The sequence below is a fragment of the Stenella coeruleoalba genome (genome assembly GCF_951394435.1).
Source record: "Stenella coeruleoalba genome assembly, chromosome: 5".
In the NCBI taxonomy this organism is placed as follows: domain Eukaryota; kingdom Metazoa; phylum Chordata; class Mammalia; order Artiodactyla; family Delphinidae; genus Stenella; species Stenella coeruleoalba.
The window spans coordinates 46,899,244-48,052,676 of NC_137150.1; the positions used below are offsets into that span (position 1 = coordinate 46,899,244).

The 1,153,433-nt window shown below is 38.0% G+C and overlaps 4 protein-coding genes, 1 long non-coding RNA gene and 2 pseudogenes across 56 annotated transcripts in view; 4 read left to right on the forward strand and 3 right to left on the reverse strand.

Annotated features, from left to right (window-relative positions):
- Nucleotides 1-470: 470 nt before the first annotated feature.
- Nucleotides 471-80,900, reverse strand: GOLIM4 (golgi integral membrane protein 4). 5 transcript variants are annotated; one of them, XM_079921688.1, is made up of 16 exons: nt 80,694-80,900; nt 38,015-38,089; nt 35,212-35,261; nt 33,508-33,561; nt 32,030-32,180; nt 28,010-28,092; nt 27,099-27,182; nt 23,535-23,693; nt 21,026-21,358; nt 18,928-19,169; nt 18,157-18,236; nt 16,165-16,274; nt 12,823-12,990; nt 12,428-12,496; nt 2,503-2,583; nt 471-2,163 (listed from the first exon to the last, which is right to left on the reverse strand). In XM_079921688.1, the coding sequence occupies exons 1-16, from the start codon at nt 80,878-80,880 to the stop codon at nt 2,014-2,016; spliced, it is 2,076 nt and encodes a 691-aa protein (XP_079777814.1). In that variant the 5' UTR covers nt 80,881-80,900; the 3' UTR covers nt 471-2,013. The 5 variants fall into 5 exon arrangements, with proteins under 5 accessions (XP_079777814.1, XP_079777813.1, XP_079777815.1 ...); XM_079921687.1 differs by having other exon boundaries at nt 18,154-18,236; XM_079921689.1 differs by lacking the exon at nt 38,015-38,089 and having other exon boundaries at nt 18,154-18,236.
- LOC307186516 (uncharacterized protein) lies at nt 80,900-95,501 on the forward strand. Its single transcript, XM_079921692.1, has 4 exons — nt 80,900-81,398; nt 84,643-84,753; nt 86,090-86,241; nt 95,412-95,501. Exons 1-2 carry the CDS (start codon nt 80,993-80,995, stop codon nt 84,681-84,683), a joined length of 447 nt encoding a protein of 148 aa, XP_079777818.1. The 5' UTR covers nt 80,900-80,992; the 3' UTR covers nt 84,684-84,753; nt 86,090-86,241; nt 95,412-95,501.
- Nucleotides 95,499-104,411, forward strand: LOC307186517. The gene is made up of 3 exons (XR_013828347.1): nt 95,499-95,544; nt 102,860-102,935; nt 104,315-104,411. It is a non-coding gene; the product is annotated as an uncharacterized lncRNA (long non-coding RNA).
- Nucleotides 104,412-169,597: 65,186 nt separating this feature from the next.
- LOC307187015 (ER membrane protein complex subunit 3-like) lies at nt 169,598-170,518 on the reverse strand (annotated as a pseudogene). Its single transcript has one exon. The product of its transcript is annotated as an ER membrane protein complex subunit 3-like (transcript).
- Nucleotides 170,519-209,109: 38,591 nt separating this feature from the next.
- On the forward strand, nt 209,110-875,528 carry LOC307187328 (uncharacterized protein). Of its 39 annotated transcripts, XM_079923223.1 has the most exons (18): nt 222,186-223,475; nt 268,447-268,579; nt 271,170-271,279; nt 272,817-272,921; nt 299,853-299,982; nt 357,784-357,920; nt 452,487-452,598; nt 559,160-559,255; nt 590,991-591,106; nt 650,137-650,259; nt 692,525-692,647; nt 696,943-697,080; nt 700,905-701,027; nt 705,458-705,581; nt 717,614-717,748; nt 721,427-721,489; nt 770,376-770,495; nt 776,351-776,366. In XM_079923223.1, the coding sequence occupies exons 9-14, from the start codon at nt 591,001-591,003 to the stop codon at nt 705,493-705,495; spliced, it is 651 nt and encodes a 216-aa protein (XP_079779349.1). In that variant the 5' UTR covers nt 222,186-223,475; nt 268,447-268,579; nt 271,170-271,279; nt 272,817-272,921; nt 299,853-299,982; nt 357,784-357,920; nt 452,487-452,598; nt 559,160-559,255; nt 590,991-591,000; the 3' UTR covers nt 705,496-705,581; nt 717,614-717,748; nt 721,427-721,489; nt 770,376-770,495; nt 776,351-776,366. The 39 variants fall into 39 exon arrangements, with proteins under 39 accessions (XP_079779353.1, XP_079779346.1, XP_079779356.1 ...); XM_079923222.1 differs by lacking the exon at nt 357,784-357,920; XM_079923232.1 differs by lacking the exons at nt 299,853-299,982; nt 357,784-357,920 and adding an exon at nt 479,149-479,274.
- LOC307187333 (nucleotide triphosphate diphosphatase NUDT15-like) lies at nt 640,719-642,008 on the forward strand (annotated as a pseudogene). The gene has a single exon. The product of its transcript is annotated as a nucleotide triphosphate diphosphatase NUDT15-like (transcript).
- A 71,687-nt stretch (nt 875,529-947,215) lies between the features above and the next one.
- Nucleotides 947,216-1,153,433, reverse strand: part of MECOM (MDS1 and EVI1 complex locus) — a 568,251-nt gene continuing 362,033 nt past the window's right edge. For 2 of the 8 annotated variants that reach the window (XM_079921925.1, XM_079921930.1), the window contains exons 3-17: nt 1,007,523-1,007,657; nt 995,329-995,431; nt 991,491-991,707; nt 986,206-986,353; nt 984,742-984,898; nt 979,069-980,425; nt 976,585-976,672; nt 970,678-970,704; nt 964,431-964,597; nt 963,273-963,350; nt 959,622-959,791; nt 957,322-957,466; nt 953,704-953,940; nt 952,686-952,869; nt 947,216-948,753 (exon numbers count right to left, since the gene is read on the reverse strand). In XM_079921925.1, the coding sequence (XP_079778051.1) occupies nt 948,619-948,753; nt 952,686-952,869; nt 953,704-953,940; nt 957,322-957,466; nt 959,622-959,791; nt 963,273-963,350; nt 964,431-964,597; nt 970,678-970,704; nt 976,585-976,672; nt 979,069-980,425; nt 984,742-984,898; nt 986,206-986,353; nt 991,491-991,707; nt 995,329-995,431; nt 1,007,523-1,007,657 (3,348 nt within the window). In that variant the 3' untranslated portion in view covers nt 947,216-948,618. Of the gene's footprint in view, nt 948,754-952,685; nt 952,870-953,703; nt 953,941-957,321; nt 957,467-959,621; nt 959,792-963,272; nt 963,351-964,430; nt 964,598-970,677; nt 970,705-976,584; nt 976,673-979,068; nt 980,426-984,741; nt 984,899-986,205; nt 986,354-991,490; nt 991,708-995,328; nt 995,432-1,007,522; nt 1,007,658-1,010,568; nt 1,011,317-1,153,433 lie in introns of those variants that run through there. The other 6 variants (XM_079921926.1, XM_079921932.1, XM_079921927.1 and 3 more) reach the window with 6 other exon arrangements.

The following is a 1,153,433-nucleotide window of genomic DNA, read 5'->3' on the forward strand; positions in this document are numbered from 1 at the left end:
GGTAAATACAAGTGACATTTTATTGCTGCTCATCTCATTAAAGTGGATCAGTTCTGGGTGATTCTCTTCCACACATTAGGTTAAACAGCCCTATAACTTGGCGCCATACAGAGTAGAATGGTTTGCGATTGTTCCGTTTGCTTTCCCAGGGAGGATTCAGTAGTTTTTTTGTTTTTTGTGTGTTTGCACATGACACTCTCTTACATTTCTCATTTTTCTTCCTCCAGAACTAGCTCAAATAAAATAAAAATTCTTAGCTCTTCCTTTAGAAAAGTGGTGGTGGGGGGGCGGAACTCGTGCCAATCCAAGTCGAGAAAGATTGGGAAAGGCATTTTATAATTCATTAATATACATTGGTTCCCCTTAAAATTTTTTCCTTTTATGAAAAAGAACTGAATAATGTTACAGGATCAGAAACTAATAAAAAATCACATACTTTCAAAGATTTATCACTTGCTTTTTATAGCTTTATTGACTATTACCAAGTTTCAAATAATTAAATACTGCAATTGGGACATTAAAAATACAAACTAATTTACCAAAATAATTGTATTCTGAATATTATGTACAATATTATACATTTTACATTACATAAAGGGTTTTTATACATAAAGGTAAGATTTGATTCATGATTACCGAAAACCCAAAATACATTTGAACAAAACATTCCTATGCATACATACATAATCACTCAACTGGGCTAATCAAAACCATACATGAGTGTGGTTATTAAAAAATAAAATTACATTCATACGATAATGGTAGAAATTGAAATCTGTTTTTATTGATTTGAAAGTACTATTATAAAACCACACACAGAAGAATGATATAACCTAATTCTGTTTAGTTAAAAATCTTTATACTGGAGACTGCAATATGTCTCTATCCCATGGGAAATTTTTGATTTTTAATATTTTTATTTTAAGGGACTTGTATAATTCATAATCATTAAAAGTCTATCATCCATGGGCATAAAGTAGACCCATTCCCAGCACAGAGAAAAGTCATGAGGGTCAACCATACCACCATGTGTATTTTACCATATCGTTTTTGAAAAATACCCTATTCCGTTGTACAATTTGATATGTCTTCATATTCATGCTTGTCATCAGTGATTACATACAGAGGCACAGAGCTCACAGGGGAAATATATATTACTGTGGAGAATTAGATACTAAAACAAAGGTATCACTGGGTGACTACAGAAAAAAAAGGGGTGCTCACGTGGAAAATGCCACCCATACACACTAAATTAGTTATTAAACAAGGCGTCAGTCCTTCAAAAAGGTTAATACGCTGATGTGTCATACCTTGTTTGAATCCTGAAATATCTAAGTCTAGAATACTGTCAAGTGAGTTTTAGTTCTATCTCACATTTAAATTTAATTCCTCTCAAGAGGAAGAGCTGTGATTTTAAGCCAAACATTTTTTCTAACTGATCTGAAAAGCCTGAAAAAAATGTCTTTATAGCAAAAACGTCTTTCTAACTGTATGTCACTCTGTCCATGAATCTTATGCTAGAGATACACAGACTGGTGAAAATTCTATCAGAACTATGCATAAGAACCTCGGAAAGGCAGCAATTAGTAAACTGGCCATTCTCCTTAATGTCTGTACAGCATTTTTCAGTATTCTCTATCCTGCATTTCATCAAAGGCAAACAACAGAATGCTTGGAACATAGAAGACAGAGAAGGAACAAGTTGAAACATATACAAAAGCAATGTCTTCTTCAACATCACATAATCTATGAAAAATGAGATTCAGAGCCTAAGGTCTGCTTTATTGTTTTTCTTCTCGTTCATGTTTTGCTTGAATATAAAAAGAAGCTCTAACCTAGGTTAACAAAATATATTCATATAAATGTATGAGCATTTCTAATACAAAAGTTAAAAAAGAAGTCTAAATTCTTAATTTTTATAGTTAAATATCCTAGAGTTCAGTAGGCAGATTTATTTTTGAGCAGCTTGAAAAGAATCCGTCGGCTGACCTCTGTCTGTGAAATCGGACACGGCTACATTTCAGCTCTTTGCCGAGATTTCTCAGCAGCAGCGGCTCCATCCTCCTCCTCCTCCTCTTCTTCCTCGTAGTGCTCCTCTCGGCCTTTGGGGTGGTTGTCATCTCGAACTTCTTGCTCTTCTCCATCATTGTTTTTCTCATCGGCCTTGAAGTTAAAAAGAAAAAAAAGGAAAACTAAGAGAGAGGGCACAGAGTTAGTGGTATAAATAATTCCCTCTAAAAAAACACCCCAAAAAACCAGTATGAAGTTACTCATTTTTGGAGAAAGAAAACAAGTGAAGAAAAATATTCCAACAGGCGAGAGTGCTACAGTCATTTCTAATCTTCAGGTTGTCACAGATTTTCCTAGTTCTAGGTTGGCCTGTTAAACTCTATGGCACCTTAGATGTACCCACTGGTATCCTTCCAACTATACATACGTATCTCCCATACTTGCGCGCACAGGCACACAAGTGCAATAGAAATAGGTAGATCCTACGCGTACATTTTCATCATTTTCACCATAGGTCTCTTCAGCATTATGCTCCAATTCCCTTTTTTTCTCCTCAGTCAAATCTTCCTGAACCTAAAACAAACCAGAGACATCAGGTGACACCTTGATCATTTCAACACTTGCAACAACATGTTTTGATTTCCCAAAAGTTCATTCAAAGCAGCAGAGACAAAATCAAACTAAAAATAAATCTGAAAAGAAAGTCAGAGATTTGACTGGTCTATTAGCCATGAAGAAATGTATAATACACCTACTACAAAAAAAATCAATGTGATTCAGAATCTAGGACCTTTGTGTTTCTGATTTGTTTAACACTCCAAGTATAACACCTGAAGAAATTCACCTTATAAAATTAAATGGGAGAACTGTTGGAAGTCTGAAGGCTCTGACAGAATGTAAGTTCTTGTGAAGACAGGAACCATCTGTCTTACTCAACTAACTGCCTTCCATGCCTACATGCGTACTTGGCACACTGCAATTGCTTAATAAATACTGTTGAATGAAATGAGTCAATGAATGAATCAATGCAAAATATAGCTGCTCTGTAAAGGCACAGAAACCAGGCACCACTACCTATATATAATGTAGTAGAAAACCGAGGAAAACCTGTGTAAATACGTTTCTGTAATTAAGAATAAACTTCTCTGGCTAAAATATCTAGAACACAGAATACAATCATTTCAATTTCTTCATAAAATAGTTATTAAGCTACCTCAAATCCCTACATCTCTTTAGTGTTCTAACACATTTCTGTTTTAAGTAGTTTTCTTCGTGTATGCTACTACTATTATGTGTCATTGATTCCGATTGTTTTTTTTCAAAATGCAAATCAAAGAAAGCATCCAAATATTTTTGCGAAATAATCTCTATTTAATGATCACATTCCACACAAATAGAGGGTAAAATATTTTCTAACTTAACGATTCTGAAAACTATACACATGCCAAAAGGTTTAAGTCATTTGAATACATTTCAAAAAATCGCTGACTGCCAATTAAGCATAATGCAGTGTCCAGTTACCAGAAAGAACCCTGATCTCTCTGAGGAGAGCGGCATAAAAGTAAGTCTTCTTGAATAACACACAAAATTACCTAATTTTGGGGGGCGGGGTGTATGTGTGATAAATATCCCAGAAATGGGCAGGGGGAGGAAAGTATGCAGGTGTTATAATTAAGGAATGACTAATTAAGGGCTGCCTCAAGGTGTCCAGCCCAGGTTCAGCAGGATGAACTGCAACCCACCAGACTCACTTTGGAGGGACCCTGGCCTGTTAGGAGCTTACAAAGATGACCCTTCAAAGATGCCCTAACAGAGCCCAGCCTTCACGAACCTCTTCTAACCAGTCAATTGTTGGCTGGACTTTCAGCCCCTACACCACACTGGCACCAAATAAATACATTGTGGGGACAGGTATAGAGTATACTTTGTATTCATGTGTCCTGGTAGAGCGAGCTATAAAGAAGACACCTCTGTTTTACCTGCAGTTTCTATCAGTGGCCAATGACATCCCTTCTGCCCTTAGTCATGGAATCTCATCACAGCATTTCCCAGGACATTGTAACAAAAACAGTGAAGCACTTATTTCAGACTATATTAAGGTCTCACTAATTGAAAACTGCTGAAGTGTCCCCAGTCAATTTCCGTGAACAGACGTGTCTTCTACAGCCTTAATAATGAAAATATACTAGTGAACACTAAACATGCTTTAGTTGGGGTTGGGAGGGAACTGCCTTGAAACTGTGGTATGGTGAAAAGGACCAGTGTTGGCAAACTTTTGCTGCAAAGGGCCAGAGAGTAAATATCCAGACTTTCTTGGCCATAAGGTCTCTAGCAAATACCCAACTCTAGTGCAGCAGCAGCCTTAGACAACATGTACACCAAAAGGCATGGCTTGTGTCCCAATAAGACTTCACTTGTAAAATAGGCCCAGACCTGTAGTCTGCCAGCCCCCTAACGCAGACCGTGGGGTCAGACAGACCTGTGTTAAAACCTTCGCTCCTCACCTCTCCAGGTTGTATGAACTATAAGGTCACTTGTTTTTACTGTGAAGATTTTCAGGCACACACAAATAAAGACAATAATTCAATAAACTCCGTACAGCCATCACCAAGGCTCAAAGGTTACCTCAGTGTTGCCACACTTGCATCACCTATCACTTTTCTTTATTTTCTGATGAATTTATTCTTAAAATTCTAGATAGCATGTAATTTCACCCCTACTCATCTCGGAATGTATTTCTAAACACACTGGACTTTTCTTATATAACCATAATGCCATTATCACGTCTGATAAATAATTCCATGGTATCATCTAGTGTCTAGTCCTTACTTACATTTTCCTGATCGTCTTAAATATGTCTATTTATAGTTGGTTTGTTCTAATCATGATCCAACAAAGGCCACATCTAACACCATTTCCGCTCCCCTCTTTTTCCCTTAATGCTATCTTGAATTGTTGTCCAGTAAAATGACCCACATTCTGGATTTATTTGCTTCTTTAAGGTATCACTTAACTCATATTTTTAGCCTCCACATTTCTTATAAAAGGAAGTTAGCTTAAAGGCTTGAATGAATTCAGATTCAATTTGCAAAATAAGGACTTTTCAGAGGTGATGCTGTAGATTTCATATTTTCATCACATCAGGAGGCATATAATGCTTGTCCCACTTTTAGTGAAGCTAAGGTTGGCCAGTGAGCTCAGATAGCTACAGCCTGATCCCTCCATGGTAAAATCCCCTGACCTCCATCTATCTGGTGATATCCATTGATGACTGCTCTTAAATCAACTGTTTTAATTAGGAGTCACAAAACGGGTGTCTTTCTAATTCCAACATTCCTTCTGTATTGACTAACTTCTATAAAGAAAAACTTGCCCATATCAGCTCTTTAGTTACTGTGCTTAGTATATTTAATCATGGTAGCTTTTAAAAGCAGACCTGGGTGGGGTCTAATCATGGTTCTAACAATAACAAGTTGTGTGAACTCTGAAAACTTATGTAACCTCTCTGAAGCTCAAATGTCTTATCTATCAAAGAAAGGGTTAGATAAAAAGCAGTGATTTTTAATTTTCTCTCTGTGTGTGGGGGGGTGGGGGATGGGTAGGGGGAGTCATGGACCCTTTTAACACTTTGGTTAGGAAATCTTTAGTAAATGGGCATAGGTATACATAATTTTGCATGGAAGTTTCAGGAGGTTCAGACTTCCCAAAGTCTAGCTACAGACCTGACCTGTCGTAGGCGTGCTTCTCTAAACAGTGTGCTTCTGAAACATCAGTATCAGCTGGGGGGCTTGTGAAAAACTCCAACTCCTACACCCCACACAGACAGGATCAAAATCTCCAAGGGTAAGGTCTAATCCAGGAATCTGTACTTTTTACACACTTTCCAAGGTGATTCTTAGCCACAGCAAAGCCTGAGAGCCATTCGCTTGAGTGACAATGAATGTCTCTGGCTAGAGAGATAAACACCTGTTTATGAGTTCTGTCTTCTCTTCTCTTGGGATCTATTGTAGGAAATTTAGGTTGTTGACCAGTTATCAATATAATCTGAGGTGGGAACCACTGATTTAAATTACTTTTCAATTTAGGGATTGCACAAAAGAAAATTTTGTAGTTTTTCAAATTTATAAATGTACCTTTTCTATTCTAGTAATATATGCTTCATGTTTGGGGCAAAAGTACTTCAAATCCATCTTAAAGGCACTGCTAAAATGGGACCAAGTGATATGGAGTTTCTCATTTTAAAATATGCTTACACTAATAACCAGAAGCCAAATGCGACTCTTTTACAATGTAGACACGCCAATTATGTCTTCCACACTTGACCCTCTTTACTATCGAGCTAAAGCCGACGCAAACATTTTGTTAAATATATTCCTACACCGCTCCTCATTACTCATTACTGAAATCTAATGTTTTAGGCATTTTAGCAATGGTCCCTATGTGATGTGGCAAAGTTTAATAAATAGCGAAAACTAAACAAGATAAAACAGATCTTCTGAACCTGAAATGGGCTTTGGCTAGCTACCCAGTCCCCGTATGTATTCGCACCTTTCTCTGATGCATCAAAGGTGTTACGGGATGAGCCAGGAACCAGAAGGCTGCACCTTAAGTAGTCAAGAATCCTGGAATCCAAAGAAGTGTATGGGATGTGACAATGGAAGGGCCTTCCAACAATGTCCACTATGGTGGTGAACACCCCTGCTTACCAGCGAATATTTAATAGGAGAGTTTCTGCTATCTGGACAGCTTCTTGATGTGGTGATTCACAGGCTGACATACCACTAAAGGGAGCTAGGAAACCCTGTACCTGCTCTTGCGTGAGCGTTCAGATCAATCTGTTTTCAGTTAGATGGGAGAAACTGAGCACTCGGGTTTTGCAAAGTGGTCATTTAGTCTCTATATATTTTTAAACATTTAAATAATTTTGGGAGAGGGGGAAGATGGCGGGGAAAGGGGGAAGATGGTGGGAGAGTAAGACGTGGAAATCACCTTCCTCCCCACAGATACATCAGAAATACATCTACACGTGGAACAACTCCTACAGAACACCTACTGAACGCTGGCAGAAGACCTCAGACCTCCCAAAAGGCAAGAAACTCCCCACGTACCTGGCCGTGTGGATGAAAGGCTCTTGGTGCTGCAGCCAGGAGTCAGTGCTCCGCCTCTGAGGTGGGAGAGCCAACTTCAGGACACTGGTCCACAAGAGACCTCCCAGCTCCATGGAATATCAAACGGCGAAATCTCCCAGAGATCTCCATCTCAACACCAACACCCAGCTTCACTCAACGACCAGCAAGATACAGTGCTGGACACCCTATGCCAAACAACTAGCAAGACAGGAACACAACACCACCCATTAGCAGAGAGGCTGCCCAAAATCATAATAAGTCCACAGACACCCCAAAACACACCGCCAGACGTGGACCTGCCCACCAGAAAGACAAGATCCAGCCTCATCCACCAGAACACAGGCACCAGTACCCTCCACCAGGAAGCCTACACAACCCACTGAACCAACTTTAGCCACTGTGGACAGACACCAAAAACAACGGGAACTACGAACCTGCAGCCTGCAAAAAGGAGACCCCAAACACAGTAAGATAAGCAAAATGAGAAGACAGAAAAACACACAGCAGATGAAGGAGCAAGATAAAAACCCACAAGACCTAACAAATGAAGAGGAAATAGGCAGTCTACCTGAAAAAGAATTCAGAATAACGATAGTAAAGATGATCCAAAATCTTGGAAATAGAATAGAGAAAATGCAAGAAACATTTAACAAGGACCTAGAAGAACTAAAGAGGAAACAAACAATGATGAACAACACAATAAACGCAATTTAAAATATGCTAGAAGGGATCAATAGCAGAATAACTGAGGCAGAAGAACGGATAAGTGACCTGGAAGATAAAATAGTGGAAATAACTACCGCAGAGCAGAAAAAAGAATGAAAAGAACTGAGGACAGTCTCAGAGACCTCTGGGACAACATTAAACGCACCAACATTCGAATTATAGGGGTTCCAGAAGAAGAAGAGAAAAAGAAGGGGACTGAGAAAATATTTGAAGAGATTATAGTTGAAAACTTCCCTAATATGGGAAAGGAAATAGTTAATCAAGTCCAGGAAGCACAGAGAGTCCCATACAGGATAAATCCAAAGAGAAACACGCCATGACACATATTAATCAAACTGTCAAAAATTAAATACAAAGAAAACATATTAAAAGCAGCAAGGGAAAAACAACAAATAACACACAAGGGAATCCCCATAAGGTTAACAGCTGGTTTTTCAGCAGAAACTCTGCAATCCAGAAGGGACTGACAGGACATATTTAAAGTGATGAAGGAGAAAAACCTGCAACCAAGATTACTCTACCCAGCAAGGATCTCATTCAGATTTGATGGAGAAATTAAAACCTTTACAGACAAGCAAAAGCTGAGAGAGTTCAGCACCACCAAACCAGCTTTACAACAAATGCTAAAGGATCTTCTCTAGGCAAGAAACACAAGAGAAGGAAAAGACCTACAATAACAAACTGAAAACAATTAAGAAAATGGGAATAGGAACATACATATCGATAATTACCTTAAATGTAAATGGATTAAATGCTCCCACCAAAAGACACAGATTGGCTGAATGGATACAAAAACAAGACCCATATATATGCTGTCTACAAGAGACCCACTTCAGACCTAGAGACACATACAGACTGAAAGTGAGGGGATGGAAAAAGATATTCCATGCAAATGGAAACCAAAAGAAAGCTGGAGTAGCAATTCTCGTATCAGACAAAATAGACTTTAAAATAAAGACTATTACAAGAGACAAAGAAGGACACTACATAATGATCAAGGGATCGATCCAAGAAGAAGATATCATAATTGTAAATATTTATGCACCCAACACCCAACATAGGAGCACCTCAATACATAAGGCAAATCCTAACAGCCATAAAAGGGGAAATCGACAGTAACACATTCTGATATTTATAGGACATTCCATCCAAAAACAACAGAATATACATTTTCCTCAAGTGCTCATGGAACATTCTCCAGAATAGATCATATCTTGGGTCACAAATCAAGCCTTGGTAAATTTAAGAAAATTGAAATTGTATCAAGTATCTTTTCTGACCACAACATTATGAGACTAGATATCAATTACAGGAAAAGATGTGTAAAAAATACAAACACATGGAGGCTAAACAATACACTACTTAATAACGAAGTGATCACTGAAGAAATCAAAGAGGAAATCAAAAAATACCTAGAAACAAATGACAATGGAGACACGACGACCCAAAACCTATGGGATGCAGCAAAAGCAGTTCTAAGATGAAAGTTTATAGCAATACAATCCTACCTTAAGAAACAGGAAACATCTCGAATAAACAACCTAACCTTGCACCTAAAGCAATTAGAGAAAGAAGAACAAAAAAACCCCCAAAGTTAGCAGAAGGAAAGAAATCATAAAGATCAGATCAGAAAGAAATGAAAAAGAAATGAAGGAAATGATAGCAAAGATCAATAAAACTAAAAGCTGGTTCTTTGAGAAGATAAACAAAATTGATAAACCATTAGCCAGACTCATCAAGAAAAAAAGGGAGAAGACTCAAATCAATAGAATTAGAAATGAAAAAGGAGAAGTAACAACTGACACTGCAGAAATACAAAAGATCATGAGAGATTATTACAAGCAACTCTATGCCAATAAAATGGACAACCTGGAAGAAATGGACAAATTCTTAGAAATGCACAACCTACCAAGACTGAATCAGGAAGAAATAGAAAATATGAACAGACCAATCACAAGCACTGAAATTGAAACTGTGATTAAAAATCTTCGAAGAAATAAATAATTTTAAAGTACACATAGTACTTTTTGGCAATGTCACAGTTTGTCTCGTTTGCTCATAAGCATATAAAAAATCTGTAAAGTAAGCAACATGAGGATGGGCTCACCATATGAATGTCTTTGACTCTAAGGATCCCAAACAGTAAACAATGAATGTGTGTTAATAGCCATCCATCTTTATGTCTCAGAAGGATAACACTGTTGCACTCAGATAAGAGAAGGCAGGGAGAATGCACACTTGTTTTGGGTCCTCTACTCTCATAGTTCAATCAGTCTGATGGGCTGTACCTCTGAACAGGTATAACCCTGGCAAGATGCAGCTCCTCCCTAGGAGCAAATGTGACAGAAGTCAGGCTGACTGTGGGCTGGAAGGGAGGGGACCCGACGGCAGCAATGGGCCTTACATCCCAGGGGTCAGCTGGGGCAGTGGAAGACTCTGAGGCTTAAGGAAGACAAGAATGATGCAAATCACACAGCGTTTTATGGTTTTCAGTGCTCACACACACAGCACTTGTAAACAACACGCTATGTGTTCTCACGTATTGCATCCCTTTGTTTTTCTTCTTTTGCTGCAGTCTGCTGAGAACTTTGTCTCTGTTACTAGTCCTTGCCTGATATATGGAAGTGCTTCTCCCTCCTCAAGGGAAGAGCTGAGAACAATGGAAAGAGGTGGGAAAATCCAGTAACTAATCACCACAGGAACTACCAGAAAAATATAACACAGCCTGAGCAAGGGGCGCTTAGCAGGCAGAGGGGAAAGGTACCCAGGGAAGAAGAGAGGCACGCTGGTCTTCTGCTGAGAGCTCACGTGGCAACCACCCTAAATGAGAGGGCGTGGTGACCTGGAGCCTCTGTGTGAGGGTTAGGAAGTGGGGACGGGGTGCCACAGCTAGGAGCTCTGGGCAGGAAACTAGGGGTCAGGCGCAGGGAGGGGGGAGGGCTCCAGTCAGTCAGGCCCCCTGAGGGAGGAGGGACAGAGGCCTGGGGAGCAGCTGCCCGGCGTCGGGCACCAGGCTCTGCCTGGTCATCATCCTCCTTCCCTCCCGCCTCTCTGCCTTTGTTTTCTTTCTATCTTTGATCCCTCTTGGATCCCAGGATTTCTCTCTCCACCTTACCTGATAGAATATAGAAGTTAAAAAAAAAAATCAGTAAATACTGATTAAAATTTTATGTTTACCCTTCTGAATTTTTAAAAAGGAGCCAAGGTGAATCTCTTGTCTTTTAATCTCCCAAAGATTCCTGGCATCTGACATAATGAAACAAAGTAATATTAGTCTAGACATCCTGTTACAAGAGAGGTCCAGATGAATATCTTTCTCTTGCCAAACGTCTTAATATTCAAGGCTGCTGGGTTCTCTAACGCTCTCTTCTGATAACACAGCTCAGGGGCTTCATTAGGATGAACAGCAGGATGAGAAAAAGGAGAGAGAATACGAAGATCAAGCCAGGTAGACTGCACGTGACTAGAGGTGTATGTTGCCAATGACTGCAAAGAATGAGGTTCTTTTCTGTTTTCCCGGTATAAACACAAATTTCAGCATCAGCTCTGAAAAGCTGATAAATGCAATCTAAACGAGGCGGCAGACCTAGTCAAGGGAACCATGCCCGTGAGTGTGGCAGCTCGTGCCTTCCGAGCAGGCTCTCAGGGGTTGGGGGGGTTTGTTCAGGCTGCCATTTGTCCGACCTCTCCTGCCGTTCCCCTTAGGGTCAGAGCCACACATCTGCAAGAGGCCTGGCTGAGAGGTGCCTCTGAACCAGGGCTTTAATCTGCTGGTCCGTTTGCTGGTCCAGAGAGAGACTGAACATGGGGCCTTGGCCTCATCCGTATCATATTCCCGAGAACTGAGCTTCAGCGGTCCATACAGTACCCCGCCGTGACTAACCAGCTACAACCAACAGCGTTCATCAGTCAATTACATGATTGTGGCACCAAGGCAGATGCTCTATAAACCTAATTAACAACGATATGCCAGAGGTTTACAGTAAGAAGCAAACTAAAATGAAATGCTAAGAAATTCCACCCAAGTGCATTTTACTCAACAGAGCTCCTTACATATTTTTCCTTTGCTTCTTTGTTAAACTTGATTAAGATGCTAAATTCTTAGAAGGGCAGAGGCTAAAAGGAGAGGCTATACAATTTTTTAAGTGTCTGGGGGTGCCCCTGTGACACAGGCACTGTGACATGTCTATAGGGAAAGTCTCTGGGGATAGTCCAGACTCTCAGTGTGCAGAGCTTTGCTTTTCTTTCTTGTGAGGGAAAGAGACAGGAGAAAATATTCTTACAAAGATCACATAAACCTAAGTTCGCCATTTCTGGAAGGCCAAGTGTCTTCTCAATTCAAAATTTCTAGGGTAAACCAGAGAGGAGGATTTTATCACCACATTTTTGCTATCTTCTAACCAAATGTCTCCACAGCCTTGGTCCGTTTCCCCTTGAAACCACCCTTCCTTACCCAGCCTACGGCTCTCTGAACCTTTCTACAGAAGCCCGCGCGGCCGAGGTTTGTTGCAGGCGAGCGTGAGGCCCCAAACAGTCTGGCCTCCTGCCCTCCCCCTTCCTACCTCCTCTTCTCCCTCTTCCTGGTACTGGTCATCCACATTGTCCTCCTGCTGGTCTGGATTTCCTGCCATCTGTTGAAACAAAAGGGGAGGCTCAGGTTACCGAACACTGGAGATGGGTTGTCCAGTCCTCTGGGACAAAGAACAGGCAGGCCACCATGAACATTACACTTTCAATGCCTCAGGGGCCAGGGAATGATGACTAACCATTCTCAACACAAAGCCCAGGATGCCCATCACCCGCTCTCTCTGAGGGTGGGCATTTCACATGATGACCCCCCCAAAAACCCAAAGAGGTGAACCTCCTGTCCATGAGGTTATGGCTACCCTTTTGCGTAAAACCAGGCATTGTTAAAATACCCGAGTTAAAACCACCCTCCTTCGTGGCATCTGCTTACCACCAAATGTTCCTCCATTTCTGCATTCCCTTGCTTTTGGTGACTTTGTTTCTGCTCTTCATTTTCATCTGGCAAGTTTTCTTCCCTCACTTGCCCGGCTTCCTCAAATTCATCCTCCCCTTGATTATTAGGGTCGTCTGCTGGGTTTATGTCCTCTACAGCTGCCCTCTGTAAAATTTTAATGAAAAGCAACCACCACTTCAAATTCCAGGATCAAGTTTAATTTCATTTGAAAGGCCAGACACTGGCAGAAAATGAAATTGTCCTTCACCAGATTGTTCAGATCTATCCTTGCCAAGACTCACAAGTATTCGTCCCACTGTCAAAAGATAAAGCCTCTGCTTTATGTGGCAGAGACTGATGTGTCAGAATTAAGTTCAAATAGCATTTCTTTCCTGCAAGCGATTCCAAAATAGTTCTCAAAACTCTAATTATCACAAGGAATATGAACATAACTAGATGACAAGAAAAACAGTTAATGAAAGCCAAAGGACCAAGTAGGAGAAATAATTAAAACGAGAGATTTAGATAGGCAAATAGTAACTTCTTTCACTGGTATGTTGATTTTTTTGACAGACGAGTTATCCTTTGCAAAACCAGCTGTTACATGTAAGTGAGTGAAAAGCAGCTGAGGAGAGAGGAAGCCCACACCAGAAAGGACCCAAGAAGAGGGCCCACGAGGAGACAAGAGGAGGCTAATTCACAAGTAGACGATCACGTTCTAGTGTGGATCACATTTATTTATTTTTTTATTTTTACTTTTTTCGGCACGCGGGCCTCTCACTGTTGTGGCCTCTCCCGTTGCGGAGCACAGGCTCCGGACGCGCAGGCTCAGCGGCCATGGCTCACGGGCCCAGCCACTCCGCGGCACGTGGGATCCTCCCGGACCGGGGCACGAACCCGTGTCCCCTGCATCAGCAGGCGGACTCTCAACCACTGCGCCACCAGGGAAGCCCAAATAGGTGCGTTTTTGTTTTTGTTTTTGCGGTACAGGGGCCTCTCACTGTTGTGGCCTCTCCCATTGCAGAGCACAGGCTCCGGACGCGCAGGCTCAGCGGCCATGGCTCACGGGCCCAGCCACTCCATGGCACGTGGGATCTTCCCGGACCGGGGCACGAACCTGTGTCCCCTGCATCGGCAGGCCGCCTCTCAACCACTGCGCCACCAGGGAAGCCCCCACATGTCTTTATAATGAACACTACCATGAAGCTGAGAGAGGCTGCACTGGCAAGAGACAGGAGAAAAGGGACTGGGCTAACCCAGCCTTCGGCAATATATTTTGAAAAATACCTCCCCCTCCCCACCCCACCTCTCAAGTAGTGATTCTGTTATTGTGTTCAGTGAATGCCCTTCACATTATCAACTTTAGAACTATCTGGATGTCCCACTTATGTTCCCAAAGCACCTTTCAAAATAACATATGCCCTCATAAAGATTCAGATCTTAGAGCCTGAGCTGGGCAGAAATGGCGATGCTTGCAAGAGCTTCCCTGATCACACCAGGGTCATCAATAGGGCACTTCACTGAAGCAGCAAATGCTTCCCAGAGACGGTAAAGCCTCAGAGTGAGATTCAGTCTCCAGACCACAAAATTCTACTTCAATTCACCTCAGAGCCTTGACCATGTACAAGAGCTCGCTGCAGTCTCAGCTGATGTATTATCTGCACATCCCTGGCTATGTACTTTGTTCAAGAGCAAAATCACACTTTTCTTGGGAATGTGACAAATCATAACCTTCACACTAAACTCCAATTACTCCACAATCTTGTTATATGGATCACTTGTTGTACGTTATCAATAAACTGTGTGGAAATATAGGAAAAATGTAACACATTTTCTTCAGAAAAAAAGTACAAGATGTCTTTTGCAAAAGTACGTGAAAATGTACACATTAGTTCCAACTCTAACCAAGTAGTAAAAAACGTTTAATAGGCACAGTTGTTACGTTCAAAAAATAGTTAGATGATCAATTAAATCTCAGTAAAGCTGGACAAAAATGTTTTTACTTTAAAAATAAATGGATAAAGTATGAGACAAAGAGAGGGACAAGCAGACTAATAATTTCTAATTAAGAGAAGGCATGGTAGAAAGGCCAGCGTTTCCCAGCGTGTTATCTAGAGCAAGTCAACTGATGAAAGGAGAGTAAAGAATTATGCAGTCAGGTAAGCAATCGAAACACACAGCGTTTCCCAAAGTCAGTGACTGGAACACCCACCCTTCCTCTGTCCCCTCCATTGCTCTCAGGATGCTCTCAGGCATTTGCACACTTGCTTTCTTGCTCTCTCATGGACACTCTCTTGCTCTTTCACATCCTCTGACGCTCTCACACTCTCCTGCTATCTATAGCTCTTGCTCTTTCCTGAAAATATTTCAGGGCTAGGGTTCCCTGGAGCATACTCTGAGAAATGCCAATTCAGGGGCTGGTGGGTAAATGTGTTCTGCCACCGCTCAGTGCAAGTTATGTGCAAAAGCTGTTTCCATCAGGGTGGCTTCAAGCATCTGTCAGGAAGACCTTCTCAATGTTTATCAAGGAAGAATATGGACAGGCAGGGCCCACAGGATAGCACAGACTGAATTTTATTAACATGGTGGTGGAATTCCTAGCAAAAGATGACAGGAGAGCTAGGATTTTACACTGTGAAAATCACCTACACATAAGCATAAGGACACACTCATTTGCAGGCAAGGCCAAGGCCACAGACCACCCAACTGAATTGGGAGTCTTGGTCCTTTTTGAGTAAACAAAAAGAACATTTCTGGTTACTATATCTCTAACTGCTAATATTCTAACTTTTCTATAGCAACATGGTGTCTGGGAAATTTTTTTCTTTCATTTCTCAAACCTCACAATCCTATCTGTGTATTTATTAAAATAGTCACTGGACTGTTGGGAGATTACAGAGAGTCACATGACACACATTCACACCCTAGCAGACTGCTCAACATGCTTCATAGTGGTTAATCTCCTTTCTCTGGTTCTCTCTCCAACTCCCACACTTGCTTTTTTTTTTTTTTTTCTTTTTCATCTTTCAGAGCTACTACATATTTCAATGCCTCTTTTTTGCTTTTCTATTTTAATTTGACTAATCTGAAAGTCCCCAGAGGGAAACTCCTTGGATGTTTTCCCAGAGCAACCTTTAACCCATTCTCATCACACACACCCCCCATGGTTTACAGTTAACAACATTGCTCATATCATATAATTGTGTAAGCCACCTTCCTTCTGTGCTGATGAAATAACAGACATATCTGGAGCCAGAGTCACGGTGTCAGGTAAACCTTCACGTTTCCTTTCTGCCTTGTGAGTTCCCAAGTGTCACGACCGGAAGAGAGGACACTTACACCTGCCTCGGATTCTGGGTCAGCTTCGTGGGGCCCTTGTTCTTGAAGCTCATGTCCATTCTCTGGGTCTTCTTCTGCCTCGTCTTGGTGCTGGTTGTCTCTCTCATAGGCTAGCAAATCAAAGGAACTAATATCAGTCCAAACAAACCAGACAGGATTCTCCCTTTGAAAGCAAAGCAAAGTCACCAGCGGGCTTTCCTGCAGACCACTTCACCCGCTCTCTCCTCCAGCTAGGTTAGCTCGAGATAAGGTGTATGTTTCAGCTTTTCTGGAAAAGTTATGCCCTTTCCCCAGGCCTTGTGTCTACAGAGATAGTGTGGAAAGGCCTTGTGTCTACAGAGACAGTGTGGGTAAGTGACACCATTCTAACTCTCCCAAAACAAATGTTTACAACAAAAGCGGCATTTTCCCCCCCATTATGCCAAAAACAACGATCAAAACTTTCTTGATAAGATAAAGCCCAGTCAATTGGACATCGCTAAAATTATCAACTAATTTTTGGTAATGTCAGAGAAAATGGCAAGCCACTGAAAGAAGAAACTGATGCTATTTCAGGAAATGAAAGAAATAACAACCCCATTTGTGGAGCTAAAAAAACAAATTCAGCCCGTCGTCCTGTGTTCTCTGAATTGGCGGTAATGATGATGCCACAAGCACTGCATGCTTATACTCACACACACATTTACTTGCTACGTTTTGAACAAAATTATTTCAACTAAGAGAATGTATTGATAGATAAGAGCACACAAAGAGAGGAACAAATAACTTCTTTCGGTAAGATGCAAGAGGAAAGGTTAAGTATAGGGAGAGTATTCAGCCTGTAGAAAATAAAGATGCAGGTGACTTTCCATCAGGTTTCAAGCGCACCAAGGGATCCATTAAATAAAAGAGAGAACAAATGGTTCTCTAGTCTTACTGATAATGGAACCAAAAAGCTTAAAGTGCTGCATGGGGGGACATAAGGAAAACAACGTCTTGACGATAAGGGCTATAAAATATCAGAACAGGCTGTAGAGGGAGTTTGGGTAATCACCTTCCTTTAGATTCTTTAGGAAAGGATACAGAGCTAAGTGTTAGTGTTGCCAGGGAAACGGTTACTGTCTAGTCCTATCATCACAGTAAGCGGTATTTGATAAATGACACATAGATGCGCCCTGCAAATGAAAGCTACTACTGACTTAATTTGAAAAACTTTCAAGGCAATAATCTAAACACCTCCAAGGTAAGAAGAAAATGTAGAAGTTTCCCAAAGTATAACAGTCCTATGACAATGTGTTAGAAATAAGTACTTAGCATACAAAATGCTTAAGCTACCATTTCCTCTCTAAAATGTCAGAGAACAAACGGATTATCTTGCGTGATTTAGGCTACCAATGTGAACTGTTTGGGAGGATTAAGAAAAGCATACCAACAACAACAAAAGACAGATGGTAATACGTACAGGTATCCTCCGCTTTTTGAAAGTTCGTTTTATGTCACCTCACTTTTCCGAAAGACCTACATTAGTACCTGTTTTGGGTAACCGAAAGAATTCGGAAGAGGATTTCCAATTTTATGGAAAAAGGTGAAAAGCAAAAATAGCGACTAGTGTTGGTTCTGCAGCGAGAGAGAGAGAGAGAGAGAGAGAGAGAGAGAGAGAGAGAGAGTGTCTCGTGGAGACCGTACACACCCAGAGCAGAGCAGTGAGAGTGGCATCGTCCATCCAGCTCCTTCCCCAGGACCTACACTCAGCGGCTCAGCATCAGCCCCCAGAGCTCTGAACTGTGCCTGTGAGCACCTGCGCTCGATTTACCTCGATTTACTCTGTGTATCCCTTAGTAAGATGTGTCCTATGGTAATTGCTTCTTTGCTTTACACCATTTCAATTTACAAAAGGTTTCACAGGAACGCTCTACTTTCAGAGAGTATGCAGATACACATATAACTCTGAGTTGATATTATATATTACCAAGCAGTTTTATTAAAACATTCATCATCTAAGAAGCTCACCACCTCCTTCCTCTTCCTGGACGCCCTGGTCCTCTGCTCCCTGAACAACATCATTATCTACAGCATCATAACGAGCTTGCTGCCTGCAAGGGAAACAAACAATCATCACCTCAGGGACACAAATTAAGTAGCACAGTTTGACGTAAGTCATTTATCTTTAAAGAGAGTTATCAATGAATTTTTCGACACTTTTTGAAAAGCCATAAAAATATTTCTTAAACTTATCCAATTAGGTTTAATAAAGATTCCAGACACTTTCAAAACATGCCTTATAAAAGATAAAATACCTTTCAAATGATAAAATAAAATGAAGTTAGCACAAAACCTGATAGGTTATTTTGAGACATACACTGTCTTTTTTTTTTTTTTTTTTTTTTGGCGGTACGCGGGCCTCTCACTGTTGTGGCCTCTCCCATTGCAGAGCACAGGCTCCGGACGCGCAGGCTCAGCGGCCATGGCTCACGGGCCCAGCCGCTACGCAGCATGTGGGATCTTCCCGGACCGGGGCACAAACCCGTGTCCCCTGCATCGGCAGGCGGACTCTCAACCACTGCGCCACCAGGGAAGCCCTACACTGTCATTTTTAAGCAGGGGAAAAAAATGTTGATTATTCTGAAAATTCAATGTTTGGAATGTAGTTTTCAGGTAGTGGTTCTGCCTCAGCTACACGAGCAACAGGAGCCCCTCAAGTTCACGGGTAACAAATACAGGAAGCCGTCTCTATCCTGCTTGTGAACGCCAGAGGCGGGCTGCCTAGGCCCATCAGGAGGCTACCGTGTCTGCTCCGGGCGCTGCGGCCGGCCCTCGGCGAGCCCAGCCTGCCTCTGCTGGGCCGTCTCCCTGGCGAGGAGCTGCGGCTGGTGCTGGTGCGGCAAGGGCCCCTGCAGCCTCTGCTGGGGCGGGGCCTCGTGGCGCTCCTTCGGCCGCTGGGCCTCCTCCACCCGCCGCACTGCCAGCCTCTGCTGCTCCTCATACGGCGACTGGAATTTGGCGACCGGCTTGCCCGAGGGATACACCTGGGGAACAGAGAGTCGCTGCAGAGCAAGAACTGTCGGGTCCCCTGGGTCCTCCCTTCGTCCCTTTCGCGCGACACGCGCAGAAGACAGAGCTGGTTTGTGAACACCTGTCAGGTCAACTGTCATAATGGTCCAAAGCCACCCCGCGGCTGGACTCCACTCCTGTCTCCCACCGCTCTGAATCACCCTTGCTTCTTTCAGCAACTGGTCTTCTCCATTTGTTGGCATTAAGGCAGATTTTTAATGTGCTCCCGAGGAGGACGCAACAGAAGAAATGTTTCAACCCTAATTAAATTTATGCTCAGAAGGCTCTGGTATATGTGGGCACGTAATAACCTCAGACTAAATGGGGCGATTTGTGAGCTGAGGCTGAGGCTAAGGCTTTCCCATGAAGCCTAAAGACCTAGGGAAGCTAATTAACTCTCGCAGTGCATATACTAATCTCAGGCTAAGCGGAGCCAAACCAAGTCAAATTTCAGATTAGGGTGGAAAAGCAGAGAACCGTTTTTCTTCAAAGAAACCAAAAATGGATGAGAAGAGAGAACTTTCTGATTAAAGGAAAACCTGATACAGGAATTCTTAAACTCTGCTTCCATTAAGCCGTCTACCACTCCCTCCTCCGCCCCCCTCTCCCAACTAATACAAGTCCACACAGTTCTCACCAAAGGAAACAGGGTGCATGGTTGAGGGAAATTAAACCTAGTGGGGAATTACCTTTGAGGAAAGCTACGAAGGACTCAAGACTGGGAGAGAGGCTTCTTCATGCCACCTTTGCAACAATTTAAGAGTGCACCCGCAGGGGGGCCTTCACACGTGCCCAGCCAAAGCCTCTAGCGGCTTGAAGTCTTGGAACGTTCGAGGCCAAACAAAGCTTCAGAGCTATAAATAAAAGGTGACCAGCGTCCACGTAAGGGCCAGGTAGCCTACCGTCAGGTATCGCCTTCGAGGTTGTGTAAGGAAGGTACACCTGGCTGCACTCAGGGTTGCTTTCAGTTCTTTAAAGTCTCATTTATAATAATAATGGATGTTTTTATGGGTCTTACTTATGTGAGAGGGGAGTGCTCAGTGGTGGAGCCTGAGCAGAGACTGGTTAAACACACTCACTCACCTAGTGGCATGTCCTTAAGTCAGCTTTCTGATGACTTGCTAACCACCCTGAAGGTGAGCGTGCAAAAGCCAACACAGGATTTGACAGTAAGTAAGTGAACAGGGAGAAAAGTACCCTTGATCACAGAAAATGCGTCACTTCTCGGCCTCAAGATGCCCACGGGGCTCGAGCACAGACTGGAAGGTGCGGGATGAGGTGCCCATCTACTCTCCTACTCTGTTAAAGGGGTGTGACTGAGTCTCTCTCACTGCGCACTCTTGACAAAGACAATACGTACACACACGCATAGCACCTTCTCTTTTCCCCAACCGTCTTTCTGGGATAAGGTAGCTATGCTACTAACATCACAAAAGAACATTTAAATAGGTACATGTAACATTTAGCAAGATCACCCCAATTTTATTTTATAGACTGTTATACACGAGGGCTTTTTCCTTAACACAGCTGACCCTTGAACAGCGTGGGAGGCTGGGGCGCTGACCCTCCGTGCAGTGGAGAATCTTCTTACAGCTTTCAGTCGGCCCCCTGTATATAGGGTTCCTCCATAGCCTTCCTCCCTATAGGGGCTCCTCTGGGCAGTTCCCCACGTGCAGGTTCTACTAACCGCGGATCTTGCAGTGTTTACTACTGAAAAAATCCTGGTAGGAGTGAACCCATGAGGTTCAAACCTGCCCTGCTCAAGGGTCAACTGCACGTAGACACAAAGGCGCACCCCTTATCCCAGGCAACTGGCTGGATGACCTCGTACCCCAGCGCGAGCCTGCCCTTCCAGGAGCCTGGCTTCCTTCCGCTCACGCCGTTCCGCCCACTCCCGATGCCGCTGCTCCTCCAGCGATGGGTCGTGCTCCTCCGCGAGGTGCTCGGCCTGCCCGACCTGCTCCATCGCCTCTTCCTCCAGGGCCCTCCTGTGCTCCTCCTCCACCGGCCGCCCCTCGGGCTCCTCGCGGCCCGCTTCTCGCCGGGTCAGTTCTGCGGGCGCCTGGAATCCTGCCTCCTTCTGGGTGGGAGGGTAAGGTTCTGTTTCCTCCGTTCTTCCAGGGACTGCTTCATGGTTCTGCCACACTTCGCTATTTCGGGACACCTAGGCCAAGCACATCACTGGAAATGACACTCTTCTATTTCGAAAGCAGTGATAGAATCTCTTTATTACCATGTCTACGGGGTTACAACATAAGCAAAATCCTGGAGTCTAGAAATATAGAGTCCTGACTGAAAAGTATGGCTGCAGTGGAGTCACTTAACTCTTCTCACTGTGTGATCTCACCTACAAAATAGAGACAACGTAAGCAAAATTTCATCGTGGAAAGAATACCGTAAATAACCTAAAAGTAAAGCCTATAAGTGACCACATCTCAGTAGACCCTACCCTCAAAAGCAATCTAACTCCTGTTCTCCCTTAGAATAAAAAGGGAAAAACCCTCATACTTCAAGTGATCAAATACGTAATTTTCTTCAAGGTAAATTTTGTCTTCAATAATTATATGAAAAGAAAAGGATAAGATCAAGTAGAGGATGAGCTAGCTTTGTTTTCTGTTAGCAAATATAAAAAAAAGAATGCCATTACTAATGGACACCCATATGTTGGCTATAATAGTGCCCATTAAATCAGGTACAATTAAACATTTCTGACGTATTAAAGTGGTATTTCTTTGTAAACCAGAGGAAGTATTTTGTGAGTACTTTATATTATTAACAGAAAACTCTGAAGAAAAAAAAAAGATGTGTCTTTTCACAGAGAACTCCTCTTCTAAAACTGGTTGATTTAAATCAGTTTTCTCTGCAAGTTTCAGAGATTTCTATACGGTCTTCATTACTTAGAAAAGAGAGGCAAAAGAGAGATGGTATAATATCAATAGGAAAATGTGTCACTGTCCTCCCTCCCATCAACCTTCTTTAGCAGAAAGAATACTTTCTTTGGTCAGGTTGCTGTCCCATAATTGAAATAAATGTGAAGCCCTGTTCTTAAATTAGCAGAAACATAACTTAGAAACTGGATTGTATACGTAAACAAATAAGCCAAGGGAAAAAGTCCTTTCTCAGACATCTGAGGACGGCTTTTGGAGGTGTACATTTTACCAAGTCCTTGCATACCTGACAAGTTTGAATTGATACTGCCCTGGCTTTACAGGAAATATTTCTCTGAAGGGCCCTAAGTGCTTTCCAACACCTGTCACTTATCGCCACAACATCCCTGTGAGAAAGGTTAGAGCAGATGACTATTATCTCCACCTCCCAGATGGAAGAACTAAAAAGTCTGAGTCTTTAAAAGCTTAATCCAGTAAACTGGTAGTTAAACTTAGATAGAGAATAGAACCAATTTCCACACCAGGGCTCTGGTTGTGTTTTCTTAAGTTAGGAGCAACGTAAGACCCAGACAAAGAACAAGCATCCAGGGGGATACAGAACCTGTGAAGGAATGCTTTGCTCAGACTGAAGATTCAAACGAAGTCCACTCACTTCAACTTAATTATTCCCATAAGGTGATGAGAAGGTGAGTTGGGGAAAGTCTTCTCAAACATTCACTGTTTAAAACGACTTTGTCGGGGGAAAGATAATCATACTTGCCATTTTTATTACAGGTGTGATTGCATAAACAACTCTGTAAGAATTAATCATATGGGCGACACCACTTTTGATGTTTCACTTGGGAGATATTCTTAAGCAACAAGGCTTAATTTTATGAAGAACAGGAATACAAAAAATAGATTCTGTGACTAGCACTTATACTCTTGTAGTTGTATGAAGGCTATATAATACAAACTTTGACATATTTTGTATGGACCAAGTACAGCATCGAGTTCAAATATATTATCAGCTTTAATACTTAAGTGGGCTGACTGTCATATAATATCCTCATGATCATTTAACCTTCTCACTCTACCCCCCCCAAAAAAACCCCTAAAATATTCAGACATGACAGCTCCTTTCAAACAAATATACCCACATGAAGAAAGACAAAACTAGTTCAGTCTTTTCCAGGAAACAGAACAGCAGTTCTCAAAGTGTGCGTCCCCAGCCCAGCAAAATCAGCTAGAAATGCAAATCCTCAGGCCTCACCCCAAATTCACTGAACTGTAAACTGTGGGCTGGGGCCCAGTTATTCCTGTTTTAACAGCCCTGCTAGGGACTCTGATATATGCTAAAATGTGAGAACCGGTGTTCTGCAGTTAGAGCTGGCAATATTTAGAGCAGTTCACCTGAGGACAGCTTGACAGGGAAAGCGACCTGACCACAGATGACCAGTTCATGCCTCTTACCTCCCGAGGCTCTCCAGGTAACTTGTCCCTTGTTGCGCTGTCACCTTGTGGAGAATGTGCCACCTGGGTAATATTCTGCTGCTCTGTTTGTTCTGGTTTTCGAAAGCTTGGAATCCTATTCAGAGTGTCTTTCAGTTGTTTATATTCTGCAACTTGAGTCTGCATACAAATTGCACAATTGGATGCAAATTGCACAATTTGAGGAGGGAAAAGGATATCATTCATAGATGGTTCACTGGAAGACTGGACAAAAATATTATACCTAAATGCAAGAAAGGAAGAATACGCAGACTGTTTCCATGCATTAGCTATACTTACTTGGACATGCTCAACCATTTATAAGCACATGCAAATTAGAGTTCAAGGGAACAGAGAAAAAGTATCTAAGACAGATGTTAGTTTCCCATGCTACATTAAACTAAGTCAGGATTTTTATATATAAATTTCTAGTCTAAATATCATTATTAAAAGTAAGACAGCTATGCAATCAGTTTTATGACATTAAACTCTATTTTAAAATTGCACAATTATGTAAATATAAGTGCAGATTATCTTTTACCAATATGGTCTGAGTAACACTTTTCAGCAGAAAAGAACCATAGGCTTCAAATAAGTAACTGAATATATATGTAAAATCACTCAGGCCACCCTCTTCTTCCAGTCAATACGTGCTCACAAAGGGTCCCTTCCTCTCCAGAACGCTTCCTGTATTGTGCTCTGCAGTTTTGGAAAGCAATAGCATAGGCATGAAATGAGGCTGGATTTTTATTCTTCAATTCTGAATGTCCTTTTCTTCTAGAGCAACAAAGGCACTAATGAAGGCATAGGTCTAGAATATACTCATATACTCATATGTGTGTACCCGTGTGTATATGTGATAGGGTGTGTGTGTGTGTGTGTGATATTTTTAATACAAGAAGCTAGAAAGACGGAAAAAATCAAACACTTTAAGTAGGAAAACCAAGAGACTATACTTAGCTCATCATACGCACCAACACCGTAACCCTAAAACAGAAATACTGTGTGTGTAAACACACACTTCCATGAACACAAAGAACCCAGAAATCTCTTCTGAAAGAAAGAGCCTGCTGGCCAGGGCCGCCGCCCTCAGTGTGCACAGCAGACGGGGAGTCGAGGCTGGTGAGTCGTGCTCCTGCGGCCACAGCTGTGCACCTGTACAGTGCTCTCCCACCCCCTTTCTGCCTTTTTCTAATTCACACAGAGGTGAAGAAGTCTGCTTGCTAAATCTGTCTCAGGGGAGTGCTTCTTTATCATTTGAACAAAGGCGTGCCAAACGGCTAACAATGGCCCTTAGCCTAGAAATCTACCAAAACATTTGCAAACCAACTTTGGAGGTCAAAGAAAAAAAGATGACATCCACACAATGATACTTTTAATAAGATAAATATTCTAGTCTTTTTTTCTTTCTCCTCCTCCTAGATACATAACCTTTGAAGGCAGCAATGCTGTGGTTCTCAAATACTAGCGTGCATTAAGATTCATGTTAAATTATGGAAGGATCATGTTAAAAATGCAGGCTCCTGGACCCCCCACCCTAGAAATGATGATTCAGTAGGTCTGGAGCAAGGCCCAGGTAACTGTGATACAGGGAGTCTCCACAAATTCCAGCTGAAGAGTTAAGTGTGACTTTGATGTCCCTAAGCTTCCAGCTTGGTTCTGAGCAATGGTTTGGGGCCAGTTACAGTACTCCTTTTTGACCTTACTTTATTTAGATATAAAAAGGATACAGTATTATATAACTCAGTAGGTTGTGAATAGTAAATAAAATTCTGTACATAAAGTTATTATGATAATCCCTGATAAATTGTAAACTCTCAAATTCTACTCTGTTCCTGCTTTCTCCCGCCCTTAATTATTCCATTTAAAAATCAGGTTGTCGGGCTTCCCTGGTGGCGCAGTGGTTGAGAGTCCGCCTGCCGATGCAGGGGACACGGGTTCGTGCCCCAGCCCGGGAAGGTCTCGCATGCCGCGGAGCAGCTGGGCCCGTGAGCCATGGCCACTGAGCCTGCGCGTCCGGAGCCAGTGCTCCGCAAAGGCAGAGGCCACAACAGTGAGAGGCCCGCGTACCGCAAAAAAAAAAAAAAAAAAAATCAGGTTGTCAAGACAGAATCTCATAAGATGATTTACATGAGAGACGTAGATGCCTGAAATAGCAGTTGTTTTCTGAGCAGATCTGGGGAAAGTTTTAATACGGGGGTAAAAGAGCAGGAGAAACTTGGAGGCCCCACCCAAAAGAACCAAAAAGCTATTGAAAGAAATAGAAAATTATAGGTAAGTTAAATAAAAATATTTTTTCTGTTGCAAAACCTTGTCGGCAATACTCCCAGGATGCTTACGACAGAATCTGGCTTTGGTCATTAAATGAACTATTTTACTTATATTTTTCTGAATTTTCAAATTGTTGCTTTAGTCTAATATTTATGGCTATTATAGTACATAGAATATTCCAATTGGTTTGTCACATTTTTCAGTATGAAAAGCAGCCTCACAGAAAATAATAATACTTGGTAAAAATTTTATAAAGAAGGTTTTGAATGTAATAATATCCTCTAAAGTCAATTTAATTTATACCCATGGAAAAAAATTACCACACAGCTACAGTTTTGTAGGGAGATAATCAATGACTGCCTTGAAAAAGGGTCCCAGAGACACAGATGCCACAGCCTCTGAGACGAATCAGGGCCCAGCATATGATTCTATTAATAATTTTATAAAGACAAAAGATAATACATGGTCTCCTGGTAAGCACAGATAGTTGGTTTTCCTTTGCCCTTTTCTTTTAATTCTTCCAAGAGAAGAAAAGTGAAGACCGGTGATTAAGAAGACACAGCAACTAAACTAGCCATTCTTATTTCTTTGCTTCGACTAGAAAGCTGTATAACACTCAATGTGATATTACTTTAATAAGCTCTCCAACACTTGTATTTGTTCACTTGTTCATTCAGTAAGTGTCTACTGAGGGCCTGCCTTGTGCCGAGGACTGTTCTAGGCTTTGAACAAATGAAGCTTACGACTCTCGTTTTCCTTCTCTATTGACTTGAGAGCTCTTCTTATTTCCTGTAATTTGACCAAACAGCACATAAGCCTAGTCCCCAAAGCAGTGTGTGCGGGCTGTAAAGCTGGGAGCAAGGGAGGGAGGAATAAAATATAGAGCTTGACAATAATTTATTTAGGTAGCTAGCATCATAAAATCCTACAGATTATATAGCAAGCGTCAATACAGGTCACACGGTGGCAAAAGACCACATATGTGGGATAATTTCTGTGACTGAAACAAGTATTAGACTACTGCATGCAGGGGCTGGAGGAGGGTAGAAAAAGTAATATGCACCACACTGCCAGTGCAAAAAAAAAAAAAAAATCAAAGGTTTATTTAATATTCTCTTGATCGAGTTTTGAAAGCATGCATGATCTTCAGGATCAGGAAAGCTCTGTCCTAAGGAACTCAGTGAAGCCTGGCCTTTAAGAGACTACACGCACAGAGGAATTCAGAAATGTTAAGCAGACTTAAAAAGAACCCAGAGAGGCCGCTACCCTTCTAACCTGTGCAGCAGCTAGTGCACTCTTGTGGTCTTCCAAAGTCACTACAAGTTGTTCATGCTCGGAGAGTAAATTCTTATGCTGTTGCTACACAGAAAAGAATTTTACAGGTTGAGTTTTAACATTCTAGGACAAACTCCTCTTGGGCAGACAGTGGCATGAGCACCCAGATGCTGCTTGCTTGCTGGTTTGTTTGTTTGTGCAGTATTTGTTAAGTTCCAAAATCTTTGTAGAGGGAAGACTATGATTAATGTATTCCACAATCTAAAATGTGCTACCGAAATATCACAATCACTTACAGTGAAATCAACACACAAAGAAAAATACCTGTTATTAATAAACCTTTGTAAATAAAAAGCTTATTAATCTAAAAACCTGTAACGTTACAGCCATACTGGAAATAAGTGAAAAATATTATTAATAATATTTGAATTAACATTTTTATTATAAAAACATTATAACAATAGTGCAGAATATTTGAAAAATAGATGGGGAAATATATAATCCCACTATCCTTAAATAAGTTACAAACGATTTTATATGTTTCCTTTCGGTCTTCTCTACGTAATTGTGTATAGCTATCATAATAGCCTGAATTCTACTTCACGTACTTATTTTTCACTTAAGATATTAAAGGTATTTCTGTATTGCCAAAAAAAAAAAAAAAGCTTATTAAGATTGAACCATCTAGCAAAAGAATCATTTCAGTACTAATGGAAATGTTGGGATTTCCAGACCATCATTTAGCTTATGACACAGAAGTGGTAAAAGTATTGGGCCTGGTCCGGTTTATGCAAAGCCCAAAATAACAGTGTGCATTGTAAAGCATGTCAAGTAGGGAACGACTTTTAAGGTCACTCTACAAAGTAAAGCAGGCAAACACTAAACAGTCAAATGCTGGGTGTTTTTTTTACCTTGACATCTTGCAGCTGTGTGTGCATGTCCTGATGCGCTCTCCTCAGCTGTCTGTTCTCTTCTCTCAAATTGTACACGGATTCTATTTTAGAAAAAGGGAAATCATGCGTAAAGCCCTGGGCCTTTTGGGCTCTTGATTCTATTATTTTCACATCTAAAGCCTCACATAACTTTTTCTAGGATTGTTTTGACCTTTGACAGTACCATATTCCAAATCAACAAAACCTATACCATTTTGGGATGTGGCATGGATTCAGCTGGACAACCCAATACAATCTGGTTCAGTGGTTTCAATACATTTAAACAAGCTACACGTCGTAGAAGCTAAGGATTGTTAATTAGTCCTGTGCTAAAAATGAAATGTTTCTGTTAATAAGCAAACCCTTAGGAATGAAATGTAATGGGTAGGGGTCATCTAAGATTTTGATCTCTTCACAAATTAAAAACAGGGCTATCAAAAAGCAAAACCACATTTCTCATAGCATGAATAATTTCCACAGTCCCCAAAAGGTATTTCAGTTACAAAAGCAACTCAAGAAATAAACAAGAGACAGAGAGACACCCCATCTGCTCAAAACTTCTAAATATATTTTCTTTCTCCCACCATTGAGTTCTTGACGGATCCAAATTCTCCCTCCAATAGCTATAGGACAGTTCTTTCCAGGGCTACCATGTGAGACTGTAGCAATCAGAGTGAAGTCTTAAAACCTCCTGAACCACAAGCTCCACTGTTCGGGGAACAACCTCTTGCTAATTTTCCCACATTTTCAGTATCTGGATGGTATGAACTGGCAGCGCTTGGGCTAAATACAACACGCAAACATTTTTTTTGGCCCCTGCAGTGTTGGCCTACGCAGAGTGTCTTCCACATTTGAAGAGCTGTCACCATTTAAAAATCCAGAATCTGGGTCTAATAAGATTCTGGCAACATTAGGCCAGTTCTCATGTGACAGCACTCAGCAGAAGTTAAATGGTGGCTGCGTGACCATAATCACTCATCTCCAACGGGAGATACTGTTGAGAGTGAAAGGGGTGCTGTTAAGAATTATGCTGGGACAGCAGCAGGTGTGGACCTGCACTGTGTTGGGCAAACCGTCCCCAAAGTGGCAGCCACTTGCTGCAGGCAGACCTTTATGTCTCCAGGGTGGCCCTCAGCACAGAAGGAAAGTTCCAGTCACCATCCCGCCTCATACTTTCTATCCACTTTCACTCCACTAGCGTCCCTGCTTGATCCCCGGGCACTGGCTTCGTGATTGGGTTTGGGGAGAGATCAAGAACAAGGTGGGAAATGTGGCCAGTGGTTGGGTTGTCCACCTACATGTCATACTGGATTTTCTCAAAGGTCAAAACAGGACACTGCGGGGGCTTCCCTGGTGGCGCAGTGGTTGAGAGTCCACCTGCCGATGCAGGGGACGCGGGTTCATGCCCCGGTCTGGGAAGATCCCACATGCCACGGAGCGGCTGGGCCTGTGAGCCATGGCCGCTGAGCCTGCGCTCCGCAACGGGAGAGGCCACAACAGTGAGAGGCCTGCGTACAGCAAAAAAAACAAAACAAAACAAAACAAAAACGGGACACTGTGGCAATTGAAGAGGACCACAAGTGTGTCATCGGCTGGATGGGCCCTCAGTCTACACACAGGCACACATGCACTTGAAATACCCGAACTTGGCTGACTTTTAAAGGAATTCAGTTTATAACCTTAATGACGGTGTCTCCTGTGCCTTTGCTGTGCGACCCTGAGCAAGTTACCTAACTTTAGCAGGCCTCAATTTCTTCACTTGTTAAATTAGACTAAATATAATGCCTACCTTGCAGGTTGTTATGAGACTTAAATAAGATACCTGTACAAAGAATTTCCCCCAGTACTGGCACATGGAAAACATTTGTTCAGTGTCAGCTATTATTATAACGATAATGGGAAGAATAATCATCTAAGTTTATATATGCTATCAGCTCATAGCTATCCATATTCTAAATTCTAAACTCCCTCCTCGTGTCATAGTAACCTGCCAAAGACTACTCGGACTACACACGTCATAGGTTTGCCGCTACAGACCCGCGTCTACCATGATGCATCTATCTTTAATTTACTATCAGGGACCATAATCAAACAAAAGTGCTGATGTGAAAATCACTTATCAAAGTGTCGTCAAAGGCACTGTCACATTAAGTTGTTTGAAGTCTCTCTGAGAAACTTCTTCCAAAAGTTAATTGATATCAAAAATACCGTTCTCTCTCTCTCTTGCCCTCTGTCTCCATCTGTCTCTCTCTATCGCTCCCTCACCCACCAAGGTATTGGTAGATTCTCTCTTCTGTTGACAAGAGCCCTATCACTTGCTGTATTTCTACTTTTGTTCTGGGTTCCAGGCCATCAGGCTTGAACTATCTGAGTATGCAGAACTCACAGACAAGTATTTTCCATGGTTCTGATTTCTTGTTAACATTTTACTATACATGGACTTGGTTTCAAAGAAAGGAGTAACTATAGAGTAGACACAAGATAATATGCCTTTTAGGGCTATTACTAAAATTGAATGAACTAAATTATGTAAAGCATGCCAAGGTCAGACACCTAGAAAACTTTACTTCTCACTCCTTAATGGATCTCCTTCATAACAATATAATTAAATATATTTCCTCAGCTTGGCTCAGGTTTGAAAATGCTGAACAGTGGATCCTACAAGTCAAATGTCCTCCTTCACCACACAAAGGTGTAGCATCCCCAGGGTGGCAAGTGCTGTCTGCGCACTGGAGTCTTCTGGTTCTCTCTTCCTTTTACCACCTTTGTAAGGGCTTTCAGTGTTTAGTCTCTTCCTTTCTCTATTTTGCTATCTTACTGACTCCTCACCACCCAGCTCACCACCAACAAGCCAAGGCCCCTACATGTCTACATCTCTTGGGTATCATTCTGCTGACATCTGGCTCCATCAAGACCATCTCAACCCTTTGTAAACTGCCTCAGTGGCTATTTAACTCCCAGGTGCCTTTTTGGAATACTTAACAAAGTATTCCTATTATTTTGGAATACTGTTTTTAGCCTATTATTTTGGAACACTTCGAGACAAAACATTGCAAAAAATAAGTATAGAAAATCCAAAGGACCCTTCACATGGTTTCTTTCTATGATGACATTTTATATAAAACCAGGAAATTGTTCTTCACCCATGTTTTTGCAAAGCACCAGGATTTCACCCGTGTTTTTGCAAGCACCAGGATTTCACCCGTGTTTCTGCAAGCACCATGTATGTTTTTAAACCAAATCTCACACTTCAGACTTATTTAGTACCTGGATAGATGATTGTAGAATATGCTATTGCCCTTTTCCAGAACTCACATGTACTCAGAAGTGATATATTTTGTTCCACATTACTATGAAAATACCTGATGCTGATGCTGGTGGTGGTTAATATAGATTGAAGGTCTACCACGTACCAGTAACTGTTCTAGGTGCTCTGCATAATGTAATCCTCATACCAACTCTACAAGGTTGATACTTTTTATGAATATCCCGCTTTTACAGATGAGGACGGTTTACGCTACACAACTTGCCTGTGGTCATATATAAACTAGTCATTGAAGAGGCCAAGATTCACCAGGGCAGTCTGACTCCAGAGCCTGAGCTTTTTGAAGCTACTATTACCGATCAACAGGGAGTCTTTATGCCCCTGTGGAGATCTGGAAATGCATCACTGTAACTGGGGAGCACTGATGGCATTTTGTGGGTGGGGTCAGAGATGCTAAATGTCTCACAACACACTTAAAAAGAGAACTGTCTTGCCCAACATGGCCAATGTGCCCCGTTGAGAAACACTAAGTATTCTATTCTGTTTCCCTAAACAAACCCAAAGAGATAAGTGTGAAACTTCATAAAGAAGTAAGAAGTAACTGGTAAAGGACCACATGTAAGGTAATCAATCAGCAAGCAACAAACAAAATAAAACAAAAGTCTATTGTTCTATTCAAACGTTAATATGAGTATTCATTTCCATGCACACTGACTAATTAGGTTTCCAAATACCTTTTAGCTTAGAAAGCTCTTGTTCTTTCTCTTGCTGAAGCTGCAGGTATCGCTGCTTGTGGTCATTAAATGTCCTACTGAAGTCTTCTCCTTGCCTGCGGTGTTCCTCTTCCAAGTCGCTGTGCTGTTTCTTTAGCTCCTCATGTTGACTCTGCAAAGATGAAAACTTTAGCAGGGATGTACATTCTCTAAATTATATCAGAATCTGTCTCTCAATAGCGTAGTCTTTCTCTTGCCAGAAAGTCAGCACAAATGAAGAAGCAGGCTTCGTTTTCCTCAGACTGCTTTGAATTTGTGCAGCTCCCTTCCATTTCCCTTCCATTCCAAATGAATAGTTTGGGATCATGGCCAAAAATAATTTTCTCCTGAATTTTTAACATTAACGGGAAAAACAAGAAGTTGGAAGTTTGCATGAGAGATGGAAAAGGAAGGGATTTGGGGAAATTCCCAGGGACTCAAGTTACTGTGGAAACAGGGTAAAGCTAACGAAAAAATTACCCCTCCATGGATACTCTAGACTGCCTCTTTCAATCCGATGTTTTCCCAGCAACATTTTTTATTTCCTTTCTTTGATTTTCAGCCTTCCTGGTAACCCAGTTTAAAGAAGCGGGGGGGGGGGGGGGGGAGACTTTTTTCCGTTTGGGGGAAGTAATAAATCGACTGTTTATAGAATGATTCTTACTTACACTACTCCTGATTATAACACTGTAATCACAATCTAGATAAATTCTACAGTCTCCAAATGCTTAATATGAAAGGGTGGTCTGCTTTAATTCATGTATTGCTTTCTTGATAATAGGAAAGATGCCGGTTTCAATAAAAAGCATATGCCCTACTGATATAGGAGAAAACACAACATCAAACAAAAAGCTGGGGGGTAGGGGCTGAAGACAGTGGCGTGGTTTTTTTCCCTGCTGTGCAGGGTGGCATAATGTCTGCTGCTCATCTCTTCTGGCCTGAACAGAAATAATGCATCTCTCTCTCTCTCTCTCTTTTTTTCAGTTTTCCTGACACAATAATGAGTTTTATCCAAGAACCAAGGAAGGAGAATCTTTAAACATAAAGTGTGCTCCTGTGGTAGGCAGAACATTTATTGCACATTAGTAACAGGAAGGCAGCATTTTAATACTTCTACTGCCTCCAGCGCGACTAAGATAGAAGAAAATCTCTAAGAAAAACGACTCTGAGAAATTAGATTTAAAAAACAAACAAAAATCCTTAAAAGATAGAGAACAAAATTAAAAATTAGGTGACCAGAGAGCCTGATTTATAAAAAATGTGTAATGAGCTAAATATGTTCTTTGAAATCAGGTGATAAACATGATGGAGCATTATAATTATATATCACTTTTAGCCAGAAATGACTTTAATATACCATATCACAACACAAATCAACTTTCTGTAAACTTTCCTTGATCACTTAAGTTACTTAGTTAATCCTTTGATTCACTTACGAAGAACAGCTTTAAATTACTCACCTTTAACATCTGATGTTGGACATTCAACGCGCTGTACCTGCTATTAGAATCTTGCTGTAAATTGAAAAGCAAACAGTTAACACAAAAATAACAAATTTGGCTCTTTTGCTAACCAGAGCTTAAAGGTCTTAATGGAAGGATTTCACTCATTTCACTTGTGTTAAGTGAAAATGAACTCTAAGCTCAAAACAGGACAATTCTGAGGCCATCTCTTTACTTAATAGCAGAAATGAAGTTTTCACATTCCTCTAAGTTTGCTAGACTTTAATAATGAAAAATCAGGACATGGAATTATGAAACAGCAGCTTGACAGGGCCCTTGGAAGTGATTTACTTCCACTCTCATATGGAGAAGAAAAACTGAGGCCAGAGGCACAGGGGAACTTGTCCTGAGATGCAGCACCGCACATGGCTGATATATCGTGCCCGGTGCTCCAAGGGGAACAGGAGATAAACCAGGCCTCACAAGCTTCGCATGGCTTCCGGGAAGGGAGAGAAAAGGCACTTTCCTGCCTCGAGCTTCAGCGGGTAAGAAATTCTACATACGTGACTTTACCCCAACTAGAATCCAACTCACAGAGTGAGAAACAGAAAGGCTAAGGAACAGGCCAGGGCAAACATTTCCTTTAGTAGCAGAGCCAGGACCAAAACTTGAGCCTACACCTATGGCTGAAGCACGCGCTCCAGGAGTGTGTCTCTGTGTGCCAGTGGAGCATCTTCACATTTGGACCTCACACAAGTCCAGCCCTGGGCAACCATAACCAGTGAGTGTGCAAACCACAAACCACCTGAAACTTTTCTCTCCCCAGACTGCTGTGTTGTTCTATCTTATGTGCCACACTCCTTGCTTTACCCGTCACCGGTATAAGCACAGCCTCAATTCTTTCTTTCTTTCATATTCTTGCAGCTTCTAAAATGAACTGCATTTTTGCTTTATCATTTTATTTTATCACTTTACCATTTTAATTTGTAATAAATTGCATTACAAAATGCACAACAGAATACACACAGTTCTGGCTAGGGCTTTTAAAAGCAGGTAAGAGTTGAAAGCTGACAGCCTCCTAGTTATTCAAGGAACAGACTCTTCTCAGTTTTAATACCCCAAAACGCCAATGCTTTATGCAACCAATGCTTACATATTTTTCTTAGAGTAAGAGAAAAACTTGTTTTTCTCCAGTTAATTTGGACTTAAAAACTTTTTAAACTGCCAATATCATTTATGTATTCATTCGTTCCACAAATGTTTTTGAACATGGGAACTCTAGGCCAGGTACCGTGTCAGACATTACACAGCAATGTCTATGCAAGTAACAGTAACGTCCTGCAAAGGCAAATTAAAATAAATATCACATTCTATAGAAAAGAGAGACTACAAATGAATAAATAAGTGAATAAAAATAATCTCCTTATGAAGAGATTATGTTTATGGTTGAACATTAAGGCTATTTCCAATTTATCACTATCACAGTAATGTGATAAACAAAGGAAGGTAGGTTTTAAAAGAGCAGTTTTTAGATCTTCCTCTGAGAATCTCTTGGCAAGGAAGGAAGGAAAGGAGAGAGGAAGGGAGGGAGGGAAGGACGGAAATGTATTTCAGCCCTTCAGTCCTAATGATCAACAGAGTAAAAGGTTTTGCGACCATATTTGCCCCTCTTGCAAGTTTCGTGAAATAAAAAATTAAGGGAGAAAAAAAAAAAAAACTCACCCTTCCCTTATTTAGTGTTTCTTGTGCTTCTAATTTATAAACCAGAAAATCTAGAAAATACAAAATGGAGAAAATAGAGTATAAGTTAATTCACTGTGGCATTTTTAGACATCTAAAAGAACATAGGCGTACTTTACTCAGACCTAAAAAATGTTTCAGGTTTAAGACAATCTACTTGGTGACTTATATACTTTGTCTTTTAATGCTTTAGCACGAGTTGAAAAAGACTGTTATATAATTTTCCTCTTTACCTTTAAGTTGTGAATCTTGTATCAACAAAATACACACTATAACCAACTGATTAAAAGTGCATTTAGAATGTGTACTTGGTGATGAACTGTCCTTGAAATTAAGGAGAAAAAAAACATGAAGTGCACCTAAGGACAGAGATGGTTTATTGCCAGCCACTAGATGGCACACGAAAATCATTCAGGACCTGAAAAGGAAATCAAGCCGTGGAAACCATCTTTAATGCTCTTAAGGCTTTATTATCCACTAGATGGCTCTATAAAATCACTCTGCTTTTGAAGACAAGGGAAATCCAAATCCTATCAAAGCATTTTAATGATCTGAAACATCTCAGTAAAACATCCTAGCCCACACTGCCCTCCTCTGTTCCCCCTCCTTCTACCTCACACCAAGGTAATCAGACGGAACATCTCACTTCAATCTCAAGATTTACCAAAAAGATGAATAAATAAAAATAGAATGCAGGAGAAATGTCTATTTAGGTCTTCTGCCCATTTTTGGATTGGGTTGTTTGTTTTTTTGTTATTGAGCTGCATGAACTGCTTATAAATTTTGGAGATTAATCCTTTGTCAGTTGCTTCATTTGCAAATATTTTCTCCCATTCTGAGGGTTGTCTTTTCGTCTTGTTTATGGTTTCCTTTGCTGTGCAAAAGCTTTGAAGTTTCATTAGGTCCCATTTGTTTATTTTTGTTTTTATTTCCATTTCTCTAGGAGGCGGGTCAAAAAGGATCTTGCTGTGATTTATGTCATAGAGTCTTCTGCCTATGTTTTCCTCTAAGAGTTTGATAGTTTCTGGCCTTACATTTAGGTCTTTAATCCATTTTGAGCTTATTTTTGTATATGGTGTTAGGGAGTGATCTAATCTCATACTTTTACATGTACCTGTCCAGTTTTCCCAGCACCACTTATTGAAGAGGCTGTCCTTTCTCCACTGTACATTCCTGCCTCCTTTATCAAAGATAAGGTGACCATATTTCTCCAAAGAAGATATACAGACTGCCAACAAACACATGAAAGAACGCTCAACATCATTAATCATTAGAGAAATGCAAATCAAAACTACAATGAGATATCATCTCACACCAGTCAGAATGGCCATCATCAAAAAATCTAGAAACAATAAATGCTGGAGAGGGTGTGGAGGAAAGGGAACACTCTTGCACTGCTGGTGGGAATGTGGATTGGTACAGCCACTATGGAGAGCAGTATGGAGGTTCCTTAAAAAACTACAAATAGAAATACCATATGACCCAGCAATCCCACTACTGGGCATATACCCTGAGAAAACCATAATTCAAAAAGAGTCATGTACCAGAATGTTCACTGCAGCTCTATTTACAATAGCCCAGAGATGGAAACAACCTAAGTGTCCATCGTCGGATGAATGGATAAAGAAGATGTGGCACATATATACAATGGAATATTACTCAGCCATAGAAAGAAACGAAATTGAGCTATTTGTAATGAAGTGGATAGACCTAGAGTCTGTCATACAGAGTGAAGTAAGTCAGAAAGAGAAAGACAAATACCGTATGCTAACACATATATATGGAATTAAAAAAAAAATGTCATGAAGAACGTAGGGGTAAGACAGGAATAAAGACACAAACCTACTAGAGAATGGACTTGAGGATATGGGGAGGAGGAAGGGTAAGCTGTGACAAAGCGAGAGAGAGGCATGGACATCTATACACTACCAAACGTAAGGTAGATAGCTAGTGGGAAGCAGCCGCATAGCACAGGGAGATCAGCTCGGTGCTTTGTGACCGCCTGGAGGGGTGGGATAGGGAGGGTGGGAGGGAGGGAGACGCAAGCGGGAAGAGATATGGGAACATATGTATATGCATAACTGATTCACTTTGTTATAAAGCAGAAACCAACACACCATTGTAAAGCAATTATACTCTAATAAAGATGTAAAAAAAAAAAAAAGAATGCAGCTAATTTCAAACCACAACCTGTATAAGCTCCATGCTTTATAGAAAAACTCTGATAAAAATCAACAGCATTGCCTAATACCTGTGCTAAATGTTGATTTTTCAAACCAAACCAATCAGTTGTGCCAATAAAGCCTTTACCACAAGATGAAAACAGGTGTATAACCTAAAAGACATTGTACAATAAGATCAATTCATTACGTTCTAAATGTACATGTATACGTATACGTTTATATAACGTTTGTCATATTCTGGACAACACATGCTGTTACTTTTCCTGGATGCCTGTGGACGGAAGTCAGGTGTTAGTAACGTATGCATTGATAATATTCAAAGAAAAACTGTGTGTTATTTCCGAAGCAATACATATAACCAATATATGAATGACCTCAAAGTGGCACCAACTGAATGAAAGATTCTAAATCTAGTCTTGAGCAGGAATTATTTTGTCGCAATGTATAGCATATTGCTTGGTATCTCCTTCTCCATCCACCAAATGAAACTGACTTTGGGTGATCTGAAAAATTTCTTAGCAAAAAAATAGTAAAGCAAGTACGTGATGCTTCAAAGAAGAGTATGATAGAAACACAGAACACGAATTACATTGTTTATTTACCTTCCTTTGCTTTCTTATGTTCAAGTCTTTCCTTTTGCAAGGATTTCTCTAATCTTGATCTGTGTTCATACACAACTGGAAAAAAAAAAGTTAAAACTTATCTTCAAAGAATTAGAAATTCTAAGGTAAAATTAACATCAATTTTCAAAACAGGAAGAAGACAGTTTAGAGTCCTTTCACAATTAAAATTAAAACGTATGCATTTTAAGTTCCACATTCTTGGTAAAAGATGGACACGATAAGAGGCATTAATTCTGGGCTGACTCCTATGCAGTCTGCCCCTCTGTAAAACCAACACTCTGGAAGAGGCTTCCACCTTCTTGTCCTCATGCTTCTGGAACATGAGTCTGTGTGAGGCTCCAGGTCTCTTCCCGGACAAGCGTGTCCACGCTCACGACTTCAGCCAACATCTGCACGGCACTTACCCTCACATCTGTGTGTCCAGCTCCCACCTCTCTCTCAGGTGCTAGGAGAGGATTTCCACCCAGATATCCCATAAGTACTGCCAAGTCAACATGAGCTGCGTGAGTCTCAGTGAAAGATGCCTGGGTGGGTGAGGAAACCTCAGCAGCATACTAAGGCTTGCTGAAAGAAGGGGTGGATTCCGCCATGTCAGGAAAAACTTAGGTAAGATAGCCACAGAGATGAAGGAGGGAGAGACTCTCCCCACTAAAGAACCTATACAAGTGCCCACAAAGGAACAAGTCAGGTTTACATCTGCCATGGCAGGAAACCCAAGGCAAACTGATGTCCTGCTGTAGGACCTTCCTGCACTTTACCAACCCCGCCTCCCCCATCTACTCTGAAGTAGCTGCAGTTGCCCGTGGAGTGCAGGAGAGAGAGCAGATGTGTTAGGGGGAAAATAGGCAGAAGCCCATCGGGACTCTCTCCCACACTACAGGCTTCACATCTACAGCAAACGGGAGCTGCAAGAGTGGGAAAAGCTTTACCTTTAAATGAAAAAAATTTGTATTACTGCACTGGACTAGACCAGACACGATCCTTACTAAACCAAGACTGTGTTTATGGTTAAAAGTTACCGAAAGATTTTTTTCTTTCTTTGATCTGAGAGAAGCTGTAAAGTAGTGAAGTCTGTCTTAGATTTCATGCAGGGACAGAAAACCCAGCTCCGCGGAGTGGTTGGAATAGGGGAGAGAAGGAGAGAACAAAGTTACGTTTCTGACGCGCCCTTTAATCCTGTTTGTTCAGCATTACGGTCCCAAATGATCTCATTCCCTGCAAGCTCAGCCAAGCCTGTCACTTGGTTCTGTTACCAGCCCTAGCTCCCCATGACTACCTAAGATACAAGTCAATCACCAGCCGCTGACTGTCCGTCCAGTGCAACAGCTGCCCGACACTGCCGGCCGCCTAGAGTTGCCATGGTCGCAGCAACTCCCTTCCCTGACATCTGCTTGTTGCTGCTGGACCCCCTGCCCCGTCCCTCCCCCCGCCCCTTCCCCACTGCCACCCCTGCCAGTTACCAGCTATCTCTGTCCTCCTTCCAACACACCCATCACCTCCAGGGTCCTTCCCCTTCTCCCAACACCGCATCTCTCATCTTGGTGTCCCATAGAAACCTGCCATTCCCAGGGCTCCATCTACGACTCCCACAGCCCTTAGCTCTCCTCACACCTCTGCTAACATCTCAGTCCAGAACTCCTAGAAGGCCTGCCACCAGCCAAACTGGTATGGTGTCATCCCCTGATGGCATGCCTGCCCCAAACTCATCTTTCCCCTCAATTCAGCCTCCCATTAGTCATCGAAATAATGAGCTGCTCCATTCCCTTTCTCCACTTGGGTTCCTATTCCGTTCACCAGATGATCCCTCCCACTCCCCCAGTGCTATTGTTACAAAGGGATCTAATCCAACTCCCCAGTTATTGAGCTGCTGCGATGTACCCGGCACCATATTAGGAGCAGAAATGCAAAATGAATAGACATGGGCCTTGGCCTCAAGAAGCTCTAGTCCAACACAGGAGATAGATTAGGTAATTTTAAATAATTAGAGCCAAATGCATTTGGCATACTAAAAGCCCAGTGAAAGAGAGGGGTGAGCTCTGGATGGGAGAGGAGTGAGGGGAGATTCTCAGAGGTGACAATCTCTTGGCTGGCTTTGGGAGTGAAGAACGATTTGGTAGATGGGAGCCCCACAGGAGAAGGGCACTGCTGGAAGACATCACAGGGACAAAGACACAGAGGTGTTGGAACTGGACTAAAGGCAGCTGTGCTCCAAAAAGCTTGGCTCCAAGTCCACTGTTGAGAAATTAGACTTTTTTCAACCATATAGGTGTACAGTAGATAAGTCTCTCGGCCAATTCCTGAAAGCCTATTAACACCAAGAGGTTCCTTGGATTGGTACTAACACTACCATCTTGAATGACATTTGGAACGAGGGAGGGAAAACAAAGACTAGAGCTGGGGAGCCTCACCAAGCCAGACCCAGAACTGCCTGCCCATAGTCTGAGAATTTCCGCCAGGTAGTGGAGGCTCGCAGGGGAATAGATAAATTACGGTGTGATCATGATATACACAGGCAAGAACAGGATGCCATGGGAACACCTAAGCTCCCCAGCTGGAAGGAACAACACTCCCTCATCTCCAATCCACTGGCCAAAGTTCCCACGGTCTGGGAAGAAGGTCACAGGAACATAAACATGCCGGGTAACAGGGAATCTGGGTGCACTAACGGGACAATTTCAGCAAGCATGTACATCACTTTCAAAGAAGGGTCAACAGGCAAAGTAGTCAAGATCTTGCTCTAATGGAGTCAAAAGTGGCTGCAGGGGTCCTGAGTCTAGGGGGCTCCTGAAGGGAGGTCAGGACCTTTATGGGGAGACAATCCAGCCTAGCAACACCCGAGATAACAACAACAACAAAACCCAGCAGAAGCACAGCCAAGAAAACACATGTGGGGGGCTGCTTCCCACCATCCGCCGCCACCTCAGACTCTAGATGTTAACTATTGTCACGGAAGGGTAAGGATGGCGGCAAACGTTGTAGGTACAACTTGTAATCCTGTGAAATCCTTCCTGACTTAATAAAATGTGGCAGCGGTCACTCAACGTCATGTGGCACGTCATGAGAGAATGGAGCAGCAGTGGCTGACCGCGGAACGCTTACCTTTGGTTTAGGCAGCAGAAAACTCACCTGCAGGATTTCATCCTCAATAAGGGCGGAGGGTCCACTAGATTCCACCTAGCGGAGAGCGGGTGTGGGGACTGGAGTGAGGAGCGCTCTATGTGGGGGGCAGGGGAGACGGTGCTCCGTGCTTTACTCTCTTCCCTGCGATTCAGCCAGGAGGATAACGTGCCACCGGCTGGTCCAAAGTCCCCATCGACCAAACTGTCTTTGACAGTTGTATGTATCATGGGGATTTAGACATTCGACATCTTAAGAGCAACGTGTCTCAAGAGCTAGAAGATCCTAGGACACACAGTTAGAAACTTTCCTAGATTACCTAAAGAGATGCTATACGATGTCCACAAAGAGGAGAGCATGTTTATGGATTACAGTCCACATCCGAAGGTCTTGGGAAATCTGAGACTATTCATGAATCCATAAAATGGCATCACTCATAGCATGACCTAAGGCATGAATAACGTGCTTTTGCAAATGCAGCAGAAAAAAGATGTGGTAAACAGGAATAGAGGCTATATGTGAGGAACCGTGAGGTAACTGTACTATTAATATTATCTTACTCAGAACTGGTCATTATGACAGCCACCAGCTTCTAGTCCTGACATATAACCTAAGAATTCAGAAATGGTTTGAGGGTTGAGAACATCACCGAGGAGGAAGGTGAGAGAATGGAGCAGCAGTGACTGACGGAAAGCTGGAGAAGTGCTCAGAAAAAGGAAAAAAAAAACAAAACACCCAAACCGAAAAGGAACCTTAAACTATAGGCTGAGGAAACCACGTTAGGTAAAGGAAAGTGAGAGTAAAAATTAACCCTTAGAATTAGCAACTCTAGAAGGAATGGGAGAAGGAAAGAGGCAGGCGGTACGTAAAGGTCGAGAGCACAGACTCTGGTGTCTGGGTTCAAGTCCCAGATTCATTCCTTATGGGGAGAGTTGCCGAACTTCTTTGTGCTTCAGTTTCTTTATTTGGTACATGGGAATAAAAACAGTGCCCATCCCTCTGGGTGGATGTCAGGGCTAAATGAGTTAATTGATGTGAAGTGCTTCAAACACGGCAAGGTACAGAATAAGTGCCAGAAAAATACTAAAATATTTTTTCAGCTATCTGTGATGGCTTCAAAGTGCCAGAGAATCAATCAGGTGATTCCCTGAGCTCTTTCAACCCTACAATTAAAGTCTAATAATAACAAAGTAATACACATATACATTGAGAGAGAGACTTGAAACAGCAATGAAATACTGATCTCAGTTTCCTGTTACTTAAAAAAAAAAAAAATTCCCTTAAAAAGGGGGGAGGTTGCGAATAATCATTCTAATAGCTTAGTAAAACCTATAAGCCTATTTTCTAATAACAATTGAAGAACAGCAAAATGGACCAGATAGAATCTTTGTGTTCTTGTGGCTCTTCTAGAAAATTTCCCTATCAATTAAACACACACACACACACACACACACACACACACACACGCTACCCTTAATTCTTTAGCATGCATTCTCCAGGCTTTGGGGCTGGTTATTTATCTAGATAGGTTTACTGCTTTGCTCAGAAGGAGGATTGCTAATCAATCCCTGTCACCTATCTCTTTTTCTATTTATACTCGGAAGTCAAGGGCATCAGTCAAGATGAAGCCAAACTGCTAGATCCTTTGCAGCAAAAAAGGTGTATAATTAATATTCTCAAAGCACCCATCAGGTTAAAGAAAAAATAAGTATAAAAATAATGGTTCAGTCTCAGCATTCAAGATCGTTAATGCAGACCAACACTACAACAGGGATAGGATGTGAATCATAAGAACTCGTGAGAGAAGGATGAAAATCCACAATACTCATCATCTCCCCTGCTTACTGACAAGGAGTTTAATATTTTCCATGCAGTCAAGGGTGGAAAGAGTTTTTATTCCCCCCTTAACTCACTCAAGAGTTTAAAAATATGCCAGCTTCCGACAGCAATTTTCCACTTTAACTCTGACTTCCATCCAAAAGGCACAGAGAAATTAGGTGCAGGCATCCACTTAGGGGTAAAATATATATCTATGACATTTCATCTATGACAAACTGCTCCAATTCAGAATTAGAAAACAACAGTTTAAAATTAGACAGAAGGGCTTCCCTGGTGGTGCAGTGGTTGAGAGTCCGCCTGCCGATGCAGGGGACACGGGTTCGTGCCCCAGTCCGGGAAGATCCCACATGCCGCGGAGCAGCTGGGTCTGTGAGCCATGGCCGCTGGGCCTGTGCATCCGGAGCCTGTGCTCCGCAACGGGAGAGGCCACAACAGTGAGAGGCCCGCGTACCGCAAAAAATAAAAAATAAAAATAAATAAAATTAGACAGAAAACACTGCTAAGTGTTTTAACACCTTAAGCCAAGAGAGGGCAAGGTTTCTTTGGCAGAAGCAACAGCCTGTGAAATTTTGCTTTCAGTCCCGACGACAACACAGGGTTTTATCTTTAAAAACAAAACACACAACTGAGTCTTGGTATGAAAGGCACACAATTCAACTTGTGAAAACATTGATTTGCGAGTACCTTTATCATTTTACAGGTGATAAAACTTGAAATGAACAAATTAGTGTTTTGATAATTGTGGCTGAAGATACTTAAGTAGGATAGCAAGAGCGATGACAAAAACGGAAAATAAATTGAAATCACTATAGTTCTCAGAAGATAATACTCTTGAGGTTTTGCTTTATTTTGGTTTTTTAGGCCTAAAATCGTAGATATTTATTATGTCTTTACGAACAGTTCTCAACTGTGGTTCTAACTGGCCAGAAGTGGGCTGGAGGCCAGACACTTGCCCACCCACCTCCTCCGCTGCACAATGAGCTGGTAATTAACATGAAGACAACATCATAGATACAGTTTTCCAATTATCTTTCCTTCCTTCTTTCATCATTTCACCTCATAAGAAGTCTGAGAAAGAATACCAAAGATCTTCTTAGAAAACAACCCATATAAAACAAGTAAAAAGACAAAAGAAGGGGGACACCTATTACCATTTTGAGGATCACAATGGATCCCCCTGCAGCCCCCGTGAGTGGGCAAAGGCACCCCTAAGGCTCTACTTTGGTGTCTCCACCCCACTCTTTCCACAAAGTCTGCCCCATCCTCCTGACTCATGGAGCGTTTTTCTCACAGGTAACTCCTAAACCATTAAGTCCAGCTTTGGCTTCTCACCCCCTTCCGGTTTTACAACTTCCAGTACAATTCAACCTTTCCGGTCTGCTTGACCATTGATGGCTGAATTTGAATTATGGTTAGTTCCCTTGGTCACATCGCAGGCCTGGGGCAAAACCTCCCAATGGCCTCCCTTCACGACTTGAGCGAAACCCACAGCCCTCACGAGGCTTCACCCCATCGTCCATCCTGCTCCAGCCACAGCGGCCTCCTCAGCATCCCCCGAACATGCGAGGCGAGCTCTCACTTCAGCACCTCACACTGCCTCTTCCTGGCAGCCCCGCTGCTCCTCCTCCAGGCATCTGTGTGACTAGCTCCCTCACTTCCCTCAGGTCTTTACTAGAAAGATACCTTCTCATCAGATCCTTTCCTGGACAACCTAAGACTGCCACCTGCTTCCCACCCTCAACACTTCCAGGCTCCCTCCCCACTTCATTTTTCTCCTTAGTCCTTAACTCTTTCTATTAATTTTTTTTTACTTTTGGGGGCCTTATTTATTGCCTTTCTATCTCACTAGAATATAAGCTCAGTCAGGGCAAGAATTTCTCGTTTGATTTCTTTCAGTGTTGTATCCCTGTTACAGTGAGTTACAGGCATTCAACAGATAATGAATGAATGAATGAATGAATGAACTATGTGTGCCATGAAGGCTGGGATTGGCTAGCTCCTCTTTCCTTCTCTTCTATATTCCCAGCCCTTACTACCACTTCAGTTCCAATCCCCCAGCTCCTAATATCTAGTGGTATTCAATAATACTTGAGAAATAAATGAATGCATTTAGAAGATATTTCATTCTCTTCCTCATTTGCCTGCCATCCTTTAAGTCCCAGCATTTTTAACTGAATTTCCATATTTGTTGGCTCATTAGTACTCACATATCCCAGAGAATAGACAGATGACAGAATAGAGATTAAATATAAATTTATCTGTTGATGTATAGGCTCATAAGATTAGCATTAGTTAAATCAGAGCCCTGAAATATAGAAGTTTTCAGAATGCTGAGAGGAAAAAAAGGACAGTCTGATTAGGTATTTTTCTACTTCGTGGCAATTGCTGTTTTTTTTTTTTTTTTTTTTTTTGTGGTACGCGGGCCTCTCACTGTTGTGGCCTCTCCCGTTGCGGAGCACAGGCTCCGGACGCGCAGGCTCAGCGGCCATGACTCATGGGCCCAGCCGCTCCGCGGCATGTGGGATCTTCCCGGACCGGGGCATGAACCCGCGTCCCCTGCATCGGCAGGCAGACTCTCAACCACTGCGCCACCAGGGAAGCCCCTGCTGTATTTATTTTTTTACTGCACACTGAAGTTCCTATAATAGTTCATAAAGTGTCTATTTTTAAGTTTGCTAATGAATACAGTTTATGAAGTCATTTAAATGGAATTTTAAACATGATTTGAATTGGTGCCTAACTGCCTTTCTTATTTTGGATAAAACTATACAAAGGCTTTCCCTCATGACACTATCTAATTGAGATTTGGCTTTTTCAAACAAGTATTATATTAGCTGACTTAAGATATATGTCTTCACACAAGTCTTCTTCTTGGCATTCTTTCAAGTGGTGAGCTACTAATAATCATTCTTACTATTAGAGGAAATCTATTCACTCCTCATGAAATAATTCTACTCTTAGCTGCTCAGAGCTATCATAGCACCAGCAGTATTCCAGGCCCCCTGGGAGACACTAAAGTACAGGCATTACTCTTATAAAAAGCTTCTAGTCAACAAATTTGGGTTGCGAGAGGAGGCTAAGACAGTAAAAACAGTAAGAAGACAATTAGAGATCACCAAAGGTTAGGTAAGCCAGGATGACAGAATGGCCTGCTGAGCCAGCAGATTTTTACATATAATCTCTTGGTAAGCTAAGAGAAAAATTATCCTCCTGTCCCATGAAAATACGGGACTCAACAAAGTAAAAGTTACATTCTCAAAGGCATGAATAAGTACATATGTGTATATATTAGAAACTTAGGAATTCACAGTAAGAGAAGTAAAAGTTATTCTAACATCAGATGTATATACATAGACCCTCTAGAGTAATATGCTTATCTAGCAATCAGATTTCAGGTGGACTGCATCACAGCATTTCAAGAAATAATGCATGAGAGAGAGGATTAGGTTTCTGGTCACCCAAAACTGATGCAAGGGTATATAAGAATGCTCTTCAGATGGGCTAAAATAGGCAAAAGCACACTGGTTCTATAATGGAACTAAGAATTTATGCATAAACTTTTCAAAATCAATGTGCTTGATCCAAACGTAAAAGACATTTCTTAAGTTACCTGATTTCTTCATGGAAACCTGCTTCTATGGACACTTCAAGTAATGCCAGCATCTTTGCTGGCATGTTTTAGAGAAAAACCTAAAATCCAGGACTCAAGTATCAACCCTGTTGTATAAACCTGTATCTCAGAGAATACACACAACTCAGGGAGCATGAGCTGGGCTGCAATTGGCTTCTCCTTCAAACCAATGAAGCAATACACAAGCAACCCCATCTTCATCCAAACTGCCAGTGTCAAGTTTTCACTTCAAAATGTGAAGGTATGCAACATATCTTGGAAATGGCTTCATAAAAAACCTGGCTTATAAAGAGATACTATGTAAGGCCTCTTCTCTATTGCATCCTGAATATTACAATCTACAAATCAAACAAATATTCACTGAGCATTTATTATACGCCAGGCATTGTTCTGATATTTGAGAATATATTGTGAGCACAACAGTAGAAAATATTGCCTCCGGGGAACTCATATTCTGCAGAAAGATGTAAATGATAAACATAATTAAGAGTACACTAGAAGTTAGTGAATGCCACGGGGAGAAAAGAACAGAGTATAAGAGATTGGAGTTGTGGGAAGGATGGATCACGTTTCACTTTTAAATAGGGTGGTCAAGACAGGATTCACTGAGGAGACGTTTGAGCCAACACTTGAAAAACGTGGTGAAGGAGTTAGTACTACAGTCGCCTCAGGTCAAGTGTTCCAGATAGATAGAACAGGAAGTGCAAAAGCCCTACAGTGCAACCATACCTGGGATGTTCTAAGAAAAGCAGGGAGGCCAGAATAACTGAGGCAGAGTGAGCCTAGAAGGTCAAAGGGTGAAGGTGGGGAAGGGGGCAGATGGCGATGGGTCTTGTAGGACCTCATGAAGACTTGGCTTTTACTCTGAGAGAAATGGGGAGCCACTGGAGCGTTCTGAGCAGGAACATGTGATGTTAACTTAGATTTTAAAATAATGATCACTCTGACCACATGGGTGCAAGATGCAAGCGGGAAAGCTAGCTAGTAGCAGGCATGTGCAGTCACGCAGACCCGAGTGTAACGGGAGAATAGGACCGTGTGCAAGCTGCAGCCGATTCTGAATTTAAACTGAAGGTAAAACCAGTGCATGCAATCAGCTGAGATGGGGAAGGCCACCGTGGACTAGGTTTATGAGGAAGACCGGGGGTAAGACTTCATTGACTACAGAGTGATTTACTCAGCCTGTAGGAGTCAATCTGGATTCCCAGAGGCAACGTTTGTGAGGATGTTTCCTTCCAATGGAGGAGAATAACCCAGACAGTGGACAGAGAACATGTAAGAGCACTGAGGCAAAACCAAAATCAACCTGTTTGTAGTATTCCTCAAACTTCCCTGAAAATAAGAGAAACCTGGAGTGCTTGTTCATCACACAGATTCCTGACCCCACTGGAAGCTACTGAATCAGAATTTCCAGGGAAGAGCCTTGATAATCTGAATATTTAGCAAGTGTGCCTCGAACCCGCCCAACTCCTCCTCCCCATGACCTTTCAAAGGCGGGTTCTGGAAACACTCTGTTTAGCACAGCGTCGACAGGAAGGTAGGTAATCAGGGAGGGGAGAGAATGAGTGGGATAGGGCTACAATTGACTTGATCAGATCTGCATATAGAAAATAACTTTATGGGTAGTAGTACGGAAGACGGAGTAGAGCATCTGAGAGAGAGCAGAAGGTGATGGATCAGTTAAGAGGTCACCTCAATGACTTCCATATTGCCCCAATATAAGATGATCTCCAGTTTTGCCAATAAGATAATCCAATTAAAAAAAAAGTTGATTTCTTTTCCAACTGGAATATACAAAATTTTAGAGAAGTGAAAATGAGTGGGGAGTGAAAAAGAATATGAACAGACACTTAAGGATATCCTAATGGTGGTTAGATATTTGAAAAAGTGGTCAGCTGGGTTAAGTCATCAGGAAAATCAAGTTAAAATCATAACGTAATACCACTATTCTCCCATCAAAATGACTACAATAAAAAAGACAAAGTACCAAGCTGGCAAGAATATGCAGAAAGGCGCCCTCCTACCTTGTTGATGTGCGTGGAGCTTGGTACAACCACTTCAGAAACCTGTTTGCCAGCACCCGTCGGAGCTGATGAGGGGTATCCTGTGTGGTCTATAATCCCACTCCTACATAGGTACCCAAGCAAATGCTGGCATGCGGTCACCAGAAGTCACAGAGGAGACTCGGAAGAACGAGACTCTTCACGACACTCCCCAACTGGAAACAACACAAACATCTATCCCCGGAGAATGGATAAGGTGTGGTTGTTCATAAAATGAAATACCACTCAGCAACGTGGAGAAACCGAATGAAGCCACATGTGAGTTTCACAAACATAATGTTGAGACAAGAAGCCAGACAGCAAAGTGGCGCTTACTGAATGAGTCTACTTACAGAAAATTCAAAAATAAGCGAAACTATTCCGTGGCGAGAGGAGGACACACCTGTTCACACCGTGCCTATTGGCAGTGGTAGGTGGACAGGCAGTTCCTGGAAGAGCGCAGGAGGGCGCATTTTTGGGTGCTGGTAACTGTCTGATTCCTGGTCTGATTCCACAGTCTGCTTTGTGAGAATTCACTGAGCTCCATACTTAAGATTCATGTACTTTTCTGAATGTACAAGTGTTTACATAAGATCACGGTCCTTGTTATTTTCAGTTACATAAGTGAAATTAATAGTGAAATATAAAACATTTAGATAGGTCACTTTTGTCCCTCCATCCGCGTCTCCCCAATTTGATTCAAACTCTTCACAGGCATGTCTGACATCTGCGTCTGCATCACCTCAGGTCAGCATCTTAGTCCTCTGACAGTTTTCTGAAGCATACCCATCTTCACTGGAATACAGCATTAGTGGAATCTCTGTCTGATGCAGTCACTGGAAATGTCCTAAGTCACCTATATTTGGTAAAAATTAGGATAGCTGACATCTCCATTTGTCTTGGAGGTGCAGATTCATGCTTTCGGTAGCCCTAACTCCTGAACGTATTGGGGGTGTTTTTGTTTTCTTTTGTTTTTGCAGTGGTGGGGGGAGGGTAGTGAAAAGGCTTATTTATAAAGATATTTTGCATTTACCATTGTGAGATCACATTCCTGGGAATAAATACCCACACTATCTTAAATGCTGCCACATCCTTTAAAACCAAAAAAGAAGATTTTTGTCAGGTGCCCTTCATAAATATCTAGTCGCATTAAACGAGGCCATTTTGGGCCAATGTGTCTCCTTCAAACAGCGCTCTGCGGTTTAAAATGAAGCAACTGGGAGGGCTCCCAGAAATAGCAGAGGCTTTATGCTCACTCAGGTACAAGACCCCCTCTTTTCTGAGGAGTACTTTTGCAGGGGGAAGGGAATCTAGCTTTATAATATTCAAGTATATGCCGTAATCATTGATGGAGGGAGGGGAAGGAACAGAAGCAAAATGTATTTAAGCAATAAATGCAAAATGCCTCAGTGACTGACTCAAAGTACGTTACGAAAGTGGATCCAAGGATGGTGCAAAGATTTCCGGTTTATGCTACTGCGTGAAAGGAGGGTCCAGGACCAAGAAGGACAGTGGGAGCTCTGTGGGTGGGGGCAGGGCATCATGCACCCTGCATCCCACGTTGGACACGTTTAATGCTTGAGAGGGATACCAAGATAGTGCAGGGAAGTAGGAAGAGTAATCTAAGAAACACTCAAGTTGCTAGTAGCTAGAAGGTCACTGCTGGGAAGGTCTATTTCATTATCACTTACAAGTCTAAGAAGACCCAACACAAGGACCCCTTTGAGGTAAACGCCAGCCTACCCTCCACAGCCACGTCGTACGCTTCCTGACATATTTTTTTTGTCCCACAACTAAACTGCTTAACTACCTATACCAGTTACCACTGAGGGAACTTAAGAAGGTAAGATACTGTGGGGACAAAGTCAACACCAGATGTCTAAAACCTGCTTCACCAGTTTGATTAAAATTCTTAGTGATATACTGCATTCTCTTTCCATTTTTGGACATTTTAAGCTCTCTTTTGAGAGAGGAGTATAATTAGGTATGATTTCTTTTCTTTCCTTATATTTGCTACAGAACAATGAATATTTTCAGTTTGCTAAGATCATATGTGACTCTAAATAAGAATGTCTCCTGCATTGAAATCCTGGGCACTGCCTGATTCGGGGCAACAGTCATATTTTAATCTCCACTCACTGCACGGCCCGTCAAAGACCTTAAGAGTAAAAGGCTGAGCTCACTGATTGAGACCCTCCAAGGTCAAATAAAAATATTATCTTTTCTTCATCCTTTAAGAAAGGGTAGGACTTCCCTGGTGGCGCAGTGGTTGAGAGTCCGCCTGCCAATGCAGGGGACACGGGTTCGTGCCCCGGTCCGGGAGGATCCCACATGCCGCGGGGCAGCTGGGCCCGTAAGCCATGGCCGCTGAGCCTGCGCGTCTGGAGCCTGTGCTCCGCAACGGGAGAGGCCACAACAGTGAGAGGCCCGCGTACCGCAAAAAAACAAAAACAAAAACAAGAAAGGGTATATTACGTATCAGGACGTATGGATTTTAGGGTGCCAGCAGGAGGCTTCTGATGATGATGTGACATGAGGAGGACACAGAGGGTTTTGTGAAATTCTGGTGAGTAGCCCTTGAGGTACTGCGATTGTATCGGCCTCCATCACGTAAACAGTCATCCACGATGCGAAACCCGACATGTGAGATCAGCGTCCACCTTCACTGTGGTCTCCAGAGGCTTCTCCAGGCAGTATGGATGCCCCACGTCTATTCTTCCATGGGGGCCTAAGCAAATCCCTATCCGTGGTCTTATTATAATACTTAACATACAGATTTGTCACTCCTACGACTTTGTGGAATTACTTATGAGAGAGTCAAATCTGTGCAGATTGTCACCTAGCCTTGGGTCTGGTACAAAGTGGATACCTCTGCTGATGGTTTATTAAATGACTGATCCAAGATAATCAGCACGTGACGTTAACAGTGTACTCTTCATACCAATTATTTCACAAAATTTACATATAAAACTTGTAATTGGTTACATATCAAGATGGATTCCTAAGAGTCCAGCTTTAAGAAACTTTAAATGTGATACAGCTGACTTATACCAATATAAGCATAGGAATTCATTGGCAACCTCTAAAGGTTTTCTATGAAAGGTAGAGACAATATATCTAATATCTATACTGTTTAAATTGACAAAGCACATGGGGATCTTTGAAAGCAGAGTAAAATCAACAGACAGTCCAGATCTGTAGAAAGGTGCATATATAACTGGATGCTAAAAGAAAGAAAAAAATCTTTGATGATACCAGCATTCTAATTAGAGTTAAACTTCCAGTTTTTCTTTTCAACCCGTTCCATAGTTAGTATTCACATTAAAGCCACTGAAAATGACTTACGAAGAACTGAGATGGATTAGCCTGGAAGAAGAAAAAAAGAGAGAGAAGGAAAAAAGAGACAGACTGACAGAGAAACAGCCAGAAACAGATGGAGCCAAGAGACAATTTAATGAGAATTTTTCAAGTAATTTAGGGGAAATAACAGTGGCCTGAGCCAAGATTCCTGAGCTCCATGCTACCAGACACTAACCAGTTCTGTGCTCACATCTAAGAAACTTCACCTTTCAAATTCTGTTTCCTCAGCAATAAAATGAGGTAGTTGGACATCTGAGTCGTCAAGGTCCTTCCAATGCTAAAATCCTAAATATGCATATTTAAAGCAAAGGAGAAGAGTAGGTGGCATCAGCGATACACTAATCATTTCAAAGTGGATTTGTATATTCTCAGTAAAATAAACCTAGGGACTTCGCTGGCCATCCAGTGATTATGACTTCACCTTCCAATGCAGGGGGCGTGGGTTTGATCCCTGGTCGGGGAGCTAAGATCCCACATGTCTCATGGCCAAAAAACCAAAACATAAAACAGAATCAATATTGTAACAAAATTCAATAAAGACTTTAAAAATGGTCCATATCAAAAAAAAAATCTTTAAAAAATATAAATACATTTGATTAAGAAAGATTCAATTTAGCAGAATGCTGGGAAAGGCTGATTTTTTAGGAAAAAGTTTTTGACAAAAGAGTACTATTTCAGATTTATCTGTCACCTATGATTTTCAATAAGTTGAAAACCATTATATATAAACTAAGACCCTGTGTCATACTTAAGGTGTTCTATGGTAGGGCTCTCCTTTTCTACAGGTACAACTCTAAAAGATACAGACACATTATCCTTCTTTGATACTGAATGAACTTTGATACTGAATGACTAATAAAAGCAGTAAAGTGCATACAATTACAATTGCTACTCCCATTGCAAACAGGTCTAAGGAGCATGCTTGCCCCTTTTTTTCCCTGCCTGATTCATGTTTCAATTTGCGCTTTCCCATACTAGGGCATAACCAAGCATATGTGGTGAACAGCCTGGACACAGAGGTGGGAGAATGCAAATATCAGGTATTCTTTGGAATAGGCAGATTTTTGCATGTGTCTACTTGCACATATCTGCAGGCAACATTTCCTGGTGGAACAGGCCAAAGGCTAGAAGTCCAGAGATTTGGGTTTAATTTTTAATCTGAAAGGTATTTATTTAATGTCATACATATCATCACTGGTAAAATAAAGGGGCTTAGCAACTGATTTCTGAGGCTTCCTCCAGCTCTAAGATTCTCTGATTCTCTGATGTGGTTTAACAAGCAAGGACACAGGATCAGAACTGTGGAATGACCTGGATAAATGTTTAAGATCTTACAGCATAATAGTGATGCTCAGAAAGAATGCTGGCCTGACTAGACTAGGGGGACCCAGCGGGGTTATAAAAGAAGACCAGAAGAGGAGGGGCAACATCTTTTTTGGCTGAAGGGCTTAAGTCCCTTTTCTTCTGCAAAGTATCTGAAAATGATTAAAATTATTTTGACAGCTGCAAGTAATTGGGAGGTGGGTGAAAACAGGAAGTGCAGGCAGAGAATAACCTCACTGGTTCCAGATTCCAACAATTCGATATTTATAGTAATTTGGACAAGGGTAGCTGACATTTATTATTACACTACATTTTGATTTTCAAGCAATATAGAATAAAACTAATTATAACCATAACTTAAAACAAGATTCATTAGCATAATAAACACTTCACCTCTGATGCTATGCTATTTCCCCATTGACAAAGTGTAAATCAGAATTTCTCTGGAAGAGCAAACAGTTATTCCACTAAAGATCTCGGTTCTATTCTTTATCACCTTGTAGATAAACCTGTCACTAAGAGGTTAAATACATTTGCAGATGAGTGTTAATATATTCAGGGGAAAACAGTGTCCTTTAAAAAAACCCACTTTTGGTAGCAAAACTATGCTTTTATAGTCCTTTACAATTTATATACAAAGAGCTTTTTTACACCCAATTCACATGTAATTTGTGGCGGAACAGGTGCTAATTAGAAATTACTCCTATCTATTCATTAGACGATCCAGTGACCTTTCTTTAGCCATTAGCTCAGTACTGAAAAGACATTTACTTAAGAAGCATTAAACTTTTTAGTGATTTAGTGTACTCTTGTTCCATTATTCTGAATTTCTGGGGAGATACTTCATAAGAAAAGGAATCCATTTATTACGGTAATTTTTTGATTGCCATTCAAGAGATTGTGAGAAAGAAATTATTATCTGTAAATTCACCTTTAAATCATTGATACAACATGCCCATCACCCCACCATAAAGCTGTATGAATTTAAGTATACAGATAAAAGAAATGTTGTGGGTTTTTTTGTAATTACTGCTGAATATGAATTATCATAGGAGAATTGGGACAATTTTTAGTTAATATTCATGCTTGGTTCTTTCATCTTTGCTTTAGCATCTTGGGGACTCACTAGGTAAATTTTTTAACATTTTAAAGGACCCACTTTTGAGTTCTACTTTTAATGAAGATAATTTTGTGCTATTTTGTTACTTACTCAATGCCGAAATAAAAACTACAGTACCCAAGTAGTCTATCCCTTCAACACCACAAATTTATCAATTAGGAATTGTAGCTCTTGATCCAAAACAATAAACCTAGAAATACACATTAAGCATAAATACATTTAGCAGTATATGTAGGCAAACAAAAAAATAGCACTAAACAGTTATTAAAGTTTTTCTTCTGAGGCTATCAAACACACACACACACACACACACACACACACACACACACACACAAGCACACGATATAAAAAACCAAAAAAAAATCCCCAAAACAAAAAAACCCTCTGATCTAAACATTGTTGCCAATGTACTGTCAGAACTCAGTAAATCATCCCCATACTAAAAGCATGAGAGAAAACAACACAGGCATTTGAGGGGAAAATTAGGCCCTTACCGATTCCTGTAAGGCAGAAAGGACAATTCTACATTATCAACATGCCAAATATACATGATATTTATCTGAGGTGCAAAAAGGGAGTATTTCCATCATTTTGTCTTTCAGAGTTCATGAATTTGAAAAGAACATAGATAATCTAACAAGAGCACATTAATATTTTCTGGCCTGGTGTTTCACTAGGAATATACAAAAATAACTTTTTAATTCCTTAACTTCATAACTAAGAAATAAAAGATGTTATTATGAGCTTAATTTCTCACTCTGAATTTAAATGAGTTTATAAAGTATCACTATGTATGATATATATCTGATGAAAATATGTATCTGATAATACTGTATTATAGAATTGAAAGAATTTTCACAAGATTTTCCTTACAAAGTCAATTATCAGAAATTACCCCATGTAAGATAAAGAAAATATTGATAATTCATGGCTGCGTTTTTCTGTTAGGCTTACATTCCTTATTGTGATGGAAAGACCTGAAAGCAAGCCAACAAAAAATTACTGTGATTAAAACTTTTCTTTCAATACTCCAAGTCAGAAAATAAGTGGAAAAAAACCTCTTAAAATTTGGCTTCTGAATGGTTCTATTTTTCAGAGAAACTTTTTTCCCGAATTCTGAAAGCAGGTACCTGATTTACTATTTTACATGTCAACTTCTTGCAGACTAAAAACCGTTTAAAAATAATCTGTTATTTTTTTTTCTGTTTCCCCAATGCAATATTGATTAAGGACAGATTTTTTAAGCCACGAAGAGAAGTTTCATTTCTGTTCTTTTCATCCGTTTGTAAATTGTTCTAAAACTTAAAGTGGAAATATGACTAGATAAAGCAAAACATCAAGTTAAACAGATTTTAAAAAGCTTAAACTAGTCAAAGAAAACTGCACATCCATTTGTCTTTGATTCTATAAATAAAGACTAAACACTAAAACTTTAGAGACTGTGCTGGTTGTTAAGAATTATGAGTGACTTTGTCTCAAAATTTTTTCTGCACTTTTCAAATTTCTACACAACCATAAACTACTCTTAAGTTTATATCATAATAATTAATTATATTAATGCTCATTTTACCATAACTTAAGTGGAATTTTTTTATTGTATTCATGTTCTAAAAGAAAGGGAAAGATCAAAATCTATTGATAAATTCATTGCCATGGCCAAGGGACAATATACATCTAGTTGAATCTTCATATCTGATCTACATTTTCATCCCTAGAGGAGAACTGTTGTTTTTAATGATGGCCATTCTTAACAATGAAGTAAAGCAACTAATACAGTTTGAAATGCTTTTCAATAATATAACATGAAACAAAAAGTATTTTCTTTAATTGATTTCTCTTTTACCAGAAAAATAACTTGGTACAGAGTTTTCAATACAACCTCAAATTCAATAGAATGATTTAAATACAGACACCAGAAAACACATGGGTGGAGAAGGTAATATGTTTTTTATTTAGCACTGACAACTGAATTCACCAGAATATTCTATTTCCTGACTCTTCCACTTAACTGAATTTTATTGCTTTGATGTTCACAGTCTCTGAGTAAAATGAATTAACGATTGAAGCAGCAGCCTTTCGAAGATCGTTCCAAAATATGCTTCATGAGAGAAATAAGAATGCCTGTTAAAAGCATCATGTCTTTTAATATGCTAAACTTACTTTCCCTAATGGAGATCTTAAAAGGGTGTCATTAGAAAATAAAAATAGGACATAAAGCTCTAAGTTGGTGTTATATGAAAACTTTGATGTAATATAGCTAGTTTTCAACTATGAAGCCTTTGTATAGAAAGATGAAGTTACTAACTCACCACCAGTAAGGCGAGTATTTTAATTTGTTTTTCTAGAAGTCGTAATTTATCAACTAATTAAAGTGGGGTGGAGCTGACTACCTTTTTCAAAACATCTACTGCGTACCAGGCACAGAATAGATGTTTTCATTAGACTCATAACTTCAGAGAGCAAGTATAACCTTTGTTCAAACAGGCAATGAAACAGGCTGAGTGGCTAGGTAACCTGTCAAAGATCATCCAAGTATTTAATTATGGAGTCCAGATTTGAACCCTGGTCTACACTCATTCCAAATTTTGGGAAAGTGCATAGTTTCCTCATCTTCTTGAGTTGGGTGTTCACACTGTAGCTTCATTAAAGTCTCTGACGTAATCGTCTGCCTCATCAAATACAGATTCAAAGGACCTCTAAAAACACATTATAAAACTCAAAATGAATTATTTTTAATATTCTCTTCCAATGATAAAATTAATCAATAATGGCCTAATTTTCAACTCACGGAAACAACCTTCATTTTCATTAGGGTTATTAAAGAAGTAATTTAAAAAAAGAAAACAGTTTCTGCGGCCTGCCTAGACAGAGGCACATGGCTTTATAACCTGAAAGGGAAAGCTTATCTATTCAATATAACACCTTTCTGATTAAAGATTAAAACCATACTCTGAAAAAATTGAGGTCAGGGAGTTCCCCGACTTCTTTACATTTAATAAGTTCGCTCCTCTTAGTGAGTGGAGGTTTTTTTACCCTAAATTGTTAAATCTACTTTTAAGCCCAGTTCTTAAAAAAAAAAAAAAAAAAAATCAACACTGAAAACAGCAGCTTTCTCTTCATCCTACAGGCCAGGAGCTGGCATTACAGACTCAAGGTGGACCCAGATAATGGTGCCCAGGGCACATCTGCCACATGTGCTTACAGCAGCCTCCTGCGTCAGCAGAGGGATGATGGCCAGCGGCACAGACTTAAGCATGACCTAATGAAGCCTTCCAGCTCACATCATCAGAGTTTCTCAGTGCTCTGGCACACCTAGAGAAAATGGGAGTTGTGCTAAATTGGAAAGAAAACTGAATTTAGAGTGGGCAGATTTTCATTCAAATTCCTTCTCTCATATACCACCTTTGTCATTCTGAACACAAAACCTTTCTGAACCTCACTCTTCTATTCCATAATGTAAATATTAGGGCCTATTTCTATGTATGGTACAAAATAGGTACTCAGTGAATTTCAGCTGAATTTAAAGCAAGAAAAGGGCAGAATCTTGGCAGGACTCTCAAGGCATGAACGATGAATAAATGCAAGAAATGCAACATTCAGAAGGGAGCAACCTGGAGTGAAGAAACCGGTCATGGTGAGAAGCTCCTGACGGTCAGTGGAAACCACCCAAGAGGAAACAAGGAAATAGAGCAGCAGGAAGAGGCCTAAACTGAAATGAGATTCTCTGGGGCACACCAGACAATCCAGCAGGCCAGGGAGATGACCCATTTTGCTTGATGACTAGAAGAGAATGCTGATTTCACTGCTTTTGCTACTGAATGAGTCACAAGGGTGGATAAACTGAGAAAATATGTGAGGGAGTGGAAAAATGTAAGTAATTACATGGATGTCGTAGAACTTAATTAAAAAATTCCTTGCTCTGACTGTTTTGTTAACTCTGAGTATGTACAGGGACTGATACATCCCCCCATGAAAGCCCCACGGCCTTACACTTCTCAAGGGCTGAGCTGCCTCTGAATTCCACTGCTGTAAACCCCAGGCAGGGAGTGAAATACCATGTAGCAGCTAATACCTGCTTCAGGGTATCAAATCTCTAAAGGATACTTAGAGAGTCAGTTTAATTTTACAGTCAATCTTGGACTGTGAATTTTCCATAGGGCCAAGGTACTGGTACCAGTCTGCCATGAAACTCAATCTTGGATTGCTCCCCAAGAGCAATTGTCAGCTAAGATTGCTGACAATCTTAGGAAAGAAAGCTGTCTGCAGGACTGGTCCTCCGAGTCTAGCTCTACACCACTGGGTATAAGCTAGGACACCCTTGTCAAAGTGGCATGCATATAGATGCTGCTTACCAAGGCATTTGTTGCCAGGCACCAGGTGGTAGAGTGTGAAGCCCATTCAACCTGGTGGGGATGACTGGGGAAGGAAGAGAGGACGGAAGAAAATCCATGCCAGTAACGTTCTAGGCCTTTAACATATTTACTCTTTACATCGACACTGTAAGATACAACTTTTTAAAAATCAGACTCAGAAATATACAACAATTTAAGGACGTAAAACTAAAATTTGGCAGACTTATGAGTCAGTCTGACTTCAAAGCCAACTGTGATATATTGAACAGAGACAAAAAGTTCAACAGCAAACGTAAGTAAAATAGCATCTTGTCTATTAAGAGAAGTTGTTAAAACACAGATGAGTACCAGAAAGATGAAAAAATGAGCCACAAAGAGCTAAACTAAAAAGAAAACCTCCCTTAAAACTTAATTACTTGAAAACTCTTTCATAGTCTCGTTTATTCTTATTATACATAATTCTATCAAGCGTGGTTACTGGGCTTTCAAGTCCACAGCAAAATTAGATGAAGCAACTTTTTTTTTTTTTTTTTTGCGGTACGCGGGCCTCTCACTGCTGTGGCGTCTCCCGTTGCGGAGCACGGGCTCCGGACGCGCAGGCTCAGCGGCCATGGCTCACGGGCCCAGCTGCTCCGCAGCATGTGGGATCTTCCCAGACCGGGGCACGAACCCGTGTCCCCTGCATCGGCAGGCGGACTCTCAATCACCGCGCCACCAGGGAAGCCCTAGATGAAGCAACTTTTAAGACGAGGGAGACAGAATGACTACCATAAGAAGCTGGTAACAGTGAAGAATACTATACAATACAAGAATACAATTGTTACTTGGAGAACTAATTGCAAAGATACACTGATTGAAGGCTATTTAAAGTATGGGCAACTGCTCTATATATGATGACAACCACACATTATGAAACATGATTTCCTTTATTTTTAGTCATTTCAGCAAGGTGATCTTTAAAAATACATAACTAAACAATTTACCATATCTATAATACTCTTGTAGACCAGGCTTCCTGACTTTTTAGTTGTTCAGGAAATATGGTTTCTTTCCTTCTTACATTCTGAGAATGCTAAAAGAAACACAATATTACAGGACAAAATAACATACTGACCTTAAGACATCAAGAGGGCCTTCTATCGTGAAGCCTCCTCCAATTCTCACCCTGCCTCTCGCACTGCAATTTTTTCCCTCTTCTTTATTTTACTCATTCTTTACTTTGTTATTTCACTTGTTCTCATATGACACATACCCTTCCTTACTTAAAGGACTCCTTGGAGGTAAAGACCATTTGCGGGTAAGATTATTTCATTTGTAACTGCAGAGTATCTAGCACAGTGCCTTCTACATAAGGTAAACTCAGCAAATATTACTTAAACTAATGAAATTTATGTTCAGTACACTCAGTTTTAGAATACAGGGATGCCTGTAGAAACAACTTCCATACGAAATGGTTGAAAAGGTAACCTATGTGTTCATTTATCACAAAATGATCTACTACATTTCAGGCATTGTTCTAAGCCCAAGGATTAAAATAGTGGACATGAAATACCCGTTTTTCTGAATTCAAGGTCTCATACTCTCATAGAGAAGACAGACAAACAAGATACAATTAACAAGGAGATACAATATGGGATTTCAGATAGTCATTGGTGCAAATAAGATAATAATGTAGGATAATGGGATAGAGAGTACTTAGGTGAATGAACTATCATCATTTTTCAGCTTATTCCCTTATATCAAGGAAGATACGCAGCTATGACTTCTAAAGATTGTTCAGAGGTAAAATATATGAAAGATGCGGGCTTCTCAAAAGTAACCAGTGAAATTCCCATGGGCTGCTGTAGTAGCCAGCCTTCCAGATGGTTCCCTATGATCCCCATACCACCTGGTACTCATACTCTTGTGCACTCCCCTCCTACACTGTACCAGGGTTGGTCTCGTGATTGACAGCATCCAGTGCAAGTGGATTCAATTATAAAAGCCTGGCTTCTGTGTTGGGCTCTTCCTCTGTTAGATCCCTTACTCTGTGGGGGATGCCACATCATGAGGACACTCAGGCAATCTATGGAGGGGCGTTCTGTAGTGAAACAGAGGTATCTGACCAACAGTGAGAAACTGAAGCCTGCCAGCAACCATGTGAACGAGTTTGGAAGTGGATCCTCCCCCAGCCCATCCTGAGTCGACTGTAGCCCAGCCAACAGCTTGAGTACAGCCTCATGAGAGACCCTGAGCCAGAACTGTCCAGCCAAGCTGCTCCTAGATTCATGACCCTCAGGAAACTATGTGAAACAGTTAATGGTTACATATGTTTGTTACTTGAAAGTGCTAAGTTCGGGGTAATTTGTTACGCAGCAATAGACAGCTAACACTGCTGCCTTTGTAGGAGTTGGCATCTGAGCTGAGGCCTGAATAAAAGGGAGTCAGTCAATGATGAAGAGATCTTAGGGAAGAAGATTCCAGGTAGAGAGAATAGCAGGTTTAAAGACTCTGAGAAGGCTGTGAGCTTGGGGTGTCACTGCAACAGCTAAAAGGCCCATGTGGTTGGAAACTTGTTGGTGAAGCACAACCAAGTGGTAAGAGAAAAGTGAAATTTTCCTTAAAGAGAGACAGGAAATAACATTACCTACCCTATGTTTTACAATGAATAATCTTTATAGACTACTGAGCTACTATGTGGGAGGTAAGGGTGGAAGCAAGAAAACCAAGCAGGAGCTTACTGCAACTAGCCCAGTCAAGAGATGACAGGTAATCAGACTAGGATGTTAGAAATACAAATATCACAGATTGGTAAGATTCAGGAAATGTATTTTCAAAGTGGAGTCAACACAACTATATAAAAAGCATCCACGTAGTCTACACCATGCCAATAGGTTTTTGAGTCACCTGGATAACACCAGAACAGACCTAGAAAGAGGGGAAATTAGATATGATTGAATGAGACACAACTCAAAATTCAAGACATAATTCTTGGTGTGATGGTTAAAAATCGTAATTTCGTGCAGTTAAAATGCTGTGGGGGCCTGGTAAGACTCTTCCCTTTACAAAATAATTAAGCAGTCAGTAGAAATGTTCTCTTTGGCATCTGGTCCAACTGGTGCCAACCAGAGTGTTTAAAAAAAAAAGTATTTAAGCAATCAACTAGCAGAGTTTAAAAAAAATTAAGTAATAAAACAGAGATAAGAAAAACCAAAAATAAAGTCAGATTTTCTTTCCACATCAACATATTTCCAAAGGGACAAAGTTAAAGACAGGAAGTATTTCTTTAAGTTAAAGAACAAATACATGGTAACTGGCCAATTATTCACTGGTTTCATAGAGTATTAGAGTTTTACTTACTGGGGCTTAACAAGAATCTACATGTTCCTACTCTGAAAATTTTCTGAGCAGGCACTGTTCACAAAAAGTACAGAAGTAATTTGTCGAACAAACATGCCTTTCTTACTGCTGCTTCCATTGTCTGCACAAAAAGCATGTCAGGACGACTCACAGGAAATATTTATTTCCAAATCAAGGCCGTATTTTTGTACCTGGGGACCAGCCTTCGGCTTCCCTTTTTTGGTAAAAAAAAAAAAAGTTCTGATATTCTCAAGCCGAGACATGAAGAATCAAGCTTTAAAAAGTAAAAATATAAACAAATTATTATTAGGATTATCTTACTACAGAAGACCAATTCTTAACTTACTAGTCATACACACACATACATACTACATATATATACATATATATACATCTCACATTAAATGGAGGAATTAATAAATATGCAACTTGAAAAATAAGGGTGTTTTAAAGAAATGCTTAAAATTAGATAAATCTTTAAAAAGACAGAAATACTGACAAAAAGACAGGGCACCCATCTCTTTAAATTTTCCATATTTTTTCCCCAAGACCTTGGGTATAAAAATATATAGCTGCTGTAGTAGGCACTAGAACCTTCAAGTAAATACTAATGGCATAATTTTTTAAGTTTATTTATTTTTGGTGCCTTGGGTCTTCGTTGCTGCACGCGGGCTTTCTCTAGTTGTGGCGAGCAGGGGGTTACTCTTCATTGCGCTGGCTTCTCTTGTTGCGGAGCCCGGGCTCTGGGCACACGGGCTTCAGTAGTTGCAGTGCGTGGGCTCAGTATTTGTGGCTCGTGGGCTCTAGAGTGCAGGCTCAGCAGTTGTGGCACATGGGCTTAGTTGCTCCACGGCATGTGGGATCTTCCTGGACCAGGGCTCGAACCTGTGTCCCCTGCACTGGCAGGTGGATTCTTAACCACTGTGCCACCAGGGAAGCCCTGGAATAATTTTTTCATTTAATTTTTTTAAAGAAAAGAATCCCAGTGAATATATAATGGATATTTTTAAAAAACCAAGCATTACTTGCATATTCATGAGAAGTCTACAAAAAAATTTAAATGTCCAAGCCTATCCATGGGTCCATGTTCTATATTGTTCTAGTTTTTCCTTAACCCACATAAATCAATGTATTAAATTAAATCCTGTATTTGATCACATCTTCTTTTGCTGCTAAAATCAGCATATTAAATGTTGAAATACTTCAGTGGAGAAGTTCTACTTATTCTATGTCACTGAAAGAGCAGTCATAAAAATCCGACAGAAAAGCCTTCAGCTTTAAAGGATACTTCAATTACATTCTATCTCTTAATGGCAGCCCCTGTAAAATTATTATATCCCCGAAGAAAGCCTGTGGACAGCAGGTGCTTCAGAAAAAGTTTGTTGATTAAAGAAAATATATATTCGTTGCCTTTTGTTTATAACTTAGGCTACATGCCTTTTCATCATGAACTCATTCCTTTTGCCAAGAAAACTCAAATATGACTAAAATTATGTTAACCTTTTTAAAAGTCTACGTCAAATCACTGTAAAATAATTCTTCAAATGAAGGAAGCTTTCTTCTTTTATCTCACACTGTACCAATTTTGAAATTGACTATGGTACATAGGGTCATCACTCCTAATTTTTCACCCCTCACTACTGTAATTATATACTCACACCCTGCCACATAGGCAGTAGTGCCTAGCTGTGCGCAGAGTGTTCTTCCACGCCCCAATCCATCAATGTTGGCATTGACCACGTGTCTTATCTGGTCAATGGGATAATAGAAATGACAGTGAGCCAGTTCCAAGCTTGTCTACGCCTAGATCCAGACAAATCACTCCCAGGCAAGCCCAGTCCACAATGGTCAAATCACAAACAAACTACAGACCTGTGACCATGAATATGCTTGTTCTTTTAAGGAACTGAGATTTTGAAATTGTTACAAAACAAAAATATATCAATGCTCAGTATCTTTATATGGCTACTCATGTAACATTAGTTGCATCAAACCACACCTCCTTGGATTACCTATCCTAATAATAGTAATTTTCTTTGACTATCTTCTATTCCAGAAAACAGAATCAGAAATCTTTTTAATAAAGGAATTTTTAAAGAAAAAGTTGTCATGGAAAGACATTCTATGAAGTTTAATTTTCAGAAATAAACTACGATATACCAAATAAACTATATTTTAACAAACTCAAGTTATAATTATGTAACCTCAGATGTGTCTACAATTTACCAAGCAGTTCTCTAAGTGAAATGAAAGTAACCCATCTCCCTAACAATCTGAAATACTCCAGAACCGCTCATCTGGTTTTTTGAGCAGTTCCTGAATAGCTTCCCTTCAAAACCTCACAGGTGTGAACTAAGTAGTGTTAGGAGGAGGAACCAGTATAAATTAGTAAAAATCTTCAATTAAAGAAGAGTTTAGTAAGTACAGTTTTATTAATTTTGAATACTAATACTTTTAGGGTCTGCCTGAATCACAAGATAGGAATCATCTGTTAATTCTGTGGCTAGGAGGATGTTTTTCCTTTTTATGCTAAGTGATTTAGAAATCTATTCTTTTAAAAAGTAGGGTAGATTTTTGTTTACACAAATCTTTTATTATTTTTTTCTGTCATAATTTGTATGAAGACAAACTGTAGCCTAACACGATTCAATTAAGTTATAAAAGCAATGAGCTTTTCATGAATCACTTCCAAGAACGTCATTGCCTTTTTAGCCATTTATATATAATAAGGCAAAACTAATATACAGTGTGAAAACTGTATATTAATAATTTGCTGAGCATGAGTCACTACAAATAATTCTTATTTTCATTATTGTGCACTAAAGCTAGCATCACAGAATATAAAAACAAGATTCTTAAGGCTAGTTCAACCACCCACCAGATACTTGAGTTAACTCTGTAACATTGCTCCCAGATGCTCAGTTATCCTCTGGACCCTTCCAGTGAGAGGCAGTGTTCCCAAATCAGGGGGATTGTGAACCTGTTTCAGTAAGTTAGCAAAAGGCGGTAATCAGGCCTATTGTAATTTCTACTTTTTAAATAAAATAATTACTTTAAAAATGACCCTTTTACACAACACAAATGGGAAAAGAATGTATCAAAAGAGCACGAATGATGGTGAATAGAGAACAGACAAGTCAGCTCACATCTGGACGGACCCTTGGGCAGCTTATCCTTATCCTTGGCGGAGCAATGACACCAATACTTGCATTTTGAATGTTAGGTTTTAGTTGTTTTTATTTTTGCTCATATTTTTACATTTGCACTGATAATAGTCCAGTGCATACAGACAGGATGCATAAGGATATTAAATTAGCACTCACTAGTAGAAGGGAAATAATAAAATAACAATTTTGCAAATGCACTCAAAATAGTCCTTAAGTTGCATTATCTTACTCAAAATAGTCATCAAGCACATCAAGAAGTCGCTAGCCCTTAAAAAAAAAAGAAGTCAAAAGGAACTAGAGCATTCATAGCAGCAGATCTATTACTCAAATGCTTATCAATAGTAGAATGGATAAATTGTGATAGACATATAAGACGGCACACTAAAAGAAGTGAACAATCTATAACTACATGTAATAGCTTGGATGAATCTCACAAACAACGTTAAGAAAAAGAAGTCAGGTGACCTCCCTAGTGGTGCAGTGGTTAAGACTGCACGCTCCCAATGCAGGGGGCCCAGGTTCGATCCCTGGTCAGGGAACTAGATCCCACATGCATGCCACAACTAAGAGTTTGCATGCCACAACTAAGGAGCCCACATGCTGCAACTAAGGAGCCCGCGAGCCACAACTAAGGAGCCCGCCTGCCGCAACTAAGACCCGGCACAACCAAATAAATAAATAAAATAAATAAATATTAAAAAAGAAAGAAAAAGAAGTCAGAAACAAGATTATATATTGTTTGATTTCATTTATGTAAAGTAAAAAAACAGGCAAAATCAATTCACAGCAATTATCCTTAGGGGGTGGGGGACAGTTAGTGACTGAAAGGGGCTCAAGGAAATTTCCGGGGTGCTGGTATTGTTATGTGTTTTGATCAGGTTGCTGATTATACAAAGGTGTTTGTGAAAATTCATCAAACTGCCTTGCTTACAACTTGTACACTTTTATGTATGTCACAATTCACAATAACTAAAATGTAAAAAAAGAAAGTAAACGTTAGACTTGATTGGGCTATTCACATGCCCATTGTTTTATTTGTGAAGTGTTTGATTTCTTTCTTCTCATGTCAAATATAGGAATGCAATATATTAAGTCTAAAAGTAATTTTGTCTAGTTTTAGGGCTACAATATGTAACTAATTTTAGACTACATTTTAATATACATCTATGTCGAAAATCAAATACAATGTTATTTTGAATGTGTTGAAAATTGTTTTCTTAGGCAAATAATTCAGAGACAACTAAACGGTCAGTGTCACTTAAAATAAGAAAAGTAATTTTAGTCTTTATATATCATGAATATTAATTATATTATCTTTAAAATTACCTTTATTATATGATCATTGATAATACACAAAGCTAAATTGTCATTTACATAAAATCATTTCTGTATTATGCAAAAATGAGGCAAAATAAACTCCTACAGGGGTTTATGAGATTGTCTGGTATAATGAAAAGGTTTTGAGAATTAGAAGGAAAGTTGGGCAAGAGTGTAGTAATAGAGAAAAAGAATGGTTAGAACCGTGGATATCTGCTGACAAATTCCAGACTTTCCACCAACAAGCTGTGTGAGCTCTGTCAGGTCAACACTGTCCAACAGAAATACACCGTGAACCACGCTTGTAATTGTTAGATTTCTAGCAGCCACATTTTAAAAGGTAGGGAGTATATATGCACTGCAATACACCAATAAGATCTAATGAGACCCAAGACTTCATCGAAATGTAGTGCCACCAAGGCAATAAAGCTGTGTTTAACAGAAAAATATTTCACAATGCTTTGGCTAAAAATTTTAACTTTAAATTAGTTAAAATATGAAATTCCAGGGCTTCCCTGGTGGCACAGTGGTTGAGAGTCCGCCTGCCGATGCAGGGGACGCGGGTTCGTGCCCCGGTCCGGGAGGATCCCACATGCCGCGGAGCGGCTGGGCCCGTGAGCCATGGCCGCTGAGCCTGCGCATCCGGAGCCTGTGCTCCGCAACGGGAGAGGCCACAGCAGTGAGAGGCCCGCGTACCGCAAAAAAAAAAAAAAAAAAAAAAAATGAAATTCCATTCCTCAGTCACACACTAACTGCACTTTAAGTGCTTCTGCCACACAGGACCAGTGGCTACCACACTGGACAGCACAGTTGTCAAGTCATTCGATCTCTCTGAGGTTCGCTTTCTTCATTGATAAACTAAAGGAGGTATTCAAGAGGAAGAATTCCCAGCGGAAGTGTCTGCCAACGGAAGCCCACATGCCCCACTCAAAACACAAGCCACGCAGGAATGCAGCGCAGTGCCGAGGGATCCTATGACTTTTCAGACAAAGTTGGAAATCCGGATGCTCACATAAAATATCTTTCTTTTTCCATGTAGACAACTACCGTGAAATTTTTCCGAGCACTGTGTGGGCCAAACCAAAACATATCCATATGCTGCTCTTTGCAACCTGGGTTCTACAAAGCTTCTTTCCTGTTTTTCCAATCTGTGATTTATTTAGGAGTGATTTGGCTTCTACATCTGGAAACTAAAAAACACAGCTGGAGAATCAGTTGAGTGGTGAGCTTCAAAGCCCCCCTGTGAAGTCAAGGTGAAGCTACAGAGCCTGTGGTGAAAGTTAGCAGGATGCCGGTGTGGGCCCGTGCCATGTCTACACCCCAGGTTGCGGAGGCGTCTGAGAAAGAATCATGTGAAGGTTAGGGACAGCCCAAGCCCCTAATTTTGGATCAAGGACAATGTGCCGGAGAGAGATGGGAAGGGCGGTGAAGCCAAGTTCACCACACTGACTATCACTCTTATTACCCTGGGATCCAATCCTGTGGAGCCTGCCTCCATCCTTCAGGGCATGAGACGCAGAGAGGGACACGGTGAACATGCTGGTGACAGTAGAAAGCTGCAGAGGTGAAGCAGCAAGTGGTGGCGTGAGCAGCCAGCAGCACCTTCCGAGGACACGGAGATGGGAAGTGGTGGGGGATGGCAGTGGACCCCAAGGAGGCCAGTTCTCAAGTCCAGCTGCGTCACCATCTGGGAATACTCTTAACTCTGAGGAGGCAAAGTAAAAAACTCTGTTTTGGAACAGGTGCTGTCAAAACCTCCTTTTAGTTCCAGGGTGAGGGAGCCTCGGAAACTGAGAATTAGTAAGAGTCCTGAGTTAGGATTCAAGCAATTTGAGCATTAATCCCAAGTGTGTCACTGTCTTGCTGTGTGACTTCTGTTTCCCCAGATTCAAAATGGTAATAATATTGCATATTGCTTTACTCAACATCACAGGTTTTCAGGACCAAATGATATCATGAATACAAAGCAATTTGAAAAGCATAAATGTCTCATGTGATAGCAAGACATTTTTATTTATTATTTACTAAGCAATTACTAGTGGATTCTAGGAATGCAATTTATTAGATGTCATTTAAATCTCTAATCAGGATTCTTACATGTGAGGGAGGTGGAGTGGGTTTGGGCTTTAGAGGAATAGCACTCAGCACTGATGACTCCATTACAAACCTGGCCACTTTCTAGAGGGTTCATGGCGTGGAACCAGGGGAGGTCAAATTCCAAGATGGACTTTAAAAAACCCCAGAAAGGGGAATTTGCCCGAAAGCAGGGGTTCTTAACCTTTTTCAGGTCACTGATGCTTTGAGGATCTGATAAAAGCTATAGAGTCTGTCTTGGAAAAAGGCACTTATACAAAATTGACATAAATTTTCAGAAAATTCATAGACCCCACAGATCCCAAATTGAAAATGCCACCCTCAGGGAAGAGAGGGTCACAAACAAGACACACGACGTGGTCTTAGACTGAGCTGTTGCCAGGTAGGAGGCAGTTTTGAGAACAGCTGGAGGCCTGAAATAAAAACAAAGCAGTCTTTCTTTAAAGGCTCGGTCTCTGCTCAAAGTATTGCTACCGTGGGACCCTCAGATGAACACTTCTCGGGGGCTAAAAAAGGGGTCTCACATGTGTTCACAAATACCATCATTCTAGCTAACTGGGTTAGAAGCTACTGCTTCCTTGGGCAGTTTCAACAGAAAAGAGCATCTGCTAGCTTAATCCATATGGACCCTGACCAACCCAGGGAGCAAAAGGTAAACGAGACAAAGACAATATGCAGCCTGTTAAGTGTCCCTAAGAACCACACTGCACATGTTAGAACTATACTGTAGAACACGTAGGGAATTTTCCCATTTTGGTTTTGGGGACAGATAACAGAGACCACATGTCCCAAGGGACTTACAATCACTGAGAGTATCACCAAGAGAAGTCCCCAGCAACCTAGCCTAACAGAGAGGATCACGGCAGCAATCTGGCACCCACATAGATAGCAGGAGAGCAGGAAGAGAATCACTGATTTCCTAGAAATTCAACAGCAACTTCTCACTGACAAGAACAGAACTCTCCCTGATCTGTGAATCAAGTATGGCCTCAAACATTTTGACAAAATATTCTCTACCCACTTCCCGATCTAATTTCTTACAGAAATATGTTTAGGAAAGTACAATGGAAGCCAAATGGAAAACAGAAATATTCATCTCATGTATCTCTAATTATTAAAGTATGTTTGGAAGAGTGAGGCCATACTGTGAATTTGAAATTACAATTGTTCATAAAACATTTAATGACTTTTTCATAATATGCTCATATGCTCTATTTTTTATTTTATTGACATCACAAAAGAATACCTCATGTATTGCAATATTTAAAACCTGACTTTCAAAATAGGGATGAATGAACAAGTTGAAATTACTAGTCATGCAATGAATGCTCTTTCTTTAAATCAATGATATTTATCTTTCTAAGACCAGTTGAACTCCATTAAAAAATATATCTTCTGATCATCAAATAATGAGGTCTTCACCAAGGACTGCAGGCTATATGAAACCAGAAGGAACGTTCAGAAGCAAATGAAAATACTGTTTGAACAAACACACTGCACTGCATTCCCATCTACTTGCCAAAGAAATACAGTCACTTGTAGGAGTAGGAAATTTTCACAAATTGTCAATGGATTTTGAAACTTCCCAAGGACAGGATGGCTTCCACTTTGGGATTTCCCCTAACAGTCTCCTAGTTAGGTTTATACTTCAGAGAGATACCTGGAAATCTCTTTTAATTTTAATTCTTCCAGGTCAGATGGTTTAAACAGCAGATAACTTCCCTCTGTAGTTCCATGACTTCAAATGCCACTTCTCACTAATATATGTCAAATTAAATGGTAAATCACATTTTAATATATAGTAGAACATTTTTACCAAAGTATTATGTTGGATATTCCAAAAATATAATTTAGAACAGTGCCTGGCACATAGCAAGTGCTCGAAGAATGCCAACAATGACAATGTCGTTCTCACCTTGTGGGAGGCAGCTACTAAGATGGCCCCAGGTGATCCTTACTTTCTGTTATTCTTGCCCTTGAGCACAGGCTGGACTTGGTGATTAGATTCTAATGAACAGAATATGGCAGAAAGTGATGAGTTATCACCTTCAAGATTAGGTTATTAAAATACTTTCACTTTCATCTTGGGTTCATACACACTCTCTCTCTAGCTTTCTCTTGGATCTCTTGCCCTGAGGGAAGCCAGCTATTATGTTTTAAGTTCCAGGTTGGAATCATGGGCCTTCAGAAAGGCCTGGATGAGTGAGATTGGAATTGGATCTTCTGAGGCCTGCCAACAACCACGTGAGTGAATTCTGAAGCAGATCCTTCAGTCCCGGTCAAATTTTGAGATGACTACAACCCTGATCACCAGTTTGACTGCAACGTCGTGAGACAGAGATCTTCAGAGAATCACCCAGCTAAGTCGATTCCTTTCCAGCAAAAACTGTGAGATAATATTTTTCATTCTGAGCTGATTCAGTTTGGGGGTAATTTGCTATGCAACAGGATAACTAATCCAGATTTTAGAAGTGGGGTGCTGCCATGACAAAAACCTAAAAGGTGGTAGAGGCTTTGGAACCATGTAGTGGGCCTAAGAAGAGTGCCAGTGACAGCGTAAAGTGCCTTGGACACATTGTTCACAGAATTTTGGACTTTGAAGAGATTTCTATTAAGGGTATGAATGAAGGTGAGGAAAATCTTATTGGAAACTAGAAATTACACAGTGGCAAAAGGTTTAACAATACGACACTCATGTGTAGCTACATGACCTGCAGACCCATGCATTTATATGAGACGTTTACAAAGTGCCAAATGAACTGGGTGATTTAGTTAAGGAGCTTTCCCAGCAAAGTACTGAAGATGCTACCTGGTTCCTTCTTCTTGCTGTTTATAGCAAACTATGAGAATATAAATCGGGGGAGGGACTACCAAACAAAAAAGGAAGCAGGACCTGAAGGTTTTGAAAATCCTCAGTCTCTCTAGACAGCAAACAATGCTAAAGTTAAGAAGCAGTTTCCAAGCAAAGATCATTTCTAGGGAACTGTCTGAGAAAACATGGTCTAAAATGAGATCAACGGTGCAGCTTCTGAAATCCTTTTGGTAAGACCTGGGAAACGTGGCATCTCAGAGTACTATTCAATCAGACCACAGGATCTCCTACAACTTTAAGGGTGTGACTCACAGATACTCTCAACAGGCCTTTGGTAAGTTAAAGGGCATTGTCTCTCCCTTGCCTCTGCAGAAACTCAAGGTAGAGAAGGAATCATCTCCAAGATGGGTGTGGTTTTTTGTCTAACAGAGTAAACCTCAACAAGTTTCACAGGAGACCCACAAAAATTTTGAGAGGATTTTACCAGCAGATACACTGCCAGTTTGGACTGGAAGGAATGGAGATGGTCCTAAATGAAGAAAGGCCATAGATCCCCCAAATTCTACAGGCAGGAAGCAGACAGAAAACTCAGCTGCCAACACATGGTACCTTTCATGAAAAAAGGAAGGATGACTCAGTAGTCCATAGGGTAGAATCAAGAACCATGGAGAATTATTCCCAGGCCTGGACCTAGTTGAGGAACATTTGCCTAACTGGATTTCAGAATTTTCATGGACCAGCAACTCCTACACACCTTGCACTTTCCGCTATTTTGAATAAGAATATGTAGGTATCGTATGCCTGCCCCACTGTTGTATGTTGCTTATATGTTGAGGTTTAGTTTCACAGATCTACCAATGAAGAGGAACTATACTTGAGAAGTTGTACCTGAGGAACTATATCCAAGGAGCCACACCCACACCCGGATAAAACTTAGATGACTTCTGGATTTTGAGCTGATACTCACCTATCTAGTAAAGAGGATATAGTTTTCATCTTCTAATAAAAGTGATGTTTGACATCAGTACTATTTAATGTGTTTTACAGAATCAAACCTTTAAAAAGGATATAAAGTCCTTTTAAAAATTACCTCTAAATGTTTGTTAATAGGTTGAGAGATTATTGCAGTAGGAAGCATAGAGTTACAATATTAAATCCCACTAACGTAAAACTTGATAAACTGTTCTACACTAACCAAACTAATCAAGCAATTTATCAGCTGTCCAATATTAATCTACATTTAGAATACTTATTTTATAGTATCATAGCTATTGTCTAGAGCATACAAACACGTCAAAGTTCTCTTACATACCTTGATTTGTAGAATTTTTTTTTTTTTTACAAAAATTCCACTTAAAGAAGGGCTTTAAATGAGAGGTGAAATGGGAAATAGAATGTTTGACTCTCCTAAAATGATTATATATTTTTCTTAAGTTCACTTACTCTCAAAGGAAAGGACATGGTGTCATTCAAATGTTCTAAAATGCCTCATCCTTCAGAATGACAGCACATCTTTCACTTTTCTATTCACTACGTATCATATTGTGACATTTTATATGTGAAAAATAGCTAAAGCAATATTTTTTAAATGTCATACTATTATAACGAGCAATTTATTTCATGCCCATGTCCCTCCAGGCTATGAGCCTATTTAGTGAGCCTTATTAGTGTGGGGCAATGTCTGGCATGTCCTCTGGAAAAGCACCCACAGGCCAATAAAAACAAAGAACACAAGTGTGCCATTCAGAAATACATAGCATTGTTTAAAAATAGCAACACCCATGCTGCTCAGACCAAGAGGAGGGTGCTGCCAGTCTGCAGACGCAGCTGAGCGCAGTGAGGAGTGCTCCGCTGTTCTGGAAATCAGCGTATGTAGGCTCTGGGCTTAGCTTGAGACATATGCTAAGTGATTCATCCTCTTCAGGATTGTTTTCTTAACTGTAAAATTCAGTGTCTGTATCACCAAGTGATGCGTTCTTGAACGTCAGACATGCAGGTACTCATAACATGAGTTCTTATTTTATACATGCAAAACCTGCATAGGTACAATGGGTGGCCAGATGTTCACTTTTTACCCTAACATAAACTTCTAAAAAGGAAACTTTACACTACTACTTTGTAAATGAAACATCTGACTTAATGTGCCATTAATGGGTAGTAACCGTAAAATTTAAATACAATAAAACAACAAAACAATTATTAAAGTCTAGCTGTCAGGCTGTTGGCTGCCTGAAGTCGGCTCTCTGAAAACAAATGAGCAACTATATCTAGGAGAGAGGCTCTAGTATCAAACTGAGAGTTTCTCCTTGACTGTCAAGAAAACACTGAAAGGGAATTCAAAAGGGCAGAAGTTTCTCATGTGATTTGATGTTATTTTATGCAGCATCTGCAGATCACCTAAAATCAACTCCAGTATCAACTAAAATCACCTTTTTCAACAGCACCAAATGTCCTACACTCTGGAAATGCTGCATCAAATAATCACACCTGTTACTTCTGATTCTAAATTTTATCTTGAATCCTCACATGACCCACCTAACCCACTTTCTCAAAACCTTTAATACTGTCACAGAGACACTAAAATAATTTTGAGGGCAATGGAGTACTGTGGAAAGAACACAGGCTAGGAAATCACATTGGGGTTCCAAGTGCAGATTCATTAGATTCGACCGTGACACTGGCAACTTAATTTACCCCTCTGAGCCGCAGACTACTCCTTCACACCAAAGTGCTCAGTCAGGGTTAAGTGAGAAAATGCATGTAAGTGCTTAAGCCCAGCACCTGAATGTGGCAGACACTCAATAAATGGTATGTATTTAACATAATTTAATTCTTTCAAGGAAATTTTCAAATTTCTATCAAAATAAATTTGTTTCAAATAAGAGTGGCTCGAAAGAAAAAATACAGTTGGCCATTTTTATTTTACAGTAAAGTTATACATATTTCACTTCCAAACAAAGCTACAAAACCCATAAACCACTGACTGGCAAAAGTAGCAAAAACATTTTGCCCTCAGTGATAAAATAAGAACACTTATTTGTCAAAATGAAAAACAGGAACTCTTAGCTGCTACCATGCAAAGCGTTCTCAAGTCCTTTCTTACCAAAAGAGGGTCAATATAGTAGAAAAGACAGAGTGAGAGTGTCTTTAATCAAGTAAAAGTTTCAGCCAAGGTGGGCATATGGCTCTGAAAAGAGCCACAATTAGACCACAGATAATGACTCTATTACCTACTAGATGTAATACACGGTGGGCAAAATAAAAAGTAGCCCAATATTAATCTTGCAACAGCAGTCCTGGTTACCTAGTAAATGTCATAGTGATGCGCTCTGGGATTTGTGCTAGTCACATTAGATGTATTATTTCTAGTGCATGCAAGTGTGCAAAATATCCCCAGCGAACTAGGAAGAAAGCGAAGTTCAGAGGGGTTACCTGCCTGCTCAAGGTCACTCCATTGGTAAACACCAGAGTTGCATTCTAACAGTATCTGATGCCAAACCCACTCCCCCTTCGCTAGTCCCTGTTTCTTTCTTTTTAGGACATGCAGATGTGGGCAAGAATCATCCCCAATGCTTTGAAATGTCATAAACTGATGTTAGTCCCCTTCTCTCTCTCTCACGTCTTCTAGTTTCTCTCAAGTCATTTGCATTTTGGTCCTCCCGGCTTCAGTCGTCATTCTCAAACTCCAATTCACTCATTCCTTAAGTCTCTAAAACCTGGTCTCCTGTCCCAGCTCTTGGTAAGGCAGGAGGGAATTTTAAAAGGTCAAGGTAAGTTTTCCAATCTACTTGGATGTAGTGAACTGTATAACATGCCTGGGTCTTCTACCTCAGACTTAAACAAAAGGCTCACAGATACTGAGCAATTCTCCTCCCTGGTGAACCAATATTGGCGAGTTCCAATTTACAGGGACGACTAAGGCAGGTACAGTGTGTGGAGTCACACATATTCGTGCATGTCACATATATTTAACAGAATGTTTAACTGAGTCATATTTTCAAAAGTTATCTAGAAGCTTTTATCTTTTATTCAGGAAATAAATCTTAAGGCAGGGTTTTACATAAAGAGTTTTTATGTCTGTTCCATTTTTAAAATAGAACAGAATTAAACAAAAACAGCTTGATAAATTTCACCTTTTAACTGCACGATGTGTGTACTTCAGTGAAAATGTCCATTTAATAGACAACATCTAATTAATGTTTGTGTGTCCTAACTTTGCACTTGAAAACGAGTATCCCTACTACGCATTGCCTATACCCGTGGGGCTAAATTACTGAGGTCTGTGAACCACTCTGTTGTACATGAAGTTCCCCAGTATTCCAAAATGCAAGTATCACCCTTCTAAGCACTGTACACCCGCTAACACTACTGATCCTATGACAAACTATTATAAACACCATTATCCTGATTATTACATATGATGAAAGCAAATCACAGAGATGTTAAGTAACCCAAGATCACCCAGCTGGTAAAAAAAATATACATATATATATATAGCAAGACATCAAATCCAAGAGCTCTGACTCCTCAGCCCACATCTACTACATTTCACTGCTCACCATATAGAAGCACATTCATTGGCAGAGAGCCAATGAATATATAGGTATAGACCTATATATTTATTGATCACCTACTACAGTATATGCCAAGCACTTAGCACTGGAGATGAGAGAATTTTTTAAAAGCCTGGTCCTGAGCTGAAGGAGAACATTTTTTTTTTTTTTAAAAAGCAAATTCAGGGTAGGTTGAAAACAAAGAAGAAACCAGATACAATATGTTTTCATGCTCAGGCAAATGGGCCATTCTATGTCTCAAGGGAACATAATGCAAAGGACAACTAACTTGAATAACCATGTCACCCTTAGAAGCACCAAACGTGTTTGTTTTAAATAACTGTAATACACTTATCTGGAATAGGAGCATAGAAGACATCATATGAACCTTTTCTTTTTTCTTTTTTTTTTTTTTTTGCAGTACGCGGGCCTCTCACTGTTGTGGCCTCTCCCATTGCAGAGCACAGGCTCCGGACGCGCAAGCTCTGCGGCCATGGCTCACGGGCCCAGCCGCTCCGTGGCACGTGGGATCTTCCCGGACCGGGGCACGAACCCGTGTCCCCTGCATCGGCAGGCGGACTCTCAACCACTGTACCACCAGGGAAGCCCTATGAACCTTTTCTTGATGGTTTCTGCTCATCACTGGGAAGACCAAGAGCACTGCAATAATATAATACAATGTTTTAAGAATGAGGGACTGTGGGAGGGAGGGAGACGCAAGAGGGAAGAGATATGGGAACATATGTATATGTATAACTGATTCACTTTATTATAAAGTAGAAACTAACACACCATTGTAAAGCAATTATACCCCAATAAAGATGTTAAAAAAAAAGAATGAGGGACTGTTTGCCCCCCCCAAAATTTAAATAGTTACATCCCTCTCCCAGATCTTATTGCACAAGGTTACTGCCTACCTCTGGCAATCACACCCTCTCCTAATCTGACATGATATAAAAAGAGAGTTAATTAGTAACCAGACTTGAATTCTAAATTTAAATTGTCAGGGAGGGTCCCTTATCCAGAGTAAAGTACTTGGATTTATTCCAGTCTGCCTATTTTCTTTGATGTTCATTTAGGTACAACAAAAAAGGAGCTAATTATAAAAACAAATTCTGCCAATTTCAAAATTTTACCCATGGCAACCCTGGGAAGAGAAAATGATCAAATATCTCAAACAGGGACTGCTATGATAACAGCTAATGTTGAATGAGCGGTACCTACTATGTGCTAGGTATGTGCTAGGAGCTTCACAGGTATTAATTATTTTATCCTCACAATATTTTATAAAATAGGTCACTCTAATCTCCATTACATAAATAAGAAAAATGAGGCCCAAGATCACGCAAAAAGTTGCAGGGCTAGAATTTGAATCACATGCTTGGGGTAAAAGAAAAAAGCCTCAAATGTCTTTGCAGCCAAGCCAGCGAAGTAAATGTGCGAATCAGCTGAGTCTTAAGATTACAGAGCTGTGGTTCTCGACCTCAGCTGCACATTGCATTCACCTGGGGAGATTGCCAGGTGGGTTCCACCCCATAGATTGCGACTTAATTGAACTGGGAGTTGCCCCCAGGTAATTCTAATGGGCAGTCAAAGCTGAGAACCACTGTTTATAGACACAGAAAATGGAGCATGGCCCCAAAAGCATTTTTGCTTTTTTTGTTTTGTTTTGTTTTGTTTTTGGCTGCTTGGCGAGGAACGTGGGATCTTAGTTTCCTGACCAGGGATCTAACCCGTGCCCCCTGCAGTGGAAGCTCCAAGACTTAACCACTGGATTGCCAGGGAAGTCCCCAAAGCAGTTTTTTTTAAAAAATTTTAAGTTAACTAAACACTGCGCTGGTCAAAGGTTGTTACTACTGCCTCTGCCAACAGAGGTAACCTCTGCCCCACTCCTCAATATAATTAAGAAACACTATGGATGGAAGATAGAGAGGCTGGCAGACACACACATTTGTTTTTAGTGGACGGAGCATTGCCAAAGTCTGGAACTTTCCCCATGTAACCCCTGCCATTTCCTATTTATGGAACTGTTCTACTCCAAAATACACTTGGAGTTAGACATAACCTACTTTCAGAATAATGTCTGGTGACAATCCATTATTAAACTGAAGATGACCTAAATATGTTCATTTAACAAATGTATACCTTCAGATTACATGGCCAAATTACTTAACATTTTTCAAGAGGCATTTTTTAAAAAAAAGGACACTCATAATTAACTCTGATTTTAATCCAAGCCAGGTCAAGAGACCTCACATAACGAAACAAGTCTTAAGAATGGAGAGTTTAATGTCCTAAAAACAAATCTATATGTGTACATAGCACCGCTGAGTAAAATGTCATTTGTCATTGGAAAAGGGAAGCAAAAGCTGCGTACCATCAGAAAATCTTCATTAAATGGCCTGCAGATGTGAAATCCAAAATAAATGCTACAGAACAGAATTGTGAAAAAATAAGAATTGTAAAAAAAAAAAAAAAAAAAAAGAAGAAGAAGAAACTGTAGCCTGCTTGGGAAATCATTCTTCACACATAATCATATTGCAACTGTGCAGCACCACAATTCAAGAGGAAATGGCAAAACACTAAATTAAAAAATGGACTGTAAGGCCACTTGTTCAAACTAGCTACAACATTTTTTTTCATCTCCTGCAGCAAAGCAAATGTTGTGTATTTTAATGGTCTTGTATTACCACTTACCACCCCTCTCCCCCACTACCACCACCAAAAGAAGGCAAATAAAAGGGGAAAAAAAAACTGAGATGGATTTTCTAAATGGAATACTGCAAATAAAGGCCATGACTCAGAAATCAGGGCCTCCTCAGTCAATGAGTTCCAGCACTGGGAGTTTAAGCAAATGTGCTACTTGGGCAAAATATTTCATTGTTGTTACTTGGTTTTTTTCAAAAAGCAGACAAGGAAGTGAAGTCTGAGAAAGCAGACAAAAGTGATTGGAACTAGTTTTCTCATCACAGTTAAACTTTGTTTGTTGACTGAATAAATATATACATTAACCCCCTCCTGAGTGTCAGGCACTGTGCAGTGCTGAGGATGTATTGGTGAATGTGACAGCACCTGCTCTCATGAGTCTCCTGAACTAAGAGAACAAGGCACCAACCTTGCATAATCCACCATATACACCCTTCCAGTCACGTGTGTGAAAATCCAGTCCTGCCATTGTACTACTGGATGGCAAGTTTTTCCCTTGGTCTAACTGCCGCTGGTGTCTTCTACGTAAACAAGTAAATAAATAAATATCCATATTTTGCATACCAACAATAACTCATGGGTAAATTTCAACAAGTTTTAAAGAAAAACATTTTTAAAGTAAGACTGAATCAAAACAGATTTTCCTTTTGAACAAAGCCCAGCTCATGTATTTTCATTGCCTGTGGCTATACAGCTTCAGTAAGCTAAAAATACTTCCTTTGTTTCTAAGTTGGGAAAAGCAAATAAGACCAAGAATCAGAAAACATTCAAAACAGCTAAAGCAACGAAAAGGTATCTGTTTTATATTTGTATAAATATACAATGACAGAAACTATCCATGCAGCTTGTATCTTCCTAGAAATATGAAATAAGCTATATTTGCATGATCAGCAAGGACTGTCAACATTTCACTACTCAGAGCCCTTTACTATTATTACTTTTTTTGGTGGGGAGAGGACTGCATAAGTGTTGAAAACTAACCACAAGTATAAGAAAAAGTTTTCAAAAAATATGTAAAGGATGACTCTGCTCTTAACAAGGCCACATGGTGCTTACTTTGCAGTCATGCATCATTTATGTTCCTGAAATTTACGTTAAATGGGATTCTAAAATAGAAGGATAGGAGCTTTCCGTCTTTCTGCAGGTATTGCTCACGTTGTGTTTGCTGTGTGTCTGGCAAAGTGAAAAACCAGGTTTCTCCTCTTGCACCTCTCCGGGACAAACTGAAAGTTACTCAGTTTAATAAAGTTTTTTTTTTTCTTTTTCCAAAAACATACCTGCAGTATGGTGAACAGTAGCGTGGACTTTTCCAACACATCCAACATCTCTAAAGTCACACTACTGAGTTAACAGAGATAAGCAACTAGCAGGTCTAGGCTCCATTCGACTGGGCCATTAGTTTGGACCACCAGGTCATGGCTTAATTTCCCTTGAAGAAACAGCAGTTTGAGAAATCTCGGCCAAACTCCCCATTTCTTAGGCTACTGACAACGTCAAGTGGAAAGCAAATGCCTAGAAACCAGGAAACCATGCCCCTCCGGATGGGCTGGCAGGAGCGGAGGCAGGGATCCTGGTCTGTCTGCCCGGGTTGCAGCCGGGCCTTTGACAAGGGCTGGGGTAAAAGACTCAGTGTGTACCCGCCCATCCATCGCCCAGTGGAACCTGGGCTGGCGCTGCCAATTTCAAATGTAACCACCGGAGGAAGCGGGAGGATGCGGATGTGTCATCTCTGACACTCCGGGGTCCGGCGGGGCTTGCCTCTGATGTCCCTGAAGGTCAGAGGTGGTGCCCGCGGTGCCAACAGCTCATCAAAACCACTTTTCCAGTCAGGGCGGGAGGCGCGGGGCAAAGTTGGCCACCGGCCGCGCGCGTCCCGTTAACCGTACCTTGTAACTGGGCGGAAAGGGACTCCTGGTGCTGCTGGTACTTGAGTGCCACCGCTTCGGCTTTCCGCAGCTGTGTCTGCAGCTCGTAGTAGAGCATCGCGCCATAGAGAAAGCCGAACACCACGGTCAGCAGTAGCAGCGTCTGGAAGATCCGCTTCTGCTTTCGGGAGCACATCCCGTTTCCCATAGTCCCGTCGGGACCCCGCGCCGCGGCCGTCCCCGCCGCCGCCGTCCCTTCCTCCCCTCGGCCCGAGCGGGCGCCTCAGCAGCGGCCACGGCAGGAGGTGGCCGGACGCAGCATGAGGAGGAGACGCGAGACACAAAAGCTGGGCCGGAGGGTAAGTGGCGCCCGCTCAGCCTCCGCGCGCCGCGGGGCGTGCAGCCATCGACGCCGCCGGGGCAGCCACCGCCGCCAAACTTTGGCGAGGCTGACTCTCCTTGAGTGCCTGGGCCCGGGAGGGGGCCCTCCGCATACTTCTGAGCGGGCTGTCCTCGCGCCGGTCCGCAGATGCCGCCTGCCTTGTTCCCTCCTCCCCACTTTTTGGCCCGGCTGCCCCCGGCGGCGCTCGGAGTCCCGCCCCTGCCGCTCCCCGCCCCCTCGCGGCAGCTCCCACTGCGCGACTTTGTTGCCACCAAAAGGAGGGGGTGCGCGCCCAACAAAGGGAGCCGGGCTCCAGGCGGCGCCTCAGCGCGCGGCCCGCGGGGGTGAGTAGTTGGGTGGGGGCCGGCTGCCCCGGCCGGGTTTGGGCGGACGGCGGGCCGGTGTCACTGACGGGGCTGCGGAGCCTCGGCCGCCGCCGCCTCCCACTTAACTTACGTGTCACCCACGGCCCAGCTATTCTGGCCAACGGGATTCCGGGAGGAAGTCCCACTCGGGCTCCCCGCTCATTGGGCCCGTCAGGGCCGCCCCTCCCTCCCTTCGGGGAGGCAGTGCCGGGCTCGATTGGACGCCCGCTTTGTCCGTCCGACCCCGGGGCCGCGCCTTCCCTCGAACGCGGGGGCCGGCTAGGGCCTCCGTGGGCCGCGCGGCCGCCTGGCGCGGGGTTACGCCCATGTGGAGTGCTGGTGGCTGGGAGAGGCCGCGGAGCCAGCGGCGGGGAGATCGGAGTGCGCGGGAGACGCGTCCCGGGTGACGGCTGGGAGAGATACGGGTGTGTGTGTGTTTGTGATCCTGCCCTTGGAACGCACGTGGGGAGAGGAGTACAGTGTATAAAGTGGGAGAGAGTGGATAGGAACAGCTGTGTACACTACACCAAGCACCCTTTCTTTCCCTGTCCAGTGGGCAGATGCGGCAGGCACACGGGATAGCTACACGGTCAGCACAATTTTCTTGTGAACCGGAGATGCCTTGCCTACTGAGTCTTGCCTCATCCAGTGCACTATCACGGATGCGTGTGTCCCCATAGATGGCAAGACACAAGTCCGGAGACTCGAGCGCGCTAGCATGCTAGACTTACTGCTCAACTGTACACGTGGGTTGGGGAAATCAGCTTGTCTTTGGCAGAGGGGAAAGAAATGATCTCATATGTTTCCCCTGTCTGCAAATAAAATAATTTTAAAACAAATCTTACGGGCTGAAATAAGTATGCATTTATTTTGTCATATGTATTTGTTTTATTGTTGGCAAAAATACATCAGTTACACTGCTAAGTTACATTTTAAAGGCCAACAAAGTTTCCCTATGTAAAAACAAGTAAAACAAACATAGTAACTACAAACCTCTTCAAAGAAAATCCGTAGTACATTTGTTCTTTCTATGTACTTGAGGGAAAAAAATTGAGGTTATGCATAAATTATAATTTTGTTTCTGCTCTTGACCTAAATTCTAAAAAAGTAAATATTTGTCAAATGCCTCAGTCATGTCATGGAATTTATCACATACTGCATACTTTTTAAGATACTTCAACCAGATTTTAGTTATCACTATTAATAATGGCCAGTGAGTACTCAAAATGAGGGTAGATCTGTTTAGCCACAAATACAACTTAAAGACAGCCCCTGGTGCAGAAATTTTTTAGTGTTAAAAGCCATAAAAGTAACCAAATTTACAACCTAGCCAGCCTGTGACGTTTATATTACCATGAAAACTAAATGTGCCTGGCATGTGCTTTTCCCTAATAAATAACTTACATTATATTTTTTAAATGCTTTCATTCACTATCTCATCACAGCCAGGTTAAATATTTGGCTCACATATTGGTAAATAAAGAAAGCAAAGCTTATCAAAGTACTGTGATAGCTCTAAGACCTTCTTGAAAGCTAGGAGCGCAACAGGATTATAACCCATGTCAGAATCTTCCTCTTTTGATCTCTTTCTCCTATAGAAGCCAGGTTCTCATTCTTTTTAAGCAAGTTATATAAACAAATTATATCTGGTCCATTAGCGTGAGAACCTAATTTAAAGAGAAAAAGGTCTGAAGTTTTAGTTTTTGTCCTGTCATGTAAATATTATGTAACGTTACTTGTTATTGAATTTACCACTGTTTAAATTTCACTCTTTCAATGTGACTCAAGACTGGAAACTGAGACTGGATAATTCCTGTGACCTTGTCAGAATTCCTCGTAACTAAAAATTCCTCACCGTTGTCAGTGTACAATTTGCTAAGCAAACTCTTCCTCCAAAAAAAAACTACCAAAACTGCTCTGGAAGAAGTTAAGTTTTATAGCAACAATCCTTGCCCGTACATGAATAGATAATTATCCTAGCCACAAAAGAAAAAGAAGCTGTCTAGAGGATTGGGAAATTATTGCTCATATATTACACAGTATGCAGTATTTGGTTGTTTTTCAAAATCTTTGGAAAATTCCTATGCTTCCAAAATACATGATTACTCATTTTAAACCTCTGATTTCTTCCCAAAGTCTGATTTCAGACTCTGAAGGTATTCTTTGCCTAAAGCTGCTGGCTGACTCTACAGAATATAATAAGTGTAGGTCATAAAACACAACTCAATATTGAAGTCATAAAATTTGAAAGAGAACAAAAATTATTACTGAACTTATCCATTATTTCAAATTCAAGAAGGGTATGTAGAAGTACATAAAATCACTAATGGCAGCGTCTTCATAGTATTACTTTTTCAGGTTGGAGTGTGCTGCTAGTTTCTTGAAAGTATCAGTGTAATGCTTTTCAAAGGCCAACATTGGGGAAGCTATTCAACGTCTATAAATTGAATTTACATGACATTGCCTTTGGGCAGAGCTTGTAATAGATGAGCTATTCATTCTGGTCTTGCTAGCTCTGTTGTAAGTTCTATCTTACTTTTGTTTCTAGCATTTAAAAAATAGTATTATATAATTATATTTCTATATGCCATATATTTAACAATATAGTATGTAAAATTTAAAAATTGTAAATCTTGAGGAATTTCACCAGTTTAATGTTTTATTCCTAAGACAGGAAGAAATTAAACAGATTCAAGATCTTACATTTGAGAAGGGCTAAGGCAACATTTGGGAACCTTAGTATTCTCTCCAGTTTTAGTAAATTTGTCATTCTAACAAAATTTGTTCATTTTCCAAATAGGGGAAGGCAAGAAAATTATAGTCAAGAGATACAGCCAATTTATAAAAATAGATGACTTTAAATTAATAATGTTCAGGATCCTAGAGCAAATTTTTCATTTAAATCTCTTTACAAATTGAATTCAATATTTTTTAATTTGCAAGAGAAATCAACACTTAAGATGATGAATTTTAAATAATATTTTAAAAATATATAACTAGGTGTGGTGATGGATGTTAACTAGACATTGTAGTGCTCATTTCAAATAAATGCATATATAAAATCATTATATTGTACCTCTGAAACTAATATGATGCTGTATGTCAATTATACTCAATTAAAAATAAGTAAATAAAATTTTAAATGGCGTTTCGGTATTAATAAATGAGTTTTAACCTTTTCATGTGAAAATTGCTGAAATCAACTATCTTTTTTTCTCTATAGGAAACTTCACTCTTTATCTCTGCCTTTTGGCTATCACCTAATTAGCACACAGGCTTCCTGCATGCCACCTATACCTGCCTGTTTCAAGGGGTAAAGGAAGCTACATTCAAGGTATTCTGTCTTTTTGAGGATTCTGTGAGAGATGTTTTTATAACTCCTTTTTACAAGATTTTGCTAATGACCTGGTGGCAATTGTTAGCAGATTAACAAGGTAAGCCTGTGGCTAAACGCTTAACAAAGCAATTGAAACCCCACTCAATGTGTCTTGGTGCCTTGCTTTGGTCTGTCTCTAAGCTGCCACGTGGGTAACTTTGAACTATTTAAGGAGTTAGAGGAGAGTAAAGGGGAAAGTAGATGATTAGATGAAAAGTAAAATGCTTTTCAATAACAGAAACCACACCATCAGCACCACTGGTAAATACTTTGTGAACGCACTCTGATAATGGAGGAAAATGATTTAGAAGGTTCTACTTGCCACCGATGTGTAGCTAAAGAAACAGAAATTATCATTTCAAACTTCTGTAACCTTCTAAAGCAGGACCCTCCAACATACCCTAAAGTCTTCCAAATTCTAAAATGGCACAAGAAATTATTTTGAATTTGTTGCTTAATGTTTATTATAGCTAACATATTAATTTTAGAAAGTAGTTTAGTTCCATAGAATGTTAGAATGAATGGAAAGGGACTGTGAGACTCAGAAGTGAAGCGAACTTCCCAAATCTGCTGCTGCCTGGTTCAGGCAGCTTTTCACTAGCTCACTGCCTTCAGTAACTCAGACACTTCAGATAAGCAGATGGACCACAGAAAAGATCAGTGGCCAATGAAACATACATCTTTAAATGTTCCCCTCTAAACGTATAGTTTGTTGGAGTCCTTTGTATTAAAGAGGTGTTTGGTTTATCCATGACCATTTTCTAGAATTGGTATTTTAATTTTATATGTTATATGTAGGTATTTATAGTAATTTCTTAATCGTCATGAGACATGGCCGGTCATATTTATGATGTATCTAATGCTGAGTCCTGGGTCAGATATTCTATATTCAGTTTCAGAACTGTTCCTAAAGGAAATCATAACTTGCTTCATAAACATTCTTTATGCTCTAGTTTCCAGGAACATTTTGAGTCAAAATAAAGAGACTATCAATGTTTTTACTTAGAAATAAAGTAAAGCAAATTTTCAAATAAGAAGAATCGAGTTACCTCAGGATTAAGTTCAGCTTAAATTAAAATTGTGAAATAGAAACATTTGTCTTGTGTTATTCTGCTCCTTCTCTAGTTCAACTCCAAATCCTGGCATCCAACATCCTAATGATTGCCTTTAGTTTCCCAGAATCCTTGACTTTGACTGTGCCCTTCACTCCTCACCACCCACCCATGTACATATAATACATTGGACTTTCCTTCTTGAAGACAAAGTATACTAATCTAAAATAATCCTTCCACAGTCTTGAGAGAAAGTTCAAGATGGCTGTGTAGAAGATCTTGAATTCGCCTCCTCCCATGGACACACATATGGAACAAGTCCCTCTGAAAAAGACTTGAAAACTAGCTGAACAGCTCCTCCACAACAAAGGATAAAAGAGCCACAGCGAGACAGGTAGGAGAGGGAGAGATACATTCTCACCAGAAACCCCACCCCCTGCACAGAGAGCCCCAATCTGTAGGGATCTCACAAATATGGAGCTTTTCCCTGAGAAATGAAGTGCTCATGCACCACATCAGGCACCCTAACCCCTGGGACCTGCACCAGAGAGAAGAGCCCCCCAAACGTCTGGCTGTGAAAACAAATGGGGCTTACATCCAGGAGACCCAAAGGGCTGTAGGGAACTGAGATTCCACTCTTAAAGGGCTTGTGTGCAAACTAACGTTCCCAGGGACCCAGCGCAAAAGCAGCAACTTGAAAAGCTTGTAGGCTGAATGTGAAGGAGGTTCATTTGCTAATCTTAAAGCATTAGGGTCAGGGGCCTGACCCCCCACTCTCTGTTTTTGCACCCTCCCTCTACCTTGCTAGCACCACAGGCATGTGCAGTCACAGCCCTCTGCAGCTTCCCCACTAAAGCCTGAGGGTGTGTCCCTTGCCAATGCTCTCCCACTCCCTTGCAAAAAACAGTGGGTGCTCCCCAACCCTGTGCTCTCTCACTGCCTCGATAAAGCTGGTGGGCATGCCTTGACCCTGCACTCCCCTGCTGCCTCGCTAAAGCTGTAGGCAGACGTGATTCACACAGGAAACGATCCTTGATTGCCTGGCTCTGGTAGCTGGAGCTTGCATTTCTGGGCCCCACAGGACTGAAACAATTGGAGAGACAGTTCTTGGCAGGCTACCAGTCCCAGGGCACTGCACAGACATCAGACTGAAACACACCCCAAGTCTGCCTGTGAAAAAGGCCTGTTTACTTGTCCCAGAGCGTCAGCTTGTGGGTCAGGCTTCATGTTTGCCACACATCTAGAGGCTACAGAGGAGCTCTCAGGAATGAGGCAGGAGGAGCCATCTTTCCGTTCTCCCTTGGCCTCACTACAGCTCACTAGTACGTCCCAGAAAGGAGCTTATACACTCATCTAAAGCCCCAATTTTTGCAACTGTAACCCATGGGACACTTCCAGATCACCTGGTCTGGAGGCCAGCAGGGCTTACGAATGAGGTGCCATTCATAAGACTGTGTATGTTGGCATACATTAAAAAATGCTGCCTGAGTGTCTGGCTTCCAACAGGCTGACTGAGATTTCTCCTTTCCACACATGCTCAACAAATGGGACCTATCAAGAATAAATAAGGCTACTCAGACAATCAAAATGTTTGAGAGAAAACCAAGAGCTAGGACAAGGTTGAGCTAGAAAGGTTCGTCTCCTATACAAGGCCAATCCTTAAGACTGGGAAAGGTAGTTGTTGTACCTAATACATAAAAACCAAGCAAAATGAGGAAACAGAGGAATATGTTCCAAAAGAAATAATAAGATAAAACCTCAGAAAAAGGACTAAAATGGAGATAAGTAATCTACCTGATAAAGAGTTCAAAGTACTGGTCATAAAAATGCTCACCAAACTGGAGGGAAGAATGGATGAGAACAACAACAGTGAGAACTTCAACAAAGAGACAGAAAATGTAAGGAAGTACCAAACAGAAGTCACAAAACTGAAGAAAACAACAACCGAACTGAAAAAGTACACTAGAGGGCTTCAACAACTGACTAGATGAAGCAAAGAACAGAAACAGCAACCTGGAAGACAGGGTAGTGGAACTAACTTAAATGGAGCAGCACCCTCCCCAAAAAAGAAAGAAATTTAAAAATTGAAGATAGCCTAATGGACCTATGGGACAACATCAAGTGGAATAACATTTGCATTATAGGGGTTGGAGAAGGAGAAGAGAGAGAGAGAAAGGGGGCAGAAAACTTATTTGAAAAAAATAATTGTTGAAAACTTCCTTAACCTGGGGAAGGAAACAGATATGCTGGTCTAGGAATCACAGAGAGTTCCAAATAAGATGAAACCAAAGAAATCCACACCAAGACACATTATAATTAAGATATCGTAAGTTAATGATAAAGATAAAAATACTTATTACATCCAAGGAAACCCCCATAAGACTATCAGCAGATTTTTCAGCAGAAACTTTGCAGGCCAGAAGAGAGTAGCATGATATATTCAAAGTGCTGAAATAAAAAAACTTCCAAGCAGAATACCTTACCCAGCAAATTTATCATCCAGAATTGAAGGAGAGACAGAGTTTTTCAGACAAGCAAAGCTAAAGGAGTTAATAATCACTAAACTGACCTTACAAGAACTTTTAAAGGGGATTCTTTAAGCTGAAAAGAAAGGGCACTAATTCATAACAAGAAAACATGTGAAAGTAAAACTCTCACTGGTAAAGGTAAATATATAGTAAAGATAGTAGATTAATCATATAAAGCTAGTATGACGTTTAAAAGAGAAAAGTTATAACAATAACAATAACTACAATAATTAGTTAAGGGATATACAGTGAAATGTGACATCAAAAATAAAATGTGTTGGAAGAGAGTAAAAATGTGGAGTTTTAGAATATGTTCAAACTTGCTATCAACTTATGAAAGACTGATATATATATATATCAGTATATACACACACATACACAAGCACAGGCTGTCATATGTGAGCCTCAAAGTAAAAAACCTATACACACAAAAAAATTAGAAAGGAATCTTAGCATAACACTAAAGAAAGTCATCCAACCACAAAGGAATAGAGCAAAAGAAGAAGAACAAAACAGAGAGGAACTTCAAAATAGAAAACAATTAACAAAATGGCAATAAGTACATAACTATCAATAATTACTTTAAATATAAATGGACCAAATGCTCCAATCAAAGCACAAAGTGGCTGAATGATTAAAAAACAAAAAAAGATCCATCTAACTGCTGCCTACAAGTGACTCATTTCAGATGTAAGGACACACAGACTCAAAGTTAACAGATGGAAAAAGATGTTTTATGCAAATGGAAACTAAAAGAAAGCTGGGGTAGCTATAATTACATCAGACAAAATAGAGTTTAAAAGAAAGGCTGTACTGAAAGACAAAGATGGGCATTGCATAATGATAAAGTGGTCAATTGAATAAGAAGATATAACATATGTAAATATTTATGCACCTAAATCAGAGCACCTAAATATATAAAGTAAATATTAACAAACCTAAAGGGCAAAATTGACAGCAATACAATAAGAATAGAGGACTTTAATACCCCCTTATATCGATGGATAGATCATCCAGGCTGATAATCTATAAGGAAACATTTGCCTTAAATGACACATTAGACCAGATGAATTTAATAGATGTATAGAGAACATTTCATCCAAAAGCAGCAAAGTGCATATTCTTCTCAAATGTACATGGAACACTCTTTAGGATAGATTATATTTTAGGCCACAAAACAAGTCTCAATAGATTTAAGAAGATCATTTCAAGCATTTTTTCCAACCATAATAATTTGAAAGCAGAAACCAATTACAAGGAGAAAAGTGCAAAAACTCACAAATATGTGGAGATTAAACAACATGCTACTGAACAACCAATACGTCAATGAAGAGATCAAAGGAGAAACTTAAAAAAATACCTTAAGACAAATGAATATGGAAATACAACATACTAAAATCTATGTAATGCAGCAAAAGCAGTTCTAAGAGGGAAGTTCATAGTGATACAGACCTACCTCAGCTAACAAAAATCTCAAATAAATGAACAACTTTATACCTAAAGGAACTAGAAAAAGAAAAACAAATGAAGCCCAAAGTTAGTAGAAGGAAGGAAATAATAAAGATTAGAGCAGAAATAAATTAAACAGAAACTAAAAAGACAATTTAAAAAAATCAGTAAAACTAAAAGCTGGTTCTTTGAAAAGATAAACAAAATTGACAAACCTTTAGCAAGACTCACTAAGAAAAAAAATAGGGCCAAAATAAATAAAATCAAAAATGAAAGACGAGAAATTACAAATGATACCACAATAAACAAAGGATCATAAGAAACTTCTACAAGCAACTATATGCCATTAAAATGGACAACCTAGAAGAAATGGATAAATTCCTAGAAACATACAATCTTCCAAGACTGAATCATGAAGAAATAGAAGATCTGAACAGATTGATTACTAGTAAGGAGAATGAAACAGTAATCAAAAACCTTTCAAAAAACAAAGTCCAGGACTAGGCAGTTTCACTGATGAATTCTACCAAACATTCAAAAAAGATTTAATACCTATCCTTCTCAAATTCTTTGAAAAAATTGAATAGGAGGGAATGTTCCCAAAATCATTTTACAAGGCCAGCATTACTCTGATACCTAAAATGGACAAGGACACCACAAAGGAAGAAAATTATAGGCCAATATGCCTGATGAACATAGATGTAAACATCTTCAACAAAATACTAGCAAACTGAATTCAACAATACATAAAAAGGATCATACATCATGATCAAGTGGGATTTATTCCAGGGATGCAAGGATGATTCAACATCTGCAAATCAATCAACATGATACAAAATGGAGGATAAAAATCATATGATCATCTCAATAGATGCAGAAAAAGCATTTGACAAAATTCAAAACCCATTTATGGTTAAAAAAATCAGTCTCAATAAAGTAGGTATAGAGGGAACATTCCTAAACATACACATGGCAAGCCCACAGCTAACATCATACTGAAAGGTGAAAAGCTTTCAGCTCTAAAATCCAGAACAAGAGAAGTGTGCCCACTCTTGCCACTTTTATTCAACATAATATTGGAAGTCTTAGTCACAGCAATTAGGTTAGAAAAGGAAATAAAAGGCATCCATACTGGAAAGGAAGAGGTAAAACTGTCACTATTTGTGGATGACATGATTTTATATGTAGAAAACCCTGAAGACTCTACCAAAAAAACTGTTAGAACTAATAAGCAAATCCAGCTAAGTTATAGAGAACAAAATCAGTATACAAATATTGGTTGCATTTCTATACTCTAAAATGAGTTATCAGAAAGAGAAATTAAGAAAATAGTACCATTTACGATTGCACTGAATACCTACAAATAAAGTTAACCAAAAAGATAAGAATAGATAAAAATAAAGATAAAAATGTTAACGATGTTAACATTTAACATTGTTAAAATGTCTGTATTACCCAAAGCTATCTACAGATTCATTGCAATCTCTATCAAAATTCCATGGCATTTTTTTTTTTTTTTTTTTTTTTTTTTGCGGTACATGGGCCTCTCACTGTTGTGGCCTCTCCTGTTGTGGAGCACAGGCTCTGGACTCGCAGGCTCAGTGGCCATGGCTCACAGGCCCAGCTGCTCCGCGGTATGTGGGATCTTCCCGGACAGGGGCACGAACCCATGTCCCCTGCATTGGCAGGCAGACTCTCAACCACTGCGCCACCAGGGAAGCCCCCATGGCACTTTTTACAGAAATAGAGCAATTGTAAAATTTGTATGGACTACAAAAGATCCGAGATAGCCAAAGCAATCTTGAGAAACAAGAACAAAGCTGGAGGCACCATGCTCCCTGATTTCAAACTGTATTGCAAAGCTATAGTAATCAAAGCAGTATGGTATTGGCATATAAACAGATACATAGATCAATAGAACAGAATAGAGACCTCAGACATAAACCCATGCATATATGATAAATTAATTTGTGACAAAGGACTAAGGATACACAATGGGGAAAAACAGTTTCTTAAGTAATGGTGTTGGGAAAATTGAACAGCAACACACAAAAGTATGAAACTAGATCACTATCTTACACCATATACAGGAATTAGGTCAAAATGGATTAAAGATTCGAATGTAAGACCTGAAACCATAAACCTTCTAGAAGAAAACATAAGTGACATTGGTCTTGGCGGTGATTTTTTGGGTATGACTCCAAAAGCAAAGGCAACATAAGCAAAAATAAACAAGTAGAACTACATCAAACTAAAAAGTTTCTGCCCAGTAAAGGACACCATCAACAAAAGAAAAAGGCAACCTATGGAATGGGAGAAAGTATTTGCCAATCATATATATGATAAGAGGTTAATATTGAAAATATATAAGGAACTCATACAAGTCAAGAGCAGAAGAAAATCCAATTAAAAAATGGGCAGAGGACCAGAACAGACACTTTTCCAAAGAAGACATACAGATGGGCAACAGGCACATGAAAAGATGCTGAACATCACTAATCATCAGGGAAATGCACATCAAAATCACAATAAGATACCATCCTACACCTGTTACAATGGCTTTATCAAAAAGACAAGAAATAGCAAGTATTGGTGAGGATGTGGAGAAAAGGGACGCTTGTGTACTGTTGGTGGAATGTAAATTGGTGCAGCCACTATGGAAAACAGTTTGGAGGTTCCTCAAAAAGTTAAAAATCGAACTACCATATGATCCAGCAATTCCACTCATGGGTATTTGTCCAAAGGAAATAAAAACATTAACTCAAAATATCTCTGCAACCCCACTATAATTGCAGTATTATTTATAATAGCCAAGATATGGAAATAATCTAAGTGTGCATTGATAGATGAATGGATAAAGAAGATGTGGTATCATATGCAATGGAATACTACTAAGCCCTAACAAAGAATGAAAACTTGCCATTTGTGACAACATTGATGGACCTTGAGGGTATTAGGCTAAGTGAAATAAACCAGACAGAGAAAGACAAATACCACGTGATTTCACTTACACATGGACTCTAAGAAATAAAACAAATGAACAAACAAAACAGAAAAAAAAACCAAACTCATAATACAGAGAACAGATAGGTAGCTGCCAGAGCAGAAGTGGGTGGCAGGTGAGGCAAATGAGTAAAGAGGATAAAGAGGTACAAACTTGCAGTTATAAAATAAATAAGTCATGGGGATATAATGTACAGTATGATGACTGTAGTCAATATTGTATTATTTATTTGAAAATCACAAAGGGAATAAATCTTAAACGTTCTCATCAAACGAAGAAAAAAAAGTTTGTAACTTTGTATGGTGATGGATGATAATTAGACTTATTGCAGTGACCATTTCACAGTATATATAAATATAACATCATTATGTTGTACACGTGAACCTAATATAATATTATATGTCAATTAAACCTCAAAATTTTACATGAAATTAACACTGTTTATTAATTGAAAATATTAATAAAGCTAAAAGTCAAGCAAACAGAAAACAAAGTAGCGACAATAATAATTTCTGAAAAAAATTTTCACTAACAACTCCTTCATTTAGCACAGCAACTATTTCCACTTTTGCGTGTTACCATCTATTTCTGATCTGCATAGTTATATTTTATTTAATTAAAATTATAAAACAGCATATTGTTTTATGTAATGCTTTTTAATTACCACCACATTTATAATATTTTGGTTTCCTATATAGTCTTAATCATTATACTTTTAAATGTCTACCTATCTATCCTATTCAATGATGTAACATGTACTTAGCTGGTCTCCTATATTTGGACATTTGGATAGCTTTTTTGAAAAATAATTAACAGTGAGTATTTTATAAATGCTGTATTTGGTTTTTTGTTTGTTTTCACATCTGCTAATTATATTTTTTAAGGATAAATTCGCAGGAATGCTATTTCTGAGACAGCGTATAAACAACTTCGTAGTCTGAATAGTTATACTAATTTTTATGTGCGTTAGCAGAATTTTTCATTCAACATCACATAATTTCAGAAAATATGCTAATTAAGTTTGGCTTGTGTGATGTATTTGTTATTCTAGCACAAGTGATAAGTAAATTTAGGTTTATGAGATGGGGAAGAGTTGGATTAAAGGAATGCCAGAAAAAAGGCGATATGTGACTAGGAATTGTATTATGATGATGAGAGTTTCCTGTTGAAAGCATGAGAAAAACATTCATGGACTAGGGACAGAATGATAGTCACAAACAGGTATAGGCAAAATGTAAATAGCAAGAAAAAAATGAAACAAAAAACAGTTTCAATTAACATTAGTTTTCTTTGTAGTAAGCACATTGTTGATCTTAGATGGAGAATGATGCCTGGAAGCCAAAGATGGCTCCATCTTCAACAGGAGATCAGGATAAGGGTTTGAAAAGAAATGGGACAAGAAACCTCAATTTTTAAAAATGCAAAAAAAAAAGAAACAAATTCTTTCTCAAAATACCCATTACTTTCCTTTCCTTTTCCTCAGGTAATTACTTAATCGAAGGAAAGCAAATTGGATATATTAATTAATAGAAAGATGTTAAAGAATGAATTATTAACTTATTATTCCTCCCAAGAATTTTGTGGGAAAATGTGTTAAAGGACTGAACTCTAAAGGCATAATCCTAGACAGCCTGGTAAAAAGAGGAGTGATAATTGTGGATAGAAAAGTTTGGCTTTTCACTATTTACTTCCTGATTCTCCTGCCCAATTATGAAGGAGCTTAGGAAAAATTAAAAGGTGACTCAAGATGCCTAATGCCTGGGTACAAATCCCATTTAAGTCACAAACTATCTATAAGGTCAAGGGTAAGTCAGGAACCATTAATTCTCTCATTTGTCAAATGGAAGAGATAATCATATCTGTCCTATCTAGCTTAGAGGAAATTGCTTCAGAGAGAATAAACCCACAGGATTCAAGAGATTAGCAAAACTTTAGCCTTCATTTAGATAAAATTGAAAGCTGTAGTGGTACTTGTCATTGTCCACCAAATTTGTTTGTACATTTCTGGAAAACTGTAGTTGATTTTTAAAATTAGCTTCAGCTACCCAATTAAAACTGATAGTTTTCCGATTATAATTATCGATTGAGTTTCTTTCCTTTAATTGTTGAGAGGGGGTAAATTATGACTTCAAAACAGAGGAGTTTTCTTGTAATACACCAATTTCAACCAGATTTCTAATTCTTGGGTTGTAACTTATGGACTAACGTTTTCATTATGCTTTAAATCTCAATAATTTTTGAAGTAGTTACTATGTGCAAGACACAATGCAGTGAGGGCAGCAGAAGGTGAAGATGTGATGATGAATGAATCTTGGACCCTTCTGTGAAGAGCTTGCAGCTGTGGTGTTATTTGTCTAAAGGCTCAACTGAAGCTCTGGTTGGAAATTAAATTTCTCAAGGAGACGCAAAGCAAGGAAAGCAGAGGCCTCGTGATGTAATCAAGATATTTCTAACGAATGCCTCTTAGACAAGGCAACTGGGACAGGTTAATCAATAGAGTCAGTTACAGCTGGGAAAAATAAGTGATGCATAAACATCTTAAAACACATAAATCTACTTTCCTTTAATTCTCTCTTGATGCAGGGTCAAGGTTTTTGCTTTGCGTGTGGATCTATTGTTGGTTGGAGCTCACCTTCGTCTGTTAAGCCATAGAGCATCATTCAGATTCCAGTTTTAGCTTTGTTGAATGGTGCAAGAGCTTAAAGACACATGCATGGTAAGGTCACTCAATGTAAAATATGTCTAGATTTGAAAAATATTTTTCTTGGCCTTGTTTTTCACCTAATTTGACTGCAAATTTTCTTGAAGCTACCAACCATTATGAAGCTTTTCCAGACCACTCATATTAATTTTCATAGAAACAACTCTTTTTTTACTCTCATATCTCATTAGTTTATATAACATTTGATTAAATTACATAATAAAAACAGCAAGTGTAATTGCATAAACAGTTTTTAGAATAAACTATTTGTCTCTACTGACTGAGCATATAGGTCAGTAAGTATACACAGATGGATTGGAGGTTCACTTTTTTGTGCCAGGAGCCTTCAGCCCTGAAGTGTGGTGGGGAAGGAACCCATTTACAGAGAGAGGAAGAGTCTCCTCTAATCCTGTGAATTAGTTACCTGGAGTTAAGGGCTTCCACTGTACATTCAAAGGCTAGTGAGATAAAAGGAGGAATTGGTGATTAAGAACAAGGTATGTGAGAGAAGTAACAGTGAAAGCAAAGGTGTTGGGAAGAGAGTACTTTGAAGAGAGAGGGGAGTCTTTCTGATTGAGTTACAGAGAGGTCAAGTAAAGTTAACTGATTAGGGTTGGGGTGGAAGATTGCAGTACTTGGGGAATAAATGGGTGATAGATAATTAAGGGGAGAGAAATAGTAAGAGTGGACTCTGCTTTTGTTATGTTTGGCTGAGAAGGAAGATAGATTGGGTGGAGTTTGAGGAAGAAATTAGGTTGAGAAGAAGTTTGGTTTTGGAGTTTGGGGTTTTGTTTTTGGATTACCGTACACTTAAAAATTTTAGAAAGGAGCTAATAGAGAGGAGTAGGTTAAGAATGTAAAGGGCTACATTTAAATATATTAGAATATATGGAACATGATTTCTTAAGGCAGTGCCCTATTATAGATCATTTGGCATTTTAGAGGCTCAATAAATTATGGAATGAACGGTCTTCAGAGTTACCAAAAAGAAGAAAATTGAAAACACTGCCTGGCTAAAGGAAAAAGAAATTTGCTTGAGGACGTAAAGTAGTGTGTGCTTATATTAATTCACTTGGATTAAATGTGTACACCTGAAAAAATGGGCATGGTTGTCTGATAATATCTCAAGTAGAGAACCTGTAAAAATGTCTTCTTATTTAAGAAAAGAAACTAACTCTGCTTTGAAAAGAGTAATTTATCCATTGAAACCTGTTAGGTATCACTATCAGATATTGTGTTTACTAAGAAGCTTATGGCATATGCAAATATTTTATAATGTTAAATGGAAAAGGTAGAACATAAAATTGTACAAACAATTGATTATAACCATGTTAAAATACTTATAGAAAAGGTAATTTGTTATATCTTACTACTTTTGAGTGATTAAATGAAGCAGTGGGGTGGGGGGGGAGCAGATATTTTTACTTACTCCTGAAAACCTATTTATTCTTTTCAGGATATTATGCTTTTGACTCATTTGCAGTTTTTAACATTATTGAGCATATCCCCTGATCATAAGATCTGTTTCTCTACAAGGAGTGAGTTGATAGCACAACATGCAAAAAGAGGGCAAAATCCCTAGCACTAGGCTACGGGGCCACACATTTCCCCTCCCTCTTCTCTCTCCCATTGGCAATCAGTTAAGTGCACTCTCCCACTGAGTGACTTCAAATGTGACTTCAGTATCCCTCTCAACATTTGCCTCTAACAATGGTGCCTAACACTGTGCCTGGTACATAGTAAACATTGAATATATTTTTATTGAGTGAGTGAATAAACTTGGCACACAAGATGGAATCTATTTTCGATCTCTGCCATGTGTCAAAGTAAATAACAGAGGGATTCACAAGATAAATGTTAAAGAGAGACATAGGAAAGAGAGAAAAAATTCGAGAAAAAAATGTAAGGTAAAATTTATCTGATTTTAATTGCAGGACAACTTTCTGAGTAGGGAAGCATTAGAAGAAATCACAAAGGAAAACAAATAGATTGGATTACTCAAAAATCAAAACTATTGTATTTTAAGCAATTTTTAAAAACTTAAAAGCAAACAGAATATTTGCATAGATTAAATAATTGCATGAATGACATAGATTTAACAACTTTAAGTTATATAATTATATGTATATTGTTAAAAAACACTAGGATAATTTAAAATTGCAAAGTTTATAAACAGAAGGTAAACAACCAGTAAATATGTAAGAAAATATTTAATCTCAGCGATCAAAGAAATGAAAACAATGCTAATAATCTCATAACTAATAAAATAAGTTTTTTAAAATGTTTACATTAAGATTGGCATATTGTGGTAAAAATATTTTTGAAAGCAATACAGATAGATCAAGCACTGTAAAATATGCCTTCATGCCTTTTGATTTAGTAATTTCCCTTCTAGGAATATATCCATGGAAAGCAATCTAGAACACATGAGAACATTTTTGCATACAAACATAATCATTACAAAGCTAGTTATTGTAGAAAAAAATAGAAACAATCTAAACACTGAACTATTGGGAAATAGTTAAATTCTGGTATAAATGGTATATAAAAATATTAACCAGCCATTAAAACTTGTTGTTCTAACTTGGAATCCTCCGAAAGGGACCTTGAAAAACGGATTTGTGTTCAAGAGTGTCATTAGGAAGAATTCCTATGAAAAATCAATATAATTTCAGGAAGGATGGCAAACATGCAGCCCCATAGAAAGTAGTTTTGCTCAATCTACTTTATTCAGACTACCAATTTAAATTTTAACGTCATCCAGAAACACCCTCACAGACACACCCAGAAATAATATTTAATCAAAATCTGTGCACCCTGTGGTCCAATTTTGTTACACATATAATTAACCATCACATGGAGGATGAAGAAGAAAGGAATCAAAGACAGTTCTCTGTGTTCTACCTTAGATCCCTGTGTGAACAGTGGGTCCATAATTTCTGAAAAGAGTATGGAAAGAAGGACAGACTTGAGGTACCAGTGAGAAGTTTAGTGCTGGACATGTTTTGTGGAGCATATATGGGTCATCCAATTGTAAATATACTGCTTTGGATTTGGATTGGAGATACAGAATTGACAGTGGTCAGTATATAAGCTTTAGAAGGAGAGGATGAAATTCCCCAGAGAAAGTGTGTATAAAAAGAAAGGGTAGAGGGTGAAGGATGGAACCCTGGAGGATTATAAATATGAAAGGACAGGAGAAAGTCAAAGTCACAGAGGCAAGATAACAGAATGAGACCAGGAACCCAAGGCAGGAGTTTCAAGAATGAAGAAGAGGAAAACTATCATCCACTGCCAAGAGGTCAAATATGGTAAATACTGAAAAACGTCCAACAAAAATAGCAAATAGGAGGTTTGTGTTATCTCCAGGGAGAAAACCTTACAGAGGTGGGATGGATTGAGAAGTGCCAATGCAGAGGAGGTAGAGACATGAAACATACACTTACGCTGTCAGCAGCTTAGATTGATGGAAAGTGAAGAGATGACTCAGAATGGAAATATGTTAAAGAATATTTTTCTAAAATGCTGAAGGGAAGATCAGGGATGGGAAGAGGAGAGACAGGGAACAAGGTCCCTGAAGGAGAATGAGATCAGAAAGAAATAAGATCCAGAGTACATGGAAAGTTTGGTTTCAGACATGCTGGTATTACTGTCCATTCTTTTCTGGTCCAAATAAACACATGGAAGTTTGTCATTGCAATATTAAATTGCATTCTATCATAGGTGATGGATAAAAATTTCTGTAGTTTAGATGTTACCTTTATATATAAGCTTAGGACAGTGCTTAGTTTCATGATTTCAAAAAATATCTTTATCCAAATGGAATAATATATTTGAAATTACTGTGTAAACTCTAAAGAACTATATAACTGCCAACAGTAAAGTCACTGGGAGCGATTTGAAAGAAACGTAATTTCTGTTCTTTATTCTCTACCTAAATAATAATAATATGTCCCAGGGCATATGTTTCTTTTGTAAGAGGTTCACAAAATTCCACTTTCTTGCCTTTCTTTCTTTTTATCTTTTTTTTCTTTTTAAAATACCTCCCAAAGATCTCCTTTGCTTTCTATCTTATGGTCCAGTTTTTTCCTGCACTGCTCTAATGATCTTTTCATAGTTCTCTATTTTGCTAATTTCTGCCCCCTTGAATCAATCCTGGACCTGTAGCCTAATTTAATTTTCCTCAAACACTGATTGCTACTTCACTATTCTAGTCAAAATCCTGCAATAGCTCCCCAATTTCCCTGCATTAAACGCAGAATAAAGTTTGTATTTCTTAGCCTGGAATTCAAGGCACTCCATAATCTGGTCTCCACTTTTCTCTTCAACCTTCTCTGTAACTTCTACCTATCATCTAACCCTTCAAATTGATATGTTTTGTTTCTTGAAGTCATCTAGATGGACCGTATATTTTTATAAGGGTAGTGTATTTCCCAACTTCCAGAAGCACCGTTCACACTGCAACGTGGTTGGTGCCCACTAGCGTTGTACAGCTTACAACCTGCATAAATGGAAGCGACGGCCCCTGTCTCAGAGCAGAAATATTATTCCAACCTCTGAACTCCAATTATATCATGACCTGCAGCTGGATTTCCCTCTCTATTCTTCTGTAAACCTACATATCGAGAAATTATAACTAGTTCAAATTCAAACCCAGTATTTAAAATCTTCCGTCAGCTAACTTCTCTGTAACCATCTTACCTTATCCTCAACATGAATTCTCCATTATGAGTGGGCTGTTGTCTACCATCAGGTCTCTACATATATGAATGCCCACCTCGGAGCCATTTCATTCTTTTTCCTTCAACCCTCACTCTTTCCCACCCTCTTCCAACAATGACAATCCATCTTTTATGAAATAAAATAGTTTTCACCATCTCTATAAACTTTCAATGATTGTTCTACTCCACAATCATCCTTTCTTTCCTGAATTAATATTAAGGTTATAATATGTGCTGTAATATTTAGCACTTGGTTAAAATCCCATCTTCCATTCATTCGTTTGTCATGCATCAAATTTTGTCAACCACCAACTAGACTATGATTCTTCAGTGGTTGAAACTTTGACTTTTATAACATTTATATCCCTTAAGCATAATACACAGTCATATAATATTTGCTTGTTGATTTGATATTTTCACTAAAATTTAAAAATGATAAAGCTAACCCTTATGTTTGTCTGTAGAGTCTTAAAAAGTTAATTTGTAATTTGCAGTGTAATTTCGTAGGGTTTTTTATTTTACTGTCCAGCATGCTTCTTTTGTCTTTGAGTTCCATTAGGAAACTATGCTTTTGTTTCTGTATCTGGTATGACTTTATGAAACCCAAGAAGAGCCAATGGTTTTCTTTCCTGGAGTTTGTGACCTGAGGCTGCTGGTGCCTTTCTTGACTGCCAAGGGGAAAATATCTCCTTAAATAATGAAGACAAAGAAATATAGAAAGAGTACAGAGATGGAGAGAGAGAACTGTAATGAAATTCTTTGAGCCCATAAATCCTTTTATATTTGAGGTTTGCTGCATCCCTGGACTGGCCGTTTATATGAGTCAATAAATTCCCCATTTAGGAACTAAGCCACTTTGAATTGGGAGGGTTTCTGTTATTTTGCAACTGAGAGACCTGACTCTTACATTTGTAATATATAAACTTAAGAATGCTAAAATATGGGCTTCATTAGGAAGAAGGGAGTCATGCCAGAATATTGAAGAGGATCAAAGTATTGTAAAATACACCTACTATTAAAAAAAAATTGAAGCTAGCGTATAATGAAGAAACTTGGGAAAGGAAGTGTATGAATTATACTTTAACTATAACATTTATACATCTTTTTGTTCATAATGTTTTCTTAAGTATCTCTGTCAACATCTGTCAACAAAACTATATCCAAGTAGGCGAAGGGGTTTGAATTAGTATCTTTCTTATAGATATTTTAACCATTTATACTATTGGTATTCTTCAGAGATTAACCCTTTGCCCAAAACATAGAAAAATCATTGCTATGACTGAGTTTGAATTATTTTACAACATGTTTATAACCTTTTATTATCCATTTAATTCAAGGGTAGTGATGACTACATTTATTTGAACTAGCCATAGGCTTGAAGGTAGAGCGCATTCTTTGGGTTGTATTACGCAAGGTACTTTTAGAGAATAGACGATCTTATTCCTTCGTCCTTTATTCAGTTATACTTGGCACTCAGAACCTTAGCTTTTGCATTGCATGTACATGCTTAAAGAGGAGCTTCGAGGAGTTCTCTTTTCACCAAACTGTGGGCAGAAAATGACATACTGTGTAGCACGTGCCAAGTAAAGAAGCAAATTTCCCACAGAATCACGAGACAGCCCCATCTGTAACTCTGGGGTAGCTGTGGTCTCATGCCAAGTCTTTGCTCTGGAGGAGTTAAATAGGAATCTTTCCCAGAACTTCTGAGAATAGTCATGTCAGTTGAAGGTCCTGGTGCCAAGTATCTGATAACCACTGGCCTAGACTCATAGGAGTCCTTTCTACCTAGCAGCTGCCTGGCTTGCTGCAGTTCACTTAAGAGAGGCCATGTTGCTCTTTGACAAAGCAGTGTCTTAATCTGGAAGACTAGGACCCACTTGGATAATCCTGAGATTAGTAACAACTTAAATTATGTTGTATTTACCCTATTGGTAGAGTTGTGAAAACTTCTTACACATTTTAGAAAGATTTCCACTTAAAATGTGTTGAAATAGAAAATTTTGTGTGGAAATTATAGTTGTCCGACATCTGAGAAAAAAATAGCTGGGCTAATTTTCTCTCCTTGGTGATTGATGAGATATGAATCACCAGATAGGCATTTCTATATTGAATTTGTATTGCAAGCTGAAAAACTAAACCAGTGTTAAATTTGATAATCTTCAGGGAGCAATTATGTCATTTTGAGGTGAGGCAGTAAATAACCTATTTTACATACTTCTAATTCTAATCTTCTGTTGTGACTGACCAGAGACTGCCTAGTTCACCTAGGAATAAACTGGGGCACTGAGAAAAAGCAGTAGAAGGTGTGAAATTTTAGAGACAAGGGCCTGATAGAAAATACTGTTTCTTAGGGTGGCCCTCGAGGGAATAGTGCTTTACTGTTGCAAGCATGCCTAAAGGGCTTCTTCCTTTTGTTTATTTCTTTTAGCGCCTATGTACTCATCTGTGTTAGTATTAATAAATTACTCTTTGCTTAAGCACTTAATGTAAGAGCCTATTTTCCCCGTAGCCTGGAACAACGCCACCACTATCACAAGATGAAATAAGCATGAAAGATTGAGGAGTGCCTTGGTGAAGCAACATTCTGCTTTATTTTCTTTGCTCTTCAGATAATGACTCTGGGGAAGGAAGAGAAACTCCAGAACTACTTTTGTTCTCTTCAAAGACTGAGCCTCAGGAGAAAAAGTAAGAAGACAAGACACCTTTCAGGCTGAAGGGCCACAAAACACGCCAGCCCTGTGCCTTTATTTTATTATATTGATGATACTGAGTTCAAAAATTACTTACTTTAAAAAAAAAAACAGCTATGAGTAGTCGATAGAAGAAAACTAATGGTAGTGTTTAAATCAAACTTTAGTTTGTTCATATACATTCTCAGTTATGTTTCCCCTTGAAGAGTGCACAATTTTAATGCACAGGAGGAAAAAAAAGCAAATGAAAAACCTCTAGATTCTCATCACGCAATCAAATAAATAAAAGAGCGTGTCTTCATAATTGTTGGACATACACAGATGAGTAAAAAATTGCTGAGATTTACTGTTAGTTGATGTGCTAGTTTCCAGTAAAAAAAAACAAACAAATATGAACCCTTGCACTATCAGTAAGTACAATGTGGAGTGAAATTAAGTGGCTGGTGATGTAGTTTGAGAGGAGCACGTAGACCATGGAAGGGAGAAAAGGAAAGAGAAGGGGAGGATTTTCTCCAGGAGCATAATCTTTCCAGGTCAGTCCCTCTTCTCCAAGCTCAGTGATGTCTAGGCTCCTGTCCTAACCATGGGCTATTCAGGTTTTCGCTTGCCCACCTCCAACCAACTGCGTACTCTGTGACCTTGAACAAGCAATTTCACCTTTTCTGGTCTTGGTTACACACCTGTTGCTATGGACTGAATGTGTGTATCCCCTCAAATTCATAAGTTGTGCCCATAACCCCCCTCGTGACTGTATTTGGAGATAGGGACTGTGAGGAGGCTCATTAAGGTCATCAGGGTGAGGTCCTAATCTGATAGTGTTGGTGCCCTTATAAGAAGAGGAAGAGACAACAGAGCCTTCTCTCTCTGCCCTGCAAGGACAGTGAGAAGGCAGCCTTTTGCAAATGCGATGTGGGCTCTCACCAGAACTGGATCTGTAGGTGCCTTGATCTTGGACTTCCCAGTCTCCGGGACTATGAGAAATGTTTGTTGTTTAAGCGACCAGTTTATGGTAGTTTGTTATAGCAGCCTGAAATGACTAAGACGACTGTAAACTGAGAAAAATGAGGTATATAGATTACCTCTTATACCTTTTCAACACTAACATTTTATAACTGAAGTTAGAGGTTTGAAACAGTAATTAGATATCATATTTTGCCTCTTAGCTGAATGTATATATGTGTGTGTATATGTATATACACATGTCTCTAGATCCTTCTAGATCCTGTTGTGATTCCTTGCGATTTCTCTAAATGTCCATATTCTCTTACACACACTTGCCATCTCTGAGTAGAATGTTCAGGCTCTCAAATTGTCTCTTGTTGTTCAATCATATCTTTCCCATATTCAAACCCCATTTGCCCACTTCAATTTCAGCTGGACCAGTCAACCCTATGAGAAGCGCCATGGAAGTGTTAAAGAAGAGGATCTAGAGGCCAGAATATACGATAGCAGAAAAGCTTCAGAAGGATGGATGATCTTAGGGTAATTAATAAATATAATTGAGATATTTTAAGGTAGATATAATTATAACTAAAATGCTATTCATGCTGCTATATTTTCCTCACAATTTTTTGATGCCCATTAGGCGTATGAGCCTTGTTAACTAGAATTCCCTCAGAGTCCATGAGACAAATCTCTTCTTGCTGATTAGGTAGTTTATTTTGAATTATTGCTGGCAAGGCTTGGAGCTATGGTTACTCTTCTTTGAATCTTGAATAGATGAAAGAAATCCAATATGAGTTTTTTAAGAAATTTATACCATGAATTAACATGAAAAAATGTTAGTTATAATATTAAAACTTTTATATGTGATATTAAAAACTTAATATTCTTAATAAAACCTATAATATATTATAGGACTTAATATAAGTCCTGTGATAGCAGAATTAAGTATTTTATTATCAAAAGTATTAAAAAAAAACCAGCTCCAAAGCCTTTTTTGAAATAGGTAGGAATATAAACTTTTGTGTATTTATTTACACCAACACATATTGTCATTGTTTTAGTATTTGTTCGTGTGTTCTTTTTTTAACTTTGGGGGGACAAAGTGAAAGATAAATTATTGACCCTTGAGCTGGAAAGTCCGAGGGTTGGGCCAGTAGATTGAGGTGGTCAGTGTATGTATCCAGAGCCCCGGCTCTGTGACTCTTCCTGTACTCCAGTATCATCTTTATTTAGAGGATGAACCTTTGTGTTGGGAATTTTCATATAGAGTAACTGCATGACTGGTTTCTGAAAGACGACTGTATGTCAGTTCATAAAGTTTTAATAGGACAGTACTTGTGCTTGCATGGAAAACTCTTGGCTACTTACTTTATGAGAGTGGGAGAGTCACGTGTTCTGGATGCCAAGGGGGGAGTCTTTCCAGTGGCTGGCTGATTCCAAAAGAAATCAGACGACGACCCCTGACATGCTTACTGAGGAGATTTTTGCACCATCATCATGCAGGTACCAGTGACTTGAACTTTCAGATATTTAGCTGCCTGACTTCAGAGATGTTTGATATAAGACAATTTATTCTGTTCTGTTCTATTACACATTTTCCCAATGTAACACCAATAGCTACTTTACCTTCCTGTTATTGATATACTGATATTATTTCCTATATGTATACCACTTAATGAGTCAACATGAACATCCATTTTATCTCCTTTTGGAAGAAAAAAGGATCAATTATCAACCATCTCACTTAATTGCAATACATGATTGGTGGGCTTTGGCTAAACTCCATGAGGAGCATGACCAGGTCTGTTTTGCTGAATGAGTGATGAATAAATTCACAAATCTCTCAAATCCTTTGATTCCCTCTTATGATCTCCAACAGTTTCTCCTGCCAGTCCTCTGAAATCCCACCAACACTTTTTTTTTTTACTTAATATTTACCAGTTTGACCAGAGGGAACAGAGATACCCATTGTCTTTAATCCATCTGATCCTACTTATATTATTATATACTTATAATAATACCTTTGTTTATATTTAAAGTACAGATTATAAAGCACATTCACATACTTCTCATCGAATCCTCATAACCACCTCAAGGTTAGCTTATGTGGTCAAATTATGCCCTCCCTTAACACCTGATTTACCTTTGCAGAATTTAGTAATTGCTTATTTAATATCTATCTGTGTGCCTTACACAGTGCTTAGCAGACAGTATCTGTTGAATCAGTACTTGCCAAAGGAATGGATGACTTGATGAATGAATGAAAGTTTCTATCCCTATTTCATAGTTGAGAAAACCGAGAATCGGAACATCTGAGTGACTTGCCTAAATTCAGAGTTCAAAATAAGTTGAGTCAGGGCTCAAACTCTTTTGGACTTCAAGCCCTTCCTTTTTCCCAATCCAGCCGCTAGACTGTGGAGAAAATACAAAGACAAATTTATCAAACAAATAGAATTGATAGAAGCCAAATAGGAAGTATGATTGTATGTTAGTTTCCTAGCGCTGAGGAAACAAAGTACCACAAACTAGGTGGCTTATAACAATAGAAATTTAGTTTCTCACAGTTCTGGGGGCCATAAGTACGAATCAAGGTGTCAGACGGCTTGGGTCTTTCTTGGGAGCTCAGAGGGAGGATCTGTTCTAGGGCTGTCTCCTCGCTTCTGGTGGTTGACAGCATTCCTTGGCGTTCCTTGGTTTGCAGCTGTATCTCTCCAATTTCTACCTTTGTCTTTACACGGCTTTCTATTCTATGCGTCTGGTATCCTTTGTTCTTCTTATAAGGACACCAGTGGTTGGATTTAGAGCCCACTCTAATCCAGTATGACCTCATCTTAACTTGTATCTTAATTACATCTCCACAGACCCTATTTCCAAGTTAGATCACATACACAGGTACCAGGGGTTAGGATGTCAGCATGTCTTTCAGGAGAACACAATTCAAACCACAACAGATGATTTTTTAAAAAAGGGACTAATATGTGACTAATTTAAATATGGTTGAATTATTTCCACAAGTAACACTTGCCATAGGACTAAGGTTATAACTTTATTAAATCACTTAGTGCAACATTTCCTCAAGTGTGTTTTTTAAACTAGTCTGTGGGATAATAGGAGGTACTGCTTAGGGTGGGGGGAAAGGGTCTTATTATTAAATAGTTTTAGGAAACAGTAGGTCAAAGAAAGTTAAATGGCTTTACAGGCTATTTACAGTACTCCTCGGAGGCTTTAATATGCCAGAGTACATTGGGAAGATGTAGTACATTTCCCAAACTGATATAACGACAGACCATTTTTTAACTTGAGTGCTGTCCCAGGGAACACCCTTTATGAGACCCTGACTTCACAGGTAACATTATTTTGTAACTATCTGTTTACAAATTTGTCTCAGTAGGTTGTAAGCTTCTGAAAGGCAGAATCCATATTTCACTAATTTTTGAATCCTCAGAACATGCTTAGCATCTGACAGCTACAGGGCCATGCGGTTGTATAGGACAGCGGTCCCCAACCATTTTGGCACCAGGCACCGGTTTCGTGGAAGACAGTTTTTCCAAGGACCTGGGGGTGAGGGGGATGGTTTCTGGATGATTCAAGCACATTACATTTATTGTGCACTTTATTTCTATTATTATTACATTGTAATATATAATGAAATAATTATACAACTCACCATAATGCAGAATCAATGGGAGCCCTGAGCTTGTTTTCACTTGCCACTCACTGATAGGCTTTTGATATGAATCTGCAAGCAATTGATTTATTATGGTCTCTGTGCAGTCAAACCCCTTTGCTAATGATGATCTGTATTTGCAGCTGCTCCCCAGCGCTAGCATCACCGCCTCATCTCTACCTCAAATCATCAGGCATTAGATTCCCATGAGAAGAACACAACCTAGATTCCTCACATGCTTAGGGTTCGTGCTCCTGTGAGAATGTGATGCCGCCACTGATCTGACAGGAGGCTGAGCTCAGGCAGTAATGCGAGCGAAGGGGAGTGGCTGTAAAAACAGATGAAGCTTTGCTCACTCACCTGCCACTCACCTCCTGAAGCTTCACTCACCTGCCACTCACCTCCTGCTGTGCGGCCTGGTTTCTAACAGGCCACGGACCGGCACCGGTCTGTGCCCTGGGGGTTGGAGACCCCTGGTGTAGGATACAAATAAATGATGCTTACTGGACTCGTGTAACCCAACAACACTGGACACGTAGAGTGGTATTTTACCAGTGAGGATTTCTTTTAGCTATGTCACAAATCCTGGCCACTCTTCCCTGAGCATAAAGGGGTTACTTTTTTCTCAGATAATAAGAAATTTGGGAGGAGGCAGTCCAGAACTGATGCACAGCTGCTCAAAAGGAATCATCAAAGACACGGATCATCTTGTTTCAGTCTTCTGTAATAGGAGGTTTCCTCTCAATGTTGCAGGATGGCTGCTTCATAGCCAGCCTCCACTTCTGGGCACCAGGCAGGAAGGAAAAGTCTGTTTTCCTTCTCTCTCTCCTTCCTTCCTTCCTTCCTTCTCTCCCTCCCTCCCTCCCTCCCTCCCTCCCTTCCTCCCTCCCTCCCTCCCTCCCTTCTTTCCTTCCTTCCTTCTTTCTTGCTCTTCCTCCATCTCCCTCCTTCCTCCCCCACCCCTCTCTTTCCCTTTTTGTTCTTTTAACAAATTTTTGGGCAAGCCCGCCAAAATGGGATCCCATTGGCAAAGAAGAATGAGAGAAGGGCTTTGCAGTAGCAAGGTCTTGAATCCCGTGCAATATAGGTTTGTTTGTCACTGTTGTTATTGTTAACAGTACTGGAGTTGCGACTGGTGCTGACCTATTTATAGAAAAGAAAAGGTTTTTGTAATTTAAATATTTTTATATTTTAAATTCCATAAAGAAGAAATTTGTTTCAATAATCACTTAAGCTGTTAGGTTATGTAACCTCCTAGTAATAAACTATTTTGATGGGAGAGAAAAATGTGTTGGAGAGTGTCCCAGGAATTCTGGACGCAGAATAGTAGGCTAATTGAGTGCTTATGCAGTCATTGGATAAACTCACAATTCAACTGAACAAGAAATTAAATATATAACCTCAAAATATTTCATGATTCATTGCATTGGGAAACCAGTATTAACTTATTGCATCCTATTGATTCAGCATGATAAATAGAGCATTTTAATGGGGACTTTGATTCCATAGTGATTCAGTTTCCAACATTTGTAGAAATTTTGTATCAGCCAGCAGAACAGCTAGCAATCTTGAGCCATGCTGGTATGTTTGCTTTTCAAAGTTGGTGCCCTTTCCCTCTTAGATACAGCCATACTCAATTAAAATCATGCAATGTTGGCTAAGTAACAGGGCAGCAACCAAGATTGAAGTTGTGGAGAAAAATTCCAAAGCATGTCTGAATAATAGGAAGCAGGAACTCAAAATTAGAAACTGCTTTCTGCTGTAATCACACCAGTGCAGCCGTTAGAGATTTTTCCATTGATTTTGGGAGTGTAGGAGACACAAATTAAAAATAAATAACTGTAGCAGCATTGCCATGACTTTTTCTGTCACATTTAATTAATTGGAAGTTTGGACAACTTAGGACTTTGAATAGCTGCTTTATTTGTCTTTCATTCTATTCTTAGGCTTTCTGTTCCTATTTAGAAGGTAGCTCTCCTTCAGTTTGTTTTAATCTTAATATCAAGACAGTTAATCAAGGAATTGATCATCAATGATTGCATCATTAAACATGATGTTCTAGCACCTCTGACTTCTCAAACATGAAGCAAGTGGGACTGACCTCACTCTCCCCCAGATGTCCGCTCATAAAACCCTATTATTAGGGAAAGAATGCAGGAGATTTTAGCTCTGTCACCTCTCCCAAAGATTATGGGATTGAAGAGAGTATAACCCCCCACCGCCACCGAAACTCATTAAGACCAGACCCAGAGGTTTAGTCAAACCTCAGCCCCGGACTCTGTGGTCAAATTCCCTGATAGGCACACGGTACGTTTTCATTGCATTTCACTTCTTTAGGTTCTAAATGAAGCCCTGTGTATTGTGCTGAGGACATGCTAGGCCGTAGGCTCCTAGGTAGCTTCTCAGGGCCCTTTCTTCCTGCCTGAGGGCCTTTGCACAGGCTGGTTTTTTTTTTTGCCTAGAACATTCCTCTCTCCCCTATTTTCTTTTGTCCTACATTCCCTTCAGGTCTTGTTTTAAATTTCACTGGCATACCAGATGAGTTTTTCTCAGTTATGAACTCCCAAATACACTTCTACTTTACTTAGCATATTTATAATTATTAATAATTTCTCAATTATTTGGGTAGTATCTTACCTTCTTCCTTGGGTGCAATGTAATAGAAGCAGGTCTGAGATATATGAGAGGAATAGAGCACTGTGGAGCTGACCCAGCATTGGGCTCGCATTTCTATTTTAACCCTAATAACAATGTATTATAATAACCTCTGTACGTGATGCTTTTTTCTATCAAATTTTTTGTGCCCCAGTACTGAATACTTGTTCTCCTATGCAAGTATTCCCATAACATAGGAGCTGACAATCTAGAGTTTAGTCATCTACTCATGAAAAGTAATTAACTTTTCAAGCTATCATACGCCAAATACCAAACAAATCAGCAAATGTGGTAGAGCTGTATTATCTATTCTGTTGGCTTCTAGCCACAAATGAGATGGAGAAGCAATTTATTTTGATAGCCATTTTAGTTCCTAGAGATGGCATAAAGTCTGTAAATATAAATTTAAATGCTACACAGTTTATAAAGCATGTCATAATGAAATTCTGCATATTGGCTAAAGCAGTGCCTCAAAATACTGAAGATACAGATGCAGAATTAAAACTAGAGGGCTAAAATATTATAACAGGATGTGGAAGAAAAGCAAGACAGGATATTAGTGGAAGTTTACTATTTTTAGGACTTGCTTGGGGCATAGTCATGTCTCTCAACAATATATAGAAGTTTGTAAAATATTATTAACTTCTAAATCTTATAGTATGTGAATGACTTGCTTATTCAAAAATAAAACTAAGAATAGGGAAAACATTGTAATATTAATATGCTTTATTTTTAACTTTTGGTTAACTAATACATCTTTTTAAGTTGGTTATATAAACATTATTATATTCTTAGAAGATGATGTTTGAAATTATAAACATACTTTTAAATATATATATTTTGAAGATTGGCTTCAGGAAGCTAAGATAGAAATAAGTAGTGTAGATGACAATGGGGATGTGGAACTATAACCAGTACATTTGTATAAATTGTGAAGACCTTGCTGAGAGCACAGTTATAGAACTACTTCCCAGATAACTGGTTTCATGAAGTTCTTCCATGATTATGTAGCAATTCTGGTTTTTTTTTATCATTGTTCCATAATTAAGAGGCTGTGGTTTTCAAGAGTTTTTCCCTTTGATCCATTTGATGTGCAGAATGTTTTTATTATTCTCCACTCTCAAAACAGCTTCCCACCCGATTATTATTTATTTATTTTTGTTGCGGTACGTGGGCCTCTCACTGTCGTGGCCTCTCCCGTTGCGGAGCACAGGCTCCGGATGCGCAGGCTCAGCGGCCATGGCTCATGGTCCCAGCCGCTCCGCGGCATGTGGGATCCTCCCAGACCGGGGCACGAACCCGTGTCCCCTGCATCGGCAGGCGGACTCTCAACCACTGTGCCACCAGGGAAGCCCCCACCCAATTATTTTTTATTACAAAAGCATTTAACATTTTAGAAATCTATGACTGAAATGTTAAGACTATGTCTGTTTTTATTGTGAAAATAATGGATGAGCACGTTCCAGTCACTATTTCTGTTTTAAAGTTTGGTGGATGTTTATTGCATTCAGTGAATGCTACCGGTTGCATTAATGCAGTCCATTTACAAAATAGCTGCATTTTATAGTCAATATATCAATATTAGTTACCAGATAAATCCTCCAAATCCTCCAAATGAGAAAGTTGAGGTTCCTTTTGTAATATTGCAAAAGCACATTTCTCTCAGGAGTCATAATGACTTAAAATAATTTTAAAAGTATACCTGTTTGTTTCCAGTTTCTATAGAAAAATTGGTTGATTCCTTACAAGTTGTAAGTTGAATGGGAAGTTTCCTCTCCTTAGGTTGAGAATTGATTTATGAGAAATCGTTGAATCTCTAAGATTTGCATTTGTGTATTTGAAACGTGGCTCTTAACTGGTTTGGCTCTTCATGTCACATGGGTTTTAGTAAGGAATAAGGAATATATTTGTCATGCCAAATCCTCCCCCTACCCCGCCATTTTTGTTTTGGCTGCACTACACAGCATGTGGGATCTTAGTTCCCTGACCAGGGATCGTACCATGCCCCCTGAAGTGGAAGCATGGAATCTTAACCACAGGACCGCCAGGAAAGTCCCCAAATCCCCCTTTTGTAATGACAACATGCAGGAGGCAAGAAATCATATGCAATTGCATTTGATTAGTTCTAAAGTGTGGAGGTTCATGACCACTAAAATAGTTATTTCTTAATAATACAGTTTAAATGAAAATACAAAGAGTGGACACATCTTCCAAAATATTGTGTGTTAAAAAAAAATATTGTGTGTTACAGTAAAATATGGTTTATTGGCCACTCTATTAACCTGGCATTTCTCTTAATAATGACATTTGTGTTTTGGCAGTAATAGTTTAGAATGTGGTAATTGGTATTTATTATTGTGACCCCAAAAATGTGTAAGATTTTTAAATACCCTCTGACTTATCAAAGAAAGATTAAATTATTTATATTTTCCAAGGCACTTCAGTATCTAGAAAATTGTAATTCTTTGACAATATTTACTCTCTATATAATATAGACAATAATCCTCTATATATTAGAATACCTTATTCCTAGGATATGTTAAAAAAAGAAACCCTGGAATTTGCAGTCATTTTCCATTTCAAGTACTTCTTTACAGCCTGTTGAAATTCCTGACATACTAATTATTATAGAATATGACTAACTTATTTTCCTTTTATTCATATATTCTGTGGGAAAAAAAAGTTAAAGTGAAAAGATTTGAATAGTTTACTATTTAGGAGACCCCTAAATGATGAAATATTGTTCAAGTTATTAGATCCCCTTAACAGTATCACTATTAGTGACTTTCTTCTAATCCAGGAGCTTATAATTGAATAAGAAATAATTGTACTTTTCTAAGCATGAAAAATAGACTCTCTGAAAGTCTTAACTAGGGCTAAGTTTTTTTTTTTCAATGTAGTGAAAACCAAAAGCAACATGTTAGGTTCAGCATTAAAAGCAGGTAATATAATCAGTGAATGTATATAAATCAGGATATAAAAAGGATCTTGACTCACAGTGAGATAGAGATCAAACCAATAGGGCAGGCTCTCTATTCTGTTTTGCTTAGAAATAAGTAAATAGGCTGAACTTTAGGTTAACTAAACTCTGGGTGTAAATCAGCCATCTTTCAAGACCCTGAATTAACCTGGCATTTCTCTTAATGCCACTGAGTTAACCTCCTTCACTTAACAAGGGCTCAGAGGCCCCATGGAATTTACACCAATCAAAGCAGTGCCGGCAACCAAACAGCCTCTGTTTCAATACAAGAAGAAGCCAGGGGCAGAATACAAGTTACTGGTGAGTCTTGTACTTTGGACCACTCAGCAGGGCAGACATTCTTCTCCAAATATACCTTAAAGCAAAAGAAGGGACAGTGCATACCATTCTGCACCTGGCTGGAATCCAGGGGAAACGTAAACTAAGCTGACCCGACTGGTAGGTAACAAGTTTGACTAACTTGTTTGGGTCCCAGGACTTACTCTTGGTGAAAGCTATTAAAAGGTGGAATGTATCTTTGGCATAATTTCAGCTGTTTTATGTATTCATTCCTACTTCATTTTGTCCTAGCTTGTGATTTATTATGTGACCTTAAACTTGATTTAAACTTGAGAAAGCCCAGATCTGGAGATTCTTTCAAAGTTTGTTTCAGGAGATGGGACTAACTAGAGTCGTAGAGTATCCACCAGCAGCAGTTTCAAATCTCAGCTCTGCCAAATCTAGGTCTGGCAGGTGTAACCCTCCTACACCAAGTCCCTCATCTCTAAAATGAGGTTCCTAACATCTTCCACGGAGAGTGTTACTGTTTTTTTAAAACTCATATACTGAAGCACTTGGCACATAGTAAGGACTCAATAATGATTGCTGTGAACCTCTTTCTTCCTTTTCTCTTTCTCCCTTTTATGCTGACAGAGGGCTACTAATGTCAGATTTTCTGTTTTTGTTGTCCTTTACTTTTCTCTCTCTGATTCTTTCCTCCATCTGTGAAACTGAGCCCTATGCTTGCTATTAAATTATACCTTAGTGTCAGGAAATGAGCTTTGCCTCTTGCTATTAAAAGTGTCTTTGTGGGCTTCCCTGGTGGTGCGGTGGTTGAGAGTCCGCCTGCCGATGCAGGCGACACGGGTTCGTGCCCCGGTCCGGGGAGATCCCACATGCCGCGGAGTGGCTAGGCCTGTGAGCCATGGCCGCTGAGCCTGTGTGTCCGGAGCCTGTGCTCCGCAACGGGAGAGGCCAACAACAGTGAGAGGCCCGCGTACCGCAAAAAAAAAAAAGTGTGTGTGTGTGTGTGCTGATATTTATGCTGTACTGACTGTCAGTTCATATATTCTGGCCAAAATTTCTTTTTATCATGGATCTTAATCCCTGCATTTTACCTTTTCTGAAATGGTAAAATGTCACAATGTTTTCAATGCTGCAACTGGGGCAGCGATGGAGTAAAAAGACAGAGAATGATGTTACTGGAGAATGACAAGTTAAATTTTCTTCTCTCTTCTGATCCTTTCTGGGTGTGTGGATGTATTTACCTTCTCAATGTAAGGAAGGGAAAATATTTTCTCTCTACTGTTTTCAAGATTAAAAAATATCAGGGCTCCTGAGCCTATAGAACTGATCACTGCTGAAACAAGCAGACTGAAAAGGAGTGAAAGTGTAGAGTTCACATGTGTTGTGTTTACTATGCGTGAAGCACCATTATAAGGATTGCATGAATCATGTCATTATTTTCACAAAAACTCTATCATTGTCCCTGTGTTACAGATGAGGAAGTTGAGGTGCAAATATGCTAAGATGATTCCTTGTCTCACAGAAGTGTCAGGGCCAGGATCTGAACCCAGGGAGTCTGGTGCTGAGGAGAACCTTATCTGCCTTCTAATGTATGATGTGAACACACCAGTAAGGGCTATGACCAGATCCATCTCCTAAAATTGTGCTACTCACCAGATGCACCGACATCACCTGGGAGCTTATGAAAAATGCAGCATCTCAACCTCACCCCAGACCTACCAAATTTTAATTTGCATTTTAAGAAGATCCCCAGGTAAGTAGCATGTAAAGTTTGGGAAACACAAGCCTCAAGCATTATTTCTGGGATCATATATATACTTTTTGTGTGATATAGGGAGGAAAACAATCAGGATTTTTAGATCTCAAAGGGATAAAGATTTAGAGACAATGCAGTTCAATCTCTTCCTTTTGTAATTGTTGAAAATAAGTTACATGGCGGTTAAATATGTATTTAAGAATAAATAAATTCTTAAGAATTCAATAAACATTTTTTGAGGGTCTGTCACGTGCCAGACTATATGCCACGTGGGCTGGGGATACAAAGACACATAAATCATATCCCCTGGGAGCCAAATGGAAGAGACAAATAAAGTGCATGAGATTTATAGGTGCTATGATAGAACCATATATATATATATATATATACTGTGTATAATAGAGCACAGAGCAACAAAGAGGTTGGGTTGGGAATCAGGAAAGACATTATTACAGACATAGTATTGGAGCTGAGTCTTGAAAAATTAATAGGTATAACCAAAGGCACTAGAATTTGAGCCTTTTCATTTGCAACTAGGCCAATGAACATCATCATTCAGGGCCACAAGTTATTCAGAGAAAGGAGATATTTAGAGGAGTGACTCTCAAACTTGGCTTCACATAGAATTACCTGGAGAACTTTCAGAATGCATATTCATGGCTCCACCTCCAGAGTTACTGATTCTGTTAGTCTGGGAGGAGATCTGGACATTCGTTTCTTTGTTTGTTTATGTTCTGCAGATGACTCTAGGGTCCACACAAGGCTATTATAGTTCTTTTGTGCTTGGTTTCCCTCTTTACTCTCTGGATCTTCTGACCATTTCATCTGGTTCCTGACCCAGCTTTCGGCCCTGGACTTCTGACCCACCCTTGTCATGAATCGCAACTTGTTACCCCTTGGATCCTGGACTAAGTCTGACGGTAGATGCCGTATTCGTGTGACCCCCCGTGAGCATGGAGTGCTTTTTCTGTAACTCACCACATGTTGGGGCCAGAGCCAGCCCACTCTCAGAAAAGTTAGCATTAGAGCTGCCTGAGAACAGATGCACCCAATCTCTATAACTAGCGTGCAGCCCTACCCACAGTATAAGACGTCATAATTTTCTCCCCCAAATAAATAGAATATCAAAAGATTTTCTTTTACAGTTTTTTAAATTGAGGTAACATTGTTTTAAATGTTATGTTTCATATGTACAATATGATATTTAGATATTTAGATATTTTAGATATTTATTTAAATATTTAAATATTTAAATATTTAGATATTTAGATATTCTGTATACACTATAGTGTGCTCACCACCAAAAGCTTAGTTTCCATCTATCTCTATATAGTTGACCCCCTTTACCCATTTCACCCTCCCCCACCATTCCCCTTACCCTCTAGCAACCACTATATTCTCTCTGTATCTATGTATTTGGTTTTATTTTGTTTGTTCATTTATTTATTTTATTTTTATATTCCTCATATGAATGAAATCATACAGCATTTGTCTTTTTCCATCTGACTTTAGCATAATACCCTCAAGGTCCATCCCTGTTGCTGCAAAAGGCAAGATTTTATCTTTATTATGGCTAAGTAGCATTGTGTGTGTGTGTGTATATGTATATACAACACCTATCTATCTATATCCATTCAACTGTTGATGGGCACTTAGGTTGTTTCCATATCTTGGCTATTGTAAACAATGCTTCAGTAAACATAGGTGTGCATATATCTTTTCAAGTTAGTGTTTTCTTATTCTTTGAATAAATACCCAAAAGTGAACTAGCTGCGTCATACGGTAGTTGTATTATTAATTTTTGAGGAATCTCCGTACTGTTTTTCATAGTGGCTGAACCAATTTACATTCCCATCAACAGTGTATGAGGGCATCCTTCTCTCCACATCCTTGCCAACACTTGTTATTTCTTGACTTTTTTTTTTTTTTTTTGCTGTACATGGGCCTCTTACTGTTGTGGCCTCTCCCATTGCAGAGCACAGGCTCCGGACGCGCAAGCTCAGCGGCCATGGCTCACGGGCCCAGCCGCTCCGCGGCATGTGGGATCTTCCCGGACCGGGGCATGAACCCGTGTCCCCTGCATCGGCAGGCGGACTCTCAACCACTGCACCACCAGGGAAGCCCCTGTTTCTTGACTTTTTGATAATAGCCATTCTAACGTGTGTTAAGAAATATCTCTGATTATCATTTGATTATCATTTGTTTATCATTTATCATTTGATATCATTTATCATTTGATATCTTTGATATCTTTTGATATCATTTGATTATCATTTATCATTTGATATCTTTGATTATCATTTCCCTAATAATTAGTGATGATTAACATCTTTCCATGTGCCTGTTGGCCATCTGTATGTCTTCTTTGGAAAAATGTCTAATCAGATCCTCTGTGCATTTTTAGTTGGATTGTTTGAGTTCTTTATATATTTTGGATATCAACACCTTATCAGATATATGATTTGCAAAAATCTTCATTCAGTAAGTTGTCTTTTTGTTTTGTTGATGGCTTCCTTTTCTCTGCAGAAGCTTTTTATTTTAATGTAGTCGCATTTGTTTATTTTTGCTTTTGTTTCCCTTGCCTGAGGAGACATATCTAGAAAGACATTGCTAAGACCAATGTCAGAGTATACTGCCTATGCTTTCCTCTAGGAGTTTTGTGGTTTCAGGTCTGACACTGAAGTCTTTAATCCATGTTGAGTTAATTTTTGTGTATTGTATAAGATTGTGGTCTAGTTTTGTTCTTGTGCATGTGGCTGTCTAGTTTTCCCAACACCATTTATGGAAGAGACTGTCCTTTCTCCATTGTATGTTCTTTGCTCCTTTGTCATAAATTGATTATCCATATATGTGTGGTTCATTTCTGGGCTTTCAGTTCTGTTCCACTGATCTGTGTGTCTGTTTTTCTTCCAATACCATGCTGTTTTTATTACTATAGCTTCATAGTATAATTTGAAAGCAGGAAGTGTACTTTCAGCTTTGTTCTTTATTTTAAAGATTGCTTTGGCTATTCAGGGTCTTTTATCATTCCATACAAATTTTAGGATTTTTTGTTCTACTTCTGTGAAAAATGTTGTTGGGATTTTAATAGGGATTGCATTGAATCTGTAGATTGCTTCAGGTAATATGGACATTTTAACAATGTTAATTATTCCAATCCATGAGCACAGAAAATCTTTCCATTTATTTGTGTCTTATTCAGTTCCTTTCAACAGTGTCTTATAATTTTTGGTGTACAGGTCTTTCACCTCCTTGGCTAAATTTATTCTTGGTATTTTATTATTTTTGCTGTGACTGTAAATGGGATTGTTTTCTTTATTTATCTTTCAGCTAGTTCATTGTTATTGTATAGAAATGCAACAGATTTTTGCAGATTGACTTTGTACCCTGCAACTTTACTGTATTAGTTTATTATTTTTAATAGTTTATTGGTGGGGGTCTTTAGGTTTTTTCTTTATGTAAAATCATGTCATCTGCTGATAGTGAGTTTTGCTTCTTCCTTTACAATTTAGATGCATTTTATTTCTTTTTCTTGATTAATTTCTGTGGCTAGGACTTCCAATACTATGTTGAGTAAAAGTGGTGAGAGTGGGCATCCTTATCTTGTTTCTGATCTTGGAGAAATAGCTTTCAATTTTTCATTTGAGTGTGATGTTAGCTTTGGGTTTGTCATATATGGCCTTTATTAGGTTGAGATATATTTCTTCTGTACCCACTTTATTGAGAATTTTTATCATAAATGCATCAGTGCCTCTATTGTGATGATCATAAGATTTTCATTCTTTGTTTTGTTAATGTGGTATATCACATTAACTGATTTGTAGATATTGAAACCTGGAATAAATCCCACTTGATCATGGTGTATGATCCTTTTAATATATTGTTGTATTTAGTTTGCTAATATTTTGTTGAGGTTTTTGCATCTATATTCATCAGAGATATTGGTCTGAATTTTCTTTTTTCATGCTCTCTTTGTTTGATTTTGTTATAAATCATAAAGTGAGTTAAGAAGTGTTCTCTCATCTTCAATTTTTTTGGAAGAGTTTGAAAAGAATAATGTATTAAATCTTCTTTGAATGTTTGGTAGAATTCACCTGTGAAGGCATCTGGTTCTGAACTTCTGTTTTTTGGTAAGGTTTGGATTACTATTTCAATCTCCTAATGATTGATCTATTCAGATTTTCTATTTCTTCATGAATTAGTCATCAGAGGTTGGTTGATTATAAGAATTCATCCATTCTTCTAGGTTGTCCAATTTGTGGGCATATAGCTGTTCATAGTATTCTCTTATAATCTTTTGTATTTCTGTGGTATCCTTTGTAATTTCTCCTCTTTTTTTTTTGATTTTATTATCTGGGTCCCTTCTTTTCTTAGTAAGTCTAGCTTACGCTATGACAATTTTGTTTATTTTTTTTAAAGAACCAGCTGTGAGTTTCATTGATGTTTTCTGTTGTCTTTTTAGTCGCTATTTCATCTATTTCCATTGTGATTTTTATTTTTTCCTTCCTTCTACTGACACTGGGCTTCATTTGTTCTTCTTTTTGTAGTTCCTCTAGTTTAAGGTTAGATTGTTTATTTGAGATTTTTCTTATTTCTTGAGGTTAACCTGTTGTTATAAACTTCCTTCTAAGTACTACTGCTTGCTGTATCCCATAGATTTTTGGTATATCATGTTTTCATTTTTATTTGTCTTCAGGTATTTTTTTTAATATCTCTTTTGGTTTCTTCATTGACCCAATAGTTCAATAGCATGTTGTCTAGTCTCCATGTACTTGTGTAATGTCCAGCTTTCTTCTTGTAATTGATTTGTAGTTTCATATTATTGTGATCAGAAATGGTGCCTGATATGATATCAATCTTATTAAATTTGAGACTTGTTTTGTGTCCCAACATATGGTCTATTCTTGAGAAAGTTCCATGTGTGCTTGAGAAGGATGTGTGCTTTGCTCCATTTGGATGGAATGTTCTATATAAATCTATTAAGTTCATCTGGTATAATGTTTCACGTAAGGCTGCTGTTTCCTTGTTGACTTTCTGTCTGGATGATCTATTCATTGATGTAAGTGGGGTGTTAAAGTCCTCTATTATTATTGTGTTGCTGTCAATTTCTCCCTTTAGGTCTATTAACAATTGCTTTATGTATTTTGGTGCTCTCATGTTAGGTGCATATGTATTCATAAATGTTATGGCTTCTTGATGGGTTGTCCCCTTTATCATTGTGTAATGTCCACTTTTGTCTCGTGTTACCTGTTTTGGCTTGACATGTATTTTGTCTGAGTATGGATATACCTGTTTTCTTTTGGCTGCCATTTGCTTGGAGTATCATCTTCTATCTCTTTACTTTGACCCTATGTTTGTCTTTGGAGCTGAGATGAGTCTCCTAGAGGCAGCATATAGGTGGGCCTTGTTTTTAATCCAAACAGCCATTCTATGTCTTTTGATTGGTGAATTCAAGCCATTTACATTTAGGGTGATTACTGATAAGTGAGGACTTAGTACTGTCATTTTATCTTTTGTTTTCTGGTTGCTCCATATCTCCATTGTTTCTTTTTCCTTGTGTTTCTGTCCGCCTTTCTAGTTTGGTGGTTCTCATGATGTTTTTCTCAGTTTCCTCTTTTTATGTTTTGTGTCTGTGCTCTAAATTCATGTTTTGTGGTTACCATGAGGTTTGTATAAAATATCTCATAGATAAAATAGTCCCTTTTCTGCAGATAGTATCATATCTTCATTTGGCAAATGGGCTCTGTCTTTTAACTCTTCCCCCTTTAAGTTTTTGTTGTCTCAAATTATCCCTTTTTATATTGTGCATTTGTTACCAAATTAAAGAATTTTTACTGCCTCTTTCCCTTTATCTTTTATGCTATAATTATGTGTTTAACAATCTATTCTGATATAGAATTGCAGTTTCCTGATTCTGTCTATTTATCAACTTACTAATAGTTTTGTGTACTTTTACCTTTTCATTTCCCATAGAAAATCTCCTTTCAACATTTCTTATAAGACAGGTCTAGTGGGGATGAACTCAGCCTTTGTCTGTCTGAGAAAGCCTTTATTTCTCCTTCATATCTGAAGGATAACTGCTGGAGAGAGTATTCTTGTCTGATAGTTTACATCTTTCAATATTTGGATGTGTCATTCCACTCTCTCCTGGCATGTAGAGTCTCTGCTGAGAAATCTGCTAATGGCCTAATAGGGTTCCTTTGTAGGTTACTGCCTCCCCCCCCACCCAAACTGAAAAGTCTTTATCAATAACTTTTAACAGCTTTAATATAATATGTCTTAGAGAAGGTTATTTTTTGCATTTAGAAAATTAGATGATCTCTTAGCTTCATGGACTTGTAAATCTAGTTAATTCATGAGGTTTGGGAAGTTTTTAACTGTTATTTCTTTACATAAACTCTCTCCCTTCTCCCTCTCCTCTCCTTCAGGGATTCCCATTATCCTTCTGTTGCCTTTCGTAATGGAGTTGGATAGTTCTTGTAGAATTTCTTCACTTTTCAAAATCATAGTTCTCTCTCCTCTTTTACCTGAATCATTTCTATATTTCTATCTTTGAGCTCACTAATTCTCTTCCATATGGTCTGCTCTATTTCCAATGTTTTTTTTTTGTTTGTTTTTTTTTAACATCTTTATTGGAGTATAATTGCTTTACAGTGGTGTGTTAGTTTCTGCTGCATCACAAAGTGAATCAGCTATATGTATACATATATCCCCATATGCCCTCCCTCTGGAGCCTCTCTCCCACCCTCCCTATCCCACCCCTCTAGGTGGTCACAAAGCACTGAGCTGATTTCCCTGTGCTATGCAGCTGCTTCCCACTAGCTATTTATTTCACATTTGGTAGTGTATATATGTCCATGCCACTCTCTCACTTCATCCCAGCTTACACTTCCCGCTACCCGTGTCCTCAAGTCCATTCTCTATGTCTGCATCTTTATTCCTGTCCTGCCCCCAGGTTCTTCAAAACCTTTTTCTTTTTTTACATTCCATATATATGTGTTAGCATGTGGTATTTGTTTTTCTCTTTCTGACTTACTTCACTCTGTACGAAAGACTCTAGGTCCATCCAACTCACTACAAATAACTCAATTTCGTTTCTTTTTATGGTTGAGTAATGTTCCATTGTATATATGTGCCACATCTTCTTTATCCATTCATCTGTTGATGGACACTTAGGTTGTTTCCATGTCCTGGCTATTGTAAATAGAGCTGCAATGAACATTTTGGTACATGACTCTTTTTGAAGTATGGTTTTCTCAGGGTATATGCCCAGTGGTGAGATTGCTGGGTCATATGGTAGTTCTATTTTTACTTTTTAAGGAACCTCCATACTGTTCTCCATAGCGGCTGTATCAATTTACATTCCCACCAACAGTGCAAGAGGGTTCCTTTTTCTCTACACCCTATCCAGCATTTATGGTTTGTAGATTTTTTGATGATGGCCATTCTGACTGGTGTGAAGTGATACCTCATTGTAGTTTTGATTTGCATTTCTCTAATGATTAGTGATGTTGAGCATCCTTTCATGTATTTGTCGGCAATCTGTATATCTACTGTGGAGAAATGTCTATTTAGGTCTTCTGCCCATTTTTGGATTGGGTTGTTCTTTTTTTGATATTGAGCTGTATGAGTTCCTTGTATATTTTGAAGATTAATCCTTTGTCAGTTGCTTCGTTTGCAAATATTTTCTCCCATTCTGAGGGCTGTCTTTTCGTCTTGTTTATGGTTTCCTTTGCTGTGCAAAAGTTTTTAAGTTTCATTAGGTCTCATTTGTTTATTTTTATTTTTATTTCCCTTTCTCTAGCAGGTGGGTCAAAAAGGATTTTGCTGTGATTTATGTCATAGAGTGTTCTGCCTATGTTTTCCTCTAAGAGTTTTATAGTGTCTGGACTCACATTTAGGTCTTGAGTCCATTTTGAGTTTATTTTTGTGTATGGTGTTAGGAAGTGTTCTAATTTTATTCTTTTACATGTAGCTGTCCAGTTTTCCCAGCACCACTTATTGAAGAGGCTGTCTTTTCTCCATTGTACATTCTTGCTTCCTTTATCAAAGATAAAGTGACCATATGTGTGTGGGTTTATCTCTGGGCTTTCTATCCTGTTCCATTGATCTATATTTCTGTTTTTGTGCCAGTACCATACTGTCTTTATTACTGTAGCTTTGTAGTTTAGTCTGGAGTCAGGGAGCCTGATTCCTCCAGTTCTGTTTTTCTTTCTCAAGATTGCTTTGGCTATTCAGGGTCTTTTGTGTTTCCATACAAATTGTACAATTTTTTGTTCTGGTTCTGTGAAAAATTCCATTGGTAGTTTGATATGGATTCCACTGAATCTGTAGATTGCTTTGGGCAGTATAGTCATTTTCACAATGTGGATTCTTCCAATCCAAGACCATGGTATATCTCTCCATCTGTTTGTATCATCTTTAATTTCTTTCATCAGTGTCTTATAGTTTTCTGCATACAGGTCTTTTGTCTCCTTAGGTATGTTTATTCCTAGGTATTTTATTCTTTTTGTTGCCATGGTAAATGGGAGTGTTTCCTTAATTTCTCTTTCAGATTCTTCATTATTAGTGTATAGGAATACAAGAGATTTCTGTGTATTAATTTTGTATCCTGCTACTTTACCAAATTCATTGATTAGCTCTAGTAGTATTCTGGTAGCATCTTTAGGGTTCTCTATATATAGTATCATGTCATCTGCAAACAGTGACAGTTTTACTTCTTCTTTTCCGATTTGGGTTCCTTTTGTTTCTTTTTCTTCTCTGATTTCTGTGGCTAAAACTTCCAAAACTATGTTCAATAATAGGAGTGAGAGTGGGCAACCTTGTCTTGTTCCTGATCTTGGTGGAAATAGTTTCAGTTTTTCAGCATTGAGAACAATGTTAGCTGTGGGTTTGTCATATATGGCCTTTATTATGTTGAGGTAATTTCCCTCTATGCGTACTTTCTGCAGGGTTTTTATCATAAATGGGTGTTGAATTTTGTTGAAAGCTTTTTCTGCATCTGTTGAGATGATCATATGGTTTTCATTCTTTAGTTTGTTAATATGGTGTAGCACATTGATTGATTTGAGGATATTGAAGAATCCTCGCATTCCCGGGATAAACCCCACTTGATCATGGTGTATGGTCCTTTTAATGTGCTGTTGGATTCTGTTTGCTAGTATTTTGTTGAAGATTTTTGCTTCTATGTTCATCAGTGATATTGGCCCATAGTTTTCTTCTTTTGTGACATCTTTGTCTGGTTTTGGTATCAGGGTGATGGTGGCCTCTTAGAATGAGTTTGGGAGTGTTCCTCCCTCTACTATATTTTGGAAGAGTTTGAGAAGGATAGGTGTTAGCTCTTCTCTAAACGTTTGATAGAATTTGCCTGTGAAGCCATCTGGTCCTGGGCTTTTGTCTGTTGGAAGACTTTTAATCACAGTTTCAGTTTCAGGGCTTGTGATTGGTCTGTTATATTTTCTATTTCTTCCTGGTTCAGTCTCAGAAGGTTGTGCTTTTCTAAGAATTTGTCCATTTCTTCCAGGTTGTCCATTTTATTGGCATAGAGTTGCTTGTAGTAGTCTTTTATGATGCTTTGTATTTCTGCAGTGTCAGTTGCTACTTCTCCCTTTTCATTTCTAATTCTATTGATTTGAGTCTTTTCCCTTTTTTTCTTGATGAGTCTGGCTAATGGTTCATCAATTTTGTTTATCTTCTCAAAGAACCAGCTTTCAGTTTTATAGATCTTTGCTTTTTTTGTTCTTCTTTCTCTAAGTGCTTTAGATGTAATATTAGGTTGTTTTTTTGAGATGTTTCTCATTTCTTGAGGGAGGATTGTATTGCTATAATCTTCCCTCTTAGAACTACTTTTGCTGCATCCCATAGCTTTTGGTTCATTGTGTTTTCATTGTCACTTGTTTCTAGGTATTCTTTGATATCCTCTTTGTTTTCTTCAGTGATCTCTTGGTTATTTAGTAGTGTATTGTTTAGCCTCCATGTGTTTGTATTTTTTACATTTTTTTCCCTGTAATTGATATCTAGTTTTATAACATTATGGTCAGAAAAGTTACTTGATAAGGTTTCAATTTTCTTAAATTTACCAAGGCTTGATTTGTGACCCAAGATATGATCTATCCTGAAGAATGTTCCATGAGCACTTGAGAAGAAAGTGTATTCTGTTGTGTTTGGATGGAATGTCCTATAAATATCAATTAAGTCCATCTTGTTTAATGTGTCATTTAAAGCTGTGTTTCCTTATTTATTTTCATTTTAGATGATCTGTCCATTGGTGAAAGTGGGGTGTTAAAGCTGCCTACTATTATTATGTTACTGTCAATTTCCCCTTTAATGGCTGTTAGCATTTGCCTTATGTTTTGAGGTGCTCCTATATTGCATGCATAAATATTTACAATTGTTATATCTTCTTGGCTTGATTCCTTGATCATTATGTAGTGTCCTTCTTTGTTTCTTGTAATAGTCTTTATTTTAAAGTCTATTTTGTATGATATGAGAATTGCTACTCCAGCTTTCTTTTGGTTTCCATATGCATGGAATCTCTGTTTCCACCCCTCACTTTCAGTCTGTATATGTCCCTAGGTCTGAAGTGGGTCTCTTGTAGACAACATGTATATGGGTCTTGTTTTTGTATCCATTCAGCTAGTCTATGTCTTTTGGTTGGACAATTTAATCCATTTACATTTAAGGTAATTATCAATATGTATGTTCCTATTATGTGCTTCCTGGGCTTGATTGACTATTTCCTTTCCCATATTAGGGAAATTTTCAACTATAATTTCCTCGAATATTTTCTCAGTCCCTTTCTTTTTCTCTTCTTTTTCTGGGATCCCTATAATTCAAATATTGGTGCATTTAATGTTGTCCCAGAAGTCTCTGAGACTGTCCTCAGTTCTTTTCATTCTTTTCTCTTTTTTCTGCTCTGCAGTAATTTCCACTATTTTATCTTCCAGGTCACTTATCCGTTCTTCTGCCTCAGCTATTCTGCTATTGATTCCTTGTAGAGAATTCTTAATTTCCTTTATTGTGTTGTTCATCATTGTTTGTTTGCTCTTTAGTTCTTCTAGGTCCTTGTTAAATGTTTCTTGTATTTTCTCCATTCTATTTCCCAGATTTTGGATCATCTTTACTGTCATTACTCTGAATTCTTTTTCAGGTAGTCTGCCTATTTCCTCTTCATTTGTTTGGTCTGGTGGATTTTTACCTTGCTCCTTCATCTACTGTGTATTTCTCTGTCTTCTCATTTTGCTTAACTTTTTGTGTTTGGGGTCTCCTTTTCAGAGCCTGCAAGTTCATAGTTCCTGTTGTTTTTGCTGTCTGCCCCCATTGGGTAAGGTTGGTTCAGTGCCTTGTGTAGGCTTCCTGCTGGAGGGGACTCTTGCCTCTGTTCTTTTTTTTTTTTTTTTAACATCTTTATTAAAGTATAGTTGCTTTACAGTGGTGTGTTATAACAAAGTGAATCAGCTATATGTATACATATATCTCCATATTTCCTCCATCTTGCTTCCCCCTCCCACCCTCCCTTGCCTGTGTTCTGATGGATCAGGCTGGATCTTGTCTTACTGGTGGGCAGGACCGCATCCGATGGTGGGTTTTGGGGTGTCTATGATCTTATTATGACTTTAGGCAGCCTCTCTGCTAATGGGTGGGGTTGTGTTCCTGTCTTGCTGGTTGTTTGGCATGGGGTGTCCAGCACTGGAGCTTGCTGGATGTTGAGTGGAGCTGGGTCTTAGCGTTGAGACGGAGATCACTGGTAGGGCTCTCGCCAACTGATATTACAAGGGGCCGGGAGGTCTCTGGTAGACCAATGTCCTGAACTTGGCTCTCCCTCCTCAGTGGCTCAGGCCTGACACCCGGCCAGAGCACCAAGACCCTGTCAGCCACACAGACCGGTACCTGGGGAGTTTCTTGCCTTTTGGGAAATCTGAGGTCTTCTGCCAGTGTACAGTAGGTGTTCTGTAGGAGCTGTTCCACATGTAGATGTATTTTTGATGTATTTGTGGGGAGGAAGGTGATCTCCATGTGTTACTCCTCCACCATCTTGAAGGTCCTCTCTCCAATGCTTTCTAATGCATTCTTCAACTCATTTATTGGGTTATTCTGCTCCAGAAATTCTGGTGTTTTTTTTTTTTTTTTAAGAGCTCATTCCAGTAAAGTGTTCCTTCTGTGCATTAATTTTACTCCTGAGCTCACTGAACTGCCTTTCTTAGTTTTCTTGTAGCTCACTGAGTTTCTTTATGACACTTATTTTGAATTTTCTTTCAGTCAGATTGCAGTATTCTGTGACTTTAAGCTTGATTTCTGGAGAACTGTCGTTTTCTTTTTGTGATAACTATGTTACCATGGTTTTTCATGGTGCTTGATGAGTTGTTCCTCAATTGGTACATTTGAAACAGCAAACACCGTTCTTATTTAGATAAAGCTTTTAAAATTTTGATTCTAACAACTCAACTGGTTGGTAATTAAAACCTTTCTTTTGATTTTCAGCAGGTGGCATTATAGCACAAAGTTTTGATTTCTCTTACCTGAACTGCCTCTGGCTATATTAGAGAACTGGCACTTTCCACCTTCCACTGCCTCTGCCAGAGGTGTCACTGGTGTCATCATTATCATTGCCTGTACCTCTGGGTCACTGGTGCCTTGCAGCTGCTAGTGTCACTACTGTTGCTGGCTTTGCAGCTGGGGACACTGGGATGGCGGGAGCTTCCACTGCACCCAGGGTCACCTAGATTGAGGGCATTGATGCCATGGCAAGGGGAGGGGAAGGGTGGGGGAAGAGTCAGGGTCACCAGTACCTCTACCACATCTGGGGTTGTTGGGTTTGTGGGTGCTGCCAGCAGTGGCAGTGGTGGAGGACTGGAGTTGAAAGTGGTACCCCAGCTGGAGGAACCAGGGTCATGGGCCCTGCTGCTTGCACTGCCCAGCTCACTGTGCTCACAGGTTCCGATGTAGCCAGGAGGCTGGAGTAACATGTGCCTCTTCCTCTCCTGCTACTGGGTTCTCTGGGGCTGCAGCTCAGCCACTGCGGTCAGGAGGCTGGGCTTCTGGGCACTGCCTGCACTGCTTCCCCAGTCTGCCTCGTCCATGCATTTCAGTCCACCCACCTTCAGGTGTACGGATGTGTGGACCTCTCTGGTGTCCTGGTGGGCTGGGCAGAGGAATCTCTGTTGGATTCTGGATCCTTCACATGTCGTAGATTGAAGAGGAGAGGGATAAAAAGAGCTTTTCATGCCACCATGGTGCTCACTGATATCAGTCTCTTTATGGTTTTGAGGAGGCTGATTTCCAAACTAATGATACCTGGATTCAGTGAGGGAGGAGTCAGAAATCTTTGTAGATGAAGCAAAAGTTGGACACCTTTTACTGATACACTATGAACCAAGTACAAGACAGAGAATGCATGTTTCCCAAAGCATGGCCTGTGAGCCACCCACATCAGAAGTACCTGGGGAAGCTAAATACAATTCAGTTTCTGGCTCCTTCTCTAATCCTTTTGGATAAGAATCTCTAGAGACAGGCCCCAGAGTTTAGCACTCACCAGATGTAATTCTGACAGGCATCAGGTGGGAGAGTAACTGAATAAGTGTGTTATTTTATATGAAATCATTTTAGTAATCTGGCAAGTTTCTGTTTTTCATTATTCTTCACTGATTCTTATTTCAATTATATCCAAAAGAAAATGTGTCATAAGCAGTCAACAGAACACCATAAATAACCACAGAACAGGAAGTGCATTTCACATATTTGAACAGGCAAATATGTTGCTTATTTTTGTATTGGGACAATTTAAAAAGGCATGGTGTGGCAAGGCTCCTGAAGAGTTAAGGAGTGTTCATCTTTTTAATGGCTGGAGCACATATTTGTTGATGTGATTTCATTTTAAAGCAGTGATTTTGCTGACCAAGAGTACCCAACCGAACTGACAACAAGGAGAGAAAGTGGCACAGTGCCCAGGAATCATTAATGTTAAAAGGTTCGAAAGATGCTGCTAATGGGCAATGCTGGTGAGAAGTTCTGCTTTAAATGCAGAGATTTGTAGAGAGTAGAAAAGATGTGCTCCCCTACATGCTTGTAAGGTTGGGGAGCAGCTAATGAAATTAGACAACTTGGTTGGAGTCAGGTGAAGTACGGGAAAAGGTCTCCTACTACCATGACTATTTCTCTTACTTAATTTCCCCCTTTTTCTCATTCAGCTTTTCACCACCACTCTTCATTTTTGCTGCTTAAATTTGGACTCTATTATACCTACTTTGGATTATTGCCAAAACCTCCTAACTGATCTCCTGGTCTTCATTCTCTTTCTTCTACTTGCTGCCAGAATCCCCTTCCTAAAATTAGATCTCTTTCACTTTTGAGCTTAATATCTCAGCCATGAGTAGTTTCTCACTGCCTACAGAGTCAAGTCCAAAGCCCTCTCCATCCCAGTGAAGACACCCTGGCTCCTGCCAACCATTCCCCTCCTTGACTTGAGTCACTCACTTCATGCTGTTTGCAGCCATGTTTCATCCCATTTGACTGTAGTTCACTGAGCCATTTGTGAGCATTCAGCTCTATTTCTTCCTCATAAGCAAGAGATAAGCAATGAACAAATCAAACCTCTTGAAAGTATACATTTCTGGCCAAGGCCTTTAGAGGTCAAACATGTAATATTTTTCCTCCCAACATCAGCTTATGAGCTCCCAAATTACATGAGTGCTGTTGGGAGAGAGAACGCATTATCTTGATCCCAAGAATTTTCACCGTAGTCCATGGAATTTCTCCTGGGAAGTTCCTCTGATCTTTATATGAGCTGGTGACATCTAATGACAGGCCTTTTAGCAATGGGGGATTTTCCCGGACACTTTGGCACTCAAATCCCTTCCCCATTATCCAGGATGCCCTATGCCCCACATATCAGCTGGAGGAAAGGTGAAGCTCCTGAGACAAAAGGAAAGGGCTCTTACATGGTGTGAGTTATAGATGAGGAACCTGGAGGAAGGGAATCTAACCTTATTTAATCTTGCAGGAGTTCTTACTCCAGGCTCCTCATTCTGCCTAGATTGGGAGTCTAGGGTACTTAGAATAGTCAATTAGAAGGCAGAGGAAATTTAATATTCTCTCTCCTGTTTGCTAAAGATATACCTGGTTTAGATATTAATGAGACACAAAGCTAATGATGCTGCTCAATTCCTTTTCTCCTTTTCTTCAAAAAAATCCCCTGATGTCTGCAAATGCTTAGATGCTTACTTTCCAAAAAGATTCTTAGATGCTTAAGGCAAAGTATTCTTTCTGTGTTTCAAACAGAAATTCTCTTATAAGGTTGCGTGACTTAAAAAATTATATGGTAAGTTTTAGGGGCTTCGTGTGTTTGTAAAACAGAGTCAGGCCAAGACCAGAATATGATTTGAAAGCAACTGTAAAATAGTGCCCTTATTTAAGGACAGCCTGTCTTTCCTTCCTCCCTCCCTCCCTCCCTTCCTTCCTTCCTTCCTTCCCATCCTTCCCATCCTTCCTTCCTTCTTTCTTTCCTCCCTTTTCCCCTTCCTCCCTTCCTTTCTTTCTTCTCTTTTTCACTTCCATTTTCTCTTCTTTCTTTCTCTTGCACTTCCGCCTTTTCTATTTCTCTCTCTCATTTTTCTCCCTTTTTCTCTCTCTTTTGTTTTTGCTTCTATCCATTTATTGAACAGTACAACAGGCCAGGCTATGCGTGAGAGAGAGAAATATGAAAAAAAAAAAAAAACCCCACTACTGCCTTTAGTGACCACACAATCTAGTGTTGGGAGAAACATACAGGTATGCAATTAACAAGGATGTTTGGGGTTAAGCTGATGTTTTTTAAGGCAAGGAAGAAGGCTTTTTCTCCAATTCAATGACTTATTTATTCATTCATGGTACTAGATAATTCTCATGGTACTGAGAACTGTAACTTCTTTTTGCTATAGCATGAGGACCGAGCTGGGGAGTGCTGATAAATAAATAGGCTGGAAAGGGAAGCAATAGCAGATGATAATAGCCTTACAGTTCCTGATAAAGGATTTGGCATTTGTCTTGGAGTCTGTGAGAAGCCACTACTAAAGGACTTGAAGCAAGAGAATGAGATGATCATATCATTAGAAAAAATGTTATCTGGTAATAGTGAGAATAGCCAGGTAGTGGGGAGAGGGTAGGGCATTAGATAGAGGTAAGGAGACATTTTAGGAGTATATCACCATCATCTAGACAGTGATAAAGGCATTAAACTCAGTCAGTGGAACTTGAACCTTTAGAGAAGACATGAGGTTTTAACCCACAGAAGAAATGTGGGTGAGTGGCAGAAACAGAGGAGTTGCAGAAGGCACCCAGGTCTTGAACACAGTATCATTAACACCGGTTCAGATCACAGGAGGAGAAGGCCTAGGGCTGGGGTGGAGGAAGCATGATTTGGGGTTCAATTTGAAGCCTCTAACATATATTTAGGGGGGAAATGGCTTCGTAACTCAGATGAGAGATTGATAAAAGATGTAGCTTTGGAAGTTGGTGGTCTGTAGGTGGTTGTTGAGACCACGGGGTTGGGTACAATCACTCAAGGATCGGGGGGGAAGAGAGTAGGATACAGGGAAAAGACCAGAGTCTTTGGAAACACTAATACTTACGGAAATAAGAGATGACAACTCAGGAGTCTGAGATTAAATGACCTGGGAGGGAGAAAGAGGGACTAAAGCAAGTGATTTCATGGGAGCCAAGTAAGAAAAGTTTCGAGAAAAGATGAATAAAGCCAGCATTGAATATTGTAGAGAATTCAAGAATAAAGGCCCCAGACAACATTCACTGAATTAGGCAACAAGGTGGTCATCAGGGACTTCAGTGAGAAAGGTTTCCATAGATTGGGGTGGCGGTGGAACACAAAATTGGTTGAGGAGAGAAGGGTTGGGGGACATTGGAAAGTTGGGCAAAAGCTAATGGGGGCTACAACATAGTGACACTGGAAAAACTAAGCTGATGGCAGAGAGGCTACGAATCAGGGTCCTTGCTGGGGTGAGGGTGGCCTTCTGTGGAGGCCCAGGAGCAGGAACTAAAGGGAACAAAGATGTGTCAGTGCTGAGCCACCACAGGAACACACAGAAGGGGCTGGCCAAGCTGGGATCGCTCAGCGCCCACCTGCCTGGGGGCACTCAGGCTCCGGAGACTGAGCTTACGTTCTCTTCTTCTGCGACCCAACTCCAGCACTGAAGAAGGAGGAGAAGCAGGAAAATGTACCCTGGGCCTCTCTGTCTGTTCACTTCACTGTACTCCTCACATCGAGCCCTCTGTCCTTCCCCCAACACCCCCTCCATCGAAAGACTGTCCCTGCTTAGCCAATCCCACTAGCAATACTCAAAGAAGAAAGAAAGATGTGAGCTCATTTATGGAGGAGGATTCATATGAGATTCTACTCTGGGACACATTTTTATTAGTTTGTGCTACTGAGTCAAGAGGTTTTTTTTTTTAATTTCTTGTTTTATTATTTCTGGAGGGGTTGGAAAGACTTGAGGATGTCTAGATCCCAAAAAAGAAAAAGTCCAGAGAGAGAAGGTGAAGATTCTGGAGAGAAACAAGCTCTGAAGAGGTGAGAGGTGTCACACACAGAGCGGTGGCGAAGCCAGGGAGAGCCCTATCCGCTGAGGTGGGAGGCTCCAAGGTGCAGTCAGGAACTTGACTTTCTGTTCACTGGCCTCTAGTTATCCAGGGCAGGAGACTAATCTTGGGCCTGGGTTGTGTTCGTGGCTGGGCTGAGGCACGCCTAGGAACGATGGGTAAATTCGGGAACAGACTCTGGAGCAGTCAGTTATATGAGTCAGTTTCCAGAAGAGTTTTTTATTTGGTGAAATGATGAAGAAGTGTTTTTTGCCCCTGGTGGGTGTGGGGGAGGGGAGAGTGAAGGTGGGAATGGGAAAAGAGAAAAGGCATTCACTTCCAGCTCCTCTGTTTTTTAGCAGCAAGCTGAAGGAGCTCTTCTTCTTGAGATACGGGGGCACCAGCTGGCAGTGTTAGTTGGACACAGCCTTACTTGGCACCTAGAGGACCCCTGCCGGCACTTTGGTTCGTGGCCCTGCAATGACAGAAGCCCTGGGACAAACGGGTTCGTGGAACACGTGGAGATGCTCAGAAGATGCCGGTTTGAGATGCTTATTGGCCTCTACAGGTCTCTGTATCTCTCAGTTTGGGGTGGACACCCCATGCGGTTGTCCAGGAAATCATGGGGCTGAAGTCCTGAGGGAGCCGATGAAAGCAAGGGCTATCTTAATGCAGGTTACGTTTTCATGAAGAGAGAGGCTAGGCCATCCCCGGGAGAGGTGAGGTGTGTGTCTTGAGGAGAGGAGGGAAAATTAATGGGGAATAGGACACAGCTCTGTCTGGGGCTCATGAAAGATTGCTGAACAGTGCAGAGGGCCTGGCTGGGGATACCGAGAAGAGTTCGTAGTGCTGTCATATATCTGATTCTCTTCAGCGATTAGTAGCTTAAACACGAGAACGTAAAAAGCAGACAGCCAGATTAATCCAGGCTGTCCAAAAAGAAATAATGTCCAAAAAGAAAGCAGGGGGACAAGTTTACAATAAGATTCTAAAAACGTCCCAGAAAGACTTGGTCGGGGGAGGGCATCTAGAATTCTCATGGGCCGAACAGGAGAACACAGGTGGTTGGAGAAGCAGAAAAGCCCTGTTCTATAAAAAGTTACTGAGGCTGGTGTGGCCTGGGGGAAATCTTTGTTACACTTCCAGTAAGGCAGCCTGCAATCGAATTAGCATCTTTGGCAAACACATCACACCTTGGGCTTATATTGAGCTTACAGTCGACCAAAATCCCTAAATCTTTCACACGCGCTGCTCCTAAGTCATGTTTCTGCCATGTTGTACTTGTGAAATTAATTACCGTTTTGGGCCTAAAAGTAGGGCTTTACAATTATGGCTATTAAATTTAATCTTGTTAGATTTAGGCCATGGTATCAACTTTCAGAGAATATTTTACATACTGATTCAGGTTTTCACACATTTCCCCTATAACTTTCAATAAGACAGAACCCAGAGGAATTCCTTATGCACATTCAAAAGTGACAGATTTACCCTATGTGTTGTTTTTTAGTTCAGATCTTCATTTTGTCTGAAAGGGACTTGGTCATATTTCTTCCTAACATCATAATTTGCCAAACTGCATCGGTTAGGAGGTTTTTGCCTGCAAGGGTGAAACTCTGAGTCAGCCTGGAATAAACAATAAGAACATTTATTAGTGCACAGAGGTAGGGAAGACTCCAGGCACAGCACAACCAGGGCTGAGACTCTGTTCTGCTGTTTGTAGTTTACCTTCTCCCATGTCTTGTCCTCAGGCCAGTTTCCTCTGTGGATATACGCTGACTGCCAACAGCAGTGGGGAGAGTGTGCTTCCTTGTTTGTGTCCAGAGGGAGGGTGGAAAGGGGAGAAAGTGTGAATAGAAGACTGTTCTTTCAGTTTGACTAGGACAACCTCCTACGTGACCTTTAGAGTGACCAGCAATCCTGATGTGCTTGGGAGTGCGGCTTTGGGCTTTTATTCTAGGGATAGAATAAAAAAAAGTCCCAGGATATGGGACTTTTGGTGCTAAAACCAGGAAGATCCTGGGCTAGCAGGGACAGCTGGTCACCCTAGCCCCTACACGGAGACCGGTGACCATTACCAGGATAAAACCTGATTCTGATTGTCTTAACCCATTGGCAAAAGGATGGGCACTCATGGTTGGTTTGCGCACACATTTCTGAAGTGTGGCTGTGGTCTATCAGATTCCACTGGGGGCAGATTCCTTGGCACCAAACCTACTGATTCAGAATCTCTAGGCATGGAAATGGGAAATTAATTTTTATCAAGCACTGCAGATGGTGGTCCTACACACCAGGGCTTAGAGAAACACTGGTTTAGACCTAATGGTGCTTATCCCTGAAGCTTCGGTCAACACCCAGAACGGCATGACTGCTATGCAGTGGGGCAGGGCTGGGGAGGATGCTGGGGAGTCATACCCCCCCACACACCGACTCTAGTTCCCTGGTTTTCCTGTCAAGTAATCCTGTCTTCCAGAAGGGAAGGAAGTTGCTTTGGGATTACTTGTTCTTAGAGAAACCATCCTTCTTCCTGGTAATGCCCAAGGGCATTAGTAAGACTTCCCTCACGAAGTGTTCACAAACCATGCTTGAGAGTCACTCTTACTTTTTTCTTGGAATCAGTATAAAACTCTCAAGTGACTAGCTTGCATAATCCATGACTTTAAAAAGTTTTTTGACAGTCAGAATAGTATTTCCTGTGTTCAGTCCTTGGGGAAGAGGCCTACATTTGAGGTTAAGAGTTTGAGCTCTGGTCAGGAAACAAAACAAAGAATCTGAGCCCTTCCTTTGCATATATTGATTTTGCATATATCTTTTAACTTCCTAAAACTTATCATCAGCAAAATAGAATAATTATCGAACTTACCTCATTGGGCTGTAGAATTAAATGAGATAATGTTTGTAAAGTTTGAGCACAGTGCTTGTCTCATTAAGCAATCAGTAAATTATGATCATTAATATCCTGCCTCCTCATTCTTTCATTGTTTGAGATATTCTGAGTAGGACCAGGCACAGTGCTTGTCACTAGACAACACAAAAATAAGGAGCAGTCCCTCCTATCAGCGAACTCACAGTATTGACATTATAATATAATGGCACTGTAGTAGATTTATATGCCAGATACCAGGATGGAACAGAGAAAGAAATGATCAATTGAGGGGATGTTGAAGAATGATCAGGAGTTTTCTAAATAAATATGGGAGAAGAAGGAAAGAGGACATTCCGGAGAAAGGATGTAACATGAGCATTAATAAAAGCACAGGGCATGAAAGAGTAGGGCCTCTTTGTGAATGTAAGTTGTTTTGAAGGCTGGAATGCAGGGTTCAGGTCAGGAGCAGTGGTAGATGATATTATAGGAGGCAAGGGCTGACTCGGGGCTTTGGGCTTTTATTCTAGGGATAGAACAGGGTTTTAAGCAGAGGAGTTAGCTGCATGATCACATTTATGTTTTGGAAAGAACAATCTGGGGACAGTGGATGAGCAGTTGGAGGGTGGTGAGGCAGAGAAATGTAAGAGCTTGCAGCATTACTCCCAGTGAGAGTTGATGAATATTAAACCAAAAGAAAGATATTAGGAACAGAGTGGAAAGGATGCAAAGAAGAGATGTAGGGTAGATACAAATGACGGAACTGGCTGATTGATTGACTAGATATGAGGTGGGGAAAAGGAAGATTTGAGGGGAATTCCTAAGTTTCTGTCTTGAGTGGATGGTGATGTCATTACCCAGACAGGACTACAGAGGGCGATGGTGATGGAGTCAAGCTTTGAGCCTATTGAATTTCAGTTCCATGGGAGATATCCAGGTGGAGATGTACTAGGTTGTCTGTTTCTGGGGAGTAAGTTCTGGGATCGAGAGATGGCTCGAGTCAGCAGGGAATGGCCTTCAGGCATTGGAATCTGTGGGTGACAAAAATTGCCTGGGATGATGCCTCAGCGGAGTGTGTAGATTAGAATGAGGACAAGAATCCTCAGAAACTACAAGATTCCACAAAGCTCATTGACAATTAAGTGATATAACCTGTATGTTCTACCAGGGTCCAGGCCAGAAGAATTCAACATATTTAAGCTTTATTTTGTTCTCTCTACTTTTTCCAAGATTTTTCACTGATCTTTCTAGTCCTTCATTTATTCCCCTTCAAGTAACTGAGATTTTTCTCTCAGTTTTGTTTTTCGGAGGGTAAAAATATAATGTTCAAAAAATTTTAATTACATTTCAAGAATCTTGTTTTCTAATTAGGATTGTCTAGTTTCTTTGGAATTTCTCATAACTGTTTTCTTATGTTCTTGTCCAAAATTCAAACAGTTCTAAATAGAAAACTTAAAAAAAAATTAAGTTAAAATAGAATATTACTTCTGATGAAGAAATAGGGATGAAGAGCTTAAAAGTGAGACAAACCTGATAAATACATGCAGAAGGGAGAAAAATACTACAAAATCTATGTCCAAAGGACATTTTTAAGAAAGTGAAATGGACGTGTTTACTGCATCTGCTCTGGTATTTAAACGAGCTGAAGCTAAATTCTTCAGTCTTTCCCCTCAGCAGTTAGAGAGGCAGCCTGGGAAAGATTAAAGGGAAAAAACCCACTAGTTCTGCAAAAGAAGAAAATGTACAAGTCTAGTGAAGTAAAAGACGTTGGCCAACTGCAAACAAGAAACCGTGGGTCACTGGGGAGAAAGAACCCCGTAGCAACCAGGAAAGAAAGAACTCCAGATAATGGACGCCACCTAGTGGGAAACTGGAGGATTCGGAGAAAATGAACCACAACAGGATTTCAGAACTTGGAGGTGGCTTAACATAATTATTATGAGATTTATTCACTCTTTCAATAACAATCATTGAGGACCTGCTATGTACCAGGCACATTAATAAGTTCTAGGAATCACGTAGTAATGATTTTCAATTAAGCCCACAAACCCAGATGTCCAAGAATTCCCACTTTATTTTTCTATAACATAATCAATATCTATATTCAACCTCCATTTCATTTGGTGATGAGAACTTAACCTTCATCACTTTAGTGCCCCTACACCCCTTGCCCTGGTTGGGTCTGAGCTCTAGGGTTTAATTGCAGTGAGACCTCTGCATTTAGCGCTTTGCATTGCTGTCTTCTGCTGAGATGGTTTTGTGTGTCTGCTGTTTGGACATTGGCCCTCATAAGTCACTGCTGGAAAAAAAAAATCTGCTTGTTTCTGTACATAGGTTTCTTCGAGTCTGCCTCTTTCTCATCTACTTCCGCTACCTTCTCAGACATTCTGCTGCTCCTGTAGGGCTGTCTACTGCCCTATCTGCTTAGATACACGAACATACATTTTTACGCTGGCATCTTGAAGCCTCTTCCCTTGGTTTTATCTAGGAACTGGGTCACAGGTCCCTTTGACCTCAGATTCTCCAGATCTCCCTTGGGCTTCCTCTGCCCCATTTTCTTGAAGCACAGAAGAGCACATTATGGTTAAATAGCCCTGTGTGACTAGGTCGTAGGCTGCATGTTGGACAGCAAAGGGAGATGAGGCCACTTTGCAAAATGTTTTGTATGTTGCGCTAAATAATTTTGTATGTATGCATTGCAAATAGAAGGCTGTCTCAGTGGTCTGGGTAAGTGAAGACATGATGCTGACTTGGAGCGCTAGAGAAGACTTGGTCAATTTAAGGGACACTGGGTGGTGGAACTAACTTTATTTGGCAGCCCCAATCTCCTCCAGCCCAAACAACACCCATGTGAAAATGAGACAAAGGCAGCTCCTACAGGAAGAGGCAACACCTGGGTACACAGCTTGAGGAATAGAGCGTAGTCTAGATTTCATCCCACCTCTTGTCTGAGTGCATTGGTGTAGGGAGTAGTCTTGCCTAACCAAACATGTTGACCCTGAATGTGGAGGTGAAGAGTGGGAGGAATAACTAGGTTGGTGCCTTTAAGAAATATGTCTGGAAATTAAGTCTCTATTCACTTGTTTCTTGCCCTTAAGTATTTCAGAGAATGACTCTGTAGGGTGATAAGCTGCAGTCTGGTGTGCAATGTGAGTTTCTTACCCCAGTTTTTACCCCATGAGAATATATTAATTGATCCAGCAATTCCACTCCTGGGTATGTATCCAAAGTAAATCAGAAACACTAATTTGAAAAGATACACACACCCTAATATTCACAGCAGCATTATTTACAATTGCCAAGGTATGGAAGCAACCTAAGTGTCCATCAACTGATGATTGGATAAATAAGATGTGGTTTATATATGCAATGGAATACTACTCTGTCATAAAAAAGAATGAAATTTTGCCATTTGCAGCAACATGGATGGACTTGGAGGGCATTATGCTAAGTGAAATAAATCAGACAGAGAAAGACAAATACCTTATCATATCACTTATATGTGGAATCTAAAAAATACAACAAACTAGTGAGTATAACCAAAAAGAAGCAGACTCTCAGATACAGAAAACAAACTAGTCAAAAATCAGTTAAAAATATTTGTATGGGTCTATTTCTGGGCTCTCTGTTGTGCTCCACTGATCTATATGGCTACCTCTCCACCAATACCACATTGTCTTGATTATTGTAGCTATATGGTATACCTTAATATTGAATAGAGTGATTCCTTGCACTTTATTCTTCTTTGTCAAGATTGCTTTAGCAATTCTAGGCATGTGCTTTTCCATATAAATTTTAGAATAATCTTGTCTAAGTCTATGGGAATATGTGCTAGGATCTTAGTAGGAATTGCATCAAACCTATAGGTCAATTTGAGTATAACTGACATCTATACTATACTGAATCTTCTAATTCATGAACACGGTATGTCATTTGTTTAGGTCCTTGATTTCTTTCATCAGCATTTTGTAATTTTCAGCACATAGATTCTCTATATGTTTTAAGTATATACTTAAGTATTTCATTTTCTTTGGGGCAATTACAAATGGTATTGTGTTTTTAATTTTGTTTCTTGCATGTTCTTTGTTAGATGTGTAATTGATTTTTTTGTGTGTTTATCTTCTATCCTATGACCTTGCTAAACTCATTTATTAGCTCTAGACAATCATGTTATCTGCAAAAAGAGAGTTGGCTGCCAGAGGGGAGGGAGAGGGATGAGTGAAATAGGTGAGGGAAATTAAGAGGAGCAAACTTCCAGTTAAAAATAAATGAATCATGGGGCCACAATGTACAGTATAGGGAATATAGTCAATAAGGTACAAACTTCCAATTATAAGATAAATAAGTACTAGGAATGTAATGTACTATGTGATTAATATAATTAACACTGTTGTATGTCTATATAAAATTTGTTAAGAGAGTAAATCCTAAGAGTTCTCATCACAAGGGAAATATTTTTTCTTTTCTTTTTTTTTATGAACCCAGTGAAATATCTTTATTTTCCAGATGAATTACCTCAACATTTCACTATTTATCAAGTATCCTTCCTCTTTTTCTCACCCTCTTCTCTCTGACCGACAGCATCAAAGCCATGAAAATTGACAACAACAAAAATGAAAATATCTATTGATCCAACATCCTGTCGAGTCCATGTCACAGGCCCCCAATAATCCGTTTTTCCTTCATTTTTAAATTCTAACTCCCAGTTAGTCTCGGGACTATTTTGTTTACTCTTCTAAGGAAGGTCTTGTTTTAATCTCACTTCGGAAGCCATAATGATTCTTATGGAGACATACTGACTCTGAATCTAACTCACGTATTGCCAACAAAACTTAGGCGAACCTATCAATCCCAGCAAAATAAAGACATTTGGCATTTCTCAGCATCACACTGGATCTGAATAGATTGAATCTTTCAGATCTGGCAGGAAGTATGGTCAATATAAGCCAAGTATCAATCAATATACAACAAATATTTTCATCATATTTAGAATGCAGCTATTCTATTTTTTAGGGAAAGTGAGAGTCACAGAAATTTTGTGGACAACTCTTTTTAATCCTGAAATGTTCACTGTCTTGATTAAATTAATAAATAGAATGTCTTTGGACTTATGTATAAGTTCAACTGGTTACTTAGTTTTAGATTTTTTAATAGAATAAATTTTGCTAGTAGAAGAAACTTTGGTACCAGCAGAAGATTTTATTTCCAGCTCATTCTTGGTCCTACTGATTTCCTCAGCCATTTAGCTTCCTGATATACAGCTTCTTCTTTTATGATCCAATCTTGAATGGATTTTGCAACAAGTTCCAAATAATTCCTGAATCCAACATTACAGGGAAGAGCAATGTTCCAATGTTCACAGTGCAGACGTTGCAAATTCATTGGATTAGGAAAGACCAACAGTAAAGAGTTATCCTGGGTGTGGTAATAAGAATCAATACACCTGTATTGCTGATTGGCTTCTTGAAGAACCTGAAGCAGAACTTCTGGCTTAAAATGTTCAGTAAAACTCCAGTCCATTAGATTGTGTTGCTGCATTTTCTTTATGTCCTGTAACTCTGCTTCCACAGTCATCTTCTTGGGTTTCTTTTCAAGAGGATCAGCATTTGTGACCGCTTTATCTTTGATCTCATTGTTCACGGTCTGCTTCAAAGGCTCAGGTTGGAGCTGCGACTTCAAGCTGTTCTGCGCTGATGGTTCTCTGTAATCAGAGTCTAAGGATTTCCTATTATCCAGGTCAGGATACTTCATATTGTTAGTATCAGGATGACTAGGATTGGAAGGTTCTTTGTTGATCTCATCATCTGGCATAGATGTTGACCAATTCTGATCCAGAAATAAAATTCTGTCTTTGATTCCACTATCTGTTTGATGTCTGGTCTCTTGGGTATTCATTTTCATGATGTACTTTTGCCTTATCTGTTTAGCAAAGCTGGCAGGGTTGTCCCATGGTATGTTGAACATCTCAGAATCTGTCCCATACATCATTCTAGAATGCTTCAGTTTCCCTTCTTCATCAACCTCAGAGAGTTTCAGGCTCTCAAAAGTAAACACTTTGAAGGCTCGTTCTACTTCATTCCAGCTCAGAACTTCACTTGTACAAAAGTGCATGAGCTCATGAATTGTAGCTAGACGTTTTGTGCTGTTCCATGGCGGAGGGCAGAAGGAATTCAAGGAATTCCCACAGTGGCAACTTAGACTGCATCTTCTGCTCAACTTGAACCAGGTCAAAATTCTTTAGGTCCTTTAGCACATATTTCTTGTGGGCGAGGGCATCGTGATAGTTCAGTAGGAGAGGGCCTCTGGGCACTGGTTTGCTTTCATTTTCCTCTTCAGATAAGAATATTTCATGGAGATTCTTTTTCTCCCTCTATGTCAGACAGAGAGAGGGCAGGATGGACATGATGTGAGCTGCAATTCTGTGGTCCAGCCCATCTGTTCTGGGAGGCGGCTCTGCCAGACTCCGTGGGACAAGGTCTTCTTCACTTGCCACAACCTGTTCCAGCATACAATGCAGTATCAAGGGCACAGAAATGAATTCTTCTGGAATTAGATTCAGCAAATCATTGTAATATCGCATGTCTACTTCATTTGTGATGAAGGAAGCCACTGGTGGTGGTGGTGGAGCTGGAGCATGCAGCTCTTCATCTTGTTGTGTTTTCTTCTTTCCAGGGGTTACAGCAACAGTTTGTGGGGGCCTGCCTGGTGACATCTTCCCAACTCCCGTCTCTCCATCCTACTCTCACTTTTTTTTCCTTTTATTTTGTATCTATATGAGAAAATGGACATTCACTAAATTTATTGTGGTGATCATTTTATAATGTGTGTAAGTAAAATCCTGCTGTTCACCTTAAACTTATACAGCACTGTATGTCAACTGCATCTCAATAAAACTGGAAGAAAAAAACAATATAAAAAGTAAGAGTTTTAAAAATTTTGATGAAGTTCAAATTATTGATTTTTTTTGGCTTTTGTGATTTATGCTTGTTGAGTCTCAAGTAGGAAATCTTTGCCTAAACCAGTGCCTCAAAGATTTTCTTTTATGTTTTCTTTTAGAAGTTTGATAGTTGTAGCTCTTATGTTTAGGTTATGATAAATTTTACTATAATTTTTGTATATGTTGTGAAGTAACAATCAAGGTTGATTTTTGGCTTATGGCTATCTAGTTGTTCCAGCACCACTTGTTGAAAGTTTTATCCTTTACCTTTTGTGTTGCCTTCAAATATTTTTCAAAAATCAATTGTCCATATGTCTGTGGATCCATTTATGGACATTTTTTTCCTGTTCCATTGATCTATATTTCTATCTTTACATCAGTGAAAGTCCTTCAACTTTGTTCTTCATTTTATTTTCACATTACTTATAAAATGAACTAGTCAAGTTCAACAACAAAGAGCCTGCTACAATTTTGTTTAAGATTGTGCTAAATCTACAGATCAATTTAGGGGGAATTGACACCTTAACAAAATTGGTATCTCCCCACTTACTTAGGGATTCTTTTATTTCTACTAGCAATGTTTTGTAATTTTCAATGTATGTGTTCTGCACATTATTGTTAATATACCTCTAAGTATTTTATATTTTTGATGCTACTGCAAAATTTTAAAATTTCAGTTTCCAATTGTTCTTTGTTAGTATATAGATTATAATTGATTTATTTACTGAGCTTTTGTCCTGCAACCTTGTCAAATTCATTTATTAGTTCTAGCAGTTTTTTTGTAGATGACTTAAGATTTCCTACATAGACAATCATGGTGCCTGTGAATAATGACAGTTTTACTTCTTCCTTTCCAGTTTATAGGCCATTTAGCTCTTTTTCTTGCCTTATAATACTGCCGAGGACCCTGGGTATAATGCTGAATGTAAGGGTAGAGTGAATATCCTTGCCGTGTTCCCAATCTTAGAGAAAAAAATCTTTACTCTTTCACTATTAAATATTATGTTAGATTAAGAAAGTTCCCTTTCGTTCTTAGTTTGGTGGGAATTTTAAATCAGAAATAGGCTTATATTTTATAAATGCTTTTTCTGTATCTATTAATATGATCATAAGATTTTCCATTTTTAGTTTGTTAATATTGTGCATTCCTGGGAAAGATGCCAGTTGTCAAGCTATATTATCTTTTTATATATTGCTGAATTCCATTTGTTAATATTTTGTTGAAGATTTTTACATCTATTTTCATGAGGATATGGGTGCATAAATTTTTTTATCATGCGTTTATTAAGTTTTAAGATTAGGATAATGCAGACCTTATAAAATGAGTTGAGAAGTGTTTCCTCCTCTTTTATTTTCTGAGAGTTTGTGTAGAACTGGTATTATCTATTTCTTAAATATTAAGTAGAATTCATCTGTGAGGGATCTGAGACTGGAGGGTTTGTTTGTGGGGGGAGAGAAGATGGCGTGGGGAGAAGGATAGGGGAAGTAAGACAGACTCTTCTAAATTGTTACTTTAATATTTCTTATTATATATTCTATAGCAACTGTTGATGTTAATATCTTCAGGCCCATTAAATGCTTTCAAGTTGAGATCCTTAACAGTAGTACAGTAATTGCAGATTTTAGATAATTTACTTTGGTCAACTCTTTTTTTTTTTGTAATGTCTCATATTTATAGTCTTCCAAATACTACCACACTCAGTTTTGTCTTCAAAGAGTCCAGTTTTCCGGTAGCTTACAAACCATTAAGATCCAAGAAGTTACCCTCGCCAGTTGACTTTTCTCTCCATGACAATAGAGGTAGCTAGGTTTCATCACTTTTCATTTTACCCAATGGTCAGTTGAAGTATAATATCTTATTGCAGCAGCATGGTAAGAGCTTATGAGACTCTTATTATCTTATTAATAGACATCTATTCTGGAAAATTAATTTCTTGGTCAATTGAATGCTGCCCCTTTTCTTCTCACTCTTCCTTCACTTGCAATTTTGACCCTATCTTGCACCATTTTGCTTTTTCTACCCTTTTCTTTCTAAGTAAAAATTGGAATCTGGGCTGTTTCAAGATTTGGTCACCTTGGATAGGAAGCTCCTTAAAAAAATAAATGCCTTTGAGTCACAGAGACTTCTGTTCTCCACACTAATCTTGAGACTGGCTTTAGACAGTCTATCTTGAGACAAATAGAGCTGGAAACTATGGAACTAATGCCAGTGACAGAGAATCAAAGTAAAGCATGATCATTTGTTTAGAACTGAAATTAAACACAGTGAAAAAAACTTTAAGACCTTAAGATCTTCTGGAAGTCCATATCAGAATCCTTACATAAAAATATCTGCGAAGTCATAATTCTTTAATTAAATATATCTTCCCCACCTACCAGCATGCAAGACACATAGAAAACAGTTTATTGTTAAGATTTATTATTCTGGTTTTGTTTTATTACAAGTGTTGCAACAGCATTTCTCTCCTCCAGCTTGAATCATAAATCTGCAGTTTCTGCATTTTATTATGAACTAGATAAGTGCTGTAGGCTGACCTAGAAAATTAACCTCTAATGTAGCATTTTTTCCATGAGAAATTGCATTTGAAATAATAATCTCTCTTCATTCAAAACCAGATTTCTTAAGAATCTAGGCTACATTTATTACCACTAGTTACTCACTTTTTATTCCTCCCTCACTCACTGCAATCTAATTTCCACACCAATCCCTCCATAGAATCTACTCTTGCTGAAGCTACCAAAGACCTTGTATTTATGGAAGCTAATGACCTCTTTCCAATCCTTATTTTCCTTGACTCATCTTTACTCTTGATAGTATTGATTGCCTATTTCTCTTAAGAGTTTCCCTTTGTTTCTATGATACTTTTTCTTCTAGTCCTCTTAATATCCTGACCATTCTCTATTTGTGTTTCTCACTACATTTTTCCCTTTCTGTCTCTTTGGGGCAAGTTGTTGATTTTCTTATTCCTGAGTATATTCTTGCCCATTGTCTGTTTGGGTAGTCTCATTCACTCTCACAAATTCAACTCCCTAGACTTGCACACTTTACTTTTCTACTGAGTTCCAGTCTCATATTTCCAATGCTGAAGTGTAGTTTATCCTTTTCTTCCTTTCCCTCTCTGTTTCAGTTAGTGGAGTCATTCAACATAAACCCAGTCTCTCTTCGTTACTCAAGTGTTAGCTAGGGCCATTCCAAGTTGGACTTAAAAGTGACTACAATCAGTCCTAGGGCTGTTGAAGGTCTGTGCAATGCCTTTTTGCAAATTAGACAAAGTCACTTCCTTCTATGAGATATTGTACTTCTTAAAACAATATATAATAACTTCCATTGTGTAGTTATTTATAATGAAACATTTTATGTAAATCTATAGTGACTAGGATGTAAATGATACTCCCTTAGATACTGTGCTGCTTCTGTCGAGCAGTGTACAACCTATACAACTGTACAGAGCAGAATAATATTTCATATCTTTATGGCTAAGAAAGAGAAGGTCAAGATGGTACTCATTGTTCCTATGGGGCTCTACCAAAATTTAAAAGATGTGATTCCAGCTACTACTTTCCAATGGTTCATGGAAAAAATGATTAGTGATGTGAATTATTGGGAAGAACAAGCTTGAATAGATGATATAATTATCTTAGAAATATCTTGCAGGCAAATGAACAAATGTCTTGGTGATATAATCTCAACACTGTTCCTTGACTGATGCCATGAAATACATGAGATGCTCAGTGTCCAAACAAGTGCTGAGCATAAATCCTGAGAAAATATAGGTCACAATCTTTGTCAAATATCTGAGAGTTCAAACGTTTTTGGGATTCAGTGATTTGCTAAGTCTTCCAATAGTCTGAACTGTAGGTTCCAGACAATCAGCAAACCATCATGAAAATAATACATGAAAACAGGCATCTAGAACATTTTGGGGAAGGTGAAACTTATTATCCTTTGCGGCTGTTGGGTACAGCTTTTCTTTTTTTGAGCATTATTTAGTCATTTGGGAATAGTGTCTGATAAAAGGTAATGGTGGCAATTCCTGGCAGAAACTTCAGTTCTCAGTAGGGCAGTCCCAAAGAAAACATTGTGAAGGAGTGCATAGTGGTAGTTAAAGTGAACATATTCATGTACACTTCCAGGTTACTCTCAGAAATACTCAGGGACAATTTTGTAGGAGACTAGGTAATACAAATTTGTGTATATATATATTATATATATATATATAATATATATATATTAGATCTACAAACTAATGAAGCATAGGAAAGTCTATTTAGTTATTACACATACATATAATACCATTATTTATACATGTTAAATATACTTATAAAATTAGATTATACTATTTGCATTCTTATTTTTCATTTGTCTTATCATGAACATTTTGCCCATGTCCATATATATTTTTCAAAATCATTGTTTAAAAGTCTGTATAGTAGCTCATTTTGTGCTATAATGTAATTTATAATTCTATTTTTATGTTTGCTTTTTTAACCTTTATAAATAACACAGAAATAGAAGAAATATAAAAGAATGTAAAATCCAGAAAAAGATTTATGCACATAATGTTGGATTATTTTCTTGGTATATATTCCTGAAGGGAGATTTTATAAGATGGTTTTTGTGAGCCTTGGTATATACTTTTAAATTGGTTTCCAGAAAGGTTATACAACTTCTTTTTGGCAGATAATTTGATTGTTCTATCAAGGAAAAATAGCAGGTGTAATGTAACTCGATGTAAAGAAGGGTTTGGAAAAGAATTATTTCAAAAAAAAAAAAAAGAATTATTTCATCCTTATGGAAAAGTTTGTGAAATGCAGAGTAGATAATAGTTCAATAAATGAATTTAATGTACCCAGGGGTACTGATTAAAATAAAGACGTCAGCTTTAGACAGGGTTTCTAGAAGCTTGCCACTGGGCTCTATTCTATATAGTATTTTTTAAAATCAATGATATAAATGAATATATAGAAAATCTTCTTAGAAAACTTAACGATTAAGAAAACTGACATCTAGGAAGCAATTGTTTGGCTAAACTTTGGAGGCACCAGAACATAGTAGTAGTTAGATGCATGGGATTTGGAGTCAGACTCAGTTTTAAAGATCAGCTTCACCACTTGCTGGCTCTGTAACTTTGGCCAAGTCACCTAACCTCTCTTAATCTCGTTACCTTTCTTTTTTTAATAAAAAGTACCTCATTTTTGGAGCATTTTTAGGGTCACAGCAAAACTGAGAGGAAGGTATAGTGATTTTTCATATACTCCCTGTCCCCATACACACATAGCTACCCCCTTGATCAACATTACCCACCTGAGTCAAACATTTGTTACAACTGGTGAGCCTACACTGACATATCAAAATCACCCGAAGTCTATAGTTTATCTTAGGGTTCACTCTTGGTCTATTAGTTTGGACAAATGTATAATGACATGTATCTATCATTATAGTATCATACAGAATATTTTCACTGCCCTGAAAGTCCTCTGTGGTCTGCCTATTCACCCTTCCCTCTCCCCAATCCCTAGCAACTACTGATCTTTTTACTGTCTCCATAGTTTTACCTTTTTCAGAATGTCATGTAGTTGGAATCATACAGTATATATCCTTTTCATATTGGCTTCTTTCACTTAGTAATATGATTTAAGTTCCCTCCATGTCTTTTCATGGTTTGATAGCTCTTTTCTTTTTAGCGCTGAATAATATTCCATTGTCTATATATATATATATATATATATATATATATACACAGTTTATCCATTCACCGACTGAAGGGCATCTTGCTTGCTTCCATGTTCAGGTAATTATCAATAAAGCTGCTATCAACATCTATGTGCAGGTTTTTGTGTGGACATAAGTTTTCAGCTCCTTTGAGTAGATACCAAGGATCACAATTGCTGGATGACATGATAAAATTATATGTTTAGATTTGTAAGAAAACACCAAACTATCTTCAAAGTGACCATACTATTTTGCATTCCAACCAGCAATGTGTGAGAGTTCCTGTTGCTCCGTATCCTTGTCAGCATTTGGTATTGTCAGTGCTCAGGATTTTGGCCATTCTAATAGGCATGTAATGGTATCTCATAGTTTTAATTTTCATTTCCTTGATGAGACATGGTATGGATTTTTTCAAATGCTTATGTGTCCTATGTAGATATTTGGTGAGGTGTCTGTTAAGGTCTTTGGTTAATTTTTTAATCAGGTTGTTTTCTTTATTGTTGAGTTCTTAAGAGTTCTTTGCATATTTTGGATAACAGCCCTTTATCAGATGTGTCTTTTGCAAATATTTTCTCCCAGTTTGTAGCTTGTCTAAGTTATCTTGACACTGTCTTTAGCAGCATAAAATTTTTAATTTTAATGAAGTCCAGCTTATCAGTTAGTTCTTCTTCCTTTGGCATATCATTATCTTTTTAATTATGACTTTCCTACCTGTTCTTATCTATTTACATAGTATGGACACATTTTTCATGAAGCTTATTTATTTATTTAATATACAGTTATTTATATAATTCCATTATGGTAAGATTGCTATTCACCTCCACTAAGAAAATTAACTTCAATCAAAAGAGTTATGTTTTTCTTTCCAAGGGTGAGGGGGTAGAGAGTGGTGGAAGCTGGGAACAAATAAACACATTTCCAGTAAGATTGTTGTGAAAAAATGCAATAATATAAAAGATATAAAATGCTTAACATGTTTTCTATCACACAGAAACTATATAATTAGTTATTACTAATCCAAAGTTGTCTTGGCAAACTGGAAAAATGAGTATATTAATAGGATCAAATATGCTAGGGATAAATACACACTTATATATTTGGATTAAAAAATAACAAAATTGAGTATCAGCTTTAATGATAAAAACAAGTTTGATTTAGTTAAATGTAAGGTCAGTAGTATGATGTAGCTATCAAAAAAAGTAAATATGACCTATGGCTGCATTAAGAGAAGTAAAGTGTTTAGAATAAAGGAGGTGATAGTCTTGTCCTACTCTTTGCTAATCACACAATGCCTGAAGCATTGTGTTCAGTTCTCCACACAAGATTTTAAAGAGGCTGGGGTCTGGATTTGGGATTAAGGTCTATTTTAAAAAATTCATTTCTTTAGACGGTTGGGATTTTTCTCCCCCAGGAGAATAATTTTGAAGAAAAGATTAATTATGTTTTATGTGGAGAAGGGAAGTTTAGAGGGATATGATAAATACCCTTAAGTATTTGAAAATGTACCATCTGGGCAAGTTAAATAAAGTTCCTTTGGATACAAGTAACAGACATTAGGAAAGGATCAGGATCTAAGGAAGATCTGAACAACCAGGCTTCAGTGAGGCAGGCATCAGGGAAGTTTCAGTGTTTAAGCTTGAGGCTCCTTTTTCTGGATGCCACTGCCGATGTGTCTCAGCGCCAGCATCCCAGTCTCTTCTCAATTCTCTGGAGAGAGAATCTGACCATCCAGCCTATGTCAGGTCCACTCTTGGATCAGAAAAGTATGCTCAGGTAGTAAAGTGGGCTTCAAATTTAGTTTTCTAGAAGTCAGAACTAAGAAGGGACACTTCACATATTCACAGCTAGAACTGTGAACTTTACTCTCTTTCTGCCTTCTCTGAAGTCCAAGTAGATAGAAAGATTTTAAAAGAAGCTTTATTGACATTCTCATCCTTTTCTTCCAGTGTATTGCCCTAAATTCATCATATGACTGTTGCTGTTGATCTGTCCTTAAGACTGAGCAGAAGGAAATGTCCTTCAATAAGAGATTTCCTTTCCTCTGAAATTAATGATTAATGTGATGCAGCTTAAAAGGTGGAAGACTGTAGTTGAAAATTCTGTGTAAAGGATAACTGTTAGGTAACGGATTTGTTTTAGATCTGGGCCTGTGGAGGCAGTCCCTTTTAAGACTAAGCCATTGGTATGGAAAAATAAACGTAAATTTCATGGCAAAAATATCATATCAATTTTATTAAAATTTTAATCAATATCAATGGCTTTTAATAATGAAAAACAGGTTTTTAAAAAATTCACTGAGCCAGGGAATTTTTAAAAAATGTCTTAGATACTGTAATATTGTAACTCAGGGGTTGGCAAACTTCTTCTTAAAGACCAGAGTTCAACTATTTTCATCTTTGCAGGCGGTACTGTCTCTGTTGTAGCTACTCAGTTCTGCCATTGTAACCCACAAAGAGCTATAGACAATACAGAAACAAATGAGCACAGCTGTGTTCCAGTGAAAGTTTATTTACAAAATCAGCTGGCAGATAGAATTTGGCCAAAGGGCCATAGTTTGCCACCCTTGCTGTAACTAATTATACAGTTGTACTTGTTTTGGCTGTTAGGAAGCTCAGACCCAACTTTGCAGTCCGCTTCCAGCATGGACCACACCGCATGCAAGCTGTACATCACCCCACTCATGTCATCTTTCCTTTATGCCAGTGTCCTCAGCCACCTTTTAAATATTCTGTTCTATTGTTTGTATCTCAAGCCATCACATGAATTCATTTTTGAAATAAGATTAACATAATTGAATTAGATTAAACATAGTATTTAATTGGGAATTGATTTTATATTACTGTAGATATAATTCTCAGTTCATAATGTGTAAATTTGTTAAGCAAATACCAAAATATCAGTTTGGTAGATACAGATATCTATTTACCATGGTAGCTGTATCTACCATGTGCTATGGTAGCTGACTTCTATTATATCTCATTCTAGCTAATATTCAAAGGCATCAAGTTGTACTGGTGTTTTCTGATTCATCTTCATCCTGGATATTGGGAAAATGATATCTTTTTCTGTTTATTATCTTTTGGGCTATATTCATAGGATATAAAAATTAAAATACACAAAGATAAAAATCCCAATCAACCTCCCCCCAAATCCAGTGGTTCTGACAGGTTTTTACCCCAGAATCTCGGAATGTCAGTTCACATGCCCAGTGCCTCTTAAGGTTAGACATGCTTCAGTTAAATAAGATATCTGGGGCTTCCCTGGTGGCGCAGTGGTTGAGAGTCCACCTGCCGATGCAGAGGACACGGGTTCGTGCCCCGGTCTGGGAAGATCCCACATGCCGCGGAGCGGCTGGGCCTGTGAGCCATGGCCGCTGAGCCTGCGCGTCCGGAGCCTGTGCTCCGCAATGGGAGAGGCCACAGCAGTGAGAGGCCCGCGTACCGAAAAAAAAAAAAAAAAAGATATCTGCTATTTAAGTTGAAATAAATGTCTCACAAACCAGTCATTCATATACAACCTTCATAATTTTTGTCATGTTTTATAAAACTTTTTTCACTTAGCCTAGTAAATGTAAAACAAAATTATGTATCACCAATATAAACAGAAAATCAGTGTCGTTTGTCATAGAGAGGTTAATTAAAATTATTAATGTACATGTATTATGTGATCTAATTTTACCTGTTTAATACCTGTAGTAAGTGCTATATTTTTGGAAATACTTGTTTAAATAATTTCTGCTTCCTGCTCCCCTGCTAGTCCTAGCCTAATCAAGCAATCAATCAGTTAATCAATCAGAAACTAGGAATTTACTCCCCGCAGTTTTGCTCCTACCCCTGCCCAGTCAATAGCCATATAAATTTCTTGAGGCCGAGGATCTAACAGAAACTGGCTCACCTTAAGATCCCTGCTTCTTAAAATTACTGGGTCCCAATCTGTCCTGTAGGTGTTACATCCATCTTGTCAACATCCACCCAAGGACCACAGAAATCCCTAAAGAAAGGACTGCACATGACAAATCCATGGGTTTCCTTTTTTGAGAGAGAAATGACAGTTTCAGACCTGATTTTCTTTTCTTTGATATATTGATTTCTAGAAATCAGACGTTTTTCTCCTTAACTCACTAGACGCAATTTCTGAAAAGGATGTTAGACTTTTATCATTAATGTACACAAAGCTAATCATAAAATAGAATTTTAAGGAGTGAAAGATGGTCCTACCCTTCATTTCCACATTATACAGAGCACACTGCATTTTTCAAAAAAAATACATGATGTAAGATTATATAATAGTTGAGACTTGGTATCATGTCTTAAATCTCTTTCTTTATGATGCAAAATTGCTTTAAAATAGACCAAGATATTGTTTGTACTCTGGACATGTTGATTTAATTCTCTATTACCATTAAAATTTGACATAATTACTAAAGGAATTTGAAAAAGTTAAATCTAAATTTTGTCAAACCAACAAGCGCCCCTGAATCTTCACCTTCTGTTTGGCAGAGAGGACTTTATAGAAAAGCCACAAAAATTTGACCTACTTAGTCTGTCACAAGAGTTGTCCTTCTAAATTTGAGATCTGTCCAGTTGGCAGTGTGACACTGACAGGCCTAATCCCTCCAACCAACTGCCATTTCCACAGCTAAAAAGGATTACAGGGGGTCACACTGTCCATCTGTCATCCTTTCCAATGAGTAAAATTACTTTAGATTTAATTAAAAAACCCATGACCATTCCCCTGAACTAGTGGTACAGTTGCTTCATATCCTTTTGTAAGATGCATTTCTATCCTTATAATGACGACCTACTCAGCCCTTTGAGGAACTGCCTTACCTGTGTATGATGTTTCACCTGCACGCAGCAGGGAACAGAGAGGAAGTCCGAGAGCAAATGTCTATCCTAAAATTAGTGGTTTAAATTGTTCATCAATATCAGTCTCATTATTATAATAATTCATACCTACTGCCTTTCATTTTGCACCATATATTGCATAGACAATATGCATCATTCTAACAACAATCCAGCACAATGGGTAATTACACTCATTTTTCTGTTGGAGAAACTGAGACTAAAATGTTAAGTATCAAAGCAAGGCTGTGCTTCACATTGAGTTCCAACTGGCATCATCCCTAACATTTCTATTTTACCCCATAATCTTCCCTTTTTATCCTGCATGCTTTTTAAGTCTGGAGTCTACATGATTGACAATCAGAGCTACTGATTGGCATGAGATGACCAGGTCAACAACCTTGAGGTCGTATAACGTGCTTTAAAACACCTTTTAAAAGCTTTGTTTAACCTATGCATTCTGATTGAGGGGATTCACTGGCCTCAAACTGTGTCTCCAGCACCCCCCGACACAGACACAAAGTTGTTGCAAATAAAGTTCCTGAATTCTCTACTTTCCAGGACTTTCTAGAACACTGGACTTGGCTTGGCTGTCTAAACCATGATTCTAACAGGCTCTCTCTACTGAACTCTGTGTCCTTGATTGTTCTTGACCGGATTTGTGAATCGTTGGTGACCTAGCTTAATAACTTGTCCTCCTAGAGAACATCTTTTTCCAGACTCCTTCTTCTTAATCAATGTCTAGCTATGGTCCCTTCTATCACTTTTTTTTTTTTTTTTTGCGGTACGCGGGCCTCTCACTGTTGTGGCCTCTCCCATTGTGGAGCACAGGCTCCGGACGCGCAGTCTCAGCGGCCATGGCTCACGGGCCCAGCCACTCCGCGGCATGTGGGATCTGCCCGGACCTGGGCACGAACCCGCGTCCCCTGCATCGGCAGGCGGACTCTCAACCATTACGCCACCAGGGAAGCCCTCTTCTATCACTCTTTGTATCAGGGCAGAGGCTATTAACTAGCAGCAAGTGGGCCATACTCTCCCTCACACGTGTTTGGTTTATCTAACCCAGTGTTGTTGTTCATTGTTTTCTGGTATTGTGACCACATTTAACATTGAGTAATTTTAGGAGCCAGACACAAAAGATCACATACTATATGATTCCATGTATATGAGATATCTGGCGTACATAAGTCTGTAGACATAGAAAGCAGATTGGTGGTTTTTAGTGGCTGTAAGGAGGAGGAACAGGGAGTGATTGCTTAATGGGTATGGTGCTTTATTTTGGAGTGATGGAAATGTTTCAGAACTAGATAGAGGTAGTGGCTGCACAGCATTGTGAAAGTACTCAAAGCCACTGTTCACTTCAAAATGGTTAATTTTATGCTATGTGAATTTCACATAGATGAATGAATGGAGTGATTTCAGATTTTCTACCTTTCTTGGGAAACTGCTCTCTGATTCTCACTGTTGTAACTGTCAGCTAGAGCTAAGCTTTAGATGAGAATATGTGCTTTAGGGACCGCATGGCCAAACCCTGAATTTTATTTTATTTTATTTTTTTTTGCGGTATGCGGGCCTCTCACTGCTGTGGCCTCTCCCGTCACGGAGCACAGGCTCCGGACGCTCAGGCTCAGCGGCCATGGCTCACGGGCCTAGCCACTCCGCGGTACGTGGGATCTTCCGGACCGGGGCACGAACCCGCGTCCCCTGCGTCGGCAGGCAGACTCCCAACCACTGCACCACCAGGGAAGCCCAAACCCTGAATTGTTGACTTGAGTCTGAGAGTAAAAGTCAGGGCCAAGATTCTACATGCCCTAGCTTTTGACTGTATTGTAGCAGAGAGCTATTTCTCTGCGAGCTCCATCAAAAGCAAGAAAATAAAATATTTGCTGAGAGAGCTAAACCATTCAAGAAGAAAGGAGGGGTTAGTGGAAAAGTGAGGAAACCCATTTCCTTTATGGAAAAGAAGGATATTCTTTTGTGTTTAATATGTAAATGAAGTATATCAACACTGAACCACTATCAAATGGGAGCTTCACTCCTTTACTCACCTCTGTGGGTATTTCTACAGGTGATCCCTACCTCAGAGTGACTAATCGTAGTAATCGGAACTGACAGTAGTGGAAGTGGAGCAGGAGAGAAAGGGAATCAAATGAAATAGAGACCTATTATGACAAAGAGGAAAAGAATAAAACAAATAAATATGTTCTCCCCTACTATCCCTTACACTCTGTATGGTGGCAAGAAGACAGTTACTGGTTCTCTCCTTTAAGGGACATCATTAAATAATGTCTGAAATTAATTGAAAATAATCAGTTTGGATGCTTTGCTCCTCTAATTTTTTTTTTTTTTTTTCCCACTAGGAAGCCTGTGTAGTAAAGAATTTAACCTTGCTCAAAAAGCATTCTGGCCTTTGACCTTGGCTTCTGGGAGGTAATCACTAAGCCCTTGGAATTACAGGCCTGAAAAAGTGTCTTTACTTTCCTGGGCCTTGGTTCACCAGATAGTCTAGCACTATGCTACATAGTGGGCACTGGTTATACCCAGATAGTCTTAGGGTGGAGCCAGCCACACTAGAAAACCCAGCAATGTCATTTAGAATTATGCTGGGTCAGACAACCACATGGGCAGTGAGCCCATCAATCATATCTATGTAATGGAGCCCCAGTAAAAACTCTGGACACTGAGACCTGGCTGACTTTCCCTTTTTGGCAGCACTCCATGTGTTTTGTCGCATATTGGTGCCACGACAGTAATGTGTCCTGACTCCATGGGGAGAGGACAGTGGGAGCCCCATATTTGGTACTTCCCTGGACTCCACCCTGTGTGCTTCCTCTGTTGACTGACTTTCATCTGTATTCTTTCCCTGTAATAAACTGTAACTGTGAGTATAACATTTTCCAGTGAGTTCTGTGAGTCCATCTAGAAATTGTCAAAACTGAGGGTGGTTCTGGGATCCCCACAAACTTGCAGTTGGTGTCAGAAATGAGGGTGGTTTGTGTATTCTGTGTGCCCTCTAATTTTACAGTTGGCTAAACTCTTCCCAGTCTCACTCTTGATTTTAATTTAATACACACACATATCATATCTTGATTACTTAATGGCAGTAGAATTCATGGGGACAGGGACAAATGTTACCTCCTACTTACCCACTTCCATACTGTTTTAAATTTTTATAAGTACCCATTACTTAATAATAAAAAACATTTAAAAAATTTAAGAGTCTCATCTTTTCAGCATTACCCCTTTATCAAGCAAGAATTATGGTGGAGAAGGAAGATGGTTTACAAAGATAACAGAAATGTGAATCTGGAAACTAATCACAGAAATACGTAATTAAGGTGAAATTATGCACTGTACATTATAATTTATTTTAATCCTTGGCAATATTTTAAAGAAGTATGTTGAATTGGGCATATAATGTGTCTAATTTTGAATAGCAATTAGATCATTTAAACTATAATTAGAATTTTAAAAGAAATCATCATCATTTCTCTAAATATGAACACTGAGTCATAGTATTGCTTTATGGAAACCACATCAGAAAACTATTTAAGTAAAGCTTGGAAACTTTCATGAGTTTATGTCTATGTATGCATTGGACAAAATAGAGTTTTTCAGTCTGAAAAAAAAATGAACTCTCTAAATGCCAAATTTGGGACTAAAATAAAATAAATATTTGGAAATAGTATTGGGAGATAGTAGAGTTTAAGAAACACAGAATACTAAAATAAAATAAAATAAAATAAAAAAGCATCTTCTGATTTCTCTCTCCCCTCTTCCCTCTTCATCTTGGGAGGTGGGGTAAGATAGGACCCTGAACTTAGGCTCAAGGTGGAACTGTTTCATGATGTCAAAGACAAAACTGCATCAGAGACAAAATGAGCAAAGGCTGTTGATTCATAAACTGGGCAAGGGAACCCATCTGTCATTGCTTTCATTTCGTCAGGAGTTCTAAGGTGGTAGAAAGGAGAATACGTTTACAGAGTAAAGAGAGGAAACACAGTCTCTGACTGGAAACACTCTCTGGAGGTGGGATTTTTGCAAGTGAGGAGGACTTGCTGCTTGGACTCCAGGCACACTCATAATTCCTTGGTTGGCTTCAGGGGGCAAGTGAGCCACCCAGGGACATTTCTAAAGAGGAAGATGTGTTTAGTGTTGGGAGCAGGGGTGTTCTGGAGGTGGCTATTTCCTGGAACAAGTTGGGGTCCATGGGATCCTCTTTTTGAGGTCCAACTATCATAATGGCACATAATGGGCAGGGATGGCTACCATGGTAGATAGTTTCTCATTGAAGACAGGGTTGGACAGCTATGCACTATTATTCTAGGGGGAATGATGTATTCTTCTTCCTTTTCTTCCTTTTCTTCTGCCACACCCTCCCTCATCCACTCTGCATCCATCACTTTGACCTTCCTTCTGATCCTTAGATACAAGACACCAATTTCTGTCCTGGAGCCTCTGGTCTCTCTCTCTCTTTTCTCTCCCTGGAATGTTCTCCTCTTCATCTGGTTCAATCTTCCTGCTACTTAGGCCATACCTAATTACCCCTTTTAAACCAAGCATTTAAAGGAAGGGAAGAAAAAGAAATAATCTATATTCAGATGCGTTTATGCATGCATAGTGATACTCTGGAAGTTACATGAGAATCCAACAACAGTGGTTCCATCTGGGAAGGAGCAGTGAGAACACCTGAGAAAATGGAGGTGAGCATTGGAAGGGGAGATTTACCATATATCTTTTTATAAATTCTGATTTTTTTAAAGCATGTGAATAAATCACCTATTCTAAATGTTTTTTTAAGCTGAAAGTACATTAACATGAGCAGCAGCCACTTGGCCAGCCACCATCACTCTCCCTGTGCATGTGTTTGCCTGAAAATGACTTTCTTCCACCTTCACAGTTAGTTAATAATTTGAGTATAGAAGTTTAAGTTGAAAATAATTTTAACACAGAATTTTGAATAGATTTTTTCTTCATTATTTTCTAGTATCTGGTGTTCTGATGAGAAACTGAATGTGCTTTTTTTTTTTTTTTTTTCTGTAGGAGACCTGTCTTTTTTCCCCCTCCCCTTTTAGGACCATCTCTTTATCTCTAGTGTTTTTTTTTCCCAATTTAAAAAATTGTGGTACAATACAAATAGCATAAAATTTACCATTTTAACTATTTTTAAATGTACAGTTCAGTGGTTTTAAGTACATTCATATTGTTGTACAGCCATCACCACCATCCATCTCCAGAACTCTTTTCATTTTGCAAAACTGAAACTCTCTATCCACTAAATATAAACTCCCCATTCCCACCTCCCCCCAGCCCCTGGCAACCACTATTCTCTTTCAGTCTCTCTGAATTTGACTATTCTAGATACCTCATGTAAGCAGAATCATACAGTATTTTATACCCTGCGTTTTTATAGCACTTTTCAGCCTTTTCTTATTTATTCATTTGTTTATTGTTTGTTGCCTCTATTGCATTTTAAGTTCCATGAAAACAGGGTCATTGCTTTTCTGATCATCCCTGTAGCCTCAGAATTCAGAGTAATGCCTGGAACAGAGTAGAAGGTGACTTGATGAATGTTAAACGGTTCCCATCGTGGCAATTCTTCCTAGGGGAGGGATTCTCTACACCACTTTCCCAGAAGAGGTTGGAACCTGGCAGACATTTAACATGTCATCAATTGCCTGGGATATGGGGCGGGCTTGGATTTGCTCTTTATTGCCTGAATTTCTGACTTGCTGTCTTTGTGATATTATGATGGAATAACCAACGCAAGTCCCCATTTTGTATAATTAGGATCAAATTACCACTGTAAGGAAGACAGTTTGGGGAAAATTCTTATGATGCAAAATCAAGTGGAAGTTCTCAGTTGGCGAAGAACTCGTCCTCTTTACCTTCTCTCTTGAAGCAGATTATTCTACAGTCATCAGATAAATACCAGCTTATCTTCTACTTAGGAAAACCTTGGCTATGATCTTGTTAGAGTGCCAACCTTCCTTTCTTTCTAGGATAGATTTAGGCTAAATGGTGTTGGGGGGGGGGTGTCAGCAACATTTTCTTAAAGGGCCAGACACTAAATATTTTAGGCTTTGTGGCCCTATGACTTCTGTCCTAACTACTCAACTCTGCTGTTGTAGCACAAAAGCACCCAGGACAATAGACAATATGTAAAGGAATAATAACACTTTTTTATGAATACCAAAATGGTAATTTTCATGTGTCATGAAACATTATTGTTTAGATTTTTTTCCCCTACCCATTTAATAAAAATCATACTTAGTTCGTAGGCTATATAAAAATAGGCAGTGAGCTCGATTTGGTCCATGGGCAGGAGTTTACCCCCCTTGAAGGAAGGATTACCTGTGAAATGTAAAACGTAATTCTCAGAGAGTACAGGGCCCACAGAAGACAACATATAAATGCTCACAGTTCTTTCAGTGTAGACGTTCTTGAAACCAACAGGAAGAAAACAGCTTTGTTAACCTGCTTGCAGGAGCAAACACTGTGTATATAAACACCACTAAAACATGCTACCACATGGTAATGACTTTCACTTCTATCCTAAAAGAAATTACTCTAGCTCTAATATTAGGCACTAACTAAAAAGCCTACACTGAGCAAAGCTGAATAAGCTATTGCCTTCTTAGTGGAAAGGAAAAGTATCATGTTGAATTGGTTGCACAAAGAGTTCATGCTTGTGTATAAATTCTCACTGTTGCCCTTGGTGTTCTTTATCTTTAACCACTCAGCTTAAGGATTAAGTCTATGATATGCTACAAGGGTTTGTGTATACATGCTACAAGAGTTTAAAGATGGGAGAGCCAAGGCACAGAGTGGTTCAGAAAGTCGCCTAAAGTCACACAGCTATTGCATGCAGAGCCTGATTCAGACCCTGGCAGTGGGACCCTAGAATTTGCTCTTTTCACCACTGTGCTATTTTTAAATCATCACACCTTTTAATTTTCATGCTAATAATAGTCTTTCTCTCCAAGGAAAATTGTGCCCTCTATAAAACGAGAGTGAGAGTTTAAAAATATTTCACCTCCTTCAATAAATAAACTGTGATACATAAACATTCAAGTTTTAAGTACAGTCTATAATATTCTCATCAGCCTGGCAAAGTGAGTCCTAGTGAAGACCTAGTCAGGGACCTAGCCCACCTGGGCTCTACACAGACACAAGATAGCCTTTTTAGAAGGAGGTTTATTTAGTATTAGGTTTGTGGGTTTTGGGGTTTTTTTTAGGTAAAAACATAAGATGAAAATGCATTCTTCTGTAGAACTGCTCACTTTGCCAGATTTCATTATATTGTAAAACATAATTAAATAAATAAGATTTCAAATTGGTGCTAGTAAAATACCCCTTTGACAGAAATTTATTCATCTAAATATTAAAAGCTAAGCAAATGTCCATGTTATCTTTAAGTACTAATTGTGGAATGTAATTCAGGAGCTGTTGTCTCTTGGGGGAAGGATGTTGGTCAAAGGTCTATTCCAGAATGCTGATATAGGTGCTGGCAGGTGAGTGATTTTCTCTTCATCAAACATACCTGGGAAACTATATTATAAAGAAATGAGACCCTGTGGTGATAATTCTTCTTTCCCAGTGGTTAACATATTTTTAATCTCATAATTTATCATTGCCATTGATAAGTTTTTTTAAAAAAGGTGATGTAGGTTAGCCTTGAGTTATTAATAAGGATAAAATTATACAGAAAATGCCACTTTGTGATGAGGCAGTTATTCAGTGTGCTTTGTTCTCATATTTGAAACCACGTCCTATGGGCTTCCCTGGTGGCGCAGTGGTTGAGAGTCCGCCTGCCGATGCAGGGGACACGGGTTCGTGCCCCGGTCCGGGAAGATCCCACATGCCGCGGAGTGGCTGGGCCCATAAGCCATGGCCGCTGAACCTGCGCGTCCAGAGCCTGTGCTCCGCAACGGGAGAAGCCACAGCAGTGAGAGGCCCGCGTACCGCAAAAAACAAACAAACAAACAAAAAACCATGTCCGATATCTTCAGCCACTTCTATCCCAAATAATAAATAACTTATACTGTATCGTGTAATTTATGAAGCATTTTTGCATATGTGAACTAAGTTTATCTATAAAACACTGATAGGTGTTCCTGCTCCTTTTTATGGAAAAGGAAATTGAGAAAGATTAGATGAGCTTGCTAGGATAATTTTATTCCTATTGTCTCATTTTTTTTTGAAATGGATCATTTGATTACCCACGGTCTCATAAGAAGACATGTGGAGAAAGGAGACTATTATGAGTATTCTATAATTCTTCCTGGTAAGTGGGTAAAGATATGTAACTCTGGGAGGGATAAGAGAAAGAAATATTGCTGTTTGTCCTTTGCTTATATCTCTTAATAATATTAGCCACCACCTATTGAGTTCTTACTTTAATTCTTACTCTATTGAGTTCTTACTAGTGTAAAGCTTACTTGTAAGCTTTATAAAAAAACGTTTAATTAGCACATTTAATCATCATAGTACCCTAAGTGGGTATATAATACAGACATGGAAACTGAAGTGTGGAGGTAGTAATTTACCCGAGTGTACATCTAGTAAATGGTTAAACAGGGTTCAACCCAGGCCATCTGACCCTAAAACTTGAGATCTTCTATATTCTCCGCTAATTCTTTAGACTACTAGTACTATATTCTGTATTTTCCTTAGCTATATCCTTTTATGGCCCTTGTAGGGAACCACGTTTCCTGTATCTTATATAAAAACTAAATAATTTGAAAAAAACTGAGGTTGGTTTTAGGCTATGTATTTTTTAAAATTTTGTTTTGTTTTTGTTTTGGTTTTTTTTTGTTTTTTTTTTTGCGGTACGCGGGCCTCTCACTGTTGTGGCCTCTCCCGTTGCGGAGCACAGGCTCCGGACGCGCAGGCTCAGCGGCCATGGCTCACGGGCCCAGCTGCTCCGCGGCATGTGGGATCTTCCCGGACCGGGGCACGAACCCGTGTCCCCTGCATCGGCAGGCGGACTCTCAACCACTGCGCCACCAGGGAAGCCCCCTGTTTTGTTTTTGATAACATTATACGCTGTGGAGGTTAGAAAGATGAGGGTTTGAAAAGGCAAATGTCAGAAGCTTCTACTTACTACTGTTCATTTTGGAATATAGGATGTGGCAACTGGCAGAGACACAGGAGAGATAAGATTAGGTAGCTATGAGGGACAATCTTGAAAAAGTAGGTTGGGTTCTCATCAATAAAATCTTAGTGAAAGTTTCCATAAAAATGAGTCAGGCTTAAGATAAGGCTAGCCTACTCCCATGGTATCTTACATAGTATGGGGCCATTTGCTCCCCTAAGACTGTTAAAAACAGGCCCAAATCTTAAAAAACATGACTCCCAAGTGAGGGTTCCAACAATAGGGACAGATTTGCCCAACTTTACCAACTTGCAATAAGGCAGAGCTAGGTCTCAAGCCCAAGTCCTTTAAACATTGTTTGAAAGTAGAACATTACTTTCACGCAAATAGGACTTAGGCAAATCACAGGAGGCACACTTACAGATTCTCACCTCGTTTCCCTGGACCCCAAGCACTCAGGACCTGCAAACTTTCCTCAGGAGTAAGAGGGTTTTATTCTGCCACCCCTCCCTGAGCAAGGCAGTGCCCCCGTGACCACGCCTCCATCCTCTGCCCCTCAGTGCACTTCCCTTTCATCTAGTTCAGCAAGTGGTGCAGGACCCGCTGATGACTCACGCACAGTAAGGTATGAAGGACCGACAGCTAGCATCCCTGGCCAATCAGTGTTTTAATGAGAAGGAAGAATTCTGGTGTTTGATTAGCAATACCATTCCCCCCAGAAAAGAATTCTGGTTGGTGGAATTTCCACAGTGATACAGGGCTCAGAGTGAGAAATGGGGTAGAGAGGAGGGAGAAATTATTTTTAGGAGGAAGTTCATCTTAAGGCTAGAGTCGGCAGAACTGGATTTGAGTGCAAGCTCTACAGTTCCTTAGGCTGTGTGAGCATGTCCAAATTATTTAACTTGTCTAATTCCTAGCTTCTTCATCTGTAAAATGGGGCTAATGATGAAATCCACCTCCGCGGGTTGTGGAAATTACGTAATCTCATGGGTGTGAAGCATGAGATTTACATGAGAATGAGAATTGCTCTACAGATACTGACCATTATTTTTGGCCTTAGCGCTAGGATTGGGGCTGGTTCATTCAAATGCATAACCAAACATAATCAAATATACACAGATGGATAGAATGCAATGGGTAGTTAGCAAATTGTGTCTAATCAAAACTCGGCACATCCAACTCTTTGTATCTACGCGCACATGATTTTGTTCATGAGCTTTCCTTGTGTTCTCTTATGTTGTACACTGTTCCTTATGGGGGAGATTGTCATGTAATGACAATCATGTAATGATGACAAATAACTGTTCAGTGTTTTTCTGATATGTATATTTCAAAAATTGATTTTAACATGAGTTATCACCAACACTAATTTTTGCCATTTATCAAAATATGGTTTGAGACAAGCCATTCTAGTCAATAAATGTTCTAAATATTCTCTATACCAGAGATTCTCAGAATTTACTGTGCATTAGAATCACTAGGGAGGTTCTGGTTAAGAATTTTGTTTCATAGGCCCCTCCCCCAGAGATCCGGATATAGAACATTGAAGATGGAGCTTAGGCAGCTGTATTTTTTTTTTTTAACATTTTTATTGGGGTATAATTGCTTTATAATGGTGTGTTAGTTTCTGCTTTATAACAAAGTGAATCAGCTATACATATACATATGTTCCTGTATCTCTTCCCTCTTGCGCCTCCCTCCCTCCCACCCTCCCTATCCCACCCCTCTAGGTGGTCACAAAGCACCGAGCTGATCTCCCTGTGCTATGCGGCTGCTTCCCACTAGCTATCTACCTTACGTTTGTTAGTGTATATATGTCCATGCCTCTCTCTCGCTTTGTCACAACTCACCCTTCCCCCTCCCTATATCCTCAAGTCCGTTCTCCAGTAGGTCTGTGTCTTTATTCCTGTCTTACCCTTAGGTTCTTCATGACATTTTTTTTCTTAAATTCCATATATATATGTTAGCATACGATATTTGTCTTTCTCTTTCTGACTGACTTCACTCTGTATGACAGACTCTAGGTCTATCCACCTCATTACAAATAGCTCAATTTCGTTTCTTTTTATGGCTGAGTAATATTCCATTGTATATATGAGCCACATCTTCTTTATCCACTCATCCGATGATGGGCACTTAGGTTGTTTCCATCTCCGGGCTATTGTAAATAGAGCTGCAATGAACATTTTGGTACATGACTCTTTTTGAATTACGGTTTTCTCAGGGTATATGCCCAGTAGTGGGATTGCTGGGTCATATGGTAGTTCTATTTGTAGTTTTTTAAGGAACCTCCATACTGTTCTCCATAGTGGCTGAACCAATTCACATTCCCACCAGCAGTGCAAGAGTGTTCCCTTTTCTCCACACCCTCTCCAGCATTTATTGTTTCTAGATTTTTTGATGATGGCCATTCTGACTGGTGTGAGATGATATCTCATTGTAGTTTTGATTTGCATTTCTCTAATGATTAATGATGTTGAGCATTCTTTCATGTGTTTGTTGGCAGTCTGTATATCTTCTTTGGAGAAATGTCTGTTTAGGTCTTCTGCCCATTTTTGGATTGGGTTGTTTGTTTTTTTGTTATTGAGCTGCATGAGCTGCTTGTAAATTTTGGAGATTAATCCTTTGTCAGTTGCTTCATTTGAAAATATTTTCTCCCATTCTGAGGGTTGTCTTTTATGGTTTCCTTTGCTGTGCAAAAGCTTTGAAGTTTCATTAGGTCCCATTTGTTTATTTTTGTTTTTATTTCCATTACTCTAGGAGGTGGGTCAAAAAGGATCTTGCTGTGATTTATGTCATAGGGTGTTCTGCCTATGTTTTCCTCTAAGAGTTTGATAGTTTCTGGCCTTACATTTAGGTTTTTAATCCATTTTGAGCTTATTTTTGTGTATGGTATTAGCGAGTGATCTAATCTCATACTTTTACATGTACCTGTCAAGTTTTCCCAGCACCACTTATTGAAGAGGTTGTCTTTTCCCAATGTATATTCTTGCCTCCTTTATCAAAGATAAGGTGACCATATGTGCGTGGGTTTATCTCTGGGCTTTCTACCCTGTTCCATTCATCTATATTTCTGTTTTTGTGCCACTACCATACTGTCTTGATTACTGTAGCTTTGTAGGATAGTCTGAAGTCAGGGAGCCTGATTCCTCCAGCTCCATTTTTCTTTCTCAAAATTGCTTTGGCTATTCGGGGTCTTTTGTGTTTCCATATAAATTGTGAAATTTTTTGTTCTAGTTCTGTGAAAAATGCCAGTGGTAGTTTGATAGGGATTGCATTGAATCTATAGATTGCTTTGGGTAGTAGAGTCATTTTCACAATGTTGATCCTTCCCATTCAAGAACATGGTATATCGCTCCATCTATCTGTATCATCTTTAATTTCTTTCATCAGTGTCTTATAATTTTCTGCATACAGGTCTTTTGTCTCCTTAGGTAGGTTTATTCCTAGGTATTTTATTCTTTTTGTTGCCATGGTAAACGGGAGTGTTTCCTTAATTTCTCTTTCAGATTCTTCATTATTAGTGTATAGGAATGCAAGAGAATTCTGTGCATTAATTTTGTATCCTGCAACTTTACCAAATTCATTGATTATCTCTAGTAGTTTTCTGGTACCATCTTTAGGATTCTCTATGTATAGTATCATGTTATCTGCAGACAGTGACAGCTTTACTTCTTCTTTTCCGATTTGGATTCCTTTTATTTCCTTTTCTTCTCTGATTGCTGTGGCTAAAACTTCCAAAACTATGTTGAATAAGAGTGGTGAGAGTGAGCAACCTTGTCTCGTTGCTGATCTTAGTGGATATGGTTTCAGTTTTTCACCATTGAGGATGATGTTGGCTGTGGGCATGTCATATATGGCCTTTATTATGTTGAGGAAAGTTCCCTCTATGCCTACTTTCTGCAGGGTTTTTATCATAAATGGGTGTTGAATTTTGTCAAAAGCTTTCTCTGCATCTATTGAGATGATCATATGGTTTTTCTCCTTCAGTTTGTTAATATGGTTTATCACATTGATAGATTTGCGTATATGATGAATCCTTGCATTCCCGGAATGAACCCCACTTGATCATGATGTATGATCCTTTTAATGTGCTGTTGGATTCTGTTTGCTAGTATTTTGTTGAGGATTTTTGCATCTATGTTCATCAGTGATATTGACCTGTAGTTTACTTTCTTTGTGACATCTTTGTCTGGTGTTGGTATCAGGGTGATGGTGGCCTTGTAGACTGAGTTTGGGAGTGTTCCTCCCTCTGCTATATTTTGGAAGAGTTTGAGAAGGATAGGTGTTAGCTCTTCTGTAAATGTTTGATAGAATTTGCCTGTGAAGCCATCTGGTCCTGGGCTTTTGTTTGTTGGAAGATTTTTAATCACAGTTTCAATTTCAGTGCTTGTGATTGGTCTGTTCATATTTTCTATTTCTTCCTGATTCAATCTTGGAAGTTTGTGCTTTTCTAAGAATTTGTCCATTTCTTCCAGGTTGTCCATTTTATTGGCATAGAGTTGCTTGTAGTAATCTCTCATGATCTGTTTTAGTTTTGCAGTGTCAGTTGTTACTTTTCCTTTTTCATTTCTAATTCTATTGATTTGAATCTTCTCCCTTTTTTTCTTGATGAGTCTGGCTAATGGTTTATCTATTTTTTTTATCTTCTCAAAGAACCAGCTTTTAGTTTTATTGATCTTTGCTATTGTTTCCTTCATTTCTTTTTCATTTATTTCTGATCTGATGTTTATGATTTCTTTCCTTCTGCTAACTTTGGGGTTTTTTTGTTCTTCTTTCTCTAATTGCTTTAGGTGCAAGGTTAGGTTGTTTATTCGAGATGCTTCCTGCTTCTTAAGGTGGGCTTGTATTGCTATAAACTTCCCTCTTAGAACTGCTTTTGCTGCATCCCATAGGTTTTGGGTCGTCGTGTCTCCATTGTCATTTGTTTCTAGGTATTTTTTGATTTCCTCTTTGATTTCTTCAGTGATCACTTCGTTATTAAGTAGTGTATTGTTTAGCCTCCATGTGTTTGTATTTTTTACAGATCTTTTCCTGTAATTGATATCTAGTCTCATAACGTTGTGGTCAGAAAAGATACTTGATACAATTTCAATTTTCTTAAATTTACCAAGGCTTGATTTGTGACCCAAGATATGATCTATCCTGGAGAATGTTCCATGAGCACTTGAGAAAAATGTGTATTCTGTTGTTTTTGGATGGAGTGTCCTATAAATATCAATTAAGTCCATCTTGTTTAATGTATCATTTAAAGCTTGTGTTTCCTTATTTATTTTCATTTTGGATGATCTGTCCATGGGTGAAAGTGGGGTGTTAAAGTCCCCTACTATGAATGTGTTACTGTCGATTTCCCCTTTTGTGCCTGTTAGTATTTAGGCAGCTGTATTTTTAATAAGCACTCCCAGGTGACCTGATACAAGTGGTAAGAGATGCCCATTTCGAGAAATTCTTTTCTATTACTTTTTTTCTAGTCTGAGGAGAAACAACTGTTTATCTGGCCCAAAGTTTCCCATTTTTCCCCAGCTTCATTCTCCTTTCAATCTCAATTCAGGAAATCTGATGGCCCAACCTAGATTTGCATGTGAAAGAACAACCTACCTGCCAGGTATCTCCAGAGACCACAGTCCAAACTTTGAAATACTTAGAGAACCTGCATTTGAATCTCAACCTAGACACTTTTCTGCCTATTCTGAGGCTTAAAGTATCCCTACACATACATAATGATAAATCTCTCTTTTCTGAGTAAGACATTTTGTAACTGTTATTTTAAAAAATTTGGATCTCATTTTCTTTTCTTTTTCTTTTCTGTCCTCAGAAGACCTCAGTAATTTTTTTTTTTTTTTTTTTTTTTTGCGGTACGCGGGCCTCTCACTGCTGTGGCCTCTCCCGTTGCAGAGCACAGAACGCGCAGGCTCAGCGGCCATGGCTCATGGGCCCAGCCGCTCCACGGCATGTGGGATCCTCCCGGACCAGGGCACGAACCCATGTCCCCTGCATCGGCAGGCGGACTCTCAACCACTGCGCCACCAGGGAAGCCCTGACCTCAGTAATTCTTGTTTCTGAGTTAAGATAAAATGAAAGACGGGTCATGTATGCTAAAATGTGTAATTAGGCGATCCTAATTAAGTACTTTAAAATGATTAGACGAAAGCACCTTATGTGTACTTCCAGCCTCAGTCAAGGGCGTGGCTTCAGGCTAACATCAGAGGTAATTGGGTTGCCTTCCCTGACTCAAACTGCTTTTTTGCCATGAATCCTACGGATCTTGCATTTCAGATTTCATTTCTTCCTTCAAGCAAGTATAGGAACAAAGTATCTTCTTCCTATCCCTTAATCAAAAGCCATAATGCCGGAACTCTTCTCTGTGCCTCCGTAGAGTGTTTTAAAGACTCCCGTGGAGGCCTTGGGTTCAGGGATACTATGTGGATTGGACCATGAGGTAAAAGCAGAGGAGTTGCTTTTAACTCATAGTTCAATTACTGTGAGACTTGGAACAAGTCACTTTGCCTTTTTGAGATTTGATCCCAGGAGTTGTTGTGAGACTTGGTGATATAATATTTAAAACACGTGCAAAATATTTAGCACTTGATAGATAATCAATGAATGCCAGTTATTATTATTACCTACTACTGTATTTACCAAACCCGGATGATAAGCCAGTACAACTACTATGGTAAAAATCTGGGCTTCCAAACAGCAAGTGAGATCTGAAAACATAATGGGTCTAGTATTTGTTCTTAAAGGCCACATATGATTTAATCCTTGAAGTATTTTTGTCCTGTGGAAAAAAGTAAAAAAGGAAGAAGGAAGGTGGTTTGGAGAGCTGGCAGTGTATTGCTCAGCTGAGCTAGACTGGTAGCAAAAGCCAGCATTAGAGAGGATTCTTGGAGAGGCAGCCTATAATTAACTGTGAGGGCAATGGATCCTCTGAAACTTCTTCATATTATAGAGCGCTCGTTGTTTTCGGCATTTCCTTTCTATCATTTTCTCTTTCTTGGGTCATATATGCATACATTGAATTACGTGGAAAATGTAACCGAAGACCAGAGCCTTTCTTTTTCTTTTTGGATCCCAAAAAAACAGGAGTTTACTATGGTTTAGAAGTCAGAATGACGGTACATAATAATTAGGTTTAATTGACAACACTTTTTATGAAATTTCTGAATTTTTGCTGAGTTTTATACATTATCACTAGCTTGAGTTTCCCCCCTCTGTCTTACTTTTATTACTCGAGTCACCAGAAGGGAAATTTAAAGTATTTCAAAAATAGCTGTTTCTGGGCAAGTCACCCAGCACACACTCCTCATGTTTCCTCTGGTTTCAAACATAAAGGGGAAGCTGGCTCAGACAAGAACAATCCTTGCTGCACACCCGCCAGCTCGCGCATCCCCCTTTTTATTCCGAGAGGCTCCAGCTCAAAACAAAAGTTACAAGGTTAAGCGCTACTCTGAGTTCCTGACACAGCTAAACCCTGCTTGGTCTTCAAAAAATAGAGGTCTGTAATTCCTTTTTGAACATGCCTTCAAAGTGGAGGTCTTCAGCCACGAGCTCCTCTTTGACGCCATCTAGTGCCCACTGGTGGTCGGTAGGCTCCAAAGCTTCCCACCGTCTTAAAAGCTTTGTTGGTGTCTGCGGGCATGGCCATGGCTGCTCCAGTCATCTGTTCCTGCATCATCCGCGATTGGTCAGCAACATTATCTTGGCCCCAAATCAGAGAGTAAATGCCTCGAAGCCCAAAGACATTGAGGAAATACCAGGATTCAGAACTCACCCAGGAGGCATCTAATGTGAGTAGTTTAATTCCTTGCTGTAGCATGGGCTTAAAAGGCAGGGTCAGTGGAAACGGGACCTTGGTTGTGACAAAGCCTGAAAACGTCATGTTGAGCCATCCACCAATAAGAATCATAGGGAGGACACATGTGGCGTTGCCTTTCATCATGTCTATGAGCATAGCGGGGAGGGGGGTCAATCACAGGAGAAGGAGGCACATCCTTCCTTTTAGTTTTTTTGGAAAAATCCATCCTCTGGGTTGTTGAAGTAATGTGTTTGTGCCAGGAGAGACTGTTTGGGAATGTATTTTCCATTTTCCCTGAGGCCTCTGCTTCGAATGAGGGCTTGACTGTCGGAGACTTGTTCCTGGGTGAGCTTCTTGTCGCTCTGCAGCAGGATGGACACGTAGTGGTGAATCATGCCCATGAAGAAGGTGATGATAACGATGGGCAGGACCACCCAGAGGCGGATGTTGGAGTCGAGTAGCAGCTCGGGCCCTTCCATCCTCACAGAGAGCCAGCTCCCGGCTTGCTGTAGCCGAGTTGATTTTCACTGGGGCGCGGGGCTTCTCGTCGAGTTCGCCTCCCAGCCTTCTCACGCCCCTCAGCCAGGCGAGCCCGGGACCACTGGGCAGCCCGCAAGCCCTTATTTTATTGACAAGTCAGGAGCATCTTTACCCAGAGGAAATGCCAGGTTACTGAATTTACCCACAAAACTCCTCCGAATCCTTTGTTACTTTGTGTGGATTTGATCTGTATAGATGACACATTAATAATGTTCTAGGGCCCAGAGAACTAATTATTTACCCACAGATCAAATCTGTCTTTCTCATTTGTATACCTGGCAACTGCAAAGGATGGGAGTTGGCAAACTTGTTAGCACTGTGGGAGTCTGGATACAGAGAACATTTATAGAACAAATTCTTGTCTGTGTTTAGGCATGGATGCCGATCTTAAATACTTTTGTACTAATCTACTGGGGCACTTGATTCAGGAAACATTTACTGAAGACCTGCTTTTTATGCTGCCCAACGCTGAATATAGCCATTGCGTTTCACTGGGTGCAGGTGTGCATTTCATAAAGGAAACACAGCTGTACAAGAAGGAAAGTACATTTCCTTTACTAGGGAGAAGTAGCAGGTAGAAGAAATGTTGAGACTTTTTTCCCCCCTCTCTTGCCCTGAATCTTTTCTCCCTGTCATCCAGAAAGTCAGGTCGTTTATTCTGCTTCATCCCTTCCAAGGAGGATTGTGACACTCCCCAAAGAAGTCACAGCAAACCTTCCTGGATTTTGTTTCCAAAAGTCTAAGCCAAGATGAACAAATCCAAACACTTAGAAGGGTCTGGCAGATAAAGTGATGGGAGGAGTGAGCTGGATGGCTCTGTGGTGAGTGGAGGGCATGTGGTTTGCATAAAGAAGGCATCTGCTGCGCTGCCCCAGATTTGTTTCGTTTTGTGAGCCCAGAGAAGCCAGACGTCCAAATTTCTAAAGGAAATCCAACTTTTGGTACAAAGAACTACCGGCCCCAGCCTACTTGGGAGAAGAGAACTAGATGAAGAGATAGGTTCCCCGAGACAAAAAAGGATTTTCCTGGGTTCAGAAAGGAAGATAATTTTGTGCGCTCTATAGAAATAGAGATCTTTACCCACAGCCTCATAGCAGCCTCTGGTTGATGGAGAGGAGAGAGATGACTTCATGGTGCCCTAGGGAGGTGGGATCCCAGGCACTGAGATTTCCAGGGAAGCCTCCAAAAATTTCAGTCAGCCAATAAGATGAACTTTGGTGTAGAATCCCGTTTTAAGGGAAGACAAGGAACTATGGATATAAAAAATAAACTTAAAATGCTTAATTCCTTGCATAAGATAGTATTTTATCGAGGTGCCTATAGCAGAGTGGTTTAACATAACCTGGTTTCAATTACTGAGTTCAGACCGTGAATCACACATTTATTTGCTGTGAGTCTTGAGGAAACATGTAAACTCTCAATGCATCAGTTTCTTCATGTTTAAAATGGGAATGGGGGTTCCCTGGTGGCGCAGTGGTTGAGAGTCCACCTGCCGATGCAGGGAACACGGGTTCGTGCCCCGGTCCGGGAAGATCCCACATGCCGCGGAGCGGCTGGGCCCGTGAGCCATGGCCGCTGAGCCTGCGCGTCCGGAGCCTGTGCTCCGCAATGGGAGAGGCCACAGCAGTGAGAGGCCCGCGTACCGCAAAAAAAAAAAAACACAAAAAAACAGGGAATGGTACTTAATAATACTAAGCCTACTTCAGTATTATGAGAATTAAAGTAAATAATATGTGTATATCTGGTATGATGAACAAGCAAGATGCATGAGATACAATTAGAAATCATCCTTATTTTAACTTCCTACTATCCTTTTAAAATTTATTTAGAAGAGAAGTCCTTCTTCTGCTGCTGGTTGAAAACACAGGCTGATGGATGAATTTTCGACTTCATTTTAGATATTAAGACCTTTTTCAGATTTCAAGGTTGCAAACATAATCTTAATTCTGAATATGGTCTGATCCCACATACCAGTAAAAACTCCAAATTTGATTTATAGTTCAATCTTCTCCTCGCTTTCATCTGAAAGATGGGAAAGGAGGGAAGGAAAGCTCTCCCTTGTTTGCTACTGCTGTAAGATGGCATTGTGCACACTGGGCCTGGCAGTTAAGTATGGATGACTCCTTGGCCATTTTATATATCCTTCGGTGCCCCCATGAGAACTTACCAGTACAAGCCGTACCTTGTCTTCCAGTTGCCACTTTCTCCCTCACTCCCTCAGTCCCCGTTTTCTTTTCTTTTTCTTTTTTCTTCTGGAGGTCCACAGAGCAGACTCTATTGCCTTCTGTCCTGTTACTTCCCCAGACAGTCCTCTGGGATAGGTTTTAAAACAGCTCCATGCTGGCACATGGTAAGTGTTTTTAAAAATGTCATTATTATTACCACAGTTGGAAATAACAGGTTTGAGAGGATTGTATGAAAAGACATATTTATCTAGTTCCAAATTAGGCACCTTATACTATAGATACATTTTTTTTTATAGATACATTTTAAGAATGTTTCTTTAAATGAAAATTTGACAATTTGATGCTTTTCCCATGTACCTATTGTAAGTACCATACATGAGTTTACAAAGCATGAATGGGCCAACATAGGATTCATTAACTAAATATATGTGGATTTTTATGAAAGGGGCATTGAAGGCTTCCTGAAAGGAGGCAGCATTTGAATTAAGCCTTGGAATTTGAAGAGGGTTTTACCATGATAGGCCCAGATGGTGGGAAGGGGAAGGAGTGGGAAACCAGAGGCAAAAGAAATGTGTCTGGAGCTAATACTCATGAGTGACAGTGTGTTACAGCAGAGGTTGATTACAGGTAAAAGTTAAAGCTAGTATTGACTGAGGATTTCCTGCGTGCTTCATTTGGACTCCTTCATTTATTCTTCTCAAGTTTGTGAGGCAAGTACTGTGAGTATCCCTCTGTTATGCATAAGGACATTGAGCCTTAGAGAGGTGAGGGTAGTGGCCTGAGTTCTTCCAGCTGGAGAGGGCAGGACATGGGATTAGACCTGGCTGTCTGACCTGGGCAGGACCATGCCTAACTACTGCATTATGCAGGGCCCTTAGTTGTTAGGGGTTATAGGTGGCATTCATAATACACGTTGGATCATAAAGAAGGTTCAGGATGGACTGCATAAGAAAAATTTTAATTTTGTACATCAATCTTTGAAAAACTTACTGTTTTTCACTATATAATACTTCTAATAATTTCCTGCCATTCCTTTCTTCTTCTTCCCTTCCTCCCTCCCTTCTTTCTCTCTCTTTTTTTTTTATCAAGTTGTTATTAATCCAGGGACTGTGTTAGTCCCAGGATATATAATGGTGAACCAAAATATATGCAGTCTCTGCCCTCATGGGAATTATATTCTCCAGGTGGGAGGGAGATAGATATTTAAATAGTTTCTAAGATTAAAATTGCAAGTGTGACTTTTACCTAAATGAATGGAAATTTGAGCTATTACAGCTTAAAGTGGGAGCTTTGATTTGAAAGGCCAGGGGAGAATTAGTGACTTTGAACCAAGTTCTGAAAGATAAATGAGAGTTAACTAGATGAAGTGGGAAGAGAGGAGTGCCCAGGCAATAGGAGCAGCATATGCAAAAGTCCTGTGGTAGGAAGAAGAATGGGCTATAAAGGCCTGAGTGGCTAAATCTGAGCATACCGGAGTGGGGCAATGTACAGAGCAAGACTGGAAAGGTGGGGGCCTGGTCATGCAGAGTCTTGCTGTACATGTTCGAGCTAGATATTTATCCTAAAGGCAAGGGGTTCTGACTTTTAAAATGAAGCATTTTAAGCAGGGGTGGCCCCATGCTCAGATTTCATTTTGAACATACAACCCTAGCTGCCCTGCGGGGAGCAGATTGGAAGCGAGAGAAGTGGAAGTAGTTGGAAGAAGTAGATTATTCAGTCAGCCAGGTAAGAGAGGCATTGCTTAAACCAGGGGGTGGCAGTGATGAAGGGAGATGGGGGGATTCAAGAGACGTTTAAGGGGTGAAATCAACAGGACTTTGGGATTGACTCCATATGAGGGGTGAGAAACAGGGGTGGCATTAAGCAGACTCTATGTTTCTGACTTGGAAACTGGATGGTTTGCAATCATTGAAAAAAGGAAGGCTAGCAATAGTTTTGTTTTGTTTTGTTTTGTTAAGGATTGGGTTGAGAGTAGCAGGGAAGACCATGAATTTTGAGTTAAATCACCTTTCAGATCTCAAAGATTTTTGGTAATGGAGTTTTAGCTTTGACTTACACTTTATCCCACCAGTACCCTACCGCTAATTTCCCCATTCCTGGCTCAGTTCCTATCCTGTGTGAAAACTGGGTCATCACAGACTGACAGTCAAGGGCTGCTGTCCAGTCGTTCACTGGACATGCCCTATAGCCCCTCAGATTCAACCTCTCCCTCCTGCAGATCCCAGAGCCAGCCTGGCTGCCCAGAGTAGACCTCAGATAGCTCAGGTGCTCTAGGCTTGTTACCTCAACTCAGAATACGACGTGCGACCCCTCCTGGTGCTGATAAGGGCTGTCCAGCTGCTCCTATCTCGCTTCACTCTTGCTGGTTTGGTTTTATCATCACTGGCTCCCCTCTGCCCATGTCTTGCTTGCCACCTCCTCTCCACCTCCTTCCCAGTAGTTCCCAGCATGTCTTATGGAGGGATCCACATTATATGACTAGTGGAGATGAATAATTCCTTCCTTCCTTCCTCTGGTCCTTCCCTCTGTCCTTCCTCAGAAACAATTCATGATTCTCAAGTGAAGCTGCTAACCTGAAAACTATCCACCAGATGGCACCAAAACATTATATTCCAAGTGTTCGGCCCTCAGTACACCTTCAAGAAAGCCCGAAGGTTTCACTACTACGAGATGATAAAGCAGAGTCCCAGGTGCCAGTTCAACAGAAATTAAAATTCCCACTCGAACCTCCCAGAATATTTGGTTTTGGATTTTGTCGAGAGAGAGAGAGAGAGAGAGAGAGAGAGAGAGAGAGAGAGAGGGAAAGAGAGAAAGAGAGAGGGAGAGAGAGAGAAAGGGAGAGAGAGGAGAGAGAGAGAGAGGGAGGGGGAGAGAGAGAGAGGGGGGGGGAGAGAGAAAGGGAGAGGGAGAGGGGGAGGGGGAGAGGGAGAGGGAGAGAGAGAGAGAGAGAGAGAGAGAGAGGAGACAGAGAGGGAGAGGGGGAGAGAGAGAGAGGGAGAGAGAGAGGGAGAGGAGTGGGGGAGAGAGAGAGAGAGAGAGAGAGAGAGAACACCTTTCTCAGTAAACAATCTTTATTTTTTATTTTCTGCTCTTTAGATTCTGGATAAAAGACTATGATGGACATTACAAAATGAGGAACATGAATATTTTCAGGGACACTGTCATTTTCACTTGTGTTTCCTTCACTGTCCTTTTCTTAGTGCTAAAGCTTTCCTTGTTACAGAACATCATGTCAAGAATAGAAATACAATAGCTCCCTCTTCCCAAAGTAATAATTAAGATTAAGTGAAAACAAATGTATGCATCCAGCATCCTAGTTAAACAGAAGAGTAAAATTAACCATTTTCTCTAGTTTTAAAATGTAACTGTAATTTTTTTCCGTTTCAACATTTAGCTATCATTAATATAGCAAAAATAGTATGAGTGACCATTTAAATGATTAAAACAGTTAATGAAATGAACATATCTTCTTGGTATTATCTTCTAACTGTGGGATAGTGTTTTCTTCAATCAACATAATTAACAATTATGTTGTTGATGACAGTTTAAGAGACTTTGAGGGTTGTTTGTTGTTGTTAGTAATATTTCAGTGGCTTAAAAAATACCACACCCCTTATAAATTAACATTTTTTACTGGGTGATCAAATGTCTATCTGGCCAAATTTAGTCAAAACTTCATATGAGGAAATATCTATAAGGATTTGTGCTTTCAAATTTGGAGATCTGGGTACTGAGTGATTAAAGACTTTGCCAGGGGATGGAAAATGGGTAAAGAAACAATAGATGTTAAAATTTACTATTTTGATTCTTCTTTGGAGGCAAAAGAAATGATCTATGAATAAATGCACAGCAGGAAGTGAATTTTTAAAAGGAAGACATGTTAAGAAATAATTTGATGTTAACTCAGTTTTGTGTATATATTTTTTATAATATTTCGTATGTATACTCTTTTGTCAAATTTGGCTGGCCAGCAATTGTAACATGCACATATATATACATAGAGTACATAAATATTCCTTGTTTTGCAAAGGTGTGTGTGCATGGGGGGTGGTGCTGTGTTTTTCCACTGCACAGAATAGAATGTGTCTTGCTCTAAAGCTTGGATGAATGTCTAGATGCTTCCCTACCCTAGGGAGTCATCTGAATGTCCACAGTTCCCAGAGTGCTTTGGGATCACTTAGGCTAAAAGAGGCTACTTATTGTGAAGCTATCTTGTTTTATTCCTAAAGGAATTTCATCATTTTATATTTGTGAAAACTGTCAATGCATCTTTCTCAAAATGCAATTACCTGAAAGAAGCAAACCAACACAGAGTGGACCCCTTGTCTTCAAAGTCATTTTATTAAGAGTAAATTAGACTGAATAAGTGATAGTCTGAAATGCATTTTCAATAGATTGCTGTCAGCCTTGCTACCTGTCAAACAGAGAGGCCTGAAGTTTCATAGTGACATATGGATTAGCCCAGTCTTCCCTGCAGCGTGAAAACAAAAGACAATTGGTGATGCATGGGGCAAACTCATCTTAAAACAGAGATATCAACAAAGGAATATGACAGCACGAAAAGACAGAGTGCAGCCTGCTGTCCACATTTACAAAGAGATTCTGTCTGAATCCATAACTTCAATACACTATGAGACAGAAAAAGAGAAAATACACGTTAAGTGTAATTGTTCATCGGGTAGTTTGCTTTAGCAAATGCTGAATTTCATTCTCGGAAGGGAGAAAGAAGTGGGAACAATGGATAAAATAGCTGCAGTTATAAAGAGTCATTAAGAAGAACCATATGGAATTAGAATTATTTGATTTTTTAAAATCATCCATCATAGGGACTTTAAATGAATGTTCAAAATTCTCATCCATTAATCAATTGAAAAAATAAAGGCTAAAGTCACAAAAGAACCTCAAGAGCAAAAAACTCTTTTCCCAGTTAGAGCTTTAAACTAGAGTGGCAAGGTCATTTAGTTCAGGGTCTGTGTGAAAAAGAAGTGCATATCAAAGTAAGAGAAAATCATACAGATCTGCTTAGGTCTGGGAAAATACAGTATGGATTTTTTTTTAATACCTCATGTGAACAATTACCTAGGCCACTTGTATGACCAGTAACTTACAATTAAATAGAAATGAAAGTTCCTCTCATAGTCATTTTAATCCATACATCCTAAGGGACTCAAAAAACAAGTGTAATAACTAACACGATGCAAAAGTCAGTGAAGGAAAATGGTGCGTTGAATTATAGAAAATTCTGATTTTCTAAGCTTAGGATTAGATGCTAAAAGACCAAAGTAAGAGCGTTTTGCAGTTACGCAGTGGCCACCAGAGACCCATGCAGAGCTCAGAAGGAAAAGTTCAGGAAAGGGCAACTTTGGGGTATCCTGAAGGAGTTTGCCCATGGGACAGGGGTCAGTGATGGGTGCTATTTTGTCAAATCATCACCTGCATGATGGCTTCCTTTGGCGACAGGGCTGGCTCTGAAAATGGGAATAGGCAGCTGTCTACAGAGGGTCACTTAAAATGGGAACTGGAAGCCTCATTGGGGTGCCTTGACACTCCTGTGATTAGTCACGTGTTAAGTGTTCATGGATATTTTACACAAGTGGAGGATGGGGGCATATTTTCTAATTAATATATTAGGGAGCTTTAGGATATCCATGTCCTTCCTAGGAAAGTGCAGAGTCCTGAAGGTTTGAAAAATGGAACAAATGAGTTTTGGGTGTTTTCCTCGGCCGAGCCAGAGGACACACATTTAAGATACTATTGATACATCAGAAGTCATGAGGTTTTGGAGGGGGCTGAGGTTATCAGAAATCAGTAGGGAAGTAGGAAAGAAATTAAGGGCATCAGTGGAAGCATTTCCAAAATTCATAATTTTGCCTTTAAGCAGAGTTCTTCCCAGAGAATTTAGCTTATTGATATTTGCTTTAGTCCTCTATGGCCTTAAACATGCATAGGAAAATTACGTAGGAATAAAATAGACATGTTTGTTGTATACTTTACATCATTTTTTAACACTTGTGTTTTCTTGTAATGTCCCTTTGTTTTCTCTATTCATTATATCTCTGTCAATAAATGTTTCTTTTTGAGTAGCATCGACATATATACACTACCAAATGTAAAATAGATAGCTAGTGGGAAGCAGCCGCATAGCACAGGGAGATCAGCTCGGTGCTCTGTGACCACCTAGAGGGGTGGGATAGGGAGGGTGGGAGGGAGGCTCAAGAGGGAGGGGATATGCGGACATATGTATGCATATGGCTGATTCACTTTGGTGTACAACAGAAACTAACACAGTGTTGTGAAGCAATTATACTCCAAGAAAGACCTAGTAAATATAAATAAATAAATAAATGTCTCTTTTTCCCACATACCCTTAGGAATCTGCTTTGATTTCTCATTTTTGGAGTCTAAACTCACACCCCTGAGACCACAGTGTGTACTCTTCTGACATAATTGCTGTTGATTTCGTTGCTATTAGATTTGTTCTTGTTGTTGTTGTACCGGTGTGGCTACACTATTATCTGAGCATTAACACACTGTGTCAGATAATTTTCAACTGCATAAAAGGGATCATAGTCGATTATCCAAATGAAGGTTTCTTTTTCTCTCATAGAAAATAGACCAGGATCAGCCAGCCAGGACTTTTACAGTGGCTCTCATTAACATCAGAATCTAGATGCTTTCTCTCTTTCTGCTCCTCCATTTTTGGCTTATGACTTTTATCCGCCTGGTCACCTCATGAATCCCAGATGTTTGATCTCTAGCCTTTCCTGAGCATTACAAGTGGAGGAGGAACAAAGCCACATGGAGAAAGGGTGGTGTCTTTATCAGCAAAGCAAAGCTCTTCTAGATATCTCCAGGCATCTGCTTACATTTTCTTCACCCAAACTGTGTCTGATGACCATCCCTATCTTGAGAATGCTTGGAAATACAGCCTTTAGCTGGTCACGAAACCAGTTCTCTATTTGTATGGAAGAAGGAAAGACTTAGAGATATTGGTAGGTGACCGGCAGTCTCTACCTTACACTGACTTTTCTGCAGAGTATATGTAGAGCGGAATAGGAAAATGCATTTCTAAAAAGATTCCATATTTAACTGCTTAGGGTATAAAGAAAAGATCTTGGAGGGAAATGTAGAGCAATGGATGGATGGTTGAAAATTCTAGCCGGGAATGTTGAAGAGGTTGATGTTTGGCCCAAGTGCACCAAGAAAGCTATTTTTTATTTTAAAAGGGTTAGAGGTTGACTTGTGTGGAATAAAGGTAGAGGCACAGGAAAGAATACTAACATGAAGGAAAAGAAAAAGATGACCGTGAATTGTTCCTTCATAATGTTTGAAAACCAAAGATAGGTAGGTGAATTTCACCTATCTGCACCGCACATGGGGCGGTAATGATGAATAAAGGCAGGCAGAACAGGCCAGTTCTGGCTTCTTGACTCTTTGCTGCTTGGGTGACTCAGTTACTTAGCCTCTATCCCCATGTCTGTGGAATTGAGACATTGACTATTCCTATCCCATTGCTTTGCAAGATTAAATGTTATAATGCCCAACCCATAACAATCCATCAAACCATGCTAAGTATCATCACCATTAATCTCATGACTGCAGGCCTGGAAAGTATTTCACTGATTCTGCCTCTATCTTCACACAGCTGTTCTGTGTGATCTTGGACAAGTCATTTAACTCTGGGTGCAGATTTTTTTATTTCAGTAAAATGAATGTAGTAATATCAACCTCATGCACTAGTTGTAACAAACAAATAACAGACTTATGTAAAGATCCTTTAAATGGAGAATCTTTATATCCAAGTGTGAGATATTATTAGTGTTACTATATTGCCTATACTTTTTTTCCCCTTTCCTATTTGTTACTTTTTTTTTCTCTACTCTCTGCTTACTGTCTCAAATGAAATTGGCACAGGGTAGAGTAGCTAATATTTGGGATCTTTCTAAAAATTAGAGTTGACAAATAGGGATGGTATTCCATCAATCTGTAGCCGCTAGTGCCCAAATATTTATCTGTGAGAAACTGAGCTGTGGTCTAAAATACTCCTTGTGAGTTTTCGCTCAGATGGAAAAATTGTGTTTTCAAGCTGTGTGTGCCAGAGACCAATGTACTCTTCTGACATGTTACAAGTTCTAACTGCTTCCTTTCGGCTTTGAAAAGTATTAAAATTTTCTACCGTTATGATAAACAATTCCCATTTAAAACAATCTCAGCTTGGAGAGTCTGCAGAGGAGAACAGTGCAGATGATCTGCCTCTGCTGGCAGGAGTTGTCACTGATCTCCACTGCCCCCTGCCTCAGCCCTGGGGCAATTCCACATGCACTCGGCCTTAACAGCACTACAGTTCCCACAGATGTTGTCAGCTTTAGTCACTTTAAGTGGTCTCTGGTAGGCAGTAAAGAAATGGTTTCAGTAGGATAGTCTTAATTTTTAGAGTTCAGGTAGATACTAACACATTCCTTTTATGCCTCCTAAATATATATGAATACTATATATATATATGAGTGCAATATATTGAATTTCTATTCCAATTTTCCATAATTTTATTTAAGGGACACTTAGTACTTGATAACAGCTTTTTCCAGATTGATGCAGCAGAACTTTTGTTTTTCACCATTAATTCTAAAACCTTAAAAATGAGGCTGAGTAATGGCTGGCATTTTTCTTTTTTATGTGTTAGGAAGAAGAGTTCTTTGTATCTGGCTTCAGCTCTCCTTTAGTTTATCTCTCTTTTCTGCCCTTCTTTCTTACCCTACTTATAGACAAGATCAATGTCGTTCAAGATGTCAGCCAGCACTTAGGCAAAGCACATGGGTGCCATTGTCTTATATGATGCCCGTGGTTTGGATCTCATTCTCAAGGACACAGGACTAGGGGACTCAATTGACTAGATGCTGAGGAAGTGGGTCACAATCAAGAGACCCATTAGGGATTTCTTTACAAGTAAGAAGGCCAATATACTAATTTATAGTAGAAAATATTTCTTATCACAAGAATATCTATGACTAACCATCCCTGGTATTAGCAGGCCCACCCCTAACCGTGTGGGGCTGAGACGGGGGTACTAATCGGGGCCCACGTACCATGTAAATGTTTAGGAGTAATAAATTAATATATGATTGATCAAAATATGTTCTGTCTTCCTACCTTGACAAATGTTCCTACCTTGACAAATGTACCTTTGTTATAATCTAGAAGGCCAGGTTAGGATTAGAATTCTTCACTTTCCTTGTGGGGAGAGGCCAGTTTCATGGCTCCCAGCCTCCATGCCTATGCTCGCCAGCCTCTGACCCATCTCTTTTCATCCCTGGATCTTTCCATGGCCTGCCAAGCATCTCACATGTATGTTGTGAACACCTCAACTGACACAAGCACAAGTTCATCCGTTCCACCAGCAAACAGCCACCCACCGGCCATTCCTCTGCCTGGCTTTGGGAGGTGAGACCCAGGGAAGAGACAGTACAGACTAGTGTGGCAAACTTGGAGCCATTTAGGTAGGAACTATAGGGTCCTGGGCAATCAGAACATGATGCTAGAGCCAGCCCAGATGCCCAGAGTAGACTTAAGTTGTCTCAGGTGCTCTAGGCTGGTGACCTTGACTCAGACCACAATGTAGGGGCCCTCCTAACACTGATTAGTGCCGTTCAGCTGTTCTGTCCTTGCTTCAGCTCTTGCTAGTTTGGCTTCATCACCACTCACTTCTCCTCCACCCCCACCATCTGGACTACTGCTCTCCTCCATCTCCTTACCAGTAATCCCCACCATCCCACACTCTCCCTGCCCCTCCACTCTGCCTAGAAAGCTTTATATGGACCCTCAGATCCTTGTTTCCAGAAAGGACAAACATCAATTACCTTTAATCAAATAAATTTTAGGTCTGCCATCTGGAAATTCCCCTGAGTCACCTTGCCTGGATTTGGGGTGGGTCCCTTAACTCCTCAGTTATCTGTTCTTAGGAATTTCCTGCGTTTATGTACCTATTACTGATCTCATCTTTTGGATGAGCTTCCTTAACCGTTATGAAAAATCATTAAGAAGTATTTCACTGGTTATCAGGATGATCTTAATATAAGTTTCACCCCCCATATTCTTTTTAAAAAAATTTTAATTGAAGTATAGTTGATTTACAATGTTGTGTTAGTTTCTGGTGTACAGCAAGGTGATTCAGTTATACATGTATATATATATATATATATATATTCTTTTTCATATTCTTTTCCATTATGATTTATTACAGGATATTGAATATAGTTCCCTGTGCTATACAGTAGGACCTTGCTGTTTACCTATTCTATATATAGTAGCTCGTACCTGCTAACCCCAAACTCTTAATTTATTCCCACCCCATATTCTTAAGTAAAGACTTAGTATAAATTCCTCCTCACTATTATTAAATAACCACTTCAAGTTCCTCACAGGAATCAGTGGTTCTCAAACCCTAGGAAGTATCAGAGTCATCTGGAGGGCTTGTGAACCCCAGATTACTGGCTGGGGAATATGTGTGTATGTGTGAGAATTTCCATTTGTAACAAGTTGCCAGGTGATACTGATGCTGCTGGTACAGGGGATGCACTTGGAGAACCACTGCTCTTCATGTGCACTGTTCAGTCTCCTCTCATTCACTCTTCAGTACAGCACAGTCTATCTTCCAACCTCGCCATCTACTGACATTGCTCTGACAAGAGTCACCAGTGCTCTCCTATGGCTAAATCCAGTGCTTAATGGCTAAGTCTAAAGGACACTTTTCATGTCCAATAGATTCTTAGGAATTTTCGGATGTGTTTGATGTGATTTACCCCTACTTCCATGTTCCTTCTTTTGAGTTTTATTTCATACAACTTTCTGGCTCTTCTACTGGTCCGGATTCTATGCTCTTCTTGCTTCACTCTCCACCTGGAGGGCCTCTACCCACTCATCTTTCTAGACTGGGGCCCAGTGTCACTTCCTCAAAGAAGTGGTTCCTTTTCTTGTCCCAGAAACATGGATGACCCTTTCTTTTTCTTTCCCATTCTACTCTACTCATGCTTATATCATTCTCTCTGTAATGCCTATAATGGCATATATTTACTAGTCTCCTTACTCAGGGGAGTAAGGATTTTGACCAGATTTTTCCAAGTATTGCTAAACAGTCGGTGTAAAAACTTCCTATGGTTCCTTAAATCCCTGCTGGGTACCAGTGCCCACTCTCATTCTCTGGGATGTAGCAAAGGTATGTTTATGTGACGCACATAAGAAGGGTAAAAGCTAAGTCTCTGGATTGGGACAGATGTCAACTGCTGTGTTTCCCCTTGACAAAGTGCTGGTTGCCCATGAAGCGAAATTCTCTACAGATGCAGTTACCAGTGGCAGGAACTGTTAGCATTATCTTGAGAGTGTGGAATGTTTTGCAGGCCTGGTAGTCTGAGGATGAAAATTCAGCTCCCATTCATCTCCCAGATGCCTGAACAATGCCATAGTTGCCCTTTGCTGGAAATATATTTCAGTTCGCATGGCTTTAGTGGATTTGGCCCTCTCTTCCCTTTCTCATTAAACTCTCTGCCCTCATCCTTTCCCCTTTCATCTCTCCTCCCTGAAAGAAAAGGAGAATCTTTATCTTTGAAGCAAATATTTTATCCATTATAGGAGCTCACTATGTCCTTTAGGCTTAAATCTTTGGAAGCAAAGTCAGAAAGAAGGAAGACTTTTTTTCTTCTTTGCTTTTTTCACCCAATTATGTCACTCTTCTCAGTAATATGCACAGCACAGACTTGGTGCTTCTCTGTAGGATAATGTGAGGGTGAGAAGTACTCCGTCTGCAAAAAGAAAATATGCTGGTTATTATGCCAAAACATAGCCTATAATTCAATTCATTGTGCTGCCAGAAAACCTGACTATAACCTCTCTGCGGCCAGGAACTCTATGCTATTCATCTTTGTAGCTACCTTGCCTATTACACCTGTCATGCCTGTCATGTTTATTAGGGAATCAGGAGGTATCATCATTTCACACAAAATGATAGCCTATTGCCACCATCTTTAGAAGAGTTTCAAAGAATACACAGTTAACCCCTAATATTAATGCACCTTGGAGCTTTAGGTCAGTAGGTCTGAAAAGAGCCTCTTGAATAATCATCTTTTCCCTCCTCCAAAGCCCTGTTTCTCCATATAATCTGGGGTCAGTAACAGCAGTAAGAAAGCCAGCAGCAGTCACATATGTGCAAGTCAAGCTTCTCTCCATCTGCTTCCTCCTTAGGGAAAATCTAATGCTAAAATGACTTTCTAAGGGGAGGAAGCACAGCTGTTTTCACCACCATCTATGGCGTCACGGGATAAAAAAAACCTGCTTCCTTTCCCCTTAAGCTCTGGTTTCTTTTGGACACGTTTTCGATGGCAGCGATAATTCATTTTGCTGCTGGGATGCTGGTTCCAACAGCACCTCCTTTGATGCTTTGGCCTCCACTCCATTTATCTCTGGCCCTGGGAGCCAGGGAGACAGGGCTATTTCTATCTCAGGCATCTGTGTTTTTGATCAGCTCATGTGTTAGGCCAATCTAAGTGTGAGGAGGAACTGAAACTACTTCACACTTGTCTGAAGTAGTGCCTTCATTTGGGTGAGGGGCAGAGAAGTGTGTGTTGATGCCGAGATGCCTGAGTCAGAGGGCAGAGATTCCGGCAGGGACACCGTCACTGCCTTTGACAGTCCTGGTGGAATCCAAGAAATGTAGAATGTGAGTTATAGAGGAAAACTTTGGACAAATCTGGCAAAGTCTTCATATTTCTTTCTCTAAGAATGAAACTATGTCTAGATAGAATCACTTTTTATTTTTCCAGCCCCCAAAATAAGATTATAGCCTGGCCAAGTGCCCTCAGGTTTTTTACTGTAGTTTACTCACCTATGTGGAGGTCCTGATTTTCCAGAGGAGCTCTAACTTTAAAAGTTAAAATTGTATACTGATAACTCTTAGATTCTTTTATTTCTTTCATGTGATATCATTCTTCTCAAGAAGGAACGCTTAATTCTCGTTAGTTTGAAGGGCCTGACGTTAGTGTGATTTCCATGCTCCCCATATGATTGTTGTACAGCCAGGGCCGAGAGCCACTGACTGAGAACCCATAAGAGCATCTCACTCTAAAGTGTAATTCGATGAGTCAAAGATTTACTAATAACTTACTGATATAATCTATCGAGTGGTTTCTTACTTCAGACTATAGCAGTATATAGTTGGCATCTTTAAATTTCATAATTTGTTTTCAGTACAGAAATATATTGGAGTTGGAATACAGGGCTAAGTGACTGTTTCCTTTGTGACTTAACAATGATACTGTGAGAGCTTACATTTTATGGTGTTTTTTTTTGAGGTATGCAGGCCTCTCACTGTTGTGGCCTCTCCCGTTGCGGAGCACAGCCTCCGGACGTGCAGGCTCAGCGGCCATGGCTCACGGGCCCCGCCGCTCCGCGGCATGTGGGATCTTCGCGGGCCAGGTCAGGAACCCGTGTCCCTTGCATCGGCAGGCGGACTCTCAACCACTGCGCCACCAGGGAAGCCCGGTCCCTTACATTTTATCAACAGCATTTATACAACCTCATTTTATTTTGGAAACAATTCCACTTGGTCAGTATTTTGGCATTTGTAATGATATGAGGGAAATATTTTTAGAATGCTTCATGAGGAATATTATCAGAAAAGTTGCTTTTCTCTCTGCACACGGTCCGCCCTGTGGTCCCAGCAAAGGTCAAAGTCGGGGATGTGAAATAGAAAAACACTTGACAAACCCAAAGATGTGTAAAGCCGGCCCCTTTCATCTCATGTAGGAAAGGGAAGGAGAAAAGGCTACAAAATGAGGGGAGGTGGGGGCTTCCCTGGGAGGTGGGGGCTTCCCTGGTGGCGTAGTGGTTGAGAGTCTGCCTGGCGATGCAAGGGACACGGGTTCGTGCCCCGGTCCAGGAAGATCCCACATGCGGCGGAGCGGCGGGGCCCGTGAGCTATGGCCGCTGAGCCTGCGCGTCCGCAGCCTGTGCTCCGCAATGGGAGAGGCCACAACGGTGAGAGGCCTGCGTGCCACACACACACACACACACACAAATGAGGGGAGGTAATTGGTGAGACATGGCTGCAATGCCGTTCTTTCTCTGGATTGAATACCCCGGAGGACATCTGGGACAGTGGCAGCCATTTTGAGAGGAAATCTGAAAGCAGAGCTGTACTCTGGTCTCCCGTTGAAACGTAGGAATAGAGTAAAAGTGGAAGCAGGACGTTTGTGTCCTGCTTGTAATAATTGTGTAAAGTTCCATGTGACTTGGAAAGGCTGCAGATGTTCTCTTGGCCCCTACAAGAAAGCAGAAGGTTGAGAGCCATTGGCTTACTCTGATGCTATGAAGTGGAGAATATAGACAGGACTCAGAGAGCTCTGAATCAGTGAGAACCAAGGTTGGGTCAAGTCCTTAGGGGAGGGCAACTCCACAGCTATTTTAGTTCTCCCCTGAACTCATGGAAACTGCTCCAGACTCCTGGGTTATCTAACTATGTCTGTTCTGAATGCACACTGGTCTAGAGTAAGTGGCAGCTGAATGGTTTAACGTGGATGATTCACACTGAGAGGCGTGGACTAGAAAGACCATGTGGTCAGACAGACCTCATCTGGTTCCAACACTCTCTAGTTTGTTCTCCTTAAACAAGTCATTTAACACCTCTCAGCTGAGAATTCTTCTCTCAGCCTCAGACACTTACATCTAGCTCTTAGAGCAATATAAAAATTAACTACATAACTCTACTCATTAATTTTGGTCTCTTTGGGTCATTGCAGAACTGGACCTGGTCTATAGTGAGTGCTTATACTGGTCTATAAGCAACTGTTGAATGAATTGAATGAATGTCTCAGTTGAATGAATTGAATGAATGTCTCGGCCAAGAGGCTTTTAGCTACAAGTGGCAGACGACCCAACTCAGATGCTCTTCAAGATGAATAAAATTTTAATATATAGGAAACATAATTGAGAAAGTCCAGAAACTTGGCAATGATCAATTATGGTTGAATTGATAGCCCTGTTTTTGTTTTTTTTTAATCTTTTGTAATTCTCTGACTTTGACCTCCTGCCCATGCTGACTTCTTCATAGCTGTACTGATGGCTGCAAGAGTCCTAGACAAAGAAAATTCAGAGAAAAAGAGGACATTTTTGGTGATTCTATCTTCGGAGTGAGGAAATATCTTTCCCAGAACTCCCATCAAAGTTCTCTTCTTGTCTCATTTGACCAAATTGTAACACATGCTCATTTTTGAGTCAAACTCTCAATTAATGCAGTGCACTGACTGCTCAAGGCCTGGGTTCCTGTGCCCGTCACTTCAGGGACAAAGGGATTATCCTTAGAATAATCAGTCTCTGAAGCTAGCAGAAGGGCCAGCTCTGCCTGAAGCACCTGGGTCATATGTGGGAGGGGTGGGTACTTGAACCCAAATTAAGGTACTTTTTGGAAGGAGAAAATGGATGCTGGTGACACAGTCAACCACTAATGTTTACCACAATATGTAAGCACCAGCACCGTATTTGACAGGTAGTGGGCTCTCAATTAATGCTGCCTTCGTTTCTCTTATAAGCAGGACTTGTATAAGAACTCAAAGAAAGTGAACACGTTTTCTGGGGTGGACAGTAAGTAGATTAGTGGGATTGGAGGAGGATGGAGAGTATATCAGTCAGAATCCCAGTAGCAAACACATAATACACTCAGATGAGGCAACTGAGGAGAATTTTTACAAAAGGGCTATTTACAAAGCAAAGGGAACCAACCAGGGATAGAGAGGCACTGCAGTGTTGGCAATGAGGGGTGTGTTACTACCCCTAGGACTGAAGGGGCAATGGGAGGAAACTGTTAATAAACCTGGACAGAGTAGCTCTCAGTTGGTCTCAGTAGTAGGGGTGGAAGTGGGGGAAGGGAGGGGATTTTTCCTCTTAGGGTACATTTGGCAATGTCTGGAAACATTTTAGATAGTCACGACTTATGAGATGCTATTGACTTCTAGTGGGTAAAGCCCAGGGATGCTGTTACACAGATCCATACAATAAAGTATTATCCTGCCCAGAATGTCAATAGTGTCAAGGTTGAGGAACCCTATACCAGAGAAAGCACTGTGAAAACAGAGGGATGCTCAAAGTCTGGCCTTTGCATATAACTCCAAGCAGCCAGAGACAGGGAGAGAGCTCGAGCAAGAGATACACTCCCTGCCTCCTGCTGGCCCATATCCCCGTGGCTCCCCCTGAGTAGCAGGCTCATTTTTGTAGTTCAGCAATTGTTTAACTGGTTTTGGTGGCCTTCGAAAGCCTATCCATTGGATGGAGACCAAACCTATTATAGAAAGGGTCATCATATGACTATTACCTTCTTCAGTTTTGCATAGGGGTTAATAAGAAAATAGTCAGTTGAGACTGTCCTATGTAAAGAAATGAAAGACTTAATTTTCACTGATTTTTGCCACTCTGGCCTCTGACCAGCATGTTTGAGAATTAGACATATATACACTATTGATACACTATATGTACCCATATGTACACTATTTATACTGCATGTATAAAGTAGATAACTAATGAGAACCTACTGTATAGCACAGGGAACTCTACTTAGTGCTCTGTGGTGACCTAAATGGGAAGGAAATCCAAAAGAGAGGGGATATGTGTATACGTATAGCTGATTCACTTTGCTGTGCAGTAGAAACTAACACAACATTGTAAAGCAACTATACTCCAATAAAAATTTTAAAAAAGAAAGAGAAGTAGACGTAGGTTTTTTTTTTTTTTTGCCTTATTATAGATTTTTTTCCCCTTAAGTAAGTATGGAGCAAACTTTTGTGTAGTTTATTATCTGAGCTTGTTATTTATCAATAATTAATTAGAAAAAGTATAAGTGGAAAATACGGACGTTTACTCCTTTCTTACTTCATGCACTTTTGAAGGTGTTCACCCTGTTGTCTGAGACATTCCACCTCAGGGTGTTTCAGTTGGAGGATAACTGGAAAGAAGACGCTCTGAAACTTAAACAAATTAAAGTAATTTAAGACCTTTGCACCCCTTGGCTAAGTAGAAGTAAAGCCATGCCGGACAGAATGGTCACCAGGTCTACAGCCATGTGAAGACATTCAAGGCTCTTTTCAGTGAGATTCAAGATAAAAGCAAACTTATGAGTGAAGTAAGAAGCCTAATTTTGTGCTACGGATAATAATTAGCTTCTTGTTTGCTTCTTTCTGGAATTTTTACTATTAGATTTATTTATTTACAGCTAAATGAACGAAGTCATCTAACATATTGTAAACAAACATGGGCATATTTATCAAATTGTATCTGTGGAATGTCTTGGAGATTTGTAATTATTTTATCTTAAAATTCAAACCCAAACAACTGCTTGGTTCATGCAGTTCTAGTAAGTTAGTAGCGAGGAACAGAGGCACAGTCTGGGAGACCCTTATAACTCACTTAGGATGTGCCCCCCCCCATACCTACAGTGATGGAAATGACACGTGCAGCCCACGGAAGTAAAAAAGTAAATGCGCTGACAGATGCATCCTGGACCTAGAAAAACCTGTGTAGAAATACAAATCTGGAAGATTTGTAGTAAAAGTTTTTCGGTTACTCCACCTGAATTTCTGTGTGAAGCTATAGGAGTTTTGAGGGGGTTTTGTTTGTTTGTTTGTTTGTTTGAAGCAAGCTGAATAGCAAGGTATTAACTATAGACCACAAAAACTTCAAGGGAAGTATGCAGAGAAATTCATTTAGCCTGCTGCTTATCCCTCAGCTGAAAGAGCATGGTCTCTGTTTTGTTTTTGATAAGCCAATGAATTGAAATTAAGATTTGGATATCAAAAAGAAGTTAGAATTTCAGGAGATGAACCCAAACCACTAAAACCCTGAGAGATAAAAAGGTGTTCTTTTTAAATTTCATTATTGTGTCTCCTTTTCCAGCCTCCCCGCTGTCCAACAAAATCCTTCAGAAAGTAGTTACATGTCAAAATCAAACATAGTGAGGCACATTTTTTTTCCTAAAGAGAATATACTCAGAATATTTTCAAAGCTTCTTTAAGAACGGAGGCAGATACTGACAACCTTGAAAACCTTGAAGTGAGAGTCCAGGGAGGGGTTTAGTGCAAAACCTCCTGCAGAAAGCTCACATGAGGCACCAGAGAGGTCTGGTGAGAGAACATTACTTTGTGGACATAGATGCCCAAACTTTACCTTCACTCCCCCAACCTTTGCAATGGAACCATTCCTTTGAACAACCAGGAAATAAACTCAACTTTAGCTTCAGTGTTTTCCAATGAAGCAACTTACCAATTATACCCGAAGACACTCCCTCACTCCCCTGTCACTCCAGGCCAGCACCTCTTGTCACACTCTACGTAACACTCCAATGCGTTCCATATGTGCCTATGTCTGTGTACAAATCATCCATAATACACACTTTGTTTTTTTTTGAGTGGAGACATTACTCTGTATTCCAAGTTGTCTAAGGCTATTCCGTATGATGAATGTGCTGATAACTTTCTGCTATTATTCATCTATTTGGCCAATCACCTCTCAGCATGTCTTCTAGCTCCGATGGCACACACAATCACAGCTTATCTCTTGATCATACATTGTAGCTCAACACAATTTTATCTCTGAAACTACGTACTGTAGCAGGTGTATCTTCCATTATGCCTCTGCCCTTTTTATTCATCTTCCTGGACTGGGAATCCTAAAAGTGGCAATCTTGGAAAGCAAGGTAATGAATCACAGGTCCTACGACACATCTGCTCTCCTTCTAGACCATATAAAAGTGCTTGCTATAAAAGTGATGGATTCCCTAAGCTTGTTGTTCATCTCCTGTGACACACTCCACTCCGTGTTCAAGTTCTATCTGACTCTCTGTATAGCCCTGTGGAATTTGGAGCTTAGGGAACCAGCACATACATACTGATATGTTTGCTATTGCTTTTGCTGTGAGTAATAAAGGCCCTTGTTTCTGACAGAGAGTCTTGTGTCTAGCAACCACAGAACTGCAGAAGGCTACTTGCTCACTTTGCATAGCTATTTCATTCAGTGTTCTACTGCTTCCATCCTCCCTCCACTCTGTCAAACTCATTTAAGTAGGATAGAATCTCCACAGCTGTGAGCCCGTACATCTACCTAAATGCACGGGCATTCCCTTCTACCCTTCCTTCCCTCCTGGCTTCCTACCGGTTTTATCTATCTATCTATCTATCTATCTATACATCCATCCATCTCTACTTATCTGTCATCTACCATTTTTTTCATTTATTCAACAAATGTTTACTGAGCATCTCCTTTCCTTCAGGCACTGTTCCAGAATATGCAAACTCAGGAGCAAGCACAACCAGCTAATATCTCTCATTGTTGTATCTTTATCTTCATCTTTATTTCAAAAAAAATATTAAAAAACAGATTTCAAGGAATACATACAAATAGCACAGTCCATACTAGATATAGGTAAAGAAGAGATGAAAAACAAAGAGAAAAAGGGGAACAGTGCTTAGGGGTGAGATTAATACAAAAGATGAAACATACTTGTTTTTGCTGCAAATTTGGCTCTAAGGTTTATGCTGAAAATTTCTAAGTTCTCTGGGTACGGAAAAGCTTCCTAGAATGGGCACATCTTTCAAGAAGGCCTAATGGCCAGGCACATAATTATCTTCCTTGTGAGATTCTTTCGAGTTGAAAGTGCTCTGCTATTCTGTGGGGGCATCTAATCATGGGGACCAGGATTAAACCGCAGAGTAAGAGCTCATCTAAGCCACGCCCATTTCCTGGGCTTAGGCTCTTCATTCATAAATTGGTCTATTGTACTCTATAGCTTGCGTGTCTTCACTACTGTGGTATTATCTGTGTCACAGTATACAAATGCAGAGACATATGAAGGTCAAGAGTGATTATGACTCTAATCTGAGAGAGAAAAAAATGGCCCTTCGGATAGATTCCTGTATGTGTAGAAAATTCATATTAATTCCTTCACTTGTCCTTCATGGTACCCAAGTGCTAGCGTTTCAGCTCCTTAAGATGCTAACTTGTTCTTTAAGACATCCTTCATATATTAAACTCTTGCAGTAAGGGTTGCTCAGTATGTTACTTGTTCATAAAGGACATCTGCATTTGTCTAAATGCTTATTTAAAAAAGAAATTGGGATTTAGTGCTTGTCGGCACTAATGGAATCAATGGTACTTTAATATGTGTTAATGGTACTTCAGTTCACTTAACAGCAGAAAACAGTGTGGTTATTAACCAAACACACTGTTGTTCCAAATGAAAGAAAAAGTGTATGGAATCTAGAAAAGGCAAAGATGGCACATGATTGTGCTAGTGTGAGGTCATTTGAACCTAAACGAAATGTATGCATTTTTCTTCTTTGCTGTATTTTAGTCCAAAGGGTAAACAAAATTGTAATGGCAGGGGTTGGTGAAGCTATCATGCATCTTATCAAAATTGAAGGTAAGGGCTTCCCTGGTGGCGCAGTGGTTGAGAGTCCGCCTGCCGATGCAGGGGACACAGGTTCGTGCCCCGGTCCGGGAAGATCCCACATGCCGCGGAGCGGCTGGGCCCGTGAGCCATGGCCACTGAGCCTGCGCGTCCGGAGCCTGTGCTCCGCAACGGGAGAGGCCACAACAGTGAGAGGCCCGCGTAACGCAAAAAAAAAAAAAAAAATTGAAGGTAAAAGAACTTGCTTAATGCTCCTCTGTGTGAAATTTCAGTGAGATGCTAACCGTCAGCTGCCAGCTCTAGGAAAGGGTTTTTCCTCCCCATTGATGTAAATATCTTTAAAAGACCAAGTGAATAAGAGGGCAATAAGGGAACGTGTATTCTAGAAGAGCAGAGGAGGGCAGTGCATTTGGTTAGACCTCAGCTTATCGTATTAAACTCAACAAAATAAGAAGGCAAATTAATGGTTGAGGTCTTGACTCAAATACCTTGCTTTTGAACCTCCAAGTCTCCCTTTACCTTGCACCTGTATATAGAGTTTGTTCTTTTAGTGTTCATTTCTGGATGCATTCATTACATCTGGTGGCAGATTTTATAATTTAGACACTGCATGTTGTTAAGTCAAAGGCTAGAAATAATGTTATAAGAAAGTATGACATGATTACCTTCCAAAAGAAAGAACTACTTTTCCAATTGCTATCTATATCAAAATGATCCTAAATACTTCCTAATATGGCTGATTCTTAGCTTTTTTAAAGTCTGGTGAAATGTTTCTGCAGCTAAAAGATTAGTCAAGCATTTTGAATTAGTGGAGAATGTGCTACACTTTTGGAATATTTTGTGTAGTTATTGGAAAATATTTATTTTATTCATCTCTCCTTAACATTTGTGTTATTCTTCTTTAGGATGGAATATAATAGACTTACATCCTTGGCTGAAAGAAGAAGTCACTTGAATTCTTACAATTGATTTTTAAACTTTTACTTACTGGTTTATGGACTCTAAAAGGATCTTCTCTGAAGTAAAACCTTTCTCAAGTCTTGTATAGAATGCATAATTTTTGGCATTGTTGGAAACTGAAAGGATGTCTAATGATTAAATGTTTGAAATACTAAATTAGAAATCAGGAAACTTAAGGTATTATCTCAGCTCAACACACTGTGGTCTCAGATACTGTGCATTGCTGAGTTGTTACAAAACCCAATAAGGCAATTTTAAGAAAGTGCTTTGTACTTTTTGGAAGAAAGTTTTTATGTCAATATAAAGCATCAATATGAGTCGCTTGAAGTTCCATTGCCTGAAATCTGGGAGTCAATACAGTATTCGCTATTGCTAGTGTCTAGTTACATAAAACACTCTAAGATTATACTGTCAATTTAATATCCATGCAGGGTTTTTGTTAATGCACACTCTAAAAGGGGATGCTAAACAATGAGATCAATGAACTATTAGATATCACTCTGTATGTGGGCAACATTTCTTCCTGTATCATCCCTCCTAGTTTCCTAAAGAAACATTTTCCTATCTTGAATTTCAACAGGTTATATTTACTTTCACATCACAGAGACAAACATAGTGTCTATTTTTTTTCTCTTTTTAAGAACAATGGAAAACAAAAATCAGTGGTTTTGAATATTTCTCAAAGGGAACCAATAATTCCACTGTGAAACTACACCAGGCTGCTGGACATGAGTCCAACAGCAATGAATTAAATCAATAATGCCACAGCTTCCGCCCAGAAAGATTAGACTGCCTAGAAGGCAAGTATATATGTAACACCATTTCTGCCACAAGACTGTAGCTATTTTCAAATTTTAAGAAAATGCATTTCAGGTAGCATTCTTAGCATTTTAACATGGTTCTTCAGTGTTCTCTTCAGGGTGAATATCTATCATCCTACAAAATGAGAATTCAGGGCACATGTCAAACTTTCAAGGAGGGACACTGGGAGGTGATAATGCCCAAAAGATAAATTGGAACGTTACCGTAGGTATTAGCCCGTGTAAATGCTGTTTTCAATTTGTGTAGCAGCCACTGTAGCACTTTCAGAACAAGATAATGAATTAAATGTAATTCTTGGCTGTCCCCTGAAGTCCTAATAAGGACCAAGCCGCTGAATCCAAACTGATTTGAAACCTGTCCTGGAACCATGACATAGATGCCTCACTTTCATTCTATAATTGAGCCAAGACAAGCTTTAATATAGCTTAATTTCTATCCTTGAAGGCACTGACAAGAATGGCTCTTGAATTATAGCAAAATCTCATGTGTTTTCTTGTTTTAGGAAGGACTCAATAAATGCCAAGACTTGTCCTTGGTTCTCATTTCTTAAGTGGGATGGTGTTTATATTTTAGCCCAGAGAGGCATTGCTATTATCTTATGTGTCCTTTTTTTTATCTGTTAACTAACATAATAATGGCAGTATAAATCAGCTCATTTGTTAAATGGTTCTCTAGGCTGGCCTTAAGAAAACGTTAGTTTTAGGTAAAACATTTCAATCACTCAACATGACCTCACCTGATACAGTCTGGTACTCTGAAGGATATAAATAAGATATTTCTCATCTTAAGGAGCGCACAATAAATTTAGATGGAGGAAGTGGAGAGTAAAATTGAAACACTTGGATATTAATATGAAAAAATTTTTAGCATATGAAATTCATTTTAAGTGGACAGAAAATGTTGCAGATTTTGTTTGTTTGGCCTTCCAATATTAGCTATTGCTATGAGTGTATTGAGAAGGAGTTTGCAATGAGGAAAAATTGTGAGGTTGAGTTAAGAAGGGCTTATCTTCTTTGGAATATGCAAGTTGATATTTTCTAAATTCAACTTGTATTTTAATTCATGTTTTGCAGGGCTTTTCCAAAATTGGTTCAACCAACCAGTAAATCAAAAAGGATTGATTAAAGCATTTCATTGCAAGGCACTGTTTATAAAAAAGTAAGAAGATAGCATCATTTAGGTTTGAATGATGTACAGAGAGAACCAGCTTATGGAGTCAAGATTTTCTAAAAGAAGAGGCAGAGTGACTCAGAGCTCCCTCATCCGCAACCAAGTCATCAGAGCAACTCCACTTCCATGAGGGCACCCAGGTTACTGCTTTACCTTTTTTGAAGCTCTTGCTGGCCCTGAGACCACAGTCTTACACTTCTCTATCTGATCTCTTGCCTCTAACTACTTTGCAATTTGCCCTCTTGAATGTCTCTGTAACCAGAGTCCAAGTTCTACCCGACTCTGAGTGTCTCATCATCCAGTCTCCAGGGTCATTCCAGCCAGTGGCCCAGGCTCTTGTGGGATTTCCACTATTTAAGTCTGTGTGGAAGTTTCCCTCCCATTATCCTCCAGATGTGTTAGGTTCAAACCCTCAGTGTATGATACTCTTCCTAGTACCAGGTGGGCCTTTGAGACTTGCAGAATTCAGGCCCAGGACGTGGTCTCTAATTAGCAGGTGGATCTCTCTTTTGAGCACTGACACTGAGGGAGTGGCCCCAGTAAGTTATGCTGAGCCTCCAGCGACCACAGCATAGAGGTCAGGGTCTCGTATCCTTCCGGAAGGAGAAGGAAAGCTGTGGCCTCTGCCTCATTTGCCAGGGGGCCTGGCTACTCTTGTTTGTGTGACTTCTGTGGAATTAATATAAGTCAGATAGCATTCTTTCTATTGAGGCTCTTACAACCAAATACTTAAGACAGTATAAAGCCAGAGCTTTTCTGGATTTAAAGAAATGGAGTCATTTTAAGAAGAAAGAAAATTGTAGCTTCTGGAAAAACAAGGTAAAAAAGCAATGAGATCTGAACAGTAGTAAATGTATTGTTTTATTCAATGAGAGAGAAGACAAAAAATTATTATATACTTAACGATTTCCTAAAAGCACAGCTTTATTTATTTAATTTTGTACTTAGTCTCTGCTTGTGGTTTGGGACATTTCATTAAAAAAATGTTAAATAAAATGTTCCCTATCTATAAAAAACAAAAACAAAACAAAACAGAAGAATATCTTTGCATTAACAAAAGGCATGATGTAGAAAATAACTTGGCATTGATGGAGTCCAGACAACAGCAGAGTTGCTTGGGAGAACCTGGGGTCAAGCATCAGATTGGCATATAGTCTTGAGAGCAGGGCCACATCACACAGTAAACAGGAATTCACACAAGGAAGCGCCGAGAGTCCCAGAGGGAGATTCAGGATACTAAAATCAGGATCCCGCATTGATAATCAAATGGGAATTCATGTGTCATGAAAAAGAACAGGGCTATCAGGCAAGGTGGCTCTTAACAGATTTCTTCAGTATCAGCCAGCTTTCACTGGTCCAATCTAATTTGTAAACAGATAAACCAATGGTGTCTTCAGTGTAGCTGAGGCTTCTGACACAATCTCTGTGACAAAATTTCATTATGTGAGGATACGAAGAGAAATAGGCACATAAAAACTAGTCAAATAAATCCATATATCTAAAATACATTCTATGTTTCTTGTAATCTATTCATCACAGGTGTGAGAAAGAATCCCTTCAACAAGAAAAAATTGTTTAAAATTGGATATTCATTCCAAAGTATGAAGATCCTATATCTTTTATGGTTCCCTCTTACATTATCCATCAAACAGCAAATAAAGTCATGTGCAGAGGTTTGGGGAGAGTCCCCAGTGAGGGCTACTGTGAAGACAAATGGTTAATGTCTGCTCTCCCAGCTGCTCAGTTAATTACTGTAATAGAAAACATCTTGAGGGAAAACACTGCATACAGTTATTAGCAATTAACCCACAACTCTAAAAATCACAATTCTTACTAATAATAGAACATTGCCCAGCCAGCCTCATTATAATCTCTACACAAGAGTCTTGTATTTTCAGAAAATGTGAAATCTTGTAGGTTACTACTATTTCAAATGCAAATAGGAACTTGGGATGATGAATATGACATTGAGAAATGCAAAATGGAGTAGAGAAACAGAGAGGCCATGATTTATGTGGTAATAAACTAATTCCCAGACATGCAAACGATTCAGATATATTAGTCAAAAGAACTTCCCTCTGAGTGTTTACTACAATTACAGGGCCCGGTGGTGTTAATGGTTGATGGTACTAAAGTGGTAAAGAAGGTAGGATAAAGAATGCAGGGCAGGAGAAATCCGTGAACTAAAATAAACAGGTATGGTATTGCTTTGTTTTTCTTTGAATCATGGAATCTTCTTAGACACAGCAGGTCATGAAGCTCCAATGCTTTTCCTCCCATTTGGATATGTTTCATCTACTGTTCCCCATACTGTTGACCTCATTCAATGCTTACCAGTCTTCTTGCCTTTCTAGAACACACTAAGTTTATTCTTGTCTCAAATTCTTAACACTTGCTCTTACTTCTATCTGTAATATTGGTCCCTCAGGTTGGGTGTGACTGCCTCCTTCTAAGAATGCAGATATCGACATAGAAAAGGCCTGATCACACTACACAATAGCCTGCCTCTCCTTTCTCTTTCTGTTCTATAACATTCTCCTATTTTTCCATACATATACATCTATCTGATAGAGTAGCCTATTCTATTATTTCTTAATGTATCATATTAGGCAGTATTTATGGACTTCCTCCCTATTTTGGATCCATTATACCCCACTCCAAACCTTGCTTTCCACTATGCCTTCGGTAGTTGTTTCACAAATCTGTGTCAATATTTGCATTATTTTATAGATGGCATATTGTTTGCAACTACACCAAATAATGTCAGGATATTTACTTTCTCAGTAAACTTTGTTTTTCCTTCAGTTAATAATTTTCTTGTGTTTTTTGCTCATTGATCAGTAGTTAGTTTTCTCCCCAAGTGTTCTAATGCCTAGAAATCATTTCTGTAACTCCCAAACACATTAAATGACCCTCCTCCCCTTTTATCTTCCAGAGATTTTTCCTATATTCTCTACTTACTCGCTGGCTGTAGGAGGCTTTTTAATTTTGGCTCACAGTTTGGGTTGTAAAACTTCCCTTTGTCACCTTCCTGAGAATACTCTTTTCCATATTTTCTGGTTTCCGTATTTTCCTTTCTTAGCTCACGTCCTCATTTTGCTGGGATATATCCTCCACTAGCTTCCTATGAAAGTATATGTGAGTGGTCAGTTTTTTTGAGCTTTTGTATATCTGAAATGTCTTTCTCTTAAACTTGATTGATAGTTCAGACTAGTATGGAATTGTAGGTTGAAAACCATTTCCCTCAAAACTTTGAGGTTATTATTCCCCTATTTTATATCACTTGGTATTTGTTTTCAGAAGCCCAATGCTATTCTGAATGATGTCCTTCGTATTGTACTATCTCTGCCCCTTTTAGAATTTTTTCTCTGTCTCTGCTGTTGTGGAATTTCAAGATGATGCATCACTGTGAGTTGTTGTCCCACAAACTCTGTGTACTTGGTCCATCTGGAGATTCACGTCTTCTGGTTCTTAAGCTTTTTTGTTTGATGATTCCTCACCTTTGTTTTCTCTTCTCCTCTCTTTCTGCTTCTCCTGGATTAATCCACTCATTTTATTTCCTTTTATTTCCTAGTTTCTCTCTCTTCCTCCCTGCCTCTGTCCGTCTGTCCCTCCTTTTACCTTCTGAGAGATTTCCTTGATTTTCTCTAACCTTTCTATGGAATGTTTTTTCACTGCAGTTATCCTATTTTTAATTTCAAAAAGATATTTCTCACAGTGTTCCTTTTCCATAGCAAAACACTTTTTTGTGTATGTGAATGTAATATATCCACTTTCTTAAGATAATATTTATAATTTGGGAGGCAGGGGATTTTTTTCCTTTTCTTTCAGGTTTCTTTTATCTGTTATTTTCATGTGGTCTCTACATACTGGAAGCTTTCTTTATATCTGGTGACCCTTAGCTGATTATGTTTAAGAGTAAGCACTACAAAGATTATTAGAAAGAAGTTCTGCTTTTGTGGGTGGGTGTAGTCAAGTGGTAGACTTAACTGGAAGATTATCAATCACTGACCTTTTTACTGGGGTCTCGAGAAAACAGTCCTCCAACCTCCTTCATGGTACATGATATACAGTTGGATATAGGTTTTCTGGGACCACAGGTGAGAAGGGCCATGAGAGGGCTTCAGTTTATTCTGTGGACGTTCCACCTAGTGCTCTTGCGTTAGCCCTCTGCCAACCTCTGTTTTCCACTGTGTCAAGGATAAACCCCTGTAATTCAATTTTTTCAGAGAATACATCACCTGGGTCTTGAGGGGTCTAAGGAGAGGGAACATCAACTACCCAATATATTTTACAAGCATACCCCTCATTTTAGGCATCACTCACTCCTTCCAGGTTTCTTCAAGCACCAGATTTCTCAGATGTTCTCTCTGGGGAACTAGCTCACTTCTCTCCTCCTAGGCATTGCCTTTTACAGGCACCTACCTTGTAACTTTCGTGACTTCTATCTACCAATGCAGTTAGTCATCCTGCATCAGGCTTCTATCTTCCAAACTCTTCTTGAAATAGTTGACTAGTTGTCTCCTCTCTCGTTCGTGTTGGAGGATAGTAACTAAAAACATTTCTTTACTCTTCATTTAGTAAAATTTGGGGAGGGAACAGATGTAAAATATTATGATCAATTCACTGTATTAAACTGAAACACTATATTTTTTTCAGGACAGAGCATCTATTTTTTAAACTAGTTGCTACGTTTATCTAAAACAGTGGTTGTCAAGCTTTAGTGTGCATCAGAATCATTTGAAGGGCTCGTTAAAACGAATTGCTATTGCTCACCTCCAGACTGGCTGATTCAGTAGTTCGGGGATGGACCTGAGAACTATTTCCAACAAGATCCCAAGCAATGCTGATGCTGCTGGCTCGGAAGCCACACTTTGACAAACACCAATTTATATGTAAGGACTTCTGGTTTAATTTACTCTGGTTCTAGTCTTTTGTATTCAGAAGTATGTGCCTGCTGATCTCCTAATCATCTTTTATCACCTACCCCGTATACATCCTCTGGAAGGCTTTGCAGATCATATACAAAGCATATCCTCCCTCAAACTAACCCCTTTCTCCTCTATATTTTGTTTTTGTTTTTTTTTTTTGCGGCACGCAGGCCTCTCACTGTTGTGGCCTCTCCCGTTGCGGAGCACAGGCTGCGGACGCGCAGGCTCAGCGGCCATGGCTCACGGGCCCAGGCGCTCCGCGGCATGTGGGATCTTCCCGGACCGGGGCACGAACCCACATCCCCTGCATCGGTAGGCGGACTCTCAACCACGGTGCCACCAGGGAAGCCCTCTCCTCTATATTTTATTGCTACTTGTTATACTAATCACATAGGACAAGTCACATGTCTGACTTCCATAGAAGAAAGTAAACTCTTTGTGCGTGTAGCACCTGCCTTATTATTTATTTACCTTCTTCTCCTCCGCCTCCACCCTCCCTTCTCCCTCCAGTTTCCAACCTCCACTCTTTCCCCTTCTTCAATTCTCTTATGGGACTCATTGCCTCACATATAGAGGCATGATGAACGGAAGTTTTGTTACCACATGCAGTTGATACATAGGACATGGGTTTGGAACGGTTTCTCTCAGAAGTTGTGAATGTCTTCATTCATTCCTCAGTGTGTCATGTAACCGTTGGCAGGCACATTCTTGAAGTCAGGCGTGCAGCTTACAGCAGCTTTACTCAAAGTAGCTGATCTGTGAACTCTTCATTACCTGGTCCCAAGCCTACCTCAGAAGGAAATCAATGGACTGCATACTTCACTGGGAAAGTCTTGCCATTAAAATATATCAGCTGAACTAAATAGTGCACTTAGTGATGCAGTCTACTTTCATTCTGGCAAAAGCTTCTCATCTCGTCAGGGACGAGTATGAAACACGTTGCAGTTTGGCACCGGTCAGCAAACAGCACTTAAAAAATATATATAATTCACCTGTCATAAAATTTACCCTTTGAATAAGTGTACAACTCAGTGCTTTTTCATGTTTTCACAAAGTTATACAACCGTCACCACTACCTAATTTCAGAGTGTTTTCATTACTCCAGAAAGAAACCCTGTACCCATGAACACTCTCTATTTCCCACTGTCTCCCAGCTCCTGGTAACCACTAATTTACATTCTGTTTCTATGGATTTTTCTATTCTGTACTTTTCATATAGATGGAATCATAAATAAGTACGTGGCCTTTTGTATCTGGCTTCTTTCACTTAGCATAAGGTTTTCAAGGTTCATCCACATTGTAGAATATATCAATACTCCATTCCTTTTTATGACTGAATAATATTATGATGTATGGATATGCCACATTTTGTTTATCTGTTCATCAACTAATGGACATTTATGTTCTTTCCATTTTTTGGCTTTTATAAGTAACACCGTTACAAATATTCTTGTACAAGTTTTTGTGTGGACATATGTTTCTCATCCTCCTACAGTGGAATTGCTGGGTCATCTCGTAACTCTGTGTTTAATGTTTGGAGGAACTACCAAACTATTTCCAAAGTGGCTTCACGGTTTTACATTCCCACCAGCAACGTGTGAGGGTTTAAATTTCTCCACGTCATTGTCAATACTTGTTACTGTCTCTTTGATTATGACCATCCTAGTAGGAGTGAAGCTGTACCTCATTGTGGTTTTGAACTGCATTTCCTTAGTGGCTAATGATATTGAGCATCTTTTCAATGTGCTTATTGGGTATTTATGCATCTTCTTCAAGAAATGTCTATTCAAATCATTTCCCCATTTTTATTGTTGCGTGGTGAGCATTATTTATATATACTGGCTACCAGTTCCTTATCAGATATGTGATTTGCAAATATTTTGTCCCATTCTGTGGGTTGTCTTTTCACTTTCTTGATAGTGTGCTGACTGCACTTTGTATACCATAGCACCGTAGCTGAAGCTGTCTGTCTCATATGCTTCAGAAAACACACAGTCAAAACTACAGAAAATGTTCCAGGAGCAAGCGTGTACTGTGTTTGTATGAAAGTGGAGGATAATGAACTTTCAAATACACTAGCTTTGGGTTGGTGATTTAGAGCCTCAGCTATAACTTGGGCTTATCCTTCCAGAGAATAGCCGACAACGTTTCCTATCTTCTTATGTGGGGTTTAAATGGATAGGCTCAAGACCATATTAGCTTTGATAATTTTTCCTTAGGGGGATATTTTTTCCTTATTTACACTGAGGTTCATGTGTCACTACTATGCTCAGTGATTCATTCTTGTGAAACCCTCCTCTGGTTTATCCATATTGAGTTGGAGAGGAATGGAAAATTCTATACTATCAATGATTGATTTTGATCTTTCCTGGTTGTGAATGCTTAGTTTATAAAAGGTGAGCTAATGGCACAGTATGAGTAGCTTATTGCAGCCAGGGCCTAAATAACTGGACCCACTATGAAGCACGCAGCAGGCTGTGTTGCTCCATCTGTGTGTTCTTTAGGATTAGATCTAGTCAACATTAGCATGGTTAGTTGTTGAGGCATTGACAGTGGCTGTTAGGATTTGATCAGTTACCCAAGGCATTCAGACATTAAAAATTGGAATTCAGAATAAAAGCTTCCAGGGAAGGGATTTTTGTATTCACTTTTTCTTCTTTGACAGAAAAAAAAAAATGTTAGGAAAAGTGGGATTTATGCAAATAATAGTAAAGAAGCTCTTTACATACAAAAATTAGCTTTAAGTCACCCCAGATAGTCAAAGCAATCTTGAAAAAGAACAAAGTTGGAGTCCTCACATTTCCTGACTTCAAAATATACTACAAACCAACAGTAATGAAGATGGTATGGTTCTGGCAAGAAGACAGATATATAGACCAATGGAATAGAATAGAAAACCCAGATGTAAACCCTTGCACATATGGCCAAACAATTTTGACGAGGATGCCGTAACTACACAATGGGGAAAGGGCAGCCTCTTCACCAAACGGTGCTAGGAAAACTGAATATCCACATGCAAGAGACTGAAGTTAAACCCTTATCTCACATCATACACAAAAATTCACTCAGAATCGATTAAAGACCTAAACATAAGACCTAAAACTATAAAAGTCCTAGAAGAAAACAAAGGGGGAAAACTTTAAGGCATTACATTTGGCAGTGATTTCTTGGGCATGATGCCAAACGCACAGGCAACAAAAATAAAAATAGACAAAGGGGACTACATCAGGCTTAAGAATTTCTGTGCATCATAGGAAACAATCAACAGAATGAAAGGCAACCTAAGGAATGGGAGGAAATCTTTGCAAGTCCTATATCTGATAAGGGGTTAATATCTAAAACATATAAGGAACTTCTACAATTCAACAACAAAAACAAATTACTTGATAAAAAATGGGCAAAGGATTTAACAGACAGTTCTTTAAGGAAGATATACAAATGGCCAACAAACACATGAAAAAATGCTCAGCATCCCAAATTGTAAGAGAAATGCAATAAAAGTTACAATGAGATATCATCTCACACCCGTTAGGATGGTGACTGTCAAAAGAATAGAAGATAAGTGTTGGCGAAGATGTAGAGAAATTGGAACTCTTGTGCGCTGTTGGTGGAAGTATAAAAAGGTGCAACTGTTATGGATAACAGTATAGAGGTTTCCCCAAAAACCAAAAATAGAATTACCATATGATCCAGCAATCCCACTTCTGAGTATATATCCGAAAGAATTTAAAGCAGGATCTTGCAGAGATACGTGCACACCCACATTCATTGCAACATTATGCACAATAGCCAAGAGGTGGAAGTAACCCAAATGTCCATCAACAGATGAATGGATAAACAAAATGTGGCATATACCTATAATGGAATATTATGCAACCTTAAAAAAGAAGGAAATCTGTCACATGCTACAACATGGATGAATCCTGAGGACATTATGCTAAGTGAAATAAGCCAGTCATAAAAGGACAAAACCTGTATGATTCTACTCATGAAGTGGCTAAAGTAGTCAAAAGCATAGAAACAAAGTAGAAAGTTGTTTGCCAAGGGCTGAGCAGAGAGGTGAAGGGGGAATTCCTGTTTAATGGGAATAGAGTTTAAGTTTTGCAAGGTGAAAAAGTTCTAGAAATCTATTGCACAACCACGCGAATATACTTAACAATGTTGAACTGTATATTTAAAAATGGTTAAGAGATAAATTTAATGTTACATGTTTTTTTTTTTTTAACATACACACACACACGAAATTAGCTGTGTAAAGTACAGTTTCCAAAAAAGTACAAGTCAAATGTTTATCTGGGCTGATCTTCTAATTATGTTCTAATAAATATACATAATTCTGGAGTTGGTAATTCTATTATAACGCCCATCTGATTGGTCAAGTCTTTACGGCCAATGAGTAGCACAGTACTGAGAAATTATGTATTAATCACTAGACAGATATCTTAGGAGTTTTATGCTAAATTTATCACTTTCCTTAAAAAGAGAGCTGTTGGTTTGTAGGGACAAAATTTAGTGGCAGATGAAACCAAAGCAAGAATGATTATTCACATCTTGGTGTGACAATCCCAGTTGGTTCCTGGGTGAATTTCATTCTATTTTGCCTGACATCAAGATTTCAATGTACATGGCTCATTAGTGCTTGTAGGCATTTCTATAATGGCAATTTATTACACTTTCAGGTGACAGAATCTGTCCTTTGAAGAACTGCTTTCTGACCTCCTCCTCTTTCCACCCACAACACCTGCCAGATGAAGTGGCCTGTTCTCTTTTCCTGTCCCCATACAGACACTGGAAGTTTTTGTGTGCAGGAGAGCAGGGCTGAAAAGCTTTGGCAGGAAGGTTTTTGCAGCAGCCTGCCTGTCGAACTGCATGGATCAACAATTTCTCAATTAGAAGAAGATAGACGAGAAGATAAAGTATGCGGGGACTGTAAAGCTTCAAGCAGCAGCTGAGGAAGATTTTGGAACATCTGGTCAGAATATATTTCTTTTTAGGTAAGCATTCCTTTTTACAACGAGCATATATAAAGCGTGAAATTGGCTTACCCCAGCTCCTCCTTACAAGGGAGAAGCTAGTTAGATTTATCACTCCTTTGATGCAGGTCTGGAGAGAGTGGGGTAGCATGTGGCATTCCCACCGGAGGTTCCCCCAAATCCTTTGGGCTCTTCTCAGAGAGAACATTTGTCTGCTATATCAAACCCATTTTTAAAAACCTGTTCAGGTTGGCAGTGTAAAATACCATTCACAAAAATAAAACCCAATTCATGATGTGTCTGTTTTTTTCCTCCATGAAATTTATGTCTGAGCAACGGATGCCATCATCACAAAACTTCTCTCTCTCTTGATTTAAAAAGTTGATTCTTTGTGTATGTGGCTCATTCCCTTGCTTTGTTAAATTTTAAAATTTCTTTCATGTTGGGCAATAAACGCTGAATGAATGGTTTTGTCTGTATCTGGCTTCATGTTGTGTGTTCATAGCATCCCCAAACCAAACTGCATTGCTTTTTTACTGTGTAAGACTGTAACTAACAGGTTTCATAATGCACCCTTTTTTAAGAGAATAGCATAACCAGCCAATAAAACCAAATTACCAGTTATTTTAAAATTGTATGAACAGACTGCAGAAGGAGAGCTGAGTTCAAATTAGGGCTTCCCAGTTCATGGAAAATTTTAAATCCCTATGCTGGAAGAGTATATTTCATTTAATGGTAATTGCTTACATGGCATTGTGTTATATTATTATCCATGCTACAATAATTCGAAATCAACCTCACTTTATGAAATATACACTAATCACATTTAGCGTCACATCCGAAGTGCTTTTAAATATTCATCTGTAATAAACATGGTTTTAAACTAATGTACATAAAAGGAAATTTTTCTAATTTGGGATTTTCAACTTACTGATTCACTTCCCCTGTACCCAAACTAAGCATGCCCTTTATTAAACAACCATGCAATCAGATAATTTACATACATTCCTGTATTTCCCCATTATTCTTTAGCTCTTAAAATAGTTCTGAGTTTCAGCTGTGGCTTACATAAAATTTAGCCTTGTAATAACGAAGGTCTATTATTTATGCAAGGCTTTCTGTAATATAAAGAAAAAAAATGATTAGAAACTTTTTACACTCCAGGAGAGAATGAGATTAGTTGAAGATAGAGCCCTACGGAGTTAAAACTATTCCAGAAGCAAAGAAAGGCTTAGCAAATCATATGAATTTCAGGGTACAGTTAAGCTACTGTCATCTTTGGGTGTGCTATACATTTTCATTAAAACAATTAAGATCAAACTATATTGAAATAACCCGGAGTCTTTAGGTTTCATCCAAAGACGAACTAAAAGTTGAATCAATGGAAAGAGTTAATCTTTTCACCTCTACTTACATCCAGAAGGGAAGAAAAACAGCCTCACCTTATGTAGTTAGTACACACAGTTCAGGAATCACCATTACTGTGAATTACCAGTTTCCTTTTCTTTATTTCCGCCCTCACTGTGCCCTGCCTGCCCTTGGTCATTTCACTGTTCATTAGCACCTCACTAGAAGAGGGAGAGGAGAAAGAAGAGGATGTGAAATTAAGCATTCAACTTTGTCATTTGGTAACAAAGGTGACAAAGAGGTTCAGGAGGAGTTAAAACTAAGAGTTAAAAATAGATGTTAAAATTATCGATGTGTTTCAGCGACCCATGCTGGGCATGTCATTATCAGAACTAATTAAGAGTTAGCCAAGTGACAATGCATTTCTACAACAGATGTCAGCACTTTCCCGAAATCCGCTCTGTGATTGGAGAAGGTTTGGTTCATGTATAACAAGCATTTAGAAAAAAAAGAAAGAATGAATCCCTGTTTTATAAAATAAGGGGTTCAAATAATGATTTCTATTGTGCAAATTGCTTCAAAATTCTGTTTGTTAAAGACATCTGTCAAAAGATAGAGATATCATCTAGTTGTATATTTATGATTTTTCACTTTAACTTCAATTTAAAAAAAAGTAAAAAGAATAAATATGTCTAGGAGAAATAGAGAAGACTGCAGGGTGGTGTGAGCTCCAGCTCCCCAAATCAAGGAGGGCAAAGTCACAGAATGCGAAATAATTCAGGAGTGGAATGGTTCTAACGCACCCTCATCTTTTTCTTTCTTTTCATAGAAACCCCAAAAGTTTGTTCCCCAGTCTCCCCTGTAAATGCCCAGTTGCTTCTTTAGTTGCAGAAAAAGAAGAAAGAAAAGAAGGGAGAACAATGGCTCAGAAGACTGAAACTAAGAGCCAGATGGTTAATTCAGCTATGAAGGGCAAAGGGAAGCCCCAAACACCATTTGGGGTAGATCCTTTTAAGGCTCCTAGGATTGAGGAAATCAGGTGGTACCACTTTAAATGTTTGACCATGAGTGAGTCATTGGAGAGCCACTTTTGGTAAGTTTAGGAATCAGAGAACAAAGTTGTCCCGCTGCAGATTGATCTGTTTCCTGCAGGGCTGAACAGATTATGGCTTCGGAGCCGGGCTGTCCTTGTTGGAGGGCACAATGCACCATAGATTTTTATTTTCACGAATCAGACTCCAGAGGTTTGTGGTCTTCCAGACAGCAGCTGGCGCCGGGCAGAGGCATCTCTTCGGGCCGGAGCTGCTGGCGACCGCGCGGCGCTTGGCTATGCGTCCCAGGCAGGCGGGCCAGCACCGCAGCCTATGCCTCCCGTTCCGAGCAGACGCCGTTCCCTTCTGGAAGGGCTCTGGGGGCTCGCAACTGACTGCTCCTCAGCAAATTTGGGGGAAGAGGAGCTGGTTTGAAGGAAAGGAGGGAGTAGGTTTGGAAAAGGGTTGGCTCCTTCTCATAACTCTGGTGCCTGAAGGGGGTGAGATAGACGGTGGCCAAATAAACTGAAGGGAGATGATCCCATTTGGAGTAACGAGGATTTCTGGATGAGCCGACGATGTGCCCTGCAACTGTCGATTTGGCAGGAGATTTGACTCAATCAACTGCTGTTTGGTTCCTACTTCAAACCGACCTCGCCCCCCCCCGCCCCCCTCCCGGGCCTGTGTTCTGACCGACTCCCAAGACTCGGGTTGGGAGCGAGCGGAGCAAGCAAGAATCAAAAGTCAGCCTTCCTTTGGTCTCTGTTTGTGGCAGATGTACAGCTGGCTTGGTTCTGAGCAGGTTGGTGTGTGAGGGGAAGCCAGAGCCGCTTCGTCTCTTTGGCGAGGTTTGGGTGTGTGTCTTGGGTGGGTGGGTAGGAAGAGGTAGGTAGCAGGGTTAGGCGGGAGGATTGAGCAGAGCCCCCTAAATATCTTCTTAGCTGCCCCTCCAGCCCCCAGCGTCCAGCCCCCGCCGCGCCTCCTCCTGGCGGCGCGGGAGAGAGGAGCGGGTGAGGAGGGCGCGGGGGTGGGGGGCGCCCAACAGCTAGTCGAGCCGCGGTGGCGGCGGGGCTGTCTCTTTAAGCGCTCCGGAGGGGCCGGGCCCGGAGGGCGGCGAGCGCGTTTCCATGGCACCGAGGCTGAGGAAGCTGCGGGGCTGCTGGGCTCGCAGGTTGCCAGTCGCTCCCGGCGGAGCAGGGGCGCGCATCTCGGCGGCCCCGGGCGCCTCGGGGAGTCGCCAAGGCGCTCCGCCTGCGCTCTCCGCGTCGCGGGTGATGCCTAGTGGGGCCGAGCTGCTTTCGCGCCCTCCGCAGGGAGACGCATCTCGTTGGACCCGCGAGCCCGCACACCAACTTCTGCCCGCCCAGCGAGCTCAACTTCTGCGCGGGGCTCGGACTTGCGGAGCCGGAGTGGCGCGCGGCGCGCAGTCGGCGTGGCGGCTGGAGCAGCTCCGCCCGGCGGAGGTGACCTGGCGACTGTGGCTCTGGTGTGGCTCTGGTGAGCTTGGGTGGCCGCCGGCTGGCCGCCAGGCAGAGCCCTTCATCTCCGTCCGGGCATGTAAGTGGCGCCCGCGCGCTCCGGGACGTGGGGGGAGAGCCGGCCCCGTATGCCTCCGCCGACCCCAGACCTGCCGCAGCCCTGGCGGCCGCAGCCGTTCCCTCCCGGAAGGGATGGAGGGCAGGAGGGGCAGGCGGGCACCGGGCGGGGTCGGCGAGCAGTCCCAGGCAGAGCGCGGCGGGAACGCTGTCCTCAACGGGTCCTCGGGTCAGAGACGAAGACCCGGGGGGGCTGGGTGCTTTCCACCTGACATACTTTCTCAGCGCCTGACAGAATTTTCCCGCAAATTGTGTGTGTGTGTGTGTTAATTTCCTGTTTGGAAGAGTAACTGGCTAATAATAAGTTCCACTTTCTGAAAGGGTTTTGAATGAAATCGTTACTTGACATGCCCTTTCTAGAGACCAAAGTTTATATATATATATATAGAGAGAGAGAGAGAGAGAGAGAGAGTCTTTTTTTTTTTTTTTTTTTGAGAAGTATCTCCGAGTCCGAAGGAGTGGATTATTCCACAGGTTTGACGAGAGGCGAACCCCGGCTCATTCGCCGAAGTGAGGAGCTGGGGAAGAGAGAATGTCAAGGGCTGAATGCGCAGCCACTTAGATGCCAGCCCGGTTAGGAGAGAACTAAAGAGTAGGAAGATGACTGAAACGCATCCTCTGAGGGTGGGTCATGGTTTCATTTGCAGATTAGAAGTGAAGAAGGGAGGAGATACTCGTTCTTGGTCCCTGTGTGAGCTGTAGTGAGAAGCTCAGGGGAAGTGTGAATCTTTCCCAATTGCCCGGTCGCCTTGACCGGCGGAAGAAGTTTGCATTAAATTCTGTAGCATCAGGGGATCATCATCGAACTGTCTGAGAGAGAAGCCAAATTTAACTGATTTTCCTTTCTGCCCCTGAGCGGTTATGAATAGACGCCAGGGTATTTTGAACCTTTAAACGTCTTTGCTACTTCTTTGCTTCATCTTTGATTTTCTGAAATGTGAATGCTTTATAGTAGAAAAATGGTTTAGAGGAGTACACAAGGCCATCCATACCTTTCTGGGTCTTGACTTTTTCTTGTCAAAAAAATACTATTCTTGGATTCACTTTACATTTCCATATATCATTCTTCTCATGTGAGATTCGATTTACTACCTGGTTACTGCAAATGTCACTAACCATAAATCTTGAGACATGGCCACAGTGAGGTGGTATCGCAGAACAACTTGCCTACATAGTTTGTAAATACGTTTTTCGGCAGAAATGCAAGAAATTTCTGGGTAGGTGATTTATTTTACATTGATAAGATGTGTCTTGTTTATCTGAATAGGCGTTTCCTCTCCAGTTCATCTCAGGAAACACATCTTACTTTGGGTATCTTGTACATGCATAAACCTCCGCTTTTTAGCACCTGCTTTTTTAGCATGCTTGCTGGCTAGCCATGCTCTTACTTTTACAAGCGCTGTTATTGAAGTGGACCCTGGCTGGCCTATTAGGACCCTGGCTGGCCCATGCACATGAAACAGAAAAATTCCTTTGGGGGAGGGACACTGAAAAACAACTGAAATACCACCTCACTTTTCATATTGCTTAGATATTTTAACTCATGTTTCAGTATTGATACTTTTGTTGAAAAGGCTGGAAGGATGACATTGCATTTTTTTTTAAAGGACACTGCTGCTGCAGCTCATTCATTTATCAGGTGAGATGAGATTGGATATTAAAACCAATATAAATTCTTGGGTGTTTAATAGAGATGCTCTTTTTTGGAGTTATTGAGATCACTCTGATGACTCTTAGTACTTTCTGAAATCTGGATGGGAAACCCTGGTATTAGAGTTAATGGTTTCTTCAGCAGGAACCATGTTGGGATTTAGTGCTAGGTTTCTGCAGATGCCTTTGCAATCGTTGTAGGCATGTGCAATAAAACCATGTATAGCACTTGGCTTCCACACACCTGTCCATCTATTAAATTAAAGAGAATTCTTCCTGAGATTTTTATTGACCTCTGAGGTCCATTATCAGTGAGAGCAGGCTTCTAATGAGATGAGGACCACTAATGAGAACACATCATCCTACTGACTGGCACTTATAGGTCATTAACACAGGTAAAAATTTTGTGTAGCTGATCTTGTACTTGAGCAGATTTTGGAGCCGGGGTGACAACTGAAAAGAGGAAATGACTGTGCAGCTAAATAACAGTCCGCCTAAATGTAATGCATTGTATTACGGTACATTACTCCACAGGTAAGCTCCTTTTCAAAGGAGATTTTACTAATGAAGCAAAAGATGTAATGTATGACTTACAGGTCCTCCAACTCTAATGATAATTGATCTGATAACCTTGTCTTATCACTTTTAGGAAACCCCGTATAACTAAGGTTAGGCAGATTCATAAAGTCAGTATTTCACAAAGAGCGCCTACGTACCTCCTATGTAATTCCACGTTGGAAATCACAGGTAATGAATACTTAATCTTTTTGAATTCTTAGTTAGATGCTAGGCAAATTTCTAACTACTTTACATGTATTATTTCATATTATCCTGGAAATAGCCCTACAAGGTAGGCATCATTATCATCTCCGTTTATGATGAAGAAAGAGACACAGTCAGGTTACGTTCACACTCCAAGAGTTCGTGAGATTTGGATCCAGGTAGTTTGAATTCCAGTGCTGGAGTTCTTAACAAATATCATCCCTTTCAGAACACCTAGGCCCAGCCAGTGTTTCTAAGAAGTTCTTTGTAATCAGTGCCGGGGGTTCTCAGTGGGAGGCTGGCTAGTACCTTCTACCTAGTGCGTATTGAGGAACCTGTGGGGCTTTTTTGACTGTTGTGAAAGCTATAGGGTTCTGTTGGCGTTTGGTGCTGGATATGGAGGCGGGTTGGGGTGCTGATTGTCCTGCGGTGGGTAAGATCGTTCCACGCAAGGAAGATCTGCTTTTTCTCCTCACTGAGACTCTTCATAAGAAATTTCCTGCTCTCTCATGGTTGTAGACACTTAAAACACTTAAAGCAATGGGCTCGGCTTAAACTGGGAATCGTGGAATAGGGAAAGCTATCCATGGCAAGTATATTACGAATTGGAGAGTTGTAACCGGTGATGGCATTTAAAAAAAAATTAAGTTTTGGCTGCGTTGGGTCTTTGTTGCTGCACGCGGGCTTTCTCTAGTTGCAGCCAGCGGGGGCTACTCTTCGTTGCGGTGCGCGGGCTTCTCATTGCGGTGGCTTCTCTTGTTGCGGAGCACCGGCTCTAGGCACGTGGGCTTCAGTAGTTGTGGCATGCGGGCTCAGTAGTTGTGGCGCATGGGCTTAGTTGCTCCGAGGCATGTGGACTTTTCCAGGACCAGGGATTGAACCTGTGTCCCCTGCATTGGTAGGCGGATTCTTAGCCACTGCGCCACCAGGGAAGTCCCGGTGATAGCATTTTGATAAAGGGGTATTGAAGAGTTTACTTATGTTAATGGTACTCTGCAAATGTTTTCTCAAGGATTAAATAGATGGAAATAAACTCTACTCCACATCTTTGAGACATCAAAGGAAAATGACTGGCTGTAATACACTCTATTAAAATTTATCCTTTGTGATGCTCTCTTGTAAACACTTGCATAATTATTGTATACAACATGATGGATGTAGTAAACATGAGAGTGTTGCAGACAGATATCACACAGGCAGAAGTCTATAAAGGCAGATCCAGTAGCTGAAGCTCCCGGGACTTGAGATACTTGGCATTCTCTGACACTTGGGGGGAATTTTAAAAAGGTATGGTCACTTTGTGACTCAACAGTCTCCTAAACTGTTTAAGACAGCGCACATCCATTCCCTAATGTAGGTATCCAATACAGGTTGACATACAAATCCAAAATGTGCCTGATCTGATACAGTTTATCCACTCGACCCTCACATCCAACACATGCCTGTAGAACTGTTTAACCTCAGCCTTCTGTAGCTGATGTAGAAACTTGTGGTCAGAGTGGCAGAGATTTAGATTTTCAAATAATGAATAAATTTAGAAGTAGAGAAAGGTAAAAAGGTTTAATAATTCAGAATCACACCATGCTGGAATTTGTTTTATTTTGGTTTTGTTTTTTACTTCTGAGAAAGCCTGAAATTGAGCCAATTAGAGACGTCTGGGGCTAATAACAGTCCACTTTTAAATTTACAAATAATTTAAGACTGGTCTGTGGTCTGTCATTTACTCAGTGTAATTTAGTTCAAAAATATTTTCCTTTTTCATGAAGTCAGCCACACTGAGTATAAAGTGAAGGAGAGAAGGCTGGGTGTTCTCTCCATGGGCAAGGCATTATTTCTAGTAATTTGTATTTATTGATATCTTTCATCCTAACAACAATCCTCTGAGGTAGATAATACTATCATCTCTATTTTTCAAATAAGGACACTGAGGCAGAGAGAGAGGTTAAGTAACTTGTCTGAAGTTTCACAGCTGAGAAGTGGCGGGATGGGCTTTGGACCCATTCCAACCCCAGAGACTTGTTCATAATCACTGTTACTTGTGATGGTCCCTCTGCCCTTGACCTCTCCTTTCTAGGCTTCCTAGGGTCTCAAATTACCAGCCTCCCAGACCCTCCTGCTTATATTTAGCAGTAGTTTACTCTTTCTCCTATTGCTTCTAGTGGACCTGAGCCTCACCTTGGCCATGTAGTTTTAGCAGTCGACTTCAACCCATACTTTATCGATGAGATTGACATCATATTATTTAATATATAATATTTTGTCAGGCTCCCTGTTCTCAGCTTCAATGTTGTTTTCTGTATCTTTACTTCTTTCTTAGGTGTCTCATGGGAATAACTTTCTACTTTCTTCAAGGTAATCCCTTCCCTATATGTCCCACATCCCACCTTTAAAATTTTTCTATATTAGTCATCTCTTTTCTTTCTTTTATTGCCAACTCTTTGCTTTCTACTATTTTTTTCTCTTCTCCCCAATGTGTCCAAGTCACCTTATCTACATCTCTTTCTGTTCCATGTTTATATGTTTGTGTCTATATGTGGATCTGTTTTGACCTTGCTTCTCTCCTTCATCTTCAATTTCTCAAGAACAGCTCTTTGATGCTTATCAGTGATCTTATCATTGATCATTTAAACCACTGCAGTCTGGCTGAAGTTCCTTCTCAGAGGCTGCCTTTTTTTCCAGGACTCACCCTACCCTCATTTTCCCGTAGTATGTGGTATTACTGCCTATTCCTGTTTCCCACTTCTCCACTGCTGCACTTGTTCCTTTCCTTTGTACACTCCGTATCATCTGTAGTTCTCCTGCACCGGCCCCTGCTTTCTCTCACCTTCTATCCTCATTCCTCTTCCCGTTCTATATACTTTACCTGGTTTATCGCTTCCTTTCCACTGGCTTCTATCATATGTTCTATTCTGGTGAGACCCAGATCTGTACATCTAGCCCCGTTCTCTTCGGAGCTACATACTTGCATTTTCAACGATAGATTTATCATCACCGTGGGGTTCAGACTCAAAATGTCCTTAGATAATCTCTAGTTATCAACGTTCTGTCCCTCTGAGGTACTTCCCTCATCTTCCCCTCCCTTCGTATTTGAAATCCTTTATCTCACTTTTCTCCCACTTTACCTTGTAGTTATATTATGAGCTTTAGGTGGGATGATTATGGAAAGGTCTTTTTATATGACAATTGGATAACTAGAAATTAATTTTTATATTCCTATCGGGTACCAAAATTCTAGAAACACCAGCAATGAAATATCTCTTGAATTAGTTCTCTTCCCCATTGCCAGCACTAAAGCCCAGCCAAGCTATTTTTACTCATAGGCTGCTATAGTCATCTCTTGGTTAGTCTTCTGTTTCATATTCTCTGGATCCTCTTTATTTTTATTATATATATGGTTTAACTTTCATCAAAGTTGGTTTCTAAAGCAAAGACTTACTAGCATCATTTCCTTTCTTAAAAACTTTGATTGTCCATGGAGTAAAGTTCGAGCATCAGAATATTATTCTTAAATAGCATTTATTAAATGCCAGGAACAATTTAAGTACTTTCCATATTTTAACTCATTTAATCCTCACAACAACCCTATCAGAGGGTAATACTGGTATCCACATTTTATAATGAGGAAATTGAGATCTAGAGAAGTTAAGGTTTTCTGGAGAAATTGCATATAAAGGTATAAAGCTCAGGAGAGTTTATATTGTTAATAATTTTAAAAGCTAGGCTATGAACCCAGACTGTTTGACTGTAGATTCTTGCTCTTAACTTGCTCTTAATTATACTCTATTTAAGATTTTATCTTTCTGGTAGTATTCAATTTCATAAACATTTATCAAATAGTTAAAAAAATTTCCTTTAGTTCCCTTCTCCTTGTCAGGAACTCTGAAGTGTGTAAGATTTTACTCTACCTTCAAGGTAACAAGTTAGTTTGCCACAGTACATGGCTGCTGACAGAAGATATGAGGCTCCTGGTCAGAGACAAAAGACTTTATTAATCAAGCCAGAGCAGGTAGTGTGAGCTTCATGTTTGCATAGGCTTCCATCCCCCCCACCCCCAATTCCATGGGGCAATGAGGAGTGGCCCAAATGGATACTGTGTACATAGTGGATTTATGTCGCAGCTGAGGAACCTGGGCCTTAAAAAATCTCCAACCTTATAAGGGGGCTGTTAGCAACCTTGCCCAACTTTTGCCCTTAGAGGGAGACATCGTCTTTATTATCCTGCTCAGGAAACAACTCTGTCCTCAGCCCTGGCAGGACACACTCTCTAAATCTTCCAAAGCTGTTTGCTATATACAGACATCCTTCTAGAACAAAAGCCATCAAAGCATCTTCACAAGGTATGAAGAAATGTAAGAGACCTTGAAGAATTGTCTCCCAACACCCCTAACGTTTTCCTTCCCAATTTCAACATCGTGAGCTTTGCTAAAGCTTAAATCTAGTTTTGTTCCCTTTTGCTAAATCCAGCACTTGTTTTTCCAATTCTTTTTCAATAGGTGGGAAACTCTGGAACTAGATGAACACAGAGGTTTAATGAGCTGACTCAAGGGGCTATGTTCAAATCCCAAGTATCTGTCTTTCCTCCACTGAAGCTGAAATCAAATCACTAACCTAGTTGCTTAATGTGTAGCTGATTTTTTTTCTTGTTACTTCCATTTAACAAATAGTTGGTCAATGTCAACTACTTTGCTGGGCTTTGGAGATACAGAGAGGATAAGGTGACGCTCTGTCCTTGAGCCACTCATAGACCTGGGGGGAGATCAATGAACAGACTAGAACCTGTCAAAAGAAAAAAACGTTGCAGAGATGGAACATATAACCTAGTTGGAGGGAAGAAAGAATCCAGGGCCTCAGTGTAGGTTTTCAAGAGTGTATTTTTCTTAAGCTGATTCATTGAGTAAAGGTTAGATAGGTGATAAAGGTGGTGCTGGTGGGTTCTAGTTGGTGAGAAGAGCATGTGCAGGAAGAAGGAGGTCTCCTCTCCTTTAGGAAAAACCATAAATCATTTTCTTAATGGTATGTCTGGAGGGAAGAATATAAAAGGAGCCACAGTAGAAAATGGGTTTAGGGCAGCTGAGAGGGGTTAGAGCTCAGGAAGGACCTTACATATCAAACTGAGAGCTTTGGATTTAGCAGTAGACCAGGGAGGAGCCAGGAAGTGACTGACTGAAAGCAGGGGAGGGACCTAGTCAGATTTGTGTTTATTGAATGAAGAATGGCCTGGAGAGGGGAGAGGCCAGAGGTAGGGAGCCTAATTAGGAGGTTCCTTCAGTAGTAGGGGGAGAAGTGGTATGAGTCTTATTAACAAAGGGAATAGTGGTGGTGATGAAAAGAAGGGACAGATTCCAAAGAAGAGTTGGTGAATGTGTGGAAGAAAGGGAGTGAGAGAGAAAGAAGACTTGAGGTGACCTCTGGGTAACAGAGAAAATCAGAAACACAGGAAAGGCAAGAAGAAGGTGAGTTCGGCAGTGACGCTGTGGGCACTTATGTGTCTGTAGGATCTCAGATGGAGACATTCTGGGGAAGCTCCACAGAAGGGCCTGAGGCTAGGAAAATGGCCTGGGCTAGAGCTATATTTGGGTGTTGAAGTAGCAGGAGACAAATATGTATAAAACGTGAGGAGAAAAGATTACCAAAGAAGGAACCTGGGGAATTGTAATATATGACAGGAGGACAGATGAAAAAGGACCCAAGGAGGAGATTAAGAAACTGCCTGAGATGAAGGAAAAAGGGAGTGTAAATGCCATGGAAGGCCTCAAGAACGTTAAACAAAAGAGGAACATGGAAAGTGAGGCTGTCGCTACTGAAAAGTAATTGACTTAGAGTTACCCAGACACACTTGATGGAAGACCTTGTTTTAGTTGAGAGCTTACCTGTGGCAGCCGTCACTTGCGGTTATGGTGACCAGAAGTGGAGACTCCTGGAGAGTGGTTGCATGTGTCTGAGTTCGTGCTGGACTAGTGTCTGCCGTCATTCTCAGCCTCACTATTCCCATTGCCAGCCATGACAGGACAAAGGACTTCCTGCTGTCCTATTCCAGCAGCATTAATTACAGATGGGGCATACTTTAAGATCAACTCACAATCGCCAAGGCATTTTCCTTGGTTCTGTGGAGATTGTCAAGATGGGCAAGATAAAGTCCCCATCCCCAAGCAACTTCTAAAACTGTGTTCTTTGTTGTGGGATAGTTAAGTACCATAAAGGACTTAGACCAAAGTATGAATGTAATTAAAAAGGAAGGAGAAACCAAACTCATGAGAGGAAATCATGGAAAGCTTCATGGAAGCGGCGGCATTTGAAGGCGAGGTAGGAATCAAAGCAGAAGAGCATCCATTACAGGAAGAGAGCAGAGCACGGCAAGGCCTCAGAGGCTGTTGGAAGGGCGGAGTATCTTCCATGGGGTGACAGATACTGTGGTTAAATGGTGTTGCCATCATTGCTCCCATGCCCTTGGAACTCTCCCCTCACCAGGGTACCCCACAGAGGCCCCCAGTGTTCTCCACACTTTCCTTTACTCTCAATGAACTTCCCAGCACAAAAGTCATCTATTTCACAGATAACTTCCAGGTCCCTCAGATATGATTAGCTGACTCTCTGTCTGTCCCAGCAATCTGAGCTGTCATTCGTATTTGGCGTGAAGCCCTCTAGTTTTCTTGAAGAATCTATTTGATAACCCTGTGATAATGAGGAGGACATGTTCGGAATAAGTAAAGACTTTTCCAGCCAACTGTTTGTAAAGTCAGCTCCTGGTACATAAATTATGTGGCTTGTCAACTCATGATCTGGGAAATGTTTTCTGTCACTCTTCAGCGGACAGTTTTCAGTGGTGTGAAGTGTTCTTCCTCACTGATATGGTTAATTAAGAATCGACAGTAACTCTGAGCTTTAGTGGCTTTTACTCTTGAGGGAAGAGGCCATCCGAGGAGACTTGAGGTGTGGTTTCTCTGAATTATTAAGAGCACTATTTTCATGGTTTACCGTAGTGGATTCTGAGCAGGATCAGGAGAAAGGCAACCTAATTTTGAATTTTTTTTTCCTCTGGAGCTTAAAGCACTAATCTTATTTGAAGTACTTCCAGATTTTCATTATACTGTAAAGGGTTTGATTTATAGACAAAGGTATCTGACAATAGCATAACAGTCAAATTGTATTGCTTTTTTTATTTATTGTGGAGTTTAAACAAATTTTGGCTGTCCTAGCTTACAAAGTCCCAAAGATAAGAAAACTGTTCTCAGCGTGAATAAACTGGGAATGTATCTTGACATCAAAAATTTATTTTCTAATGCCTTTCACGGTTTGTTCATGCTGAGAACCACTTCTTATCTTTTGAACTTTTGAACTCTCTCTGTATCAGGATGAGCAAAAATGAACACGGGTTTCCTTTCAATGGACTGAAATACCACATGTAAAATAAAACAAGTAGAAACTCAAGACACAGCAATACACACTGGCCTATTATGTGATAACAGAATAGTATTTGTACTGGGCTTTAGGCATGTTATATGCAATATGAAATGAATTTTGAAATAGGAAACACAATAGGCAGCAGCCATTAAAAGGTATGCCTTAAATCTCTTGTAAAGCACATCTTGCTTGAATTCAACTGACAGTAGCAAGTTGGGACCAGGAAATGACTCAGTCAGCATTCTCCTTTCATAAATCTATTTATAGTAGAAACACCATTAACCTTTTAATTGTTTCACAGCTAAAGTTGCTGTGAGTGCCACCTTTAAAAGGGCTCAGGTTCATTAAAATTTAAGGGACCAGTAAGTTCATAGTCTACTGTAATGACCTAGGATGGTTGTGAAGGCTCTAAATATAGTTTTGGCTCACTGAACAACTGAGGGATTCTTTGTCGTGGCCAGGTGTGCTCCCAGTAAGTTGTTGCATTGTCCCATTTCAACCCCACCAGAAAAGTCTCCCCCCTTCTCCCTCATCTGAATCCTAGGGTCTCCTAAAGTCCTGTTGAGTGTCTTCTGTCAGTTTTTATTTAGTTGGCCATGTTAATTCTGCAGCTAGATTTTAATTTCATCGAGGGCAAAGTGTGAGCCCAGTAATTGTTTGTTGGATTTAAACTGGTCACAGATAATCTGTTTCTGCAGCCCCTCTATTGCACCCTTGTAGATAAAAAGGTACCCCAAACTTATTGGTAAGCATTGGGAGTTCTTGTTCTGGCTGTGCTACTTATTAGCTGGGTGAGACTATAACATCTCTGGTCTCTAGTTTCTCCTTTATCTGTTAAAACAGATGTTCCAAGAGATATTGGGCTGGCCAAGAAGTTCATTCGTGCTTTTCCATACCATTTTACGGAAAAACATGAACGAACTTTTTGGTCAAACCACTACCTGTTCTTCAAGGATTAACCAGCCTTAAAATATGTCCCTAATGTGATTTGTTATATATGATTATTTAACATTGGTCCCTTAAATGTAGGGAAATGTCTGCCCAAGACATTATTTTTTCTGTTTGGCTTTATTGTATGTTAAGCCTTCCCTGATAAGATGTAGTTAAAGGATCCTTTTTCTCTAAAGAATGTTTCTGGTTGATAATAGTGAAACACTCTCATTTGCTTATAGAGATAAAATATTTGATTTTCTAAGAGAAAACTGAGATGGAGAGATATAAAGTCTAACATCAAGGGGATCCAGAAGCCTTACACCATCAAAGTGCATTAAACACCAGGAAGATCCAAGATCATTTGGGATGCTAAGGATCTATTCTTTTTTTTTTTTTTTGCGGTACACGGGCCTCTTACCGTTGTGGCCCCTCCCGCTGCGGCGCACAGTCTCCGGACGCGCAGGCCCACCGGCCATGGCCCACGGGCCCAGCCGCTCTGCGGCACGTGGGATCCTCCCGGACCAGGGCACGAACCCGCGTCCCCTGCATCGGCAGACGGACTCTCAACCACTGCGCCACCAGGGAAGCCCTAAGGATCTATTCTTAATCCTGGGGTTTGGCAGTAATATTAGGATGCAGATTATACAAAAACAGTAATAAGAGGGAGCATGTGTTCATTTATCCTTTTTACCATGTGATTTTTGTGTGTTTATAAACCTGAAGAGTAAGGTGAACTAGGTTTGTGTGATTGTCAGTTTCTGGAAGTGAATCCTATGGGCTTTGCCCACACTGTGTGTTCAGTTTCCAAGTACTCTTTTTCGCCTTCAAAAAATGGCTTCACGAGAAGTCTGCAGCCTGGAAAAGGGCCCTCACCAGACCCTGCTGCCACCCTGACCTTGGACTTCCAGCCTCCAGAACTGTAGGAAATAAATTTCGGTTGTTTATTAAAAAAAAAAAAAAAAAATGGCTTCAGACTCACTGCCAGAAGATTTTGGTTAGTGGTGGTAGAGTAGAGTAGATTTTAAGAAATCTTACGCCAAGGTGATACTTTTACAGGCCAAATCTGCACTAGAGGCTCTTGAAATTCTTTTGATTTAGGAGGTACGTGCTTCGGTTTCACCATTTCTTCTTTTGTCTTGTAGTTTTCCTAAAAGTTATTTCTATTTCCAGTAGATTTTGTCTGCATGATATCAGCACACAAGCTGCCCTTTTTATGTCTTAAATTACTTACCCATCTTACATTTACACACTAGTCTGGTTTACCTGACAGTGTATGTTGAAATAAAAAATATTTTCATTATCACTTATCCATAATTTTGAAATCCAAAAAGCTCTAAATATTGGCAGGTACTTTTTTGGTTGTTGCTGTTATTTGTCATAAACTAATTTGGTGGCAAAACCTACACCGAGCTGATGTGAGTCTAATTATAGACTTTATTTTATTCAATATGAGAATCCTCAAGTTTCTTTAAATAAATATTAATGGGTTTGGTTAGGGTGTGACTCTAGACACTTCTGGGCACATATGTACCATACTGCCTTTCTAGAATCTGAAAAATTCTGAACTCCAAAGCAATTTGGCCTCAAGAAATTCAGATACTTCTAACCTATATTTGTAAATATGATATTTGAAGAACATACTGATTTTCACAGGATAATTTAAATTTTTAGAAGTTTTTTTATTCATACCATTCTTTTATAAAATGAGGAATTGCTTTTAAGCAAAGAAGTACCCACCTATTTTTGTTTGTTTAAATTCTGGATGTTGGGTGGTGTAAAGAAGGAAGGTTCAGCTTCTTCTGTTCCCCAGAGTAAAAAAGAACATTATTATAATGTTAATGGATGTTTTTTATCTGAAATCCCAACATTTTATAATATACTTTGTCAAAAGTAAAAAAAAAAAAAAAAAGCAGATTTTATCATTGAAAAATGTTCCCAGGGACTTCCCTGGTGGTCCAGTGGTTAAGACTCCATGCTCCCATGCTCCCAATGTGGGGGGCACGGGTTCAATCCCTGGTCAGGGAAATAGGATCCTGCATGCTGCATGGTGTAGCCAAAAATTAAAAAAAAGAAAGAAAGAAAGAAAGAAAAAATTTCCCATTTTAATAATCAGAAAATAGAGATTAGATAGTCCTTTAAGGGTAATGCATGAAAATGAGTTTTATTGTTATTCTCTTAAGCCCATTGCTTCTGTATGAAAGAAGCAGAAACAATGGAATCCATTGAGCAGGATCTCCATGCCAGGCAACATGACAAGGGTTTTCTACATTGTTTCATTTTATTTCATCTGAACAACAAACTCTGTGCAGTTGTACCATGCCTCTAATGTTGAAAAATCATTATTTAGGGATAGTGATAAGGCAAAGCAAAACCCATTTCTACAATTTAGATATTTTATTCATTCCAATTTTATTCTCTGTGAAGTAAGGATAAAACTTCTTTGGTCCTACTCTTGGTTACTTTTTTTTTTTTGCGGTGCGCGGGCCTCTCACTGTTGTGGCCTCTCTCTCCGGACGTGCAGGCTCAGCGGCCATGGCTCACAGGCCCAGCCGCTCCGCGGCATGTGGGATCTTCCCGGACCGGGGCACGAACCTATGTCCCCTGCATCGGCAGGCGGACTCTCAACCACTACGCCACCAGGGAAGCCCTTGGTTACTTTTTATGATGTCTACTTCCAGAGGGTGAACTGGTCTTTTGAAAGGTAAGGTGGTCTGGCTAGGATCAGTCTGCTGGATCCCCTAGTACTAGATTGATATTAATAGAAGTGGACTTTGGAGTCTTTTGCTCTCCTCTGCCTCACAAACTTTCCTATTTCACTTTCTTCATAAATTTTATTTGGTTCTGTGAAGTCCTTATTTTGACTCCAACAAGCCGCTACATTTTTGAGATTGCATTTGTGATAGATCCATAGCTGTTTAGACTCTGGTAAGCTCTTAGTTTCCAAGGAGAGTCAACCAAAATTCCTAACTCACTTTGCTGTAGTCCTTGCATTTCAAATTAAATATGCTTGTGCTATTCTCTTTTGTATGTAGAATCTGCATGACCACATGTTGCATTATTAATGGCCTCCCCAAGGCTTCGCTTCTTGCTGACTACTTCAATTATCTCAGAGTTTAAGCTCTTCATCTGGTAGCGTAGGTGGGGCACTTATGTTTCTAGCATGACTTTCTAGCCTAGCAGGAAAGAAGCCTGTTCTGAAGAAAATAGGGGTCCTCTTAAGGTGGGGTAGAGTCCCTTGGTAGCGGGTTCTGGTGCCCGTGGAGACAGATACTTCAGGAGAACCTAAGGGCCTGGAAGAAAAGTTAATTCTAAAGGACCCCAGAAGCCCAATGAAGACACTTTTACATCTGACAGACTGGCCAAGAATTGAACATGAAGAGGAGATAAATAGTCTCACAAGGGAGGGGGGGCTACACATGGGCAGGATTGCAGGTGAGGCTTCCTGCCTCTGTTCTGTGTGGCAACAAGAGATAGTAGGGCTTTTGACCTACAGACAAATTAAATGCCAGCTGTCAAAAATGTGAGCTTTATGGCTGAGCCTTTGCAGTTGTGTGAGATGGAAAACATATTTGTGAGAAAGCAGCTAGGAATGGAAACTCTGAATTAAAATTAATTATTGCTTGAAGGAAAGATAAATGCCTATTCTGATTGAACCGGAGGCTAGCAGTGAAATCTATTACACGAACATATCATCACTGTCTGTTTCATTGTGTACTTCATTTGCCTACGAAAGGAAACTTGTTTTCTTTTGAAAACCATCTTTAAAATTTCTGTGTGTTAGCAAAAAAAGTGGAAATGGCCTAAATGTCCAACAGCGAGGAAACAGTAAGGTAAATTATGGTGTATCCATTACGGTGGAACATTTATGCAGCTATTAAAAATGATGTTTACAAAGAATTTTAACGTTCTATAAAATGCTTATATTATAAGTCAAAAAAGAAGCAGGATACAAATGTAACAACATGATTTTATACAGAAATGTATAAATATAAAGACAATAAGCACAAAAGGAGGGAAATGCATCAAAATGTTTTAATAGTGTTTTATCTCTTGGTGGTGAATTATGGATAATTTTTATCCCTTATCTACAGTTCTCAGTTTTTGCCAGTTTTTCTATAATGAACATCTATTACTTTTTTCTCAGGATAAATACTTAAAAAAATTCAACTTGCTTCTGAAATAGTTTTCTGACCTGACGTATATTACTGACCAGAGCCACTTGAAGACAACTTCGTAAGACTACTGTTGAGGCCACCAGTGCCACAAAATTATTTCTGATAAGAACCTTTATGGTTCATTTGTATTTCATTAAAAACATGTCATTGTGTGCTCTATCTGGGTTGCTATGATTTATTCCACTGATGGTCCAAAAAAAAAAGATGCAGGCAGTGTCCTTTGTTTAAGGTTCTGGAAGCATCCCAGAGCAAGGGGGAAGAGGTAGCTTCGCCTCATGGGCTTCAGTCTTGTAATCTGGCTCACGATTAACTGACATAACCATATTCAGGAACAAGGAGGCCATAAACATGGCTTCTTCAGACCTATAGTTACTAACTCAGAATTAGAGTCTTAACATTTAATCTACTAGCTTTAAATTGCTAAATAACAAATTTATCGCATTTTTTCCTACTCCAAAGGATGAGATTAACCTGACTTGGCTTTTAGGTGACTCTTACTTCTGTAACCAGTTGGTTACAGGTAGAACTATTTTGCTTACCTAGAACTCAATTTTCTGGCAGCCTATCTGCCTGGAAAATAATTGAGAATCAGGAAGTGAATAATAATAGTAACACGAATAACAACAGCTAACCCATATTGGGTACTTGTTTTTGTTTTTGTTTTTTTTTTCACTGTACGCGGACCTCTCACTGTTGTGGCCTCTCCCGTTGCGGAGCACAGACTCCGGACGCACAGGCTCAGCGGCCATGGCTCAGTGGGATCCTCCCGGACCGGGCCACGAACCCGTGTCCCCTGCATTGGCAGGCGGACTCTCAACCGCTGTGCCACCAGGGAAGCCCCACTTGTTATTTGTTTTAACTCTGTGGGGTACTTTACCTCATCATCTCATTTAGCCTTTACAAAAAACATATGCAATTGTATTGCTTTCCCTAGTTACAAATGAGAAAACTGAGGCTCAGAAAAGTTGAGTAGCTTGTCCAAGGTCACATAGCTAGTTGCTCCGGAGCTAGAAACTGAACTACATTCCAAAGCCCAAACGTATACTTAACTAGTACAGTAAATACAAAGTGCAAACTGATGTCACAAAGTCTCTATTCAGAAAATGCTGGATTTTAAACTTCAAGTTCTCAAGTAAGAATCACTCTATTTTTCAAATGACTTTTGCAGATTTACAAATAACATATTTGAAAAGAGGAAGAGAGGACTTCTAGAAGCAGGAATTGATAGTAAAAAAGAAGATATGCCTGTAGACTGATAGTAAGAGGAGCCGAAAAAAACTAGAATATATTCTCGAGATCTCTGAAAGCATTATATTCTGGATTAGGTTAGGTAAGGCATCCTGTTCACTTTATTAAGTGTACCAATGAGTAAATATGGAACTTGATCATGGTAGATTTATCTTGTCAATAAAATGTTAAGTTCAATGTAGTCCTAATTGTTTTGACGTCTCTAATTTTATTATATAACGTATACATTTCATGGAGAAAAGATTAGAATCTACAGATGAGGTAACAAAATAAAAATCTTTCATAGTCTCACAACCAGAGATATCCACTGTTAACATTTTGAAAAAGCTACACAATATAAATACAAATGTAAATATAAATATGTATGTTTATGTTTTAACAAAATGGGACCATGCTTTACTTTTTAATATTGTCCTCACTATCGTATGAGCATTTTTTAAAATGTTCTTTGATTATGAAAGTAGAGAGGTATATAATATATTTGAGAATGATTTTCTTCCAGAAAGGATTAAAAAAGAACCTGAAACATTTATTTGATGCTTTAAGGAAAAATGCATCTTAATCCAGAAAATTATTTCATGTGAATCAGTTCATTTCTTAATTATGCTATATCAGTGAAGTACTGATGTACTTGAGTTATCTTCATGCCACAGAGCTCTCATTGTTCTCCTCTATTTAGATTAAACCTTTTAAAGTAACCTTTTTTTTCAGTAAAGAAAAAAGGATCAATAATGAGAGTGATAATTTAAGAGTGTTTTGAAAGGAAGAGTATACATTCCCTGACTGGAGCTGATGTAATTTAAAGCCATCTGCTTCTTTCACTTGAGATGCAGTTAGCTTTGTACCCATCAGCCTACTTAATTCAGGGGGAGGGGCAGGACCAGCTTCCAAAAACTGTGTTTTCATTTGCTATTTCATTTGACAAAGATTTATCGAGCACCTACTTTGTGTGCGTCCTTGCCTTAGATGCTTATTTAATGCAAAGAGGTATAGGATGTTTCCTCTGTACTCCTCTAGAGAAGTCCAGTCTAATGTAAAAAAGCAAATAAGAAGGTAATTGCCATTCAGTATGATAGGTGCAAGGAGAGAAGTGAGCTTGGGGGCTATAGAAGCACATGGTCCAGCTTCTTTGGCCATAGAGATGCCTGCGTGAAGTGTCTTGAGAGTGAGAAGGTAGGTGAGTGATGACGGGAAGGAGGGTGATGAAGTATGTTTCAGGTAGAGTATGTTTCATGTATAAAAGGTTTTGGGGACTACAGAACAAACATGCTGTGTTTAGGGTCATAGGGATTAGGATCTAAGGCGGAACAAAGCTTGAGAATTGGCCATGGCCTATCAAAGAGGCATTGTATGCCATGCTGAGGAGGTGGAATTTTATCCTAAAGGAATGAGGAGTCACTGAGTATATTGTCAGTGGAGCCTTGAGAAGAACAGCTGTGGTTTTGAGAAATCACTCTGGCAGCTGTATGAAGAGGCTCTCAGTTGTGATAAGAAATGATCAAGATCTGAACTAAGGTGCTGGAGAGAAAGTAGTTGAACTGATTAACTTGCTGATTGTTGGATGTGGGAGGCAAGGGAGTGGGTGGGAGAGAGGGTGACATCATCATCTCCAGGGTAGGTGACCGGGTGCACAGTGGTGTCTTCTCCAAGTGAAGAATGCAGAGAATGAAGCAGGTTGAGAGGGCAGGTCAAAGATGATGAGTTTGTTTTGAATGTGCTCAGCAGGCAGCTGGCTGTGTGGAGCTTGAGATGAGAGACAGCTGTGGACTAGAACAATCGATTTGGGGTTATCTGGGAATACAAGTGTGAAACCAGGGAGCGGGGTAGGCTCACTCAGGAAGTGTCTGTGGATTCAGAGGGGTCCTAGAGGACCACCATCATTGAAAGGATCAGCATAGAATAAGGGTGTGGGCTCTGCCTCTGGGTTCAAATCCTAGTTCCACCAGTTACTAGGGCAAGTTACCTATTCTCTCTGTCCTTCAGTTTCCTCATCCATAATATGGAGATGACACATATTTCAGTCATAGGGTGGTTGTGAGTCATAAAGAGTTAATATATTAAAGTATATGTAGTAGACTGGCTTGTAGTAAAAAAAAAAATTCGATAGCTGTGGCTTTACTCTAACATTATAATGATTAAGGGAAATTTGGCCAAAAAAACCAAAAAGTTAGTGAAGAATACAGAATAGGTATTGTCAGAAGGGTAGGGGAGGACATCTGTGAGGGGGGAGGGGGTCATAAAAATTAAGGTGGACCAGAGGAAGATGAGTCGTATTAATGTTACGGGAAAGACAAGCCACGTAAGAGCTAGAAAGTATCCTTTGTTTTTTTGTTACAAGAGTTTGCTGGTGGCCTTGGTGTGTTGGGGTCCAGATCTTGATCCTGGCCTGAGGAATGAATGGAAGCTGAGAGTGGAGTGAGCAAGTCGAGACCACTTTTCTAAGGGGCTTGACTGAAGCCAAAGAATAAGGATGGTGGTCAGGGGGAGATAGAGAGTCGAGTGAATATTTATGGTTGTTTTAAAGTATGGGTGAGGGGACTTCCCTGGTGGCGCAGTGGTTAAGAATCCACCTGCCAATGCAGGGGACACTGGTTTGAGCCCTGATCCGGAAGATCCCACATGCCTCAGAGCAACTAAGCCCGTGCGCCACAACTACTGAGCCTGCGCTCTAGAGCCTGTGCTCCGCAACGAGAGAAGCCACCGCAATGAGAAGCCCGCGCACCGCAAAGAAGAGTAGCCCCCACTCGCCGCAACTAGAGAAAGCCCGCGCACAGCAACGAAGACCCAGCACGGCCAAAAATCAATCAATCAATCAATTAATTAATTAATTAAAATGTTTAAAAACAGAAGTAAAGTATGGGTGAATCTAAAGCATATTAGTTAAGAAAGAACTAGGATGGGGAGAGGACTGAGCATTGAATTAAAGGAACCCCTTATTTATGCATCAGATTCCCTCAGTATTTTTTGTGTCTGGCACTGTGTCGTAAGCTGAGTATACTCTCAAGGAACTCTGGTCTTACGCTGTGTATGAAGGTAGATGGCCAGAACTCTAACATCCTTGTGTTCCGGCTGACGATGAAGTAAGGCATTGGAGGGACTCTGCCTTCTCATGGCTAAGAACCTCTGCTGGGAGTAGTGGTCTGGGTTAGGGGTAGTAGGACCCCTGGGTGTTGACCTGAAGTATATGAGATCATCTCAGGAGTTTCTTCAGCAGGTCAGACCACCGTGCAGGAGCCTCCTGAGTGAGGAAAACCCCCTGCAGTCATGCTGACCAAGCTGTTCCCTACATGACCACTGGTAACACCTTCCATTTGGACACTTTCTCTTTCAAAGGCACAGCAGTGTATTGAAAAGAACATGAAGCTAGATAACAGAAAGCTTACTTGTTTCATTCATTCATTCAAAACTATGCATTGAGCACCTACTGTGTGTCAGACAATATGCTATGGGCTGGGATTGCAATGGGGTCAGGAGAGGTGGAGTGCGTGCCCCAAAAAGATTGCATTCCTGTAAGGGAGACCAGCACTGAAACAAACAGTCACGCTCCTGTAGGGAGAGTAGAGGCCCACAGTTCTGTGCAGAGAGGTCAGGGCATCTCCCTGAGGAAGTGATGGCAAGACTGAGCTGGAAGATAGGTTGGGATTAGCCGGGTGCAGGGAGCAGGGGGGAAGAGCTTTCAAAGTAAAGGAACCAGCATGTGTGGAGTTATGAAAGAGTCTGGTACTTTCCAGAACCTGAGAGAAGTTTGGTTAGGCTAGAATATGGGGGGTGCTCTTCATCCAGCTAATTAAGTGGTATCGGGCAACAGTGATGCTGATCTTCTGTCTCCTGCTCTCTAAGGGCAGAAGTGGGAGAAGGATGCCCCCGGAGGCTGCTGTTCTCAGAATGCAGAGATAAAACGGAATTTGTGGGAAAGGACTCTGAGGACCATATGTAAGATGGATTCGGGCACAGAGAAGACAAGGGAGAAACTAGAATCAGGGTGGTCTGTTGGGAAGTTACCTGTTGAGACTACTGCACTGGAAATGTGAATGGAGGAAGGAGTGGACTGGAAGAAGAAATCAGTTTGTTAAAGAACAGGAGATGCTGGGATGAGCAATTCCTTGAAAATTCCTGCAAGGAGGCTCACGTGAGAAGGATCATCATGATGTAATGAAATGAACTGAATTTTCAAAGGGATACATCTCAGAGGACAGCAGCTGGAAAGCTAACGAAGAGATGCAGAAGGTATATCCCTGGAGAGAACTCAATGAATTTGTGTCAAGGAATTTTAGAAGGGAGTGTTTGAAAAAATTAGATTGAACTCTAACTTTCCTTTGATGAATGCTCTTTTAAACCCAGTGAATTGGGTAAATTCTACGCTTAACAATAAAGAGCTACAAAGTGCTGTTTGTGACTGGCCAAAGCAAACGGGGTTAAGTCCTAGAAGCTGTTCTAGCAATGTTAGCCCTGATTTTGTCTATTTCATTTTTATTGCCAGTTGGTGAATACTAACAAATGTTTGAAGTTTCCAGTATTTTGTTTGGGGTAACATAGCAGGAGACATTCACATTGCCTTAGTAGAGTTAATTGTTCCTGAGCAAATCCGGAGAGACTCGAATCTTGTGCGAAGGCTTTCTAGCAATTATTTGCAGTGGAGTGTGTGGAAATACAGCTCTGTTGATGTGCGTTTGAATTCTGAAAGAGATGAAGGGTGCTGTGAAAATGCATCGTGCTGCATTTGTCAGGAAATGGGATTGCCCCGAGGAGCACGGCCAGTGCCTGGTACAAACTCACCACTGACCCACCCTGTGAGGACGGGAGGCGGGCACAGGGTCGATAGGCAATCACAGCGCCTCCGGAGTCTCCCTGGCAGCTGGCCAGGCGGCACTGCTCAGCGCCTCCTTGGAATTCAAGATTTCCTGAGCATGCGGATGGACGCCTGCCTGTTTTAGCATTAAAGTCAAAGAGAAGAAACTTGGGACCTTTAAAATAATGCCGTCTTGGTTTGTTATGATTGGACTTTGTTTTCATTTTTCTCAGTGGTCAAAGAATGTTGTTTCCAGCCAGAATATCCTTCCTCTGTGTCCCTCAAAAGACTGATTTATGGTTGCTATGGGAACCGGATTATCAGATTTTGAAAATTAGTGTATTTTAGGTCCCTAGACACTGCAACACTCTGTGTGTGTGTGTGTGTGTGTGTGTGTGTGTGTGTGTGTGTGTGTGTCTGTGGTTGCTTCTTCCATTTGGAGAAGGAAAGAATAGAATCTTTTCATCTATTTTTATTAAATAAAGTGAAATATACACCTTTGTTAGGTGAATTGTGGAGTGTGTGGTGTAACATTTCATTCACATTTACTGTGTGTCTCCACTGTCTCATTCCCATAGGGACAAATAAACTAAAATGCTGAGGAAGGGGGAGGTTACTTTATGTGATTATAGCTCTATTCAAAGTTTCCTTTTTCACCTCTTTTAATGAAAAATTAAGTGTCACTTTCTCAGTAAAGCTTCCAACTCCCCAAGATCTTGACCATTCCTCTCCCCCTTTCCTTATTCCACATTTTTCATAGCACTTACAACTATCTCAGAAACTATATATTTTGCTTATCTTATTCATTCAATATTTATTGTCCATTTCCTGCATTAGGATGTAAGCTTCATGAAGGCAAGGTATTTTGCCTGTTTTGTTTGCTGCTATATCCCCAGCATTTGAAAAAGTATCTAGCATGCAGTAGTTGCTAACAAGTACTTGTTGAACAAATAAAAAATTAATAATGTCGGGCTTCCCTGGTGGCGCAGCGGTTGAGAGCCTGCCTGCCGATGCAGGGGACATGGGTTCGTGACCTGGTCTGGGAAGGTCCCACATGCCGCGGAGCGGCTGGGCCCGTGAGCCATGGCTGCTGAGCCTGCGCGTCCGGAGCCTGTGCTCTGCAACGGGAGAGGCCACAACAGTGAGAGGCCCGCGTACCGCAAAAAAAAAAAAAAAAAGTCATATTAATATTCATGTTATTGCTATATTGCTTTGCACATGCTCCACAGTAGTATCCATTGCTTTTGGAAATAGCTGTACTGTCCCTATTCAAGTGATGACAACATGCGAATCCCCAAAGAGTGGGGCATCACCCCTAACACCAGCCACTAGAATACAAAGACGAGTAGGAAGCGGATGCTGTTCCACAGGGAGCTTACATTAGAGGAAGGAGGAAGGTGGTCAGTGTAATGCTAGAGTCGACCTCTGGTGGCTTTGGCTGAAAGGTACACATGTTTAGGGAGAACCTATGATATGCCAGGCACCTTGCTAGTCCCTCACCATTATTCTCCTGTTTTTCTGATGGCAAAACTCAACTTCAGTGAGGTTACATCAGTTTCCCAAAGTTGTACAACCTGAAGGTTAGATGTTAAGACTGGCTCTGTTTAGTCATTTTTTTCCCTCTTTTACTGTTTTAAAACTCTGCAAGCTATTCATGTGCTATACCCCAGACAATAAGTTCTGACATCAGTCTGCTTGGAGAACATGACGGGGTGAGATGGAAGGAAACTGGTACTTCATAGCATCACGAAAGCATCTCAGTATGGAGCTTATCTGTCTGGTCTGTTCATTTTTCTCCTGATTTACAATTATAGAAAATTCAAAAGCAAAACTGAACTACAGTGTTTAGGGATGCATAGCAAGCTGATGAAACTGTAAAGATATACAAGGAAGTAATTACCATAAAGTCAGGATAACTATTGCTCTAGAGAGGGGGGAAGGTCTTATGAAAGGGTATTAGGGGTAGTTCTGGGGTGATGACCGTGACCTGGGTGGTTGGTACACAGGTTTGTTAGGATGTGCATGCACTTTGCCCTCACTTTTCTCTCTGTGTGTAATTGTTTATCACAGAGTAACACGTCACTTCATATTTCACCGTTTTGCCTTTGAGGAGAAATGAAATGAGGGAGGAATGTAGGTGTGAGCTTTGACTGTATCAGAAAAGGCGGCACTTGAAAATCCGAGGTCAAAATGTAAAACCTGTGAAGAGAGAGCAAAAAAGTGGCTCTGTCTAGTCTTAAAGCCCAAGCTACAGATATCACTTTGCCTCCTTGGGTGGAGGAATGTTTAATTCTGTACAAATGCCTGTTGCCTCTCTCCTGGTAGTCCTTGGTGTAGGTGGCAACATGTGCTTTTTAGGAGACTTAAGCTTAAAGACCTTTAGCCTTTATGAGGGTAGAGATTGTTTAAATTCACATAATTATTTCTAATCATGAAATATTCTGAAGTAGTGTGACAAGGCCATTTTGAATGGGAACATTTGGGACTCATCCTTTAAGGCAGGGGTCCCCAACCTCCGGGCCAGGGACCAGTATGGGTCCGCGGCCTGTTAGGAGCCAGGCTGCACAGCAGGAGGTGAGCGGTGGGCGAGCGAGCAGAGCTTCATCCCAACAGCCTCATTCATTCCCCCCGCCCCCCGCCAAGGTCCGTGGAAAAATTGTCTTCCAGGAAACCGGTCCCTGGTGCCCAAAATGCTGGGGACCGCTGCTTTAAGGGTCTTCTTTGCGAAGCCTCTGAGACCTCTAGGTAAAGTTCAAATGCTTTGTTTTCTAGGTGCCCATAGTACTAGCTTGCATACTTATTCACGATCAAATTTTTGGGTAAATGTATTTTTATTTAGATATCTCCTTCATCAGATGGGGGAATGCCTTAAAGGTTGGAATTTTTATCTTAACTCTCTGTGCCTAGTGTTTTGAAATGTTTGAGGAAAACAAATCCATAGAAAGAATTCACAATTCAACCTATAAATCCATAGAAAGCATCCACTGCGTGGATAAAACTGGTGTTTGTTAATCTCCATCGAATAAAGCAGGAGTTGGGGACAAAGGAAAATTGTTATGTTTGTGAACCATCCGCGCAGAGCTGGACAGTGAGAAGATGTAGGAAACGCTGATTTCTGAAGTGGAAATGCTACTGACATTTGGAGAAGGTGAAAGAAACAACATTCATAATTAGAATTCATGAATTTCTTTATAATTGAACAAATGCTTTCACAAATGTTATTAATTATCACAAAACACAGTGAGATAAAGAGATATAATCCTGTTTTATAGACAAGGAATCTTCAAAGAGGTTAGGATAACTGTGAACTTGACAAAGTCACACAGATGAATTATGGAGTCCACACAGAAACTTTGAATTCCAAATCCTGGACGTCTTCCACTATACAGTGTTCTTTCCAGAATAGGAGACTTTTATCTCAGTAAGAGTATGTAGGACTCTGACTTATGTTCTCCATTCATGGTATCTGCAAAAATGATTTATCTATTGTTTGGTTCATTTTTTTTTTCCTATTCCAAAATGCTCTCATGTATGGCTTAATAAGACTCAAATGCATGTTAAATCACATTTTATGTTTTATTTCTTTCATCTGTAAAATGGGATTATACCTCTCTATCTCACTGAGTAACTTGAAGTGCTCTAAAATAGATAATCAGGGCTTGCCTGGTGGCGCAGTGGTTGGGAGTCCGCCTGCCGATGCAGGGGACACAGGTTCGCGCCCTGGTCCGGGAAGATCCCACATGCCGTGGAGCGGCTGGGCCCGTGAGCCATGGCCGCTGAGCCTGCGCGTCCGGAGCCTGTGCTCCACAGCGGGAGAGGCCACAACAGTGAGGGGTCCGCATAGAGCGCCAAAAAAAAAAAAAAAAAAAAAAAGATCCTGTGCAAAATCCAGATGGACACAAGTATTTCATAAACTTAGAAACTGGTTTTATGTTCTTGTTTTGGTTTCTATCTTGCCTATCATGACCTTTCAAAGGTTTGTGGTTAAACCCAGAGTAAAACCCTCCCAATGTTATTCACCCAAGAAGCTATTAGTATGAGATTTATATGTATGACAGGAGGTGGAAGTAATCTTTGCAGATAACTATTAGTAATATGAAGGAGCAGATATTAATATGGGAAGTAACGGCTTCCTTAAAAATACCAGGTGAACTTTCGACTTAAAATTAATCCAGCAGGCCTGCAGGGACAGTAGAGAATAGATGGGAAGTCATGTGTCACACCTGCATACTTAAAACATCCAAGTCTGATTTCCCTCCAGCATTACCAATTACACTGATTATAGTTCTTAGTTTTCTTTGCACTTCAACCAAGTTTCCAGACAATTCAAAGTAGTTAGATGATCGATCTGTGTACATATTCTTATTGATTGTACTTATCAAAAACCATAATGGAAAAGTTGCCATAAAGATCTCGATTAAATAATACACAAGCTGCCACGGCAAACATCTCATAGTTGCATTTTGGCTGAATACCCTGAGCTGCAGTGTTTCACTTCATATTGACTGGATAGCCTCGTGCTGTGTATGTGCAAGTATGTTAATCTGTGAAGCTAGGGTGAGAATGCTGGGAACGTGCGTGAATTAACTATTGATCTAGAATCTGGAATTCACTCAAGATAGTTTTTGAAGAACATAGGAGCCTCTGTAAGGATGACAAAATGTCATCAGTTGAAACTGGTTACAGATCTTGATAATTAGGAATACTAGTGTAATCAGACTCTCTAGATTAGTAAGGGCAGAACTGGATTTCTACTTCCTTTTCTTGTTGTTAAAGAATAGCGTTCATACCCTTTGTTGAATCAGTGCTCTTTTATAGAGAAGCTCTTCTCATCTAAAGGAATAACGTAAAATATGGGGAAACGACATCAGCATGAAGATGTTCATAACTGCCTAGTTTAGAGAAAGGAGCTGAAAGAAGCCTATAGGACGGGATGCATCTACTTGACAGAATTTGGGAGGCATTGAAAGTTACGTGTATGAGGTCTTAGCAATGTGGAAACTGCTTTGATATGATGCTAGGTGAAACGTTATTTTACACAGGTAAAATTGTAGATAACTTACTGTTATATTTTTCACAAATATGTATATGAAAATAGATTTATGGAAAATAGTAGTCATCTAATTACTCTTATTATCAGCATTTTGCAGATCAGTGCTGTTAAGTAACTTGTCAAGGTCACACAGCTACTCAGTGAGAGAGTTTGGACCTGATCCCAGCATTGTCTGCATCCCAAGACCATGCCTTAAGATTATAGTAAACTTGTAATATTGCTTCTTTGACACTTAAAAAATATATATCTATTATAAGGAAAATTAATGAGAAAGCCAAAATGGTACCATAAAAAGTTTTTCTTTGACTTAATTTGTTCAACTTTAATTTTCTTTCCACTTTCATTTTTTCCTATCCTCATTCATTCTTCTCTTTCCTATTCTTTTCTCCTTCCCCATACTTTTGTAGAAGAGGAAAAAGTTTTCCTTGACTCTTAGGGTCCTTGGCTGTGTCTGAAGATGAGACTAACAACGATTAACAGGACTAAAACATACACACTTACTTAATATCAGTTTTATGTGATTCAGCAGCCTTCATAGGGAAATGAAGACCCAAAGAAATGGTAAACCTGAGTGTTTTTATGCTAAGTTTGATGAAGAGCGGACATTTGTGGAAAGATATGGTAAGACAGAGTAGCAGATAAGTATAACAAAATGTGGTAACTTAGTGAGGCTGTTTCCTTTAGATTCTTCTCAAAGTCTCCAACTTGGCATGTTGGCATCTTGGATGTTCATTTTTCCTCCAGGTATAGGGAGGGTGCCTGTCACAGGAGGGTCTTAAGACCTGCTTCGGGGGTGAAGGGAAGGTGGAGGGTTAAGGTCAGAGAACCTTCTTGCTTCTGCTCTTTTCTCAAACTTCTTCAGCTTAAAATATTCAATACGCCAAGATACTATACTTTGGGGCAATGTGTCCTGAACCTCATCACTTTCAGTTCTCAACCAGCAAGAGCCATATCTCTACCAAGACCGTGTTCCGGTGGATAACTGAATCACTGCCTCACCCAGCCTCCTCTGTTCCTGACTGGGCTTCTCCCATCCTCGGTCATTTCCTCTTGGATGCCTCGCACCTATCTTAGTTTATTCCTTCTTTTCCACTGGAAGTAACCAAGGGAATTTCCAGACCCTCTTTGTGGAGGCGGGGGGGTGACACTCATTTAGTCTCGTATATTTTAAATCTGAGCAATTGGAAATTTCTACTCCTGCTCTTTAGTTCTCATTTTAGGAGCTGCCTTTCTTGGTGGTAATGACCGTGGAGCAAATGTTAACTGTTTCTAGAGAATTCATACTAATTTGGCCCTTTAAAAGTTTTAAGCAGGAAGACTATTTTCCCTGGCCTCCCAGGGGTAGTGGGTAGAGGTGGAATATGCTGGTGTTTATCTCATGTTTTTAATTAACATGTTTGTTTTTAGGGTGTCTTTTCTTCTCTGACATTTCTCCCTCTGGACTCAGCAAGTTTTTGAATCGTTGGTTCTCCTGCCGTGAGAACATCCTTTGAGAGAGGCCCTAGAGAAGTTAAGAGACCCTGGAGATCTCAAGAGATGTTAATTAGTAGGAGTAAATAAATGGCTTATTTATATGTATGCGCATTTTAATGCTGTCCTTTCCTTTTTTAAATTAAGAAGTAGAAAATGTGCTTGTGCTTAAATGTAGTGTAAAGTTTCCCATATTCCTTTGGGTGTTGGTCTATTTTCCCTGGTTGCAGTAAATATGTTCAAAAGAGTTTTATCTCTTGAGAATGGCCTTCCCCCATTTTATTGCCTTTTATTGCCACCCCTACCCTTGCACAGAAATATCATCTGAATGGTAATATTTTATCATCTGCTATAGTAACCATACTTGCTTATTTTCAAAAATTATACAGGACTAGAGTTGAAGAAACAGAGGCTTGGGGCTTCCCTGGTGGCGCAGTGGTTGAGAGTCCGCCTGCCGATGCAGGGGACACGGGTTCGTGCCCCGGTCCGGGAGGATCCTACATGCCGCGGAGCGGCTGGGCCCGTGAGCCACGGCCGCTGAGCCTGCGTGTCCGGAGCCTGTGCTCCGCAACGGGAGAGGCCTGCGTACCGCAAAAGAAAAAAACAAAAAAACAGAGGCTTGGCAATTGCCCATGATTTGCATAAAACTCTTTTCATCCAAAAGTATAAAAATTATAGTGACTGAGTAAGAAGGAACCTTTAGAATGTCTTCCCCATTCTTATCTTCAGGCAGCCTCACACTTAAGACTGCTTAAGGAAATGAAATGCTGGAAGCCATTAAAGTTATTTTCAGAACTCTTCCTGGTATCCTCCTTCCAAAATATAATAAGTCAAGCTATTGGAACTTTCTTATTAATATTTCACTTAATCTCTTACAGCAGAATTCAAGCTTGTTTTTTTACATCCTATTCAAGAGAAGCAGTATGGAATAGTGGTTAAGAGCATGAATTCTGGGGTTAGTCCACCTGGGTTCAGATCGTGGCTTGGCCACTTACTACTGTGTGACGCTGGGTAAGATAGTTTATTTCACTTGGCTGTAGGGTTCTCCTCTCTAAAACCAGGTAAAACTAGGTAAGAGAATTTAGTTAGGTACTAAGATACTTAGAACAGTGCCTGGTACAGAGTAAGCACTAAATGATCTTTATGAGATTAGTCTTACCATTAAAAGAGGAGAATGGTCTTCACATTAGAAAGGGTAGAACGATAGTTGAAGGGGAATTGAATCTCAAGATGTCAGGAGATAGTAAGAAAGCCCCAGTTTGAGGTTTTTAATCCTAGACTAATTACATTCCAGATTCTTGAGAGAATGTGTGTAGGTTATGATAGAACCATTTTTGGTAATCATCTTGGAAGCTTGGAGATATTTCTGAAGACAATTAAGAAATAAATGGTATTTTCAAAAGCCATCCAACAAAACCTAATGATAAGGTTGTGCACATGATGGACTTGATTATAATACCGTTAGCTGGATTTGCAGATTTGTACTCATACAATTACAGTGTTAATTAATGGCTCATGAACATTTTTTGTTGCATCAGGAATTTGAAGGAGTTTACAATTAGAATACCAATAATGAAAGAAATAAAATGTAAATAAAAGTAGAAAGTTGGCACTATGACACAGCAGAGCCCAAGCATGGGACCTAGGATCTAACGTTATATGTTACCACTGAGCTTTAGATTGAGCTCTGAGGTTCTTGGCAGCCAAGACGACAAAGGAGATGTGATCCATTGTGTCACTGTCGTTATCCCAGACTAGAAAGTAAATAGGTTCCTCAGGGGAATTTTTCCTTAGTGCTGATTTTTAAAACACATTTTTCACATGGGACCATAAATAATGAGTATTGATTTAATAGGCAATTCCTTCAACAATACGTTTTGATGCAAATGCTCTTTCTTAAAACAACCTTAGGAAAAAAGTCTAAAAGTTATTATTAAATGTCTGTTCAGCAAAGGCACTATTATGAAAGGCTAAGCTAATTTGCTCTATGTATGTGAACTTCATGTAGTCTGACTTGATCCAAGATGTAGTTTAGAGATTGACTGTATATCCTTCAGTAGTGTTTTTCAAGTCATTTCTCCGGTTGGGAATTTTAGCAAGACCAGTATGCTTTAAAAATCAGCTTGGAAGTTAGTTAAGTCAGCCCACTATGAGGAAAACCATAATTTATTTCTCCACCAAATCTTGAAGCTCGGAGTTCATGGGAGGTGCCAGGGCACTTGGTTGGGTGGCAGGGGGTGGTGAAGGAAGAGAAAGACTTGAAGGGTAAAATTAAGCAGTTTCAGCTTTAGTTATTTTTACACGTGGGGTCTTTGGAAAAGACTATGCGACAAACAATAAAATAAATTATTTTGTTTAAAAATTTGGAAAACTACCCTCATGTTGCATGGTCATAGTGATATTGGTTTAGTTAGTCATCCTGGCAATAAAAAAATACAAAAGAAACTCTCATGGATTGGTTTATTTTAATAAGAACTTTTTCTGAAGATCTAGCCAAATGATTAGTTGCACAGATTACCTCCTGAAAGGGGTGCGGAAAAGGGGAAACAGACAAATTCCAATTGCCTTTTGAAGAAAAATTTCTGCAGATACTGATTTTAGTTTTAGAGTAATTAATACTAATCTATAACCTATTAACCTTAACTTTGGCTAGAAAACAGAATAAATTATGTATTTCTAGACCAACCTAGGATTCTAGGTTCCTCGACCAAACTAGAAGAATGAAAATAAAACCATGTATCAACATACAGGATAATAATTACTTTTCTAATTTCTGTGGAAATTGAGACTGCATGCAATTTATCTGATTATTTACAACAAACTTGAGACACTAAAACACAGCAGCCATGCTCCACATACCAGTAGAGAGTATTTGTTCTGCTTTGAAAGCCCTCATTCTTCCAATGTTAAAAAAAATGCAAGTTTTGCAGAAGCATCAATAACTGGGTGTCTATACTGCTATCATGTATCGATAGCTTAGGTCACACCTAGTCCCTGCCCTTAGTGTTAAGGACAATTCAAGGGAGATAAAAAGCTATCTTTAATCTCTTAGGAAATGGAGAAATACAGATAAATAGAGATGAAGCCTTTCTCTCTCAATCCCTCCCTCTATACTTGGAATAGAGCATTAGCATATCTTTAGACATAAGACTGTTGTATATTAGAGTCTTTTACCCCTCCTGGAACCTTTTATATCCCTAATCCTAAAAACTCAGTTAGGATAGGGTCACCGTTAATTTATTATGTAAACCAGGACCCCTTTGAATATGGAAGTAGTTAATGACAAGACAATAAGCAAAAATGGAAGGGACTGTCCTGGACAAACTCCATGTATAGTGTCCTAGAATCTAGGTATAAACAGTTGCAGGGATCCTAGAGTGTGAAGGGTTAAGGAAGTAGAGAAATGTGTGATTAAAATTAATAAAACACATTCACTATTTACCAGTTGAAGTATATAAAAATATAAATAAGAAATTATAAATCCCCTGTAAACCTGCTTCCTAGAGATAGCAATTGTTAATATTGGGGTGAGTGACTTTCCACCTAGAATCTTCATGCAGAGTAAAGAACATGTATCTTTTTCTTTTTTTTAAATCAGTATCCCTTTTAACCATTGCTTTGTATCTGTTGCTTTTACTTAACTTTAATCATAAGCATTTCCCTGAGTCAAATATTATTTAAAAAAATTTTTTTAGGGCTGCAAACTATTTTATCTTGTAGTTATACTATAATGTATTAATCTCTCCGTATCATTGGTATTTTGAGTTATTACAGTTACAAAATATGATGAACATCTTTGTAACTCACCTTTTGAGTGGAAGTCTCACCTTTTGAGTGGAAGTCTCATAATTTCTTGAGAGTAAATTCTGGGAAGTGGAGTTCCTGAGTCAAATTTTCAGGGCTCTTGATACATATGTGTGTGTGTTTATGTGTGTGTGTACATGTATATATACATATAAATATATATGTATATATAATTTAAATTGTTGTCCTTCAACAATTATGTTGAAAATTGTTGTCCTTCAACAATTATGAAGGAAAAGTTATGTGGCAAGTAAGTAGGAAATAATTACTTCATTGGAACATCCTTTGCTTTATTAACTTTGGAGAAATCATGAAATCTTTTATTTTTCTCTCAATGTTTTTATGAAATGACAAGCAGTATGTCTGGGGTTGGTTATGAAAATACAAACATGTACAGAAGTTTTTTACATGTGTCATTGGATTGAAAAATGAAGGGAAATTAGACTGCTAAGTAAGTGTTCAGTTGGTAATTTATTTTTTATTGTTTTATTAAAAAAAATTTTTTTTTGGCTGCGTTGGGTCTTTGTTGCAGTGCGTGGGCTTCTCATCATGGTGGCTTCTCTTGTTGTGGAGCACGGGCTCTAGGCACGTGGGCTTCAGTAGATGCAGCACGCGGTCTCAGTGTTTATGGACATGGGCCCTAGAGCAGTGCATGGGCTTCAGTAGTTACGGCACATGGGCTCAGTAGTTGTGGCTTGTGGGCTCTAGAGCACAGGCTCAGTAGTTGTGGCGCACGGGCTTAGTTGCTCCACGGCCTGTGGGATATTCCCGGACCAGGGCTCGAACCTGTGTCCCCTGCGTTGGCAGGAGGATTCTTAACCACTGTGTCACCAGGGAAGTCCCAGTTGGTACTTTGGACTTAAGTGCCAATCAGGTGGAGTAAGTGACGTGGTGGTTGGAACATCAGGGCTCCTAACTTGAATGGACATTCCCAACGAGGTGAGAGGGCAGTTTGGTGCATGAGAGCAACATTAAGCTGGGGAGTGACCTCTTTGCTTAGTTGCAGAAGATAAGTCAGGTTATTTTTCAGAAGCTTAAGTCTATCAGACTGGCCTTGTTATTTATTGGGATGATGGATCGATAACAACAGGGGCTCATCCTCGAGGGCTATTGTGATCAAGACACAGCAAGTGAATAGAACATGTAGTCCATTCTAGTGGATCTCAGGAGCTATAAGCAGATCTTTGACTGCCCATGAAGGGCTTTTATTGGTTTGTTTGCTTTTTAAATTTGTGGGTGTCATCAGCAAAGTCCCTTCTTACTCTATTCCAAATAATCTGTTGGGGAAAATTCCAGCTCTGGTTAACTTTTCCTTGTTCCTCAAATTTGAGGGAAGAGAGTTGAATGATCCACTGTTCCAAAAGGATTCTTGTGTAGCCATGTCTTGTTGGAGGAAATAAGGCAAGAAAGCTTCTAGACCTGATTATAGATCCTCCATGGTGCTCTTCAAGGAGTGCATCCTCTAATCTTCTCCCATCTACTGAGGACATTTCATGAGGCCAGTACAGTGTCCAGGGTTGTCTGGGACTGAATCTCTAGACTCAGGTGACTGAACTCTCTAGTAGGGCTTGGTTGGTATATTATATGAGAACACAGTGTTAATTGGACACCTCAGATGTGCTGGTAATACATGTAAATCCTCTAAGCTAATAAGCTGTTTTGGATTTCTCCGTTTCTTCATTAAGATCACACATATCTTAAGGAGAGTTGGCCATACTACCATGCTGTGTGGAGGGTGGATTAGCAACCACAGTTCACCAAGCTTTAAGGTGAATCTTTCGATCCTTCATAGACTTTTAGTACAGGAACCATCAGCTTAGACAAGATAACTGTGCAGACAGGGTAAAAGAAATAGGACGTCATTCGCAGAGACAGAAGTTAACATATTCTTTCTAGCAGATAAACAATAGAAAAGGCAATATTGTCCAAGAGAAAACAAAAATAATATCAAAAGAGTTTCTTGGGACATACTTTGAACTCCCCCCTGCTAATTATGCAGAGGAAAATTACCGTGCGCCACATCCACCAAGGTTAGAAAAGGAGGAGAAAATGTCTTTAAACTGCAGACTACAGTGTGAGAGATTTAGATTGGTTATAAGGAATAATATTCTGGTAGGATAGTTAAACACTGGAAAGTGTTACCCAAGAGATGTTGCAGGCCTAGAAGTGGGGCGGAGGAGTTGCAGGTAGGTACCTCTGACCCCTGAATGCATTACAGTAAGAGTCTTTAGAGAGCAGTGGGAATAAAGTCATGTGAAAGAAGTACACAAGCTATGGTTACAAAGAATTTTCGGGACTTGACGGAAAGAAAGAGGAAGAGCAAAGAATCACTCCTAGGCTGAAAAAACATCATCTCAGGGATGGCGGAAGAGTCGGGGTGCTAATGCACATCAGAATATAAAAGAGGCACAGAAGGAACTGTCTAGACAAGAAAAACACACTGTGAAAAAAGGATCGAGAAAAAGGGAGAGGAATTAAAATGTTAGCTTGCTATGTTTATAGCAAACAGTTATGTGCTTGTAGAAATGTTTTGGTTTGGTGTCTGGAAAATATGTATAAAATGTAAATAGCTCTTTATTTAAAACATTTGAATTACTTTCTCTGAAGAATATTAAATAGTGATAGATTGTGAATTGGCTGAGATATTTATGGGCTTTCAAGGAGAAGAATAATATCAATGGTCTCCTACAATCAATTCTTAAATTATGATTCCTTCATCAGTATTGTGATTTTTGGTGCTGAGTGTGTGCTCTGAGGTTCCGAGTGCATGTGGGTGTCATTAGACAAATGTTTACTAAGCAGACTACTAAGGTCTGCATGGGTTCCAAAGATGTGATGCATTTTTCAAAAGGAGCTTGCAGGATCCTCAGGGAGATTTGACGGTAGCAGACACCATAAGGGCCCCTGGGAGGTACAAGGCATTTCTACCAGAGCTGAGAGCTGGCAGCAATGAGTGTGGGCTCTGTGAGAACACACAAGGCTTTCCTGGAGGGATGGCATTTGGGCTGGGCCTTGGAGGGGAGATGGAGGCTTTGACGGATGGAGATATGCAAGCAGAGGGAGACAGGCGTCCTAGGAGCAGAGAACAGTGGTTGGTAGTACAGAGAAGCTCTACATCTAATGTGTGGTGTTTTCTGAAAGCCAACAAAGGCTTTTGAGGAGGAAAGAGCACCATAACCTTGAAGGAGAGAGAAGACAGGAAGACCAGTTAGGCAGCAACTGAGTTAGTTTAGGCAAAGGAATGATGGCTTATCCTAGGTAAGGAAATGAAAATGACAAGAGTCATGAGGGAGAAACTGTGAGAAAGACCTGGGTAGGTGAAAAGGGGGAATGCAGAGAGAACCAAAGATGGGAGGATGCTTAGTAGAATGTTGAGGCCATTGATAAAAACTAGAGAGACAGAAAGGATATTGATAAGCAAGTCCTTGGAATCAAAACCTGCTTCTCTTCTGCCTGCTTTTCTTTCTTCCCTCCCATCCTCCCTTCTGTCCCTTGCATGAAGCCTCTGCTTTGTGCCTGCTCTGCTCAACGTAAAGTAATGAAGGGAAATAAAAACATGCAAACGACATCCCCTTGCCTTTTAATTGCTCACCATCTAGTTTGGGGAATAGGATCTATGCATACTTCGGAAATAATTAGCACACAGTTAAAGATAATAGAACTACCCGTGTGAGTGCAAAAGAGAAAAATGGTGGGTTAAGGTCTCTGTCCAGCAGAAGCTAAACTTAGAAGTGGATATGCAAAGTGTGGTCTGTTTTAGTTATGCATCAGGTAATAAACGGGGTCAAGGTCATTGGTTCTGGTTCTAGTTTGAACCAGATTTCTCTCTCAGGTTCCCTTGAAGATGTTAGCATGTCTCCCTTATATTCAGAGATCAGAGGAATATTAAAAAAGTTTATGACAAGCTATTCCTGCCCTCTTGTTATTTATGGAGATTTCTTTTCCCTAGGAATTACATTGCAGATAATTCATTTTTGAAAGCTTTCCTGCATTTCAAAAATATTTGTTGAATGAACAAATAGAGTGACTTTTTAAATTAATTTAACCCCAACTTTCAAATAACATCATTCCTAGATGAAGTGAAGCCTTCAAATGATTTCCGGGTCAGATTTATCGTGGTCATACCTTAGTGGAGGATTCCAGCTTTGGATTTCTCATCCGGCAGTTGTGAACTAGAAATTTTAAACACCACGCACCCATCCCCTATCTTTAAAGGACCTGTGACTTCAGTAGAAGCTCTAAGAATTTATTTTATTCCAAAATGTTAAAAGAATCCAAAATGGGCTGGTTATTTTGCACTTCCCTGTTAATAGCACCCAGGGATAAATACTGGTATCTTTTGTTACCATCTGTTTTCTAGTTTCTCTATTTTTACGTCCTGTTTCTATTCTGTTAAAAATTCTCTTCTATTTATAAAAAGTACATATAGTTGGCAATATGAGATTTTTTTTGCGTCTTCGTGTATTTGATGAGACAAACTACTAGATCATTTTGGAAGACAGTGATTTGTGAAATTTGAATATGAAAAACCAGTAGCAAAGAGAAGAAAAGCAGTGTGGGTATTTGCCAGACGGGAGATGCCTTACTGCTCTTTGGCAGGCCCTGAGAGCCACTTGATAGGAAAAGGCTCACTGAATCTAATCTTTTGATATTCACCCAGGGCAACTGCTGACTTCAGAACAGGTACTGTCTCTAGGAGTAGAGAGTGATCCCTGTGGGGCACTAGAAGGCCTTTTTTTCCTATTTCTCCTCTTTCGGGTCTCTGTTCTCTAATTAAAATAGGTGTTTTGGAAAAAGAGAACATGAATTCTGAATACAGTAATAAATTGTATCCTTGCCTCAGATGGAATTAAAATGACTGCAGACTTGAAATTTCCCTGCCTCTGAAAACTTAATTTGATATTTTCTGTTACACACCAAGTAGTGATTTGCAGAGGCACAGACTGCATCTAATCTTACATCTAATTATCTGATCATCTGAATCGCAAATACAGTAGTTAAAGGGTGTCTGTTTAAAGGGCAGCCGCAAAATGTAAATATTAAAAAGGAGAGCTCTCTAGTTTTCAGGAAGCAGACATGGGGATTTATAATAGCCATTATGTTATTCACGGTATTAGGTCAGCAGGTCACATAAAAATGTGGTTACGTTGTTCTGTCGCTAAAATGTGAAGATAATTCTGAAGTCTGCTGAGCTTGTTTTGACAATTAACCTCCATTAGTATTCTAGGCCACATAAGAGCAAAACTCTTAAAAGGCTCTCTTTTTCATGAATGTACTGTCAAATTGACTTCATTTAAATAGGACTGTAGCCACAGTAAATGATGAGTTGATATTTATACAAAGCATAACCTTAATTAAAATATTAAACGCAGTGTTCACGGAATTATTGTACATTTATATGTAATAGAGTAAAAACATTGCATGGGACTGTTAAGCTTTTTGTATGAATCTAATTAACTTTGACAGGCTCTGGGCTTTTCTCCCCCTTATTTTTAGAAGTGCTGTAGAATAAATGTTCTTGCATCTGGAAAACTTCAAACAGTTTTGATCAGCAGTTCAGATCTGATTTAAAATGTACGTATTGAGATGCTCTCTTAGACGTGCAGGGCTCAACTTCTTGTGGCAGGAAGGCAGATGCGGAAGGGAGAACAGCTGTAGACTGGTGCTGCCAGTGGGTATTGTTTTTTGTCACAATTTACTGTCAAGCCGCTACTGCTGTGAGCAGGTCTTTGTATATTAGGCTCTGGTTAATGAAAAGGTGAACTCGTGTGGCTGATTCCCTGGAGGGCGATTAGGAGGGAGATATTTCTCTTCACCCTTACACTTCTGTAGCCCTGAGGGAACAGAGGCACCAGGAGCAAATCTAAATTCCCACGGAGCCCAGTGACTTCCTGTTTGGTAAGTGAGGGAAGGAAGTCCTCCTGCAAACAGTGAATTAGGACATTGAGGATAGTGCAGTTTTTGTTCTCCTGTTCATTCCCTAAAATCCCACTACGGATCAGCACTGAAAGAAGCTAGGAATTTCTCAGTCTAATTGCTATGATTCAAAGGTAATAATAATAGCAACAACAATAGTTATATTTTATTCAGCACCAATTGTGTAGCAATTGATTTGCAAACATTACTTTTTTTAAGTTTTTAAAAATGTTATCGAAGTATAGTTGATTCACACTGTTGTGTTAATTTCTGCTGTACAGCAGAGTGATTCGGTTATACGTATATATACATTCTTTTTCATATTTATTTCCATTATGGTTTATCATGGGATATTGAATATAGTTCCCTGTGCTATACAGTGGGACCTTGTTTATCTATCCTATGTATAATAGTTTGCACCAGCTAATCCCAAACTCCCAATCCTTCCCTCCCCTACCCCCCTTCCCCTTGGCAACCACAAGTCTTGCAAACATTATTTTATTTAATCTTTATCCCATCTCTGAAGAAGATACTATCTCCAGTTTACTGATGCGGAAACTGAGGCCCAGAGCCTCTATCATCCTTCCAAAGGCACATAACTACAAAGCATCAGTGCTATTAAAATGCGAGAAAAACTGTAAATTGGCGTTGAACATAGAAATAGATAAAAATTAAGTGTAAAAATGTAACACAACAATATGTATTTAATATGGACCTATTTCTGTAAAAATGCAAAAAAAGAATGTGTGGCTATATATGCACACAGACACACAGACACATGTATATTGATACAGATAAAAAGTAAGAGAACTGAACATACTAGATGGCTGACAGTGGTTATTTGAGGTGGCTGAGCAGGGGAAGAACAAGTAGAACAATTTTTTCAAGTTTTTTTTCATTAATTTCTTAAATTGTTACAATCCTTAATTCATGTAATTAAAGATTAATTACAAAGGGTAATTAATTAAAGGGTAATTACAAACTTAAAGATCCAGAAAGGACTTTTGCTGCCAAAGTGAACGTTTGAAAATGAGAATACTAAAAAAGAAAGTGTTGGCAGCTCTAATTTCACCTAGGGCTGTCTGACCCCAACATTTGTGCTTCTTCTAGTAAACTATGTGGCTTTTTAAAATGTGTGATTAATATTAAAAAAAAAAATCCCACAAAAGGGGATGGTGAATCTCTGACCTCCCTTTGGTCCTTGGGAAATCCGGCTTATCCATTGCTGATTTGAGGATACATCAGAATTCCATCCTTAATCTATTTAAGCCAATCAATATATATCGAGTCCCTATGATGCACCAGTTGCACTGTGAAGCCCAGAGGAGGCTGCAGAAATGAATAAGGCACTGATTCTGCCCTTTTAAGGTGTTTAAAGCATCATGAACAGACAGACTTATGCTCAAACAGCTGACAGACAAGGCTTAGTGTCATACATGTGTTGACAGTGGGAGAAACAGTGTGCCATGGGACATTTAGGAGGGGACAATTATAGGGCTAGGGCTCACGTGACAATTTGTTGGGTACCTAGGTAGATGTCTAGGAGCTGGACGTGATGGAAGATGCCAAGATGTGGCCTCTGTCCTCAATGACTGTGTAATGTTGTAGGAAAGAGAACATTAAAACACGAGAAAAGAAAGAACAAGAGAAGCCAGGAATAGTATGTAATGGACTGCTTCGTAATATAAGTTAGGCCCTAAGTGAAGTAAGAATTCAGGAAAGGCAGTGATCACTGTGGGTAAGAATTGTAGAAGAGGGTTTCATAAGGAAATAAATGATAGTACCAGTATGTTTTCTGCTTAGCAATTGCTCTGTGAAAGAGTAGTGGCCGGGAATCCTAGTTTGTCTGCACTTTAAAATTGGCCTTTGAGTGGAGTCTCTCTTCATTCTCTGACCGTTGTTTAAAAAAGGACTGAATAACATTAAATCCATTCACGGCTGATGCATTTAGTTTATATATATATACACACATACACATACATGCATTTATTTGCTATATTCATATAAATCAGGCATCACAGATGTCTCCCTTTCTCTCTCTCTTCCCTCCTTCCCTCACTCCTTTGCTCTCTCCATCCCTCCCCTCCCTCTCTTTCTCCCTCCCTTCTTTCCTTTTTTTCCTACTAGTATTTCTCACACATTGGGCACAGAATCAGGCACACTTGGTTTAAAAAAGAGAGAGATTTCTACCCTAAAGCATAGGAGACTAGAAGTGTAGAGGAGCTAGCTGTTTAGGGAGTTTCATTTGAACAGATATTAAATCTGTGTTCTAGATCCTTCTAGTAGTACCGTGATCATGTGTCTAAAGTATCTAGCACAGTGCTAGTATATTCTAGATGCTTAGTGGTAGTTCTCTTCTCCATCCTCTTCTCCCACCTTTCCACAAGGCTTTAGTGATCCAGTCTGGGGAGAAGAGAGAAAAGCCCACATGGGAGGGACTGTAAAAAATAATCTAAGACTGAGGGTTGCATATTTGGAAAAAATTTGATGTTCAGTAATCAATTCCTGCCAATGTCTCAATATTAGAGTGATTAGGTCTATTATTGAGCAACCCTGGACTTCCTTAGAGTGAAGATAAACAATGTAAGTATATTAAAAATGCATATGCATCTAGAGCAAATCACATACACTGTTAAGTATTTGGGATGGTTATTTTTGAAAAAGATATTTATATCATATTGACTTTTTCCCTATTTTTTTGTTGTTAATCATTCTAAAACAGATAAAAATCTTTCACAGCCTGTCTGACTCATACTTCCTTAAAGACTGAACTTAAGACTCAGCCCTTGCATTTTTTTTTTTTTTTTTTGCGGTACGCGGGCCTCTCACTGCTGTGGCCTCTCCCGCCGTGGAGCACGGGCTCTGGAGGCGCAGGCTCAGCGGCCATGGCTCACAGACCCAGCCGCTCCGCGGCACGCGGGATCCTCCCGGACCGGGGCACGAACCCGCGTCCCCTGCATCGGCGGCGGACTCCCAACCACTGCGCCACCAGGGAAACCCCTTTGCATTTTTTAAAATGATAATTTTTTAAGTTATATATGTACTCTCACCATAGAGAATCTGTAAAATAAATAAAGGAAGTATAAAAAACAAACAAAAAGACATAATCCTACAAGCTGGAGAAAACTATTGTTAGCATTTGGTTTCAAGTTCTTCTAGTCTTTTTAATGCTTATTTATATTATGGGTATTGTATATATTTGGTTGCGATTACACTTTTTAGATTTGGCTGCACAGTTTTTTAGTGTGATTCAGTTTAAGATCATTACTCACTTTCACAATAGTTCTGAGGGGGACATAGAGAAGAGGCCTGTCATTGAACCTGATCGGGCTCCATGCCAAGGCTTCCCTCTCCTCTGATGTCATCCCCCAGAGTGTGGATGGCCAGGGAGTGACCTGGGAGGAACTTCTGCTCTGTGCCTGATGGGGCAGACTGGGAGGGCAGTTGCTCATGGCAGCTGGCTGGCACACAGGTTCTTGGAGGGCTGACTGGACATGGTCAGAAACGGGAAACACGAGTTAATTGGCACGTGTCTTGGGATCCAAGTTCAAGCAGAATAACAAGTTAGGACCTGATATGACCTGAATGTGGTGGACTTGTGGGATCGAAACAGAGTTGGGAGAAGAGAAAACATTCCAAGAGCATCTTTAGTCGGACAGCAGGCTTGTATATTCAACAGTCTTTTCTGTCCTCTCTGAATGCATTTATGCCAGACTGTGGGGCCCCAGGACTCAGGTGTATGAATGGTTAGCGTGGCAGCACGTTTGGAAAGGGAGACAAGGTGTTTATCCCAGAACTATGGCTTATATGTTTTTATTTGGGATAGTTCTGGGGAGTCTTGTGGACGTTGTGGGGGAAGGGAATGTTAAAGTGTCCCTCCCCCAACAATGACTTGGTTCTCTTACTGATTATTTCTTTGGAGCCCCAAAACTACCCTTAGTTCAGGAGAACTCTTGGAGCCTTGTTTGAGGGAAGGTCCTTCACATCTGAACTGACTACGGAGTCTATGCAAGGTCCCTAGGCCCATGGTGGTCCAGAAAATCCGTGTCCTTCTGTGTTGGATGACCGATCGCAGATACTTCTTGATTTAATATATATTTATTAAGCACCAACCGTGTATCAGATACTGTGCAGAATACTATGGATATAAAGACTAATAGAAATGGTCCTTATCCTGAGGAAACAATATACAGAGAGGTAGATTTGTAAGGAGATTAATATAAGCCTTGGAGTTAGAGGTGGGGTTATGCTTTTTGTCCAGCCATGGGAGTTCAGTAGTGAGTCCTAATGAATGATTGTTGAATGATTACATATTGCATTTACCTACTTACTATCACCTTTTATCAAAAGCAGAATTTTGCACATAACTTGTGTTTATGCAAAGCTTCTCATGCTATTACTTGTGTTTTGAAACCTGAACAAATACATGACTGTCATTTTTTCCCTGCTGTTTCTACAGTGTGCTGTTTTTTTAATAGTCCTCTTTACATACTACTTTCTCCTCAATTCAACATTTTATCTCGTTTATAATCCAGTAAACCAGGAACTTGACTTGGGGTGTTACCCGTTTTATTATTCCTCCAATGATCTTTAGAGGCAGTTTCGGGATTATAGCAGCAGTTCCTGAGACTCTGAAATGGGATAGATTCACTGAGCAGTGATTCTCCACCTTTGGTATTTGTCAGATTCCAGAGATGATCAGCTCCTTGTCACAGCTGGAGAATCATTGGGGACGTGGAGCTACAACTGAGATTGTTGCTGGACATGTGTGAATGAAATGTATATTTCATGACTGCAAATTGTACAACATTGTGAATCTGCCACTGTGGACAAAACTGGATCTGGCTTTTGACCTTTTTAGACCTTTTAGAGTAAAATAAAATTCTTTAATTGCTGGAAGTTAGCTAGTTCTCTTACGACCGTAGGGAAAGGGTATGTGTACTACTGATCTGGTCGATCTTCAGTAGGTCTCTAGGGTGTGATTCTCAAACTGTAGCATGCATGCGAATTGCCTGGAGGGCTGGTTAAAACACAGATTGCTGGGCTCCACCTCGGGAATTTCTGATTCAGTACATCAAGGTGGGACCCAAGAATGTACATTTCTAGCAAGTCCCAGGTATTGCTGGTGCAGCTGGTGCAGAGACCACATTTTGAGAACCACTAATCTAGGAGCTTCCTTTACTGCGTAAAACTATGATTACTTTTTAAAAATGTAAATTGGTGCTAGAGAATGGACTTGAGGATATGGGGAAGGGGAAGGGGAAGCTGTTACAAAGCGAGAGAGTGGCATGGACATATATACACTACCAAACGTAAAATAGATAGCTAGTGGGAAGCAGCCGCATAGCACAGGGAGATCAGCTCGGTGCTTTGTGACCACCTAGAGGGGTGGGATAGGGAGGGTGGGAGGGAGGGAGACGCAAGAGGGAAGAGATATGGGAACATATGTATATGTATAAGTGATTCACTTTGTTATAAAGAAGAAACTAACACACCATTGTAAAGCAATTATACTCCAATAAAGATGTAAAAAAATAAAATTAAAAAATTTAAAAATATGTAAATTGGAAGGAAAAAACACCTATTGGAGGATGGATTCTCCTTTGGAATATTCATGATTCTGTGGAAGATCAGAAAATCTATGTTTAAGTATTTTCAGGAAGGGAGACAATAGCTTTCCTCATAACTTATTCAAATAGTTTTTCAATTAAAAAAATCTATTATAAAACCTTTATCTGAAACTTACCTCATCTTTGTCTTAGACTTTTTGACCTTAGAAAGGTGGCATCATTGATAATTGAAGATCATTATCAATCGTCTCTATTTCCTCCCATCCCATATCCCCAGTCTAAGTAATATATTGCTTTAGTACCGTAATACTGACCTTAATTTAATTTTGATAAACAAAAGGATGGTGACTAGTAAGGCCAATTATCTTTGAAGAGAGAAGGCTGAACTCTTTTAACCTGTACAAGAAAGATTTCACAGAAGACATCCAAGTTCCTGAAAGGAAGTTTATCTGACCCAGACATGACAGGGAGAAATGACTTTAATTTAGCTTTGCCTCTTTCAAGTAAGGCTTTATATCAGACATTTATTTGGATACACTTTGGTGCCCTTTGTGTTTTCCAGTTAGTAAATGAATGACCCATGTAACACCTAGCCTATGGAAAAGCTGTGTAACTTTTCCTTGGATATCAGGGGTAAATCCCAGTTTTTATGTAGCCTGAGACATAAAATCTGGGAGGCCCTCCTAACGAGTACAAATATCTCTTATATTTGCAACTTTTACAAAAATTTATGCCAATGTGAAAATATTAAACTTCTTCCAGGGCTGGAAGCAGCCCAGGCTAGTGAGAGGCCCTGAAGGTTAAGTTTCATTGGCTTCAAGGACAGTTCACTTCTGACTGTATCACAGAGCCCTGACACAACTGCTCACACATTGTGGATGCTCGAGGAAATTTTGTGGAGTGAGTTCATGAATTCTTCATCACAGTATCTTCAAAGCAGTGTGATTTCCATTATTTTTGAGCTGTTGATGTCACTATCAGTAACTTGATGTTGAACATGTGTTTAGCACTAGTTTTTTTGTTTTTTAGAGAAAGAAGACACAGGATCTAAATCAACCAGTGTTTTTCTGTGTAGAATCAATAGCATATTCATAAGGGACCTCCCATCTTAAGCTAAAGAGATTAGCAGTGAAGACAAAATGGTGATGATGAATGCTGCTTAGGCCAGGGAGGATGTCAGCCTGATAGACCTGACAGATAGAACTCAAGGCTGGTTAGCTTGGAATTCTGAAGATTCTATTGCTCTGTCTTCTAATTTTTAGAGGATATAGGGCTGGGAGGTTTTGAATGGTGGAGAATTTGCTCTAGTGAAGTCCTCAATTTCTGGATGATTTTTTTTTTTTTTTCCGGTACGCGGGCCTCTCACTGCTGTGGCCTCTTCCGTTGCGGAGCACAGGCTCCGGACGCGCAGGCTCAGCGGCCATGGCTCACGGGCCCAGCCGCTGCGCGGCATGTGGGATCTTCCCGGACCAGGACACAAACCCGTGTCCCCTGCATCGGCGGGCGGACTCTCAACCACTGCGCCACCAGGGAAGCCCCGATTTCTGGATGATTTTAGTGGAGCTTTGGCTACTGCACTGGGCTTGGGAGGCCAGGTTCAGGTGAGGATGGACTAACAGCAGGAAAACACATGATCCTGGAGTATGGTCAGAGCTGTTTGCCTCCTCTGCTCTCGAGTATGTATCATCAGGTAAAGATTCACAAGTGTTTCTGCTTTGAGACGGCAGTAAAAAATAAGCGAAGAATAAATGGCTGCAGCTTTCTCTTCATTAAGGTCAATGTGGTGGCTTAGGTCTTCGCAGAGATTCTAAAAGAAAATATAATAAAAGTAGAGGATTAAGGAGGTAGGCAAAACAATTTAAAGATAGTCACAAGCACTGAAAAGGTTTTCCTTAATGATTGGATTTAGAGTTGTGAGGGGGTCATTTAAAAGGAAGGAGGAGTACCTTATTAGTCCATTATATCCCTGATCAATAGAGACCACCCATTCCTTTTAAATAGTTTATGCGTAATAGCTAATAGATTGACCAGGGAAAACAAAGTATCATTTATAATTGCTATTTGAATATTTTGTGTAAAAGTTAATCTTCTGAAGAGTCAGAGAAATCATCGTAGATTAAAATAAGAAATAAAGATTTGCATTTATAAGAAATTAATGATAGTTCTGAAACTGAAGAATCATTTAGTGCTGGGAGAAATAAATACAAATTGTAACATCTATCTGATGGAGTTTTGCTTAGATTGCTTCTGGTAATAAACCATCTATAATAATATAAATCAAGGGCTGGTGTTTGCCATAAATTTGCAATGTTTAGCATAATATTTGTTTGCATTTCATACTAAAGTGACACCAAGAAATATGAGATTAATAGTTATTAAGTGAAAATGACTTTCATGTCTGTAGTCATTTTTAGAAACAGTTATGTGTGATTCATTTAGGGAGCAGAGAAAATTAATTTGCAGCTGTGGTGGGATCTAGCGCGTTAGAACAAAGAGGGAAGTTCCATATAGTAATAAACTTGTGGAACAGAAGGGTGGGATTCATTTTTAACCCCTCCTTTTGATTTCTCTCTAACTTCTCAGTACCTTATGGTACCCTTCAGGTCACTACACTTTTGTTTGTTGACTCCAGAACATTATACTAATAGCTTAAGGAACAGGAAAATGGATACAAGTTCTCAAATTATGTCATAACATTGGAGATCACAAGCTTAACCATACCTAGGGGGATAGAGGGTCAGATGGCAGCAGCAGCAGTATGGTGCCTTATATTAATTTTAATTAGTGTTTTCATTAAGAAGTGTCACATTAGATTCTGATTTTTTAAAAAATGACACACTATCTACTTTCATTTGTTTTACTGCACTACAAATCCACAGTGATGTTGAAGTGCAAGTCTATAAATGTTTTTTTGAGAAATCTAGCCTCAGATTTTATGAGCTTAAAAAAATACATAGATTATATAAACAGATTATAGAAATATAAATAGATTGTGGAGAACAGAGAATATGGAAAACATTTTTCCATCCAACTGACATAAAAGTGAGAGAGGAAGAGAGTAAATACGAAAACTAATAATACGAAAGAGTAAAGACACTATTTTAAATGCTTTATATGTGTTAACTCATTTGTGTTATCTTGGGTACTGGAGCCCTTTTTAGGCAGTGGTGCGTTTACTTGTTCAGGTACTACTTACTGAACACCGTGTCTGTGCTGGTCACAGAACTAGGTTGGAAGCATTAATGTTTTAGAGGAAGGTGGAGAACAGTGATCATATTTAAGAGTTTTTAAAAAATAAGTCCAACTTCTGGTCAATATGGTGTTATAAGTTCATATTTTGAGGACGCTCTGCCCAAAGTATCTACCAAAGCCAGATAAAATATTTTAGACACATAATAATAAAACACAATGTAATGTGAAAATTTTAAATTGGATCTCTAGGTGGACCAGAGACTGGACAGAAATGCCAAGCCGTGGTGAGTTGAAGTCCAGTGTGGGCTTGCTAGGCTCCGGGTCTGGAAGCAGACAGAGGTAAATTAGGCAGTGGAGGGGCTGGAGGATAATTAAAGTACCCTGAAGCCAGAAACAACATGAAATTAGGAGCCGTCCCTACCTGGCTGACCCCCTCCTCTCAACTGCTGCCTGGGACACTGATTTCCAGGAAGCTGTGTGTTTAGCACTTGGAGGACAGAATCAGCCCATGACCAGGACCTGAACCAAATCATCTGCTCCCTTGATTTACATGTCTGTAGAAGGCCCAACCATATCATGGAGGCAGTAACTCTGAGCTAACAAGATAAGACACCTGGCTCTGGACTGAGTGCCCAGGAGGATAGTTGGAAGGAACTACAGATCAGCCAGGGATACTGATATGGAAGACATCTCAGTATGCTGGGGTATAACATGGGACTGTTTTTATTTTTTTCTAATCACGACTTTCAGTTATATTAAGTTTCTTCCTCTTTTCCCATCCTCACAAATCATTAGCTGATTCCAAAGTTTTCCAGTCACTTTCATTTATTAACTTATTCCCGCTTAGTGTAAAACTTAAATCTTCAAAATCTGGCTCCTCCTTTATGCCACGGCAAGCTAGAACTGTAGCCCTGGTAGCTTGAAGTGATCAGCAAGGGCAAAGGCTGGTTGTGGTATGGCTCTGAGGCATCTTCTTTTTCTCCCATTTCCTCTAACAGCCCTATAGCTCCTCCTGGTTTGGGAAGGGTAGGGAGAAGGGGTCAAGGAGGCTGACTTCCTCCTAGTCATGGAGGTGGTGCCTGATGTTACTTGGATTTGGCAGGGTTCTGTCTGAAGTTGGTGCCCTCTATTTTAGGTTCCCTACGTTCTTGGGAGAAGTAGTCATCTTCAACACAGTCCGTCTTTGAGGATCATCGCAGAGAGGGGCTGCACAGTTTCCCTTTGGGTCCTAACAATGGTCCACATGCCCAACAGCTTCTTTGGTTAGGTGTGTGATCACTTGATCGAGTAGCCACATGGAGCCTGATGACTTCCTCCCCTCCACTCATCTTGGTCTCCTTTGCACGAAACCAAAGTGACCTTCCAACTTTGTGGAGGACTGAGATGGAGTGGGATTACTGCAGCTCAGCACTGACAAGCCCTACTTTATAAACTTTTTTTGCAGGGTCTCCCTACTTTGGTTCTCACATCCATGGACCAGAATCAGGCACTCATTTACATAAGACTCCATGACACCAGGGGACTCATGCTAAGTACTTCCAAGAATGCACCTGCCAATGTAAAGGTAACCATTAAAATATTAGAAATATAACTTAAAACTAGGTCAAATAGATTGTGGAGAATAGAGAATATGGAAAACATTTTCTTTCCAACAGGCATAAGAGTGAGAGAGGAAAAGAGTAAATACAAATTGCTGGTATACAGAAGCCACAAAATGAGATGGTAAGAATAAGTACCCTTGTAATGAAAATGTATTAACTATATTTACCTTACCTATTAAAAGACAGAAACTAGCAAATTTTTTTTAAAGACAGCTAAAGTTGTAAAAGAATGCATAGCAAGATTTAAAGTATCAGAATAAGATATCCCTAAGAGAATGCAAACCAAATGAAATTTGGTATAAAAATGTTAACATCAAGCAAACAGATTTTAAGGTAAAACAAAACAATACAAACACATTTATCGTGAGTTAGAAGACACAATGCGTAATGAAAAGGAACAATATACCAGGTATATACAATACAGTTGACCCCTGAACATCATGGGTTTGAACTGCACAGGTCCACTTCTATGCAGCTTTTTTTCAAGAGTAAATACTATAGTGCTGCACGATGTGTGGTTAGTTGAATTCAGGGATGCAGAGGAACTGGCTATACCAAGGGCTCTTTGGATTTTTGATTGCATGTAGCGTTGGTGCCCCTAACATCCGCATTGTTCAGGGTCAACTGTCATCATCAACTTGTAAACACTTAACAACATAGCCTCAAATACATAAAGAACTAAACTGTCAAAATTGCAAGAGTAATGTCCGAGGTAACTAACGGAAGATTTCAATATGCATCTCTCATGATCCAAAACCAAGCAGAGAAAACATTTACCAAGTGTAGAGCCTTGATCAGTATAATGCACAAGATTGAATGTGTGTTGTGTGTGTGGATATGCACATGGACATGCACATATCCATGTTCTTATTAACAAAGAATACATATTATTGAGTATACATGTACCCAAAACTTTTTAAACACAACTGCACAAGAATGATAGATCTTTTTATATTCATAGATTTTGAAGAATCACTGTCATCTGGATGATAGTCTTTGACATCTGTATAATGTAATTAGAAATCAACAACAGTCAGTTCTTCCATCTGTCGGGCAAAAAAATTTGTCCTCTACCAACTTACGTTTGGTGGTCTGGGGACCCGCAAATTAATTGACAATAGACAGATGAACAGGAGAAGAGTTCATTATTCAGGCATGCAGGAGTCCTCTGTAGGGAGGAGCACACAGAACAGCTAGGGGTAAAGGTTTATATACCAGCTTAATAAGTGGGGAGGAGGGTGCTTAAGGCTTCAAAAGATGTAAGGTTCTGATGATGTTTGCTTACACAGATTTTTTTGGAATGTCCTGACTCCCAAGGTCAGTTGCATTCCTGACTGAGAACTCTGGAGCAGAGGGGGTGGGGTTTGTGGCAGATGACTCTAGTAAATCTTTGCCTTAGGCAGATAGGGAAAGTTTATGTAAGATTGCTTTTTGCATCTGTAGCTCAGATGTTTTCACTTTGAAGTAATCTTTATATCATTTTAGTGGGTTGTTGGTTGCTTCATTTCCCCCATGTAAAACGTCTTAGAAAGAAGCTGGGTTGATTGCTCTGGAGAGAAGGCTCAGATTAGAAGTTATGAGGTAAAGATCTGCAGAAGGAGAGAAGCGCATAGATTAGAATGAGAAAAAGAAAGAAAATAAAAGATTAACGTTTAGAGCAAACTATAAATTCAGTTTCTAAGTCTATAGTGCAGCTAGTCGATAAGATTTTAAGCATTAGGTTTGAAGTATTTTTAGGTGGTGGAGTGAGGACGTCAGTGGCAATTCGATAGATTTCCTGGTTTGAAGTTTGAATGTCTTTGGTGATGGCATAGATGTCAATGTCACAGTCATGGTTATTTCCTGGAGCAGAGCGTGGAAGAATGAAGGTGTTCTGGTGAACTTCCTGAGCAGTCCATACAGTAGAGCATCAGCCACAAAAGCTGCCCATATATGATCTATTGTAGTGATGGGTCCTTTGAAGTTTATGTCAAGTCATTCAGCTTCAGCTTGCAGGGCTTCTTTAGATCCTGGGGGAAGAGGACAGCTCCAAGACAACCTAGAACTGCCTGGGTTAGTCAGGCTTTAGTTCTCAGTGATTTCCAATCAGGAGGGTGGGAGAAAAGTAGGAAATGTTAACTTAGAGGGTTGTAGCTAGATATTGAAGGGAACTAGAAGAATCTAGAATTTGGTAAGGATTGACAAAATATGTAAGATAGCAGGATCTAGTCCAGTTTACGGGTAGAGAGTAAAACCTCAAAGACAACGAACAGGACTAGAATCTGATAACACGCAACGGTGGGTTATAGCTTTCCATTGGAACAAAATTTCTCTCCATGATCATCTCAATTTTAACCAGAAATAATCAAAATAAGATTAGTATTATTTACAAAATACGTCTGATCTTATTACATCTGGCCAGATTATTTACATAAGTGCTGCCAGAATGGCAATTGACCACATAGGCCTTTTTAACATTTGCTTTGCTGGAACTTTTATAAAGGAATCTCAGATTGGACTTTAAAAGCCCCTCAAGGCTAGGAAGCCAAGGCAAAAACTTGTCAGTAGACTTTACCTGCAGTATATATGTGAGCAAATTCCTCTGTTCTCAAGGTTCCCCAAATATCCTGATTCCAAGGCCTCTAAAGAAGTGACCTTCCTTATTTACCCGTATGGCTGGGAACCCTCTAAGCCAGATGCCAGTGCAGTTTTTCCAACGGGGCTTTGTAAGCTTTGGCTCCATAAAGTCAAACTTAGTTCCTGCAAACTGTCTGATCATATGTGATTCTATGCATCATTTTCAAATATGACATTCTAGTCAAAGCCTTGATTATATAACCATGTTTCCAATTATGTTTTGTTACAAGGAGGACAGATTCTTATCAAATTTATGCAAGTAACTATATTGCCGTGAAACTAAGAATACCTAATGAGAGTTTCCAAAGTCTGGAGGGATCAGGCCGAGAGAAAAAGATAAATGTTTAAATGTTTCATTTTTGTTTACAAAAGTATAATTTACAAAATTGTAAGCTATAGATAGCTTAAGAGAAAAGAGAAGAGTGTTCTTTAAATCCAGCATCAATATTCCAAATAAAAGCCGTAATCGTCCTTTATGAGTTCATTCAGTCCCATGTAATTCTTGTTCTGCTTGATCTTGGATTAGCAGTTTCATGAACCTATCAGCTTTTCCACTAGAGTTCTAGAAATTGTGACTTAGTTCAGTGGTATAATCTTAAAGTTATTTAAGCGATGCCATTAGAAGCTTGTATCCCAGAATACCTGGCATAGTCCTTTTTCATGGGTCTTTAAGAAAGATCCTTTTTGTTAAGATAAACACTCTAGCCTGTAGCTGATTGCAAGAGCTTTCAGGAAAGCATCAGAGTAAAACAACTATCTGTGGCTGAAAAAAGATTTAAAATAGCTTTGGTTAAAGATCTGATGAGAGTTCATTATAAAAGTAATGCAGTTGGCAGAGAAATTTGGTTGTTTCCATGACATAAGATATTTTAAAATAAAAACTGGAGATATGACTGATAACATTTACTGCTGTTTTCTAATATCAGGTAAAATGGTACCAGGACATATTATGGACAGTGAGGGCATTGATAAATCTCAAGGAACTTCATAGAATTTCTGAATACTTATATTAATACTATTTACCCATTCAAATATAACCTAGGGAAGGTTAAGCATCTCTCCTTATTTGACAGTGCTTTTCATGCAGTTAACATATCTAATTAATTTTTAACATCTCTCTTTTTACAAGGTGAAAAAACAAATCCTTTGAGATTTTTTAGGTCCCTCTGGGATATTTCAAAGTCAGTTCAATGTCAAGATTTTATTTAGGATTTGACTTTGAGAAGGCAAAGTATCCAAGTTGAGAAATGTCAAAAGGTTTGAACACTTGATTAATAATAGGATCATAGGTCACTGTTTAAAAATACTTAATCTATTCAACAAAGTGACAATGAAAGATTGTAAAAGTAATGATAGGAAGTTACATGGTTATAAGATAAAGCTTAGCTCTTTTGATAGTTAAAAGACTTGGTTCTCTTAAGGCGTCAGGAATATAATGAAGACAATACAGGAAATTGTTCTGAAAAGACACAGTTTACTTAAAGGGTCTAGAAAAACCTTCTACAGTCCTTTCTTAAGAACAGACCAATAGCCCAATGTAAAACTAGAGTTTGGTTTTAATAGAGAGAGGAAACCAAACTCTAGTTTTGTATTCAGGTATTGTTAATAATAAAGCTCATTAAAAAAAAAAAAGTATAAATAAACCCATTCAACATAAATACTTAATGCTGATAACTTAATGCTGATAACTCAGAAGACAAACCTATTTTTATTAAACCAATAATAATATTACACCAGTCTTATTTGCAAAGATTTATCCAAATCACATAAATTTGAAAAATATTTGGGATAGTTCCTATACTTCTGGGAGTTTTAGAAATATTTAATTTATAAAAGAGCTTATTTTTCTCTAAGCCAAATATAATAGAACTCTTTTAAGGGATTTTATAAATTGATAATACCATCCAGAGGTAGGATAATATCTCATGTATACATAACATACGACAAACATAAATATACAAACAGATGCAAATAGAGATCTTACGTGGCTTTCATTCTGAAATTTTAGCTGTGAGTCAGGCATATTATAGTAATGCTAATTACACTAGTTTATACGAGAGTTGGTTCTAGTCTTTGCCCCACTTTATGTTTTATCCTAATTACATTGCTGGCAGATGGAACAAGTTGTTACCTGCTCAATATGAGAGCAAATCTTTCCACCAATATTTACAGAGAAGGTTTTTAAGATTTTCTTTTGCCTTGATATATAGTCTTACAGATATAAATATACAGAGTCTTACAGATATATAGTCTTACAGAGGCTGTAGACTAGAATTTGGGCAAGGGATTTAGGAGACATCAAGTAGTTATCTGGGTGTCTCCAAATTCTTCTAAGTGGATAAAATATCCAGTGTGTTTCCAATTGGCCTCCTTTTTTCCCTTTTCAGCTTCAGATAGTTGCTTTTGGGGGTCCTTGAGTCCTTTAAGCATCCCTGACAGGGTCAAGGGGCCTAAACTAGTTTGAGTGACTTCTGCGCTTTAATTTTTTAAGGGAGTATTTTAGGCTAGCTTTGATACTATTTATGTTCTTTCCATTTGATCTCCTATAGGTACTAAGAGGACATTTTCTTAGGATGAAAGCTCTCGAAAAATCCTTTAAATATAAAAGTTTTTCTGAAATAATCCATCATCTGGCCATTGACAATTAGGATCCGCATAGATATACCCATTCCAAATGTGACTCAAACCAATAAGACTTTTTGTGGCTTAGTCATGAACACAATAGGTGTCTCTGAAGAGGGCGCAGAAGATGCAGCTTCCATACTTCAAAATAACTCCCAACTAGAGGTGAAGTGAAGAAAACCAAGTTGCCGTAGGTGCTAAGAATGCTTAGTTCCAGTCTTCCCACAAAAGTGAGGCACCTCCAATCACAGGCCTGCAAATCTATGATAACAGATGGGTGATACAGAGATCGGAAGTCTTAGCACTACGAAGGCATTGGGAAGGAGATGACGAGGTACCTTATGGGTTGAGACCCTTTAGGATTCAGTCTTAGACAACCTCCCTGAGAGCTGGCAGTGGTTGGCAGGAAGTTTTGCTTGTGCATCTCATGTCTCAGTACTCTCTCTGGTTCCAAGCTAAGCCCTCAGGACGCAAAATTGAGAGAGAAGGAAAAAACTCATCTGGTATTATTGGTGGCCCACAGCAAATTTGTCCAAGCAGATACTGGTCCAGTGAGAACCACAAACTCACCAGTCTGTGAGGGTGGCTTGAACAGGCTTATGGAACCTATACCTGTGTTCTTTGCTTTGACTGTCCTTCTTAGGACAAGCAACACTTTTAGACATCACAGCACAAAACAACAGCAAAAAAGAAAGTGACAAGAAGATAGCACAATGACTATTTATTGGAAGATCCAAACCAAGAGTCATAATACCCAAAGAACAAGACGAGTTCTAACCCAAACATTTTCTCCTGTAAATCTAAATTTTGGAAACTTTCTTTCTGAGAAGATGAGAGGCTCTTACCACTTTTGCTCAACTGGACCCCAAGCAGAGATCTGGGAGTCTGATGGTAAGGAAGTTTAATTTTGCCAGCTTGGCCAGAGATCCTAAGAGCTCAGCTGCGGTCGGTCTCCAGAGTGAGCGAAGATTTCTGACCATTCAATCCTCGTTGCCAAAACTGTTGGGAGGAAAATCTTTTCCTCTATCAACTGAGGTTCGATTGTTAATCTCCTGAAAGATTAACAGGAGAAAAGTTCATTACTCGTGCATGCAGGAGTACTCTATAGGGAGTAGCTCTCTGAACAGCTAGGGATTAGGATTTACATACTAGCTTAATAAGGGGGGTGGTTTAGGGCTTCAAAGGATGGGAGGTTCTGATGAGGTTTGTTTACACAAATTAGGTTTGAAATGTGCCACTGCCCAAGGTCAGCTGCCCCTCCCTCCGCTCCCTTCCCCCCACTACTGGAGACTTCCCTGGAGTGGTGAGGAGGGAGGTGAGAGGGGGGCACTTGTGGTAGACGGCTCTTGTAAATCTCTGGTTTAGTCAATAGGAGAAGTTCAGAAAATATTTCTTTCTGGACGTGTAGCTCAGATATTTTCACTTTGATGTAATCTTTATGCCATTCTGGTGGGTCGTTGGTCCTTTCACATGGAACCCTGGAGAGGTTCCACGTTAAGCATTTAGAGTGGAGGCAAGCAATGCACAGGGGAGGTGTGTGGGGCTGGAGGAAGAGAGTTGTCTGAAACAGTGAATGTAAAGTTAGTGGATTCCCAGGTCCCTTTCTCCAAACTGTAGAGCTGGACAAATAGCTGTGCTCTATTCCCATGAGAGAGAGAGAGAGAGAGAGAGAGAGAGAGAGAAAGAGAGAGAGAGAGAGGGAGGGAGGGAGGGAGGGAGGGAGGGAGGGAGAGAGGGAGGGAGAGAAGTTGGATTGGTTCTTCCCTCTGGAGAACGAGAACCAGAGAAGCTTCAGAAGGGCTGCAGACTGACACTGTCTAGGAGTGGATATGGACTAAAAACATAGCTCCCTTGCGCTGTCTGGTCCCCAAGCACCAGCTACAAGCTGTCTGCTTCCACAGGCAAGAAATTGGAGCTACTTTTCTGAAAAAATGAATGGCCCTAAAAATCAGATTTCCATACACTGAGATCCAGGAGCTTCTCAAAAATAAAGTTTACCCCTAGTCACCTAACAGTGAGTCCACCAATTGTAAGCCCTTTCTATCACACATAGCTCCCAGTCAGCTTCTAGTGCTTCATGCTTAAATATAGACAGGCATTGATAACCTGATACTTGAGAAAGCCTAGAACAGAAGAGAGAGGCTAAAAAAATCCTGAGCTGAAAGGACTCAGAAGAAACAAATATTTCATAGGAAAATATAAAAAAAATTAATCTGTAATTCAGCTGTTTATATAAGGAGACTGACATCAGAGCTGTTTACAGTCACAAACCATTAGAAACAACTATATGTCTATCAATAGGATGTTGGCTAAATTCTGCTGTATTATTCTGATAAGTCCATACTCTGGAAAAAAAAGGGTTAAAGTAATTCTATAAATTTCAAAATGGAAAAATATTTATACCATGTTATTTGATAAGTTAAAAATACTTTTTATACAATTAAAAAAATCATAGATTATGATCCCATTTATGCAAAAATATGTTTGTGTGCTCCCACAAAGAATTGGATATGAATATATCAGATTACTAGCAGTGGTTATATCTGGGAGCATCTTAGGGGCAAACTTGACTTTCTGTATTTATTCATTGTTCATAGCATTTATGGCTTTCAACGTTAAGAAAGGAGCTTAATTTTTTTAATCAAAATATACCAGGACATCTGCAGAATAACTAAGTGACTGATTTTATTTAACCACATCTGCTTAGGAGTCAAGGATGATACTCCTTTACCAAAACATTCCCTAGCATGAATTAACCTAAAATAAAAACTCATCTCATCCAAAACTATGTTGCTTGTTAGCTATGGTTCAGTAATATAATACGTGAAGTTCTGAAGTCACATTAACATTTCTTATGATGTTATAGCAAAATTATTTGATGACAATCTGGATTACATATACTTTTCTAGAAAGTTTAGTGTAATACATTTTCCTCTTGGTGCCTAAAATTTGTGCCGTGCCTTTTCTTGTTCATTGGTGCTGCTGGTTTTTGGTCTTCTGAAGGTACAGAGTTCCCTTAGGGACTTCTTTCTTTGTAGTAATCAGGAAAACCCCAAGGAAGGCTTGGTGGATTCCTGAGACTTGGGGGCCCATTGCTGGATTGGGCTGGGTTGTTACTAGTGCGCAGGAGCAGATATGACCTAAGTCATTATCGAGGAGGAGAGTTGGTATGAGAGAGGATCACAGGTTCATCTCCAGGTTCTGTCTGTAGGAAATGAGACCAGAATAAAAACTCTCTGTGGCTTCGAGTGCCCTGAGAATAAAATCAAAACCCCTCAGCCTGAAAGGCCCTGTTTACCCTACCAAGCATCTCATCATTTGAGCCAATTTGGCCTTCTTTCAGATCTCTGGAGGCCAAGCGTTTTCCCCTTTTAGAGCCTCTGCTCATTCTGTTTCTTTCCACCTCAATGGCATCCCCTGGCTCTCCCATGGCTGGCTTCTGTTCACCCTTTCAGGTCACAGTGTCACCTCTTCAGAGGTCTTTCCTAATTAATGAATCTTAGCAAGCTTCTTCTATCTCTGTTTCAGTCCCCTGATTGTTTCCATCTTAGCACTTCACATTTTGTATTTATTGAAGTGCTTTTACTTACTCTCCCTTCTACTTAGATTGTTGGTGCAAACTGAACATGGCCTTTCTTTCGTTTGTACCACCTGCAGCTGAAACTGTCAGCGCAGCACCCAAGTCCCTCTCCTTTATCACTGCTCGCCTGCAGGCTTCCAACTGCTAGCATTTGCAGTTCTGTGCCTGAAGACTTAACTCTGGTTTCTGGAAGCTGACTTTGCCTACCTGTGCTTCTGCCTGAAATGCTGGAGAGGAAGTAGCCCTCAACCAGTCGCTGATAGGAATTAGTGTATAAATGCCCAGGCTCCCTCCCCCATTTGGGGAGCTCGTCAGCTAAAGTTGGCTGGCTCAGTAATGCATCTTTTTTTCTTGGCTAACTCCCCTTCACTGTCTCATTTCACCACTTCCTTACTGATGTTTTCTGCACTTTCCAAATAAACTACTTATATTTAAATCCTTGGTGGCGGGGGTGAGGGGTGGGAGTGGGCAATGCTTTTGGCGCGTGTAGGTGACAGTATTTGCTGAATGAATGAATGAATGGCTGGCTGGCTGGCTGGCTGGCTGGCTGGGTGGGTGGGTGGATAAATGGAATAATAGATAAAAAGTAGGTTACAAAATAGAGTTCAAGGCTGCATGAGGTGTAACATTTCAGACTATTGACTGAAAAAGCAAATGTTTGGTGAGCTCATTCTAACTGGGGCTAGTTGGCTCCCGCAAAACACATAAGCCCATATAAGGGTAGAGATATAGGCAGGTTAGAGACAATCTAATACGGCATTTTTAAAAGCTAAGTTTTCTTTAGGTCCACTGCCCAATCTTGATGATCACATGGATGCCCGACTTAGGTGCAGTTTTTACATTTATTGTTTTATTACAGTATTTACCTAAAGCGTTAAAATGTGCTATGCAAACTCATAAATAACGTTCAACGTGAATTTTATTCAGTTTAGGTGAAGTTAACAGTCCAAAAAAATTACCTTTCAGAAATATATCTGGAAGTGAGGATTGGACTGTAAGTGAAATCGGAGGGTGAGGTTTAGTCAGACCCTCAGAAAGAAGTGATCACAAAAACGGACTGCAGCTGTGGAGGGTGAGGTGAGTGATTTCAGTGCAGGAATCGCTATTAGCTGTTTTTATCAGTGTTAACACTGGACAGGTTCACACGGTTGTTTAGAGACAGACTAGAATCCTGAATCAGAAAGCATTTCTATTTTCAGCAGATTATGAATATGGAGAGTTCAACTAGACTATGAGTTTCCTGATAGCGAAAAAAGAACGTCAAAGTCTGACCCTAGGGAGGTCAGTGTACGGCATGCAGGTGACTTTGAATGCATGAAAAGTGTTAGTGTTTGGGCCAGATGGCTTTATAATTAGTGCTGTTTTCAAAAGCAAAGCAATTGGTATGGACTAGTAAATCATTCATCACTAAGTAAAGCATTCCTCAGATGACAAAAGAATTTAATTCTGACACTCCAGGTGATGAGTGTTATCTAGCTCTACACGTTTTAAAATTAAAGATAATATATCTAAAATTCTGTAAATTTGTATAAACTTCCTATAAGGAAATATTGATATCATGGTGCTGGTTGAAAAGTATTTGTGTTTAAATGAGCATTATGGGTGAACCTGAATGGACTAAACGTGTCGATGGAGATATTGTTCAGGAATCATTTCCAGGAAAAATTTAACTCCTTCTGATGAATCAGCCTGCCTTTTTTCTTCATGGATGTTGGGAATCCTGCAATTGTGTTTCTTCAGATATTTTGGTTTCCAAAGAGATCAGGACTTAATTTGCAGCTCAATTTTCTCAAGCACATGAGAACTTATGACTTTTATATGTGTCTTCTAAATTTTTCCTTGTTTTTAAAATCTACTCTGATTTTTCTTTTTCCTGGGCCTGCATTTTTTTTTTTTTTACCTTGCCCGTATTTTTCTCTCCTACTTTATGTAAGTCACCACAAGCTTTTTGTGGAAAATGAAGGAGCAAATGATTCATAAATAAAACATAAAGAAGTAATCTATTTTTATTACATTTCTCTTCTTTTTTTTCCAAGGCCAAATGTTTGCGAAGAACAGCAGCTAACTGTGGTGGGGCTACCACACCCCTGTGTCCAAGCATTCACACTCACCATCAAGATCTGGAAACGGCTGCAGTGGCCCGTGGTGGTGTGTGAGTTATGAAAGAAGGTAAGGGTGCTCCTGCTATGTCCTTTTGATTCCTGAAAATCAAAGCCAAAGCCTCAATGGCATCTAAAGATTTCATCCAATAAATTTTAGAAAATAACTACATAATTAAGTAAACGAGTGTAACCTATGCCCACCAGGAACTTTCAAAGTGATATATTTTCCTTCAGAAACAGGCTATATTATTACTTTAGTTCATGCCTCGTTTTATGTGTGAGCTATTTGGGGTTAGATGCCACTAATTTTACCTCTTGACATGATAAACTTTTGAAAGCTGGAGATCAGAAGCTTGAGAGAAACAAGGAATATTGTGTTGGTTTGCTAAATTTAGCATGACTTGGATCTGGGCATCTATCACTGTGAACAATCCCATCTGCCCTTGGTTCTCTTGTAACACTTTGAAACCTAGAGCTTCTTTAACTTTATTATGGCATTTGAATTAGGATTAACTGGGCTGGCTGGGAGAGGAGAGAAAAAGCAAGTATGCACTTTCTATGCGTGAAGCCTTCATAGGGACTTTTTAAAAAAAGTTTTAAAATAATTTTATAAAATATCTAAGTACCTCTTAACACAAATAGCTGCTAATGTGTTCAGGTTTTACACATTAAAACTTGTAAAATGAAATCAGGAAACAAAGTTAAAAAAAGTGTGGCTTTAGATTAATGAATTTATTATTCTTATTATTACTACTACTACGATTACTAAAAGAAAGTTGAGGGCATTTGTAAATAACTGGGTTTGCCATTGTGTAGAAATAGCAGAACACTGATAATATAGGACTAAGTAAAATAAGATTAAATCATTTATAATTATGGATACTTACATATACATTGTATGTGTGTATTTTTAATCTTCAGATTAATAGTCTTTTTTTGGTCTATACTCAGGACCTTTAAATTAAATTTAAATCAGAAAAAGCTTCAGGCTTTTACTGGCTGTGTGGCACTGGTAGAAGTTCCTACATTTCTCTGTGCCTTAGTCTGTAAAGTTGGAAAAATAATACCACACATGGTTATTATGAGGATTAACTGAAAACATATTTAACACCTGTGGCACAATGCTTGGTACGTAGGTATTAGAGTACCTGTTTTTGAAAATAGCTTTTCATTTAGATTTTTTGGTACTCATCCCATGAGGTTTAATCATTGTTGATATTACACTGAACCAAAGAAAGTCCACTACCGTATAGACGTTCAGACTCGGGAAAGCAAACATGAATAAGTAAAACATGTTTTGTTTATTTTCAAGAGCTTAATAGTTTTACACATCCGTTTATTCAGCAAGTATTTATGAAACTGAGTTTGGAGTTGAGGCAGTGTTAAAAGATGTTTGACATTTTTGCCAAACTAATATCCCTTTTGTTTGTATGTAAGTTTGCAAACCTACACTTATATCCCTGTTGAAGAGATGCACCTCCAAAATATTAGGTGACACTTCAAGATGGTGAATAATTGTGTCATAAAAATTGACATTAAATCCTATTTTTGAGAGAAGAGAAAGAACAATATACATTGACATGATGGGGAAAGAGAAGTTAGAGGAAGTGAAACTTGAAAATGGTTTTGAGTATGAAGGGGATTTGGGCTGGGGATATGAGGATAGGTATGTGAAAGGAAGAGAATATAATACTTTGGGGATAAAGAGTAAATATGACATCAATTTGATAGAAAGGACGTAAGCCAGTTTAGAGATGTCTGGTATTATGGTCTATTAAGAGGTCAGCACAAATAGTTAATAGGATAGTATTTTCAATTTTTGTTCATTATTGCCCCCCTAAGGAACCTTTGTAAACTTTTTTTAAAATTTTAGTGATCGTCCCCCTCCCCCATGAAGTTTTAATACCACAGATATACTTTGTTTCTGTTTGTGAACTCTGCTGGTTTGTAGGACCACAGACCATTGTATTAAAGATTATTTTTCACCGCTCCTACCCAAGAACCAATTGTCCCCTCACTTGTGGGTGATGTCACCACTGTTGAGAATGCACACTATCACGAGACCAGTACATGAGGGGCCTTCACGGTCAAATTGAAAAGCATGTGCCTTATTATCCTCCAGGATTTCATTATTCTCTTCATAATTTTGGGTTCCATTTTTTTTTTTTTTTTTTGCGGTACGCAGGCCTCTCACTGTTGTGGCCTCTCCCGCTGCGGAGCACAGGCTCCGGACGCGCAGGCTCAGCGGCCATGGCTCACGGGCCCAGCCGCTCCGCGGCATGTGGGATCTTCCCAAACCGGGACACGAACCCGTGTCCCCTGCATTGGCAGGCGGACTCTCAACCACTGCGCCACCAGGGAAGCCCTGGGTTCCATTTTTGATAGCTTCAGTGACCCTTAGGTAAGTTTATGCTGCAGGACTGGAGGCCCCTCTTAATTTTCAATAACCTATACCTATATTGAATCTTGGTTATATATTTAGTGTGTGTGTGTGTGTGCGTGCACGTGAGTGCATGTATAATGTATACAGATAATATATTTTTGTGTGTGTGTATAAATGGCAGGATTTGGATTGCAGGGAGAATTTTTTAGTGAGTTTAAAGTGACAGCTTTGGCCTGAAGAGGAAGCATTACTGACCTAGATTCCTATTTCTTAGGACCCGGTACCACACCATCTACAGACAGTCATACAGCATGGAGCGGCAGACCATCTACAGGCGCTGCCCTGGTTGGAGCTGGCAGGACAATGAACCTGGCTGTCTATGCTGTAAGTTATAATTCTTCCTGTCTAACTCTCTGTCACTAGAAGTAGTGGTTTCACTCTGTTTTGGGCTTCAATCATATCATGCCTGTCAAGTTTTAGGCATCTTTAGAATCACCACAGATTCAGAGCATCTCTTTGGACTGAAAATGCACACATGACATGTGCAGAAATGCACAAAGAGTCTTTCTGTTAAGCGCTGCTAATGATAGGTCAGAATTCAGGACCCATAGAACTTCTGCTTTATATTCTGTCTCTTTATGTAAAAGACAGTTTATTTAAAGCCAGACAGGTTACACCTTGTAAGCTTCCATCTCCCTTTTCTGTTCGCCCCTTTCCCATATCATCAAATTTGTAATCCACAGCTGATTCAAAAGTCCAGAGGGAAATCACTGTACGAAATCTAAATGGGATTTCTTGACGTGTGCTTGTCATGATTAATTGCAGAACTCGGGAGGCAGTTTACTTTTTAAGATGAGGCATGCAGTCCTTTTACAAACCTCTGGTTGGGGGTACTGCAGAACCTTTGGAGTATATTTGACAGCCCTCAAGCAGCAGAACTAGTGGCATTACATAGTTCATTCACGCCAGGAGAAATGGCTCTGTTTAGCGACTCCTTTACCTATGTGTTTATGGTTATTGTGAAGTCACTTAAAGTGCTTCAGTGTGTTGCAGTCAGTGCAGACCACAGCACAGCAATTCATCTCTCCTGTTATCCTGCACCTGCGGGAGTTTGTTGGCAGCCTGCTTCCCTCCCCACCGTGCTTTCTTCTCTCCAACTGTCTCAGTGAAGTTGCCTCCGGCTTCCCATAGTAAGCAGGCCTAGTGTTGAGGGGGTCACTGTGTTTGCACGCAGTGCTAGGCCACTGCAGCTGGTTGGCTTAAACTCAGTGAGTGCATCTGCCCACGATGTCCTCTCAACTGTATTATAGACTCCTGGAAATTAATGACTGTGAGATGAATTCTTTATATTGTTGTATGACACCTAGCACAGTCCTTTGCCTCTGGTAAGTATTCGTATTTCTTGCTTGTTTTTTAGATTGTTTGGGCTACACAGTCATCTTCTCCATGGAGTTCCTTTATTATTAATTCCACTCCTTTTTTTTTCTTTAATTTTTATTGGAGTGTAGTTGATTTACAATGTTGTGTTGGTTTCAGGTGTACAGCAAAGTGAATCAGTTATACATATACATATAGCCACTCTTTTTTAGATTTTTTTCCCTTATAGGCCATTACTAGCCAAACTCGAATGTGAATAAGGATCAGCTTGTTAAGATGTGGATTCTTTTTCACTAGGTCCAGGGTGGGGCATTTCTACAAGCTTCAAGGTGATGCAGATGTTACCACGTACAGAGTTCTGCAAGGCTTTAGACAGCAAGGCCTTAATGTGTAATGAAAACACTGTTTTCTGTAGGGGGCTATGGAAGAGCTGGTGGAAATTTCTAGATTGTATCTATATTAGCAACTTGGTGCTTACCTTGAGGATTTTCTTTCTTTCCCTCAACTCTGTCCTCCCTGGCCTTCTTGTGTACCTTCCTTTTAGCTGTCTCTGCAGTGGGGACTTGTTTCCATGGGGAGAGATGCTCAGAGGGTGAAGTCCGGCAGTGCCAGTGTTCCGAGGGTTTTCAGGGACCCCGCTGTCAATACGGTGAGTCGCCAACGAGACCATTTTATTATGATTTGGAGCTGTCTGCCTTGCTTTTAGGGGCCAGCCAACTTTGTCAATTCAGACTAATGGCAGGGTTATCCCTCTGGGGATTGGTGAGCATTTTAAATGAGCCACTAAGCAAAACCCCACAATCTACAGTGTACTCGGCATCGCCAATTATGCTTTGCAGTTTAGTTTTAATTATTCACTGTAAGAGTTCAAAGGGTAGCAGTAAGTACAAAACAGTCTATTTTGTAAAGGAAATGGCAGCTTAATAAGAAAACCTCTTTCTGACCTCAGATGTTAAATCTTTAATGGAGCCATGGTTTGGAAGTGCTGGTACAGTATTCTTCTGTGAGATTTATGTGGTTTGTGAATGAACAAGGTGGAGATTAAGACGAATTCAGTGTGATGTGATATTTACTACTTTTGTGTTCAGTGTTTTAAAAAAAGCATGAAAAACCTGACACTTGCATTATTCTCAAAGTTTCAAAACTCGGTAACCTAGTTTTTAAGGTTGGAGCTTAATCAACTGTCAATTCAGGACATGTGCATTTAACACGTTTCTTGTGCAGGAAATTTTCAAAATGGCCAATGATTTATCTTTTACTGTATCTGCTATGAGATTGGGTGCTTTCAAAAAGGATTTGTTTTGACTTGATCATCTGATTCTAGTCTCCAGAGAATGTGAATGCATCTGCATTTATCTTTTCAGGGCAGAGAAAACTAAACAAAGCAAAACCGATTGTATAGAAGTTAAAGAAATAGGTGTACAAAGCGAACAAAAATATTGTCTTCATTATCTTCTGCTGATGTGTTTGCCTTCTCTTATCCATTACTTGAATCTTTGTCAGTGAAATTGGAACGTTGCTGAGGGCTCATCACTCATGTTCATTTGTCTCCTCTGCCCTTGGCGTAAGGTTCAGGCTCACGTTTTTCATGGGGCACCTCAAAGCTATCCTTCTTGTAAATTAATCTTGATATTCTCTTCTAGGTTGTTTGCTTTTTATTTTTATTTGTGAATTAAAATAAAGCTGTTTTTTTAATCCCAATTTATTCTTTGACTATGGAAGACTAATTGTGAAACAGAGGTCTGAGCTCTAGAGTACATCTTCAGTTGTTTCCATTGTTTCTAAGATGCTAACAGCAACTGTACCTTGTTCCATGAGACCAAATTATTTGCCGCTAAAGAAATTGTTTCAACTACATGTGCAACACTGGTTTCCTCATCTTGATCAGTATCTGAGATGGGCAATTACATGTCAGTGATTCATTAAAAATAAAAAACATCAATTATTACTTTCATTTGTTTTGGTAGAGTAAATCTTGCAAAACATCAAGTCCCTGAGGGGAAAGGTAATTAAGGAGACATATGGTAATGATCATAGCCTTGAAATTACACCTGGATTAATTTATTCTTTATTTTTCTACATCAGTACTTGAATATTTTGATTATTCCAATTTCATAACTTTAATTTGTAAAAGTAATTAAAATGATTTTTGAAATTCAAATAGTTAGATTTTGTATTTTTCAGTTTGGGGTTGGTGAAAATACTGGATTATTTTAAACATAGGCAGAATCAGTGTGTGTTTTCCACAACTTTGTTTTTTTTAAATTAAATTTAATTAATTAATTAATTTTTGGCTGCGCTGAGTCTTCGTTGCTGCGTGCAGGGTTTCTCTAGTTGTGGCGAGCGGGGGCTACTCTTTGTTGTGGTGCACGGGCTTCTCATTGCGGTGGCTTCTTTTGTTGCAGAGCACGGGCTCTAGGCGTGCCGGCTTCAGTAGTTGTGACATGCGGGCTCAGTAGTTGTGGCTCGCGGGCTCTAGAGCTCAGGCTAAGTAGTTGTGGTGCATGGGCTTAGTTGCTCTGCGGCATGTGAGATCTTCCTGGACCAGGGCTCGAACCCATGTCCCCTGCAATGGCAGGTGAGTTCTTAACCACTGCACCGCCAGGGAAGTCCCCACAAGTTTGTTTTTATACCAGGAAGTTCCAGAAGTCATGAGGGAAGGTGAACCACACAAAATACCGTTCAGGAGTCTGCATTGCACTTTTAAGTACTGTTGTCCAAGTGTTTACCTTTAGATTTTGACGTTTCTTCTCTCACTGTAGAACTCCTGTTGAATGTAAAAAGACAAATTGATGAACCCTGAGGGATATACAAAACCTGAAATAGAAGTTCAGGCATCTCCTATGTGATATCACATTTCATCCAGCAAAATGAGCTATCATGAAGTGTAGAAATTTAGGAGGGCTTGAGGGGGGAATTTTGAAGACTTTCTAGGAAATCAAATATTTGGTGAGACAAATGGAGAACACAGTTAAGAAGGAATGGCATTAGCTGAGTCTTGAAAGTAGATCAAAAATGAAAATTAGAAAAGATTGTTTTTAAAAAGAATATAATTGATAGGACATATACATACATAGTCTGTCAAGCAGGTGGATCATAGTCTGGCGGTACTTCCTATAGCCGATCTCTTATCCAGTGGCTGGATTTGAGTTCTGAATTATGAGTATATAAACCCTGGTCTGATTGACATTACTCTCTCTCCCTCTAGATATAGTATATATATCAAAATGAAAATTAATTTAATGTTTTTCAAATTATATAAACAATGATTCAAATGATCAAAATAATTCAAATTAAAGATTTTTTGATTATTAAAAACTAACTGGGCTTCCCTGGTGGCGCAGTGGCTGAGAGTCCGCCTGCCGATGCAGGGAATGCGGGTTCGTGCCCCGGTCCGGGAGGATCCTGTATGCCGCGGAGCGGCTGGCCCTGTGAGCCGTGGCCGCTGAGCCTGCGCGTCCGGAGCCTGTGCTCCGCAGCGGGAGAGGCCATGGCAGTGAGAGGCCCGTGTACTGCAAAAAAAAAAAAAAAAAAAAAAGTAGTAAAAACTAACAGTATATACAGTATAAGAAAGTGAAAATGTATAATCCTTTTGCCCTCAGAAAACCATGTGGTCATCCTTTTATGTATATTTAATCATATTCATACAACATATGGAATTTTCCATAACTGAGATCACATCTTATATAATGGTTTTGTCATGAATGCCCCCTCTTTTTTTTTTCTTACATTACTCTTTCTTCTCTCCTCTTCCCATCCAGTATTCTCTCTCCTCCCTAGTAACAATCTTCTGAATACTCTTTTGTATGTCTCTCTGGGCTCATGTACAAACAGCTGTATAATATTCCATGGAATTGATATACCATAAATTTTTAACCACCCATTTATTGATGGACATTCATTTTGTTTGTAGCTTTTTGGCATAACATTAGTGCTACAATAGTATGGTGGTTTTAATTCCGTGATACAGATTCCCAGCAGTGGGATTGTTGGGTTCAATGAATATGTGTATTTTTAAGGATCAAAATATCCATTTAAATTATCTTTGAAATGTTTTGTTGGCCATGGTAATGGCTTTACAAGCTTATCTGGTTGGGATGGGTTAAAACCTAGATGAGTGACAATTATTTACTTATTTTTTGACATATTAACATAATGGAGAATCACTTGCATCTTCATCTAAAACCAGATATCTGATAGATTAAAACATCTAGGATCAGAGTTATTGTAAACATGGATTGCTCTCAGTATAAGGTAAAGTTGATTTTATTTGAGACGTATGGGAAAAATAAGTCAATAAAATAAGCCAGATGGCCTTTTAAAAATGGAGAAAAGAATCCAGTCCTAGAGAGAGAAGGGACATGCTAATAACTGAGAGAAATGCTTGAAGTTGATAATGATTCTAAAATTGCTGATCTATTTAACTCATTTGAAAAAATCTGCTTCTAATAAGGAAAAATGAAGAAAATGAATTTGGACAATTACGAAGTAATGAAGAGCTTTCTAAAATAGCTATTGATTAAAGGAATCAAAGGGAATACTTTGAAGATTGAACACATGCAAATCAAGCTAGATGGCTAGTGGTGAAATTTTCTCTTTTTTAATTCTGTGGATCCAGGCAAAACAACTTGGAGCTTCATTAACTGATTAATTTCACACGCAAAGTCACTCCTTTTCTCCTCATTACTTATCCCATCTTCCCTTTTCCTGGTCAGAAGTCAGGTTAAATTGCAATGTGCCTAAGGGTTGGATGCTAAGACTCAGAGGTCTTCTTATTTCTTTCACTTATATATTCATTCATTCATTCTTCTAGTCAGTCTTCTATTTAGTCCGTAGATACTAATATCTCAGTCTGTGTGCTAGGTGCTGCAGATTCCAAAACAAATGTGATATCCTTAGTGTGGTGGGAAATAGAGACCAAGAAATCAGTGATTCTAATATAGCTCATAGGTGCTACAATGGAGGATAGTTCTGTTCTAAAGAAAACAAGAGAGGGTTGCTGTGTGTGATGCTAGGACATAAAGGAAGTTTTATGGAAAGATTTGAAAATACAAAATACAACTTATTCTTAAAGATGAATAGAGCAGTAATATGAAATTTGGCATAGAAAATAGAATATTTACCAGAGACATTAAAAGCACAGCAAGTTCAAGGAATAATAATATAATAATAATAATAATACAAGTAGTTCTCTTGGCTTCAATAAGAGATTCACATGGGACATGGCAGAAAACGTGGCTTTGCTTTCCTTAACTTTTCTTCATCGAGCCAAACCAGCTCTTCCAGAACCTTATGCAGAGATGGTTACTGATTCTTCAAGGACTTTGCCTTCCCTAAGTCCAGGCCCTAAGTCCAGCAGGCAGTCCAGCAGTCGGGGTTTCATACAACCCTACTGGTTGGTGCTTTATTCCTATGCCAGAGTCCCCAAACATCTCCATTAATTCGAGGTGTGATGTTTACACACATTAAAAATGGAGTGTTGCTGGAATGTTGTCTGGTGACATGGAAAACCTCAGAAGTTCTGGGATTGAGGTTGGGTCTCACCAATGACGACTTGGAGAAGTCATTTTATAGCTCTAAGCCTCAATGTCATCATTTGTAAAATAATAACAGCTCTAAAATTTGCCTGAGCACTTTCCTCGTACCAGGCACTATTCTAAACAATTTATATGGATTAAATTATTAATCCTTACAGCAAGTCTATGAGGCGAACATTTGTATTTGTCCGTATTTGTAGCCAACTGAAGCATAAAAACCTATCCAAAGTCAAACAGCTGGGAAGAAGGGCATCTGGGATCCATGTACAAGTGTTGTGGCTCAGAGTCTGCAAGCTTAACCTTCAAGCCATGGTCCCTTTATAATAATATTTGCCATAATTATGTCTGCCAGGTTGTTATTTGTGAGTCACTTGAGATAATGCATGCGATCCATAAGTTGGAAGCATTATTCAAGCATTAGTTCTTTTTGTTGACTGTAGATTCCCTGAGAATCTTTAGGGGAAGTGAACAAAGTGAAGGGAAAAAGGCTCCTGTGGTTGCTTTGCTTCCCATCCTGTGGGAAATCTGAGCAAACCTTGGGCGTTGGGTCACAGGTGTGATTTTAAGCCAACCAGTAGGTTCCAATCAAGGAGTCCAATGAATTGTCTGCATGATATATCTATTCTATGCAGATACAAGATTGGACCAAAGCATTTTCTTAAAATGGCAAGTCCACAAGAGCATTTCAAATTTGAGAAGTGGTACAGGTTGAATTGTGTTACCCCAAATTTGTATGTTGAAATCCTAATCCCCAGTAGCTCAGAGGTGACCTTATTTAAAAATATGATTGTTGCAGGTGTAATTAGTTGAGATGCAATCGTACTGAAGTACGGTGAGCCCCTAATCCAGTATGACCAGTGTCCTTATTAAAAGGGGAAATTTGGACATAGAGGCATGCACACAGGGTGAATACCATGGGAAGATGAGGGCAGAGATCAGGGTGAGACATCTATAATCCAAAGGATGCCAAGGATTGCCAGCCAACGACCAGAAGCTAGAAGAGAAGCATGGAAAGTATTTTCCCTCACAACACTCAAAGGGAAGCAGCCAGCTGACACTTTGATCTCAGACTTCCAGCCCCTAGAACTCAGATAATACATTTCTGTTGTTTAAGCCACTCAGTTTGTGGTACTTTGTTACAGCAGCCCTGGCAAACTAATCTAGGAAGTTTAGAAAACATTTTCTCTTTATTCACAGCTTCATTTCAGCAGTAGGCCTACTGAAACGATGAAAATGGGGAAAAAGTGGCAGGGGGTTTATAAAGAGCAAATCATGCTAAGAAAACTTGATGGCTTATTTTAATTGAATTATAAAACTAGTGTGGGAAGAAGACTTAATTTGGAAAAATGCAAAATCATTAACTGAACATGCCTATTAATCTGCAATCCTAAATGAGCATTACTAGGAGACAGTATGAGATGAAACACAGGTTATATTATGGAGATAAATTGATATGCCTTCTTAGCATGAGCTGACAGTATTATTTTGTTCATCACATAAAGATGCATTGCATTAGAGCCTTAAGCCCTCAGCAGGGTTCTAGCAAGTCTATATTAGGGCTACGGCATTCTGCTTTACATAACTTGACAGAAGGATACGGCAGTATTGACAGGGATTGAGATAAGTACAGTAAAGGGACAGCTGGACCGTTTATGAGGAAAGTAAAGCAATAACCATTTGACATCTTCCTGTGAGCCTAGTAAAGGGACATCTTATTTGGAATCCATGAAGAAGATTTACTACCCTGACACTGATTTAAAACTAGAAGCCTTGACAGTGCTTTAACTAACATGCCCTTCTAGGTATGCTTTGCATGGCCAGTGTTAGCAGCTATAAGGTAGATGCAGTTTAAAAAAGACTGCTTGAGAATTGCCCGATATTGCAAGAAGGACAACCTTAGAAGAGAATGACCTAGCACCATCCAGGGTTATTTGATGCTACAGGGTATAGTTAGTGATGGGCTAGAAGAGATTGAAGATGGATAATAATGACAATAATAGCTAACTCAGAAATCATGAGTTTCTACATGGTAGGTGCTGTCCTAAATGCTTTTTGCATGTCAGCTCACTTACTAACTCACAACAATCCTGTAAGGTAAGTGCCATTAATAGTCCCCTTTTACAATAACACACCGGGAGTAAGGAGAAATTAAGTAACCTACATGAGATCATACGTGTAGTAAATGATAGAGCCAGGGTGTGGGCTCAGGCAGTCTGGCTCCTGAGTTTGTTCTTTGAACTACTGTGTGATGCTGTTTCTTTAAAATGGAGCAACTCACCTGTTTATGAGAAATATAGTTGATATCATTTCCCTGAAAGCGACATAAGGGATTTATACTTTACTTTTAGTGTTTAAAACTTGTCAGTATGCTGAGAAAACAATCTTCTTACAAAAAGTATGAGCTAAATGATTTTCTTCACTTAAAGTTTTGCTCATTAGACATACACGTATTGAGGGATTTTTAGAACCTGTGTAAGAAATACATAGCTCTGCTATTGAAAAGGCTACATTCTCGTTACAGAGATAGGAAAACAAATCATTATGATGTGATGAATGATGAATGGTGTTCTCAGAAATACACTAAAAGAGACGCAGGGACTAAGTCATAGTGGGGAGCAGGACTTGGGGAATTATGGCCAATAAGATGCATGTTAACGCCATGCCACTCATTATTGCCAAATTGGATCTCAACTCCTCAGACACATAATGCCACTGAAGATTTTAACATGGACATTTTACGTGTAAAACTGTGTTTCAAAGATATAGCTATAATACAATAGAAAGAGGCTGAAAATTCAAAGGAAAAGAAAACTTTATGTCATTCAAATGGCCAAATCTTGCATGTAGTCATGTGTCCTTTCTTCTTTTTCACTGCTTGCTGCCAAAAGGTTTTTGTTGCTGTTACCGGTTTTTTAAATATCACACTTCTCTTATTTTATCAGGTACATAGTAAAACTTAAAAATGCCCTTTTTAAATTTTTTTGACTATTTTTAAGTCCCATTTTCTCTTAAGAAACTTGATGAGCATAATTTGAAAGAAGAAATCCTGGATAAAAAATTTAACATGTTTTATGGCAAAAATCAATACCGTTCACTATTTTTTGGAATAGTGTAACTGAGTTTTTGCTTCCCATTTGAATTTGAAGTATATGGTGTATATGTGTGTGTGAAGGGTACGATTTTACTCAAGGTTATTTATATCTGGGCAGAGTGAAGTAGGCATACACCAACAGCATCACCATCAGTAATGGCCACTGGGATGCATCGCTTGCTTTGGGTGGTGCAACTTCATTTCTTAGTCATTTTTGAAACCATGCGTTCCTTAATCTACTGTAAAAGCCTACTAGTAATGGCTGTAGATGGAATGGAACATTCCACACTTCTCTATTAGAGTTTAGGCCGGTCAGTGTTAGAAACTACTAGTATGACAATCAATCATTAAAATTCCCTAGAGTGATTAGGGTGTTTTATGTTGGGTAAAGAAAAATGAAACTTCTCCACGAGATTCTCTGCTCTCAGGGCAGTCCAGTGAGACTGTGTTAGAGGGTAGGAGTAGGAGATAGGAGGAAGCACCTGATGGGTCTTCTACCTCAGTGATGTTCTCCAGACAGGAGGGTGCTGGGGACCTAGTTAACCTGGTCATGGGCTTTTCTGACGGTTATTTAAAGGTATATTTCCTGAAACAGGCAAAGAAGAAGACTGGAGAAAATAAAGCCAAAAGTCAATTTCTAGGGTAGATAAAGGGTGGAGAGTAGTGATAATCAAGAGAATTGAGAGACTAGATGATATTGGAAGCTACAAATTTAGCTGCACAGATTCGAATCTTTTCTCAACAGGAGCATCTGCGCAGGACTCCCTCTTCCTTACTGGTCAAGCTAGTATAAAGCTGGATGTGCAGGACATAACGCCTTATTATTACATTTTTTAAGCATGAGTAATATGTATTATATTTCTTAAAGTTTATTCTCTGGATCAGTGTTTCCACTGCATTTTAAGAAGTGTTGTAGGAAATGAAGTTTCTGTGTTTAAATAAGTTTGGGAAATTCTGTGTCAAATAGACTTACGTTGTGTTCATTCCTGTAGGATTTCCCAGAGCCTGGAATGTACTAATGTGTATCGTGACTCCCTCAGAGGACTATCTAGATTCCTGTGTTTCCCAAACACATGTGATCATATAGCTCTTTTATGGGGGTATTTTGAAGTATTATTATTATTTTTAATACCTTTATTGGAGTATAAATGCTTTACAATGTGTTAGTTTCTGCTGTACAACAAAGTGAATCAGCTATATGTATACATATATCCCCATATCCCCTCCCTCTTGAACCTCCCTCCCACCCTCCCTATCCCACCCCTCTAGGTTGTCACAAAGCATGGAGCTGATCACCCTGTGCTATGCAGCAGCTTCCCACTAGCCATCCACTTTACATTTGGTAGTGTATATATATATCAACACTACTCTCTCACTTCATCCCAGCTTCCCCTTCCCCACTGTGTCCTCAAGTCCGTTCTCTATGTCTGTGCCTTTATCCCGCCCTGCCACTAGGTTCATCAGTACCGTGGTTTTTTTTAGATTCCATATATGTGCGTTAGCATATGGTATTTGTTTTTCTCTTTCTGACTTACTTCACCCCGTATGACAGACTCTAGGTGCATTCATTACAAATAACTCAATTTTGTTCCTTTTTATGGCTGAGTAATACTCCATTGTATATATGTACCACATCTTCTTTATCCATTCATCTGTTGATGGACATTTAGGTTGCTTCCATGTCCTGACTACTGTAAATAGTGCTGCAATGAACATTGTGGGACATGTGTCTTTTTGAATTATGGTTTTCTCAGGGTATATGCCCAGTAGTGGGATTGCTGGGTCATATGGTAGTTTGGGAACTATTTTTAGCTTTTTAAGGAAGCTCCATACTGTTCTCCATAGTGGCTGTATCAATTTACATTCCCACCAACAGTGCAGGAGGGTTCCCTTTTCTCCACACCCTCTCCAGCATTTATTGTTTGTAGATTTTTTGATGATGGCCATTCTGACAGGTGTGAGGTGACACCACATTGAGGTTTTGATTTGCATTTCTCTAATGATTAGTGATGTTGAGCATCTTTTCATGTGTTTGTTGGCAATCTGTATGTTTTTTTTGGAGAAATGTCTATTTAGGTCTTCTGCCCATTTTTGGATTGGGTTGTTTGTTTTTTTGATATTGAGCTGCATGACCTGCTTGTATATTTTGGAGATTAATCCTCTGTCAGTTGCTTCGTTTGCAAGTATTTTCTCTCATTCTGAGGGTTGTCTTTTCATCTTGTTTATGGTTTCCTTCTCTGTGCAAAAGCTTTTAAGTTTCATTAGGTCCCATTTGTTTATTTTTGTTTTTATTTCCATTACTCTAGGAGATGGGTCCAAAAAGTTCTTGCTGTGATTTATGTTATAGAGTGTTCTGCCTATGTTTTCCTCTAAGAGTTTTATAGTGTCTGGTCTTACATTTAGGTCTTTAATGCATTTTGAGTTTATTTTTGTGTATGGTGTTAGGGAGTGTTCTAATTTCATTCTTTTACATGTAGCTGTCCAGTTTTCCCAGCACCACTTATTGAAGAAGCTGTCTTTTCTCCATTGTACATTCTTGACTCCTTTGTCAAAGGTAAGGTGACCACATGTGCATGGGTTTATCTCTGGGCTTTCTATCCTGTTCCATTGATCTATATTTCTGTGTTTGTGCCAGTACCATGCTTTCTTGATTATTGTAGCTTTGTAGTATAGTCTGAAGTCAGGCAGCCTGATTTCTCCAGCTCATTTTTCTTTCTCAAGATTGCTTTGGCTATTTGGAGTCTTTTGTGTTTCCATACAAGTTGTGAAATTTTTTGTTCTAGGTCTGTGAAAAATGCCATTGGTAGTTTGATAGGGATTGCATTGACTCTGTAGATTGCTTTAGGTAGTATAGTCGTTTTCACAATGTTGTTTCTTCCAATTCAAGAACATGGTATATCTCTCCATTTGTTTGTATCATCTTTGATTTGTTTCATCAGTGTCATATAGTTTTCTACATACAGGTCTTTTGCTTCCTTAGGTAGGTTCATTCCTAGGTATTTTATTCTTATTATTGTTTTTTGATAATATTCTTCAAGTATTATTATTTTGTGGGACCCAAATGCTCTGGAGGATTTGTATGTGTATATGTATATATTTTATGTGTTAAAAACCATTCAGTTTTATTAATTAACATATAGTAATTTCACAAAGAGTCTAAATAAAGCCTTTCAGAATGTACTGTATGATCCTAGATCAAAATACAGATTACAAGAATTTAGAAGCATTCTTGATCTTCTGATATAATCATCTGACAATTGTGAATTCTATGGTTTACCCAATAGAGGCTAATTATTTAGTAAATATGGACTTATATTACTTTTATAACCTTTTAGAAAAGGGTTACCTATATTTACCTTGAATATCTTTGCGGTATCTGTATTTCAACCATGTCACCTAATATTAATTTGTATTGCTTTTATGAATATACATCAAGATTTTAATGAACTGTCATTTTTTATCCTGAAAAAAACAACTGAAACAACTATTTAAAATTTAGAGCAGTCCTTTTACTTTAATACAAAAATTTATATATATAAATTCTCAAAATTGGAAATAAAAAACTGAAAGCTATTTTTTCCAATCTATTCAACTAATAATAACATATTTATATAATAGTTAAAAAACATACATTAACAGGGTGCTTTCCCATATGTTATCTTATTTAAGCCTCACAGCCACTTTTTGAGGGAGTTCATATTATTCCCAAATTAGAACTGAAGTGACAGAAACTCAGAAAGCTTAACTGATGTGCCCAAATCACAGCTTGTTAGTAGCTGAGCCAAGGCTTTAACCTATATCTTTAACTCCAGTGTTTTATGGTATTGTCTGTCCCACAGTTGCCTGGGGATAAGCAAGGCTTGCCATGGGCCCCAGGAGCATTTTTTAATTTTTTTTTTTTCGGACGGCACTATGAACTGTGCTGGGCTAAGAAATGAAGGGGGCAAAGTAGGGTTGGGAAATTGTTTCTCATCTTTCTCTATTCTACCCCTCATGCAGTTTGCATAATTTATGTATTTCTTTTTTCTCCCCTTCATCCGTTAGAATTTAGTTCCATTGCTTCTCCTAGAAACAACTTCAAACTCAAGTATTCCTGGATACTACTGGTCTAACTACAGTCAGCTCTCAGTATCTGTGGGTTTTGCATCTGCAATACAGAGGGCCAACTGGACCAAGCCATTTTATTTCAAAAACTTGAGTTCCTGTGGATTTTGGTAACCTTGGCAAGGTCCTGGAACCAGTACCCCGTAGAGAGATGACTGGAGTAGCTTAACCTAAATGGTGACAGAGTTCTGGAAGTCAGCAGGTAGGCTGATCTTGTTGGTTAGGGTAGCTTTGAGGAATCCCTCTACATGTATTGTGTAGGCTGCTCTTCATCCAGAGGTGCAGAACTAGCTGTGTTGGCCCCCTCCCAGGCAAATACTAGATCTTGGCGGCAATCCACTCCTTCGGTATTTCCATCAAGTGAAAGAGCTCCTGCTATGTTTGTTCCAAGCCCATAATGCCAAGGTCTGGGTTTTTGACCAGGCATCATACTGCCTTTTACACCTACTGCCTTTTGCCTCCATATGTATTCTACTATAAACTAACTTTCTTAAGCTCTGTTTTATTAAATACATCTCCCTTGACATTCACAATGCCCAAGGGCATAGTTACAATCATAATGAGCATGTTTATCATTGAGATAAATGCCCCAAATCAAAGGCTTATGAGAAAAGTAAAGTGTGTAGTAAAGAATTTAACCTTATGCAGAAAAGACTTCTGCCTTTTGACCTCAGCTTCTGGGAGGTCATCTCTAAACCCTTGGAATATCATTATCTGATAAGAGCATTTTAAATTCCTGGGGGCCTTGGGTCACTGGATAGTCTGACAATATAACAATAGCCCCCAATGTCACTGGATGAGGGCTGGACACATCTAGATAGTCTTAGGTTACCACACGAGAAAGACCAACAACCTGATTTAGGGTAGGGGCTTCTGGTTACTTCCAGAGGGGCTGGAGACTGTAGACTGAAATCTGCCAGGTGGGTAGTCAGTCAATCAATCATGCCTATGTGAGGAGTCTCAATAAAAACTCTGAACACAGGGCTCAGCTGAGCTTCCTTGATTGGCAACATTTTATGTGTATTGTCACACACTGATGTCAGGAAAGTAACACGTTCTGTATCCACAAGAAGAGGACAGTGGAAGGTCCACTTTTGGTACTTCCTGACTCCACCCTACCCTTCTTCCCTTAGCTGATTTTAGTGCAGTAGCCTTTAGTGATTTCTGTGAGTCCTTCTAACAAATTATTGAATATGAGTGTGGTTTTGTGAACCCTTTGAACTTGGTGTCAGAAATGGTGTGGTTCTTGTGGGGACTGTTCCTTGTAAATTCTCAGCTGGACTAAACTCTCTCAGAAGGGAGATCACTTCTTTCTTTTCTTCTCTTTCAGGAGCAAGGTGCTTTTGGTCTTTCTTCTTCCTAGTGCGTGTGGGGCACAGGGAAGGTTACGTAGTACTCTGTGGCTGCTCAGTTGTGCAGGATGGTATTGGATGAGGGCTTTCCTCATCACTGGGGAAGAACAATAGTGTCTGGACTGCCTAAGTGGGTTGGAAATAATGGTCTAACCCATCCATTTATTAAATCAGAGGGCAAACCACAGAAGGCAAGTGCAAAAATAACATTTTTATAATCTGTTAGTTCTGAACAATGTAGGAGACTGGGGGATGCGGGGAAGTAGAAGAATAAAGTACATGAGACCTGAAGTTTTTAAGAACCTGCCTGCATTTTTAATGAATATTTGTTGAAGTCATTGTAATGGTTTAAAATGGTTTGAAAGACTATCTGCTGGAGAATATTTAACAACTGGAGATTTAGATATATAACTTAAATAAAGGCTGTTTTTTTTCATTCTGACAGAGGAGATGATATGTTTTGTTCTGTTGTGAGTTCTAGTGACCCCTGCTTAGCTTTCATTGATCACAAATAATCTTCTCCAGGATACTGCGATTGCTGCATTGTTGAGTTGCTTATATTACATTTAACCTTGACGAAGGGTCAAAATAAATCTGTGAATTAAGCAAGAATGCAGTACAGCTGGCTGAAGAGCATGTCAGGATTACCTGAAGAGAAAACAAAACTATTTTTCCCTACAGCTTGTGTACAAGTTGATGTGACTCCTTTTCCATCTACTTGGAGTTTAATAGAGAAATACTATTCTTCATTTGGCCCTAATTTGGGTAAATGTCCATCATGGACAGAGTACTCTCATGGAACAGAGAAAGGACATGGTTGCTGGCCTTAGCTTACTCACATATGCAAGGGGGGAAATACTCAGATAAGTCATCAGCTGTGATCAACCCCACTTACCCAGAAACAAAAACACACAATGAGAAGCTCAAATGCCTTGACTGTACAGATGTATAGTTGGCAGTGGGTTAGAGAAGGTATGAGCATCAGGTGACCTCAATGGTAACTTCATTATTAACTTAGAGAATTATGGGTACATGCTGATGGCACCTGTAGAGGAAGCCGTGTTGCAAAAGAATACTGGAAGAAGAGTGAGCAAGATAGAAATTAAAATTGAAAGGAAGCAAACCAAACAAAAGACTTATACTGGAGGAAATAGGAATTGACTAATATACTAATGTAAGGAATATAAGAGTTAACATATTAGACATATCTTAAAAAATGTGATTCAAAGTCTTTGTCCTCTTCAAGTTTTTTCCTCATTTAGATAGTCCTACTTTATGATGATGGTACAATTAAAGAGGGAAAAATGTGTTTTCTCTGAGTGTCACTTGAAAAATGTTTTTTCATGACAAGCAGTGATTAAAATTTTATAAATACAGCAGGGCAAATACCATCCTTCAGAGGCTTTTTCATACCAACTAACAGATAAGAAAAGTTAGGTAATAAGAAAATTAAAGCTGAACAACTCTAACAGTTTAATAAACAGGAAATGATAGATGATGTTTTGCATGATTCAAAGTCATTTTTGTACTGAAAAAGAGTGAAGTCTTCAGTGAAGTCACTGATATGATAAAGGGTATTCTGCTGCTGTGTTGGGAGATGTTACGTATTCATTCATTCATTCAAAAAATCATCATGCCAGATGCTTAGCTAAATCTTTTGACCACAAGGGTTAAATACTCTCAGGGTTAAGAAATTTTCTTGGTGGTTAAGCAAAATGGTTCAGTGCCTTCTGAAACTTTAAACATAAGCTAGTAGTAAATATTTTATTGTCTTCTTAAACATTTTGAAATCCTTCTAAAATGTATGTGACCTTAAGGTAATCGTATTTTTCAGAGAATAGGAACAGTCTTCCACTATTCTATATCAACTGAATTTTACTATAATGAAATGGTAAAGATTACGTTCAAGAAAAATAATAGCACAACGACAACAAAACAACCTTTCAAAAATCAGTAAAGGTGTTCCCCATCATACCCAAACGTCCACTGTTACTATACTCAGAAATTTCCCCCTTTGTTTGAAAAGGTATTGTCTGACTTCCTTACTCTGTTGTGTAGAAATACAGTATATACTATCCTGGCCCTCAGTCCTGGAAGAAGTAATCAAGGTGGATAGAAAACAGACTTTCAGGAGATTTCTTTGTGACTTTAAACTATATTATGATCCTTCTGGCTTCAATTTATCTCTGTTGTGAAATGTTGCCTGTGGGAAACAGCTGGGGATCAGATCAATAGGTGAGACTCAATATTGTGATTCTAAACAGCTTTTAATGTTAAAGACAGTTTTTTGGATATCTGATTATTAAAAGAGAATGTATGTGTACTATTTATTGAATTACACAAATATTTTTGCTAAGCAAAAAGAAAATGCATGAAATCCAATTTCAGAGGCTTAATTAAAGTGGCTACTTCAGTTTATTTAGTTATTTTTGGGCATGACATTGAGTCCTACTTAATTTTTTTTAACACTTTTTTTTTTTTTTTTTTTTTAGCAAAAATGGAAGATTTTTCTTCCCAGGGAGATAGTACGTTTCCTCTCATTGAAGGTGTACACTTAGATTATGAATGACCATGTGGTAGGATTGGCATAAAGAAGATTGCAAAGTTAGAGAAAAAATGACCTTTAAGTCCATTTCAAAGTCCAAGATTCTGTGATCTCTACATGGTGATTTTGAGGCCAGAACTGAATCTTAGCCATTTTATATCTGGACCCCAGAAAGGGGCCTGAAACAAATTGAGCTTGAAATGTGCCTGTTGAATGAGTGAATTAATAAGATTAGTAAGAATTTTATTTAGCTTGTTGTGTAGATATAAGTTTGAGGCTGCAAAGTGAGGCTTAGAAGGTGGTTTCTTTTTCTTTGAGTGACTATGTCAACCTTTGGGTCCTTGTCTCAGGAGGAACAGTCTTGTGAGGCTGTGGCAGTCTGATCAGCCCTGCTGGGCTTCTCCTGGGGTGGTCTTAGCTTAGTCTCACATTATACCACATGACCCAATCAATAAAGTTATCTTTTGAGAAATAAACTTTTTATTCAAATAAAACATTCCCATCAACCAGTCACTGACGCTGGCATATATTTTTAAAGATGTAAAAACTCTGGAGCAAAATTGAAAGAAATATAAATATCTAGCTTTGAATTAAGTGCTATTATTAAATTTCAGAAGCAACTAATCACTACCTAATCCCACTCCCGTATCCTCCCAGGGATTAAGTAACCAATTCATTCCACAATTTTTTTGGGGTTAGCAATCTTCCCAGCTGTATTCATGGCTTCACAGTGCTTTGGGGCTACAGAGCAACTTGGGCATCAAAGCTTTTATTTCAGTCTTTGATCCTTTTCTTCAGGTTAGACCTTTTTCTGCCTGCTTGCAATTTCTCAAAGAGAAGGCATTAATAATTTGCCATTGGAAGACTTCCAATTTCATTCTCTTGTTTCTTCGTCTAACAACTTTTTTTTTTTTTTTCACAAGGAGAAAGCCTTTTGTGACACTATGTGCTTGGCTTCAGTAACTTGGAGGAGGATTACAGAAGCATTCCTATGGATGTCTGTAGTATGACTCCCTGTGTTAATAGCATTCTCACTCCACTTGCCCTGTTTCTCTTGCCTAATTCCTAACCTTGTAGCCAGCCTTGTAGCTTGTAGCCTTGTAGCCAGTTGTGAAGTTACTATGCATTAAATTAAGATTCCATTTTAACAACTCTTGCAGAATTACTGCTGTTGTAATGGACAGTTTTAAGCTCAAATCTTCAAAAAAAACCAAATCTGATCTCCCTTTTACCTGTAAACATTTAAGTAGAATAGCACTAAGTTTTAAAATGTAGATCTAGTGGATTGCTAAATGATAATTCTGGATGATTCCTTTCCCATTGTAGGAACTCAATATATATTTATTATTGAATGAATGAGAGTGAGAATCTCAGATGCTTGCCATATTTCTCTTTACTGATTTTAGAGTGAGACTGTTGGGTTAAAAGAAGAGAATATGCATTTAAGGTTTATGCTTCTTTTGTATTTCTCTAGAGGTGATCTTGGTACTTAGATGAAATTGTAATGGACATTTGAAAAAGAAATCTTTTTCCACATTGGCTTATTTCAAACTGAAACTAGTTGGATGCAAATCTGCCTCTCTAATCGTCTTAGTATAAATTTGCCTTTGATGTTGTGGTTTCATAGTCTAGATGTGCCTCTTTCTCATTATGTCTTCTGGCACACTGGTATTTGGGGAGACATTTTCATTTCCTGTGCTGGCTTGATTAGGGGTGGGTGGGGGAGGGGGGGTGAAGGGATTGGTCTACCAGATGCCCCTGCTTGATGGTTGCTCACAAATGCCTACATTGAATGTGCATTGAATGTGCATGTCTATATCCGCAGGCATAAACCTTTGGAAAGCATCTCTGCCCAGGCCACCCTAGTGGCATTCTTTATCTTCAGTTTTCTGCCTCTTTAGGGGGCCTCTCTTTAAAGAGGCATAAGTACAAAACATTCGCTACTGTCAGCAATTTAAATTCATACCACATTTCTGTAATTAAAGTATTTTTAAAATTTCTATTTAGTGTTTTATTTGCTGACAATTTTCAGGTTAAAATGTGGATGCTGAAGACAGATTATAATTATTTAGATTCTACTAAGATACCAGTTTAAAATAGCAGAATTCTTCTAGCCTTGCTATATGCTTTATCATAGAATGTGACTTTTCCAATACTGCAAATATACCTTTATATTTGAGAACAAGAAGGAAACATATTTTGAAGTTAAAACATTTGAAATGAAAAGGATGAAACTAAGAGAGATTTATTTGAAAAAGTCAAAGATATAAGGCGGGAAATTTGGCCAATTTTGTTTGTAGTTCTTCAAAGGTATTTTTCAGGCTGGTTGCAGTTGCGAGAGGATTGATTAATCACGCTGAGTGTCTTTATATTCCTGTATTGAAATGGATGGGTGCTAGGCATAAACACAAGATAGGATATAAAGGGCCAGTCCACTACTATAATTAATTTTTTTGTTTTTTTTTTTGCGGTGCGCGGGCCTCTCACTGTTGTGGCCTCTCCTGTTGCGGAGCACAGGCTCCGGACGCGCAGGCTCAGTGGCCATGGCTCACGGGCCCAGCCGCTCCGCGGCATGTGGGATCTTCCCGGACCGGGGCACGAACCCATGTCCCCTGCATCGGCAGGCGGACTCTCAACCACTGCGCCACCAGGGAAGCCCTACTATCATTAATTTTAATTGAAACCTCTGGGTGACCTCCAATTTCACATTTAAAACTAAAATATGTTTGGTGTTTACCATGTGCCACACAATAGTATAAGGATTTTAGAAGAGAGTAGTTTGCGTTTTTCTCCTAATCAAAATGGAAGAGACAGACTGAGATATTAGTGCATTTATTCCCCATGGTAGCTCTATGCAAGAAGCATTTTATTATCATTTCTGTTTCAGAGATGAGAAGATGGAGGCAAAAGAGCAATTAAATAAATGGCTTGAGATCAGTGTATGTGTAGGTGATGGGACTCAAATGAAGAGCCCATGATATGAATGTTATTCTGCCTCTTAGTCTTAGACTTAATGATCCTATGAATTCGTCTTTGTGGTTGACAGCACTGTTTCTGGTCCCACAAAGCTCTTGTCATCTGTCTTGTTAGAGAACCCATAGTTTAACTGGACAATGCAAATTCTCTTGCCTCTGGGTTTTAAAATGACTCCTGGCCAACAGGAATATCTTCTTAGATTTGAAAAGATGTTTTAGGTTTTTAACACGTTATAAATCATAGTTAGTGCCATTTGTCAGAAATATTTTATCGCCCAAAAGCGCACTTGCCACTGATTCACATGCTTTATAGAGCCTATTTAAAATTGAGGATCTTCTGTCGCTTTTAACTCTTTCTAAAAAGAAAACGGCAAAATGGTGATTGAAAAATCATCAGCTGGCTAAGTTCCGATGGTGATATAGTCCATCTTGAGGAAGCACTCACAAGTTTCTGAAATGTCTGCAGCTGTTCATTCAAAGATTCAGGGAGATAGTGCACAAAATAGCAAACAAAGGCACTGCAGCCTGCAGGAGAATTGGGATTTCATTGTGTGTGTCAAAAGTAAATGAATTCAAGAATAACCACTTGAAAAGGAATTCTCCCTTAATGTCTTTGGTGCAAAAATGTGCTCAGATTGTACTGGCTCTGAAGAGTGACTCAAAGAGGCAAATTACTTTCTAGCTACTAGCTTTCAATTGCTACGGGCTCAAAGTGCTAGCTAACCTTGTAAAAGTGGAGCAGAGAAAAGAGTAGTTTGCATCCTAATCAAAATGGAAGAGACAGACCGAGTGAGATCCCATAGTGGCACCAAGATTTCTGATGGCAGAAGTTTATAAATAGGCATAAACAGACCATTGCAAGCCTCAACAAGAACCACTTAAATGCCCTGTATACATTTTTCAAGCAATTTTTCTTTGGAATAAGAGGTCTAGGAAATGGTTTTGATGTGTGAAAACTGATGTTTATAGAGAGTAAACTGTTTTCTTTGAAGGCTTTTCAAGTATGTATTCAGCAGCTGTGTAATTATGTAAATTTGCCTGGGATAGTTAGAGCAGTTAGAAACCAGTACTAATGAAATAATGGGGCACGGGTTCAACCATGGTCTGGGCCAGTGCGTTTTAGCCAGAGAAGCCTTTAGCATAGCCCAGGAAGCATCTCTGAGACTACCCTGCGACCTGGTGGACTCCTTTGGCCACAAGAGGATTGAGGACATAAAAATCAAACCCCTTTCCCAGGAAACCTACCCCCCAGACTGCATGGTGGTTGCATCCTTTGTATCTCAGTGGGTAGAACTGAATAAAATATATGGTCTGGAAGAGAGCTGTGCTGTGAATCTGAACACAGTAGAATGTGCATGGCGTAAACAATGCAGGACATCTTTATAATGTGATTTCATTGAATGAGTTTAGGAAATCTGTGACTTCACTCACAAAATCACTCCAAAGGTTTGCACACTTCTTGAATTGCCTCTACCTTGTCCCCATCTGTAAAATGGAGCTACTACTGCCAGTTTCAGGGTTGTTGAAGAATTAAATAAGGTAATGTGTGGGTAGCACCCACTTCAATGCCTGGCAGATACTAAGTATCCAATAAATGTTGCCATTATTATTATTTTCAGGAATCTCCAACAAATACCAGTATTAACTAGATACCACAAACACTACTTTGAAGCATTGATATGAATCAGTTAAAACAAGAATCACCATTTATATACAGAACATTAATACCTGGATTTTATGGATCTCAGGAATTTTATATGCCTTACTGTATTGTAGCAGATAGCACAGGCTTTAGTGAAGAATTCTCTCACCATTACTGTAATCTGATTCATACCAGATGTTGAGGAGTCAAGAAGTAGGTGCATATAACATGCAATGCTTGTATGAAAATGTGTTAGAAAGTTAGGAAGCATTCAGAGATGAACTCCAGTAAATACAAAAATGCATTTCAGGAACCTAGTAGAAGCTGTTGGGCAGATTGACTGAAAGAGAGGGCAACAGCAATGGAGAGTAGATAGACCAGCAACGGGATACATCTTCTTGTGCACAATGTTATTTTGTTTGTTTGTTTGTTTGTTTTGTGGGGGAGGTGATGGGTGATAACAGCAGTCCATTCAAAAGAGCATGTACATAATAGTAGGGGACTTTAACACGCCACTTTCACCAATGGACAGATCATCCAAAATGAAAATAAATAAGGAAACGCTAGCTTTAGCAGACACATTAGACCAGATAGACTTAATTCATATTTATAGGACATTGAATCTAAAAACAACAGAATACATTTTTTTCTCACATGCCCATGGAATATTCCCCAGGATAGATCATATCTTGGGTCACAAATCAAGCCTTGGTAAATTTAAGAAAACTGAAATCATATCAAGTATCTTTCCTGACCACAATGCTATGAGAGTAGATTTCAATTACAGGAAAAAAAACAGTAAAAAATACAAACACATAGAGGCTAAACAATACACTACTGAGTAACCAAGAGATCACTGAAGAAATCAAAGAGGAAATCAAGAAATACCTAGAAACAAATGACAATAAAAACACGACAACCCAAAACCTATGGGATGCAGCAAAAGCAGTTCTTAAGAGGGAAGTTTATAGCAATACAATCCTACTTCAAGAAACAAGAAAAATCTCAGATAAACAACCTAACCTGACACCTACAACAATTAGAGAAAGAAAAACAAAAAAAACCCAAAGTTAGCAGAAGGAGAGAAACCATAAATATCAGATCAGAAATAAATGAAAAAGAAATGAAGGAAACAGTAGCAAAGATCAATAAAACTAAAAGCTAGTTCTTTGAGAAGATAAACAAAATTGATAAAGCATTAGCCAGACTCATCAAGAAAAAAGAGGAGTGGACTCAAATCAACAGAATTAGAAATGGAAAAGGAGAAGTAACAATTGACACTACAGAAATACAAAGAGAGACTATTACAAGCAACTATATGCCAGTAAAATGGACAACCTGGAAGAAATAGACAAATTCTTAGAAATGCACAAACTTCCAAGACTGATCCAGGAAGAAATAGAAAATATGAACAGACCAATCACGAGCACTGAAGTTGAAACTGTGATTAAAAATCTTCCAACAGACAAAAGCCCAGGACCAGATGGCTTCACAGGTGAATTCTATCAAACATTTAGAGAAGAGCTAACACCTATTCTTCTCAAACCTTTCCAAAATATAGCAGAGGGATGAATACTCTCAAATGCATTCTATGAGGCCACCATCACCCTGATAACAATATCAGACAAAGGTGTCACAAAAAAATAAAGCTACAGACCAATATCTCTGATGAAAATAGATGCAAAAATCCTCAACAAAATATTAGTAAACAGAATCCAACAGCACATTAAAAAGATCATACAGCATGATCAAGTGGGGTTTATCCCAGGAATGCAAGGATTCTTCAATATACGAAAATCAATCAATGTGATAACTCCATCTTAACAAACTGAAGGATAAAAACCATATGATAATCTCAAGAGATGCAGAAAAAGCTTTTGACAAAATTCAACACCCGTTTATGATAAAAACTCTCCAGAAAGTGGGCATAGAGGAAACCTACCTCAACATAATAAAGGCCATATATGACAAACCCACAGCCAACATCATTCTCAGTGGTGAAAACCTGAAACCATTTCCTCTAAGAGCAGGGACAAGACAAGGTTGTCCACTCTCACCACTATTATTCAAAATAGTTTTGGAAGTTTTAGCCACAGAAGTCAGAGAAGAAAAAGAAATAAAAGGAATCCAAATCAGAAAAGAAGAAGTAAAACTGTCACTGTTTGCAGATGACATGATACTATACATAGAGAATCCTGAAGATGCTACCAGAAAACTACTAGAGCTAATCAATGAATTTGATGAAGTTGTAGGATACAAAATTAATGCACAGAAATCTCTTGCATTCCTATACTCTAACGACGAAAAATCTGAAAGAGAAATTAAGGAAACAATCCCATTTACCATTGCAACAAAAAGAATAAAATACCTAGGAATAAACTTTCCTAAGGAGACAAAAGGCCTGTATGCAGAAAAGTATAAGACACTGATGTAGGAAATTAAAGATGATACAAACAGATGGAGAGATATACCATGTTCTTGGATTGGAAGAATCAACATTGTGAAAATGACTATATTGCCCAAAGCAATCTACAGATTCAATGCAATCCCATCAAACTACCAATGCATTTTTCACAGAACTAGAACATAAAATTTCACAATTTTTATGGAAACACAAAAGACCCTGAATAGCCAATGCAATCTTGAGAAAGAAAAACGGAGCTGGAGGAATCAGGCTCCTGGACTTCAGGCAATACTACGAAGCTCCAGTAATCAAGACAGTATGGTTACTGGCACGAAAACAGAAATATAGATCAAGCAGAAATATAGATCTATGGAACAGGATAGAAAGCCCAAAGATAAACCCATGCACATATGTCCACCTTATCTTTGACAAAGGAGGCAAGAATGTACAATGGAGAAAAGACAGCGTCTACAATAAGTGGTGCTGGGAAAACTGGCAGCTACATGTAGAAGAATGAAATTAGGACACTTCCTAACACCATTCACAAAAATAAACTCAAAATGGATTAAAGACCTAAATGTAAAGCCAGATACTATAAAACTCTTAGAGGAAAACAGGCAAAACACTCCATGACATAAATCGCAGCAAGATCCTTTTTGACCCACCTCCTAGAGAAAAGGAAATAAAAACAAAAATAAACAAACGGGACCTTGTGAAACTTAAAAGCTTTTACACAGCGAAGGAAACCATAAACAAGGTGAAAAGACAACCCTAAAAATGGGAGAAAATATTTGCAAATGAAACAACTGAGAAAGGGTTAATCTCCAAAATATACAAGCAGCTCATGCAGCTCAATATCAAAAAAACCCCCAGCCCAATCCAAAATTGGGCAGAAGACCTAAATAGACATTTCTCCAAAGAAGATATACAGATTGCTAACAAACACACGAAAGGATGCTCAACATCACTAATCATTAGAGAAATGCAAATGAAAACCACAATGAGGTATCACCTCACACCGATCAGAATGGCCGTCATCAAAAAATCTACATACAATAAATGCTGGAGAGTGTGTGGAGAAAAGGGCACCCTCTTGCACTGTTGGTGGGAATGTAAATTGATAACAGGCGCTATGGAGAACAATATGGAGGTTCCTTAAAAAACTAAAATAGAACTAGTGTATGACCCTGCAATCCCACCACTGGGCATATACCCTGAGAAAACCATAATTGAAAAAGAGACATGTAGTACAATGTTCACGGCAGCACTATTTATAATAGCCAGGATATGGAAGCAACCTATGTGTCCATCAATAGATGAATAGATAAAGAAGATGTGGTACATATATATAATGGAATATTACTCAGCCATAAAAAGAAACGAAATCGAGTTATTTGTAGTGAGGTGGATGGACCTAGAGTCTGTCATAGAGAATGAAGTAAGTCAGAAAGAGAAAAAGAAATACTGTATGCTAACACATATATATGAAATGTAAAAAAGATAAAAATGGTTCCAGTGAACCTAGGGGCAGGACAGGAATAAAGACAAAAAGGTAGAGGTTGGACTTGAGGACACGGGGAGGGGGAAGGGTAAGCTGGGTCGAAGTGAAAGAGTAACATTGACATATATACACTACCAAATGTAAAATAGATAGCTAGTGGGAAGCAACCGCAATGCACAGGGAGATCAGCTCGGTGCTTTGTGTCCACCTAGAGGGGTGGGATAGGGAGGAACGGAGGGAGGTTCAAGAGGGAGGGGATATGGGGATATATGTATACATATAGCTGATTCATTTTGTTATACAGCACAAACTAACACAACATTGTAAAGCAATTATACTCCAATAAAGATGTTAAAAAAAAAAAAAAGAAAGAAAAAGCATGTGTTTAGAAGTTCTAAGCCCGAGCTCTGTTTCTGCTATAAAGTCTTTGTATTTTCCTTGGGAAAGTGACTTGATTTCCCAGGCATGATCATCCTCCTTCATACAAGGAAGAAATTAAGCTTGATTTCTAAGTTTTCTTTCTGTTCTCACATTCTGTGGAGTCTATGGATCTGAGAGAGGCAGGCAATTTGCTGTGTCCAAATCAGCAACCTTCATGAGACCCCACCCTAAGTAAACCTAAGTCATTGACGCACTGGTGATCACAATGATAAACATTTGTGTTTTCAAATTGCAAAACCAGGGGTGAGGAAGTAGCTGCTTGACACTGCTGAGAACATCTGAAGCTTTGGGGTTGAATAGGATTTAGTATTTATTTGGTTCACTAAGGGGAAAAAAAAGGTAGCTTTGTTGATTTGCTGGAAAGAACTGAGAATGACAGAAACCAAGGAAGATGGAGGAAGAGGGGGAAGAAGGAAATCAGTAGATAGTGGCCCCAAAGGAGGAATAAAGGTAGGGAGCAGAAGTGTGGGAAGGAAGCAGAGCTGGTCAGGAAAGGGTAGAATTGGGTACTCTTTCCTTCCTGCTTCCTCTCCCAATAGCAGATTTAATACCACTTATAGTATTGTTTCCCACTGAGTCCACATTTGGCTTCAGATCCTTCTGAACACAGAATTCCACAAAGTTACTATCAACAGGATGAGCACATTAAAAAGAAATTGCATTTTGGGATTAGGGAATGAGTGCAAGTTTGTAAGTTGTAAGAGTTTCAGGCCTTAGTCCCAATTTTTCTATGGAATTCACTTCAGTTTCATCAACTCACTATTATTTTTCTGCCCTCTCAAATCCTATAGCATTTCCTGTCTGTCAGTTATTTGGCACTTCCCCCCCTTCTGTAGTCTGTAGATTATTTGTGGTCTGAGTCTTGTCCTTCCAACTGGATATAAACTCTTTAAGCCTGAGATCATGTCTTCCATGTCTTTGCTCTCCTCACAGTATATACTTGACACTTTAAAGTTCATGGTTTATTTGTGAGTGTATCTTCGCTGAAGAAAATGATGTACCCAATTTTAGTAAAGTTTTTATAAACAGTTGAAGTAAAAGTTTTAGCACCAAATTGAAATGATCTAGAATGTGTATTTCATTAACTATTCTGAACAATGGGCATGACATTACAAAATGCTGAGAACAGACTAACCAACGGAGACACATGCTCATTTGTTGAATGTTAAGACATCTACAGGTTTCCGGAAGAGGCACATTTGAGTGCTGGCTATGATTCCAGTTAGTGACAGAGAAGACTTGATCTCAGCTTGCTGGAATCCCAGTAAAGGTGTACTCTGATTTCCTTCTGTGCTGCTGGAATTTTCCAGTTGCTGAATTTGATGGAGAAAACTATCCCCACAATATTATGGCATGAGCTTTTTTTTAAATGTTGAGCCTTCTTTTTAAATTTATTTATTTATTTATTTTTTGGCTGTGTTGGGTCTTCGTTTCTATGCGAGGGCTTTCTTTAGTTGTGGCAAGCGGGGGCCACTCTTCATCGCGGTGCGCGGGCCTCTCACTGTCGTGGCCTCTCGTTGCGGAGCACAGGCTCCAGATGCGCAGGCTCAGTAGTTGTGGCTCACGGGCTTAGTTGCTCCGCGGCATGTGGGATCCTCCCAGACCAGGGCTTGAACCCGTGTCCCCTGCATTGGCAGGCAGATTCTCAACCACTGCGCCACCAGGGAAGCCCCTGGCATGAGCTTTTTAAATGACAGAGGGTCTTCTTCCTCATTAGTGCAGATGAGACACTAATAACTGATATATTGAACTCTTAATATTTGCCAGGCGTTGTTTAAAACACTTTCCATGTAAACTGCATATTCGATCTTTGCCACGTCTCAGTGAAGTATCAATAAATACTCATTATTGCTTCTTCAACCTGAAGTGCAGAGTGGTTATGTAGCTTGCCCAAGGTCACATAGTAACCTTGTAAGTAGGAAAGCCTGGGTTAGAGGCAGCCTGGCCCCAGAGTCCAAGCTCTTCACTCATACGCTCTGTCTCTTCAGGTGAGTTCAAGCCCCAGAGGACTTGTCTTTGATTGACTTCATTAGCTAATCGACATTAGCTAATATTCTCTGCTCCTCTCAATGTGGTGAAGAGAAGGCAACAGTGAATAAGCAAGTTACTTTCTGTAAGGTGAGCATCCGTATAAAGACTGCTTCATCTTTTAATTTGGGGCAATAGAGTCACGTGGTTAAAACAGTGTCCTGAAATTAGACTGTATGAGTTTTTAGTGAGTTCTGCAGGTTTCCAGTCGGTGACTTGGGAAGAGTTATTTATCCTCTTGACCTTAGTGTCTTCATCCATAACATGGAAAAAGAGAAACAGTTCTTACCTGACAGAATTACTGAATGAGTAGATGCAAGAACCTATATAAATTACTTGATACTGTTCCTGACATGTAGCAAACGCCCAATAAATGCCGCCATCATCATCATCATTGTCATCTCATTGCCATCATCACTGATTTGGCAGAAGGGTAGCTGTGCTACAATGTCTGGCAGCCAGCCACATTCTTTGTTTGCCCTTTTGTGAAAGGGACAAGTCTGTCATAGAGTCACCTGATTGAGTGGCCTTTTTCTAGACCCGATTGTCTTCATAGGACAACCAACTGCATGTATATCTATATCTACAAGTACATATTGCATAGAGTGAATTATTAATGACCCAGTGATGATCCTGAGTAGTGAAGAAGGTATTACCTAATGTTCACTCTGTGTCTTATATGTAAGAAGCACAATTCATGGTATATTTTAGAAGTATTTCTATTAAAATTATATTTAAGGTATGAAAGCTTAGACTTACCTATTTAGAAATCTTTTTTTTAACCTAGAATGGTTCATTCTCAAAGAATTCCAAGTAACACCCATTTTACTTTCCATCTTAATGTACTACCATTTTACATTCAAATCTAGTATAGATTATCAGTTAGATCACAAAAAAATACCCAGGAAGGCAGGGGGGCGTGATTTAATCCCACAGCTACTTGTGACTGAGTAAGAAGTACTGTGACAATCCTTTGGTAGGGGTGGGGCGGCGGAGGATGGGTTGGGGGGTGGGATGGAGCTGTCAGCCCCAGATGCGCCCTGCTGGGGAGGGAGATTCAGTTTCCCTGAGTGCCTGTCTTCGTGCTTATCACCTGTGTAACCTTAGGGAGGTGACTTAACCTTTCTCAGCCTGTTTTGTCTCGTATAAAATGGGGACTGTAAATTCCACCTTGTACGATTAAAATGAGAATTATGTTGTGTGCAAAACACCTGATACACGAGAGGTTGCATACTCAACAAATATTTCCAGAGCACCAGCTCTATAGCATGTGCTGCCATCCAAAAACGGGGCTATTCCTATGATTTAGAGTGAACGTGCTGTGCACCATGTTGTTAAAACACAACCCTCCCATTGCCAAGAAAGGAAATTTAAAAGACTGTCCATATTTTGGAGCCTGTGCAGTGGAAGAGAGGTGTGTCTCCTTAAAATGCCTATACTCGTATGTATCTAAGTTTTGGTAAATAGGTATAGAAATAGCCAAAATTACTGAGATGCATGGACTTTAAAGCCTCAGCTTTGAAAAACTGTTAGTATGGAGGGAGAAGTTTCAGGACTGGTGATACAAATCACCCTGACATGAAGGAACCAATATGAACACAGGACTTGTTCCAATATGGGGATTCAGACGAGCACCAGCAGGTAATAACTGACCCAATGTCAATAGGTGAATAGGGATCAGAGCAGATTCCGGGCTCAAGTGTTTTCCCTGCACTTGTCCTCCTTAATGAAGTGAGGCTGTCATTCCACAGTGAACTCTGGTAGTTTCTCTGGGAGGCCTTCCCTGGCCTTCCTATCTAAAATTTCACCTCCCACTCGTGTTCACTTCCTGTCTCCTGCTCAACTTCATTTTTCTCGTTAGCATTTAACACTGTCTAATATACTGTATACCTTGTTTATTTATTTATTTATTTATTTATTTATTTATTTATTTATTTATTTATTTATTTATTTATTTGCGGTACGCGGGCCTCTCACTGTTGTGGCCTCTCCCGTTGCGGAGCACAGGCTCCGGACGCACAGGCTCAGTGGCCATGGCTCACGGGCCCAGCCGCTCCACGGCATGTGGGATCTTCCCGGACCGGGGCACGAACCCGCGTGCCCTGCATCAGCAGGCCGACTCTCAACCACTGCGCCACCAGGGAAGCCCCCTGTACCTTGTTTATTGACCGTTTAACCCACCAGATGGAAACTTCTTTAAGGATAGAATTTTTGTCTGTTGTGTTCACTGTTCACACCCTAGTGCCTAGAATACTGCCTTGCACCTAGGAAGCACTCAGTGAATGTTTGTTGATTGAGCCTCATTATGGTTTATATTTGAATAATTTTTAATGATTGTGGGTGTATGTTCCACTTAAGTAGTGTTGATTGTCCATCACCTAGTATTGATTTGGTTATTTTCAGTCAGTCTGTTCTTACAAAGCTCTTTTGGGAATTACTAAGGAGAAATATGTTCACTGATGGATCAAAACCTGATATTCATAGTTAAGGGCCCTGAGTCCAGAGTAGGCAGAACAGACAAAGGCCCCTCCCATGGAATGGCATCTAAAGAAAGCAGCACTATCTACATACCTTGATGACATATACACAGTAACAAATCATATACATTTCAGAGGGTGAAGAAGTATGAAAAGCAACTTGTAAAGTCATAGGATATCCCCAAATAGGTAAGAGAATGATCATTAGATATAAAGTTTGTCATCGAGTATTTTAAGGCTGGTGACATTCTGTTTATGCCACTAAATCCTTAGGACTCACAATACCCATGATGGCAGAAGAATGTGAAGCAGACAGTGGTGTGGGACTGATGTAGGTCAACCTGATGACCATGAACTGTTTCTCTCTGTCACTTTCTTATATGACATTAAATTATTTTCAATTGTGCTGAAAGTATTTTAAATAACATTGCCGATATTTCCCAGGAAAGATACTTCTTTCTTTCCTAATATGTGGTTAACAGCAAAAAGGTAAATATTTTTATATCAAGGGACATATGCCTTTGATTTTGAGAATTTTTTTAATGTAAAAATTCAGTAAACAGCCACTGTGGTAGGCAGAGTAATGGCTCCCCCAAAATGATTACTTCCTAATCTCTAGAACCTGTGAATATGTTACCTTAAGTGGTAAACGGGACTGTGCAAATGTAATTAAGGTTAAGGACTTTGAGATGGGGAGGTTATCCTGGACTGTCTAGGTGGGTGTGATCTAATCACAAGAATCTTTACAAGTGGAGAACTTTTCCCAGCTGTGGTCAGAGGGAACAATATGAAGCCGCTGTGCTGCTGGCTTTGAAAATGGAGGGAAGGGGCCACAAGCCAAGGAATCCAGGTGGTCTCTAGAAGCTGGAGAAAGCAAAGGAACAAATTTTCCTTTAGAGCCCCCAGAAGGAGCCCCACCCTGCAGACAACATCACTCTAGCCCAGTGAGACCCATGTAGGATTTCTGACCTACAGATCTATAAGATCATAAATTTGAGCTGTTTTAAGCCACTGTTTGTGGTGATTTATTATAGCAGCAATAGCAAATTAATGCATTCACTAATTGTTGAATAAACCATACTTATAACAAGGTTGTAGTCATATTTATTTGTCTCTATTTTTATTTTAAAACTTTTAGTCATAGAAATAAAGCAACTGTTGTTGCACTTGTGCAAGTAAACATATTACTTAGTACAGAAAAATTTCACTTCCTAGCTAATAATACTAATAATTAGTATGTCAAATACTAATTAAAAGGATTATATTAAAGTACTTTTGGGGTACTCTTGTACCATCACAATTTAAAAATCAGATGGTTTTGAAATACTTGAACTGTGACAGATTATTTTAAAGTCACTTAGAACATATTTCTTTTGAATTGTTAGTTCAGATGATGTGAGAGCACTTTGATATTGTTTTAGTATATACATTTCAGTGTTTGACAAGATGACTTTTTTGCATTGTGAACTATGTCCTGTTTACATATTCTGGAGTTAATTTTTCATGAGTGGTAAATGGTCAGATAACATGAGATTTTGCAAGTGAAATCTGAAACTACATCTACAGATTGAACATAATGTGTATTAGATCAAATGGCTCGACACAAGTAAGCAATGCATTAGCACCAATTCGGTATCCTCACGATCCAACTGCATTCCTTTGCGTGGGTAGTATTTATAGTAGTTTAATTCATAGTATTCTTTAGCTCTGAGTTTTGTTTAATCTAAGAAGGCTAGTGAAGTTAATTATGTTGTCTAGAACTGGGAAAAGAAACCCACCAACAACCACTAAGATTGCTGCTAATGTTGATATGATTGAATTCATAGTAGAGGCAGCTGGATTTAATTATCAGCTTGCAGTGTTGTGGTTTTGGCAGCAATTGCTGAGGAACGGATAATGCAAGTAGCCTTCAAAGCCACTCACATTAGAGATAAAAACCTTGTCATTCAGGCAGACAGCTGACTGAACAAGTATTAAAATGAACAAAGATTTCCCAAGGGAGGTTGCAGACTAAGGTTTGGTTTTGTCTCCTTGGCTTCAATTCAAATATGTCAGAGACACAGGATCTTATTCTTTCTAACTTAATAAAACGTTAGCCATTCTTAACATGAGGGGTGAGTTGGGGGAGAGTTTGAGGGTAGAGGCATTGTGACAATTACAGAAATCCTTAGTTAGCTAATAACTCCATGAGCCTTATTCGGCTCATGTATGGGAGAAATGTAGAAAAGAATCCTTAGGTTCTAATTATCTTAGTAGCAATGTCTAAGTCCCAACTTAAATTCTGTCACAGCTATGACAGAGCTGGCTAAGAGCAACAGTGGCTACTGGCAGCAGAAATCCAATATTTTCCCTCTAAATCAGGGTTTCTCAAGAGAAGCACTATTGACATTTTGGGGCCAGATGATTTTTTGTTGTGGGGGACTGTCCTGCTCTCCTGTGTCTTGTAGGATGTTTAGCAACATCCCTGGTTCCTATGCACCGAATGCCAGTAGCACCCTCCCCTGGCTGTGAAGACCAAAACTGTCTCCAAATATTGCCAAAAGTGCCCTGGAGAGCAAAATCGTCCCCTGTTAAGAACCACTGCCATACATCTATGAGAGGAATATAGGTCAGTTACTTTTGGAAGATATTACAGGTTTTACACACACACACACACACACACACACATACACACACACACACCAGACCGCTATATATTAGCTCTGTTTGCTTTTATAAGTAATATCCTTATGATACTCTAGACAGAGCTTTCAGAAGCATAACGTCTCTCAACATAAATTCTATATGGTGCTGCTTCTCCACACAGCAGTACTTCATACTGTAGGAAGCAGCCCTTTAGCTACATAAGATATGAAACAGCGGGAGGCAATAAGGAACGAATGAATCTTTAATGAATAGTTTTTAATAGAAGTCGCATTGTTTTAATAATAGGGAAGATAACATGTTATTAGTCCTGGCAATTAATTAAGGAATTCTTGCCAAGATAATTGATAATCATTTTCTTAATTTCTTTGTGTGATTCAATAAATACATTTTGCTTTTTTTTTTTCAGTGTGATAACATTAGCTGACTGAATCACAGCTCCCTTTGCGTGTAGCTTAGTTACTAGATTGAGGTTCAAAAATGTTGAGGTAATTTGTCCTGCACTGTGTTGATGAATAAATCAAAAGAATAATTAAAATAAAAGGATTGCTCGTTTTTTAAAAGCATGATTCAAAAGAAAGGCCCTCTTAAACCCTATGTGGATGATTTTACTTGTTTTTGGTTATATTTGTAATCCCGGTTCATCTCAAAGCCCATACCTAAAGAACATAGAACTCAGATCTGGGATAGTTTACATGCAGGAGAGAGAACCCAGAAATCTGAGTTCTGTCCTTGGCTTTCTTACCTGTCTGACCTTGAGCAGCCTGGAATTTATTCTTCCTGTTTTCTTAGGTCTAAAGGAAGATAACCCCTCTCTCCCCAACCAACCATCCATAAAGTGTTCTAGGGATTAATTAGAGAAGTCATTTGAAGTGTTTTGCAAGCCTAGAAGAAAAGCACTCTCTGTAACAGCAGATATTACTCAGGGTTTCTCTTTCTCTTCCTCTCTGCCAGGCAGCTCTGCTTCCCCTGTCTACTCTCAGCTATACATTTAGCAGTTGGGGGTTGATGAAACTGTTACTCACACTCTCTTTCCCAGCTTGCATCAAAGGAACAGTATTAGATTTCATTTTGCTGAGAGATTTAAACCCTACCTTGTCTGACAGACTTTCAATTCACCTCTTAAATGCATTCCAAAGGCCCCAGTCACAGTATCAACAAAGTTGAAAACAGCAACTTTATTTCTTAGTCACCTCGAATAAAAATGATGCCATTTATTTTTAGCAAGTTTGGAATATTCTGATACAAACACTATCAGTTCTGATGTACTTCAGTAATGGGAATAGTATCTGTGCTATTTTTTTTGTGTGGAAAACTTATTTCTAACAGTTTCCTTTTTTTGGTAAATCTAATTGCTTTTGGTTCACCAGGAATTCATGGGCAATTGCTTTTCTCACTATTACAAATCTATTGCAAGTGGAGCTTTTATATTCAGGGTTGCTGACCTGAATCTGTTTCCTTCACAGTAATCTTGTGCTATTTCCAAGTTTAGGAAAACTGACGGAGTTTGAAGAGACAATATTCATCCATCAGACTGTGGGTGCTACTTTTGCATCCTTTACACATAATTGTCAAAAAATCCTATTAATACCCAACCACAGGCCAATGCATGAAAATATAATCGGAATGTTGCAGAGATGATTCAGAGTCAAACAGGAACCCTCATTTTCGACCCCAATTTACTGCTATCCCACACAAATTAAGTATTCTCAATTTCTGAAGAAATTATCTATATCAGACATGTAGACTCATGATCCAGAGGTTATAGGAAATGTCACTTTATATTAAAAAGGGGCCTACCTCATACCTGGCTTTGTGCTTTACTCCTTGCATTAATAATGTTGTCTTTTCAGCCTTTAATTCTGCTTTTCAATCCTGGGGGACACGTATTTTAATTTTTTATTGGTTGTGGTACAGTTTCAGCAGATTCATAGGAAGGCCTTCCCATATGCTTACTGATCTATTCAACCGGCAGCAAGATGTAAATGCTTCCGTGTGTGTGTGTGTGTGTGTGTGTGTGTGTGTGTGTGTGTGTTTGATGAGAAAGAAGGAAGTGGTAACAGTTGATTTCAACTGAAGGAGTACATTTGTGTCCTTATTTAAAGTGGATATAAATCAGAATATTTTTATACACTTAGCCATATTTTTTCCTCTTATTAGGCCTTGGCCTTTGAAATTTGATGGCAAAATGGATTAGGCAGTTGAAAATAATAAAGGAGAAGTCAGTCTATCCATGAATTAATCTATATGATAAAATCCACTAAAACTCAAAACTTTATAAGGTAAAGCTTTAATAAAAAATAATGGTTCCCTATATAGTCAACTGGTTTCCACCATTTACATGACTGCCTGGACTGACAGCATTTAGTAGATAGGGCACTGTGTATGCATAGGCATGTGGTCTTAATTTTTACTCCCTAAAATCTTTATGTGTAACTATTTTTATTTTTTTTATGCACACTTAGGTTTTTTCTATATTTTAGTTATTGTAAATAATGCTGCAATGAACATGAGGCTGCTTATATCTTTTTGAATGTTTTTGTTTTCTTTGATTAAGTGCCCAGAAATGGAATAGGTGTATCATACAATAGTTCTATTTTTAATCTTTTTTTGGAACCTCTATACTGTTTTCCATAGTGGCTGCACCAATTTACATTTCCACCAACAGTGCACAAAGATTCCCTTTTCTCCACATCCTTGTCAACACTTGTTATTTCTTATCTTTTTGACAACAGCCATCCTAACAGGTGTGAGTTGATATCTCATTGTGGTTTTTATTTGCATTTCCCTGTTGATTAATGGTGTGGAGCTCTTTTATGTTCCTGCTGGCCATATTTATGTTTTCTTTAGAAAAATGTCTATTCAGATCTTCTACCCATTTTTTAATTGGGTTGTTTGATGTTGAATTGCATGAGTTCTTTGTTTATTTTATGTGTAACTATTTTTAAATTTAAATGTTTAAGAATAAAATATACCTAGAGTTTTGAAAAAACCTCTAAAAGCTTAGAAGTTTGAGAAAAGCAGAAAATATATGTATGACAGCTTGCCCTTTGAGAAATGACCGTGGGCCTTTCAAATAAGTATTTGTAAGGCCTGGCTCTTTAGGTGAGGACTGCTTTGTTGATCAACAGCCCAGTAGACTGAGCTTGTCCAAGGAGTTCCATCTTGAATCCAGGTATAAATCACCTGGTGGGGCAGTAAACAAGCATAGATACTGTGGTACAAGTATTTATATCTGAATTCTAGCATTTATTCCTCACCTAGGCTACAGTGTATTCTGGCAAAAGGTGTCTCTGCTCCCTTTGTTGCCCCAGGGCATCACACTACTCGATGATAATTATGTTAGAATTGTCCAAAAAGGTTTTTTTGAGCAGATTTGAATCACATTTTCTATTGGAATCTTAATGATTTTTTAAAAATCTGAAATGTTACTTTTCATGTCTATAAGTGGAGGAACTAACTAAAAAGGTTTGTGTCATTAAATAAAAGTTAGTGGTATTTTCCCTTCCCAGACATCCCTAAAACTTATTTGTGCAATATGTTTTGATATCCAACGTAGTGCTTTATTTATTGAGCACTAGCTCTTAATTTATTCTTACATCATTTTAACTAAAGTTTGTTGCCTCTTAGTAGTGTGGGAATGATGGTACACCCGTAATAAGTTCTTTGAAGGTAGGGAATGTATGGTATTCAGAATTTTCTTAGGCGCCAAAATTTTACAAACTGAAACAATCTTTAAGGCCTATTTCCCCTACGCCTGGTTTTTTAAAGAGGACTGGACATGACCCAAACTCAGCTCCCTATCTGCCTCCTGAACTTACTACTCCCAGGGGGCTTCCCCTTCTCCTTGATGGTGACAACTTTCAGTTGCTCAGGCCGAACATCTGGATGGCAGCCTTGACTTCACTGTTTCTTTTACATCTCGTGCCCAATCTTTGAAAAATATCCTTTTGATTCTATGTTCAAATTATGTCCAGACCCATCACTCTTCTCCACCTCCACTGCTACTACCCTCATCCAAACTACCGTCATCTTTTGCTTTGATTATTGTAGTGGCCTCCTAACTGGCTCCCTGCTTCCACCTTTGCTCTCCTTTCTCTTCTTACAAAGGAGCTGGAGGGAGCCTGGTGAAAGCATAGCCAGAGCCTGCTACTCCTTTGATCAAACGCTGTAGTGGCTCCCCACTGCCCCACCGCATATGAGACTCTATGTGATCTGCCCCCACCACCCTTTTTCTCTCTCTGAACTCTCCTCTCCGCTGACTTTCTTTCCTCTCCCCTTTTGGACCACACTGGCCTCATTGCTGTTCTTCACATAAGCCAGGCATGTCCCTGCCTCAGGCTGAGCAGTGGCACTTGCATCTACCTCTGTTGCTCCTACACTCTTCTCTTAGATATTCGGATGATGGACTCCCCCATCTAATGCCTCCTTCCCATCAGGGTGCCTTGACTATCTTAAAAATCACAGCTGTTTCCCCAGCACTCTCCATCCTCCTTACTCTGCTTAATTTCTTTTTCTCTCTGGCGCTTGCCACTGACTAGCAGACTCTACAATTTACTTATTTTATATTTTCGGTTGTCACTTACCAGAATGCTGTATGAAAGCAGGGAGGATTTTTGTTGGTTTTGTTCAGTGTCATATTCCCAGTCTGAACAGTGCTTGGCACACAGCATATAATAATAATATGCATTGCATATAAAAATAATAATATAATAATATGCATAGCATATAAAAATAATAATCACTCATTTACTTACCGCTTACTGTGGATAAATTTTCACTTTCATTATTTAACTTGATTCTCCTCTGCACTGAGGACCGTTTGACGTAAGAAGAGTTCGGTCTTGACTCTGAGTGGACTTTGAACAGTTAGTGAGAAACGAGAGGCATTCAGGCAGCAGAAAGAGAGTTTGAAAGACACTGAGAAGTGAGAGAGCAGAGTGTAAAGATTTGGGGATGAAGGGCTGTAAGAATGTAGGACAGGAAATGGGAGAACAACGTTCGAAGGTTAACAGCAAACAGCTTCTCAAGGCACTTGTATATCAGGCCAAGGTGCCCGGATTTATCACGTAGGCAGCGGTGATCATTAAAAGATTACACAGGAGTTGACTTGCTCAGATTAGCATTTTGGGAAAGAAAAATCACTGCAATGTACATGCTTTAGAAAAAGTGTGAACTCCTCAGACGTATAGATGAAAATAGAGAACAGTTTTTCTCACAACATAATTATCATGAAACAGTACCCTGGAAAGGTTTATAACTTAAATAAATTTGGATCAAAGTTACAGATACGGCTACATTTGCACATCTGAGCATGAACAAGGGCTTGTGTAACCTATGTAAAATAAATGCCTTTGGACCCTACCACAGTTTTAGGAATTTTAAGAACTGATGTGATGTTCCTGGGTTACCATCACAACAGGCTAGTTACTACTGCACTTCATTATCATTGAACGAGCTTTGATATTATTTGCAGCTAAAGGGCAAATGATAACTTTCCTTTTAATTAGCAGCATTTTCAATTACTTTTCATTCTACATTTGTAAAGAAAAACAGACTAAAAGTTTTCGGCATGAAATCCACTCTCTTTGTGAAAGCAAAGACTTTTCTTAGTGGCAGAAAAATAGCCCCTAGAGGAAGAAATTTTATTTTGGAGGAAGTGTTAGAGGATGGTATTTTAGAGATAGTATGTGGGTGGCCAGCAGGGATTGCATTTTTCCAGGTAAAGAGAGCTTCTAGCAGGTGGACAGTCTCTGGAAACGGCCACATGTCCAATTAAAATGTTTTAGCGAATTTAGTGAGAGTTGGGTAGTTTTGCATCTTTATCTCAACTTCCAGCACATCAAAAGAATTTAGCTTTAATTGCCTCTTATAGGAGTTAATCTGTATGGAAGCCTATCTCTAAATAGCCAGAAAGGCCATGCCCAAATGTGAAGCCAATCTTCTCTCCACACTTGCAAGTGCCCCAAAGAGATTTGCTCACATGTAAACAGACCCCTATTGGGTTCCTATTAGTAGGGCTAACAGTAACTTATTTTGAGATTTTTAAAAATTCTAATAAATTTTTGTCAGTTAGGATTCTTGGTTCCAAGCAACAGAAACTGGCTGGTTATTTTAAGCCCAGAAGGATTTCACTGGAACGCTACTGGGGGTGGAGAAGGGCACACAAATTGATGGGAGAGGTGCAGAGTCTGGGAGGGAAAATTTGCAGAAGCCAGGGAGCTCTGGGGGAAGCAGGAAGTGCAGTCAATAAGTAGAAGTCTGGTCTGTGCATGATTCAAGCTGCCAGAAGCAAGTACCTGATAAGCTTCCAGGGAATGTGCAATAGAAGAGTCTGTCTTCTTTTTAGAGACAGGCCACAGTACAAAAGAGGTCCTACTGCCAAGACTATGCCAAATGGACAGTTTCCCTTAAAGAAAGACCACAGTGTTCATAGGGGCTGGGGTGAGGAGGCCAGTTGCTATCAAAATGACCTGTATGTGCTAGTTTGGGTTTTTTATTGTTTGTTGCCTTGCTTTTTTTTTTTTTTTTTGAAGTGACTGATATGGTGAGGGGTAAGGGTTCTTCCCTTTGTAAGTTGGTTTAAAATATCCATATATCTATATCTATCCATATAGTATATAGATTTTTTTCTTGTGGAAAAGGTGTTGTGGGTTAGAATGGAAAATGAAGAAGATTTGATACAGACCAAATTAACTGTCTGCCTAGAGTAACTCAGGATTATCTGTAGTACTGGACCCAAACTTGTTTCGAATTACTCTTGAACTGCTCTACTTTTTCTTTGCCCACTGCTCCAAATTACTAACAGAAAGGAAAGTAGGTACACAAAAAAGTCTGTTTGTTTTTCTTAGTCAAATCAGATTAGGATATTAGGGAACTATTGATTAAAATATAGGCAGATGTATGCATGTATATACACACATATGTATGTATTTATATATTTTATTTAATATCCTTAACTATTTAGATTCAGCTGCATGCCTGATGTCTTTAAACACTTCAGCGGGTATTTCTTAAGAACAAATAAATTCTTTTACATAACCAAGGATAATTATTAAAATCAGGAAATTAACATGGATATATTATAATCTATAGATCTCATTCATTTTTCACCAATTGGTCAGATGTCCATTATAGCAAAAGGAAATCTCTGATCCTGTGTTCTATTCTGTTGTCATGTCTCTTTCGTCTTTGTAATATGGAATACTCCTTCATTAATCTGGAAAGCGTTTCTTTGTATTGTAAGATACTGATATTTTTGAAAAATATAGGCTATTATATTGTAGAATATCCCTCATTTTGGGTTTGTCTGATAGATTTCCTTATGAATAGATTTAGGTTACTTGCTTTTGGCAGGAGGATTACTAAATGACATATTCTCAGTGCATCATCTCAGAAAGTTCATGAGGTCAGTGCCCATTCCTGGTAATGTTAACTTTGACTACTTGCTAAGGTGGTGTCTGCCAAGTTTCACCACTATAAATTTTCTCTGTTTTTCTTTTGTAATTAATAAGTATTTGGTTTGGAAGTATTTTGAGGCAATGGAAATAATCTGTTGCTTCTCAAACTTTCACCTACTGATTTTAGCTTCTATCGACAATTCTTGCCAAATACTGATTTTCCTAATTTAATTATTCCTTCTACATTTGTTGGACTTCTATTGTAAGGAGGAACTTCCTTTCTTTTTTTTTGGTTTGTTTATTTGTATAAGTAGGGTGGACTAACTGATGCTTATTTAGTGTGTTATAATCCTTTACTCTTGCTTATTTGTTTCGATGCTCGGAGTCTCCCAGTCTCCCAAATCTCTCGGATTTGCCCAATGTTAGCTCTTTTAAAATGGCTCGGTGGGTTTCTATACTTCTCTGCCTCCCTCAGGTAGGAAGACACTGTGTTTGTATTCCCCGTAGCATGACACTTTGTATAACATAGATGCTTAATAATAACTATATTAAATTTGCCAATAATTCATGCATTGTTTCCTCTAAAATTCTCAGCCTTATCATTTTGTAAAATTGCCCTCTTGTAAAATAGACTTCCTAAGAAACCAATTCAGGAAAATATACAAAACTGTGTTGTTTTTATTCTCACACTGAGAATACCATGGTTTGAATAACGTTTGTATTTTTCTACTTTTATCTACATTTTATTTGATTTTCTTATTTTTAATAATTTATTTACATATATTCTTATTTTACATAATGTAAGATAATTTGCAAAATTTAGAGTAAGTATGCAAGTGGGTCCCTTGTCTGATATAACATTCAGACAAAGCAATCTGTGTGTTACCTGTCCATTTGCCATCCTAAGAGATATTGGGAAATTTGGGGCTGAATAATGACAACAGAAATTTTCTTCCATGATTAACTTCTGTCCTGCCAGACACCCCTTTGGAAATGGTTTAAAACATAGTTCCCCCTATTCCTTCCATAGACTGATATTTTCAAAATTAATCATCATTCACCTCTTATTTCCTTCCTTTATAAAAAATAAGAAGCCATAAAAGAGATAAAATACCAAAATTCTACTCTTTTTTTTTTTGCGGTACGCGGGCCTCTCACTGTTGTGGCCTCTCCTGTTGCGGAGCACAGGCTCGGGATGCGCAGGCTCAGCGGCCATGGCTCACGGTCCCAGCCGCTCCGCAGCATGTGGGATCTTCCCGGACCACGGTACGAACCCGTGTCCCCTGCATCTCAACCACTCTGTGGACTCTCAACCACTGTGCCACAAGGGAAGCCCTACTCTTGTCTTGATGTAATATTTTCAAGGGAGGACCTAGTGAAATCTCTTGAGAGGCCAGTGTTAACTCATCCAGCATTAATAGAGTGCTTATTATGTGTCAGGCATTGTGCCCAGACCTTAATAAGTTACTGTCCCTCTTCAAAAGGCTCATAGGATAGAGGTACATAAGAAAAATTCAAAAACGAGGAAATAAGGGCAGTGTCCAAGATGTTCTGAGATCCAGAGGAAGATGCTCACCCTGCCCAGAGGGAGCTGGTTAGAGAGATGCTTTTGAAAATAAGTGCAAATCAATGTGTCCGAGAAAGGAAAGATTTTTCACTATATCTTTTAGAATGGTTGAAGTCAAATGATAATTTATCCTAAAAGAGACTATATTTATTTGAACAAAAGTTCTGACCATTTAAAATCATAACAAAGAATGTTATATAACCAATGTTATGAGTTTGTGAACTTGTTCTATTTGAAATATTTGTTCTTGTATAATGAGGTGACATAACGGTCATGTCAGTGAGCAGAAGTAGTAAATGAAATCTATCTAGAAAGTTATAAAGACTTTTGATTATTTTTTTATGTGGCATAATTGGAAGATTATGAATTCTTCATATTGAAGATTTGAAAAATACGAGCCTGGTGACTATGGCTCCCTGAGGATGGACAAGGATAAGCTTCATGAGTGTATGAAATCCTTTAAATTATAAGCCAGTTTTTTTGTGAATTTACAGTTATGTATATTTTTCTCTCATAGGGTCTATAGCTTTTATCAGATTCTTAGTGGGTTCCTTGAATTCCTCTAAATTAAGAGGTATTTGTGGACTGGTATGTTGAAAGTAGCACTCGACCACAGTTATAGCCCTAGATTAGTTATACTCAATGCAGTTGTAGACCAATAATTTAACTTTTCTAATCTTCAGTTCCTTCTTTTCTAAAATAAGAGTTTTAATTAAGGTCAAGGCTCCTCAATAGATGTATCTCAATCAACCAGGGTGTCTTAAAGAATTTTGCAATCTAAGTGGACACAGGTGAGGATTTTTAGCCATTACAGTGTTGGCCCTCACGGTGTATTAAGAAATTTGAATCTTGATTTTCAGGTTCCCTTGAAAAATTCAAAGACCTGCCTGCTCTGGGCCCATGTTACAGCCCAGCAGTAGTTTGGAGAAGGTCAGTGCTAACATGTCTGGACAGATGCATGTACTCCGGTCCTCTACAGTATCCTCCATGCTCTACAGTCTAACACCAGCCTGCTGCACTCAATTATATGGGCATCCTGCCCCTGGAAGCATTTGCTATGGTGTCCTCACAATACACTCTTGAGCTGGAGAAGGAGAACAGGTCATAGAGAGGTGGCTAATGTCAGGCAGACATGTCTCAGTGTGCCTTTACTGAGAGAATTCTGAAGTCCTCTGTGTTCCAATGTGTGCCCCGATTATGGGGGAAGATTTAACACTTTTTACTGAAAAGTGTTCCCCTGCTTGGGGTAGATGCTGGAAACTGCTCACTAACTTGTATTGCTCATCTTATCTGACACTCTTAAGCATTTGCCATCCACCAATATTTTAAGATGTTATGCTAGGTCAGGCTTAATAGATCACAAATTCGAATAGAGAGAGAGGGTCTGAAAAAGTTGGACAGGGTGTGATAAAACTTTTCAGGCCCTGTTTGTTCATATATAAGATGAAACCTGAAGTAATTGTGCATTTTAAATAACTTCACTGACTACGTCAGGGGTCCACAAATATTTCCGTAAAGGGACAGAGAGTAAACATTTTTGGCTTTGTAGGCTATACAGTCTCTGTTGTAAGCACATAAGCCACCTTAGATAACACATAAATATATAAGTGAATGATCATGTCTGTTTTCCAATAAAACTTTATTTACAAAAACAGGCAAATTTGGCCTAAGGGTTGTAGTTTGCCAACCCCTGGGCTAGGCGCACATTAGAATACGGAGTATGGTCTTAAGAGGGGCTTAAAAATCTTGAAGAGTAATCACAAAGATTAAAATAGGATGCTAATCCAGGAGGTATTAGAAAAGAAGACCCATAGGAAAAGCGATCTGGAATTGTTTAACTCTACCAAGAGGAGGCAGTTGGATGACATAATTTATGTTTGACATAAAAGATAATTTCCTGACAATGAGAGTGGTTACATTTTAGAATGAATTATTAAGGCAGTTTGCGGACTCTCCCTGAAAGGTTGTAAAAATAGTATAAATTTTCATCTTTCTGAGATGGCTTTCTATAGAAATATGAACAAGGATCATCTGTAGTCACTGGGAGATGAGCAGCTTGGAATGTAGAACTCTCTTTGAAAATAAAATTGGAACAGGATTGGACAGAAGAAGACCAACAATTCAGAATTCTGATCTTTATATCAGTACTTGATGCATTTGCATTCTTAGGCAAGGAGTTTAAAACAAAAAAAACCTACTGTTCCAGGCAACATTGTTGATTAACATCTAATAAAGCTATTAGTAGTGTGTTTAATGATTGTGAAATGCTACATAAGTTTTAAATATCAGATATAGTATCTATGTAACAGATTTATCCTTAAGTTCTTTTGAAATCCCTAGAGTACATTTACCTACTCTATTAAGTTACCTGTGCAGAAACTTGTGATTTTTGTGAAGGGGGAAATCAAGATTATGCACCTTTATTTCATTTACTTAGTTAGTCACATTGTGTGTCACTAACTTAAGACAGTAATTGCAACAATTTTAATTGGTTTCGGGTTACTATCTCACATCAAATAGATTCATAGGAAAATATTCTGACAGTGTAGGCAGGGACTTTGAAGGATGTCTAGTTCAAACCTTTCATATTTAAAATAGAGAAACGATAAGCCTGTCTTGGGTTTCTCTGCATCTGATAAAGAACTAGAATTTCAAATATATTGCTTATTCCACAAAACTAACTTTTTCAATTTGGCATTCTTTTGGGCCAAAAAAATTTTTTTTATATCATAAGAGAATAAATTCAAGTTTCACAGATCTACTTAGCAAAAAAATTATTGTATATAACCTGTTCAAATTTAAATGCCCAGTTCTCTTCCAGGACTGTGCTATGGTCATTTGGGCAGTTGCTTTTTTATTTTCTTAATGGGTGTTTTGTATTATGAGAATCTGTGCTCTCCATCCCAATAATAGAATAAAATAAGGTATGATAGTAGAGGGTTAGATTCATTCTATCCTGTTACAGTCTTATTGGGGAGGAGTAACCTGGGGCAGATATGATCAATGTGTTATATACTGTGTTATATTAGACAGTAAATAAAATTTAATAGGGAGAGAAGACCTCTTCCCTGTTAGTAGGGATTAAATTAAGCATAATTTTTTAACAGCTTTTTTGGAGTATAATTGCTTTACAATGGTGTGTTAGTTTCTGCTGTATAACAAAGTGAATCAGCTATACATATACATATATCCCCATATGTCCTCCCTCTTGAATCTCACTCCCACTCTCCCTATCCCACCCCTCTAGGTGGTCATAAAGCACCAAGATGATCTCCCTGTGCTATGTGGCTGCTTCCCACTAGCTATCTATTTTACATTTGTTAGTGTATATATGTCAGTGCCACTCTCTCACTTCATCCCAGCTTACCCTTATTTGAGAATATCTGTGTCTTTCAGATATTATATAATGAAAAAAAGATGTGAGGTATTTCTTTCTTGGTATCACAAAATATGTGTGATTAACTTATCAGGGCAATTATACTCTATCATCCCTTCTGCATGAGATTCAAGTTGCTCTCTTAAAAGTAGTGAATTAGGGAGGCTTTGACACTTATTTCAAGGATTCCACATTTCACCCAAAAGTTTTTGGAATGCTTAAATTGAATTTACTGTGCCAGTTGGTTAAGAGTAACTGTTTATGTCTATATTTGTGTTTCTGTGAGAGAAATCAGCCTCATTAAATTAATCAGTATTCCAGTGTGACAAACAAAAATGTTCTTTTCCAGCTTAATCACTTGTAGTGAACAGACTTGACCCTGAATGATGCTGGCTGTTTCTGAAAGTTCATTCCATTTTTATGAGATTCGCTGCCATTGATGTCAAAGAAATGTATTGTAGCCTCTGAATGCAATTCCAAAGGAGGAGTTCCAAAAACTCTGAGCTACAGGAACATCAGAGTAGGAGGACTAATCTTCTTAAGATGAATTATGTCTGGTACATATTTACTTTTTAAAACTTGAAGTATAATTTTCAAACAGTAAAATGCACAGATAGTAAGTATGCAGTTGAATGTTTTAAAAATTGCACATACCTGTGTAACCCACACCCCCATCAAAATACAGAACAATCCCATCACCATAGGGTTTTTCCTGCTACTTTCCTTCATTCTCTGAATCGAACCTCCACCACAACCCAGGCAACTGTTGTTCTGATATCTTTGACCACAACCTCGTTTTGCCTGTCCCAGAACTTCATATAAATGGCATCATAAAGTATGCCCTCTGTTGTACCTGGCTCTTTTCCTCATTTTTGAGGTTCGTCCATGATGTTGCATATATTGACAGTTGGTTCCTCTTTATTGCTGAGTAAGAATGCTTTTGTTGTTTTATGATGTAGGTTAAAACTATATGGGAAGACTGGACTATCTTCTTAGGAGTTAGAGAACAAGGTCACATTTAAGTATTTTCTTCTCCAGTAGACCAGTTCTTACTATAGCATATCTATTACACAAAGTATTTCTATATAAACAATTGAATAATGAATGAATAATTTAATAATGAATAAATAAAATTCAATCATGGTGACAACTAATAGTTCACATATTTTGCCATAAATATTTTAGAAAAAATTGTAGCAGAGCCTTAGTATTTTTAATCGATACCTATCGAATACTTATTAATTTCATTAAATGAACTCCTGTCAGGAGCACACTATGTGGCAAACATAATACTGTATGAATTTTCTCATGTGTTTTGAAATTATATGTAAAACCTCTAGAAGAAATGAAGCATCAGTAACTGATCTAAACGTATATACCTGTTTAGAATTGATGATCACCGGTTTTAGTACAAATCTGTCACTTTACAGGTTGATGGAAATGAAAAAAAAATTGAGAAGATGCAAGATCTGTTAGAAAGGTATAGGTACTGAGAAAAGTGAGTACCTATACACCATTTTTCAAAAATCATTTGTCCTGAAGGCTTTCTTTGTTGCTTGCTGTTGAAAAATGGACTCCATGGGGTTGAAGCATCATGGAGATTTTAATTAAGTTTTAATTAAATGTTTTCCATGGTTTTACATAATAAGGCGATCATATCAAATCTAATTCCTGCAAAATCTAACATATATCAACACATGAGGAAACTAAGCATCCACATTGTTTAGTACTATTTCTATTAAGTGTATTCTAAAAGGATGATCTTTACGATGCCTTTAAATGTGTTTATTAGAATCAGTGAACTCAGAACTCTTCAGGGGAGAAAATTTTTAAGTTTTTCTTCAAATTTCATCAGTTTACTACGATGGCGATGTAATGATTTAATGCCTCTGAAAATAGTGTGTTTTGGTGTTTGCTAATTAAAAAATCTTACATGAGCACTTTTTTTTTTTTGACTTTTGAAGGTTGAAGGGGGATAGAATCTAAAGTGTTGCATCACTTTCAAATGTGTGAAGATGATAGAAGTTGCCTAAACTCTTTGTTGGTCTGTAGTTGGAGGTAATGATGTATCAAGAAAACAGGGTGGTTGTAAGGCTTGCATGAGATATTATCTCAGAGTGTTTCATTGTCATACACTGGTTAGAACCCATACTTTAGGCTTTATATCCAAATGAAGTTACTTAAGGATAATTACTAAGATGAACTAACAGGACTGAACATGTAAAATACGTCACAGTTTTGTTACTTGTTCATTTTTAATATACTGTAAGCTTTAAACAAATGAAAATACCCCATGCGTCTTCTCTTGACCTTTGGGAAACTCTAGTTTAGAAAAATCCATAACATGTAATGTATTCCAATTGACCAAATATATATTGAGTTTTCACTGGTTGCCAAGGTCTGTATGAAGTACTAGGAATACAAAGGTGGGTGATTCAAGATTCCTCACTTCCTTTTCTCTATTCATCTTTTTTTCCTTGTTTTTCTAGCTTTTCATTCAATCTGTACTTTTATCCCTAATTTCAAGACCTACATTTTAACTGTAAATGAATAGGTCAGACTAGATGGTTTCTAAAATCTCTCCCATTTCTTTAATTCCATGCCTTCTAAATCTACGCTCTGAATACGAACATGGATCTACACAAATACTGAATCAGACTTTGTTGAGAAATGCAGACAGTTTGAAATTATTTTATATCCAAACTAAAGAAACTAGGCTTTGGAGTCAGACAGGCCTAGGTACAAATCTTTACCACTTGGGTAAGCTACTAGATCCCCTTGAATTTATCTCTGTGGGGTAATCCATAAAATAGGGTTATAAATACTACTTACTTTATGAAGTGTTATGAAGATAAAATGAGATAATGCATGTAAGGCACTGAAACAGGTGTGTTCAGAATGTAATAGGCTCAGAATAAATATTAGTCATTATTATTCAGGTAGTATAAATATAGGTAATTTACCTATCCAGAAAAGTATTTGTAAATATTCCCAAGTTAGGTAGAATGTGTTTGTCTTCATTTTACAAGAACTTGGTGATGATGACAAACTAAATGTATTTTCAGTCTGTTGTAGTCAGGCTTCGAGATGCTTTGGTGGCAGAGGAATATGGCACCGTAGAAACATCTTATATTTCTACCTCAATGAGCACCTCCTCATTGCTAAGCACAGTACTGAACACAACAGCTCTACTGCATGTTTGCTGAATGAAGGAGTAAATGATTGGCTGGTGGAATGAATGAAAAGGATTCCACAAGATCATCCGTCCTTTATACACTAGGGGAAAAAACGTCTTACTCGAGACATCATCAGTAAACAGTTGAGTAGGGACCATAATCCACATTTGCCCACCTGTTGGTATTTTTCCATAATTCTGTAACCTTCTGTTTCTCACAATGACACAAATTAATGGACATGTTTCATTATGGTGACTTCATAAAACATGTGATAAAAATCACATTTTTGACTTATCTATAGCAAGAATCCTGGGTACTAAGTGGGGCAGTTAGCATCAGTTTTTCTATTTTATTTTCAGAAAATGTGGGACTAGGAGAAAAGAGATGACCTGGGATTTCAGACCAATTTTTAGTATCCAGAAAATGTGACTGTTCCAGAGGAGGTGCTTCTCACCCAAAGTTTTAATGTTATCTCATCTATTCAGAGTCATTGATGGCCTGATGACTTTGAGCTGTACTTTGCAACAGTGCCCTGTGGCTCTTTGGTATTCCCCTGGACCTCTTGTGATTCTGGAACCCCATTAAGAAGATTCCCTTTGAGATCTTGAGATGAAAGACCCTGAATGTGTATCGTTAAGAGTGTAACACTGGGCCAAAGTCATGCTTCCTTTTATCTGTCTTTGATCTTAATGATCTGAGTTTGGGCCAGAATGGAGTTATGCTCTTAGAACAGCTGTTGGGGTATGAAAGAGCATTTTTGAGAGGGATAGAGATTGAGAAATATGAATTGAAATCAAGACTAGTGAAGTCAATTCAGCAGCTGGGTGTAAAGGAGCATTTTGAAATCTAGTATGGCAATGCACCAATACTCATGGGCCAGGTGTTTTTAGTCAAACATATCTTAAAGTATTAAAAATTTGAAATGCATGCATCCTTCAGACTTTTCCCTGAATATTTTGTGTGTGAAGTTAGACAGAAAGTAAGAATATAAAAAGGAACTAAAGAAACTGCCAGTAGGAAAATCAGTTGAAATAATCCAGATGCTTCTACCATTTTTAAAGATCAAACCTGGTTTGCTCATAAAACCCTGAGTAGTATGAGAGATGTTTAATAAATCTTGGAATTTGGTAGTAGAAGAAAAGAGGTGAATTTACCGACCTTAAGCTTGGTTGCTTGGATTGTCACATTATGCTCAGAGTGGAAAAGATTTCTTCCAGCTGCAAAATTGTGGGTTAAAAGAAATGTCACACCAAGTTTTTTTTTTCTTATTTAAATGAATATCCATATGCTCTGAATGTTATCAGATTTTCAGGCTTTAGAAACTGAAGGCTTTTTATTCATAGAAGAGGCTTTGCAGGAGCTACTATAGTGCAAATTCATCCCCCAAACTCTCCTAACATACATATATTTCTCTTTGGAAATATCAGCCCTTGGGTAGCAAGAATAATTTCATTGTGGCCTTCCTAGCTTTTGCCTTTTGTCTGAAAGATCCAGAAAGTGCAGAGGTTATAGTGTATCGCTTCAGTGACAGGAACACTTGTCCCTTAGGATTGACATTTCAGGAGCTTCTTCATGTGTTACAAAGCCACCTGCGGAGAATGTTTGAAAGTCACTGGATAGCTGACTTCACCCACAGGGAAAGTGACAGGGACCTGGAGTAGATAGAGGCTTTTCAGTGGAACCCTTTAGGCATAATTAGATTATTCTAGCAGGTAGTGGATTTATGTCAATCTAGCCGTCTCCAGGGGGTGCTGGGGGCTGCCAGCATCACGTGACAGCTTTGACTGGTTGCCACTGAACTGAGGTAACTTCAAGGACCTTTGAACTTCCTCCAGGGGGTTAGGGTTAGGAATGCAGCAAGCTCAAGAGACATTTTAAAGATTCATTCTTCATCTGAGTTGGCCTTAAAGATTCAGAGAGAACCTGGGATAGCGGAAGTAATTCTAGAGTCCTCAGAAATGTGAACTATCTATAAAGTACTGGTATAACGTATAGTAAGCTATTCATATAATACTGGTATATATTATTCATAAAAATCTTCATAAAATACTGGGCTGCCATATAGTAAACTATACATAAAATATTGGTGTTGAAACATGGCTGATACTGTGTATGATGGTTAATTTCATGTGTCAATTTGGGCTAATGGATGTCCAGATAGTTGGTAAAACATTATTTCTAGGTGCGTCCTTGAGATTGGTTTTGGAAGAGATTAACATTTGAATCAATCAACTGAGTAAAGAATATCTCCCTCACCTGTGCATGTAAGCATCATCCAATGCACTGAGGGCCTAAATAGACAAAGAAGGCTGAGGAAGGGTGAACTTTTTCTCTTTTCGCTTGAGCTGGGACATCCATCTTCTCCTGCCCTCAGAGGACATCAACACTCCTGTTCTTGGGCCTTTAGACTCAGAATGGGCCTTATACCATCAGATCATCTGGTTCTCGGGCCTTTGGACTTGGACTGAATTATACCACCATCTTGTAGATGGCAGAGGGTAGGACTTCTGGGCCTCCATAATCACATGCACCAATTTCTATAGTAAATCTTTCTATCTATCTATCTATCTATCTATCTATTAAATCTATCTATCTCCCATTGGTTCTTTTTCTCTGGAGAACCTTGATTAATGCAGATTTAAGTACCAAGACTGGTTCTAGAGGAGCAGAATTTTAAGGATGAGTCTTATGAATTTATTCTGTTGTTTTTGGAATTGGCTCTCTAATCTGATTAGACTTAAAAGAGACTAATGACTCTATTTCCAGTAGTGAAGAGAGCACGGATAATTGGCAGTGTGAACTGTTTATAGGGATAGATAAAATATCTATATTGGATACTCCTAATCAACCATTTATAAAAAGCAAGGAGCCATGTGATTTTATATATGATACTTTTGAACATTATTGGAAAACTTAGAAATATCATGACACTTGTTGGTTGCTTCTAATGTCTCTGTACAAAGTGGTGAAAGAAAAGGATGAGCTCAGGAATTTAAATTCCCAGCTCAAGCACTAGTTGCATAAATGACCTAAGAGCTTCTGTGTGTGCCTTGAAGGAGAACCTTATCTCTTGTTACTGTAGGGATGAACCTCATCCTGTGGTTGGCTGAATTATAACACAAGTTGAACTTGAAGCCTCAAGCGGTGTCACCATTAAAGTGAGGGCATTGATTGGAAAGATTGGGATTCTATAAGTTGAGATGAGGATGTGTGGGAAGACCCTGATTAAGCTGGGGTCATTGGGACCCTAAATTCTTTTTTTTTTTTTTTTTAACATCTTCATTGGGGTATAATTGCTTCACAATGGTGTGTTAGCTTCCGCTCTATAACAAAGTGAATCAGTTATACATATACATATGTTCCCATATCTCTTCCCTCTTGCGTCTCCCTCCCTCCCACCCTGAGACCCTAAATTCTGATCAGTCTTTTTTTGCTAGTGGAAGTTGCCTCCTCATCCACTATGGTAACTGCTTCCCCACTCCCAGGAGTAGAGATCTCTCTGCTGAGATCTGATAGAAGGGATTAGTCCTGCCTGGTCTAAGGAAACAGTAATGGCCTCCCCTGAAGCAATTGCCATGCAAGACAGTGCTGATTCTCCTCAGGGTCCACCCACACCATCCCTCTTTGCTTCTAGACCTACAATTAGACTCAATGTGAGGTGCAGAGTGTGACCTATGAGGAGGTGTGCTACACTCCAAAAGAACTTCTTGAGTTTTCTAATTTATTTCAATCAGAAATGCAGGGAATGAGTGTGAGAGTGGTTGCTAAGGGTGTGGGATAATGGAGGAAAGGCACATCAGGTTGGATCCGTCCAAATTTATTGATATGGGTTCTCTAAGCAAAGATTCTGCATTTAATGTTGCAGCTCCAGGAAAGGTTTAACTGTTTGGTTGGACCAAAAGATGGCCCACTGTGAACAAGTAAAAAATGTTCAAATTTGTGAGGGGTGCCCTAGCATCCTTGAAGAGCTCTGTGTCTGCTCTTCTCTGTAGACCAGAACTTACAGTGAGAACTACAGCCACTCAATTGGAAAACAAAACGCAGTGAGAGTAATTGGAGTCCAAGGTGGTGGAGGCCAAGTGGCAGTAAGGTAGACAGTGGTTACCATAATGGACAGCAGATACATTGATAAATGCATAACGACTAGAGAACATATTTTAGTTATTGCACTTCAAGTGTCTATGCTGTCCTTTAAAGCTGATCCTATATTTGGGGGAATACTTGGCATAAAGACTAATGCATTTGAAATATCTCAGTAGACGGTAGAAGAATTGGTTTACGAATGGCAAATTTTATATCTAATAAGCCACCACTCTAAAGTCTAAAAAAATTGTCTGGTGTGCCAAAATAGTTTTTCACATTCAGATACATACTGGTGACTATTTCATTATTTCAGCAGAACCTGGTGTGGGTGCGATGTTACAAATACCAACAGTGAGGGAATCTGGTTCTTTCAAGTCTGTGTTTTTGGCTGAAGCTCCAGCGTTTCCCAGTGGTGACTGTTATAAAGCAATGTGCAGGGCTTGGCAGCAGGTTAGAGATAACAAAACTTCCATCCCAAAGATTGTCCAAGCTGCATGCTAAATTTTCCCCATCTGTCACCAGTCTCCTCTGTCCCATGTCAGAGTCTGCTTAGGAACTGGTGACATTGGAGATACTTGTTATGCCTGTCAGAACAAAACCCAGAGGTCTTATTGTTCATGACAGTTCAGATGTACTTGAACAGTAATTACCAATTGTGTGGACCTCCTTGTGGTGTTCTCCTGTTTTATGAGCTTCCATCTCCCCTTACATGGGTCCCAGGGTACATGGTACTGAATAGTAGAACCAGCAAGAGATGGTACCACAGATGCTTTTTAGGATATTACTTTATGTGAAAGCCAAAGAATGCTAGTACTTCACATTTGATTGGACTCTATTTGTTGCTTATTAACCAAGTAGGTAAGGGTAAGTAACATAGGGCTATAAATATATTTCCAGAGAAACTATGGTTTGTTTGTCAACTTTTATGAGTATATAATTGCAAATGTCACATTAAGACTTATCCATTTACACACGACAATATGGATGAATCTCAGAAACAATGTTGGATGAAAGAACCACACACAGGAGAGTAGGTACAGTATGATTCCATTTATATAAAGTTCAAATACAGGCAAAATTACTATATGATCTAAGAAATTAGGTTAGTGGTTACCTTTGGGGTAGTACTTGGGAGTGGGACAAAGTGGGGACTAAGGAGATGTCAGCGATGTTCTCTTTTCTTGATCCCGGTAATAGTTACATGATGTGTTAAAATTTATCAGGCTGTATATTGATAGTATTTTGTGTACTTTTCTGTTTGAATATCATTCTTCAATTTGAAAAGTGAAGAAACAATTCCCTTTTAAAGTAAAATAAGTTGTTATTTAAAAAAATTCACAAAACCATAAAGCAAGAGAATTATTTTTCAATATCATTCCAAATTACTGTCGATGATGATGATAATCATTTATTGAGCACATCTCCTATATTGGGCACAGCTCTAAGGGTTTGAATTACATTACTTATTTAAAGATTCCACCAATTTTGAGGTGCTTATTATCCCAATTGTTTGGAGTGCTAAGGAGGAATTGGGACTTGGAGAAATTAAGCAGCTTGCTCAAGCTCATATAGCAGGTTGGTCATGTGTGAATTTGAATGCTTCTCTGTTTAACTTCAGAGGAGGAGGAGGTCTTGTACTAGGCCACACACTTCCACTCACCATCCCACTTGCACATTGAGACAAATTGTTGATTTCAAGACTCTAGAGTTAATTTTCATTTTGGGGGCAGGCAGTTTTCTTTCTGGATTTAACTTTCCTTTCCCGTGATAATGAATGGTCATTATTACTAACATATTTTGCTCTCAATCTGTATTCAGAATGTATAGAACTCAGGATCAAATATAAAGCAGCAATATTGCTTTAACCCTAAAGTTCAGAAAAGCCAAAGAGTTAGTACCGTTTCACAGACAAGTCAAACAGGTAAATTCAGGAATGTTTTGATTGGCATCCTCATATTTATTTTTAATTTTAGGAAGCTGCTTCCTAGTTTTGGCTTTTGTGCTTCTAAAGCTTGTGGTTGAGAGAGAGGAAAAGAGATGTTAAGATAAAAACTTTGAATTTAAGAATTGTAGTTTTTAATTTATTAGGGCAATATTGGATGATTAGATTTTGAGAAACCGGGTAGTCTAAGGAATCACATTTATTTCTCATTAGAAAGTTGATTTTTTCCCCTGGGCTACACATAGTACATGCTGGTGTAGGGGAAAGGGATGGGGGAAAAGGGATATAAGGGAAGTTGATGCATGGCTTGAGGGAGACAGGCATTAACTTTCCTGCAAGTTAGAATTAAGAGGATGTCTTAATCCTTTTATGCTGCTGTAACAAAAATATCGACTAAACTAACAAACATTTACTTATCAGTTCTATAGGCTGAGAAGTCTAAGATCTAGGTTCTGGCAGACAGGTAGAAGAAGTGAAACATTAATGTTGTATAGTTATAAAAGCACTGTCACATCTCATTTTACCCTCATGATTCTGTGAGATTGGTATCTCAATTTTATAGATTACCGAGTCTCAAAGAATTTAAGCACATTTAAGTAGTAAGCAACGGACTGTGAAAATGAAGGGGGAGGAGCAGGTAATCACGACTAGATAAATTGGGAAGGCTTTTACGTAGAAAATGTATGAATTAGGTCTTGAGGAGCAAGTGAGATTTAAGCACAAGAAAGTAAGGGGAGGGGCACTGTTGGGGAACTGTGGAAGCCAAAATTCAAATGTAGGAGAAGGCATGGCTCTTTCGGTCTTGTGGTCAGCTGTTCATTGTGGGTGGAGAATAGGTCCTAGAGCCACTGTAGTTCAGCTGCCTATAAAATTCTTTTGTGATCACGTCATGAGGTCCTGGCTGTGTAGGCCGTAGGAAGGAGTGACCCTCCTATGTTAGAACACCGTTATTGTGGGTGGGTAAGGGAAGTGAAGAGACGGAAGAAAAGAGGCCAGGTAGCGAATTATTACAACAGTGCAAAGGGGGCTTGAACGAGGATGAGGTAGAATCAGGAGTGGGGGAGATTGGAGAGGATTCTAACTGTGACTGTTTCCCATTCAGGCCCAGGTGCTCCTTACTTTGCCTAACTTTTTCTTTGACTACCATTACAAATGCATCTTCGGGGATCTTGTTAGAGAATTTTCATTGTAACTCTCATGAGAAACTATGGTTCTTTATAAATTTATGAAGATTACAGAAAAAGTAAATGTGGCACTTTTCATTTTATTAAGATTATCTTCTTTTAATTTTACATAGATAAATTATGAAACAGAATTTTGAATTGCAAAGTCTTGACTTTAAAACTATTTGAGGTAAATACATACTACTATGACTTCCTGTCTTCAAAACTTGCATACCTAATACATTTGACACCAGAGCACATTGGTATTTTTTAACACCCTCTTTTGTATATAACAAGATTATTTTCAGTAAGAATTATGGGTTAATCAGCAATATAGTTATTTTTTTGTTCGTACTTAGTTTTAAAACAAATTATAATATGTTTTAATTTTAATGGAACTAAAAAATAGTTCACAATATTAAATATTAAACCTTAGAGTTTATACTGTTTCCCTACTTTAAACACAAATAAAAATTCCAAGTCATTGCATAGAAGGACAGAATTAAAGTAATTCAAGTTCTGTTTTTCTTTCTTTGCAAAGACTGTGCTACTATTGGTTGTTTTGAATCTAAGGGTTAAATGTAGAAATGTATAGTACCACATATCTTGGAGGAATGAACTGCACCTGAAGGAGGCTCAAATGATTTTGAACTATTATAAAATTACGCTTGGATGTGTGTAGTTTGGTCCTCATCTGTTAGGGATTAGCTGTATTAGTGGAATTTAGATGTATGCTTGAAAGTTCTCCAAACTTCTATGTGGAATCCACAGTTTATGAAAGAATACATAACAAAAGTATGTGATTTTGAAACTTGCATATATTATTCAAAATCAACCATAATTGTGCATTGTTTAGGAATCAGACCAACAAAATATTTTTTCAGGGTATTTTGTCACTAACAGTTTTTAAATTGTAGATGCAGGGGATAATAAAAAAACTAACCTTGTTAAAATTTTTACAGTATCTACAGGGAGTGGACCCCCTGATTACCTGTGCCCAGGGTAGACTGCTTCCCCTCCCTCACGCTTGATGTTGCTGCCTTGACTGGTATTTTTTTCTCCTTCTGAAATGACTCCTTTTCCCCTCATCCTGCCTTCTACCATATATCTTCATTGCCCTTCCAGTCTCAATCAGACACCACCTACGTTAACTGACTCCCATGACTGAATGCTATGTTTCCTTTCTTTGATCTAACAGTGTACTATTATCATTATTCTGTGGGCCACCTTGTAATATAAACTTTGTGAATATTGTCCCTGAGAGTAGTGTCTTACTTCACTTTTATTTTTTGGCACCTAGCATTAAACACGTTTTTCATTTAGTCAAAACAGCCCTTAGACACATCAGATCAATTAAATACAAAGGAAACTGTTAGAGTGACCAGACCACATTTTGTTTTATTGTTGTTATAGAACCTTAAAAATAAGATTTGGGGGAATATTAATACATAATAGTCTTCAATGCAATATATATATTTAACTTTATATTTTTTCTACCAAAATCTAAATTTATTTAGTATTTCTATCTTCCTCCAGAATAAGACAAGGAACTCTGCCCCCTGATCTAGCCCCATAGTCTTTTCCTACTATCTTTCTAATGTCTGAACTTTTATTCCCACTTATATTTTTAACCCCCTCCAAATTAACTTTTTTACACTGTATTTAATCAGAATTTCCAATATATCTAATAATTACATTCAGCACTTTTTTATACATTCCATTCCTTCCTTCTAGGCCTTTCTTCTTCCTGGAGTATGTGCATTACTAATTCTTGCAGGGAGTACCTTTTGGTGGAAAACTCTCCTTGTCCTTACATGCTTGAAACAGTCTTTGTTTCACTATCACTGTTATTAAAGTTTAGTTTAGCTGGGTTTGTAATTTTAGGTGGATAGTTACGTACTCTTCGTATTTTGAAATACTCTGGCTGCTATTGTAGCTGTTGAGATATATGCAGTCAGTCTAATTGTCATTTATTAGATAGTTTATCTTTTGCCTTAGGAGGCTTTTAAAGTTTTTATCTTTAATGTGTTTTAGTTTCATTACTATGGATTTAAATGTGAGTTTATTTTTAATGTATCCTGTTTTCTCCTTGTTTTTTCTTTCCGAGGATATATGTTTCTTCAATTCTTGAAAATTCTCAGTCATCTCATTACAACTGTTAAAAAAAATATTGCTTCTTTATCATTCTCCCGACTTAGTACTTCTGGAATATCTATTAGCAATGTGTGGAGCAGAGTGATTCCTAGTACTCAAGAGTATCAGAATATTTATTCCCTCAAGGGCATATGAGTGACTATGCCTTTTTGCTCCTTGCAGTTGAAAACTATAAAGTGGAAGTGGAAGTGATGTGTGTTGTTTCGGGGCTGAGGTAGGGAAAAGGCCTTTGAAACTTTACTCTCTTTTCCTTCCACTTCAGCAGTTATGGAAGAGGGCCTTGAATGATTGATAAATGAACTTTTATTAAGCCACTGATATTTGGGGATGTTTGTTACTGCAGTGTTAGCCTATCCTATCCTGACTAAAATAGGGAGCTTCTCAATCTATGCTGCATGTCTCATAAAATTATCTTTCATAGTTTTCAGTCATTTATTTCTCTGGTACAACCTTTCACTTGAATAATTATTTCTTTAACTATGATCAGCTTAGGATTAGTCCCTTGTTAGCTCTTATTCTAGAAACTGTAATTTACTTTGCAGATTTATAACTCTTTCTTCGTCATAGGCATCTATTCTTGGTTTATAATGATTATTTATAATTTTTGTACTTGAATTACATATATTATTTCTTTTTATTTCCATGAGTATTTTGAACATACTTGTTTATAAATAATATTCAGATAATAGTTTTATGTTTTGCATTCCTCCAAAATGAATTCTTTCAAGTTGTCTAGAATGTCAGCTGCCTTTTGTGGCAGTTGCCTCACATGGTATGAAATTTTTGTTTGCTGACTCATTTTGAGTAGGGGTTTTATTGTTGTTGTTGCTGTTATTTTATTTTTAATGCCCTTTTCTCTGGGCTTATATACCTTGCCTACCAGTTTTTGCCATTACCTTTATCTAGCTCCCTGGAGCTCTCTATCCAGAACCAGGTCACATATTGGCATGTGGGACCCCCAGTCCTGCAGAGGTATTGGTATGTTACAAGTCTTGTTTCTGAGTCCAAGAATGCCTGGACCCAGGGTCAGAGTGGGAAGGAGTCTTGGCTCCCACTCACTTTCCTGATTGCAGCTTGACGGAGTCTCAGCCCTGGGCAGTGGTCGCCATTTTGTTGAGACTCCTTTTGTAACTCGGGGAAACTAAACCCAACCTCTGGTTTCATAGCCTGAGTCTGGCCCTGGTCCCCTGAAACAAAGGGTGTGTTTTGAGCTCCCGTCATTCCCCCTCCTCACTTTGAAATGTCTTGTTTCTACCCAGGAACCTAGTAGTTTACTATTACTGTTTGTATTTCTGTTCCAAGATGTCTATCTTGTCCCTGAGTCCAGTTTTGTGTTTTTAAATATTAAATATATAACATAAAATTGTAAATATATGTGTGTGCATTTCTTTAATTACTATGGGCCTGAAGCAGAGGAATTGAGTATTTATACCTGAACTCACAATTTTGTCTTAATAAAAAGTCAAAGTCTTTAATTTAAATAAGATTAAACCTCTGACTCATCATATGGTGATCCTTCTCTTATTACAAATTACAGAGATTTCATTTTGATTCAGTTCTCTCCCAGTGGTTTTCATTTGATTTTTAAAAAGATTTTCTGAGAAAGAAGAGGGTTTTTTGGTGTGGGGTGGGGCAATTTATTGAGTCCAAAAGGCCATCAGAGCAGCCTAGTCAGAATCATTAAATGCACTTACCACTCAACTTTCTCCTTTGTTAAAGGTGGCGAGTGTGGGTTAATTAAGCTTTTTAGTCTTCCCATATTTGTTTTTCTTTTTATCCTTCATTCAATTATATATATATATATATATATATATATATATATATATATATATATATATATATTTTAACATCTTTATTGGAGTATAATTGCTTTACAATGGTGTGTTAGTTTCTGCTTCATAACACAGTGAATCAGCTATACATATAAATGTATCCCCATATCTCTTCCCTCTTGTGTCTCCCTCCCATCCTCCCTGTCCCTAGATTGCTTTGGGTCATTTTCACATGCTGATTCTTCCAATCCAAGAACATGGTATATCTCTCAATCTGGTGGTATCATCTTTAATTTCTTTCATCAGTGTCTTATAGTTTTCTGCATACAGGTCTTTTGCCTCCTTAGGTAGGTTTATTCCTAGGTATTTTATTCTTTTTGTTGCAATGGTAAATGGAGGTGTTTCCTTAATTTCTCTTTCAGATTTTTCATCATTAGTGTATAGGAATGCAAGAGATTTCTGTGCATTAATTTTGTATCCTGCTACTTTACCAAAACCATTGATTAGCTCTAGTAGTTTTCTGGTAGCATCTTCAGGATTCTCTATGTATAATATCATGTCATCTGCAAACAGTGACAGTTTTACTTCTTCTTTTTTGATTTGGATTCCTTTTATTTCTTTTTCTTCTCTGACTTCTGTGGCTAAAACTTCCAAAACTATGTTGAATAATAGTGGTGAGAGTGGACAACCTTGTCTTGTTCCTGCTCTTAGAGGAAATGGTTTCAGGTTTTCACCACTGAGAGTGATGTTGGCTGTGGGTTTGTCATATATGGCCTTTATTATGTTAGTAGGTAAGTTCCGTCTTTGCCCATTTTCTGGAGGGTTTTTATCATAAATGGTGTTGAATTTTGTCAAAAGCTTTTTCTGCATCTATTGAGATTATCATATGGTTTTTCTCCTTCAATTTTTTAATATGGTATATCACATTGATTGATTTGCATATATTGAAGAATCCTTGCATTCCTGGGATAAATCCCACTTGATCATGGTGTACGATCCTTTTAATGTGCTGTTGGATTGTGTTTGCTAGTATTTTGTTGAGGATTTTTGCATCTATTTTCATCAGAGATATTGGCCTGTAGTTTTCTTTTTTAGTGACATCTTTGTTTGGTTTTTGTATCAGGGTGGTCGTGGCCTCGTAGAATGAGTTTGGGAGTGTTCCTCCCTCTGCTATATTTTGGAAGAGTTGAGAAGGATAGGTGTTAGCTCTTCTCTAAATATTTGATGGAATTCGCCTGTGAAACCATCTGGTCCTTTGCTTTTGTTTGTTGGAAGATTTTTAATCACAGTTTCAGTTTCAGTGCTTGTGATTGGTCTGTTCATATTTTCTATTTCTTCCTGGATCAGTCTTGGAAGTTTGTGCATTTCTAAGAATTTGTCCATTTCTTCCAGGTTGTCCATTTTATTGGCATCTAGTTGCTTGTGGTAATCTCTCATGATCCTTTGTATTTCTGCAGTGTCAATTGTTACTTCTCCGTTTTCATTTCTAATTCTATTGATTTGAGTCTTCTCCCTTTTTTTCTTGACGAGTCTGGCTAATGGTTTATCAATTTTCTTCATCTTCTCAAAGAACTGGCTTTTACTTTTATTGATCTTTGCTATTGTTTCCTTCATTTCTTTTTCATTTACTTCTGATCTGGTCTTTATGATTTCTTTCCTTCTGTTAACTTTGGGGTATTTTTGTTCTTCTTTCTCTAATTGTTTTAGGTGTCAGGTTAGGTTGTTTATCTGAGATTTTTCTTGTTTCTTGAGGTAGGGTTGTATTGCTATAAACTTCCCTCTTAGAACTGCTTTTGCTGCATCCCGTAGGTTTTGGGTTGTTGTGCATTCATTGTCATTTGTTTCTAAGTATTTTTTGATTTCCTCTTTGATTTCTTCAATGATCTCTTGGTTATTTAGTAGTGTATTGTTTAGCCTCCATGTGTTTGTATTTTTTACAGATTTTTTCCTGTAATTGATATCTAGTCTCATAACGCTGTGGTTGGAAAGATACTTGATATGATTTCAATTTTCTTAAATTTACCAAGGCTTGTTTTGTGACCCAAGATATGGTCTATCTTGGGGAATGTTCCATGAGCACTTGGGAAGAAAGTGTATTCTGTTCTTTTTGGATGGAATGTCCTATAAATATCAATTAAGTCCATCTTGTTTAATGTGTCATTTAAAGCTTGTGTTTCCTTATTTATTTTCATTTTGGATGATCTCTCTATTGGTGAAAGTGGGGTGTTAAAGTCCCGTACTATTATTGTGTTACTGTCAGTTTCCCCTTTCATGGCTGTTAGCATTTGCATTATGTATTGAGGTGCGCCTATGTTGGGTACATAAGTATTTACAATTGTTATATCTTTGTCTTGATTGATCCATTGATCATTAGGTAGTGTCCTTCTTGGTCTCTTGTAATAGTTTTTATTTTAAAGTCTATTTTGTCTGATATGAGAATTGCTATTCCAGCTTTCTTTTGATTTCCACTTGCATGGAATATCTTTTTCCATCCCCTCACTTTCAGTCTGTAAGTGTCGGTAGGTCTGAAGTGGGTCTCTTGTAGACAGCATATATATGGGTCTTGGTTTTGTATCCATTCAGCCAGTCTATGTCTTTTGGTTGGAGCATTTAATCCATTTACATTTAAGGTAGTTATTGATATGTATGTTCTTATTACCATTTTCTTAGTTGTCTTGGGTTTGTTATTGTAGGACTTTTCTTTCTCTTGTGTTTCTTGCCTAGAGAAGGTCCTTTAGCATGTGTCGTAAAGGTGGTTTGGTGGTGCTGAGTTCTCTTAGCTTTTGCTTGTGTGTAAGGGTTTTAATTTCTCTGTCGAATCTGAATGAGATCCTTGCTGGGTAGAGTAATCTTGGTTGTAGGTTTTTCCCTTTATCACTTTAAACATGTCCTGCCACTCCCTTCTAGTTTGCAGAGTTTCTGCTGAAAGATCAGCTGTTAACCTTATGAGGATTCCCTTGTGTGTTATTTGTTGCTTTTCCCTTGCTGCTTTTAATATTTTTTCTTGGTATGTAATTTTTGATCGTTTGATCAATATGTGTCTAGGCATGTTTCTCCTTGGGTTTATCCTGTATGGGACTCTCTGTGCTTCCTGGACTTGATTGACTGTTTCCTTTCCCATATTAGGGAAATTTTCAACTATGATCATCTCAAATATTTTCTCAGTCCCTTTCTTTTTCTCTTCTTCTGGGACCCTTTTAATCCGAATGTTGGTACGTTTAATGTTGTCCCAGAGGCCTCTGAGACTCTCCTCAATTCTTTTCACTCTATTTTCTTTATTCTGCTCTTCGGTAGTTACTTCCACTATTTTATCTTCCAGGTCACTTATCCGTTCTTTTGCCTCAGTTATTCTGCTATTGATTCCTTCTAGAGAATTTCTAATTTCATTTATTGTGTTGTTCATCATTGTTTGTTTGCCCTTTCATTCTTCTAGGTCCTTGTTAAATGTTTCTTGTATCTTCTCCATTCTATTTCCTAATTTTGGATCATCTTTACTGTCATTACTCTGAATTCTTTTTCAGGTAGTTTGCCTATTTCCTCTTCATTTGTTCAGTTTGGTGGGTTTTTTCCTTGCTCCTTCATCTTCTTTGTGTTCCTCTGTTTTCTCATTTTGCTTAACTTAGTGTGTTTGGGGTCTCCTTTTCGCAGGCTGCAGGTTCGTAGTTCCTTTTGTTTTTGGTGTCTGCCCCTAGTGGCTATGGTTGGTCAGTATGTTGTGAAGGCTTTCTGGTGGAAGGGAGTAGTGGCTGTGTTCTCTTGGATGAGGCTGGATCTTGTCTTTCTGGTGGACAGGACCACGTTCAATGGTGTGTTTTGTGGTGTCTATGACTTTATTATGATTTTAGGCAGCCTCTCTGCTAATGGATGGGGTTGTGTTCCTGTCTTGCTAGTTGTTTGGCATAGAGTGTCCTGCACTGTAGCTTGCTGGTCGTTGAGTGGAGCTGGGTCTTAGCTTTGCAATGGAGATCTCTGGGAGAGCTTTTGCCGTTTGATATTACGTGGAGCTGGGATGTCTCTGGTGGCCCAGTGTCCTGAACTCGGCTCTCCCAACTCAGAGGCACAGGCCTGACACCTGGCCAGAGCACAGCCACATGCCTATTCAGCATATTTCTGAAGCTGGGAAAATTCTGAGGGGCTGAGGTGGGCCCATTTTTCCTGGTTTTTTATGGTGGTGGTGAGGAGATCTCTTACATACCAGGTGGGAAATTCTTTATTCAGATGTTTGGCAGAATTTATGCTTCAAAGTTTCCACATGGCATGTTTCATTATAAAATACCTCAAGCTTTCAAAATATGCATTCTGTCAACATGAGACCACTGTGGATATGGGTTTGTATTTTCAGTAAGGTATTAAAGCAGGCAGTGTGATGCAGGCGAAGCCTGGGCACATCTCTGAAGCCAGAACAACTGCTTTTCCAGAGAGGAACTGGGACTAGCCAGCTATCAGGATCCTTTCCAATTCATACACTCCACACAGTCAGAAGTGCCCCTCACGGCTCCGCTTCCCCAGAGGAGTCTCATTTAATAATAGAATTAATAATAACTTAAGGAATGAATTAAGTGAAAAGATATGTGAACATCTGGAATCAACTCACTTAATAAAATGTCAGTGGCAGCTAAATGAAGAGGTTATGCTACCTTCATTTTCTGTGTTACTCTGAGTGAGATAAAATCACACCCTGTTTCATTCTGCTTTGGTGAGCCTTTAGGTGCTAGATCTCTGAGGTCGCATAGAATATAAAATGCAATATTTTTCCAAAGAGGCACCCATGTAGATGGAACAATGTTTTACTTTTAAGATTAGGTTTGCTTTCATCCTTTTTTGCTAAGTGTTTGCTATCACAAATGTGTTTCTTTTGAGAATATTTTTATAGGAAATCAAAACATTGAAAACAATTTCAGGGATAATTTTCCACATTATTATAGAAGCCTTTCCATTATTAAAATACTTAAAAACAAGCTTCCCCAGTGCATTTGCTTGTTTTCAAATAATTTCTTCTTTAAACAAAAAATACGTTACTTTACAAAAAATAATCATTTTGGTGAAACTAGTTCTAAAATGCATGACATAAATGTTACCTTTTGTACTGGGTTGAATACTGTTCCTCCAAAATTCATGTTCAGCCAGAACCTGTGAATGTAACTTTATTTGGAAATAGGATCTTTGTAGATGTAATTAAGTTAAGGTGATTTCATACTGGATTATGGTGTGCCACAATAATGGGCCAATGTGTTGTCCTTTATATGAAGAGAGAAATCTGGACACAGACTCACAGAAAGGGGAAAGACATGAGAAGACAGAGACAGAGTTAGAGTGATGTATCTACAAGCCTAGGAGTGCCAAGAATTGCCAGCAGTCACCAGAAGCTAGGAGAGAGGTATGGAATAGATTTTCCCTCGCAGCATCCAGAAGGAATCAACCCTGCTGATATCTTGATTTTGGACTTCTGTCTTCAGAAACGTGGGAGAAGAAATTTCTGTTGTTTTAAGCCACCCATTTGTGGCACTTGTGTCATAGAAACCCTAGGACACGAATACATATTTTCACATAGCATGTTTTACTGAACATCATGCAACTTTTATCTATGGTATAAACAATTTGAGTTTGTTCTAATGCTGTGATATTCCGAGGGGCCTTTGAAGTGTTCTGGACTTACCTTGGCCCTCAAAGAAAGTAAATAAGGCAACTTTGATATTCTTGCTGGCCTTTGTGTCTTATGGTCATCAGCTATTATATTTCTGTATATGTCTTTCCTTTTTTCTTCCTCTCTGTGTCTAAATAGCTATCATACTCTAAGAAGGATTGAAGGTTTTCAGGAGAAAAAAGGCCAACCAACTTAAGTTTGTTAAATCAGTTCTTGATTTTTACACACAATTCTAAGTTTATGGGCTCAGCTCTAAGAGTTCCTAATTTCCCAAAGTGTATTTGGCCATAGATGATCTGGGAAAATATGGTGGGGGATGACGGTGGTGGTAATTGTGATGTTTATGGTCAAAAGCGGTTTGGGGAATGCTGCCTACTGTATACCCCCTTTGGCAAAGTCAGTCTCTTTATACATAACATAATATGTGTGTGTGTGTATGTGTGTGTGTGTGTCTATACTTATTTTTTTTAAAGATTCCTAGAAGCTCAAAAGTAAAGAATCTTGTTTAAACTAGTACTTGATGCTAGACCCCTTCTTTCATATTATCTATCAATATCTCAGGATTCTACAGAAATCACTTTGAGGAAGACTGTTTTAAAGAGGAAAATGTCTGTTCCCTAATAAACAGTTTCCTTTAAGCTTAGAGCTGAGGCTTTCTTTGTGGGCCTTCAGCTCTGTGACTTCGTTTTGAATATTTGAGGTTCCTGAAAACCAGAGGGTCAGAGACAAGAGGAGTTGTTCTAATTTGTTCTCAGCAATAATTAATCTTCCTAAAGTACCATTTATTTACATAGGAGTTTGTTTTTCGTTTGTTTGGGGGTTTTTTGGCATTTATTTACCTGTCATAATCTCGGTGCTAAGAAAGATTAAGTAAATCTCTATTTGGAAAATGCTGTATAAAGTTGAAATTGAAGACAGGCAAACAAACAACGTTGTAGTTGGATCGTTTTTTTTTTTTTTTTTCTGCCTATATATCCAGTCCCTCACATCTTCTATGTTATTTTAACTTTGAGGCTGCTTTTGAGTTAGTGCCAGTGCTTAATTATGTGTCATCCTGTCTTATATCTAATTATTTAAATTCAGAAACTGAACAGTGTTGTTGCCAGCCTTATGAGGAATTAGAACAAGCCATTTACGTATTAAATCAGTCAGATGGAATATCTTCTATGTGCCAGTTGCTGTTCTAGGAGCCAGTGATACAGGATCCTAAAAGAGCACACACCTCAGTGTGGAGAGACCAACAATAAATGATAAACTGGTAATATTTCTAGTATGTTAGTTGGCAAGAAGTGTGATGGAGAAAAATTAAATAGGCCGGGGGTGGGTAGGAATATGGGTGAGGGTAGGTGAAAGTTTGTGATTTAGATGATGGTGGTCAGCAAAGTTAACACAGAGAAGGTGGAATTTGATAAAAATATCGCAAGAAGGTTAGGAGAGCATTCTCATTCCAGGAAAAAGGAACAACCAAAGCAAGTCCCAGAGCCAGGGGATGTCTGATGTCAGCAACAGCACAGGCTAGTATATACAGGACAGAGGGACAGGACATGAATAGAGGGGTATAAGATCAGAGAGAAGTGATGGTAGGCATGGCGTGGAGGTCTTTTAGGCCATTATAAAAATTTTAGCTTCTGTGCTGAGTGGGGTGGGAGATCACTGGAGAGATTTGAGAAATGATGTGATCTAGCTTAGACTTTTTTTGGATTACATAAGAGTTTATTTTACTTTAAAAATATTTTTTATACAATTTTAAAGGTTATACTCCATTTACAGTTATTGCAAAATATGGACTATATTCCCCATGTTGTACAATACATTATTAAGCCTATCTTAAACCCAGTAGTTTGTACTTCCTGCTCACCCACCCCTATATTGCTTCTCCACCCCCCCCCCAACTGGTAGCAACTTGTTTGTTCTCTATATCTGTGAGTTTGCTTTTTTTTGTTATACTCACTAGTTTGTTTTGTTTTTGAATTCCACATATAAATGATATCATACAGTATTTGTCTTTCTCTGTCTGATTTATTTCACTTAGCATATTACCCTCCCAAATCCATCCATGTTGCTGCAAATAGCAAAATTGTGTTCTTTTTTATGGCTGAGTAATATTCCATTTGTGTGTGTGTGTGTGTGTGTGTGTGTGTGTGTGTGTGTGTGTATGTGTATACACCACATCTTCTTTATCCATTAATATGTTGATGGACACTTAGATTGCTTCCATACCTTGGCAATTGTAAATAATACTTTTATAAACATTGAGGTGCACACCTGTCAGAATAGCTATCATCTAAAAAACACATATAAGGAACGTTGGCAAGGATGTACAGAAAAGGGAACCCTCCTACACTGTTGGTGGGAATGTAAACCGGGCAGCCACTGTGGAAAACAGTATGGGGGTTTCTCAAAAAACTAAAACTCAAATTTACATATAACCTAGCAGTTCTACTCGTGGATATATGTCCCAAAGAAACAAAAACACTAATTTGAAGAGATACATGCACCCCAGTCTAGCTTATATTTGACATCATGCTTTTAGGAGCATGGTGACTGTTGAACTGTTGGCACCCAGGCTTATATATCAGCTCTCATAAAAAAGTATTTTCAAATAGACTGAGGTAGTTTCTCATGGAGGGGAACTCATACTATGGAGGCAGATGTCCTAGGAACTATGGGAATAAATTAAAATCTTTCATTTTCTTTTTAGAGAAAAATGATCTCGGGATATCAAAGGAGTCACAGTAGTGGGAAAATGTTTTTAGAAAGTCTGAGCTGAAGGTTTGTCTGTGTTCTCTCCTTTAGCTCTCTGGCAAGAAGGGCTGCTCAGGCTGATATGTGTTATTATCGGTTCTGAATTCACTCTGGCATTTAATGCCACCAGAATCAAGTAACCTGTCATAAAAAGTATTCTGTTATAGAGATCCTAGGGGAAGTTAGAAGCCTAAGATATAAGCTTCTCTACTTTCAGTGTGTTTGAACATGCCATCGTTAGAATTTTGAAAGCTGGTTAGCATATATTTGTCTTTCTCTGTCTGACTTACTGCACTACGTATGATAATCTCTAGGTCCATCCATGTTGTTGCAAGTGGCATTATTTCATTCTTTTTTATGGCTGAGTAATATTCCATTGTATATATGTATCACACCTTCTTTATCCATTCCTCTGTCGATGGACATTTAGGTTGCTTCCATGTCTTGGTTATTGTAAATGGTGCTGCAACGAACATTGGGGTGCATGTGTCTTTTTGAATTATGGTTTCCTCCAGATATATGACCAGGAGTGGGATTGCTGGATCATATGAGAGTTCTATATTTAGCTTTTTAAAGAACCTCCATCCTGTTCTCCACAGTGGTTGTATCAGTTTACATTCATATGCTATCACTTATATGTGGAATCTAAAAAAAAAGGTACAAATGAACTTATTTACAAAACAACAACAGACTCACAGACATAGAAAACAAACTTATGGTTATCAAAGGGTAAAGGTGTGGGAGAGGGATAAATTAGGAGTTTGGGATTAACATATACACACTGCTATATATAAAATAGATAATCAACAAGGACCTACTGTATAGCACCAGGAACTCTACTCAGTATTCTGTAATAACTTATATGGGAAAAGAGTCTGAAAAAGAATGGATATGTGTATATGTATAACTGAATCATTTTGCTGTACACCTAAAACTAACACAACTTTGTAAATCAGTGATACTCCAAAATAAAATGAAAATTAAATTAAATTAAAAAATAAAGGAATAGAACATAAAAAAGATAACTGGTTAGTAAAGGAATAAAATCAAGAATCAGTCCTGTTTTTCTTAAACAGATTATACCTTACGATAACCAAATGGTTAATGAGAAGAATGTTCTTGATGTAGAACTATGTTGCTTAATAAAGAACAAGAGTCATAATATGAACCATCCATTGATGAACCAACCACTCATAAAATGTACCCCCATTCAGATATCCCTTCCTGCAGATGTCTGTTCTCCTTCCTTCCCGCCCTGTTACCATCTTTTCTGGTCAGTATATCTCATATTGTTAGATGTGGCTGTACTGAGCAGTAAAATGTGAATCATTTCTAAGTGAAAATAGTCATCATTCAAAAAGACATGGGATTTCATGAAGTCCACAAAAGCAGTGCTAGAGAACTCCTTCAACCACCCTCAACATTATTAAGAAACAAGGGTCTGGCAGAGTTATGCTAGTTATCATTTGAAGGAGAAAAAATGTCACGATGGGTGAACATAGTGCTCTTAAATTCAAAGCTTTGAAATGTCAAAGATCAATAATAACAATAGTTATCAATTATTAATGTATACCGTGCAGCAAGTGCTATTCCAAGTGCTTTACATATAGTCTTAGTTGGTCTGTTAGTTTGGCTAAGTGTGTCACAGGGTCACAATAACCCTTTTGTAGATAAGCTAGAAGTTTATTTTTCTTAGACTGAACTGATATAGTGGCTCTGCTCAGCAAAATTCTGGAGGCCCAGTTCCTTTTATGCTGTTGCTCTGTTTCCCTAGAGTGTTTGCCTTATGGGCATAATCCAAGAAATCTCACTCTCTGAGTATATTTCTCCTAGTCACAGTTTTCTTCCTTTTTAGAGTCCACACTGGAAGTTCATGTATCACCTTTGCTTTTTTTTTTTTTTTGCTGTACGCGGGCCTCTCACTGTTGTGGCCTCTCCCGTTGTGGAGCACAGGCTCTGGACACGCAGGCTCAGCGGCCATGGCTCACGGGCCCAGCCGCTCCGCGGCATGTGGGATCCTCCCGGACCGGGGCACAAACCCGCGTCCCCTGATTGGCAGGCGGGCTCTCAACCACTGTGCCACCAGGGAAGCCCCACTTTTGCTTTTATGCATTGTTGAGTACTTAGTCCCTTGGCCACATCTGGATGCAAGGATGGAGGCAAAATGTAGTATTTTTTTTTGCTGGCCAAATGCTCAGATGACCACTGGAAGGCTCTGCCCCTCTGAGGTTATTTTATTCCATCCCCATAATAATCCTATGAAGTAGGTGCCATTACCATCACAGTATTATAGATGAGATACCTTAGGCATGGAAAGGCTTGACAGTTTCTCAAAGTCAGGGAATTCCTTAAGTGTTTTTGAAAATGTTACAGTCTTGCTTTAAACATCAAAAGAAATGTCAGTGTTTCTCAACAGACCACCTTTTCTTTTTCTTTTTTCTCAAATAATGTAGACTGATGCTTTTGTAAAATGCAATAAAAATATCATGCGATTGCTATAAAAGTTTCTAAATGTCTATTCTCAATTCTGAATATATTCTGTTGTAGACAAGGAAAAGTAGTCTGTGAGGAACTGGCACCAGTCCTCAATTTGTGTAGCCCTGAATTAGGTTGTGTAGTTTTAACCATCAATTTTATTGGAAAAAGTAACAGTACTCTCTCACCCCTGACACGTTTAATTTAGTCAATGTTTGCTTTAAGAACTGGTACACAGTTGCAATTACATATATATATGTATTTGTATATATATTTGTGTATGTGTATATATATATATATATATATATATGTAAACTCACTTTTATGGTTTTTACTGTAAAGAAGTATAAAGTTTTAGAACCTCATTTTATTTGTAATTATCCTCAGGGACCTCTTCATGTACATTTACAAATGTATTCAGAACCTTTGTCAGTCAGGAGAGTTAAGGGAGCCCTTAACTTCCAAAAAGAATTTGAATATACTTATGATGAAAGACATATGTCAGTAAATCTATCAAATAAACACAGGAAAAATTTAAGAAATCATATGCAGGAGGGGTAGCAAATATAGTTATCATCTAGGCTGGTTGTAGCCATTTCACATCATGTGTAAAGTCTGCTCAGTTGGTCTACTATAGCTAGAATATAATACTGAGAAAGATTTTGAGTCCAAGTGGGTTCAGCTGGGCAAGACTGTCATGCTTGATTAATGATGTCTGGAAGAGGAGCAGGTGGGGTGGCATGCATGCCATGTATTTTCCTCCATTAACTATTATACTGGTTCTGAGCTTCCAGCAGCAAAGGGAAAGCATTCTACATAGTGGGTTATATTCATTATCTACTGAAAAAGGTATGTTCGGATTTGTAAGAAAGAGCACTTTTTCCTTGTTCTGAATTCTAAAATGATTTTGTTTTTCTGGATGGAAGGGATATTGAAAAATACAATGAAATGTATCCTAAACAATGGTTTTTCAGTAGATGTACAGGTATATGCCTTTAAAAATATATCAACTCTTGATAATCCAAGAGCATATCAGAAAAAAGAAACAAATCTTATTTTTTGCAAGAATATCCATAAATATTTCATATACTTATACAAAGTTACAAGGAAGGCTAGAATAAGTGTATGGAAGATCAAATGATCAATCTGTTAGACCCTGTCTTCTCCCTATATAAAGTTATAGGTTTATAGCTTTCTTTTTTTTTTTTAAATCTTTTCACTTTTCCTCTGTGTCTAAACAAATGACATGACACTGTACTGAAGAGGAAGGGATTCAGTAATGAGGAATGGATTGGACATGTCAGGGAGATTAGACAGCCCTGTTGCAAACTTCCAACTATAACTGATGTCCTAATATTGGTTTTGACAACCTGTGACAATGGCAGAAGCAGCATGGAGATTATTTTTAATAATGCACAGAGGCGGTAGATATAACTGTGCATCCTGAGTGCCTTCTACTTTCTTCTCTAGGCACTTTTCCCACTTCCCACCTCTTCTTTCCTTCTTCCACTTACCCATTTCTCTTATTTTCTTCCAAGTCTGATGCTTTCTACCCCAATTCTCCCATTCCCAGCCTTCCCAGAAGTATTAAATTATTGAATTTAATAGGAGACAAATTAAAGATCATCTCTAACCTAGTTATATTTTAAGTTGATAGGACTGACTTTAAGTTGTTATTTGCTTAAGATATTACCACTTAGTAATAAAGCCTACTGTTGATTATATCTCAGTTTAGAGTTTTCTCTAATACTGTAATACCTCAGGCTCAAAATAACACCTTCTTAATTGATTCTCTTTATTCAAAATTAAAAACCCATCATTGCTGTCCACACAGTAAAACTACATTATAAATAACTCTCCTAATGGGTAAATGAATTTTAAAATACTTAAAAATGTTAATTGGAGAGACTTCCACTTCTGGTCAAGATAGAGTAGCAGAAACAAAATATTCAAATGAGTTCTTTGACAACAGTGAAATTTAATGTAAAATCAGTAACAGAAAGATATTGGAAAAATCTCCCAAAACATTTGAAAAACAATTATAACACATTTTAAAATAATCCAGAGGTCAAAGGAGAAATCAAAAAAGGAAATAAGAAGTAATTTGAATTGAATGCAAATGAGTACACATAATTAGAATTTGTGGATGTTGTTAAAGCAGTGCTTAGGGGGAAAGTTTTAGCACTCAGTGCCTGTATTAGAAATGAAAAAAAGGTCTCCAATCAATGACCTTAGGTTCCAACTGAAGAAACTAGAAAAAAAATCACAAATTAAACCCCAAGTAAGTAGGAAAAATAAATACTGAAGATCAGAGAGGAAATCAGTGAAATAGAAAACAGAAAAACAATGGAGAAAAATCAGTGAAACCAAAAATTGGTTCTTTGAGAAAATCAATAAAATTGATAAACTTCTAGCCAGATTGATAAGGAATAAGAGTGAAGATGAAATGACTAGTATCAGAAATGAGGGAGGTAACAGCACTGCAAATGCTACATGTATTAAAAGGACAGTCAGGAAATATTCTGAATAAGTTTATGCTAATATATTCAACAACTTAAATATAATGGGCATATTACATTTGGTCCTCATTGAAAAACCAAAGCTCAATCAAGAAGAAATCAATAATCTGAAGAGCTCTTTATATATAAAGAAATTGTATTTGTAGTTCAAAACTTCCAACAAAGAAAACTCCAGGCCCATAAAGCTTCATTGGTAAATTCTGCCAAAGATTTAAGGAGGAAATGACGCCAATTCTGCACAAACTCTTTCATAAATTTTGAAAGAATACTTCCCAGCTCATTCTTTGTGACCAGCATTGCCCCGATATCAAAACCAGACAAAGACATTCCAAGAAAAAACAAACGTGAAAGAGTAATATCCTTAATGAACATTGATACAAAAATTCTAAATAAAAATTTTAGAAAATCTAGTCCAACAGTAAATTAAAAAGATAATCCAAAATGGCAAATAGAATTGTAATATAATGTAGCTCACCATATTGACAAATTTTTAAAAAAATCATCATTTAAGTAGATACACAAAAAGCATTTGACAAATCCAATATTCTTTTCAATAAAACTCTGAGCAAAGTAGGGATAGAGGAGAAACCTTTTAGCTTGATAAATGGCATCTACAAAAAAGCGTCCTACAGCTAATGTCATAATTAATGGTAAAAAAATCACAAAACTGAATGTTTTCCTGGAAAGATGAGGAACAAGAGAAGAATGTTCACCCTCATTCTGTTCAGCACTGTGTAATGATTCTAGCCAGTAAAATCAGGCAAGAAAAAGAAATAAAAGATGTCTTGATTGGAAAAGAAATAAAACTGTCTTTATTTGCAGATGGCTTTATTGTCTTAGTAGAACGTTTGATAAAATCAATGAAAACAATAGTAGAACTAAAAAATGAGATTCATAAGGTTGCAGAATATAAAATATTAAAAAATTAAATATACTTTTATATGCTAGCAATAAACCATAGGGTATTCAAACTAACAAAGCAAAACCATTTATAATAGACTGAAAAATATGATACAGTTTGGGATAAATATAACAAAAGATGTGAAAGAAGTATACACTGAAACTTGCAAAACACTACTGACAGAAAGAAGATCTCAACAATTGGGGGAGATATGTCATGTCTGTGGGTCAGAAGATGCAAAGCTGTTAAGAAGTCAGTTCTCCCCAAAGTGATCTATAGATTCAATGAAATCCCAGCAGGATTTTTTTTGGTTGAAATTGACTCACTTATTCTGAAGTCATATGGAAATGTGAAGGACTTATAATAGCCCAAGTAGCTTTGTGATGGAAGACAAGTTGAAGAACTAACATTACCTGATATCAAGACTTACTATAAATCTATAATAACCAAGACAGTATGGTACTGGCAAAAAGATAGACTAATATATCAATAGCACAGAAGAGAGAGCTCAGAAATAGGCCTACGCAGAGACAGACAGCTGATTTTCTACAAAGCTGCAAAGCCAATTCAGTGGATAAGGGATAAGTATTTTTTCCCCCCAAAATGGTGCTGGAACTATTGGATATCCATATGCAACCAAAAAAGAACAGAAAAGAAAAAGAATTAATTCAAAATGGATTATAGACCACTATGTAAAATGAGAACAATAACTTTTCTTGAAGGAGGCATAGGAGAAAATCTTTGTGATCTTGGGTTAGGCAAGATTTCCAGACATGACACCAAAAGCACAGTTCTTAAAAATTATTGATAAGTTAGACTTCACCAAAACTAAAAACTTTAGTTGTTGGAAAGACACTGTTCAGAGAATGAAAAGATAAGTTACAAAATGGGAGATTATTTTTATGAAGCATACATCTAATAAAGGATATGTATCTTGAATACATAAAGGACTCTCAAACATCAACAATAAGAAAACCTAATTTTAAAATTTGGCAAAGATTTAAATAGATACATCATGAAAGAAGACATACAGATGGCAAATAAGCACATGAAAAAGGGTTCAACATTATAAGTCATTCAAGAAATTCAGATTAAAACTATAAGGAAATATCACTACACACCTACTAGAACGTCTACAATGAAAAAGACTGACAATGTTGGCAAGGATGTGGAGGAACTGGAACTTTCATATGTTGTTAATGGAAATGTAAAATCGTGCAACCAATATGTAGAGTTTGGCAGTTTCTTAAAAATTTAAGCACCCACCTGTCATATCACCCAGCCATTCTCCTGGACATTTACCCAAAGAAATGAAAGCATACGTTCATACAAAGATTTATACATTAATGTTCATAGCAGCTTTATTTATATTAGGCATAACTGGAAAAAAACCTTAAAGTTTAGCAATGGAAGAGTGGAGGAAGTGCAATAAATTCATACAATGCAATAGGATTCAGCAATACGAAGGAATGAACTATTGATACACATAGCATGGATGAATCGCAAATAATTATGCTGAATGAAAGAAGCCAGACAAAAAAGAGACATACTGCAAGATTTCAATATGTAGAATGCAAATTGATATTTAGTTGCAGAAAATAGATCAGTTTTTGCCCGGTGGGCCTAGTGGGGTAGGGGAGAAAGCCTAAAAGGAGCAATTACAAAGAAGCCACTAGGAAACTTTTGGGGGTGATGAATGTGTTCATTATGTAGATTTTGATAGCGGTTTCAGGAGTATGTACATTGTCAAAACTTATCAAATTGCATACTTTACATGCAGTTTGTTGCATATCAATTATACCTCAATAACACTGTTAAAAATGCTAATTGTGAGGGCTTTCTGCTGCCTTTTGCTAGCTGTAAGGAATATCTTCCCAAATAGACAATTTTAGCTTTGAGTAAAATGAATAAAGATGCATAATCAGTGTCGCTTAGTACCAAGCAGCTATCTTCTCTGTTGAATCCTTTTTCATCTTTGGAAGTGACTCTGTAATACCAAAAAATTCTGCAAATTCAGTTTTTAGTCCCTAGCATACATGAGACCTTAATGCCCTCATCAACCACTTTGCCAGGTGCTCTGTCATTCCAGCTATGCTTGAACAGGAAACTCACTCCTTAACAGGAGTATGTACTGTTCTTATTCTTAGAAAGTTCTTGGATATATTGATAAGTTTCTACTTATATTGTTATTGATTGGGAAAAAAATACAGATTGTTACAGAAAATCTTTAATACTTGAAAGCACAAATCTGAGAATGAGATAAACCTTAAAATCGGCAACATGATATGCTGCAGTGTTTGCCCAATGGCGTCCCTCCTTAAGTCACACCAGGAGAGAGGTTCGGTATGGGGAGTGTCAAGGGAATGACCTAGTCAGTGGGGTGATGCTTCATTCGAAATAGAATTATTTTTATCTGTTTTAATATCTTGCTTTTGTGCAAGTTTTCTTTTGACAACTGTTTTTTTTTAAAATCACTGGAGGGGTGGAAAGAGCATGTTCTTTGAGCAGAAAAGAATGAATTTACATCTTTCTTACCCATTTCCCAGATGTTTTACACATTAGTAATGTTGGTAAGTGAGTTTAAGTGAAATAATTCGCTATTAGAATTGAGAGTTACTACATCAACATTGTTTCTGTATTAGTTAACTAGGGCTGCCATGACAAAACACCGCAGACTGGGTGGCTTAAACAGCAGAAAATTATTGTCTCACAGTTCTAGAGGTGGGAAGTCCAAGATCAGGTGTCCATAGGTTTGGTTTCTTCTGAGGTTTCTCTCATTGACTTGCAGATGGCCAGCCTTTCACTGTGTCCTCATGTGGTTACCCCACGGTTTGCATATTGTCTGTGCCCTAATTTCCTCTTCTTGAAATTGACACTGGTCATATTGGCTTAGGGCCCACCATATAGCCTCATTTTACCTTAATCACCCCTTTAAAGGTCCTATCTTCAAACACAGTCACATTTTAAGGCACTGGGGATTAGGACTTCAACATATGAATTTGGGTGTGTGTGGGGGACACAATTTAGCCCATAACAGTTTCTCTTTTTATAAAATGAGGACCTACTTTTTTTTTTAAACAAGTTTCTTTTTTTTTTTTTAAATTTAATTTATTTATTTTTGGCTGTGCTGGGTCTTTGTTTCTGTGCAAGGGCTTTCTCTAGCTACGGTGAGCGGGGGCCACTTTTCATTGCGGTGCGCGGACCTCTCACTGTCACGGCCTCTCTTGTTGCGGAGCACAAGCTCCAGACGCACAGGCTCAGTAGTGTGGGGCCTAGTTGCTCCGTGGCATGTGGGACCTTCCCAGACCAGGGCTCGAACCCGTGTCCCCTGCATTGGCAGGCAGATTCTCAACCACTGTGCCACCAGGGAAGCCCAAGGACCTACTTTTCAAGATTCTTTTCAGCAATGATAAGATAATCTATATAAAGCAAGAGTAAAGCATGTGACACATTTTAGGTACTCAGTAGATGATGATTATTGTAACTGTGAAATAAATGCATAAATCTGTGCTTATACAGATAAAATAATTTTTAGACCATTGATGTCCTGACTATAAAGTGTACTAAGATATAATAGGAATCTATAAAGACATCATAGAAAATGCTATTCTGGTTACAATGCATGTCTATTGTTATTTTTAACAAGTTGAATTCAATGGCAATGGCAAGACTCAACTTTTATTTACACCGCTCTTTGCTCAGCTGAAGAGAAACAATAGCTCTCGGTGCTCTAGAGCAGGGGTCCCCAGCCCCTAGAGCAGGTACCGGTCTATGGCTTGTTAGGAAGCTGGAGGCACAGCAGGAGGTGTGCCGCTTCCCATCGCTCCCCATCGCTCACATTACTGCCTGAACCATCTCCCCCCACCCCCATCCGTGGAAAAATTGTCTTCCACGAAACCAGTCCTTGGTGCCAAAAATGTTGGGGACCGCTGCTCTAGAGTGCTTCGATTACGAAGCCAATGAGGAGCACAGGTATGCAGAATGTATAGGATGGCAGTGGTGGCACTTTGCACAGCCTCCAATTTCCCTCATGTTTACCTCCATTCCAGAGGAGAAATGAGAATTTGCTCCACTGCTTTTTAAGCTGGGGTCATAGGAACAGTTATTTTTGTTTCTTTCCCTAGTGAGAAATTTAAGAAGTCTGAAATTCAAATACATTTGTGAAATGCAAATAGTTTTATTTATTAATGGTCACTAATGGTCTGTAATCATCACAGATGATTATGTAAATAAATCATTTATGAGAAGAGTTTGCAGAGTTGAATTCACAAATTTTCCAATTGTTTTCCCTTCATATGAGTTTAGCCATATCTGATCTTGAATTGAGTTAAGGGACCAAGCTTCAAAAGAATACAATTTGAAGGAGCAGAGGAGTATCTTGTAATTATAAAACATGATGATACTTCTTAAAATTCTATATATTACTCATAATTTCTAAGCTCAATGATCTGTGCTGTTATATTAATTAACTCTCAAAATTCTAATAGCTGAGCAGATCACTTGATTTCACTTGCCTACACTACTTTATGTTAATTAATGAAAACCATAAATTCAGAGCCCTTGCAAATTGTGCTGCTTCATTGCATTTAGTGCTCTTGTAATTCCTACTCTTAATTAAATAATGAGCCTCTACAGCACATTCCTAGTTGTGAGTTCTACTATGTTGTGGATATAGCTGGGATTCCCACTAGCCAGTCAGGTCACTCAATGTATGTCTTTTCTAACAAGTAGAAGAATTTATTATTCAGCCTTGGTGCCTGATATAGTGAGAGACACGTTATGGGGAAACCCACCTTTGTTTTGATCAGGTTGCCAGAATTGGATTTCCATTTGCTCTTTCCTGTTGAGGTCACCTGAATTAGAAAGGGTGAATACATTTCTTTCCTTGCTATTGGCGCAAGCCACACTTTTCTAGAGACAGAGCAATCAGGGTGTGGTGCACTCTTTTCCTTCTTTGAAGACACCTCTTTTTGTAATTCATTTGGAAGTCAACAAATATGGATTGAGCATCTAAATTGTACCCCAGGGGATACAGCAGTGAATAAGACTGTTCCCTTTGAGAAAGCAGTTAAATCTCCATTTACATCAGTTCCAAATCCTGAACCATTTCAATGGAGAAAACCTGTCCAGTATTTTGAGGGTCTCTGCCTACAAAGGAATTTTACAAAACACAATATTTATAAGAAGTTGTCATAGTAAAAATGCATAGTAGAGGAATAATAATTTAAACTGAAAGATCTTACAACTAATGACAGGCTTGGGTTTTGCCTATGTTTATGGGATTAATCCACTTTCCCCCTCATTTCCTAAATACATTTCCTGACTGATTTATCATACTTTACTTTTTATTTTCAGGATCTTTCATTATATATGGGGTAGTTTAGCACAGAGTGAGATAAGGCATATTTTGTTTTTTATGGCATAAGTTACTCAGTTTTACCATTAGGAAGTAAACATCAGTTACAGTTTATTTTTAATGAGTGACTAAATCATTTTTCACACACAAGTTTTACTGCAGAACAAGAGCAAGTGATCCACCAGTGGCAAGATAACTCAAGGACCAAAGTAACCCCGAATAGCAGGAGGTACTAATGCCTACACTTGAGAGCAAGAAATATTTAATTTGACTGACATGGCTAATTCTTGATAGTTCATGAACCATGTTTCAAACTGGTGGATTATCCAATATTCTTTCTTCTTCTTCTTGATCCCTGCCCTCAGGCATTTAATTTATTTGTGGCAAAGGAAGTGAAATAAGCCAATTTTACTACTTGTCCCAGTATAAGAAAATATATTGATAATCGTGATTCAAAATGATACATAATAAAATATTGATTAAAAGGGATTCAAAATTATATGCAATAAACTTTAGTTATTACAATATTTCATTGACTCTAACACAGTGATACTTAAAATGTGGTTCACAAACTGTTAAAACAAGCATTAAAAGAATTTGAGAGAAGCATTTAGAAGTGTTAATAGTAATTTGCCTTTCAAACACATGCATTTTTTTTTAACATCTTTATTGGAGTATAATTGCTTTACAATGGTGTGTTAGTTTCTGCTTTATAACAAAGTGAATCAGCTGTACATATACATCTATCCCTATATCTCCTCCCTCTTGTATCTCCCTCCCACCCTCTCTATCCCACCCCTCTAGGTGGTCACAAAGCTCCGCCCTAGCTGATCTCCCAGTGCTATGCGGCTGCTTCCCACTAGCTATCTGTTTTACATTTGGTAGTGTATATATGTCCATGCCACTCTCTCACTTTGTCCCAGCTTACCCTTCCCCCTCCCTGTGCCCTCAAGTCCATCTTCTACCTCTGTGTCTTTATTCCTGTCCTGCCCCTAGATTCATCAGAACCATTTTTTGTTGTTGTTGTTGTTAGATTCCATATATATGTGTTAGCATACGGTATTTGTTTTTCTCTTTCTGACTTACTTCACTCTCTATGACAGACTCTAGATCCATCCACCTCACTACAAATAACTCAGTTTTGTTTCTTTTTATGGCTGAGTAATATTCCATTGTATATATGTGCCACATCTTCTTTATCCATTCATCTGTCGATGGATACTTAGGTTGCTTCCACGTCCTGGCTATTGTAAATAGTGAGGCCGTGAACATTGTGGTACATGTCTCTTTTTGAATTATGGTATTCTCAGGGTATATGCCTAGTAGTGGGATTGCTGGGTCGTATGGTAGTTCTAATTTTAGTTTTTTAAGGAACATATTGTACTCCATAGAGTCTGTATCAATTTACATTCCCACCAACAGTGCAAGAGGGTCCCCTTTTCTCCACACCCTCTCCAGCATGTATTGTTTGTAGATTTTTTGATGATGGCCATTCTGACTGGTGTGAGGTGATACCTCATTGTAATTTTGATTTGCATTTCTCTAATGATTAGTGATGTTGAGCATCCTTTCATGTGTTTGTTGGCAATCTGTATATCTTCTCTGGAGAAGTGTCTATTTAGGTCTTCTGCCCATTTTTGGATTGGGTTGTTTGCTTTTTTGATATTGAGATGCGTGAGCTGCTTGTAAATTTTGGAGATTAATCCCTTGTCAGTTGCTTCGTTTGCAAATTTTTTTTTTCCATTCTGAGGGTTGTCTTTTCGTCTTGTTTATGGTTTGTTTGCTGTGCAAAAGCTTTTAAGTTTCATGAGGTCCCATTTGTTTATTTTTGGTTTTTTTTCCATTTCTCTAGGAGGTGAGTCAAAAAAGATCTTGCTGTGATTTATGTCATAGAGTGTTCTGCCTGTTTTCCTCTAAGAGTTTGATGGTGTCTGGCCTTACATTTAGGTTTTTAATCCATTTTGAGTTTATTTTTGTGTATGGTGTTAGGGAGTGTTCTAATTTCATTCTTTAAAATGTAGCTGTCCAGTTTTCCCAGCACCACTTGCTGAAGAGGATGTCTTTTCTGCATTGTACATTCTTGCCTCCTTTGTCAAAGATAAGATGACCATATGTGTGTGGGTTTATCTCTGGGCTTTCTATCCTGTTCCATTGATCTATATTTCTGTTTTTTGCCAGTAGCATACTGTCTTGATTACTGCAGCTTTGTAGTATAGTCTGAAGTCCAGGAGCCTGATTCCTCCAGCTCCATTTCTCTTTCTCAAGATTGCTTTGGCTATTCAGGATATCTTGTGTTTCCATACAAATTGTGCAATTTTTTGTTCTACTTCTGTGAAAAATGCCGTTGGTAGTTTCATAGGGATTGCACTGAATCTGTAGATTGCTTTGGGTCATTTTCACATGCTGATTCTTCCAATCCAAGAACATGGTATATCTCTCCATCTGTTTGTATAATCTTTAATTTCTTTCATCAGTGTCTTATAGTTTTCTGCATACAGGTCTTTTCTCTCTTTAGGTAGGTTTATTCTTAGGTATTTTATTCTTTTTGTTGCAGTGATAAATGGGAGTGTTTCCTTAATTTCTGCCTCAGATTTTTCATCATTAGTATATAGGAATGCAAGAGATTTCTCTGCATTAATTTTGTATCCTGCTACTTTACCAAATTCATTGTTTAGCTGTAGTAGTTTTTGGTAGCATCCTTAGGATTCTCTATGTATAATATCACGTCATCTGCAAACAGTGACAGTTTTACTTATGCTTTACTGATTTGGATTCCTTTTATTTCTTGTTCTTCTCTGATTGCTGTGGCTAAAACTTCCAAAACTATGTTGAATAAGAGCGGTGAGAGTGGGCAACTTTGTCTTGTTCCTGAGCTTAGTGGAAATGGTTTCAATTTTCACCGCTGAGAATGATGTTGGCTGTGGGTTTGTCATATGTGGCCTTTATTATGTTGAGGTAAGTTCCGTCTATGCCCACTTTCTGGAGGGTTTTTATCATAAATGGGTGTTGAATTTTGTTGAAAGCTTTTTCTGCATCTGTTGAGATGATCATATGGTTTTTCTCCTTCAATTTGTTAACATGATGTATTACTTTGATTGATTTGCGTATATTGAAGAATCCTTGCATTCCTGGAATAAACCCCACTTGATCATGGTGTATGATCCTTATAATGTGCTGTTGGATTTTGTTTGCTAGTATTTTGTTGAGGATTTTTGCATGTATGTTGATCAGTGAGATTGGCCTGTAGTTTTCTTTTTTTGTGACATTTTTATCTGGTTTTTGTATCAGGGTGATGGTAGACTTGTAGGATGAGTTTGGGAGTGTTCCTCCCTCTGCTACATTTTGCAAGAGTTGGAGAAAGATATGTGTTAGCTCTTCTCTAAATGTTTGATAGAATTCACCTGTGAAGCCATCTGGTCCTGGGCTTTTGTCTGTTGGAAGATTTTTAATCACAGTTTCAATTTCAGTGCTTGTGACTGGTCTGTTTATATTTTCTGTTTCTTCCTGGTTCAGTCTTGAAAAGTTGTGCTTTTCTAAGAATTTGTCTATTTTTTCCATTTTATTGACATATAGTTGCTTGTAGTAATCTCTCATTTTCCTTTGTATTTCTGCAGTTTCAGTTGTCACTTCTCCTTTTTCATTTCTAATTCTATTGATTTGAATCTTCTCCCTTTTTTTCTTGATATGTCTGGCTAATGGTTTATCAACTTTGTTTATCTTCTCAAAGAACCAGCTTTTAGTTTTATTGACCTTTGCTATAGTTTCCTTCATTCTTTTTCTTTTCATTTATTTCTGATCTGATCTTTATGACTTCTTTCCTTCTGCTAACTTTGGGGATTTTTTGTTTTTATTTCTCTAACTGCTTTAGGTGTAAGGTTAGGTTGTTTATTTGAGATGTTTCTTGTTTCTTGAGGTAGGATTTTATTGCTATAAAGTTCCCTCTTAGAACTGCTTTTGCTGCATCCCATAGGTTTCAGATCGTTGTGCTTTCATTGTCATTTGTTTCTAGGTATTTTTTGATTTCCTCTTTAATTTCTTCAATGATCTCTTGGTTATTTAGTAGTGTATTGTTTAGCCTCCATGTGTTTGTATTTTTTACAGATTTTTTTCCTGTAATTGATATCTAGTCTCATAACGCTGTGGTTGGAAAGATACTTGATACGATTTCAATTTTCTTAAATTTACCAAGTCTTATTTTGTGACCCAAGATATGGTCTATCCTGGGGAATGTTCCATGAGCACTTGGGAAGAAAGTGTATTCTGTTCTTTTTGGATGGAATGTCCTATAAATATTAATTAAGTCCATCTTGTTTAATGTGTCATTTAAAGCTTGTGTTTCTTTATTTATTTTCATTTTGAATGATCTGTCTATTGGTGAAAGTGGGGTGTTAAAGTCCCCTATACTATTATTGTGTTACTGTCAGTTTCCCCTTTCATACCTGTTAGCATTTGCATTATGTATTGAGGTGCCCCTATGTTGGGTGAATAAGTATTTACAATTGTTATATCTTTGTCTTGATTGATCCATTGATCATTAGGTAGTGTTCTTCTTGGTCTCTTGTAATAGTCTTTAATTTAAAGTCTATTTTGTGTGATATGAGAATTGCTATTCCAGCTTTCTTTCTTTTCTTTTTTTTTTTTGCGGTACACGGGCCTCTCACTGTTGTGGCCTCTCCTGTTGCGGAGCACAGGCTCCGGACGCGCAGGCTCAGCAGCCATGGCTCACGGGCCCAGCCACTCCGTGGCATGTGGGATCTTCCCGGACCGGGGCACGAACCCGTGTCCCCTGCATTGGCAGGCGGACTCTCAACCACTGCGCCACCTGGGAAGCCCTCCAGCTTTCTTTTGATTTCCATTTGCATGGAATATCATTTTCCATCCCCTCACTTTCAGTCTGTAAGTGTCGGTAGGTCTGAAGTGAGTATCTTGTAGACAGCATATATATGGGTCTTGGTTTTGTATCCATTCAGCCAGTCTATGTCTTTTGGTTAGAGCATTTAAACCATTTACATTTAAGGTAGTTATTGATGTGTATGTTCTTATTACCTTTTTCTTAGTTGTCTTGGGTTTGTTATTGTAGGACTTTTCCTTCTCTTGTGTTTCCTGCCTAAAAAAGTTCCTTTAGCATTTGTTGTAAAGGTGGTTTGGTGGTGCTGAGTTCTCTTAGCTTTTGCTTGTCTGTAAAGGTTTTAATTTCTCCGTCGAATCTAAATTAGATCTTTGCTGGGTAGAGTAATCTTGGTTGTAGGTTTTTCCCTTTCATCACTTTAAATATGTCCTGCCACTCCCTTCTGGCTTGCAGAGTTTCTGCTGAAAGATCAGCTGTTAACCTTATGGAGATTCCCTTCTGTGTTATTTGTGTCTTTTCCCTTGCTGCTTTTAATATTTTTTCCTTGTATTTAATTTTTGATAGTTTTATTATTATGTATCTTTGCTTGTTTCTCTTTGGATTTATCCTGTATGGGACTCTCTGTGCTTCCTGGACTTGATTAACTATTTCCTTTCCTATATTAGGGAAGTTTTCAACTATAATCTCCTCAAATATTTTCTCAGTCCCTTTCCTTTTCTCTTCTTCCTATAATTCCTGTAATGAGACCCCTATAATTCTAATGTTGGTGCATTTAATATTATTCTAGAGGTCTGAGACTGTCCTCAATTCTTTTCATTGTTTTTTCTTTATTCTGCTCTGCAGTAGTTATTTGCACTATTTTATTTTCCAGGTCACTTTTCTGTTCTTCTGCCCAGTTATTCTGGTATTGATTCCTTCTAGAGAATTTTTAATTTCATTTATTGTGCTGTTCATCATTGTTTGTTTGCTCTTTAGTTTTTCTAGGTCCTAATTAAAATTTCTTGTATTTTCTCCATTCTTTTTCCAAGATTTTGGATCATCTTTACTATCCTTACTCTGAATTCTTTTTCAGGTATACTGCCTATTTCCTCTTCATTTGTTTAGTCTGGTGGGTGTTTACCTTGCTCCTTCATTTGCTGTGTTTTTCTCTGTCTTCTCATTTTGTTTAACTTACTGTGTTTGGGGTCTCCTTTTTGCAGGCTGCAGGTTTATAATTCCCATTGTTTTCAGTGTCTGCCCCCAGTGGGTAAGGTTGTTTCAGTGGATTGTGTAGGCTTCCTGTTGTAGGGGACTGGTTCCAGTGTTCTGGTGGATGAGTCTGGATCTTGTCTTTCTTGTGCAAACACATGCATGTTAGTGGACTCACATTGAACAAGATTGCACTGTATAAGAATCAAGGGTAAACAAACAAACATTTATCTTGCACTCCAGAAAATTTTGGTTGTATAGTTACAAGATGTCCTTGATTGATAAATGCTTTATCAACTTTAAGGTGCATCTTCAGTTTAGAGATGCTTAAATGTGAGGAAACTGGTATCTCAGGATTGTTGATATGATAGTTTCCATTATTAATTTATTGCTTTATTTCTCCATAGGGAATATCCTTTTGGGGGTATATCCTAATGGTGATTATTCCATATTTTTTGCAGTAATTTCAGTAATTATGTGATGTAGTAGAAAGTGAGTTGGCTTTTGACTGCACACAGACTGACATTTACTGGGTTTATGACCTTGGACAAGGCTCACATTCCTTTCTGATGAAGAGGAATAAGAAACACATCTCAAGGTTATTCAAATTACTTTCTTATCTCAGCTTGACTAATGGAAGAGGGTACTTGAAACATGTTTCCTTTTATTTATAATTTTAAAAAATCAAATATGTGCATGCACACAAATAATTTGGGTGCCTTATTAGTCTATAAATTAATAATTTCATTATGTAGCTATGATATTTTAAATATTTATTTTAGAAAACTTAAACTCTAATTATATAAATACATGGTAAAATTTTTAAAAATGAGGTCAAGAATTACCTCTCAGAGTTTTGACTCCTCTGACTCCCATTACAAGTAATGGCTCATTGAATAAATATTGTAAATAAAGTTTGAATATTCTCTTAATTTTAGCTAGTCTTAAATTTATTCATCTGATGAACCAAAATTTTTGCTATACATCTTCTAGATAAATAATATTTTGTAACTCTCTATTTTGTTATTTAAAATAATCATATGGTCCCAGTTTCTTACTAATATTTTAGTTAGTTTGAGTCCTATTTCAAAAATTTCAACACTAATGTTTTCTAATGAAGATTTCTTTGAAGTGTATAGTGTTTTCTTTAAGAAAATACAGCTCTAACAGATTTTCTTTAAGAAAATAAAGCTAACTAAATAATATTGCATACCACACTTATATAAACAAATTCATGTTTAGGTAGCCTTTATTTTGAACTCTCTGATTTTATCACCAGAATTGTATGCTAGTATCTGAGTTCATTAAATGAACTAGACTCGTATTATGTTTACCTTATGCTTGATAGTTATCTAGCATATCTCACATTGTAATATTAGAATAATTATTCTTTTATTCATCCTAGATTGTTAAGAAACTTGAATTTATATTTGTAAATGAAACAAACTGTAGAAAATAAACTTTTTTATTTATCTTAATATTTATTCAAGTAATTAGCATACATTTTGGTAGCATATTATGGTGTACAAAGTATTTTTCACATATTTTAAAAACTTTTACAATTATAGAAATATGTATTTATTTTGGAAATGTAAAAGAAAGAAAATAATTATTTTCTGTTGTATGTGACTTTTACTTATTTATTATTTATTTTCCCAACTTTATTTAAAGATTATTATGTTTTAACTCAGCTATTATCAATACTACCCACTGATAACTATTGTTAACATTATGGTGTGTGCTTTCATTCAGGATTTTTAAAAAATATATATTTTTCCCTAATTAGATAATATTTTATCCTTTAAAATAATATTATATAACATTTATTTGGTGTAATTACAGTCTCTTAATAAACATCATCCATCACATGAATGTATTAACATTTAGAAAACCATTTATTGAATATTTAGGTTGGTTTCAAGTTTTAAGCACCATAAATAAGGTTGTGTTCACATCTTTAGGTGTGCTTCACATGGTCTCTTTTGATTACCACAACAGCTCTGTGGGGTAGGCACGAATTGGTTTATAATTTTTTTTTCCATTGTTCCCAGGAAATTGAGAGGTCAAATCCTGACCCAATGAATGCCTCAAAAGTAGGAAGTGTAGGGCTTCCCTGGTGGGGCAGTGGTTGAGAGTCTGCCTGCCGATGCAGGGGACACGGGTTTGTGCCCCGGTCTGGGAGGATCCCACATGCCGTGGAGCGGCTTGGCCCGTAAGCCATGGCCGCTGAGCCTGCGTGTCCGGAGCCTGTGCTCCGCAACGGGAGAGGCCACAACAGTGAGAGCCCCGTGTACTGCAAAAAATAAAAAATAAAAAAAAATAAAAATAAAAAGTAGGAAGTCTAGGTGCCAGTTGGTAAACTCAGATGTTTAATATTTAATTAATTGCTTATTCTCTTAAAACGTCTTCATCATTAAAAGGGTTTAAAGTAGAGGTAGTGCTCATAAAACATGTATGTATATGTATATGTACTCAGAACATATATCTTTTAGAAAAACCAAACATATTTCACCCCTTAGTTAGGCTAGCATTGTTATTTTCCCTAATACCCAGTAAAAGGTGTAGTGGTACCATTTCCCCCTAATGGTATGCATTTAATCCTATATTCTCTTTTACTGGCTGCTCTTTAATTGAATCGTGGAAGTTATTTGTTAAAAGTTATTTGTGTTTCACACAAGGAAAGTTGGTACATGGCAGTAGACAAGCATATAGGGTGTAAGGAGTGTACACTTAACCCTGAGCAAAAAGGTAACTGGCTCATTGGGACCTTTCATTTCCCAAAATGCTGAGGGCAGCTGAGAAGATAACCACGTAGAGAAGAGTGATTTACAGTATTTATAAGTGGGAAGTGCTGCCGTGCTTTTGGGTCCTACCCTGACTGCCACATGAGAGAACAACACCAGAATACTTCGCATAAGAATCTACTTGTGCCCATCCTGGCTTGATCCCTGTGACCAGGTGAGCTCTCTTTGCTCTATTTTGCCTTCTGAAATAAGAATTCTGACTTGATTTTTCGTGTACCAAATTCTCGAAACAATAATTCTCCAATCAAATACCTTCAAAGTTATTTGAAGGCAGATTTCACACAATGTCTGGCCAAGTCACGGATATAGTGATTTGAAGTAATATTTATTTTTTGTTTGTTTGTGAGTTGCTAATACATTTAAAATTTTCTGAGCCTCGGTTTCCTTTCTGCAAAATGGGAAAACTAAATCTATCTAGAAGGGTTGTGGTGAAAAGTAATTATGATCATATGGATAAAGTACAGTGAAAACTCAGTGCTTGGTAGATATTATTTATATAACAGGTAGTCAAAATAATAACAGAAAGAAAATAGGTTTTGGTATCAGTTAGATTCATTTGGAAGTTTTATTTTTGCCACTTATTAGCTGTATGACCTTGGGCAAATACTTAGTCACTAAGCTCAAACGTTACATTACTTGAGGTTTCTCTTGAGTTTTTTAGATAAAAGAGAAATTGGGCACATATATTTTGGAGAATGCTTACAGTGTCAGAACTCTAATGAAATTATTTAGGAACAAACTGAGAAGAATTTTATAGTAGTTGATTTTTGGAAAGTACATGGTTGAATTTGGTTGTCAATATTTTGATGATGAAGGTATATATCATGAATGGTTGACATTCACCCTTGCAATAATAATTTAAGCTCATATAATGAATCAGTTCAAATCACTGAGCATATTTACCAAGCTGTACACATAATTAACATTTTAATTTCCCTGAATATCTTATCTTATTATCCACACTGCTTAGGAAAATATATTAAATAGACTCTGGCAACCAGCAAGCTTAAGCTCTATTAGACCATAAGAGAGGGACATCACATTTCTACTAGTGACCAAGTGGATTTTTGTTAACTTCTGAAATGAGGTTAGAGAAAGTTGTACATGTTCTTATGATTACACTCACTAATCAGAGCTTTGAAATAGTGGGGGTCGGAATTCGGACTGAGTGGGTGAGATTTGGAAGTGGGCAGTTTTGTTTAGAAATGTTAATTTGTTCTAGTGCAAATTAAACATTTTACAAGCCAACAAACTGGTAATTTTACCAGTGTCCTTCCCTCCTGTGCTCATCACATTCACACCCTCTACTCCTTCCTCTTTTTATTTTTCAATATTTGAACTGCCATCTAGATTCTGAGTTTTGATTTCCTTTGCTTGGTATTTCTTATTTGCTTTTTATATTACTTCTTTTTCTGAGGCTTATTTTCAAAAGAAAAAAGTGAATGTTCAGTAACAGGATCAATTGTCAAGTAAGAAGCGAATATTCAAGTTTTGAGGTGAAGTGACATGCTGTGAGCAGTCCCTGAATTACCATTAAAATTCCCATTAGGAAATAGTGGGGAAAAAAGCCAGTTCATAACAGTGAAAGCCAAGATTTATAGTCAATCTATTGCCAGAATATGGGGACAACTTGTGATAATTACTGAAATGAAAAAACAAACAGATTAGCTTGGATAGGGCTCATTGTAATTCACAAAATTGTTGAGGAGATATGTTAATCTAGCTATTCACTAGTAAAAATTTTGGAAAGATAAATAGAAATAACTGTTTTGAAAAATGTAATCACTTTAAGGAACACTTCTGCCAATTGAGATGACCTAAAATTGAGATGTTAAAAACGAGGAAATCTTTTTGTTTAAAAAAAAGGACATAAATTTGAGTTAAGGTTCAATTAAACACTTAAATCTAAAAAATAATGATTTTTTAAAATTTGATAATAAAGTTCAATGGAAAAGTTAAACCATTTTTAAAGTGCTGTGGAAAATGTAATAATTTAATTGAAAATAGATTAAATCAAGATATTAAATTAACTCAGACCTCAATGGAGAGAGTAGAGGATAAAGAGAGGTCTTTAATTCCTTGTCTTGCGTGGTGGAGTGTCAAAAGCTACACAGTGTCTTTTTTAAAATTTTTTCTATTTTGTGGTACGTGGGCCTCTCACTGTTGAGGCCTCACCTGTTGCGGAACACAGGCTCCAGACACGCAGTCTCAGCGGCCATGGCTTACGGGCCCAGCCACTCCGCGGCATGTGGGATCTTCCCGGACCGGGGCACGAACCCGTGTCCCCTGCATCGCCAGGCGGACTCTCAACCACTGCGTCACAAGGGAGGCCCTACACAGTGTCTTTTGATTATTGCAAATTTTGGATCTATAGTTTGAATATTTAAGATAACCATTAGTGGAGTTAAAATATTTAGTCCACTTCACAGATTACTGGAGAATATAAAAAAAATATTAAAAGTTATAAATCAAAGTAAGCATTTAAAAACAGCATAGAACTATATAATGGAAGACTAAATAGAATAGTTCTGGCAATAAAAATAAATAAGTTAAACTCCTCAATTAGAATGAGACACATACATTTGGTTAAAAACTAAAGTGTGACTCTTTCCTACTTGTCCAAGGACAGAGAATTTTAAAAAGAATCAATGGTTAGGGTAATATCTTAACACATACAAACAGAAAGAGAACAGAGGTGGCTAAATTAATTTCAGACAAATTATTTTCCAAGAAGAATTTATTTTTCTTTGATTTAAAGAAAAACTACAATTTCAGTGAAGCTATATTCACTAGTTTGTATTTTTTAGAGTCCACATATAAGTGATATGATACAGTATTTGTCTTCCTCTGTCTGACTTATTTCACTTAGCATAATACCCTCCAAGTCCATCCATGTTGCTGTAAATGGCAGAATTTCGTTCTTTTTTATGGCTGAGTAGTATTCCATCCATATATATATATATATATATATATATATATATATATATATACACACACACACATATATATATGTACTCCATATATATATAGTGTGTGTGTATGTATGTATGTGTAATATATATATATATATATATATATATATATATGATGGAGTACTCCACCTTCTTTATCCATTTGTCTGTTGATGGGCACTTGGGTTGCTTCCATGTCATGGCTATTATACATAGTACTACTATGAACATTGGGGTGTAAGTATCTTCTTAAATTAGTGTTTTCATTTTTTCCAGATAAATACCCAGGATTGGAATTGTTGGATCATATGGTAGTTCTATTTTTAGCTTTCTGAGGGACCTCCATACAGTTTTCCATAGTGGCTGCACTAATTTACATTACCACCATCAGTGTACAAGGATTCCCTTTTCTCTACATCCTTGCCAACATTTGTTATTTGTGTTCTTTTTGATGATGGCCATTCTGATAGGTGTGAGGTAATATCTCATTGTGGTTTTGATTTGCATTTCTCTGATGATTAGCAATGTTAGCATCCTTTCATGTGCCTGTTGGCCATCTTCATGTCATCTTTGGAAAATATGTCTCTTCAGAGCTTCTTCCCATTTTTTAATTGGGTTGTTTGTTTGTTTGTTGATGTTGAGTTGTATGAGCTGTTTATATATTTTGGATATTAACCCTTATTGGTCGTATCATTTGCAAATATTTTCTTCCATTCAGTGGGTTGTCTTTTTGTTTTGTCAATGGTTTCCTTTGCTGTGCAAAAGTTTTTAAGTTTAATTGGGTCCTGTTTGTTTATTTTTGCTTTTTTTTTTTTTGCTTTAGGGGACAGATGCAAAAAAAATATTGCTACGATCACCTATGTTTTCTTCTAGGTATTTTATGGTTTCAAGTTGGTGAAACTATAATAACAGAAAAATAAATGAGGTAATTACTATTAGATATACAAAAAAATTTGATAAAAATAAATGTTCTAGAAGAATTTAATATTCAATTTAACCAATAAAAGATTGAGTAAAATAAAATAAACACAACTAGGATAAATTAACCAGGTTAAGATAATATACATAAGGGAATTCCCTGGCGGTCCAGTGGTTAGGACTCCAAGCTTCCGCTGCAGGGGGCACAGGTTCCATCCCCAGTCCAGGAACTAAGATCCCGCAAGCTGTGTGGTGTGGCCAAAAAATAAAAAAATAAACTAATATCTCTTAAAAAAAAACATAATGAACATAAAATTGAACTTTGTACCTTTCAAAGCCTGTACTCTTTTTTAAAGAATAAAGAAATAGTGATTTACTAATTTCTTAAACTTCATTGAAATTTGTACAGGGTACATTATTTGGTAACAAATATTTATCAAATGAATGTTAAGTATGAGAAACAGATTAGAAATAATGACTTTTTTTAGAGAAAAAAACAATTCTTCAAAATTAAAAAGCTATGCCCTAAGTAAGGAAAATGGGAACTAGAAGTATTTTAATTTAAGCTGTGTAGCCAAAATAAAATGTAAGGGAAAAATCTTAGTTTTATGTCCTTTCAATGTTAAATAGGAATTAGTAATATAAATTAATTAAGGATTTAAATCACAAATTTAGAAAGAGTAAAACAAAATAAGCCTAAAGAAATTAGTAAAAATAATGAAACTCAAGGCAGAAATCAATAAATTATTAAAAAGAAATACAAAACGTTCAAGAACTTGTTCTTTAGAAAATAACAGTACATTCAGGAACTTGTTCTATTAAAAATCAATAAGAATAAAAGATAAAACCAGTGTTGAAAATTAGAGGGAGCATACAGATATTATAAATGTGATATTAAATTTTTTTCAGTAATATCATTTTAAACTCCAAGCTATAATATTTGAAAACATAAATGAGACAGTTCTGAAAACATACCAATTATCAAAGTTTACTCTAGCAGAAATCAAAGATTAGATAGACCAATAATCTTAACAGAATAGTATAAAATAAAAGTCAGATTATTCCCTCCACAATAGTTTCTGAATCAGGTGATTTAACCCAAGTTCTGAAGACATCCTTGTACATACCATTGCAGAACATGGAACATTTAGAATACTGAACATCCTATTTTAGGAAACCAGCATTAATTTTGATTACTGAAAATGATAAATTCAGTACAAAAAGACTATGGACCTGACTTACAAATAAAAATTGAATAGATAGGGTGGCAGACATGTTATTAATTTTATCCTTGAACCATCTTCATTCCATCTCTTTCCTTGCTAATAGAATCCTTATTTTCTGTGTGCTGAGATCTTCCCAGCCCAAGGTGATCAATCATGATGGGTTTAACTCTAAACTAAGGATGACAATTATGTTCCTCTTTGCCAGCAATTCATTTTCCCAGCCCTCCTTAGAGCATGAGTATGGCTGACTGACTCAGTTCTAGCGAATGGAACTTAAGAGGAGCTTTGCTAGAGAGCATCTGGGAAAAGCTAAATTGATGTCCTAATATTAGGATCAGATGGAAGAGGAAGACTTGTTAGTATGGTCTGGATTGCAGCAGACATTTTGCACACATGAGGTGTCAAGTGTGAAAAACAAAAACCTTTGACTGTTAGAGTTGGTGGAGGAGAGACAGATAAAAAGAGCTTAGGTCATTGACGACATAATTGACCTACTGAAGCAGGTTGAAGTCTCCTCTATGTTTTTCCTGTTAACTGAGATAATATACACACACACAGGCACACACACATACTACATGCCACTGTCACTGTTACAGGTTTTTTTCTTTTTGTTTTGTTTTTACGGCTGGAAGTGCTCATCTGAAATAAAGGCCAAAATCCCAAATAAAATACTGGCAAAGAGAAATAAAACAACAATTCCTGCAAAGAATTATTCACCACACTTTAATAAAATGATTCAAAACTAAAAAGTTAATTTAAGAAGCAAAAATGGTCTAATATTAGGAACCCTATTAAGGTTATAGCATATCACTAAGTCTGATGATACTACAAAAATTAACACCCATTATTAATTTTTTTAAATGCAAGTAAATTTGGAATAAATGTATTAATTATCAAGAATAAAATTTTAGTGACTTTTCCATTAGATGTAGTTGGGGCAAGTTGAGGGTGCTCGTTATTATAATTTAAATACTGCTCTGGAATTTCTAGTCAATGAAATATGTGTTGAAATAGAAATACAATTATAAATTTTGAAAAGGAAGTTAATATTGTTAATTGCAAAGAATATGATTATATGCTTAGAATTGATAAGAATGCTCATTGAAGTGGCCCTAGGAGAAATAGATATTGTCTGATCTAAGGGAATTAACAGAGTACACACAGACCCCGTAGAACATAGTGACAATAGCACTGACACATCTAAAATTGAGGAAGTTTATTAAGAGACAAAAACTGTGATGGGCATCCATTTCTATCCAGGGGAGACAGACACTGGCTCTGAAACAAAATAATTTCAGTCACTATGAAGGTCTGTTGAGCTATGTTGTAAGGTTATTTTATCATCTTTCATCAAGACTTAGATGAAATATCCTTAAGAACATTTATCATCTTTCATTCTGACTTCATTTCCACCTAGCAACATTCTGGTGAATTATTTCGCTTCTCATATATCTTGGTCCTGGGAAGGTATGAACATGTGTGTCCTATGAATAAAGTCTTTGAGTATTTTCATTACTAATAAAAGTCTAATTCCATAAATACATTAAAAAATTGGAACTCTAGTTTACCACAATAGAACAAGAAAGATAAATTGTTCAATAAATGACATCATGAAAATTTGGTTATATGGAGAAAAGTCAAGTGACATATGTATATATATTTACATATATATATTTATATATTGTCAAAATGAATTTACATGGATTAAACAGAAATATTTAAAAGAAATAAAAATTTTTTAAAAAATATAGAAAGAACATAGTATACGTGAATATTTAACTTATATCCTAAGTTTAGGAAGAATTTCCCAATTGGGAAATCATGTCAAGTGTAATGAGATCTTGCCTAGATTAGTAGATAATATTCACCAAAAATGTATTTGAAATTTAAATGCCCCAAAGTAGACCAGTAGGCCCACTTATTTGGGGAGGAATGTCTCCTCTTATAAAACTAAAAAAAAATGATAAAATCCCAATAAGGTTTCTGTACTCCCTGCCCCTCTTGGATCAGGGAAACCTAGAGGACTCTTAAGATCTTTTACAAGCCATGGGATTCTTTGGCTGCTGCCCTTAAGTCCCCTAGTCAATCTTGTTTTCCTTTAGGATTGATGAAGTCAAGACAAACATCTCCTCTTCCTGTCCATGATTGTCCTCTCATTTCTTCACAGTCAGAGACCAGATAAACCTGTTTTTAAACCTTTGTTCCAGGACCTGCTAGGTGCCCGGAGCAGGGAGGGAGGGAAAGGTGGATTTTCTGTGTCTTAGGCTGAGGTGTATTCTGTGAGTTTCTCCCTGACTCTTCCCCCAGCACTTTTCTGTACCCTGCAGTTGAAGCCTCCTGTCCTATTGTGCCCTTGCTGTCACCATCGCATGTGTCCTCCTGGTGTCGCCCCACAATGAAAATGAAGAAAAGAAAGACATGAGGAGAAGGGTAAGGTAGTTGAGTCTCCTGGATATAATCAGTGGTCCTGCTTGAGTAAGCTAGCTGCTGGAAGACCCCAAATATCCAGAGGCTTTGTGGGAGACCATTACCCCCTCATCTAAGCTTTGCCTGAGAGACAGGTCTGGATGAAATCCTATCCTTATATAATGTCACAAAACCAAGTCTTCCCTGTCCTACTTTGGCACTCTAGGTACCTTGTCAGGTACCTAGAATTTTATCCCGATCTGTGGAATGGTTCAGAATCAGCCCTCATCACCTAATGTATAAAATGCAGGTTCAGGTATAGGAAAGGTATTTTAAGGTTATCAGCATATAATGCATAAACGTGCAGGGTGTCTGAAAATTGTCCATATCTTTGTTTATCAACTTCAGACTGAAAACTATCAAACATGATTGAAAGTATTATGTTATTTCAATCATGTTTGCTGCTTTTTAGTTTTTAGAATCAATCTACAGGCAAAACACAAAATAAATATACTTATAGAGGATAATTTAAATATTATAAAACTTGATATAATAACAGTAATAATGTAGCAAATTTTATAAAATGGAGGATGAGAGGAGAAATAATGAAGACAAATCAGTTTTTTAGATTGTGATAAATTATACATATATATATATATATAATAAAATAAGAAACCTAGAAGAATTGAAAATAATGAGTTTACAAAATTGTCAGGAAGTTTAGGTGTTTTAAACCTCTCATTTAATAAATACTGTCTAAAATTAATAAACAAAGATATGAGGTCATTAAGATTTTAATAGTAGTCTCCAAAAAGCTGTAAAAACTGTAACAGTGATTATCTGTAGTGAATGGGACTGGAAGGATGAAGGATAGAGAAAAAAAAATTATCTTTCATTTTTTTCCTTCTATACTGTTTGGATTTTTTTAACCATATGTAAGTGTGTGTGTATATATATATTTTTTTCTTTTTTTTTTTTAAGAAAAAGATGGATGTTGTGCCTCTTCGATTTTTCATCTGTGGCTCTTACTTATTGCTCTTTTTATCCATTTCTTTGCTTTTCATTCTTTGACATGTTCTTACTTTTATCCTACAGATTACTCCCTTCAGTTTATTTGTTTTATTCTATCATTAAATCAACTGTTTTCTAACCCTGGATCACAACACATCAATAAATCATGAGTCCTTTTTACAAAATAAATAGAATTATCATAGAATAATGACTGAGGAATTATTATTTAGTGAAGCTTTATGCATATAACATATACATACATATACACTATGTGTCATAATGTTAAATGTATTTATTGGTCAAGAAAGCTTTAACACTACTGATTTAGTCTGTAATTAATTAGTTGTGTTAAAGAATTTCTAAATCTTACCTTTTTTGCCCTTGAATTGCTTCCTAGTCAGAAGAAGACTCTTCTTGATTTATAGATATAATATCCTCTTGGATCTCTCTGAGGACACTATATTTATGAAGAACTATTTTCCCCCCTGATTTGACTCAGTTTTATCCCAGGTTGTTAATTTATTTCTTTATTTTGATTCCTTATTTTCATGCTTTTAATATTCCTCCAATATCTGATGAACCTTGTTTGACTGTTTAGATTTATGAATAAAGGACTTGTGCAATTAGTAGAGCTAGCTTGCTTGGCATTATGCAGTTTTATAGGTCTGTGTTCCCAACAGCCCTTGAATGTGAGATTCTAAGTTCAAACTCTAAAAGCACAGTGTGGGGAATTCCCTGGAAGTCCAGGATTAGGACTCTGTGCTTTCACTGCCAGGGCCCCGGGTTTGATCCCTGGCTGGGGAACTAAGATCCTGCATGTGGCATGGCCAAAAATAAATAAATAAATAATAAATAAATAAATGCACAGTTTGCTGACAGTAGGCACTGCACAGCAGAGTGGTTGGACAGCATATACTGTCCCGTGACGTTCTCCATTGCCAAGAGAAGGCTTTACTTTGGGAGTAGGAATCTTAGTGAATCTTATTTCTGAGAACAGTGTATTCTTTCTTGCCATATCTTATAGAGATTTGACATGACCTTAAGCCATGTTCTTCTCTCTCTCAGACTTCAACACCCACATGTGAAACTGTCCTCTGGGAGATGACCCATTTTCTTCGGAGAAAAGTTCTCTGGGCATGATCCTGAGGGAAAAGTCACTAGCCTCTATATGCAAAGGAGGAGAAGGGGCTATCTGGTCCAGCTACTCTAAATACACGTGGTGCTTTAATTAATCTACTCATATGATGTATCGTAGCTCCTTTCTGTCATTGTACTCACTGGCTTTGAACTTGACAGAGCTCCCTTGGGGAGAATCCAGCTAAGCAGTAGTGTTTGATGCTGTGGTTTTCTCTATTCTGTATTATTCTATAATCAGATTACATCTGATTTTTATGTTTCAGGAATTTCTCAAATCTGTGGAGTAGGTTGACACCCTTTCTTCCATTTTCAGAGGCGACCTATTGAATGCAAAAGCAGATATAAGAATCCAGCTGTCTTCTATTAAGTCAGAACACTCAAGATATTTACAAAATATAAAACATGATATTATTCTCACTATTTTTTGGCCAATATATTTATTTTTTATTAAAATGTGTTCTAACATATAATGGGTTTATTATTATTTTATTCAAATAGTGACTAAATAGTTTTTTTAATTCTCAGTTTAAATTTCTAATACAGTGAATACTGATAGATACACACATTAGCTGAAACTCTTTGGGTTCTTTAATAATCTTTAAAATGTAAAGAAGTATTCAATATTTCCACAGTTTCTTTTAACTTGTAATATTGTACAACATTAAGTGACTTGCCCAAAGCAACATGCTACTAAAGGGCTGAGGCAGGACTTGAACTAATATCTGATTGCTCCAAAGTCCTTCTTCCTAAATATTTCTACATTCAGTCTTTGAAAGCTAATGGGTTTTTTCAGATCTCTGTCAATGTCTCATCCTGAATAATTTCTTGCTTGATTGTCACTTTCATCCGTCTAGCATCCAGCAGGTTCTGAGTAGTGATGGGGTGTGTTTATGAGTAAAACTTTTGAGGAATCTTGTATACATTTCTGAAATATCCTTGACATTTCAGCAGCTATCAACCATTCTTTCTTCAGACAGAGCTGACTTTCAGTCATCACACCTGTGCCTATTCAGGCTTTCAGACACTCTATAAACTATTCTTTTCATTTCTTTGTCTCTTCCGGATTTGAATGCTCTTAATTCTTAGTGAGTATATTGTTATCACAATTGTTGTTAATGATTGCTAGTGTAGGTTACAAGTAAAACAGGTATTGTTAAGTGGCTTCTCTAATTTGCTACTAATCACTATTAAAATATATCTCATGCAATATTAACAATCAGTATTGAAATTTCAGTGTTCCTATATAGCACTCATTTGACAGTTTGGTCTCCAGTGGTTTGTAATAGCTCTCTCTTGCTCATAGTTTCAGTTTTCATATGAGAATACGCCAAATTATGGTACCCACCAATATGGCTTCCTTCCCAAGTCATGAATTATGCAGCTCTGCAGCTACCGCTGGCTCTTCTGGGAAATTGTAGCCTGTGGCCTATCCCTCCCAGTTGGACCACTTGCTCTCTTCCTGCCAAACCCCTCTCTCTGCCTGGACTCTGGCTCAGTTTTCCCTTTATGGCCCCCAGAGCTCTGCCAGCTTTCTTAGAGCATTTGTTAAAATTAGAAAATTGTGCCCCTTCCTCAGGGCACATGTGATCCTGAAACAGAGACCCATGAACCCCTTGTGCCCTCTTCCAGGCCATGATAGAGACCACACTCCTTGACTCTGAACAACCTCTGAGAGGTCATATTGGGAAATTGGTGGAAAAGTTTAGTGACACTGATTTTTGAATACCACTGTTTCAAATGCCTTCTGGGTAGTCTCCCACTTGCTAGGTAAGAATGCAAACCATACTCTTTAATTTTCAAAAGAAAATGTCAGCTTCGCCACTTGCATATCTGGTCTCTATAGAAAAATGTGTGTTACTTCAGTACAGAATAACTGTGTATTTCAAGCGTTCACTGCCTGTGACTTCAGTCTCAAATTGTCCGCTCTCTAGATTTTTACAAAAAAAAGCCTAGATATCATTTTGCTCTATATAATTGTCAGTCCAGAGAGATGCTACAGAGCTCAAATAAAATGAGTATCCTCAGGGATTGATCATCATTTGTGTCCTCTCTCTGGAATCTGTCCTATTTTCACATTGATGCATTTGCTTGCTTCTCAGTGTCAACCCTTGCTTGCCCAGACCCTTCCCAGTTGGTTATTTCTTGACCCTGACAGTTTCTTCTATCCTTCTGGCCCTCTGATAATTGATTTCTCCATCTGGCAAATTTCTGTGGAGATTTCTACTGGCAGCCTTATCCTCACTTGGGAGGTCTGGTTTCTTTCCCTCATAGATACCTCCTTGTAGGCAGCCTGCTACCAGGACGTGAATGTAGAGGTGCCAAATCTCCATTCGTCTGAATTCTCACGCCTGGGTAAAGTCAGACTCACAAGTCATCATGTAGTTGGACATGATGCAAATGATTTTACTCTGTGCTTTAACATAATGCCTTTGACTTCACTGAGAGTTAGAGTAAGATATGTTCATATGAAGAAGGTTCATATAGCTTTTATTAATAGCATACGAGAAGACCTTGCACACTGTAATTATTATTAATTTTAGGTTATGTTTCTATAAACATCCACATGATATCTTAAAATATTGTGCTGGGTAAGCTGTGTCTTCCCTAATGAAATGGTACTTGTAGATTATTACATAATTACATAGTCTGTCATACACCATGTTTTGCACCATCCACTAGGAAGCCTAGACCTATATGTTGGGATCACTTTTCTGTAAGTATATTTAGCCTAGGTTTATTGATACCTTTTTACTTTATGTTTATGAGATTCCTTAACTCAAGCTGATGACTTACTCTTAGCTTTTATGCTTTGCTTCATTCCAAAAGTCACGTAAGCCCAGAAATATAAAAATAATGATAACAGAACAAGAGCTATGCAATAAAAAGAGGATATAGTTACAGAGACCCTGCAGGGTTCCGAGAAATTAAATTAGAGATAATAAAATAAGCTAATTTTATCTGGGCCAGTAAAACTCCAAATCATCTTTTCTGCAACACATGAAGTATTTCCACTAGCTTGACTTCTCCCTCAGTGGCACTACAGTCCTCTCATCTGGACTCCTGATAAGTGCACTCAGATGACGGCTTTTCCTTGAAGTCTTTTCTTTCTGGCCTATCCTGCTTGGTCATTAGAGGGAGTGCCACAGAAGGAAGAAAGTGGCGCTAAGCAGTCCTATGCAAGTCACAGACCTGATGCAGATTGCCACGGCACTAAAGTGTATAGAGACGTATATACAGTCACCTACATCAGTATGAGAATATTTGCATACCTTAATTAAATCTCTTTCTAAAAAAAACTCAAGAAAGGATGTATATGACTGATGATTAATAGAGGGGTTTGGATCTTGTCAGTACTGTCTTATTGCGTAAGGAGTTTATACACTGCGATTGTTTTTTTCACTGCCATATTTTATTCATCTTTATGGATCCCTTATGATTGCTTTTCAGTTGTATAAGAAACTACTTCTTTTTCTCTTTTCCTCTTTGGCCATCTTCTTATAGGGCCCAGGAACTTTCTCTGAGTCCACGGCTCTTAGGTCATTAGTTCCCGTTATCTTTATGTCACAGCTTAGATGATTTTTTAAAAAGTTGATTGTTATTTTCTATAAAGTGAAATGGGGGAAATTTATTTTTAAAATATAAAACTAGGGCACATAAGAGTTAAGTGTTTATCAAAGCTTCCTAGCAAGGAGATCAGAGTGAGAAGTCACAGCTGTGAGTGATGAGTCTACTGCTTACCTCTGGGGACTTGTGGTACAGGTTTCTAGCCTGTTTCTTGACATTTCTGTGGACTTGTTTGTAACCTTGATAGTCACAGTGTGGGAGGGAGAAGGAGGAAGAGGCGAGCTAAGTAAATGACAGTCTAATGTATACTCTCTCTCTCTTTCTAGAGGACATCTTATGATCTTTAATATATTCCTACAAAAGGAAATAAAATTTTTAGAAATTCAGAGAATCACCATGTGCAACATTATCTTTTTTTTTTTTTTTTTTTTTACGGTACACGGGCCTCTCACTGTTGTGGCCTCTCCCAGTGCGGAGCACAGGTTGCAGACACGCAGGCTCATCGGCCATGGCTCACGGGCCCAGCCACTCCATGGCATGTGGGATCTTCCCGGACGGGGGCACGAACCCGTGTCCCCTGCATCGGCAGGCGGACTCTCAACCACTACGCCACCAGGGAAAACTGCAACATTATCTTTTAAATCTCATATATATGTATGTATATGGAGAGATGTATGTTTTTCTTTTTCTCTATCTCCACATCCTTCCTGACAAAACTCAAATTGTATTTTAAGTGTCCTGTGCTTGGTTGTGGCTGCTACCATTTTCAGAAAATTTTTCATTAAATTTTTTTTTCAAAATTGGTTGCTTTGAAAGGCTCCCTAGGGTTATGTAGGGTGTAGGTCTGCACAATTATTATCTGCTGTCAGCAAAACTGAATAGCTGGGAGGGAATAATTATACACTCCCTGGCGCCATACGCCACTTCTGAACATATTGCAACATACACTGGATTTCTTTTAAAGTGGTTGTAACTAAACAAATCACAACCTTTTGGGGATAGGGTAATAGATAGTATGTTAAGACTATGTATAGTCTGTAAGAAGTCAGTATATTAAATTCTGTCAGAAAAGGTCATCGACTATGGGTTAATATCTGTAGTCAGTACCTTGAATAGTGCCAATATGTGTTGGCCCTTATCTTTCTCAGGGTTCAAGGCAGGAAATGAGATCTGAAACTTGAGCTGAAGGGGTATGATCCAGATTGCTAACTTCTTAGTGGAGAGAAGTTTCTGGGTTTTTTTGTTTGTTTGTTTTTTAATGAATCTGGGTATTTTAGTGTTGAGGTATATATAGGATTTTATAGTCTCTGGACTTTTGAATTCAGGGAGAGAAAGGATATGCCCTTTTCCTCTCAACCTACCCCCAACCAATTACCTTTGGAGAGGTATCAGCTGTGTTTTGCTAATGAGCATTGCCAGAGGACGTTCTGGAAGCTCACTGAACACAGAGACATAAGCGGCATAGTGGAATCAGACAACCTGTCAGTCTGTTTATATGTGTGCTGGTGTTTTCTTTGCAAGGCATGCAAACCAATTAGAGTGAGGTTCTCTTAGAACATTTCTGAGGAGGTGGTTACTTCTTTTAATGTTTGGCGTGGGCATCTGTTGTATTGGGGAGAGTGAGATCAAGAATTTTCTGATCAAGTTTGGGAGGAAAATTAGGATGAAGGTAAAAACCAAGTTTTGTTTAACAAGGATTTAGTAGAGAAAATGATCTGAGTCCCATATATCTGTACAGTTGGAAAGTTCATAAGAATGAGGACAAACGTGTTTCCTTGACCATGCTTTTCATTAAGTGCCTATTGTTTTGATAATTAGTTCATTACAGAGGAGAGATGGGAATAGTGACCTCTGTCCAGTCTGGCTCATGAAAAACAAATGGACTGATTTCCTTTGGGCAATATGATCAATTACCAGTAATGAAGCTGAAATAAATGATCCTGATATGCCTTTGCGCATTTTATTTTGCAAGGAAATCAGCGTCTTATGCAGCTTGAGAGACAGCTAGGACTTAATATTAACAACATAATGTTCAGCCTTCCTACTCTCGCCTCACCAAATCAAGACTTACTGTCAGATAAATTCAACTGGTGCCTTAAGGAGGAATCCGGTGAATATAGGGCAGAGACAGCAGAGTTACATTTCGAAGGTTTCCTACTATGTGAATAAGAAGTCAGTTATAGAATAGGTAACCGTCAGCAGTTTTATTTTAATTCTTTGCTGTATGGAACCTCAGGGAGGAAATGTGCTTGTATGTAGTGAAGAGTCCTTTTTTTCTAAATTGTACAATGACTGAAAATTGTGGCTATCATTACCTGTATTTGCATTTATAATAAAGTGATGGCAACGCTACTTAGAAGTTGATACTGAGGATCTAAAACATTTATTGCAAAAGCTGGTACTTAGCATCCTCATTCCAGAATTACTGCCACCACATCCCATTGACAAACTGTCAAGGGTCTCTAACAATGGATGGTACCTGGGTATTGTCATCTCATTCTTTGTTTCCTTCTGGCTGGACATGTTGGAGCTAATAACTGTAACCCTCTAATTAAGAAATGTGGGACAAATGAGATAAATTGCAATCTCACTCTAGTTTTGTGTGTCCTGTCCGTTTCCTGCTTGGACCAAAATCTACTTATAAAAAATTACGTGCTTGCTTTGTTATAGCAGTGTTGTAAATATGAAAGGTCTGTAAAGACTTAAACTCATTATTTGCTTCTAATGGTTGGAGAAAGAAAATTTAGGGGTCTTTGAACTCCTAGTCCACGTTACTGTAGGATGAGGGAGTAATACATGTATTGATTTAATACCCTTATTTATAAGAATAGCTTATTAAAATTGTGAATTTCAATATAGCAGTTCATAGTGTTTTAAAAGGGAAAGAACTGAATAACTGTCATCAGTAGACCCAGTCTGAGTCTTCATGGTTCTGTCATTTACTGGCTATGTGATCATGAGAGAGTTGTCTAACTTTTGAATATAGTCTCCAGATGTGTTCCATAAGATTTTTGTGTTAAACAAACTTTAATATCACTTCTAGCTCTAATATTCTATGCTTTAGTGATCATTAACTGTAGTCATTCATTATTATGCTCAGTAGACAATATTTATAGTCACCTGGGTACCAGGACTTTCCTAGTACCATCTACTAGTACTGAAGAAGAAGGTTATAAATGAGTAGAAACAGACTCTGCCTTTCAGAAGCTTATAGCCTAGAGGAGAAGACAGAGAGGCAGTGTGTGGCAGATACTGGCTAAGACCCATCTGCTTGTCTACTTCTGAGATAGGTAGTTAAGGAGGCATCTCGGCCTGTGGACCTCACGCATCTTTTGGGAAGACAGATGAAAAGACTTAGGGTCTGACCCTCTGGCTCTAGGATTCGTCTTGATAGAAGTTTTCAGAAAAGGCAAAGAGCTCATCCTGGGCTAAAATAGATGCCTGCCCTTTATCTTAAAAAGCAGATCGATTTTTAGAATTGACAGATATTTCGGTGTGACTCTAGATGATGCCCTTCTAAATGTCCTCCAACCTAGCTCTGAAGAGATAAGTTCAGTTTTATCAAGAGAGTGAGAGAGAGAACTGAAAAAAAGACAGCATCAGCAATGGAAGAGCTGCTACACTAGTAGAAACAGGTTTCCTTTTCTGTGAGGGCTGCATTAATGAATACGGAAATGGCATGATTGGATTAATAGCTTTGGAGACAATACCCCACAAATGAGATCAAGGCCAGTGAAGTGGCAAGTGGTGATAGCTTCTGTGGGAGCCCTCGGGTACTATACCAGCAGAGATACAAGGAAAATTTTTAATTTCATGATCTTAAAAATGTTTTATGCGTGCCATAGCCCATTTAAGGGGGCCAAGACATCCTTTGCTCCTCTCTTTCCAAGGATTCAACTTGCCAGGCATAAAGTTTGCCACTATCCCCTATATTTTATCAGAAATAACATGCCATTAAATGTAGGACATACCATTATTTTAGGTATCATCAAAAAAGAAAAATATACCAAGTAAACTAAGGTTTTGTTATCACTTTATTTTCTGTGTACTGAAAGAGCTCTTTAGAAGGCCTCTGAGTGCCAGGTAAGTTTTCTGATTCTGCTTTACTCAACTTAAAACAAAGAAGAGTCTCTAATGGTTACACAACCTCAGCTGGCAGACATCAGAGCCCAGCAATAGTGCAAAGAAATCTACCTGGCCCTGCAGTGTGTTTGTTTGGCATACAACTCCCAAGTTTATAGTCCAGGGGTTCAGGAAGGGAAGGAGAGAAAAAAAGGAACAGCTCTAATCTCATAGGGGAAGGATTAGGGAAGTAGTAAATTTTCAATTGCCCGAAAAGGCTACCGTGATTTCAGAGATATTAAAATGTTGGGAAAACTGCATTTTGGAATAGAGAAAATAGGATGTGTGTGTGTGGTGCAATAATTTGGAGCTTTGTAATGTCACCAGGTATTGAGTGTTGAAAGGCAACTAGGCCACAGAAAAAAATGAAAATTGATAGAACTGCTCATTCTTCTCTGTGAATGAGAGAGGGGAGAGAAAAAGAGACCAGTGATAAAGACTGACTATCTTCTCCTTTGAGGACAAGCTTCCTGGGCTGATTTTCAAACATTTGTAGAGCCTAACAGTGGTCAAGGATCTGACTTTGAGAATCATTTGGTGGTTTAAAAGACCACTGTGGTGCCTAAGAGCCATCTGGGGCTATTGAGAAAAGAGACACAGGATCTGAGTGGTGTGGTAGATGAAGGACGTAAGTTAAAAGAATTATTATTTGTGCTTTTGTTGGAATTCATGTACTTCATAGATTTATCTCAGGTTTTCTTGGGCTGTAGAATCATGGATGATATGAGAGAAAAAGATGATAATGTATATTCCTTTCATTCCCCCCATCCGCCTTTGAGTAAAGCTTTTGTGTGCATTTAAACTAGGTTGGAATTTTAAAAAAATAGGTATTAACACACATTTTCTTTGCATAGAAATATACTTCTTCCTAGAAATTTTTAGATTTCACATTGTGGAGGCAAGCTAAGTGCCTAGAAATACTTTTCATTACTCACTGCAGCCAGGCACTACTGGGCTGACCAATTGCAAACATCATTCCAACATGCAGGGCTTCTTAGCTTTGAAGGCTACCAAGACACATTCAGTCTTTTCTGAAAAAATAACAGAAGATGCATTCATGTGTTAAATTATTTGCTTGGTAATACATCCAGAGAGAAGAAGAAAACATACAATGACATTGTTAATTGGGTGACACAAACATTTGTGATAATGAGCACACTGTGCAGAGTATCTAAGGTGGATGGTTGTGTGGTGTGGATGGAAGAATGTCAGCTGGCTTTTAGCCCATTGGCGAAAGGTTTGGACCATTTGTGTTTTTTATTTTTATAAAAATTTTATGGTGGATTTAAGAGAATTTGTTTTCCTTCAGGAAGGAAATGGTGCATGCAATATTCCATATGTAATTCTTTGAGTAAGAGATAATTGCACTGCAAATTAACCAACTATTTGCATTTAATTAGCAACGGTTTCTACTACTGTAATGTTTCTTTTAAGTGAATGTTTGGGAATGTGTTTGCCTTATTTAGTAACTTTTTGAAGATGTTGCCACACCTCAGTGCTTCTCAAAGGTTATCTAAATGTCCTACTCAGTGAAAACATTTTTCAGTTACTCAGCGTCTTAGGCTTCAGTTTCCTCATCTACCTGAGGGCTTGCGCTAGGTGTTGTGTAATATTCTTACCAGCGCAGACATGCAATTGCAGTTATGTATATGGTATTATAGAACGTATTTTAGAATTGCAATCAGTTACGATTAAGTTTGTGTTCCTTTTAGGAAGGATGTGTGGGAATAGATTCTAAATCAAGACCTCTCAAAGCCAGGTTCTTGGACTACCTGCCTCAGACTCACCTAGGATGCTGGCTGAAAATGCAGATTTCCATGGTGCTGTGGACCAAATTGTGTTCCTGCCCCCCCTCCCCCATTCATATATTGAAGCCCTAATCCTCAACGTGACTGTATTTGGCAATAGGGCTTTTAGAAGATAATTAATGTTAAGTGAGGCCATAGGGTGGGCTCCTAATCTGATAGAATGGGTGGCCATATATGAAGAGAAAGAGAGAGATCTCTTGTTCCACGTGCACCAAGGAAAGGCCATGTGAGGACACAGCTAGGAGGGGGCCATCTGGAAGCCAGAAAGTGAGCTCTCACCAGGAAACAAATCAGTGGGCAACTTGATTTTGCACTTTCCACCTCCAGAACTGTAAGGAAGTAAATTTCTGTTGTTTAAGCCATCCAGTCTATGGTATTTCATTATAGCAGCCCGAGCTGACTACGACACTTGGTTCTACCCCAGTTTTACTGGATTCAAAACACCAGAAATGAGGTGGCTCGGGAATCTGTATTATAAAGAAGCCCCTACCCTGCACACCTGTAGGCAGCAAGTACATGGTGAGGATATAGGAGAGGATAAATGGTGTCACAGCAGCAGGATGGCAGGGGTTGGGGAGTGAGATATGGTGGGAGTATTTGGTCTCAAGCTTTAAGTGTCTGAGTGTCTAAGACCCCAGGCATGGCCAGGGATCTGAAGGTTGCCTATGGTCTCTCAATAGACAGCCAATCAAATATTTAGATGGTGTATGGAAAACCCTGATGGCTTCTGGGGGAAGCCAGCCACACCCTGAGCTAACCTTGCTTGCTAGGGAATAAGACCCCAGGTGCTGCAGCCACAGACTCTGACAGATCTTTGGACATCGACTTAGCCTTCTCTTGTGCAGGGTTGTATATTCTGTGAGAGCCGTCTGGGGTAAACTTGTTAAGGAGTAAGAGATTGGATTTGATAATGCAGCTGCCTCTGAAGGTGCTTTTATGTTCCCTCCATCCAGGTTCTTGGCATTTTTATACTGTCCCTGACTCAGTCTTCTCAGACAGTGTTTTGTTCCAGACCTTGTTTCCTTCTCTATCTGTAACATCCTCCTCTTCCACAGAACTCTGGGCTTGTGTCTGTGTGCACACACTCACGCTCTCAGCACCATCACAATAGACTTGTCCGGCCACAGCCCTGAACCAGGAATTTGATAAGCTAATCCTTGCAAATACATGAATGGATTTGCAGGTGGTGACTTTTCAGGTAACTTATTTACATTTTAATAGAGAGCCTCCAGAAGGCAAGGCCTCAAAACACCAAGGAGTTATTCTACTGACAAAAATTTCAGGCCCTTTCTCTCTGATTATTTTGTAGGCAGCTGTTTCATTGACTTAAGTCCAGAAACAACCTAACTCAAGTTATAAATGAAACAGAACCAAACAAGTTCTATTCAAGGTCATAAAAAGTACTGAAAGAGACCCACTATCCCCTGACCCAATCCACACGCACCTAGATACTGTCCCTTCCTTTACATGTTTATTCAAGGATCATGCTTTACCAAAATTCAGTGTCTCTCTCTCTCTCTTTCCCTCTCTCTGTCCCCCTGGCCCCCTTTCTTTGCCTATTTCTACTTAAACTTGTTCAGATCTCTTCCTGCTTAAGACCCAACACCTTTCTCTCCTCTCTGTGCTTTTGAGCCAAATGTTTAGAAAAATGAGTCTATAGGATCCTATCCCTGTTTTCTCTATTACTTATTCTTTACTCTGGCTTCTGTTACAACTCTCACCCTTTACACAGCTCCAGCTAAGGTCATCGAGCACATCCGTTTCTTTAAACTTAATCAACACGTCCCAATCTTTAGACCTTGAGAGCCATAGCCCACTGCTAAATCTTCCCATGTTGTCTAGAACACCACCACCCACACAAACACCCACAGCAATTGTGTGTCCACCACATGCAAAAGATAAAAATTCCAAATTATCACTGTAACAACTCTAAGAATATGTTCTTGATTCCCCAATCCCTTATTCCCCTGCCCCCAAATATGAGGATCAGAAACTACGGGTAGGAGTGGTAGGGAAGTGAAGCTAAGACAGAAGGAAGACTCTTAGCACACACACACACAGCCCGCCCATTGCCTTTGCAGATTTCCAGGTCTAAAGTAAGCTCCAACTAGGAGGCAGCAGTTTTCTTAAGGCAGGGTTTCTCAACTTCAGCACTATTGAGATTTTAAGACAGAGAATTCTTTGTTATGGGGCCTGTCCTGTGCATTGATCCCACAGCATCAGCCCTGGCATCTACTCAGTAGCTGCCAGCAGCATCCACTCTCCCCAATTGTGACAGCGAAAAATGTCTTCTGACACTGCCAAATATTCCCTGAGGGCAGAGTCCCCCTCCTCTTCCATACCTCTTTTCTAGTTGAGAACCACTATTGATGGAAATGAAGTTTGGAGTTTTAATTACTGCAGTGGACAAGATATTCAAATTACTGAAATGAACTTTTCTGGTGGTGAAAGAAGATAGGAAAAGTTATGGGATCTGCCCAAACTTCACACAGTGATAGGGAAACAAAGTTTAAAAAGATCCATACAAAAAAATAGGTTTTTTTAAGGATTGCCCCCTCCTCTTGTCATCTTTTGTATACAATTATGACACTTATTTCCTTATCTAAAGGGTAAATATATATTCTAGTTTGCCCTAGATAATTTTGTCCCAGCTTAATTATTAATAGAACTGCCTTTCATTCTCAAAAGTGTCCGACTTTGGATGAAAATAACATGGTCACCTACTGTTTTCTCAACTACACTAAAAGGGTCAGGAGGGAAATGAATTCTTTCTTGTGTGCTAATGTATCCCTCTGGTACTGTCGTTGTGGCTAATTTTATGTGTCAACTTGACTGGGTCAAGGGATGCCCAGATTAAACATTATTTGGGGGTGTGTCTGTGAGGATGTTTCTGGATGAGATTAGCATGTGAATCTGTGGACTCAAAGTACCTTGATCTCCCCAGAGTGGATGGGCATCATCCAATCCACTGAGGACCTGAGTAGAACAAAAAAGCAGGAGGAATTTGCTTCTTTTGCTTCCTGCTTGCCTGCTGAGCTGGGACACTGATCTTCTCCCACCTGCCTTCGGACTGGGATTACACCATTGGCTCCTCTGGTTCTCAGGCTTTCAGACTCAGGCTGGAATTAGATCACCAGCTTCCCTTGGTCTCTGGCTTGCAAATGGCAGATCAGGGCACTTCTCAGCCTCCATAATTGTGTGAACCAGTTCTGCACAAAGCATCTCTTTTTGTACATATGTCCTATTGTTTCTTGTTCTCTGGAGACCCTGCCTAATACAGTCATGTAGTGGTCGATCAATAAATATTTGTCAAACCTACAGTAAAAACAAAACTCAGTTATGTTATGTAATCCATCAGTGGGATTGGCCTGGCCCCTAAGAAAATGAGGCAAGCATGTATACAGGGAGTTTCCCTCTGTCATGGTGCAGTTTAGAAGTCCTTTCTAGGAGATACTTGGGTTTTCTGGTTACATTTCAGCTAGATCACCTTGCCCAGATTCAGTGAGGAGAGTAGGCTGGTTATACACACAGTTGAATGCATTTCTCTGTCACTGCTGTACAAGCTTAATTATATTTTGAAAAGATACTCACTATTCATACTTTATTCCTTTTAGGCAGGTCAGTCCATGTGATTTTTCCCTAAGGGAAATAAATGTGTCTAGAACTTAGATTGTGAAGGGTATTTCTTATACAAGAATACAGTGCCAAAGAGATGTGCCTAAAAGAATTTTTCTAGATTAACAAATTTGTTCCCTCATCTTTACTCTGTCCTTCATCACTACTGAGCATGTACTGGCCCACCCATACCTACACACTTTCAGACACTTTTACATACTTTACTTGTCATTTTCAAGTTCCTATTTTAGAGTTACTTGCTGAAGAAATTGAGAAGAGCTCTTCATTTAAGAACAAATCAGGAATGATATGTAATATGACTGGTAAAATCTTCAACTTGGCCTCTAATAAGGACTAGAAGGCATAATTGGGATGCCCTTATCATCTCTTTGAAGAAAAACTTAACATGCTAAGATTATAGCAAACACATATCTGTACTAATACCCAGAAAAATGCCTTAACACCTCTGGAATTACGGATATGTTTCCTTCCAAAAACAATGGTAAACTTCTGGAAACATTTATGATTCAAGGAGATGGAGAGTGAAATAATATTATTTTCCTGCTCTGTCTGAGAGCTTTTGATTGTGTTCATTTTGCTTGTATTAATTATAATACCTGTGAATCAGGTATTAGTAGCCTCATTGTATGTTTGAGTGAACCGTGACTCTTGAAAGTTTAGGATTTGACTCTGAGCCATTGCATCTTTCAGTATTTCATTAGGAATCTTTTGGTCAATATTACGAGGTAAAAGAACAAATACTGTAGCATATTTATTGCATTTAATGTGGGGAAATACTTCTGAAAATTCTTGGACAAATTAATTAGCCACACCAAGCCTCTATATTTTTAATGTTTTTAATCTACAAAGGGAAGACAGTAAGAGTAACTACCCTTATAGGACTGTTAAGAGACTAAAATTAAATAGTGTATTTACAGAACTTAACAAAGTCTGCATGCAGCGAGGGTTCAGCAACTTTTTATTAAGAACAGAGAAGGAATGCACTTGATACACCAGTAAATTATTTTTAATATATATAAGAAATAAATTAGGGAAATTAATAGTTCTTTAAAAATTATTTGCTTTTGTGTCATAGTTAGGTATTTAACAAAAATCTGTTACTTTTGCAGCAATACGTTAGACATCACGGAGACTGTAGAGAGGCATCTTGTCTGCTGTTGAACCCCTTGTGTCCTGGTTATGAAGATAAAACATATACATAAGTTAGAGAACACTGAGTTGTGAGACTGCACCTGGAAGAGCAACAGGAGTTAGGTAGAGGGAGCAATTATGGACCCCAAACAGATGGGGTTGATGTTGTGAGCTGGCTCCTTAAGAAGTGTAGTCTAGGGCTTCCCTGCTGGCGCAGTGGTTGAGAGTCCGCCTGCCGATGCAGGGGACACGGGTTTGTGCCCCGGTCCGGGAAGATCCCACATGCCGCGGAGCGGCTGGGCCGGTGAGCCATGGCCACTGAGCCTGCGCGTCCAGAGCTTGTGCTCCGCAACGGGAGAGGCCACAACAGTGAGAGGCCCACGTACCACAAGAAGAAAAAAAAAAAGAAGTGTAGTCTATGGAGGGACAGGGGGAGAGGGAGGGGGTGAAGGATGAGGAGGGGGAGGGGAGGAGGGGGAGGGGAGGGGAGGGAGGGGAGGGAGGGGAAGGGAGGGAGGGGAGGGGAAGGGAGGGAGGGGAGGGAGGGGGAAGGAGGGGGAGGGGGAGGGGAGGGGGAGGGGAGGGAGAGGGAGGGGAGGGAGGGGGGAGGGGGAGGGGAGGGGAGGGGGAGGAGAGAGGGAGGGGAAGAGGGAGGGGGAGGGGAGGGGGAGGGGAGGGGGAGGGGAGGGGAGGGGAGGGGAGGGGGAGGAGAGAGGGAGGGGAAGAGGGAGGGGGAGGGGAGGGGGAGGGGAGGGGAGGGGAGGGGGGAGGGGAGGGGAGGGGAGGGGGAGGAGAGAGGGAGGGGAAGAGGGAGGGGGAGGGGAGGGGGAGGGGAGGGGGAGGGGAGGGGAGGGGGAGGAGAGAGGGAGGGGAAGAGGGAGGGAGGGAGGGGGGGGACAAAGTTCGGGGGATGTGAAGAGCAAGGCCCTTTGGGGAGAAGTAACAACACAGAGCCAATGACACTGCCTTATAGGAATAAGAAAGGAAAGAAGGCTTTTTTTTTTTTGAGTGTCCACTCTGTTAAGTGTTCTATCATTTTCCTTACAGAAATCTTGAGAACTAAATTTGTAAACTGGCCTATTTGGCAATGCCTGTTTTTCTCCATTCCATGCAGCAACCCTTAGAGCAGTGAAAGAAATGGGGAGTCTTGGGGGTGGCGGGGCTAAACAATTAATAGACTCCTAGTGTGGATTTTCTTCACATAAATTAGCATATACAAAAATTCAAAGGCTGTGCTGTCCTCTGAAATATTTTATATTTACACGTGAAATAACTTAAATTGTTTGAAAATGTTACTCAATTATTTATATGCATTTCCAAGTACCCTGTGCGCCTACCCTTTGAACTTTGCTTTCACCAAACAGGTGTGGAATCTTTATTAGACTGACTAGACTCCTTTGTTCCTTGACTCCAATACTATCCTATCACTCGTGTCTTCTAATGCCTATTGCAATGGATGGAAGATTACTTCTCTTTAGATAAACTTCTGGAGAAATTTTAATAACTTTTAAGCCTCTGTACTTGCATTGGTCTTATCTATGCTTTCAGCTGTCCTTTCATATTATCTTATAACATTCAATTCATTCATTTAAAGTATATGATTTAGTGACCTTTAGTATCATCATAGAATTGTGCAACCATTACCACAATCAATTTAAAACATTTTCATCATCTCAGAAAGAAACCCTGCACTTTTTAGCCATCATCCCCCCTCAGCCCTAGGCAACAAAGAAACTACTTTCTATAGATTTGCGTATTCTGGACATTTCATGTAAGTGGAATTGTGTTAATAAGTGGCTGGCTTCTTTCAGTTGGCATAATGGTTTTAAGTTCATCCATGTTATAGCCTGTATCATTACTTCATTTCTTTAATATTTCATTGTTTGGAAACACCACAATTTCCTTATCCTTTCATCAGTTCATAGACATTTGGGTTGGTTCAACTTCTTGGCTGTTATGAATAATGCTGCTACGAACATTCATGTGCAGTTTTTTTGTGTGTGAGCCTATGCTTTTATTTCTCGAGTATATTTCTAGGAATGGAATGGCTGGATCATATGGTAACTAGGTGATTAACCCCTTCATGCCCTTTTGAGCCGAGATAGCCTCACGACACAACCTATATCCAGGCATGCCAGACATCAGCATCGGCCCTCACATGCTCTTGTTTTGCTTGGCTCCATGGTAGCCTCTCTGTTCTTCTTGCATTTATATTCTTCTTTATGTCTTCTCATAAATCCAGTGCTTAGTACCACCCAAATGTTTGTCTCTAACCCAGACTGCTTCTCTGGACTCTGAATCTCTCTATCCAAATGTTTGATACCAGATCTTTTTGAATGCTCTATAGGGACAGACTTCTAAATCAATCTTATATTCTCCTTCCTTCCAACATGCTCCTTCTTCTGTGTATTCTAAGTGGGGGAATGGCACATCCTAATAAGAAATCCAATAGCCATACTAGCCTCATTCTTTCCCTTAAACAGTCCATCACCAAACCCTATTGATTCAGTCTCCTACGCATCACGACTCTATCCCTCATTCTTACCCTCACTGTCATTGCTTTGGTTTAAGCTCTCAAGAGTTTTCCATGCAGTAGCCTCTTAACATATCACTCTGTAGTTCATCCCGTTCCTCCTCTATCTGTTCTTCCTGGGGCTGCCAGAAGAGTTGCTCTAAACACAAATCGCATCACTCCTCTGCTAAAATCTCTCAGTGTTTCCCCATAGGCTACAGCAATGCAAACTACTGGGCTTGGTGCACCAAACCGTTCATAACCTGACCCTAACAATCTCTCGAGCTTCTTTGATTAGTGCCATCCTGTGTCCAGACACACCAAAATCTGTCAAGGACCCCACATGAGCTGCAGGTATTTTCACCTTCATGTCCTCACATCAGTTTCCTCTACCTAGACTGTCCTGGCCCTAAGCCTCTTTGTGGTCTGACAAAATTCCACTACAATTCTTTGTGGGGCCAACAAACATGTATCATAAAAAAAAATCTTTTTGCTCTTTAGGACATCTTGAGCCTTTAGCAAGAACTTTCCATAATCGCAGTTTGCATTAGTTTGGTTCCCAAAGCATCTTGTACCTTCTTTCATCATAGGTATTACTGGGCTATATTTTAAATAAATCTCTTTACTAGCCTGACTTCCTTATTTCACAGTTCTTTGAGGTATAAAGCCACATCTGTTTTGTCTTTGTCATCTCAACAGTCAGTATAATAGTAGGTACTGAATAATATGTTGAATGAATGCATGAATTCTACCTGCTCCAAATATTCTAAGCACCCTCAGATGACCTTTGCTTACACCTGCTTTCCTGCCATCTGCTCAGCTTGCTTTTCTTTCTGGTTCTCATGGTTATTCTTCATGTTTTGCCTCAGTTTGGCAAGAATGGCTGCTTAGACTGATCTCCAAAGGCCATGAGACTGGAACTCACTCTGTGACTTGTGAGGGCTCTGTGTGTGCCTGGCCTTCATGCTGCGATCTTATTATTCTATGTAGCCCTGCAGGTGATTCTCTTTGCAAATGGACATGATGGGAAACCAAACATTTGCCTCTGTAATGGCTATTACTTAATGGCCAAAGAAAAGGGCAAGTAGTTTTATAAGCTTTCTATGAGTTTCTTCTGATTCTCTCTTTAAACAGTTGAATTTATTAGTTAGACTTTTAAAAAGGAAGGGGAGTGGAATGATACAGGAATTCAAGCCCTGCGTACCTCTTTCCCCACACATAGTTGTAGAATCGCTTCTTAAACGTTTGCTTCATTGTAAGAAAAATAGCTTTTTATATAGTATCTCGCATTGGACTTCCAATTCCTCTCATTAAAATGAATATATTTGCAGTTTGGAGGAAGAATTAATAGGACCATCCTTTTGAATGTTAAGGCAGAAGAGGCTCTTGCTGTATATATGTAAAATGTGAACTATTGTATAAAAATAGAGCTGACATCTAGTTTCAGAAAGGTATTACTAGGATTTAATCAATCTAACAAAATATTTCAGTGTTTGGTTTTTTTGTCAGTTGAGTTTTGATTGGTAGCTTTACAATTCCTTGTATTTGAATATTGATTAGCATGAAGTACAGAATAAAACAAGAAAAATTTTAGCTTTTTTTATATTTCATACAGTGTTCGGAATGGACAAAATAAACAATTACATTGGTGATTGTGTAATTCAGTGTTTATCATCAAAAAGCTGTATTTCCATGCTTTTTACCTCTGGGAAGTTTGTGGCTTAAAGACATTTGTAAAGATTTCAGACAACAAATGGAAAATCTATTTCATAAAGCAAAGAGAGATAACTATGGTATTGTGAGGGTTGGAAAGTAGTTACTCCACAGAATTGTTTTCAGTTTTAAATACAGTATTTTGAAGAAAGATGAATAGGTTTTCAAGCCTACCATTTCTCCCAGACATTGCCAATAAGGTCAAGTCTGGAAGAAATGCAAGCGAAAGTTATAAAGCAGTAACTTTCATAATGAGACTTTGTTTATTCCAGGAGATAAATGAGATTCACAAATGGATACAAAAGACATCTGCATTAAGTGTAATATGCTGAACGACTAGTTTGTAATTTGCTTCAGAGGTTTCTTTTCTGAACATCTGGAGTAATTCTCAACTCTGAAAATTCCTACAGGCTGTTGCAGAATTGTTTCCTTCATTTCTTGTAAATATGTTTCTTGAGATTACCACCCAGATCATCTTAAACTTAGAAAAATCAAACAGAATCAGTTTTCTAACTCTTTTGGAAAAAATCCAACATTCCTCTAAGTTCTTTTTTTTGGGGGGGGTGTGATATTATTATTATTATTAATTTATTGATTGATTGATTGATTTATGGCCGTGTTGGGTCTTTGTTTCTGTGCGAGGGCTTTCTCCAGTTGTGGCAAGCGGGGGCCACTCTTCATTAAGTTCTTTTTGTATACCTCTCCATCCTGGAAAAAGGGATAACTAGGAGAAGTTAGGGTTCAGAAGCACAGATTTATTGCATAGACCTGTGATCCACCCTTTACTGGTTATCACAGTGTGCAAACAGCAGCAGCAGGCATTCCAAAAACCAACGGAGTTGAATAAGGGTGAGGGGCAAAGAAGCAGCTTCTTCTGTTACTTTCGTTAATGATTGTCAAATGAAAGTCTGTAAATACAACTCGGGGTGTAGAAAGGTCAACACAGAGGTGACTTTTATAGCATAACATATGAATACAGAACACACTGGGAAGGATGTTTTATGAGGAAGGAGTCTTTTGACAGAAGGCATCCCTTAAATTTTATGTCCACTGTATAAAAAGAGATAAACTGAAAGTTCAAGTCATTTTCTAAGTTAAGAGCAAAGCCTTATTGAAATGACACATTTTTTCTTTGCACTGGAGTTCACACAATGAGGCAGGGCTTTTGGAGAGTTGGGTTAGTGCTTTTCAAGTATATTGACAATAGCGAGAAATGTTTTGTTTAGCTTTTGAGTAGATTTTCTTTCTCTTTTTACGTGTTAATGTTAAGTAGTATTTCCTATCTGTTGTATCAAAATGGAAATGGCTGACAGTAACTCAGTTCTTAGCACCAATGGTGTAAGTTTGATGTAGGAATATTGACTTAGATGAAACAACAACAGCAACTCTGACTCATTGTTGAAAATGATGATTGATTGCATATCAGACATGTAAGTAGTATACCATGAAATTTGAAGGCTGTTAAAAGCTACCTAACTAACTCCCTTCTTTCCCAGCCAATATTTCACAGCAATCTAAAGTCTAATATCCCCAACATGTGTATACTTACTTGTTTGTTTGCTCTTTTATTTAACAAACATTCATATGGCACTTATTGTATATCAGGCACTGTCCTAAGTTCTTAAGAGAACCCGACGGGATAGATATTCTTATTATCCTTAATTTGCAGATGAGTAAATGGAGACAAAGTACGGAACCATTATTCTTCCAAGACCATACACTGTAAGTGTCCAAACTCATGTAGCCCGACTCCATAATCTGTTTCTTCAGCTACTAAGCTATATACTTCAACTTTTCCAAGCTAAGAGTTTATACCTACAGGTTAGTTTTTAATGATGAAACTGCCATAGTGAAGAGGGACAAAGGTCTTGTAAACAGCTGACTGGTTTTCCCAGAGGGGAACTGAGACCTAGATATTTACCAGAGGGAAGGAGGGGCAGAAAGGTTTAAAACCCAGGATGTAAGTGGAGCGAGAAGGCTTCAGAAAGGTTCTAGGTATATTTGGGAAAGGGAATTGTGAGAAGTAAGGTGGGCGCCCACATGGGCTTCTGAACAGACTTGACCATTTTGTAACATCAACCAGGTCTGGCCATCCTCATCAACCTGTTGTTCTGTCCGCTTTGTTTCCTTCATGACTGTTTTGTTGTTCTCCTCTCCCTCCTCCCCTCTCTCCCTCAACCCCTCCTTCCTCTCCTCATCTGGTCTTTGCCATCCTTCTACACTAATGCCAGGATAATACATTCTGTGTAGCTATCTAAGATTTTTTGTTCATTGACCTCAAAGCTCTCATATGAAGCAGCTCAGTGTGATCTGTGGTCCATGGGTAAATTCTGGCCCACTTTGGTAGGTGCATTTGTGTTCATTCACATTGTGCTGTATTTGTGTTTTTGATTGAGTTAGTGGCTATATCAGCCAGGATAAGCAATTTACAGCAAACACACGCGCGCACACGCATGCATACACACACCACCTCAGCAGTTTAAAATAACACAATTTTCTCTCTCACTCATGTGGCACATATATCATGACAACTGCACTGAATTGTCTTCACTCTGGACCTACTTTGGTGAAGCAGCCACTATCTGGAATATTAATAGTTGCCAGAGCAGAGTGAAAAGAGCCTTGGAAGGTCATACATCCGCAATTAAAATCTGGTTTACAGGTCACTGAGCAGAGCTACTCACATGGTCCCATCTAGTCAGGAGGAGGCTAGGCAGTCCAGTTCTACTCTGTGCCCAGAAGGCTGAAAACCCCATGACTCCTATAGTTGTAGACATTTAAATTCAGAAAGTTCACATAATGATTGGGAATTTTAAGAAAAATCAGAATTTGACAACATTGCTCCCTAATCCCTGCTAGGAAGTAGTTGGTTAGAGCTAAAATAGCAGATGTCCCCTTGATGTAAGTTTTGTGGCAAGTCTCCCATTTACCAAATCCCCTAATTTCCCTTGATTAGGTGCCTGTAACAACATTTACTGTTCTTGCACTGCTCATTTTCTTATAGAGGGTTTATAAGAGAAGTATTTGTAGCCACATCTATCAAAAGTAAAAATAATAAAAGAGAAAAAAAGAATCCAGGTTTCAAGATGAATGGAATTGTTTCATCATTCTTGTTGTTTTTGTTTTGTTTTTTTCCCCTTTGGAAGCTAAAAAAAAATGTTTCTGGTTGCTTAATATTATTTATTTTGAAAAAAAAGTTGGTCAAAATTTATTTGATTTTTCCCTTGAGGACTCCATTGGTCTAAATAAATCTAGGATGGGGTACATGTGGATTAATTTATTTTTTTCTTAAAATATCTTTTAAAGTTTCACTTTGGACTTAGGTTTAAAAATATTATTCAATAATATTTATAATATTCGTATGTTTTTTGCAAACATGAGGTGACAGTAGTTCAGATTTGAAAAGAACAATAGCCCAGGTGGAATCTAAAATAAACTGTGTATGATGTCATGCTTTTTTCCTCCTGCTATTTTAGATGTTTAAGAATATCTTATTTTCTTTAAAAAAATTCTCCAGGAAAATTAATTTACCTTCATATACATTTTCATCTTGACAGCAATAGGGAAAGAGTTGAAGTTAGTTGATATTTACTTGCCAGGTAAAACAGTTATTAATGTAAATAGACTGAATGTGAATTTTGTTAAAAAAAATTGGTCAACCTAATGTTTTTGAAGTTTAGATGAATCATTTTTGGGATTTTTGAATGCATAGTTGAAAGAAAGATTAAGTCAAACCATAATCTTTGTTTACCATTTCATATCAGAAGATGATCAATTCTAAATGACCTGCATTTCAGGAATTGGTTCAAAGAGTCTAAAAACTGGTATTTCATTTACCACTATAGTGAGAAGACCTCTACATATTGCAGAGAACAAAATTTTTTTTTTAACTTTCTACTATTAAATTGGGATGAAATATGCTATTTTACTCTGAATATGAAGTGTCACACTTTAAAGTATATTAAAATTTCGATGGTTCAATATGTATCGCCAAATCATATGAATGGTCACGGATAGCTGAGTGAATAATTTTGAGGAATGACAACTCAATGTGTTATTCCTTTCAAATGAAAGCTGTAAAAACTCACTCTGCCTAGTCTACTTTTAGAAGTTAATATAAATTCAATCTCATTTCGTGTTTCAATTGTACCTAAATTTAAAATGCCAGGTTTCATCCATCTCTTATGGTAACTCTCGAGTCTAACCATTTCCCAAAATATTTTCTAAAGTGCATATAAAAGCCTATAGGAAAAAAGAAACCTTATGGTATATTGGCTCTTGTGCAGGTTAATCAAAGTATGGATAGTTAAAAAGACTCTCCTTTAAAACAAGGTTATTAACATTTTGAATGAAAGTACATCTCACAGTGAAGTGTGATAGGCTCCATTTCTCTTTTTCTAAAAGAGTAGAGTTGAAGTCACAGCATATTCAGGGAAATATAAGTTATCCATTGTTTCTGGAGGGGAGGGAATTTTTGGATTTGTGTCCTAAGGCAAAAGAAATAAAAGCAAAACTAAATAAATGTGGCCTAATTAAACTTAAAACCTTTTGCACAGCAAAGGAAACCATCAACAAAATGAAAAGACAACCTTCAGAATGGGAGCAAATATTTGCAAATGATAAGATTGACAAGGGGTTAGTATCCACAATATATAAACAGCTCATACAACTCAATATCAAAAAACCCCCACAACCCAATCAAAAAATGGGCAGAAGACCTGAATAGACCTTTTTCTAACAAAGACATACGATGGCTAACAGGCACATGAAAGGATGCCCAGCATCACTAATTATTAGAGAAATGCAAATCAAAACAACCATGAGATATCACATCATACCCGTCAGAATGGCTATTATCAGAAATTATACAAATAACAAATGTTGACGAGGATGTAGAGAAAAGGGAAACCTTGTACACTGTTGGTCATAATGTAAATTAGTGCAGCCACTATGGAAAACAGTATGGAGGTTCCTCAAAAAGCTAAAAATAGAACTACCATATGATCCATCAATTCCAATCCTGGGTATATATCTGGAAAAAATGAAAACACTACTTTGAGAAGATATATGCACCTCAGTGTTCATAGCAGCACAATTTACAATAGCCAAGACATGGAAGCAACCCAAGTGCCCATCAACAGACAAATGGATAAAGAAGATGTGGTTATGTACATACTACTCAGTGCATTAAAAGAATGAAATTCTGCCATTTGCAGCAAGGTGGATGGATCTAGAGAATATTATGCTTAGTGAAATAAATCAGACAGATGAAGACAAATACTGTATGTTATCGCTTACATGTGGAATCTAAGAAGTAAAACAAACTAATTTATATAACAAAACTGAAACAGACTCAGAGATAGAGAAAACAGACTAGTGGTTACCAGAGGGGAAAGGGAAGGGAGGAGGGCAAGATAGGGGTGTGGGATTAATAGATACAAACTACTATGTATAAAATAGAAAAGCAACAAGGTATTATATAGCACAGGGAATTACAGCCATTATCTTGTAATAACTTTTAATGGAGTACAATCTGTAAAAATACTGAGTCACCATGCTGTACACCTGAAACTAATATACTATTGCAAATCAACTATACTTCAATTAAAAAAATAATGAAGTATAGCAGAAAGGCAAAAAGAAAGGTGGTTATTATGAATAAAAAAAGAGACATCTCTCACCCCTATCGTTCAGGAAATTACAAAGGATTTATGAACTCTGCCAGGAACTGGGAACGAAGACCGAATACATATTTTTTATTACATCACGATATCACAGTTACTTACCATCTTTGCATATTAAGGATAGTTTTATCACAATGTGGAGAAATCCCTAGGCAACTGTTTGTTTCCTGTTGTTTTTCCCACATATTTATTATCATCCATAATACCCTATGTACTTGTCTTTTTCTTCACTGAATTTTAATTTCAGCATTTAAATCTCTTTGTTGAATTTCTTGTCATGTATAGTCTTACTAGTTTTGTGAAGTGCCTATAATCTCTTGATAGGAACACACTCATCATTACCTGAAACATGGTCTGAAAAATGTTGAATCTTTCTTTTTACAGTTTTTTCTTACTTTTCCCCTGAGATCTTTGAACTTTATTTTCCTGAATTTTGAAACTTTTATAAATTTCATGTTATACACAGCTATTTAATATCCTGTACAATGGTGTTAGCATTTTTTCCCAAATTCTCAATCTTTCCAGTTATTTGTAACTGAGAATGGGTGAGATCCTCCTCCAAGTTGTTCTTTTTAAGGATATGTGTGCTGCCCTTCATAACATCCAACTGTATAGTTTATTTGAGTGTTTTATCACTCCTCTTCCACAATTCAGTTTAAGAGATTTTACTGAATGTCCACTTTATGATCTCATGTCTCTGAATGTTATGTAGCTTTTGCAATCAGAACACAGTAGAATTACATATTTAGGAATTCACATATTTAAAAGATGCTTTCCAGCATGTATATTCACATATTTAAAAGATGCTTTCCAGCATGTAAAAGTGTCAGTGTACTTTCATTGCACAAGTAGTTAAAACATGTGTGTTGTGGATTTGAGCAAAGACCTTTCACCTCAGACTCAGATTATCTGATTATTAAAACACCCTCACATCTCAAATCCCCAGTTCTCTTATAATGTCATGACCTTTAACTGGAAGAAGACATGCAAATACCACTTGTTCTCACAAATACTTAAGCCATTAGAGGAGCATTTTAGATTTCTCTAGGCTTTTCCACTTATTCTCAGAGGATTACCTGAATTGATGAGCATCTGATGGGTTTCATACACTTGGGCAGGCAGAGAACAAACCTCTCTATTAGCTGTCAAATCTATAATAATGTGTAGTACCTTCCCTGTATTTAGCAGCCATTCACTAAATCATCACCCACAATTCTCTTCATCTGCTGGCACCTTAAAGTTGTGTGGCATATAGAATGCTGCGGCTTAATCAAAAAGGTCAGTGGCAACCTTCTTTGAAAAAGGCCGAAGTCTTAGACCTGTAATGTAACTTCAGAACTCCAGGAATATAAAGTAGTGGACTTCAACCTTGGCCATACATGGAGAGCTTTAAAAAAGTGCTGGTGCCTGGGATCTATTCCCAGATATTCTGGAGTGAAAATTTGGGAGCATCCAAAGTTTAAAAAGCTTCCCAGGTGATTTTAATGTACAGCCAACATTGAGAAACACCGAGGTAACTTAGTGCTTCTCAAACTTTAGCGTGATTACAAATCATCTGGAGATCTTGTTAAGATGCAGATTCCTACTCAGGAGGTCTTTAAGTGAGAGCATTACTTAACGAGTCTGCATTCCTAACAAGCTGCCAGAGGAAGTTGACGCTGCTGATTCAGGACCACACTGAGTAACAGGCATGTAGAATTTCTCTCTCTTTTCCTTCTTTGTCATATTTTTTCCACTCTCCAGAATTTTGGTGCCAGTTTTAACCCTATACTGCTCTCCTAGAATCTTTTTCTTTCCTACTTTGTGGGTTGCTGCTCACAGGTTTTTCTAAGAACTTGTTCCTTTCTAATAAACCAGGGCATAGAGAGGCATTCCTCGACCCTTGTGCCTTCTTTTCTAGCAGGGAGGCCAACTTGCATTTATAGTGCAATAATTGGTGAGTGCCTTAGGCCAGGAGATAAATATAACTCTGGTCACTGGAAGGTTTCCTTCAGTGGCCCTGTCTGCCAGGTCTAGTGTTGAAAAACTACCTTTTATAACTCCCCTGGGATTCCTTTTTGTTAACTTCTAGGAAAAACTGCATCCAAGTGATCTAGGCTACTTTCTTCCCCTGTAGCTAACCTCTGCTTAATTGCTCGTTGTTGATAATTAGCGCTAATTTACCCCAGCTGTCTTGAACTTAGAAAGCGGTATTCCAGTATTCAGTATTCTGTTTTAAAACTCATGGTCTTTTCTACCTCTTTTGCTCCATCTGACCCTCCAAGATCCAACGCTCAGATCTCTGAATTATGTTGAATGGTGGTTCTCAAATTTTACTGTAAATGGTATAACCTGGGCTGGCTGATTAATAACGATGATTCCTGGCTCCATTTTCAAAGATTCTAATTTGGTAAATCTGAAGTAGGCCCAGGTATTTACATCTTTAGTAATTGGCTGCTAGGGTGACTTTTAGTTGGTGATCCAACCTTCGAGAAACACTGTTTTTGACCCGGCTTCTTAAGATTTAATGTATATTCAAATTACTTAGGGGTTTTGTTACCACACAAAACAGATTCTGGTTTAGCAGCTTTGGGGTGGGATATTTCTAACAAGACTTTAGGTCCTAGAAGCCACAATTTCTTGAAGAGTAATGTTTCAGATCATATATTTCATATCATACTATTCATACTTATAAGTATACACTACCTTTAATATAATGTACTGTATGTTTAAAATCTTAACTGTATGGTTAAAACATAAGCTTTTTAAGGGCAAAAATCTCAAATCATAGAATACCAAACTTAGAAGAGACCTTCTAGATAACTAATCCAGAGATATTTTGCCCAGTTTCAACCCAAGGATCCAAACCTTCAGCTCTGTTTAAAGGAAACCTTACATTTGAATGTCTGTCTTTATTTACTTTTTTATTCAAACAGAAAGTCACAAAAATTATAATCATCCTCATGAGGTCACTCAGTCCCATGTAATTAATTTTTTTCATCTTGATCTTTTGTTAACACTTTTATGAATTCATCAGTTTTCCATTAGAGTTCTGAAAATGCTTATTCATTCAGTTCAGCAGTATAATCAGTTACCAGAAATCTGTACTTGTCAGAGTCTTTTCCATGAATTCCTTGAAGATGAAACCCTTTTATAGGAACATTTTTGCAAAAGCATCAGAATACACCCAGGACTGTCTGTAAATGACAAAAGACTTAAAAATGACCACGGTTAAAGATTTGATGAAAGTTCATAATAATGCAATTGACAAGGAAATTTAGTTCTGAGATATACACTTTAAAGTAATAACTAGAATTATGACTTATAACATTACACCAGAACATATAAGATTTTTAGAAATTTCATGTAATGTCTGAAACATTTATATTAACATATTTCCATACAAATAACCCAAAGAAAGGTTAGTATTAGTTGTGTTTTGTTTGTTTGTTTGTTTTTATACTGCAGGTTCTTATTAGTCATCAACTTTATACACATCAGTGTATACATGTCAATCCCAATCACCCAATTCAGCACACCACCATCCGACCCCACTGCGGTTTTCCCCCCCTTGGTGTCCATACATTTGTTCTCTACATCTGTGTCTCAACTTCTGCCCTGCAAACCGGTTCATCTGTACCATTTTTCTAGGTTCCAAATACATGTGTTAATATATGATATTTGTTTTTCTCTTTCTAACTTACTTCACTCTGTATGACAGTCTTTAGATCCATCCATGTCTCAACAAATGACTCAATTTCATTCCTTTTTATGGCTGAGTAATACTCCATTGTATATATGTACCACAACTGCTTTATCCATTCATCTGTTGATGGGCATTTAGGTTGCTTCCATGACCTGGCTATTGTAAATAGTGCTGCAGTGAACATTGGGATGCATGTGTCTTTTTGAATTATGGTTTTCTCTGGGTATATGCCCAGCAGTGGGATTGCTGGATCATATGGTAATTCTATTTTTAGTTTTTTAAGGAGCCTCCAACTGTTCTCCATAGTGGCTCTATCAATTTACATTCCCACCAACAGTGCAAGAGGGTTCCCTTTTCTCCACACCCTCTCCAGCATTTGTTGTTTGTAGATTTTCTGATGATGCCCATTCTAACTGGTGTGAGATGATACCTCATTGTAGTTTTGATTTGCATTTCTCTAATAACTAGTGATGTTAAGCAGCTTTTCATGTGCTTCTTGGCCCTCTGTGTGTCTTCTTTGGAGAAATGTCTATTTAGGTCTTCTGCCCATTTTTGGATTGGGTTGTTTGTTTCTTTAATATTGAGCTGCATGAATTGTTTATATATTTTGCAGATTAATCCTTTGTCTGTTGATTCATTTGCAAACATTTTTTCCCATTCTGAGGGTTGTCTTTTTGTCTTGTTTATGGTTTCCTTTGCTGTGCAAAAGCTTTGAAGTTTCATTAGGTCCCATTTGTTTGTTTTTATTTCCATTACTCTAGGAGGTGGATCAAAAAAGATCTTGCTGTTATTTATGTCAAAGAGTGTTCTGCCTATGTTTTCCTCTAAGAGTTTTATAGTGTCTGGTCTTACATTTAGGTCTCAAATCCATTTTGAATTTATTTTTGTGTATGGTGTTAGGGAGTCTTCTAATTTCATTCTTTTACATGTAGCTGTCCAGTTTTCCCAGCACCACTTATTGAAGAGACTGTCTTTTCTCCATTGTATATTTTTGCCTCCTTTGTCATAGATTAGTTGACCATAGGTGTGTGGGTTTATCTCTGGGCTTTCTATCTTGTTCCATTGATCTATGTTTCTGTTTTTGTGCCAGTACCATATTGTCTTGATTACTGTAGCTTTGTAGTATAGTCCGAAGTCAGGGCGTCTGATTCCTCCAGCTCCGTTATTTTCCTTCAAGACTGCTTTGGCTATTCACGTTATTTTGTGTCTGCATACAAATTTTAAGATGATTTGTTCTAGTTCTGTAAAAAATGCCATTGGTAATTTGATAGAGATTGCATTGAAACTGTAGATTGCTTTGGGTAGTATAGTCATTTTCACAATATTGATTCTTCCAGTCCAAGAACATGGTATATCTGTCCATCTGTTGGTATCATATTTAATTTCTTTCATCAGTGTCTTATAATTTTCTGCATACAGGTCTTTTGTCTCCCTAGGTAGGTTTATTCCTAGGTATTTTATTCTTTTTGTTGCAGTGGTAAGTGGGAGTGTTTCCTTAATTTCTCTTTCAGATTTTTCATCATTAGTGTATAGGAATGCAAGAGATTTCTGTGCATTAATTTTGTATCCTGCAACTGTACAATATTCATTGATTAGCTCTAGTAGTTTTCTGGTGGCATTTTTAGGATTCTCTATGTATAGTGTCATGTCATCTGCAAACAGCGACAGTTTTACTTCTTCTTTTCCAATTTGTATTCCTTTCATTTCTTTTTCTTCTCTGATTGCCATGGCTAGGACTTCCAAAACTATGTTGAATAATAGTGGTGAGAGTGGACATCCTTGTCTCATTCCTGAACTTAGAGGAAATGCTTTCAGTTTTTCACCATTGAGAATGATGTTTGCTGTGGGTTTGTCGTATATGGCCTTTATGATGTTGAGGTAGGTTCCCTCTATGCCCACTTTCTGGAGAGTTTTTATCATAAATGGGTGTTGAATTTTGTCAAACGCTTTTTCTGCATCTAGTAAGATGATCATATGGTTTTTATTCTTCAATTTGTTAATATGGTGTATCACATTGATTGATTTGCATACACTGAAGAATCCTTGCATCCCTGGGATAAATCCCAGTTGATCTAGTTGTATGATCCTTTTAATGTGTTGTTAGATTCTGTTTGCTAGTATTTTGTTGAGGATTGTTGCATCTATATTCATCAGTGATATTGGTCTGTAATTTTCTTTTTTTTGTAGTATCTTTCTCTGGTTTTGGTATCAGTGTGATGGTGGCCTCATAGAATGAGTTCGGGAGTGTACCTTCCTCTGCAATTTTTTGGAAGAGTTTGAGAAGGATGAGTGTTAGCTCTTCTCTAAATGTTTGATAGAATTCACCTGTGAAGCCATCTGGTCCTGGACTTTTGTTTGTTGGAAGATTTTTAATCACAGTTTCAATTTCATTACTTGTGATTGGTCTGTTCATATTTTCTGTTTCTCCCTGGTTCAGTCTTGGAAGTTTGTGCTTTTCTAAGAAATTGTCCATTTCTTCCAGGTTGTCCATCTTACTGGCATAGAGTTGCTTACAGTAGACTCTTAGGATGCTTTGTATTTCTGCAGTGTCTGTTGTAACTTCTCCTTTTTCATTTCTAATTTTATTGATTTGAGTCCTCTCCCTCTTTTTCTTGACGAGTCTGGCTAATGGTTTATCAATTTTGTTTATCTTCTCAAAGAACCAGCTTTTAGTTTTATTGATGTTTGCTATTGTTTTCTTTGTTTCTATTTCATTGATTTCTGCTCTGATCTTTATGATTTCTTTCCTTCTGCTACCTTTGGGTTTTGTTTGGTCTTCTTTCTCTAGTTCCTTTACGTGTAAGGTTAGATTGTTTACTTGAGATTTTTCTTGTTTCTTGAGGTAGGCTTGTATAGCTATAAACTTCTCTCTTAGAACTGCTTTTGCTGTATCCCATAGGTTTTGGATTGTCATGTTTTCATTGTCATTTCTCTCTAGGTATTTTTCGATTTCCTCTTTGATTTCTTCAGTGATCTCTTGGTTATTTAGTAACGTATTGTTTAGCCTCCATGTGTTTGTGTTTTTTACATTTTTTTCCCTGTAATTCATTTCTCATCTCATGGCAATGTGGTCAGAAAAGATGCTTGATATGATTTAAATTTTCTTAAATTTACTGAGGCTTGATTTGTGACCCAAGATGTGATCTATCCTGGAGAATGTGCCATGCGCACTTCAGAAGAAAGTGTAATCTGCTGTTTTTGGATGGGATGTCCTATAAATACCAATTAAATCTATCTGGTCTGTGTGTCATTTAAAGCTTCTGTTTCCTTATTTATTTTCATTTTGGATGATCTGTCCATTGGTGTAAGTGAGGTGTTAATGTCCCCACTATTATTGTGTTTCTGTCAATTTCCCATTTTATAGCTGTTAGCAGTTACCTTATGTATTGAGGTGCTCCTGTGTTGGGTGCATACACATTTATAATTGTTATATCTTCTTCTTGGATTGATCCCTTGATCATTATGTAGTGTCGTTCCTTGTCTCTTGTAACATTCTTTATTTTAAAGTCTATTTTATCTTATATGAGTATAGCTACTCCAGCTTTCTTTTGATTTCCATTTGCATGGGGTATCTTTTTCCATCCCCTCACTTTCAGTCTGTATGTGTCCCTAGGTCTGAAGTGGGTATCTTGTAGAAAGCATATATATGGGCCTTGTTTTTGTATCCATTCAGGAAGCCTTTGTCTTTTGGTTGGAGCATTTAATCCATTCACGTTTAAGGTAGTTATCAATATGTCTGTTCCTGTGACCATTTTCTTAATTGTTTTGGGTTTGTTTTTGTAGGTCCTTTTCTTCTGTTGTGTTTCCCACTTAGAGAAGTTCCTTTAGCATTTGTTGTAGAGCTGGTTTGGTGTTGCTGAATTCTCTTAGCTTTTGCTTGTCTGTAAAGCTTTTGATTTCTTCATCGAACCTGGATGAGATCCTTGCCAGGTAGAGTAATCTTGTTTGTAGGTTCTTCCCTTTCATTACTTTAAATTTCTCATGCCACTCCCTTCTGGCTTGTAGAGTTTCTGCTGAGAAATCAGCTGCTAACCTTATGGGAGTTCCCTTGTATGTTATTTGTCATTTTTCCCTTGCTGCTTTCAATAATTTTTCTTTGTCTTTAATTTTTGCCAATTTAATTACTATTTGTCTCAGCACATTTCTCCTTGGGTTTATCCTGTATGGGACTCGCTGTGCTTCCTGGATTTGGGTGGCTATTTCCTTTCCCATGTTAAGGAAGTTTTTGACTATAATCTCTTCAAATATTTTCTCAGGCCCTTTCTCTCTCTCTTCTCCTTCTGGGACCCCTACAATGCAAATGTTGTTGCGTTTAATGTTGTCCTAGAGGTCTCTTAGGCTGTCTTCATTTCGTTTCATTCCTTTTTCTTTATTTTGTTCCACAGCAGTGAATTCCACCATTCTGTCTTCCAGGTAACTTATCCGTTCTTCTGCCTCAGTTATTCTGATATTGATTCCTTCTAGTGTAGTTTTCATTTCAGTTATTGTATTGTTCATCTCTGTTTAGTTCTTTTTTTTTTTTTTTTTTGTGGTATGCGGACCTCTCACTGTTGTGACCTCTTCTGTTGCGGAGCACAGGCTCCGGACGCGCAGGCTCAGCAGCCATGGCTCACGGGCCCAGCCGCTCCGCGGCATGTGGGATCTTCCCGGACCAGGGCACGAACCCGTGTCCCCTGCATCGGCAGGCAGACTCTCAACCACTGTGCCACCAGGGAAGCCCCTGTTTGGTTGTTCTTTAATTCTTCTAGATCTTTGTTAAACATTTCTTGCATCTTCTCGATCTTTGCCTCCATTGTTTTTCTGAGGTCCTGGATCATCTTCACTATCATTATTCTGAATTCTTTTTCTGGTAGGTTGCCTAGCTCCACTTCAGTTAGTTGTTTTTCTGGGGTTTTATCTTGTTCCTTCATCTGGTACATAGCCCTCTGCCTTTCATCTTGTCTATCTTTCTTTGAATGTGGTTTTTGTTCCACAGTCTGAAGGATTGTAGTTCTTGCTTCTGTTGTCTGCCCTCTGGTGGATGAGGCTAAGAGGCTTGGTGGGAGGGGCTGGTGGTGGGTAGAGCTGACTGTTGCTCTGGTGGGCAGAGCTCAGTAAAAGTTTAATCCACTTGACTGCTGATGGGTGGGGCTGGGTTCCCTCCCTGTTGGTTGTTTGGCCTGAGGCAACCCAACACTGGAGCCTACCTGGGCTCTTTGCTGGGGCTAAAGGCAGAATCTGGGAGGGCTCACACCAAGGAGTACTTCCCAGAACTTCTGTTGCCAGTGTCCTTGTCCCCTCGGTGAACCACAGCCACCCCCTGCCTCTGCAGGAGACCCTTCAACACTAGCAGGTAGTTGTGGTTCAGTCTCCCCTGGGGTCACTGCTCCTTCCCCTGGGTCCCGATGCACACACTACTTTGTGTGTGCCCTCCAAGAGTGGAGTCTCTGTTTCCCCCAGTCCTGTTGAAGTCCTGCAGTCAGTTCCCACTAGGCTTCGAAGTCTGATTCTCTAGGAATTCCTCCTCCCATTGCCGGACCCCCAGGTTGGGAAGCCTGATGTGGGGCTCAGAACCTTCACTCCAGTGCGTGGACTTCTGTGGTATAAGTGTTATCCAGTCTGTGAGTCACCCACCCACCAGTTATGGGATTTGATTTTACTGTGATTGCGCCCCTCCTACCATCTCATTTTGGCTTCTCCTTTGCCTTTGGATGTGGGGTATCTTTTTTGGTGAGTTCCAGTGTCTTCCTGTCGACAATTGTCCAGCAGCCGGTTGTGATTCTGGTGTTCTCACAAGAGGGAGTGAGAGTACATCCTTCTACTCTGCCATCTTGGTTCCTCTCTGAATGTCTTTTTAAAATATCTGATTTTCTAGTTTTTTCTCAGATTCCACATAGCCTCTGAAGACCTTTGTGTCTGGCAGTCTGTGAAAATCTGTTTACTTCACCTGAGATTCAAGAAGAGAAGGTTCTTGAGCAATATCACACTGTTAAGTGTTGAAGAACGGAAAATGGGCTTAAACGTGTCACAAGCCAGAGCACATAGTGGCCACACAATGCTTGTTTGTTTATTGTTTACATAAAATCTGCATCAGAGTGATGATTTTTAAGTTTTTGGCGGCTTATAGCTCTTATATAAAGAACACGGTCCTGGTTTTGCTTTAGTATTAAAACCTCAAAAGTTATATTAAAAAAACTGTCCTGGATTCATTGTTGATGGATATAAGGTTAGTCTTTGCCTTTTTCTTGCTTTAGTTGTTTTAGCATAAGACTGATCCATCTAAAGCATCAATAAAATGGCATTTCTCATGTTGAAAAGAAGCCTCGGCTTTTCAAAACATCCTTTGCAAGTAAGATAAAATTCTTTTCCATCATCTCCTGAGGAATTTATTAGAGTGAAAAAAAATAAAAGATTTTTATTTGAGAGGAAAACTGAATCTAAAAGCCTGGTATGGACTGAGTGACACTTTGGAGCTGGATAAGGCTGAATTTAATCAAGATCCTGCCACTTGGCCGTGTGACAGGCCCTAAACAACTTATTTTAGCACTTCTGAACTGATTTTCCCATCTGTGAAATGGGCATGATAATAACTACCTGCAGAACTGTATATAATTAGAAAACATGATAAAAATATCTATAACATAATTCATAATAAATAGTAATCATTATTTTTCTTCCTAGATTTGTTTTCTTACATATTATTGCTACCATAAATTCTCATTATTTTCACGTATTTGCTCTGAGTCAAACATATACTATATTTAGTCTATTAAGTCCTGAAAATTTTACACAGATGACTTTAAAGACATAAATATAGTTGGAGGACTGTGGTAAAAACATTCAAAATTACATATTGTTACATAAAGTTTTTAATAACAGTCAGATATTCAGAATACAGTTTATGAGAGAGGCAAGGTGATAACATTGAACTGAATTATAAAATGGAAGATTGTTAGCTTTGAATACAATGATAATTTACTAGGATAAATCATTTCTCTATAGCATTTGCTATAAACTGAATACTGTTCTTTTTGAGGACCTTTTTGAGAAGTGGAAAACCACTAGTTTATAGTGGAGAGTTTTCTTCTTGTGCCCTTGGAAAAATAATGTAATTCCCTTATGCCCATTTTTTTTAAACCCAGAAATTCTCAACTAGGGAAAAATTTGCTCCCCTTACTCCCAAAGGGGCCATTTGGCAATGTCTGGAGACATTCTTGGTTGCCATGACTGGAGGGGAATGCTACTGGCCTCTAGCGGGTAGAGGCCAGGGGTGCTGTTCAACATCCTACCAGGCACAGGACAAACTCCCCACAGTAAATATTGGCTCAAAAGGTCAATAGTGCTGAGATTGAAAACCCCTGTTTTAATCTATAGATTGATTAAAGTAAATGGTACAGTATTAAAAATCTGTGGGTCTAAACCATACTTTCTCAATGGGGGCAATATGTTTTTTAAGGGAACAAACGTTGGTTCTTGGTGGGCAAAAAACATTTTAGATATTACCGTGGATTTTGGCCCTCTGAAGCTCAATCCTACTCAACAACATAAAAAGATTATATATATATAATATATCTGTGATGTTAAAGTTTCATGGGGGTGGGGATGGCATAGTCAGAAAAAAATATCTAAATAGGCTCCTTAGAGGGTGATATTGAAAAAAAAGGTTGAGCAACATTTCTCAAACAGATGACCCTGGACAGGTCATTTCAGCTCTTTGTGCCTTAGTTCCCCATGTGTACTTTAGCTCATAGGGTTATTTTGATGGTTAACGTAATATTAAGCGCCATTTATTTATTGAGTAACTGCCATGTTTTAGTCTAGACACCCTCCTTATATTGGCAGTAACTGACACAACAACCCTGTAAGGTATCACTATCTCCCTTTTCAAGATGAAGAAACTGAGGCTTGTGTAGAATACGTAAGGGTCCAAAACAAGCAAATAGAGAGGACAACATGTGATTTTGTATCTGACTTCAAAACCTTGTCTCTTTCTCACTCTATAACAGGTGTTACGGCAACATTGCAAGTAATAAAATAAGCACATGTGTAGGATTTTTCTCTGGGGAAGTAAACATTATGGTTAACACTTGTGGCTTTTTAAAATTACACCCAGCCTCAGGAAGCATGTCCTTTCTTCCTTTCAAGGTTTACCTTCCATCTCTCTTCTTGATGCCAGCATTTCTGTCTCCTCTGGGACCTAGAACAACTGCCAGCATTTCTTTCTCTCTCCTTTGCCTGCATTTTTCACTCTGTCACTTTGCTGGCTCAATATCTACTGGCTGTAACTTGCTCAAGTCTTTTGAATCTTACGAAATCCTTCCTCAAACCCATGACGCACTGAAGATCCCTCCTTATTCCACTCTTTCCCTTTCCAGGCATCCTCTTTATAAGACTCATGTACAATGTCTGCCTGTACTTCCTTAGCCTCTGTTTGCTCTTCAACATCCCCGAATACTGCTTCCACTCCGAAGCACCAGATCTCATTGGACTTGACTTGTTTCTGGTGTTTATACTGTGGACCCTCTCTTTTACTTGAAACTCCGTACTCTCTTAGCTCCTGAGACATGCTTCTTTCCTGGTATTTCTCCTACTTTTCTGACCATTACTTGTCAGCCTCTTATGCCCATACAGAAGGGAAGGTAGTCCACAGGGCTTTGCCTTGGCTGTCTTCTCTCCCCACTGCTTATTCTCTCACTGCTCTCCTTGTGGTCCAGTCTCAGAAATCTGAATCTCCAGCCAGATAACACTGGTGAGTTTGCAACCCATGTAGTATTATCCTGTTACGCGCTGAATATATGTCTCCACGGGGGGTCCCCAGGCTCCCCAGATTCATCTTCTCTGAAACTAGACTTTTCCTTCCCCTCCCCCTGCACGTTTACTTCTCTACTGATAATTTTTATCTTGGTATTGACACCACACCACCACTGAGGCAGTCACCCGAGATAACACGTGTACCAGGTGTAGTCCAACACATGGCAGCCACTAAGTAAATTGTAGTTATTATGAATTTAATCCTCACACAATGCTGTAAGTACTATTATTATTGCCATTTTATATATGAGAAATTGAGGCACAAAGTGGGCAGGTCGCTCTTGCTTTCTGCATTTCTCTAACAACAGCCAATTAGTAAGCAAGTTCTTTTCATTCTGCAGCATTTTCCCATCTCCTGCTGCCCGCGTTCAGGTTCATTTCTCAGTGACCTATGGTAATAACCTTCAAGGGATGTTTCTCTCTGTGGTGCTGTCCCACTCTCATCAATCCATCTACACTCTGGTGAGGTCAGAGGGAGTGATCTTTCTAAAAAAATTAACCTGTTCATGGTACTACTTTTCTTAAAACCCTTTGATAGCTTTTATTTCTTGCATTTCAATCCAAACATCATGTCATATTATGTTGGGCCCTCCTGAGCTAGCCTGTCCTGGCTTCATCTCTCCCCATTCCCCTGCTTTAGAACTCATGCCCAGACCGCACGGAATAATGAAGTAATTCTCAAATGCATTATGCTGTTTCACATCTCCAAGACGTTATTCACACTGCTTCCTCTATTCAAAATGCCCTTTTCTTCTTTGTCTTCCTGAAGAACTCCTACTCATGCCCTATGGCTGACATAAAATGTCAAGGACTTTAGGAAGCATTTCTATCTGAAATCTCAAGGGCACCTGAGCATATTTACTCCCAATGAACTGTGCGTGTACATTTAGCCTCGTGTTTTTAACAGTGAAGTTGTCCTAATGTGGGTAGTGGTGTGGTTCAGAAGTTGGACTCTGGGTTTGAACCCTTAGTCCAACTCTTGATAGTTGCTAGGCAAATTTCCCTTCCCTTTCTCTACGTCTACAAAATGGAAATCAAATAGGGCCACTTAGACTTGTTTAGAGCATTAACTGAGATAATCACAGAAAGTTTTTGGCACCTTAGGTCTTGTGCCTTTCCTACTCTCAACATTCGTATAGGTTCCTGTAATATTTAGCATAGAATGTAAACTATTGTTATATTTTGCTATCTAAGTAGATTCAGTTCTGATTTGAGAGAGAGAGTTTGGAAAGCGAGGGATACCTGTACTTACGGTTGCCTTTACAGTCTTGCAGGACCCAGCCATTGGCTCCCTTTCCGACTAGATTTCTTACAGCTCTTCCTTTGCTCTCTCACTCTACCTGTTGCCAAATCTTGACCTCCTGTCCACTGAATGCTGAATAGAAATACAGAGACAGAGTTTGGGGGAAATAGAAAAGAGTCGCTTTATTACTTTTGCCAGGCAAGAGGGGAACACAGTAGGCTAGGGCCTCAAGAACTGTGCCCCCCTTCCCTGGGTAATAGGGAAAGGTTATACAGCCCGGGGCTCCTGGTCTGGGGTAGGTGATAAGGCTGAAAGTAATTAAGGTCTTGCATTTCTTTTATTCTGCAAATTCATGGCCAAAGCTGGCGTCAGGTGGCTCAGCAACTGGGTCTGGTGTCCCTGAAGTTATCGGGCTGGCCATGACCTTCTTTCTGAAATGAAGAGTGCTACAAGGGAGTGCAGGGGGAGAAGAAATGCCAGGTACAAAGGGTAATTCATATGAAGTCAGAGAGTAATCAGCTTTGTGAAGGACAAGTCTAGCTACAAGTGTTTGTTAGTAGTAACAGCTAAAGAATAACCAAGATTGCTTAACTCTTTCAGGCCTGTTTATGTTGTTTCCCCAGCCTGTTCATTGTTTCCTTATTTTCCTTGTTTATCAGAAAAGTCTCGTTTCTATTTTTGCTGCAACACACCCTCATTGGCATCCTTGCTCTTCGTTGACTGTGGCATCTCAACTCCTGCCTCAGAGCCTTGTTCCTTGCTATTTCCTCTACCTGGGTTTTTAGTTGCTAATGTCCAAATGATTCCATACAACGGTTGCTCAGAGGTTACTTAAACAATTTAAAGTAGAACCCACTTCATTTCCCTTTGACCTTTTTAAATTTTCTTCATCACACTTATCATTGCTTGACATATTAATCATTCTTTTGCTTGTTTTTGGCCTCTCTCATTCACTGCAATGTAAGCGTCAGGACTTTTTGTTTATTGTTGTATCTTCAGATTTAGAATAATGCTTGACTTATAGTAGGTACTTAAATACATCGGTTGAATGGACAAATCAGTAAATTAGTGGATGGTATTAATATTATTACTATTTATTGAAGGTTCCTGAATGGCAGAGATAAAATCCTTTTTGACTTTATACACCAAGTTCATTGGTTTGTAAACTGTGTTCCTTGACCACACTTAAGGGTTTCTACCAACATTCTTCTGGGATTTAGGTGTCCTGGTTTTAAAGTTAGAGTAGTTCCAATTTTATTTGTTGTATAATTTGATCTGTGGTAGTGGTTTCACTGCTAAAAGGCTTTAAAATCCACTGGTCTAGTGTAATTCTTAACACATTTCAAAAGTCAGTCAGTAAAAATTGGCTGGATGAATAAATAAGGTAGAATGAAACTGCCAGAAATACTGTCTTCAACATGTAGAATAATACAGAGCTGACATATTCTGCAATATCCTATTCATAATAAAATATCCTCAGTAGCATTAACCTATATTTATTCATCCTTGCAAAGCTAATTTAGATTTAAAAATTAAAATATATATTTAAAAATGTTTTCCTAATACAGCCCAATGGCTTTTCTGCTTTTGTGGCATGACTTTTATTGTTTTCTTGATATTATTAAGTAGTCAGTGAATACCAGTGCCTGATATGTTCATAACACTAGTTTAATTACCTGCTGTAAGATAATTGCTTTATTATTAGCAAACTAAAAGGAGATGATGATTCAGTATTCTCCACATCTTACTAAAATATTTCTTACTAAAAATATTCTGCATCTTCAAAGTATCTGGTAATATTTGGATGGAGTTAATTTTGTATTTGATGACGCCTTTGGAAAAATTACACAGTTACACTTGACTGATGTACATATCTAATGCAATTAAACTCATTTGGTTTGACAGAATTAGTAATCGTCATAATGAAGTAAAATTTTAAGTTTATTGTACCTATTTTATTTAGTTTAATATTATATTTAAACGGTAACAATGCAAATTTATGGCCATAAAAGGATCAAAAGAAATTTCATATTTTAACACAGAGTGTATTTCTGGTATTTGTGACTGGAATAATTCCTACCCTTCAGGATCTTTCCACCACAGTAATTTCCAAGAAAGTGTTTGGATTCTCCCCAGGTCCTATCTTTTCCTTTTTCTGAGGAAGAAAGAAAAGGAAGTGGTGGTGATGCCAGTGGGGATTTGAGATAGAACTTGAGAATACACAGAAGTCAGGAGAATGTAATATGAATGTATGTTATGTAAAATATTGGAGTGCACAGAGTTATTAGTTCCTGAGCCTATCATAACAAATTACCGTAAACTTGGTGGCTTAAAACAAACAGAAGTTTATTTTCTCATAGTTCTGGAGGTCTGAAGTCTTTTATTAAGGTGTTAGTAGGGCCACACTCCCTCTAGAGTCTCTGGGGAGAATGTCTCCTTGCCTCTTCCAGTTCTGGTGGCTCTCCTTTTCTTTGTGGCTGCCTCGCTCCAATCTTCTGCCTGTGTTGTCTTCACATGGCTTTTCCCTCTTCTCTGTTCACGTCTTCTTCTCCTCTGTGTCTTGTAAGGACACTTGTCATTGGATTTAGGGCCCACTTTGGCACTCTAGGATGACTGCATCTCATCCTTTTTCCAAATTAGGTCACATTCCCAGATTCTGGGTGGACATGTCTTAGGGGAAGGATTAATTCACTACAACAAATTCATGTTCAAGTATAAGTACCAATACAAACCGTGATATATAAATGAGAGTAGGTCTGAGGGCTTACTTACATTGCCATAATGTGAATAACAGAGAGTTGTCATGGAAATGAATAAACATAAAATGCTCAGTATTTTGCAATGCATATTATGTCTCCAGGACAGTGATTCTCAAAATCTCAGTTAATGTTCATATAAAGTCGCCTGGGGTCTCCTAGATATTTTAGGCTTCATTCCCAGAGATTTGGATTTAATAAATCTGGCATGAGACCCAGGAATCTGCATTTGGATAGACAGAGAGGAGGAAGAAATATCTTAAGTTTTGTAGGGCCAGGAAAAAAAAAAAATCTAGGACTTAATACAGATTTGTAAGGGCTCTTCTGAAAGAAAATAACATAAACTTATAAGTATAAAATTAGGTACAATGTCACAGTAAATATCCCAGAAGCTTAAGCTGGACAAGTAGCTTTTTGGTAAATCTGCCCCAGCAGGTACCCCCGAAATCTAGCACGTCATCTATGGACCACACTTTGTAGAATGCTGTTTAAGATTACTCCTTCCACCTCTCTTTTGTTGTTCTTGTTAAACATCATCTCTTGCTGGAATGCAGGGCTTTTACAAATGGAACTTGCCTTTACAGTCTTAAAGATAATTATTTAAAGGAGGTCCTTAATGTTATTAGAATTATGACTATATTAGGGGATGAATTGATCCCTGGTATTAAATGTAAGACTTGTGAACTTCAAAAATTCCTCTGATATAGTCTTATTTCTACTATTAGTATTCTATATTTATAATTTATTTCCTGGAAGCATCATTGGATACAAAAAGGGGCATGGGTTAAAATCCTGGGTATCCTTCAAGACTCCTCATGCATGAAATGAGTATCTCACCAGATTGATCCAAGGATTAAATGAAATAATATATGAGTGTCTGACACAGGGGCTGTACAGATTCTTGGTAAATACTTCTTTCCTCACTTTAGGTTTTTTCTATTCTCCCTCCTCTCCTCTCCCCAGATTCTGGAAAGTAGTTTGCCCCTCGGTTACTAAGAACTCTTAAGAAAGAAACTATTAAGTTCACTAGGGAACTTTGCATTTTGGTTATTACCCATTTCACACATAAACAGACCAATGAAATTCTGTTACTTTTCCTATATGATAGAAAAATTGGGTTCATGATAATAATAGTAATGGTAAAGATTTTTACTTAGGGCTATCTGTAAGCTAGACTCTGCAGTCAGTACTCCATACTTGTTACTGTATTCAATTCCCACAGGAAACCTATAATGTAGACACAGTTATCTCCCATTTTTACAGTGAGAAAACTGAGGCTTACAAAACTTTACGTAGCCTTTCCAAGAAGTCATACAATGAGGAAGTGGCAGAACAAAGACAACTACACTGGCCTGACCTGGAACCTACCTCTTGGCTGTAATTCTGAGACAATATTCCATAGACCTGAATCAACTTATTCATAATAACTGATTTCTCTTACTTAACCATAAACTTCTCTGTGTATTAGCAGCTAGTGGTAATAGAATGCTGTTTGCTTCATTTAAAATACTAGTACAGAGATATTGTAGTTGTGGGCACTTTAACCCAGGGAATTACTGAGAATACAATTCTCAGTGATTGGGTAAAAATGCTTTTAATTTCCATCTTCTTTTGGCAGTTATACTTTTTAAATAAAATTCTTTGCTGTACATTTCAGTTTTACTAATGTGATTATGTGGTCTAACATCAAAAGGGTTCATTGCTTAATGACTAAGAAGCAAGCATGTCAGGATGCAGGAGTTGGAAATGGTTTTAAATAAATCAATTTCAAGTGAATTAATCTTTGAAAACAGTGCTTGAGCATTTTCCATATGAAAGTTATTTCCATTATGACTTCATAGAGCCATTGAAAGTGTCTTTTTGATGTTTATTGTCTTTATGGTACTGAGAGTAGCTACATTGTGTTAAAATAACATGGTTTATTTCTGCCTCTGAATTATCTGCGGACAAGAGTGGATTTATATAGCTGTGTATATTTGCTCAGCGTCTCTTCAATATCCTTCCAGAATCACTCATACATCGCCTTTGGTTGTATACGTATCTTGGTGAAAACGACAGCAAGCACTGAATCAGAGTGATGCGCCATTTACTCTGTGGTGCTTTATGTACTGTCACTACATTGGCACATTCACAGGCAGCTTGGTGTACTTAAGATTTACTAGTCATTTGTCTGCTTCCAAGAAGTCATCAGTGATGACACTGTGTATTAAAGTTGCTAAACAGATTACATTTTATATTTTTTGTGCCTAAAATTTCAGTGATACAAGCTATATCAGCATCTTCCCTTTTTTTCCTTCCTCTCTTCTTTTCTTCCTCCCTTCCTTCTTTCCTTCATTTCTTTCTTGCTTTTATTTTTCTTTCCAAAAAGCAATACATCTTTTGTAATTTGTTGGGCAACTTCACTGAGAACCTGAAATCATTTTTCTTAGAAATCTCCTTCCTTCCAGTTTTTGCCTTTGCATTTCTATTGTCTCTGTGGCCCAACTTAATATTTGTCTCAAAGCAATTCACATTTTTCAAGCATTTTCTTTATTGGTATTATTAAACTTAGATTTTATCTTTCCCCATCCAGTCACTAAATTGATAAGATCAAAAGCTCAGTTATAGATGTGAGATTTCTTTAAGAATAAATTTTCTATATACGTAGTATATACAAAAAAAAAAAATGAAGCCAGGGTCTGAAAAAAAAATATTGCTAGAAAAACCTAATACTCTCAACAAACTAATAAAAAAAATTAATTTCCATTTTAAAAGAACACATGGAATTCTTACAAATGTTTTAGGTAAACATTACAGCAGCCACTAAAGTGATACTTTTTTTTTTTTTTTTTTGCGGTACGCGGGCCTCTCACTGTGGCCCCCCCCGCTGCGGAGCACAGGCTCCGGACGCGCAGGCTCAGCGGCCATGGCTCACGGGCCCAGCCGCTCCGCGGCATGTGGGATATTCCCGGACCGGGGCACGAACCCGTGTCCCGTGCATCGGCAGACGGACTCTCAACCACTGCGCCACCAGGGAAGCTCGATACTGTTTTTTTTTTTGAGTAGTCTTAGGTGATGTTACTCAAGCCAGGTTCCTGGCATTAACCTGGGAAGTATCCATGTTGTAATGTTAAGTTGTGATATTTGTTTATTTGCTTTTTTTTTTTTTTTTTTGCTTTTTTCTGCATTTACTTAGAGAGTTTCTTCTCTCTCTCCCCAAATGAGAAATCTGTTGCTTATTGTTTAATTCAAAGTAAAATTGTGCCATGATGATATGGTTTATGTAGAGCAAAACAGTGCATGATAACTTGTGCCACAGGCAGAATTGTAGAAGCCTATATAATATTTGTAATTTGTGCTCATGACAAACGACTTCTAATTCTGATAGTCCCAGGTAGGTAAATAAAGAGAATGTAATAAATATCCTTTTGCATCTTCTTCTTTGTTTATTCCTGCTTCCTTCTTTATTCCCATTACAAATATAGTCTTGAGTTAGAAAAAATACATACAGATATAGAAAACAAACTTATGGTTACCAAAGGGGAGACGTTGGGGGAGGGATAAATCAGGGGTTTGGGATTAACATACGCACACTACTATATACCAGGTAGATAACCAACAAGGACCTACTGTATAGCACAGGGAACTCTACTCAATATTCTGTGATAACCTACATGAGAAAAGAATCTGAAAAGGAATGAGTATATGTATATGTATAACTGTATCACTTTACTGTGCACCTGAAACTAATACAACATTGTAAATCAACTATACTCCACTAAAATTAAAAAAAATAATTAAAATTTTAAAAATAAAAAAATAAATGAAAATACAGAAGTGATTGAACACTCTAGAGTGGCTTTCAGATGTAGACTTCTGGTGCCTGTGAAGAACTTTGTCACATAATTCAGTCTTTTTTGAATTGTATAGGCTTTGAATCATCAAATTTGAAGGAATTTGGCCGTTATTCAGTCCTACATCTGCCTCCAATAAAAGCTGCTATTATTAAGTCATCCAAGTGAGATGGGAATCTGTGCTTTCTTTTAGGCTTTGAGAGAAAATGATTCAATGATCTCTTTTATAACTTATTTCAGTGTTTAATAACTTGAACTGTCACAAAAGATTTTTTCATCATTAGCCTAAATTCTTTTTGTTGTCATGTAAGCTCAAGAATCAGATGAACAGCCTCATAGAATTAGTCTACGAATGCAACATCAAAGGACACAATAATTACAATCCAAGCTGTTTTTTCAGTCAAGCCATTCTAATTCTAAAAGTCTAGAACTGGGACTCTTATTAATACTGATTAAATTTTAGTATTTAATACTCCTAATATTTATAAAGGCAAAATATGCTGGATGTGCCTCTGAATATCTGTTAACTTGCTTAAAGCCCTATTAAGAATGCTATTTCTTAATGATGTACATATTGTTACCCTTTCTGTTTACTGTGGTTGAAATTATGAGTCCCCAGTCCAGATCTGTTTCCTCTGATCAGCTTCCTGAGCCCTTTGACTCAGATTCTAATCCTTCTTGTCTGCCTCAATTCCATCCTAGTTCTGCAACTTCAAGCCTATTAGTTTTCCTTTCTCTCTATACTCAGTTATGGGCCTTGGTCCCCCAAGTTCTGCCATTATTGTTGTCATACTGTTGTCTGTCCCTGCTGCCAGTCCTGGAGAACCTGTAGCTAATGATCTCATTCCTTGGCTACTTTCATTGCTGCTGCTACACTTATGCCACCTGGTCAGTAGGTTCCAGAAGCATGAATAGTGCTGGGCCTGATCCTGAGACGGGAAGCGGAACCAGAAATGAATACACTATCTAGATGTTTTGCTTGTACGTATTATCCAAAATAGATTCTATTATGTTTTAAAGAAAAAATAATACTTATTAGAATTTACCCAAGAAAAGAAGGCAGAAGCTTTATTTTCTGGTTTTAAAGTCCATCCAAGAGTATTACACATTGATTGGAGTGCTTGAGATTCCATCAAGTGAGAGAAACCCAGTTCAGAATAGCTCAGGCAGAAATGTAGATTGTATTAGCCTAAGTAATCAAGTGATGGGAAGGAAAACACACATACAGCATCAGGAACATCAAGACTGGTGATACCGAATGACACCAGAATTGTCTGTGTCTGCCCTCTTTCTTTTTTTACTGAGGGATCTCTTTTCTCAAGACAAGTTTCCTACACAGGGCAGCTCTGGTGCTTCACAATTCATAGCTTTGCCACTCGTTGGGTCTTAGAATTCTTTCCTTAGCTACAGTGTAGAAAATTCTGATTTTAATGAGTGATTTTTGGTGATGTTGAGCAGGAGTGTGTCTTGATCTGTGTACATCGGAGAAGAATCACCTTGGCTGCTCTGTTTGATCGTGGAGGAAAGAGGCTGGGAAAAGAAGGAAGCCAGTTAGGAAGTTATTACTGTAGTTCTGGTGAGAAATAATGGTGGCTTGGGATAGGATGGTCAAAGTATAGATGATGAAAATGGTTCAATTGGGGTGTATTTTGGAAGATAACTAACAGGTCAGAGTGATGGCTTGGTAGTAAGATAAGAGGAATCAAAGAGAAACCAAGGGTAACTCCTGTGTTTTGGGCCTAAACAATTAGATGGATGGTGATATCACTGATGAGAAAGAAAACAGTGTGAGGAGCAAGGATGGGGAACAGCATTTGACGATTAGTACGCTTAATAAATATTCAAGTGGACATTCAAGTGGCCAGTTGGTTATCCAGTTCTGCTCAGATAAGAGGCAAGAATAGAGATACAATTATTGGAAAGGAGTTATATGATTATCATCATATGAAGATAATGTAATTCTTTACCCAGAAAATCTAACAGAATCATCATGAAACGTCTTAGAAGTGGCATAAAGGAATTTAAGAAAATGGCAAAACAAAAATAATAATATTTTTCTGGATGCTAGTAATAATCAATAACCATAAAAAATGTTAATCTATTCTAAATTGCAGAAAAACATCCAAGAATTGCCCTAATATGCAATATGTAGTACATATCTTCCAGTAAAATATTTGCAGATTTCTTTTTCATAGGTTCAGACAAATGGAGAAATATCATGTCTTTATATCCAAAGGCAGAATATTATAAACATTCTAGTTTCAATTGATACTCAATTTTGCCTTTTAACAGAACCGGAATGAAGCAGAACAACTGGTAGGTACAGCTTTATAAAATATAAGACCTTACCCCTCTCTGCCCATAAATGATTAGACTGGTCATAAACCCATATAAAACCAATACTCTGCTTAGTATACCAACTGAATATTTTAGCATTCGATTTTTACTAAGTAATATAGAAACTATTCCAGTTAGAGGGACGGAGAAGAAAGTTGGTCTTAATATGGGCTTCGGTTCATGCAAGAAGGCTGCAATCACTGGAAAACTGAATTTGAGGGGAGGAGAATCACAAGAAACCAAATAAATGACTCAGGAGAAACTCAGGACAATGCAGCAGCCTGGAAGTGAGGAACAAAAATAAGATATGCTCCATGCTATGAGAGAATAAGAAGTTGCCTCCATGCCCGAGTTTCCCTTTCAGATCCTGTTATGGACAGCCACATTTTTGTTTCCTTTCCTTGGGTATCAGTATCTCCTGTCCTAGATGTAGACTTGGAATACCCCCCGCCCCCATCACCTTAGGCAGAGTCAGGAATTCTGATGCAAGTAAGAAAATTATCACAGTTGCAGAAAAATATCCATGTACAGAGATATATATAACCAAAGTATTTAATAGGAAAAAAGTAACTTAAATCCTCAATAAATGGAAATGATTAATTTGTAGTATTCACAAAGGAATATTATGCAACCAATAGAATTATATATTTAATGACAATTTGGGGATATATACAGATGCTTATATTATAGTACTATGTCAAAAGCAAAAGCAGAATACCAAGCTGGAAGTAGATATAATGACACATTTACACGTGCATTCCCATATGCCATCAGCCTCACCGCCTAAAATGTGACTATATGTTACTTCTACACACCAGCCAACTGGCCAGGAAGCAGGCCCTTAGGTTATCACTGAGAGTTTCTCATGGGCAGGTCTATTCATGCTTTGTAACAGGCCCTTCTCTCTGGCCTTTGTTCGGGTTGTTGTGTCTTGACCTCGCTGCTTGATGGACCTTGGGAGATCTGCACTTCACAGGGACTGGCTGCCCTCTAATGACCATTGTGGCCAACACTGCTGCTGCAATCTTGGGAGTGGGGACGCTTCTCTTCCTAATACCCCACAGCACAGTCCCTCCAGACTTTGCCAAAGCCATAGGAGTAATAGAAGTAGAGCACAGATTTGCTCCTGTCAGTGGCAACTCACAGCACGTATAATCTGAATGTAGTCTCATATATAGCCTTCTCAGAAGGTCTCCATGCACTAGCTTAACTTCCAGAAATGGGAATTTCCAGGCAGGGTCATAGCTTGAATCTGCGTCTTAATGCACTGCAGCCGTGGAGAGCCATAGTAAGAGGAAGAAAGACTTTTCTGCCTAAAGTCAAATTCCTCCCTGAATGTTCTGATCCAGAATGGTTGATGATGGAAACGTTTACTTCCTGCAGAGGAAATTTTTCTTACAAGGAGGATGCTGGATCCTCATGACCTCTATGATAATCACAGTAACCATAGCACATTTCCTGAAGTCTTAAATAGCATTGATGTGGGACGACAGTCCCATCCAGGTCATAAACCACTAGAATATGAAGTGATGGGGGCTGATCATGAAGACACATCCTTCCTGCCATGATTGAATCTCCCAGTTTCTTTGTGACCAGATGTTTGTATGAGAGTACACCATGCACTAAAGATAAACTTTATCATAGGGTAGACCAAATGTGTATTTAGGGGACAAGATACTTTCTAACTCTGCAAAGGTACAATCCTGCCAAAAGAACTAACTTTTAACACTGAAAAGAACCCCCAGTGCCGCAATCTGAAGCAAGTTTCCCAGTGACAATGGAAAGGTATCAACCAAATGCCTGATTAACTAAAAGGCTTGCAAAAGTGATCCCTTTCAAAAAGAAAATTCCCTTACAGGAAAATTCTCTTTTCTACCCTAGAATTCATAAATTGCTTACAATCTCTAAAATTATATTATCCAAATAAAATAATTTAAGTTACAGTCTTCTGTGGTCATTTGTGTACAGTGATTATCTCTGGGTAATGAGATTGTTCTTTTTAACAATTCTGTTTTTAAAATTTCCTCTGTTGAACATGTATTATTAAAAAATAATTTTAAGAAGTCTAGGTTGGAGTGTACTTCCATTTGCTGTAAATAATTAATAGTTGCTTGCCTAGCTAGCTTATTAATGACTTGAACTTGATTTGATAGAGTTTTAATTTAAATGAAAATTTCTAATTCTGAAGAAAACCAGATGCTTCTATTAATAGAGTGATGATTACATCTGTAAGAATTTTAGTCAGAATTTATAGCAGTTAAGAAAAGAGCTGAAAACTCCTAGAAAGTAGCAAACAAGATCTCATCTTCCCCTGCCCCAATTAAATTAGAACATTATTAACTCTCTGTTGTTTGAAACTTGAAAGGAAGTTCATTTTATTTTGTGTGTATTTCTATTTTGGTGATGGAGAAGAGCTTTATCCAAATGAAGTTAATTATTGAACTGTCAAATGTGCTATTTATTTATTTATTTTTTTCTGCGGTATGCGGGCCTCTCACTGTTGTGGCTTCTCCCGTTGCGGAGCACAGGCTCCGGATGCGCAGGCTCAGCGGCCATGGCTCACGGGCCTGGCCACTCCGCAGCATGTGGGATCTTCCCGGACCGGGGCACGAACCCGTGTCCCCGGCATCAGCAGGCGGACTCTCAGCCACTGCGCCACCAGGGAAGCCCAAATGTGCTATTTTAAAGTACAAACCCATGGATAATTCTATGGCTTGGGCTCTGAGGTCATCAAAAGTGTCTACCATTAATGAGATTATTATATCATGTTATTATTTGTGGTAGCATTTCATGTACTGAGTTTAAGTAACCATCTTAGCTCTAATTTTTGAGCCAATTAATCTACATGCCAGCAGAATTCAAGTTGAGTTTGTTTCAAACTCAATTCTTTTTGACTGTGGTGGAAGTAGGCAAGAAACTTTAATTCAATTTTAAGTGCTAAATACTTAAATGAATTGAGCTTATGAATGGAATTTTGTGATTGGAAATGCCAGGAGGTCAGTTAGGTAGTTTTATAGGATTTCTGTGAATTAAAACATATCTCCAAGTATTGTAATAAATATTCACTTTATAGGATGAAAAACATTGTTGAATTATCTTTCTTTTAAATTAGTCTGCAGTAGATAATTTCATTAGATTTTACAAAAACTACTACGTTTTTGAAAGCACAATTTCTTGATATAGATCTGATGGGGAAGCCTTTATCATCCCTTTTTCTTGACCCAAATAAAACTCTTTGGAGATACTTTATTTTAATTTTCATTTCTTTTACTAATGTGATGTTTCTTTGCTTTATGTTGTGGAATGTATACAAATCATGTAGTTTTGGATACTGAGATTCAATTCCAATGGGTACCCTTTACCTACAGTGAAACAGCTTTTTAATAAATTCTATAAAACAATGGTTAGAATCACACCAGAAACGGTGTGATCTTCTGATTCATTTGAGGTATTTTAAAACAACTTACATGCCCTGGGACTCTTACTTCCTTCCATCAGTTGAAATGTCAACTTTTAAATCATTTCTTAATTTCACTTTCTCACTTTCCTTTTTCAGTATCTAACTTATTCATCCTTTTTTACTGACCTTGATAAATGGTTCTCTTTGTTATAAGAGCAAAGTAACTGTGCCCTCTAACTTGATAATTATCAGGAAACTATGAGATCAAAGAAGGAATAGCTAATTTTATGTCGTCTTCTTTCTCTAAGTCTTCTGTGCTCTTTGATGTCACTCCTTATCAACCAGAAGAGAAAGCCTACCTTAAATGCGGGGTTACAGGTAAACACAGTGTCTGAACAGGCAAAGACCATGTTTTAAAATAAAAATAGAGTTTTCCTTTAATTATACTTAAAGAGGTTAATTACATTTTTTTTTCTATCAAACAAATAGCAAACAGGTCAAATTGAAATTGTTTCCATTAAAATTCACATAATTTTTGCAGTTCAATATTGAATCTGCCTGTATTAATTAGCCAAGGAGGGACTTCTCTGGTGGTTCAGTGCTTAAGACTCTGCGCTTCCACTGCAGGGGGGCATGGGTTCGATCCCTGGTCTGGGAACTAAGATCCCACATGCCATGCAGCCAAAAAAAAATAATAATAATAAATTAGCCAAGGACAACTCAGTTTTTTACAGATTAAATGTATTAGGCCAAAAGGTATAATCTCTGTCTTCATTTTACAATTATCTCCGTATAGATAGTTAGCAAAAGGAATGAGTTTGTCGTTTTGGATTTGTTTTTTTTCCTAGGTACATTCTTACGCATTAGGTAGCTATATGTTCTGCTGGATAATTTCTGTTAATTAAAGTTGATAATCCCAGAAAATGAAGGCTGGCACGTTCATCTCTTGAGTCATTACTGCCTCCTCTAAGTTTTGGCTAATGAGGTCAACTGCCTCTTTGAAAGGCTTCATAACTTAAGTGTTCCGAGAGACTGTCCATCTAAAATAGATAGCATGAGGTAATGGGACTCCTTTCCCTCCTCCTGGTAAAAGAGAACATTCTCTTTTTCTGCTTAGAATTGCTGTGTGGAAATGAAATTATATATCTAATATTTTCTGACTAGGCATTTCTCCTTCAGGGTTACTGTTTTTCATGTTTTTAGTCTAATGTATCTTGTTAAACAAGGAAGCAGGTAAACACTAGCATTTGGCTTTAATGACTGCCTTCCGAGAAGCGTAATCATTCATCAAATTTATTTTAAAATTATGGTTCCCAAGGCCATTCACAAATATTCATTAAAACCATTTCTTATTGTAAAGATTAATCATGGTAATTTCATTGTCTAGGGATTAGATAAAGAGATCTTCAAAAACTCCTTTTGATGAAATAAGTAATAAAATATAGGAACAGTTCTGTGGTTCAGTATTTGTGTGTCTGTACTAAAGTCTTTACATAAGTTTGAAAACTTTTAATAGATATTTTCAGAGTGAAAATATGCCAGCACTTTAGGCACACTTATAAACCCCTCTTGTCTTCAGTCTCACTGGCTATGTCCAATAAAGTTTGATATCTCCTGAAGGACCATTATGGTTTACTGGCTTAATGAAGCAAGTTGGAAAAAGTTTTGGGCAGTACCTCTTCTGTGCTCTGGGTGTTTTATAAAGTCACAGAGTATGTTCCAATTTTAAACAGATTCCCAATGATGGGTTTATTTCTAGCTTGGGTAAAACCAGACCCGAGGGAATAGTTTACATGAGTGTCTTAAACACACACACCAGCTCCATCACCTGTCTTAGACCATGTTAACTGCTCCAAAGAGACAATCCTTCAAGTAGCGATGAGCAGAGTATTAATTTCCTCTTTTGGAAATTTGCCAGGATATCACGGTCAGCGTAATTGTTTGGGGAATGGGTTGGGAGTCTGATGATTAACACTTTGTCATACAGGAGAAGATTTCTAAAAAATAGATTCATCCCCTATTTTGCAGATTTTCTCAAAATACAGATTTTTACAGCCAGAGCATTGGTGTTGGATACTGAAAAATTCTGATTTTCCTCACTAAGATCAATTTCTAAAAGAAAAACTTAGAAATACACTTCTTAATTTAGAGAAAGGGAATATAAGAAAATAATATACAAAGTCTGTTTAGTATTTAAATAGGGGAGATGAAGCTGGAAAATGTTCTTCCAACAAGCATGATGAGGAATATAATCTTTTCCGCTCTTATTTGTGATTATGATTTTAAGACACTGATTTCTAGGCTCTCATTTGTAGCTTAAAGGATGCATTTTAATGGATACTTTATTTCATTATTTAGAAATTTGTTTTCTTAGTATATATTAAGTTATTACATTCTGGTACCATTAAGAGCTTTGTGTCAGAAAGTATGTTCACTGTTCTCTGAAAAAATGAATAAGTCTCTAAGATAACCTATTAAGTTTATGGAAACACTTGAATGATCTGGCTAGAAAAAACTGGAAGTGTATTGTTGAAGTATAATTTTTTAAAAAAGATAAAATCACAGTTCTTATACAAATATAAAATGAACATATGTCAGAGATTTTATTTGACTCATTAATTAAAGAGAAAACCAGTAAGATGCTACAACTAGTTCAAAGGAGAATTCACAGAAACATATATGTGAACAATAAGGAAAGTTGAAATGAATGTACAAGTAGATGCAAAACTGCTCTGTTTACGAGGAAATAATGAATTGCATTTCACAGGACTCAATTCATTTGCATTTCTATGGAGAGGAATGATTTGCAATATTTTCAGTTTTCTATAATTTACAGGGTTATCAATTAGCTCAAAGACAATGAAAGGCATAGGTAACCAAGAAGGGTGCGTCAAACAGGGCATTCAGCAGTCTTTTTGCCCTTTTAAAGCCTTTCCCAACTTTTCCTGAAAGTAATAAAGCTGTTTACATGTCATCTTCCCACAAGCTTGCTCATTAGGCAAAAGTCACGAGTTTTTTCTGTTAATTTTTATGAGAAAATATCTGGCAAAAAATAGTTCAATTAGATTCGAACCAATAATTTTAGGGCAGCTATTAAGAACTGTTATTCTTAAAATGAATAGAGTGTGCTTCCTGCCACCAGAGACCATTTAACTTACTGAGAGCAGCAAGGTCTGACATGTTATGTGCTCTGCGTAAATTATAAAGTGCAAGGTGAATGTTGCGGAAGTTTTGACTTGGGCGGATCAGAGAGGGTGGCCTTTAATGATATTACACATTTGACTTAACTTCACCCAGAAGGGATCTTTTATCATCCATATCTGATTTTCCTCATGTGTAACTATTGCAGTTGAGGAGAGACTGTCTTCTTTGTGAAGGCAAGCTAGTAGAGTGTGCTGTGCTGTGTATCAAACATATACACAAATTTTAACACAAAATTGAAGTACTCTGAGTGGACAATTTCTAGATCCAAGACACTATGCTCTGAAGATGTAGAAAAAAAAATCATGAATGAAAAAAAAATTGAAGGGTCAGAGATGGAAAGTGGGAAACTCAGTTTGAAGAATGCTGTGCCCAAACTGGGATCAGACAAGTGTGGGCATGTCTGAAAACCAGTGGACACAGCTGCCAGTAAACATGATGAATGTGAAAGAGCAAAAATTCTTTGAAATTAAAGACTGTAAGCTTTGTATCTACTCACGAAAGAGGGAACTTTGAATGCATCCTGAGAGAGTTGAGTAAATTTCAAGATGCTACTGTAGTCATTGAATTCATTAAGATATATGCATATTTGTCTTGTTTTACAGAGTTTTTGGCTGGCATATTGATATCAGAATTTATTACAGCAAACTTTACCCATGACCTTTTTTTGTAACAAGATTCGAAAGCTTCCTATAGGCACTTTACTGAGCTCAAGGACTTAACAAGGTAACAGATAAAATCGATGAGTCCTGCCTTACTCATTAGTAGGGACAGACGTTTCCCCAGGACTACTGAGAGATGTTCTTAGTAATAATAATTACAATAAAAAAATCTCTGCTTTATTAAGATGTGCTTCTGAGGGGAAGTCTTTCATTTTAAAAAATAAAGAGCTTCTAACATGTCCTATTGACCAGAATCTATGTCAGGTAATACATGCTGGTAAAGTGTCCTAAATACAAATGCTTGGGATCTCTTTTCCTTAACTGGCATGCAATGAGTTACTAAAATGAATAAAATAAAGGTGGTTAAGAAATCACTTTTGGCTTCTGTTAAACTAGTGACAAACTTTAAAATAAAGAATTGTACATGCTGATTAATTTACACTCTTGCTTTTTATAAAATTCTGCTGTTATAGTCCATCAGCTGTTGGCTAAGTATTATGGAGGTATTTGGGTCCAGTATAGAGATTGGATTTTTATTTCTCATACTGTCATTTCCTAACTTTGCAACTTTCTTCTTGACTGGAAAGGAGACAAGTTCTAAATAAAGGTGACTTTTTTTAAAAAAAAAAACATTGTATTTTCCAGTATAGAAGAGTAGAGCACAAGATTAAAGGGAAACATTTTTGCAAACAGATTTCTTGGACATTTCAGTATGTTTGAGCACTGCAGATATGGCTATAGAATTAATAGGCTCAGTTAAAAATGATCACCTGATAAAAAGAAAGTTAATAAGAATCAATTAAAAATGTATGAGATTTACATCTGCAGAGGTATTGCAACCTAAAAAGAAAGGTTTACACATGTGTTGCTAATGGACTTTTAGGACTTATAGGAAATACAGGCATTTTCTAAATCTCAAGAAAAAAAGATAGTGGTATCTTCAGATATTAACTAAAATAGCACCAGTGTAAGATTCTTCTTCCTTCTTGAGGTGATGTTAAAATAAATGTTCTGGTTGGCTGGTAATAAGGGATATAGAAAACTGAATAATTTACCTTTAAGTGGAGTAGAGACCCCTCTCTAGTGGATATAAGTATTTGGATATAAGTATCTGTAGTATAAAACTGCTTTGATTCTTGAGCTGGAGTAGGGAGATGTGTTGGGTGCTATCTTGCTACTTGTTAACCATCTATCCTCAGGAATATTGTTAAATTCTATCCTCTTTCTTCATCTTTGAAGTGAAGTTAGTGATACCACCATAGGCTTGTTAGGAATAAATTAAATAAAATTACCTGACTTCATTTCTGGCATGTAAGAAGCGTTCAGTAAGTATTTATTGGCATTCCCTCTTTCTAGAATCTGGTTGGAATGACCCATGAAACAATTCAGTTCCTTTGCTCTGATACTGTGATAGGCATCTTGTCTGTGTCACCACAGCATAGAGGTATCACTTCGTGTCATATTATTAACAGAGGCATGTGCCTGTTCCTAGATGACACTAGTATGTCTGGGTGAAATAGTGAAAACTACAAAGATGTATAATTTGAAAAAAGCCTCTCAACTGATTCTCATATGATTCTCTCTAATTGGAGCATTGGCATATTATAATTACACTTTTTTTTTTTTTTTTTTTTTTGCGTTACGCGGGCCTCTCATTGCTGTGGCCTCTCCCATTGTGGAGCACAGGCTCCGGACGCGCAGGCTCAGCGGCCATGGCTCACGGGCCCAGCCGCTCCGCAGCATGTGAGATTTTCCCAGACCGGGGCACGAACCCATGTCCCCTGCATCGGCAGGTGGACTCTCAACCACTGCGCCACCAGGGAAGCCCTATAATTACACATTTTTAACTGAAGTACCTTGATGACAAGAAGAGGGCCTGTGAATGAAATGCAAAATTTGTCTGGCTCTAGAAATGTACACAGTGTAATTGTCACATTATTATTGTGGATTATAAATTAATCACTCATCATCTTCAGGTGAGCGCTTGAGATTCAAACAGTAGACCTGAGGACTCAGAGCATCAAGGTGGTGTGGCCAGGGGACGGATTTTTCTCTCACACGTTTTAACCTACTTTTCTGCCCGGAAATGGACTATACTTTTCCCTCAGAAATCCACGCTGTCCAATCAACCAGCCATCTCAAAGAAGAGATAGTCTTAGGCATAGTTTTAAAATAAGTGACATCCCATCAGTGGAACGAGAAATCGTTTCTTGAAGGCTACTTACTGGTTTCAACAAAAGGGGAAAGAGTTTAATAATAGAGAATGGACTTGTAAGCATGCTGTTTTTCTTGGGCACATTGTATATGCTGAAAAGTTAATGCTGTTTTTAAAGTTAATTCATGATAATTGAATTGAAGTGCTGGGAAAGTGCTGTTAGAGAGTCTCTTTATGAACCCTGTGCCCTCTTTGTCAATTCTGTAAAAGCACTGCTCAGTAAAAGAAAGAAGAGTGAGCAGACGGCATGGTGTGCACTTAGCCATACGTGCCTCCTTTTCCCCCAAAGTATCTGTTTTTCTAAGTGGTGTTTTTCTTTTAATCCATCCACCTCATTGAGTCAGCAGGCCTGCTAGACCCATTCTCACTCCACTTTGAAGACCAGGAAGGGTTGATAAAATGTGTTTTGGTGGTGATTCACTGCAAATCACTTTTGTCACTCTGAGGTGTGTGTTGGAGTTGGCAGGGTGGGTCAGGAGGAGGAGAATATGTGAGGACAAGTGAATTAAATAAATAAGCTACTGTTTTGAGGATCACATTGAAAAATACTTTAAATAAATACAATTCCCAGTCTTTGTTGGCATGTGGGATATTTTCTCACGACTGCTGCTGGGAGTGAATCCTTTATAGGAAGCATTACACTTTTACCCAGCAATTCCATTTTATAATACCAAAAAGTTGGTAACTACTTTTATCTACAACAATCGCAGGTTGATTTACTTATGCTCTATTCAAACAGTGGGTTAACAAAGTGAGCATTAAAATGATCATCTAAAATAATATTTAATCACATGGAAAACTATCCTTGATTAATTAAGTGAAAAAGGAGAGTAAAAACCATATAAACAGGGACTTCCCTGGTGGCGCAGTGGTTAAGAATCTGCCGGCCAACGCAGGGGACACGGTTTGAGCCCTGGTCCAGGAAGATCCCACATGCCGTGGAGCAACTAAGCCCACGAGCTGCAACTGCTGAGCCCGCGTGCCACAACTTCTGAAGCCTGCGCACCTAGAGCCCGTGCTCTGCAAAAGAGAAGCCACCGCAACGAAGAGTAGCCCCCGCTCGCTGCAACTAGAGAAAGCCTGCACGCAGCAACGAAGACCCACTGCAGCCAAAAATAAAATAATTTAAAAAATAAATAAATTTATTAAAAAAGACTATATAATATTTTTTGTTTCTTTTAAGAAAAGTATGTGAAAGAAAAGAGACAACGAGAATATGCATATATACTCTAATAAAGATGTTAAAAAAATCTACACTCTTAGCAACTTTCAAATTAAAAAACAGTATTGTTTGGTGCTTTGTGTCTACCTAGAGGGGTGGGATAGGGAGGGTGGGAGGGAGATGCAAGAGGGAGGAGGTATGGGTATATATGCATATGTATAGCTGATTCACTTTGTTATATAGCAGGAACTAACATACCATTGTAAAGCAATTATACTCCAATAAAGATGTTTAAAAAAAATAAAAAGAATATGCATATAATATTAACAGTAAATTTTTGGTGATGGGATTTTAAATTTCCTTACTTTCCTTTAAATCTCCTTCCTTAATTTCCTGTTAATATTAACAGTAAATTTTTTGGTGATGGGGTTTTAAATTTCCTTACTTTAAATTTTTGTTTTCCTTATTACCCTTGATAAATATGAATTATAAGAAATTATAATAAATTTATGAGAAAATTATAAATAACTTAAAAAGAGTATGTACCTGTCAAAGGAATCATGCTTGTAAACCAAAAAATTAGAAAGCAGGAAAGGCTGATTCCAGTGTATTTCTAATTAATTACCCGACTGTATTACACTGTTCCCAAGAATTGAGACTTCCAGAAGCCTCTTTGCCAATAAAACCGTTTTAATGGAGAAACGTATAATGACCAAGAACATGTAACTGAGAAAGAATGTAGAAACCTCATCAATGTGTAAAGGCTTAAAAAATAATTGAATCCACAACTGCTTATCCTGAAAATGAAATCAGATGGGAATTCTATAGAGGTAATAAATGAGAATGGATTATTGTGTGTGAAACTATGTTTTAAAATATTTGTAATACAAAATGTTTATAATAGAAACTATTTCATGAACCAACAGAAAATCATGCAAACAAAGACAACTTCAGCTTGTCGGGGGGAACTGGCTGAAGTCTTCACAGCACCGTCTCTATGGTATAAAAGTGGGTAGTCTGGGAGGTTGGGCTGGTGGTGAGGAAAGAACAGGGAGTCAGAGTGGCTTTCTGTTCACCTCATTGGATTGTGTGACCTCTTTGGACTTTGAGTTTCTAATTTGAAAATTGCAGAAAATAATAATAAACTATTAAAATTGTTAAATAAAAAGCATATTTAAGTCTCCTAGGGAAATGCTTGCCAAAAAGCAGTGATTCAATGAATATTAGCTCTGTACTTGAATTTGGAGTCTCCCTTGGTGATTCAAATTTAATTATTGAAAAGGCTAATGGCTTCAAAAGTAGCCATTTTAGAGAGTGAATTCACAGCAGGGAGGAGAATCTCAAGCAGTTATTCTTTCACAGAACTCCAAGAACAGGTCTTGGGCTAATTTATTCAATTTAGAACCAAACGGCCATGGAACAGTGAGTTTTCAAATTTCTATCATTTGTTTGGGTTCAAGTCTGACTTTGATAAGTTCACAAGTGTAGAGATTCTTTCAGCTAGAGAACAAGTTGAGTTTTTATCCTAGAAACTTCATATCCAGTAGGTTGACTTGATTGGCAGCCAATCTAAGGGAGAGATCAGAAGCAGAATAACAAGTCGGTGGCAATTAAAGATTAAACTACTGAATAAGGAAATTAGGTTGGAATTTCATCATCATGATATTTATTTGACTTCCATAATCTTTATGTTGAGAAAAAAAAGTCATGGCTCACTTCTCAAAAGAATAATTTTTGTAGGGAAAAGGAAATACTAAAAAGCTTTATGAAATTACATCCTCTGAAGTGTTGTATAAAACAGTACTCTCTCTGACATGTAATTTGCCTTTAAGCAATTCAGAAGAGTCTGAAGGGTGATTGTTACTTGAGTCTTTAGAACGTTCAGTGATAGGGCAGCATATGGACTTGGCGATGTCTCTGGTGGAACATCTATTCAACTAAGATGCAGAGGTGAGGGCTTTTTCTGGGATCACAATGATCTGAAGGTTAAATTCAGCTTGTAAAAGCAGAGTCTTATTGGCTTTCTATCTTACTTCGATTCCATTTTGTTTTAAGATCGTTGCAGCCTAGATTTCTTTTACCTGTTTTCAAGTCACAATAATTCCGAAGTAATCATTTCACCAGTCACAACAAAAAATGTTCTCTAAGGCTTTTGTGATACTCTATAAAACAAAGCAATTCTATGATCATAAAAAGCTTTAAACATCTGAATTTGGTTTGGGAAAAGAGCACTGTGTAATAATATCTTTTCAGACTCAGAAAGCACATAGAAATGGATAGTATTCAACATATGGAGTTGTTCATTTTGCAGAACACTCACTATCAGATGTTCTTAAATAACGATGAAGAACACATGCTTAATTAGCTCAATTGTCTGTGGATAACCATGGTGATGCTCAACTTTTCTTTCAGTTTCAAGTTTATGATGCCTTGGAAATTCTCTCTGAAATTTGCCATGGCATATAATGTTTGCACATTGTGCTTTAATAAAAGTATCAACCATATTAAAATCCTGCTGTAGTGCATCAAAATATTTCTACTCAGCAATAATATTATCACATAAAACTACAGCCATACCTTAAACTTACAATTTTATGGGCTATATTTTGAAGACATAATATTCTACAGATTTTATTCAATTGTGAACATGTTTTCCTGTTACCTTTTATTTTAAAAAAATTACAACCTTTTGCCTTTAATATTAGACCTAATAATATTAATATCTCTTTTTGTCATCGTCATTGAATGGCTGTTTTAGGTGTCATGAAGTCAAATGCTTATGATATCAACAGTAGGAAGAAGAGATAATTGTGGGGAACTGGCATTGTTGCAGTGCAGCAACAGGGATCTAATGTGTGCATATGTATTAGTTTCCTATTGCTGCTGTAACAAATTGCTACAAACTTGGTGACTTAAAAGAATGCAAATTTATTATCTTATAGTTCTAGAGATGAGAAGTCTGAAATGGGTCTCACTGAGCTAAAATCAAGGTGTCGGCAGGGGTATGTTCCTTCTGGAGCCTCTAGGGGAGAGTCTTTTTTCTGGCCTTTTCCATCTTATGGAGGCTGCCTGCATTACTTGGCTCCTGGCCACCTCCCATCCTCAAAGTCAGCAACGGCCAATCAAGCCTTTCTCACCCTGCACCACTCTGACATTTTCTCACCCTGACCCACTCGGATTCTTTTGCTTCCTTTTTCCACATTTAAAGGACGCTTATGATTATGTTGGGTACACCTGGATAATCCAAGAGACTCTATTTTCACATCAGTTTATTAGCAACCTGAATTCCATCTGGAACCTTGATTCCTGCTTTTCATATAATATAATATATTCACAGGTACTGGGGATTAGCGCATGGATATTTGTGGGGTGGCAGTTATTCTGCCCAGAGTGGAATATATTTCCATTTTTAAAAGCAGCTGTGAAGTCATGTTTCAGGTGAAATATCTGGATATTTAAATGTTTAAAACTAATTGTAATTTTTTTTTAACTCTATAAGATACATAGCATCTTAGTAGGTCCATTTTGGCCTCCAGCCTTTCTGTTTACAACCACTTGTCTATTGCATGTCTGACTCTATGCAAAGCATCATGCCTTTTTTACTCATGTTTCTTCAATCTAGTTGAGGAAGTAAACATTTACGAATGTCTGTAAAGTAACACGTGAACAACGCAGTATAAGGAACACTATGTAGGGAGGTGCTTAGGGGATGATCAGTATAGGGTAAAGCAAGATATTCTTGAAAAAAATTCAGGATCTGGATGGACAAAAGGAAATTTGCAAGATGTTATGATTAGGTAGGATTAGGCTATGAGCAGCAGTGTTAGGAAAGAACAGGGTGTGTATTGATTGACACACCTAGAAGCTGGTCTTGCTGGAGTAGGAGGGACCAGATCAGGATAGCTGAAATGATGCAGTGACCCAGTTAATACACAGCTTCAAGGCTTTCTTTAGAGTTTGACTTTATTTTGAGATGCATTAAATTGTTCTTTTAGGTTCTTGGGCCAAAGAAACAGGTAGATATAATACTGGCTAAGAAAGTTACTTTGAGAGTTATCATAACAGAAATGAAAGCATGAAGACCAAAAAGGTGACTATTTGAGTTATCCAGGTATGCAAAAGTGAGAAATCTATACTAGGGTGCTCAATGTGGATTAAAAAAAATGTGAAAGTCATTGCAAAGAAAGGATCAGTGGGGCTAGTGAATGACTGGCTGTGAAGAGCTAATGAGATGAAGATAACGATAAGATTTCAAGCCTGGGTACCAGGAGGACAATGGAATCATGGAATCATAGAATCATGGGCTGAGGTATATTGATTTGGGTAATTAAAACCATTGGATTGGATGGCTTTTTTCCCCCCCAAGGGAGAAGAGCATGGGACCAAGGACCAGGCTTTAAGACATGCCTATATTAGAGTAGTGGGGAAAAGGTGAGGGCGTAGAAGGAGGGAAAGCAGAACCATCATAACACAGTGCCTGGACACCCCAAGGAGGGGGTAATTTTAGGATAAGGAAAAAAAGAATTCCATGATAACAAATACAGGGGTTTTTTTGCAGTATGAGAATTGTTTGATTGATATAGAAGTTCAGAGAGCAAGATAAAGAAAACTTGTTCAAAAGAGTTTGCAATGGAATTTGAGGCAGAAATGGAATGCTCGTTAAGGGTGAGAAGATGAATTCCTAGGTTTCTTCGTTCGTCTTGAAGTGGTTACGATAGAAAAAGGCCAAGGAAGAGCAGGGAACAATGTTCCTGAAGAGGGAGATGTAGCAGACGCCTTTGAAGTGTCTGCCAGATGACAGCTTCTTCCATGGGATATGCTCATCCTGCCTTTAGGGTGAGTCCAGGAAATCCCTTTCTATTTTGTGACCTCACCCTATTGGCTACAGTATATTTTCAGAGAGAGGGAATGGGCACCTGACTCAACCTAGGCCAATCAGGATCTCTTTATCTAGAAATTTCTCAGCAAGCCTGAGAAATGTGTCATTTATTTCTGTGGGTGACAGGAAGTGCAGACATGTAAACTCAGGTTCTGAATGTGCTATTTAACTATGTCCATGTACATCACAACAGTGAGAATCAGTCAAGAGATGGGAGGGAGAGGAAGCAGTAGAGGCAGAAAGTGGCGGGGTGAGGGGGCGGGCAGAGAGTCAGGGAGGGGCAGAAAGGTGCGAGCACTAGGTTCCTGCTGGCTTTCTTTTCTCCTCTTTGAACATCTTATGAAGTTTTCCCTCTTCCTCTGGATTTCTGTGATTAATCCATTATTTTTCTAGGTTGAAGGGATTCTGATACTTTCAACCAAAAGAGCCATGAATAAGATACCAGGAAGGGTGAAATCTAGAACACTGGCTGAATTGTCTTTGAGAACAATTCTTCCTCAGGTAGTAGGGAAGTGGAGGTAATTGTACCAATAGGTAATTGGAACAGTGAATGATCTGAGGAACCAGAAAACCGCAAGAGGTACTTTGGAAGCTCACATTCTTCACCCTACAATTAGTTCAAGCCTCACTTTAGAAATACTTCTGAGACGCCTTCCTTAAGCCACTATTCTCAGTAAGGTGCCCCTTCCATGTATTCTCCCCCACAAGAATGTGCCCATCACAGAATTTGTTATACTGTATTTAAGTTGTGGGTGCACTTGTCTGTAACAGCCTCTAGACTTTAATCTCCCTGGAGTCAGGGACCATGTACTTTTGTTGAAAGAATATTTCATATCATCCCAGTAGAGACCAATACTTTTCCATTTTGCACAATAGAAACAGCTCTTCCCTGAAATGTTTAGAATAGAAATTTAGTCGATCCATACATCATCATGAGAACATGCCCAAAGATGGTAAATATGTTAATTTGTTGTTACAATTATGAAGCATTATATTTAAAATAATTTACTTAGAGATTTGCTTTGGAAAGTTGTTGATTGCTTTTGAAAGTAATTAGTAGTAATAAAGAAATCTCAAGGTGTTATTGCATGATGATTTTTAGGAGTCTAGATCTTCTAAATACAAATATGGAGGGAAAGGAAAAAGACAGAAAGTTCCTGATGATTTGTGATTTGTTTTAGCAGAAAATTTGTTAAGAAATATAATATGCAGTTAGGGGGAGTGTGATTAAAAAATCAAGGAAGGAAATACAGCTAGCTCATAAAATGATTTGGCCATTTGAATAGTCTATATTAGTAATATCTAGCTCTTGCAAGCTTTGGCACAAGAATCCCTTCCTTCTGAGCCAGGTCTTCAAGTCCATTGCTCATCCCTCGAATGATCTCAAAGTAAAGAAATTGGCATGTAGCTGTTCTTCACAGTAAGGCCAGAGACCTTTGATAGTAAGAAGAAGGTATAACAGTGGTATGACTATGGACATAGTTTGGGTCTAGCATAGATTATCTTGGACTTTTAAGCTGTGAAAGAGATGGTAAGCTTAACCTTTATTTCCAAGGCTTGATTACTGTAGACTCATGCCATAGGTCTTAGGCAAATTTACCATCCCCTTAGAACTAATTTTAGCAGAGTTGACTCATGTGTTTGAAATCAGTTTTGAAAATGCAGAGTCCTTGGTTCTAAAAATAAGAACACATTTCTTCATTCGTCCCCACACCCTACTTTACCCTGAACTGGAAAGCAGCCAATGTATAAGGCAGAGACCTTCCTAGTCTCTCCCGCATGTCAGGGTTGGCAGGTATCAGATTGTCAGTCCTCCTGGGTCTTCCTGCACATACTCGAGCCATCTGAATCAATTTCTTTCTCTCATTGAAACCCATTCCATCGTCTTCTGAACATACTGATCTTCAGTCATGCACAGACTCATCCTACCCTTCATGGTGTTTCTGCCTGCAGGCCTCTCCTCATTATTTCTATATTGGTCACTCTGTCCTTACAGCTGATGCCAATCACGCTTCTTACAAGTGTATTTCAAAGGCATTGAGCCTCTGGTGTTTCACTCACGGGAAAAGGACACTGAATCTCTCTGCTTTGTACCTGTAGTATAGATTCACTTAGCCGATTTCATTTGAGTACTCATCAAAAATTGTAAGAACTTTTGTAAAAGTGCACGTGCTTTCAACCCCTCCCCACGTTCCCTTTTCACCCGATACGCAAGTGGAAAGAGAAGGGTTTCACGTAAGGAGCACAGAGAACAATTGTACCACATGAAAAAGAAAGGATCAATACTAATCATGACCTGCAGTCATACTACCTTTGGCTATGATCATCTCAGATCTCTTATCTGAGAGGGGCCCAGCTGGCTGCATCTTTTAAATAGAGGGCCCTGTGGAAGAGCCCAGAGGTGGTCAGAAGCACTTCTGGTGATTCTGTTTGTGACAGTGCATCCTGGCAACTCTGCAACTCTGCCTTTCTCAAGAAGATTATGTATGCTTGCTGGATTTCTAGTTGAAATTTTCACAGGATTTTTACTGGTCTCTTGTGGTCAGTGTGTATTGATTCTATCTTGCCTATTGGATAGTGTGTATTGATCCTACATTACCTTTAAATATTTTGGTCCAATCAGATTCAGTAAAAATAATAACAACAGCAATAATAGTTGTCGTCTTCATCTCATTAAATTCTCAATAATGTAAATTACCTTTACCTGTAGCCACATATACTACAGGTGAGGAAGCTGTGAATTAGAAACATGAGCATCATATTTCATCAATTTTGATATATACATTGTCTTAGTCCATTCAGGTCACTATAACAAAATACCACAGACCAGATGGTTTGTAAGCAACAGAGATTTATTTCTCACAGTTCTAGAGGCTGGACGTTCAAGGTCAGGGTCCAGCGTGGGCAGGTTGTGGTGAAGGCCCTCTTCCCCCTTGCTGACTGCCGACTTCTCGCTGTGTCCTCACATGTTGGAAGGGGCTATGGGGATCCGTCAGGCCCCTTTTATAAGGGCACTAATCCCATTTATGAGGGCACAGCCTCCCAAAGGCCCCACCTCCTAATGCCATCACTGTGGGCATTAGGTTTTCAAGTATAACTTTTGATGGGGACACAAACATTCAGACCATAGCATACATTTTTCACATCTCTCAAGTTGGACTGTCTTACTATTAGTGTATTTTTTGAAGATAAGTGCATTTCTGTTTTTTTTTTTTTCTGAGTGGCACATAAACTACCTGTGTATCTTACATTCACTGGTGGTTTCAATTTCATGAAATATGGTACCTTGTCCAAAACCATCCAGTTAATATGTGGTAGAGCAGACTGGAAACCCCATGCTATGTTCTCAAACATAATACTTCCAAGAAAGGAAGGCTGGGAACGAGGGGGAGGCAGAAGTAGATTAGAAGTAGTATGTTCTTCATGAAATTGTGACATTCTTCCCACTGCAAGAGTTGGCATCGATAAAGGATTTGTGAAGACTTTTATTATTCTGGCCCCAGTTTTTAGGGAAAGCAATTAGGTTAAAGGAAGCTATCTTAGTGGCACTTGATAGAGAAGATAACCTTGGAAACTTCTTTCAGTTTTCTGAATTCCGATTCTGATATGTGCTATGAGGATTAAGGAGAAGACCTTTGAGTCCCTTTGTTTTTTGCATCTTATATTCTCTGAATTTTTCCATCCTCTCTTCTGCAGTCCTGAGCAGTCCTTGAATATACAGGTTATCCTCCCAGGATTAATAACCCAATTAATCAAAGACAAGGGCAACCATCTCTTTGCTTAGGGACTGATAGTTTCCTGTTACACATTAGGAAATGTGTCTCAGAAGGCATTTATCTTTCTTTACTTGCTGTTCACATTGAAGAGTGAGAGAGTGAGAAGAGCAATAAATGGTCTCTCCTCCTCTAAGTGTTTCAGCATTCTTTGTATTGCTTCTCATGTTCTGCTTCCTGTTTTAATAGCACTTCAGAATGTCTGCCAGTCTGTTTTAGAGACAGCTTATTGGCTGTGATACTGAGAAACATGCAACTTATGTTTCTTAACTTTTTTTCCTACCGTATTTTCCTTTCCAAATTAATACCACAAATGGCAACCATTTTAAAAGTGGGAACTTGTCAAGAGAATTGGGAAAAAAATCATCCAATCCCAGACGTCTGTGATGTGATGTTGATGAAATATTTTGGTACGCTGAAACCTTAATTTAACACTGGCCTGGTAAGTGAAACTGTCTTGTAATGAGTATCTTCAAGTCACAAAATGTCTTGAAACATTTCCAAAGATAATCAGAGCTCTATAATAGAAAATTTTATCTTTTGCAATGTCATGTGAAGACTTTCAAATATTTAACACCCTCTCTCATCAAAGATCAACCTCACTTTAGTTGTCATACCAAATTTCTTACTGATCTTTGATAATGGTAAATGCCTATCTTGGGAATCTTTATGTAACCAGGTCATTTGTCACAAGATGGATATTCTTAAAACCAGAAATTAGATGCCAAATTCCAATAGTCTAATAACAGCTTTTTAAATCACAAGATTCTTTTTTTTTATGACTTGTGAGTTATTTTAGACCTTTTAAAACCATTGGCCCAGCCTTTTCACTTATTCTTAGGCTGGGGGTTATTTCTTCTTTTGCAAAATATTAAAGGTCAAATTTCCCCCTGAAAATAGTTGGGGAGTTTCCAAACAGAAGTTGTTTCTCAATTTATCTTCCTCCCGCCTGCCTTTTACTTTCTCATCCCTTGTCTGCCGTCCAATTAATGCACATCAGTTCTGTTTTGTCACCTCTGTTGAGAAATGTGATTGAGTGATTAGTCCAATTTTATGCTATTAGCTAACACATCACACATATGTAATTGAAACAAAATGCTGCAGATAGACTTGCTTGGGTCTGTGCTTCAGTAATTTCTCACAAAGAGGTGATGTAAGCACCCCTTCTTCAGAAACAAAGATAACTAGGACCAGCTACATAATGTGGAGCTAAGTGCCCAGAAAAGCACATGGCTTCACCTGGAGGTGAGGAGGTCAGTCTCCTTTTCCCACAGTCAAGTGGATAGGTGACTTCCAAAAATTGCATCCTCCAGCACTAGATGCCTGGACTGGCAGTGGACAAGAGGTGGACCGGGGGTGGGAAAGAGGCTCCTTCCAGGTGGACTGCTGAGTACGTCATGGAGCTGGCAGCCTACCTGAGGGCTGGGGTCCCCCTGACCTGCCTCCCTGCACCCACACTCAGGCTCCCTACCAGGGGCCAACCCAGCCCCCCACCCCAGACAGAGAGCAACAGCTGCCCACAGTGGGGCAGGGGCTGGTCTGGGAGAAGCAGAGTGAGAACACTTCCAGGGGATGTAGACACTGTGTGAATTAAAGTTCCAAACTTGTGGTACCTGCTCCATTGGTCCATTGAACTTCACTTACAAAGCACAAACTCAAAGGTAGAGGGATTAAGTAATTTCAAGATGGTGACGCAGAGCATTAAAGCCATTTGCAAAACTACTGGATGCATACCCTTGAAACCTTCCCTGAAAGATAACCGCTTCTTCTGCTGTGAACTACTTACTTCAATTACTGTGTTTTTTCTGCTTAACGTTACAGATATTTATTCACAAGCATTTCTCCTCGCCAGATCATCCCTGATGAGCAGTCTGGTAGAAGAAGTGGTATCATTATTGGAGTTCTTACTATTATATCTATAGCTGCAGTATTGCACATAATAGCTTCATTAATTGGACAAGCAAAACAAACAAACAGATACAAAGACTCAAGGAATGCTACTTAAACCCTACCTTCTAGATTATTTAATTCAGGAATGGGGTACTTATGTATACAGTTTCCTAATATCTGCTTGAGTATTACATCACTTTTCAGGTTTGAAGTCCCAGAGAGAATATAAGGCGGTTGCCTATTTTCCTCTGACGGTTGCACCATGCTGTTAGTCAGTGGCTTTCAACCCTGGCTGCAGATTGCAGTCACCTGGAAATCATTTTATAAACACTGACCACTTGGGCCCTTCACCCTAAGATTGTTATTTAATTGACTGGGAGGTGAGAGCTGTTCATTATAGCTTTTCAAAAGCTCCTAGAGTGAAAGGAGAGTGTGGAGAGGGGTAATGCTGGTTGTGGCCTGGGGCTATCAACCAGAGCCTCTACACAAGCCCCTCAATAGGGCTTCGGCTTCTCAGAGCCTGGCATCTGGGTTCCAAGTGGGAATCTTCCCGGAGCAAATGTTAGCAGGCCCAGGTAGAAGCTTCAAGGTTTTCTCTGACCTAGTCTCAGAAATCCCAAAGCATCACTTCTGTCACATTCTCCTTGTTAAGCAAGTCACTAAGGCCAACCCAGATAGAAGAGGAGAGAAATTAGTCTCCGCCTCTTGTTGGTGGAGTGTCAGGATCACATTTGAGGAGAGCACACGGGATGCAAATTATCATTGCAGTTATCTTTGGGCATATGATCTGCTGCAGAGGTCATGGACGCTTTAAAGTTATTTTAGGTAGGACTGAAATAGTAACAAAATCAAGGAGATAGCCCAATGTGTGCTTTGTTCTCCATTTCTTTTTCAATTCACAAGCTAGGCCTTTATCAGCCAGTGATTCCTGACTTTGTAAAAATTCTATTCATTTGTTAAAATGTTTGTGATGATAAAAGTATATTGTTGAATTTTAAAAAATGAAAAAAATGATATTAAATGGCAAAATCCCTTTATACTACTACATTTTTCTTCCCAGCCCTACTTCAAAAAAGGCAGTGGATAAAATCTAGTATTTGGACAACCAATCTAAATCTCTAATTTTATATCAGTATATTCAAAACTCCAGAACACTGAAAAGGCAAAGTTTTATCAAATCTTACCTTGGCACTACCTCTTGGTACCTACCACTTTGATTAAGAGGCTCATTAATCCTTTGTCCAATTTTTTTCTTTTTTTTTGCGGTACGCAGGCCTCTCACTGCTGTGGCCTCTCCCGTTGCAGAGCACAGGCTCCGGACACGCAGGCTCAGCGGCCATGGCTCACGGGCCCAGCCGCTCCGCGGCATGTGGGATCTTCCCAGACTGGGGCACGAACCCGTGTCCCCTGCAGCGGCAGGCGGACTCTCAGCCACTGCGCCACCAGGGAAGCCCATGTCCAACTTGATTCATCCCAGCCACCAGGCTTATATGGTAACAGCTGTTCATCCGTACCTGCCTTTGCTCCAGGTCTTCCCTGGGCATGGTAATATTCTGAAACTTCACAGAGGACGACACTAAGTTCAGTTTGCAGAAACACAATGGTATTGTTTTGATGTTATGAATGTTCAACCAAAGTTAGAAAACAGTAACATAAAGTTTCCTCATTTGGCATATTTATAATATCTGTTGAGCAACCTAAACCCATTTAGGCAACCTAAACTGAGTGTACAGTACACACAATGTAGAGATATTTTATGTGGCTCTAAGGAGCATTCATCTCTGCTGAGACCACACTCAGCAGCACGAAATGCAGGCTACAGAAACATCTGTGCGTTTGTTTTTATCCTGGGTAAATTTATGCCTATGTCATATTTTCTTTCCAAGGACGATGAACTATAATTAGTAGCAGGATCCTTGGATACATCACTAGGCCAGTCTTAAAGTACAAATTGGTACATTCATTTCACGGGGCCAAGATTCAGCCATAGGAGAGAATCATGAAATTGCACTGCAGGCAGTCAGAGTTACTGATACTCTTCAAAGGTGTTAGGCTGTTGTCCTTTGGGGCATTATTTTTTTCTGATTGAGGGTCTCCCAGTACACTTCCACATAGCTTTCTCTTGCCTTATTTTTTTGAATAAATAATTTGTCCTCTGCACCCTTCCTTCATCTTGATATCTCTTTGGCTATTTACAGTGCAAGAATGAACACATCTTCCTACTTTCTACTTTTCAGTGTCCCTAAGTGAAAGATCACCTCCTTTAATACCACTCAGAGTACTCAACAAAAAAGTGTAGGTTCTTGGACCTACTCCAGATCCATGGAATCAGTAAAATGCCCCCAAATCTGCATTTTAACAGGTTTCCCAGTTGGCTCTTATTCACAACAAATTTTGAAACTTACTGCCCTAGAGCCTTGCTATTTAAAGTACAATCCTAGTACCAGCAGCCTGGGCATCCCTGGGGAGCTTGTTAGGAATGCAGAATCCCAAGCCCTACCCCACACCTCCTGAATCAGAATCTGCATTTTAGCAATAAGCCCCAATAATTGATATGCACTTAAAGTCTGAAAAGCATGGATGTTGACAGTTCAGTCCAAATTCCTAAGCATGTCAAACAAGGCTCAACATAATAGTTGCTACCTATGTCTCCAGCTCCTTCTTCTACCCTGTCCCCCACGTACACACTCCATTTGAGTCATTCTCAACTAGGAAGATAAGCCTTTTAAAATTGTGGATATTCTATCATTTTTGAGCTACAAAATAACAAATTCTGTTCATAGCATATTTAGGTTCAACCTAAGTACTTGCAGTTCCTTGTGTAAGGGTTTATGCTTCAGAATTCCTTGCCTTTGGACATTGTGAGCTTCTGCTGCAGTATCCCTTTTCCCACTTGGTGAACCGTCATTCATTCTTGAAGACAATCCTTCTATAAAGCTGACTTACATCTGCACATCTGAGGTCCTTGCAGGCTTTTTCCTGCTTACTGTCCATTGCAATGCCTAGAATATATAGGATGTTCAATTAATATTTGTTAAATGAATGAGTGAATAAATGAATGAATATTTCACATGTTTTCAAACTATCTTCTCCAACACCACAGATTTACTACGGGTGATGGATTATAACTTCCTTTGTAGCAGCTAATATCAAAAGAAAACAGAGTAGGGCTTCCCTGGTGGCGCAGTGGTTGAGAGTCCACCTGCCGATGCAGGGGACATGGGTTCATAACCCGGTCTGGGAAGATCCCACATGCCGCAGAGCGGCTGGGCCTGTGAGCCATGGCCGCTGAGCCTGCACGTCCAGAGCCTGTGCTCCGCAGCGGGAGAGGCCACAACAGTGAGAGGCCCGCGTACCGCAAAAAAAAAAAAAAAAAAGAAAAAAGAAAAAAGAGTAGAAATATATTTTCCAATTTTAAATATAAGTGATAGATAAGTGTGCTTGCATCATGCAAAATATCTGTCCCTAAAAAGTTGTAAACTAATTACAGTCTTAGTCAAACAAATTGTACCTGGAAGGGAAATGCTCATCTTTCTAAGATTTGAACCCGACAGTATATTCTTCTTTCTTTCTTTCTTTCTTTATTTTTGTGGAACCTTTTGAGAAACCACCAAGCTGTTTTCCACAGCATTTGGACCATTTTACATTCCTACCAGCAATAAACAAAGGTTTCCGTCTCTCTACCTCCTCACTTTTCCTTTTCTTCTTTTTTATTATAACTACCCTAATGGGTATAACGTAGTATCTCATTGTGTTTTTTTTTTTAACATCATTATTGGAGTATAATTGCTTTACAATGGTGTGTTAGTTTCTTCTTTATAACAAAGTGAATCAGTTATACATATACATATGTTCCCATATCTCTTCCCTCTTGCATCTCCCTCTCTCCCACCCTCCCTATCCCACCCCTCTAGGTGGTCACAAACCACCGAGCTGATCTCCCTGTGCTATGCGGCCACTTCCCACTAGCTATATATTTTACGTTCGGTAGTGTATATATGTTCATGCCACACTCTCACTTTGTCACAGCTTACCCTTCCCCCTCCCATATCCTCAAGTCCATACTCTAGTAGGTCTGTATCTTTATTCCCATCTTACCCCTAGGTTCTTCATGACCTTTTTTTTTTCTCTTAGATTCCATATATATGTGTTAGCATACGGTATTTGTTTTTCTCTTTCTGACTTACTTTACTCTGTATGACAGACTCTAGGTCCATCCACCTTATTACAAATAACTCAATTTCGTTTCTTTTCATGGCTGAGTAATATTCCATTGTATATATGTGCCACATCTTCTTTATCCATTCATCTGTTGATGGACACTTAGGTTGCTTCCACGTCCTGGCTATTGTAAATAGAGCTGCAATGAACATTTTGGTACATGACTCTTTTTGAATTATGGTTTTCTCAGGGTATATGCCCAGTAGTGGAATTGCTGGGTCGTATGGTAGCTCTATTTGTAGTTTTTTAAGGAACCTCCATACTGTTCTCCATAGTGGCTGCATCAATATACATTCCCACCAGCAGTGCAAGAGTGTTGCGTTTTCTCCACACACTCTCCAGCATTTATTGTTTCTAGATTTTTTGACGGTGGCCATTCTGACTGGTGTGAGATGATATCTCATTGTAGTTTTGATTTGCATTTCTCTAATGATTAATGATGCTGAGCATTCTTTCATGTGTTTGTTGGCAATCTGTATATCTTCTTTGGAGAAATGTCTATTTAGGTCTTCCGCCCATTTTTGGATTGTGTTGTTTGTTGTTTTGTTCTTGAGCTGCATGAGCTAGCTGCTTGTAAATTTTGGAGATTAATCCTTTGTCATTTGCAAATATTTTCTCCCATTCTGAGGGTTGTCTTTTCATCTTGTTTATGGTTTCCTTCGCTGTGCAAAAGGTTTGAAGTTTCATTAGGTCCCATTTGTTTATTTTTGTTTTTATTTCCATTTCTCTAGGAGGGGGTCAGAAAGGGTCTTGCTGTGATTTATGTCATAGAGTGTTCTGCCTATGTTTTCCTCTAAGAGTTTTATAGTTTCTGGCCTTACATTTAGGTCTTTAATCCATTTTGAGTTTATTTTTGTGTATGGTGTTAGGGAGTATTCTAATTTCATACTTTTACATGTACCTGTCCAGTTTTCCCAGCACCACTTATTGAAGAGGCTGTCTTTTCTCCACTGTATATTCTTGCCTCCTTTATCAAAGATAAGGTGACCATATGTGCATGGGTTTATCTCCGGGCTTTCTATCCTGTTCCATTGATCTATATTTCTGTTTTTGTGCCAGTACCATACTGTCTTGATTACTGTAGCTTTGTAGTATAGTCTGAAGTCAGGGAGCCTGATTCCTCCAGCTCCGTTTTTCGTTCTCAAGATTGCTTTGGCTATTCGGGGTCTTTTGTGTTTTCATAAAAATTATGAACTTTTTTGTTCCAGTTCTGTGAAAATTGCCAGTGGTAGTTCGACAGGGATTGCATTGAATCTGTAGATTGCTTTGGGTAAGAATTTTCACAATGTTGATTCTTCCAATCCAAGAACATGTATATCTCTCCATCTATTTGTATCATCTTTAATTTCTTTCATCAGTGTCTTATAATTTTCTGCATACAGGTCTTTTGTCTCCTTAGGTAGGTTTAGTCCTAGATATTTTATTCTTTTTGTTGCAATTGTAAATGGGAGTGTTTTCTTAATTTCACTTTCAGATTTTTCATCACTAGTGTATAAGAATGCCAGAGATTTCTGTGCATTAATTTTGTATCCTGCTATTTTACCGAATTCATTGATTAGCTCTTATAGTTTTCTGGTAGCATCTGTAGGATTCTCTATGTATAGTATCATGTCATCTGGAAACAGTGACAGCTTTACTTCTTCTTTTCTGATTTGGATTCCTTTTATTTCTTTTTCTTCTCTGATTACTGTGGCTAAAACTTCTAAAACTATGTTGAATAAGAGTGGTGAGAGTGGGCAACTTTGTCTTGTTCCTGATCTTAGTGGAAATGGTTTCAGTTTTTCACCATTGAGGATGATGTTGGCTGTGGGTTTGTCATATATGGCCTTTATTATGTTGAGGAAAGTTCCCTCTATGCCTACTTTCTGCAGGGTTTTTATCATAAATGGGTGTTGAATTTTGTCAAAAGCTTTCTCTGCATCTATTGAGATGATCATATGGTTTTTCTCCTTCAATTTGTTAACATGGTGTATCACGTTGATTGATTTGCGTATATTGAAGAATCCTTGCATTCCTGGGATAAACCCCACTTGATCATGCTGTATGATCCTTTTAATGTGCTGTTGGATTCTGTTTGCTAGTATTTTCTTGAGGATTTTTGCATCTATGTTCATCAGTGATACTGGCCTTTAGTTTTCTTTCTTTGTGACATCTTTGTCTGGTTTTGGTATCAGGGTGATGGTGCCCTTGTAGACTGAGTTTGGGAGTGTTCCTCCCTCTGCTATATTTTGGAAGAGTTTGAGAAGGATAGATGTTAGCTCTTCTCTAAATGTTTGATAGAATTCGCCTGTGAAGCCATCTGGTTCTGGGCTTTTGTTTGTTGGACAATTTTTAATCACAGTTTCAATTTCAGTGCTTGTGATTGGTCTGTTCATATTTTCTATTTCTTCCTGGTTCAGTCTTGGAAGTTTGTGCATTTCTAAGAATTTGTCCATTTCTTCCAGGTTGTCCATTTTATTGGCATCTAGTTGCTTGTAGTAATCTCTCATTATCTTTTGTATTTCTGCATTGTCAGTTGTTACTTCTCCTTTTTTATTTCTAATTCTATTGATTTGAGTCTTCTCCCTTTTCTTCTTGATGAGTCTGGCTAATGGCTTATCAATTTTGTTTATCTTCTCAAAGAACTAGCTTTTAGTTTTATTGATCTTTGCTATCATTTCCTTCACTTCTTTTTCATTTATTTATGATTTCTTTCCTTCTGCTAACTTTGGGGTTTTTTTGTTCTTCTTTCTCTAATTGCTTTAGGTGCAAGGTTAGGTTGTTTATTTGAGATGTTTCCTGTTTCTTAAGGTAAGATTGTATTGCTATAAACTTCCCTCTTAGAACTGCTTTTGCTGCATCCCATAGGTTTTGGGTCATCGTGTCTCCATTGTCATTTGTTTCTAGGTAGTTTTTGATTTTCTCTTTGATTTCTTCAGTGATCACTTCATTATTAAGTAGTGTATTGTTTAGCCTCCATGTGTTTGTATTTTTTACAGATATTTCCTGTAATGGATATCTAGTCTCATAGTGTTGTGGTCAGAAAAGGTACTTGATATGGTTTCAATTTTCTTAAATTTACCAAGGCTGTATTTGTGACCCAAGGTGTGATCTATCCTGGAGAATGTTCCATGAGCACTTGAGAAAAATGTGTATTCTGTTGTTTTTGGATGGAATGTCCTATAAATATCAATTAAGTCCATCTTGTTTAATGTAGCATTTAAAGCTTGTGTTTCCTTATTTATTTTCATTTTGGATGATCTGTCCATTGGTGAAAGTGGGGTGTTAAAGTCCCATAATATGATTGTGTTACTGTCGATTTCCCCTTTTATGGCGGTTAGTATTTGCCTTATGTATTGAGGTGCTCCTATGTTGGGTGTATAAATATTTACAATTTTATATCTTCTTCTTGGATCGATCCCTTGATCATTATGTAGTGTCCTTCTTTGTCTCTTGTAATAATCTTTAGAGTCTGTGTTGTCTGATATGAGAATTGCTACTCCAGCTTTCTTCTGATTTCCATTTGCATGGAATATCTTTTTCCATCCCCTCGCTTTCAGTCTGTATGTGTCCCTAGGTCTGAAGTGGGTCTCTTGTAGACAGCATATATACAGGTCTTGTTTTTGTATCCATTAAGCCAGTCTGTGTCTTTTGGTGGGAGCATATAATCCATTTACATTTAAGGTAATTATCGATATGTATGTTCCTATTCCCATTTTCTTAATTGTTTTGGGTTCGTTATAGTAGGTCTTTTCCTTCTCTTGTGTTTCTTGCTTAGAGATGTTCCTTTAGCATTTGTTGTAAAGCTGGTTTGGTGGTGCTGAACTCTCTCAGCTTTTGCTTGTCTGTAAAGGTTTTAATTTCTCCATCAAATCTGAATGAGATCCTTGCTGGGTAGAGTAATCTTGGTTGTAGGTTTTTCTCCTTCATCACTTTAAATATGTCCTGCCACTCCCTTCTGGCTTGCAGAGTTTCTGCTGAAAGATCAGCTGTTAACCTTATGGGGATTCCCTTGTGTGTTATTTGTTGTTTTCCCTTGCTGCTTTTAATATGTTTTCTTTGTAGTTAATTTTTGATAGTTTGATTAATATGTGTCTTGGCATGTTTCTCCTTGGATTTATCCTGTATGGGACTCTCTGTGCTTCCTGGACTTGATTAACTATTTCCTTTCCCATATTAGGGAAGTTTTCAACTATAATCTCTTCAAATATTTTCTCAGTCCCTTTCTTTTTCTCTTCCTCTTCTGGGACCCCTATAATTTGAATGTTGGTGCGTTTAACGTTGTCCCAGAGGTCTTTGAGACTGTCCTCAGTTCTTTTCATTCTTTTTTCTTTATTCTGCTCTGCAGTCGTTATTTCCACTATTTTATCTTCCAGGTCACTTATCCGTTCTTCTGCCCCAGTTATTCTGCTATTGATTCCTTCTAGAGTATTTTTAATTTCATTTATTGTGTTGTTCATCGTTGTTTGTTTCCTCTTTAGTTCTTCTAGGTCCTTGTTAAATGTTTCTTGCATTTTCTCTATTCTATTTCCAAGATTTTGGATCACCTTTACTGTCATTATTCTGAATTCTTTTTCAGGTAGACTGCCTATTTTCTCTCCATTTGTTAGGTCTGGTGGGTTTTTACCTTGCTCCTTCATCTGCTGTGTGTTTTTCTGTCTGTTCATTTTGCTTATCTTACTGTGTTTGGGGTCTCCTTTTCGCATGCTGCAGGTTCGTAGTTCCTGTTGTTTTTGGTGTCTGTCCCCAGTGGCTAAGGTTGGTTCAGTGGGTTGTGTAGGCTTCCTGGTGGAGGGGACTAGTGCCTGTGTTCTGGTGGATGAGGCTGGATCTTGTCCTTTCTGGTGGGCAGGTCCACATCTGGTGGTGTGTTTTGGGGTGTCTGTGGCCTTATTATGATTTTAGGCAGCCTCTCTGCTAATGGGTGGGGTTGTGTTCCTGTCTTGCTAGTTGTTTGGCATAGGATGTCCAGCACTGTAGCTTGCTGGTCGTTGAGTGAAGCTGGGTGCTGGTGTTGAGATGGAGATATCTGGGAGATTTTCACCGTTTGAAATTACGTGGATCTGGGAGGTCTCTTGTGGACCAGTGTCCTGAAGTTGGCTCTCCAACCTCAGCGGCACAGCCCTGTCGCCTGACTGGAGCAGTAAGAGCCTGTCCTCCACACGGCTTAGAATAAAAGGGAGAAAAAATAGAAAGAAAGAAAGAGAGAGAGAGAGAGAGAGAGAGAGGGAGGGAGGGAGGGAGGGAGGGAAGGAGGGAGGGAGGAAGGAAGGAAGAGGATAAAATAAAATAAACGTAAAATAAAATAAAGTTATTAAAATAAAAAATAATTATTAAGAAAAAAATTTTAAAAAGTGGAAAAAAAAAAAACCGGACAGACAGAACCCTAGGATAGATGGTGAAAGCAAAGCTCTGCAGACAAAATCTCACACAGAAGCATACACATACACACTCACAAAAAGAGGAAAAGAGGAAAAAATAATATATCTTGCTCTCAAAGTCCACCTCCTTAATTTGGGATGACTCGTTGTCTATTCATGTATTCCACAGATGCAGGGTACATCAAGTTGATTGTGGAGCTTTAATCCGCTGCTCCTGAGGCTGTTGGGAGAGATTTCCCTTTCTCTTCTTTGTTCTCACAGCTCCTGGGGTTCAGTTTTGGATTGGGCCCCGCCTCTGCGTATAGGTCGCCTGAGGGCGTCTGTTCTCAGACAGGACGAGGTTAAAGGAGCCGCTGATTTGGGGGCTCTGGCTCACTCAGGCCGGGAGGAGGGAAGGGTTCGGAGGCGGGCGAGCCTGCTGCAGCAGAGGCCGGCGTGACGTTGCCCCAGCCTGAGGCGCGCCGTGCGTTCTCCCGGGGAAGTTGCCCCTGGATCACGGGACCCTGGCAGTGGCGGGCTGCACAGGCTCCCCGGAAGGGCGGTGTGGACAGTGACCTGTGCTCGCATACAGGCTTCTTGGTGGCGGCAGAAGCAGCCTTAGCGTCTCATGCCCCTCTCTGGGGTCCGCACTGTCAGCCGCGGCTCGCGCCCGTCTCTGGAGCTCCTTTAAGCAGGGCTCTTAATCCCCTCTCCTCACGGACCATGAATCAAAGAGGGAAGAAAAAGTCTCTTGCCTCTTCGGCAGGTCCAGACTTTTCCCTGGACTCCCTCCTGGCTAGCCGTGGTGCACTAACCCCCTGCAGACTGTGTTCACGCAGCCAACCCCAGTCCTCTCCCGGTGCTCCGCTCCGACCGAAGCCCGAGCCTCAACTCCCAGCCCCGCCCGCCCTGGCGGGTGAGCAGACAAGCCTCTCGAGCTGGTGAGTGCCGGTCGGCACCGATTCTCTGCGCGGGAATCTCCCCGCTTTGCCCTCCGCACCCCTGTTGCTGCGCTCTCCTCCACGGCTCTGAAGCTTCCCCGCTCCGCCACCCACAGTCTCCACCCGCGAAGGGGCTTCTAGTGTATGGAAAGCTTTCCTCCTTCACAGCTCCCTCCCACTGGTGCGGGTCCCGTCCCTATTCTTTTGTCTCTGTTTATTCTTTTTGCTTTTGCCCTACCCAGGTACGTGGGGAGTTTCTTGCCTTTTGAGAGGTCTGAGGTCTTCTGCCAGCGTTCAGTAGGTGTTCTGTAGGAGTTGTTGCACGTGTAGATGTATTTCTGGTGTATCTGTGGGGAGGAAGGTGATCTCCGCGTCCTACTCTTCCGCCATCTTCTCCTGTCTCCCAGTATATTCTTTTTATGTGTTGACTCTTAAGATGGTAATAGTCACCCCTAACTTTACCAATTTTGTAACTAGGTTTGTTGCTACTCTAGCTGATATGGGAGAGGGTTGGCAGGGCACCTCTGATTTTATTCCAGACGAAATAGGAAAACTAGAGAACATTTTTACATTTCAAGTTTTTTTGCTATTTTTTTTCTTTCCATGTATGACTATGACAAAGAACACAGCTTGGATCAGTTTCAGCTTGGCTAGAGAATACACACTACACATATGCTCTTTGACTTTGGCAATGATATCTGTGATTTAAGGATTTTCGTTTTGGTTTGCAGATTTTTCTTCAAATGAATGTATCCTTGATGAAAATGAGATCTTAATGAAACCTTAATTCAGACACTGCAAAATCACACACATATTCTATGTATATAAAAATAAAAAAACTGAATAGAAATTTTCACTTTATACCAAATACTAACAGATACATTTCCCCAGATTGCTTGCTCAGTTCCAATTATCCATTTCAATAAAAAACACTTTTCTTTTTATATTTTCCTGCTTGCAAAAATGTTTGTTAATTATAAAAAATATAAATTCTTTGGAAATGTAGCAGAAAGTTCTAGTCTGTGGTAATAATCTCTTCAAAATTTTAGTATATAATCTTCCAGATTTAGTTCTCTGTAGATATTACAATATTTATGTTATAATCCAAAGAAGCATGAACCACTGGATCTAAAATGTGCACTGCAAGGAACCTATGTGTTTCTGGCCCACAATCGCGAAGCATTTTTGATCCAGTGGTTCATGCAAAAATGAGCCATACTCATTGAGGGCAAGGGATGTACTTTTCCCTTTTTGTGTTTTGCATGTATATAAACATTTATAGTTTATTAACATATACTTTCAGCAGTAAAAAATTACAAATTAATATAGTGTTAAATGAAATGATTACTTCAGAGTTTCATTTAACTTTGTGTTTCTATCTTTTTCTGGAATGTTGTGAAGTTTTAACACTTATTCTTTTTCATGAGCAAATGATTAGCAGGATTTTGTGAAAACTAATTGTTAAATAATTCTTTTTCTTGCCAGCTGGGGAACATTTCTAAATTGAGAGCACTAATTTGTCTAGGATTCTTTGAACTATATTGTTTCTAAAGGAAAAATGGAAAAACTAGTGGTCATTTACTAGTGAGTTTTCTTAAGCAAGAAATTGTTAGCCCTTTTTCATTCTCATAGTTTGCACTTCACTCTTTTTATTTGACAATAGTTTATGTCAATTCAAATGCTTTCTAATTTCTTGAGTTTGAGTTTACTTGTTTAAGTTATCATCATTATTTAGAAGTTACCACAAGTGAAAATTCCCACTTTCCATTTTCTTTTCCAAGGTATGTGTGACTTACAGAAAATCTACTAAACCCATTTACACATACAGACATACATTTATTCACTTACAGATACTGGAAGCATATTTCAAGTTCAGGGTCAAGGCCTAAGGGTTTCAATTGATTAAACTTAATGAGGATAAGGCATTTGAGACACTTGAATAGAGAATGATATTCATAGTTCCAATGATTATGATAATTATAAAAAGTGGACCCAATGACCTTTACTCTGTAAAATTCTCTAAAGAAGGAAAAAAAATCAAGTTATTATCCTTATATGATATTGTTCTTTAAGATGACTCCTAAAATGGACTTTTTATAATAATTACCTTGGAAAACTTTTGAAATGTGATTCATCAATAGCTGTGGGCTAGATTTGAGGCTTGGATCAAGGTCAGGAATAAAATCATTTTTCTCAGCAAGAATATTACCTTTGTAACTGAAATCGGAAAAAACATACACTAAGTATTTTTACTTCATTTCTCTGGTGAGTGGGAGATTCTCTGTTTTTATTTCCTCCTATCTTTTTAAGAAAATGAAACGAAAATATAGTCCCTTCTCCCTAGGACTGTATGGTCTAAATTCAGAAATGTAAGAGGCAAAATTGACCTGTGTCTTTGAGTATTGAAGAAACTGGAGTTTGAAAAATGCAGTATGTTCCTTCTTTAGGGGGCACTGTCATATGTAACTGTAGGTCTTTAATTATCTTAAATATTTGCTCAATTTATGAAAATATCTTTATTAAGCTGATTACCTTGCAACAGTGAAGTCCAACTTTGTTGTGTTCTACTTGGCTTTGAAATGTCACAGCTGTGATGACCCTCTGCTCAGTAGTGGCAATGGTCCCTGGCATCCTTGAGGAATCTGGAGATCAGGGATGAGTACAATACAGAGTGTTTTATTGATGTCTACCATGAACAAAAAGTGTGGTTTTTAAACTCAATACCAAGCCCTGTAATAGAGATGTTTCTTGCCTCTATGGGACTTTCAGTCTGCAGAATTTCAAATTTGGGAATTAGGGTTTATGAGGGAAAAGAATCGGATACTGTGAGGGAAAATAATGATATGTGTGGAGCTAGTGGGAGTTGGGGGTATTTTACGTTGGTTACAGGTGTTAGAGAAGAACTTTTGGAGCAGGTGTTACCATAGATTGGGGTCCTAGGAAACAAACTCTGAGATTTGAGGTCAAGAGGTTGACTGTGGAGTATTTTTGAGGATGACATGATGAGGGATGAGAGAAGCAGAATTGGGCAGAGGTTGAACTGTGGTGCAGTTTCGACAGAGGCTTAGCCATTCCTATGGAGAGCTCGAGAGCTGAGGTGGTCCCTCCGAGCTGTCCCTGCCTTGAAGCAAGGGGGGCTGGCTTGGGCTTTCTACAATATCCACTGCCCCCATACACCTTCCCAGGCATTGGGATGGGCTGACCCTCAAGAGAGATCATCTTGGGCAAGATTGCTCTTCTCAAATGAGGATAACGCCTGGTTAGAAACTCAGTCCCCAGCACTCCCAGCAACACGGGGCAAGCACTTCAGTTCTAAAGAGGAATCAAGGCAGCACAGCAGAGCATCCACTCTAACTATAACTAATACCCGAAGAACAAGAAAGCCATGGCCCAATGAAAATGGAGGAGAAGTGCTTTCTAGACAGATAAAGCATCATGGGTAAAGGGCCCGAATTGGCAAAAACCTCCAGCTATTGAAGTAACTAAGAGTGTCAGTGGGGCTACTGCTATTACTGTATGGAGAATGGGTTTGGTAGGAATACGAATGAAAGTCAGGACATTGCTGTGGTTCAAGGAAAATAAAATGGTGGCTTAGATATGATGGTAACAATAAATAGGAAGGAAAGCATGTATTTTCAAATTATATTTGAAAGTAGAATCAATAGAACTTGATGATAGATTGGGTGGTGGTGGAGTGAGTGAGGAGGGGTCAAGAATATTTTCCACACTTCCAGCTTGAGCAGCTAAGTGAAAAAGGTGGTGCAGTTTACTAAGATGGAGGATATTGGGGAAGGAACAGGTTTCAGAAGCCTATTATAAAAGAGTGATTTGACTGAGTTAATATAAATCAAAATACAAGTAAATCACACTTCCTTTGGAACACTGTACCACCCTGTGGCTCTCCTTCCCATCACTGAAACGTTTCCTAAAAAACAGTAGAGTCATTACTGGGAACTACAAGAGAAGCAACATTGCAGTGTAGAGTTTGTATCAATTCAGAAATGCCTGTCCTTTGAAGTTTCATTGTATTCTGTAGCACCTGTATTCTGTTGTTACATGATAACAACAAGAAAGTTCCAGATGGTTGTGGATACTGTGTATGGATGACTTGGCACAGAGCCTCTCACTTTAGATATCCATCGTGCAAAACATCCCTATTCATTCGATCACTTATTCAACTGTTATATATATATATATATATTTTGTCCTTACAGTGTTCCAGAGACTATCCTAATGTGCTGGAAGACGGTTCTGAACATGGCAGAAAAGGTGCCTGAGCTTCTCAGTAAGCTTACAGTCTCAACAAGGGAAAAAGACAATAAACTTGTGAGTAACAAACTAAATAAAATCATTTCAGATAGTGATTAATAGATAAAAGTAAAAGAGGCAGTGTGGTGGTGAGTTCTCAGTACGATGGGGGAGTGCAATATTCGAGAGGGCAGATACGGAAAGCTTCTTCCAGGAGGTGACAGGCAAGTTGAAAACTGAACAGTAAGAAGGAGCCATTATGTGAAGGTGTGGGCTATCTTTCATGGCAAAGGGAAGAGAAAATTCAGTTACCCGATGTGGAAACAAGCTGGGCGCATTCGAGAAGCAGAAGGAAGACCAGTTGTGCTGAAGCGTAAGTGACATGGTGACTAGTAAGACATGAAGTGAGAGAAGTAATTTGGGAAGTGTTTGGGAAGCCATGGAAAGGATGTTGTCATTCAAAGAGCACTGGAAAGGCACTGAAAAGTTTAAGTAGCTCAGTGACCTGATCTGATTGCTATTTTCAAAAGATCGCTTTGGCTGGTAAGGAGAATGGATTTTAAAGGGGACATGGGTGGAGAGGGAAGAAGCTCTTTAGGAGGACCTGGCAGTTGGCAGAAACAACATGAGTGTGACTTGGACTAAGGTGATAGTATTGGAGCTGGAGAGAAGAAAGGTTCTAAACACCTTTTGGAAGCAAATCGAATGGGTATTACTCCTAGGCGGGATCTGGAGGGGAGGGAAATGTCGATTTTTCATTTGAGCAGCAGGGGGAAGCTGGTAGAGTACAGCAAGAAATGGAAGTCTGTGGAAAGAACAGTTTTGCACAAAGAGACCAAATATTTTCATATAGAGAGGTCAAGGATGCTATTGGGCTTTGTCTGGAGATGAAGGAAAGAAGTTTGAGTCAAAACTGTAAGTCCAGGGGTCTTCGATGGATAGCTATTAATTAATACTATGGCTGGCATCACCTCCAGAGAGAGAATAAAAAAAGAAAGAATAGGTCTCAGGGGGAGCCTGTCTTGTAGAGCTCTGGAAGAAAAGAGTCCAGAAAAGACCTATGCACACCCTTTGGTGTAGGTGTGTCACAGAATGACTTTTCATTATGTACTGAACTCAATGGAAAACCAGAAGAGGGCACTGTCACAGAAACCTATAAGAAAAAAAAAGTTTCAATCAAGAGAAGACAGTCAAAGGTATTGGTATAAGCTCCTACTGAACGATGAGGGCTGCCAATAAGAATGTCACTGGTAGGACTTCCCTGGTGGCTCAGTGGTTGAGAGTCCGCCTGCCGATGCAGGGGACACAGGTTCGTACCCCGGTCCGGGAAGATCCCACAGCCGCGGAGCGGCTGGGCCCGTGAGCCATGGCCACTGAGCCTGCGCGTCCGGAGCCTGTGCTCCGCAATGGGAGAGGCCACAACAGTGAGAGGCCCTCATACTGCAAAAAAAAAAAAAAAAAAAAGAACGTCACTGGTAGGCTTGGTAAAAGCAGTTCAGTGGAGGAGAGGGTACTGAAACCTGATTATGGAAGAGTGAATGGGAGACAATAAAATGCAAACTCCAGTGAACCACTCTTTTGATAAGTTTTACTGAGAAAGTGAGCAGAGAAGGGCAGTGGTCGAGAAGGAAGGAATGAGGAGACCAGAAATGGATTTTCTAAGAAAAAGACCTTAGCGAAGTTTGTATGCTCACGGAAATACTCCAGCTGAAAGAGAACAAATGAAGATGCAGGAGTGAAGGGGGTAATTGACGAAGTGATGTCCCCAAGAGGTGTATTGGGTGGAGAACCGGGGCTCAAGTGAAGAGAGCAGACTTCCATCTGAGCAGGGCCAGGATGTGTCTTCCAGACCAGGAGTGCAAAGAATGTGCATACAGATGCAGAGAGACTGGCAGGTTTAGCGATGAGAAGGTGAAAGTGTTTCTGCTCTGTTGCATCCATGTTTTTCTCCCATGAACTGTGAGGCACTGAGAACGGCAGGGGTAATTGCAGAGGCAGGTGGGTTGGAAGTGTAGATCAGAGGAATACCCAAACGATAAATCTTGTGTACCTTTCGGAAGAAAGGTTATCACCAATTAACTGAATTTAATAGAAATGGAAGTATGGAATGAGAGAAACCTGCAAGAGTGCCTAATGCTGATCATAATGAGTAAGCAATACTAACCACAGTAGTGAAGTTCCCTCAAGTATGATTGATACATTTCCATTGCTCTTAGTAAGAAGTAACTATTTCTAATTGCTGAAAATTATGGACACATTCACTTAAGTTTTGTATGAGTTTCCTTTAAGTTTGTAAATTTAGTGGGAATATTTTCACTATTAGTTTTGTTGTGACCTTATTGAAACCAAGAAACTATTTCTTTAGGGAAGAGGGTTTTCAATTTAATGTGCCTTTTCTTCTCCATAAATAAGGAATGAGCACCCCTTTCAGAGCCCATGAAAGGTCACTTATAAAATATATATTTTAGGGCAATAAAACTCATATATGGATCTTGTACCTCTGCATCCTCAACTCATTTTCCTCTTTCAGCTTCATATGAAGATCACAAGGGGGGGCACAACCTGCCTTTAGAAGTGCTTTTGAGAGCAGATTTTATCATGCTTGATATAATTCCTGTTCTAGGACCTAGTCTATCATCATGAGAACAGATCATTCTGATGTGGTATCTCGAGCATGGTTGTCACACCTTTCTAGATAACTCTGAGAAGTAGGAAGGAAAGTTAATTCTAGCTGAAAATAATCATTTGTTCTGTTTTTATTCATGTTGCTTGTTTATTTAATAGCTGATAAGCAGGAAACCAAGCCTGGGTTTTGTGATAGAGGGAAAGAAATTACCTGCCCAAATTTCTACCACCCCTAAATATGTGTATTATGTATGCATGTAAGTATGTAGGTATGTTTGCATGCATGTATTTCCCTTCCTCCTTGACATTGGTCTTCTAAGGATGACATTTTATTATGTAATATGATTGCTTTTCTCAAGATTAAGAGCATGTAGTAGTTCTGATTTTTTGCATTTTTAACATTCTTAAATTACAGAAAATATCTTGAGGAGTGTATCACTTTATCCAATGCAAAGAATAAAATGGGGAATGGGGTATCATTGAAATTAGATATTGTGGGAGTATGGATTTGGAACAAGTTAGTACGTTTTACTTAGGTTCTAAATTATTTTTTGGGAGCTGAGTTATGATTTACAAGGTGATAGTAATGCAAGTTTATCTTTAAATCTTTCTAATTTTCAAAACTCCGAAATCTGTAACCTTTGGAGAAAAACAGAGGCAAACACCTAAAAAGTTGAAACGGTACCCGGGTACATAGAGTAAAGCAAATATGACCAAAAATTTTAACGATCTGTAGACTGGAGCCAATTTGCAAAACATTTCTGAGTCTTCAGTGATCTTATTAAAATGCAGACTCACACACAGTGTGCTGTAATGATATGCATTTAAGCACGAACTTTGCTTTGCCTCCAAGTTTGTTATTCTCATCTGCAAAAGGATTTAAAATATAAAATTCTATTTTTTATTTAATAATTGTTTTGTGCCTGGGGATTAGGATGTTTGTTATTGCTTAACACTTAGGTATATACACATATGTATATACACGTTAAACGCATCGTATGTATATACACGTCATATGTATATACAAATGTTAAATGCATGTTATTTGGAGATATGCTAAACTATAAGTCTAGGAAATAAATATGTACCTATCATTAATGTATAGCTTCCACTGTATATTTATGATACATGATATTTTTCTTTATTCTTTAAGGTTGATTGATTTTTGTCTCTCTGTAGCTTTTATGGTTAGATTGAGTGATGATTTTCTCTCTCAGAGGTATCCGTGGAGACACTTCTAACTGCCCAAGGCAGTCATATGCCACAGCTGGCACCGTATTTAAGCTACTTCCCCATGTAAGCGCATAATTTTGTTACCTGGTGGTAAACAGCAAAGAGCTACAAAAGGAAAATTTGCAAAAATAGTCCTATTTTCACTGAGCTAATGCTGAAGCTGTATCAATTAGGCCTTTCAAGGTAGATGAAAACATTTATTTGCAAATTAAACAACTTAGAAAATTTCATCAAGACTCAGCAAAACTCAGAATGCCATTTCCTGTAAGATGCAGCCACATTTCTATTGGGTATAGATGAACAGATACTCTCTGTGACATTTAGTGGCTCCCCAGGTATTGAAAACCTTTTAAGTCAAGGAAAAACAACACTCTTAACTAAGGGATGGTCAAAGAAGATAACAAATGAACCAAAAATACTAAAAATATGAAATAATTTTAAAATATATATACTGAGAAAAAAAGAAGGTGGGAGAGATGATTCGTTGGAATTGGTAAATGTTTTCATTTTATTTTTCAAGGTTTAGCTCTGATTTCCTTATTGCTAAATGATAAAGATTCCTAATGAAGTAACAGGAATATTTGCTGTCTGGATTAGTATGATGTCAATAGTTTAAACCCAGGATGATGATTTAGTAAAAAACAAACAAACAAAAAAACAAAAACAGCCATCTGCTTAAAGTGACATTTTGGAAATTACCTAAAAACATCTATTTTTAAAGTTTTGTACTTTTGAAATTACTGCCTATTTCTTAACAATTCCCTCAAAATTCGTTTCTGTTCCAAAGAGAAGAAATACGAAAATATTTGCAGTCACACTGTGCCAAACCACTATCTAATGTGATATGCTCCCTGGCTTTCCCAATGCTGTCTTCTCCAGGGCACCTGAGGCCAGCTTCTAAACCTTTCCTGACCTTTCCAAACCTTCTACCTTCCCAACGTGGGGTCCCATTCCTTAAATTCCCTACTTTCTACTTATTAATTTTTGTTTCTAATGTAAAATGATACCCTCATCCAATGGATATTTATCTCCTTGAAGAAAAACACAGTTCAAGGCATCAGTAGACATGTGTGTCCCTACGGGAGGGAATGATTTGCTGCTCCTTTTCCCCTCCATCCTTACCAAATTACACTGGGCTGAAATCTGCTACTTTAACTCGTGCAGCTTGACCCTACATCTCTCGACAGAGAATTGAACTGTCAGCCTTTGAAATAACAGAATATTTTAGGTCGTGAGGTTTTATTTTTTTCTTCTAGGAGGATCATACTGAAAAACATACCACTTTATGTAGAGAGACAAACCCGAAATTCTAATAGCATAGTAAGAACAGTGCCTCTTTCAAAATCGCATTTATGAATCAAGTGAATAGTTGATGTAATTCATTTGAGGTAAAAGTTTCTTTCAAGAACACTAATGGACAATAAGATAATTAAGCTTTTAGGGAATGGAAGATTGAGAGAAATAGGGCTGTTTTGATTCTGGGTAGATAGTGAAAGAAAATTTCTCATAAAAATTTAAAAACATGGTTATTTTTATTAGATAAGAAAATAAGAGACTGGACTGGAGGTCAATGAGTAGCGTTACTTTTAGGAAATGTTAATTTTTACTCTGAGTTCTGGAAAGAGACCAGAAATAATAGTCAGCTTGCTACAAGTATCTTCCAGATTTTCTCATATTCGTATGTATATAATGTACAAATATGGACTAGTCAGGTCATCTCTCAGCTGGTGCTTGAGGTAGTTTGTCCAGCTGGGCCAGCTCTTTGACAGGCTAAAAATAGAAAGACTAGAAGAGTCAATTTTAAGGGACAAAGGACTTAATGATAGTTAATAGGAATTCAAGGTAACGCCAAGTCTTCAGATATTCAGAGAGGGCCAACAAATAGTACAATCAATGCCAAGTTTGAACAGCAGATTCAATCCAGGCACAAGCTAAGCATTTGTGGTCCTCTGCTGGTTGTTCATGTCAAGAAAAGTTGAACAACGTTTTAGGGATTTGGCTTTCATGGAGCTCAAAACTAATCCAATGAAGGAAACCATATTTAATAAAAATAATACAAAATTATGAATACAGGGCCTTAGAAGGGGCTCATGGAAGTGAGGAAGCTTGAAGCTCAAATTTCAGAAACTCATCTTAAATCCATCTGAGTACAGAATGATGCCCTTGTCAGCTTTAAAGGTGGGTCGTTCCAGAGGGAGTAAGAGCCGCTGTAGAAACGAGTCAAGGAATTGACTCATGATGGATCAGTAGTTCTCAGCCAAAGCTGAATGTTAGAGTCACCTGGGGGACTTTAAAATAAAACATGCCTGGGCTCCAGATTCCCACTCAAGTAATCTGGGTTGGTGCCAAGTCATTGGTATTATTTAGACCCTCTCCTCCATGTAGTTGTAAAATGCAGCCAAGGCTGAAATCTACTGATAGTTCATAATAATGGTGGTGAAGACGATTTTGTTGTTGTCACGTATGGAACATCTAACTTGCGTGAGAAGATATAGTGTCAAACACTTGACAGGCATTATCTTCTTAGTATTCATGACCCCCAGAGGTACATGTGTCATCAGCATTCTAACACGGAGGATTCAGAGGCTCAAGGAAGAGGCTTGGGTCATACAGCAAAAGTGAGATCTAAATGCAGGAGCCAGGATCTAAACTCTAGTCTGGCCAGTTTTCAGGCTCTTTTTATTGCTCTATATTTCTACCTCCTTAGACAATAGCATCTCTGAGGGGGCCAGAGAGAGCTCAAGACCTCGTAGATTGAGCCAAGGAGTAACTGACTGCCAGTAGGGGATTTTGTACAGACTGCCTGCCTGCCTGCCAAAGAGGTTCTTGGAAACCCAGGAATATTCCCACAGGCCCATGGAGCAGAGGTGACTATTAACTACTTCTGGATCTCAAAGGTGTTATATGGAGGCTGAAGTTATCCTTTTTTTGGGTCCTTCTTCTTACCCTCCCAGCCCCAGCAATGAGGGTTAAATTCACCATCAGAAACAAAGGCACAACAAGCCTTTCTCACCCCTTTTCTCCTCATTCACTGGGTCCCTTTTGTTGCGCAGAGAGGATTCCTTGCTTCCTGGCTATATATCGCTGCTCCTGTCTACAGATAACTTTTTTTTTTTTTTTTTTTTTGTGGTACACGGGCCTCTCACTGCTGTGGCCTCTCCCGTTGCGGAGCACAGGCTCCAGACGCGCAGGCTCAGTGGCCATGGCTCACGGGCCCAGCCGCTCCACGGCATGTGGGATCTTCCTGGACCAGGGCACGAACCCGTGTCCCCTGCATCGGCAGGCGGACTCTCAACCACTGTGCCACCAGGGAAGCCCTACAGATAACTTTTTAAAAATTTTCTACATTACTACCTCCTGTGACCCTCCATTTCTCTCTCTGCTTCAACTGTAGGCTAATGAAGTGTGTTTGTATATATCTTGTACATACATGGATACACACCTAACTTCCCTCCCAAAATTCCTGGCTTAAAGTCTTGAGCTTTGTTAATCAGCTACTCAGATGAAGGGCCTGAAGCTGCTCTCAATTCCTTAGAGCACTTAATTTTAAAATTACTTGCTCCTGTTTTGCTAATTCTTTTTTCCCTGATAACTGGACAGTTCCATATCCTAGGAGCTGGATGAGTCCGTACCGGGCCAGGGACAATTTGAGAAGCATCGTAACTGCATTTAAGATCACCTGCAGCTACTGTCCATTAATCTGTGTCCCTAGAGCAAGTTTATGCACTGTATTTTCCCCATCTAGCTGTTTATGGCTCCAAAATCAGCCAGGATCCCCACTGGCCAATAAAATTCATGATATCCATCTAAGCTTCCTAACTTGCCTGGCCATGGGATATTTTCCATGCTGGAAGTTACTTGGTGACTTGCGCTGGTTCTCCAAGAATAAATAGGCAGGAGAGATGCAAAGGAAGGGGTATGGGAGGTAGAGTCAGAGTCCTGGATTCAAATGTGCCTCTACTGCTTTCTAGTTATGGGGTCTTGGGCAAGTTAGTTGCTCTGTCAACTCCTATATAAAATGGAAATAGAATGCCTATCTGACGAAATTTTTAAATGTGGTAATGTAAAAAACTCCTTTGAATCATGATTGATACATGGGGATGTCTAATATATTTTCAAATCTTATTTTAAAATAAAGTTGCTTCCCTTTATCAAGAAAGATGTCTGATGTTATAAATTTTTCACAGAAGTCCGCTTTCCTAGGATATCATTTTTAAAAAGTTTACTGACCCTGGTTATACTTCTCTTGTGATTCCGATAAGCTGTCAAAAAAAAAAAAAAAAGCAGTGCCCATTTTTTGAGGGATGAAGTATAGATTTAGAGATTCCAGATATTACTAAATTTTGTCACTTCTTGCCTCTGCTTTGAGGTCCAAATAATATGTAAATCAAGAAAAATCTTTAGAAATATTTCAAATTCTCCTTTCTTGTTAGTGTAGCTGTGTACCATGCGTTCAGTCAGTACTGATTTATGCATGGTACTGAATTTCTCTTTTTTGTACTGAAAATGTGCTTTTATCGCTTTCAGGTAATTGATTAGATTAAATGACACAATCTTTTATGATGTATATGGAGCAGAAATTAAAAATATATGATACTTTTATCAGATATATATATTTTAGGAAAAGACAAAAGGGAAAGTAATATACATATTCATTCATTCATTAGATCAGCAAACTGTTACTGATTTCCTACTCTGTGCCAGGAAATGTTCTAGGTGCTACAGATATAGCTATGAACAAATCAGGCAGAAATCCCTGCTCTCATCTAACATACCACAAACAATTAAAAGGATAAAACATGAAGATGGATTTTTTTCCCTTATTTATATTGTATACTTACTATGACCAGTTAGCAGGTATTTGTTCCTTTTGTTTTATAACATGCTTTCACCGAATAATCTATCTATTTAAATAGTCTTAGTAAGTTTGTGAGGGCATGCTTGTACTTGATCTATTCTATATATGAGAAAAGGCCAGATTGGAGGTAGCCTAAGTTCGCATAACAAAACCAGTGTTAAGAGTTGACCATTGGATTTCAGATCCTGTGACTTACAGTGACACACATTCTGCTGCTTCTACAATCTTTATTTTAATATTCTTTCTTCTCCTATGATTTAACAGTAAATACCATTGCCAGAAAGAAAGAATGATAGAGATCTATTTTATTCTTGCTTTGCCACACTACAAGTGCAAAAAGTGCAATTATATCCATCCCAATTGATGGATATAGGGAAATCTAAGAATCTTAGAAGAGGAATAAAACAAAATTAGTTGTATTAATCAAACAGCCTTACACATCTGGCAGTAGCTTACATCTGATATGGATTAATTTTTAAATTTTGTTCTGGCTTTTTAGTGGTACAGAGACCACAAGAATGTCGTGTTAACTACACAGGCAGTTTAAGCTAAGTTTCAACCTTGGCTTTTATTTTTATGTGCTTGTTAGCTTTACTCTTAGCATGATGTAGCCATTTGACTATTCCTCATATGTAGCCTCAAGGGTCTCCTTCATTGTTACTTAACATTGAATGAGTATCTACAGGTAGATAGACGATCCCTCAAGAAGGTGACAATGATGGTAATAATTTAGAGTATCTTTGGAAATGGCTTTGGAAACCAGAACCATCTGGTAAAAAATCTACATTAAAGCCTTTCTCTTCTGCCTGATAATCCTTTATGAACTATTTTATAGACGCATTATGGTGGAGAATTTGTGGATTGAGGGGAAAGCACATTTTTATCTGTAGGACACTAGCGTTCAGCTTCATCTTCAGGAGCAATTGCTGAGCAGCTAAAACAGATTCTTTGCATTACTGTGCACAACTAAATGCTGATAGTATAATAGGGTGTTCTCGTCATCGTGCAACAGTAAAGAAAATGGTCCATTTCTTCACTCTCTAAGAAATATCCTTTAAGAAGGAAAGGAGGGCTTCCCTGGTGGCACAGTGGTTGAGAGTCCGCCTGCCGATGCAGGGGACACGGGTTCGTGCCCCGGTCCAGGGGGATCCCACGTGCCGCGGAGCGGCTGGGTCCGTGAGCCATGCCCGCTGAGCCTGCGCGTCCGGAGCCTGTGCTCCGCAACGGGAGAGGCCACAGCAGTGAGAGACCCGCGTACCGCAAAAATAAATAAATGAAGGAAGGAAGGAAGGAAGGAAGGAAGGAAGGAAGGAAGGAAGGAAGGAAGGAAGGAAGGAAGGAAGGAAAGGAAAAACGTCAATGTGAGGAAGCCAGGAACAAATATTCATAATCGACAACTGAGAAAAAAGACTCGAGTGTTAGCATATGCACACACGTACTGTATTACACCCTGGACTTCTTCAGGTTACCTCTTTAGTGCCCAAAGAGCAGTAGCCATTCTACAAAATGTATGGAATGGAGCAGAAAGGTCAAAGAGCCTCAGACCTTGATTCTTTCCCTTTCTGAGCATTGGCTTTCAACATGGACGAAGGAACAAGTCAAGTCACAGTGAGGTGAATGCACTGCCAGGAAGGGACATTGTGCAGGTTTGTTTTATTTCTTTGTTAATTGTGCAGATGATATAAGAATATGATAATGAATTTTTAAAAAGAAATATGCAAGACATAATTCCACTGTACAAATTTTTTACATGATTTTTACCTATTGACCTCACTAGCAAAATTAGTGTAGAGATACTGTTCATCTTTGGAACCTTCTTACCATGTTCCTTAAATTATCTGTGTTGTCCAGTGAACGTGACTTTTTAAAATTTCAGACTGTTTACAGCAACGCTAAAGTTGCATGATAATTGCCAGTTTGGCTCCTCTCAGTGTCTTCAGTGACTATCAAAATGCCTGGCACATAACAGGTGCTCATAAATGTTTGTTGAGTGACTGAGTGAAACCATAGCCTAGTGTTCAAACTACTTTCTTTTCCAAGATTCTCTTCCTGTCCCCACCCCAACCTTCCAAAGTATGCTCTGTTTTTCTTTACTTAGATATAATTGACATACCATAAAATTCACCATTTTAAAGTATGCAATTCAGTGTCTTTTCGTAAATTCACACAGTTGTGTAACCATCATCACCATCTAATTCCAGAATATTTTTATTCCCCCCCAAAAGAAACTCCTACCCATTCATATCCACTCCCCATTCTCCCCTCCCTCCAGCTCCTGGCAACTATTAATCTACTTTCTGTCTCTATGGATTTGCCTCGTATGGACATTCCTATAAATGGAATCATACAATATGTGACCTTTTCTCCCCCCTGGCTTCTTTCAGTTAGGGTAAAGTTTTCAAGTTTTATCGCTATTTTAGCTTTTATCAGTACTTCATGCCTTTTTAATGGCTGAATAATTCCATTGTAAGACTATACCACATTTTGTTTATTCATTTATTAGTTAATGGACATTTTATCCATTCATCAGTGATGGTCACTTGGGTTTTTCCACTTTTTGGCTATTGTGAATAATGCTGCTATGAAAATATGTGTACAAGGTTTCTTGAGAACATGTGTTTTTATTTCTCTTGGGAAGATGCCTAGTTGTAGAATTGCTGGGTCATATGATAACTATGTTTAACTTTTTAAGGAACTGATTTTCCATAGTAGTTGCATCATTTTTCATTCCCATCAGCAATGTATGAAATGCTTGAATCTCCACATTCATATCAAAAGTTATCTCCACTTTTAAAAAAATATTATAGCCATCATAATATGAGGTGATATGAGGTGATATCTCATTGTAGTTTTGATTTACCTTTCTTAATGACTGACTAATGATATTGACCATCTTTTCATGTGTTTATTGGCCATTTGCATTTCTTTTTTAAACAATATTTATCTATTTATTTATTTATTTTTGTCGGGTCTTAGTTGTGGCACACAGGATCTTTGTTGGGATCTTCATTGTGGCATGCAGGATCCTCTGCTGCAGTGCGTGGGCTTCTCTCTAGTTGTGGTGCATGGGCTCAGTAGTTGTGCCGTGTGGTCTCTCTAGCTGTGGTGTGTGGGCTCCAGAGCGCATGGGCTCTGTAGTTGTGGCATGCGGTCTCTCTAGTTGTGGCTCGCGTGCTCAGTAGTTGCAGCACTCAGGCTTAGTTGCCCCATGGCATGTGAGATCTTAGTTCCCTGACCAGGGATGGAACCTCCATCCCCTGCATTGGAAGGCGGATTCTTAACCACTGGACCACCAGGCAAGTCCCCATTTGTGTTTCTTATTTGGAGAAATGTCTATTCAAATTCTTTGCCCGTTTTAAAATTGGGTTATTTGTCTTTTTACTGTTGAGTTGTAAATGCTCTTTATATATTCCAAATATTAGACCCTCATTAGATACATGATTTGCAAATAGTTTCTCCCGTTCTGTGGGTTTTTTCACTTTTTTTCTAAGTGTCCTTTGATGCACAAAAGTTTTTACCCATGATGAGTTCCTATTTGTTTATGTTTTCTTTGGTAGCTTATGCTTTTGGTGTCAGGTCTGAAGAACCATTGCCTAGTCCAAGGTCATGAAGATTTACACCTATGTTTTCCACCAAGAATTTTATAGTTTTAGCTCTTACATTTAGGTCTTTAATCCATTTTGAATTAATTTTTGCATATGGTATGAGGTAGGGGTCCAACTTCATTCTTTTGCCTGTCTACATCCAGTTGTTCCACTACTATTTGCTGAAACTGTGCTTTTCTAATGCCTTCAAGGCTTTTCTCTCTGTGTCTGTTAAAATATAATTTCTCCAAGTGTGGCTCTTCATTATTTAAGGCAGTAATGTGGATGAATAAGTTTTAATTTCAATGGTTACACCTTTATTTTAGACTTCCCATTTATAGTAAAAACATAATTCTTTCAGTAAAAGTAATATTGATTTAAAGAAAAATATTAATAACACCATAATATGGGTGGTACTTAGATTGACAAATACAATGACAGTAAGGTAGGCTTAAGAAAAGTATAGAAAATACTGTTTAATAAGTTGGAATTGACTAATCTTTAGATATTAGAAGTTAATATATTGTTGGAGGGGAGTAAGCTGTTAAATCTTTCAATTGATAAGACCCACGAGTTTGGCACACAATGAATGCTCACAAACAGTGATAGGCACTTCCTCATACATTATTACTGCTTTTAATTTGTACTCAATTAACTCTCCTGAAGTCACATGGCAAGGAAAGAGCAGAGCAAGATTGTGAATCTAGGTCTCTCTTACCTGTCAGCCTCTGCGGTCTCCTCTATACCAGGCTACCTTTCACGGCTTCCATCAGATGACCCTACTCTTGAGGTAGTCAGGCCATGTGAGCGCTGGATGTCAGGCAAAGGAATAGCAGGTGGGGTCCTCAGTCACCTCTAAACACTGTTGAGACAGCTGTTTGACCCGCCTCTTCCCTTCTTCTTTAATCATTCTCTCCCTTCTCTCTCTCCTTTTCCTGTTTTCTTTTCTGAGCGATAACTAAGAATGAACATTTTATTATCTCGTGCATGTGTGTAGTTACTTCTCGTTTACCAAGATTCACATTTGAAATAGAGCTACAGTGATTAAAAAGTACATTTTCATTGTGTTCATGAGTTATTACAAAAAGTACATAATCTCAGGTTCTGACACTTCACTTTAGTTTTGTAAAATTAAACTTGAATCCATTTATTCCTTTTCTTCTTGCCTTCTTCCTCCTTCCTTTCCTTCCTTCCTTCTTTCCTTCCTGCCATCCTTCCATCTAAAGCACTAAGAAATCTGGAATATTAATGTAAAGAAGAAGAACAACTTCTCTGTTATTTCTCCTTATCCTGAGAGACAATGAGAAGATACATTGGCTTTTGAGTTTAAATCCTGGGACACTCCACTAATTATTAAATTTTTCTGAGTTTTTTTCCTCATAAAATGGAAGCCATAAATCTACCTCATAGGATTATTCTGCAAATTAAATGAGATATATTTATAGTGTCTAGTCATATACTAGGTTACCCAACAAATGCAACCATTATTAATATTTTGCATATTATATTATCATTAATGTTATTAAACCAGAAATTATGGCAAAAATCAGAGTGCTTAAAAACCATACATGATGGAAAACACTGGTGTTCTGTTGATTGTTAAGTGGCTCCTTCTACAGATAGAGACTCTTGGATGTAGCTGAAACACCTGGCTAGTATTCAAAATGTATAGATATTGGAAGTGTGCTTATGGCTCTCAAAAGATGGTATTTTGTCCTTTTATTGTCAAACATGATATTAATTAAGTCTGTTGGCAACACTGACTTATATTTTTAATAACCAGAGGTACATAAGCTAAAATAAAAGTGAAGAGTCATGATTCTTGACTGCTTCCAAAAATACCCTGATGGATTGTACACATTGCCTTTATATTAAGTAATATACACTATGCAGGATTTGTAATTATATTTCTATAGAAGAATTCTAAAGCACTTTGCAAACCATGATCCTCTGAGCATATAGAGAGAAGTTGTAAGTATTGTTTTGTCACCAGAACCTGCCTTGCTGTATGCTATTAGGTGGATGTAAAATGTACTAGTGAACTAGTGAAATTTTCAAGCATTTTGGTCTGGTCTGGTACACAGTAAGTTAATACATTTTATATTGCTAGCTTGCACATATGCATTCTTAACAACAACAAAAAAGGTCCATCTTTGCCATGTGCAATGTTCTATATTTTTTGATCTGGTCTCTTCTATTTCATTAACTAATGTCACTAAATTGGTTTTACAACCCACTCAAATGTTGCAACCTGCAGTTTGATAAAACACTTCATTTCAAGAAGTAACCACTTTGCTTTTGAATTCCTTCCAGAATCAAACCAAGGAATTGTTTGAAACACCTAGAAAAATCTTATGAAGATTTATGAACTTTTTAAAGTATTTTCCATTTTCATGCCAGATCATTCTTTTTGGTAATATACCCCTCCTCCTTTCACATTGGTTAAAGTTACTTTTGTTTAAAATAAGAGTACAGAAGCACTCAAATGCATCATGGAATTGTATTGCATTCCCTTTTAGTACAGTAAAAGATAATTCTACTGAATCTATATTATGCTCTTTCATTTTTGCCTTCATGGTTTCTATTAATTTTCCTGCATTTGATAAGGTTTGCATTTCATATGAAGTTCTTCTTAACGAATGATTTGTATTGAATGTCATGTTTTAAATGTAAAAAAGAGTATATTATCACAATGAAAAGGAAGCATGTTGAATAAAAGAGCAGATGGACAGAGCCTGACTGATGTTCGGAAGTTATTTTTGCTGTGAACTCCCGTCAGCCTAGAAATCATAAAATAGAAAGGAAGCTTGGTTCAGCTCACACGCCCTTAGGGGTTGTATGGAAAAGGATTTAAAATTCTGATCGAGTAACTTCAAAAATGTAACAGCTGAAATAATTTATTTCACTACAGAGCAACCAACTGAACTTTTACATTGAAATTATTCTTTTTGAACTTGCACATTGTAGCAGGACGGCTCAGTGGTCTCTGCACCTCTGTGCTAAGGACGCCGGGCTGCACAGCTCTGCCTTCCTGACCCACACCAAAGAGCAGCGGCTGCTCTGGTCCCTCCTGCACTTTCTCACTGATCATTCCCTGAATAATGGGCAAAAACAACCCGAAGTCCATGGTTTCAAAAAAAAAAGGGTGAAGAGGAGGAGGCTGAGGGTAATGGAGAAGTTTTTCTTTTCTTCCTTAGGAAAAGTTTCCAAAGGTTAGTTTTGGGCATTGTGTGAAAGCAATAGAAAAAATATTGGGCATTTTTATCCATAATGACTACCACATTCAGTTAGCTACAGTTGTGACATTTGATCTGGGTGGACCTTCAGATCATCTTAGAAGGAGAAATAGAAAAGTAATGAATCAGGCAAGGGCCACCGCTAGTTTTTGACACATGACATTCCTCTTCATTGTCTGTGCTCTTTATCAAGCTACACCTGGACAGCTCCATGCACCTCTTTGTTCTGAGTGACATTGAGATGATGACCACCAGGGAAAAAGCAGCTCTGTCACCTCTGGACAGTGTTTCCCAACCTGACCCCATCTATGATGGTTGCATGCTTCATCTCGTGTAACTAAGAATATACAGAAAAATGACAGTGATGAGGCCAATAAACTATAAATGAACGTCCACTGAATTAATCAAAAGCAACAGATACATTTGATAAAGAATGTATTTCTATGTATATATATGAGAGTGTATGACCTAATTCAAGCTACACAAAATTTTACCCATAAGAATTCCCAAGCTCTTTGTAATCACTCAGCATATCTACAGTGGTCTGAAACTCACAAGTTGAAAACCATTGCTCTAAAATTTTAAAGATCACTATCAATCAGGTGAGGAAAATGCAGCCCAAAGGGATCCCTGAATTATTTAAATGGTCAGACACTAAACAGTAAAAATAAAAGGAGGATGAATCAAAAATGTATTATCTAATTTGCCTTTATTGAAATCCATACCTGAGACAAATAGAGGAAGCCCAAAAGGATGAAAAATTATGTTTGTTTTTAGATAAACATTTCCCTGGAATATACAGATTTTATTTTTTCAGATGAAATCTCGCTATCTTACTTTGACATAAAGAAACATCAGAAGATATACTGCTGCTATGAATAATATTTGTAATTTTAATAATTTTCTATGCTAATTACCTACATATGTGATTTATTATTAAAAATTGCTAAGGTAGATAATTGGGACCAAAAAAAAAAAAGACACAATGACAACAACATCAACAAAACCAAGTCTTCACATCCACTTCTGGCAAAAGTGAAAGAATTAGAATTATTTTTTAATAATTAGAATTATTTTCAATTTATGTTATTGAGTTTTTAGTTTGTTTTTATTTAAAGAGAAAATGTTTCCATTCTAAAAAAAAGTATTATGGTCAGATACAGAACTTGAAACCTGCGAAAATTCTGCTTTGAGGCAGATGTTAATATTGAGTCGCTTCCTGGTTCATAGTTAATGAGCTATCTAATGTTGAATAGAGATAGTCAACTGACAAGCAATCTCTAGTTAATAAGCTTTTACAATCGAGGGTAACATTTGTCCCCCCACCGATGAATAGCTGGATTGCATTCTATGCTAATGAAACTGTTTTTCAGTGGAGCATACAGTGATTTTCATAATTCTAGTCCTGGCTGAGATGTTGGGAAAATGGTACATAGCCAGAATAATTAAAATGGGATTTAAGGCCATATTTTGGAAGGCTTCTGTTTTTCAAGATGGTTGTTTGTGAGTGCTGTTACTTTCAGACCTGAGAGTAAATTTAGTGTTGAGGGAAGTTGTGAGTTTTGATTCAGATTCCAACTTTGCTACTACTGGCCCCGTGATCTTGACCAGTTTGCTTAATAATGTGATATATACCTTGCAGGGTTGTTAAGGAAGTTCTATATCATATCTAAAGTTCGTGTCATGCTGTATTCAATAAATCATAGCTGCTATAATTACTATCACTAGTACTGCTACCAGTATAATTCACAGAGTGATTATTATTATTCCTGTATTATTTAGCAGTTGATCTTTTAAAATATACTGAAAGTAAACTCTTTTCTAATGAAGGTGTCAAGTTAAATATATCCAATACAAAATACACAAATAGAACTTTGAATTCATTGGTATGATGAACGATTAATTATGAAATTTGGAAATGCTGACTATAGTAAGCTGCCTCAACAGAACAGATGAAATTCTAGAGGGACCCAGATCACCACATACATGAGTTGTTTGGTCACCTTTAGGACCTGCCCTTTTTTAAATGAATATTCCTCCTTAGGCAATTGTATACAAGGTTATAAAATGTCTGTACATCCCTCTGAATGCCCCAGAATCCCAACCAGGACTTCTTTCTTAATACTGTCTGGACTGCAGTGTTGATTTTTCCAAGCATGATCCAACCCACAGTACCCTTTCCGCTGGAAAAATAAAGTGTTTATTTTATACTAAGAAAAGAGCAGGGTGGATGGAAGCTTTGTATGGAAAAAACAAAAGAAGGAAAAGCTTAGGACACAGATAACTTGGATGTGGTAGCTGTAGGTCTCTCCACAAGATGGCACTCATTCTCCCTCCTTTATTATTTTTTTCAATAGACAAAAATAAATCTGTCACTTATTTTCCACAGTCATAGAACAAATGTATTGTTGGTTTATGAATCAAATGGAGCTGGTTTCATGTAGTTTAAAAATATCCTATCATGTTTCTTATTCTTAGTAGGAATAAGTATAATTTTACCTCCTCTAAGGCTGTATTTGGATGTGAATACTACTAATACTTAGGAGGACATACTTACCCCCACTCCCACTCCCACTCCCAAATGTAACAAAACTCATATTAACCTTCTAAAAATTTTTCTACTAAAATCTCTATGGAGTATAAACTATTAAAAACACAATTGAGGGTCTTCCCTGGTGGCGCAGTGGTTGAGAGGCCGCCTGCCGATGCAGGGGACACGGGTTCGTGCCCCGGTCCGGGAGGATCCCACATGCCGCGGAACCTGTGCTCCGCAACAGGAGAGGCCACAACAGTGAGAGGCCCGTGTACCGCAAAAAAACAAAAACAAAAAACCAAAAAAACCCCAAAAAACACAATTGAAAAATCAAAGGCACAAACTTCCAGTTATAAGATAAATAAGTACTAGGGATGTAATGTGTGTGTTAATTATAATGAACACTGCTGAATGTTATGTATGAAAGTTGTTGAGAGTAAATCCTAAGAGTTTTCATCTCAAGGAAAATTTTTTTTTCTATTTCTTTAATTTTATACCTATATGAGATGATGGATGTTCACTAAACTATCACTAATCATAATCATTTCATGAGTATATAAATCAAATCATTATGCTGTTCACCTTAAACTTATACAGTGCTGTATGTCAATTATATCTCAATAAAACTGGAATAAAAATAAATAAAATACAACTGAAGACTAAAAATAATCAGAATCCCCTCTCTTTTTGTTCTTCTTCTTATCATTTAAAAATTTAAGTGGATGTACATTTCCATTTGAAAGAAAATCTCTGATACCTCCAACTGAACATGAGTCAGAAGTATATTTACCTCCAAAGAGCCTTGGGTCTCCTCACTCTTTTTAGTGATGGGAAATGTCACAAGTATATTCTTGTCACTTTAACTTCCACTGGAGTCTGTGCAATCATTCAGTTTTTCTTAAAACAGAAGAAAAACTGATTCATTAATTTTTTTTTAAGATCAGATGCAAAGTAATACATGTTACTTCTTAAAACATTAAAGAAAAAATGTTATGCTGTCAGTTTCCTTAAGAATAGGCTTTGAATGATAAATGGTAAATAAATAAGTAAAAGGGAATTTAATGGGACAATTTCATGCTTCTATCTTTTAGTACTTGCATCAGATTTTCTTTCAAAAGGTTTAGAAGGTATGCAATGTATGGGGGCACAATTATAGCTTACTTGATTTGTTAATGTGATGATAATGAGCCCCTACTGAGAAGCTCTTTTTCTTACATAGTTTTCAGTGTCTAGATTTTTTTTTTTTTCTGGTAGACTTTAGAGTAGTTTATGGTGACTATAGGACAGATCGCTGAAGGTTAGAGTAAATTCTTTCCTGCCTTGATCATAACAACTATTATTATGGCGTCTTTGCCTCACTTTTTAGGGTGCCAAACCTGTTGGAAGCTGATACTGCAGAATGCTTTACCACCACATAGCGAAAGTCAGACTTTGAAAGAAGAAGGCAGAAAAATCCCGAGAGGGTTCTAAGAAGAGAAAGATATTACAGAGAGGAAACTGAGACTTATATCAGAATGCTAAGGGAAAACAAAGCTATAGCTTGAATGATTTTAATAAAGATAATAGATAGCACTATACTTGCTGTATAGGCTAGAAACTAGACTACGCCCTTCCTGTTTATTAGCACATTCACACTCCCAGCGTTCCTAATGTGACCAGAATCACTACCCACCCTGTTCATTGACAGGATGGCTGAGAACCAGAAAGGATAAATGGCTTGGGTTTCGAGGTAGGATTTAAATCCAGTTCTGACTTATTCCCAAGCCTATGACTTTAATCAATAGACATTCCTGACTCACTGACTTTTAGGGGCATAGAATGTTAGAAATTGACTACTGGCTTTAAACATAAGTAATATTTTTATATAAGTGTAGATCAGTTGTTCCACCCTTTCAAATTTTAAGAGAAAGTATGCTTTCAGGGAACTCGAGAGCTTTTGATTTGATGCATGGAGGAAGTACTTGATCCTCAGGGTGTTGAAACAGTGAATGAACTAAGAAAGGGGCTGTGTGGTCTGAAAGATCTTCAAGAAGCAAGTGGTCATAACCACTTTCCTAGTCGTACGGGTCAATCTTCTAAATAATGTAAGGAAAGGCACAGGTACCTCCTTTTAGAGATTTTTATTATGATTGTAAACACCTTTGTGTGAAATATATTTCATACGTATTGAACTCGGTCACCATCATTCCTCATTTGTCTCACCTCTGTCAGTATAAAGCCCCAGACCTTTAAGTAGTTGGCATGACCTGACACTTTTCTCGTTAATCACTTTTTCACATTCTCATCAATCCAGGAACACCGTCTACTTTCATTTGTAATAACTGCGTGGAAGTCTCTTCTGTGCTTTAGTTTATCTAGCTATTCATAAACTGTGGGACATGTAGATGTTTTCCCCCTGCTTCTTGCTATTTTTGAGTGAGCATGTGTTGTTCCTTTTGGCTGGAGTAGGAAGAAGGATGGGGGTTTAAGAGATACGTGCAGGTTTCTTTGAAGAAAGAAAGTGCAATTATTATTCCCAAAGTGCAATTATTATATCAAAAGTTGTTAATAGATTTTTCACTCTTGTTAAATATTTCCAAATAGCTTTTTACAGAGAACAAACACATTTTTAATGACTTCAGCCACCTATAGATCCTAAATTCCAAACTCAAATTCTGAATACGTGAGCTTTTCTAAGTTTTCCAAACTGGTAAAATAAGTAAGTGCAGCTGGCCAGGTATTTGACCACAGAGGGTGTTGAGGACAGAAACAACCTGAAGGGCACAGCCCCCATCTAGAAGGGGCAGCATCTTCTATTCAACATTGCCTGCATGTTGCCTTGTGAGAAGATAATTCCAACGTTGGTACAGAACTTCAAAAATATATGGAGACTCTAGAAATCCAGGTTTTAGAGGAGATTTCACAACTTTTAAGCATTGGCAAAACATTGGAAGTATTTTTGAAAACTGTGAGGAAAACAATGTTTCTGGTCTGATGCAGCCCATTGACTGGACTCCAGTTGGTGACCCTGAGGTATACATTCTAATTCCCTAAAGTCCCATATTAAGCTTTGTCATTTTAAAATTTTATTTGCCATGTCAGTAGGTATGCAAAGATACCTTAGTGTTATTTTAGTTATCTTTTTTAATTGTTTGTAAGGCTGTGTTTTCCCCCCGTATGAGAGTCCTCTATCTCATTATTCATGTGAAATTTTGTGTATCTCCTTTATTTGTGAGGCGCTGTCTGGGTACTGATTTGTATAACAGGTCAGTCCTTTATACACACACAGATATGTGTGTGTATGATAGAATGTTTTCATCAGATATATTTATTGCATGGTCTCATTATGTTGCTTTCTTTAACATCTTTGTTGGAGTATAATTGCTTTACAATAGTGTGTTAGTTTCTGCTTTATAACAAAGTGAATCAGCTATATATATACATATATCCCCATATCCCCTCCTCTTGCATCTCCCTCCCACCCTCCCTATCCCACCCCTCTAGGTGGTCACAAAGCACTGAGCTCATCTGCCTGTGCTTCCCACTAGCTATCTGTTTTACATTTGGTAGTGTATATATGTCAATGCCACTCTCTCACTTCATCCCAGCTTACCCTTCCCCCTCCCCGTGTCCTCAAGTCCATTCTCTACGTCTGTGTCTTTATTCCTGTCCTGCCCCTAGGTTCTTCAGAACCATTTTTTTTCTTTTAGATTCCATATATATGTGTTAGCATACGGTATTTGTCTTTCTCTTTCTGACTTACTTCACTCTGTATGACAGACTCTAGGTCTACCCACCTCATTACAAATAGCTCAATTTCGTTTCTTTTTATGGCTGAGTAATATTCCATTGTATGTATGTGCCACATCTTCTTTATCCATTCATCTGTCGATGGACGCTTAGGTTGCTTCCATGTCCTGGCTATTGTAAATAGAGCTGCAATGAACATTGTGGTACATGACTCTTTTTGAATTATGGTTTTCTCAGGGTATATGCCCAGTAGTGGGACTGCTGGATCGTATGGTAGTTCTATTTTTAACTTTTTAAGGAACCTCCATAATGTTCTCCATAGTGGCTGTATCAATTTACATTCCCACCAACAGTGCAAGAGGGTTCCCTTTTCTCCACACCCTCTCCAGCATTTATTGTTTCTAGATTTTTTGATGATGGCCATTCTGACTGGTGTGAGGTGATACCTCATTGTAGTTTTGATTTGCATTTCTCTAATGATTAGTGATGTTGAGCATCCTTTCATGTGTTTGTTGGCAATCTGTATATCTTCTTTGGAGAAACGTCTATTTAGGTCTTCTGCCCATTTTTGGATTGGGTTGTTTGTTTTTTTGATATTGAGCTGCATGAGCTGCTTGTAAATTTTGAAGATTAATCCTTTGTCAGTTGCTTCATTTGCAAATATTTTCTCCCATTCTGAGGGTTGTCTTCTCATCTTGCTTATGGTTTCCTTTGCTGTGCAAAAGCTTTTAAGTTTCATGAGGTCCCATTTGTTTATTTTTGTTTTTATTTCCATTTCTCTAGGAGGTGGGTCAAAAAGGATCTTGCTGTGATTTATGCCATAGAGTGTTCTGCCTATGTTTTCCTCTAAGAGTTTTATAGTTTCTGGCCTTACATTTAGGTCTTTAATGCATTTTGAGTTTATTTTTGTGTATGGTGTTAGGGAGTGTTCTAATTTCATTCTTTTACATGTAGCTGTCCAGTTTTCCCAGCACCACTTATTGAAGAGACTATCTTTTCTCCATTGTATATTCTTGCCTCCTTTATCAAAAATAAGGTGACCATATGTGCATGGGTTTATAGTTCAGATGCTTTAGTTTTACATATCTGTGCTCATCCATCTTGCCTCTGACGAGATTCTAATAGATTCCATTTTTTCAGTATCAGGGGTTTATCTCTTTTCCATAGCTGGAGAGGAACTGGTTTTTTTTTTCCTAGTTATCAAAAAAATGTTAAACTCTGACTCACCTGAAACTAATACACTGTGTGGTATGAGAAATGACTCTAAGAGAATTTTTTTTCTATACCAGTATCACAATGGCCCAATACTATTTATTAAATAGTAATTTCTCTATTGTTAGGGATTCTTATAATCATCTGAATTGATTTTATCAATCTCGGTTGTATTTCATTAGTCTGGTTTTTGGGGGTTTTGAACTGTTTCTTAATATGTAATTATTGCTTTGTGATTTTAATCTCTGATAGAATAAATCATGCAGAGATATATCAAATAATTTTATTCTTTGGACAAAATGATCTCTTCATGTCCTATAATGTTTCCTCCTTCCAAAAAAAACAAAAAAGGTGTGTTAACTTCTAAAGCCAACTAATATGGTCAAGGAGAGTTAAATGTTATGAGTTGAGAATGAATGACAGATTATTTAGGGTAACACATTATACCAAGTGAGTTTTATCAGCTGATGCAATGGTGTGATTGACAGTGTTCACTGAATCATTTTATGTATCTATGAAATTAGGAAATGAAATCGATGGTCTCTGAGTTTCCTTAGAATGCCAGAAATCCCATGACTTTTTTTCCCTAAAATAACTATAATCATTTCGACGAGTCCAGTGTCTGACAACATATAGGCTTCGTGATGGGAAGATGAGCTGAGACATTGTCTCCTCTGGGAAACCATCCCTAACTTCCACTACAAGCCCCATGCTCAAATCTCCTGCAGCCTCTCCTCCTCTGGACCCCCTTGGCACCCTGCGCATGTTACTGCACAGACCCTGGAACAACACAGTGGAAGAAAAATAATTTCTTAAATGAATTCAGTCCAGGCAAGGCCTGTGGAGCGACCTTCACTGTTACAGTATTTTCCCTTGTGGGTGGAAGCAAGAATAATTTTCCAAACCTGGAAAGTTGGAGGTTCTGGCATCACAGGAATCTGCCTGAGCTGCTTTCAGGAGGCAGCTTCCTCCTGGCTGTGGCTCAGATGTTTGAGATGGGAGTGAAAGCTAAAATGAGAACTGAAGTACCTGATAACCACAGTGACAAGATGAACATATGTGGATGCTTTAATCTCTCTTCTTAGTCCAGGAGGAACAGCAGGACCTGTATAGACATACAGAATTAGAAACTTAGAATATTTTGGGTCTCTATCCAAAAATCCATAAAGGATACCCTAAAGTTGAAAACTTAAAGCCATTGCATCTTTGCACTGTAATTTATTGTTCACTGCCCGTGATAAAGTGGTTATTCCTGTTACAAGAGCATGCAGTGCTGAGACTCTGGAAACTATATTTATCTAGACAATGATAATATATAACATAGTAAATAGAAATGAAGATTTCCCATCTAGCATGTTTTCTGATTACATCTTAAAGAAGATCATTTTTGTAAATATATCTAAAATGAAGGTGGGGATATTTTACAGCTGTAAACCATCCTTGCATAGCAGGGATGTAGTCCATTAATTCTCAGAGCTCCAGGCAAGGCTGACAATTCATAAGTGGTAAATCCGGAGAGTTATGAAGATATTAAATCTCACATCTGGTGAGAAAATGTGTTATTTCACTGGGTTGATTGATGGACACTTTCCCATTACAGTGCAATTTGGGAAATCACACTGTTAATTGCTAGGGTTTTAGTAGAGCTCTGTAGTTCAATTCCAATTACTTTAGTTTTGAAAAACAGAACAGCTGGATGGTAAAACTGCCTGGAGCTGTCACCGAGGGAGGGCACAAGCCAGCAACCCGACCTCTGCCATTCCTGACTTGTATTTTCTACAGAACTGTTGGTTAGTGAAATTGCAGGCCCCTGGTATTAGATCTCCTTGCCACGTGCTTTCTTCTGGCTCAGGAGCAAGTCTGTTTGCTTACCGCTCAGGTGATCACCACCCCATAATCTGGAGCCCTCCCATTATTACTCATTTGCCTCCCTCTTCACAGGGGAGAGATGAGAAAAGTTAAATCCCATCACTTCCTGATCCCTTACTGCAAGGTGATCGCTTCCTTGCTTTAGAGCCAAGTGAAGTGTTTTTATTTGGTTGTGTTTTTTTTTGCGGTAAGCGGGCCTCTCACTGTTGTGGCCTCTCCCGTTGCGGAGCACAGGTTCCAGACGCGCAGGTTCAGCGGCCATGGCTCACGGGCCCAGCCGCTCCGCGGCATGTGGGATCTTCCCGGACTGGGGCACGAACCCGTGTCCCCTGCATCGGCAGGCAGGCGGACTCTCAACCACTGTGCCACCAGGGAAGCCCCCAAGTGAAGTTTTCAACCTCCTCCTCAGAGATTTATTTTGCTGTCATATTGACCTTTCAAGTCTCTGTCTATGGGGCAAATTACGTGTCTGCACGCATGACCTCGTTGTCTCTGTCTAAATATAGAAAGAACAACTCCAGTTGTGGTGTGGAAATGACCTGGTGCCAGCAGCTAACTGTAATCAAATTGGACGATTCAGCGCTCACTCCCCACATCTACCAGGCTCACTGATTGAGCCAGATGCGGATCAGATGCTTTTTTGGTTAATGTACTCTGGGCCCCAGGAGTCTCTTCCTTGCTTGGTGCAGCTGTGAATATATAAGGGGCTTTCTTTAGAAGTTTCAGGATTTACGGGCCATAATGAAATGAAGGCATGGCAACTCTGAAAATATCTCGAGGAGGACAAAAATTGGGGAAGGGTTTCAAGGAGAAATATTTGTGAAGAGAAGGAAAGCTTTGTTGTGCAGATGGGAAATTTAGAAAAAATAGTGTCTTGCCTTTCTAGAATCTCTTCTTACTTTTCAATATATATCTTTGATACTGTAAATTCAAATTAATTTTTTTTTAATGCCCTGTTAAATTAATGCTCTTGAAATATGTGTTCAGTATATTTTGACAGGGCAAGCTGAAAGGCAGGGGCTGCAGAGAAGGAATCTTTCCTCTCTGGAAGCTGTCCTGAGCAGTGTACTCTGGGCCCAGGACTACATGATACTCAGCTAAACAAATACCTGCTCAAACTACTATTACTCTTTGGGGAATCCTTTTTGGGAACCTTACTCCTCGCTCCTTCCCTCAGAGGTTTGCAATACGGTGACTATATATCTCTGTGGTCTGTGCCTTGTTCTAACACAATTATTAACACCCCCTATAACTCTCAAAAGAGTGTGGAATAGGATAATAGATTATATAGTCACCCTGCTCATCAATGTATGTCTTTTGAACCACAAACAGTATTGAACCCGAAAGAAAATCTGTTAAGTAAAAATTTCTCAGTCTCCCTCTATTGGCCTGTCCTGTTCTTTACCTTTGTAGACAGATACCCCAGGGAGTGACCCATCCCTCAGTCAAGCCACTCATAAAACCCCAAGTCATGGAAATTTATGTCTAGTGGAACCCTTAAAACAAATAAGTAAAAATCCTCACTGCAAATTAAAGGGATTGACTACTTTCAAAAGCCAAGACAATGGTATTCATAAACGTTCGTTGTTGTCATTTGTCATTATTTTTTTACTTTGTATTTTGCATCAGTGGCAAATCTGTCACTTCTGACATCTTGAAATACTACCTTTCTAAGCTGTTGAATTATCTCCTCTAACTCTTTTCTTCCTTACACTTAACAGGCCTATTACTTTTACTCTTCTCTTGTAGGTCTTCTTTTCTACCTTCTCACCCCTGGGTGTCTGTCCTGTTGCCTTTCCAGCTAGCATCTGGCTCATTTCTTTTCTGAAGACTGGACAGAGCTTTTGAACAAGGTGTGTCTGGTGGTGAGCAGAGGTAAGATTGTTTATGTGTACCTTTTTGAGGGAACCCAAGCACTGCCAGCTGCATTCCTAATGTGCATTTTATCAGTGGAGACTTGACTCTTCATTATACTCCTCCAAAGCCATTTCTTGACAGTATGGATTTTACTGTCTTGTTTAAGTGTGTGCACTAGATATTTTTCTTCATTGAAATTAATTTACAGTCAGCCTTCTGTATCCAGTTTCTGCATCTGTGGGTTCAACCAACCACAAATCAAAAATATATGGAAAAAAAATTCCAGACATTTTGAAAAAGCAAAACTTGAATTTGTTGCACACTGGCAACTATTTACATAGCATTTACATTTGTATCAGGTATTATAAGTAATCTAGATGATTTAAAGTAGACTGGAGGATGTACACAGATTATATGCAGATACTATGCCATTTTATATAAGAGACTTGAGCATCCACAGATTTTGGCATCTGTAGGGGAATTGGAACCAATCCCCTGTAAATACTGAGAGACGAGTGTACTTATACTCCTAATAATAAGGGCCATTTATTTAGGTTCTAGCTTGTACCGTCAACCAAACTAATAATGCAGGAGGCTGCAAGTAAGAAAATGGTTTATTTGGGGTTTTAAGAATTGCAATTCCAGAGACCCACGTTCCGGTAACCTGAAAGAGTGTTTTGAGGAAGGGACAGAGTCAGGCTTATAAAGACAGAAACCCACTAGGCTGTTAAAAGTTGCTTGGTGAGAATTGTGATTAACTTTGATGCTAGTCAGAAAATATTTGCCCTTAAGGAATCATGAGTTATTTTAGGGTAAGGGCCTGATAAGTGTCTTGAATTTCTGGTGGGTGTTCTGGATGACTTCATCAGGTCAATAGGTTGGATTCCATTTAGGCTGAGATGGTGCGTAAGTCACACTTCCTTATCGGCCTCTTGGCTCCATTGAAGAGAGCTCTCTTAGCAATACCAACTCCATTTTGACTTTCCTTTCACAGTACTCAATCTTGATCTTCCAGAAGGTGCCCAAGATTCAGTTATATTTCATTTCCTTCCTTTCCAAAACTGCTATTACGCAGAAAATTGGTTTTTTTTTAATTTTAGTAATTTAGTTATTCATAGTTCTGTAATCATTTCCCATGTGTGATTTCTGTCTCTCTGGCTATATTTAAAGCATACTGGCTAGTAGAAACCATGTCTTCATGAACTTTTCAGATCTCTTACAGAACTGAGGTGAATATCAAGTAAATGAAAAATTTGCATTGGTCACCTTGACAGGTCCTTGACCAAAGATGTCAGTACCATTCTTGGATATAGGAACTGTTTCAGTCAGGGCTCTTTGAAAGCATCAGAAACCACTTCTAACTTACTTAAGTAAAAGTGAGAATGTTGCTGGGATCTATTGAAAGGTTATGGGGGTTGCCCAGAAAATTGAAGGAACAACAGAAAACCTAGTCTTAGGAACAGTTGGATTTATAGGAGACCTAAGGTTCCAAATCATTGTTATTAAGAAGAAAATTCTTTGGTCTTCGTGTTTTTTGGTTCAAGATTCAAGCTATAGAACTGAAGTAAGGTCTTATATTCAGGGAAGGTGAGCATCTGGATCACTGTTTTTTTGAACAAGGGAAGGTGAGCATCTGGATCACTGTTACCTTCATGACTGGGACCAATGAGTAGATAAAGACTTCAAAAAGCCCTACCTCTAAAGCCCTCCTCTTTCTGTATGCTACTTCAGACTCCACACATCTAAAGGTACAATGATAGCATTACCAGCCCATGGAGTGTCCTCTGAGCCATCCCACTGTTCTTTCTTTCACATTTCTTATCCAAGCAAACACGCATGTAGCTCTACTACTCTATCATGCATGTGTTTATAGATCATCCTATGGCTTTCCGGCATTTAGAGGTTTTATTGTAAGCTTTTATATCTCTGTGACATCTACTGGATTTCTATGCAGGTTAAGGGAATGAATGACAATGCAAAGTTGCTAGGTTTGATAGAATGCTATTAAGCAGGGAAATTTATGCATGATTTGAAAATTCTAAGTTATAACAATTTTATATTCCCTTTAGTCATATGCTCAAAGTAATGTGCCATCCTATTATTCTTCCCAGCTAAATTTTTAAATTGAAATTTCTTGAAATGGGTGAAGTTGTTAAAATAATTGTTTTCACTATGTTTTCTCTATTACCTCTTCTCAGATAAGATCAACCTCCTCATTCCTAAAAATTAGCAGTTTCTACAGAATGCTAGTAAATAGAGTATATACAGTCAAAGGTAGCCTCTTGGAGAACATTAAAGAGATGGGGTGATAGACTCTGAAATTATTATGTCCTATATAGTAACATTATTTTTTCTTTGCACCATCAAGATATTGTGCTAGATATAAAAATTGCTTTTATTAATTTGCATCATCATATTATGATGTGTCATTAATATTTTAGGTATTAATATTTAATATTTCATTGTAAAATTGTCAACTTATCATTAATAATTAAAATAATTTATGTATTTTAAATCATGATTGGGCTTCCCTGGTGGCACAGTGGTTGAGAGTCCGCCTGCTGATGCAGGGGACACAGGTTCGTGCCCCAGTCCGGGAAGATCCCACATGCCGTGGAGTGGCTGGGCCCGTGAGCCATGGCCACTGGGTCTGTGTGTCCGGAGCCTGTGCTCCGCAACGGGAGAGGTCACAACAGTGAGAGGCCCACGTACCGCAAAAAAAAAAAAAAAAAAACATGATTGAATTATATTATAGAATGCTGCCTCTTTTTTTTTTTTTTTTTGGTAAGACTTGCCTGATTTTTTTAAAAGAAAGCCTATAGGAAAAAAGCTAACACTAGCTTTTGTTTGTAGTGTAATTATGATATTTTGAAGTACTTTTATATCTGTTACTTAATATTTTGGTCATAATTGTGATATGAGAATGACAGGTGATTAAGGATGGGGGTTTGAGTGTCATGGTACCAGTCAACATGGAGATGGAAAACAACCATGTGAATAATCAATTAATCATACTACATAATGGAGCCCCAATAAAATCTCTGAACACTGAGACTTGGGTGAGCTTCCTTTGTTGGCAACTCTATGTGTATTGTCATGTATCACTGCCCGGAGAGTAACATGTAGAGAAGACAGTGAGAGCCCCATGGTTGGTACTTCCCTGGACTCCACCCTATCTGCTTCCTCTCTTGGCTGGTGTTCATCTGTATCCTTCCCTGTAATAAACTGTAACTGTGAGTATAGCAGCTTTCAGGGAGTTCTGAGAGTCCTTCTAGAGAAATAATGAGACTGAGGGTGGTTTTGGAATACCCCGAACTTCCAGTTAGTGTCAGAAGTGAGGGCAGATTTGGAGACTGTGCCCTCTAATTTTGCGGTTGCCTGAACTCCCAAGAAACTGGCCTAAACTCTCACAATAAGGTACTGATCCATTGGATTTTGAATGAATATAATATTGAAATTCTGAAGTTATTAATTTTTTTATTCTATCCTATCATGTCAGTTATTTTATAAAAGAAACTAATTATGGATGCAATTTGGCATATTTGTGCCAGACTTCACTCCTAAATTAATTATTTTTCCAAGTTTATTAGGACCATATCAGTTCAACTACTGGTTGGTTGTTATTTTTTGTTTCTTTGTTTTTTAAAAAATATTTATTTATTTATTTGGTTGCACCGGGTCTTAGTTACAGCAGGTGGGCTCCTTAATTGCGGCAGGTGGGCTCCTTAGTTGCAGATTGCAGGCTCTTTAGTTGTGGCATGTGAACTGTTAGTTGCAGCATGCATGTGGGATCTAGTTTCCTGACCAGAGATCGAACCCAGGCCCCCTGCATTGGGAGTGTGGAGTCTTATCCACTGTGCCACCAGTGAAGCCCCCTGGTTGGTTGTTGAATGCCTACTATATGTGAGACACCACTTAATATTTTTCGCCATATTTTGGAAAAATCCAAGTCTTAGGTAAGCCTCTTTACCGTGCTTTCCATTTTGATGTTAGATTTGATGCATGTGTGTGAGTGTGTGCGCGTGTGTGTGTTGCCAGACATCAGAAATGAAGTGTATGATCATCTCAACAAATACTGTCACAGTCCAGCTAAAGAAACTGAGCAAATTAAATGATAGCTAGTTTAAGGCAAAGCAGGAATCAGAGTATAGATCTCTGGACTTCAGTGTACAGCATTATAATTGCATTTCCTTTCTACATGTTATTGGTTCAGAAAAATTCCAGACTCAAAATTTTCAAACTGGAGACATACAGGACATCTTCACACAAATTACAGCTCCCTCTGTAATTTCTAATACAAAGTTATGTGTTCGAGAAACAAAGGGAGCCACGTCTCTCAATATTTAGATTACTGAGCAGCTTTCTTAGGAATCATGGAAACTTCTTTCCAATGTGGTTGCTAATTCATCCCCAACCTGCTCTAAGCAAGTTACTAGTTGACAGAATTGAATGCTTACCCTAAAACATATGGGAAAGATACATACCTGAACTTGTTTAAATATGGGTAACTAGGACTACAGTTTGCATTTACAGTGACAGTGAAACATGTGGTTTCTGCAGAAGGTAGAGTGGGCAAACAAGCTTTCTTTAACACAGTGTGTTACTTTAGGCATGTTCTCTTCCCTTTTACTTATAACTGATAAATCCAAACCTAAGAAGGCATATAACTTGTTTTCAATGCTGGACGTGCCAGTTCTCCCCAGATTTCAGATTCCATTCCTTCTCAAAAATTTCCATGGAAGTCATCTTCACGGCAGAGGGAAGTGGCTTCTGCTTGTAGGATAGAGCAGCCTTTCACGAGCAAAAGTGCTTTGAAGTAAAAGCCTTTTGTTTGTTTTAATTTAAAAATTATGTTCTACATCTTTTATTCTTTAGCAAAATAACAATTAAAATTGTCACACCAGAGGTGTGTACCGTACTTATTTTGTAGTTTTGGATATTTATGTCACATGGTAGTCTACCTTTAACTCAGGTGAATGTGTATTCCAGTTTAAGAAGCACAGAGATAGAATATGTGAATTTTGGAGGCCGTAGGTTTCTGTTTATAGATGTTCTCAGAGTTTTTTGCATAGTAATATGGATTGAGAGTCAGAAAGAAGAGACTTACTAAGCAGCATTTCTCAAATATATTTTACCATAAAAGCTTTTTTACAGTGCTCACTGGCATCTTATGGAATGAGTGTTCCAAGGAACACAGTTTGGGAAAGGCTTGTCTAATTCAGTGTTACCTCTCCATTTTATTACATAAATAATATTTTTCTTAAAAGCTTTTATTAATTAAAAAGTTAAATACTATAAATATTAAGTCTATTATAACATTAAAAAATGATCTATTTTGTTACTTCTTTTAAAGTTTGTCATAAAACTTTGCTATTTAGATAAAGATTTTTACAAGATTTTCTCAGTGTTTGAAAATAGTGCCATTAGGTCAGTAGCCTAGAAATTAGAATAACTTGTTGCCTAGATTCTGACACCTATCTGCTCTGGGATTCTAACCTTTCTAGTCATATATAATCTCTCTTCACCTCAATTGCTTGTTTAAAAATTTTAAAAATCAAAATTAAAAAAAGAGGTTACACCTGTCCTATCAATTTCACAGTACATTTTTGTATTGAATTAGTTAAATTTACTGTATTAACTAGAAAGCATAACAATGTAAGACATATCAGTGTTATTACCATTGTTATAGGACTAAGCACATTTCCATTTAACCTTTTATAAATGTTGGATACAGTTGGTGGACACTTACAAACATTGCTGAAAACCATTTGAAGTAAAGTAATAATTGATTATTATCAAATGTGAGTTTCTTCTAGCAGTTTCCTCCATCATTTTTTACAAAGAACCCTCTCTATATGTTTATATAGGTTAGATAGCTTTAATTTGTTTCTTCTTATTTCCTCTCAGCTATCACAGCTTACCATTCCCATGGGAGGATTTCTTTTTCTTATAATTTATTTTTAAGTGAGATGGCACAACTGTTTTAGTTTAATGCATTTTTTCCCTAAAGTTCCCTGTAAGTGGCATTTATGAGCAATTTCAGATTTATTCCGTTATAATGGCATTTTAAAAAGATTATCCTTAGGCATTATGATGGTTTTAGAATAAACCTAGCTAAAATATTCATCTTTGTTGTGAAAAAGAAAGCTCCTAAATGTCTTTAAACATAGTCCATCTTTCAGAGACCTTCTGTTTGGAGACAAGTTTGTCTCCTGAGTAAACTGAACAACAGTAATTCATGGCATTGGTTCAGCATTGTGTATTTTCTAAGCGATTTGCAATCATCAGTTCATTTAACCACCCAGCAATCCCAGCACTGAGAAACAAATGTAGTCTGACCACCACCTGAGCTGGTATTAGCACCCCAAATTGCCTCCGTGCTCACATCGTCCAGGCTTGCTTTGATTAAAAATCACCCTTGGAACAAATGAAAAGCTACATGTAAGCTACTCCCATCTACTTCTTTGTCCTTTATTTGCTGATAAGTGGAGTAATGTATTGCCATTTCAGTGGGAGCTGTCTATGTCCCCAGTACTCCTTAGAGGTAGTGTGCTTGTGTAATTATGACAGAATGGTGTGGTAAGATCCTTTTAGGGAACTTTTTGTACTCACCTTTTGAGGTCCAACTCAGATGTTATTTTATAACTGAAATGTTCCATATCACTTCTCCTTCTGTCTTCCCATGATTTAATTAATTTCTCCCAAGGGAACCCTCCTGCACTGTTGGTGGGAATGCACATTGATACAGCCACTATGAAGAACAGTATGGAAGTTCCTTAAAAAACTAAAACTAGAACTACCATACGACCCAGCAATCCCACTACTGGGCATATACCCAGAGAAAAACATAATTCAAAAAGAGTCATGTACCACAGTGTTCATTGCAGCTCTCTTTACAATAGCCAGGATATGGAAGCAACCTAAATGTCCATCAACAGATGAATGGATAAAGAAGATGTGGTACATATATACAATGGAATATTACTCAGCCATAAAAAGAAATGAATTTGAGCTATCTGTAGTGAGGTGGATGGACCTAGAATCTGTCATACAGAATGAAGTAAGTCAGAAAGAGAAAATCAAATACTGTATGCTAATGCATATATATGGAATTTTAAAAAGCAGTACTGATGAACCTAGTGGCAGGGCAGGAATAAAGATGCAGATGTAGAGAATGGACTTGAGGGCACCGGGGGAAAGGGGAAGCTGGGATGAAGTGAGAGAGTAGCACTGACATATACATATTCCCAAATGTAAAATAGATAGCTAGTGGGAAGCAGCTGCATAGCACAGGGAGATCAGCTCAGTGCTCTGTGACCACCTAGAGGGGTGGGATAGGGTGGGTGGGAGGGAGGCTCAAGAGGGAGGGGATATGGGGATATATGTATACATATAGCTGATTCACTTTGTTGTACAGCAGAAACTAACACAACATTGTAAAGCATTTATACCCCAATAAAGATGTGAAAAAAATTAATTTCTCCCTCCTGTGTTCTCACAGAATTTTATACATACTTCTTTTACAGCTCTTACCACAATTTTGGTGTAGCTTTAAGTCTAGACTGGGAACATTTCTATGGCCTGTAACTATGTCTTATTTATAAATCTACCTTCATCCCTTGGCACGGTGTCTGGAATATGTGGAAACCCAAGCATCTTTAAATCCCATTTTAGAACTCAGCTTCTCCAGGTGGCTTTCACCAAGCTATCTACCCTTTGCTCTACTTGATGTGGGTGGTAGAAGCAGGGTGTCCAGATCAGATGGGTTTAGTACAGTCTCCCTGGAGGCATTACTGTTTTGGCTAATTTCTCAAAATGAAATGCTAAGATTTTGGTGAAGCTGATAAGAGGAAGCAAACAGGGTCTGTGAAAGTTCCAGGGCCAGTAACAGCATAACAGATTGTGAATAGTCTGAATAACAGTGGCCAGCACACGTCAGCATCCTCTTCATCATCATCACTGCTGCTGTCATCGTACAGTTACCCTTTACTAAGCACTTTCTAGGTGCCTGATCCTGTCCTAGGTGTCTTACAGACTTCTTTATCTCATGTGATAATCACCATGGCCATGCAATGTAGGAATTATCCTCGTACTTTCTCAGGTAAAAAAAAGAAAAGAAATGTCAGAAGTCAGATTCAGAGAGACTAAGAAACCCTCTCAAATTCTTGTAGTAGCTAGTAAAGCGAGGTAGCCGGGATTGAACCTCATGGCATGAAGGTTGTGTCTTTACTGCCTTGTGTCATTTGGGTACGTTCTTGGGCCTGCTTGCTTCTTGGAATACCTGCCGATTATATTGCTTCTCTTTTCTCCTTTGTCCATGAACCTGCAAGTGGTGAGCAACCAAGAGACTACATTCAGTGATGCTTTTCAGTTCTATGATTCTGTTCAGAATCCACACAGAATCCACACTGTTCAGAAAGGCCTCCTGTAGAAGGAGTCGCCATTAACTGCAAATGGAGCTCTGATCACAGGAGGAATGAGGACAGGAGCTGAGACCGTTATTCTGTATTCTGAGATGTCAAAAGCGGACCATAACAGCTTTCATGTTTTCATTCCTTGCTTTGAGGCCTCCACCTTGAAGGCTACCTTTCTTCTCAGGTCTCCCAAATGGTTTTTATTCTCAAAATTATAAAAGGCAATGCTATTAGTACATGCTCTTGCTGGTTAAGGAAGCAAAAACTTTTCAAATCTTGAGTACAATTACTTAGGGGGTGTTTAATTTAAAACAAGGCAGATTGAGCTCTATTGCTTGAGGTTAAAGATGTGACATGTTCCTTATAGTGTTTTGGACCATGTAGTGGCTCACTGCAGAGTCAGCTGGAACCATTTGAGAGTTGCCTGACACAATACAGAGTCACTTGCAATTTACATCAATCAAAGAAATCGATGAAATTTGCAAAGCTTTGTGGCTCTCTGAAGACTTAGGGGTTACTTACAATTCCAGCAAAGAGCGGCTTACTGTATTGAAGGGTACCATTCCATCTCCCATCCCTAACACACTATGTCATAAAATTAATTCAAGGGGAATTTAATTAATATGAAAAGGGTATAGAAGTGTGTGATCTGGAGTAGGTGTGTATGTGTGTGTCTTTCTATGTCTTTTTTTTTGGTGTGGAACATGCATTTGGAGATTTAGAAGATAGGTGGTTGTGATCATTTCTTCCTTTTCCTTTCCTTTTCTTTCATTTATATTCTTACTACCATAAGTTGCTTACATGTCTTTGAGTAAATCTTCATCCTTCAGCAGATGAGCATATTTATTTCTAAACTAATTTTACCTGATCCATCTTATGCATAGTTTGTTAAAAATTTAGCATTAAAGGTTATATGCTTTCTTCATCTTGCCCTATAAACATTTTTCTTGGATTGTAAAAATCTAGGTTAGAGGTCATGGATAATGGCAAGGTATGAAATTTTGGAAGCATTGAAATTTGTGAGCATCCAGAAGAGGAGGAAAATAATATAGAACATTGAATTTTTAGCCTTGTCACATTAATGGATAGAAAACTAGTAATTGGTATTAAAATGTGTTTTTAAGTACCATAAATTTGGTGGTGTTAACTTGAACAGTGTCAATATGATTAGGTTAACAAAGACTACCCTGAACAGTGTCAATATGATTAGGTTAACAAAGACTACCCTGAATTATAGCAAGACAAAAATACAGTGCCTTTCAAAAATATATACAGGCTATATATGAAACTGCAGAAATATTAACAACACAAGTTCTAAAAGTCCTGCTTGGTAAGAGTGGAACTGTTGAGTGTCTTTCAGGTAAAGGCAAGTGAGGGGTGAGAAATGGAAGTTTCTTAATTGGAGTGGGAAAATAAATTTTTTAATACATCAGGGAACATTTAATAGAATAGTTGGATTTCAGAAACAATTTAACAAAGGCCATAATGATAAATTACAAAAAACAGAAAATATGCGAGGTATATTTATCATAATGATTAGGTTTCTGGAAGCCTCTCAAGCAGCCAACTTAGAGTTGGAGCTGTTTGAGATCTAATGGGAAAAAATAGGATTGGGGGATAGAGGTAAAGAGTAATCCACTGAATGCTTTTATATAAATATTTTATGAGTATTCAAATAAAGCAATTAAGGCAGCACACTATATACATAATACTGATGCAATTTGTAGGTCTTAAAATTAGTAAGGATTTTTTACTATAAAAATTTCCAGCTACCAATCCCTTTCCCTTAGTAAATATTTTATTTTATTATTTTTATATTTGGGTTATTTTCCATTTTTCATTATTATTAAGAGTGTGATATTAAATATTCTTTAATCTTTCAGTTGACATAGTAAATATTTTAATAGCTTCTATCTTAAGAAACTACTTTTGAACATGCTGTGCTCTGTTTCAGTTATAAAGTTACGGCTCTTCAGCCACCCTCCCAGCATTTAACGGGTTCTGATCGAATCGCTCAGAGTTGCTGACCCTTTGTCCCAGGCTCTGTGGGTCTCCCGCCACGTCCTCTCTTCTCCTTCCTTCTCTCCCTCTTTCTCTGTCTCTCTGTCTCTCCATCTCTGTCTCTCTCTGGGAAATATATGTATTTTCAAGACTTCATGGGGGTGGAGAGTTAGGGAAGAAAACCTCTTACTTTACTTTTCCTTAGTTTTTTAAAATGAGTGTCCATAGCTCTCATCCTAATTATCCCCACTTGTAAAGTCAGAGAATTTGCGCATATTTGAACTATTTTTCATAATTACTGACCAAATATTTAAGAGTATATTCACATATACAGTACTTGGATTTAGAATAAAGAATTGGTTGACAACAGAGTTGTTAGAGCCCTGATGAGGAACACGGTGTTGCCTCCGAAAACTAACCAGGAGAATTCGGGAGGGGCCTAAAGAGGGAGGAGACAACCAACCTCCCAGAATCCTTCTCACTGGAATCCATCTTGGCTGAGAGATGTGCATGGCACGAGGAAGGACCCTGAGTCAGACCAAATATAGATCACGCAAGATGATTGGCCAGAGACGACCTGGAAACTAACTCCATTACCGTAAAACCTGAGACTGCAAGCCACGTGGCAGAGCAGTTCTCCTGGGTTCCCTTACCCTGCTTCTGTCTGCCGGGGCGCCCCTTCCCAATGAAGTCTTTTATCAGTACGTGTGTCTCCTCGGACAATTCATTTCTGAGTGGTAGACAAGAGCCCACTCTCGGGCCCTGGAAGGCGTCCCCCTTCCTGAAACAGATTTAGTATAGCACTTGTATACTAATAAAAATAAAGAAACCTAATTTACTCTCTAGAGCTCTTAAAAATGATAGTCTTAGAAAAATTTTAATTGGGCTAGGCACAATATGCTATATATATATTTAGCATTACAGAATAACCTTTATAGTAAGGAACCAGGGGTTTAAAAAATATTTTTAAAAATTTGCTGCTGATGTCAAAATGTAGGGATCCCCACCTGAAATTGCTCCCTTCTTTAGAGTTCCCTAATTCTGACTCTCTTGCTTCCCTTATTCCTACTGCCTTCTCTTTCCACACTTTCACTTGTTTTCATAAAGCAGATATGAAGCTTCATGGCCAGTGTGTGACCACCAGATGCTATGACTTCTCTGAGAAGACTTCCTAAAAGGGTCCCAGAATTGATGCACAGAGAACCCCTAGCTTCAACTAAAACTGCAGTATCATGCGTTCCAGGGGAGTCCGGTTCAGAGCTTAGCTTTTTAACTCACAGATCTACAGAGCTCAAGGATGGTAAAGGTCTTTTCAAGCTTTTGAAGAATTTATATGTGTAGGGGAGACCGAACTTTACCTCTCCCCATCTTTCTTAGGTTTTCAGCTGTGGCTCTTGAAAAAAAGACACAGGTTAACAAAGGAAAACAGTTTAAGGCAAGCAGCACACATCACACAAGAGAAAAAACTTTATGAAGAGTAGCTCAAAGTGGTGACTTCGAATTCTGGTTTATATACCCTCTTCAACAAAGAACAATAAATTTGTGGAGAAACGACAGGACAAAGGAACGAGGTTTTAGGCTCCCACGGTGATAAACTGTGGGAAGGTAAATATAAGGGAGAGAACTAATGGAGTTTGGATTGTTTACAGATTCCTCTGCTGCCATCTCTAGGTTGATAAGAGTCTGTTTTGAATAAAAGGAGAATTTATATCCTACCTTTAGGCAGAACAGGGGAGGTAGAGAGAGCTTTTCCTACATGCTGCCTCTTAATTGCCTTCAGCTCAAAATAATTTTTGTGTCAAAGAGGAATGTTTTGGCATGAAATATTTTGGTTTCCTTCATGTGCACGAGTGGAATCCCTATTTCAATAAAGTTTGGAATAATGCACATCTGATCTGTCTTAAATTACTAGGGATTAAGACTCCAGGAACAGGTGATTTCAGCAGTCATTGAAATTCAGAGAGAAAAGACGGCCCTTCCCTGAGTCTTTTCCACACCTTTTTTCATAGCATTGATGTCTGCATACTTTGTGTCCCAGCATCCCCTCTCTGCAGATTTTCTCTTTGTTCATATTCAAGATGAGCAATGACTGAGAGTCAGCCTTCTGGACTCTAGACCCAGTAGAATATTAATTAGCTTTGTGGTTTGTACAAAGGCACTTAAACTCTCCTGGCTTTACAGTTCCTACAAATGTAAAATGACTCCTTCTTCATGACCTTTAAGACAATTTACAGTTTAAAGTGTCTTTGATTCCTTGCATTTCTGGTCTTCAGGTGTATATTAAAATCTCCATTAGGCCATGGTTCTATATCTGACATATCTAGAACCATGTTGCTTATAATTTAGGCATTCAAAAAGTTGAATTCATTCAGTGGAAATAAAGTATTAAGGAATACATTCCTGCCATAACTTAAGGACTGTCTATCATATTTCCTTGTTCTCAGTGATGTATGCGTCACTCAGTGATGTATGTATGTTGGTGTATGGAATAGGGTTAACTCTGAAACTGTTTTTGGTGAGACCAGCCTTCTTCAGACTCAAGTTGACAGGTTGTAGTAACTTGATGTTTTGAGCTCGTGGGCTGTATGTCTATACAGACAAAGTAGAGAGAGAGTAGTGGAATCGTAATGAATTTGTACTATCATTTCCTATTAGGCAGCAGAGAAAATTTAAACCCCTACTCCCATACTCCCCCAAAAGAGCCCTCCTAAAAATAACAAATTCAGTTATAACTCATAAATAATCTATGGAGGATGATCCATTGCTCACCTGAGAACTATAACACTTTATCTCACTCAATTGGGGATGATGTAAATGAAGAATCATTTTCTGGTGAAAATGGCAAAGGAAACTGGATTTCTGGTTAAGGGGTTTTCATTGACAGCAGTTTTTCTTTCTTTTCTTTTTTTTTAACCAAGAGTTCCTGAACTTTGTTAGTTGGAACCACACCTCCCACAGTTGTAGTTAGGCGTATAGGAATATTATTAAAAATACAGTTTTAGTAGAGGAAGTCTCTAGAAAGTGTGACTGCTAATCTTCTGAGCCATTAGTGGTATTCATATGATAAAATGTTAATGTTTCTCTTCTAATTTAAGTGCATTTCTGAACATACCTCAAAGCCAGGCCATGCTGGGTTGAAATGAGGAATGTGATTGGATTTGATTTTAATAGAACATAACATTGATGGAATTGAGATTGACCTCATTATGATTCTCAATTCCATACTAGATCTTTGCTTTAGGCATTAAAGAGCATATGGTAATAACTTTTTTTTTTAAGCTTTGCTGTTAAAGATTTAGTAGAAAGATTATCTGGAATACTTTTTTATCAAATATCTTATTTAAATAAGAGGAATTCTTTAAAGCATTAGCATTAAAAATTCACAGAACGCACAAAATTAAAGATAGAAAAATCTATTAGGTTATCTTCTCTCTCCCAGGAAAGGATTACTTCAGATGAAAAAAGCTATGAAAATGAAAAATAATAACTGAAACCATTATAATATCAACATTATAGATGAGAGAGGAAAGGATGTATTTGATTGGTTAGGGAAATCAACTAAAATAAATATTTTATTCTTTAAGAAGTCTTTTTCCCCATTTTTATAAATTAAGTTTACATGTCTGAAACATTTACAGTTAAATCATCAGTTCTTTTTGTTGTTTTTAAACCTAAGTGATCTTGAGGCACTTTGTTACAAATAAGCAACTGAACTTAAAATTTTATTGAAAATTCTTAATGCAAATGATCTGCTTGCAATACCTTGTTAATATGCTCTGCCTTTTTTGTTTTTGGATTCTCAGCAGAGAATTCTGTTTAAACACCACATGATATTTTCATTTTGTTATATAATATACACACAGATTGAAATGACTTGAAGTCTTACGTATGTATTAGAAAGAAATTATTAGCAGACTTAGAATTGTTTCTGTTTTTTTTATAAAAATCAATCAATAAATTTATTTTTTAAAAAAGATCATATAGTAATAAAATACTAGGCAAGCAAAGAAATATCATCCATGGTGAGGAGAAAAATTATTCAAGAAGAAATAGATAAACTGAAGTGTCCTATATCTATTTATTTTTTTAAATTTATTTTTTTAACATCTTTATTGGAGTATAATTGCCTTACAGTGGTGTGTTAGTTTCTGCTTTATAACAGAGTGAGTCAGCCATACATATACATATATCCCCATATCTCCTTCCTCTTGCGTTTCAAGAACTAATGAGCTCTCAGCCTACTAAACATAAGGTAGATGGGTGCAGGGGAGGAAAAACTTGACTTTTTTCCTCCATTCATTTTAGATTCATTGGCTGGGACCCTGAAAATTAGACTGACAAAAGACAGATTAACAAAGGAAACACAGAGTTTATAAACATATGCATCATGCATAGACAGAGATCTCGGTGGTGAGTAACTCAGAAGGGCAGTTAGAATTTGGGCTTATATAGCATCTTGATAAAAGAATAACGTATCTGTAGAGACGTGGCAAGACAACAGAAAAGCTCTTTGAGTCTCTAGGGGTGGCAAATTGTGTAAAGGAAAATATATAGGGAAACTAATTGCAGATAAGGGCCAGTAAACAAGGTTTATTTGTGTAGATTCTTTCTTGATGCCATCTTGTCTGCAGTAATCAGGTGGTTTTCTGCGGTATAGGAAGTAGGGGATGGGGGAACACCTTCACTCGGGGAATTTATATATTTATGTTCTGCTTTCAGGCAGATGGAGAGGTGGGCAGAGACCTCATCTCGTGTCTGCTTTTTCTAAATTGCCTTCTGCCTTCTGCTCAAAATAATCCTTATGCCAGATCAGTGTATTTTGGGGTTGTATAGTCTGAACTCCTTCATGGCTAGGAAACAAACTTTACATTTGCCCACTTAGAGCATCACTGATGCTCTCAATTTTAATAATCTCTTTTGGATCACTGGGTACCTTTTAGGAAAATGTTTAAACTTTTAGATACCCCCTTCCCTGACCTTGCTCCTCTCCCACTGGGCATGTGTAGCTTTGTTGCTTGTGGTGAGGGTATATCTATCTAGCAACAGTGTGACTAGTCTGGTTTGCTCATGAGGCATGCACTTATGGGATATGACTTGTCCCATCTGGACATTTGAGTGGAATACTGATACCCATGGTTGGAATCTGTAGCCCAGTAAAGTGTCACTCACCATGATGTTCTGTGTTCTGTAACCTTTTCACATTTCTTGTTTGATTTCAAGATTGATCCTACGGATTTAGGTAGAATTGATGCTAAGATTTAAGTAGTCTTAGCTCTAGAGAGAGAAAATATGATTGAGCTAAATAAAACAGATGGTATTAGACTCATTGTGTGCCAGTAAACTTACAGGTCCTAGTAAATTATGACCAAGTGAGAAACGGGTCCTATAGGGTTTGCCCTGCCTGTCTCCCAAGACTTGTCTTCTTCACTCTACAGTCTGCCAGCCACTCTGGCCTCCTTGCAATTAGGCCATTTTGTCGAACTCCTTCTAAGACACTGGTCTCTCACCCTAGAAGGCTCTTTGCTGGATGGTTCCTTTTTATCCTTCATAATCTCAGCACAAATGTCGCCTCCTCGGTGGTCTATGTCTTTTGTTCATTGCTGTGTCCCTAGTGTCTAGAACATTGTCTGGCATATGTCATAATCCATATTAGATGAATGAAAGTTGAATGGATAAAGTGATATCATTTAGTCTTTGTAATAACTTGATGAAGTATACATTGTTATTCCCAGTTCACAATGGGAAAACTGAGGCTTAGAAATGTTAGAATTTACCATGCTAGTGTGAGGCAGAAATGGAATTCTAATTCAGGCCTATATGGATGTAAAGCCCATCTTTGGACACTAAGCTATATTGTCTGCTTCCACAGTGCAAATTTTGTCACTTATTTCTAGTAGCTTGGTCCATATGCTAATAGACTAATGAATTATTTTTTTCTCTAAGAAAGAAATATACCCAGAATAAGCATATTATGCATATAATTTGAAGTAGATTTTTCTCCTTACGTTTTTTGTGAGAGCAGAACTGTATCTGCATATTCATTTTTCTTAAAGCTTCATAAAAGGGGTGGTTGAATTGTGCTCTTAACAGAAAAGCTGAAAATGTCATATCTTCCCAGATATGACATTATTTACGAAATAATTTTCGTAAATAATTCAAAGAGATGGAAACATTTTTAGGCAGTAGCAACTTTCAAAAATGTGAAATTTCTTATGATATTTTGCTTTTATGCTCAACTCCAGCTGGAAAATGTTATCATAGGGTAATATTTCATTTCATTGAATGAAAAGCAAAGGTTGAAGAATATGGAGTTACTAAGGAATAACCAAAGACTTTCCTGATAAATTAACATGAGTTTATTTGGCTTTGAACAGACCTCCAAGTCCTCTTCGTGACCATGACTGTACACACTGCTTCTTGCTCTCTAGGCCACTGACACAACAGATGATGGATAATTCCATCAAAAAGATTTTTATCACTCTCCTTTAATGAAGGCTATTTCTGTGTCTCCACTTGATACAGGTACTTTGGAGTACTTCTGGGTGAATACCTCTTTTCTTTTATGGATGAGAGAAGGAAAAATAAAAAGATTTTTTTTCTATCAAATTTCCAACGTATACATGTTTTGCTTCAATGACTTGTGCAATGGCAGGTAGAAAACCCGAGCAGTTGCTAGGTAGCATATTTCTGTAGATCAATCCACAAAGGACAGAATAGAGAGCATTCTGAGGGCTAGGGATTGGAAAATGAAGCCAAATCAGCAGAACAAAGCAAAACAAAAAGGCTGAAGCAAATTAATCATGACAAAACCTATATAAAATCTGGAAAACAAATTGCTGTACCTTGAACCTTCAATGAACAAATTCATTTTGAATTTTACTAGGATGGAAGATTCAAATGCAAACTGATTCTAGATGTAAAGCAAAGTCTCTCAAATATAAGGAGAGATTCATTTTGAGAGAAACTGCTAGTAATAATTGAATACTTTGTTAAGTATTTTATAGTTTAAAGAAAACATTTACTAAAACATTATTGTAAATGTCAGAAAAGTGATTCTTTTTCTTTCTTAGAAAACAACTTTTTTGTCCCTTATTTAAGTGAATATGATTCCACTAAAATGAATTGCTCATGTTTGGTAATATCATAATATTTTGGACCATTATTTAATAATTTTGGATTATTATATAATAATAATTTAATTTTTGACATAGAAACTTTGACAGTTTTTAATTGTTATGTTAATGAAGAAGATAAATTTTATCTATTGAAAACAAACTAATGGGAAACCTTCAAGATGGTGGAGGAGTAAGAGATGGAGATCAACTTCATCCCCACAAATACATCAGAAATACATCTACATGTGGAACAACTCCTACAGAACACCTGCTGAACACTGGCAGAAGACCTCAGACTTCCCAAAATGCAAGAAATTCCCCACGTACCTGGGTAGGGCAAAAGAAAAAAGAAAAAACAGAGACAAAAGAATAGGGACAGGACCTGCGCCTCTTGGAGGGAGCTGTGAAGGAGGAAAAGTTTCCATACACTAGGAAACCCCCTCACTGGCTGAGATGGGGGTTGGGCAAGGGGGAAGCTTTGGAGCCATGGAGGAGAGCGCAGCAACAGGGGTGCAGAGGGCAAAGTGGAGAGATTCTTGCACAGAGGATGGGTGCCGAACAACACTCACCAGCCTGAGAAGCTTGTCTGCTCACCCACTGGGGCGGGTGGGGGCTGGGAGCTGACGCTCTGGCTTTGGAGGTCAGATCCCAGGTAGAGGACTGGGGTTGGCAGCATGAACACGGCATGAAGGGGGCTAGTGCACCACAGCTAGACAGGAGGGAGTCCAGAAAAAGGTCTGGAACTGCCTAAGAGGCAAGAGACCATTGTTCTGGGATGTGCAAGGAGAGGGAATTCAGAGTACCACCTAAACGAGCTCCAGAGACGGGCACGAGCCGTGGCTATCAGCGCGGACACCAGACATGGGCATGAAATGCTAAGGCTGCTGCTTCAAGAAGCAAGAAACCTGTGTGCGAGCACAGGTCATTATCCATACCTCCCCTCCTGGGAGCCTGTGCAGCCTGCCACTGCCAAGGTCCTGTGATCCAGGGACAACTTCCCCAGGAGAACACATGACGTGACTTAGGATGTTGCAATGTCACGCCGGCCCCTGCCACCGCAGGCTCGCCCCAAATTCCGTACCCCTCCCTCCCGCCGGCCTGAGTGAACCAGAGCCCCCTAAAAAGCTGCTACTTTAACTCCGTCCTGTCAGAGCAAAGAACAGACACCTCAGGCAACCTACATGCAGAGGCGGGGTCAGATCCAAAGCTGAAACCCAGGAAATGTGCAAACAAAGAGAGAAAGGGAAATTTCTCCCAGCAGCCTCAGGAGCAGAGGATTCAATCTCCACAATCAACTTGATGTACCCTGCATCATTGGAATACGTGAATAGACAACTAATCATCCCAAAATTGAGGTGGTGCACTTTGGGAGCAACTGTAGACTTGGGGTTTACTTTCTGCATCTAATTGTTTCTGGTTTTATGCTTATCTTAGTTTAGTATTTAGAGTTTATTGTCATTGGTAGATTTGTTTGTTGATTTGGTTGCTCTCTTCCTTTTTTTGGTATATATATATATATATATATATATATATTTTTTTTTTTTTTTTTTACTTTTTCTCTTTTTGTGAGTGTGTATGTGTATGCTTCTTTGTGTGGTTTTGTCGGTAGAGCTTTGATTTTACCATTTGCCCTAGGGTCCTGTCTGTTTTTTTCTTTGTTTTTTTTTTTTTTCGTATAGTTTTAGTGCTTGTTATCATTGGTGGATTTCTTTTTTGTTTTGGTTGCTCTCTTCTTTCTTCCTTTTTTTTCTTATTTTTATGACTTTTATTTTTAATAATTTAAAAAAATTTTAATAACTATTTTATTCTTTCTTCCTTCCTTTCTTCCTTCCTTCCTTCCTTCCTTCCTTCCTTCCTTCCTTCCTTTCTTTCTTTCTTTCCTTCCTTCCTTCCTTCCTTCCTTCCTTCCTTCTTTCTCTTTTTCTCCCTTTTCTTCTGACCCATGTGGCTGACAGGGTCTTGGTGCTTCGGCCGGCTGTCAGCCCTGTACCTCTAAGGTGGGAGAGCCAAGTTCAGGAAATTGGTCCACAAGAGACCTCCCAGCTACATGTAATAGCAAATGGCAAAACCTCTCCCAGAGATCTCCATCTCAATGCTAACACCCAGCTCCACTCAACAACAAGCAAGCTACAGTGCTGCACACCCTATACCAAACAATGAGCAAGACAGGAGCACAACCCCACCCATTAGCAGAGAGGCTGCATAAAATCATAAGAAGGTTACAGACACCCCAAAACACAGCACCAGGTGCGGTCCTGCCCACCAGAAAGAAAAGATCCAGCCTCATCCACCAGAAAACAGGCACCAGTCCCCTCCAACAGGAAGCCTACACAACCCACTGAACCAACCTGAGCCACTGGGGACAGACACCAAAAACAATGGGAACTACTAACCTGCAGCCTGTGAAAAGGAGACCCCAAAAACAGTAAGTTAAGCAAAATGAGAAGACAGAGGAACACACAGCAGATGAAGGAGCAAGATAAAAACCCACCAGACCAAACAAATGAAGAGGAAATAGGCAGTCTACCTGAAAAAGAATTCAGAGTAATGATAGTAAAGATGATCCAAAATCTTGGAAATAGAATGGAGAAAATACAAGAAATGTTTAACAAGGACCTAGAAGAACTAAAGAGCCAACAAACAATGAGGAACAACACAATAAATGAAATTAAAAATTCTCCAGAAGGAATCAATAGCAGAATAACTGAGGCAGAAGAATGGATAAGTGACCTGGAAGATAAAATAGTGGAAATAATGACTGCAGAGCAGAATAAAGAAAATAGAATGAAAAGAATTGAGGACAGTCTTAGAGACCTCTGGGACAACATTAAATGCTCCAACATTCTAATCAGGGGTCCCAGAAGAAGAGAAAAAGAAAGGGACTGAGAAAATATTTGAAGAGATTATACTTGAAAACCTCCCTACTATGGGAAAGGAAATAGTCAATCAAATCCAGGAAGGGCAGAGAGTCCCATACAGAATAAATCCAAGGAGAAACATGTCAAGACACATATTAATCAAACTACCAAAAATTAAATACCAAGAAAAAATATTAAAAGCAGCAAGGGAAAAGCAACAAATAACATACAAGAGAATCCCCATAAGGTTAACAGGTGATCTTTCAGCAGAAACTCTGCAAGCCAGAAGGGAATGGCAGGACATATTTAAAGTGATGAAAGGGAAAAACCTATGACCAAGATTACTCTACCCAGCAAGGATCTCATTCAGATTTGATAGAGAAATTAAAACCTTTACAGACAAGCAAAAGCTAAGAGAATTCAGCACCACAAAACCAGCTTTACAACAACTGCTAAAGGAACTTCTCTAGGCAGGAAACTGAAGAGAAGGAAAAGACCTACAATAACAAACCAAAAACAATTCAGAAACTGGTAATAGGAACATACATATCGATAAGTACCTTAAATGTAAATGGATTAAATGCTCCAACCAAAAGACAGACTGGCTGAATGGATACAAAAATAAGACCCATATATATACTGTCTACAAGACACTGACTTCAGGTCTAGGGACACATTTAGACTGAAAGCGAGGGGATGGAAAAAGATATTCCATGCAAATGGAAATCAAAAGAAAGCTGGAGTAGCAATTCTCATATCAGACAAAATACACATTAAGATAAAGATTGTTACAAGAGACAAAGAAGGACACTACATTATGATCAAGGGATCAATCCAAGAAGAAGATATAACAACTGTAAATATTTGTGCACCCAACATAGGACCACCTCAATACATAAGGCAAATGCTAGCAGCCATAAAAGGGGAAATCGACAGTAACACAATCATAGTAGGGGACTTTAACACCCCACTTTCACCAATGGGCAGATTATTGAAAATGAAAATAAGTAAGGAAACACAAGCTTTAAATGATACATTAAACAAGATGGACTTAACTGATGTTTATACAACATTCCATCCAAAAACAGCAGAATGCACTTTCTTCTCAAGTGCTCCTGGAACATTCTCCAGGATGGATCATATCTTGGGTCACAAATCAAGCCTTGGTAAATTTCAGAAAATTGAAATTGCATCAAGTATCTTTTCTGACCACAATGCTCTGAGACTAGATATCAATTACAGGGAAAAAATCTGTAAAAAATATGAACACATGGAGGCTAAACAACACACTACTAAATAACCAAGAGATCACTGAAGAAATCAAGAGGAAATCAAAAAATTCCTAGGAACAAATGACGATGAAAACATGACGACCCAAAACCTATGGGATGCAGCAAAAGCAGTTCTAAGAGGGAAGTTTATAGCAATACAATCCCACCTCATGACACCGGAAACATTTCAAATAAACAACCTAACCTTGCACCTAAAGCAGTTAGAGAAAGAAGAACAAAAAACCCCCAAAGTTAGCAGAAGGAAAGAAGTCATAAAGATCAGATCAGAAATAAATGAAAAAGAAATGAAGGAAACAATAGCAAAGGTCAATAAAACTAAAAGCTGGTTCTTTGAGAAGATAAACAAAACTGATAAACCATTAGTCAGACTCATCAAGAAAAAAAGGGAGAAGACTCAAATCAATAGAATTAGCAATTAAAAAGAAGAAATAACAGCTGACATTGCAGAAATACAAAGGATCATGAGAGATTACTACAAGCAACTATGCCGATAAAATGGAGAACCTGGAAGAAATGGACAAATTCTTAGAAAAGAACAACCTTCTGAGACTGAACCAGGAAGAAATAGAAAATATAAACAGACCAATCACAAGCACTGAAATTGAGACTGTGATTAAAAATCTTCCAACAGACAAAAGCCCAGGACCAGATGGCTTCACAGGTGAATTCTATCAAACATTTAGAGAAGAGCTAAACCTATCCTTCTCAAACTCTTACAAAATATAGCAGAGGGAGGAACACTCCCAAACTCATTCTACGAGGCCACGACCACCCTGATTCCAAAACCAGAGATGTCACAAAGAAAGAAAACTACAGGCCAATATCACTGATGAACATAGATGCAAAACTCCTCAACAAAATACTAGGAAACAGAATCCAACAGCACATGAAAAGGATAATACACCATGATCAAGTGGGGTTTATCCCTGGAATGCAAGGATTCTTCAATATACGCAAATTAATCAATGTGATACACGGTATTAACAAACTGAACAAGAAAAACTATAGCATCATCTCAATAGATGCAGAAAAAGCTTTTGACAAAAATCATCAGCTATTTATGGTAAAAACCCTCCAGAAAGTAGGCATAGAGGGAATTTACCTCAACATAATAAAGGCCGTATATAACAAACCCACAGCCAACATCATTCTCAATGGTGAAAAACTGACACCATTTCCTCTAAGAATAGGAATAAGACAAGGTTGTCCACTATCACCACTATTATTCAAGATAGTTTTGGAAGTTTTAGCCACAACGATCAGAGAAGAAAAAGAAATAAAGGGAATCCAAATTGGAAAAGAAGTAATGCTGTTACTGTTTGCCGATGACATGCTACTATTCATACAGAATCTTAAAGATGTTACCTAATCAATGAATTTGGTAAAGTAGAGCTAATCAATGAATTTGGTAAAGTAGCAGGATACAAAATTAATGCACAGAAATCTCTTGCAATCCTATACACTAATGATGAAAAATCTGAAGGAGAAATTAAGGATATACTCCCATTTACCATTGCAACAAAAAGAATAAAATACCTATGAACAAACCTACATAAGGACACAAAAGACCTGTATGCAGAAAAGTATAAGACACTGATGAAAGAAATTAAAGATATACACACAGATGGAGAGATATACCATGTTCTTGGATTGGAAGAATCAACATTGTGAAAATGACTATACTACTCAAAGCAATCTACAGATTCAATGCAATCTCTATCAAACTACCAATGGCATTTTTCACAGAACTGGAACAAAAAATTTCACAATTTGTATGGAAACACAAAAGACCCCGAATAGCCAAAGCAATCTTGAGAAAGAAAAACAGAGCTGGAGGAATCAGGCTCCCTGACTTCAGACTATACTACAAAGCTACAGTAATCAAGACAGTATGGTACTGGCACAAAAACAGAAATATAGATCAATGGAACAGGATAGAAAGCCCAGAGGTAAACCCATGCACATATGGTCACCTTATCTTTGATAAAGGAGGCAAAAATATACAATGGAGACAAGACAGCCTCTTCAATAAGTGGTGGTAGGAAAACTGGACGACTACATGTAAAATTAGAGCAGTCCCTAACACCATTCACAAAAATGAACTCAAAGTGGATTAAAGACCTAAATGTAAGGCCAAGCACTGTAAAACTCTCAGAGGGAAACATAGGCAGAACACTCCATGATATAAATCACAGCAAGGTCTTTCTTACCCACCTCCTAGAGAAATGGAAATAAAAACAAAAATAAACAAATGGGACCTAATGAAACTTAAAGCTTTTGCACAGCAAAGGAAAACGTAAAGAAGATGTAAAGACAACACTCAGAATGGGAGAAAATATTTGCAAGCAAAGCAATTGACAAAGGATTAATCTCCAAAATTTACAAGCAGGTCATGCAGCTGAATACCAAGAAAGCAAACAACCCAATCCAAAAATGGGCAGAAGACCTAAATAGACATTTCTCCAAAGAAGATATACAGATTGCCAATAAACACACGAAAGGATGCTCAACATTACTAAACATTAGAGAAATGCAAATCAAAACTACAATGAGATATCACCTCACACCGGTCAGAGTGGCCATCATCAAAAAATCTACAAACAATAAATGCTGGAGAGGGTGTGGAGGAAAGCAGTGCAATGCAGCTGCTTCCCACTCACTATTTTACATTTGGTAGTGTATATATCTCCATGTCACTCTCTCACTTCATCCCAGCTTACCCTTCAGACCCCCCATGTCTTCAAGTCCCTTCTCTACGTCAGTGTCTTTATTCCTGTCCTGCCCCTGGGTTATTCAGAACCTCTTTTTTTTTCTTAGATTCCATGTATATGTGTTAGCATAGTATTTGTTTTTCTCTTTCTGACTTACTTCACTCTGTATGACAGACTCTAGGCCCATCCACCTCACTACAAATAACTCAATTTGGTTTCTTATTATGGCTGAGTAATATTCCATTGTATATATGTGTCACATCTTCCTTATCCATTCATCTGTCGATGTACACTTAGGTTGCTTCCATGTCCTGTCTATTGTAAATAGAGGTGCAATGAACATTGTGATATATGACTCTGTTTTTTTGGTTTTTTTTTACCGGTACGCAGGTCTCTCACTGTTGTGGCCTTTCCTGTTGCGGAGCACAGGCTCCGGACGCACAGGCTCAGCGGCCATGGCTCACAGGCCCAGCCCCTCTGCGGCATGTGGGATCTTCCCGGACCGGGGCACGAACCCGCCTGCATCGGCAGGTGGACTCTCAACCACTGTGCCACCAGGGAAGCCCTAGATTTGTTTTTTGTTTGCTTTTACATCTCTTGGTAAAAAAAGGACTGCTAAATTCTTAGTGACATGCTCCAGAACTCAAAAACTTGTCCTTATGACATCTTGTTTCTTCTTCTCAAAGCTAGTAACAGGTTGTAGTAATTGGAGATTCTCATTTGAGTGAGAGACATAGATGCAACTGTACATAGAACAAAACTGCTTTATGATAATGACATGCATGACAAAATCAGGTAACATTAGGAGGTAGAATTTGCTGGAATGCATATTTAGGTAGTGGGGCTACTAGCGCTTACAATAATATATGAAAACTCCGAGAAAACATCTTTGCTCTTTCTAAAGATGTAGGCAAGAGACTGATTTGGGGAGCCTGGCTTGAGTTCTCATTGCTTCTTTTAGTAAAGGTCAGGGACAAAGGAGGAGAGAAGACAAGTTGGGAAATAAATGGTTGGCTTTGAATTTTTAAGCCTGGGCTTAAGACACATGTGGTCTGTGAATAGGGAGAATATTTGGTCTCTTATGAGACCAAATATACTCTTATATGACAATTGTCATAACCCTTCAAGTTCAACCCATATTTTATCCAGTCTTTTAAGCCAATGTAAATATTATGCATTTAAGCATGTGGGACAATGCTTTTGATTTTATAATAAAAATTAATTGAAAATATGAATTATAACCAAGTTTTCTGAGATATATTCTATAAAATTGGAGGATCTTTATTTTCTGTTGCAGGATTCAATTGTGACATTCCTTAATTATAATTAATGAGTTACCTGAGTCAACATATTCTAACTTAATTAAACACAATTAAATAAAACTCAAAGAAAGTAAAATATAAGCTATCTACCATAATATATCTTTTAATTTTCATTTTCAAATAATTTCAAGGAAAACCAGGTTGTCACGTGGAATGTACTATAGCTTGAAAACCTCTCCTCATGATAGCTGAAATCAAAGCCTTTCATAAGGTTTTGAGATGACACATTTTCCATTGCCGTCAAAAAATAGTTCATACTGCCATGAGCCCTTAGAACTGCCCCCCTTTCCTCTTCAGCTTTGGATGTATCTCTATTCTTAATGAATTCTATAGGTCATATGACATCTAAAGCCCTTTCCAAACTGATGTGTTAATATTCTATTTATTTTTCTTTTCTTGAGGATCTGCATCAATTTTTTTTCTGTATTAGAATTTACTTTTTTCTATGTTAATAGTTGGCTCAGTGGTTTAGAAAATAGCTGTCAGAAGGGTGAGATCTTATGTAAAGTCTTTAGTATTGGACCAGTTGTTTTTGATTTTTTGTTTTTTCTAAGCATAGCCAGCCACCTTGGAAATGCACATTATCAATTAGTTTTGCTGAACACAGCTGGGGACATTAGGGGAAAGAATGTATGAGAACAGCATATCTATCAGCATACACTCCAAGGGAATCCATTATAAACACATCCCCTAGGGGTCCAAGTGATTTCTGCAAACAGAGGAAGCTCATTTATTCAATAAGATTAGGACCAGTAGTGGGCCTGGGTACTGGACATGTTGTTTAGAGTGTGGAATCCAAAGTCAATGATATATATAACCTACAGCATTTATTTTAACTTAAGACATGTAAATATACTTTTAGTAATGAAGAATTAAGACTTTTCTTTGAATATGGGCTCTCTTGTTTTGTGTTATATTTTTAGTATAAACCACATCCATTTTGTATCCTCTCTATATCTAGTTTCATTTTCTTGAAAAAAAACATGAAAACATAAAGATACTTTCAGTTATCTGTGAAAAATAATTCTAGGTTTTTATGATTTTTTCATACCTAATTCAACAGTGTTTTTTCAACTATTCACTTTTAGCAAGTTTTCTCAAAACTTTCAACTAGCTCTAATTTAACACTCAAATTTTATTGATTTTTACAATATTTAATCAAATTTATATAATTACAAATATGTTCTAAAAGAAGAACATAAATTCGCCTTGTGAAGGTGTCCCATCCCCATATTCCATACCAAGAAGGGGGTAACAGCCTTATCACTGGAGACAAGATGGCACCAAGAAAGTCTACACAAACAAACCTTACTAACTAGCCCTTATCTACCGCTAGTTTCCCCATACATTTACCTTCCTACAATTGACCACCCTTGAAATCTAAATCCCTTTTTCTTTTTTTTTTGGTCACTTCCCTACAAAAGTTTTGCTCTTTGTTAAGATGCTATATAAGCCCAAGTTCTAACCACCTGAGTAACTCATTACTGAATTCTCGCATATGTATATGCAATGTACACATTAATAAGTTCTGTTTTTCTCTTGTTAATCAGTCTTTTGTCCGTTTATTTTAAAGGCCCAACTACTAAACCTAAGAGGGTAGAGGAAATTTGTTCCTTTCCTACATAGGCAAACAATTCAACTGGTGGATGAAGAAGCTAATGGTGAAAGAGTAGTTGCTAGCTTGAGATTACCACATGCCATGGACATCAGTCGCGTTTCAAGGAGAAAATGGCTAGTGAGAGTTAGTCTAAGGCACATAAATGGAGCTCAGTTAGGAGAGCTTCCAATGTTTTATTTTCCTAGATTACAGACTCCCCAAAAGAAGTGTCTGCATCTTATGCATCTTTCTATTTCCTGTTTATCCAACACAGTGCCTGGCACATAATAAACACACACATTTGTTTCTTCATTTGCATTCATGTATTTTGACAACACATAGTCATCCCAATGGGAAACCATTCCCTTCAAGGGTATGAGTGATGGTTGTATTTTGCTTTGTTTTCTCTCATGCTCACTGAGCAATAAGGCAATATTAACATCCTGTTTGTGGTTTATTTTGATTGCCATTTGGTCAGCTTGAGCCTGAGAAAATTATGCGCAATTGTTTAAGAGGGTCAATTTATGCTGAAAGCTTTGGAATTATCTTAGAGCCATCTTGAAGCCGCTGCAGATTGCAATTGCAGTCACAGAAATGCTAGAAAACAAAATGAATCTAGTGACATTTGGTGTGCAATGTCAAAACATGTTTGGATAACTCCCTTGAACACAAGCATTAAAGAGCTGGCCACTAATGGATTATAGGATTTACTAGATGTTAACTTTCTATAAAATTGTGTTTGTATTTTGTGAAAGTTGTACATGTTCATCGTTTTAAAAGTCAAAGAGTAATAAAAGACCTTTTTTTTTTTTTTTTGCTGTACGCGGGTCTCTCACTGCTGTGGCCTCTCCCGTTGTGGAGCACAGGCTCCAGACGCGCAGGCTCAGCGGCCATGGCTCATGGACCCAGCCGCTTTGCGGCAAGTGGGATCTTCCTGGACCGGGGCACGAACCCATGTCCCCTGAATCGGCAGGCGGACTCTCAATCACTGCGCCACCAGGGAAGCCCAAAAGACCTATCTTTATTTTTTAAAACAAAGCTCTCTACTGACCCACCACTCCCATTCCTCAGTCTCTATTCCCTAGACTGGACCTAATTTCAACACTTTTGTAGCTATTTTTTCTCATATGTAATTCTATATTTCTAAGTAATATGGCAATATTTCTATCTTCTGACATTTCTATTCCAATCGTTTGTCTGCCTAGTATAGAAAATGAGGATTGAGCTTTCTTACTTTTTGTCTATCTCCACCCCTTGCTATATCCATTTTTTCTCTCCTTCATTCTCTCAACCTTACCTCATATGTTTTATTCAACCAATATTCTGTATTTATATAACTATATAAATATTGATCATAGATAAGCCATTTAATGTACTATTATGATTACAATTATTTTTCTTTTCTGAGTTTTCTGTGGAGCCAGAAATTGCTTCATTTTTCTCATTTGTTTATTTGTCTCTGTAACTAACGCTAACTCAATGCAAACATTCTAAGAAAACTTATAGGCTCCCTTCAATAAGATCAGGCACAGAAAGGAATCTAACAGTCCTGTTTTTTTTCTTTAGAGACAGATCTTTTAGTGTCATCCAGCCAGTTGCTTCAGTGGGGTTGGTTTCCCTTATGGTTGTAGCACAGTTGTTACTTAGGACTTCTCTGTCATTGCTTTGGGAATTTCTTCTGCCTTTCCCTTGCATTGGGTCTCCTGTTTTCTGAATCTCCTTGGCTAACTGTTTCTTATGGATAATACTTTCTAGTAGCTGCTTGAGAAAGACTGATTGAAGGGTAAATTCCTGGAAACTTTCAGTGTCTCAAAAAGTCTTCTTATAACCCCACATGTAACTGATCACATGGCTAGTTATAGGATTCTAGGTTAAAAAAAATTGCCCCTCAGAATTTTAAAGGCAATGCCCCATTCTATTCTTGTCTACCTTCCAGTTTGATAAGCATGATAGCCTCTGTTGCATCTGACTGGTTATTTTTAAAAGGTTTTCCAATGTTTTCTTTGTACCTGATGTTCTGAAATTTCACAACACTGTATCTCAATGTAAGTCTTTTTCGTTCATTTGTGCTCTGCATTTGGCTGACTCCTTTAATCCAAAAGTTCATGCCTTCAGTATGTGATAATTGTACTCTGTTTGGGGGGAGTCATTTCTGATCCTCTGTTTTCTCTTTCTGAAACCCTAATTAATCAGGTGCTGATCTCCTGGATTGATTCTCTACTGTATATAAGTTTTTGGTCTCCTGTTTTCCATCGATTCGTTTTATTTTTACACTCTCTGAGAGATTTCTTCAACCTTTATATTGGATTTTTTTGACAATCATTTTAATTTCTAAGCATTCTTTCTTGTTTTCTAAATACTTCGTTTATAGTTTCCTAATCAAATTTTATATGTACAGTATCTGAAATATCTTTTCTTCTTTTATATCTAAAGATACACATACACAAATACATTCACACTCACACATACACACTTATTTAGTTTCTTCTTCTTGCACTGTTTTTTTTTTTTTTTTACAAGGTTTTATGTTGTTTTGGATCCTGACCTCAGTACCAAACGGTACAGAAAAGGCTGATGAGAAATGTGTATGTGTGTCTGTGAAGGCAGCCATCTTTGAATAAATGGAAAAGGACTGGATTTTTTTTTTTTTTGAGGGCATCCAAATGTCAGTCAGAATCTAGAGATCTTTTTGCTTGGGCCACTTAGTTTCCCCAGAACAGAATTCTTCACTTTCATTCAGTATGGACAAGTATATTTAACCCTTGTTTTCAGAGTAGTACTTCACCCCCAGGCACAGCTGGAGTCCCTGAATCTTTCCAGGAAGTATACTTCCTGTCTTCCATGAGAGTGTGGAAAAAGTAATTAATTAGCAGTCTGAGTGGACCCTGGGCTCTGAGATTCTGCATATGCTCTTATGAACTTAATAAAACAATCCTCCTTCTTTCGGTCCTCCCCTGAACGCTGGACTTCCAAGGTCCCTGATAACTAATTCCTAAGCCTAGCAGGGATTGTGCATCTGAGCTTGGTTTCATCCTGCTGGTAAATCCATTTCCTCTTCCCAGGCAGTGAAGTCTGTTTAGCTAACTGGATAACCTCACCTCCACCCACTTTCTTTCTTCCAAAATTTGCTGCCATCTCTTGTCTGCTGACATCCTACATCCTGTTGTCTATGCACTTCTGTGTTTATACTTGATTCCTTTGTTTTCATTTTAGTGAGATTTAGGGAAGGAATGGGATAAAGATTACGAGAGTTTCTTCTCTCACTAGTAGGAGGAAACTGTTCAATATTTGCTTTTAAAATGCTAAATGCATTATATAGTAACTGCTATTAATTCACCAGTTCCAACCTTCGGTTAACAGTATTTTGACTTTGGATATTAACTTTTCCAAATTATGTACTCCTAAAACCACTAGAAATATGTATCATTTATTTTTTTATTATTATTATTTTTTGCGGTACGCGGGTCTCTCACTGTTGTGGCCTCTTCCATTGCGGAGCACAGGCTCCGGACACGCAGGCTCAGCGGCCATGGCTCACGGGCCTAACTCCGCTCCGCGGCATGTGGGGTCTTCCTGGACCGGGGCACGAACCCATGTCCCCTGCATCGGGGTTGCAGACTCTCAACCACTGCGCCACCAAAATAAATAAAAATCATTTATTTTTATAACTTGAAAAATAAGCAGTCTGAGAGCTACCATAAAATGAAAACAGTTAATTTGCACACTGTTGCTTTTGAATGTGGTTACTTTAGATTATGTTCTTAACTTTATCGTATCGTATTCTATAATAAGATGTTTTAATGCACATCTGATTCCCTATCATTCTCAAAAGTATTTGCATTCAGTGCTTTGTTTTCTTTATCTGATTTACCTTATGAAATATTCCCTTTGGTGGAGATTATTACTAATTTTCTGAGTCAATGAGATTTCATACATGTAAATGTAATCTAGTTATATGGTCGAAACACTTCAGCATACATGCTTGAATCATTCTCTCTGCTAACATAATTTTCAACTGAAATATATTACTTTATTTTGAAGATAAAATATATTAAGGGTCTCTTTTTAAATAATGTATGCATTATGAATCTGTGCTTATAAGTTTATGATGCCTTCAAGTAGGCCACATTGTCAGTGGAAAAATTATGGCGCGAGGTTGTTTTTATGCTGCTGATAAAATGAAAATGTGTTAGGTTAGGTAATAATACATTAAAAATGATAGTTAAATGGGATGCCACTGAACTGCGTTTGTGTTCAAATTGAAACAAAAAGCGATATTTACCCAGCATTCCCTGAAGCAACCATTCCAGGTGAAGTTTTTATTGAACTTGGCAAACAAATGATGACAATCATATTCTGAAGTAGAATAAATTGCTGAAAAAAAGAACAGCTCCATCTCAATGACCAGTTTTGTTGTCCTTTTTTTTTTTTTTTTTTTTTTTTTGCGGTACGCGGGCCTCTTCCTGTTGTGGTCTCTCCCGTTGCGGAGCACAGGCTCCGGACGCGCAGGCTCAGCGGCCATGGCTCACGAGCCCAGCCACTCCGCGGCATGTGGGATCTTCCTGGACCGGGGCACGAACCCGTGTCCCCTGCATCGGCAGGCGGACTCTCAACCACTGCGCCACCAGGGAAGCCCTGCTGTTCTTTGTAACCAGTCAGATTTTGGCTTTAGCTAAGTTTAATTGATGATTTAATTGTTGCTTGCTTTAAGCGGATGTTTATTCTGTACTGTGTAGGATGAGTAAGCTAAGGGTTTTCTTTACTTTGCCTCAACTGAGCTAGTTCAACACAAAAGTTACTTGAAGAATCCTGACCTCAGGACCAAACAGTACAAAACCAGAGGCAGTGTGATAAACTAAATAATGCTCCCTAAATCCACATCCTAATCCCCTGACCCTGTGAATGTGTTACCTTATATGGCAGAAGGGACTTTGCAGATGTGATTAAATTAGAGGTCTGGAGATAGGAAAAGTATTCTGGATTATCCAGGTGAGCTCAGTGGTGTAATCACAAGTGTCCGTACAAGAGGGAAGCAGAGGGAGATGTGAGACTACAGAGAGGAGAAGTGATGTGATAATGAAAGCAAAGAGAGATGTGAAGACGCTGTGCTCCTGGCTTTGAAGGTAGAGGAAGGGGCCGTGAGCCAAGGAAAGCAAGGAGTGCCGCTCTACAAGCTGCAAAGGAAAGGATTCTCTCCTCGAATCCAAAACCTTAACCTTAGCTCAGAGAAATAGATTTCAGATTTCTACCCTCTAGAACTACAAAATACATTTGTATTGTTTAAGTGTAATTTATTATAGCAGTAGTAGGAAACTAATACAGCTAGTTACTCCCCAAATTACTACAGAGCAATAGAAAACCAAAAATAGAAAAAAAAAAGGCCACAAAGCCACATTTCCCTTCAGCCAGAACCTAGATCTCTACTGAAGGAAGCTTCCGATGGAATATTTGCAAAATGTTCCAACTACCACTATTTTTGTAGAAAGGTTTCTCAAAGCTGTCCATGAGGTGGAATATTCAGTGAAATGGTTTGTAAAAGTTATCAGAGGTAACCAAGCTTGGAAATATCCTTAGGTTCAGCAACAGAACAATTTTGTTTTAATCTCTCCTGGAAATTTTCTTTTTATTCCTGTTCTCTAGGGAGAAATGAAGTGAATTATGTAATTTAGTAGTTATAGAGGAACTTCGGGCTAATTTGTTTTCCTGACTTTTTTAGAGATGGCTATAGCAGGTTTTTTTTTTTTTTCCTACAAGTAATCATGGAAGAAGCAAATGTATGATTTTTATGAAATGTAATGGAGAGAGATTGAACTGCAAAACACTTTATGAAGATGCAGCTTCAAAAATGTGTTACTTATAAATTGCATACAGTATACATATATGAAAGCAAGCACAGTAATTGTCAGTTCTTTTGAATATTAAATAAATTTCCTTATTAGTTATCGCTTGTTACATAACACATCACCCCACAACTTACTAGCTTAAAACTGTAACCATTTATTTGCTCAGGATTCTGCAGTTTGGGCACAACTCAATTGGTGGGTTCTTTTGCTGGTCCTGCCGAGGATCCTGCCTGGGCTCACCCTTGCAGCTGGAGAAATTTGACAACTCAGCTGAGGTCGAGGAGTCCAAAAGGATTTCGTTCACAGGCCTGGAAGTTGATGCTGGCTATTGGCTGTGGCACCCTGGCTGTCCTTTATGTTGTCTCATTATCTGATCGGCTAGACTAGGTTTCTTCAATGGAAACATTCCAAGAGGGCAAAAGCAGTAGCTGCTGTTCTCTTAAGGCTTAGCCTGAGCAGTCACACAGTGGTACTTCCATCACATTCTCTTGGTGAAAGCAAATCGCAAGGGGTGGAAAAATAGCGTCCACTTCTCAATGGACAGAGTGTAAAGGCTGTCTGCAAAGGATGTGGATATAAGATAGTAAGGTTCATTAGGAAATACTACTGTAACCATTTACCACCCATCTCCAAAGCACACAATCTCCACTTATCTTTACCCAGACAAGGTGGCCCTTTGTTTTTTTTTTAATCAGTGATGACTAATGGTGAGAGATAGTAGGCATGGGAGGAAGGAATTGTGGAAATTTAATTGGGAAAAGCAGATTACTTGAATACTTGAGGGCATATGTATGGGCATTTGTTTCTTCTTGCTATTGTTTTTTTTTTTTTTCTTTACCATTTTCTTTCAAATATGTTCTTTGAATATAGAAATACTCTTCTATTTGTATACAGAAAATGTTGTGAGATTGTACAGAAACGTATTGAAAATCAGAGTCCTTTGATCTCTGGTTCTATGTGTTTGTGAAGGGAAAGTGGTTAAATCTATAGTTTTGAGAAGTAGGCTGTGAAAATGGATGATAGGACTACTAGGAAATTGCTTTAGGGCAGTAGCTCTCAACCCGGCTGCACCTTAGATCATCTGGGGAGCTTATAAAAACGTTGATGCTCAAGTCCTATCCCAGCCCAATTACATCAGCATTTCTAGGTATCCATATTTTGTAAAAGTTTCCCAGGAGCGTCTAATGTGCAGCCAGGATTTAGGACCACTCACCACTTTAAGGGTTAGAGATTTGGAGGAATGGTTTAAAATAATGAGGTTTGGGGATATAGGATAGAAATGTTGGGCTTGGACAGGAGCCTTCAGCCAGAGCTGATAAACTGACAGTGCCTCAAGGTGGAAAAATTATTAACCTTCCTGTTAGATTGGATAGAAGAGAAAGTGTCCTAATTTTCTGACGGGGCTCCTAATTTTTTAATATATTAGTAGAGGGCAAAATAGCATCAATGAGAGTACATTATTTTGAGCTAGAGTAATTGAAACTCATAGTGGAATGGCTAGAGCTAAAATAATTTTCAAAGAATTTTCATATACCAAATGCATTTTTATGTCCTCTGTTTAAAAGAACAAAATTCATAACTAGAGCTTTGTAATTTGTACTCTGTGAAGATTATTCTTCACTCACTTATAGCTAGAGTTGAAAGTATATCGTTTAAAAGTCGGTGAGGCTTTTCAAAGGAGTGAGGGACTGTGCTAACTTCTTTCAATAATCCTTAAATATATTACCCCCAGAAATGGAAAAAAACATATTTGCAAATAGTATGCAAACGATTTGTCCAGTTGGACTGTATTATATAGGAGAGAACTGTTAGCCAGTTGGGGAATTTACAAGGCTGTCGAATAATCTGGGATGGATAGAAATGTGCTTGTGTATTGATGCCACTGCAGTTTTGCTTGCTACTAGCAAAGCTCCTTTCTCACTAATATTTTCCATAGTGAACGGAGTGTTTGTTTCTGACCTATTCACAAAGGACTGAGATAATCAGACACTTCATTTGTTGACCTTCAAAAGTGGCTGATTAGAAACAGTATCTTGATGGCTCAACCCCGTCATCCCAAATCAAGACTTGATTGTGAATGGGGATTGTAATATGATACTGTACCTGAAGTGAAAGATTAATGTCTCAGACTGGGTGAAGCCATCAAGTAGGTAATATTTCTTTTTTTTCTTTTTCCCTTAAAAAGTAATTACGGGTGGAGTAAAGAATACATTCAGGCATTCACAGATTTAAGATGACGTGAAGTCTTTGGAGGTAGAGTTATAAAAGTTGATTTATACCAGAGGATCCAGAAAAACTAGTTCAATGAAGCCATCTCTGTATATAGAGACTGTTTGCTTCAACCTAAGTCTCGAGGATAGAAAAATCAGCATTGAGATGAAAAATTCCATCTCAGGAAAACACTCCATATTAAGGCTGAGGATTAAAAGTAAAATAAAATAAAATTACCACTTTGATCCTGAAGGTAAATGTAAAGTAAACTGCAGCAAAAGGCCTTTTTTGTTTAAGGATTCCCAGTTCTTTGAGGTGAGGTGTGTGCTGTTTTTAATAAAGATTATATGACTGATTACTCTTCACATACTGACAGCCCCCTGTGGTGTCTTTTATGTGTGTCTTGGGGGGTTATATTAAAGCTCTGTTCTTCTGTGTAGTGGCCACCTGTTCTTAAAAAAGGTTGTATCAGACATTCTTGGAAATAATGTTGTGCTCCAAAGCACAGTGCAGACTGGTGAGACTTGCCTGCATGTAAACTGTGCAGTAGAGTGAATAGCGATCAACTGGGGAGGATGGAGCCCCAGGCAAGGGAGGATGTCTGTTTGGTTGTTATATTTATCAGGAATTATACTGAAACCCAAGTCTGATTATGGACAGTGTGGTATCCTGAAGTAAAGATAATGAGTAAACAAGAACAAGGAAGAACCTTCTTTTTCTGTGACGTGTATGCATAAATGAGCTTTACAAATTTATTTTATTTCCCTAATTGATTTCATGGAGGAGAGGAATCTTATTGAGTAAATATGGGAAAAGCAATTTTTACAGCAAGCCCTAGTGTAAAGTAAATGATTACTAGAGGTTCTCAAAGTAATTATATAACATGGAAATCAATATGAAACGATATTACAGCATTTATTTTACTTATGAACCCATGTGTATATGGTTGAGAATGATTGCAATCTTGCTATAAACGAAGCTTTCAAAATAACGAAAAAGTAAATATCTTCTATGACAATATCAAATACAGTTAAAAACAGATTTGATAAAATAATATAAAAAACTTTATATGTTTAAGTGTTAAAATATTTCTAGTATGATAATATGACTTCCTATGGCCTACCAAAAGTTGGCATGTTCTTTGTCTTGATTTTTTTTTCCCTTTAAGTTCTCCTTAAATTGGAAGTACTTGTTTTTCTGTCCTCCAGTCATTACTCTGTTTCTACATGCTGTCCTTGGGTTGTTTTGACTATTCTTTTGGTTTTAAAATCCAGGGTTGTCAAATCTATTATTTCAAATTTATCATATTTAAAATAAAGCTCATTATCTACCTTCTTTAAATCTCTTTATGTTTTCTTGTTTACTCTCAATAAATGGCATCGCAATCCACATATTCAGGTAGACTGGAATCCCAGGTGTCATCATATCTGTCCACCCCAATACCCAGTCTTCAAGCTCTATTGATGTTCAATGTTCTTTTCCCCTTCTCTACCACAAGTCTAAATTTCGGGCCTCCTCATTTTTCACCTGAACATTGCAACAGCTTTCTAAGTAGTCTCTAGTATCGCACCACTTACTGGTAAAACATCCAGGTTCTTTGGCATTGCGTTCAGGGCCATTCACAGCATGGTCCTTGCAAGCCTAATCTTTCATCCGTTTTCTGCAATTCACCCGAGGCCTCTCTCTCTTACTTGTTCTCTGGTGAAAATAAACTTCTAGGAGATCCTGAGTCTTTCCTATCTCACCTTTATACACCTTTCTCCCTCCTCTTGGAAGACCCTTTCTATTTTAATTGTCCACTTGGTAAGTCTCTTTTCGTCTTTTGTAGCACCACTCTTCCACCCCACATCACGTATTAGTGATGATCCCATGGAATTATTATGTGACCTGTGCCCTTTTTGCAAGTGCTACCTTGACTTAAAACTTTCTACAAAGAAGTTTATGTTGGTAAAATGCCACTTGCGAATTAAAGCATAGTACTTTGAGAAGTCCAATGACATTGTAAAGAACTAGAAACTGTTAACAATGGTACTCTCTCTCTCTGTCTGTCTCTCAAGGCTGGTATACTCGAGAGGCATAGTATCTATACCAGGATCCAAGCTCATGTGTGCGTGTTGGGGGGTGCTGGGTGGTGATCATGGTGTTTATGGTAGAGAGGGGAGAGCCAGACAGGATGTGTCTTTCTGTCTCAGGAAGCCAGAAAGGTAAAAAGTCAAAGAGGCTAGTGTAAGACAGAGTCTTCAGAGAGCACTGAAGATCAAAGCAAAGATACAAAATGCAAACAGCAAGTTTAAATGTTGGTGCAAGTGTTGACACAATGAGATGAAGCTGAGCAGGGAGTCAGGTAAAAATGGAACTGAATAGGAGCAGGGAGGGAATAGAGCAGGTTGGTTTCTGGGCCACTGCCAGGATCAGGCATGAAATGTTCTTAGCCTGTCATTCTTCTTGGAGGGTGCATGGAAGCGTGGTGCTTGGATACCTTGGACAGACACAGGCTACTGATTTCAGCGACCTCTCCTGCCCCATTGCTAAACTCATATTATAATGAAGGCCAATAACTCCTGCTTTGTGGTTTCTAAATGACTGGGCTTGGAATTGGACTCTAGATTTATTTCTCCAGTATTTTTCAGCTCTACTGTGAATAATAAAATAAATCTATGATTTATTTTTATTTGATTATCTTATGTGGACCATAATTGCATTTTGCTAATTTAGAGGTAAATACCATGTCAGCTTGGTTTTTCTCTGTTACTTAGTTTCTATTTTCCTTTTTAGATTGAAAGATTGTGATACACACTTGTAACATCCTAAATTAACAGAATTTCTTGAAAGTATATAGTATGCTTTTTCTGACAGTTCTACATTTTCTACATCAGATTTGTTAGATGAAGCTTTAGGTATTATGAAGAAATTCAGCGGATTTATGTATTGGCAATATATCTTAAATTGTGTTTTTATATCTTTTTCTTTTGGTACCTCATACAAATATACTCAACATTAGAAGAACTGTATGGAAGTGCGTACTTTGTAAACACAATTTGATGACTGAGAAATTAGACATTTAAGTCTACAATGATTGGTGTAAAGTACAATGGATGAGACTATGCAGTTGAATTTCCCAAATGATAGAAAATAGGCAGTAAAGAAATATATACAAAATAAATTTCAAGAGTTGTTGGATGTTTATCTGTCACTACAAATTATCTTGGAGACAGTACAGATAATCTGAATGCAAAATTGCATCAGAAATATCTTCCTCTGAGCCATTTTTAGTGACTCTTTTGTAAAATGTTATTTATACAGTGATTCTACGGTATCTTCTCTTGCTTTATTCGTCTACCTCCTTCTGCTGATTCTTCTGACATCAGACCTCTGTAAGATCTGCCAGAGATGCTCTCCTGGCCTAAGAAATCAAGCATGGGTGAGACCTGGTGCAGAACAGGAAGGCGACCCATACTTGGTTTCAGAGGCTGTGAGAATACCTACGGTCTAGAGAGAAAGCCATTTATGTTTATGCAGGCCTTTCAGAGAACAAAAACTTCAAGGCAACCTTGTTTTATTACAGACAGAAACAACTAAGAAACAGATATAATTCATAACTGTTCTGGTCCAATAGGATTTTTCAGAACTTTCTAAAGGACAGGAACCAGGTTGACAGATAATGATTTGACACCTCTGCTAATGATTTTTAAAACACTGTGCAAATATGAAGCTTCTTCCTTCTTAAGGACATACCTCCTCTTCCCTGACCTGTCCAGCTGTGGTTGTTAGTTGTCCATGGCTTTGGAATAGCTCCTTAAGGGCTAAGAGAGAGGGATGGAGATGCGAGGACAGAGTATGGATTTAGTGGGGCCTCATTTGTGCTTTGGCATCTACCCACCCTTTCTCTAACCACATATTTTTCACACACCCAGCCCCACTCACAGCTGCTTGCCTATAGGGCCAAAAATCTTTAGTTAGTGATCTGCCAGAATTCCACTTTTCTATGTAGGAGATTGGAGTTATTTCAAATAACCCATCTGGTGGGCTGAAGAGCAGTAAAGAAACTGAGGTAGATAAAATATATATTGTTAAATACTTGGTTGCGTGCCTTGTATCTTTGCTGATAATTCATTTGTTGAGCTTGTATTTGTTCAATTTTGTTTGTTTGTTTGTCTTCTACTCTTTAATTTTACTGGGGGGATGGATAGTGGGCATGGTGGTGTTGATACGTATTGTTATCTCTTAGGCCAGAGGAACCAGTTCAAAATTGCTTTTTATTTTCTCAATCAGAATTCTGAAGACCTGGATCCTTGGCATAAAAATTTAAGCTAGAAAGGCAAGTTCTGCCAAGTATATATTACATACCTCCTGGCCATGGATTTTGGTAGGCTTCCTTAGAGAAATATGAAAGTCGTTTCCAATAAAGACTTATTCTGTATTTCCTTCATTGAATTTCATATTTGTACATTTTTTATTTATAAACGGTATTACTTTGTTCCACTTAAGATAGTTTAATCTAAAATATGCAAAATTAATAAAGAACACATCCCCATTTTGTTGAGTTCTGATACTTAAAGCAAATTCTGTGCTTAGACTTTTCATTTGTTGTCAAATGAGTTGGAGAAACTCAGTTTCTTTTGAACTGTTTTCTCAGTTAAAGAACTTCCCTTGGATAGCCTAGAGAAGTGCTGTCCAGTAGATTTTTCTGCAGTGATGGAAGTGACCTACCGTATTAGAGGTCTAATATGGTAACCAATAGCCAAAGGACACTGGATATATGGCTAGCACAACTGAAGAACTAAATAATTTATAGAGCTTCATGTGGTTAGTGGATAGTGTATTGGACAGCACAGTTCTAGAGTACTTCAGTCATTTAGACAATTTCGTCTAGGTTAAAAATTCACCAAATGCATCATTTTTCAGTTCTCTTATGGATTTGATAGGTTTTGATTAGTAATTTAAGCTTATATACTTTCTTTGTCTTCCTTTTGGTTGCACCACGAGTGCAGGATCTTAGTTCCCTGACCAGGGATCGAACATGCGCCCACGGCAATGAAAGCGCCGAGTCCTAACCACTGAACCGCCAGGGAATTCCCAAGCTTATATATTTTAGGACAGTTTTAATTCATTACCATCTCCTTACACAATAAACTGTCCACAAAAGAGTGAGCTAAAACAGTTTTCCAAGTTTTAAAATATTTCTGTGGATGCCACTTTATTTTTAATAAAAGCACTCATTAGATTTCTGCTGAAAGCTAACAGCTGGCCAATTACCAAGCAATGACCACACACTGAGTGTTAGTCTTTGGCCAGTATTACATAAAATACTCCATAAGTTACAAAAAAAGATTTGATGTGATCCCTCTTCTCAATAATATTACAGTATTACTAGAAAGACAAAACTAGCAGGCAAGAAATAATTAAAAATCAATCAGTGCTAAACTTTATTATGCAAAATAGGAGTGAAGAAGACTTTAAAGTCTAAAGGAGCCTTAGAAATCATGTATTCTGAACTTCAGACATGATAAAATTGTATTTCGGTGGGCTTACCCATTCAAGATTTCACAGCCAGCTAAAGACACACCCAGAACATGAATGAAGGTTCTTCTGACCCTCAATCTGTTGGTGTTTCCACATTGCCTTTAAGACTTGCCTCCTAGAGGAGACTGGCTTTTTTACCATTCATTAAAAAGAAAGCTTGAGGTCAAGCAATTATAAAGCAAATTCCATTTCAAATATCAGTTTCCTGTAGCAGAGTGTTTTCCAAACTTAATTGTTTAGTTAACACATTCATAAGTTTTGTCATATCCTTTTACCACTTGTATTATTATTTATAAATACTTCTTTTATTTATTTATTTATTTATTTATTTATTTATTTTACTTCTTTTATTTTTGATTTAAAATTTATTACAAGGAAAATGGAAAAACAATATCAGTTATCATAAATAAATGGTAACTGGGAAATAAATACAGGAAAAATAAAAGCTAAACTGTGCTATAAATTCCTAGGCAGACACTTCACCTTGGCCAGAGGACTGTTCTTATTAAGCATATTAGTAAGTGTTGGAAAGCCTTAGATACAGTAGTCCCACATTACCATAAAGAGCAATCCTTTTCTTCACTTCGAGTTTTAAAACTGTGGGATTTACAAAGTCTCATTGTTGCATCTAATAACTTCTCATTGGCCCCCTCCTGGCTGTTTAAGACTATCTTAGGGTGGAATTAGCCGAGCACCCTTAGCTGGGTACCACACACATACATGTCTGCATGAATTTGTGTGTCTGTGTTGGTCGGTGGTATGGGGTTAATGGTGGTTATGTTTTCAAATTATATAATTGTGTAAGTTTCCTGATTATTTTCCTAATTGAAACAAAGATTGTTTGATCTACTGGATGATGTGTTTTTTTTTTTTTTTTTTTTTTTTTTTGTGGTACACGGGCCTCTCACTGTTGTGGCCTCTGCCGTTGCAGAGCACGGGCTCCAGACGCGCAGGCTCAGCGGCCATGGCTCACGAGCCCAGCCGCTCCGCGGCATGTGGGATCCTCCTGGACCGGGGCAAAAACCCGTGTCCCCTGCATCGGCAGGCGGACTCCCAGCCACTGCGCCACCAGGGAAGTGCTGGATGATGTTTTTGTGTTGTTATTTTTAATAGGGAAAGTAACTGTAATTAAATAATCTTTTCAGGATATTAATTAGATGGAATTTAGCTAGATTATCTCTCCATGTAAAAACATACAATTCTATCATTAATTAAATGAAAACAACTTTTATGGTTGATTGTGGAGCACTCAGGAGTCCACAGGTAACTGTGATTTCTGGAAATGGTTTATTAGGGGGAAAGATGACATACATTATTTCTTTAAAAGGTGGAAAGGGCTGTCAAAGTGGTTTTAAAAACCTGAAAAACATGACTCTCATTCAAATATCAAGTAAGGATACATCATAGTTTATTTAACCCATCAATGAGAGAACCCTTAGGATGGTAGAGTTGGTTTAAAGAGCCTTTGAAGAACTGAGATTATATAGTTAGTTGGGAAAGGTGTGAAGAAATAAGTTTGCTAAATTAGAGAAAACACCAACAGACAATAAAATCATAACCTTTGAGTATATCTTTTCCACCAGAGAGAAACCGTTTGTGTCTCTAACAGCCCCAAAACTACAAGTTAAAAGTAATTTGACTGACTCTGGACACTATAGTAAATAGTAAATCAAACAAGGGTACATTTCCCAAGAGCAGTACTTATTAGGAATCCAGGTGATTTTGTCCCCCCTGGGCATATTTGGCAAAGTCTGGAGACATTTTTGGTCTTGGCAACCTGGAGGGTGCTATTGGCATCGAGTGGGTAGACTCCAGGGATGCCGCTAAACATCCTACAATGCACGGGGAGCCTTTTCTGCCTCCGAACTCTGCCCTGGAAAATTAAATAACCTTTGTTAGCCCTGTTAGTGCTCTAGTACGACATTGAAAGAACCCACAGTCATCCTCTTGCCTTATTTCCAAGTTTTGGATAATTTTTCTCAACGATGCAAAGAGACTTTCCATGCAATACAAGTGTTTTTAATGGACACTTGAATTATAATTTCTGAACATACCTAGAGGAAGCAGACATTGTGAGCAAGGCTAGAGCTCTGCTTTGTTTTTATATTTCTTGTCCTTCTCTTTCATTCCATGGTTGCTTTCTTACATTTGAATTTTCTTAATCTAAAAATAAATGGTGAAGAAACGTTAAAACATGCATTATCTGTCACTGTGAACATTTTAATGAAGGCTTCATTCAATTTCCTACAGGACAGCATTTTTCTCAGCTGATTGTATCTTTTTCTGATTGACACTTATGATTCTTGAAAAAGAAATAGAGGCTGATGCACAATAATAGGAAAGAAGAGATATTAGTAAAGCATAGATTTCCCACTCTTCTTCTGACTAAATTTCCTCTACATTTGGGAAGTTAAGGAAAGCTGACATATTCCCATAAGGAAATACAGAGTTGGGGGCATCATACCCTAGTCTTTTTAATACTAAAAAGTCAGAAAGGAAGGGCAGTCTTCTCTTATACCTCTAATATAGTGAAAAGCTAAAAGCAGAAGGAACATATATTCATAATCTACTATGATAACCCAGCAGCAGCCACTATATATATATATATATTTTTTTCTATACACGGGCCTCTCACTGTTGTGGCCTCTCCCGTTGCAGAGCACAGGCTCCGGACGCGCAGGCTCAGCGGCCATGGCTCACGGGCCCAGCCGCTCCGCGGCATGTGGTATCTTCCCAGACCGGGGCACGAACCAGTGTCCCCTGCATTGGCAGGCGGACTCTCAACCACTGCGCCACCAGGGAAGCCCCCGGTTAATATTTTATAGAATGGATGCTAATTACTTTTAAACTAATCAGGGGTTTGAACAACATTCATCAAAGAGTGGTTCCTATGATATGTATATAAACTAATCAGGGGTTTGAAAAATATTTATTAGAGATCGGTTTCTGTGATACATCCAATCTATGATTAAAATGTGGCACAGAATTCCAAGAATCATGTTTTGAGTATCTAATCATAAGGCATGCGAAATGTGGAACTTTAGAAGGAAGAGTGAATTATGGTTGGGATTCATTCTTATTTTGGAAAATATAGTAAACAAAAGGTAATGATGCATTGTTATGCACCAGCCATAACAGTTCAAGGCATGGACAGTGCTCTATAAGGAGACGCAGTTTAATGCAAAGATAATGCCTTGCAGGGGTGCAGGGGGTGAGCTCAGGTGTCCCTCAGTTTAGAGGGGAACATAGGTTCTCCAAAGTGGGTAGACTCTCCTGAAGTATTCCCAAAGATCATAACCATTTCTATCCAGGCTTTGAGATAATGAGGACTGTAGAATGTAGATGGGATCTCCTGGGAAGAAAAGATAACCAAATAAAGCAAACCGATGCTCCTAACCTTGGGATTTCTCTACAGTTTACCAATCCATTATCTACAATTCCCCCTATCTTGTAACAGGGGAGGGGCCACAGAGGGCCAAATCCACGTCTCCCATTCTCTTCAAACCCCTTCCAAAGATCAGGAGAATAAAGCCGTGAAATAGGAGACATTTACTCGCAGGCACTGCCTTTATTAATTTTTAATAAGAAATTGTTACCAGCACAAGTCATGCTGTTATTAATTTCAAATTAAAACTCAGACTATGTATGACCTCTGTAAATCAGCTATTTTCCAATTCATTTATTTTGGCTGTAATTATGACTGATTGCTCAATTCTTATTGGAATAGCTAAGGTGCAGTTTAATTTTAGTTGAGGCCTTTACAATAATAACCAGGGAATCTTTTCCACATAACTGTATAAGACACCTATTTTTACCATACAGAATTAAGATAACAGTCTTGGACACCTGATATATTATTTCTCCTTACTGCATTGTGGAAAATAATTTGTCTATTTTGTGGCTATGTCTAAGCAGCTCCAAAAATTTGAACTTTGTTCCATTAAAAGGAAAAAAGGAATGAAACGTATCAGCCATATGTTTCTTTTTTTTTTTTTTTTTTTTGCCGTACGCGTGCCTCTCACTGTTGTGGCCTCTCCCGTTGCGGAGCACAGGCTCCAGACGCGCAGGCTCAGCGGCCATGGCTCACGGGCCCAGCCGCTCCGCGGCATGTGGGATCTTCCCGGACCGGGGCACGAACCCGTGTCCGCTGCATCAGCATGCGGACTCTCAACCACTGCGCCACCAGGGAAGCCCAGCCATATGTTTCTTAATGTCAGTGCTTAATTTATTGATATTGTATGTGTGTGTGTACATATACACACACACAGTCCCATATATAAACATGTCCACAGGTTGGAAGCAAAATATTTCTTGGTAAGAAAATTTCTTAAAAAGTACTATATCAAGGTCTGGGTTATATCCCTAGTCTGAAAAATAAGCGCGCCCCCCCCCCTCCCCCTTTATTTCATATTGAAACTAGAAAAGAAACTTCATTGATTGTTTTTATTATGTTAAAAGCTTCAGCGTTTCTGTTTGACACTGTGTTCTATTTAACCTCATCCTTTATCATAGGACAGAAATCCATTTTAAATATTGTTTTGGAAGCCAGATTTCTGATGCTCTCCACTGCTACTAGACCTTATTTTTGTGTGTGTGATGTACTGCACAAAATTGTCTATTGATATGAAGCAGGCTGCGGAACGATTTTTCAGCTTTGATCTCTAGAATGAATCGATTTTTAACAAGCCCTCGGTATGGCAGCAGAGGCTGATGTGTGTCTAACAGCTTCATTGAAGGGCTGCATTTGATTTGCTGTTGCTAAGTGCTCTCTTTTAGTGAGCTTGTCTGTGAAGACTTCCTCAACCAACTGAAGCTCTATTATTGGGTTAGAAACTGCTGTTACATGTTATCTACTGATTAAAAAATAATTACAGGCAGTCTACATTACACAGACTCATCAATTTGCCATTAGTGCTACTTGGTATAAGCTTTGAAAATGGGAATGAAACTCAAAACTAGCTTTCCCTCTGAACATACTGATTAAAATAAAAAGGTATTTATTTGTTCATTTTGAATATACAAGGTTAGGGGCAGAATCTACTGTGATGTGGCTTTCCCTTAGTGCTTATTATACTTTGTGTTCAGCTAGGAAGTTCATTGTTTTCTTCACAGGAGAATCATGCAGTTGGAAGTGTCTTCGGAAATGTCAGCATGCTAACATGATTGGAAACATGAAATCATAAACCACTGGTTATTTATGTTCCAGTTGTGAGCTATACCATGGACCAGTAGGCTAAGTTGGACAATTAAAATTATCACTGGTATCCTGAAAATAGCAATATAGTTTTTCAAATCTGCACTAGGGTTGTCAGTTCCTTTTCCTTTAGTCTTTGTTTGATTTTTACAGCCAACTAACAAACCGAACTGTGTAAAATGTCAATAAAGACAAAGTCTTTATTTTTAAAAAGAATTCTCATTAATGTTGCTGCAAGTTTTATTCATCAAAGTATATCACCCTACTTTTTCTTTTAATCTCTGTTAAGGAGTTAATGCATCAGAGGATTTATGTGTTTGAGTGTGTATGTGTAGTATGAGCTCTTTGGAGTGTAGAAAATGTTTGTCTAAGAAAGTTTTTAGTCTAGTTGTCAGGCATTTTGGCATTGTCCTTTTCTTGCTGGATTCCATTAAGAATATAATGTCCTTTAAATATATTGACAACACGACCCAGAACATTCATCATTTCCTCTTTCCATTTAAAAATATAGTTTAGCTCTTTTCATTAATCTTGAGATTTTTTAATCTTGACCAAAGATTGACAATTTTAAGAGTAGTTTTGACAGCTGTGACTCTCAGGAATAGAACAGAATCAACGACTAAATTGGGTAAGTCCAGGAAAACCAACCTGACATAGCAAGGAGAAAAATTATATTTCTGGTTTTAGAAATAAATATGTCAAACTAAAATAATTGCACTTGTCCTTAGCCCACTTTCCTGAGAAGTTATCAGCCACTTTCCTGAGAAGTTGTCAGCCACTTTAAGGCCATGAAGGAATTCAGATCAGAGAGGGAGCAAACATCCTGCAGTTTCACAGCATAATCATGTCATTGATCAGTACAAAAATTCTCTCTCCTATTAAAGTAGTTTAAGTTACAGCAAGAATGAAAAGAAACCAGGATCACAATAAAACTTTGAGTTTTGTTTTACAGGCAAACAAAATATGAATAGGAACCAGATAATGGCAAAATTGCTTATAAATTCATACTTACCATTTTCCTTCTTGTCTTTGCCTTTGTTTTTGTGTGTGTATGTGTGTTAGAATTGACCAGAATGGGCCCAAAATTCTCTTTTATTTTCCTGTTAAATATATGATAAAGCACTAAGGGTGTTAGGTACACGAGATACCATTTGTCAATATTTTTCTTGTCAGCTCTCATTTTGCTCACTGTTAATAAGATTGATCAAAAGAAACAATTCATTGAGTTTCTGTGTTTATTCTGTTTGCTTGGGTGGTCTCTGAATTTCTGTATTCTTTTAGGAACACATTCACATTTCATTCTTGAACATGTAAATATAGAGCAAAATTTAGGGTCTGGTCAAGAGACATGGAGTGGACTGTTTGTTTTTATGTGTCCGTTTATTCTTCAAGTTACCCAGGCATAAACAGCTCTCAACAGTCTGGCTCAAGGCTGCCTTTTGTGAATGAAACTTTGCTCAGACCTAGAACCGTAAATTTATGATAATTACCCGTGCAGTTGTTACTAACAAGACCCCTTGGTCCTCTCTTATTTATTCACGAAATCACAGATACTTAATGATTTACCGCTTACCATTTTTATCACACCTCAGAGTAAAATTAGGTACTCCCTTTAAGTCTTTTCATTTCCCTTCATTCTTCTTTGGAAGAGGAAAAATACTTTGTCCCAATGGCCACATGTTTGAAGACCATCTTTTCTTGAATAATTTTCTCAGAAAATATGCAAAGTTTCCATCACTTTTCAAAAATGGCAATTCTATCTTCCTCTCTGAAAACATGTTAGAATAAAAGATGCCTGACAGCTGATTAGGAAAATGACATATATTTTACTTCCTTTCAGATGAAGCCTTCTAAAAACATATTTACTTACCAGGGGCAGTGACAGCCTGTCCGGCAAAAATAATTTATATCCTTTCTGGTTATCGTAGAAAGGGAACAATGAAACAAGAAAGACCTTTCTCATACCTTCCGAAATGAAGAAGCTGGAAGAAATTGATTGTCATTAAATTAAGGTTTTCTTTTGGGCACTCTGGCCACTGACACATTCTTGAAAAACTGTAGGAACTCTTTGACTCACTGGTGTTAATAATTAGACTTGGTTTGCTGTTTTCAAATATTTCTTCCAGGGAAACATGCATATTCTGTCTTTGAGGTAGGGTAAAAATATTTGAAAATTAGCAGGTTTATACATCACTATGTATCCCTGAAATATCATCCCAGCTAAATATAGTCCATCTTCAGTAATTCAGATTAATTTATTCAAAAGTCTTTTCTAAATGAAAGCTCATTTGCTTTGGAATGAAATGTGAACTGGAATGTTGGTTCCAGTAGTTATAAGCTAAGTAATCATAAGGAAGACCATGACACTTTTTGGAATTTTTACTTTTGAGGTATTTAAAACAGATGGGTTGTAGTACTCACTTCATAGTGTTGTTTGTTGTGAGGTTTATCTGCATTTGTGTAAATATTATTAATTATTATGAGATACCTTTAAAGAAATGTAGTTTTGGCACTTATCTGTACAGAGAGCAAGAATGAATATGTATCTATTCATATATATATGTATATTCTGAGAGAGGGTCTGTCCTGCATTAAGAAATAAAATCTGATTTTTTTTCAAGGAGCCACAGCCAAGTCAAAATTGTTCTTTTAAGCACCACAAACACTTTCAAAGGAATATTTACAAGATAATTTCTTAAAGATTTTGTCAAAAATCCCTTTTTCTTCTTAACACTTCAACCCAGTCTAGAACAAACCATCATCTGCAGAGGTAGTGTATATGTTTTCTTGTTTTTTGAAATGCAATAACAGATCAGTGTTGCTTGTTTTAAAGCTTGGTGGAGTGTGTTTATTCACTGCTCTAGAAATCCTGATAAATCTATGGCAAACCTAGGGAGCGGGCACTGACCTACTCTGCCACATTCCATATTTTCTAGGCACTGTGGAATATCTTTGTTTCTATATTAAAGCATCCTGTCATACGTACATCCTTCTGTGGCAGATGCCATCTGGTCAGAGAGTAGTTGTAGGGCGGCTGTAGAAGTCATGCTCTGTTGACCTAATGGAAGCTCTGTCTTCAGAGAAGTAGAAAATTGGTTGTTTCTGTGGGTTATAAAGTTCCAAGCCATTGCTTGCCACCTGAGAGCATTAATCCCATTATATTGGTTGTTTCCATAGTTAAGGAGTGGCTTGTCAGAGTGCTAACTGTCCCTGTCTCTTCTCCAAGCCATTAGGTAATAAATTGGATATAATGTGTAATTTCTCAGGGTTTTCTTTTTATATAATGAAAGATATTATGTTAAATTCTGTGCACTCAACTGTTCTTCAGCCATCTCATATAATCTCACGTTTTTCTGACCTGTGAAAATGGCAAAAACTCCCAGTTTTCAGGAGAGACTCCATTTTGTCACTAGGTTTATTTGTTTTCTCCCTTTAAGAATGTTTGACTTTGGGGAATCACATGTAGGGTTTTTGACTTGATTAGATGTACATTTTATTAAATCGGCCCTTGACCTGTAACTCCTAAATAGCTGAAATCAGGAATTTTGCTTAAACTTTGTACCGTCAAGCTAATAATTTTTTTTGCGGTACGTGGGCCCCTCACCGTTGTGGCCTCTCCCATTGCGGAGCACAGGCTCCCGACACACAGGCTCAGCGGCCATGGCTCACGGGCCCAGCCACTCCGCGGCATGTGGGATCCTCCCGGACCGCGGCACGAACCCATGTCCCTTGCATTGGCAGGCGAACTCTCAACCACTGCGCCACCAGGGAAGCCCCAAGCTAGTAATTTTTTGATGGACATCGCTTACAATCTTGAAGTTTAACATTATAAGTCATAAACACATTAATTGAAACATTGAATATGCACATAAAATGTTTCTTAAGATACGTGTTAAAACGTTTCATATCTTCCAGCATATTATAACCTGTAAACACATTCAGTTATATTATTTCACTTATTTTTTATTATTGTTTGTCTCAGTATGGAAATTGAACTATTTGTTTCATTTGTGAATTGAGGAGATTGAAATGAGAAGATTGACTTGATCAATGAAAGGTCATATGACAGTTATTGGTTAAAAAAAAAAAAACCTAGAGTACAGATGTACTTAAATATCATCTCTGCTATAATATACTGAAAGTAATACATAGTTCCTGTTATCAGAGAGGTATTTTATGTAATATATCAAGCTTGCTTTCTCAATAATTGTGGCTATTTACTGCTTTCTGATAACATGAACGGATCATGGTGCTGAAGAATTTTACAAATACTATCTGTCCAGTTTACCCACTGCCAAAATTTCAGGTTTAGAATCTGTCCGGTTGCAAGTATAGGCATTCTGCGCTACTGCACGAAAAAAATGTGAATAGGGACTTTTTCTTGAACCACAGCAGCAATGACAAATTTCAACTGAAATGTTAGATGACTGTACACAACACAATGATATTTTATGACATATCAGAGCAAATTCTAAAGCATCCACTGTATTACCAGTTGCAATTCACTGCAGTATATTTTTTCTCCCCTAGGAGAACAATGTAATTTCTATCATTGTAGATTCTCAAAGAGAATTATCACTGAAAAAGTTACAGAGTTTTCAATCAAAATTTCACCAAACTTTTGCATCCCCCTTGGTTTGGTTGAGAATCAAAGAAGAGAAACTGTGTTCCCAGTGGAAAAGCCACAAGGAAGTCTTTCTGTAGAAGCCAAAGTTAACATGATGCCAACAGGCAGATGGAACCCAAGTCTGGATGAGAAAACCCTGAGCCAGGCCTCTTGCTGTGGTTTTAATACAGCCCTGTTGTGCCCTGATTTCCCGTTTTTATTACTGGGATTCTAGCTATTTATGAATTGAATTCCCATGCAGTAATCTTGCTGTTATTGTAAAATGCCACATGATATTTTGTGCTAAGTCAGTAAATGACTCCTGCCACCACTGTATTTACTTTGGGTTTGTAATCTCTGTGCTTTTACCCTTTTTCTGACATTTTCCCAGTCTCTCCCTGCACATCAGCTGGCCAAGAAGCAGTGCTTGCTTTGAGCAATTGACAGTCAGCTACTGGGGCAGGCCTCACCACCCATTCACACCGCAGGACACTGTCCACCCCGGGAAGAGATTTTGCTTTCAGTCGTCTGACACTTTAGTGACTTTAAAAAAATTACTCCCAGGATTTGGACCTCTTGCAGGTAATTCTTAGAGAAACATGAAAAAATATTGGTTGTTTGAAGCTTAAATTTAAAAATAAGGAGAAACAATAAAGCAGGATCATTTGAATTGGAGAAATAGAGGTGATTTCAAGAGGTCATGGAATAAAATACTAATTCAGAGCCTTTCAAACTCGTTTGACCAAGATTCACAATAAGAAATACAATTTACAGTGTGACTGCTTATATTCATCTATATACTACAGTTGAAACCAAAGTTTTTTTTTAATTTTTTTTTTTTGCGGTACGCGGGACTCTCACTGTTGTGGCCTCTCCTGTTGCGGAGCACAGGCTCCGGACGCGCAGGCTCAGTAGCCGTGGCTCACGGGCACAGCCGCTCCGCGGCATGTGAGATCCTCCCAGACCGGGGCACGAACCCGTGTCCCCTGCATCGGCAGGCGGACTCTCAACCACTGCGCCACCAGGGAAGCCCGAAACCAAAGTTTTATAAAACAATATTTATCCTTATTTAACGATAGGATTGTCAAAGTATTATATTTTTAAAGATATGATTTTCATACCAAAATAAAATGAACACATGTAAAAGATTTCATTCAGCTTATTAATTAATGAGGGAACCAATACGATGTTGCAATTAGCTAAACAATTATTTGAGGAGCTGAGTATTTATAAGCAATTTAATAAAAGACGTTAAGATGGCTGTTAGATACAAAACTGGCTAATGTGCGTAAAATCAATCATACCTTTTAGGGTTATCTTTTCTACTGGACAGAAATCATTTATGTAGCTATTATACAAACATCTACAAGTTAATGTGTACTTTCACTGAATCTGGGACCCTTCATCAGTAGTAGAGTCAAACAAAGTTTATTCCTCTAATTCTTGGCCAGACCTCTTAAATAATACCCTTATATGATGTTGAAAAGCACAGTGCCCAAATGTTTTACTCATTTCTTCCAAATTTGGCTAATTTTTATTAATAAGATATACTCTGATATTTTTTATTGTGTTGTTTCATTTTTGAAAGCTGATATATCTTCCTAAATTGTTTTCATACGACGTAAGTAGTTCACAACTTGGTTTAAATACTACTACACCAATGTACAAATAAGACACCCCCAAACACTGCCAGACAGAGGCAAGTTTTTTTCTATGTCTTATGAATAAAAAGCTAAGGGGAGAAGGTAGAGGAGAAGAAAAAGCCTCCACCAGCTGTCTTCAGGGACCTCAACATTCTATAAAGCGACATGACCGTTTATAAACGTCATAATTCTTTTCTCCCACAGAGCACACATTTTGCTTACGTTGCAACTTAGGCTTTTTTCCTCCTGATTAGAGTAGAATTGAGACAACTTTGTAGAGTTTTTACAGCTATGGGAGAAGGTGAATTAGTTATCTGGAACCACGGCCTCATTTCACAGAGGAGGAAGCTGATTCAGAAAGCTGAGGTGACTGGCTCCATCACCCAGCAGTTCCATGGGGAAGCCCAACAGGTAGCCATGGCATAAGGAGGATGGACACTGGACTCAGAAGGGTGTGGGTGACAGTCACCAGATAGAGGACCTCACGTAAAGCTCTTGTCTTCCTGGTCTGAGCTGCCTTATCTCTAAAATAGAGAGAGAGCTGTAATGAGAATTAAAGGATGGATGACATGTAAATGTCTTTGTAAAACAAGCACTCTGAAAATGTAAATTCTAGTCACTTTATCCAGCGTACATTTTTCCATCCTTGGATACCATCTAACATATAAGATCTAAATGTTGACCTATTTGCACATATTTACCAATAGTTGAGATCATGGGTACACTCTTCTACACACAGTTCTATGTTAAATATTTAAAGATATGCTAGTCATTATTGCTAATAGATCATCACTGTAAAATGCTCTAAAATTTGCAAATTAAAGAGCACCGTTCTGATAAAATGTACTGTGATTCTGTAAGACTTTCCACCTGTGGAGGCTTCTAATTATGCTTCCCATGCATAAAAAAAATGCAACTAGAAAAACTGATAAATGGCCAACAGTTACTTCTCTGCTGATTATACAAAATTTCATTATAGTAGAACATTTAACAGTTTAATTCTGAGCTCTCTCAGGAATAGTCTGTAAAATGTTTTGCTTAGGTCTCTTTTTAAGCACTGAATTCTCAGCTTAAATAAAAGGTACATCAAGCCTTTGCCATAAGCAAAGTTAAGTCATTAAATCACAAGAGGTGAGCTTGAAGATGACACGTAAAGACAGAAGAAATAAACACAATTAAAACATGTCTGAATGTTTTCTTCTCTCTTTCTCCTTCTTAGACAATAATTTTTGAGATGGAAATGAGACAGCTTTACTGCAAAGGCTACTTTCTTGATTCCTAAGAGATATGTTTTAAAATACCCTACAAATATTAGAAAAAAATATTCTAGGTGTATTTATGCCTTTTACAAAGTGCTTCAGACAGCTGAAGTATTGGGTCTCTTGAGTTGTCTCTTTTTCAGTGCTTTCTTCCCCCTCCACCTCCTTCGCTGATTCTTCTGATTACATGAGAGAAAAGAAAAGGCTTCATTTAGGCACTAATGTGTCTACTGTACTTGCTGCTTCAACACTGGGCAGGTGCTATCCTCCTGTTTTATAACTAGAAAAGCAGGCCCCAGACTGATCATCTTGGGACCTCTGCAGACAGCAGAGTGGTGGCAGGACATGTGGAGAAAGAGTCTGCATCTGAGAACCAGCAACACTGGAGCCTAGGATGGAAAACCAGGGACCATTTATTCACAACTTTGCAGCTTGAACTCAGAAGGTTTATATGCCATTATAATCCCACAAATCTTCCTTTGGTTTCTCCATCATGTGACTTAAATCACCACTTTGCACACTATTTCCTGTTGCTAACTTTTAGGATCTAATTTCCTTCCCTTCTAAGGATGCTGGGGGAAGATTAGTTACTTCATTTACAACTGGAAACACTTCTTTCTTTAATTCCTACTAAGATATTCTGACCCTCTGCTATTGACCCTTCTTGGACATACTCGTGTTCTCCTCTTTACCCCATGCTTCAGCCACAGGACATACCACATACTTTCCTGCCCATGCAAAGGGAAGGCATTTGGTGTAGAGTAGGTCATGGGCTTGGAATCAGTTCAACCTGTGCTTGACTCTGGGCACTTACCAGCTGCATGACCTTGTACAGGAGGGAAAATACTTTCTCTTCTACCCTCTTATGTTCAGTATCTGGGGAACTGCAAATTAAACTGTCAAAAGACAGACAAGCAGGATAAATGGTTTATTACCTAATATACATGTGGAGGCCTTCATAGAAAAACAGTGACAACCCAAAAGGAGTGGCTGGAATCGGGGGATTATATATCATTTTAACAAAGAACAATACATTTTTAGAAAAGTGACAAGACAAGGAAAAGAGGTTTAGGTTTTTGGGGATGGCAAACTGTGAGAAGGTAAATATACAGGGAAACTAATGGGAGAGAAGAGTTGTCTGTAAAGTTTGTTATGATACCCCTTAGTGCCATCTTTGGATACTAAGGGCATAAAAGTCTAGTGTAGGCAAATAAGGGGAGGGCAGAGTGGAGAGATTTGTTTTGAGTCTGCTCTTTCTCAATTGCTTTCAGCGCAAAATAATCCCTCTGCCTAAGTGGTGCATTTTAACGTGGTGTATTCTGACCTCCTTCAGTCTTAACAAGGTTACTCACTTCTTGGAGTCTCAGCATCATACTCTAAAAGAAAGTAAAACCTCAGGTGATTGTTGTGGGAATAAATGCCTCTTACCCACTGCCTTCGCAGGGCTCTGCTCCCTTTTCAAAGCTTCTGAGAAAAGTGTTTCCCTCCTTCTAATGTTCCTGGATTTTTACTCTTCATTTTCTTTCATCTTTTCTCTCTCTCTCTCTCTCTCTCTCTCTCTCTCTCTCTCTCTCTTTCTCTCTTTTTCCTATTAAATTAACTTAATATCTTCTAGTTGGGCAATCCTACTTAGAGGTTGGGGGGGGGGTTGGAAGAAGCTGAAGGGGGATAAAGACAAGTGTTAGGGGATGAGGAAATTTCAACATTTACAGTTTTTGTCCTGCCCCATAAACCCATAGAAGCCACGTAGTAACCTTGCCTTTAATACCTCCTTTAATCCTCCATTTCTTCCATCCACAAACAGTGCCTTTCTCCAAGTTTCTGAAGACCCAACCCAGACTTTTTCTCTTTGTTGAATGTATTTAAGCACCACGGTTGGAAGTAAGTTTTCTCACTCCAAACTTTAATAGAGGTTTCTTTTTAGATGTTACATATTTTTATTGTCTTGATTACTTTCCATACTTTAGTACGGGTGCATGTCTTAAGTTTCTTGTTTAACTGACCTGTAGAATGACCTCTCTCCAAGTGTTTTACAACATGAGAAATAGATAAATGATTGCACTTGAGTGGTTGAATTCAGTTCTAGAGATAGAAATATTAGATTTAACTAAGCCTTATAGATGGGCAGCATCCTGATACTATTACTGTCCTCCCATCACTAAGTGTTATAGAAAGAAACAAAAAATCTCTGAAAGATTAATTCATTCCTCAGGCCCATGTTGGCTCTCTCCTTGCCACATAGGTTGCCCATTGTGCCAACAATTCAGCAGTGTGAGAGATGATTATTTTCCTTAGATGTTTTTATTGATTCACTGCTTGGTAGCAATTCTGATCACTGCTGATTTAGCCAGAATTCAAATCCGGAACCTTACAGTGAAAGCTGCTGTACCATCACTAAATGTGTGAGGCCCTTCATCTTCCAGTTTGGAAGTTTCAAATGAAGCTCTTTTTTTCCCCTCTCATTTCACATACACTGTGTTTAAAGCTAAAGCAGACCCCTCAAATCTAACCTTTTCTTGAATTTTAGAAATTGAATAAGAGGAAGTCAGTAACTGATTTCATTTCAGCTGAATTTCCCATAGGAGGGCCGAGGAGAGTTGTGGATCACGTTTTATGTCATTCGATGAGAATGAACCCATGATAATCTATGGTTTAAAGCAAAATACATTTCCCCATTATGGCAACTGGGTCTTGTGTTAAAATATGACACTTTACTACAGGTCACTGCTTTATTTCTTCAAGACTTTTGGTGAATTGCCTTTTTCAAAACACCAAGAACACATCTGTACATTTTACTTCTTTAATGACCAAAAAGGACAATGTGCCCTATATTCAAGGAGAAGAGAGTTATTCTTGGTGAGAAAATGAATATATATATTTGAAATTAAACTATGATTCAGTTATCTAGAGGATTAGCCAATAAATCCCTCTGTGTTCCGATAATTGATGCCATTTGCAAATTGAAATTTTGCAAACAAAACTCACTTGCTACTTTCTTGACACCACTTACTTTGTACAGTTAAATTCATGTGTATGCCTCAAGGGAAAAAAAAGGAAAACATGTCTTTTACCATCTATCTCTGTCTTGCCATAAATTTATATTCATTGTGATTTTTCTTTTACGGGAAGGAAAAGCATGAATGATTTTCCTTGTAACATAAAAAATTCTGATTTAATTGTTTTTAATAGTTGATTCTGTTTTCTGACTTCAATTGTGTTCTTCTTGACAAGCACCTATTTCCTGATCTCCCAGCCACCCCCGCTTTCCATCCTGCAGCTTGACAGGAAGACATTAAAAGACTGATGAAAAACTGCCTTATGCCTCTAGCACTCTGCATTTTACCTTCAGTTATTCAATAATTATTTGTTAAGTGAGAGCTTAATTTTCACTTTTATGTAAGACTTTGGTGTTTGGCAGACGGCAAGAGATTGAAGGTGGTAGCTTACGCAGACAACGTAGGGCTGGTGAAACAGTACACCAAACACTAGTGAACAGCAAGGCACAGGGAATAGAGGAATGGATGCATTTGTGCTCCTGACCTGGAAACCTCAAGAACATCATCTAGCCATCCAGGATCACTGGATTTGTGTGATCCATGAGGTTAGAGACTAACCCTTCCTTTGTTCTTTTTTTTTTTTTTTTGCGGTACACGGGCCTCTCACTGTTGTGGCCTCTCCCGTTGCAGAGCACAGGCTCCGGATGCGCAGGCTCAGCGGTCATGGCTCACGGGCCCAGCCGCTCCGCGGCATGTGGGATCTTCCCGGACCGGGGCACGAACCCGCATTCCCTGCATCGGCAGGCGAACTCTCAACCACTGTGCCACCAGGGAAGCCCCCTTCCTTTGTTCTTGTCCTCATATAGCTCATGCATCTGACACAATACCCGGCATGGGGGCATAAAAAAATGTTATTAATAAACTTACTATTAATACAAACAGAAATAACATTGTCTAGATGCAAAATGGAATTAAATGAGTCTGCTTTTAATCTCTGAGGTTCTGTAAGTTATTCCAGAGTATTTTTTTGAAAGATGATTTTCTTTTGATAGAAGAAATGTTCATAGGGGAGAAAAAAGACATTAAGGCTATCTGGATAATTACAATAGAATCAAATAGCAAAGTTACCCGTTTATTTATTTTTAATCTTGAATGGCATGGCAGTAGCTCACACTGTGCAATAAAATATTTGGCGACGCAGACACTGAAGGACTTTTAAAATTTCTATTTTGGGAGCAAAAGTAGGATATCTAATCAGTGCGGCACCCTTTAAAATCATTCAATTGATGCCTGTGTGTTTAGGGAGAAAAGAAATGAGGAACATGAATAGATTTCCTGAGAGAGTTAGAGTGAACAGTGATTAAGCTTAGAACATAAAATTACCATTTATGATTAGTTCAGTTCAATTAATTCCATCTGTCTATCCATCCCTTAATTCATTTATTCAATCAACCAGCATTTATTGAAAAACCTATTTTGTGTCAGGCTCTGTGTAAAGCCCTGGGGATCCAGGAATCAAAGACTCCATCCAAGAATTAATAGTCTTGCAGTGAAGTCGAAGATGTAATTGCAGTACCTGAGGGTAGCAGGAGTTTTCTGCTAGGGAATACCAGGGGGGTTGGGCAGCACCTAGGGCAGGCAGTGGTGCAGGCTGTTAAGTCACAGATTATGCAAGAACCACGTGGTAGGCAGGATGACCACATGCCTAATGGTGACCAAAACATAGTCCCCACCGAGATAGAAAATATTCCCTGCCGTCGGGGAGCTTACAGTTCTTATCTCTCTTAATTTTAATGCATATATTTATTGGCAATCATCTTTGAAGATATTTTTAGCTCTGAGTAGTTTTAGTGAAGTTTCTTGCAATAAACGCTGGATATGTAATCCTGGTTTTCCACGTGCTTGTTTGTTCCAAGATTCCTGGGTTTGCACACCACCATTCCCCTCCACCAAAGACTTCCATAACTATTATGATTTTTGCTCAATGCAGTATTCAAAAGTCACCCAGAAGTACAGCAAGAAAATCTACCCAACTAATGTTAAGTTGGATGAGTGCAACATATTCATAGATTTTTGAAATGCTGTAATCCTGTTTGTCCCAAGAAAACTCTTGCATTCCTGTCTTAATTAAATCTCTCAAAAGCAAGCAGTTTTCTGCAGGATATAATCCATTCATTCAGGTGTGAAAGGACAGAACCTATTTACATATTCACAACCCTGATAGCTATGTCTGGGATAAAATACATTTATTTCTGAGTTGTCTGGGTTCTGCAGATATTGCAATTACTATTGTATAGTCAAGCTTTCTCCTAAAAGACTCATTTAGGGCAGTTCTGAAAAATACCAGAAATTCGAAAATAGATTGTAAGCTCTTGGGACAAAGACCATGTTTTGATTTCAGTTCTCTTTACTGCTCTGAAAGTGCTGTGTATGCCTAAAGCTGCTTATAAATATGTAAATAAAATAAAATGATTAGCTGAACTGAGATAAAGAAAAGAGACTCATATAAAAGAACGTTTCTGAAAGTAACCAGACTTTAGAAAATACAGCCACTGGGAGAGAATGTTCTGGGTTATATAGCTCTAGTTGTATTTTCTTAGACTCATCGCAATGGGAATAATATTTGTTTGAAGTTACACCAATGACTTTCAGTGAAAGAGGCTACAAGCACACCAGTAATTCAATACACGGCAAGTCGAGTAATTACAGTTCTGAGTGAGTTGTTCAGTCTCTTGTAGGGGGGCAATGGCAGAACACTAAGGGGTAACTAAGGAAGGATCACAATTCAGAGAGGGGTAAAGCAGACACACAACTGAGCTTAGTGTATTTGAGGAGACTATCCCAGGGACACTGACTCTCAGAGGAAAGGTGGCGTGCAACAGTTCTGGGAATTTCTTTAAAAGTAAAAAATATGACAGTATTAAAGGCAAAGCATAGAGATAACCATGCTGATGCAAAGAAAGATAAGAAAACCAGAGCATCGGGCTGTTTTTAAGATCTGAAATGCAAAAAGCAATTATCTGCTGAATAGAACAAGGGCAGATCAGCAAGGACAGAGGAAGGAAACAGCAGAAGCCTGCGGGGCGGTCAGAGGGGCCGGGACACAAAATGAGTTCCAGTTAGAGCAGGTCAGCAAGGACAGGGAACCAGCCTTTCATAACACATTTGAAACAAGAGCAAGACCGAAGGAAGTACAGGCTCCCCAGTTAATAAGGAGAGGAAACAACATGACACAGAGAAGGCTTAGGTTTTATATCTATTTATTTTTAGATTATGAGCAAGCAAATAAACATCTACACTAAGAGACTAACTACAGCCCACAAATAGAGGCTCACAGGTAGACATTACAGGAAAGGCAAGCAATTAAAACTTTCCTCATTTTAGCTAAATGCAGTAGATTATCTATAATAATCAGTGAGGTGGACGAGCTTATTCTTTCTGAAGAGTATATTTTTACTGAGTCGTTGAAGCTCAGACAAAATTCTGCAAATCAGAGGTTTGAGAGACCTTTTGGGAGAAGTAGCCCATTATTATCAAAGAGCTAGAGATGAAATCATTGTAACTGATTTTAAATGTAGGAGATGCTGGGAATGTGTACCTTTTAACCAAATTTCTTCCCATTCTTAGAAAGAAACTGGACCATTTCTTCCCAAGTATTCAGGTGTCAATTAGTAATAAATACAAGGGTCTCATTAGAAAATTAGATGAACTATCTTTTTTTTAGTATTTTTATTGGAGTATAATTGCTTTACAATGGTGTGTTAGTTTCTGCTGTATAACAAAATGAATCAGCTATATGTATACATATATCCCCATATCCCCTCCCTCTTGAACCTCCCTCCCACCCTCCCTATCCCACCCCTCTAGGTGGTCACAGAGCACCAAGCTGATCTCCCTGTGCTATGCAGCTGCTTCCCACTAACCATCCATTTTACATTTGGTAGTTTATATATATGTCAATGAACTAAATATCTTTTAAGAAAATTACTGAGCTTTAAATAGGCAATGTGTCTGTGTTTAACTTTATATTATTTTCAATTAATACAGTACAAAGGATAAAGCGAGTGATAATGTTTTATATTTAGAAATACAAGAATATCTGAAAATGGTATGAGTAGATGGTCCCTAGCCCCCTTCATAATTAACAAATTTTATTAAATATTTATTAAGCCTCTCCTATAAACATGTAACCAGTTTATTGAACAGCTGAACTCAGTAGGATAGTAATATGGAATGTTTTTTGTTTCCAATCTTCTCCTTCAAGCACATGTTTGTGTCTCCTTTTGTAACCTCTTAATTTGGAGAGGTAGAAGACTGTGGTGATTAATAGAGAGAACCTGAACTGCCTGGTTCCAACATATGCTAGTTGTGTGACTACAGGGAAGTTACTTGACTTTTAATGCATCTGTTTCCACATCTGTAAAATGGGAGTGATAATAGTCCTGGAGAAGGAAAATATTTTCCTCTACCCTTCTGTGTTCTTCTGGCTGGTCTAAGAATTAATTTGACATGAGACAGATTAACAGGAGAAAATCAGTATTTTAATTACGTACATACAGGGGGTCCATAAGAAAAATGAGACCCAAGGAGAAGTTAGGCAGTTGAGGCTTATATGTTATCTGAAAGGAGAAGGGATAGGGGTTTGGGACTTCAAAGGGGAAGAAAACAATTTACAGGAAGATGGGAACAACAGATGTTTGGTCATCACATGTTTGCTATGATGCAGAGACAATGGGACACAGAGGGGACTTGGTCAAACAGGCCTTGCTGAGTTCTGCCCCATCTACGAAACCATGCTCTGATTCCCTATGGTTGGCTCTGGTGATGGCTCCCTTCCTGGGATAGGTTCCCTATCTAAATCCTTTAATGCTGTTAAGGGGGAGGAGGAGGTAAATGCTCTTCCTGAACTTTCTGTTTCTTAAAAGCAACCAGCCTAAAATAATCCTCATGCCAGAGACACATTTGGGGGTGGCAAATTGAGCTCTCTTACAGTTACAATAATCATTTAAAAGATTGTTGTGAGGATTCATTGGATTACTCTGTTTAAATCACAGTGCCTAATATGTTCAATGTTGGAGAAATGTTAGCTATAGTATTATCTCAGAGTAATTCTATATTTTCTAGTCATGTTCAGTTATTGGAAACTCAACTAATATATATATATATATTTTGCGGTACGCGGGCCTCTCACTGTTGCGGCCTCTCCCGTTGCGGAGCACAGGCTCCGGATGCGCAGGCTCAGCGGCCATGGCTCACGGGCCCAGCCACTCCACGGCATGTGGGATCTTCCCGGACCGGGGCACGAACCCGTGTCCCCTGCATCGGCAGGCTGACTCTCAACCACTGCGCCACCACGGAATCCCTCAACTAATATTTTTTAAAAATTCTAATCCCATCTCTTCTAGGTTTGACCCTAGATTTCAGGGAACTGCTTTAAAAAAGAAGGCAAGATCTCTTTCAATCTTCTTTTGGGTTTTAACTCTTCTGGCATTGAGACAAGCATTTGAGTTTTGGGGGAGAAGGCAAGAATTCCCATGAGAAAGCCAGACTTGGGGTTCCTGCCACATTGAGGGGATTGGCACAGTAGGGAGTGGTGGGAAAAGTAGGAACTGTATGCTAGAGCCCCTTGCCTGGCTTTCTCAGGGGACGCACATGTGTGTTCTTGGGGCAGGTTGCTGTGGGAATTCCCCAAAGCCTGGTTGCTTGGTGGTTTCTGGCTCCTGCTTGACATCTTTGACTCTGTAACACTTGCTGGTCCTTCTTCCTCTTAACTGGTGAACCCCGTAGCTGGGGTTTCCTCAACAGGCAGGCCACAGTCTTGGGAAGGCATTGGTTATACAGCCAGGATGTATTTTTCTTGAGGTTTCTCAGCAATCATAAGCCTTCTGCTTATAAAGGTTGGGGGCCACTGGGTAGCAAAGCTAATGTGAGAACCTCTTAAGAAGACCTAATTGTTGGCAGTTCTTTCCAACTGGTCTTAGTCTGGGGGCTAGTCACCAATTCCAGGGCAACAGGAAAAGTCCCCTGTCAACTTGTCACAAACATACAGATTCAGTAGTTTGAGGCCAATTTACTGATTGTAGTCTTTTAACTTTAGAGATTCTCTTTGTTTCATTCCCCTCTGCTGTTGCCCAAGTAGACCATTCCTTCTTTGGGTACTGCATTATCTGATTTATCACTCTCCACCTTTGAGTCTCATTTATGAAATTCATGTTTAATGACATCTTGGGAATTCCCATTAAGAACAAGTGATGCAGAATGACTTGTGTGGGTTATTTCAAGATTACAGTCTGTTACAGTTTTCCCAGCCCACACATATGGTTTAACTCCATTAAATATACTTGAATAGCAGGTGTTTTTAAAAGATGTTTATTTATTGGATTTATGGGCAAAAAGGATAAGATTGAGAAGGTTCCATTCACTGGTTCCCTATTCCTGCACTCCTGGCCCCATGTCTCCTCTCACATATCTGAGTATGATGGATGAATGTGCTTGATTATGATGCATACGGCTCCTCTTATATCACTGCTTGGCTCTTTTCATCCATTTTTTGCATCTCTAAGAGAGAGATGGAACAAGCAGTAGGTAGGGGCCCATCATTATATTACTGGCAGAAATGTATCATCAACTGCAACTTCTCTGGAAAGGACACAGACTCTTTATAATGCCCATCCCAGAACTTTGTTGGTTCTGGGTAAAGCCAGCTTTTCATTGGTCCCTCTCCCTTATTACTATTACCCTTGAAAAAGGTTGTTTTATCCTTTCTTTATTCCAAAATTCATGTGGAGGAAAGGAGATCTGATACTGTGTCTTATTTGAAAAATTATGTTTAATGATTCAGATCTTTAAAAATATGGCCTTGGCTCCTAACTTCCTTTATTTTTTGTAAACAAGATGGGAAATACCCATGAGGAAAAGTTTCTAATATAGACTTAAAGTTTCTAATATCTGCTTCAGATTTTGTATTTTAACTGTCAAGTTTCGGTAATAAAATAGAAAAATTTAAGAAGTCTTTTCAACAAGACACTACAGTTTCTCTGGGTACTTCCTGTACTAATTCATTATACCAACTTTTCCTTTGATATTGAGTTGTAGTCCCTTCTCAATTTAAGTCTGGTGTAAGAAAATTGGGAAATAACCCTTTAATCCTGGAGGACTGATTTCATTAAAGATCTTATTACGCATTGGTGATCCAGCCTTGCCCTCTTAAGTACGGCTTAAGAAACCGTTGAGAAACTATTCCTGTCATTAGAAGTCAGGTCTAACACAGTTGCAACTCCCAGAGGCACAGAAGTGCAGTCATGCTAGAAGACTCAAACTTAGAAATTAAAATTCTTGGTTTCTACCAGTTTAGAAAACCACTCAGTCTCTCTGGACCTCAGCCCCAAATGGAGTTCAGTAGCTCTTTTCATTGCTACTACTTCAGTTGGGTTCTCAACTCAAAATTAGTCCTATATTTTGTCATTTGTATTCCCAAATAATTGTTACAATGCTGTATAATAGTTAATATTTACTAAGTATTTACTATGTGCCAGGCACTGTGTTAAGTACTTCCAATGCACGATCCCAGTTAATCCTCACAACCCTTTGAGGTAAGTAATATTTTATATATGAAGAAAATGTTAGAGAAAATAAGTGTCTCCCTCAAAGCCTAAAAGTTTATGAGTAGTGAGAATCCAGGTCTTTTTGGCTTCAAAGTCCACATTTTAAAACAGATTACAAATATTACTATTAAAATTATATGGACTGTGTTCCTTATTTCTTTATCAATTAGATCATTTATTAGGATAGGACAAGATAAGGCTGAAAATTTTACTGACAGGTTTTCAGATCTACATTGCAAAATAATATTTTTTGACTGTGTCTCTCTGATAGTCCAGTAAGTCTTCATTTTATATTTGAATGCTGTTTCACATATCAGAGATTCAGGTTCTCTCATAGAACAAGTTATCCACCTCATGGATGATGTAATTTGTTTAATTTATTCAGTTTACATTGTTTTATTCAGTTCTGTTTTTTGCTCAGTTTTGTTGCTTCAGCTCTGTTTCTGTTGACATTTTCTCTTTTCTACCCTTAACGTTCTAGGGCTTGATCTGTTTATGTTTGTCCCTGTGGTTCAGTCAGTTGCCAAACTTTTATTAAGTATCTGAGGCAGCGTTGTTAACAGCGATTTTAAATTACTACCTGAAAATGGTACTTATCTGTTGTTAATGGGACAATAGCAAATGAAAAGAAAATTCTTAGAAAATGCCAATTTATTTTTTAGGGAAATTGTTTAGTCTTTTTATTTACCAGGAACAAGTATAGATGCTATTGTTAATGACAAGTGGTACCGTTCACAGTGATCCTGCCATGTGCCAAGTGGCTCACGTGGAATATTCTATCGAAGTTGCTGTTACCCTAGGGCTTCTCTTTTTCCTATAGTTATGCTCTTATTCTTGACACAGCAGCAGCTTCCTTGAAGTAGAAGAATCATATAAATCGGGAGTAGTTTCAATAAACCAGAGGAAAAAGACAGAACAGGAAACAAAGAATTCCTTTTGAGAGCACATACTCTGCTGACTAGAGAAAACTTCTTTTTCTAGCCCTCCCCAAATACCTAAAGGGACCTGAAATCTTGAGGTCACACAGACTACGTTTGGGCATATCCAGATCTACTAATGTCTAGGTTTTTTAAAGCTATTTTCGGTTAGTCCTGCCATCATTTAGCGGGAGGAATTTTCTAAAATAGATTCAGATTTGGGGGGGATTCTTGTGTGTCTATTAGACGACTGTATACAATGTGTGCATCATCTTTACTTTTTTTAAAATTTAACTTAATGTATTTATTTTTTTATACAGCAGGTTCTTATTAGTCATCAATTTTATACACATCAGTGTATACATGTCAATCCCAATCACTCAATTCATCACACCAGCCCCCCCACCCCACCGCGGATTTCCCCCCTTGGTGTCCATACATTTGTTCTCTATATCTGTGTCTCAACTTCTGCCCTGCAAACCGGTTCATCTGTACCATTTTTCTAGGTTCCTCATACATGCATTAATATACGATATTTGTTTTTCTCCTTCTGACTTACTTCACTCTGTATGACACTCTCTAGATCCATCCACGTCTCAACAAATAACCCAATTTCGTTCCTTTCTTTGTCTGAGTAATATTCCATTGTATATATGTACCACATCTTCTTTATCCATTCGTCTGTTGATGGTCATTTAGGTTGCTTCCATGACCTGGCTATTGTAAATAGTGCTGCAATGAACATTGGGGTGCATGTGTCTTTTTGAATTATGTTTTTCTCTGGGTATATGCCCAATAGTGGGATTGCTGGGTCGTATGGTAATTCTATTTTTAGTTTTCTAAGGAAGCTCCAACTGTTCTCCATAGTGGCTGTATCAATTTACATTCCCACCAACAGGGCAAGAGGGTTTCCTTTTCTCCACACCCTCTCCAGCATTTGTTGTTTGTAGGTTTTCTGATGATGCTCATTCTAACAGGTGTGAGGTGATACCTCATTGTAGTTTTGATTTGCATTTCTCTAATAATTAGTGATATTGAGCAGCTTTTCATGTGCCTCTTGGCCATCTGTATGTCTTCTTTGGAGAAATGTCTATTTAGGTCTTCTGCCCATTTTTGTATTGGATTGTTTGTTTCTTTAATATTGAGCTGCATGACCTGTTTATATATTTTGGAGATTAATCCTTCGTCTGTTGATTTGTTTGCGAATATTTTCTCCCATTCTGAGGGTTGTCTTTTTGTCTTGTTTATGGTATCCTTTGCTGTGCAAAAGCTTTGAAGTTTCATGAGGTCCCATTTGTTTATTTTTGTTTTTATTTCCATTTCTCTAGGAAGTGGATCAAAAAGATCTTGCTGTGATTTATGTCAAAGAGTGTTCTTCCTATGTTTTCCTCTAAGAGTTTTATAGTGTCTGGTCTTACATTTAGGCCTCGAATCCATTTTGAGTTTATTTTTGTGTATGGTGTTAGGGAGTGTTCTAATTTCATCCTTTTACATGTAGCTGTCCAGTTTTCCCAGCACCACTTATTGAAGAGACTGTCTTTTCTCCATTGTATATCCTTGCCTCCTTTGTCATACATTAGTTGACCATAGGTGCGTGGGTTTACCTCTGGGCTTTCTATCTTGTTCCATTGATCTATGTTTCTGTTTTTGTGCCAGTACCATATTGTCTTGATTACTGTAGCTTTGTAGTATAGTCTGAATTCAGGGAGTCTGATTCCTCCCACTCCATTTTTTTCCCTCAAGACTGCTTTGACTATTTGGGGTCTTTTGTGTCTCCATACAGATTTTAAGATTTTTTTGTTCTATTCCATATATAATGCCATTGGTAATTTGATAGGGATTACATTGAATCTGTAGATTGCTTTGGGTAGTATAGTCATTTTCACAATGTTGATTCTTCCAATCCAAGAACATGGTATATCTCTCCATCTGTTGCTATCATCTTTAATTTCTTTCATCAGTGTCTTATAGTTTTCTGCATACAGGTCTTTTGTCTCCCTAGGTAGGTTTATTCTTAGGTATTTTATTCTTTTTGTTGCAATGGTAAATGGCAGTGTTTCCTAATTTCTATTTCAGATTTTTCATCATTAGTGTATAGGAATGCAAGACATTTCTGTGTATTAATTTTGTATCCTACAACATTATCAAATTCATTAATTAGCTCTAGTAGTTTTCTGGTGGCATTTTTAGGATTCTCTATGTATAGTATCATGTCATCTGCAAACAGTGACACTTTTACTTCTTCTTTTCCAATTTGTATTCCTTTTATTTCTTTTTCTTCTCTGATTGCCGTGGCTAGGACTTCCAAAACTATGTTGAATAATAGTGATGAGAGTGGACATCCTTGTCTCATTCCTGATCTTAGAGGAAATGCTTTCAGTTTATCACCATTGAGAATGAAGTTGGCTGTGGGTTTCTCATATATGGCCTTTATGATATTGAGGTAGGTTCCCTCTGTGCCCACTTTCTGGAGAGTTTTTATCATAAATCGGTGTTGAATTTTGTCAAAAGCTTTTTCTGCATCTATTGAGATGATCATATGGTTTTTATTCATCAATTTGTTAATACAGTGTATCACATTGATTGATTTGCGTATATTGAAGAATCCTTGCATCCCTGGGGTAAATCCCACTTGATCATGGTGTATGATCCTTTTAATGTGTTGTTAGATTCTGTTTGCTAGTATTTTGTTGAGGATTGTTGCATCTATATTCATCAGTGATATTGGTCTGTAATTTTCTTTTTTTGTAGTATCTTTGTCTGGTTTTGGTATCAGGGTGATGGTGGCCTTATAGAATGAGTTTGGGAGTGTTCCTTCCTCTGCAATTTTTTGGAAGAGTTTTAGAAGGAAGCATGTTAGCTCTTCTCTAAATGTTTGATAGAATTCACCTATGAAGCCATCTGGTCCTGGGCTTTTGTTTGTTGGAAGACTTTTAATCACAGTTTCAATTTCGTTACTTGTGATTGGTCTGTTCATATTTTCTGTTTCGTCCTGGTTCAGTCTTGGAAGGTTATACCTTTCTAAAATTTGTCCATTTCTTCCAGGTTGTCCATTTTATTGGCCTAGAGTTGCTTGTAGTAGTCTCTTAGGATGCTTTGTATTTCTGCGGTGTCTGTTGTAACTTCTCCTTTTTCAATTCTAATTTTATTGATTTGAGTTCTCTCGCTTTTTTTTTTTTTGATGAGTCTGGGTAATGGGTTATCAATTTTGTTTAACTTCTCAAAGAACCAGCTTTTTGTTTTATTTATCTTTGCTATTGTTTTCTTTGTTTCTATTTCATTGATTTCTGCTCTGATCTTTATGATTTCTTTCCTTCTGCTAACTTTGGGTTTTGTTTGTTCTTCTTTCTCTAGTTCCTTTAGGTGTAAGGTTAGATTGTTTATTTGAGATTTTTCTTGGTTCTTGAGGTAGGCTTGTATTGCTATAAACTTCCCTCTTCGAACTGCTTTTGCAGCATCCCATAGGTTTTGGATCATTGTGTTTTCATTGTCATTTGTCTCTGGGTATTTTTTGATTTCCTCTTTGATTTCCTCAGTGATCTCTTGGTTATTTAGTAACATATTGTTTAGCCTCCATGTGTTTGTGTTTTTTATGTTTTTTTCCCTGTAATTCATTTCTAATCTCATAGCGTTGTGGTCAGTAAAGATGCTTGATATGATTTCAGTTATCTTAAGTATACTGAGGCTTGATTTGTGACCCAGGATGTGATCTATCCTGGAGAATGTTCCATGTGCACTTGAGAAGAAAGTGTAATCTGCTGTTTTTGGATGGAATATCCTATAAATATCAATTAAATATATTGGTCTATTGTGTCATTTAAAACTTCTGTTTCCTTATTTATTTTCATTTTGGATGATCTGTCCATTGGTGTAAGTGAGGTGTTAAAATCCCCCACTATTTTTGTGTTACTGTCGATTTCCTCTTTTATAGCTGTTAGCAGTTGCCTTATGTGTTGAGGTGCTCCTATGTTGGGTGCATATATATCTATAATTGTTATGTCTTCTTCTTGGATTGATCCCTTGGTCATTATGTAGTGTCCTTCCTTGTCTCTTGTAACATTCTTTATTTTAAAGTCTATTTTATCAGATATGAGAATTTCTACTCCAGCTTTCTTTTGATATCCATTTGCATGGAATATCTTTTTCCATCCCCTCACTTTCAGTCTGTATGTGTCCCTAGGTTTGAAGTGGGTCTCCTCTAGACAGCATATATATGGTCTTGTTTTTGTATCCATTCAGCAAGCCTTTGCCTTTTGGTTGGAGCATTTAATCCATTCACGTTTAAGGTAATTATCGATATGTATGTTCCTATTACCATTTTCGTAATTGTTTTGGGTTTTTTTTGTAGTTCCTTTTCTTCTCTTGTGTTTCCCACTTAGAGAAGTTCCTTTAGCATTTGTTGTAAAGCTGGTTTGGTGGTGCTGAATTCTCTTAGCTTTTGCTTGTCTGTAAAGCTTTTGATTTCTCCATGGAATCTGAATGAGATCCTTGCCAGGTAGAGTAATCTTGTTTGTAGGTTCTTCCCTTTCATCACTTTAAGTATATCCTGCCACTCCCTTCTGGCTTGTAGAGTTTCTGCTGAGAAATCAGCTGTTAACCTTATAGGAGTTCCCTTGTATGTTATTTGTCATTTTTCCCTTGCTGCTTTCAATAATTTTTCTTTGTCTTTAATTTTTGCCAATTGGATTACTATGTGTCTTGGCACGTTTCTCCTTGGGTTTATTCTGTATGGGACTCGCTGAGCTTCCTGGACTTCGGTAGCTATTTCTTTTCCATGTTAGGGAATTTTCGACTATAATCTCTTCAAATATTTTCTCGGGTACTTTCTCTCTCTCTTCTTCTTCTGCGACCCCTACAATGCACATGTTGTTGCATTTAATGTTGTCCCAGAAGTCTCTCAGGCTGTCTTCATTTCTTTTCATTCTTTTTTCTTTATTCTCTTCTGCAGCAGTGAATTCCACCATTCTGTCTTCCAGGTCACTTATCCATATTTCTGCCTCAGTTATTCTGCTATTGATTCCTTCTAGTGTGGTTTTCATTTCAGTTATTGTATTGTTCATCTCTGTTTGTTTGTTCTTTAATTCTTCTAGGTCTTTGTTAAACATTTCTTGCATCTTCTCTATCTTTGCCTCCATTCTTTTTCTGAGGTCCTGGATCATGTTCCCTATCATTATTCTGAATTCTTTTTCTGGAAGGTTGCCTATCTCTCCTTCATTTAGTTGTTTTTCTGGGGTTTTATCTTGTTCCTTCATCTTGTTCATAGCCCTCTGCCTTTTCATCTTGTGTATCTTTCTGTGAATGTGGTTTTTGATCTGCAGGCTGCAGAATTGTAGTTATTCTTGCTTCTGCTGTCTGCCCTCTGGTGGATGAGGCTATCTAAGAGGCTTGTGTAGGTTTCGCATCATCTTTTCTTAAGGTGTGTTTGGTAGAGCATGTCTGTAAATCAGAATGAGAGCAGGTGCTATAAAAAGGTGGGGGCCCTCAGTGTCAGGTGTGTTTGAGAAACAAAGTTAAACAGTTTTCTTTCTGACAGGATATCACAGAACTTTGAATATACTATTGTGTAAAGCAAATCTAAGAGGTTAGTGAAAATATACTTTCCTTATATTTGACCCCCCAACCTTCTATAGGAAGCAGCAATGGAGATGAGTGTTTCTAGGAATGCTCTATGGAAAAGAAATGCTATTGTAGAAAAAGATATCTGAATGGTTCCCACCAGCTTGGGTACAAAATGTCATATTTCCTTTGCCAGCAGAAGTTCCTAATAAATATTTTCCACATATTTCTGTTGGATCATCATTGTTACAAGCATTTTAGAAACAATTTGACAGTACACGTAAAGAACCACTAAAGTGTTCCTATCCTTGACCTCGTAATAACACTTTGGAAAATATATCCAAATTTAAAAGTCTACAATAGAGAACATGATATATGACTTTTATTTTTTAGTTTACCATTTTTTAAAAACATGTTATGGTACTGGAAACAAATACTCAAGATAAATAAGAAAATTATACTGGATTAAATGTGAATTATAGTCATTAAAACAATAATTATAAAACTACAATATGGAAATCCTTAGAAGAAGTCAATAAAATGTGAGATACAAAATTATATGTACAGAATGATTTTGTAAATGACAAAGAATCAAAGGAAAATTTTCTCAAGGAAAATACAAAAAAATGCTAATAGCAATTATGTTTTTTGAGGCTGGTAGGTTTATCAATGATTTTCTTTCCTCTGTTTTCTAATTTTTACAGATAATGTGGTTATTTTATATTTATAATGGTACTTTAAAGATATTTTTGTTAAATGACAGACAAATTGAGGCAATTACCCTTTTTTGTATTCAGACACTGACTTCTGAATGAGTGCCATTTGTTAATATTATTTATTATAAACAAAGCCAACTTTTTTCCCTATGCAGGAAGCCTACCTTTGAGGGGTGAGGAAATTCCTCCAACCAGACAAGGATGCTCCTGCTCAGGCTTTCATTGCTAAAATGGGGAGGTTTTATTATAAAGTTTCAAATATTTGTGCAGTCTAAATACATGGACCTCAGCATTCTGCTTTTTATGCTCTCCGTGAGTGATCAGGTAGTAAAATGCAAAATGAAGAGAAGCTGATGCAGACATTTATGTTTTATTTCATTTACATGAACTCTGTTTTTTTAATTCCCCAAATGAGCCCTTCAGTGTCTAAAAGCATTTCACAAAAAGTGTTAACATTATTGAAATGAAAGGGGAAAAATCAGTGATAAGCATTCTAGTTATTAAATCCATTGTGAAGCTCTCTGCAACTTGCTTAAATTCCTCATGCTCTTGACTTCTGAACAAGTGCTTCCAGTTTTCTAACACTCTTTGACAACATTTTCCCCATACTATATGACTTATTTAAGATGCAGCAGAAATATTCAAAATTTTTCCACAATTTGGCATCTGAAAATTGTCTTTATTAGTTTGAGTTTTGAAACAGTACAAGCACAGGAATGAATAATTTTGTAGTAATAAAAGGCTCTCTTGGCTTATTGTCCTGGAAATAGTTGCTTATAGAGACACTTCTTGTCCTTCAAATGAAAATTAAGGTATGATTTACTAATGTACGTTGGATATACGTTTTCACTCTGCTCATGTGAAACTCTTCTCATCAATTTTTCAGTGACCTTGACTGTATTTTATAATTCCAAAATCTCCTTGGGGAATATTTCAAGGATAAAACAAATTCAGTGGAATCTACCTCTAGAGAAATCATGTAGAACGTACTCAGGTATGGTGTAAAATATGTTCAAGTTTAAAGATCTAAGAGTTGCTTACACAATTAATAGTTTGTCTCCCATTGCAAGTCGTCTAAGGAAAGGCACACAAGACTGGTACAGTGACTCAAGAATGCCTCCAAGTACCCAGGCTTTTTTAACTTTCCCACTTCAGCATCTGTAGAATGTTCACTTTTCTTTCATACTTTTCATCCATGGTTTCAAGATGGCTTCTGCACCTCCAGGCATCACATCTGCATTTCCATTCTCAAAGATGATGCATAGAGCAGGATGGGTCAGTGCTTATATTAGGAAGTATCCCCAGAAATCCTATGCAGACTTCTGTTTATATCCCATAAGCTGCCATTTTGTCACCTGGCCACCACCAGCTGCATGAAAGCTTTCGGGCATCTATAGAAGACAAAAACAACACGGGGGGAATAAGTGTTGAATCATCTTGTCTCCAGTAATTAAATTGGCCATATGTCTCTCCAGAACACACCTTGGAACCATAAAATTATCACAAACAGTTTTTTTCCAAGCCACATTAGATGTTTCAAAGGTCAGACACTAAAAGTTATGAACTCTGCTTCCATCCATCAGATATGTTGCCCAGTTTTTACTGGGATTGCTGCTGTGTGAGCAGGCAGCCAGAGCAAATGAACTGCTGCCACCTCTGAGAGGGAGCACTCATAGGTAGGAAACCAGAAGTAAAGGGTAAAGAAATATTAGAAGAAAAATTCTATAGATGTATTCAAGTCATGGGATGGCCTGGGTTCATTTAAGATAGACTTAAGAAGCTCCTTCTTGTTACAGTAGAGAACAATAAATAATGAGCATAGTGATGGCCTCTGAGTTCTCAAAAAGAGGGAAATTATATTGAGTACTTTTTTCTAGTAAGGAGGAGATGGCAGAGAGATTTTTCTTCCATGTGTTCATAGTTGAAAATCTCACATTCAGTAAAGAAGCAAACTCTGATAGACCATGTAAAATACTTTGTTAACTAGACAAGGCCTTTTAGATGTTGCGAGTCTCCACTTTTTTTTTTTTAAATGAGGAAATTAACATAGCGAAGGTACTAGGGGAAAAAATCTATTTAAATGATTACCATCATTTCGTATAGAAGATCATTATAGTACCTAGAAAAGGAAGGACACAATCTGAGAATTAAAAACCTCTTTAAATTGAGGGAAAGTTAAACTTTATTAAAAAAAAATCATACTTTTCCTTTTTCTTTTTCATTTTGGTGCAAATGAGCACAAAACTTGGTTACCAATCAGCATCAGTCCAGGGATGGGTGTTTAGGGACCACTGACCCATTGTGAAGGATTTTAAATATTTGGGACTTGGTTGTTTTTGCATCTTCTACATGCATATATGCAATTCATATTTGTTTGGTGGCTGTTGTGTGTTACTGGCCCACTATCAGTCACATGCATGGTGAGAATTGTGTGTGGCAAATTATTTCCCTTCCATTGTGTAAAGTAACTATCTTGCTTTTAGGATAAGTCTGGAGTGGTGAACACTATACATGTGCCATCACTGACTACGCCAGTGGCAAACTTACTATTCATGGTAATTTTTACGGCTGAGACTAGACATGGTATCAGATCCTGTCTCATCACAATATGTAGGAAGCCACAATCAATTCATTGGAGCTGACACATAAAATCCCTTTGTCCTTCTTGAGTTAGGTATTATCCCAGAAGACCTTTGTTAAAACATGCTGGTTATGTGAAAAGGGAGACACTGACACATCAGTTCATATTAACCAGCTGTTACATGGCAGAAAGAAGAGTACCAAGGGAGTACAGACACAAATCAATTGTGTTTTAAAGGCAGTGGGAGAAAATCTCAGAGAGGTGGTGAGGGCACTGTCCAATGTATCGATTTGAGGTCATACATTTCCCCCACTCAAATGCTCCCAATGGGTTCTCATATGCTTGTTAAATTCAATCTGCATTTCCACCAAATAGCCTGCACAAATTATAAATGCTGGAAAATCTGTCAATAATCCCAGAACATTGATCTGTTTGCTTCTCTGGGCTTTGATGTGGCTGTTCTTAAGCCTACATGCTTAAGTATTCCAGGTAATTATATATAAGTAAAGCTAATGCAAAAATGATATATATTGTGGAAATTTGGAAATGCTAGCCATCTCTCAAACATTACCTCTTCCAAGAGTTCTTTCCAGAAATCCTTTTTTTTTTCTATCTCCCAAATAAGATATGAGATTCATTTACTGAAGAAGTAGAAAAAATATGTTTTTCAGCAACTTTTTCTGTGCTTCTCCAAGGAGCATTCTCAGGATTAGAACAAACCACACTGTTAAATAAAACAACTTGGAAGTGTTTAAGCTGTTATAGGACAAAATCTAAAATATATGTTTGTTGAATTATAATTTTGCTTTTAAAATTAATTTAATTAAAAATAAAAAGTAATAGAGGGACATGAAAAATAATCACCCATGATACCACGATACTAATACAAATGCTTTGGCATTTTGATACATTTCTTTCCAGACATTTTTTTTAAATTAAAGCACCATAGAACAATTATTAAAACATTATAAAATAGTCATACCTGGAAAATATTCATGGAATATTATTATATTTAGCATTACTAAAATATATTTGTATTTCACTCATTTAACAAATATTTATTGCATGAATTCTCATGCCAGGTACACTGTGTTAGCCAACTATGGAAACAGTTATTTGTTTTCACTTAATGTGATTTTATATTTGTGTACTTGCATATATATAGCTTCATCATTTTTGACACTTCATTCAACATGAATGTATTCAAATGTACACAATATTATTGGCTATTTATGTTATTATTTTTTCAATAAATGAAGGCATATGCATTTCCTATAACATCTGATTAATATTAACATATGTCTTTACAAAAGTTTAGATAACCGTGTGTACTAATATCTGGAAGAGCAAACACCCCTTTATTGTATCTTATCTTCTTTTGTAAATTGTCATGTTTTATAGGTTAAAACACGATGTATCATTATTGTATTAACTTGCTTTGTTTGGTTTCTGGTGATGGTGTTTTCTAAAATGTTGGAAATTGCCAACTTTTGTGAATTGCCTCTATAGAATTTCTTTTTTAATCTATTTAGTGATTTTCTTATAAACAATTATGTTCTTATTAGTGAAGATGGTATTCTGTTATTTTATCCTATTTTCAAACACTATATTTTATTTGACCTATGTTTTTATAACATGCAAATTTTAAAAAACAATTTCCTGAGTATAAATTCATTGATGATTTTCTTTGTGATTTTTCTAACTGCTGATTGTAAAAACTCTCCTCCTCTTCAGAGATTCGATGAATATCCAATTCCAGTTTTTTAATAGTTTGTTTTAAAACATATTTAATTCTAATCCACCGAAATCCGTTTTGGTAAATGGTGTGAGGTGAGGCTCTAAATGGATTTTCCCCAAGATTTCTTATCATTTATTCAAACAAACATTATTGAATAATTTACCATTCCCTGGTGATTTGTGATGCTCTATCTATGATTCAAATTTTACAGAGAACACAACTGTCTCTGGTCTAAAGAATTAGTTTAAATTTAAATTTTAAAAGACAAAACACTTTTTTTGAAATGCAAAATATTGTGATCTTCATTTCTAATGCAAGGTACACATGGCAGACACTTTGAAATAAATCTCTGAGGAGAGAACACTGAAGTCATTATTATAGTGTTAAGTGCAGAGTATGCTTGCAGTATTTCCTTTGCAGACAGAACTTTCAGACCAGCATACAAATGACAAGTTAGCCTCAGTTGTGTCTGATTGTTCTCAGCAGCATTAAGGAGTCCTATCATAAGCATGAATAGGCACAAATGTTTAGCTAGAAGGATGTTAGTAGGAGTATTATAAATAGTGAAAAAATAGAAATAGACTAAACTCCATTAATAGGAAGCTTTCTCTATAAATCATGGTACTTCTTTATTATTAAAACATTATAGAATGGTCATAACCTGGAAAGTATTCATGGGGAATATTATTACGTTAATAAAATTAAGTAGTTCATAAAAGAGAATGTGCAATGTAATCCCATATTGGTGCAACAACATGCATGCAGTATTACAGCCATATATTATTTTCTCTGCTCTGTAGAGCAGAAATAGTAGAAAGATATCCAACATGATATTAGTGAAGATTACCTAGTTATCTCCATGTGGAGATATTATATATCTGTATAAACACACCAGGATTAAGCAGCTGTCTGCACGTCCTTTCCTTGATTCTCTCTGATTTCTACTATAAATAGACAATTGGTTTTAGAAGAAGTTATTTTGAGGAGGTTGGCTCCACAGCATAAAAATAAAAATGGTACATTTCACCTTCTTAGGATACTGGGTTTTTGTTCAGATAGGAAAATGAAACTCTGGAAACAAATGCTACTGTCTTGTCTTTCTTTGGCTGTACCATTATCAAAGTTCAGTAATAAATTTTCAGGAAGCACTCAGCCTCCTTTCAAACACACCCCAAAACATTGTGCAATTAATTTCTAAACTCTGCAGAAGAATATGGAAAGGTTCATCCCAATAAATAAAACTCCAGGGTAAATTGAAGTATCCGTGCAAAATTCTTTTGTTGCCACTTTTGCCTTCTTACGTACCTTTCTGGCCACTGTCTGAGGAGTTAAATGAGTAACTGGTGGTGACAAGACCAAATCACTTAGGATAGTTTGTCATCCTTTGAAAATTCTATTTCCATAAAAATTGTGTACTGAGTATGATTTTACTATTTTGGTCCTTAATTGGTTTGCTGACCATTAGGGACATTGATAGTATTCTATTATGCCAGGTAAAATTCTGTGTAATGCTCTCAGAGCAAAATATTTTAAAAGAATAGATTAACAGTGCAAAAAAGACTAATTAGTCTCTGGAGTTCTCTATAAGCACTAAATTTTCCTATGTAAAGACCCCTGTGAACGTGAGAAGAATGCATATTTTATTTGTGCCGTGTAAGAAATCTTCGTGCTCAGAAGGCTAGTTTTACCTATTGACTAATACAAGGCATGACTGAGAAGTAATCAGGGAAATCCCACAAGCCACATGGGAAAATCAGTTTCATCACTTTATAGTCACATCTTGTATTTCCTTTATTTCATGCTGTGCCACTCTCAGAAAGGGCCGCTGGCACTGGAAACAATAATTGAAGCTTTGAATTCAGTAACAAATAGTGATATTAATATTCCCTTTTGTTAACATTATAGATACAGGTGATAGGTTGGGGGAGCTTACTTTTTTGTGAAGTGTATGGAAAACTAGTATGAAAGGAAGGGTGGTTGCAGTGAAGAGGGAATGGGAAAACCGATACAATTCATTTTAAGTGTTGGATTTATGTAAAGGTAAAATTAAAATTTATTTAGTAAACTGTATGACACAGGAAATTTACAAATTCAGAGCAGATACCAGAGCCATCAGGGTCCTCAAGGGCCCCTGCTTTAATAATTTATTAGCTGGGCTGGGAGAAGTCTACTAGGTCCTGGGGACTGGGGAGGCCGCCCAGAGGGTAGGGACACTCAGTGGTCTCAGGACAGAGACTACTTTCCAACTAGCCTGAAAATATTCAATACATCAATATTTTAACAGCCAGTATGCATATCAGCAACTAAATTCTTACAGAATATATATTTGGGGAGTTTGTCCAGGATTTCAGATTCTGAAGTATTATTCTGAACTTAAAAGTCTAACATTTTCAATTCTAAGTGATTTATTCTAAGCATTTTCTGCTATCCTTTCCCTTTGAGTCGCAGGGTCCTGTGCTTTTTTTTGTTTTTGTTTTTTGGCTGACCTTGGCTGGTCATGCTTCCCAGCTCAAGCCCTAAGAGGGACAATTATTACTGGCCTGGTGAACCCATCAGCAAGATCATTTCCTGTGTGGCTTCTGATGGAAACAACTATCAAGGCACTGACTCTGTCCTAGGACTGGAGGAGATCTCTTCCCCTGAACCTCTCCTCTGAGACTGATCCCCTGCATCTGTGGTCACCTATCAGTGCTTCTCTTTCAATCACTCAGAAGCCCTGAGAGCCACGTTGATCCCCAACATCTAGCCTGACTTGGAGGAAACCTGCCTCATCACAGGCACCTTTCTCAATTATCAATTGGAGGTGTCAAAATACACATTTGTCCAGGAGACAGAAAACCCCACTTGCCCAGGGAAGACACACTTGTCATTCCTAAAACTCGTAATGGTTTTACTTTACATCTGTAATTTAACATGTCTCCTCTTATCCAGTATTTGGATTGTCATCTCAATTCTTTGTCACTTTTGGGAGCAGAGAAAGTTTGTTTCTGAGAATCATTTGTTTCCCATGGACCTATGTCTGATTTAACCTTAAATAACGTGCTCTAGAAAATAAGTTTTCTCTTTGCCAGGTTTAACTCTTAAGTCACTCTGAATTCATTTTAATGACTTTTTTGGTCAATAAAAATTGTTTATAACTAACTAAATTGAAAGATTCTTTCATTTTTAAATCTTTTTTTAGCATGTTAATCTTTTTTTGTTGTTCTTATATAAAGTCCCAATAATTTTTCAGGGGGAAGACGTAAGAAAAATAATCCCTGGGTGAGATAATTTATGAACTGATTATTTCACAAAAAGAAAAAGAGAGGCAACACAAATACAAAAGTGGAGATAATGATAAATTCTGCTGAAATTAGTATAGGGAAATGCAAATTATCATGAGAAAAATCATAGGAGAAATGCTTCTGATGGGTCTCTTTTAAATTCAGTTTTTAGTCCTCCTACAGCTACCTTCCTGAGATTTAAAATTTTAAAAATAAGCAAAGAATAGGAATCATTTTCCAAAACCTTTCATAAATGTGACACTGATGTATTGATATACAGCCCATTAGCCTAGAGTTTCATCTCTTCATCTATCATTTCGCTTATCTCCTGATTTCCCCAGGGCTTTTGATAAATGGGAGACCATTTACATTTGGTACATTAATGACCTTGGTAAATTTTGAAAATGCCTCGTCCTACTATATGTATATGTATATTTTTCAAAACGACCTACTAGTTCTTTGTGTATGCCAAAGGATAGAGTGGCATAGTGCAACTCCATCACTTGGAGATAATTTTAAAATAAAAATCCGAAAATATGGGAGTTTATGTTGGTACATCCATAACAATAAGTAATTGTGTAGGGGTTAAAAGTTACCTAGAAGCAAAAGAGGCAGAAGAGCATTGTTCAGAATAAATATGACCCTTTCGGGGTTTTCTTCCTCTTCAGAGTCCATTCTCCAAAACCTTCCACATCAGACATGGTTACAGAGCATATTTTTATTTGTTTGTTTCAGTGTTGATATTATTTTGTTATTGTCATTTTCTTACTATGATGAGTTGAAAGAGAAATTTTTTTCTAAAATCTTTTGTCGGCTTATCCCAAAATGTACAACAACCCAAGGCAACACACTATACATATATCCCTTGTATATGAGATGTCCATCTATCTGTATCTATATTAATATCTATATATTTATTTCCCTATTTTTACCTTATTTGTAGTTGTTTCTTCATTGGAGGAGGGGCCAGTGGAGTGATAGAGGAACACACCAGTGTGCCTGCTCTACTATTACTCTACCCCGTAATGCACTTGAAAAGGTAAAAAAAAAAAAAAATCATTGCTTTGTAGCCCTCAGTGGTTAAGTTTTTAGAGGACAAGGATATATTTTGTTTATCTATGTATCTTCTGGTACCTAGTACAGTGCTTGGCACAGATGAGGCATTTAGTACTTTTTGACAAACGAATGAATGAATGAATGAACAAGTGAATGAATGAACACTTTGTTTTACCTAGAGGTTACCAGAGCTATTTTCAAATCACATGGCAATTACCCAGCACATGTACAGTAAAGAAAAGGAGCTTCTGTCATTGAGCCACAGAAGAGGCTAAAGGTCAGGGAGAAAATTGAAAATCTTGACTTTTATATGGCAAGTCTCATCTCTGTGCCAGTGACTCAAATCTACTCCTCTGGCCCCTCTCTTTTTGGGCAGTTCACCTGAGCACCCACCAAATGATTAAGTTGAGACTTGGGCTCTCCCTTGCATAGGTCTAGACCGGAGCAAGCATTTCCAACCGGAAGTATCAGCTGAAATCTCAATCCAAGGGGCCAGTCTTGCAGAAGAGAAAAGCTGAGATTCAGATACCAGAAGGGAAACATAATTACCAGATATCGAAGGGCCAGAAAAGTAAAGCCAGGTCAAGAACTCAGAACCAAAATTTTTAAGCCTGTTGGACACAGGGGTGGCAGTGAAGTAGGTTATTGAGAAGCAAGGAAGAGGGAAAGGGCAGAGTCCTGGGTAGTTGCCTCTAATTCCAGCCTTTGATTGAGTGTCAATTTGATGAGCTCACTGATGAGGTATGTGTAAAGATCGAGCAGAGTTGACAAAGGTATTCAAAGCTGTTCCCCTACTGATGGGCAGCCTCAGCCCTTCAACTTGCACGTTGGACTTTCTCCCCTGTTTCTTTGGCACTACATATTTAGTGTACCTAAAATGAAAACTAGCTTCTCCTGTATTTATTGCCAGAAAAAATACCACAAGACTTGGGAATGGGCAAAGGAGAGTACAGGTATCTGTACTCTCATTGGAGTACTGGGCATACCGAGGGGACCCTCCGGGGATTATCTAATTCTATAGGAATGTGCATGTTTTATTGTCTTTCTGTTGACTGGGTTATTTTACAACTCTGAAAGTGTAGAAGTTGTAGGAAACTGCTAGTCATGCAAATGATTTTTCTCCACAGCGAGGGTGTTTTGTCCCATAAATACACATTTGATTATTGCACTATTGAAAAGATGACCCAAATAATTTTATTGCCCTTTATAATATATTAACCGGTTTGTCATTTATTAACAAATTATTATCAGCATTCATGATTGCCCATGTTTGCGGTATGTTGTGTATGTATATATCACTGGTTTTTTCATTAATGAAAAAGTTGAATAAGATATTTACCATATTTATTCCGTATGTACAGGAGAGTCATGTTTTTAACATTAAAATTATACTAGCATCCTTATTATTAATATCTCTACCATGCTAAACACTTGGTACCATTGAGCTTTCTCATTCCTTGGCTCTCCTTTAGAAAATCAGTTGCTGAGTTAAATACACTTTACTTCACTTCCCATTCCCACTTTCAGTGAGCCAGTTCAAGTCCCAATTATTTTGTACTTGAGCTGATCCAATGACCCAACACTCTCCAAACTGATCTTCCTAATTTGTCTCCCCCACTCTCACACACCAAACACAAAAAAAGCCAAACCTTTTCATCTAACCTCAGGTCTTTGGGACCGTCTCAGCTCACAAAACTTGTCTGACTTTCTGTTGGCTAAAAAATCAAGTCCTCAAACTTCATCTCCTTAACGATAGAGATCCGAGGTATCATCTTAGTCCTATATTCACTGACACCTTGTATTAGTTTTCTAAGGCTGCCATAACAGAGCAACAAAGATTGGATGGCTTAAATAACAGAAATTTAATTCCTCACAGTTCTGAAGGGTAGAAGTCCAAGATCAAGCTGTCGGCAGAGCTGGTTTCTTATGAGGGCCTTTCTTGTAAATGGCCATCTTCTCCCTGTGTCTTCACATGGTCTTTCCCCTCTGTGTGTCTGTGTCCTAATCTCTTCTTATAAGGGCACCTGTCATATTGAATTAGGACCCATCTATATGAACTCATCTTACCTTAATTACCTCTTTAAATACCCTATCTCCAAACACAGTCACATTCTGAGGCATTGTGGGTTAAGACTTCAACACATGAATTTGGGAGGAACACAATTCAGGCAATGACACCCCTATAGGAGGGAAGAAAATAAATGTTTGTTGAATGCCTACCATGAGTCAAGCACTGTGTTTTATGCTTTCACATAAGTTAAAAAATGGTTGACTTGGTGTTTTTTTGAACCTATCCCAACCCAATTTCTACTTGTAATATATCACCTCATCTAAAATTCCTCCCTCTGTAAGAATCCTGGTATCCTCCTATCAAATGTAATATCTCTTTATTTTGAAATCTCCATGGCACTTAATTTTTCCCTTTTATAGTACTTTCAAATTCTACCTGGTTTTATGATCATTTTGTACCTGTGTTTTCTAATGATAGATTATTAATTTTTTAAAGGCAAGGGTATTATTGCCTGTTTTAGGTCTCCCTTGAGATATGTGACCTGCTGTCTAGAATATAGATATTTATTAAATTAAGAATTCAAAGGAAGAAGAAAAAAGTTCGTGAAAGAAAGAAGAGGCAAGGTGGTCAGATTCTTTTTTCGAGGGGGAGATGGTTGTTGAAGGATGAGGGAAGAGAAGAGAAAGAAGCATAAGAAAGATGTCAGATAATAGCCACAATTATAACGCTTTTAAGTTAGAGGCCAATAATATAAGACTTTTTGGAACATAGAGGTTCTAATACTTTATCTTTTAATTGACGATATTCTTAGTAAATCATATTCCATTTAAGTAGTTTCCTGCCTTTAAGCAATGGAGAACATTATGATTTGCGGATCAAAATTATTTTAATATTGATCTCCATTCCCACTGTATCAGATTGGCTTAAAGATCTGATATCAGCTAATTTGCCTCTCACAATCAGCTGGGGTGTGACTTGAGGCGACAAATTATTGTGTGGCAGCAAATATATTCTTCAGTTCAGCCAACGTGGTGTGGTTTTTGAAGCATCAAAAGATTTGGAGGTCTCAGCTAATGTGCATTACACATGTCACATTCCCCAAACTAGGCCTAAGACTTGTGAGGGTGTGATCCATAACTCCAGCTACTGCCACCAGACTGTGATATTTATTGCTGTGAAAATTCCCATGACAAATTTGTTTCTGTGGCACATTTACCAGTATAAATTGACATGGAGCCATAGCTGTGATGGCTTCAGATGTAGCAGCCCCAGTACTTTATTGTTTTTCAAATCTTAGGCTGCTGTGAAATTTTTAGAAGTTCCTGTTTCCTTGGGTTATTTTAAAAATAACCAGCAAATCATTCTTTTAATAGAGTATATTATTATTCAAACCTTTTCTGAAGTAAAGTTTCATCTGATTTCTAAATTTAACAGTATGCTCTTATCTCAAAGTTTTTGTCACCATCCACTTAGCATGTATTTTTCTCATTATTGAAATATTCCAGATGCTTTCTTTCAGAAGAAATTAGGACTAAATGTAACATTCTATACAGGGACTTCTGTGGGGTAGGGATATAAATAGGATCTCCCATTAAAGTAAGATCTTCTAAACTGAGAATTGTAGAGTTGGATTCGTGGCTTCAGTGTGTCTGAGGCCTTGTGCTGTGTCTGAGGGACCCAGAGATGCATGAGACATTGGGCTGGCTCTCACCCGAGGAAAGACGCAAATAACCATATCGAAGTTAACCACCGATTTTCAACTGGGGGTGATTTTACCCCTCAAGGACATATTGCCAGTTGAGATGGAGATCTCCCTCAGAAGGTTAGATGTATACATATAAAGATTTAGTAGAGGACTGGGCTGGAGATCTAGATGTGAGAGTCATAACACGATAGTTGTTGAAAACAAAAGACTGGTAAGATTACTCAGCAGCAGTGTGTGGGTGATCAGGGCACTGAGTAAGGGACACCTTCATTTTAAAGGAGACACAGAAGGAGGACTCATAAAGGCAACTGAGAAAAATATTAATATAATAACATTAGCAAACATTTTTAAAGAGCCCATACTATGTGCAAAAAGTAGTCCTCGGGCTTCCCTGGTGGCGCAGTGGTTGAGAGTCCACCTGCAACTGCAGGGGACACGGGTTTGTGCCCCGGTCCGGGAAGATCCCACATGCCGCGGAGCGGCTGGGTCCGTGATCCATGGCCGCTGAGCCTGCGCGTCCGGAGCCTGTGCTCCGCAACGGGAGAGGCTACAACAGTGAGAGGTCCACGTACCACAGGAAAAAAAGAAAAAAAAGTAGTCCTCATAACTAGCCTATTATTGTCAGCTCTTTTGAATAGTGATTGAAGGAGGGATCAACAATATCAAAACCTTCAGTACAATGAGGGCTCACGGCATCCATAGATTTGGCAATTGGGAAGTCACTGGCAGTCTTAGTGAGAGCCGCTTCTGTAGAGGGATGGAACTGGAAGCTAGAGTCCAGTGGATAGAGGAGCACAGGTTGGTGTGGAAGTAGAGATAAAGGAGTTTGCATTAAGAGGATAGGAAAGAAAATGACAGTGTTTTAATGGAAACAGACTAAAGGGAGGGCATTTTGTTTTAGGATGGAAGAATGTTAAGAGTTGCAGATATTGTTTATAGACCTTGAGTAGAGAGATGAAGAATCCTTACAGACACTAAGAGGACTGGCAAATTCTACAAGAAAAGACAGTGTAAGAGACTTGAGAGGCAGTGCCTAGGGCCAAACTGAAACAGGATACCACTTTCCCCAATCCATCAGTCCACTGGAGCCCCTTTTTGGAATTTCTTCCCTCTTATCTAGTTTGGATTTATCTGAATTATTCTTTCAGGAGGACCTCTGAGTGTTTCATCTTCACTTATCAGGACACCATGCTACAAAACCGTATCACACGAGTAATATACTCTAGTCTTCCATCTCTGTTCCTGCAAAGTTAGGAGTTCAGTGCCAGGAGGAAAAACACTCACTGTGGGACTACTGCCTGTACTAAGAGGTGAGGACTCCCCAGATGAGTGTTGAATAATTTGCTTATTCTTTGTGGCCATCTTACTGTAGCATGTTAATGTATTTGGGGCATTTCTTTTCATTAATGCAATGCTAATATGGAATAATTTTTACTTCCCCCAATATTTCTGTATCTTAGTCTGACCAAAAATGTGTTTGCTATACTATTTCTAGTCTCTACCATTTATTTAACCTCAAATTTTGAATATCTGCAATGTAGTAGGTCCTAGCTTGTAGGATACATACAATATAGCTATGGTACTTGAAGAGCTCACAGTCTACAAGAAAAACAGATAGGTAAATAACCATCTAGAATGGAAAGGAGTAAGTCTTTTAATAGATGTAATATATCCAATGATTATGCAAGCCAATGCAGTAGGTAACTCTACCTCCTCCTTCATAAAAGAAGTCTTCTACTCAAATACTGAATTAGTTATATTTTTTAAAATGGGCTGTCAAGAATAGAAACACCCCCTCTCTTTGCTTGATGGATTTTTTTCTCCTCTTTCTTTCCCCCTTTTCTCTCCGTAGCTGTTACTCTGCCAGTTCTCTGCACTGGCTCCTTTTATATTCTGAAATATCACTTAAGGGACTTTCTCACTGATTATAATGACATAGGTCTGTTTTCACAGCTGCAATCTTAAAGTTCCTTAATAATGCCATGTTTTAAACATTATTCTGAAATGCTAGAAGGTTTGAAGGTGCTCAAAAAGTAAACAGTCGGCCCATATGAAAGGAAGAGAACAGTTGTAATATAAAACTTTCAACAATTTGTATAAAATCATTGACACTTCATTGAAAATCTCAAGCTCTTGAGACAACAGAATTTTCCTCCAAGGGGGACTAATTCACTAGACATGTGTGTACATTAGAACCAGATGAAGGTGATGCAGTGAAGTTGGAAAGACAATTCCTGGGCTTATAAGAAGCTGGAGACCAAGCATTTGTATTTCTGCTGAATTCTTTGGGCTTGCTAAGAATCATTTTCCCAGCAGAGCAGATTTTGGGAATTTGCATTTATGTTCATGATCACCTTTGACATCTGAGACTCTGAGGACTTGACATCACATACTATTATTATTATAAACAGAGCTCCCAAGCTGTTCAGCTCAAATTGCTACTTTAGTGTTAACAAGAATGGTGCCACATGGTGAGCATATGCTGTTTGTGAAAGTAAATGATGCTTTAAGAATGTTTGACTCTCAAAAGAAAGTCTACTAGCAGATATCTTGTATTGAAACTGTGTATGTTCTCATTTGACCATCATAAACAATGTTTAAAGAGTCAAGGTTGTTACTTGAGAATAAATCAGGGAGCTCTTGAACATTTGGGTGGGTATATTCATTGTAGAGCATGACAGACCTTTCCCCTATGTTTATCCTTTTAAAAATGTATGTATTTCACTTCAGGGCTCGAATAGATCTTTCAGATGGTATCTTAATAGTGCTTCCTCGGCACATAAGTGATTTATTTCTTTCAATGAAGGATTTACTTAAATCTATTATTTAGGCATTTAGCATTATTATAACTGGATGTAGAATTCCTTTACCCTGGACAGACTTAAAAAACTCCCAAGACTAATTAGACAGTTTAAATGGTGAGCAATGCTATTTCCCTATGCATTTTCTTTGTGAGCTAAAATGATGAAGATTTAATCTTCTTTTTCACAGTTTCTTTTGTTTGTAAAACTAAAGATCCACTTTTATAAAAGATTTTCCTTTGTTTTGTCTTAGAAAGGGATTTGACACCTGCATGGTAGTGGTAATGAAATTCTCTGTGGGTTAGACTTCAAGAAAGAAATATTAACATGAAACTAATGAAGTATTAACAAATAAATTGAGTTCATAATGATAACGATTTCCCTATGTTATATGTGATAACTGTAGACTTATGTGTGAGTAGTTTGGAGCTTTGCATCTGATCCCACATAGCCATCAATGCATTTCTAAAAATAAGGTGATTGAGGAAAACTATAATAAATAATTTTTATCAGAATGAGATTATGAACCCTTCAGCTATCACAAGACTTTTTTTCCCTTCAAGCAATTTATTTTCTTTTATAAGGACTAAAGTTCTAATATATTATAACCTGAAATTTGAGATTAAATATAAATACAACAGAAATCAAATAAGGAATATTACTTCCCTTCTTGCATCCTATATATTCTCATTCTTCACAGGGAATGGCTGCAGCATACAAGGTGCCAGGTTAATCTTGCTTAAATTTGGCTCTCAACAAATAACTTCTGTCCACAAACTGATGGAGGACCATGTGAGGCAACAAAGGGGTTTAGGTCTGATGCAGTAATAGAGGGTGAGTTATTGATAGTATCAGAGCAAGAGAATGAGAATATGCAAATGCCTTTTAAGGGCAATTAGTCTGGAAACCAAGAATAAAATGGAAATGACAGATTGAAAAGATAGAGACAAAGAGACAGTATTTGTATCACAGGGAGAACCTGACATCAACTCAGAAACTTCCTTTTTTACTTGGTATGGCTCAAGGCAAATTACAGTGGAGAAAAGGCCATTGGGCTCACAATAAGAAGGCTCGTGGTGACTTAAGAATGTACTTTTTTTAGAAAATTATGGAAACAGCAGTCAGCTTAAAGAGAATTTGATGAGGAAGTTTCTGGAGATGTAAAGACATCTAATGCATATAGAGAATGAGGGCTGAAGGAGGAAGTGGAAAAAAAATGAAAAAGTAGCCAGAGGAAGAAGCGATATTATTTCTAATTTTCTAAAACCATGAGCAATTTGTTACAATACAAGAATAATGCACAGTGAACAGGAGTGTGTGTCAATAATGAAATTGGTGACTTTGGGGAGGAATTCCAGAGTAGGGATCCTAAAAGATCAATTCCTCAACCAAGTAGTCCCCAAGCCTGGGGAGTTCACGATTATATGTTTAGGCATATCTTACGTTGGGGGATTCAGCAAATGTTTCGATTTCCTGATGATAAATTTTGTGAATGAGTCAACGTTCCCACGTGGCAGATGTTTCAGGAGGGCCCATAAAAGGCCAACTGGGAAATCCCTTGGTTTCTCTTTCTAAAGGCAGGAGAGAGCCAGTTCTTTGTTGTATCAACAAACTGAAAGGGTGAAGGGAAAATAGAAAGTTCATTAATATTTTCATGAGTCAAGTTTTATGGCTATCACTGTCGCCAGCAGGAAGGGAATTCATAGAATCAGGAAGAGGCAGGTGGAGGAGACTGAAGGGAAGGATACTAAGAGTGTGTCTGAGAAAGTGAACTAATTTACCTGCCTACCAGGAGCTGATTTTTATACCAAGAGTTTCTCTGCAATTAAAATGTTTTAGATGCTTAGTTTCAAAGACGTACAGGTTGACCAGCAGTTGAAAGAATTGTAAGTTGCTGGATAATGATCTCAGTCTAGCTCCCTCCCTTCACCCAAACAGAACTCCTCAACCACCAGCAGTAATTACTTGGATTTTAGCTTTCGGGCACCAGACAGTGGATCATAATCAATAACAGCTCTGTCATTTGGGAGATGAGGCTGCAGGGGAAAGGTGAGAGGTACTTCTCACTTCCCAAGCTTCAGAAAAGCAAGTCTCTTCTCCCATCCTTGAATCTGCTATGCTATTGGTGTGTGTGCCTGTGTGTGTGTATGTAAGTGTTTAGTCTAGGTCGTTTGTTCCTTTTTATAAAAATAATTTAAATTTGGATCTATGATGTGCCAAATTCTAGTTGATTCTGCTTTTGAGAGACTCTGGTCCTTATAGAAAAGAACTAAGCAAAGTGTCTATTTTTTCCTTTTATCTCAGATTTTTAGTCATTGAAATTCTACTCTATTTTAAAAGTCAAAATAGAATTTAGGTCATAAACAGCTTAGAGAGTTTATTTTCCTGATCGTTTCTAGTTATGGAAAATGTAATATTTGAAAGATAAGTATCTATCACAAATCAAAGTTGATGCTTAAACACAAAAGATACATTTGCCAAATTGCTGCTTCTCTTTGGTGCTCCTTTAGGGACGTATGAGTACGGTAAATGGAAATTAATTCTTATTATATGCATGCGTTTCTTCCTTTCTCTGAAATTCATTGTTTTCTTTCAAATTTGAGCATTCCAGATTTTTTTCTGGTCTTCAGCACTAGGCTCCAACCTCTTATCCCCCCACTCCGCCACCCTGACTTTTCTGCAGTCCTGTCGCTGTGGCAGTTTAACATTTTCTCTTCCTCATTTTGAGAATTTGTTTTCATTGTTGTGGTCCCTATTGTCTTTGCCTCTGCCCTGTACTTTTGGGCAAACAAACGAGACAAATCTCTTAACAGTTCGCTGTAACCTTGGCCTGAAGTAACAGGATCAGAGAAGGATGTTGCATTTGGTGCCTCAGACTGAGTGGGGGGCAATTAACCAAGGACCACAGTGTCAGAGAAATCAGACAGATGTTGATAAAGATAAAAAACACAACAAACAGTTGGGATAACACTGAAAGGATATATACTTACAAAGCACAAAAATCTGGATGCATTTAAAATGTCATTACACTCAGCGTCTGAAGACCTACTGAGTTTTTATCCTAACTTCTCTTCAGCTAGGTGACCGTGGGCACATAACTTCACTGAGTTTCATTTTCCCTCTTGGAATATCTGGATCATAACAGCCTGCCAGGATTACGATAACAAAGGTGTGAATCCTTATGCAAACAGTGCTTTGAATACCATTTATTCTTAAAACCATATTATGCTGGAAATGTGGAAGAGAACTAAAGCTAGCTAGATGAGAGCCATGGGGAATCTGATATTTTTTCTTTCTTCCTTTACAGTTCAGGCTTGGCAGTGGTAACACTAGAATTAAGGCCAAAGCCTTAATTTGGCTTGAAATCTAGGTGCTATTTTTTAAGCAGAGTGACAGTTTCTACTTACGGCTTTTATTAGCTTGACCTTGCTTCCCAATCCAAGCATTCACTTCTTCACTCTTTAAATAGCAGATTCTTTCAGAAAACAGAGACTCACTTTCTCTTACCTTGGCAATGGCCATGGTGTTATTTTTGCCCTTGCTTGTCTTCTAAGTAGAGTACAGGAACTCTGCCCAATCCATCCTCCTGGTGACCTCTTGTTCAACCTGCCTGGGAGTTCCTTCCCATCAAGCAGTCCTCTTCAGCCCTCTCAGACTGTCAAGGCGCTGAAACTGTGGTTCAAGAAAACCTCTCAAGTTATTGAAAGGCTGTTCTTCACATTTATTGGGTTGGTTCTAAAGGTGGCCTAGAAAGTTTTATGCCATTTCTCTTTCAGCTATGCCATATTCCTATAGCTCAAGAATGCTGAAAGACATTATGAGAAATCTGAAGGCTTTCATTTTCATCCTCATAGTCAAATATCCAGAGGATACCAGTAAAGTGGGTAATTGCAGATTATTAGAGAAGACTCTTACACATTTCAGTTGCCATGTTACTGCACAGCGATTTATGTCAGCTCTTAAAGTATGAAGCTTGTTTGTCCCTGTGTTAATTTATCAGCCAACAAAATACGCATTTGCTGTGACAGTTAAATTATTCACAGAGGTTTTAGTTCCATTAGGCCCTTTTTCTGGGGCCCATCCTGGTACCTGTGATTTTAAGAAGTTGATGTACAAAGACTTCATTCATTCTTAATGCTATTTCTGGACCTTTATTGTTCACTCCCCTGTGAATAATACTTGATAATCTGGTTGTCTTTGGTGAACCAGTTTTCTTTGGGCCCCTGAGCTGACCAGTGTCTTCTAGAACCACCAGCTTTCCTCGGCATCATCTTCTGGATAACTTTCTTCTCACCCCAATCTCTCTTTACCTTTTGCCCATCCAGTGATCTCTGAGTTATTGACTTGGCTCATTTAGTTTCAAGTGCCCCACTCCCCAGCCAGGTTATCCCATGAGGCTGTTGGGAGTAGGTTCTATTCTGCCTTGGTTCAGCTCTGTCATCAAAGAGAAACTTTTCCACAGTTAAATTTGCAGGATAATGGACTCCTGAATATCTTAAGCAAGATTATCACATAGGTGAATAAATTTGCATAGTATCAGGTTGAGTTCAGAAAAGTGATAATATATAGATGTTAAAGAAACTACACAAAATACGAATGTATAAGATGTGTGTGTGTATGTGTCTGTGTAACCTTCTAATGATTCGTGCTACTTCTCTATTTTATTATACTTAAATGGAATATCCAGGGCAAACACAGATACACTGTCATAATGATAAATTATATAGTTTAATCCCACTTCACCAGTGATAACTCAGATACCTTTTACAAATGTATTGCAAGAATAGCTTTTTCATGTTTGCGCCTAATTCCAGCAGAAACATCTAATTATAGAACAACATTAGCCAAAAAAAAAAAAGAAAGAAAGAAAGAAAAAGAAAAAAAAGGGTTCGCTTGGGGAAAAGGCTTTACGAGTAATCAGTGCAAAGCAGGAATCTCTTGCTGGGAATAATGTGGACCAGCTAAGGCTTCTGTGAGGTTTTTCTTTTTGGTTCTGTGCTGCCTGGGTGACTTCTTCTCATCCATCACTTAATCAGGAAATCAAAAGACAGCAAGCTGCAAGGCAGACTCTTGTTCCAGATAAACCCTGTGACCTCCTAACAGGTTACTGAATCTTCTGTGGGAGTTCAGCTGACCAAGTGACTTCTTATGTTCGGGGATTTATTCATGAGCCAGCAAAGCTGTGGCTGATGTCACATAACCTGAGAGTGCTAGTTCTGTTCCTGGCTTCGTCTTCAGGCAGAGCTGCTATATTCTGTTTTCTTTAGAAACTCAAATGAGGTGCCATATCTTTAAATTCAAATATATCAGATAAAACAGAGCCCATTTTTCCCTATGAGCATATGTATATCCTCTATAAACCCTAATGAGCTAGGGACATTCTGAAAAGAACACCCACATAAGGTGATGGTACTGAGTATTAGCTGAAAAAGAAATAGGTTTTCGCTGGGGACTGGGGAGGAGGTAGAAAAAGAACAAGAAGAAAAAGACCTCCATGTATTAAATGGTTTAAAGATACAGCATATAAAATAGGAATGCTTTTATTCCTTTTGTATTTTCCGAGGACAGGTCTGCCCATGAATCCACAAAATGGTACAGATACAAATGCATCACATTTGCCTGCTGTGATTAAATTTCTGTAATTACACAACCACACTTGATATGCGGGCCTGATGTATCACCTCTTTTTTTTCTTTTGTAATCATTGTTATATCCGTGCTCTATAATCAACGTTCATCACAGCTAATTAGACTTTCTTCGTCTGTTGTTTCTGAGGTCTGACATTCCTAGGGTTCAACCGCAAGATTCATTTTTGAACATTTCTGGAGGAAAAAAAACAAATGAAAATTCTAGGGCTGTATTATTCACAAATGGCTTTTTGAAATTTTAATGTACTATGAGTTTCTTATTTTATTGAATTTAAATGATTACTCTTTGAGCAGGAGACCAAGTCCTGCATGATTTTGCATGACTATTCTATGATTTACAAGTACATTCTTGTTGGTAAAGGAGCTGGGAGTCTTCCTCATTGCTCAAGATCTTGTAGATTTCTATGTGATTCCCAAGGACAGACATTTTTGTTGTATTAGTTTGACATTAATGTTGATTTCTCTTCTAAAAGTAATAGAATGCTGCAGATTTATATCACTTACAGCTTCAAAGCTTATGTTCATTCTCAAATGCAGTTTTCTTTCAGCAAATGTTTTTAATTATGGACACTTTAAATGTGAAATTACGGTGATAAGAAAGCTAGTTAAATTTTAGCTAGTCTATTACAACAAATTTAATCTATTTTCTAGATGTTAATTTGAGGCCAAAGCTTTCAGCTCACTGCTTGTTTTCTCATCTGGAAGTCCCCCATCTCCTGCAGCCCCTTATTAAGGCAATTGTAATCTTTGAAGCTTTGATAGAAGGGTAAACCTAAGTGGAAGTCAGACATTCATTACCCATGTATATCCCACCTTCTTTATTTTGTGTTATCCTACCTTGTTTTCGCCATCCTTTTTAATCTACATTTTCATTGCGGCTGTTTGAGCCTGTAATTTGGACTGAGTCATTCCCTGATAAACAACCCTGTGTTTCTGAGCAACCATTGTGTTTCCTGCTCTTGCGAAGTTCACAGTACACTAGAGGATCTCAGCCCATGAGCACAGAATTACAATACAATCTGAAAAAGCAGATTAGAAAAGAGGTAACTTTGAAGCTTGAAGAGAGAATGAAAAATCAGTGTGAATAGTAGAAAGGCTCCACAGAAGAGGTGATACTTGTGCTGAGACATGAAGTTATTAATAATAATACAATTTCAATTTTAAATTAAAAATAAAATTTATGAAATGACATTTTCTGTGCTAGGTACTGTTCTAAACACTTAAACTGAATTAACTCCTTTAAACCTCAAGAATGCTATGAAGTGCCATATATTATACCTATTTTACAGATAAGGAAACTGAGGCACAGAAAAGTTAGTTAACTTTACCAAGCTCATCTTTGGAAAATAAAATCTGCTGCAGCAATGTCTCCTTTTCCACATGTTCTTGTCGAACTTTGCCATTCCCACATGAAGAGAGGCAGTCTAATTCCTCTGCATGAATCTGGATGGGTTTGGGACTCTGATGAAACCAGTAGAATTGTGGCAGAAGTGACACTAAGTGACTTCCAAGGCTAGGTCAGGAAAGAAGATACAACGTCCACCTTGATCACTGGAACACTTGTGATGGAGCCCTGAGCTGCCAGGCTGCCAGTCCAGTTGTCCGAGGCCATCGTGCTTTGAGGAAGTCCAAAGTAGCCCGAATGATAGGCCACCTGGGGAATCTTGAGATTACAAGGAGAGAGAGAGAGACGTGGGCATGGCTAGTCCCAGAAGCTCCAGTTCCCCTCTGCCCTTCTAGTTCCAGCCACTATCTGGCTATAGCTGCATGAGTGGAGCCAGAACTGCCTCGCCAAGCCTGTCCCAAATTTGTGACCCACTGAAACCGAGACAACAAAATAATTGCTGTTTTTAAGCTACAAAATTTTGGCAGTTTTTGTTACACAGTAACACTGTTGGTAACAGTCATACAGCGAATAAGTATTAGAGCCAGAATCTGGACCCACTGTGACTCCAGAGCCACTCTTACTCCTTAGCCAGAAAGTAAAGTTTGAGAAGATTTATGCACATTCCTTCAGGTTTAAATAAAACCTTCATGTTATGTAAACGTGTTGCAAAAACCTCTCCTTCAAATCAATATTCTGAGAGAACAGAAAATGTTTTTTGCTAGTGAACTTTTTCTTTTATGATTGAAAATTAAATGAGGGATGAATAAGAGAACGTTTAATGGGATCATAAACATATCAACTGTCATAACTGTAAAAGCGGACTGTCCAGCGATTGGGTAGATATGTGTTGCACATCTGAGTAATGATTTCTAGCTATATTAGAACGATATGGCAGTTTAGATAGAGGGGGAAACAGTGAATTTTTGTGTGTGTGTGTGAGGCAATGATTTCTGAATAGGCAGCTTGGAGTAGAAAAGACGGAAACTGTTTTAGAGCCAGAAAGCTTGGATTTTAGTGAGCTTAAATTTCAATCTTGCATTTAGTTTATTTACAGGAACTTGTTGAATTGCATCTCCCACACTAGCCAGTAAGCTTACTTAGTATGGAAATGAGGCTTATCTTTTAAAAAAATATTGGGTTTGATCCTCCAGGCCCAGCCTAAAGAAGACACCCAGTAAATACTTACTAAGTGAGGGAATGACTATACAACACAGTACTGTTAACTATCATCACCATGCCATACATTAGATCTCCAAAAACCATTCATCTCATATAACTGAAACTTTGTACTCTTTGACCAATATTGCCTCATTTCCCACTCCCCCCCTTCCCCTGGCAACCACCACTCTACTCTGCTTCCATGGGTTTCATTATTTTAGATTCCACGTAAAAGTGAGATTACGCGGTGTTTGTCTTTTTGTGCCTGGCTTATTTCATTTAGCATGTCTTCCAGGTTCATCCATGTGTTGCAAATGATAGGATTCCCTCATTTTTTTAAGGCTGAATAGTATTCCATTGTGTATATATGCCATATTTTCTTTATCTGTTAGACCATTGATGAACATTTAGGTGGCTTTCCTGTCTTGGCTATTGTGAATAATGCTGCAATGAACTTAGAAGTGCAGATATCTCAAGATTCAGATTTCATTTCCTTCAGATATACACCCAGAAGTAGGATTGCTGGATCCTCTGATAGTTCTTTTTTTTTTTTTTTTTTTTGCAGTACGCAGGCCTCTCACTGCTGTGGCCTCTCCCGGAGCACAGGCTCCGGACACGCAGGCTCAGCGGCCATGGCTCATGGGCCCAGCCGCTCCGTGGCATGTGGGATCTTCCCGGACCGGGGCACGAACCCGTGTCCCCTACATCGGCAGGTGGACTCTCAACCACTGCGCCACCAGGGAAGCCCTGATAGTTCTATTTTTTAATGTTTTGAGGAACCTCAGTACTGTTTTCCATAATGGCTGCACCAATTTACATCCCTCCCAGTAGTGCTCAAGCGTGGCCTTTTCTCCACATCCTCACCAACACTTGTTACTTGTTTTGTTTTTGATATTTGCTATTCTAATAAGTGTGAGGTGACATGTCACTGTGGTTTTTGTTTGCATTTCCCTGATGATTATTGATGTTGGGTACCTTTTCAATACCTGTTGGTTATTTCTATGTCTTCTTTTGAGAAATGTCTATTTAGCTTCTTTGCCCATTTTTAAATTGATATATATATATATTTTTTTCCCATGGAGTTGTATGAGTTCCTTATATATTACCTCTTCTTCACAGACACACACACACACACACACACACACACACACAATGGCAATTATATAGAAGTGATGGATAAGTTATTTACCTTGACTGTGATCTTTACACAATGTATACATACATCAAAACATCAAATTGTATACATTAAATATACACAATTTGTATATGCCAAAGATATCTCAATAAAATTATTAGGAAAAAGAATAATTATAACTCTTAGACCATTAGTTGCCTTATACCTAAAATATAAATCAATAGCTGAGTGTGCAATGCAGAAATTATCAGCACTTGTCATACCTTGGACTGGGAAGTTTTCTAGGTCATAGGGAGACCTGTACTTCATAAATAAATGAATAGCTACTTTTAAAATTTGTCTTCTTGACACGTTAGAAGATAGATCAACGTTATGGGTAAAACAAACACTATTAGCACTAATGTGACATCTGTTCCTCCCATTGTCCTGTAATGATGCATGAATGAAAGAAGACTTGAGAATCCAGCTAAAAGATAGATTGAGAATGTCTCATTTTACTTTAGGTGACAGAGGCTCATGTGATTTCTTAATACTCTTCTGGGATAGAAGTTTCTCAACCATGGCTACCTTAATTTAGAAAGTTGTATTGTACTGTCATTAATAATAAGGCCTACTCTACTTCTCTGGTTTGTGAAGTTTAAATGCAACCCAGAATATGACAACATGATGCAAATATACAAATGTTAATTATGTGAAGCAATATATAATTGGTAATTATAATTATTAACTATGACTAATTTGGGTTGCTGATAGCTTAAGGGAAATATAGACCAAAAGAGCAAATCGGTTTTAGTTCCTCATCTAATCTTTGTTAGCTGTGTTATAGACTTGTCATGACTTTTTGACTTCATGGACAAGAGCTAACAATTCAGTAAGACTGTGTTTTCTATGAACTTGCAACCTTCCAGCATATCACACAGTGGAGGTTTTTTTTGCAGCTACTTGGTAAGAGTTATATATAAGTTGCATAGAGAATTTGAATGAAAGGCAATTGCACTTGGAAGGTTACATTACTATGAATTGGAAAAAAGAAAAAAAAGAGAACAAATTTTATTTGCAACTAACATATGAGAAGTAATGATAATAACAATAATAGGTTACCCTTACTGTGTGACTAAATGCTTCCATTCATTTTACAAGTAATAATTCATTTAATTTTCACAGTAAACCAGTGGGGCAGGTACTATTGCTATTAATATTACCCTCATCGTACAGATGAGGAGACTGAAGAATAGAGAGGATAAATGAATTCCCCAAGTAAGCAAAGGATCTGATATTCAAATTCAGTCCAAACATCATAGTCTTCACCATATCACTATAGTTAGTACGTGATTATTAGTTTCAGTTGAAAATTTCAGTTAAAAATTGCTTTATAAATATCCCCAAATATTTCAAACACATCTAATTATTAAGGTAAGAACTATAGTAAGAAGGTAATGATTTTAGAATTGTTATTTAATGTTGCTGATTTATTGCAAATTTAGTGAGCTTAAAGTCAGCATAACATTAGTTTTAATATTTTTGTCACCTTTTGAAAAATTCTTAAAAAATAAATATATCTCTAGAAATGTAAGCTGCATTGACTGAATGTGCTGTAATATAATGTTTTTTTTTCAATGCCTCTGGTTTCATTTATCTAAAGTAGCCATTGTTGAATGTAAGTTTTTCCTATCAGAATCTAATTGGCCATTTGCAGCAACATGGATGGACCTAGAGAATATTATGCTTAGTGAAATAAATCAGGCAGAGAAAGACAAATACTATATGATATCACTTATATGTGGAATCTAAAAAAGTAATACAAATGAATTTATATACAAAACAGAAATAGACTCACAGACATAGAAAACAAACTTATGGTTACCAAAGGGGAAAGGGGTGGGGTGGGACAAATTAGGAGTATGGGATTAACAGATACAAACTACTATGCATAAACCAGATAAGCAACAAGGATTTACTGTATAGCACAGGGAATTATACCCAATATCTTATAATAATCTATAATGAAATATAATTTGCAAAAAAAAGAATCAATACATTGTACACTTGACACCAACTCAATATTGTAAATCAATTATACTTCAATAAAAAAAAGTTTTTTCCACAATTCCTCTTGTTAGATGAAATTATGATTAATATATATATATATTTTTTCGGTACGCGGGCCTCTTACTGTTGTGGTCTCTCCCGTTGCGGAGCCCAGGCTCCAGACACGCAGGCTCAGCGGCCATGGCTCACGGGCCCAGGCGCTCCGCGGCATGTGGGATCTTCCCGGACCGGGGCACGAACCCGTGTCCCCTGCATCGGGGTTGCAGACTCTCAACCACTGCGCCACCAGGGAAGCCCTATGATTAATGTTTTTAAGAAGTCTTTTAGTGGAAATATGAAAGAAAAATAATCATTTGTATGTAGTATGTGAGAGTGCATTTATGTTGGGTTTCAAAATTTGCAAAGCATTTTTATAGGTGTTATAATAGTTATACTTCTCAACATTTTTATGAATTGTCATCATATTCTTTTTCAAATGAATAAAACGCAGCTCACAAATGTGAAGTGAATTGCACAGTTTCTCACATAAGGATTAGAACTCAGATTCAAACTTTGGTCCTCAGAGGCTGAAGTTCAGTATTATATTGCGTTATAGCTGTGATTGTTTCTTCCTTCCTGTACAGTGGCAGTGTAAGGAATGAGGTCACTGGATCGTAAGAATGGATCTCCTCTCCTCTTCTCTGGTAATCTAACACATTTCCACATTCCTCCTTTCTTTCTCTCTACCACCAATAATGAATAGTAGAAGAAGGAACTCGGTTGGGCCTCAGGAGACTCATAAAGGTTAAGATTTTTGTTTTGAGGGTCTCAGTTTGTTCTTTAGTGACTGAGAGTAGAACAAGGTGCTGAAGTCTTGATGTGGAACCACAGATGCACTATTTTAAGGAAAATCCTAGAATTAAAACCATACATGCAAGTGTATGCTATTGGCATTATAAAAATTCTTCAGAATACATATATGGTTAACATACTTCATTTATAATTCTATAATCCCAAAATGAGATCGTAAAGACCCAGAACATTGTTTAAATATGTTTCCCAGTTATATTTTAGGCATGTATGAATTTTCCAGAGATGTTGATTACTGCCATATCTTAACCTGTAGAGAATTGTATTAAGCTTGGGACCTAAAGAGAAATCAGCTGATTTGCTGGAAAAGCTAATTGCAATAAGGAGCTTAGGTCATCACTCCAGCAAGTCTATTGATTTGAAAATGACTATGATACATAAAATGTGTATGCACTTTGGGGGTAATTTTCACAAAACAAACACACAATTTTTTAAAAACAAAAATGTGCATGCTAAATTGGGCCAAATATATTTGATTTAGAGAAAGTTGTGAGTAAAAATTGAAACACTTCTGATTTTGCTTCTTTACTCTGCCCTGTGGCCAACTCTGTTCTGTATTTGCTAAGTTTCTGAAAGCAGTATAAGCAATCACTAAAACCCAATAACCACAAACTAAATGGATCATGTGACTTTAGAAGTGAAGCATGTTTTAGGAAAATGATCAGATATACAGAGCCCAAATTCACAAATTTGTTTAAAGATAGAAATTAATAGCTTATTTTTGTAGCTAATTTAACAGATCTTTTATGCATTTGCAGTTCTGTTATATTGTTTTGTCCTACAACTAGAAATGCAACACTGCCCTTGCAAACATCATATTTAATTCTTGAAGAGACTGCAGTATGTCATTACAGATGGATTGATAGCCTTAATGATGTCATTGAACTTTTGTCATGCCTAACCTGGAAGACTTGCTATATGTCAGAGAATTTTTGTCATTCATCTTGCTTTTGAAAGGCCAAATTTATTTGCAACCTTGAATGACATTGGGCACATGAAACAGCCTGAAATCTATCATGCAGTGAGTATTTTATAAAACTGCAATTTTGAATCCTAAATATTGACTTGGCTTTCAGAACCATCTTCAAAGCCAATGACTTTCAAAGTTTTTACATCTGAACACTGATTTTCAGTTGCTAAAAATAACATTATATTTTCATATATACTTTTCTGAGTACTTGAGGTCACCAAATGTGCACCATGCTTTCTTATTTACTTTTTAAAGTAGAAAAAAAAATACAGTTGGAAATGCATGCTTATATTTTTTTATTTATTTATGTCAATATGTAGCAGACCAGTGAACAAGCACTAGCAATGAAGTCTATCTTTTGGTTGGATTATTCAGCCAATTTTTTAAAAAAATCTCAGATTGTACATAAATACAACAGGGTTGTATAAAAATAGTGTTATAAGAGGAAAAGCAAAATTGTTTTTGAGCTTTCTGTGTGTAGAGCAAGCAATATGGCATATGTTACTATAAATTTATAATTCCATCCATATAAGATGGAATTCATGTTCAATACAAATTAAACCAGAGAGCAATTGAGTGCTTTATACGAACCAGGCTTGAATTCTCAAGTATAAATAAATAATAATAGATAATGTTTAGTTAATAATAACAGTAAGAGCTTACTTTAAGCTAGAAACTGTGTTATATTAAATGTATTATATAATTTGATCCTCACAATAGTCTTATAAAATAATTACTTTTTTCCCCTTACTATACAGATAACAAAATTAAGAACTGTGAAGTTAGCATCAAATATTTTATCAAGAAGTTTACTCTTCTGCTCATTTGTGCCCTGGCAGACCAAGACTTAAGCTCGATAATAAGAGCCTTTGCATCTGGAATTGTTGCCTTGCCCAGGAAACTCACCTGCTTGTTACATTTAGTTGTCCTTAAAGGGTTTCTACTTTAGCCCTGGCAGGAAGTTCTTGGTATAGACAGTGTGCCATCCTCTCCTTTCATCAAACCTTCATTGCATAAGCAGGGGTCTAGTTTTCAGGAGAATAGTGGTCTCTTGCATACCTTCCACAGAGAGTATTCTAGAATGCTATCCTTATCATTTGAATATGAAGATTCCTCCAGAGATCAGAAGCATTCACATGCATTGCTGCTTTCTCAAGTATGGAGCATCCAACTCATTGAATGATACAGCCTTGGCCACAGGAAACGGACTGAAGAGAATGCCAACATTCTATATCACTGAGCAGCTTTAAGCTCTTTACAAAGCAGCTTAACAAGCAAAATCTTAAAGATCATTCATCTTTTTATAAAAGCATGCCAAGTATTCTAAAATTCAAGTGAATACACTAGAAGTCATATAATTGTGCACCATGGCAAGAGTATATAAAAAAAAGAAAGGGAAGGTGGTAGGAACCTTTTAGCCTTAACTTAAAATATATATTTTTTACATTTATTGTGCTCTTTTCCTGAAAGTATGCTCATTACAGAGAAGTTTAGGTAACAGGCAAGTGCAGAGCAACAAAACAAAGCCAACTGTAATAAATCATTCAAAGATAAGAGGGCTTTCCTGGTTGCGCAGTGGTTGAGAGTCTGCCTGCCGATTCAGGGGACACGGGTTCGTGCCCCGGTCCGGGAGGATCCCACATGACGCGGAGTGGCTGGGCCCGTGAGCCATGGCCGCTGAGCCTGTGCGTCCGGAGCCTGTGCTCCGCAATGGGAGAGGCCACAACAGTGAGAGGCCTGCGTACCGCAAAAAAAAAAAAAAAAAAAAAAAAGGACTTTTAGCATATTTGAGTATGTACTTGCATTTAAAAAAAAAACATGTATTAACAGGTTAAGTAGATATATGGGGTGATCATTATATATGTATATGTAAGTAAACACACCCTTAGTGTGTCATATTTGCAGAGGTATATAAATATTCTCCTGGCCTGTGATTGTTAATTATCATATAGTGGTCCTTGATTCATATGTATTATAATTTACTTACTACAGTTTGATATTTAGTTTCTATTTTTTTCCTCTGGTATTAAAAAATACATAAATCATTATAGACACTTGTGATTATCTCCTTATGATATATTCTTTTTCTTTGAAAGTAGAATTGTTGGGTGGAAAAGTATATGCATATCCTGATTTTTGTAGACACTTGAATCTCAGAAACTATGTCTCAGCTTGTGCTCTTACTAGCAAAGCATGGTACATTGCTTTCGTCACACCCTTACACGTTAGTATTGATTTTAATCTTTGTAAATCTGATAAAGAAGCAATAGTATAACTTTATTTTTATTTTAATTTCTTTGATTATCAGTTAGGTTCAAAAACATTTGACATTTATTGGACATTTGTATATCTGATTTTTCTTAATTTATCACATTTCATTAGATCAAATTTCTGTTAGGGAGAGTTCACCTTTTCCTATTGATTTATATTAACCTTTTATATATTAATGATTTCTGCCCTTTTTTTTTTGATTTCCTTTTTGCCTTCTATGTGTCAATGTTGTTTTCTTCATTTCTTATTTGTCTTTTAATTTTGGTCTCTTGGAATGGTAGATTTTAAAGTTTATGTGGAGCAATCTGTCAGCTTCTTTCATTTACGTTTTTCACTACTGGTGTTAATCTACTTCCCAAAACATGAAACACGTTTGTAAAATATCTTTAACAGTTTTTTGTGATACTAAAATTCTTACTGAGCAGAAGAGATTTTAAGTCCTTTTAATGTTATTTTTATATACTAATCATTTTGACCAACAAAACCTTTAATTGTCTTTTATTTCTTAAACTCCTGCTACATTAGCCCCATCTTATCTATTTGACTGTGAGTTTTCTGAAGGGCCAAATTCAGTTTGACACTTGTTAATATTGTTCATGATTGTTACGGTTTAAAGTAAATAGACATATGTGGAAAGGGATCCTTACACATGATATTTATTACTTTAATATTTCAGAAACAAAACTGGGTCTCTTTATTGACAGTTTTCTCTCATATTACCTCCCAGAGATATATTTATTCACATTCTTTAGGAGTAAAAGACCTTGTCTTCAACTCTCCTGTAATCAGATGTAATAGTCTAGGGAAAAGATTCAAATATTTTTAGTAGCAAAAACAACCACTTTGTTCAAACAGATTTTAAGTTGAGAGCTACCCAATATAAAATTAATAAAAGCAATTTTTCACTTATTGAATTAGAGGAGTTATGCTAGGGTGCTCCTTCCTCCTCTCCATCCCTATCCAGGCCTTCCCTGAGAGACACCTGTGAATCTAAGGATTTGAAGCCAAGTCTTTCAGACCAGGAAGCATAAGGTCATATGCTTTCAGAGCCAGTCAAATACAGAAATGAGTGAGACCGCTCAGTGAGAAGGGATATGTTGTGGGAAAGACTGTGGTAAACTGGAAAACACATAGAAAGTATGGGTGTGGTCCAAAAGTATAAACTATTTTCCAAAGCCCTGTTCAGGACTATGCAAACCAGCATTACTTTCCTTTTTAAAATTCTAGATTTATTTCAGGTAAAACCAGGCAGAGGCAATTTGGGCCATACTGTTTCAGCTTTCAGTTGAACTAATTTAGCCATCTTACGCTATTCCATTAGGCCTTACCTCTTAGTACAGGTCAATATTAGTCAAAAATTGATGTAAAAAATGTTGGCATTTTTGGAAAAACCTCTGTTGAAGATTCATCATTGTTTTATCCAATAATCCTTAATGTTCAAACAGATTTCCATAAGAATTTAATAAGAGTAAAAATCCATCCCTCCTAGAAAACAAATTATTTCCCTTTGAACAGTCTCCAAAAATTGTATAATCCATTGTTTTATTCTTTTTTATTGCCCGTCAGACATCACAGACCAATTTTTTTAAGTAATGATGGCACAAGTAATATTACAACCAAAACTAAAACTTTAAAAGACATGACTCTACTATTCTTATGTCAAATTATTTAATTTTTTAATCTTTCCAAGCTTTCTCCATAAGAATATATGGCTTTTATAGTTGCAACTAAAACACAGAAACAATTTGTTATCCATTTCAACATAACAGTTCTCCATGTTGCTTTATAGCCATCACAATTACAACTTGTAATGACTGCATTGAAGTGATACATTTAATTTACTTAGTTATTTCCATATTGATGAACATTTCAGTTGTAATAAATGTTTTACTTAACATATGTATGACTTTCAGTTTTCTTTTTAATGGCCATAGCTTTTTTGAATAAGCATAATTTTTATGATTTCATCAGTTCATTGTGAGGCTTGCATGATATTAAGTACAGAAAGGTGTCTAACACAGTTGAATTCCATTGGAATACATTTTTGGATGAATTCTTAAAAGTGGAATCACAGGACTCTTGATATCTGACCTATTCTAACATATCTCCTTTTTTTTCAGCAAACTAAGCTTAGAGAATAATATGTGAACTTGTACCCAAATATTCCTTAGGAAGTCAGCCTTCACTGATCTTTCTCTGTATGATATTTTGCAACACAAAACTCAGGACCTATTTATAGAGTCTTGTATTCTTTGTTAATCATTTCATGAATTCTTGGTTTATTGGCTGAGTCAAGTTTTAAGAAAAATAAACAAGCATGTAACACCTCAGTTAATGGAATTTTCTGTGGACTAATGTAATGTAAGGAAAAGTAAGGAAGATCAAGAAAAGTGTGAATAGACATTCTTTTACTGGCTAAAATGGTCTACATGGTAGCAAACCTATTCTCGTGCTGAGAACAACTAGAAAAGTTGCATGTAATATAAAAAAAATCACTCATTTGAAGATATTGGAGAATATCATGGCAGCCAGGAATGTCAGTGAGATAAGTTTTCCCCTTGAGGGATTGATTCATACGTGACATAGTGGGAAATGCCAAAAGATGAGAAGAAAATTGCTGCTAATAGGAAGAAAAGGTAGACAGGGCAGTCATCAGTCTCACTGGATGGGGAAGATGTAAATTGGAATTCAGAACTATCATGAAAGCCAAAATTTGAGGGATCAAGATACTGGAGAGAGGGTATACTAGAAACCACAGCAAGGGTGTGATAAGGAAAAAAAATTACTATAAAAAATATTAATTAGAAACTAGAGATACAGGGTTAAGAGAATGTTAAAGAATATAGGAATAGCAGATGTAGGGAACAGCCACTATTTCCAGGACTGAAGAAGAGTGCCCAAGAAAGGAACAAATTTAGAAACAGTCTCCTAATCTCCCCACCAGGTTGAAATTCAGATCCAGTTGTAGAGGTTGTGGCTATAGGTCACTGGGTGGCATAAAAGTTTGCTGAGGTGCTGCTGGCCAGAAATGGTGGATGGCAGTGAAATTCACTGGGAAGCTGCCTGTTGGAGTACTGGTGAGACTTGCTGAAGGGTACGTACCACTGGCAGTGTAGCTGCTTGCTGATAGATAAGCTTCCCACTGACAGGGAAGCTGCCTACTGGTAGCCACAGTGTACATGCCTGTGAAACAGAAAGTACTAGAATCAAACTGATAAGTCCCTTCCTCTTACAGAGTTCATACAGTGCCCTCTACTAAGAAGGCTTACCACCTGGCAAGGGAGAAGTGTTTACAGGGTCCAGCTTCAATATTATAAAGCAAGTCAGAAAAGAGTGGATTGGTAAAAGTGAGAAAATTGATGATGAAATGTAAAATTTCACCTAAGAAGTAAAATTTATAAAAAGAATCAGCTACATATAATAGAAATGAAAAAGACAATAACTTTAATGCAGAATGCAGTAGATGGAATTAATGGTATATTATGAGTTGTTTATAGAATTAATAACCTAGAAGACAGGTCAGTAGAATATATCTATACTGAAGCAAATGAAGGAAAAAGATAATAAAACAAAACCAGAAAATAGCATAAGAAAAATGAGGTGTAAATCAAAGATCTCACAAACATGTGTTATGCAGTACTAGAAAGAGGAGAGAGAAAATGGGCAAAAACAGTATTTGAACTTATAATGGTGAGAACAATTTCTCTAAAACTGAAAGACATCAAACCACAGAAATGTGATGTACCATAAACTCCAAGGAGGAAAGCTACAAAAAAAAAAACAAAAAAAAAACCCACCCCACATTAAAGGATACCATAGTAAAACATATCAGAAGCAGGACAAAAAGAAAATCTTAAAAGCAGATAGAGAAAAACAGCCACATTATAGTCAAAAGGAAATTTAAACGATAATGAAATGTCACTTTTGAAATGCTTAAAGAAAACAACTGTCAACCTACAATTCTGTTCCATTGAAAATATTTTTCAAAAATTAAAGTGTGATAAATGGGGGGAATAGGCAAATCTGTGCAGAAGAGTTCCAAATAATTTATATATATACCTGAACTTTAAGGAGGGGGAAGCATAACTCCACTTCTTAAATGTCGGCTGTGCATAATGACTTCATTCCAATGAATACTGGTATGGAAAAGGGGAAGAATGAGAGTAAACTTACAGTGGGAAAACCTGACACACACTGTCAGCCTGGGGATCAAGGTTGACATCAACAGGACTAAGTGATGTGTCGATAGTATGTACCCTTGATATGATCATGAAAATGGCACTTCATCTCTGTGGTCTTCCTCCTCAAAGCACATAATCCCAGTCTAATAATAAGGTAAACATGATAAAAATCCAAATTGAGAAACATTCTGTAAAATACCTGACCAGTACTCCTCAAAACTGTCAAGGTCATCAAAAGCAAAGAAAGTCTGAGAAACTGTCTCAGCCAACAGGGACCTAAGGGGACATGACAACTAATATGATACCCTGCAAGGGATCCTGGGACTTAAAAAGGACGTTAGGTAAAAACTAAGAAAGTCTGAATAAAGTATGGACTTTAGTTCATAATAATGTATCAATATTGGCTCATTAATTATAATAAATGTACCACACTAATGTAAGATACTTATAATAGTGGAATATGGAATAAATGGGGTTTATGGAAACCCTCTACTATCTTTGCAGTTCTTCTGTAAATCTGAAAATGTTCTAAATTTTTTTATTTAAAAACTAAGGTGAAAAATGTCATTTCCTGACAAATAAAATCTGAAAAAAAAATTGTTGCCAGCAGATCCATATGAAAAGAAACACTAAAAGGAGTTTTCAGGCAGAGGGAACATTATTCCAAATAGAAGCACAGAAATCCAAGAAGCAATAATGAATACCAGAAAAGGCAAATATGTGGATAAAGCTAAATTACTATTGACTATATAAAACAATAACAATAAAGTCTTATGGGTTCTAAATATCTGAAATTAAAATGCATGATAACAATAATATAAAAAGCAGGAAATGCATAAAGGGAATTAAAGTATAAGTTTCTAGCATTGTCAGGGAAATGGTTAAAGTACTAATTTATATTAGACTTTAATAATAGATGTTGTAATATCTAGAGTAACCACCAAAAGAATAATAAAGGAATATATTACTGACAACCTAATAAAGAGTACATGTAGAACACTAAAAATTATAAATTTAGAAGGATCTAAGAGTTCAGAGTAAAAGTAATGTAAAATATATAGAAATTTAGAAAAATAATAAAATGGTAAATTTAATCCACATATGTTAGTAATTACATTAGAAGTCAGTGATATAATACCATGGTTTAAAGATGTTAGAATGTTTAAAATAACACATACAGATAAAGATACATGGATATAGTTTCTCAAATATGTGAATACAAAAAGCCTAAAGTTTAGAAAATGAAATGTCATGCAAACACAAACCAAAAGAAAACTTATATAGCTACTAATAATCACAAAACCGCAACTTCTTGCAGGACATTCGGTCCTGTCTAAAATGTCCATGAGCATATTTGGTCCATGCCAAACAGTTTTGGACAAGACTAAATATCTGGGACCTTTTGGCATGGACCAGATGTCTTATGGACCAGATGTCTAATGGAGGTTCTGGACAGGACCAAATATCAAGGATTTTTTGGCATGGACAAAATGTCTTAGGCATGCTTTAGACAGGACCATATTTGCTAACACCTCAACTTTAATGAAAGAAAAGTAGCTGGATCTAAAGAGGAACATTTTGTAATAACAAAGTATTAATCTTTTGGAAGATGTGGCAATTCTGAACTTGTATGCCACTTATAATAGGGCTTCAAAGTGTATAAAACAAAAATTGCAGTCATAAAAGGAAAAACATAAAATTAGAGAGAATTTACTCTGCCTCTCTCACTAACTGATATATAACAAACATATAAAAAATTCCTAAGGATATAAAGATATGAGAAACATGATTAATGGACTTGAACTAATTAAATATACATTTGTACATATTTGAAATATATACAGATAAGTAATTTATATGTGCATATCTACATACAGAAAACATAGCACCTGACAATTGTAGATCACACTTTATTTTCCAGTAGATATAGATTTTTTTTTAAATCAAAATTGACCGTGTGCTGGAATATAAAGCAAGACTTAACAGATTTTGAAGAACTGAAGTCATGAAGAGCATATTCTCTGTCCACAGTGGAATTAATCTAGCATTTCATAATAACAAGATGATGGGAAGTTCCTAAAATGTTTGGGCAACCCCCAGAATATACCTCAGAATAACCCAAACAAAAATATTAATTTAGATTAGGAGACATTTTGAATCAAATGATAATTAAATCATAACATAGCAAAACCTGTGGGATGTAGCTAATGCTTTATTTTTAGGAAAATGTATAGCCTTAAATGAACATATTAGTGTGATACACTCTCTCCAAGAAGGTTGCCATCAATTTCTTTCTTCGAGACCACCAGGCAGTGAGAAAGTCAAAGTTAGGCACGTGGAGATAAAGGGAGATGCCCGACAAGCCTCTCAGATATTCCAACCATCTCAGCCCAAATCCCAACATGTGAATGAAAAAGTCTGCATGCAAGTATAACTCAAGCTTCCACCTGACTGCTCCCATATGTGAAAACCCAAATAAGGACCACCCAGCTGAGCCCTTCAATCCCCAGAAATGTGAAAGATAACAGTAAATTGCCTCTTTAAGCCACTTATTTGGGGGGTGGTTTGTTATACATTTATAGATAACCAGAAATACCTTTAAAGAATAAAGTCAAAAGATTAATTAAATTTCAATCTCAAGAACTTAGAAGCAGAGCAATGAAAGAAATCTATAGAGCCAAAAGTTTGTTCTTGGAGAAGATGAAGGTGATAGATGATAGATACATAGATAGATAGACAGGTAGGTAGATAGATAGGTAGATAGATAGATAGATAGATAGATAGATAGATAGATAGATAGATAGATAGTAGGTAGATAGATAGATACCAAATCTGATCAAGAAAAAAAGAGAAGGCACACATTATTTATTTCAGGAATAGGAAAAGGAACCTTGCTACAAATTGAACAGACATTAAAAATATAGGATGAGAACATTGTGAACAACTTAACAGAAATACATTTGAACATTCATATGAAAAGGACAAATTCCTCCAAACATATAATTTATCTAACATGTTTAAATGAAAATATGAATGTTCTTATTTATTAAAGAAGTGGAATCTGTAATTAAAAGTCTACACACACATACACACGCATACACACATACAATATCCCAGGCCTAGATGGTATCATAAATGAATTCTTTCAAAAATCTAAGTAAGAAAGACAAAAGTCTCAGATTCTTCAGACAATAGAAAAAGAGGGAAAACATCCTCATTTGTTTAATGCACCCAGTATGACCTGGATGCCAAAACCTAACAAGAATATTACAGGAAAGAAAAAGTGCAGAAAATCTCTCTCATGAATATAGTCACAAAAATCCTAACAAAATATTAGCGAACTGAATCCAGGAATATATAAAAGGGTAGTGTATCATTACCAGGTTCATTTCAGGGAGGCAAAAAATCAATGTTATTCATCATATTAATAAAATTAACTAGGAAAACCATATAATTGTCCTTCTAGATTCAGAAAAAGCAGTAAATAAAACTTAACACCTATTTATGATACAAATACTTAAGAAACTAGAAGTAGACTTTTTTAATCTGATAAAACTAATCTATTAAAAAAAATCCCTACAGTACATATCATACCTACAGTGAAATGTTAAAAACTATCCTTTTGAATTCAGAAGCGAGACAAGGATAATCATTGCCACCATTTCTGTTTAGCATTCTACTTGACCCACTAGTAAAAGAATCAGTATTTTAAGAATTGGACAAATGGACAAAATATTTGAACAAGCATGTCAACAAGATGTTATCCAAATGGCCAATAACATGTAAAAGGTGTTTAACCTAATTAATCATCAGGAAAATGCAAATTAAAGTCACAATGTGATACCCTTATACACTCCCCAGAAGAACTAAAATGAAAAACAAAACAAAACAGAATATCCCAAACACTGGCAAGGATGAGTAGCATCTGGTCTCTAATACACCACTGGTGACAGTGTAAATTAGAATAACCTCTTTAGAAGACTATTTGGCTGTAGCTACTAAAGCAGAACATATCATACCTTTTGATCTAGCAATTTCAGTCCTAGATATATTGCCCCCCAAAATGTATATGTACATTCATTGAAGGCATGTATAAGAATGTTCATAGCTACACTCTTTACAATAACCAAAAATAAGAAAATAGGTAAATTCCCATCAGCTGTGAAATGGATAAATAAAAAGTGTGGTATATTCATAGATTTGAATAATATACAGGAATAGGAATGAGCAAAGTCCAAGTACAGTTTCCTAATCTCATAAGCAGAATGCTGGACAAAAGAAGACAGACACGAAAAACACACAGTATGATTCTACTTCTATATAGTTCCAAAAGACAAAACTATAGTGTTAAAGATGAGAATGGTTGTTACCTTCAGCTAGGCAGGGTGCACCTTGGGTGCTAGCCATGGTCTATTTCTTGGGGTTGCATTGCTATAGTTTATTTCTTAAGACTCATCAAACTGTATCCTAAAGATCTGTATACTTTTCTATGTGTATGTCACATGTCAATGAAAAGTTAACTGAAAACAAATGGAAGCAGTCTCAACAGCTGCACAGCCAGGCCTCAGACAAATTCAGTTCTGTCCGGTTGAGGTGCACCTTACCCCACTCTGCTCGGTACCTCATCATTTCTTCAGTAGCAATTCTCTGTGCTCTTGGTTCCAAAGTTATGGGAACTCAGTTCCTCTTTGGCAGTGCTTCTACTTTGTCAGCTTCTTTGGCTGGTCCCAACTAACTCATTCTTCCTCTCCCCCTCTGTCTCTCTCTTCTTCACTCTGCCATCCTTACCTGCCCCTCCCCATTTCTTCTTTGCTCTCCACCCTCTCTGTCTTCCAGCCACACTCATTTCAGGAAACAAATACCATTGTCAGCAAGTCAACATGCAGAAGTGATGACTTAGAGCAGAACAGGCCACTCACTATCAAACCTGCATATGGGTTGGAATGTTTATCAGCTGGCAGCTGGATTGGGGTGTACATAAAACTGAGCCCTATCTGTGAAGATGCTTTCTGGCCACCAAGAAGTAGGCTGTGGACATACCCAGCACATGGACACACCCAAATCACACTTCTGTTTAGTCCTCAACCCCAGCTGGATTTGAATCATTGGAAGCCATGAAACTACCCTTTTACCTCCCCACACTGGTTAGCACAATGCCAGATATATAGTGGTGGGTGCTCAGTAATTATTTATCTGAGAAGCCCGCAACAAAACACTTAATGGATAAATAGGTGACCTGGTATTCTGACTTGCTAGTTCCTCACTCTCTTCTTAATCTCATCCTGAAATGATGACTTGGATGTGAAATATCTGGATCTGTACCATAAGCCTCCAAATTCCATAAGACTAGACAACCCCTTAGGGACACTGTTCTTTACATCAAAATTAGAGTGTGTTAGCTCTAATTAAAATAAGATACTATAGTTTTATCTCATTTCATCTGAGGTCAAAGAATGATGTCACTCTGTGATGGTACATTTTTAGGAGAGCCACTGAAGTCTTTTTGTGTGTCTAGTTACAGGAAGCTAATTCTGTTTACATATTCAATTGCAGATATAAATGAATGTACCATGGTGTCTGTCAGGACCAATGCTGTAATACGATTGGCAGTTATTACTGCAAGTGTCAAGCTGGCCAGAAGCTGGAGGAAGATGGCAGAGGATGTGAAGGTAATGGTTAGGACTGTCTGCTTTCTGATAAGGAAAGAGAGAACATCTATGTAATGCAGAAGAGGGGCTTGTCTTTGATCCAGAGCCGGTTGAAGTGTCTGTGCTGAACGTTGTCAAGAGCACAGATCTTCCTCTCGTGTCTAGATTACAAAATTGTAACCCTAAGAACACTTCAAGTAGCTTATTATGAGAAACATATGATTATATGCTGGTTTGGCTGTGTCATGTTCTGATTGTGGCATTTTGATCGTTCATTTAAATCCCTGGGTAAAATACATATTTGTGAAAGCATTTTGTTTAATTCTAAAGTGAAAATGGTGCTTATCATAAAATACTCATATGTTGTTACAATAGAAAGAGAGGGACATAAAACTAACCACAGAAACAGGATTCTTAGTGTACAGTTAACTTTTTTTTTCATGAACTTCCATTTTCTGACTCCTTTTAAAATTAATTCCTTCCTTCCTTCCTTTATTTATTAATTCATCATTTTGTTCATTTGATAATCATTGAGTTGCTGCTCTGTATCAGGCATTATTCCATGCTCTGGGGTTATAAAAATTAATGAGAAATAAATTCTGCCCTGAAGGAGCTCACTGATTAGAGGCAAAGATTGAAACATAAGCCAAAACTTTACAGATCAGTGTTTTAAGGCATTGTAGAATGAGGTTAAGTGCATTGGATTCAAAGAGACCCGGATTTGAGTCTTAGCTCTGTCACTTACAATTTATGTAACCTTGGGCATGTTATTTAATCTTGCTAAGACTCTTTCCTCAACTGTAAAATTTAGGATAATGGTAGCTCCTAAAACGACAAAAGTTGCTGCGGGCATTAAATAAGATACTGCATCTAAAGCACTTAGCATAGTGGATGGCATATAGTAGGTATTCAAATGATAACTCTGAAGTGTACTCTCATTGATGACCATGCCGTTTCCCATTTGTGGAATATAATTGGGACCACAGACCACTTCCTTGTCTTCTTCTCTAAAAGAGGAAGCACTCAAAATAAAATGATCCCTTGTGCCATGCCTTATAACTGTTCTTTCTGACTTTTCCCCCTATCTATTCTTACCATTTAAATACTTGAACATTCTATGTATTCAGCCTTTTTCTTTTAGATCACATAGAAATGCATTTATTCTAACTCTGTTTTAAGCACCATAAACATCTCTGGTTAGCACCTCTGGTTCCCATTGACCTTACAAAATCACACTTACTTTTTCCCCTGACAATGTCAATTCCTAATGGGACATATCTGAATAAGTTGTTGGGCTAAAACAAAACAAACAAAAGACATCCAACTGAAGGTGTCTGGTGCCGGGGCTGTGGGTTTGCTTGGGACTGCCAAGACTAGACAAGTTGTAGATGTGAGTAGGTTGGAGAACTTCTCAGATTCTCAGGAAGCGGTGTAGCATCTTACCTTCTGGAAATGTTCTGGCAGGCAGCAACAGGAAGGGCTCCAAACGGACAACCAGATGTTCAAGGGTGACTGCACCTCGGCCTTTCTGAGACAGGCTTCATTCCAGGCAGGGTCCTCTGCCTATAAGGGTATAAACTTATAAAGGCAAGCCCTAAATTCACCCAGGTCCTTTTTCATTCAAGTGAGATCATCTTTGTTTCTGATGAGATTGTTTGGCAATGGTGTTTCCAGTATGGACTCAATATCGGAGAACCAGAGGAGTAAAGCATCCCATGGTGTCCAAATGAAAGGTAGAAAAATGGCCACTGAAGTTAGCAAGATCTGCCTGATGATGCACAGCGGGGTTGTGCCCTTCCTTGCTTGATAGGCAGTTTTGTTTCTTTTTGGCTGAGTATTACTTTTATCAACATGATTATTATCATAGATACGTTTGAAGTGCCCAGCACAGCAATTAGCCAATTGTTGTTATTTTTATAACAACTATTAGGCTGATAAGACAGGGTAAACTTTATATCCACTAATTCATTTATATGCAATTATCTCATATTTTAATTGAAATTAGTCCCTCTTCATATAAATGTCAACATTTTAGAGAACTGATTTCCATGCTTTCATTTAACTGATGTTAATTCGTGTAAACTAAGAGTAGCATCAGTATTTGTGAGAATCAGGAGTTTGACACTGAATTAACATTGACTTCCTACTTCCCAAGATGCAGAACTTGGGATGGTGGTTTGGGGTGGAGCAACTTGCCAATAAAGAACCACCTCTCTCCGTCTCATACTCCTCAGCATATTTTCTTTGTTATTTCTTTAAATGACCATTTGGTAGACATAGTGATGCTAGAGATTCATCTTGTTTGACTGTTGAACATGCAGTGATCTCAGATTTGTTTGTATGCATAATTAAATAAAAATAATAGAGGTTGTTTTGAAATTAAATACATTCTAAAGCCACTACAAATGAACACTTCAATTCATGTGAGAGCACTGATGAGTCATTCATATTTATTTACTGGATACTAACAATAAAGGTCAGTTGGTTTCAAAGACCATTGTGTTAAATACTGCAGACATAGAGTTAAACAATCATTTGAAAATACTTTCTCTTTGCATTAATATAAATTGGATTTAACTTATTTGAATTGCTTTTTAAAATACAGATCAAAATTTTAGTAGACATTTATTGCAGCATTAAAATACATCTAGAGTCTACCCTTTAGTGGAATTGAAACATTTATAAATGGCTTTGTGAGTTAATCTTATTCTTTAACCTTTTCTTTAAAGAGCCATAAAACTTGTGGAGAAGGCTTCTGATTAGCTCAGGTACATGAGTGCCCCCTTCTTTCAAGCATAGCACTGAGCATAAAGCATAGTTTCTAACTCACTCTGTAAATAACTTATTATAATGTGTAAGTTATAAGGGGAAATGCCTGCATACCACTGGACACTGTGAGAATATATATATATATATATATATATATATATATATATATATATATATAGAAAGGACATAAAGCTTTTCTTCTTTAATTTGTTAATGTGGGTTAAAATATTTATAGTTTTTCAAATATACAAACATCTTTGCATTTAGGGAAAAGTCTAACTGGACTTCGTAATTTTATTTGTTATTAAATCCAATTTGCTATAATTTTGTTTATGATATTTGCATCCATAACCATGAGTGACATAGGTCAATAATTTGTGTTTCTCATATGTGTTTTACGGCAGTGGTTCTCAGTTGGAGGAATTTTGTCCCCCAGAGACATTTGGTAATGTCTGAAGACACTGATTTTCACAACTGAGGGGAGGGAGTACGGTTGGCATCTATTGGGTTGAGGCCAGGATACTGCTAAATGTCTGTTTCTGTTACACTGATTTTACATATGTTGGACCTTCTCATTGTCTCACATGCTGCTTTCACGTGCTGTATTTTCTTTTCTCTCTTTACTGCATGTGCTCAAATAGTCTTATTGAGTTTCAAATATCAACAATTTAACTTTACATTTTTAGAAGTCTCATTTTTCTCAAATCAGTTCCTTTCTATTGTATGCTCATTATTATAATTATATCCTTTTCTTTTGATATTTCGCACACAGCTATTCTGTATTCTGTGTCTGATTCCAACATCTATGGTCCTTATGGGGGAGTCTAAATCTATTGTTTCTTATTTCTAGGCTGTAAGTTAGACTCTTTCCTTTCATATTATATATGCTTCTAATATAAAACTTCTCTCAGAGCACTGTATTTATTTACACATTCGTACTATCTCTAGGAGATTAGGAGTATCTCCTAGGTAAGGGCCATGTCTTTTCACTTTTTTATACCTATGTCACAGGTGTTAGTACCTAGCAGGATTCCATAAATGCTTATTGAATGAATGGATGGATGAATGAATACATACCCATCCAAACATAAATGCACACAGACGTACAGTCAGTACACATTTTATTCATTTCCTTATGTACAAATTTTAATCATGCTGGGTTTGTCATTTAAATTCTGACTTTTGGTTATCAGTAGGTCTGTGTAAATATTTGCTGATAACAGGTCTGTTTCATTTGAAAGGGCAAATGACATTTTTACTTCTAGAGAGCAAATCAAAGTCTTAGCTTAGTTTGAACTTTCTGAAGTTTCTCCATGTGGCTTGTCTAAATTATTGGTGCAGCAGCATAACTAGTGTGACTATTTGAGCATGGTAGTACCATGGAGTCGAAGAATTTTTCTAAATGAGATGGTAATTAACATTACTGTACATTTTAATAAGTGAACTGACAAGGGTAATGAACATTGATTGGACATTTAGGATAGTCTTCCATTTGGAAGAAATGAATGAACATAAAGGTATATTGTTTAATGAATTGACTGTTAAAATATTTTAAAGTAGTTTGGTAATATTTTTAGCCAAACTTTTCCTGAAACACATTAGAAATGATAATGTGAATAAACAATGTAATTCAGCAAAATGTTGTTATTATATATGGGAGTTATCATATTCAACACATAAATGTATACAAAGATCTCTTTCTTTTTATCCATCCGTCCATCCATCCACCAAACTATGTGTCTGTCTCATACACTGTGGACCACGTTGAACAAAGAGCACACACTTTGGGTTTGAATATTGACTCTAACATTCTCTAACTCTGAGGCTTAGGGCAAGTTACTTAATGTCTATGGGCTGTCCCTTCTTCCATCTGTAAAACCAGAATAACAATATCTAACCTAATATGATTGAGAGATTAAATGAGATGTTGTAGGAAAACAACTTCGTGGTGAGAAAACTCCTTTCCCCTACTTCATGACCACATGAAGAGGGATATTATCAACCCTGACATCTCTCTGCCCCCTCACTCACTCTCTTCTTCCCAAGGGAGGAGTTAATTACCTCACTGTGGAGTTTTGGGAAATAAATTGTTTGTTTGGGGAAAGAAATTGTGGAGTTTGGCCCACCTCCCTATTTCCTCTTTAGGATCTACAAATGCCTACAGGAAATGCCCATACTGGTCTGCTCTGCTCAGATGCATGTTTCACCAGGTCAGTACCCCACATGGGGAAGACTGAGGTTGCCCAGCCACACCCATGACCAGGTGGGAGCGTTTGCCTAATTCTGCATACGTCTTTAGTAAACCCCTAAATCCTTTTCTCCACTTTCAACTTTAACAAAAATTAAGCTGATATTTTGTCTACATCTGCCTGTTTTGGATTAAATCTCAGTTACTTCAAAAGTCAGGCAAGGAATACAAATTTGTTATTGTATCCTTTCATACTAACACCTTGCATTTGCCTAATACATAATACATGCTCAAAATTTTTTCCTTTTTCCCTCATTTTTAAATTTCCTCCTATGCTATATGTTGCTGAAGATAAAAATATGTGTAAGGTTATCTTTCTCTCTCCAAGGAGCTTCCAGTTCAATAAAGAAGACAAGATGGATATACAAACAACTATAGTTTAAGTTAGCAGTAGTATATATATGGCAGGCACAAGCAAAGTGCTATGAGAATTAACCAGAGAAAGAGATAACCCACTGCTGAATCAAAATGGGCTGTGAGGAACAGGGGCAGGCACTAATCATTCAGTCCTGGGACTAAACAACCCTCCTTCCACTTCTTTAATTTCCTTAAAAAAATTCCTAATTTTCTTCATACTCCCTGTCCTGCTGTCATTCTTCCTTCTTGTTTGACATTAGAAGACATCTGAGATTTGAACAGCAAAGCTGCCACTGTCACACCATGGTCATTCTTTGTAGAAACTCTGAATGTATTCTTAAGTATCTGTGTCTTTTCGTCTAGAGAGAAAACACATATAATTCAAATCCAAGACTCTGCTATGAAAGTGGAAATCCACTTTATCTCTTTTGAAGTTAATCTTTTAACTGAAGCCCATCATTTCTCCCCTAGTAATTCAGAGTAATCATTTCAACACCTCAGTTTTCAGCTAATACTTATTATAGTCAAAAGTGTATTTGGAAGTGAGGCAAGCTGGAAGAAACCATCACTGATATAGATTCCCCAGGATGAACTGACTCACTTTCCAAATTTAATTAGAGATGTACAGATTTATGGCAAAGCTCCTATAGGTGGTGCCAAAGGAGGGAGACTGGAAAAAAGAGGTCTCCAAAGTATGAGTCTGAAAAGCAAGTCATCGCTCACAGAGGCCTCTTGTTGGTAATACGCCAAGACAGAAATCCTAAGGCAGACCTACTTCCTCAGTAGCTCCTGCCACTTGCAAAAGTGATAGAACAGAACAGCCAATCAGGGCAAATGGCTCTATGAGACTGTCTGGGGATGGTGGGCAGCAAGGGACCTTCTTTCCAAAGTTTGGCTCATGGTCCTTGAATTTTGCCATATATCAGGAAGCATAATGTAAATGTATTATTCTTAAGAATAAAACCTTTTAGTTTCATTCACAATTATTTGAAATTTTCTATTTAGTCCTCTTAAAAATGAGCTCATCTTTTTGAAAGAGTTAAAAAAAGATCCCCCAACTGAGGCACCCTGACTGAATTCCTCAGATTTGTATTTTCCCTCTAGATATTTTTTTAGATTATGGAATCACGCCCACCAAAGGATAAGTATGATTCTGTATTCTAAAGAGTGATCTTTTTAGACTTCTGAAATGTGGAGGGTTGGTTCCTACCTTTGCAAGACCCATATTATTTTCTGTTACTTTCATAAAAATAGTAATGGGTAAGAGATTTTTAAATTTTCTTGCTATAAAAAATTCTTCATCAATTTCTAAATAATGGAAACGTTTTTTTCTTTCAATAAGGACTCATTAAGGGAAACTCTGAACATATGTACGTGTAATTTTTAATCAGGAGATAAGCCAGTTAAAATTGACTTGTTTTTTGCTGTTGATTTTCATGTGTCTGTATTTTTAGTGACCTGAAGACCAGAACTTCCTCAGTATAGGATCTCATAGAAAGGATTGAGACTACTCATTTCTGAAAAAAAACTGTATACCTTAGTTCATAAGTTCAAATGAAGTTTCAATTTTTATTATTTATTTTAGTTCTTCATCTAGCTCCAGACCAAGTCTGCACTTCCTTGGATACAACTAATATCAATATAAAAAGACATCACTCATTTTATTTTTTGTGGCTACACTTGATGGATATATTCCACATGTATTGCCAGCAAAACCAAGCACATGAAGGATGCATATTTATTTGTATTTTTACTTTATATCTTCTATATAAGTGTCTCACTGGTAACAGTATATTCCTAAGAATAGTAAATACTGTAAATATGTAGAGCGCTTCATGTTATTACAAACACAAATGTTCGTCTATTTTATCATTCCCCTTAGGTAATAAAGAGATATTTAAAAGAATCATATCTGAGGATTTTTCTGAACAGTGTTGCTCTCTTTCTACCAAGGGGCATGGCGGGCCTCTGGCATTGTATAAAAGTATGGTCCTGTGACTGTTTATCAAAATACTCAGGGTAATTGATCACAAATTAATTGTTATTTGCAGTCTCTCTTGCAGACTGAGAAAAACAGTTGGATTTTTCTAAAACCCTTTGATAACTGTCCAATAATAGACCACCTGACAATGCTGACTCGTGCAGCTCATCATAGGAGACCTTCACTTCCCAAGCACACACCTGCAGTGGGGAAAGGAATTAGCCCTGGTTGGGATGAGTTTGTCACTGGGTCCGACTGACCCCCATTTCTGGGTTGAGATGGAGAGCAGCAGAATGAAGATGCCTCAGGCTTCCCTGTCTGTGTGGGCATGAAAGGTCAGGGGCAGGAAGGAGAAGAAACGAGAATAATCCTTGAAAGGAATGCATTTTATATGTATATTTATGCTGTAATTAAGTACATGTTTCTCAGTTATAAATTTATCTAATTTCTGACAAGCTTATAGATATGAGGCACTTCAAATCTTACAGTATTCCCAGCAATATCACAAACCATCCAGCAGAGTTCTGAAACAAAGTCTTTTCTCTGCTTCATGTATATTTAATATTTTTTGAGCATGACCAAAATAACCCTTGCTAATTCATCAAAAATGTTGACAATACTAAGGAAAAAAAATGGTGGTCATAAATTGCTTTCACTGATGAGAAAATAAGCTGGTTTAAAATAATTTGTTATGTATCTTTGAACAAGGTAACTGTAAGCTTTTGAATTTAAATCAGTGATTATAAAAGATGGCCTGTCTGTAAAATTCAAGGGACTAAAAGACCTGAACAAGTTATCTGTTTATTTTCATATGATTTCTTCTATTTTAAATAATCATCACATTTTGGAGGCTTGACTGAGCACTGGAAACATATTAAAACCGCAGCTGAGAAAATTAGGTTAATTGTAATTCATTAGATGCTGTCCTTATTAAAAGTGAACTGATTTAATCCCTCTTAAAAGCCCTAAGGCACAAGAAAGCAGAATAGCTATGTAAAAGCTTAGTGTTCTCAACAATGAGAAGATACTACAGTTCAGTGCTTTTCAAACTTCAATGCACATATGAATCACCTTAGATCTTGCTAAAATGCATATTCTGTTTCAGCAGGTGTGGGATCAGCCTGAGAATCTGCATTTCTAACAGGCTGCCAGGGCATGAGATGCTGTCATCCATAGACCACCCTGAGTAGAAAGGCTTTTGTTAGCCTTTTCTTTCAGTTCATTTGTCAGATAATTGCTAAGCCCTTGCTAATTAAAATATGGCCATAGGAAGGGATTACCAAATGGTGTGATACCTGCTATTCTTGACATTTTGAAAAACTTTTCTTTTTTGTTTATTATTGTTCATAATTATGACATTTGTTTTATATAGAATGATAAAAGATGATAATGATATCTTACATTTACGTAGCATTTTTCATATATAGTATAAAAAACTTTTCTTAATAACCATTTTTATTGAGATGTAATTCACATACCCTACAATTAACCCTTTGGAAATGTACCATTCGATGGTTTTTAATACATTCAAAAATATATACAATTATTACCACAATTGATATTAGAACATTTTTAGCACCTCAAAAAGAAAACCTATACAATTTAGTATCACCTCCCTTTCTCCCCCTATTCCCCTCTAAACCTAAGCAACCACAAATCTACTGTTTGTCTCTATAGATTTCTCTATTCTGAACTTTCATATGAATGGAATCATACAATATGTGGCTTTTTGTGAATGACTTCTTTCATTTAGCATAACATTTTTAAGGTTCATCCATATTATAATGTGTAATATAATTTACAGAATTTCCTTCTTTTTTAAGGCTGAATAATATTCCATTTAATGGATATACCACATTTTTTATCCATTTGTCAATTGATGGATGTTTGGGTTGTCTTCACCTTTGGGCCATTATGAATCATACTGCTATCAATATTCACATGCAAGTTTTTGTGTGTACGTATTTTCACTTTTCTTGGGTATATACTTAGGAACGGGATTGCTGGATTATATGGTAACTCTGTGTTTAATTTTTCTGACGCTTTTAATTTAAATAAATTTACGTAATTTAATTTAATTTAAATAACTTTAATTTAAATAAATAAATAAAATTTAGAAATACAGATATTTATACGGGTATGCATATGGATAGATATACATCAAACAGTTGGCTTCATGAAAAGAATTCCATGGTCAAATAATTTTGAGGAACGGTGCATACCAAAGCTCTCTTAAGGAAAACGAGGCAAAAGAGGAATCATTTAACTTTGTTTAACCCAGGCTTCCCAAACACGTTGGGAAAACATGTTGGGAAATCTTTGAAAGTAAAATATTTATATTTCAGCGATGTGGTGTTTTGTAGAATGCATTTTGAGAAGTTGTTTAATTCCATGTTCTGGATATAGAAGAACTATTGGATGGGGCAGAGAGTATTTTCAGGGAACTCAAGAAGGATTTGTTTTGGCTACACAGCAGATGGCTTCAACTCAAGAGGTACATTCTATAAGTACATGGGAAGGAGTATGGTTTTCAATGGGAGATATTTGAGTAGAGCAATAATAGGGTGAAACAGTGATTTCTGAAAGTTATTTCTGGCCATGATATGTAAGATGATAGGGAAAGACAAGAAGGTATGGAAATGGCAGGGATACCATTGAAATGGTCCATATATTGATGTTCGTAACATGTATAAGGAGATAAGAACCAGCAAGTTCTGATGAATTACTAGACCCAAGGGAGAGGAGAATACCAAAATCTTTGTTAAATAAGATGATGAGTAATATGGAATAAATTATTGATAGCAGAAATGCCATGTGCAACATGATAGAAAAAGTACTGAACAGAGATATGACATGTAAATCAGATTTATTAGCATATCCATGTAAAAATTTCTGTCATTAGAAGAAAATCCCAGCCCTTTCCTTCCTCATTTCTCATTTGAAAATCAGTGCTTGACTGCTGTGTGTGACCTACCATGGGTTTTGATAGTGCCATCTAGAAGAGCTTGCTTATTGTCTTCATTATAGACCTGGGTTTTCTTTATGCCGATTCCTATTTTTCTTCATTAAATCCTAAGCTAAGTCAATTTCAAATTAATGAGAAGTCAGATTAAAGATGAAAACTTGCCCTGAATGTTATTATGAATTATGTTGTGGGGTGCATTATTTAGCACTGCTCAAATCTGCTTGTAAATAAGTTCTCTCTTTGAAGAGGTGACCCGCTTTTGCTTTTGTTCTTGATACTTTACTTACTGTTTTCCTTTGTCATTGGAAGTGGAATTGCCAGATGGTTTGCAAAAAGTGAGCAATGACATTTTTTTAAAAGACTCTTTACATATAAACAAGCTAGAAAACAAAAAAAGAACGCTAGCTTAAATTTAAAAAAAAACAAGAAAAAACTTTTGCTTAAAACATATATAAAAACATATATAAACAATTATATAATCTTATTTTATAACAGGAAAAGTGTGACAAGTATGGGTGATAGTTCTTAAATTAGCTAGAAAAATGGATCTCTAGGAGCCACGGATTGTCAGTGTAATACACACAACATGCAGACAGCCCTCCGGCCAGCATTTTTCTTCAGCTATAGCTGAAGAAAAAATTCATTCATTTTCACAAGTGCTGCTCTCCAATATCAGTAAAGATTTTCCCTTGTTAGCCACATAAGTGTTTGAAGATCACTAATGTGGACATTATGAAACCCCTTCAGTGATCACTTCACATCCCCCCCGCCCCGGGAGCTCAGAATATATCCCTTCCCTTCTCTATGCTTCAATTTCCTCATCTATAACATAAGAAAGCTTCTTCCAGGTTATAAATTCCATAACTCAGAAAGCATAAACCTACAACTTTCAAGGTAATCCAAAAGCTGGAATTCTGTGAAAGAGGCCCAGAAGAGATTTCTAGAGGTTGATGACAGTATAAAGACTTCTTCCCTGAACCCCGCAGCTTTTCTTCATTAGCCCTGGGGCTACACAGAGAACCTATGTTATCAAGTAAGATGTGAGAACATATCAAATTAGAGGATGGAAAATAGTAAACCATAAGCAGCAATTAAACTTTAGCAGATGTTATAGAAGCCATGGATTCCTCCTGCCTTTTAGGCATGGCTTTAAAATAACCTTGTTTTCCATATAGATCTTGTTTCTGTGGCTCTCAAAAAAAAAAAAGTTTGATCTTGGATTGCAGTGTCATTCGTCCCACTTCTGCACATGGCCCACCTGGGCTGAGGTGTTGGTGGCAGCCATTACACAACAGGAACTCCAGTCAGAAGAGCCAGGTGCGAGGCCTCTGTATGTGGCCCCCTGTGAGCAAGTGAAACCTGACTAAGCACAAAGGAAAAAAAATCCATCTCAGAGCTGTGACTATTTTCAAGGCTACTGTTTTTCTCTGTGGAACACTGCCTTTGGGGCAAAACTAGGAAGAAGAAGGTGATTCTAATGTGCAGTGCAGAAGGAGAGCCACTGCAGGCCAGCTTCTCCAGCTCTGAAGGCACTCCAGCCGTGTGGCTGATAGGGTCTTGGTGCATGAGCCAGGTGTCAGGCCTGAGCCTCTGAGGTGGGAGAGCCAAGTTCAGGACACTGGACCATGAGAGACTTCCTGGCTCCATGTAATATCAATCGGTGAGAGCTCTCCCAGAGATCTCCATCTCAACGCTAAGACCCAGCTCCACTTAACAACCAGCAAGCTCCAGTGCTGCACACCACATGCCAAACAACTAGCAAGACAGGAACACAACCCCACTCACTAGCAGAGAGGCTGCCTAAAATCATACTAAGTTCACAGACACCCCAAAACACACCACCAGACACGGTTCTGCCCACCAGAAAGATAAGATCCAGCCTCATCCACCAGAACACAGACACTAATCCCCTCCACCAGGAAGCCTACACAACCCACTGAACCACCCTCACCCACTGGGGGCAGACACCAAAAAGAATGGGAAATACGAACCTGCAGCTTGCAAAAAGCAGACCCCAAACACAGTAAGTTAAGCAAAAGGAGAAGACAGAGAAATATGTAACAGATGAAGAAGCAAGGTGAAAACCCACCAGACCAAACAAATGAAGAGGAAACAGGCAGTCTACCTGAGAAAGAATTCAGAGTAATGATAGTAAAGATAATCCAGAATCTTGGAAATAGAAAGTAGAAAATACAAGAAACGTTTAACAAAGACCTAGAAGAACTAAAGAGCAAACAAGCAATGATGAAAAACACAATAAATGAAATTTAAAATTCTCTAGAAGGAATCAATAGCAAAATAACTGAGGCAGAAGAATGGATAAGTGACCTGGAAGATAAAATAGTGGAAATAACTACCACAGAGCAGAATAAAGAAAAAAAATGAAAAGAATTGAGGACAGTCTCAGAGACCTCTCGGGCAACATTAAACACACCAACATTTGAATTCTAGGGGTCCCAGAAGAACAAGAGAAAAAGAAAGGGACTGAGAAAATATTTTAATAATATAAAAGATTATACTTGAAAACTTCCCTAATATGGGAAAGGAAATAGTCAGTCAAGTCCAGGAAGCACAGACAGTCCCGTAAATACAAAGAGAAACGTGCCAAGACACATATTAAACAAACTATCAAAAATTAAATGCAAAGAAAAAACTAGTAAAAGCAGCAAGGGAAAAGCAGCAAATAACATACAAGGGAATCCCCATAAGGTTAACAGCTGATCTTTCAGCAGAAACTTTGCAAGCCAGAAGGGAGTGGCAGGATATATTTAAAGTGATGAAACGGAAAAAGCTACAACCAAGATTACTCCGCAAGGATCTCATTCAGATTCGATGGAGAAATGAAAACATTTACAGACAAGCAAAAGCTAAAAGAATTCAGCACCACCAAACCAGCTGTACAAAAAATGGCAAAGGAACTTCTCTAGGAAGGAAACTCAAGAGAAGGAAAACACCTACAATAACAAACCCAAAACAATTCAGAAAATGGTAATAGGAACATACATATCAATAATTACCTTAAATGTAAATGGTTTAAATGCTCCAACCAAAAGACATAGACTGGCTGAATGGTTACAAAACCAAGACCCGTATATACGCTGTCTGCAAGAAACCCATTTCAGACCTAGGGACACATACAGACTGAAAGTGAGGGGATGGAAAAAGATATTCCATGCAAATGGAAATCAAAAGAAAGCTGGAGTAGCAATTCTCATATCAGACAAAATAAATTTTAAAATAAAGACTATTACAAGAGACAAAGGAAGCCACTACATAATGATCAAGGGATCAATCCAAGAAGAAGATATAACAATTGTAAATTTTTATGCACCCAACATAGGAGCATCTCAATACATAAGACAAATACTAACAGCCATAAAAGAGGAAACCGTTAGTCACACAGTCATAGTAGGGGACTTTAACACCCCACTTTCACCAATGGACAGATCAACCAAAGTGAAAATAAATAAGGAAACACAAGCTTTAAATGATACATTAAACAATATAGACTTAATTGATATTTATAGGACATTCCATCCAAAAACAACAGAATACACTTTCTTCTCAAGTGCACATGGAACATTCTCCAGGATAGATCATATCTTGGGCCACAAATCAAGCCTTGGTAAATTTAGGAAAATTGAAATCGTATCAAGTATGTTTTCCAGCCACAACGCTATGAGACTAGATATCAATTACAGGATAAAAACTGTAAAAAATACAAACACTTGGAGGCTAAACACTATGCTACTAAATAACCAAGAAATCAAGAGGAAATTAAAAAATACCTAGAAACAAATAACAATGAAAACACAATGGCCCAAAACCTATGGGGTGCAGCAAAAGCAGTTCTAAGAGGAAAGTTTATAGCAATACAATGCTCCCTCAAGAAACAAGAAAAATCTCAAATAAACAACCTAACCCTGAACCTAAAGCAATTAGAGGAAAAAGAACAAAAAACCCCAATGTTAGCAGAAAGAAAGAAATAATAAAGATCAGATCAGAAATCAATGAAAAATAAATGAAGGAAACGATAGCAAAGATCAATAAAATGAAAAGCTGGTTCTTTGAGAAGATAAACAAAATTGATAAAACATTAGCCAGACTCATCAAGAAAAAAAGGGAGAAGACTCAAATCAATAGAATTAGAAATGAAAAAGGAGAAGTAACAACTGACAGTGCAGAAATACAAAGGATCATGAAAGATTATTACAAGCGACTATATGCCAATAATAATGGACAACCTGGAAGAAATGGACAATTTCTTTGAAAAGCACAACCTTCTGAGACTGAACCAGGAAGAAATAGAACATATAAACAAACCAATCACAAGCACTGAAATTGAAACTGTGATTAAAAGCCTTCCAACAAACAAAAGCCCAGGACCAGATGGCTTCACAGGCTAATTCTATCAAACATTTAGAGAAGGGCTAACACCTATCCTTCTCAGTCTCTTCCAAAATATAGCAGAGGGGGGAACACTCCCAAACTCATTCTACAAGGCCACCACCACCCTGAAACCAAAACCTGACAAAGATGTCACAAAAAAAAGAAAACTACAGGCCAATATCACTGATGAAGATATATGAAAAAATCCTCAACAAAATACTACCAAACAGAATCCAGCAGCACATTAAAAGGATCATATACCATGATCAACTGGGGTTTGTCCCAGGAATGCAAGGATTCTTCAATAAATGCAAATCAATCAATGTGACACACCATATTAACAAGTTGAAGGATAAAAACCATATGATAATCTCAATAGATGCAGAAAAAGCTTTTGACAAAATTAAACACCCATTTATGATAAAAACTTTCCAGAAAGTAGGCATAGAGAGAACTTACCTCAACATAATAAAGGCCATATATGACAAACCCACAGCCAACATCGTTATCAATGGTGAAAAACTGAAACCCTTTCCGCTAAGATCAGGAACAAGACAAGGTTGCCCACTCTCACCACTATTATTCAACATAGTTTTGCAAGTTTTAGCCACAGCCATCAGAGAAGAAAAAGAAAAGGAATCCAAATTGGAAAAGAAGCAGTAAAACTGTCACTGTTTGCAGATGACATGATACTATACATAGAGAATCCTAAAGATGCTACCAGAAAACTACTAGAAGTAATCAATGAATTTGACAAAGTTGTAGGATACAAAAGTAATGCACAGAAACCTCGTGCATTCCTATACAATAATGATGAAAATCTGAAAAAGAAATTAAGGAAACCCTCCCATTTACCATTACAACAAAAAGAATAAAATACCTAGGAATAAACTTACCTAAGGAGACAAAAGACCTGTATGCAGAAAACAATAAGACACTGATGAAAGAAATTACAGATGATACAAACAGATGGAGGGATATACTGTGTTCCTGGATTGGAAGAATCAACATTGTCAAAATGACTATACTGCCCAAAGCAATCTATAGATTCAATGCAATCCCTATCAAACTACCAATGGCATTTTTCACAGAACTAGAACAAAAAATTTCACAATTTGTATGGAACACAGAAGACCCCGAATAGCCAAAGCAATCTTGAGAACGAAAAACGGAGCTGGAGGAATCAGGCTCCCTGACTTCAGACTATACTACAAAGCTACAGTAATCAAGACAGTATAGTACTGGCACAAAAACAGAAATATGGATCAATGGAACAGGATAGAAAGCCCGGAGATAAACCCACGCACATATGGTCACCTTATCTTTGATAAAGGAGGCAAGAATATACAGTGGAGAAAAGACAGCCTTTGCAATAAGTGATGCTGGGAAAACTGGACAGCTACATGTAAAAGAATGAAATTAGAACACTCCCTAACACCATACACAAAAATAAAGTCAAAACGGATTAAAGACCTAAATGTAAGGCCAGACACTATAAACGTCTTAGAGGAAAACATAGGCAGAACACTCTATGACATAAACCACAGCAAAATCCTTTTATACCCACCTCCTAGAGAAATGGAAATAAAAACAAAAATAAACAAATGGGATCTAATGAAACTTAAAATCTTTTGCACAGCAAAGGAAACCATAAACAAGATGAAAAGGCAAACCCCAGAATGGGAGAAAATATTTGCAAATGAAGCAACTGACAAAGGATTAATCTCCAAAATATACAAGCAGCTCATGCAGCTCAATATCAAAAAAACAAACAACCCAGTCCAAAAATGGGCAGAAGACCTAAATAGACATTTCTCCAAAGAAGATATACAGATTGCTAATAAACACATGAAAGGATGCTCAACGTCACTAATCAGTAGAGAAATGCAAATCAAAACTACAATGAGGTATCACCTCACACCAGTCAGAATGGCCATCATCAGAAAACCTACAAACAATAAGTGCTGGAGAGGGTGTGAAGAAAAAGGAACCCTCTCGCACTCTTGGTGGGAATGTAAACTGATACTGCCACTATGGAGAACAGTATGGAGGTTCCTTAAAAAACTAAAAATAGATCTACCATATGACCCAGCAATCCCACTACTGGGCATATAACCTGAGAAAACCATAATTCAAAAAGATTCATGTACCACAATGTTCATTGTAGCACTGTTTACAGTAGCCCAGACACGGAAGCAACCTGAGTGTCCTTTGACAGATGAATGGATAAAGAAGAAGTGGCACATATATACAATGGAATATTACTCAGCCATAAAAAGAAACAAAATTGAGTTATCTGTAGTGAGGTGGATGGACCTAGAGTCTGTCATACAGAGTGAAGTAAGTCAGAAAGAGAAAGACAAATACCGTATGCTAACACATATATATGGAATCTAAAAAAAAAGAAAGAAAGAAAATGGTCAGAAGAACCTAGGGGCAAGACAGGAATAAAGATGCAGACCTACTAGAGAATGGACTCGAGGACACGGGGAGGGGGAAGGGTAAGGTGGGACAAAGTGAGAGAGTGGCATGGACATATATACACTACCAAACGTAAAATAGATAGCTAGTGGGAAGCAGCCTCATAGCACAGGGAGATCAACTTGGTGCTTTGTGACCACCTACAGGGGTGGGATAGGGAGGGTGGGAGGGAGACACAAGAGGGAGGGGATACGGGGATATACGTATACGTATAGCTGGTTCACTTTTTTATATAGCAGAAACTAACACAACAATGTAAAGCAATCATACTCCAATAAAGATTTAAAAAAAAAATTGTCACTTAAAAAAAAAAAAGTTCTCTTGGATTCCCACAGCTCCCTCTCAGTGTTAGACACCTACCTTATATCCAGTACATATTCAATATATTCATGTTGAACTTATTGTCATCAATTATTTACATCAGTAGTCAGTCTAGAGGAAATATTAGATAAGAAAGTAAAACACTATTTCCTCAAATAATTTTTGAATTGCTCACATAACCCAGAAGGACCTACTGTATAGTACTGAGAATGCTACTCAGTATTCTGTGATAACCTATATGAGAAAAGAATCTGAAAAAGAATGAATGTATGTCTATGTATAACTGAATTACTTTGCTATACACCCAAAACGAAAACAACATTGTGACTCAACTATACTCCAATAAAATTTTAAAATAAATTTTAAAAAATTGCTCACTTTTAAATTGAGAGAAATAGCTGCATTCTCAGTAAATATTTCTGTAAATCATATACATATATTAATAAAAATTATAAGTTCTTTTTTTGTCCAGTAAAATGGTTTGATTTTTATGCTGATTTTCAGGAAATTTTAAACTATAAAGGGATATATGATCCTTATTTTAGCAGAAGAATTAATCAAAAATTTTATCCTTGTGTTTTCTGGGTATACTTGAAACACATAATTCAGTTAATAGTTATCATAGGTTAACAAATGCATAAGAAATGAAATGTTGCCGTTATACTTTTAAGGGGATGGTGTCTTTTAAAACATTGCTTTTTGTGGGTCATTTCTAATTGGCTTAAGTGAGGGTTCCAGTGAGGCCAAGCTTAAGAATTTGGAGACAAAGAAAACTGGATATCTTCTGAAAGTCAATACAAAATCAATTAGAGTAAAAATAAACAGAGTTAACTCTGTTCTCAGAGACATTGAAAATGGCAACCACAACCTTAAGTTACGCACAGAGCTTGAAAAAAAAGTGTTTGTCAGTTAAGGGTGGTTAGACATAAAGATGTAGAAAGAGGATAGCCCATCCAGGCATGCCCAGGAGAAACGAAGCCTTAAACCAACAAACTTAGAGAATTCCAGTCTTGTGTGCCAGTGAATAGGCTAATTTATCCCATTAAATAAGAACAAGTATCACCTAATTCCAGTTGTTAGATTTCTGTGATAGATTATAATATGGTTCCTGTATCAGCCTGGGTCCAATTATTAGAGATGGAAGCCACACAGTAATTTGAAGATGGAAAACTTAATACAAAGAATTGCTAACCATAACAGGAGGTTAGAGAGGACTTGGCCAGTAAGAAAGGGTCCAATTAGGAGAGACCATCACCACACAGTAATTTAAACATGGGAAGGTTAATACAAAGAATTATTAACCATAACAGGAGGTTGGAGTAAAGAGAAATTGGCCAGTAAGAAATAATAGAGAACTTTAAAGGATTCAGGATTACAACTACTACCCCAAGGGCTAAAAGCTGGAACACCTGAGGAAGAGACTCCCCAGGACTGTGATCCTGGGGGTCTCAGACATTGTTGGAGAGAGTGTGGTCCTGGCTCACTAGATGGCAGAGAGGCTACTCCTGCAGAACCTGCTGGAAATGTGACCTCTGGAACTTGCCTGAAGTCTGCTCTCTGGGGTGCTGGAGAAAACTGTTCATGGAGTCATGCCTCTTCACTACAACATTGCTGAGAGGGTGTGTCAGGGGAAGCTGCTGGTTGTTGGGTACTTCTGACCACCAGTCACTGCAGGAGCCAGGAGCTGAAGAAGCTGCCCGCACTGGAGAAGCTGTGCACAAATGCAGCTTCCTAGTGCTAGAGAAGCCGTCCATGCTGCAGAAGTGTGACGCCGGACAAACCAGCCTGCATTACAAAGCTGGGTAGTAGGAGAGCCTGCATCCCGCAAGAGCCAGATGCTGGTGAAGACTTTGCTAAGGGAGCCAGGCACTGGAGAAGCTGCGTCAGGAGCCTGCCTAGAGAACAGGCTGCAGCCAGGAAGGAAAACTCCTCCTTTCTGGTGTCTCTCCAGTGCCCTCTACTGGCAAGGCTTAACATCATGTTGGCTGAGAAAGGAAAATTGTTTAAAGGGCTCAGATCCATTTTCACAGAGAGGGCAAAAAGTACATTTGGAGCTGGGGAGTAATAAATCAACAATCAGCACAATTCCCAACTGTGGTCACCCCACCCTATACGGGGATTATAAATGCATGTGCTTTGCCGTGTACACTTGGGTACTCCCCGGAAGGGAAAGTTACTTCCCCTGCCCATTGCCAACTTGGTCATGTGACTTGCTCGGGCCAATAGTGCTTGAGTGGAAGTGATACAGCACCAGTTCTGAGCAGGGTTTTATTTATTTATTTATTTATTTTTTCCGGTACGCGGGCCTCTCACTGCTGTGGCCTCTCCCGCTGCGGAGCACAGGCTCCGGACGCGCAGGCTCAGCGGCCATGGCTCACGGGCCCAGCCGCTCGGCGGCATGCGGGATCCTCCCGGACCAGGGCATGAACCTGTGTCGCCTGCATCGGCAGGCGGACTCTCAACCACTGCGCCACCAGGGAAGACCCCTGAGCAGGGTTTTATATGTGAATGTGTAGTTCATCATGGCCTCTTGCATCACTGCCCTCTGCTGTGAAGAAAACAAGTTCCAGACAGAGGCTACTCCTTTATCTGGGTCGCAGAATGAGGTGCACAGCTGAGTGGAGCCACAGCCAACCTGCAGACTACTAAGAGAAGAAACGGCGTGGATGCTTATACACGCCTGAGGTTTTTGGTGGTTTTTGATTACAAAAAAGGTGACTTATGCAGTCTCCATGCTTGACAAAGAACTCTGACTTTGGTGTGGCTAATTATGATTATGCTGCATAAACTGTAGTGTAAACCATTATGTTATTTTCTGATTTTACATACTTACCTGCCCTAAGAAAATAGAATGGAGAGACAAGACCTGTCCTTGGATTGAGGAAAATTCATCCCAGCAGTGTCAACCTGAGAGAAGTCTCAAGAGGCAGCTAGCTGGTATTTTTGCCAGATGACATTTCCACCTTGCTGGGGTATACCTCCCTGGTGGGAGGTTAGAGATGGAAAGGTTATAGTCACCTGTTTCATTAATGCGAAAGGTCCCTCTACACTGCTATCACTCTTCTCTCTTTGCCAGTTTTGACGATTAGCTGTCAGGTTACCGTTTATTTCATTTTACCTTATCTTAATCAAATGTCCCCGTATCAGTTGGGATCCTGGGTTGTGGTTTATCTTTAGATAACTTGCTGTTCTTAAATAGACTTGATAGACTTCTATACAACTTTTTGTGGAGGAAGTGGTTTTTTGACAAACAGAGTTGTATAAATTCTTCTTTGGCTATCACTATACTCTGACAACTTCATATTCATGTAGACTTTCTCTTTTCTCATTGATCTATTAGGAAAAAAAATTTATTCTAACTCACTGTTCTACTAGCCATTATAACTATAATTGATCTCTTACTACATTGCTATTATTATTATGTTTGATAATCTCAAAGCACCTCCAACCACACAGATACAAGTGCATGTGCACACATGCACACATACACACACACACACACACACACACACACACACACACACACACACACCAGCAGCCATCTAAGAGTAGATATTTCAGCCTTCATTCAGCTGAAAAATCATGCTGCTACTCAACAATTTTTTAATTAAAATCAGAAATAAGCATTTGTGGGCTATGATTTTAATCATTGACTATTTAAAATATGGGTCAAATACTAACATGTATGTAAAATATATATATCACTAAAGAAAAATTAAATAGTTCTAATACTTTTCTTTGAATGTGAGGGATATTACTTTGTATGGATATTAAAAAAATTTGGCTAGGGTTTTCAGACCCTGATTCTGTACTAACGATCAGTCCTAGAGTTAATTTAATTGGACAAGTGAATGAAAGGCATCATGAGAAGGTAGAAAAAAGCCACAAAGTCTAGTCCAGTCTCTGCCACTGTACCTGCAGAATCTTAGTTTTCTCATCTCTAAAATTGGGATAATAATATCTGCCCTACCAAACTCATGGGATTTTTTTTTAAGAACCAAATGAAAATGTGTCAGTGAAAAAGATATGTAAATTATAAAGGTGTTTGCAAATATGACATTTTTGATACTATGAAATGATTAATGGTGGATTGGTATCTTCCTAAATCCCATTCAACTTGGAGCCTAGACAAGGAGATAAGACTCAATCAGAAGAGTAATCTCAAAAATATATCCTACCACAGAAAGAAACACAAGATATTGGGATAGGCTTTAAAGGTAAGGGTAGGTAGAAATGTAATTTCTCCTTTTTCTGAAGTCATTAATAACCTAATTATAACTTTGACTACCAGGAAGTATCATATTCCCCAAAGTCCCATTTTTTAAATATGGGGTCAAGCAGTGGAGAAATTTACTGCCAATAAGCTCCCTAATAATGATATAATGTTATCACTAAAATGGGAAGAGAGAGAGTCATGGGAAAGAAACTCAGTGGCAGATTGGAGGTGGAGGAGGGTAGGGATGTAGGGAATACATTCAGCCCATGGTCACCTTCTCTCTGAACTTTCCTGGACTCTATTTTCCCAAGAATCTAGTGAACACTTAATCTCTTTGTTTCTTGCAATCCCCTAGCCCTTCGGGCATGCCCCCTATTAGAACATCTCATGGTATACTGTATTTGTTTGTTAAATTGTCTGTCTCTCCCATCAGACTATAAATGCCTTGAAGTTAAGAATCCTGTCTTCATTATCTAGTAGTCTTGAGGGATACTTTGCACAGGGCCTGGCATATAATAGATATTCAATGAATGTTAGGTGAAGGGATGACTAGGTAGAAAATAGATCAGAGTAAAGAATTGGAAGAGAGAGGCTTTAGGAAGTTTTTAACAAAGCATTGCACTCCTTAAATATTAAAACTTCTTTTGAGACACAGCACAATACATATTTTATATTAAACTTTAATAGAAAAATTAGTCCATCAACTTGCATATATTTTGGGGGGAGACTCCTGGAAAACATGATTAATATCTATATCTGAGTTCCTATGTTTATGTTAATGCATTTCTTAAAAATAGACTTAAAACAACTATGATATCCCATTCAAAAGATAACTATATATATATATATATATATATATATATATATATTTGTAAAAGGAATGTATTTTTAGGCTAGAATAGAATGGAGGAGGTGTTATAAAAGTCAGAGAGGTTTGTCCACTATGTAAACCTAAAAACTTAGGGATCTTGGCCATGATATACAGAATAGTGTACTTATTTTATAAAAGAGTAAGTTTTAAAATTGTTTGGCTTGAACATATTCTAAATTATAATAGGGCATTAACCTTCATTTTTCTCAGATGTCTTAAAGATAACCTGAAACTCTCAAACATTTTCTAGTGTTTTTGAGCAAGCTTAACTATTAACGATCTGTAAATGGGTCATCGCATTCCTAACCTTAAGCATGACAAAAGAGTATGTATAGTCCGTGAGTGTGCTTACAAGAAATGTTAGGAGAAATATCATATCTGCCAGGCTGGAGAGATTTGACTTTCAGTGGAAAGTTCATTAAGGTAAATCTTACTTTGTCCATTACCTTGCCTGCTATGTGATATAAATTCTTTGCCTACTAATCACAAATCTCAAGATCTGGGAAGTGGTGTTCCCTAGAACAGGCTATATATTTTTTATTGCCATCTTGAATCAAACTGATGTCGTTTATCATGAGAGGACTAATAAAAGTCACATTCTGTATTGAAACATCCCTGTATTTTATGGAACCGTCTGATAGAACCTTAATAAAGTTTTAAAACAATCCATGATAGATTTTGCAAGAAGCTCAGATCTGCCAGCACTCTCATGAACAGCCCAATTTGAAGCACTAATTTTTGCATGATTATCTGCAAAATGTTACTGGGGTTGTTGAATATTAAAAGACTAGCTGAAGGGACAGGAAGCTCAATTATTAAAAAATCCAGTTAAATTGCTATTTAGAGTAATTTAACAAACAAAATTGAATTTTGTTCTTATTTTCAAAGTACAGAAGTGTATTCATTTCCTCAAATATGTAGTTCATTGAAAATGCCAACTAGGTGATTCTGCATGAGGAGAAATAGTTGATTAAAAGAAAAAGCCCCCCAGGGGCTTCCCTGGTGGCACAGTGGTTAAGGATCTGCCTGTCAGTGCAGGGGACACAGGTTCAATCCCTGGTCCGGGAAGATCCCACATGCTGCGGAGCAACTAAGCCCGTGCTCTAGAGCCCGCAAGTCACAACTACTGAGCCTACGTGCCACAACTACTGAAGCCCGCATGCCTAGAGCCCGTGCTCCGCAACAAGAGAAGCCACCCTGATGAGAAGCCTGTGCACTGCAACGAAGAGTAGCCCTTGCTCACCATAACTAGAGAAAGCCCGCGCGTGCGGCAACAAAGACCCAGTGCAGCCAAAAATAAATAAAATAAAAATAGGGCTTCCCTGATGGCGCAGTGGTTGAGAGTCCGCCTGCCGATGTAGGGGACATGGGTTCGTGCCCCGGTCTGGGAAGATCCCACATGCCGCGGAGCGGCTTGGCCCGTGAGCCATGGCCGCTGAGCCTGCACGTCCAGAGCCTGTACTCCGCAACGGGAGAGGCCACAACAGTGAGAGGCCCGCGTACCGCAAAAAAAATAAAATAAAAAAAAATAATAATTTACAAAAAGTAAATAAATAAAATAAATAATTTTTTTTAAAAAAGAAAAAGACCCCTTAGCTTGTTAAAACTAACATGACACCATGCTCACACAATATTTGCCCAGTTAACTATACAAAACAAAAAGGCCAGCGTCTTTGCCCCACCTACTGTTCACAGAAAGGACCAACAATGAGCAAATTCAACACATGCATTGTCTTTTACATATAATTATCTTTTTATTGACTCCTCTATCTGGGGAGGATATCCTTTGGGCCTCAGACCTGTTTACAAAAGTATTCACTTACCTAAACTTGCCTGCCTTAATGAAAGATGTTAGCAGATTAAAACATAACATAATCATCAAAAAGAATGAGACAGTTACCTTTGTTGCAATGAAAAGTTCTCCACCTTGTATTTATCCTCGTGTGTATGTGTGCAAGTGTGTGTGTGTTAGACCTGGTATTGAAAATATCTGGATGAATTTATAACAGATTATTGAGAATATGGCTTCAGGGTCTGGGAGGATAAGAGAGGGCAGTCAAAAAGGGAGAAGTTTTATTTTCAATTGTTTCTCCTTTTACCGTTGGGGTTTGTTTTGTTTTTTACCTTGAGCATGTAGTATTTTTTTAATGAAAACAAAACATTTTCAAAATTACACTATTCAGTTTCCTTAAACTTTACTGTATTTTATATCCAGTAAAAATATTCAAACAAAAATTGACAAAATATACACTAAATTCAAAACATGCAAACAATTTTTTTATTGCTATTAACTACAATGAAAGGAAATCCAAGCCATAGTTATTAGATGGCTAGGACTCAGTGGATTTAACAACAACACAAATACAGAAAGCGACAATATGCTTGCTATCAGTTATCCTTCTCTGCTGCACATGTTAGTGGAACTTTAGCCAGCATTCATTCTTTATTGTACAACTTAGACATTAGACACCATTTTCGTATACTTTTGGCATTACGTTCAGCAACATGTTCAGTTCCTAGTATGTCAGTTGAGCCATTAAAGTCATTTTGGATCAGTTATTAAGATTTGGAATTACAGAATTAGAATGAACAATAATAATATACTCTTGTTCATATTTCTTAGTTTTTAAATCACAAATGTCTAACTTTTGAATCTATTTATTTTAGAGTTCTACTCGTTTATCCAAAATTATTTTAAATTCCCAAAGATTATTAGACCAGATATAGGGCAAAGTTACAAACATATAATGTTTGAAATCATTTCTCCTCCGGCTTTCGTTGGCTGTCCTCATTGTTTCATCCCTAATGATTACCTAATCCTGGATGAGACAAGGAGGACAAAACGAGATAAATTAACATCCTGGGCTCCTGGGTACAGTTCAGTCAAAGGCAGTTTTACCTGCCCTGCAGAGACAATCTAGTTTCCTTGGAAGAATTACTTCTTTTACTCATAGAAAGCCGTGTGCTCCCCTGAAAGGTAATAATTACAAAAGCTGTTTTTCACTTTGATGTATCTGTTTGCTTTTTTGGAAATAGTGCTTCTGCTATTATTGTAACTTGCATTTCAAACACTTGCTTATATAATATCTTTATATGCCAAGCAGCACCTGGACTTTTCAAATTATACAACACTTTGTGTATGACTCACTTCCACTTATGTCCATGGTATTCTCTATGACCAAATCTGCAATATCTTTTTTTAAATTTTGTTGCTCAATTAATGCTAATTTTAGTTCACTATTTTCAATGTTAAGAGAGTCAGAAACACTCTCTTTCAGGTTAATGACACCCTTTCAGGATGATTTGGGGATTTATTTTCATATCTAGGTTGTTATTCTTTTTCTAAAGCTAGAGAAAAATAATTTAGGATCATTTTGGAAGATCCGTCAAATGATTTATCATTTGGAACTACTTACTCCAGGCATGATTTTTGTTTACATAAGTGAAAACATTACCCAAATTTTCTATGTATATCCTGATTTAATGACTGTATTCTTTTTAATGAAGGCAATTTATTAAGGGCATTACTAAATATATATTTATTTTATAACATTTATTATTTAAATAAATTTATACATAAAAAATATTTTTGATTAATGTGTACCAAAACTTGGTTCAGGAAATATAATCTGTATTTTCTTCCTCTCTGGCAGGTAGGCCATATCAAATATGATTATAATAAAATAATTTTGGAGATTAATGGCCTAAAAGACTCCCTTTTTACAGTGAGTTTAATGAGATGGTGGGTTAAGCCGCCCCAGGTAGCCACTGGGAGTTTCTTGGCCTGGTTGAGGGTCAAAATCTGTCCTTGTCCTGGCTGAGGTCTGGTGCACTGGTTGGCAATTGTGTACTCTACTTGAATATCAATGGAAAAAATTCTGGGTTCCATGGCTGGGTGGTACTTCAAGGGTAGTTGCAGTGATTCCAGGACTGCCCCTGTAGGTGGCTGCCAGGGACACTGGGCCAGGTGACTGTTGGGATTACAGTAAGATAATCATTTAATGCCCAAACTAGGACACTTTGGAGAATAAAGGGTGGAGGCGTATTTAAATAATTAAAATGTTATAAGTATTGAAACATAAAAAAGCATTACATGCCATAAAATAAATATGTGTGATTTATAACATATAATAAATGAAAACACCAGAGTAGCAAGGACATTCATACTACTCTCTCTAAGCCCTGCGGCAGGACTTTTCAGCCTCCCACGAACGAGCCTATAATTTCCCAGGTTTTCCACTGACCCTGTCAACTGAGGGCCTGCTGTAGCAAAAGGACTATTGGAGCCAATCTTCTGTAGAATTTTAGAGAACAAGGTGACCATAGCTGATATGTGGGTTCCACCTCTATCTCTTGAAATTGTTGAAAGAATTAAATTGATTGGGATAATGTGTGGAAAATGCCTACGGTCCTGCCGATCTGAGTGCCCCGAAAATGTCAGCTTCCTTTTCCTTCTTTTCTCACCACTCGCCGCAAGCTCACACAAGATTCACACAGACTCACTTCACCTTATCTTTATTATAGTTAGTGGTTCACACATTTGTCTTTCTAGACTCAAAGCTCCTTGAGTACAGGTCCTTTTTCTTACATCTTTTTATCTACCCAGGACTCAGCACACTGTGGGACCACAGAAAAGAAATGTTGGCTAATTGATGTTTCTGACGCTCCCCAAGGAAGGGCCTGCTTTTCTACCCATCCTGCTTAAAACAGGAGAAATAATGTATAGTAGAGGATGGCAATCCGCTGGGGTTTTGAGCTTGAGGGCACTAAGTGTTAAAGGCATGTGACTTTCTTTGTTCAGATGGACACTGCCAGCTTCTCATCTATAATTTGGTTTCCTGAGTAGATCTACTCCCCAGGCACCCAGTTCACTGTGAAGAACAGTCTAGGTTTTTTAGCTACTAATAGATCCATAAATAGGAATTCATTTGAACCTATATGTCCTTGCTCTCCCAGGCCCTCGATGTGAACCAACACATTCAAACCTCTGAGTGAGCCATGCTGAGAGTCAGAACATGAAGCAGAAAGATCAGGGCCAGGCTCTCTGAGCCCAATCTGCTCATCCAAGTCTCCGGGATATTCTGACTCGGCACTCTTATACCCTTTCACAGGTTGAAATAACAGTGCCACCACGTGCTTTCACTCTTCAAGGGCATCATTAGTCCGTGCCAAATTTCATTTTTGTCTCTGGGTTTTCAGTTATTTGTGGGGTTTTTTTTTTGCCTAAATTTCTATAATAGTGTAAATAAACACATTGTTGAATAGCACTTTGTAATTCATATAATCTACTATCTAGGTAGAAGGTATTATTATTGCTATTTCCAGTTGTGAGGAAAATGGGGCTTAGAAAGATTAAAAGATTTGCTTGTGATCAGTAAATGGTAGAACCAGCCTTTTTATTTTTTTTCTCCAAATCAAATACTCTTTCCACGATGCCACCTGCCTCCATATACATATTGTGCAAAGATATTTCTAATCCCTCTAATGAAAACTTGAAGTTGAAAATGTGTTAGTTAATATCCTGGAAATACTTCCTTTAATAAATATAATAAAAATTAGATAAGAATTTAGTGAAAGGATATTCCATTGCTTTACTTTATGTAATTATTGTCTATTTTTTATGCGTATGACTTAGATCCTAGGTTTATTGGACATTTTTAAATGCACGTTCCAAAGTTCAAGTCTATTTAAAATTTTCTAGGCTGCTTTGATTTGTTTCTGGGTCATGATTGCTGTTTGCAGACATTCTGAATCTGGAATCATTGAAAGGTTTTATTAATGAATCCTTCTCAAGCTGTTCATCAGTGAAAATAGCACAAATGCATATGGATGTTAGTCTCTGGGTAGCAAAGTATGTCATCATGCCCAGAGTCCCAGAAGACCTGAGAAGTTTGGCAACACCTATACCCCTTTCTTAGGGGACCTGATTTAATGTTGTGTATTTTTTTTCTCCAAGCAGACATATGGGTGAAAGCTTGCCAGTGAAAGGAAGTAAGGGAACCATTGGACCTAGAACAGTGGATTAGAAACATTTTCATATTAGTCAAAGGCAAACAGAAATAACAATAGATTTTGATTACTGATTTTTTTTTTTAACCTTACCTGCTCCTTTGACTCTGTGTAGAGAGGAATCTTGACTTATGCTCTGGAGAGGAATAGTACCTTCTTTTCTTTATTTTTTCAATTTCCCTCTCTTTGCTTTCCTTCCTAATTTTTTCTTTTCCTTTGTAAAATATTCTTAAAACCATGGATCAAGATATATTTTGGGGCTTCCCTGGTGGCGCAGTGGTTGAGAGTCCGCCTGCCGATGCAGGGGACGCGGGTTCGTGCCCTGGTCCGGGAGGATCCCACATGCCGCGGAGCGGCTGGGCCCGTGAGCTATGGCCGCTGAGCCTGCGCGTCCGCAGCCTGTGCTTCGCAACAGGAGAGGCCACAACAGTGAGGGGCCCGCGTACCCCGCGTACCAGAAAAAAAAAAAAAAAAAGATATATTTTGCTATATCTCTTTTTTCTTAAATTATTCTTCCCTATTATAAAAAGGATATATGTTTCTTACAGAATATTTAGAAAATAGAGATTTTCAGAAAAGATTGTATGGTGAGTTTTCATATTACCCTCCTCATCCTCTCCAGAGATGTTGTAGTGGTAAATAGACTATACTTTTTAAATTAAGTAAGAATAGCCAAACTTAAAAAAAAAAAAAAAAAGGCAAACTTTTCCATATTAAAGAAAAAAAGACACAGAATCACAGGGTTGTTAATGGCTGTGGATGGAGTTGGCTAAAGTCAGACATTGGGGGTTCCAAGTCTGGGAACCGGCAAGACACCAAGAATTAGACTTAGAGACTGAAATAAGCAAATGGTGAGTGTATTAGTTTGTTAGGGCTGCCATAACAAATGACCACCAACTGGGAGGTTTAAACAACAGAAATTTATTGTGTCACCGTTCTGATGGCTAGCAGTCTGAGATTTAAAGTGTCAGCAGGGCCATACTGAAGGCATTAGGGAAGGATCTGTCCCAGGCCTCTCTCCTAATTGTCATACTTTGTTGGCAATATATGGTGTTCGTTGGCCTGTAGAAGCATCATGCTAATCTCTGCGTTCACCATCACAGGACACTCTGTGTACATGTCTGTCTTTTCACAAGGCATTCTTTTTGTGAAGACTGTAAATACTGGATTAGAGGCCAACCCTACTCCAGTATGATCTCACCTTAACTAATTACATCTGCAACAACCCTATTTCCAAATAAGATCACATTCTGGGGTACTGGGTGTTAGGGAGAAGCACAATTCAACCTGTAACAGGAGAGTACCAAGGTCAGTCTCCTGGCAGGAAACCAGAAGCCAGGAAGGTATTTCCCTACCTTTGAAAGGAGGCTGACTAGAGCTGCTTGTTCAGAAACTGTGTCTGTGGTAGCCCCATTCCAGGAATGTACGTGCCCTAATGCAACACCAGCTCTGGAGGGTCCAGGTGTAGGTGACCCCAAAACTGATAGATGGAGAGGAATGAGCTCAGAGAGACCGCAAAGGAAGTAAAATGCTTCCATAAGAATTGAAGTTGCCAACCAAAATTCTAAAGCCCATGGGAAAAAAATCAATGTTAAGGAAGAGAGCTAAAAAACTCAACAGTTAGTAGATGAATTTAGTTTCATCAACAAAAAATAATGTACCAGCCATAAATGGCTTTTAAATAAGTATGTTCAGGATCATCAGAAAGAAATGCTTAAAACAAACAGTGAAACAAAAATTGGCAGATGTGAATCTGAAAAAGGGGTCATGAAATAAAACTCATAGAAACTGTGCATGTGTATCTTAAGAATTAAAAGTTAGTTCTGAAAGTTTCACTTAGCACATAGTCAAATGGTATGAAGAGATGAAAAATTTGAAAACAGAGTTAAGATATATAGATGTTATATTGAGGTTTCAATATCTGTATATTAGGAGTCCTAGAAATAAGGGAGAAAGGGCAGAGAAGTAATATTTGAAGAGATAATGGCTGAAAAGTGTTTTTCCAGAATTAGAGAAATGTACGTATTTTCAGATTGGAAATGAACACTAACTATTGTAGAAGTAATTTAAATTCATACCTCTCTACATTATAGTGAAACTTCAGATCATGAATAAAGAGAAATTTCTAAAAGCAACAAGATAGAAAAGACAAATAGCTTAAAATGAGAGATGATTTGTCATAGTAGAATCGAAAAAAAAAAATGGAGCAAGATCTGCAAAATGGTGAAGAAAAAATATGCAATAAATCTTCATTATTTGTGAATCCACCAACTCACTAAACTTTCCTTGTAACCCCGAAATCAATACTCCCAGTGCTTTCCCAGTCATTTGAGGACATGCACAGAACAACTAAAAATTTGAGTCACCCAATGCGTATGTTCCCACCTGAGGTCAAACAAAACAACACTGCCTTCTTGTTTAGCTTGCAAGTGTAAACTTGTAAAAAAGTGTTCTTTTTGCAGTCTATTTAATGCCACATTTTTCATAAATTTGTGCTTTTAGTTGCTGATTTTGCTGTTCAAAATGGTCCCAAAATAGATATCAAATATGGTGTCTTTAGGCAGAAACACACATAAAACAATGTTATGTATTGATTGGTTGGTGAAAATGTTGTAAACAGAGGCTTGCAGAAAGCTAACCTAATATTCCCCCTTGGAACAATGATTAAATCTCCCCTAGGAATTAAAATCCAAAGAATCAAGTATATTCTTCTTATACTTGAACAAGCCATCACATTCTTAGCAAGAAACCAAAAAAGAGTAACTTACCACATGGACACTCTATTAGCTTGATTGTATCACCTAATGTTTAAATAATTTTGGATTTATATTTATTTCCCACATTGTCATATATGTAACGAAGAGCCCATCTGTAAGAAACGTCTCATTTTTTCATTGACCTAGGGCGGGCATCACCTTTCTTGGGCATTAATTGTTGTTTAGAGATTTTCTTATACTTCAAATTTAAAAGAAATTACCTTAATAAAAAGCACTGGCTGTATTCCTTTTGCACTGTGTATGCCTTCGTTGGCATTTTTCTACTTCCAAACAGTATTAAGACTTCTGCAAAACCCAGAGAGAGGGCACTTGTTTAGCTGCTAACAAGAAGCAGCTGTTTTCCATGGGAGATCAATCATTATTTTCTGTATTTCTTATTTAATAACCTGGTTTTCAACATGTGTCATGTCCTGCTGAGGGGAGGTTCAGGGGGCCTGTCATGTAACAGAACTGGACACAGCTTGAGTTTTGAAACCGCAGACCTTCAACTGAAAAAAGGAGTCCAACATTTTCTTCTTTAACGATTTTGCTATTATAATAATAAAGGGTTTTACAGAGACAAATAGAATGTAGATGGAAGTCTATTGGGTAGAAATTTTGTATATGTGGCGATAGGGCAGACCTCAGGGAAATTCCTAAGTTCTCTGTGTTACTTCAAGCTTATTTGTTGTTGTTACTTCTATGTTCTCCTCAGGATAATACTTTCCCCTTTATCAACACGTGCCGGAGCCCCAGTGGTCTCCACCTTATCAAAAGCAGAATAGGGAAGGATATGTTATCACTGATTTAATTCCTAGTATTACTAGAGGTAAACTCTCCCAGAGAATTCTATTTAATTTTTATCAGCTTGTCTTTGGTTAAAGGGATTTCAGCCATTCTGAAGTAGGAGAGAATTTGGATGAATTCTCCTGAAACCCCCTTAATAATAAGGAAAATAATAAAAATAATAATAGAAGCGAACATTTGTTGACTTTTCACTAGGTACCAGGCGGTATGCTATTGACTACTTTTATCCTTAAGACGTACCCATGGGTTAGGCCCTATTACAAAACTGCATTTTTACAGATGATACAATCTCAGTGGCCTTAAGTTACCAGTAGCCTCAGCATCACCTGGGAAGTTGTTAGAAATGCATATTCTCAGCCCCCCACCCCCAGACCTAAAGAACCAGAAACTGAGGAGTTAAAACAGCAATCTGCTTTAGCAAATTCTCCAGGTAAGTTGGACGTCCTAAAGCTTGAGAACCACTGGCCTAAGCATGTGCCTTTCCAATGGAACTTCTCACAGGGGTCTTTTTTTGCTTTGTGCTGAATAGCAGGGGGCTGTGCCACGTTCCTATCTGTGTCCTAGTGCCAACAAATGCACCTGCATCATGAGAGGTATTCAGTCAATACACACTTTATAGTTGTGGGTCAATCTGTAATGATTCATCCTAGGTAGCTCTGAGGGTGACAAGATGATTTGATAATTCACAAGCCCACTTTATCTAGATGTGTTTTCTCTTCTTACAGGTAGAAAGATCTGTAATTCCTTTCAAGCAAACATCAGGCTACTGAGACACCAGGTCAGTGTGTAATGATGGGGTTTTCACTTGTAAATTGGAGTATTCTTCTTAAGATCTCGAGGCCTGAGCAGTGCACTTGATTCACTGTGTTTGTATTTTGACAGAGTGGGTGTCAGGAGTAGGGGAGAGGGCTTCTACTATATTCTATGTATTCAGGGAGTCACAAACAAGCAGAAAAGTTGTGAATACACAAAGCAGATAAGCATTAAAGCTTAAAATACGAATTTAAAGCAATAAGAGAATCCAAATTATAAAGCAGATCATAATTAATAAAAAAATTTATGCAGGTAGTCATGAAAGTTGTAGACTCTGGTGTTGTGTCCAGAGCACTAGAATAAGGAGCCTCATTTTGTCTGTAAAATGCCCTACCTACCTCATCATTTTATTAAGAGAATCAAAAAGCATAACACACAGACCATTCTGCTGTAACATGTGTTCCTAAAAACATTCACAGCCCTAAAAATAATGCAACTTTAAAAACAAGAAGGGCACAGCACTAAAAACAAATGCAACTTTATAACCTGAGCTCTATCTAAAACAACCAAAATTTTAAAAATACTACTGTGGTTTAAAAGACCACTTAAATTCCTAAAAAGGAAATCCTGCAATAAATATAGGATTTTACCTTAGAGAGAGAGAGAGAGAGAGAGAGAGTAGATAGATAAATGGGGAGTACAAAAGTGCCAAAGCTTTTAATTTATGAGGACAGATCAAAAAACACCATGTGCATGGGTAAGTGCTTTCAAGAGCAAGCAGGTGGCCAACCAAAGTTAAGAGGAAGAATATAGAATGAATGGGTATTGCTTACAGCACCATAGTCCACCACCACCCTTTCTGTGTTTCAGTTGTGTAGTGTATATTTCACTCCTGGTACTTACTGGGACAAAACAGTAACATGCTGTAAAAAATTCAAATCTGAACCAGTGCATTGAATTGATCTAATTCCATTATATACCTATATCTTATCAGCTAATTCTCCTTCCGAGAACACTTGTAACTAAACAGGCTGTATCTGAAAGTATTGTAAAGCACAGTATACAAGTAGCTAGTTTCACTGGCATTATTTTGTTTATAAAGAAAGGCCCAACATCACCAAAATCATCTGGGCAATCAAGGCATCTATGAATTTTTCATTAAATCTTTTACAACATGCAAATGGTAGGGTGCTGAATGACTTAAGGAATATTAGCCCAATGAACTACTTGTAGTCTTAGGATTCTATTCTGAGCGATTGGGATGTATCTGTGGATAAAGCAATCAGTTAATATACCACTGCTTATAAAAATTCTATCGTGATACCAAGATAATCTTGATATATCTAGGAATTAGGCATTTTGAATAACCAAGCTTTCTAGAGGTATGTTTATTCACGAAATCTTTTTAATTTGATGGAAAGTTTTCTAAATTAAAATTATAGGACGTGAAAATAATACATTTCAACAGTGATGACAGGAATGCCTTTTCTTGTTGCCATGGCCTCAGAAGTCAAGAAAGTAAGAAAGGACTTCTCCGGGTTTCCCTGGTGGCGCAGTGGTTGAGAGTCCGCCTGCTGATGCAGGGGACGCGAGTTCGTGCCCCGGTCCGGGAGGATCCCACAAGCCGCGGAGCGGTTGGGCCCGTTAGCCATGGCCGCTGGGCCTGCGCGTCCGGAGCCTGTGCTCTGCAACAGGGGAGGCCACAGCAGTGAGAGACCCGCGTACCGCAAAAAAAAAAAAAAAAAAAAAAAAAGAAAGGGCTTCTCCATCCATTCCTTCATCTTGTCTGCTTTCCCCCACCTTCAGGTCTTACTTTTAGACAACAAAGCTCATTAAAAATATAAATAATACATTGGAATATTAAGGAGTAATTTTGAAAATATACTTACAACATGAGAAAATGATCCTGATACACTATTCAGTGAAAAAAATCAGAGTACACATTTGTACAGCATGATTGAAATCTATATTGGTAAGAAAATATAGCAGATATAACTAGAGCCTCAAAAAGCTAGTGATGGGGTTTTGCCAGGTTAAAGACCAGATGATTGGCATGAGATGGGAGAACTTTGCCTAGCAGAAAAAAAAGGGGAGGGGGTGGCAGAAAGAGCGTTTCCTGCAAGGATGCCTTGAAGAAAGATCCAAGGAAATGGAAGGATAACTTGGAGTTCACCCTAAGGGCCACTACCTGATAGATAGATGTATGTTCACAGAGATTGAAAAATAAATAAAGCAGAAATTAGACATGGATATAGCTAGAGATATAGGAGCTGAGAAAGAAATTCATAAAGATAGAAATACAGATCAGATATGTGAGACTAGAAATAAACACACTAAAATGTTAACATACTCTCTCCCAATAGTGGTTTTATGAGATATTTAATTTCCTTTTTAAAAATTCTTTTTTGTAATACCTACCTTTTGATGATGGTAATATGTTACTTTTAGAATCATAAAAATATTTTTTAAAGTTTATGCATAAGTGTGGGGGAGGAAAAAAGTCTCTACCATTTTAGGTTCTTTTGGCTGGTCTAAAACTTAAACTGCCATGAGAAAAATTAACAGGAAAAAATCAAATTTAATTGCATACGTACAGGGGGGTTCCTTGAGAATATTAGGCCCAAGGACAAGTTAGGCAATTGAGGCTTGTATGCCATCTGAGAGAAGGAGAAGGAGGTAGGGGTTGGAGACTTCAAAGGGGAGGAAGGCAATTGACATGGAGATAGGAAAGCAAATGTTTGCTAAAAATATGTTTGCTGGGCTGTGCAGAGACATGGGACACAGAATGGACTTTGGTCTCCAGGCCCTGCAGACTTCCCCCTTCCACACCTAGCCCATATTTTTTTGTAGATATCTCTGGTAACAGTGCTTTTTCTGTACCAGGCACTTTACCTAAGTTATTTTAGGCAGTTAAGAAGGAGGTAAAAATAAAGACTTCCTGAGCCTTTTGTTACTTAAAAAAGATCATCCGCAAATAATTCTCAAGCCAAAGAGACGCGTTTTAGGGTGGCAAGTTTTGTTCCCCTACATAAGCTTGAGTAAGCATAGAGTAAGGCCCCATTTCCTTAGATGAAGAAGACAGTGTAAGCTCTAGGTTTTAAAATTCTAATTGCTACTTTTCTTGATGAAGAGAAGGTTCTACTATGTCACACTCTACAGGAATATTAGTGCTGGCTGATACACAATGACATGTATTAAACGAATTTTAGGCTATAAAACTTTTAGGTGTACCGGGCTGTTTATATTTTGCCTTTTATTATTAAAAATGCACATATGTATAGAGGCTGCTTAAGGGTAAAAGGTAGTAAATAACCTCTGGACAATAATTTCTCATGAGTCATTTCTTTAGATTTTATCCTGGAATCCAACCATTAATCTTGGTCTCCTTCACTTCTTTATTGTCTCATTGAGTTCATTGACATAGTTCAAAAGAGTAAGTAAATTTCAGAATGAGTAGTACCAACAACATCAGAAAGAGAATCTTAGTAAGCTAGAAACCATCCAAGAATTTATCAACTGGAGTTGTCTGTGTCTTTCATTTTATGGGAGACATAGGAATAGAGGAGAAGGAAACTGAATTAACCCTTTCTGCTGTTCCTTAACATTTCAGAAAATGAGTATATAAAAAGACTCAGTATTTCCATCCCTTAGGGATGATGTCAGGGTTTTTAGTAAAGTATTCTAAGAGGATAGATAAGATCATCTTCTCTTATCTTGGATGAGATGCTGATGAGCATGCTAAACTGTATTCACTGTATTGCAAACTAATTTGCTTCTCTCTGTGTTTAGAAATGTTTTTAAGACCAGTTTCTACCTTACTCCTTTTATTCCCCGTATTAATTAAAAATAATTATGTTAAGGTCTTGAACATTGTGAGTTGGTATGAAGGAGTAAACAGTAGCTTTTTTTTTTTTTTTTGCGGTACGCGGGCCTCTCACTGTTGTGGCCTCTCCCGCTGCGGAGCACAGGCTGCGGACGCGCAGGCTCAGCGGCCATGGCTCACGGGCCCAGCCACTCCGCGTCATGTGGGATCCTTCCGGACCGGGGCACGAACCCGCGTCCCCTGCATCAAGCAGGCGGACTCCCAACCACTGCGCCACCAGGGAAGCCCAACAGTAGCTTTTTAATATTCAAGTTGCTCCTAATAGAAAGAAAAAGCTTTCAAAAATTGATAATAGAAAGATTCAGCATATTCCTTTTGAGCTGACATTTTGATAATGTATGATTTAAGTTGGAAAGATGTGCATTAAATTTCTGTGAAAATATTCATGAGAATATTAGACATACATTGTGATGTAAGAATATTTAAAAGTAATCTAAACTATTTTTCTGGGCTCAAAATGTGTTTCTGAATAATTAAATTTGTCAAGCCCTGTTATTAGATTTTTAATAAGGGAAAGAAAATGGCACCAAATATTAAAATTTACTTTCATATAATATATTTAAAATAAATCTTTAATATTCTAACTATATAATTTTTGTACTTGTACCAAATGTTATTACTTTTATTTTAAGAATTTTTTGAGAGAACCTTGAATGTATTGTGTTCAGAGTTGATTACAATTATAGTTCAACTTTTATAATTGGAGATTTACATAAAGCACTTATCAGACATTTGCAGTAAGTCAAATACTGTAATGGCAATTTCAAAAAGGAAAAAATTATAGTCCTTTTCTCCTTGGAACATAAATTAATAACTAGAAATTGAGAAAACGTATCTTTCCCTTATATGGCTTTTCAATCAGTTTAAAAATTACATCTTTAGTTAAAAGTGCATTCACAGCTCATAATGTTTTTGGATTTCCTCTTCAAGAAAAGCCTTTCCTTAGGGAAGTTTTGACAACTTACACTTTAAGTTTCTTGATGTTGAGGGCTAGTATTAATATTTTGTGTCTTCCACGTAACCTCACACAGTGTGATTACTAGTAATTATCTCTTTCTTGATTCATTTAACCAGAAATTTATCTGCCATTATTATTTCCAAAAATGAATTTTAAACTAAAGTCTACAGTTTGGAATGTTTCTTAACTATGTCTATTAAAAATAATTTTTTCTAGATGTTGTTTTATGTATCTCTTGGTTAAGAATTTATCCCTCTTTTGCTGTGTTTTATTTTCTTCAGTTATAACACCTATGGTTATCTAGGTTTCTAAATGCAGGCTTCCACCACTGATGACCTCGGCACTTACTTTCAAGTATCAGTAATTTTACTTACATTTAATAGTGATAAACATCTAGTCCTTATTACACTTTTATCTCTCTTTATTATAAACATACTTTGCTTTCACCCCATGACAGCTAATTCAGCAAATTCAATAATTTCCCCCCAAAGATTCCTTCTCAAAAATTAATAATAAAATGTCGTTTCACAGAAATATGTTAAATATTCACAAAAATATGAAGATAAAAATTATTTCCAACATTCACATTTCACCACATTTTTGAAATGTTTTTTCTGGTGAATTACTTTGTTTCAAATTTGATTTCTTGCCTGATTTTTAAGTAAACTGTCACAAGGTAGGTTCCCAGGAATCAGACTCTGAGGTGGAGATTAACGTGCATGAATTTTATTAGAAGGTACCCTAAGGATCAAAAAGTGTGGAAAGCAAGGAAGGGAAACAGGATTTGGCAGAAAGAAGAAAGTGGTGTGTGATGCAGTCACACAAAATATTCAGCGGAACTCATGGGAAGTTCTGACACTAGGATGGCCCTTCAGAATTGTGCTGACTGGGGGCCAAGGCCTGGGTTTTATACTCTGCAAATTCAATAATTTCCCCAGTCTTTGGATTTGGACTGCCCCCAAAAGGGGACATATCCTTGGATAAAGAGGCTGTCTTCAGCAGAGGTAGTTCCTGAAGAGGGATGGCAGCTGAAGGCTGTGTTCTGGTAGCACTCCTGGCACCTAGTGTGTAAATCCTTCATTCCTAAAGGGGGCTCTGGGTGGCATATCATAGCATCCAATACAGTAGTCTACCACGAGCAGAGCTGGACATGTTCACTGCATCTACATCAAGCTGTTTTGAGCTGAGCCGCTCTCACAGCCCTGGCACACGAACTCATTGAGCAGATGCTGCTTTCTTTTCCTGCCTCTTCACTTCCCTGACATTTTACCTTTCTTTGCATATTTAGAAGACCAGCTAGTGATGTGCTTTGTTTTCTCAGCTTTTGTGTATTAAAAATCAACACGAAGACTGCAGATAGATTTAACTGACAAGGAGTCTGTTATATTGTTCTCTATGTGTAGTTCTTCTAAAAGTGTTCAGTAGATCTTAATATAGTGTCTCTTTTGACCTTGTTTAATTTGAATGGACACTTTTAATTAGAGCCTGCAAAATTTCTAAATGTGCCATATGGTTTGCATGAAAGATTAAGAATAGAAAGAAGGGTAATTATTGTCTGTGGAATAGCTAAAAGAATATTCAACTAGCCAACTATCAAATGTGATTCAGATGTAAAAGAAACTGAAGGAACAGTGATCGGTTTTGAACTACATATGATAATTCTTTTCTGGCCTTTATATTTTCTATAGAATTTGTGGGTAAGACCTTAATACAAGTAGTGAATAGACACCCCCTAAAAACTTATATTTTTATAATGATCAGATGTAACTTCTATTATGCGTTTGTAGCAGTTACTTACGAACATTAAACCTTGAAAGGAGCATTTGCTCTCAGATTATATCAAAATTCTGAAAAATGTGGATTAAATATTGATATTCTTTCCTTAAGTTCAGATTTTGAAATATGGGAAATAGGCTTTGCCTGTCAACCATCTTAAGTTACTGAGGAAGTTTAAAGAAACCCTAGACAAGGCTTAGTTATAGCTATGATATTAGATATAGAATATGTAATATATTCACTTTCTGATAAATAGAAATTGGCAGCCAGGTGCCACTGGTGATTTCAGTTACCAGTTTTGGAGACATAATGCATGTAATTTTTAAAATATAGAAGTGATTCATTCTGATTATAATATGTATAAATAGAAAAGAGAAAGTGCAATTCTCTCTTTAATAACCCTTTCTACCCTTTGTGCTTTCCCTTCTCTTTAGGTAGACTTAATCCCTGGTATCAGTTCTGCGTGCATCCTTAGTGGTCTTCTTCTAAGCATTATATGGCTCTGCATGAATATATCTGTGTATATATTCATAAATCCTAAGTATTTGCATAAATGCATATGCATATATATATATACATGTACACATATATATGTATACAGTCATATAATGCCATATATATTGTTGAGGAACTTTCTCTCTCTCCCACTCCTCTCTCTTATTTAGCATTATGACATCGATGTATTTTCACGCCAGCCCATTTAAATAGAACTTTTTATTTTAAAATTGTTGCATAGTATTCTATAGGGTTGATTTACCAGTTTTACTTAACCAGTTTAAAGCATGTAGATAAGTGTTCTTTGAAGCTATCTTCATTTGATTTATTACAGCTAATTTATTTTATTAAATAGATGGATAATTTTTCTTTCCTTCTAAGATCAAAGTAATATATTTTTCTCCATTTTTGATGCTTAAATTTTTCAAAACGTAAAACATTACATTGTTATTTATATATTTCTTAAGACTAGGATATTCATTATAAAATAAACTTACTATGTTTTAAAAAATACTTTTAAATCCTTCTTTTTCATATGTTTCGTTTCTCTGAAGCAGCCTCTTCTGTGCTTTTCCTTTTTTCTGAGAGTGTAGTAAGTTCCTCTATGACATTGTATAATATGTAATAACAAATGCCAGGTTCTTCAAAACTAGGCACAATCCTATAAATTAAAGTCTACCTCCAAATAAAGTTTGTATTTGGGGTTAAACTTCCCATTTTTGAGACATGCATTATAAAAACCTGACCTACTGGAGCCCATTCTTCCAATTTCTAATCAATGTCCATTCAACCAGAGCAATAACTGCTTCATAAGCTAAATTAGAGTGCCTTCTTACAGCTGATAATTCTTGGTACAGCCTCTTGAGCATCAAGTGCGAATTTCAAGGGAATCTGTCCCTAGACAAATTCAGCCTTATCAGCCTGAATCCAGACAGCTTTTGCTTCCCTTTGAATGCAACTCGCCTGTACTTTTCCATCTCTTTCATTTGTGCTGCCTTTGTGAATCCACAAAATCATGTTCAGAACACTAGTGGAAGAAAGAGCATAGGGGCCAGGACACATGCTTTCTTTACTAAAGCACTTCAGCCCCAACATGTTTGTCTTCCTTGTTCAATTCTCAGTGAGAACCTCATCTATGTCCTGTTTGCCTGCAGTCAGAAACTCTTAAATGATAAACCTGGAAATGTATTTTCCTTACACTGTCACGTCAGGTGCTAATAGAGTTCTCCCTTTTAAAATCATATCCACTCTCTAAAATGAATGACTTAAATCTAAGTCCATACTGTGACATTTGTTGGAATATTTCTAACATTGTCAACTGTATCCTTGGCATCTGTGACTCTTTTGGATTGAAGATATGTCGCTTGATAAATAAGTTGTCCTATTAGATCTCTTTTATGTTAAGCAAGGTATCTTTTTTCAGTATGAGTACTTTTGTTTATATTCATGTATAGTATCATTAATTTATTAATAAATCTCTCTTAGACTATCTACTACGCCCAAGATACTACACTAAGTACTAGGGGTCATTTATTTATTTATTTTTTTTGCAGTACGCGGGCTTCTCACTGTTGTGGCCTCTCCCGTTGCGGAGCACAGGCTCCGGACGTGCAGGCTCAGCGGCCATGGCTTACGGTCTTAGTTGCTCTGCGGCATGTGGGATCTTCCCGGACCGGGGCACGAACCCGTGTCCCCTGCATTGGCAGGCAGACTCTCAACCACTGCGCCACCAGGGAAGCCCTAGGAGTCATTTATTTTAGACCATATAAAAATAGTTATAGGCAGCATGGTATGAAGGAGAAAGAGCACTGGATGCAGCATCAGAGACTATGGGTTTGCATCCTCACTTTGACATTTAAATACTGTCAGATTTGGGCCAAAGTACTTCACCTGTAATTTTTGGATGTGATAGCAGAAGTACAGTTCTGCCAATGCATCTAATTTACATGACTAAACTGAACATTTCACGTCTCAGTCAAAAGTATCTGCATTTGAATTACCTCATTGATTTTGAGATTCCTGAAGGACTTCTTAAATAAAAGAAGACAGGCACTGAAGAAATCTCTTGTAGGAAAAAGACAACATTAATCCCAATGGAGAATTCCAGTCTCTACTCTGAAAAACATTCATTACTTGTAGGCTCAGAAAATGAAATATTCCAACTTCTGGTATGTTCAGATCTTTACTGGGCATTCTGTTAAACTTCCGTTTGGTGAGTGATAGGATGGAGAGGAGAAAATACCCAGGACTGGGAAGAAGTAGTCAAGAAAGGGAGAGAGAATCACTGAAGTGCCAGGACAGCAAATCTAAGGTAGGAGAGAGAACCGAGCAGGGAGCTGGTCAGTGCTATCCACATCTACAGAAAGGTCCAAAGTACTAGGTCCACGACTACTAGGCAATCTCAGGTAACCTTTGATCAGGCGGTTTTAGCGGTATGATGAGTGAGATGGCCTAACTGCCACAGGAGGTCAACGAAGCAGGGACAGTAACAGTTGGGCCGCTGGCTTTTGGAGTTGGAGGAGTAGCCAAATGGTAAAGACAGGGGTTGGAAAATGGAAGACACAGGGAAAAATAACCGATGACAAGGGAGAGAGGAAGAGTTAAGCTCAAGGCTATAACTGATGTTATGAAGCCTGAAGGATGGCAATGGAATCAGATTGAGGGCATCATGTAGAAAAACTGACTTTAGAACCCGTAAACAGAAGAGGAAGAGAAGTGGAAATAGGAGGCATTTTGTCATAGAAAGAGGGAAGTCAAAGGGGGTCTCATCAACTAGCTCGGGGTTCACAATAGATCAAAGGGGAGCAGCTCTTGGAAGCTGAGCAATGTGTACAGGATGACCTACATAGGTCCCAGGATCCACTGCAAAAATGAAAATGTGTGGTTATTGTTCAAAAAGTAAGGAAAAAGTGTTATTGTAGGTACTAAAATATAAGGCTTTTATTTTTTTAAATAATCTCTCATCCTATCAGGGTGTTTATTGCTACCATGCTCCTCGGCATGGGGATACTTGGTGAAGTGCAGATACTCACACAGGCCCCATTGTCCTGCCTTGCAACTAAGCATGTGTGTGCCTGAGAACCCACACAGTGCCCTGGTTGGGGGCCAGAAAGCCAATCTCTCCTGCCTACCTGCTTACAACCTTACCCAATGTGGATGGGCAAAGCCCAAGGGTTCTCTGTGCTTGGACATGCTCAGTACTGTATCAGGGCTGAGTGGGAGACTCAACCCTGCAAAGTCATCCTCCAGGTGTGCTCTGTGGCTGCCAGCCTGGAGTGTGGCCAGCTGCTGCTAAGTCTTGCCAAGATGTCATGGAGAATGTTCACCAAACCCTAACCCTCTCCCAACCCATGGTCAGGCCCTCACTGAGGGGTGTGGGCAACAGAGAGTAGCAATGGTCACTGGGTACAGGTGGGGAAGGGCAGCCTGGAGGAACCATTCCAGAGAGAAGGGGAGTTGGTAGGAGATGAAAAGATGTGTGAGTTGAGGTTCCAAGTCCTTGGATCATGCCCTATTGTCCCACCCAACTTCACCTACAAAACACAAAGGCCAAGTTAAAGTATTAGATATTTCAAAATGGTGGATGTAGAACGTTAAACTCTAAACACTGGGCCCTTCTGAGCCCAATGCCCTTTGCCACTGTAAGTGTCACATGCCCTTGAAGCTGCCTCTGAGTATGTGTGTGTGCATGGGTGTGTGTGTGTGTGTCATATAAAAAGCTTAGAATATCCACTGTAGAATTCAATAGGGCATCAGCATGAGCAGAATTGTTTGTGAGAGTTCCTCAGTAATGCTAACTTTGGTTGCTGTCTTTGGTGGAAGAGTAGAGTAAGTAGATGGTAGAGCCATGTTAGGATTTTCATGGACCCCAAGGCATTTTTGCCTTCATGGATGCTTTCAGTCACACAAAAAATTTTAATGTATACTTTATGATTGCAATGATATAAAAATTCTATCTTAAAATATTTTCTTCAACCTAAAAGGTTATAGTATTAAAACATTTATGTGGGCCTCTAAAAGTATTATGGGTCCCAGGCACTGTGCCTAACAGATAAGTTGACCCCTGGTAGATGGTGATTGTCATTCAGAACTGGCACACGCATATGGGATGGGATCAGGCAAAGGATTCCGGAGAGCCAGTGAGGACAGCCTGAGATCCTGGCTGGGTGGAGAGACGTACAAGAAGTCCCTAGGGAATGAGGAATTTTTAGATGAGGGATTGGAGCCACAGCAAAAGGAGAGAGAAGTAGCCAAGAGGAATGGATTAATAAACAAATGAAAGTCTGGAGTCAGAGTGGGAAATAGTCTAGGTTCTATGGTGTTGAAACTTTCAAAAAATGAAAAGGTTCAGAGCTTTGGTCTAGAGAAAGGCCAGTCATGGGCCACGTAAGTGTTCATTTTTATGTTTAAGTTTACTCATTGTATACACACAAAATGAGTTTTCTCAGGGGAAGAAACCTTTGTAGATGACTCTTAAATTTTAAAAAGGAATGTACCTAAATTTTATTCTCCCAGTTTCAGTTTGTTTGGCTGTGATTAAAGTCAGAAATGAGAAAAGGCAATATTGTTTTGTTCCAGTTGGGGCTTTTAGATATAATCAGTGCACCAGTTATTGTGAACAGGAACTTCAGGGTTTAAATTCAGCACATTTCTACTTAATTTACAAGTGCTAATGTTTCTGAGATAATTTTAAGAAATATAATATCAGATTAGAGATGAGCTATTTTATAATAATGGAAGTCTCATTTAACTACAGGTTAAGTGACTACATTAAAAGGGAATACAATTATTTTAATGGATTTCTAATTAAATGCTTAAATCCTGGATTAACTAGAGGTGCCCTTTAATTTAAATTGATCTTTCTTGGAAATTTGGTTGAAAGCTGTTGGCAAAGAGAAAAAAAACTAAAAATAAAAAAAATTTCATCTTTAGTGTGTAATACTTTATGATAAATTGTACGTGTTTTGGTAAACATCAGACGAGGAAAGCTACAAAGAAAGTACAGGAGAATGTAACTTAATAATGGGTGAAAAACATAAACGTATTTTTCCAAAAAGGAAGTATAACTTATAAACAAACGTAAGATGTTTATTCTCAAGAGCAAATTAAAGAAAGGTACCAATGTTACTAAATAAGTAAAGTAGCAAAATGTTGCATTGTTTTATTTGTACGATTGTGTTTATAATATTTTTTAATGTTTTAAAATAACTTTCTGTGGTGGAAAAAATACATAATTCATTTTTTTCCTTCCAAATGTTTTGTATGTGGTAATGTTACATAAATACAAAAGGACAAGGGGGAGGAGAAGAAATAGGAGGAGAAAGAAGTCATAAAAAGGATAAAACAGTGAGCTCTCTGCAGATGTACAATCAGAGTATGAATAGCCATTTGTTAAAAATGTTGAAGGGACTCCTACCATGTGTAGGAGTTGGGAATAGTTTATCTTTTAAAGCCCTTTTGAATCCTACAATTGGATAAATAAGTTATTCCTAACATTTTAATAAAAAAGTTTACTAGAAAAGAAATAAAGGTGACCCTAGAAGTGGCACACACAACTTAACTACCTGCACAAAAGTATAAAGCAAACTCAAGCTTTTGTAACGTAAAGAGCAACTCAAGTGTCATATAGAAAAAGCAGTGCTTCTTTCCTAATATGAACAAAAGTCCATGGTGAGATTCTGTTTCGTCTGGGTCACATGCCCTTCCTTGATCTAACCATGTGGTTAGGGAGACGGAATTCTCAGGGTGTCCCAGCTGGGGTCCTGGGCCCACCCTATAGTTTGATGGTGGTCATGGGACAGACAGGTGCCAACAGCCCTCACTCTGCCCCAGCCCACAAGAAAGGAGCGCTGTAATCACGGAAAAGAGAAGAGAAAAAAGTTTTGTTCAGACAAAATCCTTACTAGAACCCCCCAAAGTCATAATATCAGTTTGCCACATACATTTTTTATCAGACTCCCATCCATGGTATGAATTGTGAGGTTTCTGGATGTATAAAATGGCCAGTTCCCTTTAGCTAGTTTGATAGTTGAGGCCGAGGTGTAGAGAGGAAGTCAACTAAAAGGGGTAGGGTTAATCAGAGGTAATAGAAAAGAGAGAGGCCGGTTTCTGAGCTCTGTTTCTGAGATTTAATTCCTAGCTTCTGAATCCTCTTCTCACTCCATCAGCTGTCCCATGACCTAGAGCTGTCCAAGGCCCCAAAGCAACCACTCTCCTAGTTTCTCTGCTGGCTGTCCCAGCTTGTGTGTCTCTCCTTCTCACTACCATTAAGGGATCTTACTCTTTCCTTGAATCTCATATGTGGGGACAAAGCTAATCAAAATCCACCCTGAGAGGAGAATGCCACCCTCATATTCACTTTCCCAAGAAATTTTCCCATTCACTCGTACAATCACTGGGCAAGAAAAGGCTCCCCATCTATCATCTATCTATCATCTATCTATCTATCTATCTACCTACCTATCTATCTACCTATCTATCTATCTACCTATCTATCATCTATCAACAGGACCCCAGTGTGTATTCTGTCCTGTGTCCCAACACCTGGGAAAACATGCACCTTTCAAGCAGTGACCTCTACAGTATCCAGAGCTCCAGGTGCCCTCCCCCCTATTCAAGACCCTTAGAGTTAGGTATTCAAAGGTCTTTGAATAATTTCTAGATCAACCCAGTTATCTCAATCAAGCAGGCAGTCAGCTAACCATTATTCATTACCTGCCTCTGATTTCCAAGCCCTGCTTTTGTCCTCCCCTTTCCCATGGCCCCTCTTCTCCCTCTCTAGATGTGTCTCCCCTCACCATTCATTTAGGAAACACTTACTAAGCACCATCTAAATGCTAGCATTATGTTAGGCCCCAAGGAAAAGAGGAGAAGCAGAACCAGTCACTGTCCAAAAGATGAAAATCTCTCAGAGGATCATACCTTTCATTCTCCTAGGGGGTGAACCTTGAGTTTGGCTAAACATTTCTGTTTCTCTAACCGAATGCCTAGGGTGAATGCCTTATCCATTCCTGGAAATAATATCCTTAGCTCTCAGCCTACAGAGAGTTTGGCTCTTTCTTGAAAACTGGAAGAGAATGAATGTATTTGGACTGTGAGTTGAACTGGATGTAGAGAAAAGTAGCTAAGCAAAATAAACTAGATGAATTTTAGTTCAGCTCAGTTTTACTGGCTTACTCACCTTCCTTTGCCATTTGTGTGTGATATGATGAAGTACAAAGATGATGTTGCATATCATTAAGTGTGTGTCAAGTTGATGTTTGCAGTAGGCTCTGTGTACAAGCTTTGTTTTCATTGCTTGCAGCTCCCTCACATTAAGAGACTGTGATGACAATATTGTATCACAATATACCAGAGCCTCATCACAGTGTGATCCTCAGGGATGATATTGGGTCATGTTATAGATAAGCAGCAATATAATAGATCCAAGAAGGCATGACCTTGGAAGCTCTGTTTTCAATAAGAAGAAAGAATAGGTTATTCTGGGCTTGGAAAAAATTTTAAAAATAGTCATCCCCAAAGGCTAACTTGCCTTCCACATTCTGCACTGTAGCAGAAAGACTTTATAATTTCCAAATAGACCAGATTGTTTTTAGTCCTCATTTTTTTTGATTTTCAACAGAATTGATTTTGTTGTTCATTCCCTTTTAAAAAGTCTCTCCTCCTTGGGTACAAGGATTCCACACTGTCTGCTTCTTTCCACCTTCTCCCACTCCTCTTTCTCAGTCTTTTTTACTGAGCCTTCTTCCACTTTTTTTTGGTCACGCCAGGTGGCATGTGGGAATCTTAGTTCCCTGACCAGGGATCAAACCTGCGCCCACCACAGTGGAAGCATGGAGTCTTAACCACCGGACCTCTAGGGAAGTTCCTTTTATTTTTCACTTTTTCAATAAATATTTGTTGTGCATACTATGGGCCAGGCACTGAATTAAGTACTGGAAATACAGTGATAAGCAAAATACACACCATCTCTGCCCTCAAGGAGCTAACATATAGTAAAATTGTTGGTTCCCTGGATTGGGTATTTTCGATGCTTTTTAAAATCTCATTGCAGGCACAGAAGTATGACATCTTTTCCTTCCTCCTTCCTGAGCTAACACAAAGGATCAGCTTGTCAAATCAGGCCCAGGAAGATAAGAGATCTATCCAGTATTATGCTTTGCTAATAATTTCAAGGCTACAAGCAATCAATAGGCATAAGTGGAACAAGGAGAAAATAGGAACATCTTTGCGGCTGCTCGGGTCTTTCCACTCTGCAATGGACATGATTCTCTAACCCAGAGTAACAGATGCTCATGTGTGTGATTTCTCTTCTGTATATAACAAGGACTGTGCAGGGTCTCAGATTCTACCCTACTTTTACATTTTCCAGTTAGCCTGTAACTGTTTCATAGATGCTGACAGAAGACGTGAGACTCCTGGGTTAGAAACAAAGGACTTTATGACTCCTGGCAAAAGTAGTAGCCAGAGCTTCATTTGTTTGTGTCAATTCCCCATGTCCCCCCCAAATCCCATAGCAGTGACACAATGGGCTCATTATAGATGCCTACACATCAATTGGTTGCATTAAAAAAGGGGACCACTGAGCTTGGGGAATCCACCACCTTTAGTTAGTGGAAACAAGCCTGTTTGTTTTCTCAGTGGAGATGTTAGCTCATCTCTCTATGTAAACCCAGTCCTGAAAAATGGCTTGGGTAAAGAGTGATCAGACATAAGATATGTAAGGATGCTCAGGGTCCAGTGTGGATTGCTACTCCCAGCATATACTTTCTTGGAATGCACTAATATGGTTTGAGATTCTCAATAATTTGAGAATTCCCTCTCTTATGTCTTTAAGTCAACCTTCTCTGTTGGTCCCTTCCCATCAATATTTAAACTAATGCAAATCTGGTCCACCTTAAAAACTCTCTCCCTCTACCACACTCTCCTGTCCAATTACAACCTCCTTTTCTTAATAGTCAAACTTATTACAATATGTGTCCTAACTTTCTGTCTCCCTTTCTTTGTCTCCAGCTTCTTCTTCAACCCCCCACACTGCATCTGGGATCAATTTGCTACTCTACTGAAACAGTCTTCTAAGTCTCAGCTTCCTCCTATGTAGGTAGAAGTAATAGAAATATTCACTAAATAGGTCTGTTTTGAGTATGAAATGTGTTAATAAATGTGACGAGTTGAGAGCAGTGCCTGGCACATTGTTCGTGCTCAGCAACTGTTAGGTAGATTGTTGTTATTAGCAACCTTTTATTTATTTTTTTTTTTGCGGCACGCAGGCCTCTCACTGTTGTCGCCTCTCCCCGTTGTCGCCTCTCCCGTTGCGGAGCACAGGCTCCGGACGCGCAGGCTCAGCGGCCATGGCTCACGGGCCCAGCCGCTCCGCGGCATGTGGGATCTTCCCGGACCGGGGCACGAACCCGCGTCCCCTGCATTGGCAGGCGGACTCTCAACCACTGCACCACCAGGGAAGCCCCAGTGGGCACTCTTTAGTTCCTATTTGACATCCCTGTGTTGACCGCTTTTTCCTTCTTGAAACTCCCCCTTCTTCAGTTTCCATGATGCCAGACTCTCTTAATTTTCCTCTTACTTCTCTGGACAGCCTTCTTGGTCAGATTTGTGTGTTCTGTCTCAGGCTGTCTTAAATGGTGATATCCCTCAGAGTCCTCTGTTAATCTCCTTTCTCTTTTTTATCTACATGCTTTCACTTCATGATATTATCCACTCCTGTGCCTGAATTACTTTCTATATGGAGATGCCAACACCCTGTACCTTTTCATTTACTTTTTTAACAGATATTTTTAGGACATCTTCTATGTGCCAAACACTGGGATAGCTATTGTGAGTAAAACCGACAGGATTCCTGCTCTCATGCGACTTAGTCTTTAATAGGGAAAGCAGATATAAAACAAATAATCACACATACGATTCTATACCTATAGATGAGTTAATGGCTCCAAAGTAAAGGAAGACAGTCCTAAGAAAGTATAACACATCAATCTGACCTAGGGTAAAGGAGAAATGCAGGGCTCCTTAAGGCAGTGGTGCTTGGGTAGACATCAACAGGATGCAAATGTACTCACTAGGTAAAGGAGGAGAGGAGGAAATAAAAGAGAGTACAAAGTATTCAAAGAACTTCAAGAAGATCAGTTTTGCTAAAACATCATAAGGGGAAAGGAAGAGCAAGATAGACTCTCGCGCTATGACGGCCAGTGCAGAGCCGCAGGGGCAGCACCCAGGAGTCAGGGTAGGAGTCGTGGTGACCAGCTGCAGGCATCTTCACTGCATCCTCCTGGGGAGGAAGACAGAAAGGGTCATTTGGAGCCAGCAATCTCCAACTTCCCAGGGGCCAACTGGAGTTCGGTGAAAGCTGGAAAGAATGTGCTCAAAGGGAAACCTGGGAAGAAGCAGCTCTTCACCTGAAAAATGTTCGCTTGGCCTCGGTTGTGAATTCTTTCGTTGAGGAAGAGAATTACCATTATGTCACTATTTTAATGAAAGGAGAGGTGGATGTGACTCATGGTTCAGAACCAAAGAATGTAGAGCCTGAGAAAAATGAAAGTTGGGAGTGGATTCCTTGGGAAGAATTTCCTCCCCTGGACCAGCTTTTCTGGGCACTACGTTGTTTAAAGGAACAAGGCTATGATCCATTTAAAGAAGATTTGGATCATCTGGTAGGATATAAAGGAAATCACCTACAGGTGAACAAGGAGACGCCATGATTTGTTTTTTTTTAATGGGTTGGCCATAAAGTTCATTCGGTTTTCCTGTGAGATGGCTCTAGTAGCGCTCAGTTGTCTTTAACTTCATTCGAAGCAATTTTGTTAGATTGTATTGTGACAGCCATCATATCAGTGTGCATTTAAAGAAACACTTATCAAAATTGGTGAATTTTTGTGTAGCCATTTTAATATTGAAGATGGAAGAAAAAAGCAACATTTTTGGCCTATTATGCTTATTTCAAGCAAGGTAAAAATGCAACTGAAACGCAAAAAAAAGATTTGTGCAGTGCATGGAGAAGGTGCTGTGACTGAGCAAACGTGTCAAAAGTGGTTTGCGAAGTTTCATGCTGGAGATTTCTCGCTGGATGGTGCTCCACGGTCAGGTAGACCAGTTGAAGTTGATAGCGATCAAATCGAGACATTGATTGAGAGCAATGGACATTATACCACTTGGGAGATAGCCAACATACTCAAAATATCCAAATCAACTGTTGAAAAGCATTTGCACCAGCTTGGTTATATGAATCGCTTTGATGTTTGGGTTCCACATAAGTGCCAAAAACCTTCCTGACCGTATTTCTGCATGCGATTCTCTACTGAAATGTAATGAAAACGTTCCGTTTTTAAAACAAATTGTGAAGGGCAATGAAAAGTGGATACTGTACAATAATGTGGAATGGAAGAGATCGTGGGGCAAGCGAAATGAGCCACCACCGAGCACACCAAAGGCCGGTCTTCATCCAAAGAAGGTGATGCTGTGTGTATGGTGGGATTGGAAGGGAGTCCTCTAAGTACACCCAACACGCTTTCAGCCAGTACTTGTGAAAAATTTTCAGGGATTGTGTTATGAATTGTATTTCAGACTCAGAAAATGTGATAAATGGTGATGTTGTGGTAATTCTGCTTTCCCTATTTCTCTGTGGTATTGACTATGCTGTTTGTCATTACCAGTGTGCATGGAGGAGAGTGCAGAATTTGTCTTAGTGTTTCAGTTCTAATAGAGAACCTAATTCAGGGGCGGGACATTCTGCAACAGTATTCCCATTGCAGAATTTAACACATTTGTTGATTTTCCTCTTTTATTTAAATCAAAAAAAATTTTGGTAATATATTGTGACAGTCCCTGCAACTAGAGCAAACAAGACAGGTCTTTAGGGTGTATTTCCCAGGTTTCCAATTGAGAACCTAAAGCAAGGGAAGTGAGACAAACCATCCAGGATCTGTATCCCATCATTCACAGGCCCTGTCATTTTGGATCTCTCAGTTGATCTGAGATTCGGCTTCCTTATGTGTAAAATGCTATTACACTAGGGCAGTGGATCTCAAAGTGTGACCCAGGGAAGTCCTCAAGACCCTTTCACGGATCCTCAGGGTTAAAGCTGTTTTTGTCGTATGAAGACTTCATTTGCTTTTTTCATTCTCATTCTTTCCTGAGTGTACAGAGGAGTTTGCATGTTGTGTGATAGTGTAGCAGACTGAACGCAAAGCAGATATGAGAGTCTAGCTCTCTTCTATTAAGCTAGACGTGAAAGAAATTGACAAAAATGTAAAACAATGCCACTCTTTTCACTGGTTCTTTTGTTTTTTCTTTAAAGAAAAATACCTATATTTTTTATAAAAATTATGTTAACATATAACGGTTTTTGTTATTTGTAAATAAATTAATAAAAGAATTCTTTAAAAAAAAGAGAGAGAGAGAGAATTAGAGAAGGAAGCAGAGACCAGACCACACAAGGGCCTCCAGACCACGTTGGTGTTCAGTTTAATCCTAAGAGCAATGGGAAGGAATTGAAGGGTATAAAATGGAGACAGGAGTGAGGGAACGGGTGACATGATCAAATTTTTGTTTTTGAAACATCACTGTGGTGCAGCAGATATTAGAGGACCCAATGGTGGATGGCGGGGGCGAGGGGGGGCTTTAGTTTCATTTGAGTGGTGTCAGTGGACATGAGAAATGGACAGATTTGAGATGTTTTAGGAGATAATTTTGATATAGTAAAATTTGGTATTAGATCAAATGTGGGTGAAGGAAGGGAAAATATCAAGGATGACTCCTAAGTTTAGACTTGTGCAGGGAGATAGATGGTAGCTGAAAACTCCCCCCATATTTTTCTCCTGATTTTAGTCCACACACTCAGTTGCCTACTGTATATATCCCTAACTTCCAATATCACTTGCCCATCAAATCATGATGTCCAAGACTGAACTATTCTTCTAGTATCAAATGTTCCTCCTTCTGTGCTGTGGCAGTGAATGCGGTGAATGCCACAGCCAGCCAGCCAATCGTTCAAGTCAGTTGACCTTGACTCTTTCTTCTCCATCACATCCAGCTAATAACCAAATCATTTTGATTTTCTCTTCTTAAGCTCTTTTATATCTGCCCACATTTCTCTATTTCCACTGCTACTAGCTTAGGTCAAGTCCTCAACATCTTTTATCTGGATTTTGGCTGTAACTTGGCTTCCCTGCCTTCAGTCTCCCACTTCTCTAATCTCTCCTTTGCCCTGCTGGTGCCCATGGTCTATAAAGTAAAGCCATGTCTCCTTAGTATGGCAGAAAAGACTCCATAATCAGGCCCTAGCCACATCTTTAGCATAATAATTTTTTGCTTTAATCCTTACTCTACACAGACCAAATAAAGGAACCCTCACAGAGCAATTGTGAGGAAACCATTCAAGAAGGCATCTTCAACCCCTCTAGCACTGTCAGATATGCTACAACTTAGCACAGGCAGTTTGATAAACCCATATATTTGTCATAAAAATGAACCAAAATTGTGACAAATCCTCAAATTCATTAGACTCTTGACAGAATATAATTGCTCCAATAATGTTACAAGCCTTGGTGAATATAGATTAAAACATTTTACTGATTGGAAGACAATAAATCTTTTTGGAAAGTGTGTACTGAGTTTGAGCTGCACTGGGTAACTTCCTCCTGCACACCCACTTTACGGTATTCATGCCTCAGTTACGATGATTTCTTTTACAGTCAATAGAATCACATAAAATGCTTAAACCACAAAAGGGAGGGTATTGAATCACTTAACTGAGGAGGTCAGAGGTAGGAGGGCTTCAGGCATAGTCCATTCAGGGCTCCAATTCCTGTTTTCTGTTAGTCCTTCGGCTCTGTCTTCTTTGTTGGCTTTATCTTTAGTGCAGCTGCATTCATGGGGAAAAAAACGGCTACTGCATGATGACTCATACACACATTACAATTTCCAGAGCAACAGGGCCTCTATGTCCCAGGGTTCCCAACCTATATGCTGAGCTTCCTGCTGATTGGATCCCATCTGAACTAATTCATTCATTCCTGAGACGGTCATATGCTAATAAAGACATTGCCTGGTCCAGTCACTGTGGCAGATGGAGGTAGGTTTATGCCAAGAAAAGTCCACCTCAGATTTGAGAGAGGAGTGGTGTTCATCAGTCCCATATAATCTACATGGTTTCTCTAAAATGACAGGGATAAAATTCCCCAAAGGAAAACCTGATAGTTCTTGAGTATTAGTGAACAAGAAAAATGGCCAACCTGTGAATATTCACTATAGACACAATTTAAATTTGTTCATGAGCAAACAAAAATTACTCTGTGCCCTGGAGTTTTTAAAGCAACTTGTGAAGGGTCAAAAACAAATATCCATAGTCTATTGCAAGGGTGAAGAGAGGGCAAGTGGAACAGAGCCCATTTCTAAGAAATCCCATTGATGAATATGGGTGGATAGAAGACTGAATTATGTGGATGGCTCTCAAACCACACATTCATTCATTCATTCACAGAACATTTATGGAGTATCAACTCTATTCCAGAAAATGCTTGATATAACAGGATCCTTGACCTTAAGGAGTTCATCCGATCAGGAACTACAGAAGTAAGATACAAGTGAAAAGTCAGCAGTATTGCATATCAGAGTGAAAGTATAATAGAACAGAGTGAAAATAAAGCCACGTCTAGAAAATCTAGTGGAGTCTTCAACACACCCTCTAATATTTCCTTCAAATCTAACACTTCTATATTGCGGTCTTCAACATAAAGCAATGCTTATTTCCAATCAACAGGTTTCCGAGAACAGAAACCTATATCGCCTATATGAAAAGGCAAATGGAAGAATAATTTATCTTACCCTGGCTGCACACTCTAAAAAAATAATATAAAGCAACCTTGATTGTTTGGAAACAAAAGTGGATCTTTGTTGTCTCAGGGAGCTTTTATGTGCAAAATACACTTGATAATAGTGTGAATTCTTTTAAGCTATTATATTCTGTGATCATCTGGGGAAATAGTTTGGGGGATAAATACAGCAGAAATATTTAGAGAAAGGACATTAAAAAGGAAGAATAGCAGACATAGTTGATTCTTCTTTGACATTCTTGTACAGTATAAAAATCATCAAATCCTTGGTCCATATCACAGGGATAATGCTGAAAAAATTCTAATCACTTTATCATTATTCCCAGCAGTGTCCTAGAGCTCCAATTCTGAGGGCAGGGCTTTCTGTAAGCATCTAACATTAAGATATAACTGAGAGAAAAATTGGAGAAATGGTTTCTCCACATGAAGTATACTTCATAATAACATTTTAATGTAATATTGACATTTCTGGTTTTTAACTCTGTTGGGCAGAATCTTGATGGAAAAGAAAATCACTTGTGACGGCTTCAACATGAGTGTCTAATATCATGGCAATTTAACCCGGTTTTATCCTATATCAGAGGTATTTCATCAGAAAAGAACTAAAATGTCCTTCACGTTTTACAGAAGGAAGTCATTTCTCATAACAGATAATGCTAACATTGTCTTAAAAATATTAACTATTGTTGATATTAACTATGTATGTATATTAACTATATTAACTATGTATGTATATATGTATGTATATACACACACTATTTTGGTCAGAGTATTGATTTATCTATTTGAACTGAATTGGTCTGCTTTGGTCAAACAGCTGAGAAGTTGAGCCAGATCATGACATTTGTGATCCGTGTGACATTTGCAGTTGAACAGAGGACTCAGGCTCACTACTCAGAGTATGGTCCACAGACCACAGCTTCAGAATTGCCTTGGATCTATTAGAAATGCAAAATCCAGCCCCTCAGCCCCAGATCTACTGAATCAGCATCTGCGTTATAACAAGATCTCTAGGAGATTAAAACATTAACTACATAAGGGGATCTCAACTCTGGCTCCCCATTAAAATCACTAAAGGTGATTTTCAAATATTTGATTACCAAGTCTTACCCCAGACCAATTAAATCAGACGTTTTTAAGGACAGGACCAAGGCTTGGGTATTTCTAAATGCCCACCAAGTGATTCTAATGCACTGTCAGATTTGAGAATGGTAGGTTACACAATGCCCAAACAATCAGCAAATCCAGTGTATTCTGAAAGGACAAAAAAGAAGAAGAAAGTCAAACCAATTACTTTTCATTTGGTACCACTCTATAAATGATTGATTTTTTTAACTGTTAGTAAGTTTGCTTAACTACTGTGTGAACACAGCCTGTTATGTCTCAACCTGCCCAGAAGTGTATGGTATTGTAAATCAAGAAGAGGAAGACTTTGCTATCTAAATTAATTAAAAGAAGATTGTAGGTTTGTTTTTCAACTTTACTTTCTTTTGTCAACCTTATTCACCAACCTGACAGGTCTAAATACTGAATCTCAGACACTGCACGTTTAAACCTCTGCACCTTTGGGTTACCCATCCTTTTCTCCATGCACTCAATTCTCAGTTTTTACCTCAAACATTCCTTTATCACTGTAGCCCAAATGCATTTCCCCTTCCCTGAATTCCCACATTTCTCAGTATTTCTATCGTTGCTTGTTTGATTTCTACATATAATCTCAAGCATTAGCAGTCTATTCCAATCTCTTATACATGAATAGGAAAGGAAAACATAAATCAGAGCGTAGTACATGTGGCAGTCATTATTATCCCATCTTACAGATGAGGAAACTGAGTCTCAGAGAGGCAAAGTGACAGGTTAATAAGTTTCAACACTAAGATATTTTTCCCAAGACTGTCTGACTCAGAGTACAGAGGAAGTTTGGTTTGCTTTTGTTTGTTAGTGTGTATGTGTTTTTAATAGATTATAGTACTTGAATTATAGTTCTGGGGAAGATTAAGAATATGAACACACTAAAACATACTGAAAGAATACTCATCCTTAAAATCAATGTCCACTCTAATCTTTGGAATGAACCCAATGATTTTTCTCTTTTACACTAACTTGGTTTCTTTTGCCAGAAAATTATTGGAGCTTGAAGGGGAAGGGGAGGTGTTCTTATTATACTTCTTTTTCAAAATTACTTTTTAATACTCAAGTAGTAACTGAATAACTTTCTTGTGAAAAATTAGAACATTATAGATGTGGATAACATTCCTTGTCCAACACACACATCCTGCACTCTACTCAGTCAGATACCTTCCTTCCCTCCTCAGAAGTAATCATTTTATCTGTGCACACTCTTTAAGACATTTTTAATGTATTTAAATACATATATATGGTATATTATAAAAAATTTTGACATGGCAAATGCTGATATATTGATTGTTTTGTTGATAAAAACATATAACTCTTGGGAATTAAGAGTTTTATTTGTATGTCTAAAGTAAAAGACCTGGGAAGGATATATAATTCAGGGGTTGACAGAATTAAGATTCAAAATTATATCTCAACCCTGTGAATAATACCCTAAAGCTAGAAAGATAAAAATTTAGGTAGCATAACTATTAAAGCCTTGCACAAAGTATAAGTTACAAATGGAGAATTCTGATTTGATATTAGTTTATATGGAAAAAATTAGTGGTTTGTTTATCACAGACTCAAAATTTAATAAAAATTCTAACACTTTGAAAAGTCAGTAGTTCTTATCTCTAAAATAAGATTCCTTTTAAAATATCAGAATTACTCCAGAATATCTAATTTTGGAAGGAAAATTCTAGACTGTGTAAAATGTGTTTAATATGGTAAACTAGTAATTTTAAAATGTGGGACTTATTTTGTGATTTATATTCTTCATATTTTTTCTTCTTCATAAAAAAAAAAAAAAAAGAAGCCAAGTAAAAGAAAACTCTTGTGCTTCTCTCAGGTCACATGCCCTAATGTTACCTACAGTACAAAACATTCATTAGGATTTCAGTGTGAAAAGGGCCTATGATGAAACATTGCAATAGTATTCCTTCCCAATGTTGATGTCTTCTCGAGTAAGGATCTTGCCCTGTGGAATTAAATCTCACTCAATGTAAAGCTAATTATCTATTATGATAACATATTTTAGTGAAGAATATTCATACTCAACAGTCTTTGCCAGAATGTCTGGAACTGGGGACAGGGGAGTCAGGGACATTCTCTGCATGAGACACGTGCAGACTAAATCTTGACCTTTCTGTCTGATTTTTACTTTGGAACATGTCACAAAACAGATTCTCTGAACAGGAAAATTTAGAAGCTCTGATTATCTGAAAAATCACTGATTATCTGAAAAGCTTTCCCTGTGTTTGTGGATATCTTCTTGTTGTGATTTTAGATATATCAGAACTGATTGTATAGGGTACAAGGAAGTATAGGTTCTAAGAGATAAATTCGTTTTCCTTTCCAAAGGAAGACAAATATTATTCATTTATCATAAACTTGACTGATCGTCAGACATAGGTGACCATGAGTCTTGACCTCTTTTCATTTAGTCTAAATTAATGTAACTTCAAACATAAACATGCTAAGTATTTCAGAAAGTGGAGCCCTGAAAGATAAGGAAGAATCTGAGTTAACGGAGCAAATGTATCCATGTGTTTTTAAGAACTCCAAACCATGGCTTTATTTGAATTGATCTGTCTCTGCCCTGATGTCCACTATATCCCATGAGAAGGAGAGTCAAGGTATTAACTCTATTACTGACCTTATTCAGCAGCGTCAGACCAGTAAAGGTGTTTATCTACTCGTGTGTGCTGCTCCAGATAGGGTAGCTCATTGTAATTCTCCCCTCCAGGTTCCCTTCCCTAAGGAAATATCTATATCTCAGATCCGTCTAATTAATCAGGATGTGAAGAATAGAAAATTGTGAGACAATCACTATGCTCATCGTTGCTGGGCTTTCAAAAGCTCAATAAAGTTTCTATCTACATTTTTTTGTTTATACTGTGGAGTAAAATGGATCAAACAGGCAAAGAACTGTGGCAACAGAGATGGTGCCTTTGTGCAATAAAACATATACTGTGTATCAAAGAAATATTGTGCCACTTCTCTGAAGCTGACATTGGAATGACATTGTAATCCTGACCATCTGTCTTCCTCCTCTAGATGTTGATGAATGTACGGTAGTGAGTGGAGGCTGCCAACAGCGCTGTATTAACACCCTGGGCACCTTCCATTGTGCATGTGATACGGAGTACAGTCTCCATGCTGATGAACGCACCTGCATAAGTGAGTAAACATTAGAACCAGCTTGAAGTTGTTTTCAGTGAAAATCGACCTGCCCACGTAGGGGCAGGAAGAAAACGTTTTTCTATTGTAAAAACATCTATAGAAGCTGACAATTTTCAAGTACAATTCTATCTCTTAGAATTTAAAAAAAGATATTTTGCTATTAAAAGACTGAAAGACAAAAAAGATGGGGAAGTAAATATAGAAATTAACATTCACAAGCAAAACTTGGATCCCCCCAAATGTGTGACTGTTCCTTAGGTATCATTTCTGCCACACGCAGTAAAGTATAAATTTGTTAATTACTGCTTATATACAACAAGTTCAGCACAGACTCACAATAAAGAGAGGAGGCTGGGCTGTTACAATCACTAGCTACAATGTTCACTCATTTCAAACCAGACTCAGAAGTGGACTCGTGATTATAACAGCAAAAATTATGACAGATTATATAATGAGTTTAGGGTTTCTCAAGAACAGTTAAAACTACACACATTAAATCTGAGGTTCCTATACACTTATTGTGTATCAAAATGTTCTTAGATATCAGTTTTGGGTGGTAAGATTATTATTGTTGTCTTTGTATGTTTCTGAATTTTATGAATTTCCTAAAATGAGTATGTACGCAGGAAAAAAACAGAAAAACTTTAAAAATACTGTGTTTCCTGTATGATTTATTAATGTTCTTTTTTAATTTATTTTTTTAACATCTTTATTGGAGTATAATTGCTTTACAGTGTTGTGTTAGTTTTTGCTGTATAACAAAGTGAATCAGCTATATGCATACGTATATCCCCATATCCCCTCCCTCTTGCGTCTCCCTCCCACCCTCCTTATCCCACCCCTCTAGGTGGTCGCAAAGCACTGAGCTGATCTCCCTGAAATGTTCTTTTTTAACTGAAGTAATTTACATAAAATTTTTTTTTTTATTGAATGATGCTCCTCAGATGGCATCCAGCACATTCTGATTTCACCTCCAGGTCCCTTTGAAAAATATCTTATACTGAAAGAATAGCACCTTATACAACACAATTTAATTGCTGGTTTAATTTATACAGGGTTTGTTAACTGGTCCATCTACTCAAAATTATTAGCATTTTATGAGTATTCTATAATTATGAAATTTGGGATAGAAATCAGCCAGTTTTGCTTAACTTCATAACATATACTGTCTCTTTTTCCTAACATAGGAAATGAGAGAAAGCCAGGTGAAACAGGTAAAGATGTCCTAGTCATAGATCTGATTTTTTTTTTTTTTTTTTTTTTTTTTTTTTTGCGGTACGCGGGCCTCTCACTGTTGCGGCCTCTCCCGTCATGGAGCACAGGCTCCGGACGCGCAGGCTCAGCGGCCATGGCTCACGGGCCCAGCCGCTCCGCGGCATGTGGGATCTTCCTGGACCGGGGCACGAACCCGTGTCCCCTGCATCGGCAGGCGGACTCTCAACCACTGCGCCACCAGGGAAGCCCATAGATCTGATTTTGATAGAAGAAAATGGAGGTTTTGAGAGCAAAGAAAGGACTTTTCCAAAGTTGAGTGAAGATGCAGATAGAAGCCATATCGTAGTATCAGGGAACTCAGTATCTACAGCAGGCACCAGTGGTGGGACAGCAGCACATGCATATTTTTGTAATCTCCCAAATATCCCCTTCTTTTTGCAAAATTACTGCTTGTTGCGACAGGAATCCCTTTCCCATCCTCATCTCCATCCCCAACCTGTAAAGACTTCAGCTGGTAATATCCTTAAACTACCACTCTAACTTCTCTCAGTCACAAAATATTTAGGGGCAGGATTACCTATACATGCAGATATGGTATTTAGTGGTAAAGATTGAGCTGGTGAATTTTTGTGTCTGATATAAAAATATTTTGCAAAGTAATGAATTTTATATATCTATGGTATCCGGTCTTTGCGATGAGGCAAAATAAACACTCTAGTGATCAACTAAAATTATATCTTCAGGTGTAATTAATTTTCTAAACTCTGGAAGTTATTAACTATTTCTTAGTAAAATCATTAAGCTCTTTCCTTGTTCCTCACCACCATTGCTCTGGAATTTTCCAACTTTTGTTTCAATGACCTCAGGTCAAAGGTGGACTTGGATAAGAATATTATGGTTTATCATTTCTATTTCCATTCCTTAAAATCCATCCTGTACAGACACAGGGACACTATGGCAATAGCATATTTGCAGCTGCGTAGGCTGATCCTCTCCTCGTACAGAATTTCAACATAGTGTACAAATTAAAAATTAAGCTAAAGAGAAATATGGATTTCATGATTGCAGTCATTTTAAAGCCTTTAACCCCTTGGATGTCATTCCACAGAAATACTGGACTCAAGAGTCCAGCAATTGACCTTTGTGGAAATGTTCATGCCTCTCTCACATGAATCTACTGGTTCTGGTTTCAAAGAATGGTCCTAAGAACCTCAGTTGACACAATTACAGCAGTCTTGTTAAAATGAACTCAAGAAGAATATAAGTATTTTGTATTTAAATACTAATAATGACGTGAGCTTGAGGATAAGAACTGTTTGTTTGCTTTGAAAGAAAGGGTGTACCGTAGAGAACTGAGTCTCACATTGGTTTGTATTTTGAGTAATATTGTAGCAAGGGTCAGATATTTTTAAAAGCAGGACAATTCAATTAGTCCACTTTCCCTTTGGTGTTTGTTACCTGGCAGGAAACTGAGAATGGTGGTTGATCTTACCAGGAAACTGTAGTAGACAGAAATTCTTCATGACCAGTCACAGAAGAGAAGATGGAGTTATGGAATTTTATGATTCCGCTACTTTAGAGTCCTTGAAATTAACTGCCTCCATTTCTTCCTTCCTCTCGACCTTCTTTCCCTTCCTTTGCCCCATTCTGCCCATCAGTCATAGTCCTAAGCTAGTGTGACTTTTTGAGTTAGAGCCGCTGGTACTTTTTGCACTTTCTCTTAATCACAGCAGCAGTAAACTTCTTGTACCCCAAATCCTTACAGAGTTTAAGATGACTTCATTTCAAGAAAGGATCTCCTCTCTAAGAGCTGTGCACTTGTGGGGACATATGGCCAACAGTTACTAGTCAGCCTCCACCTGAATGATAAAGTTACACAAAGTGGTGTTAAGAGAGGGGGTTCATAATATCCAGCTATAGTGTGCAGGCCACTTGGTTCCCCATAAAGTACTGCCTGGACTGCTGATAAAATGTGATCCCTGGGGATCTTGGCCTCAGTGACCCTCAGTTTGAGCCCCTGAATTTGTCTGCAAATTTTTGGAATGCATGTCACTTTACTGGTGGCAAGGGCCTATTACTTTCTTGAGATTTTTAAAGGTATCTATGACACTTCAAAATATCCCCCATATAATTTTGTCCTTATGATGGTGCTTCTTTAAAAGGTGTATATGTGGGAGGATTTCATGATACTGTTATATCATGATACAGTCTCATGACACTGTCACATAGTCCGAGGCTAAGCTGGTCAATGACTGCTTCTCCCTACACCTTCCTTTATAATGGGATTCTGGACCAGAGGTCTGGGTCCTTGTCCTTGAGCAGCATGGTTACACCTGGTTGGTGAAGGGTCCAGACATAGCATAGGAAAGCAGTCAAAAATGAAATTTTGACCAGATTTGCTTTGCTCTCAGTGGTCTCCATTAACACAGATATTACCAAGTAATACATATACTTTTAAATTTCCCTTTACTTGGAAACCAACGGCTTTAAAAAAATGGAAACTAGAGTTTAGCCATCATCAGAAAGACAGAAATATTCATACTGGTCCACCATTGACTCTCGTCCATGGACCAGGAACAGTGGCACGGTGGAATCCAAGTTGGTGCGTGGCCTTCAGCAAATCACTTAATCTCTCTACAGTCTCTACAGTCTAGTTTCCTCATGTGAAACTGGACAAAATGACCTTAAAGTTACTGCATCTCTAAAGTGTTATAATATTATGGAGTTCCCCAAATTACTAATTTGTTACATATCATCTGCTAACCTGTATTTTTTAAAACGCAATTGGATTCTGTGGAATAATTATTTTGTAGAGCTCAGATTTTATTTGAAAATTATATAAAGAACTTAGACTTTAGAAAGTCCCACATAAAAACAGTGAGTGAGAATTTTATATCCAGTTTAATAAAAATGAGTTCATGACTTCAATGTTTTTAATGAAAGCAATAACTACACTTTGGTGCTTTTTTGAAAATACTGTTTTCTGTATCATAGAATCATATTTTGGAGGAATCCAGGGACTAATTCAGCCTAATCTACTTTAGAGATAAGAAGTCTGAGATCCAAAGAAATCAAGTAACTTTCACTCTGAACAAAAGAAGTTTTCAGGAGAATCTGGCTAATTTCACTTCTAACCAAATGCTTTAAAATAATTTCTGATTAATATTTTAAAAGACTAAGAAAAATCATAAAGGTACTGTGAAATGAAATTCTTATATTCTATTTTAATAAATAGAGCTGAGGGTTAAAATAATGTATTTTCATAATAGCTATTGATGAAAGAAATCCACCTTATATTATCACCCTATAAGTGCAAATTTATCACTTCTCTCTTACATTTCTATCATATTCTCCAACAAACCTGGCTACTCTCAGTTCTCCAAGTCAGCTATGCCCTTTTCCACTTCCACACCTTACCTTACTCAACCTAGACTTCTCTCTCACCAAGACTCCACCTGTCAAAAGTCTACTTACCATGTTCCATGTTCAATGTCCGTTGGCCTGTTAAACCTTCTCTGGTGACCCCAGCCAAAAGCATTCCTTCTTTTTCTTCTAATACCATATGATTTAGTGTTGCCTTAATGATACATTGTAACATATAGTTTTATATGTGTGCAATTGGGCTTCAGACCAAATGAAAGACACTAATGACCTTCTAATTATCAGCTTTCAGAGGAGTCTTTTCCATGCCTTTCTCAATGGCCTCTGACACTATTAACCACTCATTTTTCTAAATCTTCCTCTTGACTTCCTGACAGCACAATTTTCACCTTTGACTGCTGCCTCTCTGTACTTACATTCTTGTTACCCGGTTCTGACTTTCGATCATCTTCCTCTCTCCTTGCTATGGACTGAATTGTGTCCCCCAAATGTGCATGTTGAAGCCCCAAGTTCCAATGTGATGGTATTTGGAGGTGGAGTCTTTGGGAGATAATTAGGTTTTGATGAGCTCATGAGGGTGGAAGACCCTCATGACGGGTTCAGTGCCTGTATAAGAAGAGAGAGCAGAGAGCTTGCTGTCTCCACCATACCAGGATCTAGCTGAAAGGTGGCCATCTGAAGCCAGGAAGAGAGCTCTCACCAGAAACCAAACCCTACTAGAACCTTGACCTTAGACTTTCCAGCCTCCAGAACTGTGAGAAAATAAACTGATAAGGCCACCCAGACCAGGGTATTTTGTTACAGCAGCCCAAGCAGACTAATACACTCATCTCTTCTTTATTCCCCCTTCTCTAGTCTATCTCCATTTTACTCTTCTACTTTTAGACAGAAGTCAATACCTATAAAATATCTGGCAAGTATTAGTTAAATGTTAGCTATTATTAGAATGTAAAAAGATGTAAGGACTTTACCCAGATGGACTTGCTCGTTGGGGAAAAACTCAAACTTGCAGTATTTCTAGCTTTTGGACTTCGAACAAAATACAAAATTATCTTCTGAGAGCTTTGAATTGAAGATTTTCTCATTGTTGAGAGGCAGACTTTAGTAGATATGACTAAATATAAGTAATGATAATGTAGACTAAACTTCTTCTTTTGCCAGTGGCTATTTTGTAACAGCCAGGGGCTAGATACCAAAATAATTATATTACCCAAATTTTCTGTATTTAGCTGTGTAATTTGCGTTTTAAGTAACTTGTAAGGTTTTAGCTATAATTTGGTATACCTCACAAAATCTTTGTCTTTCCATTTTTTTCTTTTTTATAACAACCTTGTGAAACATGCTCAGCTCAAATCTCCGTTCATAATCATGTCCTTCCTCTGCTATATTTGTTGAAATTCGCCTTCCCAGAGGGAAAAAGTAATTAAATGATTGAAAGTTTTAATGCTTGCATAGTTCTCTTACCTCTCTTTCATGCCTTCAGCACATAGGTTTATTAACATCTGTACTCACAAATAAACAAATGGAGTCACTGGTGTCTGCACAGGGAAACCTCAGATAAAAAGCATTTTAATTATTTTCATCTTTAACACAAGAATTCTTTATTTCCACTTGCTGGAAGTGGTCAGGAACTGCTTTTGTTCAATGGTTCCTTTTTATTCTCACTAAATGAGGTTGGGGGGAAGGAAGAAGAAAGGTTACCTGGAAGCTGTAAACCAAAGATTTTTCTGTGTGATGAAGTGTGCAACATAATAGAATCAGAGGTCATTTTTTAATTCTAAATAAACAGAAGTTAGGTGGCAAGAAGAGGGTAGATGTACAGCCTGGAAGCTTGATTAAATAGATATTCTTAGTAAAATTTTGAGCTTGAATAAATTTTCTTACATCAGATCTTTATGTTTCACATTTTAAGATAATGCTAAACTTGGAAAAAAAGGATTGAGAAAACTATTAGATGTGGTGGTCTTCACACAATGGATTCTTTTGTTTTTGATCTCAGTGTTCTGATCAGTGATGTCTAAGTTTTATTTGATAAAAGGAGTGGAAGATTCTTTCTAGGGAATGCAAAGAGATTGCCCTCAAATTGGAGACGAAGGAAGTTAAAGACTTTCATTGTAACTACCTTTCAATTAATTGCATTATTTATGAAGACAAATTAGAAGCAGAATTCATTTCAGATGACAGCTGATGTCTTGAATAGGGCTATGTCAGGTTAAAAAAATTGTTTAGTTTGTCAGGTTGATGGCATCTCTCAGTCATTATCAAATTCATCGCCCTCGCAATATTAATCACTTCTGTGTGGTAGGTGATATATTTAATTCCTCAAAGTTGAATCTAAGGAACACTTCTCCTCTGCCGTCCTCGTTCCCTATATGTGGGCTTGAAAAAAAATCATGAACTTCCCAAGTTTTTATCCGTTTTGTTGATAATTAACCCAATTCAAAACCTATTTCCAAATCCAATGGATTTTAGGAATGCATTCAGAAATCTTTTTTTTTCTACAGTTTTTCTACAGTCTTCAGACTTGGGAAGGTAAGACTGACAGTTTTCGATAGAGTCAGACTAAGGTCTGAATTCTACTGCATCGAATAAGAGTTGTGTGATCTTGGTCCAGTTTCTTAATCTCTGATCTTCAAGAGTTCATATCACTTTTATCTCTTTCTCTGTCTCTCTAACTGTATCTATACCTAATATAACCAGGATAATAATTCACAAAAATCAATATTATACATTGCACAAGGACACAAACCTTATAAAGAGGGATGTATTTAACACACTAGAATGGGGAATGGGGGAGACTGAGAGTGTATTCTGGGCTAAAAGTGAACAAATGAAACAAGAGTGGTCCTTCCAAGGACTGGGGAGTGATAAGAATTTTTCTTGAACTGAGCAGTGCGATAAACTTTACCTTCTGTATCCAACGTTAAAACAAAACAAAGTGATGAAATGTTAGCCCAGTGGTCTTCATCCTTGCCAGTTGCCTTTTCTTTTCTTCTTTCTCTCTATGTGGAAAGTAAATTCACAGGTCTTCCTTCAGAATAATCTCTAGGAATTTTTTATTTTTTTTTGTTTTCTTTTTTTTTTTTATCTAGGAATTTTTTCTAGCTATATTTGTAAAGTATTTTTAAATGTAAGATTTTCATAACATATATCAAATAAATAATAAAACCCTACTTTTAAGCACTAAATAATTTTGCTGTCTTACGTTTCCCAAATAATTTCATAGTGCATTACAGAATACCCCCTGTATGGGATGAACAAAAATATGAAGAGATTAAAATAATACCTGGCACATAATCGAAGTTCAGTAAATGGTGGCTTGAATCAGTAATTTATAATTATTATGTATCTACCTTTATTATTTTCCCACAATCAGAGTACCTATTCAATGCACAAAGATACTGAGAATAGGAGATTCTGAATTGTGTGCAACTAAAAATACAGGAACTTCTCTTTAAATTATTTGTTTATGAAAATAGAGAATGGGATTTAGGATTGTGAGAAAAATATTGATAATCTGAAAACAGCATGTCTTGGGAAAAAAAAGTGCCAATTTTTCAGGGTAACAATATTAACTTTACCACATAGCTACCCTGTATAAAAGGTGTGTGACCTTGAGCTGTCACTTAGCTGTTCAAAACTCCATTTCTCCATATGTAGCGGGTAGTAAGGAAAAGTTACAGTGAAATCCTTAGTGCAGTGCCTGACACAGAGCGAGCAATCAATAAAAATTAGCTCATAATATTAATATTAGTTCTATACTTGCAGTTGGCTATAGGCACAGGACTAAATAAAATTACGGAGGGTCAGACACTATAGTTATAAACTTACTTTGGTGATCAGATGGCTTCCACTGGGCAGCTTTGTTGCTAGTTTTTTAGCAAACATACGTTCATTGATTCTTTTAACAACTCCCTGTTGCACTTCCTTTTTCTTTGCATTTTTGGAGCTTTAAAGCAATATTCACAACAATATTTTCACTGAATGGTAAAATATTCTCATTCTCATTTATCACTAGGTTGAAGATTTATATCTCCCTGTTTCCAAAAGCACTGGAGGCAGCAAGCTTTAGGCAGCTTATGCATTTTCACGGGGTCCAAAGTGCAAAAAGACGTGAAACATAAAATAGTACTACCTCCATCTAGAAGCAGCAGAAGGATTAAGTGCTTGCAAATACCAGATATGAGCATAACACTTAAATCCAAATCTAATATCCCAGTATAGTTTTCTAGCAGCTGACAAGAGCCACATGGTTTAAATCACGTTTGCATTTTCTAACAACAATAATCATAGAGACATTTTTTTTTTTTTTTTGCGGTACGCGGGCCTCTCACTGTTGTGGCCTCTCCCATTACGGAGCACAGGCTCCGGACGCGCAGGCTCAGTGGCCATGGCTCACGGGCCCAGCCACTCCGCGGCACGTGGGATCTTCCCAGACCGGGGCACGAACCCATGTCCCCTGCATCGGCAGGCGGACTCTCAACCACTGCGCCACCAGGGAGAGGCCACAACGGGAGGCTCCGCAACGGGAGAGGCCACAACGGTGAGAGGCCCGCATACCGCAAAAAACAAAAACAAGAAATCAAAACAAAAAAAAATTATTTTACCATCCTTAAAACCTTTTATTGTCTCTATATAGCTTTTAGAATTAACTCAAAATTCTTACTAGGGCTTACAAGATGCTTCAGGGTCTGACTTTTGGTTACTTCTGCTTACCTGCTGTGTTTCTACTCTGTACTTCATGCTCCAGGCTCAGACACACTGAAAAGCTGCAGTTCCTTACGTGTACCAGAGGTTTCCACACTCCTACACCTTTGTCTTACTGTTCCATCTGTCAGACACTCCCTGCTTCTGCACAGGCTTGTTCCTGGATTTGAGTCCAAGTCAACATTTTCCCCTCTCTCCTCCTATGCTTTCCTCCCCGCCTCTCCTCACCTGACTTCTCCTCTCTTTGAAAGCAAAGGTTAGAATCACCTCCTCTGAGGAGACTTTCCAGATCTACTCCCATACTTATAATCCAAATTTGTCACCTGTTTTATAAGATTTGTAGATCGTTTATAGATTTAGAGCTTCTTTCAATGGTGGGACACAACATAAAGACACTCAGATAGATGAAAGGAAAAACCCTTGTTACTTACAGCTCCAAGTGAGAGAAGGGTAGCACTCAGGGCTACACATTGGGTTACACCCAGGACAGGGTAACAAGCAAGCTGATAGGAGGTGGCTTATATATGGCAAGTGGGGTGGGGTTAGGCTAAACTCAGTCTTCCTGGGCATTAGGTGCTCTGAATAATTCCACAACCCCAAGGGAGAAGGGGGCATCCCTGGATGTTAGGTACCTGGGAACCTCTGGCAGTTGGGTCTGTGTGTATCTTAACTCTAGAATGTCTGATAAGGGAAGTATTCAATAGTTGGGGTGGGAGCTTATTCTGTGTAGGGGAACTGAGGCTTCTGAGCCATGGCTTCAAAACCGAGTCAAAACAGCACTTGTGGAATATTACGTCATACACCACATAGAGCCAAGGGCATGTCTCTAATAGAGCCTCTCACAATGGATTATAAAGTTTCTCTTCTTGTCTGTCTCCCCCACTAGGCTTTAATCTCTTTTGTATCCTCAGGACCTAGCATGTGACTGAAATAAAGTGTTTACTTTTATTAAATGACCCTGTATTTGTTTAGGGTTTAAAATATAAAGATCCTTATAATAAAGTATGCTTTGTTTAAAAGTAAGGGCATGTTCCCCTTCTTATGATCTGTTTCTCTTTATTAGACAAGAAGAATTATATAATGCATGGCTTTGGCTCTTAGGAAACCCAGCAGTACGTTGAAGGCTTAATTGCATAGACTCTTTTTAACCTATATTCCTAATTTAGTTTTCTCCACCCCACTTCATAACATGGTTCTTGTTTTGCTGCAGTGGTTATTTTTTGTACCTTTCCCCCTCTTTTTAAACCATAGCTTTAGTGGTTCTATTATAGATATGTTTTAGATCGTACACAGCCTCAAATCATCTTTGGAAGTAGATGGAATATAAATGGAATAAAACTAACCAAATTCAATCCTAGATTTATCACTTGGCTCTTTTAAAGCATCATAGACAGTACTTTAAACCCCAGATTTAGAAAAGATATGAACCTGTCATTCAGTGGAATGGTTTGCCTATTTGTTCTCAGAAATCCCGGGTATCGTTGTCAATGCCAGAGCATGTCAGGAGAACAAAGACTGGCCTCCACACCATAAGGGTGGGAAGACTACCTAGGGCTTTGTAGAGCCTAGAGCCTGATACTGAGCAACCAGTTCATAAAGACAGGATATATGTATGATTATTAATGGGAGTCAAGGGCAAAGCTGTGATAAGAATGCAGGCTGTCATTTCCAATCATTTTCTTGTCACAGGACAAGGAGTAAGACACAAAACCTAAGGGAAAGGTCTGGGGTCACTATTCAGAAGTCAGGCTGCATACTGAGTCCTCAGTAGATAAATACATATTCTGAGCATATGAGTTCTGAAGGCGGGTGGAGGTGCTACGTATAAGCACAGGCCCAAAGCAGGGTTAAAGTTTGAGCCAAAGAAGGAGACAGGCGGGAAAGGGCTTTGAACTCTGACACTGAAAGCATTTCAGAGACCGTCTCTTCAGTAGTCATCAGACAAGAACATAACCATCAACCTAACAACCAAGACCACATGACTCCTGCCCCTGCGCACTTGCTGGTTTGGGTGGATTAAGGCTACTGGGATATATGGGGCATCCCCAGGGAAAGGCAAGTCTCCTCGAGGCTCGGTCCTCTGGGTTGACATGTCGTCCACAAACTCAGCAAGCATAGTCTATGTACTCTCCCTTCAGACACATTAATTCATCCAGAGATCAAATTCTAGAACCTAAGTAATTATAATTTGGAAGTAATTCTGGCTATGTCCATTAGTAATAATAATGACAATGATTTAAAAAATCTCATCTCTAATCCTCACAACAACCTTAAGAGGGAGATATTATTACTCTCATTTTAAAGATAATGAAACCAGGGTTCACAGAGGTTAATAGGACAGCTTTGGAATCACAGGCTTGGGTTTACAGCCCTGTAGATGACTGGTCTGAAATCAATAAGCACCATGGGGAAGTGTGCTGAAATGTGCTTTATACTTTTTGAAGGGGAGAAAGGAGTTGAGTACGTCTGCCACGTAACCTTTGCTAAGCTTCTCTCTTCCAGGCTGTACGGTATGGTAATTTAGTCTTATTTCATCCCATGCTTGGGAATTTAAGTAGATTCCCTGTGTTCCCCCTTGGAAGTAAAAGTTGGCTCCTTCTGTAGACTCCCGCACTGGTTGGTCTGGGCTGCGGTGGGCTGGCCTTCTGTCTGGGCAAGAATACCAGTCAGACACTTAGGCTTTCACAACAGAATGTCAACCTTGTCTCCCCAGTGTCTGGTGTCTAAATCTTATGGCTCTCACTTCAATCGACAATGTAGAGATTCTGCGCTACAGGCTTGTGTGAGAGGATTTGACTGTGAACTGAATGGGAGCCAGTATTCATCCAAATTTCCCTGAAGACATCTGATATACAGAGTGCATAGCAGGAAGATCACGAAGCTTGGTGCCAAAAAGCTCTAAGTTAGAATCCCAGCTTTGCACCCACTAGCTGTGTGAATGTGGACCTGTTGTTAAATGATAACAATGGCTAATATTTATGGAGTGTGTGCTATCTATTGGGGCACAGTGTTAATCTTATATTCACTGTTTCATTTACACTTCATAAAACCCTGAGAGGTAGGTGCTCTTGTTATCACTCTTTCAGCAATGTGAAGAATGAGACTTAGAAAGTTTAAGCAACTTGAGGAAAAACACTCAGCATGTAAGTGGTAGATATGGAATGTGCCTTTTGGGCATAGCTGATCAATTGAATCCAGTTACGTTAAAACAAACAAGCACATCTGTTCAAAAAAGGTGTTTGGATGTTTGGACTCTATTGTTAAAGCATTTTAAGGAAGGAAAAGACACCAGTTAAAATTTAAAGGGCTCACAGTGCAGTGCAGTGTGGAAAATGCGTTAGCCATGTGTAAATCAAGGAGAACCAGTAGGGATTATTGCCTTCTGGTTAGGCTGGTGAGAGATCTAGCACTTGGGATGGTCAGAGTTAAGACACCAGGAAGCTGCAGGGTTTTTTTCCTATGTATATTCAACCATATGAATTTTTAAAAAAATCTATCAAGACAAAAAACAAATTATTCTGCTGACTCTTTTTTTTAGACTCTTTTAAATTTTTATTTTGTATTGAAGTATAATTGATTTACAGTGTTGCATTAGTTTCAGGTGTACAGCAAAGGGATTTAGTTATACATATACATATAGCTATTCTTTTTCAGATTCTTTTCCCTAATAATGTAGGTTATTAGAGTATTAGCCATATGAATTTTATTTTATAAAAAAATAGTATCATAGAGACCATATACAATTTTGTAGTTTGAGTTTTCACAGTTTTAAAATTAGTTTTATCAAAATCAGTGCAATCATTTGTATTATATACGTTCTAAGAACATAGGGTGTGCTTCAGACTCTAAAATTTTGCTGTATTATTCAATAACAACCTAATGGTTTGTAACAAAGTAAAAAGAAAGGTGTTCCAAGACTTATTCTTGTCTAACATTGTTTAAATTTTGATTTGAAGGCTTTATATTGTATGGTTTCATATTTACTAGAAGCCTTCATCATCCTACCACCATCCCTACCAAATGAGATTCATAGATTATAAACCAATAGCAAGAAGAGTGCCTTTGCCTGTTCTACTTTGCCATAATCTCAGTGCCCACATTCATTTATTTTAGAAGTGAATATAGTATATGGCTCAAACTTTTAGTAATTGCAGTAGAATGGTTGAATTGATTTTCTGCCGCTAACATTTTCTCTTTCATATGTTGGTAAAAATTTTATGATTTCAACATTTCTTCTGAATTCAAAGGAAAAGGATGCAAATTTATTATTATATCAAACCAATTAATTAGTATTCTTTTGTCTAGGGAGAATGCTCTGATTCCTACAACTCACATTGTAAAAATTCTTTAAGTTTGAAAACAGTCTAATTTCAACCTGGCCTTATTTCCAAAAGAAAGTGATTTAACAATCTTCTGTATTTCTCATTATAACTTTTATGCGAACCTGTGGTATAAGAACTATACTGTTTCATCTCTTAGTATTTCCACGAGACTAGTGATGGTTTCGCTAAGTGCCATATCACATACACATCAGAACAATGGATTAAAACTAGAAAGAAAAAATTGTGTGTTAGTCTCTGCAGCCCCACTCTGAATGTCGAAACAGACTGTCCTGCTTTGTCACACAGTTGATTAAACCCATGGTATGAGGAATTTAAACTTGTATAGAATCATCGAAATAGAAAATGTAAGATGTGGAAGAATAGCCTTCCTTCATTCCAATGACTGACATATTTGCTAACCCTTCTCCTTGTAGAATGCATAAATTAATAAGTGCAGAATCTCAAATTCAGTAGGCTATATCCTACACTGGAAGCAAAAATTTTGAGATCAAGAATAATTGATATTCCACGTGACCCATTAAAACAGGTCTCATTTAATGCAGTACGGCTTAAAATTGTATCTCTTTCAAGTAGGCTAACCTGAATATAGGCACCCTTTTTTGCACTTTACAGCAAAACTGAGCAATTCCCTCAACCATCCCGATCAGAGGACCTTGAACTGAGAGCACATGTTTAATGATGCCTGGAATAGCTATTGATTAAACACTGACAATGTTCAGAGGAATTGAGAATCAAAAAGCCTCCCCATGGCCAGCTCTGCCAGGCTCACTTCTTAATAGATGGCAAAGGAGGATTCTAAATGAGATCTGCTGCCCTGCTCATCCTCAGAACTCCACAGGCAGTGGGATTAATTTCTGCTTCGCAGTCCTTTGGAACTACCATGTCTGAAATGTCCAAAATGAATACAGATGTCCCTCCTTTTTTATTTCCTTGTTCCTCCTTTTTGAGGGAAAAAAAGTTCTCATATGAATTGAATGCATGGAATGATATTGCTTTAAATGTGGAATGAATGAAAATTCACCATTAATTAATAGATAAAGAATGGGACAAATCCTCGGATGATAATTCAGGCTGAATAATTCCCCAAATCAAGCAAGCAAACAACAAAAATGTTAAAAGAAAATAAAGAATAAGAGTAAATAAAAAGGAAAAAAAGGATTTGAAGCCAGAACTAATATTCACACTGCCATTGCTCTGTTGAGTTGGTTAGTATCCAGAGGCTTAGATATTTTTAGGATATTCTTTTGTCTGAGTGGGAGATTGTGACCCAGAACTGTGAAGTAAGGCTGTTTCTACACTTAAAAAAACACGATTTTCAATGGTGGAACCACCCAACTGTTTTACCTTCAACAAACATTGATGGAACACCTAGGGGGTGTCAGGCACATCGCTTGATGCTTTCCCTTTTAAAGTTATTTAATCCCCCCTACGATCCTGTGAAATACTCATTATAATCATTTTAAAGATGTGAAAACTGAAGCTTGGAGGAATTAACTAAATCTCCTATTATCAAACAATCAGTAAATAGGCATGACTAAAGTCACACTGCTAGAAATGGTCAGAGCAAGGATTAAAATCCAGATAATTTGAATAATATTCTATTGAGCTAAATACCATATTATACCATCCTTAGTTTAATAATGCACATTTAATGAAAGGTTCTGTGGGAAGCTCAGACTTTTTTTTTTTATTGTAGTTTGTTCTTTTGCTCCTTTTTTTTCTGATTTCCTAAGGATTACATCCTTAGGGTAAAACATTTTTGGAAGTACAAACAAGTATAAAAAGGGAGAGAATGAAGGAATCACAACCCCACCACTCGAAAACAGCTGTTGTTATTTGGACTTCTTTCATTTCAGTTTTTTCTCTTCATAATTTAGACCATGTTACCTTTTGTTATCTATTCATATAACAACATACATATTACACACACTCCCACACACACACATACACACCTTCAGTAGACAGTAAGCTAAAACTATTTGTAAAGCTGACTTATTGTGGCAAATACCTTTTGCTATTTATATAAAAACACATATTATGGGATCTTTTATCTCTTCTTAAGAATGCGGACATTAATATTTATTTGCATATATTGTCTAGATATTTTTATTGTTTTCTAGGCAATATTTCAAGCAGGAGGATTAAAGAAGTTAAAAGAAAGCATATTTTAAAAAATTTTTAAAACCTATTATCAAAATGTTTTCAAATTTTCATATGATTTATTGATCCATTACCATTATATGATAGTTCCTGTCTTATTTTTACTGGCATCAAATTTTATTCTCCCTTTCAGTGTTTACTAATTTGATAAGTGAAACCACTCACATCCTTTTACTTCTTTTCAGATTCTAAAAGTATATGTGTCATTTGTATTTCCTTTTATGAGTTTGCTGCTGAGGTACGTTTTCTAAATTTTAATTGTGAATTTTGTACTTAAGAAATACAGATATAGATGTAGATATAGATATATGTACACACACATATATATTGCTTTATAAAGCAAGTATAATCGTCTGTCATACTTGTTACAAATATGTTATCATAACTTTTCTGAGCATAAAAGCAATATGTGTGTATCACAATTTAGAATATATATATGAAAAAAATGGAAAAGAGTAAAAAATCAACACCATCACTCAGAATTAAACATTGTCAATATTTTTGTTAAACTGGTGGAAATTTGGGTACTGAGGCCTGGAAAGATAATTGGGACAGAGCTAGAGACAAATCTAAAAGAGGTTCCTTGTACTTCCAGCACTTTTGCTGTCTGTCTATCTATGTATCTATCTATCTATATATGTATATATCTATTGTCTATATCTATCATCTATCTAGTTATCTATTATCAATCATCTAAGTGGTTTTAAGAGCTTTTGAACTAGGACTGTCTGTCCTCCTTTCTCAGAAGATGAGATTGTGTCTTAATTCTTTGAATTGTAACATAATGAAAGTCAGGACTCCAAGGGAAAGACTCATCAAAGGGTTCCAACTGTCTGTATTCCCTAATTCTAACAATACCACCCTTCATCGGCCCTAACATAGCTGCTACATGACAGTGGGATTCTTCTCAGGGCCCCGGAGCTAGTGCAGAAGAAATTCTTTGCAGAGGGGCTGCTAAACACAGGTTTTCTGGCAGGGACAACCAAGCAACTCTTCAGAGAAAAACTTCTGACCTTTAACATGGTTTTATTCAAGACAACAAATTAGGGCCTGTGACCACATTAATTCAATATATATTTAAAGTTTGGGACATTAGTGGATATTCATTTCCATGATATTATGTAAAAATGCATAATTTTAACAGCCTAAAAGCATTGATCTTAAAGAGGAAATTTTGAAGAGAACAATTAGACAAGCATGATTATTAGTCTTCAAAAGGGACCATTAAGATGATGCAGAATTCCCTATCTTTAACTGTAGATTTGGAAAGTAGTTTCTTAAGAGAGGTATGTAAGCCTTGAGGAGGCAGTGTCCTCAGTCTGCTAATTTCAGCTATTTCCCACAAGGCAGAAAAATGACAAAGTGGAACAGTATTGAATGGGAGTTAACATACACTTCTTTTTCTTTCCCAACAGAAATGAAATCATTCTTTATATAACTTTCAGCAGCTCTTTTTAAAATGTAATATATACCCTCTTCTATGCTATTATATATTTGACAAAATCATTTAATGACTGCTATTCCTTTTTTATGCTAAAGAATTTCTTTAATGATTTACCTGTTTGTGGACTTTTTTGTGTTCTCTCTCTCTGCTGCTGTAGTGAACACAGTCACTGATGAGCACACTTATAGCCAAATCTTGGACTATCTCCAGAATTATTTCCTTAGAATGAATCAAGCTACATAGAATGACTACCTCAGAAATGATGTTTATTTTCAACTCATCCTCCAGAAAATAACAATTTAAATTTCTATCAGCAGTATTTTAGGAAAACCTGCCCTTTTTTATTATGCCCAAATAAGACATATAGAATATCTTTTATTTTATCACGTTTCCCAACAGGATAGGTGTCGTTGACTGTGTTCCCTAAAAAACAGACTTCAAGATTTTTGTGCAAAAGATTTACTGGGAACAACACAAGTGAGAGGTTAGGGAAGCAGGATAAGACAGAGAGTGAAATTGAAGTGCAATGCAATTTCAACAAGGGTTCTGCCGACCTTTACAGAGAATTTGAGAGCTGGGGTGTCCCTTCAAAATTGTGCAGGCTTGAGGCAAGGGGATTGGGATTTGATACCCTTGTAACAACCTGCAGGCTGCCCTGGGAGGAGCATGACCTTGAATGAGGAGTTTCTCTTCAGCTGAGGGCAACTCTTCTGGAGAAAGACTTGGCTGTGAGCTGCGTGCTGCCAACAGGTCCAGCAGTTGAGGAATCAGTGTGGTTCAGCTGGGTAGTGTTGCCAGAGCTGCTACTGCAGACCATGCCTTGTGCCACTCAGATCTACTTGCTTTTGTAATTGCTTGCTTGCTAATTAGGGGAACAGCTCCTCCAGTTTGCCTTCTTTTCCGGGAAAATTTGCAACAGTAAGGTTAGTGAAATGAACTACAATCCCTGCCACTGTAGCTGGTCTTGAAGCTGAAACTGATGCTCAACATCCTTTTTCTCATTACAGTTCTAGATTTTTCTCACCCTCCTTCTATTACCAAGTATCGTAGGTAGAGCTCTCTGGGAAACAGACTCTAAGATGTGCACACAGGACACTTATTGAAGAGAGCTCTTGGGGACAACACATGTGAGAGGTGAGGGAAGCAGAACTGAGTTAGGTGGATGAATGAATGGAGATGCAGTGCAACCAGCCTCAGGCAATCCTGTAGAAATGTCAGAGCTAGAATAGCTTTTCAGATTGGCCCCATCTTGGCACAAGGCGGCAGGACTTTGTACTCTAGAATTGGGCCAGTCATTAGATGAAGGCTGCTAGGGCACAGCATGTGACCTTGGCCAAGGTGTCTCTCTTCAGCTAATGACACTTCTGGAGAGGGACTCAGCTGAAATCTGTCAGTTGCCAACACCCCTAGCAGCTGAAGTAATGAGCATTTCAGTCCCAAAATGGAATCTGGGCAACACACTATGGTATCCGTTATAGTAGTTTAAAATGGCATCTCATCATTAATGTCATTTGTATTATTTGATATGTATTAACACATGCATTTTTTTTTAATTGCTTGCTTATTTCTTCCATTTTTCTATGTAGGTAATATATCATTGAATTGGGTTTTTTGGTCACATATGTTACAAATATTTTGTTTTTCAATTATTGTTTTTCAGTATATTCATGTTTAAATTTTATTTAGCACAATATATTTATATGTTTTCCTTTTGTGTTTCTTTCTTTCATTTGAGTTTTAAGAGCCTTTTATCCAGCTTATAAATAAATACAGATAATTTTATCTAGTAATTTCATAGTTTCATTTTGCTAGATTTAAATGTTTAATCCATTTAGAATTTATTGTGGTATATGGTGTAGGGCAAGGACTTAAATTATGTGTGTTTTCCAGATAGTTCAACAATTATTCCAGCACCATTTATGAGTGATACTTCTCATGTTCAATGATTTTCGGCTTTCTTGGTAATATATTAAGTATATTAAGTTCCCTTATAAACCAAGTTTTGTCTATCAGATATTATTTAGCATCATATCAATCAACCTGTTTATACTAATGTCAGAAACATATTGCCTAAATTATTATAGTTTTATACTATGGCTAATTACTCAGTTGAGCTAACCCACCAGAGGCAACAAGTTATTGACACAAGAGTAGATGATTATGGTCATCTTAGATACTGAAATTTTTACATTTTTATGCTTATATGGACACATCTATATTTCCTCACTTCTGACCATTGGTCTATGCATTTTTCCATTTGACAAACATTTAAATGCATTTTGAAAATGTCACACTCTTGTCTTCTCTTTTTTCCCCTCTTCTTTTCCCTTACAGTCAATTTTTGAAAACTATTAGTTAGTTGCATGTTTCTTTTTAAATTTCCTGCATTTTCTGTTTCAGGCCTGAGCATATGATACAAAATAAATATTTATCAAGTGTTAAATGAATAAGATCATCATTCACTTTCTGCATCAGCTTGGCTCTTGATTTCTCTATACTACAGATCATGTGTAGAATACTTTAACAATGTGCGAGGAAAATATTAAAAAAATGTTATGTTGAAATACACTGAAATAACATATAGATATGTACATTTCTGTCCTTTGTTTTTGTTTTCTAAAAAGATGTCATTCAGGGCTTCCCTGGTGGCACAGTGGTTGAGAGTCCGCCTGCCGATGCAGGGGACACGGGTTCGTGCCCCGGTCCGGGAAGATCCCACATGCTGCGGAGCGGCTGGGCCCGTGAGCCATGGCCGCTGAGCCTGCGCGTCCGGAGCGTGTGCTCCGCAGCGGGAGAGGCCACAACAGTGAGAGGCCCACGTACCGCAAAAAAAAAAAAAAGGTGTCATTCATGAAACTTTGAATATTTAAGCTAGGTTTGGTTTCAGGGAAGTTATAGAGACTAAATTTGAAGGCCTCCAAACACGACTGAAAATTTTGGAATTCATAGGATGGAAAAGCTAGATGGTGATTGTTTTTTTTCATTTGTTTTTATTCATTCCACACATGTACTGAGTGAAGGACTGGCTACATAATATGCAGGGATGAGTACAGAACTCAAAAGGTGGGGTACCTTGTTCAGAAAGTATTAAGAATTTCAAGATGGTGATGGCAAGGGTGAAGTATGGGGCCCTTTTGAAGCAACATAGGCTTAACACCCACAAAGATGGCCCATGACTGAATATAACCCACATATTGTTCTAAGCAGTGGGATTATAGTGGGGAGGAAACTGACACGGTTACTGCCTTTGTGGAACTCAGATTCAGTGTAGATGAAAACAGAAGAGTGTTAATTTATTTCTTTGAGTAGTTCTCTAGTATCTTCTCTAATTCAGAATTGGTTTTAGAAAATTGACTACTTTACACTCATTCCCAATCCCCAACATAGTTTTTCGACGGCCAGGTCCTTGGATATAATTTTGCAGAATTTGTTAAATGACCACTGTGTGCAAGACACCCTACTGTGAGCTAGGTGAAGATAAAATAAAATTAGAAACTTATTTTTATCATTAAGAATTTCACTCCCAATAAAGCAGTATAAAGGCCCTTTGCAGAGGGTTTTTTTCATATCTACAGTGGGTATATATGTACTATGAATTGTAGCAGCAGCTGGAAATTTTCTTCTCATTACTCTGACTCCCTGAAAGGATATTGTCCTCCAAATGTGAGAAGTTCTGTCACTAAGGAAGAAATACATCTTATTAGAATGAGAATGTTGTAGATAATGATTGTGTGGTTTCTCTTGAGTTTGGCACTAATATATATATGATGATTTTCTTCAGAGGAGGGGGGTGATATCCAACTATACTAGCCAAAGAACCTCAGGAGTAGGTAGGAAATAGACAGAAATAGATTTTCTTCAGCAATTGATTCCTCAGCATGCTATTTATGCCCAAACAAGCACAGGATTTTTTGACATCTGTTTTACTTTGTTTCTTGCCTCTTCCAGCATTCAAGCTGTCAGCTCTTGCTCTGTTAGCAATGGGGGCTATGAGCCATAGTGTATTCAGATCACTGATGAACACTACCGGCCTTGGAGCCTTTCACACCACCAGCTAAAATGAGACGGCAGACACTGTGAGAGGAAGTCATAGTGAACGCATATTACCTACTGCAAAGGAACAGCGTGTTGAGAGCAATAAAACTTCTTCCAGCCTTATGTGCCATTTTGCAAGGCTGTGTGTTTGAAACAATCATTTTTTCCCCTGCAATCTACTTCACACGTTGCTTTCCATAAACAGCTGTTGCCTTAATTCTTTCTGGAACCATTTGTGGCCTTAGGTTCACAGTCACTGAGTTTTAAGGCAGGGCAGCCAGCTATAGCAATATGATTCACGGTGATGAAATGTGACGATTCAAGAATTTAAGGTGATGTTAAGTATCCCATTGAGTTTATAAGAATCGCAAACAAAGATTTCTGGAAAATGTGGAAATGCACAGACTAAGAAGGGTGGGTGAGGGTTTTTATTCTCCACTGTGTATATTGTTACTAGTACATCAAGAAGAAATGGTCTGCAGACCCAAGAGAGAAAGCTATGTATATTCACAGTAATGTTTTTGATAAAAAGCAAGTCTTCTCTCTTTTATTTTTATTTAATTAATTAAAATTCTCTGAAAAGTCTCCACATGCTAACTTCAACTCATTCAGTAGGGGTGTTAAGGGGAGGCTTTAGCCTTCCTCCCATAATTTTTATCCATTTCCTAGTTGTACCCCAAAATGATAAGTATTTTTTAATATGGGCAATATATTTTTCTCAGTCCTACATAAAATGTAAATAAACCATCCTTTAATTTTTTGGATATTTTTATTAATCTCTAGCATAAATTCTAAGTATAAATGGTGTGCTTGCTTTTATGAAAATGAAGCCTCAAGACTGCATTCTCTTCCAAACAGGGTGTTTTTCTTTTCCCCAAGATCTTTCGGTATCGAAATTCTGGAATCATTTCTTATTCCCTAGATGGTTCCAACTTTTTTTTTTTCCAAATTAGGTCTTTGGGGTTTTTTCTTGTTTTCTCCCCTTCTAGTCTCCTAGTCAACATTATCTCCAACCTGGCCACCAAGCTCTTCTTACTAACCTCCCTTGGGATTTAGTGCTGTATCACTGCTCCTCTGTCCCCAAGCCTTCTCACTGTCAGAGATATGAGCTCCCTTCAGTCTACATATCCTAGGGGTTCCTTAATTAGAGATCTTTCTCAAATCACTGGAAGTTATGCAAAAGAATGACAGCTTTTCATGAACCCTAGAATTTACTTTCCTAAGCAAAAGACTAGAGGGCAATTGGGATCAAGTTTACAACGCTGCACAGCGGGTAGGGTAAGGCAGAGACCCCCATTATACACTGAAAGAAAAAATACCCTACCTAACACCACTGACAAAAAAATGATCTTTGTAATTGAAATTATGCATATTTTATCTGAGCAACTATATACATTTTGAGTTGTGAATTATTCTGCTGAAGTTATTCTGTGTAACCAAAGGAAAGCAACAGAGACCATTTTGCTGGGCATCAACAGAGGTGGGTGTGAATTTACAAGTGCAAGTTCATAGTCTTATGGTGGCTAATGTTCCAACACCTATAAAATCAACAGTTTGCCGGCAATAAATAAGTAACAACTGGCAATTTTGGATAGAAGTGGGAAGAAGAAAATGAATATATTAAGGTTTCTTGCCTTTAGAATTATGTGGGTGAACTAAAACTTGATATATTATATAGTGTAGACAAACTTCCCAAGACCGTGGTTTTGTTATACTTGGGATAAAATCAGGATACAGAGGCATTTTCTTCTAGTATCCTGGTACACTTAGGAGGAAATTCCAGTCGTCCCCCAAAAATCTGCCTTCCAGCAACTACTGACATTAGCAAATACTCTGCATAATTAAGTTCTTTGTTGACATAAGCAGATTCTCTGCCTACAGTCATCTAATCCTAATCCAGCGAAAGATGGGAAGACTTTATTTGTTCAACAAACATTTATGGATCACTTCCTTTTTGTTTGGCAGTTTGCATGAGAGTGATTTTTCTGCCCCTAGGAAGGTGATTATAAATTTGATTGAAAGGCTAGTTCAGCTGTAAACTGAAGTTTGGTAGTAACACCTCTTTTCCTGGAGGTAGCTCATGGAATACTGAATAACACAGGACAGGGAAGTGGGGCCCTTTTCCAACCACTGACTTAGACTGTCTCAACATAGTTTAGTTACTTTATTCAAGTTAATGTTTGGGACTTTGCTGTCACACATATTTTTTTCTATCAAAAGCTATTGGGATTATTTAAATCATATTCACTTATGTTTCCAGTTATGAAGTCACGTGGTTGGAATTTCATTGATTTAATCACGTTGATTTGTACCATTTTTAATAAAAGCTCGAAATCATGCAACTGTGCCAAAGGAGTTGACTTTAGAAAATGTAAAGACCTATGGGATGATTCATGGTTCACCTATATTTTTATCCAGAACCCACAGATAATCGTGTGGCAGTTGGAAGGACATTTGCAGTGCTCACAGACACAGGGCTGTGATTTTGCTGACAACGTGTCACTGTCCAAGGCAGTAAAGAGAAAGCAACAGGAATGTGACATGTATATACGTACATATATGTATATATATATATATATATATATGTGTGTGTGTGTATATATATGTGTGTGTGTGTATATATATATATATATATATACACACATATACATGTTATGACATCTTAGATACCAGCAGTGATTTTTACCAAATAACTTGGCATCATAAAAGGAGTACTGAAAAAATTCAAAGTTAGAAGTACATAAGGAAAACCAACACTAAAGGTATATAGCCACCATTTGGAATGATTGAAGATCCTTCCACCCTTGTATCCCACTGCCATTTACCATGGGGGTGGATTTGCTCAGACCTTGAAATGACACCTAAAACTGAACTGAAAATAAAAATAATCCCAAAGAAAGCATAAAGAGGGATTGAATTTAATCAGGGCTTTACATATTTAAGTCAAGGTAAAATCACTCTATTTCCAGATCATTATAAACAATTATTTTCTACTTCAGTGGTAGCGATCTTGATGTTGAAATTGCACCTTTTGTGTTTTCAGCAGACATTGACTTTTTGGTCCTACTGTCATCAACCTCAAATTCTATTACTTTATACTGAATACACTGAGTCCCCCTCCACACCTCTCCTCTCCCTGTGGTCTTTTTGGTGTCATTAGCATCTCTTGCCTCAGGAATTACTGACATACTAAAACCAGCAGCTTCTACTGAGGTCCTCTTAACTTTGTCATGGATCAATATATGCCATGCAATTTATTTTATTTTTATTGCTTTACACTTTCTATTATAAAAGCAATACAAGTTCATTGAAGGAAATCTAAAAAAAATGGATAATAAAATAACACAAAAGAAAAATAGTAGAAACTGCCCATTCCATGATAGAGAAGTAACAATTTTTATGTATTGGTGTATATATTCTCAAGTATTTTATTTGTATAAGTAAATGACATAAGATTATACTGTACCTTCCATTATACAATTTGCCTTATTAAAATATTTTAAAACATTATTTAGTGTAATAAATTTAATTACAAAAATTTAACTAAAATTTAATTTTTCCATATGATGTTTAATGACTGCACTATAATAATAGCTTATATTTACTTAGATTACCTTTGGGTCAGACACCACTGAAAAGTACATTTATATTCATTGTCTCATTTAAATTCACAGCAACTGTATGAAGTAGGCACTGTTACCATCCCCACTGTACAAAAGAGGAAATAAAGCACAGTAGAAGTTGGGTAATTGGCCCAAGATTTCATAGCGTGAAAGTGACAGAAGCAGGATTTGAACCCAGGAACTGGAACTCTGGAACCCAAGATTTTTCCAGCTGACTGTACTATGCATAGCATACCATTGTTTTTATAACTGCAGCCCAATATCCTGATGTAGGATAATTAGATTTGCACATTTTAATTATTTTAAAGAAAATTGCAGTAAATATTCTTACAGATAAATCTTTGCTCCCAATATGATAATTTCCTTAAGATAAATTCCAGTGGTTAAAATTGTTAGGGTTCAGAGGTTATTTGCACAATTCATGACATCAGATTTTTATGCAAACTTAAATCTTAGGGCACCTCAGCCCTACACACATAGACTGAAAACCGGAAGCAACAGAACACTAAATTCAAATCCTGTTTTGATTTCTAGAAAATCACATCACCACTGTGTATCTTGCGGGAAACAAGCCTAATAATTCTGTTCTGACCTTATGAAATATTTTGGAAGTCTAAAAGATGATTTGTATAAATTCACATTTGACAAAATCTTTAAGACTCAGGTGCCTTGCATATATAATAGGCTTTCAGTAAAGGTTAATGACTGATTAGTCCAGATCTGCAAAGTGTCCTGTGTTTCCTATTTTAGTGGTATTTGACCTAAGGAAATGTTTGCCTGAATCCTTTGAATTACGGAGATCATCTAGAAGCTGAATAAATGATTATTGGAGCATTGAGGTTAAATGGTTTTCATTGACCTATTGTACCTTTTGCAAATACATCAAGGAATTATATCTACCATTGCTTTCATAGAAGTTCCAAGTGTGTCTGTTTTCAATATTGGTATGTCTAGAAATGCCTTTATACATGGAAATTATTGATGACTGTTATTAAGCTATAGTAACACTTTGGAAATGATTTGAAATTTTTGTATTTTAACATTTTCCGAACCAAAAATTAAAATGAAAGGTCTGGTATCTGTAAATATACTTGAACATTTGACTTTCCTTGAAAAATGTAGTATCCCAATTTGTAAATCAGTATTCCAACATTCCTCCTGCATCATTAAGAGGAAAACTCTTGTGAAATAATTTCCAGCTTTAGGAAAAGCTAAGCAATGAAGATCCATTTTCATTGTTCTTATCACTTTTGAAATGATCTTATGTTATTGAATTCTCTTCAATCACTCCTGCACATGTCTTATCTCAATCACCCACCCAACAAGTGCCCCCCTTAAAAAACTTGCTCACAACTCTGGGGATGTTTTCCCTAGCCAGCACTCCAACTCGGTCCTTGGGGTTGGTGCTACACACATACTCAGTTTCAAATAACTGATTCCCAATTGCCACTGCTGCCATTGCTCTCAACTTCCTGCATTCCTATACTTATGCATTGTGGATTAGATTCAAGTTTCTCAAACCTATTTTTTTCTCATTGGTAACATCTGGTTATTAAAGAAGCAGTATGACCTAGTGGTATAAAGGACTATGGGATCAGATGGATCTGGAATGGAATCCCAGCTCCCTCATTCACTGTGAAGATGCGCTGTTAATTTAAACTCATTAGTATTTCCTCATCTGTGATTTGGGCATAATAATCATACATATGTCATAAGATTGTGAATGAAGGTTAAATAAGTAATGCATGTAAAGAGCTTAGTAAGTTTCCTTACAAAAATTATTGTTAGAACCCTAAAGCAGAGAGGAGTACATTTTCAGCTACAGGGTTACATAGCTGTTTCTTGATAGAGTCAGGACTGGAATTCAGTTATTGATGACACCAAATCTTGTTCTCATACCACATATACTTTATCCAGTGCAACCTTCCAGGAGCCTCACTTTGCTGGTTCCCAATCCTTGATTACTGAGTTTTAGGAATCAATTTCTGCACACTCTCAAATTTTTCTTTAATGCCATTTCTCCCATCTCCCAGGATCAAAAGCCCCATTCCCCCACTGGCTGTTCTGTCTTCTGTATTTATCATTGTTGTCCAACTTTAATTGTCTTCTCATCACTTATCTTTTGGGTACACCACCCTTTATAACCAATTTTTGTAAGCATCCCATCTCTATAGCTATCAGGAGAGAGCCCAGACCTCTTCTCCTCTAGTATAGTGTAGAAGTTAAACAAGTTTCTGAATCCAGCCTCCTGAGTTTGAAGCCCTCCTTTTTCCACAAATCCCAGTTCTGTCACTCTTTAGCTTTGGGATCTTGAATACAGTTTCTGCCTCAGTTTCTTTATCTATAAAATGGATATTTAAATTGTACCTGCTTCATTGAGTTCTTATGAAGATTAAATGAATGAATGCACTTAAAGCACTTACAAGAGTTCCTGGAACATATTAAGCGTATATTATCCATAATTTTAATAATTATTAGTCTGTAATTATAATAAGTATTATTATTTGTTAAAGATTTCCAAATGTAGCTCAGAGCTATTACCTCTTCAGTTCATCTCCTTGTTCCCTACTACCATTCAATAAATACTTTTCCTTATGTTACTTGAATGATGTATTGAACAAATATGTGAGAAGTGCCTGAAACTGTACTTAGCCCCAGGAAAACACTCATAACATGCTAGCACTTTCTTTTGACTCTCAGCCCTCAGCAGTTTTGAAGCTTTTGAAGCTCAGCCCTCAGCTTGCACTTTTGAAGCTCAGCCCTCAGCTTGCACTTGACTTCCATCTTGAAAGTCTCTTCCCTTAGATTTTGAGACCCTATTCTTACCTGGTCTTGTTCTTTTTCTAATACTTGATCTTCTCTTTCTACATCTTTTCCCATTTGTACATATTTGTTCATCTCCCTGCATAGTGTCAGTTCTTATTTATCTTTCTCTCCTAGGATCTGACACTTAGTAAGAATTCAGTACATCTTTGCTGATTTTAGTATTTGTCTTGATTCTTTTAACTCCCTACATAAGGATTTTTTATTTCCTCAACTTCAGTCAGGTTTAGCTATTCACAAACCCGAATACACTCTGGATTTCATATCACTCACAGTTGTTTTACTTTAAATGTATTAAATTCCAAAACTCTCTTTCTGATGTTAGCTTATTAGTCTTTTGTCCATTTCAATTCCTCTCTTTTATATTTACACTTATAATGCCTAACATTTGAACAATATTCCAGATACTGTATTAGTTGATTTACATACATTATTTCACTTGATATTTACAACAATACCATGAAATAGTTGTTATTATGCTTGTTTTACAGTTAAGGGGCTAAAAGCTCCTAGAAGTCAAAAGACTGTCCCAAGGTCACAGAGCTAGTGACCTTGGCAGTCAGGTTACAAATTCATGTCTTTTTTATCTTTCCTCTATGCCATTTTGAAAGGTTAACCTGTTAAATATCAATGTGAATATGCTAGACAATAATTATTATAGCAATTCTGAGGAAGAATAGAATTTTTAATAATATAAAATACTTAACTTTAAAAAGTGTTTGTTTTCTGTCCATTGGTTTTCTCATTGCATCTATCAATGCTGTATAAAGCAGATAGTCTCCAGAGTGCCTCAGAGAAGGTGACATTTGACCACCAGACCTCTTGTCGGAGCTGGCTGCAATTGTGTTAGAAACTGGCTCTTCAGCTGGGCTGGACTGCAGTTAGGAAACATCATCGATGGTGAACTGACACTGCCGGGATGTGAAGCAGACATGAATGTTAAGCAATAGTGTCCACAATTTGCAACCCAGGAACTGCCAAATTGACAGCTAGACTAAACTATAGCAGCATAGGAAGATGTGGCTAGTTTCTCCATTCAATCAATACAAAGTCTTATACTGTACTTTGATGAATACAACCTCCCTGTCCTATAAACCAGGATGCTGTCTATTATGAATCTCAGTTAGATTCTTAGCCAGCATTTCATGTCTGAGCACCCTTGTAAGCCTCATAATGGCCCTAACTCTAGTTGGATGGGATTAGCCTTTCAAGTGAACGTGCAGTTCATTAAGCATGTAGAAGCTCCAACGGCAGCCGCACTTCTCTCCATGAACTAAATAGATTTCTTGCATTTTATCTAGGACTAGATGAAAAGGATCCATAATGCTGTGCTAGAAATAAATCTTGACTCTCTGAGGGACTTTAACAGTTCTAGTGAGTGTAGGAAATGAATAATATTAGTAATGAGCAAAACTTAAAAAGGAAATCTAAAGGTTTGGGGGGTTTTCTGCCTCTTTTTCAAGAGCATGGAATGAATGATTGTTTTATCTCATTTTTGCTTTGAGGATTTCTTTCCTTCAGGCTTGGGATAGTCATTTGGTATTTCACCAGATAGAAAATCTGCTTATCTTCTTCACCATTCTCTCACATGTTGCTTTGTCATTCATTTCCTTCCTGCAAGGGACATTTCCAACTTCCTATTATATACCAGGCACTGAAGTTGGAAGTGAAGAGTTCTTTGATACAAAAATCAAAGGTCCCTGCCCTCAAGAAGCTCATGGTCTGGTGGGGGAGACAAATGCATGAAGAGTACACAGTAGTAAAGTTGTACATAATATATTATAGGAACCCCAGTACATGTCATGTAAACCAGCCTAAAGGGCTTCAGAAAAAGCTTTTAAGAGATGATATCTAAGTTAAGCTTTGAAAGAAGAGTAAGAATTGGTCCAGAGAACAATGCCAAGGTCACAGAAGTCCTCTACCTAGAATTGCTGCACATATAGAGACCCCATATATTTAAAATATCAACAATTAAGGAAGCTGTTGGGATTTTAGAGGGGATATTTTATTGCCATATAGCCAAGTAATTTTCATTAGGAATATATTTCTTGGACCAGAACACATTCCCTGGTAAAATGCCAATAAACCCTCATATATGAAGAGGTGCATTGTTTAGCCACATGGGTATTTTGTTAAACTTGGATATCTTAACTTTACAAATAGAGTCACTGGCTTTCAGGCATCTTTGAAACTCGAAAAGTGAGACTCTAGAGAGAGGAAATCAAGGGACTCTGACTAGTGAATACCTTTAGCAAATGCTCTGGGGCCTATGGGGATATACATGGAGGTTACCAACATGTGCTTTTGAGAAAGTCATTTTGAGAAAGTGTTACCTGAGAGTCTTGGGAGGTCTTAATACTAAGAACAGAAGTAGTCAGATCTTTTCCATGGCATCTTTAATTCTTCCATCTTTAACTGTCAGAAGACTGGTGACTGGAAAACTTGAGGAAGTGTAATAGAGCATCATAAAGGGAGAAAAAATTCTGGTGTTTAGCTTGAAATTTGTGTCACTGATTATAATTAAATAACATTTAGCTGCCTCAGTGTACATTTGTACAGATTCTATAAGAAGTTTTTCTTTAAAATTCAGAGGTGTAAATTGGCTCAGTTTGCAAGATGGCTGTATGTGTTTAATTTTACAAATAAGTCAAGACTATCTCTCTGGCTGTTTATCCAATACATTCTTTGGAAAGTAGAAGTATATGACAAACACTCATTTGAAATAAATATTATAGTCATAACCAATTTTTAAATCATATTTTTATCTCATATTTGTTAAAAACCTAAATAAGGTTTTAAGTTGTACTGGGAATATATAAAATAATAAAATAATATATAAAATAAATAAAATAATTTTTTTTTACTGAAGCATTTTCGATAATTGTGACTAATAATCAAGTTCTTAAAATGATTTTCAGCCAGAGTTTGAGCTGTTCAAGATAAATTGCAATGTATTATTTTAAACTGCTCTTAAGCTAACATATTTAGTGAAATTCATGCAAACTCATACATCCAAATTACCTTTTTATTTGTGTTCTTCAAGTTACACAGAAGTAAAAAAGAAACAGCAATTTCTTTTGAATTTGAAATGCCTTAACTGTGCATAAGAATGCAAGATACAGAGAGATTTTTAAGATTGCAAAGTCAGTGAAAGATTTTATCCTATGTGGCTTCAGGGCTACCATTTTGTAATGAAGCATTTTCTTAAAAAATACACGTATTTTAACCATCTTTAATAAAAATAAAGGATTATTGAACCAAGATTTGGGAGACAGGGGAATTTTACTTTTGACCTTACCACTTCTCCATTTAAAATCATCAATGGCTTACTACTGAACTGAAATTAATTCCAAAATCTTTACTGTGGACTACAGTGTCTTACATGTGCATCCAGAGGTTTCCTTTTGTTCTTGAGTATGCTATGCCTTTTCTACCTCGATGTCTTAAGACCTCTACCCCAAATTCTCTTTTCCCGTCAGGCTCTCCTCTTCAGCTACCGTCTCTCACATCATCCTGTTTATTTCCTTCACAGCACTCAGAATAATCTGTGATGATTTTTCTTATTGATTTACTCATATACTGTCTACCTCACCCAGCAGAATGAATGGTTCAGTAGGGCAAGGACATGGTCCTATTCCCTCATATGCATCTAGAGTCTACCACTGTGTATCTATTGTGTCATTCAATTTTCCAGCTTCTAACAGACCAATACCTGAAACCAAATTTCTGATAGCTGCATCCTCTTTCCAACAAACCACAGTTTATAAAGATTATATAGAATCTATATAGATTCTATAGATTCTATAATTCTATAGATTATATAGAATCTATATAGATTCTAGTCATATGAGGATATCAAGTTATATGAGTCAGGTCCCTGCCTTCAAAGAATTGTATGTAATCTATTCAAATATATAAAATGTGTCCTGTAAATGAGTAATTGCAGATGTTTTGTCTTTTTAATTTCACTGTCCATGTGTTCATTAATAGTATGTATAAATGCAATTTATTTTTATATGTTTATCTTGTATCCTGCTGACTTGCTGAACTCACATTTTAGTTCTAGGAGTTTGTAGATTCCTTAGGATTTTCAGACAATCATGTCATATGCAAATAGGAATAGTTTTATTTCTTCCTATCTGATCAATGATCCTTTTATTTCCTCTTCTTGCCTGATTGCACCAGCTAGAATTTTTAGCACTATGTTGCATAGAGCCATGAGAATGAACATTCTTGTGCTCTTCCTAACCCTAGGGGGAAATAATTTGGTCTTTTACCTTTAAGTATAATGTTAGTTGTAGGTTTCTTGTATATGCTCTTTATCAAGTTGAGGAAGTTCTCAGTGCTCCCATTTTCTTTTTATCGTGAATACGTTGAATTATGTCAAATGTTTTTTGACATTGATTGATACTATCATGTGAATTTTCTTCTTTGTTCTGTAAATATGAAGAGTACATTGATTGATTTTGAATATTGAACCAGCCTTGCATGCTGCAATAAACCTACTTGGTCATGTTGCATAATTTGTGTATATATTGCTGGATTCTACTTGCTAAAATTTTGGGAAGGATTTTTGCAATTTTATTGATGAGTGATACTGGTCTATAGTATTCTCGTTCTTCTTTTTTTTCTTTTTTAGGTACTGTCTTTGCTTGGCTTTGGTATTAGAATAATACAAGCTTCATAAAATAAATAAATTGTAAAGTATTTCCTTTTCTATTTTCTGGAAGAAATTGTAGAATTGATGTTAATTCTTCTTTAAACATTTGGTATAATTTTTCAGTGAAACTATCTGGGCCTGGAGATTTCTCTTTGGGGAGTGTTTAAATGATGAATTAATTTTTTCAGAGTTATAGGTCTATACACATTCTCTATTTCATATGAACGAGTTGTGGTTGTTTGTATTTACTTTAAGGAATTAACCCATTTCATCCAAGTTGCCAAATTTGGCAGAGTTGTTTACAGTAGTGCCTTATTATACTTGTGATGTCATCAGGGTCTATAGTGATATCCTGTTTCATGCCTGATATTGGTCATTTGTATCTTTTCTTTTATTTTCTTTGTCAGTCACTATTGCCAATTTTATTGATCTAAGAACCAGTTCTTAGACATACAGAATGGACTTGAGGACACGGGCAGGGGGAAGGGTAAACTGGGACGAAGTGAGAGAGTGGCATGGACATATATACACTACCAAATGTAAAATAGATAGCTAGTGGGAAGCAGCCGCATAGCACAGGGAGATCAGCTCAGTGCTTTGTGACCACCTAGAGGGGTGGGATAGGGAGGGTGGGAGGGAGATGCAAGAGGGAGGAGATATGGGGATGTAGGTATATGTATAGCTGATTCACTTTGTTATAAAGCAGAAACTAACACACCATTGTAAAGCAATTATACTCCAATAAAGATGTTTTAAAAAAAACCAGCTCTTTGCTTCAATAATATTATCTATTTTTTCTGGTTTTTTTTTTTTTTCTTTGTTTTTTTGTTTTGCGGTACACGGGCCTCTCACCGCTGTGGCCTCTCCCGCTGCGGAGCACAGGCTCCGGGCGCGCAGGCTCACCGGCCATGGCTCACGGGCCTAGCCGCTCTGTGTCATGTGGGATCTTCCCGGACCGGGGCACGAACCCGTGTCCCCTGCATCGGCAGGCGGACTCTCAACCACTGTGCCACCAGGGAAGCCCCATAACGGTTTTGAGTGTATCTCTTTACCTAGCTTTTTACTGGTTGTTTCAGGTATTATATTGTGTATAACTGACTTATCTACTGGTAGAATCATTTTACCAATTCAAGTGAAGTGTAGAAGCCTTAACTACTTTCTCTTTACTCTTCTCCATTCATATATAATTATTTAACTATTTCCTCTATGTACATTTATAACCACATCAGACAATGTTATAGGGTTTGCTCAGTTATTAAGTATAATTTAGAAGATTCAAGAGGGGAGGAAAAGTTTTTTGTATTTATATATAAATAATATATATATAAATATTAATAAGAATAATAAAATTAAGAAAAGGAATTATAAATGAGAATATTTCTTATTCTTGCTCTTTCTTTCTTTCTGATGCTCTTGTTCTTTCTTTCTTCCTGATGTTGCACTATTCCCTTTTTTTTTAAAAAAAATAATTTCCCTTCTATTTAGAAAAATGACATTATTTCAGAGTAGTCTGCTGGAGATAAATTCTCTTAGCTTTCCATCATGTGGGAAGGTCTTGGTTTCTCCTTCATTCCTGCAGGGTAATTTTTCTGGATATAGAATCCTGGGTTGTGTTTTTTTTCATCAGTTGAAAAATGTTGTCACTTCCTTCTGGTTTCCATGATTCCTGATGAGAAATCTTTTGTTATTTCACATTTTTCTCTGATAGATAAGGTATCATTTCTTTCTTGTTGCTTTAAGGATTTTTCCTTTGACTTTAATTGTTGGAAGTTTGACTATGGTGTACCTTAGGATCAGTTTTGGTGGGGTTAATTTGCTTGGGCTTCACTCAAGTTTTTGGATCTGTAGATTTATGTCCTATCAAATTTGATACATTTTTTGCCTCATTTCTTTGAATATATTTTCAGCCCCACTTTCTCTCTTCTATCCCCTAAGACTTAATTGACACAATGCTATAGTTTATCATAGTTCCATAGGTCTCTGAGGCTCCATTTTTTTTTCTTTTCTTTTTCAGTCTGTTTTCTCTCTGTTGTTCAGTTGGGTAATTTCTATTGTTCTATCTTCCATCTGCTGATTCTTCCCTCTGTCCCCTCCATTCTGCTTTTTGGCACATCCATTGATATTTTATTTCAGTTATTGTGTTCTTCAGTTCTAAAATTTCCATTTGGTTCTTCATATCTTCTATTTCTTTGCTGAGACTCTATTTCATTTGTTTAAAGCATGTTTTTCATTGCTCATTGAAGCATATTTATAATAGTGGCTTTAAAATCTTTGTCAGATAATTCTAACATTTCTAACATTTTGATATTGGCATTTATTTGTTGACTTTTTAAATCATTTTGAGATTTTCCTGATTCTTGATATTATTAGTGATTTTCTATTGAAACCTGGACATTTTGTGTATTATGTTATGAGACTTTATATCTCATTTAAATCTTCTATCTTAGTTGGTTTTCTTTGACACAACTCTAGGAAAGATAAGGGGAGAATGCCACCTGTTATTGCCTGATCGAGGTAGAAGTCCAACTTTCTTATCTGGCTTCTGTGAACTCCTGAGGAGAGTATGACTCATTACTTCTGTGCAGGGATGGGAATTCTAGCTCTGCACTGGGCCACCACTGATGCCACTTGGCTAGGAAGTGTAGATGTGCCTATTTACACCATGGCTTTCATGGATACCATGGTGGAGTGGGCTCATTATCAGAGTGGTAGTGAAAGTTTTGACTCTCCAAAACCTTCCTCTGATACCACCCCAAGGGAGGGGGAGAAACACCTCATTACAGCCTGGTGAGGGGGATAGTCTAGCCTTGCCATTCAACCTCTGGTGTCATGTTTGGCTATAGTAGGGCGGTTATTTTGTAGAAATTTGCTGTCTTGCTAGGCTGCCTCTTTCCTGGTACTTTGACTAGAGAATCTCCTTCTAAAATTCAAATTACTTGATATTGTCTGCTTAATATTGCCCTACTGGTCACCCATACTTTCTTATTTAAATTGTGTAGGCTGTTTTTTTTTTTCTTTCCTTGCTTCATTTTGGATAATTTATATTTCTAAGTTTTTTCAAGTTCCATAATTCTCTAATTATCTAATCTGCTGTTAGTCCCATTTAGTGAAATTTTTATTTCAGATCTGGTATTCTTCTTCTCCAAAATTTCCTTTTTGTAGTTTTTTAATATCTTCTATTTTCCTCCTTATTAAATGCATTTTTTCTTCAATTCTTTAGGCATATTTGGTTTATTTATAGTGCTACTTTAATGTCCTTATCTGCTGATTTAATCATCACTAATATTTCTAAGTCTGTTTTTACTGAGTGAGTATTTTCTTGATTATGGGTCACATTTTTTTACTCTTTACAGATGTTTATTAATTTTTCATGTGGTATGGGACATTATGAATTTTACATGGTTGAGTGCTAGCTTTTGTTGTACTCCTTTAAAAAATATCATACATTTTTTTCTGGATGCCAAATTAATTCATGTACAGATTAGTTTAATCCTGTCAAGCACTGTTTTTAAGATTTGTTAGGGCGAATCTAGAGTAAACTTTACTCTGGGGTTCAATTAGCCATACTACTTAGCCATGGCCCTTCTGGAATCTCTACTGAATGCCCTGTGTAGTCAACAACATTTCTCCACCTTGGCTGCTGAGAACTGATTCCTGGCTCTGTGTGTGCTCTGGGAATTGTTTGGCTAACAGTTACCCTTATTCTTCTTTCCAGTGTGTTGTTCTTTGTCTGACTTCATGGAGATGTACCCTATGTATATATTGAATTATATTTAGTCTAAGGTTCAAAAGATCATTATATAGATTTTGGAGGTTTTTTTTCTCCACATAACACTCTCCCATCCCCTTTCCAGCACTCCACAAATTCTACTTGCCTTAACAATCATGATGTGGGATCTGTCTCTCCAGTTGAGGAAGATCATTGAGCTCTCCTTTGGTTTCTCTTTCATGTGCTGTAATCCAGAAGTTGCCTCCAGCAGAACTCAGCAATAATTGAGCTTTTTGTTTCTCTTTGCTCAGTGTTGCACCTCCTGTGCTGTCTGTTGACCAATATCCATTGTTTATTGTAGAAGGTAAGCCCAGTTACGGTTACTCTTGGAGGATCACAAGCCCCATTTAAGTGCTACTACGTAAAGGGCACTGTCCTTTATCTCTAAACACAAGATAAACATTCCAATGTCTTTTCAGTCTTTCTTGACTGTAAATAATACTTGTGGCCCACATTCTACTTTCAAATGCCCTCCTATGTTCTGCAGCTGAGAATAAAAGCTGCAAATTTACAATCAAATACTTCACTGTAGGAGATTTATTTTATGGTTTTTCTAGAGTCCAATCCATATGTTTTTTTCTAGAGCCCAATCCTCAAGTTCACAGTTAAAATCAGTCTCAAAAACAGAAGGGAGTTTTGACAGTACAATGGCTTGCTGTAGGGAGGTTATATGCAGCCATTTCTGGACCGGTAACCCTCATAGTTGGAGACCTTGGGCATAAAGAAGGCATTAAGGGCAATAAGAGATTAAAGTAAATTTAGAGAAGTTCCCAGAGGTAGTTGTCAATGAGAAGAACATATCAAAGATAACTGCAATATGCTTTATAATCTTACATCTGGTGGAATTGACTTCTCACTTTTCAGAGTTAAGAAAAGTTACCTCTCCCATTGTCTTAAGCAGGGGTCCCCAACCCCCAGGCTGCAGACTGGTACTGGTCCACAGCCCGTTAGGAACCGGGCCACACAGCAGGAGGTGAGTGGCAGGCGAGTGAGTGAAGCTTCATCTGCTGCCTCCCATCGCTCCCCATCACTCGCCTTACCGCCTGAACCGTCTCCCCCAACTTCCATGGAAAAATTGTCTTCCACGATACCAGCCCCTGGTGCCAAAAAGGTTGGGGACTGCTGGTCTTAAAAGCTGGTGGTAGAGGTTATGGAGTAAAGAAAGTAAGTTTCTGGTATAAACATGGCTGTGTAGGTCAACATCTTTTTCTTAACCTGTGACAAAGCATACAGAAAAAAAATGAAGAAAACAAGCAAAACCGAAAAGGTCCAGCAAATTTTACTTTTGTGAAATTGTGGGGCAGATTGAATCTACAGACTCGAATGTAAGAGTTTTTAGAGAGTTGATACTGGGCAGGAGCAACACAAGGAGAAAAAGGATGAGAAAAGGTAAGAAAAGAAGGAAGGCAATAATAAAGATTTGTATAGAAACTGATGAAATAGAGAATAGAAAAACAGGAGAGAAAATTAATTAAAACCAAAAGTTGGTTCTTTGAAAATGTCGATAAAATCGACAAACATTTAGCTAGACTGAAAAAGGAAAGATGACTCAAATAACTAAAATCATTAATGAAAGAGGGACATCACTACTGACCCTAAGGAAATTTAAAAAGAAAATAGGATATACTACGAACAACTGTGTCACAACAGATTAGATAACTTAGATGAACACATTCCTAGAATGACAGCAACTACTGAAACTGACTTCTAAAGAAATAGAAAATCTGGTTAGACATTTAATAAGTAAAGCTAGACTTATCATGGTGATCATTTCATACTGTATTTAAATGTTGAATCACTATGGTATACACCTGAAACTGACATAATACTGTTCCTTAACTATATTTAAATTGTAAAAAAAGGTTAAAAAAAAAAAGTAAATAAAATAGTGTAGTATTTGTGTGTGACCTACACACATCCTCCTGGGGAAAACAGAAAAAAGAGAGAGAGAGAGGGATAGAATTAGTAATTTAAAAACTTCCCAGGGCTTCCCTGGTGGCACAGTGGTTGAGAGTCCGCCTGCCGATTCAGGGTACACGGGTTCGTGCCCCGGTCTGGGAAGATCCCACATGCCGCGGAACGGCTTGGCCCGTGAGCCATGGCCACTGAGCCTGCGCCTCCGGACCCTGTGCTCCGCTACGGGAGAGGACACAACAGTGAGAGGCCCACGTACCGCCAAAAAAAAAAAAAAAAAAAACCTTCCCAAAAGAAAAGTTTAAACTGAGATGGTTTCAGTGGTAAATAATACCAAACATTTAAAGAAAAATTAATACAGATTATTCACAAATTATCCCAAAATATAGAAGAGGAGAGAACAATTCCCAGATCATTCCATGGGGCCAGTATTACCCTGATACTAAAATCAGACAAGGATTTCACAAAAAAGAAAACTACAGACCAATATCTCTTATGCATGTAGATGTAAAAATCCTCAGCAAAATATTAGTAAACCAAATCCAACAATTTATAAAACTGATTATACACTATGATCAAGTAGGATGTCTCTCAGGAAATCAAGATGGGTTCAACATCTGAAAATCAATTAATGTGATATACCATATCAAAACCCACCTGATCATCTCAATAGATGCAAGAAAAAAATCTTGACAAAATCCAACTCCCTTCCATGATAAAAGAACTCAACAAACTAGAAATAGAAGAGAACTTCCTCAACCTAATAAATGGAACCTATGAGAAACACACAGTAACTTTACACTAAATAGTGAAGTGCTAAAAGCTTTCCCCCTATAATCAGGAATGAGGCAAGGATATCTATTCATGCCACTTCCATTCAACGTGGTACTGCAAGTTCTAGCCAGAGCAAAAAGGCAAGAAAATAGAAGACATCCAGACTAGAAAGGAAGAAATAAGATATCTCTGTTCACAGATGACAGGATCTTGTAACAGAAAATTTTAAGGAATCCACCTAAAAAACTATCAGAATTAACAAGGAAATCCAACTAAGTTGTGGGATTAAAGATCAAACTATAAAAATCAATTGGATTTCTATACACTAGCAATGAAAAATCTGGAAGTAAAGTTAAGAAACGATTCTAGCTATTATAACATCGAATAAAATACATAGGAACAAATTTAACAAAAGAAGTGCCAAAATTATATAATGAAAACTGCAAAACATTGTTGAAATAAGTTAGATACTAAAATAAATGGAAAGACATCTCGTGTTCATGGATCAGATAACTTAATATTGTTCAAATGGCAATACTCCCCCAAATTGATCCACAAATTCAATTCAATCTCTCCCTACATAAAAGCAAGAAGTAGAACAATGTATATTGTATCTGTGATAGATATTTGTATCACTTATATTTTCATAAAGTCTGGAAGGATTTACAAGAAATTAACAAAAACATGCAAGCATTAATGTACTGCCAGCTTGCATTTTGTGGTAGTTGTTACATTGAAACTGGGTGAATGTGGGAGCAAGGTAGCTTTATTCATTGTTCTGCTTTTTATATTCTGTGCATTATTTTAAAAAAGGAAATGGGGAACATACAGGAGTAGGAATTCCCACCCCAGCAGCTTGTAATGTAGCCAAGGCTGATGTACAGAGTCAGACCAGGATCACTTAGCTCATCAATTCAACAAATAAGCTCTGTGTGGAGGTACTCCTTATAGGACGTGTGGCTTCACATTACTTTGGACTTCCAGAGAATATGACTAAGACTAAGATGAGAGCAAGTGAGGGGAAAAGGAGATCAGAAGGAGGTCACTCACTAATTCCAGTGGGATCTGAACTTCTTTATTTCATCTCCATGGCAGCAGTAGCTAAGACTCTCCGATGTTGCTCCAGTTGGCCTTTTCTTGGCACCGTGGTTGCTTATCCAAAGGCAGAGGAGATCTAGAGGAGGTGAAAGGTTTATCTGAGGATAATTGCTGCTCAAAGGAGTAGAAAAGGTGGGGACAGAAGGAGAAAAAATGAAAAGGTGTGTGGAGGAGTTCCTGCTGATTCTATTTAACTTTGGGTACAAGAGGGCAGCAGATGGACTTTTGAGAAGAGTAAAATTAGCCAGTTCTTTGACCTCGATCCATGTTTGAATTTGTTCAGATTTTGGAGCTCAGATCACAAAATGGGAAACATTTTGTTGGATTAGCGTCATCTGAAAGTGGGAAAGACTTTCCAGAGGCCTTACCATCTTTATGTAAGAAATCCTCCTGTCCCAGTTCTCTTTTACCTTTCTCCACACTTCTGCTTTGTGCATCTTTCTGAAGTTAATGAATTGAAAACTATCACTGCTTAATTGCTTTTAGCGATGGACCCCTGCATGGGTGGAAATGGATGTGCTCACATCTGTCAGAGTCAGCATGGCGTGGCCAGGAGTGCCTGTCACCCAGGGTACCAGCTGTCTGAATACAAAAAGGCCTGTGCAGGTTGGAAGTTGAAACTGATAGATTAATTGGGTAATTGTTTGAAATTCTGTGGTAATTCAGTTTTGATTAGTCAGAACAGCTAGGAGAAAGGTGTTTTCATTTATGCTTAAAAAAGAACATTTATATTCTTATTTGATCATTCTGAAAGGTATTTTTATGAAACTGTAAAAACTCAGTGAAATTTTTAGTTACAAAAAATGATCTGGTGTAGTTTCAGAATTAATTCTTTTTGTTTTCTGTTTTTCGTTCTGAAGTGAATTCCAGAATTAATATTTCAAAACCTTCCATAACCTCACAGGGAGTTTTTTATTATAGGCTACAGAAGGTGGGGATAACCTTTGAAAAGCAACTGTGTGCAAATGAGTGCTCTCAGAAGTTAGGAATAATTAAAACCAAAAAGAATGAAACTCTATAACTACAAGGTTACTTATTTCTGTTTCCTAGAAATAGCAAAACAGACACACTTCAATTCAAAGATGAAAGTGATAAATTACTTCGTGACCAGCACTGATAAATGAAGTCATTCCTGTGGGACTGTCTTTGTTTTAATAACTTCTGAGAAATCACAGAATCCTTCATTTTTATCACAGCATTTCTATGAAATGAGAAACAGTTTATTTGCATTAATTAAGAAAATACAAAATGTTTCCTGACTTATGGGACTGATAAACACTTTAAGAAATTGAAAAAGAATTAGACATAAAAATTAGTGTGAAGTTAGTTTTTTTTTTCTTTAAGCCAAAACCAAGATAAAGTTTTCTGTGGATTATGTTAACATACTTTTCTGACAGAGAACATTTCTGCTTTGGTCCTCTGTTTGCATAGCACCTACCTTGCTGAGTTTCTGACACAGAATAGGATCTTATTAAAATTTGTGGAAAATTGACAAATGTATACATATATAGATATATACATATATCCATACTTATCTATATAATATCTTTTTCAAATTTTTATTTTAATAATATCTGGTACATTATTCCTAAAAAGTCTGTCCCCAAAGTTACTGCCTATGTAGGGTTTTATAAATACCTTAGAAAAATGAGTATTTCTCTTAAGAGTCCTGGTGGGGGGTGGCATGCAGGACCGTACAAGGAGGAGGTTCTATTTGGGAAAATAATGGTGAGACCTATCCATTTAAAGGGGGGGCCTGCAGAAACTACGTGGACCACAAAATGATGTTATACTGAATAGACTTGGCCATCAGTGTCAGGAGAGAGAGAGGGCACCATTGTTTAAATGGCATTGCCCTGTAACAATCATATGTACAATATACACCATGGATTGCTACATATGAAGACTCCAAATCTGCCTTGTGTATGGCCACTTGTACTGTCTTAAATCAGAGAGATACCATTTTTGGTTAAGAATTTGATATATATTCATGAAGACAAATTACAATGACTTCTGCCTATATTATTAGAGGATAGAAAAGGTCTATTTTTTTGTTTGTCTTCTCTTTCTTCAAATTAATAGATACTAGTAGGTTCTAATAGGTAGAAAGAAGTGTTTGAGAACATAAGACCTACAGTAGAGTTCATGTCATTCGCAGTTGGTTTATTTGCAAATATGGAACCTATGTGGTATTTTACTGTTACGTTTGATGTTGGGGGTTGAGAGGCAGGGGATGCTTTAGTGCATTTTTATAGTTTACAAATAAACCTTAATTCCAGCTCTGAAGACACAGCTCCTGTGTATCTCTTTCTGCAGATGTAAACGAGTGTGCTGAAGGGCTTGCTTCCTGCCGCCATCGCTGTGTGAACACAGTGGAATCTTTCACTTGTGCCTGCCACCCTGGTTTTGAGCTGGGAGCTGATGGAAAACAGTGTTCAAGTAAGTGGCAATAATCGCAGCCCAGGAAATGTGTGGCATTTTACAAGTATTAAACAAGAGTAACAAAAAAAAGAACTACACTGAATGTCTTGCTGAAGTGGAAGCTCCTGAGAATGTTTTCCCCTGGGGTAGACTGGGTGTGGGAGCTTCGAAGACCAACCCCCTCATTTTAATTTGACGAAACAGGGGCCCAGAGTCAACAGAAAATGGTCGGTATCATGATCCACAGTGTAGACCACAAGGACTAAGTCTCAGGTCTTCTGACTCGGGGCTGTCTTGGACCCATGGCTCTCCTTTGTGAAGAGTCTGTCTTCCTTCACCACCTCTGCTGTGCAATATTTATTGAACACTAATAATTCCAGTGTAAAACTCAGGGAAAAGGAACTAGCAGGAGTGAAGGAACCAGCAGCACAAGGGGCGGCTCTAGATTGTAATAGCATGTCTCATTTTCCATCTCAGTTCCAAAGATGCCCTTTCCAGTTCTCCACATCTTAGTAAACCATCCATTCCGGGCGGAAGTCAAAAATTCAGTTATGCAAATGAGTAAGTGACAGAACTGGGACTTGAACTAGGGTCTTTAGGCTCCAAATATACTATCCTTTTAACTTTGTTATGTGTTTGTATACATCATATGTCTCTTGATCAGTTTTTTTTTTTTTTTTTTTGCATTACGCGGGCCTCTCACTGTTGTGGCCTCTCCCGTTGCGGAGCACAGGCTCCGGACGCGCAGGCTCAGCGGCCATGGCTCACGGGCCCAGCCGCTCCGCGGCATGTGGGATCTTCCCAGACCGGGGCACGAACCCGTGTCCCCTGCATCGGCAGGCGGACTCTCAACCACTGCGCCACCAGGGAAGCCCTCTTGATCAGTTTTAATTAAGGAAGAATAATAAGGCTAATGATAAACAGAATAAATTATGTAATGTTTTTACCTAAGCTCTCTCATGAAGAGACATTCTTAAGGGCACTAAGTTTTTCATTCTCTTCCAGTGCATAAAACTCTAATTCTTTAATGCCTGGGTTGCCGGTGTAGCCTTAAGGTCTGTTGGTATATTTCTACTGCTTAAAGACAGGGCAGTTTTGCTGCAGTGATATTTGTCTTTTAAAGAGCAAACTAAATAACATGGGAGAGAAGAATTAACTACTAATTAGGATATAACTTCTTTCGAAGTGAATCTTTCTCTCGATGCCCTGAGGAGTCCTTTCAGGCAGAGAGAAATGTGGATGGGTTTTTCTTTCTTATTAATATCTTGGCTTTTTAATGTGGCCAGAGGTTTAGGAGGTGAGTACATTTTACAGATGCCTGAAATAAAATCCCTTGCAATCTGACTGGTGAGTTCTCAGTTATCATGAAAGAGGGGGTCATTATTGCTAATGAGTCATGAGGTATAGGCTTTCTGTGAAAGTTACTTGGGAAAGCAATTTGCCCTAGAGTTGAATACATTTGGTAGAAGTGTATTTTTACATTTATTTCCCTCCTGTGAATATTTGGCTAAGTTCTTTGTGTAGCTCTCACCAGACCTCAATATTTACTAACTGACATACAAAACTTTCTTGGTGAAAACTGGTATTTTGAGTGCTTTAAAACTTGTAGGTGGGGTAAATGTTTTCAGAACATGGTAATATTTAGCAGTGAGGAACTTCCCTGGTGGCTCAGTGGTTAGGAATCTGCCTGCCAATGCAGGGGACATGGGTTCGAGCCCTGGTCCGGGAAGATCCTACATGCTGCAGAGAAACTGAGCCAGTGTGCCACAACTGCTAAGCCTGCACTCTAGAGCCCACGAGCCACAAATAGTGAGCCTGTGTGCCAGAACCAGTGAGCCCGCGTGCCACGACTACTGAAGCCCACATGCCTGGAGCCCATGCTCCGCAACAAGAGAAGTCACCGCATTGAGAAGGCCCTTGCACCACAACAAAGAGCAGCCCCAGCTCGCTGCAACTAGAGAAAGCCCGCGCAAAGCAAAGAAGACCCAACACAGCCCAAAATAAATAAATAAATAAATTTAAAAAAAAGAAAAAAACAATGAATTACGTGTTCTTCATGTAACAGTATATTTTAGGCAAATATTGTTTTAACTTTTTCCTAGGACAACAATATTTTGTATTTATATGATTTCTTCTCAGAGGCTCTCAAAATACTGTATAGCATAAACATCGAATCCTCAAAGTGTGCTATGAATGAACTCTCACTATCTTGTGATTAGAAATTAGAAAATTCTGGATCTAGCATGGTTAACTAAAACTGTCCCCAAACTACCAAGCAGTATATAGTGAACCTAAGTTCCATATGTATTTAATGCATATTTAATATATTGAGTAAATAATGATTATTTGCTATCTATGAGAAACCACGGGGATCAGATTTTAAAGTTTTTTTAAAGCATATTTTTAGGTATGATAGTTAAACAGTGTCATCTGTATCAAGAACGCAGACTCTCAGCTTACTTCTAGTGGCCAGTTCTAGATGAGTATGCGCATGTCTGAGTCCCGTATAGTTTAGCTCTTTATGAGGTTACAGTAATGTCATTTATATGTATAGTACCTCCGGCAGTCTTACAGCTGCATTGATCACAGGGAAACGAGAATAGGAGCCAAACTTTGAAATATGTCTCCCTACAGAGTATATGCTAACATACTGTGAAAACTATCAGTTCCCTTAATTATTTCAGCCTTTCCTTTAGCTCTCTTATTTTGCTGTGTCCTAAACTAGCTGTTTCTAAACCCAAAGGCATTCTTATTTTCAACAATAAATTCATTAGCATAATCTTTTTTTGTTTATTCAATCATTCAAAACCTATTTGTTTTTTAATTTTAGCACTTTTTTTTAACATCTTTATTGGAGTATAATTGCTTTACAATGGTGTGTTAGTTTCTGCTGTATAACAAAGTGAATCGGCTATACATATACATATATCCACATATCCCCTCCTTCTCGGGTCTCCCTCCTACCCTCCCTATCCCATCCCTCTAGGTGGTCACAAAGCACTGAGCTGATCTCCCTGTGCTATGTGGCTGCTTCCCACTAGCTATCTATTTTACATTTGGTAGTGTATATATGTCCATGCCACTCTCTCACTTCATCCCAGTTTACCCTTCCCCCCCGCCCCGTGTCCTCAAGTCCATTCTCTACTCTCAAAACCAATTTTTGAACATCTGTTACGAGCTGGGTAATACAAGATGATGAAGGTACAGAGGAATGAGCACAATGACAGGGATGTGCCCTGGGCGCCCTGGACACATGGCTGCTGCCTAGTGTAGACTGGAAGCTGGGACCAGGGAGCATGATTTCTGTACATGTAACTATACAGCAACATAGCAGATACCTTGGCAGTTTGAATGGTGATACAGGCTCTCAAGGAATACCACAATCCTAAGTGCCCTTGTCCTGTTCTTTCCCATCTTTCTTCTTTCAAAGGATTCAGGAGTTAAGAATGGAAGGGAATGAACCAATGTAGTCGCTCTCATTTAGAGGTGTGTCCAAGCAACACAAATGAAGAACAGTAGAGGCCAATGGTGAAAATAGCAGAGTATCTAATTCCATACTTTTAACAATGATGCAAAGCATTCTTTTATTTTTCATTTTCTCACTTTGAAAATGATTGATTATAATACCTGTGTGCTCAGGAAAATTGACATCTATATACTGAGCTGGATGCCCCCCAAAGTGCCCCAAAGTAGTGGCATGTACCATGATCAGCAAATTCGTGCTCAAAGTAAGAGAATGTTTATGTAATAAGTGACTTTTGTATACATCAAAGCTGATTAGCATATGAACATGATACCAGTTACATATAATCAGCTAATTCATTGGTTTTTTGTTCATAGTTTTGTTCCAAAGCCATTTTTTTTTCCAAAGCCATTTTTAACAGTATTTTCATGTACTCACAGCCTAAAAAAAAGGGCAGATATTAACATACCATTAGTTTGAGAACAGATATGTCAGCTGTATTTGCTTTCTGATCATTGATTCAATACACATATTTTTTACATTCTGAAAATACTGAAAATTCCCAGACGTAAGTGTCCTTGAAGATACGTTTAATAACCATTGGTGGACTCATTACCTTTCTGCCACACTCTGTCAGTTTGACATTATTTATAGGTTTATAAGTTTTGATATGGTCTAGATATTTACAATGCTTAATAGTCCTCAGACTTTTACTTTTATATGCTTAGAGTGTTGACAGATTTCCAATAAAGTTAGTCATCTCCCAACAGAGAGAGTGTACCCATTGTTGCCATATATTCAGATTTCTCTGTTATTATGCTAATAATTCTCTTTTGCTTGTTTTGGAAAGGGATTGAATTGGAAATTGTCAATAGCTGTGAAAAGAATAATGGTGGTTGTTCCTGTCACTGTGAACATGCAGTTGGTGGGCCCTGTTGCTCCTGTAACCATGGACACCGGCTTGATTCAGATGAGAAAACATGCATAGGTAATGCATGGTAAATGCCATCTTCCTTCAGAGGTTGCCCTGGATTCATTTAGCCCTTTCTTCTCTAATACTTAGTGCTCTAATGTAGCCACATCTCTCAAACTGCAAGAAGTGAAGTAAACAGTGTCTTTGGCTACTGGATAAATGTAAAAGAAATACTAATTGACAGAAGACATCATTGTGTTTAGATATTTACTTTGAAGTTAAAGGAGATTTAAAACTTATTAGCAATATATATGGACTTAACGGTTTTATTTCTGGAAAATATTCTAAGGCCTATCTAACCATTTAATGTAATTTGTAATTCAAACAAAAATGCCACCATGCACGCTAATTCTCTCCACCACAAGCAGAAGCAATCATGTTCTTTGGTTTTCAACTTGGTGATAATTTGGATGTCACCTTTGACATGGCAGGTAGCTACGTTCCAAAAGAAAACTTTAAAAGATGTTATTCTTTGGAAATCCCAGCTCAAAACTATTTTTAATGGATAACTTTTTCTACATATTATCAGAACTTATATCGTTTGAGACAATGAGAAGAATAAATTCCATCCCAGCCTTGCTTCATAATGAAATGTTTAATCTAGAGCTTCTGAGAAAAAGGAATATCTACTAAAATAGGAAGAGTGAGCATCAAACTAAATTACTATGTGCTCTGGGTCTGAGAGCACCTACAAGCCCCTAAAACAATTTGCCATCATTCGAGAATTATGACACCATATTTGCTTGTTTTCTTTTGTGATACTTTATATCACCTTTCTTAAAAATTATGATGTGAGTACTAAAAAAAATCTTTGACCATTTCATGCTACAGTATGATTTGAGGCAAACTGAAGTACCAAAAGAGAAGAGGTGAATTTCAAAAGCCTCAGCCATTGAGATTTTTTAGTTTGGCACTAATGTGACAGAGTGAACTTCAAGGGATTTTGAAGTATTCTGGTTTCATAAATTATTTAACCAAAACAATGTCATTACTTGTTATTTCTTGATCGAACATCACCTTCTGCATTTTTCTCAGTGTCTATGGTGATTAACTTAATGAAACCAGTTGATTGCCGTGCTTCTTTTTTGTAATGAAAATTATGCTTATAATTTTCTACCTTGCTAACATTTGTATCTCTGGAAAAAATAAAGGGCTTCCTTTCTTCTTTGCTTCCTCGCTCCCTCCCTCCCTTCCTTCTTTCCTTCCTACCTTCTTTTATTGACTGTTGGGTAAGGGAAACTGGAATTTTGCTAAACCTTTTGTTTGCAACTTATAGTTTGATATCTTTCCTTATTCTTTGAAAAGTACAGTTCAGTAAATTTCTTATTTACAGCCAGAAAAAATAGCATCTTCCAGGGTCAAAATGTAGAAAATTGCATATTTGTGACATTTCAGCAGTCAACATGACAACATTGTTTTGTTTACGGCTCAAGTTTATTTCATTTTCCAACAATAAATAACACTCATTCCTAAAGACCAAATATTCACTAGAGTAAAGGCAATGATTTGTTTGGAGTGTGCATATACATACTCGGCTTATTTGCCTGAGAACAGATTAAGGCCACGGATGCTTTGTAAAACATTCATGCATGAGGGAAATTAAACAATTTTCTTTTTAGTGTATTTTAGGATCCACTTTCCTTTTATATAACTTTCATTTTACACAACTTTCCTTTTACAAATAAATGTGTTCTAGTCTGCAAATGGTCAGTCTTGCCCAAATGCAAAAATGTATTAGGGCTAAAACCTAGAGATGTGTTAACGCAATTTGAAAGACAACTATACAAAATATAAGTGTCTGACCAGCAGTAAGTTCACTAAATTTAACAATTGGTAGTTATCAGAAAAAAATTTTATTCTAATCTTTGGAGCTTTATTCAGTGACTATGTGTGGGGGGTAGATACAGAAGTCAAGTTTTTTCAAGGTTTACGTTGGATGCTTTTCTGAAGTCATAGTTGAAATGTTTAATTGTTTCACCTGACTGCAATTAATGCTGTAGTTTTGATTAGGGCTAAATTTTTAAGTACAGGTGAATTTCTCTGTGATGCTGCAATATTTGGTGTATTGGCCAATGTAAATAGGAAAAATATTATCATCAGAGAGGAAGAAAAATTAAAAATAAGCAAGCAAAGATATTACCAAATAAGATCTGGAAAGGAATCAAGACATTTAGGAAAACAGGTGATATAAGGGTTGAAGGGACAGGGCATTTTAAGAAAGGAAGAATGGGGTTTCAGATGAGTTCTGTACATGAGACAGAAATAACCCCAGAGGAATGATAATAGAAGAAGAATCCAAAATGGGTCATAAAATGATAGATCGAGGAATTCATTTTTCCAGTTATGTGATGCAATTGTGCTCCTTACTGGTTGAGAACAGGGAATCATGAGACGTATATGTTTAGAGGCTCTGGTGATATCTGAGAAGACTTTTAAAAAAATCTTGAAATAAGAAAATCCAAAAAACATAAAAGATAATGTTTTAGATAAAATGAAACTGAATTTTTTAAGGTTTTTTTTGTCCTCTATATTCATGCTACATAATACAAAGGATAAATGAAGTTTTAATATAAGAAAGGAAAAAAATATCATCTAGAGTTTTGTGAGTAGCACTGCTTGTGACATTTTGCAGGAGAAAGAATGTTTTGTGTCCAAATGACCTTCATTTGGATATTTTATGGTGACCCCTAACCTTAGCTGATTGATTGCATTTTCTTTCCTTCCTTTCTCTTGTCTGCATTTTCTTACATTGGTACCCTTTCCAAGGTTAATTGAGACACTGACCTTTTATATCTGGGGCCGCTCATGTAGTTATGGAGCAATGGGATTTTGTAAACTCAGCACTGACAGGCCACCCAACTTAACAATTCAACAAAGGGGGTAGAATTGAACTAAGGACCTATAGTCAAAAACCCTGACCACACAATTCCCAGGTGTCTAGCCTGGTGAAAGCAGTGGGTAAAGAGTCTGTTGCTACCCTTTAGCCAATTATATTATAAATGATCCCCTCAAAACTCAGGATAAATCGATTAGCCTTTGGCTGAAAGGTTTCAATTTGACATCTTCTGGTGCATTTTTATTTTCTGCAGGGCAAATAAAGGAAGACACATGCCAGATTGTAGATTCCTAGAATAACAGTGCTGAAGGAGACTTAAAGATCATCATTTAGAAAGCTGTTTATCTGCTAGGACACTCCAGGGTAATAGTGTCACCAATTATAATAAAAACTCATCCCAGTCAAAGCATCATCGAAAAGTTCAAGAAAATGCCCTGAAATATTCTGTAATTTAACACATAATATTTAAAATGATTGTCTGCCCTCTCTCTAAATTGCCTTTATCCACTTCTCTTCCCAGTCACGTGACTTCTTTTTGCTTGGGAACGTTCTTTCATCTGAAGTTCCAGAAGAACAAACACATGGGGGCCTAAGACTGCCTCCTCTTTGCAGCTATTAAATGTCCATTAAGTGGAATTTTTTGGCTCTTCTTCTCAAGCTGTTTTTTTGTTGTCGTTCTTCAAGTTCTCTGTTTCTTCAGTTAGATTGCTGTTTAAACTGGAAAAATAGCAGAGATCTCTTACCCTGTGCTTATAAATGCATTTGGAGATTACTTACAGCCTTTTCAAATAAATACCAGGCATAGAATCATGTCAGAAACGTACACCCAAATGCGGCCTCATTTGTTTTGTGTTATAGTCTCTTCAATGTCTGTGCTCAGTAACCTGAGAAATAGAATATGGTTAGTAAATCAGTTTTAATTTCGAAGTGAGGCTTATCAGCACCTTCAAAGGTCAGTTAAATTCCTGCCCTTAAGTAACAGAAATGTCCTTTCCCCCTTTAGACCTTGATGAATGTGAGAGTGGAGAAGCCTGCTGGGCCCAGCTCTGCATCAACTACTTAGGAGGCTCTGAATGCAGTTGTCAGGAAGGCTTTCGGATCAGTTCTGTCGCTTGTGGATGTGATGGTGAATTCCTGAGCTCTAACGTGAAATCCCTGATGTGATGGGGCCATCAATGGAGGGGGAATATCTGAGGCAGAGGGTTAGGGTGGGAAAGGGAAGGCTTTGACACTAAAGAGACTTGGATCTCTCTGTGGCTTCACCATGTTCTATTATATGAACTTGGGTGCTCTGAGCCTCAGATCCTCATCAGTAAAGTGAAGACAATAATGGGATTACTGGGGAAATTAACAAAAGTAATATATGTAAAGTGCCTGCTACTGTGATTGACATCGAGAAATCACTCAACTAAAAGTAGCTATTATTATTATAATAATAGTCATCGGCCCATAATCCCTTTTACCTAATTTAATATATATATAGGCAAGTGAGAGATTCCAGCAAGCCATAGCACACTGCCACAGGAATTGCTCTTGGCAAGCTTGACTGGAGTCGGAGGTGATTACTGAGTGTCCTTCTACTTTAAGGGCAATAGCAAAAGGATTGCCGGTTCACAAGCCACAGTCCAAATCTGTATCAGAATCCTTTATATATCTGATATCAATCTAGATAATGCAAGTTTTAAGGTGAGTCATTTTAGAATTTTCTAACTTATTTGTTGAAATTGATTCACTTACCTTTTAGATGACTTCTAGCTGATAGGTGTATTTTTATATGATGGGAGAGTTTGAATTCAGTGAGTAGAGTTAATTCACTTTTTATACCATTAAGAAGGGCTCATGTAAGTCATTGCTGTAAATTACTTTAACGAGTTTACCTTAAATATATAATCTTTAAATTTTCATTTGTGATTATTATTACAATACAATTATTACAATTGTGATTATTATTATTATTTTGAACCTTACTTTTCTTCTTGAAATCAAAGATTCGAAGATTGTTATCTATTTCAATAATAGTCAGATTATATAAGAAGACTTTAATGCCTCAGAGAAAATAGTGTTTCTTGGATTAAAGAAATAAATTCTTGTATTCTGTTGAGGATGATAGTTGTGTTTCTTCATATAGGTGCCAAGCTCCCCAGCCTTGCAGTATAGATAACAGCAAAGAACATACAACTATGATATCTATATATTCTAAACACAGTAGAGCATATTACCACTTACACCTCCCATCCAATTAACAGGGCCAAAAAAAATTGAATTTCATGTACCATCTGTTCTTAAGCAAAGTGAGCCAAGAGATGATTGTGAATATACATACTTGGGTACACACATCCAAATGGAAAAAGTATCCACAATCTGAGGCCAGACCTGGAAACCCAGCTTCATAAATGAACTTTTAGTATATTGAACACATTGATCAAAGTCTGGGCTCAGATGTGGGCATAACACCAGTAAGTCATATGAGATTAAGGCCTAGCCTTCATCCGTCTCTAAAATTCTCCACAAACTGTGCACAGAATTATGCGTGGAATAAAGGCTTCACCATAGATATTGAATAATTCAAGAGTGAATGAACGTTCTGCAAAATGGTACACAGCCTAAGACCATGTAAGTTTTAAATTCTTCCTCAAATCTCATGAACAAGCTCTCAGAAAGACCTTGTCTATGTAGGTAAACTATGGTAAACTTGGAAATGAGTGAAGGAAAAGTAATTGGCAGGATATATTTGAGGAAGAATTGGGGCTATGCTTTCTATATAGCAATACATTGTTATTGGTTAATAAAGGTGACAGATATGCCCATGAGTTCATACGGTCTATTTTATCTCTCAACGCCTAAGAGCAAACACTTTAAATTTTCCCAGATGTGGGTGAATGTCTGGATCTCAGTATCATCTGTGACCAACTACGTATCAACTCTGTGGAAAACTATGAGTATACTTGTGAGGAAGGCTGCAGAATTGGAAGTGATGGAAAAACGGGCATCTCTAAGTTGCTGTGGAGAGTTTTATCAAATCTCTTCTAACCGACTTCAACCCTTGTCTTGTTCTTTGGGAGCACGGAGACCATATATTCTTTAACTCAACCTGTCCTCCCCTTTCTCTCTTCACAGACTGAGATCTTTCTTTCCCTTTTGTTCTCTCTGCGGCAGTTTCAACTCTGTGCTTGCTGCTTCTCACCTTCATTTACAATAGGCGGTTTGAAATGGCTTTCTCAAAGAGTTTTACCTTTCAGCTGCCCCCTGCCTTGACTGTCTAGTTCAGACTCTCTCATTTTTCCCATCAACCCTTGCTCAGTTTTTCCTTCTTTTAACCAGCATGTGGAATCCAGGTCTTTCCCTGTGCGGTCTGAGCTTTAGATGATGATGAACTAAAGGAAGAAGAAGAGGAATTAGATATTGTGAAGTTTCCACGTCTTCTATTCAAGAGCCCACCTCAACTGCTTCATTATGTGGCCACCTCTCTGCCTCTCACCCACGAAGGTGAAGAAGATGAGCTGCAAGAGGGGAAAGATATTCGAGGAGAACTGACTGCTTTGCACAGAGTTGGTGCATAAAAGCATGTATCTCATTAAAGTCACCTCTCTTCTCCATTTTTAGATAGTTCACATAAATCTTTCATAGACAATTTCATTATCAATGTTTAATGCCATCAAGCGTTTTAACATGATATTAGCAAGAAAAATGGGACCAAAATTACTTCTTCAAAGCTCCCTATGACATTCATCATCTTTTGTCTTTCTTCCCTTTAGCACAAAAAGAGGTTGCTATGTAGGTATGTGTGGACCAAGGGGTGCAGGGGGGTGGGCGCTATTGAAAATGTGATACAGTGAAATGGAGCTGAAAAATAGCTTTGAATTAGCATAATGGAGAGAAGGATTGGGACCTTTTAGTTCTAACAGTTTAAACTCTACTAGAAGTCATTTTGGTATAGTTCAAATTTACCTTAAATAGCCTTAAAATCTAGACCCTTTCTAAATTTTAAAATGCAGAGAACCGATGGTTCAATATGCTCAAGTGGACCAAGAAAAAATATCTTTACAAATGTGAGCAGTTTTTCTTATATATCCATGCAACGGAACTCAAGCATCAAATCGCTTCTGATCAGAATAAATTAGCATAACCTCTTTCAGAAGTAACAGTTTGCAGCCAGTCTGCTGCTTCTTTTTCTTTTCTTTGTAAGACAGAGCTGCTCTTTTTGTTCTCCCTCTATTCCTTGTGTTTTAAGAGCATCAAAGCTTAATGATTTCTTTAGAAGACATTCAGTAAAGTAGCAGATTTGTTTATACGCTATGGTCAATGATAATAATATCAATAAATGCATCTGCATAATGATAGAAATGCTTTAATGTTACTGCATTAGACTCCTGATACTCTGGCTACTCAAAGTCAGAATAGGAATAGTTCAGGACTACCAAGACCGTCAGAACTTGAGTGGCCAAGATCTAGAGAGAAGAGAAGCTCAGACAAGTGAGATGGACAATCTGTGCTCCTTTTCTCTTTGAGCCATTTGCTAATGTATGGGCTATGCAGACAGAGAAGCCAGGAAGTCTACCGACAGCTGCAAAGAGAGTAAGGAGCTAAGCACAGTTATCAGCAGTATCATGCATGGTGCCAGAGAGGTAGAAGTTGGAGTTGAGGATCTGCCAAGGTGGAGAAGCCTTGCTAAACATGACAGGCTTTCAACTGGGACATCTGAAAGACCCCATCTAGAAACAGGGGCAAATCTTAAAATGGAATGAGCCTTAAAAAAACAACTGAGATAAAGTCTATCCATCCTTATTCAGATTAAGGTAATTTCCCTCAAGAATGGAACAGATAAACACATTATGGTACATTTATACAATAGAATACTATATAGCCATAAAAAATAAACTAGTGAACACACAATATGTGTGAGTCTCATAAACATTATATAGAATGAAGGAAGCTTGATACCAAAGAGTACATACTTTACAATTCCATTTATATAAAGTTCAAAAATAAGGGGAAATAATCCATGGTGATATAAATCAGAATAGAGCTTAATTTGTAAGGCTAATGATTAAGAATCATCAAGTCACCTTTCAGTTTTTGGGGTGCTGGTAATATTCTATATCTTCATCTGGGAGGCATTTACATGGGGTTATTTACACTGTGGGAAAAAAAAGTATGAAGTGTACACTTGAGTTCTGTGCACTTCTCTGCATGTATATTAAATCTCAGTAAGAAGGCTTACTTGGGGAAAAAAAAAAAAAAAAACTTTGCATAAAACAGCATGGAAGGAAAAACACTGAAGTGCCAGGATCATTGATTATTTTTGTGTTCAGAAATTAATGGTAATTTCTTTTCATTTTTTACTTTCTTCAATATCCTAAATATTCTTTAGGGACTACTTCCAAGCTCTATTTTAAAAGGTATCTCTTTGCTATTGTCTTTTACTGGGACTCTTTAGGAAATGTGCTCAAGGATCATGTTTATTTGTTTTTTGGGACATGAAGGGTTTCATCTTTATTTTCAGTGATGTAGACAGTATGGGTCCACTAAGATGACATTGCATTCCGGTCTGTTTAGATTCATACCTTCGGACACGATTGCACGTTGAGCTGTGAGGACTGCATGAATGGAGGCTGGTGCCAGGAAGGAAAGAGTGGATGCTGCTTCCCAGCTGGCTGGGGAGACATTCTTTGTAATGAAAGTAAGTGATTCCTTGGAGCATTGGTAAGAGAGTGATGAATTTTCCTTTACTGCTGGTAAACTGTTGGTCATGAGCTCTTTACATATGTTCTCCCCAAAATGTTTTAACAAGGTTAACAATTGATATGGGTGAGAAACCAATTTATTTGTTGTGCACAAAGAATGTCTGTGAAGCACTGAGGTTTCAAACTGAACATGTGATTAAAATGGGAGATTTTGTGTTCCCTGGGAAACTTGATGTGCTGTCTCTTGTTCATCCATGGAACGTGAAAGTTTATAAAGGATCCTAATATTCTAGGCCTATAAAAATCCCTCCATTTAAATAAATCATTAGGCCCTGGCAAGCTACTCCCAAGGAAGAAAGAAAAATGAAAGGATTTGTGTTACGAAGTGCAGTTAATGGAACTGCTCGACTGTTCGCTGCCTCTTTTTTGTTTGTGTTCTCTTTTTCTTTTAAACAATATGTAAGTACAGCCAATGACACTTGTAAGTTTTTTATATGTCTCTCATGAGAAAATGTCAATGATTTGAAAAATAATACCTCTAATAAATTTTTTCCTTTATATTTTAAATGGAGGTATATTTGCAGATACTAAAACTGACAAGTAATAAAAACAGAATATATTGACTCTTTTTATTTCCTTTTTCTCTTTTTAAATTTCCCTTATAAATTTTTTAATAAAAGAGTTCTCTTGGTCTTTGTGAATGGCTTGGAAGATGATATGAGCAGAATTTCTTTTGAAGCCCCTGCATGTGGGAAGAAAGAGCACAAATATTGTTTCTATTATGAGATGGATGCAAAACTTGAATTATAACATAGTGAAGTGGTTCCCCCAGAATTACTAGTTAGAGTGTGGAGGCTCTTCCTGAAGCATCCCTCTGATCATGTCTCCCTGCTGCTCAGAAAGCTTCAGGAGTGTCCCATTTCCTGATACATAAAGCTTTATGCTTCTAATCTAGTTACCGGCAACCATCTAATATCAGGCCCTCATAAATCCTTTTCTCTTTTTATCCACAACTCTTTGACCAGCTTATCATTTCCAGCAAGCTACACCAGTCACTACTTAATGCTTTGCACTTTTCAGCTTTGTGCCTTTTGCTAAACTGACATCTTTGTCTATTGCCATTTATTGCCTGAAGCTTTATTTGGTGGTCCCAGTCCAATCACAGCTATTTATATTTTCTGTGGATTTAAAGCCTCTCTCTCTACTTTTCTCTCTCTCTCTCTCTCTCCCTCTCTCCATTGAATTAGAGTTAGCTATGCTTCTGTTCCATTTCCTTACTAGTCTGGAAGCTTATTGGCCAGGTCCTATTCACATTTCTCCAAATTGGAGGCACCTGTACATGAATGGATAAAACTTTGTATTGAGACTTCCAGCTATATGGACCTGCTGCTTGACATAGTCAACTGTATAAAACCGGGATCAAATAAATCTTATTGCATGACTATTAGGAAATAAATGTTTTCCCTATATTATAAAATTTTTTGGTAAATATGCATCTTCCAAACCCTTGATCCCTAACATGTCAGCATGAGAGATGAAACTAAAAATCTATTGCAAATGCATCAGAGTAAAACGTCTGACGCAAAATTAATATAGAAGTGTTGAAAATGAACTTCCTGATAAAATGAAGATAACATGACCCCTTCTTTGGCTTTGGAAAACCTTGAGATTCTCTACGTGTTCACATGGTCCAGAAAAGGGCAGTCTGTCCCTGAAAACAGAAGCTTATGTCTTCTTTGCATTTCCTGTCTTTCTTTCATTCTTCTTCTACAAAAATTAAAACAGAACAATCCAAATTGGAAAAAAAAAAAGTGCTCAGTAATTCTTTAACAAAAAGGGAGAGCAAGAACACTTTCTTAAAAATCCCTATAGGGGCTTCCCTGGTGGCGCAGTGGTTAAGAATCTGCCTGCCAATGCAGGGGACATGGGTTCGAGCCCTGGTCCGGGAAGATCCCACATGCCACGGAGCAACTAAGCCCGTGCGCCACAACTACTCAGGCCTGGCAGGCCTGGCACCACAACTACTGAAGCCCGCGCACCTAGAGCCCGTGCTCCGCAACAAGAGAAGCCACTGCAATGAGAAGCCCGCGCACTGCAACGAACAGTAGCCCCAGCTGGCTGCAACTAGAGAAAGCATGCGCACAGCAACAAAGACCCAAAGCAGCCAAAAATAAATAAGTAAATAAATAAATTTATAAAAAAAAAATCCCTATAAACTGTAATAAATGGAAGTGACCAATCATTCATCACTAGTATTTCTAAGAGTACCAGCTCTTCAAATGCAGCAAGAGACATTTAAAAAAAAAAATCTGCAGGGATCTGGAAAGTTGGTTTTCCCACGGAGTAGATCTTCTAGCCCAATGTCCTTATTGGTCTATAACGAAAACATCTACTTGGATGTTTTAGGAATTTCTCCAAGTAGTTACAATGAAACAATTAAAAAATTACCACATATTAATCTTAACAGCACATTTTAGAACTCCATTTCTTTTGAAGAGATTTCATATTGACTGTCTCATTTGTTATTGTGAGACTATCCAGTGGAAAGAGAAGATAGGAGTATTTTCATATGATAAATGAATGGACTATATATTATATGGAAGGGAAGATTCATGACTTCTTCCAAATCATCCAGCTATGTTTTAGCGCATGTTTGTTTTAAACTTTTCTTCTCCAGGATAATTGCTCTGTTTGATGTTAATGAAGTATTTAGCAAATCCCTGTGCACCGTGATATCATATTCTTTTAGTGGGGGACTACCAGATGATAGTGTTGGTATGCCAATATTGATGCCTTGCTATAACCCAGATACTGTGCAAGCTATTTAAACTTGCCTAGCTTCATTTTCCAGGTATATTTATATATATATATTTTATATATTTTAAAATATATATTTATATATTTTTTAAAATGTGCCATCTATAGTTGCTGTAAGAATTCAGACTTACTACGTGTAAATTAACAATGCAGGTCTCAACCAGTATTTGTTGCCGGTTTCTTTCTCTCTTACTCCTTTTGTTTTTGTCTTTCCTTTCCATGGTAACCTCGAGCTTGAAAGCAAAGAAAAGAAGCCAAGTTTCCATATTAGCAGCATCTGGAAAGGGTGGGTGGGTAGATGGCAGAGGTGATATAAATGTAGTTTTACAATATTTAGCCAATTATGATAAAATGTCAATTTAAATGGTTACTAACCTTATCTCAACAGCTCTATTTACTCAAGTTAAGCTTAAAGTCATAGACATTTCCCCCACTTTATTTATTTTTAATGGAATACTAAGCACTTCCCCCCAAAACAACAAACCAAAGAAAACAGTTCTTTTCTTGACTTTGTCAATCTTTGTGCAGAATACCTTGGAACCCTCAAGACAGTCTTAGTTGCCTTCATTTCCAGTTAAAAATCCATGGCTTTTTTTCCTACATTTTCTTCCCATTTTTCAAAATAGAAGATGCAGTTTGTTTCTCACTAAGGTTAGTAACATATATAGAGCAAAAATGTTTAAGTAGTTCTGAAAATGTGAAGGCTAGAGTTTAAGGAACAAGGTAAATTTTGCATGTAAAACTTGTTAGCAGTTCTTCAGTCAGCATCATTTTAACTAGCTGTATCAGTAATTCCCCCAGCAATGATGATGCCATCCAAACTAGGAACAGGCCAGAGACTCTTCCTGAGTCTGCAAGTTACAGAGATTTTAATTACTGAGAATACATTCTAATAGAAAGACAAGCTTTTATTCTCTAACCATTTGTATCACAATGAGTATATTACACTGTATATCCACCTTCTCCATTTTCTTCATAGCTCGTTCCCCAGAGACCAGTGGGAAAGAGTATGACGGCATCTGTGATTGTCAGAACGTAGGCACGTGTGATCCTCTGAGCTGGCAGTGCGAGTGCCCCTCATGGGTTCATGGGTAAACCTGTGAAGACGGTAGGAATGGCTGGTCATATGAGACAGCTCTTTAAGTTCTTGATGTTTCTAATAGGAAATAAACAAAATGAAAGCTGCATCTCTACTTTTCAAGGTGGTCTTTTCTTTTTTTTTTAATATGGTTTTTATTCTTCAATTTGTTAATATGGTGTATCACATTGATTGATTTGCGTATATTGAAGAATCCTTGCATCCCTGGGATAAATCCCACTTGATCATGGTGTATGATCCTTTTAATGTGTTGTTGGATTCTGTTTGCTAGTATTTGGTTGAGGATTTTTGCATCTATATTCATCAGTGATATTGGTCTGTAATTTACTTTTTTGGAGTATCTTTGTCTGGTTTTGGTATCAGGGTGATGGTGGCCTCATAGAATGAGTTCGGGAGTGTTCCTTCCTCTGCAATTATTTGGAAGAGTTTGAGAAGGGTAGGTGTTATCTCTTCTCTAAATGTTTGATAGAATTTACCTGTGAAGCCATCTGGTCCTGGACGTTTGTTGGAAGACTTTTAATCACAGTTTCAATTTCGTTACTTGTGATTGGTCTGTTCATATTTTCTATTTCTTCCTGTTTCAGTCTTGGAAGGTTATACCTTTCTAAAAATTTGTCCATTTCTTCCAGGTTGTCCATTTTATTGGCATAGAGTTGCTTGTAGTAGTCTCTTAAGATGCTTTGTATTTCTGCGGTGTCTGTTGTAACTTCTCCTTTTACATCTCTAATTTTATGGATTTGAGTCCTCTCCCTCTTTTTCTTGATAAGTCTGGCTAATGGGTTATCAATTTTGTTTATCCTCTCAAAGAACCAGCTTTTAGTTGTATTGATCTTTGCTATTGTTTTCTTTGTTTCTATTTCATTTATTTCTCCTCTGATCTTTATGATTTCTTTCCTTCTGCTAACTTTGGGTTTTGTTTGTTCTTCTTTCTCTAGTTCCTTTAGGTGTAAGGTTAGATTGTTTATTTGAGATTTTTCTTGTCTCTTGAGGTAGGCTTGTATTGCTATAAACTTCCCTCTTAGAACTGCTTTTGCTGCATCCCATACGTTTTCGGTCATCGTGTTTTCATTGTCATTTGTTTCTAGGTATTTTTTGATTTCCTCTTTGATTTCTTCAGTGATCTCTTGGTTATTTAGTAACATATTGTTTAGCCTCCATGTGTTTGTGTTTTTAATGTTTTTTTCCCTGTAATTGATTTTTAATCTCATAGTGTTGTGGTCGGAAAAGATACTTGATATGATTTCAATTTTCTTAAATTTACTGAGGCTTGATTTGTGACCCGAGATGTGATCTATCCTGGAGAATGTTCTGTGTGCACTTGAGAAGAAAGTGTAATCTGCTGTTTTTGGATGTAATGTCCTATAAATATCAATTAAATCTACCTGGTCTATTGTGTCATTTAAAGCTTGTGTTTCCTTATTAATTTTCTGTCTGGATGATCTGTCCATTGGTGTAAGTGAGGTGTTAAAGTCCCCCACTATTATTGTGTCACCGTCGATTTCCTCTTTTATAGCTGTTAGCAGTTGCCTTATATATTGAGGTGCTCCTATGTTGGGTGCATATATATTTATAATTGTTATATCTTCTTGGATCAATCCCTTGGTCATTAGGTAGTGTCCTTCCTTGTCTCTTGTAACATTCTTTATTTTAAAGTCTATTTTATCGGATATGAGTATTGCTACTACAGCTTTCTTTTGATTTCCATTTGCATGGAATATCTTTTTCCATCCCCTCACTTTCAGTCTGTATGTGTCCCTAGGTCTGAAGTGGGTCTCCTGTAGACAGCATATATAAGAGTCTTGTTTTTGTATCTATTCAGCAAGCCTGTGTCTTTTGGTTGGAGCATTTAATCCATCACGTTGAAGGTAATTATCGATATGTATGTGCCTATAACCATTTTCTTAATTTTCGGGGGTTTGTTTTTGTAGGTCCTTTTCTTCTCTTGTGTTTCCCACTTAGAGAAGTTCCTTTATCATTTGTTGTAGAGCTGGTTTGGTGGTGCTGAATTCTCTTAGCTTTTGCTTGTCTGTAAAGTTTTGATTTCTCCATTGAATCTGAATGAGATCCTTGCTGGATAGAGTAATCTTGGTTGCAGGTTCTTTCCTTTCATCACTTTAAGCATATCATGCCACTCTCTTCTGGCTTGTAGCGTTTCTGCTGAGAAATCAGCTGTTAACCTTATGGGAGTTCCCTTGAATGTTATTTGTCGTTTTTCCCTTGCTGCTTTCCATAATTTTTCTTTGTCTTTAATTTTTGCCAGTTTGATTACTATGTGTCTCGGCATGTTTCTCCTTGGGTTTATCCTGTATGAGACTCGCTACGCTTCCTAGACTTGGGTGGCTATTTTCTTTCCCATGTTAGGGAAGTTTTTGACTATAAGTTCTTCAAATATTTTCTCGGGTACTTTCTCTCTCTCTTCTCCTTCTGGAACCCCTACAATACAAATGTTGTTGCATTTAATGTTGTCCCAGAGGTCTCTTAGGCTGTCTTCATTTCTTTTCATTCTTTTTTCTTTATTCTGTTCTGCAGCAGTGAATTCCACCATTCTGTCTTCCAGGTCACTTATCCATTCTTCTGCCTCAGTTATTCTGCTATTGATTCCTTCTAGTGTATTTTTCATTTCAGTTATTGTATTGTTCATCTCTGTTTGTTTGTTCTTTAATTCATCTAGGTGTTTGTTCTTTAATTCTTCTAGGTCTTTGGTAAACATTTCTTGCATTTTCTCGATCTTTGCCTCCATTCTTTTTCCGAGATCCTGGATCATCTTCACTATCATTATTCTGAATTCTTTTTCTGGAAGGTTGCCTATCTCCACTTTATTTAGTTGTTTTTCTGGGGTTTTATCTTGTTCCTTCATCTGGTACATAGCCTTCTGCCTTTTCATCTTGTCTATCTTTCTGTGAATGTAGTTTTTGTTCCACAGGCTGCAGGATTGTAGTTCTTCTTCAAGGTGGTTTTTCTAAATAAGTAAAGGGCTGTGTCTATATATACAAGAGCACAATTGCTTTGACTGATGAATGTGTAACAGAAAAAAATAACTGATACTTAAATCACCAACTGTGATCTAAGCAGGATGAATCCGATACAGAGAAAGCCTTTCTCATTTGCTGAGCAAATGTGGAGTTCGTGTGCAGAGGTTTACACATAGGGCCTGAGTGAATTGATTTGCTCTGCATAATAAAAGAATGAAGAAAATGAATCTCTTTGGGCAAATCATGGAGGAAGTGAGATAAAAATCAGAGAAGAAAAGGAGAGGAGAGAAAGAGGAAAAGAGAGGATAAATGATGGTTGAGAAACTCACAAAATACCAATCCAATGAGTGCTGCCTGTGGATTTTTCATGGAAATCAGTCAGGAGACCACATTTTCTACATGGGTGGATAAAACACAAAAAAGAAACTGCTTGTACTGTCCCAGGAGTTGAAGGCAGAGAGTCGATGAAGATATAAGTCTTCAGGGATTGCCAGAAATCATGGGGAGTTTATTAGGTTCTCACAGGTCGTGAAACTGGGGAGATGGAAACCAAGTTTAGTTTGCTCTCAAAGTGGTGCAGGAAGACACCTCTAGTTGTTTATCCCCCGAACGATATTCATTCATTTATTCAAAAAATATATATTAAGTGCTTGCAAGGCACTGTGCCAGGTTTTATGATATGGTAACAAAACAAAAATAAAAAAGCTCCTGGTCCTTCTTCGTGGAACTTACAGTCCTGTTCAAAGCAGACATCGGTTACAAATGTTAGTAGGTATTTCAAATTAAATATTAATGTGTGCTTGGAAGTCAGACCATGAGAACCATACAGACTGTGTGAGCCAGGGAACAACTTCTAGAGAAGTGACCCTTAAGCAGAAGCCTGCAAAAGGAGGAGACATGAGACAGGGGAAGAGAGAGTGAGCCATGTGTTGCCCAGCTCTGAAGTGGGAAAGAGTGAGGTACATTAGAGGCACCTAAGGAAGGCCAGCTGGTGGAGCAAAAGTCAATGAGATATTAGTGCAACATGAGGTCAGCCAGTGCAGGGACTCATCAGTCTTGTTACGTTTGGAGTTTTTAACCCAACAGCAATGGCAAGTCATTGCAGAATTTTTTGGCATGGATATAAAATCACAGGGTTGGTTTTTAAAAGAGCTCTCTAGCCTTGGTCCAATCAGATTGGAAATGTCTTACCTTTTGCAAGCTCCTTATCTTATGTAACAACCGCTCTAGTGAGGTTTGCATGTGGGTTAATATTCACTTCCTTTGTCTTTCTACCCTTTAGGATGCCCAAAAGGATTCTTTGGGAAGAGTTGCAAAAGGAAATGTAACTGTGCCAACAATGGCCATTGCCACAGGGTGTATGGTGCCTGTATGTGTGAGCCAGGGCGCTATGGGAGGTTTTGTCACCTGAGTAAGTCACAGGCACGAAATTTCCTCTCTGTGTGTAAGCAAGGAAGCTCAGAAAAATACTGAAAATACTTTAGTGTCAACTTAAAGGAAGACACCCAACATAAGAGCTGTGAGCTTAAGTTTTATTCAGAGTCTTGCTGAAGACTAGAGCCTAGGAGACAGCACCTCAGTTTGCTCTGAGGAAACTGCTCCAAAGAGGTAGGGGAGAAGCCAGTTTATTTATATATATTTCTATCCTCCCATACACATCTCATTTAATTTTAGGGTTGACTTAACTGACACCACACCTGTTATATGATATTATACATTATCCTTTACTTACGTAAAATAAAATGCCTTATATATTATTAAAGAGAAAGTGCAGTAATATGAAATAGCCCATACATTTTTAAAATGTTATTGCCAAGTTATGTAAATCTGCATCTCTGTAAATGACATTTTAAGGTAATTAAAAAAAATAAACACTCTTTCTATTAATATATATATATATATATATATATATATATATATATATACACACATGTTGGTAAAAGAATCTGGGTTCATTGAAATTTTTGCAGAAATATGCACCTAACCATCTAAGGGCCTGTTTATCCAAAGCACAGAGTGCCTCATCCTGTTTTTCATCCTGGATTCCCCTCAGGGTACACTATTCGTGCAGTGGGTTAGGACTTAACCCTTGTAGAACTGGGTGGTAAGCAGCACATCTCTGTTCTTCTTTGTTCATATTAGACAAAAGAAAAGAGTAAAACATATAACATATTTTATATGGTCATATCATATGTATATATATATATATATATATATATATATATGAGAATGACAGTTTATGCTCTAATCTTTATTTAGCCTCCTTACATTATAGAATCTATATTTTGATGAATAAAAGAAAAATATTTCTGGAGTCTTTCCTTTTTATTTCCTAGTTAGGTTTACCTTGATTATTGAGAGAGGGTTGTTAATATTGGACATTCCACACTTTGTGAAAGTTGAATATCGAAGGCCCAGTACAGGTGTCTTTTATTTCTGGGTTCTAGTGCAAAACAATATCATTCCCTAAAATGTCTAAAACGTATTATTCATTTTGCATTTTGGCCAGCAATCACATTCTGCAAAGATGTGAGAAAACACAATCACTAATAAATGTTTCAGCTCACTGGTAACTTTTAAGTTGTCTCCCAATGGGACAGCTCTGGACACCTACCGACCATCCCATCTTGAAGCTGTGAGCAAGTACCAGTGAGCCTCAAACAGTCTGTACCTCGCTCCCCCACCTATTCCATATGCCTGCCTCTGAAAATCCTTCCTGAGTGAACCTCAGTAATACTATGACCCTTTTTTAATAAGAGACCTTCTAGAGTCTCATATTGTATTTTTAGTTGAATGTCCACGGACCTTACCTACTTAAGAAAAGGCATGCTCCTTAAAAACAGAGAGTAAATTGTGCATTCTCCAATAACAGAGCCAGTGAAGGCATCACAGAAAACTGAGCCTGAGTCATGAGGAAAGGCTTGGACAAGCAAAGGGAAGAGAAGGGGAGAAGACATGGGTAAATGAGAAAATGGAGATGCCAATGGTATGTTCCAGAGCATCAGATACTTCCTGGAACATGCCAAGGGAAGAAAACTCACCTAGAAACAAAGATAGCATGACTTCTGTTATTGTTCCTCTAGGGTAACAAGACACTCCCCATTTTTTAGTAATAACTTTTGAATATTTTGTAAGCTAATACCAGATGTTTTGGCAAAAACATTTAAGTCATAATTTATCTGCTCAAAAATTTAAAAAGCAGATGGTGGTGGTGGCAGTGGCGGTTAGCATTTGGAATGTGACCCTCTTTAGAAAATCATACATATTCCAGTTCTTCAGGACTCTTATTGCTCAGACTTGAGGCTTCATTTATTAATGCCACTTGCCTGGCCCTAAGAAGCTTGAACTTGCAACCCTATATTAGTTTTCTAGAGCTGTCGCAATGAAGTACCACAAATTGAGTGCCTTAAACAACAGAAACGCATTGCCTCACAGTTCTGGAGGCTGGTAGTCTGGGATCAAGGTGTTGGCAGATCCTGCTCCCTCTGCAGGTGCTAGGGAAGGATCTGTTCCAGCCTCTTCCCTAGCTTCCTATAGTTCTTTGGCTTGTGACAGCAGAACTCCAACATTCTCATGGCATTCTCCCTGTGTGAGTGCCTCTGTGTCCGAATCTCTCCTATTTATAAGGATACCAGTCATATTGGATTATAAGCCCATCCCACTTCAGTATGACCACATCTTAAGTGATTACATCAGCAAAGACACGATTTCCAAATGAGGTCACATTCTGAGGTACTGGAGGTAAGTACTTCAACATATGCATTTTGGAGGATACATTTCAATGCATAGCAAATCCTGAGAAGACACTGGATTGCTAAAAAATGTTACTTCTTCCACTTTTTCTTTTTTTTGTAAATATATTTCTCCAGTTCTATGTTCTTAATGTACCCAACTGTCACATTTAAGTATTCCATGGTGTCCAAGTTGTCCCCTGAACCACTGTTCTACAAGCTGAACCAGAAAGAGTAAGAAGGGCATGGAAGCCAGTCTAAGGAGGTGAGTGCTCTAGAATGAGCACGAGGTCCACATCAAGGAAGACAATAGCTCTGAGAGACCCTGGGGGCTTGGTGGGTCTGGGAAAGGTCTCAACACTGAGAAGATGCAGGAAGGATGATGGAGGTATCATATAATTTATCATCCAAATAGGATACTATTAACAGTGAAAAGGAGCCCTGTTAATAATTCTGTTCTGCTTTAAGGGGTAACTCTGTCCCTGGCAACTGAGACAAAGACCACCCTCCATGGCGGCATGGTAACCACCACTTCAAATTAGCTCTGCTAATAATAGCAAATATTAGCAGATGCTAATAATTTCCATCCATCAGAGAGTCAAGTGGTTTATTTTTGTTCTCTCCAAGCAGCTGTCCACAGCAAAGCCTATATAGGTATATAATATAATTATTTTGATCCTGGAGGGCACTTGAAGGATCTTTTATTTGAGTCCTGTAGACACTTGTAATGAGGGAGCAAAAATTGTCAGAGTTATATTTTGGAAAGGGAATTGAATTACTATAACTCCTCAAAGAGAGAACTAAGATACGGTATGTTTTCCTGAATGCAAAGGTGAGACTTTCTCAAATTAGAATTCCTGTGCTGACTAGCATCCCTAAAACTCAAAGTCATGGGGAAAATAGTGAAGGAAAGGCGAGCACCATTTGCCAAAGATGTGGCCAAGATAATGCTGCCATCAGGATGAAAGTTTCGTGTCATCTACACGATGTAAAATTATTTCGGATTACCGTATAATGAAAGGGAATGAAAACAATGGCAAGCTTTCCCATCAATGCTTGTCCATCATCGCCATGCTGCGGCAGGATGAATACAGGGCCTGGCAGGCCTTAGCAGTCCTTGGAGAATATTAAATACAGGCACCAATGGAGCGCATTGAGAAGCAATTTCTCTCCCGGAAGCCCTAAAGCCTTTTAAGTAGTTCAGGCTTCACTGTTCACATCCAGTTGCCAAAAAGCAAATGAATTGCCTGATTTGAAAGACATTTGTTTCCCTAATTTTTTGGCAGTCAGGATGATCCCCTTGTTTTACCCATAATCAGGCCCCACAGAACTACATGACTGTGTACTAACAATGTGAAAGAAACAAAGCATGGTTTTCAGGTGACCGGGTTGCCTCAATCTGCTTGCAGACGGTCCCAAGGGAGCCTGTGGAGCTGGCTGTTCTTCAGAATGTCAGTGTGTGGAGGAGAACACCCTGGAATGCAGTGCCAAAAATGGCAGTTGCACCTGCAAATCTGGTTACCAAGGCAACAGATGACAGAAAGGTACTATCTGACTATAAATTTTCTTTCTTCTCTAATAACAATGCTCAGCTTTTGTTTAGCACCATACGATCGTTAATTCGTTAATCCACCAGAGTCCTCAGGAGAGCAGTAAACTTTATTAATCCCCTATTTGCAGGTGAGGAAACTGAGACATGGGGCAATAAAGTCATTTAACCTTGTTTTCTTAGCCTCTGATGTTAGCTGTCCCCTTGCTGACTTGAGCAAGGGAAGAAAGATCACATTGCAGAGAATCTTATCCTAAGGAGATGAGAGCTGGCCAATCACTTCTTTGAGCTTAGCTAATCAAGTAAGGGCTGCTAGCTTCCAGAGTTAAAGAATCATTTTCTTTATATCTAAAGATAGACTATTCAAATAAATACAAGAGAAACCACAGAAAATTTTTGGAAAATTTAAATATGGCTATCAGTGTGGTCCTTTCTCAAATTTCTAAACAATTTCTTTATAAATCTGTAAAAGTTTATGTGCAGCATAATTCCAATGATAAGTAACATGTATAGATATATATGTGTGTGTAGGTGCATATAAAATTTGGAAAAAGGTATTCCAAGATGTTAGTAATGGCTCTCTCTGGTTCACGGACTCACGGAATGCTTCTCCCAATGCATCTACATGGCTCTCTCGTTTTCTCAAAAACTTGTATTTTACCTTTTCACTGAATCTTGTCAGTACAAACCTACTTAAAATTGCAACTTGCCAAGTCTCCTTGAACTTTTGCATTTTTCCAAAGTGCTTACCATATACTCTCATTATTATTATTATGCCTAATATTTATTGCCTGCCCTTCCTCCTAGAAGCTAAGCTCCAACAAGGGGAGGATAGCTATTCAGTTTTTTCACCAAAGTATCCCCAAACTCCCAAAACAATCAGGACATATAGAAGTTACTCAATAAGTATTTTATTAAATGAATATATAAATGTGAATCATCAATTTTTATTCTTTATTCATTTTTCTCATACATTCTGAATTGAGTACATGTTACTGTATTATTTAGGGGAAATTATCACAGCATTTTTTTTTCTCTTCAATACACAGCAGAACTGAACATATAACAAATACAATTATCATAACCAATGGCAAGTGAACTTTTTGCCTTTGAAGTGATCCAAAGTGATCTTGTTTAAAATCAGGAGAGAGAGACTTCCCTGGCAGTATAGTGGTTAGGACTCCATGCTTCCACTGCAGGGGGTGCAGGTTCAATCCCAAGTTGGGGAACTAAGATCCCACATGTCAATAAATAAATAGGTAAATTAAATCAGGGGGAGATAATAGGGTTGTAAGGAAGCTGTCATACTGTTGGGTCCACTTACAAAGGCAGGGACTGGGGTGGTAGGTTGTCCTTGGCTCTCGTGTATTACATGTTCCTCCATGCATTGTCATCTTCAAAGGGTCTGCATGGCTTGTTCAAGCTGACTGAAAGGGAGTAAGGGTCTTCCAGGTTGCCTGTGGCTGTGGAACTGGCTATGGAACTAGAGTATGTGAACAGCAATGTTCATCAAGATTTTGTAGAGATTAGGGCTATATATGTAGCTGGATTGTGACTTTCTAGGCAATGGGGAAGAGAAGTTGGGGAAACAGAGGCTGACATTACACGAATGCCTTTAATAGGGTATGAGTGTGGGTCCCATTCCAATATCTAAGCCTCCTTCTGCTTCAACTGGTTTTTAAACCTCGAGTCAGCCCCTTATTCATTCGCCCCCTAGAGAAGTCGTGCCCTAGAAGTCAACACATGGGAGACAATACCATATACACACACCTGGGTAAATTTAATTTACTCTGATAACATTTTCTCCAAGCAACTGCTGAATATACTATATTGGAAAATGCTTCTGAGATTCCCACTGTGAAGGAAAATGAGTTGAAAGTATATGTAAATCAGCAAACTAGAGGTCACCATCATCTCAGGAAAACATATTATTTTTCAGTCAGATAACTTTGTCCAATTCTGATATTTTTGTGTAACCACAAAATGAAATTATGACTCAGACTGGAGCGGGTGAACGGGATCGCCATGATTGGCAGCTGAAATCAAGGCTAAAAATGCTTTCTAAGTGTCGTTGCATGATGAAAATCAGGCCTGTTGTTCTTCTTTCTGTTTTTTAAAAGAGTGAACTAGCCCAAGTGCTCCTAGAGCCAGACGTATCTTTAAAAATCTTGACTCCAGACCTGTGTCTAGATTGCAGATGAATAGTTAATTAAAGACTGCAAATTGTTTCAATGGCACTAATGAACAGTGCTCTCCACAATCAGCACCAGGCCTTGTTTAGCCCATCGGGGATGACTTTTAAGAGCGGAAGAGCTGGTTTCTATACTAATCTGTGAAATAGCAAAAAAGGGAGAGAGAGAGAGAGAGAGAGAAAAAAAAAAAAAGGTGTCTTTGCCTTGTTTTGATTAATTTGTTGCCTGGGGTATTTTGGACCCCAGCCGCAGGCAGACCTGAATGTAGAGGACTCTGGCCCAGCAAGCCTCTTGAGTCCATCTAAGGAGGCTTGTTCAACCTTTGTGTCACCATAAAAAGGACAGATTTTTGTTACAGTAGTTTCACACTGATGGCCTTGAAATTTTGAACACCAGTGGGTCTCTAAGAGTGGGTTAATTGACTTGAAAAGTGCTGAGTACTTAGTACTGCAACATAAGCTGGGTGTAGTGGCTGAGAGCAACAGTTTCACAAGTCGGATCTGGATTCGAATACTGACTTTGCTACTTATTAGCTGTGTGACCCAGAATAAGTCACTTAGCTCCTCCAAGCCTCAGTTTCTTATATAAATGGAGATAAAGTTGCTTATGTCGTATAGTGACTTTTATGGATATGTGAGCTAATTTATGTAAAGTGCTTGTCACAGAGGAAGTGATCAACAGACAGTAGCCAGGAATTGTATGAACATCCCAGAAAATTTAATAATTCTGTTATTCAAAGATTCTGCTTAGGACAAGAAGATACTTAACAGCCCAATGTGGTTTGATGTAACTTTCTGTAATTGTCACATGTTTAGGAAAGTTTCACTGTTTTCCCTGTGTTGAAAGCATGCTTTCCTCCAGGTTTCTAATTCCAGTGATTTCAATGGAGGCTGAAACCTCAGTGGTCCCTGTAGCATCAGCCATCCTTTTCTAGTTCAAAGGGCATCCAGTGAAGCAGCACAGTTCCTGTTTCTCCACCTTATACATTGCCCGCTCTTATAAAACACACAAATTACAAACCTCTTGGGTGATTATTCTGGCTTATGAAATAAGCAAAGACTGGGAGAACAGGATTCAGGTAAACATTTGGGGACAGCTTCCCAAGCACTACACCTCCCAAGCTTCCTTTACAAATTACATCTCATTTCAGATTTTGTGTGTGCAACTGCCTCCAAAGATATGTATCGAAATTGCTTCCATTGTTACATCTGCAAAACCACATTTTCAGCAAAAAGCCAACCTCTGTATCTGTGTTTCCAAAGTGACAAGATATGGCATCGTGCTGATTTCTTCAGGGAATAGTTTTGAAAGTGCTATAAATCCTTAGAGGCTACTCTGTTTCTTTCTTTGCAACTCATACACACTCACCCGCACACACACACACACACTTTTCCAACTCACTTAGGCAACAGCAGAAATCTGGGACCACCTTGAGATTTATTACAAGTCTTAGCTCCTTTCTTTCTCTCTCATTTTATAAGCCTGCCCTAACGGCCTCTGGGGACCAGATCATCCGTTCTCCTGTGGACCCTGTGAGAATGAAGGTCAGTGCAACAAAAAAACTGGAAACTTTGAGTGTCTTCCCGGTTACACGGGAAAAACCTGTACCATACGAAAGTCATTAACTAGACAAGATGACCAACAAAGTTATTAAAATTGTTAGCTTTATAAATGCTTTTTAAAAACTGCTCTATGAGCTATGATCGAAGAGTATATGTTTAAATTACCTATTGTATAACAAACATCCCAATACTTGGTAACAAATCCTGTCAACAACAATTTATTATTTTTTTGATTCTGTGGATTGATAAGATAGTTCTCCTTCTGCTCTCACCTGGAATCACTAGTGGCTGCTTCTAGCAAGTAGATTAGCTGGGAACTGGGCTTGACTAGGCTTCTTAATCAGGGGAATCTGGCCTTTTCTATACATAGCACTTCCACAAGGTTAGCTTGGGCTTCCTCATTGCATGGCAGTCTCAAGACAGCAATCCAAGAAAGAGCATCCCAAAAGTGGGAAAGCAGAAGGTACAATGCATCAAAAAGCCTACCTTCAGAAGCCACACATAGTTACTTCTGCCACATGCTATTGGTTAAGTCATAAGGACATACAGATTCAAGGGGAGGAGAAAGAGATTCTACCTCCTGATGGATGAGAGGAGTAGCAAAATCTCGTGGCAAAAGACCTGCAAGCTGGGAGATATTGTTGCAGCCATCTTTGGAACCAATCTATCATAACATTACTATTTAAAGTTATACTGAAAGGCACTTTAAGAATCTGCTAGACTGTATTTATCATTCTTGTCAGAGAGAGAGCAGATTATAGACTGATAAAAAGTGATTAGTTAAACTCAATCTGCTTCAAAGAGCCAGTAGAACTACTTCCTTGCTATCTCTTTTTCTGCTTGTGATTCTTACCCTGACTGTATTGCATTCTCTACTCCATCCACGTTGAAACAGGGTAACCTGAGAACTTGAGGACAGCTGTGGGCTGGATGGTAATGATGGTATTTTTCCATTACTATTTCAAATGTGTCTGATAAAGGTTAGCAAAACTCTATTGTTTGGATTGTCTATGATGTTATGAGGTGCGAACAGTGATCTGAATTAGCTTCCAGTGCTTAGAACTTTCTATAAACCAACAAGCAAATAAAACCAGAAACTTAAACATAAATATAAAAAGTAACACCAGGATAGTATTTAGCACTTAGCCAATCATCTGATCATTTGGGAAAATGCATTACTGCTCCTAAGGATAACCCTCAAGCAAGAGTGATAGGACAAGGTCGTTGCCTGATGATTTTTCTGGATATAACTAGATCAGTGTATACTTTAGGACTGTCATTCTGGCACTGTTGACAGGCCTTTCAACAGTATAAAAGTTTGCTGGTGCAGCAATTGGCTATCCCTAACCTACTGTTTGCTTTAAAAAAAAAAGCTTAAAGGTAAGAATTTACATATTCAAAAGGTAGTTACTTGCTATTTCCACAGCGAAGTGACATTTTCTCTTGTCTAACTCAACTTTAATGGAATAATTATTAAGCAGATAGTGATATATCTGTTCCAATTGTCAGGTGATATAAATACACTATTTAGAAACAAGTGGAGAGATAAACTACTCATTCTTTAAAACATTAATTTTAATAGTTATGTTACAACTCTTCCATTCTAAGATTTCAAAACCCAGGAGAATATATCATGATAATCCTGAGTGATTTGGGGTGACAATTCTAATTTTATTGTCAGTCTGATACATGAGATAATGTATTGGCTTGGATAGGCAAAAATATGCCCCATCTTCTAGTACCGTTCAACTTTAGTGTTATATGCTATCATCTGATTTCACAAACAAAGGTACAAACACAAATTATATAATCATCATAATAGGATATTTAGGAAAATAAATGGAACCAAAGGATAGGACTCATTAAAAATTCTTCATGTATACTCCACAAGGAATGTGTGTGCTATTTAAAAAGGGGCTTATGTTTGAAGGAAAGTATACAACAGTTTTCTAAATACCCTGTAAATGGTGCTTACGGAATTTTAAAACTTATTTATTCTGCATAATGAACTTAAAAATACTTATAGGCTATACAAAGTATATGTTTTAGAAAGCAGGAGAGATGAAAAAGCTATTTCTAAAGATATTGGCTTTATATAAATTCCAATTTTTGGAAGTTATAAATACAAATACTTGGGCAAAATAATTCTTTTTTAAAAAGGGTTTTATTTCACTGTGTGAAAACTCTCTGGATTATGGTAGATTGTATTTTTTTCTTTCTGCTTCCTAGACAGTATCGGGGCTGGGGGCAGCTGTGGCTGCATGGGCACTCATACCCTTGCTGAGAATGTATCGTCTCTGAGAAAGTTTAGCCTCATATATCAGGCCTTTCACCAAATCATCTCAGAAGTGATCCCAACTTTTTCTTGATCCCAGAATTGTTTATAATAGTCAAAGTACAAAATAAAAATACCCTGAATATCCACCAGAAGGAGAAAGAGTAAACAAATCATTATAACACATCAGTGGACTATTCTGAGGCCATTAAGATTCATGTTTTGGAAGAATGTGTAATGTCAGGAGAATTGACATTAAATTGACATTAAAAGTTGTATATAGAGAATGCTCCAAATTTGTAAAAACCTGTATGCATGTATGTATGTGGAAAATTGTAGTAGAAAGGACAGCAGTTGTTAACAGTGGCCATATCTAGACAGCGGGACTATTAGTGAGTATTTTTCTCCTTTTTACATTCCTGTCGTTCCCATATGTACTACTTTACTATTTTTCCCCTTTACAAGGGAAAAAATACATCATCTTCAGACCAATCAGTTACTAAATATCTAAGTAAGATAGCTGTCTATTCCTAAAGTATTGTCTGGTGATCTTAACTGTTCCCATACAGTGAAGATGTTTTTTCTTCAGTCTAATTGATCTTGTTGCTCTTTTAATTTCAGACTGTTTTCTCCTGTTTCAGATGAGGTGGATATTGAGCATAGCTTGGCAGCACTACTAAAATGCTTTAAAAACAAGTGATAAATGAAAGAACATAGTAATGTTTCCTCTGGACACTTCATTTCCCTTTTTCCAGAAATCTTATTTTCTATCCCTCAGTCATTGTTATTACTTCTCTGAATTCTGCCATGTTTTTATGAGTGTTTACAAAATAGCCCCCTTCACTATTGAAGGAGAGAAAACTAGAGAGAATAGGGGAGAAGACGTTGGAAGGGAGATACCAATTCCAAATACAACTTTGCTTTAAACATTACATGATCAAACATCATGAAATGATGAATCATCATGAGGTGATGATGGTCAAACATCATCAAACGTCATGAAAACCCTAATGAACACAAGTGTGAACCTTCTGTAGATAAAAGCTTGTAAATGTTTAACAACTTATTCTCTGAAATAAAAACCCTGGTTTGTATAATTTGACGATTTCCCCTGCGATACTCCCACAGGGGAAATTTCAAGCAACCAATGTGGTGTCAACTGGCACACAAAATTCCTGAAAATTTAACAGGTTGCAGTTTAACCATTGGCTTTCCAAGCTGGTAGTAACAGCTCCAGTGTACCACTGGCTGGCAAATAATTGTATTCTGAACGCTCTTAGGAATCTGAATGATTTCTTAACACTTACTTTCTCTTTTGAAATTAAGAGTTGATAACTTTGCAGGTGTTGATTTTACTTTCCGGTTTCTAAACAGGTGACTAATTTGACCTTTTGGGTTGAATTAAATTAGCCAACAAATCAAAAAACAGAAATTTCCCTCTCAGACTAGTCTATTTTATTTTTGAAAGAAAAATCAATTGTTCAGCTTAATTGATTCAGGAGTCAAAAAATAGGGACTTCCCTGGTGGTCCAGTGGTTAGGAATCAGTCTTGCAATGCAGGGGACACTGGTTCGACCCTTGGTGGTGGAGCTGGGATCCCACATGCCACGGGGCAGCTAAGCCTGGCACCGCAACGGGAGAGCCGGCGTGCCCCAGCTGTGGAGCCCGCGGGCTCTGGAGCCCTCATGCCACAACTAGAGAAGCCCACACACTGCAACGGGGAGCCTGCATGCCGCAATGAAAGATCCCACATGCCACAACTAAGACCTCATGCAGCCAATCAGTAAATAAATAAAAATATTTATAAATAAATAAACACAAAAAAGTTGCGTTGCTATGTGTGTAGACACATACCCCCTTTCTCTAAAGTTCACGTAGCTGGAGTATTGACTCAGATCTCAAGGGACCCAATGAGCCCTCAAACAACCACTACGCTGTTTTCCAACTTCCTGTAACACACCTACCCTAAACCAGGGTTAGAATTTCCTTTATGACATACTGTTATAAAAAGAGAAAAAGGCAATTATCTAAGGCAGAAAAAAAAAAGAGTACTTGTAATGTAAAATAAGATAAAGCAAACAAAAAACTATTAGTAGAACAATTTTGAGTGTTAAGCATCACCAAGCACAAAGAGGTGAGGTGCAATAATATGCTTCGAACCTCTCTGAAGCAATCCTCAATTTGATTTTTAAAGTTGCTGTAAAATAAATTGATTTAAATAATACATCTCCCATGCTTCCCAGCAGTGAGATGCATATCCTTTACCAATCTGGTTCTCAGCAGGCGGTCCAGCCTGATGAAGCATCAGCAAAATGTCAGCTCCCACAGAGAAGTGCGACAAGAGGCGACACTAAAGCAGTGAAAGGCCTTTCAAAAAGCTATTGTGCAAATTCAGTTTTAAAATAGGGATGTGGTTGAGGACTGATGGTTATGTCATTACCAATTCATTCATCTCCCCATCTTCTGCAGGAATGGAACGGAGTCACGGCTTAACACTGAGGAGTGGTGGGTCTAGGAGCTGTTCTTTCCCCTATTCTTATCGAGTTCCATAATGTCCCAGTTAGATCTTTTTAAAAAAAGTTAATCCTGTTATTACTTTATAACCCTCAACAAATTACTGATGCCTTACAAAATTCCATAGTTTAAGCTCATCATAATTTTGACTACTCTCACTTGTACCCCACATACCTTCATCATTCTCCCACGCACCATGTGCTTTTGAAACATGGTGCTATTGTTCATTCCTCTTCCCTTAAATCCATTTTTTCTTCCTTCATTTTTGTTGCCTGTTAAAATTCTTCAGGGATTTTTATTTTTCAGTGTATGTAAACAAACAAACAAAAACACTAAATCCCTTCCTTCTGTAGTATTGCCCGTTGTAGTGTATTATAATTGTCTGTTTACACATAATTAAAACTATCATTCATTTTTGTATTCCCCAGCTCTTGATTTACAAGGGATGCTCATTAAAAATTTGCTAGATTCAATTAAATAACATTCTTGACAACTTCGTAGAGCAGTTTGGGATTAAAGTTTCATAGAAATAATCCACCAAGTCAAAAAAAGACATGAGAAACAGAGTTTATGCTACTGAAAAATATTCAGTAGTCTACACTAAACCAGGTTAAATTGCTAGGACTTTTAAGATGACAGCAGTGGTACAAGGAGAAGGGAGGTTTTTGCTAGAGCCCAGCACCACAGCTTTGTTGATGCTCAGTTTCTGAAAGCACTTTTCAGAAGTTTTTCAAAGGTTTTGATGACTAACATCAAACACCAATGAAGTTTTTTACAGTTCTTTAGCTTCTCAAGAGTCTGGATTTATTTTTTTCTGTCCTCACCTCCAATATATTCAATCCTTTCTTCTGAATATAACAGAGCCACATTAGAATAGTGAATAAATGTCTCTGGCTTTTAGTTTTTGTAAAAAAAGGAAAGGATTTAACTAGATAATATGTAATATCTATGTAATAATATATAATCCAATGTGTAGTAACACAAGATGATAATTATAGGTATATGCTGTATAATGATAATAAATTACTCAAAGCTCATGTTAATTGAGTGCCCATTCTGTGTTCACTGTGCTACGTGTTTTTCATCAATTCACTCACCTAACCCTCTGAACAACTAATTGTGCCTGGTACTCTTACTATTCCCATTTTATGAATGAGGAAGCTGACTCTAGGCAGAACTAAGTAACTTGTCAGGGCTCATATAATTAGCAACTGAGGACTAGATAATCAGTGAAGTTCATACAAACACTAGATATCTCTAAAGTGAGACTGTAGTTATCAATATTAAGTAGTAGAGCTGCCTGCTTATAAAAATTTAAAGAAAATAGAGAAAAATTAGATTCCATAGAAAAACTAAGTAGTCAGGAAGTTTCATTAAGCTTGTTCTTTTTTTGGCCCCGCATTTGTAGGTTGCAAAAAGAGTGACTGACATAGCCAAGAGCACTGTTGAAATGTAAAGAGCCATAACAGCCTACGCTCAGTTTAATGATGGAGGGAGGATGCTTTTTGTTTGTCTGTAGGCAGCTTGTCCAACCTATTTCCGCAGCTTAAGCTGCCTGCTGCCCCACATTAGTAATGATAGCTCTCAATGGGACCGTGATACCAGCCAGCGTACCTGCCTGTCCAGCTGGACTGAGCCTGCTGGCAGATGCTGTAAATCAGAAGCTGATTACAAGTCCTGTTCATCATCTAACATAAATAACGACCCAAAGAATTTTTCTTTACATTATGCACTTGCTGAGTGGTCTCAGTGCTTTTCGTTTTTATAGGGCTGCCCAAACTCAACCATGTTTAACATTCTCTTTGCGTGTTGGTAAATATAGCTGGCTAGCTGCCTACCATAATCCATGATTGCTCTTGCTGCTTTCTTCCAGAGGCCTAAATTGAATATCTGGCAGAGCACAAAATAAATTCTTATTTCTACACAGTGAGTCATCCAGAAGTTCTGCATTCCAGTACACACACCTTTCATATAGATACACACAGACCCTTCGTGCATTATTAGTTTGTTTCATGATCCACTGTGTTTTGGAATTTTCTATCTACAATGGCTGAATATTTAGTTTTACTTGTTGGACATGTATTCGTTCTAGTACTGTAATTCCTTAGTAAATAGAAGGGTCAGTATGACATACAGAATACTTTATGTTCTAATTTGTTTTTTGATAGGACTGTGTCCAGTTATCATTGTTTCCTTCACAAGCAAAGACCTTGTAAGTCCTGTCCTTCTATCTTTCTCCACTTGCAATAGGTAGGTACTTATTTTGCCTTAGTTTCCTCATCTGTCAAATGTGACTAACAAAGGACCCAGCTTACTAGATTCTTATGAGGATTAAATAGGTTAATACGTATTATACCTTTGGAAGGGCATTTAGCACATAGTTACACTGGTAAATTATAAGCTAAAACCCTCTCTCCTTAAAGAAAATCTCTACCAATCTTGGAAAATTAGTCTGTAGCATTTGTTATATACCCTCAAAGTGACCGAACATGTACCAATCACAAAACTAGATTAGCACTTCCTCAGGAAGACCGGAATAAATTGTCTAGCACACAGTGACTTGAAGTTTCTTCTGCAAATCTGAGGCAACAACAAGAAAAACATTCCATTTTGTGTCCTGCTATCTAGTCAATATTTTTTTAATCCTCATGATAACCTTGTGGGATAGGGACTATTATTATCCTTTCTTCCAGGTAGGGAGAGTGAGGCACAGAGAAGCAAAGTAATTTGCCTAAGGCCACATGGTTAGTAAGTGAGGATGTTAGGATTGGAACTCAAGTCACAGGTTTTAGTGAAGAGGTATGGAAAACGAAAGGTGACTGAAGTTTAAAAATTATTGATGTATATAGTTTGAGACATGCTGAGCGGAATGTACGTGAACAATACTCTGTTGGAAAGTCAGATCCTAAGAACTCAAAGGAAAGATCAGAGCTGATAGTGCAGAGGTGAGAACCATCAACATAGAGATGGATTGGATGAGATAACTGAGGAGAAGATGCTAAAGGGGAAAGCCAAGAAAACTGTGAGCAGAAACTCGCTAAATTCCTTACATTTAGGGGGATCTAGAGAAAGAGAAACCAGTGAACAAGATTTACTTAGAGCAGATGTTACAAACTGGCAGCCTTAGAGCTGAATTTGACTTGCAGATGTATTCTGAATGGCAGGCAAATTCCTTTTAAAATATGTGATTCAATATTTTAAAAATCAGATGTAGGAACTCTGGACCCATCTTCCCGTGTGGGAACAAATGGCTCTGTTTAATTAGCTCATACCTCTTTATGGGGGGCGGGGTGCAGGCACTCTCCCATTGGTCCTAATGCCACCACCCCATGGGGATTCACCCGCAGGGACGCCACCTGCTTTCTCCTGGGGGTTGCCTTTCTGGCTCTCGGGGACCTGCGTTTGTGACTCCTGCTTTTAAAAGATGGAAAAAGGTGGAAAGGAAATAGGAGAACTCAGAGATATAATTCCAGAGAAAGATGACTCTCAAGAAGAAAAGGGTAATCACTGTCTCATATGCTGTTTAAAAAGGAAAAGAAAAAACTAGGGGGCAAGCACAGGATTTGTGATTTAGGACTTGGTAGTTTTGGGGGGGGAAAAAACGTGAAATACAATTTGGATTAAAAATGAATGGTAAATGAGGAAATTAAAATAGCACCTGTGGACTACCTTCCCAGAAAGCTCAACAATGAAGGAAATAAATATTTAGACCATTTTGTTCTGTCAACAGAATGTTTAAAATTTTCTGGCCTCTTCAAGATGCATAATCCCTCCCAGTCATCAACATACATCATTTTCCTGTTGATGAATCTTACTCATTCTCGATCCCTCTCACTCTTGAAGGTCAGGTCCAATGTAGTCATGATAGAAAGGATTCAGAATCCCTGAGAGTTATTAATGTTGAAATGAAATCAAATACCTGGAAATTTGGTCTCATGTGAAACTCGCAAAGAATATATTTAAATATCTGTGCTGATGGGTACTTGGAGAAATATGTAACTTTTTAAACTCATTGAATTTTTCTATTGTCAAGTTTTAACTTCTTCTCCCTCTTTCTCCCTCTCTCTCGCATACACAATATTTATATCATGTATCCTGAGACACAATTTTTTTTGACACTTTACATCTCTAAAATTAAGGAGTGTCTTACAAACTGATAGCACAGCAATATATAATTATATTGTAACTTTCTAACATAGTCTATTTTCTAGGAACACGTTGAAGTCAAGTGTCTGTTACTACATTATGAATAATTTCCATCTCCTGGGCCCAAAATGAGATAGAATATGGAGGGAAAAATCAAATGTAATATGTGTATTAATTTTCAAGCAGTTTGAAGTGCCTCAATTTTAAATGCCTGCTGGATCATAATAGTTATTTCCAAGTTGGAATAAATAACCGCCTTTTGGCTTCAGAGACAATAGTAATGCTCAGGCTGAGATATCTGAGTTTGCTTTTATTCTATAATAAAAATGACAGGCCCAAGAAACTAGAAAAAAATCCTTCTGCTATTTTAAGATACTGTCGATCTCACTAACTGTGTTCTTGTGCCGTCATTAATCAATTGTCTGAATGTAGAGAAGAAAGGGAAGGAGGCCTGCAGACCACTTAATGTGTCTCACTTTAGCATAGTAGCAAAGAGCTCAGCTTCCTGGATGCCTGCCTTTGTGAGAGTCTCCACATAATTCATCTGTTTTGCAAGCTCAGTCTGAAACTTTGCAAACCTTGAGGAAGAAATTCTGTAATATCACTGAAATTGCCTATGTATTCCCACAAGGATAATGTGTGTTAGCTATTACTAGGGAACTATATTTCATTATATTATAGAATCTGAAATACTGCCATTGTATATTTCAACTGTATGTTGCTAAATTTTCATTTAAATTTAAGAAAACACAAAACGATAGTGCCAGTCATACCCATATATAGTAAACATAGAAGTGTGCCTTTCTGCAGAGAATGTCTATAACTTAAACTATGTGATCCAGCAGTCTGACGTACTTTAATAATCATATCATGATAAAAGTTGTTCAATTTTATGCTTTACAAAGCATTTTTCACCTCTATTATCTTGTTCAAAATTGGAAATTTATCTAAGGGGAAACAATGGTGTCTACCTTAATATTACAGTACTGTTGAAATGGTAAAGATGCCAATTCCAGTTATATTTAGTGTCTTAAATTATTATTGCTATCAATCTTGAATTATATGTTCTTTATGGTATCTAATATGAAGTCTTAATAGTGCACTGTCTTGGATCTTATATTCTTTTTTCTCTTCTATTTTAGTTCTTTGAAAATGAAAGGTAAGACAACTCTGGTTGAAAATATATGAAAAGATAGATGACAAATAGTTTTAGGAGTGCCGTGCAAATGTTTGCAAAAGCCAGCCCGTGTAAAGTGGCACATTCCACACACTTAGTATTCAAGTACATTATCCACCTGACAAGATAGTAAAATATCCTACTCATTTGTTCAGGGCTAATTTTTCAAATTTTAATAATTTTATTAGTCCCTAGCAAGGCCTTTTAAAACTTTGCAAAGAATATTAATAACTCATTAAAGATTAATTACATGTCAGCTTTGAGGTCAAAGAGTTTGAGTGGTTTTTAGTTATCTGAAATAAAATGCATCTGCTCTGAAAAGGACATAGTATAAAACTCTCTGCCTTCTCCACCAACCTAAAGTTCTTATTTATTAAAACACATACACATAGACTTTAACTCAAGCGTGTTTGACAACAATTAAATGAGAAAATTATGGCCATATGCATACTAGTCAAGAAATTTGGTACAGAGGAATGTCCTCTAAGGAAGACAGGTTACCTCTGGAACCTTTTGTAACTAAGTTTGCTAACTGGAGGACCAGTCAGAGATATGACAGTTATGATGAAGTCTTCCTTGCGGTCTAAAATCTGTGTCTTGTTTTCATGGAGTGTAACTGGAGCAAAAGTTTGGGAATATAAGTGACCAATGAAAAATAGATATCTAAATGGAGAATAGAGGAATTCTGAGATATAAGGTAATCGAAAAGGGAGATGGGGAAGAGAAGAAAGGTCTTAGAGGAGTCTGAATTGTTCCAACTTTGCTGTTTTCATAGAGCCAGCAAAAAATGACAAATGTGAAAGGCAGCAAAAAAAAAAAAGCATTAAAATTGTTCTAATCAAAACTATTTATTTAAATCATTAATGTATTTGGAAGGTGACTTCTGGTGAATTATATATCATTTTCTTTTCATTTTCCCCATTTTTTAAATTGGAATAACAATAATACCTTTGGTGAGGGATGCTGTGAGGACCAGTGTTATTATAAAAAATCAGCTACACGGTCCTCACATGTAGAACCTCAATAATTAGTAACTCTTATTACGACAGTTAATTTTTTAAGTATCCAGATATTGTCTTCCCAGAACTTTAAATTAAAAAAAATAATAATCTGGTGAACTGTGCTATGTTATTTAGCATGATTATGCAAATTTCTATACTCAGTTTCACTACCAATTCGGGGAAAATGATAGTTTCTCTGACTTTCAAAGGGTGTATTTCTCTCATTGTAGGTGCTTGTAAGTCCATCCTCAAACCTTCCTGGTTTCCTTTCTTTATAAAATATGCTTTGGGGAAATTATATTCCTTCTTGGACTTCTGTAACTTAAACGAAAGACTCTGCCAGTCAGCACCACCAGTTTTCCCTTGGTCCTGGCATGCAGAACACGAATTGGTTTCCAAGGCAAAGCATTCAATAATCTGTATGCAAAGTAGTATTTTTACACAGCTCTGAATGTCATATCCAAATGTAAAGCTGCCTGTTGCCTCCAGTGTGAAATTCACTCTCCTTTAAATGTTGTGTTTCTTTGCAACTAGTGATGCTGGTATTTGCAGACTGGGCCATGAAACACATGTGATAGTGGTTAAAAGTAGTAATAACTGTGACCTCTCCCACTGTTGCTTCTGTCTTCATGAAGAGGGTTTCATGTGGCAGCTACCCCTGGGCCAAAGCAGGAAATCTGCAAGAGTCAAGGAAATAGAAATGTTTATTTATTTTTTTTGTCTTGATACTTTACAGTCCCTTCCAAGTTGTAGATTTTTTCAATATGTTGTGATCACCAGTGTTTTTAGAGAGCCCATGTTTAAAATTATACGGTTTCTTTTATCATTTGAATTCAAATATGTAGTAGATTGGATACTGGGTTATTTTCAGATGTCTTTGCCTGGGAACGGTCTGCTCAGCAATTAGAGTTTGGTTTTTCGGAAGAAGAATATTAGGATGTTTGTCTTTGCTCAATTACAGAGGAGCACCCTGGGACCAATGTCCCAGTTGGTACCTGTCTATGATGATTTAAAGATACTAGTCATTTTCTGAATACATTTCATCTTGAGCTTTTGAGGTTGATTTCAGTTCAAAGTGCCAATTGAGGATGAAAAGGTTACTAGAGAGTTTGCCTATTCATGATGCAACTCACTTTTCATCTGGGTCCCCAGTCACCCCATGCCTAGATCACTTTTAATCTTCCCACTGCCTTCCTGTACTGGCTGCCACTCCTTTGAACTACCTTTTCTAATGCAGAGGGTCAATGACAAGAGACTAGTGTCTCTGTGGTTAGAAGCAGACCTCCCATTTAGGTAAAGCACTTTGTCAGAAATCTGGATTTTTAAAGCCATTAATTGTAGTAATTGTGTGAGGTACTTTGAACTGTACCTCACATGAGATAGCAAAAATGATAATAGTGGCTATAATCTAGAGTCAGAAAAGGAATGTAAAAACTTCTTTAGAGAGGGAATTTCTTCACTATAATGTCGGGCAAGATTATATAGCTACTACTCTATAACACATCGCCTTAAATTTAATGACACAAAACAATATTTATTATTTCTCAAGAGCCCATGGATAGACTGGGCAGTCATGCTGTCTAGGCCAGACTCAGCTGGACTCTCTCATGCGTCTGTGGGCAGCTGGCAGGTCAGCCATGTCTGGCTGGTCCAAGGTGGCTTCTTAGGTCTAATCTCAGAACTGGTGCACCATCACTTCTGCTGCAGTCAGGTGGCCAAAGCAAGTCACAAGGCCAGCCAAGATCCAAGGAACGGGGAAGTCATCTCCACCACTGGAAGGGAGGAGCTGAAAGTCACATTGCAAAGGGCAGGGGTTCAGGGCTGGGAGGGAGAACTGGGGACGTTTTTACAATCAGTCTACCACAATTGCTTTCTCGGATTATGAGGGGGCAGTATTGAGAGCCCCTCATATACTGCATCTCACCAACTCTTTTACTCATGATAATCTCCATAGGTCAAAATTGAGGTGTGAGGTTTTGAATTATCTCTAGCCCTCAATGAAGTTAGCATTTGAGAAAAATATCTAGATAGCTCTATATTGTTGTTTTGTGCTGGTTAATACCGTTCTACAACATTTGGTTTAACACAGATATAATTTCTCTATTTAATGGAGTTTTGATTTTGTTTATTCTGAAAGTGTTTCTTCTTTTTTCTTTCATATATCTGGGCATATATATGTATATGTGTCTATATGTGTGTATGTACATATATGTGCTTTTATACACACGTATACATACACACACACACATTCTGCCAGCATGCCAGTGTCCCTGTTATTCTTTTGCCCTTCGAGGCACCACCTTGACTTCTGATTACCCTAAAGTTCACTGCCCAGAAGGGGAGCTGTTACCTGCTTCACTGGGCCCAAATAGTTACTCTATAGAGAGTGAAGATGTTAATAAGCATGTTTATACATGCCTTCACGTGATAGTTCTAATCAAAAAATCCACAGGGCTCAGCAATAGGGGGCTTAAAATCTGGCCCATAATTTTGCACCTGGGATAGCTGCATTTATAACCTTCTTTCAGCTGTAGTGTCATCATCCCCATTAAGAATTTAATGAGCACTAACAGGCCTGGCTAATGTACAGAACAAAGAGGCAGGCACATCGCCCCACCCAGCAAGCTGTTGCTTGATTACAGAGTCGCTGGTGGGCATGAGGACCTGGGACGTCCCCATTTTCACTTATTTCATAAATCTAGACACACACCTCACTTTGGGGCTCATAGTATTAAGAGGAGACTACAGAGGAAAAATAAACCCCATTTGGTAAAATAAGTGGTATGCCTGCTTCTGTAACCACCTGTGGTTTATTACTGCTATATGCTATTTCCAGCAGTACTTATAACAGTGATCATAAGGGACCTTTAAAGACTTGCTGATGCCTCTTGGGCAGTTTCAGAATAATACAGTTTATAAATAATTCTGCCTACCTATCTTATAACTTCAGGATTCCTTTTGCCTTGCTTTGTTTGTTATGAGTGTATTTGCATGAAAACAGGTTATTTGGATATTTGTCCTCTGAGAGCTTTTGCTTATGCTTCCCTCCAAGTCAGAATCACATGTTCTCCATGCTACAGTCACATCCACAGCCAAGTGCAGATTTATGAACTGTAGTGAGGGACACAAGTAGGAAGAGATACACTTCTAACAAAACACTGTGATCTGACTGAAAATTGTTTTGTTTTTCTAACTTTTTTGTGGTGGATTTTATCTGAGGATTCAAAGTTGGACTGAGATTTAAGTGTGTGTGTGTGTGTGTGTGTGTAAGGGGTTGTGTGAGAATGACATTTTATTGTACATCTGGTACATATATTTTATAGATGTCACCTTTCTGTGTGTAACAGAATCAGTAAAGTATATGTAATTCTTTTTAGTTCATATCATTTTTATCCTCCAAAGACATTTAAAATACAAGCTTCTATATTCAAGCTTTATTTTTTGTCTACCCTCATTTTGAGGGAAGTTAGAAAAAAGTATCAAAAACCATGCGTGTGCAGTTAAAACTATGGTTTCTATTTAGAATTCAGAAATGTGAGTATGTACCAAGGTGTGCAAAAAACACCTGTACAATTTTATTTCACATTTTACAAAGTGTTTCACTGGAACGTCTGTTAAAAATACAGATTAATGGCTCTTTGTCAGTCCTGCTGAATCAGACTCTCTGGGAATAGAGATGGTGTATCTCCAGTTTTAAGTCAATGCCCTAGATATTTCTTTTTTTTTTTTTTTACATCTTTTTTGGAGTATAATTGCTTTACAATGGTGTGTCAGTTTCTGCTTTATAACAAAGTGAATCAGTTATACATATACATATGATCTCCCTATGCTATGCGGCTGCTTGCCACTAGCTATCTATTTTAGGTTTGGTAGTGTATATATGTCCATGCCACTCTCTCACTTTGTCCCAGCTTACCCTTCCCCCTCCCTGTAACCTCAAGTCCATTCTCTAGTAGGTCTGCATCTTTATTCCCGTCTTGCCCCTAGGTTCTTCTGACCATTTTCTTTCTTTTTTTTTTTTAGATTCCATATATATGTGTTAGCATACGGTATTTGTTTTTCTCTTTCTGACTTACTTCACTCTGTATGACAGTCTCTAGGTCCATCCACCTCACTACAAATAACTCAGTTTCATTCCTTTTTATGGCTGAGTAATATTCCATTGTATATATGTGCCACATCTTCTTTATCCATTCATCTGTCGATGGACACTTAGGTTGCTTCCATGTCCTGGCTATTGTAAATAGAGCTGCAATGAACATTTTGGTACGTGACTCTTTTTGAATTATGCTTTTCTCAGGGTATATGCTCAGTAGTGGGATTGCTGGGTCATATGGTAGTTCTATTTTTAGTTTTTTAAGGAACCTCTATACTGTTCTCCATAGTGGCTGTATCAATTTACATTCTCACCAACAGTGCAAGAGGGTTCCCTTTTCTCCACACCCTCTCCAGCATTTATTGTTTCTAGATTTTTTGATGATGGCCATTCTGACTGGTGTGGGATGATATCTCATTGTACTTTTGATTTGCATTTCTCTAATGATTAAGGATGTTGAGCATTCTTTCATGTGTTTGTTGGCAATCTGTATCTCTTCTTTGGAGAAATGTCTATTTAGGTCTTCTGCCCATTTTTGGATTGGGTTGTTTGTTTTTTTGATATTGAGCTGCTTGTTAATTTTGGAGATTAATCCTTTGTCAGTTACTTCATTTGCAAATATTTTCTCCTATTCTGAGGGTTGTCTTTTCATCTTGTTTATGGTTTCCTTTGCTGTGCAAAAGCTTTTAAATTTCGTGAGGTCTCATTTGTTTATTTTTGTTTTTATCTCCCTTTCTCTAGGAGGTGGGTCAAAAAGGATCTTGCTGTGATTTATGTCATAGAGTGTTCTGCCTATGTTTTCCTCTAAGAGTTTGATGGTGTCTGGCCTTACATTTAGGTCTTTAATCCATTTTCAGTTTATTTTTGTGGATGGTGTTAGGGAGTGTTCTAATTTCATTCTTTTACATGTAGCTGTCCAGTTTTCCCAGCACCACTTATTGAAGAGGCTGTCTTTTCTCCACTGTATATTCTTGCCTCCTTTATCAAAGATAAGGTGACCATATGTGCGTGGGTTTATCTCTGAGCTTTCTATCCTGTTCCATTGATCTATATTTCTGTTGTTGTGCCAGTACCATACTGTCTTGATTACTGTAGCTTTGTAGTATAGTCTGAAGTCAGGGAGCCTGATTCCTCCAGCTCCGTTTTTCTTTCTCAAGATTGCTTTGGCTATTCGAGGTCTTCTGTGTTTCCATACAAATTGTGAAATTTTTTGCTCTAGTTCTGTGGAAAATGCCAGTGGTAGTTTGATAGGGGTTGCATTGAATCTGTAGATTGCTTTGGGTAGTAGAGTCATTTTCACAATGTTGATTCTTCCAATCGAAGAACATGGTATATCTCTCCATCTATTTGTATCATCTTTAATTTCTTTCATCAGTGTCTTATACTTTTCTGCATACAGGTCTTTTGTCTCCTTAGGTAGGTTTATTCCTAGGTATTTTATTCTGTTTGTCGAAGTGGTAAATGGGAGTGTTTTCTTAATTTCACTTTCAGATTTTTCATCATTAGTTTATAGGAATGCAAGAGATTTCTGTGCATTCATTTTGTATCCTGCTACTTTACCAAATTCATTAATTAGCTCTAGTAGTTTTCTGGTAGCATCTTTAGGATTCTCTATGTACAGTATCATGTCATCTGCAAACAGTGACAGCTTTACTTCTTCTTTTCTGATTTGGATTCCTTTTATTTCTTTTTCTTCTCTGATTGCTGTGGCTAAAACTTCCAAAACTATGTTGAATAATAGTGGTGACAGTGATTGCCCTAGATATTTCTTATGCATATTAAAGTTTGAGAAACACTGCTAAGCTTATCCCAGAATTAAATTTAATTACTAGAAAACTATGTACTCGGACTTAATAATTTAATTCCCTAGAGAATTTCTTCATGGTACAATGATTCACTCTTTTGTGCTTGGTTTTTACTGAGAATCAGTATAAGAAATGACAGCACATAAAGTGATTCTGTACTTTTAAGAAACTATCATGAAACAGTAGTTCATTATGTTGTTCAAAGATCCTCATCCAGAAATTCACATGACACATCCTCCCTCCTCTAACCTAACTAAACCGTGTAATTATAACATACATATAGAAAAGTGAATGATTCATAAGCTTTCAGGGTGATAGGTTTTTCAAAATGAACACATCCATGTCACCAATACTCAGATTAGGGGATAAAACATTGTCAGTATTCCTAGAAGCCCCCTTATGCCTCATGAAAGAGTAACTATTCTGACTTCTATCACTATAGATTCATTTTACCAGCTGGCTTTTGATCTATATGCAAATGAAATCATGATATATGTACTCTTGAGTATCTGGTTTCATTTACTAAACATATTTGTGAGATTCATCTCTAATGTTGGATATAGTTGTAGTTTACTCATTCTTATTGCTGTTTAGTATTTCATTTTATGAGTATTCCATGATTTTCAATTTTATTCTAACGATGGATGTATTAGTTATCTATTTCTGCATGCAGATTACCCGTAATTTGCAGCCAACTTGCCCCTTAAAAGAACAAAGATTATCTTACACTGTTTCTGAGGATCAGGAACCTGGGAGTGATGCTGCTGGGGGACTCTGACTCAGAGTCTCTTAGGAGATTGTGTTTAAGCTGGCAGCCAGGTTCAGTCTTTGAAGAATTGACTAAGGCAAACTGCTTCCAAATTCACTTATGTGTCCATTGGCAAAAGGCTTCAGTTTCTCATCATATAGGTCTCTTCATAGAGTTTCTCCTGATATGGTGGTTGGCTTCCCCAAGAGAGTGGTGAGAGTGGGGGGGGGGGGGGAGAAAAGAAAGAAAGGAGAAGAGGTGGGGGAGGGGAGGAGAAAGTCCAGAAGAGAAGCTGTAATCTTTGATAACTGAATCTCAGAAGTGACAAGCCATCACTTCTGCCATACTCTATTGGTCACACAGACTAACTGTTTCAGTGTGAGAGGGGATGACAAAAGAATGTGAATACCAGGAGGAGGTAGGGACATTACAGACCATCTCAGAGGCTGGCTACCACAGTGGTTATTGGAGTAGTTTTCCACTTTTGGCTAAACAGTACTACTCTGAACATTCCTTTACATATATTTTGTCAGTATATTATGCATTTCTCTTAGGTATATACCTAGTAGTGGAATTCCTGCGTCAGACAGATACCAACAAAGAGTTTTCCCAAGTGCTTATAAAGTATTATACTTTTATAAGCAATACTCTAGTTGCTTCATCCTTGATAACACTTGATATTGTGTGTATTTTTCACTTTAGCCATTCTAGGGGTGTGTTTAATGGTATCTCATTGTGATTTTAATTTGCACTCCCCTGATAATTAATGATATGTATTCCTTTTTCGTATGTTTATTGTGACTGGGGTTTTCTCTTTTGTGAAACCCTATTCTCTGTTATGGCTGATTTTTAAGTGGGTTGCCTGCATTTTAGTATTGGTCTGTAGAAGTTCTTTCTATATCCTCTATAGACCCTCGTAATCTATATGTATAACAAATACCTTCTCCCACATTGTGGTGGCATACAGTTGCACTCTGTTAATACTAATATCCTTCAGTGAGCAGAGGTTCTTAATTTTAATATGGTTGAATTTTTCATCATTTTTTCTTTTTTCTTTGTGTTTAACTTTTTGAGACTTGTTTACTAATTCTTTGGCTACTCAAGCTTATGTATATATTTGCTTATGTTTTTTCCTAAAAGCTTTGTTGTCTTAACTTTCAAATTTAAATCTACAATCCATCTAGCAATATATAAAAAATAATACACCTTGCCCAAGGGGGTTTGTAACAGGTATTCAAAGGTAGTTTTACAGTTGAAAATCAATCTGTGCAGTGCACCATAGTATTAGGGAAAAAATAGGACACAATTATATATGTTAATAGATGCAGAAAAGTATGTGAAAAATTCAACACTCATTATAATGAAACACATACCCATACACATAGATATATATTCACACACATATTCTTAGCAAATGAGAAAAAGAACTTCCTAAGTCTGAGGTTTTTTTAAATCTATAAAAATAAATACAGCAAACATACTTTGTGGTAAAATACTAAAACTATCCTCTTGAAGATTAGAAATACAAGATAAGAATGCTACTGTCACCACTTTTTAAAAATATTGCACTTGAGACTTCATTCAGTGTAGTAAGTCTAGAAAAAGACTTACTGGAAAGAAAATCTTAAAACTGCCATTATTCCTGGATGACATGATTATATATCTAAGAAACCTCATAGAAAACTGCATACTGTTAGAACTAATAAGTAACTTTAGCAAGGTCACCTGGATACTATATCAATGAACAGACTAATTGTATTTCTGTATCCAAGAAACAAACAGATAAAAAATGAATATTTTAAAAGATTCAATTTATAATTTCATTAGAGAATATCAAATATAAAAAATAAATTATATGCAGGCTATATAATACGTCTAACTTAAAACTACAAAATACTATTGAGAGAAATTTTAAAGGAGCTTAGTAATGGAGGCATATACCATGGCCATGGATAGGAAGATTCAACCCAAAGTGATTGATAGTGTTAACTCAAACAGAATCAAAATTCCTTCAGTTATTTTTGGAATTGGGAAGCTGGTTCTAAAATGTATTTGGAAAAGTAAAGATCTAAGAAGAACCAAGACAATCTTGAAGAATAAGAACAGAGCTAGAGAACTTGCCTTACTAGGAAAAGCTATAGTAATTAAGATAATGTAGTACTGCTTCAGATATAGATGAATAGATAATGGAACACAATAAAAGTTCAGAAAAATGACCCTCTCATACTGAATCAATTGATTTATGACAAAAATCACCCTATAGTACAGTGGGCATATACTGGCCTTTTCAATAAATTGCATTGTGTCCCTTCAGTATTTATATAGGAATTAAAAAAAAAAAAAAAAAGAATCCTCACTCCTACCTCACACCACACACCCAAGCCAAAACATTTTAAGTTTAATATTACAAAGATATGTGTCTTTTCTTAAAAGAAATAGTATTTTTTAATCAGAGAACTATATTTTTATTTGTTCATTTGTTTTTGCTTTAGTTAGCTAGAAACTCCTGGATAAACTATGTCTGATTACAGTAATTTTCTTTAATCTAAGGTTTCTGTCTCTTTTATTGCATGGTTCTTGTTCTTTCATCCCTGCTTTAATGATTCTATTTTATGAGTCCTTCCTTTTTGTGCAAGTTACTTTAAGTCCATTTTTTTGAAATAGGGTATAAATAATGAATAAGACAGTCAATGAGGCAAGTTAAACTTCTTTTGAAATTTTGAAGCCTGATTGAATTGTCAAAAAGAAGGATAGCTCATATAGTGCTCCTAGTAATTGCGCTTTGATAAAATTATAACTGTCCGATATTGTATTGCCAATACATATTATGCATATAAATATTACATGGAATATTCTTTAAAAGTTAACATATGTGTCAGTATTAAAAATAAGTAGCATTTACATGGAGAAAGAATCTGCTTTTTATAAACTGCCTAGAATATATGCTTGAACCAAATAATAGATCACTTTTTCCTCTTTAGTCATCATAATGGAAGAGTAAGGAGGGGAGAAGGAATAACTGTTTTGAAAGTAGGAAGTGTAATGACTGATGTCTTTCTACCCCTGTTAATGATTAAGAGCACAGGCTTTACAGCTGTCAAACCAACCTGCGTAGGAATCCCAGCACTACCTCTTAGTGACTGTGTAATCCATGGAGGAGTTACTTTTCTTAAGCCTCAGGTTCTTTATATCCAGAGTGCAGGTAATAATATCCACCTCATACAAGCTTGGCTCTCTGTACGGCTGAATGTATGCATGAGACCAATTGTTTTGCAGAGTGTAATTTTCCGAATCTTAATATCCATCCTCATTTAAGTGGATGATCTTGATCTTGAGATTCTGGAAGAGAATAAAAATTGGAAACCTATGTGAAACAAGCTAGCTGATTATGGAGTAGCTCAACTAGGAGAGCAGGTTAAAAACCCAGATGATGTGGGGCAAATAAGAAATTCTGAACCCTGTGTGCAGCCCATCAGTTGCAATGAGGCCTCAGGGAGTTGTAACGTCTGAAACTGTAGATGCTGTTGCTGTACTGTGAAGCACTACAGCACTGGTGGGCTCTCTGAATTCCCATTCCACCCAGTACACGTGGCAATAAAGTGCAGCACATGGTACCCACATCAGAGCAATAGCTACATCTTCAAAGTAATATTTTAATGACTTCTGTAGCCTGTATTTGGGAAGACTATTTTAGACCTTGTGTTTTGTCTTTTTCTAGATTAATGCACCTTCCCCTTCAGCTCCCTGCATTTGGGGAGATCTCTTTCACAGTGTATTTCCCGGTGAGTATTTTATCTATTTCAGAATGCCCTGAGGGAACCTTTGATCCAAAATGTAAGGGCAGCAGCAAAAACCAGAATCAGGGTGTCTGTGGTGGTGGGAGAAGTTTGCACGTGTTCAGGAGGATGGATAAGGGCAGTTTGTGGAAAAGGTAATGTTTCCTTCTTTCCCATGTCAGTCTGGTTGCTGATTTTTTTTTAGGTTCCATCATCTTTGGCAAAGACGGGCTTTTGTCACAAAACTGGAACTGAACCCTGTGTTGCTTGGGAAGTTTGTAGGGTCTTTGTTCCCTTCTGTTGACACCCATATCTATTGACATTTGCAATGCTGTTATTTAAATTTTTCATTGCTCAGGTGACCAGAGCACCATATCAAGATGCAAATAAGGGAGCATTTTTTATATTTAATATTACGTCAGCCTTTCCTCCTCCTCCTACCATTTCTACTGACAGTACAGAATATTTTGTTATAGGACAGGGAGTGAAATAGCGGAGTATGTCTTTCACTTCAACAGGACCCTGTTCTAAGAATTCTGTACACCTTATATTGGGTTATATAGATTATAAAGTACAGATTAATAGCCAACCAGCCAAATTACAATGCACCAAAGACTTAATGCCATCTTAAAACCTCACCATGGAAAGCAAAACTCTGAGTAGACACTTTAGTAAACAAATCTAGAAAAAGTTCAATTTTACTTGCTTGTAAGAAATTATGAGCATGCAAATATCTAAAATTAAGCAATGCTAGAGAAAAAAATAAATTCACTTTTCAAAAATGATTAAAGTCTAGAGTGAATTTGCTATCCCACAGTAATTTGCTAAACTGAAGCAGGAGTTATTTTGGATTGAGTTTGTTACATAGCTCACGCATGAAATGATCTGTTGCTTGTTCTCCTGAAGCTGTTTTCACACTCAGAAACAGGAGTGTGTGTGTGTGTGGGGGGGGGAATGTATTCTGTCTGAGGCATTGTAAAAATATTGAAACCTCCGACTGAGGTATTTTGTAGAGGTATCCGACTACAACTTGTCATTGACACTTTACGCGCCAATAATCATTAAGCCCAAATCGCAGATGTTTAGCTTTCAGAATTATTTCTTACTGTAGACTTGGGTTCAAAAACCTGATTCAGGCACCTTGAGACCATCACTCATGTGATTATACTGCCATCGTGTGGTTTCAGAGATCCCTTTCAATTTTGAAAAAGCATCAAAAGAAACGGTCTCTGACAAAGTATCCAAGTATTGTCTCTGTTTTACTTGTTTGCTTGTCCTCTGTCACAATACCACATATAGTCCATGGATGACCACAGGTAGTAGGACAGGGGGATGGCAACAGAGAAGTGGCAGTATAGGTAAGATTCTAATAATCCTGCAAAATTTGCCAGGGATTCAGCTTCTGCCCAGTGAATGCATCAAGATGTTTGTAAAGCTATTCCGCCTTTATGGACCTTTTCTGCGTAAATGTGGCATTTACTATGCCCAGAAAAAATCTGAAAAATTCCCTATAGTTATCTATAGGCAAGTGGATCTCAAACTGAGGTCCTCAGAACAGCAGCATCAGCTTCCCTGGAGAACTGGGTGGAAATTCAAATTCTTCGGCTCCATCCTGTGCTGAATCAGAAACTACAGAGGTGGGGCTCAGAAATCTGTTTTTAACAAGCTTTCTAGGTGATTCTGATGCTTGCTAAAGTTTGAGAACCACTGCTATAGACAATTGTAACTGTCCTATGGTGGATTAACACATATTTCCCTAGATAGAGCTAAATTTAGCAGCACCTTCTCCTGGCCCCTGAAAAATTCCGAAGGAAGATGGGAGAGAAGGACCCTAGGATTTCCCATGAATATATTCACCCAGCACCCCAATGCCACCCTGGGAAGGAAGATGCAGAGCATCTCTGTGAGGTCTTCTTTCTCATCAGCTGGTATGTCAACGTCTCTTTAACTGAAGAAGATGCTAGAGTCAATCAGGAACAAATCTTTCAGTCTTTGGGGATTATTGGATATACTGGAGCGTTCGTCTGAGTGGATATTGTATATAAGTCCACTTTTTCAGACATTAAAAATACAGTTTTAATAGATAGCTAGTGGGAAGCAGCCGCATAGCACAGGAAGATCAGCTCGGTGCTTTGTGACCACCTAGAGGGGTGGGATAGGGAGGGTGGGAGGGAGGGAGGGAGACACAAGAGGGAAGAGATATGGGAACATATGTATATGTATAACTGATTCACTTTGTGATAAAGCAGAAACTAACACACCATTGTAAAGCAATTATACTCCAATAAAGATGTAAAAAAAAAAATACAGTTTTAAGAAGGGAAGCTAAAAATTTGAAAGGACCCCAGTCTCTAAGAAATGCTAAGGAATATTGGGATGGCATGCGGATTTCTTGCCCTGTCATAGCAGCTTCCCAACTCCACTGGCTGTGGCCATGCAGGAAGGTTGGCTCTGGGCTGCTAAGACTTCTGACCGTTTCAAGAAAAACCAAAAATAAAAATATTCTAATTTTAAGTGTGAGTTCCATTTTAAGTGAATGTCTGATTTAAAAAAGTGAAAACATATTTACCTTTATGATTCAGTCTACTGACCTCCCAGATTATGATCTCTGGGATCCACAGGTAAGGAAAACTGTAGATGTCAACCTCAACACATGTTTATGACCACATTCATATCTTATACTTAAGTGATATGTGTCCGTGTGTTTTCTTCTCTGTGTGTGTGAATACATATATACAAAGCATGCAAAGCCAGTGTCTCAACACGTGAGGGAAATACTCTATTCAGCAGTGAAGTACCTTCAAACTGAATAAAGGTCAATAATCTGAAAGAGCCCTGAATTCAAAAAATACGTGCTTTGAGAGGAAAATAAATGCTAATTCTACTAATGCAAAGTATGCTTTGACAACATTTTAAAATTTTATAAATTTCACAGCACACCTAGAATAAAAGTAATGAGTATATACAAATTACTTGCAGTGTGACTTATTTTTAGGACATATAAAGTACTTCAAAAATATAAAGCCATGAATAAATTTAGGCACTCATCTGGAGACAAAAATCATGTTTTAATTATATATGCATATATACACACATATGTTATCCCTGGCTCTGAAAGGAGTACTTAATAAGTGGCTTCTGAACAAATAGAAGTTTAAGTATTGGTTCAGGTATTATCAAGTGAATTTTCTTTACCAGGCAGACTCTCTCCTGCTCTGACCCTCACTGTGGTCACTGCATCCAAGATTCAGAGAATGCTGCCTTACTTATTTCACTGCAACTTGTAGACTTTCTGAAAGACTTTAAGGTAAAACCAACTTTAGATAGACTCTGCTTTTCTCTTTAGTTTCTTTCCAAACCTAGTAAAATTCCAGTGGCTCCACTTCTGACGGTATCTTTTAGATTGTCTGATAGGAGAACTAGTTCTAGAGTAGGTTATGATATTCATTCTGAGGTGAAGATCATTGTAGTCACTGGAGGCCGATGCCTGATATACTCCTACCCTTTTGTATAGCAACAGGCTCTCTTGGGGAGCTAGTTCTTTAGATGTATTGCCAGATTTAATGAAGATTCCCTCACTGAGGTCTCTTGCCTTGTAGTGGACCATGGTGCCTAGGATTCGGGCCATGGGAATCATTTACTTCTTCTCATGGATTTTTGGGTTTCAAGAGTATCTCCTAAAATGTACATATTCTTGGGAGGGATGAAAACATGATGTTTTCCGCATCCACTCAGCGAATATTATTGGGAATTTGTCATTGGAACTGGAGGGAGCCGTGTGGATATGTTAAAGACTTCTACATGGTTCCTGACCAGAAGCACAGAAACCAGGAAGAAAAACAAATAATTGCACAACGGTATACTTAAGGTGTAAAAAATGCTTGTAATTCACTGAGAAAACAAATAAACAAACAAAAAAATCTGCCCCAAAGGATCTATAATGGTTGGACAGGTAGTTAATATTTGAACTGGGTTTCACAAGATTAATAGGCACTTACCTGGTGAAGGAGGAGGAGATACAATGTGAAGAAATGCTGGTCATTTCTTGTGACTCGAGTGTTTGTCAACCATCGGATCTTTGAAGCATAGCACAGGGTCCCTATAGTGAATCCAATAGTTATTTTTTGCATGCAGGAGTAAATGAGTGGAAGAATGATTAGTATTGGGTTGGCCAAAAAGTTCATTCTGGTTTGAGATGGTAGGGAAAAACCCGAACGAACTTTTTGGCAAACCCAATATGTTTGTAGGGCATTGTGAGTAGTGGAAGAAATAAGGTAAAACTAGAAAAATTGGTTAGGCACAGAGACCATGAAGGCAACACTAAAGAATCTAAATTTTATTCTGTAGTTTAGTTTCATTTCTTTGTCAAGATCCACTTGCATCATGATCTGTTGAGCTACTTTTTAATTACGCAGATTCCTGGCTCTTATCACAGATTGAGTGAATCAGAAACTCTTGAAGACTGAGCAAAGAAATCTCTTGAACTCTTGAAAACTACTGCTAGAAGCAATGTCCAATTCTTAAAACATTATTTTTAAACTATTTTGATTGTTCAACATCTTAAGAGAATCTGTCGAAAGCTATGGAAATTCTCTCCAGAAAAATATATAGGCACATTCATTTTTACTAACAATTCCAGAGAGATTATGAAACCCCTGAGATTAACTCATGGGCTCAAGTTAATAACTCCTGAAACCAAGCGGGCTAACAACTAACTGAGAGAAAGTCAGATGAGAATCATCGTTACCAGAAGTTACAGTGATGGAGGGCTTTTAGATGCAGTTGAAACATACAGACAAATCCTTGCTTTTTAACAATTTTGTCTAAGACCAACCTAATTTCCTTCTGTCCATATTTACTATAAAAGAGACATGTTCACATTTAAAAGGAGAAGAATTTATGCTGGGAGCCAGGAAGCTTCTTGATCATTTCCATCTGAAGTAAAGCATTTAATGAAAAATTGGAATGTTTCAAAAGGAAAACCAAAAGTATTTATTGAGCATTTAGAAACTGATATGTTGGTTTCCCCTGTTTCAAATAACAAACAAATTTGTTGGCATTCTAGAAAGTGTATGAGCTAACTGTTTATATACGTAAAGCTTCACATATTTAGATCATATCTAAAAATCTTGGTCTCTTTCTGATAATCTAATATTTGGGAACCGCAGTACAGTTCTATTGCCTTCAAAATTGAGAGCTATATCTGCAAAAAACAACTAAAATGGTCTATTGCTGGAGATACGTCACATGGAACAAGATAAAGTCTATGAAAACAGCCTTTTAGAAAAGTCATGGCTGAACTCTAATGACCTAGATTATTTAATGCAAACATCGTGTGCAATCTTGGAGATTTAGGGCAGCCCTCCCTGTAGTCAACTAAAACAAGCCGGTTTATGTAAAACCAACATGGAAACAGTTCAGAGGCACAACTTGCTATTCTGTGTACCTGGAGCAGAATCACTGAACTTCATCCAAACCTGGAGCAGAGTCAGAAAAACGGGTGAGGGAGAGAGTGTGGTGGGATGTATGGAAAGGATTTATAAAGTGGGGAGTCTTATACAGAGTTAAGGAGTTAATAATATATTGTTAACAACATACAATATTATTCTGTAAGCTTTTAATTCTTTGGTTAACAAAGAACATCATACTGTGCTTCTCAACCTACCATTTGTTTTCTCACTTAACATTCTTTTGGAAGTTAGTGTGTATTGATGTATGTTGACTGGGTCCCTTTCTTCTGAGTGCTTAAAAGGCTACAGTTATTTGAACACGCCACAACTTTGTTCTCCATTCTCCTCAAGGAGACATATAGGTTGTCTTGGATTCTTTGCCATTACCAAGTGTTTCAAGAATGCTTCTGTGGGTGTCTCCTTGTGTGCACACGTGGAGGGGGTTCTTTAGGGTTTGTACTAAGTGTGGATTTGCTGGGTCACGGGATATTCTATCGGCAACTTTGTTTCATAATGCCAAACTGCTCTCCAGGGCAGGGCTACCGGTTATGTGAGAGGTGCAAGTGTGTTATTTTGTCGTCTAACTTGTGTCAGACTTTTCAAGGAAATATCTTTATTTGCGTTTCTCTAATTACTGGTGAGGGTTGGCATCTTTTGATGTATTGTCTCTTCAAGGGTGCTCTTCTGTGAATTGTTGCTTAATGTCCTATGCCCACATTTCTATGGGCCAAGCACTAATCTAGGCTCCTGGGATATACCCGTGAACGAAACAAAAAGCACTGCCCTCTTAGAGCTTATATCCTAGCGAGGAGAGAACAGATAATAAACAATAAAAGTAAAAACAAGTGCATTTTGTTGCAGGATAAGACGATAAGTGCTCCTGGAAAAAGTCAAAGTAAAACAGGTAAAGTAAAAGGGCTTTGGAATGCAGGGTAGGCAAAACAGTTTAGAGTAGTAAAGAGTGATCAAGGGAGACCTCGGGGAGAAGACAAGGTTTGAGTCCATTGAGAAAGTTAAGGAACAGTTAAGAAGCCAGTGTGTCAGGAATGGAGAGACAAATGGAAAAACACTGTAGAGATGAAATCAGACAAGGAGAGGGAAAGGATTGTTATATAGGGCCTCGTGGGTCATTGTAAGACACTGGCTTTTAGTTGAATAAAATGGGGGATCCGTTGAAAGGCTTTGCACAGAGGAATGACATGACCTGCCTTGTTATAAAAGGAGCGCTCACATTAAACTTTCAAATGCTTACATACTATAGTTTCTACATAATGAGGAACTTGGCTAAATCTTTTCTTCCTATGGGAACAATTTGATTAAAGATCAACTAAGACTGGGAAAGGTTGAAATGGATTACTCCTTGCGCTTGGATGAACAACTAAGGTTTAGGACTTGGACAAGCAGCGGCTGAGTTCTAACTGTGACTTTACACTTTTCGTTCCGGCAGCTCTGGCCTGTTGCCTTTGACCTAGGTTCCTTATAGCTTACCCATTTGTCACTCAGGGATAAATTTACTATTGTTGCCAACCCTATGCCAGGTCCTGGACCAGCTGTTGTTAAGCATTATCTCTAATATCTGGCAGGACAGCGTATTGTCATATTCACTGTCACCTTTGCAGAGCTAGACTAGAAGCCAAATCTGTCCAACCCCAAGTCCTTTATTGTCTTATTGCACTCTGATGTCTGCTGTGTGTGGCAGGGCAGTTATAGGATTTCTCTTAACTGGATGACAATGGGTATTAAAACAAGGTGGCACTGAATGATGCATAAGGCTACATTAAGACTTTTTAAAAAAATAATGATTTTAATGTATATAATTTCTGAAGTATTCGTCTCCTTTGAAGCTGGTATATAACAAGAGCTAGTTGTCTCTTTTCTGTTTGTTTTGATATTCACAATGAAACAAATTTGGGGAATGAATTTTAGATCTCCAAAAAGATTTATCCTAGTTCTTTGGGAAAGTAGAAGTTTCAATCCAATACGCTAATCTGATATGCTAAGGTATTATCAAAACCCAGCCTAAGTGACTATTTCAAAGTGTCCTAACAGATTTAAATTTTTGAAAGAAAAATAGTTTCTGCCCCAGTGGATTGTGAACAACAAACAATGTCTTATTTTCTTCTACCTGAGTGAGAATACTCCATAGGCTGACAGGTCTATTCTCCTCAAATACATTTGTGAATTTTTGTGCTTCGCATGACAGAACACAGATAGTCCCAGCCCCAAATGGGTTGTATCCATTTGCAAATGAAGGCAGCCACTTATGTCTCCAATTCAGGATTGTTCAACGGCAGACTTAGCCAAGGATGCTTATGTTATATTTTCCATAACCATGCAAAGACCATATAAGAGTTGTTGTTTTTTTGGGCTTCCCTGGTGGCGCAGTGGCTGAGAGTCCGCCTGCCGATGCAGAGGACACGGGTTCGTGCCCCGGTCTGGGAAGATCCCACATGCCGCGGAGCGGCTGGGCCCGTGAGCCATGGCCGCTGAGCCTGCGCGTCTGGAGCCTGTGCTCCGCAAAGGGAGAGGCCACAGCAGTGAGAGGCCCGCGTACCGCAAAAAAAAAAAAAAAAAAAAAAAAAAAGAGTTGTTTTTTTTTTCTGAGCCTAGAAGTCTATGGTAATACATATTGTCTTTAGGTACATTTTATTTTTAAACAAACTTCAAAAGAGACAGGTCAGAATAAATAATTTCAATGTCAGATTGTAGTAAGTTGCTAGGCATATCATCATTTACTGCAAATAAAGGTTCATGACTGAAATAGGGAACGTTGGATGGATGTGAAGTCAACTACCCAGTCACTAAATAGTGACATGAAGCAGTACTGCTCATGCCAGGTTTACCTTCCATCTTTGTCTGGAAGAGTTCTTTCAAGTTCACCTCAGTTGTGTGGACTTGGAATCTGGAGATTAAGATGGTATGCATGTGTGTGACTGTCTCCAGTTGGAATAACATTTTCTTCTTGCAGATCATTCTTTCTAACACGAAAAAGCAAAACAAAGCACACAAAACAAAGTTTGTTTAAAATTATATCAGATTATCTATGCTGGAAAATCTACCCCTATAAATTCATATATTAAAACGCAAAATCAGAAGATCAAGATGATCTCCCAATACATTTTCCCTCAGGATAGCCACAGCTTGAGAAAGAAAAGCAATTAGCAACCTTTATTACTTGTCTAGAAAAAAAATTTCCTCTTCAGGAATGTTACCTCTATTTGCTAGTCTGTTCTAACCAGATTTCTCTTTCTCGCATGGGAAATTTAACTGGAAATATTAGTGGCCTGTTCTTGCTTGATAACATTTCTGCATAAGCATTTAAAAGGCAAGGTTCCTATGCGAAGGAGTCTGATAAAAGACTTTCTTTGCAATGGCAAAAACACCAATTTACTTGTTCAAAATGATAAAGAGTTAAGGCCAGAGTTCATAACCTGAACTTATCCTGTGACACTCCCTCCCCCTTTCACTTGATGAAAACATGCTCGTGTGAAGTGAATTCTGAAACTGAATCCACTGAACACACTCAGAATTTGGTAACCGATTTGTACTGTGACATTCAAACATCTGCCGTGGCCGTTGCAATGTAAATAGGAAATTCTAAATGTGATTTGAATTGCCCTTTGGGGAGTTTTACACTGAGAGACGGTACATTTCCAAGGTAGCCAGTACTTAATATGGAGCAAGCCCAGTGGTCGGGTTGGAGACTGTTCTGCTTCAGAGCACAAGTTGACAGGAAACTCTGCACGCCTTCAACTGGACCGAGGGAATTTGGCGGTTGACGTAGCCATACATATTTTTGAAATAGTTTCTCTTGTTAGAAATGTTTTACATTAGCCCGTGAAAATAAGCACCTTCATTATTCACATACAGTGATTCAGTTTTGAGGTGACAGCTGCCTACATAGATCCTAGTTTACAGACTGGCATAAGCAGCGACTGGTTTTTAATTAGCAATAAGCTTTTTGTAATTATTAGAAGTCAGCCTGTCCTGTGATTGAAGTATCTACGCTAGCATATATGCTCTCATAGTAAACAGAAGGGCTCAGACCTTTCCCGTGAAATGCAACTGAGTACGTAGGTACTGCTGTGTGGCCCATTGAAAATGCATCATCAATTCAGATTTTATTGGGATGTTACCAAGACTTTTTAAGCAAGAATTAAATTCAAGGGCATTGGATTTGTATATTTTTGATATTACTTGATATAAAATTCTAGCTGTGTCTACCCATAAATAAATTCAGCTGTTGAGGTTTCTTTACAATGTGGGATTAAGTGAAGAGAAGTGCATTGCTAAAATTCTCCACTAGAGGGAGACAGCTCCCTCCTTCCTTGTGCGTCTGGGTCAGGGCTCAAAAAAAGGGTAAATATTATTATGCTATTTTTTCCCCCTCAAGTTCGTTGTTTCATATATAAAATAATACCATAAAACATATATAAATATACGATAGGTAAAAATATTTTTAAAAAATAATGGTGCAGAATTGTGTAGAGTAAAAAGCTTCCCTGCCAGTTTACAATTTTCCCCTCCAAGCCCCACCAGTTGTTTTTTTTTAACGTGAATGTGATTGCACTAAACATTAATTTTATGTCTTGCTTCTCTGTTTTATTTATAAACTATGTATTGTAGGCATCTTTTCCTGTCAGTTCACACAGATCTACCTTTTCTTCCATATGGTTCCAGAATATTCTATCCTAGGCCCCTAAAAAGATTTGTTTAATAAATCCCCTATAGATGGACATTTAGATTGTTTTCAGTATTTTGGTATTAAAAAAATGCTGTGGTAAACATTCTTTCATTTATTTCTTTGCATGGATGTGAGAGTTTCTCTGTGAGTTAAATTTCCTAGCTACATAATAGCAAGGCTTATTTATTTAAAACTTTAATAAATATTGCAAAGAGTGTCTATCTCCAGAAAAAAAAAAAAAACTGTGATTTTGAGATTTAAACTCACACTATGTGTGAAAGTGCCTTTTAGCCCTGACCCTGGCAAACACTGCCTATGTCAAACCTTATAATCTTTGCCAATCTATTAAAGGAAAAATAATATCTTGGTCTAGGTCCATGATAACTAACTTCAATGAATAAATTAAATTTAAACTTGAAAAAGTTGTGAAAATTTGCTTTACATGTTTTATCAGAAGATGGACATAGGATGACCGTTTGTTAATGGTTCCAGAAAAAAACATCATTGGGCAAACTGACCTGACTTCCATAAACTAGTGGTAATAAAACCAGTCCTAGGTCCAAATATTTAAAAATTTCCACAAGACTTTTATATCATTTGACAAAAATTATTATAAAAAATCTGTAAAGGAAGGTGGGTGGGTATTATTATTTTTAACATCCAGGTGAGAATGAATCTTTTTAATGATCACTATTGTGATCTCCAGCATAAGAACTTCAGTAATGAATCTTGAATCTAAAAGTGAATCTTACTTCACCTTCTAAGCCTGTTTCTCCCTTTCTCCTTAGAGACTGTCTATCACAATTTGCCCATTCTTTTCTCTCCATTCTAAACTACAGCACCCACCCTTTCCTCTTCGTTTTTAGCAAAGAACAAAATGCCCAGAATTTAAATGTCAAGTATTTTTTTCCTAACAAATATTTTTGTTACTAGGTTAAACATACACCCAAGTAGCAGGTTAAAAATAATTACAACACAACTTGGCTAGTTTGTTGTACCATTTTTGTTCATTTTCCTCTGACAGAAACCCAATACCTTTCATGATAGCTATATATATCCTACCTGACCCAAAAATATCCCATCAAGGGACAAGCCCACCTTGGAAAATTGCAAAGCAGTCAAGGCTTGTCCCTTTCCCTCCCCACTCCCCATCCCCGCCCTATCCCACATTTCACCCCTTTCCTCCTTCCACCCTCCACCTAGCTGTGTTTAGCTTTATCCCAGTAATCTATACCAGAAGGGAGATATCTGAAATTCAGTGTTAGTTGACTGTAACTTCCAGGGTGTGGAGAGTACATATAAATGAAGAACTTTCAGGGCTTCCCTGGTGGCGCAGTGGTTGAGAGTCCGCCTGCCGATCTAGGGGACACGGGTTCGTGCCCCGGTCCGGGAAGATCCCACAGGCCGCGGAGCGCCTAGGCCTGTGAGCCGTGGCCGCTGAGCCTGCGCGTCCGGAGCCTGTGCTCCGCAATGGGAGAGGCCACAAGAGGGAGAGGCCCGCGTACAGAAAAAAAAAAAAAAAAAAAGAACATTCGGAGACTCAAAGGAGAGCTTTCCTTGAGGGCATAATTAGGAATAGAGAGCAGGGGATGTAGTTTTAAGCACAGAATATGTCCTAGGAGGTTTCTGTGCCTATTTATGTGGGGCATCTCTGAGTCTATGTAAATGCGAAACTCCAGTTGTAGAAAAATAGAATGGTAAAGAACCACTAGATGTACTGGGGTATCATTATTTCTTTCAATCTAATAGTTTGCTCTAGTATGTATGTGTGTGTGTCAGGGGTGTGTGTGTTTGGTTTGGTTTTGATCACCCATACTTCAAGCTTTATAATAGAAGGTTTTAAACCACATGCCAGCCCTCCTGGGTATGGGAATTCTGTTGGACTCCGGCTGATGCTAATTGAGGAAATAGCCCCCTCCTTCCCGCCCCCTTCCCCAACCAGATAAGAACCAGTGTCACTTAAGTTATCTCAATGGTTTCTTATTTTGAGGTCTCTAAATTTTTAGGTTGTTCTATATGTTCCATTTTTAGTAATGAACGAATATATTTGAAATAAAGGAGATAAATTGAGGCAGAAGTGTAATTATTGGCTGCCAATTTATGAACTTGAGAAACACGGCTGTGCTAGAAAAGGAAAATACGTAAGAATAAGGAAACATGAGTTAGTTACCTACGTGGATATGGTTTTTGTGAGAAATGAGTTATGTATATGGGGTAAATTCCTGAGTGTGAATGTTATTGTAAAAAAATAAAAATTCAATAAAAATTCATTTATACAAACCAGAAAGAGATTTGTGTAGAATAAACTGGAATTTATTTCTGCCTTGTACTGTAATTTTCTGTGTTGAAAATGTGATTTTAGATTATAAAGCTCGAGCTAGGCAGTAATTTCTTATCAGCTGTGTAAAATAACCTGTGGACTGAATATTTTTCAACTGTTGTATATTCTGTATAACAGATACTATGCATAAAATTCTCCATGCTCTGTGTTAGAGAGGTAATGAATAATTTGACAGAGGGTGAAATGCTTTTCAATATGATTGGGAAAACTATTTTAAAAATATTAAAAAGTTTTCCAGTGGTGGAAAAGTTTATGTCCAGAAGCCTAGAAACAGAGTTGGTTCATTTGACAGGCACTGGAGTAGTACACAGAAACAGGAACTATATTTTAGAAAGGAAGGGAGAGGAGAGGAGAGGAGGGTAGGCGAGGGGAGGGGAGGGGAGGGGAGGGAAAGGAAGGGAAAGAAGAAAGGAGGGAGGGAGGAAGGAAAGAAGGAAGGGAGGGAAAAGTTGATTTATTTTCCATTTTCAGCTGTCCAGATGGACTTTTGGAGGTTGAATTGTCACCAGGTGTGTCACACTGTGCAGTCCATCTCCGGGATATCCTTCCCTCTCCCTGGCTGGTTTGGAGTCAGAGGTGAAAATGGAGGTGGACTGAGCAGTTCTACCCCATGCCCTGTACACACATGCACCTTTTTTTGTCCAATAGATTCCTATAGTTTAAAATGAATAAAATTCTGGTTAATGAACATACATCTAAATATGGTATGTTTCATATACTCTATTCTAGTGTTGACTTGCAACCACTTTAAAAACATGATCCTCAAATTGCAGTTTTAGGAAAGATGCTGTATATTTCCAACCCTTGAAGATGATATAAGCTTAACTCCATAATATGAACACAGCTGATCAGCTCAATTAATTCAAAAGGAAAAAAACCCAGACCAGTTAGTGTAGGCAAAATAACTGGGTGAATAATTGAACTTTTCATGTTTCAACCAGCACTTTTGACAGCAGGTTGATGAGGTCACACGGTAAGAGATACATGAATGCATTAGTATCCTTAGGTGTGCATGTGTCTCGCTGGTATCCTTAGGTGCGTGCACGCACTGTTAGCATCCTCAGGTGCACGTGGATGTCACTTTCTATTAAGTTGCATTCTCCAGAGACCCAAAGAAATGCTCATGTGTTTCTAAGTAACTAGCTTGTGCCAGTGTTTAAAACCTTCAGATGTCACAAGAGCTTACACGTTGGCAAACTATTAAAAGGAGAAATGTCTCTAGTGTTTCTGGGATAGATCACCTTTTGTTGGAAACGCTGAATTACAGCGCATTTTGGGACGAACCTCTGAAGTGCTTATTTGCTGTTTGTGTGGAAAAGTGCATTTTTCTAGACTAATTTTCAAAAAGATTTTGTTTGGAAAAATCAGTACTTTTATGGAGATATCAAGACTAGTAATATTGAATTGTCATACATTTCTGGGCTGGTAGACAGAGTTCTCTCTCCTCCCAGATCTGAAGCAGAAAGTAAATAAGAACTATAACCTTCTAAAATATTAAGATCAACATTATATCATCAATATTAGACATTTTCCAACATCTAATCTTCATTTATTTTGGTTTTAAGCTAAACTTGAAGACTGGATTTTATAAGTATTTTTAAAAATCATATACACATTTTAGTTTTTACCTAGCTAAAACTCACTGGAAAAAGAAGAGCTGGTGTCATATACCAAAAACAATAATGATCTGTTATTATTTAAACTTCCAAGTCTTTCTTTCCCTCAGTTGTGGATCCACACTGCCTCAATTCAGTTCAACCAACATTTCATAGAATTGCAGTTTAACTCATGACATGATGAGATTTAACACGCTCGCAAAATTCTCACTTGATGATCATGTTTGGCCTGGCCTTAGCTCTCCCGTAACCTCACTACACTTCCTTCACTTACCAAAAATTGTCTTATCTGGAACAAATATTTTCCCTTGTCTCCCCATAGCAGCCTTTTCATTCCCTCTCCTCTACCCTTATCTTGCTCTAAATTCTGCAAGTAAGCCAATTAAAACAATATAATCTAATCTGATTCGGTTGTCCCAAGGAAATTAAGACAACATTATCCATGTCTCTGAATAGTTCCTCTCTTGTCTCACTCATGCTCTTAGAAAAACTTCAGTCCCAAGAACTGTGCAGTTAGCAAGCTCTCAGAATGACCCTACTTATTCATCAAACCATTTGAAATCATGGCAAAGTTTGTTCCTCCATATTTTATTAAACTCAATTAAGTAATGGAATCTTTTGTCATCAGTCTCAACTTCATCTTCCATGGAAAACCCACTGCACTTTACAGTTCATGAGATGCCAACCATTCATTTCTCTGTTGAAGGTAATTTGATCTATGTCTTGCTCTAGTTAAGATGCTCATGTCTTCCAGCATTTTTGACTTGGAGTTAGAGGCTAAGGTCACGTTGACAATGGTAATCTGTCTCTCTGCAAGCAAACAATGAATCATCATTTGGATTTTAAGACTATGGTAAGCTTTGACTTGGCAGCCTGGTTCAAAGGTTGTCAGCAGAATGTATGAAAGTGGCCTGCATCTGGAACCTCTGCTCACAGATGTCAAGGATTCCCTAACAAGGCCACCAATATAGTCGTGAATAATTGGTAAGAAGGAGGGGTGGTTAAAGAAGCATCAGGCCCATGCCCTATGTAGACTGGATTGATTTGATCTAGACTTAATAATATTAAAAGCTCTTCTAGTCATTCCCAGGACACAAATAAAAATGCTTTCAAATTATTAAGAAAGACTGTGACCTATTCAGGACAATATGTAAGGAAAGAGTGATAACATGAAGTAGTTCATTTCAGTCCCTGACTTTGGACCAAGGAAACTGCCATTTGAAAGGGAAAGAGCTTCGTGGAGAGTTGCAATATTTTATTACTAATTGAATTGACGTTTGTTTTGGAGAGTTGGCAGGTGAAGTGGCTGAAGCCGAGATGAACAGTTCATAAAAGTTAGGGGCCAGTTTCTTTCAATTATCTTGTTGTTCTTATTCTTAAGGAATTCACACAAACTGGTGACTTTGAAATAAAGAAAACTTTGAGATCTAGTCGATTTTGAGTTTTTCCTAGACGAATGCAGTGCCTGCTACATAGTAAGCACTGAATTAATATTTGCTGATTGAATGAATGAAGCCTTAGTGGTTGTTTATGAGTGAATATTTGTATCTGTCTTTAAAATACCGGCATGAAGAAAAGGCATATGTTTTCACAAGCCATGGCCTAAAAGCAATGATTTTTATGATTTGAACTGATGAGAATCTACTTACTCTATTAGAGTTATTTGATTTTATTGTATTATGCAAAATAACATTAACTGTTTCTCCTGTGTTTCTGTTCCTGATGCTTTATTTTTCTATAGTGATAAAGGGGGAATAATATTCAGGAAAGACATCTATTTGCCAGCTAAGGGTTTGAGCTGATCACTAATATAGAAGTTTCATTAGTATATGTGACTATCATTTGTTCACTTTCATTGACCTTAATACTGACATGAAGAAAATTTTCATTAAGGATTCATTTTACACAGATACCACAAATTAACACTCTAGGATAATGGTCAAAGAGCAGTTGCCTCTCTTCTGGTAGCAAATCTGAAAAAATGAAAGAATTACTATTAATTATGCTGTTCCTGGATTCTATAAACTTATCTTGGGTATGCACTGAAGGGAGTATTAACACAGTTGAGCAGAAGCAGAAAGACTTGGGGATTTGGGATTCCAGGGTTTCTTGCCTAGTATATAAGCACCTCCTATACCTCGTCTGCCCTCTTTGTCTAATCACCATATTGTTCATCGTCCAATCTGTGAGTTCTAAGCAGATAATACTGAAAGTTTCCCTTAGCATTTCAAAGTAGAATTCTTTTTTTTTTTTTTTTTTGCGGTACGCGGGCCTCTCACCGTTGTGGCCTCTCCCGTTGCGGAGCACAGTCTCCGGACGCGCAGGCTCAGCGGCCATGGCTCACGGGCCCAGCCGCTCCGCGGCATGTGGGATCCTCCCGGACCGGGGCACGAACCCACGTCCCCTGAATCGGCAGGCGGACTCTCAACCACTGCGCCACCAGGGAAGCCCTCAAAGTAGAATTCTTGCCTCTGGTATGATTGGTGCTATCCTCTAACTCAGTGGATTGGATACGGGTGTCCTTCTTTCTACCCCTATCCTTTAAATTCAATGGATCTTGTGGAAAGCAGTGATTGGTGACATAGCATCTCAAACTTAATATCTAATTGTTTCATAGAGAAGCAGAGAATTATGGGATCTAATCTTACTTATCAGTTTCTATGGTTTTGAATATAGCATAGCCAACTTATTGTAAACTAATACTGAATTAGAATGTACCAGATTTCCATCATTGTAGGTGTTTTACTGATCATTTTCATAATAAAAAATATTTGAAATGTAAAACTAAATAGAGCTATGGAAATAACAGAAACCAATATGGCCCTCAGAGAGGTGACTTTCCCAGAGTAACATGGGTAAGAATGAATAACTCCCAATGTCCAGTCCAGGTCTCCTCTCTCTGTACTATCCTGGTTCTGTGAAATGAGGTGAGAACATAGATCTCAGGTCCTTTCTTAAGGGCCCATAAACCAGTAGGGTAAGTTCTTATCTCCCAGTTAGTGTAGTTACTCCTGGGAAGAAGTATAAAGTCATGTTTAAGAAAATGATACTGAATCACAAATGCTGACTCAGGCTGTGCAAGCTCTGAGCAAACGACTTCACATTAGTTTCCTTAGTTTCTTCTGTAAAATGAAAATAATAACAGACATTCCCTTACAGTGTTGTTTTGGTTATCAAATGAGATAATACAAGGATAGGGCTTAGAACAGATCTGGGCTTAGAACAGACCTGGCACACAGTAGGTACTCAGAAAATGTCAGCCCCCTAATCATGAGCCTTTCCTCAGTTCTCCAAGTCATTCATTCCCCATAACTTGCTCTCTGGTCATTCTTACCTTCTCTTATTTCTGCAAACTTTTGTCCTCTCTCTGCTTGAATTCTTACATTCTGAACATCTGCTGGAGGTCAAAAGTCTCCTAACCACAGTTTTAACCATGCTACTTATTTTCACCTTTTAGTAGCTGAATAAAACATAAAAGAAGATTGAAAAATAGGCATGAATAAATTAGCCCTTGGTTTTCAGAATGGATATATTTCTTCTGGAGGTATTAATATAATCCATCAGTTTTAAACTGAAATGTTAAAGTTCTAGAATTGTTACATATTGTTTGGCTTTTATCTGGGACACTGATGAAGAGGAAATGTTGTTACTAGATAGTTATTAGTACTGTCCACACATCTGGAGGATGGCAACCACCGGGTTCCACAAAAGGGGCAGCAGCCATCATGAGTGCCCTAGTGAGATACCATGCTGAGCCTGGCACATAAGGTATCCATTGCAAAAAGGAACATTGCCACTTGACTTCAACACTGAAACACTCCGAACATTTCCTTAAGGACTGTGCTGTATGTGAGCGTATATTCAGAAAACAAGCCTAAAAGAAATGAGCCAGGAGGAACTTGCTTTCGGGACCTATCCCAGCCCCATTGTCTTAGGCTCATTTCCCTTTTCTGATCCACATACTGTTTTCCAGTCCTGAGCTGCTGGATTATCCACACTCTGTAGCTCTTACAGTGTCCCTGCCCTGTCTGCCTGCCCTCTCCAACCAGTGCTTTAATTGCCAAGGTAAACTGAAAAGGTCTGTTATCAAAGACATAAGAATGGCTGCATACTGATTCAGATTTGCTTAGTTGCTATGACCTTCTGCAGTCAATATCTTAATAGTTTCTAGCCCATTTGCAACTGGAATATGAGCATATTAGGCCATTTTGGAAGAGAGATGCCATATGGCAAAAACAGGCAAACAAACAACGACAAACAATGGAAGAAATATTTAGGGACCAAGAGAGTATTCCCTCTGATCTTTTATACAATCTGTCATCTGGTCCTATCCATTCCACCTCAAGGAAAATCTCTTGGTACAACCTTTTATCTCCATCCTTTTCCAGATCTCCAGTTCAGGTTCTTGTCTCTGACTAAGATGCCTGCAATGGCCCCCAACTGGACTCCCAACCTCCAATCCAATAGGCACACTGTCGTCAGTCTGGCCATGATGTTTTTATGGCAGCCTGCAAGCACCAGATTAAAGCTTCAGTGTGATATTAAAAATGGTTCACTTTTAAGGACCAGCACAACTCTTCAACATCATTCTTGTTCCTAAACCCTGTCCTCTAGCCATGAAGAAAATGTGTCTCTCACTTTCAATAAAAGACTTTACTCATTCATTCTCTTCCTTTTGACTGATGAATTTCTACTCTTCTAGACCCAGTTCTAATGCTACCTTTCTGAAGACACCCTGATTCCCTCCTGATAGGATTAACTATTCTTTTCTTTTAGATTCCTTAGCCTGTTTTTTGTTTTTTTTTTTTTTTTTTTTTTTTGCGGTATGCGGGCCTCTCACTGCTGTGGCCTCTCCCTTTGCGGAGCACAGGCTCCAGACGCGCAGGCTCAGCGGCCATGGCTCACGGGCCCAGCCGCTCCGCGGCATGTGGGATCTTCCCAGACCGGGGCACAAACCCATGTCCCCCGCATAGGCAGGCGGACTCTCAACCACTGCGCCACCACGGAAGCCCCACCTTAGCCTTTTTTATGTGTCTCTATTCACAGCACTTGTCAGAATGTTCTGTATCAATTTTTCACATCTTCCTGAATCAGTCTCTTGGATTCTCAAAAACAATACTAGCCTTATTTATTTTATATCATCAGCGCCAAGCACAGGACCTTGTGAATAATGTAAATGTTGAATAAATGTTTAATAAGCAAATGAATGTATAATAAGCATGCCATGCAGGGAGCCAGTGTTCTGTTTTTGTATAGGATCAGCCTTGCACAGTTATGCGTATTGGAGTAGAGAAGCATTCCTTCCTTCTTGTTTTCTTTTCTTCACCAAGTATTTATTGAGCAACTTCTGTGTTCTAGGTTCTATGGGAGGCGTCAGGCATATTAAAAATAATAAAACATTGCCTCTTCCCTACAGGTGCTCTCAATTTTAATATGAAGGAAAAACAGCAAAGTAATAATATGAGTTGGGTACCAATTGCTTAACAGGAGCCCCTTTCATGTTTATAACTGGACTGTGGAGATGTCTTCTACTCTGCTCTCTGAGGGCCAGCATTTGAGATGAGTCTTGAGTGCACGTGGTCACCTCCATATTGTGCCTGACACCTAAGCACGTGCGGAAGGTCTTGGGAGAACCTCCTCAAAGTATATCAGTAGCTCCTAGAGAATGGTGTCTGATGTGGAGAATGAAGAGGTCATTGATCAAAGGGTCAGGACCCCTTAGTTCTAGTTTTAGCTCTGCTACTAATTAGTCATGACCTTGGGCAAGTGATCCAATCTGTTGGATATCTTGTCTGTAAATTGAGGGTGTTGGTCTATACTCTAGGTCAGTGGCTCTCAACCAGGAGTTTATCATAGGATTTTAAAAATATATGTATTCAGTCCCTACCAAAGAGTCACTTAAACCTCCCAAGCTAAGGCCAGGCCATGTGTATTTAGCAAAATAACTTGCTGGTGATTCTGACAGGCTTTGACTGAGCTATATCTGCTCTCGATGATATCTTGATATCTAAGGTCTCTGGGCCTCTGTCTGGCAGGTCCCCACCCTGACCGAGACACGGAGACTCTAGGCCCACTCCAGTCTTTCTCCTTAATAGGCTGTGAGAACCAGGAACATTGTTTCCAAAAACAATCAGATCAGTAGCTGACATCATAGGTCTTCCTGAAAGAGAGGAAAGAGATGCAGAGCAGAGATAAGACAAAAAAAATCCCCAAATGCTTGTAGGATGCTGGCATCACAGCCGGCTCTCTGCAGCTTCTTGAACTTTAAGATGGACCCAGTCATTCTGATGCCCTCACTCCCATATATTTATTCTCTGACTGAGGCACAAAGATCCGAGTGAGCTAATGCATCAACCCATGAAAAATGAACAATTAAAACAATGAAGTTGTCAGTTCTTTTACCAGATTGCGAATAAATAACCTGCCTGTCAGGCTGGCTGCTCTGCTGGACCATTAGTTTAATACAAAGACATTCTGAGAAACGGGTGGATGACAGCTGATCTATCACCGGGACTTTGATAAAGACTTGAGCAAAATATGCTGTCACAAAACACCTAAGGTCAATCCCAATGTGTGAGAAGCAAAGTATTAGATGAAATTTGAATACACCTCTCTGCCCATCACGAAAGCTATAGGTTTAAAAAAAAAAAAATCTGGTGAGATGGTGGGTACTTGTTTTGACAGTCCAAAACACTTTTCTGCTTATGCTTAGCTGTCAGGGACTCTGTGCTGATGTAGGAGGCCTTGGAGTTTCTAACCATCACAGTGATCTTGGGACTGCACCATGTATCTTCTTACTAGGCCGGACAGGGTCTTCCCATGAGAAGTTACTCTAAGCCATGTCGAATGCTAACACAGTCATGAATTTCCAAACAAAAAGTCAATTCATGGCATTTTCTTATGTGTATGGTTTGAATTCTGTGTGCCAGCTCAGAAAATGTTTGCCAGCCAGATATATCGCCCAGGTAAAATAATTACATAAGACAGTAGACAAGACAATTAAACAAAGACAAATTCGTTACCTTCTCTAGTTGAGATCTCATCTATCTTTACATTTTAGTGGGAAAAGTAAAGATAGGAATGACCTCTCACAAGTCACTTTGAAGAAGATAATTGTTATTTCTTAGAAGCAAAAAGTACTATTAGAAAGTTTACCCTATAGTAAAGCTAGGTGAGAGGCAGTGTTTATGAGGTTTTCAGAGTTAACCAACTTGTCTCTAACTGATTTGTCTCATCTTGAATTTAGCAAAGCTGACTCCTCAGTTTTTAATAAAAATCATTCAAATGCCCAAGAAGCAAACAAATCAAAAATACAATATTTCCCCTTCCAAAATCTTTTGGGTATTCATCTCTATTCAAGTCATATCTTCATGGTCAAAGTGATGTAAGTTCTACCTAAATCCAAAAATAGGAACTATCAGTTCCATCTTATTTTGGAGTACATTCACTGGTTAATTCAAAGGGTAAAATCTAGCTTCAATATGGAGAAACAATTTAAATCTACAGAGAAGCTACAGAGAAGCCATGATTTCAACTAGAAAGAGGCATCAACTCTATTACTTCAAACTGGTTTGACCAGTTCTTCCAGGGAACTGGGTGGCTAACTAGTAAACAAGGTGAACAAGAAAATGTCAATATAAAACTCTCCAGGCTGATTTTCCTACCTACTAAGTCAAACCACAACTTGGCCTCTTGTCCAACTTTGTAATCTCTTCAATGTTATATAAAATTAGCACCCTCTCACCTCCTAAGAAGAATCCCCGAGAGACTGGAAAAAAGCTCAGAGCTCATCCTAAGGCTATCTTGGTTTTGTTCCTGATTTTTCCTTAGTAGCCTTGCCATTTGGGCAAGTGGCTTAATGTTTGCTTATCTTGCTACGTGCACAGTAACATCTGCTTAAAGGAGACCTTATACATAAGAGCAAACACTGTTCTATAGTCAGGGGGAGCCCTTGAAGTTGTTTTCTTAAAACAGAAAAAATAATGTTATTACATTGAGCACTAAGAACAAGTCTTATATAGAAGAACAAGTTCTATATCTTCTAACCTGCAGATATAGAAACTTCCACTGCAATCTGCATTTAGTCTTCTGTCAGTTTTAGCCCTTGAGAAGTCTCTTCCTCCTGAGTCTTACTGTAGGTGTATCTGGGCACTCAGGCTGCTTCCCAAGTTCTTGCTGGGTTCTGACCTTCCCTCAAGAGTCCCAAGGCATTCTCAAAGTGACATTTATTAAAACCTGTCCTTTGGTTCCATTAAGGAAAAAAATTTTTTTAATTAATTAATAATTGATAGTTTTTCCATATATTTTTTATTTTTTAAGGTTATTTTATGACATATAGGTTTATTTGTTTATTTATTTTTGGCTGCGTTGAGTCTTTGTTGCTGCACATGAGCTTTCTCTTGTTGCATTGAGCGGGGGCTACTCTTCGTTGCGGTGCACAGGCTTCTCACTGTGGTGGCTTCTCCACAGCACAGGCTCTAGGTGCACGGGCTTCAGTAGTTGTGGCACGTGGGCTCAGTAGTTGTGGCTAGCAGGCTCTAGAGCACAGGCTCAGCAGTTGTGGTGCATGGGCTTAGTTGCTCCGCGGCATGTGGGATCTTCCTGGACCAGGGCTCGAACCAGTGTGCCCTGCATTGGCAGGTGGATTCTTAACCTCTGTGCCACCAGGGAAGTGCCCATATATATATATTTTTTTGATGCTAATTTATTTTTTTTAAACATTTTTATTGGAGTATCATTGCTTTTCAATGGGCATACATATATCCCCATATCTCCTCCCTCTTGTGTCTCCTTCCCATCCTCCCTATCCCACCCCTCTAGATGGTCACAAAGCACCAAGCTGATCTCCCTGTGCTATGAGGCTGATTCAATGCAATCCCTATCAAACTACCAACGGCATTTTTCACAGAACTAGAACAAAAAATTTCACAATTTGTATGGAAACACAAAGGACCCCGAATAGCCAAAGCAATCTTGAGAAAGAAAAACAGAGCTGGAGGAATCAGGCTCCCTGACTTCAGACTATACTACACAGCTACAGTAATCAAGACAGTATGGGGCTTCCCTTGTGGCGCAGTGGTTGAGAGTCCGCCTGCCGATGCAGGGGACACGGGTTCGTGCCCCGGTCTGGGAAGATCCCACATGCCGCGGAGCGGCTGGGCCCGTGATCCATGGTCACTGGGTCTGCGTGTCCGGAGCCTGTGCTCCGCAGCGGGAGAGGCCGCAACAGTGAGAGGCCCGTGTACCGCAACAAAAAAAAAGACAGTATAGTACTGGTACAAAAACAGAAATACAGATCAATGGAACAAGATAGAAAGCCCAGAGATAAACCCACGCACATATGGTCACCTTATCTTTGATAAAGGAGGCAGGAATATGCAGTGGAGAAAAGACAGACTCTTCAATAAGTGGTGCTGGGAAAACTGGACAGCCCATATATTTTTTATATTACATGGTTTTAAAAATAATTATATTTGTATTTATTTCTATAAAGACTTGTGCATCAAGCTATTGTTAATAACATAGCTCTATTTAATAACATGGTCTCTAAGGTAAGTCAGAAGCTACTTTAAATATTTAGAAATACAGAGATTGTGATAAGTTGAATAATAGACCCTCAAAGATGTTCTAATTTCTGCAGTCTGTTAATAGGTAATCTTACATGGCAAATGGGACTTTGCAGAAGTTAACGATTTTGAGATGGAGAGATTTTTTTGGATTACCTGGTAGGCCTAATGTAATCAAAAAGTTCTTATAAGAGGGAAACAGTCAGAGTAGAAAGAAGCAGCTAAACTGCTGGCTTAGAAGATTGAGAAAGTGGCCAAAAGCCAAGGAATGTAGGTGAGTCCTAGGAGCTAGAAGAGACAAAGAAATGGATCTCCTCTCCTCAAGTGTCCTGAAAGAACACAGCCCTGTCAACACCTGATTTCTAACCTGCAGAACTGTGAGGTAATAAATTTATGTTTTTTAAAGCCACTAAATTGGTGACAGTTTGTTACAGCTTAGGAAACTAATACAGAAACATTTATAATAATGCAAGCCTTACCTTGTCTAACATACATACATACATACCATTGCCAGCACACTGTTTGGGAATTGTATCGGTAACTCATATGTACCTGGGTCTTTCCCTCTGGAAATTTTTTGTCCTCCCTACTCTTTTTTTCTTCCCCTTCCCCTTCCCACTCATTATGTTCTCTCTAGTGTTTCCAATCTGTTAAGTGGTGATCTCCTCAAAAAGAACATTTGGAACTAAACACACCCCATCCCCTGCCTGCCAATCTAAATTAGGGTCCCTGATGTTATTCTGTCTCATACACACTAACCCCTTATAACATTTTTTAATTAGGCACTTATTTGAATGATAATTTTGTTGTATTCATCTTTCTACTATTGCAAGCTTGATGGGTACATGCGCCATGCTTGATTTTGCCCACTGTTGTGAACCTAGCACATAGCAGGTATCCAGGAAATATTTTTTGGCTGACTGAGAACATTCTAGAATTCTGCAAATTTTGTAATATAGATTGAAAGCATGCCCCATAATGTAGTCCATCTGGGATCATGAGGCAACAAACCAACACACCACCTCCTCTTTCAGAGGACAGGAAGCAGGCTGTGCATTAACTTTGATTTCCTCTGAAGTCTTAGTCAAAGTCATGATTATTTAGCCAGATGACAATTGATGGATGTTTTTCATGATGCACATATAATCTAAGAAATGCTACAGTATTTCTCAAGAATTCTCTTTAATAACATCCAGAATGCTTTGACTTGCTTTTATTTCCATTTGCACTTTATTGCTTTTCAATATAAATTGTAAATTCCTTCAAAGACACTTAAACATCCATTGAAGAACAGACTTTGAGAACTTCAAGAGATTAGTCTTCCTGAGTAATTATTTATGTCTTCTGCAATTTTGATTCCACTGGAGTTCAAGAATCAAAGCTAAGGATTTGTCTGAGCTCTTCTTGGGATGGAGAAGTGATTAACATTTGCGAACATTTCTGTGAAGCCTCAAAACACTGAACAATTAATGAGAAAGTGGTTAAATTTTGTTTATGTGTGTTTCAGAAACATCAAGCCAGGTGATTTCAATGTTTTTTTAGAAAAGCATTGGTCTTTACATATTATGTATTTTCCCCATATTATTCTGAACGTGTCTATGGTTTTTGCCCAGGTATAGCATCTTTGTTGAATAGCTGATCCTGATTTTAAATGCAAGGGCTTCAATGGAAAGGAAACACATTTTACTGAAGTATTATGAGATTCCTTTACGTTACTATGTCTACTAGGTTCCTCCTGATAACAATCTGTGAGATAGATTTTATTAATCCCATTTTACAGAAGAAAGGTCTTAGAGCTTAAATAACTGTTTAAAGCCAGAGATAAGGTCCATAGCCGTGCTGAGCCCCGCAACCCAAAGTTCCCACCATTTCCTCTGGACCACACAACCTTCAGTGGATCTTGCAGACCAGCACGGTATTCAGGACGGCTCCCTCTCTCTCAAAGCAGACCAGTCAGAATACCGCTTCCCTCAAAGCCCTATGCCAGTGGGCCCCATAACTCAAGATGGGAAATGGCTAAGTATCAATAGATGGGGATACTGGAACTTATTATACAAACCCTACTGTGTTCAGCACGGCCACTTTGACTCCTCTAATGTTATTATTCTCCTCAGAGCACAGGGTTTTGTGGCCATGTTTGCTGTGGCCATATCAAGATTTATACTCAGGTAACCCCATGGCAAAAACAGGTCTTCCCAGCGATGGGAAGAATTTGTAATAACCACAGCTCTTGGTTTCTGAAGTTATCAGAAGGCTTTAATGAAACATTTTGATTTTTCTGATTGTTTGTGAGCCTTCCATTAGGGATCACCTTTCATCACGTCACGGTGAAATGTAGGTGATGCTGTTACACGTTTACTGACCACGATGTGAAGGAAGTAAGAATATCACAAACCTCAACTCCCAGTCACCTCTGAAATGCCATAAGCAGTTCTTAGTGCTTAGTCACTTATTAACAAACAAAGTTAATAAACTTCTCAGGCAGTAAACCCAGATGTGCTTTTTGGCATACCTGGCAAGTTCAGGATAAGTGCTTTACTGATATATTTGAACAATCAGTGATTCTTAGATAAAAGAATGTCTAGACCAACAGCAGACTACATAAACAGCTGTTGAGATGCCGAGTCAGATTCTACCTAGTACTCTCTTATTTGTACATATCCCACTCAAGAAAGGGAGAAAAAATGCATTTTTTGATTAATCACCCCGTGTTTCATTAGTCTTTGTTTTTAATACCAAGGAAGCAACCAATGGCCCTTAAAGGTAGCATTTCTGTTACTGCTGTCATTTCTACTTAAAGCAAACTGGAAGATGAAATGTTTTTAAGGATAGTGGATGCTAAAAAACAAGTAACACCACAGGCACACAGGGCAGCCAACAAAACACAGGGATGCATTGAACAAGACAGTTAATAACTTCTCCAGTGTGAGGGCTTTTTAAACGGTTTGTTCTTTCACGATGACAAACCCCCAAGGTGATAAATTAAAAGGTTGACCCAGAAATTATTATTCAAATTTAGGTCTACAACAACCTAAATTGTCTGATTTTTTTTTTTTTTACTGAATTTGTTTGAATGTTCATCAAATACAATCATGAAACTCAAAATGTCTACTTGACTCTGTTTTGTAAGCTGAAAAATACCCAGAAAGCCTTTCTCTTTTCCTAGCAAAATGGCATGATATTATTTAGAAGTTGGAGAGAAAGCTTTCACTGCTTGCCCTGTAAAAAGGAAACAGCACAACCAGCAGAGTAGCTGACAAGTGACACAAATACAGTACATACTAATGCAGAGAGAGAAACAACCTTGAGAATTTAAACCGGTTGCACCAAAAAAAAAAAAAAAATCTTTATCCAGATATGTGGTCCCTCATGAATTATACTATTATTTTAGTTGATTTTACCTGACATCACCCTATGATTTTCTTCAGTGACAAGAAAATTGCAGCCGGCCCTTGACAGTCGGTCACAAATTGACTGAACAAAACAAAATCAAAGAGTGAAGTAATCCCCAAGTAAATTTAATGAAACCTAAATCCCAAAGGGCAGCACACTTCTGTAGGCAATGGTCTTATTTAATAAATTTTTCCCTGCTTTCACTTTTAGAGCTATATTTACACAGACAAATTTAATTCATTGGGTTTACATTTCCTCTTTCTCTTCGTTTGTCCACCAGGAACAAACGGGAAGGACTGTAAACAGGTGTGTCAGTGTTCAGCTGAGAATGAGGAGTGTCACTCCATCACAGGGAGATGTACCTGTCTGCCGGGCTACCATGGAAACCGCTATCATCTCCGTAAGTGTGTTCTGTGCTTTAGCTGTAATTGATTGAAGAGACACTGATGCGGGGGGGGGGGGGGGGGGGAGGGGGGGGGTCATCACTCAGAATGCTAAAGGGCAAATGTTAATTCAAGCTTCTAATTCATTGCAAATCCCCTGGGAATTTTTATTGGAATGGTTGAAAACATACTTTCCTGTGTAACTCGTTCTCCTATTTGCCTTTTCTATTCAAAATATCCCCAAGAAAAAGATAAGAAATAAAGAAGAAAATATGAACCAATGATTATAAATCAATATACAGCAAATGGCAACATATTTAAGGTGATTCATAAAAGTAAGTTAGTTCCAGGATCTGCTTAGGAACAATCAAATTAAACAAATTGTTATTCTGGAATGAAAACAATGACTTGCTTAAATGACAAAATGCCAGTTGGCTCCCTGTTGTGTAATAAAAAAGAATAGTCCGTAGACCAGACACCTTATATTGATTTGTTAGGACATTTTAACATCGAAATGGTTATAGGAGAACACATGATAAAAAGTCCCAAAGAGCATGTTAAAATGTTCAGTCAGCTACTTAATTTTTAAGCTCGTAATTATTTATAATGGACTTTGTATAGGTTTAAGGATAAAATGATTTGGCCTCAGTTTCATTTTCTCCCCCAATTTGGCTTTTGCCACTCTTTCTCCCTAGTCGTTCCTATAAGAGATTTTTTTTCTACTTTCCTTTCCTAATTCTGCAAGTATATGGATGAGTTGGGGATATTTCCTAAAAAACGCCACCCATAAAAATAGACTCATGGTCAAGCTATTGGTTTTCATTTTCTACAAGCCATAGAATATATATTTTGAATCTCACTTCTCACATTTGTCCTAATTTTAAACGTTACCAGCTAAAAACACAATTAAGCATGTATGAAAATGGTTTCATACACCCATAGGACCCATAATGATTGCATCATTCAAACTTAAAATGAAGAACCAAAATATATGATTAGTAAAATTTCAATTATTTTTTTCGGTCATGGCAAATTTCAAGCACTTTTGCAGTGGAAGAAAAGAGTTATTTCCTCACATTTCATGCTGTCACATTTCTCAGGAAGAATTTCTTCTTGATATCAAGGGTGTTTCATCTGAATAAAATAAAATTAAGTTACATAAAGCTGAGAGTCCTTCCATTTCAGAAGAGCAGCTACCTTGGGTTGAAGGAGGGGAGCTTCGCCTTGTAAAAGCCAGTCTGAGGCAGGGAGCCACTCCCTGACTAGTCAGATGGGCTTAGTTCCAGGCAACACGTGGTTGAAAGTTGCTGCAAAGGTTCCTTGGCAACATCCACTGTAATTACAGGACAATGAAAAAGGGTTCAAGAAAATATCCATGAAAGGTGTAGCTGGCTCAAAAGCAAAAGTTCCAGCAGCCAAAAACAACTGGGCTTTCATGTTCTCAGGGTCGGAGTGGAGAATCAACATTTTCTCTCGGCAGAGGCCAGAGGAAGCAGAAAAACTTGCAGTAGGAATCTCACCACTTGTTCATAATTTACACTGGGCAGGTCAGTCCCAGTCTGTGGATAGCATGAGGGGAAAAACAAACTGCTCGGTAGATGCAAACTCATCATGCTATCTATGTATTTTATGACCAATGAGAAATTGTATAAGTGACTACAGGTCCTGGAAATCTTTTGTTTCTCCAACCTGCAATAATACTATTTATTAGAAGTCTCTTTGAGAGAAATGAAGGCATTGGAGTCCTCTAAAACCATGGGCATTTCTGTTGACAGTATTCATAAGAACACCGTTACATTGGTTGAAGATGCTTTGAGAAACATGGGCCACAGGAAGCTCACCTGTGCCAGGAGGAAGATGTCAAGGCATTAGTGGAAGCTTAGGTTTAATGCTCTTCCTCATAGCAATAAAAATTCAAACAGACCACATCTTAGTATCTGTTTTTAAGAGTAAAATAAAACTGTGCAGGCTTGCCTGGTGGCGCAGTGGTTGAGAGTCCGCCTGCCAATGCAGGGGACACGGGTTCGTGCCCCGGTCCGGGAGGATCCCACATGCCGTGGAGCAGCTGGGCCCGTGAGCCATGGCCACTGAGCCTGCGCATCTGGAGCCTGTGCTCCGCAATGGGAGAGGCCACAACAGTGAGAGGCCCGCATACCGCAAAAAAAAAAACACAAAAAAAACTGTGCAACAGTGGCTGGTGTGTGTGTGAGTAACCTGGTCAAATACTACTAGGAAAACAGACTGAAAAAACAGATTCATGCTTTTCATTTGCTTTGGAGCTAAGTGTCTCAAGATACAGTCACAACGTTGCCTGTTCTAAGCTTCTAATAAAGCTACCAAATGTCACTCACATCATCAGTAGCCTTCAACATTTAAACAAATCAGAACTGTGAATTCATTTCCAAGCTTCTTCCTAGTTAATCCCTTTCATGTAGAGGGGATGGTACAAGGATGGGGAAAAATAGTCATCTTCTAATGGAAAATAACCAAATATCCCTTGCCCGAGAAACAGAATTTCCTGGGAGAGCTAATTGTAATGAATAGAGCGAAGGCCAAGTAATGGTCAAAGTGGAACTTTAGGAAATGAGGGAGGGGAGACCAAACACACAAACAAACCAAATGAAATCATTATGTCCTGGGTGTATGTTTCCTTGTTAAATTTAGTGAACACCAGAGCAAGAAATGTATGCATGATTCCAGAACTTTCACATAACTACAGAATTATATGAGGAAGTGGAACTGTCAGTAAAATAACATTCTTGGGGAAAAAGTTATGGGCACTTTTGTAAACACATATCATACTCTTGATATAACTTTAATGAGTTGTGGGACTAAAAGGTTAGCGCATCTACTGTCTTTCAACAGATGTTATGCTCATTAGTAGGTTAATTTCATCAAGTTCAGTGTTCCGATTTCAAAAGGATAATTAAGTTGAAGGCTTATATTTTTTTTCTATATACGAAGAAGGAATAGCAAGGGATGATGCTTTTCAAATGCAAAACCGCCATTCAGGTAGTTTGAAAATGAGTATATGTCAGAGAGAAATTGTTTTCCAAGTACCTTCAACTCAAATGAAAGTGATCTCAAAATATAAATCTTTACACATATCAGTTATATAAATTCATCAAGTAATGGCATATAAACTCTTTCTTCCTTTTAACTGAAATGCTGATTCTGTTATATGTATTATTGTATCCACAATTTAACATTTCCCTTATTGATAAATATGTAAATTTCACTTTATTGGGTGTTTCCCTTTTCCCTATTTGCACAAAAATCCATGTCACTTTTCACTTCCTAGTCATGTGACTACAGAATTTTCTATGCCAATCCATTCTTATTAATTTAACCTCCTTTTTGGAAGCAACATGCCAGCAGTGCACCCAAGACTTCATTGTTTCCAACTGCATACCTTTAGCTTGTTTTGTGTTTTTTTTCCCTAATATCAAGCAACCAAACATTCTTTTTAAGCATCACACATAGTAATAATAAAAACTATTTAAAAATTACATTCTGAAAGATTGACCCGGATAGACATGAAAGCATTTTATATCTTGGTGAATAAGAGAAGAAGAGGAGGGACTTGCCCCATGGCGCAGTGGTTAAGAATCCACCTGCCAATGCAGGGGACAGGGGTTCGAGCCCTGGTCCGGGAAGATCCCACATGCCACGGAGCAACTAAGCCTGTGCACCACAACTACTGAAGCCCACGTGCCTAGAGCCCGTGCTCCGCAATGAGCAGCCACTGCAGTGAAAAGCCCGTGCACCGCAACGAAGAATAGCCCCCAGAGAAAGCCCGTGCACAGCAATGAAGACCCAGCACAGCCCAAAATAAATAAATACATTTTTTTAAAAAAAGAGAGAAGAGGAGGTAGAGACTGTTTTTAAACCACTAGTTCTGTTTTTAGGTATACTCTATTGAATTTTTGTGAGGGAGAAAAATAACTCCTCTAAGAGGACTAAAGAATGCTGTTTACCAAAGAAGTGTCCATTAGCTATGAGAATTGACATCCCTTGGAAGGAGGGAACAATAGAAGAGAATGTGAAGTGCATCCATCATTTTTCATAGAGAGTAATAAAGAAATACAGCAGCTGCAGAGAAGTAACCTTTGGTAGGAATGATTTTAGGTGTTTTGCTTTCCATCCCCATCATGAAGTGTTTTATTTTAAAACTGAAAGAGAAGGGGGGAAAGAAGAAGTTATTCTTTGAGACTCAAGCTGAGAGCATGGGGTTTTAGGACAGGATGTAGATAGGGATTATAAACGATCTGAATCTCAATAAAAACCATTCTTTGGCTTCTACCTCTAAAACCTGCTACTTGTACAATACTCCAAAGTGTTCTTTACCGTCTGATTCTTATATAGAAATACAGGATAAATGGGAAGGAAGCAAGTGTCATCCAGTCTCTGGTTTAGTCATTTTTAGAGCTGAGCTTCCAAGTGAAAAGATTTTGCAAGAGGAAGGACCTAAAGCAAATATGAAGCCTTTGGGCTCAGGTCAAGCAGGTAGGGAAAGCGTTTTGCCATGTGCCCACCAATGATCCTGCCACCATGAATGAAAATAATGGCTACCATTGACTTGGGAGCTATCTGAATTTGGCAATATGATAGATGCTCTACTTGTTCACACAATAAACCTGTGATTCTGTTATCATCCCCTTTGGGAATGAAGAACCAGGAACTCAAAGGACTTAACTGACTTAACAACACTAGCAAGTGGAAGATATAGGGTTCAAATTATAGTCCATTCAAAATTTCCTACAGCTCTATATTTTAAATATATGACGGGAAAAAAGAAAGTTATCTTTAACAGATGACAGAATTTTGTGCAGTAAAAATTTCAAGTGACTACACTCTAGGCCTCAACTTCCTCATCTTAAAATAAGAGTTGAATCAGATGGACTTGAGGTCTCTTGAAACGCAAACTTCTATGATTTTAAGACTTTCAAGTACCAGACATTTCATAGAGCAGGAGAATATCATATTTGGAAGTGCTTCAAAGTTAATCAAGTGCTTGAATCCCTGCTGCATTTTCTCTGCTGGTTAACTTATCCTATTTCTGCTGGAACTCCTACAAAGATGGGTAGCTCATTACCTCCTGGAAAAAGCTTATTCCAGTCCTGGACAGCTCTTTCAGAAAGTATTTCCTTATTGAGATAAAATCTACCTTCCTCCTTTTCCATGAGACTTCCTTTTCATGTGTGAAGACAGTTCTATCTTCTTAGGTCTACTTTCTCCTGGCTAAACACCCCCAACCTTTCAATCATTGCACAGATAATGTGGTCTTCAGGTCACTCTTTGTCCTGTTCAATCTCCTTTTATCTTGAAGTCTGGCCATTTATCTATCTCTCACACAGGTATCAGAATGGTTGGCCATGCATCCATGGATATGAGAGTAGAAAACTGAGAAACTAACAGAAAATGAAGATGCTTCCTCCATGCTTGGTGCCATTTTGAATTCTTATTTGTATTAAACCCAGATCATTCCAGATAAGACAAATTATAATACTTAAACATGAATTGAAATAATGATTTTTTCTAGGCTGGAATGAAACAACCTTGTTCAGTGCATTGTCTTTTATTCTGAGCATTCTCCAAAACTGGGTCAATTTTCAAGGAAGCTCAAAGTTAAGTTTCTTATATCTTATGAATGAACAGCATCAGGAATTTTATGTCCCCTTCCATATTTCTAAGGCATGTATCTATATCAACTCATATCCTCAGATATGTCCATGACTTGAATCGATAGCTTGAAGGTGATTAAAAATACCAAAGTAATTGGAATGTTGAGTTAACCACACGACTATGGGCATGAAGCTAAACACTGATAGCTTCAAGTTACAGTACCACATATTTTGTTCTCCTTCAATAGGTTGCCCAAGAGGCACTTATGGTCCTTATTGCCAAAGGAAGTGTAAGTGACTGAACGGTGACAGCTGCGACACCATGATTGGCACCTGTGACTGCCCTCCTGGCTTCATCGGGGCTGACTGCAGTCAAAGTAAGTCACTCTACGTACTGTGAAGCAGCTATGCTGAAGCAGAGTTTTAAAGAACTGCACTTAGAGAGTAAATGTGGTCGCATTTATTTTACATACTGGTTTATTGCAGTAACAGCAATCAGCAACTGACCTGTATTCTAGGTTGAGGAGTACTTACAGCAGGCATTTGACTGAGAGCTGAAGTCAGTGAAGGCAGCCAGAGAGAGACCTTTGGTCACATCCTCTCTTGCCCCCAGAAGTGCTGGACCCAAGTCAGGATAAGAAAATCTGTTTGGCAACATCAGAGCAGACTGGAGATTCCTGTGTACAAAATATCAAACTCATTGTCCAAAGTTCCACAATTTCATTTATCCTCAGCAATTTCCCAGTTCAAAATTAAGTAGTTCCTCTAGTTACCAAAAAGTAACCATTTCCTGAAAATCTGAAGACCTTAACCACCAATCATACAAACAACTATTGACATCAAGGGACCAGATGTAAATTAAAGTTTCCTTACAAATGCACTGGCTTAGACATCATGGGGATATCCTTAGCAAATACATTTTGCTTTCATCAGATCTGCCATTTTCTTATTTAGACAGTTTGTAAGATGATGATGAGGCAATGAGTAGGAGAGGGCGTGGTGGGGAGGTGGTCCTGGCAATGCTGTGTTCTTTGACCTAGTGCTGTCGATGAGGATGTTTGCTTCGTGATCCTTCACTGATCTGTGCATTAATGTTTTCTTGTTGTTTGTTTTTGTTTTTTTGCGGTACGCGGGCCTCTCACTGTTGTGGCCTCTCCCGTTGCGGAGCACAGACTCCGGACACGCAGGCTCAGCGGCCATGGCTCACGGGCCCAGCCGCTCCGCGGCATGTGGGATCCTCCCGGACCGGGGCACGAACCCGTGTCCCACGCATCGGCAGGCGGACTCTCAACCACTGCGCCACCAGGGAAGCCCGTGTGCATTAATGTTTTTGTGCACTATTCTGTATCTTGTACTTCACAAAAGAGTGAAGATCTTAAAGGTAGAAGGGCTGTGATTGTAAACTTGAGATTCGTTTATTTGGAAGAATGATAATGAAGTTTGTGATCAGGCAAAACACTAAATTGTTATGCGCTAAAGATATCCAGAATGCTTATCTTCCTTAGGCAGGTAGTTACTCTGTCTTCTTTGTAGGAGGGTAATTTTAATTACTCTGCTTCAGTAACCTGCTGTTCTGAGGATAAAAGATGAATAAGATAAAGTCCTGGCTCCAAGTAGCAGAAAATTGAAACCTAACGGATACCGCCTCTGAGGCCTCAAGGGCCAAGTTATCTCTGAGTGAAGGCCAACCCATAAGCATCTCCCAAAGAAGGTTCTAACTGGCTCCTTTGTGTTTGTTCTTCAAAGAAAATCGTTGGAGAAATTTCTTAATTTCCTTAGGCCAGAGCATCTTCAAAATTTACGGTTTCCCTGAATATTGGGAGTAGTTTTGTCTCCAGAAAGCCGTGATTCCCTTCTTTGCTTTGACGGCTAGGGAAGTCAGAGCCATATTTGCAGTCCACCTCTTACAAGTTCAAAGAATTATGATATTCATTTATGTATACACTGCTACTACATTTTCCCTTCACTTGATTCTCACAGACATTTATTTTATCTCTGTTGTATCTATATTTTGATAAGCATCTCAGTGAAATTGTGGAGTGAGATTGCAGCAAAGCAAGCAAATTAATAAATGTGTTAATTTATGAATAAATTAATTTTTAATTTATATTCATAGTATGAATGAAATAGATATAATCTATTAAAAGTAATTTAACAGATTTGTTGATTTTTAATAAATGCACAATAGATTTATAAATACATAAATAAATATTTGGAGATATGAGCATAATGGATCCTATATCAATGCATAGAAGTGTAAGCTAAAATTTTAGAGTGGACTTTAAGAGGAAACATGCTCAAGATTATCACATACACTCATACGCAGGCAAAGACAACCATGGGGTAAAGCAAGACTGAGTCTGTGTCATTTATGTCATATACGTATATAAATGTCTGACACTATGTATTTGGATGGAATTCCTGATATCAACTAAAATTGCACTAAGTAAGCAAGAATTTGAACAGGTCCCTTTTTACTTTGGTTTTTTGAAGTAAACTTTTAAACTGAAAACTGAAGGCAAATCAGGGAAACCTATTTGACTAAAAGAAAAGGTCATGTATTTACACGTTTTTAAAAATCTTGACCGGCAAAACGTTTTAATAAGGAAAATCTGGTTTCCTTTTGCTCTGCTTTGTTTTGTTCCTTCCTGCAGCTTGTCCTGAAGATCACTACGGGCAGGACTGTGTCCAGCGGCGTTCCTGTGGCTCAGGACAGTGTGACCCAGTGACTGGAGGGTGCCAGTGTCCCCCCGGCCAAATGGGAGCCAGGTGTCAGCAAGGTAACAATGCCTTCAGGGTCACCTTGTTCGTCCAGGCACTAATTAAGCTAAACTTTGAAGGCAGGTGCCAGGGCATATAATTAAGTGGGCATTGTTTATAACACTTTCTTCTTAAATGTGGCTTTAATAACATGAAAGTACACACTCCCGTAGAGTTATAAAGGAAATAGTCTACTGGGGAGTAAACAAAAACAAAGAATAATTTACACATAGTCTTGACTAGGAGCAAATTTTTAAGTAACTGGCTAACTTTTGTAAAACTACCTCAAATTGTGTGTTGGAGGTACCTAATTATATCAGCTGAAGAGTTTTATGTCCTCATCAATTTTCAACCCAGTGAAATCTGTAAGAAAAATGAGAGACAGAAGAAAAAAAAACATGATCTTGGTTTAAAACTGCAAAACTTTCTTGAACTAAATAGTATTATTTATTATTATCATAATAACAATCATGATAACTGAAGAACTGGCAAGTTCAATGAAAAGACATGCATAGAGGATGTTGGGCCCCTACAGCTCTTGAGTGGGGTCAGCAGAGCAGCTGTTTCTCCATGGCATACACAGAGGAGCAAACCTAATGACCCTTTGTTGAAATACAAGAGTCGGGTGTGTGGGCAGGCTGCAGGAGCTTTCTTGAACCCCACCTGACATCACAAAGTGGCAGGAAAATGGGATAAAACCAAGAAGTGCACAGACATATTATCTTTTCAAGTCTTCTCTAGAATAGAGGGGAATCTATGGACTGTAAGCAGCCTTGCAAGCTAAAGGGAGGCTGAGCCTACCCTCACATATGCACATATCCCATGACTTGTGTCATATGGAGTCTTACTCTGGACCAAGGAGGCAGCCTAATAGCTAAAATCATTTTTCTAGCCCCAAGTTGATACTAGCCCCCTAAAAATTACAGGTGCACAAGAAACCAATCTGTTACATTAAAACAACTTGGCGCATATAAAAACCTTCCCTCATCTTGGAAACAAAATATGAAACTGTTCAAAGGTTTTTTAGTACAAATTCTGTAAGAAGGAGAAAGGAGAAAAGGAATACAGAAACAAAAGCAGACAAACACAGAGCAAAAGAGTTTTGTTACGGAGCCCATGAAAGTATTATCCAGAATTTCTTGCAAGCATTCGAAGGACATAATGAAAAAATGTCTCCTATAAATTGTGAGTGCAATGCAGAGATACAAGGGTTCATGGAATAGATAAAAAGACAACAAAGGGAAATGAAAAAGTAAGCTGGCAGAGCTCAGAAAGAAGTGGAAATGAAAATTAAACCTCACATCATATAAATGTAGACCACATTGAACGCAGGTATTGGGAGAATGGAATCTGCTGATGCGACAACCACGTACATGGAGAATATACTTGAGGAAAATGAAAACAGTGAAATGGAAAAAATAAACAAATATAAAAATGGAAAAGAAAATATTCATGTATAATCAATATGTTTTTCCTCTGAAATGAAAGATCTGCTGCTACAGATTGAATGAATACATTCTATCCCTAGAAGTACTAGTTAGGATTGACCTTAAGCGAGGGGAAACTATTGGCGATGTAAGAAAAGACATGAGATCTCATATGAAGAGATGGGGAAAATCAGTCTGGCTTGATACTTCACAGCAATATTTATTGCTAGCATATGGCTATCAAAGCCTATGAAGTTCTAGGGCAAAAAATATGACTCAAGTATTTTATACATAAACTGTTAAGAATAACCTATGATGGAAAATAAACAACTTTTTAATAATCAAAAGTTGCTGGGAATATAGTAGCCGTAAAATATTTTGAAGAAGCTTCTAGAAGATAAATTTGAGCAACAAAGTAATACGTGCAAAATCTCTGGTAAAAAAGACGTCTAGTGGGTGTTAATTCTATTTTAATTATGGCTAAGTTTAAAACAAATGTGGGAATTATGGTGACACGGTATATGATAAATATATAGATACTTTACATGATAAAAATGTTGAGATTTTAGCATAACGAGCATAAGCTGAAAGGGAAGAGAGGCTGGAGGAGTATAAGTATCTTGATCTTATTTCTTCATTAAAGTTTGTGGGATGGGAGGGACAAATCTGTGTCAAAACATATTGTTCAAATATGATATCTCTATAAATACGTTTAAGTGTATAAAGATAAATGCTGGAGTTTAGAATGCTGTAATTTAGAATTTAAGACTAAAAATACAGCCAAGTAAAATCAGGTGAAAAGAGGAATGAGAAAAATTCGGAGAAAGCAGAATCGTATCAATTCCATCACCACTCATACTGGTGAGTCAATATATACCAAATGAAGAAATTCATTATACTTTTTATTATATGTACTGTCTAAAGAAGATCCTCTAGATTATATAAAATTATGTTTATACGGTTTTCACTTAGAAAAACTGGAGTACACACCCACCTTAGCTTGGAAAACAAGACTCTAGAATAAAATGAAGGTAAATAAATGGGTACAGACACACCAAGCACATGTGAACAAAAATAAAGCAGTAGGCATGACATCAATGTTAACTTGTATAATTAATAAGTGAATTGCTAACAAGGAGTAAAAGCTATGGTAAGAGAAAAAAAGAGCATGATGTAGTAGGGCTTGAGAGTACTAGGTGGGCTGAAATTTTAAAACAAGTGGTCAGGGTAAGTCTCTTTGAAAGAAGTGAGACATATGATACAGAAAAAAGCTGGTAACAATGATGTTTTTTAGCAGGGAGACTGGAAGACTAGAGCACAGGGATGGAATACTTTTTTCTGTAATATATATACCTTTTTCTGTAATATACCGCTTGAAATATTTCTTGTGTAATTACAATAACTTTTAGAAAACAATAAAGTTATTTACACAATACTGTGTGAATATTGTTCTGGGGCTTAGACCTGTGGAAAGAAAGATGTCTAAGTACTCTTCACTCTTCCAATTATGTTTTTTTATCCAAAGTCTTATCTTGGAGTCCTATATTTTCACAGATTCACCAGTTTCATCAGTACATTTCAGCATTCAGGTTGGAAGATGAATGGGCCTCCTGGTTGATGAGGTGGTTCTGGAAGGGTGAAAGGGACACAGATGAAAGTTTATTTTTATAGTATAAGACTTGGTATCACTGATTTTGCTTAACTGTCTTAAAGGCAAAACCCAAAAACACATATGATGACAATTCAACCATTACTTGTACCTGTTTTTTTAAATAAACAAAATTGAAATGCTTCTTTCATTTGAGGCTAAAGTTAAGCTCACCTATTCAGTTAAATAAAGGCAAGGAAGACAGTGTCATACAAATTGAATTCAAGTATGTGCTCTGTTGTGTATTAACCAAAGGCTTTAGGGCAAGTTAAAAAATTTTTTTTTCTACCGTTTCTCCCACCATCTAAAATAGAAAGAGAAGCCAGAAGGTTCTAGGTTTGAATCTTGGTTCTTATCTTTACTGGCTGCTTAAGCCCGAGCAAGAGTTAAGTTTCTCAGCTTCAGTTTTCTCAAATATAAAATAAGAATACTGTTACCCACATCAGAGAAATATGTGTAAGCATTAAATGAGATAATTCATGTGGAAAATATCATTATGTAAAACTACTATAAACTAGAGGGTATAAATGGCAGGATTTTGGCCAAATCTAGCCACAAATGTGTTTGAATTGGCTGACATAGTTTTGGCTTCCACAATGCTATAAAACAATTTTAATTAGTTGCCAACTTTCAAATATTGGATGATTTCATATAAAATATGGATTTTTAGTTTTCCTGAAAAAAATCACATTAGCTGGCTGTATTGGGCTCATATCCTTCTTGTGAAAACCAAATAAATGTGAGTGACGGTTACTCTCCCCCTGGTGGCACTTCCCGTCATTCAGTTATTTTCCCCCTGACAATGAAGGCTCAATTTCCCTTATGTCTGGTCAGCTTCACTCATGTGTAGCTTAACTCCTCTTGCCAGTGCATTTTTGTTGGTGTCACCCACCACTTTGTGCTGAAGTGCTTTTCAGATTTCAGCAGAGAGACATTAAGGGACAAATGACTGGTCCGTCTTCTTTATCAATTATGAGATTAAATACATCAAATCTCCCATCACTACTCTAAGGTTGATCTCTATCCATGGGGCATCTCCAATTCCTGAAGTATACCAGGCACATAGTTATGAGCTCAATAAATATTTATGGAGTGAATGAAAACATGAATGAAAGACTGTGATGTGCTTACTACCCTAAGGATACATCTGAGTAGTTGTTTGTTTTAATTTGAGCATTTAAAAAAATGGTTTGGCGAGGGCTTTCCTGGTGGCGCAGTGGTTGAGAATCTGCCTGCCAATGCAGGGGACACGGGTTCGAGCCCTGGTCTGGGAGGATCCCACATGCCGCGGAGCAACTGGGCCTGTGAGCCACAACTACTGAGCCTGCGCATCTGGAGCCTCTGCTCCGCAACAAGAGAGGCCGCGATAGTGAGAGGCCTGCGCACATCGATAAAGAGTGGCCCCCGCTTGCCACAACTAGAGAAAGCCCTCACACAGAAACGAAAGACGCAACACAGCAAAAATAAATAAATTAATTAATAAACTCCTACCCCCAACATCTTCTAAAAAAAAAAATGGTTTGGCTATATAGATTTCTTCCTGAAGATTACTTACTGAAGCAGAGAAAAATGTTTGCTGTGTGACATTTTTATTGTTTGATTTTTAAAATTTTTACTACAGGATGTCCCCCAACGAGGTATGGCCCAAACTGTGAGCTAAAATGTACCTGTAAAAATGGTGGCCTTTGCAATCCTGTGGATGGAAGCTGTACCTGTGCCCTTGGCTGGACAGGAAATTATTGTGAAAAAGGTAAGTTGATTACTACCTTCTTTCATTCAATAAAAATCTACAGCATAGTGCCATTGGTTGATAAAGTATAGTACAGACCTGTGAAGGAGCTCTTTTCCAATAAGTTTATACAAGTTGTTTATAATTATGATTGCATTTCCAATAAAAATAATGTTATGTTAATACTGATTGATTTTTTTACCTTGTTACTGGAATACCACATGAAAACTCTTAAAACTCTTAAGTGATTGAAATAGTATTCATGTGAAAGAGCTCCTTTGAGACCTGAATCCCACTCCCCCTCCAGCCAGTTCTTGAGGCAGGCGGGATGGAGGATGCAGGGCCCTGGGCAGAGCCAGTTCACATCAGGAGTGGACCCAGCTGCAAGAAGTGAAATGCAGGATTCTGGGAGCAGAGGTCTCCAAACCGCACCTCATTGGGAGAAATTTAATCATGCACCACCATAAATGTACTTTCATTTAGAAGTGACATTCATGTGCTTCTCCACTAATATGTACATTATAAAGGTTTAAATTGATAATGAATGGATAAAGATAAAGATCAATAGTTGTTCTAATGTTTTCTTTTGGAACCACAGTTGATAATTTTGTACAACACTGAAAAGCATGCACCATAGTTAGAGCACGCTATTGTGGGAGGTAGTGTTGTGTTTTTGCAGAATATTGAGAAAAAGCAGTGAGGCGGAGCATGGGTGAGAACACTGTGCTTGGGGCCTAAACTTGGGGTGCCCTGAGTGAAACATAACCCACAGTGAACTTTTACCTAGATGGTTCCAACTTTGGGGGCTATGGCTCTTTAGACCTGCGGCCCTAACATACTCTCACAGTGAGTGTGAGTACCCACCAACCTTTGCCGCTAATTTGACCGTCGTGAAACTCGGCAGCGTGGCACAGGCGAAAGCACCTTGCAGTGGGGTTGGATAACCCTTAGGCTAATCTCTGCTCTGCTGACCATGCTCTGTGCCTTGGAGAGGTTCACAACCTCTCCCTGAGTTTCCCATCTGAAAGTGAGTATGGTGACACTTTGAAATGACAGCCCTTCTAAATCCAACATTAAAGACCATTTTTCACAGAATTTTTAAAAACGTGGATATCCTCCCTAATTCATCGGAAACAGCTCCTGTCAATTTTGTGATATTTGGGACTCCTAAATCAGAGGAATAGCAGTGTGTTTAGAATAGATGTGTTCATGTTTTTGTTTCTAATTCAGAGTTGGATAATTCTAGCATTTTGGGTTGTGGGATATTTTAACTTTTGATTCTATCATTTGAACTCTTTATTATGGAACATTTCAAACACATACAAGAGTTACTGAGTCATGGGGTAAGTACAAATGTAGTTTTGCAACATACTGACAGATTTTCTTTCATGTGGGATTGTACCATATTGCATCCTCATAAACAGCATATAGAATGCCTGTTTCCTCACAAGGGAATCAAAAGAGTATATTATCAAAGTTTTGGTGAGAAATGTTGTATTAGTGGAGTTTTCATTTTCATTTTTATTATTATGAATAAAGTTTAGCATCCTCTTTAATGGGTAAGGACCTTTTTCTATAAATTGTCTATTTGTACTGTAAATAGTTGTATTTTTTGTGTGCCCATAGGAGGAGGTGAGCTCGGGGTCTTTTTTATTCCACCATCTTGACCACTACCATCCCTGCATGGCTTTTTTTTTTTCCAACAGGATAATTGGGTTTCTAACATGACAGCTGACTTTTTTTTTTTTTTTTTTTTTTTTTTTTGGCTGTGTTGGGCTTTCATTGCTCTGTGCAGGCTTTCTCTAGTTGCAGCGAGCGGGGGCTACTCTTCCTTGCACTGCACAGGCTTCTCATTGCAGTGGCTTCTCTTGTTGCAGAGCACAGGCTTTAGGTGTGCAAGCTTCAGTAGTTGTGGCACGCGGGCTCAGTAGTTGTGGCTCGCGAGCTCTAGAGAGCAGGCTCAGTAGTTGTGGCACGTGGGCTTAGTTGCTTCATGGCATGTGGGATCTTCCCGGACCAGGGCTCGAACCCGTGTCCCCTGCATTGGCAGGAAGATTCTTAACCACTGTGCCACCAGGGAAGCCCAACAGCTGACTTCTTAAACCAAAAGTTTTCAGGTCTTCCTATGGCTTGGAAATGATATAACATTTCCACCGCATACTCTTGGATACAGCCAGTTATGGGTTTAGCCCAGATTCCACAAGGGAATTGATGACGCAAGGGTGTGAATCCTAGGAGATGTGCTTCATTAAGAGCATCTTTGGATTATAGATTCTGCATGATTCAAAAGACTTTTTTTTTTGTTTTTATAAAATATGTCTTTCCTCTGTTTTTTAAAATTTTGAGTCATAATTAGGCATGGAGTCCCCATTCTCAGGTTTTAGAGGAATTCAACCAGGTTTTCTTTTAATACTTCTATGATACCATTTTTGACATTCAATTCTCTGATCAATTTAAAATATTTTTCCTGGTGTATGGTGTGAGGAATAGATCCATTTCCCCCCTTATGTGGCTTTTCAGTTGTCATAATGCAGGTTTTACAAGTCTATCTTCTCCACTGATTAAAGATGCAGGCTTCATCAAATACTAAACATTTATATGCAGTTAGGTATAGTTCTGGATGCTCTGTTCTGTTGATCTGTCTATTTATGTGAAAATGCAATAATATTTTTATTATGAAGTCTTTATTATATGTATTTGTCCTGGCAGGGCTAGCTGCCCTTCATTGCTCTTCTTTTTCAGGGATTTCCTGGTGCTATTCTTGTTTGTCCTTCCAAATGAAATTTATAGTCAAATCATCTAGATGCAAAAAAAAATCAGGTTTCTTCCCACTGTTTTGCTGTCCTCTGTGTCTACTCTTTTAAGGAGAATTAACATATTTCTGATATTAACTCATTTCATTCAAGAATAAACATTGTTTATCCTTCCATTTGTTCAAGCTATGTGTTCCCCAATAAGTAAAACATTTGATTTTCATATTCGTATTATGATATAGCTATTAATTTTTAATTTATTCAGTATTTTTACTAAGTTTTAATTATTGTTCAGATGTTTCTTCTGCATTTATGAGATTAATAATATGATTTTTCTCTTTAGGTTGATAAATATGGATTTATCAATGAAATTTTTGTAATATTACATGACCTTTCATTCTTGGAATAAATACTATTTAGTTGTGATATATTATTTATAATATGTTGTTGGCTTCTGTGTACTTTTTAAATAAATTTGGCATTGATATTCTTAAGTAAAATTGAGCTGTAGTTTTTTTATGCATTTTTTTCAGGTTTTGGAATTGATGTTATACTAACATAAAAGAAAAGTATTTGAAATTTTCCTTCCTTTTCAATGCTCTGGAATGGTATAAGTAATAAGGTGATGATCTGAATTGTAAAAGGTTGTAGGATTTACCCGTGAAACCTAGGACGGGTGGAATTTTTTTTAGTTGGAGCGATTTTACTATTTTCTCTATTGTTTTTCTATTATAGTTGCCTGTCTAGTTTTTCTGCCTCAAATTAGGCCAATTTGGTAAGTTGTCTTCTATAACTTTTCCATTTCATTTAGGTTTTTATATTTATTCATATATTTTTCAGACTTACTCCTTTTGATGATCATTTGACATTTTTAAAAAATTGTGTGTATTTGTGCTTTTTCTCTTTTTTCTTGATTACACTGGCTAATGATTTGTCTGCCTTTATTTTTTTTATTAATGCTACTGTTTATTTCTGTCTTCAAACTCATTACAAATGCAATTGTCTTAACTAAAATTATTGCTTGAGTGGTTTCTTTTTCAGAATGTTTTCCTGGTTATCATGCTCTGGGCTGCCATTTTAATTGCAAGTGTCAGAACAGTGGAATTTGCAGCAGGTTTTCTAGAAGCTGTGAGTGCCTCCCAGGTTATTATGGAAGAGACTGCGAACATGGTAAACCAAGAAAATGAGTGGGCATATTATGGTGTTGATATATTTTAAGCTTTAAAAACTATTTTTTAAATCATAGACATAGTACATTCACATTATATCAAATTAGATAAACAGTAGTTTAATGTATAGTCTTGCAATGTATTTTATAGCTCTAATTTAAGTTGTGGATGTTGACAACTGGCATGATGAAGTAATTGGACTTCTTTATTCTTTTTGGAATAGTCGTTCAAAAAGATTTCTATGGTTCTATGATTATCTAGAGTAGATACGGGCAGACACACACAGTGGAGTCAGCTGTTGGTTTTTTTGAATGACATCATTCTCCTTCCCCTGGCTGCCTTTAGACACAATATAGACAAAGAAGCTGCTTATTTATTTCATGTTAACCTAGGCTTAACTCTAAAAGATCTGCCTTCAAGTTTCCTTTGAATATATTTATTTATATCACTTCTTCATTTGGACTCAATGTTTTCAACTAAATTGGGAAAAAGAAGAATTATGCAATAATTTGCCTTTGACATCAGAGAGCCCTGATGGACAACACACAGAAATTAAGATATGAGAGTTTAATCTCCAGAATTAGTTGTATACGGCCTGGCTCTACCATATAAAATATGTATAAACAAAACTTCTGTAAGTTTCAGTTTCCTCATCTATAGAATGGGGATGATAATAACACCTGCCTTAAAAGGTTATCATGAGGAACAAATAAGAAGATACATGTAAGCATTTAGCACTGAGGCATGTTGTAAAAGCGTGATGAACATGAATTACTTAGAAGTAAAGAATTTATAAAGACTCTGTAGTGATATTAACAATATTTTAAATTGTTTCCACTTGTTTCAACCTGTCTTTAGGCTCTAGAAAACATATTTCACAGAAACAAATCCTACTAATCCTTTCCAGGTTTAGAATTCTTGCCAACTACTCTGATGTTTCTTGGGTTAGGGAGTATGGAAGTTTTTGTTCATTTTGTTTTCAAAATTGGAATTAGAGATACAAAAGATGGAAAAATATCTATTCAAGCCCCATAAATTTCATCTTACATGCAGTAGGGTAGCAAGTAAAATTTTGAGCAAAGGACATCACTTTGGTGAAAGAAATCTCTAAAGTGGATACATTATTAACTGTTAGGAAAAGGAACCATTTGTTGTGTCCATGTAGGAAGCTGTAGTGATAGTCTAGGATTTCAAAAATCCATTCTGGGATCAAAATGTAAATGAATGAACATAAAAATATCTTGGAAGAACAATTGACTGTATTTGGCAATCGATTTGGACATGTAAATGAGGAAGATGTAGGAATCCAAGATAACTAAAGTTCTAAGCCAGGGGACCTGGAAGAATGATAGTATTATTTAGACAAATGGAAACTTGGAGCAAGCCAAACTTTATGAGCTCGTTTTTATATATAATTCAAATAGGGGAGATAAAGGAGATTTGATTTTTTTATGTATTGTCAATGATGATTATATACAATGAACAGAAGAAACCCTGCACTGAATCTTCCTTTATTATTCATTTTTTTGAGTTAAAATGAGGTTAGAAAATGGAAGACTGTATATTATATAAAATAATAAATATCAAATTAGATATTTGATATATTTTCCTCATCATCATCTCTTTTGGTTTTACCTCATTTTTCTGCTCTCTGAATGTGAGTTTTTCCTAATGTTAAATCTGTCCTGAGTAGCTCCATTCATGCTGAAGAAGTGTCACACACATGAAGCCTAGGCACATCCAACTCTAGGTTGGGGGGATCAGGAGACACAGAGAGAGAAAGAGAGAGGAGAGAGCAGGAGTGAGAGGGAGAGCAAGAGAGAGCAAGAGAGAGTGGATAATTGAAGGGTGAGGAAATTGCATGCCCCTTCTGTTCCCAATGGTGAGTGGTGACCACAGCCCTAGCAAAAACTCAAGGTAGGGAATGGGAATCCTTTGACTGCAGTCAAACTTAGCTCTCACCTATGTCCCTCAGGGTGAGCATCTCCCTGGGCAGAGGACAATTTTAGCATTCCAAGAAATGCATTTGCTTGGATGACATAGGCTGTAAATCTAAACCAATTACTTCTGATGTTCAGACACAAAAGTACTGATCTTCTCCAACCATGGAGGAAAAGCATGTTATATTGGACTTACTAAGAAGCAGTTCTATATCATACTCTATAGGCTATCTAAGGAAAATTTTCAGAGATTAAATTTCACTGACTTTAAAACATAACTTCTTCATAAGATGTTAACCTACTACATATGCATCATATTCTCTGTCTTCTATTTCCTTTATCTCTCCTTTTCTTCTCCTGTCTCCCTCACACCCACTTCTGTCATCCATTCCAGGACTTTAAATATCAAGAGCTGCGTGAATCACCTTCCACAAATACTCTCTTACCTATTTTAAGAATTTTAAATTCGCACTAAATTTAGCCTGGATCTGAAGTTAGAAAACATTGCTATTTTAGGTGTTTAGGTTATTAGAGGGTTTTGATGAAGTCTTTGTCAGATTATAACATATTCTAGCAAATAAATTTTATCTACTTGAAGATATTTAAAATTTCTTATGGACTTTTCTAGACTAGTTGTAGAGAATGGCACTGATATATTCGCACCTCTGCATGACAAATGTATTATTGTCAATATGCTTCTCCATGTAATTTTGTCTTGCTTTTCAATTCTGTGCTCTTCTCTCCTTCTTTGGTCCTGATAAAGACGTGACCTAGAGCATATCCTTTAATTTTGTCCGTATTTATTCTTAAATCCAAAATAGCATTTTGACATTTTCATTTTCTAGCATGCCTTCCTGGATTTTATGGTTTGAATTGTGCTCACATCTGTGACTGCAAAAACAGAGCCAACTGTGATGCAGCAGTTGGACAATGCATTTGCCCAGCAGGTTTCCACGGTAGCCAATGTGAAAAAGGTATAACCAGGGTGTTTTTAAGCGTTGAATGTGGGAATTCTGTGTGACTGTGAGGTCTTTCCATCTGAGGGCAAACGTGTAAACCTGAATCTGAACCATGGAATAATCACCTGAGCTTCTGATTTGGACATTAAAGTGACAGGAATTCACTCTACAGACAGTATAATGAGTCTTGATTTTGTTGCTGATTGGTCAAAATTTTTATTTTGCCCTAAATGAAACTATTTAATATGTCAAAACACTACGAAAGTAGTCTTCAATGGACAAAGATTCTACTCTAAATGAGAAATATTTCATTAAACGCCTTTTAAAGAATGACATGCATTGGGTTCAGTGGTACTGAAACAGATTCGAGGGCTTTATGAAAAATATTTAAAGATGTGAATTAGGCATTTATCAGTAGAAGTTAACGGCAGCCATGAATGTGGATGAAGATATAGAGGTGAGAATTTGGGCTACTCAGTTTGAAATAAAATATTATGAAGCCCTGGTCCATTCAAAACAATGCCAAACCACATCGTTCTCAGTAAAGAACTCCAAGTCCCATTTTAGTCTATATTATATTTGCTCTTGTGTATATACGGTTACAACTCCAATAACGATAATGATAATATAGTGATAGTGGTAATTTGACTTTGAATCAAAGTTCTTACCATAAAAAGGAGCTATAAATTAGTCCCATACAGTGTCCTCATGTCACTAGAACTTTACATGTAGTGACTCTTGTCCATCCTTTATTCACTTATTCATTTATTATTTAGTGATTCGATACAATGTGCATCTATTATGTGCCTGTTCTGTGTTAAATTCTGGGAACATAGTGAAGCTTACCGTCTTCTGGAGAAATAGACAGTAAATAAATAACATTTTAAGGAAAACTATTTAAAGCAATACACTTGGCTGGGCCACTCAGTCTCATTCCTTAAATTCCTGTCTTCAAAAAGCTTACATACATTCTTAACTGGTACAAACCGATGTTGAAGTAACTCAACTTTAAGGCCCAAGTGTGAAACCGTGTATAAAATGAAGCTTCTTTCTGAGAATTCCAAAAATTTCCTCTCTTCTTCTGACCAATCAATCTCACTTTATCATCCCACTTTGCTCTTGTGGAAATTGTATCTTTTTTTTTTTTTTTTTTTTTTTTGCGGCACGCGGGCCTCTCACTGTTGTGGCCTCTCCCGTTGCGGAGCACAGGCTCCGGAAGCGCAGGCTCAGCGGCCATGGCTCACGGGCCCAGCTGCTCCGCGTCATGTGGGATCTACCTGGACTGGGGCACGAACCCGCGTCCCCTGCATCGGCAGGCGGACTCAACCCCTGCGCCACCAGGGAAGCCCCCGGAAATTGTATCTTTAATCTCAATTTAGGTGCATCACTGACAGCTCAAGGAGTTAATTTTTCAGCGTTTCTCTTTCCTGGGTAGGGTTCGCCTGGAATATTTGGAGACAATTGCCATCAACTTTGTGACTGTGAAAGAGAAAAGCTCCTGCCGCCCAGTAACTGGGACAATACTGTATCTATGTATGTATGTAAATATCTGCATCTAGTCCAGAATAAGGAACCTCCAGAGGCTCATTAAGAGTCTTGTATTCCTTCCTACCCCTCCTTCTTCCCTTTTGGGTAGACTTATAGGATAAGGCGAAGGGGTTATGAGTAGTGACTCGGAATCCTTTAGGATCTTCCAACTCGGGAGCTTCTTGATGTTGACATTTCTCTTCTGCAAAGCTGCTTCATTAAAGTCTCTAATTCTTGTGTTTCACTGCACTACAAGTTTCCTGAGAGTCACATCCATGTTTACTTGTCTTTTATCAAAAACGTTTAGAACCAAGTCTAGCACGTGATAGCCTTCAGCAAATTTTTGTTGAGGGAAGTTTTGCTTTCCTTCTCCACATTCTTCATGGAGTCACAGTAGACAGAAATATTTGAACTTTGTGAAATCTAAACTAAATCTGTCAGAATAAACATCCACGTGACATCTTGGTGAAGCCACGGTAACATGTCACCAATGAAACACTCACTAAAGGCAGTGCTTATAGCATTGGTGCTTGCATTTAAATCCTTAAGAAAACCAGTAATATGTATTGAATGCATATTATATGCCAGGCATTTTCATTTATACTAGGCGCCTTTACTATTATCACCATACCCATTTTATAGATGAGGAAGCTGGGAGCTGAAGCACAAAAGGGTTAAGTAACTTGCCCAAGGTTACACAGCTAGTATGTGGGAGCTTGGGGATTTGAAACAAGCAATCTGGGCCCAGAGCTAGACTTTTTAACATCCCCACTGTGCTGCCTCCCAAGGAAAAGAAAGGGATAGGACTTTTCGGTTGTCAGTCTGCATTGTCCATTAACCACACGTGCCACTTAATTTAAATTTAGTTTAATTTAAAATTCACCTTGGGCTTCCCTGGTGGCGCAGTGCTTGAGAGTCCGCCTGCCGATGCAGGGGACACGGGTTCGTGCCCCGGGCCGGGAGGATCCCACATGCCGCGGAGCGGCTGGGCCTGTGGGCCATGGCCGCTGAGCCTGTACATCCGGAGCCTGTGCTCCGCAACGGGAGAGGCCACAACAGTGAGAGGCAAAAATTCACCTCCTTAGTCTCACATGACATTTCAAGTGCTCAGTGGCCACACACAGCTAGTGGCTACAGTATTGGATAGCTCAGCACGGAACATTTTCGTCATTGCAGAAGGTTCTATCGGACAACAGTTAGCAATGACTTAAAACTAGCCACGAAACCAGGAGAGCTTATAGACAGGCCGAAAATTAAAGCCTCACTCTATGGAATTTCTGGGGACTCAATTTGCTATCACATAGTCTCTTTCATCCACAAGTAAATTGCCACGTGACAGTGGATGCTGTGTAAACATGTCCATTCTAGGTGGGCACCTCAAGGCCTCTCCTGTCGTGAGCTCTTTGGGGTACCCATGGCCTACACAGGCATACTGCAGGCTCTTTTATTTGCATTTTTATTTTCAATTAAGCACAGTTCATCTGCGATATTAACTGTGAACAGCTGTGTCTATGCAGGCACTATAAAGATAAAAGACCTCATTTTAATTTGAACTCTGGTAAAGAACCTATTAAACCGCCATAATATTAATTCGTAAAAGAATGTAGCAGCTTTTTATTGGATTACTTCCCCACCCCCTTGGTAAATTAACATTTGCAGACATTCAAACAGATGTCTTGAATACACATCGTTATTAACATGAAAATGTGGTAATTTTGTAAATTAAAATCAGATTCTGAACTGCTCAGTAGAGAACCTGACTCATAACTCTTTTTCAAACAAGAAAACTAGGTCTTACCACCAAACTAAGTAATTCTCCCACACACTGGGCACAGGTGGTTATGTTAGGTTAAATTTGAAATGACACAGTTTTTTTTTTTTTACTTTCATAAAGTTTGATGATTTAAAGAGAAGATTCATTTCAGAGCAGTATTGGCGTCACCTCCAAAGTTCCTTTTACCTGTAGTTCCTTGATTTAGGAAGGGATTGAATTACCGTTTGCTCACACTGAAACTCTGTAAAAAAATTAATTGCAAAATTGATATATTTTCCATTTATCTCACATTTAAAATATAACTAGTTAATTAAGATGAGAGCTGGACCACACTGTAACCTACCTTCATTATCTGAGAAAGAAAAATAAAATCAAATAAACATCCACTGCTCGTGGAATATTCAGGGTGACTCTCCAATCCAGCAAAGAGAATTTTGAGGCAATAAAGAAATGTTTAACAAAATTTGCTCAGACTCAGAATTTGCTCTAGTACCTGTATCTTTATATTTATATCAATATCTCTAAATTTTCCACTTTCCACTTCCTGATTTGGGCTTTCTTCTACGTATGCTTGATATCTTGTGTCTTTCCACATCGTAGTGCAAAATGAGGAATGAGCACTAGATGAGAATTTAGAAATCCAGCTCTGTCATTTACCAGAGATCTAACGTTTGAGAAGGTCCCTTAAGACATTCCAAACCTCAGTTCATCTCTTTCTAGAATGAGAGAGCTTACCTCACTGCCTCTCCTACCTCAAAGGTGTTTGTTAGAACCAATTAAGATAATGTATTAGGAACCCATTTTGAAAAATGGCGTAGGGCTAGCTGACTGTTATTATTGCAAAGTTAAGTTTCTCTGGTCCTTAAACATTGGTAAATTGAGTTATTTCCCAGTCTTGCCTGACTGCCTAGGAAATGTGAAACCATTTTCTGTTTCCAGGGGCTGGGCTTGGCTTTCTTCCCAACCTCACAATCCTTCAGAAACAGAACCTGTTAATTCTCTGCTAATTCTCTGCTGGATATCAGACTAAGACCAAATGCACAGGCAGGGGTGTGATGTTTGAGGGGGCCCCTTTTAGTCCACGTTTCATTGTTTTGATAAAGCTAACACTTTTTAATTCCTTTTCTTCATTTCTCTACTGGTTGCAATCACAATGCAATTCAACTTAAAGATAGTTATAACCCTTTAGTACATATAGTAGTATTTTACACAGGGGATCTATGGCCCTTTTGACGTATTTTAAGAGATGAAAGAGTTGAATTTAAAGTCATTTCCTTTTCAGCAACATAAGCACAAATAATTGTGTTTTCAACCTAAAGACAAACTTCATATATTGTGTATTCAGGGTGAGTTTTGCCTTTTTCTGGTCTCAAGACAGCTAATCCATTTTCTGTGTGTCCCTCACAATGCACTGCTATTGAATAATCTAATTCTGAGAAGGCACTTTAAAAATATAAGTTGCTGTCCTGTCTTCTCGTCTTTTTGATTTTGCCACTAACTTCCTTGCCTCCCCAGCCTCCTCCTGTTTTCCATTAAAGTCCTTACTTTTCTTATATAACATTCTAGCATGGGAAAAAGATACCAATGGTTAACCAGAATTCTTTACAAGCCTATCCTTATTGCAATCCAAGACATAGTAGTAAAAAGACTGTATGATAGGAAAGCATATTTGAATTGGCTTTATTTTTATTTTTCCCTCACAGAATGCAGGTCAGGCCAGTATGGACCCAACTGCTCTCTGAAGTGCCAGTGTGTCCACACAGCTCACTGTGACCCTCTCAATGGGAGCTGCACTTGCCCCCCACCCCCCAAGAGAATGGGTCCAACCTGAGAGGAATATGGTGTGGACAATCCTCAATAGCCAGACACTAACAGCTTCTCAGTGGACGAATAGAATTTTGCTGAGGTTCACCCATGGTTCATCATCTTAACTTTGGCAGGGAAATATACTTACTCAACCGTCTTCAGCCCAGCCTCGCCTGTTGTGAGGTGAAAAACAGGACGTCTCAACTTTATGGCCTCCAAGCATAAGTTCCATTCTCTAGCCTACCCTTCCCAACTTCCTTTTGCTGCATAACATGCCCAAGAAAATGAGAATGTTTTTTCAAGATCCCAAATCGTAGTAACATTTTGGACTAATAAATGAAACTTTTTATATGCACAGGAGGTATTTAAATTTGGAAGTAAGAACTGCTTTTCAGTTCAGGTTGGACTGCACTGAAATATTCACACCTATTTACTGAAGACCTCAGTGGCCATTAAGTAGCTGGATCCTCTTGAGAAATGTCTAGAATTTCATCTATGTGTCCTCGGTATCCTGCTTCACAGCTAAGTCAGCTTCAGATTGTTAATGCGTTGTATTTCAAACATGACGTTTGGTGTGGGAGGCTATTAAGACTTTAGCCACATAAATATCAGGGTAAAAGTATGACGTGCAGACTTACAATGAATCATCAAAATGTTTAGTGGTGTTCTCCCAATCACTGGTCAGCAGACAGGAAGAAAAAGTGAGTAGAAGTGATCAAGGCAGGTGCTTAGCCTGCTCTGAGGGACACAAATTTCCCATGGAGTAGGGCCTGACTGGAAGGAGGATTTTAATCTACACTATAATCTTGACCCAAATTGTTCATTGTTTAGGTCAACTCTATAACATTTGTAAGCATAAGCCCTGTGATGAGCCCCAGAAAGGCACAGCAATAAATATGATTGTATTTTTTGCTCTCAACTGGTTTATACGTGTTTAAAGTTTCAGATGACTGGTTAATTCACTTTAGAGGACAAAAATTTTCTTGATTGGAAATGTTGTTACTCATGTTATCCATGCTTTATTGGGATAAACATAGAGAATACTGAAATTATATGACTAGGTATTTGACTTATATACTGCCTAGAGTAGTTTTAAATCAAAATCTATTTAAGATAGACTTGACTAAAGGATTTATGAAAAATACTTAGTGTTATCAATTCAGTAGAGTTTCTGAGCTTTACTTAACATTTATCTTCCTATATCTCAGCACATTTAACAGAGATATAGCATACCTATAATAGGCAGCCATGTCAAATTTAATGTTATTAAATAATATGAAGGACTTGATTAGATAACTTCCTAAGAGATTACTTATAAATTTGCTTTGGTCTTAAAAAAGCTGCAATCAGCTTATCCTTTTCTATTCTCTATCTACAGTATTTGAAATTAAAGTTTTTTGTTTATATTTAAATTATTTTTATCCCATCAATGGAAAACTATGCTTTATTCTCAATATTTGCTCATTTTCCTTACCTTTTATTTTTCAAGCTTCTCTCAGCTATCCTCATCTGACCTGCAAAGACAATAAGATATATAAAAGCAGCAGTCTTTCTTGGGCTGCCATCCACCACTGGACTCCCTTCATTTCAAGACTTAAAAAAAACAATGACCGCACACAGGGAAGAAAAGCAAGACACCAGGTTTCTCTTCCTTACTAGAGATGTTGTTATCACCAGTAAGACAGACAAGAATTTGGCACGAAAAAAAAGTAAGAGATTTCTTTAGGTTGAATTTTTTTCTTATATACTGCTTAACTCTTTATAAATGAGAAGCCATATGTAAACTGTTAAACATGATTCTTGGCAAATGGCAGATGTTCCATATGTTATCTCCCTTCATCCTCTTTTCCACCCCAAGCTCTAAAACTAACTATGAGAGTGGGAAAGCAAAGTCATAGCATAAACCTGTATTTGCACAATCACGTGACCCTTTAGACAAAGTGAATTTCACTTTCATTGTTATACCAGTCAACAGGAACCAATGCAAGTTACTGTAGCCCCTTTTCTTTACAAAATTGGTATAGGTTTCCCTTTCATATCAAAAAAGAAAACAGAAAAATATTTAAAATCCAGAAGGTTTCCATTTTACTTTTAGTCACCTTGAAGAATCTTAAGTACGACTCTACAAAAGTTAATAGTCATGTGGTAAGTCATCTGTTCTAAAAATATTCCAGTTCTTCTCTTTGAGGACACTAGTAGATGTCTAAAAATCATTGTAGGCAATGACATTTCATTCATGGACCAGCATATAATAAATGTTAATCTTTAATAATTTAACAGATGGAAAAATATAAAATAGAATTTCCTTGCAAAATCATATAACAGAATTTTAAGATTCATTTTTTAAATAACTGGCATGTTAAAATGCTTTAAATTAAGAAAATAGTATACAATGACCCACATTTCTGAATAAATAAATACAGCATATGTTTTACTACTATAAGGATTTGCCTGAGCTTTCTACATGTCAACAGCTATTCAGGTACAGTAAAGTGTAATTTGGCTACCAAGATATAATTTGCACAAAATTTAAAAAAATTCAACTGTTGTTTAAAATGAAGCATGATTTAATAGGCATGTCCTCTTTATTTATTTTTGTTAAATCTTTACTGGAGTATAATTGCTTTACAATGTTGTGTTAGTTTCTGCCGTATAACAAAGTGAATCAGTTATATGTATACATATATCCCCATATCCCCCCCTTCTTGTGTCTCCCTCCCACACTCCCTATCCCAGGCCTCTAAGTGGTCACAAAGCACGGAGCTGATCTCCCTGTGTTATGGTGGCTGCTTCCCACTAGCTATCTATTTTACATTTGGTAGTGTATATATGTCAATGCTACTCTCTCACTTCGTCCCAGTTTACCCTTCCCCCTCCCCATAACCTCAAGTCCATTCATGTCCTCTTTAAAGTCCAACGTCAAATGAGAATCATTGTCATTGGGTAGAAATACGTTATATTATTCCTTCTACTTTCCCTCCCTATATAATCTGCCCCTTAAATGTAGACATGCTGATCCCAAAAGAAATTCATCCATCCATAATACCCCTTTTCAAAGGTGCCTATGCTGTGATGTTTCAGTCTCTCTCATTTGAAATACAACATCAGAGTGGGGATTACTATGCTTTTCTGTGATAATATAGCTCAAGTTTAAAGAAAAGTGAGCAGACGTATAGAAGTGCGCTGGCTAATTTCCATCTAAAAAGTTTCCATCAAAAAAGCCTGGGATATACCATTTCAATTTAACACCTAACTTTCCCCTTACTCTTTCTAACTTCTACGTTCATTTATCTAGTTTTCCAGATGAGACAGCTATTTGACACAGGTTAAATTATTTTTAGAGAACTTGGAAATAATTCGAAGAGTTAGTGGCAAGAATGGCATTTCCTTTGTTAGAAATAGCAAAGAGGGTTTGGCTTCTCCTGGGCCTCTTTCACCTTGGTTCCTCTGGGACCCAGTAATACAAATGTAGCAATAATTTAAAAAAGCATTTTGATGAAGTGAACAAATAATAGCAACTGTCTACACTCTAGGAGTTATGTATGCAATTCAGTTGAAATAACTTTTCATGGTTCTATAACAGAAAAAAAAAATCAAAGTAGCTGAGCTTTTAAAGTAGATTTCAAAGCGATTCCAAAGTTTTGACTCTTTTTGCTAATCATGTGGAAACGATGTTCTACTCTTTCTGCTTATATTTTAGTTTTTCTAAATCAAAAAACACAAAAACCAATAATTAAGGCCTAGGAAATATATTTAAAAGCAGTAGATATCTCTTTTCTATATTCTTACAAATACTGACATGCTCTTTCATCTCTAAATCTTTTGTCAGGATTATAGGAAACACCATTTAATCACTCCTCATTTTAATGTTTATGTGCAAATAGCACAAATTTTGAAGAATATTAATTCAAATGACAAATATTAACATTTTAATGAATATTCTTCCACTGGACATCTTAAAAATATATAGAAAATTTCATAATTCCTCTTCTTGGAAAGAATGCAAGAATATCTATGAAATATAATTTTTTTGCTCAGACTTCATGAGAAAAATTCAACAATAGTCCATCAGACAAAAAGATTCATATGAAGAATTAGATATTAAGTGCTTAAGTGTTGACAGTATTAGTCTCTTGAAATGTAGAGATTGGTTTGTGAATAAAATTCCATCTGTAAGATTTGGATGACTTTGGTAGCTAGTGTTTAGCATGTATGTGATGAATAATGGAACTGGTAACTGATTAGATATACAAATAGTGCACTGGTAATATTTCAAATCATTTATTGATTGAAAAATGGCCTTTGCTTGCGTCACTTTTTAACTATTACCTAAAAAGCAATTTTCTGTATTTTTTAACTCTCTTCTGAATTTACTAATTCACTCAGAAGTACTTACTGTCTACAACACTAGATACTACTGGAGGCATGAAAAAATAGTGGTGAGCAAGATGGATGTGTTCCCTGCCCTCATAAACTTACAGTCTAGTATACGATATTAGCCAAGGAGAACAACGTTTTTAAACATTCTTAGCTTTGCAGTGAGTTTTATAGTTCATCAATCCTTTTATAGTTCATTAATCCTTTCCTAAGTCCATTTCTCACAAATGTGTTATTTCTCCTATATTAATACACACTTTGATAAACCAAATGTGTTCTACCTAACCTTAAAAAATCCACACACAAGGTTTTACTCTTAATGCCACTACAGGAAATGAATTTTTTTTTTTTTTTTGCGGTACACGGGCCTCTCACCGTTGTGGCCTCTCCCGTTGCGGAGCACAGGCTCCGGACGCGCAAGCTCAGCGACCATTGCTCACGGGGCCAGCCACTCCGCGGCATGTGGGATCCTCCCGGACCAGGGCACGAACCCGTGTCCCCTACATCGGCAGGCGGACTCTCAACCACTGCACCACCAGGGAAGCCCGGAACATATTTTAAAAACTCGTGACATACCATTTTACGTTTATAGAAAACTATATTACTTTTTGTAATGTAAAAAGGAAGTCCACTTTCAAATTTGTTATTGTAGCTCTAACGGCATGGAGATTTAGGTAGTGGAAGTAGAGAAAAAAAGGAAATATTTCTCTTATTCTGAAAAATGTCATGTTCTTTCAGCATCCACTACTGCATTCTCTGTTGGTCAAGATAAATGTTTCCCAGTGAGAGAGGAAAGTTTTTAGACATTTTTAAGAATCTGGTTTCATAACAAGGCAAGTAGTTCTCTCAAACCTTAAAAAATACTTGCCATTTTAATGATGTCAGAGAAGAAGATTAGATAATTTCTTTTTTTAAAAAATTGGTAAAATACACATAACATAAAATTTACCATCTTAACGATTTTAAGTGTCTGAGTGGTATTAAGAACATTCACATTGTTGTTCCACAATCACCAAGCATTATTTCTTTTTTTATAGGAAGAACTTCTTGATGCCAGTTGCGTAGTATGTAGAGTCCTCAGCACAAGCTGTTGGTCTACTTGAATAACTTAATTGTATACTGCCTGCACTTGTGAATTTTTTCATATTTTGTGAATATTTTGATTATTTGAAATTATGCTTTCTATAAGTTTCTTCTTATTTGCTAGGCATTTCTGAAACAAAGACTTTTTCACCTTTAAACAGTTACACTTTTCTGAAAGATCGTGCAATTAGAAAAGCAATCATTGTTTGCTAAGCGTATCACAGTTGTAGCGCATCCATTTTTTCATGTTTCTAAACATACTGAAAAAACATCAGACAATCAGCAAACTCATTGTGCTCTATGAAATATTAATTGAATTTGTAATTCTGTTTTGAACAACCCTCATGAATTTCCCAAATGTGTACCTTTTCCTAAATATCTGCTCCCTGGAGGCCACTCTGGCCTTGAGGCAATCACAGTATCAAGGAAATGGTACAGAGGCTCTCAAGGCCTTGAGGCCTCAAGCAATGAGTATTCCATGGAATTAAAAAGTAATCGTATTTAATAAGGAGTAAAGGGGGGAAGGGGAGGAGAATTGCATGAGTCTTATAGTCAAAACACCACCAACGACTAGAAAACTCTGGGTTAAACATAGATTAAATAGTATACTTCACTGAAATACTTGTTTGGAGCTCTACTATGGATTTGTGAATTTCAAATAGGAAGACACAGTATGCAAAGAATTCCAAATTTTTTAACTAGGTAGTTCCTTTTTTTTTTTTTTTTTTTTTTTTTTTTTTTTTTTTTTGCCGTACACGGGCCTCTCACTGTTGTGGCCTCTCCCGTTGCGGAGCACAGGCTCTGGAGGCATAGGCTCAGCGGCCATGGCTCACGGGCCCAGCCGCTCCGCGGCCTGTGGGATCTTCCCGGACCGGGGCATGAACCCGTGTCCCCTGCATCGGCAGGCAGACTCTCAACCACTGCGCCACCAGGGAAGCCCTAGGTAGTTCCTTTTTTTAGGAGCGTTTCGAAAAACAAGTGTCCAAAGAAGCACCATTTGTGAAAAATGAGAATACGTGTATACTTGAGTGAGTCCTCAAAATCATGCTTGGTCTGGATATCCTGATCACACAATTTTATGGTGTTTCTAGTAACTGCTTGAGAGGATTCTAAGCAAGGCCTATATTAGTTTATAGTTTCCCACAGATCTGCTATGAGCCAGTATTTCTCAAAATAGAGCTTTGAAATGTGAAGTAAGATGTTGATGAAACTCTTAAAGAGTTCTGCCTTTCTTGTTTGTCTAATTAATATGAGAAATTGAGTAAATGCTTTTTTAAACATTAAGGACAATTAGGAAGATGTGAAATAAATTGTATTCTTTTTAAATGAAATATTATAAAAGTTATACAGAAATATATGTTAGAAAATAAAAGGCTAAGGTTTTGCTAACATCTGGGCATTTTATAGTAGTTTTATATACCATATTTTGAACAACCCATGGGGATTAATATAAATGTGTTAAAAATTCCAAAGCAAGAATGTTTAATAGCACACTGGAATGAACATAATTTCTTTTTGAGAATTGCCAAATGGTTACATAAGTTGTCATATCATAATTGAAGTATGTGGACTCTAGTGATACTAGAGTTATTATGATCTATTATTCTTCACTAATGGTCATCATACCATTTATTAAAAGTTTAACATAAATTAACCCCAATTCTATACACACACACACACACACACACACACACACACACACACCCACACACCCACAGACCTGTTTATGCTGATGGTGGTGAAAAGTTGTGGAGAATTTCCGTCTGGATTATATAGTTTAGACACTTTCTGTTAAAACTCCATTAAACATTCCAAATTATTACAAATAAATGTATAGGCTGTAGTATTGAGAAAAATCATCTTCCTCACTTGTAAACACCTCCAGTTCTATGTGACTTTATGTATATACTTATTAAAATTTAAAAATTAATAAATTGCAATCCGATATGAATCACAATTCATACCGGTTCAGGCTAAAACACATCTTCCATTCGTAATATGAGATACCATAACCTAGCTATATGATGTGTTAGATAACCAAGCAAAACAAGGGCGCAACACTTCTGGAATAGAGAATTTTGTATACTTGGAATCATAGAAGCTCGGAATTGGAAAAGACCTTAAAGCTCCCCTAGTCTTTTTTCTTAGGCAAGGAAACCGAGAATCACAGGACCAAAACTTTTGCACCTCTTTATCTCCCGTCTTACGTCTTTCATCTTTTGCCTTTTGATTCTGCCTTTTCCAAGACATATGAAAAATTCTTCTGGCTTAGGAGAGTCAGAGAACTTTGCTCTACAGAAATTCCTTTGAATTCTAGCTTTGGTGTCATAGAGCTTCCCAACTTTCAGTGTCACCATTTATTAGATATTGATGCTATATCTGGGAGCAGTAGTTTCATACAGATATAAGGAATTGAAGCCAAGGAGAAGTTCATAGTCCTGTAATGATTTCACTGCCCTGTGAATTTTAAACATTTTTATATTGTCTTTGGCATATATTATTCAAACCTTATATTATATATGTTTAAAAGACAGTTTAGCCTACATATAACAATATCTTAATTAACCACAGCTATCAATTTCTATAATGAATGATAAGCACAATTCCTAGATTCAATCCACACAAACATTTAAGTTTAAATATGTAATTCTTAGCACTTATACTCCAATAAAGATGTTAAATAAATAAATACCTACATAAATACAAAAATAAAAATAAATATGTAATTCTTTAAGTTTATTATGTAAGTGCCAAAGAAACCTCTGAGAAACATTGTTAGTAATACCTCCACCTGTAGCCATAAGGAAAAGTTGCATTAACTTTTTTTTTCCATTAGTGTGAGAGCACTTGCAGTGGAAACCACAGTGATAACAATGAATCTATTCCACATAATTTTAACTAACCAAGTGTACTGCCTTATATTTTACTTACTCAACAAAGATATATTCAAGGAAATTTAGAATAATTAAATAAAAATGAGTCATCTGAATATGTGTATACTTCTAAAGCAATGGTTACCAAATTTGATCAGGAAGCATCTGAATGTCATGGTGATCAAGGTAGAATATGAATTATTAGGATATTTGATCATATTAATGAGTTGGAATCAGTGCTTCTTAGAGAAACTATAACTCTATTATAGGTACATGGTGCAAAAATCTTAGACATGAATATATATGACCACATTTATTAACTGTCCAATTAGGCACAGTCACCTTTCTATACGTATTCATAAAATACATATTTTATGATACTTGGACATTCACTTTGTCAGACTCAACAATTATCAGGCATCAGTTTTTTAAAGGAAAACTTATTGGTTAAACTGTTAAAAAATCTAATCAAATGTGAATTGGAAGAAAGATTGGCCATATTCAACTAAGCAATGGAACCATTTTCCAAGTTTTCAGCCCACTATTGTATAGTTTGAGAACTATTGCTCCAAAGTCTATATTATGGTTTGTTGATTAATAATCTAAATAGTAGGTAAAGACAGTGACTACCTTTCAATCTGTGAATATATAATTTTGAAAAATAGAGAACATAAAAAATCACTCAATAATGTACTTTAAACAAATGCATATTATAAAAATGGTGCTTATTTTGAGCAAATGTTTTGATGATGCATTTGCTCTGCAATAATGTATGTGTTAAGAGTCATAAACATAACTGAAATATTAATTTTGGAACGAACTCCAATAAAAATGTTAAATAAAAATATACCTACATAAATACAAAAATAAATTAAAAATAAATATGTAAATCAATAGCTAGCAATTAAAAAAATGTTAAATAAGTCTGACATTTGTTAGATCCCCATGAGTCGATTTGACAATGTCAATTAACTGGCTGACATTGTGCTTTTTCCACTCTGGTTATTTGAAAGGGTTTTTGTGACACATTAATCTCTTTAAGAGGTTTTCCTCTCCCCCTAATCTCCTTGTTCTATTCTGGCTTTTATAGATTTTTTTTCTCTTGTATGTTATATCCTGATTTCTTTTTTTTCTTCTTTGTAAACAGTAAGAATATTTTATCTTTTCTAACTCACAGAGTTGGTGCCAAATTATTTGTCCATGAGGGAATATCCTTAAACACTGAAGTATTATATGTATGTTATTATTATCCTTTTCATTATTATTTAATCAAGCAAAATGCGGTGAATCAGCTGGCTCGCTATACAGATAAAGTGGTTTCTACAGATGTTTCTTCTCAAGCTGATTATCTGTGTTTATCTTTGGGTAATGATAATAATTATATAATTGGCTAATGACATTTATCAAGTTCTTAATATACACCAGACACCGCAGTAAGCATTTTTCAAGCATTTACTTAATCTTCACAATAATTATTTGGTAGATACGAGTTTGCATCTGATTTTTCTTTTTAACAGTTGAGCAAGTTAAGACCTAAAGGAATCTAATCACTTGCTGAGGTCATAGGGCTCATAAGCAGACAGAGCTCAGGTTTGCTTGATTCTGGAGGCCAAGTTCTTGTCTATATTATGCGTGCAGTTCTAAAGCACTACCATATAGGATGAAGATCTATAGCTGAGAATTTGAGAAAGTAATAAAATTTTGGCAAAGCTAAACGAGAGTGGGTTCATACTCCAGATCAACACATGTAAATTTAGTCACATTTTCAACCACTACCATTTTTGGCACATAAAAAGATGTGTGTGTGATTTTTTTTTTGATATGTGTATAAGCAATGATTAAGCAAATGGTATCTCTGAGTGACCTTAACTTTTCACAAAGAAATTCACACTAATTCTATCTGTACCTTGTTCTCTCCCAATTACAAACCAGATTCTTAAAAATCAGAATGAAAAAAAAAAATCCCTAGGGTGATTTAACTTAGGTATTACATATTTTGTTTTTTAACTGACAACAATATTTCCAAATATCTCTTGCCCCTATTTATCTGTCCACTTAACTTCAGACCTTACAGACATTCTTTACTGGAAAGAGGAATCGGGTTTTCTCTTCATATCTGTGGGCATGTAATACTCCATTTCTCAGGATTCATAGAGATGGAACTTAACATTCTTTATCTTAAAACTTTTGATGATGGCTCTTTGAGTGTACCAACAAATCCAACATCTCTACCATGCCCTCCGACTTATGTTTCTACATCCTTGCTCTACCCTTGAACCCATCACACCTTCATGCCATTTTCTCTGCTTGAAATACTCTTTATTCTCTGCATGGTGAAGTTATTTATCCTTAAAAGCTCATTCAAAGAGTCTAACCTCGTCCTAACCACCTCCCACCCAAAAGTATAAAGAAGTTTTCTTTTCAGGCTTCTGCAGCACAGAAGCTGGCAGATAATGGGAGGGAAACAATGATTTATGGAATTGTCAACTTCATTAAAAATGAATTAGAGACTGATCTACCTGTCAGGAGGCCTCCTCTCTTAGAAAATTTAGAGCTCCTTGTTTAAATTTCAAACACTCATTCCCCTTGTGGCTGTAATTGGCTTGGACAAGCAATAGCCAAATGAACATATGTGGACAGTAGATGCCAAATAATGCAATTTTATTGAAATATTCATGTGGTTTTTTTGTTGGCGGGAGAGTATACTGTTATCTCACCATATACACTTAGTTCGAAAAATGCAGCATAAGGAAAAATCCAGATCCCATCTGCCAGACAAAATAGCTATAAAGTGGAGAAATCAGGTTTTTAATGAATCCATTGAGAGTAACTTGAGTTATTTTTTAATGTAAGAGCAAATAAACTCTTGAGCAGAGCTGCATAGCCATGTAGTATTCTTTTAATTTATAGCTAGGCCAAATCCAAATCCTGGTTTTAGCTAAATTAGAATGTTCCCAGAAGAGAGAATGATTAGACAATACAAATGAGCTCTAAAACCTGGCTCATTGTCTAAGGGGACTAGAATTCCACCCTCAATTCAAGACAAGTAAACATTTCTCCATATATTCATGAAACTCACTGCACAACTTGGCTGGATTTTTCTGTTTTCTTTAGCACATGTCCACAAAAACAAGAGCCCTTCCATATTCCACTCTGATGGAGTGTGGGAGAAGATCAAACACCTGTTCTTTCTTCTTTCTTGGCCAACGTTGTCTGTCTCCATTTTCAGACTTCTATTTTAATGAGTGCTTTTTTTCTACTAATAGACTCATTTGAAATATAACTCATTCAGTTGATTTTAATGATTAACAAAGAAAGATTCTTTAACAACAAGGTCCCACTGTATAGCACAGGGAACTGTATTCAGTATCCTGTGATAAACCATAATGGAAAAGAATATGAAAAAGGATATATATATATATATATATATATATATAATCTGAATCACTTTGCTGTACAGTAGAAATTAACACAACATTGTAAACCCACCATACTTCAATAAAATAAATTTTAAAAAATAAAGATTCTCTATATTGATAAAAATTAATTACAATGTACATTGTGTAAAGCAAGACATTGTAAGCAATCAGAGGTATTTGGGGTTTGTCACTATTGAGATGCATTGTTTTCCTTAATACTTCACAGCATGGAGAAGAACTCTGCAGAAACATGACTTTGAATCCTTCATTTGTCCTGTCCCAATTGAGTATCTTGGACTGTAGTTTAACATGCCTGTCTCAGGAAGGGAATAACTCAACTCAGGTCCCATCTGTTTTGCAGGCTGATGTGGGCGTGTTCATGTTATCATCATGAAGCCCTACAGGTCGTTTGCGTAATTACATATGAAGGCATTTACAAAATTCTGTGCCTCTTAGAGTCAGGAAACCTTAGGCTGTTTCCCAGCTCTACCTCTGGGCAGCTGGGTGATCAAAGCAAAATACTATCTGTTAAACTACATTTTCCTCACCTGGACAGAGAGGGAGAAATTTCTTCACTCAAAGTTAATGAGATGTCTAAATGAAAACAGCACAGTGCCTGGAACACATAGATACTCAATAAATACAAGTGGAATTTGGACTAAGTAGTATAAGAAAATCATCTGAATCATCTCTCTAGGACTTAAGTCTTTGAGTAGAATAAGTATAAATATCGAAATTGCCCAGAATTTTACATATATATATTCTATTATTTTTACTGGAAGATGAATGGTTATTGGTATTTGTAACAATGTTTCTAATACTATTTGGCTGGTTCCTAAAAGAATGGTGTTACAGAATATTTGCTTCCTATCTGGGGCTGACAAGAGGTGAGGATATCACACTCACTGGGGATCACACAAAGGGCCTCCTCAGCTAGGGGGCTGGGATGTCTGGGAAGGTGAATCAGAGAATGTCTTGTGCCATTTTTGAGTAAGATGGTGTGGAAACTGATGGCATAGCGAAAGGGATGGATAGCATACATGATGGCTAAATGTGTAATCAGATGAGTGATAGAAATCTGAGCCCATCTTATTCTTTCTGATTTGTCTTAAGCCCTTACAAACCCCAAGCCAAGTGAACCCTGCCCTGCCATTATAATACAAAACACATTATGGTAAATTAGACAAGTCACTATATTCTGTCACTTCTGTTCTTTAAATTGGAGGCTTTATCATGAGGAATTTACTGCTCTTTTAGCATTGTTCTCAAGGGCGATTTGCCCCTGTGACTCCCAGCACAAGTCAGCATCTCCTGTCAATGTGGGAGGGAAGTGGGAGCAGGGTTGGGGAAAGAAAAGTGAGGAAAAGAAAAACTAAGACTCCTGACCTCTAGAGTGTTGGGCAAATATGTTAGCAGTGTTTAAAATAATAGAATCCAAGGGTTGAAAAGACCTTAAAAACCCCATAGTCTTAGTTCTCACTCAGTGAAGCAATCATTTTTATAACCATATGTCTGATATCCATCCAACCTCTTCTTGAATGCCTTCAGTAATTCTTGAATATCAATCTGTTTCGTTGTTACCAGAAATGTCTTTTTTAAATTAAGACAGGTGCTAAACTCCATAGAACTTCTAGTCTTTAGAAAATAAGTCTTGTTATTCCTCTACTTGACAGTCTTTCGAAGGGTTGAAGCTAGCTTTTGTTTCATTACTCTTTTTTTCTCCAGGTGAAAAAGCATCAGTGCTTTAACTGCTCCTGATATCCTCTGCTAACATCCTCTGAAAGTGCCCCAGATAAACAGTGAGTCCTTTTCATAATTACCGAAGCTATAGCTGTTGTTTAAAATAAATGATTATATAAAACAGTTTTTTCTGAATACTTAAGTAATAATATTCATTGTGTCAAATCACCCATAATGTCACCCCAAGATAACCACTGTTTACATTTTCATGTGCTTCTTTTCATCTTTACATACTTTATATCATTTTTATAGAATGGATTATATACAGAATTTCGAACCCTGCTTTTTTTCTAATGTTATGTTTGAACAATTTCCTATCTCCTTGACACTCTTTGAGAAGATGTCTGCAGTAATTCATCCTAAATCTAGCATTCTAAATTCTATCTTGATAATATCTTCTTCTTGACCCCTTGACCCTAAGTATCTGCAGAAATTCTTTTTGAAGCACTTTGTCAACATCAAGACTATGGCTATAAAGACTTGAAGCACTTGGCAGGTAATCATTGATAACAAAACACTTCAGGTACAATAGAAAGCCAGTGTTTTTTTGTTTAGAAAGTTGGTTGAAACTGAGAACACTTCTCTCTCCTTTGTTGACCAAGTCTTCCTTATTGAAAAGACACTTCTGAAGCAGATAAAGAAATTTACACTCTCTATTCATAAGGTATTTAATCTTTGTATTCTCATGATGACACTGAGAGCCATTAGCCAAGGAGACTCTCTCCTGATGACAGAGGTGGATCCCCAGTGAAAGGAATCAAGTGAAGGTAAAGCAGCACAAGGCTTCGTAACCATAGTTACTTTAAGTCTAAGATTATAAACGTATTGTTTCCATTATGAAAGATGCATTAACATTCCTGTTTGTCCAGTCTTAGAAACCTTGTTATCACGGCTAGCCTGTTTACTTACTTATCTCATAAGGGATGGCTAGGCTTAATTAACACTTAAACATTAACCTTGAAGATATGTCCTGGGAGTGCCAGAGAGGGGGGATAGAATTCTTTGAAAATGGGATGGAGTAATCTCAAAGAAATGCTGAAATTCTGAGAGAAACAAAAACTTTATCTTATGAGCCTCTTCAAGAATTTGCTCCTACCAACTCAGAAGATTCTAGAAATGACCACCTATGTCATTATACATGCACCTGAATGAAGGGTGAAATGGGGGGACTTTGGAAAGTAATCCTTAAAAAACAAGATTGCTATATACTTTGCAGCTAATCATTCATCTAGTTGTAGCAGATGTTTTCTTGTAAGTGGTAAAAAAAAATATTCCCAGTAACCACTGAAATGATTCACGTATTCATAACAATGAAGTAGAATGTTCTTTAATGACTAGGCTGTCACCACATTTAGGGAAATTGCTTCCTCAGTTATTTTCTCCCTTTGTAGCAAACATCCTGAAAACCATACTGTACTATCATTTGCATGAGAAATTGGCTATTGTAAACCACTATATCAATTATGGAAGTATTGTAGTGTTGCTATTTCCACGGGGATTTTTAAAGAAAGGATACCAGTATGAGTTGTCTCTAACCATATATAATACATTTCCAGGGTTAGGAGTTTTCAACTGGCTTTTCAAAAATATTATAAACTCTAGTGTTAGACTTTTGAGATTTGAGATCTTCTCTAAAGTTTCTTTCTGCCTTGTAAAGCAAGGAGAAACTTAACTTTCACTCAGAACAGGACCATATTAGTCAATATGATAACCCTCCCCACATGACTCCTATGCAGCCTGCAGAATTTAGCTTTAACGTAACTTTCTCAAAGGAACCTCCTGTTTTGCTGTGCTAAGTTAACCAACCCACGACCCCATTACCTGATCACATTTTACACCCTCAGTACCCTAAAGTTCTTCATGTAACTTAGCACACTTTTAATGCTCACTCAGTACCTGTCTTCTCCACCAAGTTTAAAACTATATCAAAACAGGGACCTTATCTATGCTTTCTCAGTGGTGTTTCCTCAGAACCAAACATAGCGCTTTGCACGTGGCTGGCCCTCCATAAATGTTTGTTGAAAGAGTAAAATCGAGGCATTACATATAACTAGAGTTTTTGAAGCATGAACTTTTCTATAATACCACATTACTAGTTTTATATGAAGAGTATATCATACTTTGGAAGACAAAATCTAGTACATCTGAATTGAGGCATGCCCATGGTTAGTGGCCACCTTGGGGGGAAACTCAAAGTTATTTCCCTCTCACTCTATTCTCTATTCTACCTCAGGAGGAGGATAAACATGAAGAAAGGGCAGTATTGGGTCATGCCCAAAGGTACAAAACCCTCCATGTGACGATAAAAGAGGTTAAAACATCTTGTGTTCTGCTAGTAAATTTTCTTTGTAATTAGGAACCAATTTTCACACTCTTGGTAACTGAGAATACATGCTCTAGTAGAGAGAAATTGAGACTCTAGGATCAAAGGAAACCTTTAAAAAGTATATATTATTATTTCTAATTATCTGGACCAGAATATTTGCTTTTGTATATCAAATACTAGTACTGTTTTGTTTTAAATAGAAATTATATAGTAAAAATTTTAACTTATCCTCTTTGTAGAGTCTCTCTATTTTCAGAGTATTGAAATAGTTATTCCAGTCTGAAGAGAAGAGGCAAATCTCCTGTGCAGAAGAATTTCAAAAAATGTCCGTAGATACTCTACCCCAAAGGAGATGGAGCATAACTTCCCATTACTTAAGTATGGGCTGTGCATAGTGACTTCTTTCCAAAGAATATAGTATGAAAGGCAGGGGCCAGGAATAACTTAACAGCAGAGCAATCTGACAAACACTTCCTCATGTAGGTGAACATCAACAGGGATGTCATGTTGGTAGTCTGTACCCTTGATATTATGTGATGAAAACGGTACCGTACTTCTGTGGTCTTCCCTCTAAAATGCAACATCACAGCCTAATCATGAGAGAAATATCAGTCAAATTCCACAAAATAGCTGACCAGTACTCCTCAAAGTGATCAAGGTTATCAAAAACGAGGAAAGTCAGAAATTGTCACAACCAAGAGGAGCATAAGGAAACACGACAATGTAGCATGGTATCTTGGATGGGATAGGACACTAGGTTAAAACCTAGGAAATCTGAGTAAAGTGTGTGCTTTAGTTAATAATAATGTATCAGTATCAGTTCATTCGTGGTAACAAGTGTACCCTACTAATGTAAATGTCAATAGAGGAAGCTGTATGGAGGAATTCTCTGTAGTACTTTGTAATTTTTCCTTAAATCTAAAATTGTTCGACATTAGAAAGTTAATTTTTTGTAATGACTCTTCAAACCTTGGAAATTTTACTAGATTAAAATTCTTATGGTCATAATTTGAATTCTATTTACTACAGTTGTTCTAAAAAGAATATGGACTGTATTAGCTTCCTAGGGTTGCTATAACAAAGTACCACACACTGTGTGGCTTTAACAACAAAATTGTCTTATAGTTCTGGTGTATAGACATCTGAGATCACAATGTTCAGCAGGGCTGGTTCTTTCTGAGGGCTGTGAAGAAACATATGTTCCATACCTCTTGCCTGGCTTCTGAAGATTTGCTGGCCATCTTTGGCATTCCTTAGCTTGTAGATGTCTCAACTTGATCATCTCCGCATGGCATTATCCCTGTGTGCATGTCTGCTTCTGTCCAAATTTTTGTTTTATAAGGACACTAGTCATATTGGATTAGGGTCTTCCTTAATGACCTCATCTTAACTTAATCATCTCCAAAGACTCTATTCTCAAATAAAGTCACATTCACAGGTACTAGAGGTTATGATTTCAGTATCTCTTGGAGGAATACGTTTCAACCCATAACGAACACAGTCTTTGAATTCTAAGTGTTTGTTCATCTAGGAAGTCACCTCACTCATTGGATGACCATATGAGAGGGGTAGGGTAAGGATGGTACTAAAATTTTCTTCTAAGGCTGTATCTGCTACTTACTGAAAGTGATCCTGGAATTAACTAACTACTGACCCTTTTACAGGGCCAATCAGATTCAGTCTTTATTACATTTGAGTTGATACAATCATAGCTAAATCTAGAAATGTAACTTTTAGCTACTTCTTTTTTTTTCTTTTTTTTTTTTTTGCGGTACGCCGGCCTCTCACTGTTGTGGCCTCTCCCGTTGCGGAGCACAGGCTCTGGACACACAGGCTCAGCGGCCATGGCTCACGGGCCCAGCCGCTTTGCGGCATGTGGCATCTTCCCAGACCGGGGCATGAACCCTGCATCGGCAGGTGGACTCTCAACCACTGCGCCAGCAGGGAAGCCCTTAGCTACTTCTTAAATTGATAAGAATTTTTAAGCTCAAATGGATATAAGTACATCGGACTTGGATGTGCATACTTCTCTCTTCTTGACCCCACTCCATCTTCCCAGCTTCCAACCATGTTCAATAGTCAAAGTGTTCAAATATGATTATAAAGCACAGAAACTGATCAATCTTAAAGAATTTTTCAAGACATAGTTCCAAGAAATCTGCTCAGCCCAGCCAAACCTTTTGAAGTTGATCTGTTGGTAGTCAGGAGTAAATTATAGACTCCTCAATCGACCAGACTTATAAACCCACTTATGTGGTTATTTATCCTGTCTCCCCTCGGACCTGTTACAGTGGATACACTGCTATTACTTCTTTTAAGACTAATGTATCAATTTGAAATTCAAGTCACATCACTTCAAAGAACCACAAAATAAACAATATAAATAAGTTAAATATGTACTTTAGACAGTGTGTTAGATAGTAATAATCGTTAAGGAGAAAAATAAAGCATGGAAAGGCAATATGAAATGTTAGACTTGGAAATTCTAGATAAGGTGTGCAGGAATGGTCTCATTGAGAAGGTAACCATAGAGCAAAGAACTAAAAGAAATGGAAATTTAGACATGTGGATATCTGCAGGGAGACAACCAATAACGTCCCGGGCAGAGGGAATAGCTAATGTGAAAGCACTAAGGAAGGGGCATGCCTGGCATGTTCGAGGACAAGGTAGATGAAACAGAGAGAATGAAGGGAAGAATACTGAGATGACATCAAAGAGCTATCAGGAGCTAGTGGGAAGCAGCCGCATAGCACAGGGAGATCAGCTGTGCTATGTGACTGCCTGGAGGGGTGGGACAGGGAGGGTGGGAGGGAGGGAGATGCAAGAGGGAAGAGATATGGGAACATATGTATATGTATAATTGATTCACTTTGTTATAAAGCAGAAACTAACACACCATTGTAAAGCAATTACACTCCAATAAAGATGTAGAAAAAAAAAAAAAAAGAGCTATCAGGGAACCAGATCATTTAGGAGGTTGTTCAACATACTATTTTGGTTTTTACACTGAGTGATGTGGAAATCCATTGAACTGATTTTGAAAAGAGGAATGATAGGAAAATAATTATGTTTTCTGGGTAGAGAATAAATTATGGAGAACTAGGGGCAGAAAAAGGGAGACTAGTTAGGAGCTATTGCGTTAATCCAAGCAAGAGAAGATGGTGTTCAGGATGTCAAGTAGAGTGGGAAGAAGTTGTTAATGTTTGATGTAATTTCATGCAGAACAAAGAGAATTTGCTGATGCAATGGATGTGGAGAGTGAGAAAGAGAAGAGAAAAAAAACAGCATGATTTATGAAAGAATTATATTACTCTTTGAGATAGGAAGGACTACAGAAAGAGCTAGAACTTTATTGGGGAAAGACAGACATCAGGTCAGTTAAGTTTGAGATACCTATTAGATTTTCAAGTGGAAATGTCAAGTAAGCTCTTGGAGAGTTGAGTCCAAGATTTAGGGGAAAAGTCCAGGTGGGAGACATAGAGCTTTGAGCCATTAGCATATAGATGGTATTTCAAACCTTGAGACTGGATGAGGTGACCTAGGCAATGAGTGTAGGAAGGAAAGAGAAGTGGTCCAAGGACTGAGCCCTGTATGTTTCAGCATTTCTTAATTTTCATTCTTACTCTGATGTTCGGCATTGCTCTACTGTATGTCAAACTTAAAAAGCTACAGTAATTAAAAGAGCATGGTATTGGCTTATAAAGATATAATGAATAGAATCAAGATTCCCATCAACAGACAGATGCGTATATGGACATGTGATTTACAACTACAGTGGTACCGTAATAGTGGGGAAATATGGTCTTTTCAATAAAAGATACTGGGAAACTTGACTATGAACAGAAAAATTAAAATAAATTTGATCTTGTTTCATATCATACAAAAACATCAATTCCATATGTATTGTAGACTTAAATATGAAAGGTAAACAATAGAGCATCTAGAAGACAATTTGGAGAATATATTCATAATCTTATTATAAGTGAAAACTTCTTAAATGGGAAACAAAGCACTAACCATAAGGAAATATTGAGGATATATACTAAAATTGAATATTTCTGTTCATCAAGATATACCATTAAGACAGTTAAAAACAAATCACCAAGAGGAGAAACATGCTTTCAACACGTATTGCCAATAAAGAGCTTTTTTCCAGATTATGTAAAGAACTCTCACCTAGGAGTAAGAAAGAAGCAGACAACCCAGTAGAAAAAAAGAACAAGAGAACTGAAAAGGCACTACACACTCAAATACTGTGGCAGCAAATATCCAGTAAAAATACGGAATATATGAAAAGATATTCAAACTCACTAGTAATCAGGAAAATGCAAATTAAGATCACCTAAAGAATGACTAAATTTAAAATTACTGATGATAATAAATTTAAGGGCCAACAGGAATTCTCACACACTAGTACTGGGTGATATAGTACTACAACTACTTTGGAAAAATGTATCTACTAAAGCTGCCCATATTTTATGACCCCCTAATTTTACTCTTTAATATGCGCCCAAGATAACGCAAAACGTGCATACCAGGAGACATGCACAAAAATGTTCATAGCAGCATCATTTACCGTAGTCAAAATTGGAAAAATGTCCTTTAAAAGTACGGTTAAATAACTTGTGGCATCGTCATGAATGGATGGATGTAATTGTGAGTGAAAGAGGCCAGGAATAAATAAATAAATAAATAAATAAATTTATATACAGTATGTATGTATGACTCAAAGTTAAAAACAGGAAAAACTGGAGTGTTTAACAGTACGTGCTTTGATGGTATTAAGAAAGGCAAGGAAATCATTAGCCTAACATTCAAAGTACTGGTAATGTTGAGGGGGAGGGAGTGAGAGAGAGGAGGCACAAAGGGGCCTGCTGGGCACAGATAATATTTTATTTCATGGTCATGATGATAGTTACATGGGTATTTGCTTTGTGATAAATAATAATTGCACTTTCAGAAAAGAAAAAATGATTGAATTAGGAAACTAAAAGCTCAACTACAAATTTTCGTTTCATTTCCAAAATTATTTTTCTGTTACAATTCAAAGAAAACCATATTTTTGTTATAATTATTAACAGGCTTGTTAAAAAAGCCTGCCTACTGCAATGATGTATTGTATGTTTCTTTTGATTTTTATGCTTGAGTCAGCTCTAGAAATTGGTAGAGCACCATAAAAGAAAACAAAAGAGGGACACAGAGCAACATGATCATATCAGACCAAGAAGAAGAGCCTGTGATCAGGGAGAGCAAAAGTTTTCTCACTTGATAGTCTGATTGATAGGTACTCTGATTGATCTTGAACCCACTAATGAGCCAAAAAAGAAAGTATTTTGTAATCGATTATTAATATCTACTCTCTTAGTCCATACAGGATGCTATAACAAAACACTACAGACAGGGTGGTGGATAACAACAGAAATTTATTTTTCACAGTTTTGGAGACCTGAAGTCCAAGATCAAGGAACCAGCTTGATAGCCTTCTGATGAGGACCCTATTCCTTGTTCATAACCAGTGCCTTTTCTCTGTGTCCTCACATGGTGGAAGGGCTATGGAGCTTTGTGGGGCCTCTTTTATAAGGCACTACTCCCATTCATGGGGGCTCCACCCTCATGACCTAGTTACCTACCAAAGGCCCACCTTCTAATACTGGGCATTTGGATTTTAATATGTGAATTGGTGGGGAACAGATTTTCAGACCATAGCATCTACTATTAGTAGATATTTGCTATATTTTTCCTAAATTATATAATTCCCAAGAAACCAATTAGCTCTAAATCCTACTAAAAGATAAATTTGGGGAGGTAATAGTTCAATTAAACCTGGGCTTAAACAGAAGTCCCAAATGCTGTGATATAAATTTGGCTTGCATTTTACCTTCTGAATAAAAAGACAGTGTATGTATTTTCAGTGTGTGTGTGTGTGTGTGTGTGTGTGTGTGTGTGTGTGTGTATGTGTGTGTGTATGTAAGGAACGGAGTTGGGTGGGATGTGAGGTGGAGAATGACTTCTCACTAACAGGAAAATCATTAAATACATTCTCAGCAGAGAAGAGAGTTTATGTAAAATTGACTTGGAGCACAAAGGCTTCTCTTAGCATAATCCTTTATGTTTGTATTTAGAAAGTGCTTAGACTTAGGATAAATATTGGGAAATACTTGGGAAAAATATTGGAAATAGTACCAATTTAAAATCAGAGCCTTGGTTTCTAATTTCAGTTATGTCACTAGTTAGGTATGTGAACTTGTGCAAATTACTTTTCTTCTCTGGACCCCTGCTTCTTTACCTGTCAAGTGAGCAATTAGGACTACATGGTCTCTGCATTTCCTTCCACCTCTAATAGTCTGTAATTCTGTGATGGAGATGGTTCGATTAGGTGGAAAAACCGTGAGCATTGGTGTCAGACCTTTGTGACACACAGTGTCTTACTTAGCCTGTCTGAACCTCATTTTCTCATCTGTAAAATGGGGGTGAGTATATCTACATCATTTGATTGTAAAAGTTAAAAAGAAATGAAATTGTTAGTCAACCTGGTGCTTAGATGTTAATGAGCTTCCAAAAATGTAAATTGTAATTCGGGCTGAAATCATCTGCATAAAACTATCTCACCTACCTCAGACTCCAGGAGTTCCCCTTTCTTCTGATCTCAGAACAATTAGCGTCTGGGTCAACCATTTGCTAACCCATCTATCATGTGACAGCTCTTCCATTTATGTCTTAAATATTAACTAAATATTATATTACATTACTAGTAATGATAATAGTGGCCATTTACCTATCACTGACTATGTGCCAGGCACTGTGCTTGGCAATTGCATATAATCCTCACAGCAGCAGTGTGAAGTAGGTACTTCCTTGCTTGAGGGTTAGGGCCAGATCATACTTCATTAAATACCCACACAGAGCCGAGCACAGCACCTTGAACTTGGTAGATGCTCATTACACATATTTTTGATTGCCTGAAATATGGCAGTGGGTCCCCTGCATCTCCCTCTAATGTATGTAGTTATTTGATTTATGAGAAATTTCTGTCCCTGACTGTGGTCAGCTATTGAATTTATGTTTGACAAGAAAACCATAGAGTTTGGCAACTCTGCAGTGATAGGTGATGTGTGATTCATTTGGGGAAGAATAGACATTTTCTATTCAGACTCTGAATTCCTTATGGTTCTTATGGTCTTATGGTTAGTTAATCACGTCTATAGGAATGCATGACTGAGCAGACAGATTCAAAGGTAGGAGACTTTAATCAATTACTCCATTGTATGTTTCCAGATATCATCTTGTCGCCCACTGGTAATATTTTCTATACCCACTGCTCAAATGTATGAGATGAATACAGTCTGGTGTTTGTTCATCTTAAGAGAATTTCCATGATACAGGAAGCGGGGTACAAGCTGGAAGCACTGGGTACCTAAGATCCAGAACACTGTGACCCTTCAGAGCAACCAGGAAATTCCCCCAATAAGTCACATCTTTCTGTATCCCAAGGAAGCTGCCTGGCTTGGCACACAATGGGAGATTCATGGGAACACGCCCTTCTCCAAAGAAGCTCCAAGGAAGGAATCAGAAATGGTTCTGGAAGCTTCTCAGCCACAGAGGTAGCAGGGTGAGAGCTGGCAGAAGTCACAGAGAGCCATCATACCAGCTGCTGCTCTCAATCCTTGCTGCCAGGAGGCTGGCACAGCAGTTCCTCCTCGAGTAATTACTCTTGGCCTCCTTAAAATACCCCCAGGTTCCCAGTGGATGTTTTTCTTCACTCTCCCCATGAAATCACTGGAGTCTGGGCAGTGGTGGGGGCAGGGGACTAGTATGGTAGGTACTGAACAATTCCAGTTTCACCGGTGGGAGGAATGGCCCTGTAAATCCTTTCCAAGAGGGCCCACCAAGGCCTTCAGAAAGCCAGTGACATGAATATGATTATTGTAACGGAGCAAAACATGTGACTCTTGGGGATTCTGTTAAATCCAGCAAAAGTGAATGCTACAGTTAGGCCATATCCCTGGGGAGCACTAACCCTGAAGCAGACTTATTAATTAGGGCTTCTGAGGGGCACAGCAAAGACAGGAGTGGGGAGAACTTCTTTAGTGACAGAGACAGAGCTCCATTCTAATCTGCTTCTTTCTATGTGGGCAACTCTTGTGTCTCTTTTTTGTTTGTTTGTTTTAAACCAAACAGTTTGAGCTGCTTGCTTACCAGATCCCTGTCATGCCAAAGAACATTTTCAATTCAAAACGAGAGCAGAAAAAAACTTTTTTAAAATGAATCAGTAGGTGGAGCTCTTTCTTTTTATTTATTTTTCAATCCAAGGTCCCATTTTTAGTGAGGGACACAGAACTTTTAAATAAAAAAATAGGCATTTTAAAAATGAAAACACATATACGATGTGCTTTCCTAATTGAAAGGGTCTATTGTGAAATCATTACTGTCACAGAACATTTGCGTTGCATGCGAATGCTTAAGCAAAGAAAATATATAAACCTAAAATGACTTTAGCAATTTGAAAGTGATAGTGGACATCTGTGTTCAATAACTTTTTGCTGGTAACTGGTGTTTAATATTTCATGTCAAATCAAGAAGAGTGATAGAAGGTTTGCGAACACAGAGATGGCTGCCATTTTTGCAACACAGCCTGCCCTTTGTCATATTCACCATAAAGAAACCTGCTGTAGTGAGGGTTGAAGCTGCACCAGAGTGACTCCTTTTTTGGAACTTATATAAACTTCCAAAATACACGGGGCTCTATTTTCCTTTAGAATGATGTCTATAAGAAAAAAAGGTTAAAGAACTTCCAAAGCTTATTATTTATTTAAGAGAAAAGGGGTGTGTGTGTGTTGGGGGTAAGGGGGTTCTTGAAAGAAATTACAGAAGAATAAATCATCTAGAACAAATCTTACCTTTGTGTTTTCGTCAATCCTGATTCTTTCCTAGTTGGTGTGCGGTGATGTTTAGGAGTTTGGTTGCCAATAGAAACATACCTTCCCAAGGCTTACAATGAAGTATGTCTAGATAGTATTTTAATGTTTATTTAGTTGAGCAGGATGGGGGTAGGGAGTGGAGAGTAGGGAGCAAGAGCTTTTAACTTTATAATTTCTTTTTCCACATCATTTTAGGCCTGCAATCTTGATTCTAAATGCACATTTGTCTTAGCAACAAATGTGATAAAAGGAAGGACCGAGGGGACAGCATTATTCTTTGAGCTGACCACAGGATTAGTACTTAGTGCTGAAAATGGTCGAGTTGACCTTGTAGTCATGTTAAGCCATGCTGACCTCAACATCTTCTATTCAATTCTCAGGAGGCTGGACCCTGGGAACTGCTTTGAGTGGTACATAATAAAAAGTCAAGTAAGAAGCCTCATAGAGTTTGAGATACTCTAGACATCTAAGCACAGTTTGTATTCATGTTGATATAATAAGACTATATATCTAAGCAAGGACATATTCCCCTTCCCTCCCCTAAAAGTAATGTGGTTTTATTGGGTTGGCCAAAAAGTTCTTTCGGTTTTAAGTAGAGACATGTTTTTCATTTTCACCAAGAACTTTATTGAACAACGTATTCATTAACCAAATGAACATTTTGGCCAACCCAATAGAATGACCAGATCCTTATGCAGATATATGGTCTTTTTCATTCTAAAGAAACTAATTCTAGTCACATAAAAGTCAGATTGGAAAGAATCCAGAAAACTGGAGTAATTTGCCTGTATGATTAAATTCATCCAACTTGGGTTCAAGAAGAGAAATAGGATTATGCAAGTTAATTAATTTTTAATAGAAAAATGACCACCAAAATCTGTTAGAACTAATAAATAAATTCAGTAATGTTGCAAGATACAAAATCAATATATAAAAAATAAGTTGTGATTCTATACCTTAAAAATGAAATATCAGAAATAGAAATTAAGAAAACAATCTATTTACAATTGCATCAAAGAGTATAAAATACCTAGGAATAAATTAACTAAGGAGGTAAGACGATATGTACACTGAAAACTATAAGACATTGATAAAAGAAATTAAAGAAGACACAAATAAATGGAAATATGTTCTGTGCTCATGTATTGGAAGAACTAATATTGTTAAAATGTCCATATACCCAAAATAATACACAGATTCAATTCAATCCCTACTAAAATTCCAGTGGTACTTTTCACAGAAATAGAACAAACAATTCTAAAATGTGTATGGAACCACAAAACAGCCAAAGCAATCTTGAGAAAGAAAAACAAAGCTGGAGGCACCACACTTACTGATTTCAAACATATTACAAAGCTATAGTAATCAAACAGTATATTATTGGCATAAAAATAGACATACAGACCAATAGGACAGAATCGAGAGCCTAGAAGCAAACCTGCGTATCTATGGTCAATGAATTTACAACAAAGGAGCCAAGAACATACAAAAAGGAAAGAACAGTTTCTTCAATAAATGGTATTGGGAAAACTGGTTAGCCACATGCAAAAGAATGACACTGGACCCCTATCCTACCCCATAAACAAAAATCAACTCAAAGTGGATTAAAGACTAGAACAAAAGACCTGAAACCATAAAAAAATTTCTAGAAGAAAAAGATTTTTTTGTATTTGACACCAAAAGCAAAGTCAAAAAAAGCAAAAATAGAGATGTTGGACTACATCAAAGTAAAAAACTCTTGCATAGCAAAATAAACCATCAACAAGATGAAAAGGGAACCTATAGAATGGAAGAAAATATTTGAAAATAATTTATCTGATATGGGGTTAATATCCAAAATATATTAGGAACTCATACAACTCTGTGACAAAAAAAGAAAAAAAAAGAAAAAAATTCAATTAAAAAGTGGGTAGAGGAACTGAATAGATATTTTTCCAAAGAAAACATACAAATGGCCAACAGGTACATAAAACAGGCCCAAAAACACTGATCATCTGGAAAATGCAAATCAAAACCAAAATAAGATATCACCTCACATTTATTAGAATGACTATCATCAAAAAGATAAGAGATAAGTGTCAGAAAGAATGGAGAGAAAAGGTAACACTTACGCACTGTTGGTGGGAATATAAATTGGTGCAGCCACTATGGAAAATAGTATGAAGGTTCCTCAAAAACTTAAATAACACTAGCATATGATTCAGCTGTTCTACTTCTAAATATATGTGAAGGAAACAAAATCACTATCTTGAAGAGATATCTGCACCCTCATGTTCATTGTGGCATTATTTATAATAGCCAAGACATGGAAACCACCTAAGTGTCCACTGATGGATCAATGGATAAAAAAATGGAAACAATAATTCCAAACACATAGTGGAATATTATTCAGCCATGAAAAGGAAATACTGGCATTTTTCAACAATGTGGATGGACTTGGATGGTATTACGCTAAGTGAAGTAAGTCAGACAGAGAAAAACAAATACAGTATGATCACACTTAAATATGTAATCTTAAATAAAAACCAAACTCATAGAAACAGAAAACAGATTGGTAGTTGCCAGAGGCAGTGGTAATAGGTGGGGGTAATGGATGTAGGTGGTCAGTAGGTACAAATTTCTAACTGTAATATTAATAACTCCTAAGGGTATAATGTACAGCATGATGACTAGTTAACAACACTATATTGTATATTTGAAAGTTGCTAAGACAGTAGATCTTAAAATTTCTCATCATAAGAAAAAATAAATTTCTAACTATTATGTGAGGTGATGGATGTTAACTAGACATTATGTTAATCATTTCACAATATATACAAATATCAAATCATTATGTTGTATACCTAAAACTAATACAATGTTATAAGTCAATTATATCTTTTTAAAATTTTTATTGGAATATAGTTGATTTACAATGTTGTGTTAGTTTCAGGTATACAGCAAAGTGAATCAGTTATACATATACATACATCCACGGTTTTTTTTAGATTCTTTTCCCCTATAGGCCATTACAGAGTATCGAGTATAGTTCCCTGTGCACTACAGTAGGTTCTTATAATTGTATCTTAATAAAGAAAAGAATGAAGCAGGTCTACATGTACTAATTAATCTCGGAAAATCTCAGTAACACAGGAGAAAACAAGTAGATAAAAAGAGTAGGAACATGCTCAGTGATATGATAGAGTCTAACAGCAAACCAGGCTAATTTTGCACCCAGAAATGTATATCTGCAGGCAAAAAATAGGTAACTGGACATAATAAATCACATGGAGAAGGTATAATAAACATCTTACTTTGTTTCAAATTGGCATTAACCAATAATATGATATTTTACATTTTGCTTTATGTTTTACAAAATTACAATCATCTTGTCACTTGATTCTGATTAATCTCATGAGGATCAAGGAAGTACAAGCATCTTCCTTGTTGGAGACACAGGGAAAAAGATGGCTGAACAATGAATTTTGCCCAAGATTACAAGGAACCTTTGTGAATACATTTGTCCAAAAAGCTAAGCAGCATGGATGGGGCTGGTGGCAGGGACCTCAAAGGCCACAGCCTAATAGCCTGTCTCTTTTGTCTCTTAAGGCAAGAAGCCACAATTCTCCACCAAACTTGGGCATTCAATGTGCAGCATGCAGGGGACCATGCTGATCTCACTGGCAGATGTTAAAATGATAGAAAGAAAAGCAGATAACATACATGGGAAAGTATAGCCTTCTCTTTCTACAGCTGCCAGGGTGATCTGTCTTGGGGGCTTAGTCTGTTTCCCATATATTCTTTAAGTAAAATCCCAGCAATTGTGGCTAGTCAAAAGTGTGAAAGAAAAAAGATGTCATCACTCAAATGTTTCCCATGTAGGGTATGTTTATTAGTCATCAGTCTTATATATCACCATTCAATGGAAAGGTCTGCATTTACAGTAACCATGCGCCCCTTCATTTTCTCCAGGCTGCAACTAAGTCTGGACAATATAAATGCTTCTATAAGCATCCATTTTTAAGCCATTGTAGCTTCTTGCCAAGTTATTGTGGCATTGAAATCAGGGGAATGAACAGAGCTTTACAGTACAGCTAGAGAAAATGATATTTCCAGCAACATATCAAAATGCCCCATTTTCCTCTTCATCATCAAAGAAGATCCAACACTCAGTCACAGAATACCATCATTCAGAAACCCGATTCTCATTTTTTTAGGAGGCTGCTTTAGCTACCTAATTGCAAATTAGCATCAACTACTGCATGTAAAAGAGCTCTGCTTCTCAATTTTTAGTTCCTATTACCTATTTTATTAATAATCACTTGTGTTCTTTTCAATTTTAGACATTAACTGTCTTTTAAATAAAAATGAAATGTGTACCTAGTGAATTTGGACTCCAGCATTTGGTTCCCCATAAATCCTGGAAATGACACAGTATGCACTTTGCCTCTGGTGCACCTCTTCAAAAACCAGAGTTATGCAAGGAGAGACACTTGAGAACCAGGGATCCCTATTCCACAGAACCTCCCCAAGTTCTGGGAAGCAGTGGCATGTTGAAAATGACAGAAACGAAGCTGCTTAATCACATGGAATCAAGTGTGTGTGTGTGTGTGTGTGTGTGTGTGTGTGTGTGTGTATTTGAGTAGGCCAAAAGAAGAACCAAGCCGAGTTTCACTTCTTAGCAGTCTTAAGCAATAACTTCCTGGAATCCAATATTCTCCTCGTTTGTTTACACTTCCATGATAATCCATGATTTCCAATTCTGATTTTATTAGAAGCATGTTTCTCATGTTCTTGATCCCACCCAACTTTTCAACTAATTATGTAATTATAAATTTCTCTTCTCCAAAATGTTCTTTTACCCAATGAAAAAACAAGGTTATTTTAAAATTTCCCTTTTTCCTGACTCTCACTTTTTGTCCTACCACAAACACAAAGTAATTGGGCACATATTTGATCAGCCCATTGCAATCGTCAGAGTTCCTTTACATTGGATCCTTTTAATTATCTCATCGAATAGATAGGAATGGGACTATTCCCCAATTTAGAAAGAAGGAAATAGGCATAAATGTTAAGAATTGTCCATTGCTGGAGTGATCCATGCATTAGAGGTCAATAGTCCTCATTCCTAATCAACCCATAATGATAATCAAAGCTACTGTATATTGAACAGAGTACCAGGAATTGCAGTCAGTGCTTTACATTCTTTATCTCTTTGAATCCTCATGAAATACTGTAAGGAAGATGTTAGAACCCTCATTTGAAATATGAAGGGGCAGACTTCAGAAGATCAGAATGCTAACCTAAGTCTGCCTAATTCACAAACTACTGGCATAGTCACTGTGCCCTGGAGTCCCCCCATACTTCCAGTCTGCAGGCTAACACATGGACTGTAACATCAGAAGTAACATTGCTGACTTTCTCTCGATGAATATGAAATTTCTTTTTCCCGGGATTCTTATAAATATGACTATGGGAGAAATAAGAGCAGATAGTGCATTTTACTAACCAAGACAAGAGTCTGGCAATGCCACTCACATATTGAGAGGCCAAAAACAAGGCCACAAGAACCAGTTTGGAGGATGAGTCAATTGGCATATGATTCCTGGGTAAGTGGAGATTTTTGTTCTGTATTACACTCCCCACTCAAAAGAATGCACTGCAAGTGCATATAATCATAATATAAGAACAGACAGAAGACTGATATGTTGTAAATGCTACTTCTCACGTTGATTTTATCTACTGTCTTCCCTTCACATGTCAACAGACTTACGTGAGAGGGAAGACAGATCCCAAGCTGGGTAAAGACTAGTGCTTTCGGTCACTATGAATCTTTTCAACACAACTGTCTCTAGTTGTTATTTTAATCTAAGCTGTTTACTTTTAATTTAATCCATTCAAATGAGACCTTCTTTTTCCTTCCTGGATTTGATTCCACATCCACAAGCAATTGTTTACTGGTTTGCTTCATCAAGCCCACCTCTGCCTCTATTCTGGTGGAAGAAGAATATCATCTCGTCTTCTCACAACCAATGCAAAGAGCACAGCTTCAAAGAAGGCAGGACATCTTCCATAAAGTGCTTTTGCCATTCCCTTTATTCCTTTACTTTAATATGGAATGATTTTTTTTAATGTGGTTAATTCAGGTGTGAAAATTTAGATCAAAAGCCAAGGCATCTTTAGTAGGTAAAGATGACTGTGTCATTAACAGGGCAGTAAGTCTGAGAAAGTGGTGAAAAAAAATTCGTGTGTGTGTGTGTGTGTGTGTGTGTGTGTGTGTGTATGTTTAACCACTTTATTGAGGTATAATTGACATGTAAAAAGTTGAATATATTTAATGCATATAACTCGATGAATTTAGGAATGAGTATAAACCATCACCATGGGACTTCCCTGGTGGTGCAGTGGTTAAGAATCCACCTGCCAATGCAGGGGACACGGGTTCGATCCCTGGTCTGGGAAGATCCCATGTTCCATGGAGCAACTAAGCCTGTGCACCACAACTACTGAGCCCGCGTGCTGCAACTACCGAAGCCTGCCCACCTACAGCCCACACTCTGCAACAAGAGAAGCCACCGCAATGAGAAGCCCGTGCACTGCAATAAAGACCAGTCCCTGCTCACCACAACTAGAGAAAGCCCACGTGCAGCAAAGACCCAATGAAGCCAAAAAATAAATTAAATTAAAAATAATAATCTCTTAAAAAAAAAAAACCATCACCACCATCAAGGCCAAAGACATATTCATCACTCCTAAAGTTTCTTCTTGCCCCCGTGTTATTATCATTATTTTGTATGGTGTGCTAAGAACACAACATAAAATCCATCTTCTTAGACAATTTAAGTATTGCTATGGTCTAAATGTTTATGTCTCCCCAAAGTTCATGTTAAAATCCTAATGCCCAATGGGATGGTATTAGGAGGTGGGGCCTTTGGGTGGTGCTTAGGTCATGAGGGTGTAGCCCTCGTTAATGGTATTAGTGCTCTTATAAAAGAAGCCCCACTGAGCTCCTTAGCCACTAGGACTATCTGAGGACCCAGCAAAAAGTCACTGGTTATGAACCAGGAAGAGGGCCTTCAAAAGAACGCAACCATGCTGACAACTTGATCTTGGACTTCCCAAAACATCCAGAACTGAGAGAAATAAATTTTTATTGCTGTAAGTTACTCAGTCTGTGGTATTTTGTTATAGGAGCATGAACAGATTCAGACAAGTACACAATATAGTAGCTTTGGGCAATATATAATCAATCTCCAGAACTTATCTATCTTATATAACTGAAACTTTGTACTCTTTGACAATTGCCCCACCCCCTGACAACCCCACAGCCCCTGGCAACCACAATTCTACTCCCTGCTGCTATGAGTTTGACTATTTTACATTCTATACAAAAATTAAATTATACAGTATTTGTCGTTCTGTGTCTGGCTTACTTCACTTAGCATAATGTCCTCCAGGTTCATCCATGTTGTTGCAAATGGCAGAATTTCCTCCTTTTTTAAGACTGAATAATATTCCATTCTACATATATTACACATTTTTTATCCATTCATCCATCAATCGACATTTAGGTTGTTTTCATAACTTGGCTATTGTGAATAATGCTGCAATGAACATGGGAGTAAAGGTATGTTTTCTAGATAGTGATTTCAATTCCTTGGATAAATACTCAGATGGTTTGCCAAATCACATGGTCATTCTGTTTTTAAAACTCTTTTCCATAATGGGTGTACCAATTTAAATTCCCACCAACAGTGTACCAGGATTCTCTTTTCTCCAGATATTGTCCAACACTTGTCTTTTGTTTTTTAATAATAGCCATCCTAACAGGTCATATTTCACTGTGGTTTTGATTTGCATTTTCCTGATTGTTAGTGATGTTGAGCATCATTTATGTACCTGTTGGCCATTTGTACATCTTCTTTGGAAAAATACCTATTCAGTTCCTCTGTCCATTTTTGAATTAAATAGTTTGGCTTTTTTTTTTTTTTTTTTTTTTTTTTTTTTTTTTTTTTTTTTGCCACAGAGTTGTATGAGTTCCTTATATATTTTGGAAGTTAACCCCTTATCAGATATATTGTTTGCAATTTTTTGGGCCATTTCATAGGTTGCCATTTTATTTTGTTGTTTCATTTTCTACACACAAGTTTTTTAGTTTGCTTAGTCCCACTTGTGTATTTTTGCTTTTGTTGCCCTTGATTTTTGTATCATGTTCCAAAAAAATCATTGCCAGGATTTGTGTGAAAGAGTTGTTTCCCCAACATTTTCTTCTAGGAGTGTTATGGTATCAGGTCTTAAATTTACATCTATAATCCATTTTGAGTTCACTCTTATATATGGTGTATGACATGGGTTCAATTTCATTCTTTTGTATGTGTATAATGAGTTTTCCCAGCACCATTCATTAAAGAGAGTATCCTTTCCCCACTTTGTATCCCTGATGTCCTTGTTGAAGATTAATTGATGTATATGCATGAGTTTATTACTGGGTTTTCTATTCTGTTCCATTTGTCTATGATCTGTTTATATGTGGATACCATATTTTTTATTACTTTAGCTTTATTATATAATTTAAAATCAGGAAGTGTGATGCCACTAACTTTATTCTTTTTGGTAAAAATTGCTTTGGCTATTCAGGGTCTGTTGTAGTTTCATACAAATTTTAGGATTATTTTTTCTATTTCTGTGAAAAGTGCCATTGAAATTTTGGTAGAGATTACATTGGTAGGTGGCTTTAGGTAGTATGCACATTTTAGCAATAATAATTCTTCCAATCCATGAACACAGGGTATCTTTCTATTTATTTGTGTATTCTCTAATTTCATTCATCCATGTCTTGTCATTTTAAGAGTACAGATATTTTACCATCTTGCTTGAATTTATCCATAATTATTTTATTCTTTTAATCCTATTGTAAATGGCATTATTTTCTTCCCTTCTTTTTCAGATGGTTTGTTGTTAGTGTATAGAGACACAACTGACTTTTATGTGGATTTTGTATCCTATAACTTTACTGAATTTGTTTATTAGTTCTATCAGATGTTTGGTGGAGTCTTCAAGATTTTCTATATATAAGATTATGACATCTACAAACAGAGAATTTTAATTCCTCCCTTACACTTTGGATGACTTTTATTTCTTTTTCTTGTCCAATTGCTCAGGCTAGGACTTTCAGTACTATGTTGAATAGAGTAGCAAGAGTAAGCATCCTTGTCTTGTTCCTGATCTTAAAGGAGCACCTTTCAGCTTTTCAGCAATGACAGTGATGTTAGCTGTGGGGTTGGCATATATGGCCTTTACTATAGTGAGGTACATTCCTTCTGTACCTCATTTGTTGAGAGTTTTTATCATGAAAGGATTTTGAATTTTGTCAAATGTTTTTTCTGTATCTATTGAGGTGATCATGTAATTTTTGTCCTTCATTCTGTTAATGTGGTATACCATTTAATTGATTTGCATATGTTAAGCCATCCTTGCATCCCAGGGATAAATGCAATTTGATCATAGTGTGTTATCCTTTTAACATGCTGTCAATTTGGTTTGCTAGTATTTTGTTGAAGATTTTTGCTTCTATGTTCATCAGGGATATTGGACTGTAATTTTCTTTTCTTGTCTGGCTTTGGTATCAGAGTAATGTTGGCCTCTAAAATGAGTTTGGAAGCATTCTTTACTCTTTAATTTGTTGAAAGAGTCTGAGAAGGATTAGGAGTAAGTCTTCCTTAAATGTTTGGTAGAATTCAGCAGTAAAGCCATTAGGTCTTGCACTTTTGTTTGTTGGAAATTTTTTTTTTTTTTTTTTTTTTCCAGTACGCGGGCCTCTCACTGTTGTGGCCTCTCCCATTGCGGACAATGGCTCCGGACGCGCAGGCTCAGCGGCCATGACTCACGGGCGCAGCCGCTCCGCGGCATGTGGGATCTTCCTGGACCGGGGCATGAACCCGTGTCCCCTGCATCGGCAGGCGGACTCTCAACCACTGCACCACCAGGGAAGCCCTGTTGGAAATTTTTGGATTACAGATTCAATCTCCTTAGTCGTTACTGGTCTCTTCTGATTTTCTATTTCCTCATGATTCAATCTTGGTAGATTGTAAATTTCTAGGAATTTATCCATTTATTCTAGGTTATTCAATTTATTGCCACAAAATGGTACACAGTATTCTCTTATGATTCTTTGTTTCTGTAGTATCAGTTGAAATTTCTCCTGTTTCATTGATAATTTTATTTACATGTCTTCTCTCTTTTTTTTTTTTTTTTTTTTTGCGGTATGCGGGCCTGTCAGTGTTGTGGCCTCTCCCATTGTGGAGCACAGGCTCCGGACGCGCAGGTTCAGCGGCCATGGCTCACGGACCCAGCCGCTCCGCAGCATGTGGGATCCTCCCGGACCGGGACACGAACCTGTGTCCCCGGCATCGGCAGGTGGACTCTTAACCACTGCGCCACCAGGGAAGCCCTCTCTATTTTAATTAATTAGCTAAGAGTTTGTCAATTTGTTTATTTTATCAACTAAGTAATTTCAAATGATCTGTCTTTGACCTCACTTATTCTCTGCTTGATTGATTCTGCTGTTGAAACTCTATTGACTTTTTAAAATTTCAATCATTGTGTTCTTCAGCTCCAGAATTTGTTTCATTATTTTTTAGTTCCTATATTTTTCTCAAACTTCTCATTTTGTTCAAGTATTGCTTCTGGATTTCATTTAGTTGGTGATAGGTATAGATTTTTCTTAGATGCCCTTTATCAGGTTGAGAAAGTTCCTATCTATTCCTAATTTGGGTGTTTTTTAATTATGAGTGGCTATGGAATTTTGTCAAATGCTTTTTTCTGCATCTATTTTGAAGATCATATGGTTTTTCTGTTTTATTCTGTTGATATAGTGAATTGCATTGATTGCTTTTGAAGTGGTAAACCAAACTTGCTTTACTGAAATAAACCCTAACATGATGTGTTAACCATTTTTTAATTATTAAATTTGATTTGCTAAAATGTTGTTAAACATTTTTGTGTTGATGTTTATGAGGGTTACTGGTCTGCAGTTCTCTTGAAAAGTCTTATCTTGGGCATAAATTTACTAGTGAATAAATAAATTTACTATCCGAGTCTGTAATTTGGGGGGGATTTTTAATTAAAAATATGATTTCTTTCATAGATATAGAACTATTCAGATTTTTCACTTCTTTTTGAGTCAGTTTTGGTAATATGTGGCTTAAAAGGATTTGCCCATTTCATTGACATTGTCAAATTTATTATCCCAAAGTTGTTCATAATATTCCCTTATTATCCTTTTAGTATCTCTAATGATGTCACCTGTTTTGGTCCTTATGTTAGTAATTTGGGTATTCTTTTCTTTTTTTTTTTAATTGAGGTGTAGTTGTTTTACAATGTTGTGTTAGTTTCTACTGTACAGTGAAGTGGAGTGACTTGTGCTGTACAGCAGGTTCTCATTAGTTATCTATTTTATACATATTGGTATATATATGTTAATCCCAATCTCCCAATTCATGCCACCCCACCTTTCCCTCCTTGGTGTCCATACATTTGTCCTCTACAACTATGTCTTTATTTATGCCTTGCAAGCCAGTTCATCTGTACCATTTTTCTAGATTCCACCTATATGCGTTAATATACGATATTTGTTTTTCTCTTTCTGACTTACTTCACTCTGTATGACAGTCTCTACGTCCATCCACGTCTCTAAAAGTGACCCAATCTCATTCCTTTTTATGGCTGAGTAATATTCCATTGTATATATGTACCACATCATCTTTATCTGTTCATCTGTTGATGGGCATTTAGGTTGCTTCCATGACCTGGCTATTGTAAATAGTGCTGCAATGAACATTGGGGTGCATGTGTCTTTTTTTTTTTTTTTAAGGGCTTCAAATATTTGGCTTATTTATTTATTTATTTATTTATTTATTTATTTATTTATTTTTGGCTGTGTTGGGCCTTCATTTCTGTGTGAGGGCTTTCTCTAGTTATGGCAAGCGGGGGCCACTCTTCATCACAGTGCACAGGCCTCTCACTATCGTGGCCTCTCTTGTTGTGGAGCACAGGCTCCAGAAGCACAGGCTCAGTAGTTGTGGTTCATGGGCCTAGTTGCCCTGCAGCATGTGGGATATTCCCAGACCAGGGCTCAAACCCGTGTCCCCTGCATTAGCAGGCAGATTCTCAACCACTGCGCCACCAGGGAAGCCCACATGTGTCACTTTGAATTATGGTTTTCTCTGGGTATATGCCCAGTAGTGGATTGGCTGGGTCATTTAGTAATTCTATTTTTCATTTTTTTCTTTGATCATTCTAGTTAAAGATTTATCAATTGTTTAAACATTTATCAAGATTTTTTAAACCCAGATTTTTATCTAATTGCTATTATATATTGTTTGTTTTCTATTTAATTTTTCTTGCTCTTATCTATATTATTTTCTTTCTTCTATTTACTATTTTTTTCTTCTTCTATTTACTTTGAATTTAATTTTCTCCTTTTTATTATATTTTCAAAGTAGATGCTCAGATAATTGATTTTTAAACTTTTTCTTCCCTTTATAGTAGCTTTTAAACTATAGTTTTTCCTCTAATAGCAGCTTAAGCTGCATCCCACAAATTTTAATGTATTTTATTTTCATTTTTACTCGGTTCAAAATACTTTCTACTTTCAACTGTGGCTTGTTTTGACTCATGAGATGTGTAGAAGTGATTGTTTATTTTACAAATATTTGGAGTTTATTCATATATTTTTCTGTTATTCATTTCTAGTTTAATTTCAGTGTGGACACAGAACCATTAGTCTAAATAAATCTATAAGGGTGGTAACTAGATTGTGGCTAATTAGTAATAATATTTTTAAGTAAAGCTAGATACCTGAGACAACATAAAGACTTCTTCAAAAGCATTCATGAGTATTAGTTTCTGCACTAGACAGAGTTCTCAGAGAAACAGAACCAATAGGCTATATAGATAAAGAAATATTAAAAATTTTACTTTAAGGAATTGGCTCACATCCTTATGGAGGATAGCAAGAGCAAAATCTGCATGGCAGGGCCAGCAGGTTGGAGATGCAGAAAAGAGCCAATACTACAGATGAAGGCCAAAGTCCTTCAGGCTGGAAACCTAGAAAGGAGCCAACATTGTAGTTAAGTTCTGGGACCATCTGCTGCAAGCCAGGTTTTTTTGTTCTATTCAGGTCTTCAAATGAATATAGCCTATCTACATTATGGAGGGCAATCTGCTTTACTCAGTTTCCATTGAATTAAGTTTTTTTAAATTTATTTATTTATTTATTTTAATTTTAATTTTTTTGGCTGCATTGGGTCTTCATTGATGCGCACAGGCTTTCTCTAGTTGCAGCGAGTGGGGGTTACTCTTCGTTGCAGTGAGCAGGTTTCTCATTTGCAGTGTCTTCTCCTTCTGTGGAGGATGGGGTCTAGGTGTGCAGGCTTCAGTAGTTGCAGCACATGGGCTCAGTAGTTGTGGCTCACAGGCTCTGGAGCACAGGCTCAGTAGTTGTGGTGCATGGGCTTAGTTGCTCAGCAGCATGTGAGATCCTCCCACACCAGGGATAAAACCCATGTCCCCTGTATTGGCAGGTGGATTCTTAACCACTGCACCACTAGGGAAGTCCCTTCACTGGTTTAAATTTTAATCTCATGGAAAAACACCCTCACAGAAACATCAAAAATAATATTTGACCACGTAACTGGGCATCATATCCTATCCAAGTTGACACATAAAATTAACCATCACAGTCTCAGTCACAAAGTATATATTATAGGTATGAAAATTAAGCAACAAATCCAAATGTATAATAAGTTAAATAACTTATTCCCTTACACCAGGTAAAATGGTAATTTACCCACGGGATTTTGAGCAGTTCTTCTATCCCTAGAGCGATGTCAACGTTGCTAAGATGTTGGTTAGGAAGTGTGGTCATAGAGACAGTAATTCACAGATTGTAGCTAAGAAGTTCGCAGTCCCCACCTATATGGCCCCTTCAGATTTTGTGAGTCACAGTAGCCTCAGTGCCTTTGTGTTTAGATTTAGATTTCCTCAGTAAGCTTAAATGTCTACTGAGTAATGTAATCCAGAGCCTTGAATGAGGAGGGGAAAAAGGAGAATAATGCATAGATAAAAGATATAAATTAATATCCCAAAGATTGTAACCAGCCTTAGAAACTTCAGTTGAGTAGATTATGAACTAATTTAGTATTCAAGATGCCAGGCATTCATTTATTTATGCATATGTACATTCACTCATTTATTTTTTCAACATCCTAAACATCTATTGCATTTGCCTTACTAGATTGGGTACTAAAAAGTTGACCAAAACAAATTATTCTTGTCTTGAAGCTCACTGGAAGCAGGAGAAGTATATGCAATACAGAAAAAATAACCACCAGTGGCTCAAGTCTGAATCCTGGCAGTCAGCCTTGTCTACTCCTTCTCCTTTAATGTTCACATTCATTCCTATTGATTTCACCCCCTATATGTATCTTGACTTTTCAAACTTCTCTGTCTTCCTGGCTACCACCCTGGTACAAACCGCCATCATCTCTTGCCTGGACTTCAGATGCAACCTCCAAACAGATCTTCCTGAACCCACTCTTTCCCCTCAAATGCATTCTCCATGGTGCACAAGGGATCTTTTAAAAGCACAACAGTTCACACAACTCCCCTCCTTAAAAGTCTTCAATGATCTCCCATTTCTCTTAGGATAAAACTCAAAATTCTTGAAATGGCCCACAATGCTCTGTGTGATCCATCTCCTTTCTATCTTCATGTCTTGTCCTTCCCTTCCTAATTCACTCTATACTACCTTTGGCCTTCTCTGTCCCTTGGGTATAGCATGTTCCTTCCCATCTCAGAGTTTTTGCATACTTGTACATATGCTGGCTCCTCTATTTGGATGTTTTCCATCTCCTTTCTTCACTCACCTAGAGTCTTCTCTCTCTCCCCTCCTACCTAACTCACTATCCTTTCAGAGTGAAATTTTGCTTTATCCAGAGGTTTTCTCTTTCCATCCCATGTGACTCAGCTACCTCCAGTATAGCGCTCAGGTCACTTTATGCTAAATTATGCAGCTACAATTATGTATTTATATACCTATCTTACTGTATGTGTCATGTCTTTCTCCATGACCAGACTGCAAGCTCCATGAAGGTAGAGACTGTGTCTGTTTTTTCATTTTTATATCTTAAGGTCCCTACACGATACCTGACTGAGGTCAGAAAGTGAAAAATACCACAAGGGAGGTACAAAAGATTTTGAGCAACTAAGTGGCATAATCCACTTTGTTAGAAATGATGGCATTGGGACTTCCCTGGTGGTCCAGTGGTAAAGAATCCAATGCAGGGGACGTAGGTTTGATCCCTGGTTGGGGAACTAAGATCCCACATGCCGCGGGGCAACTAATCCTGCACGCCACAACTACTGAGCTTGCGTGCCCAAATGAGACAGCCCATGTGCCACAAAATACAGAGCCCACGTGCTCTGGAGCCCGCACGCCACAACTAGAGAGAAGCCCGCACACCACAACAAAGAGCCCACGCCACAACGAAAGATCCAGCATGCCTCAACTAAGACCCGATGCAACCAAAAAAACAAAGAAAAGTAAAAGCCTCTTAAAAAAAATAAAAAGTAGCTATATAAAAAAAAAAAGAAACGATGGCATCACCTTAAGTCCATCTTGCACTATTCACAGAACCAAAGATTACAAGAGAGATCATATGTTTTCCATTATCTTTGACGTCATGCCCCTAAACAGAATAAGTGAAGTTTGTGTTTGCTATTACCTGGCTTTTCCTACTGTTTTCCTGCTTCTTTAGCATTCTTCTTTTCTCTCATGTTACTCCCGTTTCTCATGTTATGTAGGAAAATGGCCTCATGAAAGTACATTTCCTCTCCTGGAATATTTGCATTTTAAAAAAGAATCCTAGAGGAATTTCCACTCTAGTAATGGAATTTTGACATTATTAGCAAGGGCAGGTACACATGTTGATATCCCTCCAGCTCATGCTTCATGTGCCCACAAATAATACAGATTCTAGGTTGGTGATGGTAACCGCTCTACTTCTCCTCATTCTTGGAATCTTTCTGAATTAGCCATGATAGGCTAACTGAGAACTCCAAATTTTAGTGACTTAATATATGCTTAAAGTTTATTCTCAGGCATGCAATAGTCTAATGTAGAGCTCTGGGTTGAGTGGCTCTTCCTGCTAGCTTTCTTCCAAGGAGAAATTCCTATTCCCTTGTGGCTCTGCCCTTCTCTGAGTGCTTAGGGCCTTTCAGATTCAGCCTACAGATAAGGAGAGATGATGCAGAGAGAGAATAGTGGCTCCTTTGTCAGATTTAATAAGCCATTTCCAAAAATGGCTTACATGAGCTCTATGTTCATTACATTGCCAGGGTGGCTAGGAAATGTAGTCTATCTCTGCCTAAGAAGGAAAGATGAACAGTTTGATGAACAAATAGCAAGTCTCTGCACATCTTTCACTCTAAGGTAAAAGATTATTCCAAGTATTAATTCATCCACTAAAAAGTCCCATGAGTTCAGATCTATATTCTTATATTCCCCTCACCCCAGCCTCAGGAATCTGTGTAATCTTTACACATCTTCCTGTACAGCTATGAACATTTTAATTAAAAGTTATTTTGTTGTTATTATTGTTGTTTTGGTATGATAAAGGGTGGCCTAGCATTACAATAAAATTATTTGGAGCACCATTTGAGCTATATTTCATCACTCCCTTTTATCTAGACTCTGACTATACTAGAGCTTTCAAATAACATTTGAGGAAGAGTGAATAAAAGATATTCTATTTGTAGACTTTTTTTCCTGATGTACCTTACTTTGGTAAGAAGTAAAATTATTATATTTACATAGCCACTAATTCCATCTATGATAAGTATTTCACCTAGAGAAAAAATAAAACTTCTATAAAAGGTTTAGCTGTCCATGACTCCATAAAATCCCCCATTTTTAGTGAAAAATAGAATAAACAAGATGAAAGTATAGGCAGATTCAATGATGACAGAAATTAAAAAGTGAAAATATTTTATAGTCATTGTATCATCGATCCTACCATTTCTTCCCAGTTTAAAAACTTTTTGCTCCAATTATGTCAATCTTTTCTGATTCCACAAAGAACCACCGTTTATATATGAAACACCCAAAGGAAATCCAGTGTAGCAAAAACTGCTGTCACATATGCAGAGCAGAAAACTCAAGAAATAATTATGAGCTGACAAATGTCAACCTTTTGGGGTTAGCCTATTCAATCTTCTCAGTAATTATTTGTACTATTGGGCTCATCCAATTACTATTTGATTAGCCAATCATTGTCATTTTAAGGATGAATTTGATAAATGCTGAATGTCAAATATTCTAGCGAATTTTAATTCCTGAAAAATAAAGCCATGGCTGAACTAGATTTAGTGCCTAATACTTTAAAGTTCTAATTTTTATTTGCTTTCCACAGAGAATTCTTTCCCTTTGTCTACACAATTGCTGATTTACTGCTTCCTTTAAAAATAGGTGAACTAAAACCATAGATAAGTTTAAGATTACATTTATTGAGTTGGATATAAATACTGAATGTACCAAGAAATATCAATTTCCAAAATATCCTTTGTTTCTCTCCTCAGATTATAAGCATAATGATTATTTCTCAAATCTTTTGCAAAAACGGGTTTCTGTGACATGGTTTCAATAGTTTCATCTTGATATTTTCTTAAGAGACCATTTTAGAGTAACTGGTTTTTAAAGCAGACAAAAACAGCTGGAATAGAGGGTGGAATCTGATAAGATTTGCTTCTCCTGGTCTAAGAATCATTTTAGAATCCTTATAATAAAGTATTCTAAACATCATACTCTATTATATTCACCTTCCAAATATCACACTGGATTATACCCATCCATAATTCCCAATTAACTGTTAACAGTTTCAGAGCAGGGAGAGAATCTTAATTGTTGCATTCCCAGAACCTTGGGCAATGCCTAACACGTAGTAGACACTTGATAATTGTGTGGTGAATAAATCAATTTCTATTCTGTTTTTATAAAAAATAAAACAAAGTGGCATGACTCATAATCTGATAAATTGCATCAAATATCTCACATTCCTTTTTTTCTGGGCTACCCCCACCTCCTAACTGCCCAATTCTCAAATTCCACTGCAAAATGTCGTGACATGACTCCTCGTATAATACACATGTGGTCCATAGTAAATGCTAAATAATGTCCATTTACTGAATAAGGGAATGAGGAAATGATGATGCTCAATTAAAAAAAGCATAATAAATTATGAAAATTTGTGAATAGAGTTTAGATATTGGACTGCTCTTTTGGAAGAGACAGGATGATTGTCATATAAATGGAATTCTACATGGTTGATGAAAATGATAAAAAGATATTGGTAAAAGTATATTTAACCAATTTCTTGATGCATTGAGTTCTACTTTTGAAAATCACATAGATGATTGTTCAAATTTCAACTTTTTTGACATCATTAAGAAAAATGTGATGCCTATAACACATAACTGAGTATTTCATTATATAACATGCTGTTCACTTATTGTTTATTTATGATAAATAGTCACTGTAAAGTTATGGAAAATTATTATTCATAATAATACTACCATCATTTATTGAGTGCTTACTATATTTCATACATTTCATACACAACATTAAAACAGCCTCTTAATGCATATCAATTTCTTTCTTCTGAGAATTTGTCTCAGTTATTTGTATGATGTTTTAAGAAAATTCTGTATCCAAGACTGTAAATTTTATGAGGGCAGGAAGTAAAGACATTCTGTTTATCACTACACATCCGGCATTTGGTACAAAAGAGTCACATATATTAGTTCAAACATAGATTTTTCAATAAATAAATGAGTAAATAAATAAATTAATGCTTCATGGTAGGTATTACTGTACCCATCTTACTTATAGAAATAACTTAGGCCTAGAGGTTGTAAAAAGCTTGCCCAAGCTCAAATAAGTGTGGAGCCAGAACTTGAGGCCATATTTTTAAAAATCCAAATTCATGCCATTATATGCTATGGTCTCCAGCTCACAGTGTTTTTTCTTCTTGGCTTAGTCTGTTCAGGATGCTTAATAAACTACCATAGACTGGGTGGTTTAAGCAATAAACATTTATTTTGCAGAGTGGAGAGTGAGAAGTCCAAGATCAGTGTGCCGGCAGATTTGGTACCTGATGAGGGCCCACTTCCTGATTCATAGATGGCCATCTACTTGCTATGTCCTCACATGGCAGAAGAGGGCAAGAGAGCTCTCTAAGGTCCTTTAAAAAGGCCCTTTAGGGCTTCCCTGGTGGTGCAGTGGTTGAGAGTCCGCCTGCCGATGCAGGGGACACAGGTTCGTGCCCCGGTCCGGGAAGATCCCACATGCCGCGGAGTGGCTGGGCCCGTGAGCCATGGCCGCTGAGCCTGCGTGTCCAGAGCCTGTGCTCTGCAATGGGAGAGGCCACAGCAGTGAGAGGCCCGTGTACCACAAAAAAAAAAAAAAAAAAGGCCCTTTAGTCCCATTCATGAGGTCCCCACTTTCACTACCCAATTACTGATACTTGCCAAAAGCCCCACTTCCTATTGCCATCACACTGGGGCTTAGGATTTCAGCATATGAACTGGGGGAGAGGGGAGACACAAACATTTGGTCCGTAACACTCCTCATTTATTCTCCAAAAAAAATTATATAATGTGTGTTATTGGTTTATATTAGAGACTTAGACAAAGGTCTCTAAAGAAACAATATGGACTACTAGAAACAATTTTTGAGACATTTCTGGTGAAAAGTAGGGATTAATTCATTGTTCAGCTTTAGATTTTGTTAAGTTAAATATGATAAAATAAGGGTTACAAAGGCCAATGCAGTGCAGGAAAAAAAACATAATAAAGGAAAATAAAAGCAATAACAGAAATCTCAACCTCAATCAATTTTTTAAAAGACTTTAAGAAAGAAGAAAAATAATATATAATCTGGATATAAAAATAAATATGTATATCAACCAATAAATGTCAGTAATCATAATTTTGATTCCTCAGGTAAAAGATTTTTCAGAATTAATTAAGGAAATAAAGCTATATGTAGCAATAGATTATAAGAGAAACACCTAATGCACAAAGAAAGAAAAGGCTGATAGTAAAAGATTTGAAATGACATACCAGGCAAACACTAGCTAAAAGAATTCTGGCAAGTAATACAGTATCAGTAAAAATAGACTTTAAGACAAAAAGTTATATTAGGTTACATGCTACAAGAGGGATGAAGCTTAAAAACATTACACTAAATGGAATAAGCCAGACAGAAAGAGCAAATATTGTATGATTCTACTTGTACGAGGAATAGGTAAAATCACAGAGTAGACACACTCTTAGAAACAGAGTAGAATAGAGGTTATCAGGGGCTGGGCATATGAAGGAATCGGGAGTTATCATCTGATGGGTACACAGTTTTTGTTTGGATTGATGAAAAAATTCTGGAAATGGGTGGTTGTGATGGTAACAAAATATTGTGAAGGTACTAATCCTACTGAATTGTACACTTAAAAATGACTTAAATGTTTTTTCAAAGTAAATGCATTCAAAGATTTTTTTATAGCTCTACTAGGTATAGACAGGATCATTACCTAATACTAAATGTTCAATTCATATAGAAAGATACCACTTGGATGAACCTAATAAAATTACCTCAAAATATATAAAGAAAAAAATGAATAGACATCCAGGTAAAATTGATAAATCCATTTTCATAATGGGAATTTCAACCTACTTTTAATCATTTTGCTAGGTCAAAGCAGAAAAAAAATAATATAGACATAGAAAAGTTTTAGTAAGCTTAATGTAGTAGAAATATACATTATACTATATCCTAAATTATAGCATATACATTCTTCTCAAGCACATTTATAGTATTTACAAAATTGATTGCATTTATATTAGGCTATAAAGGCAAGCCTCAACCGTCCTAGTTTGTACTCAGGAAGAAAATAAAAAGAAGTTAAAGACATCAAAAAGGAATTAATAACACCAAAAGAATCTGAGTTGTTGAGGATAATATGAGTCTATAGAGCGAGTTAGCAGAATATTAAATTAAAATACAATAATCACTTGCATCATTATGGAATAGAAACAAAGAATAGAAAATGTGTATTTTTATAAAAGTCATTTGTAATAACAATAAAACATATAATTTATCGGGGGAATTCGAGCAAAAGACATGCAGGACTTAATAATATTTTAAAACTTTATCCAAATAATTTAACCAAGACCTAAATCAATGAAGAGATGTTTTCTATGTAGATATTGTCACTGTTGTAGAGATATCATATGTCCCCAAACTGATCTATAGCTTTAATACTATTCTAATTAAAATTCTAACAAGAGTTTTATGTAGGATTTTAAAATCAGATTCTAATATTTACATAGAGGAGAAAAGAGCCAAGATTGGTTAAGACATTCATGAGGGAGAATAATAAAGAGGGGTGATTTGTCCTACCAGATATTAAGAATTAAGATTAAAGCCATAGTAAATAAGTACTTGTGGTATTGGCACATGGATAGACAGACTGACCCATAGGACAGAATACAGGTTCAGGCATAGAAGAAACCTTGATTAATACAGGGGCGGCACCTCATATCACTGGGGAAATGAAAGACTATTCAGTAAAAGTAGCTTAAAAAAGTAAATTCATATTTAAAAATTAAATTGGTTCCTTCCTCTCACCATGTTAAAAATAGTTGCTAATGGTTTAAAGATATCTCTATGGACATAAAGCTAAAATTTTTTTGAGGAAAATGTAAGAGAGATCCCTCTGAAATTAGGATAAAGAAGACTTTCTTAAAAAAGCATTAACCACAAAAGATTGATGACTATGATTACAGTAAGTTAGCAACTTCTGTGTCTTAAAAGAAAATGAAAATAAAGTCACAAGCTCTAGGAAGATATTTTCAGTATATATAACCACCAAAAGATGATTGTCTCAAATATATTTTTAAAACTCGTAAGTCAATAATACAATTACTCTGTAGAGAATTGGGCAAAAGACATGAACAAGAGTTTCACAAAAGAAGAAACATTTCGCCAAGCAAAATTATGGAAAGAAGTTCAGTCTCATTCGTAATAAGGGAAATGAAAAGTAGGATGCAATGAGATAGCTATCACTTTACCCACTCAGTTGGCAGGAACTAAGAATTTGACGACACAATAATTGGAGAAGATATGGAAACTCAGTCATTGCTGGTGCAGTATTAATTCTTTTTTTATTTATTTGTTTGTTTGTTTGTTGCATTGGGTCTTTGTTGCTGCACGCAGGCTTTCTCTAGTTTCAGTGAGCGGGGGCTACTCTTCGCTGTGGTACATGGGCTTCTCATTGCGGTGGCTTCTCTTGTTGCGGAGCACAGGATTCTAGGCGAGTGGGCTTCAGTAGTTGCAACACGTGGGCTCAGTAGTTGTGGCTTGCGAGCTCTAGAGCACAGGCTCGTTAGTTGTAGCACACAGGCCTAGTTGCTCTGCGGCATGTGGGATCTTCCCAGACCAGGGATTGAACCCATGTCCCCTGCATTGGCAGGCAGATTCTTAACCACTGTGCCACCAGTGTTAGGAAACCATATGTTTCCTAGCAGGACTGTGTAATATACACATTCTTGCTTATGTCCTAGTTCTTAGGCTTATGGTTGTTGGGTATGTGTGTTCTTATGATTTATAACACATTTGTTATTACATTGTACATCATTTTGTAATACATATATTATGTATATTCTTTTACATGTATTAAAAGGAAAATGCAAATTTAAAAATAATTTATTATCAATATAACAAGTCATTCAAGAAATCTATAAATTGTATTTTGTTTATACTTCTAGTTCAAAGACATCTAATTAAACAGAGGTTTTTATTTATACTAATCCCACTTATAAATGAAATTTCTGAAGCACTTGAATTTCTGCATTTGTATGAAATAGTCTTCTGAAATTTCCCTATTCCCGAAATTTAGCTGTGGTTTTAGTTCTCCCAGAGAGTGACTATAATCAAGAAGAACACATTTTATAAATTTCAAAATTATTTATTGTGCTTTGCAGTTCAAAAAGGTGTTTTTAAATATTTTTGACTCTCACAGTAAGCTTGGGTGGCAGGTGGATAAGGCAGTTATTAGAGGGACTATTTAAATAAACAGAAACTAAGTTTTTAAGAAGGTAGATGCCCTACACAGGGCCACACACTGGCTAGCTGCATAGATTATACTTGACTTTTCACTTTTTTCTACTCTCTCCCTTACACCATTTTACCTCAAAAGATAATAATAAGCTTGTAAGTCTGTGAAATGTTTCACCACTTTCAAAATACCTTCTGAGTCACGTCATCTGTTTTGATTCTTGCATTCACCCTTGAGTTTCCTTAGCATATTTCTTCGTTTTCATAACATACATAAAGCATAATTTAAACCAAACAGAGTATTAGCCATGAAAATATAAGATCTTTCTGTTAAAAAATTTACTAGATAATCAAATCAAAGTAACAGTAATCTTGTTTTTGTTTCATAAACCCCACGGTTGTATCCACTGATTTGTCTGAGAAGTAACTAAAATGAATTATTTTGGAATTTTTTGTTTGTTTGTTTTTTTAAAGTAAATGCATGAATGAATGGTCATATCATCCAAACAGCTTCTGCTTTTCTGGGCGTCGTGAAGAGAGAAAGAAATGTTCTCCTCCCTCTAGAAATCTACTTATTTTACATTTAACAAAGTACAAAGAAAGTCTTTCCGGAAATATTTCTTTAATTATTAATTTAAATATAGTGATTGTTATTCAAATGAATAATGCAGTGTTATTAAACAGGATGATTTATCTTCAGTCTTATTTGTAAACATCCTGCTTAAATTTTCTCTCTCTTTCCCTAATGCCCATGTGGTCCTGCCTGCAAATGGTAGTCTGGTTATAGGCAAACTACATTTCACATTCCATCAACCCCACCTGCTCACACTTGGCAGGGTTTGGCCTGAGTTGCTGCTCATTAGAGGCTCTGGCAGAGAGAAAGAGTGGGTGGAAGAAGCAATGAAAGTAGTGCCTGAAAAGTGAAACTGAGGTTTAGGTTTTATATGGGGTTTTATTTGGTGAGTGGTTACACTGCTTTTCATTATACCAGATAACAGGTTGCTGGCAGCATATTTAAGAGATATGGAACTTTTAATGGGCTGAACATGAAATTAAAGCTTGATGAAATGAATTCTAATCGGTGCCGCATAGTCATATGTGTGCCAGGAAACGTACACGCTGGTGCTTTCATTGTAATCAGCTGTTCCCTTAAAAGCAGCAACAATCTCCACTTTGCTGCACATGGAGAATCTAGGAAACAATGCCATTAAGGGGTTATATGCCATCTTATGTTCCACTTTCTTTGTAACATTGCATCAGTTCTACAGGCATTTTCTGCCCCATTTACCAAACTGGCTCTAGTCAATGAAATTTTGCATTATAAGCCCCCAGGGAAAAAAACAATGCAAGAATTTTACTGTCCATGTTAATGTCATTTAAAACATTACTCAAACACATACTTAAGACCCACAGTTCTGATTACACAACTTTGGTTTAAAGTGGCTTCCAAACGGACTTCTTAACTGGCAACTTCTCAACACCTCACGTCTTCCCAAACTCCTCTTTTGAGGATAGGAGGGTCGAGGGAGTACAGTTTGAGATGCTGTAAACTGGGTTGTTTTCAATGTTATATCTTCATTGTCTGAAAAGGAAGAGAAAAGGATGTCCAGGCTGTTTGTTTTGCTTTGTTTTTCAAAAATTTGCGTGTTTAAATGTTGCTTCAACTGGAACTAATCCTGACCTACCTCTTGGGAGGCTAATGCCTCTGAAAAATGGTTTAACATTCTAAAAATGATGTGAGTCCAAAAGTTAAAGTTTGAAGTAGGAGTGAATAGTGAGGTAGAACAGCATTCTGTCTCTTTTTTGGAGGATTTGGATTTCACTCCACTCTTTTTGAGTAGGAGAAAACAGATCTGTCTTTTCTCTGTTTGGATAAGGAAGGGAGAGGGCTTAAAGAAGAGAAACATTTTCAATACCAGCTGTTCCCTAACTCAAGCCCTGAATAAATTTATTCCTTCTTGAGCTGGAGATACTAGAACAAAATCCTAAAGAGAATGGAAAATGGAGAGTGAATCAATGAAGCCAATTTTATTATTCTAAGTACAAATTTTTTAGAAAACACAAAGGGTAAGGGATAGGTTAACCACAGTTTAATCCAGAACCTGTGATAAGAGCATAGGTTTCTAACAAAAGCTCTGGACTATCGTGGGAGAGCTTTCAAGACTTCTCTGAGTGATAAACCCCAGTTGCTAATTCTTTTCATAAGGGTCTCCATCATATTTAAGCAATTATTACCAGGTAGGTGAATCAAATAATGCCATCTCAAGACTGAGCAACTTTTATTTTTGGATAATTGTGGCTTTAACATCTAGTCTAAATATAGTCTTAATAGCAGTGTCTTCACATCAGTACACTATCTAGACTTAATATTTAAATTCTTCGCCAAGTTTAAGATCTCATGAGAAAGATTTAACTCATAAACATATTGCTAACTAAATTTACAGAGCAAGTTTGGGATGTGTGTGCTTAAGCTCAGCAAGAATTTAACTATTTCAGTAAAGATTTGAGTAGAATACAAATGAATAAGCATGTCAAATGGGAATTTTAAAGGAATGCTTCAGTGTGACTGCATATTTTATTCATTTTGGCCACTGACAATATGTCTGCTTAAAGCTCATATGTGGGACCTCCAGGCAAGCTAGAATTCTATCTTCCTTGACCCACCCATTCTTTTATGAGAAAATATTTACTACACAATCTTTCTTTTCTCCCCCTGTCTTATCCAGATGCTCTCTTCACAGAAAATTTCCATTTCTTTTGAGGCACCAATTTTTTTTTTTTTTTTTTTTTTTTTTTTTTGCGGTACGCGGGCTTCTCACTGCTGTGGCCTCTCCCGTTGCGGAGCACAGGCTCCGGACGCGCAGGCTCAGCGGCCATGGCTCACGGGCCCAGCCGCTCCGCGGCATGTGGGATCTTCCCGGACCGGGGCACGAACCCGCGTCCCCTGCATCGGCGGGTGGACTCTCAACCACAGTGCCACCAGGGAAGCCCTTGAGGCACCAATTTTTTGGATTTGCTCAAACAAAACTTGTCATTTTCCCTACACTCTAGTATAGGTTCCATAATGTTGCCTGGATTTTTCATCCTTCCAAACAACTCTCAGCTTTGCTGTCTGCACTCAGCAGACATGGGTCCAAGCACCATTTCTATCACTTGCTAGTACATGTTCTTTTAAACTTAATATGGTGAGCATCAGTTTCCTTGTCTAGACAATGAAACAGTTTTGCATAAGAATTAGAGGCACAGTGCAAAGATAATGTTGAACTTATTGGAAGCTCTTTTTTAAAATTTATATTGGAGTATAGTTGATTTACAATGTTATGTTAGTTTCAGGGGTACAGCAAAGTGAATCAGTTACATATCATATACATATATCCACTCTTTTTAAGATCCTTTTCCCACATAGGTTATTACAGAGTACTGAGTGGAATTAATAAGGAGCTAAGGGAAGCTAGAATGAAGGTGAATGAAAAGCCATTCCTGTCCCTTCCAAATAGAGTCGGTGTGTGCTAAGCCCATGACTGTGGGAGCAGCCATGGTCTGTGAGAGCAGTGAGTCTTCTCTGAGAAAGGAGTCGTTGGCTGGGGCTTCGTTTCCCCAGTGACTAACTCATCTGGGCAAGGGAAGCGAAGCCTGAAATGTTCGGATTGCTGTGAGGGGAAGTCAGACCGACAGGCTGAGTTGCCTTTCTTGTCCTTGGCATTGTAACAGTGCACGGTCTTCTGTTGTTGCTGGAACCACTCAAGCATATAATGAATGGAGTACCAGTGATTGGAAACGGTCGGCCCTCGATGATATTTCCGCAAGTTGTTTTCCTTCTACAACTTGGTAATGGATTTTTCTAACTTTAACAGGATGGTTGAAGTGTCTCATGATTTTATATGCTGTTGCCCGCTCTGGACCCAACTCTGTCCAGTTATCATGTCATCTTTTTCAACACTGAAAATCAACCCCTCTCCAAAACCTTAGACGCTTTCCTTGGATGGTTACATGATCCTAAGCAAACAAAGAAAGTGAAGAGCCATTCTGGTTCTTCTGGAGACATTCGAACTCTTTTTTTCTTTTTTTGAATGAGTTAAGTTTCTGGATCTGTAGATTAGGTTCACTGAATTCCGCAGAGGTCAGGGCAGAGTAATGAACGTTTGACAGTCTTTAGTGCCGGAGGGAAATGGAGCTCTGTGAGGCTGACCCATTGCTGTGTGCAGAGGCCTGGCGGGCCATTTCCCTGAATGGTAAGGCAGAGGGCTGAGTTGTGAGTATCGAGTAATGAAGCACTATGAAGACAGACTAGCAAGACATACCTGGGTTACAATCCCAGCCTTCAGCTAACTAGGTGGATGAACTTAGACGAAGTTCTTAAAATCCATGAGCTTCAATTTTTACATCCTTTGTAGCACTGTGATGATTAACGTGTATTGCGTACTTCTTATATGCTGGTCACTAGTCTAAGCACTTTGTTTATTATATTATTCTATTTAATTTTCACAATAATCCTATGAGGTATAAAGCAAATATTACTCTTTGGATTGTAAAGGGAAGAAAACTAAGATAAAGAACACCTAGCTAAAGGTAGCAAAGTTAGTAATGACAAAGTTAGAATTTTAACCTAGGCAGTTGGACTCCAAAGCCTATATTTTTAACCACTGTGGTATAATTAAGTCACTTGACATATAGCCTAGCATATAATTAGTATTTAATAAATGGGAGACTCCAATATATACTTATATATTATTTTTATATTTCAATATATGTCATCTGTATTCAGGATTTGTTTTTGGAACTTTAAAGAAGAATCAGTAAACTATGCTTAAATTTTTTTTTTGTACATTTTCATCTCAATTCTGTCTAAAATTTTTTTTTAATAAGCTCTGAGAATTTGCTGAGGGAGCTTTAGAGTTGGCAGCTACACTGGTAACTGATTTAGGAAGTTCTAGTTCCCCCTTATCACTGAGTGTAAACTCAGAGGTGACAGAGACGCTCTAGAATTGGTTTCTGCATTGGATAGGGATCTCTTTCTCTTCTGTTTCTAAGGACATGATTTTTTTCCCATGGAAAGGGAAACTTAAATGAGTCGATTTTTCATTTTTACTCTGTCATCTTTAGCTTTCTATGAATTGATATGATCTTATGATTCTTTTCCCTAACTTTTTGGGTTCATATTTTTTCAGTCAATCCACTGATTACCCTTTCACCAGTTGAGTTTCTGTGCTCTAGACGCCATGAAGACACCATTCTACAGTGGCTTCACACTAGGAGGCAGAATCCCTGCTGCCCTTACTGTTGCCACAAATCAACACTATGCCTTAATGCTTTATGGAAAGGCCTTGCTCTAGTCCATCTTGAATAGAAAACCACAGAATTAACCACAAGGCCCTCTACATGCCTTCCAGAAGCCCCATCCAGCTTATTCTTCATACCCCCAAACACGAAAAAAAAAAACTAATTAAATCTTTAAATTTGTAGAATTTAAAGTATTGAATCAACCAGCCTTATTTTCAGATTTCCATTCAAGTCAATGTATTTTTTTTCTTTTGGGCACCTTAAAGTGTTCCTCAATTTTCCACATTATCTCCTAACATGAACATTTTTCTCCAGCCCCACCGACGTCCTTCCTTCCAGTTCTTACCTTGTTTACCAGCCATCGGGACTCTGCTCTTACAGCCACACGTCCTGTGTGTGTCCTCCCCACTGATGGTCCCTCATGAATCTACCTTCAAATTTATGTTATCTAAAAATATTTTTGCTGACAAACTTCACCCGATGATAATTCTTTGTATCCTAAGTATGAAATAAGTTTTCAGTAAATTATTGATTATATACAGATACACGGCTTGTGAATTCCTTGCTAAGCATATATTTAGATACATAACACACGAGGTAATGACAGCACATGAGCATTGTCTGGTGTCACGTCCTGTCATTGTTACTCAGTTTGTATCAGAACTTGATCTTTAACTTTTCCCACTTAATTCTGTCATCTGACCTCCTGTAAAGTCCCTACTCAAATGTTTCCTGAGATAATAAAAACACGTCAATAGTTCTTTATTCTTCATGTCAATTAAGTCAAATTTCTTATCCCTCATAATTGCTTAAATTTTTAAAAATTCTGATTTACTTTTGCTCTTTCTTCTACATTTAATCCTTAACTAATGTCTGTGTATATGACCTATTTCAGGATCTTATTTTTTAATAACTGTGCTTCATTCTAAGATTTTAATAGACCAGACCACTGAATTAAAAAGGGTCTTCGGGTAGGGGAAGCCCAATACCATTTTGATATTCTTGAATGAATTCACATGAGAAATCTAAATCCATGTGGTACATAAACTGAGCTTAGCAACCAAGTCTGGCATACTGACCATTTCACTAGACTTGTAAAAGCTGTTATTTTTGAATGAAGAAATGAAATTTGCATTGATTGCCTAAATAGACTGACATTCGTTTGCAAGAGCTTGATCAACTACAGCAAGCACACTAGCCAACTACCACGTTCATTGGAAAATAGCTTCAGCTTAGTGTAAAATTAACACGTTCTTTTCCTTTCTTCAGCATGGGCAGTAGGAACTTTTTGGTTTTGCTTAAGTATTATCTATTCCAGCTTATTCTTTGTTTACTTTTCTTAATGTAATAATAACACCATGGCACAAATGCATTCTTTCCATGTGAGATAATTATATGAATTAAGTTAGTCCAACACTGACACCTAGCTTGAGTTCAAAACAGTTTTTTTTTTAATGTTTTGATTATAAGCAAGTAAATGAGCATATGTCCAATTACATTTTGGGTGCAATAGCTTTAGCCACCACATTTTGGCATTTTATTTTATTAGCTAAAAGTTCACATATGGTTTCCATGTCTCCAAGCTGTCTTTAAGGATACAAGAGTTGTATAACCTAACATTGTTTTCTTTCCTTCTCGCTCCCAGCCCCCTCCCTATTTCTCACATATGCTCCCTCATAGAGGTGCCTCTCGTAATTTTAAAGATTATATGTGCAAATTTTGAAAACCTGAAAGTTTGCTGGTGCTTTGAAGAAACGATGAAAGAAATGCTTCCAACCCTAAAATTTTTACCTAAAAAAAAATCTAAAATAAATGTCAAAATGTTTACTCTAGAAACAGCAGTGTTAGTATGCAAATATAGAAGGCTTTCAATGATTTTTAGCTGCTTCCTTCTTATGGCCTGGTGCCACAGAGTTCTTGTAGCCCCTTCCCTCTTCAGAACCCTCCCCAGCAGCTTTGGAATGAAGGAAGGGGGAAGCTCAGTGAACATCTTAAAGACTGAAATGTATGAGACACAGTCGTGCTGGTGAAGGACACAGGATAAGGGAGCACAAAGAAACATATTCAGCTCCTTTTGGTTTCAACATTCTGCCCTGTATATCTGTGTTACTGATACAGTTAATGGTTTGGAAAACTGCAAGACTTGCATATTTTGGCCAAGCGTTAAAGACAACCTTTCTAAACAACTAAAACTTGGTTACTTTTTAAGGTTGTTACTCTAGAATTTCAAGAGCCTTGGGGTAAATCAAATCTATTTGTTACCTTGCCTGTATATTGAAAATGTTATATCCAATTTCCAAAAAAGTGGGAATTTTGAATATATTGTTGATTTACAAAGATTTCTGAAACTTCATATACACATAGTATTAAATCAATATTAGACACTCTTCAAGTTCAATATATATTTAATTAAAAAAGGAAAACAGTAAGACCTTGAAATAGTCAACTGTGTTAAATGTTGCACTAGTTATGCTATAGCAGTAGGTGAGATCTCTGCTTTCAAAGATTAACTTAAAAAGCTATTTGTAGGCAGTCCTTGAGAACCAGGACATGGAATATTTTGTCTCTCTTTCTCCTGAGGAGCAAATCTGATGGGTAGCTGATATGATGAAAGTGTTTGAGCTTCACAGACCAGACAGAATCTACTTATCCAGATGATTTTCTTCTTTCACCCCTACAGGCCAAAATGTCTTTTCAGGTGATAGAAGAATCTTTGTTTCTTTGTGGGGAGGAGATCACAAAAGAAAGCCAACTGCTTACCAAATGGCTTTAATCTATAAAATCATTAACAATCCAAAGGAGACATTTAGGGTTTTTTTCACTTATAATATATTGCATTTGAGCTGTGGGACGTATACCAATAGTGCTATTTAGAATTTGGGCATACCATGAATATCGAAGTGCAAGTATGTTGTCCTGACTTAGGTTCACTTTTCAAATATGTCTCTCACTTATATTAACTACCACCTTTCTATATTTTGACTCATTTTGACTCAGTTTTTGCAACTAATTGCCAATGAATTAGTTAGAGGGTTACAAATTTATAGTTGAGTCAGAAGTTTCAATTGCCTTTAAATTTGGCAGAAATGTATTCAAGACTGTTCACTTGCAGTGTCCAGACCTAACATTAATAGTATTTAACCTAAAGAATACATATCTGTTTTACAGAATTGAGGCTAGTGGCTTAACTGCTCATATCACATGATATGAAGCTTGTAGAAACTAGGATGCTCTCAGACTGTGGTTAAGACATAATATACGCTATTGTTCCTTATTACAGATCTCCTGTTACTGTATTATTTCTAAGTGGGCCAATCTTTATATTATTATCCCATTTAGAGAGAATGCACAGAGTCCCATATGAATGTTCTCAGGAATAGTAATTATTTTAATGATAATAGAAATAGTAGGTACCATTTATGAAACATCTACTCTGTGCCTGGTACTATGTTCAATGCATCATATACATTATCTAGTTTAATGCTCCAACAATAACCTTATCCCCATGTCGTACACCAGAAAAGGAAGCTTAAAGAAATTACAAGTAACTTGCTCTAAGTCATACTACCCATAAGTGACAAAACTGAAGTTTAGCCCACAAACTTCTCCAAGAAACGGTTAATGAATTTTTTAAATGGTGCAAATTGTATGGTAGAAATTACCCTTTTAATATAGAGCATTTGATTAAGAAAATTATGTGAATTAGAAATTTTGAAGAATTTCACTACAAAGCATTTTAAAAGGAAGTATAATTTTTAATTAATATTTTTGTAATAGACAATGTATGCACTAGGTGTAAAATTCAAGTTAGAAAAGATTATACAGTGAAAAGGATATCTTTACTCTTACTTATGATCCTCAGTTTATACAATATTTGCTAAAATACAATATTTCTAAGATACTTTGCCGTTTGAACAGCTATTCAATACAGTTCTGGCCAATGAGAGGAAAACAGAAATTGATAGTTGGGGCTTTGGGGAATGTTCTTTGGAAGGCTGCAGAGTGTACAGTGTCACTTCTCTCTGCCTGAAATATCAGTAAGAAGATGCTAGAAAGGGAACAACCATCTTGTAATAAGTAGATGGTATGCCACATGGTGAGAATTAGTGAGAGAAAGAAAGAAGCAGCCTGGATCTTTGCTGGTATAATGGTGTCACTGTGGTAGCACCAGACTGCTTTTCTTTATTAGAAAAATAAAATTCCTAATTTATGCTTCACCTTTTTAACAACAGTGTAATATTCTACTTTGTGGATGTAGTATAATTTATTTCTCATCTCCCATTAAATTCCGTTTAGATTGTTTTAATGCTCCCGTTAAAGACAATTCTGCAACAAATATCCAGGTTCATGTCATTCTGTGCATAAGCATGCATATTTGTGCAATGAATTCCTCGAAGCAGAGTTGCTTGGTCAAAGGGCACACACATTTAGAAACTTTAGGTGTCGTCAAATTGCTCGTCACAGAAATCGTTGCAGTTTATTGACATCAATTTACGAAAAAGCAGGTTTCTCCACATTCTTATTAACAAAACGTAAAATTTTAGATTTTGTGTTCCAAACTGAAAAGCAAAAGGCAGATCCATATGTAGTTTTAACTTAACTTTCTGTCATTATAAATAAGCATGAAAATATTTTTTATTTGCTATATGGCCATTTATTTTCCTTTTTCCACGGACTTTGACATTCCTCGTTCAAATTTCCTTGTGTTCACTTTTACCTAACTATTCAAAGGAACTTTTCAAATATTAGGAAAATGATTGCTTTATTCTTATATAATTTATACACTTCTAGCTTTTAATTTGTATTTATTGTTTTATGTTTTTTAATCCATGAAGATCCTTTTACATTTAGTTGAATTTATTCATGCAGTTGAATTCAATTTATGCAATCAAAAAGGCCTTCTCCACTCATTATAAAAACATTCTCCTGTGGATTTGAATATTCAATCCTTTTTGGAATTCATTTTGAGGTAGCATGTGAGGTAGGGATTCAATACCAGTTTCTTCCAGATGTTTACTCAGTTGTTCCAGCATAGTTACTGAATAAACACTTTCCCCTTACTAATTTGTAATGCCACTTTTATCATATACTAGATGCCTATCCATATCTGAGTCTATTTATGGCCATTTTGATCTATTCCATTAATCAATCTGTCTGGTCCTGTGCCAGCATCACACTGTTTTAATTATTGTAGCATTAGAAGATGGTTCTACATTGGGCTTAGTCCCTCATTATTTTCATTTTTCAACATTATGCTTGCTCTTCTTGCTTGTTTAGTTTTCCACATGAACTTTAAAAACAGTATGTCTGCTTCTGAAAAAGGTTCTTATAAATTGAACATTAAATATATAGATTAATTAAGGAAAAATCTTTGAGATGTTGTGTCTTCATATCCAAAAGCATTATTTATTTATTTTCACATTTCATTTATTTTAATCTTATTTTATTTCCTCAGTAGCATCTTATGATTTTCTTCTTAAAGATCTTATGCATTTTCTGTTAATTTATTCTTCTATCTTTCACTTTTTGTTGCTATTATTATTGTAAAAGCGGTGTCCATCTTATCTCTTAACTTGCCATTGTATTATACATGGTTTCAGAATTTTAACATTTCCCCAACAAACTTATCAAATGCATTTCTTGCTTGTGAAGTTTTTTAATTGATTTTCTTGAATTTTCTAGGTAAATAATGTATCATTAGCAAATACTGGTAATTTTCTTCCTTTCCAGTTTTTAGGCTTATTATTGCTTCCTTTTCTCCAATTACAAAGGCTAGAGTAGAAGTTCAAATTCAAATTAGGGCTCTATTTTAACTACAAAAATATTAATAGGCTCTCCCAACTTGGCTCCCTACCCCATCCCCAATGCTATTAAATTTACCCTGTTACAGCCTTCTCTTGGAAGAGCTTAACAATCCATAGAAAATGTATGTTAGCTACAATTATTTTTTGGTGGAAAACAAGGTAGTGGAGAAAGGTAAAAATGGCGATATACTTAAAAACTATATTGAGAGCCAATGGAATTTCTAAATAATGAAAATATTTACAAGCCTTAGGTAACAATTCCACCTTCTTAAATAGTATTTGCAGCAATAAAATTCAATATAAAGAACATTTCCTTGGAGTTTAGTTTAAAGATATGTTTGGAAAATTCTTCACTTTAATCAAAGTAGATGTTCACATATATGATAGAGCTTTATAAATATGATCAATATTTTTTACTGGAATCAAATTTCAGTTATTTAATATGGAATGCTTTACATCTAAGTAAGTGAAAACTTTAAGATGACTAGATAACTTTTTAAAATTAGTGAACTTTGGATCAAATTATCAACTATTTAAGCCTTCTTCATTATCTGTTATATCTCACATTTGATGTTCATGAGAAACAAAAAAGTGGCTAAGAGGAACCATCGTGTAAGAAAAATGAAATCTGTAAAATAATGAATTAAATAAGATCAAAGATGATAAAGTGAGTTTACTAAGATGAATAGTTTACCTGTTGCAAATGTTGATCTCAAAACTAATTTCACAGCAAATTCTTTCCTTAAAAAAAAAAGAAAGAAACATGTCATGGCCAATAACTGCTGAAAAACTGTGGAGACTGGCACTTCCAAATGCTTGGCAGATTATTAAGCCAATTTTTATTGAGTCCATTCTAGCTGTTGGAGGGTCTGTGATTCCCAACTGTTTCACATCAGAGAATGAAAACAAGTAGGGCCCAGCCAAGACCACATTGGTGACTGCCAGCCCCTTTGTATGCCAAACATGAAAGCAACAAGTCCAGATGCTTTGATCCTTGCATTTTTGGATCTAGCCCAAAGTTATAGAAAAAAAGCACAACTCATGTTAGGACAACATACATTATAACTAGAAATCAATCAATAGCACTGTGACCTTCAAACTCAGTAAATGTTTGGAGTTAGTTTCAGAGCATGTAATCTAAATTGGGGACTGGAAGTTGGAACTGGTCCTAAACTAACAGAAAAAAAGGTATATTTTTAAAATACAGAGATTAAAGGAAGCAACAGATGAAGTTTTAATTTATATGTGTGTGTGTGCATGTGTATATATATGTGTATATTCATGAGGAATGTATTCTAATTTAAGAGACTCGGAATGGTAAGAAAAGAAAGCCACGACCACAATGAAAACCTCTTTCCCTGCATATAATTAAAAGAGAAACCAAACTGTGGCAGGAAAATATATTGGAAGGAAATTATGAGCTTTCTCCCAGTTTAGGGTAAGAGAATAATGAGATAATTTAAGAGGTGAGTCACTTGGTTGCTAGGACACCGTCCTGACCTGCAGCAGCACTCTGGCCTGCCAACTTAGGAAACAATGGCTCTGGTCTGGGCAGGACTGTGGCCCTGAATTCCCCAACACAGGTATATTGAAGAAATGGCAATGCAGAGCTGAGCTGAAGAATTGATGGCCAATCTGGACTTGGGCACAAGTAGAACGGCAGCCTCAACCCTAGTGTTTTAATCACTGCCTGTGGCCAGGGTAGTTACTTGAAAAAAAATCTTCTGGGACAGAAGAAATAACAGTTAAAAGCAGCTTAGTTTAGGGGGGCAGGATCTGGCAGCAAGAAGTAATTAAAAGTAATCTTGCATCCTTTATTTTATTTTGTTTTTTAACTTCACAGTAATGATTTGACTGTATTCTCACACAATTTCTGTCTAGACTACATTGTGTTAAAAACTTCACCATTTTGTATTATAAAGCTTTCGAATCGTTCCTGGCACCAAACAGACTGTTCTAGCACAAAAGCTAATATATTGTAACGCTGATAACGTTCAAGAACCTATCATTACGATTTCTCTCTTTTCTCTTTTTTTTTAAGTACACTTTTTTTCTCAGTCGGAAAAGTAAATTAGTGGTGGTGATAATACTTTGCAATCTCTACTGACATGTCAGAAAGGCAATGTACAGATAGTCTTAACATTTTCAAAACCTTCCAGGAACTGGAGAAACCAGTTCCTGGAAGATCTGGTCTCAGCCTGCAAAAATAACTTTTTTTTTTCCTGTAATATGAACTTACTCAAAATGCCTCACAGCATCTCCAAGAGATCTGGGTCAGGAAAGATGATGATGCTATCAATTTGACTGTGTTATCCACATATTTTCTGGATGTCCACACATATGCCCATGCACACGGCAGGGCCTATTAGTGGAAAGTATAAGATAAAAGTAAATTAAGGCACAAGATCAGAAGGTGGCTTGTTTGTAAATGAGCCCGTTTACCCAAGTCTGGGAGCAGCCTGATCTGTAACTTAGAAATAATCCATCTTTTGCATTTAATGCTCATATCTTTATACATGTATTCTATTCTCTTAGTGGAATTCTTCTTTTACTTGAAACAAATATTATGTCTAAATAGATATATAAATAGTGAGTTGAAAAAAGTATATATCTATTCATTTATCTATTCATTCTTTGTTGAGCCTTTATAACTTATGAAAGACTTTGTTGGAGGCTGAAAGGAATTTTTAAAAGTGGAAAACAGTATGCTACAGTAGAGGGGTTACAGATTTGGAATAACAATGTTTAATTCAATCCTGGATTCTTCATTTAGCAAGGATAGAACCTTGAAGAAATCACTTATTCTCTCTGCATTTCAGTTTCATCATTTCAAAAATTGAAATAAGGTCACTACCAGGCTCTACTCTGATCTTTGAGGATTAAGGAAGGAAATATTAAATAGATGACAATCCTTTGTAAACTATAAATGTGGGGTCAGCATAGGTATTATGGAGAGGACTTTTTCCTGTTCCAAAGGAGCTTTCCATCCATTTCTGGAGGCAAAGTACCTTATATCAGATGGTTTTGGTACCTATAAAGTAAATCCTTGGTTAATCGTGGATGGAAAAAAAAAAGTAACTGCTTTAATTATTAAATCTACAAAAGACATCAAGAGGACTAGGTTGGTGAGTGGAGGCTTCAAGATTTGAGAGGACCCCAAAAGATGGGTACAATTGCACTAGCCAAGAAAAAGAGAAAACACATGTAGTTGGGGAATTCTGTGAACCACAATACGAAAGTACAAATATACAACAGATATCCACTTAGTTGATCATCTATCCACTCAAAAGTATTTGTTTATGTGAAGAGGACAATTCGGCTGAAATTCTTTTGGAGAAGATGGGAGACAAAATGTAAAGCTTTCACTTCTTTCTGATATGCTATAAATAATTGTAAAACCTGGGGCAACTGTGTCATATTAGAGATAGAACAAGTAAAAGATGTATATCCCAAAGGAGAAAATATGAGAGAGGCTAACAAGAAATCTCTGTTCCAATTTCTCTAGCCCTAGCATGCCAAGTGGGGAAGTGACACTCAGGCCAAAATATAGTGATGTATTTTTGGAACAACTGTTGGCTTAGTCCAGGGTTTGGAATAATGATGGAGGGGTATTTTGGATGGTGTATCTGGTCTACTTTCTGTTGGCACCTCTGATGTTATTCCGAAGCTAGGTGAGCCACTCTGTCTTGTCAGAATGCAGGCAACTCTGGATGTCAGGCAGATGGCCAGGAACACCAAGAAAGGCCTGAAAGAGGGTCAGAGGTGGAGGAGGGAAAAAAAGGAGAGCTCAGTCAGTCCCATTCCCAGCTGGAGTACATACAAGAAGTGCTGGCAGTGTATGCCTTAGATCTGCAGTCCAACAAAGAGTCTGAATATAGGACAGTGGGTTACATCCAGTGACTGGGTTGGCCATGAACTTCCCAGACCGTTTAACTGAGGCGACAAGAAGGGACAGACACGAGAAAGATACATGACATAAAAAAATCAGAAAAACAGAAATGCAGCCACAGGATGAAACCTATCACGAGATCCATAATGATCTGTTTTTCCACCTCTGCCTTGGTATCACCTCTTATTTTTCCTTTTTCTCTTTCTCTGCCTCCAATTTCTCTGGCAAAACTCTCTGTCTCTCCCTCACCCCTGTGCTTTTCTTTCCTGATTTCTGTTTTAACAACTAATTCTATGAACACATTTTCAAGTTCAGGATTACACATCAGGATTTTTTGCAAACTGTTTTTAGAGAATTTTTTTCCAACAAACAAGCAGTGAGTGTTTAAGAGTTAATATCAGGCATTTTCATCTTCATCTTCATCTTCTAGCTTATTGCAAATGAACTCTCCCACCAAAAATAAGAAAAAATGGACAACACACAGACACACGTATACACATAATTACATCTCTTTATCTCTCTTTACCTCTGAATAGATAGACAATATTTATCCTTAGGAATTGGGAGCTTTTAAGGCAGTGAGGATAACAAAAGTCAAAATTTCCAAGATAAAAGAAATATAGAGAGGTGGAAAGCTGAGCCCAATGTCCTGGACAATTTTTTTCCCCACTATATACTGATGCACAAGCAGAAGCTAAGAGGCTGAGAGGGAGAACAGATCTTCTGGAAGAGCTGGGTAGCAAAAATTGAAGTTTAGGCCTCACCAACAAGGAGTCCTCCAAAAGACCCCAGGCTTTCAGCTGGGACACCCCAAAGGGCCACACTTTTGGTGTAGGGCTAAATTGGAGTTAGACTGAACTTAGCAAAAACTAAAGTTCATTTGATAGTTTAAAAGTATCTGTCCCTACCTTAACTGCCTACGAAATTAACAACCTAAACCAAACCAAAGACAGGAAAGAGAAAAAACTCCAGAGAAATCCAGATCCAGTAGTTATCAGGCACAGACTCATAAAATAACCATAATTAATATATTTAAGAAGATAAATAATAAGAGGATTTCAGCATAGAATTGAAATAAAAAATAAATTATAGAAATGAAAAGTATAGTATTTGAAATTAGGAACACAATAGATGAGGTTAGTATCAACCTAGACATAGCTGAGGAGGGGATTATTGAACTGGAAGACAGATCAGAAAAAAAAAAATTATATCTAGACTGAAGCATGGAGAGAAAAAAGGATGGAAAAAAAAAACCCAAAACCAAAAAATAACATATAAAATATGGGGCAGGGGGTGGGGAGCTGGGGAAGTTCTAGAAAGAAAGAAAAGAGAATTTTCTAAATCTGAACAAAAATGTCATTAGACAGAGTTAAAAGTATTGTGAACTCCAGATGGAATAATACAGAGAAAACACCACTTAGGCCATTCACAGTGAAACTTCAAACCAAAATAAAGAGAATATCTTTTTTTTTAACAACTTTATTGGAGTATAATTGTAAATAGTATGTTAGTTTCTGCTTTATAACAAAGTGAATCAGCTATATGTATACATATATCCCCTCCCTCTTGCGTCTCCTTCCCACCCTCCCTATCCCACCCCCCTAAGTGGTCACAAAGCACAGAGCTGATCTCCCTGTAAGAGAATATCTTAATAGTGTAAAGAAAATAGACATATTTCCTACAAGCTAGCAATAAGACTGACAGCCAATGATGAAGGTCAGAAACCAAAGTAGTGACCTTTTAAAAGTGCTAAAAATAATAACTGACAACTGAGAATTCTATAACTTGTAAAAACATTGTCAAAGATGCAAAATAATGGCATTTTATGACAACCAAAACCTAAGATAATGTATCATCAACAGATACACACCGATGGAAATATTAGAGGGAGTTCCTTTGGCAGAGAGAAAAGGATCCCAAAGGAAAGCATGGAAATGTGGGAAGGAATAATGAATGCGCCACGGAAAGAGTAAATATGAGGATAAATCTAAATAAATATTGACTGATTAAAACAATAAAGATAATGCCTTATCGAATTGAAAACATGTAGAATTAAAATATGTGGCAACACTAAGAATACATAAAAGGCATGAGGGTGATAAATGAAGTAAAAGTATTCTAAGGTCCTTGCATTGTTTAAGAAATGTGAAAACTAATTAATATTAAGTTATAAAAATCAAGAATAATTTTTAATAGGGTAACCGACAAAAGAATAGAAAAGAAGAGAAAATCCATAATTAACAAGCTAATAAAAGAGAAATTAAGGCAAGGAAAAATGGGAAAGGAATGTAGAAATGCTGAAACAAATAGAAAACAATACTTAGATGGTAAATTTAAAACCTAATATGTAAGAAATAACTTTAAAGTTCGGTGGAGTAAATGCTCTAATAAAATACAAATATTATCAAGTTGTATTTCTAAGAAAAGTAACAACAAAATCATATGATATTTACTCTTTAAATATAAAAATGTTTAAAAGTTAAATGATGGGAAAATTATATCTTACAAACCCAAAACCAAGGAAATCTGGTATAGCTATACTAATATCAAACAAAGTAGACTTTAAAATAGGAATCATTACTAGATCTAAAATAAGAATTTCTTAATGTTCCAAATTCTAAATTTCTCTCTACTTAGTTAAAGCAAAACTGATAGAACTAGAAGGAAATATTAAAAAATATACAATCGCTTTCATATACTTCACTCAGAAACTGATAAAAACAAATAAACAAACATTAGTAAGGATACCCAAAAATTGACATGATTAACAAATTTAACTTAAATGACATCTATAAAACTACACACTCAACACCAGCAGAATGCATATTCTTTACAAATGCCCTTGAAGCATTGACCAAAATTGGACATATGCTGAACCATAAAACAAGTATTAGCCAATTTGAAAGACTGAAATTATTTAAAATATGTTATCTGATCACAGTAGTATGAAGCTACAAATCAATCATTAAAAACATTTTCAAGTCCCCACATATTTGAAAATTAGTAACACACTTCTACATAAACTGTGATCAAAGAAATCATAATGAAAATTGGGAAAAAAATTAACTGAATGTTAATAAACATATAACTATCAATACTTGTGAAATACATCAGCTAAAGTTATGCTTAGAAAGAAATATATACCCTCAAATGTGTATACTAGAAAAAAGAAATGTTGAAAAATTAACTCTCTAAAGTAGAAAAGAAATCATAATGTGACAGCAGGAATCAATGAAATAGAAAACAAACATGCAATGGAGAAATTCAATAAAAGCAAATTTTAATTATTTTTTAAATACTAATAGGATTAACAATAAAGCAACACTGAGAGGGAGAGAGGGAGAGAGAGAGAGAGGGAGGCATTAATTACCAATATCAGAAATTCAAATGGTAAAGCCTACAATTTACAATTAAAAAGAAAATAAAAAGATATTATGAACAATTTTATGCTAATAAATGGGCACATGTCTAGAAAATACTTTGCATGATAGTGTGCTAAGCTAATTATTAGCTTGATATTAAACTATCTTAAAGAATAGGTTTTAGATTCATACTCTGTATGGGTCTAAAATGATCTCTCTTAGGACTATTCAGAATACCATTCTAGTCATTTTCTGCCCCTCATTTTGACAACTACAGGGCATTAGGAAATCCTTTAAGAGCTGTAGTACAGAATTAGCCCTTGTGGTTTTACTTACAAAATTACATATGGAGATGTTTTAGACAGTGACAACACAGAGGTTCGATGACATGGTGAAGGAGAGAATAAAAGCAGGGAGTTGAGAGTACTACATTATCCCAACCCTTCAAAGAGTTGCTTGGTATACATGCCAGGTCTTTGCCGAGGTCCAACAGGCCAAAGTGCCACAAATTTACTGGTGACGTGTCTGAATGTGTTTTCAAAGAAAAATGAACATTTGATACAAAAGGTATTCTTCCCATCTCCCTGCAGTCTCTTTCTGAATCTTTTTCGGTTTCTCTATTTCTTCCCTCTCTGTGTATGAAAGACTTTCCCAAGTTCCATCTTCAGCCTGGTCTTCTTGCATTAAACACAGTCCCAGTTGACCATTCTTTATGGATCACTCCCCAAAACCTCTAAGTGTGGCTTCTCCAATGAACTCAAGACACACATCAAATCATGACACCCCTCACTGTTGAAAGTCCTCGACCCATGATTCAAACAATTCTGCCACTCAACTCCAAATGACCATCTCAGCTTTTACTGTTATTATGCCCTCCTACCCCACCTAGCAACCAAAGAGCCCCTCTTTCCTGTCACAACGGCATCTGCACAGGTCTACAAACTTTCTTTGCCCGCTTCTATTCACTCTCATACTCACTCCTCTCCCAGAAATGCCCTTTCCTCCTGGATCCACCTCTCACATTCTTCCTCATCTTTCAGGGGCTAGTTCAAATTCCATTTTATCTGAGAAGACTTTTTATATCAATTGCCCTGTTCTCTCCCTTCTCTGAAGCCCCACAATAATATCCACCTTTGCTAGATGAGCACTCACTCATCCCATTTATATTTTTAACAAATGAGTTATTTCAATTGTTTTTTCTACTAGATGACTACAGTGGGGACAGCCTTTTATTCATTGTTACTTTTTCTCAGCTCTTTGACCATGTTTATACAATGTAATTAATAGAATCCTTTGACTTTTGAATTTTTTCTCTGAATGTGCATTTTGCTCATGCAGATCCCTATGCTTAAACTGTTTCTCTTCCCCTGGAAAAATCCTACTTATTCTTTAACATCCAGCACTTGTGTCGTTTTCTTAATGAATTCTCCCCCCATTACCACACAGAGCCATGTTCATAATTTTTATATGTAAAATATACTTTTATTAGAATGTCTAAAAAGTATTTCTCACAAAGACATGATTCATTTGGCACTAAATTTGTGATGTGAAAGTTGAATTATGCGTACATATGCTTATTATCATCTTGAAACCTATTTTATTGTGTGTCAGGAGATATTTATTGTGGTAATGTGAATAACTGCAAATCTACATAATGTTGAAGCGTATTTCAAAGCACCTTTGATTACCTGCAATTTTTTTTGTATATTAATTAATTTTGACTAAATGTTACAACCAGATTGTGTGAGAAAAAAATATATTCCCACTAATATGCATCTTCTAGAACAAAGCTTTTGAGGGCAAAGGCAGTTGCCACAAAATTGCAAAGTCAAAGGGAAAGTGTACAAGAATAGTGCCAGGAATCTCAATCAATGGTTCAGCGAGATTGCTTTGGCTAAAGGTAAGTGTCTTGGGAAGAACTCAAATTTTTTTTTTTTTGTACATGGGCTTCTCAGTGTTGTGGCCTCTCCCGTTGCGGAGCACAGGCTCCGGATGCGCAGGCTCAGCGGCCATGGCTCACGGGCCCAGTCGCTCCGCGGCATGTGGGATCTTCCCAGACCGGCGCACGAACCCGTGTCCCTTGCATCGGCAGGTGGACTCTCAACCACTGCGCCACCAAGGAAGCCCAAGAACTCAAATTTGATCCATGTGGTGATGTTCTGGGAACAGCACTCCACCCAAAACTGAGAGCAGACACGTAAAGTTCTCAGGAGTTGAAACCCGACCTTCAACCAAACGCAATATTATTCAATGACAGAAAAATTGTAACTCACTGAACATTTTTGATCCAGACCCACATCCAACAGTTGGATGTGTATGAACAGCTAAATAGTGTATGTTCTGTAGCAGGCACTCCTAGTACAATCTAGAATTTGTGCCATTATACCATACTTTAATCTTATCCTGGGTCACATTTCTAGATAGGTGATGGTTTGAGATATTCGACTAAGTCGGTAGTTAAAAAAAAAAAAAAAAAGCAGTGTCACTTTCATTAGAGATATATTTTAAAAGATGAGTTGAGTTGCTATATCTCATCTTCTACTGGTTTTCTTCAAAAACTCATAAACCTTGTTCAAAACACTGGGACGGAGTGAATGGAAAGACAAAGGACAGCTTTTGCTGTAGAAGTCACAGTTGAAATGGGAAGACAGAAAATATGCATGAAACTATAAATAACGATAGGAAATTCCAAAAACGAAATATGTAGCTTGTGAAAGTTTCTCTCACATGAGAAGAGATTTAGCAGATTGCTAGGATGGGAAGGAAGAGGTAATCATTCTCTGGGGGAATGGCACACATTCTCAGTCAAGAGGCAGCAACAATCAATGTCAGACCAAGTATAAGTCAGAGAAAGAATGCAATGTTCTTCATTTAATTTTCTTAGATAATAGACTCATGAAACTTACCAGTTCCAGTGTCAGCTTACACACTATACGTTCGTGGTGCACGTATGTAATTTGGGTTCTCATCTTTTCTGACAGTTCTCCCATGAGTTATTCTTCTAACTGGCTGAGTTTAATTCTGCCAAAGTGATTCCATAGGCAGATATCAATGACTGATTTTGTATAAATTACCCAGCAGTTTTAGATTCTGAATTTTAATCTGGTGATAATTCTGCATTGATAAATGAGGTTGAATTTCAATGGGGAAACATGAAATACATTTCTTCGTATTTGTGAAAATAATTCTGGTCAAAAAGCATATGGCCCAATCTTAGTAGGTAATGAGGTATGAATCATTTCAACAGAAGTTTGAGAAAGTTGCTTTAAAACCGAAATGACTAAGGTTTTTTTTTTTCTTTCCTATTTTCCTACAATAGATCTTCAAAGCTAGATACATACCACAATACTTATCCAACATGAGTGTTTTTGATTGAAGAAATATCTTTAACAGAAATAGGGTGTACCAAGAATTTTTTGGTTGTGTCTTTCTTAAATTGATGGTTAGTTTTTTTCCATAGCTAACAATTTGGGATAAATCTGAAATATTCATTTAACAGTTTTAAACCACACTTTCTGTGGACAGTTTCATTCATTCGTAACCCAATAAATCATCTGGTGTTTATTGAATGCCTGCTTTGTGCTCAGCTCAAGCCTCTGTTTATGTGAGATTTGAATAAAAAACTGCATCCTTGGCCATGAAGAGGCTGTAGTCCAATTGGGAAGACAGTCAGCACACAGAAATTGTAGCAAACTTGACCACACCCAATAGAATCAAATTTCTGAGAGTGTGGAAAAGGCCTCAGGTGTGATTTAAAAAAATGAGAAAAAAATTTCATTCTGAGGGAATCCCAGAAACTGAACAAGCAGAATTCAGGAGGTGAAGAGTGTTCCAAAGCCAAGGAGCAGCACTGACCTCCCCCCATCATGTCCCAGAGCAGAGGTGATCCTCGCTCCAGCAACGCCAGGCACACTGGTCTCCATGGCATCCCTGCACTGCACACAGTTCCACAGGCCACGTCTTTACAATGTACTCTCAGCCCCTTCTCTCATTTCCACGTGCCCAAGAAGTATTCCTTCAAGGTCTACTTCAGATGCTGCCTCTTCCATCATGATTCCTAACTGACCCAGCTGTTTTCTTTCATGAACTCTTAGTCCGCACCTTTCTTATTGAAGGACTATTTTTTACTTTGTATCATAGATCTTGGCATCTGAGCCTTAGGTTCTCACTTTTTTCCAAAAGCATCTTGACCCAAAGTGATTCTTCTTTAAACAGAGCCTAATAAGGGCTACACAGTTAGGATAACTTATTGAATGAATGGTTATGATAGAAACTAATCAACATATGTGGAATAAACTGTAAATTACATATTTGCCTTTATACCCACTTAAGTGATACTTGATAAACCAGGTGAAGTAGCACTCCAGGTCTTTGAGCAGAAAAGAAGATCTGCATGCAGGTTACATACAAGAAAGAATACAACCCAGTCTAGGGTGTTAGTGAAAAGGATTTGGTCCCAACTGTGAGGTCACAAGGGCAGGACCAGGCTATTGGTGGTGGTGTTAGGGGACAGAATGAAACTACATGATTTGGTAGATATAGGGCATCAAGTTGGTAGATAATGAGTTTGGTATATTTCTAATTTTTAAGTTCTGTAAAAGTTTGGACAATGTTTTGTGTGTCATGTTAGACGTCAAAATATTAAGCAGTGATTTGCAAGTGAAAGAGGATCACCGAAAAGAAGACTGCTAAACTCTAATCCCAGCCTGGGTTCCCAGCTGTGAGATGTTGAACAAGTTACTTGACATCTCTGATCCTCAATTTACTCAAACATACACTGGGGATAGTAATGTTAAGCTCTTTTGACTGCTCTGAAGAAGCAAGAAAAAGTACACAAAAGTGCCTACTGTAGTGTCTGGTACATATTAGTCAGCTGGTTAAAGGTAATTCTCAATGAATGTTTGCTGAATTTATAAACAAATACATTAGGGTGGAGGTGGAAGGGAAGGAGCAAAGAAAAGACACACAGAAGGAGTGAAGAGGCCATGGGAAGAGAACGAGAATAGTTCAAGGTCAAGAGAATCTATGGGAGATTTCAATGTCCTCTAATTGCTTTAAAAGGTGGCAGAAGACTACGCCAAAGAGGTGAGCCTCTGTGAAAAAGGAGTTAGAACGAACAGAGTTCATTGTTGTGATCATATAAAGCATACCACAAAATGAAATCGACGCATCTTTAATACGAATAATTCTTGTTGGTTCATTAGGTGTGAATTGTTTGGTATTAGGTATAAATAGTTTGCAGTTAAAATAATTGACTGTTACCATGTATGGCTGCATGGCTTAACTGAGCACTTGGTAGAATTAGTTAAGGAAAAAATAATGAACCAGGCAGAGGCCTTAGACTATACAGCCATCTGAATAACAAGAGCATGGGGGTAAGGAATAGCCAATGACATGACACATCATTCACTTAAAGAACATGTCTCTCTTAGAGAACAGACTTGTGGTTGCCAAGGGAGAGGGAAGGTAAGGGAGTGGTGGCTTGGGAGTTTTGGGTTAGCAGATGTAAACTATTATATGTAGAATGGATAAATAACAAGGTCCTACTGTATAGCACAGGGAACTATATTCAATATCCTGTGACAAACCATAATGGAAAAGAATATAAAAAGAATGTGTATATATAGCTGAATCACTTTGCTATACAGCAGAAATTAACACAGCATTGTAAATCAACTATACTTGAATAAAATGAATTTTTTTTAAAAAAAGAACATGTCTCTTGCTTCTGCACACCCCATTTTTTCCTAAAACTCCTAAATCTTAAAAGAATGAAGGGCAAGGAGTTTGTGGCATGAAACCTTTTAGGTTTCCTCAGGATATAGAAGACAATTTGGGTCAAAGAAAATGCCGGTTAAATACATCTGCACCATATGATTATACCCCAGAATACCTATTGACTGAATATCTGTATTGTATGCTATCTTCTTCATACCTAAACGGCTTGGACTAAGAAGAACTAATGCATGGCATTCAAGCCAGCCTCTACCCTTATATGTGTCTGAGTTCTTATTCCTGAGCCTGAGCAAATTAGGCCCTACTTTACCCATCAGACTCAGTACTCCTTCCTTGGACTTGCCCTCAGAATCCACCTCAACTCATTGCTCTAGCCAGTCAACTACAAATGGATTGGAATCAGCCTCTAAGTTAAAACCTATTTGTTATCCTTGGTTCAGATATTTATCTGCCTTAAGGCAGGCGTCTGTAACACATGCTCTCTAAAATTCATGTCTCGTTCTGTGAGCCTTAAAACTCTCAGTTCCAATCATCTAATTAGCAGAACAAGGTCATGATTATATATAAGAAGAAAACTCTTGAGTCTTGAAGCCTTAAGGTAAATCAAGTTCCTTAATTTATGTCTAGGGTTGCATGGATAACTATAACTTTATTTGGGTATCTTTAGGTCCTTCTAATTGTGCATGTGTGCATATGTGTTTATAGAATTACTTCCTATTTAATTTTACCCATGTTCATAATTTTATCCCACATTTACTTTCATAATCACTTTTTTATAGTTTTTATTCTAACCGTCGAGTGTTTCTGAACTGACCGGTAATTCAGTCTGAAGTCTTCTAATCATTCCTCTTGGCATTACTAGTCAGTCTGGAATATGGTGATAGTAACACACTTTTTGACCCCCTGGCACTATGAATGATGATACTCATATCACGTTTAAGGAGAGCACACCTGGCTGTTCTCTCTTCAACACACTGGGCAACAATCTGAGAAGTGTTTAAACATCAAGTATTCCAGAATTCAAAGCTAGTTTATGATCTTTCATAAACTTTATATATTTTGAAAGGTTTTTTCTTCTTTTTTATAATTTCCTTCCTTTCCTCAATGTCATCCCTCAAATATTCCTGATTCTCCCTTCCACACAAAAGACCTCAAAGTTGTAGGTGTGCCTCTGTACTTATAGTCCTTTTTGCTACTCTTTATTTTTTCTTTCCCAAAAGCCATCATGGATTATTCTCATTATATTTCTTTCCAATTGTGTGCAATATTTTCCTCAAAGTTACCTTTAAGCAAAGAAGCTATACTATGTACCTATTTACCATTTCTCCCATGGCACCAAAATAAATAGAGTAGAAGGTCTAAATTCTTTTGGTTCTGTAGAATACACAGGCATGGCTCCAAGATGTTAGCACTTTCTGTATTGAAGGGCTGTTAGTAATGAACTAAATTCACCTAAAACATAGAGCAAAATTAAACTGTATTTCAAATAATTTTACTCTTTTTGTCATTTTTTCATTGCATACATTTATTGAATGGTATTAAGGAATGGTCTGAATAAATATTCAGTGACTAGAATGAACACATAACATTTTGGGGGTTAATGGGAAGATTAGCCCGGCTGAAACAGAGTGCTTAAAGCATTTTAAGGAGGAGTAATTTAGGTATAAAGTGTAAAAGCAACCAATCACCATAGGGTATTACAACTTCGAAAAGATGGGCACCCCTAACTGTTACTTGGGTGTCTTTACAACATTTTAATTTTCATGCGTCAGGGGGTGGGGATCTTGCTAAGGTTTCTACAGTTCATCTTAAAATTAAACACTCTGGAGACCATTCTTTAACAACTCCTTTGGGTCATTCCAAAACACCTCTGTTATGGAGATTAATACTCTGGTTCTGAGCCAAAAGCATGGTTTTCAGATGTTACAATTACCTGTTCAGCTTCTCAGGGGCAATTACTTGAAAGGAGTAAATGCTCTGGCTACAATTGCCTCTGTGAGAGTCACAGTAATTGCCATTCATCAGGGCAGCAACCTGCTGAGGGCATCCATTCATAAACTCTGAGCCATCAATAAACTGGAACTTCGGGCCCCTGGTGCCAACATGCTTTACACAATGAAATATTATTACCGGCAATTAGGTAAACAATGAGCCAACCCGGAAATGGAAGAGAGATTGCCAATGACTACCTTAGCACGTCATCCACAGATGTCTTAAATCTTTTCCTGCAAGAGAAATACCTTGGGATAACTCTTTCTACACCACCAGCATCCAACCTATGACAAAAACTTTCACAGATTAAAGAATAAAGAAAGAGGGAAATGTTAACAAGTGAGTTTTTGTTTTAATCAGGACATGTGGTGTGGGGCAGTAGACAACAGCTTTCATATCATAGCGATCCATAGATATCAGGTACCAGCTACCTTTGCAGCGGCTGCTGTAAGGTAGGGTTGGGGAGGAAGGGGGCCATGTAACTGGACTCAAGGCAGCTAACTCCACAGCCACGGTCCTGGGACAAACTGCTTAACAGTGTTCAGGGAATCTATGTTAATGAAAGCTGGTAATTTGTGAAGTGCTTAAGAGTTTAAAAAGATTTTGCCATCCATGATGAAATTTGATCACCATACTATATCAGTGAGTACATGGGGTGGACATCATCTTTTCTGTGTTATTATTGTCGTTTTTAATTAGAGGAGAGAATTGAGGGTCAGAGACACTAAGTAACTGCTCAGATTACTGAGGTCACTTTCAGACCAGTGCTCTTGTCTGCTTTGGTCAGGTTCCCCCGATTAAGGTGCTCAGACCAGTTTAGAAGCACGTTTCCAGCTCATCCCAAACCTACCACTTAGCCCTTGGGCCTCAGCTCCTCTCCCTCAGGGCCATTCCTCTCCCAGGGCTCTGACTTGAGGGCACAGGGCGACATGGCAGTCAGGGAGAGCGGGAGGAAATTGTGGTGAAGCTCTGCTTCTCATGCTGAAGCTCGAAGACCAAGGGGTGAAACCCAAGCCACCACCAGCAGCTTCAGACAAACAGAGACAGGGCTGTAAAAGTTATTCAAACTGACAAACACAATGGTCAGGTTGAAATGCAGTCAGGAAGTTGACATGTGGTGAATATTGGGGATGTTTTATGAAGTGAAAAAGAAAGTAACCCCAGAACCAGATAATTCTAGTCATTTTTCTGTCTGAGTTGTAATTGATGAGTCCCTCATCGATACTCCTGTTGTTTTTACCCAAATAAATAATGCCACTGAAAGCAGTTTGATGGGATACGAGAGTACTGCTAAAACAGGGGAAATCTGTGACAGCAGAAGTGGTGGGAGGTCAGGAATTTTTAAAAGGCACCGTTAGAGAAACCATGTGGTTTGGGGTGTGTTCCTAAGGTAAGGCAGTGGCCCTTACCCAGGAAATTCTTTTGACTGATAAATCATATTTTATTTTTATACGACCCAAGTTTATTAAACTCATTTTATATATCAAATAAGTTTAGGATCGATAAAATGTATTTCTGAAAACTAAGCAGGAAGTGGCAGTCTAGAGGTTAGAGCACAGGATGGAGACCCAGGAGTTCTTTATTTTATTTTCACCTCCTCCACCGCAAGCTCACGACTTAATGTGATCTGGGCAGAAGAGCAAATGATTTTTCTTCTCTTTCTCTCATTGGAAAAACAAAGTAAAACAGAAACAAAAACACAGACTTTTTCACCCTTTTCGAAGCACTTACCCTATTCATGCTTGCTTGCTCCTCTTATTTTCCTTTTTCTCCTTTCCTTTGATTTGTAAGCCAACTCAAATGTCTAGGGGAACCGTGGCAGGGTGTAAGATAGATAGATATTCTTTGTAGGTCTTTTAAGACCACTTCACATTTAAAAGAAAATGTCAAAGACAGGGCAAACCCTAATGAAAAGTTCAAACTATAATTTGACCTTCACTTAGAATAGAAACAGGGTTAAGTGAACAGAATCTTGAGAGCCAAGTATGTGTAAAGTATTCAAAAGAATTTCCTCTGAAATCTCAATAGAAAACTTTCTAAGATTGCCCTAACTCCTAGGTGTGGGATTCTTAGACTCAAGAGAGGAAATAAATATTAGAAAATAACTATGAAATAAAATACTTCCCAGGCTCAAGAATATCCTGGTGTAGTCCATGTCTAAAATTAGGCAAGTAAAACAAGTCATTGAAGAATTACTTCAGATTTTTAAAACCATATTGGAATTAGGAAACATTTTCACAAGAAGATGTGATTTACTTTTTCACTACTTTTCTGTGTTTAAATGTCTCATTATTTTCTCCCTCATTAGGTTATAAACTTTTGAGAGCAAGGACTATAGGTTTTATTTATTATTGATTTCCCATAGCTTCTGACAGTGTTGATTGACAGTCTGAAGTGTTTGACTCTCTAAGCTAAAGGATTTTTCCCTGATGGAAGTACGAAAATTTCCTATTTTTCTTAAAAAGAAAATGACATCACAGACATAAATTGATATAGTATCGAAATTATCAGGAATCTAGAACATCAAATATTTTATTTTATATTTATATTTTATAATATTTATTTTATAAAATTCACAATCTTGTTACACAACGAGCGTCTTTAGAATGAGTTGAAAGAATCTCTCTGACTTTTTAGATTTTAATCTAATTTTTGCTATTTTATATTAACTCCAGTTAAACATGCAATTTTCAAAGTTCTTTTGTTTGTTTGTGAATCTAAGTGCCAAATACACATGACTAGTTATTTGCGTTTAGGGTCTTTATCAAAAATCCTGGACTGTAGGGAGTTTCAGAGACACGGAGACCCTAGGTTGCACTGAGCCTACTGGTTTATTGGATTGTACCCTGTAGCACTTAAATCTCCAGCACAGAATTTGGGATTAACTACTCACAGTTTTACATCCTTATCTATTGCTCATGGGTGGATATTGTTTTCTGAAATAGATGATAAGGTCCCTGAATGTAACTCTTACAGGATCAGTAGCATGTAACACAACTCTGAAAGGTGAAAGCCATCTCATTTATCCAAGATTTCACAAACCAGAGTACAGCAGCTTGATAAAACATAACAATTTTTTACCTTGTACTAATAAAATTGTGTGGAGTCTGCGTGTGTGAGTAACTAATGATACGTGAGAAGTGACATGCTGAAGACTTCTAGGTACAGAAAAATAAGATTTTGCATTGTGTTTTTAAATGCATCTATTAGTCACTTATTTTAATTGTTAGTCGTGCATTCCCTCACATGAAGAGAAATGCTTTCAAAACATGTTCCTGACTCAATAAGAAAATGTTCAACTCTTACCTTCTGATTTGTCATTAGGAACAGTGTGACCATCACTTATGCGTCACAAGATTGGTAAGCAAAATTAACCTCGAAGAACAAAGTGTTTATGATGCTGAGAGAACAAACACAATTCTCTACAACAAATTGAATGACATTCTAATTAATGTCTCAATGATTCAAGTCACTCGTTGTTGGAAGATAACTATTATAGTAAACCTTTAGTATCATAAGAAAACTCTTCGCTTTTTCACTCAAAATAGGCTGAGATTCTTTTATGATGACTATAAAATGATTAACTATAGATATAACTTAAATTTTATGGCAACAGGCATGTAATTTTTTTCTCTCATATTATCTCTTTTCCCCTCCAAAAAAGCTCATACTTAATCCAGTGCTTCAGATTTTCTAAAATCTTGTGTCAGCAGCTTTTTCATTAAAGGTTTTAATTAGGTAGCTTTGCAATTTATGGTTCATGAATTTATACTGTGATTGTAGTCATTATTGAATCAAAGACTTTGTGGCCCGTCGTAAATTATTTCCATGTAATATGTTCTTTCCATTTCTCAAGATATTGTCACAGGTAGCCAGACTCTTTCACCCATTTTCCATGAATAAGGATGGCATTTGCTCCTGGCAGCCATTCTGTGACCAAGAGGAGAATCAGCCTGAGAAGCTGACACAATGGCATCAGAGCAAAGAGATGATTGCCCTACCTCTAAACCTCCTTTAACACAAGTAAAATAATTTTATTATTATTTCAGCTTAAGTTTGACTTACAGACAAGAGTAAACTAAGACAATACTCAAAGACTTACAGACAAGAGTAAACTAAGACAATACTCAAAGAATAAGAGAGTAAAGGGGTAGCACAGAGAAACTACTCAAATTACAATTTTTCCTGAAGTCTTCCATGATTATTGACTAGATTTGACCCAACTTATTCAAAGACAGGAGTTAAGATAAAAGCAATAATCACAGATCAAAGAGACAAACAATAATAACTCCAGAGGTAGTTGCAAGCAAGAGTTGTAGGTTGCTCTAGTGGTGGTCCTGTACTTACCAGCTACTGCTGCTATTGTTAAAACCTTGGATTTCCTCTACAATAGATGAGGTGTATTAAGCTTTATTGTATGAATCAAGTAATTTGTTATCTACTGCATTCAGAATGTGGTTCCTTTGCAACACCAAGAGTTGAAGCAACCTGTTACTTAATCTTGTTTATTTCTACGTGGCTACCTAAGAAGAAAGAGAGAATCATTTCTCAGCCTTCATACAATACTAACAACCACTCAGGTGATCGCCTTAGCTTAGTGCTGAAGATTTTCCTTGCATCATCATTCGACTCATCCAATTAATGGATAACACCTTTGTGCTTTGACGGTTTCTAAGCTAAGTATATGCTTTCTGTTTCCTTCATAGATGGCCAATGGCTGTTGACTATTAACATGTACAACATTCATTTTTTTTTGTCTTCTATTTTTTAGTAAAGTATTTCAATAACTTTTTTTTTAAGGCAGCAGATAGAGCAGTCTGGAATCAGGTTGCCTGGGTTTGAAACCTAGTTTTTACTCACAAACACTTGGACAAGTGGAAATGTTTCTGTGCATTAATTTCCTCAATTGTAAAATAAGGAATAAGTAGAATCTATCTCATAGGATTGCTGGGAGGATATCATGAATAAATATATATAAAGCAATTAGACTAATACCTCACATACCATAAATAATTAGCTATTCATTCATTCAACAAATAACTCATTGAAATCCTAATATGGATAAAGTGTTGTCCTTGGACTTGTGAGAATGCAAAGGTAAAAGAGTCTTTCTCTGCCTTCAAGTAGTTAACTGTCTAGTATGGGAAACAGGGCACAAACATAAATAACAACAATGTCGGATAGTATTAAAAAATCACGTAAGTCTATTATATATGAAGAGGCAACAAGACATAGGTGGGTCAATGCTAGTATTGTTTTTCCCTTGTATTCATGTAATTTACATAGTGTTGCGATTTAGCATTTTTCTGTTGCTATGTAGGTTCTTTGGTCAAAACTTGCTTGCTTGTTTCCTGTTGCCTGTTTTCCTATTTATCCACATAGCAAAGTGGCACAGGCAAACAAAAGCAAACAAGGATGCTAAAGAAAGTACCAAAACATAGAAAACATATTGTGGCCTTCTCCCTGTTCACTAATTGAGTAGAACTGACCATACCCTCATTTGTGACTCATTGTACCCTGCAAATACTAAATTTGAAAGATCAAAGATCACATTCTGTTGAGTTTTGAATCCTAAGTATCTAATGAAATGTCCCTGATTTCAGGTCAATTAGAATATCACTTTCTCCTGGTCACAGTGATTGGTTCAGAAAAAGGGAAAATCACCCAAATTAGACTCAGAAATTTTCTGCTAGAACAATTGTTGAAAGATTCATTCTGTCTACTCATTTTGCCAAGCTGTTGGAATATGAGATGGAGTTGCCAACAACCATCTTGCTGCCACCTGGAGAAAGTCTGAGAAGGAAGTAGAGGAGAGGCAAGAGAGAGGGAGAAAACTGACAACACTGAAACGCTGGATTTGGCTGGGCTTGACCCACTAGTTGGCCTTCTCAGTTAAAAAGTAAATACACTCCTTCTTTGTTTAAAACCAGTTTGGATAAGGATGCTGTTTGCTCACTACAAGACCCAGAGTATGTGTTATTCTTATTATTCACAGGATTTTTTGTCAGTAAATATTTCTAAAACATAGTCTTAGTCTTTGAATAGTTATGCAAATGAAACAATCATCAACATTTCCATCACCCCATCCCAACCACATTTCTCAACTTTGTTATTTGCATAGAGCTTTGCACTTTACAAAGTATTTCTTCTCTCACACTGGATCCTAATTACAATCCAATCATCAAGTAGGGAAGCATTAATACTTTATGTGCAAAAAAATTAAGGCTTTGATCAGTTAAGTAACTTGCCTAGCTTAATTCATTTAGTAGATAAATACCTGTTTTCAAAAGCTTAATTTTCCATCATAAAAATAAATGTGTATTGACTTAGTCTTATAAGTCTTATATGAAGCAACAGACCCAGATTTACCCTCTCAAGTTAAACAACTGGAAAACCTGGGTGTGGGGGGAATATACACGGTTGACAACCTGGGGGTTAGTGGTCTCAACTACCTGCCCAGTCGAAAATCCACGTGTAACTTTACAGTCAGCCCTTTGTATCCATGATTTCATATGTATCTACAGATTCAACCATCCACGGGCTGTGCAGTACTGTAGTATTTATTGGAAAAAATCCATGTATAAGTGGACTCCCGCAGTTGAAGCCCATGTTGTTCAAGGGTCAACTGAATATATACAGAGAGATAGATAGATGATAGATAGATAGATAGATAGATAGATAGATAGATAGATAGATATAGAAAGTTTCAATAATTTTCAGGCAGCACAACCAGAGAGCTATAATCTCTGAGAGAAGAGAAACAAATAAGATGAAGCATACAGTCATTCAAGCCTAATGCCTGGAGGCTCTTTCCAGGCTGCGAATCAGGGAAGAAAAATACAAAGTGCCTTACAGCCTTTCTGAGTTGAGAAAACAGTTCAGGGAGGCCAGAAAGGAGGGTATTTCAGTGAAAGACTGCTCCCTGCACAAAGACAAACTCCAAAGATCTGCAGAGGAAACCTTCTGTTTCTGGCTGAGTACTAATCAGTGCCAGTTGAGAGAAAATAATCCAAGTTCAGAGAAAAAGCCACCAGAAAGCAGTAGGTAGAACAATTCCTGATGCTCACATCCATCTGAGAGTAGTCTGAGTTCCCACCAGCCAGAGTGGGAAGACATTAGATTACGATAATAGGGTAGAATCCTCGATAGGGTTATGCACTGGTGGTGGACTGAATTAGCCCTAGACCAAAGGATCCTCTGCTTCCATTCTAGAAAAGTTTAAAAGCAAGTCTCAGCATGATCTAATCGATTTTAAGTAACCTAACTGCACACCAAAGCAAAATTCAACCCTATTTAAAGGAATACAATATGGTCCAACTACGAACAATAGAGAATTTACACCGTCCAACATCCATTAAAAATAAAAATTACCAGACATGCAAATGTGCAGGAAAATATCATTTCTAACCAGGAGAAAATCAATGAAAAAATAAAACTGTCCTAGAAATGACGGAGATAAAGGAATTACCAGAAAAGCACATTGAAATAGTTATATGTTCCATATGTTTATGGAGGTAGACAAAAACATGAGCGTGATGAAAAGAAAAATTAAAGATATGAAAAAGACCACTTCTAAAGATGAAAAATAAAAATTAAATGGAAAATAATTTAGATGAAATTGGCATTATATTAGTCACTGCATAAAAAATACAGTAATAGACTCTTGAAAAAAATTATTGAAGTAGTAGAAACTATTAAGGCATGTTAAGTGAAACTACCCAAAATGCAACACAGAAAAAAAGATCAGTGACCTATAAGACAAAAACAAGCAGTCTAATACATGTGTAATTAGATTTCAAGCTAGGTGAGAGAAAGGAATAGAAAAAATATTTGAAGAAATAATGCTATTTTTAAAAATGTGATCTAAATAATCTGCCTACCAATATAAGAAGTATAAAGAATCTCAAGGAAAATAAATGTATGTGGTATACACACACACACACACACACACACACACACAGGAAAATTACTCAGCCGTAAAAAAGAATGAAATCTTGCCATTTGCTACAACATGCATGGACCTAGAGGGTATTATTCTGAGTGAAATAAGTCAGACAGAGAAAGACAAATACTGTATGATTTCACTTATATGTGGACCTGCAAAACAAAACCAATGAACCAACATAACAAAACAGAAGCAGAGTTATAGATACAGAGAACAAACAGGTGGTTGCCAGAGGGGAGGGGGCTGAGAGGAGGGAGATTAATAGGTACAAACTTGCAGTTCCAAAATAAATGAGTCATGGGTATGAAATGTACAGTGTGGGGAATATAGTCAATAACTATATACTATCTTTGTATGATAACATATTGTAACTAGACTTTTGTGGTGATCATTTTGAAATGTATAGAAATATCTGATCACTGTGTTGTGTAACAGAAACTAACACAGTGCTGTAGGTCAATTATACTTCAAAAAAAACAGATGAACTCACAGAAAAAGAGATCAGATTTATGGTTAGCAGAGGCAGAGATTGGGCGGAAGAGAACTGGACGGAGGCTGTCAAAAGGTACAAGCTTCCAGTTATAAGGAAAATAAGCACTAGGGATGTAATGTACTACATGATAAATATAATGAACACTGCTGTGTGTTACATATGAAAGTTGTTCAGAGAGGAAACCCTAAGAGATCTCTCATCACAAGGAAAAAAATTTTCCCGTTTAGTTTTCTGTCAATATGAGATGATCACTAAGCTTATTGTGATAATCACTTCATGATGTATGTAAATCAAACCATTATGCTGTACACCTTGAACTTATACAGTGCTGTACGTCAATTATATCTCAATAAAACTGGGGAAAAAATGAACACTAATTTATGTAAAATGTTTGTTGTGTTTAAGGCAAAAGCTCAAAGATTGGGAATACATCTCTTCCTGATAAAATGTATTGTCATTGTTGGAAATGTTTGTATTCTCTACCTTTGCTAGAAGGTTTTTCTAATCACCAAGGCTAGTGATTTATCTGAGTATAACGCAAGACGTCTTCTCTAATATCGTTAGATGGTATCAGTCCATTATATGGTTTCCCTATGTTATTATATGGTTTGTCATAGTTACTGTCTTTAATATTTAGACCTATGGGTATAAGAGAAAGATTACTCTCTTCTGTCTGGATCAACACTCATTAAACTAGCCTTTACCTCTGATCACAATAATAATACATATCTAATATTTTAAAAGTCCGTAAAGATACTCACACAGGAATAATAGTTTCTTCTGGAGAAACGAATGGAACAGCAGAGGCTATAGGGTAATTTCATTTCATTGTTATACTTTGTTTCTGTTTTTTTGTGTAAGAATGTATTTATGTATCATTTTATAATTAAAAATGTAAAATAAAAAGGAAATTTAAAATTTGAAAAAATATGGTAAAGTAGAAAAATAAATTCTACATATTGCTGTTAATATTTTGTGTATTTTCTTCTAGTAACTCTTCTATTTTTATAAATGTGTAATTACATATATTTATAAAACTTTGGTTATACTCTTTCAATTCACTTTCTCATGGTTATATCGAATTCATTCACTGATCATAATTTATTTAACCATACTTCTATTGCTGAATATTTTTATGGCAGTGTAAACAATGTTACAAAGAACAAAATGAGCATAAATCTTTTTTAATATACCAAATTTTTTTCTTAGAGTACATTCCTACACGTGAACTTGCTGGCTCAACTGTGTATTTTTAAGGCTTTTGTTATATCATACCCATATTGCTCTCTAAAAAGCTGTTATCTTACATTCCTAAAATTAATTTATAATTGTCCTCATTTCCCACCACCCTTGCCAAAACTGAATATGATCATTTTTTTCACCTTTGTCAGTGTTACATGTGAAAAATCATTTCTTCGATTTTTTTTTTTTGTGATGTAGACACTTTCTTGTGTTTTTCATAACTTGTATGGTGAGTAGCCAGTTATTTTCTTTTATCAATTTTCCTCTTATTAATGTACCTTATTAATTTATAAATTTCTTCATAAATAAGAACAGTTCTCTATTTTTACTTCATTTTTAAATTTTTACTAGTTTACCATTACTTTATTTATGACATTTTATGAAAACAGTTTTTCATTTTTATGTACTTGAATATATTAACGTTTAAATTTTTGATTATTTACTTTGGGTATCTACCAAGAATCAGATTTATCTTCATCTATACATTATTATTTTATGAATTTAAAACTATATCCTCTTTAACATTTTAATCCATCTGCAGTTTTTAAAATTATTATGAGGTGGGCTTCCCTGGTGGCGCAGTGGTTGAGAGTCCGCCTGCCGATGCAGGGGACACGGGTTCGTGCCCCGGTCCGGGAGGATCCCACATGCCGCGGAGCGGCTGGGCCCGTGAGCCATGGCCGCTTGAGCCTGCACATCTGGAGGCTGTGTTCCGCAACGGGAGAGGCCACAGCAGTGAAAGGCCCGCGTACCGCAAAAAAAAAGAAAAAATATATATATATATTATGAGATAAAAATTTCTAATTAATTCAACAAATTATGCCATCCTTCTTCCCAATTAATTAAGCCATTCTTTCTCACTAATGAAAATGGATTCTTTATTATATTAGAAAACACATTTTTTTTTCCTGGTTATCTAGGGCTATTTATTCATCACTCTTACTTGACTTATATATGCAAAGTAATACATTTGTGTTCAAATATGGCATGAATTTCAAATTTTCGTCACAAGATATTCTCGAAGTAGCAACAATTTGGTTGAGTAAAATGATGAGTGTGTCTTGGGTCACTTTATCAGTTTTCTATTCCCTTCCATTAATTCATCTGTCCTTACACTAGTACCACACCAGAATCATTACTATACTTTGGATAACATGATATATAATTTTGAGAGCTCTCCTCATTATTTATTCTTTCATTGCCTTTTTTGTTTGCTTATTTTCACTTATTTATTCTTCCATAGAGGCTTTAGAATCCATTTTATTGTAATTGCTTTAAATTTGTACATTTATTTGGGGAAACTTACACCTTTATAATATTTGCATTCAGGAACATGACATACATCTCTATATAATCAAACCTAATTATATGTTTCTCAATAAAATTTTATACATATAGATACTCTCAATTTAATTGAGTTTATTCTTAGGTGTAATTTTATGTCTGTTTTAAAATGTATTTTCTTTTGTCATTTTATTATTCTAAATGGACTACTATTGGTAATTACCCCAGTGAGACTATCTTTGAAACCTCAAAATAGGTCAGAATTATTTTCATATAAGGGGGTCACTAATCCATTCTTATCAGGAAGAGATGGCTACCATAAAGGGAATAGGTAGCAGAAAATACAATGTGACGAACTTGGAGGTGTTGTTCAGTCTGAAGGGAATGGACACTCATGAGCTTCAACAACTGTTGTTATTTAGGACTCTGCTTGGGCTCCTGATTTCACAAGAGAAGATAGAAATCTGGTTTTACATAAAATAAGTTCAGAGTTTCTGAGGATACATGAAAAATGATAGCACTCTAGGAAAGTTAAACATGCGAAAGTAGTAAGAGCCTAGTAAAAAAAGAGAAGTTTTGTAATACATTAATTTACTTACTCCAAAAATGTTTATAGAACACTTATTATGTGTCATATTTTGTGGAGAAAAATGATAAATGTGTTAGTCAGCTTGAGCTGATATAACAGATGGTATACACTAGATGGTTATACACTGGATAAACATTTATTTCTCACAGTTCTGGAGTCTGGAAAGTCCAAGAACAAGACACCAGCAGCTCTGGCATCTAATGAGCTTCCCTGGTTGGCAATACTCCATGTGTTATCATTCCATGTGAACTGTCAGACATCAATGCCAGGAAAGTAACACATCTATGACTCCACAAGAAGAAGACAATGGGAGCTCCACATTTGATACTTTTCCTGGACTCTGACTTATGCCCTTCTTCCCTTGGTTGGTTTTAAATCTGTATCCTTTCCATGTAATAAATTGTAAGCATGAAGATAATCACTTTCAGTGAGTTCTGAGACCCTTCTTGCTAATTATTAAACTTGAGGGTGCTCTCTTATGTTTGCCTTAAACTTTTTCAGCTGGCTTAAACTCTCATACTGGTCATTTGGGTTAACATTCTAAATAACTTGACCCTTAACCCCTTAACACACACACACACACACACACACACACACACACACACAGAAAAGGTATCAAATAGAGTTTTTCAGTTTTCAGTGATATAGAGAGAAAAGCCATCAAGAAAATATTGTATCTCTACTTGAAGCCATTTTTGTTAATGACGTGGAGAAAGTAATTCTCTGAAGGTAAAATTTTTCCAGAATTTTAATCCAATTAACTCTAATGAATTGATTAGAGTTAGATCAAAATGACAATCATGATTATAAGAATACCTAGTATTCTACATGTTCTAAATAAGGCCCGCTCAATGTGTTAAAATCACTTACAAGTGAGATGACAGAGCCATGTGGTAATCTTGGAAAATCACAGAAAAGTGCCAAATCTAGTTTCAAAAATGGATAAGGGAAAGAATTTTATAATTGTGCATAGATATATATCTATGGTAAAGTAAAAAGAGATCAGATTTCGCTTTGATTGATAGTGAACGAGTTTTCCTAACTGATTCTTGGGAAGGACACTAGTCTGTAGTTTAGGTTCACTAATGACAATCTAATTCAGTATACAAACATCTCTCTGTTTGAAATCTGGGGCTGCTCTGAGAGAAATCTGATTCTAGTCCAAATGACTCAGATAACGCCTCTACACAATAGTTCAAAATGATAAACTGGGTAATATTGGGAAGGTGATTAAAGAAGATGAAGTAAAATGGGTAGCCATTTTTAACATGGATGAAACAAGTTTTGGGGACAAGAGAGTATCCTTCAAATATCTGAACAGTCATTAATCAGAAACATGCATACTTCCACCTACATGGCAATGATGGGTGGAACCAATTCCAGGGTGCAATGAGCTCAATGTAACTAGAACTTTCTAATAACCATAGCCGCCCAAGGGTGGAATGAACAAACAGGCATCCTTCAGGGGAGGGTGGGGAAGCATTTGTCTAAGCATATGATGGGGACTTTGTATAGAACAATTAATATGGTCAAGCGGATTTTAATTAAGTAAGCTTTTAAATAAATGATCTTTAAAGTGGTTTTTTAAATGCGTCACCTCTAATCACCATCAAAACTTCAGATTTCATATCTTCAGATTTGTTTTCCTAGCCCAGGACAACTTAGGAGTAGTAAATTGGGGGGACGTAGTTACCAGAAATTATATAACTTTTATTGAACTCCTAATATGTTTTTTACATGTATTATTTAGTTTATTCTTTCTTAATAGCAGAAAAAGTCTACTATTAAGCCAACTTTGTAATAAGAGAGATAAGGTCAGGCATTGAAATAACCAACCCAAGGTCAAACAGCTAGTAAGTAAAAGAGTACACATTCTGACCAACCCAGATTTCTCTACTTCTAATGGTCATGTTATTTCTCAAACCACTTCTTTCTAGTGGCAGGAGATGAGAGCCAACAAAAAGCCAGTGAAGGAATGAGAGATTTCTTATAAATCAGACCCAATATCTTACAAACCACAGCTGTCTGGGGCCATTTAGTGTGGGTACGAACAGCCTCTCCTATTTCAAAAAGCTCTTGAATGTGTTACTGATGAGTGCAACAATTAATTTATTTTCATATACATGCTCCACATTATCAAGAAAATATAATGGTGCATTCAGTATGCTATGTCTAGGAAGATCAATGCCATTGCCATTTTTAAGAAAAAAATTTTCTGTAAAATGTTCCATTGCTTCATAAAATTACATTGACTGAGGTTTGCATAAAAATCACCTAATCTGTTTTGTGATGGAGTTCAGAAGTTTGCCTGAATCAGCTGTAGACAATACAAGCATGTGATGATGTTATCAGGATTGTTTGGTTTCAAGTGCCAGAAATTCAATGGGAACCAGCTTACATGATGAGGGAAACTTATGAGAAGACTACGTTTCTAACTTCAGGAAGGTACAACTAAGCTTCAGAGATAAGTGAACAAAGCAATCAATCTTCCCCAGGAGCCCCTCTTTCATCTTTTGTCTTTCTATTCACCTTGGCCTCTCCCGTTGTCATCTTCTTCCACTGCAGACCGGATTCCTCCATGTTGTGGATGACGGCCACCAGGAGTACCTTAGCATTACCTCTTGGAGCTCCCATCGTGTAAATTCCAGGGAATATAGCTTAGTTTTATTTGAAAATCATGGATAGAGACCCTATTACTTCGTTTAGGTCAGGTATCTAACAATGAGTCAATCAGCTTTGTCCATGAGAAGGAGTTCACATAAATCAAAAAGGTCTCTGAGGGACCAACCTCAATATTAAGGCCACTGGTCCTGTAGGCAAGCAAATTATAAGCCAGGGAAACACCACAATTAGCATCTATTAAATCTGGCCCTCAGGTGAATTAAAAATTTTTAGGGAAAATTCTACCAAACTATGAACAAATTTTAAACATAAAACGTTGGGTACTTAATGGAATAAGGTTCAGTGATCTAGAAAATGTATTTATTTGGGGCATTTCACTGTTTAATGATATGGGACAAAACAAATAATCAAAGCCTTTTGCCAATGGTGTCTTAGCAATAACAGAGCATTAAGTTGCTAAACCAATCAGGTGGCCTAGAAAACAAAGCCCTTTCAGATGTGATTGAAGTCCTAGAGAAAAATGGAGTCCTTGATAGAATGACATTTTTGTAAAATATTCCAAGGACCTTTTCCTCTTCTAGGTCAATTGCTCTGAAGCATTCGTTTATAAGTTGAAGTGAACATGGATAATATTATTCTCCTATCCTGAGGTCAAAGGCAAAACTCGGTGAGAGCAATACATGGAAATGTACATTAATCATTAGAGGAGGCTTAAAAGTGTATGCTCCAATGATATGGCTACACAGACACAGTTCTCAGCTGGAAAACTATTTATGTGAAAATTCAAGGAGCTGCCACTAAGAGAGAGTTTATGCCGAAGGCAAATTGTCAAATCTGAAATGTAAGGCCTAAAAGCTGGTCTTGGACAGATTTAAAAAAAAACACAGCAAATAGACTGCGTTGTTGTAGACTGAAGCTCATTTTCAGAAATACATTGCTCGGCACTAAAGTGGACAGTCTAATCAGTTCCTCTGCAGAAACAGCAAGATTTTTACAAATGAACGAAAATCTACAGAGATGAAGCTGTGACTGGAAAATTTGATCCACATGGCTGTATTTTTAGATCTGTCAAAGACTGACCACCATTTGCAGTTTTTCTAGCAATAGCTTAATGTAAAATTAGCCTATACGTAGCATTTCTACGTTTCATGGAGTTATGCTATATATTATACCTTATCTATTATTTGTAGAAAGGTCAAATATGCCCTTTATTCATTGCAAATACTCCTTCTTTTTAAGCAATGCAAATGGTAATTAGCCTACTCGGCATACATTTTGTGTAGGATTCTGGTTAATTAACTTAAAATCCTCACCTGTGATAAGAAAGTTTGGTGGAAATTTACTGAGGATGGAATGTACTATTTTGTTACCTTCAAAAATATCTAAAGGGTAAAGAGATGGTGAACATATGGGGAAATTCTCACCACTGGAATCCAAACAGGAAGATTTCTTATTTATTCAACAGTATGTGGGAAAATCTTGAGTGTGGAAAAATAGTGACTTCTCCATATTTAAAACTGACACAACCTGCTTGTTTTCACAGGCGTATCGTTATTATTTCACAGATAAGTGAGTATATAAGTGTGTCAACACATATATACATGTGTGTGGGTAAGTAACATGGTGAGCAGGGGAGAAAAGCTCTAGAGTAAAACCATTACCCTATTTTAAACTAGGCTTTTACTAAACCTATTATTGGCAATTTAGTTGACAATCATATTGCTGTGTGATATTCAAATGTCAAATGCATATCTTATTTTCAGCTAAGACCGTTAACATCATTCCTTGTCAAATGCACTGAAATATGGCTAGGTCTAGCTCTGATTAGATAAGGGACCTCATGCTGCTGTTAGCAAATCCAACCCCAGGGATTGATTCCCAAGCTGGGGGAAACGGCAAAGTTATTATTGCTGATGGTGCCAAAGCTAACAGGTTTCACATGTCCTTCATGAACATATGGCTACAGCCCCAACAGTGACACCGTGAAAAGTCATTTGTTCAAGTGTCCTATCCTTGCTGAAAACAAAGGTGAAAAACATAAATTTTAAATACCCACCCAACATGGCAGTGTGTTCAACTCATTGTAGGTTGCCTGGTTCACTGCACTTACTAAAATCATATGAAAAATAATCCTTTATGCATGTGCAGGAGTTTGTCTCATTAGAGAGACCATATAACATGTACGTTAGAATCCAAGTCAGGGGTTTGAGTCTGGGCTCTGGGCAATTCTAGCTATTTGACTTTAGCAACGTTCTCAATTTCTCTGAACATCGATTCTTCTACACAGTTGCAATAATTGTGAAAATTAAATGAAATAGTGTATGACCAGTAAATGGTAGCTCCTCCTGTCATGTTATTTAACCTTTCTCAACTTCATGAAATGTGTAGGGTACACGTCATAGTCTTGTTCTAGATCAAGAAACAGACACCCCCGAAGGAGAGTGGCTTGTCCAACATCACATGGCTAAGAAGAGTGAAAGAGAATCAAGCTCAGGTCTCCTGATTTGAAATCCAGTATTTTTAAAGTGTCTGTGGAGGAACAGAAACCCTGGAAATTAGACTGTAGTTAAGGTACTGCTATACTTACAGAGGCAAAGTGAAATAGTGGATTGGTCCAATTACCTCCATAATTCAAGCCCAAAAGTACCAAAACACTTTTATGTAGTATGTCTGAATATTTCAGGCCAAATATCTGAATAATTGTCCAATTATTCATATCATTTTGAATATATGTATAAATCTGGTCTTTTTTGTGGAGGAGGGGACCAGGGTAGGCTCTGAATCATGTCTCCAATCTTTCCAATGTAAATAGAGTATTACTTTTCATTTCCCCCTTCTAATTTGTTTCAAAATCCAGTGGCTTTTTTCTTTTTTATTAAATTGGAGATTGTGGAGAAATGGGAAAATCTTTACTGAAATATGGTACTTCCAACTGTAATTTTGGTTTGAAATAGGCTGCTTACAAGCACAACTTCATACAAGAGTGACAAGTCATGGCCTTCGTGGGTGTTTATTGGGGGTGGGGCAGAGTTCAAAATCCCTTCAGCTTTTATTCTAAGCACGGAATCAAATTCTGACCCTGGAGAAAATGTTTCGACTCAGTTAAAATGGCTTATATCCAAATTAGTCCAAGACAATTCTGCTATCAGAAGTGGACCAAAATTACAGTTATTTGAAACTAAAAGAAACCCACCCCCTCTTCTTTTTTCTGACATTTACTAACCGTATACCTGTTTCAAGGTAGAATTAAATTCTCTGATCATATTTCCTTAACTACAGCCCTGAAGCGAACATAATAACAGCATTAAAATAGAAATTAGTATAGTTTAGAAAAAAATGAATGGAAGTTTCTTTAGCTATAGAAATACACATCAATTAAAATAGACTGGGCATAGTAAAATCGAGTGTCTGTACTAAAAAGAAAAAAAAAACTGTCAGCCTATCATCTTTTATGTTTTGTAATAAATATAGTGCTTAGCAGAATGTGGGAATAACGTTAACGTGGATTGACAAGTCTATTATACTTGAACAGGTACCATGAGAAAGCAAGTGTCTTTGTTTACCATGAAGTCTGCTTGTAGAATGACCCCTAGAGATGAGGAAGGAAGAGGTTCAGACATAATTAGGACTCATTTGAAAGGCTACCGCTCAGTATAATGGTGTGGGTGTATGTTCCTCTGCAGTAGCGTGCCCACCCTCACTTATGGTTGCTAATAAGGTCTCTGCCCCTCTGGTCAACGTCCAGGTCTTTGCTCTAAAACCCGTCCAAACTGAAAGGCAACGAAAAGTCTCCTCAAGCTAGACAAAAGGAGTGTGCCCAAAGAAGGTAAGATTGCCACTCTCCTCTCTTTGATAAGTCCTATCTTTGGAATTTTCAACCTACTTTTAGTAGTCGCTGCACTCTGCTACTCCATGTATACATTCCCCTGGGTGTGAAATGGAGGAGGAGGGGCAGTGCCTTTAGAGAAGAGATTGATGAGCGATGAACCCCACACATAGAACCTCAATAGACTTTTATTGACCGGACATGAAAGAAAGCCTAAAAGGCAGCAAAAAGAAAATGATAGAATAGGGTGAGGTTACAGGTTATCTTTTTAAAGGGGGAAAATATACCCACTTTTAACCTTCCCTTGCATGAGGAACAATCTGAGACCACTTTTTTTCTCACCTTAATCTAGAAAGGCCACATTATGAATCAAATAAGATAGAAGAAAAAGAAACAAAACAAAACCCTTTGTCAAATTGTGATGGCAAAGATGCTGATAAAAAGGATTTTATTTAAATAGCTATCCTTTACATATATTTTGGCCCCCAAATTCTACTTCTAAGATTTTTTCCTAAGGAAATAATCATAAATGTGTACAGAAAAGAATTTCAACAAAAATAAAAATAAGAGACTGGTTAGAAATATCACAATGCATGCATATATACAATGGAAAAAATGCAACCATTAAAACAGTGTCTGAAGATTTTAACTTAGTCTGTATATACTTGTTTAGTTCTTATTGTTAGACAGATCCTGGCCAGGCACTAGCATCCAGTGGTGTCTGCTTTCAAAGACCTCACACTCTAGCAGTAAGACAAAAATGGAAATAATTATTTATTTATACTTGAGATAGTGTAGTTATTCTATATTAATTCAATTAACATACATTATGTGAAAAAACAGGCTAAAGGACATTATGCTTTTGATTTTATTAAATATATATGTATATATACATATATTCACATATATGTATATACTCATACACACATATTTATATGCACATTGCATCTGTTAGCTATTGCTGCATAACAACTCACCCAAACCACAATTGTTTATTATCACTCATGCATTTGTGCATCACTATTGGTATGTGGATTGGCTGGAACAGCTCTGCTCCACATGTTTCTCATCCTCCTCAGAACAGTGTGATAGTCTGAGCATACTGTTTTTATCATAGTGACAGAGGTACAAGGGAGAAAACAGAAACAAAGGAAGCCTCTTTGGGTCCAGGCTTAAGAATATACAATGAAAAATGTAGAAAAATCACAAGACACCTAGGCGCCCACAGTAGTTACCTGAATGAAAGGATTATGTGCTTTTTAATTTCTTCTGCTCATTTTTTCTGAAGTTTCAACAACAACAAAATGTACTTTTCATAATCAAATCCCAACAAAAACTTATTTTAAATATTTTACCAAACTGAATTTCCACAGGTTTCCTCTTTCTTATAGTCCTTTTTATAATTACTCATATAGAAGGGAGGACAACTGGAGAAAGAAATCTTAATATTTTATGATGTCTATCCATATGTCAAGAGATCATAATTACCTAATGTGTTGCCTGGCCTCCGTATCAGTATAAACTCTGTAACAACTGACAAAGTGATAGAGAATTGTGAAGATAATATCCATGTTTATTTACTTTATTTAAGAAAAAACAAACACTTAAAGAATTTCAGTGGGTTTACAAAGGTAATTATCTCCTTAAATTTACTTTTATGTGCATGGGCATAACTAGGTACTTTTTAATGGTAGGAAGCTAGATAACACCTTGAGATGCTGTTATTGCTTTTCAAAGGATGCGTGATCCTTCATCTCAAAGCATTCCTTTTAGTGGCACATAAAAGCAATGCTTTATGCCCCATCCCTGTTTTATGCTTTCTTTTCTTGGGTAAGGGGCTTTTTTTTTTTTTCTTGTCCTATTGACTGGTATAGGAAGCCTTTTTCCCCTCCTTTTTTGGTACCATGATTAGGTTGAATGGTTGATGTTTCTAGTGAATCATTCCACCAATTAGGCCAAAATATTAAAAGACAAGTAACTTGAGAAGGAAACTCACATTTCTATAGCACTTTGCAGCAGATGTATCCTATTTACTGCTTTATTTTATTGCTTAATGACTGGATCTGAAGTAATTGCACCATTTGACAGATATTTATTTGTAAAATGTGATTCATTCAGTCAGACACTTTTACAGTGATTTTCATGCCAAGTGTTAAAATTGTGTAGTCTTGAGTAGCTCTTTCAAAAGATGCAAACATGCATGTAAATTCCACGCATCAAGCACATCTACTTTCGGCTCTTTTTTTATTATAGAAATATTCCAGTTGACAAAGAGTGCTAGTGAATAGACGGCAGGGACTTCTGGACTTTAATCAACCTCAATCACTGGCAGGTTCAGAATTAATTTCCTAACCATGAATCACCTGCAGACAATGAATCACGTTCTAGAGAATTTTGCCAAGCAAAACAAGCCATCATGCCCTGTACAACTTTTGAGGACGGGGCCATGGAAACTCATTTGACTAGTGAAGTAATGAAAAGAATACTAGAGAATAGTGGAACAAGCTATCAGTGTCTGGTGACTTTCAGCTTTACAAAGACAAAGGAATCAAGAGTTCAGCATGAAAACACTCTTTCTGAAATGGTCTACTCACTGGTGGGATCCTGTTCCTTAAATTTTAGCTAATTAGAGTCAAGGTAAAGGATCCTTTGTTAATATTTTTTTGGCTGTGACAGGTTCTACACATTACAACACAGTCATCAGAACATTTTCACCCATTCTTTAACCAAAGTGTTAGAAACGTCTTTGGTTTCTGATTCAGACACTGTCTCACTATGGAAAGAGAAGAGTGAGGAGAATTAAACAAATATCCAGGTAACACAGATGAAGAAACACTTTTGAAAGAAATAGCCAAGTCATTTATATACTTAAATTATTGATATGATTGCCTCAGTTTTCCATTTTCTCTTCCAGGTGTACAAACGAAGGAACCTATGACTTTTATTTGTTTCTAGGCATCATAAAAAAGCTGAGATAAATTTCAGTTGCAAGACATTCAACAAAATAAGTAGAACTATACACAATATCACCACAATAAAAACTGGTCATTTAAAAAGGAAATATTTGTATTGACAAATTTGGATAATGTTAATTTCAAATTCCATCAACAAGTAAACAACATACAACAATAAAAAAGTGAAAGACTTCGGCCTACTAAAGATATCTGACATACACAGCTCTAAATTATGCATGCCATTGCAAAGAAAATAAAAAATAAATAGAAAATTATTATCTAGAAAGAATAGTAATAAGAATTTGCAAACACATTATTAGACAAATATCAGAAACTCAAAGACTAGACAATATACATTTTTAGAAACTGGCTTGAATTTTTTTGATTGATTGATCATTACTGTCAAATAAATTCACCTTTATAGATTCATCCAATTTTGGCATATGGAAAAAAAGAAGGAAGATTCATGTCACATGGCAGAGAATGGAATAATTTTCCAGACAGGCAATCAATATTTCATTTTAGACCATGAAAACAGGTAAATCGGGCTATAAAGTATCCATTGTCAGCTACTTCAGCCAGGTGAATGGAACACATTAAGCATTATTATTATTGAGTGATGCTAGCTGGAATTTTTGTCTTTGACTTTTATACCATCCTCTGTCCTTCAGTGTGTTGTCTTCAGATCCAATCATACCTTTTCACTTACTGATTGCCTTGGCACCTGGGTTTATAATTCTCCTCCCTTCCACAGGTTCTGTTATAATTCTGAGCACCTGGGAAAATGTGTGTTCAACTCAGACAAACCCTCAGAATGTTGACCTCATCTCCAGTGACTTACTTTCCTGCACAGTGCCCTTCAGGCACCCACCACCAAGTTGTAAATCTGGGACCTTAATCTTTACCTGAAACTGGTCTAGCTCTTAAATTGCAAATTCATACTCTATAGGGATTTGACCCCAAACTCTTATTCTTTGACTGTTGCTTAATTATTTCCAATACTTTAGTCTTTCATCTCAATTTTATGCCACTTAACAAATAGTACTGAGAGCCCACTTGGTATCTTATATTGTTCTAGACACTGGATTTCTTGGAGTGAATCAGGAAGTCAAAGATGCCTGCTCTCATGGACCTATTTGCAAAATCGTTGACGTTGCTTCAGTCTCTTGATCAACTCTACCATATCTTCCTTTTCTACACAGCTTAAGTCTCACAGTCCATCATTTCAACATCTCTGTTTTTAATATCCTTACCACTTTGCTCATTATTCTTCCATCACCTACTGGCAGAAGTCCAAGACTAGAGAACCCTGACCACCTCCCTCTAATCATATTCATCTCAGTGGCTGAATACGACTTGGAGGAAATCATGTAACTGTGCAGATAAATACCACAATAAATTCATAGTCACCACAACAGCAATGGGGCCCTCACCCTTCCCCAGAAATCCTTTCTTCTGTGTTTTCCTAGCTGTATTTCTAGATCCCCAGGTACTTATTTCAAATAAACAGCAAGGTTAATAATGTTGGCATCCAGGGCAAGCATTTCCAAATGGACCCACAAATCAAATCTATAATTCATGTTGTGACTAACAGATGATGGTGATTATTATCAGTGCAGAACATCTGGAAGCATCCTTCCCTAACTAATCAGGGCTCAGAGACTGAGGCAAATAGAAAAGGTTCTGGGCCTTGCTTGGGGTGGAGCAACTGATTCGCTTTGCCTTGGTGTTAAACATTTTGTTGGGTCTCACTTTAACTTTCAGCTTATATTCACCAAAAATAGTTAAAGAAGGAAGCTTCCAGTATGCTTCCGTATAGCATATTCCATGCTATATGTTATGCATATAGAAAGAACAAGCATATATAACTTCCCTAAGCTGTCTGACCAGCTGCTATAGCACAAACTGATTAAGGATGCCCCCAAAACTTAGTTATTTGACATCTTTGTGCCTTCGTTTTCCATAAAATGTACATAGTAGAACCAACTTAATAGGGCTGTTGTAAGGATCGAATGGGAAAACATACTTAAAGTGTTTGAAATATGACCTGGCCCCTCATAAGCACTCAGAAAATGTTAGCTATTAGTTGCTGATCCTATTCTCATCCATAATTCTGGCTCCCTCTCTCTCCTTTCTGCCACACCAAATTTCTTTAAAATGCTGTCTGTGTAAACTCCATTTTCTTACCTCTCTGGATCTCTTCACACCACCGCTCCCAACCTGTTCTTATGGAGGTCACCAATGGCCTCCTCGACCCTTCCCCTGGTTCTTATTTTGTTGACCTATTAGCATCATTTGACACTAGTGACCACTCTCTTCTTCCTGAAACAATCTTCCCTAAGCTTACATGAAGAGACATACCCCTTGATTTCCTCCTGTATTTCAGGTTACACCTTTCACCTCCTTTTTCAGGATTCTTGTCCGCCTACTTTTTCAATGTTGTTTTGCAAGGTCCTATCATAGGGTTTTTCTTTTCTCACTTTACATACTTTTCCCTGGTGTATCTAATATACTCCTATAGGATTACCATTTCTGTTCTTTAGGGTGGAGACTAAGTTACAATGAAAAGAAGAGTGGTTTAAATAATGAGGTTTATCTCTTTCTCACCTAAGAGCCAAGTTGCGCGTGGTCCAGCCTTGCTCTACACTGTCACTCAGCAACCCAGCTTCTTTTGTCTTTTTTCTGCATCCCTGAATCATCTGCATCACCATTTTCTGCTGTTTGAAGCTGGCTTTCTGTTAAGTTCAAGGACCTGAGGGAGGCAAAAAGAAAAGAGGAAGTTCAGGGGTAGGGACTACTCTTTAAACCAACGACATGGGAGTTACATACATCACGTCTATTCATATTGTACTGGTCAGAATGTGGGCAAATGACCACATGACTCCACAGTGAGAGCTGGAAAATGTGGATTTTGGTTGGGCACATCCTTAGAGAGAAGGGGCAGATGAATTTTAGTGGACAACAATAAGCCAATAGCTAGAAATTCTGTATCTTCAGCCCCGATCCCTTTCCTTACTTTTAGACTCAAACATCTAAATGCTTACTGGACAGTTTCACTTATCTCCCACTGACACCTTAAATTCAGTGTGTCCCAAATAGAATCTATATTTTTTTGTATCCCGTGATCCACATACTCCCTTCACCAAAAATGAGTCCTCTTCCTTTGTTCCCTATCACAGCAGTAGAAACACCATAGACTCCTCCCAAACATAATTTCACAACATTCTTCACTCTCTGCCTTCATAATGCTCGAACTTCCTTGTCTATAGAATCTATCACAATGGCCTCTTGATACTCTATTCTAAATACCCCTCAAATCCTCAGGCCACTGCCAAGTTACTACCTTGATTAGGCTCTACCCTCCATTATTACCCCACATAAATTTACAAATGTTCTTCATTTTCTGAATCTGTTTGATTCCTCAGTTTGCGCAGCAGGAATTCAGATAGAGAAGGACATTAAATTCTCAATCTATTTGGCATAGTGATCAGCAAAGGTTTGGATAGTGGCAGATTTATATAAAAATTTATCTGAGTCTCCTTACCCCTGAATTGAGACAATATAAGCTGCACTAATGATAATGTGGGTAACAAGGGATTCCCGTATCCTCTACAGTAATATCCAAGTGATCTTCCTAAAATATAAATCTAATCTTACCACATATGTAACTTTTCAATGGCTTCCTATTGCCCTTAAAATAAAGTCCAAATTCTTTTTTTTTTAATTTTTTAAATTTTTTATTTATTTATTTTTTGCGGTACGTAGGCCTCTCACCATTGTGGCCTCTCCCGTTGCGGAGCACAGGCTCCGGACGCACAGGCTCAGCGGCCACGGCTCACGGGCCCAGCCGCTCCACGGCATGTGGGATCTTCCTGGACCGGGGCACGAACCCATGTCCCCTGCATGGGCAGGCGGACTCTCAACCACTGCACCACCAGGGAAGCCCATGTCCAAATTCTTAACATGGCTTAGAGGTCTTACATTTTCTAATTGCTACTTAATCTTGCGCCTTCTCATCCTGAACTTTTGACTCCAGACATAGGTAACGTCTTGTGGTTCCTTGCATGCACCATCTCTCCCTTGTCTTGAGGCCTTTGCACATGGCATTCCATTTGACTGGAACTCACTTCCTTAACACTGATCCTTTAGCCTGACTAACGCCTAGTCATCCCTCAGACAACAGCTGAGTTATCATGTCTTCCAGGAAGTCAGGGGACTCTTACTTGCAGATGGGATTAGGTGCCTTTTATTATTTGCCCCAACAGTACCACATGCTTACCCTCTATAACACTTATAAAACTGTGTTATAATTGCTTTTAATTATCTATTTCCCCATTAAGAATGTAAACTCTGTGATGACAGAAATTATTCTGTTTATTGTTGCATCTGCAGAGATTGCATAGAGTTTAGAATGTAGTAAATGCTCAATAAATATTTATTAAATATTCATTTAATACTTGGATATATGAATAGTTTGAAATGAGGCTAAAAGTACTAAAAAGTATTTAGTGGAAATTAAGAGTTCTTGACACAATTATAATGAAGAGATTAATGTTTACTGAAGTACACTTTTATTTAGAAAAATAATCTAATAACACTTAGAGAGTAATGAGCTAGAATGAACGCTGTCAGGACAGCCATGGAAATGTCAGAGTCTGCCTGACTTTGGTCTCCTTCCCTAGCCTGAGGCTTCTCATACAGTCCACATGCACAGAGCTCTTGCCTTAGCCCCTCAGTCCAGGTCTTTGAGGCTTATGAGGTGAGAGTTATGAGGAGGTGGTAGGCACAGAGCCATTAACCCATTAGTTGGTCTGACTCTTCATTCTGAGTCAAACCTCTCTTTGGGGCACTTGTTCTAGGAAACAGTACTCAGCTATGGTGGCAACCAACTGGGAAGTGTGTCACTGGTGATTACTAATACCAAAATTCCAAGGCTTACATTTGTCTTCTTTTTACATTAAAGTGGATTCACTGTCATCTCTGTTATAACATCATTCTTACCATTTTTCATTCGGATATTTTCTGGAGTGGGAAAGAAATGTTACCAACTATGCCGAAAATGACCATGATAGCTGGATATGCATGTGATAAATCACCTAGTTGTCTGGTTTTAAAAATGGAAGTGCAGTTTTCTCTCTCATATAAGTTAATGCAAATTTTATACAGAAAATACGGAACTGTCAGATATGAGTCAAACAAGAGCAAGCTAAAGTTAACACTGCCACATTAGAAGAGGGCAAAAGGAAAACTCTGTAGGCTAAGGAAAAGTCTTAGGACTGAGCAAGGCAGGGTGTTGCAGCTAAAAGAGGAGGATGGGGTCATCTTCTGAAAGCCTGTGTGTCCGAAGCATCTGCGTTTAACTCCCCCAACTAGGGAGAAGCAGCAATTTCACCAGTGGGTTCCAACAGATGTATAAAGTCCCGGTAAGTGTCTGTTACCTACAAGAAGGAATGTGGATGCTGTCATCATGCAGGCAACCGGGTATAATTATGAATTTTTTTTTTTGCGGTACACGGGCCTGTCACTATTGCGGCCTCTCCCGTTGCGGAGCACAGGCTTCGGATGCGCGGGATCAGCGGCCATGGCTCACGGGCCCAGCTGCTCCGCAGCATGTGGGATCTTCCCGGACCGGGGCATGAACCCATGTCCCCTGCATTGGCAGGCGGACTCTGAACCACTGCGCCACCAGGGAAGCCCATCATGAATATTTTTGCAAGGGTATTTAGGGGCCTGACTGCCCATACTAAACTAATAAACTGCCCATGCTAGACTAATAACATACTAGTCTTTTAAAATGTTATTGCTAAAACTAATCACACTGTTATATTTCAAATATAACATTTAGTCCTACATTCAACTGGTGCTATGTTGCAGCATCCAGCTTTTAATTTCAGACCTCCAGGCTTAATTATTTTTTTCTTTTTCTTTTTTTTCTTTTTACACCTTTATTGGAGCATAATTGCTTTACAATGTTGCATTAGTTTCTGTTGTATAACAAAGTGAATCAGCTATATGAATACATATATCCCCATACTCCCTCCCTATCCCACCCCTCTGGATGGTCACAAAGCACAAGTTGATCTCCCTGTGCTATGCGGCTGCTTCCCACTAGCTATCTATTTTACATTTGGTAGTGTATATATGTCAATGCTACTCTCTCACTTTGTCCCAGCTTATCCTTCCCCCTCCCCGTGTCCTCAAGCCCATTCTCTACATCTGCGTGTTTATTCCTGCGCTGCCCCTAGGTTCATCAGAACCTTTTTTTTCTTTTAGATTCCACATATATGTGTTAGCATACAGTATTTGTTTTTCTCTTTCTGACTTACTTCACTCTGTATGACAGACTTCAGGTCCATCCACCTCACTACAAATAACTCTATTTTGTTGATTTTATGGCTGAGTAATATTCCATTGTATATATGTGCCACATCTTCTTTACCCATTCCTCTGTCGATGGACACTTAGGTTGCTTCCATGCCCTGGCTATTGTAATGAACATTGTGGCACATGTCTCTCTTTTTTTTTTTTTTGCGGTACGCAGTCCTCTCACTGTTGTGGCCTCTCCCGTTGCGGAGCACAGGCTCCGGACATGCAAGCTCAGTGGCCATGGTTCACGGACCCAGCCGCTCCGCGGCATGTGGGATCTTCCCAGACCGGGGCACGAACCCATGTCCCCTACATTGGCAGGCGGACTCTCAACCACTGCGCCACTAGGGAAGCCCACATGTCTCTTTTTGAATTATGATTTTCTTAGGGTATATGCCCAGGATTGGGATGCTGGTAGTTCTATTTTTAGATTTTTAAGGAACCTCCATACTGTTCTCCATAATGGCTGTATCAATTTACATTCCCACCAACAGTGCAAGAGGGTTCCCTTTTCTCCCACCCTCTCCAGCATTTATTGTTTCTAGATTTTTTGATGATGGCCATTCTGACTGGTGTGAGGTGACACCTCATTGTAGTTTTGATTTGCATTTCTCTAATGATTAGTGATGTTGAGCATTCTTTCATGCGTTTGTTGGCAATCTGTATATCTTCCTTGGAGAAATGTCTATTAAGATCTTCTGCCCATTTTTGGATTGGGTTGTTGTTTTGATATTGAGCTGCTTGTATATTTTGGAGATTAATCCTTTATCAGTTGCTTCGTTTGCAAATATTTTCTCCCATTCTGAGGGTTGTCCTTTCGTCTTTTTCATGGTTTCCTTTGCTGTGCAAAAGGTTTTAACTTTCCTTACGTCCCATTTGTTTATTTATGTTTTTATTTCCATTTCTCTAGGAGGTGGGTCACAAAAGGATCTTGCTGCAATTTATGTCATAGAGTGTTCTGCCTATGTTATCCTCTAAGAATTTTATAGTGTCTGGCCTTACATTTAGGTCCTTAATCCATTTTGACTTTTTTTTGTGTATGGTATTAGGAATTTTTCTAATTTCATTCTTTTACATGTAGCTCTCCAGTTTTCCCAGCACTACTTATTGAAGAGGTTATCTTTTCTCCATTGCATATCCTTGCCTTCTTTATCATAGATAAGGTGACCATATGTGCGTGGGCTTACTCTGGGCTTTCTATGCTGTTCCATTGATCTGTATTTCTGTTTTTGTGCCAGTACCATACTGTCTTGAGTACCGTAGCTTTGTAGTATAGTCTGAAGTCAGGGAGTCAGATTCCTCCAGCTCTGTTTCTTTCTTTCTCAAGATTGCTTTGGCTATTCAGGGTCTTTTGTGTTTCCATACCAATTGTAAAACTTTTTGTTCTAGTTCTGTGAAAACTGCCCTTGGTAGTTTGATAGGGATTTCATTGAATCTGTAGATTACTTTGGGTAGTAGAGTCATTTTCACAATGTTGATTCTTCCAATCCAAGAACATGGTATATCTCGCCATCTGTTTGTATCATCTTTGATTTCTTTCATCAGTGTCTTATAGTTTTCTACCCACAGGTCTTTTGTCTCCTTAGGTAGGTTTATTCCTAGGTATTTTTTTCTTTTTGTTGCAATGGTAAATGGGAGTGTTTCCTTAATTTCTCTTTCATATTTTTCATTGTTAGTGTATAGGAAAGCAAGAGATTTCGTTACATTAATTTTGTATCCTGCTACTTTACCAAATTCATTGATTAGCTCTAGTAGTTTTCTGGTAGCATCTTTAGGATTTTCTGTGTGTAGTATCATGTCATCTGCAAACAGTGATTGTTTTACTTCTTCTTTTCCAATTTGGGTTCCTTTCATTTCTTTTTCTTCTCTGATTGACATGGCTAAAACTTCCAATACTTTGTTGAATAAGAGTGGTGAGATTGGGCACCCTTGTCATGTTCCTGATCTAGGGGAAATGCTTTCCGTTTTTCACCATTGAGAGTGATGTTGGCAGTGGCTTTAACATATATGGTCTTTATTGTGTTGAGGTAGGTTCCTTATGCCCACCTTCTGGAGAGTTTTTATCATAAATGGGTGTTGAATTTTGTCAAAAGCTTTTTCTGCATCTACTGAGATTATCATCTGGTTTTTATCTTTCAATTTGTTAATATGGTGTATCACATTGATTGATTTGCATATACTGAAGAATCCTTGCATTCCTGGAATAAACCCCACTTGATAATGGTGTATGATCCTTTTAATGTGCTGTTGGATTCTGTTTGCTAGTATTTTGTTGAGGATTTTTGCACCTTGTTCATCAATGGTATTGGCCTGTAGTTTTCTTTTTTTGTGGCATCTTTGTCTGGCTTTGGTATCAGGGTGATGGTGACCTCATAGAATGAGTTGGGGAGTGTTCTTCCCTCTGCTATGTTTTGGAAGAGTTTGAGGAGGATAGGTGTTAGCTCTTCACTAAATGTTTGATAGAATTCACCTGTGAAGCCATCTGATCCTGGGCTTTTTTTGTTGGAAGATTTTCTTTTTTTAACATCTTTATTGGAGTATAATTGCTTTACTATGGCATGTTAGTTTCCGCTTTATAACAAAGTGAATCAGCTATTGTTGGAAGATTTTTAATCACAGTTTCAATTTCAGTGCTTGTGATTGGTCTGTTCATATTTTCTATTTCTTCCTGGTTCCGTCTTAGAAGCCTGTACCTTTCTAAGAATCTCTCCATTTCTTCCAGGGTGTCCATTTTATTGGAATATAGTTGCTTGTAGTATAGTTTCTTATGATCCTTTGTATTACTGCAGTGTCAGTTGTTAATTCTCCTCTTTCATTTCTAATTCTGTTGATCTGAGTCTACTCCCTTTTTTTCTTGATGAGTCTGGCTAATGGTTTATCAATTTTGATTTATCTTCTCAAAGAACCAACTTTTAGTTTTCTTGATCTTTGCTACTGTTTCCTTCATTTCTTTTTCATTTATTTCTGATATGATCTTTATGATTTCTTTCCTTCTGCTAGCTTTGGGGGGGTTTTGTTCTTCTTTCTCTACCTGCTTTAGGTGTAAGTTTAGGCTGTTTATCCGAGATTTTTCTTGTTTCTTGAGGTAGGGTTGTATTGCTATAAACTTCCCTCTTAGAACTGCTTTTGCTGCATCTCATAGGTTTTGGGCCATCATGTTTTCATTGTCATTTATTTCTAGGTATTTTTTGATTTCCTGTTTGATTTCTTCAGTGATCTCTTGGTTATTTAGTAGCATATTGTTTAGCCTCCATGTGTTTGTATATTTTACAATTTTTTCCTTTAATTGATATCTACTCTCATAGCATTGTGGTCAGAAAAGATACTTTATCCAATTTCAATTTTCTTAAATTTACCGAGGCTTGATTTGTGACCCAAGATATGATCTATCCTGGAGAATGTTCCATGTGCACTTGAGCAAGAAAGTGTATTCTGTTGTTTTTGCATGGAATGTCCTATAAATATCAATTAAGTCCATCTGGTCTAATGTGTCATTTAAAGCTTGTGTTTCCTTATTTATTTTCATTTTGGATGATCTGTCCATTGGTGAAAGTGGGGTGTTAACATCCCCTACTATTATTGTGTTACTGTCGATTTCCCCTTTTATGGCTGTTAGCATTTGCTTTATGTATGGAGGTGTTCCTATGTTGGATGCATAACTATTTAGAATTGTTATATCTTCTTCTTGGATTGATCCCTTGAACATTATATAGTGTCCTTTGTCTCTTATAATAGTTTTTATTTTGAAGTCTATTTTGTCTGATATGAGAATTGCTACTCCAGCTTTCTTTTGATTTCCATTTGCATGGAAAATCTTTTTCCATCCCCTCACTTTCAGTCTGTATGTGTCCCTAGGTCTGAAGTGGGTTTCTTGTAGACAGCATATATATACAGTTCTTGTTTTTCATTCATTCAGCCAGTCTGTGTCTTTTGGTTGGAGCATTTAATCCACTTACCTTTAAGGTAATTATTGATATGTATGTTCCTATTGGCATTTTCTTAATTGTTTTGTTTTTGGTTTTGTAGGTCTTTTCCTTCTCTTCTCTTTCCTTCCTAGAGAAGTTCCTTTAGCATTTGTTGTAAAGCTGGTTTTGTGGTATGAATTCTCTTAACTTTTGCCTCTCTGTAAAGGTTTTAATTTCTCCATTGAATCTGAATGAGATCCTTGCTGTGTAAAGTAATCTTGGTTTTAAGTTTTTCCCTTTCATCACTTTAAATATATCCTGCAGAGTTTCTTCTGAAAGATCAGCTGTTAACCTTATAGGGATTCCCTTGTATGTTATTTCCTGTTTTTCATATTTTTTCTTTGTATTTAATTTTTGATAGTTTGATTAATATGTGTCTTGGTGTGTTTCTCCTTGGGTTTGTCCTGTATGGGACTCTCTGTGCTTCCTAGACTTGATTGACTATTTCCTTTCCCAGGTTAGGGACGTTTTCAACTATAATCTCCTCAAGTATTTTCTCAGACCCTTTCTTTTTCTCTTCTTCTGAGACCCCTATAATTCGAATGTTGGTGCATTTAACGTTGTCCCAGAGGTCTCTGAGACTGTCCTCAATTCTTTTCATTCTTTTTTCTTTATTCTGTTCTGCATCATTTATTTCCACTATTCTATCTTCCAGGTCACTTATCTGTTCTTCTGCCACTAGTTATTCTGCTAGTGATTCTTTCTAGAGTATTTTTAATTTCATTTATTGTGTTGTTCATCATTATTTCTTTGCTGTTTAGTTCTTCTAGGTCCTTGTTAAACATTTTTTGTACTTTCTCCACTCTATTTCTGAGATTTTGGATCATCTTTACTATCATTACTCTGAAGTCTTTTTCAGGTAGACTGCCTATTTCCTATCCATTTGTTTGGTCTGGTGAGTTTTTACCTTGCTCCTTCATCTCCTGCATATTTCTCTGTCTTCTCATTTTGTTTGACTTACTGTGTTTGGGGTCTCCCTTTCACAGGCTGCAGGTTTGTAGTTCCTCTTATTCCTGGTGTCTGCCCCTAGTGAGTGAGGTTGGTTCAGTGGCTTGTGTATGCTTCCTAGTGAGGGGGGATTGGTGCCTGTGTCCTGGTGGGTGGAGCTGGATCTTGTCCCTCTGGTGGGCAGGGCTACATCCAGTGGTGGGTTTTGGGGTGTCTGTGAACTTAGTATGACTTTAGGCAGCCTCTCTGCTAATGGGTGGGTTTGTGTTCCTATCTTCCTAGTTGTTTAGCATGGGGTGTCCAGCACTGGAGCTTTCTGGCCATTGGGTGGAGCTGGGTCTTAGTGTTGAGACAGAGATCTCTGGGAGAGCTCTCGCTGATTAATATTACATGGGGCCAGCAGGTCTCTGGTGGTCCAGTATCCTGAACTTGGCTCTCCCATCTCAGAGGCTCAGGCCCAACACCCGGACGGAGCACCAAGTCCCTGCCAGCTGCAAGGCTCGGAAGAAAAGGAAGAAAAACAAAACAAAAGAAAAAAATGAGCAGACAGAACCCCCAAGACAAATGGTAAAAGCAAAACTAAACAGACAAAATCATACAAAGAAACATACACACATACCCTCACAAAAAGAGAAAAAACAAAAGGGAAGAGAGTAACCAAACCAATAAACAAACCCACAAATGAAAACAATCACTAAAAACTAAACTAAGATAAACATAAAACCAAAATGAAATCAAATGCAGAAAGCAAACCCTAAGTCCACAGTTGCCCCCAAAGTCTACCACCTCGATTTTGGGAACACTCATTGTCTATTCAGGTATTCCACAGATGCAGGGTTTACCAAGCCAATTGTGGGGATTTAGTCCTCTGCTCCTGAGGCTGCATGGAGAAATTTCCCTTTCTCTTTTTTGTTCACACAGCTCCTGGTGCTCAGCTTTGGTTTTGGCCCCGCCTCTGTGTGTAGGTTGCACTCAGATGTCTGTTCCCTGCCCAGACAGAAGGGGGTTAAAGCAGTGGCTGATTAGGGCTCCCTTGCTCACTCAGGCTGGGGAGAGGGAGGAGTATGGTAGTCACAATTGGAATGCAGGGCGTGACGTTGCAACACCCTGAGGCGTGCTGTGTGTTCTTCTGGGGAAGTTGGCCCTGGATCACAGGACCCTGGCAGTGACAAGCTGCATAGGCTCCCGGGAGGGTATGGGTAGTGACCTGCACTTGCACACAGGATCCTTGGTGGCAGCAGTGGCAGTGGTAGTGGTCCATGCATGCCTCTGTGTCAGAGATAATAGCCATAGCTTGCACCTGTCTCTGCAGCTCACTTAGACGGTGCTGTCATCTGTGGGTACACAGAACAGGAAGCCCCTCTCCTCATGCACCCTGAGACAATGGTCTCTTGCCTCTCTGGCAGGTCCAGAGTTTTTCCCGGACTCCCTCCTGGCTAGCTGTAGCGCACTAACCCCCTTCAGACTGTCTTCACGCAGCCAACCCCAGTCCTCTCCCTTGGATCTGAACTCTGAAGCCCAAGCCTCAGCTCCCAGCACCCACCGCCCCGGCGGGTGAGCAGACAAGCCTCTTGGGCTGGTGAGTGCTGGTCGGCACCAATCCTCTGTGCGGGAATCTCTCCGCTTTGCCCCCCGGCACCCCTGTTGCTGCGCTCTCCTCCGTGGCTCCGAAGCTTCCCCCTCCCCCGCCCACCCGCTGTCCCTGCCAGTGAAGGGGATTCCTAGTGTGTGGAAACTTTTCCTCCTTCACAGATCCCTCCCAGAGGCATAGGTCCCATCCTTATTCTTTTGCCTCTGTTTCTTCTTTTGCCCTACCCAGGTATGTGGGGAGTTTCTTGCCTTTTTAGGAGTCTGTGGCAGTGTTCAGTAGGTGTTCTGTAGGAGTTGTTCCACATGTAGATGTATTTCTGATGTATTTGTGGGAAGGAAGTTAATCTCCATGTCTTACTCCTATGCCTACTTGAAGGTCTCCCAGCTCCAGGCTTAAATTAATCTAGTGGACAACTTATGTCCAAATATTCTCATTGTAAATTGGAATTTGCATGGAGTAAGACACCAGGCTCCAAAAAGCAACTATCTCAAGGGCCCCTGCCCACACAGCATATGCACATCTAAGAGAAAGTAAAAAGAAACAACCTTCCTCTGGGCTACTCCTATCAGCAACCACATAGAAAATCTACGTTTCACCTTGACGTGTTCTAGTGCCTGATCTTACTAGGCATCCCTGTGGTTTTGCACTTGGAGACATCTGGAATATGGTCAGCGAAAGCTGGGTATGTTCTAAGACGAAGGGTCCATGGAATCTCCCCCAGAGGTGTGATGAAGAAAATTCCTGTTAGTTTTTCATGTTTCGCATTAACTCTCTCAGGTCCTGAAGACCCAAATATAGACAGGTACTCACTCTTAATTTCATTATTCTTCTCTTTTGTTCATTTGCTTTGTTCATTGTTTTTGTTGCTCTTGTGTGTTTGTTTTGTTCATTTGAAAAGTCAATACCTTAAAAAAGTGATATTTTTAAAAACCTGAAGAAAAAATTTCAGAGGACATTGTGTAACATCTGAAAGAGCTAGGAGTCTCTCTCTTTCTAAAAATTTAAACATTCTCAGACTTGCTCTGGAGGAAGAATCTATAGTCCATGCAGACATCAATCAGCTGTCCTTCATCTTGCGCCACCTCTCTTTCCTCAAATTATGGGTGAAACTATAGCATTGTAGAACTGGCTACTCCCCATGAATCCGAAGCTGTCCTAAAGATCATTTTCTACCACGCTGAAGGTTTAACTACAACTATATTTAATTGGCACTGGTGGGCAATTCATTAGGGGCATTGCAGTGTGACTATTCAGGAAATGTCTGCCTGCCCAAGTGCTGGCAAGCCTGTTCCTTGCAAATCTCCCAAGATCACTTGTCGAAATGTTTTGCGCTGCAGTGTTGATGATATGCCCAGTTCAATCAATCAACCAACAAATATTTATGTGAAATGCCTGTTCTATCACTACTGCTGACATGAAACTCCTCCTCTGTTGGCCAATGTGCTCATGTGAATGGTGCTCAGGCCAAAGTCAGGGTGATCTTTGACCCCACTGGATGCATGCTGTTGTTTCTAGCCCTTCCCAAATGGGAAAAAAAAAATCAATTAATCCACCAAAAAAATAGTTATTGAACACCTACTATGTACCCACATTTTTAATAGATTTATATTTCTTTTCATCTAATGAAACTCTCAGACCAGGGTCATTCACTCCTTCTCTCCTTCTTTCTCTCTTCCAATAAGTTTACTATATTAGCACCCAATGTTCGTGTAGAATTGTGTAGCTAACAAAGTATTTTGATTCTTAACCCTAACAGCAATACTGGGAAGGGGCTGTTTTTTCCTCTTGTACAACTGAAGAACCAGGAGATTTGGATTTGTCTAGAGTCACAGCCCATAGAGAGCAGGGTAAGCACTCAAGTCCTCTAACCCCAGAGTGACTTTCCCCAGAACCCCATTGCTCCATGCTAAAGGTAAAGCACTGGAATAAGGCTTTGAGTTTGAGAATAGGAGTGATACTCAGATGAATAAAATAGTTTTGAACCTCAGGAATTTAATATCAGAGGTAATCCAATGATTTTTGTCTGACTTTAAGACAGAACTAAGAGCCTGATGCATTTCAGAACTCCTCCCTCATATCCAGCTAGAGATGATAGGAATCTTTGGAATCTTCCATAGTTGCCTGGCCTCAAAAAGTCCTATTTGCATGACTCTATCTTGGGACTGCCTCAAACTATATTTCTCAATCTCGAAATCAAACTTACAGTTACCAAAGGGGAAACGTGGGGGGAAGTGATAAATTAGAAGATTGGGATTAGCATATACATACTACTGTATACAAAATAGATAACTAACAAGGATCTACTGTATAGCACAGGGAACTCTACTCAGTATTCTGTAATAAACTATGTGGAAAAAGAATGGATATACATATGTATGTATATTCTTTTTATGTATATATGTATACCTATATATATATATATATATATATATATACACACATATATTCACTTTGCTGTACAGCTGAAACTAACACAATATTGTAAATCAACTATACTCCAAAAAAATTTTTTTTAAATATAAAATAAAATAAGAACAAATAAAAAATAAAGAAATGAAATACATATACACACACACACACACACACACACACACACGAAACTACATTTCTCAGAGCCATGATTCTGGACAGCTGCTCTTCTAGCTGTGTCTAAATGCAGTGTCCACTTCTTCCGCTCCCCCTGCTCTCCCAACTCTGCAATTCACCTCAGTGTGGTTGTTAGCCTGGCCCTGTCCTTCCATTCAAACAGTCTGTGGTAAGGTCATGATAGACCTTCATGTCACTGAAGTCAAACACAGTTTTTTCTCTATCTTTGACTTGTCAAGAGGCAGAACTACGTAGTGGTAAACAAAACACAGAACTCTGCAGTCAGACTGCCTTGTTTTGAATCCTAACTCCTCTGTTTGTGATCTCAAAAAAGGTACTTAACCTCTCCATGTTTCACTTTCTTCTCCCACAGGACTGGGTGATGACAGTATCTGTATCATAATACAGGTGGAAGACGTCAAGGAATTAATATAGGTAAAACCCTGAAAAAATATCTGACACATAGTAGTAAATGCTCCAGGTGTTGGCTGTTACTATTTATTATTTTCTAAGCTGCTCAGCACAGCAACAATTTTTTCTTCTGTAATCACAGTCTTCCACTGATCTCTGTGGCACCATGTTCTCATGAATCTGCTCTATCCGCTCCAATAATTTTTCTCACTCTTCTTTGCAGACACTTTCTCTCTCTCTTTTTTTTTGTTTAAGTTCTTCCTGTTTTATTTACAAGGTAGATTATTTGTTTCATTTTTCTGTCCCTCAGCAATTTATAAAAGTCACACATTAGAATACCAGGTTCATGCAAATATATATTTTCGTGACAGATCCTTCCCCTGAATTCTTGGTGGACATAGCCACCTTCCTTTTTAATATCTCTACTTGTGTATCTCACATACAACTTAAACCTAATCTTTCTCCCCCAAACTTGTCACCTTCTGGCATTTCTCTTAGTAAATACAACCAGCAGTCACTGTGTTATTGAATAGTGCAATAGCTCTCAAAGTGTCATCTTCTCATCACTCTGACCCCACACATCAAGCAGAATGGTCTTTTCAAACACAAGGAGATACTGTCATTATCTGCTTAGAGCATCTTGATGTCTTTCTTATACTTTCTTTTTTTTTTTTTTTTTTTTTTTTTTTTGCGGTACGTGGGCCTCTCACTGCTGTGGCCTCTCCCGTTGCGGAGCACAGGCTCCGGACACGCAGGCTCAGCGGCCATGGCTCACGGGCCCAGCCGCTCCACGGCATGGGGGATCTTCCCGGACCGGGACACGAACCCGTGTCCCCTGCATCGGCAGGCGGACTCTCAACCACTGCACCACAAGAGAAGCCCTCTTATTCTTTTATAATAAAGACTAACCCCTTGACTGAGCCACAAAACCATATCTCAACAGCTTTAAATCTTCTCATGCTTCCTCTTGCTTTCCTACTACCAAGTCATTGACCCTTCTTTCATTTCATTAAAAGTTCCTTGCTCCTTCTCACTGCAGGGCCTTTGCACACCCTGGTCCTTCTGCTTTCTCTCTACTCTATGACTCCTCAGTTCCTATTCTTCTTGACATCTTGGCTGTATCATTACGTCATCAGGAAAGCCTCATCTAACCTTCCTGGTCAGATAGATTGCTCACATTTCTTTTCTTCCTAGTATTTATCATGGTTGTAGTTCCACATTCCTTCACAGTTTCATTCCTTCACAGCTTACGTCTGTCTCATAGATTAGACTGTAAATTCTATGAGGCTATGCCTTGAGAGAGGGTGGTTACTGTTGTATCCCCAGGACTGCATAAAAATGTTGCTCCAGTACAGATTTACAGTAACTTAACCCTGGACAATCTGAGCTCAGTTCTATCTCTATAGCTTAATGCCTGGAGTGCATGGACCTCATTTTACAGAAGAATTAGCCCCATGAATAAAATATATATGCTAATTATGGCAGAGTATCTACTAATTGTACGTAAAACCTGCTGTGTTTGAATAGATGTGGTCGTAGGAATTGAAGTCAAATGAATTGGAGGTTTGTCAGACAGCATCATAATTTGCATGACTGACAATCAGACTTGGGAGAGTAAAGCATTTCAATTTATTCTGACTTCTTAAGACTGCTGAGTCTGCAATTCCTGGGTCCTGTCTACTCATGGGCAGTATTACATGGCCAAAATGTAACAGAATGATTTTATTTTTTAACTTTATCTTATTTGTGCTATAACACATAGCCAGTCTTTGAATGTTTTTTTCCATAAAAAGGAACTTTTATATTATGATGACTAAACTTAGACCCTACTGATATTCCCAAAACCCCAATAAAGGAACAAGCTGGGAATTGCATTATTTTACCTTCAGAATGGTCAGAAATATTTCAAACTTCAGCCTTTTGGTGACTTTATAGATGAATAACAAAGTGGTTGGTTTTACTAAAAAATCAGCGCGAAACAAGCCTTTCCTCTTCTTCGACCCCACTGCAGTAAGTACTTCATTAAAAAAATAAAGAATTATTTTGTGGCCTTGATGTTCAAGTGTCAGAGACACTAAATTTACTACACAAACAAAATTTGATGACTCTGCTGGAAAAAAATTTTCCTATTAATAAGATCTGTTAAAAAAAAAAAAAGAAAAAGAAAATAACACGTATCTGGACAGTTCATTTGAATGGCCACAAGAGAGCAGTAAGAAATTAAAGCTTAGGAAGATGACTCACAGTCACACTTTATATGTATGTGTTCTGCTATTAGGAAGAATTGAAAGACAGACCTATTTCTATTTGTCCTTAAGTTTAGAAATATAGTTTAGAATTTCTTAATTTTTTAAAGCCCTTTAAGAAGGACAATATAGATAGCATTAGCTGAAATTTCCTGAAAAGAATCTTGAGCTAAGTCTTTTTAAAAGCTCAAGTTCAAGTGTGAAAATAGAAGAAAATAATTACTCTGGGCAAAGGGACCTCTTGAGCAGTCATCTGGTCCATCCCTTTGGATTATTCAAGCCTGACAGAAACGTAATGCAACTCATTTACAAAGTCCCTCAGAAGATCCCAGCATCCTGTTCTAGAATATAGCCAACACTTTAAAATGTTAGCTATCAGGAAATATATTTTTATGCATAATTCTATTCTCTCATGTTGTAATTTAGCTACTATTTTGAATAATATCAAGGGAGACCTCGGATCTTTCCCCAAGGCCCGTCCCTTTCTCTATATGTCCCTTGCACTTTGCTGCCCATACGAACTTTGTCACTTTTTACTTGGAATTTTGGATGCCATGAATTCTAAATTGAAAAATTATAAATCTGCAAAGTGACCAGCAGTAGCTCCAATATACGAGACATTGTTAAGAATCAGTCTCAGAAAAAGATTAATGGCCAGTAGAAGACTAGATAAAGGTCAGGAACAAGCAATTCACAAATGTAGACTCTCAGTTAGTCACTAAACATAGGGGAAAATGATTCATGCTTCACAGTAAACAGAGGAATGCAAATTAAAATGGGGTACTTTTATACTACTACATAAGCACAGATTTAAAAGAATTATAATGTCCAATGTTAACAAGAGAGAACAGCCACTCATGACCACTGAGGCATTTGGTGGAAGAACTTTCCTGAGGGCAGTTTGGAAATATATATCAAAAAGTTAAAAGTGTGAATTTTCTTTCACCTTGTAATTTTGCTGTTAGGAATTAACCCTATAGAAGCAATCAGTCAAATACAGACATAGGTCTTAATAGTAAAAATAATTGGGAAAATAAAAACTTAAATTGTCTCAAAAGGAGAATTGGTTAAATAAATTAAGACATGGCCATACAAATGGACCATTATGCAAATCATTAAAAATACTACAAATATACATTTATTGGTATTGAAAGCCATTGGTATATTTTATGTTAAAATGAGATTGAAAAGAGCACAGTGTGATTTCACATAGGAAGAAACTGTGACTAACTACGTAGAAAAATGTCTGGATGATATATACCAAATAACAATTATCTGTAGGTAATGGACTCAGGAGATTTTTTTCTTTCTTCTACAGAACTTCTTGTATAGTCTGCATTTGTGTTCGTTTGTTTTTAATCAATTATACAAGTTACTTATAAAATTCATAAACACACAAAAAGCTACTTCTACACTTGAAAACATCCTTAGAAAAACTTATAAGTTGGCTTGGAGAATTTATAAGAAGTTTGAAGTTTAATCTTCATCTAGGAAATTTTCTATGAAAACACAGATTAATAACTATGATCTGTGGTTATCTATATTTTTAGTACAGTTATATGAAAGAAAACAACATAGCAACAAGTTACCAGGTTATATGCAGCTTGTGTCTATATGCTGCTAATATAAGTAGATGAAAATTAAAAACAAACATTCACACGGTTGGTTTACTTCATAAGGTAAATAACATTGCTTTTTAAGAGGAAAAGAAAATCTTCCTCACCTCTTTTACCCAGGAACAATCCAGTGACCTGATATCCAACCGATTTCATTTTTTTCCAGATGTTCTAAATGGTCATATTCTCATTGATTTTCAGGCCCATGTTCAACCTACAAGTAAAATAGTGAAATATCTTTTGAAAGGGCTTTTGCTGAATTCGGCTTCTGTGTGGCTAAAGATCTCCTATATAAGGATAACTTTCAATTGCTGCAGATTTGGAAAGGAATCTGAGGTTTTCCTATTATAAACTACTAGCAATCCTTCATTTTTAACACAGCTCAAATTATCTTATGATTTCTGCAACTATCAACTACTGACTATCTCCTGTGAATCGAGTACCAGTTTAGACCTCAAGACAAGCTGCAAGACAAGTATTAGCTTCAATTTGGGATGGTGAACAGGCTCAGTACATCGCCTGTGACTGGCTAAATGGTACAGGGGAAGGACAGGGGTAACCTCTACACTCTTTCTGCCCCCATAGTTTTGCATTTTTCTTTTGTTTAACATGGTAGAGGCTTTTATCCCCACAGCTGCACACTTTTTTCCTCATAGCATTTCCTCCGCCATTTGAGGCCCATTTTCCTCCTACCCCGAACCCTTCCAGATGCCCCCGAAAAAGGTCTATGAGGTACCTTTTATGAACAGCGTTTCAAAGTTTTGTAATTGTCTTCCTGCCTATGCTCATGGAAATTTAGAGCTGGGCTGTAAGGTTGGGTGCAAGGCAAAGCAGCCCAGTGGGCCAGTCGGGAGCCCCCTTCCCCGCCCGCTACCGATGGCCTGAATCACCCTGAGGTAATCGCCCCCTTGTTGTACTCCATGGTTCCCCATCTACAAAATCAGAACACGTGTTGTTGCCACACTCGTGGGTCAGTTACAACTCCACCCCTCTTAAAAATGGATTTTATCCTTCTTAGAAAAATTTAAAGAATGCGTCATGGAGATGTGAAACCAGAAAATAAGTGCCTCTGTTTCCTCCATCACATCTGAAAATGTCTTTAGCTGCCAATCAAATTGTGTTTAATAGCCAGCGCTTTTTAATATCCTCAACTGGATGGCTCACAGGATGGCTTTGAAGCAGGACGTTAAAGTCTGGGCCGCACAATGAAGAGAGCATTGCCATCAGTGATGAGTAAATGCACTAGTCATTTCCAGTCTCCCTTCTGGCTACCTTTGAAAAGGAATTACTTCACCATACCCTGACCTTTGTCCTCTTTGGTAAAGAGGTTTCTTGAACTTCAGAGGATCTCTTGATTCTTACCAGTCTCTCCCCATCCCCTTTCTTCCCTATTCCCCGAAGGCCACTCTCTTCCCACTCCCAGGTCTTTTGTTCATGTATGCTTTTAAACAATATGCTGAAAACAAGAAAATAAGTTTGAACTTTAAAAAAATCTAAAGGGAACCAAACAGAGCAAAGACATTCAAACAGCAAATGGGCAGGAAGGCAGAGATAGAGGAGATGAAGGGAAGGGCTGTGAGTGGGGCAGGAGATTAGAAACACGGTACTTCCTTTCCTACCAGCTCACCAGGCTTGGGTGAGTCACCTGACAGTAATCTTGTCTGGCAAAGGGGATGTAAGAATACTTCCTTAAAGGAATTCTATGTGAGCAGATACAGTAATATACAAAACCTCTTTGAAAAATGTTCCCATAAAAACTCCAACTATTCTCTTTATCTCTCAGCTTGCTTAGCCTTTACATTTTGGAAATCATGGCAAGGTACCTTGCTGACATTAAAACAAGGGGAGTGTGACCAGTAATTTTCTGGAAACTTGGCTTTTTTAGTAGAGCTAATACGTTATATGGCAAGTATGAAGTTGCTCAACTTAATTAAAATAAAATGTCAGATTCCAATTCCACTAACATTCATGAGGTACCTAGCTTGTGCTGGGTTCTCTCTTTAGGCACTAATAGAAATTAAATGAATGTAGGGCTCTGGCAAGAATTAAGGTAACTATAGAAATTAGAGGATGAAAGTTAATGGGCCCTGAGTTAGTTGTAGTAGATTAAGTAAGACCAGTCCTGGGCTTTTTCTGGCCAGTGGGCTTCAATAAATTCAATGATTTGGTCATTCATCCATCCATCCAACAAAAAATGTATTGAGTGGCTCTACCAGGCCAGGCAATGGCCCACCAAAAATAAGATAAAGTCCCCTTCCTCAGGAAGTACACATTCCTGTATAGGGAGACAAAAAATAAGTAAGCCAGTGAAGTAACTAGATAATACTAGAGAGTAATGAGTGCTGTGAAGGAAATAAAATAAGGTAGTTGAAGGAGAAACCCTCAGAAGATTCTTTAGATAAGGTGGCCCTGGAAAGAACTGTTAGCATTGGTGATATGATGAGTCAGCTGAGACCTAAACGATGGCTGAGAAGTCAGAACTGTGATGAGTGAGAAAAAGTCTTTCAAAAAGAAGGAACAACCAGTAGATAGTCTTCAAGGAAGAGCCAGGAAGAAAGTCATTGTGCATAAAATACAGTGTGCAAAGAGGAAGTGATAGGAACTGAGGTCAGGGAAATGGTACGGCCTAGATTCTAGCAGGTTTTTGATGTCACAGAAAGGAGTTTAGATGTTGATCAGCGTGCAATGGAAAGTCATTGGAGGAAGGATTCTAGCAGGAGAAAGAAAACATCTTATTTACATTCATTTTTTAAAGAAAATTCAGGGTCCTCTGTGAGGAATGGATTGTAAGAGAGTAAGAATGAAAGGAAGGAGACAAGTTAGGAAGCTTTATCAGTGAGCTTGCAAGTCTGTATAAGCTTATGAAGAAGCTTATATTAATTTATATAAGAAGCTGTGTAATTCAGGTGAGCAAAGATGCTGCCGTGGACCAGATTCACCATGTTAATATTGGGTAGGACTGGGGCTTTTTATGGTGCATCTAGAAGTCTTTGGCAATGTTCCTTTGAAAGATAATGACAACTGTCTCACCAAATGAAGTTGGTGGTGACAGAATTAAAACACAAAAGCGATGCACTACAGCTCTGCACTAGACAATCACTTTCTCTTTGAGTTCGATTCATTACGATTCTCTTCTACCAACTTAAAAACATTTTTACCAGAACTGATAATGTGGATAATACTTACTCTGTGTTCACCTCCTTCACTACGACCCCTTGGATTCTCAATCTCCCCAACCGTGGCAGGCAAAGAAGAGGAAGGTAAGGCCATAAGTTGCTGGTGTTAACATGGAAAATGAGAAGTAGAACTGCTAGCAGAACGTAGGTACTACGTCTGGACTTCAGTAAGGCTGTAATCAGAACCACATTGCTTTGTAACAGGAAATCTGGGCTTCTAAGAACTGCAAAGTGGAGATTTACCAACTGACCTAATCATGCAAAGAAAATGTCAAACTGCAATAACAGATTTTTGTACTTCTGTCTGCCGAAAGAGCAGAGGTTGGGGCCCCTGCCCAGCATAGATCAAGAAGCACACAATCATCCAGGCTCCATGTTTCAGTAAAGAGTTTTGCTTAAATGTGCCAGATATTGTTAAAAATACAAAGAACCCTGTTCATAAACACCAGGCTTTCTACTGATCCAAAAGCACATGTTTATTTGTGTGGTCGGTGGCCTGCATATTTTAAGAATCATGTAAATAATAAAGTCAAACTACTTTAGTTGATAAGAGTGAAATTGATGGCCCAATAATCAGACACATTTGTGGGCTGTTGTATCTGTACATACGCTATTTATGAGAAATAGTGACCGTATACTTGTGAGAGACTTAATAAAAACATATTTCAATATTTACATCTTCCTTAATGGGAAAAGAGGGCCTTTCTCTTCTTTGCTTCATGAACACAACTAGAAAACAGAAATAATAATTTAAAAAACCTGTAATAACTATTCATTAGCTATGCCTCCAGGGAAAAAGCAATACAACAGTTTAAGACCAATCAGATCTGGAATGGAAAGCTTTCTAAGCATTAAATATAATCAGAGTATTTGAATTATTTCTTACCTTAGGAGAGAAAAGTAGGTAAGTCTACTTCTCAGACTGAGACAATTGATGGTTACCCCATTTGAACCCTAACCAGAATGAAAATTAAAATTAAAGTCTTCAATCTCACAGAATAAAGTACCCTAATCATAATTTTAGAATGTTTTGATGTTTCCTTGAAATACTTTCACATTTGTGTTAGACCACTAGATGATTCTTTTTGAAGCCAAATGTTTGACTGAGTAACCATTTTTTTTTTGCCTTTTGGGAGGTCTGAGGTCTTCTGCCAGCGTTCAGTAGGTGTTCTATAGGAGCAGTTCCACGTGTAGATGTATTTCTGATGTATCTGTGGGGAGGAAGGTGATCTCTGTGTCTTACTCTTCCACCATCTTCCTCCAATCCCATTTTTTTTTTTTTTGTATCCCACCTCACCCTCACTCTTCTGTCTATAGAGTCCTCCAAACGCAGACCATGCTCCCTGCAGAACTGAGTCCAAGCTAAAGGCATCACCTGTCATCAATGAATGTTTTAAAAAGTGCTAATAGAAAAATCAATATTCATTTTCAAAATTTATACATGTATTTTTACATTGTCTATTTTTACATATTTCTTTTTCTCAGACCAAGCCAGAGACAAGTTGAAGTTCGCATATAAATAACTCAAAATCTTTTTCTGATTTTTGGCAATGCATGGCTGGTCATTTGTGATCTTTGCACATATATCTGGATGGCAGACTTTTCACTTTTGCAACCAAGAGTTGACATCTCCACTTTGATCATGGCATACTTTCTCTCTGAGCCTGCCTGAGACCTCACCACAGAGCTGCTGCAGAGACATGAAAGCTACTTAAGGAGATGAAACCTCCTTGCTCTTCCTGAGCTATGTGCAAATGGAAGTGAGTTTTCTCATATAAACATACAAGAAACACTTTCTTAATAAACTGCCAAAGAAAGACCTGAGGGAAAATCTCCAGGACTTCAGACAACCTGGACATGTTTTTTTTTTTTAAAAAAAAAAAAAAGAGAGGGAGAGAGAGATGTAAAGGTAGAGCATTTGTTTCATGTTTTATTATCCAAATAGGCTGATGGATACAGAGTAAGTCAATAACAAGATGGTCAAAATGGAAATGCAGAGTGTCAGTGAAGTCAGCATCAAATTCCATATCCCCCCAGCTCACCATGCTTCTACTGCCAAGTTATATGGTATATTATGGCTTTAACGTGAACTACAACTTGCAGGGGGCAATGGGGGCTGGCGTTGTTTTAAATTGTAATTTTATGGGACAGCTGATTAAGGGAAGTCACAGACCAGATGAAATGTTTGGCTTTGATTTGAACCCACTGCTCAGAGGCTCCTTTTGGGTATCAGAACTAATAACAAGTAAAAGCAGGAAACAGCATCTTTAATAATTAAAAGGAAAAGAAAGAAAATTGCAACTTCAGGTGTGCATTTAAAGAGTCACTTCAGACTCAGACACTGCTTGACCATAGATCCAGGATAAAATAAAGCCAATATTGGAGTGTTAACTAATGATGTGAATTAAGAAATCTAAACCTTGGTTAGAGATAATTAAGACTTAAAATATAATCGTTTCATTTAGCATTCAACAATATAAATTATTTTAGTCTGTTCAGTATCTTTAAAAACACTCAAAATATACTGTTTAAAGCCTCATGGTTTAATAAGGTCAAACATACACTCTGGTAGGAAGAGAGACTGACTTACAAATTTGGAAATTTTCATTGAGTTATATGAAATAAGAAGCTAGTTCTCTCCTGAATGTTAAAGATGAACAATATGTTTTTTTTCCCAATTAATTACTGGGTCAACATCACCAACACTCGAGGACACTATTTAGTATAAATAACTTTAAAATATTAATATAAAAGCTAATTTCCAGACTGTATTGGTTGTGATATTACTGAGTTATTTCTTAAAGCATGAATAATATGGTTCATTATTTTATTTGAGACTTTAGGGTAATTTAGACTCATCTAATACCCAAATCCAATAAATATATTGATAAGTATTATTTTTATGTCAGTCCAGGGAGCTAGAACAACAGTTCTTACCATGAAAAGGTTGCTGACGTAAAAACCAATTTAAATGAATTGAAGAGGAATGGTCCCACTTAAATAATTATCAGTTATCTCTTTTCCAAATGAGCTCTTGAAGAATATCCTATTTTACCTGAATATTTATCTTCAGTTTTGATTACTTTCCTTTTTCAATTACTACATTTGAGTACTTTCCTTTTTCAATTACTACATTCACACGTCTAATCCAGAGATTATGAAAAATAAATAATTTGCTTCTATGCCATTGTTCAATTTTAGAATTGTGAATGACCTACCTGAATAATGAGTGGTTATTCATTTGTTAAGGATCTCCAGTGGAATTTATCCTAAATCTATGTAAGTAGTAAGGGACATTTGTGATATAAACAAAGGGAAAAAACAGAAAACTATAACTTGTCTTGTTTTTTGTACTTATTTTATGGATGGGGACTCTCTGGTTTAAGACTCACGGTTTGGATTTACTTTTAAAAGTATAGAATCATGTTTTAGTGTAAATTCTGCAAGCAGAACGGTGTTTCTTACTACTGAGTCATACTGTCTGCGAGAACTAGAAAGGATTCTTTATATTTGCTGTTTGTGTGTTTTAAGTCTTCTAAATTTTCTTTCCCAAACCAATGGAAGCATACAAACGTTGCATTGTAAATGCACACAATGGTGTGAGCTAACCTGACATAATATGACTGCTGTTGACTGTGACTCAAAAAAAACATTTTTCCTCCAGCAGCTGCTTCTGACTCCAGTTTTAAAACATTATTTCCATGCACATCCATAAAATATTTAGAATTTCTGAGTTTGTAACTCTCCTGCCGATTTTAACACTGGTCTTGAACTGTTGTCCTTAGAAAGATAAAGCACATATAAGACTGAATTCCACACGAGCCCCCTATTTATGTAAAAAGAGTTCTCCATAAGTGCTTTCACATTCCGGATTGACTTTGTTGTTCAGCAAAGTGAATACATCGTTCATTAGAGTTTTAATATAAACCAATGTAAAATGAGAGTTTAGGTAGGCACAGAATCTGCAAATATAATGGAAAACAGTAAAGAATAATTTTGCATTATGAGAATTGTATCTGGAAACAGAAAAGTCTCCAGCTTTTATCAAATTATGAGCCATCAAGGATGACTGAGCTCTCTAAAAATTTTCCTGCCCATATTTTTCAAGTTAATAAAAGTTTTATTCTCGTATCCTTTTAAAAAATATCCAAACACCTAGTTCAGAAAAGTATTCTTTATTGATAGGCGGCAGTCTTAATTTCTTCAGCAAAGAAGAAGTCATAAATACTTGCTATCTAAAGGAAAAATTTAAAAATTACTCAACTAACTGTCAGATACTTGCAACAGGGTGATCACATACAGGGTACGTTGCAGACCAGCCATCCTTGTAGCTGGGGGGAAGCCAACATCATTTGGGTGGAACGGCACTAAAGTCTATAGTGGAATCTGTCTTTCCAAATCAAACCTAGCTTTCTTTGCTTTCTCTTTTTACTCTTGCCTTTTCCCTTTTCCCCTCTCTTTTCTTTATGTTCCATTGAAGTTTTGGCCTTCTCACTGCTCAACTCAAATGGAGCATCTAGGACCAAGCAGGTTTTTCTATTTGACCTGAATTTTCATCCAAATGATTTACGTCCTATAGACACAACAACATTTTTCAAAATAAGATCTGGCAACATTCGACTGTGGGGTTCAACTGCAGAGACCAAAAATGCAAGGTGCTATGATGGTGTTTTATAGTGTCTAGTGGAAAAACTCGTAAGTGGAATTCTTTCTCCATCAACTTTCTTACATTAAAAGGATCAATTTTTAGAAATAAACTCAGGTTTACGGAAGAATCATCAAACACAAAGTCTTGGTTCCTTAGGGCAAAACTGCTCACTTAAGACACGTTTTTACAATTTGCTTCTATTCCAAACGTTTGATCATTTTATTATGTTTGAGGGAGTGAAAACTTTCTCTTCTGGTGCTTCTTGCATTCTCCAGTAAATGTTGTTTATAAAAACTGTAAACAAATCTGACTGAATACACAAAATTACCATCTAAGAATATAGCCTAAAGTAATCATTTTCAAAAGAATTTTAAGGTGGTAATATTGCAGATCCTTAGTAGAAAACAGGTTTTAGAAATTTGTCTTGATAGTCAAGCTATGAAAAAGATAGTCTAGATACATATTTTAATAATACACCAGATTCTTTGACAACAGAAATTAATACAATGTAATAATATAAAATATTTCAGGACATTATTAAAAATAATATATGTAGATTTCATTTTTAAATTACCATTAAATTTTAATTTGCATTACATTTTTAAGTCAACTAATTTTAAGAAGTTCCATACGACACTTGAAAATGAGTGTTGATATAAATATGAATTTTTTTAAAGGACACAGACTTTTCCAATGGCTTTGAAAATCGTCTTAAGAATAGCTTTAACTTTAGTGTTCCATATTGTCAATAGTATTAAAATAATTTAAATTGAAATTTGTTAAACTAAAAAATTAACAGTTATATATTTTAATGTTATTAAGTCAAAAATATTTATTTGTAAAAAAATATTTAGTTCTTTCCATTACAGAATGAAATAATATAATATTCTTAGGGAAATAATATTGACCTTTTTCTCTCAATAATGTAGACTGGTATGTACTCTCTCTTTATTCCATGGTGTGAACACAAACGGGAAGCACAAAATATATTTTTCTAAACTAGTTTGAAATCTTTTTTTAAGAACTGGAGTATACTTAGCATGTACGGCTCTCAGCTGTTTGTTTGTTTTTTAGACAGGATATAGCAGTAACTTCCTACAATTTTAACCCATTTGAAAAATATACTTATTCAAAAAGTCTTAATGGCAAAAGATAAAACCAAGAATCACTGCCACATTTATAGTAGGAAATTTGAAAACTTATATTCTTATGGGTTTTTTTGCAAGGAAATTTTTTTCCCCCCAAATGCCTTTTCAAATAACATAGAGCTCATGATAAACAAGATGTATCTTGCAAAAAAGATCACATATTAAGTAGGTAGTTAACCCAAAGTGCAATATTCCCCACGTTTCCTAATTATTTGGAAATACTTTCCAGTGTCAAGGAATAGTTCATTTATTTATATTTATATAACGTTTAAGAAACGATAATGTAATTTTAGTCAAGAAATTACTTAAGTGAAATTATACGACTTGTGACTAACACTGTGTGCTTTTGTTTTTAAAAGAAAAAATAGAGTTAAGTACATTGTTGGGATGTATTTATAGAGCATTTTTATTGTTAGGTTATGCTTTTAGAGCTTTAGGAACATTTGAGAACAATAATCAGTGGTGTGTAATGGTATTGTTAGCGGAGTCCTTTCTATTGAATTTTCAAGATGTTGTAAAATGAGATTATGTGAGTAGCACCTCTGGACACTTTTTCCCATCATTGTGTTGGTATCAATCGCTGACTTCCACCATTTCTCCGGGTATTAAATAGAAACACTGTTTCCCACTGCCTTGATTGGAGGGTTTATAATACATGACAGAACTGATAACCCTACTGAGATTAAGCATTGTAACCTTATGAAAGCTAAACGAAACCTTCAGCTACAGAGTGTCTCCAAGACAGACATGAGAAGGTATAAGAAGTTTTACTTTCATCTCTTATTTTGACAAAGCACTTCTCTCCCTAAGCATACCCAGAAGGATAGAGAGAAACCCTATGTCTTCTTTCACTTCAGCCACAGTCTAGCAGCCCTTCTACCCACACAGGCAACCGTGTCAGACGCGGATGATAGTACCTCGCTGCAGAAAGTGTAGTTCATGCTCACTTTGTGAGCACGGACAGATCGCCAGCACACACCAGCTCAGTTTCCAATTGGCAGGGCTCGGCATGGCTGGAAATTGAAATATGGATGAAAAACAGGTGTCTATTCCTGGCTCTGCCCCTGGAGTCATCTGTAACTGTGGAAAACGTCTTCTCACACTTGCCTGTTTCACACACACACACAAAGAAAATGAAATTTAACAATTGGTCACTGACCTTCCTCTATAAGTATCTGTGAGGTCAGATATTAACGTATCACCTAGTCTAATACATTGAAGGTGGTATACCAGTCCATGAGGCCTGGCTCTAGAGACTAATAGATCTACATCCAATCACTGGCATTGTAAAGATTTTTGTTACATTTTTATCATTCTCATTGGTTATGGGCAATCCCCTATGACCACGAGTACAGAAATTGCATACACTTTACTCTCCTTTCCCCAGGCTCTTAGGAAGGCAGCCATCTCAAAGTAATCTTGGAGAGTGGCTTGTTAGCAGAGAACTGCTACCTAGAAATGAATTGTTTTTAAATCTTTCCACCTCTCATTTATTGCCCTTACTTATGTTGATCCCTCTTTCAAACGCACCCAATCCACCCAGTGTTCTCATTGACTTAGAAGTTTAGTCCCCACCCAACTTCCATGAAGTGCTGCTTGGATTCTGGCTCAGGACTCCCCTTTCCTCTCTCAAAATGTATGTTTTACAATTCATTTTGAGAGAGAAATATCAGCTGACCCATTAGAAAGAATGTAAGCTGAGGCTGGAGTACCTGGTGACAACTTAATGTTGTAAAAGAGCATTTTCGTGTTGTCAGTTGACAGTGTCTTAATCCAAAGGAATCGTTTTCTTCAGGGTACATTTTATAGAAACTTATTTATGTTAAAAAATATCTCAAAAACAGAAATTTTCTGGAAAGAAATTTTAGTTAACTGCAAAGTTACAGTGGATAGTGATAGCCTTATGCTTCTCTGAGCTTGTCAAATTGTATGTGATGTGTTTCATTTAATTCTGGACTCCTTATTCTAAAAGGATTGACAAATCATAAGGTATTTAGATAAGTATGACAGAAAAGGGAAGAGGTCTGAAAATTGAATCATGTTAAGAACAATTAAAGTAACTATGGATGTGTTGTGTAGAGAAGAGAAGGTTTGGAGACATGATGGGCCCATGATCTTTAGTGGACAGTGATATAGCAGAGGCGTTAAACTTCTTCAGCATGGTTCCTGAGAGCCCCACAAGTTACAGGAAGAAAAATGCAGCTCAATGTATAGCAGAAAAATGTACCGGATAGATCTGGTAAAAATGAGAATCTTCTTTATGAAAATATCCGAGATAGGTATTAAATGGCTGCAATTAACAAAATTTTAGTGTAGAATAATTTTCTAAGTAGATTATTGAGAGAAAAGAAGAGTAAGGAGACACTTATAGGACTCAACTGCAGACAGTACAGGCAGGCTTCCTAAAAACCAAAAGAGTGTCAGGTCTCCTCTCCCCATCTCTCCCTCTTGGGAACCACACAGACTCATCTTTCTCTTTCTCTCTTTAAATCTACTACATTCTTCTCTCTGCAGGATGACTTGATCTTCAGAAATTTCTGGCTTCTGTGCCTCCATAATTTCAACAGGCATGTGGCTCTGGTTGGCCATAGCAACAACTCTGTTACCCAACAACATTCTAGGACCCAAGAGCATCTCTCTGCCATTTCTGGGTTTTATGATTCAAATTTTTCCAACAGGATTTTGTTGGTTGCTCTTGAGTCCAGTTTCCCACAACTGATTCAATTTGTTGTACTAAGTGGGTTTTTTCCAGTTACCAAGACCTTTGGCCAAGTACTGGGACAATGGGCAGATTCTTTTAGAAGAGAGTATAAGGCAGACAGTCACTAGCATCTCTAGAACATGAGAGCGAATACCCTCCTGCTGGAAGTGGAGCAGAGACTGAAGAATCATCCCTTGGTATTAATGTCACCTTAGTCCACTATTATGTCCACTATTAATGTCACCTTAGTCCAAGTCACCATTGTCTCTCACCTGAAATATTTCAAATGTCTCCCAAATTTCATTCCAAGGTCATTCTAACCCCATTTTCCACATTGCAGCTAGAGCAATTTTTCCAACCAGTTCTGATCATGTCATCATGTTTAAAACAAGATTTATCAGGCTCTAAGTTCAAATTCAAATATCCTTCAAGAATCCACACAGTCTGGGTTTGGCAACCTCTCTGGCCTCATCATATACCACTTTGCTCCTTGCTCTCAGTGCTCCAACCATAGAGTTTACCTCCAAAAATGGAAATTTACCAAGTTTTCTATCCCCTCAGGACTTATGTACTTGCTACTTCCTGTACCAGGAACACTTTTGTTCTACCACCCTTAGGCTAGATAACTTCAGCTTAGCCTTTACATTTCAAATTAAGTATTATGTTTTCAGGGAGGTCACCCCCCCTCCTCCCGCCCCATGAATGTTTGCTCCCATGGCATGCAGTTATCACTCTTGCAACTTTCAACTCAGTTGAATTCATTAGTTCAATGTCTGTCTTTCCCACCAGAATATAAAATCAATGAGGACACCTACTAATGTCAAATGAGGACAGTGCTTGACATAAAATATAACTCAATATATATTATGGAGAAAATGAATTATTGGAAAGATTTAGATCTAATACCAGGCATTCTGAAGATGTGAAATTCTAATTTCCTTACATTTTCAGAGATGATGAAAACTTCACATGTCTTAAAAACCCAAAACATAGTTAGAGAAAGCAAGACCCTTTATGAAAACTTCTAAAATCAAAAGTGTACTTTAAAAAGTGTTAGGTTATTTCTCCAAGGATGAAAAGCAATAAAAATTTTATGTAGGTTATGTTCGGTATAACTAAACATTGGTATAAAGACATGTCAGACAAGCAGGAAAAATAACAGATTTTAATTCTTTCAGGAAATTTGTATATCAAGTACCTAATATATGCCAGGAACTATTCTAGATATTTTAGATACAGGGTGAAAAAAATAGAAAATAATTCTTGCTCTCAGGGAGTTTATACTCTGGTAGAATAGCATTGTTAATCAAATATAGAAAAATAGGAAAGAAAAAGAAAACAATGAGGTGTTCACCCAGACTTGATCAAAATTTTAAAACTTAAATATTTCTAAAGTTGACCTATGAAACAATGTTTTCTCTCCTATCCATTAATCTCCTAGGGAATCTTCTAGCTATTGCATAGAGACACAAGGAAAAGACTTTAAATAAATGTTGAAGCACAGGTAGATGTAACTTCTTTGTAGATTTGCCAATTCAGAGATCTATGTCTAAATAAATTATGTAAATATTATTTGAATTTGGATAACAAACATCTCAAAGCAACAAAAATGCTAAGATCCTCATGCATCACACACTAAGTAATTCTATCCAAAATGTTTACAAAGAATAAGTTAATTTTAGTGACGCTGCCCCTCTTCATTTCCTCTAACACCCAGCTGGGTAGCAGAGAGATTATGGAGAGAATAAGATGCCTAACAGTCTCCAGATCAGATTGGTCATGGGGATACGTGAGAATCTAGATGCCAAGAGTTGAAAAGAAACCTTGGAAAAGGAGTTGATACGATATGTCTTTTAATCCCTTTTGTTTTAAATCCAAGGAATTCTATGTTGGTTGCAAGGCAAACAATAGACTCTGTAAGAGCAGAGTTCACAGTACAATAGGTGCTCCAAAAGGGATGTCAATGCAAAAGGAAATTGGGGCACTTAGAAAACAGAATGTTGCCTTTCGTCTTAAAATCCAAGCCAAATTTAACTCAGAGAAGACAATTCTGAATTTAATAAATGTCTGTGGATTCTGTCATTCGTTTACACAGAACCCACAAATATGTCCAACAGAGATCATCAGTGCAATATCTGATAACACTAAGAAGTCAATAATTCATTCACTCATTCATTTGACAAATATGTATTTTTAAAATAAATTTATTTATTTATTTTTAGCTGCATTGGGTCTGTTGCTGTGCGAGGGTTTTCTCTAGTTGTGGCAAGCAGGGGCTACTCTTTGTTGCAGTGTGTGGGCTTCTCTTTGCGGTGGTTTCTCTTGTTGCGAAGCATGGGCTCTAGGCACGTGGGCTTCAGTAGTTGTGGTACGTGGACTCAGTAGTTGTGGCTCGCGGGCTCCAGAGCACAGGGTCAGTAGTTTTGGCGCACGGGCTTAGTTGCTCTGCGACATGTGGGATATTCCCGGGCCAGGGCTCAAACCCGTGTCCCCTGCATTGGCAGGCAGATTCTTAACCACTGCGCCACCAGGGAAGTCCGACAAATATGTATTGAAGACTACTGTATATCAGGTACAGTTTTAGACACTAAGGATAAAGAATGGAATAAAACAAATTCTGCCCTTACACAGAGTACAATCTAGTGTGGAAGATAAACATAGAGCAAATAAATACATGTCTAGTATAGTGTCAGATAGTGACAGTGCTATGAAAGAAAATGTAACAATGTAAGGAGATTGAGAATACTGGGAAGTGGTCTTTAGGATAAGTTGGGCAGATATGACTTGTCTGTTAAGGTGACATTTATGCTAGAGAGGAGTGAGTCAGGAGAAGCCTGTCCAGAGGGGAGTGTGGAGAGGGAGCTGGGGTCCAGATAATGAGGGCACTATGGACCATGACAGGATATAGTGGTGGCTTGGAGAAGAGTAATAGGAGGTGGTGAAAGTAGTCAAATTCTGGAGAAAGAGAGAGAGGGAGAGGAGAGGGAGAGGAGAGGGAGAGGAGAGGGAGAGGGAGAGGGAGAGGTGACACTATCTATCCATCATCTATCTATCTATCTATCTATCTATCATCTATCTATCTATCTATCATCTACTCAAGCTCACAAATAGAATCTTGGTGCTAGATCACCAGTCAGCATTGAAAACCCCATCAAGGATGATAAAGAGAGCACCAGTGATACTTGACTTGTAGTCCTGGTGCAATCGTTAAAATGTTCACTGGTAGTGACCTTGGAACTGTGCTTCCTGATAACAGTGTCAGTGATAGAAACCAAAATAATAACAGAAGCAAGTTGGGAACAATTTTTATAATGAGCACCAATGTTGGTGAGGCAGGTGAGAGAGCATCTAATAGTTATCGAAATGCTTTCTTTTGACCTTTTGCAAGTGAATGTTGGAAGCACAGGTCTAGAAACTGGGCAAAGCATGGATCCTGGAGGAGGATGATGGACAATTAAAAACTCAACCAAGTAGTAGCCTTACTTGTAGCTGCTATGCTTGATATGGTATCTTTGCTAGAGCAGATTAATAAGGCCTCAGGTACATTGAATATGGCCACTGTTCTGGTGAAGTGCATTCTTTTCTAATTGTATCAGAATGGAAGATCAGGAACAGTTCATATTCACTTGAGACAGAAAACAGTGTATATGTGTTATTTTGTCCTCGGGGTTAACTCTTACCCGCTGTCAGAGGATCATCCAAAAACCTTCACCATATAGATATTCTGCAGAAAATCACATTGGTACAGCATATTGATGATGTCATGTTAATTAGACAGAATGATCAAGAAGTGGCAAGTGTATTGGAGATCTTGATAAGACACACGCATTCCAGGTTAGAAATTAACCCAACAAAAATTAGGAGACTGGCCAGTCAGTGAAGATCTTTGAGAGGCAGTGATCTGGGACACATCAGAACTTCCCATCAGGTGGATTCATGGATGGGTTACCTCAGACTGTTTATGCAAGCCCAAAATAAATGACAACTGTTCTACTGCCTCACTAATAGGTAGTACTGAAAAGGAGTGGTGATGGGAAATTCTCTTAATGAGAACTGGGCGTAAACTCAGTTATCCTGTTCACCAGGTCACCCACTTTGTATAAAAAAATAAGTAGTTCATGTTAGAATGTATACAGCCTTGTAACTAATTTGACTGGTTATTCTGAACCCTGATGGAGAAAGATTGGCAGGTGAGGGACAGGGAAGGTTAGCAAAAAGGAATAAGGATAGATTAATGTGAGTGGTCATGAAGTATGAAGATCTTTGTATCACATAATGTCTCTCACAAGACAGCAGCTGCCAGAGAAGAGGCCTTAAACAACCAAATAGAAAAAATGACTCAGTTATTTGACATCACCCTTCCTGTCACTGGCAGCCTCCATTCTTGTACAGTACACGCAAGAATGGGAGGAATGGAGATTCTGCACAGGACCAAAAGCACAAGCTCTCCCTCACTGAAGCTGATCTAGCTACACCTGCTGCCAAATGTCCAAACAGTCATCACTGGAGAATAATATTGAGTCCTCTATATCAGGGTCCCCAACCCCCGGGCCACGGGCACTTACTGGTCCACGGCCTGCACAGCAGGAGGTGAGTGGTGGGCGAGTGAGCAAAGCTTCATCTGCCGCTCCCCATCGCTCAGCATTACCACCTGAACCACCCCCCACCCCCAGTCCATGGAAGAATTGTCTTCCATGAAACTGGTCCCTGGTGCCAGAAAGGTTGGGGACCTCTGCTCTCTATGGTACCATATTTCAAGGAGAACAATTTTGGAGAAGCTGATGATAGTATTGGACCACTTCTACCTATATTCAACATATATTCTAAGTATGGATTTGCCTTTTTTGCTTGAGGCCCTCAACTAGCACCATGAGCTGAGGTTGTGCAGAGTTTCACTGCTAGCACTACACAACACTGCATAAGACCAAGGGATTCTCTACAGCAAAAGAAGTACAGTGCTGGGCACAAGACAATGGGATCCATTGGGTATGTCTCATGACACACCACCTAGCTGGCCTGATAGGATGATGGAAGAGTAGTTGAGGGACCAGCTTGGAAATGATACATTCAATGCATAGAATACCTGAGTCCAAGATCCAAGGAGTAGAAGTAAGAGTGGTCCCACTACCATGATTCTCATTGACTTGAGGAATTTGTACTTTCCATACGTGCAGGTCTAGAGGTCCTGATTCCCAAAGGGAAGTGCTTTTACCAGGGAACGTTATATTAAACTTTAAGCCACAGCTGCTGCCTACTCACTTTGCACTTATCATGTCAAGAGACCAGCAGCAAGGAAAGAGATGACTATGCTAGCAGGGATAATTAACCCTGATCAACAGGGGAGGGAGAGTTGCCATCACACAAAGGAGGCAGGGAAGAATATGTTTGGTACTCATGTGATCTACCTGGGTTTCTCTTGATACTTCTTCACCAATTTTGATGGTAAATGGAGAAGTGAAGTAGCACAGACAGAGAAAGTCATGGTGACCATGTAATCAAACCACTGAGAGATGAGAGTCTGGATCATCCTCACAAGGTAAGTCGCCTAGACCAGCATATAGACTAACCAAGGGAATTTTAAAATGAGTGACAGAGGTGGGAGATAATGAATATCTGTTGCAACCTCAATACCAGCTATAGCAGTAGCAGCTGCAGTCCATCTTGCTAACATTTTTCTTTTAAGTTTCTCCATGAAAATATGTCCATCAGAATCATCTCCCAGAAAGTAGATCTGAGCTATGCCAAGAGTGCTCTCTATAGATGCTGGGATGTGCTATGCATATTTTCTTTTCCACTTCAATATTAATCATTCAGCCTGTCAGCTACTGAAAATTGCCCTCAGATGAGAGGAGTCACCTTATCCAAGACCATGTTCCCTTCCCGGGACCAGCCCTCCTCCAATGACTTGTTGATGCTGGATATCTAGGACCAGCCCCTTGACACAATTTGGGACAACTCTAAAGGTCATCTCAGCTCCAAAGCACTCCACAAAGTGGGCTGAGATCTTCATTGTAACTGCATCCCAGTTCCACTTCTTTCTCCCCTCTCCAGTCCTACCTCCTTCACTCCCAATGGTATTGATTCCAAATACATTCCCTAATAAATTTCCTGCACACAAATCTCCATTCCAAAGTCTTTCTCAATATCCCAACCTATACCACAGGATGAGGTATTAATTATTATTATTAGGCACTTAGTATAAGTTAATTTAATTTCCCTCCCCGCCCCAAATCCGTAAGGTTTATATCCCATTACAGTTGAGGAAAGTGAGATTTAGAGAAGTTAAATACCTCAGCCAATATCACACCACCTATAACTGGTGGAGTCAGGGTCTGAACCAGGTCAGCAAACTTCTCAAGCCTGTGCAAAGTATTATGAATGGCTGACTATTGTTGTCAGAGGCAATCGCGTGAACAAAGATATAGATAGGTAGATGATGAATTAGATAGATAGATAGGCAGATAGATATAGATGAATTGTACAGAGTATTTCGTTTAAGGTAGTAGCGAATGGTGGCTGGTGGTTGGGGACATGAGGAGAGATAGGAGGAAATAAATCCAAAAAGGAAGAGTTCAAGTTGGGATAAGCCTAGAATTCCACAGCAGACGTGGGCTTACCCAAAAATTGAAACAATTCTGTAAAATTCTCAAATGATACTCTCACCTCCCCAAAGAAAAAGCAATATGGCTTCTTGACAAGGCGAAAGCTAATGGAAAATTTATGTTTACCCCCTTAATTCTGTTATATCTTTTCCCAGTATGAGAAGAGACAGGGGTGGAGGGAGAAGTGGATGGCAACAGCATAAAAAGAAATCCCAGACGCCCCTCTCCAGGGCTTCTGGGGCGAAAGTGCCAATCCTGGAATGCTGCACTCCCGCCCTCCTGTGTTTATTCAGCCCTGGGGCTGAGGTTTGCCTTGGAGTTGTAACCTTTATAAGGGGTTTGCTTAATGACAGAATTGTTCAGCTGCATACCTCACCCCAATTAGAAAAAGGCTGTTTGGATTCTAATTGACCTTGACACAAGTCTGCTTAAAGAGATTCCCCAAGAATTATAGAGCTACTTTCAGAGTTTGACTTGGCCAGGAGTATGAAATGTAACACGGTTTTTTGAATTTTCTGCACTTACCATGAAACGACCAAGCCACAGGTATCAAACATGCTTTGTTTTTGTGTTATAATCACATTACAAATTGAACATTTCCACATGTGCAAGTTGGAAAATCTAAAATGAATGATTATGAAGATTGTAATTACATGTATCAGGTATATATGGCCTACATATTTTCACTCACACAAAAGTGTATTTTCTCGAGTCCCTAGACATCCATGTATAGTGTGTTTATAGGATGGAAAACCATCATCCTATATATATAAACCAAAAATGTATATTTTTAAACAGTTATCGCCAGGTCAGGTGATAAGTTGACATAATATTTGGAAGGTGCAAATACCAGGAAGGGATAGAGATTCCTAAGTTAACCATGAGGAAATGACTAACAATAATAGGTTGAAATCAAGAAGAATATAATTTGGACTAAATATCGAGAGGAGAAAAAAATCAGCTTCCTGGCTACAATAACTGTTAGGCTATGAAATAATTCCTAAGGGAAGTGGAGACCTCTTCCTCATGTTGGACTTTGGAAATGAGTCCCTTATAGTAAGCCGTTTTGCTTTGGGGAGAGGAAGGAGATCCTTTCCGTTCCCATTTTCTGTGACCTGATATTAAGGAAAAATCTCAGAAATAATCATGTAATAACCCATTAAATATTCACCAAACCACCTCTGAGCAAGGTCCTGCATTTACCTTGTAGTGAACATTATGTCTCCTGTTCCTTTAGAGCCAAGAAAAATCCAAATCCTATAGTCACGCAGTTTGTAGCAACCTGGAATTTTTTTTTTTTTTCCCAAACTTAGCTCGGTCTTGATGGCCACTTGGTGGTCTTTCACTCCTCTCTGAGCACCTCTCCCTGCTACTGCAATGGAGATTTTTCTAAGAAAACAACCGTATTCAGCAGGGTTTCTCTCTTCAGCGCCCTCTCAACCTCAACTACGTTTTCTCCACAGAGACGGGTTCCCAGTTCGCAGAGAAAATGAAAGCATAAAGCATGAGCACTCTCAAACTCCCTCTCCACCTACAAATTACCCTGGATCCATAATTTCTCTCTCTTCCTGTGGAGGCCAAGGCCCTCCTTTGGTCCCTGCTCTCTGCTACATCCTGACCCCTATTATCTCCTGCAGGGACTTGCCCTGTCAGTCACTCAGTCTCTTCAAGCTCTCAACTATTCCCCCAAGGTTAGTTTCTTCCCCCGCAAGCATGTAAATGTGTTTTTGCTCACCCATTATTTTGGGGAGTGCTTCTCCAGTCAGCTCTCTAGAAGACAGACCACCCCTGTTGCTGGACACACCCCAAGGACCAACGGGTAGCCATAATGGGGATAGTGGCAGGGAAAGAGGTATGGATGGAATTTTGTCTTACAGGCTGGGGCCGCACATAGGTTATGTATGCAGGATTCCTCACTGTATGGAGATTATGGGGTGGGAGCAAAAAAGGGCTCTTGCAGGCTGAGGTTGACCTCTCCAAGCTACCACAATCCAGAGCAGAACTCTGAGGAATCAAAGAGCCCAAAAGTCAAACCTGGGCTTCCCTGGTGGCGCAGTGGTTGAGAGTCCGCCTGCCAATGCAGGGGACACGGGTTCGCGCCCCGGTCCGGGAAGATCCCACATGCCTCAGAGCGGCTGCACCCGTGAGCCATGGCCGCTGAGCCTGCGCGTCCGGAGCCTGTGCTCCGCAACGGGAGAGGCCGCAACGGGAGAGGCCACAACGGTGAGAGGCCCGTGTACCGCAAAAAAAAAAAAAAAGTCAAACCTGGTCTTCCAGATGGTTATACAGGTGTATTTGTCAAGTTAGAACGGTAGAACATCTTTAACAGTTTTGTTCTATTGGTTCACAGATAGATATTAGATATACAGTATGTTTGCCTCCATTGATACTCTTGCCTGGAATATAAAGGTTGTCCTGCCTCAAGCTACTGTAAGCTGGCTTCCGGTATTTACCGTTCTCTAGAAACACTTATTGTTAAAGTCATCAATGATCCTTTTCCGGTTCTTTCCATTTGACACTATTGGCCAATCGCTCCTCCAGACTGTCCTCCCTTAGAATACCACAGTTGTCTCCCAGTTCTCCCAGTTCTCCTCCTTCCTCTCTGCCCTTTCTTATTGGTCTTTCATGGGTGCTTAGTCCATCATCAATCGTCTAAATAGTAATATTTCCCAGAATTCTGCCCTTATTTCCTTCTCATTCTACATTCTCTCCTATCGTTTATAGATTTTTACTACCAAATCCATAATTTACCTCAACTGATCGCAGCCCAGACCCATTTTCCTATATCCAGACAATTCTTTTCATTGGGCAATACCATCTTACTGTCTACATGCACCGCAGGCTCAAAATGGCCAAAATTAAACTATTCACTCTGCACCACCACCCCTTCACACACGTTCCTCCTATTACATTCTTCACTTCTACAAATGGCCCTACCTTCTCCCTAGTTCCCCAAACAAAACTCTGGAACTTACTCTTGACTATGATTTTCCTTCTATCTCACATCTAGTCCTTCACCAGCGGCTATTGACACTACTTCTTAAATCCCAACTGACTTCCAGTCCCTCCCCTTCATTCTTCCAGACAGTTCTTAAGACATGTTTAGTTTTTAATACACATCCACAGTTTCTCCCATGGATTATTATAACACCCCCCAAATTCAGTCTTTATCGTGTTATAGGATGAGATCCATTAGTGGTTATGAAATCCTTGCAATGGATCATGACCAGTACTTTTTAAAAAATGGAATAAACAGAAGAGAAGAAAAAATATCAAGTGAAGTGCATGAGTTGAAGGCAAGGGCTGTTTATTGAAACTTTTGATTCATTTATATTTATGCATATACGCATTCACAAGTATAGATATATGTACTGTATGTATTACCTAGTATGGATTCTGACAGCAATTCCAGGGTGTGTGTTTGGGGGTGGAGGGAGGTTTTCCTACACATCCAAGCAACCAACACCGATCCAACACCAGCTGGGTGTCCTAAAGTTCAACTTAATTAGCATCAGGTTCCACAGGTTAAAAGTTCAGTCCAGGAGCTTCCCTGGTGGCGCAGTGGTTGAGAGTCCGCCTGCCAATGCAGGGGACACGGGTTCGTGCCCCGGTCCGGGAAGATCCCACATGCCGCGGAGCGGCTGGGCCCGTGAGCCATGGCCGCTGAGCCTGCGCGTCCGGAGCCTGTGTTCCTTAACGGGAGAGGCCGCAACAGTGAGAGGCCCGCATCCCGCAAAAAAAAAAAAAAAAGAAAAAGAAAAAAAAGTGCAGTCCAAAAGGAGTGCTCCCCAACCCCACTTCAGGTTGTTTCCTGTGCTTCTGATCAACTGACTACACATCAGAGATTCTAACGACCCCTCCTCAGGTTCCATTAATTTGCTAGAGCTTCTCACAGAACTGAGAGGAACATTTTATTTACTAGATCACAGTTTTATTACAAAAGGATAGAACTCAGGAACAGCCAGATGGAAGAGATGTGCATAAGGTAAAGGATGGTGAAAGGGCACAGAGCTCCCATGTCCTCTTCGAGCTAGCCACTCTTCTCAAATCCCCACGTGCTGTGTTCATCAGCTCGGAAGCTTTCCAAACGCTGTCCTTTGGGGGTTTCAGGGAGGCTTCTTTCCTTAGGCGTGATTGATTAAATCATTGGCCACTGCTGATTGCTTCAAACTCCAGCCCTTCTCCCATCCTCAGAAGACAGGGGTGGGACTAAAATTTCCAACCCTTTAATCACATGGTTGGCTCCAATAGCAACCAGCCTCCATCCTCAGGTGTGGTCCAAACTTAGTCACCTCATGAACATAACAACATACATTTATTGGCTCTCATCACTTAGGAAATTCCAAGAGTTTTTAAAGCTCTGTGTCAGAATTGGAGATGAAGACCAAATATATATTTCTTATTATGAATTGCAATACCACACTTGGATTGCAAATTAAAAATTATGATTGTACTATGGATAACAGTTGCAAAAGTTTGAGAACAATTGAACCAATTATTCTCTCAGTTTCCAGTCTTGCCCATTGCAGTCTTTTCCCCAAAGGTGAGCTTTCTATGTTCTAAATTTGATCACATTCTGGCTAAACTCGTCAGTGGCTTCTCATGGTCAACTGTAGTGTAAATCCAAAGTCATCATGTAGCTTTAGGGATGTTTAGTCATCTGGAATCTCCAGCTTCATCTGCTACTCCCTCCCCATATGCATCCCTATCCAAACAGTCCTCTGCACTTCCTTGAACCCAGCATTCTTTCTTGTGCCTCTGGGCTCTTATACTGCTGCTTCTTTTATCCAGAATGTGGTTCCCTCCATTGTCTGCCTCCCTAAACTACAATACATACCATGTATGCTTCATGCTACTGGTATCCGTGAAGCATCCCGAGACTTCCTTGGGAAGAATTCTGCGTGTATACCCACAGATGGTTTCATGGTAGTCAGCAAAATTTCTAAATTTTTTCCTCAGTGCAGGGCAGGGAGACTCAAAGATCCTTCCATGCTCCACATACAAAGTAACATTATGATGTATTTTCTTCCAATGTATATGCTAACTTTTATAAAATTTTAATTACATCATACACAGTTCTGTTTTTGTCATTTTACTTTATCATGGTATCGTAAGAATTTTTCCGTGTTATCTGTTTTTTTTTTAGCACGGCATTATAAATATCTTTAAAATATATTATCAGGCTAGTGATTTGAAAAATAAAGTTGCTGATAGTATGAAGGGCTGATGGGAGTATGAACAGACTAGAACCAGGGAAATCAGTCAGAAGTCTACTCGATCAGCTAGGCAAGAGACAAGAGATGAAGAGGGTTAAAATAATGCAGAGCCAACGAGAAAAAAAGGAGAAAGAAGGCATGGAACAGATACAAGAGAACTTAGTGAAGAGGAACTGATGGACCTGGGTGAAAGATCCCATGTGGCAGATCAGGTGGGCAGGTGTTTCTATTAGGTGATGCTCTGAACCAGAACACAGAGGAAACATCCTGGAGGGAAGTTTTGCAGAGGACAGTGATGAGTTGGCACAAATAGAACCATTTGATGAGTCTTCAACATACAGACAATAGTTGAAGGATTCAGAGTTTAATAAATTATGGAAAATAAATTAGAGGAAACGTATAGAGTGAATATATTAAATTAGAAGTTTCAATGGCAAGAACTATCAGATTTCAAAAGTTTAGATATAATTTAGAGATTTTAGGGCAAGTCTTACTTCCAGGAAAATGAGTTAATACAAAATAAAATGTCATGCATGGGTCAGCTATGAGTAATATTGATATAATCAATCTAAAATATATTCATTATCATAATTTTTAAACACAATTTTTTGAGCTATTTACTAATTGTTATATAACCATGCTGGGGAGATGGGAGGAAGGAGTATGGAAGGATTATGTGAGACAGTTAAATTCTTATTTTCTATAGCAAGAATCTGAGGATAGTATCTAAAACTGAAACCAATGGATAACTATAATTTATCACATATAAATATAATAAATATAAGAATATTATATATTAGCATAGAATATAATAAATTCTTATTGCAATATAAGAATGTTATTTATAGGTGAGTATTTAAATACCTAAAAGGCTTGAAATTATGTGCATGTGAAAGCAGGAAAAGGGAATCAGACAGGAGGCCAAAGGATTTTTAAAAATATTTATTATAAGGTACGTAATAATTTGATTTTTCAACTTGATAATAATTAAATAATAAGCTGATTAAGGTAAAAGCCTATATCTATATGTATACATAGGTATACATATATATTTTAATGCACAATTATAAAAGGGGACAAATCATAAGTCCTACCTCAATGAATTATCATAAAGTGAACACTTCCATGTAACCATCACCCAGGTTAAGAAATAGAACATATTAGTACCCCAAAGTTCCTTTTTACGCTCACCACAGCATTCACCCTTTCCTCCTATAGTGATTCACTATCCTGACTACTTAATTCATAGAATAGTCCTACCTAGTTTTTTTAACTTCATATAAATTAAATAACACAGTATGTATTCTTTTGCCTCTTGAAGTAAAAGAAGCTTCTTTTGCTTAAAATTATGTTGAGTGAAATTCATCCATGTTGTTTCATGTAGCTGAACTCTTTCATTTTTAATGCTATGTAGTATTTTCCTGTATACAAATAACAGAGTCATTGGTGTATTTATCTATTTTACTTCTGATCGATACTTGAATAATTTACAGTTTGGGGTTACTACGAACGATGCTTCTGTGAACACATTGGTACATGAATTATGGTGCAGATGTGTACATATTTCTGTTGAGTAGCTGGATCTTATGGCATAGCATATATTCACTTTTCATAGGTGAGGTTTAAACAATTTTCCAAAGTAGTTGTACCAATTTATGCTCCAACTAGCAATGTGTGAGAGTTACCATTGCTCTATGTCTTACCAACACTTGGTATTGTCAGTCTTTTTAATTTTAGTAAGTCTAAAGTGTGGGAAAGGGTATCTCATTAAGGTTTTCTTTAATTGGTATGCCTTGCTTATTGATGAAGTTGAATATTTAGATATCATCTTTTGTGAAGTATCTAAGTCTCTTGCCTATTTTTCTATTGAGATTATCTATCTTTTTCTCATTGATTAGGAGGAGTTCATTGTGTATTGATTAGTATGAATTTATCATATATTTGGAAGACAAGATGTTCTAACCAATTATACTTTTGGTTAGAATTTTTGCATCCCGTTTAAGAAAGATGTTTTACATTAAGTTCATGAAGATTGCCTTACTGTATGTCATGTCTAATTTTTGTTGTTTAGCTTTTACTTTTAGACATACAATTCTGCTGGAAATAATTTTATTTTTTGGTATGGTGTGAGGTAAGTGTCAATTCTCCCTGAGTCAATTTGTGAACTGAATGAGTCCCAGTTGCAAAACAAGTCAATAGGACTTTTTAAAACTAATAAGTTAATTCTAAAATTCCTTAAAAAAAAAACAGTAATAGTTAGCAAATTCTGAAGAAGTTAAACGATTGCATGGGATTGACCCATTAACTGTGTAGGCTGTGCACTGAACAGTTCTGGCATGGAGTAGGGTGGTGGGCATCATTAACCCTATAATTTATGTAAAAAATGGTCCTGAAAAAGGAGTTCTGTGCAACCTACATGGTTGTACAGAACAGCTTTGACCCTACCATAAAACCTTCTAAAAAGCTATATTGATTAAAACAGTGTTATTGGCCACTCAATAGGTAGACTGATCTCCCAAAATAAAGCAAAATTCATATAGAAATCTAGTATATGAAAAGGTGACGTTTCAAATCAGCTGTAAAAAGATCAATTATTATTAAATGATGTTTAGGAAACTAAATATAATCTCTACCTTATATCATACAACAAAACAAACTTGAGGCAAAACAAAATATAATTTAAAAATAATCAGAGTGGGAAACTTCTCTCTACATAAAAACAAACCATAAAAGAAAGAAAAGGTTGATAAATTTCACTGCAGAAATAATCTTTGCAAAAGATAAGTTAAAAATTATAATATCACAAATGAAAGGCTGTTTACTTAAATAAAGAGCTCCTTGGAATGCAAAACGAATAAATCTAGAGAAATACAGGCAAAGGATAGGAACAGATAACTAAACAGATACCTTACATAAAATATAAAAAAACTAATGGTCTTTAAACATATGGAAAGATTCACACAACCTCACTCATAGTAAAGAAATACACTATGTTTTATCACTTTAGATTGACAAAGCTATCAGATTGTTACTTTGATATACAGAAACACTCTCACACGATGATGATGACAACTCTTTAGAGATTAATTTAATGCCCACACTTTTTGACCTTGCAGTTCTATGACTCCTTACCAGGATATTCATTAAAGTATTGTTTCCAGTACTAAAATATTGGAAATACCCCTAAATGGTCATTGGTAGATGATTAGGTAGTCAAATTATGGTACAGTGGAATATTGTGTACTTGAAAAAGGAGAAGAGAAGACAGGAGGGGAGAACAAGGAAAAGAAGAAGGTAACTTTATTTGAATTTAGATGCAATGATTTTTAAGAAAAATTAAGTTAAAAAAATCCATATAGTGTTCTACCATCTATGAAATAAAAGGACTAATATGCATGTCTTCTGGAAAGATATACAAGAATTGTACAACAGGATTCGCATTTGTGAAGTGGAACCAGGTTGCTGGGGTATAAGGGAAGAAAGAAAATTTATTTTTTACTTTGCTCCCTTTTATAATTTTAAAATTTTTACCAAGAGCAGATATTGCCTATGCAAAAAGATGAATAAAATAACAATAAAAATTAAAAAGAAAAAAACAGAAAGGATTATAATAGCACATGAATTATGCACCAAAAGCTTCATGTGTAACAATATTTGCAACTTTTTTCCCCCCTATGTGGTAGTTATTACTATTCCCCCATGGTCCTGCATTAATAACAAAACTGTAATCCTTATCCCAGTGTGTCTGGTTCCAACCATGAACTTTTTCCACTGTGCTTTCTCTTGCTATGACATATTTTACTGGGATTCTCTTTAAAGCCAACTTGATGGTGCCATATCCCACTAGTCAACTTCTAATCCATCCATCTTTTCACTTGCCCCTCTGAATTCCCTCTCTGCCCCCTCATGCTCACACAAACTCAACTCGTGTACATACAGAAATGACTTTATTTTGAAAGCAACCACCTACCGTGAAGTGACCCAGAACCTTACACTGTTCCACTTATAATTGTAGGAAACCAACAAATAGTTTTCATGCTCAAGACATATGTGAATAATTGGTCAAAGCTAAGTGGCATCCATCCTACTCTGCATAGCTGGACTGTTCATGCAACCCTCAACCCTTGCATTCCTCTGCAAACTCTTCTGTTTACACAGGCAAAATTCTAAGCACATGGATATATCTTAGGTTGTCTTCATGATCAGATTCCAAATATTCAAAAGAAAAGGAGAAGGATAAAGTGCTTGTAAAAAAATGTAATTGCTGGTTAATCAATGGGAAGGTAAAATAGCATCCCTTGCCACCAGGATAAAAGAGTGATGGAGTTCAGAGCCTTTGGAGACAGATACAGCTGGGTGCATTCACAGCTGTTTTATTAACCTGTTGTGCAATCTTGGGTAAGTTTCTTAACTGCTTTAGCTTCAGTTTTCCAGATGATAAAATGGGAATAATAAAATTAACTCATTGGTAGGATCGTTGTAACAAAAGAGATAAAAGCATTATCTTCAGTGCTAGATACATACTAAGGATTCAATAAATAATAATTATTGTTTAGGTACTATTTGAATATCCCACAAGCCAAACCATCAGTAAGTCCTTATTGGCTCTCCCTCTACAACCTGACCCAAATGAGACACTTTTTCACCTCCTCTGCCACTGGTTCCCTGGGTTATCTGATCTCCCTATTCCATTTTTTCACCACATATCTCAGGGTGTCTGAGGATATTAATACACTTCTCCCTCTCCCTTCTACACAGTTCACCCAGACTATTCATGGAGGACCTCTTTCCAACACGAGGTCTCTATGGGGATGTCACCCTACCAAGACAGGCTTGCCTCAACCAAGTACCACTTTGTTTTGTATATTGTTAAAGGAATATTTGCCCTTCAAAATACCCTTGTGCTACATTGCATAATATCATACAGCTTTAAAATAAGACCCACTAAAATGTTTTGATTGTATGCTGAGCAGTTGCCATCTTCACATGTTTTTCTCTCATCATCATAGAGCCAAGTATTTTCTATCATTTTTTTGAGAAAGGAACAAAGGATCAAAGAATTTTCATATTTTTTCCAGTATATTTTAAGAAATTGTTCTCTTTTAATGATTCTTAACTTTTTCATCATAATCAAGAAGAAAGTCTCAAATTAGAGCTAAGATTTCTCTAACATCATTCTAACACTTCCTAATATCCCCCTTTTCCAACAAAACACAAGTAGACAAAGAGACCACAGTCTTAAGTGGGCAACAGTGTTGTACTGATCAGTATAGGTCAGGTTTTGCTGTGGGTGAAAACACACTCAAAGTCTCAGTGCCTGAACTGAACAAAAGTATATTTCTTATTCACCATTCATATCTCAATGGGTTGGTGTTCACAGTGGAAGCAAGTCTATGCCGTCACCACTCAGATGACAGGGCTGAGGGTATCATCTTATACCTGCATCATCTGGGACCTGCAGCTTTCTTCCTTGTCACATCAGAGGAAGGGAATGAAGAGAACCGTGTAGTGTCAATTAAATTATTTGGCCTAAGAGTGCCATGTGTCACTTCCCCTTGCAGTCTTTCAGACAGAACTAGTCACATGGACCTCCCTAACCGGAACATGTGCTTTTCAATAACACCCAGAGAGTAGTAACGTTGACTACAAGCATCTCCCTACAATCTAGTAATATTGCTGTAGTTTTTCATTGTATTTATTTTTATTACTAAGTGATATTTATGAAAAGTAGGTTTCTATGTATATGTTCTTTTAAGATAAAATTATCAATGTATAAAAAAATAAATCAAGAAAAAGAAAGTTAAACTAAGCAATGACTCAAGTGGTACACAGATATAGCAAAAATTGTGGTGATAGTTAAATTGTTAAAATTGGGAATAGCTGTTCTTGCATAAGGTCACACAGCTAGTTTGTGACAAAAATGATAGAATTCCAGGTCTCTGACTCTACCTCCATGCCCTCCCATAATTGCTGTTGCTTTTCCGAGAACTGCGGCAAACAATCCTAAATCTCTTCCAAATGTGAACATATTAAAGAGAGAAATTCTACTTTCTCTAATTATTCTTCATATATATATATATATATATATATATATATATATATATATATCTTTGGATGGCATTTTAAGAAAAAAAGTGAAGGGCAAACTGCTTTTTAGTCAATTTAAAATTTTTTGGACTTATTGGAAGAATATGGAGAGGAAATTATTGATTTTAAGTAATGAAAGAACAGTTAAAAAAAATGTCACCCATTTACTAGTTTAAATAACAGTAGACACTAAATTAGTAAAGACCATATTAAAGAAATTCAGGGCTAAACAATTTAAATCTTTATCTTTTGGCCCCTATATTTTTCTCAAGAGGTTTACAAAGACACAGAGCTAAATGAATCTCCCTATTTATACTGTCACATAGATTTGCTTATCAAAAATTCTTCGCTGAGATTTCCAATTTATCCTTCTGTTAGTTTTTAAGTCTGTCAGTTGAAGACCTTAATCCTTACTTTTGTCTTTAGCAAATGAATTTTGATGAAAGAATCGGTCCTTGACAAAAACAAAGCAAAGCAAAGCAAAACAAAAAAATCTGCACTCATTTCTCCTTGTTACAACACATTTTCCCATCGCAGGTCAACAGAACCACATCTGGATTGCAGCTACCATCTTCTGCTTCATAAGCCCCAGTCTTGCCCATGCAGAGAGTACTTCAAATCTGTCTCCTTACTGTCCATCTTCACCCTACTCTGACCTCTTCAAAAAATATGGCCTCCCCTTGCTACCACAGAGAAAAGGCCGATCGGATTCACTAATTCAAAATAATGCTGACTGAAATCACTTAATATGTCACCCCTCCTAGTATAATCCATTATTATTTTAAGTGAGGAGAATGTGACTGTCACAGACCAGGATGACATCAGTGCTGGTGGTGAGGAGATCTTTTTTGACAAGGTCATGACACTAACTGGCCTCCTGCTATCTTTGTTAACTCTGCTTCTTTGGGGGACTCTCTGATTCTTTGTTCTCCTGATTTATTTATCCTGTTTTAGAGATGCTGCTGCCTAAAAGAGATGATTGGAAAAGGCCAAGATTTTATCCTGCAGAGAAATAATGCAGAGGAAGTATTAAAAGTCAGCTTTGCCTTCTGAGATGTCAAATTCGGGCAGGGTTTTTAAACAAGATGCCTTTGACCACTCCTTTCTTGACTAGATGAGCTCAATACCATTCAGCTAGTTAGTCAAAGGAGCCCCATTTCTGACCAGCATTCAGAACTCGAAACTGAAATGAAATCGACACGAACCTACATGCGAGAAGTGGCTACCGTAACTCTATTCTTATAATATGTACAATAAGTGTGTTGCATTAAAGACATGTTTCCTTTTCTTTATGTTGAACATAAAAACATGGTCTAGCACTTATGTCGTTGGTGTTGATTTAGGCACATTCAGAGGTACTCTAACCCCTGAACTCACTATAGAAACCCTTGACCCCAGCTCTCTCACAGAACACTAGAATTGCACCCCACTCCACTCATACCCCACTCCTCACCTTGAGAATGGTTCACACGGAAGTGGTCCAGAAAGCAGAAACTTGAGTTTGGACTCCACATCAGCTCTGTGACCTTGGACCTTGGACCAAACCATCACTGCTCTTTCTAGATCTCACTGTTGTCACTTACAGAGTGAGCAGTTTGGCCTCATCCAACACTCACAGTTGATGATCTGAAGCATATACATCACTTCCTCAGACAAAACCTCCTTTTTGTTCTCTTTTGTCCTGTTTAATAATTTAGAAGGAGCTTTTTGTTTGTTTTTATAATGTTTTTCTTATTTAAAAATTAATGCACGTTCATTTTTAGATAAAGTAAAAACGTAGATAAGCAAAACGAAGAAAACAAGTGAAATTCACGCAAAATCCTACTAACCAGTAAAATGTTACAGTATATAACTTCCAGTCATTTGTAACATGATTGTTCAGTAATACAGACTAGAGAGGTAGGCAAAAACTGGGTCATGGAGGGCCCTGCAGGCCATGATGTGTTGATATCCATTCTAAAAACAGTGGGAAGTTATTGGAGGATTTTCCTATTAAACTAGTATGTATATCTAGTTTCGGTGGTCCCATGCCAGATACAGTCTGTTGGCACTCAGCACCTTTCCCAGCATTCATCTTTATCACAGGAGCCTGGATGCTTGAAAACCTCACTCCTCAGACTCCCTTGCCAGTTGGTTTCCAGTGACGTGCAATGGAAGGCACTGGTGGGAGGTTAGAAGGCAGCAGGAAGGGAGATTCCAGCAGCAGCAGCCCTGGCTCCACAACTCCGTGATGAGGGTCACAGGCCACTTCCTAGTCTGATTTACATCCTTTTCTTCCTTTTGCTCTTTCAGCCCTTCCAAAGCTTTCAATGTTGTGTTAGTTTCTTCTGTACAGCAAAGTGAATCAGCCATACGTATACATAGATCCCCTCTTTTTTTGGATTTCCTTCCCATTTAGGTCACCACAGAGCATTAAGTAGAGTTCCCTGTGCTATACAGTAGATTCTCATTAGTTATGTATTTTATACATAGTAGTGTATGTATGTCAAAGCCCTTCCAATGCTTTTGTATGCAACCCTTTGCATTCAATCCCTCTCTGCTTAAAATATTTAGAGTGGCTTCTGGTTTCCTTTCTAGACACTGGTTTACTGAATGTTTTTTATTGAGACAAATGCTTTCGTTACTTACTCACCATGATTACTGCATGTGCCCCAAAGAAGTCTGCAAAATACTTTTATGAATCAATTTGCTTTAATTCTCAGTAACACGTGGCTACTTGGCTACAGTTTCATTGCCAGTCCTGGTACAGTCATTAGTAGGAGTCATAGTTGAAGCACTTTAAAAAAATATAACAACAATCCTAACTTCAAGAATTCATTGAAGCAAGTATTCCTTTGAGGATGGTTAAGTCCTATGTTTTCTGGAACAGTTCTTGTTTTGCATGTGCTATCATGTTATGCCTCGGATTACCCTTGACATTACCAAACCCTGTGTCCTGCCATGAAAATACTGGCCCTCACATATTTGTTTGTTTTCCTATCAATCAGATGGTGTGGATAGTTGTTGGTTTTGACATCCATAATTTATTCCCACTTATTTAGGAGGATTCTCTCATTTTGGCTCTATGGGGACTGGCCTTTCCTGCCCCGTACCTTTAGATGAGTTTAATGGTTCTCTTGATCAAGTAGGATTTTAAGTAGAGCCATTTTCATGCTCTATCTCTAGAATTTTAATCTAGACCCAGACTGACAAAAAAAAAAAAAAGCTGAACATAATGGTAGTTGATTCATCTTGATGATAACAGCCTAAGAGGTGGGTTCCAGCTTTGCCTACCCACTGGTTCTGTGTTATGCTGTAGGCCTGGGTCCCCGGCTTTCCCTTCAATTGTTATGAGCTCTCTTATACGCACCAATTAAGAGCTCCCTTAATTTGCTTCTGTTTGAGTTGAATAGAATTATGTTCTTTCACCTTAAAGAACCATAGAGAGAGAGATTGTATTATTTCTTTTCCTTTTAATTGGAGTAAAAATATACGTAACATAAAATTTATCATCTTAACTATATTAAGTGTACAATTCAGTAGTGGTAAGTGCATTCACATTATTGTGCAACCAATCTCCAGAACTCTTTTCATCTTGCAAAACTGAAATTCTATACCCATTAAACAACAGCTCCCTATTCCTTCCTGCCCCCAGACACTGGCAACCACCATTCTACTTTTAGCTCTATGAATCTGACTACTCCAGGGGCCTCAAATGAGTGGAATCACATTATTTGTCTTTTCGTGACTAGTTTATTTCACTTAGCATAATGCCCTCAAAGTTTATCGATGTTGTAGCATGTGGCAGAATTTTCTTCCTTTTTAAGACTGAATAATACTCCATTGTTTGTATATTACACATTTTGTTTAATTCATTCATCGATGGATACTTGAGTTGCTTTTACTTCTTGGCTATTGTGAATAATGTTGCTACGAACATGAGTGTACAAAATTTCTTTGAGATCCTGCTCTCAATTCCTCTTGGATGTCCCAGAAGTGGAATTGCTAGATCATATGATAATTCTACTTTTAATATTTTCAGGAACTGCCATACTGTTTTCCATAGTGGCTGCACCATTTTACTTTCCCGCCAACAGTGCACAAAAGTTCCAATTTCTTCACACTCTTGTCAGCACTTGTTAATTTCTGGATTTTTTTTTTTTTATAGTTGCCACCCTACATCCTTCTTCTAAATATTTTAAACACTTTCTAAATGTTGCACCAAGGACAGTCTCCTGTATTCAGAAATGAGTTATGCAGCATATAATAAACAATTAAATTCTAACCTAAGTCACTTGGGGGAAGAGCTGGCTGGCTCTCTAAACTCTCTTTGGGGCTTCTGGACCCAGTCTATTAGTTTTTTTCATTTTACTCTTCCCACTTCTCTCCACAATCCTTCCATTAAGAACTCTTTGAACCTGGGGAAAATGAAATGAGTACACATTTTAGCTATACTTGCTTTCACATTTGATTTCTCTCACGATGAGGCCACTAACCATCTAAAAAGGGCTTAACTCATGCCATGTTACTAATTTCAAAAGCTTTTTTTCAAAAAGGATTAGGAGGAAACTCAAGATACCTGCTAAAAATTTGCAAACAAGATGACTCAGGCCCTTCTTTTATTAAGGAAGCATTTAGGATCTTTTAAAAGCACTAGTTTCATTGGTTCTGACTTGAGATAACCTGAATAGAAAAAGCCCGGGAACCAGTGCTTGGCGCTCACCTTTCAAACTCTTCATAGCCAAGACTCAGACGCCTAAATGTCTCCGGGGCACATTTGCATGTCCAACAGCCTTACTCTCTGTGGGCACATAGCCTTGGTTTGGAACAGTCCTTTTTGGAGTTCTTTAGCTGTGCCTGAACCAGGAGTTCTGAGATGCTTGCCTCAGTGAGGGCTAAGGAGGCAGGCACTCCTGGATTCTCAGCCAGCCAGTTCCTAGCAGGGTGACTTTGAAGTAGGTTCTTAAACTCTCTGAGCTTCAGTTTCCTCATCTGTGAAACAGGAATAATACTTCCTGCATGCAGGCTTACTGTGATGATTAATGAAGCTAATGGATATACACATGCCCAGCATGACACTGGCGTAACAGGCAGTTTAAAAAACGAATAACTCATTTTATTTATTCTGTGCAGAAAAAAAAGACTGGTTGATGGTCATTATCTGAAAATAAAAGTGTGAGTGTGTGTATTCTTTGAATGTGTTTTCTTAACTGTCCTTGAATTTTTGGAGAGCTCTCAACAATCAGACTCCATGGCTCATGTTTTCAAAGGGCTGAGTTTTCTTTATTTTTCAAAGCTACATATTTGTTCAAGAAACATAATTAGGAGTTTGGGGTTAACAATATACACTGCTATATATAAAGTAGATAACAAACAAGGACCTAGTATAGCACAGAGAACTATACTCAATATTTTGTAATAACCTATAAGGGAAAAGAATCTGAAAAAGAATATATATATATATACACACACACACACACACACACACACACACACACACACACACACACACATATGTATAACTGAATCTCTTTGCTGAACACCTGAAATTAACACAGTGTAAATCAACTATACTTCAATAAAAAAAACTTAAAAAGAAACATCTCTAACATCTTTTCCCAAAAAAGGTCCATATCCACCTTTATACACTCTGGAACAGATTTCTGCTTTAGTCTAAACATTTCTTCTTAGCACAGTGTTTGTGTACATGTGTATACACACACACACATTCTGTTCTCTTAACTACCACCATAAAAATTATGAAGCGCCTGCATGTGTAGAACTTTTGCCAAATATTTCTAAAAATGTACTTCGATTTTCAACATCCCCAGAAACCCAGTTCAGTAGCAGGAGAAGCAGGTATTATTACCCTGGTTTCACAGATGAGATTCTGAAAGGTATGTGACTTGCCCGAGACCTCAAAGCCGCTAAAGTAATGGAGCCACAATTCAAACCCAGGCCTTCAGCTTCCAAATCCAATATTGTCTCTACCACATCTCACGGCCTCCCCACAGGGCCGTGCGGTGGACTGCTGGAGAGATGAATGCAAAAGAAAGCAGAAATGTAAGGCTTGAAAGCCTCTTTGGAATTTGGAGGCACTAAGCATCAGCAAACTACTGAAATGTCATGCTCAGAGAGTCTAACAAGAATTCAGTAGCGATGGGAGTATTAGAATGGCTTCAGAACTTATACGTATTTTCTTTAAAACAAAGGAAAATGCACAACACGTTCCCAGTCTCCACTTTCTCGAATATGCTGTTCTATGTCTCAAACACTAGATTCTTCTTCTCCTTCTGTATACACCAGATTTATAGATTTAGTATATTTTCTCAGTACTTCCTGTGCACACTTTCTATTTAAAAAATCAATATTTATACCCCACATATTTAATTCTTATACTATTGACATTCAGAAAGGATGTGAGGAGGTTTCCCTGTATCTGGCATTTTGGCTTAGTATGAATAAATAAACAAACGGATAAATTAGTCTGGATCTACTTCCACGTGTCATACTTATTTAATATGCAGACCTTGTTCAAACCTCTACAGCTGGCCAAGTTGAAATAACCATCTTCTAAAACAGTTGGCATTATATTTAAGGTGCAAAAAAATACTCATAATGGCTCCCCCACCAGCGAATTTATTGTATGGAAATACCACTCCTCACATTCCAACTCCGTGTGTACATATATGAACACACAGAAGCAATTACGTGCATAAAAATTAAAATACCATTGCTTACACTAGTGAAAAGCAGAAAACATAAATTTTCAACAAAATCTGAATGGTTAAAGACATCATAGTAGATCAAACCTGATGGAATACGGAGCAACTGCTAAATGATTATTTTGAAGAATTTGTAGCAATATGCAGTTTTTGTGGGTTTTTTTGGTAGAGGAAGAAAACTCGAAATCAAATCTACCCTCTGATTCTAACCATGAAAATATGATATTTTGCATGTGGGCAAAGACTTAAAATGATCATAGAAAAGTTAAAGGGTCCCCCCACCCCTTTGGGAATCAATCAACAGTATTTGGGTAATTAACAACAAAAATAAGAAACAGAACACCTTTTGGCAGGCACTAGCTAAAATCGAGAAGAAAAACTGTAGGTTGCTCTGTCCTAACTAAAACGGGTACTGCAGACATGGGGTGATCCCAAGGACCATGTGGTGTTGCACCTGAGCCCTGACTTTGTACCACATGGAGAAAGTCCAGAGCAATGAGTGGGAGATAGTCCAAGTCCCTCTGGGCCAAGGGCTATCCTTCATGTCATCTCAAAACTATACACACATGCTCTACATTCCATGTATCTATTAGGGCATCAAAGTCCCAGACAGCATATCTTTAAATCACTGGATCCCAAAGGGAAACCAAAATTGCATGAGAAGGGAAAATACCACACTGTGGGAAAAAATAACCATTTTTGTAAGTCTTTATTTTTTAGTTGCTCCTCCCATAGTAATGCACTGAAAGGCATAACAGTTTATATTGTACAAAGCATTGGAAGAAAGTACCTCAACTTGCCGATTATTTCAAAATGAGACTACAAACAAAAAGAAAACAAATCTGGTTCCTCGATAAAGGGCAAAATAACTGAATACAGTCTGTTATTTACGTCTCTCTTTTAACATAAGGTCTGGAACACTTCATTTTACAAATAGGATTAACATGAACATAACAACGCACAAGCTTGCAGACAACCAGCATAAAATATGGGGTACAGTTTTTAATCAGGAGAATCATGCTTTCATGAAAGAAATTATAATCGTTTATACAATTGAATCAATTTCAGTATTACAAAAACTAAGTTGCATCTATTCGTATTTAGCTCATTAAGAAGGAAAACAAAACAACAACAAAAAAAGGAATGTTAAGAAAAGCCAAACACCATTTGGCACTCCCATACACAGGTCGAGTCACCTTGGTCCTTGAAATTCAAAAAGGGGTGTGCCTCGGACGTCAGAAAGTAGTGGCTGACTGGAACAGTGCTATTTTAATCAACAAACAATAGTTTGCCAACAAATAAATACATGATACACGCAACACACACAAAGAATTAAACATTAAAAAACAGTGACATGATTGTCTAAAATTAAGATGTTATTACAAGGATTTGGCAAACCTTCTATTAGCGTAGTGGTACAGCGGTACTGGTGATGAACAGGTTACTTCACTGACTTAACCTCTTTGAGCATTGAACATCCATAGTTTACAATATACACATACCCTTGTTCCCTCGTTTTAAACAATGTACTTAAAGAAGGCAAAAGTTAATGGGGAAAAAAATACTCCCTGTTATCAGTTTCTATAATAATCAAGTGTGCATTTCATCCAACTACTTCTGTCTTCGAAGGGTTAAATTACATAAAACTTTAACAAAGCAAGAAAATTAAATCTGTAATTAAAAGCAACTGTTCCCAATCATGTGTCAGGTGATCTTGTACAAAAAAGAATTCAGTTTCTATGGAGTGTTCATTCGTATCAATGCTGCCATCTTAACTACTCCTCTCACCCACCCACTCCCAGGGGCAAGGTGAACGGGAAGACGCCTTCTGCCCAGCAAGTTTTTCATTTTTATTGAATCATTTTAAGTCGCATTGATCCTCCAGAAGTCAGCAGCTGCCTTTGCTGTGCAAAACAAAATATCGAGAATAAATAGTTTCTTTTTCTTTCTTTCTTTTTTTTTTTTTTAATCATTCAGTTTAAGGTCCCCAGACTTTACATGAGTGACCCTTCAGGTTTATAAGGCATTCTGCTCAGCAGTCTTTTAAATAGTCCTATGTGAAAAAGCCATGCTACCGTTGGACTTGGTCCCATTCTGGTCGACCTTGGGAATGTCATACGTGGCTTATGGACTGGATAGCACTGGATTCCGCCGCAGCCCTGGCCATACTGTGCCACACGTTGGAAGAATTGTGGGATGAAGAATGGAGGGACTCCTTGTCGGACAATGACAACATCATAGCATATGCCTGAGGTAAAAAGGAGAGACTCGGTAAATGGCATTTGAAAAACATCACTTTTCATTCGAAGGATATCTTTGGTGAATGTTACAAAGAGAAGGGACCCTGAGAAGGAGCATCCCTCATGGGTGTGTTTGGAAGAGTGCGGGACATTTTCTTGTGCTATAATGACATGGAGTTACTGCTGGCCTTCGTTGCCTCGGGGCCACAATAGTGACACGATCTGCAGAACAAAAAATTAATGACCCAACCTAGAATGACAACAGCGCCCCCATTAAGAAACAGGAGCCATGCCCCTCCCCGACCATAACTATAATAACCATCCATCCACTGTTTATGCACATGTTCAACTCACCCCAAATATTACTGAATGCTTACAACTGAAACTGCAAATACAAATAAGAGACAGGCCTGCCTTGACAGTACTGTGGTCCAGGGGAAACAGTCCCAAGGACTCCTGCACTGGATAATTGAGAGCGCTGAAGGTGAAATGACTCACCCAAAGTCACTCGCCTAGAGGGAAGGAGGCATAAGTAAAACTTATTTCTGCCCAGCTTTGAATGCTTTGTCCACTTCCCCTCCACGCTTGAAGTATTCAATGCTGACACTCAAAGACCTTGAAAGTCGAGGTAAATCAAATCGGTTCTACCAAAAAATGAAACAACACAAAAGACCCAACAAAGTTCTAACCCCTGTGCTCCAGTATCTGCCAGCAGAAGGTGCACAGGGGTGCTCTGTGAAGAAGTGCTCTTTCTTCCTTATTATCACGTCAAAGTCCAAATAGCTATTCAGAGAATCTCCCCATTTGCTGCCAAGTAAAATATTCAAATGAAATGCTTGGTCTTGACTTAGGAGTGAACTTTTCACTGTTGATTTGTTGGTCTCATCCACTGCTAAACTTGCTTGTCAAAATGCTGCTGAAGAGGAATCATTAAAGTCCTGCCAAAGACATTCCACCGTCGGTAAACAAAGACAAAATGCCTCCGTTGTTAAGCAGAATTTCATCTCTGGGAGTCGTGCTGAGACATGTGGCCGGTCTGTGGTTTCTTCCGTAATCATGGCATTCAGTTAGAAAATCTGCTCTCGCAGACTGATTTTGATTTGCTGGGTCATTGCTCTCAATGTACACATTTGACTTTTATGTATGCTATTTGCCTTCCGGACCTCTACAAAATCTCCGCAGACATGTTACAAATATTTCTTAAGCATCTACTCTATGCCAGGCACTGTGCTAGGTCCCAGGGAATCAAGGATAAATAACATAGAGTCTTTGTCCTTTGTAGGGTGTAAAGTGTGGGTGAAGTGAGCATTGAACTTTATTCCAATGACATACCCACATTTAGAGATCAAGATGAACACTATTCTGAAATGGTTTTAACAAAACTCATTCTTTTTTTTTAACTCATTCTGATATGTGCAAAAATAAAAGGGATTACAAGAGAAAATTTTGAAATCCTGAGGTTGTTTTTGGTTTTTTTTAATTTATTTTTGCCTGCGTTGGGTCTTCATTGTGGCGCGTGGGCTTTCTCTAGTTGCGGCGGGCAGGGGCTACTGTTCCTTGCGGTGCGCGGGCTTCTCATTGTGGTGGTTTCTCTTGTTGCGGAGCACGGGCTCTAGGCGCATGGGCTTCAGTAGCTGTGGCTGGCGGGCTTAGTTGCTCCAGGGCATGTGGGATCTTCCCACACCAGGGCTTGAACCCGTGTCCCCTACATTGGTAGGAGGATTCTTAACCAGTGCGCCACCAGGGAAGTCCCGAAATCCTGAGTTTTAATCCTGGCTTTTAACCTGCCTCTATTCAGCTAGCTGTGTGACCTTGGGCAAGTTGGTTAATCTTTCAAGGTTACTTCCCTCATATGAGATGTGGATAATAATAACAAAAACTTAGCTCCAATGGTTGTGGAGGAACCACAAGAACTAACTTACATAAAGTGCTTAGCTTAGTGTCCCTGATGTAAATAGTACCTGTTATCATGAAACGAATTTTTGTAGGATAGAGTTTTTCAGGGAAAACTCTATACAGAAGGCAGCCACTGTTGTATTGGTCAACTATTTTGGATTCAATCACTATAAAAATCACAGAGTAAATATATGAGTTTTGAGGAAAGCATCTGAATCTATTCAGATTCTAGAAAATGATAAATATGGAATGTCTGCCTTTTGGTAATCAAAGGAAATAAACATTTTCATGCACGAGGATCAGTGCTGAGCACATAACTGACAGTTAATGACAACTGAATGAATGAATAAAGTCTCATGAAACAAAGTCAGTTTGCAAAAAGGCATGACCATCTTCAGATTGATATATATATGACATTATCAAGTAATAATAAAAATATGAGCTAAAATTGCAAAATGCAAGTATTTCTTGTGAAGGTAATTGTTAGCCCAGCTGGGCCGGGACTTTATATATCAAAATGCCGGTACTGAAATACATCATTTCCATTATCTTTAAGTTCCCAGGACCCTTTGCTTTCTATCACTGTGACAGTTTCAGGAATTTTCAGGTATTGTGCCTTATAATGTCATAATTTGGGGTGGAATAATTAAAAGAAATTTTAGAAAAAGAAAGAAAAGCTGGCTCCCCCAGTTTCTCTGATCCACTAGCAAGGAAGAACGGGAAATCAAGAGTTAAAAAAATATATTAGACACTTCTTATGGCTGTCTCCACGTGAAAATGAGATGTCTACTCTGGCTGGTTTACTTTTAATGTTAGAAAATGAAAAATTCATTTTTATCCTCATTCAATGATAGAGCAGGAAGGGATATTAGACATCTTCTCCACTCACCCCACTTTCAATGAGGAAATGATACCCATAGTTGTGAAGTGATGTTCTCAAACTCATGAAGCTAGGCAACTCCAGAGTTGAGGCTGGGTGCTTTCACTTCAATTCAGAAGGAACATTTATGTTGCCTATTACCATACATGATATCTTAAGACTTTTTATTGACTTTACTGATACTTTCAAACTTGTATTATCCCACTGGAATGTTTTCCCCACTTTAGTTGCGATATGACCACATTTGCTGTTAAGACCAGTGCAAAACATCTCATCCAAATAAGAAATTTCCAGATGTAGGAGTTAATATGGTCACATGGTTTGATATATCAGGCCACCTCTAAAATGAACTCTGGCTCAAACAATTAGACCAAAGTGACCAACAGATATAACAACAGAAAGTTTCTTTTTTCTTTCTAAAGAAAGAAATGGACCTGAATAAACAACCTGGCTGAGTGCAGATGTCAAGTAGAAAGGACTGACTTCCCTTTTTTGTGAAAAAAGAACTGAGGCTATGTTCAGTGGTATTTATAGATCCTTAAATGGAATTATTTTGGTCGCCATAGTGCTGATAGATTGCTATAGACCTCAATGAACTTGGGTACCACTCATTCATTCATTCATTCATTCAATAAAAATCGATAGGGTTTATCTCCAGGTGTGCCATTAAGTTGCTACAGACTTTTGGCAATTCATTTCATCTCTGACCCTCTGTTTACTCCTAAATTCTATCATTAGATGACTTGTTTATTAATTATGTACAGTAAGAAACAAAAATAGAGGACAGAATTCACTTTCCAAAAATCTCAGAATGCAATTAGGTTGACAAAAATTATAGACACAAAGCATTAGAAAATAATTCTGAAGTAATATACAAATAGGTGCAAGCGAACATTATGGACCATCTATACAAAGGCAATGTAATTGCAAAGGAAAGGGAAGATTATTGTAGGTCAGGGTTTGACACAGAAATTTCTGTGCAGAATCCAGTCATATTAAGTGCTGTAGGGGTTGACTATTCTGGATTCGGTCATAGACAAAGATTTGAACGTTTTGAGTAAAGCATCTGAGCCTGCTCAGATTCTAGAACATTGCAAAGAGTATCTGCCTTTGGTGTCAAAGGCACAATGTCATCAGGATGCTATACTGCAGGAGAGTATGTACCTGTGATTTGGACTTTCTGTGTAACGGCTGTTTAAGTTCCTCTGGCACATGGGAAGCACTGAAAGAAGACACCTCAGCTTCAGTATATTGATTATCTTCCATTTTCCTCATTTTGAGGCTATCTGTGAAGTGCCTTATATGATCTAGAGCAGAAAGTCCAGTTTTATATTCTTCCTCTTTATACCTAAAATGAACCAATGGGAAAGCACAGAGGGTTTTTTTTTCTTTTTCAGTTTGATATCCAACCAAATCACTTTTCATTTGAGTCTATACACTTGTCAAACATATTATATTTGCAGTAGAAAGTAGCCGGTGTCAATTCTTGGGTTCTTTAAAAAGCTTACAAATATTCTATCTTATAAATATATTTCTCTTCAGATTTTTCATGACTAAAGCAAGAGTATATTTGAGATAAAGAATTAAAGTCAATGACATGGGAAGTCAGCAATGCAGTGGAGACAGAGTTCATATGTTTATAATTTCCATTTAAAATAAAGCCAGTTACGATTATACTCGTTTGGCACCAATTATCCCTATGAAAATATAATATTCCCATCAATTTAACTATTGGGCTAATTTTTTCCATTTAAATATCTATCATCTATATAGATGCCAAATATATCAAGTAAAGTGAAATTTATCTCAATAATATTTGAATAATAACACACCAGATAAATTGAATAAATTAGATAATGTTGAAATCTCTATTTTTCTTTGAGTAGAAATAGGTAGAGTCTAAATAAGTGATTGTGTACTTGTGTAGCTTTCATTTTACCCTTCCTTCCTCAGGTTAATCAGAGTTTCACAAATACTGATGTATTTTCATGCTTGCAGATTATGTTGATGGCCACTTTGTTTCCATCTTTTAAAAATTAATCCACTGTGTATGCCTTGCTAATTCAAGTTTAGTTTTTATAGTTTATTGCTCGCAAATTGCTTAGCACCTGGAATAGTGCACTAATGGAAGAACAGAGCAGCAGGAATTGTAACCCTATGCGGATCTACTTTTGCTTCTCACCTCATTGGGGACGTCTTGCAACTCATCTCCAGGGCGCTGGTGTCTTCATAGTCATCCTCATGGTTTCCTTCATGTAAAGTACTTGTCCCTGGTTCCTTTCCTGTTTTCCCAGTAATATCATTGTCTTCATCCTCCTCATCTAACAACACCTCGTCTTCCACCTCTTCATCATCCAGTAAGTCTGAATTTTGACTGGTCACCAAAGCCTTTTCATCTTTAAAGTGACTGCCATTCATTCTTTCAAAAGCATAAAAAAGAAAGAGGTTCAATTACTGGTATCATTTGTAAACGTGCAGTTAGCTCCATTATCATGTCTTCCTAGCAACAATTTAATTTTCAACATTTGTAGAGCAAATTTTTTATTGTTTAGGCTTTATGGCAACCATGGGAAAACAATGTAACCTCACAAATGAGAAAATGAAGAAGAAAAATAATTGTGTGATTATTCAGATTATAAATAGAGCCTCTGGTCGAACTGGGAAAATAATCTCGGTCTCCTATTTCTTATCAGGCCTTTGCTTGATAAATGATATTGTTATATAGGATATAAAAAGCACACAAAGGTTTTCTCTAAGTAAAATTACCTAATTACCATATAAGTATGCACCATTTAAAAGAATAGATTTCTGGAAAACTCATACCCCTGAGCAACACTGCCAAAGCTTCAATACACATGCTTCAAGTGAATCTAAGAGTTCAAAGAAAATGTTAAAATAGCCGTCGCCAAGGACTAACCAGTATTTGCTATTTCTAGGTGACACTGGTGGGTATACGGCACTTAAACACTCTACTGAGACTTGAAAGTGTTTGAGTGCTCATTTATTCGTACTTTGTTCAAATTACCCTGGATGATCTGAATGTAAAAAAATTGCTTGTTTCCCAGGATAACACTGGGGTGGGAAATGATATGAAAATCTAATTGTACAAATATCTCTTGAAGCTTACTTAGCAAGTGTGTATAACATAATGATGCAAAAGAAGACTATTATATTGAAAAAGCCATCTGTAATATTTTAGTCTGTGGTGGCAAGGATTGCAATACATGATTCGAAAGTTTAATTATAAAAGAAACTTAATAACATAGAAGTCCCCGTTTAAAACTTTGGAGGGCATTTATGAAACTAGGATAAGCTTTTCAGGGTTTAAAGTAAACATTAAAATATGTGTAACTTGAATTTAAGTTTCGCTGTAAGGTTTTAAAGTTGAAACTGTTATAAAACAATTATAAATGTTTTAATTCTCTCTTCCTAACTCTCTCCTTTCAAAGATATATGATCAGGGAAGTTAAGGCAGTTGCCCAAGTACAGAAAGCTTGATAGAAATTAAATCATCCTAGGCATCCAGGTGTCCTGATTCCTGGGCCATTCAGAATCTTTCAATTTTGTCTTGCTCCTTTACCTATTTACTAATTCAGAAAACTTGCTGAGACTGCTAAATTATTGTTACAGTCATGTACACTTTTCACATTTAATGTAACTATTTTTCAGATTATGGAAAATCAGGTATCAGCGATAGACCCCCATCACTTTCCCACATTTAAAAAAAATGAGTACAATTTAATACTTAGATTTCTCAGGGCAAAAAAATACATAAATAAAACAATTGTGGATGTGACAGATGCACACAGTAAAAATTCATTTGACCAGAAAAAGTCATATCATCATTAAGTTTTTTTATACAATCCGTCTCTTAACCTCTTTTATCAAAGAATGATGAAAACATGTTTTGCACAGACATAAATTATTAGTTTCCAGTTACACTGCCAACTTGCTAGCTTGAATGGATCGAAATTGTTGTTTTAAAGAAATGAAAGAAAAAGTAAAAGAACAAAAGAGTGCATGGATGAAAACCAAAAGTAACAAAGCCAACGTGATTAAGAAAACCTATTTGTTAATTATGCTTTCAAATGTGGCAATTTATGGGGGTTAAATTATTCATCAAAAGTAGTCTGATAGGAGTTGAGGGGAGAAAAGTTGGATGACTCAGTCTTCTTACTTCTATGCTGTTTAGACATGTTGAAGCCAGATGTTGCAGCTTTATGGTTCACAAATCTCCGGCTAAGGGCTCGAAATCTGAATAGGAGTCTCAGAACACAAACGGTGCTTTTTGTTCGCTATTTCTTATTTGTATCATGTAACTATCATTAACAAAATGTCAAAATTATCAAAAGATCATGACTGTCTTTCTTACTTGTCCTTAGTACTTTGTACTTCTGATATCTGCCTCACCTCTCTCTCTCTCTCTCTCTCTCTCTCTCTCTCTCTCTCTCTCTCACACACACACACACACACACACACACACACACACACACACAGGCAAGCAGAGGGAAAGACATCCAACTGCACAAAGTTATAGTTTTATCAGACTTCTGAGAGGCTGGGAAGAGTCATGCAATAGCAGATATTCTCTCCTCGTTCCCTTAGAAACAATTTTATACAAGTTGAAGAACAGAGTGGTCATATATACTTATGTTATCTTGGAAAATAATGTTTATTTGATACTTGTCTTAATGGAAAAAAGTATCTAAAACAATTAACTTTGACTTTTAATAGCATCAAAGATAGAGAACACTAACACTTGCATGATAAAGAGTCATGGAACTTTCATTAATTTCCTGTTACATTAAAATGTACATTGTAGCATCCGAATTTAATAGGCCACTGGGTAGTTATATTCAGAACAACATAGTTCTCAATATCAGATATTTAATTGTAACTTATAGATAAGAAAAATTAAACCCAGTAGTTTGGGTAAAATAATGTTTCATTTACATCACATAAAATGTAAAATACTAGATAAGTATTCATTATCATTATCAGCATCATTAAAAGTTTTTCTATATGAATTAAGCCATATGTGCTTGATGTTGATAATGACAAGAGGGAGCCAGTGCACCTTAAAAACAAGGATGATTATACCCACTGAAACAAACATGCCAGAATTAAACGAGGATGCACCTGAGAGCATATAAGGAAGGGATAGAGTCTTATTCAGAAGTCACAAACGGTTTCTAAAAAGATATTTGGATGACATTCAATAAGTATTTTATATGTAAGTATCTACAGTATGTATAAATATATACAGATACATACACATACATATATATATAGTCATATAATATATATAGTCACATACTCTCTGTATACATGATATATCATATGATCTATAATAGTAACCACTGTTAGCCAGTGATTCAACTGAACCCCTGTGGTGACTTTCCCTTCTAGTTGGAAAGTTTTGATAAAATATTCGAATTAGCTATCAAGAGAGGCAGAACAGAACGGTGGTAAAAGCCTGGGCTCTGGAACCACAGAGCCCAGTTGAATCCCATTTATTACTTAGGTGACCTTGGGCAAATTATTTAACCTTCGATGTCTCCATTCCTGCACTGATAAAATTATATAACAGTAGTCGCTGTCTCATAGGGTTATTAGGGTAATTAAGTTAACTAATAATATAAAGTGCTTAGAAGACCATTTGGTATTTAATCTGCACTAAATAAATACCAGCCATTGGTGGCAGGAGTAAAGTCGTGTCACAAGAGTGAGCACTGCAAATGTATTTGAAAACGTTCATTTGTGAAATCATCGACTTTAAAGAGGAAAAAACAAGCTTTACCTCTCTTCTGTGTTCCTGGGAGACTGGCTGCCATGGTTGCTATTCCCGATGAAATTTCGAATTTCTGTGAAGTAAGCATCTTCCTTGTCATCGAGAATCGCACCTGTACTTTCCAGTTCAGAATGAGGCGACGATGTGGCCGTACCTGAGGGGAGAGAAAGCCTTTTGTGAAAAAGACAATTATTTATAGCGCAACTTATTTTGAATCTCATACCTTCTTCATTTGATCAGTGTTGTTTCCTAAAACAGGCTTTTTCGAATATTAATAATGATAACTTGAGGAGGTCAAAGTCTTCCCAATTTTACCACAGTACCCATGCCAGTGAGGAATGGGGACTATTTTGAACCGTTGAAATAGTGAGATACAGTCACCCAAAGATGCCGTTTCTCCCACTAGCTTCCTCCTTTTCCCACTGTAACAAGGGAACATTTTAATTTGTAGAATGAGAATATGGGGTGAGGCAAATTATAGAGAGGTCTTACATACATTCTGCAGAAGAAACTGTATACCTGGTTGCAGTCAATATGTATTTATTGCCCCTGTGCTAAAGTATGTTATCAAATAAAGACTGAACACATGCTGGAAATACTGCATTTTGATTTGGTGGATTAAGCCGTGGGTAGACTCAGAACACACCAGTCGAGAGACAGTTGTGGTATAATATTAAGAGGACAATATTGAGTCTGTGGATTACAGAATGATTGTCAGCTTCCTTACCTATAAAATTAGAATCAAAATACCTGTATCACAGATTATTCTAAAGTTTCCATAAATTTACAAATTATAAACACTGTATAACATGTGGTCAAACTTTATACTAACATTTGCTTCATGCTGTTTAGCGTGCCCACAAAATAGCTATAGTTTAGTAGTTCATCACAATAGTCTAGATGACAAAAACAAGAGGTTAGAACACCCCTCAGCTTAACAAAGTTATAACCTGGACCAAAAAACAAGTATTCAAATTTGACACATTATATCTTTAACTTATTTATTTTCTGAAATAATTTTGACTAGAAAAATTATAGGGGTATATTGTAAGAAAGTGTAGCCACTTTTGTGTATTGGATTAGACTTCTGCCTCTAAAGTCCAATATTTTAAAACCATGATCATTAGATTTTTGGCTTTAAGGGAAAGAAAGTGTATATAGTTCATTCAAAATCATAAGCAATGTTCCTGTACAATAGAGGACGGATTAATAATAAAATAATTTCCTTCAGGGCTTCCCTGGTGGCGCAGTGGTTGAGAGTCCGCCTGCCGATGCAGGGGACACAAGTTCGTGCCCCGGTCCGGGAAGATCCCACATGCCGCGGAGCGGCTGGGCCCGTGAGCCATGGCCGCTGAGCCTGCGCGTCCGGAGCCTGTGCTCCGCAACGGGAGAGGCCACAACAGTGAGAGGCCCGCGTACCGCAAAAAAAAAAAAAAAAAAAAATTTCCTTCAGTAAAGATTACTACTTTGTATAAACCCAACTTTTCTCTGTTCTTAAAATCCTTTTCAGGAGCGGCATGCACAACCCCTCTCCTCACTTCTAAGTCATTTCCTTAATTCTCTAGAAACAAATTATGGCTACATAAGTTGGTTTCACACACACATGCCAGCTGCTAAGCATTCGTTAATCGTTTATTATCTAAGCATTAGAAGCCAAAGGCAAGAAAACCTACCATGTCTTCTGCTAACTATGCGCTGGTACGTCTGGGTTAAGGGAAGGCTAGTTTTTTGCCACTTTTAACTTAATTCTACATTGGAATTTGTGACCAAAACCACACACCACTATCATTCGCTACGGGTTACTCTGATCATGTTGACAGTCTTCAATCACTCATCTCTAATCAAGGTCCCCTGGAGAGGTCCTCTGAACTGCAAGCCTTCTGCAAAAGCAAGCCATGGTTTCTAGGTTAATACTCAAGAGCGTGGCATTCTGGGGCTCCACTGTGGTCATCCTGCCAGGCTGGGGGCCACGTTCTGTGCCGATAGATGGAAAGATCGTTCTCTGCAATTTAGGAAATCTTGGTTCATGAGTCTCCGGTGAGTTCGGGTCATGGTTCTCTTCGCTTGAGACTGCCCACTGAGATGAATCCAGGAGAAAATAAAATCATCCACATAAAGCTCTGAGTTGTATATTATTCAACGATCACATCATTCACTTCATTCAAAAATCTCAAGGGAAACGTGCTGCAAATTTGCACAACAGGATCTGATTCTCGTGTCAAAGTGGAACGGGAGAATGATCACAGCTGTCTTTTAAAATAAGAAAAATAAGCTACCGTCTCCTCCTCAAAACACAATTGATGACCTACCAGACATGTTCCCATTCTCGTGCTTCTTTAGGTGTCTGTCTAAGTTGGTTTGTTGACCAAAACACCTATCACACAAGTGACACTTAAAGGGCTTCTCTTTATTGTGGATGTTGCGAACATGCCGCTGCAGGTTAGAAGATATGCTGAATGACCTGTCACAGTACTTGCATCTGAAAAACAAACACAGAACAAATATTCGCAAGCAAATCGAAAGAGAGTTCTCAAGACAAGCAAACCAGATCTCCAAAATTATCACTGTAGAGAAGATTACTATCCACACAGCCAAAATTTCAATTCCAATAAACAGACTTTGATTGCATTAAAGATGTTCACGACTTCATAAAAAACCATAATAAAATACTTCATAAAACACCATAATAAAATCACAAGTTTATGAAGGTAATCAGTTCTAATACTTCAAGTAATGCTCACAAAATTAAAAATATTAAGAAATAGTAGTTTTGTTTTACCTTCTGCTTAGGACAATACAATTAAATCTCCTGTAAACAAACATGAAACAGATTCACATATTGTTCAAATAAAGTAAAAAGATCATTTTTTAATTCGAAACTTCTGAGCCTGATTAAATAATTTCTTAGTAAATTCACTTTCTCAATTGCTAATCCTGAAGGAGAAATTCTGTTATCTTCTCCAAAATAACAATAAAGGTTCCAAACTCTTAAAACTGGGGCAATGTAATAGTTTAGTCTGATACCAAAGATACTGATTTTCATAATCTATAGTTATTAGGGGCCCCCAAAGCCTTTATTGTGTTAACGTTTAAACTGTCACAAAAGAAAGAGTACCACTAAATTCTCCTTTTCGGATAAAAACACAAGGTCTTTGCTAACCCCCTCTCTCTGGATTCCCCCCAGTTTTCCACTTTTATTTTTCCTAGAGCCTGTGGCAGTTCTGAACGAGGTCAGTTTTTTCAGGAAAGTACATATTATTGCCTGGCTAATTGTTTCTGCCTTCCAGAAAGTTCTCCTGAAGAGAGATCATGAGAGAACTGAAGTTCTCCTTCAGTCACAAAATAAAAATGTAACCTCCCACCCTCTCCCCTTCCCACCAGCTCTTATGGTGAGGAAGAAAAGTGATAAATGACAAGATTTTCTCCTCTGGCATTTTAAAGGGTGCATTGTCTGTTTATATGATTTTTTGGTACGTGCGTTGCGTAAAAGGAAAAACCAACTTTCTCTAGATAACTTTCAAGTGAAAATTTCTAACTTAGCAGCCAAAAAATCCAAAACTCATTCTTCCGTGTGTGAAGGGCCCTTCTCCCACTTCTGAATGCAGACTCAGCAGTTCGAGGGACTCTACATCAGAAACTGCCCCACTCCATTCAAAGTGTTTGGGCTTTATGGCTGTCTCTACATGATGCCAGATGTCCAGTTAGTTCGGTGGGGAAATAAATCTGTTAAACTAGTTACTTTGTCATAGTATCAGTAAACCAACTCAAGGGCTGACTTAACTTCCCTCCTAAAAAACCATTCTGGCATCATGAGTTTCCTCAAATTTAAATGAATAATATTAATTTTAAAATGGGTAAAATCCCACATTGATAGTAGTTGTAATATTTAAGGCTCTGTTTTTGAAAAAATATATATATGGACTCTTGGCTTTCTTTGAACTTCCAAGGCCCACTGCAAGGAGAACCATGGTACAGTTAGCACAGTTGTGTTGTCCTAAGCAGAATAACCTAGGAAACACTGATAGAGAAAACTTAAACTCCCATCAAACTTTTTAGAAAAATTTTCACTCAAAATATTTTCTGCACAAATCATGAGGAAGAGAGATTTTGTCTTTGACATGCTTCCAACTGTCTGCTTATAGGCACAGAAGCTGTAAATCCAATAAATATCATCCACTCTAACAGAATCAGTCAATAAGGAAGTTTTAACCAAAAACCATCTGTTACTTTGTATCTTTCCTCTGCTAATATCTTGGCCAAATGTCTGAGTGCTCCTAAATAATAATCATTCCATTCTATTCCAGTAAATTAGTTGGTGGTCAAGAAACAGCTCAATTCAGAGCCTAAGTTTCAGAAATTCTAAAGAGCAATACATAACACACGCGTGACCATACACGATTAAGCCTTCCTGGTTACTGGATGTAAACACAGGGGTCAAGGGAGCCTTTCAGATCATGGTAGGAGATTAAAAACGCTGACTTGAGAGTTCCAGAACTGGGTTTTAATTTGGGGCCTATTAATACCAGACTTTACAGAAGGCAATTAGCATCTGTGGATCTAAATTTTTTTACTTGTAAAACAGAAGAGCTGGACAAACGACTGTTTAAGGTCTTCAGCTATGAAAAATTCTGGTTTGCGTTTTTTAAAATATACGGACAATAATAGCACCATTTACAGGGTAGAATGAAACCACTGAATTCAGGTACAAAAAAAAGAGTAAAATGAGCATGGTATCGTAGTCGCATACCAGACCCTTGGCCATAACAAAATGTAAGTGTGGAAATCTTTCCTCCACTTAAGCAGAATTCCTTGGATGTGACATTTTCTCAAAAAAGGGAAATCATCTAACACTTCCCATTTTTATGTCTCTCTGAGACCTACTATATCAAGCACATTCTATCACATATAAAGTCATTTATAAATATCACTTATGATTAGTGATTTACAAAACATGTAGGCAAGCAAAGAATTTAAGAAAATACTTTATTATTTTCTGAGTTTAAGTCCCTCCAGTTTTCCTAAAATTTCTCCTAAAATTTGAACACTCTTCAAATGAACATTGGTCTGCCCATTTTCTTATCCTTGTATGTAAAAAAGTCTTTGAAAGCTGATAATTCGTTTATTTTAATGACAAAAGCATTCAGACAAAAATAATTTTACACATATGCAATGCATAAGAATTTCAAAGCAGAATAAAATTACGATATTACTTAAGATAAATAACATTCATTCTTTGAAGAAATATTCATGAGTACCTAATACTGTGTGCAAGGCATACACATTCAACAATGTAGGTGATATTTTAAAACTGGAATGGAGAATGGTGGTTAGTTTTGTTTGTTAGTAAACAATAATATTAAAATTAAACACAGGTGCCATGTGTCATATGGCTAATTTTGACACTTAAGAGAATAAGCTAAGAAGCACTTGAGAAATTGTTGACAGAATTGCTCCCTTCCTATAATATATTCTATTTTATCTGTTCTACCCCTAGCTCCCTTTTCTTCCTCCTCTCCAGGTTTAAAATTTATTCTTTAAACCTCCTAATGGGACCTGTAGACATTGACTTAGCTGTACTGGGAAAACAAAGATATATCCGGGTTGTTAATTCCTAGCAGAGATTTAAGGCTTGGAAGAGGGAGGCTGCAAGATTATGATTATTGTCAATTAAAAAGGCATGAATCACTGAGGAGAGAGAGCACTTAATTTTAAAAATGTATAACAGTTCTTAAACGCTTATTCTATACTAGACACTGCTAGAACTTTTAAACTGAGATATAAGAAGACGATTCAAGAAATTAGGACTTTTCTAAATTTTAACCCCAGCCATTAGTTAATTCTTCTTTGACTCAAAATTGAACAGACAGACATTCACAAAAATAGCCTCTTTTAAAATTGTGGCAATGAGCCTACTTTATTACAATATTTATCAAGACATTTAGTAAAAATCATTGTCAAACCTGTAAGGCTGCTCTCCTGTGTGGGTTCTCAAGTGCCGTGTCAGGTTCGCAGATCTTGGAAAAATCTTGCCACAGTATCTATTATGAAAAGATGTTTATAAGAGAAAGTCAGCACAATTGACTGTATTCCACTCAAGCTGCATAGAAGCCAGATGCTTATTCCTGAATTAATTAATCTTGCATGGAACTCACATGTCTTTGGTATTTAAAATTTGCAACAAAGCCATTCTACAGATATAAATAACTCTACAAATAAAGACTGCGTTATGAGATCCGGTTGAATTTGCTCATGCATAAGCAAGCAGTTTATGAAAACAGACCTGAGTTTTGATGACCCCCGTGCTCCTCTTTTATTAACTCTGTATCTTCACATTCACAAAACTGAACCAGACAAGGGGATTAAAAAATGACAAGAGCCTGTGATTCCGGGTTGATGTAAACAGATTTCAAATGTTTCAACTCATTTTACATGTTAGGCACAGTGACAACTCTCTGTACATTGAGGGGTATCAGATCGGACAAGATTCTAAGACCTCATCCATCAAGGTATGTTCCTATAAAAGCTTTTCTGGAAAGAAAGTGACACATTTTCCAAACAGCAGATAAATTGATATGCCTGAGTCAGATGCCACAAATTTCTGAAGACAATTCAGAAATTGTAAGTATGACTTATTAAAAAAGAAAACAGAAACCAAAAAAGAGCTTTACTGTACTACTGATGAGTAACAAGAAACTTATTAACTAGTTTTCTTCACTTATCGACCTTATTTGTCCTTCATTAATAGCCTTATTCTTCAATGCCATGACAATTAATAAATATATGCTTGAGGACAGTAGTATTATACCTTTGGATGAAAATAATTAACTGTGAAAGAAAATTCATAAATATCAAAGTGAAACAAGTAGATAGCATTTGGACCATTTCCAACCTCATTTATCACAACCAAATGGCCTGTGTTAAAATTTTCATTTAATAATAATTTTTTTAAACCACTATTTTTATATCCCACTAAATAAAGAGTACTTTGAAGTGCTTGAGATCTATCATGGTTGCTATTAATCATCCAATCAAGAATAATTTCCAAAACAAACAGCAGGGCCTTTTGAAATCAGAGGGGAGATTTTTGGAAAGCAGGCCATGATTAACTTTGCAGTTACCTGCAGGTATAGCGTTCCTTTCCTTTCCGCAGGAGGTTCTCTGGCAGGGCGTTGGGAGGAGCTCTGAAGTTGAACATGGAGGGAACCGACTGTAGAAGTTCACTGGCCTCAGGTTTCAGGGCACTGAAGCTCTCCAGCTTCTCCGCCATGTTTTCAATAGCTGACATCTGAAAGGCAAAAGCACAAGACCATGAAGGATGGGGCAGACATCCTTCCTTCTGTAATTATCTCTAGCAAACCAGGAACAGATTAATAAGAGGGAAGCATCGAATCTGCTGAATGCAAGGGGCTGTAGAAAGAGACTGTAGTGTCCCAATATTAAACAAATGAGAGAACTCATTGATCTCAAAGATAACAAAGGTAGAATTAAGCTTACAAAGTGCCAAGTGAACTTTTCCATAAGCCCTTAGACCATTTTGTAATAATTTGATATACAATTGAGCAATGAAATACATGAGAGAGAATAAAACCGTTAGATTTTTTATTAAATTAAGAGACAGCATTAGTATCATGCTGTCAACGATCACCAGGCCCACCTGTGAATGACTGACTGCAGGAAGGAAGAAATTAATACATCCCCTCCAGAGGCTGGCTGGAACCAGGAAATGTTTGACTTTACTCCCTCCTTTTTTAGTATAAAAGAAGCTTGAATCTAACTCTGGCAAGATGGTTCTTTGGGACACAAGTCCACCATCTTCTCGGTCTGTGAGATTTCCGAATAAACAGTAAAAAAAAAAAATAGTAAACTGGAAATTATAGCAAGAGATCCTGTATGCCTTGTCTAGGTAATAAAAACCATAGGAAGTAGGGAGTCCCATGAAAAGAACTCACAGCATGAAAAACATCAGGTGTTCCAAAGTTATAGCTTTAGCCAAATGTATGCAATGCAGAAAGAAAAAATTAAATGTGTAAACAGTCCTTTATGTTAAATTAATATCTGGATATACTAGATTTTTAAGTGTGATTATGTACAAAGAATTTTGGTGAAATATTCATTTGTCATGGACAAAGATTAAGTTGAAATGACAGTTCATGATATATTATCATAACTTCACATAACCTGGCACGGGCACTGTAAGTATGACCAAACTCTTAGGGCAGTATTCTTGAAGAAAAACTACGCTGCCTGGTTCTTCCCCTCAAAAAACCTAATTTATTTTGCTTATAATCTTCAAGTTTTTGTCTTCCTGCACACATATTCGACAGAGTCATAAACAGAGGGTGGCATTTACTTTCAAAGGCAGCTTGATCCTGTCTATAGTTAGACAGACTCTCTCACCTTTCCTTCAACCCTCCCAAAATGTTGTTTCCCCCATGCTCACGTTTTATTTGGAAGCTGCTTACTACTGAATTTTTAAGAAGAAAAAGCAAACTCTCAGGCCATCTTGTAAAATCAACTCACCCATTGTTTATTTGGTTCTCAGGGCACTATGCCACTGGAGAACTCACAAAGCTGTTTAAAAGGTGTTTGCACTCTGTTTCTCAAAAGGCGGGGGCGGTAGACCAGAAGACCCCATGCAAGGATTAAAAATGTTAACAACTATACATTCAAGCAACCGATCAACCCAAGAAAAAGATTCTTTTGCTGATAAGATGGTAAGACAGAGTTGGAGTTCCAATTTATTATGAGTCCAGGTTAAAAATAAAAGGCAACACTTCATACTCAAAAAGAAAATTAACAAAATTTATACTCCGCGGACACACAGCTGGACAGAATACCACTGACTTCTCAAACTGGAGCAAAATCTTAACCGAATGGCCTAAACATGATTCTCTTCTTACAAAGGGAATATTGTATGCTTGATTCTTCAAATGACTATTCATGTTGTAGTTAGCTTTCTTTCTTTTCCCTTTATCCTGGAGCCTGCCCTCTCATTTCATGCCCAGACTCCTAATGCTAGCTACAAATTGCAATGTACAGGGTACCACTGCCAATTTGCCAAATGTCTTTCATCAAACACGGTGCAAAAAAAATCTCAGAGGAAAGTCAAGATACATTTACTTGTCAGACGACAAATGTGAACGCACTGGGAGGCGGTAGGGGCTATAAGCTCAGGGGTTTGATTCATAATCACTCAGCTGCTAAAACATTCTCCACAGATGCAAGCGGACAGCACATTTGTCACTATGAAGGATTTTGACACATACTGATCACAGGGCAGAGATATAAAATGATGCTGCTGTTCATAGAGGTTGAAGGAAACTCTGTCCCTGCTGAATATGGTCATTATCCCCCTCTAACCAGAGCATTAGCATTTTCATATTACTTTGGATTTTATTTATTAAAAATCAATCCAGAAATATTTTATGATACTATTTTATTTGCATTTATTCCTTCTAATTGTTGCTTGCAGAAAATCATTCTGATATTCCACCCTCCATGGAATAAATTGTCTGAGTGAAAAATGACCTCTGGCCTTCAAGCTGATTAGCAGTAACAAGCAGGGGTAAGGGGCATGACCGCATATATTTATTGGGAAAAATAATAAGTGCATGGGTGATGATTATAAATGTTTTATTTATGTACATTTAATATTTGAGTAAAGTTTCATTATCTAGTGGTTTTAAATCATTTGAGTGTCCGCCCTGCCGACACACTCGGATTCCTGGGGCAATACATCTTGTAGAAACACTTTCCTTTTATATGGAAAATAGCTTACTCATGACTATCATTATTCTCGGCTTTCATCTCCAGCACGTATAAACTACAAGTCCTTCAAGTTATTTAAGAGCAATTGGCTGTTGAGAAATGTGTCTTGCTTTAGTAGCTGCTAATAGCTCCTTTTAAAGGAAGATCACTGTGATTACTTCACCTCAAACTGTTTCAATTTGGGAAAAGCATTAAGAAATAACAAAATATAGTACGGACTTGATGACTAAGTAACAACATTCTTAAAGATAATAAGAAAAAGAATAGGGGTTACCCAAGCGCCTTTCTTATAAGCCACCCCCCACCTTTGGCTTGGGGTGTCAAATGAAAAGAGGATTAAGTCAGAGTGGGGAAGAGGGAGAGAAGAAAGATGGGAAGGGAGCTGAGGGCAGCTATTAACACCACATACGCAGACACACACCCCCTCTCCACTTTCTTTCCGGCTAGCAACCACCGAAACAACATAAAAGCCATCACTGAATCCTTCCTCTCATCTTCCAAAGATTTGCTCTCACAGCACTTGACATCAGCTGAAAAGAGTAAGTTTCTCCATTAGGACAGATAGAAGTGACTTAGATTGACATATAGACACTACTATGTATAAAATAGATTAATAAGAACCTACTGTATTGCACAGGGAACTCTACTCAATACTCTGTAATGACCTATATGGGAAAAGAATCTGAAAAAGAGTGGACACGTGTATATGTATAACTGATTCACTTTGCTGTACACCTGAAACTAATACAGCATTATAAATCAACTAGACTCCAATAAAAATTAATTTTTAAAAAAAGTGACTTAGACATCTGCTAGTTGGGGTAGTTTAGCCATTCTGTGACCAACAATCAGCCCTGGTCCATATCTTGGATTAAGGTGTTGGATTAAGATGAGTTTTATCTAATGTATGGGTCCAAACCTCAACTTTCTCTAGCTATCTGGGCTGACTCATGTGATACTCCTCTTGGAATAACATGCATTTTGTAGAAGTGGTAAGTTTTGACATTCATTTTAAAGTCTGACTTGGTATTTTAAAAATCAAGATGAATTGGGATAAATGAAACAGAATCTAGCTAGATATACTTTTCAACTATGAAGAAATCAATGAAGGGGGAACAATGTGTACTGCAATGAAGAGGACATTTGCTGAGAATGGGGGAAAAAAGGAGGAAAAATCACATCATATATTTTAAAAACGTATTGCCCTCTGTCCTATTAATGTCGTAGGCTAATCTCCGATCAGTAAATGACAGCTTTTTTCCTATGGAACAGTAATTTTTATTTACATATATTGTAGTTGTTGATGGTATCTGCAGCCAGATGTCTGGAAAAGGAAGTCATTTCACCCCCTTCCAGTCCCCAAGGGGCTATTAACTTTATACTGACGCAAACTAATATTTAGACACAATTCCCTAGCTCCTACCAAAAAATGTAGCTCTCTCTCTCGTCAAATAAAGTTAGTATTTGTAAAAACATTTCAGCAGGCAAGATATCATCAACTGGGTCTGAAGCACTTAGCTTAACATTTTTTATCTGGCAGCCAATAATTGATGACATAAAGAAGTTTCTCATTAAAACTATTAAAGTGACAATCTGATTATACAAAATGATATGTCCAATGGCACCATGAATTATGTGACCTAATGTTTCACAAATTAGATTACACATGGCTTTATCATAAAATAACTAACTTTTCATAAATAACTTATGATGGGAAAGTTTGTAGATTTGGTAGTTTTCTATATTTATTCACTTGATAATCTAGAGAAATCTTAAAATCATGGCCATTTGGGGGAGAAATACATATTCATATTTTATGGTTGTCTCATTCCACATATCACATTCTGCAGTCATGATTATAAAATTATAGGGTTTTTTAACCACTCAAAATTATAAACTTTAATATTTTACTACTTTCCACTAATATCTATATTTTATAGTACAAATATAAATTATTGCTTTGAAAAACCTATGAGCCAAAGAATGGGAGTGTTTCCAAAGCATTGCAATGGCCGTTGCTATACCATTGTACTATCAGGAAAGGGCGTCTAACTTAAAATCTGAACTGGCTTTGTAAGTTGGTAGAAGCACTGGCCATTTGTGTAGGATACAGCACCTTATGCTTGAAGCGCCTAACAGCAAAGCTACTAGCAAGTAATACTCTACGTTAGAAATAATGAGGACGATGACGTACGATATTCTGGACAGACCTTTGCCAGGAGAGGCAGACAAGAAACACTGGAAATATAAGCCAGGATAATGAAAGAACAACGCTGTCTACTGCACAGCTTTGCCTAATAAGGAAGTTTCTGTCTCTCTACTCTTATACTTTGGAAATAAATGAACTTAATCCTTAAAAGTTGATAGGATGAGAAAAATCACAATTCATCACATATTCCACAGAAGAAATAAAATAGAAGAACTTCTGTTCTAAAAGGAAAACTAACATCAGATAGAGGAAATAGGTAGCTGCCAAAGTGCTCTAACTTAAAATAATTTATATATAATTATATGGTGACTAAAGGAAAATTTAACTACATTCCAAGATTCTGCCCATACTTCAGAATCAGGATAATTTTGAGTGAAGAGGAGAATGAAGGAGTAAAAGCACATACACTTAGAGGAGATTTTGTAATATATGTTATTTACATATATTTCTATTGACTCAAGGTTTATTTGGTAGTGAAAAGTAAATAAATAGTATTCTTTGTATCTTGAATAAAAAATAAAGTTTTCCCCTACTGATGTCAACTGACTGTATCTGGAAACATTAATTAAAGGTTGAGGGGGAGGGATAAATTGGGAGATTGGGATTGACATATACACACTACTATATATAAAATAGGTAACTAATAAGAACCTACTGTATAGCACAGGGAACTCTACTCAATATTCTGTAATGGTCTATATGGAAAAATCATCTTTAAAAAGCATGGATATATGTATATGTATAACTGATTCACTTTGCTGTACACTTGAAACTAACACAACATTGTAAATCAACTATACTCCAATAAAAATTTTTTAAACTTTAAAAAAAAAAAGAAAGTTGAGGAAATGGACCCAATGCGAAAGGATACATTCACTAGTTAGATAAAGATTTTTAAACATTTAGTCTTATGACTCCACATAGCCAGAACCAAGTTCTGCCCCAGGTTATATGAATGTGAATTCCAATGTCATCTTGTGTCTACACATAAGTTCAGGTTTTATCCTTTTGAAGGCTTTATCATAAGCATCTTTAACATGCTGGTCAGGCTCCCCCAAATAATGGTTGTTTCCACTTAGTGACCCATCTTGAAGTCCCTTTTAACAACATGCTCTAAAGTGCCCAGAAAGAGTTCTACATCAAGGTATAATTACATGGAATGGGTCAGATTTAGAGAATAAACTTCTTTCTGTAAACAATTTATAGCACACTAAATGCCCAATTATAACTGAAGGCATTCTGCAGCTTGACAAAGCTGGAAATCTATCTGCTAAAGCCATATTATTTTATGGAAAGGGCTCAGAATTCTTTGTCTGTATGGCAACTTGTAAGTTGTTTTCCTTTTAATTCTACGTTATTTTAGTCAAAAATATAAGTAGGAAACTTACCCAAGTTCTCTGATCAGGCAGTTGGAACTGGGAGCAAAATTGAAACAAAAAACAAAAAATTACTTCTGTATCAGTATCTTTATTGCAATCTATCCTTTGAGAAATTAACATTTATACTAAGTAATTTTTGCTTATCATGTAACTGTATCTTGAGTAAAAGCTTTAGAAATGAAAATTAATAATTTTATAACACTGCTGAGTCTCCTCTATTTACCTACATTAAATTTTAGAATCATGGTTATAAACCAGAATGTGCTTATTTCCAAGAAAGCTAAATACTACTTACTATCAAATCTTAAATAGCAAAGTAGACACTTCCTTTTTATCTGTTTGTACTCACTGCAAAACAAGAGTCCTAAATTTTACTTTAATAACTAAAAATTAAGCAATTTCCTGCAAAAAAGATACAGTCTCTTGCATTTTTACAATGTTAGTAACAAAGAAAATAAGATATTTACTCAAATGTGAATCACTGAGTAACAAAAAAGTAATGTCCTTGGAAAAAAACTGCTTGACTTCTACTAGGATGGGACTGAGACCATCAGTAGGCCAAACACCGAAGGATATTAATGAAAAGAACTACAAATGTCAAGTTATTTATGACAATTTATGACAAGAATCAATGGAGAAAAGTTCAGTGAGTTAGAAGCTCTATCAGAAAACACAAATGTTACATCTTTAAAAATATCATTTTGCGGCTTCCCTGGTGGCACAGTGGTTGGGAGTCCGCCTGCCGATGCAGGGGACGCGGGTTCGTGCCCCAGTCTGGGAGGATCCCACATGCCGCGGAGCGGCTGGGCCCGTGAGCCATGGCCTCTGGGCCTGTGCGTCCGGAGCCTGTGCTCCGCAACGGGAGAGGCCACAGCAGTGAGAGGCCCGCATACAGCAAAACAAAAACAAAAACAAAAACACAAAAAAAAAAAAAAGAAAAAAAAAAAACAAAAATATCATTTTGGTTGGTTAAAGGGGATATGTCTTGCTTTCTTAGATTATGGTATCTTCAGTAAGGAAGATGCACAGTTTTTAATGATGAAAGGTTTATCACAGAAGAAATCTAACACAAGAAACACTTGTTGAAAGCACGAAAGAAGATGAAAGGCAAAAGACTTAAGTGATTTTCACACCCATATATAAATGATAACTTGGGAAAAGACCTTAGTCTTTTTCCCAGTTCCTTGGGATACAGTAGCAAGTAGACATTTTAAAGGAAGAAAATTCAAAAAACGAATGCATAAAGGACAGAAATGGAAGTAAAATAGAGTCTCTGTCGCAGAGCAACACAAAGTCAAACATCTGAAAATGAAATATATAAATAACCAAAAATAATATTTAACGTATAGGAAAATCAAACAAAGGAATAATAGCCACTTTTATAATAGTATAATTGCCAAGTGATATCTACGGCCATTCAAATGAGCTATCGAAGTGAATGCAAAGTACCCAAAATGCAAAGCACCCAATGAAATGGACATTCCAAAGATCACATGGTAATATCATTTCCTCCATCTCACCTCCTGTGGCTGTCATCTTCTTTTCAAAATTATAATCTGAGACTCCACAAGTAATTTTCAACCACATATTCAGGAAGAACCTCTGTAGTGTTTATTTCACCCCTATATTAAACTAACTTATTTATAACAGAAAAATAGAAAGCTAAATAGTCCTCCAGTGGCCCGACAGAGCAAACATACTTCTTTAAGAACTGAACTGAGAGGAATTTAGACCCTAAGAATGATAAAACCAGCATTTACCTTTTGATTTTGATGTATGTGTTCCTATATGTTTGGGGTATTTTTGACAAGGATTTGAAAAATATACATTATTCCAAAAAGCAATAAGATGGACTAATAATCTTTCAATAACATTTAATAAATATCCACTGAGGTGTTTGACTTTCATTGATTAGGCACTGTGCACTGGGGAAGGAGGAGGCCAGAATACAAAGACATACAAAAAATTGTAAACTCAGGCTTGCCCAGAGAATACCACTACCAAGCATTTACACATCTATCTACATATAGGTTTTCCCTGAAGCATCAAGAACATGTGGTCTCCTCTTTATTATTATAATAACACTGAGAAGTAGATAGGGTAGGTATTATTCTCATTCTGAAGATGAAGATACAGAAGGCCCAGAGGGACCATGTGATTTGCTCCAATATACTTTAAATGAAAAATGAAGCAGCGAATGGTCTTAACCAAGCACTTATCTAGCTACAAAATCATGGCAAGCCCTGGGAGCAGAGGCAAGTCCTTCCATTTTGGCTTCTTGCTCTGTGCCACCCTGATTGCTGCCCAACAAGGCAGCACGGAGAACACAGTAAGCAGCTTTCCAAGGACTTCTAGATACTTGGTATAGCCCCACCAAAGAGACTGGGCTCAGGGGATGGCAGGAGGGTAGTTTACTGACACCCTTTTATATTCAAAATGGAATACTTCTGCAACCAATAATAAGAGCTTTTCCTCATCTAGGTCCTTCCATATGCCAAGCACAATGCTAAACACATTATGTACGTGATCACTAATCCTTGCAGCTCCCCTGGTAAGGCTGGAGGGGTGTTCCCATTACACTGATAGAGAAGGCTCGGAGAGATGAATTACATTGCTCAAAACCGAAGCATTTTTGTGAATAAGTAGGAAAGCCAGTTCTAAAGCGGTTATTTCTGGCCCCAAATCCTGGGCAGTTTCTCTTTGTTTTCATTTGTTTGTTTGTAGGAAAGTAGATCTTGAGGCTAGGACAGAATTGATAGAGGACTAGAAAGAACAAGAACGTTCTGCTGAAACTTCAGAACATTTGAGGCAGATTTTCTGAAAGAACAGACTGGTCTGAACGGTGGGTGAAAACTGAGTGACCCAAGCTTCTCTCAGGCTACGCTTTTTATGCCACCTGTACCCCACTGATACACAGCCCTAACACAGGAAAATAGCCACGATGGTTATCAAAATAATGAAATATTTATGTAGTCTTTGGTAAACAGCCTCTGCCCCAACTACCCTGAACGTCCTCCTGCAGCCCTGGCCTCCTCCCAATAGACCCTTCAGACAGCCCACTGGCCAGCAACTAAAGCATGAACAGTTGGTGCAGCAAGGGCTTCCAGGACCCGGCTCCAGAATGGCAGGAGTCCATTCTGATTGATCGGTATTCATCACATATGATGTGTTAAATAGCTGAATATCACCGTTAGGTCCTGTTCTTAGAGCAACACGCAGCAGTGGGCAGTCCCTTATACCAAGACGTGACATTCTGGTGTGGGAAGAAAACTCTGCCACTGTGACTCCCACAGGCATATTTTCAATGGTCTGAGTGGGTGATTGCTGTACTGCAAGCACTGTACATGCGCCTCATATTTTGTGGTCCTTCATTAACTTTGGGAATCTTAAAACATAGCAGATTTTCTTATATTAATATTATTTGATTAAAAACATGTATATACTATATTTTTAATTCATTTTTTAACATCTTTATTGGAGTATAATTGCTTTACAGTGGTGTGTTAGTTTCTGCTTTATAACAAAGTGAGTCAGCTATACGTATACATATATCCCCATATCTCCTCCCTCTTGTGTCTCCCTCCCACCCTCCTATCCCACCCCTCTAGGTGGTCACAAAGCACCGAGCTGATCTCCCTGTGCTATGTGGCTGCTTCCCACTAGCTATCTATTTTACATTTGGTAGTGTATATATGTCCATGCCACTCTCTCACTTCGTCCCAGCTTACCCTTCCCCCTCCCTTTGTCCTCAAGTCTAATTTCTATGTCTGCGTCTTTATTCCTGTCCTGCCCCTACGTTCTTCAGAACCATTTTTTTTTTATTCTATATATACATGTGTTAGCATTTGGTATTTGTTTTTCTCTTTCTGACTTATTCACTCTGTATGATAGTCTCTAGGTCCATCCACCTCACTACAAATAACTCACTTTTGTTTCTTTTTATGGCTGAGTAATATTCCATGGTATATATGTGCCACATCTTCTTTATCCATTCATCTGTTGATGGACACTTAGGTTGCTTCCACGTCCTGGCTATTGTAAATAGATCTGCAGTGAACATTGTGCTACATGACTCTTTTTGAATTATGGTTTTCTCAGGGTATATGCCCAGTAGTGGGATTGCTGGGTCGTATGGTGGTTCTATTTTTAGTTTTTTAAGGAACCTCCATACATGTATATACTATATTTACAACAGCTGCATGCACATGTAAAGATACTGATAGATAAAACTGCCCATCTTCTGAACCAGTAAATTTACCTTAGCTTGCTAGAAATCTGAACTTCAGAGAGGATAGGGACCTTACACCCAACTCCCTCATCTGACAGGTAAGGAAACGAAGAGCCAATAGACTGAGTCACTCAAAGACACTGAATCCCAGTGGCTTTTTTTCCCCCTCCCTTATACCATGTACTCACAGCATTTAATTTTGAAATGATTAATTACTAGATTTTAAAGATAATTAGAATATGAAAACGACTTGATTTATTGTGATTAAATGTAGATAACTATAATATCCTTATAAGCATTTAGTTAGGAAGTTATCAAGAGAGACATACTTTTGTGTAATATCTGACACAAAACGCACATTATGTTCAGTTTTTTTAGCTCATGAGGCTGGCAAGTGCAATTTAGGTCAACCTAAATGTGGAAAATAAGCACCCGATAAACATTTACTATTTTAAAACTTGCTTCTTTTCCATAAAATAATTTAATAAATGATATCATTCCTTAGTCTTCCTACACAAAATGAATACTAACTGGAACATTTCTAACCCCTTTAATACTAAATCATATATGTTTGCAGTTTAAAATAGAGAGAATTTTTGAGCAAATGATAGATTTCTCCAGCTAACCCAGAATATGGTATTTCAGCTCTCATACTTTGATGTCCAAAGTTTAGGAAAGTACTTTAAAAAATGAAGAAAGAAGAGGTGGTGGCAGGGGCATGAAAGGTGGAGGGAAGAGTCATATCCCATCCCATGATTTAATTTAATTAGCTCATAACGTTCTATAAGACAGCTTGCATAGAATTCCACCAATTTTATTAGAGGAGCGTAATTTTTGGTTTGAATATATTGAAACAGAATAAATCAGTTAACTCTGTTTTCAAGCATTTTCATAAAAATTTTGCTTACTATCTATAGACCAAAGCTTATATTACTAATAAGTAAACAAAAAATAAAATATCATTAAGAAACCAGACTCAAGATGTTTACATATTTCTTCTTTCAATACAATTCTCCACATTTTTATTGATACGTAAGTCAGCTTTTTAAAAAATGACCAAATATGTAGGGACATAAAGATGAACCAATTAGATAACGCTGCTTTGTATTTTCCTTGCAGTGAGAAACTGTACATATTTTGATAAATGGACACAACTCCATCCAGCAAATAGCTCTGTGTATTGTGGTGAATTCTTGTGCAATTACAGAATTTTGCTGGAATGCCCAGTGGTCTCTAGATAAATTCCTTCACCCTCTATGGTAACAACTTGTCAGGTAGACTCATTTCCTGTTTTTATCTAAGCACTGAAAGAACATGAACGACCGTCATGAGTTTGGGACAAGTCACACTACGATCCATTTCTTACTATCACAAATGTTTTAACATGAAAGGCAACTTCAATATTTAATTTCTTAACTGAATTCTGCTCACTGTAAAATACACTTTGGCTCAGTAAGTCGTTAATAGAGAATAATTTAACAGCAAAACCATGTTGTTTTTTCACATATATTAACTACTTTTTCTTTAAAGAGTTTGGGTTTTAATTCTGCTAGAATTTCCTGTGTTCTTCCACACCAGCGTCATAGGAAATCCTAGTGTTCTCAAGATTTCTTTCATTTCATTGCACCTGCTTTTCAGGATCAACAAGTTAGTTTACAAGCTTGAAGTCTCAAATTCAAAATACTTACTTGCGGGTGAAATAAGAATCCTGGAGAAGGTCTCAAGTATTTCTCTTTTAAAGCTTCAAGTGGGTCAGTTAGTTTTCTTTTCTCTACTCTGAAAGGTTAAAATTAGATTTTGGAGATGAATCAGTCTCATATATCAATCCCTGCGTACTCGCCGACATTTAAACAGCTAACAATAAAGCAAATGGTAGGTTGCTGGGAAGCACCCTAATAAAGATATAAAGACATCTGTTCAGTTCTTGAAGAATACTCCTGGCACTTCTAGGCGCTCAGAGAAAGAAGGTCCTTTTTATAATGGAAAAATCCTATTGAATGACTAGTAATAATAATAATGAGGAAATGTAAAAAATGAAGTCATGAAATCAGAGGCTTTGGTCACAAATTTGTACCTTTCCATTTGAAATGTACACAAAAAGGCTTGGTGATTTCAAAAGCATAAGAACAGGGCTCATTTTAAAAATTAAAGTCATTTTCTCTCAAGAAGGTGCTTCCTCAAATCGTCATCGTATTTCTTCTACATTTGTGAATGTCAGCAGGAGAGTTTCTAAGCATACTACACACCCTGCTAGCCGCTCTCAGGCACAGGCAGCTTCTTTTGGATGTTACTGCTGATAAACAGAGTAGGTGAAAGGGGGGTGGTAGGGAGAGGATGAGGAACTTTTTAAAGACAGGGAGAGACATTATCGAACTTATCAATATAGCCCTTCTGCTCTAGAAATGTTTGTCACTCTATTTTCTATTAAGCATATAGGAAATGACATCATGGACTGAATTAATTTCCTTCATGAACCGTTGGTGATTTCCTTTTAAAAACCGTTAAATAAGTATACTTTAAAATAGAATCAAAACAAACAAAAACAGCTCCCACTTCTTGAAATTGTACGTATGCTATGTTTTACATACACTATTTCACTTACTGAAATAGGTGCTCTTATACCCATTGTATGGATTAAAAAAAGTTTAAGACATGGGAAAGCTGAGATTTCAACCCAGGTCTTACACTAAAACTGGTAAGTTTAGGTCTTTCATGAATTTGGTAAAATGACATGCCTAAAGCCTCAATTGACACTGACATGCCAGAGAAAAGACTGAGATTAGAGTCAGCACGAGGGAGGTTAGGAGGTGATGGAGAAGAGTGGAATGGGTGTATGAAGGAACTGGAAGCCCATTGCCCTTGGGAGGGTCTAAGAAAGAGAGTCTGAGAACTTATCTTCACAGAGGGCTGAGACATATCGCTGAGTTGGAAATACAACCTTACTGGCCATGTGTAACATACAAGCTACACACAAAATATGGAAGATCTGTTTTTCCTTCTTTTTCTTTCTCTGCCACAGAAATGAAAATATAATAATTGTTAAAAAAAAAAAATAGTGCCCAAGCATGGTAATGATGGCTCTGAGACATTTTTGTACTGTCCTTTTCTATGCCCCTTGTCATGTTCAAGTAACACACTGGCAATGTTTCTTGGTTAATGCATTGAAGATAATACAGGTAGAAAAAGAGTTTGAAGGGAAAAGAGTTTGCAGCTGTGGTACCTATTAAGTCATAGGCACTCAAAAAAAATACTGTTGAATGAAGGAATTGAACAAAACTGTCTCTTGATTAAAAAAAAGAATCAGGCAAAAATATCAAATTCTCCCAGCTTAAATAAGTCCAATAAAAAATTATCCACATTTTCCATTAACTCTTGACAACGTTCACGACTTGAATGAGAAAGTAAATGTGAAAACTTGTGGTAATATTTAAAATACATCACAAATTAATTATTGTTATTCATACACTTTGAAGAAGACTAGTTTTTAAAAACTAAATCTTTCTGAATGGTCGAGTGTTACAGGGTACTGTCTAAGAGGCTTTTTATTAGCACATATTCCCCCCCCAAAATTTTTGGATGCATCAAAGGAAACTGGATAATGAAGGCATTAAACAGAGGTGTGTTTTTTAAGCCGACCACTCACATTATATACAAAGCATTTTTGTGATTAATATTTCAGTTACATGGGGCTCCTAAGAGATTTATTTAGAAACAGAATAGGACCAGCACTTATTAAGGATGTGTTCGTAGGTTAACAAAGAGTAAACTCTTGCTATGTCCCATCTCATTCCGAATAACCTGACCCATTTAAGTACCCACACATATTTGCATTAATCCTTCAGGAGCCTCATTCTTCCGCCACTTGACAACTTGCTTTAAATACGGCTTTCCCATATTTTCCACTTAAAAAAATGTGTTTAAAAATAAATTTATTGTCAAGGGAAAGAACTCTGTGGGCCTATTCCAAAACCCCAAATTCGGAGACATCCAAAAATAAGTCCAAACCTAATGAGTTGACTTTCCGAATAAAAAATGAACTCACCAGATCAAACAACTTTACTTTCTGCTTTATAAGAATAATAAAAAAGGTTTGTTAAAAGCCGTAACTTTAGAGTGTGAAAACTGCCTTTCATTCTTCTGTCCACATTGAGCGGTCTCCCATCCACCCTTACCTGTAAATAGGGTCCATGAAGAAAGGAGTGGGTCTAGCATGCTGTAAGGAACCATCAGGTGCTGGTCTTGGTTCACCGTTGCCTCCTTTCTTTTCCCCAAACACGTGGTTTTTACGAGGCTCTGTCAGCTTGGTCCCACTGGCTCTACTCCTACTGCCCATACTTAGATCCAGGGGTTGGTCTTGGCTTGTGGCCGGCGTCACTGGAGGCTTGGCGGGTACTGAGGTCAAGGGCTTCTCGTCCTTGCGTTTAGTGGTGAGATCAAAGGGAGACTCAGAGCTGCCCTTCTGCAGTTTCTTTACTTCACTTGGTGACTGGGGTTCCATTTTCAAAGGTAACGATCTCAAGTCTCTATCAGGAAATGGGTACATTGATTGAGAGAATGCTGGAAAAAACGGGAGGGGAAACATGGAAGGGTAAGGTAAAGCTCCAACTTTTTTGTCTTGCAGCCCCACCAGTCCTGCTGAACCAAAGTATTTCTCAGCAATAGAAGCAATAGCCTTTATAGAATCATTCACAGCTCCTGACACCGCAGTCTGCTCCTCTAAAGATGGTGAGAAAATGGAATGATTGCTGTATTCTTTCTTATTATGTATTGAAGCCAGATTCGGAAGAGGGCTTACTTTGTCTTTGAACATTTTACCATTTTCTTTAAATTTCTCTTTATCACTTTCAATGTCACTTTCCAGATCAGAGCCCGAGGTGGTTTCCAGGTCACTGCCACTTGGTGTACTGACATCATCAAGGTCACTACTCTCTGACTGGTCACTGATTTTCTCAAGGGGCCTCTCTTCAGAGGACCTCTCGGGCTGGAACTCCACTGGCTTATCGTCCCCTACAGGTGGGTGTTTAGATAGTGCCTTCAAAATATCCTGTGTAGCTGGCAGTATCTGAGGATGTGTCATGAGGGGACTTTGACTTTTGTTTGTCTGTTCAGTACTTGACAGTCCTTTAACAGGAGAACTAGCAGGTATCAAAGGAGGCCTGTGGTACAAGCCGGAAGGAAACAGACCAGGGAAGCTAAAAGAAAATCCAGGAGCTGTTGGAAAGGTAAGACCAGCAGGATGCCTATTGGCGCCAAAATAGTCAGCAAGGCCCGGGTTGGCATGACTCATATTAACCATGGACGTTTTATCCATAGCTGGGGTTCCAGGAAGTGAAATGCCTTGGCCAAAAAATCCACCTGCCGCAAAATGGTTCTTGCCCTCACAAAACCTCCTGTGTTTATTTAAGGAAGACGTAGTGCTGAACATTTGTCCACAGTCTTTGCACTTGATTTGGGTTCTGCAATCAGCATGCATGCGCTTATGACGACAAAGGTTTGAAAACTGAGTATAGGATTTATGGCAGACCTCACCTGTGTGCAAACAACAAAAAAGAATCTCAGGCTTTATGGCAACTGCTTCTGAATTTAGCAAGTATCACAATTGGTTTACCCCAAATTTCAATTAGAAAGCCAGGAAAAGACGTCGGAGGCACCAACGTGGGTGCTCCAAACACAGAAAACCCCGTTTCACTAGATTCCAAAGCAAGGCATCCAACCTGACAAATGTCTTGAGACAGCACAAATATTTCAGATATATATATAAATATTCTGTCATCCCCATTGCATAATATTTTGTATCATATTTGTGTACTTAAATATTTATTAAAAAGTCAAACTCCAGCATGCATTGACTTCCCACCCAATTACTACACTAACAGAATCTTTACGATTAAATTCTTAAGATGTACTAAACATGACACAGAACAGGAACCCCTTTAAAATTTTAGACCATTTAAAGAATTCTATATTGTAGGCATCAACACAAAATAAAACAGCCTTTCCCTCGACCAGAAACTTCACCTTTATTCCCGCTCCCCTTGGGGAAAAAGCCTGTGACTGCTCTACCATTATTTAATTTGTATTATATCATATGCTCTCATCATTCACACATCAAAGCCACACAACAATGTACATTGTGTATTCTGAGACATTTTTAACAATCATTTTCATGATTTGAGAAAGACTGACATAATTTACAATGGCGCTATTTTAAGCCCGCAAAGGAAACTAAATTGAATGTAGCCCATCCTGCATTGCTGGTTCCCATGAACTATGATCACGTCCTCTGACTTCCCCTCACACCAGTGGTTGTGCTAACCTTCCTGCATTTATGAAACCCCGTCCTTGGGAAACATGTCCACTTGTTGTCATATCTTCACGGGTTATCTCCGGGCTTGACTTCTACGTGGTACAGCCAACTACAGTAAGCAGGGGAGAGTGCGCTGAATGCTATAATCCAGTAAGAACACAGCAGTGGGTGCAGCTGGGAAATAACTCTCGTCCCCGAGAATTTGCCAGAAAAGTAAAACATCTTCTTCCTCATATATGTGTGAATAGATCTAAGTACATTTTAAGATGGAACTCCGTAACCCTTAATCATTCCTTTGCTAGGTAGGAATCTTACTCAATACACGGCCTGGCAGGATTATAGTATCCATTTCCCAAGCATCACACCTTTTACGTTACTTTAATAAAGATGAGTTCCCTTTACGTGTGAGCTTACTTTCATGCTCCTGTGAGCGTTTTAATACATACAGAAACATGATATGCCTTGTTGGTAATTGTTGAAACCAACTTATATAAGAAATTAAATTGAAGACAAAATGCAACACTTATTTCTTTCATGTGACAACTGCCTTTAAATTAAGCTCCAAAGTCAAAACGATAACAATTTAAAAAGAAAATTCAAAGAAGATTTTATAGACCTTCAGTTATACAAAACTCAACCAGAACTTGGATTATCCCACACACAACCAAACAGGAAGTACCAAGTGATTCTGTCTATTTCTTTTACTACTAACAATTAAAATGCATTGCTACACATATCAATGTGCTTAGTAATATTAAAGGCGCTTTCAACTGTGGAATGATTTATGACATTGTAGAGACTATAACATGCATTTTAATGGGAAGAGAAGATGTGAGTGATTTCTTTTCAAGTTATTCTACTGGAATATTGACCAGAGTCTGCTTTAAAAATATATACTAGTTAACCATATACAATAAATACACATACTGTTTAAATTCTTTGATACACTAATTAAAACCATATGAAGTAGAGGGTAGAAACATGAGACTTTCGCTAGTTATACTAATTCAGCTATGAGCAATAACAAGAAATAGTAAATAAAATATTGACGGAATTATAAATGTGCACTCTTTAAGAAAGTGACACCTCTCCTCTGGGCATTAAAAGGCGTTGAGAAAAGATCTTGATGGGTATTCAAACAAGGTCTAAGTTTTTGAAAGGTTAGCAATGTTTTACCAAAGAAATTGTTGCTCTCTACACTTCTTTCTAATAGCTGGATAGATTTAAGAAAATCAAGAGTAACAGAGGTGCATCTGACTTTCCTGGTTGTAGGCTCTGTTACACCAACGAATGGTGTTTGTATCAGGTCCCAAGAACACAATCCGGCATGTCTCCTCAGGCAGAGGCTTTGTTTTTCTCACTTGAAGATCTGGCCTGGCCCACCACAAACCACCAGGCCTCCAGGTAAGTGGCTCAATTGATGCTGCAGTCTATACTCTACTGTAATCTTCTCAGTAATAAGGAATTAGCCAGCAGTTAACATTGCATTTTTCTACTTATTAAACAAATTAAAAGGTATTTTGAATATATCCAGCCTATTAGAGCATGTGGTTTCTATTTGGGAAGGCTGGAGGTTTCTGTAAAGGCAGTGAGTAATTGCCTTAGCACTGATGACTCTGGGCTCAAGCCTGGTGGCACACTGTAATAAGAGACAGTTGCCGTAAACACACCAGGGGGGCTAAATCGTGGTGTGTGGCCTTCTGGTGAGAAACAGATATCAACTCTAGGTGAACCTCCTCCACTCCAAAGTCTCCACACCAACTCCTCTTTTGTTCTGAAATTACACGGCTATTATTCACAATTACCCCATGGTCCTCTGTCAGATTTTATATTTGAAGAATGCCATCTGCTATTTAAATTTACCAATAATTGCTGAAAATACATTCATGGGAAATAGTCTGCACAATCTGATTGGAAAGGGACACCCTATAGTGCTTTAAAGCAAAACACTTGATTTCAACACAATTAAAATTCCAGATCCCAGAATTTTAGATGATAGGAATTTCTATTTTCTGACTTTTACTTTAAATAATAAAGAAAGCATTAAATGGGTGATCATAATTCACTGTGGTCAATTCCTCCCTATTTTCCACCAAAACATGAGAAATTTATCAAAATTCATTTCTGAAAAATCAGAAATAAATGAACTATGTATATGTCCGTAGCACTTGCAAGTACATTTTAGGGCATTACGACCTAGAGTCAGGAATGTCTTTTTGAGACAAGAAGTCTAAAATTTCCATTGTATACTTTATTTCCCATGACTTTCAGCAGAGCTTCCTCAAGGGAGATTAGAGAGCACCCTTTTGTTTCTCTGCTAGTCCTCTTTACCCCACCAGGGAACAGAAGAACATATGAGCAAAACAGGATGCTACGGTAAGCTGGAAAGGGAAAGAAAAGCTCTCTTGGTGCTTGGAAACACAAAAGAGGGCTGTGTAAAGGCAAAAAGGAGGAGTGTTAGTCTCTGGCATCTCCACGTTGGCACTGAAAATTAGTTTTTTTTCCATCGGGTCCTGTAGTAGTGTCTCATATACCTACTACAAACCATCGAATATTTGTCAGAGAAACTGTTTTGCAAGGGTTCCCAAGTCAGAGGTTTTGCCAACTCCTGAGTATGTTTCATCCAGTTCTATGCTTATCTGGATCCAAAATCTGTCTTAAATTTTGTAACACAGCTCAGTGAGTCACTGTGTTTATATGCCCAGCCGAGCCATAGATGAAAAGAAGTCCAGAGTCGTTGCCCAGATGGACTAAGAACAACTGATTTTCCATATGAAACATTTCAGCACAATACAGAGAAGAGGGGTGGGTGGACAAGAGAGGCAAATGAGGGCTGAGCTGTACTTGTACCAAAGCGCTCTGTACAAGGATATTCTAAGTAGGTGGTCAGATTGGATGTCCCCTGGAAATACACTGCCCGTAAATCTGCCTTAGTGCCGTGGGTTATAGAAGCAGCATGTCCAGCATCAAAGTGAAAATGTTCTGCTTTTCAAGTAACTGAGAACTACCGATCTGCAACCTGTGATCAGCAACAAAGGGTAGATTAAAGGGCATTTTATCCCACCCGCAACGTACACACACACACACACACACACACACACAGAGTCCTAATAAGCCTCCTTGCCAGGTGGGGTTCTTCTAGGTCTTTCTGATCCAGAACAGGTTTTTCTCACTTAATCTTGTTCAGTGGTATCTGCGATTTGCTGTTTTACAAAGCCACACACATTTTCAGTATGAGACAAATCTCGTTGTCTCTATTAAATTCCACAACCTGGGGAGGCTTCCTTTACATTATTTAACGACTTCTCTACCTGTTACTGATTCCATCTAAAAGAAAACACCCCAGGCATCATAGACAAAACACCATCGATCTGGTTATAAGATTTTCTTGTAATAGAAAATAGCCCAACTGGATGAGACCGTAAATCGCTAATTCAGAGGGCCCCCTCATGGCCATGCGTGGCCCACCCTCCTGATCACAGTGCCTTTTGGATAAGAGACAGTTGCAGGGAGGAGGGCTGGAGTGTGAAAAACTTACAGATAAAGGGCTTCACACTGCTGTGGATGTGCTTGTGTTGTTTGAGGCCTGACGAAGTGGCAAACGTTTTGCCACACTCCGGGCACGCGTGGGCCCGGGCACCAACATGCTGAGAGCGGATGTGCCGCTGAAGGTTGCTAGGGTCCGTGAAAACCTGCTAGGAAATGAGTACTGATTAATCAAGAAACTTAATTCTAGGACACAAGAAAGAAGACCGGGAATAACTCAAGAAGGAGTTTTGTGTATTTGTTTTGTTTGTATTTGTTTACCCAAAAACCGAAAGAAAGTTGTATTTCCAAAGTGTCAGCCTCTCTAGGGTCAGGACTTACAAATTATTCAGTTCTGTATACTTAGCACAAAGTACGCGCTGGTATCAGTTGAACAAAATAATTAGTGGCATTGTCAGAGCATATTCAGGGCTTTTTGATTCTATTTAGAGTGAATGGAGTTGGATAATAAAAATGCAGGCCATGACATTATTAAAAAATGGCGTGCTATTTACACCCTTTAAACAAAGACACACTATGTACAAAATTGGGGGGATTTTGACTAAAGTATCCCAAATCTATTCAAGGAGTTCCCCTAGGGTATAAATTCTAACACAGTGTTTCATTAAGTTACCATCAAGCTAAGATCATTCCTTCGGACATGGTACTAAGAAAACCAACCAAACAAACAACAAACAAACAAAAAAAGAAATAGGAAAAAGAAAAAGCTACCCACACATCAGGGAGCAAAACATCTCTAAAGATAAGGTCGAATGTCCCCATTTCCACTGGCATGAGAAAAGATATTCAAACGTTATGAAAAGTTTTTGGAAAGAGAACTCAATTTTCATGACACCAGGACATCTTTTAGTTAATTGAGAAACATGAAAATTCAATGATGTGAATTGCCGTTCCCGTAGTTCAGAGTTACGGTCAAGGTGAAGGGCTTTCGTTTCACTCTTAACGTTGTTCAGCCCTGGCCACTAAGGCACTACACTTTTAATTAGAACCGAGTCATAATTTATGGTGGGGACTTCGGTGGAAAAACCTGCAAATGTAGGAGTCTCCCATTCTTTCTGAATAGGCATTCAGAAACTTTATGGGATTTCCTCACAAACTGATCTTAAAAGAAATCAGTAATGTGCATTGGATACAATTTTCATTCTCCATAAGGCTATAAAACAACCCCACGCTGGAAAGCCAGTAGCGGAACCAGGAATTTACCAAGGATGTGTGACACTTAGTTCTGGAACTCACCATCAAGCCTTGCTTCCTCCCTTACAAAAATAAAAGGATACCCACTAAGTGTTTCTATACACTGTCCTAATGCCTTGTAGCACACAACACTCCGTCTACTTTTCTCAGGATATTTATAGTTTCCCCTCTCAAGCCTTGTTTTTATATACCGTGGCAAATGATGGATTAAGAGAGAGCAGGATGACACAGAGGGGCCAAGTAGTCTACAAATTCACTGTACCTTGGCACAGTTCTCACATTCATAGTGCTTTCCACTGTCATGTGACATCTGGTGGCGGATTAAATTGGACTTCCAGTTAAATGCCTTAGGACACTGATCACACTTGTATTCCCTCTCTTCAGTATGTGACAACATGTGTTTCTCCAGGCTGTTAAGAGAACAATTGATTTAATAGGACGTGGTGACCAAGAACACATTCATAAACAGAACGTCATTTTATTACTAATCCAACTGGCAATTAAAGAAAGAAGAGGGAAAGGAGTGGAGTCGGAGAAGAAAGAGAGGAAACAGACTTGCAACAGACAGAAGTACGTTTTATGTTCCCTAGACTGTGTCTCTCAGCAATCCAGAGAAGTACCCCTGTTGTTGGGAAATAAATCTGATTCAGTTAGCAGAGTTTAGGTGCCAATTTAGGGGAATGATAAACAACCAGCGATTTGTCCAGTTCTGGATTTGTGACACAGTTCTAGCCGCAACATGTATTGCCGTTACCCACTTAATTCAAACACAAACACTCAAATAGAAAACATTAAGAAAGTGCTTAAGAACATGCAGGAAGCTATTCTATCTACTGTATATAACCCTTACACTCAACAAAGCACTTTTATTCCTACTCAAATCACCATATGGGAAAGTGAGCTGTAAGCTAACTATTCAACAAGCAACTTCCCAATACAACCAATATAATGGATGGTCAGACAGATGGACCAATGAATGAACATGTATGCATATAGATACAGAAGTAGATATAGATAGAAACATTATCTAGAAAAAAAATATATGTATATATATTATAACCTAAGATTATATATATACAACCTATGAATTAGGGAGGAAAGAAAAGTATATCATATTATAAGTGGATGCACTAGTAAAGCCCCTCAAAAGAAAAACAGGGTTAGAATTTTCTCACAAGCATAGCTTCTCTATGTTTTAAAGCTTAGACTATGTTACCTTCTCAAATGTTTCCTTCCCTCTCTAAAATGTGAATATGAAATCTGCATGAATAGAATGAAAAGTAAATATTATAGATAATGGATTACTGTGATATTCAGAAGATGTCTGCAACATTTTTGTTAATTAAACACACACACATAACACATTAGGATACTACTCCCAAATAAAGCAACCAGAGCTCCTCAGAGAAATAGCCTGTTTCAAATGTGAAGCATGAAATACACAAGATGGGCCTTGAACATCTTGTTATGGCAAAAAGCAAGAGAGTTATAGATCATGTCAAAAAAATTAGGGTGCCAACTTGAAGAGACACCCACTGACTAAAGATGGGGAAATTGAAGCATCAGTAAGAGCAATAATCTCATCTTTTAACGATAATGATACTCAGAAACAAACAGAACCTCAGCAGTTACCCCAGGAAGATGCTGAGAAGCCAAATCATTATTCTGAAAACTAGTAAATAAAGGGAAAAACTCATGTACATATCCTGCCTTTCCTATACGAACTGTACTTCAGGGTGAGCAAATAAACAGTGAGGGGAAGTTTCTCTGCATAGAATTAATCCAGATAATAAATAATGAAAGAACAGGGGGAATTAGAATACATTCATTTTGCAGCCCCTAAAGAATGAATGAATCTAGGCAATCCATTATATGCCTCCTGGTGGAAATAAATGATACCATCAATGAGGTATTCTTCCTAAAATACTGAGCCTAAATCTGATCACAGCTTGAGATGTAACCATGAGTATACAGGAAACAGAGGAGATGGAGAAAGACGTTAAACAATACCAAGGGGATATAATCAGCAGAATACAGACTGGAGGAAATGCTACAGGAAAAAACACTCATTATCTTCTGCATATAAACTGTAATGAGAAAGAGGGAGAGAGACTTACTGGCTTTGACTGGGGGAACCTATAAATTAAGAAATATAAGAGGGACGTCAACCAACTGCCATGATGGACCTTATTTTGATCTTAATTCAAACCAGAAAACTCTAAAAATAATGAAATGACTGGGGGGAATTTGAACACCGACTGAATATTTGATAGTATTAAGGAACCATTATTTTTAAAATGAGCTTATGTTTTATAGTCCTTACTTTCTACAGACACATACTGAGCTATTTATGAATAAAATGACATAATGTCCAGGATTTGTTTCAAATAATCCAAAGTGAGTATAGCCGAGACAAGATAGGCCTCGTGTGATAATTACTGAACCTGAGTGTACGGCTGTTACTACACCGCCCTCTCTAGTTTTGTGTGTATTTGAAATCTTCCATAATAAAAAGGTATTAAAAAAAAACTGACTACCAAGCATGTGAGCACTGTTTCTTCCCTATATTTTATTTTTCTGTGAAATGAACACTCTAAGTTTGAGAATCACGTAAGACCTCTGTGTACCTAGAATATGTTATCCAGTGTTTGTACACACCATGTGCGTGGGAGTGTGTGTGAAAAAATGATATGCCCTTTCTCATATCTTGACAAATTAGAAACACCTTTCCATATTTTTCTCCTCCTCAGTTTCCTCCTTCCACTTCTATTCATATTGGCACATGAACTTATTTTTCCTGCCCTATGAGTCAGTCGACTTGGTAATGCTATTCTATTTGAGCACCAGTGGCGATATCTCTGTGAACAAAAGGTACCAGGAGAGTACAGGTGTGTGGAGTCACAAGAATGTCCCTATCTTTATCTACAATATGTAATCCTCTGTTTGTTACACAAGTTGAAATGTTAATCAGAGAGTTAAGAGAAAGATATCAACAATGGCAGTTAACATTGAACTGAGTCAGGGACATCTTCCAAAATCGGTGTACACATTGCTATTCATACTACTGTCTTTAGCAAACTATCAAGGCATGCCATTTTATGACATATATTATATTCCAATATGCATCTCAAATCATAAACTCTGAAACCTAGTGGTAAAAGATTGTCCTATACATTGAGACTTTTTCTTGCCTCCTAACTCCAAGGGTGTGATATTGTTTTAAGAGTATAGTACATACCACAAAAGGGGGAAAAAGATAGCAAAGTAAAGGAAACATCCTCTTTTTTTGCTTCTTCTAATCCAGCATAAAACCCATATTGTTCCATGGAATGATCAGCTGTCAGCTAATCAGTGATAGAAAATAAAAAGGCAAGTGGTTCTTGCAAAAGCAAATGTTCATTGCTTTCATAAACACAGAAGTATCCAGTCAGTCATTAATGAAACTTCACTTTTCATAGAATTTTATCCCAATTTATAGAGCTTTGCTTAGCCTTCTGGGTTCAACCTTTGTTTCTCGACCCCCTTTTTTTTTGGAGGGTGGTATTCTTTTCTTAATATTTTACACAAAAGATACAGAACAGAATAATATATCATGTCAAGAAAGGAATTCTCATTTGTTTAACATATAAAACAATATCAGCTTCAATAAAGTGGAAAATATTCAGGGCACATAGGTTCTGCACTGGCTAAATTATATAACCCAAAATATCACCTGGATGACTGATATCAGGTCGCATAGTGACATGATATATCCATCTGGCTGAGCTACTGAAAAGTGAGTTTTGAGGGTTCATCCAATGCCAGATAATGAGGTTTCCTTATTGTTTTCTACTGAATGTTTGACTGAAGGAGCTAAATCGACAGTTGGTTTTGGCATTAAGTAGCACTGACTCAGGTTTAATCTTATACCTAGTCAGAGTAAGAAGCTTTCTCCACCTAAGAAGTACTGCTATACACAACATTTTAGCGTTCAGTCTGTCCATTTTTGTTTTATAATATGCTGTCCATTATTTTTTATAATAAAATAGAAGGAAATATACTTACTCTCTGGCATCAGAGATATGGCTTTACAGTATAAGTACTTTTCTTACCTGCTGGTATTCAGTAGTAGGTAAGGAAAGTATTTTCATTTTGGTTTTTAATTTGGACACAGTGTATTTAGGAGACATACTTTGATGGTTTTTGATTACAAATCCATGTTTTACCAAACATACATAACAGATTTATTCTCTATGTGGGTTTTTATTAAGTAGTAAAGATAAGTTTAAAGGGTACTGGGAAAACCCTCTTAGCCCCCAAAATGTTTTCTCTCTAATAGCTAGATTAAGCCTGAATTTTCAAAGCTAGACAGATTCATTCTTTTGACTCAGCCTCCTCAAGGAATGGGTTATACTTGATGCCTTTTTGGTCATCTATGCATTAAAATGGAATGAAACCCTTTGCTACGAGAAGAGAGATGCGGGGCAATCAACAGAGGTGAAAGGAGAAAGAGGAAGAGGAGGCACTAAGGAAAGAAAGGAAACAAAAAGGTAAATTAACAGAGGTGAGGTGTCCAAGACAAACTGTGAGTAATTCACGTCCTTGACTAAGGCCGGCTGATATACTCCCATACCCATTTAAACACAGTGTTTTTATGTTCAGTTGAAATTCTGATTATAGGTTCCAGATTTAAAAGCAAAGTAATGAATACAATTACTAAAATTGTTTGTGGACCAAGGCAAAAACCATTAGGTAGAAAAAACAAACACACAAACAAACAAAAAACTTATTAGCTGGTTAAACACCTTTCTGATCTGAAAGACCATTTTGTAGCATAATTATCAATACAGTTTTCAAAACATAGGTTCCAGGGTTGTTGCTTTCTTTAACAGAAATTTTAAAAATGTTCTTGAATTAAATTCAAAGGGCTATGAAAAGTTAATATTATCACTGAAATATGTTTTCGTTTTGTTAAAAATAAGTATTATAGAATTATTTCATTTAGATCATGTTTACTTTTTCCCTTTTTGAAAATTCAATATTTTCTTCACTGAACATGCTTCTCTTATTCTTTTATATATGTGCAGTTTAGATAAATAGTTGAAATTAAATCCATAGATTACACTGATCTATCAAAAGACTACCTATCTTCATTGAGTAAGTACCAGCACAGTCTCTTTTTTATCGTCTAAATGTTTCTAGAGGGTCGCTTTTCTGTTTGGTGTATAATTAGATTAATTAGCATCACTGTTGCCTCCTCTACTCTTGATACCTCCTCTAAGTTACGTTTTACTATAATGTTAAACTTTCAATTGGCAATAACCCTCCTTAAATAATAAAAGTATTATTTTCTATCTGGCATCAAAATAACTAATTCTAACTTCACTGCAAATATTTGACAGGTGAGAATTTCCAGGGGAAAATGATTTCCGAACGTGTGACTAACACATTTGTCCAGCTCATTGCTGTTCCAAATTTCCCATTTGCATCAATTCTGAAAATTCAGCATAAACATTTTACTGTAGAGTAAATAAACACGTTTTTGTAGTGCAACATGCCATGTCTAACCTTTGCAAATCGGGAAACACTTGGTCACATTCCTTACACTCCTGAATTGCATGTATCTCTCGGAGATCATTTTCACTCTCGAGTTTTTGTTGAAAGTCCTCCTCTACCATGGAGAATGCCGAGTGGGGTGTGCTGCATGGGAACTTCTGGTGATCCGCTAGTTCAGCCTTGGACTCAAAGAGCTGGTCACAGTCCTCACAGCGGTATTGCCGTTCTTCTGTGAAAAGAATTCAGGTGTTATCAGAACTAGGTGATCAGGAAGTACCACCACACACTGGCAGTTCTTATCGAATTACGGAAGACATAATAGAAATTATTTGGTTGTCCTTTCCACCACTTCCATTTTAACATGGATTAGAAATAGTAAATGTAGGGACTTCCCTGGCGGTCCAGTGGTTAAGACTCCGCACTTCCACCTCAGGGGACACGGGTTTGATCCCTAGTCGGGGAACTAAGATCCCGAATACCGTGCAGTGTGGCAAAAAAAAAAAGAAAAGAAAAGAAAAAATTAAATGTAAAGAAGCCAGGACAAAGCCTACAACAATAACAGAAGTGATTGCTGTGGCTCCCGTATAGCTTTCTTATCAGATAAAACTTTATGACGAAACCCTTCCAGGGTTTAATATTCACAGGATATTAAAAGTCATAATGACCACTTACTGAGCATCATTATGTCCTCAACCCCGTACATGGATTATTGATATTCCTAAAACCTGACCGTGAGGAATTATATGTCAGATTTGCATCCCAATTTTTAGATGAGGGTAAGGATGCTCAGAGAAGTTCAGTAACCAGTCAGGGATCATAGAGCTAAATGGTTATGTCAGACTTTGAAAACACACCTCTGTTCCATACCCTTCTCGCCGTGCCATGTTACCTGGACGGAACACGGGACAGAGTCCCTATCTGAGCCGTACTTAAACCTGGCTAATATCAATAAACTTGGAAATGCTTTAACATCCGTCATTACTTATAATGTGACACAGCATGATTTTAGCACTTTTCTAGGCTCATTTGTGTTCCCTCAGGGCCAGTGCTAATTGGCATGGCTTTATTAAATAGCCAGCATATCATGCATTTGCACTTTAAATCACTAAGATAAATAAATGGTAATAGTGGGGACCAGAGATAGCAAGGCTATGGAGTGTCAGGGAGTGACGCCATTGTTTCTATTCTTTTTATTGGAATAGCTTTCAGCCCACTCATGAGGCCATACTGTGCACTGATCACACAGATATCATCACAGAAGTCCTGCAAACAGCTCACAATGCTGTAAGACACAAAGGACAGCAACACGATACATCATCCCTGTGTTATAGACCTGCAGCCAGGACCTATATCCAGTTATTCACTGACCGAATGCTTTTGAGGGAATATTTTAGCCACCTACTGAATGTGAGGCATTTTGCTAGGGACTGAATACATAAGAAACCCAAGGAGATACCCATGTGAACAACTAGTGTGATACATCTTATGACAGGTGCATGCACAGGCCTAAATTAGGAGCCCAGAGGAATATACCAAATCCATCTATCCTGAGGAAGAGAGGGTTCAGCAAAGATTTTGTAATGAGGAAGAATCAGCCAGGTGAAGCAGGATGAGGGAAGACATTTCAGGCGGTGGGAATACCACGGACCAATGACGAAGGCAAGAAAGAGCAGGGCAGGCTCGTGGAAAGGCGAAGCTATAGTAAAGTGTGACAGGTTTATAGGGTGCATGTAGGGGAGGAGTGGGCAATGAAGTTAGAGAGGGTAGCAGGTCACTAGGGGCTTTTTAGGTCCATGCGAAGAAGGGTACAGGAAAGCCACTGAAAGTTGGAATGCCCCATTGCAGCTTGAGAAGCCAAGCAGAGAGGTCAAACGGGTCGCTGCTGCTGTGATCCATATACGATACTGGTTCTGTTTAAACTAAACCAATAACAAAGGGGCCAGAAAAGTAAAGAAATTAGTATGTAGATTCAGTAGGGTTTGTCACCTTTGGACTTGGTTAAAGAAGAGGGAGCTATTTTAAAATAAATCACCTCAGCTGTAAGACAGGTTTCTCAATAACATAAACTGGGCAATGGAAACGTTTCCTACAGTTTGTGACACTATTCACATGTTTAAGATGTAAATTTAGGATCTCAGCCACCAGTCTGAAAACAAACAACCTCCAGGCCTATGAAAAGGCACAGGCTTTAGAGACAGCAAGACCTCGGTTTGAATGCTACCACTTTCTAGCCATGTGGTCTTGGCCAATTTACTTAGCCTTATATGGCCTCATTTTCCTACCTGTATAATGGAAATAATTCCTTTCTTACAGGTTTGATCTACGTCTAAAAGACTAAACGAGACACTAAATGGAGAGCATAAAACATCTAGCATACAGTAGGTGTACAATGCATGTGTTTTATTTTCTCTTTTCTAAGAAACATTAAATCCTAGAAGTATGAAATACAAATCACCATGTAAACATTATAAACATTATATTTAACATGTCGGGTATATGTATGGATATGGGTATGACACATTGAAAATGAAAAGCAACCGATGGGTTCCAGAGTGTTGTAAAGGCAGGTAATTTAGGAATGGTAGCCCTAAAAGAAAAATAGTCACCTCCATTCAGGCTTTTTAGAATAGTACAGTAACCATTTATATTAAAAAAGATAATTGTTTGAAAACCTTTTTAGAGCAAACATTCACTGATGAAAGATGCCTTGTACCAGAGACAGCCCAAATTATTATTTTTTTTTATATCATCTGAACACTCCCTGCCGTCAAAGAGCCCTTTCCCACTGGGTCAGCCTCCCCATTCAGGCTCAAATTCTACCAGGCTAGTTAACAAGTCTGGGTTTCTGAGGCCATTGACTTGTCACAGTTTCTAAGAAGAAAACAAGTTCCAAAAGGCTCCTCAAAATACAACTGGTATAATCTACAAAGAGGCAGAATGCAGCTCAGCCAAAGGAGAAAAATGTTCAGGTAAAGAGCCAGCCAATAGTGGTAGCTTTCTTTGCAGGAGCTGCAGATGCAGAGGCTGAGGTTCTCCTGTTTGGAATGCCAGAGAGATGGGAAGTGGAGTCATCCTCACCTCTCACTGGTAACCCTTCCCAGTGGTTCTTCCAACTATAAAAACACTCTAGAGACACCACTAGATTATGCTAAATCAAATCACATTATATGAGGGGAGAGAAACAGGAAAAAGAAAGAGAAGTCTTAAATGCTCATCCCAATGATACAAATCAATACAAATAAAATTTCCTTTCACTCTTACCTGAATATACATCACTAGTAATTATAATTCTTTCATTTAATTATAATTCTTTTTGATCCCCCCTTCTTTAATTTGGAATAGGTCTCTGACAAATACAAATTCCTCTGGCTCTAAAATTTCCTCATCTGTACTTTTCTCCCAATCCTCATGCCTCCAGCCCTCTCCCATATGGTCACGCTGGCTAGGATTTTACTCAAGTAGAAATACTTTTCCCGGTAATAGAACATTAGATGGGGGAAACAACTGCTAGATATACAAAAGCCCAAGACCAAGCTCCCTGAAATGACTTTTGTACAGTGAAAGGACTCTCACTATAGTCTAAGGCATTGACAAAAGGTTGACCTATGTGATGTCCCAGTCCAAATAGCCAAAATTCCTCTGACCTCCATTTCAGAGAAGACCTCTGCCTCCTTTAGCTTCACCGTAACATTAGCCAGATGTCATAGCTACTCTATGAGAAGGAATTTCTTAAACCTGACATTGACTACCCAGGGAAACTAACAAGTACCAAGTGTGACGGACCCTTTGGCATGCTCCATCACAATCTCCAAATGAGGGTGGCGCGGATGGTGGCATGAGTGGTACTAACCGTGGATATCCGGTGCCATAGTGTCATGGGGATAGTCTTCACTCTTCATGAACAGCAGGAGCTCCTCTCCTGGTGCAATGTCTGCAACTACTCTATAAAATATCTTCAAGAGACAATGAAGGGGTGGGGGGAGAGAAAGAGAAGTGAATATTAAGAAAGGGCAAGATATACACTAAGATAACTGTACATTTTCCCGTACCTTAACAAAAATATTCCTTTTTATTTTCATCAAAAGAACTAGCTTTCCTGTTTTATACACTGAGAACTAGCCCTCTGATGACAAATGGAAAGCTGTGACTCTCATGCCAATTCATAAATCTTTTCCAGCTCCCACTTCACAAATCAAATTTTCTTAATGTGAGCCTTGCTGTGTCACATACACCCTATGTAATGTTTAACAAAGAACAATCCCTTCTCTGAATTCCTTACTCTAGGGAGCCACACACATACTCAGAGAGTTGAACGTGTCTTGCGTTATCCAGCAGTGGCCTAGAGAAGACTGGCAGGGGCACAATTACTCCCCTCGAGCATGTTCTCAAAAGTAGCACCTTCTCAACAAGGAGCTTTGAAGGTAATAGGCTGGAGGGACACAACATAAAGAATCATGACAACAAGATCTGTGGAGAACATAGTCAAAGGAGAGCATTTGGTTTTTTAAAAACTGAATCCCTCTTTTACCAATCAAAAGTGCCACTCACGGGCTTCCCTGGTGGCGCAGTGGTTGAGAGTCCGCCTGCCGATGCAGGGGACACGGGTTCGTGCCCCTGCCCGGGAAGATCCCACATGCCACAGAGTGGCTGGGCCCGTGAGCCATGGCCGCTGAGCATGCGCGTCCGGAGCCTGTGCTCCACAACGGGAGAGGCCACAACAGTGAGAGGCCCACGTAGTGCAAAAAAAAAGTGCCACTCACAGGTCCAGGACCTGCCATCATGACCCAGATACCGATCCCACTCTTTGAAAGCAGGCATTATGCCTTCAATTGATTCCTTTACCAGGGTTTGGGGGTGGTGCTTATTCCTCTTACTTTCTAGCAAAATGCTGATGAGAGGAAGGATTTAAGAAATCCATTAATAACTGACTAAAAAGCAGTGGGGCAAGTGTGGAAAAAACCCTGACCTATAATTTCCAAGAGCTGCCTACCTTTCCCCGACCAGCGTGGTTACCCTAGGTAGGTCATTGCCCAATCACCTTGTCTAGGATTCCGGGTTTCTTCATTTATAAAAGCATTTAATTCTGATTTGCAACATATACAAACATCGAATCATTATGTTGTACACCTGAAACTAATATAATGTTATATGTCAATTATATCTCAATATAAAAAGGATTTAATCATGAAAATATTTAAGGTGGCTTTTCTTTTTAACATATTATGTTCTTAGTTTTTAATTCTATTCTAGGATTATTTATTAAACAACGATTCCGTAACCAGATAGAGGTTATGAAAGAAAGAATAAAGTTATACAGTTAACTGGTGAAAATGAGAACAATTACATTCACACACACTCACACACACACACACACACACACACAAATACCACCAAAAGCAACAATGACAACAATAAAACTAGGGATTCAATTCTGTTCAGTCTCGATGCAATGGGGAGAAAAACCACATAACACAAATTGGCACACCCTACTAAGAAATGGGAAGGATCTATTTTGAGAAGACATTGCTCTACCTGTGGTTTCTTACAGGACCACTTATTTCAAACTGAGAAAAGTTGAGTAATTTAACGTTTTATAAGATCAACAGAAATGTGCATAACTTTAATTATATTTATCTGTTTATCTCTTGAAAAGCAGGACATTAAACATAAGTACGTGCCTCTTCATTCCAGTAGGTGGCTCTAAACTCCAATTGTTTATTTTTCTTTAAAAAGACCAGAGCACAAAACTGTGCTAAATTCAGAAAAATAACTCAATGAGGAGTATTTTCTGCTTAGTTTCTTTCCTGTCAAAATAAAATCATTTTTTTCATGCAACAGTAACTTAACCACATGAAGTTGCTTTATAGAAAATAACACCAAACATAAAATGTTGCCCTAATATAATATAACCTAAGATTCTTTATCTCTATCCTTAGATAAAAGCCAGACTATCTTAGGAAAATTACTCTTTGTTATGTGCTGATTGTATAAAAACCAGAGAATTTACAGTTTGTATCTTATTAACCCTAACGTTCACATCTTCCCTTCTCTGGAAGTACACTCAGAGGAATAATTCTGCTCAAAAAGTTACCAGATTAAAAAAAAAAAAAGTGTGCGTTTGCTTTTTCCCCCTAAACTTTCCAGTTAAATGCTTATTAGTGCCCTGTTTCATTCTAGAGTTCTATTTCCCCTTAGAAAACAATAGACTTCTCTCAACAGTTTGAATCACCTCTTCTTTTGGCATCTCTCAAAGGTTTAACTTATTAGCTTCCTTTCCAACAACATGTTGATATTTGAATTGTGACATATTAGAACTTTTCAGTGGCTTCTCGGAAACAGTGATGTTAAAGAGACAATATCCCGAAAGACCATAAAACAGTACAATTGTCGCTTTTGGGGAATGCTGCAGAGACACACATGCCAGATCACTGGAAGAAAGTATTATGATATCATTATTTTCTTTTGAATAATAGAGTCCACTATTAAACATGTCTCTTTTAATTCCATTTTAGATTTACTCAATCCAGTGTGAACAGCCCAAGAAACAAAAGAAAGTGATAGATACACTGTAACTATACATTAGAAAGATAATTCTCTTTGCCGGGACACAGATCACTACTGTAATTTCCCTTTAAGTGTCCAGATTGTCATGTGAAGAATACTGAGTGCATAAAAAATAAAAGACACGGAAGAGCATTGATGTTGGCTTTATTTACTGGAGGTAAAAGGTGATATTCCAGGCCACGAAAGGCAAGGCAAAGCAGAGTGGGTTTTAACTTCAGGGTGTTCTTTTCGATTTTAAGTGAATTTTTATGGTGCTCATGAAACTGAGGTTTGAAAAGAACTGGCAAGAGCCCGAAGTAATGAGGGCAGATTCTGGGCATGCTTCCTCATATCGCAGTAAGAATGTGCCTTGAAGCCCCATCTACCGCCCTTAGAAATCCAGTGCTTTTTTCAAGGTGTTGTTACCACTTGCCATTTCATGATATCTCAACTCTTTGGATTTTACAGAGACTTAAGCAAAATTATGTCTTTGCTCTTATAATTACAATGGTCCCAAAGTGTAATTTGAATGCTTGAATCCAGAGATGTCTACATACAAAGCTGGTTTATGTTCTAGCAATAACAATACACCAGCAGGCGTTTGAGAAGTGAGAGAAGTAGTTTAAATGAAAACATAATGACAATTTGTTGCCTCGAAACAATTATGTGGGGGAAAGATGGAATGTAATGTTGGAGGAATCAAGCCTTTCAGAAAAAAAAGTTATCGCGTCTATGCTTTTATGTTAGAAAATGGGTCTTTCAGCAAATAAAAATATAATAAAGAACGGAAGTGATTTATGTAGCTTCTCCCGCAGGTTTGTCTATTAAGTATGCTTGACCATGATTATAAAAATGTAATCATAACATCTTTAAAATCAGTGTATTCTCAAAATTTCGGCTATATATTGCAGTCCTATGAATTACATGTCATCTGAGTTATGTACCCGAAGCAGAGACATGACTAATATAACCTCTCTGGGTTTTGTGTTAGATAAAAATGGAAGGGAATCAATTCCTCTGTTAAATTCCATAAAAGAGTTAACAGGTCTCTTCCATCAGGAAGTTTTATGGAAAAAGTTATCTGGAACCAAAATAAAAATGTCCTGGATCTGGGATTTTGTGATGAATTCAACTCAAGTATTTGAAGAGGGGCTCAAAATCTCACTTAGAAAAAGTTGGAATGGATACAAAAGGGTTGTAGATTTATTATTTTGCTGTGTGTCTCTCAGAATGCTCTGCTAGAAGGGAGAAGACAATCTCTCCCAATATAAGGTGAAAAATGAGAGGAATGGGGCCTTTTAGTATAAGAAAATAGGATTATATAAGAATTCCATTTTTTAAAAGTCATGATAAATATTTAAAAACTGTGTTAACTCCTTTAGAGTTTTCTATTTGGTAGCTAATACCAAATTCCAGAAACACAACATGTTATGAACATGACCTAACTCTCCATGTATCGGAAACTTTTGAAAATTGAGGTGGTCTTTTCATTTTATCATAGAAAAAATTTAATTTTTCCAATATCTTGCTGGACTCTTTTTAATTTTTCCAGAAAGCTTTATCTCTGTCCTTGTAAGTATGGATATTATATCTAAATCCCTGAATACTTTAATTTATAAGAATAAATATTATAGTAAATGGTTTAATAGATCTTTCTATATTCTTTTATTTTAAAATTTGCCAAAATATCACGCTAGTGAAATTTCTTAATATTTTTTTAAAAATTCTAAAGCACTCAGATATTTGAAGATAAAACTAGAAATCCCTCAAATTGTTCACTTTTACTACTGGTGAAATTCACAGTTTAAGGCATGAGTATATATTATGCATGTATATAGGAATTACTCTAAAAAATAATTATTATTCTTAATTTATTTTAATCAAACCTTGAAATGGTTCCAAATGTCAAAAGGATATCTGTTCAGTTAATATTCATAAGGCTAAGCTAAAGGTAAAAGGCAGTGGTGATGTGGATTTGATTTAGCAAATTTTAGACTGCCAAAATGTATATTTTCATACAACGTTATATATAAGTATACATGTGCTTGGATATATTATATATTTTATATGTGATTTATAAATGTGGCAAAGTATACATTTTAGGGACATTTTAAAATCTGTACAAGATATTAGTAATCTCATATTTTACATATTAATATAAATTAATATTTAACGGCACATGATTAATTCTATTATATATCATATAAGTTATATACAATTATATATTTTATAAATTGCATATTATATGTAATATATGTTATAGATAACTATTTATTATAGACAGTTGGAACCGAAATTAATCACACTTTATTAAATATTCATTTTCTTTTGTCATTTAAGCCCAAGAGGACAGCCACTAAAGAGAGTGTGGACAGTTATAAGCATTCTGATAGCAAAGGTAATAGGCTATAAAAGACTTTCAGATTAATTCTGTTTTGTACTGTCACAGCCTGTGTTCAACCGATTCCTCCATCAAATTGATGATGCTACCATTTGTATTTACAGATGGCAATAATGTGGATTCTTGTTTATTATCCTATAAAGTAGAAAAATCTAGAATCTGTCAGACCAGACTTGCTGTCTAGTTTGCTATGCTTGGATCGATTCAAAGTATTATGCTTGTATTACTGAGACAGAAGAAAAATTCAGTGCACAGAGGGAAAACAAGAAAGAAAGAAAACATCATTTACTTTTAAAAAGATGAATAAGGACTCATTGTTATGAATTCCCATTTATTTTTCCTGGTCAAGCACTGGAAGTTTTATTTATACTTAATAGACTGCATTTGGCATGTCTGAAAATGGCAGAAGTGTGAATTATGAGTGACCTTCAACCTATTCAGGAAGTTGTAATAATTGAAATAATAGAGAAATGTACTCCCTGCAAAACCTGTACCGAGAGACAACTTTTTCAGACTATTGCCGTCTTTTCACTTTGAAGTAGACAGTTGATTTCTTCCTTCCCACCTCCCAACAATCGGCCTGAATGCTTTATTTTCTATAGCTTCATTCAATTTACCAGTCCGAAGGCTAGGAAAAGCTGAATGGAACTTTAATGTTTAGAGTGTGGATAGAAGGGGAGATAAGTGACCATTTGCATGTCTGAACAAAGTCAATATTTGATATGAACACATCTGTCAGTCTTGGTGCTGCAGAGGTAACATCAAGTCCACAGAGACAACGTGTGCATATGTGCTGGCTTTAGGAAACTTGCTCTGGACCCCTGATCTTCCCATAGCAACATGGGAAACCCCTACTCAGGAGGGCAAGAGTGACAAGTTTTTAACCTCTGAAAGAAGGACCCTATTGCACATTCTAATCCTGATTAGTAAGAGATAACTAAAAGTGTCTTCAGCAGGCAGAGAATGATGACAGAATGTAAAGATATTTGTCCAACAGAATGTAAGCATTATCGTGGCCAAGCTTCGCTAAAGCAAACCATCCTTAGTTTCCTTAGTTCCTCCAAAGACATAGTATCCCGAATTTGTCTTTAAGGTAACAGTCTAAAGACTATAAAGTATCAACTGAGAAACGTCAGGTACTGTCTTGCTGTATCTGCTTCCAAAACAAAATTATATGTATCCACTGGCTATTTTCAGAACAAAACTACTAATGAAGGAGAAGTTCTGCCCCACACATTTTTATCTCTTCATTAAGAACATGAAGAGAAAGCCAAGTGTAATTTATTGGATGAAACAAAACAGAAAGGATTGACTGTTGACTCTAGTTTGCAAGAACAGGGCAAGTGATAAAGATACACATTATTATACCTGGAGCCTACAGGGTACCCAGCCTGGAAGCCTTGCAAGTTGTCCTGTTAATTAACCTCTAAGGATCTCTCTACAGACCCCACAAGAAATATTCATTAGACACCTGTCTTTAATGTGGCCATTTTGTCTGACTATATGAAAACTGATCATTCTGAACAGTTTCAGAATGCTTGGAAAGTCAGGAAGCTAAAGATCCTCTTTGGGTTTTTTACTAGACTGGAGGTGTTTCTTGTGTTCTTGACCAACATGTTTTCCTCCTTGACGACTGGCTTGTAATGAATTCTGACAACTATCTTTTTGGTACCATTCCAGAAATAGCTGGAGTCTGGTATGGTTGTGATGCTTTTAGATCTTCCTGAATGAAAAGTGTTGTGTACATGCAAATATTAATTACTTAGAATGTGCAGATCATCTTTTTTCAATTTACGTGGTTTGTGCGTCTTGGTAAAAATTCCTAGTCTGTGTAGTGCGATGGCAGGGTTGTGTGCTGGGCATAATTACATGAGGGAAACTTTTCTGTGGGGAGGGGATGCTATTTGTTTTATCACGTAAATATCAAATGACAGACTATGTCTGAGACAGTTTCATCTTCGGGTGAAGGAAGTAACTTATCAGCCAGACAGCATCCCCCCAAAGTCAGCTTAGGCACCGTTCACAAAGCCAGTCTCTGGGTATTGCCAGCTGGCATTCATCTTAAAACAGCAGAGCATAACTTTGGTATAAAAGTGGAACTTGACTTAAAAGCAAAGCAAAGAAAATGGCCAAAGCCAATAATAATTTTAACATCAAAAGAGGTCATAGAAAATGTGGACAGAAATCCTTGTAAAGGAAGAGCAAATTAACAAATTACCTGACAGTTGACGCAAACATGTTGAAAAAGTAGAGAGAGGCTAAGATACTACATTTTGCTTTTTTGCACAAATTGCATTAATTGAATGATGTAGGCATACATTTTTTTTTCAGTAAAAAGCCAAAGAAAATAACTTGATAACTGAGTCCATAATAAGCCTGCAATAATAATACTGTTATAGTGTCACAGCAGCCTGATAGCACCGCTGACGTGGACCCAGGGAGAGGGAAAGTGGGTGTGCCAGTTCGGCCATGATGGTCCTGGAAGCAGTTAAAACTTTATAAGGTAAAGCACAAACGAGAACAATGCCTGATCCAACTGAAAACACTGTAGCATCTTGCTGCTGTTCCTCAACGACAAGGGAGCTGGCAGAATCCTCTAAGTGAATTCTGACCTTGTATTCTCTGAAGGGCACTCCTTCTTCTAGATCTTATTTCTTCAAAATATACATCGGGCATTAGATAATCTCTTATCAACACATTTTGTTTTCTTCAGAGGGAACAGCAGACTTCTCTTAGTCTACTTACTAAATACCAGCTGTCAAGGGCCTGTTTAAAAATGAAAGGACTTATCACCTTGTGTAAATGACAAGATTAATAATGTCTTGGGTTTCTGAGAACTTTATTCCACTTGTAGACCATGTTAGGGCAGGCCAAGAGCTTGAATGAAATTGCGTTCCTTTCTGTGATGCACACCTATAAAATGTTACCCCAAATCACATGCCCAGATCTTTCTCATTACCATGAGTGGAAAGGTAGGTCTTGTGTAAGTCGAAAAAGTTCACTTACACGAATTGGGCTATAGTGACCTGTCTGATTACAACGAAAATGGTCTCACCATGAAGAAGTGTTAGAGAAAAACTTGTGTCCAGAGAGCTATTTCGTAAGTACACTAAACTTGTGAACATATCCTAGATAAGAACTGGCCTGATGTGAGGTACCTAGGGGTCTGTGGGTCCACTTGCCTTTGATCTAGGTGAAGGGTATAGCAATGTGGAGGTCTGAGGAAACTCATCAAAGGATGGAGGGAAAGGTGGGAGCAGGGTGAGAGCAACTCTAATGCCACATGCTCCCTCCACCCATCAAAATGGGTGTAAAAGTAAGATATCTACAAGACAACGAAGAGAAGGACATCAAAATATCCAGATTTAAAAACAAACACTCAGTAAATCATCTAGGTGTCTGGCCCACTTGACGTTAAACACATGGGTGCTTCCAGATGTAATGAAATCTCTGGATAATTAATAAACCATTTTCATGCTTCCTCTACATATTCGGTCCTCTTGAGGACCTGTTCTGGAAAGAACTTTCATTATCCAATTCTCTGCTTTTCCTTCTGCTCTGATCTACCTCCCAGTGCCAGTTCTGGATCCTCAACCAGGCATAATTCAGACCATTAAAATGTAAAGATACTGACGCATTGTCTGTCTCAGTAAAAATGTCCAGCTAAAGCTTGTGCCGCAGCAGTATAGCTATGTAACACTGTACAAAAACTTTAAGGAATAAGGGGAAACATAATTAGGACTTCAAGGATAAAGAGCCTTGGGTGTTTTTAGTGGATCTACTATTTTATGACTGGAGTGTGACTTAATTTACTAGTGTCTTTGGCGTGGCCTTCTTTTACAAAGATAAATTACCGTAGTTAATACAATATTTTCGGGGGGGATAAGGATATCAGTCAGAAGCTGCAGCTACTTAGAAATTATGGTTTAGCAAGTATGCCAGTGTTTTCAGAATTTCTATCTCCAAAAACATCACTGCAATAATTCTGAAAACATGCAATGAAAAAGACATCTAAAAACAATAAACTCGAGTCTTCTAGGCAGCACTGTCAAGAAAAAAGCTGCCACAAAGCTCACTCTGGCCTGAAAAAAAGAAATCTGCAATAAAATAACTTGCAGAATCTATTGGAAGATTTAAACTCTGAAAAATCCCCTCAGATAAAATGCTTGTAGAGAGGTATTAGGAAAATGTTCATTGAATAGCCTTTGCCTTTAGGATACAAAACAGATTGCACACTTTATCAGCTTTACCTGAAAATCTAAACCTAGGCTGTTTCTAAGTACCTCATCACCCCAAACAAATCAAATACAAGTTTTACCCAAGACAACGTGTTTTGACTGTCCCACTATGATCAAACTGTATTATCACGTTTAGCAGACACATTAATTCTCTTTTGTAGAACTCCTTCACATCATTATAAAACGGATCCAAATTGACTAAACTTGATCTTGAATATTAGAATTTTAAAAAATACATATCTTTGCAAAAGTGAACTATAATTTATACCCTCCTTTTTGTTTTAGGTCATCTTTTCCCTTCTTTGTTGGATGCCCTAATTATTACAATGACTAGCTTGCAGTTGAAAGATTCCCCTGAAATTCTTCATTTTTAAAGCCCAGGACTTCTTTAAAATTCATTTTATAAACTTGAGCTCTATCTAAGAATCAGAGCAAAGAGGAACACTTTTTACAGTTTTTTGTCGCGTGCTTAATTTGCTTTTGTGTGTGCAGGTGAGTTGATGTTGTTAATGCTTAATAATTACTCCTGATCCAGGGTGTCTCTTTATATCTGGATATTAAATAATATGTCACACAGTGGGAGCGTTCATTATGAGATGAGTTGTGCTTATTCACCATTTGGCAGCTCCTATATTCCTCACAGAAAACGGAGTGAAAAAATAGACCCAGAGAATCTCTTTAGTCAGCTCTTTTATCATTGTACCTAGTCCAACATTCACATTTCAAAGCTGCCTGGAATTGCTAGTCTTAATTGGCTTTTAGAAAAGATGCATACATGCTTATAGATGAGTGTGTTTACAATACATGCATACACGATTTTGATGTCTGCTCTCGTTTGTCTTGTCAACTGGGTTGAGTGTGATTGTATGCATATCTGCCTATCACACAAATCTGACTTTTACCTCTGACTTTCCTCTCATCGTTTATGGGTGAACTTACTTGACCATATAATGTCAATTTCACAACTATGTTATTTGATATGTACTCTCTTACCATCTTTGAGTTCTGCCAGCATAATACATAAGTTTAAAATGAGAACTTACAGAAATAATAGTGTATGTCTAATATTGGCCTTTTATGGTTTTCCTGATTAACTATTTTCCCTGATTCTTCAGTTAAAGTATGTAAACATGCTCTTCATTAAGATACAAAACCATCATATCTTCTTTCGAAAGCAATGCATTTTACAATGTGTACCTCAAAAGTAACCATGTGAAAATGATAAATGCCTACTCTAATAAGCAATCTAATTCATACTTAAGAACATCAAAATAGTTTCCTTTTTTAATGAGATCACAATTCCCAAGGACAAGAGTATATTTATTAAAAAATATGAGACCCATAACTATTAAATGAAAAAATGTATTGGCCACAAGTCTCATTCTTCAACCATCTTTTCACTGATCCTACAACAGTTTTATCTGTCTAAGGAAATAGTTCCTGTTGTCAGTAAATATGGATAGCAAATAATTGTTATGATATAATTACATTATTTCATCTTACAGCTGCCTTTTGAGGTCTTCCAGTTCCTTTTTTAGGAAGCATCACACGCACAATTCTCTCATTTACAACACCTATGTAATTCCCACACCTACATATAGTCAGTGCTCAGAAATGTTTGTTGTTGATGGTGACAGTAACTCATATGACGGACTTGGGGTATTTTCTGCTTACGATCAATAGCTAATTTAATAATGTTTTCCTTTGTCAATAATGTCTCTTGTTTTCTTACAACAAAGGGAAAAAACAGTTGATTGGTTTATTATTTTTGATATATGTTGAAGATTTTAAAATGATTCCCATTTAAACCTAATTTTATAATTTACTACCTCTTATACAGTTTAGTCAGTAAAAATTATCTAGTAGCTGGTAAAATGCCAAAGAATAATCTCATAACAATGATTGAAACAGAGTCTTAGACCATATGACGCTAGCATTACTTACCAACTTTCAAATGGAAACATCTAATTTAAACTTTTCTTTTTCTTGGTGGTGATTTTCATAGTAGATTTGCCAAGCAACCATTTTAATATGGTCTTTGAAACATATCTGATTTACACAACCATCGGTTTAAAAGAAATAAATGATGATAATATAACTATATTCTAACTCAACGATGTTTATAAAACAAAAATTAGCAGGTTGAAGTTCTTGTTGTTTTAAGTATTGTCATACTAAGTTACAAGATTCATAACCTCACTTTATTGGGTGCAAAATATGTTTCTTGATATTTTCATGATCTTGTTTCATAGTTATTGTTATTAAAGTTAACCTCACTGCATGAGCCTCCATAAAGCAATTTCCAGCAGTGATACTTTTAAACATTTCACATAAACAACAACAAAAAACTGTTATTTGATTAATCTAAAAGGGTTTCTCGTTTATAATTAGGCAAATCAAATGCATAATCAGACAAGTTCACACGCAGATCATACATATACCACTACCTATTATTTAAAATAAAATCTATATAATATTTCAAGTGTATCACTTCCAATTTCTGCAGAAATTCAATGTTCTTGATTAGTTCAGTACTTTCTATGAATGTCTCCTTATTACGATAGCAAAGGAAAAAAAAGGTAAAGAACAGCTACTAATAAGTAGTATTCAGGTTTTAAATCATTCAGTCATTCCCAGAAAACTAGAGCATTGATGAAGTTTACTAGCACAAAATGAAAAAACTACCCAAAAAAGAAGTACTGAAAATGACTTTATACTGCATCTTATATTTGGGCATTACCTTTCACCATATCGACAAACAGGCCACAAGGGTCTACTGAAGCTCACTGTTATTTTTATTCTTCAGGCTTCACTGATACTTTAGTGCTCTCCAAGAAAGACAAGAAAATCTTTACAACATACCTGATCATTTATCTGGCATGCAACGAGGTTGTGCTGATCATAACAGCCAGCGAACCTGATGTACTTGAGCCAGCTTCCTACATCTGGTTGACTAGCATCTATGCAGAACTTCACATTGCAAAACTCATCTAAGATCTAGAAGGAAGAAGACGAGAACAATCAATTTCCATTATCAGTTCATTCATTAGAATGGTTAATTGCTTGAAAATATTTTATTCAAATGTATGTTTCCTCCTTTGAATCCTTAAGAGAAAAAAAGTCAGACAGCATGCATATTAATAAAGAAGGAATAATAATAAGTTATCTTAGAAGTGGCAATGTACTGCCTTTAAAGGAACAAAGCAATTGTAAATTATCACAAAAAATGATTAGTTGGTTTTAAAAATGCTCGATTCCTTGTTATGAATGAATGAGTGCTATTGCCTTAATTTTATCCCATGTGATTTTTATGAAAAATAATATTGAACAGCATATATTAACATAATATTTCTAAACTATACAAGTCAATATTTTAGGTTCAGATAATCTTCCCTCGTAAGTGTATACTTTCACATTTTTTGCACTTTAAATTAGTGCAGTTTAAAAACTTTAATCCAAATATTGTCAAATTCCTTTTCAGTTTGCATTGCACTACCGTGAAACAAATCACACCCGTAATTGAAGAAGATAATAAGATTTGTCTCACTGATGCTTCCCACCAAACTAAAGAAAAACAAATGAAAATAAATAGTTGGTAAACACTTGTGCAAAATATGTCAACCTAAAGTTTTAGGTAACACATGCCAATGCACATTTCAATTTTATGTTTCATAAGTAAAATACCAAAACTGGCTTGTGAACAAGTAAAAAATATGTAAGAATATTGACATAAATTGCCATCATTATATACGGTTGTGTATGTTAGTGTTGTTATTTTTCATGAGATTTTATGTTTGGCCTATGCTAAATATTAATCACTACTCAGGATACCTATTAAACAAAAATTAAGATGGGAAGTGTCCATTTTTAAGGTCTTGTCTACCGAAAGGAGGCTATTCGGATTCAATAGTAGCAATAATGTTTTATACATCAATATTAAAAGCTGCATAGTTGTTCACCTGATGGTAAATAACTAGAAAGTCTGGTAATGTTAATGTCAATCAGTTAGCGCAAACTTGAGGAAGTTTCCTATCAAAGACTAAACAATATAGTCTAGAACATTAATTGATGAATTAAATAACCCCCTCCCCGCCCCCCCCCCAGAACTCTGCTGTATCTATACCTATAAAAGTTAAAACTAAACACTCGGGTGCATAGACCAAAAGCAATTTTGCACAGAATTCAGGTAATCACCCAGTTGCAGATCCAAGTCATTAACTCACCACAAACTTCAAGAAGAAGCCCAGGACTCTGAGGGCTCTAGTCAAGAGGCATTATGCATAAGCCTTTGGCCATGAGGCAATTAAAGGGCAATAAGTAGTCCCACAATTTTAAAAAGAAAAATTGAAACATAAGATAGGAATAATAATTGACACACACCACACACACACACACACACACACACACACACACACACATACACAATCAAGTCTTTTTCAAGGAGGCCTCTTCGCACCACCACCAACAAAAAGTCTATGTTAAATACCCTCTCTAGTGAGAAGAACAGATTTTAACAATTTCTCATTTATAAAATTACAAACTTTAAGTTGTTTTCTTCAACTTTCAATGCTGAGCAGCTTAAATGGCAACTTGAGATTACCCCCCTCCTCACATGTCTGGAAACATAAATAACATCTGCAACACACACTTTAAAACAGTAAAAGGTTGGGATTGTTGTTTTATTTTTTAGTTTGTCTGATTTCTGGTTGATATTTGCTGTTTGTTTTCTTGACTAGCTCCCCTCCCCCCCAAAAAAAAGGTAGTTCTACTAACACACTAGAGAAATATTTAATGAAGGAAACAGGGTGAAGGCAGTGAAATGCAACACCAATTCCATTTCATATTTGCAGAAAGACATGGGAAACTTATTAATTTCAAAGTCAAAAATCATTTATCCCCTTAGCTTTCTAGCATTCCCTTTTTGCGAGGGTTAAGTACTGCATATGCACATAAAAATTCTAGGTGTAAGTTTACTCCGTGTTAACATTATTGCCATTGCCACTGTCAACAGTGAAATTAATTTAAAAACAGGTTCATTTCCAAAGAATGTCTTTTTACATACATGTAATATGATTATTCAAATATTTCACCAAAGTATTAACTTTCTTACTCTCCGTATTCTTGCCCCAAGACAAAAGCTTAACTTTCTCCAGAAACCTTTCCCCCCTGGGTGAATTATTCGCTTCTGATTTGCTAACACAACTGCATTTGTCTCCCAAATGTCTTAATCGTCTCGGAAATCTCGAATAAAATAAAGTAACAACACATCTTCTGTCATTTCATCGAACACACTCCTGTGTTTTTAAAAGCTGTCAAGTTCCAAAGATAGTTAAAAAAAAAAATTCCCTTTAGGTGGACTTTAGAGAAAGGCCCTTTCAAAAATCCAACAGCGAAAGGAAAAAAAAAAAAAAATCCCCACAATCTAGCCAAAGGGTCCGAATGTGACTTTCTCGCGAAGCAGCACACGATGTTGGACAGCAAAGCTGTTACTTGGCAAGGTGGAACTCGGCCGAAAGCGGCTCCAAAGTCGCGTGGCCGGTGCCAGGAATTCAGATTTTGGCAACCCCACCTTCTCAGTCCCTGATACCGACGGACAGACACACGGAGGGAGGGGAAGGAGGAGAAGAGCGCGAGGAAAGGAGGCCGACAGCCGGGAGAGAGACCCACCGAAGGCCGGACGACCCACCCCGGAGACGCGTCCAGACCACACCGTTGCACAGGAGGAACAAGGAAATCGCCAGTCCCGGCAACGTAGATAAGCACAGGGCTCCGCGAGACTGCGGGCAAGTAGGAAAAGAAGGCTGGGGGGCGGGGGGCGCCCCGGAGAAGGGGTGCCAAGGCAGGAAACTGTCCCAAGTAACAAACTGCACATCGCCAGGACTTCTTTTTTTAAAGTGAGTTCTCTTACCTTAAGATTTCTATGGCCTCAACTCAGCAATAAAAGGCAATCACAGAAGAATTAAAACAAACAAAATAAAATAATCAGCCGCCCCCAGGTTTCCTGCACGAAAATCCTTTCATACGATCCCGAGCCACATTTCGAGATGTTTTTAAAAAAAAAAAGCCTCGCGTCTCGATTTCCGAATGGTCTCTGATAACTTTGTCCGTCTCTAGGATCTGCTCGCCAGGACCACGCGTTTCAGATTTATTGTCCGCCAACAGCGTATTTTTAAGACCAGAAATGAAGTCTCCTCTCGTCTGGGTGACCCGAGTTTGGTGTGTTTTGGCTTTTTTCCCCCTTCCTAAATGAGTTCCGAGCTATTCCTTCTGGTTCACATCACCTCCCTCTTTTCTCACTTTCTCTTGCTCTTATCAGCCCGATGTGTAATGAAAGTTATCTGAAACCCACTAAAACTTCTTCCACTTCTCTCTCCCAGTTCCAAGGTGGTGGTGGTGGTGCGGGGGGGGGGGGAGATACAAGCAGGAGGAGGAGAGTTTGAAAAGGTGGGGGGCCTGGGGAGGCGAGGGGAGCTCTAGCCCCCTTTCTGATCCTCCGCTGCGCCTTCCCCGGTCCTAGACCCTCACGGGATCGTCCCCTTTCGCAACTCGTAGCTCAGCCGCTGGGTTTCTATTTCATGAACTGTCTCTTTAAAGAGGATCTGCTCGGCCATCCAGAAAGAACCCGGGGCGAGGGAGAAAGGGAGCTATCTCCCGCCGCCCAGAGTGATCGGAAGCCAGACAGGCTCCTCTTTCAGTAAATTTTTAAAGTGACAGCAGCCTCCTCTGGCGAGAGAGGTCACAAAAAGGTCGCCAAGACTCAGTCCTATAGGGACAGACTGATTATGGATGCACCATCCCCCTTAAACATGTAGATTTCTCTGGGTAAACAACCAATGGGGAGATCTCGCCAGGCAGGATTTCTTTCCCCAGGGAAATATCCTCTGTTTCGGTGTCCTGAAAGCACAAGTGTGTGTGTGTGTGTGTGTGTGTGTGTGTGTGTGTGTGTGTGTGTGTTGGGGGATGGGAGTAATGGGGTGGAGAAGGGCTTTCGGGGTGTGAGGGTGTGTGCACGAGGCTGGGGGTGAGGCGCTGGAGGGGGCGAGGAGGAGGTTTAGGGTGAAGAGACGCTGGCTCACGCTAACCATAATTACTTTAGAAATGCTCCGAAAACAGTAGCCTAAAAAGTTGAAAAGGACATTTCCAGTTTTCTGTTAAGTATTTATTATTATTATTATTATTGAAATTCGTACTTTGATTTTTCCCTCCATTATCATAGTTAGGTCAGCAGAAGAGCATGCTACTTTTTAAATCATATTTTTCTTAGAAGAAGGAATTTAAAAATCTGAAACATTATTTGCATATAACCTGCCCAAATAGCGTATTAGGGGCTTAGAGAGGTAGACGATTGTCTGGTGAGTTTTTGCTATATTCTCTGATACATTAACTAAAACATCATGTATGCCCCAAAGTGGAACTGATACCTCAGATTATTTTTTAACTTTTAACATCATTAAGTGTTGTTTTGGGGGAATCAGTACTATATGGTGATTAATAATTTTCTAATATATATGGTCAGCTTTTATCAACACATTCCAGAAACAACATTGGAATAAAGAATATAGGGAATGCGTGGCAAAATAAAAGTGTCTACGGATTTACTCCAGCCAAGCTTGGAAATTTTAGTAATATCCATCGGTTAAATGGAAATAAACGCTTTTTATCACAAAACTCCATTCATAAAAACAAATGGACAAAATCCAACTTCTCAGCTCAACAATGGAAAGTTAAGCAAAGTAAGCGAATCAAGGGACACTTGAGGGGGAGGGGTGAAGAGAGACGGGATGGAAAGCGCGTCTATGTTAAACTTCATCTGCAAACGGAGACGGTACAAGTCCCTTTTTGTTTTCTCCAAGTGCAAATAGACGTGTAAATCTAGTAGATCTGTATTTCCCCAAAATGCTGATTTAAAAACAAAAATAGTAACAAAAGGGAGGGATGGGGGGGAAGAACATGACAAGAGGTGGTGACTAATTCGTTTTGGTGGCCTGTTATCTGTGACATTGAACTGTTATTTCAGATAATGGCCATTGTTTGCGGGAAAATCGCACAGCAATGGTAGGTAGGACAGGAAAAATCCTTTGTAAATAACCTAAAACCCGGCCAGATATTCCCATAGAGTTCGGCGCTTGAGAACCTTTAACAGCTCCGGGCTTGCTGCTGCCATTGATTTCCTGCCCTTCCTCAACTTGCCCATTGTAGGAGCTCCCCCAACGCTTTTTTTTTTTTTTAATTTAGCCATAAATTAGACCGGCTCGAGCTATGAGCTGTTCTATTTTCTTCCTGTCAGGATGAGGGATTTGTTTTATGATGCATTGTGTGTTAAATACAAGTAATCTGGGGAACCGATTGCTCCAGACAGTGCGGCCTGATCAGGGGGTCTGAGAGCTCAACGCCCCAATTCCCCGCCCTAGTCTCTGGCCCCCACCTCCTTGCCCTTTACAAAGCTGCTCTGAAAAGGAGGAAACGTCGGTGGATAAACAAAAGTTCGTATGGAATCAGTGGCAGGTCCTGGCTAAATTAGGAATCGTGGAAAGGGCCTCGGAGTTTTTTCCCTTATATTGGGTTCGGGTGGGGGAGGCGGGGCGACTTTCAAGGTCTGGGCACTTGCAGGTGCGTCAGGAGGCCGGTAGATGGCGTTGCGCCCCGAATTAAGTAGCGGCGCTGGCGGCTCCAGCCACCCAGGTGAACCCGCCGCCGCCCGCCGGGTGCCGGCAGCCGAGCTCTGCCCTCCGCCTCCCGCGCCATCCTGCGCCTTCCGGAGCCTCAAGACCGGATGGGTGCACCCTGCAGTACAGACCCGCAGACACGGACCTGAGCTAAGGCTATTGCTACGCATGAAATTCTCTTCCTCAGATAGAGCCAAAAGAGTTAACACTTTCTTTCTAAGTCCTTGGAAGATTGATCTAGAGAGATAGGGGATTATTTAGCCTTATCATTATTATTTTATTAATGTCATCATCCTCAGTCTGGTTCTCCACTGAATAACTTGTGAGAAAGACTAAAGGACCTCGGCAAACATCAGATCTCAGTATTTCTTCTCTCTCTCTCTCCTCTCCCTCTCGTTCCCCCACCCCCGCTCCCTCCCCTCTTTGACTCTACTGTGATAACTTCACGGACCTCGCTTTTTCCTGACGACGCAACTTGAAGTTTAAAAATGGGGTCCTGTAATCCCAGAGTAGCTAGAAGGGCTTTGATTCTCATGAAAGGAGCCTCTGGCTATTTCAATAATAACCCTTTAGGACAAGACCCTAACCTGCCTCCCCTGATCAAAAGTGACACGAAAGAGGAGCCGGAGGGCTGGAGGAAAAGGTTTTTGCAGTGGGGGGCTTGCTTTGCTCCCCGGTTAACTGGCTCAACATCAGGAGGTTTCTAAAACAATAAACAAATACAAGGAGACAAATACCACCACCAATTCCCTTTATTCCTTGGGATTTCTGGTGAAATCTGTTTACAGTAGTTCCCAGTTACAAATTAGTCTGCAAAAGCTGCTGTCTGCTCAGCAGTAATCAGTAACATGCGTGTTCTGCAGTGTTTAGCGCTGCCCTTGAAATGGGCTATTAAAAATAATGGTTTTACTATAATCTCAAACCAGCTTTAATTTGCAAACATGTATCAGCACAGATGATCTATGTATTAAGGGAACGGAACAGGAGAACGTACAACAACAAATGTACAGTTGAAAAGCAGAACACAGAGTGATTTGGTGGCAATGTTTTTTAAAAAGAATCATACTTTAAAAACATGTTTCCAGAAGGAATGATTGTTTTTTCTGCCCTGTTCTGTTAATTGTTGTTTACCAGGAAAAAGGCATTGGAAAATATGAGGTTTGAGTGTGACTTGATAGATTTTCTGGGAGCTGTAAAGATCCCCCTTTGGCTGATGGCAGGGCTGGGGTGGGAGAGGTTAATGTGTTTTCTTCCTGGTCTGAAAAGGGCATAAACCCTCCTCAGGCCCCTTCCTTCCTCCCCCATCTGCGTGGATTGCAGAATCTTTAAAGGGCTCAAAGATTTCCAATAAGGCCACTGGCTCTGCCTTCATTGTGTAACTGTTTATTTAAAATAAGTCAATATATTAGTTAAAGCAGTAAGAAGTTAGTACTCCAGTATTCAAGTGATTCCCACAAGACTGTAAGCTGATGCCTCTTTTAAGCCTTAAACTTCATGGTTGTCCCAGAAGTAAAAGTTCTGCTAATGGAGACCCTATGGGCATGGTACATTCCAGCACATCATTAAAGGAAAGAAAAGCAGTCCAGCCAAAGCCAGATGAAATGACTGCACTGTCCACTTTTAATAGGCTTCCTGTGGACAAACAACCCTGTAACACTCTACAGAGGACAATATTTAAATACAAGACAACTTGCTAGCAGTTTTCAATACCATAAAGTTAATAAAGTATGTTCCCATTCACCCTGACATTATGTTTTTAGTTTATAGAGGAAGGCACTTTATAACCTCAGCCTAAGTAGAGTTCCCTTAATTCTGTAGATTTGGGTTTCTTGAGGACGCTAAATATACACTGAGCTCCAAGCCTGACATTTTTGTTTTAACACTGTTTTGTTTTGGGGTTTTTTTTGAGTTTTTGGTGGGGTTTTTTTAATTTGTTTGTTGTTTTTTGTAGCTTTTCAAGAACATACAAGTGCATTTTTACATTTCTCAAGTTCAGTTTCATTCATAGAGATCCTGTTAAATCCTGTTGCACACAGCTCACGTCAAGAAGCATGAAATAATCTGAGAAATTGACATTTGGCTGAATAACTGCTTGCTAATTAAATTAGCTTCATGTATGGATATTGATGTGTGTTTAAAAAGAAAATCAATGCTTCCTTTTCCACATCAGAATCGGATTTTGTAAAATCTTACCTAACTTAACTGATACAAAGCTAAGAAAAAAATATAAGTACATCTTTAGGACTCAAGAGATTTCCCACTGATTCGCATATAAATATTTCTCCCAATACAGAAACTCCAATTTGTCTCTCCTCTTTCCTTCCCTCCAAATTCTTGACCACCTACAATTCCTTCTGTCAAATCTTTTTACTTAATAGGTAAGGCTTGTAATGAAGAATCACATTTAGGCAAGATAAACTAGATTGGGAAGCCACGGAATCAAAGGTAATATTTTGTTTAATTTTAATTTATATGTTTTAGTCAGGGGAGTATTCCACAAGCTTGGCTCCCTAAACTTAAAGATGAATCCTGTCATGTTGGGTAGGTAGACCCAGCAAAAAAAACGGTCGCGCACAATAAGAGTTTACAAACAAAAAGTGCTCTGGGTGTCCGGTCACCAACGTACATTATTACCACTGCTCAGGAGAGATATTTCTGGTCTCTTTTGATGGACTTTGTCTTTTTTTTTTTTTTTTTTAACTCTATGGGGGTAGGGGAACTGTTAAAAAAAAAAAAGAAAGAAAGAAAGAAAGAAAGAAAAGAGGAAATTAAAGGTAAAAAAAAACGTAAATAAAAAATTTCCCTTGGTCTGGAAATGGGCCCGACTGAAAGCATGTTAATCTCCACCTCAGTAATTTGGTTCTCCAGGAGAAGACAGAAGCCCTGCTGCTGTGCCCTGCACTTCATAAATCACATCTTTATGTGGACAAGGTCAGGGCACCTAACAGCTCAGACATGGGCCTTCGCAGTGGCTCGAGGATTCAGGCATGTTTACTCTCCCGCCTGGCTCTCCGAGGAGTAGTCCAGCACGCTTCTAATTACTTTTGATTATTTTCATTTGCTGGGGTCAGTCTGGCTTGCCAGGACTGCTGGAGGGTTGATTTCCTACAAATCTTGATGTCTTTGTAGGACAGCCTTGTGTGCGTTCGGAATTAGCACCCCGTTATTGTCCCTCCAGCATGGGATCCCTCCTAACAGATACTGTGATAGAAAAGTTTCCCTAGTGAATCATTACCTACTTCCCTTTTTATTAATTAACTACGCGAACATAATCGCCTATCTGATCTTTTTTAAAAAATGCAGATGACTCTCTTAACAGATGAGTATTTTATAGTATATTTGCCCAGAATAAACGTGATCCTTTTTTTTTTTGTTTCGACTTTAAATATATTTAGTAATGATAGCAGCTCTTTGGAAACTAAGATGAAATACTTTGTTGAGACAACAGCTCTAGTGAATAAATTATTATACTCAAAGATTTATTTCCAAAGCTCCAATTAAGGCTGCCATATTTAAAATATTTCTTGTTGGGCTATTTTGATGTATTTCAGTCCTAAGCCATTATGCTGAGTGGTTATTTTGTGGCTAAAGCACCACAACAAAACAAATTTATACCAAGTTTAAATGAATACACTGTGATAAAATAAAAACTTTAATAAAATATGTCGTAGTAAAATTTGGTAGAGAAAAAGAGTCAAAATATCATTATTTTTCTCTTCCTTATCCCTCAAAAGTATAGATGTTTAATACGATGATGCATATGCCTTAAAAGATACATTCAAGAAAAAAGTGATGAGGAAATAAATATCCACAAAACTGAGATAAATATTCATAAAAAAACACATAACACATCAACCTGGTTGTTCAGACAGTAAGCATTTTCAGATCACTGAACAAAAATTACTATAATCTTTTTTATTTTTTAAAAGATAACTTGGATCTCGATTATAAGTTGTCCCCAAAAGCCAAATCTCTCATTCTTCCTAACTTTAGATCAAAGAATTAAGGTCCTAAATTAAGGCTTTAGGAATTAACTTCAACTGCTAGGAATTAATTTTTTATTATTTTATCAATTTAAATTAAGTCAATTTTTCAAGACAGCATTTAGCACATTATGTAATAAATCCAGTCAGCTTCTTTCCTGAGGCTTTAGGAACACCATTTCAGACTGCTTTGAGACGTGTAATCTTGTGGAAGAAGTGAGTTGGAAGACCTTTCTCTGCTCCCATCTCTTCTCCTACCTGTTTGCCTTTGGGTAAGTCACTTAACCTTTGAGTCGCTTTCTATGAAAGTTTCACAATATCAGCCTAATAGGAGTGTTGGGAAAATAAATTGGGTAATATGAGTGTGAACTGCTCTGAGTTCGTGGGAACAGGTCAAAACACCAAGTTTCACAGTTTTTGTGTTTGCGTAATGGGTTAGACTAGACTTACATACACACACAATGAGGAAGATAGTCTGGTTTGTACTTTAGGGAACAGCAAAGTATAAGTATTTTTCTATCCTCTTTCTTCCATTCCAGTGTCAGTTGCCCTAATCCTTACCCTGACCTATGGAAGAGAAGAATTTTAAGAAAAATGTTTTTTTTCTCTCAAGCTGTGCTATCCCCGAAGATGTCCGTCTTTGCCTGGCTTGCAGCTGAGTTTGCTCTGTCCCACCCACTGTGTTCTCTGCCAATCAGTAAGTGGGAGAATTCTGAGACAGAGGTGAAATACCACTGAGATCCAAGAGCCCTAAAAACCGGGGTAGGAGGCCATGTACACACACACACACACACACACACACACACACACATCCAGACTAGTTTTCGGTCAATATTCATTATCAAGGTCCAGAAATGTATTCTCTGCAACGTCCTCTGGTGGACTTTAAGTGTCAGTACGGTAGGAATTGGGTTTCTCTCATTTGCCTCTATTGCCCAGATCCTAACATAACGTCAGACATGGAATAGGTATTCAGTGGGGGTTTGTTGAAAAAAATGTATTGGGTCCTTCCTCGATTTTCATTCCTATGTAGTTTGGATGCTTAGCTTGGATGCTTGTTACCTCTAGTCTGAATTATCACAATGACTTCCTATTCTGACCATCACTCACCCACCCACTAGTTTATGCTCAACACTGTTCATCTTCCCAAGCATCAGCCATTGTTACTCACTCCCCTGGTCAAAATTCTTCAGTGGGTTCCAGTTGCCTAACAATTCAGTATAAACTCATTGTATTTTTTGAAAATGAAATGAGGTAGTGTATGTAAATTACTTAGACTCATGCATGACACCTAGCATATGGTCAATGAAAAAATAGCTATTATTATTATTGGTATTGCTAATATAATTATAATTTTAATCATTATTGTTCCTCAGCCTATAATTTATTTTGCCTTCATTATCTTGGATGAAATCTTATCTACCCTTCAAAGCCACCTCTTTTTCTATGACCACTGGTCCCTAACTACCAGGTTTGACCTTTTCATCTTTTATCCCAAATCATCTCCTGGTTGATAGTCAGTTCTACCTTACGTTACAGTTGTATCTGTAATGCTCTTCAGTATGCATTATTAAAATTGTCAGTGGTCCTCCTTAAAGGGTGGTTGTAAAATTCTTAAGGATGGAATCAAGTTTGATTCATATTCACATCTTGGATAGCATCTTTTCAGAATAGGCTAAACTACCTTTGAACTGCACTGCAAGAATCAATTAATTATGGCCAACTGTATCAGGAATTGTTATATTTAAAATCTAAGGAAACTGGACTATTTACCACTGTTCCCCCATGGGAATCAATCGATGCACTGGTAATTCTCTTTTAGGGAATCTAGAGATAGAAATTTCTACCACTGCTGCTTCCCAGGAGTAGCATTTTATTGCTCCCCCCATGCACCCATACTTGTGTTTCTATACCAACTATCTGAGTTGGCCCTTTACCTGGGTACCAACCCAGGACAATATCTGGGATGCTGCCCTTTTCCTTATCCCCAGTGAGCAGTCATTGGCTATTACATTGTTTCTTTAGGGCCCTCACCTTCCCACTGGCACTGGCCTGATGCAGCCCCTTGTCATTTTAGGCCTGAATCCTGTGGCATCTTTACACGAAAAATTAGTCTTCCTGAGTAACAAAGTTATGACAATGTTTTGCTTTACTTGAAAACAAAAGCGAAAAAAGAAAAACCACACTAATAAAAACCCTTATTGTTCCTAATTTGCTAGAAAATAAAGCTCCTAATTCAAAATGCAATCTTCTCTATAGGTGGATGTCAAATTTATCTTTCCAGGCCCATGGTCTGATTCTTCCCTCTAAACAAATCTAAGTTCTGGTTAACTAGGGAGATGAGTAGGAGCTCTTGGCCCTTTAACTGTGTTCACGCAGGCCCTTTGCTTTCCTTATCTCTGATACTCAGAGCATTCAGGAGATGAAACAAAAGCTCAAGGAGGAGAAGTCAGAGTTCTATCTATCAAGCTCATACACAGCCCTCCAGGCTCCTTTCCTTGAAATTCTTACAGTGCTCATTATTAAAAACATTCACTTGTCAGTCATCATAGTTAGGGTCAGTTGGGATATTTCTGTCATCTGCTGATCTACCTATAAGTTGTTTGATGGCAAGAAATGCACTTTACACCGGCATTTTCTCATCAGTGACTTGTTACCAAGTATTCTCTGAAAATGTGTTCCGTGGTCAAATGAGGTAAAGATAAGCTCCATCTTGGAGCTTCACAATAAACGTTAATGTGGTAAATGCTCTAAGGCTCTAGAAATCTAAAGTCCTTCAGTGAAGAAACCTATTTTGGCTTGTTTAATAGAGCATCAGTAAAGATAGCTAAACATGTATGAAAGCCCCTTTCCCCTTCCACTGAACACCTAAGGGGAACAATTTTGGAAATAAAGCTTTTCATTATGTTGCATCTGTTTCAGCAAAGCTGATACTAGTAAAAACCGCTAAGTATTCCCTAAATATTTTTCTATTAATTGACTGTTTTCACTCTTAACCAAAAATGTTACTAAATAATAGTGCTGGATAAAGAGAGACAAAACCAAGCCTCAGCTTTTCATTCAGCTTGAAAGCATTTGGAAGGTCTATCAAACTCACAAAGAAAGGAGGTTATCAGTAAACTCTCTCCAACTGATCCTTTGCCTGTGAACTGTTGTAATTTTACTTGAGCATCTGGTATGAGAACCTTCCAAAGAAATGTGTATAATTTCCTTTCAAAATCAACCCACACCTTCCTATCCTCTTCCATTATAAGCCCTTCTAAAGCATAGGTTGTACCATGGGCATATTTACACACCATGTTTTATATTATTTAGGCTCTTCTTAATAAGATTTGGCATTATCTAGATATATATTTCCCCAGGAGAAAGAAAAGCAGTCATTTAATCTTAGTCTACCAAAGCCTGAATTAAACATTTAAGAATTAAACGGGCCTTTTCTCCAGTTTTTGATATTGGATTCCTGTGTTGTGCCTGCCAATGGCTGTCTAACTGCTAAACTAAGTGGACATTAAATCAGATGGCATACAAAATTACAGGAATTTGATCTTTATATAAACCACAAACCTTGATGAACTAACATTGTTCCAGATGAATTAACTATCATCCTGCGGAACAGAACATTTTGCAGGAGCAACCACACAGTCTCCTCTGTAAAGAGCACTAATGGCTGTGATTAATTTGTGATCTATTGAAAGTGCCCACTGCTAACTAAAGAAGCCTGTGCTAAACAAAGGGGGAGGGATGGTGAGGCAGTTCTGGCCCAGAATTACTGCCCTATTTCAACATTCTGAGGGTGGATGCTAGTTATGATGTCCCAGTGGCAGAATTATCCAAAAAAATCAATATGCTAAGTTCTGACCAGTGATGTAGTGAGATATCACTCTTCCCTATATTGGAAATCCTAAAATTCCATTTTATTATGTCAATAACTATAACTAGACACATTAAAAATAAAAACTCTGTAGAGCCAGAAAAGTGTGAGGCTTATAATCCGTTTAATGGGTGTCATATCTTTTGATACATATCAAATAGTAAAATGTCCAAATATTCCAATAGTGGTTAAAGCACCCAATAAGATCTCAGTATCATGATGAAAACATGGACATGATTTCAGGTGTGGCTTTAAAAATATATGTCTGTTAATTTTGTTGAGTCAATCCTTCAACTTCAAATAAAATCCTAATATAGCCTGTCTATAAACTCCAGAATTAAGTACCGGTCAATTTCCAAGATGCAGATTCTCAAAGGTATTTGTGTTTTGGTATGTAGTTCTTGACTGGAAAACAAATCTAGGCTTGCTAATGCAGTGCCTACAACTAGAAAGGAGAATGCCAGAAGGGACATAAATACTTAAAAAGAAAAGAAGAAACACACTTTGATTCACACATAATTTCTCTCCCCATGTGATCTGGACTATCAATTTACAAATAAACCATGGAACCCAGTCATGAGATGGAGAAAGTCAAAATTATAAGCCTAGGATGATAAGATCGAAATGGCTATAGATTTTAAATTTTAAACTCATGCTTTTGTGTAATATTACGTTGTATCTAATACAGTTTTATATTCTTCCCTCTTCCACTCTTCCAAGAGCTAGCAAAGTTCATATGTCCTCAAAAAAATGAAGTTGGATGAATCAAATTTAAATGATTCACTAAGTCCTTTAGCATGTTCATTTGTATTAATTCTGTGGTTTTTGTTGTCACTGCAGAAATTATCATAATAAATGTTTATCATTTCCTATACATATCTCTTTGGTAACCAATGCTGGAATATTTCAAGAAAGTCATTAAAAGTCTTTATAAAATATATTTTGCTACATTTCAGTCTTGGAAAGCCCAGTGGTGTTGTAACATAACATATACACATTCAAGTTACTAATGTTCAACTATTGTGAACAGATAGAAAGAGGGAGATGGAGATGGAGAAGAGAGAGAGAAAAAGAGAGAGAACAAGAACGAGAATGAGAATGAAAGATCCTTTATCCAGAAAAGAGCATCAGATGGAGAAAGAATCATCTGTTTCCTCAGTAGGAATCAGTGTTTAAATGCATTTTGTATTGAGTATCTTGTTGCATTGAGTGTGACTCTTAGGTTTAGAGATATGTATTTTTCACACCATGCAGCACCTGAATGCAAAAAACACCACTTTCTCCAATGCTCAACCAAAGCCAAGGTAATCTGTGTCCATACTGGATGGTTTAAAGGCTGAGCAAGGGAAATTGTGATTACACTTGATTCTCAATTACTGGTTCACTGCAGAATCTAAGCCCTCAGTAAAATGCAAATTTGCTGAATTTGGTTTAGACTTTGAAAAGTATTCCATTGCAGTGATGAGATAAATAATTAAGGTAAATAAATTAAAGTATCTTCCAGTCAAAGAATCTGTGGATGGCAAACCAACATTTCTTCTCTAATTATTCCCTGTTCCCAATGATTTTGTTTAATATGGTCCAGGTGATCCCAGTGGCTCATGACTCACATGACCCTGCTGTCAAATCATTCACAGCTAGGATGTGATAATGCTATCACCTGTTTTCACAAATGTGCCACCTCTTGTGGCCTTTAGCAGGGAAGGCGATGGGCTGAATGTGGTTAGCTGCCATAATGAAGTAAGAAGATCTTCTTCCCAGGGCTCTGTAGACCACAGGATTCCTCTCTGCAAATCTAAAATCACTTGGGCTCATGAGCAATCAGTTTCTCCCTGGTTTCCTGCTAAGATGTAGCCCTCTGATGTTGGAGCCCTGGATAGAATCTGCTGCTAGTTATGTGATACTGAGCTGCTTAAACTTCCTGAATTTCTCTTTCAATATCTTTAAAATTGTGGTAATGGCATCTATATCATAGGAGGTTATTAGGATTAAACAATGGAGATTATACATATGTGTGTGTGTGTGTGTATATATATATATATATATATATAGCACTTAGTATAATGCCTGCTACATAGTAGACATTCAAAAGGAGGAGAAATAGTATAGTGATTAAAAGTACAGACACGAGAGTAGGACAGCCTGGATTTATATCAGAGCTTCACTACGTGCTAGGCGAGTGACATGTGCCAAGTTACTTATCACCTCAGTTTCCTCGTCTGTAAATGAGGATAATGATAGTATCTTACAGAGGATTAAACATGATAATCCATGCACGGCACTTAGCTCAGTGCCTAGAACATAAGCACCTAATAAACATAAACTATTATTAAATGGGGTTCTAACTCTATAAAATAGCTGTTAGCTTCTATATAAATGCCCTTTATGGGTTTTTTTTTTTTCCATAGACATCTCTACATCAGAAGAGGAATAAGCATTTTTTTAACCCTAATTTATCTGCTGTCACACAGGCAGCAGTTTGTTTCTTGAGAAACAAAATGGAAGCATATAGAAGCAGAGAAAAAGAACCAAAATAAGTGACAGGAATGCAAATTCATTATGGCGTCTAACAACTAAGCTAGGAATCCCAATCTTGGGAGCGGGGAGAAATATTTCCTAAGAAAGGAATGTTTTCGTTGATAGGTAAAAGAAAACACATGAAGAGAAACTGGAATCTTCATGATTCTACTGAAGTGATTCATGTTTTCAAAATAGACCTTGAACAGAAATTCAGTATGTTTTAGTCGATATTTAAAGTAGGCTATGAAAAGATACAATTCTTCAAAATGTGAATAAAAGGGGGAAAATGGGAGGTGAAACATTCAAGGAAAAGGAAAGAGGACACACACAGAGTAAGATGTTCGTGTGAATCTAGAGGATCTCAGCAGAGGTTGTTCAGTTCAGGGTGTGTAAATTTCTTCTGTTGGCTGGGGCAGAAGTGTGAGTGGGTGGTGAGTGGGGTTGGATCTTCCAGAGCCAGTCAAATCTTTAGATGACTGTAGCTGCTGTCTTAACTGCAACCTGATGAGACCCTGGGCCAGAACAACCCAGCCAGCTAAGCAGCTCCTGAATTCTAAACCATAGAATCTGAGGACAATACATGCTTATTATTGTTTTCAGCCACTAGGTTTTGGGGTAAATTGTTATGCAGCAATAGATACCAAAAACACCAGCCAAAGACCTTTGGTGCCTATGGAGAACTCAGTCACCTGGCGTCCTCTGACTGTCAGAGACCTCTGGCCCCTGAAGGGGCACCCCGACCGTCCCAGCCTGCACTTAGCCTCAGCCTGCCCTTTCCCTCCTGCAGCTGGAAAGAGATGGTTTCACACCCCCATCTAACAAATACTCGCCTCTGGTTCCTCTCATGAACTGTTGCTCAATAAACTCGTTATGATATCCCAAGAGCCATGAAGCTGAGAAGCATTAGTGAATAAGTCTTGATAAGGCCAAATTATGGAAAGCTTTCTAAAGCCTGTTGGAATTTAGGCTATCTTGGATTGAAAGCGGAAAAAGCAGCAATCATAAGTTTCAGAGTGGTGATATTATGACAACAGATTTCAGAAAGATTTGTTTCCCTATTTCCAGAGTCCTCATTTAGTGTATCATGACCTTTCAACTGGTTTGGCAGCATGTCCCAAATTAGGGCTAAGTTGCTTTGCCGATTCAGACTGATTTTTCATTATTGTGTATAAAGTGACTAAGATGTTGATCTTTGAATGTAAAAGGACTCTGATAAACTGGTTATCAGGAGTTCCCTCAACATTTGCCCAAACCTAGAAAAATGGTAATACAACAGTATCACTGCCAAAGGCAGCAATGAAAAGTAATATTAGCAATCAATGTTTCTCTCCCTTCCCATCACTGCCATGGACTAGAACCTTGCCCCTCTTCTGTGGTAGCAGGAGCTCTCCTGGGAGTTGCAACCACTTCTGATAAAGTAGCTGTGGGCTGCTATTCCCACAGGTTCCCAGAGAAGGTTTTCAAAACTACCAACCAAACCATATCAGATGTGACAGAGAGCATGGTAGGGATAACACATCATCCTTTGCAAGGGGCTTTCACCTAGATTAGTTAATTAAAAGTCACAGATGATGCAAATCTATGAGACGGTATGACAAGTAAAATTATCACAATAAAAATGAGAAAAAAGATGCAGACATTAGAGAACTTGCCTAAGGTCCTCATGCTGGTAAGTGGTACACCTGCGGCTGGAAGATAGCACTTCTTAGCTAGTGTTTTTTTCTGCTGTACTGGTGCTTCTCCATCTATCCAGGCAAAACAGGCTGAATTTGAATTTAATTTCCTTTCCTCTTAGACAACCTGGTAATTTTATTTATCACTTCACTTCACTTTGGTATTTCCTTTGAAGTTTTCATTTTTAAACATTTTCTTGGAAGTCTTTCAAATTATAAAAGCAATTCGTACTGTTTTACCAACTAAACAACACAACACAGTGGTGATTCACCATTCTGAGGTAATTGATATTCAGTCCCGTGTGGGTTTTTTCTTGCTGTATTCTTTGCTCACACCAAATTTTTAAAATATCACCAAAATAAAGTTATACTTTACATATTATTCTATAACTTCCTTTTTTGCATGTGACAATATATCACAAACACACAAGTTAAAAAGTCTATAATATCTAATTTAAAATTCTTTTTCTCATTTGTTTTTGTGTACATACAGCCACATGTACATACATGCACACACAGACAGTTTTACAAGGACTCTTGGGTTTCAGAATAACTGAGATTTCTTCCCAATCCCACACCACTCGCTTCAATTCCTTGGCTCTTGATGCACAGGTTGAAAATGACCTACGAAATATGCTGCCGGATAAGGTTTAGAAGCCAAAAGGAGTGAAACATTAATATAAACCATTGTCCCTGCTGTTAAGGCCCAGGTAATCTATTTAGAGAGACAAGACTAAGCTACTTGAAAGAACAACAAATAGTACAAGACTGTAAGTCATGAAGTACTCAATTATGTGGCTCGAATGATAAGTGCTACAGAGATTCAGGCAGGAAAGAGACCCTGGTGTGGTAGGGGAAGCTTTATAGAAGGGTGAGACTTTCACTCATTCAAAGACTGGGCAGAAGTGGAAAAGAATATTCCTGGGGAGCTTTCGATGTGCTAGAGTTAGGTTAAAGGTATTTTCAATGTTTGTTCAATTTTTTTGATAAAACTCAGCATCCTATTGTTCCTTATGATTCTCAAATCACCCCCATATGTTTTTAAAGTATAGACTGTAGTAGCTTAGGTATATGTATATTCATGTGTGTATTTTAAACAAAGAGATTAATTTTCCTGATGGATTCTAATACATAAATGGATTTATGCTGGGTGAATCTGCCAGCATAAATTAAAGAAACAGTGAAAAATAATTGTTCTGATAAAATCTAAAAGCAGTAAGTAAGGTCAAGAAATGTTTGGAGTAATTCTTTTTTAAATTTAAGAATAACTGTTAACATACTGAAGGTACATCTCTAGGTAATGTTGTAGATAAACTAGAAACACTTTGTTTCAGATAATGAGTCTTCCTATTTGGTTTAACAGCCAAAGACCTAGTCAAATCATTTTCAATATCGATAACAATAAAAACAATAACAAAAATCACAAAACACTTCAAATCATAAGCACAATGCCTAAATACATACAACACACTGCTGTTTTCTGTGTTGTAATCACTTTTGTTTGTTTGTTTGTTTTTTGTTTCTTGCGGTACGCGGGTCTCTCACTGCTGTGGCCTCTCCCATTGCAGAGCACAGGCTCCAGACGCGCAGGCTCAGCAGCCATGGCTCACGGGCCCAGCCGCTCCGTGGCATGTGGGATCTTCCCGGACCGGGGCACGAACCCGCGTCCCCTGCATCGGCAGGCGGACTCTCAACCACTGCGCCATCAGGGAAGCCCTGTAATCACTTTTCTGTAAATTATTTGATGTTGATTGGAAATGTAGGCAAAATATATCCATTAGCTTTTTAAAAAAACTATATTTAAATAGTTTATTTCTAACATTAGTCAGTCTTGTTAATTTCACTCATTTATTCATTCATTCTGAAAAAAAAACAGACACGGTCTTTGCCAAATTCTCATCTTTAGAAACCATAATGGGGGGCTTCCCTGGTGGCGCAGTGGTTGAGAGTCCGCCTGCCGATGCAGGGGACACGGGTTCGTGCCCCGGTCCGGGAGGATCCCACATGCCGCGGAGCGGCTTGGGCCCGTGAGCCATGGCCGCTGAGCCTCCGCATCCGGAGCTTGTGCTCCGCAACGGGAGAGGCCACAGGAGTGAGAGGCCCGCGTACCGCAAAAAAAAAAAAAAAAAAAACATAATGGCCACAATGTGGCAAACGTATTGGGGTGCAGCAAGTGGATACTGGTGACCAATTAGCAAGCTACTGAAGTAATAGAAACAAGACATGATGGCAAGATGGTAAAATATAAGTGTCCACTCTATGTCAGGTGCTTATTATGCATCATTTCCTTTAACAACTCACTAACCACCATATGTGATTATTATCCTTGTTTTGCAGATGACAAAATTTACGAACTCAGTAAGATGGAGTAAATACCTTGCCCAAAGTCACACAGCTGGTAAGTATTAAAGATGGGATTCAAATTCTAATTAATCTGACTGTATATTTTGCTGTGATCTTTACCCAAAGCTACAATACCTCAGACATAAAGACCTAAAAGATTGCCCTGCTAACTTGCCAAAGATGTCATCTTTCTGATATTGGGAGTTGGCAATGAGTATCATTGTAAGCCAACCACTGACTGACAGGGACCCTAAGGAAGACTAACCTCAGTTTAATAATAAATATCAGATACATAAAGGAAGTATTCACTAGGGGTATTTTCAAGACCAATATAGACTCCTGGGGCACAAGTGCACCTATACTGCATATTTGTAATAACACAGTCATTTTGTGGATGTGAAAACAGAGGCCGGAGAAGGAACTTGATTTTCCCAAACCTAAATCATAATAGGAGTAAGAATAAATGTAACCGATGCTTGGTTTGTGGCATCATACATTTTTTCAATTACCCTGTCATTGATTAATGTATTTTCATTGTAGTCTGTTAGGAAAATACACATGAAAAAGGAATTCAGTACTCGAAGTAAAGAAGAGGGGCACTTAGAAGTAAAATTCTCATCTACTAAGGTTCTCAAAAAGTGGCCCTAGAAAATGTATCTTTTATCCTCATCTTACATTCTTCACTTAGATTTGTGTAAAAGCATAAAGGTAAAAATAAAAGAAGATAAAACGATTTCTTATTTTTCTGTCCACAACTATAAATATGTCATAATAGGGATGCTAATAAAAACAATGAAATTTGATTTTTAACATTATGTCATTAAACCATAATTATGTCTCATAGCCTAAAGAAGGTCATTTGGGGTTTTTAGTGGTTTCCTCTTAAATCTAGCATGTCTGCCCTTGCTATCTGCTTCCTTATCTGATTATTTACACTGTTTGAAACTTCCTTGTGCTTTTATCATCAAAAACCACTTGTGGTCTGCATCCCGGGTGCAAGGCACCGACCCCATGTCATATTCCTTGTCTAAGCCACGTTCCTAGTAAAGTTTCCTGACAAAAGTTTTGTCAACATAATAGCCAACGTAAGTTTTGATAGGAAATAAATAGGTTTATAAAAGTAAGTCTTAAAGTGGGAATCAGTTCCTCTGTTTCAAGGTATCTTTTGAAACTGCTTAATGAGAGTTCTTGAAGATTTTGGTGAAGACACATCAGGATGCACATAATAGGAAAGCTTCTAAGTCTTCATATCTTAAAACTGTTAATAGAAATAAATTGTTCATTGCATCATCAGACAACACATTTCCACTGTGACTATGCTCAGCAGGTATTCATTCTAGTGAGACTTAACATGAAAATTTATTAAGAAAATGAAGTTGTGAAACTGATTAATTTCAGCAACCATAGGAGATAGAGTATAATCAAAATGTTGCAGTTGCACCGGACATTCAAGCCATCTATAGTGTAAGAGAAGTTTGTAATTAGTCTATGTTTTTCATCACTAGGGAAAAAAAATATGTGGTTTTAGATATCATGTTTAAAGCACCTAAAGAACCCAGAGTTGTCATGCTAAATACAAGAGATCTAAAGATCTGCTGTTACACATCCATTACATTTAGTGAGCTGTCCTCCTGGCTTTTTTGAAGTGCTGTATACACAATCTCGCAAGGCGAAACACTTTATGTACCATAAGAAATTTGAGGCATAATGTTTAATGTTCGCAAGATAAGTTAACAAAACTGTATGCTAGTGACTTTTTTATTTCCCAGTTTTATGTCTTTCGAGTACTTTAAGGAAAGATAAACAAGAAAGTAGGAGAACAAATGTGCCTTTCCCTTCTACCTTTTTCACTTTTTCCTAAATTAAATTATAACTGCTGATTTGCACCCAAGGAAGAAATCATGTTAAAATATGCTGGGTTTTTTTTTTTAATGTTTAGATAACAGCTTTCAAAACACAGCTAAGTAAAATGTGTTTTGAGATGGAAAACATTTGGTCTTTTTTGCAGCTTTCAACAGCTTAAGTGAAGGGATTTTTAATGTTCCCAAACAGCTGGGCCATACGATGTGTAGCATGAATTTCACTCTCATTGAAGGGTCCCATCTCCCTCCCTGCACCAAGAGGTTCCTTTTTTTTCTTCCTGTTATTACTGCCTGTTCATCTAAATAGCTTTCCATTATTATCACGGCTTTCTCATAGCTCATGCTTGCAGCAGGGACTGCTAAAAGAACCTTCCCTTGAACAAAACATAAAATTTTCCTTCACAAAAGTGCTAATTTTTAAAATGTATTGTGTGGCAGCTGTAGAAAACAGCAGGTGAGTGTATATTGGAATAATAATAATAACTGTGTGATAGGGAGGGGGGGATTCCATTTGTTTTCAGGACCTCTTGTAGCTTTCTCAAAAGTGTTAATGAACAGTACAGTACACATTATCTGAACTGCCTTAATTTTTTATCACTCTCTCAACATCACTCCAAACATATGCCCAAATGGAGTTTTTTTCAGAACTAATTATTTCACAAATATCTTCAAAACCCTTCCCAGGTAAGTACATAAGTACTTACATAAGCACATAAGTACGCGTAGATGTACATAAGTGTATCTATGCGTCAGTACTTATTTATGTGACTGTAATAAGTAAGTTAATGAAGACAGTGTGAATGGCAATCACACATGTCAATTCCACGTGACAACAAAAGTAATCATTGTAAAAAAAAAAAAGCCCCCAAATTATAGAATAGTTATTTAATGCAAATGTACTGAGTTAAAATGCATCTTACATTTAACAGCAGGTTTACTGTTTTACAACCAAAAGAGTAAAAACAATAGTTCAAACGTTTGCCTACACTAAATATACAAACCATGTAAATAAACTATGTTCATAAATATACATAAATTATGTAAACTGCTTGGCAAGAAATAGCAAAAATGTCATTGTCTATTTTTATAATCTGTTATTTATTTCTGTTTCCTAGAAAATGTCACCTTTTTCTGTATCTATTTATCTCGAATTTAGGGGTTGAATTGAATGGAAATGTATCTTTCACTCCCTGTGCCTTCTCTCCTCAACTACCTCCTCCCATCCTATTGCAAGCTATGGGACCTTCTAGCCTTTACTAAGGGCCACTGCAAAGTTCTAAGGTCGGGCAGAGAGTGGAGGAAGACAACATGAATCCATTAAATGACACATCTGATTGGCCGGGAAACTCAAAAGTTCCACATGGTAAAAGAAAAGATGCTGTGGTATTTATTACCTACTGTGAAGTTCAAAATAATAAACAATTCTTAATAGGCAGATGATTCACAGTCATTTAAATTGCTTTCACAAATCCTCTATGATTGCTTTTCACCATGGTTGATCTGTACACTCCAAACTCTACTCCCCAAAAAGTTAACTTGTTCTTGGATAACTGAAAATTCACTTAATACATATAATGACCTATACATCTATGAATAGACATGTAACCCTCATATAGGAAAATTGATTCTGTGTGTAACACACACAAAAACACACACACCCCACAGCTTCAAAATTGTCTTTAACATAAAAACATACCAGAATGCACACATTTAAATGGCTTTTGAGTACTTGTCCTTCCAGGTTCCATACTTCAGTCAACAGTGTTATTATCCACCCAGCTACTGCCTCTGATCCCCCTAAGAGAATATGTCTTTAAAATATTCTCTGTGAAATGAAATAAGTAAAATAAATGAAATTTAAAATATTGCTGAGAAATGAAAGAGAATAGCAGCTTCTCATGTGAAAACATTGGTAGGGAAAAAAGATATTTTCAAAACAATTGCAATTCTATTGTTAAATAATTTGATCACTTTTAGAAGAATTTTAAAAATCAGTTTTAGACTTTTCATAATGAGATTTTGTTGAAAATGCCTCAGATTCCAGAACAAATGCTGCTAATTTCCCATCTTAGAGACCTATGTATTTTTTTTCTTTCACGCTGCTTCAAATTAAGCTACTTTGTTCTTTATTAAATTATGGTACTGTTTTATTTTGGTTTGACTGAGATACATTAGGTTAAAGAATTGTAGCTGTGAAATTGGTAAATGTTGCCAGTTTCTAGATTAAAATCCTGCTAGGTCAGATTTGTTAATATGAATTGCATTGTAATTGCTTATGGGCAAACCAAAAATGTTCTAAATTCATTTCCTATATTGACTTAAAGGTTCTGTGCTGACCCTACATCTCATCTTCTTTTTTTCTCATCTTTTTTTTTTTTTTCCCATATCAAAAGTGTCTTGGAGACATTATTAGTCCACTTTGTGAGATCCTTGGTGCTTAAACCTTATAGTCAGACTGAGCTAAAAATAATGAACTAGTACATGGTTTTCATTGAGGAGGCTCTTCTGACTAAAACCAGATAAGTGACAAGTCACATAGAAGAGTTGGAATACTAGGAAAAAATTCAAATTTCCATACAAAGAGTTACCTTCTTTAACATACATAAAAATTCAAAGGATATAGTAAAAGCAAAGTATTTATGATTCAGAACAGATTAGAGACAAAATTTATCCACATTAAATTTAGACATATTATTAATAGAAAAATTGCCATGTGAGGAATAACAAAGAAAATTATTCATGCTCAGGTTTTGGTTTCTACTCTTTAAAAGGTTATAGGTAATATTTCCCCTTTATCTAGAATAAGTTCACTCCATAAGCACAGACTAAATTAAATTTAACAATATGCCTTAGCTGAGAACAATAACTATCAAGGGGAATTTGTTTTCTGTTTTACTAGTTAATGTAGGAAAAAAATTACACATGATCTCTAGCAGAAATATAATACTTAATATCTTATCTGGGTCATAAGTGAAATCTTTCCCTAATTCAGAAATACTACGTAGAAGAAACTATGATAAGAAACCCAACGTCTGGAGTTATCAAAAATAAGTTAATTAATCTCATTAATTTGGACAGAAATAATATGTTATAAACATTATTTATCAATGGAAATGATGGTAATTATACTTCCAAGTGTGTTCTGCTATGTCCTTTGAAAACATTCCAGAACCCAAGTGGCATATTTTCTCTCACATTACTAAATGTTTGCTCTGACCTCAGAGTGTTAATACAAATAAAAATATTGACATTTTTCACACTTATTCAATACCCACTGAAAAGAAACCTAAAGTATCATTCAAACCTCAGTACATCTTGTACTTTAAAAAAAAAAAGAAAAAGAAACCTTCAACATAGAAGTCCAAACTGTAAAATAATATGTCCCAGATAGAGCAAGAGGTGGCCTTTGGTTTCCCTGAACTATTCCAACTTCCTGCTTAACCATCTTATCAGAAGGTTATCTTAATAAACAGAGAGGGGCAGCATGATACTCTGTTCTGTTCAATTCTCTATGAGGGCAGTTCTACTTTTTTTTTTTTTTTCATGGGAAAGAAGAAAATGTCAGCCAGCCAAAATACAAAAGCCAAGATGATATCTTACTACTGGCCCAATGAAGTAATATTTTAGGAAAATTATATTTAGCCATTTATGTAGTTCATACTGGAAATCAAATCCCTAGACTGTCACAAAAGCTATTTCATATACATTCCTAATGCTGCAAACCCTCTTTTGATCAAATCACTCTATTTTAACCTCTGTTGATTTAGCGATATCATTAAATTAATCATTAAGATTGTCTGTTCCAACTCAGACCTTAAAAGTCCACACCAAGCCTCCCTGTTCTCTCAGAAGTAACCCTCAGATTATATTGTTTCCCATGGCACTTAATTATTCCAAGCCAAATGAAGGCACAATTCAAAGGTATACACACTTTTGTGAGTACCAAAAATATGAACTTGGCCAATTTTTTTTTTTTCCCATTCTGCACCAAGTGGCTGATGCTGTGGTGATTTCTCTCCTCTGCATTATAAGCCAGCCTCTCTGATTCTGGACACATTGAACAGAGCTCCAAAGGGAATTCCCCCAAGACTTTACCTAGAATTGGGAGAACTCAGTGTCCCCTCAAATAAAAGTAGCAGCTGGGGAGTCTTTTCCCGCTCCTATTATTGAAGAAGGGTGCACCGTTGAACTCAGCAGTTTAATAGGAAAATCAAACTATATTAACCTATTTTAAATAAACTTACTGGAGCTTTTGAGATTCTACCCATAGTGTTCTTTTCCACCAAGCAATGGCCAACACTGTAGATTTTTTGATTTTTCCATTCTGAGACTACAAATTCTAAAGCCAGTGGGCACTGTTTTTCATTTGTAAATTATAGAACAGTCTTCCATATGCATACAATAAAACTCCGAACTGGATATTCTGCTTTCCATGTTGTTAAATTACCAGGAAATTTTCAAACTGTGCTCCTAGAATTTCTCTTTATTTTTATATCACTGTATGCTTACAAATTCCTTGCATTATTTTAAGAATGTATCTCTTCTCTAAGTATAGACATGCATAATTTAATTTTAAAGATGCCAATTTTCTACCCGAAAATCCTTCATTTATTTATTTATCTAGCAAAGGAGAAGCAATAGTGAAGACCTGGAGGAAGAAAATATTGCAAGTAAAATGTTATTGTATTTTTCTATGTTATAAGAATAAATTACTTTGGTTTTCATGAAGAAATCTATTAATAATCAATAATAATTCAAGGTAGATTGTTAGGTTTTCATTCATCCTGAATTCCCAGTTAGACTTTATTCTTCTTGGAGAATGGCTCTTGTAATTTTTGTATCTCTTTTAATGCCTAGTTCTGTGGTTTGTACATAGTAGGTACCCAATACATGTCTGAGGGAATACAAGTTTGAAATACTATGTTAGAACACAGTTATTAAATTCTTTAACATTTACAGCATGGCCATTTTAGTCCTTTTGAAAGAGACGTGTAAAAATAATCTTAAAAATGTATTTAGAGATTGATTCAAAAGAAAATAAAAATAATTATAAATGAAATAAGTGATTGTTAGAATAAATAATTTGATACTCATTTGTCAAGCGCTCCACGTTACTCTGAGGCAGAGGAAGGAAATGATGAAAGTACATAATAACAGGGAGAAGAAGTTATTCCTCAACTATTGTAAGATGGAAAAGTCCATTAAGAGAAACAGGGAAACCTGCCTGGAAGAAGTACTAGAGAAACTATTAAGATATAGATGAAGGGGTGGGGCAAGGAAGAACTATTGGCCTTAGTTTTCTCAAGGGAAGCCAGAAAACTGATTCCAGCAAAATAGAAAGTTCCCAAGAGAAAAAACATTAATGCTAAAGGAACACCAGGTCACTTCAGAGTGAGCAATAGGAAATTAAACCAACATTCAATGGGCTCCATCCAGAGTGCAGTGTAAGACAGGAAACTCATATGAAATCTAGCAGGCAACACTGACAAAGAAAGAATTGAGGAATGAGAAACCAGAGGAACTCTCCTTCTGTCCAGGATGTTATAAATTTTTACTAAGAGGAATATATGCAAAAAAAAATTTTTTTTTAATGTCTGTCCATGATTTTACCTGACTCAGAAATGCTACTCATGTTTAAGAACTAGGATGACAGATACCTTGTACCAAGTAATGTAATCATGCCACCTCCAAAGACATGGATTTAATTTTTTGAGTTGTCTTATACAGACCACTCTCTATTTTATTCAGTATAATGTTTCCCAATATTCTACAAAATGCTGACAAATGTCAATTTCTTTTCTTTCTTTCCTTCCACCGTATTATGGGTTTTTACTTTATTCACTATCTGTTATCTGCAGATAACCTTGTAGATAATATAATTAAAGGCCTAAGTGTCTAGATGTTATTCCCCAAATAAACTTAATCTCAAAAGAAACAAATTGTGACTGCAAATTTTTTTCTAAGGATATGGAAAATGGAACAGAAAAGCGATTATGTAAGAAAGGTAATTGATATTTTAATGATTGCAATTTTATGAAATTGATGATTTTGAATGCTCATGATTAGGAGGAAAGTAATAAACCTGAAGAATGGATATGAATATTTTGTGTCCATGGGCTAAAGGAATATAGACTATTCTTTGTCATGTTTGGATTCCTACCATGCTTTCATGAAGGCCTAGTGGGTCAGGAGGCTGAGGACATTACACTGTATTGTCCAAGCTCTACAACACACGTGCAGCTAGCTGTGACATATCCCTTAACCTCACAGTGCAACAGTTTCTATGATTTGAAAAAAGGGAGAAATCTGAGGTCTCAATGCTTGTCTTATTGGACTCATGTGAAACTAAAATGACATTGGATATCAGGGCACTTTATAAACTCTATATAATTATCAATTAAAGGATTGTCACTATAATTGTTTTATTTACATGAAAATGTTGTCTTTCCCTAGCTTATCCTAAGGAGAGGACATATTTTTACATTTTGGCCCTATTTGTACCATACCTATTTTCATCATTAGCAAATGCAAAAAACAAATTTAGCATAGGAACAAACATAAAATATAGGTGAAAGTGAGTGAAAACATTTGACACTAAAAGCCGCTTCCTCCTTGAAATGGTCTACTTCTTTGGCATTCATGACTCACTCTCTCCCCGCTCACCTTCTACTCTGGATTTTTTTTCCAGGATCCTCCACTGGGTCGTTTTCTCCCCCTGCTGAGTAAATGCTGGGTTTCTCCCAGGGTTTTCTCTTCGCCCATTAACCCTTTAACATGCCCCCTAGGTACCCTTCCAACCGTTCTCAAAGCTTTAATCCTCCCTCCCTCCCTAGGCTGGCAACTCCCTGACGGCTCTAACCACAAGCTCCACTCAGAACTCCAGACTGGTATATCCAGTTGTCCTGGAGGCATCTTAAATTCAGCGTGGCCAACTCTGAAAACATTCTGTGTTCATTCTTTCTCTGGCCTGCACTATCTTAGACTTCTCTCATGTCCCCAATCCAGCCAGTCCCCAAGCCTCATCAATTGTATTGCTTAAATATTTCTCATATCAGGTGCTTCTCACCATTGCTTGTCTTCTCTATTTAATTATCACACCCAACTCCTCTCATCCAGGCTTGCTTATGGTAGACCCATTCTGCCAAATGCAGCCAGTGATTTAGCTTGTGTTCAAATCAAACCATGTTAATTCAATGGTTAAAATCCTTCAGTGACAGTCATAAATGACTGTCTGAAGACCAAGGAACTTAACATGACACCCAGAATACTCCATGTGGCTCCCACCAATTGTGTCAAACTCATGTCCTCTTACTCCCTACTTCATGCTTTGCCGTCTATAAGTACAAACCAGTCTTTAAGTCCTCACATTCGGGTTCTGAGCCTTTGCTTGGGCAGGCTCCACTTTCTCAAGCACACCCTTTCTACCCTCTATTTACCTGCCTAACTCATGTTCATCATTTTAAAGACTTCATCTCCAGAAATGTGCAACAAATTCCCAAAATCACAACGGTGGGCATTTTGCTGTGTTTCCACACCCTCACAGCCATATATCTATTTTCTTAATATCTATTTATGTATATTTACCAGTAAATTCTAAGATTTCCAAGACCATTGTCCTTGGCTCATATTAGTTGTTCAATTAAAATGGGACTAAATTTTGAACAAATTAGTAATGGTCCTACCAGTAACCATTTTCTTCCAGCACTGTTATACATTACTAACGTACGGGACATGAATGGCATCAAAATTATAGAGGTTTTCTTTTTAATACTCTGGACTGCTACGAAGGATAGGTAGAAAAAATAATAACTGTAAAGGACATATGCAAAAAAAATCTCGTGTAAAAACATCTTTATATAAAGAAAAATCTACACTCAATAATTTTACACCTAAATTATCAGTCACATCAATTATGGACAATTTTTAAAAGACATTTTGTCCATATCAGGTTAATGCAGAGATTTCTTTCTTTTTAAACCATGACTCCTTGTACTGTCTAAGGAAAGGCACCAGCTCTAAGATTCTGTAGAGTGCTGTCCACCTGAAGGTATATTTGGAGAAAGCAATTTATCAGCACAAGACAAGGTCATTCCTTTCTTATCTTCCCTTCTCAACCTGACACATAGTATTTTTAAATTAAACAGAAGAATATGCTGCTTCCCAGGGATTTAAGCAACCATCTGGCATATTACTCACATGACCACTGCTGCCCATTACTTAGGAAATCAAGCACATTTTTATTCACAGAAACCAGACATGAAGACAACTTCTTAAAACTCAGGCTTTTAAAAGCAGAGTCTTTCTCTTCTGGTAACTACTGATTGCCTTTCTGTGAACTTCATTCACTGGGTGGATATTTATCTGCTCCGGTGTAGAGAGTAAATACTAGAGTCTGAAACTGGGCAGACTTGTGTCTCAACCCTGCCTCTGTTGCCTTCTATTTCTAGCTTTATGATCTTCAAAAGTTACCCAACCCTTCCAACACTTACTCCTCATCTATAACATGGCAATAACAGTAAGAGCCAGAACTCAAAATGGGCCAGGCGTATTCTGATGGCTTTGTGAATATTATCTTATATAATTAAAATTCTCCCAACGATCCTAAGAAACAGATATTATTATTTCCAGTTTATAGTTGAGGAAAAAGAGAGGTCCCAGTGGCACATTTAAATGGTCTGTCTCTAGAGTTTGAGACCGTAGTTCTATGTTCTTCCCTTTTTCTATACTCATTTCACAATGTGTGCATAAGGATCAAATATAGTTGACCCTTGAACAACATGGGGGTGTTAGGGGGACCCACCCTCTGCCCAGTCAAAAATCCACATATAACTTTGTAGTCAGCCCTCCCTATCTGCTGTTGCACACCTGCAATTCAACCATCTGCGGATCTGGATCATGTAACACTGAAGTACATATTTATTGAAAAAATCCACATATAAGTGGACCCATGCAGTTCAAACCCATGTTGTTTAAGGGTCAGTTCTACTTTAATAGGGGTAAAATATTTGTGATGGATAGGTACTCCACAAATGATTCCCTCTAGCTTTTTCAGACATTCTTCTCTATCTTGTATGCCAGCCCCTCACCCAAATATCTAGGCACGCCCTTACACCACAGGAGCTAAACACCACCAAGTGAATAAAGATGACCAGTGAAGACTAAAGGGAAGCCCAGAACCACAGAGTCAAATTGGGCTTTTATAAAGCCTGCAAATCTAGTTTCTATTAATTTGATTCTGTTTTATTTCTTCAGTATATATCAGTAGGCTCTAACCTAGAGGAAGGATCAGGGAAGCCTTTCCTAGGAAAGGATGTTCAAATGAGACATGAAATATAAGAATGAGATAGCCATGTGCAAAAGAAAAACTGTCTGAGAGGACAGCTTTTGTAGTTATTTCTTCTGTTTTTGGCTTCCTGACTAGTTTGTAAACTTCAAGAGGGTACACACCATGTCTATTTACCCTTTGACATGGCCCTTAGAAATCAGCATGGTGCCCAGCACAGTCAGTGCTCAATAGATATTGAAGAAATGAATGAATGGATGAATGAACAAATATACGTGCAAAATGTTTAAGAGACTGTGGGCCGTTAAAGGAACTGAGAGAGGCACAGTGGCTGCAGACTGGAGAGAGGTGGTAAGCTGAGGAGTTTGATGGAGAGTCAAATGATGGAACGTCTCATAAGTGATGATATGAATTTTGAACTTTATTATGAACGCAGTAGAGGAGGGTTTTGACAGAAGAGAAACATAATCAGATTTAATATTATTTGTGAAATGGATGATGTGCCCAAACCCACAAATAGAGCAGAGTTAAGATGTCACCATCAAGAAGGACCTTGGTTCCTCAGAATCAATCCTACCACATTTCAGTGGATTCTACAAGCAGAAGCTAGAAGCGTGGAGCTCGGGTGGGGAAAATAGTGTATGGCCAGGAAAGAAGCAGAAGGTTTTGGCCATGTATTTAGTGGAATCAGGGAGTATTTGGCAGCTAAGATCAAGTTCACTAAACACACACTATCTTTGGAACAACAGTGCCCACGTGCTAGGTTCTCCCATGTTTAATATTTCAAAATGAATTTTTAAAACATAAATTGTTCAGTTCTTTCTCTCTGTGTTACTTAATTTCTAGGTAGTAATAAATCCTAGGATGTGTTATGCTAGCTATCCAATGCCAAAGTTTTATTGTTTTTCTTATAACTCTTGAGACCATAAAGCTCCTTAGAAACGATCACTGAACTGTCCCTTCTGTGAGGTTGCTAACCTTTAGGAACACTGAACACCTCTCACTGCACAAAGCTTTCATGGGGCATTCAGATTAGGCACTATTAATCACGAAATTACAGTGTGTTAAACCATGAAAAGTTCAGTTTGGGATAGACTATACCTACCTTATTTATTTAGCACAGTACTAAAAAGTAAATGTTTCTTAAAAATGAACAAAAACAAAAGGGTGATTAAAGTCTCTTTGACATGCACTTGAAAGGCAAAAAAAAATTTTTTTTATAAAAAGAATGTACGTTTTAAAAAGTATCTAAGCCAATTCACAGCCTTTCTCTTCACTGTAGATAGCTATATTGTGTCAGCCCTGCCTTTCTTTGCCATTTATGTTTAAACAAATTTTAGACACTGTAAACAGGCCTTTGCTATATGAAATAAACCATGAGATATTAATGCAAAAGCTATTGTGCTGAGAGCTCAGAAACCCTACACTTCCACTCTCAATGTCAGTGTGTTAAAAGAGATTTTAGTAATGGCAACGCCAGTCAACAGGGAATAATTAAACTCAAGTTGTCTGAGATTTGCTGTGATGTGTGGAATGATAGTTTCCAACCCAGCTGCTGCAGAATGTTTGCCTAAGAAGAAAGAGTGTGGTTGACCAGAGGCTACAGTTCAGATGAAATGCAATGAAAAAGCTCGTTGACCTCTGAAACAATAGGCGGGGCCTACTTGAATAATAAAATCGACACAAAGTCAACAGTTAAACCAGGCTGTACCAAGAGGGCCATCTCTATAGCATGCCACTGAAAGGTTTTAAAAGGAGAGAATTGCTTCATAGGAAACTGAAAAATATCTATGCTGGGCACCTTTTACCAGCTATTAAAGGTGTAGGCTGGCAACTGTGATCAGCAAAACCCTTCAGAAGGAGCTCAGCTCCCGTTTCCTGAAAAAGTTCTTCGAATTCAACCTGTTAAAAGGACGTCTTCTATTTCCTTCAGTCCTGTGGTGGGTCTCTCTTTTGAAGCTGTCAGCCAAGCAGGCATGAGCTCTCACTGACAACATGGTAACTCCTGAGCACCTCCCCGCCCCCGCCAACGCCATCTCTGTCCTAGGCCTGCAGCCCAGCCTAAGCTCAGCAGCCTGAGTGGTTCCCTGCGAAACTGAGTTGTTGGGAATGTAGTCAACATGGATTGCAGATGAAGAAGAAAGACACGTTATGAGCCAGTGTGTTGTTTTACTTTAGGAATTCCTTTTTAATTTTACGACTTTTTCCATTGCCTGGCATTTATAATATGGTCACAAAATAAAAAGGCAATTATTTACCTCTCTTTCCTATCAACAGTACTCTAAACCTCAGGTCTAATAGAGTTTCCATTTAGAAAATATTTGTATCGCCATTTACAAGGTCTTATAGAGTGAAGGCATGCCAAGGTAGTGCTAAGGTTCAATTTATTGTGGCCAGACATAGTTGGCACTAAATCAAAAGGTTTTACTATCTAATTTAATGTCAATATTAATATTTGTACACAGACACACAAACAGATATATACACACACACTCTATGTGGTGCACAAGTGTCTTCAGGTGCGTACGGTTATTTTGATGTACAAGGTCCTTGTATACTGACTGGCTAATAAAAATCACGAAGATCAATCTATAATATGCCTGATGAGAAATGATTTCCTGCTACTTATCAAGTGTCCTATTAAAATAGACTTTCCCTTGATCACATTCTCACACATGCCAAGCCTGAACTTTTGAAGATCATGGGTATTTGAGTCGCATGGGACAAGAGATGAGCGAATTTTATTTTTTCTTAGTAAGAATTAGAGTCTCTTCACTTCTTTTGCTTCTCATCCACCTTGACCAACAAACAGACTTGCACTTTTTAACTGCATATCTGAAGAAGGGAAGGCATTTTCTGAGATTCTCTGCATCAGAAGTCCTAAATCTGAGAGCTTTCAAAAATGTGATTCAACGCATATCTATGAAGCAGCTCCCATGTTGTCAGCACTTCTAAGTAGATTTCACATCACAAAAAAGGCAAAAGCAACTTCGAATTATTTAGGAAGCTAATAACAGTAATGGTAACATAACAGCTGCAAAGATTGATGAGCCTTTACTATGTGCTGGGCATTGTGCTTATCTTTACATAAAACTGCTCACGTAATCCTCACAACTAACCTGTGAGGCACATACTATGATCACTGTCATTTTATATTCAAAGTAATGAAAAACAGAGATATCAAATAACTTGCACAAAGTCACACAGGCTGATGAGCCGGTTTGGCTTTAGATCTGAATCCTTAGCAACTGGATGTCATCGTCTTTCTGTAGACCTAACGAGGCCTATGCTATCCAATACGGTGGCTGCTAGCCACATGAGGCTATTTAAATTTAAGCATAAATTAATTAAATTTAAAATTTTAAACGCAGTTCCTCAGTCACTCTAGCCATATAGTTCAATAGCTACATGTGGCCAGTGCCAAAAGTACTGAACGATGCAGATACAGAGCATTTCTATCTTTGCAGAAGATCCCATTAGTCGGTGCTGACTAAAAGCTCAGCAGTGGTGTCAGGGGAAAAGGTCATCTCTTAACCTCACACACATTAGGTTAGTGAAACTGGGAAAAAGAAATATACAAACAAAACTTCTACTAAAAATAATTCCAGATTTTAATTATGCCTCCAAGCTTAAGTGATACCATTTACTTGCTCTTCCCTAGGATATAACTTTGGTTTTTGTTGTTGTTGTTGTTGTTGTTGTTGTTTGCAGTATGCGGGCCTCTCACTGTTGTGGCCTCTCCCGTTGCGGAGCACAGGCTCCAGACGCACAGGCTCAGCGGCCATGGCTCACGGGCCTAGCTGCTCTGCGGCATGTGGGATCCTCCCAGACTGGGGCACAAACCTGTGTCCCCTGCAGCAGCAGGCAGACTCTCAACCACTGCGCCACCAGGGAAGCCCCTACGATATAACTTTGTTAAGGCGAGGATCTGAAAAGTACCACAGACATATGTGTCACAGAAACAGTCTTGATAACAGTGGCACCCAGAGGTCCTGCTTTTACTGAAGCTACATCTGCACCTATCAGGAAAGAAGCCAACTGAGATGAAGCAACCCGGAATACTGGGGAAAGGCTTACGGAGTCACATGATTTTGGAGTCAGGTGATCTGGGTTTAAACTTTAGTCCCAACTCCCTGTTTATGTGACGTTGAGCAAAGTCTCAGCTTTCCCATCTGTGCAATGGGACTGATAATGTCTCCTTAGCAGGATCTTAGAAGAATTAAATGAGATAAATGTAGAGCTCTTGCTCAGAGGAGCCTCTTAGAAAATGACTTATATGTATTTGGAGATGAGAAATGAAGATCAAAACTGAACAACAAAATAAAGAAGGGTAGGAAGAGGGATCACTTAGGCAGGTGCTAGAGCTGCTTGAACTGAGTCTAAACATTTACAGAGCTGATATGCTTGCGATTAATTACCACAGAAGGTCACGAGCTGAAAGGCATTTGGCAGAGCGTAATATAAAATAGAGCTGCCAAGGCTAGCAGCTATTATTAAATGTCTGCGTACATTAACAGCCATGCTTAGCACTTTCAGTCTCACTTGATTCAAAGGACCATCAATACTCCTGTTCGCTGTGACTGTTATTTCATAAAAATAAGCATATTCTTGGGCCGCACCCCCAAAGTTTCTAAATCAGTAGACCTGAGTTTGAGTCCAGAAATCTGCATTTTAAAACAGTATCCTTATTTTTGATGCATGGGGTCCACGGACCACGCTTTGAAAAGTTTAAGAGATTCAACTTGTTTAAAGCAGTGAAGCAAGCTCTGAGCCTACATCTGCCGGGATGCTATCAAACAACATCAGCTATGTTGGAAAGTGTAGGAAAATTGCCCTTAATTTGGGCAGCACAGAGGTTAAGCCCACGTGCCAAAGCTTATACACTTTTCTTAAAAGAGAGTCATTTAGTGCCAATTTACTTTGATTTAGGAAAAGAATCCAACAAGATTGGCTCTCTGGTTTCCTGGACTAATGATTTTAGAAAAGTTTTCATCCTTTGTGGTAACATTATAGAAGCCACGGAGCTCAAGGATGTGAGCTTCAGATATCTAGAGAACTCGTTTCTCTGGAACACTAACTTCCCTGATTTGCATTTATAAAGGAAATATTACCCAAACACCTGTGAGTATTCCAATATTCGATCCAAAAACTATTTGGCTAAACAGAGCTTGTTGAGATTGAGCAGTGAGTGGAATAGGGGTCAGATCTGGAGTCAGACAGACTTGGGTTCTTACCCTGGGTCCACAACTTCCCAGCTAAGAGGCTTTGTTTGAGCTAATTAACGTCTCTGAGCCTCTCTCCCCTCATTTCTAAAGTGAAGGTAACAGAATGGCCATCATCAAAACGTCTAAAAATAATAAATGCTGAGGAGAGCAGGAGAGGAAAAGGAACCCTCGTACACTGTTGGTAGGAATGTAAATTGGTACAAGTACTATGGAGAACAGTATGGAGGTTCCTTAAAAAACTAAAAATAGAGCTACCATGTGGTCCTGCAATCCCATTCCTGGGCATATAACCAGAGAAATCCATAATTTGAAAAGATACATGCACCCCAATGTTTACTGCAGCACTATTTACAACAGCCAAGACATAGGAGTAACCTAAGCGTCCATCGACAGATGAATGGATAAAGAAGATGTGCTATACATATTAAATGGAATACTACTCAGCCATAAAAAGGAATGAAATAATGCCATTTGCAGCAACATGGATGGACCTAGAGATAATTATACTAAGTGAAGTAAGCCAGACAGAGAAAGGCAAGTATCACATGATATCGCTTATATGTGGAATCTAAAAAATGATACAAATGAACTTATATACAAAACAGAAACAGACCCACAGACGTAGAAAACAAACTTATGGTTGCCAAGGGGAAAACAGGGGGGAGGGATAAATTAGGAGTTTGGGATTAACATATACACACTACTATATATAAAATAGATAATCAACAAATACCTACTGTATAGCACAGGGAACCATACTCAGTATTTTGTAAGAACCTATAAGGGAAAAGAATCTGAAAAAAAATATGTATGTATAACCGAATCACTTTGCTTCACACCTGCAACTAACACATTCTAATTCAACTATACTTCAATAAAAATAAATAAATAATTTTTTTAAAAAATAGAAAAAAATAAAGTGAAGGTAACAATAGTACTTATCTCACTATCTCTCATGAGGTAATGTGAGTGATGTGTACGGCACAGTGTTTGACACGTAGTAACAAAGGCACATTGTTGCTGTTTGCTAACTGCCACTCCAGAGACGCGATGGGGATGGAGAGGGCTGGTAGAAGCAAATAGTTTATCTATGGAGTGAATACACGGTGCGAGAGAATGGACAGAAGCACTCGTTGCCGTCGTTGGGACTGCCAAAGAAAATGATATACTTTGGTCTTCCACCTTTATCCTCTGAGATTTATTCTCTCATCCCATCAATTCAGCAATGAGTCTGTAGTAGATTTTAATCTAACTCATACCGTATTATTCTGAGAATCTCTGGGAGACCCCATCACTCTGACTCCAGACTTTCCCCCTTTTTACCTGTTCTGCACTTGTTTTTAAGATCAATCGTCTTAAACACCTAAAATACCATTCTCGATATTTCACTCTTGTGCCCAAAAATGTCCTCTGGCTTTGCCATTGTAGCAACAGCAGCAAGAGGAGGCACAGCCAGAGTTCACATGAAGCGAGCAGCACTTCCTGGATCACAGCTGCTGGGCTATCGGCTGGGGTACAAACAGAAGTAAGGCTCACTCTCTGCCATGGGGAAAACAATCTGGAGGGGGAGGCAACTGATGTGCTAGGGACTGTAGAAGAGACTTATGAAGAATGCCTTTCTGCAGGTTCCTCTCTCAGGGAGAGCTGTGAGAGCAAGATTTGAGTTGAATCATCAGGAATTGGCCACGTGGAGACGGTGGAGAAAATGGAGAGCAAACACGGGAGATTTCCAAGGGGGAAAATCAGCATAAACAAAGACATGCAGTGGTGGTGGAGCACAGGGCTGTCAGGAGAACTCTGAGTGAATGAAGATTAGGGTGGGGGCCAGAGCAAGGGCAGAGCATTTGGAACGAAACCACCAAGGACTGTGTCTAACAGGGTACAGAGTTTGGCTTCCTAACTTTTGAAAGTTTTTAGCCACAGAACACTTTTTGTTCCCAAGCAAAGTCTTATAGTAGTCCCTTAAGCAAATAAAAGACTATCTTGGTTTTGATGTTTGATGTTTAGAAAGGATGGTCTTGAATGGAAAGGAGACCAGTCTTAGCAATAGGTGGTGAAGCTCAGAATTCAGTGTGATTTGAAGGATCAGGCAGAATCAAGAACTATCTCCGGGGTGTAGAATACTACATTTAGCAAATCACTGAACACGGGTGAAGAGAAAATGAAATGCAAGAAGCCAAGGCAGACTTCCAAGCTCTCACTTGAAAAACAAGATGGATGATAATACCACTAATTGCAATGGGAATAAGGGGAGGGAGGATGGATTTCACTTCATCAGAAGTGGAGCAAGACACTCAGGTAGAGATCTTCAGCAAGAGGTTGAAATTGTAGGTGTGGAGCCTAAGATAAAAGTTTAGGAGTCCTTGATGGATAAATAGATGGCATCTTTAGGTGAATATCATCCAGGGAAATTAAAGACTACAGGAAGAAAGGAGAGCTGAGGTCTGGACCCCAGGGACCATTTGAGGTCTGTGAAGGAGAAGATAAGGAGAACTCAGAGAAGGAGACAGAATTAGAAGGGAACCCTGAAGTGAGTGGTGGTTCAGAAGCCAGAGGTGGAATAGGTTCCATGAAAGAGAGAATTGTCCTGAGAAAGAACATTAGAGTGGACCAAGGACTGACAAGCACCATGGATTTGGCTGTTGGGATCATTACTGACCTTTTCAAGTATTACAGGCAAAATAAGGGTTGCCATAAGATGAAGACAGAATGGAAATGAAGACAGAATGGTAAAGACTATTTGTTCGCGGAGAAAAGGAATGCAAGAAGATAAAAATCTATAGATATGCTACTTATCTTTCAAAGTCTTTCTTAAAGCCTTCTTTGCTTACCATAGCCCACCATGACCACTTTCTCCTCTGAATGGAGAAACACACTCTCTCCTCCTCTGAATGGAGAAACACACTCTCTCCTCTTCCCCAAGGGAAGTTCATAATCTGTGTCCTTTGTTTGGGGACTCATCACTCTATCACTCACTACTCTAGATTATTCTATTAGAATTAAAGAGCATTATCTTGTAAACTTCATAGCTCCTAATGGTATCTTACAAGCATCTAATGCCTGTTGAATTCAATTTATCTTTCAAGGGAATTCAATTCAGTCTCTCCCCTCACTACTCTCTCTGCCCTCCAACACTCACACTGAACTTTCATTAGTTCATGGACTCCACCATGCTTTCTCTTGCCCCTGGGCTGATACCTGAACATTCTTTTCCACTACTATCTAACTCCCCTTCGTTGGAAAAAAGTCAATCATCCTTCGAGTGTTGGTTTAGATACACTCCCTCTAGGAAACCTTCTCTGACCCCCTCTAGACTTGGTTGCATGTCCCTTCCGACCATCGCCCATACCTAATATCTTATACATGGATTATCTCTAATAACTAGCTTAGATGAGTAGTAACTGGCTCAGATTATGGGCTCAAATATTTGAGGAAAGAAGAGAAAAGAAGAATGAAGGGAGAGAGGAATGAATAAAGGAAGAGGAAAAGAGGAAAGAAGAAAGGAAGGAAGGAAGAAGAAAGAGTGAATTTAATTTGTTTCTAGTTTCAGCACTGTCGTTAACTAGAGGGTTACCTTGGTCTTACATTTTGGTTTGTTAATCTACAAAGCCATGATATCATATTAACTTTCTTCTAGGATCCTGTCCATCTTACAATGAGATTCAAAAAGAAATCCAGCATTTATGCATGATTCATATTTCTGGATAAAATAACTCCATAACTATATTCCGTGGCTCCCCAAAACTTTTAAGCCTTAATAAAACAATTACCTATTGAACTTTTCTCCTTAAAAGATGACCATGCTAGAAGTCTGGATGAGTTTACACTCACACCTAAGTGACCTTGACCAAATGACATAGCTATCCTCCAATTCAGTTCCTCTACCTAGAAAAAGAAATGGCGACAGAGGATTAAATGAGAGGGGTAAGCAGCAAAAATGACTTATGAGCTGCCGTTGGCTTTACATAAGTTAGTCATCAGATATTATTTGTAGGTGGCCAGCTTTTAGGTTGGAGTTTCATTTAGAGAATAGCTACCTTGATTTAAGAAAAGTCACTACTTGATACATTAGTCACGGCTAGTGCAGTTACAATCAATATTCAGTGTATAGTTATGTAAACAATTTAATAAACACTTAGAGATTTAAACTTATTCCCAAGCAATAGGAAGGTAATTTATTTACTGTGAGCTACTGAAAGGCTGAGTGTACATGCCTTTCATGGGAACCCAGCACACATCGTGATGCTTGTCATGCTCTTCAACAGGGACTACTGCCTGGAAAATTGCGGTAGAGGTTTCCAATTCAAGTGGGTGCCTTCTCACCCTTCAAAGAAGTTACAGATTTTCAGTCTCTTCCTGGCTATGATCAACCTCTCGCCTTACTGACAGAGTTTCAATTTAGCCAAACCTCACTGAAACAAATGACAGCTACACCATACTCTTTCTTATTCTCTACCAAGGAGTTAAGTTTCACTTAGCAGAACATTCATCAATGAGTAAGAAAATGTACACAAATACAAATAAAAATGGAAAAGCCGACGCCTTACAGTTTTTTGCCTTATGTAAGCTAAATTTTCTTCCACTGGAAACAGAACTACTTGTGCAGGTGGTTGCTAAATGCTACCAGCTGCCCTGCGGCAATATAGGTTTGGAAACAGAACCCTGAAAAGAAGGATGGAGAGAGGAAAAATAAAGAAATGGGTGTGGAATAAGACTCTATATTGAACTAATTCCCTGGGTAATACAGGAGACGGGGAGAGCAACTTCAGTCGTAAACAGTAAGCAGAATTTCCATTCAGCTGGCCTGCAATAAATTTATTTTTCCAAGCAAATGAAATGGAACAAGAGAACAAACATACCTGCTTTATGTTAAAGAAAAGCATGTATGAACCTAATACAGGAGGAAGTTGTTTAAGACTGTACATCCTTGAGAAAATATTACCTCCATAATAGTGCCAGGGTCTCTGTTAACTTGGGTTATCAGCTACATAAATTAGACGCACACTGGGGCAGTCTAACCTGTACAGTCATCTGCAGCGCTCACAGAATGTGTACTTCACTCCATCATTTGCTTCCTTTTGTCCTCCTTCCTACTTGCTAAGTTATTTTTTTAAAGGCCTTTGCTGTTTCAACTCTCTTATTATCCATATTGTACCCATTGGAAAAATGCTGAGAAAATAAAGGATCCATGTAAATTCTAGTAATAAAATTAGCAATACCAAAATAGGAATTGGAAGAGAGTCACATATGCAGTTTTAAGGAACGTGATTCTCTTTTGATACCAGAAAACCTCTTTCCTTTAAGCAAGTTCTTGACAGTGCCAAGAATTTAACTATCAATCTACTTAATGTCAGCTTCTTTCCCACCCTGATGTGGAAAGCAAGAAACAGGACGAAATGGAGAAAGGAAAGGGGAGAGAAAAATAAAAGAAAGAAAAGGAGAGGGAATGAAGAAAATAACCAGAAGAAAGAATGAGAGAAATGAAGAGATAAATAGGAAATTGTGAACCTTGAAAGACAAGAGGTAGAGACTTAAAGAAGAAAAAGTCAACTGGACACACACATGCTCAGCTTCTCTATAGCTTTTTACCTTGCTGAGTAATTTGGGAGTACCTGAAAAGCTTTATCCTGATACGGAAAAATCACCGCCATGTACAATCAAGATGCTGACGCCAGTACAGGAGTATTTCTGACACCTGTAGAGGGAATATGGGTGCCTGCCCTTATGGATAGAGGTTTATGGTACCATTGTTGCTGAGTCTGCCGCTGCATGGCTCTGCTTTGTGCAAACATTGTGAACTGAGAGTCTTAACCCGAAAGGAGCCTTCCAATCCCATTTACCAGCTTCAAATTCTAATTCTCAATGGCACATAATATCCCCACATGTGGGTTTTTAGGTCCTCAACAAAGCTGAATGAAACCATTCTCTTATTAAGCATGGAATTTAAGAACCAAACTGCTGCAAGTTGAAACATCAGTCACAGATTCTCAGAACATTACGTTGCAAAGGCTGTGATGAAGTTGAGGCACTGCCCATATTTCCTAAAGTAATGACACTTCATCTTAAAGGCCCACTCAGTTGTGTCACATTTGTATTTGCATCCTGTAATGTGAATGTATTAGTTCCAAATTGTTCGGTAATAAATCATCATCAGAGAAATATGTTTATTTTTATTTTTAGTATTCATGACTTGCATGATCCTAGAACAACATATATTTAGTACTGCAGAGCCATGAATCCATAACTTTGAGAGAAATGGCTTTATAGATGTCATTAAGGCCTATGTTGCTTTAACAGTTAATCACATTTTCACTAATAATGTGACATAAGTCCTTTACCTAAAGAGTGACAAATGAATGACTCTTTTGCTTGCACTAAAAAGTCCTCTATTTGACATTTACCAAGGGCAGAGGGAAATCCAGTATAATCGCTGAAAGCTTTGCCTACAGCGCTATCAATACTTTCATTCAGCCAACAGACTTAGCCTTCAGTTAGGGCTCCTTGAGTCCCCAAACTGCAGAAGGGAAAAATCCTTCGGGACTGTGCTGTAACTTTGAACTTGGGGTCACGTGGTGATGTCTCAATGAGCCCTGAATCTTCTGGAGAATACCTCAGATAGCTGGCCCAACAAAGACAAATATTATGGCAATGAAAAATAAATCTGCCATTTTTAACCTTTTCAGGGAAAGTAATTCACTTATTGGCTTTAGTTAAAACGTCTTACCTTTCTTCCCCTTTTTGTTGTATCTGTGAGTAATTTCTCCAGTCACATTGTTTATAGGAAGTGAAGTTATTCGTAATCATGCCTTAAGAGTATGTACACAAACTGGACATCCTAACAGACCACTATGTATTAAATTCCTGATTGTTTGACATAAATTCTCTCTCTCTCTTTCACTCCGACAGGAATCTTCTCATTTATTTACGAATAGGTTAAGACCTTCGCCTTGTTTCTAACTATGTTCCTAAGTGCTAACATATATTAAGTAAATTTAGAGCCTCTTCTGCATAGGAAACAAATTAAATTGGTTAAACATGGAGAAAGACTAAATGTAATCCATCTCTTGTCATGTTTATGATATCTGAACTCATCTTATATGAATGTTCCAATTTGGCTGTCGTAGCAGATGGGCTGCTTATGAGAAACCATAACGACAGACACAGAATGTGATAATATAAATCATAAAGAAGATAAATAATGAAATTCTTTTAAAATAACTCTGGTTAAATATTTAGACAGTCAATTTTTAAGCTTACTCGCACACAAAAATAGCATTCACATATCTAGGCAAGGAAAGAATGGTGCTCAACCATTATATAAATATAATCTAAATCTAAACATTCAGGATGCAAGGTATTTTAAAAATCTGGGTAAATTTTTAGCAAACGATAAAGTAAGAGGCCTTTTCCAGCGGTACTCAAAACAGGAGAGGGCGCTTATGAATATCTCTTTATACAGATACCCCACCACCTATAATTCCGGAATTAAGTAAAGCCTCCTAAACTAGGATCTATTTCTCACGATAGAGGAAACTCAATATCTCTCTGGATGGACAGCATGGGGTCCATGACCCTGTTGTCAATTTGTATCAATTTGTGACCTTGATAGTGTTTAGAGTTTGCAACTGTTTTCAAGTGAGTCTGGTCATCTCAAAAACCTGAACATGGGCCAACAATTATACAGATGAGGAAAATACAGTTCAGAGAAGTGACTTGTCCAAGGCCACATGTTCATACATGCTGGAGCCAAGATTTGAGCAGAGGTTTTTGATTCCTAAACAAGTGCCAGTTCTCTTAACCATGGTACCTCAGCAAATTTAGAAAGAAGAGCCAGTGATAAAGGGATATGGGGGCAAAGCCTGTACAAATGACCAGCCTGGTAGGTTGGGAAGAGGGGCCTGAAGCCAATTATGTTGTGTATCAATATAAATCTACCTTACTAGGGAGCCAAATCTACTCTCAGACTTTCAGCATGTGTGAAAGTGGATGATTTTACAAATAAATCTGTGATTTGGTGCACTGTTTCAGCCTCTAAATAGGAGGGCCTGTTCCCATCTGGAGTGCTAACTCCTCTCCCACCTCTACGGCAGATTCCTAGTAGGTAGCTGTGCTCCAACTGAAGTTGCATTTGAGAGAGTTCTTAAAATACTTTTCTATAAGATGGCATTTGTTCCTCTCTCCCCTCTTTCCTTGCTTTCTCTCGTTCCTTATTATTTATTGAGCTCCTATTACATGCCAGGCTATGTGACCGTGAGCAAGGCGGCCGTAGGCCTAGGCTTCGGAGCACCCAGTAAGCTGGCATATACAGAAACATAAGGAGGCACTGTCAGGTGGAAGGGAGCAGATAAGAGCGCCTGCCTGCACCAGGTGTGCGGTGGCAGGCAAAGGGCCAGGAGGGCATATGTAAGATTTCCCAGATGAAGGCAGATTTAAGTTAAAAGCTAAAGGAAAGTAGGATTGACCGGATAAAATGGAGGAGGGCAGTGTTCTGTCTTAGAGGCTGGAGATGAGATGATGAATAATATGTTGGGGTGCTTTTGTTTGGGGTGGTGGGAGAAAGTGGGGAGACAGTCAGTGAAAGGGGGAAGAGAGGGGGAGAAGAGAGAGAAAAAAATATCCTTGTCACATCACAAAAAAAGGAAAAATAGGAGCAAAATCATCAAAACCTGATTTGGTGGAATTTTTTACACTGTAAATACATTGGAGTGCTCGGAAAAATTGGGGAAAAAATGCATGTGCATTGGGGGTTGGGGTTAAAGACTAGGGTGGACAGAATAGGTCTGTAAGCGCCATTCCAGTAGCATCAAATAGCTGTCATCTTTGCTGGTTCTGTCTGGCCTTAGAGTAAAAAGTTTTACCTACTAGACTGTTCAGCCACTAAGTCAACCTAAAAATGCAAAACTCTGGGCGTAAATTTTGAGATCACAGCCAAGGATTCATTGTAGGCCTGGAATGAAGTCTCAATTTTTTTCACCGAGAACCCATGTTTTAATGTTTGTTTATTTTTGATTCAAGATTTTTTCTAGAAATATTGAATTGGAATGACAGAGCCCATACCTTTTGGGTGTAATCTTATAAAATATGTTTACTAATTCAAGGTAGTGATGCAGAATATATCAGACATGACACTATTCAGATATAACTACCAATATTTTAAAGGAATATATTATATATATTCCCATTTATATATTTCTCTATATATTCATATATAATATATAATTTTTCCTCTCTGAGAAAATTTTCTTAGCATTTTCCAAAATTTCAAATAATTTTTCATCAAATTTTTTTTTTACCTATACTCCTGTGCCTTCCATGTGATGAAAATGATGACCAATTTTCTCTGTTCTATTATCCTGTAATTAACCCAGCTGAAAATGTTATAAAAAGAATGTGGACACTGTTGTAAAAGAGTATGCAAAAAAGTATGCATTGACAATTCCTTTTCATTTTTAAATTGTCAACTGCCAAACCGGTATCTTGCCATACTTACTTTGGATCATGTAGGATTAATCAAGAGAACTCAAACTGGTCCAGCTCGCCACATTAATGATGTCCATTGAATAACCGAATTGTCTACCCTATTTGGGAGTGCTTTCGTACTATCGCAGATAGTGTGAATATCAATTTTCTAATTGCAGTACATTTCACCAAACCTGCTGCAAAATCCACCCTGAATTACTACTACCTATACTGTTACTCTGATTTGGAAAATGACATAGGCATTCATTCAAGATATGAAAGTGATATCTTGTTTATTCATTTTTATCATTGGAGTCTGTTGGATATTGGAGCTCAAGGATATGCAAACAGGGACAATCAATGGCTCAACAGCAGCCTGGAAATTGCCCTATTCCATTCAGTCATTTTATCAGTGACTTGGATGAAGTGAGGAGGGGATGATATCCAAGTGACGGAAACCTGAGACACCGAGTAGGCCTGGGTAAAAGTAGAAAGACAATGAAATACAGAACCCAGATATTAGGTCAGAGCTATATGTTTAAATTAACTTTTAAAATTTAACAGACATGAATGTCCTGCACTTTCATCTAAAAAATTAATTTTCTAAATATTGAATGGAGAAAGACCTGACAGTCATAGTTCACATGACACAGACATAGGGATTTTTTTCACTGCAAGTTCTATAGCTCAGACTGTGATATGATTACCCAAAAAGCTACTACAGTCCAAGAGTATTCTTAGAAATATAGTGCTCATAGCAAGGGAGTAAACAGTTCTCTTCTCTGCATTTGCTGGACATCCCTGGTATTGATGATGTCATCAAATGGGCAGAGTGAATAAACTAAGGACTGAGGAGGTCAGTTCTTTGTGCTGCGGTCTTTGGATCAACCCTCTCTGCCCTTTGGATTTTTCCTCTAAAGGCTAACATAAATAAGTTTTCACATCCTAAAACATTTACAGAAGGAAGAATTAGTAGTCTAAAAATGTTTAGAAACACAAAAGAGGTCTTCCGTATTATTACACAAAAATATGTGAAAAAGGAAAACACATGAAAGCAAGGCTTCAATATTTTCACAGAAAAACGTCTGAAGAAAAATACTAAATAATAAATATTTAATGTAATTTGTAAAGATTACAGGGTGGAAAAGCTAAGGACTATCCTGAATTTTTGGAATGTTAATCACTGATTTCAAAAAGACGTTACAAATCTAAACTCACTGGTATTTGTTTAGGTACCAAAAACTAAACAGCATTTGTGCTTATTTATAACTTGTATTTGAAATTGATCTAATCCAATGGCTTCATTTTATTAAATTTTTCTCCTTTTATTTTTTCACTTTGTGCTCTGAAAATACATAACAAAGGTAACAAAACTTCCCCCCCCAAATACTAATATGGTATTAGTAAATGATTACAACACTTTTACGTAAAACCAAATGTGAATTTTATTGTATGTTTACTCACATTGTGGTGAGACTGTAGATTTTAAAATCAATGAACATTTCAAGATGAGTAAGCATAATCTGAGAAACAAGTAAAAGTTTCTGATAAATAACAAAAAGTATCTTCTCTGCTATATAAAAACCAAATCCTCAAAAATGCCTCTTTATAAACATCTCAATAAATAACAACAACAATAATATGGACATGTATGCATATATTTTTTTCTTCTGAACAACATGCCTCAGGAATTGCTCTTCTGGGAAGCTGCATTTGTGTGTATATTTCATGCTGACACTATGAAGAGACTATATGCAGTTTGGGTGTTACTCCTGAAAGCACCAAAAGTCCTAGGCTTATCTGTACCAGGAATAGTCCCCTCCCAGCTTCAGTCATTCAACCTCAGAATTAAATATAGCATCAGCTAACATAATATCAGACTGAACTTGCTCAAATGGCTTTTATCATTACAAACTCACATGATTACACTTAGATTCTGAGTGCAAATACTGTGCCATTTAAGAGAGCAAATAGGCAATTAGCCACGACCCCCAAAAAACATAGTACACAAAAGAGAAGGATATGGTGAGAGTGCCCCAAATTGAACCCATGTCCCATCTCAGCCACCTACAGCTATTATTCTAGCAAGCTATGAAAGCTCTTTCAACCTTAATTTCCACAACTATTTAATAGGAATCCTTAGAGTTCCCCTGTTTGCATAAATTTTTTGTGAGCATCAAATCAGATAATGCATGGGAAATCACTTGCATAAATAAACCTTGCAAAATAAATATTGCTGTTTCAGCTAATCCCTGTTCATATCTCTGCACTGTCACTGTTCCATTGTAATGAGACAAGAATCTGCATATCCTGAGTGAAAATGAGCCCTCTGTCCAGGTATATCTGCCCAGCTGTGCCTTTCCTTGCAGGGCGAGTGGCCATCACATGTAGAATCCAAATCTGACCACTGGAGATTGTAGAATTCGGCTAAAAGCAAAAACCTGAAGTATTAGCTGTGTCTGTTCTTTATTCTTAGAATTTACTGGCTTTACAGAAGCATACGAAATGGCTTACAATTTTATAAGGAAAAAAGATACAAGCACAAAAAGGGTAGAGCTAAGTGATAGATAGTTTCTGACTAAGCCCACAATCATTTCTCGTCAGGCTGTAAAATAACTTTTATTAATGCCAATTAATTCCTTGCACAGCCCTGTGTCACTTTATAACCCTCTGCTTAAAAGAAATCAATTGCATGAGTTCAGCTGAGAAATAACCATCATAATAGATGTTTTCCCTCTCGCCGTTACTTTTTTCTGATAGCCCGTAAGGTGGTCAGAGGTAAAAGCTAAAGATGCATTGTAGCCCGAGGGATGATTGAATGAAAAAAACGGGGGATGGGAGCAGAACCTACTGGAATAGACCAATTTCCCACCACTGCGAGCCGGAGCAATTGATTGATGAATCCTTGCTCTGTCAAGAGGCAGCCTTCAGATTTGATCACATAAATACTCATTCAACTCAAATTCTGCTTGACAAGCTTCAGACAGCTTTGTTCTGTCACAGATATCATTGGAAGGAAAATGCTCCATTAATCATCCTTAATTAACTTTACCATAGTCTGCTGAAACCAATATGCTCTCTGGCTAAACCTTGTACTTAGCCAGGATTCTACAGTTATCAAATAGAAGAGAGTATTTCAAGTTCCATCTTTCCTATTACTACTAATTAACTATAGGGATTCGGCATGAGTAGAGCTCAGTGGAAGTTATGCCCATTGATTAGCTGAGATAGCTTATCAATGGCTACATTCTTCGCTAAAGGAAACATAATTTTAAATATGGCTGATCTACATGAGATGGCGTTTTATAACTATATCTCACTTGATGTTCATAAGTTGTTTCCTCCCCAATTCTCAGGTATCATATGTCCTAAGACATTTTTAAGTAAGAGGAAAGAAAAATTTAAGAACAGCAACAATAATAGAGTCTTAATGTGAAAAATAGAGTTGTTAGAGACACAAAATGGTTTAGTGCTAAATATTGGGTTGGCCAAAACGTTCTTTCGGTTTTAAGTAAAAATAAAAGGCACATTTTTCATTTTCACCAAGAACTTTATTGAACAACGTATTCATTAACCGAACGAACGTTTTAGCCAACCCAGTATATAAACACACACGCACACACACACACCCCTCACTCTTAAGAATGGCTCAAATTTTCATAAAACTTTAATATGAACATGGTCTCGTTTTGATTTTTGCTTAGTACACTTATGAACCATTTTCTCATTTTGGAATTACTTCTTGGGAAGTTTTGATAACAAGGATCACGCTTCAGCAGTAATGAGGGCAAAAACAAAAAAGGGAGTGTTCACACTTTAAATACAAATAAAGTGCAATATGTGACCTATAATATAATAAATGGATAGAGTTGTCAGTATGTCCCAGGCCACTTCAGATGATGTCTGCTCGTCCCGAGGCTTCCTAGGTTTCAAGACAGATGTTCTAACAGCTTTGGACTGTAGTCGTGTTTCTGTGAGTACAGGCGATCTCAATCAGAATGTCAATGACCATCACAGACTGTGTGCTTTTAAAGCCAGATGAGCCACAGTAGAGTTACAAGAAACTGGTATTTGCATCATAAAATTCTCTAATCATATAGGCGCTCCTGAGAATTGCTTACAGAAAGGCAAATGGATTTGCAGAGCAATGAGGGTGCGCAAGCTCACTGTATGTGTGCAAACTAAGAAGAAAATTGAGGTTTCTGAAGTGATGAGCTCAATAAAGACAAAATGTTCTGAAACTGACTGTCCCTTTTTAAAACCCGTGGTCAGGCACTGTGCCACAGCAGACATAACATTTTGCCCCTCACACCCCAGGAGAGGTAACAATGTAATATTATGACATGCATTTGATTTATCATTGATCTTTCTAAGACACTTCTTAACGAGCTATAGTTTTCTAATTGGAGGCAGAGTAAAAAGTCTGTGGTAAAGCCCATCTCTGTGAATGACAGATTTGTTAAAACAAATACCAAGTCATGTCCCCTTTGTGCAAAATGATATAAAGAGCATGTTTTCATGGAAATCCTAAAACATAGATTTTATTCACCAACATTAAATTTTAAAACTATATATGTGTGAATGCTAAAAAAATGATTTAAAAATATGTAACCTAATTATGACTCTTATGACAATAAAAGAGGATGTCAAGTCGGTGGGACCAATTCATAGCGACAGACGCCTTCTTTATTAAAAAGGTTTAACTATTTTATATTTAGTTATACAAAATAGGGTTTTACTTTGGGGAAAATACATCTCTTAAATCAAATCATTATATAAAACTGTCATTCCCATTGCTTTCTCCTTTCCTGGGCGGTGGGGAGGGCAGGGGGGAGGTCAGAAATAAAACTAGGTGGATGAAATCCTCTTGTTATGTTGTTTAACATTATAAATTCTGGTTACTATTGCTTGTCTTATGCTTTACTTCCTCCCTCTGTTTTGGTACCATAACTTCATCCATGGCTTAGGCACGAAGGTCCCATCGCAAAGTCTTTATTTCTCTTCCCCTCATTCCATTCCCAGCCTCTCTTCCTTTATCTACTTTCTTCCCTTACCATCGACTCATTTTCCTTTGCAGACCTAACCCACTGTTCATTTCTTTTTTGCTCCTTCCAGTAGAAATCTACTTCCTGGCCACTCTTCTTTCTGCCCTTTTCGGGTTCAAGTGCCTTTTTGCTAATTACCATGCTGGGAAGTGGGGACAGAACACCACATATAACAGGCCTGGGCAGCAGAGGGGAGGTAGGCACTGAACCCTAAATCCCAATAATATTTGATAAAAGATATGGTAGAAATTTAGTGTGTTATGGTAACAAATAACTGGAACATAATTTAGTCTGTGAAGAGCAGTCAGGAGAAGTTTTTCCTGTGAAGTAACAATTAAATGGAAACCCAGTGGACAAATAAGAGTTTTCTAGATAAAGAAGAGGGAACCAGGGGTGGTATGTATAAAGGTCCAGGTGAAGTTCGTTTATTCATCTGTTAACTACTTATTTACTGATGGCCTCCTAGGTGCCTACATCTTACCTGTCTCCTATGTCACCTGTATTGGTCTTTCATTTGTTGATTTAAAACTGTGATATTTGGGAAATTAGAGTGCATAGATTAAAAAAAAAAAAAACCCAAATAAACCTGAACTAGAAATTAATTTTAGAAACAGTGGAGAATGAAATGAAGACTACATTATAGGTTACTGTTTGTTTAGAGCCTGCTTTGGGGATACTTCTATTCTTTCCCTTCTGTCTCCACCCCAGCAATAGCTGAGTGGATTCCTGCTGATGGGGGCCCCCTCGTTCACATTGCAGTGGGGACTGGTGGAGAAGGAAAAATGATGGGAGGAAAGGGGAAAAAAGAACACCTCACTCTTCTTTCTGGTAGTTAGCATTGTGATGCACTTTAGAAATTCCTCCCTAAACACTATATATTTGACATATACAACAACATGACTGCATCCATTTCTGGGTCTTAACAAAACCCGGAAGGGGAACGAGCAATGGCCTTCTTATAACACTCCAAGGGGTGTTGCCCCTTGCCAAACTGTGCTAAAGAAATTTGATTAGTGGTCATTTCATAAAACATACTCTCAATATATACATGTTTTTAAAAGTCAGCTTGGTGAGCTGTGAAAATTGTAGGCTCTAAATATACAAGGGAAAGTTGTTGACAGAATCCATTTGGGAAGAATACAACTTTGCTTGTGTTATTTAAGATATTTAATATCAAGGCATACTAAAATGTTCTCAATTTTAAGCAATGAAATGAGTTAAGGAGATTCACATGTATGGAGTGGGAGTCGGGGGAGGGCCATGAATGTCCTTCCTCATTTCAAAGGTCAAAGACAGCATTAATTATTTTTAACTAATGTCTATTTAACCACATGCAAACTTAAATCAGTTTGGGTCTGACCGATTCAAAGCCGTTCTTCGGTTCCCTGCTCGGCTGCAATAATTGACTAGGTTAGACTTTGCAAAGGTCAAAAGAATGGACTCAGTTCATATTATTTCAGCTAATAACACAGTTCTTAAATCAAAATTTGAGAATTGATCTTTCAAAGTCACTTTTCCTCTCTATATTCATATGTAATTTCAAATTAAAGGATAGATGGATCCAAACCTCACTTTTTATTTAATTACTTTTTAGTAACAGAAGACACAGTGGGAGGGTTTTTTAACAAGATCTAGGTTTGTCTCAAAAAAAAAAAAATTCAAAAGAGAATTAAGAAAACCATGGGAAACTTGGCATTTAGCGAAGTTCTAATGAATGCAACTGGATGTGGGCAATCTGAAGGAAAAAATTTAGACGGACATAATGCCAAGCAAGAGAGAAATGAAAACGATCTTAGGTGAAGTTCAGGCAAAACGCAGTGCACAGTAGAGTCAGGTATTTTGGCAATTAGGTCTTGCAAGACTTAAAATATCACACTAAACGTTAAAAATGTTGCTTTAGAGTCGGGTCTACCCCAGATCACTTAGCACCGTCTGCCCAGGCTTGCGCCTTTTGTTGAGATCAGAGTTTCATCCCAGCTTTGTCCTCCCTCTCCAGGAATGGTCTCCCTATCCCTGGTGTGCCAGGGTTGTTGCAGATCATCACTCAAATGGTACATGGAATCTACCTTCTTCCCCCCAAACTTTCCTGACTAATCTATGGTCAGATGGTGATTTCTCCTCAAGGTTCCCTTATCAAACCTTGCAGCTCCCCCAAGCTGTCTCATCACTCCACAATGTACATTTACCCCTTGGCCTGTAGATAATGAAATCTTTATTGAATATGTACATCTGCTCAAAGTTTATTCAGTTGCATGAACATCTTTCAAATGTATTCTATGACAGTTTCACCTCTCACACCTTAGATGACAGAGAATATATATACTTAATGCATTTTGCATTATTCCTAGCACGCCACCAGGTGCTGATAATATTTAACAAGTGTGTTTGATTATGACATATTCAAATGTCATTTTAGACACACAAGAAGTGTGTGTGTGTGTATGTGTAGACAAAATGAAATTCAGAAAGAGAAAATCTCTTCTAAAGTAAAATTCAATCCCTGATTTAGCTATTTTCAAACCATATCCCAATACCACATTAACAGAACCAAAATGAAATGGAAATAGAGGGTTATATTATTATCCATTTTATGTAGGGTCAGGTCTTTTTGTCTGAATTAATTGGTTCCTTTTTCATTAGCTGATTAGAAAACTTCATCCTCTGAAGCTGTACTACTAGAGACCCAGCCCATTTTAAAAAGAGTTTTCAAATCAAGGTTTGTATAAAGTTTAAAGGTGCTTTCCAAACCTTGTTGTAGATTTCTATAATAAATATATTTTATGGTGGATTACTCACCAATCATTCAATCTATAAAGCATGCTGACTATATTTAAACCTGGATAAGGTCCATTTTTTCCGTATGTCAAAATGCCAGGTTGGCTAAATAATCTTACACTTCTAACCATGCTTAAAGAAATATAAAATTTATGTATGGGATGAGAAAGACATTCATAGATAATTTTTCTGGCTTCAGTACCAAGCACATTCATATTTTTCTCCTAAATCTGAAACCAAATGTTTGGTTTCCTAATATTTTTCCTGTCTACTGGATTTTTCTTTCCTTCTTCCATGTGGTCACTCACAGCCTGGCCTTTGTGTATGCTCCCAAGAAAGAATTGTTTATTTATATTAGCAGTCCTTTCTGGGGCTCCCTGTAGACACTGTTTCCAATGGCATGCGGAGTTACTAAGCTTTTATTGTTGACAAGTGGTAGGTGGGATCCAAGCTTTTGTGGTTAAATTGTTTATTGATAATTACCTGTTAATTACCCCACTGCCTGACTCCTGTAATTTACTCTAATCATTACTTTCCTTTTTCTTGAAAACCATGGGCACAAAAAACAAAAGTGAAGAGAAAAAATATACTTCCTTACCACCTTAAAAAAAAAAAAAAAAGATTGGTTTTTTAATTAAAACCATTTAGAGTCAGAACATTTCCTCATCGTATAATATTTGGATTTGGAAAAGCAAACCAGCGTTATTAATGTAATTATAACTATGCCCCGTAATTGATTTATAACTGGTGAAAGTAATTTTGGGTGGCAATCATCAAATTAGGTGTCAAATAGTATTCTTGAGTCATTAGTGTTTTATTTTACTATAGAATGTTTTCCTTCCTAGAGCTGGCCAGAAAATCTTTACTAAATGAAAGGCTTGAAACAAAATAGACTAAACTCCATATTACTTGCTAAAGTTTGATGCTTTTTTATATCAAGATTCCAGCATCCAAAGTTTTATTCCAATGCAGTTACATAATACTCTTGATTCCCCAAGATAATGGATAGAGAGGCCTTCACACTTTGAACAGGGTTATCATTTCTATGGTACAGTCCTCCCTAACCAGCCATGGTGTAAGAATGTATTGATGTCTGGGGAGATGGTGCTCAATGGACCGCTTCAGTTTCCATGCATCTCAAAAAATCCCCCCTAATCCTCACTCCCCAAAGCCCTTTCAATACTAAGAGCATCTGGTAAAATACCTTGCCACTAGTAAAAGTTTTGAGTTAACAATTGAGTCTGGCATTCTGAGAATCAAGATTAGCTCTGCCAGGCAAACAGATGGATTTATTAGGCATATATTCTTGAAATGTATCATACAAGGGACTGCAAGGAACAACCAAATGACATCCTAAAATAGCAAACCAAAAAGAGCCCTGAACTAACCGTAGCCATCACCCAGGCTTTCTCACCAACCTCCTCTTGTTTCCCACCTTTTCACTATATTACTAGGCATTTTCATATTGTGTTGAAGGTAAACACGGTCAAGGCGAACCCACGAACTTTGTTGGAGGCTTTGACAACAAATTTCAGAACTGTCTGTGGTTCACACCAACCACTTGACCTCGACAGGAAGCAGCACAGAGATGAATGGCAAGAATCCTTGATGTGCATTATGGCAATCGATCTACACTCATCTTCCATGGGACTCCCCACGCTAACGGCAGCTCTTTTAAAAGAACAGGTCGTTTTAAAACCACAGTGAAAAGAACATGGCGCTTAGAGTTCAAATAGCTGGATTGGAGTCTAGGCTTGACACCTACTAGATGTATAAACATGGACAAATCACTTAACCTCAATGAACTTCTTTTAAAAAATTGGGATAAAAAAATAACAACCTTGATCCAACTCGTTTCTTGAAGTTCTTATAACGATGACCATGATGTAATGATATAATAATGCACGTGAACACACTTTATAACACTGAAAAGCACTGTCTGATTATAATAATCATTATTAATCGTGAATAATAATAAACACCCTTTAAAAAAAACCATTAAAAGAACTTTGCTGGACATAGGGAATAAATAGAAGGTCAAAACTATTTAAAAATCTAAGTAAGAGTGTCAATACACACACGTTATAGCATTTCTAGAAATATTTTTCCTAGGGAGAGATTAAAGTCAGAAGAGGAAATGGAACGGCTTCAGTTGCTGTCATTGCATTCTTAGTATTTTCCTTGGGAGAATGAGCCTTGTCAAATGGAAAGACTGAAATGAATACATTTCTCAGCTGCTTAGCAGATATGTTTTCCAATATAAGCTAAACATTTCAACCAACCTCACTTCCATGTGAATGTTTACACTCCCGAATAGATGATGGGAACATTAAGGGGAATGGGTTGATCTTGGCCTTGGAATTATATGGCCTAGGTGTAAATTTATTCTTAATCTCCAGCTATTATGTTTTAACATTCCTAGCTGAAATTTGGTTGAGCTATCAAATTGTTCAAAGGCCAGTTCATGCCACAGCCCAAGAACCACTACTGCGAGAAGGTGGAAACCCCAAACCACAACCAAGTCCAGCCATAGGGCTTTTCCCCATGAAGGTTACCACAACATACCTAACATTGTTACAGACAAATTGCTACCATTACCAAGCCAAACAATTGTGTTTTTATGTTTTTAAATAGTTTTGGTGACTCTTTAGAAACTTTACAGCTGGAAAGGAACTACATCTTGATGGGGCTACATTTATAGAATTTTGTTCTGTGCCACTTTTTCATCAGTTTCCTGATCTAAACAATAGTCCCAGTTGCCAGCTGCACATCAGTTACTCACAGGCCTGGTCTGGCTCTGTGATTCAGCCAAGCTCTGCACAATCTTCCCAGCTCCCAACAGTTTATCATCATTGTTTTGTATAATTAGAAACAGAATTATTTATATGTCCCTGCTTACTCTTCAAGCAAATTTACAAGGCAACTGTCTCTCTTAATCTACAGTAGACCTAATGTAAACAGTAATGCAAAAGAGTATTCAGATTTATTACATTGCTTCCTTAAAGATCAATATTTAAATGAATACATATTGTGCTAATTTAAACACTGCAACATATCACAGAGCTATCTACACAAGAAATTTACAGTGGCTTAAGACATTTTTATACTCCATCCCTACTTCCTAGGAATACCTTTTTTCAAATGGAAAGAAAAGAAAAAGAGTTACACGTTCAATGTTAATTAGCCTTATTTATAAACGTGCATCTAAACCTGTAACCTCAACAGACAATATATTAAGCTATTAAAAGGAGAATCACAGTTACATTGAGTGTGACCCAGACAAGAAAATGAAGCCACTCCGCCCTACACAGTACGAGACGTCCAGTTCAGAGGAGACCACGGTGAGGGGCTCTGTGAAACCAGCTACAGCCTGCTGATCTTAGAGCGGTTATTTTAGTTTTACTCTGCAGTTCCTGGATTCTGCGGGTTTAAATCAACTCCCTCTCTTTATTTAGACCTCATCGCGGAGCTTTAAAATAGTATCCCGTTGACAAGAATCTGAGGTCCTTCAGACCTAATATCACGTCAAGCTGCCGGGCTGAGACCTTACGTGCCAAGTCCCAGCCTAGGATGAATTTTTATAAGTGAGTTATAAACCCCTCAAAAACAGGGTTTATAATGGAAACGCTGACAGACTCTTAACTATCGAGTTTCTAGTGGGTTCCTGTTTAATATACTGTATTTCTTCCCCTTGAAGATATTAATTTACTTTTTGAAATGTTCATTGCTGAGATTAAGCGTAGGTTTTTGAAATGTGTTCATAGGCAATTTATGCATGAGTAGAAATGTACTCTTCTCCAGATGTACAGAATACTAATTTGAAAATGATTTATAAGCCATACCATACTGTACATTCCATTCCCTTCTGAAAAGTTAAGACAAGCTTTTCCTCTGACATAACAACAGGATCCTCTATATAATGTAAAGAGAGTGTGTTAGCAATAGTTGTATACATTCTTGAGATGTCAACTCTAGGATGGGTCAGAATAGAAAGAGTGAACTGTCAGGACCCGTGGAATAAGGGAGAAATGGGAAGATTCAAGAAGAGGAAAATTAAGAGAAGCACATATGCAAATAGGAACTTTCCATCTTAAGGGAGTATTTTCTGGTTTTGTCCTAACTAGATCTCTTAGAATCTTAGAATGTTAAAACTGAAAGAATTTTACAAATCATCTAACCTAGACATTGCAAACTTGTGGCCTGGGGTCCAAATGAAGTCCAATAATATAAGTAAGGCACATAAAAAGGTTGGCATCTAATGATGTCAATAAGTAACTGGGAAATTTCACCCCAAAAGGAGAATTTCTATTTCTCTTAAAAACTGGAAAGATTTGAACACACCTAACTTGCATTCTCCCATAGAAATGACTGGCCGGAGATGAGTATCGGTAAGTCCCTGGAGAATGGGAGTGAGTCCGCTGCTGTGCCAGTGTCCACTCTTCCTGTTTCACACATTCACGTTATCTTCCCGGCCCCTGATGCATCATGTTTGTGAATCTTGTCTGGAGATTATCTTGCCCAGGAATCCAAGCTTGTTTGTGGCAGGGTTGGGATGAAAGCAAGGTCAAATCTTAACACATTTCCCTCTCTGCACTATCAGCACATTATCCCCCAACATAGTTCCCTTCCTTGGTCAATTCCCTGCTGAGTGAAAGATGAGCCCAGAGAAAAATAAATGCAAAACTCAAAAAACTCAGGGTCTTCAGCAACTATGGCTTCCTTTACGCCCTTGCCATCCAATTTATAGAATGCTTAGTTGAATACTTCGGTGACTCTTCGGAGGAACGAGAAAACCTCTATAATTCCAAAGGGTGTAGTGTTTTAACTCTTGCAAAAACCTTTTTACATCTCGAACACTGTTTCTCAAACCTTGGCTTCACTCAAAAATCACCTGCAGGGCTTCCCTCGTGGTGCAGTGGTTGAGAGTCTGCCTGCCGATGCAGGGGACACGGGTTCATGCCCCGGTCCGGGAAGATCCCACATGCCGCGGAGCGGCTGGGCCCGTGAGCCATGGCTGCTGAGCCTGCGCGTCCGGAGCCTGTGCTCCTCAACGAGAGAGGCCACAACAGTGAGAGGCCCGCGTACTGGTTAAAAAAAAAAAAAAAAATTCACCTGCAGAGTGCTTAAAATTATGAAGCCTGAGTCCCACAACAGATTTATTAAGTTGGAATTTCTAGGTGGGAGATCCAGGCACAATATTTGCAAAACAATTTCCTAGATGACTCTAGTGAACAGCCAGGGTTAACAGGCACTGGTCCACAAGGTAGCTGACTATTTTATTATATTCAAATGGAAATATTAAACATATTTTGGGGTAGGAAAATGATGTGTAATAGGAAATGGCTTGAAAAGCAGTTTTAAACTGCGTCTCGATAAACAAAATGATGATAGAGGGTAAAGAACAAAAAGATCTTAAACATAGTGACCTCTTTCCTCAACGAAGGAGTTACAAGATTATCCATAGCTACTCACTTCATGGTTATGTGCTTTCATCATTGAGGAAGAAAGGTCTTCCTAAAATAGCTGGGAAATAAACAGTGAGCACATAAATGACAGGTCAGGCAGCAAGGAAAGGTGCAGTATCTCTGAAGGATGACACAAGATGTAGAGGAGTTCCAGGTTAAGAATAGTTCTCAGTGTATCCTGGAAAGGAGTTCCATATCCTCAGGAAGAAGAGACTATCTCAGAACATCCCATCTGGATACACAGAAGACGGAAGTCACATTTACAGTAAGAGTTGAGCTTAAGCAGAGAATAAACTATAATTAATATCTGGTAAAATCCGAAGAGCAGCAATTACTCACGTAGGAAGCTCTTTGTAAAAATATGGGTATTATCTTAACAGAAAGACTATACAAAATTTGACAAGGTAACAGGGACGTTTATTAGCTTTCAGAATCCTGGTTGCACAAGGGCTAAAGACATAATTTTCTTAAGCAAACAAAAAAACCCTTCCATGTATATACATAATGTATATTTGTGTGTGTGTGTGTGTGTGTGTGTGTGTGTGTTATATGCAGATGAATTTCTATCTGTTTCTAAGAATAAAAGAGTGCTTCCTAGTGTAGATGATATTGATGATTCTTCTTGATACTCTATTTCCAAAGCTAAAAAATCATGAACTTCACAAAAGATTGAGGTAATTAACGCTTAATTGCTCATGTCTTCTGATAAGATTCATCAAATGTGGCCTCACATTGAAAAGCTTATAGTTTAGAACTCAGAGATATTTTAATCAATTTCTGCAGTCCTTTAAAAATTCAGAAGCAGTTCTTCTCGGTTCCCTCCCCTCCCCACCTCGCACCATGCTGACAATGTGCACGATAACAGGGGTTACATATAGAATTTCAACTCTCATATTTGAGCCCCTATAACAAGTCAGACACTGTGCTGGAAAGTTTACATGTGTTATCTTTAAACCTTACAACAAGATAGAAAACTAATTATTACTTTACCTCTTTATAGATAAGGAAATTAAAACTCGGTGAGAGTAAGGAACTTGCCCACACTCACATGGCTGGTTGGTAGCAAATCTGAGATTCAAGTCCAGATGTATTCCAAAGCCCTTCATCTTTCTATTATAATGCACTCTGCTGAGATTTTATATATATATATATAATATATTATATTTTATATATTTATATAATATATATTATACATATTATATTATATATTATATATGATATATATTATATTATATAAATATAACATATTTATATAATATATATTATATATATACTATAATTTTTTAAGCGAAAGAGTTGGGTACTTTTATTGAAATTTGTGATGCTTCTTGTATAAAATGCCCTCCCTCCAGTTTCCTATCTATTCAAAAAAGCTCATAACAGCCTCTGTTTTTGATTGAAGATGTCAGTTATTAAAAAAAGAGTGGAATTTGTCAAGTCAATAACATTGTTATAGATATCGCAAACTAATGGTGTTAGCAACTTAGAACATATTTAGATATATTTTATTTAAATCAACTTATATGTTAAAGTCAGGATCAAAATAGCCACGTAAAGGTGAAGAAGCATATTTCTAAAGGCACAGAGGCATTACTGTTAAGGATTCTATGGAAATACACAATAGATATCAATATACAGTAGATAGCAGTAATTGAGTGACACGTTGACAGATATTAAGCAGTACAAAAGAGACTTCTCGAAGTAATCAAGGAGAATATGTTACCAATGTGATAAGAAAATGACTTAGGGCTAACTAATCAGAAGAGACAGTACTCTCAGTCTCTCTCTCTCTCAATCAAGCAATCAATTTTATTGAGATATAATTCATTCATTTTAAGTAAGTCGATGACTTTTGACAAATGTATATAGCCACGTAACCACCATCACAATTGAGACATAAAACAGTTCCATCTCCCTCATGTCCCTTTGCGGTCAATTTCCCCTTCTCCATGACCCTCCCCAGGCAATTATTGATCGGTATAGATTAGTTTTTCTATACTAATCAGTATAGACTAATTTCCCTGTTCTAGAATTTTATATAAATGTAATCAGAGAGTATATACTCTTTAGTGTCCAGCTTCTTTTGCCCAACACAAGGTCTGCGAGATTCATTCACTGCATGGCATATATCAATAGTTCATTCCCATTTATCGCTGAGTAGTATTCCAGTGCAGGATACACCAAATTTGTTTATTAATTCAACTATTAGTGGATCTTTGGGTAGTTTCCAGCTCTGTGATATTATGATTAACAGTACAGTGAATGTGTGTTGCCTGTTTTTTTGTGGACCCAAGTTTTCATTTTTCTTGGGTAAACAACTAGGACTGAATTGCTGGACTACAGAGGAAGAAACTTCTGAACTGTTTCTCCAAGTGGAGGCACTATTTTACATTCCCACCGGCAATGTAGGAGATCTCTCTAAGATACACTTTTCTACTTCCAAGGGCCAAATGCTGTCCCTTGAGGCTTGAGACACTATCTCAATGATCAGACAGGTTAGCAAAAAACAGAAACAAAAAAATAAATGAACACACAAACAAAAACACGATGCTACATATCAACGATCCCAATCTGCGAGTTTAGATTTAAGCCCTCTTCCTTCTCTGCACTCTCTTCTGAAGACGGTTCATCCAGTTCCGGGACTTTAAAGACCATCTATGCTCACAATTCTCAAATTTATATCATCAGTCCTGACCTCACTTTTGAGTTCCAGACCTTTCTATCCAGTTGCCTACTTGCATCTCCATCTAAATGTTTCATAGATATCTCAAATTTCGTTTCGTCAATTCGGAACTCTTGAAGTACCTCCCTCCCCACCCACTCCTCATTAAGCCTCTCTTGTCTCACTCATCTCTACCCCCAAAATAGCTCATCCATTACCTCAAGCCAATCATATAGGAGTTAGACTCAATTTCTCTTTTTTCTCTCTATCTACCTCCAATCCGTCAGAAAAGACTTTGGGGAGTTCTCTCTTTCAAATATATCTAGAAACTGTCTGCATGTCTCTCTCTCTCTCTCTCTTCCACCTCCTCAAAGTTATCGCCATTCAATGCAGCAGTCACTCCACTATTATCCCTACAATTGGTTCTCCTCACAGCAACCAGAGTGATCTTTAGACAGCATAAATCAGGTCATGCCATCCCCCCTGTTAAAATGCTCTGATGGCTTTCTATTGCACCTAGAATAAAATTCAGACTTATACCATGACCTAGACAGCCCTACCATACTCCCTGCAGAACAGGGCTTGTAGTTAACTCTAATGTTAATGAATAAAAGAGACGGGGTGAAACACATGTGCTTAACTGCTTGTAAGGGGACCAAACTTAACAAGTGACCATTTACACTGTCTTCTAAAACAGTGTGAAGACCTAACAACACAGGCAACCAAAGTAATCAGCTACCTCCACTATGTGTACAGTTCTGGCCCCCAACTAGCCTCTATTATTCCACTCTCCCCTTGTTTACTATGCTTCTGGCTTTTCTGATGTTCCCCAAATATGGCAACCTCCTTCTTGCCTCAGGGCCTTTGCACCTGCTGTTGCCTTTGCCTGACATGCTCTCCTGCCTGATTTTCACATCACCAGATCCTTCCATCATTCAGACCTCACTCAACCCATTTCTCAGGGAAACTTCCCTCACCTCCTCCTTTAAAGTAGCCACCCCCCATCACAAAGCTTAACCCTAGGTACTGTCACATTACCTCACTTTGTTGCTTTCTTTGTATTTTTTACTGTTTGGAATTTGCTTATTTATTTACTAACAGAATATCAATTTTCACAGCAGGAATGGAAGCTCCATGAGGCCAGAGATAATATCTATCTGCTTTATGCTCGACCTGTAGCTTTTAGGCACATTGTAAGTGCTCAAAATATAGCTCTTAAAGTAATGGGTCTTTATAGTAATAAAAAAAATGAGAACTATGCCTGTGAAAAGTAGAGTTAAGTTTCAAATTTAAAAGCATTTTGGAAGATCAAAAAACAAAAAAGAAGCAAAAAAAATTAGAAAGGAATATATGAGAGCTTAGTTAATTTTATCCTGTTTTGGCAATTTGAAATTTTCCTTTACTTTCCCTTTTTAAAAAATGTTTATTCCATTTGAAATAATCATCTTTTTGCTCCATTTTTACTCTACAGCTCAACTTTCACCTTACTGAGAGTGGGATGGGGGTCCATTTTCAAATAAGGACACACTTGATTAACTCCAAACTGATGAGCCTGAACCAGTTTTAAAGATCGCCAGAGAAGGAAATGCCATAGGCTCTTTTGATGGTTTTAGGTTCTTCTTTATAAACAAACTTAGCTTGCTCTTAGTGCAAAAAAAAAAAAAAGAGCATAGTTATATTTTGTACTCTTTAAAAACTGCCCGGCTTTATTAATATTTTGCTAATAATATACAATTAAATCAATTTCTTTACCCAGAGAAAATGAAGTTTTTATTTGAAAGAGGGTCCTAAACCTGAACCAGAAGTTTCCGTTTATTTTACCAACTGGGACCCCGACTTCAGCAGTAAACACTTCCTGCTCTCATGGCTGAAGGGCCATATATTATCTGAAATAATTTCTTTAGTCTGTGACTTGAGGAAGAAAAGTGACTTGCCCTTATTTATCTTTTTTAGAGGCTACATGGATTTTAGTGTCCTTGAAAACAAGTGATTGAGAGCAAAGAATTAGCATTAACACACATCTGTATGATACCATTCATCTAAAGATCCCAAAACATTTTTGAGTGTCTACACTGCCCCCATCTTTCAACTGCTAGAGCATTTTGGTTGAAGGCAGGCAACAGCTATATTTGTTCCCTTTTGTGGCTTTGTAAAAGCCAACATTTAAGAAAAGTAACATGTATGGGTGTCAGTGGGATTAAGCAGGCCTCACTCAGCTTGCAGTGCCAGCAGCCAAAAACTAAACACACAGGGGATGCCCAGCATATATTTGTCCAATTTAACTTAATCATATAATTAGGCCTTTAATATTAAATAATGGAAAAGACACATTTGAAGGGACACATTGACGTTTGCAAACAGGAAGAATAGAGCTCAGGAGCACTACATTTATTATTAACTTAAAAAAAAAAGAAAACTAACGCTAGGAAACTCCGTTTTGATGAAAAACAAATTCGTAAATCTTTTTTCAGGTATAGCTTTCACAAGTTCTTGGTCACATTTCAATGAGGAAAAGGGTTTTTTCTGTTGTTTGTTTTTAACTCTCTTTAGCCTTTAAGTCATTGAGTAACCTAATACTAATAAATCCTACAAGATAAGTAATTCAAAATGAGTTTTAAGAAATGTTGTAGTGGATGATTCTGAAAAGTATCTATATATACCTGGATTCATTAATAAGTATATTTTCCTTCATTAGAGGTGCCAACATAATGATTGTTATTTTATAATTTTCTACCACCTAAATAAATAAGTCAAAGTTTACAAGGAAAAATATTCTCTAATATATAAAATATATATTATATAGTGTTATATTTTTTATATATATTATATGTTTTTAAAATCCAAGTAGAATTCCCTCTGCAAAACTCAGAAGATTCAGAAAGCCAAATGCCCAGGCTTCTCTTACAGAAATTTGAAAATAGAAGGGCAATTTTTAAAAAGCCAGTATCATTCACTGAAAGAAGCCATGTTTTTTTAAGTTTATATTAAGTTCCATGCTACGTAATTATTCTCTACACAATATTCTTTGGATTAAACTCTTCCCTAAATAAAGAACAAAAAACCAATCAGAAAAAGTCTTATGAAGTACTTTCCAGAAGAGTCATTGTCTCTCCCCTCCCTTTCCTTTTTTGAAAAAAGCAGACTTTCTTCTAAAGAAGCAATTTCATATGGTGTGTAAAACTGACCTTGGAGAAAAAACAGAACACAAAGATTAATCAATCACTTATGGTAAATTTAAACATGAATCCGTGGAAATTCTCCTTTTCCGAAATCCTCCATTTCTTTTAAAACATTAAAAGAAATAAATAAATTTCTGGTAATAAATTGCGGTGAGTTTTTGCCATATCCTATGTCCTTACTCACTAGGAACAATTGATGCTTGGCACCATTAAACAAGGGTTACATACACTTGTAAAAACAGGAGCCAGTTCACCTTCCCTTTAAGAGTCTTTTAGTAAAGTTATGCTTGTTGATTTTTACTCTCATTATTAAAATTCCTCACTAAACCTGCCTGAAAACTGAATGTAATTCCTTTACCTGATGTGGCAAAATCACCCTCCCCCGCCACACCCCCACCCCCCCAGGACCATTTTATTACAAAAGAACTTAGATTTCCTTGCTGGGTACAGTAAGAGCCATGTGACTACTGCACTTTCTATCCTACAGAAGGCCTAATATTGTTAATTTACAAAATCAATTCAAGGGAACCACTTTGAAGGCAAACTAGGGTCGTGATCGCTCCAGGAATGACGTGTCAGTTCCAAGGCTGGCATCCCGCCTCCGCTGGCATCTAGCAGTTTTCACTCTTCCAGACAATTTGGCCCTTGATTTCAAACAAATGCATCCTGAAGGCCTAATGCCAGGGATAGTTTGATATGATTTATGCTCTGTATTTTCTCACAACCCAGAAAATTTTAGACCTAAAAGACATATTTTTTCATTATTTAGCGTTCACTGTGAGTCGTGTGTAAGCCAAAGTTATTTTAGTGTCAACCTTAATTTTTCTGGACCTCTGAGTGGAGTCAGCTCAGCGGTGTTTCCACCTCTTGTTTGTTGCACAATAAGAAAGTTTGCTGGCTATCACTGATCCCTAAGTTCCAGATCTCTCCTTTCTAATGAGAGGATGGAGAAAATAACATTTGGTTGCCATTGTTTGATGTCAAAATGACCACCATTAAAACTATTTTTTCCCCAAAGAATTTACTGTTTTAACCAGATTCACAGCAATCCTCTTTTCCTTATTCAGAACTTGTGGGTATGGAAGACATAGATGAATTTCTTTGGAAAATAAAAATCATCTCTTTATTTCCTACTGACCCTAAATATAGAAATCAATTGTGTTGCTTCTAGCAGTGCTCAGGTGTAGGTGTATCTTAAAAGTAATAGTTGAAACGTTCCCAAATCTCTTACATGACATCTGATCACTGGCCACCAGGTCATGAGGTGGTGTGGTTTCCCCCCAGCTTCCTGCATTCATCTTTTTTGCTATTTCTAAAATGAGGAGAAACAAATGCACTACTTATTTAAGCAAACTTCTCTCTAAACAAAAATGCACATTAAGCCCTCTCCTTATCCACTATTTACATAGATCACTTAAAACAGAATACATATACTGCTCCATAATTTAAAAGTCATAAAAATCCACCACAGGGTTTAGCCACTAATAGCCACACAAACAGGAATGGTACCATGTAGAACAATTGACACCCCTACCCCATGGGTTGACCTTGGCTTCCTTGCACAGCCAGGTAACAGGGAGGCAGATTATCCACTATACAGACAGTGGGCACCACAGACTTAGAGGATGAACTGGTGACAAAATGGTGTGGATTAGCATGTCAGAGTAAGCATTGACCACGTGGCTCTCTCCTCACTTCTGTTTGACCCCCACAGGTCAAATTTCTTATCTCTTGCCTGTGCAAGTGAACTACAGCTAGACTTGGATTTATTTTCCTGGCATCTTCCTTTGATTTTTTAAAAACTGTGTATTTTATATTGGAGTAGAGTTGATTAACAACATTGTGATAGTTTCAGGTGTACAGCAAAGCAAAGTGGTACATATATACAACAGAATATTACTCAAAGAATGAAATACTGCCATTTGCAGCAACATGGATGGACCTAGAGATTGTCATACATAGTGAAGTCAGTCAGACAGAGAAAGAGAAATATCGTTGATATCACTTATATGCAGAATCTGAAAAGAAATGATACAAATGCACTTATTTACAAAACAGAAACAGACTCACAGACTTAGAGAACTGAACTTATGGTTACTGGGAGAAAGGATAGTTAGGGAGTTTGGGATTGACATGTACACACTGCTATACCTCCTTTGATTTTTGACAAAACACTTCTGTGGATTCAAGAAGGCATAAAACAAAAAGAGGAAAGGTTCAGATACAGGGTTCCGTTTGGGGTTTGTACTAAGCTAGAACATTACACTTCATACTGCTCAAGTTCAGAAAGACAAAGTAGCAAATTCTTTAGTATTTTGGTAAACTGTCCACAGTTAATAAACTACTTACATGAAATACTTGACAAAATAAATATCGTGTCTGTAATTTAAAAGTTATAAAAATACCAACATAGAGTAGTTTATCTCACTCACCCACAAACATAATAGGTATTTACAGCCTGGCCAAGACACTGACAACAATTTCATTATACATCCTAAATTCTCAGTGTTTCTGATTAAATATTTTTTAATAACTCTAGAGTGAAGTTAATGCCTATGACAGCAATAATTTGACCACTTAAATCATGCCAGGCTAAAACTTTCATAATATAGCTTGAGGGCTGGGGATCTAGAAATTACGTTTTTATATTGAAGGAAAGAGGAGTCTTACTTTGTGCTTTTAAAATAAAGTTTCAAAAATCCATGAATTCTGAAAAGGTACAGAAAAAAATGATTCATTTAATCAAAGTTGTGTGACAGTTTGTGACATTCTGACAAAATATTTTAATATAAGAAAATAAAACTTTCAGCAGAGTCATCAGAAAAGCAGGGCTACTATTTAATTTGTAGTAGAATCTTTTAAATCTTAACGGAGGGCTCTAAAATCAGGTGTATGCAGGCACTAAAAACCTTAGGGACTTGCCAATGTGATGGAAAGTTACTTTAGGCAGTGATCCCAATAATGCCACACTTGGGTGGGAAGTTTATAAGGAAAAACAGGAAGTGATGCCAGGGATCACAAAAGGACACTTCCCTTGTGCTTGGAATGAATATTTTAATGTCCAAGTGCTATGCACCCAGCGGGTAGGGGGAGGCAGTGTCTCTGAGAAAGCCCACAACCTGTGGCCACACAAATTGACTTCAAAAGCTGTGGAATATTGTGTCAGGTTAGTACAAGTTTCTATTCTGTGTTTGAACAGTACCAAATGAGATCTGTATCACTGTTAACTTTTATTTCTTAATCATCCTGAACTAGGTTTGCAAAAAGCCTGCTACTTCTTGCCTATATTCATTCTGGGGATTTAAAATTTCTCTCTTTAATTAATTTTACAATTTTATTTTGACAGAGAGTGTTGTACCTTATTGAATTTAAATTCATCATGACAATGGGTTTGGGTGGGCTTGCAAATTCAGCAGTGAACACTCTCTTCCTAATTATTCCATTCCTCCCACTCACCCAGCCCCACTTGTGTAGCTGCATGTGTGTGTGTGTGTGTGTGTGTGTGTGATTTTCTCTGATATCCTGAACCACGGGTAAGCTCCTGAGTGTGTTGTACCTGTCACATCCGTAGCACACTGTACCTCCCAGTGTCACTGCTGTGGCCCTTTTTTGCAGCAACTGTAAAATTCAGCACATTATCCTCACTTGCTATAAAAGCAAACACTGAAGGGTCATAGAATCAAAGGAGTCACTTGCAAATACTTTGAAGGGCAGAGGTACTGAGTTTTCAATTGTTCTGCTTCTACTGAATATCACTCTATAGCAGGTCTTCTTAAAAATCTTAAGATCATTCCTAGATTATAAGGTAAACTTATAGCTAACTCTGTGGCAAAAAATTAGGAGCCTTAATGTATAATTAGAAAATAAAACTTACTTCTTTTTTCAGTGAGACCTAACTGTGAGAAGAGTTTCTACCTGTCCCCCCACCTGCTGACACTTTATATTCCTCTTACTTGTTTTCTTTTTCCTTCTTAACACTTATTTCTATATAATAAGCTACATATTTTTCTTAATTTATTTATTGACTGTTCTTATCAGTAGAAGGAAAAGTCCAAGAGGGCAGGAATATTTGTCTGTTTTGTCAACTAGTGTATTTCCTGAGACTAGAACAGTGCCTGGCCCAAAGATGAGGCTCAAAAAAATATCTGCTGAATGAATGAACAAATCAATGAAACCAAAGAGGGAGGTTAGGGAAAGACGCAGTATAGAATAATGCTCAGTGGCGTAGGTACTGGTTTCAGGCTGCTTGGACTCAAAAGCCATTTCTGTCTTTTTCTGGCTGCATAACCTTGAGCAAGCTATTTACACCCTCTTCTTTTCCTAATCATTCAAATGGGGGAAATACCAGAACTATCTCACAGTATTAAAAGGATTAAAAAGACGATCCTTGCATAGAATTTAGCACCATTTCTGAAACAGTATGCAGTAACTATATGTTAACTAATAGTGTTATTTTATTATTATCATCATCACTATAGCCATCTTCCTCATCATAATTTTATGAGGGTAGCATTAGATACAAATCATGAATATTTTAAAATACTTCAGGGACTTCCCTAGCGGTCCAGTGGTTAAGACCCCGCGCTTCCACTGCGAGCGGAGGGGGTTCGATCCCTGGTGGTGAAACTAAGATCCCACATGCCGCACGGCAAGGCCAAAGAATAAGAATTAAAATAAATTAAAAACAATAAAAATACTTCAGTAAATGACATTTTGGAGTAAATTCACAAATTATTCGTGTCTCTTTACATACTTCTGTTTGGCCACACAATCAAAGATCCCACTGTCCAAAGAGAACTGCTTCCTCCCTCCTCAACTTTTTCCCGTGCAAGGAGCTGAAGTATGTGCCCAGAAACTGTCCATTCATTGCCTATGGCCATCTTGGGCCCGTGGGCTTTTCAGGGTCTGAAAGAGATGTTTCAGGGAGGGTCAGCGGGCAGCTTCTGGAAGTCAGTTGGTCTGGTTTTGAATGGGTTGGGCTAAGTGATCATTAAGGATTTACCTGGTTTTTAAATTTTATGATATTTGCCTAACTTGTCACTCAGAGAAAGGGCAGCGAGAAACGTAAAACAGGAATAATCACTTTACATTTCCTGCTTTCATTTAGTCATTATCCATGTATTCGCTGCATTCATTCATTTATCCATTCCTTTGTTCTACATAATTTGACTCTGTACAAAGGTAAACCAGACTTCATCTGTGTCACCAAGTAGTTTGGCACCAGTGAGAGGCAGACTAAAGACCTGAGTGAAATGGTATTTCTGTTGTTGTTTTCCGATACTCCTGGTCTTATCTTACAATTGCTCCATAGATGTCCCATCCAAAATGGTAACCACTAGCCACATGTCACTCTTCAAATTTACATTATTTAAATTTAAAAATTCATCTCCTCAGACCACAAGCAATATTTCAAACGCTTAGTAGCCACATGTGGCCAGAGACTACCATACTGGACAGCACAGAGAGAGAATATTTTTATCATCACAGCAAGTTCTCTTGGTCAGAGCTGCTCCCAGAATATGAGTTACTGATAAGTTTAAAAGTAACAAAGAATTTTCCGGGGTCCAATATTAGCGAGCTTATTAAAGCGAACTTAATTGACATGGCAAGCAGTAATCATTAGCAGAGATTCCAAATTAATTTCAAGGTAACTATGGTTTTGAAATTAATTCCAAACACTGGCTGCCCTCAGTGCCTTGTTACAGCCTCTTATTCCTGCCATCAGACAACAGCGAACCCCACATATGGTGCCCTGACTGGTCACATGATTTTTTAATATCCACATGATGGCACTAAAATGGCCTATTAGATTTACAGTGTCATTAACCTTCCAAAATAAAATGAGAGTCGGCTCTGGCAGGGGAAAAAAAAGTGTGACTGCTGTTGGGTTTTGGGTAACCAGTCTGTGAGGAAATGTTGACAGGGGTCAGTGTGACATCATCTTTCATTCGGCCCCAAAGCTGTCAGGCCCTCCCCAGATGTCTGAAACACAGATATAAATTTTCATTATCCAGCAGCAAAGGGCCAGAGGTACACCAAATGAATTTTTTACCAATCAAATTATAGCTCGTTGCCAGATTAAGTGTAAACGCTAATTTTGTGAAGTTTTCTTCTGGTCATTTATCTACAACTCCACAAAGTAACCTTGCTGAAGCTGGAAAGATTTCTAAATCAAATTATTGTTTTTATAATCTCATTGTGGACACCACAAAATTGAATAAAAAGAAATTCCATTAAGAATGAATAGTGCCTTCTTCCATAGAACAATTAGGTTTTTTTTACATTTCTTTTTTTTTAAAGAAAATGCAAAGGCAGGGAATACTAAGGACTCAGAGAAGACATGACTTCACCATTCTGGGCCTCAGTTTTTCCGTCTATGAAGTGATGGGACTGGATATGGTAACCACTGATTCTGTGGTATAAGAATGGCTATAAGGGGGCTTCCCTGGTGGCACAGTGGTTGAGAATCTGCCTGCTAATGCAAGGGACACGGGTTCGAGCCCTGGTCTTGGAGGATCCCACATGCCGCGGAGCAACTAGGCCCGTGCGCCACAACTACTGAGCCAGCACGTCTGGAGCCTGTGTTCCGCAACAAGAGAGGCCGCAATAGTCAGAGGCCCGCGCACCGCGATGAAGAGTGGCCCCCACTTGCCACAACTAGAGAAAGCCCTCGCACAGAAACGAAGACACAACACAATAAAAATAATTAAATTAATTAATAAACTCCTATCCCCAACATCTTCTTAAAAAAAAAAAAAAAAAGAATGGCTATAAGGATCTGTGCTTCTATATTGGCAAATCTCATGTCCAAAGTTCTCTATTTTTAATATGAGGTTTGGGAATAAAATAGCTCCCAATTAAAAATTTTAGTAGATTGTATAAGTCCAACTATGTATTTCTTGCTTGGAAATTAGAACTCATTTTCCCATAAAAAATGTGATACATCTCCCTTCCCATGTGACACATGGTACATCACAGTTATAGTTGATGTTACAAAGAAATATGGTTGTAGATCAGATCAGAAATAAATGAAAAAGAAATGAAGGAAATGATAGCAAAGATCAATAAAACTAAAAGCTCGTTCTTTGAGAAGATAAACAAAATTGATAAACCATTAGCCAGACTCATCAAGAAAAAAAGGGAGAAGACTCAAATCAATAAAATTAGAAATGAAAAAGGGGAAGTAACAACTGACACTGCAGAAATACAAAAGGTCAAGAGAGATTATTACAAGCACTATATGCCAGTAAAACGGACAGCCTGGAAGAAATGGACAAATTCTTAGAAATGCACAACCTTCCAAGACTGAACCAGGAAGAAATAGAAAATATGAACAGACCAATCACAAGCACTGAAACTGAAACTGTGATTAAAAATCTTCCAACAAACAAAAGCCCAGGACCAGATGGCTTCACAGGTGAATTCTATCAAACATTTAGAGAAGAGCTAACACCTATCCTTCTCAAACTCTTCCAAATATAGCAGAGGGAAGAACACTCTGAAACTCATTCTATGAGGCCACCATCACCCTGATACCAAAACACGACAAAGATACCACAAAAAAAGAAAACTACAGACCAATATCACTGATGAACATAGATGCAAAAATCCTCAATAAAATACTAGCAAACAGAATCCAACAGCACATTAAAAGGATCATACACCATGATCAAGTGGGGTTCATTCCAGGAATGCAAGGATTCTTCAATATACACAAATCAATCAATGTGATACAACATATTAACAAATTGAAAGATTAAAAACCATATGATCATCTCAATAGATGCAGAGAAAGCTTGCGACAAAATTCAACACCCATTTATGATAAAAACCCTCCAGAAAGTAGGCATAGAGGGAACCTACCTCAACATAATAAAGGCCATATATGACAAACCCACAGCCAACATCGTCCTCAATGGTGAAAAACTGAAACCATTTCCACTAAGATCAGGAACAAGACAAGGTTGCCCACACTCACCACTATTAGTCAACATAGTTTTGCAAGTTTTAGCCACAGCAATCAGAGAAAAAAAGGAATCCAAATCGGAAAAGAAGAAGTAAAGCAGTCACTGTTTGCAAATGACATGATACTATACATAGAGAATCCTAAAGATGCTACCAGAAAACTACTAGAGCTAATGAATGAATTTGGTAAAGTAGCAGGATACACAGAAATCTCTTGCATTCCTGTACACTAATGATGAAAAACCTGAAAGTGAAATTAAGAAAACACTCCCATTTACCATTGCAACAAAAAGAATAAAATACCTAGGAATAAACCTACCTAAGGAGACAAAAGACCTGTATGCAGAAAATTATAAGACATTGATGAATGATATTAAAGGTGATACAAACAGAGGGAGAGATATACCATGTTCTTGGATTGGAAGAATCAACATGGTGAAAATGACTCTACTACCCAAAGCAATCTACAGATTCAATGCAATCCCTATCAAACTACCAATGACATTTTTCACAGAACTAGAACAAAAAAATTCACAGTTTGTATGGAAACACAAAAAACCCCGAATAGCCAAAGCAATCTTGAGAAAGAAAAACGGAGCTGGAGGAATCAGGCCCCCAGACTTTGGACTATACTACAAAGTTACAGTAATCAAGACAGTATGGTACTGGCACAAAAACAGAAATATAGATCAATGGAACAGGATAGAAAGCCCAGAGATAAAGCCACACACATATGGTCACCTTATCATTGATAAAGGAGGCAAGAATATACAATGGAGAAAAGACAGCCTCTTTAATAAGTGGTGCTGGGAAAACTTGACAGCTACATGTAAAAGAATGAAATTAGAACACTCCCTAACACCATACATAAAAATAAACTCAAAATGGATTAAAGACCTACATGTAAGGCCAGACATAATCAAACTCTTAGAGGAAAACATAGGCAGAACACTCTATGACATAAATTGCAGCAAGACCCTTTGTGACCCACCTCTTAGAGAAATAGAAATAAAAACAAAAATAAACAAATGGGACCTAATGAAACTTAAAAGCTTTTCCACAGCAAAGGAAACCATAAGCAAAACGAAAAGACAACCCTCAGAATGGGAGAAAATAATTGCAAATGAAGCAACTGACGAAGGATTAATCTCTAAAATATACAAGCAGCTCATGCAGCTCAATATCAAAAAAACAAACAACCCAATCTAAAAATGGGCAGAAGACCTAAATAGACATTTCTCCAAAGGAGATATACAGATTGCCAACAAACACATGAAAGAATGCTCAACATCATTAATCATTAGAGAAATGCAAATCAAAACTACAATGTGATATCATCTCACACCAGTCAGAATGGCCATCATCAAAAAATCTACAAACAATAAATGCTGGAGAGGGTGTGGAGAAAAGGGAACACTCATACACTGTTGGTGGGAATGTAAATTGATACAGCCACTATAGAAAACAGTATGGAGGTTCCTTAAAAAACTAAAAATAGAACTACCATATGACCCAGCAATCCCACTACTGGGCATATACCCTGAGAAAACCATAATTCAAAAAGAGTCATGTACCACAATGTTCATTGCAGCTCTATTTACAATAGTCAGGACATGGAAGCAACCTAAGTGTCCATCGAATGGATAAAGAATATGTGGCACATATATACAATGGAATATTACTCAGCCATAAAAAGAAATGAAATTGAGTTATTTGTAGTGAGGTGGATGGACATAGAGTCTGTCATACAGAGTGAAGTAAGTCAGAAAGAGAAAAACAAATACTGTATGCTAACACATATATACGGAATCTAAAGAAAAAAAAAATGGTCATGAAGAACCTAGGGGCAAGACAGGAACAAAGACACAGACCTGCTAGAGAGTGGACTTGAGGACATGGGGAGGGGGAAGGGTAAGCTGTGACAAAGTGAGAGAGTGGCATGGACATATATACACTACCAAATGTAAAATAGATAGCTAGTAGGAAGCAGCCGCATAGCACAGGGAGATCAGCTCGGTGCTTTGTGACCAGGTAGAAGGGTGGGATAGGGAGGGTGGGAGGGAGGGAGATGCAAGAGGGAAGAGATATGGGGATATATGTATACATATAACTGGTTCACTTTGTTATAAAGCAGAGACTAACACACCATTGTAAAGCAGTTATACTCCAGTAAAAATGTTAAAAAAAAAAAAAAAGAAAGAAAGAAATATGGTTGTACAATGACAGAACAAGTACCCTATTACTGGTAGTAACAATCATTTGATTCAACAATACATATATGGGAAAAATTATTCATGCTTTACTCTGGATATCAGAAACTGTATCTCCTTTGTTTAAGACTCTGCAGCCCCTCCATCATGCTTCAAGTTCCAACCCACTAGTAGTGACTTCGAAGACCTCAGGTAGGCCTCCAGCAGGATAGGGGCCCAACCAAGAGAAGCAAAGCAGCAGTAACGAAGGGAAGGTGGGGAAAGGGAAGTTCTGAGCATGGGAGGGAAAGCACTGAGGAAGACCTAGAACTCCTGACTGGTTTAAAACTCAGAAGCTTTTCTCAAGAAAAAGAAAACCAGTGACTCTAGAATTTTCTTTTGAGCCCCTGGAATGCTCTATTTGACTACTGTGTCCTAGAGTTCTTCCCAGTTTTTTAAAAAAATCTGTTTTAAAAACATGCATACCTTGTAGAAAAAGACAAAGACCGCTTAAGTGCCAGGACTACCCAGTCTTTGCTCCAAAACATAAAAAGGCTGTATTTCAGAGGAAAAAATACAAACTATACACACCGACTCCGGTTTTTCATCTAGGATGTGGTGGGACAGCTGTACTAAGAAGCACAATAGAAAGTAGCTTAGAGGTTAGGTGGAGAATAATCTAAGAGGATATGGAGAACTTCAGCTTATGCAGGGCCCATTTCAAGTCTTCCCTCCCCTACACCTCTCATCACCAACACTACTGCTACCTAAGCTTATGTTCGAGACCAGCCATGGAGTGTCTGTGGAAAAACAAAGACCCAGCCTGATTGAGCGTGTGACTAGGAGGCAGGTGGACAGAAATTCAAAGCAATGGCAAGGAGTCAGGTAGAGGTTCAGTAGTCATCCAGCAATGCACACCCAAGTGAGTGGCTTCTGTGTTTGAATGGCTTAAGGGAGAAACCATGATATCATGTGCTCTCAAAACCCAGCCCCAAGACATTTAACAGGTCGCTGCCATCCATACCCAGAAACACACAATTCTATCCTGTGTCAGTCACTTCAGTGGAAAACCCTATGCCTCAGTCATCATATTTAGACCTGTCTCAACAAACCTCAGTGTAAAAATAGAGTGAGGCCACTGCGGATCGGAAGAAGGGCGACAAATAATTTCCCAGCCCTTGTAAATACTGAGATAGCCCATTGTTTACAGTGTGACTTAATTTTTAAATAGAGAGACTGAGTCTAAAATGTACAGTATTTGTGATCCACCAGGGATCGAGAAGCAAAGCAACAGGGACCACAGAGAATCAAGAAACCTGAAAAGCCCCACCGGCCGTAAGGCCATCCAGCACTTGGCTAACACTGCAACAATCTGTTGAGTTGAGCATAAACGAAGGATACAAATTAGATTTCCCCTGAAAGCCACAAGATTAAACATTAAGGGGCAAGTCTTGGCAAAATGTATGTGTGTATTTTCCAAAACCAAGTTTTATTAAAAAAAAAAAAGTTCACAAAGTCTGTTAAATACATTGCTCAGATTTTCACATACTTAAGTATTTGTTTAACTTGAACACAGTATCCAGGTAAATCAAGACAGATGATATTGACAATTCTAATGAAAGTGTTGATTGGGAGGGCTCTAAAATGAATTTTATAGAGAAATAGTATCATTCGGTATCAATAGGTGAATTTTAGCATGAAAGCCACACAACTATATAATATTAAGAATATATAAACTATGGGAAAAATTCAAAATGTATCCTAAGTGGAGAGATATTTGGATTTCACTTTCAATATCCCATAACCTGTATGTTAAGAACTAATGTTAGGTCAGTGAGGATTCTGCTGCCTCAGCTGCTTAGAGGTGCATGCCTGGACTCACTATCTAGAAAACCAATGGGGACAGAGTAGGCTGAAGTGGGTCAATAAGAGTAAGAAGAGTTGCTTGTGTTTTTGAAGCACGTAGGAGAGAAACATCTCTGCCTTATCAAGGGTTAGTGGTCTTAGCTGTATCTTCTCCCAAACGTGCAATACCACACAAAAAAAGGACCCATACCCAATGGCACCCCATTCCATCATCTTGTCTTGCAGATGGAGGTTAAATATTAGCTGGCTTATCCTAAGATCTTTTCTTGAAAGCCCACAGACTGGTAAGGGAAATAAGTAACACACAACGGTAATGGTTCCAAAAGGTTCCTGTGACATAGAAGAAGAGAAGTTGGCAAAGGGCTCTTGATTTCAGCATGTAAGCTTCCACTGCCTCTTTTCATCCATTCCATTACACACTGCCCTTGATGGCCAATCATCTCCTTGTTCTCTTCAAGCTGTGTTCTCCCCACCCATGCTCTACACTTCTTTTTTAATCCAAGTGCAAGGAGGATGAAATGAACATTATGCGTAACCATGAACCCATTAAGGGAATCATTTGACCTAATTTCACCTGGATAAAAAAGGCTAAGGGACAGAAGCAGAATGTGGTTTTCCACAGGGCCCAGAGCTTCTAAGGGAAGCTTTTTTTCTAGCTCTATTATGAAGATGCGTAAAGCAATTCGTGAGAAGTATGCAGAAAGCATTTTATCTATTTAAACCTCATGAGTTACATAGATTTTATTTCCTAAACTTTTCCGTAAATTCTTCACACTGGTTCTGTGCCTGGAGCTAATATTTTATCAAGTATCTACTATGGGCCAAGGAGGTGCAGTTATTCCCCCCGTTTTACACATGAGGAAATGAAGTAATAGAGAATTTAGGTAACTTGCCCAAGGTCATAAAACGAACACTGTAACAGAGGGTTGAAATTATATTTTTCCCCTTTAGATATCTACATACAATGTGAATGTATTCTTTTTATTCACGAGATTATATGCAATGATCAGTAATGGAAAGGGAAGTCAGCTAGTTATCCAGGGTCGTTCACGTACAGAGATTTTACATAAAGCTCTTATTGACTGCAAGGAGCTTAACTGACTTGTGCTGTATCTCAGAACTGCACTAAAAGTACTTCTATTTCCCCCATTTTCCAAAGAAAAGTTTTGTTTTGTTGTATCCATGGCACTGGACAGGAGAGTCTTTGACATCTTTTGATTTGAGAAAAGATGTTCATAGACGATAAAAAGGCTCCCTTCCCCCGCTCTCAGACCCTTGTAAGAGGGGCTTAACCTCATCAGTCTTCATTGCCTTCACTGCGTGGCCTTAGGCAAGTCACTGACTGAACACTGAATCTTCCTTCTTTGAAAAAGAATATCTGGGCTATTTAGTCAAACTCACTATTTTATTTTATAAAGCAGCCCGTGATGATGGATTAGTAAGTAGGTTAAGATCGTACAGAGTACTCATATTTACAAATGGGAAAAGGACTAGAGAGTTTTATTGAACAAAAAAATTTTAAGTGCTTATAATCCGAAAAAAGCAAATGGTAAGCTCTCTGTAGTATTCTGATTTTAAGATATACGAGAGAAAGGGGGAGAAAGAGAGAGCACATACATATGAATTCTGAACTTCACAATTCTTATTTTTAAAATTTTGTCTCCTATCTGATGTGATTTGGGTATAATATCCTGTCTTTCCTCTACCAGGAATGTATTTGCCAAATGCCCTATTGAGTAAATTCTTCTAACTGAAGAATTCTGTATAGGTTTTCCTTTCTCTGTATCAGACCACAGGAGCTGATAGTAATCAGTCAGTGTGACTGGTTTTCTGGCTATGGGGACAGGGATGTCATGAACAGCCTTTGACTCCACCTAGGACCATAAAGTAGCACACCTGAGAGATGAGAACTTTTAAGATCTGCTCTCAGCAAACTTAACCAGTTTGGCCGCTCCTGACTGTCAGGCTGGATCCATCATTTTGCTCAGGAAATGCATTGGGAGGGGAGACCTCAGTGCAAAAAGTCATTGATACAGATGTAGAACTGTGCAAACCCTGGAATAAAATGGCCTGTTTTGAAAAGGAAACAAGATTAGAAACTTGACAATATTTCATGATGAGGCACATTATTTCGAGATATGTCTCCAGAAGTGGGAATCAGTATGCATGAGGTCAGAGGGACTTTGTCACTGTGAAAGTGAGCCCAAAACAAAGGGTGGGTTTGGAGCAGTGTTCCCGGTGGGAACAATTGTTTTCTCATCTGAGATTCTTTCTCCCAGAGCTCAAGAACAATTGAGACAAATGTTTTCAAAGGTCAAGTGAACAGACAATGCTGGGAACTCCAGGGAACCCAGTGGCAAGTTCCCCGGTGTTTCCGTCACCACAGAGAGAACTGACAACAGCCCAAGGAGATCGAAGCGATCTGATGAGAACAATCTCGCAGCATTCCTGAGCAATTTCTGTGGTTTCAACGGAGTTCCTCCTCTACTGTAGTCTGTGCCGCAAATCTACCACAGATTTGGCTCAACAGATGATTTTCTTAAAAAGAATTATCTATGGTGGTTAAGCCATATTTCGGATGATACCCTAGCGGGAAGTCATAATGGAAATATTAGCACATGACTTATTTTTCCTAGCCTCAGTGCAATACCGGTTACCACTTAAATCTGATCATTTAAAATCACTCATTATGTGTGTGGATGTTATGATCAAGGAATAAAAAGGAACTGAAAAGTAGAAGAGGACAGATTACTGTGCTCTTATAAACTATAATTTATGCAGAGACCAGTTTTTCAAGAGGCTTAAAAAAAAAACAGGAGTGTATTTTTGCAAGACTACAGTAGACTTTTTCAAGAAAGCAGTATATTAAAAATAAAAACAGGATAAAAATAGAAAAGAAATTTATGAAGGAAATTCAGAGATGTGATTATAGCATCACGCTAATGACATGACAATTAACCTCAAAGTCATTTCCATGCAAACTTCCCTTTCCAACATAAGTCACTTCAGGCAAGGAATAATCCTGTCAGGCTGAAATACTACATACTTGGTGTGAGTCTAAAAGTGTTTCGGCTTTCTTCATTTTGTTTTTATTGCCAAGTTGGACAGCATTAGACAGAGCTGTTCTGGAGTTAGAAAGATACAATAGTCTGCAGTTTTAAAAGTTTAAGGGTTTTTTATGCTTTTAACTCAAACGTACTTTTTAAATCCCAAACTGGGGCGTTCTTGGAGCTCACACCGTGCACTCATATTTTGGCTCACTGGGTATGACAACGTCGGACACAGTGAAGATGCTATTCAATGTTTTTAAAATAAAATGCAAAATCACTTGATAAAATACATGCTGATTATATAGTCGAAGCTTTTCACACTCACATGTACGTGAGCGTTAACAGCACTGGCTTGAAAACTCTGGTTCTGGCTTTCTGGTTAATGGTCCGTTTACTTAGAGTACAATCTTCCAGAGGGATTCCATAAAAGCTGCTCTGCTTGTGAAAGAAACTACCAACCTTACCAACCCCTCACACAGGAGCTGAAGAGCTTCCTTATGCCACCTGAAAATATGACGTGCTTAGCTGGAAGGTACCATCCCTGTCTGTGAGTTGGCTGGTGGCCACCCAAACAGGCCAGTGAAAAGGCAGTCAGCAGACACCAGAGAAGCCACAAAAGCATCCCCAAACAACGAAACCAAAGGCCCAGAGATTACGTTCTCCGACTGGCCATGGCACCACCTGCTTGGCCTTCAGTTTCCAGAGGCAGGAGAGGCTTCATCCTGGATACACAGAGAGGCTGAGGATACTATCCCAGGTCAGGGGTGGTCACCAGATAAGGAGTCAGGTGAGGGTCCTTCGAGGTGAAAGTGGCCCACTGAGCTGATGAGGGCCTGGATGTGGATTCAATTTCTGCCACTCTCTACAGCCTCTGGTCCCCTCGTGCAGGTCATTATTAAAAGCTGGGCCTCTGAGCATCTTGCCCTGTTGACAAGATCCATGAGGATGAGATTCTATGTATCTCAGAAGCCTCTACAATCAGGCACTGCTGTGCTTTAAATCATACAAATATAAGACTAGTTTCTAATTAATTGTATTGATTCTCTATTCCTTCAGCTATGAATTCTTTTCGTGTCATAATCCAACGTGGGTCAAAAATATTTCTGAAGCATGGAATCGATTAAATACAACAGACCTAAACAAAGAAAAGTCCAAGTACAAGAAGATTAAAAAATTCCAAAGAGCTCAATTTAACTACATTTTTGAGTTGTCTTCTTGCACTCCACAGCATTTTCTGTCAAGGAAGAATTACTTCAGGGGGCTCTTTACAGGTTATACTTGAAGACACAAATGTTCTCTTTGAATTTACCTCTCATCTTACAGAAAATTTCTGGGATGTCTTGAGGCAGCTACCTCTTCTCAGAAGCCACTAACTCACATACTCACCTCACCTCCCCCTAAGCCAGACCTTTGTTACTTCAATCTGCCATTTTGGCCTTTCTCTGAATGTTCTCTGTTAGTGCCGAAAATAAAATAAAAAATTCTGCCTTGCAGGCTCCCTTTATCAAGTATACCAGTTTTTCCTTTCTTGAGAAATGGGATAGGAAGCATCTTACCTCCTTAATGATATGATGATGCAGCGATCATACCTTACACAGAGGACAATTTGCTTTTCTTTAGGAAACTAGGTCAAAGGTGGTCTTCATGAGGGATGTTATAAATAGACCAGTCTTCCTAAAGGAAGTTTGGATGGATTTTCAAGATACCAATTCATTACTACTTAATTCCTCATTTTTTTATTCAATCATTCAAAAGATGTTTAGTGAATATCTATCAGGCTCTAAATTAAGGTTTCTCCTCAGAAACCCAAATCACACATTGAGCTCTTTTTTAGAATGGTTAAATCCTGCTCTGAAGGAACTCACAGTCCTGGGACTGATTGGTTTGGCCTCAAGGGTTTTGCTGAAAAGAGAAAGTGGCACTTTCACCTTTTAGGGTCCATAGTCAAACTTTACCCCAGGCCTAATTTTATCTCCTCCTTGGTCATTGTGATGGCCAATCATTGGCTCACTTTCCCAGTAGACAAGGACAGTTACTGCCACATACAGAACTACTTCTCACTGACCCCCCTCCCCATAGGATATTCAGTGGCTTCTCCCACCATGAGCATAAATTTGTTCTTAGTATTAACACAGCAGCATAAATAATATAACTTATTTTAACTTGCCTTTGGAACTTTTATCTTACCATCATTCACAGACATTTTTCTTTAAATACCTTTTCTTCCCTTATCCTTCATTCCATCATAAGAAGTATGCCCTTTCTAAAGGAGTCCCCAAATATTCTTGGTCGTAATGATGTCTCTCACAGTTCTGGGTGTTATTACATCTATAGTCTTGATCTCTCAGATTTCTCTCAATTATAGTCTCCTATTTTCCTTTTGTTGTGTCTATTGAATCAGATTGAAAGCTTCTCAAAAGAAACACAGTTCATGCACTAATGTATGTATTTTGTTCGTTCTTTCATGTATTCACTTTTTCATTCACCCACTCATTTATTCAAAAAACATTTATTGAGCATCTACTTGCACCAGGAGCCGGGCTAAGTATTGGGGATGAGGAAGTAAACAAGACACTCGAGTCCCCCGCATTTCAGGAGCTTATACTCTGGGCGGGCATGAGGAACACACCATAACAAGGAAATACATAAATAAACTAGCAAGATACTTGTGGCCCATGGTGATCGCCACGCAGAAAACAAAGCAAACAGGATGATGTGATTAGGAGAAACAGAGTAGGAAACTTTAGACAGCTGTGGTCAGAGAAGTCTCTACCAAGGAAGTGATATTTGAGCCAAGACCTGAAGCTGAAAGAGGTGCCCCAGAAAGAGAAATCTTTAAGGAGCAGAAAGGAAGCCAGTGCGGTTGGAGTACACAAAGTGAGTAAAGGGAGATCAAGAGGTAAAAAGACAAATAACCTATGGCCTCATGGCTGGGGAAGAATTTGGATATTATTCCTTATAGCAAGTACTCACTATATTTTTTACTGTTTGCTTCATGAAATGACACGCAAATGTAAGTTTCTCCTATAGATTTGGTCTAGTTTGTCACAAATTCACGAAGTTCAGTAATAGGGGTCTTTTTCATTCTAAGTGGTTAGTCCTATCTTTTCAGCATTCAAAATTTGACACCAGATGATGCCACTTTAAAGCCATTCTTGCACACGTTCTGAGGAGCTGAAGCCCACCTTGCATGGTACACTTGTACTTGGAGATGACATTGCCCCCGACCCGATGCGTATAGGTCAAAATGACGGGCCAGTGTAGCTAGACCCCAGAAGAGATTTAAAGCTTTTCCTCTTCTCTGGTCATGTGAGAAGGAATTCAGTTCAAGGGGTTCTGTGAATTTCTCATTTTTCTCTTGAATTCACCTTTTTGAGTTATTCCAAATTCTGGTGGGCTTCCTAAAAGACCATACCCGAAACTGCCATTTTAAGGCCATTCTACAACAAAGTGAAAAACAACTTGGACACAAGAATCATGTTTTTTTGAAATTTTCCAGCTGCACTATTATTTGCTGTCCTTCCAAGCATGATAGAAGCAAACCACAACAAAAGCTTTTGTTAGGAGTCAATTTAATAGCTGAAAGGTTGATCTTTAAAAAACAAAGGGCAGGAACCTTCAGAGAAGTAAGTACTGAAATTGGCATAAGAATTACACAGTGAGCTGTGAATCTGGAGAGAGTAACATCAGGCACATTGGTAGAGAGTAATACGTTTACAGGAGGAAGTGAGCCACAGAGGGAGTATGGGGGACTATGGCCCCATTTTACATGGAAATCCAGTAACTGTTTGAAAAACATACATACATATATACAGCATTCTCAACGATGTTTGTGGTGTGGTTTCAAAATGCGAATTTATAAAAATCAAATTCTTGAAAAGATTTCTATTAACCACACTATTCAAAGCTTCAATGGATATTTGATTCAGGCCCCAAACACTGCATGTTGCCAGTTTTTCTCAGCGTAAACTCTAGCATGCCCCTGTGCCAAGCTGATTTTAACAACCTCTACCTTTCTAAGCAGCCCTTTCATGTAGATTTACTTGAAAATGGCATCTCAGCCTCTTGTCACCTCATGTTCTCTTCCAGAGCATTCACCCAGGTCAGTTTCCTGGCAGGTCCTCAACAAGCAGTTGGGGGTTCTTCGTAGACTGAGCTTGGAGTAATTATGCTCTGTAATTGTGGAGTCAGGGCCTGTCTCCCAGTTAAGATTAGAAATGCCAACTCATTTCCTGTTTCCAAATCCAAAGGAAAGATACTGACGTGTGATACTGATTCTCCTACATTTCAATTATTGTGGGGCACCCTGGAGCTGCCTTTGAAGGGTTCTCTTTATAGTACCTGGATGCCCAGCATAGTGCACGATCCTGGACCAACAGCAGAGAACACAGAAAATGATTCCAGCTACCACAGTTGATAACTCTTCAGGTCATTTCGCCTAGATCCTGGCAACCTGGGTCATATGGAATTGAGAATCTCATCTGGAGATGGACTTATTATTGGGTGCTTTGTAGAAACAGGGGAGCATCTGCAGAAAAGGGAGCTAAGAGGCATTTGGCACATGTTAAAGGGTAAAGCACCTTCTTCTTAATTGTACAGATCCTTTTATTTTACAGCACATTAAACTTTAAAAGGATAGGTAGCAAAGTTGAGCATCTGGTTTTTTTCTCATATAAATTCAACTCCTAATAAATACTAAGCAGAGTTTCCTCAGACCCAGTTGTGGGCAGATAAGCAGCTCCACACACACAGAATTAATTGCAGTGCTCTGTAAATCTCCCTCGACTGTCTTTTTAATTTCTCTGCCAGTGAAACCAGCTTTTGTCAATTGTGTTTTGGGAAAGATGACATCCCCCAAGAGAATCTTAGCCAAAATAAACAGGGTTAAGATGGAGAATAATACTAAAAATTATTACTATTTATTCCATACTACGGGACCTTCCACTGTAAAGCGCATTCTGCACCTAAATTAGTCACAGTAATACGATTTTCATGCTGGAAATGAACCTGTACATGTCCCCCCTGTTTCCTGACTTTGGAGGAGTAAAATATGTGTTGCTGGTTATCAGATTTTTAAATGTATTTCCCTTTCACATCCACTTCTTTCTCTTGAAAGTATCACAAAATCTATAACATAGTAGATAAGGTTACAAACTGCCTGTTACACTTTATAGTGACAGCTGTATAACTTAAAAACTGAAACGTAAAGGTGCCCCTTTGGGTCAACTTCGTACAGAAATGTGTTTGTGGTATAATTTTTTACAAAGAAGAAGATGAGACAGATTTTTGGGGTGGACACACAGGCCCTAAAATAAGGGCCTTATGAAGCTGTGCATTCACCATCCCCCAAAGAGGTACTCTGTGCCATCCAAACGATAATCACTGGGAATGATGTCAAGGGTCATCTGGCCCCTTTCTCTGCTGTCTTCTTTTGGTTGGGAAAAATCAGCATTTTAGATTCCATCAAGAGTATTCAGTATCTTTAAGCAAATTGAATTAAACTATCAATTTAGTCAATTATGTCATTGAGAAAATGATGGGAAGAGAAAGAAGGAAGGCTAGAGATAAGAGATAGAAAAGCAATTTAGGAGGAAAACAAGGAGAAAAGGGAAAGAAAAGAAAAGTAAAAGAAAGAAAGAAAAGCAAAAAAGAAAAATGAAAGAGAAGGAAATGAAAGAATCCATTTACTGTAGATTCTATGTTGGTTAAAGAAAATCTAAGAAACATTAAAAATCCTTTAGTTATTTGCAATCACTAAGTTGATCTGTTTGTGTGCAAATCATTTATTTGCCATTGTGTAAGTAAGTTAAAACAGTAGCCCAACTTCCACTTCTTTTTTGTCATTGGCTCTTATTCTTGGCCGTATTTCACATTTCAACCTGCTCACCATATGTGTACATACTTATGCTTTCTTTGCCACTAATTGCTTCTTTTTTGACAATACCATCTATATGTGCATAGTATATGGCCGTTTTTATCACTCTAAGCCTATTAATGCCCAGACTTATGGTTCCCAGAGGAATTAAAATTAACCAGCTCTCTAAATATTGTTCATGAGTTGGAAAACTCCTGTATTTTAGAATCTCACTTCAGTTGTTTCTAATTGGTTTGCAATATTTCACCCTTCAGGGCTTGCCCTTAACTTTTCAAAGTATATATTAAAAAAAATTTATGAGAATGATATGAAAGGCAAAACATAGGAAAAATAAACACTGCTTTTGGACAATGATAGTACTTATTCTATGATTTAAAGCCAGATTTTATAGTTTGGTAGAGACTAAACTCCTATTCATTTTCCACTAACTTCTACGATCATCAGTGAGATTTTTACCTGTAAATAAGCTACCAGCCTAATGGGCTCTATCAGCAAAAAATACAGGGCTCTATATAAACCAAATTCTCTTATGGTGAATTTCTCTTTTAGAGCTAGAGATCACTAACATATTAATTTATTTTTTGAGTTTGTCTTAAAATGTTGCTTTTTATTTCTAGAATACAGAAATAAAAATACTTAGCTTTTGAAGAATGGTCACTTTATTTGACCCATAAAACAAATCACTGACAAAATTCCCCTAAATCCCAAAGACCCATTTATTGTTAATGACAAATGCACACACGCGGGCACACACACACACACAAATACACACACAACTCTCAAGTATATTAACAGTGTTTACTATTCCTCAAAAATAAAGTGATAGGTTCTACGGATAAATGACAACATATCTAAATTAGAACTACAGATTGCTATGTTTCTGTAACCAGGGCAGACAGAGGAAAATATTGTTTATAGAAAGAACAAATGAATGAATTGATAATAATATGTCGTAGTCATGTAAAACAGAGATCTTTTATATCTTCATTCTTAGTTCCCCCAAATAACAAAAAATTTACTATCTCTCACTAAGAAGCCCTAGCATCAAACCATTTGGCTTAAAAAATAAGTACTATCAAGGAATTTTGAGCAAGTTCATAAAGCTTGGAAATGCTGGCCCAGCCATAATATTTCAAGCAGAAACTTTTTTTCACAAATAAACTTTCTCTTAGAGTTTTGCAGTATAAGTAACCACAATGACTTGGCTTTCAATGAATATTTGTTAAATAAGCGAGTAAACGGAGAAATAAATGAATAAAGTGGAGAAGTAAAACCACATGGAGGTATCAATCGGAAGTCTATAAGAGAAGAAATCCACTACCAGACTGATTTTAAGTAAGCTTTTTCACATCTCAGATGATACGCTATGTGCATATGTCCTACACTGACAAAAACAAAAAGCTATTCAGAATTTCCCAGATTGGGTGCTCTGTGTGTATCTCAAAGAGCTATCATAGGAAAAGGGCAACCCTGATGGATGATAATCAGTGAACAAAAACACTTTTTAATTTATGTAACGGCGCTTTTCTCTGTGAATAAGTAGCATATACTTGTACAATAACAAGTGGCACGTGATCATTAATTGTGAATTCCGAGGTTAAGAACCTTTGACTTTGTGTGCATGAATATTGAGACACTTCACTGTGCTCAGACGTTCAACAAACATACCACTCGCTTTCATCTACGCTGAGTCTGTCACTTGACTTTCGACCTTTCATTTGGCACTGTCCTGTCATTTCTTTGGTTTTGCAAATTCTAGCTTCTCACTTGACCTCTCCATTGTGACCTTTCACTTGACCTGTGATCTCATAAATTCTGAAATCTCATACATGTAATTGGGGAAAAAATAAACAAAACATCTGGATGAAGCTCCTCCTGAATTAAGTCTGAGTAGATGAAACATAGAACCAAACACTTCAAGATGTCTGAAAATAACTGGATACCCATTAAGATGATATGTAAATGGTAAAAAATAACTTTTTAAAGAAATGACCATGATACATCAAATTATTATAAAATAGTTCACAACAGTTAAGCTATAAGCAAAAGATGCAGAATTCGCTTCTATGAGAATATTCCTCTGGTCTGATCACATTAAAAAAAAAAACTAATTAAATTACTCCACTTAAAAATGAAACACCTTAAAAAAAAAAAGGAAACACCTTTAATGTAAGTAATACTGAATTTTATCATCTTATTACTCAAACATGGGAGTCAGAATTATTCTGTAAGAGGGACCAAAAGATTTTACCTAGATAAAGATTGTGTAACTCACTATAGTATTCAATATAAAATTGGGTATAATTTAAGTGCTATCTGATCACCCTTAATCGCTCACTCTCTATAGCACTGTTTCACTATCTTTGTAGCACTAATTAACATCTGAAATAATCTTTATTGATGTGCTACCTGTCCTTCCCCACTCGAGTGCAAGCTTCATGAAGGCAAGAAATTTGTGTGTTGTGGGAACTGCTGAGTCTCCATCACCAAAAAGACCATCTGGCATTTTCTAGTTGTTGAATACTCGTCGAATAAACAAAAGAATGTCTACCATAAATGCAAGTGTCCTCTCCAAACATCACTTCACATAATTGCACACCAGAGCAAAAGTCTAAAGTAAATCTTCCTAGCTAATTTTGAAGTTTTAATTACAGTTCACCCAATTTTCAAAAGTCCAATACCCTTTAAAATGTATCCTGAGGTTTTCAATATTGGCATCTTATTTTACTTTTATTACTCTTACCATTAAGATATTTTTCTCCTACAAAAACAAAGACCCCCCTCAAAAATCTCTAAAATTAATCAATGTTGATTACTATTCTCAAATGCCAGCTCTAGTACAGATTTAAGATTTAAGTCACACATCTTGCTAATTAGAAGAGTCATGTTCCTTTCATTAGATTTCTGGATTCATATAATAGAAAACTAGTGTAGATTCACAGTGATATGAAAAGAGTTATGAAACATTAGAGAATACCAAGCTTAATGTTTTGCCACCTGAAACGACCACAAAAAATTTATACTTAAGAATGTTCTAGCTAAAACTTAACAATGCACTTCAGATTACTGTGGAAAACTCAGACAGAAACCACAAAATAAACAAACAAACAAAAAAACTGGACTGGACAAAATAATTATTGGACAAAATAATTATTAAATAAAACAATTTGAAGGCAATCTCTTCCAAAGGTTAGCTAGAATATCACCTGGACTTTGTTTTAAAAGTTTGCAAAAGACATAAAACTGATCAAAAAACCAAATCTGATTGAAAGTCAACTTCCTCTTAAATAAGATCTTCCTTTCCAATTAAGGAAATTTCAGTTTGAAGATTAAGAAAGAAAAAAGTGAGTTTTCACTTTCAAAATGGTAATAGAATAACAACTATGACTATTTACATCCAGCATTTAGTCATTTAACAAAAGATTATAAACTGATGAATGCTAAAATTTAATATAATTGAGCCGTTAAAATTTTAACAGCAAATAAATACCAAGAATGTCTTATGCTTATTTAAACCTTATCTGAATATATTACATCTTCAGCATAACAGGTATGTAATAAGAATCTATAATACCAGATTAATAACATATATTTTTGTAATGTAGAGGAATTCTCACCTTTTATGGGTTCCAAAATACTGAAAGAAGTGTAAGAGATGTGAATTGCTGTTAAAGTGAAATTTAAACTAATCACAAAACCAGAATTTTCTAACTTCCTCAAGCTAAGTTGAATAAATGGTTCAAAGTTTGGCTAAAGTTTGAGGTTCTTTCTTGTTTAATCCAAAGCAGTTCATTTTTCCTTAAAGGTAATCAAAATAGTCAGACATGGTACAAATAATTTTGTTGGAGGAGAATGATGTCTGTGGTTTATTTAAATAATGTAATACCAATAAGGGGAACTTTAAGGAATATTAGAGTATTTGAAATATATAGAGAAATAAAAATGGCAAAACAAAAATATAAAAGAAAATTAAGTACAGGAATAATTTTGTAGATACCACTGATATATTGGTCATACTAACAATATTACATATAAAGAATAAAATCTAAGTAATAACTGTCAAAAAGAATAGCTCCAAAAGTTAACCTGAAGGGAAAACTATTAACTATTTCAGAATATATATTAAAATATAATCAAGATTTCAAATAAGAAGTTCTGGAATTTCAGATAAAAAACTAATATGGGAACTTAAGGAGATATTCAAGTTTTTTGATGCCCTAATAAATAAATTCACAAAGTTACTATTTCTGAGTCATAGCCTACTTTAATGTATTAATGTAATCCAAGAAATGGTATTTTCCCAAATAAGTAAAGAATAGAACACCACTTACATTTTAAAAATTACAGAGAAATTATTAACCGAAACAGTTGTGGATACTATAGAAAGCAACGTGGAAATTTTGAGGAGAAAAAGGACAGAGAATCTAAATCTATTGTGTTGATATAACAAAGTCCAGACTTAAAAACAAAAGCAAGGTTTGCTGGCTTTACTTCTGCTTTAGGTAGAAGCTTTTTACTACAAGAATTCAACTGCTGAAGTTCATTTCCTGTCTTTAATTCTAAACGAGCAATTTGCTGATAATTTCCTGTCTACATTTTCATAAAGTAAAAAGAACATGACTGGTTAAGCTTAATGTTTCAATAACCAAATAAACTTCAGCAAGCATAGTTTAGGAAATTAGACAACTATCTAGAAACTAGTTTTATGATTATAAAATGCCTGAAAACTGTTTATCTCCCCCAAATGTTTGAAAATATTCTGAAGGCCTTTGTGGTTGCCTCTTTGACCCCAAAACAAATAGAGCACCATTTCTTTGCCTCAGTGGGCCCAGAGCAATTAAAGTCAAAAGGGTATGAATCCCCCTGAACTCTGAGCTGTTCCAACATAGATGAGGAAGAAATTACCCCTGGCTTGGTTTTAGCCTACAGCACGCCCCCAAACCCTCCACTAGATCTTTTTGCCTAAAGTAGAAATTTGCTTAACTTGAACTTTTTATAGACTATGCCCTTGGATCCATGGTTATCAGCATTTTTGGTCAAAAGTAAACTAGTGCATCACTAAAAGGGACCCATCTGAAACCTAAGTTAAGCTATCAATTAAAGATGAAGAATCGCTCGTTACTATCGCCTTACAATGAGGCACCCTCTTTCTGGGGTTGAGAGCGCAAACATCTATTACAGCATCTGCAGAAGCGGATCTTAGGAACTGTGTACTGTTTCCAAGGCTCAGAAGAGGGCATAATCCATAAAACGGTGAAACGTGGGGACATTTGATAAAACTTCAAGAAATGCCAGTTTGTGCCACCACCCACCTCCAGGTGCCAGCCAGTGGTAGAGAAGAAGTCAAATACTAATTACAAAGGGAGATTTTATTAGATTTAAGGGGAACAGATGAGCCCCCATCCCCCTTTTTACTATCTACTGTACACTTAGCTAATGCCTTCTCCTGTGAGAAAGGCTTAAACAGTAAGCACAAATAGCACAATGAAATTGTAATACTCTCTCCGCATGGACCTGGATTATTTCAGCCACCAGCAATGTGAGCAGCTGCAGGTGTTGCACTAAATAAAGTAATATAAAGTGTCTAAATTTTAACAGTGGAAGTACTGTTTCAAGATCCTTGTCTGCTTTTTATTAATAGTCAGATTCCTTCCTATCAGCAGCCACACTACCTTTACCCTATTATTCAGCAACAATATTTTGATAGGCAAAGATCTATTAAAATCACTGTTGATATTTTGTGACCATAGTCATTTTGGAGTTGAATAAGCGTTCAATCTTCTCACAGAAGGGGAGAACGTAAACTTGTGATTCAGGAAAAGAGGAAACCAGGGGTTACAAAGGTGGAGAGGCCAAGTAGAATGAAACAGACCCCCTCCATCAAGTAAAAAACTTGGCAGGATAACTAGAAACAGACCAACCCTAAATCTTTGGGTTCATGAGCCTTTAGTAACATAATTAACTGAAATAAAAGTAATATTCCAGTGTTAAGTTTCACCTTAACATACATCAGCAGTTATAAGTAATAACACCAGGTATAAAAAGTTATAATCAGAAAGTATTCATTGTGTTTATGGAATATACCTTAAGGTAAGGGGAGACACTCCTTAACGCATTCGCGTAATTTCTAAAAAGGAGAAAAATTATCTACACAGAGAGAACTGTCAAATTTCCCTTGCTTTTTCTATCAAGAAGCATTACTTTGGGGGGGAAGGTGGGCTGATCACTTATTTGAAGTTTCCTACAAAAATAGAGAGCACCAGATTTCCGAAACATTTGTTCTTGAGAAAAGAACCACTAATACCTAGGAAAAAAATGTTGAACAGGAAATGTTTGACCAATGTTGCATCACAAGATATCAAAAGAATTTCACTTTGGCTACTTCAGTGAATCAAGTCAGGACATTCTTGATTTTTTCACAGTCTCGAGCTTCTACAAAATGAATTTTTAAAACAAAATTAGTGATACTAACATTTTTCTAAAAGTTTCCAATGAGTGAAATAAAGTGAAACTCTTCTTCTAGAATGAAATGTAAAAATGTATTAGGGCTGAGAGAGTAGATAAACAACATTAGTGATCTGTGAATAGCATTCAGGAAATTCCATTTATCTGATGAGCTGTTGGCTAACCGAGCAGTGTTTCATATGTCACCAGCTAGCTAAAGCTCCCCATTGTGTGCACAGATTTCCTTTAAAGGCATTTTAACATCGTTCTGCACATTAGGAGATAGTTTCTTTAGAAGTGAATGGCAGACCCAAGGAAGGAGTCTTCTTCCTAGTTTTCTTTTTAAATTGGTGTCCGTCTGCACCTCACGGCACAGTAATTCCACAAATCCCTAACTCAGGATCCTTGTCATAGGACTGCCTGCGGCAATCAGCCCATGGTTTCTTTTTGAACAAGCTTTCTTTTAACACTTAAAGCCAGGGATGATTTAACAGAAAGTGTCTCAAGTCGGTGAGCTACAGCCCCTTTAGACTCTACCCAAACAAAGCTACTAATGTGTGGTCAGTTTCTTGGCAACTCCAGTCTCGGCTGATAACGCCCCTGCTTGCTATTCTCCAAGGAGCCGGCTGCTGGAAGACTGCTCGGAACCTCATCCCCTTGGTGCTCCTGATGCGGGCGATCCTCCGACTGCTTGGCGCCAACCACAACATGCTACCCACCGTGAGAGAGCAGGACGCGGGCTGCTCTAGTCAGGACTTATCGTCTATCATACTGATTGACGAAACCAAGAGTGAGCAGAAAAAATAAACACGAACAGAGGCTGCAGTGTATGGGCCAGTCAGCTGGGAGTTTTAGTATTTGGCCTTGGTGATCCTACTCTCATGGTAGGTTATCTTTTCCTTGTGCTATCATTTATCATAACTTTGAGGGCCAGGGAGAGAAACAAACCTACAATTTTTCTATTGGTTACATTCATTAGACTGCTTTCCTTTTCTTTTTTCTTCGCACTCCTTCCTTTGCCCCCCATAATAATCCCATCCCCTCAATAGTATTCCCCAGAGAACGGGGAAATGGAATCTCAATACAGTTCTCCCCCTTTTACTCCTTTTCCAGCATAGATCATTGCAAGTAACTAACCTTTGTTATTCCATCAAATCTAGAATGCAAACCTCCATGTTCATTTACTTAAGTCAGACCCAGTAATAAATCTGCTTCTCTAGCAGCTCAACTCAATGAAGATCCTGGATGTTGTTCAGTTATTCGGATTACTAACATCTTCTTCTTAAATAATGGCACTTGACTTTTTCAGGCACAAACCATGTTTTGTATTGGTCTTGACAGCCACTATAAAGTACTCCCCCAAGTGTCAGTAACAAAGATGATTTGTATGTGGCTTGCAATCTTCCAGTGTTCTAATAGCTTTCTCATTCCAACCCAGGAACATGGAACACAGGGCAGCTGGTTAAAGCTGATACAAGCATTTCTTCTCTCAGCAGGCTATTCTTGCATAACCATTTATTTTGCAAAGTTTTAAAGTGCCTGAAGGATTTAATTATGTACATAGACAACCCTTATAAACTCTATTCTAGGGTTTTATTGACTTTTGTGCTGGGCAGCTCTTAGGCATTTCAATTAAGTGTTTTTATAAGAAAAACTACAATATTGTAAAAAAAAAAATTCTTTATAGATACTTCCAAACATTTTTTTTCCCCCATTCTGATAGAATAAACTCTATTTAATTGACAGAAAAATTCCAGGTTAATTCAAGGTTTAGTTTTTCCACTTTGGAAGAATATAGGGTTGGAGTCCCACACAGGTTTGGGAAAATGGACCTGCCAATATCAGTGAAGGAACCAGGGCAGAGGGAGGGGGACAAGGTGATTCTGTAACATACTCTGAAGAGTCATGAGGCTACCCGATACTGGGGAGTTTACTTAAACTCATAAGGTAAAAACCAAAACGCAAAATTTTACATGTTCCACTTAACAAGTGCAGAATAATAAATTACCAAATTCATTTGGAGCACCCGCCTGACAGGTCTAACCCTCAAAAGTCTCCAGGAGACCCCAAAGCCGCCTTTGTCTGCCTTCTTCAATTGCAGGGCTCAAGTATTTACAAGACTTCTGCAAACCTGCCTTCATTACGATGTGGGATATTTCAGTCCCAGCAGGTGGCCAACAGGAGACCAGACCTGCCCCTGAAATATGTGATACTTTTTCATATACTTTAACCAGAAATGTGCCCCTCTGCAACTCTCCTAACTGTTCTAATTTCCCTTTCTCCTCTTAATCTCCTCAGCAAGCCATGAGCTTGCATTAAAATCTACCTAAAACATTTCACCCACAGGCAATGTAATTCTGAAACAAGCAACCAACATTTCACAGCTCTGGAGTAATAGATTAATTTGAACCTAATGTTGCTGTCGTTTACTGCTCCAAATGTTCTGGTGTAGACATAGCCCCCAGGCATGGCGCTGTGGCATGCACAACTTTGGGAGCCGGAGCTACAGTTGGCTTCACATCTGTGCATCACATTTGCCATGTGCCTCATTATCCTGCACCCCACTGTGCCTACCTGTCCCCCTCAGCTTCTCAGCCACAGGCGATCCAATTTTTTTCCCCTCCAACTAAGAATCTTTGTTCTCCTTCTCACTTACTACATTTTTGCGAGACCTCTGCACCCAAGCCGTGGGGATTCAGTCCATGTGAACAGCTCAGGCCCTTTAGACTCTTAATTCTCCATTAGGAAGAGGAAAATCACAGCATTAAGTTTCTGACATGCCACTGCATAAATTGTGCCATTTGCAGAATCTACCAGAGTCTGTGACCAAACATGGGAGCGTGTAATAAAGCCTGGCGTTGTTGGTTTTGACTTTAACAAGTTTGGTCGGTTTCAATTATCTGTAAGCAAAAAAAGAGTAACTTCCAATTCCAGATTTAAGGGGGACCAAAAAAATATTCACAGAAAGGAAAGACTGTCACAACAGAAATTAAAACCAAGGGTCTTGAGCTATTTAAGGAGTCAGCATTTCAAAGCATATTGCCACAAATAGTTGACATATACAACGCCCACCCCCGCCCCCAAAAAAAACACAAGGCTTTAAAAATACATGTAGTAACCAGGCCAAACAGCTGCTTAAATTTTAATCCTGCTTAAACAATAAAAGAATGGTATGACTCTTTTATTGGTTTTCCATTGGAAGTGTTTGGGGCACCCATTTAACAAGAGACAGAAGAAAGTTTCAGTCCTGCCAAAATTATTTAAAATATGCAAAACTTAAATAATATCTGTCGTTATTATTTTAAAGTGTAGGTGTTATCAATAATAATAGCATCAATAATGAAATATGTAAAAAGCAACAGAATACTGGTGTTTAGATATAGAAAAACCACCATCCTTGCCACAAGATAGAAGAAAAAATTCAAACCAGAGGAGTTAGCCTCAAAAACACCAAAGCTATGAATAAAGAAATTTTAAAACTTATCTACATATTACATATGACAAGCTGGATTTAGACAGTAGTCAGCACGTACGAAAGGTGGCCTAGAGCTCTTCGGTTATTTACTTGTGTGACAGGAAAATAACTTACTGTGGGAGATAGGAAATTAGTTAGTTTTAAATGATTATTTTCATAAAACTAATACTTAAAAAGGTGAGTCAGATTCAAACAATACCTACAACCGATCACCCAGATTTTTAATCCCTCAGAGGAGAACAAAATTGAGGTCTAGGAAGAGAATTTTTTAAATGCCTTCCCCAAGTAGAAATATGCTTTGCTCTAGAAATTGTATTGGATTTCCACACCTCCCCACATAATCCTCAAAATCTACACAGTACAGAGCATTGAGTCTTGTACATTTCATTATATGCTTGAATTAATTTATCCTATATGGAATTTGTTACCTTTACAATAAAAAAGTCGCTATTCATTATTGAGAGTGGACAGATGGAACATGTTCAGCTTAAGACATCCATAAGAAGAGAGGGAAAAACTTATAATCCATGAGGCACAGCTTTCGCCATCTGGTAGTTCCCCACTTGTCTGCCAAGACTTTTTCCCCAAATAAAAGTGAACGTTTCTCTTTGGAGTTAATTGAACATTCTTAGATACTGACCCCTAGCCTGATTTATTGATAATAAGCAACCATACAATTAAAATATTTTCCAAAAATAATCCATATTGTAGGGGAAAGTTTTGAGCCTAACTGAAAAAAAAAATTAAAACTACTCTTTCTCTAAAAGCATTATCAGATGAACAAAACAATTTTTTGCTTTGATAAATAATGAAGGCCATTGAACAAGTTATTTCATCCCCTAGAAAAACACACTGTAAGCTACATAGATACAAAATGGTGCGAAAGAGAGGCTGGCAGTCTCAGGCTCGGACTATGTTTACACAACATTCCCAAGCCCTTTATCTGGCAGATGACGCCTGATGTGGAAGGCAAGAGGCTCCATGGACAGGTACATCCCAAGCCACAGCTGTTACAGCATCCCTTTACTAGAATGCAGCACACAAGCCTACCACCCTTAGAAATATGTTAAATGCTATCACATACTATAAAACGTAAGTAAATCATCCCATCTATTAACTAAAACAGTGCATATACACTTTTCAAGTGTTTACCTCTCCTCCTATGTGTCTGCTTCCTATTGCTGTTGTTCTTTGCAGTAAGCTCTCTCGTCATAGGAAAGACATAGGGCCAGTTCTTTGTTTATTAGTGCTCTAGCTCCAGATCCTATCAATAACATTAGGAAACATATACCCATTTCTCTGGCAACTGTCTAGCATTTAAAAAGATCCTTGTATGGAAGAAAAGCTAACTACCTGATTTTTGTATTCCAGGATTAACAAAGGACTTTACTATAACAATGTAACAGCATATAATGAAATGTACAAGACTCATTGTTACAATGTAACAATGTTACATTGTGACATTGTAAATCCTTAAAAGAATTTCTAAAATTTATTAGCAATTTAGACAATACACATTTATTAAACACTTACTATGTGCTTAGCTCACAGCCCCCAAAATGTGGACTAAAATGTGATGGATATGCTATAGTACTTTTGACACTGAGATATTAAAAAAAAAAAAAACCTTACTGGCATATATATAAACTGAATTTTGGGACACCAAGGCTGACTACACAAAATATATTTTTCTCTAAATTGCTCTGTTAAAAATGTGATGGAATAAAATTAAACCAAAGCTTGAATCAATATGATACCAGCTAGGTGATTTTCACCAGTTGCTCTACTGAGCTGCTCAATTTCCTCATCTTTAAAATGAGAATTATTATAATCATACCTACATCATAGAATCATTATGAAGATTATTAAGATAATACGTGTAAGAGCTTAGGATAATACCTGACGCAGCATAAAAATAATATATTAGTTATTATTATTTTTATTAAGTTTGCTTTCAGAATTTTTAACAAATTTTAAACCATTTAACATCATTGGAATCATATTAAAATTATTTGTGAAAACTACTCCAAACCCATTAATCCAAATCTATGAGGGTAAATATAATGTGTAGCTAGAATTGAGAGCCTCTGATGAAGATGTTAAAATTCTACAGATTGGCAACCCCCAAATGATTTGCTTTGGTTACTTCCTTGTGTTCTCCTGGAGCAAAGCCTAGCTCAGTGATTTGCATATAGTAGATGTGCAATTATCAAATAAAATAGAAAACTGCTAAATCTATCTCTCAGTTTGCATTGCATGAATTCTTGGTCTTCGAGTTGTTTCTACACATGATAAAACATGTTCAAGAATGCATTCCTAAGCATTATTCAGGGAATACCCTTTTGCCTCATATTTATTTGACCTCTCTCCATTCATCTCTTCCTTCAGTACCATTACGGGCTGAATTACATCCTCCCAAAATTCATATATTGAAGTCCTAACCCCAACCCAATACCTCAGAATGTGGCTGCTGTATTTGGAGATAGGGTCTATAAAAGTGGTTAAGCTAAAGTGACTCATTAAGGTGGGCCCTAAACCAATCTGACCGGTGTCCTCAGGAGAAGAGAAAATTTGGATGCACAAAGAGGGACCAGAGATACACACACACAGAGGAAAGGTCACAGAGAGAAGGTGGCCATCCACAAGCCAAGCAGAAAGGCCTTGCCGTCTGTGGCATTTTGTGATGGTAACCTTAGAAAACTAATTCAACTCCATTCATCTTCCCATTCATTGACTCATCCATGGGTAGGGTTCCAGGATCCCCCTCTCTCACAAAGGTTCTATCGCCCAACATATTCTACAATGTATCATATTTATTTACATGTCTGAAAGCCCACAGAATTAGAGACTATCTAATTTATCCTTGTCTACCTAACATCTACCCATGTACCTGGCATAATTGCTGAATGAATGAGTGAATGAATGAATGAACAAACACCAAATTGATTCCCAAGTCAAATAAATGAAAACTGAGTGCTTATAAAAAATGGAAGAGAAACTCCCATAACAGAACCTTTTCTGACTGTTTCAAAACCCTACACCTGATATGTAGTGCCACCTACTAGCGCCACTGATAAGCAAAGCACACGGACATAAATATCCAAAGAAAAAGACAGAACAACACACAGTTCTATGATCTCTGGACTACTATGCACAATTCAATCCAAAAAACCTACAAATATTCCTTGCTTAAGATCTGCAAATCTTCCCTGGCTCCTTGCCCGAGGCAGAGGTATGTTCACTCTAATTCAAGCCAATCTGTATCCTTTCTACTTTAAGGGCTGTAAAAGTGTTGCTGAGATTTGAAAATCTGGCCTGATATGGCAACGAGCTTTTAAAAACTTTGATCCTTAAGAATCTATTTTTAAATAAAGTTATGTGGTAATAAAATGTGGAAGTCTGGATTGCATCGATAGAGAATTATGGAATTGTTGATAAGTAATAACGTTTTGGGTACAATGACTTTAAACATAGTTTAAAGCCAAACAGAGTCCTAGGATACCACCCCTGTAATATGGGCATTTTCTATCACTCATTCATAGCGCAAAAAGCCGGAAGGTGGCCCTCAGGGATTACACACAGTGTAATGACACAACAGGGAATGAAGGTGAACCAAGCAATTTAAGTTTCAGTCTCTCCCCTTCTATAATTGACTGGAACTGAGGTTACAGAGCCTCCTTCAAAATTTGTTTTAAAAATACAATAAAACAGTGTGAGCAGACATCTTATTTTTATTGGTACTTACACTCTGCATATGATTAAACACAAACTTGCAAAGAATTAACCACTCCACAAACCCATTGCATCTGTTATCAAACTTGCAGGAGCCAGGAATGTTTTGAAGGGAAATGGGGGCGGGTGACCTGAAGCCCACTCCCTTGGGTCAGTGCATGCTGGGAGGGGAAATGAGCTACAGAGCAGACAATTTTCAGCTTCAGTGGTTTTACTTTCTTTACCAGGCTTCAGGAAAACACACTGACAAAACAAAGGACACAAAATTAATGACCCATACATTCTGTCAATTGACTCTTAGTAGCAGTGGCCAGTTCACCTTAATTTTTTTGTTCACATTGAACATGTAGCCCAAGGCATTGGTTAAGGTTCACTTAAGAATTCTTCAAAGGCATCACTTGGTTTTCATTAATTTGTTAACTGTAACTTCTCCTTTCTGCTGAGGAACCCACAAACCAAGTGAAGGCCTTTATGCAAAAATGAAAGAACAAAAAGTAAATGTTTGACCAAGCAGCCCTTCTTTTGCCTCCAGAGCAATCATTTCTCCTTCATGAATATTAGAGTAAATGATATCCATCGGATTTTTCTAGAACGTAAACTATATTTTAACCTTCTGATTTTCTCAGAAATCCAAGTGTCATCAGCTATTGTAGAGGGATAGGTAACACTGTAGCTTGTTATTTCTGTGAGTAATTATCTCCCAAAGACTGTGGTCTTTAACCAATAATTGTTTATGAAATCTAATTTAAGCATACATAAAATATGGTCAATATCTGGCCTTGGGACTTCCCTGGTGGCGCAGTGGTTAAGAATCTGCCTGCCAATGCAGGGGGCACGGGTTCGAGTCCTGGTCCAGGAAGATCCCACATGCCGCGGAGCAACTAAGCCCGTGTGCCACAATTACTGAGCCTGTGCTCTAGAGCCCATGTGCCACAACTACTGAAGCCCTCACGCCTACAGCCCAGGCTCCTCAACAAGAGAAGCCACCACAATGAGAAGCCCGCGCACCATAACAAAGAGTAGCCCCCGCTCGCCGCAACTAGGGAAAGCCTGTGGGCAGTGACGAAGACCCAACGCAGCCAAAAATAAATAAATAATTGATTAAATAATTTAATTAATTAATTTAAAAATATATTTGGCCTTAGATAAAATTTAAGAATCGACAAAAAAGCAATAAGAATTCAAAAAGATGTATAATGGAACTTAGTACTTCCGTATCTGTATAAAACGTATACCACCTTTAAGATGATGGTAACACTTTGCATTGAAATTTTCTTTCACTTACTGGCCCACAATGGACAGTTTGATATTACAGTAAATTTTTCTACTTGGTCAAAAGTTACAAGAAGGCTCATCTCTATGAACATCTTTCTTCGTAAAATTGCTAAGAAGTTGAACAGTTTTCCAAGGACACATAAATAATGAATACTGAGGCACCAAAGGCGGGGTCTGAGTTTTCTTTATCAATTTGAAACCAGAATATAGGGTGAGGCAACAGTTGCTTTCAAGCCTCGCAGGAAGTTGGTAGTTTCAACATTTCTCTTTGTTAAAAAACAGTATCAAGACAGTTCTACGTGTGACGGAGTCTACCATGAGGCCATTTGGTAGATTTTAGCAAAGGAAATGGATCCCATGAAGCAAATGTACCATTCCTTTCTAAAAGCTTCTCAGACAGTTATAAAATATGATAGCAATGCTTGGTTGGTATAACTTCACATTAGTTGCATCTGTCAGCATTTCCATTACAAACCCTTGATTTTCAAGGTTTTATAATTCAGCTGTGAAAAGTTGCTTTAGAAAGAAAGTTGGCAAGGCAGTCTCAGCCAGGGAGTTTATCAAATCGAACAAATCTTTGTTTAGCTATCTCTCAGTTCTGTGAGCCAAGGTCTACTCCCAGTTAGACATGCCAAACTTCCAGTGACTTCAATGCCAGAGAAAGGTTTTTTCTCTCTCTTTAAATTCACTTCACAAGAGCTTCTCTCATTCTTGCTTCAGAAGCCGCCAGGATCCAGCTCATATCCTGTGTAACCCAGTGGGAGAGGAGCCACATCATATGTAACCCTGTAGGACATATGAATCGAGTCTTGGCCAAGTGTCTCCGGCATGAAATGTGGTCAGCACTACAGAGAGATGTGGAACTTTTGAATATGTGTGCAATTAAAATGTAGGCACATCATACTACTGCTTGCATAGTGAAGTGGTACTAATTTATTAAAAGCCTTGTTGACTGTGGGAGCATGTGTGTGTTTCAGGGGAGTTCTAATTACTTAGCATATGAATTTATTGCTACACTGTCTTTGAAGAAGCAGAGGAAAAAAGACAATCCAAACCACGTATATCATACCTGTTGTATAGTCTTTGATATACATTTATTTAATTGAGATTTTGATGTTGGCATTTATTATAAATTCCAGAAGTGGGTGTAGATCAGTTTTAATCAAATATAAAATTACACTATTTATAAACTTATAAGAAACTTAGAAGAGATAGCTCTGGACAGAATAGTGTAATAGTTCATTTTTAAGATTGTATCAAAATATTTTGTAAGATATTTATCCTTACATGCAATAAATTTCATCTAGTTTTTTATTTAGATAGATATACTAGTCTAGATATCTTTGACACGTAAGAATACAAATCAGACAAAAATTCTTCACAAAGTCAATTTTAAGTTTGAGAGGGGAGAGAAGACATACGTGGAGATTACCATGATAAATGCTCTAAATGCTAGGCATCAGAAGAGAACAGAAAAGATGTTTCAGTAGATCAGAAAGTGGAGATTTATGGGATATGCCCAAGGGCGTATTACTATTAATAACTCTGTACTACAGTATAGTAAAATATTTAAATATAGTAACATTCAAATATTTAAATTTGATATACAAATATACAAATATTTAAATATAATAACATTCAAATATTTAAATTTGATATGTATTTGTAAAGTTTAACCTTTACAACTATCATGTATAGTTTTATAAATACTTAATTTGTATATTTAAATATAACATCCATTGAATTAATAATAGTCATGTCTCAGACTAATTCCTTCCTTAACAGTAATTCCTTAACAGTTTACACTTAGAAGTATCGTCACAACAAATCTGTTAACAACGTTTGAGGCTGTGAATTTACACCTTCTAGGTAGCTGGCCTACAGAGGCACTAAACGACACCACATGGCAAATTCAGGTGTCATCAACAGTTTTATAAAGGCCTGGCCTCGTCAGAAGGCTTTTGTAGATGGCAGGCTAGCAGATGGCTAAAGCCAGGTATGGTTTGGGTTTGTTCAATGTCTTAATCTATTTTCAAACTCTAGATTTGGCAAAACCAAAACCACATTTTGCCAAGTACTTTCTCCCTTAATTTTTAAGCCCATGTGCATTTTCAGTGAAATTTAATCCATATGTTTCTTATTTTTTTACACTTAACTCATCAAATACTTTTCTCTAAGAGCCATTTGACATTCAAAAGCCTTGTGAGTCTTTTTTAAAACTAGAAGTTTTTCAGCTTTTTTTTAAACTAAAGGTTTTTAGCATTTCCCCCCCTCAAAACAGGAAGTCGCAATCTGCCAAGTGTAAATGAATGTGAACATGAACACAATATGTTAATCCAATGCCAAGAGGCTTGAATTTGGTGGGAAACTTCAACTTCACAAAAGTGCCCACGATTTTTTAAAAAATATTCCTTTGTGAATCTGTCTGAACCTAGACAATGACTGACAGAATTTGAATTTTAAAAAACGAACTTTACCAAAGCTGACGAATGAGAGGGGCAAGAAACATCTCTTCAGCATTTCACAAAAGGAATTCTCATCATCCATTTGTAAAATGAGCAACTGCTGTTTCTTTCTTTCCTTAGCTATTATATTTCATTTTCTAAAAATTATTTGGAATATACACCAGTAAGAAATAAATTAATTATCAGGACCTTAAAGTTATATATTTTCATGATAGAAAGACATAGATTTATGTATTATATACTTATTCAGAAACTTTATTGCTTATGGAATACATCAGTGTATACTTCATATTCTTTTTTGAATTTATATATTTGCAGAACATTTTTCCCAGAAAAAAAAAAGCAGTGATAATTTTTAGAATGGCTTAATACAACTTAATGCCAACATATAAATTCAATATAAACGTATTTAGAAAAGCAACCCTAACAAAGAAGCAAACAGACAGCCTACCCTCATCCCATTTCATACTTTGTAGCCCAGCCATATTTTACACAGCTAGGCTCATGGCAGGCACCCAATACATTCTTATCAGATTAAGTTGAATTGAATCCGATAGCATAAGTGATGAGTTATATTGTGATGATCCAAAGAATAATGACACTGTAATTCCTCTAATATATTTAATAATTTCTTGTCAAAATCATATATATAAGTTATTCCTCATAACTATTGTGTGATGCCATTTTTTTATCAATTCAAATTCTCTCTTCTGAGTTCCCATGGCCATTAAGTTACAACTATGTTATAGCACTAAGTTTCAGGAAGGAGAAAGTGAAAATCTTGGAGTGAACATCTGAAATCAACCAGAAGCTGTCATTGGGAAGCAAAAGAAAGGCTGAGGTCTATGGGTGTGATGAGTCATCTAGCATATCCCAAATACCTTTCCAGGAAGGCAATCCCTTCATCAACCCATCATCAAAGGACTCGGCCTCTAAACCTAGGAACCAACTTTCAGCTTTTACTCTAGCCCAAAAGTCATTTTTCTCATTTTCCTTATGACACTCAATAGATATCTCAATAGATATCTTTTTTCCTTTTTCATACCTTATATGAGAGTTTGTCTGAAAGTAATATTACCATGTTTGTCAAGAACACGAAAACTCAGGAAAGTATTATTCAACTTGGTTTCTTTTTTGTTTCTGAGACAATGTGCTGTTAGAGTGGTGAGGTCACTGTCTGAGATTCTCAAGCCAAGAGATGTTCCAAGAGTCTCTCCTAACCCAATTCAGCAGACACTTACTTGTTCATTCACCAAATGCTGATAAACACCTACTTTGTTCTGGACACTCTTCATGACCAAAGTTCTTGCCCTCTTTAAGTTTATTCTAATAGTGACTCCACCACTTTAATAGCACATTACCTCAGAAACAAAATGATTTTTGTGCATTTCATTTTATTTTTAATATTAAGAAATCACATTGAATGTTACTTTCCCAAATTTTCATGTTCTTGACAAACATGATAATATTACTTTCAGATAAATCCTCACATAAGGTATGAAAAAGGAAAAAAGATATCTATTGAGATATCTATTGAGTATCATAAGGAAAATGAGGAAAGAAAAAAAAAACGTTTGGAAAACATTCCAGAAGACTTAGAATGTTCCAGAGCAATGAAAAAAGTTGTAAGTGGACAGAGAAGGCTGATAAATGATGCAAACAGGAGAGCAGAATGAGAGCTCTAGGTGTAGTCTTGAACTTCACCTAGTCCAGCAATGGCAAAACCAGGACCCACGAGTGTCCTTCTCTCCTCACAATGCGTGGCTAGCTTTGCTGTTAGCAAACCATGGAGCCAGATCACAGCTTCTGAAACTGTCCAAAGGATCAGAGATCTACCAAAGCAAAGGATGCATGAGAGTTGAAACCTATTTGACTTCCCTGATAATCCAACTCCTTCATGCTTAGATAATTTGCCCATGGTCACACAGCTACTAATTCTTCACATTGCTTGCAATGGTTTTCATAATTGACAGAGAAGCAAACAGCTTAAGTGGAGGAGAAAGGAAAGCTGATATCCACCAAGTGCCCAGGATACAAAACCAACACAATATCTCACTTAACACACCAATCCTGTGAACTAAGTAGTATCCCTTTTATACATCAGAAGCCCATGCAATCCTTCCTAGTCAGATACCATACCTAAACTGCCAAAACAAACGAACAGACTTGCAGAATCTGGTTTTTCTCTGTGCTTGTATTGCCTCTTTTGGACACTAGGTATAGGGACCCTCTCACAGGGGACGTAAGTAGTTGTAGATTATTAAACAAAACAAAATGGTGTAGCTCAGGGGAAGCCTCGATGATCAGCCTCTTTATTTTTCTATTTCCTCTTGAGGTAAATAGGCTAGAAGATGTGAAACAGTTTGATCTGCTTGGAAGTAAGATGTTAGTTTAGAAGCTCAAAATAATCTAGTCCTAATTTGCTATGGCGGCACAGACTTTATTGGTCAAATTAATTACAATTGTTTAGTGTTTGCATCAAAATCTTGTGTTGTTATGACAACCATTTTCAAGCCCTGACTTCTGTATTGTGGCTTAAACGTGATAAATTCCCACTTTCAGAAGACATCCAGCTGGTAAGCTTACTTCAACTGCCAAGATGATGTCCCACAATTTCCACATCTGCTTCAACTCCTCTGTCACAGCCTCATTACTAATTTTTTTCTCCATTTTTTAAGAATTGGGATAATTTTGTTTCCCTGGAGCAGGCTGTAAGTGCACACCCAAGTCAGACATTTATTTATGAGTGGCTTCAATTTACGGACGAGATGTGTTTGTATCTTACGTTCCACATAAGTCCTCTCCTGACTTTCTCAATAATTTGACTTTATGACACAATTTAGGTGATCTCGAACAAAAAGAAAACCCAAAGATATTTAACCCATTTTAAATATTCATTCTCTAGTTTTTCTAGAATTCTGTCAGAAAACTCTTCAAAAATACTTAGCCTCATCTAGTTTCAAATCAAACCAATATAAATAATGGGTAGAATTACTAACCTGCAGGGAATGTCATCCTAAATTTCCTGGCGCTGACTATGTAACCATAAGCATGACTGGTGTATTTACTGGAGGCAGTATATACTGTATAATGTTCCCTGAAAACTCATGTAACTAATGCAATATGATAACCACTAGGGTGCTACTGTGACGTAAAGGACATAGTACAATCTTATCCAATTCAAACAAGAAAAAAAATAGTTGACTTTAATGGTCCTGCCCTCCAAACAAATACATTGCCTGTTCTACTGAACTTAAAATTCCAGGTTATATATAAGTTGTCCTGAAATAAAAGTAATTCAGTGGCATACACATTCCAGCACCAACATATGATTTTACTCTTTGATCAAATATTTCTAACAGTGATTTTAAGGAATCAAGTGCTATACAGGACATGACATTTACTGAGAGAATGTAAGAGGAAAATAAATGGATTCAATAGCACAGATTTCAAGTTGGCAGAAGATGGAACTAGTCTAAGAGGAGACATGTTTCCACTCGGGGAGTTGTTGGATGTTGACATCAAAGTGTTTTAAGCTGGATCCAGCAGATATGCTCAGGCATCAGCAGAAGGAAATTCAGAAAGGTAAGCTCTGAACCACAGGACAGGAAAGATGGAAGAGAGTGTCGAGGCTCCCTGCTCTTACCTTCTCATACCCTCATTTCCAGGATCTTACAGATGTGGAAACGGAGCTGTAATTTCCAAGGGTCCCAGTCCCATCAGAGCAGGCTTACAGCCATCTAACTTCCAAGATGCCAAGATGTTGATTCTCCTGAAATAAGTCCTAGGGCAGGAAGAGCTGGAGCTGGGCAGAGACTGCTTCATGGCAGCCTTCCAGGGAGACGGCCAGCACGGTGATAATGGATGTAAGACGAGTGACTCATAAGATGTTAGAGCTTGTTTTTAAAAAAATGAATTAAAATGATATCCATGATGAAAGAAAGAGAGAAAGAAAGAAAGAAAGAGGGAGGGAGGGAGGGAGGAAGGAAAAAGGGAAAGGAAAGGAAAGGAAAAAGAACAGAACAAAGCTAGAGAAGTATAAATAGCCTGGTGTAAATGTACCTGGCCTTCAGCTAAGGCTACAATATACATTATAAACACCAAACACTGTCAAGAGCATTTTAAGAAATTGGTCATCCCTTTCCACCACTTTGTGAGTAATACTTGGGAATGGATAAAAAAATAATAATGGCCTCCAGGGAATGTTTAAGAATGAGGTAATTTACATGCTTCATCCAGAAAACATTAAGTGTATCCTTCTCCTCTGCCAGGATAATTTTGAATTTCTGGCATCAAAGCTGAAATTTTCTACCAAAGTTGATCAATCTCCTGTTACCACTCTGTATTTGTGTTGGAGTAACAGTTTATTCTATGCAGTGTTAGACTGAGGCTAGTCAGCTATTTAATCTTAAGGTTTTTATTCAGGGCCTCATTGAAGAAAATCCCCAAACTTCGTGTAGACCAATTTTTGCGCAATTTTTCGATACTAATTCTTCCGATTTGGGGACCATGGCAACTCAACCAAGAAGGGTGAAAATGATTACTTCTCTAAAGAAAGACCTTGGTTTATTCTCTTCTCCCTTCCCTTTTTTCCTTCTACCACATAATATTTTGGCTTTTTCTCCACCATCAGGTAAGACCAGTGAACTGTGGAACAGCTGCCTGAATTATGTGGATAATTGCTTCTACTTTCTTTAGAGATGTCAAATATATATTGTATTTTGATACATGCCTATCTTGATATCTTATTTCACAAGAAGGCAACTACCATGTGCAAACAGAGGTAAGGAATGCATTAAAAGAAAAAGTAGATTTTAGAAACTCATGACAAATACATTGGGGTAGAATCATAGAAAGATCGTAAAAACCGGAGCGTAGTGGTAGGAGGTACTTTACAGTTTATTTACTCACAATCACCTTTTTCTCACAGCTTTGAAATTGAAGCCCAGGGAAGTAAGGCAACTTGCCTAAGCCATAGATTAGTTCCAGTTGCTCATTTAAAAAAAGATAAATCCATTGGTATCTCCATTGTTGTTCTCCTGAACTCTGCTGAGTTGATTGCCATATTAAACCAAGGATTAACCTCTCCTGCTCCAATCCCTTCACCAAATCCTTCTTGGCTCCTTTCTCTGACCTTTGTGCTTCTGAGTTTGTTGCAGTAGTTATTGCTTTTGGGTTTTTTTTGTCTTCCTTTTGTCACTGTTGTTTTGGTTAGGTTGTACTAGCTCACCTTTTAGATGATACTTACTTCAGGGATTTTGTCTAGCAGCTCTGAGTATACCCATACCAATTTTCTGTTAATGGGGAGTGATCAATATGACTACGTCATTCAAAGTCACAAAATGAAAATTTTACACAAAGAATTTAAGCACCTCCACTGCCCTAAAGAATTCTAAAACCTATCAAGTCACATGGAGGTATTTAAGATTAATAATATCAACTATTATCTGTTTTCAGTTAAAAAGTGCCTTCATAATGTACCCACATGTTTAATCTCATTTAACACTTTAAAAAAAACCCAATAAAGTGACCATTTTAGCATTCCTATTTTATAGATAAGACTGAGGCCACACACTGGACACTGACAATGTGGTATCTGGGGTTTGGAATCCCAAATCTCAGTCACTGTCTACTTTAGCATTAATGAATAAAATTCTTCAAGTTGAAATACTGAGCGACTATGGCCAACACTTCCTCTATCAAGGTCTGCCCTAATGAGTTGTGTCATATTTACCAGGTCAAGGGAGCCAAGACAATAGGGCAAAGCGTCCTACATATTTTTTGTTTTTGTTTTCTTAACTGCTGGCTACTTTCTCCTGGAGAAACCATCTGGGCTGCCCTAATAGCTACCACTTTGCAACTCTCCATGCAACTCTCCAAACTTTTTTTCCCACATATCTTAAGGTAGTGACTGAAAACTTATGTTATCCAATATGTCTGGCTTAAAGATCAGTCCTGAGAACGTCATTTAATATTATGATTAGGTTTTTTGGTTCTGTTGTGATCATGCTTTTTCTTCTTTTCCTCAAAGTGTCTTCTATTTTTCAGTGTAAGGCCTACTTGAGTCCAGGGAATATTGACCAGAAGCATTCAACAAAGAATATATTCACTAAAAGCAGAGGAGTGTACTGAGGTAAGTGCCCCGTCTCGGGAGCTTGATTTTGTGGATTCAAATCTCAACGTCACAGCTCACTAGTTGTGTGACCTTGATCAAGTTATTTCATCTATTTGTGCCTCAGTGTCCTCCCCTGTAAAATGGGTTCTTAGGAGAGTTTAATGAGTTAATGTTTATAAAGTGCTTAGAATAGCGACTGACACAAAGTATTTACATGTTACCTATTATGATGAAAGCATGGAGAAAGTGGAGAAAATGGTCATTAATCTCTAATTTTTTATCAGTTGATATTAATAGCTTCGTGTCCCTTTATTTTTTGATAATGCTGGATTCCCTGACATTTGTTCCACTAAATGTTTCATTTACATTGGTTCCAAAACTGGCTAAACTTATCACATTGTGAAGTTTGCCTTTTAAAAAGCATATATCCAGTGACCAGAGCTCTAAAGAGCTCACATTGAAACTAACAAATAAAACTCATCTGTTGTGATATGTTCATTTTCATTAAAAAGACATCAGTCTGCTCTGCGCTTCCATTAGAAATAGAACTTAATCTCTGACAGGCGTTTCTCATTTTCCAGTTATTCTCTAGGGAGTATACATTGGCATGCTGGCAATGATTTTTTTTGGCTCTGTACTGTGGTTGCAAATGGTGTCATTGTTCTTGGTTAAATCTGCGAAAAGTCAGCCTACCCTTCTCATTTTTTTGGCTTCACGCTAAAGTAGCCTTCATGGCAAAGAACTCTATGAGTTTATCACTCTTTATTCACTGCCCATATTCCAACATGATCAAAGCCTGCTAAAATAGCTATACACTGAGCTTTATTTTTCCCTCTTTTTCAGTTTCTACATTTGTCAAGGATGATAATATATGTTGAAACAACATCTAGATTTTTCTATTTGTTGGTCAATACAGGAGTTTCTGAGAGAAACAAGACAGGATAAATAGTTATTCTTAAATTTCCTTGCAGGCGGAGAAACAGGTTTGGTTGTCACTTGTTAATGCATTTTGTCACTGAATATTTTAAACTATTTAGTCATACTTAGGACAGATGTTCAACAAATCATTAATGAAAAGATGGCCCTTAATGTGTGTCAGAATTCAGTGTATAGATTAGCGGTTGGTTCCAAGGATATGATTCCAAGGATATGAGAAAGAAACAATGAAAAGCATTCCATGATCATAGACTACTTTTTCCTTAAGTAGTTTGTTCATTCTCTTTGGAATCCTACTTGCATAATAAATTTTCCTCTCAAGTTGTTTCTTTATAAACAGTGTAAACATTAACAGCCTCTGTCTGAAATAGTAGATCCTAAATAAAAGTTAAATTAATATAATTTTACATTGTTATAAGAGCCAAAGTGATACTCTAGAAGACAAAAAATTTATTTTACTAAAAGATCTAAACTATATTTCTTTGGCTTTTATTCAATATCAGATTTTACGTGCATGGAGAGCACCATGTTTATTGACTAATTGTGCAGTGTGTCAAATTATTGATGTAAGACATTCAAAGTTCTGTGTAGATCAGCCACAGTCAGCTTCTCCTTTTTTTGCAGAAAAAGGAAATAGACACACAGGGCTGAGTCCTTTGCAAGTTCCATTATTTGCTCATCAAATAATTATGGAATGTCTAGATTGGGCCAGGCCCTGATCCAGGTGCTTGGAAAAGTTGGTGGATAGATCAGAAGAAAGACATGCTGCTCTATAGGAGCTTCCACTGTAACTTCTAATAGCAACATGCTCAATTTTAAAAATAATAAGTCTTTGCCACTCCTGGCCGAAGACTGCTGTTGACCAAAGGCACATTATTGATAATAATATGCCTTTATTTCACAGCATACTGGCACATACTTTGGTATTTGACTATCGCAACAGGAGAATAGGCCTTTGTGCCTAAAGTGCCCTTCTTGACCAAACTCCTACTCAAATGAAAAAGCTCAGCTCAAATGCTTCCTCCAGGAAGCCTTCTGACTCATTATGGAAATCAATTTTAGGTTACACAACATGTTTCTCAGATATCAAGGAAATGATGTCTCCAATTCTCATATCACATCAATTCCTTACTTAATCCCCTCGTTTCCCAGCTTTTCTTTCGCTGAGCTAGAGCCATGTGACTGAATATGACAAATGGGAGGTAAACAAAGGTGATGAGTCACTTGAGTCTAGGCACTTTAGAGTTGGTGATTCTTCTCCATTGCTCTCTTCCTCTCCCAGGGTAATTAACAAGCCTTGTGTTGCAATGGTAGCATCACAGAGAAACCTGAGTCCTCAAGCTCATTTCTGGAGAAACCTCCACCAACCAGCACTGAACACTGATGGAGTGAGAGATCTACTGTTGCTGTGCTAAGCCATGAGATTGGGGGATTTGTCTGTTGAGGCAACTGATATTAATGACTGTGACTAATACAGTGATAGAAAGAATGAACTTGTTTTGTTTTTGCCCAAAGAGGCACATCTCCTACATAGGAGACAAGAGTGACGTTAGAGATGCACCAGGCTGCTACTACCTCTACAGTGGCTGGAGCAGGGCTGGGGATGGGCACTCCTTTCCCCAGTTTGGCTGCTTCTTTCCCAAACACTTTCTCCTGTCTTTTCTCTTGATCCAAAACAGGAAAACTCATAAATCACCCTTTAACAATGAGCTGAGTATACATTAGCTATTTGTTACTTTTTCTTCAAGATAAAAGGTATTTAAGTCCTGTCACTGAAAATTGAAGGAGCAGGAGGTCCGTGTGTAAATCTCTCCTAAGATCATATACAGAGCACTTCACACACACACACACACACACACACACACACACACACATACACACAGAGTCTACTTTTAAACATTCTTTTACTCAAAAATAGGATGGTTGAAAGAAAGGAGAAAGTTAATTCTAGATTCCAATTAATTTCACTGCTGAAATATTAAAGAAAATTATGTTTGCTTTCTTAAAGTAAATGGAAGTTAGACTATCAAAGATTAGAAAAGATTGCTTATAATAGCTCAGCCGCATACCAGGGAGATCAGCTCGGTGCTCTGTGACCACCTAGAGGGGTGGGATAGGGAGGGTGGGAGGAAGACGCAAGAGGGGGGCGATATGGGGATATATGTATACATATAGCTGATTCACTTTGCTATACAGCAGAAACTAACACACCATTGTAAAGCAATTATACTCCAATAAAGATGTTAAAAAAAATAAATGTACTTTAAAGGGAACAAATAAATTACTATGGAAAAGAAAAAAATAAATAAATAAAATAAATTTAAAAAAACATAACCAGCCAAAATAAAAAAAAGGTTGCTTATAATAGCTAAAAACAAGGACCCGCTGCTTGCTTAATAATGTCCGTTTCCCTGATTTAGCATAAAGGAATTGGGGAAATAGCGGAACATGAGTATAAATCCTACAATCTTAATGAAAGATTTATTAGTAAGTAAAATTATTTTTCCTTCTTTTTAATATGTTAAATTTCATACTACATTGATAGAAAGATAACAACCAAAAACTATTTTTTATTCCATGTGGAAAAAAAAACAACTCTGGCCCAGGACGCTAGTTAAAGTAAATGTAGAGATAGGAAAATAAACCATGGTATTAATTAACAGATTGAAAGGAATATGAACACTTCCATGCAGGATAGATTCAGATGTTAGGTATTCTAAGTGCAGGATTGATAGCCCTAGAATTTAAACCTGAAATCTAAGTAGATTTTTCCCAATGTCATGATATATTTAACTTCTAAATTCCTGGGGAAATTTTGAATCTAACAAACATGGAACATGGGAAAATAAACACCACCATGTGCCATTTTCTCTTCCATAAATTTTTGCTTTGGTTGCTGGGAAGCTCAGAGATAAAGAGTCAGTACTTTCTTATAGTTCTTTCCAGGATTGGTTATTAAATATGCTGCCTTCCCCTTCTTCTTTTACTCTTCAGTATTTATCTTATGATAATAGTCTTGGGTTTTGTTTTTTGGGTTTTTTTTTTTGGTACCTGTATTTTTCTTGCAAGCTGCCTCAAGTACTTTGTGGAAATAGCGGTGCAATAAATTTTTAAAAACCACTAAATTTTAAAACAGCGAAGTGTCAGGTACAAATATGATCGCATTTCTGAAACGATCTACTCCAAATGGAACCACAGAATGTCAGAAGGGAAGGGGTCTTAGAAGCCATCTAATCCAAACGCTTGCTAAGTAGATCCGAAGAAGTTAAGTAACTTACCTAAGACACACAGATAATTAGGGGCCATTTCTCCTGTAGCATCTCATTCCCTTTCACTATGAGATGTATCTCTGCTTCAAATACAATGTCCACATCAGCACATACTATATTGGCTTAATTTATTTATTTTTCACAAGTTTTTAAAGCTTTCTATGTAAAGAATGAGTATTTAAACCTAAAGTGCTAAACAGAGACCTACTCTCATCCTTTCCGTAAACTGTTGCTCAGGCAGCTGCCAAAGGAAGGAGATTATTCCCATGGACTCCTGCCAGGAGTCTGGCTGGGGACTGTGCTCAGGACTAACTGTTGCTCTGAGTAGTTATATTAGTCAGGAGCTAGACCTGTCAGGATCTCTACCAATTAGGATCTGCTTAAGCGGCAGCAAAACAGAAAGAAGTTAAGAGAAAGCCCAGTTGCCAATATTCTCGGTACATAAAACCCCAATCTTTGGGGAAAGATTTTGTCAACCTTATCCTGGGCTATGATATATGGTAAATAATGGCATCCTTGAGCTGTTCATTCTAAATCACTGCACCATCAGTGGGGTAATTGGTGGGGCTGATCCTGGTCACACAGGTCATGTTGTGGCTAATATATAGGATCCTCTTCATAGGGCTCTGCACTGATAAGATATGGCAGCTGGCATGATGGAATCCAGACAGGCAGCCGGACGTGCCGTGCGTGCAGACAGAGATGGGCTCCAAAGACACTCTGTTATTTGAAAATCAATATATTCACAATATTCTTGCTCGATAGCAAAAATGTGCAACAATTATCTGGCAAAGTACACTTCAGAAGCACTCCGATGTTTTATAGATACTAATATTAATGTCTCTAACTTGTAGCGGTAAAGGTCCAATTTTCAAAATGGTGAGTTTGGAATTTGACACAGAGATAATCATTGGAAGATTCAGGCTCACAAGCCTTGCTGTTAGGTTCTTTTCAGGTTAGAGATTGGAGTGAAGGGGTGCGTGACATCAGAGAACACCAAAAGGAGAACAAAGTGGTAAGTTAATGCATATGGAGTCAAATACTTTACGAAAGGGCTAATGGAAGAGGCTGGGTTCTACCCCATTATTGACTACATTTTCTCATGCACACCAGGTGACATATCACATTCCAATTCTTCCTCTTCACTATGGCACTGGGGTAGTCAGTGGCTAAGGAGCCAGGAGCGCCAGGCTGTAAAGCCATTCTCCACTAAGAGGACACAGTGACATTAATGGATTTCCGGGTGTGGGAGCCTGCCAGCATTATTGCTTCTCGAAACCTCCTTGATGTCTTCAGAAGTCTCTAATCTGTATCCTGCCAAGAACAAACGCTATACATAGAGTGTGCTAGTTACGAGGAACACAGCTGCCAGTCTGACGTTCAGGAGGGTTTTCACTTTATTTCTCACTCTAAATGATTATCTTAGATTAAAATCAACATAAATAAAAGGAATTAACAAAGGAAACTAACCTTAGTTAGAGAGAAATTCATAGCCAGACAGCACCATAAATCTCATGACCAATGAAGATATAGGCAAATAAATTCTCCTCAGTGTTGCCCACAAATGCATCTGCTGGTAAAGTTATGCATTAGCAAGTTTACTTCCTCTCAGTAAGGCCTGAGAGATTCTGTCATTGTTAGTCATGATCCTAAATTACTTAATAAGAGTTGCAATTTCAGGCATTTGAAAATTATGTACCCATAAAATATGCAGGGTGAAGTAAGCAAACTATTTGCTATTTACTTCTAAATATTTAAATGGTCTTCATTAGTTATCTACGACGCATGCCTCAGTGAGGTCAGCGTGGTACTCATTGCCAGGCTCACTTTCAAGCCAATGGAAACAATGGAAACAACGTCTCACTGACCAAGGAAAGACAACACACAATTCAGACATGATAGTTCCTAAGTTATCCTCCCATTGTTTCATTCACATAAAGCGATATTTGATCCCATATTATACTTGGTCTTTTCATACCGGCAATTTGAAGAAATACCATTAAAGAAAAAATATTGTCAAATATTATGCTTCCAAACCCTAAAGTCATTGCTTAATATGAAACATAGGGGTGTAGAGACAAAATGTTGCCTGCCCAATATCAATTCTTCTTTTTGACCTTACTAATAATAGATCCAATATTATTTAAGGCATGAAAGAGGGTAAGGGAGAGAAAGAGAGGCAGGCAAGAAAGCAGGAGGGAGGGAGAGAAGGAGGGAGGAAGGAAGGAAGGAAGGAAGGAATACATTTCCCAGCTTGCTTTGCAGCTGCACTGGTTCTGGTCAATTAGATATACAGTTATCACTGGGTAGGGGCTTCCAGAAATGCCCTTCAAGGGGAACTGACTTACTGACATGTACCATTCTTCTTTGTTGTTCTTAACATTTTTCTTGCTTAGGATGTGCACAGGATGGCTGGCACTTTGCAACCATCTTGAGAACGTGCGGGTGGAGGTCACACCTAATAACAGTACAGCAGGAAGCTAGAAGGATCGGGATTCCTAATGACAACATAGAACTGCCGTACCCATGACTGGCCGCCAGCCTTCATACTTCTTTTAAATTTTAAGCCACTATTTTGGAGTTTCTGTTACTCATACAGATAAAAACAAGGAAGTTGAAAAAGTATTGGCTTGAGGCCTGGTTTCTAGTCCTTGCCCTTCCATGAACCATGTGGCCTTTGAAAAACTCTCTTTACATCTCATGACCTCAGTTCTCTTCTCTTTATATTGAGTTGGGCTGAATGATATTAAGAAAACACGTTTCATTTTACTAGTTGTGATTTTTAACTACCCATCTTTACTTTTCCAATACTATCCTTCAACGTCCATGTGAGAAAGAAAAAACTTAATATTGGGTTGGTGAATTTTAAAATAAAAGAAGAATAAGAAGGACAAGTAGTTACAAACCCTAGAATCCACAAACCAGCAGATGACAGTTTCAACAAGTTTTAATTAAAGTAAGCTATGTTTTAATAAATGTCGTCACTAACAGAAAATATTTTGGCCTCTCGAAGAATCTGACTAGGATAGGTACACTGAGGCAAGAAGGAGTTGCCTTTGCCTTCTTTTAGCTCTATTTAGGAAAGGGACTTATGAGCCTTGGAGGGTGGGCAGTAGGGAAGACATTAACCCCGGCCCAGGCTGATCCACTCTTACGATGGAGCATCCGCCTATTTGGGGGTAGCCCTGGGTCAGGGTGGAGCTCAAGATGGTTGGAGCTCTGCTGCCCTTGGCTGGAAAGGAGCCTCCCTTCTCTAGTCTCCCTACTTCTTCTTGAGTGCTTCTGGGGTGTGGTAGGAAGGTGACAGAAGAACATATCTATAGCATAGTCCATTTCTGCAGAGCCCAACAGTTCTGCAGGAGTACACAATCTGTAGTTATTAGCCACTTACTGTGTATATGTCATTTTGCCACGGGTTGGAGGTACTAGAGAAACACAATGTCGTTCCTCGTGATCCAGAGATGCAGGGAAAATTGGGGAAGACTCCTGTAATTTCATCTTACTCTCCCAACTGAAGAATTTATTGTAAACACATGTAAGCCAGAAGTTACTTATTCCGTTCAGGAAGATTTCCCCTAACGGCCTGGTTTAGTGCACATTGCAAATAAGCACCTCAAAAATCTCACAGAATTTTTCATAACCTTCCTGCTACCAGAGGGAATATTGCTGAAAAATTTTAAATATGTGCATTTAAAAATCCCACAATGACAGCCAATTAGTTTATTGTTTTATTCTCAAGAAGCAAAAAATTATATCTATTATTAAGTCTATATAAAGTTTCTATGTCCCCGTCTGGCAGAGCCAAGCAATCTTTCTCTACCTACAATGCCCTTTACCACATTGAAACTAAAGCATCTGGGATGGAAAATCTTTGATATGCCTTTCATACCAACCTTGTGAAAAAAGGTATATGTCTAAGTTTATGGCGGCAAACAGTGTCATTATCTCCCTTCCTCTAATATTTAACCAATCTGAACACTCAGGGGAAAAATGTTATCTGAAATCCAACTACCTTATATACATTCCCTTGGTCTTCTTTTGACGATTCAACCAGCTTTTCTCACAAGTATCTCAAATACTTGTTTGGAAAGCTTTTCTCAAGTGGGTGTGCAAACAGGAGGAGGACTGTTCTTTAGCAATCTCTCCTTATAAGCCTCCAATGATACTATCTTCTTGTACTTTAGTTAATGAAAAGATAAATATGATTTGTGCCGTGCCCAGCTGTGTTTTTCTTGCACTGAGGAATTCACAAAAGGAAAATTTTAAATCATATATTTATCAGTGAACAAGCTTGCTAAAGCAAATAGATTTCAGTCTCCTGAGTTTGCTTCAATAAAAGATTAAACGCTAATAGTGCAATTTACCACACTCAACAGATTTATGAATAATCAAAGTTTGGAGGAAGGCCAGGCCGTTTAAGAACATTACCTAGCAAACAGATGCCAACAGTACGTAGACATCTTCCCTGTAGCTACGCAGCTGTATTTCCTATCACAGGATTCAATATTGACTGAATAATTGGCCTTTACAAAACATTTATTAAAACGCACCATTTACCACATACCCAATGCTTGTTTAAGAAGTTCAGGCAGGGAGGGGGATGGGGACAGGGGAGACACACGAGTTCTTTCTAATTACAGAGTGGATTTAATTAGTAAACAGCAGAAAGCCAAGTCTGGAATTGTTAGACCAAAGGTGCTGAACTGTCAAGGAGTTCTTTAAGGAATAAAGGGAATAAGCACCTCATATTCAGTTTTGGAATAATACTTTGCATTATTACTATATTCATTACTGGAATGTAGATATATAATATATAAAATTATTATATCATAATACTGTGAGTGGGGTTACTCTCAGTACACCAAAGCCCATTTTCCATGTGCTTTACTTGCACGTTCTCATGTTGCTCCTTGGTGGTCAGGCTGCCATTACGTGGCTGCCCTCATTTTCTAAGATTAATATGCTTAGGCGTGGAGAGTTTGTTGAATGTTGTATCTACCTTAGGTAGCATGTTAAGTTAATGATTAAATGAGGGTTGTCATCCCAGGGCCAAGTTTCTAACTCTCTGAAAAAGATTTCTGATTTCTCTATCTTATGTCTTTGTATCCAGCTTGAAAAAGAACAAGATATCAGCTGATTGATTCGTTGTGATAGAAGTCACCTATTAAAAAAGCTCCTTGCTAACAAATTTGGAATATGGCGTGGACAAAATGCTCTAGTTCGAATGCATTAAGCTTAGTTACGATGAACTCAAAACACACTCACGGTGTGACTGAAAAATGAAAGCTATCACCATGCTTTACAGGTTAACCATGGCAGGAAACACAACCGGATTCCAGGTAATCTCCTGCCTACTTAGAACAGGTTTCCTAACCTTTCGGCACCCTGCCTAGTAAAAGTGTTGGTCATGCTCTCTGTAACAGGGATTCTAACCCTAGCCTCACTTGATGCCAGGAAAATGAAGGTATCATTTACCTCTGGCGTTCAAGTATACCTTGAGTAGCTCTTCAACTTGTGTAAGACTTCTCTGACACCTAAAGCTCATTATGCTAGTTCTTCGGTGCTCTTTTTAGTTACGTAAAACCTTTGGTGTCTTCAATTTTACATGGACTTTAAAAAGAGAGTAGGCTTCATTATGGCGTAGCCTGCCATTAATAGTGTTGTCTAAATCTTGCCTTCATATTCATATGTATATATGTATAATTTATATATATATATCATATATATAAATTTTTATATATTTAAATTTTCAAAATATATATCTAATTTTTATTCACACTCACTTGGCCCAAAGCATAGGTGTTGTGGGCATTTTCCTAACGGTCATTGAAAAAGGAATTATTTCACTGTGTACCTTCAAGCACACACAATAAAAATGGATAAGACAAAATATTTACAAACTCACTGACCCCCAATCAGAAAGGAACAACGTACTAGCCTAGTGTTTGGCATCAGAATCCAGATAATAAATGATAAAGTTTTAAAAGATGGATTACACCAAAGGGTTGGCATCTAGCTAACTTGCTAGGTCAAATTTATAAAAACTAGAATAGAGAGAGAACAGGAATAGATATTCAAATAAGAGAAAAACAAATCCTAAGTACATGAACAAATTACTCATCTTCAAGATAACTGAAGTTCATAGCAAAGAAATTTTAGTATTCCATATTATATCTGTATATATATATACAGATATATATGTATATATGTACAATTTATACAATTTGTATACCTAATTATAATTTAAAATTTTATATATTAAAATATACTTTAAATATTAAATTCAGTGCAAGTAAGTACATTCGTATGCTAGAGGCTTTGAAAACTGTTAGAACCCTGTAAAAAAGCAAGGAAAGAAATAGATACAGATACATAAGATACATATAGTATGTACAAAACAATTAAGATGTTTATACTTTTTGTCTTTATAATTCTATTGTTGGAAATTTTCCTAAATACATATCAATGACAGGTAAAAGTTACATTTGTTAGTTTACCTGCAGTGTTACATTTCATGGTATAAAGTTATAAATCATGCAAGAGACTAATAATAGGGGGAAAAGTAACTAAACTATTGTACACAGATAGACTAGCACCCATAATTGCAATAATAATTATCAAGTTAATGGGAAGATATAGGCCCATATTTAGGATAAAACATTAAGCAAGAAAAGGTGAAATGGTGAGGTTAATCAGGCAGAGTCAATCCAAACATAAGAGAGTAAAGCTGTTTCCAATTTTTTTATAACACCGCTTTTATGTTTTAAAAGTGAGGACAAGAAGTTGAGGCTTCCTTGGCCGCATTTACGTGTGAGGTACGACGCTCCCTGTCCTGAGACCCCTCTCTCTGTGGACAGTAGCAGGGACTAGTCTCATTTCTCCAGTGAGAGTCAGTCCCAGAGGACAGCTATCCCCAGGTGCCCCTGGTATGGCAGCTGGCTTTCTGAGCATGTGCTGAACTCAAGCAGTCGCAGTCTGAAATGATGTCCATCCTCCTTGAGAGCCACTCCCTCTACATCAAAGGACTGTTCTTGGCACAGCACACAGAGAGTGTGCAGCCCCCGCTCTGAGCACGGCCTGTGAAGCCCAAGTGTCCTGGTAAGGGGACAGGGTCTCATCACCAGCCATTTTTTTTGCCAAAGCAGAAGCATCTCATGTCATATCATCAAAGAATCATTTAGCTTACCAAGCCAAACAACTGCTTATTGAGAAAGGGAAGGAAAAGGCAGCTTTAACACTCCAAAGTTAAAACAACAACCGAAAAAGACTTTCCAAGTTTATACTGCTTTTAATGTCTGTGTTTTAAAACCAGATATTTATTGCCCTTTTAAAACGTCTCAGGCTAACATTTTTAGTTCTGCGACAGTGCTGATAACATTCCAAGACCAGCCATGGTGCAACTGCCCATAAAAAAATTAACACTATCAAGACCATTTTTTTCTGTGTTTAATTTAAGCTCATGCCAATGAACACTACCCTATGGGCATAAACTTGATATTTCTGTTCACCACACATTAACCCAGAGTTCCTCAGGGTGTGACACCCAGGTGACTTCTGTGATGCAGATTTCTAAAAATCTGGCTAGAAACCTGCATGACTGAACACCCCACTCATGGTCAGGTACAACCATTGATCTTCTCTTATTCTACCCAATCTGCATTTAGTCTCAGAAGATTAACCCTTTGGCAGTATGAATTCACACTGCTAAATGCAAAGAGAGTCCCTACTGAGGCTTATGAAAGTGCATTAGCTCCCAAAGTAGGACCCAGGGACTGCTGAGGGTCTCACATGATTCATGAGAGACAGAGAAGAAGTGGCTGAGATGGGAATCGGGGTGCCTCTTAGGCTCTGGTAGGAATAGAACTGCAGAGTCTTGGAGGTAAAGAAACCATAGTGATTACCTAGCGCAGCCCTTTCAATGCACCGCCCAACTAGTTAGTGACAGAAACACAGTCTAGCTTTCTCTCCACTGCCCCAAAGTATTTTGTGGTGAGAGAAATAGGGACAGAAGGAACCCGGTTATAGAGAAAGAAAATATCATACTTTATGATTAAAGAAACATAACAGTAAATGAGGATAAAATATCATGTATCAAGATAATCCCTAAGATACATTCTGATAAGGTCCTGGTATAATTTTTAAATTATATCTGGACACGAAGGAGACCATCTCCTAAGCTGGAAGTGGATGGCAGCTTCACAGTAAGAGTGCTAAGAAAGGGAACACAAATCATTTACACACCTGGCTAGCCCTCCATGACCTTTGAAAGTCAGTGGCTGCACACTGACTTCAACATACACTTTTTTTTCGTTGTTTTTTGCGGTACGCGGGCCTCTCACTGCTGTGGCCTCTCGCGTTGCGGAGCACAGGCTCCGGATGCGCAGGCTCAGCGGCCATGGCTCACGGGCCCAGCCGCTCTGCGGCATGTGGTATCTTCCCGGACTGGGGCACGAACCGTGTCCCCTGCATCGGCAGGCGGACTCTCAACCACTGCGCCACCAGGGAAGCCCAACATACACTTTTGAGCATCTCCTGTTTGTCTGGCAATGTAATTCCCCACACCCCACGCCTCACACTTTTCCAACAGAGAGAAAAGGGTCATGGTGTGGGCACCGTGTGCAGGAGGTCAACTCTACCTCCCTCACATCTGCTGAAGGCGGGGGGGAGGGGAGGCAGAGAGCATGGGGAAGAGCACGAGCTGGGGCAGAAGAGAGCAGGCTGGATGGAGAGAGACATCTTACCCCATTAACTTCTGCTGGAAACATCTATCTCCCCAAGACACAGGCATAGGAAAAGAGGTAGACAGCTACAGAAGAGGAAAATTGCTTCCACACAAACAAGGTTGAGTGAGTTGTTTTTCAGCTGCCCACGTGCTGTTTTATGTGAACATTTAGCTATTTATAAAGACGCATCTCCCCTTTGTCACAAATAAGGCATCTTCACAATTCACAGCGTCTGTCAAAAAGCAAAGGTATACAAAATATACTATACGATTTTGTCCATCTGCCCCCACCTGCACATTCAAAATCACAAAGATGAATTTTAAAGGGAATGTTTCAAAATGTGAAAGCCCTGTATGAGGTAGGGGCACTCGAGCAAATTACCTTTGTCTGGGTCGCTGAAGCTCTCATCGCAAGGAGTGAAAACCATCATGCTTCTACGTAGAAATAAGCAAACTACATCGATGAAACACAACCAGGAAGAGAAAATGAATGCAGCCCCCATCATTAATACTAAAACTAGTCAATAATTATCTAGGCGGTATCAGTTATGTCTTCTGTGCATCCTGGTTGGTCTCTAAGTAAAGAGAAGGAGCTTGTGAGTAGTACTTGGGAAGCCTGCGGTTTCTCTATAGGACTATTGTCTCAGGCGGCATGTGTGAAGTACGGGGTGGGGACAGCATGCAATCTGCATGCTTGCTGCTTCAACATTCTACCCACTTCTGGATAATTACTGCTCATCCTAAGTCCCGTAAGGGCAGCAGGAAGTTCCGACTTACTGGCAGTTTAGTTCTTGGAAACCCTGGGAGGAAGATGGGCTTCGTCCCTGATGTGCTAAGTCATGGCTGTGTGGAGGCTACTAAAGTCAGCCCATTCTAAATCTGGACGGGCAGGAAGGAATGAGTCACACCCCTCCAAAGTTCCGTAATGATGAGTGAGGATTAGTGCTCATTTTAAAATCTGTCTGATTTTCAAGAAAGGAAAGATAATGTTCGAGAAACATTATTTGTTTAAATTCAAGTAAATTTGATAAGAACTAGAAATCTAAGAAAGCCATTCTGTAAACTTATATACTTCATACACTAATCATATTTTCCTGCCTCATAGCATTATATCCTTTTCTAAATGTCAGTTTTCAAAAAAACAGCTACTAGCTGAAGGTAGTATGGGGATTGAGCAGAGAAAAGTCAAAAGGTTAGAGCAAGATAAACCCTGGAGGACAAGATTAGAATCCAAATCCTAGAGGCAAATTAAATAATGTTAAACAGAGCCAAAGGAGTAGCTTTTTCACATGAAAAGGCTACAATATAAATGCTGAAGTTTCTCTAGATCTATATGAAGGTGACAAAATGACCTACGGCTATACTGTCAAATACGGTAGTCACTGACCATATGTGACTATTTATACTGAAAATTATTAAAATAAATACAATTTAAAACTTACTACTAACACAATATTGTAAATCAACTATACTTCAATAAAGAATAATTTTAGTTTCTCATTTGCACTAGACACATTCAAGTGCTCAATACTTACATAGGACTAGTGGCTGCCACATTGGATGGCACAGATTATAGAACATTTTCATCACTGCAGAAAGTTCTATTGGACAGGTCAGATTCCAGAGCTCATAATGGACTTTAAAGTGAGCATGGATGTACAATATAAGCTGAAATAAAAAGCCATGACTCCACAAAGTGCACAATAGGAAGTAGCATATTGAAACCATAAAAAACTTTTATTCTTGCTTTGACTCAATCTTTATTTAGGAAAAAAAAAATTAGGAAACAGGCAGGGCAATACTTAGGCTAAGTAGCCAAGTTTCAGGGAGAGTTCACAATGACGTCCTTCTTTTATACTGGAAAGGTACAGATGGAAGTTTGTGAGTGTGTGTGCGCGTGTGCATGTGCCAGTATCCTCTGGGGTACCCAAAGCATGACCTTGTACAGAGAAATGTTCATCCTAGGACCTGCCAAAATGGTGTGGATGGCCCAGAATAGTGACATTAAGGCAAGGACTTTAAATAAAACAAGAAGTCAAAGCTACCTGGCACCCTCTGATCTGACCTCAAAACAGACTGCTAGAGAAAGTGTCATTCTTAAACAGAATAGAAAAAGTAGGCATTTTCTTTCTTCGTGGGGTGAAATGTTCAAAGCAGTCTTTATTATCGAAATCTGCTCAAGATTGAAATGGTTATCCAGGTATTGTCACTGGGTCTGTTTTTGGAAAATCTCATGCCTGGAATATTTAAAGTATTTCGTATCTTGTAAGCAGGAGGGCTTGATAACGTCCCAAGGTCATTCTCTGTGTTGGAACATTGATATCCTGGTAAATATCTTAGTTTTCCAATGAAACACAAATACCAATTTAAAATACACTATTTGATTTCGCTCTTTTCCTTTTTTTCTTTTTTACTGCTCCCATTTGATAATGTGTGTGCCCACATGCTTGCACGTGTGGACCGTCACATGGTTATAACAGCTGTACAGATCTAAGGCTCCAGAAATTACATATCCAGTGTGAGCTACAGATTAAACTGGTTTGTAGAGAAAATATTTTAAAGTATACCTAATCCTAATTAGTACAGTTGTAATAAAGTAAAATTTCAGTGATTATAAAATTTCAAAACTGTATGCTATCATATTGAATTGATTCTTTACTAATACAACTCAAATTCCTTTTTTTTTTCAATCTAGATGACATCTTTTTCAAAACTAGGGAATACTCCCTGGAGTATTTACTTCTTGTGGATTCTCTGTTATTTTCACTGACTGAAATCCAGGTATGTTAGCATAAGAGTCACTTGAATGTATGCATATAGCATCTTACAAAGCTCTGTAACATTTCACATTGCATTTGTCTGCCACGGCTCCACATCCAGGATTTTATGGCAGGTGGTATCTTAAAAGTGAGAGAAAAAGATCAGATTCATTATGATACACGCCTAAGAACTTTAATGTCTAAAAATTAATTTTAATTGCACAAGCAATGTATGAAATGCATTTTCCTTGGAAAATCTTGTACGGCATTATATATAAAGCTAAAGCCCCTCTACCCACAACTACATTCATGTCCTCTCTCCCTCCTCAGAGGCAACCACTGTTATCAGCAATGATGTGCACAAGATCTTTCTTATTCTTTCACAACTGCTCACACATATCCTGGAAGGCATGCATCAGATAAGGAGATTTGGTGCCACATTTTTCATTGCAACAACAACAAAATTGGAAGCACCCTAAATATCCAACACTCAGGGAATAAACAAACTAATTATAATTTAAAAGATGTGGTTAGTCTATATCAAATAGTTTGTAGTATCTAAAGTGCTTAGAAAGTACATGACACAGAGTGAGCCCTATACATTAACTTTTTGCTATTACCAATACATGGGAGGGGTGTATATATATATATATATATATATATATATATATATGAGAGAGAGAGAGAGCCAGAGAGTGATAAACAAACACTGCATAAAGATACAGTATGAGCCAATTTATGGTAAACATACACACACACACACACACACACACACACACACACACAAACACCACATATTTTCTAGGAGTTTCGAGATTCCTTTCACTGCCTGAGGCTTCCTCTGCTCTTTTATGTCATGAGGATACTTTTCAAACACAATAGAGTAGGAGAGGATGTGGATATGTGTGTTTGATCTGCCTCAATGGTGTTTCTCTGACCCTCACCCTTAGTAGCTTTCAAGGATAGTTCATTTTGTCCTTGACTCTGTAAGCACTCAGAGAATTCAAACATAACCCCTCCCCCAAAACAAAGAAGTGAATAAGAGAGAAGCAGCCAACAAAATCGAGTAAGCGTGAACCCTGTTCTGCCAGATTCTAATTCTTCTGTTTCCCATGTGGAAGGATCTTGTCAGATAAATCTTAATTTATAGTAAAAGAAAGGAATTGTGCTCTACTGAGCAAAGGATCCAAGAGGTGAATTTTAGTCCCGCTCCATCGTGTCTCCCAATTGGGCACAGAGCAAGTGTCTTAACCTCCCTGTACCAGAGGCTTTGGACATAAAGTCTTTCATTAATTCTTCAATGCCTAATGGGGGTCCTTTCTTCAGGATCATGCATGTCCTTTACCAATGAAGTTTTCTTTGAAGACAGGCAAGAGCTCAGATTAAGCCTTTCAATATATATTACTTCTCTTTCCTCTTGGTTCTCTGTTCTCCACAATGGCTAATTCTCAGAGGGGTTCCAGACGTGAACTCTGCTCCAACTACTAAATAAGACTGTAACAAGGGAACTCACACCACAATCCATTCTTCTTGACTTCCAACCAGGGTTTCTCCCAAAGAGATGCTCCTATGCCATTTGCTCCAGCAAAACTCAGATCCATTCCATTAATCATGGCAGTCTCAGAGTTTCCTTTCCTAACCCTGAAGAAATCTTTTTTTTTTTTTTTTTTGCGGTACGCGGGCCTCTCACTGTTGTGGCCTCTCCCGTCGCGGAGCAACAGGCTCCGGACACGCAGGCTCAGCGGCCATGGCTCACGGGCCCAGCCGCTCCGCCGCATGTGGGATCGGGCACAAACCCGTGTCCCCTGCATCGGCAGGCGGACTCTCAACCACTGCGCCACCAGGGAAGCCGACCCTGAAGAAATCTTAATTATTCTCCTGGTTCAAAGTATTTCTGAGTGGACAAACTCAAGATTCTTTTAGTGAAGAAGCATCGTAGATGCTACACTTATAAACACAGCACCAACCACAGTTCCTGGAACAAAGCAAACTCTCAAGAAGCGTTTGTTGTTGAATGAATGATGGCACATTTTTACAAATATGACGTATGGGGATCTGATTTGTACATGATATTTATATTTTCCACCAGGCTCTGTACAAATATGTAAGCAAATGCTCCATCATTTCTTGCTCTCTCTTTAAAGGGCTGTATTAGCCTTAAGCCTCCTGACATTCCCGAGGCTGCCATCACAGTTTTGTGCTCACTCCAAGGCAACTCTTGACTTTGCCAAAATCTCTGGTCATTTGGTCAGTCTACATTTTAGACAAGTTCAGTTCCGCAAATCCAGATCCAATCCTAAATGCCTACAACTGAGGACCAATTTATTTCTAGTGCTTGAAGGTAAATTTTAAACCACAGTGTGTCAGATTCATGCAGTAAATACTTAGCGGGCTTCCAATTTATTCTGAGAGTAGTAACATAAAAGTCAACATAGAAAATAAAAGCGTTTGTATAATCTCAGAAACATAACTCTGTGGAGGTTGTTTCCAAAGGTTGGATGTAAAGTTTCATTACGTTCATCCATACAACTGCGAGATTATTCATATTAATTCCCTAATTCTTTGATAACCAAAATGTTAGGGTGACAGACAACAAAATAAGAAAAGGGGGAAGCCGGGTGGTCAAAGGGAGCTGCATTAGAGCAGTCTCGGCCAGCGCGGTCCAAAGGGAGCAGTAAGGGCTCTGACGAGTGATTCACTCACTCTCGAGTCTTTCCAGAGATGTCAAGACACCTAGAAAACACTCAGCACTTTGAAAACACGGACATTCCAACCATGAATTATGTTGCGCTACTGGCCACTCCCAACTCCTCCCAGTAGAGGGTCACTGATGCCCTGTCCTGGGAGGCTCAGGTGTACTTACCTGAGTTGGTTCTCAATGAAAAAGTAGAACAGTTTTACCCTATTTGACAGAATTTTAGATAAAATTAAATTGAGTGATCCGTTCAGGGTTGGTTTAGTTCACCCAAGTGTGTTTTTAACTTGGTCTTTACTTTGAATTTCTAAGCATTTCCTCCAAATTGGTCAGGGGCTCTGCTTCCCTATACCTCATCTACCACCGTAATAAGACCTCAGCAACCTAGAGTCAAGCTAGGGCCTGACCACAAATCCCAATCTTTCTTGTGGTTTGAGTCATGCCTTTGCCTCCTCGTATTTAGAATCAGGGTCTTGTTGCCCGGCTGAAACATTGGAATTTACAGGGTAAATTTTTTCAATACCACTCTCCCTTCCCTCCTCCTACTGCACATATGAAGACCAGAGCAAGTTGCCTGTTAAATAGTTGTTGAGGGCTTCCCTGGTGGTGCAGTGGTTGAGAGTCCGCCTGCCGATGCAGGGGACACGGGTTCGTGCCCCGGTCCGGGAAGATCCCACATGCCGCAGAGCGGCTGGGCCCATGAGCCATGGCCGCTGAGCCTGCGCGTCCGGAGCCTGTGCTCCACAACGGGAGAGGCCACAACAGTGAGAGGCCCGCGTACCGCAAAAAAAAAAAAGTTGTTGAGTGGGAAATATGTGATACATATGAGGGGACAGAAGAGTGGGTAAGTGGGTGATAGTGGTAGACGCACAAAAAGGGAAATTTGGGGGAGCAGAAAAGAGAGGAAAAGAAGAAAAAGGGAGCCTTCGGGATTCCCAGCAATAGAAATGCTTGAGAATTCATTCCAGGAAATTAAAGATATTTTACATGTTTGTATATGTACATGTATACGTGTCTGTGGGTGTGCAAATATAACTGTATGCACATATAGTTTTGTTTCATGATACCAAAATCAAAGATAATGCTATCTAGTTAATATCTACTTATTTAAGTACATCTTATAAATCCTATTCAATATTAATCTACATTTTAATTAACAATAAAGTCACCTGGTGACTAGCTGTTTTGTTTCTTTTCTTAACCAGTACTGCTGTTCTAACAAAACAAGCTTAGCCCTTTGATTACTGACGTTTCTATTACTTCCCCCAAAGACAAATGCTCTGCTATTTTGCTTGCAAAACCAAAGGCTAGTGTTTTATTGTGGTTATGAAAGGGTCAAGATTTTTAAAAGCACCACCCTTTAAAGTTCTTCCACAGAGATCTCTTTGAAATGAACAGTAGTCCCACAGATAGAAATTACAGGACCAAGAGGCAGAGGGGAGAAAGACATCATGGGCCAGCTATCATTATTGGTCATAAGTCGCCCAAGCTATAAGACTTCTGAGTGAAATAAAGTTGGCAGGAAGGGGGAGAAAAGTCTCTGGAACATGCCATGGGATGAGGCACAATCTAAAGCTAGAGCCATCTTTCTCTCTTACTCTAAACATGCTATTCATTGGTCAAGACCAGCTAAATAAACTGCTCTGATATGTCTGCGATTTTCATGCATTTCCTTAACCATAAAATGATTATCCTGAGCAATTTGTTGTAAAATCCAGACAACTCTCTGAACCTAATCAATTCATTTTCTTTCAAGTTTTAGAACAATTCGCCAATCTCACATATTAATCCTACATGATTGTGGTTGTATCAGGCATCTAGTGTATCCATTCCACGAATACGTACTGTATGTTCCTTATGTAAAGAACGCCAAGTATTAGACACACACACATACACACAAACGCACAATTTAACACCCCACAAATTCCTTGTAAGACGTTTATAAACATAGTTGTTTATAACTTTTCTCAGCCTAATGAGAGAAGTCTATAAACAAATAATTGTGTGAAGAACTAGAACCGATTTAGAAATGAAATTCCATGAAAGGAAAAGAGCAAGCATGTTGTATTTGGGGTGGATGGAATAAAGCAGATGTGGATGGAGAGGGGTGTGGCCATGGTGTAGGCTGTAGCAGGGTGAAAGGGTAAAGGGGCAGAGTTAAGGCCCTCATATGCAGTGTTCAAAAGATGCAATTCAGCCTATTGGAAATGGAGCGCCAGTGTGGGCCTTTACAGCTGGGAATGGCATGATGAGACTGCGTTTTAGACAGAAAAAACTGAAGGCACTGGAGGAAGCTGCAGGGAAGGGAAGAGATGTGAACCAAAGACTGGGATTGTTGTGATGGCCCAGCTGCAAAGCAGTGATAACCATTTTTGAAACTTTTGCTCTCATTATCCTAAACACACTACACCAAGCTCCTCAGCAAACCCGTCTTTAACCACATCACACAGGAACCAGTTATGATGCAGAATCTTGCTACTCAAAGTATGAACTATGGATAAAAGCATCAGCATCAACTGGAAACCTGTTAGAAATGCAGAACCTCAGTCTCACCCCAGAACTGCCAAGTCAGAATCTGCATTTTAACAAGGCCTGAGGGAAACACATTCGCATTACAGTCAGAAGTACTGATGTAAAGGAAATATCCCTGGGCTTAGAAAGAGTGGGGAGGGGGCCTGGTTCTGTCACTTACTTCTTGGAATTTCCACTTTTTCCTCCATAAAATTGGGAAACATGTAGTGATTGGCTGTAAGAGTTAGATGTGATAACCAGTGTAAAAATATTTCATGAATTCTGAAGCACATACCAGATGGATGTAAGGTCATTTTGTCATTGTGATCATCTTGTCTCATAACAAAATCATATGCTCTATTTGTTTGTAAAAAGAATTCTTTGAACCCTAAATGTAAAAATGGTAAAAGGGACAAATTTGCAGAGAAAACATCAGAGTGTTAACCAGCAGGGTTGTTTGGTTTGTTTTGGATTTTTTGCATATTACTTCCTTTGGACTATATTGCTATACTTCCAAGCTTTCCATGAAGTCACAGAATCTACCTCCTCCTCTCTACTGAAACAAAGAAGAGGAAAAAGGATGACCCTGTTAAGCTCATTCAGCAAGCCTAAGGAGCTTATCTTTACCATATTTTTTCCTGGTCAAATAATCATTATATTTAAAAGTACACCCAAATTCCAGCATTTAAATAGGTTCCTGGGGGAGGATGTAAAGATTGTTTAGAGTGCAAACCTATTTGTCCGTATCGTCCTGCCTAGAAAGGAAGTGATGGTCAACCAGGTGACCTTCTTTGAGTTCCTTCAAGCGTTAGCTCCATGATAGGCTATTTTCAAGACCAAGCAAGTAAACAGCATGCACAGTTGCCCATAAGGTGTGATTTGAGGGAGAACAAGTCTTTATTCCCTCCAGAAGATTTCTCCTCTAATATGGTGCCGTATAGACCCACAATTAGACTCAAATATGTGGAAAAGATAGTATTTCCATATGAGTCTTTTAAAAAACATATGCCACATGCTAATGGTCTATTAGAGTAAGCAGCTTTTATTTAGCAACTCTGAAGGAAAGGGACATAAACCATTTGTTGGTTTACTCATTCATTTATTCTTTTGCTGAATATTTATCGTGTCCAAATGTGCCAGACACTGTCACTCACAGTAAAGGACCAAAAGAGATGGGGAGGCTCTCTGCCTTCATGAAGAATATAACCTAGAAAGTATTCCTCAAATGTATATCATCACACTCCCTGTGAATAAAACTTGTTCAGCATGCATCCCCAATATGTGTCTATATTTATTTTTATATTATTCCCTATGCTAATATACTAATACATAAATAGTAATATAATACTGATAAATCCAAATCTAAAATATGACAGTAAAGTAAAAACAGGTCTTAATATTTTTATTAAGATGATTTTAAGAGATCATCTTTTATAGCCCCTGGCATATGAACACCCAGTTGGGAGATCCCTCTTTTAGAGTAATTTCTAAGAGAGAATTTTTTCCATGGGGACAATGTTTTCCAGAGGAGATGATTACTTCCATCACCTCCAGAATTTGAACAAAAGAAATTATATGAGTTGCTCAGAATCAGAAATTCAATCTACTTTCTCTTTGCATGTCTAGTAACTTAAATTGCACCTAGGGCATAGTAGATGTTCAGTAAATGATTGTAGAATTGAGGGGAAAAGGTAAGAATGAGGGGTGAGGGGAGACAATGATTATATGTATTATATAAAATAATTATTTGTACAATAAGAGAAAAAATAGCTTGCTTGTCAGGAAAAAAATAATAAATTATCTTGATTATTAAAATAGTAATAATAATAAAACAGAATATAGTTCCTATGTAAAAGAACCCAGCTCACTTCCATTTGGCAAGCTGAAATATCTAATCATAAATCTCACCTCCAAAATTTCTGGGTACAATTTTCTGGGTTCCTTCTCTCTTTTTTTAAATAAATTTATTTATTTATTTATTTTTGGCTGCGTTGTGTCTTCTCTGCTGAGCGCCGGCTTTCTCCAGTTGCGGCATGTGGGTGTCTCATTGCCATGGTTTCTCTTGCTGCTGCACAGGCTCTAGGCGCGTAGGCTCAGCAGTTGTGGCTCACAGGCTCTAGAGTGCAGGCTCAGTAGTTATGGCGCATGGGCTTAGTTGTTCCGTGGCATGTGGGATCTTCCCGGACCAGGGCTCGAACCCCGTGTCCCCTGCATTGGCAGGCAGATTCTTAACCACTGCGCCACTAGGGAAGTCCCTCTTCTCTTTTTTAATGCACAAAAAATTAATTTTAGTATAAAAAAACCAAATGGTTTTTGAAATGCATTTCCATGTAGATTCCTTAAAATTATTTACCTTGCCCATAATTCACTGAAAAGGGAAATGGCGAGAGACATAGTTACACAGTTACACAGCCCCATAGCTGACACCTATAGCCGTTCCCTTTATTCAAAATCAACTGTATTTTCTTTGTGTCGAACGACTTCTACTGATAGTTGGTAATACTAATATTTGTGTCATGTTATCACAGACATTTCCTAAGAGTCATGGTTGCAGTGTTATCAATAATATATTTATCTGTTACATCAAAGTTTTGGTATAATAAACTTATCACCATTTCCACCCGCTTCCCCCCCACTCACCGTCGGCCTGGACAAAAGGCGCTTTGTAACGTGTGTCCCCATCAGAAACAGTTCCTTCAGGTGCACAGACCATTTGCCAGGTTCTGCCACCAGATTTCTCTGTTGAGTTCAGAACGCTCCCATCAAGACTCTGCTGGAACAGAGCCTTCTGCCCTCTGAGGACTGTCCCATCGAGGAAAAAGAATCCGAAGTTACCACGCAGGGAACTGCACTGTGATACCCCCATGCTTGCAGATATTACAATCTGGTGTGTAATAGCCTTTCAGGAATCCCTAGGTCACATTGTAGCAGGCTTGGGAATCCTGAGTGTTTAGATTAGGATCACTGCTCACTCTGAGCAGGGATGTGCTCTAGCTTAAAAAATCTATTTTTGCCTCAGCTTAACCCTGAGGGTCTCCAAAGTTCCCAGTTGGTTGGGGGAGGATTTCCCCAGGAACCCTTCCCCTCCTCGTGAGCAAACAATTAGACCTCTCTCACAATCTGAAATCTCAAGTGGTCCCCAAATCCCCAAGGGATTCTTGTAGCAAAACTGCTGACATCCATTTTTACAAAGTATATGTGCACACAAAACACACACACATTTATACGTATACGTGCTTGTACACGTATATGTATATACAAATCTGTACATACACATATCTGTATATATGCTTAGTATGTGCTGCTCACAAAAATTATATATGGTAGGTCTTATTTTTCTCTTTCTAAAGATGAGCACACAGGGGCTCACAAAGTTTACAGAGCTTATTAAAGTCCCACTGATGGGACTCATGCTTCACACAAGTGAAATAATAAGAACATTCTTACTATATAATCATATTTTTATATTAGCATGGCTGCAATTGTCTGTTTCATGTGCTTGCAGGATGCCCCTACTTCCCTGGACATCGGGGTGCTTCCCCCTCCCTGCTCAGGAAGCAGGAGAGGAGAGGCTGCCCTTCCTAACACGACCCCCAGAGTGGCCCCCGCGGTGGGGGGAAAGGAGGTTAGTCCCCAGCGGTGACTCTTTCATCACTAGGAGAAATCTGACCCTTCTTTCAGATGTGTGGAAAGGTGAAAAAGCCCTTTTTTTTTTCCTTACCGAGTATGGGACTTAAATTCCTTCCCAACTAACCCCAAGGGCCCTGGGGAGGCTTCAGGGCCATTATAAAAAGTGGCTGTGGAACCCCTTCAGTGCCACGGTGGACGGGCAGTGCAGACACAGGCCGAACAATAACAGCCGAGCTGCAGACATGCGGCAGCCCTGCTTCCGTGGCGTTCTGACAGTGCCTTTTCAACACATGAATATTACTTCTCGGAGCAGTAATCCCATGGTCCTTATTAAATTTTCCATATCCCACAGACCCCACCACAGCTTTCCCACCCACCCTGAAGGGCGCTCTCTCCTCCCAAGGCAAACACATTCCACGAGGGGCTGACCTAGCACTGCATCACGTTTTACAGTCAAACAAACTGGCCAGCTAGATTTGCATGCTACAGCCCAGTGAAGCCCTAAACTTCCTCATATCTGGTTTCTTGCACAACTTCAACAGAGTGTACGACTGGCGAAGGCAGAGAAGGTTTGGGGAGAAGGTGAGAGACGTTAAGGAAAACTCCACTCAAATGATACTGTTAAAAATATTCTGATTGGTTAAGATAAGGTGTACTTTCATTCTCCTGAGAATTTTATCTTTATAGATAGGCTGCACAACCCCTAAGAAAGTCTTAGCTGAGTGTCTTGGAGTTGTTTGTTATTTTCAAACAGCATGTGCTGTGGGAACACATTCCAACTTCTTAATGTGATATAATCAGTAACACGTTCGCTTCAGGCCTTATAATGATGATGCTGTTAACTGCATCCACCCAAAATCCTTTAAAACAGCTGTTTTCAACCAACTTTCACCGTGAATGTACTTTTGTGTGTTTAATGTACTTGGCAAGCCTTTTGAGAAAGCCCTTGCCTACTGTTTTATTTGTTTCCATTTATGAAAACATGCGTTGGCTGTGAAAATCAGACGCATTTGTAAAGTTATCAAGGAACTCATAAGACAAACGACCCTCTCCTTGTCATCGTTGGCTGAATCATCTCCACTGCAATCTGCTTGGAAGAAACTTCCATGCATTTGTTTAACCATAAAATGATCAGCAGCTCTTCTTCAGGCAAGAACTGGAGTGAGTGTATTTCTAGAATTATGTGTCCTGAAATTAAAAGAGAAAGGGGGAGAGAGAGAGAGAGAGAGACCCAATAGGGCCACCTGGTCAAGGTTCAGAAGCAAAGGTTTTCTACTAGGCAGCTTGCCCCCTGCTACCTGGAAGATTCATACCCAGAGTTTTCCACCAAGCCTTACTGTCTCTATCATTTACCAGGCCTCTGCTCTGAAATGCAAGAATTATCCTCAATTCAGAGCCTTAATAAGAATAACACCTTCCTCTCTTGTAACATTATCCAGCCAGGAATCAGGCAGCATGTACAAATGGTTGGTTGAAGCCTGGTCTTTGTTTTCTGTCTTCCTCAGTTGACAATGCCTGCTGCAAGGGAGCAGACCAAAATCTAACTGCCAACCACCACATTGCATAAACCTGTAAAAGCAGGAAAAAAACGTCCTTGCCACTTTATGCCCATCAAACCCCTAAGCAGATAGGACTGTTGCCATATTATCAATTTATCAGCTTATGTTGTTATACATATTTGTAACAGGGCATGGGATTAAGAAAAGAGCCAACAACAGGCTGGCATCACAGACGTGCCCACCGCCTGATGAGAGCTGGGGGGGTGCCCTGAGAAGGCCCAGAAGCTGTCCTTTTCCTCTTTGCCTCCCTCAGTCTAATCTCCTCAGTTCCTCAGTGATGAAGTTATTCCTTAATCTGCAATCACTGGGAAGGCAGATGCTTAAACAATCAGAGCAACCTCGGGCCTTGTGTGCTTGGCCTCTTTCTCGAGTCCTAAACAGTCAATCTGACCACTGCCCTTGCGCTCAGTGTGATAGCGAATGCCAAGCCCCAGCTCGACAGCAGGGGTCCTATTTCCTGGGCCCTCGGAAGATAGAAAATATCACATTTCTATTTCATTCGCCCCTTAGTCTCTGTCACGCATGGCTGCCTTTACAAGTCACCATTTCACCGTCGCAGCAAAGCTTACAGGGGCTCTAACAGGTGAGGCCTCAAGCAAACACGGGCTCCGAGCGGGCCTGGCAGGGCAGCAGAGGACAGCTCGGCTTATCTGCTCCCTATCTCGCCATTTCTTACCACAAGGCCTGCTCCATGACAGCCAAGTTGTCCCGGGGCAATGGCTCAGTAATAAGATACACAACAAATAATGGGGTTTTTTGCTAGAAAAATATAGACTCAGGTAATTAAATTGTTAACATGATGGATGGCCTTATTTTATATTTGAATCCAAAGTGACTTTCTGTATCATTCCACTCAGATGGCTAGATGTTACAAAAAGGAACAAAAAAGCAAAACATAACTCCAGAGAAATGGGAATATAGATTTTTGTTCATTTATTTTAAAAACAAACACAGGTCGTTTTCACCGAGCTGGGTTGTAATGTTTACGTGAAATGCATGGAGCTGGTGTTCAAATTTCATATTCATTACCTCTCAGTCCTAATTTTTTTGTGCCATATCCTAAAAGGTGAGGCTATAGAAAATTTGCCAACGGATGTACTTTGTTTTATGCAGGAAGAGTAAGGACGTATTAGAGAGACCCATTGTTCAGAAGATTCCAGAAGCAAGACCATAGTGTCTGAGTTTAAAATGTTAATGGACATCCATTTTGCCCATGTTGAATCCCAGATGACAATATGTTTTGTGCCCAAGGCATGGTTCTGACAAAATCAATAAACCACTCTAAGTTTGATAAAAGTTTTACAAAATATCCAGGACATTTAAAGTAATTGTTAACATGTGCTCATTATTCAACAGTGTATGCAGGTTTAGAAGCCAGATAAATATATTTATTCATCAGCAGCCAGCGTGTCACTGCTCCCTCAATGGTGATATAAAACAGTGAGACACCAGAACCTGCCTTAGTCTTGGGTTCAGAGAATACAAATGAACCATTGTGAAAAAAACAGAATGCTCTGCTTTATCCATGTTTTACACTGTGCGAGAGGGCGGGGGGGGGGGGAGAAGGCGAGGGAAGGAGGAAAGGAGCCAGTTTTGGTAAAGAAAATCTTTACTTTGAACTGAAAACCTGGGGAATTATGCAGGGGAAAATAAATAAATAAATAAAAGTATAAATCTTAGGGAAGGGATCTGAAGACAATCATTGCTGCAACATGAAGAGCATTTTTCTTGTTTATTCTTAAAAACACAATTCGATTTTGATTTTCTTCTTTCATTTCACAATATAAGAAAGTTATGTCTACACTGGAGGGGTGAAATAGGCTTTTGAAAATAACAATGAAGAGGTTCTCTCTATCACAATGAAATTAGTTCTTTGAAAATATCCACCAACTTACAGCTGACTCGTCCTGTGCAAAAGCCAGCCTCAGATTCATCATTTAACAATAGCAAGAAGATATTAACCAAATCACGTTCACCTTTGTTGGTATACTATGGGGACAGGGAGGCATCTCAAGTGGTTTTATGTGAGGTTTTGTTGTTGTTTTCTGTAGTATGGTGTGTGTGTGTGTGTGTGTCTGTCTGTGTGTGTCTGTGTGTCTGTGTATGTATTCCAAGTACCCTTCCAGTAGTCTCAGTGACCTCTGGTGATGCTAACTGATCTCAGGTTATGTGCTCTTTGAGTATTTGAAGCTGAGTTGATTATTAACTTTCAACTACCTTACATTATCCTCAATTATGATTGTGTAAAATAGACTGAATAAAGTTGCCTCAAGGTTCACCTCTGTGGTGAGGGAATAAATCTGACAATATACCTATGAAAGGTGCAAAGATTCCAGAGAAAAGGGTAATAGTAGAAGAAAGTCACTGGTCAACATTGTTGCATTTTTCTGAAGTGTATAAACTCACTACCATGTGCGTGCACAGAGAATGTCACATAAAAGACATTTAATAAAAGTTGCTTGAATTGGATAGCTAGAACAATATTATCTGTCCGTATCTAATATCTAATACAATCTGAGACATTAATTGAAAACACTAGATTTCTCTACGAGGATCAGATTAGCAAGACAGAGATGAGAAAATTAACAGAGATGCTATCTAGCTAATTAAAGCTGTAGAAGAAGCAAGAGCCTCTTCATGGATTGTTCTGTTAACTAACCTGTAATTATATTGTCAATTGCATTAACTTTATTGCCCACTAATAGAGTAAGTTTCAAGGGAGGCAGCCAATGTGGGGATGGTTATTTATTTTTATGTCCTAATTAATCAGTACTGACACCAACCCACATCCTTCCTCCTTGCTCATTATTTAAATGACCCATTTATATGGATGAACCTCTTTGCTTTGTGCATTTCATTATCACATTAACATACTTTCAAAACAAAAAGGGTTGTTTCTGCTTCAGCACATACTTTGAACAAACAGCCACGTGAGCTACTCCTGACAGGCTACGCAACCCTTATCTCTCTCTAGGCATTTACACTGGCCAGTTGGAATTTGACTAAAATCAAATGATCACCACTTAGAGGGAAAAAAAATTAATTCCCGATGAATTTTGTAGTGCTTGGATAGAGACGGGAGGATTTAGCTTAGTAAGTGAAAACAGGAATTCCAACTTTTCATCCAATGTTAGGTAGCAACTATTATTCAGGTAGTCATTTCTTTGTGCCTCGTATCCGGAAACCTGAAAATAAACCCTGCCTCTGAGTGAGGTTAAAATCTATTGGAATCATCAGATTGGCATATAATTTAAAAGCAACTTTGTGAGCCATTCTCTAGAACAGCGGTCCCCAACTTTTTGGCACCAGGGACCAGTTTCATGGAAGACAATTTCTCCATGGACCGGGCGGGGGATGGTTCAGGAGGTAATGTGAGCCATGGGGGGCGATGCGGTGCAGCAGATGAAGCTTCACACCTCCTCGGCGCTGCTCACCTCCTGCTGTGCGGCCCGGCTCCTACCAGGCCACAGTCCGCTACCGGCCCTTGGCCCAGGGTTGGAAACCCTGCTCTAGGACATGATTCCCCTCTAGTGAAGACTCTGGGAGCCGTAACTATTTTGGATCGCTGTAGCTTTGCCCTCTAATGAAAGGTTCTGTGCTTAGACTACACCTTAACAAGCCAACATCATTCATTTTAAGCATATCAACCCTGATATCACCATAGAAAACAGCGTTGGGAGAGCACAGATGCCTTAATATGACCTGATGAAAGGTCTTTTCCCCCCAAGTTTTCCCTTAGAAAAGAGAAAACATGCTATATTCAGATGTTAACGAAGTCTCTTTCTATTATAAGGAGCATGCTCAAAATAATTTTGGGGGAAAATTCATTAGCTGGAAAAAAAACTGAAAACAAAAGTTGATTTGGATGGCTATAGATGTCACATACCAAAATTATTTTTAAGAAGAGGCAACAACATTTAAACCAGATTTATCAGCTTTCCCTTTGGATATAATCTGACAATTGCAAATGTTTGATGGATTGCACTATAATTTTAAAATAACCTTTAAGGGCTTCCCTGGTGGCACAGTGGTTAAGAATCTGCCTGCCAATGCAGGGGACACAGGTTCAAGCCCAGGTCTGGGAAGATCCCACATGCCGCAAAGCAACTAAGCTTCTGTGCCACAACTACTGAGCCTGCGCTCTAGAGCTCGCTAGCCACAACTACTGAAGCCCGCACACCTAGGGCCCGTGCTCTGCAACAAGAGAAGCCACTGCAATGAGAAGCCCGCGTACCGCAACGAAGAGTAGCCCCCGCTCGCCGCAACTAGAGAAAGCCCGCGCGCAGCAACAAAGACCCAATGCAGCCAAAATAAATAAATAAATTTATAAAATAACCTTTAAAAGTATATAGCAAAAAATTACTTTGTGGAGTCCATGAATACACACCCATAGGACACATTAAAAAATAAATAGTTCTGATTGGGTACTTGGACCTGAGATGAACCTCCTAGTGACAGTCACATATGCAAATTTTGAAAGTGATACGTCTCAGATACTGTGGATGAAATGAAGACATATGCCCTCGAAATCTGTTGGGTGACACAACAAACTTTAATGATGCTGATGACATATTTTAATTTTGAGTAGATTATGCCATGAAAGGGAAATAAAGCAATATTTCTAGATTCATAAATACTATAACCATCCTTTGATAATGGTAAAAAACCATTTTTTTTAGTTTCTGGCTGAGCAACATCAGTTTTCACTCTATATTTTGAGTCCCTTTCAATGGGGCATGGACTGTACTTGGGTATGGTGGTGGTTTTAAGTTCTGTCCTGATGAAAAATTTTCAATTTGCAGAATGTAGCAGAACAAACAAAATCATGGCTTACACTCCATACTTTCATTTACTTTGGGTGGTGTTCTCATGTTTTCAACAGTTACGAGCCACCTTCCTACTACCACCACCACCTCTGTGGTCTAGGAATCCATCTATGCTGAATTCCACTTATTAAAAGGAAATCCTTCTGTGTACTTTACCTAAATCCTGCATCCTTCAGTTGAAGCTCATTTCATATTACTCAAACTTCTCTGAACAGTAGTCCAACATCACCTCTTTATGGGAAAAATCCATTATCTGCAAATAGTCAATCAATCACTCTTTATCCTTCATTTCCCCCACTTGAATAAGCCCAACTCCCCAGGGCTTTCTCTGTAACTCTCAACCTCCAACTCACTATCAAGGAATAACTGAGTTCCTGGGAGAATTAGTCATATATTATGACTAATTATAACATTACATACTATAAGAGACTATAATGATTATTCATTTTAAATAGTAAATACAATTGCCATAAAACTTGGCTTATGCCTTCCTCTAAATTCCTCAGGAAATTCTCAAATTTCTCCTTGACTCCCTCAGCCTGCTTTAGAAATGCTCAATCCTCTGCGTCGGTGACAGGGGAGACCAGTTTATATTTAAGAGAAGTAGGCGAATGTCTGGTATGGAACACATTAAAACCAGGGAAATCTGTTCCCTTGTAACCTAAGACAAGATCTCCAAAATGAAAAGGTAAGTTAATGAGCCCACAGTCCGCATCGGAGCATCTATTTATTGAAAGCGGGCTCTATTTCAAGCCTCAAATGTACAAACTTTTCTGAAAGGCTTTTTTAAGCAGTGCATACACGCAGACCCAAGAAAAGTTTGTTTTGGGTGGTGATGACCATTCTGCATGTTTCACATCAGGTATTAGAGTCTCTGTCCAAATTAGACTGTCACTTTGAAGATCAGGGATCCGAATCAGATTTGGATCATGTGACTAATGCCAGAGGGAGCCGTGTACTTCAGGCAGAACTCAAGAGCTGTTATTTAGGTCAACAGCTTTATATGTTTTAATCTACCGCCTAACTTTTTGTGTATGGGGCATGAAACATGACCCTGATACTAGACCGCAAATGCTTAGAAATGATTCAGAACTTTACATTTTAAAGAGACTGAACTGATAGAGGATGAAGCAGCATCTATTTAATGTGGAAGAACGAAACGCTGCTGTAGTCTCCCTCCCTGAAACTCATGACTAAAATTTTTTTATGTCCCCTTACTTTTTGTTTGCAGGAGATGATGACAGAATTTCACTGGGATCTCTGTGCTAATCCTACAAGATGCAAGCAAGTGCCCGTGAACCTCCCAGACCCTCAAGGTCAGATTCAGATGAACATTAACGAGGGCCCTGAAAAAGCTCACAAGGGCCACAGGCTGTATGACAGTAGGGGAGGGGATTGCTGGTGGGGCCTCCTCTACCCAGTGACAACTCTTGTCTTCAGGAGTTCCTCAAATCAGTCTGATAGGAGATTGAAGATCTGAATTTGGGCATCACAGAATGTTTGCAGGTTCCCAAGGAGTGGAAAAGATCTGGATCAAATTATATTCAATTCAGAGGCATGTGGGGCATTCTAATGACTTCCATTACCCTTGTGGTCATCATGGGTGGTGGAGCTCATTAAGGTTCAATCACAAAAATTAGGACTCAGAGGATGTCAGACCTGAGAAAGATGCTATGTGGACCACCTAAACTCAGTGAGGTGAAGTGACTTGGCCAAGACCTCAGCTGCAGGCCATTTTGTAACCCAGCAGTCCCCAACCTTTTTGGCACCAGTGACCGGTTTCCTGCAAGACAATTTTTCCACGGATGGGAGCGGGGGTGGGGGTGGGGGTGGGAGAATGGTTCAGGCGGTAATGCAAGCCATGGGGAGCAATGGGGAGGGGAGATGAAGCTTCGCTCACTCGCCGGCCGTTCACCTCCTGCTATGCGGCCCAGCTCCTAACAGGCCGCAGACCAGTATTGGTCCTCGGCCCGGGGGTTGGGGACCCCTGTTATAACCCACAGCAGGAACCTCCATGACTATCAAACAGATGGCTACTACTTGTCTTGTGAATACCTGTCCCAGGAGAAGTTAGCTGGAATAAATCAACAGAGCGTGCAGAGATTCAGAGAGAAAAAGAGCTGCCTGGCATGAGCAGTGCTTGTCAATCCAGGCCACCATCAACACTCTCCTGGGATCCCAGTGGAGGCTCCTAACTCACTGTTGCGCTTCCATGTTTCCCCACAGTCTGTTTCCACACAGTAGTCAAGGTCTTGCCCTGTCCTCACATCACGCTCAATGCAGACCCTTCACCATGGCCTGTGAGGCCCTACCTCCTACCTCACCACTTTTCCCTCATTCATTCTCTCCGGCCTAGAGTGGTTAGTCACTGGTTCTTTGAACAGCAAGCTTGCTCCTCCCAAGGCTCTTTGCCCTTGCTGTTCTTCCCTTAGCCTGGAAGCCTTTTCCAACAGTTATCACATGCCTCACTCTGTCATTGCGTTCAGGTCTCTGCTCAGATGTCCCCTCTCAGAGGGACTGTTCTTGGTCCTTCTCTTAAGGACGAATTCCTCTGCATGCTACCCTTCCCCCTTTACCCTCTGTCCCCTTGCTTGTCTTCATTTTTCTTTAAGCAGTTTTCCTTACCAAGCATTATATACTGACCCATTTTTGTGTTCACTGTCTTCTCTCCCATTAAAACACTCCAGGAGGGCATGGAGTTTGTCTAGACTCCACAACAGTGCATGGAACGTAGTAGGTACTCAGTTTATATTCACTGAATCAGTGAATTGACACTCTTATGAACTACCAGTCAATCTCTCCTCAGCCTCTTTCTCTCCCTCTCTCTCTCTTTCTCTCTGAATATATATTTCTTAGAGCAACTATGTAACTTAGAACAACCCTAGTAAGACACCCTGGTTGTTTTACTGGTTTATCATTAACTGTTTCTTGGGGTTTTCGTTTGTTTGGTTGGTGATTTTTTTTCCCCATTCAACCGTCCCACAATCTCGGTTTCCTGTATAGTAGGATAGTTATATTACTATACTTGCCTTATCTACTTCTCTGTTCAAAGGTTGTATTAGGTTCTGTATTTAAAGATATTCTGAGAGAAAACAATGCTTTTAGAAACAAGTGGTTTCTGGGAGAGTCTGCCATTTCTACCGGCATGCGGTTCCCAGGCAAAGATATACAAAGTAAAAACATCGCTTTTAACTAAGATACTGATCATTTAGGAGGGAGCTGATGTGTGGTCCCTGACAAAGCAAAAATGATAGCCAACACATGGCCCAACGCAGGCAGCAGCAGTAGCCTGGGGAGACCCATTGCACAGAGTGGGTAAGCAGGTGGACATGTAGTTTGCTCTCTGGCTGTCTTCTCTAGTGACCTGGGACAGAAGGTAGCAGAAAAACAGAAAGAAGACTGCCCAGGGCTTGACATTCTGGAAGATGGTGACCTCCCACTTGGGATCCCAGGCTCCAACTCTGGGACTAATTAACTAACTGGACAATAATGAATCTAAAAATATGAAGAAGTTCAACCAATCATTGACTCTCAGAAGAATCACACCCTCCTGCACCTCTCCTTCTTCCAGAATCTCCTATATGTCCTAACTCTGCCCAAATAGAGCTTGGTCTTTTGGGCAGGGCTCTCAGTAGTCTGGCCTTACATTTGTGCTGTTGCTCATGTCTCTTCCTCTCACCTTAATATACTGGTTCCTAAGGAAGGATATTTCCTCTCCCCCCAACTTTAAAAAGTGCTTTCCTAGACTCTCCTTCTTGCTGTAGAAGATTACAGTTTAAATAGTTATCTTTTTAATTTAAAAATGCTTCATATCTTAATGCCAGCTAAAAAAAAGTGCACATTATAATTGAAATTGGTAAGTTTCAAATTGTGTTCCTGTGGTTCCTCTGAGATCATCAGAGAAAAGAGGTGGACACAGACATTGGGTTTTGAAACTCTTATCCCATTCTCTCCATAGTAACTTAGCTGACTTTATCTATTTTATAGATAAGCTTCTGAGTAAGATATTGTTTAAAGAAATATCTTTACTGCTTTTATTTAAATGATTTTTTTTAAAAAAAAAAACTTTTAAATTACAATAACACATGACTCAAAGGATTTGCCACCACCTGGTGGCAGCATACCCAAATTTCAACATACTTAAATTTTTAGCGGAAGGATTAAGTTGAATCTATTACCCTAAAATTATAAAGAGCTATCAGAAATGTGTCAGGGGATTAAGTATAATTATGAAAAAATACATTAAAAAGTACAGTTATCACTTTCAAAATGCAATGTGATAGTACTTGACAGTTAAGATACCATAAAAGCATTACTTTGTTGTCTGGATCTTATACTACTTATAGAAAATGTTTTCATTGTGCCTTAAAACCAACATTGCAGTAAGGTAAATAAACTAACAGAATTCTCTCTGTTTTAATGTGTGAACATCAGTATTATTTATCTTCAAAAAGCTGGGGGAAAGTCTCATTTCTTCTAATTCTTGGAGTCAATATAAATACTCAGTTCCTGGATAAATTCTATCTGGGACATTCCCTCTAGGCTACTCTCCACCTCCACCAAAACAAAACAAAGCAAAAACCAAAGACACCTTCTCACAGACCTCTATAAATGACTGCACAAAGAGAATAGAGAACAAGGACTAACAAGCACATTCATAGAGGAGTGGAGGAAGAAAGTGAGGTTTTTTCCTTTTCAGGCCTTTCGGCTCTCACATAATAGTAATATATTGGTTTTGTCTTGTTTAACCACACTAACCTTGCCACGGCCTGATGTGACAATACTTTGTTCAGGTAAAATACCTTTAGACCTCAGGAATCGGTTCCAGTAAGTGAAGCACCTGGAGAGCGAAGAAGGAAATGAAACCCGAGCCCTGCCATTCTCAGCTGCTTCTCTGTCCAGACCCACAGAGACCCCTCCCCAGCATGACGTGATGCCCCTTGCCCTTCTCCTCTGGCTATATGACCCAAAGTTATTGTCCCCTTGCTCATAGCAATGATCTTAGGTTAAGCTGGCAGTCAGGACATGAGAGAATCAACAGGACAGACCAGGGACATCCTACAACACTCCCAGATCTGCGGAGAACAGAGTGAGCGGGAGTGAGGGTAACGATGCCAAAGAAATATTTTTGGTGGCAGCCTGGAAGGCACAGAAGAAAGAAGTCTCATGGCCCCTCAATAGCTGCAGTAAACTTGCTCCTTAGGATGCTAAGATTACTTTGCATCAGATGTGGATTTGCCAGCAAGATTACATCTTACAAGTTCTTCTAGACCATCAGTAGGCACATGATATTCTGAGCAAATAGCAATTAGGCAAATTGGCAGAGTTTGCCATTGAAATCCATGCCTAGTTTCCCTGAAACTCATTCTAGTATTATTTACCAGCTTTTCCTGGAGGCAACTAC

What these genes read in the sequence shown, in the direction of transcription:
- GOLIM4 (XM_079921687.1), bottom strand. Translation starts at nt 80,880, where the DNA reads ATGGGAAACGGGATGTGCTCCCGAAAGCAGAAGCGGATCTTCCAGACG. An exon ending in AGAGCTTTCTAAGCTAAAAG is followed by an intron (nt 28,093 to 32,029) that starts GTATTTGGAAAC and finishes TTTCTAAAATAG; the next exon opens with AATCCGTGTACAATTTGAGA. An exon ending in GTGCACTAGCTGCTGCACAG is followed by an intron (nt 23,694 to 27,098) that starts GTTAGAAGGGTA and finishes ATTTGTATGCAG; the next exon opens with ACTCAAGTTGCAGAATATAA.
- LOC307186516 (XM_079921692.1), top strand. Translation starts at nt 80,993, where the DNA reads ATGAGGAGGAGACGCGAGACACAAAAGCTGGGCCGGAGGGTAAGTGGC. An exon ending in TCAGCGCGCGGCCCGCGGGG is followed by an intron (nt 81,399 to 84,642) that starts GTGAGTAGTTGG and finishes TTTTCTCTATAG; the next exon opens with GAAACTTCACTCTTTATCTC.
- LOC307187328 (XM_079923250.1), top strand. Translation starts at nt 705,507, where the DNA reads ATGGAGGCTGGTGCCAGGAAGGAAAGAGTGGATGCTGCTTCCCAGCTG. An exon ending in AGGCAACAGATGACAGAAAG is followed by an intron (nt 717,749 to 721,426) that starts GTACTATCTGAC and finishes TCATTTTATAAG; the next exon opens with CCTGCCCTAACGGCCTCTGG. An exon ending in GTCTTCTTTCTCATCAGCTG is followed by an intron (nt 744,974 to 770,375) that starts GTATGTCAACGT and finishes TTTGTCCACCAG; the next exon opens with GAACAAACGGGAAGGACTGT.